Source organism: Myotis nattereri (genome assembly GCF_964212035.1).
Source record: "Myotis nattereri genome assembly, chromosome: X".
Taxonomy (NCBI): domain Eukaryota; kingdom Metazoa; phylum Chordata; class Mammalia; order Chiroptera; family Vespertilionidae; genus Myotis; species Myotis nattereri.
The window spans coordinates 86,757,871-87,911,303 of record NC_138078.1 but is presented as its reverse complement, the minus strand read 5'-3'; the positions used below and the strand labels follow the sequence as shown (position 1 = coordinate 87,911,303).

General features: G+C 39.2%; 2 protein-coding genes and 3 pseudogenes across 5 annotated transcripts; 2 read left to right on the top strand and 3 right to left on the bottom strand.

Annotated features, from left to right (window-relative positions):
* The first annotated feature begins 26,045 nt into the window (after nucleotides 1–26,045).
* On the top strand, nucleotides 26,046–164,777 carry LOC308511749 (large ribosomal subunit protein uL23-like; annotated as a pseudogene). Its single transcript has 4 exons — nucleotides 26,046–26,316; nucleotides 26,530–26,717; nucleotides 142,695–142,780; nucleotides 164,634–164,777. The product of its transcript is annotated as a large ribosomal subunit protein uL23-like (transcript).
* Nucleotides 164,778–207,954: 43,177 nt separating this feature from the next.
* DIAPH2 (diaphanous related formin 2) lies at nucleotides 207,955–1,148,910 on the bottom strand. Its single transcript, XM_081115447.1, has 29 exons — nucleotides 1,148,389–1,148,910; nucleotides 1,091,768–1,091,800; nucleotides 1,088,835–1,089,011; nucleotides 1,069,581–1,069,685; nucleotides 1,064,481–1,064,501; nucleotides 942,417–942,556; nucleotides 909,364–909,438; nucleotides 909,216–909,285; nucleotides 905,350–905,486; nucleotides 903,497–903,605; nucleotides 888,143–888,253; nucleotides 882,513–882,631; nucleotides 880,493–880,609; nucleotides 878,159–878,277; nucleotides 874,603–874,667; nucleotides 871,167–871,271; nucleotides 866,469–866,771; nucleotides 864,829–864,943; nucleotides 741,375–741,473; nucleotides 739,136–739,230; nucleotides 696,611–696,712; nucleotides 682,524–682,763; nucleotides 645,957–646,086; nucleotides 532,666–532,790; nucleotides 445,639–445,803; nucleotides 410,344–410,479; nucleotides 367,988–368,083; nucleotides 209,489–209,549; nucleotides 207,955–208,045 (listed from the first exon to the last, which is right to left on the bottom strand). The coding sequence occupies exons 1-29, from the start codon at nucleotides 1,148,518–1,148,520 to the stop codon at nucleotides 207,991–207,993; spliced, it is 3,357 nt and encodes a 1,118-aa protein (XP_080971573.1). The 5' UTR covers nucleotides 1,148,521–1,148,910; the 3' UTR covers nucleotides 207,955–207,990.
* On the top strand, nucleotides 405,857–407,642 carry LOC308510968 (cytoskeleton-associated protein 2-like; annotated as a pseudogene). The gene has a single exon. The product of its transcript is annotated as a cytoskeleton-associated protein 2-like (transcript).
* Nucleotides 934,928–936,325, bottom strand: LOC308536320 (rho-related GTP-binding protein RhoU-like; annotated as a pseudogene). The gene has a single exon. The product of its transcript is annotated as a rho-related GTP-binding protein RhoU-like (transcript).
* On the bottom strand, nucleotides 939,317–940,105 carry RPA4 (replication protein A4; the record flags this gene model as incomplete). The annotated part of the gene is made up of 1 exon (XM_081115448.1): nucleotides 939,317–940,105. One exon carries the CDS (start codon nucleotides 940,103–940,105, stop codon nucleotides 939,317–939,319), a length of 789 nt encoding a protein of 262 aa, XP_080971574.1.
* Nucleotides 1,148,911–1,153,433: the final 4,523 nt, after the last annotated feature.

The window sequence follows — 1,153,433 nt, the reverse complement described above, 5'->3', positions numbered from 1 at the left end:
GACATCCTTGACAACTTCCTCATTTTAGTGGGTAAGAATCCAATCTTTCACCATTAAGTATGATGTTATCTGAGAGACTTTCAGACGCCCTTTATCAGGTGGAAAAATTTCCCTTGTATTCCTAGGTGCTGAATCATGAAAGGCTACCGGATATTTTCAGATGTTTTCCTTAATCTATTGAGGTACTCAAGTGGTTTCTTTTTTCTATTAATATGGCCTAGTGGATGAATTGCTTTTTACATGTTTAACTACCTTTGTAGCCTAGGATAAACCCCACTTGGTCATGATGTATAATCCTCTTGATATAATGCTAGATACTGTTTGCTAGTATTTTATGAAGGATTTTTGTATCCACATTCATTAAGGCTATTGATCTGTAGTTTTCTTGTGATGGCTTTGTCTAGCTTTGATATCAGGGAAATATTGGCATCTTAAAGTAAGTTAGGAAATGTTTGTCCCTCTTCTAAGATTTGAAAGAATTTTTGAAGAATTGATCTTAATTATTAAACAATTGATTAGAATTCATCAGTAAAGCAATCTGGTCCTGGACTTTTCATGTGAGATTTATGAATTACTAATTTAATCTCATACCAATTTTCTTTTGCTTACTGTTTTTGCATTGTATACCATTTTCCATCCTTTAATTTTCAACCTATTTGTATGTTTATATTCAATGTGTAACTTTTATAGATAGTATCTATATAGATATATACTATATCTATAGTATATAGTTGTTCTTGTATCCATTTCACAATTTCTGCTTTTTAATAGAAGTGTTTAGTCCATTTACATTTAAATTAGTTATTGATATGGTTGTATTTAAGTCTGCCACTTTACTATTTTTTTCAATTAGTTATACCTGATTTTTGTTCCTCCCTTCCTGTGTTTTATTTTTTGGTTAATAAATTTTTATCTTATTTTAATTCTTCTATTCCCTTGAAAGATATATCTTTTTGCACAATTTTTTTAGCAGTTGCTCTGGAGATCACATTTTGCATATTAACCTATCATAGTCTCCTCAGAGTAAATATTAAATTACCTCACGTAAAATATATCACCTTCCAGTGATATATTTCTAATTATCATCCCACTTTCTCAGTCATATATATATATATATATATATATATATATATATATATATATACACACACGCATATTCATTGTAATTCCAATAATACATTTTTGTAAGGTTTTCTTCAAATAGTCATATGGCTTTGAAACACTTTAAGAGAAAAAAAAAAGAATTATATAAATAGATTTGGATTTCTTTTCAATCCCATACTTGAGAGCTGCCCTCTGTTGTCATTTCCTTTCAGCCTAAAGAATTTCTGTTAGCATTACTTATAGTGTAGTCTGCTGGCAACAAATTCTCGCAGTTTTTGTTTACCTGAAAATGTAATTATTTGCCTTAATTTTTGAAAGTTATTTTTGCTGAATATTTTTAATTGATTAATTTTAGAGAGGAAGGGAGTGTGAGCGAAAGAGACAGAGAGAAACATCGATTTATAATTCCACTTGGTTATGCATTCATTGGTCAATTCTTTTTTTTTAAGATTTTTATTGATTTTTAGAGAAAGAAGAAAGGAGGGGGGAGAGAGAGGAACATTGACGTGAGAGCAAAACATTGGATTGACTGCCTCCCAAGCCCACAACCTGGGCATGTGCCTTGACTGGGGATAGAACCTGAAACTTTGATATGTCAGGACGATGCTCTAACCAACTTGTTGCAGCAGGATGCACGGGAGAACCATCAGCCAGCACTCTGAGGGAGGAAAGTTTAACCTTCATTTCGCAGATTTGCCAGTCCAGAGGAATTCTGGATCCAAAGCCTGAACTCCCCTCGTGCGGAGGCTCTGACCTCTGTATCTCCTCCTGTGGCGGCCCCTGAGGGTCCCTGCAGCTCCGCCCAAGTCAGCTGTGGCAGGGCCCTGGAGTTAGGCTCTGCAGCTCCGCCCAAGTCAGCAGTGGCAGGGCCCTGGGGTTAGGCTCTGCGGCTCCACCCAAGTCAGTCAGAATGGGGAAGTAAGACTACAGTTTTAACCAGATACTGAACTAGGTTGCAAGCCCCCCCATTTTCCTTTTCAAACTGAGCTACCTGGCCAGGGCCACACCTAGCACTTTTAATATGTTGTTCCAATGTCTCTAGTCTCCATGGTGTCTGTGAGGAAATCAGTCATAATCATGTTTATATTCCCCTATATCTAATGTATCAATTTTCTCTAACACCAAGACTGTCACTTCATATTTGACTTTAAGCAATCTGAGTTTTGAAAGTGTGGTCTCTTTGTTTTACTTACTGACTTTCCTTGAATTTCTTGGAAATGAAAGTTATTTTTTTAAACCACATTGAGGAAGGTTTTAGCAATTATTTCATTATTTCTTATATTTTTACCCTTTCTCCCACCCTTCTTCTTCTTCTTCTTCTTCTTCTTCTTCTTCTTCTTCTTCTTCTTCTTCTTCTTCCTCTTCTTCTTCTTCTTCCTCACCCAAGGATATTTTTTTCCATTGATTTTTAGAGAGAGTGGAAGGGAGAGGGAGAGACATAGAGAAACACTGATGTGAGAGAGACACATCAATTGGTTGCCTCCGGCATGCCCCGGACAAGGGCCAGGAGCCTGCACCTGAGGACGAGCCCTTTACTGGAGTCGAACCCGGGACCCTTCAGTCCGCAGGCTGATGCTCTATCCACTGAGCCAAACCAGCTAGGGCTCACTCCTTTTATATTTTGTCCTATAAGTCTCTTGAGTTTCTGTTTATTTTTCTTTAATTTTTCTCTCTCTCCTTTGAACTGTATCCTTTTAACTGATCTATCTTCAAGTTCAGTATTTTGGATTTTGCTATCTCCTACCTGACATTAAGCCTATCTAGTGATTTTTCATTTTCATTATTGTATTTTGTAGATTCTTTAGCATTTTTATATGCAAAATTGTGTCTTCTTAATTCAAATTCCATTCTTGAAATTTCATTTTTTAAATAGTATTTATTTCTCTATTGAGATTCTTACTGTTTACTCATTAATTCTATTTCACTTTTAATTCTTTTTATATATTTTTATTGATTTCAGAGAAGAAGGGAGAGGAAGAGAGAGATAGAAACACCAATGATGAGAGGGAATCATTGATTGGCTGCCTCCTGCTTGCCCCTCACTGGGGACTGAGCCTGCAACCTAGGCATGTGCCCTTGACCAGAATTGAATCCAGGACCCTTCAGTCCACAGGCCGATGCTCTATCCACTGAGCAAAACCGGCTAGGGCTCACTTTTAATTCTTTTTTTTAAAATATATATTTTATTGGTTTTTTACAGAAAGGAAGGGATAGGGATAGAGAGTTAGAAACATCAATGAGAGAGAAACATCGATCAGCTGCCTCCCGCACATCCCCCACTGGGGATGTGCCTGCAACCAAGGTACATGCCCTTGACTGGAATTAAACCTGGGACCCTCTATCCACTGAGCCAAACCGGTTAGGGCTCACTTTTAATTATTTAAATATATTTGTGATACTACCTTTGGAGCCTTGCCAGTTATACATTCTGAAGTATTTTCTATGGACTGCATTGTTCCTGAATGTGAGTTACACTTTTCTGTTTCTTTACACATCTATAATTTTAGTCATTGCAGATAATACATTATGACAATTCAGGATTGTGTTATACTAGTGGCCTGGTGCACAAAATTGGTGCACATTAAAAAGGAATTAATTAGAGGAAATATTTTAATATTGCTATTTGCCCTTTCTCTATAATAGAAGTGTCAGAGATGAAAGAAAATTAGTCAAGTGTATATGTAAATATTCCTCCTGTCAGAGTCTGGGGCATGCTGCAGGACCCAGAGTCAAGTCCCCACCCACCCACGTGCACCTTGAAATGGCACGAGACCCAGACCTGGCCAGCCCCACCCCCATTGGGTGAGATCCAGACCCAGCTGGCTCCATCCCAGTCAAGCCCCACTGGGCAGGGGGAATAGCCTCAGGTCCCCCATCAAGCCCTGCCAGGTGGGAGGCACAGCCTCAGTTCCGCCGGTGCATCCTCAGGTTCCCCGGCCTGCCGCCGGGGCAGGGGATGCAGCCTGAAGTCCTCCAGTCTGGTGCTGGGGCAGGGGGCATGGCCTGAGGTCCCCTGTCAAGCCCCACTGGGTGGGGGTCACGGCCTCAGGTCCCCACGCCCAGGGCGCGATCTCAGGTTCCCTGGCCCAACCTGCCGCCATGCAGCCTCAGGTCCCTGCTGATCACTCGTTATGGCTCCTTACAGGAACCCCGCCTCTGCTATCGGCACAGCCCTCTTGTTTTATGGGAACCATGCCTCTGCTGTGGGCACAGCCATCTTGTGACGACATGACGGAGTGAGGGCCAATTTGCATATTACCTCTTTATTATATAAGATTCCAAATGATTTTTCATTATTTTTATAGGCAGTTAACTTGCAAGGATTCAAAATGTAAACTCTGTCTCTGCCATGGGAGATAGCCCTGGTATTTTTGCTGTTTCTTCAGCTTCTTGCTGCTGATTTCAGAGAGGAAATTCCCTGGCTTCCTGGGAATTTCACCTGCATCCACTTAACTTGGTGGTCAGCCAAGGATTTGGGCACAGTTTACATTCAGATATTGGGGCTCATCTTCTCTGTTGGTCTTTTTCTTATGAGATTTTGCCCCTAAATTTCTCTACCAGCCTAAGGCTCTGTCCTCTGATACCTCAAGCCAGTAACACTTCAGGTTTTTACCACCTGAGCAGGTTGAGGAATTAATTCAGATTAAAAAAAAATAAAAAACAGTGAAATTATAAATTTCCCAGTGCACCTAGCATAGTTGACTTTCAAGGGTAGATTCCTCTCTGAACCCTCACTGTTTTCTCACCAGATGCCTTGATGTCTTTCACACACACACACACACACACACACACACACACACACACACTCCACCAATCAACCAACATTAGGGAAGAGTTTATGCTCAGACTTTGTATCTCACTTGTGCAATTCTCTTGCTCCCAAAATTTTCCCCTTAAATTTACAGCTGCTTTTCCAGTTTTGAACTCTTCTCAGCTATCATAATGCTGTGAATTTTTGCTATCACCATGGTGTTAGGGAGAATCTTTAGGAAAGAAAGCCAAAAACTAGTAATTCTTCCTCCTCTGATTGCAGTTTTTCAAGAATAAACTTTCCTATGCCTGTCTGCAATTGGATGACTTCCAGTACTTTAAAATGTTGGGAATATATATATTCTAGATTTCATAATTATTAATGGCACAAGGTTTCACATAACCACTTCACTTTGCTGTCATTAACGGAAGTATTTCAATAAAACAGTACTTTGAAAAGAGTCTAAAAGGAATTTGTGGGCTTAATGTAGTCATTAGGAATTTTGATAACAAATTTTACAATTGAATTTTTTTTTCCGTTTTTACTTATTGGCATCACATGGACAGATTTTCAAGTCTACGTCTGATTTTATTTTCCCCCACAGCCACAGAAATAGCCAATTGATTAGATCATCTTAGAGACAATCTCAAAGATATTAAGAAGGTAGAAATCCCCTATCTTATGAAAAAGGGTTGATTGTATTCAATCAATCAAAATATGATTTGTTAAAGCACACTGTGTCTACCAAGAAGCTATGATATGATTCAGCAGCTTATTAACCCATTTGAAATATATTAACTTGACTGAATTCTACCAATTTTGGGTTTATACATAGAAAAGATTACATACCAATGTAATATTCTACTTTACAAAACTGGGTTGGAAACATTATTTTCTATCTTACCTGGTTTGGCTCAGTGGATAGAGTGTCAGCCTGCGGACTGAATAGTCCCGGGTTCAATTTCAGTCAAGGGCACATGACCCGGTTGCAGGCTCAATCTTCAGCAGGAGGGAGGCATGCAGGAGGCAGTGAATCAATGATTCTTTCTCATCATTGATGTTTCTATCGCTCCCTCTCTCTTCCTCTCTGAAATCAATAATATATATGGTAATGTCTAAAAAAAGAAAACATTTTCTTAGAAGTTGAGAGTAGTATTTTATATTTTTCTTTATTGCTTATAAAAATGTGGATTAATTTAGGAAGCTAATTGAGAAAAGATTTTTTTAAATATTTTTTTTTTTTATTTCAGAGAAGAAAGGAAAGGGAAAGACAGAAACATCAATGATAATAGAAAATTATTGATTGGTTGCCTCCTACACACCCCCTACAGGGGATCAAGCCTGCAACCCAGGCATGTGCCCTGACTGGGAATTGATCCGTGACCTCCCGGTTCCTAGGTCAATGCTCAACCACTGAGCCACATCAGCCAAGTGAGAAAAGATTTTAATTTAGGAGAAAAAATTCCTTTTAACAGTTCCAGATGTATATATCAAAGTGAGGTACATTTAGAACAGACATTAATTTTAATGTGTGTATTTTTTAATATATTTTTCTTGATTTCAGAGAGGAAGGGAGAGGGAGAGAGAGATGGAAACATCAATGATGAGAGAGAATCATTGATTGGCTGCCTCCTGCACGCCCCCTGCTGGGGATTGAGCGCATATATTGGACATAAGCCTTTGGAACCAAACCAGAGACCCTTCAGTCTGCAGGCTGACACTCTATCCACTGAGCCAAACCAACTAGGGCAATGTGTATATTTTTTTAAAACACCTGTGTGTGTATGTGTGTGTGTGTGTGTGCACACACACACACACATACACACACAGCATCTCTTGATGTTCAAGAATTCTGCTTTTCAGTCATTGATTCCACTTGTGTGTAAGAGTACCATGAAGGAAAGAAGCAAGTGACACCTCTCCAGGTAGGTAACAAATGAAACATTCTTTAACATTTCAGATACTTAATGTTTAGCATCTCTTTACAAAGAATGTCTCTGCACTATTGAAATTTAAGTGTAGATTACCACTAGACCAAGAGTTCTAGTTGTAATCTACACTTAACAGTGAAGAAGCACTTGGTTCAATGCCTTGGCTACTACTGAGAAAAGCAGCTGGTGTGACAAATTCAACTTTACCTAAGGACCAGAATTGCCATTTGTAACCATACTATGAGCAGTCAAAGGATAAAACCATATAAGCTTTTCCTGACTCTGTTTCCTCAAGATTCAGCAAAAAGAACTTTCCCTTTTGTGTTGCTTCTTCTCAGACTTTCTCTCCACACAGCTAAAGAATTTCAACAATGAAGCCATGTAGAAAAGTTAGAAGGGGAAAAGAAGTAGCTAATATTTTAAAATAGAAAAATAACCTATATTTTATTTTGCTGTATTTTTCAATAAAGCCCAGTAAAATACCTTCCCAAGATTTCCTGTAGTTTATATAGAAATAACAAGGCTATGCTCACATGCACTAATTTTTTAAAGTAAGCACAAATCATAAGTCATGATATTTTACAGTGAACCTATGTATGTGCCCACCACCACATAAATAAATGAAATGTTACCAACTTCACAGAGACCCCTTCTTCCCTAAAGTTAAGTATTGTCAAGAGTTCTATCACCATAGGTAAGTTTTACTTGTTTTTGACTTTTATATAAATTAAGTAATAAAATATATATTCCTTTTGTCTAACATCTCTTGCTCAATATTTTGTTTTGTGACATATTTATGTTGTTACATTTATAAGTAATATGTTCATGGCCAGTGCTATATACTGTTCCATTGTTTTAATATGTTAGAATGTATTACCAATAATTTTACTGTTGATGAACATTTTAGATGATCCACTTTTGTCTTTTATGAATGCTGTTACTATGAACACTTTTATATGTATCTTCTGGTGAACATATGCACTAATCTGTAGGGTCGATACCTAGGAATAAAATTGCTGAGTCATAGTGTAGTTTCATTTTTGTCTTTAGTAGATATTTGGGCAATTTTGAATGGTTATTAATAGGTTTTTAAGAAATGATTTAGATCTGATAAACACCATACTAATTCTTCAGCAAGACAGCTATAATTATTCTCTGAGATTCAAGGAACATGAGTAGAATCTATAATAATCTATAATAATAAAAGCTTAATATGCTAATTAGACCTGACAGCCGAATGACCTTCCAGACGTCCTTCCAGACGACCTTCTGGAAGAAGTCGGGGCTGCCAGGGCTGAGCCCCTTGCACGAATTTTGTGCATTGGGCCTCTAGTTGTTAACATAAGAAACGTTCAAACCTGTGAAGAATTTTGTGAGTTTATCTGAGCCAAACTCAACAAATGCAGGGAAGCAGAAGCTCAAGGGACTGAGATAATGCTCTGGAGAATGGCAGTTTTGCATCTTATTTTATACATTACAATCAAAGGAGGGGAAGTGAGTGGGTTACATGAAATCCATTGGTGATCGATTAGGGAGGCAGGAGAAAGCAAAGAGGGGGAGGCAAAGGGGAGGAGGAGCCTCTGGGATTGGACAAAAAGTAAAATGAGAGGTACATAAGTCTTTTACAAAGACTGGTGCAAGATAGTTAACAGTTAACAATGAACATGATAAAACAATGAAAGGAATTATGGTCTTTGCCCTGGTTGTGTCCAGTGGGGTCTGGAAAAGGGGAGTTACCCAGACATTCCAAAGGAATGTTATCTTAGATGCAAAAGACAATAGCTAGGCTCAGTAAAGTTAAAGATTGTCAGGGAAGGTACTGGCCTAGGACATGACTACCCACCATAAATTGCTTGTAGTTTTAAAGTTTTAATTTCAGACCATCCTTGTGGTTAGTTTAGGTCTCTGAGTTTGCAAGGCCACCACACAGGCATTCCCTGAGCTAGTCAGGTTTGCAGGCGGCCCCTTTGCATCCACAGAATCGTGAATGTGATTCACACTCATTCAACAAGTTTTGGTGAGCGATTTAAGATGTCAAGGATTGTATTCAGCATTGGCAGTCCAGCACTGAACAAAGCAGTCTCGGTTTTCACCAAATAATTTTACAATTCCCTCTATTGAAATAATTTACATTTAGCAGAAAACATAGGAAGTCTTTGTGACCTTGTATTATGAATAAATTATCCATCCCCACCCCCCAAATCATATGCTGAAGGCTTAATCCCCAGCACTTCAAAATGTGACTGTATTTGGAGATAAAATCTTTAAAGAAGAAATTAAGATAAAATGAGGTCATTTGGCTGTGCCGTAATCTAATATAACGGGTGTCCTTATAAGAATAAAAAGAGAAGAGGAGACTAGAATAGGGACATGTGTGCGCACAAAGGAAGAACATGTGAGGGCACAGTGAGGCAGCAGCATCTGCAAGGTAAGGAGAGAGGCCTCAGAAGAGACCAAATCTTCATCTTGGACTTCTAGCTTCGAGATCTGTGAGAAAATCAATTTCTGTTGTTTAAGCCACTTAGTAATGTTGTGGCAGGATGCACGGGAGAAGGATCAGCCAGCACTCTGAGGGAGGAAAGTTTAACTTTATTTTGCGGATCTGCTAATCCAGAGGAATTTCCTATCCAGAGCCTGAACTGAACTCATGGAGAGGCTCTGACCTATGTATCTCTTCCTGTTGCGGCCCCTGAGGGTCCCTGCAGCTCCGCCCAAGTCAGCTGTGGCAGGGCCCTGGAGTTACTCGAGGGCCACGGAGGGCCGGAACAAAAGCATGGATGGAGTGTTTGTGTGAACTAATATAAATTCAAAGTCAACATCATTACATAAAAGGGTACGGTCTTTTTTTTTTTTTTTTTAGTTTTATTCATTTCAAACGGGCCGGATCTGGCCCACAGACTGTAGTTTGCCCACGGCTGGGTTAGGCTCTGCAGCTCCACCCAAGTCAGTCAGAGTAGGGAAGTAAGACTACAGTTTTAACCAGATACTGAACTAGGTTGCAAGCCCCACCCCCGTTTCCTTTCCAGTATGTAATATTTTGTCATGGTAGCCCTAGCAAACGAATACACCTTGGGTTAGGCAAATAACTTTTAGATATGACAGCAAAAGCATAATGCATAAAAGAAAAAAAATCATAAACTGAACTTAATCAAAATTTAAAATGTTTTCTCTGCAAAAGATAGTAGTAAGAGAATAGAAAAGAAGCCACCAAATGGAAGAAAATATTTAAAACTGTATTTCTCATAAAGAAATTTTATTAAAAATAAAGAACTCTAAAAACTTAATAAGGAAACTAAAACCTCAACAAAGAAATTAGCAAAATATTTGAACAGACAGTTTACCAAAAGTAGACATATATCATGAAAGCATATAAAAAGATGCTTGACATAATTAGTCATTATGAAAATGCAAGTTAAAGCCACAATGAGCTACCTCTACACGATGATTAGAATGGCTAACATGAAAGACTGACCATAGCAAATATTCGTGAAGATGTGAGGAATCTGAAACTCTCATGCATTGCTGGTGGGAATGCGCTACAGCCCAACCACACTAGAACACAGTTTGGTAGTTTCCTTATAAATATACACTTTCAATGCATAAGGGCAATCCCACTCTTGGCCTTATGAAAACCTATGTCCACAATAAAACCTATAAGAGAAGGTTTATTCAAGATTACCCAAACCTGAAAACAACCCAAAGTCCCTCACCAGGGGAATGGCTAAACAGACTGTGGTACATCCATACAATGGAACACTACTCAATATTGAAAGGAAATGAACTTCTGAAACCTGCCACAAATCAGATGAGTCTCAAAATCATTGTACTGAGTGATACACATATAATGTGTGACTCCATTTGCATGCTATTCAGAAAAGACAAAACTTAGAGTATAGAACAGATCAGTGGTAGCCAGGGTGGATAGGGTCTGACTACAAAGGTAACAAGCAAAAGGTGTTTTTTTTTTTGGGGGGGGGGGGCAGTGATGAAACTGTTCCATATCTGGAATATAGTGATAGTGGCTACCTAAGTCTGTATATTTGTCAAAATTCATAGAACAGTCACCTCTTTTGTATATAAATAAAAAATAGTGATGAAAATTGATGGACTCAGATAGCCATACACCATCCTTCCTCCTAAAAATCATTTGCCTAGTTTTCCTAGGTTCAAGGATTAATTAAAGGTCAACCAAAAGATACCATGCTGTGTTTGGAGAAGTAGAAACAATGTGTTATTGCCAAGGAGCGATGCTGAAGAAGTGGACAGGAATGATGTATGGAGGGCCTTGTGTGCTGCACTGCAGGGAAGCTACTAAATAATCTGGAGAAAGAGAATGACATGGTTAGCTTTGCCGGGGCTGACCAGCAGCCCCTGAATGACTGATGAACAGATCACTCAGACACAGTTTGTGCAAGAGAGGGCTAAGGGGCCTCTGGCTTTAGAAGCCAGGGCAGCCTCTATTGCCTGCCTCGTTAGGCCTTTATTGGAATTTTTATCTTTAGATGCAATCAGTAGAGTGAGTAATCTTGGCAGGACACATGTTTACATTGTCCTCTAGGCCAGGGCATCCAGGGATTAAGCATAGGATTCCAGTAAACACCTGGGGGTCTGCACATGCACAGGCTTGTTTGGAAAGGTCAAGGAATAATTAGTGCCACCTTAGACACTCCCCTAAGTCTCCCCTAAGTTGGAATTTCCATAAACAGGGCAGGCTCCTTCCACACACTTCCTTTTTATCAGAATGTCCTCCTTACAAACTTTCCAACCAAGTCTCATGCTTCCCAACACAGCGTTACATTTTAGGTCAATCAGTCTAGCTGTGATAGAGACAAAGGATTTGACATGTGGAAAGAAAGAAAGCAGTGAGATCAGTTAGAAGGTGTTTGCTGTATCCCAAGAGAGCTATGAACAAATTCTGAGCTCAGTCAGTTACAACAGAAATACAAGTTTCTGAAGGTTCTGAGCCCTGTGGAGTATCCTATATAATAAAGAGCTAATATGTTAATTAGACTGAACAGCAGAGTGACCATCCAGATGACCTTCTGGACGAAGCCGGGGCTGCGAGGGCCGAGCCCCTTGCACGAATTTCATGCATTGGGCCTCTAGTAGGTTCATAAACTCAAGAGATCTGACAGGGAAGTAACTACCTCAGAAAAGGATCTTTTAATTTGGAGGGCTTCTGTGTACCTTCTTCTCACTGTCTTGTTTCAGTCATAAGGGACAGAATCACTGCTTCTGAGCCCTACTCTAATTTCCATGAATTCCAGGCAATTTTTTAACTACATGGCCTCACATGTTTTTCAGATGTTTTTCTATGAAAACCAGATGGCAACCAAATAACAGTAATTAAATGACTTGTAGTTAGGATGACCATATATTGCATTTTGCAAAGAGATAGACCCTGTTGACTACTGATTACCAGCATAATTATTTTAGTATATTAATAATAGCAGCTCCTTTCATTCTCAAAAGTGCCCTGGTTTGGATGGTAAATTTTATGGTCGCCCTAACTTATAATAGCTTCCCCATTTGACTATTCTTCAGGGAGAAAAAAAACAAACATAAAAATGTTAATAAATTCATCTTTTGAATATAAACCAAGAGAGATTTGTTAATGTACAAAGGCCTATAGAAAAGTAAAACAATGGAAATGTAGATAAAATGAGCATCAAGGTAATCATTTAATGACATATAAGTAGACCCAATTAATGAACTTGATCCTGTAATAATTATTGAGTTCTTCCCATTTCCTTTTTCTCCCTGTGTACTAAATTTTGTGTAACATTGAAAGCCTTACTATCCCTTGTTACTTAAACATTTCAACAGAATGCCCTAAGGCCTTAGGGGAAATTAGGAGGTTGTGACTGGTTGCTCGGTCCCTGACTGTTCTCCTTTCAAAGAGTCATCCTTCATCCTGTCTTCTGTGATCCTGTGAGAAGCCAAAGCAAGTTTGCTCAGTAGGGCTCCTGGTGAAATATCAAGAATTCTGTACTAAATCACCACCTCACTCATGCTAGGTCCGCATAGGGCAGACAGAAGAGAAAGAAGTATAACAACTTTGTTTTGTGGCACACTGTTCTGTCACATCAAAATTGGTTTTTGATACACCTCAAACCCTGTTTTCACACTCTTCCCATAAAGCTAAAATATAATTCTGGCCTGTGTAAGCCAATATAAAAGTGATGGACAAATAGAGTACTAAGGCAAAGAAGATGGGAAGAAAACTAAAATCGTATTTTATTCTTTCTACCCATCCTACTTCCATAAAGGGCATAAAGTAATAAAATAAATAAGCAGTTATGGTCATGAATTGCAATCATTAGCAATAATCAAAAGAAAAGTTATCACTACATCGTCTCTCCCCCCCCTCTTTTTTTTTTTTATTGATCTTTAGTTTTAAAATGAATTAAGAGTCCTGCAAACTCTCACAGGTTCAACAGCTTGAATAACATACTAACTCAAAAGATTACTACTTGGCTCTTTATCTCTGTAACAGTCTGATGCCTTCAAGCTTTCTAAAGTGAAATTGAATTTGAATAAGGATAGCACTCCTGAGGTCTGTAAATTGTCAGTTCTCAAAAGGTTCCTTCTCTGTATTCCATAGTTTCTTTTAAAAGCCTATATGACACATAATTTAGACCCAATTCTAAGTATAAAATGTAACATGCATGTCAAAAATGTTCTTTTTAAGGAACTGATATGCTCTTAAACTCCATTAAATCTAAAAGATATCTATGTAAACTTTATCCACAGAAGATGATTTGACGTGGTCAGCATGGACTTTTGCAAAGAGGTAAAAAAGGGGAATTGCCTTCAGCATCCCTTACCCCCAGCTGGGCCCAGAAGAGGTACTAAATCAGCTACTATCACCATCTGTTCTATTATTTATTATGTTACACTGTAATTTATCTATTTGTCTATATATCTCCCCCACTAGACTCCATGAAATGCTTCAGGGTAGGGGTTGTTTCCCATTCATCTTTATTTCTCTGGCACCGAGCATGAAAGGAATTCAGTAAATTGATTTTGAATAAGTGAATAGGGTCTTATTTTAAATTTGTTAGAGGCCATACATATATAAGGCTCTGAACACTGTGCCTCTCACAAAGTAAGTGTTCAGTAAATGTTAACTGTATTTGCTAGAACGCTGTCAGATTAAGCTGTACTGGAGCAGATTCCTACTGGCTGTTAAATTTTCAGACTTTTGTAAGCTGGTTGTTAAATTCTGGGTAGTTTGAAGTAGCCTGTGGTGGGAGTATTTACACCATGGAAATTGGCAAATGTGAAAACTCTGCATAGGACCACCACCCACACCACCACCATCAAAGCCAGCTGTTTAACATTTGCCAGCTCACCAATTGAGGTCAGATAACATACTCTCCTGGGCCTTGAATCCCTCTAAATGTTTTAATGTGCATATATGATACATGTGATATGTGTTGGCTTAGGAGAGAGAAAAAATGGAAAAGGAAAGGGATGTGAAAAAAGGCAGGTAACCTGCCAGCAACTGAGTGAAGCTCCAAATCCAACCTCCCATCACAGCTCGCCTCCCTCAGACAATAGCCTTTGCAACCATTTGTGATAGTCTACTAGCGGGTTTCATTTGCGCCCACAAATAAGAATTGGCTGATGATTTCAAAAGTGGCAAGTCAATTCCCTGAGAAAGAAACTTTACAAGATACGGTATTGACACTATAAAGATTTTCTAACTGTTTTAAGTTTTCCACGGTGAAGTAGGTTACATTGAAAACTAGTGAGTTCTTTGGGTAAATTAGGAGTGTTCTCATGGAAGCTACTAGTACATTCAAAGGTGCAGAGATGTTGCAGAATGAATTGTCACTAGTTGGTCCTCTACCACCCTGCTTCTCTAAGTCTGAACTGCAGACTTCTCCAGACCCAGGCCAAACCTGCTGAATCAGGCTCTGCATTTTAATGAGAATTCAGGTTATTCATACGGAAATTAAAGTTTGAGAAGGCTGCCCTAACCAGTTTGGCTCAGTGGATAGAGCTTCAGCCTGCAGACTGAAGGGTCCCAGGTTCAATTCCAGTCAAGGGCATGTACCTTGGTTGCGGGCACATCCCCAGTGGGGTGTGAAGGAGGCAGCTGATCAATGTTTCTAACTCTCTATCTCTCTCCCTTCCTCTCTGTAAAAATATCAAAATATATTTTAAATAAATAAAGTTTGAGAAGGCTTTGCTCTCAATCACCTTTAAGGCCCCACTTAACTCTAGGGTTCTAGGCCTCTATCATGACTTTGATGAAGACACACAAATCATGCTTCGAATATTTTTCAGGAAATAAAATATCAGCAGAACACATCTCTACGTTAAACTCCAGATAAAAGTTCCAAACTAATCTCAACATATTTAATGACAGGCAAAAATCCGCAAGATGACATTCAAAAGTGAAAGGATGAAATCTATGTGTAGACAAATTCTAAAACAAAGGAATCAGGCAAATTGACAGCACTAAGGCTACAAAGCATTCAAGTCACTGGCACAGACAACTCATCTCTTATCTTCGTGTCCTGCATCCTCAGCTCTTTTCATTTGTTCTCTGGGGGTTACATTATTGTGTGAGTTTTCTGAAGTCACTGCAGGAATAGACAATGACCATTTAATAAGGCCCTTAATAACAACCTCTGCTCCTTTGGGGGTCTTCCCTCCTCCCACTGAGCCTGGAACAGAGCTCTTTAGCTAGTGGGTGCCCAATCTCTGCTATTGAGTGACACTCATTATTTTTTTTAAATAAATATTTATTGTTCAGATTATTACAGTTGTTCCTCTTTTTTCCCTCATAGCTCCCCTCCAACTGGTTCCCACTCCACCCTCCGCCCTCACCCCCCCCCCACTGTCCTCATCCATAGGTGCACGATTTTTGTCCAGTCTCTTCCCGCATCCCCCACACCCCTTCCCCCCCCAAGAATAGTCAGTCCATTCCCTTTCTATGTCCCTGATTCTATTATAATCACCAGTTCATTCTGTTCATCAGATTATTTATTCACTTGATTCTTAGATTCGCTTGTTGATAGATGCATATTTGTTGTTCATAATTTGTATCTTTACCTTTCTCTTCTTCTTCCTCTTCTTAAAGGATACCTTTCAGCATTTCATATAATACTGGTTTGGTGGTGATGAACTCCTTTAGCTTTTCCTTATCTGTGAAGCTCTTTATCTGACCTTCAATTCTGAATGATAGCTTTGCTGGATAAAGTAATCTTGGTTGTAGGTTCTTGGCATTCATCACTTTGAATATTTCTTGCCACTCCCTTCTGGCCTGCAAAGTTTCTGTTGAGAAATCAGCTGACAGTCGTATGGGTACTCCCTTGTAGGTAACTGACTGTCTTTCTCTTGCTGCTTTTAGGATTCTCTCTTTGTCTTTTGCTCTTGGCATTTTAATTATGATATGTCTTGGTGTGGTCCTCTTTGGATTCCTTTTGTTTGGGGTTCTCTGCACTTCCTGGACTTGAAAGTCTATTTCTTTCACCAGGTGGGGGAAGTTTTCTGTCATTATTTCTTCAAATAGGTTTTCAATATCTTGCTCTCTCTCTTCTTCTGGCACCCCTATAATTTGGATGTTGGTATGCTTGAAGCTGTCCCAGAGGCTCCTTACACTATCTTCGCATTTTTTGATTCTTTTTTCATTTTGCTTTTCCCATTGGGTGTTTTTTGCTTCTTCATATTTCAAGTCTTTGACTTGATTCTTGCGATCCTCTAGTCTGCTGTTGAAACTCTGCACAATATCCTTTATTTCAGTCAGTGTATGCTTAATTTCTAGTTGGTCCTTTTTCATAACCTTGAGGGTCTTACTAGATTTCTTGAGGGTCTCACTACATTTATCGGCGGTCTCACCAGTCTTTTTGAGGGTCTTACTAAATTTATCGGTGGTTTCTAGAAAGTTCTTGAAAAACCTTAAAAGTGTGGTTTTGAACTCTATATCCAGTCATTTGCTTCCCTCCATTTCTGTCATATGTGACCTGTTTCTTTGTCTCGTCATTTTTTATGCTTCCCTGTGTTGGTTGAGTGGCTTTGTGTGCTAGGTGTCCTATAGGGCCCAGTGGCTCAGCCTCCCCAATTACCTGAGGTGGACACTCTTGGTGCACCCCTTTGTGGGCTTTGTGCACAGTCTTGTTGTAGTTAAGCCTTGATTGCTGTTGGTATCACTGGGAGGAATTGACCTCCAGGCAAATTGGCTGTGAGAGTCAGCTGTGTCTGCAGTGGGAGAACTTCTGTGCTGAAGACACCCTTATGAGGCAAGACTTGCTTCAGTGGGGCTTTGGTGCTCACTGAGTCTGCCCCCTGAGTGTGTCCCTTATGGATCTGAGGAGTTGTAATTGGATGTTCCCACTCTGATTACTGGGTACACAGGCTCTTGGATCTAAGGAGGTGCTAATTTAGCTTCTGCTTGAGGCTACCCATCAGGAGCTACGAGGAGATCTGAAGATTCCTCTTCTTTGTTTGGGGTTTGGAGGTGCCCAAATGAGGCCCAGCTGTGAAGCAATGCAAGCTGCTGTGGGGCCTTGGGCCTTCTCTTGGAAGTTCTGGGTCTGTCTAGCCCTGCTGCAGTTTGTTAGGTAATTTTCAGATTGCAAAGGGCCAGGCCATTCATATGCAAAAGCCTCTGCCACAGCTTGGGTGGGGCGGGGTCTCAGGGAATCAACAGGGTGGAGCAAGCAGCTATGACTGATCCTCAGCCCTGCCGTAAGGGGCCGCGCGACTCAGTGTCCCGGTAATTGCTGCAAGCACCTCTGAGAGAAAGCCGCCCTCGAGTTCTGAGTTCTGCCTGCTGCCAGACAGTCCAGTTTCTCCCCATATGAGTCTAGGTCCCCAGAGACTCACCCGGAACCAGAGTTCAGAGCAGTCAGGGGCTTGTGACTCCCTCCCGATTCAAAAAGACAGCCTCATCCTCAGTTGCCATCCCTTGCGCGTGCGCCTCAGTACCTCAGCACTTCCTCACCTCCTCTGAGTCTCAGTGTGCTTTCCTCTTTCCTTCTAGTTGTAGAATTTCCACTCAGCCAGCCTTCCTGTGGTTCTGGATGATGTCAGTTTTGTCTTTTAGTTGTATTTTTGAATTTGTTGTGGGAGGCAGCAATTTCCAGGGATTACCTATGCCACCGTCTTGATTTCTTTGACACTCATTATTAATAACATTTTAGATATTGCCTTGTTCCTATAACTTTCAGTTAATACAAAAATCTGTGTAACACAGCAACAACATGAATCCATGATATAAATTATTTCTATTGATTAACAGTATATATGATATGAATTTTAATAATCAATGAATAATTGATATACTGTTACAATTTCTAAGGAATATCCTGCAACTACTATTTTTAAGTTTAAACTTTATACTGTGGACAAAAGGGGCCACATGCTATCCTGACAAGCTCAGGGGAGGCCTACATGGCGGTCTTGCAAACTCAGAGGCCTAAAGTAACCACAATGGATGGTCTGAAATTAAACTTTAACTAAAAGCAGTTATGGTGGGCAGTGACATCCTAGGCTGGTATCTTCACTGACAAAGTAAACCTTTACCTTAACTGAGCCTATCTGTCTTTTTGCATCCTATATAATAAAAGATAGAGATGCAAATTAACCATCCCTCTGCTATGCTCAAGCCATGCAAAACCAGCCATGCCCACCAGCCAATCAGGAGCAAGTATGCAAATTAACCCAACTAAGATGGCAGCGACCACAGAGCTGGAGTGAGCAGGAGGCTTGCGATGCCCTCAGCAATGGAGAAAGCCAAGCTTCCCGCCTGCTCTGGCCAGTCCTGGGCTCCACTCAAGGCTACAAAGTTTCAATTATAGAAGATAAATAAATCCCTGATACCTGCTTCCAGCTGACCATGGCCTCCACTCAAGGAGGAGCTAGGCTTCCCACCAGACCTGGACTCCACTCAAGGCTACAAAGTTTCAATTATAGAAGATAAATAAATCCCAGAAAAAAAGAAAAAGAAAAAAAGGAGAGGCTGGTAGCTTGGGTCGCCAGGGAGCGTGGCCAGCCTGAAAAAGGCCCTCAGCCCTTCACCCAGGCTGGCCAGGCACCCCAGCAGGACCTCCCCACCCTGAAGGGGCTGTGGCCTGCCTGAAAATAGCCCTCAGCCCCTCACCCAAGCTGGCCAGGCACCCCAGTGAGACCTCTACATTAAAGGGGCTGTTGCCAGCCTGCAAACAGCCATCAGCCCCTCACCCAGGCTGGCCAGGCACTCCAGTGGGGACGTCGACCCTGAAGGGGGTGTGGCCAGCCTGAAAACAGCCCTCAGTCCCTCACCCAGGCTGCCCACACCCCCATGGGGTGAGGGTCCCCGCTGGGGGGCTTGGTCAGGCTGCAAATAGCCATCAGCCCCTCACCCAGGCTTGCCAGCGAGATCCCCACCCTGATCCAGGACACGTTTCAGGGAAAACCAGCCGACCCCAACCCATGTACCAGGCCTCTATCTTATCTTATATATAATAGAAGGGTAATATGCAAATTGACCCTAATAGCAGAACAACTGGGAATGACTGGTCACTATGACACACACTGACCACCAGGGGGCAAATGCTCAATGCAGGAGCTGCCCCCTTGTGATCAGTGCGCTCTCACAGGGAGCTCAGTTACAAGCCAGGCTGCCAGCTGCCAGCACAGAGGTGGTGGCGGGAGCCTCTCCTGCCTCCTCAGCAGTGCTAAGGATGTCTGACTGCAGTTTAGGCCTGCTCCCCACTGGCAAGTGGACATACCCCGAGGGCTCCTGGGCTGCCAGAGGGATGTCTGACTGCCAACTTAGGCCCAATACCCCAGGGAGTGGGCCTAAACCAGCAGGTGGGCATCCCCCGAGGGGTCCCAGACTGCGAGAGGGCACAGGCCAGGCTGAGGGACCCCTAGTCTATAGTCTATAGACTAGGCCGCTAGTCTATAATAACATACTCTTGAAATGTCTGGGTAACTTATAACTTCCCTTTTTCTGGACCCCTTGAGGCACAACCAAATGTGCTGGGTGTCAGGACAGATGCCACAAATTCCTTCATTGTTATCATGTTAATTGTTCATGCGCCCACCTAAGTATGTGTCTATCATTTTGCTTTTTATCCAATCCCAGGAGTTCTCCCCTCCCACTTTGCGTTCTCCCACCTCTCTAGTCTATCACCAATGGATTTCATGTAACCCACCTACATCCCTTCCTTTGATTACAATGCATAAATACAGATGTAATCCGCCAATCTCCGGAGCATTATCTCAATTTGTTGAGGTTCTGCTTCCCGGCATTTGTCGACAGTTTGGCTCAAATAAACTCACAAAAATTCTTTACAGGTTTGAATGTTTTTATTTTAACAATACTTCTGGATGAAAGGGGCCACATGCTAACCTGACAAACCCAGGGAAGACCTGCATGGTGGTCTTGCAAACTCAAAGAACTAAAGTAACCACAAAGGATGATCTGAAATTAAAACTTTAACTAAAAGCAGTTATGGTGGGTAGTCACAGCCCAAGCTGATATCTTCACTGACAAGGTCAATCTATACCTTAACTGAGCCTATCTGTCTTTTTGCATCTAAGACAACATACCTATGAAATGTCTGGGTAACTTGTAACTTTCCTTTTTCTGGACCCCTTGGGGCACAAGGTAATGTGCCTGGGGGCCAGGACAAATACCACAAATTCCTTCATTGTTATTGTTATTGTTATCATGTTAATTATTGACTATTAACTATCCTGTACCCACCTAATGTGTCTATCATTTTATTTTATTGTTTTATAATTAAAATTCTTTAGTGTTTAAAGTATTGCATAGTCTCCTTTTCCCCCAATTGACCTCTCCCCGCTACCCCTACCCCCCAGTATCATTTTATTTTTTATCCAATCCCAGAGGTTTCCCCGCTTTGCTTTCTCCCTCCTCACCAATGGATTTCATGTAACCCACCTACGTCTCCTCCTTTGATTGCAATGTATAAAAATAGATGAAAAACCGCCATTTTCTGGAGCATTTATCCCAATCTGTTAAGGTTCTGCTTCCCGGCAATTATCAACAGTTTAGCTCAAATAAACTCACAAAAATTGTTTACAGGTTTGAATGTTTTTAAGTTAACATGCTATAAACTATCAACGTTTCCTAAAGTGATCAAATCCATTGACCACTTCTGAGGAACCTTGCTTCTTCCTGATTTCTGTTGAGTAAAGCCGAGTTGGCGAACTTTCTCTAAAGGTCCAGACAGTAAATATTTTAGGCCTTGTGTGTCTGTTACACCTACTTCAAAACAGCCATAAAATAAGCAAACCAATGAGAGAACGAGCATGGCTTTGTTCATGAAAACCTTATCTACCAATACAGCAGGCCACAGTTTGCTGACACTGAGGTAAAAGATTCTGTATCACAAGAAGCCAGGGGGTCTCCTCTTGTACTTACTCCAGGTAAATATCGCCCCAGTTCACATGGATTGGCCCTCTTTTCAACACAGGAAGCCATATGGATCTTCCTTGTTCAATATAAGCCAATGAGTATGATCCAGACATGTGTGTAGACAAAATGTTGAGAGTAAGAAAGGCACATTCACATAAATATGTCTTTTTTCTCTCCCCATTTCCACTTCTTTCCTCTTCTGTCCTGGTGCAAATGCAAAGCTCTATTTTATTCTGCTTATCTTTCTCAATCTGATTCTGGAGGAAAATTCACACACTCAAAATTCTTCTTTGACTCTAATAATGGAGATAAACAGGCCCCTGAGCCAAGACTGAGCTCAGTTGCCTGAAGAAATCTAGACTGAGAAATTCGAAGACATTTTGCTTTTCATTCTCTACCAGTCATGCCAGAGGAGTTGACCATTACAGACAGCAGCCCTGCCCTCTGGGGAGAAGGGAGAGGAGGCTAATTAATTCCCCCTAAATCTGTTTAGTTCCAAGTCCATGAGACTCCTTCCCAGGACACCACTTCTCACACTGACTTATTTAACCAATCTGAAGAGGATTAAGGGCTTGGTTGACACTTACAAAGGAGTTTCATGTGGTCCAATGGAAAACAAGTCCTGGCAGCTCTGAGCAGTACTACAATAAGTGAGAATGTCAGATAAAGGAAGCTGGAGGTTGTATCCTATTATGAATTCAAGCTGATATCAGAAAGGCCCTAAAGGTTCTGTTTTAATTTGCAAATTGAGATTTACCAGAAGCCAGGAAAGACAAACAGTCTTCATCAATGCAGCGTTTTTGCAAGTTCAATCCGCAAGTTCACAGTTGCTCTGACCCTTGTGGTGCTCCAGATTGCTTTGCTTCTCCCAGAACACCGTGCAATAAAAGGAAGCTGATCAATGAAGAGAGACCTCTGCTGCATGTGAAAAGATAGCTATGGGGAACTATAAAACCGTTTTTATTTCATGGCTGAGAATATCTAATATTTTTTCCAATATTTTAAAGTCAGGGTTTTTACCCTGCTTAAAACAAAACATGAAGGGGAAAAAAAATCCTTTTGAAATTTGTTAGGAAAATGATTTGGGCTCTGCTCCTGCAGGGATGTAGGGGTTAATTCATTTATTTGAGAAGAGAGACAGTACAGAGTCAGATAACCCAGCTGTTATAATTTTGAAGTAAGCATCAATGTGATTTAGAAGTGTATTCACCTTGCTATGTGCCTGCTAGCCGAAGATAGTAGTGAAATCCTCAGCAGAGGCACAAATTGCAGTGATCTTAATGAACTGGAGCCTGACAACCATCAAGAAATAGCCACAACATCTGCAATACAGAGAGCAAGCAAGGGAGAAAACAATGATAAACAGGGAAAATGTTAATATTCAATTTCTTCTTCGCAAGACATGCATCAAATATCCCTAGCTTCTTTCTCTAAAGATACAAATGAATATGGGCTATTTCCCCTTTCACCGAAACTGGATGTTGAAAAGAAGCTTCAATCTCATTGACTAATTCAGCTGTTCCTTTAAATTGAAATTTTAAATATATGGGCACACAAACCAATCTATATGCAGAACAATTCTTTGAACAGCATGCAAACGGTTTGGGATTACATGCTAGGTATCACACAAGTGAGTTTTCACGGTACAAAAGAATGAATTCCTTATTGTGACACTTGAGATGACAATACTAAAGAATTTCAGCTCAACTTTAAATTGCTCCTTCCAACTGCTATAGTTTTTTTCGTAGGAGTATAACACCCTTCTTCGCTTCTGGTTTCTTCCACTAAATAATTGCTCATGTCTACTAAAAAGTAGTCCATCAATCTTTTCATTTATTTAGTTATTCAAGAAACACTTAACGAGGAACTCCTCTGTGGCTAGTACAATCTTAAACACCAGGAATAGAGAGATAAGTGTGGCATAAAGCCATTAAAAATTACATCTCTAATAGATATGAAAGACATATATGGTAACTAGTTATGCCAAAAGAGAAAGGGAAACACATTCCTAATTTGAGATTTTTATTTCAATATAATAAATCTCCCTTTTAGCACTGTATAACACAGTTACCTTGTGTTTTGATTTGTTTATGTTTAACTCTTGAGAAAGTCCTCTCATCGGTCATCTTTCTTAACAGAAAACAAACAAACAACAAAAGAACAATTAATAAACCAGAACCTGCCATTGTATGTAGGGCACTGACCACCACGATGGTGCAGGCAGCAAAGTGGAATCTGTTAGCAATGGTGTGTGATGATGGAAATAGTTCAACTCTGAGTTTTAAAAAGTATTGACATACAGGATGGAGCAAAAGTTGGTTTACAGTTGTGAGAATATAAAACCAATTTATTCTTATACTAGAGGCCCGGTGCACGAGAGGTGGGGGGGGGGGGCCTCGATCGGGGCCTGCAGGCTGCGGGAAGGGACTGCAGGAGGTTTGGCCGGCAAGCCCCAATCTAGTTGTGTAGATGTGCTGAGGTAGTGGCAAGCAAAGACCATAGACAGAGTGCCCCAAATGTCCTGAACACCAGCTATGCTCTGAGGTGGAAAGGCCGCGTTCTGGCCGCCTCACTCTCCTGGGATGGAGTTGCTGACAGACAGACAGATCGTCTCTCCTACCTCAGGAGCACATTTTCTTGGGGCTCCACCCCTAAGCATGATAAGTAGGTGACCTCAGCCAATGGTGGCACACTGCTGTAGGAGCGTTAACCAATCAGCGGTTGGGAGCCCGGAAAGGGGCAGGCTGAGCAGGAAGTGGCTGATGGGGGTAGAAGAGCAAGCGGCATGCACGGTTCGGTGGCAGAGGTAAGATGGGGGTGGTGCTTCCTTTACATCTTAGCAGTTAGGCTGCTGCCTTGCCCCTTCTGCCCCCTCTGGGCTGCTACTCTGTCTCGATCAGCGTCGAGGTCACTCTCCTCCTACGGGCTTCCCAGACCCAGATTCTCTGGTGCCTGGAGCCTTTGCCAGGGGGAGGAAGGGGGGGTGGGGGGAGGGGGAGAAGGGGGGAGGGACCACGGGAGGTTGGCTGGCTCGGGAAGTCAGCTGTGGGAGCACACTGACCACCAGGGGGCAGCTCCTACATTGAGCACCTGCCCCCTGGTGGTCAGTGCATGTCATAGCGACTGGTCAACCGGTTGTTCCGGTCATTCAGTCATAATGGTAGCTTAGGCTTTTATATATATATATACTAGAGGCCTGTTGCGTGAAGAAATTCGTGCAATAGGCCTTCCCTTCTCTTGGCTGCTGGCACCAGTTTGCTTCTGGCACCCCGAGACCCAGGCCTTTGCTCTGGCCGGGCTCCTGCGGGAGCCGGCCCCAGGGCTTCACTGCTCCGGCCCCGGGGCCGTCAGGCTTCGCTCCGCCACTTGGAGCTTATGTATGCAAATTAACCGCCATCTTTGTTGGGTATATTTGCATACTCTCCTGATTGGCTGGTTAGCGTAGTGAAGGTACACTCAATTTACATGTTTGTCTATTATTAGGTAAGATATACACACACACACACACACACACACACACACACACAGTGGGGCCTTGACTTATGAGTTTAATTCATTCCGTGACGGAGCTCATAACTCAGATTACTCATACGTCAAATCTTAAAGTGAACGAGTGAGACACGTGATGCTGGGCTGATGTTGTGGCGTTCACTGTGACGTTCACTGTGTCAACTAGTGGTGGGGTATCTGAAGCTGGCTCGTAACCCGAATTTTAGCTCCCAACTCAAAGCAAAAATCGGCCAAGAGATGGTTCGCATTTCGAAAAACTCATTAGTTGGGACATTCGTAAGTCAAGGCCCCACTGTATATATATATATATATATATTATTATTATTATTAGTGTATTATTTTCCATATGAACAACTGCAAACCTACTTTTGCCCCACCCTGTATTACACAGTGAGGGTTTCAGCTGCTGATTCTGCCCCAGCTCACTCATCTATGGTTTTGCTGATGAGTATAGCAGTGAGGGGAAGAGAAGATGGGAAAGGGAAAAATAGTCTTTAAATATTAAGGTATTTCATGGTCTAACAAATGGGATGATATATAATCAGTATGCATTGGTTAGTCATCTGTTCTGATTGCTCACTCTTTTAATATCATCCTGGGTCTAGGTACCAAATTTATTATACAAAATACACAGAGAATTGAAAGAGAATATGATATATACATCAGTGAAATGTTAATCAGTCTTTAAAAATAAGGAAATCCTACCATATGTAACAACATGGATGAACACAGCGGACCTTATGCTAAATAAAATAAACCAAACCTAGATGTACAAATTCCGCCTGATTCCACTTATAATAGGTATCTAAGACAGTCACATTCATAGAAACAGAGTAGAATGGTCATTAAGAGGGGCTGGTGGGAATGGGGGAACTGTTGTTTAATGGGTATAAATTTCAGTTATACAAGATGACTAAGTTCTAGAGATCTGCTGTACAACAAGATAACAGTATTGTATTGTCCACTTAAAAGTTTGCTACAGGGTAGATCTCATGTTAAATGTTCTTACTACAATTAAACAAAAAAGAAAATTTAAAATTTGAAGAATTGCCTCCCCCTCAAAAAAAAGAAGGGAATTTGAGTTTCAAAAAGACTCAATTAGGGAGGAGTTACCTCCTGAGATGAGTCTTTAAAGGATAAAGAGGAGTGAGGCCTGCAAAAGGGGGTTGGGGGGCTTTCTAGACAGGGAGGACACACTCAGTAAGAAATATCATGATGAGTGTGGGTGGAGAGAAGTAGATGAGACCAGAAATGTATACTGGCCAAAAATTATAACTGCTCTTGAATGACACGTTAAGGAGTTTGGACTGTATATTAAGAACCATGAGGTGCCATAAGACTTAAAGCAAGGTGCCTTTCTGAGAAGATGGCACTGAAAGCAAAGAAGGAAGCCCCTCCCCCTCCCAAAGCCAAAGCCAAAGCAAAGGCTTGAAGGAAAGAAAGCAGTACTAAAAGGCGTCCACAGTGAGAAGATCCGCACATCACCCACCTTCCAACAGCCCAAGACACTGCCAAAGGCAGCCCAGATATCCTCAGAAGAGCACCCCCAAGAAATACAAGCTTGGCCACTATGCCATCATCAAGTTCCCCCTGACTACTGAGTCAGCCATGAAGAAGAGAGAAGACAATAACACCTTGTGAACCCTACCCGGTTTGGCTCAGTGGATAGAGCGTCAGCCTGTGGACTCAAGGGTCCCAGGTTGGATGCCGGCCAAGGGCATGTACCTGGGTTGTGGGCACATCCCCAGTGGGGGGTGTGCAAGAGGCAGCTGATCGATGTTTCTAACTCTCTATCCCTCTCCCTTCCTCTCTGTAAAAAATCAATAAAATATATTAAAAAATTAATAATAACACCTTGTGCTCATTGTGGATGTCAAGGCCAACAAGGACCAGATCAAACAGGTTGTGAAGAAGCTCTGACATTGACGTGGCCAAGGTCAAACCCTGATTAGGCCTGGTGGAGGGAAGGAAGCTTATGTTCCATTGGCCCCCGACTATGATGCTTTGGATGTTGCCAACAAAATTGGGATCATCTACAGTGAGTCCAGCTGGCTAATTCTAAATATAAAAAAAATTTCACTGTAAAAAAAACAAAACAGACTTAAGCAAGGCAAGTTAAAGAGAAGGACTTGATCATGCGATCTAATTTGCATTTGAAATGGTTGCAGGGTGGAGAATGAGTTGGAGTGAGCAAAGGCAGGGAGTGAAGATAGTTTTGAATACCTGAGATCTGGAATTTTGCAGGACTAGAACAGCAAAAGGGACAGGTTACATGAGTTTTGAGAGGCAAATAAACTGGAGGAAAATGAAGTTGCCCGGGTAGTAAATGTCTCCTTATAGGAAAGAGCAGTTGGAATGGGATTGGGGAAGGAGTGAGGTGCAAACTTTGGAGGTTATAACCAGATAATGAGTTCTTGGCGTTCAAGATTTCTTGGGTGGTGTGGTTCAAATTATATGTGATGTTGTGATTGATGATAAATATATATTTTGGTCTTCAGTCCAAGGTTCCTGACTCAGAGCTCCCCAAAACCTTGGTATTTCCTAAGCCAGTGGTTCTCAACCTTGGCTGCACATTAGAATCATCTGGGAATCTTTTTAAAATCCTGATTTCTGGGCCTCATCCTCTGGAAATTCTGTTTCTTTGTTATGGGGTGGGGCCACAACATTGGTAACAAAGAAACAGAATTTCCAGAGGATGAGGCCCAGAAATCAGGATTTTAAAAAGATTCCCAGGTGATTCTAATGTGAAGCCAAGGTTGAGAACCACTGTCCTAAACAATAAGAGCTATAGGAGCATCTTTTGTTATATTGTCATTTGTCCTCAGTTCAGAGCTTGTTATTTATAACAAGCCTCGTTCCACAACAACTGAGTTTATGCTAATGAGGTGACTTTTGGAAATCCCCTCAAAATGGGGGGGGGGGGGTGGGTACTGGTTGCCAAGGGAACTGACTGAGATTAGAGGATTGGAACTTTCAGTCCAAACAGCTCATTTCCAGGGAGGGGAGAGGCCTGCAGGTGGAATTAATCACCAATGGCTAATGATTTAATCAATCACGTCTCTGTAATGAAGCCTCCACAAAACCCCAGAGGGACAGAGTTCAGAGAGCTTCCAAATTGTGAACCAGAACACATCCACTTGCCGCCATGCAGAGCCTCAAACTCCACAGGGACAGATACTCCGTGTGTGTTCAGGACCTTGGCCTATATATCTCTTCATCTGGCTATTGATTCCATGTTCTTCCTACCAAACCTTTCATATTCTTCCTACCAAACCGGTGATCTGGTGAGTAACCTGGCTTCCTGAATTCTGTGAGTGGCTCTAGCAAATTAATTGAACCCAAGAAAAGGGTCATGGGAATCTCTGATCTACAACCAGTCCATTGGAAGCACAGGTGACAGACAGCCTGGTCTTGTGACTGGCATCTTAAGCGAGGGCAGTTTTGTGAGGCTGAGCATTTAACCCAGTGATGGTGAACCTATGACAAGCGTGTCAGAGGTGACACGTGAACTCATTTTTTCGGTTGATTTTTCTTTGTTAAATGGCATTTAAATATATAAAATAAATATCAAAAATATACATCTTTGTTTTACTATGGTTGCAAATATCAAAAAATTTCTATATGTGACACACACCAGAGTTAAGTTAGGGTTTTTCAAAATGCTGACACGCTGAGCTCAAAAGGTTCGCCATCACTGGTTTAACCTGTCTGATGCTATCTCCAAGTAGTCAGTCTCAGAATTGAGTTGAATTGTAGCACACCCAGCTGGTTTCAAAGAACTGCTTGGTGTGGGGGAAAAACACATTTTGGTATTGGATGCAGAATTGTAGTGTAATGGAAATGTCTACCATGTAGCCACGGAAGTCAAATGCAGAGGTAGAGGTAGAAACAGACAAAACCAAGACTATAAGAGATTTACAATTCTGATTGTGTATCAGAATCATCGGTGGTGGTTTTAAAAGTCACAGAAGCTAGGTCCTCATCCACAGAGATTCTGTATAACAGAAGTCAGGCATATGCACTTTAAAAAATCTTTTGCAGATGTTTCTAATGTGTAAGCTAAATTGGCAACTTCTGAGCTGAAGTTGGATGGTTATCCATACAAACCCTGAATGTCCAGATGACAGCAATTTCTATAAGGATAGAAAGCTAAGTCTTCACTGAATGTGAGATAGGGAGCAGTCAGAGTAAGAAAAGGGAAGAGAAACCAACTGTGGCATAGCCGGAGAGCAAGAAGTTCAAAGGGGCAGGGGTTTTTACTGGAGGGTGAAGGATTTAACTCAGCATCAGAGAGCAAAGGGTGAAGGTGTAAATCTCACCTCCCAACACTGACTTCTTTAAACTGGTTCACACAGCTGTTTGCTCATCTCCACTTCACCCTTGGCATTTCCAAGTTTCTACTTTACTTTATTCTGTGAAGAAATGGCTTCAGGGATGTTCTCATATTCTGAAGCTCCACTTTCCGCTTTTCAGAGCTCATTGCCATCTTTTAGATATTTCATTCACTTTTAGATGGCTGTAGCTCCTGGGGGGAATAAAGTGAATCCTGTGGACTTGAATCCAGAAATTTTTAAATATAAATTATTTGCTATAAGGTTCAGCAGCCCACTTCTTATAGCTGGCTTGCAAGATATTTATGTGAAAGAGGATTAGAATGGAGTGTTATTAGATCATGTAAATTCGGTCATTTTCTGGAAAAAAGAAAGGAATTTTACAGTGGAGTATTTGGACTAAAGTAAGTTCCAAGCAACTGTCTCTAGCAGTAGTAGTTGTAATGAAGCATTGCAAAGGAATGAAGAGCACAAGTCTTGTTCATCTAGTATATTTTATTATCATTCTAATTGCTTTCATTATAAAAGTAATGCAAGCTCCATGTAAAAGTACTGAATGATTAGAGTAAAAGTAAATGTTGTTGTCATAGCAACACTCCCTATACCCCTCCTCTAGTGTGCACCTCTGTCCAGGACTTTTCCGATGCATTTATAAAAATACTAGAGGCCCAGTGCATGAAATTTGTGCACTCAGGAGGGGTTCCTCAGTCTGGCCTGCACCGTCTCACAGTCCAGGAGCCTTCAGGGAGAGGGGAAAGGGCCTAAGTTGTCAGCAGGACATACTTAGTGCTGCCGCCACCGCCACTATGCTCCAGCTGTGAACCCGGCTCCTGGCTGAGCCGCACACCCCCTGTGGGAGCACACTGACCACCAGGGGGCAGCTCCTGCATTGAGCGCCTGCCCCCTGGTGATTAGTGTGCGTCATAGCAACCAGTTCTGCAGTTCGGTTGATTTGCATGTTAGCCTTTTATTAGATAGAATATGTGCTGGGGGTGGGAGTAGCCGGGGAGAAGTCAATGGGCGGGGGGGGGGGGGGGGGAAGGAGACATACATAATACTTTAAACAATAAAGAATTAAAAATATGTGTGTGTGTTTGTGTACATACACAGTGGCGCAAAAGTAGGTCTACAGTTGTTCATATGAAAAATAATACAATACTTAATAAATAACATTACAAAAATAAACTGAGTTTCACATACTTGTTGAAGGAGGTGGAAATGGCACCAGGTATCCGACTGGTGGGATCAGACCAGATCTGGGTTAAGCAACCTTGATACTTGGGTTCTGGCTAGGAAAGAATTCAGAGCAAGACCCAAACTATAATAGAACATTTGTTTGGAAAATCACGGAGGTAGAAGAAGTAATTTCTAAAAAAATGGGCTCAGGAAACAAGTTATGGAGACAAAGGAAGGGCCTTTGGAGCTTGGCAGTGAGGAAGCTAATGGTAGAATGCCTGGGGCCAAGAGAGGGCAAAGGAGGGGTAAGGGGGATAGAGGAAGAGGAACATGAGGGGGAGGGAAGGAAAGGCATAGCATAGGGCATGCTCTGAGGAGGGAGAGCATGCTGGTCCTCTATCCTAAGGGTTTTAATGGTGGAGGTTTTAGGGGAGGTCCCAGGGGATTATCTCAATAGAATATTCATTGGCTTTACAGGTGTGTCTATTCAGGGTTGTGGTCTCCACTGATTGGCTGGCACCAGGGCAGGGGGTGATTATTCAATGAAGCTGGTCCTGAGGTCAGCCTTGACTGGTTTTGTTGCTTATCTGAGCCTGGTGCTGAAGTACTACTGAGGCCTAGATGTTATTTCTAGGGAGGAAAGGACAGGAGGTCCAAACCTCATAACCAAGGATATGATAGAAAAGGCAAAGTCACCCTGGGGGCAAGGCCCCACCCTACAATTGATTGTCCATGCTGGGCACCTGGGGCTTTTTCACCCTGGTGACCTTCTGTACTTGGCCCATTGTCCTTACTCTGCTCACATCTTTCTAACTGTCTACCACATGCTCACCATTGTAAACCTACTTTTGTCCCACCCTATATGTATTATGCATTTTCCTACCTTTCTTTTTGTTAGCAATATATCACAAATATCTTTCTATACCAATACATATGGATTGACTTCATTCTTTTTAGTATCTGATAGTATTTCATAGTATGGATGCACAATGTTTTTAAATATGCACCCCTTTTTGGATGTTTGTTTCAAATTTCTTCCTTTTGTAAAAATAACTAGAGGCTCGGTGCATGAAAATTCATGCACTGGAGGGGGGTGTCCCTCAGCCCAGCTTGCCCCTCTCACAGTCTAGGAGCCCTCAGGGGAGGGAGGTGACCTGGCAATCAGGGGAAGGCGACACCCCTCACGCCTCTGCTGCTGCCACTGCTGGCAGCGCAAGCCTCAGCCGGCCCTGGTTACCTGAGCCTCAGGCACCCCTGGGCAGCTGGGGGACTGAGGGAACTGGGCGCCACCATCTTGTGGCTGTGGGTGCCTCCATCTTTGAGAGTGTGGCAGTCAGCATATTCCCTCCTTATTGGCTGTGGACACCACCATCTTTGCGACAGTGTGAGGGTCAATTAGCATATTCCCTCTTTATTAGATAGGATTCTTCCTTGAGCATATATTTTTGTGTGCATGTGTTAATATTTCTGTAGCATGGATTCATAAAAGAATTGCTAGATCAAAGGATATGCAATGTTAAAATGTTGATAGATTATGGCCCATGTCCTTCAAAAAATTTACATATCCACAAATATCAACTATTCATTTCCCCCCTCTCTTGCTAGTTGTATGTGTATTATCAATATTTTTCATTTTTTAAGTTAGCTTATTCTTTTTATTTGCATTTCTTTGACTTTAAGTAAGGCTTCTTTGATTTCAAATAAGGCTATTAAGTGGCAACATCTCTCTTCCTTGAATTTCTTCTTTATATACTTAGCCTTTTGGGGGAGGGTTGCCTTCTTAATGATTTATAGAAGTTCTTTATATATTGTGGCTATGCATTCTTTGTCCATCATGTATATTAAAAATAGTTTCTCCAAATCCAATGCTTGTCTTTTTGTTTAGGATGCCTTTCATAATACAGAAAGAGCTTTAAAATTTTCATGTAGTCACATCTTTTCATTCTTCCTTTATGGCTTCTGGCTTTTATGTGCTGCTTAGGAAAGACTTTCCCACACTCAAGATTATTTTAAAGATAGATATTTCTTGCCCTAGCCACTTTGGCTCAGTGGATAGAGTGTCAGCACGCACAATGAAGGATCTCAGGTTTGATTCTAGTCAAGGGCACATATCTCAGTTGCAGGTTCCATCCTGGCCCTGGTTGGGGCACATTCAGGAGGCAACCAATCGATGTGTCTCTCTCACATGGATGTTTCTCTCTCTGTCTCTCCCCATCCCTTTCACTCTCTCTAAAAATCAATGGGAAAATGTCCTCAGGTGAGGATTAACAACAACAACAACAACAACAAATATATTTATTTTTATTTTCTTCCAATGTATTGTCACAGGTAGTTCCCCAGGGTGCAGAATCTGAGGTGGAATTTAGCCTTTTGGATATTTATTAAGGAATGCTCTTTGAACCAACACCCATGGGAAATGGAGGGCAAGAAAGCAAGAGTAGTCAGAAGAAAAAGCTAAGCTGTCATGCTTGGCCAATGGCAACGTCAGCCCCCCTCATAGGTAGCTCTGGGACTCAAATTGCCCTTCAAAATGTTCTTGAATTGGGCTGAGATGGCCAGGCCTATTTATTGCTGCCTTTCATCAGTCACTGCATGTGGCTGCCCTGGGAAGAGATGTGCCCCTGGGTGAGGCAGTACCCTGCAGCTGAGGTGATTACTAAAGGGGCCAGCATCTGAAGACTGTTTACTGACAGCACTCAGCACCTGGAGCAGTAAGTCCTTCATTGAAGAGATATGTGGGCAGTACTTTATGGTGTCTGCCACATGTGTGCATGGTTCAGTCTTTAATCCATCCGGAATTTATTTTTGTACTAGAGGCCTGGTGTACAAAATTTGTGCACTTGGGGGGGGGGGGCCTTCCTCAGCCCAGCCTGTGCCCTCTTGAAGTCCGGAGCCCTTGGGGGATATACAGCAGTTGGACATCCTTAGTGCTGCCATGGAGGCAGGAGAGGCTCCCGCCGCTGCCACTGTGCTCGCCAGCTGGGAACCTGGCTTCTAGCTGAATGGCGCTCCCCCTGTGGGATCAGGCTTAAACTGTCTCTCCAACATCCCCCGAGGAGTCCTGGATTGCGAGAGGGTGCAGGCCAGGCCGAGGGACCCCACTGGTGCACGATCAGGGCCAGGGAGAGATGGGGGAGTTTGGCTAGCTGGGGAGAGACTGAGGGAGGTCTCTGGGGTGTGTCCGGCCCATCTTGCTCAGTCTTGATCAGCTGCACTCCAGCAGCAAGCTAACTTGCCAGTCAAAGCATCTGCCCCCTGGTGGTCAGTGCACATCATAGTGAGCGGTTGAGCAGCCTTAGCATATCATTATCATATTATGCTTTGATTGGTTGAACGGCTGACCAGTCGACTGGACACTTAGCATATTAGGCTTTTATTATATAGGATATGATATGAGATAGACAGTGGTTCTGATTTTTCTGTTTAAATTGATAACTAATTCTTCCAACAAGTGCTTGATAGTTCATTGTTTCTTATTAAATTTTGAAGTCATTTTTAAAACTCAGGCAAAACAGTCATTAATTTGAAATCTACTTGTTTGGTGTTTCTGATAATTCAGATACAATGTGGGAATTTCTTATTAAATTAGACTAAGATAATTGTCTAAGTTCAGGCTGCTATAACAAAGTACGGGGTGGTTTTTAACAACAAAAATGTATTCCTTACAATTCTGGAGAATGGAAGTCCACGCTCAGGACACCAGTGTGGATGGGTTGTGGGGACGGCTCCCTTCCAGGTTGCAGGCTGTCCCCAGCTTCTCCTTGTGTCCTCACATGGCAGACAGAGAGGACTAGCTCTCTTCCTCCACTAACCCTGTCATGACCACTCCAACCTCATGCTCTAATAGTTTCTGAAGGCCCCACATCCTAATACCATCCTATTGGGAGTTAAGGTTTCAACATAAATCTTGCAGGGTTGAGGGTGGGTGGGGGTCGGGACATAAACATGCAATCTGTGATAATGTTTTGTTTAATATATTTTTATGGATTTCAGAGAGAAAGGAGATGGAGAAAGAGATAGAAACATCAATGATGAGAATAATTGATTGACTGCCTCCTGCACGCCCCTACTGGGGATCGGGCCCACAACCCAGGCATATGCCCTTGACCAGAATCGAACCTGGGGCCCATCAGTCTGCAGGCGGATGCTCTACCCACTGAGCCAAACTAGGGAGGGCTGTGATATTGTTTTAAGAACAGAAGAATTTACCTAATGAAGGCCTATAGAAAAGAAGAGTTCTCCATCATTAAAGGTTTTTTTTTTTTTTTATCATTAATGTCATAAACCATTAAATCCAGAAGGGAACATAATACATATTTTCCAGTCTCCTCATTTCCCAGATGAGAAAATAAAGGTCTGAGGAGTCGTAGGGGTAGATTAAGACCCAGAACATAAGATTCTTATTTCCAGACCAGTGTTCATTCCCCTATATTTGGTTGGATGTTTCTAATATATCATTTTATAATATAGGCCTTTGAGGCTTTTTAATACCTTTATTAAAACACTTACTTGTTTAGCCCTAGCCAGTTTGACTCAGTGGATAGAGGGTTGGCCCATGGACTGAAGGGTCCCTGGTGGGCATGTACCTTGGTTGCAGCCTTGATCCCCAGCTCTGTGCAAGAGGCAGCCAATGGATATGTCTCTCTCACATTGATGTTTCTCTCTGTCTCTCCCCCTCTATTCCACTGTCTCTAAAAATCAATGGAAAAATATCCTCGGGTGAGGATTTAAAAAAATGTATTTGTTGAGATTCATTTATACTTAATATGTCCTCCAGTAGAAAACAATAAAACTTTATTTTTAAAAAATAATATTCTCTAATATAAACTCTTCCCAAAGCTCAACTGGCCTCTCCTCTCATCCTCCTCTAATTATCTGGAATTAGTGTAACATTTTTTTTACTGGCCCCACTCTCATCGAAAACCACATAGTAATTAGCAAATAGAAGGCACACCAAAGGCAGATGACACTATCTTGGCTTGTAAGGATAATTGTGAGTTTCCTGATAAAAATCAATTTTTATCGGCTCACTTATATTCCATAATAAGGCCACTGTGGCACTTCCTGCTCAAGGCATATAAGTGAGAGTAAGTTCGTATTTGATTTTAATAAATGCTGTCTGTGGGAAGCCTGGACAGAAATGAACAGATGTTGGAACCATATGATAATAGTGTGGCAGGGTAAAAAAACCTGTGCATTTATAGGGCACACCTGGTGTTTATACTTTTGCAACTTTTATAACTATAGCATCTGGCCCTTTGCTGCTGTTCTTTAATTTTCAAATACCCAGGATCTTGTGTCTCTTGCAGTGTAGGCATGTCCATCAGAAGAAAAAAAGAGCAGTAAACATAATCATGAATTGTGCAGAGAGAGACTTTGGCTGCCCCATAAGGAACTTGTATTAAAATTTTAAAATATGAGAAAACATTTATATCAGCCTTTCCCAGCTCTTAAGAGGCAAGAAGGGTTCACTCAAGGGTTGCAATATCGTCTATCCACACTGCAAATTTTCCCAATATTTAAATTGTCAATAAAGATAACTTACAGGGGATATCTAAAATACTTAGAGCACTGTAGGTTCAAAGTTATGCCACTTGTATTCTATTTGGTTCAAGTGATGTAGGTTGAGGTGGAAAAAAAGAATATAATTTGAGGTAACTCTAGTTTGCTTGAATTTTGTGATTTTACCTGAGATTCAGGGGGTGCTCATGTGTTAAAACAGTGGTTCTCAACCTTGGCTGCACATGATTCTAACCTGGGAATTTTTTTAAAATCCTGATTTCTGGGCCTCACTTCAGAGTAGTGAATAAGATCTGGTTCCTATGGCAAGTCATATTTCCTAAAGATGACCACAATTTTGGCAAGGCAATTTTTTTCAGAAAACACATCCTACTTGGGTTTTAGTGATACTGAATCTACTGGGGTTTATCAGATGTCAAATTTACATAACATTTTCACGAACTGGATAGATTTCAGTGAGGAGGAAATCCCTCAGGTGACAACCTCAACCCCCTAAATCAAGGATGGAAAACACTTGGTGGGGTAATGAATCATGGATTCTTTCTCATTGAGTACCAGCAAGCTTCAACCAGGCCTACTCCCAGGCATTCAGAGTTGGTTTATGGAATAAGCCAGAAATGAGAGACAGCAGGCATGAAACAGGAAGAAAAGAGAACCAAGTCAATGATGCGTTACCAGGTGGGCCACCACTCTGAGTCATTGTAGGACCATCTAATTTAAATTAACCTCATGAAATGCAATCCAGGACCAACCACCTAAAAGGGAAAAGCATTTAACCATCACCTCTATTTCCCATTGGCTAAAGGTTGCCCTACAGGGTGGTAAATTTCCCCACCTGCTCCCAGGTTGCTCCTGTTTGAATGCCAACTGCCTTCTTGGAGCATCCCTAGACAAGGAATCGGAGAAGCCCTGGGCCCAGAGGTTGCTGGGGCTGACTAGCAGACCCTGAGCGACGGATGAACAATTACTCCAACACAGTTTCACTGTGAAAGAGAGGGCTAAGGGGTTGCCTGGCTCAAGGGACCAAGCAGCCTCATTTGCCTGCCTTGTTAGGCTTTTATTGTAACAGCAGTTTGAGATCAAATTTATCTTTAGATGCAACCAGTAGGGTGAGTAATCTTGGGAGGACACATGTGTTTACATTGTCCTGCAAGGGCATCCAGGGATTAAGCATAAGGATTCCAGTAAACACCTGGGGATCTGAACATGCACAGGCTTGTTTGGAAAGGTTAAAAAATAATTAGAGGCACTGCCTTCGACACTCTCCTAAGTCGGAATTCTGATAAACAGGGCAGGCGGCCTTTCACACACTTCCCTTTTCTCAGAATGTCCTCCTTACAAACTTTCCAACCAAGTCTCCTGTGCTCCCCAGCAAGAAGCGAGAGTCATTTGTGGCTGCCCCAAAACAAGGCACGGAGACTGGCATGGAGACTGGTCAAAGCCTACTCGGTTGCCCAGATGTGACTGGGGAGAGATGAAAGCCGAGGTTTGAAGTGGTGTACAAGAAATGGTCAATACACACTTTGCAGGGCCCACCAATGAGAAAGTATTCAAGTCGTTCACACAGTAATGACAAACAGAAGAGCAGTTTGTATTCTACAGCTGTTATTTTTAAACTCCCCCACATAATTTAAACCTGAACTGGAAAAGTTTGTTCCCCTTTCAATTAGTATTAATGAAATAATGCCGCTGAGATTGGTTACTCTGATAAGCACTATGGAACTGATGAAAAATGGATTTTTTATTAGTATTTTATCCTTATTAGCAAGGAAATTCCACAATCATGCTGTTACACACAATTTTGAATAAGCAGCTTCTCATAATTATGAAATATAGAGCTATGGAATCTAATTTAAATAATTCCACTAATTCTCTGAGGTTTTTAATCACATCTGTGATTTTTTTCAAGACCAAAGATGACAGATTTACCTTTCGTGAAAGAAGACAATTTACTTATCAACAAAATCTTACCGTATCATAATTACTAACATGTCTATTTCCCTTTCTGGCACTGATTTAGAACACTTTGAAATTGCTATAACTTAAATTTGTGGCTATGCTTCATAATACTCCTACTTAGCCTGTTTGCCAAAATTACCCAAGCGTATCCTGCTCCTGTTGAGACTGCAGTGGAGGGTTGAGAGGCGGATAGGAGGCAGTTCATTTGGAAAGGCAGTACGATTCATATCTGCCATTTATAGGACTCCTGAAATGTGCTAGTCATTGTGCTAAGTAAATGCTGTTCATATATCGTGTCATTTAATACCAAATAGGTGTTTTTATCCCCATTGCACAGTTGAGAAAAATAAAGCCCAGAGAGGTTGAATAATATGTCCATGGTCACATTGTTGTAACTGATTTAGCCAAGATTGAAACAAGTGTCTTTTATTTCCACATTCAGGCTGTTCGTCAGCAGTTTGCTGCTTTTGATTTCGATGTCTGGAATGACGAGGGTAGGACCTATAATTCTTTGACACTGAGTCCATTAGAAATTTAGTTTTTTGTTAAGTGTCTACTAGAAGAATCTCTGGAAGAATCTATCAGCTGCTCATTCCTTTGCAGCTTAGAGCCATGGACACCCTGTCCAGTTTGCCTGCCAGGTACTGCCTTTTCCCTCTCACCTGCAGTCAGACCACATGGCTTGGTTTTCTTTGGACATATTCCTAGAGCACTCCCAGCAGCACTTGATTCCTGAGAAAATACTGCATAAAACACAATCACATTTCTATTCATCAATTTTTTATCAACCTCACAGATGTTCATTTAGAGAGAGTTTGTTTGTTTGTTTTTTACTTTGTTGTTGTTAATCCTCACCTGAGGATATTTTCCATTGATTTTGAGGAGGAGGAGAGAGAGACAGAGAAACATAGATGTGAGAGAGACGCATCGATTGGTTGCCTCCCAAACACACCCCGATAAGGGCCGGGATCGAGCCTGCAAACAAGGCATAGGCCCTTGACCAGAATCAAACCCGGGACCCTTGAGCCCACTGGCCGACACTCTATCCACTAGGCCAAACTGGATAGGGCAGTTTTGAGAGTTTTTAATGAACTTTCTAAATATTATATCCTCAATTGCACTAACAATGTGAAAGTTTTGATGTTGTCTGGGCCCCTTGCACAGGAAGAGTCCACCTGGCCTCCCTCTTATGGGAGTGATTAAGCCCACATCACTCCCATCCATATTCTCAAATATTAAATTGAACAGTATTCATTAAGTTCATTAAGCTCTCCCATTGTTATTTTAACATATCCATGTAGGTGCATGGTACTTAGTGAAATTATTATTCTTTCTTTTTCTTCTTGCAGAAGTCACCCAGCCTAGACAAAGTGGGTTAGAGGCAATATTCTGGGTTCTTTATTTCTAGAAATTGTGTGGCTCTACTTGGAGGCAACTACATTATCTCTGCCACAGTCTCAGCAAATGTTTCTCTATAATTGGTAATGCTTGACCAAATTAGCCTGTATGTCATGAACCAAGAGTACTGAAAAGCCATGAGCTTAATTAATTGACAGGTAGAATATGTCTTTCTCCACATCCCAGGTCCTGTTGGAGCAGTGAGTGTTCAAACGGGTCATCACACCAAGACAGAGGCCACATCTTTCATCTTGTTTTGCTTCAAGTTTCCAATTGACATATGATACCATTTAGTAGTTACAAGAATGATTAAAGCACTGTAAAAAGTGTCCATAGCCATAATTAGCTAACTATACATTAGAATGACAAAAGACACTTAGAAAGTTTGCTTACCTAACTACTAAGCTTTGCTCTGGGCCAGGTCAGGGTTCTTTTTGCTTGGGCAGCATTGTTAATGTCGGGTCCTTGATAGAGCAATAGACATACAATGGGGAGAGTCGAATTACCTACAGAGCAATTCCTGAATTGTGAGATTAAGATTCTTTGTGACAGCCCCCAAGAGGGAATAAATGCTTTCTGAGATACTCATACCACTGTCTCAAATCCTTATGTTGACCCTGGCCCATGAGAGGTTATGATCATCCTATAAACCAAAGCAGCCTAACTCTTGTAACAATGAATTTCAGTATCTGAGTGATTATACAGAATAAAGGTTGCGTTCTCATTCATTGCATAGTCCAATTAGGAGATGAGTGAGAAGCCTTCTACAAAACCATTGAGGATCTCAGACTTCTCCCCTGGTGTGGCCTGCCATCCTCCAGTGCCTCGGAGTCCTACGTTGGATCCTCTGCGTCTGTCTGGGTGACAAGAGAAGAAAGAGAATATGGAAATGGTTCACCTGCTTTTAACAGCCTTAGCGAAGCCATGACATGCACGGCCTCCACTCATTTTCCATGGACAAGAAATAGTCACATAGACCCACCTGGATGCAAGAGGACTAGGAAATGTGAAATGCCCAAGAAAGGGAAGGAAATAAGTTGCACTTGAAACAATAAACACATTTCAAAATGATGCACCTTCAGAGCACCTTGTTTGTTGATTTTGTAACACATAGCAAAATGCCATTACTCTATTTATTAATTTGAGGTTTACCTGTTGTTTTGTTTTGTTTGTCTCCCCAACAAGAATATATTGAGGACAATGACCATGTCTGTTTTCCTCTATTGTATTCCTAGCACTGGCCATAGTGTCTGGTACTTCATTCATAGGCAGGTAGAGTTGTTAAATGAATGAATGCCAGTGCTATGGTAAATTAAAAAAAAAAGAAGGAATACTGTAATAGTTCCTTTTTTAAAAATATTTTTTTATTGATTTTAGAGAGGAAGGGAGAGAGAGAGAAAGAGAGAAACATCAATGATGAGAGAGAATCATTGATTTACTGCCTCCTGCAAGCCCCCTACTGGGGATCGAGCTGGTAACCGGGATATGTACCCTTGACCAGAACTGAACCTGGGACCCTTCAGTCTACAGGCCAACGCTCTATCCACTGAGCCAAACCAGCCAGGACTATAACAGTTCCTTAATTCTAAGATGTACTCTTTAATGAATAACAGATTTTCAGTGGGGAGGAGAATCACCACCATAATAAAAATACTAATGGTTAAGACATATCCAGAGTTCAAATATTAATCTGAAAAAATGTATAAAAATCCATGATAATTCTGCCTGATGGGCTCTGTGAGGTTTCACTGGGCACATGTCATTTGAACGAATGGGAAGATGGCATTGTCAGATTTCAAAAAGTTGGGAAAAGACATTTGGACATGGAGAAGCGCGTGCACAAAGCCAGTGCAGCGTCGTCCCTTTGGGAACAGTGAGTAATTGGCTGCAGTTAAAGTGAAGAGTGCTGGAGGGAAGCGACCCGAGATGAGTCTGGAAAGGCAGGCTCCAGCGATGGGGTGTCATTGACAACTTCTGAGCAAAGAACTGACATTGTCAGACATGTGGTTTACACATTTGTGTTTTCATTCTGGCAGCAGCATGAAGGACATGACCCAGGAGGTCTAGACTGGAGTGAAGGAAACTAGTTATGAGGCTGGTGGAGGTGTGGGAGGTGAATGGAAGGGTTAGTGTTTGTAATATGTCAGCTCAATAAAATAAAATATGCAAACACAACATAATCTCTTTTTTACAAGGATAATTAACATACATTTAAGGAGTAGAAAAAAATTGTTGTATGGGATTATTTATTGTAGACAATTTCTCATTACCACATCAAATTAGCTTGAACCACCCTATGGAAAATAAAAATCACTTTGTTAGACCGAGGTCTTCTTTATAATGATATTCTTTATAATATCCTATATTAAAATCAGTTTTTCCTTCAGTCTATTTTAGCAATTAAGCACATTCCATTTCCATCATCTACTATACTATTGGGTGTGTGGAGATAGAGTATTTTGACTTCTTTATGCCCATCCCCACATCTATCTTTTCTTCTAAGTAAATAGGAATTTCTTTATTACTTTTCACTGTTGTGTTTTCAGATTTGAACCATTCCTAATACTCTGGGGGGAAGGGGATGGAATTTCCCCTCAGGATTCTTATGGCTGGTCGAATAATTAAAATGAATTAAGGTAGATTAACAGGAGAAAATCAAGGTTTAACATGTGTGCACAGGGAATTCACATAAGCATGAAAACTCCAAAGACAGTGAGACACATTGGCATATATATGTCATTCTGGACTAAGGAGGAGGAGGTAGGTCTTTGGGAAATAAGGCAATTCACAGGGCGCTGAAAAAAGTTCATGTTTAGTAAACAATTTTTGGCTGGGCCAACTTGAAACAATGGAACAAAGAAAGGACTTTGATCCAAGGGGCTTTGCTCGGATCCCCCTGTCTCCCACACCCAGTCCAGATGAAACTATAGTCATCTCATCTATGATGATAGCTCCTTCCTGGCACAAGCCTCCTATCTTCAATTCTTTGAGGCAGTTAGGGCGGAGTTCAAAGGTTCTTCCTGAGCCTTCTGGGCCTTGATTATTTCCAGCTTGAAATCATCTGTATCCCAGAGTGGCACCTTTTGGGCAACTCATTCTGAACCCCTAACACACCTCTTGTTCTTAATAGCATTGGGATTGTGAAGCTGAGAAAACAAACCTTCTGAAGACTGCACTTTGTATTGAATGTATTGAAAGGGTGACCTGGTACTTTCTAGATAAATCCCAGTTTGATGACAAGAACATAGGCTTTCTGGTGAGAACAATGCGGGCTGAGTTGCAGCTCTGCTTACATACCAGTAGGTCACTTCACCACCACTTTGTTAATGTAAGAAACATTCAAACCTGTAAAGAATTTTTTGTGAGTTTATTTGAGCTAAACTGTTGACAATTGCCAGGAAGCAGAGTCTCAATGGACTGAGATAATGCTCCAGAGAATGGCAGTTATGCACCTTGTTTTATACATTACAATCAAAAGAGGAGATGTGAGCTACGTGAAATCCATTGGTAATAGATTAGGGAGGCTGCGGGAGAAAGCTAAGTGGGGAAACCTCTGGGATTGGCTAAAAAGTAAAATGATAGACACACACTTCTTTTACTTCGTGGGTGCAGAATAGTTAACAGTCAACAATGAACTAATGACAATGAGGGGATTTGTGGTCTCCGCAGAGCATGCCTGTGCTGTGAGGGGTCCAGGAAAAGGAAAATAACTTGGACATTCCAAAGATGTGTTATCATAGATGCAAAAAGACAATAGGCTCCATTAAGGGAAAATGGACCTTTGTCAGGGAAGATACCAGCCTAGGACATGACTACCCACCATAAACTGCTTTTTAATTTAAAAAGTTTTAATTTCAGACCATGCTTTGTGGTTACTTTAGGTCTCTGAGTTTTCAAGGCCGCCACACAGGCTTTCCCTGAGCTAGTCAGGTTAGCAGGCGGCTCCTTTTCATACACAACCTCCTTGGGTGGTTGTCAAAAGTAAGATAAGCTAATGTAGGTAAAGGCCCTAGGAGATTGCCACAGGGCTCAACAAATATTTACTGCATCCATCCTCCAGGGCCCTAGTTAGCCATCCAACTCCCCACTTGTTCAGATTCCCCCTCTTTCTTTCTCATATATATCCTGGCTTGTATTGAAACAGTGATCCAATGATTGGTTTTTCCTTTAGTTATATTTATTTATAGAAAACATTTTTGCATAACATTGCTTGTCTCTTGTGTTGCATTTGTACCATGTTTTTCCCTAAGTGGCATGACAGGCAATTCTCCGTTTCTTCCCATCAGCCTTTGCCACATTTTCTCCCCCCCCCCAAATTTGTTTCTTTAAAGTTTGTTTCCTTATCATCAATAGGATTAGTTATAAAAATGAAGTCAATAACAAACATTTCCCAGATGTTCCCTTTATCATATGCTTTGCTTTGTAGGTTTCTCCCAGTTAAGCAGTCCCCCTATCATCTTTATATAATTTTTTCTTTGTTTTCTAAAAGTTGGGAATACAGCTTCTCTCCCCTTCAGGAGACAGTGTTACTAAAGTCTCGATTTTCTAGTTTCCAGTTTAGTGTACATGACTTTATTATTTTTTAAATAGGTTCTATTACTTTGGATTCAATCTTCTTGACCTGAACCTTTACTGAGATTTCAACGTTTTAAAGCTTTCTTCTACTCCCACACATCTAGTTATTCTTGGTCCATAATCACTCCATTTGGGGTCTAGCTCTGTTAGTTTTTACTTAACCTATGTGTATCGCTACATACACCCTTGCTATTCCTCCTACTCAATTGGTTTGGCTATGTAAACTTGGTTTTATTTAAAATAGTGATTTCTTGCCCTTAAGGGCTGTGTGTGTGTGTGTGTGTGTGTGTGTGTTTGGTGGTGGTGGTGGTTGTGATGTTGAATCCCTTAAAAAAGTTCTTATTTATTTTAAGAGACTTTTATTTTGTTTCTTTATTTTACAAGGTGGGATTTTTCCTCTCTATATTAAAAGCAACTTAAGGCATCAGTCTTGAAATCACTTGGACAGTGGAGACTATCTCAATATCTCCATCAGTGATTTGAAGCATCCACATCCTCTGGTTACAGAATTAAAAGGGCCATTACAAATAGTACCTCCGGCTTCTAGCATTCAGCAAAGGACCACCTCCAAGACAATTGAATATACTCAGATGACACAATACAATCTTCCAACAGCATTTCTGTGATACTGTCTTGGGCAAGTCTATGGCTTTAACACTTTTAGTTGTTAGGCAAATAAGGTAAATGCATGTCTAGTATTCATATACTGAACTGATGAGTTGTTTTGATTCATATCCTGGAACAAAAGCAACCAAAGGTAAAATGGCAGCCTCCAATTTAGTTGGGTTTGACAGTATTTATTGAGTGCCTACTGTGTGCCTCAAATATGATACATGGACTCCATGATTTCTAGAGGACATTTTAATATTGATGAAGAGAGGGAGAAGTTGGGGCCCCAGTGTGCTCATCTAAATAACCTAGAAGCTGTTGGAAGTTTTTCCAATCTTCAAAAATCTCTGAAAAGTCTATCTTAATTTTGCCTACATCTTTTTTTTAATATATATATATATATATATATATATATATATATATATATATATATATATTTATTTCGGAGAAGAAGGGAGAGAGAGAGATTAAAATGAAAGTTAGCTCACTAGCTTAATTGGGAAGGTTTAGGGAATGAGGAGGGTCCATGGGAGAGGAATGCATAGATGGAGACTTCAAGACGCCAGGGTGTTTATCGTATACAGACGATAGAGAAATGCCACAGGAAGTGGGGGTCCAGGCAGATGGAAACATTTCTGGCCTGAGCAATTAAAATACCTATAAGCCAAGGACAGAGATATCTCTGGCCTGAGCAGCCGGGAGATCAAGGGTAACTCCAACCAGCAAGACAAGGGGGAGAGAAAAAAGGGAGCACCACATGGGCTTTGAGCTTTGAAACTAAGTCTATGTAACAGAATGACCAATGAGAAAAGCAAGGAGGGGCCCCAAATTAAGGAAAGTGACCAATTAAAAAAGGTCAGGTTCAAACAAAGAGCTGCATTGTATATAAACCGGAGACAAATGGACACGAGACACATATTTTTTAGGTTGATTTTTCCCATTAGAGCGAGCAAGAGAGCAGGCTTTTCCCATGTCGGGGCGGGGGGGACTTCCCATGGGGTCCTCTTTGGGGTCACCCCTGTCAAGATGGAGTTTGTATCTGCTTCCAATAAACTACATTTTTTATTAAAGAAGCCTTTTTGTCCACGAGCTTATTCTTCAAACTTCGTGAGAACAAGAACCCACGGAAAGAAAAGTCTGCACCCCGAACCCTACGTTTCAGGAACATCAATGATGAGAGAGAATCATTGGTTGGCTGCCTCCTACATGCCACATACGGGGGATCAGGTCCATAACCTGAGTGTGTGCCCTGACCCAGAATCAAACTGAACCTCCTGGTTCATAAGTTGATGCTCAACCACTGAGCCACACCAATCAGGCTGCCTATATTTTTTGGCTCAACAAAGATCTCCAACATTTGGGGAGGAGGGCATAGAAAGCTACAAAATACCTATGAGCTACTTTAAGCAAAGAAATGAGAAAAGGCTGGTGTTTCCTGACTGACTACCTCCTCCCTGGTAAACCTGTGTCACCTGACTGTAGATAAATAGGCAGAATGTGTTCACTTGCTGAGATGGAGGACCTATGAATTATCCACCACAGCCATTTGGTTATTTGGAATAACTTAGGCAACCAAAGGGATAAGAACCCTGCCTTACCCCAGGTGACCTTGCCACAAATAATCCCTTTTTTTTTTGCTAGAACAAGTTCTGAAAGGAATTTTAGAGACAAAATAGGCAGGTTTTGGGAGTCTTAGAAATAAAGAGGGTCCATGGGAGAGGAATGCATACATGGAGACCCAAAATGCTTATCTTACTTGTACAGAGGCTAGTGCCACAGGATAAGGGGGGAGGAAGGCATACATTCACAGAGGATAAAGAAATGTCACAGGATAATGGGAAGAAGGAAACATTTTCACAGAGGATAGAGGAATGTTGCAAGATAAAGGGGAGAAGAAAGGGGGGCACCACATGGGCTTTGGCCTTTGAAACTGATACTATGCAGCAAAATGACCAATGAGGAAAGCATGGGGGTCCCTTTGGAGACAAAGGGACACCAGGCAGATATTTTTAGATTACAGATTTTTAGATTTTAGATTTTTTGGACTTAGATTTTTTTCTTATTAGAGAGAGAATGAGCAGGCTTTTCCCATTTGGGGGCCCCTCCCCAGGGTGCCCCCAGACACCCCTGCCCAGATGGAGTTTTTATGTGCTTCCAATAAACTTCTACATTTTTATGAAATAAATCTGTTAGTCCACTAATTTATTCTTCATCTTTGTCGGACAAGGACCCACAAGAAGTCTGCACCACAAAACCCACATTTCAGTTCTTTATCCCACCTCCTTCTGCCTATAACATCAAACAGGTGGTTCCTATTCACTGGGCATCACACTTTCACCCACATCTACCATGCATACACATACATCCACTTTTTGCCAATGTATGGGGAGGAAAAATTTTCCTCTACTCTCTTAGAGGTCTATGGCTCGGCCTAAGAATTAAACAGATTAACAGAAGAAAAGCATACAGATCTTATTTGACTATTTATGTGAACATGGAAGTCTTCCCAAGAGAATGAAGACCTGAAGAAGTGACCAAAGCAGGAAACTTTTATACCTTTTAGACAAAGAAACAATAAATTTGTGAAGAATTGACGAGACAAAGGGACATGGGCTATGTGTAGTAGTAAATGGTAAAGAAGTAACTGGGTTTGTTTATACAGCCTGCTAAGGCCCTAAATTCCCTGTCTCTGGTGATAAGCACATTTCCTATCCTCCTGCTTCAGGGAGGGTGCCTTTCATGCGGCAGGAAGATTTGTCTCCTGCTTTTAAGAGGATAAAGGAGGGGCAGAGTGTCCTGTTTGCACCAGCTGTTTCTTAAGTACCTTTAATTCAAAATAATCAATGTGCTGCCCTGGTTGGCATTTTGGCATTGCTCAGTTTTTAGAATGGCGTGCACCCTCCTCCCCCCGCCACACACACCACCACCACCGCCACCACCAAAGGGTCTTGGGTTCAATTCCTGATCAAGGGCACGTACCTGGGTCGCAGGTTCAATCCCCAGCCCCAGACTCAATGGGTGTGGGAGGCAACCAATCAATATGACTCTCTCACATCTGTTTCTCTGTTGCTCTCCCTCCCTCCTCTTCTCCCTTCCACTCTCTCTGAAAATCAATGGAAAAAATATCCTCTGGTGAGGATTAATTAACAACAAAAAATAAAATAAACAAAAATCTATCTGCCAAAGTGGTATATATTGAGGTGACATCTTCTGCTACCTTTCACAAAAATAAAGGGAATAGTTTCTAGTCACATGTACTGGAGCTTTTTTGTTTTGTTAGGTGAGAAAATGTTAAGGGCAGAAATAGAATATTGGGGACCAGCTACAATGATAAGAATTATTACTCCTGCTCTGTTAACCGTGATGGTTCTGTTCTGGTTAGAGAAAACACATTCTAACCTGGCTGAGATTTGTATGCCCTGGGACATGGGAGCTAACATGGGAATGCAGTCTGTCCTCCTTTCATTAGGATATGGGAATTTTTGGACTGGAAATGAGTGGTGTTCCCCTGGGCAGGATGGTGCCCAGGCTCTTGTCTGGTGGAGTTGAAGAATGAAACCATGGACAGAAAATAGCAAGGGTGGAAATTTCTTGAGAAACAAGCACAGACTCCCACGTGGGGAGGGGGAAAGAGTCCCCCAGCACAGACTGCCATGTGGGGAGGGGGAAGAGTTCCTTTTCCCTAAGGTTTATAAAGGCTGAAGTTTTGGGGCCTCGTTATCCCCTCTGATTGGTCACTATTCCCCTTTGGTTTGGTCACTATAGCAACTCCTGAGCTCAAGTCTCATTTGAAGTACTTGAAATTCCCTCCTTCTTCTCTCTTATTGTTCTCCTTTCCCTCTGGGCTTTTCTTCCCCCTTCCCTTTATTTTGTAAATGTGTATCTTTTTGCTACTCCCAGCTCCCTTGTCTTATGGAAATATACCCTTTTGCAACTCTGTAGCCCTGTGTTTTTTCCATGGACCGCTTAGTTTTTAAAAATTTGCTAAACCTGCCTATTTCACCCCCCAAAATTCCTTTCACTGAGAACTGCCTATCATTATGGGAAGATTTACAACTTCGTGGCTGAAAAAAATCTAGTCCTGGAGGCACCCACTCTTTACAACCTGCAGGCCCTATTGGCTGTAATCTGGTCCTGGGGCACCGCCCTCTGTAAACTCGCCCCCCCCCCCACCAGTCCACATGACTTGTATCTGTAATGATTATCCCATGCCTACCTTCACATGCTTGTAATTCATACTTTCCCACACAACCTTTGTCCTTCTACCCAGCATAAGCAGCCGGCTTATGGTGGGGTGCAGAGCAGATTTTTGTGGATGACCTGCTGCTCTCCCACACTGCAGGCAGTATTGGAATAAATGCTCATATATGATTCAACCCTGTCTCTGCTTAATTGGCTCAACTAGTGACAGGCAGCCTAGACCCCTTGGTTGTCCCATTACAAAAAGAAAAAGTTTTGGTTGAGGGAGGGGGTCAGGGGAGACTAGAATGAAGGGTGAAGGGGATGGAATGAGCTTCAGCCGGAGTGCTTCTATATATAGAGTGGGTTAGAGGGAGAAGCTGAGGAACAAAATACAATGCTGCTACCCAGAGACAACATCTTTGACATACAGATGGCTTATCTTTGCAGGGGAGAAAAAATAATTTTCACTCTACTTTTGATTCCTTGTCTAACATTCCAGATAATAAAGGACAGATTAACAAAAGAAAAACAAACAAATTAACGTGTGTACCTCATTTATACATGGGAGATACCCAGGGAGAAATGAATAAACACCCAGAGGTGGCCCAAGCCACAACCTTAAAATACCATCTTCAGCTAAAGACAAAAGAATGATACAGTGTGTGTGGGAGGGGGGCGGGCGGGGCGGGGAGTGGAGGAGGGGCGGGGCGGGGGGGTCAGTTATGGGATATGACCAGGAAAAGCACAGTAAACAAGGGTAAGGTTGTTATGCAGATTTAAGTCAGTGCCTTCTCCATTGATAACATTTTCTTCCAGGTCCAGAGAGAGACAGTTACAAATGGAGAGTCCCTTTATAAATGTAAATGTCCCTTACAAAAGGGTAACTTCTACTCTGGTTTCAGAGACTATTTTTCTGCTATTTGTCAAAAATAATCAGATCGAAATAATCTTTATGCCAACGAGGCATGTTTTGGGGTGGCAGTTTCTGTTCCCCTTCATCATTAGGGTCAATACCAGCAGTGAGGTCCCACCGGAATATGCTAAGCACAGAAGATACAAACAAACAGGGTCAGAGCGGAAGAAGATAGAAGACCCCACTCATGAAAGCCACTGACAGGTTGTTTTGTAGGTTCACGTGAAGCACTCCTCTGGGGACTCTCAGAAACAACTGGGGGAACATTTGCAGGTTGTAAGTCTGAGATCGGCCTTCTACAGTTGGAAGTTAGCAAGTCATTGAATATCTGGGTTACAGTTGGTAGCACTTTCCCATACTAGTGTCAAACAGGAAAGAAAGAAAAAAGAAAGAAAGAAAGAAAGAAAGAAAGAAAGAAAGAAAGAAAGAAAGAAAGAAAGAAAGAAAGAAAGAAAGAGGGAGGGAGGGAGGGAGGGAGGGAGGGAGGTAAGGAAGGAAGGAAGGAAGGAAGGAAGGAAGGAAGGAAGGAAGGAAGGAAGGAAGGAAGGGTGGACGAAAAGGGGCCACATGCTGACCTGACAAGCTCAGGGGAGGCCTGCATGGCAGTTTTGCAGACTCGGAGACCTACAGTAACCACAAAGGATGGTCTGAAATGAAACCTTAACTAAAAGCAGTTATGGTGGGCAGTTCCGTCCTAAGCTGATACCTTCACTGATAAGGTCAACCTTTACCGTAACTGAGCCTGTCTGTCTTTTTGCATCTATGATAGCATGTCCTTGGGATGTCTGGGTAACTCGTGACTTCCCTTTTTATGGAGCCCCTGGGGCACAGCCAGGTGTGCTGGGCCCAGGACAGATACCACAGATTTCTTCTTAATTGTTCCTGCACCCACCTAAGTATGTGTCCATCATTTTACTTTTTATCCTATCACAGAGGTTTCCCCGCTTCGTTTAATCCCACCTCCTTAAACCTGTCACCAATGAATTTCATGTATAAATACATTCTCCGGAGCATCATCTCAATTCGTTGAGGTTCTGCATCCCGGCATATGTCGACAGCTTGGCTCAAATAAACTCACAAACTTCTTTACAGGTTTCAATGGTTTTTTTACATTAACGGAAGGAAGGAAGGAAGGAAGGAAGGAAGAAAGGAAGGAAGGAAGGAAGGAAGGAAGGAAGGAAGGAAGGAAGGAAGGAAGGGGCCCACAATGGAGTCAATTGTGCTAAGCCCTATGTCAGCAAAGCAAGACTTAATACTTAACCTAATTTCAGTTTCAGCCTCTCCCAGGAATGTAACTTTAATCAGTCAGTCTGGAATTACCTGGTCAGCACTAGTGAGGTTATCTGCCTGAGAGACCCCTGCTTTATCCCAGGTGACCTTGCCTGAAACAATCCATTCTTTGCTAGAATAACTTCCTTGCCCCACCTCCTTCTGCCTATAAAAGTCTTCCATTTTGTACAGCTCCTAGGAGTGCCCTTTCTATTCCTAGATGGGAGGTTACCCAATTAGTGAATTGTTAAATAAAGCCAATAAGATCTTCAAAATGTACTCAGTTCAGTTTTGTTTTTTGACACTAGCATACAATGCACAAGGCACGGAGAGCTACAAAGCAACATTATAATGCTCAGCCTCAAAAGTTTTAAGCTACTCACTAACCACATGTCCAGAAATGGAAAACTCTTCAGCTACTCCTTAAGGAACTCAGACCCCACCCCCACACTCAACCACAACACATATGCACACACACTGATCTTGTTTAATTTAAAAGCAGCTCCCAAGGCTGCCTGGTCAGTCTGCACCCCTGCCCCCAAGACAAAGTGCACTTGTTCTTTTGCAATATTTGGTTTCTGCTATAAAGTTAGGCCTTTTCTTCTTGGCCTCCTGTGGCCTGCAGGAAGAAAAATCTGTCACTATTCAATTTCTCAGGTTTTTTTTAGCACCTTCCAAAGCCCCCATTTCATTCCTTACAATGACCACTTCCTCTACCCTTTGTGTCCCTCCATCTTCTTTCTAAACTCCAACCACCTCCCTGCTGGGAAATGCTTCCTAACCTAATATACCTAGGAACAAAAGGCTTCTCTGAGTTTAATCCTCCAGGGGATTTACATTTTAATAATGGGTAATCATCCAAACAAAAGAAATCAATTATACCTGAAGCAATTTGAGACTTTGGCAAAAGGCCCTGAAAAGTTGTATGGAGAGTGGAACTTGCAGCAAATTCTACCACTTAACCATTGCATATTTTAAGGTGGAGTAGAGTCCTTCATTTTGGTAAAGCCTTAGGACTTCAAATTCACACACACACTCTTTCCCTGCATCTTTTCTTGAATTTTATTTTTCTATACATTCTCCTCAAGTTTTTCAGTGAGATAAGCAGTTTCCAATGAATACAATGAAATCTAGATTCTGCTGATCCTGATTGTTTTCTAGGCAAAGGGAGTAAACATATACTTTATGTAAAATGAAAAGACAATTGATCTTCTTGGTTAGGGAATTTTTCTTGTCATCTTATGTAGTCACTACTTTATATCTTTAGTAGCTAAAGATTTACTTCAAAGGTATTGCAGGTTTGGTTCCAGACAGCTGCAATAAAGCGGATGAATATCACAGTGTGTTGTAACGTACCCCGAGAATCACAGAAGGATGCCTCAAGAAGTCAAATTAAAGAGTCACATTTATTGCAATCCGGGACTATGAGGGGCCATTCCCCAAATCTCATAGTGATAAGATGGTGGTAAAACCAGACTTATATAGGCAAAGATCACAAAGGTATTGATTACATCTCAAGGTTTGGAATGAGGAGCCTGGTTTGCAAAAAAGCAGTTTACAGAAGCAGAATTAAGCATGTTAATTATAGTTTTGGGTCTCGGGGTCACTGAATTGACAGAAACACCTTATCTAGAGCCCTCGGGTCTTGAGACCACTGAGTTGCCAGGAACTCATTAAATTTAGAGTAATTGCACTGTCCTGGTCTTGGGACCACTGAGTCAACTGGAACGCATTATCTGTGGCCACTAAAACAATTTAGGATAATTTTGCTGTCCTGTTTCCCAGGTACAGAAGAATGTACTTTCTAAAACCAATAAGATAACAATCAATGGGATAGTCACATTACAATCAATAAGGCATTCAATCGAATGGGTTGATTTATACAATTCAGAAAATCAAAGTAACTTTTCTATTGTTAAACGAAGCAAATAAGTACCATACTTCAAGTGTATGTATCCTTAATTTAAAATACTTTATTCCTAAAATATGTTAACCATCATCTGAACCTTCAGCAAGTGGTAACCTTTACACTGTGGAGGGTAACTTGCCTTGATGTTTATGACTGCTGACTGATTAGGGTGGTGGTTGCTAAAGGTGAGATGGCTGTGGCAATTTCTTAAGATAGGACAACTGTTACAGAATTTACCAGAAAATACACACAGGAGTACTCAGAGGTACAGGAAAAACCCACTTTTTTCAGATGTACTAGTACCGTGACTCAGGGGAGCCTGTTCCCAAATCCTGAGCAAGCCAATATGGAGGAAGCTTTCTCTTTATACCCTTTGGTTTATTTGTTCCCCAAATATGGATCAGACTTCCGGACCTTTCGTGGGCTTTGCAAAAAGCCCCGTGTGTTGGGATGGGGCCTGTGAGACCACACCTAAAGGCGCTGGTGCCAGCGCTGATAATCCCCTCTGGGGGTTGTGTATGGTTTATGGTTGATGGCCTCTGTAAAATGGGAGAATTTAGGTAAACAGGTCTTTCAAGACCAGATCATTAAGTAAGGGGCAGTGACTTGATTTTAAGCTAACAAGAATGTGCGTTAGGGATACTGATTAACTAGGTACAGAGTCAGGCTGCTATTCCCCGCCTCTCCCCAAAATGTCTTATTTTCTTCATCACAACAATGAAGTTTGCTGCATCGATTGACTCTTCCTTTCACAAACAATTTCTGTGTAGCATGTGATGATATTTGATCACATTTTACCCACGGTAGAAATTCTTTCAAAATTAGAGTCAATTCTCTCAAGCCCTGCCACTGTATTATCAACTAAGTTTATGTACTATTCTAAGTCCTCTGTTGTCATTTTCAGTAATCTTCACAACATCTTTACCAGTAGATTCCATCTCAAGAAACTACTTCCTTTGCTCATCCATAAGAAGCAACTCCTCATCCATTACAGTTTTATCATGAGATTATAGCAATTCAGTCACATCTTCAGGCTCCACTTTTAATTTTAGTTCTCTTGCTATTTCTACCATTTCTGCAGTTACTTTCTCCACTGAAGTCTTGATTCCCCAACATCATCCATGAGCTTTGGAGTCAGCATCTTCCAAACTCCTGTTAATGTTGATATTCTTGAGTTTTTCTCATGAATCATAAATGTTCTTTCTTAATGGCATCTAAAATGGTTAATCCTTTCCAGGCGGTTTTCAATTGAGTTTGTCCAGATCTATCAGAAAAATCACTATCTATGTTAGGTATAACCTTAGGAAATGTATTTCTTAAATAATAAACCTTAAAAGTTGACCCTTGACCCATGGGCTGCAGAATAGATGTTGTTTGCCTGCAAACAACATTAATTTTGTTGTACATCTCCATCAGAGCTCTTGGGTGACCAGGTAAATCATCAATGAGCAGTAATATTTTGAAAGAATTTTTTTTTTTTTTCTGAGCAGTAGGTCTCAATAGTGGGTTTAAAATATTCCATAAACCATGTTATAAACAGATGTGCTGTCATCCAGGCTTTGTTGTTCCATTTATAAAGCACAGCAGAGTAAATTAAGCATAATTCTTAAGGGCCCTAAGGTTTTTAGGATGGTAAATGAGGATTGCCTTCAGCTTAAAGTCATCAGCTGCATTAGCCTCTAACAAGAGAGTCAGCCTGTCCCTTAAAGCTCTGAAGCCAGGCATTGCCTTCTCCTCTATAGCTATGAAAGTTTTAGATGGCATCTTTTCTAAGGCTGTTTCATCTACAATGAAAATCTGTTGTTTAGTGTACCCATCTTCCTTACCTTAGCTAGATCTTTTGGATAACTGGCTATAGCTTCTACATTAGCATTTACTGCTTCACCTTGCACTTTGACATTATATTCTTTTAAGGGAATAAACCATTCTTTCCTTAAACCATTCTTTCCTTAAACCTTATGAACTAACCTCTTCTAGCTTCAGACTTTTCTTTTGCAAATTCCTCACTTCTCTCAGCCTTCATAGAATTGAAGAGTTAGGGCTTTGCTCTGGATTTTGTTTTGGCTTTAAGAGAAAGTGGTAGCAGGTTTGATCTTTATCCAGACCACTAAAACTTTCTCCATATCAGCAATAAGGCTGTTTTGCTCTCTTATCATATGTGCTCACTGGAGTAGCAATTTTAATTTCCCTCAAGAATGTTTCCTTTGCATTCACAACTGGGCTAAATGTTTGGTGCAAGAGGTCTAGCTTTTGCCCTATCTCAACTATTGATATGCTTTCCTCACTAAAGTTAATTATTTTTTAGCTTTTGATTTAAAGTGAGAGACATGCACCTTTCTTTCCCTTGAACATTTAGAGTTCATGGTAGGATTATTAATTAGCCTAATTTCAATATTATTGTGTCTCAGAGAACAGGAAGGCCTGAGGATAAGGAGAGAGATGGGGGAACCACAAATCAGAGAAGCAGTCAGAATTCACACACATTTATCAATTGAGTTCGCCACTTTGTTTATTTCTTAAAAATATTTTTTTATTGATTTCAGAGAGGAAAGGAGAGGGAGAGAGATATAGAAACATCAACAATGAGAGGGAATCATCAATTGGCTGCTCCTGCACGCCCCACACTGGGGATCAAACCCACAGCCTGGACATGTGCCCCAACCGGGAAAGGAACTGTGACTTCCTGGTTCATAGGTCAACGCTCAATCACTGAGCCATGCTGGCCAGGTGAGTTCGCCAATTTATATGGTGCCATTTGTGGAGCCCCAAAACAATTACAATGGTAACATCGAAGGTCACTGATCACAGATCACCATAACAAATATAATAACAATGAAAAAGTTTGAAAATATTACAATTACCAAAATTTAACACAGAGACACAAAGTGAGCAAATACTGTTAGAAAAATGGCACCAATAGACTTGCTTAATGCAGGGTTGCCACAAACCTCTAATTCAGCGGTTCTCAACCTGTGGGTTGGGACCCCTTTGGGGGTCGAATGACCCTTTCACAGGGGTCGCCTAAGACCACTGGAAAACACATATATAATTGCATAATGTTTTTGTGATTAATCACTATGCTTTAATTATGTTCAATTTGTAACAATGAAAATACATCCCGCATATCAGATATTTACATTATGATTCATAACAGTAGCAAAATTACAGTTATGAAGTAGCAACAAAAATAATTTCATGGTTGGGGGTCATCACAACATGAGGAACTGTATTAAAGGGTCGCGGTATTAGGAAGGTTGAGAACCACTTCTCTAATTGGTAAAAAATGCAAAATCTGAAGAGAATATTAAAGTGAAGAACAATAAAACTAGGCATGCCTGTATACATACATTCTAGGGTTTCTTTCCGCCAAAGAGTTTGATATGATCCAGTAGGTCTAATATTTGAAATAATAATGAAGGGTTTCAGGGTTTTTTTGTAATTAATGAAAAACTGTCTTAATATGGTCTTAAAACATTACCAAAATGGCCAGGAATATGCCATCATCAGGGAAGGGATAGTTCTTGGTCTAGTTTGCAGTAATGAGGACAGGACCTTAGTGGGTGAGCCTAAATTATGCTGTTATGTTCTTCAGAAGCTGTGGGGTTGAGACTAATCCACGGGAATTGTACATTTGTAAACAGAAGTAGGTTAAAGTAATTAATCCTATGTCTTGCAGCTCCAACATTTTTTTCCCTTAAGAGAAATTACCCAGGGTCCAAGGCAGCTAACAGCAAGGTGCAGTGATAAAGTGGTTGAGTTCTCTCTAATTCGGGACCTGTTATTTGTTTCAGTGTATTAGTCTGTTCTGTGCAGAGCACATGTTTGAAGCCAAAAAACAAGTGTAAATTTTGTGTAACCTCATATCCTTTCCAGTCCGAGATATGAAAAATGCTTTTAGAAACATAAAGTCACAATTTTAAAAGCAACTCACTGGAACTATTCAAGAAGCAATTAGATGCCATCCTGGGGTGGGGTGGGGTGGGGGGGGAGGGGAGAGGGAGCTTCAATAAAATGAGTGGGTGATTTCTCTTAGCATTTCTTATATTTCTAGTTTCATGCTTAATGAAACCGGCATAAGAACGAAATTCTGTCCATTACTGTTTTTGGTTTTTTTTTTTCCTAGGGAAACTTTGAAGTCATTTAAAAAAAAATTACAATGTTATTTAGGCTTCTGGAAAATAACTACGTTTAGCCGTCTTACTTCTATGATGTTAATCCTAGAATTAAGTGCTTCATTCACTCATATAATAGGAAACAGCAAAACAGCCTTCATGAATTCATTGACAGAACAACAACAAAAAGGATGGATCTGCAATCTAACACTTCGCCAGCACAGTCATGTGCATATCCCTGTAGAGCAGCGGTTCCCAGGTGATTCTCATGTGCAGCCAAGGTTGAGAACCTTGGCTTAAAGTGCTTATTTAGTGCCAGGCATGGTGCTAAGTGTCATACATAAGTTAACTCATTAAATACTACAAAGATCCTCAGACTTAGATGTACCCACTGTAAATAGGAGAAAACTAGGCTGAAAGAGCTTATTTACCCCATTAAATGTGAAGCTGCTGTAAAGTGGGTACAATGTTCATAGAATTCCATGTATTCATCACAGTATACAACTTCCCTTGAAAAGAGCATGCTGCTGAGGCACACAAGTAAAGAAATATGCCGACCTGGGGGCATTAGCATTAAAACTCCCGGTCTGACACTGATTAGAAAGAGCCCCGGGCAGGTGTGGAAGAGCAGGGGTGCAGTGTACTATGCCTGGGAAACACAATCACTGGCTGGTTTAGCAACAGATTGAAAAGTCAGGGGCTGTTAGTTCTCCTCAAAGCTTTGTTTGAGCACAGATGTGACCTTGATCTCTCTAATGAACCGTGCTGGCTTCAGTTTTCTTGTCTGTGACTCAGACATGGAGACATGGAATACTTCAAAACAGATCCTAGGTGACAGGACATTTTAAGAACCTACATTGTCACACTTGATGTACAACAACACAGTGTTCTGTGTGGCGGTAAGTATATGCTCTATACAGGAACGTGGACAAAAGACCTATTCCCCTTTAGGGGAAGAGAAAGCCATTTACCAAGTTTTCCCTCTGCTAATAAATGTCACCTTGATGGATTTAGCTAAATAGAGCATTGGAAGAATGGAAAGGTCTGTCATATCCAGGAGTAAACTGTTTGAATGTCCTTTGTTTCCAGGCATAGTCAAAGTACTATAGTTTTAATAAATATGAAGCTAATAAAACAGTATTATTTTGAGCTTATGAATTGTTAAGCCTATTTTTATAATGATTAATGATGAATCATTTTATAAAGTTTGGGTGATTCATCAACAAAGCAACATGCCTTTAAAACAGGTGTTCTGGGAATTCAGAACCTCTGTAATAAAAGTGTTTGTTTTTTTTATTCTCTAATTTTGGGATTTCCAAATCACTTGCAAATAGGAATAAAGAAAGTCAGAAAGCAGGAGATTTCTGTTCTCAGCTCCCACATTACTTCCATCTTCTTGTGATCTTAATAAATTCAGTTATAACAAAATGTAAACTACAAACAGAGTCCAATTTAAAAGTGATGTAGCAACGTTATCTAAAAACGATTGTGTAGCTTTTATACCGGTATTTTTCTTTCAAGTGTTTTGTCCCTGCTGTGTTATCTTAAAGGATTAAAAAAAGACAAAAAAAGCCAGAACCGGTTTGGCTCAGTGGATAGAGCGTCGGCCTGCGGACTGAAAGGTCCCAGGTTCGATTCCGGTCAAGGGCATGTACCTGGGTTGCGGGCACATCCCCAGTAGGAGATGTGCAGGAGGCAGCTGATCGATGTTTCTAACTCTCTATCTCTCTCCCTTTCTCTCTGTAAAAAATCAATAAAATATATATTTTTTAAAAAAAAGACAAAAAAGGTGAGTGGGAAACTGTGTTTGCTTCAGAGCGCAGATGTTTTTAAAAATGTAGACTGCTTCCCTGAAATTATGTTTCAGAAGGAAGGGTATAAACTTTATTTTAAAGAAAAGATATAAGATGATGCAACAAAGATCAAGGAGGAAAAAAATAAGCTGAAAACTACCCACTTAATTCCATTCCTCTGAACTCATGAAATCATCATTTGATGGAAAGATAATTATCATGACTGTACTTTTTTAAAAAAATATATTTTATTGATTTTTTACAGAGAGGAAGGGAGAGAGATAGAGAGAAACATCGATGAGAGAGAAACATCGATCAGCTGCCTCCTGCACACCTCCTACTGGGGATATGCCCGCAACCCAGGTACATGCCCTTGACCGGAATCGAACCTGGGACCTTTCAGTCCGCAGGCCGATGCTCTATCCACTGAGCCAAACCGGTTTCGGCATGACTGTACTTTTTTAAAAAATATATATATATAGTTTTACTGATTTCAGAGAGGAAGAGAGAGGGAGAGAGAGAGAGAAACATCAATGATGAGAGAGAACCATTAATTGGCTGCCTCCTGCATGCTCCTACTGGGGATTAGCCTACAACCGGGTAAGTGCCCTCACTGGGAATCAAACCGTGACCTCCTGGTTTATAGGTCAGTGCTCAACCACTGATCCACACTGACCAGGCCATGACTGTACTTTTGTCTCCTGATATTTTTAGCTTATCTAAAAAGAAAGTCTTAACATGAATGACCAACTATAAAGAAATGTTTAAATTATGAATGCCTGTATGATAGAAATATGCTGCAGCCATTATAACAAATGCTTAGGAGAACATTTACTAACAGAGATTTTAAAAATAATATACCTGAATAAAAATAACAGAATACAAAACTGTAACAAGAGAATTGTTATCAACGGTGAGTTCTCCATGTTGCCACTGGTTGAGAATGAGTGGCATTCATTTGTGTGGAATTAAACCCATGTTTCCAAGGTCCCCTTTCCCTCCATCTCAGTGGAAGAACTGTAGCTGTGTCCTCAGCAGAGCTAGGACTAAAGCCATTGCCCAAAGTTGCCATTCCATATTTGCACAGTCCAATCCAGCATCAGGCTCGCATTGCTTGTGCTCCCAGCTGCAGTCCATCAGTCCAATGTGTGTGTAGTCTGCATGGCCGTGGGCCATGCAGCTTCTAGGAACATGGGCGAATGCAAGGAAGCAGGAGCAAAAAACCAGGAGAACAAGAGAGGAACCAGAGAGGGAGACTTTCATTATCTGGGGGATTTTAACTAGGAGCATGACCAATTAAGCCTTCAGGATTTCGTGCCTTTGCAGTGACTCTGCACCCCCAAGCCAGTTATCTTTGTTTCCAGACTGACAGGCACTATCCCTTCATCACCCCTACTTCACTGCACATGTGCCCATCTCCCTTTAGTGGCCTCCTTACCCCAGTGATCTGCAGGGAACGGACTGATGGTTTCCTGGGGAGTGTGGCATTGTAGCTTCCTGGTGTGTTGGGGTCCAGCCCCAGCAGGTCCAGGGGTTCCCATAGGTGTGGAGGAAGTCGGTGATGAAGGAATGACACAGAGGCAGCGTTCAGTTGATCATCATAGCCAGGTTCCGTCTGCCAGGTTCTAGCCAGGATCTCCAGCCAGGTTCTGTGTCTTATTGTCTTGTTACATCTGTATTTATACCAGTTGATTTTAATCCTATCAATTTCTATTCCAAAGGTTAGGGCTTTCTTATCTCCATTCCAGGGAGTTAAGATTATGTAGCTTAAGCGTGATTGTTCGAAGTTAAAGTGATTAACTACCCACCTGGCACTTAGTTAAGGGGTTTTATTCCCTTCCTAACCTAAGGGAAAAATCCCTACCTGGGGAAACAACCTTTCTCGGAGAGGTGACCTTGATTAAAACACAGCACCAAGAAGGGGAGCAAACATATTAAGAACAGTATGCCATATGGATGATACCGGGGAGGAGTCAGCTGTGCCCTCTGGGTCAGCTGATATGGATGATACCTGGGAGGAGGAGGATGAGGCCAAGGTGGAGGGTAGTAGAGAGAAAAAGAAGAGAAAGCAAAAGAACTACAAGGCATGGAAGTGTTTAGAAAAAAGAGGGAGAAGAAAGGGAAGAAGGCAGCATCCTGACACAGCCCCTTCCTTCAGCATTTGCCAGAAGCCGGTCCACCCTTGTTGCTTGACATAGTCACTGCAGGGAAGAAACATATGCACAGCTTATGTTTCAAGGGACCTGGCGTATATGATATATGTTTGCTCCCCCTCTTAGCACTATGTCTTTTAAACAGGACCACCTCCACGAGAAAGGTTGTTTCCCCAGGTGAGGATTTCCCCCTGGAGTTAACAGGACTAAGGAAGAGAATAAATCAGTGAAACCCCCTAGTGTGACAGAAATACCATGTACTACTTATGAAGAGCTTGGACTAAGACTGTTGGCAATAAATTTGGGACTTGTTGGGCCCACATCCCCAGGGGTCTGCCCACCAGGGAAAGCACCAAAGCCTATACCCCTGGAGACCCACTGACACAGGGCAGTCCCAGGGAAGGCAAGCAGGGAGGCTGGGAGGACATAACTTTTACTGGGTGGGATAATCTCTTTCAGATACTTCCTTGTAGCTTATCAGTAGAGTAGTAGAATAGTGACTTTGGAATAGCCCTTATAATGGAACACAGAGATTAACCTAGACAAGATTAAAATCAACAGAACTAGATAGAGACAGGATTATGGAAATGAAACTAGGAACTGTAGAAGGTTACCGGAAACATACCATGATGTGATTATTGAGGCATGCTTACAGGATCAAATGGTATAAATACAGATGTAATAGGACAATAAAAAAAAAAACCCAACCATGCTGATCAACTGAACCCTGTCTCCGTGAGATTCCTTCTTCGCTGACTCCGTCCACACCTATGGGAATCCCTGGACCTGCAGGGATGGACCCCAACACTGGTGAAGTTGCCAAGATGGCCATGCTTATAATGTCTGGCCTCCCCTTTGTTCCCTTCCTACTATTTATAACTATCTAATTACAACAGTAACAGTATGAACTTAATTAAAACATATAACTAGGAAAAAAGAAGCATTAATGTTAATGAGTATCTCTGGTGGTGTTTTTATTTGATCTTTTATACTTTTCTTTATTTCTCAAATATCCTATAATGAGCATATATTTGCTTTTCTATTAGAAAACAAATACACATTTTTTTTAAAGTCTTAAAGTCAAAAATTTTCATTTATTTTCAGGCAAGTAACATAAGTTGACTTATTTTTATTTTTCTAGAGACAAAACAAAAGTTACTCTGATATAAGGGCAAGAGTGAAAGAATTTTACTTTTAATACTCTTTCTATCGCTCTCTCTTTCTCTGTTAGGGTATGTAACCCTCGTACTTGAGAGTTCTGTAAATCAAAGCTTGAAACATTGCATTTCACATTACATTTAGTTCTTCTGTAAAGATAGCCATTGTGTTTATAATTGTCAAATGTTAATGTTGGTATAGTCATTTATTTATTTATGGATTCATTCAGCAGTCTCGTATTGAGGAACACAGGCATATTGTTACCTTACTAGAGGCCCGGTGCACGACATTCATGCACCAGAGGTCCCTCAGCCTGGCCTGTGCCCTCTCACAATCCGAGACCCCTCAGGGAATATCTTCCTGCCAGCTTAGCAGGAGCAGGCAAACATCCCCTGAGGGGTCCTTAGAGCTGCCATTGCACTCGCCAGCCATGAGCCTGGCTTCTGGCTGAGCAGCGCTTCCCTTGTGGGTACACACTGGCCACCAGGGGGCAGCTCCTGCATTGAGCGTCTGCCCCCTGGTGGTCAGTGCACATCATAGCAACCGGGTCTTTCTGCCATTTGGTCCATTTGCATATTAGCCTTTTATTATATAAGACTAGAGGCCCAGTACACAAAAATTTGTGCACTTGGGGGGGGGGTCCCTCAGCCTGGCCTGTGCCCTCTCGCAGTCTGGGACCCCTCGGGGGATGACCACCTGCTGGCTTAGGCCTCCTCCCCAGGGCATTGAGACTAAGCTGGCAGTCAGACATCCCTCTGGCAGCCTGGGAGACCTTGGGGAATGTCCACTTGCCAGTGGGGAGCAGGCCTCAGCTGCAGTCAGACATCCTTAGCGCTGCTGAGGAGGCGGGAGAGGCTCCCACCACCACCACTGTACTGGCAGCCATCAGCCTGGCTTGTGGCTGAGCAGAGCTCCCCCTGTGGGAGCACACTGACCACCAGGGGGAAGCTCCTGCATTGAGCGTCTGGCCCCTGGTGGTCAGTGTGTGTCATAATGACCAGTCATTCCCGGTCATTCTGCTGTTAGGGTCAACTTGCATATTACCCTTTTATTATATAGGATAGAGGCCTGGTGCATGGGTGGGGGCCAGCTGGTTTTCCCTGAAGGGTGTCCCGGATCAGGGTGGGGGTCCTGCTGGGGTGCCTGGCCAGCCTGGGTGAAGCGCTGATGGCTGTTGGCAGGCTGGTCAAGCCCCCCACCAGTGGGGACCCTCAGCCCATGGAGGTTTGGCCAGCCTGGGTGAGGGGCTGATGGCTGTTTTCAGGCTGGCCACACCCCCTTCAGGGTGGGAGTCCCCACTGGGATGCCTGGCCAGCCTGGATGAGGGGCTGATGGCTGTTTTCAGGCTGGTCAAGCCCCCGCCAGTGGGGACCATAACCCCATGGAGGTTTGGCCAGCCTGGGTGAGGGGCTGATGGCTGTTTTCAGGCTGGCCACACCCCCTTCAGGGTGGGAGTCCCCACTGGGGTGCCTGGCCAGCCTGGATGAGGGGCTGATGACTGTTTTCAGGCTGGCCAAGCCTCCCCGATGACAGAAGCTCCCAGCCTCTCCTTTTTTTTTTTGTTCTGGGATTTATTTACCTTCTATAATTGAAACTTTGTAGCCTGGAGAGGAGCTCAGAGCCGGCCAGGACGGGCCTCCCGCTCGCTCCAGCTCCGTGGCCACGGCTGGCTGAAAGCAGGTATCTGGGGTTTATTTACCTTGTATAATTGAAACTTTGTTGCTTTGAGTGGAGCTTAGAGCCGGCCACAGCAGCTGGGAAGTTTGGCTTCCTCCATCATTGGGGCAACCAAGCCTCCTGCTTGCTTCAGCTCCGTGGCTGCCAGCCGCCATCTTGGTTGGGTTAATTTGCATATAGTAGCTCTGATTGGCTGGTGGGCGTGGCTTAAGATGTAGCAAAGGTACGGTCAATTTGCATGTTTGTCTTTTATTAGCGTAGATTGGGAGATAGTTTGGCGGAAGGAAAACTAAAGATGGGAGACCAGTTAGGCAAGGAAAGCTGCGTGCCTAAAACAGGGTGGTTAGTGTGAGATGCAAAGAAAGGAACAAAATCAAGAGATATCCTGAGAATATAAAGAAGAGAATTTGATAACTTTTCATGGGTAGTTATGCCTAATAGGTACTAGATAATGTGCTAATGTAGATTGCATAACAGTAAACAAAATACACCTTCTCATTCCCCAAACCTCCAACACAGCCTCACTCACTCCTCACTCTAAACTGATGGTCTGGGAAATGGAAGCAATCAGAAGAGAACTTATTCACAGTCCCACCTCCAAATCTACTAATATCTCTATGCCTTATAACAGATATCCTGCCTTTCCTCCTGTTAAAATGGAAGACCTGTCCACCCCTTCATGTGTGTCCTGAATCTCATCCCCTGTCACCTCCTCAAGGACATCACTCTCATAAATGCCCAGCTGTTTTGCACTATCAAAATTTCCCCTCGAATGGATCATTGTAATCAGCACAGAAATATTCTGTTATTTTTTCATCTTAAACAAACATGCCCTTGATCTCAACACTCCCTCCAGCCACCACTCCATATCTCTGCTAAAATTTAAAAAGGGAAAGGAAAAAAAGAAAAAAACAAAAAAACAAAACACCTTCGGATAGTTATCTACCTTGATATCCAGACTTCCTCTCCAAAAACCAATCCAGTTAGGTTTTTGTCCTGAGAACTCCACCTAAACTGCTCCAGTAATTGTCACCAATGGCCACCCTGGTTGTAAGATCCAAAAACAGGGCCAGTTTCATGGTGTGCAACCTATGGAATAGCACAGGGCCACATGCTGAGAAGAGCCCAGTGCTTGGCTCAGTGCTCTGCTTTTGCCATCCTAAAATTCTTTTATTTTTTTTAACAGTTTATTAGCTTTATTTATACCTTTAAAATATCAACTCTATCCTATCCCTAACCCTAACCCTAACCCTAATCCTATCCCTAACCCTAACCCTAACACTAACCCTATCCCTATCCCTAACCCTAACCCTAACCCTAATCCTATCCCTATCCCTATCCCTAACCCTAACCCTATCCCTAACCCTAATCCTATCCCTATCCCTATCCCTAACCCTAACCCTAACCCTAACCCTATCCCTATCCCTATCCCTATCCCTAAACCTAACCCTAACCCTAACCCTAACCCTAACCCTAACCCTAACCCTATCCCTATCCCTAACCCTAACCCTAACCCTAACCCTAACCCTATCCCTATCCCTATAAAAAAAAATAAATAAAATAAATAAAATATTTAGACATATAATGTATAGGCCTTTATTTGCATTCATGCCCCAGATCCTGGTCCCCAGAGCCCAATGCATGAGGCCCAAGCTACAGGCCACACTGCCTGAAGCCTTAGGTGGCTTTGCCTAATAAAGTAAGGCAGTATCACAAGGTGTAGAGTTTCAAGCCATTTTTACCAATAACAATAATAATAATAATACATGCATACACTAGATGTTATGATCCAATACACACACACACACACACACATACACACACACACACGACACCCCTACAATTTGTTCTTGATTCTTTCATATGGGGATGAGTTTTGGGCTTCAGCAGTTGGATGAATGTTGGTGTTCTTTACTGAGATGGGAATAGCCTAAAATTCTTAATAACTTTTAAACAAGGGGCCCCACATTTTCATTTTTTCACTGGACCCAGAAAATTATATCGCTGGTTCTATCCAAAAGCCATTCTGAGTTTTCATTGTTCTACTTAACAGCATTTGCTTCAACTGATCACACACTTCTTGAAACCCTTTGTTTACATGGCTTTGTGGGCACCATGCTTTTGGTTCTCCTCTCTCTCTGGCTCTCTTACCTGGTTAGTCCTCATTTTCCTGACCTCTAAAATGTTGAGTATTCAAGAGTTCATATCTCAGTGTTTTCCTCTTCTCCAGCTACATTTCTTCACTCAGTGATTTTATTTAGTTTCATGATATTAAATAGCATGTAAATACTAATGCACTTCACACACATTTACTCCTCTGAGCCAGAAATTCTCTTCTGAACTCTTAAGTTTCTATAAACAATTCTTTACTCAATACAAGGTGGGGCAATGGTAGGTTTATAGTTGTTGGTATGGAAAATAATACAATAATTAATCAATAGTAATAGAAGAATAAACTGTGTTTTGTGTATTCACAACTGTAAGCATACTTTTGCCCCATTCTATATATCTACTTGGATGTTCCTTAGATAGGATTGTCTGGGACAGCTTGACTTATACCTATTGTTTATGAATAGTATTCTCTTTCTCACTCAAAAGTGTAATAGTATGTATAGGAAATTATATGGTCACCCTACCTAGATATCTCACATTGAACATGTTAAAAAGGAACTCCTAGTTTTCTCCCAAGCCTGCCACACTCTTCTTGATCTCAGTGAAGGACTTCACTGTTCACACAGCTTCTTAGAACCAGAGGCTGACTTACTGTGTAGGTAATAAAGTCTCCAGGTCTCCTTCCTTTCATGTGTCCTGCTAAGACCCTAAGAGCTGAGCTGTATTCCTACATGGTTTTATAAAATTTATGAAGTAAGATATAAATTATTCTGATGTTAAGAAGCAAATTTGAAAAAGATGCTTTGGAAAGGTTCTTTAAAACAAATGAAAATGTACAGACTCCTGACTTGGCTGAATATGAAAGGTACTCCTTTTGTCATCTTTAAATTTATTTATTAAAGCAATGAGAGAAAATTCAGGTAAAAAATTAATGAAATCTAAAGCCAAAGTAATAAAGATGAGTGATTGAATCAATAGAAATTATCCTGACATTGAGAGAAGTGAATTGAAACATTTTTTCCAGATTATGCCAAAAGCAGTAATTCATTAAGAGAAAGATATAAATTTTGAATAGAAGTAATGAGTAGGCTCTTGGATTGTTTAAGAGTCCAAATAGTGGAGAAAAGTGAATCATATGATGTATCAGGGGAAGATTTAAAATTTTTCCTGATTTGATATAAAATACTGACACTGATGAAGATAACATAAAACTCATAATAATGCCACTACAATGAGCACGTTGACGCCAAAGTGGTTAATGAATGTCATCAATTCAAATAGTATTTAATATTAGTCATTGTACAAGAAAATTTGAAATACTCTGAAGTCATAAAACTCATAAATTAAATAAACTTAATAGGATTTACTAAAATTTGACAAAAGTCCGACAACTATATATGACATTACCAATAATATATCGAGAAGGTGGCAAAACAAACAAACAAACAAAAAAACTATAGGCAAAAAGATAGTACATCAGTGTACCAGGCAGTTTATTTAATGAGTATAATGTTATTTTCCTGGTTTTGTGTCATGTTTGTGATATTTGTCACCTTTTAAAAAAGTATATGATTTATTGTGATACCTTTTCACATAACCATAACAACTGTTACTTTCTATTGTTGTATAACAAATTATCCAAAAACTTAAATAATAACAGGTATTATTTCATATCTGTGATACAAGAATTCAGAAGTGTCTTTTCCTTGGAGGTTCTCATTCGGGTCTTTCATGAGGCTGCAGTTAAGATGTCGGCTGGGGCGGCACGCATGCCAACGCTTTCCTGAGGCTGGAGGATCTACTTCCGGGTGGCTCAACACCAACTATGCTAGCTGTGGGTGGAAAGCCTCGGTTTCTCCCCACGTGGGCCTCTCAATTGGGTTTCTTACAACATGATAGCTGACCTTCCCTAGAGTAGTAAGTGAACAAGAAAGAGCAAGATAAATGCCACAAAGTTGTTTTATGTTGTTGTTGTTTGATCATTTGGCTTCAGGAGTCACATACTATCATTTTGGCACTAGTCTACTGATTACAAAGGTTAGCTCTGTTTAGTGTGTGAAGGGACTACTCAAGATCATAAATATCAGGAAGCAAGAATCATTAAAGGTAGTCTTGAAGGCTTGCTACCACAGTCTTCCCTCTGGCCACGAAAGATTCATGCCCTTCCCATACAAAAAATATACTTATTCTCTCCCAGGTAGCCAAAAGTTTAATAGCATTCCAGCATTAGTTCAGAATCTAGAATCTCCTCATCTAAATCATATCCCACTGTGGATGAGGCTCCTATTTTTAATGTATTGTCTAAAGTTTTACATATGTCTCCTTTCCTGACTCCCCCCCCCCCCCCCAGCCATTTCCATCCCAGGCAAGCCCCCACTGCCCCAGTGTCTGTGTCCATTGGTTATGCTAATATGAATGCATACAAGTTCTATGGTTGTTCTCTAACCACACCCCTCCCTTGCCGTTTGTCTCTGGATCTATTCTTGTTCATCAACTTACGTTGAACACATTATATCCCACATATGAGTAAGATCATGTGATATTTATCTTTCTCCAACTGGCTTATTTCGCTTAGCATAATGCTCTCCAGCTCGATCCATGCTATTGCAAATGGTAAAAGTTCCTTCTTTTTTTACCATAGCATAGTATTCCATAGATGTACCACAGTTATTTTAATCCACTCATCAGCTGATGGGCACTTAGGCTGTTTCCAAATCTTAGCTATGGTAAATTGTGCTGCTATGAACATAGGGGTGCATCTATCCTTTCTGATTGGTGTTTCTAGTTTCTTGGGATATATTCCTAGGAGTGGGATCACTGGGTCAAATGGGCATTCCATTTTTAACTTTTTGAGGAAACCCCATACTGTTCTCCACAGTGGCTGCACCAGTCTGCATTCCCACCAGCAGTGCACAAGGAAGAATGGTTCTTCTTGATACAAAGACCTATCAACTAAAGAGATAACCTACCTGCTCTCTCCACACGCCCAATATGCAACAGAGGGAAATGCATAGCTACTATAACCATTGTAGGCATCTCGCTCAAGAGGGGAAAAAAACTGGGAGGCACCCTGGTCCTAAGAAATTCTGAAAATTAGCTCAGCAAATGGAAGTTTCTTGATTAGTTTTAAATCTTTCTCCTGCCCAGGAATTATTCTGCATGATCCTTGGCTCTGCCTCCTGTGCTCTTGGTTCACCCATCTGAGTCCCTGTTTGAAGCAGCATAGTTTTCTCAACCTGTTTCCCACCTGGAGAAGTTTGGGGATTCAAAGTCCTCTTTTCATGTTGTACTTTTCTGTCCTTTTCAATACAAGCTAGCAGGATTTTTTTTCCCAATATAATTCTTTTAAAAACTGTGTGAATATACTATGAATCTTATTGGGGGTTCACTCTATTAGATAAAATCTTGAGATAAGCAGTTTTCTAACTTGGGCTTTTGCTGAAACTGATGAGGAACATCACTCCTAAGCTTCTTAAAAGCCTTATTGTTTAACTAAATGGACCTGTGAAGCACTGTGCTGCATTTTTTGAGGTCTTAATTTTACAGCCACAGTCTGATCTCTGTCTTTACATCCGTTTTCCTGACAGGCAACAGGATTTGATCCTTGCCCCTGAACCATCCCTTCAGTTTAGCAATGTCTGCCATCTGCAGATGTTGACAATTTTCAGAACCTGCAAGACTGGCTCCTGTTGTTTTGCAAAAATCTTTCTTGTTTTACTGAGATATAAATTTTATTCATGTTTTTTCGAGATAGAATTGACATATAACATTATATGAATCCAAGGTGTACAACATAATGATTTCATATATGGATATATTGTGAAATGGTTATGATAAGTTTGGTTAACATCAATCACCTCACATAGTGACATTTTTTTTCTTTTATGATGAGAACTTTAAAGATTTACTCTCTCTCCCTGGCCAGTTTTGCTCAGTGGATAGAGTGTTGGCCTGTGGACTGAAGGTCCCAGTTTTGATTCTGGTCAAGGGCACATGCCTGGTTGTGGGCTTGATCCCCAGTGGGAGGGGGCATGCAGGAGGCAGCCAATCAATGATTCTCTCTCATGATTGATGTTTCTATCTCCTTCTCCCTCTCCTTCTCTCTGAAATAAATAAAAATAATAAATAAAAGATATACTAGTACTCTCTCAGCAACTTTTGAGTTTTAAGACTGGCTCCTTTTTATTTAAAACTGGTCCTTCCTTAGGCTTAGCATTCTCTTGCCACATTTTATTATCAACAGCAAGAAGACATTAGGAGGCACCCTCAACACTGCCTAAACATCTCTATAGTTAGATCACCCAGCTCCCCATGTATATTTCCTACTTTCCCTATTAGCGCAGGTGACAATGTTGTTAAACTTGCAACCCCTATATAATAAGGATCCTCTTTTCTCCAGTTTCCAATAACATTTTCTCACTTTCTTTTAATCCATCTGCAGCTTCCTTAAAGCGCATCAGGATTCTACTAACGGTCTAGTTAATGTTCTTTAGGTTTTCTCTAACATCTCCTCAATACCCTTCTAGTTTCTGCTCATTACCTAGTTCCAAAGCTTCTCTATATTTTCGAGTTTTGTTATGGTAGCACTCCACTCCTGGCACCAAAGGGGAATTACATACCTCTCCGGCAAAACAAATTAGCCCACAGCTTAGTGTCTTAAAATAATAACCATGTTTCACCTCACACAGTTTCTGTGGGTCAGGAATTCAGGAATGGCTTAGCTGGGCGGTTCTAGTTCAAGATCTCTCATGACACTTCAGTCAAGACCTCTGGGACCATCTTAGAGGCAGGCGACACTCATTCAACATAAAAATAAAAAATTTACCTTCACATCTCATTTTCATTTGTAATTTTATATTTATTACATGTATACTTTTTCAATTCCACAGCACTTGGATCTCTAATAACACTTTTTAAAAATTTAAAGTATATTTTTATTGATTTCAGAGAGGAACGGAGAGAGAGAGATAGAAACATCAATGATGAGAGAGAATCACTAATTGGCTACCTCCTGCATGCCCCCTACTTGGGATTGAGCACATAACCCGGGCATGTGCTCTTGACCAGAATCAAACCCCAGGCCCTTCAGTCCACAGACCGAAGCTCTATCCACTGAGCAAAACCGGCTCAGCTAGGGTAATAATAACACTTTAAAAAAAATGATTTTACAGAGAGAAGGGGAGAAAGAAAGCATCAATATGAGAGAGAAATATCCATCAGCTGCCTCCTACATGAGCCCCGACGGGGGATCAAACTCACATCTTGGGTATGTGCCCTGACCCAGAATCAAACCCGTCACCTTTTCATGTAAGAAATGACGCTCCAACCAACTGAGCTACGCAGATCAGGGCGGATCTCCAATAACTCGACTTTTTTCCTTATCTCATATCCCATAGTTGGTCTGTTAGTACCTCTTATTAGGTCTACCTTCAAAATATATCCCAAATTCATTCACATATCACAACCTCTGCTGTGACCATGCTTCTTCAAATCAAAATCGTCTCTCACAGAGATTACTGCAATACTCTTTTACTTCGTCTTCCTGCTTCTATCTTTGTTCTCCTATGGTCTATTGCAGGGGTGGGCAAACTTTTTGACTCGAGGGCCACAATGGGTTCTTAAACTGGACCGGAGGGCTGGAACAAAAGCATGGATGGAGTGTTTGTGTGAACTAATATAAATTCAAAGTAAGCATCATTAGATAAAAGGGTATGGTCTTTTATTTTTTTTTTAGTTTTATTCATTTCAAACGGGCCAGATCCGGCCTGCGGGCTGTAGTTTGCCCACGGCTGGTCTATTGTCAACACAGCAGAGTGGTTATTTAAAATAAAAGTCATACCATGGTATTCTTTTGTTCAAATCTTCCTATGACTTCCTATCTTACCCCAAGCAAAAGCCAATGTCCTTACATGTTCTGTATAGTCCTACATGACCTGGCCCACGTCTAACTCCCTGCCAGCACACCTACCTCTCTCCTGCTCATTGCGCTGTGCAACAGTGGCTTCCATGCTGTTCCTCCCTCGAAGCCTTTCTTTCTGCTGTTCCTCTGCCTGAAGGCCATTTCCCCAGATTTACCTTTTTTGGTAATAACATGTTATATATTTTTTTCTTTTTAAAAAATATATATTGCCTCTCATCGTCCACCAAAATGTAAGCTGCCTAAGGGCAGGAATTTTGTTGGGTTCCTGGTGGTATTCCCAGAGCATAGAACAAGTCCTAACACATGATGAATATCCAATAAATATTTATTGTGTGAATGAATAGATGAAGGAATGATTGAACAACGGAATTTTTGGAGAAGTCACATTAGAACAGGATTGTGCAGTATTACTGTGGGCAAGAAGAAAAGGGATACAAAAAACAATGATAGGATCCTCTGTGTCAAATGCTGTAGATGAGACTGGAAAAAGGACAACCTCTCTATTTACTTGATAGACTAGTTGTAATGCAGTTGTGGAAGGGGAAATCATCGCCAGAAGGTAAATGAGTGAGGTAGGAAAGCATAGAGACTGTGAATACCCTTCTGAGAAAAATGCTCGGTGGTTGAGCATTGACCTATGGATCAGAAGGTCATGGTTTGATCCCCAGTCAGGGCACATGCCCAGGTTGCAGGCTCAATCCCCAGTATTGGGTGTGCAGGAGGCAGCTGATCAATGATTCTCTCTCATCATTGATGTCTCTATCTCTTTCTCCCTCTCCTTTCCTCTCTGAAATCAATAAGAATATATTTAAAACAAGAAAGGGAGGGAGAAGAAGATAAGAAGGGAGGCAGGTTGAGACAGGGAGGGGACGATAGACAAAAAGAAAGAGAAAGGAGAAATAGGAGAAAGCCCAGTGCAGTGGTTAAAATCTTAGGCTTTGGATTCAGACTATGTATTTAAGACCCATAAATACCTGCATGATTTGAGACAAGTTGCTTAAACTCAGGAGCCTCAGTTTTGTCTGTCTATTGAGTATAATAGTATTACCTACCTCATAAAGTAGAGGTGAGGATTAAATTAAATAAATCATGCAAACAGTTGAGTTTGATAAATGTTCTGGAACATAGTAAGTGCTAGCTTAAGAAGAAGTGCCTTTAAAAAAGCCACAGAGTTGACAAAGGCTGTTTTGGTATTTTGTTTTTTTAGGACATGGGAATACTTGATCATGCTTAATGGCTAAGGAGAATAAGCTAGAGGAGAGAAGACATGGGAGATGTAAGAAGTGTGCGGATGAAATGTCCTGAAAAGAGTGGAATTGAATGAGAAGGGCTTATTTCTAACATTTCAATAGGTAAGGGCAAGTGAATGGGCAATAAGAAAAAATTTTAAAGAGGGAAAACTGGCTTGTATTTCATAAAACAGAAAGAAATTCTGTGAGAAAAGGAGATTCTGTGAGAAAGGAGATTCTGTGAGAAAAGGAGATTCTAGTCCAGCTAGTGTGGTTCAGTGGTTGAGCATTGACCTACGAACCAGGAGGTCATGGTTAGATTCCCAGTTAGGGCACATGCCCATGTTTCAGGCCCAATCCCCAATGGGGGGGTGGGCGTGCAGGAGGCAGCCAATCGATGTTTCTATCTTCCTCTCCCTTCCTCTCTCTCCAAAAAGCAGTAAAAGCATATTGAAAAAAAAGGATAAAGGATGTTCTTTTGGATTGAGATTGAGAGAGGATCAAGGGCAAAGGATACCTGGTGGGCTGCTCAAATCTTTTACAGCAGAGTAGTCATACTGAACGCATCACATTGACTAGAGCTGTGCATACCACCGTGGCCATGAAGGTTGCTTCAAAAAATGACTTAACAGCACTTAGTGCTTGCTGGTGACATTACTTCACTCCATGTTTGACTAGTTCCATTTGTAGCTTTAAATAAACTGAGGGAGGTAGGAGAGGGTGAAGGGGAAAAATGGTACGTCAGCCCTCTCTTTGATTTGAAAATGTTTTTTGGTCTGAAAAATACCATCATCATCAACAACAAACATTTGTTGAGTACTTAGTACTTTGAGAGTAGTTCTAAGGTCAGAGGAATGATTTTAAATGTCACTGCTTAGTGCTGGGAGATTTATCAAGAGAAAAAGGAGACATCAGTTGGAAATTGCTTGGATGGCTTTTTAAAAGACAGCTGGGTTATCTTCTGAGCCATTCCCACATGTGTCTTCTAAATTCTAAGGAGCCAAGAAAATATAGTAATTTACTATATTTACTATATACAATGTGGGGTATACATTGTATTTTTTCAAAACTTTGATTTAGATGGGATAGTAATTACTGATAACCGCATTTTTACATGATAATTAACAATAACACATGCTCTCCAAAATATGTTGAGGGCATAAATATTATGTATCACTGCTTAAAGCTATCACTTTGTTTTGCTATTGGTTCCTTAGTGGAGTTACTAAACTTCAATAATAATTGTTCCTGTGAAAATTTTAATTCAGTTTATGATCATTCTTAGGAACACAGTGCAGCAAATAAGAATCACATTTATTTTGTTTCTATTTCAAAAGTTTTTGTTCTTAAATCTACACCTTAAAGTTATTCACCAGCCTGAGTGTCTTGACTGGAATCAGCTGAAGAATGGTGCCCCCGCTCCCAGCAGGACTGGTGAAAGCTCAGGTGCGTGGGGACTTGTATTGGAAACCTGTTGCAGAGAGAAGCTCCGGGAGAGAGGTAAGATGTCGGAAAGAAAGAAAAAAAGTTAGAAGGGAGGCTATATCCCAAAGTAATGGCTTTTTGAAAGGATGGGCACTTCCGGATGTTTCAGAAAGAGACTATTCTGAAAGCTTGAAGCGACTGGCCCTTCTGGATTTCAACAAAGTGGTGAGAAAATAAGTAACATTACACTGGAGTCTTAACCTTGAGTGGCTTAAGAATCACCCCTTAGCATGCTCTGTAGGGTGAAGTGGCCCCAAATACATGTTGCAAAGTAATGTGAAATTGAGTATTTGACTTGTATTTCAATTTTGCTTCCTTTTTCCTGGCTCTATATTTTGTGTTGTTTAATTTACTTACTTGGGGTTCATAAAGTGAGTGAAAGAGAACTGGCAGAACTAATTCACCCCAAGTTTTAGTGACGAGAAATATTGGGTTGGAGTAGAAATTGGTACAACCTTTCTGGAGGGAATTTGCATTGAATTTCATGGCCCTTAAAAACATTTATAGCCTTTGACTCACTCATTCCACTTTAAGAAATCTTAAGGAAATAATCAAATGTACATGAGGGTTTATCCACGAAATTAAAGAAAACTAACAATATTCTCTCTCGCCCCTTGCTTCCATTATAGATGATTTAGAAACTACAGAAAAACATGGTCATGATAGTGAGAATCACCTGTAATTCCACTACCTGGCGACAATCACTGCAATTACACTCTTCTTGGTGTTATTTTCTTGCAAGCTGTGTTGTTTTCTATTTGAGACCCTAACAAGTTACCACAAACTTAGTGGCTTAAAACAACGCAAATCTGTGGGTCAGAAGTCCGATGCAAGCCTTACTGGGCGAAAACCAACATGTTGCCCGAAACAAAGGAAAGCAAAGCTGCTTTCCTTTCTGGAGGCTCTAAGTGAGATTTGATTTCCTTTCCTTTTCAAGCTTGTAGAGGCCACCCACATTCTTGGCTAACGGCCTCATCCCTCCATCTTCAAAGCCAGCAAGGTTGCATCTCTTTGTGCTTTTCTTTCATAGATATATCTACCTTCAAATACCAATGGAAAGCCCAGCTGATGTGCCTCAGTGGTTGAGCATCGACCTATGAACCAAAGAGGTTATGATTCAATTCCTGGTCAGAGCACATGCCTGGGTTGTGGGCTTGATCCCCAGTAGAGGGCGTGCGGGAGGCAGCTGATGATCATTGATTCTCTCTCATCACTGATGTTTCTTTCTCTCTCTCCCTCTCCCTCCCTCCCTCCCCCCTCTCTCCCTCCCCCCTCTCTCCCCCCCTTCCTTTCTGAAACCAGTGGAAACATATTTTTAAAAATACCAATGGAAAAATTCTCTGCTTTTAAGGATCCTTGTGAGTACATCAAGCCCATTAACCTCATCTCAAGGTCCTTCAAGATAACCACATGTGCAAAGTTCCTTTTGTCATGTAAGGTAACTAATTCCCAGGTTTGGGGAATTAGGGCATGGACATCTTTGGAGATGAGAGTGCACTATTGTGGTGCCTACCACTCAAGTATTTTCATGTAGATTTTAAAATATTTTTTCTGCCATTGGGAACATACAACATTATATCTTGCTTTCCTTTCACTGTACGCATATTTTGAGAACTTCTCTAGATCATTAAATGTTGTTTGTTTTTTTTTTTAAATCATGATTTTTAATGCTAAATATTATTTGCTTTAGGGCTCTACTGTAATTTATTTAACCTTTTCTCTACTGTTGGACCTGTAGGTTATTTTTAATATTTTGAAAAACCTAATTCACACTGTTTATGAATATCTTCTACATAAATCTTTATGGGTTATTCTGATTGACCTTAAGATAAATTACTAGAAGTGGAATTATTCCATGAAATATTTTAGGGGGACAATTCTGAGATAATCATATTCATTCTTTCCATAAGGACTTGGTGAACACTTGACAATTTGACTTGTGCATGCTCTCTTCATCTTCACCAGTCCTGCCTAGGTTCATATCACCATCATCTCTGGATAGAATAATCTACATAACAAATGTCTTTCTAGTTTTGCTACACTCCATTCTGCTCTTAGATAGCTAGTAGAGTGATACTTCTGAAATGTAGACATGACCCTGTCCTTCTGTCTCCCTGTCTCCATCCCCACTATGTCAAGTATGAAATTGTTCTCTATTTATCAACACACTTGTGTCATCAACTTCCAGATCAAGAAACACTCCACCCTCCTCATGATAACTCTAGTCACTACCACCAACCACCACCACCATTTTACCCCTCTCCACCCAGCCCCTCCCCCTCCCCAGGCCGTCACCACACTATTGTCTGTGTCCATGGGCTATGAATAAATGTTTTTTGGTTAATTTATCCCCCCCCCCCACACACCCCTCTAAGATTAGTCAGTCTGTTTCATGTACTCATGCCTCTGAACATATTTTATTCGTCAGTATTTTTGGTCATTAGATTCCACAAATAAGTGAGATCATGTGATATTTGTCTTTGTCTTATTTCACTTAGCAAAATACTCTCCAGGTCCCTCTGTCTCGAAGGGTAAGAGGTCCTTCTTGTTTACAGCTGCATAGTATTCCATGGTATAAATGTACCACAGCTTTTAAATCCAATCTTCTGCTGATGGGCACTTGGGCTGTTTCCAGATCTTAGCTATTATAAATAACACTGCTGTGAACATAGGGTGTGTATATATATATATATATATATATATATATATATATATATATTTTTTTTTTTTTTTGATTGGTGTTTCGGGTTTCTTAGGATATAGTCCCAGAAGTGGGATCACTGGGTCAAATGGCACAGATTAGTTTTGAATGTTTTGTACTTTATGAAAATAAGCTTATATAGAATATATGCATTTGTATCTGGTTTCTTTCATGCAACATTATATAAGATTCATCTGCATTGTTTCATATGTTTGTAAATTGTTCTTTCTCCTACTATAGAAAATTCAATTGTGTGAGTATTTATCCATTCTCCGTTTGGATATTTAGGGAGTTTCCATTTGAGTGCTGGTGAGCCTATGAATACTTGTTCGTTGGTTATTAAACCAGGAGAGAAATTGCTGTGTCATAGGGTATATTGTTAGCTTAAGCAGATACTGCCAAGCCATTTCCGGAGGTGATTGTACCCATTTCATTCCCACCACCTATGAGTAAGAGTTCTACTTGCTGTATATCCTTGTCAACACCTATTTTCTCTCCTCCTCATTTTAGACATTTTGGTGGGTGAACTCATACATTTTTACATATATTATCCTCAGTACAGTTCTATAAGCACAGCTTTAGGTTTTCTTTGTTAATTAAATAGCTAGTTAGGAAAGTTATTTTTAAAATTATAACTAGCTGTGTCATTTTCTTTAAATTATTGTTAAATTTTAGTTTTAGCACATTGTGATCATGTGGCCTTTATTACCTCTGCTTTTTGAAATTTGTTTTCTTTTAGAATCTGTGTGATCAGTTTTGTAATTGTACAAGGGATATTTGGAAGTAATATAAATTTTCTGTAGTGTTTTAACTTTGTTCTGACAGCTTGATTAATATTTAAATCATTTGTTTTTTTTTCCTATTTAATCTCTCTAAGATAGAAAGGGCGGATTAAAGATTTCCACTTCAGCTGTGTTTCTCTCATTTTCTTGGAGGCAGCACATGTAGTATAGTGGTTCTCAAATTTTAGCATGCATAAGAATGAACTGGAGTACTTGTTAAAATGCAAATTTCAGAGCTCTAGAATATATCTGAGGTGATGCCAGCCATTTGCATTTAGAGTAAGCATTCCATTGCGGATAATGCAAGGATTAACCTTTCCTATACACTAACATAATATCGTAGAGGTTCTCAAGTCTTAAAGACCAGGGTCCAAACCCCAGTTAGGTCCTCAACAGTGAGCACCTTGAACAAGTTATTGAGCTTCTTTGTGCTCAGCTGTTTCATCTGTAAAATGAGAAGAATAATCATGTCTGTTACATAGTGTTGCTCTGAACATTAAAGTAGCTAATGTAAGTGACAATGGTAGCTCAGTCCAGGCCACATCATTATTATTATTATAGAAAGGCCTAGGCCTCTTATTTTCATTGACCACATGGTATTTTATCAACGTAAAATGACTTTGCCTCATTTATTGAATTCTACTTTGATTACTAAGGGCCACCTATACACTTTTATTTCATTTTCTGTTATATTTTTGCCCATTTAAAAAGATTTTTAACTTTTAAAGGCACTTTATTTTAGATATCTCATAGTTGCAAATAGCTGTTTTTCTTTTGTCAATTCAGTCTGAAACTCTTATTAGGGGAATGAACTCATTTATATTTGCTTTATCTTTTATAAGCTCCTTTTGCTTTAATATTATATTTTCATGCTGTTTGGTTTATATACTACATTTTTATTTGTTTTTTTTTGTTTGTTTTTGTTTAGATATTCGGAACAAATTAAACATCTTTTAATTCACCTTTGTGTTTAAAAGTTGTACTTATATTTTTTTATCAAGGTTAAGTATACAACAGTATTGTTTTAGTTCTCCCCTTCTCCCCACACAATTTTAGTGTAAATAAAGCAATTGTTTTACATAGCTAAATGTTCATAAGACTTACTTATAAACTTTGAATTGTAAAAATTCCAACCAGGAAATGTCTGGTCTTGCTTGCCTCATTCACTTTGTATTATATTGACCCCTTTTAGCTCAGTTCCTTCTTTAAAAAAAAAAAATCTCTATGTGTGACTTAGTGCAGTTTTATTTTTAATTTGTCTTGATTGTTGAAAGTATTACAGATGTCACCTCCCTTTTTTTTCCCATTGACCCCCTCCACCCCGCACCTGCCCTTCCCAGGCCTTTACCACACTATTGTCTGTGTCCATCGGCTATGCATATATGCATTCAAACTTTTCTTCTAAACTACATTTTTTTAATTTACTTGATCTGTTCTTCATGTGATTGGAACGTTTGGATCTCCTCGATCTGTTCTCCATATCTTTTTACAACTTTCCCATTCCAGAATAATTTAAAGTGTTTTAGGACTTGACTCTGACACCTAAACAGCGCCAACCCCTCCAACATGATTCTTTATATCCCCTACTGTGCTTAAAAGATATTTGCTCACCCCTCACAAAGAAAGATAACACTGCTGATGTGGAACATATGTAGAGAAAATGGAGCTAATCAAACCATAATAAACACTGACTCCAATACATAGGTCCTAAATGGGTGGAGCTATGGTATTTCTAAGAATGAAGTTCTAAGAGGCATAAGCATGCCTTGTCTTTCTATCCCTTGTTTTCTGCTGTGGGTGAAAGAACTCTTCTTGAATGGAAGCCCTGAACTTCGTGTTTGTTGCCAGCACACAACTTTGCCTCTGCTTCTTACTTCTCCAACTTCGTGATCGTGTTATGCTGAATTTCTTTCACCCTGCCAAACGCTCTCTAGTTAGCATACTTTTGACTCTAGGTAACAGAAAACACTAACTCAAAGTGGCACAAGTAATAAGGGAATTTATTAACTCAAAACTGGAGGTCCAAAAGTATGGCAGACTCTAGATATGATAGAAATCCATAGTTGCTCAATTATTATTATGAAACACTTTCATTTCTTCCAATTCTGTGCTAAGCTCTCCACAGTTTAGCTTCATGTTAAGGCTGGTTATCCTCTGTGTAGGAAAATGATTACCAATGGAAATAAGGGCGACAAACTTTCTTTGATCATATCCAACAGGACAGAGGGAGGAAAATCTCTCCTTGAAGCGTGGACTGGGTCTTTTTCTTTAAGTTTTATCAATCTAACCTAAGTCAGGTGGCATCTGCTGGACAAATATTAGTAATAGTCACCAAAGGCTTGTCATCCACTGATTAGCTTGAACTGATCAGCTTCTCCTGACCATCCAGAGATTGGATTGGACATCTAAAAAAAAAATTGAAATCACATTCAGAGTAAGAAAAGGGTAAATGAATATCGAGGAGGCACTGATACACGCCGTTTCCTCTGTCCGGAATACTCTGCCTCCCTCTTTACTTAGCTTCATATTGCATAGTTTTCGGCTCTCATCTCAAATGTCATTTCCTGACCCATTCAAACTGCGCTAAAGATGTTGGGGCCTGGATAGATTTTGTACGTGAAATCCAATTTTGTGGATGGGGTAAGGATAACTCAAGTGTCTTAGAAATATTTGTTTCTGGAACATATCTCAGACTTTAGGCAGCAATGTACTCTATGGCTTCACAGGCTGGGTACTGCCATTGAATGATACACCCCTGCTTAGGGCCAGGGGTTCTCCAAACTATGGTCAATGGCCAGCCTACCACTTTGTGTTATTTGAGCACAATCACATTTATTTACAAATGGCTTATGAAGCTAAAAATATTTACTATGTGTCCCTTTATAGAAAAGAAATATGCCATCCTCTGACTTGGACAATACAGAGGGCCCCTTTTCAGGCCTTGTCTTGCTGAGAGTTGCTACATTTGGTGAATTGACTTGAGATTACCTATCCTCACTGTAAATAGGAATGTAATGAGGTTCTTTTGCCCCCTTTTACTTGTACTTGGTGAACATACAGACAAATAACCATAGTCTAGAAAATAATTGATGGGAGAGGGGATGAGTGGGACTAGAGTGTATAGAAACACCTATGAGATTGACAAAGGTGAGCGGCTCACACTTCACAGATTCCTCATACCGTGCTGTCATCAGCAGTTGTAAGTCACTGTGGCGAACTGGGAAGTGTACACATCCATCCAGGTTCATGCTGCTTTATTGTCTGTTTTATGCACGAGTCTCTAAATAGATGGGTTTCTATATCTGTTTCCTTAAACAGACTTAACATCCTTAAACTATACATATGTAGCCATCAATCATATTACCAGACTAAGTGTACAGCAGGTTTGTCTATCTATATTGATGGCTATAGGTCTTATGTGGATATAAGGTATGAAATTATTTACTTAGAAAGTTGCACCTGATTTCTTTTGCCAAATGGAGAACTGGCTGACGATAAGGACCATATTTTATACTACTTTGTATGTCTCACCTAGAAGAGGATTAAGTGCTAGGCTACTCAATAAATACTTATGAATGTGGAATAAAAACAGCACAGTCTAGATGGGCAATCAAGCAAGGTTGAATGTTTTACCTAATTCATTGTTTTATGGAGGAAAAAATTCAGAATACTTCCTACATCTTATTTGTGTTTTCTTATATAAGATGTAAGTGAAATAGTAATAAACCCCAAATAAATGAAACTAGAATCATGTATTTGCTGTTAAAAGCACACATAAAGGACTATTCAGGGGTGGGCAAACGTTTTGACTCGAGGGCCACAATGGGTTCTTAAACTGGACCGGAGGGCCGGAACAAAAGCATGGATGGAGTGTTTGTGTGAACTAATATAAATTCAAAGTAAACATCATTACGTAAAAGGGTATGGTCTTTTTTTCAATAGTTTTATTCATTTCAAACGGGCCGGATCCGGCCCACGGGCCGTAGTTTGCCCACGGCTGGACTATATGGTAGACTGTATCCTTGATAATGTACTCATAGCCATATTCATAAAAGGCTCAGGGTCTTAAGGCATGCTTGAGCTGCCCCAGATGAGTAAGGCACCTTTGTTCTCTATTTCTTGCAAATGGCACATTAAAAAATCTAGCCTTTCAATATCAGAAAACTCAAAGTCCACTTACTCAGAAAGATGCAGACTTTTCATAAATTCAAAAATGCTTAGAACCAAAGGTGAATTGTGATTCTGGTCTACAAGATTGATTCATGAAAGGTAGTAAAGCTAACATAATGTCATCTCTATGATTGAATATGGAGCCCTAGTTCTACCTTGGTTCCTAACTCATTTGCAAAAGACATAAGGCTAAAAGATGAATGTAATTCTTCTTCTTACCATGTGCTACACACTGTTCAAGACACTACAAGTTTAATGTTGAATAATACAATAAAGATCTATGCCATCAGGAAGTTTATATTCCATTGGGGCAAGATATAAGTAATAAGGTGCATTATAATATAATCTATATATATATATATATATAAACCCCTACTATGCAAATAGACCAAACTGCAGAACAACCAGTCGCTGTGACATGCCCTGACCATCAGGGGGTGTGTATGGAACATGGCAGATGTTGGAAGCAGGAGGCAGAGCACGGAACATGGCCGGCATTGGCTGTGGCGGGATGGTGGAGCAGGTGAGCAGGGCACCAGCCGGTCACTATCATTGGGGAAAGCCTCTGGTGGTTACTGAAAATTCTTTGTTCCCATGCACCACAGTCCCACCTGGCACTTGCACCTGCTGCCAGCACCGGCCCCGCTCGCACCCACTACTGGCACCCAGCACCAGCCCCAGTCACTCGGCACTGCCAGTGGGTGTGAGCTGTGGCTGCAGGTCCCAACCACCCCTCAGGGCTTCTCCACCTTCCCCTGCTCCTGAGGGGCGATCGGGGCCAGCAGCCCCTCCTCGCACCCGCTGCTGGTGCCAGAGCAGCCACTCGCACCCACTGTCAGCACCAGCCCTCTCACCTGAAGCTGGCGCTAGTCCCAATTGCTCAGCATCGTCAGCGGCTGCTGGCCCTGAACACCCCTGATGGCTTTTCTACCTCCTCCTGCTCCTGAAGGGCAATCAGAGCAGGAGCTGCTGCTCGCACCTGCTGCTGGCACCAGCCCCAATTGCTCCACGCCATCAGTGGGTGCAAGCAGGGCCGGCACTGTCAGCGTGTGGGAGCGGCGGCTGCAGGAGTTGGGCTACCGGCAGAGAGGGGACCGGGGCTGTGGTGGGAGGGGTTGGGCAGGGGCATAGAAGATGGGCCAAGACCTGCCCCTGTGCCCACCTCAGCCTTGCGGCCTACAGCTCCTCTCAAGGTGCATGAATTCATGCACTGGCCCCCTAGTCTCTCTCTCTCTGTATAAAAGGCTAATATTCTAAGTGTTCTTCTGCCTGTCTGACTGGTGCTATGACTCACACTGACCACCAGGTGGCAGATGCTCAGTGCAGGAGCTGCTGTGACTTGCACTGGCCCTTCACAGAGGAACGGCGCCACGGACCTGGTGCCCATAAAGCAACACTTGACTTCCCCCAAGTGGGACACAGGCCCCGCCACCACCCAGAACAACACCCCACCAAATTGCAGCACATGCTGCCATAGCACAAAATGCGGCCCACAGCCCAGCCCAACCCAGAAATGGTGGCTGTGGGCATGCTGGGTAATGACATCACATAGCAACGCCCGGCTTCCTCTCCCTAGCAACCAGCCTCCTTGCAGTTTCTTCAGCCCAGGAATACGACTTGCTTTATAGCCAGGTGGAAACATTTGCACTTCAACCAAATGTCAGTGAAGTGTTTTCCTGTGCCTCATCTTATTTGATCCTCACAGAAGTCCTGGAGTAGGTAGATAGGAGACTTGGTGGAATCCTATTTTCTTTTCATTAGCTGGAAAATGGAGATTTAGAAAGCTTAGAAACTTGACCCAACTGAAAAGAAGTAAGAACTGGTGGAACTTGAAAATGACTTCAGGTTTTCTCACTGCACAGAATATAGTCAAACACTGCTGCAGTTCAGTATTTTACCCTTTGTTCTCCCTGCATGATCTACAATAATAATCTGCTTCATGTTGATATTTACTGCTGTGTTGCTGACAATTACCTGAAAGAGAAGTTGGGGTGCTTCACTGGGCTGGAAAAAGTTTAGCTACATCAGAAAGCAGGTCTAATTAAGCAAGTTTATTCTTTATCTATAAAAGGCTAAATTGACTCGCACATGCATGATACATATCAAGACTTGCTGGCGCCAATCGCACCCGTTTGTTTTGATCTGTCATTGTTGATCGTGAATTTGGTTGACACTTCTATTATAGAGAAAGGGTGAATAGCAATATTAAAATATGTCTTCTAATTAATTTCCTTTTAATGTTCACGAATTCGTGCATCAGGACACTAGTGATCATATAATGAGTGATAGGCTAGGTAAAGTACTGATGCTATGAGAGCACAGATGAACAATATTCCAACCAGAGTGAGGGATCAAGCAAGCTCTCCCTGAGAAATTATGCTAATATCCATACACCTATACGATGAGTTGAAGTTGACTCAGTAGAGAGGTAGGTGGAGAGTTGGTGAGAGTAGAGGTGAAGAACATCCCAAGGAAAGAAAACCACAAACACAAAGGTCCTGAGGTAGAAATAATTGGGGGGGGGTGTTGTAATTTTGGATGGAAAGGGTGTTTTTTTTTTGTTTTATTTTGTTTTTTAGAAAAAATGTGTATTTACCAAAAACAATTAAAGAAATAGCATAACTGACATGAGATTAGGCTTCAGAGGTCAGCAATGGTGACATCATGAACAGCTTTATTGATTGTGCTAAAGGTTTTGAACCTTGTTAATGATTTTAGAGCAATGAGAAGTCACAAAAGGATTTTGAGCAAGATAATAGCATGATCAAATTTAGGTTTTCTTAAATACCACCAGTTATTGTATAGCATCCCAGGAGAAGAGACAGTGCAAAAGCAGGTTGCCCAGTTGGGATATAATCCTCTTTTTTCCTTTCCCAGGCTTGCATTTTTATGGGGCATTGTGCATTTTAGTTACTGCCGTACCCATGATAAGACAGTTAATGACTTATTTTGACCCCTTGAATTAGTCAAGAAAGGCTGTTATACTTAGTACCAACAACAACAAAACTCCAAACCTTTATGACTTAAAAAACCCAAAGTTTATTTTTTGCTTATGGTACATGTTCATCTAAGGTCAACTGGTGTATTCTTTCATGTCATCCTCATTCCAGGGCTCAAGTTCACAGAGAAGCCATGATCTAGTGTTACCAATGACTGGAAATTTACTTGGGATTACCTGGGTCAAATAGCACACTAGCTCCTACAGCAGTGGTTCTCAACCTTGGCTGCACATTAAAATCACCTGGGAATCTTTTTAAAATCCTGATTTCTGGGCCTCATCCTCGGGAAATTCTGTTTCTTTGTTATGGGGTGGGGCCACAACATTAGTAACAAAGAAACAGAATTTCCGGAGGATGAGGCCCAGAAATCAGGATTTTAAAAAGATTCCCAGATGATTCTAATGTGCAGCCAAGGTTGAGAACCACTGTAAGATTCCATGTAGAATTGATGCATATCACTCTTTCTCACAACTGCGGAGTGATGACAAATATAGTCCTATACGATAATTGAAAAGGAGAAGAATAAAAGTTTTTATGACTAAAAGACAACCTATAGAATAAGAACTACTTGCAGGTCATATATTGGATAAGAGTATCTAGAATCTACACTAATAAAAGAGAAAAATGGTAATTGGTGTACGACGATACCGTTTTCATTGGCTAATCAGGGCTATATGCAAATTAACTGCCAACTAAGATTGGCAGTTAACTGCCAACAAGATGGCGGCTAATTTGCATATGTAGGCACAATGCAGGGAGGCGAAAGGGAAAGCAGGAAGAAGCCCCCTGCCACTGACAGTGATTGGAAACCCAGGGGGGAGCTAAAAGCTGGGGGGCCCCAGCCATGATCGGAGAATCAGTCGCCTTTGCCGCCCTGGCCAGTGATAGCAGGAAGTAGGGGTGGAGCCAGCGATGGGAGCTGGGCACGGTCGAAGCTGGCAGTCCCAGGAGCTAGGGGTCCCTTGCCTGGGCCTAAAGCGAAGCCCACGATCGCGGCGCCCCCCGCTGCCACTGCAGGTCCCCACTGCCCGGGCCGGACGCCTAAGCCAGAGGCGTTAGGCCTGGGCAGGGGCGGAGCCTGCAACCGCGGGGAGCTGGGGGTCCCCTGCCCAGGCCTGACACCTCTGCCGGAGGCCTCAGGCCTGATCAAGGGGCCAATCCGGTGATTGGTGATCGGAGGGTGATGAGGGTCAACTCCTCTGGCCGAGGCATCAGGCCTGGGCAGGGGGCTGAGCCGGGGATTGGGGGAATATGGTGGTCCCCTTGTCCAGGCCTGAAGCCTGGGTCAGAGGCGTCAGGCTTGGACGGGGGGTGGAGCAAGTGATCAGAGGGAGATGGGGGTCCCCTGCCCAGGCATGATTCCTGGGCCAGAGGCCTCAGGCCTGGGCGGGGGCCAGAGCCAGTGATCGGGGGGAGATGGGGGTCCCCTGTTCAAGCCTGACACCTCTGGCGGAGGCGTCAGGCCTGGGCAAGGGGCCCATCAGGCGATCGGAGGGTGATGGGGGTCTACGCCTGAGGGCTCCCAGTATGTGAGAGGGGGCAGGCTGGGCTGAGGGACACTCCCCCCCACACACACCCAGTGCACGAATTTCGTGCACCGGGCCCCTAGTATATAAATAATTATTAAAACTTAACAACACAAAAGACAAACCTATTAAAATATGGGCATAGGACTTGAAAAAACATTTCTCCAAAGAGGATATACTGTGTATAATGTATTATAAAGGCCAATAAATACATGAAATGTCTAAAGTACTAAATGCCACTGAATTATTCACTTCAAAATGATTAATTTGCTGTTACATGGATTTCACTGTAATAAAATAATTTGTGATAAGAGCTAATGACGACCACACTTCTCTCTAAAAATCTGTCATGAGGCAACAGAATATTTGAAATATCTATTTAAGGTAAAATAAATTTTAGAATGTGACTCTTTGGAAACTCTTTTCTTATAACCATAATTCCCACCTTCCTTTGCAGTTCTGTTGCCTCCTATGACAATATCAGATATCTTCCTACACATGTCTAGATTTTAAATTTCTCTCCACAAAGGTCATAATTAACAAGACACTTTGAGGAAATATCCACTTTCTGAAGGTCATTAGGTTGTTCCTTATCCCTTGGTATAGAAACCTGGCATGATTGCCATCTGAATATTTAGGGGTCAAAGTTAGTAAAGTATTTGCTATACTTTTTTTTAGGAGGAACTGGCTTTTAGTAGGGGTCAACATTTTCAGAATCCTGGGCATGGCTCAAAGTGCTTACTCTGTGTTTTTTAATGACATATTCGCCAGTCCTGAAAAGAAGCCATCAAATAGCTAAGAAATAAAGAAGGAAGGTATGTTTGCTAAGGAAAGGAGAACAGTTACCATTACCATTTCAAGCTGACCAGTTCATGCTACTCAGACCTTAATATGCTTAGTGATTGAGAGCATATTGATAAAAGTATGATCACCTAAGGTCACTTGGGATTGTACTTTCTGCCCAAAGATGGTTTAGTGGTGTGATCAAGTCATGAAATTCATTTTTTTATTTGCAAAAATAAAATGAAAGTTATTTAAATTATTAGAGTAGGTCAAAATAATTTGTCTAATGGTTCCCCAAATAGTCACTGTCCTTTGACATCTAAGTTTACACTGCAGACAATAGTGTTTTCTATATCAGACTTCTCTACATCAGCAAGTGATACACAGAGAATCAACCATCCACGTGGTATGGCCTGTACAATACCTGCCCTTTCATCTCTGACCAGTCCCATGCGAAGCATTGTGGATGTTGAGAGCCATGGGTCCAAAAGTCTGTAGATAAAGCACTAGGTGGTGATTTTTTTTAAATGCAGGATGCTAAAGGCATGAGGCTAGATGGGAATAGCCTATGATATGATCGGCAAGGGGAAGGAAGTGAAAAGAGACAAAGGCAAGTCCTTAGATATTTTTGAAATGGCTTCAAAATCATGTTTTCACTCCTTTACTAGCTGTATGACCTCAGACAGTTCCTCTAACTTTCTGTGCCTCAGTTTCTTCTATAAAATAGAGATGATAGTACCTAACTCATTGGGTTGATATGAGGAATACATGAAGCCAATTCGTGTGAAATGCTTATAAAAGTGGTTCTCAAACTTTTGTGTGCATCACAGTCACCTGCGGGGGCTGGGGGTGGGGCTGGGGGTGGGATTGCTGAAACAGTGCTGGCTCCCAGCCCTTGAGTTTCTGCCTCAGTAGGTCTGGGCTGGGGCACAGGACTGTGCATTTCTAACAAGTTCCCATAAGATTCTGATGCCACTGCTCTAGGGAACCACACTTTGCAAACCACTGCATTAGAATGATGCTGGGCCTATGGTAAGTTAGGAACAATTGCTTTATAAAGTTGCAACTACAATGTATTAAGCAATTGTGGTCTGCCAGGCACTTCAGAGATTTCATATGCATTGCCTCACTGAAGCACTGCCACAACTCTCTGAAGAAGGTATTGTGATAAGGACCTGATCACAGATGAAGAACGAACAGCCAAAGGGGTTAGGGAAATTGGCCAAGGCCCCATTGTAAGTGGCAGAGATGCAAATTGATTCAGTCTTTCTGACTCCAGAGATTCCATCTCAGTAATGCCTTACCCAGCCGCAGGTACTTTGGTGCTATTCTCGTTGGCACCAAGGAACCCTTTGCCTTGCCAGGCTGTACTGGCCCTTTAAACATGTCTTTGTTTAGGCCCAGCTAGTGTGGCTCAGTGGTTGAGCATCGACCTATGACCCAGGAGGTCATGGTTCAATTCCTAGGGCACATGCCCAGGTTTCAGGCTCTATCCCCAGTGTGGGGTGTGCAGGAGGCAGCTGATCAATGATTCACCCTCTCCTTTTGTCTCTAATATATGTATATATATATATATATATATATATATATATATATATATATATGCGTGTGTGTGTGTGTGTGTGTGTGTCTTTGGTTATTCTTCCTCATTATCTCCACCCTTATCTTCTCCACCTGCTAACCCCAAACACAGAGTATTTTCCCAGTGATCCCAGCCCATATCTAGAATGTCCCCTCTCCTCTCTAACATTGTGTATAATGTATTAAATATAATGTTTCCTATATTTCATTTTTCATCAATACCTAGTTCAGATGTCATCTTTAGAAACCCTTCCCTGATCACCCCTCCCTCCCTTTTTCCTTTCCTCTCCCTCCCCCTCCCCCCCTCCCCCTCTCCTTTTGCTTCTTCTCTTTCTCTCTCTTCCCACCCCTCTTCCAATGCAAAATAATTGATCATAGTCTTCTTCTGAGAATGTGGCCACTCAGAGCACGGGACTGGAATTGAATTCTAAACCTACCTCTGTTCCTTACTAGTTGTATGATCTTGAACGAGTTACTTAACCTCTCTAAGCCTCAGTTTCTTCATCTCTAAAATGGTGATAGTAATGCCTACCCTGGCTCAGGATTGTTGTGAAGATCAAATGAGTTTTTCCATGTACAATACTTAACATGGTTTAGAGGGCATATTCTGTGATTTATTTAAAAAAAACACTCAAAAAAGTAGCTATTTTTTCATGCTATCTTATCGTCCATGCCTAAAGGCTGTATACCCAATGTACCACCTTATCACACTGTATTATAACCATCTGTTTCCTTACCCATGTCCTATGCTAGGCTAGGGTCTCCCTAAGGAGCTCTTTGCCTCTGTGTGTCTATAGTTGTTCTCAAAGTGTGGTCCCTGCTTGTAACCTACTGCTTGAGTTTGTGGTCTAGGTCACGGGCCTGGGCTCACCGCACCCTGGGATCTCATTCCTTTGGCTCCTGGCCATGTGTTTGCATTAGCTCCATTTACAAGAAAGAGAGCTCAGTTTTGACTAACACTTTCAATCTTGACGTCAGGCCACCTAGGAACTTCGAAAAAGCAATATGTTTTAAAGAATACCCAGTCCAAATGTCTGTGTTTTATACACAAGGAAAGACAGTGTGTGATTCTCTAGGGCAGCAGCTCTCAACCTGTGGGTCACGACCCCTTTGGCGGTCGAACGACCCTTTCACAGGGGTCGCCTAAGACCATCCTGCATATCAGATATTTACATTACCATTCATGACAGTAGCAATATTACAGTTATGAAGTAGCAACGAAAATAATTTTATGGTTGGGTCACAACATGAGGAGCTGTATTTAAAGGGCCAGAAGGTTGAGAACCACTGCTCTAGGGACTCTGTAAAGGGGAACTACTTAAAAAAAATTATCTACACTAGGGATTCTCACAGTGTGGTGTCGTCAATATCACATAGAATCTTGTTAGGTCAGACTCTCTGGGAGAGGGACCCAACAATCTATGTTTTAGCCCAGGCTAAAGTTTGAGAACCACTACTCTCTCCTGATTGGCTTAGGAAATATCTGATTTCCTAAGGGCCTACCGTCTATTCCTTTCTTTCTTTCTCAAGGCATCTCATTTGTGAGATTGTTCTAGAATAATACTCTAGCAATACCACAGTGACATAGTCATTACTGGACTTGGATTTTATATCAAGGTTATGAGGAGAAGAAAATAATGAATCTCAATATTGTATGTACTATTCTTAAAATCCTCAAGTGTTGAACAAGCTGACATTTTCTAAGACTGTGCCATTCCTATGAGGAAAATATTTTTATCCATCCTTATCGTAATTAATAAGGCATCAGAAGACTTACGGAAAACAAGCCTCTCTCTCCAACAACCAAAAACACCCTTCTTTATGCTAAGCTAAGACAATTTCCAATTGATTTCAAGATATCTCTTAATCACACATTTCACTCCTCTATTGAATTGCACTGCCTGTTTATGCATACACAAATTACAACTGTAGAGAATGTTAACTTCTTGAGAGGTTTCCAGAGGCAAATCCTTAGTGGAAAAACAAAAGTGGCCACTTGATCAAAATACCATAGAATTCATTTCCACACTGCAGTGTGCTCAGTACGTACTGAAGCTCATCAAAACCATTAAGTCACACTTTGTTTGGATCTGATCTAAGCAGGAGTCTGGGCTGGTGAGGCTATTGCGTCTCACATTTTAGGATGAATGGGGTGGAGGTAGGGCACCTGGATCCTAGTCTGGGCCCTCTTGTGCACCAGCTCTGTGGCCTTGAGCACATCACTCTCCTGTCTTCACTGCATTTCTTTGTCTATAAAATACAGTGGTGTGGACTGGGAGATGTTTAAAACATTGCTTTTTGGCTCAGGCTGGGTAGGTCAGTTGGTTAGATTGTTGTCCTCATATGCCCCTCACTGGGGAATGAGCCCAAAACCCTAGCATGACCAGGAATCGAACCAGCCACCCCTTGGTGCATGGGACAATGCCCAACCACACTGGCCAGGGTGTAACATCCATTCTTAATTTATTTTTCCAGAAACAATGGCCCAATGGAACTTCTGATTCACTCCCAAGAAAGGAAGTAGTTCTACATTTGCCCATTCTCCACGAAACTTTGCATTTAAAAGCACAGTATTGATATTGCTCATAAAATGATGCTAGAGACGTGTCAAAAATTACAATTTGCTGCCCATGGCGAAGTTAATTGACTCATTCTGTAGAATTTTCTATTGCTACCTTAACTTCTAAATATTTGTTTGGGCACACAGTTATAAGTTTGATACTTCCTGATTTTGCATGCCTTATTTTGGATCATTACCCTTGTTTTACTGTTGGTTTTCATATTTAAATTCCTGTGATTTTTTTTTAAGCTAGTAAATACTAAAACAGCTTCAAGATGAACATAAGCATCCGAGTGCCCCAGGATCTGGCAGTTAGACAAACAAATACAGTCTAAGCAGATGCTTGAACAGCCAGGGGAGGCCTCAGGCAGAGCAGAGCACTCAGACTCCAGGAGATGCTGGCAGAGCCCAGAGACCATCATTTCCCAGCTTGTAAGCAGCCTAATCCCCCAATGTTCTGCCTCAAGCTTGTTTTTTTTTTTTTTTAATTTTATTTTAGGCCTCAAAGTAAGCTCTTGTAGCTTTCTCACTTCTCCCAAACCTCTGTCTGAAATGCCCTATCCGCCAGGAACCTATGCCAAGAAAACCAAATGGGGAAGCCCAGAGTTGAAGCAACAGAAATGAAATCCCAAAAGATCTAAAAACACTTCTGTGCATTTTAAAACGAGAGTTAACATTTGTAGAGCACTTCTTGTTTGCCAGCCGCCATGCCAAGTGCTTTACATGCATTATCTAATTTAATCCCCGCAGCAGTTGAGGTGCTAGACACTCTTATTTTCCCCCATGCTGGCGACAAGGGGAACTTTGGCTGAGGGAACTTAAGTGACTAGCCCTGTGGTCTGCAAACTGTGGCTCGCAAGCCACAAGCAGCTCTTTGGCCCCTTGAGTGTGGCTCTTCCTAAGCCTTAGGAGTACCCTGATTAAGTTAATAACAATGTACCTACCTATATAGTTTAAAAAATTTGGTTCTCAAAAGAAATTTCAATCGTTGTACTGTTGATATTTGGTTCTGTTGACTAATGAGTTTGTCGACCACTGGACTAGCCCAAGGTCTCAGAGGTGATGAGGGACAGAATTAGAATTTGAGTCAAAGAGTCAGACACAAGAATTTGTGTCCTAACCCCTACACTATGGTGTCCGCATGTGGGAGGTGGGAGATACAGATGAGGGGCCCACTGCGCAGGGCTGTGAATGCTAAAGGCTGTCCCAGCATGCCCTGCAGCACTCGGGCTGCATTGCGCAGTGGCTGTGCAGGGCCCTCAGGCCCGGGGCTGTGGCCCTACAGTCCGTTGCCCAAATGGTCATGGCACTGTCTCTAGACTAGAGCATGGCTGTGCTGGGAGAGGTAAGTCTGCCAGGCACGATTTAGCAGATAAAAACCATTTCAGTCAAAAATTGGCGTGATAGGGCACCAGGTGGCAAGAAATAAGGAAGGAAACAGCAAAGGCCTGGATAATTTGAGGGGAGCCTGAGGGTCCACAGGAGGCAGAGAATAAACAGCTTATGTACATCGTTTGCCAAAAGCACCTAGTGAAAGTCTCACTTAAAAAAAAATCCAGTCAACACACCAATGAGTAGGTGAATAAGCAGTTGCTAGCAGGTGCACAAATCCATTAAAGAAACCCTGCTTTTCCTGCACAGCCCCATCCTTAATGGCTGTGCTTGCTGATCCTATCCTGGCATGCCAAGGTTGCCCAGCGCCTGCCCTTGGAAAGACAATTATCCTCCTCAGAGGAGTCCAGAGACTCCAGATCAGGGAGACATCCGCAGGTCAGTCACCGAGCTATTCTTCAAGCCTTCCGCAGGCTTGAAGAAAAGGCACAGGGAGGGGAGAGGGGGACAGATAGGAAAGCACACTCCAAGGTGATAGTGGCTCCCAGCAAGGCCCATGTCTTTCCCTCATGTTCCATGCAACACATTGAACTTTGTCCCATGAGCATTAAATCCAGATCCAGTTTACTGGCGTCATGAGTTTATGCCTTAGTGAGTAGTCAATGGCATTGTGTCATTACATTTAAAAAAGATGTGTTTTTACTGATGAGAGTGAGCGAGATATAATCACTATACTGTTTCTATGTCCATACATTTCAAGGAAGGGAGATGGAGAGAGAAACATTGACTGGCTGCCTCGTGCACACCCCCTACTGGGAATCCAACCGACCATCTCTCAATCAGTCCATGGGAAGATGCTGAACCAACTGAGCCTGGCCAGGCATGCCACTGCATTTTCTTCACCAGGTTTGTCCTGTTTTGACCTCCCAGAGTATTTCCCCACCATCACTCTTCCCCACACCCCTCAGTTGTTGTCTGGAAAACATAGGTAACAGCCCGCATCTCTTTCCTGGGGTACCCTGGCTCTCTGCCTTGCACGCTATGCTCCATTCACTCACTTGCTGAGTGCCCACCATGAGCCAGACCGGTAGTAAGGCACCTCCCCGGCTACAAAAGGTAATTAGACATGGCCCCTGCCCTTGAAGAGGAGAGAGAGCTGTCAAGACCCGTTTCTCCTGTTGGAGTCTCCCCAGCCGCTGGAACTGCAAGCACAGGCAAGGCCACTTCATAGCAATGACCTGCTTCTCTGCTGCTGACTCCCACCTGCTGATGGAGGACCTGCAGGCGCTGTGCCAATCGCCTTAGCGTTTTCAGCACAAAGGCGCTTGCAGTTTTTTCTTATAGCCCAGCCCCTGCTTTCCATGGGGCTTAGACATGAGCTGAACTGGAAGCCAACTCCAAGCAGCACACAGTAGACGGGGGATGTGAACTCGGGTCTACTGGGTTACAGAATCTGAATTCTTAATCACTATATGGTTACTATGTCCATACATTTCGAATTTTGCTTATTTGTGAAAGTGACCTTTTCAGCGGAAATGCTGTTCTCCTGTCATTTACACATTCCAAACTTGAGTTGGGAGTGTGAGCATAGGTGACACTGGAGGTCAGAAAAAAAGATTTAAACCCTGTGGCCCGGATGTAGCACCACGTTTACAACCTCTCGCAGCTATGGAAACGTAGCATTAGGCTTTTTACAAAGCACTTTCTGATCTAAAGGTAGAGAATTCCTCGAGTTTGCCAGCAGAAACACTGGTCTGACAAGGCAGGCTGTGAGCTACTGAGTACAAAGTACTCTACAGCCTTCTCTCCACTTTTATTTTTAGATTCTTTCCCGTGTAATAGTGGTAGCTGAAGCTGCCTGCAATCCCTTCTTGGAATACATTCTGCCCTAATTTTCTCCCCTAAGACTAGGATTTCAAATTCATCTAATTACTTCCCTATGCAGCACTAAATCAAGGTGGCTTCAGAACGGAGATGACCCAGTGAGTTTAAGTATTCTCTAAAGAGCCCCACTGTGCCAACGGTGTGTTTACTGCATAAATAACCATTGCAGAGGACAGCAAGGGGTTTTGTTTGCTTTGTTTTATAAAAACAGAGTATGCCCTGGCCAGGTGGCTTGGTTGGTTGAAGCATCGTCCTGTAGGCCAAAAGGTTGTGGGTTCAGTTCTTAGGGCACATATCTAGGTTGTGGGTTGGATTCCTGGTTGGGGCACATATAGGAGGCAACTGGTCTGTGTTTCTCTCTCACATCGATGTTTCTTTCTCTCTTTCCCTTCCTCTCTCTCTCTAAAAGAAATCAATTAAAAAAACCATATATAAGGACAGAGTATAAGATTCCCCAGGGTTTTAAACCTGAGTGCCATCTTTTTCAAGTGATGTGACACTATAGCGAAACTGTGTACACTAACTCATTCAGAATCTTTTTTCCCTGTTTGTTTTTAAAGAAAGAGAGCGAGTGCCAATTTTAGGGAAATTGAATCAGCTGCCACTCCTATCAAGCTTACCCCAATGACTCTTGTTTTTCCACAAAAATCATTGTTGTGTCGATAAGCATGGGTGCTATTTATTGTGGGGTTAAAGGCAGAACACAACAACATGCCTTAAAAATGAGAGAGAGACAGATTAAAGGGTAGGAAGACAGAGTCTGTTGGCCTCATCATTTGACTCATGGCTATTTGAAAAATCAAAATTTTATTTCTCTGTGAGTCCCTCTGTTCAATTTCTCTTTTATTTTGTCCTGTGAAAACAGAATGCAAGATGGCCATCTCTTAATCTTCAGGTATTATTTCTACCCCACAGGCAGGAATGAATCCATCCTTAGAAAGTGGTATTTGTCCCCCACTGTTAACAACAAGACTTTCTGGAAGGGCTTCATTTACCTGCTCCACAAGGAAGTGGAACCAGTTCTGAAACCGCTTTGAATCCTGACGAAGCCTCAGGCTTCCAGATCCATTTTAGTTAGAACCACTTTACGCTGTGAAGAGACTTGAGGACCCTGGAACGAAGGCCTCACCATTCAAGAGGAATTGGCTCGTTTTACTTTTCATTGATCCAATCTGTCATCATTGAGAAAATCTGTAATCTACTCATATCAAAAGAGAGCTTAGCAAAGGAGTTATGAGGAATTGAATGCTGTCACGTCATGGCGCTCCACTGAGACCAAAGAGAACTGGAGTCAAGGGAAGGAGGGCGGTAGGCGGTTGATCACATTCATTTGTGCTGCACTCTGCTCTGCACACCCAAGGCCTGGCTACCTCTGCCATTTCGTGGCTCTTTCGCAAGATGCCAGCCTTTCCCAGCCCTGACAAAGGCAGCAAAGGAGGGACTCTGAGCCTGGGGGGTCCTGTATAGATTAAGAATTCTTACCAGATTGATAAATGCCCAGGAACAGCATTGTCCTGCAAATTGGAGAGCTGAGTTCTAGGTCAATATTTGTTAAGTCGCAGCTTCCTCATCCTTGAAATAAGAATTTTGGATAAAAGATGACCTCTGAATAGACTGATAGTTGGCAGAGGGGAGGTGAGTTGGTGGGCTGGGTGAACAAATGAAGGGATTAAGAATTTAAATGGCTAGTTACAGAATAGTTACGGAGATGTAAAGCACAGCATAGGAAATACTGTCAATAATATTGTAATAATTATGTATGGTGTCAGGTGGGTACTGCAAATATCAGGGGGAACACTTTGTAAAGTATATGATTGTTTAACCACTATATTGAACAGCTGAAACTAATACAAAATAATAGTGAATGTACTAGTAAACTGTAATAGAAAAAATAAGAAATTATTTTTGAAAAATAGAAAATAAAGTATTAAAAATTGATCTTGAGATAGCTTTCAGCTCTAGCACTTTGAGATAGTTCCCTTCTTTTCATCCTACTCATCCTTTGGTTTGAAGTGAACAACTGAGTGCAGTAGATTGTCTGGTTCATTGCTTCTGTCAAAAGACATCTGGGCTAGCCCTGGCTTGTGTGGCTCAGTTGGTTAGAGTGTTGTCCCAGGCACTGAAGGGTAACAGGTTCAACCTCGCATGGTCAGGGCACATACCCAGATTGCTGGGCATGTATGGAAGGCAAACCGATCGATATTTTTCACATCAATGTTTTGCTCTCTCTCTCCCTCCCCCTCTCCTTCCCTCCTTCTCTCTCTTTCTCTCTCTCTTTCTCCCTCTCTCCCTTCCTCTCTTTAGAATCAACAAAAAACATATCCTTGGGTGAGGATTAAAAAAAAAAAGACCTCTGGGCTATGCAAAGCATTGGGGCTCTACACGTGTGACCTGAACATATATCTGGCCAGATCCAACTTTATTTCCTAGGCAATGAACCATTGTCCTCACTGTGTAAATGTATCTATCCTCTGGGGCCCAGGGCTATACACCATATTAGGTCATTTTTTCATTCTGCTTGTGATCTCTTGTATTTTTTATTTATTTCTTTATTTTTTAGCCAAGTAATGGTGACAGTTACACTTTCTTTATTCATAAACCTTCAATTCAACATGTATTAATTAAATACCTGCCAGGTTCGCACTATTGAAATGGAAGTCATGGTGGGTTGAAGATATATGTTGTATTATATGTAATATAGACATATATATGTACATGAATGTGTACGTGTGTGTGTGTGTATGTAAATCTCAAGGACCATAAACACACACTCCTTGGGGGAGAGATGAGATTTACACAGGAAATAACTGTATATGGGCCAATATTTGTAAGTGGTCTATATCCAAGACAACTGCATGTCCTATTATGTAATGGAGGCTGTTTCCATCACCAAGGAAAGAGGGGGTTGTAATGATTTAAGGAAGACTTCAGCAAGGCCCTTGAATATGGGTGGGATCTGAATAGCTGTAAAAGTGTGAAGGCCTTACAGGATGAAGCTGCAACCTGAGAAAAGGTGCTATATTAAGGTCCTTTTGGTTTCAGGCAACAGAAGCCACACACAGCTTTGCAACTCAAATGTCACCCCTAGACCATTGACCTTGACAAATTCTGGGAAATTATTGGAAATGAAGCATGTTGGGCCCCACCATGGAACCCTGAATCAGAAGGTACAGTTTACCAAGATCTTCAGGTGAGTCATCTGCACATTAAAGTTTGCCTAGCATTGGAGAAGGGTAGCTGCTCACAGCCTTGGGTCATATTGGTATCAAAAATCCAGAAATAGCCTGGCTGGCATGGCTCAGTGGTTGAGTGACAACCTATGAACCATGAGATCACGGTTGGATTCCTGGTCAAGGAACATGTCTGAGTTGCAGGCTCCATCCCCTTTCCCTTCCTCTCTGAAATCATAAAAATATATTTTACAAAATACAACCATTTTTTAAAAAAAATACAGGAATAGCTAAATTAAAACCACCAGATCAATAAATAATGTTTAATAAGAGTTTATTGTACATAGAAGAACAGTTCGTGAATTGGGAGCTTTCAAATTCACAATGATATGAAGCTCGGGGGCATGAAATTATAAGATGGCTTATAAAGTGAAAATGAGGAAGGAAGCTATTTATTCTTTACAATGATTGGATATTACAGTGGAGGTTTCCAGGCAGCAGGGGATTGGGTAAAACTGATTATCTCATACCATTTTTAGGAAGATGACTTACATTTCTTTAGTGATTGTCAGAGGCACTATAAGAAATAACCTAAGTGAAGTTTCGCTTATGTTTATGAAATAAGATAGATTTAGTTTTGCTGATGTGACTTAGATGGTTTTGTATGCTAAGGGAATTCTCAATTCTGGTCGTTATTTTGTATTTAATTTTAACATTGGGATCGCCTGGGAAATTTAAAAAAATATACCGGGTCTCACTCCCATTTACCTGAAGCTACCTTACATAGTGGGCAGTGAAGTGCTGTGTTTATGGAAATGTCACTAGAATGTTGCTTGAAATTATTGAAGAACCAACTCAAGGAAGCCAGGAACCAAGGTAGCTAGAGGGAAATGTCAGGTACATTTCATAAATCCTCCTTCTAGAACAGTCCTCAATTTTCACATTTAAAAAAATATATTTTTTATTGATTTCAGAGAGGAAGGGAGAGGAAGGAAGAGAGACGAACATCAGTGATGAGAGAGAATCATCAATTGGCTGCCTTCTTCACACTCCACACTGGGGATGGAGCCCATAACCAGGGCATGTGTCCTGACTGAGAATCTAACTGTGAACTCATAGGTCAACACTAAATCACTGAGCCACGCTGGCGAGGCCAATTTTAACATTTATCCTTAAAACATCCAACTTTGGAAAGAAGGAGATAGGAATTTCTACTTTATATCCAGGGTCCTTTTCAGAGAAGGGAAAGTCCTGAGCTAAGCACCTGCCGGATAAAATCTGCTATAACCACCAGGGCAACAATGAGTATGGCACATGCAATCAGACAAGAACACAGAGTAGGAATCGGTACCTCCCTTAAGTCGAGAGCATCTTGGCTTAGATAACTATGATCACACTCATATGTAATTGCATTCCTTCTTTGTTTCATTTGTTTCCTTTAAGATATTTTCTAAATGGCTAATTAAAAAAAAATGAAAGTCTAACTGTACGAAACAGTGCACAATGAAAAGTCTGCCTTCTACCTAGATTATCCACCCCGCAGTCTTTTCAGGTTCCCTACACAAAAACCACTGCAGTTAAGTAACTTTTTGCAAAGACTGAAGTTTCAAGTCTGATGTAACAAGCCAATGCCATTTGGAAAGTTTCCATAATTACATTATTATGGAAAAACTTTCCAGGAAATAAATTGTACATTAGCCATTTGAAATGGAAACGTAAGTAGATCAAATTAACATCAAGATACCACCTTACCTTGTATCACAGGACTTTAAATTTTACAGAGCACTTTCGTATGCATTATCTCATTTGATCTTCGCATTGATTCTGTGAACTTCGGCAGGGCAGGTATTTTTGTCCTAATTAAGCAATTTCTGAGGTTCAGAGAGGTTATGATTTGTCCCATAATCATGTTTCTCACAAAATAGAGGGCCTTCTGAGGTAAAATTGAATTATAGTCAAATATTTATTTTCACCACTTCTCTTCAGAGCCCTCTTGCCCTTGACTGAAAAATTCTACTGAAGTAGGACATTCAACCCCCTTCAGTAATTAAAACACTCTCTGGGTTGTCCAAGGCCCAGCTACTGTAATTAACAAAGCAGGCTCAGGTAATGATGGCAACACTTTGCAGTTCATGAGAATTTTCCAGGCTACCATGCAGCTTCATGTCCAGGTAAGTATCAATTCCTTGAACAAATATTTCATCCTGCTGGGGGCCAGGCACTGTTCACCTTGCTACACAAGACAGGCAAGGTCCCTACTTCATTGAGCTTACATTCCATTGGGGGAAGAGAGACAAAGAAGAAAACAAATGAATATGAGTTTTATTTTTTAAAATTTATCTTTATTGTTGAAAGTATTACAGATGTCCCCTTTGTTTGTGTTTTTTGTTTTTCCCCTTGACGCTCTCCATCCCTCACCTGCCCCTCCCAGGCCTTCACCACTCTGTTGTCTGTGTCCATGGGCTCGGCATATACACATGAGTTTTAGATGATGGTGAGTGCTATGAAGTCAATAAAATGGAATGATGGGTGATATGACAGAGAATGACTTGTGCAGGGTGCTAACTACCTGGGATTAGAGGAGTCAGGAAGGCTCTCTGAGAAGGTGACCTTTGAGCCGAGAATTGAATTCTGGTTCTGGAGCTGTACTGTTGGCTCGCTGTGTGAACCTCAGGCAAGGTAGTGTACTTCTTTAAGGATGAATTTATTCCTCTGTAAAACATGGCTCATATACAATAGTCTAATAATGCTATTTACCCCATGGGGTCATTTTGAGGATGGAAATGAGATGATGTAGACAGAGAATTACAAAATTTAATACGTAAGCAAGTGCCCAACAAAGATTCCTGTGTGTTTATTCATGATTTTGTTACAGAATTTACCAAGCAACCGAAAAATACACAGGAGCACTTGGAGGTCCAGGGTAAACCCATTTATTTTCAGATGTTTCACATGTACTAGGGCAGTGACTCAGGGGGCCAGTTCTCCAAATCCTGAGTCAGCCAAAATGGAGGAAGCTTTCTCTGTATACCTTCGGTTTCCTTGTTTTCTATGTTTCCTAACTACCAGGCTTTTGTGGTGGCTTCCACAGCCTCTCCTGAGTCAGAATGGGGAAGTTAGGTTGCATCTAAATGCCTGGTCTGGGTGGCACCAGTGACCTCCCCTGGAGCTAAGCTGTTATATTCTTTGTTTATGGCCCTTTGTAAATTGGGAGCAATCAGGAAACAGGTCCCACCAGACCAGATTGTGGAGAAAGGGGCAGTGACTTAAGTATAGGCTGTCAAGACTGTACATCAGGTTACTGGCACAGATTCAGATTGCTAGCCCCCCAAAATGTCTGCTTTTCCCCATCAATTTCACTTTCTCCTTGTTAATGACCCCTTAAATTGCACAGAGTGGGGATTATCATGTCTATTTCTTAGTTAAGGTAGCTGAGATTTAGAGGTGGGATCCTATTGGGTCACTCAATGTGTCAACAACTTGCCCAGCTTATCTGTTTGCAGTTAGAGTTCTACTAGCAATGCTGGGCTTGAGGTAGTTTGGCAGGCTGAAGGCCGGGCAGATTTGGAGGCGGGCAAGCATATTATGCTGTTCAAATCAGAATTGGGCTTGCTATTCCATTCTCAGACTTCTAGAAGGGTATGAAGCAATTATTTTAATGGTTGCTACAAAGAAAGTGTCATTACAGGGGATCAGTAATACTAAATATAGTAGGTATAAGCAACTTCATTAGGTTCGTTGAAAGTGTGCACTATCACTTGCTCCTGAATAATAAGCAATGCTCATTCATTAAAATGAATACTCTCCTGTAAAAATCTGGCCTAATTTTTGCTTAGCCCAGTGCATTTTTAATCTAATAGTTAGAAAAAATTAATTCACATGTGCTCAAATCATTACGTTTTTATATTCAATGGTGTCTGATATATAGAATCTATAAAACTTGTGTTATTACAAACTGATAGGTTGTGATGGTGCATAATAAAGTTAAACCAACGTTCACAGGAACGATTCACAACCCTGGGACAAAAGAAGCACACTTCTTAGTGCAATAATCTGTGAACACCAGAGAGCCAGTCACAATACTTCTCTCAGGACCCCCAGAATCTGAAATCCCCTTTCGAGCAGAATCTAGGGTCTGCTTTCATCCAGGTCTTCAGCAAAATGAACAGGAAGAGGCCTGACTCCTTGTCCCAAGTAAGAGCAGGACCTAGTGGGCTGATGGCTTTAAATTACACTGAGCACAGCAAAGATTGTCCCTTTTTATTGTTAACTAGAGGCCCAGAGCACAAAATTTGTGTGAGGGGCGGGGGGTCCCTCAGTCGGGTCTGCACCCTCTCCATTCTGGGGACCCTTGGGGAATGTCTGACTGCCGGTTTAGGCCCGATCCCTGGTCGCCCCTAACTGCCCTTCCCTGCTGGCCTGGTTGCCCCTAACTGCTCTCCCCTGCTGGTCTGGTCGCCCCATCTGCCTCTGCCTCAGTCCTGCCACCGTGGCTTTGTCCAGAAGGACGTCCAGAAGATGTCTGGCCTAATTAGCATATTACCCTTTTATTAGTATAGATTATTTATTTTTATTGATTTCAGAGAGGAAGGGAGAGGGAGAGAGAAACATCAGTGATGAGAGAGAATCATTGATTTGCTGCTTCCTACACACCCCACACTGGGGATTGAGCCTACAACCCAGGCATGTGCCCTGACTGGGAATAGAACCATGACCTCCTGGTTCATAGGTTGGAGTTCAACCACTGAGCCACGCCAGCTGGGCAAAGATCATCCCTTTTGTTGTTCCACTTAATAGCTAATATACAGTGCCAACCATGTGCCAGCCTTCATTTGGGGCATTTTATATGAATTAACAAATGTAATGATCACAGCACTCTTACAAAGATAAGCACTATGTATTAGTTTGTTAGGGCTGCCATAATAAAATACCACAGGGTAGGTGGCTTAAACAACAGAAATTAATTCTCTAGAAGTTCTGGAGACTGAAAGTCCAAGTTCAAGGTACTGGCAGGGAAGGTTTCCTCTGAGGCCATCTTCCTAGACTTGCAGAGGCCCTCTTCCCAGGGCCTCTCCTCTGGGTGTGCACCAGCGTTTCTTCCTCTTATTGTAAGAACCTCAGCCATATTGGATTAGGGCCCCACCCTAACGGCTTCATTTTAACTTAATCACCTCTTTAAAGATCTCATCTCCAAATAAGGTCACATTCTGAGGTACTGGGGGGTCAGACTTCCACATATGAATTTGGAGGGGGTGAACAATTCAGCCCAGCACATACTATTATTATTTTGGTTTTCAAAATGAATACACTGAGCCCTGGCCAGGTGGCTCAGTTGGTTGGAGCATTGTCCTATATACCAAAAGGTTGTAGGTTCAATTCCTGGACAGGACACATAACTAGGCTATGGGTTTGATCCCAGTGGCAGGGAGGGGCATATATGGGAGGCAGCTGATTGATGTCTCTCACATCAATGTCTCTCTCTCTCTCTCTCTCTCTCTCTCTCTCTCTCTCTCTCTCTCTCAAATCAATGAAAACGTATCTTCAGGTAAGGATTTTCTAAAAGAATTAAAAAAATAAAAATGAGGACACTGAGGCACCAGGGGATTAGGTATCTTATCTTAATCACTTCTTTAAAGATCTCATCACATCAGACTGCACACTAATAAGTGGCAGAGCTTAGAATTGAACCCAAGCAATTTGGCTACTGAGCTACCACATTTTCACTCACTGCCCTAGAATACCTTGTGTGCCAGGAAGATGGGGTTCCCTGTCCCACTCCTTGACTACCCTTTAGGACACTGGTTTCTCTGCACAGTTTCTCATGCTGTGTAGGATGGAGGCAAACTTATGACAGTATTACTAACTGAATTTTATGATCATTTGGAATTTGGGAGATGAGGAGGACAGGATAGCATTTGTTTACCCAAAGAACAGTTTGTACTGAGTGAATGCTTCCTGGAAGCGGATATCTCGGAGGGACAGCCCCATCTTTCTTATATTATAATGCCCCCATCTGGAATGCAACAAATTCTGTGCAGAATAGACCCAGTGAATCTTGGCTTCTCTCTCAGGTCTCCTAAAAACTTCTCAGTGGCTGAGTATGTGCTGCGTTGCTCTTACTTTTTGTTCTCAGTGAGAAAGAAGGAAAAGGTGACAAGTTTTATCAGAGCAGACAGTCAAGGTGGCCTGATCCCGCTGAAAACTGCTTTAGAGATGACATCATGGAGACCTGTCCCAATTCTGAGCAGGTCACATCCCATCTGCTTTTTCTGAGTGACTTAAACGATCGTTACCAAGTTTGCTGCCTTCATTCTTTCTGAAGAACTGCTGCTGCTATGTGTGTGTTTTAAATTGAGTTCTAACTGGCCTGTAATATCATATTAGTTTCAGGTGTATAATACGTAATGATTTGTATTTGTATATATTGTGAAATGTTCACCACAATAACTCTAGTTCACATTTATTACAACATATAGGTACACATTTTTCTCTAGTGATGAGAATTTTTAAGATCTTTTTCAGCAACTTTCAAATATACAATGCAGTATTATTAACTACTAGAGGCCCGGTGCATGAAATTCATGTGTGTGTCGGGGGGGGGCAGTGTCCCTCAGCCCAGCCTACACCCTCTGCAGTCTGGGACCCCTCAGGGGATGTCCGACTGTGGGATTGGGCCTCAACTGGCAGTCAGCCATCCCTTTCACAGTCCGGGACTGCTGGCTCTGAACCGCTCACCTGCCTGCCTGCCTGATCACCCCCTAACAACTCCCCTGACAGCCTGATTGATGCCTAATTGCTCCTCTGCCGGCCTGATCGCCCCCAACTGCCCTCCCCTGCCAGCCTGGTCGCCCCTAACTGCCCTCCTCTGCCGACCTGGGCACTCTAACTGCTCTCCCCTGCAGGTCTGGTCCCCCCCCAACTGTCGTCTCCTACATACCTGGTCCCCTCAACTGCTGTCCCCTGCAGGCCTGGTGCCCCCCAATTTCCCTCCCTCTCCTGCCAGCCTGGTTGCCCCCAACTGCCCTCCCCTGTTGGCCTGATCACCCACAACTGCCCTTCCCTGCTGACCATCTTGTGGTAGCCATCTTGTGCCCACATGGGGGCAGCCATCTTGTGTGAGGGTATGATGGTCAATTTGCATATTACCTCTTTATTATATGGGATAGTCACCATGCCATACATTACATCCCCAGGACTTCTTTTTATAATAACTGGAAGTTTGTACATTTTGATTACCTTTTCCCATTTCACCCACTCCCCCGTTTCACCTCTGTTATATTTATGAGCTATATATATATATTTTACATTTAAATGAGATCATAAGGTGTTTGTCTTTTTCTGCCTTATTTCACTTAGCATAATACCCTCAAGGTCCATCATCAAATGGCAAGATTTTCTTTGTTCTTATAGCTAAACTAGAGGCCTAGTGCACGAAAATCAAGCATGGGTCGGGTCCCTAGTAGCTGCTGGCGGGGGTGGGGGTGGGTGGGAAGGGGCTCCCTTCCCCTGGCTGCCTGCCCCATTGCCAACACCGCCATGTTTTGTGCTGCCCCCTGGTAGTCAGTGCATGTCTAACTCCCAGTCAGTCAAACTCCCACCGGTAGGGGCAATTTACATATTAGCCTTTTATTATATAGGATAATATTTGTGTGTGTGTGTGTGTGTGTGTGTAAACGTTTTCTTTATCTATTCATCCATCAATGAAAACTTAAGTTGCCTCCAAGTCTTGGCTATTATAAAAAACTAGAGGCCCGGTGCACAAAAATTTGCACACTCGGGAGGGAGGGGGGGTCCCTCAGCCCGGCCTGTGCCCTCTCGCAGTCTGGGACCCCTCAGGAGATAACGACCTGCTGGCTTAGGCCTGCTCCCGAGTGGCAGAGGGCAGGCCCAATCCTTAGGTGCAACCCCTGGTCGGGCTCAGAGCAGGGCCGATTGGGGAGTTGGGGCGCTGCCCCATCATGCACAGAGCAGGGCGGATTGGGAAGTTGTGATTCCACCCTCAGTCACACTCAGGGTAGGGCCCATCAGGGGGGTTGGGGCTCCGTATCCTGTCATACACAGATCAGGGTCAATCAGGGGGTTGGGGAGCTCCCCACTATCAGGCACAGAGCAGGGCTTATCAGGGGGTTGGGTCGCCTTCCCCTGTCACAAACAGAGCAGGGCGGATAGGGAGGTTGTGGCCCTGCCCCCTGTCACACACAGAGCCCCAGGGTGATCAGGAGGTTTGGGCGTTGCCCCCTGTCATGCTGATCCCGGCGCCGGGAGGCTTCCCGGCTCTGCTGATCCTGGTACTGGGAGGCATATTACCCTTTTACTATATAGGATAGAGGCCTGGTGCACAGGTGGGGGCCGGCTGGTTTGCCCTGAAGGGTGTCCTGGATCAGGGTGGGGGTCCCCACTGGGGTGCCTGGCCAGCCTGGGTGAGGGGATGATGGCTGTTTGCAGCTGGTCACACACCCGTCAGGGTGGGGGACCCCACTGGGGTGCCTGGCCAGCCTGGGTGAGGGGATGATGGCTGTTTGCAGCTGGTCACACACCCTTCAGGGTGGGGGACCCCAGTGGGGTGCCTGGCCAGTCTGGGTGAGGGGCTGAGGGCTGTTTTCAGGCTGGCGGGTGACTGAAGCTCCAACTGCTCCTTTTTGATTTTTTTAATTCTGGGCCAGCTTTAGCTCTGGCTCCAGCTCTGAGGCCTCTATGGGGATGGTTTTTTGTGTTCACTGGTGTCTCTCTAGCTAGCACCTGGCACAATGTTTGGCCTATAATAGGTATTCAACAAGTAGTTTTAAATGGGGAAATGATTATCTGGTTTGTTTGTGTTCTATAATCGAAACACTGTATCAACTCCAGCTCTGAGATCTCGGCTCTCTGAAAGCAAGTTTCTGGGGTTTTGTTTAGCTTCTATATTTGTAACTATGTTTCAAACTTCAACCTCAGAGGCCAGCAAGGTGGGCGGGGAACGTTGGTTTCCTCCGTCACTGAAGCAAGCAAGCCTCATGTTAGTTTCAAGCTGCCTGGCTGCCCGGCCGCCATCTTGGCTGGCAGTTAATTTGCATATCACCCTGATTAGCCAATGGGAAGGGTAGCGGTCGTACGCTAATTACCATGTTTCTCTTTTATTAGATAGGATGCTGCAATGGACAGAGGGGTGTAGTCTCTGAATAATTGCTTTAAACATAATCTTTTCTTTTTCAAAATAGAAGCAAGGGGTTGAAGAGAATATGGTTCCTAGGGTGAAATTTGCATCTGTCATAACTGTAAGAAGCCTGCTTTATGCAGGTATTCCAATACTGGTGAGGTGGTTTTGAGAAATATTTGTCAGTGACTTCCAAGGGCCACATACTTCCAGGTTTGTGAGATAACTCCATGATCATTAAGTGCTATGAAGTGTTAGTTATTTTAGATTTCTAAGTGTTACACTGCCAGGAGCCGGTCCATCCTTGCTGTTTCAAGGGACCTGGCATATATGGCATACTGTTCTTAATATGTTTGCTCACCTTCTTGGCACTATGTGTTTTAACCAAGGTCAACTCTCTGAGAAAGGTTATTTCCCCAGCTTGGGATTTTCCCCTGAAGTTAAGGAGGGGATAAAACCCCTTAACTAAGTGCCAGGCAGGTAGTTAATCACTTTAAGTACAAACAATCACACTTAAACTACATAATCTTTACTCCCTGGAATGGAGATAAGAAATGCCCTAACCTTTGGAATAGAGATTGATAGGATTGGAATCAACTGGTATAAATACAGATGTAGCAAGACAGTAGGACACAGCACCTAGAGACAGAACCTAGCGAGAGAACCTGGCTACAGAACCTGGATAGAACATGGCAAGAGAACCTGACTAGAACCTGGTGACTGAACCTGGCTGGAGAACCTAGCGAGGGAACATGGCTACAGAACCTGGCTGGAGAACCTAGCGAGAGAACCTGGCTGGAGAACCTAGCAAGAGAACATGGACACAGAACTTCGCTGGAGATCCTGACCAGAACTTGGCTAGAGATCCTGGCTAGGCTGCTGATCAACTGAACCTGTCTCTGTGTCATTCCTTCTTCGCTGACTCCGTCCACACCTTTGGGGACCCCTGGACCTGCTGGGGCTGGACCCCAGAATTACACATGAAAAACATTTAAATGGTCAAGTTTCCAAAAATTGACTTTTTGGGATGAAGAAGTCAAGAAATTAAGAAATTACAATGAATAAAATCTACCTATTGGTTAGCCTCAGAACTGGCTTTTTCTAGGTTGTGCTTCTCCTTCTGCCATTGGCAAGAAATGACCTTGCCAATCTATTTTTGAATTTTAAAGCTTAAAGAATATTAGAGATTACTTACCTAACTCCTTCATAAGATATCAAGGATCCATGTAATAAGATCCAGGGGTATGGGGATGGTTTTTTGTGTTCACTGGTGTCTCTCTAGCTAGCACCTGGCACAATGTTTGGCCTATAATAGGTATTCAACAAGTAGTTTTAAATGGGGAAATGGTTAGGGACTCCGATGGCTGAAAATACCTTAAGAAAGGTGCTGTGATTAATTTCTCTAGCTTCTTAAAAGCTATATTAAATCCTCTACAAAATATATATTTATCCTGTTGCTGAAGGGGGTCAAAGAAGGAAATTTCACAACCTCTGTATTCAAGTGTTCCAAATGCTAGTCACCTTCACTAATCAGAAATCTCCAATAGGTTCTCTGTTCTCAAGTTGACTGCTTCGCTGAAGGCCGATGTTCAGTTGCCCCTCTGTCATCTCTTTCTCTAGCTTGAATAATCTTTACCATTCCGACTTTTTAGTCATCCATCTCCTTGTTTCTCTCCTCTACATTTTTCTTGTTCCCCTTAAGTACTAAAATCACTTTGAATGTACAGAGGTCAAATATTAAAATAATGACAAAAATGTAAATGGCTTTTAGATTAAAATCTATTTCAAATGCAAATATACACATAAGTGCTAAGGATAAGTCTTTTCTCTTTATTACGACAGTACTGTTGAATGGCAAGCTGGATTTGGTAAGTAGGGGAGAGTAAAGAGGAGAGATTTTTTTGTTTTTCTCCATTCCCCACATGAATTTTTTTCAGTCCCCCTTACAGGCTATGCTTGACATTCTCTAGGAGACTGCTATTTCAAATGCATTGTCGTGCCTGTTAGCTGAACTGCAAATTGTAACCTCTCTCTCTTGGGAGTACTACTGCCTAGTAAGACTGAAGAAAAATCAAGAAAATCATTTCTAATTACTGCACTACTGAAGCTGACCAGAAACATCACAAATCCGGCCTTATTTTTCACTGGAGTGGCAGAGCCTCAAAGTTGCTGGCTGCTTTCTTGATTAGCAGCAATAGTTGATTTTTAAGACAACGTTATAGTTTCCGGCGCAGGATTCTAGATTGTGGGTAAATTGGAAGAGATGATTAAGGAAGTTTCATACCTCAATAATATACTGTCATGGGGTTTTGTTTATTTATACAGCTTGAATGCTTCAGAAGATTGAATTTTTATTATGTTTTTTTGTAGCTTTAGTTTCTATGCCTCAACCCATTCCTATGGGGGAAAAATCTTGCATAAAGCACAGCTTGCTAGCAAATGCACACACTGAGATGGCAGAGTGGACACATGGTCTGTCAATACTGGGTAGTTTCTTGGCATCTTGGTTCTTTTGAAAACATTATTTCTGATGGTTCCCTATCTCCAAAGAATAACAAAGTGAAAATAAAAATAAGTGTAATCCTGTGAAGCTGCGAAAATACTAAGAAATTGGTTTTCCACTCGTTCATTTCTTATTCGTGGTTATATATGCACAAAGATTAAAAGTCAAATAATACAATATAATTCTATTATATTAAAATAATAGTTATATAATATGATTCTATAATAACATGAAAATCAGTGATTTCTTTACCTTCTCCTTATCCTATATCTTGCTCAATGGAAATAACTGTCATCTATTTTTAGTGGTTCTTTTGATATTCAATGACATTAGTCTAAATTAGCATTGACCAATAGAAATATAGTGAAAACCACATATATGTTGTGAGCAACATTTAAAATATAAAATAATGGTAAAAATATAACATTTACAACAATACATCCAAGATAATCATTTCAAAATATACTCAATATTAAAAAGATAATAATCTATTTACTTTTTTTATAGAAAGCTTTTGAAATCTAGACTGTAGTTAACATTCACAGCACATCTCAATTTGGAAATTAAATTTTCATCGGAAATGTTTGATCTGTATTTAGATTCCCTATAGTTTGATAAAGGAAATTCATACACCCAAGTTGTTCAGAGGCACTTAAAAGCTTTCCAACAACTGAATTGAGTATAAGATCTTTACATTTTAATTATTTAAAATTAAATCAGTTTAAAAATTCAGTTCCTCAACTGAACTAGCTCCATACCCGTAGGTGGATAGTGCCTGTTTCATTGAACAATGCAGGTCTAAATAATATGATTACATTGTTCCTTTGTTTAGTCTTTTACATAATCTACTAACATCTCACTACTGAAAATAAGATTCAACTATTATCATTCCCAATCTCATGCAAACATATAAGCATACTCTTTTCCTATCTTCCCATCCTTCTCCAATAATTACAGAATTTGATTAAATCAACATTTATAGTTAACTAGAGGCTGGTGCACAAATTTTGTACACTTGGGGGGCAGTCCCTCAGTCCGGCCTGTGCCTTCTTGCAGTCTCGGACCCCACGGGGGATGACTACCTGCTGGCTTAGGCCCGCTCCCCGGGGGATTGGGCCTAAGATGGCAATCAGACATCCCTCTGGCAGTCCTCGGGGTATGTCCACTTGTCAGCAGGGAGCAGGCCTAAGCTGCAGTCGGACATATTTAGCACTACTAAGGAGACGGGGGAGGCTCCCACCACCACCACTGTACTGGCAGCTGGCAGCCTGGCTTGTGGCTGAGCAGAGCTCCTCCTGTGGGAGCACACTGACCACCAGGGGGCAGCTCCTGCATTGAATGTCTGCCCCCTGGTGGTCAGTGAGTGTCATAGTGACCAGTCATCCCCAGTCTTTCTGCTGTTAGGGTCAGTTTGCATATTACCCTTTTAATATATAGGATAGAGGCCTGGTGCATGGGTAGGGTGCGGCTGGTTTGCCCTGAAGGGTGTCCTGGATCAGGGTGGGCATCCCGCTTGGGTGCCTGGCCAGTCTGGGTGAGGGGCTGATGGCTGTTTACAGGCTGGTCACACCCCCTTCAGGGTGGGGATTCCCACTGGGGTGCCTGGCCAGCCTGGGTGAGGGGCTGATGGCTGTTTGCAGGCTGGTCACACCCCCTTCAGGGTGGGGGTCCCCAGTGGGGTGCCTGGCCAGTCTGGGTGAGGGGCTGAGGGCCGTTTTCAGGCTGGTCAAGCCCCCTGGCGACAGAAGCTCCCAGCCTCTCCTTTTTTTCTTTTATTTTTTATTCTGAGATTTATGTATCTTTCATAATTGAAACTTTGTAGCCCTGAGTGGAGCTCAGAGCCAACCAGGGCAGGCGGGAAGCTTGGCTTCCTTCATTGCCAGGGGCAACCGAAGCCTCCTGCTCACTACAGCTCTGTGGCCACGGCTATCTGAAAGCAGGTATCTGGGGTTTATTTTTCTTCTATAATTGAAACTTTGTTGCCTTGAGTGGAGCTCAGAGCTGGCTGCGGCAGGCGGGAAGCTTGGCTTCCTCCATCACTGGAGAAACCAAGCCTCCTGCTCGCTCCAGCTCTGTGGCTGCTGGCCACCATCTTGGTTGGGTTAATTTGCATATAGTCGCTCTGATTGGCTGATGGGCATAGCTTAAGATGTAGCAAAGGGATGGTCAATTTGCATGTTTCTCTTTTATTAGTATAGATTGTTGTTTTTTTCCCCCTTAGCTTTCTATGTATACATTCTTTGTCATGTGAAAATCTCCTTTAATACATTTGGACATATAAAATATTCTATCAATTTAACCTTCTTGGCAAAAACATCTCCTATAATCTCTAGTGTGAAGTGTGCCCAGACTGCCTGTCACCACCATTCTGGGAATTCCCTTTGCCTCTTGTTAGTCAGAGCCCATGTGACTTTTATAACCAGCCTTCCCCCTTCTTGGTTTTCTCCTCCATTTTGGTGAAAGATATGCCCTACTTTTTTTCTGGAAAAGTACACATGGATAAAGAGGAATTTTTATTTTTTTTTTAGAATTTTCAAATTTGAAATATGTTTGTTCTACCCTTAAATTTGATTAATGGTTTGGTTGGATGTACCATTTTAGGTTGAAAATAATTTCCGCTTAACACATTAAAGGTTTGTTCCATTGCGTTCTAGCTTCCAATATTGCAACTGAGAAATTTTTTGCTATTTTTAGTTTAGCTCATTCTCTCTGAAAGCTTGTAGGATCTTCTCTTTGCCCCAGGTAGCCTGAAATTTTGTAGTGATGTGCTTTGGCAATGGGGCCTTTTAATCCAAATATTGTTGTCTTTTAGAGGTAGGAATTTTTAAAAATTATTTCTTTGGCTTTCTTCACATTTTCTGGGGTGTTTTTTTTTCCCCTGAAACTCTTTAATAATCTAATGTTGGACTTCCTATACTGATTCTGTAATTCCATTACTCTTTTCTCCCCTTTTCTCTCACTTTTGTCTTTTTAATCTACATTCTGAAAGACTTCCAATGACTTTGTTTTAAAGCATTCTGTTCTTTTTTTTTTAATTAAATCTTTATTGTTCAGATTATTACATTTGTTCCTCCTTTTTCCCCCCATAACTCCCCTCCTCCCAGTTCCCGCCCCACCCTCCGCCCTCACTCCCCACCCACTGTCCTCATCCATAGGTGCACGATTTTTGTCCAGTCTCTTCCGGCATCTCCCACACCCCTTTTCCCCCCAAGAATAGTCAGTCCATTCCCTTTCTATGTCCCTGATTCTATTATAATCACCAGTTCATTCTGTTCATCAGATTATTTATTCACTTGATTCTTAGATTCACTTGTTGATAGATGCATATTTGTTGTTCATAATTTGTATCTTTACCTTTTTCTTCCTCTTCCTCTTTTTAAAGGATACCTTTCAGCATTTCATATAATCCTGGTTTGGTGGTGATGAACTCCTTTAGCTTTTCCTTATCTGTGAAGCTCTTTATCTGACCTTCAATTCTGAATGATAGCTTTGCTGGATAAAGTAATCTTGGTTGTAGGTTCTTGGTATTCATCACTTTGAATATTTCTTGCCACTCCCTTCTGGCCTGCAAAGTTTCTGTTGAGAAATCAGCTGACAGTCATATGGGTATTCCCTTGTAGGTAACTGAGTTTCTTTCTCTTGCTGCTTTTAAGATTCTCTCTTTGTCTTTTGCTCTTGGCATTTTAATTATGATATGTCTTGGTGTGGTCCTCTTTGGATTCCTTTTGTTTGGGGTTCTCCGTGCTTCTTGGACCTGTAAGTCCATTTCTTTCACCAGGTGGGGGAAGTTTTCTGTCATTATTTCTTCAAATAGGTTTTCAATATCTTGCTCTTTCTCATCTTCTGGCACCCCTATAATTCTGATGTTGGTACACTTGAAGTTGTCCCAGAGGCTCCTTACACTATCCTCGCATTTTTGGATTATTTTTTTCATTCCGTCCCTCCGGTTGGGTGTTTTTTGCTTCCTTGCATTTCAAATCATTGACTTGATTCTTGCGCTCCTCTGGTCTGCTGTCGGGAGTCTGTATAATATTCGTTATTTCAGTCCGTGTATGCTTAATTTCTAGTTGGTTCCCCATCATAACATTGAGGGTCTCATTAGTTTTCTTGTAGATCTCATTAAGTTTATCGGCAGCTTCTAAACAGTTCTTGAGAGACCTTAAAAGTGTGGTTCTGAACTCTATATCTTCCATTGACAATTTTGTCCTGTTTCTTTGTCTCCGCATTTTGTTATGCTTTCTTGGTGCACCCCCTAGTGGTCTTTGTGCGCAGTCTTGCAGTTAAGCCTTGATTGTTGTAGCTAATACCAGGGAGGGTTTGACCTCCAGGCCAGTGGCTGTGAGAATCAGCTGTGTCTGCAGTGAGAGAACTTCTGTCCTCTAGGGAGGTGCTAATCTAGCCTTTGCCTGAGGCTATCTGGCAAATGCCTGTGTGCAGGGCTTGGGCGGGGCGGGTCGCACAGGATCAACAGGGTGGGCCGGAGAGAGCAGTTATGGCGGCTCTCAGTCCTGTCCCCAGGGGCTCTGCCTCTCTGAGTCCCAGCAACCGCTGTAAACCTTGGAGAGAAAGCTGCACTGGCTCTGACCGAAGCCAGACAGTCCCGCTTCTCCCATTTGAGTCTGGGTCCCTAAAGACTCGCCTGTATCTGGAGCTCAGAGTCTGCGACTCCCTCCCGATTGAAAACGCCAACCGTGCCCTTTGCCGCCAGCCCGCTCCGTGCACTCTGCACCTCAGAATTTGACTTCAGCACTGCGCCTCCTCTGAGTGTCCGTATGTGTTTCTCTTTCCTCCTAGTTGTAGGACTTCCACTCAGCCAGCATTCCTGTGGTTCTGGGTGATGTCCGTTCTTTTAGTTTCACTTTTGAAGTAGTTGTTCAAGGCAGCAAACTCCAGCGTTAACCTATGCTGCCATCTTGGTTCTCCCGCATTCTGTTCTTTTGAGGGTTTTTATTTCTGGTATAATTTGCAGTTTCTGAGATACTTTTCTTATTTTCTGAATGATGGGTGTGTGTATGTGTGTGTAAATGTAAAACTTGTTTTTGTTTCATAGATTTTTTATACTATATATCTCATTGCATAGTCTATTTCTCCCCAGTTCTTTTTGTTTAATTTTTATATATATGTTTGTTGTTTTGATCTCTCTCATTCCTATTAAAGACATTCTCAAGCGTTTGGTCTCACCCTTGGTTATCAATTTATATTGAAGAATGAGAATCTGAAAAGCCAATTTATAAGCTCTGAGCCTAAATGTTTCATTATAGGGTATCCTCGCTGAGTCATTTTGTTGGGGGAACCCCTGAGTTCAGTATTTTTAGGTCTAGTTCTACTTTTATGTTGGTTATATTCACCAAAGAAAACGCTTGAGATTTGCTGCCTAGATAAAGATGTTATGAATGATGAATGGGGAGAGAGCACTGGGAATCTCAGTATTGAACGAATACTCTTGTTTTCCTCGATTATGACTGGTCACCCCTGCCTAGAGACCCTGTTTACACTCTACAGAGAATAAATTCCCAATCTTCCGTCAAGGTATGGGAAGGCTGGATCTTCAGTGCATTGAGAGGGAAAGGGGATTTGGTAGATCTAATTGTTTCTTAATGTAAATTTGACAATGTAAATAGAGTGTTTCTCTTTCCCACTTGTCAGTTTAGGATTAGGTTTTTGGGGGGGATTTAAGTAGAATTACTTCTCCATAAGCTTTCCAGCTTCTAAATTTTACTTCTCTGATCACCTTTCATTTTTACTTTCTATTGTAGACGTATGCTTTTTAAATATCCCTTTAATTTGTACAAGAAATCAGTCTAGTTTAAAAAAAAATCTGCCATCTTTAATTTGAAATCCTACTTACCATTATTTTGTGTTTTTTTGAAACATCATCAATTTTTCTGGTACAAATCGTGTATGGAACCCTTCCGTCCCTGAATCCCTAAGTCATTGTGTGTGTGTATGTGTGTGTGTGTGTGTGTGTGTGTGTGTATGTGAAATTTTTCTGCAAATCCCATGCTGCCTTGGTAACTCTACCATCCCATCCTTATAGTGATGGTGCACAGTGAGGTAATAATTCTTGGGTAAGAAAAGAGGGCCCAAACCTCTGTGTACATAAATGATACTAGACAACTAAATGATTCTCATATTACACTGAGTTTTTCTCTTTATATATTAAAACATTTTAGGTTGGGAGGGGAAAAGCAATGGCAGATGCTAAATTGCTCCAATTGCATTGTTCTGAAGTAAGCACTTTTAATTTATCCGAGATAATTTTTAAAATGTCACCAACAAGCTCTACTTGGTAACTCTCAAAAACTGCACCAGCACTTAGGTATGGTGATGGTGGATAATATCATTTTTCTTGCCTACTTCAGACTGTAGAAAGAATAAATTAGTTAAGAGCCCAATATATCTTTGCATCTTCCCTTATTTCTCTTCCATAATTCCAAATCTTTTTGTTCCTAAGTCTATAGCATGTTTTTTTCTTATTCTACAGTGGTCTGTTTGATGCCTTTCTCTTAAACTCCACTTGCTAGAACTTCAAGGTAGATTATAACACATTCAAATGAGCCCAGTATTATTTGACACTATACCTTAATGCTGTGGACATTAGCTGATTGCTTCAGTAAAGAGTACAATTAACCTCCAAGCTGAGCCCCATCTTCTTACCTGCAACCTATAATTCAAGGTGAAAAAGATGAACTCCTACTGCTACTATTTGTCTACAGTTACCAAGAGCTCCGGAAATCAACCATATATTGTCCAATGTGTCTTACAGCAAGTAGGTAAAGCTTTGACCTCAAGTCGAATAAATTATTTTTCATGGAATGTTTAAAAAACAACTGTAGTGATAGTGGTCTATTTGGAAAGCAATCATGAATGCTCTCCTAACTCTAGGGGTAATTTACTATACCAGCTTCAAAAGAATTATTAGTCCATATCAGACTCAAAGAATTCACAAAAACAGTAACATTTCCAACACAAGTCCTTGTGCACTTGGCACGCATTGGCTCTTCTATTAAGCTATGTCAGAGTCAACAACAAGTGTGACTTGAGAGTTATATTCGTGGACCTACTGAAGATGGTGGTTCCCATAGGTGAGCTGATATGTAGGAAGTCTTTCAAAAGTTTAAGCATATGTCCAATTTTATTCCCGCTTCTAGGTAGTCATAGCAAGACTTGGATATTGGAGGTCTGTAGTAGTAGAGGATGGTGAGGGGTACATTTTCTGGAATAAATGCAGAATACTTTCTTGAATTCTATTATCTTCTTTTCAGAAATACCTGAAGTTGCCTTCAAAGATTGCAGTTCATAAGAGTGGAACAGATAGGCATATGTTCTATCTGTGATACATTAAAAATACTTTTACAGTTGGATATAATATACCACACTCAAATATTTTTTGATAGCAAAAACAAAGAACTAAGATTTCTTAAGGTTGATGACTAACAAAATTGTAGTTCAAGCAGGAAGTTCAACAGCAATTGCTCAGTTGGTTTTCTCAAGGTTCAGTTTGCTTTTGTCTGGTTGTCAGAACCCAGAAGACAGAGAATTCCAATAGTAAGGCCCAGATAATACCCATTTACCTGCTAAATAACTCGCTCTGAAGGTCATGGATATATCTTCTTTTCTTGCTGTGGTATCATTTCTTGCAAAACTACCCCTGAAGAACACATAAGCGACTGGCGGCAAAAGCCATTGCTTTGGGATAAACTCTGTGAATGGTCCACAGTATTCAGATCAGTACCAAGACCGATGCACACCTCACCATCATGCTGTATGACGCAGTGAGAACTGGTCAGGAAATGGGTTCATTTTGCATAAGTTGTTTGTACAAGATACACAAAAAATGGCAGGAGGAGGAGGGGGAGGGGGAGGGGAGGGGAGGGGAGGAAAGAATACAGGTAAGCCAACAATCCAGAAACATTTGATTCATCCCAAATGGAATTTCCCATTTGGAGCAAATCCAGAGTCCTGAATGGGCTACTATATAGACTAGGGCAAAAGTAGGTTTACAGTGTTTCCTGTGGAAAATAATACAATAATTAAGAAATAATAATACAAGAATAAACTCTGTGTTTCGCATAGTCACAACTGTAAACCTACTTTTGCCTCACCCTGTATATTACAGTGAGCTCTGATTCTTCTGGTTCACTTCTGGGGAACCTTTATACCATCCGCTGTCCGTCATGGAAAGCTGCAGTGAAAGTGCTGTGCAGCGTGGAGAAGGCTTTGCCCGAGAGGCATCATGAATAACAGACAGGATATCTTCGGCTGAGTTCTGTTATAACAAAAGAAGGCAGCGCCTAGCACAGAGCCTGATGGGTACTAATTATTCAACAAATAACAGAGAAAGATGGGTAGCGTTGGTGGTATTGATGATGATGGTGATATTAGTCTCACATAATGCAACCAACCATAAGACTTGGACATATTATGATGTAATCAATATAAATTTTCTAACCAATCTATTTCTTAATGCAGAATTCTCTGTTTTATGTATGGAATACTGACCTTTTAAAAAATTCAGCTTGGAAAACAGCATTCTGGCTACCCTCTCAACTAAATAACTAAAAGCATTATGCTAGATCGCTAAAAGCAAAATCAGGACACTTTATGTATAAATCAAAGGAATTATAGTTTTAGCCAAAGCAAATATTTAAACTTTAAATATTCTATTAGATGGAAATACTACTTTATTTTATAAATTCGAACATATACTTATATAGAAACATATATATATAACCTTTTTAAGGTATCTCCAATTGGGATGTATCATATAAAGAATGCATGGGTACATTTCTGCCTTCTTTTCCCACTAAAAGAGGGAGAGGGAGAGAAAGTGTTAGTAAATGTTATTGAGGACTAAGCAAATAACACTGTGGAGAAGACAAGCTGTTGCTTCAGGTAGCAAGGTGTATTTCTCTCCTTATTCCTTGGGTAGATTTAGAGAAGAAAAGTAGAGCTTTTATAAGCTGGAAAGTCAAGGGGAACTTATTTCAGTCCAGGCAGGCAAGGGGAATTGGCTGCCTGCAAAAAGACACAGAGTAGGTCTTCACCCGGAGAGAAGCGCTTGGTCATTTGACCTGCAGTACAGATACCTGGCAGTTAAGGCTGCATTTGTAGGTTGGCTTTTTGACTCTAAGCTATAATTGAGTATGATGTCATAAAACTAAAGGCTAGTAAAACTGATACTAAATTGTGCAGAGGCATACATGTTTTAAAAAGACAAAACTGAAACAAAAGAAAATCTTAAAAGCTGTAAGCAATTTACATCTGTATAAGCATAGTTTTTTGGTCACAGTGTTTTTTTTGCTTTTTTTGGTTTCACTTTTGTTTTTAAATACAGGATGTGAGTAGTATGCTAATCTTTTCCTTTATTTTTTAATTTTTTATTTTTTTAAACTTTCACCTGAGGATATTTTTTCATTCATTTTTAGAGAGAGTAGAAGAGAGAGGGAAAGACCGAGAAATAGCGATGTGAGAGAAACACATCAAGTGGTTGCCTCCTGCATGTGCCCTGACCAGGGCCTGAGCCTGGGAGGAGCCTGCAACTGAGCTACGTGCCCTTGACGGGAATTGAACCGAGGACCTTCAGTCTGCAGTCTGACACTCTATCCACTGAGCCAAACCAGCTAGGGCACTTTTTTTTTTTTAATTCTTTATCATTGAAAGCATTACATATGTCCCCCTTTCCCCTGTTGTCCTCTCCCAGCCTGCTCCTGTCCCCCAGCACAGGCCTTCACTCCGCCCCCGCCCCCACATGGTCTGTGTCCATTGGTTATGCCTACGTGCATACAAGTTCTTTGGTTGATCTCTTCCCCCTAAGTCTTCCCCCCAACCCCTGCCCACCCTCCCCTGCCTTCCCTCTGAGGTTTGAGGGTCTATTCGATGTTTCTCTGTCTCTGGATCTGTTTTTGTTCATCAGTTTATGTTGTTCATTATATTCCACAAATGAGTGAGATCATGTGATACTGATCCTTCTCTGACTGGCTTATTTTGCTTAACATAATGCTCTCCCAGTCCATCCGTGCTGTTGCAAATGGTAAGAGTTCTTTCTTTAAAAAAAAATATTTTATTGATTTCAGAGAGGAAAAGAAGAGGGAGAGAGAGAAATATCAATGATGAAAGAGAATCATCGATTGGCTGCCTCCTGCACACCCCCTATTGGGGATCAAGCCTGCAACCCGGGCATGCGCTTGACCAGAATTGAACTTGGGACCCTTCAGTCTGCAGGACGATGCTCTATCCATTGAGCCAAACCAACTAGGGCAATTCTTTCTTTTTTATAACAGCATAGTATTCCATTGTATAAGATGCTAATCTTTTCCTTTAAACACATGTTTATAGTTTGTGCATTATTGCTTGCACTATATCACTGTGCCATATTACTACCACCTGGTGGCAGCATACCTAAATTGAGAGTTCACAAGATTTTTTTTTCCCATTTTCATTTGTGACTATTGCCTTGAAGGGCAACACTGCAAACTAGAACTGTGAAGAATTAAAAATATCACACATACTTCTCCAGATATGTAGAGCCCATTTGGGGCCAGTTATTAGTTCACCTCCCTATAGAAATAGACTATAGTGATCCCTTTCTGCCATTTACTTCTACATTTATTTTCTTGGTTGCTAATTCGAGATAATTTGGCTCTGGCACGTGTACTGAATCATGGTGTTTTTTTAAGCACTCTACAGATTACCAAGTGTTGGAGATGAGCTTGTGGGTTTGTGTGTGTGGCTCATGAATGCTTTCATTGCCTTGTTAATGAGACAGGTGGAATCTCATTATATGAAAGTTTGTCCTCATAAAAAACATGTCAAGTATACGGTAATGAGATTGAATTATTAGACAGGGCATGTCAGGGGCAAAATTATGAGATATGTGTGGCTTCTCTTTGGTGCCCTGCCTTCTCGCCCCATTTTCAGTACCGCAGGTCTCCTTCAGTAGCCTTCTTTCTCCAGGGACCTGTTCTGGTTCTCCCCTTTCTGTCCAGAATATAGCTTCTCACCCACACCTCCCCTAGAGCTCGCCCAGGGCTTCTCATTACATTTCCCTAAGCCCCCACAAGCCAATTGAAATGGATTTGTCCTGAATCTTTGCTCAAGCTCCTCAGGGTTCCTAATATAGGGGTTTCCACCCTCCTCTCCACTGCAATGCTTGTGTCCGACAACAACCACATACTTACACGGCTCCTGTAACATCCCAGGGTTTCTGAAATTCCTTGTGCACAACCTGTAATTCTTGCCTACTCCAGAAAACAATTTTGAGTACAAAGAAGAAGAGGTGGTCATATTATAGGGCTATCTTTGAATGTGCTCTCATTTTATTTTACTCTTTAAATGAACCTGTTAAACTTCAAAATTTTTTAACCCACCATATTACTTTTGCTATCTCACAACTGTGTGTGACATAGCCATATGTCAAGACACCTGAATCCACTGTTATGGTCATGACACACAATGTGTCAACCAGTCTATCTGAGGATCAGACAGGGCTAAAAATGTTGAGTTGGCTTTCCTTTGTCCCCCCAAATCACTATGGTGACAGGAGAAGGAAGACAGTAAAATTTTGGATAGATTATTGGAAGAGATGTTTGGACCTGGGAAGGCCTTTGACTAGCATTTATATGGTATTAGGTAGTCAGTGTCTTGCTCTGCCAATGCACAGCATCGGTGCTTGGTCCTCTCCCTCAGTCTTGGTGTAGCTGACATCTCTTGCATTGATGACCCAGCACGCCTTTAGGAGGGTCGCTCCATTGGATCTATGTGATTGTAGCTGAAGCTGTTGGAGTTAGATACTGTAACTGCAGCCCCTAGCCAGGCTTGTTGTTGAACCAAGAGTGAGCTGAACCAGTTTGGACATAGAGATGACAAGGAAACCGGTTTCTTTCTGGGTGGCTACATGGAATCCTGAGCACTGCAGTTGCCATGTTTTCTATGCTGTGGATAAAAGCAGCAGCAAAACCTGGTCTGTGGAGCAAAATAAAGACATCGCAGATGATATCTGAGTTCTCATTTTCATTTCTTCTGGAAGCCCAGCTACATTTCCTTTCATGAGTTCTCTGAGACACTCCTTTATACTTGTCATAACCCTCCTCTCTGCTTTTTTTTTTTATTATTTAAAGTATATGTGTCCTTCCCTGCCCCCCTCCTTGTTTTTCTTAAGCTACATTGAGTTGGTATCCCATTACTTTCTTATTGATTTTTTAAAATATTGATGTTATTTTTCAATTACAGTTGGCATATGATGTATTAGTTTCAGGTGTACAACATAGTGATTAGACATTTATCTAACTTACGACATGATCACCCTGATAAGTCTAGTACCCACCTGACACCATACATACTTATGACAATGTTATTGATGATATTCCCTAATTCCGAAGTGAAAAATCTAGTAACATAATATTTCATTAAATGAATTTAGATTCCCTTTCTTAAAGAAAAAGGGTATCTTAGGGTGTGATTTTAAGAATGTGGTAAGATTTATTTAAAAAATAAAATAAAAACAGATAAAAAAGAAAAAAAAGAATGTCAGTTTATTTTATTGCTCTTTCCCATTTTGTTTTACTTGACCAAAAGGCAAATAAGATGCTTACTATCTGTCTCCATTACATTTAGAGATAATCTGTTAGAGGGGAAAAACTATGATATTTTTTGTGTGTGTCAAGCAGAAAGCGTCTGGCATAGCACCATATGCATGACAGACCCTGGCCAATTATTCATCGTGATGTTGCCTTGGATTACAAAAGGGAAACATTTCAATTGACTGTAGACTTAGAGGAGAACAAAATGGAGGAAAACCTGTGATCAAGGAGGTTTGATAGATTGTATTTTCCAAAGATGGCTACGGTGATAGCTCCCATCCCACACGCTCTCTGGAAAGGCTCCACTCGTCCTTCAAGACGCGCAGTCTCTTCCTCCTTATCTCCAGCTGCTTTTGTGACTTGCTTGCAATCAGTAATGAAATAGAAATAATGAAGCAGGATTTATGAGGGTAGGTCTTAAAAGGTGATGTAGCTTCTGCCTTCCTTGCTGGAATAATCACTCTTTTTTAAAAAAAAATGTATATTTTTATTGACTTCAGAGAGGAAGGGAGAGGGAGAGAGAGAGAGAAACATCAATGATGAGAGAGGATCCTTGATTGGCTGCCTCCTGCCCGCCCCACACTGGGGATTGAGCCCTTAACCCGGGCATGTGCCCTGACTGGGAATCAAACCGTGACCTCCCGGTTCATAGGTCCATGTTCAACCATTGAGCGCACCGGCCGCACTGGAATAATCACTCTTAAAGCTTTCAGATACCCGATAAGCAGTCCAGCAGCCTCGAGACTGTCACACTCTGAGGAAGCCCACACTATCCTATGCTAGTGCACACGGAGAAGCGCTGAAATTGCAGGAAGAGAGAGTGAGGCCTGGCCCGCCCCCTCTGCTTCAGCCCACCACTGTCTGGCTCCAGCCACTGACTGATTGCAATTGCATGAGAGCCTCCAAGCCAGAGTCTTCCAGATGAACCCTCTCTGACTCTCAGATGACATGATTGTCAATGTTTCAGCCTCTACATTTTGAAATGATTTGTAGCAATAGTAACTAGAACAGGAAGCATAACCTCAAAATCTACAGTAGGGGAGTTTGAATATGAAATGCACCAGTAATCTTGAAGAATAGCAGACTTCTAGTGGAATTCTGTTTATCCATCTCTCCATCCAGATAGCAGGATGGGAAAGCATGATGAATAGATAGTAGATGGGAAGCACAGTAGCAACTCCATCCAAACAATATTAGTGCCATTCTACAGTCACTTAAGGGTCATTGACAAACAAGGAAACAAAAACATTTGAGGATAAAAACCTTGAAGCAAAGGAGATGAGAACATGCATTATTCTTAGCTGTATTTTTTCCCTTAAAAAGAAATCTAGCCTTTCTTAAAAATAAATATCTGGCTTTTTTTTTTTTTGAGCAACACCATTTTATTTCATGCATTCTGTATGCATTTCTCCCATATGTGTAATGTGGTAGTAATGAGCCAGATGATAGATTCGGTGGTAAAATTGTTTTTGTTACTCAATGATTGTCAGTCTGTAGTGATGTATAATCACAAAAATATGCTTATAGACAACTGAAGGGAAGGAAAAGGAAGAAGAGAAAAATCAATTTAAATATAATGGCTTATCCTGCTAATTTGCTAACTGACTTAACAGTCACTGTAAGTTCTTCTGATACTCATATGCCCCTTACAAACTGATTGATTCAGATGGCAGATTGCCCATGGAGTTCATTGTCATCCCTCTTTGTCGGGTACCATGTAATGTGCCCTATAAGCGGAGGAAGGTGAAGGTCTACAGAAACATACATGGTGGCAATTATGCATGAAATGGTGGCTTGGCTGTAGGTGATACTGAGCAATAATTTAAAAAATGCTCATGCAACCTTCCAACTTTAGGAAGAAAAAAAAAGTTTCTCATTTCAGAGAGGAAGGGAGATGATAGATAGATATTTAGATAGATAGATAGATAGATAGAAAGAAAGAAAGAAAGAAAGAAAGAAAGAAAGAAAGAAAGAAAGAAAGAAAGAAAGATCAATGATGAGAGAGAATCACCAATCGGTTGGCTCCTGCACCCTCACACTGAGGATTGAGCCTCCAACCTGGGCATATGCCCTGACCAGGAATCAGACCAGGACCTCCTGGGTTCACAGGCTGATGCTCAACCACTGAGCCATGCCGGCCAAGCTCTTTCTGATACTTTAGAGAGGAACTTGCAGTTACCTACCCTACCCTTAGCATTCTGAGAGTTATCTTTTCCACTAATTTCCCAGACAGCAATCTAGCTTTAGCTGTTCAACTCAGCATATTTACATAGTACATGTAAGTTTTACTAAGTATTTTCATTGTTTTTCCTAACTACATGTGAGAAAAACTTTGATGATCCAGGAAAGTGTTTTAATTTTCTCTAGGGTCCCAGAACAGGGGAGCTGTAATTTTCCAACTGTCACACTTGCGGTAAGTCGATGCCGTCTCTCTCAGGGAGGAGTGGGAGCCCTTGGAGAATTTGGCTCATTAACAATGAAAGTTATGTGAGGTTCACTTAATGAATGTGGAGCAGAAGTAAAATCTGGCTCTTTTGGAGGGAGTTTGAAATTTTTCCCTTTTCACAATTGTCCGATAGACCATTGAATCCAGGAAGAAAACACCTTGTGAGTGGAAGTATGTGTGGCAAATATTGATGAATACTAAGTTAGTCTTGCACTGCATGGAAATTTGAAATGCAGTGGTTCTTGTTAAAATTGATTTCTTCCAGAAAATAAGGATTCGTTCCATCCAGAATAGTACGTAATGGAGAAATGCCCTGACTTAACAACAGTATATTTAAGAGATAAATATTCTCCTCCACGAAGCCTGATGTTTGTGGCCATTTCATTCTAATTGTCATCATTTTACATAAGGAGCATAATTTTCAGAACAACTTGGCTAGGGAATACATGCCCTGGCTCAGATAATGTACTGTTACCATATTCCTAAGATAGCAAATTTCTTTTCAGCTTCAGCTTCATTTATTTCTTTCAAACATCTTTCGAAACAAATAACAGCCTTGAATGACAGAAATGGGGAAAAACACTGTGTTTGCCAGGTAATTGCGTTTAATGAGGTGAAATCCCCATAACAAAAATTGAGCATTTTAGAGTATAAAATTAAGTTGCATTTTGTACATTCACAATGTTATACAACTATCACTTCCACTTAGTTCCAAAATATTTTCATTGCTCTAAAAGGAGACTCTCTATCCTTTAAGCTGTAATTCCCTATTACTCCTCCCTCCAGCCCATAGCAACCACTAATCTGCTTTCTGAGTGTGGACTTACCTATTCTGGATATCTATAATAATAAAAGCATAATATGCTAATTAGACTGGACATCCTTCTGGAAGAAGCCAAGGCTGGGAGGGAAGCCTGGGTCCTGGGTGCTAGAGGGAAGCTGGTGCCGACAGCTAGGGGAAGGAAGGCCTACCCTTGCATGATTTTGTGCATCGGGCCTCTAGTTTTACATAAATGTAATCATGCAACATGTGGTCTGTTGTGTCTGGCTTCTTTCACTTAGTATAATGTTTTCAAGGTTTATTCACATGGTAGCATGTATCAGCACTTCATTACATTTTAGGTCTGCACAATACTCCATTGCACGATGTATCTGTTTATGCACTCATTTGTTGATGGATATTTGGGTTGTTTCTACCTTTTGACTATTGACAACAGCGATGCTATGAACATTTGTGTACAAGTCTTTGAATACCTGTTTTAATTCCTTTGGGTATATACCTAGGAGTGGAATTGCTGGGTTATATGGTTTTTTTCATGTTTAATGTTTGAGCAACCACCAAACTGTCTTCCACAATGGCTAAACTATTTTACATTTCTACCAGCAATGTGAAAATATTTTGGAACTAAGTGGAAGTGATAGTTGTATAACATTGTGAATGTACAAAATGCAACTTAATTTTACACTCTAAAATGCTCAATTTTTGTTATTTGGATTTCACCTCGTTAAACTCAATTACCTGGCAAACACAGTATTTTCCCCCATTTCTGTCATTCAAGGCTGTTTTTGTTTCAAAACATGTTTGAAAGAAATATGAAGCTGAAACTGAAAAAAAATAGTGCTAATTTTTCTACATCCTCACCAACACTTTTTTATTTTATTTATTTACTAGAGGCCCGGTGCACAAAAATTTGTGCACTCGGGGGGAAGGGGACGTCCCTCAGCCGGGCCTGTGCCCTCTCGCAGTCTGGGACCCCTCGGGAGATAACGACCTGCTGGCTTAGGCCTGCTCCCGGGTGGCAGAGGGAAGGCCCAATCCCTAGGTGCAGCCCCTGGTCGGGCTCAGAGCAGGGCCGATTGGGGAGTTGGGGCACCACGCCGTCATGCACAGAGCAGGGCAGATCGGGAGGTTGCGATGCCACCCTCAGTCATGATCAGGGTAGGGCCAATTGGGGGGTTGGGGCACCGTCCCCTGTCACACTCAAGGCAGGGTTGATGGGGAGGTTGTGGAGCCACCCCCTGTCACACACAGAGCAGGGCCAATCAGAGGGTTGGGGCGCTGCCCCCATCACCCACAGAGCAGGGCCGATCAGGGGGTTGGGGAGCCGCCACTCTCACACTCAGGGCAGGGCTGATGGGGAGGTTATGGCTCTACCCCATCACACACAGAGCAGGGCCCGTGGGGGGGGGGGTTTGAGGAGCTCCCCCTATCAGGCACAGAGCAGGGCTGCTCAGGGGGTTGTGGCCCCGCCCCCTGTCACACACAGAGCCACAGGGTGATCAGGGGGTTTGGGCACTGCCCCCTGTCATGCTGATCCCGGTGCCGGGAGGCATATTACCCTTTTACTATATAGGGTAGAGGCCTGGTGCATGGGTGGGGCCGGCTGGTTTGCCCTGAAGGGTGTCCTGGATCAGGGTGGGGGTCCCCAGTGGGGTGCCTGGCCAGCCTGGATGAGGGGATGATGGCTGCTTGCAGCTGGTCACATACCCTTCAGGGTTGGGGGTCCCCACTGGGGTGCCTGGCCAGTCTGGGTGAGGGGCTGAGGGCTGTTTTCAGGCTGGGAGTGACTGAAGCTCCCAACCGCTCCTTTTTTTCTTTTCTTTTTTTTTATTCTGGGCCAGCTTTACCTTGAGGCTTGGCTCCAGCTCTTAGGCCTCCGCCTGAAAGTAGGTTTCTGGCCTTTGCATACAATGTTGCGAATCTGCTGGCTGAAGTCCGGCGGTATTTGTTACAATGTTTCTTAAACTGCAGGCTCAGAGGCCTGCAAGGCAGGCGGGGAACGTTGGTTTCCTCCATCACTGAGGCAAGCAAGCCTCATGTTAGTTTCAAGCTGCCTGGCTGCCAGCCGCCATCTTGGCTGACAGTTAATTTGCATATCTCCCTATTAGCCAATGAAAAGGGTAGCGGTCGTACGCCAATTACCATGTTTCTCTTTTATTAGTATAGATTTTAGCCACCCTAGTGAGTGTGAAGTGGTATTGCATTGTGGTTTTGGTTTGCTTTCCCTAATGGCTAATGATGTTGAGTATCTTTTCATGTGCTTATTGGCCACTTGTGTATCTTCTCTGGAGAAATGTCTGTTCTACTCAAGTAGAACTTATTTCAATAAGTTGTTTGTCTCTTTGTTGTTGAGTTGTAAGGATTCTTTATAAGCCTGGCTACTAGACCTTTATCAGATATATGAACACCAGGGCATTTTGAAATGTATCAAGCTAGTCATAATAGTACACATTCTCAGCAACAGATGGTTGGTGGTAATCTTTCATGGAAATTCCTGGACCTTCCTGTAAAGAAAGGGGTCTGACTCTGGCCAATGTGGCTCAGTTGGTTGAGTGTTGTCCCATGCACTGAAAGGTCTCAGACTTGATTCTTGGTCAGGGCACATACCTAGGTTGCAGGCTCAGTCCCAGGTCAGGGTGTATACAGGAGACAACCGATCAATGTTACTCTCTCACATCGATGTTCCTCTCTCTTTTTCTCTCTCCCTCCCTCCCTCTCTCCCCTCTCATTCTTCCTCTCTCCCTAAGAAATCAATAAAACATATTTTAAAAAATAAAGGAGAATAGGGTCTACTAGACCAATGACTTGGCCTTATATATAAACAGACCTAAGTGAAAAAGAGAATGTAGTACTTATGTCTCAGAATCTATAAACATCTGCAGTGGAAGGCAGACTGAATTCCATGTTTGCTATTTCAGTTCAAAAACAAATGTCTAATTTTCCTTCTGCCCTGGATACAATGGAATATGTTTGGGGCAAGAATTGAAACCTTCTTACTTTAGATTAGTGCAGTGCAACAAGCAACAGGAAAGGCATTTTCTCATTCATAAGAGAAATGGTTGAAGGAACTAGAAATGTCTAGCCTAGAGAGCAGAAAACTCAGGGGATATGATAGCTGTCTACAAATATTTTAAGGGCTGTCATGTGGAAGAGCAATTAGAATTGTTTTTTACATCCCTGAGGGGTGAAACCAAGACCAATGGGTGGAAAAACGTTATGCAGACAGATTTTCAATTCTATAAACAGATAAAACATTCTAATTGTCAGGGCGATCCAAAGTTGGATGCAGGAATGCATAACTTTTGATTTAGACATGTAGGAATTCCAGCCCTGCCATACATATTTGCTGTGTGACTTAGGCATGACCTGATCTCTTCAAGCGTCAGTTTTCTCATATATAAAATGGGGCTTGTAGTGGCTGCCTTATAGGAATGCCATGATTAGGAAATGTTCAGTTCAGGGCATGCACCCATTGAGTGCAAAGGAGAATAAAATCAACAGCACTGTTTTCATGGTGTTTTCTCTCTCTCCCTCTTTTTCTTTCTCTCTTCCTTTCCCCCCTCTTCTTCTTCCTCCTCAACCCCTTCATCTATTCTTTCTGATCTGAGTGCTTATAGTTAAATATGCCTGTGTTAAATATTCATCTAGTGTAACTCTTTTCTATAATGATAGATATGAGGTGTTCAAGCAGTAGGTAGATAACACCTTGTCAGAGATGCTAAGGAATGTAATATTGGGTAGTAAATGGGACTAAATAGCCCCATTCCTACTTCCAACTTATGTTGTGCCAATAAGAGAAAGATTTAGAAATAAGATCATCTAAACTGTTAGTCTTGTTTACCTCAGCAAAACAAACAAACTGTTCTTCCACTTTCTTTCCCTTTCCTTCCTGAGCTAGTTGGTCCTGAATTCATTGGAATGGTTCAAGCAAGGTAGGCATCCATACTGTGAGGGGTGGGTCTAGAGAAGGGTGTTGGAGGCAAAACAAGATGAGGGGAGCATCCACATATATGGGTGGCCAAGTAAGGAGTACCAGAGCAAAATAGAGTGGAGAGGGTGCCATGAGGAGGGACAGCTCAGTAAGAAGTAGCTTAGAGAGGAGTGTCAGAACCTGAGCCTGCATGGGAGACAGTCTAGTAAGTTCAGCCAGAGCATAAGCAGGATTAGAAGGGATCCACATTGGGGACAGTGACAGCAGTGTAGGATGGAGTTCAGAGCCTAAGTGGGCTAAGAATATTGGCTCAGAGGAGGACGGAGCACCAACAATGGGAAATTAGTACATGCTGAAGGATTAATCAAATAAGTAAATATGTTAAGAATAATGGGAGCAAGGTTTTTCACTGTCTGAGAACAGTTAAGATATGAAAAAGGAAAAAAAAAACCTAGAATGAAACCTGTGGTGTTGAATTGCAATTAGTTATTGGTATGAAGTCATGACTATTAATATACATAAGTAAAATTAAATACAAACATTCATCTGTGTGTGTGTGTGTGTGTGTATATATAACAGACATTTCTGTATATAAGTATTGAAATAGTCAACAAGCTCATGAAGGTTCTCAATATCATCTGTCATTAGGGAAATTCAAATCAAAACCTCAATGAGATATCACTTTACACCCACTAGGATAGGTAGAATCAAAACAACAGAAAATAACCAGTGTTGGTGAGGATGTGGATAAATTGAAGCCCACATATATTATTGCTGACAATGTAAAATGGTCCAGCCACGATGAAAAATAACAGGATTTTATTTGGGGATCATGGACATGTTTTGGAACTAGAGAGAGGTGGTGATTGCATAACATTGTGAATGTACAAATGCCACTGAATTGCTCACTTGGAAATAGTCAAATTTATGTTATGTGAATTCCACCTCAATAAAAGTCAACAAAGAAGTAGTTATTGATAGTAATGGATTATTATCCATTGAATAAAAAAGGCAGTCCTGAGCCCCTTTGTGATATAATTTTTTAAAATGAATATATTGAAAGTTTGATGAGGAATGGATTTCTACATGACTTCAGTGTGCCTTCTCATAAATATTAATATGGTGATCTAAGATGCTTACATTAGGGGAAAGTCGATGGTGAATATCTGAGACTTGCAATACTATATATTTGCTGTACATCTAAAATTATTTTATTTTTATCCTTATCCGAGGATATTTTTCCATTGATTTTTTAGGGAGAGTGGGAGAGAGAAAGGAAAATACAGAGAGAAACAAACACATTGATTGGTTGCCTCCTGCAAGAACCCCAACCAGGGTCCGCGCTGGGGAGGAGCCTGCAACCAAGGTACATCGCCTTGACAGGACTTGACTGGAATCAAACCCGGGACCCTTTGGTCCACAGGCTGATGATCTATCCACTGAGCCAAACTGCTTAGGGCACTGGTCAGCAAACTGCGGCTCGCGAGCCACATGCGGCTCTTTGGCCCCTCGAGTGTGGCTCTTCCACAAAATACCACGTGCAGGCGCGCACATACAGTGCAATTGAAACTTTGTGGCCCATGCGCAGAAGTCGGTATTTTGTGGAAGAGCCACACTCAAGGGGCCAAAGAGCCGCATGTGGATCGTGAGCTGCAGTTTGCTGACAACTGGCCTAGGGCTAAAATTATTATTTTTTAAATTTCACAATGTGTTGAGGTGAGAAAGATTAAATTTACCACAGAAATACCTGGCAGAGATTGATTTAATCAAATGCTCAAAATGACCACCAATAATGGGACAAATAGAAATCACGTGGCACATGATAGGATGCATGGGAAGCACGCAGCATCACTTTTGTGATGTTTCTGCCAAAGGTTCAAACCTGATCTTCATTAGGACAAACCATCAGCAATCCAAATTGAGGGAGAGACTGCAAAATAACTGACCTGCAATCTAGGAAAGTGGCCAGGTCAAGTAGTCAAAGTCAAACTAAGGAACTGGCCCAGACTCAAAAGGGTTAAGAGTCATGGCAAGCAAATGAAACACCGTATGTTGAACTGGATCCTCTTGCTCTAGGAGACATTATTGGGACAACTGGCAAAACCTGAATGGACCAACAGTGGTTCTCAACCTGTGGGTCGCGACCCCTGAAAATACATCCTGCATATCAGATATTTACATTACGATTCATAACAGTAGCAAAATGACAGTTATGAAGTAGCAACAAAAATAATTTTATGGTTGGGGGTCACCACAACATGAGGAACTGTATTAAAGGGTCGCGGCATTAGGAAGGTTGAGAACCACTGGATTAGGAAGTGATGAAGGTCTTGATTTGGGTGGGTGGTAATATTGTGGTGATGTAGGGGAATGTCCTTGCTTGTACGAAATAGGAACAGCACTAGTATTATGGGATGTGTGGGCATCAAATTCCTCTTAAATGGTTCAGTGCAAAAAATGTTATTTGTAACGTAAGCACAGCCTTTCTGGAAGTTTGAGGTTATTAAAAACAAAGCGCAAGCAACCTTAAGTCAGTTTACTAAGGGGGCTGTTCTTCGAGTGCATAAAGTGTCACTCTGCCCTGTTTAACTTGTGAGAATCAGATTGCAGTGACGGCTTTGGCTGCGACTTGGAAAGACCGGTTCTATCACTTACCCTAATCTTCCTTTTCTTGGGCTAAGTTACCCAGAGCACCGTTCATTGTCAAGGGCGTGGGGGTGATGGGAGAAGTCCAGCAAGCAAGACTGTCACTGCCTAAAGAAGGAGCCCTGTGCGGGAGGCTGGCACTGACCTCCAACCTTGGCTTTGAAGAGATGAGTAGGAGCCAGTGCTTACTACAGCTGTCGGAATCGCCTTCTCCTCCCTGCCTCCCCCTCAGCTGCACAATTGCCACAGGCTTTGAAGACAACTCTGTTTAACAGCGCTTAATGAATGTGTTGGCTCAGCGGGCACCTTGCTATCTGACTGGCAAATACATACATTTTCAGGCCCCCAAGCCTGTTCAGAGTAGACTCATCCTCTTTTTAGCTGAGAAAGAGGGAGCTTAGCTTTAGAGTTACAGTGTCAGAATCTTTTATTAGGACATCGGCTAAGAGCAGGGGACTCTAACTCTGAAAGGTAAGAGAGTCTCATTTCTTAGCATAATGACCAAGGAGCATAAAACAGTCCAGGAGCCACAACATAAAAGTAATGTCTATCAAGTGTGCAGTTAAGCATTACCTAAATATAATAAACTGCAGGCAACAGCATCCACCCAGCCACACACGGTCAGATTACTCCCTTATCCTTTTGTATTACAGTATGACAAAACCACTTTCAGAGAGAAATTGGGGTTTCTTCACAGCGCTTGCGAAGCTATTACAAGCTTAGCCCTGGCCACATGGGCTGCATCTACAAACACTGACTCTTTAAAATAAAACTACATTTAAAACTCTCCGCCTTTCTAACTTGACAAATAATCCATGCAGTCGATGATGACACACATTGGTTCCAATTCCCATCCTGTTTTGGACCCTTATTTTTCACGCTGTATTAAGAGGCTTTGGGGAAGGTACCTTGTATAGAGGAAGAGAACGCAGCACCCACGGGAATCTTTCTCAGTTAAGATGCTCGTCTGGGTTGGGGGGGGGGGGGCGGAGGAGGAGCACACAAATGGTTCCTATGAAAATGGCCCTTTGAGCTCGGCTAATTGCACCACCCTAGCACGATCACGCCCTCCCACTTAGCTGTTCGGACAAGTATGACTTGGTCCTTAAGGTAGTTGAGCAAAGCACTTGCATCCTCTGTTAAACATGATGTTCTGCGTCTTAATAAGTAGGCCATTGCACATCATCACTAAAATAGAGAAGAAATCAGCTAAAATAAGATAGCATTGGTCCAGCAACCCAGAAGCTGGCTTGATGGGAATATGGACAAGTGTCATATTTCCTGGTGGGGCTTTGTCCTAGGAGTGGGGTCTTCAAACTACACCCTTCAGGCCAAAGGCAGCCTGCGGCCTTTTGTATTTTATGTTGTATTGGAACATTGCCACCCTTGTTCTTTTATTTACTGTCTAGGGCTGCTTTTTTTCTACAATCACAGAGTTAAGTAGTTGCCCATTCAGATTGGCCCTCAAAAACTAAAATATTTCCCATCTGGCCCTTTACAGAAACAGCGTGCTGACCTCCGTCCTGGCCTCTGTCCTGGGTGCCCCTGGCACAGATCAGAGCTCTTGCAATGCCGCTCCGGGTCTCTGGCTCCCTGCCTAGCCTAGAGATGTCAGTCAGACCCTCCTTGCCTGCGTAACTTCTTTAGGAAATCTAGCCACTAGATGGAAGGGGTACTCCTGTGACTCCACCTTCTGATCACAGCTAATAGGACCCTAGTTGGAAACCTGGTCCAATTGCCCATGAAAATTGGCAAGAGAAGCTGTTTTACCTGGCATCTGTAAAGTTGAACTCCAAGCTACTATCATGGCAAACCGAATTAATGTACAAACTATGTGACAAAGGAAGAGGCGCTGTAAAATTTGCGGTGAAGCTTCTCTCTGCAGAAAGGAAACTGAGAGCAGACACATAGCTCATTTGAAAAACCTCAAGGCCCCAAAGAAACAGAAACAGACGCTCTTTCTCTACTATTTTAGTGCCCGTGCGGTCTGCCTGTATTTCCTGTCATATGGGGTCTGGGGGATTTTTCTCTATTTCTTAACCCAAATCCCTTTTGCCTAACCTAGCCTGAGTGGATTTATGTTTTCTGTAAATAATTGACCCTAGACAAAAATACACATAGGTACTTCTTATTGGTATATATAACATTTATTGGCTGACTATTGTGTTGCAAATGTTGCTCTGGATGCTCAAACTAACAGTTGTGAAGAAAAAAACAAACAACAAAAAAAACACTGCCCTCGTAGAGTTCCTATTTTAGCGTGGTGTGTATTTGGCTAACTTGTCTTGCCTTTCTTTTCTCATCGTTCCTATTTGGAAAAAGGAGATGAAATAGTACCCATCTCATTTGAGTTGTCAAGTGACAAAATGAAAACAATTTTGTGATGAGTTTGATGTCCTTTTTTTGAGGGAAAGCAACCCATTGATGGGGAGGGCAAGAGCGAGTGTTACAGAGCGTCAGAAGAGGTAACCCCAAAACAGGGCAGGGTTGGCCAGCAGGTGCTATTTCCTCCGGTAAACGAAGCCTCTACAGCTGAGTTGGGGGGTTGTGATTGGTGATGGTTTCCTTGACAGTGAAGGGTTTGCTGTAAGCGCTGGCTGCCTTAGGTTTAGATTTGTGACATGGACCAGGCCACTGAGGTGGCCTCCATTTGTGGGTCCTGATATTCAAATGAACTTTATCAAGGTTCATGGGAGGATGATATGGAATATGTATGTAAAGTACATTAGAGTTCCCGGCCTGATGTCTATGTGCAATAAATGGTGGTGGTTTGTTGAAAAGAGAAACTGAAAGGAAATATAGGCTATAGCCGGATGAAGGCTTGTGAAGGAGAGCAAATACAAACAGGTATTGGTGCAAGGACTGCAGAAGTCTAGAATTCCTTGTATCCTTGCCTTTTGTAATCCAGAAGCTAATTGTCATTCATTACTACCAGTGTCCCCAGCAACCATCTGCCTTCCCACCTTTGTGACTCATTTAGACGGTGTGGCTCTTTCTCACGCACCCCAGCAGGAAGGCGCAGGGAGATGGAGAGGAAGCTGGCTCAGTAATCCCGCTCAGTGACTCTCTGACTATAACCGTGGGTGATCATTATGTTGGGAGCTCCAAACATCTCCGTGATGATTTCTACCTGCTCAACAGAGCAAGCCTGGTGATAGCCAACCTCGTCGCTATTTCCAGAAACGAATGCTAAACAGATGGACCAGGACTGGTTCTAAATTAAGAAAGCTCATTTTGACAAAACCTAAAAACAGTATTCATTTTAAGAATTTTCTTTAAAGTATTAATATTTTGCAGAATGGCCCAAAGGCCTAGGCAATCGCCTAGAACACCATGGTCTGTGGGACAGCTGTTTGGTATCCCCTGAAGGAAGGGCGCATTTAGAAAGTAGATTTCTGGGTTCCCCCCAACCCAGATCCACTGAGTCAGATTCTCTGTTGATGAGGCCCAGGAATCTGCAATTAGAGCAAACCTCCCTGGCGATTGTGAAGCTGACTGAGCTTGAGAATCAGTGACTTGAAATGCCACCATTAAGGATTCTTTGGTTTTCGCCTTTGGCCCTCTTTAAAATGTAAATGCTTCTAGGAAATGTACTATATTCAGATGTGAATATAATGAGGGTTAGTTAATTTGTATGCAGGCATACAGCATCACAACCCACAGGAAGCATGAGTGGGATGAGGAGAGGAAGGATCAGTAAGGCACTGGCTCCTGGTAGAGGCATAAGAAGGGGAAGAGGGCACTACTGTGCAATTTTCCCACAAGTCTCTTCTGCCTTGAAATATAGTCATGTTTCCTTATCTGTGGCTCCAGAAAACCCCCTTGGATAGCAAAATCAAGTCCCTTAATATAAATTGGTGTAATATTAGCATATGACCTATGCTTATCCTCCCATATATGTTAGTTAAATCATCTCTAGGCTACTTATAATACCTAATATAGTCATGCATGTTTAACAGTGAGGATATGTTCTGAGAAATGCACCATTAGACAGTTTTGTCATGGTGCTCACATGGAGTGTTCTTACACAAACCTAGATAGTGTGACTTCTGACTGGAACTGTGTGTGCTGCACTTCTATCCGACTGGCAGTGCAGCAGGTTTGTTTACACCAGCATCACCACAAGCATATGAGTAATACCTTGTGCTACAGTCTTATAATGGCTATGACCTCACTGGGAAATAGGAATTTTTCAGCTCCATTATAATCTTACTAGTGGCCTGGTGCACAAAATTCATGCGTGTGTGTGTGTGTGTGTGTGTGTGTGTGTGTGTGTGTGTCCCTCAGCCCAGCCTGTACCCTCTCCAATCTGGGACATCCCTCTCGCAATCTGGGACTGCTGGCTCCTAACCGCTCACCTGCCTGCCTGCTTGATCACCCCTAACCACTCTGCCTGCTGGCCTGCTCACCCCTAACTGCCCCCCCAGCCTTTTCGCCCCCCCAACTTCCCTCCCCTGCTGGCCTGCTTGCCCCCAACTTCCCTCCACTGCTGGCCTGATCACCCCTAACCATCTCTGTCTTGGCCCCACCACCATGACTTTGTCCGGAATGACATCTGGAAGGTCTCCCGGTCTAATTACAATATTACCCTTTTATTAGTATAGATGGGACCACTGTCATATATGTGGTCCCTTGTTGACTGAAATGCAACCTATGACTATACAATGTAGATGCTATGTAGTTTATACCAGTGATGGCGAACCTATGACGCATGTCAGAGGTGACACGTGAACTCATTTTTTGGTGATTTTTCTTTGTTAAATGGCATTTAAATATATAAAATAAATATCAAAAATATAAGTCTTTGTTTTACTATGGTTGCAAATATCAATAAATTTCTATATGTGACATGGCACCAGAGTTAAGTTAGGGTTTTTCAAAATGCTGGCACGCCGAGCTCAAAAGGTTCGCCATCACTGGTTTATACTATATTATTTTGGGAATAATGACAAAAAAGGTGTACATGTTCTGTATATATGCAACCATCGTAGGCCTAGCTACATAGTACATGTTACCAATGAAATAAAAATTTTTTCCTAATATTTTTCATCCAAGGTTGGTTAAGTCTGTAGATGCAGAACCTTCAGATACAGAGGGCCAACTGGAATAGATAGGCCTGTGTTCAAGTTCTTGCGTAGGCAGTGTCATTCCATCAGAAGTTGCACTTGAGTTTGGGTTATGCCTATCTGACAGGTAGGCATGATACTGAGGATGGTTGTGATTTTGTGTGTGTATTAAAGGGGAACTTTCTTGGTAGGGCCGGTCAGGGGATTGAAAACCTTTCTCTTCTCCATTATAGGCATGTCCCGGCGGGTGGGTGCAGGGATCCACCATGAACAGCTCAAAGCTCTTCCTTCTGTGGACTAAATGGCAACCATTATTGAAAAATCCCAAACCCTATTATTGCCCCTGTGTTTCCTATTGTTGACTTTTAAAAAAATCATTAGGGTTGTGGGGAGTGAGCTTCCTTTCTTCTTAAATGCTGTAAAGCCAAGCCTTGTGGGCAGCTCTGGCTGATTATCAGGATTTTCAAATTGACTCTTCTACTGTGTGGAAGGAGCTTAATTCTGTATCTAATTTTAATCTGCATCCCATGGTCAGGCGTGTTATGTTAAAGCATTTGTTAACATTTAAAGAGGGGGAGCCGATTATATTGATCCTTCTTGTGTAAATTGGCCAAGGTGATCAATTTTGGGTTGTAAACTTTTGATGTTTAAATGCATTACCTTAATACCATTAAGCACAGTCAATTGTCAACCCCATTAACCCATAGTGTACAGTCTGAATTTAGAATTCAATGTTTCCAGAATGGTGACGGTAGGAGGGGAGTTTAACTATGTCCATTACAAGCTATTTCCTGCATGTGCTGCTGAAATAGGCCATCCTGGGCTCACTGGCATAGTCATAGATCGCCTCGCTGAGAATCTGCTCCTCCTTCCTCATCCATCGCATCTTGACTGCAATCATGAGAGAATGAACAGATTTATATTAAGCTACTATTCGGGCAGTTAGTATACAGGTGGGGAGGATTAATAGTGGCACCTGTGGTTGCAAACCAGCAAAAGATAAACACAAAGGCAAAATGTTGCCAGTGTGAAGCTACTGTCACACCAAGGCTAAGGGCACAGTGACTTCCACAGCCCAGGAAACGGGTCATGGGCACAGGGCTGCTTTGGCACGGTAGTGACTAAATCACCAACAAATAATTCCTCCCTAAGGGCTTTCTCTGCCCTTTGCCCATGCAATAGATTCCCTCTATAACAGTGGTTCTCAACCTTGGCTGCACATTAGAATCACCTGGGAATCTTCTTAAAATCCTGATTTGTGGGCCTCATCCTCCGGAAATTCTGTTTCTTTGTTATGGGGTGGGGCCATAACATTAGTAACAAAGAAACAGAATTTCCGGAGGATGCAGCCCAGAAATCAGGATTTTAAAAAGATTCCCAGGTGATTCTAATGTGCAGCCAAGGTTGAGAACCACTGCTCTATAAAGAAAGAACTTGATTAAATGCTGTATCAGTTAGGATTAGGAACAGCTGTGAGTGACAGGAAATCCAAATTAACAGTGACTTAAACACACAAGATTTAATCCTCTCACATGAGAAATCTAGGGCTTGACAATCCAGGTCAGGGTTGGCAGTCCTATGAATTTACCAGGACATAGGCTCCTTCCAGCTTTTCGATCCATCCTCTATCTCTAGGGTGCTTCTCTCATGCTTATGACTAGAGATGATTGCTTAAACTCTGGCTATCATGTCACCTTTCCAGACAGTAGAAAGAAAAAATAGGGCAAAGGACAGTGCACCGTTTTCCCATAAGGACACTTTTTAGAAGTCACACAGGAAACTTCCACTTACACACCAATGGCCAGAACTTAGCCATGTGGCCATACTGAGGCACAAGGGAGGTTGGGAAATATAGTATTAAGCATGTGTTCTGCTAAAACTCAAAATTCTCTTACAAATGGAGAGAAAGATATTGAAGGTCAACTAACTATTTATGTCCCTGGTGCTGTGTGTGTTGGAAGTACAGAGAGAATACTGAGTCGAGCTTTGTTTCTTTTTCTCCTGCCATCATGTATCAACAATTCTCCATTTCCCCTTATCTCAACCAATCTGAAAAGTTTGCAACCTAAACAAAATGGAAAAGCACCCAGAAAGACCCAAGACAAGGGGAAAGGGTGTATGTAACATCAACATTTCTCCCTCAAATAATTTCAAAGTATTTCCTTTCACTTGCCTACTTTATATGGCACTAGAGGCCCAGTGCTGGGGGGGGGGGCGGGGAGCAGGGGGTTGGGGGGGTCCCTCAGCCTGGCCTGCGCCCTCTCGTAGTCTGGGACCCCTCAGGGGATGTCCGCCTGCCAGCTTAGGTCCAATCCATGGGGATCAGACCTAAGCTGGTAGTTGGACATCCCTCTCTCTTAGTCCGTGACCCCTTGCTCCTTACTGCTTGACTGCTGGCTCCTTACTGCTTGGTTCGCTGTTCCTTAGTGCTGCTGCAGAGGTGGGAGAGGCTCCCACCACCACCTCTGCACTCGCCAGCCATGAACCCAGTGGTCAGTGGGAGCACACTGACCACCAGGGGGCAGCTTCTGCATTGAGCTTCTGCCCCCTGGTGGTCAACGCGCATCATAGTGACCAGTTGTTCTGGTCGTTCCGCCGTAATGGTCACTTAGGCTTTTATTAGATAGTCTGGCCATTGGCTGTCTCATTTTTACTCTGGTAAGGGAAGGATGTGATGCTTTCACAGTGCAATTGCAACTCTCATTAAAGTACACCAGTTAAACTGTGAGTGTTTTTAAATAAAAATAACTTACCTGTAATTTGGGATATGCCAGAAGGCACCTTTCTACCATCTGCCTATTGTAGCTACCATTCCAGATGTTTCAGTTGTCATTGAGAAATCTCATGGAAACTTGAAGCCTCAAGGTGTACCTTGGGTTCCAGACCCAGTTCAGGTTCACTGGATTCCCCTGGGATTGAATCCAGACTTTCCATATAGTCCTTTTCTTAGGAATTCATTATTAGGAACTGGGATTTTCTATTCGTTTGGGGAGGTTTACTGAACACATATTCAGAAATGAAGAAATCTCTAATAAGGCTGATTCTCAACCTGTGGATTAGCCATGCTCAATGATTCATCCCGCACAACTCTCTATTATATGCCTCTTGACTCTCTCTTTGCCCATTTATGTGTGCCGAGGGAATGCAAATTTAAGTTTAACAGGAGCCTGAGCAAAATCTAATTGAGAAGGTAACTTTCCCCCAAATAATATACGAGGTAAAATAGAAATGATTTAAAAATTATCAGTGTCTCATTCATTGATGTGGATAATCAAGAAATGACTATACAGTAAGGCCTCATTATTTTGGGCCCCAGTAATTCAGAATTTGTGATTAAATTTCTGCCCAGTTCCTGTTCAAATTACCATTGCACTATCTCTGAATGAATGGTTAGCTAAACAAAGTAATAGTGTAAACAAGATTGCGAAGGGGCATGTTGCACCTAGGAGGGATCGATCTCGTTTTAAGGGCTTTGACACATTAATTATTTGCATGCAAATGACTGCTGCTCATTACAAATAAGCCCTACATAGTCATTAAAACTCAGGAGTTAATTTGGAAACATTTTGTTACCAGTTAGTTTGTTGCTATATATTATGGCAAATAGTAAAAAGACATCTAATTTTTTAGAAATATATAACTTAGACCCTTCATAAATTGAGATGCACCTTCCCTGTATTTGGCCTGTATCATTGAGGTTTCCCCATATGTATGGAGTTGAGTTAGCTAGCCATAGGCTGAAACTAACCCATTTATAAATTAGTGACTATTTCTGCAAATGGACCAAGGAGTCCTGCCCACATGAGAAAAACTATTTAGGATCATTTACAACTATGTGAAATATTTACCAACTCTGAACAAGCTTAGTGAAGGCACTGGTCAAACGTTTAGGCTTTGATTCTAATCCAATTACAGCAGCTCACAGCCAATGATCTTGAAAGTATTAGTATGGCACTGAAAGTTTGTTGTTATTTTTTCATTTGATTCAATCTGATCAGCCCAGTCACAAATCACATTACTAGGATGTTTAAAGCAACTAGAAATAACAAACTATTATTTATAATACTTTATAATATACCAGTGGCTTTTTGGTAAAGCAGATCATGTTATCCAGCTAATATTATCCAGTGATAATATTTGATTTATTATTAAAATCTCAAGACTTAGTCCCTTGGCTTAGCAAATAGCTTCACTGGGGAAGCAGTATTTTGTTTTAGGTAAGAGCACAAGACAATATAGTTCAGCCCCTGGTTTTTCTGCTTTTACTTTAATCCTTGCTAGTCAGTCTCCTCACTTGTAAAACGGGGAATATAGCCCTACCTCAAGGGCTTAGCACAGTGCCTGGGAAATATCATTATAGCTGTCATTAATATGAGTGATAATATTTGCTGAATTTATGTATAACATTACAGAACTGAACAACTTTAAAGGGGACAGATGGTTCCATTGGTTGTTAGTTGCAACAGGCTTGGCCAATGAGGTTTCAGTCATTGGCTTTCAGCCATTGCACAGTGTTTAAGCCTCAGTTAACCTTTTTATGCATTGACAGTACTTGAAAACCCATTATGAACTGTATGTGAGTATAATTGAAAAAGTCACTTCGGGATCAATAGTACCTTCCAAGCTAAGCACATGTGAAGTCTGTCCTCTGATTAGTGAGTGTGGCCACTATCCAAATTGCTGGCCACCTAGACTCTCCATATGCCACGACATATTGTATACACGTAAGAAATTCCCAGGCTCACTGCATTTCAATGATTTTGATGACATACTCATAGATCACGGTTGCCCAACAGAAAAGCTACACACAAGCATCAGCTGAATAGAACAAAACAGCAAAATGAGTGGAAGTCTGTCTAGAGTCAGTCGTTAAAGTACATTCTTTGTGGTCTTTTACTGAATGGCGAACCTGTCAAAAGCAGTGTTTCTTCCTCCTCAGCATCTTAATCTGACAACCCTGTATGAACTGGTCGCCCATCTCTGTGCCTTCAGAAGGATTTATCTTTACATTGCCTCCAGGACCAGACCCAGGTGCATGTGAGGGATTGAAAGAATGAGACCAGTCCTTCCTCAAACTCCTGCCATACAAATGAAGCAGTTGAATTGGTCAGATGGGAAAGACTGGAACTGGTATGGATCCTATGAGGAGTTAAGCAAGTTCCAAGTGATTTGATAAAAATGATAAAGTCCTGATAGTTGGGTATGATTTCCTTTATGTTAAAGAGAGTGAAATAAAAATGATTGTTCTAATCACATCATCTTCATTTAGTACTTACATTCCATTAATGCAGTAGTTCTCAACCTTCCTAATGCTGCGACCCTTTAATATAGTTCCTCATGTCGTGGTGACCCCCAACCATAAAATTATTTTCGTTGCTACTTCATAACTGTAATTTTGCTACTGTTATGAATCATACTGTAAATATCTGATATGCAGGATGTATTTTCATTGTTACACATTGAACATAATTAAAGCATAGTGATTAATCACAAAAACAATATGTAATTATATATGTGTTTTCCGATGGTTTTAGGCGACCCCTGTGAAAGGGTCATTCACCCCCCAGAGGGGTCACGACCCACAGGTTGAGAGCTGCTGCATTAATGCTTTCTTGAGTGGCAGCTAAAGGGGCAGGGTGACACCCAGAAAACACCACTCTGGGCATATTCAAAAGTAGGTGACTAGACATCAGCATCCTCTATCTTGTATGTTGCAATTGGGGAAGGGAGATGGCTAACCCTTGCTTGGTGTGCACTCTAAGGCACCTGCTGCCAATAGGCTTTGTCTTGCTAAGCGCTCTTCATTTCATTGGGTTTTCTCACCCTCCCTCTCTTAGTCACCCCAAACCCTTCAGGTCTAGAAACCCAATATCTGAACTTTATTCTTAGGGTTTGTTTATTATTAATCAGAACATAAAAATTCCAAATCCCATTCACTTTTATGCCTCTTTTCTGTGTAGAGCTGTGTGTGTTTGGAATGTTTATGGACCCGCAACGAGATGTGGTGTTGAATTCACATTTGCCTGACAACTTAGATCATGTTGAGGTAAGGAAAGTTTTGGACAAAATTATGTTATCTTAGGTAAACGGTGCAGCTCAAACACAAAAATTTAGAGTGACATCTCCACCTACCCCCCCCCCATCATATTATCACCATAGTATAATAATGCCTACCTGTAGGAGTCTAAGCTTCTCCACTTATGAGATGGGCTCGATAACATTGACATCTGTTTTTATTGATGGGTTTTGAGGAATATTAAATTAGCACTTTTTAAAGGGGTTAAATAAGTGTCAAGTAGTAGTAAACAAATTTCACTTAAAACAATGAATAATGGAATCTATGCTTCATTTATCATTACTGGCAACACAAATATATCAGAGAAGCCAGTCATTTTTTTTTCCAGCTCTCATGACAAATGTGCAATTCAAAAATAGTTCTTCGGGTTCTCTATGCATTTCTGCTCAATCTATCATTGACTGTTGAGATGGTGCCTACTTGTTGGTTTCGTATTTGCTTCTCAGCAATCCGTTGGAAATGGTAAGTAAAAGGGCATTCTGATGAAACAGTGTGGGCCTGAGGTTGAGCTGGAGGTTAGAGTGCAAGTGGTGAAAGAATGGACACTGAGTTCAGTGTGGAAATGCAATTAGTAAGCCTATAATGGAAATGTCTAGGTCTAAATAAGCCCCAATTTAATATTTGTTCTCCTTTTGAGAATATCCACATAGTGTTCCATCTATACATGCCTAAGTCTCTGGTACCTTTGCAATAATCACAAACTCAGCTTTCTACTGTTTCTAATGGGTAGAACATCCAATCAATAGGGATGCTCTGTTCCTCATGCTTAAATATTATGTTCGGATGGTTGTGTTGCAGGATAAGAAAGCACTCTTAAATGAAGGAATTGATCAGCATTATAAATTCCATTTCAAAACATTTTGGCCAACACATTTTGGGTTGGATTTGCCCATATTAATAATGTTACTCCCACATCTTTAAAATATATATACATTTAATATTGAAATATAAGATGCTACTTATATTTTTATTGATTTCAGAGAGGAAGGGAGAGGGAGAGGGAGATAGAAACATCAATGATGAGAGAGAATAATTGATCAGCTGCCTCCTGCACGCCCCACATTGGAGATCGAGCTGCAACCCTGGCACGTGCCCTGACCAGGAAACAAAACTTGACCTCCTGATTCATAGGTCGACGCTCAACCACTGAGCCATGATGGCCGGGCTCCATGTATTTTTTAAGCATTCCTTTCCTACCCTGCAGGAATAAAAATATTCTCCTAGCCCTAACCGGTTTGGCTCAGTGGATAGAGTGTTGGCTTGTGGACTGAAGGGTCCCAGGTTCAATTCCAGTCAAGGGCATGTACCTCGGTTGCAGGCACATCCCCAGTAGGGGGCGTGCAGGAGGTAGCTGATCGATGTTTCTCTCTCATTGATGTTTCTAACTCTCTATCCCTCTCCCTTCCTCTCTGTAAAAAAATCAATAAAATATATTAAAAAATATTCTCCTAAAAGTGCCTTTAAAATAGTTTTTTTAATCTTGTACATTTAAGTCTTTAGTCTACCTGATAAGGATTTTGTGTATATGGTATAACATATGTATCTGTTTTTATCTATTGCTATATAACAAATCACCCCAAAACTTAAGGGATTAAGACAATAATTTGTCATCTCCCATGGTTCTGGAGATTGAGGTTCACTTGGGGTTCCTCTTACAATTACCGTCAGATGGAAGTTATTCTAGATCTAGCGTAAACCAAGGCTTCCTTGTTCATGCACCCGATGCCTGATCTGGTCTCACATCCTCTCTTCACATGGTCTCTCCAGGTGGCTGGCTTGGCTTCTTCGTAGAAGTATAGTCTCAGGGTAGTGACACTTCTTACCTGTCGGCTAGCTTCCCCAGGGCAAGTGTTCCACCAAACAGGAAGTGGAGACTGCCAGTTTTTTAAGTCCCAAGCCCAGACACTGGCACATATGCTGTTGTTCGATCATATTCTATTGTTCAGGAGAGCCACACAGCCCACCCAATTTCAACAGAGGGAGAAATAGACCCACCTCTGAATGATGAGAGTTTCAAAGAATTTGAGACCATTTTCAATTGCCCATTGGATTCAAATTTTCTTTTCCCATAAAGATAAGCAGCTGACTCACCAGCACCTGCATGGAGTCACGAACAACAGAAGACCGGTGTCAACTTAGTTTTCAGAGGAGATCTTTGCCCCACCAGCCAACACCGAGTTGTGAGCTAGGCAGTCTTCTTTAGACTCCCTTAGTGGATGAGCAGGAGTATCTTTATTTCCTGTTCACCTTTGTACTGAGGACATAGCTGTTTGGAATCCTAGTTTTACATGAGAATAGGGATATTATAGATTTCCTACCTCATCAGCTCTGGTTTTTATCTCCTCCCCCCCCCCACACAGACACCCTACAAGGTCATAGAAAACTGAAAGCTCAAATTCAGTTTTATTAATATCCTCCAAACAAAAGCAAGCTCACACACACACACACACACACACACACACACACACACACACACGGCACTGTTGAGCAAAATCAGGAATGAGTGAATGCTAGTGTTATGGAAATGCAAAGGGGTGAGGAGATGAGAGCAGCACCTTGGAAGCTGTGCTCCAGGAATGCTGAATGAGTGGAAGCTGCCAGTACTTTCTTAATCACTATAATATGCTGATTTGGTTTGTTTTGTTTTTGCATTGTTATTGTTAGAGAAAGTGAGACTTCTGTAGCTCACCCTAGGGGAATAGAAAATAGAACACACTCATTCCATCTAGGTAGTGAACCATAAGTGAATCATTACTATCTTACTGAATTTACGAATAGCATTCTTCTAACAAGGTAATACTTTCATTGAGTAGCATTTTGTTGTTGTTGTTAATCCTCACTGGAGGATATTTTTCCATTGATTTTTAGAGAGAGTGGAATAAAAAGGGAAAGACAGAGAGAGACATTGATATGAGAGAAATTGGTTGCCTCCTGCATGAGCCCCTACCAAGGCCCAGGCTGGGGAGGAGCCTGCAACCAAGGTATGTGCCCTTGACCGGAATCGAACCCGGGACTCTTTGATCTGCAGCTGACACTCTATCCATTGAGCCAAACCGGCCATGGACATTGAGTCCCATTTCTTAAACTGCATTTGTTTTCCAATCATCATTACCAGGTAGATGTGAAGATCTAAACCGCTAGAAAGAGATGAATACATAAGGATTTGTGGCAATTTGAAATGATATTGTGTTTTGTTGTTGTTGTTCTGGGTGTTTGTTTTACTTAGGGACATTTTTATGTGTCCTAGAAGGAAAACCATTAAATTGTATGCTTCAAAGGAAGTTTTACTAGGAAGTAAGGTTTTAAAACAAAACTCTGGGGCTTGTCACATGCCTGAACCTAGAATGAGATGATATAATGTAGTATTTGCTATGGTCTGAATGTCTGTGTCTCAAAATTCATAGGTTAGAATTGTGACCCCCAAACTGATTATATTAAGAGGTGGGGCTTTTAAGAGGTGGTTAGTGTCCTTACAAAAGAGACCCAAGGGAAATCCTTTGCCCCTTCCACCATGTGAGAACACAGAGAGACAGTGCCATCTGTGAACCAGAGAGTGGGCCCTCACCAGGCACCAAATCGGCCAGCAGCTTGATCTTGGACTTCCAAGCTTCTAAAACTGTGAGAAATAAGTTTCTGATGTTTATTAGCCACTTGAGTCTGTAGTATTTTGTTGGAGAAGCCTGAACCAACTAAGAAAGTAGTCAGGAACAAGCTCTCTGATGTTACTTTCCAGCTCCACCTTTTTCTAGGTAATTTTTGTCAAGTCACTTAATCCCTGCATCTTTCTTTTTAAAAATAATTTTCATTTGCATTTTCTGTGTGTGTGTTTGTATATATATATTAGAGGCCCAGTGCATGAAATTTGAGCACAGGTAGGGTCCCTAGCAGCGGCCAGCCAGAGCACCTCCCTTCCCCCAGCTGCATGCTGCCACCAGCCCCTCCCCTGGTCGAACTCCAGGTTGAACTCCCGGTCAAGGGGGCAATTTGCACATTAGGCTTTTATTATATAGGATACATATAATTATTGAGTTTTTAGAGAGAGAAGGGAGAGTGATTGAGAGGTAGAAACATCAATGAGAAAGAAACATCATTGATCGGCTGCCTCCTGCACACACCCCCACTGGAGATCAAGCCTGCAACCCGGCATGTGCCCTGACTGGAAATCAAACCAGCAACCCCCTGATTCATGGGTCAACACTCAACCACTGAGCCATACCAGCCAGGCCCTGCAGCTTTCAATAAGGACCATAGTAAGTCCTTCACCTCACAAAGGGAAATAGTCTAATGGTCTATGAATAGCATTTGTGCACAGGAAAAGTTTCAATTAGCCTAGCTTTTCTTTCAACCTTTACTGTATTTCAGCTAAGATTGAACAGCGATGGCCATCACATACAAGGCAATAGGAATTAAGAGGAGTGCAATACATTGAAGATTGTTTGATGTATTTTCTTCTTGATCAAGAAAGTGTTGACTGAGCTAGCTTCTTTAATGTGCAGTTACACTTCCAGTTTTATTTATTAATGATCATCAATGGCCTCCACAATTTAGAAGCAATGATCAGACAATTACCTTTTGCATTTGAGCTTAAAAAAGAAGAAAGTCATTTAATTGCTAGTAATTTTTTCTCATTATACAAAAGCCCTTCCTTATTTCTTGGTGACATAATAATAACAGCCAGATAAAACTCGGATTTGGCACACAATAACTCCTTTTGCTCCTTAAAAGCCAAACTATAAATCCCAAATGGCCTCATATTGTTTATGAGCATAAGGTTGAAAGGAGTTATTTTCAGCAATTTTTTTAAGAACAAAGAAAAGGGATTTTGGCAAGAGTTGAGATAAGGGAGCTCTTTCTCCTCTCTCCTTGTGTCTTTCTAATAACCTGGTCAATCTGAGCCACACAAATCTATGAGGCGATTTGGTCCTCTTCCTCTTGTCTTCCTCCAGCTTTCCAGGCTACATCTCCTCCCAGACTTGATCTCCTCACTGTCTTGAACGTGACTTGTTGTAATGACAAATTTGGGCAAATGATTCTATCTTTCTGGATGAAACAGAAAGGAAAACAGACAGCAGGCTTTAGTCTTGTTCTGTGGTTTGACTCCCAGCTGCTCCTGAGCAGCTCACAGAGAACTAACATGGGTTTGATTAGAGAAATCTGGGGTGTTGGGAAGGTCACACAATTTCTGGCAGCTTTCTTGTAAGTGAAATCCAAGTAATTTATTCCTGATGGTATCTGTTTCAATTGTGGAGAGACAGAGTGAAAGAAAACAGTCTGAACAGTGATTTGGAAAACAGAAATTCTTGGGCTTTGCTCCCAGCCTTAATGTCAACTACCTCTGCAGTCTGGGTGCTTGTCCCAGAAGAGTACTCCAAGAATTAATTAGCTTCTTAAATGCTTTGAATGTGAAAATGTGCTAAATAAACATATGGCAGATTGAACTCATCAGAGGAGAAGAGAGACCTGAATGGGGGCGGGGTGGGGGCAGGGTGAGGAACAGTTATAGAAATAGATTATTGAAAAAGACAATATCCTTAAGGTGTATATTGCCTTACATAAGCTGAAGGAAGAGGAAAATAAGGTTAAAAAATCATCAGAAGCTAATAGAATGCTATGATCCATAACCAGTGACTAGAGGTGGGAGGCTGAGTGAGGACGAGGGTGAACCGCGTAATAATGGAGAGCTAGGCTATGTGGCTAGAAAAAAACACACACAACCTAATCTTTCAAGAAAGAAAATAGGACACTGATCTTAGGAGGCAGAAGAGCATTGTGGATCAGAAAGCAAAAGACAAGACTGGATAATTAGATGGACTTGTCCCAGAGGAAATAAGTCAGGAGGAGGATGAGGGAGGTAATATTAATGTTGTAGGCAGATGGACAGTATAATGCCAAACCGAAGTTGCTGATCCAAAACATAGGAGCAAACATGATGTAGTCAAAATAGCAGGGAATGATTGAAAATGAGATAGAAATTTTACAGATGGAAGATAATAAGCTAGTCATAAACTGCTTATCAGGTTGAAAAGAAAGAACACAGTGAAATGCTGAGGAGGTGGGTGAGAGGACATAATGTGGTCCAAAATGCAGTTTCAGTCAGGCATTAGAATATGAAAGAAAATAGAAATGGTACAATAACATGAAGAGAGAGGTACTGAAATTTAGATGGGACTGAGTGAGGGTGAGGGGTTGGGATATTACGGAAAGAGATTTGTAGTATAATAAGACTGAGTATGGGTCTTAGACATGCATACTATTAGGCTTTCAGTAAAGAAAAAGTTCAGAAGCAGGAATACAACTATTCAGATGTATGGTTGGCTCATTGAACCCCAGTATCTCTTTCCCATAATTGCCTTGGTTGTCCAGCTTGCATTTGCTTCTGCAAAATGAATGTGTACACCTGCTCAGAACACTCTGCTCTCATATTAGCCTGTCCTCTAAGAAAATAACCAGCACAGCTCACATACCTAATTAAGAGGTTCAAATGCCATCATTGGCCATTATTTCCTTCCAGGGCAGTAATTCCATCCAGCAAGTTTGCTAGTGCTGTCACCAGTCCAGACCTTTGGGAAATCCACTTCATTGCCATCAATCATTTAACTCAAGCTTTCAATTTTTGACTAGAATTTCAAATTTAAAACCTTGTTATAAACTTTTCTTTGCTTATCTTTATTTTATACCAAGTTGGACCTGAAGATGCTTAACAAGCATTCCTTAAATCCAGATTACAAAATTATTGGTGATTTATCTAGTTACTGCTTCTGAATTGGTTAGATAAAAGCCATAAACCTTAATTACATAATAAAGTTTCCTTCTAAATATCAAAACCCCTAAGAGAACAGTCATTTGCAGTATCCAGACCAAGATTTTGTGTGCAAGATCGCCAAGTACCCCGCACGGGTTTGGGGCACAGGCTGTTCCTGACAGCTTCACGGCTGCATTGCCAGCTCAGCTCCACTGATTTAATCCTCTGCCTGCCCTGCTTTATGTTACCCGAGCTACTTGATTCACAAAATATGGAGGGGCCTCAGCTTGGAATAAAGTTGCTTCTTTAAGTGTTTAATTCTGACCCTCCCCATAAGTTACCCCAACTAGGCACTCAACATTGACCCATCTATTTATTGCAACAACTTGCTTGATATGTTGTTTATTACTATTCCCAATAGCTTCTTCAATATCAAAGTTAACAAATACTCACTGCAGAAAATTAAACACATGGAAAACCACAAAAAGAAGAGCAGAGGCAAGGACCTGAATAGACATTTCTCCATAGAAGATATACAAATGGCCAACAAGCTTGTGAAAAGATGCACAATATCACCAGTCATCAAGGAAATATAGATAAAAACTATAGTGAGATATCACTTCATGCCCATTAGGATGACCACTATTTTTGAAAAGGAAATAAATGGTGGTGAGGATGTGGAGAAATTAGAACCCTTGTGCACTGTTAGTGGGAATGTAAAATGCTGTGCTGTGGAAAATATTATGAAAGTTTCTCAAAAAATTAAAAATGGAATTACCATATGATCTAGCAATCCCATTTCTGGGTATATACGCAAAAGAATTGAAAGCAGGATCTCAAAGAGATATTTGCACACCCATGTTCATTGCAGCTTTATTCATAACACCCAAGAGGTGGAAGCAACCTACATATCTAACAGTGTATGAATGAATAAAGAAAATGTGGTATATACATACAATGGAATATTATTTGAATGCTATGTGCTGCAACATGGATGAAGCTTGACGGTGTTATTTTAAGTGAAATAATCCAGTAACAAAAAGACAAGTATTGTATGATTTCACTTACACAAAACATCTAAAGTAGTAAAATTCATAGAAACAGAAAATAAAATTGTGGTTACCAGGAGCTGGGAGGTGGGGAGAGGGGGAGTTGTTCAATGAGTATGGAGGTTTATTTTGCAAGATGAAAATGTTCTAGAGATCTATTGTACAACCATGTAAATACAGTTGATGCTACTGAACTGTGCACCTAAAAATGGTTAAGATGGTAAATGTTACATGTTTTTTAACCACAATTAAAAAATGTTTTTAAACAAAAGAAGGAGGAAGAAAAATAATGCTTGAAATGCACTTGTGTGTTGGTGCTTACAAACTTGGCTGAGCCTGGAACATTACCAATATGTGAATGAGTCTGGGCTCGTCTACTGGAGGATACAAGACCACATCTCAGCAGACAGTCATCCAGTCAGCAGACTACTAACCAGTCAACAGCCAACCCAGCACCCAATCACAGAAACACGCATGCACCACAGCAAAGATCAGTTATTTGAGCCTGACCCAGATCTGAAGAAGCACTCTTCTGAAAACAGCCCAAATTGTTGGCCTGCATATTTTTGAGCTAAATAAATGGCTGTTGCTTGGGGGTAGATATAAAGCCAAACAGAAGCCACTCAAAATGCTTGCAGGCAGAGGGGCCCAATTCGTGAATTCATATAAGTTGTGTGTTTGTGTTTATGTGCATAATAGTATTCTATCATGGCTTTTCACCTTTATTCCTTTAATCCAAATGCCTTGTTGTGAGGCATTTAGCTTGTTTTTAGTATTATGATATTAGAAGTAGCACTGAGATGAGCACTTTTTGGATATATTTTGTATACAACCATGATTATTTTCTTAGGATGTTTAGACATTGAGTATCTGGGTGAGAGCTATATAAATTAAATTACTCAGGTGTCTTAAAAGCATGAACTAAATCCTTTTTAAAAATGGGTGGGTGGATTTTCTTTTCACATGTGGTCACTAAATTACAATACTTTTTTGAAATCTAGCATTATTGAACTGTAAATATCATTTGATTGACTATTGTGGGTGAGTAGCTCAAGAAATAAATCTATAGGTAATGAAAATAGATTAGTAGTGGGTAAATTCTTATTACATATGAGAGACACACAAATACAACCCAAATAGAAAAATAATTTATTGCTACTGTTTCAATATTTGCCTGTTCCATAAAATGGAGCTGATTTTTCAGTGCCTGTGGTGGAGGGCAGCGCACATTTGATTGAGAAAGCAGACACGAAGAGCTTTCTATGTTAATAATGCTGTGAGATCCACTAAATTGCTTGTACAAAAATCCCCCCCCCAACATTTAGTTTTATCCACACCCTTGAAGAAATAATATTAAGGTCGATTTATTACCCGTCTTCATCTATTTTAAATTCCAGCCAATTATAATTCTGTGAATAGTTCATATCAGAAGGCCATTCAGCTTAAGACTCTTATTAAAATGGCATGAATCAACATTCATGTTATTAAGTAAGGTGTCATCCAGCTAAATATTTTGGAACTCAAGCAAAAAAAAAATCCTTGTCCTTTTCAACTAAGGAGTAAATAGATGTCTAGTCCTTCTTACACCCTGCAATGGAAGTATAACCTGGTTCTTACACATGCCTGTGCATGGGGGAAAAATATGTGTTTCCGCAGGCAGACTAGAGTGCTTAGCTTATGCCGAGCATGATGAGTATAGACAAGGACATTTGGATAAAGCTCAATCATGGGTGACTTTCTAGGTGACTGATATTTTGGGGCATTCCTGTAAGCATGTTTAGTTGCCATCAATAATGTATTTAGTGGAGTTTTGACAGTTTGGGGCAATTCTCTGCACATATTCTTTTGCGAATTAGCAGAACTTTGAATCATTATGTAAGCAACCAATAGCCAGACCTCCAGGTCACTCAGATCTTACAAGGGGCTGCTTAGGAAGTGGCTATTTCTATGAAGTTAGAGAAGGTTGTCAGTGAATGACACCTTCCTCACACACAGAGCTTCCCTTTCCAATTCCTGGAGTGTGTGTGAATGTTGGAAGAGGGTCAATGTGTGCGACTGGGAGAGAATTTCCAATATTATGACAGTTGGGGGAAACAGTCTCCAAGAAAAAACTCTACTGCTGCTCCCTGAACTTCATATACAAAGCAAATGCATCTTATGAAGTTCTAGCAGTGGAGCCAAGTCAGTGTGAAATTGAGCATTGAGGACAAATTTTAAAAGATGCTGTGCTGTGTTTTGGTCAATGTTAAAAATCATTTTTTTGGTAGTCTCCACTGGGATCTTGAACCTGCTCCTCTGCCCCCTCCCCCCTGCCCATCTTGAAATGCAAACAAAGGCTTGTTGACTATGAGGAATGCTTTGACTCTGAGAAGGAGCATTTTATTTTTTTTCTCTTCTGTTTGGAGCATTGCATGAGTTTTACAAACAGCACTGGTGAAAGAAATGGTTCAAATCCTTATTTGGTCTGGCCCTGACACACACTTACGTGCGCACATACACACACACACACATGCACACGCACACACACACGCACATGCACACGCACACGCACACACATCACTCCCCTCTCCTCTTCCTGGCAATAGGTTCAATTAAACATTTCCTCCCACTTTAGAAAAAGAATTTTAAAATATTGTCTGTGGTTTTAGTATTTATACTTTAAATATGGCATTTAGCAAGACAAAAATCTTTCTTGCTAGCCCTCTGTAACACACGCACACATAAATACACACCCATGAACCTTTTGGTAAGAAGACATTTAAAAAGTATACAAGTTTCTCTGGTATATAACCTAAAAATGGTAGATTTAGGTTATTATAATTCTAAGATCTATCATTGAATTCTATCTTCCCCACCCCAAAAATATGGGTTAGGTGTCTTCTTTAAAAAAATAAATATTGATTTTAGAGAAAGAAATGGAGGAGAGATAGAAACATCAATGATGAGAGAGAATCATTGATCAGCTACCTCCTGCACACCCCACATTGGGGATCAAGTCCGCAACCCGGGCATGTGCCCTGATGAGGAACTGAATCATGACCTCCTGGTTCATAGGTCTATACTCAATCCCTGAGCCACACTGGTGGGGCTAGGCATCTTCTTTTTAACCAAAGACTCTTTTATCTTTAAATCATTCACTTGAGGAACATAGGGCCTGGATATCCCTGAGATATCTTATTTGTAGATACAGAAAATGCAGTGAGATTGTGGGCAAGCAAATATTTCAAGGACATAAATGGAAAATAAAAGTAAGACAGCACAGTAATTAACACAGATGAAAATAGTTCATGTTCTTCCCTAGAATTTTTCTGTGCATGATAAATTGCCTTAGCCGGAAACTGTATGTTCATGTTGTAAATCTTCATATGACTAATGACTTTCCTGTGCCTTGCAATGAAATTAGAGAACAAATATTAAGATGTAGTTTTTATTTATCTATAAAATTATACCAAAGCAACAGCATGAAACTGTACATGATATTATGGCCACAAGTTATTACTTGATATCCACTTCCCCTGTTAGGTTATACGGGTAGCAGTAGGTAGGTAGAAATGTAGGATAACTAAAGTTCACAGCCTGCATCTTGTCAAGTGGTTAAGAGATTTCCATTGAAGGGACCAGTTCATGCTGGAAATATTTATTTTAATTTGAATCTCTTCATGTATGAAAAATTTAGTTGACTGAAAAAGAAGATCAGAGCCATCTTGTAAACATCTTTACAAGAGTGCATTTGCCACACTAAGTTGGTACGTTTACTGGAGAAGGTTTTTATAAGTTGGTATCTTTGGCTTTCCATAGGTCACAAGTGCCAACTGTTAGGTACATCAGAAAAGTATCGCTCTTATTGCCTTCCCTGGGCATCCAGTGTGAGCTGATTCCTCAGTGTAAAAATTACTCAAAGGAATTTAAGAACATAGAATAGTCCTCAAATCACATCCATGAATTTCTGGGTACCATTCCCATGAGAACAAAAAAAAAAAGCTGCCTCCATAGTCCAAGGGCTAGAACTCACCCAATTCCGGAAGAGGTGGGGAAGGACTGGCTCTGATCCACAGCTCAGCAGTTGCTAAATCTTGACTCTAATTTGATCAGCCAATTCAGGGTGTGGAAGAGGTATTTGGAGTCCAAAGGCATTGATATATTATAGAAAATACAAAAAGTACAGAGCTTTTAATTTTTGGAATTTAATCAGAGTCTGAATGCCCACCCATCTGGAATGCTGGGAGGGAGGTTTCTGCAGTGGGTGTCCTCTGGGGTCCATTCCAACTGTCTGAGCTTATGATTTGCAGGTAGAATGATTAAATATGAATATTTGGAGCATAGTATTATCCTGATGGTTTTAATAGTTTTCTCACATAGATTCTTGTGTGAATTAGAAGATGCTCCCTCAGGTAAGGTGACAGGGTGTAGCCAGAGCTCTGTAGCGAAACACCCGAGTGAACAAACTGAGTGTAAATGTCCATTAATTTGCCTGGTTTATCATCTACTTTAATATAATTCAGATTCTATTTAATTAAAAATGAGTCTGGTGAGTTCTGATGATGAAAGAGTGGCCTATATCACCTAAAACATCTACAGATAACAATTATAAACTCTGAAAAAATATAAAAATAACTGCTATTTGAAGGAACTGGGGAGAAAGCAAAGCTTTCAGAAATTATAGGGTTCTTTGACTCTTGACAAAAGGAAGTCATGCTGTTTGGGGATCACCTTGATATATCTTTTCCCCTGAGATCAACTCCTAGCCTAAGCATCATGGGACAAAGGGGTGATCTGCAGGCTCCCCCCACCTATGGTTTCCTCCTTTCCAGGATTTCCTCCTCAAAATCCAATCCCTGTAGTAGCCAGACTCCATCCTCTAACACAGGAGACAGCACAGTTTTTGTGTAAAGGGCATTAGTATATACTTAGGACTTTATAGGCCACATACAATCTCTGTTGCATATTCTTCTTTGTTTTCTACAAGCCTTTACAAATGTAAAAATCACTCTTAATTCCCATTTCTTTTAGTTTGAGGGTCCTAAAAATATAAGCCAGAATTAGTCGGGAGGCAGTAGTTTTCCCATCCATGATCTAACACCTCAAGCAAATAAGACTGCAATATCTAACACAGCATTTAGAGTCCCAGAAGGAGCAGAGGGAGAGAATGGAGCCAAAGAGCATGTGAAGATAGAATCCTGAAAAATTCCCAAATTTGGTGAAAATCATCATTGTACATCATTTAAGAAGCTCACTGAACCGCTACTAGAAATATTTAAAACAAAATAAAAAACCCCAACGTATCTCATACTTAAATTACCCCAAAACAAAAAAAACACAAAACATCCTGAAAGCAACCCTTTTTACAAAATTGATTCCAAATACTGTAAAATGTTAAGGATGCATATCATAATACCTAGAGAAAACACTAAAAAATAATACAAAAGGCAACATTAAAAAGCCATAAGAGGAATTTAAATGGAAAAAAAATATAAACTAACCCAAAATAATTCAGAAATGGAGACACAGATAAATAAAAATCAAATGTGACCAAAAGAAATCAAATTGAAAAACATATTAGCAGACATCAAACCAGCCATGTCAATAAATTACACGTAAATAATCTCTCCAACTAAAAGGTACAGATTTATTGTTTTAAATTTATTTTTTAATTACAGTTGGCATTCAATATTACATTAGTTTCAAGTGTACAGCATAGTGGTTAGGCATTTATATAACTTACTTAGTGATCCCCCTGATAAGCCTAGTACCACCCCACCCCCACACACACACCATACATGGTTATTACAATATTATTGACTATAGTCCCTATGATTTTACATCACCATGAATATTCTCTACCTGCACATTTATTCTTCTTAATCCCTTCATGTTTTTCACCCAGCCCCCAATCCCCATCCCCTCTGGCAAACAGCAGTTCGTTATACCGTTTTTTGTTTTTGTTTTTTTAATGTGACCTTTCTCTGTGCTATAGCAGACATTATATCTTGATGTAATGAGACAGGCTGAAAATAAAATTAAAAAGTTATAGAAACAATAAACTTAAGAAAGCTTATGTTATTATTAGACTAAGGAGACTTCAAAACAGGGAGTATTACCTGAGATAAAAAGGAAAAGTTTATATTATAAAGGGTTATTACATGAGGAAGACTTGCAATCAAATCTATTTGTGTCGTTAATAATATTGCTTCAGCCAAAGCTGATAAAACTAAAGGAAGAAATAGACAAATCTACAGCCATATTGGATATTTTAAAACGTCTTCTGAGTAACTGATAGAAACACTGGAGAAAACAATTGAGGCTATAGAAGCTTTAAACTTTATCAACCAATTTAACTTAATTGATATTTTAGAACAACACATAAATAATACCCATGTTCAAGTGTCTGTTTAATATGTTCACCAAGATAGACTGTATATTGGGTCATAAGATAAGTCAATAAATTTCAAAAATTCAAAACTTACATAATATAGCATTTAACCATAATGGAATTAAATTAGAAATCAACAACAATAAGAGATGTAGAAAAATGCCCAAATATTTAAAAATTTGAATGCATACTTGAATTTAGAGCATTTACCCATATTTCAAAAAAGAAACCACAAGAAAAGTTAGAAAATAATCCAAACTGAGTTACAATGAAGAAAATACAGCATGTAAACATTTATGGGATGAAGCTAAAGCAGTGCTTAGAGGAAACTTTATAGCCTTAGAGGCTTATATTAAAAAGGAAGATTAAAATCAATAATCTAAGCTTCCACCTTAAGCTAGAAAAAGAAGGGGTAAATGAACCCAAAATAAATAGAAGGAAGAAAATAATAAAACTAAGAGGAAATCAGCAGACTAGAAAGTAGGGCACATTTTGGTTATTTGAACAAATTAGTATGATTGATAAAGCCCTATCAATTTTTTTTTATTGCTTAAAGTATTACAAAGAGTATTACATTTGTCTCCTTTTTTTCCCCCCGCCCTTGACAATCCCCTGGCCTCCCCTACCCCCCAGTGTCTTATGTCCATTGGTTGTCCGTATATGCATGCATACAAGTCCTTTGGTTGATCTCTTACCCACCCCCCTCCTGCCCTCCCACCCTCCCCGGCCTTCCCGCTGTAGTTTGACAGTCTGTTCGAGGCAGCTCTGCCTCTGTATCTATTTTTGTTCATAAGTTTATAATGGTCTTTATTATCCAGAAATGAGTGAGATCATGTGGTATTTTTCCTTCATTGACTGGCTTACTTCACTTAGCATAATGCTCTCCAGATCCACCCATGCTGTTGCAAATGGTAAGAGTTCCTTCTTTTTTACAGCAGCATAGTATTCCATCGTGTAGATGTACCACAGTTTTCTAATCCATTCATCTACTGATGGGCACTTAGGCTGTTTCCAGATCTTAGCTATGGTGAATTGTGCTGCGATGAACATAGGGGTGCATATATCCTTTCTGATTGGTGTTTCTGGTTTCCTGGGATATATTCCTAGAAGTGGGATCACAGGGTCAAATGGGAGTTCCATTTGTAGTTTTTTGAGGAAACTCCATACTGTCTTCCATAGTAAGTCCTATCAATATTGATGAACATAAATAAAGCACAAATTTTCAAAATCAAGAATATAAGAGGGGATATCACTACAGATGCCACTGGCATTAAAAGGATAATAAAATATATTATCAATTACTTTGATACAATGGGTAAAATTCTTGAAAAACACAGCTTACCAAAACTGATATAAGAAAAATAGATAATCTTAATTGTGACAGTTCATTTACCCTAGAAACAAATACTGTCTCTCCTTGCAAAGACCACTGCCCCAGTGTGCTAAAAAGCAAAATTTGCTCTGCATATAAATGTCTTTGTAAAGATATGTAATCTCCTTGCACAGTCCACTATCCTATCACCCCTCCCCCAAAATAAACAAACAAACAAACAAACAAACAAACATATTTTGTGCTTTGTAAAATGTTTAGGTAATACTTACGTGGGCATGTTCAATCAGGGCTCTGCTAAGATTACAGAGGGTTCATGTTCTTCACAGAAGTACTGCTAGTTAATAGACTGTTTCTTTTAAGGTAGAAATACCAGTCAGGATGCCCCCGCTGCCGTAGCTGTTCAGAGTTCATTTTAGAAGCCTCTTGCAGTGTGAAATCCTATCCAAGGGATCAGAGAGGAGTTTTGGAACATGTGCTTCTTTGTCTCTAGTTTATACATAGTTGGGTTATTTGTGTGGTAAAATGTGTACTTCGCTCAGCAGACAACATCACTTTGCTTCCTTATATTACCTAAAAGTGGTAGGTGCATATTTTGTCAATGCTTTCCATAAATTCTTTTTTTTTAAATGGCTTTTCAATAAAGGGGCTCCCAAAACGGCCAAGTATTGTTAAACACCCTTTCCTTAAATCCCATTCGCCAATATCGCTTTAAATGAAAGGTCTTATTTTAATTGGCAAAATTTCAATAAGTAGATATCATTCATTTCATAAAAATTCACTGGGCACCAACAATATGCAAGGACTGAGGTGGGGAGAACAGCCATGCCTGTCCTCAAAAAGCTCATACTCCAGTAATGAGATTTGTTTATTCATGAGTATTAGGTTGTGCCATATAACGTTACTATTATCGTTGGTCAAAAATAATAGAGCAACAGCAATTTCATATGGAACAACCTAATGGAATCTGAAGGAGAAAGTGTTCAGTCCAATGCAGTCCAGAGGAAAGAGAGATCCCTTTCAGATGGGGTCATAAGGAAGTAGGGAAGAGGTAAAAAGAGGGAAGCCTCTGCCTTTTTGTGACCCTTTTGTTTGTTCCCTCTATAGTCATCACAAAAATGGGTTGCCTGACAATTCAGATTAGATAAATACGTCATTTGTGCCTCAAGGGGGGAGGGGGAGATAAAAACAAGGGGGTGGTATATAAAGGGGACATTGGTGTGAGGGCACTCAATATCTGGGCCTGTGAGTAAAGCATCGTGTGAACTGAAATGTCTCTAGTGAGAGTGCTTACTACTGGGCAGGGGGGTGGGGGGTGAGGGGTGGAGGGCATCTAAAAACGGGGGGATCTTTGTCTGGGGGATGCGCAAAGCCTTTACAATTATAAACAAAAGTATTTGAGTTTTTGGATGAGGATGTTACATGCATTTTTCTGGGGGACAGGTGACATGAAAAAATCTATAATGCTCATCAGATTCTTAAAAAATCTGTAACTCACAATAGTTAGTTACCATGAAGATATGTGCACACAGATGTTGGACATGAGTAAGTATACTTGGAGGGAATCTGTGATCAGAGTCTTGATGCCCAGAGGAGAAAAAAGTTCATTTTCAGTGGGAGGGATCAGTGAAAGTTTTGGGAGGGAAGTTTGGCATCCAAGGTTAGGAGATTTTCTGCGATGGGTTTGGTGAGAAGTAATGAAGTCTAGAACCATGGCAATGCTGGGGGCGGGGGGGGCGGGGATGGAGAGCAGAGAGATGATGCAAGAGTTGTAGAGATGATAGAATTGGCAAGATTTGGCAACTGATTAACTAAATGGCCAAGAGAGATGGAAGATTTGAAATCGATGTTAAACTTTTAAGCCTGGGTGAATAAGAGGATCAGTTTCCCACTTACAGAAATCTTAAGGGGTCAAACATTTCTTTACAAAATAAAGAAATTTTTGAAAACGCTGGATTGCCCTAACCGGTTTGGCTCAGTGGATAGAGTGTCGGCCTGCAGACTGAAAGGTCCCAGGTTCGATTCCGGTCAAGGGCATGTACCTTGGTTGCGGGCACATCTCCAGTAGAGGGTGTGCAGGAGGCAGCTGATCGATGTTTCTCTCTCATCGATGTTTCTAACTCTATATCCCTCTCCCTTCCTCTCTGTAAAAAATCAATAAAATATATTAAAAAAATAAAAATAAAAACGCTGGATTGATACTTTAGCTTTTTAACTCTTTATAATGAAAATTTCAAACAGATATAAAAGTAGAGACAATTATACATTGAACTCCCTTGTACCCATCACCCAGCTTCAACAATTATCAACATCAAAAGCCACTTGTCTGTGCCAAAACCGGTTTGGCTCAGTGGATAGAGCGTCGGCTTGCGGACTGAAAGGTCCCAGGTTCGATTCTGGTCAAGGGCATGTACCTGGGTTGCGGGCACATCTCCAGTGGGAGATGTGCAGGAGGCAGCTGATCGATGTTTCTCTCTCATCGATGTTTCTGACTCTCTGTCTCTCTTCCTTCCTCTCTGTAAAATATCAATAAAATATATTTAAAAAAAAAGCCACTTGTCTGGTTTAGCAACAACAGAGCCTAAAATTAAATTCTCCGATAGTCCAATTCTCCATGGAAAGGGCTTCTTTTATGATCCCACTAAAGTGTATATAAAATTGTGTGTGTCTGTGCATTTGGAAATACAGAGAAAGGATCCATAACTTCTGTTAGGTCCTGTGACATGGCCCCATCCTCTGACTCCCCCAGAAATCCCATCCTGAAGAAAGCCTTGTTCCCATAAAAAGAAAATTTATTTAAGACATGACCTCTAGAAGTTTGGATATAAGTTAAACATTACCCTTGATGACTTTTTCTGATTCTTCAAAACTAGAATATTAAGGCGATAGGATAGTAAATAAGTATTGGGGCCAGGGAGGTCTGTAATATGGAATTGTGTGCCCACAGAGAATATGTCTAGATAGGTGTGGTCTATAGTTCTACCTGTGAGCACTGGTTGCTTAGGTATGTGTTTAAATTAGATGAGAAAGTTTGACAAGTGGATGGTTGTTGATTATATACAGTCTTCATTTATTCATTTAGCAAGTGTTTATGGACTATCTAATAGCACCAGGCACTGTGTTAGGCCCCAGAGCTACAGTAACAGTCTCTACTTTTGTGAACTTGTATTCTTATTTGGAAAACAGATGTTATCCCAATCTATATATATAAAAGCCCAGCGACTATTACAGTGGAACCACCAGAATGACCAGAACGACCAGTCGCTATGATGCACACTGACCACCACGAGACAGACGTTCAATGCAGGAGCTGCCCCCTGGTGGTCAGTGCGCTCCCACAGCAGTAGTGCTGCTCAGCCAGAAGCCTGGCTCATGGCTGGCGAGCGCAGCAATGGTGGCGGGAACCTTTCCTGCCTCCATGGCAGCACTAAGGAGCGGTAAGCCAAGCGGTAAGGAGCAAGCAGGCGGGCAGCTAGGAGCAAGGTGGGCAGTAAGGAGCGAGCCGGAGGGTGCTTAGGAGTAAGCAGGCAGGCGGTTAGGAACGAGGGATCCTGGATTGCGAGAGGGATGTTTCACCAGCGGTTTAGGCCTGACTGGGCCTAAACTGGCAGTCAAACATCTTCTGAGGGGTCCCAGATTGTGAGAGGGCTCAGGCCAGGTTGAGGGACCCACCCCCCATGCACGAATTTCATGCATTGGGCCTCTAGTTATTTAATAAGCATATATCCATAAAATATGGTAACTGCTAAAAATGAAAGGCATGGAATAGCATATACGAATGCCCAGCATTGGCAATGAGCAAGAACTGTATCTGCACCCTAAATCATAGCTACAATGATCAGGAACTCAAATCTTAAGTGCAGCTGATGCTCAGTTCATGAGGAAAATCCGAGTGCATGAGGAAATTGGAGGGACAGGGAAGCAGAGGACAGACCCTGTGGGGCATTGTAAACCATAGTGAGTTTTATTTTTGAAAACTATGGGACGCTTTTAAAGTTCTTAGCACAGGTACTGGAAGGGGGGAATTAAGTTGAGATGATCAGATCTGCATTTAGAAAAGATAACTTTCTGGTATGTGAATATCAGATTTGGGGATGGAGCTCAAGTGCAGGGTGAGTGACCGATTCAGTAGCTATTGTAGAAGTTCAGGTGAGAGATGATGGCTGATGTTAGGGGGGTGGTGATGAAGATGAAGCAAATTGGACGCTGGAGTGGAATACCTTATTCCACTAAACTATTTTGACATATCCCATTGCAATGGAAAGTTTGAGCCTCACTATATGTATTTGTTACATAAAATAGAGCTTCCTGATAGTTCAGCTGTTTAGCTAGGGTTAAAGTCCCAGGACATTCCAAAAGCCACGCAGTAAGTGGCCAAGCCAGGCCTCAAGCACAGACACATGTTCAGGTTGTGTATACAGGATAAAAACTACTGATTAGTTCTGTAAAAAGAGTTGATCATGTCATCTTAGCCTCAGTCGATCAACACAAGATATTGACCGTGCAATGTGCAGAAAACATTAGTATCCACTAAAATAGCCTCTAGTGTACAAAGAAATAAGCACCACCTCAATATGTACAATACACTCAATGAATGAATTCTAAACATTGAATAGATACTATTGAACCTAGCACTCGGCTCTGCAAAATTGCCAAGGGCAACTCACAGGGTGGATAGGCCCAGGAGTCTGTTTGATAGGCAAATTTCTAACTATTGGGATGGGACTATGCAGAAAGTCAATGATCTTAGGTGTAAGTAAAGGAAACGTAATGATTTTTTCTCCTAAACAAAAAAAGTAGCAAGTCTGTTGATTTCTCTCATGATTCCTCTTCAACAATGGTGGTTTCCCCCTCTCTTTTAGGACCTGTATCAGATTGCCATTAAGAAAGGGGCAATAGCCCTTTAAGTCTAGGCTAGCTAAATAAGAAAGTCCAAAAGGTGGTCTTCTGAAGGCCTTTAGTTTCTAGAGGAGGTATGTGCACAAGTTATCTCATGAGCCTCAGTTTATAGTAACTCTCTGATTGGTCTGGCTGATCCTGCTCTGCCCCCTCCCCAGAATCACTGGGACTGGGAATGAGCTAGCTGGCAACCTTCTAGCTTACGTCTCAGATCACCACCCAGCTACCTGTCTTCCATCTCCATCCTTTCCTGAATCTTGCCAGTCTCCCATTCACTGTCTGCCATCTTTACTGCTGCCCATTTCTGGGTTTACATCACATTTCTTACCACGGCCTATTGTCTTTCATGCAGCATCACTGGAAACCCTTGAGACACCGCTTTCCACCACTCTTGCCCACCACTGACTGTGGTTCTCCATCCTGGCTGGTGTCAGAATCACTAAGCAGAACTTCTTACACATGGAGATTCCTTGGTCTGATTGTGTGTTGGGTTCTCTAGAGGGTGAGTCCCGGGAATATGCCTGTTTAGAAAGCTTCCCAGATGTGTTGGAAACAGTGGACTTATGTTTTGGCATCCCTGCAAACTCTAAGGGGAATGGTTTCAGATTTCCAGAGAAGGGAACATGGGTCAGCATATTGGCCCTTAAGTTCCTCTCAAGAAAGAATTTACCATTCCGTCAAGCATTCTTATTCCATTGAATTAGAATAATACAGTGGGGCCTTGACTTACGAGTTTAATTCATTCCGAGACCGAGCTCGTTAAGGAGCTCGTTAACTCAAATTACTCTATCAACTCAATGCAAAAAATCGGCCGAGAGACAGCTGGTATCTCAAAAAACTCGTTAGTCGGGACACTCATAAGTCAAGGCCCCACTGTAGTACTAACCCTAGCTGATACAGAAGAGACATCCGTTTCCATTCACCGTAGCAACGACCATTTATTGAGTGCCTAGTATGTGGTAGTCACCATGCTCAGTATTTTCATCGTTTTTAAAATTTAATCATTTTAAAAATCTTATGAGGATTCTTAACATTATTCAGATGAGAAAAAAAGACACTCAGAGGAGTTAAACAACTTGCCCAAGAGGAAGTGGGCAAGTTAGGGTTTGAACCCAGGGCTATCTGATGGCAACATTCATGCTCTTAGCCACTGGGCCTTCATTGCATAATAAACAGGCAGCAGGCTTGAGAACCAGAAGAAGGCCTCTCTCCTTCTGGGTTCTCCACGCTTATTACAAGGTGCTCTGCAGTGTGGGCGAGACCACCGCCCCCCCACCCACCCACCCCCTCCTCACACTTGCCGGGGCAGTTGGGGCAGATAAGAACTACCAGCTGCCCATAAAGAATTTGATTTCACTGGTGAGTCTCAGGAAAATGGTTGTGATAACAAACCTGAGGCAAAATCGTGTTTTGTACATCCTGTCTGTTTTTAGGTTATTTCATCTGTACCATTTCAGCTGAAGTCTCAGCTACTCCCCCTATTTCGCTGTGATGCTGTTACTCGCTGTGAAACCACAGTTGACCTGAGATTGCCAGCACTGCGCTTGAGTCTGCTGGCAGCAGCAGGCATCCCTTGATGCCATTGTCTTCCTGACCACGGCAACTCCCAGGGTCTCCTCCCCCTGGGTAAGCATCAGTCTGTGTTCACTGGCGCAGCCAGCGGCTTTTGTTCAAGCTCCGGAGGAGCGGAATAAACACAAAAAGGTACCCTCTCCTTCATGGCTGTGAAACCACTGTAATCAAGCCCAAGTGTTCTGCTAGTGGCAAGAAGTTGATGGATCTGAGGCAGAGTTCTAAGAAGTGGACAAGAAACAAAAGGATTTTGTAACAGATGGGATTCCTGTTGAGTTATTAACATTTGTGTCACAGGTTCTATTTCTGCTACATTCACCAGGGACACATTAGTTTTGATCCTGCTATTCAAAAGGAAGCTGTAAGGTGACTAATACAAAGGCTGCCCGTTACAGAAATCCTGTTGGAATGCGGTACACTATTAATTGTTCTAAGATTCCCCATAATTAAAATGAAATAGTTGCTAATGTTCCTGTTTTTAAATGCAAAACTGTGTTTTTAATATAACCCAATGTAATGCTTGCACCAGATACTTATAGTAAAATTTGTTTTGAGCATTTTTTCCCTCATTGTGCGATATACTACATATTATTTTCAATTGTGTTCCACAGTATTATAACCCTGATAAAGCACATAATGAACACTTACCAGTCAATAGAAAGGATTTAACCATTTCTGATTATCTATGGAAATCAAATTATCCCACAGTGCTTCCTGAACAATCACATCCTAATGTAAGGGGTAAAGCAACAACACATACAGACAATGGAAACTGTTCAGCCAGATGAACCATTCATCCATACAATGGCCCCACGTGAAGATTAGAGGCATCCCATTTGCCACCTTCTGAAATGCCTCCTTGATCCAGCGTGCACAAGTAGAGAGAGAGAAATAATTTGACAAGGGCAAAGTGTCTGTCAGCTGTCTGAAGTGACAAACGGGCATAGTGAGTTTTCTTTGTCACATCTAGAGACACAAAAGCAGGAAGGACAATCTCTGGTTAATCTTTCAGGAGAGTCCAGATACAGAGGCTGCTTCTGTTCAGAGTGCAGCGGCTGGGGAAGACGTGATTTTATATATAGGCGTCCCTCTCAAGAAACACAGGTCTCTGTCCGATTGCCCTCTTCCTGCCATCTGAGAGTATAGATTGACGTTACTTTCCAAACCAGGTCAGGCTTTTATAAAAGAAAAGTCCTAGAAGGGCACCACCCCGAGAGAAACCTTGCCTTTTATTTTGTCCCAAATCTGAAAAACAATTGTCTCCAAGGTTTTCTCGTTGTCTTCAGAGTTCACCACATTTCCTCTCAGGACTGTATTTGAAAAGCTCCTGGAAATGCTACCTGACCACCTGTCCACAGTTTCTTCCCTGAGCGCAATTCGACAGCCACAAGCAAATAGGCACCTGGGATTTAGGTGGAGGGACCAACCGACTAAGTTTGACTGCAGGCTAAGCCCCCAGTGCCGACAGCCTCTGGAAAGCAGAACATGCATTCAGGATGCATTATGCAGCTTGAGCATGTGTATTTTGACTCCTTGGGGTTTGCTGTTGTAGTTGTAGTTTTTTGATTCAAAATCACCCCAGGAACCCAGTGTAGAAATGATCTCAGTGTAATGATCCCAGAGTAATTTTTCAATGCCACATTTGATTGTTTTCTTTAAAAAATATTTTTTTATTGATTTGAGAGAGGAAGGGAGCAATGGAAACATCAATGATGAGAGAGAGTCATTGATCAGCTGCCTCCTGTGCGCCCCCTACTGGAGATGCAGCCCACACCCTGAGCACATGCCCTGACCTGGACTCCAAACTGTGACCTCCTGTGTCATGGGTCAACTCTCAAGCACTGAGACACACCAGCTGGGCCACATTTTATTCTAAGTATGTAGATGCTACCAACAGGCATGCCAGCCTTCTGGTGCGGAATGGACTGTCTACAGACACTTTGGACTATTTTTTCCTGAAGCAAGTCTGTTTCCTAGAAGCATTTGCCTAATTAGCTCTTTTAACTTATTCTTACTGAAGAGAATATTGGATGCTAGGCTCCCAAAACTTATGTTGTGTCCAGTATCACCATAGGTCCCATCAGCAGAATTCTATGACAATTAGTTTCTATTGTTGATTGCCCAACTGTCTGGTCAAACATCAATTTCTCCACCATCTGTTTGGAAATTTCTGACACGAGAAAAGGAACCGAGCAAAGCAAACATTTTCAGCCTGTCTTTTGACAAAAGCAAACCTCTCGTGCGGCCGTTTCCTCCTTCCTTTCTCCGCAGGTTGGCACACAGCACAATGCTTGGTTGGAAAGCGGCATCCGCACATATATCAGCGACCGAGCTGCAGAAGCGGCATTTAGGACACTGTGCGCACTCAACAAGATAGAGCTTTAATCAAAGCCAAATATTACATTATCAGTGGCAATGAAATTTGCTCACAAAGCTGGGCTCATCAGTGTTTCTATCCCAACTATCTTTTCCCCCCCACCTCCTATTTTCTCCCCCTCTGTTGGCTCTTTAGAGCTGCAGTAAATCATGTTGTGAAATAAGATGAGTTTGAATAGCGAGAGCATTACGATTTCACATTCTGCGGCATAACAATGAACTGCCTGCATTAGAATTCAGTGTTGTTAGTAAGGCTCACAGAAAGGATCATCTCCTGCGGTGGCAATTTCCTATCCATCCAGAACAGTGGGTTTTGCTACCACAGCCAACATCCACCAGGCCTTGTGAGTTTCAGGTAGGGCCTCATCAGTCACCATAGTTCCCCTGTTCTGAACTGCATGACGCCCAATTCCTGCTTAGACACAAGGGGGTCAGCAGAGGTGATGGATTCTATGTGGGTGTCATGTTGATCACACGGAGGGAAAGGTAGTTCAAATGAGCACATGTGCGAGGCAAGGCCACTCCAAGGAAGAGGGCCGGTGCCCAGGCACAAGCCTGCAGGCCTGTCAACTGTGTGGAGCGCAGTGATGCCATGTGCAGGTCTGAAGGGGGCAGGCAGGAGGCCTACCCAGCTTCTCCCAACTCTGTTGAACAGCCTGCCTATTCAGGGGCCTGGGTAGCTGCTGCTAACCTCTGTGCCGTGCTCCAGTCCAGGCCCGGGAGTTTGTGGAGAATGGAGTGGAAGCATGCGTGGTCAATTTGGTGGGTAGGAAGTACTTGGAAGGTGATGGAAAAATTCATGTTGAGATCCCCAAACAAAGCTTTTGTCTTTGAGCGCCATCAATCTCTCCCTCCCTCTTCTCCCCTCTCCTCTGTGCGTAGAGGGGCTTTAGTGTCTGAAAAAGCCAGAGAAGAAACATTATCCCACTTCCTCACAAATGAGGCCAAATGAGGAATTCCTTAGGGGATAAACTCTCCATGCTTGGAGTGAAGTGGGAGCTCATTTTTGTTTATTTTTTAATATTAAAGTTCCTAAGGCAAAGTCGGTCAGCAGTTTGAGTCTGCAGAAAAGGTTAGCACTAAGCAAGAAGATTTTTTCCCAATTGATTATCATAATGAAACTCTAAACCCCTGAAAGCCTGAAATTTGGCACATTTCAAATCTTTATTGAGGGCTAATTGCTATGCCTAGTTAGGAGATAGATGAAGTTTTTAGTCTTAAAATTGACAGAGAGATCAGAAGAGAGATAATATGCTGATGAGAAACATGTTTGCATTTTCTTAACTCAAAAATAGTTTTCTAATTAGGGTTTTGACAGGGAAAGTTAACCTCTGCAGGGCTCTGGAGTGGAAGTAGATACTTTGATTTCTAATCATCGACTGTGACCTGGAATGCATGTCGACTGTGAATTCCTGCTTGGAGAAGTAAAACCTAAGGTAATACAGGAATAAAAGCAAAATGTGTTTTTAGTTCCTGGAAAATGTGACTACTAGCAACAGGAGCAATGCTTGTGAATGGTTTCTCCTCCCAGTAGGAGAAATGAGATTGCTAGGAATACCTCTAAAAGAATAGTGCGGCAAGAGTCCTGGTGGGGTCTCACCCATTTACTCACCACAGGAACTCTGCAAAGGCAAGGACTATCGCCTGAATTGCTGCTGGCAGCCAGGTCTCTTGGTCCCATGGGAGAGATGAAAGGCGTTCAAGACTGAGTGGCTTCTGGGAAATTAGGGACAAAGACTCCTCTATTTTAAAATGTGCTAAAGTCTCTTCTTCCTGTGTTGTCCCAAGAGAAGTAATTCGCAAACAATATCAATCCCGCACCTCAGTCAATGAGGAGAGATCAGAACATCACTCTGACTAGACAGGTTCTCAGCAGGAGCAACAACAAAATTTTTCTCTGGAATGTTTACCTCTCTTGATACCATTTTACTTTTCTCCTCCCTTCTCAGCCAAATTCCTCAGAAGAGTGGTCTAGTCTAGAGTCACTGTCTCCATTTGTCTGCCTCCCAGTCACTTCTCAACCCACTGCATTATGTTTTCCTTCCAACCCCTAGGCCAGGCGTGGGGAACCTTCTTTCTGCCAAGGGCCATTTGGATATTTATAACATCATTCGTGGGCCATACAAAATTATCAACTTAAAAATGAGCCTGCTATATTTGGTCAAACATTTCATTAGCTCACCCCTAATGCCTTGGCAGGGCCAGACTAAATGATTTTGTGGGCCTCATACGGCCCATGGGCCAGATGTTCCCCACCCCTGACTTAGAACCAACCCCAACACCCATCCATGATCATGACTCCATCGGGGATGTTCTAAGCATGTTAGCCCAAGGCCTGTGTCAGAAAATCCAAGCACTCTTTTTAGTCTTGTTCTAGCTGGTTTGATGTAGCATCAGCATTTGACATTTGACCTTCCTCCATCAAGTTCCCTGTTGGTTAATGTCACACTGCTCTCATTTCATTTCTACTCCTTCACAGACTTTTTGCAAGCTCCTCTTCCTCTGCCCAGTCTTTAAAGGCAGGCATTCCTAAAAGCTCTCTTGTAAGTCATAGGCTTTTTTACTTGCCATGCTCCTCATGGGCTAGCTTGGATACGCATGTGCCACACAAATATAGCTTCATGCCTGCCCTCTCTTTTGTGCTTCAGTTCCCTTTATCTGACTGTTTGATTGGCATTTCTAACATTAAAACCATCATTCTCCCAAACCAGCCACTTATTTTGTATCTCTTACCCAATAACTTATATCACCACTGTCCCCCCAGTAAGTTACTTAAACCAGAACCTGGGTGCCATCCTTGAGTCCTTCTTTGCCATGTTTTTTCCATATCTTAGATGAACATAGTCTACCTCTCAAATCTGCTCAGCCTGCTCTATCCCCATGCCACTGCCATAGCTCAGGTCACCAACACCTGTAGCCTGCCTCCTACAGCAGACCCTTAACTCGTTTCCCTTCACCCTCCTTGTTCTTTTCCAACGGGTTCTGCCACACTGTGGTAAGAGTAGTCCTTCCCAATTGTAACCCTAATCAGATCACTTCCTTGTTTATATCTCATACACATCTTCCTGTGACTGCACGGAAAAGTCTCCGGTTTTTAGAATGCATTATAAGGTTTGCCATCATCTAGACCAGTGGTTCTCAACCTTCTGGCCCTTTAAATATATTTCCTCATGTTGTGACCCAACCATAAAATTATTTTCGTTGCTACTTCATAACTGTAATGTTGCTACTGTTATGAATCGTAATGTGAATATCTAATATGCAGGATGGTCTTAGGCGACCCCTGTGAAAGGGTCGTTCGACTGCCAAAGGAGTGGCGACCCACAGGTTGAGAACCGCTGATCTAGACTTTTCTTATCTACCCGGTCTGATCTCTTACCCCACTATCCTTTTCGCTGTATATTCCAGCTATGCTTAAGGGTTTTTTTTGTTTGTTTTTTCAGTTTTTCAAAATTGCCAAGTTCTCCCTTTCTCCTGGACTGTCATACCTGCCATCTGGGAACAGCTTCTACCTCTACCCTGCCTCCTTTCCTCCCAGCAAATGCCTTCATGGTTCATCGAAGTGCTATTTACTCAGAGGGGCTCTTAGGTCCTACTGCAAAACCTGCTTGCCCCTGCATAACGCTTATTACACTTTAATACAATCACTTGCTTGTTTTTCTGCTAAACTGTAACATCTGTGAGGGTAGTAATCGTATGTGTCTTATTCATCACTTTATCCCCAGTACTAGCACAAGTGCTCAACAAACATTTGGTGAATGATTGATTTATTGTGTGCAGGAATTACAGGAAAGGAGGTAGGAGAGAACTACTTATGTATTTGTTATTTTGGAAGAATGGTTAATAGTCAATGGGAAATGACAGGAATTATTCAAATACTTCATGGTCTTTTCTAGGGGAAATGTTCTTATACTCAGAGAACTAGAAACCTGAATGACTGAGCCAAGAGAGGGAGGAAGATGGGCAAGCCCTCCTTGCTTGCCTATTCTCTTTCTTCCATTGAGCTCTCATGTATATGCCAGCCGCCACCTACTCCCTTCCCATCCTAGGTGTATGTCTAGAGCTAATACAAGCTTTTCAGAGAGAACTCATCCACTCCCTTCTCCAGATACAGTAATTTCTTGCCTGCTGCTTACTCTGTAAACTGCAAATGGAAAAGAAAACAAACAAACAAAAAAACCCTTGAGGTTGCAAAATAGATGCTGAAAATGGTAAAGATGCAAAAGAGAAATCAAACTTGGCACCTACATGTTTCTGACTGAGCAACATACTTTTCCTTTATCCGAAGATATTTGATTTTGGAGCAACAAAGTTCTGGAGAATTCAAAATAGCATTTTGAGCATGTGTAATGCCATATTGTCTCCTGTACCTTCACAAAGACATGCTGAGATGTGTTCCTTTGAATGTTCACACATGTGGCTATTTGAATGTATGATTCAAAAGGAAGAGGAAAAAGAAACAGAAGGGAAAAGACCTGGAAGTGGTATTAAGCACCATGAAGCAAAATCGATCTTCCTCTGCCGTGTCTCCCAGGAAACTGTGTGCTCCACATCGCCCAGAGCAGAAGCCAAATCACCTACGCTTAGCGGTTGGGCTCATCAGCTGCAAAGGGCTTTCCAAAAGCTTCATAAAAAAACAAGAATTCAAATAATAACGAAAAGTGGAGAGGAGAGGGACGCCTTGCAGTTCTGGCGAATTGCAATGGCAGCCATTTGAGATTCTACTTTTAGATCCAGTTCAGGAAGAAAGGCTGCCTTGCTTCTCAATACTGTATTATGATTCTACCCTTAATTATTAAATATATTAATGATGTATCTGCCTACTTTTAGAATTGTAATCAATATTTCCCCTGAAAACAGCCATTGTTAAGTAGCAAATGTCATCAAGAATGAGCAAATGTGGTGTTCATTTCCTATACATTCAGCTTCCCCACAGCCATTGAGCTACTCTTCTGAGAAAGGATATGTACACTGGGTGTTTTGTTTCACCATGATGCCATGTTAAATCAGCACCGAAAATTCTACACTATGGCTGATTGTAACTATTTCTATAATGTGGATTTGCATGTCCCTCTCTGGGCCTTTTCTGCTTTCTCCATCTTCTCATAATCTCCCTTTGTTAATGTAATTGTGTATGTGTGTGTCTTTTTTTCTATCTCCTCCTTATAGCTGTCTATTTCTGTCTTATTCTGAAACTTTCTCTTAGAAGATATAACTGTCTATGCCTTTCTCTGGCTCTATTAGTCTCTCATCTGCTAGTCTCTATGCATTCGTCTTTTTTTCTGTCTCTCTTCTTGGTAAATTTGTACTCACCCTTGGAGGACTGAAGGATTACTCACCTTCTTTATAAAGCTTTCCATGGCCTTTCCTCCCTACTCTTTCCTAAACCCCTACACCCTTTATTTGCCTCTCTCATAGCCCTTTCACACTGGACTGAAGTTTGCACTAAGAAGGACAATGTAGTTGAACAGTCTGCTCTCAGAGGTAGTCACATATGTTTCTGTGGTTGATGAGTACTGGAAGGAACCCCTTATTAAAGTAACCTCTACCCCAGTACTTCAATACTCATAATTTTAATATTGTAGCCTAAAGCTATTGCTACTAAAATGAGAAGGAAGGTGTATTACTTTCTGTTCATGGTCTGGAGTAATGGCTCTAACCCAGTAGTCCATGTGATGGTATAATAGTTTCTCCGGTAACTTGTTGGGTAGAAGAATGTACCTTGCCCTGAGTACACCCTGCTCCCTGACACTGCAGTCATATGTTAGAATGATGTGCCTTAAACTTTGCTGTGTCAGCATTCCCTGGGGAGGCTTGTTAAAAATACAAATGCCTAGATCCTACCCCAGAATCAAAGTTGAGGAAGGAGATGCTGGGTATTTGTATTTATAATAAGCTCCCCAGGGCATTTTGATGCTCAGTCAAGGTTGAAATCAATCATTAGAGAAGAATTTCTGTAGGTTAAGCATTGATCTCCTCCTGGACCTCATTTAAAGTAAAAATAAATTCTAGGAGAGCAACACAGTAAGAAACAAATGCCTTGGAATAAATGAGTTTACCATGAGGGTCTTACAGGCATGAAGTAATGACGTGTTTAGCATACTGTGTGTGCTCTGCACTGCCTGGCTATTAGGAGAACCTTCCATTCCCATGACCTTATGGGTAATGCTCCTTCATACTAGAGCAACACTCCTGAATTCTCTTCCCAGCCTTATTCACTTTCATCCCATGGGTAGGGTTGCCAGGTAAAATATAGGATGCTCCATTCAATTTGAATTTCGGATAAATAATGGATAATGTTGGTAGTATAAGTTTGCCCTAAACACTGCATGGGACATACTTATATTAAAAGTTATTAATTGTTTATCTGAAATTCAAATTTAACTGTTCTGTATTTTCATTCGACAATCCTACCAATGGGAGGAGGAGTGAATTATCTGAATAGAAACATTGGTCCATGTTTTTCAATTCTGTAGAACTAAGAGGATGTTCTGAGTATGTCTGTCTGCTCTGCAGACCCAAACACCCCTTCAGGTAAGCCAGCTCAACGCCTGGAGGAAGCGGGCAGAGAACTGTTGAGACCATTTGGCTGCATATCAAAGTTATATCCTTGAGTGCAGCATTATCGGTAATAAAGGTGGTATTTTGATCTTCATATGCCTTAAGCCTGTGTCTTATTTCTCTGTTGTCTTTGCAATCAGATATTATTTCCTCTCCCAACCACCACAATGGTTATTTTATGTACTTTAATCTTAACAGTATCTCTGTAAGGTAGGTGCTATCATCCCATTTTACAGTTTACAAAGTACTGGGGCACTGAAGCAGGAAATGGGAGGAACAAAATTCAGACTCCCCAGCACATGATCTGGCCTCGGCATTTGATTGGGGCAGTCATTTTCATCCCATTATAGTGACCTGACATCTGAATCTGCTTCCGATTTGGCTAGATTTATAATTCACTAGCCTTAAATAAGCGGTTCTCAACCTGTGGGTCACGACCCCTTTGGGGGTCGAACGACCCTTTCACAGGGGTCACCTAAGACCATCGGAAAGCACATATATAATTACATGTTGTTTTTGTGATTAATCACTATGCTTTAATTATGTTCAATTTGTAACAATGAAAATACATCCTGCATATTAGATATTTACATTATGATCATAACAGTAGCAAAATGACAGTTATGAAGTAGCAACGAAAATAATTTTATGGTTGGGGGTCACCACAACATGAGGAACTGTATTAAAGGGTCACGGCACTAGGAAGGTTGAGAATCACTGCCTTAAATCATGAGTACAAGAAAAACCCTTCAGTGCTAATGATGCCTTCATCCAGTTTGACAAAAGGAAAGGTGAAGCATTATCCTTTAACCCTCCTCCTATGCTTTGTGAATGCACAAATAATTTTTTTTAAGAAACAACATGGCCACTGACCAAGATAAAAGGCAGGCTGCCTACGGGAAAAAAATTTCCCTCACCTGAAACATCAATTAGAAACGTTTATTAGTGGTATTTGATTGACAGGTCACATTTATTTCCAAGAAAAGAGAATGAATCCTCTTTAGGCTAGGATGCTTAAAAGGCTGCAGGTAGGATCTCGTGCTGCAGAGTAATTGCTAAAGACAAGTGACCTTTGGAATCTAGCATTAGTCAGTTTCAGGAAGAGAAAGAGACCATAGGCAAAAGATCTGTTTAAAACTCATCTTTGGATTTATTCAATGGCTCTTTATTTTAAGCCACAAAATAGGCTATGCTTAAGTATTAGCTTTCTAAGTAAACCAAGGGAAGGTAAGAATAAGCAGGCACTTGAAAATGATTGCACACTGACTCTTGAATGTGGATATGACTTTGAGTCTGAATAGATATATTGTCTCTGGCTAATTAGTCTGCTAGTCTCTATCCATATATATCTGGATCTTTGAATGACAATGCTGTTTGTGTGTGTGTTCAGATGTTTCTATACGTGCCTCCTATGCTGGACCCTGTAGCTTGTGAGCTCTCTCTCTCTCTCTCTCTCTCTCTCTCTCTCTCTCTCTTCATCTGTTACAGTACAAATAAAACAAAGACACCTGGTGTCAGGCCTGCTCAGCTTGAGTCACTAATACAAGTTTTCTTCAGGCTCAGCCTGTGGGAAACTGTTTATTGCCTTCACTATCTGATAAGCATAGACAGAGAACCCCGGAAGGCTGGGTGCCTTTGAAGCCCTAGCAAAGGTCGGAGCTAGGCGCCACCTCTGTTTGTCCAGACAGTGGTAGCTGAAACTACTCCCCCATTTATTATTATGTAAATCCTTGCTGATGGGCTAGTCTGCTTGTTACTAGGGGGTCACCTGCCTAAGGGTTATGCTATGGGTGCATCCCAGATCAATAAAAGCTTGGTGAAGCCTGAGCACGAAGGAAGTCCTTCCGGACTTGCCGCCTGGTCCCCCAATATTGCAAATTTATCTCGTGTCTTTTTCTCTCATTTGTTGTGCGGCTCCTCTTTCAGATACCCAACCCTACTCCACACAGAACGTGGAGGAAGGAAACACTCAACACAGCCCAGTCAAATTATTAAGCTCGCACTGACTACCAGGGCAGAAAATAGAGAACATCAGAAAAGAAATTAAGTTTCAGCCCCTATTAACCAGTGAGAGCTAAATTTAGTGCTGTTACCCTAGACCAGGGGTGGGCAAACTTTTTGACTCGAGGGCCACAATGGGTTCTTAAACTGGACCGGAGGGCCGGAACAAAAGCATGGATGGAGTGTTTGTGTGAACTAATATAAATTCAAAGGAAACATCATTACATAAAAGGGTACGGTCTTTTTTTTTTTTTTTTTTTTTTTTTTTAGTTTTATTCATTTCAAAGGGGCCGGATCCGGCCCGCGGGCCGTAGTTTGCCCACGGCTGCCCTAGACCCATTACCCTTTAAGCCAAGCATGACCTGTGGGCATTTGGGTGCCACTTCCCTAGCCTCACTTTTCAGACCGGGCCTGTTCACTATCAATTCCTGTTGCACCACGCCCACGGTCAACATTCCTCCCTGGATATTTCACACCGGATTCTCAGTTATTGCCCTGTACTCTCCTCTTCCATTATCATGTATTTCTTTATCATTTTGTAGCTGGTCTTCACTTTCCTTGTATTGAATTCTTTTCTAGTTCTTATCAGATAATCATTTGCCAATCCCAGGCCTGTTGATGCTCATTGCAGAGAGTTCTCACCCTCTCTCTCCACAATTGTGCAAATGTTAGTCCTTAAAGGACATGGGCTTTTTGCCTCAACTACAGAAATCTCAGTCATCAGATCTCTGTTGCTCTAGTTATTGTACGAATCCACGTGATGTAAACACTCTGGCTTGTGTAAACCCTGACATAGCATTTGCTGCAGCAGTGAGAGGGCTTCTTTGGTCGGCTATGGTTTTAAGCACAAATAAAAATATCTTCTTGTGGGTCGGTGGCTGAGAAGAGATCAACCAAAGAACTTGTAAGCGTATATGCATACACCATGGATACAGACAATAGGGTGGCGAAGGCCTAGGGCAGGGGACAGGAGTGGGCTAGAAGGGGTCACTGGGGGGGGGGGAGCATATGTAATACTTTCAACAATAAAGATTTTTTATAAAAAGAATATCTTCTTGGCCAGGGAAGACTTTTTGGCTAGGAAAGATTTTATCCATTCCTCAAATGTCCTTTTGTGGTTGCTTCTAGACTTCCCATAGGCTAATTTTTTTTGTTTTTTAAAATATGTCTTTATTGATTTAGAGAGAGAAGAAGGGAGAGAGATAGTGAAACATCGATGAGAGAGAAATATCAATCAGCTACCTCCTGAACACCCCCTACGGGGGACTGAGCCTGCAACCCAAGCATGTGCCCTGACTGGGAATCAAACCAGTGACCCCTTGGTTCATGGGTCGATGCTCAACTTCTGAGCCACACTGGCTGGGCCATAGTTTGTTTTGTTTTGTTTTGTTTTGTTTTGTTTTGTTTTGTTTTGTTTTTGTTTGTTTTTTTTTTGTTTTTTTACCAATACATAATACAGCATGAGTCTTGGGCAAATTGTGAAATATCTTTCTGTGGTGCCATCCATTCTCCTTCCTGGATAATAATAGACATAAAGATAACTAAGTCTGCATTGTTTCCCAGATCCAGCCACCATATTGATTTCTACGTGCACTATCTCATCTGAAGCCTCGGCACAATCCTAACATGTAGGGTTTAAGTTCAGAGGTACAGAGACCGCATCTGGTTTGTTTTCTGCGGGATCCCAAGTGCCAGCACAGAGCCTAACACACAGGAGGTAGTCAAATTTGTTGACTGAATAAATGAAGTGGTTCTATTATCAACTCCCTGATTCACAAATAAAGGAAATGCGGCTCAGGAAGTTAAATGACTATCCCAGTGCCACACTAGAAAATGGTAGATCCATCTCACTTCAAACCCTGCATTCTCGGCCCCTTTTAAGTAAATCCATTCCCACCCATTGGGTACTCAACAGCCTCATGTGCTCCACTAGAGAACCAACTGAAGCAATGCCCATGTTCCCTTTAGGACATCAACAAGATCTGCATCACAAGTGCCATCATCCCTGTCAGCTCACTTACGTTAAGGAGTCCCTAGATTAACATTCCTGTTTGTCCCTTAGGGTTTCAATCCAGTCACTCAAGTAAACAAGAGTGACAATTCCAGGCAATATGACAGGGTGCCGAAGAAATATTTTTGATCCAGGACCTTTGGAATCACAACACATGGGTGTCCTTGTATTTAGGGATGTTGTAAGGCACAATCACGTTTTCACTACATTTAGCACATTAGAATAGAAATGTGGTCAATGAATTCCTTAGTAGCGTGAGTAAGGGGAGAAGTAATGCACTGAAATAAATGATCACATGTGACAGGACACCATGCCGGGTTCTGTCAGGGGGTGGGGAGGATAGTGGTACAAAGCCGGATCAGGTAAGGTCCCTACCCTTCATAAACTTACAATTTAGTTGAAGAGTTAAGGCAATTTAAGAGCGAAATCAATTCCATAATACATGAGCTGTCACAAGGCTGTCTGTGATTAACTTCCAAATGAGTAGTTCAGTCAATGAAGGCTGAGCTCAAAGGCATGAGGCTTCGGTGTGGACTGGGAAGGCTTCATTGCTTAGTTGACATCTCAGAAAGTTGTTTCCTTGCCTCCTGGTATCTGGCCCATTATTTTCAAAGCACTTACTACTCAAATAGTAGCTTTTTCAAATGGGCTTCAGAATCTTTATTCAAAATAGCAGCCTGTCTCTATGACAGAGCAATGGAGTAACCTTCAACTAGTGACTTCTGTCTACATTCTGTTTTTCTCTATATTAAAAGGAGAATCAAATGCAGCAGTTGCCAAATTTGTGTATCAGGGTCAGCTATTACAAATACAGGTTCATGGGCCCAGTTCCAAACCCAAATGAATCAGAATCGCAGGAATTTGTATTTGAATATATATATTTCCATTTTAAATGTCTCTGGGTGAAATATACTTCCAAATAACCCAGAGGGTGGTTAAATGAGATATAAGTGAAGCAAGATGAACAATGGGTGGTTAATTGTGGAATCCTAGTGATGATTATTTGGGAGTTGTTTTTGATCGTCTCACTTTTTATATGTTTGAGTTTTCCTAATTAAAAGTTTAATAAAATTAAAACAAAAGGTCTCCTAGGTTATTCAGATGTAGTTGTTTTTGTCAACTGATAACAAGTTGATTCTCTTTCAAAGCTTTTCAGCTAGGACATGCTGGTTTTGTATAAGGAGAATGACACCTGAAACAGGACAAATCAGGAAGTGCCTTCTTGGTTAGAGATATATATTAGTTTTTCTGGGGATACATTTAGATATAACCATCAAATGCAGAAAATAACACATGAAAAAAGAATTACATACTGGCTAATATTCTTCTTGGAGCTGAAGCCTAATAGAGATAGTGGTTTCTTTTCAGGAGTGGGTTTGAAAAATAGAACTCTTTCCAATCAAGGTAACCAGTAAGTCAACAGCCAAAAGGCTTCTTTGAAACAGAATAGCACAGTGATGGTGAACCTTTTGAGCTTGGCGTGCCAGCATTTTGAAAAACCCTAACTTAACTCTGGTGCCATGTCACATATAGAAATTTTTTGATATTTGCAACCATAGTAAAACAAAGACTTATATTTTTGATATTTATTTTATATATTTAAATGCCATTTAACAAAGAAAAATCAACCAAAAAAATGAGTTCGCGTGTCACCTCTGACACGCATGTCATAGGTTCACCATCACTGGAATAGCACCATTCAAATCAAAACAAAGAGTAATGATGTTAATACCTTGTAGCATCTTCCTAAATGCATCTACATTGTCCATTTGGAGCTCATACCTCACTGATTAGATAAAGGAGGAGGCTGAGTGGGATAATTTGAGTGAGGCAGTTCCAACTTTAATATGCTAGTATGCCGGGGGGTTGCATTGGTGTGGCAGGTTTATCATTCTCATTTTACAAGTGTGGCCATGGAGGTTCAGAGAAATTGAGTCCAAGTTTCTTTTAAACTGCTTTGATTCTTTAGATTAGCTGAACCTATCAGTATTTGCAAAATCTTAGAATAGGTGGTTTCATCAGTCTAGACCAGCGGTTCTCAACCTGTGGGTCGCGACCCCTTTGGTGGTCGAACAACCCTTTCACAGGAGTCGCCTAAGACCATTCTTCATATCAGATATTTACATTACGATTCATAACAGTAGCAACATTACAGTGATGAAGTAGCAACGAAAATAATTTTATGGTTGGGTCACAACATGAGGAACTGTATTTAAAGGGCCAGAAGGTTGAGAACCACTGACTCTTAGTAGTATATAAAAATTTTGCTGTGATGCAGAGTGTAGAGTTTGAAAGTTGGCCTTAGAGATTAGGTTTCTTTGGTTAATATAGCTAAAGCTCTGTGTCTTGGAATCATAACTACTAGAAGGTTGAGTGTTGGGTACGACCCCAAGGAGTGAGGGAAATGGTTGGCGCCATTCCAGAACTTAGGACAGACCTAGCGGAGAGGCAGATTCACCCAGGAGAGGGACATCTAATAAGGTCTGAACATACAAAGCATATTTAGAGGTTTCTTTCGAAACATTTCAGAAAAAAGTGTTTCCCATTTGCAGGTTAAGAGTAAACTGTGGTCTTGAGTGTGGGTTTTCCTCACCAGGGCTTTGAATGACCACATGGTGCTCTTCTTCAACTAATTCCTAGAAGTGCCATTTGGCAATTAGGCATTTTGCACATAACAACCTGGAAATTCACCTGTCATATTGCAGAATTGTTACCAGCCATTCCTATACATAAGACAGCATCATAGTGTTGATTAGTTGATAGCAGCAGGTCTGAAGGACAGTACCTCAACTCTGAAGTAACTTTTCAATTAATTGGTGGCTAAACTTTTCTGATAAGAAGTAAAGTTGATCTTGAAGGTATTATTTGACTTGGAATGAGGAGACCTGAGTTCTTAACTTAGATTAGCCTCTATTTGATCTATATTGACAATTTCAGAAAATTTTTAAAGTTGACCTGTGTGTTAGACACAGATTACAAAGAACAGTAACATGCTCAGCATATCTCAGTTAAGGAAAGTTTATTGTAAATAAACAAGCCCCACACGCCTTCCAAAGAACTTGACCATCATTCATCCTCCAACGGGAAGCTCTCCTTTCACAAGGAGTGTTCTCTTATCCCCTCTTCTGTTCTGCTGTGAGGTTAGTGCAGCTATTGTCTCTGCTTCTACTTCCCTGACTAATGACCAATGAATGGACTGACTCTTTTTTTTTAAATTCTCACCTGAGGTTATATTTTTATTGATTTGAGGGAGGGAAGGAGGGAGAAGAGGGGGGGGGGGAGAGAGAGAGGAGAGAGAGAGAGAAAGAGAGAGAGAGAGAGAGAGAAACATTGATGTGAGAGAAACATCCATCGATCTGTTGATGTTGCCTCCCATACACACCCTGACCAGGGATCAAACCCACAACCTAGGTATGTGCTATAACTGGAATCAAACCTGCAACCTTTTTGGTGTAAGGGACACTCCAACCAACTGAGCCACCTGCCAGGGCTGGACTGACTCTTTTTGAGTCTCAAATTCAGACTTCCCATGAGTAAGGATCTGGTCACAATCCTTATACCAGTTCACCTCATATGCCACTGGTCAGCCCATAAATACTGCCTTTGGGGCTAGTGTTGATCCACAGTCCAGTGATCAATATAGCAAAGAAGCTAGGTCATATTGTAGCTCATCATCTGATCTCACTTATTACCATATCTTTTGAAAATCTTCACACATTGCTTTCGATGGAAATTGGGGGAAAAGAGCCGGCAAGGAATAATTATATCTAGTGGACACTTTCCAAACATTTCCCAAATGAATTTTTAGCAAACAGGGAGATTACTTTGTACGACAGATGGTTTTATTGAGAAACTTAAAATTACATATTGAACAAAAACTTTTAGCATCACCAAAGAAGGAATTTTTCCAATAGGCTTTCTAATCATAGAACCAAATGACAATATGTTCAGAGGATGGGTTATGATTATCTGAAAAGTATAGCACTTTTACAGAATATTTTCTTTTTACATTTTCAGATTAACCCTATTTTTGTTTGACTTTTATTCCATTTTCCAGTTGGAACTAACACAAAACACACTCACTTGAAAAAATCATGATATTCAAATGGCTTTGCAAACCCTTCTGAAAACTACCCCAATTATTCAGGATTACATGTCCTGCCAACAGAATCTCAGATGTTGAAGAATATCCCTTCTAGCATCAGTTAAAAGGACAGTTAAAATGGCCACAATAGCAAAAATGATATCCAAATCGTAGAATAGTTGAGCAGAGAGAATAATTGTGAGCCAATTGCTTTTAAGCTCTCCCTGTTGTGTGCCTCTTCTTGGAAGGACTACAGGGACAGCTTGTGATATTAGAATGTCTGGAGAATTATGACCAATTATAAAATCATTTGAATTGTCTAGTTGCTCTGTAGTTAAGGTTTTCACTGACAGAAGCATTAGCATGTATGCCTCCGTTCAGTGTCAGGATTCTATATGGATTTTACCTCTACTGAGATTCCTAAGGCAACCCACGGACTCAATCTGAGTTTTCAAAAATCTAGGTCTTCAGTGATCCCTGAGCCCAAATGTCCTGAATTTTTTTGTGTGTGTCTATGATTTTTCTGGTTGACTCAGAAGCCAAGAGCTGAGGAGCTAATCATTTTCAACTCTTGGACCTAGATGTGATTTGAGCTGAAGCCTTCCAGGTTGTTAAAGTGGCTCTTCTGTCCAATGCTGGCTCCGCTCATGTGAAAATCTGAACGGTATCTGGTGCTAAGAAATGATGCAAAACACCCTATACTAGCCACTCATTCTCCATCACCATCACCAGAAAATTCTTATTACCACTTCTTAATATCACTTTTAAGAACTATAATTACATACAGAGAGAGTGGGATGGATAACTTAATTGAAATACAATTGTTCAGTGTAGAGGGCATTTGCTGGTTAAGGTGATAGCTAACAAGATTTGACCCTGCAACTCAATGACTTGAGCAGGTATCCCCTCATTACCATCTGATGCCTAGCTCCCTTCTATCAAGGGAATTATTTAGTGCAGCAGGAACTACTATTTAGGATAGGCAGGGCTATTCAGTATCAGGCTTATCTGGTCCCCTGACTGAGGGAGCTAACATGAAGCATAAGGATTAAGTGGGTAGGTTTTGAATCCCATTACCTTGAATGGGGTCTTCCCTCTAAAAGAGTTTGAACTCATGTCACTCACATATTCTTAGACACAGAGTCAGGATAGTGTTTTGGGAGGAAAGTAGAGAAGTTTGGATGGTTGTAGTCTACTCTGGGAAGGCATAGAAGGGATTCATCCTCCCCATTGACTTAAATATTAAGTGCCTACTATATATGCTAGTAACTATGCTAGATGCTGAGGATATGGTAATATGCTTTGGGCCCCCAGGGAGCTTACAGTCTAGAACAGTGGTTCTCAACCTTGGCTGCACATTAGAATCACCTGGGAATCTTTTTAAAATCCTGATTTCTGGGCCTTATCCTCCAGAAATTCTGTTTCTTTGTTATGGGGTGAGGCCACAGCATTAGTAACAAAGAAACAGAATTTCTGGAGGATGAGGCCCAGAAATCAGGATTTTAAAAAGATTCCCAGATAGAGAAACCAAGATGGCGGCATAGGTAAACACCTGAAATTTCTGCCTCACACAACCACTTCAAAAATACAACTAAAAGACAGAACAGACATCATCTAGAACAGCCGTGGGCAAACTATGGCCCGCGGGCCGGATCCGGCCCGTTTGAAATGAATAAAACTAAAAAAAAAAGACCGAACCCTTTTATGTAATGATGTTACGTTGAATTTATACTAGTTCACACAAACACTCCATCCATGCTTTTGTTCCGGCCCTCCGGTCCAGTTTAAGAACCCATTGTGGCCCTCGAGTCAAAAAGTTTGCCCACCCCTGATCTAGAACAACAGGAAGGCTGGCTGAGTGAAAATTCTACAACTAGAAGGAAAGAGAAAAGCATACCAAGACTCAGAGGAGGTACGGTGAGGAAGTAAAGTACAGAGGTACAGAGGTGCACGCGGAGAGGGCTGGCAGCTGAGGACATGGTTGTTTTTTTCAATTGGTAGGGAGTCTCAAGCTCTGAGCCCCAGTTCCGGGTGAGTCTCTGGGGACCCAGACTCATACGGTAGAAACTGGACTGTCTGGCATCAGTTGGAACTCGAGGGCAGCTTTCTCTCGGATGTGTTTGCAGCGATTGCCGGGACACTGAGAAGTGGGGCCTCTGAGGGCAGCCATAGCTGTTTGCTCCACCCTGTTGATCCCCTGTGACCCCGCCCCACCCAAGCTGTGTGCCGGCTTTTGCATATGAAAGGCCTGGCCCTTTGCAATCTGAAAATTACCTAACAAACTGCAGCTGGCCAAAGGCCCCAGGGCAACTCGCATTGCTTCACAGCTGAGCTCCTGCTGGGTAGCCTCAGGCAGAGGCTAGATTAGCACCTCCTTAGAGATCCAGGAGCCAGTGTGCCCGGTGGTCAGAGTGAGACCATCCAGATTGCAGCTCTGTAGAAACATAAAGGACATACTCAGGGGGCAGACTCAGTGAGCACCAAAGCCCCACTGAAGCAAGTCTTGCCCCGGAGGGGTGTCTCCAGCACAGAAGTTCTCCCACTGCAGACACAGTTGATTCTTACAGCCAATTAGCCTAGAGGTCAATTCCTCCCAGTGATAACTACAACGATCAAGGCTTAACTACAACAAGACTGTGCACAAAGCCCACAAGGAGGTCCACTTCAGGTAATTGGGGAGCCTGAGCCACTGGGCCCTATAGGACACCTAGCACACAAAGCCACTCTATCAACACAGGGAAGCATAAAAAATGCAGAGACAAAGAAACAGGAAACAAATGACAGAAATGGAGGAAAGCAAACTACTTGATATAGAGTTCAAAACCACACTTTTAAGGTTTTTCAAGAACTTTCTAGAAACCGCCAATAAATTTAGGAAGACCCTCAAAAAGTCTGGTGAGACCGCCGATAAATGTAGTGAGACCCTCAAGAAATCTAGTGAGACCCTCGAGGTTATGAAAAAGGACCAACTAGAAATTAAGCATACACTGACTGAAATAAAGAATATTATGCAGAGTTCCAACAGCAGACTAGAGTATTGCAAGAATCAAGTCAAATATTTGAAATATAAAGAAGCAAAAAACACCCAACTGGAAAAGCAAAATGAAAAAAAAATCCGAAAATATGAAGATAGTGTAAGGAGCCTTTGGGACAGCTTCAAGCATACCAACATCCGAATTATAGGGGTGCCAGAAGAAGAGAGAGAGCAAGATATTGAAAACCTATTTGAAGAAATAATGACAGAAAACTTCCCCTACCTGGTGAAAGAAATAGACTTACAAGTCCAGGAAGCGCAGAGAAACCCAAACAAAAGGAATCCAAAGAGGACCACACCAAGACACATCATAATTAAAATGCCAAGAGCAAAAGACAAAGAGAAAATCTTAAAAGCAGCAAGAGAAAGAAACCCAGTTACCTACAAGGGAGTACCCATACAACTGTCAGCTGATTTCTCAACAGAAACTTTGCAGGCCAGAAGGGAGTGGCAAGAAATATTCAAAGTGATGAATACCAAGAACCTACAACCAAGATTACTTTATCCAGCAAAGCTATCATTCAGAATTGAAGGTCAGATAAAGAGCTTCACAGATAAGGAAAAGCTAAAGGAGTTCATCACCACCAAACCAGGATTATATGAAATGCTGAAAGGTATCCTTTAAGAAGAGGAGGAAGAAGAAAAAGGTAAAGATACAAATTATGAACAAAAAATACACATCTATCAACAAGTGAATCTAAAAATCAAGTGAATAAATAATCTGATGAACAGAATGAACTAGTGATTATAATAGAATCAGGGGCATAGAAAGGGAGTGGACTGACTATTCTTGCGGGGGAAAGGGGTGTGGGGGATGCGGGAAGAGACTGGACAAAAATCGTGCACCTATGGATGAGGACAGTGCGGGGGGTGGGTGAGGGCGGAGGGTGGAGTGGGAATGGGGTGGAGGGGAGCTATGGGGGGAAAAAAGAGGAACAACTGTAATAATATGAACAATAACGATTTAATTAGAAAAAAGAAAGATTCCCAGGTGATTCTAATGTGCAGCCAAGGTTGAGAACCACTGGTCTAGAAGATGAGATGGGTTTCAACCAAATAATTATACCAATAGTAGCGATTGTATCATCACAAACTGAGACAAATATTTTGAGGAAAAGCAAGTGATTCTCTGAAAGCATCTACAAAAGGAAACAGACCTAGAATAGGAAGCTCAGGAGGTTTCTCTATGGTCAAGACATTTGAGCCAAGGTCCCACGATGAGTAGGGGTTAGCTTAGTGTGTGCTTGTGTGGCTGTGTGGGGAGGGAAAGGGATGGATGCTGGGAAGAACATTCTAAATCCATGGAAAAGCATATGCATAGACTCAGTAGCAGGAGGAAGTGGGGCTGGTCACAGAACTGAAAGAAAGCTGGCATGTGTAAAGCACAGACCGGCAGGGGGAAAGTGATACAAGATGCTGCTGCAGTAGGCAGGGCCAGACAGTGCAGGGCCTTGTAGACCCTGATAAAGAGTTTGATCTCTGTCCTAAGATCAACAAGAAACCATTTAAAGGGTTTACTTAGGCAGGTGATACAACCACAATTTTAGTTTTAAATTCACACATGGTATATACGTGGAGAATGGACTATTGGACAGCGAGAGTAGAAGTAGGAAAATCAGATAAGAGTCTAGGGTAGTAGGTGGCAAACTGCGGCTCGGCAAACCGTGGTTCGTGAGCCACATGCAGCTCTTTGGCCCCTTGAGTGTGGCTCTTCCACAAAATACCGGCTCTTCCACAAAATACCGACTTCTGTGCATGGGCCATGACGTCTCAATCACACTGTACGTGCGCGCCCGCGCGTGGTATTTTGTGGAAGAGCCACACTCAAGGGGCCAAAGAGCCGCATGTGGCTTGCAAGCCACGGTTTGCCTACCACGGGTCTAGGGCATAATCCAAATAAGAGAAAATGGTAGATGAGGTCCTGAATGGATTAATCAAGGAACTTTCAGTCAATGAATAAATCAGCAAGGAATCACTAGGCACCTATCTAACTATGCATGGCTAGCTCTACTCATCATCGTGAAGGGAGATTCATCTTCAGCCTCCCACCTCCCCTTTTGGCAGCCACACTTCTGTCCAATTATCAAGAATTCCAATTTCAGGAAGCTGAGTTAATAGGGTGTTACTTTATTAAAAGTATTAGCATTTAAGAAAATCTGGAGAATTGATTCAAGTGCTATTAGTGTTCTTATATAGAGCACGGTTTCTCAATCTGTGGCCCAAAGAGTTAATGTCTCCGAGTCCTCTGGGGGTTGGAAGAGTGGGGAGGGGGAGTCCATTTAACAGGTCAAGTTCCTGGGCCCTACCCCAGAATTTGGGAGTGAAGTTCAGGAATGGGCATGCTTACTAGTAACAGGCTCCCCGGGTGCTTCTGATGAACAATAAAGTTTGAGAACTGCTTTTGGAGGCTAATGTGGGTATTGGCTTTGATCAAGGCAAATACTGTGACACTGAAGAAAGGAGCAGGCACTACAGCAGTAGTTCTCAACCTGTGGGTCGCGACCCCTTTGCCGGTCAAATGACCCTTTCACAGGGGTCGCCTAAGACCATCCTGCATATCAGATATTTACATTATGATTCATAACAGTAGCAACATTACAGTTATGAAGTAGCAACGAAAATAATTTTATGGTTGGGTCATAACATGAGGAACTGTATTTAAAGGGCCAGAAGGTTGAGAACCACTGCACTACAGGATAAGGATTGTCCTGAGGAAATGTCAAGAAGTGAGAACCAGCCAGTTGAGTGCAAGAGAAGTAAATTGACTTCGTTAGGGTACCGGAGCCTTCTCAGGAGCAAGGAGAACCACCTTGAGTGGAAGAAGGGGCAGCATGCCTCTGAGAGCAGTCCTGCCAAGCCTGAGGTACCTGGATGAAGCAGTTTCTGTAATCCCACAGTCACTAGATGAGGGGTCTATAGGACAATAATTTGGAATTTTCCTCTCCCATGAAGTGAACATTAATACTATTTACTGGGCTCATGATAACGATAGCCAACCTTGCTGAGTTTGTACTATTTGCCAGGCATCTCAGCAAGTATTTTAAATGCATCCCATCATTTAATCCTTGCAGCATCCTTATGAGATGGAGACTATAATTATTTCCATTTCATAGATTAAGAAACTAAGTAATGGAGAGGTAAAATAACTTGCTGACAGACACATCGCTGGTAAGTGGCTAACCCAGAATTCTAACCCAACTCTATCAAGATTATACTTTTAGTTACAGTGCCGGGTCACTCACATCAATTCTAATTTATGCTCACAAGGGTTGCTAGTCCTCCATATAAGGGCATATTCGTTCTTTTGGAAAATCATCTAAATCATTATGCATGATGACTAGCCCCTGGGGGTCCAAAGGCAAGTCAGGCCATCATAAGGCTTGGCCAAGGCCTGGGTAAGTACACAATCTCATGCGGAGCTCCGCTTCCTGGCTTTGTAGACAGATGACGGATGGCCCACCATGAGTTAAGTATAGCTGTTGAGAGTAAGCGTTTGAGAACCTTACAGCAATTTGTCAGAGTACTTTCATGTCAGTTGATGCTAACAAAAACAAATAAGTAAATAAAATATATAAGGGCTTTTGTTTTGCATACCCTTTTTATTATATATTTTCTAGTAACTTATTTTTTTATATTTTATAAAAGTACCTATAAATTCAAAATGAAAAAAAATCAAAACAAAAACTATGTTTCTTCACTCCAAATGGCTTGCGATGCCTAGGCCTAGTGGATCTGAGTGAAATGTAAACACTAACAGGGCATTTTCACGTTCAGATGTGGGTGGTAGGCTGACCAGTGGAGCTGATCTGCACCATTATTTTGACACAGCAGCTTCTTTTAAGTTATAAAATCAACCCTCTGGAGGATTATTATGACAGATTACAGTGAGAAACCAGCCCTTTTTTAGTAGACTTAGATTTTTAGAGGTCATGCATTCAATTCTGGGCAATTTCTGTCAGTTTAAAACATGCAAGACGAGAGAAGGAAGTATATAATTAATCAAGAGAGGCATCTAGCACCTGAGCGGCAAAGCTTCGATGGGCTAATAGACAGGTTGGCGGGGATGGAGAAGGGAAGCCAGGCTGTTTTCATTGACACTCGTCAGAGTCAGATGCTAAAGAATCTGAAACACTTCCAATTTGTACTTTTGCTAAAAACAGAACAAGACACCGGACAATGATGCGGCAGCACCGAAGAAGCCTTCCTCTGGCACTGTTTCTTCATTCCGTCATTCATTCAACAAATACTTAATGTGCGCCTATTACTTAATGTGCGCCTCTCTGCTTGGCATGTGTGGCTACAAGGCACAACCAGATTACATCCCTGCCCTCAAGGAGGTCACAGGCTAGTGGGACCAATGTGGAAACTGTTATAACAAAATCTGATCAGTAACAAAACAGCAGTGATCATCAAGGGGCTCTATGTTTCAGAATCGGGGTGGGAGAGAAATAGTTTGAAAGATCATATCGATATTCTATCACCTTATAAGTAGAAGAGCAAAAAAAAAAAAGCATATTGGTCTCTTGAGATAGAAAATAAACACGAGTAACAATTTGGCTGCTGGTAGACATAAGATGATGATTATCCAAACCAGGAGTCTGAACTCTCAGTTGAGCATGAACGGGCACACCCGTGTCTGCAAAGAGCAGGGGAGAGGGCATGAATGGCAGGGCGTGCAAGATGTTTATCCCAAAGCAGCAAAGGCTTAAAAAGCCCAGAGACACTTCTGCATGTAGGAATAAAGAAAGACTCATGGGAACTATGGAGGTTAAAATATTACCTGGGGTTGGTGGAAAGAAGACAGATATAAAAAGCAAAGCATTTTAGGTCATGGTCATTCAATCAGGAGCCAGAGTGAAGAAATGGGAGCGCACGAGGCAGAGAAAGCAGCAGCCCCCGGTGCCCGCCTTCCGAAGCACAGGGCTGCCGTGTCCCAGGCCGTGCAGGGATAGTGCGCGCCACCTGCAGCGACAGCGGTGCTGACAGCTGCTGCCTGTGAGGCGCCTGGGGTGCAGCACCATCGGAGCTGGAAGCTCTGGCTTTCAGATGCTGCTTTTTCACAAACAGGGTTTGCTAACCTCCACGGACCTCACAGACCTGTTGTGAGGCCCAAGCACGATGCTAGATGTAAAAGCATTTTGTGAACTCTTCGGGGTGACGTGCTGTGTGTTCACGCCCCGTGAATCACGCCTCATGGTTAAGTGAGATCCTGGATGTAGAAGGCACCGAGCCACTCAGAAGGAAATTAGTGTCTGAAAATGTTATTAATGATGACCCACACCTGCTTCTCGGTGACAATTCCCTTATATTGAGGCTTAACAACCGAGAGCACCCACATAATCTGTCCTCTGCTCTTGAAAGTGAGCTGCATCACCCTATTGTTAGCTGCCAAGTACTCTGTTTCCAACTCAAAAGAAATGTGTTCTGTTAACCTCAATGCTTCCTGCCACAATCTGGAGACAGATACTTCTATAAATGCGGTGTGCATGCAATGCTCGCCATCTCCCTGTTGTTTGAGGCCGTATAGCAGATATCAGATCATGATGAGCTATTGGTCACATCTGGCAGAACCCTTCAGGAAACTTTGAGATTGAAATCAGTGGTGGAGCAGAGCTCACCGAGAGCAAAAATGAAGAGTGTCGTTTTTCTAAAAGTAAAACAATGGGATAACTCTCAGCCTGATGTCTTGGAATGCTCTTGGTCCCTTACAATGCAATTGCACTCTTCTGACTTGAAAGGACTGCTCCTGTCACTGGGGCCTACTCTGCTTGATGAATGACTCAGACCTGAGTCATTCAAAAAGCAAAGGCAGGCCTGACCCAGCCGGTCCCTTCAGGGAGAGAAGTGGGCAACCTCAGGGCAAGCAAGGGTGGGCAAAGAGGAAGTATTTCCCAACACCGGAAGTAGTACTGCTCTTCCTACTCCAGATGCTTCCTGGGGATGTGTGGTGATGAATCCATAGCACGTGTTAGAGATGGAAGCCAGAAGGATTGTCCTGAGCCATAACCAGGAAGTAAGCAATGTTGACTGCATCTCAGCTACCCTCTCTCCATCCTGGACCCTCTCCTGGCCTTACTGGCTGCCCTGGTTTCAACCCATTCCCTCTTTTCCTTCACATGCCCTTGTCCTGTGTTCTGTTCTGAGTGCCTTCCCTAATTTATTTTGGCCTGGTCAATTTATTAGAGCTAAGAAATTAATGGCTGCTAACGACTTTGCTTCTGAACATGGACTTTCTATTTTAAATTGAAGGAGTGAGTAGAGCAGAAATTAGGTGTTGGGGGTGGAGTGAGGAGCTGCGATTGCATGGATAACCTGGAGGACAGGCTTGCACTATATGGCAGCATTTCCAGTCATTCAGCGGTGCCATAGAGAGCATGGTAACATATTCCTCCTTTACCTTAGACCAGGAGAACTGAAAGAGACACTACAATTCAGTATACCAAGATTAAAGCAATTATTGTAAATTAGCTTAATCATTCCTCTCTATGTCTTCAGAGGCATCTTCCCCCCCTCCCCCCCGCTCCTTTTGTCGCCAAATAAATGGGAGCTTGTAAATACAGATTAACTTATTTTTAAAGGATTATCTGTCCTCAAAGATTCTGATGCTTTTAATTAAAAATTTCCTCATTATATAAAGGAAAGTACCTCTGTGGTGGCAGTGTAAGACACCAGGAGAGCAGGAATGAAATATGGGAAGGAAATGATGGCTAATGTGTGGTTGTTTTTTTCATTTTACACAGATACGTTTTATTCTAAAGACAGAAAAATCTCACCCAGCTGGCATGGCTCAGTGGTTGAGCATTAACCCATGAATCAGGAGGTCAGAGTTCGATTCCTGGTCAGGGAACATGCCCTGGTTGCGAACTGCATCCCCTGTGGGGGATGTGCAGGAGGCAGCCAATCAATGATTCTCATCATTGATGTTTCTATCCCTCTTCCCTCCTCTCTATGAAATCAATAAAAAGAATATTTTTAAAATAAGACAGCAAACTGTCCATTTAGCATGGCCTCTGACTTCAATAATTCCCTCCCTTTCAAGCCATAGATTTTAGACTTGTGTTTTGGGAGCATCCCAGCAAAGAGCCCCTAAGGGAGGACTCCCAAAGGCGGAGGCCAGTGCTTCTCAAGCTTCCATGAGAATCCATCAAAATGCAGACTCAGAGTCAGTAGGCCCGAGTGATGCCCGAGATGTTTTATTTCTAACTAGAGGCCTGTTGCACTAAGAGTCACGCAATAGGCCTTCCTTCCCCTGGCTGCTGGCACCGGTTTTCCTCTGGCACCTGGGACCCAGGCCTTTGGTCCACTGCGGCCGCAGCAGAGAAGCCAAGCCTCTTCAGTCTTCAGTCTTCGCTCCGTGCTTTTGTATGCAAATTAACCACCATCTTTGTTGGGTTAATTTGCATACTCATCCTGATTGGCTGGTGGGCATAGTGGAGTGACACCAATTTGCATGTTTCTCTTTTATTAGTGTAGACAAGTTCTTTGGGGAGGCTGGTGCTGCTTGCCCATGGAGCATAGATTGAGTCACAGGAAACAGTCTAGATATGGAGCCCTCGGTCTGGCAAGCAGTGAAAGCATGAGGAAGCTCAGTGGGAAAGTAGCGCAGTTCTATCTGGTCCAAGTGAAGGGCAAAGAAAACAAAAGGGAAGCAGGTAAGAGGCTGATTGCGCTCATGCTCCTCAGGGGTTCAACTGGGTTTCCAGCAGCACACACCGGAAAGGCAGCGGCTTGCTCAGGCCCGGGGAGAGCACGTGCCTAGTGGTCAAGGGCGTGTGTTCTGGAGTCCTGGTCCCTGGGTTCGAGATCCGCCTGCACCGCTTCCTAGTAGAGATCTTGATTAGCCACCTTCCCTCCCTGTGCCTCTGCCTGCTCCTCTGGGTACCAGAGTAACAGAACCCGCTTCAGGATAGTTGTGAGGATGCAGTGACGTAAAGAGCATAAAGCCTCAGAATGACATCCGCCACAGAGCACGGTAACTCGCCCCTCAGAGCTGAGCGCAGGTGAGTACTATCAGGTTTCATTCAAACGCGAGCCCACCATGGTCCTGTTAGATCTGCTTTTGATGGAGCTCTCAAAGCAGCTTTGGTGCTTTGAGACTTAAGATAAGTTGGTGATTTCAGATTTAAGTAGATGGACTTCTGGACAAAAGTGTGAAAGTGGGAAGAAAAACTCCCTGGCAGGAACTATGCTGCTTTTGTGCTTGGACCCTTGTCTCTGCTTCTGCCGACTTCTCGGGCTTGAGAATCACTTGAATGACAAAAGAATTAAAAATAAAAATGGATTAGCGAAGCGAGCTGTCTTCTGTCTCTGGCAAAAGGCAATGTGGAATCTGGGCAATTATCCCCCAGCCGGAGGCAGTGCAGGTGCCGGGGGAGGGGGTGGGGAGAAGGCGGCCTGGAGGGAGACATCCCAAGTCCATCACGTCCACATGGCCCAGTTAGCGGTGCTGCCCCAGGACAAGCACGGGGAGGAGACATAAGCCCTGCCTCGGGGGTTTATAGTCTAGTTGGGAGGATATTGGAGTAAAATACATGTTCATGTGTGTGCACTTGCACACACACACACACTCACACACGTGCGCGCGTGCAACCATACATATTCACCTGTGGCAAAGCTCCAGTGAGGACAACTGTTGGTTAAAGCAAAGGGTGTGTCTCTGTGGAGTAACGATTAGTCTGGAAGGGAATGATGGGTCAGACTGTGAAGGCCCTTGAAGTTAATGAGGTTGTGATGGGGGTGGTGGATACCATATGCAAAAGAGCATTTTGGGAAGATTTATGTGGTAATAGTTTAAGTAATTCCATTTAATAAACACTTACTGAGTAACAGGTATAGCAGCACAGACCAAGGCGCAGGGCTATGCAAGTATACAGAAGAAAAAGGACAACATTTATATACGCTAAGAGCTAAAAGCCTTGCCAGGGAGACAGGTGCACTTTATGGACTGATACAGAATGATCTCCAATAGAGACTACCGAGTATAAAAATGTAAGGTATGAGAATACGTTTAGTATGCTGCCATTTTTTAAAAAGGATGAAGAGATGGATGTTGCATATGTATGTGTATATGTAAAAGATGTACCAGCGAGGATAAACAAAAGTCTAATAACATTGGTTACCTCCAGGGGAAGGAATCACAGTGACTGGTGGGAGAAGGTATCATTGTATGCATATCTCTTGGTACTCTGAGTTTTGAAACAAATGACTGTATTGTTTACTCGCAAGTCTTGAAGATAGAAAAGAAAATGATGTGAAGGGTAGTATGGAAGAGGGGGAAGATGAGTTTTGGCCGAGGGACTCTAGGAAGACTTCTTAGCGTGTGGGCTACGCAGCTGGGCCCTGGAAGGTAGAGTTTTCACAGGTGAGGGTTTGAGTGGCAGGTATTTCAGGCAGAGGACAGAGCTTGCCTTGAGTCACCAGGGCAGGGCTAGACCTGTGCCATTCAGTATGGGAGCCACTAGCTACATGGACTGTCGAGCATTGGAAATGTAGCTGGTGCATGCGAATTGAAACATGCTGCAATTGTAAAATACTCATGGGTTTTTGGAGACACAGCATGCAAACGAATGGAGAGTCCTTCACTAATAATTTGATATTGATTACATGTTGAAAGGATAGTGCTTTGGATATCTTGGGTTAAATTAATATACAGCAGGTCCTTGGATAACATTGTTTTGTTCAAAGTCATTTCGTTATAACATTGATGAGAAAAAAAAAATCGATGCCTGGCTGGGGCCACTTTCTGTGTGGAGTCTACACATTCTCTCCATGTCTGTGTGGGTTTTCTCCAGGGACTTCTGTTTCCTCGCACATCCCAACGACGTGCGCATTAGGTTAATTGGAGTGTCTGCATGGTCCGGGTCAGAGTGAGTGTGGGTGTGTGAGTGGTCCTGTAATGGAAGGGCGTCTTGTTCAAGGTGGGTTCTGCCTTGTGCCCTGAGCAGCTGAAAGAGGTTCTGGCTACCCTGAACTGGAATAAGCGGCTTGAAAAAGAATTACCTTGTTTTTATTCATCTTTCTTAAATGTATGTATAGCTCACATTATTTATTATTTATTTATTTTAAATATATTTTTATTGTTTTCAGAGAGGAAGGAAAGGGAGAGGGAGAGAGATAGAAACATCAATGATGAGAGAGAATCATTGATTGGCTGCCTCCTGTATGCCCCCCACTGGGGATCAAGCCCACAACTCAGGCATGTGCCCTTGACCAGAATCGAACCCAGGATCCTTCAGTCCGCAGGTAGATGCTCTATTCACTGAGCCAAACCGGCTAGGGCTAGGTCACATTTATTTCAGCATTTAATATTATAGCATTTTGGGTCTTTATTTAGAAGTTTTTGTGACCAGAAATAGGAACTTTTGTTTATGTCAATTAGCCTATGGTCAACTTGGTTTTCTTAAACATCCTTTTGCTTAAAGTCGCAGTTTCCAAGAACCTGACAACGTTAAGTGAGGACTTGCCGTATTAAAACTCATGTCACTTGTTTGTGTTTACTTTTTCAAATGTAGCTGCTAGATAATTTAAAATTATCTGTGGCTTTCATTAGATTTCTGTTGGTCACTGCTGATCTATATAAGAGAGATTTTCAGAGAAGGCCCAGTTAAGTTGGGATCGCTGCAGCAGAGGAAGTTTGGGTAAAAGTGGAAGAGAAGATTGGAAAAAGTGGGTCAGGCCAAATTGTGGACAGTGTTGGCTACTCAGCTGAAGAGTTTGGACTTTAACTTTGTGAGTCACTATAGGGCTTGCAGGGTGGGGATCAGATAATAAGTGGCTGCTTTGAACTGGGCTGAGCAATATGCAGATTTTATTCAATAAATACTTATACTGGTGGGAATCCATGGATGTGCAAGGCTGACCATATGCATTGAGCTATGCCATCCTATCTAATAAAAGAGAAAATGGTAATTAACCATACCTCCGCTACGCTTCCCATTGGCTAATCAGCTCCATATGCAAATTAACCCAACAAAGATGGTGGTTAATTTGCATATACCGGCTGGGAGTGTAGCAAGCTGGGAGGCCAAAAACAAGCTGGGTGGTGGAGGTGAGAGCAAAACAACCAGGCCGGGCAGCTGAGGGAGGCGGGAACAAAACAACCCGGACTGGGCGGCTGAGGGAGGTGGGAACAATCAACCTGGGCCGGGCGGCTGAGGGAGGCAGGAAAGTAACAAGCCGGACATCCCCTGAGGGGTCCCAGACTGAGAGAGGGCACAGGCCGGCCTGAGGGACCCCCCCCTCCCCAAGTGCACAAATTGTTGTGCACCAGGCCTCTAGTCCTATCTAATAAAAGCCTAATATGCTAAGTGTCCAGTCAACCAGTTGGCCGTTCAACCAATCAAAGGGTAATATGCTAAGGCCACCCAACCACTTGCTATGAGGTGTACTGACCACCAGGGGGAAGATGCTCTAACCAGGAGGTTAGCTTGTTGCTGGGGTCCAGCCAATCAAGACTGAGCAAGACAGGCCGGACACATCTTGGAGTCCTCCTGCGGTCCCTCTCCAACTGGCCAACCTCCCATGTCCCTCCCTGACCCCGATCATGTGCCAGTGGGGCCCCTTGGCCTGCACTGCTCCCTCTCGCAGTCCGGGACCCCTCAGGGGATGTTGGAGAGCTGGTTTCGGCCTGATCCCACAGGCCAGGCTGAGGGATCCCACTGGTGCATGAATTAGTGCACTAGGCCTCTAGTTTTATACAGGGTACTTGAGCATCCATGGATTTTGGTATCCCCAGATGGTCCTGGAACCAATCCCCCCATGGATACTGAGGAACACATAAGTTTTTGGGGAGGTCAAAAATCATACTTGAATTTTTGACTATGCATGGTGGGGGAGGGGGGGTCAGTGCCCCCTAACCTCCACTTTCTTCAAGGGTTAGCTGTTTAGGCAGAAATCAAGGAGTCAGGTACTAGGGTCTGGGGTTGGGTGGTGGCTTTGAAATCAGAAAAAATTCTACGTAAGCTATACTATGGAGAATTGATAGAACTGAGTGGCGGTGTAGATATCAAAAATAACTGGAAGCTTTTTCTCCGCCATCAAGGTGCATGGGTTTGATTCTCCTTTGCCACATCTTCCCACAAGACTTTCAGGATCATGTGATCCAAAGTGACCTCCACCACATAGGATCAGAAGTAGTTAGAGCCATGGTGTGGGGCAGCCTTTTTTGTTGTTTACCCTCTGTCATAAAAGTAGCATGTCCCAAATAAGGACTCCTTCAGCCAGGGTCCTGGAATGAATGTATATGAGGCACAGTCTCAGATGACCTATAGCTGCCACATGAACCTTTACTATGGTAATTGAGGTTTGGGGATTGTTTGTAACCATAGTACAACCTAGCCAAAGCTATTACATTGCCCCATTATATGGGCTTAATTGTATTACATTGACTCAACACAAATGCTCATTTTTCACCTGGTTAACTTCTACTCATCCTTTAGGTCTCTAATTATATATCACTTTTTCAGAGAGGACTTTCTTGATCACCTGGTCTAATTTAGGCCCCCCTCCCCACCACACACACACACACACACACACACACACACACACAACTGTTATTTTCTCCTGTAGTATTTACATTCTTTTCTTCTTAGGCACTTAATACAATTGTAATCATATATAGATTTTTTTTTTATCGTTGACATGCTCCACTTACCTGTAAGCTCATGAAGAGCTGGATCACATCTATTTGGACTCACATTAAATGGTGCCTGTCACATAGTTATTGCTCAGTGGTTATTTGTGGAATGAGTGATGAACAAATGAATAGCTATTGTTAACCTGGCTAAAACAATAAAGGTAGGGGGATGCTGCCATTAAGGAAGTAATGCTCCTGAAGAACCTCCTGGGTGCAAGGATTAAATGCTATTTTATTCATTTTATTCCTTATATTTCAAGGCAACTTTGGAAGTAGTGGTACTTTTCAAAACCCTTAACACATTCACTGGCCAACAGACATCTGCAGCCTGACAGGTTTCCTGCCTAATACCAGGGAAGCCTGCACATAGACTAGAACAGTGGTTCTCAACCTTCCTAATGCCGCGACCCTTTAACACAGGTCCTCATGTTGTGGTGACCCCCAATTTCATTGTTACAAATTGAACATAATTAAACCATAGTGATTAATCACAAAAACAATATGTAATTATATATGTGTTTTCCGATGGTCTTAGGCAACCTCTGTGAAAGGGTTGTTTGACTCCCAAAGGAGTCATGACCCATAGGTTGAGAACTGCTGGACTAGAAGGACTCCTTTGAAAGAAAGGAGAACTGTTGCCATGAATGCTTAGTTATATGGAATAAGAGACACCTGGCCTTTCCCTACTGAGTGGTTGATGCAAAGTGGGAAAGGGAGAGGAGAAAGAGACTAGGGAAAGGGAATGATGGGCTGGGTATAGTGGATGCCTTCCCGGCCCAAACCAGAAAAATCAGTCCTATTTGCCTCACCTTCACATGCCAAGAAACCACTTAAGAGGTGGCTCTGGAACTGCACCCCACCGAGCTAGCAATCAAGAGTTTGAAGGCTTCATGCAAAATGGCCAGCTTCTTCATGACAGGGACATACATACGTCGCATGCCCAGGTGATGGGAGGGGGAAGGAAGCAAATCTGTTTTCTAGATCATGAAATGTCTCGTATGGAGAAACCCACGAGGTCCCACAGCTTGAATTGTTGCAACACACAGTGAAGCCTAATGTTGAGTATAGTGTGTCAGAGGGTGAAGTCAACGACCCATGAGGTCCTTTTTCCATCAGGGAGGCCCATTAATGCTGTGACCCTAACGTTCCTGCCTTCTGTGACTCCAGAACACACAGCCAGGCTAGAAGCTTATAGGAATATACTGCACTTTTAGAAAGTAAATGAAATGTAATAAAAAGTGGGCAGCATAATTGCCATGACTTATACCCCATGACATTTGATAATAACAAGGTTGGTACAGTACAAATAAGTTCCACATTTACAACTCTGCCTTGATATTTACACTTATTAAATTGTTTAGGGAGGTGTTTCCTGGATGCTGGAGGCCCATATATAAAACATATTAGCATAATTGGAGTACAGCCAAATCCCTCGGTGTACAATGCAGATACTTGTTAAAAGCTTGACCTTGGAGGAAAAACCTTCCTCTTTGTCTTCAATCAGTCATCAGCTCCTGAAAGCACTCCTCTGAAGTCAGCTTCCAGTCATCCACAGCTGGGGGGCTTATCCGCACCGCTGACCTTAGGCAGGCCCTCAGCTCCCAGGACAATGATGAAGGCTATGTTCTCACCTGGATGAGGAAATTAGCTATGATTTTACATTACCTGTACCAAACATTCCTTTTCATTTGTTTAATTCACCTGGAGTTGACACTACACATTAATTCATTGAGCAATTGCTTTGTGCAAGGGCCCAGAGATGAATGAGACAGTCATGGCCATCAAGAAACTTACACTTTAGTCAAGGACACAGCCAACTAACTCTAGTAGAAGGCAGAATGCAATAAGGGAGTATGAAAAAATTGCTGTTGGAGCAGAGATAAAATTTATTTTAATGAGGGAAGAGAATTAACGAAGGCTACAGAAAGGCAGCATTGCACCTTGAAGGATTAACAGGAGAAAAGGAGTAAAGTTGGGTGGTGAGGTCATACCAGACTAAATTGTATGTACATAAAGTGGCATGAAAGCTATCTACATGTGGGGGATGTAATCATATATTTGTTTGTTTATCATTGGTAAATTCCAGTGATAAATCCAGGCCAGCACGGCTGTGGGGATGATGAAGAGGCTTGAAAGTTACGGTTGAGTCTGTTCCTGGGACCTTTGAAGCCCATACTAGTTTTGTTAATTAAGGAAAGTAATCAAAACGTTTGAAGGAGGCCAAGAAAAGCATGTTAGGAAGCAATCTCCAGCGGTGTGAAGGGTGTGAAGGATGGGTTGAAGAGGTCGGGGACTGAAACAGGGAGAGCAATTTCTGGGCCTCATTGGATATTAGGAGAGAGGGGATACTACAAGATGCCTCTGCCATTTCTAGCCTTAAAGACTGGGCAAGGGGGAGTGCCCAGACTGAGACGGACAACCTGGATCAAAGGATCAGTTTGCTGGGGAACATATTTGGTTGGAAATATACTGAGTTTGGTGGTCTTGGGGTTCAGGAGAGATCTCAGAATCATCTGCTGGCATGAAATTGTTGAAGCTTTGGCAATGTCTAAGATGACCTTGGTGGTGGGAAGAATACAAATGAACACAGGAGATACCACCTATATTTAGGGGTCATGTGAAGACAACCCCCAATAAAGGGGACTGAGGAATCTGCTGAGTGGTAGGAGCAGACAGGGATAGGTGTGCCCTGTGGAAGAGTGGGAGAAAGTTAGCAGGATGAGGATTCAGAGGAATCGATAGCAGTGGGCACTTAGGTGGCCAATGGTTGCCTTGAAAGAGAAGCACAGGAAGGTTACTGTTGTTTAATGGGATGGAGGAGACTTGAGGATGCTTGTAGACTGAGAGGAAATGAGATGATGGAAGAATGGCTATGAAAAGTGAAAGTTCTTTCAAAAGTACAAAGCGCCACACAATATAAGGTCACAGCAAGTCAGCTTTTCATCCCAGATGCTCTGGAGTCAAAAGGTCACTGGCATCTAAAAGGCACTTTCGTTTTTATCATTATACTGAATTCTGCGACGGAGCCTTATTCATGACCCTTGCGTTGCCCTTTCCTCCGTCCCCCAAGCACCAGCATAAATGCTACCAGTTGTTCAATCAGGTAAAACACTTCCTTACATGATTTCTGTCAGCAAGTCTAGGCCACTGCTGTTATATGTGATAAGTTTCCAAAAACTGTTCCAGGAGAAAATTCATAGCATTTGAGTATTTTCAACTTAATTCCCATTGTAACATTTGGTTGTTTGTAGAAAAACGGTGAGGCATTAACAAAAGATATTTGTAGGAAGCGAGGGGGGAGATGGAACAGTTCCTCTTCCAAAACAAAATATTAACTAAAAGGAAGCCATTCAGTACCCAGCAGTTGAATATACAGAGAAGGGAAGCATAACTTATAGATAGACTTGGGCACAGTTTAGAAAGCTGGGAGATTCTTGGGAAAATAATACAACAGGAGAATTGCTGTTCTTCTAGAGAGTAATAATTGTTCAAGATCCTCTTAAATGTATAGCTTAAAATATTCACCAGTCACTTAAGAAGTCCTAGCTATGAACTAATTAGAGCTTTTTCCACAAATTATACTTCATCTAAATGCCTTTCCTGTCACTCTGAGGCCAACACTGAATCAGTACCTTTTAATGTCCACTCAATCTTTGTCAGTTTTTGTTTCTTTGAACAGCCAGTCAATGCTTTGCCTTTCAGCATTATTAACAAGAAAAGGGAATGGGAAAGGGAGAGAAAAAGGGAATAAGAAGGAAAGGGAAAAATGCAACTAGAAGGAAAGGGAAAAAAATGCAACCTAGAGCAATTCCCCTGGCCCTTATTACCATAATCACTGTAATATCACTGAGGAAGTTCTTGTGCAGAATCATGTTCTCCTGTCTGCTCTATGTCTTTATGACTTGATGTTCCTTGTATATAAAACTTGTATGAGCCATTCAACAGTACAGATAATAGGTCACACCAAGTGTCAGAGCTGCAGCTGTGCATATCCATGGTATCACCATTGCAAAGATGAGCTCTTCTTGTGTTCAATTTTTCTGATCAAAGGAGCCTATCAGTCACTCAGGTCTTAAACCTTGGTGTCAGATTTGAATCCTCCCTCTCTTCATACCCCCAACATCTAATTGATTGCCAGTTCTTCATTTTATTTTATTTTTAATACGTTTTTATTGACTTTAGAGGAAAGTAGAGGGAAAGAGAAAAAAAATCAGTATGAGACAGAAATATTGATCTGTTGCCTCCCTCAAGTGCCTTGACCAGGGATCGAACCTGCAACCTGGGTACAGTATATGCCCTGACTGGAAATCAATTCTGCAACTTTGGGTGCACAAGACAATGCCCAACCAACTGAGCCATACCAGCCAGGGCGGTTGCCAGTTTTTGACATGCCATTTGTATCTCTCTGACTGATGTACCCTTGTTTAGCCTCTCATTATTTATCATAAGTACTTTTGCAATAGCCCCCAACAAAGTTGGCCTTTTGTGACATCTCCCCTCTGTGTCCTACACAGAGTTTCATCTTTCTTAAGTGCTCCATATCATTTTTTTCCCTAAAAATCCCCCAGTATTCCCCTACTATTTATAAAATCAAGCCCAAACCACATGACCATTGCTGCCTTTTGTGGGCCTAACACTCCAGTTAAACAGAATTTTTCAATATTCCTTGCATATGCACATCAAAGTTTGTACTTCTGCTCCTGCCTTCTATCCCTCCTCAAAGAGATACAAGCTCTATGAGAATGGGGACCGCATCTATCTGGTTCACTGTTATGTTCTCAGAGCCTAGTGTTGTGGTTGGCATACAGGAGATGCTCATTAAATATCGACTGAATGAATAAAAGCTTCACATTTCCAAATCAACTTACCCTTTAAAATTCAGTTCAAATGCCACCCCTGTCAAAAAATCTATACTGATACCTGCTTCCCATTTTAATACCTACCTCACCTCTCTAAATCTGATTTGTGTTTTTTTCTGAACTCTCATAGGCCTTATTGATACTACTCTTTCTTTGCACTTCGAATTATAATTGTTTTTGTACCTGTGCCATCTCCCACTAGACTGTGAAATCCCTGAAGGCATCAGCTATGTTTAATTTATAACCGTATCCTGAAAAACAACTTCCCCTGAATGGACACTCGATTAGAATAGCCACACTGGAGGCTATAGCAAAGTAGAGAAAGTTGAGGTTTATTACTGTCTCTAATCATATGATAATAGCTCTTGTGCTTTGCTTATAAACATCGAATGGTGAAAATGTTGTCAGATATCAATTAGCCAAAATATAGGTGGAAATATTGGCTGAGCTTGTATTAGCCAAGATATAAGGCCATCATGGCTAAAAATTGAATTCTGGCCAATCTCCAAGAACAAGGAACAAAGTCATGATTTGCATAATTCATGAAATTGCAAATTGTTTTTCCCTGCAATGGATGTTAACTGTAATAATATTTTATTTGTGGCTATTGGGATTATAGACATCTAAATAAATTCAGTCTGTAAATGGGATATTTGGCTATAGCTTTCTTTGTATTATAAATCAAAACTATACAGCATGTTACATGCATTGCATATATATCAGTTTTCAGACTGCCACTTTCCTTTAAGCTCTTGGCATTAAGCTCAAATCCCCCTAGTTGTGGATACTTGTTTATCAGACTCCCTACTAAGGAATTTGCCTATTTGGGTGTCTGGGAAGAAAAAGCCAATGTATTTGATTCCTGGAGCAAACCATTCCAAGGAAACTCTGGTCTTGCCAGGTACCTTAGTTTCATTTATAGACCTAGTTATTTCCTGGTCCAACACTCCATCTTCAAGTCAGCATACCTATGATGAGAGATTCTTTTGAAAGCCCTTCAGAGAATAATCATCTGTAATCATTTATGACTTACTAGAGGCCTGGTGCATGAAATTCATGCATAGGTAGGGTCCCTAGGCCTGGCCGGCGATCAGGGCCAATCTGTGGGGCAACTGGCAGGGCGATCAGGAGGCCCTTGCTGGCACACACCTTGACTGGCCTGGGGTCTGCGGGCTGGGGGCAGCTCCTGCATTGAGTGTCTCCCCCCTGGTGGTCAGTGTGTGCCATAGTGACTTGTTGTTCCACCGGTCGTTCTGCCTTTTGGTTGATTTGCATATTAGGCTTTTATTATATAGGATTCCAGGTTTTTACTCCTTTGAGTATTTGAAGCCCATTTCCTTTCATTCTATAATCAAGACAAAAACCCCAAACACCCTTTTCGGTAGAAACAGTTTCTCTGGAGGATGTCAATCACCCTTCTGACTTGCATTTCTGTTCAGTTGGAGCTTCTTTCTAGAATGTTCTTACATCCTGTCTTGATACTTTAGAGTATGCCTTTACACTCATCCTGAATATCAATGATCATAGGCAACACAACATTTAATGTGTATCTTAACTTTATTGAATAAGTAGGTATGCATACATATCAATTGCAAATCATTCTTGGTCCTGCAAAAAGACAGGTGTTTATTCCAAGGCAAAATGAGAGCAGGAATCCACAGTTCTGCTGCTACTGAAATACTTCTGGGTGTCTTGGTATCGGCATAATCTCCCTCAATACCATTCAAAGCAGGCTGTCACCTCTCCCTTCAGCTGAGGGGTATCTAAAACAAATTTGTAAAGAACGCTTCTGTATCAGAGGTAGTTTTATGCCTGCATTATGAGTCATAGAAAACATTTGGTCAAAGACTCCATAAAGGGGCCAGAAGAGATACACTAGAGCTCAGAATTGGAACCAATTATTTTTTCAAGCAAATTGACCATAGTAGCAAAAGTATCAACCAAATTTTAGAATGGCCTGTTCATCCATTTAACATCAAAGCATGCAGTAGCCTGTACAGACAACATCTTTTAGACAACCTTGAATTTGGCTTGAGCACCACGGATGCATTTTAAAAAGCGAAAAGTGTAGTGAGCTGAATGGTGACTCCCCAAAGGTATGTTCATGTCCTAATTCCCAGAACCTATGATGTTACCTGATTTAGAAAAAGGGTCTTCACAAATGTAATGAAGTTAAGGATCTTGAGATGAAGAGGTTATCATGGCTAAACCGGGTGGGCCTAAACGCCACCACAAGTGTCCTTATAAGAGAGGCAGAAGTAGATTCGATACACAGGACAAAGGTGCTCTGAAGACAGAGCTGAGGGTGATTTGGCCACAAGCCAGGGACTGATGAGTCAAAAGAAACTGGAAGAGGCAAGGAACAGATTTTTCCCTAGAGCAGCGGTTCTCAACCTGTGGGTCACAACCCATTTGGCGGTCGAACGACCCTTTTACAGGGGTCGCCTAAGACCCTCCTACATATCAGATATTTACATTATGATTCATAACAGTAGCAACATTACAGTTATGAAGTAGCAACGAAAATAATTTTATGGTTGGGTCACAACATGAGGAACTGTATTTAAAGGTCCAGAAGGTTGAGAACCACTGCCCTAGAGCTTTCAGAGGGAGTACAGCCCTGCTGACACCTCAATTTAGGACTTCTGGCCTACGAAACAGTAAGATAATAAATACATAGCTGTTGATTTAAGCGGCCACATTTGCAGTAATCTGTTACAGCAGCCACAGGAACTTAATACATATTTTGGTACCAGGAAGTAAGGTTCTGCTATATATCAAATAACTAAAAATGTGGAAGTGGCTTTGAAATTGGATAATGGGTAGAAGCTGGAAAAAATGTGATGCATCTGATAGGAAAAGCATAGATTGACTTAAGCAGGCTATTGGTAAAAATATAAATTAAAGGTGCTTCTGATAAGGGCTCAGAAGGAACTGAGGAACATTTTATTAGAAACTAGAAGAAATGCGATCCCTGTTATATAGCAGCATAAGTCTTATCTGAATTGTCTCCAACAGTTGCATGGAAAGTAGAATTTGTAAATGATGAACTAGGATATTTAACTGAGATTTTCAAGCAAAGCATTAGAGGTATGGCCTAGTTTCTTCTTAAGCTTATATTAAAATATAAGAGGAAAGAGAGAAATTGAGGAAAGTCCTATTAAACAGAAAGGAACCAGAACTTGATGATTCAGAACATTTTGAGCCTATTCAGGTTGTAAAATATGCTCAAACTAGGAGACTCGCTTTTGGGAGGTGTGCTCTGGAGAGAAAGCTAAGGGTGTGGCTGGACAACCTTTGGCTACTGCTGGAAAGATTAGGTATTGACTCATGGATTCACTCAACCATCTCAATTGAAGCCAGGAATGGAGATGGGGTTCTCTGGCAAAGATCTCTGAGGACTCTCTTGTCTCAGTATTGAATCAATGTGACAGACATGGGAGGCCCACAGAGTTTTTGAAAATGTTATACCAGCAGAAATACTTCTAGGTTGGCCTTAAAGGGACAGAGATGGGACAAGATGAGAGAAGGTTTTCAGACTACTAAAAATTTACAGGCAACAAACAAGCTGATAAAACTACAATGTAAAGGATCCTTCAATGTAAAGGATCATCCATTAGGACTGCAGGTACAGGGGCCCAAACATGGGAGCAGAAGCAGAAGTGAAAGCCATGGGCAGAGCGGGCAGAGATGCAGGCCTAACAGGTAGAGCCCTGAGACAAGGAGGATTATTGTCAGGCCTTGAAACCTAAGAGGATTTTGCTGCCTGAATTTTGAAAATCAACCAGACAGCCCTAGCCGGTTTGGCTGGGTGGATAGAGCATTGGCCTGGGGACTGAAGGGTCCCAGGTTCGATTCCGGTCAAGGGCACATGCCCAGGTTTTGGGCTCGGTCCCCAGTGGGGGGCGTGCAGGAGGCAGCCAATCAATGATTCTCTCTCATCATTGATGTTTCTATCTCTCCCTCCCTCTTCCTTCCTCTCTGAAATAAAAAAAAAAAAAAAAAACAACAAAGAAAGAAAATCATCAGGACAGATGACGCCTTCCTACTTTCCATTTTCTCCCTTTTGGAATAGGAATGCCCATAACCATTATCAGATGCCTGTCCCAACATTGTATTTTGGAAGCAGATAATTTGTTTTCTTATTGTATTGATCCACAGATGGAGATGAATTTTGCATCAGGCATTTTCTATACCTAATTTAGATCATATAAATGGTGAGATTTGGAACTCTTGAACTGATAATGTTTGAATGAAATTTTAGACTTAGACTTGATGCTGTAATGTGTTGACAAGGTTGAGATGGAGTGAAGATTTCATGCACATGGGACAGACCTAAATTTGGGGAGGGGAGCAGAGGCAACTATTGTGGGCTAAGGGTTGCCGCCAAAAAAGAGATATTCATAACCTAATCCCAGAATCTGTGAATTAGCTACCTTATTTGGAAAAAAGGTCCTACAAGTATAATTAAGTTTAGGGTCTTCAGATGAATTATCCTGGATTATCTGAGTGGGCCCTAAATGCCAACCTAAATGTGTCCCTAAGAGAGGCAGAGGGAGATAGGTACACAGAGGAGAAGGTGATGTGAAAATGGAGCAGAGATGTGACTGTAAGCCAAGGAATGCCGACAGCCACCAGAAGCAGGGAGAGGCAAGGACAGATTTTCCTTTAGAGCCTCTGGAGGGAGCATGGCCCTTGGTTTTAGACATCTGGGCAGCAGAATCTCGAGAGAATAAATTTCTGATGGGTTAAGAAGCAACTGAGTTTGTGATACTGTGTTATAGCAGCCGAAGGAAACTAATACAACTAGTAAACATTTTAAGGGCTTTGTAATTTTTTAAAACATTCTGAAGAAAATCTTCATAAACTGGTGCTTCTCACATGTGGTAGTAATAAATCCAACAAGAGACTTCAGTATAATCTGATTCCATACTAAAAATGTCATGATGTACTTTTTTGGTGATACGTTTCTATCTAACCCCAGAGTGCAAATAGCTAGAGCAGGATCATTATAAATCTGGGAAGCAATTCCCTGAACTCAATTATTGGAACTTCATGAAAGACCCTGAAAAGGCTTCATAATATTTGTGAAAAGCAGGTGGGATTACTTTAAATACAAATATATACTTTATCAATAATAGTTCTTTTTTTTCCCCACAAACTATAAAATAAGGCAAGTTCACATCTGGAAAAGGTGATATACATCAGTATTTCTACCTTGACCAGCTTGGTAATATGGCATGGCAAATGCCCCTACACATTAGTCAGGGTTAATTTTTCAAAATATTTCCCCAGGCCTAAAAAGCTATCAAAGGATTCAAAGAAGCCATACCATGAAGATTTCAGAAATGACTTGTTGAAGTCAAAAATACACACGTTAAGTATTTACATAAATTAGTAGAACCAATATCTTTGTTTAAAAAATTATGTGAAATTAGAATATCCTTTAAATTTGTGTATGTGTGTGCCTATGTGAGTGTCTTAAGAGGAGATAAAACTGTAACATCTCAGATACTGTAATTCTTGTTGATTTCTCTACCGGAGCAGCTTTAGAGCTTTGTAAAGTATGACACCCGGGTAAGAATGCGCTGGAGGGAAAGGCAGCACTGAACCATCACACACCTGCGGAAAGGAAACTGGCCACTGGTTGTCTTTATCTCATGTGCTGACTTGCCAAGTCAGTCCTTTGTTCTTTCCGAATGTCTGCAGTGTGCTTTGGAGGAGAAATAGGGTTCTCCATGTAAGATATGTACACATAAGAAATCTTTTACAATAATCATCTGCATGGATTAGTCTTAAAATTGCACTCCAGAGAAGTTATACCACATTACTTCAATGCATACTTTAAAATAATAGACAATTGAAATATAATCGTTACTCTCTCATCAATTTAAGAAAAACGTAGAGCCTATTTTCCTCCTAGAGCTGTTTATGGCGGCAGCATTTAAATTTGTTACTATTGGTAAGTAAGTATGATGACTGAGAAGTTCACTTAGTCACTGGGATGTGGAATTACTGTAGCAGGAGATATAAATATATCCACATATATACACATACATACATAAATTGGTTTTTCTTCCTCAGACCACCGAGGCAGAATTGGAAAGGGGAGTAGAAAGGCAGATAAAACAATTGACCTTTCAGTTTTCTGCTGCCTCTTGCAGAGAGAAATCTTTTTCCTCTCAGGTCTCTGAGAATTCTATTCCCTGCTTTCAAGAGGGTCATGGGAGAAAGAAGAGTAGAGAGAAGAAATAAACCACAGAGATTAGGAATCAATATTTACCTTTAAAAATCTAAATAAAGGTAATAGAATTTTTAGGTTCATCCCTCACATAAACATTAAGATGTGAAGTTTTTCTCAAAAATAGCCATATAAAGTATTTATATAAAGTTGATATATGTGCATAATTAGAAAACACTTCTTTAAATAAAATTTAAATCACTTTGCTGCTGTTGAACTTTGGTCTATTTTTAGCAATGAAAAGTGCCCGCACTATCATGCTGAAACTTTAGATTAATGATCAGTTTAATTTCAGCCAAAGTAGATGAATCCATCAGCTTTCACTTGAGATAAGATTCTAACTAATTAGATAGGGGCAAAGCAGTACTTTTGCTGAGATTCCAAAATGGTGTCTCTTACTGCCGCTCCATATTACTAACACATACTTTTTCATTGGCCTTTTCCTTTTCTATGTAACAAGAATCAGAAGCAGATATTGAGTCATTCTTTTTTTCTACCCCTTTTCTTCTCTTTCTTCCTTTTTTTTTGGGGGGGGAGGGGTTGTGGGGGAGGTGACCTGCAAAGTTGAGTAACATTGTACATTTCTGACAGACTGAATGATTTGAAAGCCTTAGAGCTCTTCAATTTCTTACACTTTTCACCATCACTGTTAGGTCACACACAATAACAAATAATACACATCTTTACACTAAAATGGAACACACATTTTAGAATCCCAATAATTGTGTTCATATTAGTATGATTGTGGGAGGAGTCTTGCAATAGCTTTACAAATGCAGGCTGTTTCATCCGGCTTGGCTTGATCTTTGCAGAAATGCACTGATTCTTCTCCATCCCTTGAGTGCATGTTTTGTTCTCAAAATGAATGATTTTATTTACTGAAATATTTTTATATTCTTTGGCATCAGGACTCACTTAGCGGAGATACCTCCATTGTGGCGAGAGCGTGACCTTTCCAAAGGTACCCGTCTGTTATCTGTAAGACAAAGAGAAAAAGAACCAAAAACATGGTGAGCTTCAGATCTCAGCTATTACAGGATGTCAGGTTGAGAGAGGGTTTCAAATAGTCCTGAAAAATCACTTCAAATGAATCCTATGTAATAAAAGCGCAATGACTGGAACAACCGTTAGACCAAAACCACCATGGCCCCTTGCCGGGCTGGCCCTGCCCCCAAGCAAGTGGTTAGGGGTGATCAGGCAGGCAGGCATTGTGGTTATGGGTGATCAGGAAGGCAGACCAGTGGTTAGGGGTGATCAGGTGGGCAGGCCAGCGGTTAGGGGTGATCAGATAGTCAGACGGCCCCTCGCAGGGCTGGCCCCGCCCCCCAGCAACGAAAGAGGGAGGTCTAGGCCACCAGTGGCTACTCTGTGGCAGGTGTACAGTGGCCAGCGATCGCCCCACAGAGGGAGGCACAGGCCAGCCAAGCCATCGCACCCTACCCCTGTTGCCTGCAGAGGGAGGCCACCGATGGCAGGGGAGTAGGGGGCTGTGCTGCACAGATGGCAAGTAGCGGCAGTGGCAGGGTGGGACCAGCTGCCTGCAGCCGGGGGAAGGAAAGCCCCAATAGGCCCTGATCTCAGGCCAGGCCTAGGGACCAGACCCGAGGGGTCCCAGATTGTAAGAGGGTGCGGGCTGGGCTGAGGCCCCCCTCCCCCAGTGCACAAATTTTCATGCACCGGGCCTCTATTATGTAAATAAGTAACATGGAGCCCAGATCTGAGGAGTTCATGCAGCAGCTGCCAGGCTGAGTTCAAGAGTTCTGCAATCAGCACTAAGTGACTTTTCTTGGTTAAGTGAAGTCAGAGTGATACAAGAAATGGAAGAATTTTCTCAAGCACAATCCCCTTGGAAGTGGCAGGCGACAACAGAATTTCTTGGTCAACACATTAAATTGAAAGGCTCTATGTACAGGGCCTTTTGTTGGAAAGCACTTCAATTCCCCGTGAGTTTTCACTCTGTGAACTGGCTACCACTACAGGACAGCAGCATGGGCAGAGCAGGAAAGAGTTTTGATTTTTTGCAATGATTGCAGCTACTGAATATTTGCCTGATTGTATGATGTAAACAAGTTCAATACATTATATAGTCATAGTGAGAATGAATAATGAATAGGCCCCATTCCCTTCAACCGTCACAAGAAAAATAATCACTGTCGAGATAACTGTTGGCACAAAACTTGAAAAGCAAAGTTTTAAAGTATTGAAAGTTGCTGAAAATAGTTTTAGCTTTAATAGGAAAAAGGTTTACAGCTCTGCATTGAGATGATCAGTACTATGTTATTATCACCTCTGTTTTATGCTCGGCTTAAATGCAATTGATGTGGGTGCAAATCCTTCTGACAGAGGCATAATATACTTAAATTCTCTATTTAGAATGAGACTAGGTCCCTACAAATAATGACAACCACCAGCACTTACATAAACGCTAACACTTCACACTCGTTAATTTGCTAATGCACACAACATCCCCGGGAGGTAAGCCCATTTCATTCTATCCTATTATCTCTGCTTTACTGATGAAGGTTACACAGCAAATCAATGGTATGATGGGGGATCATAATGCAAAGTTAATGCCTAAATGTCAGGCCTGCTTTGTTCAGAGGTAAATGTTGGGGCCTCCCAAGCTACTCCCCTCCTCTCCCCCTGCCTTAACAGGATATGAAAGAAAGACATCCTGTCCATCCCAGGAGAAGGATGGACTGTGAGAAGTGCTGAAATGTTGCTATGGTATCAGTTTCATCTGTTCCAGTGTCTCTTGACGGACTCCCAGTAGTCTGTGGTCAGTGCAGAGCAAAGAAAGCTCACTGGCCTCCATGACCTTGGCCTCATTAACACCCTGGTATGAGTGCATTGAACCAAACAACTATAAGCTTAAAGTGCCTTATATGCAATAATATCACCAAGAGGTGAGAAAGAAAGGGGCATTTTCTCCTTTCAGAGATATATCTGAGTGATGGATTATTTGGGCATCCTTTTAAAGATACTATTTAAAAAATCCAATATTTAGTTTGTGATATGGATCACAATTCAGCTAAAAATGTGAAGATAACATTCCTAGATAAAGAGCTTATTACTGAGATGTCACTGCTTTGCATACAGATTGGTTTGAGACTTCTTAGAAAACATTTAAAAGTGAGATTATAATATAACACTTACCATTCCATTGCTAGCATGTAAGCTTTTAATGCCATCAGATATGAGAATGATGTTACCAATCACAGAGGACTGTCCCAGCTCAAAAAGAGGCTTGCTCCTTAGCAATCTTACACACTAAAGCCAAACTGGCATTCACTTTAGGAATGCCACTGGCACCCCATAACATCACTCACTGCCCCCTGGATTCAAGAGAAGTACCACATGCAAAAACCCAGCCTCATGGCATTAAATGATGTGAGGATTCATGTCAACTCACAACTTATTGGTAGCATTTGGTGTGAGAAAAGAAACGTTCAGGTCAAAATGAATGGAGAAAAGGACATAGAAGCTTTTGGAAGGCAAGATAAACACTGGTCCATGGTCCAAATCTAGCTCTTGGCATGCACAAGAGAAGTACCTATTCTACATTTCCTCCCTTCTTTCTTCCCTCCCTTTCTTCCTCCTTCTCTATCTTTTTCAATTTTTTGGTACCTAATTAGTCACCTATGTTCATGAGATAATTATAAAGAAGCAGCAATTCCGTAAAGGTCACCACGTATGATTTTAAAATATCAAGCTACAACCTTGTTTATGAAAAAATGTCATTAGAAACAATGACAGCAATGACTGATCTGGATTTTGCAATTTATTTACAATCCTCTGTATTTATGTTAAAACTATTTAGGTAAATATATATATATATTCTAGAGTTGTATGGATCAGGCCACAGTGTGATTTAAGGGATAATATGCTATATGTATATATAACATGAATATATATTCATCTCTCTTTGCATTCTAATAGCTTGCAATCTAATGATGACAATATTTCTCACAGGGATTCATACCTTCTTTAAAGCAGAGATTGTGAATTACTACATTTTTTGAAAGGCAAACTACTATATTTATAGTATTAAATACTAATGAATAAAAATCAGTGGCCTGAGCCTCATAAGATCAGGGCACATCTTTGGCATCACATTTATGAGAAAGGAGCAAATGTTCGATATTATTGCATTTCCCTTTTGGAAACATAGATGGAAGCAGCAGGTGTGCATGTGATATGATTGGAGAGCTCCAGGAGACCTAGATGGAACCAAACCCACTTACCTCGCTGATCTTATTCTCCCCGCACTACTGATACTAGAGTGGTTTACATGGTGAAAACAGAGCCTCTCCTCCAGTAAGTCCATAGTTTAAACATATGTATTAACCTGAGATGATGTGGAAGGCTTTGTTAGTAGCTTTCCTTTCCAATTTGTCTGTTGTCTTTTTGGAAAACAAGGAGAGGAAGGTAGGAGGGAAGCATCTGTCTGTGTTTGTATCCTTGTTGGGGATAGTGAGCAGTGAGATACAGGTAAAAACATTTCATTAGAGGATGGGGGAAACATGATTTGTCATATTCTCTCTCTGCTCCCATTTTATTAATACATAAGTAACATATTACAGTGAGTAAGAGAGCCTGGAGATTCTAGGATATCCTCAGGGTCTAGGAATTCATTAAGGCATTCTATTGTTTGTAAACATGAGGATTAATGCAGCAGTAAAGCCTGAGACGTCAGTCCTAAGATGTCAGTCCCAAATCCACCACAGTTAGGTATGTGTACCCTGGCAGGTTTTCTCTGGTCACCTAAAGCTTGTCTTTATAAAATATGCCCCAGGTAAAGATGAAAGGATTCTGCTGTTACAGAGGGTGACCTGGTCATAGCATGACGTTGAAGAGAGGGACGTAGTTATATGAAAACTAGAAGCCGTTGCAGGAGGATTCCTGCAAGAATAGGGCTTCTTCAGGCTGATTGCGCCACCAAGCCCCGCCGCCCAGGGCCGCAGATGGGGTCCCGCCCACCCAGAGCTGCACACGGGGGTCCCGGCTGGGGGCGGGGCTTAGGCGGCAAACAGGGGCTCGGATGGCGGCTTGCACTGCCCTGCCCTGCCTGAATTATGCAAATTAGCCGCCATCTCTGTTGGCCGTTAATTTGCATATCACACTGATTAGCCAATGGGAGGTGTAGCGAAGGTATGGTCAATTACCATGTTTGTCTATTATTAGATAGGAAATGTGCATTCTATAGAGGAAAGGTGGCTAAAATAAAAACAATATTCCAATCTGTCACCAAAAGAGACTATAAATGCATGGCCCAGCTTTAACATGCTTCTGCATATTCTGAATATCAGGTTAACCAGCTCAAACCAATATCAAGGCTTTCCCCACTATGTTAAGAGCAAAAAGCTTTTGGTTTTTTCTGAGCATAAATTGATTTGGCATCCATCTCAAAATTTCCCCAACTGAGTCCTGCAGTGAATGAATTAAACCCATTATTGTATTGCTCTAAAATTCATCCATTCAATCATTTATTCAGCAACTATATACAAAGCACATCATTTATGAAATACCTGAATGTCACAATGTTTCAGATCCATAGCTAAATCTATGCCACTACTTTCTTCTTACTGAAAACTTTGTCAAGTGCAATAACTAAGGAAGAAGCATGTCACAGATAAGGCTGAAACAAAATGTGGTGTGAGAGACATCAAAGGACTCAAACCAGTGCTATATAACCTGGGAATGGGCAATTAATCCTCTAACAAAGTGATGCCAGAGATACAAGGCTGCATCTTGTATATTGCATGAGTAAGTCAGGTTGAAACTGAAAAATGGTGATGAAAAAGGCCATGTCCATTATTCATTTCCCCCCAGGTTAGGTGCCCATCTGTTGTCTATGGAAGAATTGTTTCCCTGGTGCTTCGTAGGCATGTACACATATATCAGTGTACACCTAACATAATGCACTATACACTCCCAGCCGGGTAACATAAAACAAGTGTGCCTGGTACATACTGCACAGTGTGTTACAAAATATCCCACGTAAATGCAAATTAGCTGGCTCAAAAACAAAGTAAAAGATACCCTCCGTAATGGACTTTGGGCTTTGTTTTCTCCAAAGCTCTTCAAAAGTGAAGGTGTGGCCCATTGACCATCAATGGGTAGGCATTGTTTCCAGCAAACTAAGCAAACAGAGGATTGGCTTTATGGAGTTTAGGCTAGGGAAACCAAGAACATTTTAGGTTGCTTCAGGAAATGTCTATTGAGTAGCTGTTTGCATTCCAAACACTCATAAAGAAAAGTAATTTTAGACTTGTTATACTGAAATATTCTCATATGAACTTATGTTTTTTTCCTTTGTGTCCCATGATTCCAAAACTGATTTATGTTGGGGTGTGTGTGTGTGTGTGTGTGTGTTTGCTGTGATTTTTGGGATCCTGAATTGATAAAGTATCTCTCTCACTAGAAATTACTAGAATGTGGCAGCTGAATTAGGTTTAGGCCTAAGGTGGAGGATAGCCAATTGCTCTATTAGTTGACCAGGCTCATTCTCTTCACTCTTACCAGAATAGTGAACTTTAAAAGAAAAAAAATATGTTGAGCTCAAACTTCATAAACAATTTGGTGCTCTAATTTTTTATTTAACATTTTATCATAGAAATTTTCCATGGCATTAAACTTCTGAAACATGATACTAAAAATATGGTTTTTAATGGCCACTTTCTTTTATATGATATAAGTATATCACAATTTGGTTAATCATCTCTTGTCTGCTGGACATTTCAGTTCTCCCAATTTTTTCTATTACAAAAAGCCTCACAGTGTACATCCTTAGAGTCATATCTTTATATGTACCATGTGCGGAAGTGGCATTAAGTATGCAAATAAGTTTCTAGCCTAGTGGTTCTCAACCTTGGCTGCACATTAGAATCACCTGGGAATCTTTTTAAAATCCTGATTTCTGGGCCCCACCCCATAACAAAGAAACAGAATTTCCGGAGGATGAGGCCCAGAAATCAGGATTTTAAAAAGATTTCCAGGTGATTCTAATGTGCAGCCAAGGTTGAGAACCACTTCTCTATCCAGAGACATATGATACACATTCAACTATATCTCTTCTTCTTCTTTAAGCTTTGATTTTTTTTACATTTAATTATTTAAGTGATTTAGAATTTATTTTGATAAGTTTCCACATTGCTTGCTTGCAAAGAAGAAATGGGTTGTCCCAGCACTATTTGTTGAATAATCATGAATTTCTACACAGATTCATGATGCCTCTCTTATAAGTAATCTATAGTAGGGCACATTTCTGTTCCATTGACCTAAGTAGTTTTCCAACTACTATTTTGGTGCCAATACCTTCTGACTGTGTTATTTCAACCTCATAATAGATTTTAATATCTGGAGAAAATAATCCTCCATAATTTATAATTTCATTTCAAACATATTTTAGGGCACATTTTGGATGTCTACATCACACTATCATCACAAAACATCTTGAAAAAACCCACACACAGCCTGAAAAACAAACCCTACTAACTAGGCTATCCTAGTGAGGCTAGCTAAGCAGATGTTGATTTGTTGAGTGTCAGTGAGTTAGGTGACTCTAATGTCCCTAATGATGTTTTTGAGTTCTCGGACTCCTCATTTTCTTAAAGATTTAAAAAAAGCTCCTTTCCCTGTCTTCTGATCACTTTTTTTTTATACCAGCTGATTACTTTTCTTCTGGAAATACAGTAGAGGCCAGCACTAAGAAAAAGAGCATCAGTGATTCTACCTACAGGTTTTATAATACTCTTACTCTCATTATTTGTGCCTTGTCAAAAATATGAGTAATTGGTATTAAATGTATAGTTTTGTTGGCTGTTGATAAAGTCTAGTGTTTCTAGTTTGTAAATCTAATTTTCTCATATGTTTTATATGTTTTACAAAATTGGCTTTCTCTAGAAACCATGAGTATTAAACTATATCAAACATTATTTCATTCCAACAGAATTGCATACAAGGGTGCTGTGCAAAAATGCATGTCTAGAAGCCAGTCTATTGCCTCCACCTAGCAAATAGTTCTAGCCCTTTTCTAATCTCAGTGACATAATAGAAATAGTCCATGTTGTGTAATCTGTATCCTTCATTATATGCAAATAAATCCATGCAAAGAAAATAGAAACCAAGATTACCGTGGTAGTTCAGGTTGGCAGAAGAGATGAAAGTATTTTAACGAGGATGGTAATGGAAAGCAATAATGTTAAAGTAGTTCAGAGGCTACTGTGACTATAGACACACAACTCCCATTAACTGTAATTGGAGTTAAGCACATGTAATGATAACAAAATAGACCCCTAAATGTCTTTCCAATTGGAAAATAAGCAGATATGTTCCAGGAAACGGCGTGCTTTTGTGTAGAAAATACAATATTCTAATTGAGATGCACAAATTAGTTTCATTGATATTGCTCAGGGTCTGATGTTGGTATTTTCCCTATGCTTAGGGATGTAGATCTGCTAGAGGGAATGTCTGTACAAAGAATGCCTTTCCTTTTCACTTCTTAATGCTCAGCATTCGTTATGTTATTAAAGGAAAAGTCTCAATAGTTGTGATGGATTTATTAATTCGGTAGCTTGTTATCAGCATGAAACTCTGCTGTGCTAGGGGAAAAACAAATTATATTTTACAAAACTGCAGTAGTGAGATGAAATCACTTTTCTATATTTCACTTTCTTCTTATCCTCCTTGCCAGGTAGTAACTCTACTCTCTATCTCTATTATGAACCTCATATTTTGCAAACTATCAAGTCTTGTAGTAATATAAGGGCACATTATCAAACAAACTCAATTACAGAGACTTTAGGAAGATTGAAACACATGATAAAAGTAAAACCACATAGTACAATAATAATATTACTTCAAGGCACTAAAAACTTAATCCATATTAAGCTACAAATTTAGAAAATATGCAATACTTACTTTTATCTATCATAAACATGATATTTTCATAACATGTACAACCAATCTCTTGGGGTTTTAAATGACTAACATTTACATAATTGGTAATTTGAGTATTTCAAAGGATTTTAGAAAAGCATGGCTCAGAAAAAAACTAATATCAGTATATTGTTCAATATTTCAACTGCCACAGACCTTGCTATTGATTATCTTTGGACACAATGTCAAAACTAGGGAATAGATTACTTTTACAAAAATGTCCTTGGTTTTGTATCTTAGCCATGCGTTATGTTTGCTTCTATACTAGGAAATGCAATTAAACCCTAAGACAAATTTTCACTCTATGAGGTTGAAAATCTGATGACGATGCCTGCACAGCTGGAAAATATGAAAAAGGCAACAAATAAAAAGATGAATAATATTAGAAAATAGTTGGAAAGGCTCCCAAGTAAATTATATGTGTGGAACTTGTAGTCCAATAGAGAAACCATACAAATTAGAACAAAGCCACTCAGATGTCTATCACAGTGGATTACATGCAGCAGTTTCTCAGAAACTGTGAATTCAATATCCAATCATTAGCAATGAATCAGGAACTGATCCTTCAGTTTACCTTCTTCTATACTGCTTACACAGGGAATATAATTTGCCATTCATTTAAGGAAAGGAAACTCACACTCCTTTCCTTTCTCCCTGTTTTCCTTCCATCCTTTCATGTACACTCAATTTTACTACACCCAGTATCTGCAGAGTCCCATAGCAGGCACCCTCATAAGTCATTAGGGAGGACAGGATAAATGTATAACTATAACAGACACTCTGTTTCTCATAGCATCTATTATAGTCTCAGTACAAAGGAGGTTCAGAGTAGAGAAACATCATACCCTTTGAGTGCAAGAGTTGGGGGTCAGGAATAATATCATCCCAGGTAGGCCGTAAAATAGGTGGAATTTCAACAAGAAAAGACAAGAATATAACTGTTAATTTTTGGTTCAAAAAAGTAAGTTCCTCATATTGCTGACTATTTAATTACCATTTATTTTCCTATTTGGCAGCATGTAAAACAATGAATGCATAAAGGGAGAATCAGAATATCCTATCTAATAATAGACAAACATGGTAATTGACCGTACCTCCGACACGCTTCCCATTGGCTAATCAGGGCGATATGCAAATTAACTGCCAACCAAGATGGCGGCCGGCGGCCAGGCAGCTGAAGCGAACAGGAGTCTTGCTTGCTCCAGTGATGGAGGAAGCCAAGGTTCCCTGCCTGCCGCTGCCGGCCTCTGAGCTGCACTCTAAGAAACAATGTTGCAATTATAGAAGCTAAACAAACCCCAGAAACCTGCTTTCAGCCAGCCGGGCCTCAGAGCTGGAGCTGCAACAGTGTTTCAATTATAGAAGCCAAACAAACCTAGATACCTGCTTTCAGCAGCCGAGGTCTCAGAGCTGGAGCCGGGCATCAGAGCTAAAGCCGGCTCTCAGCTCCAGTGACAGCCATAGAAGGTAAATAAATCCCAGAATAAAAACAAAAAAAAAGAAAAAAGGAGAGGTTGGGAGCTTCAGTTACCCGCCAGCCTGAAAACGGCCCTCAGCCCCTCACCCAGACTGGCCAGGCACATGAGTGGGGACCTCCACACTGAAGGGGGTGTGACCAGCTGAAAACAGCCATCATCCCCTCATCCAGGCTGGCCAGACACCCAAGCGGGACCCCCAGCCTGATCCGGGACACCCTTCAGGGCAAACCAGCCGGCCCCCACCCGGGCACCAGGCCTCTATCCTATATAGTAAAAGGGTAATATGCAAACTGACCCTAACAGCAGAAAGACTGGGAATGACTGGTCACTATAACACACACTGACTACCAGTGGGCAGACGCTCAATGCAGGAGCTGCCCTCTGGTGGTCAGGGTGCTCTCACATGGGAGGAGCTCTGCTCAGCCACAAGCCAGGCTGGTGGCTGCCAGTACAGCGGTGGTGGTGGGAGCCTCTCCTGCCTCCTCAGGAGCGCTAAGGATGTCCAACTGCAGTTTAGACCTGCTCCCTGCTGGCAAGTGGACATCCCCCGAGGGCTGCCAGGCTGCCAGAGGGATGTCTGATTGCCATCTTAGGCCCAATCCCCCGGGGAATGGGCCTAAGCCAGCAGGTGGTCATCCCCTGAGGGGTCCCAGACTGCGAGAGGGCACAGGCCGGGCTGAGGGACCTCCCCCTCCCCCCCCCCAAGTGCACAAATTTTTGTGCACCAGGCCTCTAGTCCTATATAATAAAAGGCTAATATCAAATAGACCGAACGGCAGAACAACCTGAACAACCAAACAACTGGTCGCTATGACGTGCGTTGATCACCAGGGGGCGTGTGTGGAACATGGCAGGTGTTGGCCGCAGCGGGATGGTGGAGCAGGTGAGCAGGGGTGCTAGACCAAGGCGGGGCATCGGTCGCTATCATTGGGGTGAGCCTCTGGTGGTTACTGAAAATTCTTTGCTCCTGTGTGCCATGGTCTCGCCCGGTGCTTGCATCTGCTGCCGGTGCCGGCCCCGCTCACACCCGCAGCTGTTGCCAGAGCCGCCACTCACACCCACTGCTGATGCCTGGCACCGGTACTGCTCACTTGATGCCATCAGCAAGTGTGAGTGGCGGCTGCCGGCCCTGATCGCCCCTCAGGGCTTCTCCACCTCCCCCTGCTCCTGAGGGGTGATTGGGGCAGCAGCCACAGCTCACAGCTGCTGTTGGTGCTGGCCCTAATTGCTCGCACCATCAGTGGGTGCGAGCAGGATCTGCAGCGGGAATGGGGCTGCCAGCAGACAGAGGTCAGGAGCTGCGGCAGGAGGGGCTACGTAGGGGCGTGGAGGATGGGTTGAGACCCGGCCCTGTGCCTAGTGCAGCCTCGTGGCCCACAGTTCCTTTCAAGGTGCATGAATTTGTGCACTGGGCCCCTAGTCTGTACATATTTAACCTTTTTTTTTTTTTTTTTCTAGGAAAAGGAAGAAAATAACAAAAGGAAATGCACTGGATTGGCCAGATTCATAGTGATAGTTATTTCCATAAACATGTGACTTTAATTTTAATGTTTGGTTTTTAAAAGTCTGGAATTATTTACAGAGAAGACAGCAGTGAGTTAAAAAAAGAAAACAAAACAAATAAAACCACCTAGCAGAAATGAGGCCTCTGAAATCACCTGGTTAGGTTCTGTCCTTGAAGCCTGGACAGCACTATCAAGAGTGGCAGGAGAACAGCTGATCAAGGCACACAGAGATTGCAGTGACCTGTGCCAAGAGTACTTGGCAAGATGAGAGCTTGAGTAACCATTTGGGTTGGTGCAGATAAACCAGCTGTTAAATGACAATGTGGATACAGGGTCAATTCATTTCTACCACCTGTCATCTCACTGCCTTTCTACTCTATAAGTGACATAGATCCCTATGACTAAGAATATTAGGCATCAGCCATTCTCTAACTTTGATCATATGATGAACAATCCTCTGTCATTTTTTGTGGCAGCTGTTTGTGATCTGCTTGAGCTTTGTTGCTGAGATGCTGACCTATAATATACTCACCTGCCATCTGCTTTTGTTTCTGAATCACTCTAAGACTTCAGATCTACTCCTTTTGTTTTTGGCATGTGCAACCTCTCTCTTGGGTCTCGGCTACCTAGTTCTCACTGATCATGGAAGTTTTAGAGTTGTAAGCCCAATTCTACAGCTTCAGGACCCCCAGGTACTCTGGCTTATATCAGCTCACTGTTTCTGTAGCAATGCCGAAATGGCAGCCTTTCCCCTGCATGATGCCTCTATTCCCCAACGGACCAGGTCACAGAAATGTACTGCTGGCTGTGATTTGAGGAGAGAAGATATTAATCTACAAGTTACAATGTGTGAGCCTATAAACAGGTGCTTCCCATTAGTAGTGTTCCCCATGCTACCCTGTATTTAATTACTTAACCAGTTGCATGGACAAAGGAAGCCTGTATGGTTAATATCACAGACACTTTAGCAGCTGCCAGTGCCATTGTTTTAAACTATAAACTGTCCCTTAAGGTAGAAGCCAGTCGGCAGTTGTTTTAAATATGAGTAATTAGGACAGAGTTAAAACACAGCTTCTCAATGTCATGTTCATAACTGACAGAAGCTCCTTTGTAATTTTAGTTTCTAAGGCAATCTGTGCACAACTTGAGTGCAGGCCAAGCCTATATATGAGTAAAAATAATGGCTACTAACTAGCAAGTTACCTATCATATGTCTCAAAAAACCTTTCCTGGTGTTTAAGTCTACTGGAACAAAGTCAATCCTCACATTATTAGACAAATGTATCACTAAGGATGGCTGTACATCGATGTTCTTTGCAGCGTTGTTTATACTAGTGAAAATCGTAAGTAGCCTATATGTCTATCATGGAATTACATTAGTAAAAGTTGGGATCCACATGCACTAGGATTCAATGCAGCCATTCTAAATTATTATATAGATCTTTATGTGCTTGCCAGAAAGAGGTCCAAATTATAAAGTGAAAAAGGCAAGTTATAAAAGAGTACATCATATTATTTTTTAAATATAATTTTTAGAAGTTTGGAAGGATATATACCCATACAAATAGTGGTTATCTCTGAATGGTAGAGTGATAATTTTTTTTATATTTTTCCATGTCTGAATTTTTGCATTGAGCATGATTAACTTGGCAAATTAGGGAAACAACCTAGGTAAGATAAAATTTTCTGTCTTCAGATAAAAAGCACTCACTGTTCTCAACTTAACAAAAGAGCAGGGTAGAATTCAATAATCTGAATTAATTCATTGTTGAGTATACTATAAATATACAATAATGGAAAGAAAAAAATAGACAGAAATCAGATAGCATTTTGGCCCTTCTTAAATAAGGACCATAGAGTGTGCCCTCAACAGAAAGTGATGGCTTCCAATAGTCTCTCTCAAGCACCTCCAAGTCCAGCACAAGTGGCAACCAATCATGGATCCTTTGGAACTCCTACCAGGCAGCCCTAAGTCTGGCACAAGTGGTGGCTGACCTTGCCTTGCACTGGAGCCCTTGCAAGATGCTGCAGATGATAGTGAAAAGAAATGAAATAAAATAAAAACAAACAAAAATGATAGCAAAGATCAATGAAACTAAGAGCTTGTTCTTTGAAAAGATAAATAAATTTGATAAAACTTTAGCCAGACTAATCAAGCACAAAAGAGAGGGCCAAAATAAATAAAATCAGAAATTAAAGTGCAAAAGTGACAATCCACCAACACAGAAATACAAAGGATTATAAGAAAATACAAAGAACAATTATATGACAACAAATTGGACAACCTGAAAGAAATGGATAAATTACTACACACATATAATTTTCCAAGACTGACTCAGGAAGAAAAAAAAAATCTGAACAGACTGATAACTACTAATGAAATTGAATCAGTAATCAAAAACACCCAATAAAGAACAGTCTTGGACCAGATGGCTTCACAGGTGAATTTTACTAAACATTCAGAGAATAATTAATACCTATACTTCTCAAACTATTCAAAAAATATGAAGAGGAGGGAAAGCTCCCAAACTCATTTTGCGATGCCAGCATTATGCTAATACCAAAACCAGACAAAGACACTACCAAAAAAAAAAAGATAAGAAAATTATAGGCCAATATCCCTGATGAACATAGATGCAAAAATCCTCAACAAAATATTAGTAAACTGAATTCAGCAATATATTAAAAAGATATTACACTCTCAGCAAGTGGGACATAGACCTGAGATGCAAGTTTGGTTCAATAGCTGAAAATAAATTAATACAATATACCACATAAACAAAATGAAGAATAAAAGTCATATGGTCATGTCAATAGATGCAGCAAAAGCATACATCCACATATGATAAAATCTCTCAGCAAAGTGGATGTAAAGGGAATATACCTCAACATAATAAAGGCCATATATGACAAACGCACAGCTAACAGCATATTAAACAGAGAAATGTGAAAGCTTCTTCTTTAAGATCAGGAACAAGACAAAGATGTCCACTTTCACAACTTTTATTCAGCATAGTATTGGAAGTCCTAGCCATAGCAATGAGACAAGCAAAAAGAAATAAAGGCATCTGAATTGGAAAGAAATAAGTAAAACTCACATTATTTGTAGATTAAATGATACAATCTAGAGATAGAACTCTAAATATTCCACCAATAATGTTAGAACAAATAAATGCATTCAACAAAGTAGCAGGATACAAAATTAATATTCAGAAATCAGTTGTACTTTTATATAGCAATAACGAACTATCAGAAAGATAAATTAAGAAAACAATCCCATTTATAATTGCATCAAAAAGAATAAGATACTTAGGAATTAATTTAACCAAGGAGGTAAAAGACTTGTACTCAGAAACTATAAGACATTGAAGAAACTGAAGAAGACATAAATAAATGGAAGGATATATCATGCTCATGGATATGAAGAATTAACATCATTAAAATGTCCGTACTACACAAAGCAATGTACAGATTCATTGCAAACTCTAGTAAAGCATCAATGGCACTTTTTCCAGAACTAGAACAAATAATCCTAAAATACCCCAAATAGGCAAAGCAATCTTAAGAAAGAAGAACAGTTGGAGGTATCATGCTACTTGGAATCAAACTATACTAGAAGGCTATATTAATCAATATAACAAGGTAGTGGCATAAACCCAGACACATAGATCAATGGAAAATAGTAGAGAGCCCAGAAATAAAACCCACACCTTTACAGTCAATTAATATTTGACAAACGAGGTAAAAATATATACTGGGGTAAAGACAGTCTGTTCAGTAAATGGTGTTGGGAAAACTGGAGAGACACATGCAAAACAATGAAACTGGATCACTTTCTTACACCATATACAGGAATAAACGTAAAATGGATTAAAGACTTAAATATAAGACTGTAAGACATAAAACTCCTAGAAGAATATATAAGCAGTAAAATTTCTGACATTTCTCTTAGCAATATTTTTTCTGCTATATCTCAGGCAAGGGGAACAAGAAAAATAAATGAGACTACATCAAACAAAAAAGTATTTGCACAGCAAAGGAAACCATCAACAAAACAGAAAGAAACCTATAGGATGTTAGAATATATTCGACAATGATATATCCAATAATGGGTTAATATCCAAAATATATAAGGAATCATATAATGTACCAAAAAATCTGATTAAAGAAATGGGCAGATGACCTGGAAAGACATTTCTCCAAAGAGGACATACAGATGGACAATAGACATGAAAAGATGCTCAATGTCACTAAAACCACAGTGAGATATCATCTCATACCTGTCAGAATGGCTATCATCAATAAATCAACAAACAAGAAGTATTTGGGATCTGGAGGAAAGGGAGGGATTCCTAGTGCACGGTTGGTGCCACTACAGAAAATAGTATGGTGGTTCCTCAAAATATCAAAACTAAAACTACTCTATGATCCAGCAATCCCACTTCTAGGTATTTATCCAAAGAAATCCAAAAACACTAACTTGAACACATATACACTCCTATGTCCACTGCAGCCTTATTTGCAATAGCCAAGATATGGAGGTAACCTAAGTGTCCAATGATAGATGAATGGATAAAGAAGTGGTACATATATACAATGGAACATTAGTCAGCTATAAAAAAGAATGAAATCGTGCCAATTGGATGAATGAACCTAGAGGGTATTATGCTAAGTGAAATAAGTCAGACAGAGAAAGACAAATACCACATGATTTCACTTATATGTGGAATCTAGAAAACAAAATCAGCAAAGGAAACAAACAAAGTCATAAATAGAGAATAAATTGATGGTTGCTAGGTGGTAGGGGTAGGAGATAGGCGAAAGGGGGAAAGGATTAAGAAGTGCATAACCAATAGACACAAGACACTGGGGGGTATGGGAGGCTAGGGGAAGGTCAAGGGGAGAAAAAAAAGGAGACATATATAATACTCTTTGTAATACTTTAAGCAATAAAACAATTAAAAATAAAAGAAGTGCAAACTGGCGGTTATAAAAAATAGTCACAGGGCTGTAAAGTACAGCATAGGGAATATAGTTAATGATGGTGCCAGGAGGTTACTAGACTTATCGGGGTGATCACTTCACAAGGTATATAAATGTCTAATCACTGAGTTGCACACCTAAAAATAATATATAGGGTGTCTCCAAAAAGTGTATACACATACTTTGAATAATTATAAAGGCAGTGTTTATTAATATAAATTTCATTTTCAAAATTGAGTTATCAGCTGTTAAAGGGTGTATACACTCTTTAGGATAGCCTGTATATTGTAAGAATACTGTAATTGAAGAAGAAAAAAGAGAAAATAATGGCTTACAAGTCAACTGGTTTTAGAACACAACTAAAACTGTCTTCCTATACTGTTGTCATTTATAAAAGTATTTCATTGTTCTTAGATTCTAAATTCTAACAGTTCTAGTTTTAGGAAGTGAACCTACACATTGTTTCTCCAAAAAGATAGGTAAAAATTCATAAAGATAAGGAGGTATGTGTCATGACATCATCTACAGCAGTGATGGCGAACCTATGACACGCGTGTCAGAGGTGACACGCGAACTCATTTTTTTGATTTTTCTTTATTAAATGGCATTTAAATATATAAAATAAATATCAAAAATATATCTTTGTTTTACTATGGTTGCAAATATCAAAAAATTTCTATATGTGACACGGCACCAGAGTTAAGTTAGGGTTTTTCAAAATGCTGACACACCGAGCTCAAAAGGTTCGCCATCACTGATCTAGAGAGCTTTCCTTCAATGGTAAAATCTAGTGAAACAGAAAAATTGCTTTGCAGCAACACATAACCTGCAAATGAAAGTATGTCCTTTGATGGTAAACAATATCGACCCATTTTCAAAAGACATGCATATGGGGTGTTGTTCCTGGTTAATGCAGGCTGTGTGGCATGGAGAGGGAGTCTTGGCACAAAGCGTTACACTCGTTCTTACCACCATTTGTACAGGTGCAACACTGTGCATGTTTCAGCCGCTTGGGGACAATGGGATAAGATGCAAACAGATGTTTATAGAAGTCTTTTTCAGATTAGCCTATAAAAACAAAGACTTAGTAAATACAGTTAGGAAATCAGAATTTACCAGGTTTTGGCTTTTGATTTATTTCACAAGTCATCATGGGCTGGGGTGTTTTTATGCCTTTGAAAATCAATGAACATCTTTTAGAGCAATTTATTTTTTAGAGATATTTCTAGAGATTCTAGCCCAATTTGAATTATGCATCTAGTAAAACTGGCCAGGCAACCCGCTGGCCTTGAATTGGGTTTCCTCAGCAGACCTATTCACTGGAAAGAGGGAGCCTTCCTTGTAGTCATATGCGGGGTCTGTTCCTGTGTCAGGTATAGTTCCCTCCATCTAAAAACTGGCCTGCGATTTATTTCAACAATCCTTTCATGAGCGCCGACCATGTACCTCACATGGTATCAGAGATAAATGAGCCAGTCTCTTCTTTCCAGGCAGCTACTATACAGGATTGTGGCCTTTTGGTTAAAAAGGTGGTCTGACCAGATGTGTTAGCGCTTCTTCGGTAGTTTGTACACAGTTCTCAGTGAGTCCCACTTCTTAAGAGCCTCACTTCAATGAGGGAAGCATGGAAAGAGAGTTAGCATATAGTTACAGTGAGTGATATGATTAAAGTTATACTTTTCAGGAGCACAGAAAAGGAACACTTAGCCGAGTCTTAGAAGAAGCATCTCTAGTTGATTCTTAAAAGATGAGGATGCATTAGCCTGGAGGAAAAGTCTATTCCAGGTAAAGGAGATACTGTGAGGATAGGGAGACAAAGAGATGAGAAAAAAAATGTGTGTGTGTGTGGCTACAAGCAAATCAGTGTTGATTAAAAGCAGGGGACCATGGGCTCAGATCATGGATAGTTTTGTGTGCCATTTTCAAGCTCTTGAGCTTTAGATGTTCAATAGGGAGTGAAATTCTTAAGATAGTTCTATTTGGTGATCATGTAGTGGAGGGGCTTATAGGGGACAAGATAATTGGACATGGGGGATAGAGAAAGAGTTAAAGATAACTCTGAATCTAGCTTATACATTTGGGAGAATGGAGGATCCATCATCAATAGAGTATATAAGAGGAGGAGGAGTTGCATTCACGGAAAAGATGAGGTGTTCAGTTTGGGATTTTTCAAGTTAGAGATACTGCTAAGATACGCAGGTGAAGTTATATAGTAGGCAATGAAATATTACAAGACTGAGGTTCAAGGGAGAGGTCTGGAAAGAGTCTGAGGAACTTTGGAGACTTATCGTGTAGTCCATAAGTGAAGCCACGCTGCAGGAAAGTATGTAGAGTGAGAAGAGCAGGGGGCTGCTGATCAATCCTGGGAAACGTTGACATTCTGTAGATGAGCACAGGAAGAGGAGTCCATGAAGGAGCCAGACAGCGAACGTTCAGAGAGGCACAGAATGAAACATTAGAGCACATGCTACAGAATTGGAGGAGTAAATGTTTTGAAAAATGGAATGAGCCATAATATCGCATTCTGTAGAAAGATGCAGTAAAATAAAGACAGAAAACTATCAGCTTTAGAAATATGAAGGTCATCAGAGACCTTAATGAGAACAATTTCAGTAAAATAAGAGGAGCAGAAGCCATATTGCCGAAGGTTGAGGAGTAAGTGGTGGCAATGAATCTAACTTATACTTGCATTTCCCATGACCTGAAAAAGAGGTGATATTTTCATAGAACAAAAACAGTTATCTCAGGTCCTTGTGCCTGACATGCCCCACACACCACTTCTAGCTGAAACTGTCCTGCTCACAGTGATTTACTTAGGGAGCCAGCACTGAAAACCCCCCTCCTGCCAACAGAGTCCACCGAATGGACTACCATAGTCATCTGTCCCCCTTCAGGGCAGCCAATTCATAGGCTGGTTAGTAGCACATGGCATGCCTTGCGATGAAGGCGCTATTCATAGGGTAATAAACCAGCTGAAAGAAAAATAAAACAGAATGAACAGATACATAGAAGGAAGTGAAACCCATTTTGTTTCTTACTATGTCCTGAGTAAGTTTCTGTCCTAAAAGAGCCCACAATAACAAATGCATGAATTGCATGATTAAATTCCTAATGTCGGGGGCAGCTGCATTTAAAAAAGTCAATGAACCTCATTAGGCCATTATTTCTTAAAGTGGGGCATACTTAAAGTTTTGTGTTTTAATTTTTTATATAAAAAATGTTGACATCAGCATAATTGTCACTTTATAAGTAAAAGTAACTAGTGGATTGCTCATATATACTATTATGTGAGAGCCAAGCAGTCAAGTACAATATATGGTAATAAGAGGAGACTTTACTTTGGGTGCTTGACACACAATGCAATATACAGATGATGCAATATAGAATTGTACACTTGAAACATATAACGTTATTAACCAATGTCACCCCAATAAACTCAATTTTTCAAAAAAAGAAAAAAAGCCAAAGCAACATCAAGATTCTCACTTAAATGAGGGTAGCATTTATACCATAAAGTTTCACAACAATATAAATAAAGACATTTTTCAGAGAGTTGAGTCACTCCAGAACGTGATATTATTTCACACCATAGCACAAGGCTGGACATATAAGAACCTGTGACAAAGAAGTCAGTACCATCTTCACGGTGAGAGCAGAAGTACAATGAGAATAGAGTCTTTATGGACCAACTTGCTATAAATAGAAGAATAAATATGCAGTGAATGATTTTTTTTCTGTCCCTGATTCCAGCAATAAATACATTAGATATCCATATTATGAAGATTTCAATCCTAGCCTTATCTTTATGTAAACAAGACAACTGTACAAAATTATCAAGGAAATACCCTATTAAAACTGAAATGTGAGAGGGTACTGAGTTAGATGGCAAGCCCTGAAGATACTAATACCATTTTGTCCAATTTATTTACCAAACAGAGATTATCTGTATTGTGTCAGTAGGTCAAAATATGTAACTGGATCCAAAGCTAAATCTTTCTACTACTAAATCTAGTATTGGTAGACATGTTAATGATATTTATTTGTTTGATTGTTTTACTAAATTGTTAAAGCATAAGGAGTTTATGCCTATTTTTATATTTGTTAATAATTAACAGTATATCAATAATAGTTTAAATCAATTACCAGAGACCCCAAGGAATGAGATTCCTATTAAAATGAACCTATAGATCCCTTTACTACTACTAAAATTTGAGAAACAAGGCATTGGCTAGACCAGGGGTGGGCAAACTTTTTGACTCGAGGGCCACAATGGGTTCTAAAACTGGACCGGAGGGCCGGAACAAAAGCATGGATGGAGTGTTTGTGTGAACTAATATAAATTCAAAGTAAAAATCATTACATAAAAGGGTACGGTCTTTTTTTTTTTTTTTTTTTTTTTTTTTTTTTTTTTTTAGTTTTATTCATTTCAAACTGGCCGGATCTGGCCCACGGGCTGTAGTTTGCCCACGGCTGGGCTAAAATAATCACTGTACCTAGAGTTTCCTCTATGCAAGGCATCCTCCACCTTGCCTTCTGAGCAGTCTTCCCAAAGAAACCTTACTCCCCAGCTCAAAGGCTGCAATGGATTTAAAACAAGACTAACTTCCATAGTGGTTGCACCAATTTGCAATCCCACCAATAGTGCATGAGGGTTCCTGCTTCCTCAAAAAATAATAGAACTACCAAGCGATCCAGCAATTTCACTTATGGGTATTTATCTCAAATAACACTAATTCAAAAAGATATGTGCACCCCTATGTTCATCACAGCATCACTTACAATAGCCAAGATATGGAAGCAATGTAGGTGTTCATCAACAGATGAATGGATAAAGAAGATGTGAACCCTCCCCCCCACACACACACACACAATGGAATATTACTGAGTCATAAAAAGAATGAAATCTTGCCATCTGTGACAGCATAAATGGACCTGGAATGTATTATGCTAAGTGAAATAAGTCAGAGAAAAACAAATACCGTATGATTTAACTTTTATGTGAAACTTAAAAGAACCAAACAAAGGAACAAAACAAAAAACAGACTCATAGACATAGAGAACAAACTGATGGTTGCTAGAGGGGAGGGATGGGAAGATGGCTGGAAAAGGTAAAGGGGAATAAGAGGTACAAACACCTCCTGGGGGATGTAATGTACAACACAGGGAATATAGTCAACAATATTGTGATAGCTTTGCATTGTAACAAATGGTTACTAGGCTTATGGTGATCACATCATAAGGTATATAAATCTCGAATCATTATGTTAGACACCTGAAATGAATATAATGTGTATTAACTATACTTAAAAAAATGAGACTAACTTGGCTCAACTATAATTTGAAGTGGTGTAAAAAAGAAAACAATAAAAATTATAGTAAGTTAACTTGCAAAAGAACTTTGGAGGGCATATAGATAAAAATTCATTGCAAGGTAAGGAATCTATCCTATCTAATAAAAGAGAAACATGGTAATTAGCCATACATCCGCTACCCTTCCCATTGGCTAATCAGGGCGATATGCAAATTAACTGCCAACCAAGATGGCAGCCAGCAGCCAGGCAGCTTAAAGTGAACATGAGGCTTGCTTGCTTCAGTGACGGAGGACTCCAACGTTCCCTGCCTGCTGCTGCCGGCCTCTGAGCTTGCAGTTTGAAACATTGTTACAAATATAGAAGCTAAACAAAACCCGAGAAACCTGCTTTCAGCCAGCCGGGATATCAGAGCTGGAGTTGAAACAGTGTTTCCATTATAGAACCCAAACAAACCAGATACCTGCTTTCAGCAGCAGAGGCCTAAGAGCTGGAGTCAAGCCTCAGAGCTAAAGCTGGCCCAGAATAAAAAAAAAGAAAAGAAAAAAATGAGCGGTTGGGAGCTTCAGTCACCCGCCAGCCTGAAAACAGCCCTCAGCCCCTCACCCAGACTGGCCAGGCACCCACCTCCACCCTGAAGGGTGTGTGACCAGCTGAAAACAGCTATCATCCCCTCATCCAGGCTGGCCAGGCACCCAAGCGGGACCCCCACCTTGATTCAAGATACCCTTCAGGGCAAACCAGCCGGCCCCCACCCATGCACCAGGCCTCTATCCTATATAGTAAAAGGGTAATATGCCTCCCAGCACCGGGATCAGCGGAGCCACGAGGCCTCCCGGCACCAGGATCAGCGTGACAGGGGGCAGCACCCAAACCCCCTGATCGCCCTGAGGCTCTGTGTGTGACAGGGGGCGGGGCCACAACCTCCATATCCACCCTGCTCTGTTCATGACAGGGGAAGGCGCCCCAATCCCCTGATTGCCCTGCGGCTCTGTGTGTGACAGGGTGCGGCACCCCAACCCCCCCCCCCCACGGGCCCTGCTCTGTGTGTGATGGGGTAGAGCCATAACCTCCCCATTGGCCCTGCCCTGATTGTGACAGGGTGTGGCGCCCCAACCCCCTGATCCTCCCTGCTGTGTGTGTGACAGGGGGCGGTGCCCCAACTCCCCTATCGGCCCTACTCTGTGCGTGACAGTGGGGAGCTCCCCAACCCCCTGATGGGCCTTGCTCTGTGCATGATGGGGGGAGCTCCCAAAACCCCTGGTCAACCCTGCTCTGTGCGTGACAGGGTACGGAGCCCCAACCCCCCTGATGGGCCCTGCTCTGTGAGTGACAGGGGGCAGTGCCCCAACCCCCTCATTGGCCCTGCTCTGTGTGTGACAGGGGGTGGCGCCGCAACCTCCCCATCGACCCTGCCTTGAGTGTGACAGGGAGTGGTGCCCCAGCCCCCCAATTGGCCCTACCCTGAGTGTGACTGAGGGTGGCATCGCAACCTCCCAATCCGCCCTGCTGTGTGCATGACAGGGGGCAGCGCCCCAACTCCCCAGTCAGCCCTGCTCTTAGCCCGACCAGGGGTTGCACCTAGGGACTGGGCCTGCCCTCTGACACCCGGGAGTGGGCCTAAGCTAGCAGGTCGTTATCTCCCTAGGGGTCCCAGACTGCGAGAGGGCACAGGCCAGGCTGACGGACCCCCCATCCCCCCCGAGTGCACAAATTTTTGTGCACCGGGCCTCTAGTATATATATAAGCCTAAGCGACCTTTATGACGGAACGACCAGAACAACTGGTCACTATGACGCGCACTGACCACCAGGGGGCAGATGATCAATGCAGGAGCTGCCCCTAGCCGGCAGGCCCCGATCGCCCTATCAGGGCTGGGCCCCGGGCTGGGATGGGGAACCAGGGGTGGGTGGTGGTGGATGCTGGCAGCAAGGGAAGGAAGAGCAGGGGGCGGCAGGGAGGTGGGGAACAGCAGAGGCAGGGAACTGCGCAGTGGCGGAGCCTGGGCAGCAAGGGAAGGGGGAGATGGGGAGGTGGGGGGGGTCAAAGAACCACGATATGGCGGTGTGCAGGTGACGAGGGAAGGGGGGAAGGCGGGGAACCTGGTTGGCCCTGATCTCTGGCCAGGCCTAGGGACCCCCACCCTTGCACGAATTTCATAACTATTCCATGAACACACCTATGCATATTCCAGATTTTTGCTTGTTTGCCCACTTCTGCCTTCTCCCTCCCCTCTATTAAAGTCTACTCATTCTTCAAAGCCCAGTTCAAATCCTGCTCCCTGCCCTCTCTGGCTTTCATTATCTTCCCCTCCTCTGGACTCCAACAGTACAAACTTAGCTTGCATCACACAACTCAGCTTTTAATTTTAGCCAGTTTCATTATCTTTTTATGTATTGCCTTTTTAAGAGATGAGGGAATACATCTCTTCTACTTCTTTATTAGCCTTCTCACTACTAACTAGCCATTTAATATATACCTATTGGTCCTCTTGCAGTGAATGAACTTTTCTGAGGATTTACAGACATAAATATGTCATTTGTTTCCATATACACATGCTGATATGGGACAATAGTTTACAAACTCTACCCTATCTTTTCAATACTTTCTTTTACTATGAGTCTAAATTGTGAATCTTTGAAATTGGTTCTGGAGTTAGCTTTGTGTTTTTAGGGGAATGGAGGGAAAAGGAAATTACGTATGGTTAGATTGTGAAGTAAATAAAATGATGTTTAGCAGCCCTGAGAGCACCAATGTTGACCACATAAAAAGAGACAATGACTTGAAGGGAAAGATACTTCCTTAGAAGCCTCTGTTCTGACCAACCACATTACAGTCTCCTTCTGAGAGGCTCAATTTTATCCTATTCCGAGCACTAGTCACAAAGTACAATAACCATAAATATCAGGATTTCAAGACCAAGGCAGGATTTTGTATGCATTGCTTTGAAAAGAGTCTGTCAGCTTTATTTAACTATGTTTTGGTAGTTAAAAAAGGATTCACTCCAATAGTGAATAGAAATAGTGAATATAGAATAGAAAAACTAGATCATGTAAAAAAAAAACACAGTTTCTACATGTATAAAATGTTATACTGTATAAATACATTCTCTTCTCTATAATACACAGAGTGAAATTCTATTGAAAATACAGGATATGTACCACATTGATTGTATTATGAATCTGCCTATTCTGAATCATTATCACATTCCTGCCTTAAGAATTAGAAATTTTCTTTCAGTTCTTATTTTCCTTGACCTTTCTGTAGCATATGATGTTGTTGACAATTATTCTTTCCATGTAACTCTCTCCTCTCTTGGCTTGTATATATTATCACTATTTCTTAATTTTTAAATCACCTCTTTGCATGATTCTTCTGTTTCTTTTATAAGCCACCATTCTTTTCCTTGTTCCTTATGTTAGTAATCTTCACAATTCTAGTCTTTGCCCTTTCTCATATGCCTCTATATGTGCCATAAAGTACTCTCCATGGGCATATTCATTAGGGTGTGAAACCTCAACTACTCTACTCATTTATGCTAATGAATCCCATTTTTTTGCACTTCCTAGGCTCTAAGTATTACTTCAATCACCTTATAAACATTTCTCCTGATACCTCACACTCAAGATCCTTTCCTTTGCTTCTATTCACTCCTTTTTGTTTCCTTATTTTGATGAATGATATGGCTTGAATTTCTCCCCACCCCAAATTCTTATTTTAAAGCTCTAACCCCCTATTACTTCTGAATGTGGCCTTACTTGGAATAGGGTCTTTACAGAGGAATCAAGTTAAAAGGAAGTCATTAGGATAGATTCTAATCTGATATGACTGGTGTCATAAAAAAGGGAAATTTAGACACACAGTCACAAATGGAGACCGACACATGAAAGAGAAGATGGAGATCAGGGTGCGGATTCTACAAGCCAAAGGATGCCAAATATTACCAGCAAACCACCTGGCACTTAGCTTAGAGAGGCTTGGGGCAGACCATTTCCTTGCACTTTCACAGGGAGAACAGCTCTGCTGACACCTTGATCTTGGACCGCTATTCTCCAGAACTATCTATAATAACTAGAAGCCTGTTGCACAAAGAGATTCGTGCAATAGGCCTTCCCTTCCCTTGGCTTCTGGCACCGGTTTGCCTCTGGCACACGGGACCCAGACCTTCGCTCTGGCCGGGCTCCAGCCGGAGCTGGCCCTGGAGCCGTCAGGCTTCGCTCTGCCGCTTGGAGCCTACATATGCAAATTGACCGCCATCTTTGTTGGGTTAATTTGCATACTCTCCGGATTGGCTGGTCAGCATAGCGAAGGTACAGCCAATTTACATGTTGTCTATTATTAGGTAAGATAAAGGCATAATATGCTAATTAGACAAGACAGTCGAATGACCTTCCAGACATCCTTCTGGACATGCTTCAGGATGACCTTCCAGACGAAGCCGGGGCTGCGAGGGCCGAGCCCCTTGCACGAATTTCGTGCATTGGGCCTCTAGTACGACAATAAATTTCCATTGCTTAAGCCACTCAGTGTGGTATTTTGTTATAGCAGGCCTAGCAAATGAACACAGCCCTCATACACCAAGTCATAAAAACAAAAGACAAAAAACAAACCATTACCCTAGACTCTTTCCCTTTTTTTTTTTATCCTCATATCCAATTGCTCAACAAGTTCAGTCAATTCTTATTCCTGAATGACTTTTGGATCTATTTCTTCTTCATCATCATCTCTGCTGCCACTGCGCAAGTGTAGGGTCTTCTTCCATTGCCTAGGCTCTTATAATAGAGCCCTATCGAATCGCTCCTGCTTCTAGCCTCGCCCCCACCCCATCGACTATCCGTGATGCTAGAAGAAGCTGGAAATAGCTCCTCATCACCCATGCAATGAAAAAGTCAAACTTATTATCCAAGGCTTCTCATGACATCATTTTACCAGTTCTCCCACCTATACTTCAGCAACGTTGTAATTCCTTTCTCTCCCTTGAATATATCATGCTCTCCTATTGCCTCCACAAACACTGTTCACTTTCCTAAAACATGCTTCTCTTCCCTTTTCTTTTCCTGCCCAAGAAACTCCTACTCATCTGCTAAGATTCAGCTTGAGCTGTACACCGTGACTGTCCCAGTGCCATCTGTCTCCCTCATTTTACTGCAAGCTCTGGAAAGGCAAAAGCTTCCATGTGCACCTATTTCCTTGGTGCCTGGAATATAACAGACTATCAATAAATGGCTTTTGAATGAATACACAAATGAACATGTTCTTTTGTTTATCCACAGAGAAAGCAAAAACACCAGGGTACAATATTCATGAAAAAGTTTGTGTGCCTGTATTAAAACTGTTCTTTAGGTAAATTAATTCATCTATGAGAGCCTGTTTTGGTAGAGGGCCGGCCAGATGTGTCCTTCATCGTTGTTCAGGATATATTGCCGATCTTTTAACTTTCCTGTGTGCTTTGAAGCTTCGAATAAGAGAGTTCTATTGAAAACGTGTTAGTTTAGCAGTCATTATAGGGCAGAATTAAATTAATCTTTTCTCGCCTCAGATCCTTAAAAAAAACTTTAGGTCTGTCAACTCCCCTTAGATAACTTACAGGAGAATCAAAAGCAGTCAATTTGCTGCTACAGTTATATAGTGACACTGTATTTCTATAGAATGCCTAAGTGCTACTTTATAGTTCAGTAACCAAAATTATGCTTTATACCAAAGATTATGAAGGGTTAAGTGATCATTTCTAGTAGGTTGCACAGGTTGCTTAACAACCTTCCACGCCCACTCCCCACAATCCAGTGAGTTCAGTCATCTCATATTATTGCCTCCAGGTGGCAAATGCGTGAGTGCACTTTTATTATCTTGAAATGGTAAGAAAACCATTCTTAGTTCTACATATCTCCCTTTTCTTCTTCCCTAGATAGGGACAGGGCACCAACATAAACACACAGAGCTTAGTTAACACATCACACAGAAACATATTTCCAAAAAATATTCAGTGCATTCTTGTGAAAACAGTAGCAAGTCCCTTTGGAGCACAGCGTTGAAAGTGTTCCACCGAACCTGTAATGTGAATTTGCTCAATGGGACTGTGCATACAGGTGTAGAACAATTATTAGATTTGATATCTGAATGAGCTCAGGTTCCCATTAGAGCCTGACTGCTTCAATGACCCCATTATTTTGCTTCCACTGCTCCCAGAACTGATCAACTTAATTATTCTGACTAACGAAACATTTAGGACATGAATTTCTGATTTGTTTTAAACCATATGGGACATCTAAAAGTGCTTCACTTAAAAAAAATCACAATACAGAAGAAATGACTATGAGGATATGTTAGACGCTTAGAAGTAGGGCAGGGCTAAGATCCATGCTGGGCACACAGCCTACTGTCTTCCCTGGAATGACTCCTTTGTTTAGATTGCTCCTTGGGACCAGTTACATCCTAGCAATTTCACTCTTCCCTGGAGCACTCACAACAGAAGCATGAATTTGGCAGTGGGGGTGGGGGCACTGCAGCAGTTGACATTAAACTTTGTGCTCCCTGATATGATACATTCAGATTCTTAAAACAGATAATGTTCAGAAGGGCAAATAAAACATTTTGCAGAGCAAGCCAATTATAGAGATTCTTTGGCAAGGTGAATAAAGAACAAGAAAAGTCAGAAAATGGGACTAACTTTAGAGTTGATGTGTAAGGAATATGGCCTTTTATAGGTTGAAAGTTAAGGTCAAACTATATCTCTTAATAAAAAGTGTTATCACCTTTGAAATATTGGATTTTGACATCAACTTCAGCCAAAGTGTTACATTAGCAATAGTATATACTTAGCTAAGAAAAAGATACACTGTTTTGATATAGAAATATATTGATTCTGATGTCACAGTTGCTTTACAATTAGCATCCTTAACAGCAATTCCTACATCACCTTCTCTCCATTTATATTAACTGCTATTAAAAAGTTATATGTTTACCTACTGGAAAAGAAGGCATAAAAGTATTACTGGTCTCCAGAATTTTACAGATGCCAGCTTATTTCTCATCAGTAAATGAATCTGTCCTTAAAAAGAATGAAAGTGACATCAAAATGGTCCCTTTGGCCCCCTGCCTCCTTTCACTCACAATACGTAAAGGCTGCTAAGCCCTCAACAAACGTGTTTGTGTCTAGTCACATTCCCATCATTTTATAATGCAATCTGATTCCTTAAAAAAAAAAGGAAGTCACAGGAGACAGGCACAAGTTCCTGCTTCAAGGCATTCTCTGGCACCAGCCTTCGCTTCATACTCCTGCTCCCAGCGCCTGACTTGACAAAGCACACAGACAGTCAGGAGACAAGTCTCTTCATCTCCTCGCCAAAACTGTCTGACAGGCGTCAATAATGATTCTTTCACACAGCTACAATCTTAACAATTTTGGATGAAAGTCTGACGGGAAACTTTCTAGCTATTCCTTACAATATTTTATTAAAGAGGGGGTATGAAAATGCATTTGTCTCAGTGGGGCTAGTCTCCTCCTCTGGTTCGACTCAATCCATTGGAACAGTTGGCAGTTTAAATAACAGGACTCACAGGCTGCCATGCACAGGCGCTTCACATGCCACATGAAAGCAAGAATTCAGAGATGGAAGCAAAAACGGAAAGCAAAATAAAGCAGCCTCTCTTCTATAAGAGAATTTCTTTAATAACAGCAGCTGGGAAAATTCTCTCTGCACTTATGTCCTTCTCCTACTGTTTTATATAAAGCAGCTACTATACTTTTCTTCCTAGGCTATATCTCTTGACAGACTGTCAAAAGCAAACAACTTTCCCCCTTATATTGCAATAATCATCTGCTGTATTTTTAATGCACTCCAAACAAAATTTCTTATTATAACAGCACAGTGACAATGCCTGCTGTATTCCCAATGTAAAATGATATATTTTAAATATGATAATCGTAAAAGGAGCCTATCCATAATTACTATTTTTAAGTTAAATAAAATATCAACATTTTTTATTCATGTTTAGGTTAACATTTGCAAGTCAGTTAAATTTGCTTTTTGCAATATTTAAGTGGAATTGAATATGCTATGGGAAAACTTTAAAAAAAAGTAAACTTTAAGAGTGGTTCTTTCCTGAGTGGGTTGTCATCCTTGTTGCTCACCCATGACCTTCAATCATATAACAGTAAAGAAAAACTCAGACTTGACATTAGTCGAATAAGCCCATTGTTACCTGTTAGCTGAGTCTCTGTGCCCACCAACTGTGACTTACTTAATTTTGAACTTATACTTAATGATTATTTAGAAAGAAAGGATGGCTATTTTTATCCAATGTGCTGCAATTACAGAGATTAATAGATACAACATAATTCACAAGCTTCTGACTGTGAATATACTGATGCTGATTGTCACAGCTGCTTCATAATTGGCACCCTTAACAGCAATTCTGACATCAGCCATTCTTCCCATTTATATTAATGACTATTAAAAACTTGTATGTTTACCTACAGGAAAAGACATAAAAGTATCATTGGTCTCTAATGTTTTACAGTTGCAGGTTTATTTCTCATCAGTGAATGAATCTGTCCTTAAAAAGAATGAAAGTGGCCGCAAAATAGTCTCTGTGCCCCTTGACTCCTTTTACATTCAGAATGTAAATTAATTCGTGTGGAGGAAGGGGTGGGATTGGGGTTCTGTCGTTAATCTTGACACATATAAACCAACTACAGATACATTTGTGCATATAAACTGACTTTGGGAGCAATGATGATGTCTGTATCTTTAAATGCTAATTTTCTATAGCTTGAGTCTGAGGGTTTCCTCTTAGGAACAATAGCTCAGAAAAATAAGTAATTAAAAATAATAAACATATAAGTGCCTTCCTGTTGAATTGTGAGAAACAGCTCCAATCCTGCTTCACACCCCCTCATGTTGAGACTCCCTGGATTTAAAGCACACTAGAGGGGACATTAGCTGATGTTTTGCATCAAATGGTTACTTTCTGTAAGCATCTCCAGCTTCTCCAGCATTTTTTGATGCACCATTACAATAGCCACTTTGGTATTTGATACAGTTTGCTCCCTCTTAATCTATCCTTTATCAAGAGAGTGAAAACTAGTCACTATTTCATCATAAGCCTGAAGACTGATTATCCCCTTATATTCTCTGTTTGGGGGCTAAACATTTCCAAGTATGTCTATCTCTTATCATAGTGTCAAGTGCAAAAGACTTTTTTTTAAAATAGAAATATATTTATATATAACCTCATGTAAATTTAAAGTATATATCATGTTGATTTGATACCTTTATATATTGCTATATGATTGCCATTATACCATTGACTAGCATCTCTACCACATCACAAAATTATCATTTCTTTATTTTGTGGTGAGAATAATTAGGATCTAGTCTCTTAGCAAGTTTGAAGTTTATAATACAGTAGTGCTGACTAATCAATATGCTATGCATTAGATTTCCAGGACTTATCCACTAGTTGTAAGTTTGTACCCTTAACAACATCTCTCCTATCCCCTCCACCCCCACCCTAGCCCCTGGTAACCACCATTTTACTTTCTGTCTTTATGAGTTCAGTTTTCTTTAGATTCCACAAATATTTGATATCATATAGTATTTGTCTTTAGCAGAAAGGACTTTTGATACCATATCAGGTCTCAATTTGTGCAGGTCAATAAAGTGTTTTATAAAAGGTATCTATTTTTAAAAAGAGACCTATGAACTTGTATAACAGTTTGGGCATAGTCAATGGAACATAGAATTTTAGAGCTGGAAGAGAATTTATGGATTATTTAATTGAAATCTAACCCTTCATTTTATAGATGATGATACTGACTTCCAGAGAGGAGAATTGATTTGTCATAAATACCCTACACAAGAAAGATATAAAATTGAGAGGCTTAAAGCAGGGAATGGGATGTAAGATAATAAACCATATAACTGTAATTGTTCTATCATTCATTTATCAGATAATATATGATTAAACTTTTATAAAATATATATTCCTAATGAAATATAGCAATAACATGTTAGAACGATCTTCTGATGATGCTGTATAACTAATCAAAAGAAGTAATTGGAGAGTAACAATATGCTTTAAAAATCCTATCATCCTACAGTACAACATTCAGTAATTTAGTTATTTGGTAAGGGAAAACTCTCTGGAAAAAATATATATCTCCTAAAATCTACATTAAAAAATGTTTTTTATTGATTTCAAAGAGAGGAAGGGAGAGGGAGAGATAAAAACATCAATCATGAGAGAGAATCATTGATCAGCTGTCTTCTGCACACACCCCACTGGGGATCCAGCCCACAACCCAGCATGTGCCCTGACTGGACCTCCTGGTTCAGGGGTCAACTCTCAACTACTGAGGCACACCAGCCAGGCCTATAGTCTACATTTTGATGGGCCTAAAACATATTTCCATCATGCACTGTCCACAAAATCCTTAAAGTACACATTTACACAAAGACCTGAAAAGAAAAGAACACAGTCATCTGTGCTAGTGCCTTGGTGTGATGCACTCTGGGATGGATAGACAGCTATGGACACAGACACACACACACACACACACACACACACACACACAAACATAGCTATATACGTATATATTTAAATGTTTGGCACCATGTCTTTATTAAAAGGCACTAGGCTTATGCATAGTTAAGACTGAAAAGTTAAAAACTCTTCTAGTTGTGAATGCAAGTTAGAAAAGTCACTGCACTGCCCTCTCTGGTCATTTCACCATGTTTTTAATTGGTGATGCAAGGAGCCCAAAGCTACTGGTATCGCATGAACGTTCACTGTCATTGGTTTTGTCCTAAGCTTAATGTTATTTACATACAGTATGTGTTTTAGTATTTGAGACGTTGTCTAAAGGATTTTGTTGTGAGATGGGTATTTTAGTTTATGTTGATTGGCGATCTATATATAAAAGCTTAAGTGACCGTTCGACTGGCAACTATGATGCTCACTGACCACCAGGGGGCACAGACTCAATGCACAGGCATGGACACATGGAACAGATTGATGAATCTCAGAGAGAAGGGGGGAGGGTGGGAAGAGATTAACCAAAGATCTTATATGCATACTAGAGGCCTGGTGTGTGGGGTCCCTCAGCCTGGCCTGCAGGGATCGGGCTGAAACCAACCCAGTGCACGGATTCGTGCACCAGTGGGGTCCCTTGGCCTGGTCTGCAGGGATTGGGCTGAAACCAGCAGTCCAACATCCCCCGAGGGGTCCCAGATGCGAGAGGGTGCAGGCCAGGCCGCGGGACCACACTGGTACATGAATACGTGCACCAGGCCTCTAGTAAAATATAACTCAAAGCCAACTGCCGGGTGAACAGGTTTAATGAGAGCCCTCTTTCAGAAAGTCTCTGTTTCCAATTATTCTCTGGAATCTGAATGAACTGTACATCGTCAATAGAGATATTTAGAACTTGACTAGAAAGCACTGTCTGCTTCTTCATTCATTCTTCATGCCACTTACTATTGTGTATCCGTTTTAAAATGCTATAAAATGCTATTCCTCTTACTGATTTCAATTTGAATTCTTTTTCTGAACAATTATCTCCTCATCACGGTTCTTACTCCTGCAAGCCACAAACATGGTGTGAATAGAATGAAAGGAGGTGGATGTTTGTGTGTACATAGTTTATGTACAGAGTAGGGCAAAAGTAAGTTTACAGTTGTATGTGAAACAGGGTTTATTGTTATATTATTATTTATTAATTTTGTGTCATTTTCCATACAAACAGCTGTAACTTACTTTTGCCCTAGCCTGTATATGAATCTCATATAGCCACATTCCCTATTTCTAAACTCTCTACCTTCCCTGCCAGGCTTCCCCTTTTCTTCTGCTAAACAGGACAGTTTTCCAATTCATCTGTTTACATGATTCATACCAGTACCCCCTCTGGCCCCCATCTTAATACATTGGTTAACATCTGGTGCACATTTCTAATCTCAATAGTATTTCAGCTATCACATAGAAGCTAGCATCTCAGTCATTTCAGTGCAATCTTAATAATGTTCAGTGACGAGTCAGAAAACATTCTCATAGTTAATATACTTCATTGTACCAATGACCACTTGGTGCTTCCATTTAGTCCTAGCTTATTTATGATTTTCCTCACCTTCCTTTAACATTTCCCTTGTTTGCATTATTTATTACATTATGTAATGCTATGTTAATTTTCTGTTGTTATTGGTCAGCATGCCAACCTCATGCACTTCTTTAAATAAAACTTCAACATTTTTATCAGCTCATACATTTTATTTCATTGAAATCATTAAAGTAATAGAGAATATTGCTTCATATTTGGATTTCATTTAAAATGCTGGTATCATGTTGAATTGCTTTGTATTAAATTTTCCAAATGCCCTTATAAAGGAATTTTATAGCAAAAGTATATATTTTCTTAAATGAGGAAAACAGCACACTTCTTAAAAAATATATATATCTTCTTTTAAAATATGCTGCTCTCTGCCCTGGATGGTGTTTCTCACTGGTTAGAGCATTGGCCTGAGCACTGCAGGGTCTCGGGTTCGATTTCTGGTCAAGGGCATGTTCCTGGGTTGCAGCTTTGATTGCTGGCCCTGGTGAGGAGGCAACCAATTGATGTGTCTCTCTCACATCTCTCTCTCTCTCTCTCTCTCTCTCTCTCTCTCTCTCTCTCTCTCTCTCTCCCTCCCTCCCTCCCTCCCTCCCTCCCTCCCTCCTTCCCTTTCACTCTTTCTAAATATCAATGGAAAAATATCTTTGGGTGAGGATTAACAACAACAAAAAATGCTGCTGTCTACAATGTTATTGTACATGTTTAAGACTATACCATGAGCCATACAACACACTGTGTCTTCTTTTTATTGGTAAGTAGCCACTTAAAAGGCACCATGGTAGAAAAGAGGACTGTCCTAGGCTCTGAAGAGAGCCGCTGACTGAACTGATGACAAATAGAAATACTTCAGATCTCAGATGTTTCCTGTCAAGATTAAGTAAAGTCTTCTCTATAAAGTGCTGGGCAACAACGGGTGGCACATGGTAGGCATTAAATCCATTCAGTTTCTTAGCTGAATATACATCTGATCATTGGCTGTGTGCACTTAATAAACACATCTTAATGTATCAACCTTGGAGAGGAAAAAACAAGTATCAACTGACAGGTAAAGGTCAAGAATGAGCTACTGAGTACTGAGAGGAAGGTAGAATAAGCAATACTTTCTGTATTTACTTAGTCATGGCAAAATATTCATATTGTGAAAGGATTTAAAATGCAGATTGTCAGGATTTATGAGAAAAAGACTTCCTTTTTTCTCGTTACTATAATAAACAGTGATAAAAAAAATGCCTCATCAGACTTATGGTAGATAACGAAGGAACTATAGCTTCAATTACATCCCTGATTTATAGATAATGCTACAACATCACAAACAATGAACATCATATTCTACCACAATCTATTTGCAAGGATGTGTGTATGTGCATGTGTTTTAGGGGTATGATGGGGAATCATTTTTCATCCCATTCTTTTCCAATTAGAATGCACTTAAATAACTGTACTAGGAAGAAAATGCAAATGAACATTAAACGACTTACATTCCTTCAAATTCTCTTCCAATATGTGTCAACATACACACATTATTATAGATATAATCAGTATTTATATACTCTCTTGCTATCTAATTCTTTCACTTAACATTGTTTTGTGTATATATTTCCATGAGTTGTCATGCAACTGTACCACCATCAAACTGTACCTGTTTCCCTACACCTCCTCCAACACCTCACTTTGTGCTTGGACATTCTAGTACAGCGGTTCTCAATCTGTGGGTCACGACCCCTTTGGGGGTCAAATGACCCTTTCACAGGGGTCGTCTAAGTCTATCGGAAAACACACATATAATTACATATTGTTTTTGTGATTAATTACTATTCTTTAGTTATGTTCAATTTGTAACAATGAAATTGGGGGTCACCACAACATGAGGAACTGTATTAAAGGGTCGCGGCATTAGGAAGGTTGAGAACCACTGTTCTAGTAGATATATGTTGCTACCTACTATTATTTTCATTTTAAGTTGTTTACTTGCTGATGAAAAGTGTATGTTTCCATGTGATTTACTGTTTTCTTTGTATGTGAACTGCCTTGTGAACCATGTCTACAAGCCCCTCACATATGTCCAATATCAACATAAACAAATTTGTTGACTACTCCTCCAAACCTGTCCAACTAAATGGTATGGTACATATCTAACCATCATCATCAATCCTCTTATGCTTTGAAACCCAATATCCTAATGGTCTCCAATTCCTCTGATAAATCTCTAAAATTTATCTCAATCTATTCTTCTCTCTCCCATGTCACTTCTGTCTCCTCACAGTTACTTTCATAAATCAACTCAGAAAGATAACTAAAATGCAAACCCAATCGTATACCTCCATCTCTAGTTAATAAATCTGTTTTTATGGTCACAGGATAAAAATACATTTTTTGAACATAGCCTACAAGTTCTTTACAATCTTGTCTAATCTCACAGTCCAGGCTCATTTGCCCATTGTTCCCATAAATTCTATGTTCCATCTAAATGGACTACTCATGTTCCTCAATATCCTTCTCGCTTTTCTTCTTTATGCCTTTGCTCATGTGATCGCTCTGGTTCCCTTTCTTACTACTGCACATGCCTAGGAATATGTTACAGATCCTTTAGGTTTCATCTCAAATGTCATTTACCTTCTGAAGCCTTTTCTGATTTTTCTCAACTGCACATGGCTACTTCTGCCTCTGAACAGCCAGAACAATTGATAATGTTCTTAAGTTTCCTTAGGTGCAAGGGTTATTCGTATATTTGTTTGAAACCCCTGGAATAGCTCATAAGCTGTTGAGGACAGGGGCTGCAACTCAAATCTTTCTCTGCAAATGCTTTGCACATAGTAGGTGTTCAATACATTTTTCTTGAATTGAATATTCTCCAAGGTCTAAAAATTCCTATATGGCAATAACCTTGTCTTCTGCATGTTTGGATCATCCCAGCACTTAACACATATGAGGAAAGAATAAAAATAAGAAACTTGAATGCTATTAAAATCATGTAATTGGGTAAATATTTTTAAAAAATTATTCCTACCTTCCTAAATATAATGCATGCCTCCCTACTCCCAATTATGTCTCAGAAAAAAGGAAACAATCTAATGTTTAAGTCTTTACAAATTCTTTAATTTAAAGGGCCTTTGCTACATTTTTTTAAATATTGCTTTTAACACACTCTTTGGAGAACACATGTTAGTCTTGGACAACCTCAATTAATGTGAGTTTTAGGTGTTTATGGAGGTAAACTTACAGAATTGGGGGGGGGTGGAGACAAAGAAATGTAACACAGATCTAAGAATTATTTATAGGATATGTCCTCACAGTATCAAGTATAAAAAAGCCTTTGAAAGCTCACTTAAAGTTGCAATGTGGTAAACACCTAGAGACGATAAATATCTACATTTAGCAAAGCGGGGGGTGGGGAGGTGGGGGACATCTGCAATGGTGTCAACATTAAATGTTTTAAATAATAATACAAAAATATACACATTTAGCATGAATAGAATAATCAACTGACCTAGTATTGTTATACAGATGGATATTTGTGTCTGGGGATAAAAATGACAGTCATGCTATCCTAGACCAATTAACGTGCTGTATCCCTATCTAACAACTGAGATGGATATGAATGCAATGTGTTCCAGAAAACTGTGAGGGAACACAAAAAATGGCTCTCATGCTTATAGAAACACTGATGTCAGAGGTATATGTGAGGAAGTTGAACAAAATTGTTTTACAAAATGAGATAGTGTGGGGAAAGGAATATTTCTACAGAAAAATATTATTTTATACCATATGCAATTTGAATGCACCTGTATAATCAAATATATTTGATACGATAATTAGATGTTTTACTCTTCCACCTACATTTTTAAAAGAATACCTGTATCCAAAATGGTAAGAAAAAAATCCTATTAGGAAAATCGGGGGCACATGTTACCTGTCATATGTGTTACAAGCTTTTGAATCCAGGGTGGTAAACATGGCTCATCTGGCCCACAATAGTAAGAGCTGCCATTTACTTCTTTAGCACTTGCTGGGTGCCATGTATGTGTCTTGCATATATTATATGTTAATAATTCTTCAAACGATCCTATGGGATTAGGTATTATGAAGCCATTTTTCAAAAGAGGACAGTGTGCCCCCAAGAATTTAAAAAGCTTGCTCAAGATCATGAGTTTGAAGTGGTGGACATCTGCGAAGTTTCAAAGTCCATAACCTGAACTACCACCCTGTATGGCTCCACAAGCACCGAGCCTGAAATCCCAGGACCATGAATTTGACAGGATGATGCTTTATATAAACAAAGGGGAAGTCAAAAGTAGGACAAGAACAAGAAGCTTTATAATCTATAAATGCATTATCATCTTCAATAATAACCCTTTTAATACATTTTTTATTTTTAATACATTTTTAAACGAAAAGCCCAAAGAACACCACACTCATGTTCTATTTAGCCTCATGATTCTATTTCTGGTGAGAGGCACCAAGGGATGCCCTATAGAAAGACATGGTTTGTCCTCCTTTGCTTCTCTAACCTTCTCTTTGCTCACCATGTGTCTACCGTAATTAACTGGCCTGGAACACTTTACTTTATAAAAACATGCTAGTTCTTTACAACTTCTGGGGTAACTTATTCCATAAGGTATGTATAATAGGTCCCCATCATACACCTCTGATACTCCTATTTCCTATATTCTTGGTTTGGCAAACAGTTTTACATATATCCTATCTGAACCTTCTATGGTTTCATGATTTGATGGGCTCTGAGCATAGCCTCACTCAACCATTTCATTTTCCAACAGAAAAGCCCTAATTGATTTAGCCTTTCATAACCGGGAATCTTTACCATTAGCCAGTTCATTATAAATGCCTTCTCTGGTCGGATGCAGCAGCAGCAGCTTTTTATTTTCTTTTCAAAAACATATTTTTATTGATTTTAGAGAAGAAGGGAGTAGGAGAGAGAGATAGAAATATCAATGATGAGAAGAATCAATGATCGGCCGCCTCCTGCACGCCCCACACTGGGGATCGAGCCTGCAACCCGGCATGTGCCCTGACCAGGAATCGATCCATGACTTAGTACTAAGCAAGTCAAACATTTTCTTTTGGATGCCAACCTGTGTCTCTTTCTTTGGAGGTTTCCCAGCAGAATGTTAACCTTTGTGGGAACAGCACCTTCTTGAGCTACATTTTTCAGGGGACAGTTATCTTGAAAAGGGATTCCTAAGTCCCTTTTCAACACTGAAACTGAGAAGTCAGAGCCTGGCAGCTGGTGAATGCAGCCTGGCTTATTTTACCTTCATTTCCCCCCTAAATGCATTACCTTACCCACACGGAAGCTCATCTGCCACTTCTCTGCCCACTCATGAGCCTCAAGAGAGCTCCCTGCAGTGTATCCCTGGCAGCTTGGCATTTCACTTTCAGTGAACTCAGAACAACTGCAACCCTCCTACTTCAGGCTCCTTAACTTTTTCATAAAATAAATGACTCCCTTAAAGTAAAGTGATAATGTTTGAAACTGAAGGACAAATATTTAGTGTAAAATTATCCCCCAATTTAAAAAAATTGCTCTACACAGTGATAGTTGTCTTTTCTAAAAATTTTTCACCTTCACATTGGTGATGAAAAGTAGATTGTAATAAAAGCCTAGATTTAGACACGCTACTGGCCTCATGTTTCTGAAGGCATAAAACCAAAGGATTAATATGCCAAATATCCTAAAATACATCTGCTTTCATTGTCATAAATCCTTCCAATTGGCCTCCCCTAGGTTGCTTTGTAATTCTATATGCCTTTTACATATTTAAACAGCTTAGTGTTTATCATTACTTCATTTTAAGAACTTTTATTTCCTACTCTGGGAAGCCTTATTAATTTTTATAATACTCCCCTTTCAGATTGTAAGATAAACAAAATAGGTTTCTAGTCTCAAATATGCCTCAATTGGAGGAGGGCTTATTAGGAATTTAAAAAATCAATTAGCAGAATTCTAATTTTCCCACAGATATTTCAACAGAAAAGAATGTCTTAATATCTACCTTAGTTTTATGTTTCGTCTTGAACACAGGATGCTTTGTATTAAAGTTTCTGAACGATCGGCACAAATCCCATCTACCTATCTATCATCTATCATCTATCTATCTATCTAAGCCTAAGTGACCTTTACAACCACTATGACGATGCACTAACCACCAGGGGGCAGACACTCGACTCAGGAGCTTCCCCCTGGTGGTCAGTGCGCTCCCATAGCCAACCTCCTGTGGTTGGCCAACCTTCCGCGGTCCCTCCTCCCTGTGGGCTGGCTCTGATCAGCCCTGATCGCCAGCCAGGCCAAGGGACCCCACCTGTGCACAAATTTGTGCACTGGGCCTCTAGTGTCATATAAGTAGACACAGAATGATATATCAGTAAAAGGCAGAATTTAGACTGAGAGTTCCTAGGCTTAATTTAAAAAAAAAAAAATTCTCACCTGAGGATATTTTTTTAAATTGATTTCTCAGAGAGAGAGAGGAATGGAGAGAGAGGGGGAAAAACATTGATATGAGAGAGAAACATCAATAGGTTGCCTCCCATACACGTCCTGACTGGGGATCCAACCCGCAACCTAGGTATGTACCCTGATCAGGAATCGAACCTGCAACTTTGGTGTATGGTAGGACGCTCCAACCAACTGAGCTCCCCAGCCAGGACTGTAGACTCAAATTTTGCTCAGCCTAGTCCAAACTAAGAAATTAGGAATGAGTCACTTAACCTTTCTAATGCCCAGTTTCCTCATTTGCAAAGTAAGGAAAGTAACCCTATCTTACTCTGTCTATTTCTTGTGATGATTAAACAAGATACTGTGAAATCAAAGTAGTTACTAAACAAGAGCTAACCAGGTAACCATAAAGTTTTACTATACTTGGCTTTACTAACTGCAAGGCTTCTTTAAAGATAGATGCTCTTTCAAATGGCTCACTTGGTATCTTTTTTATTGCTGGCTCTCTATTTCATATTATGATCCTTGAAAAATATTCATGGTTTTATGAATGTATTCATAACTGAAAAATCTAAGTATTTTCTATGCCATCTTAATAAACACAGAAGAAACAGCCTTGTTGTTTTTATTTTACCACTTTCTTTTTAGTTCAGGTTCTTCAGCATGAGCCACTCTGATGATGTTTAAAACCAAGATATCAAATGACACTGTCATGATCTGGAAATGTCTGCAAAGTCCACTGGAAATCTTAGCAAATGTCAGAGTCCCTCTAAGGCAAGGCAGATCCTCAGGATGGATAATGATTCAAGAGCTTAGTACTGTACTAAAGGTACAGAGGGGTGCTTGGAAAGGCCTGCTTGAGGCTCAAAGGTCAAGCAGCACAAGTTTAATGCCAAGTAAAGTAAAAGGTCACTTAACATTGTGATTAGTGCTGCCGAATGGGTGCAGGGTGATGTAACAGATAGAGTCGACTAACGCCTCCATTTCAGAAGGTGTCAGAATAGATATGCTCATCCATTCCCCTGCCTTTCTGACAAGTAATTACTTAGAAAAGCCAACAAATGAAAACACTTCCTAGGCAGCAGTCAACAGTTCAGTAGTCAGTACGCTACTGTTATTGAATTGCATTTAAAAGGCATTCTAGTACAGAATAACTTACAGACTTTATGGGAAGAGAAATTATATATACACATTCGTTAAGAATGGTCCCACTGATGTGTCTATCACTGACAATTCAATTGTTGATTTTCTTTTAAAGCAAAAAAAAATAAAATACATGCATGAAGACAATGGAGAAAACTAGAAGAGTAAAGGATCCAATTGAGTGATACTAAATCAAATGATACATATCATCAAATATGGTAGTTGTATAGTAATAAGCACTAAAAGAGGGTGGCAAAAAATATCCTATAACAATATCCCTATACCAACACCACCACTAAAATATTCCCAAAAATGAAAAATGAAAGGTTTTCTCACCCTTATCTGCTTCAAATATCTATAGAGAATGCTGAGATATATGATAGTGTGTGAAGTTAGGCCTATATTTTCATATTAAAAAGCATTGGTTGCAATGGATGGCATAATGAAATCTTTGTTAGTGCAGTGGTCCAGTTTAGGATATAAAGTGTAACTGGAGTTGGACCTAAGGGTTTATCGTAGGGGATCATCAGGGTCTCAAGGTGAAAGTGAAATAGAAAATGACACATTTGAAAAAGAGAATATAAATTTTAGTTAAATTGTGGATTATTAAGTGAAGTCTAACCCTTCATTTGATAGATGACATCACTCATTTCTATATGTTCTATCATATCATTTTCTATATGAGTATAATTAGCCTAGTCAGAGCATTAAAAGATTTACCTTCCCAGCTACCTGGCCATTCCTATTGTAGCCCAGAGGGTTAGACTGAGGACTAACTATGCAGGTTAGACTGAGGACTTGTCTACATCTTTGTATCTCTAATGCCTAACATGGGGCCTGCCACAAAGCCTGTGGCCAACAAAAGTATGTTGAATTTTACCTACAGAAACTTTGCTCTCTTGGGCCTTAGCGTCTCGCATGTAGAAAAAGAATCAAGTGAGAGAAAATAGATGCTAGAATTTATATGAGATTCTCTTTTTCATGTTTGCATCTGCGGCACCTGCTGCTATTCGTGGCATGTGGGCAAGTCCTGAGCAAACACTGAGGTAACAGTGTCCCATCCAGGTAAAATTTGATGTAGGTCTTGAAAGGTGGGTAGGATTTGAAAAAGGTTTGTTCCCAACCCTTCTTAGCAGCAGTTTCTAGTGAAGCTAGAGAGCAATGTCCCTCCTCTAACCCCATATAAATTTATATGAGTCTCTTCTTTCTTAAAGCATGACCTCCTCTCTATGAAGTGAAATCTACCCCAATTTTCTGGTAGGTCAGGGTTGTATAAATGAGAGTTAGAAGTTGGACTACAGGACGAATGCCAGGGAATATCTGTCTTGCTGTAGGATAGAGCTCCTTTGGATTTTATATCCCTGTGATTTCATTCCATTGATGTATTTTGTGGGTTAAATTTTTACTTTGTTTTACATTTACTGTGGCTACCATGCACGTGGAAACAAAAAAGTAAGTACATAAAATAGAGACATAGTTTGAATGCCTATATTTATGGTACAGGATGTGTGTGGGCTGTTCTGACTGTTGTTAGGGATTTCCCCCCATTATCAGTCTTTTAAGAAAATATTTCTAGATCAGTTCAACTGAAGATACCCTGACTTCATGAGGAGAGTTGTTTAAAACTTATTTACAACAGCTTATCAATGCAAATCAGCACTGCTTCTAGATGGTAAAGTAATAAATCAAATGTAATTTTGATGTAACACAGGAGCTATAATCTATAACCCCAATTTCACACTTTTTAGTAGTTTAAAACAGTCTGTATTCATTGACTGCATAGTAAATAGATGTTCTACATTTGAACATATACATTTATTCTAATAAAATCCTACACTTGTCTTTTATCTCTCTTGGTTAGAGATGTAAGATTTTATTTGGAAAGGTTTTTCCTGCATAAAAGCAAAGGTGTTTGAAAACTATTGTTCTCGTCTCTTCTCCCAAACTGCTCCCAGAGGTCTCTTTCTAAAACCCAAACTTGATCACGGCCCTCTTCTGTAACATGAAAAAGTGGATCCTAGAACATATAAAAGTTCAAATGCTTTTGTATTATAACCCTTCTTGGCTGCTGTTCAACTCCCTCCCCTCACCACTCACTCGCCTTGCCCACTCACACCTGCATGCCAAGCACCTACTTTTAATGTCTTGTAGTTCCAGGACTCTGGCAGAGCCTTCCTTTCTCCCAGCTTGTTAAAGAGCTGAACCCAATACCGAAGATACTGACTACACAGTTTGGCGTCCTTGTCTAATTGGAAAAGCGAGTTTCATCCTTCAAAGTTCAACCTAACTATACGCCTTCTCTGATAGCCTGCTTCCCTTCTCTCAAAAAACTGGATCTTTCTCCTACTGTATTCACCCAGCAACCCATATAAACCACCATTATCCAACTCAGCAACTTTTAATTTGATTATTTGTTTCCATCTTGGTCTCCCCAACTAGACAGTCAGTTGGACAAGGGTAGTGATGTGTCCTGCCTTGTCTTTGAATCCCTGCTATGCTACTTAGGACAGATCTGGTCACAGATGTTAATACCTACTTGTTGAATAAATAAAAAGTGACTAACTCAGAATTCATCAGTTGCCCAGGAACTAGGGTTGATGTTTACCTTCGTTTAGCAAACTCCTTCCCCACAGATAATCTAAAATTAATAGTATAAATAAAATTATAAGAAGAATCTTTAAAATGCTTAAGAGAACAAACTTTTTAGATTCCCTTAAGTACTTTATAAGCATCAATTTACATACAAGCAATTGATATGCTAATTATACTTTAGCCATATTAGTTCATTAAAACTGGGTCCTTAAGGACCTCTAAGAGGCAATGCTTTGAATGACTGAATCTTGTTAACTTAGTTGGAGTTCCTGAACATACTTAGAGATAAATAAAAATGCATTTCCATAACAACATTATTCTGTAATTCAAATGATTTTCTTTGAGTCAGAATGGCCTTTCCAATTTTGCAAGATGCTCTATTAACTACTGTTTAATTTCACTTTATGAGACTACTTAAATCCATTCTTTCTTACTTTAATGATTAAAAAAATATCCACAAGGGTATTGGTAGAGGGTTTATATTATATACTATTATAAAGTTCAAATTTTGGGGCATGAAACAGAAAGTCCTCTATCAAATACTACCATGTTCATTTTCTCCTGTGTATTCCACCTGTGTATTCTACCATTCCCTATGACTAAACCTATAGACCCGTTATACCAACTTCTTACTTTTCTTGAAGGATGCTGTCTTTTCATGACATTATATTTTTATACATATTATTTCTTTTCTCTTGAATGTCCTTCGCACACTCACAACCATGAATTAACGTAAGAACTCCAATATCTTTTATCCTATGCCTCAAAAGATAGCTCCATAATAAAGCTCATTCCCACTGGGAATAGAGTGGAGATCTCAAAGTCATAGTTGAATCATGAATGAATCAATGAAATTGCTTCTCTATGGCGAGAAATTGCCTTTGAAGTTCTGACTGGTGTTTTTGTGCTCTAAAATGTGCAATATAATGCTAGAATCCATATATAAATGTTTCTGAGTCTACTGGCAGAATGGTAGAGTAATGGGGATTGTTGCTATTAATTCTGTTGCTTACAAAACCCATTTTTTTAGGGTAAATTTCCAACAAAAATTACAGTAATGCACACAGTGGATCCATATATAACACCAGGTAAGATATTTCTTCTCTAGCTATTTCATTAAAAGGAGACAATAGAAATGGAAATGCAACATTCCAAAATCTATTGGATGCATCAAAAGCATTTATCAGAGGGAAGGTTTTAGTGATACAGGCCTACCTCAAGAAAGAAGAAAAACTCAAATCATCTAACCTTACACTTAAAGAAACTAGAAAAATAAGAACAAACAAAGCCCCAAATTAGTAGAAAGATAGAAATAATACAAATCAGAGTGAAAATAAGTTACATAGATACTGAAAAAAGGATAGAAAAGATCTTTTCTGAAGAATCCCGATCCAGTGGGCATGCAACTATTTCCTTGTTGGTTAAGAAATGACCATAAAGTTATGACCATAAAGAAGCACTAGAACTCAAGGAGACCCATATTCTTCCTCTTCTTCCATTGACAAGTTTAAGTCAAAACAGAGATGAATAATGACAGAGCATAAGCCCAGAAAGAGACATATATTAATGATGCAGACACTAGAAACACGGATTGTAAAGTATCAAAAACACACATACCAAATGTCCCACCAGTCTGTTTTATAAACCTCTTCAGGAAAATTTTGGATGAATCCAAATTATAATATTCTGTCTGCTCACAAACCCCAACAAAAATGCTGAAGTATCTACAGCTGCCTTTTTGGAGATCTCAACTAGGTGTATAGTGGCTCTTGATCTAGAAGACCAGTGTGGAGTAGACTAGATTTTGGACCACTGTTTTAAGTAGCTAGGAGATGCCAAACATTTGATTTTATTTATGTCACATACACTTAAAGTAAGTGTTATCTTCATTTTATAAATAAGGGAAATGTGGCATAGAAAAGTCAAACAACTTGCCCAAATCACATAACTCTTAAGTTGCAGAGCTAGGATTCAAAACCAGGGGTCCTGTTCTCTGTAGTCCATGTAGAAACCGCTATTCTGTTCTGACTTTCAGTGATTTCTTAAACCTTTTAGACTAATGTGAGTCCAGAATAAGGAGATCTTAGCCTTTCTCGGTTTCTTGATTTATGGTTTAGTTTCAGGTTCCGCTCAGACTTCATAATTTCTCCAGCGTCTAAGGTGTGAGAAAGCTCATTGCCTGTAATGTTGACGTTGTATGAGGAAGGTATGTAGTCTTTGCCTTCTGAGAGCTTAAAAATGAGATAAGCATAATGGCCATATATAGGCCAAAGAAAAACTTAGGGACGTTTACATAACTTTATATGTATCAAGAGATTGCTCAAGTACTGAGAGGAGTAGAAGGAAGGGATGTGGATTCTGTGCAACAATTCCCCTATGGGTGAGAAGTAGTGTCTGTGAGGCAATTAATCACTAGACATGCTGCTAGGGATCCTATATATCTAATTACAGAAAGATATTTCACTTGAAACTGATTTTACCAGTTGCCTATGTCTCTGATAGTTTATCCACTATGAAAGGAGAACTAGCCATTAGTTGGATTATATACAACCTAGTAGTATACAAAAGGGAAGCTGAAGAATATACAAATGAATTTTAATATGTATGCATATTATGCATGTGAATTTATAATATATACCAGGATATATATATATATATATATATATATATATATATATATATATACTAATATATAACTAGAAATAGTTGAGAATTTATTATATGTAGGTTCTGTGTTAAATGACTTATGCAAATTATTTTATTTTTAAAATATATTTTTATTGATTTCAGAGAGGAAGAGAGAAGGAGAGAGAGACGGAAACATAAATGATGAGAAAGAATCATTGATTGGCTGCCTCTTGCACACCCCCTACTGTGGATTGAGCCTGCAACCCAGGTACATGCCCTTGACTGGGACCCGAACTAGGGACCCTTCAGTCCCCAGTCTGACGCTTTAGCCACTGAACCAAACTGGCTAGGGCTGTAAATTACTTTATTAACCATCACATCAAACATATAATAAAGGTATCATTATTCACCCCCTTTTTCAGATGAGAAAACTGAGGTACAAAGCAGCACAGTAAGTTAGTAGTGGGAATTGTTAAGATACAAATCCAGGCTGTCTGGCACCACAGCCATATAATCTATCTTATATAACTGGAGTTAGGCTTTATGCTTTCTCTTAATTTCTTAAAACTCTTTTACCTTTACATTTTCCCAACCTTTTTTTTTTTTAAACCTACTCATTACATAAAGTATTTTAAAGTCGTCCAGAAAGTAGAATCAAGGATTTGTTCCAATGTCAAAAATTGCAATTGCATGTTGCATCACTGGGCTACAATAGACCTGTCCTTCCCATTTTAGGACTTTTCTTCTAGCTTTAAACACTGCTGCATATATAATATCACTAGTAAAAAAGGCTGTTGTGTTTGTATTTAACAGAGTCTTTGAATTAAAGGCAATAAAACTTATCATTGCCATGCCCCGCCCCTAAATCCTTATCAACACAGAGTATGGTAAAAATGTCTGGTTTATTGGCTGATCTGTAATATGTGAACAACATCCAGTTCTCTGTTATGTTTAACAAGGGAAAAAAATCAAATGCTATGAAAATGTTGTGAATATTTAATTATCTTAATTAGGCTATATTTTGAAGCAATAATTTTCACATCCTTGGCACACTGTGATAAGCAGATACATGTGACAGGCAACTGTACAATAAAAATCAGATTATATTCAGTGCACAAAAGAGTAGTAAGAATAACATAAATCTATGTTAATTATTACAAAAATAAACATAGTGCTATGAGCTGAATTGTGTTCCTTCAAATTCCTATGTTAAAGCCCTAACCCCCAGTACTCCAGAATGAGGCTGTATTTGGAGACAGGGCCTTCTAAGAAGTAATTAAACTAAAGCGGGTTATTAGGGTGGGCCCTAAGCCAATTTGACTGGTATCTTTATAAGAAGAAATTAGGACGCAGGCAACACAGGCAAAGCAATGACCACCTGAGGACACAGCGAGATGGCAACCACCTGAAAGCCAAGGAGAGAGTCAACAGAAGAAACCCAACCTGCCAAACCTTGATCTTGGACCTCTAAACCTCCAGAATTTGGGGAAAGTATATTTTTGTTGTTTACACTACCCAGTCTGTGGTCTTTGTTATGGCAACCCTAGCAAACGAATACACATAACAACGATTATGAGGTCAACAACTGTTTCCACCCTTTCAGAATTCTGTGACTTAGAAGCTCTTTTTCTTTGGGGTTGTTCAGATAGGAACATACACACTGTTTTTCTAGGTGGAATTGCATTACCATTAAAACAAATAAACTCTAGACATCTTGAGATTTTCTTTTTACTTTTTATTATAGGAAAGACGTTTGTACTTGCAAAAAGAAAATCGTAATGAGTGAAGAGTGAAATGGATTAGCTGCTGTATTTTGAGGTGATAATAGGTTTTTATGCTCTGGAACTAAGAGTAAGTATTCTCAAATATAATTTAGCTTGAATGTTATGATTCCATCCATTTGGGAGTCCACTGTCTGTTTGAGGCTCTATTAATTACAGATTCAATTTGTTATCTATTTCCAATGTTGACTTCTTGATTTTACATGCAAACTTTTCACAGTCTTTTCTCTAGATAAGTACCAAAAAAAAAAAAGAAATAAAAAAGAAAGAAATAGAAAAAAGAACTTAGTAGGGATAAGGTATCTAGCTTTTTCATTTCTATGGAATGAAGGATATAGTAGAAACTCAATAAATATCTCATCAATACATGAATGGATTTTTTTCCCTTCAGTGGCTTTTTAAATTCCTATACAATAGTCCCCTTTTATCTATGGAGGATACATTTTAAGACCCTCAGTGGATGCCTGAAACCATGGATAGTACCAAACCTTATAAACATGCTTAAGCATTACTTTAGGTTTTTCTTCTTAAGAAAATTAAAAAAGAAAATACGCATATGTAATTCCTTGGAGATGTACCCTAGCTTAAAAAATTGTGATGTTTGAAGAGTACAGGTAAATTATTTTGTGGAATGTGGATTTGCTTGTTGTTTCCTCATGATTAGATTTAGGTTATGCATTTTGGGCTTGGGGAACTGTTCTACATCAAAGGAGGTTAAAAAGACATTATAACAAAATGCAACATGTGCTCTTAGATTTTTTTTTTTTTTGCTATAAAGCAGCAGTTGTTAACCTGTGGGTCACAACCCCTTTGGGGGTCGAATGACCCTTTCACAGGGGTCGCCTAAGACCATCAGAAAACACATATAATTACATATCGTTTTTGTGATTAATCACTATGCTTTAATTATGTTCAATTTGTAACAATGAAAATACATCCTGCATATCAGATATTTATGATTCATAACAGTAGCAAAATTACAGTTATGAAGTAGCAACGAAAATAATTTTATGGTTGGGGGTCACCACAACATGAGGAACTGTATTAAAGGGTCATGGCATTAGGAAGGTTGAGAACCACTGCTATAAAGGATATTAGTGAAGCATTGATGAAATTTGAATAAAGTTCATGAATTAGATAAGATTTTATCAATGTTAACTTACAAATGTTAATAAATTTATATAGTGGCATCATGTTGCAACTTACTTTCAAACATTCAGAAAAAAAGAATGCATGTTTGCATACAGAAAGAGAAAGAATGGTAGAGCAAATGTGATCAAATATTAATTTTGGGGAATCTGGGTAAAGGGTATATACAAATCTTTGGACTATTTTTGTAACTTTTGGTAAGTCTAAAATTATTTCAAAATAAAAAAGCTATAGAATATTTTAAATGTGCTTATGCATAGGTTAGATTATTTTCTCATTTACACATATACTTAGGCAAGAAGATATGAAAGGCAAGTTTTAACCTGAAATTTTAATTTCTAAGTTCTACTTTATAGCAAATTAAACTCAAATACTGAAGCCACTTAGCAAACTAGACTATCAACAAATTGGACCATAGTAAGGTGAATAAAAGCAAACAAATAGAATAAAAAACAAGTTAAAATCACAAAATATAATATGTTAGAAGTGTTTTTAAATAAGTGTTTTTTCTTGAAAAAGTAGATAAAATAATTGCTCAGCACTTAAGGAAATCTCTACATATCATTTTATAACTGGGCAGGTTTCTTGACATGGGCTTGAATGTATAAATAACTCAGCAAGTTTCCAAAACAGAGTCTCTTCAAAAATAACAAACATATGAATTTACTTTATTTCAGTTGCAGGGAAGTTAGTACTTTGTTTGGACACGTTTGAAATTCTTATTGTGACAAGAAACAACTTTCAAAGCAACATAAAGGTTTAGAGTCATTTTGGTCAATTAATTGAATCAGACTGTATTCCAGAAGACCAAGTTATAGTCTTTTCACAGATATTTTTCTCTTTTTAACGGATCATCTTGCACAGAGACTACATGCCAAATTCTATATGGCACACAGAATAAAACATCAAACATCCGAAAGAAATGAGCAAAATACTTTGCTTTAAGGCATGTGAAATTAGGACAGAAGTGGCCTTTTATTTAATCCCCAATGCCCATACCATTGTACAGTCAATCAAATTGCTTAGAAAACTGGGCCAGCCCTAGCCGGTTTTGTTCAGTGGATAGAGTGTCGGCCTGTGGACTGAAGGCTCCCGGGTTCAATTCCAGACAAGGGCACTCGCCCAGGTTGTGGACTCAATCCCCAGTAGAGGGCATTCAGGAGGCAGCCGATCAATGATTCTCATCATGGATGTTTCTATCTCTTTCTCCCTCTCCCTTTCTCTCTGAAATCAATAAAAATATATTTAAAAAACAAATAAAAATAAAATTCTTAAAAAAATACAAAAGAAAAGTGGGCCATGCTACTAAAGAGTGATGCCTTTTCATGATTAAGAAAAGCAACATGGCTCACAGAGCCCTCTAGACTTGCCATGTATATATATATTTGATTTTAAGAGAGAGAGGAAGGGAGAGGGAGAAGGAAAAGAGAGATAGAAACATCCATGTGGTGTGAGATGTGAGAGCAGGACATCTATCAGTTGCCTACTAACCCCCCCTCAAAACAAAACAAAACAAACAAACCAACAAACAAAACTGGGGACTGAGCCAGCAACCGCTTGGTTCATGGGCCCATGCTCAATCACTGAGCCATACCAACTGGGCAGGGTTGCCATGTTTTCTAGCCACAGGCCATCCCTGCTCTTTAGAGCATAATCAAAAAGGCACCAAATGAGAATTCACAACAAAGGGCCTCAAGCAGAGTCACCCAGAGTGACTCAGTATTGTGGGCAGGCTGTTTCACCATGTAATCAGGAAAGAAGAGAGAAACAAATTCTCCAGATTTAAAAATGACCTTAAAATTGTGTGTCCATAAAAGATTGTGTGGGGGGAAGAGGGAGAGGCAGAGAGGGCTAGGAATGAATGAATGAGTAGGGAGATCTGCTTTCGATTGCACAGAGCACTCTGGCATCCTCAGGTTGGTTGTTTTTCCTGGAAGAGAGTGGTTTGCACTGTCAGGTGTTAGAGCCTGGGTTTAATTTAGAACTACTGCAGTGGCCACTGGATCGTTGCCAACAGCACTGTTTAGCTGAGACCAGGTCACAAGAATTGATGCTAAACTTACTGCAACTTAGTTCAAATAGGATAAATATTTGTGAAGGTAATTATATAAATAAGATTCTTAAACAGGGAGACAACACGGAGCTCACAAAGAGAAAAGGATTCAGAATTAGGCAGATCTGGGATCAATTCCTATCATTTAGCAGCTGTATGACCCTAGGCCTCTATATTGCTTTGTCTGTAAAATGTGGATAATGATCTCTATCCTGAAAAGATTCTCTCGGAGCTAGCTCTTGCCCCACAATAGTACCAACATGCTAGTTGTGTGGGGGGAAGGCTGGGATGCTGTAAACTGAGGCGGGGCCTGGAAAACCAGAAGCCCCCTCAAAGGGGAAGCTGGAGCTAGCATTGCTTCTAGGAAGCAAGGGTGCTCAGCATCCAATCTGAAGCTGATTTTTAAGCACAGGCTTGGGAAGAATCCAATCAACAGCACCTCTGCAAAGTAAGAGCTGCTGGTCATGCTGAACATCTTTTGAAGTAAAAGCTTAGAAATTTGCTGATAGCTCTCAATTATCCATAGGTGATTATCTAGATTTTGGCCTTTATTCCATGGCTTCTTTCTATTAATCTCTTTCTGCTTGTTGACATTTATATTGTCTTGCTCTTGGCCAGCAAAATCCAGAAAAGTCTATTCAACTTAACCAGAGAAAAACTTCCATACCCTGAGTGGAGTTTGAGCTAGAAAAGTAATTATCTTAGCTGGAAAGAAGACAGTGTCTTGTAAAGTTTTATCATAGGTTTCAGAGGTGATACCACTGGTCCCCAGCAAGAGGACGGGAAGCCAGGAGAAAGGAGGAGGCATTCCCAGGCATTTGGCTCTTTCTGATTTGGGTCCTCACCATTTGACCTCATCATTCTGTCACATGAAGTAGAATGATTGCTATGAACATGAGCCATATCTGTATTCAAATGCTTAGTATGGGAAGGGAGCTATGAAAAGAAATAATTTGGAGTTGTGTATGTTACTATTTCCTCTTAAGCAGCGTGGAGAAACAGTTAACTTCAAGCAAACTGCTACCTGGTATTTGAATAAAAGTGGGAGTGAGTGACACACACGAGGTCATACAGTCATTCTACAGATGGGAACACATTTACCTTATTGCCTCCCTGAGAAGGTGACTATAATTTTGTAGTGCTTGGTGGATGGACATCTGTTAGCAGCTGTATTACAGCTAAATGTACCACTGGATGGTACATGATGCAACTTGGGTTAGAAAAAAAGTGATTGGAGGTAAAAAGAAAAACATCCACAAGGTTTTAAAGCTATTTATCAATGTCTCTCAATCTTTTGTAACTTTAATGAACTTTCAGTCTAAGGTCAGGTACAGACATGTGTAGCTGAAACAAAAAATTAAGAGCTGTATTTTATTAGTGTGATGTACATGAACATCTGTATGGCAGTAATAGGGCAGTTTTCTTTCAGAGACTGAACTGTGATTTCAATAATTGTTAGTTCCAGTCTTTGACAATAAAATTCATTAGAGGGGAGGAGAGGGATGCTTTGATTTTAGAAAAAAACACTACTTAAATCTCATGCAAATCAATTTCTGTTATTGTACTGAATTTTCCTTTGATTTTCAGAGGGTCACCTTATAGACTTAGCTGTATAGATTGTCCATGCATTAAGTCTCATTCGAATTTGAGAAACCTCTCTAAAATGAATGGAAATAGATTTCCTCAACCACTGAGAAAAACTACACCTTTTCATTTTAACTCAGCTAAAAAGGGGAGGAAATATTAAAAAGAAAAAAAAAACAGCTTCTGAATTCAATTTATTCTTTTTTTCCTATTAAGACTAAGTTGAAAATTGAATATCCAATTTACCACTGAGAGGGTAGTCAAATATTTCTGCTCAATCCCTCATTGCTTCTAAATTCACTCAAAGGCAAGATTATTAATTCCTCCTGACAGAAAATCAAGATTTAATGAGTAGCTGACAGCCCTTAGGAATTACTGGGAAAATTTAATACAATAGTGTTGACTAAATAATGTGCTTTTACATACATGAGAAACACATTATGCAGAGTAATGAACATACAGTAAATGTTAGTTTAGCTGTTAAATTTTGGACAAGTGATTACTTTCATGGGAATAAAACTTCCAAAATAAAAAGCTACCTCTACTTCAACATTGTTATATTTTTTTGTCAGATGGCCACAATATTTTCTCGCATTCATTTTTAATTCAACTGCACAGCTATTTTACCTGTTACTAAGTGCTAGGTACTGGAAGAGATAGAGAACCAAACAGTGTTTGTACTTTCAGGATTTCAAATCCAGTGGGTGATGGAGATAGGATACAGAAACAACCGTTACACAAAGAATTGAGTGCAGTGACAGAGGGACCAGGAGATGAAAGCAGAGGAACATTGGGTTTGGGGGGAGTGGTGTGTGTGTTCAGAAAGAAAGTCTTCATGAAGGAATTTGTATTTGAAACGAGCCTTAAGGAGTGAGTGGGTGGGGTGCTGATGGGGGAAGCTACACAGGTGGGAAAGGTGTAATCAGAGAAAAAGGAATCATTCGGGTGGGCTGGGGTACAGGGTAGATAAGGGAAGTAGTGGCGAATAGACAGAAAAGGTCCATTGAAGGCTTTCCCATGGAAGGCCTCGAATACCAAGTTGAGTCTGTAGTTCAGTGCCCATGCTTGTCTCACAAGCAGATGCTAAGCACCGCCGGTGCAGAGCCGGTTCCAGTATGTCTGCTCTACCCGCAGCAGACAGGTACACAGTAGGTCTGCATCAACTGCTCAGGGAATTGAATGAGTTTAAAATCAGTATTCAATGGATTTTCAGATTTTACTGTTTCTGAAGCCTTCTTTTGAAACCTCCTTTTAAAAAACGGACTTTAAGCTGCTTTCCCACGATGAAAACAGGAATAGAACGTTAGGCCAGTGATTCACACAGCTATTAGAGTCCCGCCTAAGAGAACGCTGCTGCCGAAGCTCAGGGCGTCTGCACAGCCTGGTGCCCCTTGAACCAGAACCATTAAAGTAATAACTTGTACATTTTATAGGAAAACTGACTTCTCGTCAGTAAAAATGACATGGCCTAAGTGATTTTTACTTAAGATTTTAGCTTTCAGATAGCCTCCATAGGGAAATAACATCAACACTAAAACTGGCGTGGAAAATGGAGATGCAGAAACCCTGCATTTTGTGCGCTGGTTTTATTTCTGGTCTCCTCTGTCCTCAGAGGAACACTCCACAACAAACGAAAAAGAAGCTAGTAACAACCCATTTGTAAATTTCATTTTGCTGACTGTAATGACATGGAATCACTTTGGTTTTAAACACTACATAATCATTAACTATCACATAAAATAATATTCATTTAAGTGTGTATATTACGGATTTAATATTCTACTAGCTTTCATTTCTTGGGAAGACGTTATGTTTTATGTACTTAGAATGCAATTTGAATAAGCCTTACTAGATTTCTCCCCTTCCCTTCCAGCTATAATTTCATGTGATACTATTTGAATCGCTGGGACAGTAGCGGGGTAAAAATTGAATGAATTCAATAGGGAAGGATACTTATGCTCCTGATGAATAATTATAATATGAATTAATCTTTTTTCTATCAAGGGTCAGTAAAGGACTGACAAAGAAAGTTCAACAATTATGATAAAGCAGCAAAGAATCAATTTACACCTAAGGCTGCTGAGAAATCTGAGAGTGACAGATAAATCACAGTGCCGGCCACCAACAGGTACTCAATGTTTATTGAATGAATAAAATAAAAATATTTCTCAGGACTATTAGCTTTCAAGAGATTCAAGAATGAAATATGAAGAGACATTTAAAACACGTTAAACAGAGGCTCCACAAGAAGTACTGTAAAATGGTGGACGTTAAAAATGATTCCACTTTGGAATACACTACACCTGTCATGATGTTTATTTTCATAGGCATTTGAATTCTGTGGTAGTTTAAATGTGAACACGTATTATGTGTAGCTTCTTCCAACCAGACAAGGAATCTCTCTCCCCGCCCCTTTGATCTCAGTGGCTCTGGGACTTGCTTTGACCATCAGAACGCAGTGTGAGTGGTACTGTGGGACTTCTGACCCAGGCCTCATGACACTGTGTAGTTTACATCGTCGACCTTTTGGAACACTGTATTGGCCGCATAAGAAGCCTTCCTTCTGGAGAGCTCAGGAAATTAGAAGTGCTGGGCTGACAGCCCCAACTAAACACCAGGCATGTGAGTCCACCCTGGACCATCCAGCCCCAGCCAAGCCTTGAGATAACTAACTACAGCAGCATGAGTGACCTTAGGTGAGACTCACAGTAGAACTGCCCAGTTGAGGCCAACCCAGAATGCAGAATCATGAATAATTGTTTTAAGCCATTAAATCTGGGGTTTGTTATACAGCATTTGATAATGGATATACCTTCTAAAATTAATACTTATTTCTTGAGCCCCTTTTTCTTTCTATTCTATCTCGCTTGCTCTTTTCCATTTGTATTTTGATCTCAGCCCATTGGTTCAGTATATTTGGACTTTTAAAAATGTCCCCTTGGCCTACCTGGTTTGGTTCAGTGGATAGAGCATCAGCCTATGGACTGAAGGGTCCTGGGTTCAGTTCTGGTCAAGGGCACATGCCTGGGTTGTGGGCTCGATCCCCAGTAGGGGGTGTGCAGGAGGCAGCCGATCAATGATTCTCTCTCATCACTGATGTTTCTATCTCTCTCTCCCTCTCCCTTCCTCTCTGAAATCAATAAAAATATATTTTTAAAAAATATCCCCTTTCTTGTCATTTTCCCCACCACATATTGGTTTATTTATTTTATTTTTACTACTGAGTTGAGTATATATATTTAAAACCAATAAGCAGAGCCTTGCATTCCAGGATACAGAGTGATACAACCATTGCCCACAGCTCTGGCAGGCAAAGGGATGTCACAGATAGGCAAGGCTCTGTGAAAGGCACCGGGCGGAGCTGTCAGCTTTGCATGTAAAGCGCAGTACCATCAGTAAAGACGCGTTGAGAAGGCCTGCTTCTTCACACTCACCAAGTAATAGTGACTCACCCTTTTCTGAGCTGATACCCAGAAAGAATTGCCTTTGCTTACAACCAAATCAGAATATGAGATTGATTAAGTTACCAAACCCATGTTTATATTTACTGACATATAACAGAAGTAACATGTCCATTGGAGTTTATACATTGGAGTTCTCCCACACACACACTTTAGACTGATATTGTGGGCCTCCCTCCGGCACCCACAACTAGTTCAATTATCATATAAACCTCAGCCAAGGTCTAGCCCTACCCTTACCCAGCTCTCTACTTGGAGCCTGAAAAACTGGCTGAGGGCCTTCTGACTGGGAGGTTGGCATGACTGGTTACCATATGACTGTGTTAATAATTAATAAGGCTGTGGCAGCAGATCCAAGATGCCTAGGAATCTGCTTAATCTCATGCTAATCAGATAAAAGAACACATTTCTAATCAGCTCTCTGCTGATTCAGTTGAAGTCTTTCAGGCCCGTATTACGCTTCCAAGGAGGCTAATGTGCCAAAACTACCAGAAAAACCCATCATCGGCTATTTTCTCAACACGTACTAGGAGATTTCATGAACTCCCTTTGCAACACTCTTTCACAATCCTTACAGAGTAAAACAATGTTTAAAGTCCAACGTGATCCTAATTGGTAATTTAAACGTGATGCATTTTATTTCTCCTAAGAGGAAACAGAAAAACACCTCCTCTTTAGAATCACAGAACCACATTTATCTTTGTTTTTGTGATTATGTTCCTTGTCTGCCTTCTAGTCTGGGGCATATAATGGACAGAAAATTCTACAAAGCCATCGGTGAAGCCAGATCGTCTTGATGTGTACACACGTGCCCACAAACACACAACACATATGAACACTGGAAACGCAAACCATCACCTGACTCTGTCCTCCCCTGGCCAGCTCAAGTGCATCATGGCGTATTTGTATTCCCTTGGGATATGGAAGAAAAGGATAGAGATGTAAAAATTATTTTAGATCATTGTATCTTCCTGTTGAGTACTCCAGTAATCTGCCCTTTCCCCACTGCGTGCCACATGCAGGCACTGATCAGTGGAAAGATGACTTGAGGGACTAAAAGTTGGATCTCCTCTGTGTTCCAGATTTGCTTCCCCTTCCCCCAGCTTCAGCTGCGATATTCCAGTGCTCCTTTGTGGCCTCATAATGGTTCCTCTAGTATGTATACAACCCACTTCATCCTGATTTTCAAAGTGCTCAATGCAAATGCTGCAGTGAAAAGTGCTGAGGACGCTGCTAAGTATCTAAGTGGATTGAGACCCTTGCCAAGTGTAATTAACTCTCTTTACCTTCTTGACTCAATTTTTCTTTAATTTCCTGTGCTTCGGAAAGAGAGTTCTCATTTGGCATTTAATATTTGGGAGGAAATGTCATGGTCAGTTGGGGAGTTAGGGGACCCATGAGGAATGTGCAGTTTTTCCTATGCCTGTAAGTACAAGGTAGTTTATTTTTCTTATCACCATGCTCATGCTCTCTCGCTGCCTCACTTTTTTTCTCTGGAAAGAGCTCAAGAGTGATACATGAACATATGTATATATCCTCTCTAGTAAGTTCAATGCAGTTGTATGAACAATTACAAAGTACAAAATTATTAAAAACTTTAAGTCTCTGTGGCTGATGGTTAGCAAAGTTTCTGAAGGTCACGCATCTTCACTTCTTTGAGAAAAGTTTGCAACAAGGCTGCTTCTAAATTATCTTTACAGCTAATTAGAATTTGTCAAGCATTTGCCTTCACAGCTTTAATATTCTGTAGTGCCGATCATTTTATACATGATGGGTTTAAATATTTATATCTTCTAATCAGTTGCATAATGATGATCAATTCTCTATTAATAACTTGGTGATATTGTTATTTAAATTTTTCTTTGTATCTTTAACACCTTATTTTTAAAAACATGCAAAAGAATTAAATATGTTCCATTACACCATTCTGAATTTGACTATTGTTTCACTTAATTTCAGTAAGGTACTAATTACAAGAAAATTCTACTACCGTTTGAATCTAGTTTACTAATACATTTTTGCACAAGGGTAAAGGATATATTTTATCTCAACTCCTGAAAAGGTGTCCATTTGTCCATTTCCAGTTGACATTTCCAACTTCTAGAACTCTTCAATTTCTCTCTCTCTCTCTCTCTCTCTCTCTCTCTCTCTCTCTCCTTCCCTCCCCCCCCACCCCCCTCTCTGAGAGTACAAAACAGGACAAAGATAAACAAAACCATAGGGAATTGTGTCCATTCACCTAAGCTTTAAAGAAATGTAAAGATTTTTCACTCACATCCTATCAGTGACACATTGCAGTTCATATATTTCTCTCTCCTGGATCCTGAGTTAAACCATTTGGGGCAAATATTTGTTACGTAATGTTAACAGTATACTGAGTATGACAAGGATAGAAGACAAGCATTGTCTTTAGGGATCTTTCACTGCTAAAGCAGATGGATAATCATGGGCCAATTGCTTAAATTAATGCTTTTGGAAAGCAAAATACTTTGTATCCAGTGGCATTTCTTTGCTCATTTTTTTTTCATCTGTAAATTCAGAATAATCCTAAAAATCTATAATAACCATGTAGTTCACTTCTCAATGAATGGATATTGTATCCTTATAATATTGTGACGATAGTATATGAAGTATAAATTTATGTATATTTTCTTCTATTTTATTTTCTCATCTTCCATAATACCACCCAGAATAGGGTGGCAAAATAAAGTTCAGTTGCAAAAATAAAGAAAATTACATTTCTTATGTACCTGACTTTGTGATTTCAGATTCATGCCTACAAATATAAAAATACATATATACATAAGGTTTCTGGGCTCTTTTGAAATTGGGTGCCAAAATTAAAGGAATAAATAAATAAAATAAGCTACTAAGTTATGGCATATATCTGTTCATACCAAACGAGTCTTAATGTGATTGTCAGGTCACCTGTTTCTTCTTCTGAGGCTATTGTTTGAATCTAAATTATTTTGTTTTTGGAAAATGACACAGACTGGTGTGTGGCTCAAACCTAATGAAACTCAAGTGAATTCCAATTTTGACCTGTAAATTCTTCAAGGATTTGGCTTTTAGAAACCCCAATACATTTGAAGGTCAGTATCAAGGAAGGAAGGAAAGAACTATATTGTTTTAAGGCAAAATTTAGTTACTCTTTTTACCCTTTAGAGAACCTTGGGCCTTCTGCAGACACCTCTCTCGAAGATCTACTGTAATCATAATTGAAAATCAGTTGGCATTTTTTTCAGGCTACAGTGCCTCACTGCCATGGTTACAGCTAAGGCACCATAGAGAGTGGAAGGACTGGAATCATTCTGACTGTTGACAAATATTTTTGTCCAGTGTTAGATTTTTTTTTTTGGGGGGGGGTAATATATATTTATTTAATTGGGTTACAAAACCAGTTGTCTTAATGCAATGAGCAAGGTATTATTTGTTTTTCTCTTTTTTTCTAAGTATAATCAGCATTCAGAAGATGAAAATGGTCAGTGGGTTATAAGTGCAAATAAAATTTTTTTTAAAAAAATTAAAGATGGACTGATTAAATACAGTTCAAATTAATCGTGGAGGATGAAGGCGCTGTAAGTGTAGTGGTACAACTTCCTTCACTGTGTTTTAGAGACAGATCTACTGAGATAGAAATCAACCACAAAGGAAAAGGCAATTTCGTTTATCTTCACTTTTGACTTTATTTGAGTAGGAGTTTCTGGCTAGCACAGCATCCTTTTCAATTTGTTTCAGTATAATGTGCAGCAGATACACTTGATTAATGAACTGATTAGCAACTTCTTTAATTATTTTCCAGTAGTTTCTTTTTCCCCATTATCAAAGCTGCAGTGAAAAACATCACTGTCCTCTAACTATGGTACTCTAAAATCTTTAAAAACAAATTTGTCTCCCTAAAAAGGATTAACAAAAATATGAGAAATTTCAAAATTTCAAAATAGGTTCCTAAGACCTCTCCTTACATATAAATCCTGTAGCTTTCATTTCTCAAAAAGTTGTAAATGTTAAGGGAGGAGCAAACTTTTTCAACAGTTAAGATTATACAAAGGAATATGGAGAATATTCTGAATATTAATAATCTAATAATCTTGAAACTATTCTACATACTCAAATGATAGCATTGAAATATTTGATAATTTAGCCTCAAAACAAGATAGGCCAGATCTTTTTGTAGCCTCATCTCAGAAGTGACATCCCATCAGAAGAAAGACAAGCGGCCCAGTCCACACTCAATGGGCATGAACACCAGCAGGTGGGATCATGAGGGGCCACCTCAGAGTCTACTTATCACACATACTAACCTGTTAAAATTAAGAATTCTACTTAAATAAACTTGAGTCTTATTATTGCATCACCCTAAGTGGTCTCTGTCCCTTCCAGTCTTCTTCAGCCCGATAGACCATTACAATATCAGGTGTGACTTTGAAATTCTACTGCTCAGAAACCTTTAATGGTCCCCCACTGCATGCAGAATATTGTCCAAATTCCCCCGTCATCTATTTGGTCTTCCATGATCTGACTTGTTGCTCTAGTCTCACTGTAAACACTGGGCACTTTTTTCCCTTCCATGCTCCCTCTGAAATCCTCCCCCACTGCACTTCTCTCTCCCATTCTATTTTTACCCGTTAAAGTTTAACCCATTCGCTCAGGACCTATTCCAAATACTTTTTTTTCTGCCATGAATGCTTCCTAGTAAAATTTGTTCCTTCCTTCCTCCATATTTCCATATAATTTAGATTTTACCTCTGTTATAGAATTACAAATAAGGACCATATTAAACTTATTTGCATAAATATTTGCCTCCTCCAATAAACTGTATGTCCCTTGAAAACAAGGATCACGGCTTTATTTGTGAACCTTTACAGCATCTCACACAGTGCCTTGACAGTAAATAAAAGTATTTTCTTTTTATTTACTTATTTTTAATATATTTTTATTGATTTCAGAGAAGAAGGGAGAGGGAGAGAGAGATAGGAACATCAAAGATGAGAGAGAATCATTGATGGGCTGCCTCCTGCATGCCACCTACTGGGGATCGAGCCCACAATCCAGGCATGTGCCCTTGACTGGAATCGAACCTGGGACTCTTCAGTTTGCAGGCCGAGGCTCTATCCACTGAGCCAAACCAGCCAGGGCAATAAAAGTATTTTAGACTTTAATCACTTGTGGATAATTCTGTATATGTAATGCAGGTCTCTATCGAATCCCACTCAATCTGATGACATATTCTTCGGCAACAGTGTTTTATGAGGCTGCAGGGCACATGACTCTCCAGCCAATACTGAAACATACCTGAAAAGAGAGCAGCTGGGCTACTGGATTGACAGGGGAGAAGCTGTAGAGCCAAAATGCCATTGAAAGATGATGTAAATAATCCAGTGGAGAAATTATACAAATAGGTAATAGTGTGAAATATTTGAAGGTCTTCATAATTTAATATACTCTGGTATACAAATATTCAATGGCTATTTATTTGTCTTACAGGATATTTGTCATCCCTCTGTAATATTTTATGTAAAAAATAGTTTATCAAAATGTTGAAGATAATTTTCATGGAGTTAGAATGTGATAACATCAGACCAACAGTATTTTTTTTAATTAAAAGCTGACTCATAAAATATTTTTATTCTAAGGAGCCAGAAGTACTAATGTGGCTTCATATGGTCAATACTGGTATTACATCTGATTAATTATTCATAGAAAATTTTACATTGAGTATTCAAGGTAGAAAATGGTATTGTTTTCAAAGAAATTTAATTTTGTCTTTGTCCATAAAATGCCACATATTGTAATAGTTGAGCCTGAGTTTCCATTGGTACATTCTAAAACATACTCTTCATGAGTATGTTAAAACTTAACTGCATTTTCCTCTCAGATTGTAAACTCCTTGAAATTTTCAGATTTCCTTGGTACTTCAAGTGTTTTATTTGTATGGCATTTCCATGAAGCGTAAAGCAATTACCTAATTTAGATAGTGCTTTCCCTAAGGATGCGATGGGAATGAACACTCCATTCTCTGTTGTGTGTATAAATAATGTTCACCTATATTACTACAGGGACCATAGTCTTTTCATCATTTTCTACTATTTTCAGGAACATATAATACTTGAAATTCTGATTAATAATAATTGCTTTATCAGTAAATATCACATTATATTTGCACACATTGTTATTTTAAAGATATAAAGTGAGATGGTAGTGACCTTGGATAATAGCTACTCTTTATCAAGTGTAAAAAATATGTTTATGCCTCTAGATCTATTTTTGAGTCATAGAAGCATGAACAGACTATTGAACCTCAGAGAGAAGGCAGGGGTGGGTGGGTGGGAAGAGATCAACCAATGACTTGTATGCATATATGCATAACCCATGGACAAAGACAATGGGATGGTGAGGACCTGGGGGGTGGGGAGAGGATGGGAGCGGGCTGAAAGAGGTTCATGGAGGAAGAGGAGGACCTATGTAATAGTTTCAACAATAAAGATTTTATAAAAAAAATTTATATTAAAAAAATAAAAACAATATGTTTATAGCATTTTACATATTCAGGAACTTTCTGCTGATTTTAGAATTCCTAACTTCACATCTCATATCAAATATATTATTCCAAATGAGCCAATTTTTTACATAAAATGTTTAGAATAACTTTAGATTTTCAGAAAAATTGCAAAGATAGTACAGTTTCCATATACCTCATGCCCACTTTGCCCTATAATTGCTATCTCACATTAGTGTGTTATGTTTGTCATAACTAATGAACCGACACTGATACTTTACCATTAGGTAAAATTCATACTTAGTTCAGATTTCCTCACTTGTAACTAACTTAATGTCCTTCTGTCTCAGAATCTCGTTCAGGATACCACATCACATTTAGTCCTTGTATCTCTTTAAGCAACTCTAGACTGCCACAGTTTGTTTTGGATGACCTTGACAGTATCAGGATTAATGGTCAAGTAGAATTTCCTTCAATTTGGGTGTCTGGTGTTTTCCTCATGATTAGACTGGGATCATGTGTCTTGGGGAACATACTATCTACATGTCTTATCACTAATGATGTTGGCTTTGATCATCTGGCTGAGGGATTCAATGACCCTAATGTTTATCAATTTTACTTATCCAAAACATATCAGACACTTAAGGAAGTAGCCAGAAAGTTGTCAGATAAATAATTTACTTTACCTTTTTCAATTACATATGTATATACTAAGTAGTCAGGGTTCATGGGGATGTTGAAATTTTCTTTTCACTGAAACATTAAAACTGTTGCCTATTTATGGGGAATGCTATATAGAAAAGATTAAAATTTTAAATGAAAAGATTAAAATTAGAATTGATACACTGAATATAATTTGTCTTTTGTACAGTTTTCTAAATATACAAAACAATAGTTATCAACTATTATACAACCATTTTATAATATAATATTGACGTAATATGACTTTACTCTCTTTCATTGTGGTGCCTGAAAGGTTTCACGTTCAATTGTAGAACATGGCCAAGATATTTATTAAGTAAATTATATGCATAACTTATAAGAAGAGTATGAATTAAAACCAGGTTAAAAATTTAAGTACTCCCATCCACAAAGGATTTAGGGCAGAAGGAAGGAAGAATAGAAATACATTAATTATATGGAGCATGACTAAATGGATGAGGTGATAATTTTGGAAAAGCAAAGGCTGAAAATTTGAAAAGTACATAAAACAAATTCTAGAAAAACGAAGGTAGTTGGAAATTATAGAATGCTGTCAAGTCAATTAAAAACATTCTTTATTTCAAGAAGCAATAAAATTGTGTTTATATTTACCTGGAGTACAGTTTTAGGAGAGTTTATTCTATAACTTGTTGGTAAGCATATATACATTTATATTAATTCTAGAACACAACTCATTTGATTTTAATTTCTGCTCATTTTCACTGAGTTAGAATGAATACACTACTCTGTGATTCCACAGAGAACAACAGTCTTTATTAGAACATTCACAAAGAAGAACACCTGGATTCTTCTGAACATTACTAGAAAAAATTGTTTTCTTCCTGTTTCAGAAGGAATTCACACAAGATGACTTATAGCCATTGTGGTAAAGCTTTGCTCAGGCTAGATCATCAATAGTTATGACACCCAGTGGTCTTACATGGTCTCCCCACTAACTGCTTATTAGTTAAAGTGGTAAAAAGAGTACCTACTACGTAGAGACACCAGGCAACACACCGAACAGCAATCAAAATGAACATTACCAATGAGGAACGGAGGGCACTGGGTGCCTCCAGATGTGAAAGCCTAAGGACATGCATGGGACTGCATAACCTGAATCGAATCATGAGAGAAACCCCAATTGAGGAACATTATATACAATAACTGACCAGTATTGTTCATATTCAGCAAGGTGATGCAATGTCATGAGGAACTGTTCCATAACAAAGGAGACTGAAAAGGCAAGACAACTAAATGCAATATATGATCCTGGACTAGAGAGGAAATGATAGAAAAAGATATCGTTGAGATGACTGAGACAACTGGAATATGGACTATGGGCTATTAGTCAGATAAAAGTATTATATTAATGATAAATTTCCTGACTTTGATAATTTTACTGTGGTTACCTAAGAGAATAATCTTATTTTTAGAAAATAGTCACTGACATATTAAGGAGTAAAGGGGCATAATGAAACATATGTTTAAAATATTTAAAATGGAGAATCTGAGTAAGGGGTACACAGGAATTTTCAGTATTATTTTGTAACTTTCCTGTGAATTTGAAATCATTGCAAAATAAGAAATTAGAAAAACACAACATGAGTATCGGGAACCCAATCCAGAGGGCTTGTGCACTGAGGCAGAAATGGATCTACTGCTCTCCATGTTAAATACAGGAGGCAAAAGCAGCCTTTTCCATGTCACTGGGCTCGCTCATTCTGTTGTCAACTGCCATGTCCTCAACAGAGTCACACAGCCTCTGAAGAGGCTCTCCCTCCTGATGAGGAGGAACTAATGTCTTAGGATGGATTTCATTTTATGCTAAGCAAGGGCAGGGAATGCATACCACTTCAAGACTGTTTCTAAGTATGCTAGTGAGTTTTACTTTACTTATAATACTTTGACACATTTCATCCAACAGGATCACAAGAGTTAAAGCTTCCTGTACTTTTGGATTTTAGATATACTTTTTGGATTTTGCTTACCTATTTCTAAGTCTTTCTCATTCTTAATATTTGCCTTCTGGCAAAGCCACTGCCTTTGTTTCAAATTGCCCACTTGCCCAGCGTGAGCGAGGAAAACCTCTTTCTGGAGATGAAACTGGGCCATCATTCAAGACGGAATCAGATTTAGTGACACTTAAGATTTGGCCTAGAGTAGAATGCAAAATGAATTGTAGAAGTTTTACAACTCACCAAACTGCCTCTGCATTCACCCAGAAAAAATGGTCCGAAGTGTTCAAGCTAGATTTTCAGAAATATTACAGATGTAAAATCTGTAACACCAGTAATAGTTGTGCCAAACATGGGTTATATTTTAGCAAGTTGTTTACCTATGCCAATGTTTAAGTGTACTTCTGTGCAAAAAGATGTGGATGATAGTTCTCTTTATAGAAAAATCAATGCACCCAAATAGTAATAAAATATAACAGTGTGCATGTGTACATGCATTATGCAAGTACAAATAGATCTGCATTGGGCCAGATGTGATCTAATCATTCTGGAAGTTCTGTTTAGGTATATGATATTTAAAAATGCTGAACCGGCTTTTTCCCTCAGAGTGAGGCCATACATTTCACGTTACTACTAGCAAATCATATCTGACATGTAATTTTAAAATGAAGTTACACTAATTTAAAGTAATAGTGCAACAACAGGGATAGGCACTGAAGCTTTTCATAAGATAAAGTGGATTTTAAAATTCTAGAGGGTTTTTCTCACAAGCAATTAGAAATGTAATTTAGGACATTTAAAATATATTTCTTTCAGTGGTTAATTACATTAGAACAGCTATTGTTCCAAATGGTGATGAACTAATAAATTGTAATAATCACCTCCCTAAAAACTGGATTGCAATGTTTTAATAAGCAGTCTATATGACCAGAGAAGTCTATTTTTTTCCAATCCTGGAAATTTACTTCATTAAAGTACTGTGTTGGCATACACATGTATACATATAGAAACATGCATATAACAGATAAATAGTATTGGCATATAGAGGGGTAGGCAAAAATAGGCTTACAGTTATATTAGGAACAACTGTAAACCTACTTTTGCCTCACCCTCCACGTACACACACATATAATTACTAGAGGCCCAGTACACGAAATTTGTGCACTTTGGGGGGGGGGGGTGTGGTCCTTCAGCCCAGCCTGTACCCTCTCCAATCTGGGACTCCTCGGGGGATGTCTGACTGCCGGCTTAGGCCCAATCCTGGGGATCGGGCCTAAACCGCCAGTCGGACATCCCTCTCACAATCCAGAACCACTGGTTCCTAACTGTTCACCTGTCTGTCTGCCTGATCATCCCTAATTGCACAACCTGCTGGCCCAGTTACCCCTAACTGCCCTCCCCTGCTGGCCTGGTCACCCCAAACTGCCCTCCCCTGCAAGCCCGGTTGCCTCCAACTGCCCTCCCCTGCTAGCCTGGTCGCCTCTAATTGCCCTCCCCTGCTGGCCTGATTGCCCACAACTGCCCTCCCCTGCCGGCCATCTTGTGGCTGTAGGCGCCGCCATCTTTGAGGGCATGGCATTCAATTAGCATATTCCCTCCTTATTGGCTGTTGGCACCACCATCTTTGCAGCCTGCTGCTCAGTCATTTGGTCATCCCTCACTAACCCCCCTGCCGGCCTGGTCTCCCCACACAGCCTGCTGCTCAGTCATTTGGTCATCCCTCACTAACCCCCTGCAGGCCTGGTCGCCACACAGAGCCTGCTGTTCAGTCATTTGGTCATCCCTCACTAACCCCTGTGCCAGCCTGGTTGCCCCATGCAGCCTGTTTGGGCATCTATTTGGTTGTGATGATCGCTTAGGCTATTATATATATAGATGGTCTTGTAAAACTGAATGAGACTCTAAAGGCATTTTAAATATAATGTATACTATGTCTATGAAAATTCAGGTATAGAACAGTAGATGTTATCAGAATACACATCACTTCTAAAAATCATCTTAGATTTGTGATGGCATGATTTGGGTTTACTGGTATGTAGGTCTCTGTATACAAGCTCCTTTCTCTCAAAATTTATTGCTATTTCCCATATTAGAAACAAAGAAAGGAAGAAAAGGAAACAAAAAATGGAAAGGAGAGAAAGGGCAAGGAAAGAGAAGTTAAAGATGCAAAATGGAGTCAGAACGGAAGCAGAAATGGAAAAGTATAGGGGATAGGAGAAGGGAGGGGTGAGGAGGGCAATCCCCATATCCTTGAAGACTGTGAAAACACTTACAGCAGTTCACCAACCACAGGAAGAATGACAACCTTTAGGAAATAAACAACCTAAGGTTTGGTCACACACTATTTTGCCACCCTACAAATAATGTAAATTATTTTAATTTTTAAGCCAATGGTAGCTCTCTGTTAAAAAGAATAGATGGTGATGAGAACATGATTATGAGTTCATTTTTTAAATGAAATCTTGATGAACATTTATTTTATATTTCTGGAGATTTAACAATTTTTTTATTGATTTCAGAGAAAGCAAGGGAGAAAGAGAGAGAAAAACATTAATGATGGGAGAGAATCATTGATCGGCTGCCTCCTGCATGCCCCATATGGGGGATTGAGCCCACAACCTGGGCATGTGCCCTGACCAGGAATTGAATCCTGACCTCCTGGTTCATGGGTGGACACTCAACCACTGAGCCATGCTGGAGATTTTTTTTCCTACTCATATGGTCAGTACTTCATATATCCTCCATGGTTATTCCTTATCCCACCCCTCCCTGCCCCCCCCCTCCCCGACACACACATACACATCTATTTCAATCATTGACTCCAGACATCCATCTCATTCAAGGTAGTAATTAAAATAAATTCAACTAAGTCCACCTCAGTAATGAGAAGTAATAGCTCCCTGCATCCTTTTCTCTGATCACAACCTCCTATGCTTCCAGTTCTTTCATGTAATAACTCCCAGTATATCTGTTCTTCATTTTAAAAGGCATTTCTTATTTCTGGACCCCTCTACTCTGTTTTTAGCTATCAGCCCATTCCTGTCCTAACTTCTTTCCCTCATTAGCCTAGAGCCCATACTGTATCTGCCATTTTGTTGCAGATACTAATAGTTGGCTAACCCAACAACCATTGCCAATTCCGTTCTCCCTCACCTTTAGAGGTTAGTAAATGAAATACTTTATTTACATCTTGTGCAGCAAGACATGTAGTACAGTTCTTGGCAGTAAGATGCTGGTAAGAGTTTTCCTGATAAAAGCAACAGATAGAGCTGGCATTTTCTTTTCCCCATTCTTCTTTCTTTGAATACATATAAGGTATCTGGAGCCATGAGAGCTATCTTGTGACCATGAATGAAAGGCGAAAAGAATGAAATTCTAGCCCTAACACACTTAAGCCACTGAACCAAGGGGAGGAGCCACCTACTTCCACATTTGTGATATGAGAATAATAACTGCTTACTTTTTAAAGGCACTCTAAATTGGGTTAGCTGTTACTTCCAACCAAAAGAAAACAACATCCTTATCTCCTCTCTCACTAATTCCTCAATTCCCCTGCCCCACCCACTTCACTTCTCTCAAACATTGCTGACAAAATTCCAACTCTGATGAATCAACACAATAGTCCAACTGATCTCTATATTTCTACCCAATTTGATGACTGCTACTAGAGAAAATTATAGAGCCATATAGATTGCTATCACTATAAATTCACGAACCCTAACTTTAACTAATGCCATGATACCTTCTATGTTTACACAGTCACCTACCCTGCTCACTTCAAATCTATGACTGTCATGGCTTCTATACCCACCACTCCACTGAAACTGTTTACATGAAAAGTCACCAGCAACCTATTTATAAAATCCAAAGGTCTTCTCAAAACTCACTCTGATTGTTACTATATCAAAAGAATCTCTCTGCAGCCATCAATCAGTGTCAACTACTCTCTCCTTATTGAAATAGTCTCTACTAATTTTATGACACTCTCCCCCCACCTCTCTGACTATCCTCTTCTTATTTTAAGTGGATTCCAGTTCCCTGGTGAAATTATATATATGTTCATCTATTTTCTTTAACATATTAATCACAGTAACTTTTAAAATTTATAATTTAAAAATCTATGAGAATGCCAATACCTACATCATTTGTAGGTCTATTTCTATTGTCTGATTTTTCTCACAGTCCAGTTTCTTCATATGCCTATTAATGTTTGATTGGATACAGAAATTTTGTATGGAAAAAACTGTAGGAGCTATACATGGTATTTTCCTTCAGAGAGGATTCAGCCTTTCCTCTGTAGGCAGTTAGAGCAGCGGTTCTCAAACTGTGGGCCGCGACCCCTTTGGGGGTCAAACGACCCTTTCACAGGGGTCGCCTAAGACCATCGGAAAACACATCTATAATTACATATTGTTTTTGTGATTAATCACTATGCTTTATGTTCAATTTGTAACAATGAAAATACATCCTGCATATCAGATATTTACATTACGATTCATAACAGTAGCAAAATTACAGTTAAGAAGTAGCAACAAAAATAATTTTATGGTTGGGGGTCACCACAACATGAGGAACTGCATTAAAGGGTCGCGGCACTAGGAAGGTTGAGAACCACTGCATTAGAGTAAAGGCAGATCAGCTTAATCTAATCAAGTAGCAGAATGACTAGAAGTTGACTTGCAGTCTTTTAAAGGCATAGTCTACCTCTAATTTACCCCCAGTTCACAGAGAGTAGATTCTTCAGGGGTCTCAACTGAGATCCTAAGGTGTTTCCTTGGGTCTCTCCTCTTTGTAAGGTTGTGAACATTAATTGTTATTTCTTTAGTAACAATGAAACTAGGGGAAACTCCACTTTGCTTTTCAGCTACTTTCTGCTCAATCAGGCTTTCTCAGGACATGAATAGCTTAAGAAACTGTCAAGTGACTAGAGGAAAAATCTACTCATTGGCAGGTTCATTTCTTTATTCATCCCTTCTCTTCAAGATTTTGGACCCTTGCCCTGACCGGTTTGGCTCAGTGGATAGAGCATCAGCCTGCGGACTGAAGGGTCCCGGGTTCGATTCCAGTCAAGGGCATATACCTTGGTTGCAGGCACATCCCCAGTGGGGGGTGTGCAGGAGGCGGCTGGTCGATGTTTCTCTCTCATCGATGTTTCTAACTCTCTATCCCTCTCCCTTCCTCTCTGTAAAAAAAGCAATAAAATATATTTTAAAAAAAGAAAAAAAGATTTTGGACCCTCTTGTACTAACTGCATGAACAGCACCCAGTTTTTTTCTCTCTCCCCAGCCCTATGAGATAGCTGAGACCTCCGATGACTACTTTGTATCACACACCCCAAACTGACAAATGTCTCAAAGGGAAATATGGCTAACTTCTGTCTAGTTTTCCTTACTCAAGATTTTAACTTAAGCCCTGGCTGCCTTGGCAGCTTTCCCATGGTTTCAAATAAAATGTTTGTCTTTTATCTGGCTTATGTGTTCTTGGTAGAACATTGTTCAGGCTCAAGTTATAACATCATTGCCAGAAGTGGAAATCTTTCTTTGGCTATTGTTTTTAGTCCCCTCTCCTGACTCCTTGCCATATGATGGAGTCTTAAATATTATTTCTTTTTCTAGGAACACTGGCCGCTCCTCTCCTCGTTTCCTATTCCATCTCTATTCGACTTTTAGATATCATCTTAGAATGCTCTAGGAAGTGTTTCCTAATTGTCAAAGTCTGAGTTAGATAATATTTCTATATTACTATTCAATAGTATTTCCACATCAGCACTTAACACAATTCATTATAATTTCCTAGTTATCTGTATCTGCCTCCCATGTGAGGGCAGAGACAGTGTCATGTTTACCACTGTATTCCCAGTACTTTTTACAATGTATCTCCAAACACTTAGCCCAGTGCCTAGCACATAGCACAATTAATATTTGTTGAATGAAATACCTGACAATCAGCTGGTGAGCAGAACAGAGAACTATGTGGCTCAGTGTCCCTCCTCTATCACCTTTCTTCTCTGTCTTCAGAGTAGTCATGCTATGAGGAGTTCCTCATCTCCCTTTCCTCACTGACAGCTCAATTAATGTGATTTCGGGAAATCTATCACACTTGTATAATTTAAATAAAGCCAAGCTACCCCCCAGTTCCCTACTGGCATGGAGCTGCATGCAAGTAAAAATCAATCAGAATAAAACATGATTAGAAAACAATGTAAATAGTTACTGAATTTTCTCCAAGGACACCAGAGGAGGATTCCATTTATAATGTGCAACAAAACTAAGAAAATTCTCTTCTCTCTCTCTCTCTCTCTCTCTCTCTCTCTCTCTCTCTGAACTTAACCTTTGACACCCAAGGCAGCACATTCCCAAAGTTTCTTTCCCCATTCCAACATCTATCCTATAAAATGGGGGCGGGGAGGCACACAAATGCCTCTCTCCCTACCCCAGCTCATGCAAGCCCTGTAGTTTACTCTTCTCTCCCTGTGTCATCTCCTCATTGTATGCTTCAGCTTAGCCTCTCTAATATTATGTCAACTTTTCTGAACTCCTTTTCCTTTGGAAGGTGGTGCTTGTGGATTGCTAAAGTATATAGTTTTCTTTTTATCTTATGCATTTGTATATGTCTCCTTTTTCAAAATTTTCTTCTGGCATCATAACTCCATTGTCCCCCTTTGCTGTGATCTCTAGTCAATCACTGCCCTCAGTCACAGTGTAGTAATCTCAGCAGAAACCCCTGCACACCGAAAAAGGGGGAAAGCAAAAGGTCACAAGTTTTAAATTCAATGAGGCCTCCTAAAGAACACATACCATTGAAAGTCTTCAAAAATGCTCCTGAGGCCTCTTCTGAGACTTCACACTGTCTCCATCTATGTCTCCATCAGCTAATAATGAAACCCGTCCTTCCTCAAGTACCACCAGAAGTATACAATCTTCTCACTCAATGCTGTTCCTTTGGTTTAATTATTAGTATCACCAATGTGTTTGCTGCTGTTCCACTGCAAATGTATAGGATTTCAGTGACATTATTGGCTATCCTGGGGGAGCCCAAGCATCATTTATAACATTGCTTCTGTGGGGACATGCTTTCTGGATTCCAAACAACTGACATCTAAACAAAGCTTTCCCACTTGAGTAATCAGGATTCAAACAATAATATGTCCTACATCTGTCTACAAGCCATTTGTAAGATTGCGCCTGCCTGGATTTGAAAAACACATGCTGGTATGTTGCTCTTAATCTGGGGGGAAATATACCTGGATTCTTCTTCATTGTTTTCAATTACATTCCTCCATTCTATCAGATTAGATTCATGTAAATCCTAAAGAAAATTCTTTCAGTATAACAGGTGTGCTGTTTTTCATCTTTTAAGAATAATTTTCAACATGTAAAAATACTAGTTAGGCATTCAGGTTACAGAAACCTCTCAATAATTACAGAAATCACAGTTTTGCAGAACCAAGCAGATGTACTGTGACAGATGTTTTGTTTTCAAAATTCTATCTAATGGATTTACAATTTTCCTTTCACTAGCAATGGACCTGATCAACATACTACCATTATGTGTTATTGCCTACAGCATAAATTCATCTGGGGGCAATACAGGAGGAAATGGTCAAGGGATTTTTCCAGGCTGGGGATGGTAAAGCCAGTAGCAACTGAAGAATCGGGTACTGAGTGAGTGAGGAGGGCTCTTGAGTAGAGTGCTGAGATGGCTGACAAAAGGGTTATAGTTGGGGAGATGCTGAAATGAGGGGAAACTGAAATGAGATGAAGGCTTGTAGAAAACTCCATGGAGAAGCACAAGTACTGTGCGTTTGATGGACCAAGAAAGATGGAAGAAGTGGCTACGTTCAAATAAGGGCATTTTAGAGTACCTAGAGGTACAACAGTTTTCAAGAGAAAAAAATCCAAATTGGTGATCACTAGGTCTAGGGAAGTGGTTCTCAACCTTGGCTGCACATTAGAATCACCTGGGAATCTTTTTAAAAATCCTGATTTCTGGGCCTAGTCCTCCGGAAATTCTGTTTCTTTGTTATGGGGTGGGGCCCACAACATTAGTAACAAAGAAACAGAATTTCCGGAGGACGAGGCCCATAAATCAGAATTTTAAAAAGATTCCCAGGTGATTCTAATGTGCAGCCAAGGTTGAGAGCCACTGATCTAGGGGATCCGTATAAAAAAGGCTTGAGTCAAAGTTGACGCCAAGGTTTTGAACCTAGGTGACTGGGCGCATCAATTAGAGATGGAGAAGGTAGAGGAGTCACGTGCTTTGGAGGGAAGACACACTCAGCACTGTGCTGAGATGAATACTAAAAATGCTATGATATCAAATGTCTATTCTGAGCTTTTTGTTAATAAGTGACAAATGGCTATGATAACACTGATTGCTATTTTGCATTCTTTTTTCTCAAGTGGCCTAATCACAAAACTTTCTATTCCCAATGAATTCAAGCGAAAAAGATTCTATTTTAAGACCTCAAGAGCAGTGGCATTTTACCCTTCTGTGTGATGGGTCACTTTAGGATGGCCATCCAAACCCCTCATGTTCAGTGTCACAATCATCTGTACAAAGCAACCTGTGCCTGATGCTTCAAAGACATTTGTGGAGGCTGCAATCTGCCCAGGGGAAGAAAAGCTTTCTCAGAAAAAACTACACACTCCTGCTTGAGGTCATTTTTGTGAAGAAACAGGTCTGACAAGGCTCCACTGATACTAACTCAACCTGCCATGCCAGGGTATAGTTATCCAAAGACGAAGATGAACTTCTCCGGACAGTCAAAATTGTGAAGTGAAGTGATTGCCAGAGGCCTGGTTTGCTGACATTGATCAAGGTTAGATTTATGCGTTTGAAGTAGGAACTATGAAACATTTTTCATTTATAGCAGACATGCAAATTGGTCTAGAGTCAAGGCACTTACAGGAAACCAAGCCATAGGCAAAAGAGTTTTTATCAAAATATTCAACATATATTTTAGAGCACTAGCAGTTTATGTAGGCCCAGATACTCTCTGCAACATCAGACTCAAAAAGGCCAAGTCAGATCAAAACATAGGGTATTTAAGAAAGTATGTTCTAAGTTCTGGTAGATTATAGCCCTTTCATGTTTTCATTTTTCCTAATCAATTTAGAAGATTGCTATCTAAAGTAGAAAGAATGTAATGTTATATTTTTTGATATCCTAATATTGTACCTCAAAGTCACCCTTTGTTTGCCTGTTTGTTCTTTTGTTTATTCATCTTTCACTTATTCAAACATTTCTGAAGGGACTATTAAGTTCTAAGTGACATGTTTACCTCGGGACCTAGGAAAATAAGTAAGACACTGTGCCCCCAAAGAGCTGACACTCTAATAAGAGAGACAGGCAGGGTAGGAACCAACAGAAAGTATGGTGGGAGTTCGCTGAGGGTAGCTTAATGAAAGCATCAGGGAAGGACTGAGGAGGTAGAGTCGGCACTCCTGGTGGCAGGACCAAGCTGAGTTTTGAAGGATGAGCAGGAGAAAATCAGGTGAAAGAATAAGGGAGGGGAGTCTAGACAGAGGGACACAGTGAGCAAAGTTATGAAAGGCGGGGTGGGTAAGACAGTGGACAAGACGGAAATGAAATATCATTTAGAAGATTGCTGCAGTAGCCTCAGGAAAAGGTGGCGAGAGATGGAAACAGGGCAATGGCAGTTAGGATGCCACAGGGGTGACACATTTAAGAAATATTTAGGAGAAAAATAGGCAGGGTATGGAGATGTGGAGGCTAATAGAAAAGGAAGAATCAAGGTTCATGTCCAGTTCTGAGCCAGAGTGACAGGCTAGGTGGTGCCGCCGCCAACAAAGAATGAAAAAAGAAAGAGATTTTAGAGGAAAAAGCAGAACTAAGATTTTGACATGTTGAAGTATAATATTACTCAGCCATAAAAAAAGAATGAAATCTTACCATCTGGGACAGCATGGCTATTGTGCTAAGTGAAATAAATCAGTCACAAAAAGCTAAATAACCACATTATTTCACTTACATGTGGAATTCAAATAACAAAATAAACAAACAAAATTGAAACAGACTCATAAATACACAGAACTGATGGTTGCAGTGGTGAGGGGTAGGGGGTAGGGGACTGCGTGAAAAAGATGAAGGGATTAAGAAGTACAATTGCTAGTCACAAAATAGTCACAGGGATGAAAAGTACAGTATAGGAAATATACTCAATAATATTGTAATTACTATGTACGGTGCCAGGGAGGTATTAGATTTATCAGGGGATCACTTCTTCTTCTTTTTTTTTAAATATATTTTATTGATTTTTTACAGAGAGGAAGGGAGAGAGATAGAGAGTTAGAAACATCGATGAGAGAGAAACATCGATCAGCTGCCTCCTGCACACTCCCCACTGGGGAAGTGCCTGCAACCCAGGTACATGCCCTTGACCGGAATCGAACCTGGGACCTTTCAGTCCGCAGGCCGACGCTCTATCCACTGAGCCAAACCGGTTTCGGCTACTTCTTAAATTATATAAATGTCTAATCACTTTGCTACATACCTGAAACTAACATAAAATAATATTAAATGTGAACTGTAATTAAAAAAAATACAATATTAAAAAATACCCTAAAATAAAATAAACTACCTATAGGGAAAAAGAGATTTTGACATGTTGAGACACGCAGGCAGAATTGCCCAACAGATGTTTGGCTATGCAAGTCTGAAGTTGCAGGGAGAACTGTGGGCTACAGCTACATAGTTGGGAACTATATGCATAATCAATAAAAACATGAGAGCAGGTAAGGTCATACAGAGACAATGTAGAGCAAGAAGAGCAAAGATTGAGGGGGAAACTGGTCAACAAGGGCATTTAACGTGCAGGGAGCAAAGAAAACATCAGTGACAGAGGAGATACAGAAAGTATCAGAAAAATCAGAAAAAGGGTGATATCCCAATAACAACACTCTCATACAATTTTGCGGAGAAATCCACAAACAACTGTGGAGATGGCAGAGATTCTGACATTATTTTCTGGAGCTGTGCTCTAAAGGAGTTACAGCAAGGGTGCAATATATTATTTATCTGTGTATGTCTCTTTCTGGGCTAGTGTCTGGCTCATTGTAATTTCTCAATGAATATTTATTGAATGAATGAAGGAATGTCTGTTAATGTGAAGACCATAGATTGTCAAGGGAAATACAAAGGCACATGGACAAGGAAAGCATTTGAGTCATTTTTATGGCACCTGGGGTACTACCTTGTTGGTCACGAAGTGGCAAATGAAGAGAATGGTAACAATCTGGTCTGGGGGAGATTTCTCAGGTGTAAGAGAACAATCACCACAGAACTTGAAATAAATAAGCTGTACAGCTCAGACATCCTAATCACTAATTTAACAAATTTAAAAAAAAACTTCCATAAATATTTGCTAGACACTGTGCTAGGCACTGGGGAGTCTTTGGATAACCAGAAGAGTCAAAACTTTTTGTCTTGTGGAAGTCACATCTCAGTGGCGAGGATGAGACAATGAACAAATAACTAGATGGCAGGTGGTGAGAAACGCTAAGAAGGAAAATGAGCAGGGTAAGGGGGCAAAGAGTGGGGCTAGTAGTTTACTGTTTACACTAAAATCTAGTTGTTGCTTATTTCTAACATAAATATGATCAGAAATTGTATGAAAAACTATGGAAAATGAATTTTAGATCCAAATAACTTCTGGGAAATTGTAATATCAGTAATAGTTTAAAATATGACTTAGAAAACAGAAATGAGATGGGTCATAAAAATTGCAAAAGGTAACAACACCTGCTATCTATTTAAAGTAATACACACACACACACACTAGAGGCCTGGTGCACGGATTCATGAATTGGTGGGGTCCCTAGGCCTGGCCTGCACCCTCTCGCAATCCAGGACCCCTCAGGGAATGTCAGATAGGCAGTTTTGGCCCAATCCCTGCAGGCCTGACCTAGATAGGAGGAAGCCCAATCCAGACAAGAGGGAGTCCGATCCTGTGTGTTGAGCGTCTGTACCCTGGTGGTCAGTATGCATCATAGTGACCAGTCGACTGTTTGGCCAGTCGCTTAGGCTTTTATGTATATACTAGAGGCCCGATGCATGAAATTCATGCAAGGGGCTTGGCCATCGTAGCCCCAGCTTCGTCCAGACCAGTGGTTCTCAACCTTCTGGCCATTAAAATACAGTCCTCATGTTGTGACCCAACCATAAAACTATTTTTGTTGCTACTTCATAACTGTAATGTGGCTACTGTTATGAATTGTAATGTAAATATCTGATATGCAGGATGGTCTTAGGCGACCCCCAAAGGGGTCGCGACCCACAGGTTGAGAACCGCTGGTCCCAACGGTCATCTGGAAGGACATCCAGAAGGTCATTTGGCTGTCCAATCTAATTAGCATATTATACTTTTATTTTATATCTATATCTATATACACGTATATAGATATAGATATATTTTTGATCCTCACCTGAGGACATGCTTTTATTGATTTTAAGGTGAGAGAAAGTGAGAGAGGGAGAGAAAGCGAAACATTGATCGGTTGCCTCCCATATGTGCCACAACCGAGAATCGAACCTGCAACCTGGGTTTGTGCCCTGACCAGGAATTAAATCTTCAACTCTTCATTGTGCAGGACATGCTCCAACCAACTGAGCCACACTGGCCAGGGCTCTAGTAAAATTTTAAGGAGCAAATCTGGTTTGGAAATTGCTCTGGATTTACTTGAATGAGTTCTCCCCTTCCCCAGATCTTTTTCTTTTCTTTTTTTCTAAATATTGTTCAAAAGGTGTGTGTGTGGGGAGGGGGGACGGGGGGTGAGAGATACTATGTCAGGACACAGCTTTTACAGAGTGAACCTGGGAGTTGTGGAAGCAGAGGAAATAACTTCCCATGGCAGGCTGTGTCATTATCAGCACTGGCATCCTTTGGCTAATTGAAATTCCAGAGGACAAAGATAACCACTTAAATAAAACAGGATTATGAATTGGTATTGATATGAATGAGATGTTCAGTCCATTTAATCTTGGTCATTATCTCAGGCTTGTTTCTGAGGTTAGTTAGAATTCTTTCAGATGCATTTCTATGTGTATTAAGAAGGGAGAGCTTTCTAGAGAGGAGTAAGAAGGGACAAAGGAATCCCTCATCAATCTATTTGCTTTTATCTGGTCTCAAAACTTCGGAGGCGGGAGGTGTTGTCTGGAGGTATATAGGGACAGAGAAAGGAAAACATTCCAATTTTCCACTAATTTGATTTCAAAGTGTATAGGCAATAAGGACAAAAGTCTTATAAGAATAGACGACCTCCTCACCTCTGGGCTGAAATGAATTGCCATTGTTTGGGAAAGCCCTGGGAGACCAGAGAGGCTTTCCTCAACCCCTGGCCCGTTTTCTGGGCTCTCCAAAGGCATGAAAGGGAATAGCACTGCCTGAGACAATAAAGCAGGCAAGCCCTGCCTGAACCTGTTGTGCAAAGGGTTTAAAAGCCTTCCATCCAGCCCTAACTGGTTTGGTTCAGTGGATAGAGCATCGGTCTGCAGACTGAAGGGTCCCAGGTTCAATTCCGGTCGAGGGCATGTACCTTGGTTGCAGGCACATCCCCAGTGGGGGGTGTGCAGGAGGCAGCTGGTCGATGTTTCTCTCTCATTGATGTTTCTGACTCTCTATCCCTCTCCCTTCTTCTCTGTTAAAAATCAATAAAATATGTATTTTTTTTAAAAAAGCCTTCCATCCAGTGCTGTGATCACCAGTGTCACTTTCCTCCCTTCAGTTCAGCCGCTGGTGCACACACAGGCCCCCAGGGAGGCCTTGAAGTAGAAACAATGAAAATCTTCACCTATTCCCCCAAAAAGGGAATGGAGGGGTCACGGGAGTGGGGAAATGTATTTATTGTTTGTGGGAATGAGGTGATGGTGCTCCTTCTAGTAAAAACAAGAGCGAGCAGGGTATTAACATTGAACGTAAGTGCAAAAAGTCAGGGTTCCATTTGCCTAAAAGGCATATTGTAGATCAATCATCAGTAAAACCCAGTTCCTGGCTTTGCTTCTCTGAAATACAAAATTAGGCTAATTAAAGTGCTAATGAAAGCAGTCATGATTTTTTAACCAAATGGACCTCAAATTACAAACTACATAGTTCAGAAGTATTTGTTGACTGAATGGATCAAAGATTAATTAATCTGCTATATAAACAATTTCATTATGAAACTTAGAAACGGAGAGTCTACATACTAATCAGGGTTATAAGTGCTGTGTAGAGAGGAAAAAGATGATATGAGGCTCAGGTTTGTCACATGTGGGAATACAACAGTAATTTGGATGCATATCTAATCCTGTAATGCTGTCATGCTATAGTAGAAAAAGTGCTAGAATAGTCACCCAAGGATGTGAGTTCTAGGGTCAACTTTTCTACTACTGAGGTATGTGAAGCTGCACAAGTCTTTTCCTTTATGTGAAAAGAAGGAGTTGGTAAATGTACTTGAAGATCATTTCCACCTTTAAATTTTCATGATTCTAGGACAGTGATGGCGAACCTACGACACGCGTATCCTTCTAACTTTTAATGTTATTTTATTTTTATTATTTTTTTCCAAAATATATTTTTATTGATTTCAGAGAGGAAGGGAAAGGGAGAGAGAGATAGAAACATCAATGATGAGAGAGAATCATTGATCGGCTGCCTTCTGCATGCCACCCACTGGGGATCAAGCCCTAAACTCAGGCATGTGCCCTTGACCCGAATCTAACCCGGGACCTTTCAGTCCGCAGGCCAAAGCTCTGTCCACTGAGTCAAACCGGCCAGAGCTTAATGTTATTTTAATTGCCTTTTGTTGTAAACTACCTGAAATCTTTCCAGGAAGTAGATGAGGGATAATTTGAGGGATGATTAATTATCCCTCATTAATGCATACAGAAAAAGAAGGAAGGAAGGAAGGGGGGAGGGAGGGAGGGAAATGTTCAATTTGGATGGAAAGAGGAAGGTTGAGTAGCTAGTCCTTCTAGAATTTAAATCCAAGATAATAACTTGGCAAAATGGACCAAAGGTAGCTACCTGCTTAGGATGAAATCAACATGTATCTATGTTTTATCCAGAGGGGGCAAACATTTATATATGTGGAAATTCAAGTATACTTTAAAATCATGGTCTGAAAAAAACCATTAGAAATAAATCAGCTTTGAGTAATTAATTCCATAAAAGCACTGTTATAACTGGTAACTGGATGTGGAACGCAGAGACTGATACAGAAGGTAAAATTCAGTGCCTTCAGCCATCTCTGGGACCACACAGAGCAACAGGAAGTTTAAAGGAAGACAAGATAAAACATTTTTGAAAATGCAACATTTGGGAACTCTTTGAAGTTGAACAATTTTAACAGTTTCCCTAAGAAAAAAAATAGTCCCTACATACATCAAAAATCCCTTTTATTTCAATTGGAGGTCTAAGGATAGTTCAGATTAAAGTAAAACTAAGTAACATTCTTGTTACCCACATTGGGTAGGTGAATTTCCTGATTTGCTTTTAGAATGGAACATGAAAAAAAGGGGAAGGATGGATGTGTGGAAAGAAGAAAAACAACCTAAAAGGCTGTAGAAAAATGAATAACAAGTAAGCTATCTGATAAAGATTGACAGATGGATATCTGGGCCACTGTTTAAACAGTAACCTCTGTTGAAAATTGGCAGCCTTATCAGTCACAGTCACAAGTATACTTCATCTTCTTAGGTTCACAGAGGGCTATGCATGGAATACTGTTCCCTTAAACATTTAAAAACCATTTCAAAGGCATCTAAGCATTTTTAAGGAAAAGACAGAACATTTAGCTGTGAGCGATATGTGGCAGTGACTATCTTCCCGCCAGTTCTTGCACATCCAGGTGACTTACAATATATTTGTTTCAGGAAAGTTATCCATCAATTTGATTTTTTTCTTTAAACAGATGTTTTAGATGCAATCAAGAAAATGACTAAAGTAACCCTAGAGTGAATCTCTTTTTAAAGTAAGAAATCCCTGAAAAGGGGGGGGGGGGGATCACCGTAGCTTATCAATTTTGTGAAATGATATTTTCATTTATTGAGTTCACTTAAACAGAGACACATCTGTACACCACTGTGAGCAAAAATGAAGTAGCCATTCAAATGTACTGTTCAGAATGCTCAATTCTTGTTATAGGTATCGGGTAATATATAGCCAACTCTCAATTATCTAGGCTAATGGAGGGGAACAGAGGCATGGCTAATTTAAAATAACAAATAATCTAGAAATTATTTATGTAGATTTAGAAAGCCGCTTTACATCCAAAATTAACTTTGAGGTATGAGTCACCATTCAGAAAGATTAGAAACTAGGCTGGCATCAGGAACCCTGAGGGCTGGGCGAACTTTCTCTGTGGCTCCTCAGGCTCTTACTGCTGCTTCTAGAAGTAGAGGAGCTAGATTGAAGGTATGCAGCTTTTACCCACAGCTATTATCTGCAGCTACAGAGAAAAGCTTAAGAATAGGAAGGGCAGCAAGGGTCCTGGAGAAGGATAGCAAAATAAGTTTCTTGGAAAATTCCGTATTTTCTCATTTGGGAGTTCCCTAGCTCAACTGAGGACTGAAGCTGGATTCACTGGTTCTCTAACACACAGCATCTATTACATGCTGACATCCTGACCTGGGGAACAAGCCTGATTAAATGGACACTACTGAGAAAGGAGACAGGAAACACAGGCGCGTGCGCGCACACACACACACACACACACACACACACACACACACACACACGACTTCAAAACAATTGGGATGACTTTTCATTAAATTTTGCAGCTGTTTTCCAGCAGGGATTAGTAAAATGTCAAGCTGTTCTGGGGATTCTTCCCCATCTTGATTTTTCAACATAGCCCTATGCTGTTCCTTTATCTCCTCCAGTTTAGGAGCTACATGTAAATAAGCTACTGGCTTTAGATCTACATGGAAAATAAGTATGAGCACTGAGAACTCGCTGTGTATGTAGGTTAATCTCTTACTGCCAGTTCTGCTTACCAAAAATAAGGCAGAATAGAATAAAACAAAATAAAATTGCCTACTGGGCCCTTAGAATTATGCCTGTTTCCACGGCAACGAGCAGGTCTTTGCATCCATTTAAAGTTTAGGAAGAGCTTGATAGCATTCTGGCCCTAAGACTTCTACTCATTAGATTTGCCATATAAGACTACACTCCCAGCGCCAGGGTCAGCAGGAATTGGCCCAACACTACAGGGCCATGCATTTTGAGAGCTACCTGATTTTGCAGGTGAGCAGTTCTGCTTCCACTGAGTTCCACTTCTGTGGCTAACATTTGCTTACCTTGTAACACGCAGCTATCCAGGGTCTGATGAGCATCAGCACTGGGATTCTTAGTTCAGCATTTGGCTCTATATAACATTATTTTGCCAGTTCTGACATTGGCCATATGTCCAACCTTAGAAAAATTACCTTTTTGCCTGTAGGGTTTCCTTTAATAAAAACTGAGCTAGGAAAATGTGGAGATGATATTTGTAAATAGACTTTTAAAAAATCATAAAAGATAATGGTTTGTGAGAAACTAAGAATATGTCTGACTAAAGCCTTAGCTGCACAATTATTAGCAGCAATACATTTTAACAACAATTTATAAAAATACTGCCCTCCCCCCAAAAAATTTTCTTGTATATACATTTTATTTAAAAAGCTGGAAAAAACTAGCATTAGTTCATCCAGAAACATATCCTTTTCCCCCTTCCGTTTGGTCCTGTCAGTGCTTCTCAGCCTTACAGATGAGAGATACATAAATTATACATCATTGCTGTGCTTTCTGAAAGCTGTGAGAGAGAGGGTTTGAATTGCTCGTTTTTATTATTTCATTGGAAAGGAAAAAAATAACAAATCAAGATAGAATGTCAAGGTCTTTTAAGTAATTTTCTTCTTCAAACCATGGAACAAACATTTTAAAATGACAATACAATTAGACTTGCTGCCTGACCACAATGAATGGGTTCAAATGCTGCCGTTTACTGAGTTCAAATGCTCTGAAAGAATTAATTCCATGTTACTGTGAATAGCATAGTGAAATGTGTTTGAATGGGGACTCTGGGAGAAGCAGCGATGAAACAACAAAAATTAATCCAAAAGATGTGGAACTGCTTCCAATTTTGGGTTATTATGAACGAGTGAAAAGGAAGACAAAAGAAAAAAATCAAGTAGTAAGAAATTCATAGGGAAAACAGCAAAATGTTTAATTAGAAAATGATCTGAAAAGAAATGACAGAGTATTTGTTAGGTAAGCTGTGCTGCCTCCTCCAGGAAGCCTTCTTGGCATATTTCAAACTGCAGTGATCTCATCCTTCCCTGAAGTCCTGTGGCCACAGTAGCTTTTTTTTTCTTTTGTGCCAAAAAGGTATGTGAACACATGATGTGATAATGAATTGAGATGCTTTTGGAAAATCTAGGCTATACCAGAACCTATACAAAACACCCTAGTACACGTTTCCTGTTGTGTACTGTTGTTTTCTTTTTGTTAGTCCCTAATCCACAGGAAAGGGAACATGCTTTCTACTTTTATACTTCCCACAATACTAAACTCATAATAGTTCCTCAATGAATACTATTGATTGAATACATTCATGACCCGATGGGTTATTTTGTATGCATGAGTATGATCCTTCAGAAGTAGAATTCAACAACCTAGGACCTTTCCAGAAAGGTCCCTTCTTCATTTTGCTACATGAGAGAAACAGATTCAAACTGGTATAATGAAAGAATGCTTTGCACAGACCCAAGTTCTGTGCTAAAACTGGATTTAACAAATGTCGCTTTCCTGTCATTATCCAGCAGTCTAGCCCCCTCCAAAGGAAGTTTAAGCTCTGTTAGTTATAAACAGTGCTGGGGATGAGCTATCTGCATTTAGAGAACAAATCCATGGTTTTTTTTTTTATTTTGTTACTTCACAGTGTAATGACTTCATATTTGTCAACCATATATATGAGAGGATGGGGTGGGCTAGTGGTGAAGAGCAGTAGGTGCAATTAAAGCAACAGCACATGCAGGGTTGCTGGTATAACTCTCTGTTGCACAGAATTCCTAACAATGCAAATTAGGCAAGTCTATTAAAATTTTTATCCATTCTCTATACTAGATATGTAATCTCATTAGTCATGACAAAGGTCAAGAAACTGAAAGTAAATCAGTACATACAGTAGTATGCTTCAATTTCATTTATAATTAAGATTCTCCATTACAGCACTTTAAAGTCTCATTTTGTCAACTCTAAATCTATGCAAGGAATGAGCAATTTCTTAATAAAGCAAAGTATTTAGATTAACAGTTGTGTGGCTCTAAGAGGAAGTGTGCAGGATACTAGGAGTAAGGCAGTTCACATTAAAGGGCCAATGGCAATAAAGATATATATAAAAGGTCAGGAGATTTCTTCTTTTTTTTAGATTTGGTATCTTGTCTACTTCTCATTTGAAATGTTTAAAAGACAGAGGAGAGTATAGAAAATTACTTGATGGTTTGGGATGGGGATAGGTGGGTGTTACAACAGAGAACTGATTACTCCAGGGCATTGTGATGGAGAAATGGTGCTGAGTGGAAAGCTTTGCTATCAAGGGCAGGAAAAAGCAATTACATAATCCTCTTAGCCATCCCATTATCTGCTGTCTCCACAAATCCCACCCTTTCCATGTTTGGCTTCCTTTCACTGGACCTTTTTTCCCTTCCACTGACCTCTCAGCACTCAGCTCATCCCCAGTATCCAACCGTCAGTTTCTAAGGGCTGCACTGACCACCTCGACCCCACACCCGTCTCCCCCTCCCCAGGTCCCCTTCCCCCAAGTCCTACTGCACTATTGTCTGTGTCCATGGGTTATGCATATAAGTTCTTTGGTGTCTTTTCTAATGTTAAGAAAAATGGTTCCATCTGAATTCCAGCTTTCCAACACCACAAACATTGAGATTTCAAGGACAGAGACTCCCTGGAAGATGAACTCATTGTTTTAACTGTCACGCACACAAAATGATCTCTTATGAAACATCCACCGTTTCAGAAAGCTTTCAGAATCAAACATAATTATGATTACCCTCCATAAGGAGGCTAGATAATCAAGACCTCATCAGGAATAAAAGTTACATTAAGATGGGAGACCATTTTATTAAGTACCAGAATAAAATGTCTTTGACATGTAAGTAATGTTTCGTTTTTTTCTGTAAAAACTATCTAGAAAAAGACTCTTAACATAACGATTATAAAAAATACATTTACTTATATTTTATAGAAATGTTTGTCTATAGTTGCCTATATTAGAGGACAGATTCCATGTATGCCTCATTCATTTATTTCATAAATATTCATTATGTATTACCATTGACCTTTGAACCATGTAGGGGTTAGGGGCACTGAATGCCCCCACACAGTTGAAAATCTGCATGAAACTTCTGACTTTCCCAAAACTTGTCCTCCCTCCATGTCCACTGGGGATTGGCACCAGGAGCCCCTGCAGATGCCAAAATCCAAAGATGCTCAAGTCCCTTATATAAAATGGTGTAGAACAATGCATACAGTCAGCCCTCAGCATCCACATGGATATCCAACAGCAGATTGAAACAGTACAGGTATTTATTTTTTTAAAAAGAATCCACATATAAGTTGACCCATATAGTTCAAAATTATGTTGTTTAAGGATCAACTGTATAGGTAAGTACTGTGGAGATAACAAAGATGGAATCCTATTTTATGTAAAATATAGGTGTCCCCCTAAAATGCATATATACACTTTGAGTAATTATAAAGGTAGTGTTTAGTAAAATATGTTTCATTTTCCAAACTGAGTTACCAGCTGCTGAAGTGTATATACATTTTTTGGGACACCCTGTAGATGCATAAGTAGAATTTAGGTTCCCTGCAAGTAGGAGTTTTCTATCTGATTTTTTTCATTATTGTATCCCCAGCACCAATAACAAGAGCCAGCAACTTTTTCCTTCTAAATGGCCAGAAAGTAAATACACCAGGCTTGCTAGCCACAAATGGTCTCTACCGCATATTCTTTTTTGTTTCTTTGTTTTTATGACCCTTCGAAAATGGATCATAAAATGTAAAAGTATAAAAATCATTCTTAACTCCAGTCCCACAGGTTGGATTTGGCCCACTTACTATAGTTTGTCAACCTCTGGTGTAGATCATTGCCTAGCATAGGAAGAGCACATGGAGTATTTGTTAAAAAATGAGTGAATATATTCAATCAATGGCTTATAAGCAATGAAAAAATAACAAAGATGGTGTGATTGATACCCTTCAAGAGCTAATGGGCAAGGAAAGGGACTACTGGACAGAAATCTATACAGAGCTAATGATAGTCAGGGTTAGAAGCCTGCAAGAGGAGAGTTGGAATGACCAAAGAACGTGACATTTGAGCTGGCTCTTGGATAGGACTTTTAATGAAAAAGAATTCAAATATGTTCTAGGTGGAAATCAGTTCTGATAATTTTGGAACTTATGGATGACCATATGTAGTCATTTCTGCTCCTCTCAGAAAGTATAAACCAAGAGTTATGTCCTATGCCGGGGTTGTAATTTCATTTCTTTCTAGTTCACCACCTGTAACAAATGCCATTGGATACCCAGAAAGATTATGCTGAAAATTAAGGAAGCTATTTTTCTTTGGATGAGGATGATTAATTCAATATTGTACTTTTGACAACAGTGGCAAATGCCACTGTTAATGCTCTGAGGTGAACAAAGCACTGTAGCCACAACAAACCTTGCCTAGCTGCTTAACCAGAATCCAAGCAGTACATTCTGTAAGATAAGAGACAGCCAGCACATACACAGAGCCACACCAATTTAACAATCCATTTACAGTCTAATACGTAGGAAAGATAGTGGCAAATCAGACCCCCTATTAGTGAACCTGCACATCAGTATTTATACACAAATTATTTGACATTTTTAATACGTTAGCACCGGTGTGAAGTTGGCTTAAAACTGCTGTTCATTTAGGTTATAACAGATGCAGGAGATTTTTTAAAAAGCTTCAACTTCCTACAAAGATAAGTTTGAATGTTCTAGAATTGATGAGTTAAAAAAGAAGGAAAGCCATACCTCATTTGCTGCATTATGCTTCGATGAGCACTATGGCAGAATTGACCTTTCTTTATTAAGTACTGCATATGTTCATTCTTTACATGACATCCAAATGGATTCAAAATGCAGTGAGGCTATTGGCACGATTACTGCCAACTCGAGGATGTTCGTTTACACAAAGGAGGTCACTCAATTCTTGTTTTCCCTCAGTCCAGGGCTAATCTGCACAACTCAGGATGTTTAGTCTTCCTCAGGTGCTCCCTTGCATCCGGTTGTCTTTGCTAACCCTGCTTCTGAGTCTTGCTTTTTCAGCCTGTGCTGCATGATGATGGATGTCTTTCCCTGACTACTTCTCCCTGTTGAAAGTCACCATTGTTAGCCGCGTGGCCTAACATGACTAGTGTCATACTCCATAATGACGATGATTCTAAAGCAGACATGAAACAGAAAAGAAAGAGCAGCAGCAGCCACAGAACAGGAGCCTGTTCGGCAATGTAGGCATCGCAAGCTGCTTAATTGCAAAGCGTAGCTAGGCCTTGTTAAGACATAAATGTTCTCTGATGTTTGAAGTGATGAGGATAACCATTTCATACCCGATCCTTTATGCTTCCAATTAGGAAAGATAATATATGAAAAGAGTTCCCTGGCATTTTACTAATTGAACTGCAATTGTGACCAATGTTTATTTTTAATTATTTTTTAAAATTCTCAACCGAGGATATGGGGAGGGAGAGAGGGAGAGAGGGAGAGAGGGAGAGAGGGAGAGAGGGAGAGAGGGAGAGAGGGAGAGAGGGAGAGAGGGAGAGAGGGAGAGGGAGAGAGAGAGAGAGAGAGAGAGAGAGAGAGAGAGAGAGGGAGGGGCATCAAAGTGAAACATTCATATGAGGTCAGGGAGAAGGGTGAAACATTGAAATTGATGGGTAGCCTTCCATTTGTGTCCTGACTGGGGATCAAAACCTCAACTCAGGCACGTGCCCTAACTGGGAATTGAACTGGGCAACGGTTCAGTGCACAGGATGATGCTCAACCAACTGAGTCACCCTGACCCGGCCTGACCTATGTTTATTATAGCCATGTGATACATTTTATACTATGTCAATGTACCTAGTAGTGATTCACTCTTAGAGACAAACATAATTCACTTTAGGTTGTGATAGAGAATGCAGTGGATCTCAAGGTCATTTTGGGGGCAATACTAATCCCCACAAAACTTCAAATCAGTGTAGTTTTTCTGTTACTAAACCTATCAGAAATGCATTGAATTTGGTTTTCTCTTATCTGTTTTACCTGGCATCACTCCCAAGACAGAAACTGACCAAGTAATAGTCAATGAGGTTGACTGCTGTCATTGTGTATGTGAAAGAAACAGTAAGTGCAGGATCTGCTCCACAAAGGCAGCTCCTGTGAGCAATTACTTATTTAGCACAGACGTTTCACATGGAAGCTAGAAAAGACATTCAGGTTGCTTGCCTGGAAGCTGACTTACATGAAAAGAACATGTGAGTGCCAATGAAAACATTATAGTGTTCCTTTACTACTATACAAAAAGACTTGTTAGATAGCTAAAAGTAAAATAATATATTTACATAATATCTTCTTTCAAAAGCATCCTTGGATCCAGATGGTCAACAATGGGCCGGGGCAGCCTGAAATTGTTACATTCTACACTTCTTCAGAAAAGGAGCAAGGAAAGAAAGAGAGTCCAAAAAGCCTAAGGAAAAAACATCTGAAAAGACAAGTCGGACAACACAGGTTCTTTCCAGTAAAATCTCTACTATGGGGCTTAGCTAAGATATGAAGTGCTGTAATGAACTTAAGATGATTTCATAGATAAGTACCAGAGATATTATCATAAACATATTCCCCATTTTCCAAGAACTTAAATGTAAGGTGTAGTTAACAATGAAAGTAGGCTGAACGTAACAAATATTTTTTGGATGGTTCAAAAGGCACTTTGGGGCATTACACTGCCTCAGGGTCATCATTATGCACATCCGTCATCACTATTCTGCAGCTGTACAAATGTGCTGGGTAAAGAGAGTTCTTTGGTTTAATAAGAGGCTACCAAACTTAGCTGACTCTATTTATTTGGAAAAAGAAAAAATGTGAAGCAAACTGAATGCATAAAATTAGACCCATGGCATTTTAGCCTGTTTCTTCCAGAAAAATAATGGCTAATAGAAAATTATTTCGGTCCTCCTTTCTTTGTGATTTTCTTGTTCTAGCTGTTGGGGTCCTCTTGATTTTCTTTCTGCTCTTTATTTGTTCCCTACCCCCAATTAACTAATTTCTAATGCTGTCTCCTAATTTCTTAATTGACCTCATGAGCTCTACCAAAAGTTTCTTGCCTTATTCAGGGAACTCACTTCTCCATAGACCACCTATGCCATTGCTTTTGCCATGAAGGTATTAGTAAATGGGAGAGTGAGGTGTGGTGGTGGTGGTGGGGGGGGGGAAGAAATAAAGTGTGGGTTTGTCCCCTCTTGAAAGACTGGACTGAGGACCAAGAGACCTGGGTTCTAGTTGTCACTGTCATTCATTTGCTGTGTGACCTGGAACAAATCACTTCACCTGCTCTAGGCCTAGTTTGCTTCCTCTGGAAAATGAGAGATTTGAACTAGCTGACCTCTAAGAGCCTTTCTGGCTCTACCATACCCCATCTGATTTTGTCAGCAGTTACACAGGATAACAGTTATTCAGGGGCAGGTCAAATACGAGCAGACTTTGCCTATAGATCAGAAGTAGATCTGTTTAGACCATAATATGTCAACTCATTGTCAGTTCCTTCACTGTTGGCCCTTTGGAGTGTTTCTACTCAATGTATAATTGCTTGAGGAAAGGGAACATTTCTTACTTCTAGCAGTATCCCCGGCACTTAGAACAGTGCCAGGTCTTTAGTAATTAACAGTTAATAAATATTCCTTCTGCTCCAAAAACATGAATTAACAAGCAAAATAGACACAGACTTATAGATAGAGAGCAGGCTGACAGCTGTGGGGGAAGAGGGGAGGGATTGAGCAAAAAAGGAAAAAAGAGAAAAAACTCCTGGCCATGGACAACAGTGTGGTGATTGCTGGGAGAGGTGGGGTAGGGGGCAGTGGAGGAGGGTGTAGAAGGAATAAATGGTGATGGATGGAGGCTTGACTTGGGGTGGTGAACACAATACAGTGTACAGATGATGTGTTGTGGAACTGTGCACCTGAAACCTCTATAATTTTTTAACAGTGTCATGCCAATAAATTCAATAAAAAGGAAAAAATATTCCTTCTACTTGGTAGTTCCTCATCTCACAGCATTTACTGTCCATAAATGATTGTATTATAGAAGTTTATCGCATTTAACTTAAACTATTCAGTGTCTATGCTTTGTGTCTACTTAGTTACCAATATCCAATTCTTTGGAATATAACATTTTCCTGTAAAATGGCAGGGCTAATGGGAATAACACTATTTTCAGAAAGAGACTGGACTGACTCATAAGGGAATCAATGTTCAAATCCTAAATAATTCACTAAAACTTGCGGCTAGGACTCCGCACTGGGATACTACTTGTGTTACTAGAATTTCAGTTCATACTCGAAATTGTGATTTTCAGAGTAAAAAGCTTATAAAAGCTGTGACTTTTGGAAAACATTTGGAAAGGTAGCTCCAGAAGTAATAAAAAGTTTAAATAACATGTTTCTGCTGCTCAAATTCTAGAAGTAAGCCTAAAGTGGTATGATACAAATTACTGTCATAACTTATATTTAACACCAATAATAGGATTTTAGTGAGGAAACTCTACTGAAAGAATTTCTCAGAGTCATTCACTGGTCTTGCAAAAAGCGGAAATGAAAAATCTGTAGACCGGTTTTAGATGTCAAATTAAAATACTGGTATTTGTGTTGGCCACTTTGTTTAAAAAGTATGCTTTCTTTGCATCTTAAATTTTACAGTTCTAACATTTAACGATGATTAATTGTAAAGGACACATGTAAGACTATAATGCAGCTAAATGATGCATTTGTAATTCATGTGAAACAACATAATTAGTTCTCCAAGGGTTCATCAATATATTATTCCACTAAACAGAATACTTGAAAGTCCCACTTGAGTTTTAAATGCAATATGAAGCCTTTATTTTAAGCATGGTTTCCTCTGTGTAATATTCTCATAATTATTTTTCAGCAACAAGAAATATTAGGTTGATTGTTTTTATTCTAGCTGTTAGCCCCTCATGCTGCAAAGAAAGCAACTTCATGAATTCATTTATTTCTATACAAAACTGACAGATTTGGGAGCTTTAAAATGATAATAAGAAAAGATCTAAGCTCAAAAATTTTATGTTAAACTAGAGGCCTGGTGCACAAAATTCATGCACGGGTAGGGTCCCTAGGACTGGCCTATGATCAGGCCGCTCAGGGCCTTCTGGCTGCCAGCCAGGACCCTCCTTCTGGCTGCTGGCCGGGGCCTTCCTTCATTCCATGCCACTCCCTGGTGGTCAGAGCACATCATAGCAAGCAATTGAACTCCCGGTCTCCCAGTCAAACTCCTGAGGGGACAGTTTGCATATTAGCCTTTTTTATATATAGATGAGGTAAACAGTTGAACTAAAATAATGATTTTAAAAACCCACATTTATTAAAAGTCAGAAAATACTTCTATTGTCCCCTCACCCCTAAGAAGAACCTCTATCACACAATACAATATAAATATACTAGGATCCCTCAGGGTGGCCTGCGGGGATCAGGCCGAAATCTGCAGTCCAATGCTGCCTGCAGCTCCTACCTGTCGCTCCTGCTCATCCTGGTCCCACTGCACCTACTGCGGGCTGTTGCCCAATCAGTCCCTATCGAGAGAGGCTCGTTCTGCTGCAGCAGCATTTGCCAGCCGTGAGCCCTGTGTCTGGCACCCTCCCAAGGGGAGTGGCCTGCGGTTTTGGGCCAAAACTGGCTCTCCAACATCCCTCAAGGGGTCAAGATTGTGAGAGGGTGCAGGCCAGGCCAAGGAACCCCACCGGTGCACCATTGGGGCCAGGGAGGACGCAGGAGGGCTCTAGGGTGTGTCCAGCCTATCTTGCTCAGTCCTGATTGGCCAGACCCCAGCAGCAAGCTAACCTACTAGTCAGAGTGTCTGCCCCTTGGTGGTCCGTGCATGTCATAGTGACTGGTCGACTGTCTGCCCTCTGGTGGTCAGTGCACGTCATAGTGAGCAGTTGAGTGACTTTAGCATATCATTAGCATATTATGCTTTGGTTGGTTGAACAGTAGACTGGTCACTGGATGACCGGACACTTAGCATATTAGGCTTTTATTATATAGGATAGAAGTCAGCGTTAAGCGCAGAATTTGATCTGTGGATGTAAAGGGCCACATGCTAACCTGACTAGCTCAGGGAAGGCCTGCATGGCAGCCCTTGCAAACTCAGAGACCTAAAGGAACCACAAAGGATGGTCTTATATTCAACTTTTTAAAGAGGAGTCTATGGTGGGTTGTTATGTCCTAAGACTATATATTCCCTGACAAAGATCAACTCTGATCTTAACAGCCTATTGTCTTTTTGCATCTATGATAACATACCTTTGGAATGTCAGGGTAACTTGTAACTTCCCTTTTTCTGGACCCCTCAGGGCACAACCAACGTGCCAGGACACCAGGGATGAGACCAAAAATTCCCTCATTTTTATTGTCATCATGTTAATTGTTGACTGTTAACTCTCCTGTACCCACCTCTGTAAAAGAAGCATGTGTCTAGCATTTCACTTTTTATCCAATCCCAGAGGTTTTCCCACTTTGCTTTCTCCTGCCTCCCTAATCTATCACCAATGGATTTCATGTAACCCACTTAAGTCTCCTCCTTTGATTGTGATGTATAAAACAAGGTAGAAAACTGCCATTCTCCAGAGCATTGTCTTAATTCATTGAGCTTCTGCTTCCTGGCAATTGTTGACAGTTTGACTCAAATAAACTCACAAAAATTCTCTACAGGTTTCAGTATTTCTCTCATTAATATACTCATGGAAATATATTACCATCTTCCAATATATAACAACATTTATGTATATACTAAGAAAAAAAAACCCAGAAGGCCATATACTTCATTTTGATATGTGCCCCAATGTACAAGACAAACTCCTTAACACATATTTATCTTTTAAAAACAGTATCAGTATATGTTGTCTAACCTCTTAGGTATGAGTGAACACAAGCCATACAGCTTCTACATCTCATGAAAATTCTGCTTTTTCTTGCAACTACTGTCTGCTAATTGTCTCTACAAACTCTGCAACTTGAAAACTACACAATGCTTTTGAAAAGAGGCTGAATGAAGTCACTCAATGCCTCTTCCTTCTAGGCTTCCAGGTAATCGGATCTTTTGCCGATGCGCTCAGTTTATTTAGAAAACCCACAGCTCCAAAGACTAGTATCCGTCTTTGTACAGTGGCCTGTCAATGGGCCTTGCTCTATAGAAGGCGAACCAAAATTACCCAGTACAAAGCCATAGGGGAGCAGTCACTTATGTGCTACCAGAAGGACCCCTGAGACTTTTATTTCTGATGCTGCATTTGGGTAGGGGGCACGATGGGAGAGTATCTGCTAAATTAGTTTCAGACAATAGCAGTCTGTAGCATTTCCTGTGCTTTAGCCATTTTCTGTATTGAGGCAGAAAACAGAAGGTTGGAGTAAAAAGGAAAGGAAAGAAAGGAATAGAAGATGGGTTCAAGAAGACTGGGCACAGGGGAAGTCGAAGGAGGGCATTTAGGAACACGTGTCTTGGGATCCCTAGAAGGCATCTTCAAGGACTAAGACTTACAGACACCACCAAAGTACCAATACAGGCCATTGTAGTCACTTGCAAAATGTTTAATAGGACTTCATCCGATTCTGCCAAAAGAGTATCATTGAGTTGCCACAGTGGAGTCCCAGTGTACTCACAAACACTGTTACCCTAGTCTGGAATATGTGTAACAAGTGGTACTGAAATAATGGGTAGAAAGGTACTGTGTGAAAGAGGAGAGAGCTGCCCTGACCGGTTTGGCTCAGTGGATAGAGCGTCGGCCTGTGGACTGAAGGGTCCCGGGTTCGATTCTGGTCAAGGGCATGTACCTCGGTTGCGGGCACATCCCCAGTAGGGGGTGTGCAGGAGGCAGCTGATTGATGTTTCTCTCTCATTGATGTTTCTAACTCTCTATCTTTCTCCCTTTCTTTCTGTAAAAAATCAATAAAATATATTTTTTAAAAAAGAGGAGAGAGCTTTTTTTATTAAGCTAAGCTCATTGTTCAGATATGTAATGTCCTAGATAATCAGTCTGGCTATCCAGCTGGGTGGTAAGGACAATATTGGAGACTTGGATTCCTGCCCTGAGAGCATAGCTGAGCATCTAGTTTGGTCTCAGAAACCAAACTGGCTCCTTTTGAAATTCTTCTTACGAAGTATCGAGGGCAGTGACACACATAACTGGGTACTTCGCTATCCTCTTGAGCCAGGCTTACTCTTGTTCATAGTTCCCCCCCCCCCTTAAAAAATATTTTTATTGATTTCAGAGAGGAAGGGAGAGGGAGAGAAAGATAGAAATATCAACGAGAGAGAATCATTGATTGGCTGCTTCCTGCACGCCCCCTACTGGGGATGGAGCTTGCAACCCGGGCATGTGCCCATGCAAACCCGGGATCCTTCAGTCTGCAGGCCGACGCTCTATCCACTGAGCAAACAGGCTAGGGCTGTTCATAGTTTTAAATGAGTCCCATTGGGGGCTGAGCTGGGACCACAGTAGTCCTGAAGCTTATAGGAAAGATTAGTTTATCTTAGGCATCGGGGTCTCAGAAGGTGAAAGGGCCCCAAGAGTCCAACCTGAAAATCACTGTAACTGTGTTGGGCTGTAACAGCTGTGGAAACAATGAGTGGTACCCAGAGATTCAGCGAGACAGTTTTCAAATCATAATTTCACCAACTTCATTTCATCCAGTGCTTTTTACACAAGACATGTAGCAACAGTGGATAAAAACAAGTGTTCAGTGGACACACACAGTGGGCAATGTGGTCCTAACAAACTGCTCTCTCACATCTCATCGCTACAGACCCAGAGTAAAGGGCTCCCTGAATGCTGTGCAGGCTTCCCGGGAACACACTCCTTAGATAACCCGCCCAGTTGGCAGGGGAGCAAGGGGACTTGGGTAAGAACTTTCTTCCATGCTAATCACATTAATGTAAGACTCTGCTCGATTAACACAGTAGAGACTAAAAGAGAGCCATGTAGATTCATAATTGTGATCCCAGTTATATTACCCTCCCAATAACAAAAAGGGAGTCAACAACTAGAGATTATTCATTAATGTATGATAACTGTGTGCTTAACTCTCCCTGGTCATGCTATTTTAGGTGCCTCACAGACAAAATACAGCATTGGTTTTACTAAATGACCCTTCTTCCAGAGGTCTAGTTAATGAACAAGTAGTGAACAAAGGTGTTTTAAAAGAGAAAAGAAACAGCTGAATTGATCCCAGAGTATAAGTGGGAATTTAAGAGAAATAGACCTCCCTGATCTATCCATTTCATTTACCCAATTTGGAAACATACTCCTTTCTCCCTTTGGATCCACCTTCTGCTATTTGTCAGATCCTGACCCAAAGCACACTTGGGATCAGTGACCAGCCTCCTCCTCACTTGCAGACAGATATATGTCTGTCTCTTCTCTCTACATGACCTTCTGGCCTCCCAGATTTGTGACCTGACTCCTAGCCTTTAGCATTTACCCCATTCTATGGGTCAATCCTTAGGGACCTACTCTTGGGGCTCACTTACCCCACTTTCACCCTATGACAACCTCAGATATACGCAGACACCATGTTTTCCCTGTTGTAAAATGTACACTTCTTCACATAACAGCTCTGAGACCGGGATGCATCTAACAATGGTGTGCTATGGTTTAATTGGCAGCATTTCTTTCTTTCTTAATGGTACATAAACTAATATAGACCTTACAAGTGATATCATCTTAGATTCAGAGACCTATGGTATAACAATAAAAATCTAGTCCCCCCAAGTCCCCTGATGGGGTGGCTCAAGAGAATATTCTGTGCATGATGCCTATAGGTTACACTGTCTTCTTCAGATATAACTTAGAGGCTCCTTCTACAGTGATACCTTACATATGACCCCAATCACAGTAGGTTACATAATGGCCAAGTGCCAAAGGAAAGTATCTATAGACTACCAGGAGAGCTCTGTCTAGCAGGAACCCTATGTTGTGAACCAAACTAACCAAATCCTTCTTGGGGAAATGTAATGAGACATATGCAGAAAAGAATAAAAATGGTAGGCAGCAGTGGAAGCTAAAAGAGAGAAGATGTTAAGCAAATGTGACATGGCAGTAGAAGCCATGACTAAGCAGACACCTTGATGTAGGAAGGAGAATAGAGTGTCCATTCATTGTCAGGGAGCACAAAGAAGAATTTGACAGAAAAACCAAAATGGAATCACTGAGTCAACATCAGCGCAAAGCATGAGAATAGACAGATTAGTAAAACACAAGCGGGGTTCAGCACAACAGACCCTCCGTCTTAAAGAAAGACTACTCTGGTCACTGTCACCAGAGCTGCCTTCAGACTGCCATAGCCACTGCTGGAATTGGGACATTCCACTTTTGATGAGGCAAGGCTGAGCAGCTACGGCATTATTTCTTGCCGTGCCCATGTTTCCTTTACATTATGCCACCTAGGAAAACTTCGGAATGCCTCTATGTCTCCCAATAATAAACCACTGTGATAAAGCAAAAGAAAAAGTATAAAGAGAATGTAGGAAGGAGTGTGGTAAGAGTTATGAAGTGGCTGAGCCAGAGAAAGAAGGTAGAGGTTGGCCTGGATGAGCTCAAAAACTTGAGGAGCGGAGGCAGGCCAGAGGTGGAGGACCAACTCCATTCTGTCTCTTCTCTACTCTGAAGGAGCGCCTCCATACATCACAGTTTCATTTCTGTGACAGTATCTTATTGGGCCCTGGCCAAATTCTCCAACTTGGCTCTCATTCTCCTCCTCAGCCGGCCTCCCTTCCTCAAATCACCTTGGACTAATCAAACTCGGCCTTCTTTCCGGCCAACAGATCTAACAATATTCCCACGATTATTTGCATGAGTCCAGTTAGGCAAACATTGATTTAGGGTACTGTCTTCCTGTCCAACATACCTTAAATGGGTCCAAGCTCTTCAGATTGAGGACTGAAAGAAACATAATTCAACATGGTCCTTTTATCTCTATTTTGGGGTTTTTAAATATGAAAAAGTATTCGTTTTAAAATTTCACTTATGGAATTCAAATTATGAGAATTATTTTCTCCCTTTCTAGAGAAAACTATCAATTGAAAGCTTCTAACTCAGGGTCATGAGGAACTACTTACCCATGGAATGTATCAATTTGTATGAGGGTTTTAGACAGAGCTATTTTCATTCATTGTCTTACCACCTGTGAAAGTTGCAAACTAAAACATGATTATGCTTTCTTTTCTTTTTAACATTTGAATGAATTTAAGACTTGAAAGGATAGTAATTCAAACCCAATTCGCTACTCTTAATCTTTGTAAGGTGTAATTCTATTACCGTCTCCGGCATCAGAATTCTAGTAATAACCTTTTGGGATAGTTTCTGCCCCTTAAATTCAATGGTTTTCTTACACGTCTTTGGTTTTGAAAAGACCAGAGCTTGTTTCATTTGGGTGTCTTTGTTGCCGTTCTGTGGTTTGACAATATGGAACGGGCTGTAATTCTCTTACATTTTGGCTACCTAATAGGCAAAGATTTCCTAACATAACAGACTGACAGTCTCCAGGACTGGCAATCACTGTGGATAGGACTGTGTAAGAGAAGGATAAAATGAAACAAAACAGTCATCTTAGCTCAGACATGCATTTGTTACCAGGACACGAGAGTTCAAACTGTGCATTTCATATGTGACAGCATTCCTTTGAAAACATGCTTACAAAGATTTTACCACCTCTCTCTCTTACCTTCTCATCACCTTGCGTCTTCAGTCACTTTCTAAGATCTTATTTTCCTTCAAATTTATTAATAAAATTTAATTGTGGGAATTCCTGACTTTGGACTGGTGGCCTCTAAGGAGTATGCGGCTTTTATATAAGGTCTCAAGCTGCCTGCAGGGATCCAGTCAGTTACGTGGGTATCACTTAAACCAGTGGTTCTCAACCTTCCTAATGCCCCTACCCTTTAATACAGTTCCTCATGTTGTGGTGACTCCCAATTTCATCGTTACAAATTGAACATAATTAAAGCATAGTGATTAATCACAAAAACAATATGTAATTATATATGTGTTTTCCGATGGTCTTAGGCGACCCCTGTGGAAGGGTCGTTTGACCCCCAAAGGGGTCGCGACCCACAGGTTGAGAACCGCTGACTTAAACCTTTTTTGCTTTAACAGTGCCAGAGTGGAAGGGGGATTCCAGATGGCCTTTGCAATGTAGTCATTCAAGGGAAAATGCATGCACCAACCTGCATTAAATTGCGTTGCTCACCTAAGTAAAGGAAACTGCCTTGTTAAATAACAGTCTGCTGTTTCTGAGGGAAAAAGTGATTCCCTACTGGCTTTGCGCTAGGCACGTATGTGGGATGTGAGTAGACCAGGCTATGCAGTATGTGTAAAATCAAGCTCTACAAATATCTCCAGGCAGTGCTTCTAACAGCCACAAGCAATGCACCAGGAAATGGCTAGTTTTCCCACAGCCTAGGTCAGCAATTTTCAACCCTTTTCATCTCATGGCACACACAAACTAATTACCAAAACCAAAGAATATATTTTTTTGTCGATTTGACAAAAAAAATAGGTATAATTCTGATTTATGCACACCAGATGGCTATTGTATTGGCTGTTGTCATTTTTTTCTTTGACAATCTAAGGGAAAAGAGGTCAGGGCCCCTGACTAAGCAGTTAGGTATTGAATATTTTAAAAATTCTTGCGGCACACCAGTTGGAAATCGCTGACTTCAATGATTTTATAAGCCAGTTGCAGCACATATACTGTTCAGGTAACAGATAAGCTCTATGTTGAGCTGAGCTTCATTTCTTATAACTTTCTCATTTTGTTCTAGGTCGAGAGTCCTAAAGGACCAGGAGAAGATGGGTGCAATGAAGGACATAGTCAAACCAAACGTTATTCTCTTGGTCAAGAGTAAGCTCAGAGGAGACAATTTTAGGCAACTAAAAGTATAGCTGTACTGCAAGTTCCATAATTGGCTTTAAATAGCTATTTTTCAATAGTCAAAACCACTCATCTGCTTAAGTTAAAGCGTATATAACGTTGCAGCAAAATGAGCATTGTGAAAGACATTGCCATTTCCATCAATTTTTTGTTTTCAATTCCTCAGAGTATCTTGGGTATATCCTTTTTTAAGAAAAGAAGCACAAATTAGGTGCAATTTATTTTTCTTGAAAGGAAATGCTGACCTCTATTCAGAGCTTGCTAATAGCATTATTTCTTCTTCTCTTTCTCTACACAGAGGAAGGGAGGGGAGGGGTATTGGGGGAACAGAGTGTTATAATAAAGACCTTTTTGTAGAAGTGTTTTCTTGCACCTTCAATTACCTCATGGCAGGTGCAATGACCACTTTTTGCTCTCCTGAGAACAAAAGTGGCAATTTGTACTTACAAATACATAACCGTATCAGTAAAAATGAGGCCATGCTGAAAATCTGCCCTGAGATGTTTAAAGGACACTGATTTTTGACTCAAATTTACACATAAGTCAATGCCAAATGACAAATTTCAAGCTTCACGAGTTCAGACATTGATCAGGGAATTGGAGCTTCAAAGCCACAGAGCTGAAAGCATTTGGACCAAGGAATATTCCACAAAAGCTCTATAAACATTCATCAATGAAATCTAATCACCTCCAGCAAAAATCATCAAGGCACAACAAGGGTTTGATGAATGAAGAATTCTAATTTCTTCTATTCTTTGCACTTCCCTGGAAAATGAGAATGCAATCACTGTCAAATGTTGATAACTGCATTTTCAAAATGGACTTTCAGTCCATTTGAAAAGGTGTAAAATAATGCCATAAATTTATATAGAACTTAGTTTAAAAATGGTTCCTACATTCATTACCATATTTCCTCCTCACTTCGAGGCTCTGTGACAGGGCAAATATGATTCATCCTCATTTTATACATGGAAGCGCTGAGGGTAAGAGATTTATCTGAAGTACAGAGTATTATGGACTGCATGTTTGTGTACCTCCCCTGCAAATTCATATGGTGCAGTTTAGTCCCCAGTGTGTGATATTTGGAGGTGAGGCCTTTGCACAGTCATTAGGTCCTAAGAGTGGAGCCCTCACAAATGCAATTAGTGTCCACATAAGATACATGAGAGAGATGTTCTCTCTCTTAGTTATGTAAAGATAGCCAGGGAGCTGGCTGGCTACAAGCCCAGAAGTGGGCCCTCACCAGACAGGGGATATACTGGCACCTTGATCTGGGACTTCTCAGCCTCCAGAAATGTGATAAATAAATGAATGGCCCTAGCTGGTTTGGCTCAGTGGATAGAGTATTGGCCTGGGGGCTGAAGGGTCCTGGGTTTGATTCAGGGCACATGCCTGGGTTGCAGGCTCAATCCCCAGTAGGGGGCATGCAGGAGGTAGTCAATCAATGATTCTCTCTCATCATTGATGTTTCTCTCTCTCTCTCCCTCTCCCTTCCTCTCTGAAATCAGTAAAAATATATTTTAAAAATATGAATGAATGAATAAGTAAATAAATGTTTGTCGTTTAAGCCACCCACTCTATGGTATTTTTGTTAGAGCAGCCCAAACTGACAAAAGTACTGAGCTAAGAAGTATTGTGATCTTTTCTCTATTCCAGGATGTGAGGACAAAGACTGTCCCTGTTTAGACATGATAATATGTGATTATCTTTGGGTGTGTGCCAGGTAATGTGCTGGTCAGGCTGTGAATTGCCTTTGGTATTTACAGGGTTATACTGATACCATGGGCAGCCCTCAACACTCAATAAGTTCAGTACCTTAACACTCTTTAATTACAAATTGACATATGAATAATGTGTATATCTAGCTGCCTACATACAGTTAATATTAATAAGGATATTCTACTCTTGAGAATGGCATGTGTGCCATTATTTTAGTCTACGATAGTTCTGTTTCCCCATTGGGTAAGAAGTGATGGGTATGATTAATCTTATAAACTCTTTGAGGCATGAAAAAGAACTGTACAGGTAAACATAATATTGATGTAGAATCTAATATTTACTTTAAGTGGAGGCAATATGAATAACCCATAGAAAAGAATCTATTTTGGTATAATCGCTAGCTACCGTGCTAAGTGTTTTATATTAATTAGTGCATTTAAACCTTAGGACAACCCTATTATTATGCACATGTGATGGGCGAGAAAATTGAATTTTAGATAATTTTTTATCTAGGTAATTTGCTTAAGTTCACACAACCAGTAAGGATGGGTAATGGATCAGAATCCAGTTTATCTGATTAAACACTGCTCTTTTTAACCATTGTCTCTGGTGTTCAAATTTTAGTAGTACACGAAAGAATGATTTGGGGCACTTATTAAAATATAGATTCCTGGGCGCCATACACTGTGATTCAGTAGACCTGGGGTGGGATCTGAGAATCTAAATTTTAATAAGCTCCCCAGGCAATTCTCATGTTGATGGTTTTTACAGACTTTGAGAAATACTGACATATACTGACAGAGCTAACATTGCTTTCTCTGTATTAATTTCCTGGGTCTTTTTTTAAAACAAGTCAGATATTTGAGGTTTTTCCTTTTTAAACTCATAATGCTTACTGTCTCTGTAATTGAGAAACTTACCAGGAGAACAGAAATTGTGATGTGATGGTATTGATATTTGCATAATGGCTACATATGTATGAAATAGATTTGATCTGATTCAATGAGGCCAGACAATAGGCTTTCACTGTAGGTTTAAGTAAAGGCAAATAGCTAGGTAAGTAGGAGAAGAAGAGAGAAAGGAGAAATGAAGGGAGACAGGGAAGAAAAGAGAGAAAGGGAGCAGTAAGGATTGAGCTACTTTTGAACATAAAGAATCACATTTCTTTCAAAAGGCAAACAGTTTCTGATTTAAATTTGTTGTTTGACAGACATGTCTTTTTATCTAGTTTTGTTTAGGTCCTCAAATGGATGACAGGGCACACAATCCAATTGGCAGTTGTGATTAAGAGGTCAGGGGCTGAATTCAGTACTTTTCAAAAATCTCTTTCTTCCCACCCCCTTCAACCTGCACTTGAGTCTCCTAACTCATTCACATCGGCAGGAAGCAGTGGTTGACCACCACCCTCCACTCACAAGTCTAAGGACAAGCTTCATTATTACCTTTCACTTCAATGAAGTTGAGATAATCCAGACATATATATAGCTTTTCGGTCTCAATTATTGTTTTCTTTTTTTTTCTTTCTGAACCATTAATCTAGCATGAAAAAGCTTTAAAAAATTAAAAGGATTTTTAGAAAAGGAATCACTTTTGAACCTATACAAAAGAACAGCAAAAAAAAAAAAAAAAAAAAAAAAAAAAAAAGGTATTCCCAAGGACAGAGCCCGTTTAAAATCAGATTATTTCTACCACACTCCCCTATTATTCACCTGTCAGTAAAATATGTCCTCTCATTGTCTCGGCTTGAATGCCTATTTTTATTTGACTAGAGCTATATGGTCATTTTTGTATTTATTACTAAGTTCTTTAGGTTTCTTCCCCATTCTCCTCTCCCCACCCCAGAGAATGCTGTTCTGTTCTTAAAAACTGGGCCACATGCCTCTGAGGGGAAAGTAGTGCATTATTTCATTCCCACCTTTTCTTCTTTTTTGGCATCTCTGAGGCCTGCTATGCCCAGAAGTGCTTCCACTCAAGCTGGACCATCAAATCAATTATCACAGCAGTCTGCTTGCTAAATATGAATGGCAATGAATGACAAGAGGCATGGCAAACTTTCAGCTTTGATTTGTCATTGGCAATGTAAATAGTTTTTGGAGACCCCTCCCATCCTCCTTTTCTATCTCTCTCAATTTCTCCCAGTCTCTCCCTCTCAATCTCGCCCTCTCTCATAGAAGTTTGAGAGAGTCCACTGGTTGGCCCACTCACCCCCCCACCCGCTCCCCACTGCTGTTTGCAGCTGCGTGGTACCAAATCTTCGAATAACAGCTTCACCTTTGTGAGTCAAAGTCACAAGAGAAAAATGGTACCGGGAGCCATTATTGCTATCAAATCTCTCCCAGCTAACCTCTGAGCCTGATTATTACTGTATCTGAGGAAGCACAACAGTGTTGCATTCTTATTCATTTGGACTGTTTAAAATTCTTGCCTGCTCCAGTATTTGAAGCTTCAATTGTTTTGTGCTTAATGTTGCTCATTTCATACCAAGTTCTTGGTTATGTGAAATACTTTAATTTTTAAAATGTTATTATATCCTAGCTGTTTAAAAAGATTGAGAATGCCATAAAGAGAGAGACTGGTTTAAGCAAACTATAACTAGCTTTCATAATGCTGTATGTGCTCATTAATCCATCACTTTTGTGAGGAGGTCGGCAATTTCTAGAATACTGGAGTGCTTTAGTTTCTTTTCTGAAATTGGCAGCAATTCTTTTCATTGGCCAACGATGCCATACTTTTATCAATGATATTTATAAATATTGCTTTTAAAAATGAGTTCAAAGCAATAACATAACTGGAAAATAACAGGCAAGAGAATAAACTATGCCAACCACTGTTAAGCAGAAATTATGTGCCAGACTCTTAGAATATAGATTGTCTTGATTTAGCTATATAATGATGAGTTGTGTAAGGCTCTGCCTAGAACTGGTTAATTATTGAATTAAAATGCTGATTCTGTCATCATTAGTCCGCCATAATTGAAAAATACTCATCACAATTTACTTTATGACATGCATACACTACTCTTCATGTATTACAGTGTGGAGCAGGGATACAAAAAAATACAAATTATAATCCGTATCCTCTGGGAACAACCTCACTGACCAGATAAGTCACACCCATATAAAAGCAAAACTATAATTAAGGATACTGTTTGTCAAACATCAAAGGAATTACATAGAGGGCAAAAATTATGTAATTATGGGAAGCAGATTACTATAAAATGGGGTGATTAATGGTACCTTCAAGAGGTAGATGAGAGCTGAGCTATGTATGGTGGAAGCATGGATGAGGTTTTCATAGGTAGAGAGTGGGAGAGATGTTATTGCCAGTGGGGAAGTTAACAGGTTAAATGGATATATTCATTTTTCATTCTTTAAAAAATTATTTTTGAGCTCAAAGATCTTGAGTAAATGGATGCTACGTCTAAGGAACAGTCTTTCTGCAGATTATCCTTAGGCTTGAGGGTATGAAATGCTGGATGAAAGGTGGCTTTTAAGGGACCAGTAGTAGCCATAACAAATAAGATTCTAGTTCAGGCTGACTAGAGTCTTTATAAGATAATTCCTGATCTCTTAAGGAATGCTGGGGTGCTCCAAAAAAGATAATAATGGTCAATTTCCATTCAGATTTTGAAGGACGTCCAGGCTGAGGATGGGTGTCCTACAGTGGTTGAAATCTATGACTGGTCAAGGACAGAGCTGTATACCTTGGGGACTCTTCCTAGGCTGGTCTCTAAACCTTTTGTATGAGTTTCCTAGGGCTGTCATAATGAATTACCACAAATTGGGTGGCTTAAAATAACAGAAATGTATTTCCTCACAGTTCTGGAGGCTGGAAAAATGAAATAAGGTGCTGGCACATTTGGTTCTTTCTGGAGGTTCTGAGCAGGAGTCTGTTCCATTCCTCTCTGGTAGCTTTTCCTGGATGCCATCAATCATGGCCATCCCTTGGCTGGTAGCTGTGTCACTCCAATTTCTGCTGTCATCACATGGCCTTCTCCCCAGGAGTCTCTGTGTCCATGGGTCTCTACATGGCCTTCTTATAAGGACACTAGTCATTGGATTTAGGGCTCACCTTAATTTATTCCAACCTCATTTTAACTTCATTATATCTACAAACACTCTATTTTCCAATAAGGCTGTGGTTGGGGAGGAAGGGGGTTAGGACATTAAGATATCTTTTTTGGGGGACAACCTTTTCACAGCCAATTATCTACACCAATAAAAGAGAAACATGCAAATTTACCATCCCTCCACCACTCTGCTACACCCACAAGCCATTCCCACCAGACAATCAGGAGCGAGTATGCAAATTAACCCAACTAAGATGGTGGTGGCCACGGAGCTGGAGTGAGCAGGAGGCTTGGGTTGCCCCTGGAAATGAAGGAAGCCAAGCTTCCTGCCTGCCCTGGCGGGCCCTGGGCTCTGCTCAAGGCTACAAAGTTTCAATTATAGAAGATAAATAAATCCCAGATACCTGCTTCCAGCCCAAAAGGAGAGGCTGGGAGCTTGGGTTGCCGGGGGGCGTGGCCAGCCTGAAAATGGCCCTCAGCCTCTCACCCAGGCTGGCCAGGCACCCCAGCGGGACCCTCACCCTGATCCGGGACACCCTTCAGGGCAAACCAGCTGGCCCCCACCCATGCACCAGGCCTCTATCCTATATAATAAAAGAGCAATATGCAAATTGACCCTAACAGCAGAATGACTGGGAATGACTGGTTACTATGACACACACTGACCACCAGAGGGCAGACGCTCAATGCAGGAGCTGCCCCCTGGTGGTCAGTGTGCTCCCATAGGTGGAGATCTGCTCAGCCACAAGCCAGGCTGATGGCTGCCAACACAGCGTTGGTAGCAGGAGCCTCTCCCGCCTCCTCAGCAGCACTAAGAATGTCCGACTGCAGCTTAGGCCTGCTCCCCACTGGCAAGTGGACATCCTCCGAGGGCTCCCGGGCTGCCAGAGGGATGTCTGACTGTCAGCTTAGGCCCAATTCCATGAGGATTGGGCCTAAGCCAGCAAGTGGACATACCCTGAGGGGTCCCAGACTGAGAGAGGGGACAGGCCGGACTGAGGGACCCCCTTTTTGTGCACTGGGCCTCTAGTTATTCAATAATTGAGAGGAAGGGAGAGAGAGAGAGAGAGAGAGAGAGAGAGAGAGAGAGAGAGAGAAGAAGAAGAAGAAGAAGAAGAAGAAGAAGAAGAAGAAGAAGAAGGAGGGGGGAGGGGGAAGGGAGGGAAGGAGGAGGAGAGAGAGAGAGAGAGAGAGAGAGAGAGAGAGAGAGAGAGAGAGATTGATGTGAGAGAGAAACACCTCCCATACAGGCCCTGACTGGGGATCAAACCTGCAACACTGTGTATGTGCCCTCACTGGGAATTGAACCCCCAACGCTTTGGAGCATGGAACAACACTCCAACCAACTGAACCACACCTGCCAGGGCTTACAGCCAATTATTAAAGTATTAGTCCTCTGAGTGGGATTACATAATCCCATCCCAATGATTCATTTCCTACACTTTCTTCTTTTCAAACATGCAAGTTCATATGACACCTACACCTAATAAATAACCAGACTTTCAATTAAAAAAGGTATGTCTAATTTCTAACCTAGTTCAGTACATATTAGAGCTGTCTTCAAAATCTCTTCTCTACTTCACATAACAGGAGCAAGGTAGTGAACTCAAAGTTACATTAGGCCCTGTGGGGAGATAAAAAATGATAAAAAAAAATTGGCTCCTACTCTCATGTAGTTTACAGCCCTGAGGTTTCACAGCACAGAATGTTCGCAATGGAAGGGATCATAAAGATCATTTATTCTAAACCACTAGTTTTATAGATGAGGCCTTTGAGGCCCAGAGACGTTAACTAACTTGCCCAGGGCTCCCAAAATTAATTGGGGAAATAGAACATGCAAAGGAAACAAATGAAGGGCACAATTTTAAAGAAACCCTGCAATGGCTAGTATTTTGCTTTCATGTACGAGGTATACCCTGCATGCTGATGATGTGCCATAGAGGGATGAGACAGAAGTTTGGCAATCAAGTGCAATTCTGGAGTAGGTACCCAAATGCTCCCTTTTTTCCTTTGTCCTAATCTCTGAAGCCTCCCAGAAAGCAAAACCACTCCCTGACCTTTCTTTTTCTGGGGCCTAAGTTTAGCTCAAGTTCCAGTTGTCTGCAAAGAAACATCTTTCCAGAGAAAGGTAAGACAGACTTACTATCATAGCTGTGCTGTTCTGCCTGTTGTAATTCTTTGATCACGACCTAATCAGGGTGTATTTTCTAAGAAGCGGAGAGGCAGGAAGAAGGACTCAGCAATTACAGATTTGCCATATATGAGAGAACTTTAATATACGATCCATTCTTTCCTGTTGCAAAAATGATATCTGTAATATTACTAACTGATTTCAGAAGAAGGGAAACAAAGGCTATACGGCCGACTTTAGACGCAGCCAATGGTTGGAATAGCTTGCAAGTCACTTCGTAAGTCAAAGCTCTTCTTTCCTTCCTCCTTTTCCAGAAAAAGTTTGGTATTTAAAAAATGGTTGGTTGGGCATCATCCTGCACACTTAAAGTTTTCTGGTTCGATTCCTGGCCAGAGCACATGCCACAGTTTTGGGCTTGATCCCAGGTACAGGGTGTGCAGGAGGCAGCTGATTGATTTTCTGCTCTCACATTAATGTTTCTCTCTCTCTCCCCCTCTCTCTCTAAAATGTAAATTAAAATATTTTTTAAAAAACTACTGGGAATGAAATTTAAGATCAGCACTCATTAACATTAAAGAATAAGGAGGTCTCATAACATTCTATCATAAAAAGAAAAATCTGAAGAAAAAAATGATAGGAAATCATAGGAATGAACCAAGAATTTTTTTATCTTGTTATTTTTAACCAGCATTAAATCATCATAAATTGAGCCTTGGTTCTCTGAATTAAAGGCACTAGCATTTAATCTGACTTGCCTAATATATGGATACACTTGCCTCTTACCCATAAAATGTACAAGATCTTTAATTAAAGTAGGAAAGTACCACTTTCCAAGCCTACTATTTGGGGATGCATGGAAAATGTTTTACTGATTTATTCAATAGTCACTCAAAATATTTTTTTACATAATTGCTTTCTTACTAGTAGAGCTAACTCTAAGAACTGCAATTTCAAATTAGGTGATTTCAAGTACACCTATATGCCTACGTGTGAATTAACACAAATGACACAACTGCAGAGAAAACAAGTAACATCTTACAGATTAACAGAAACAAATTTACATAGAAATTCAAAGACACAGACTATTACATGTTCTTTGGGCTGTTGAAAAAAGAATACAATTTGACAAACAATGCATTATAATTACCACCTCCACGGGAGTATAACTCTGGAATAGAACTTTTGGTTCTACTCGGAAAAAGTATTATGAATTGGATGCTTTAAGTATATGCACATCACACTTCTTTGAGGATCATGACACAATTGTGACAATACAATAGATGAACTCTCATGCAGTATTTCTCCTTATAAGAAAGTTAAGATGCAAGCTAACTGGAAAACTGCACAAATGAGTAAGTAACCAGAAGAGTCACTCATCCACTTATCACTGACTTATGATTAGAGAACTGAGTTTTTGTCATTTATGATGTAGCTGAGATGAGGAGATTTTTAGTGCTTTTTCATTAGAAACTTCATGAAGATCTGTAATTGGAAAAGTACCCATTACCTAGGCATTAAATCTAAATTCTATAATAGTCCCCACACTTTACTTCAGTGGTCAAATATACACACAAATCAATGTAAGATTTCAATTAAACACTTATAGGGAAATAAAATTTCACATGATAGTTGAAGTCTGAAAGTATTTCAATTTAGTAATTATTGGATTCACCTTCTGAAAAATATACAGATGAGTCACTTGCATAACTTTTTCTATCACAATAGATTATTTAATCTGAATAAAGGATATATGTTTTTAAAACAGTATTACTCATTCAAATGAAAAAATATTTCTACAGCACAGTTTTGATTTATTGTGCTTTTTTTAAATAGTTGTATTTCATAGTTTCTCTACAAAAGTTATTTTTAAGCTCTTAAATAGTGGTTGAATTTCAGTTCTCAGACCCAGAAGACATACAATTTAATTAAGATCAAGCCAGATGAAGACATGGACTGTACACAATGGTGACAAAAAGGGACTCGAGCTTAGAGTGTTTCTATCTTTCATTTCTATCACAAGCCCAAGCTAAACTTTGACAGATTATGCAAATCCTTGGCTAAGGGGTGTAATTTAAGAGTAAACTTATACTTTCCCAATTCTAATGTGTTAAACAGCTACACTTGACTCCATGTGAACAGTACAGTTACTTTTACAACCAAATTAAAACACTATAGTAAATTACAGGTACTGAATATACGTCCTGACTTAAACTAAAATTTGAACATAACTTTCTCAGTCTTCCTGTTAATGTGATGTGACATCTCTAAGCAGACTGAAATTAATGAGAAAATATGGACATTTAACTTGGAATGAAACTTTGATGACAAGAAATTTGTCTTAAACATTCATGTGTTGGATTCTAACAACACAAAGTGAAGCTACAACCGAGCTGTATTTTAAAAATAATATGGCGCACATGGGTGCATTTCTAACCTCTTCCCAATGACTCACATACAGTGCTTTATTTTTTGAAAAATGGGTCATGCTGTGCACTTCAGGTTTACAATACTAATGCTATTTTATGATCAATTTTGGAAGTCCTACAACCTTTACCAAAATGTCTAAGAGATACAGCTTGACAACTGTGTTTACTTAGCTAGCACGACAATTAGAATCTAAAACTTGCATTTCAAGACTGCATATCACCTATTCAGCACTGACAACAAACCATTTTCTTAGCAAATAACTGATTGATGGCTCATTCTTAACATGCTTGGAGAAACACATTAATAAGATAACCCATGCCTTTTTTCACTCTATAACATCTACAGATGATCTCTATTTCAGATGACTCTAAGTAGCTAAACATGAATAAAAAAGAACACCTTTCTGGCTCATTAAGGCAATTGCTCAAGCTGTCATTAGCATTACCTCTCTGAAAACGCAGTACAGGATGCAGTAGGCCTTGTCTGCTGCAGAAACTAATGGCACGGAGCTACCTTTTGACAGCAGGACTACATTTACATACTTTACATATTCAGTGAGTAAAGGAATAATTTACATTAATCAAATAAGCTATGTTTGGGGGATTTTACCCCTCCCTCATTTGAAATATACCTATGCCCGCTGTAGGCCTAGTCACTGACAACTGCATACTAAATGAATTGATCGCGCTGACACAAAAGGGGCCTTTTCTACTTATTTAACCCTACCTGTTTTCTACAGGGCAATTGTAAATTATGCCTCAGAAGATAAATAGCAAGTCAGGCCAGAAAAGATGAGATGCACTGGTTTTCATCCTCAAACCTGCTAGGCTGACTACCTGTCAGATAAGGGTGAAGCCCGGATTATGCCTTGAAAAGCTGACAAACCACAGATTTTTATCACTAAATCAAACCTGCTGGGTTTAAACTCAGTGTACTTTAATTATCTCGGATTTAATTAAAAGAACTAGATTAAACCAAAAGTGGAGAGTGGGGGCTCTGGCAGAGGAGACTCTCGGAGTTGTCAGGAATGAGGATACTTCCTTTTCACAAATGAAATCTGTCCTTTCTAATAAAGCCGGTTACATACAGAGGAGACTCCAGGAGTACTAGAGGCTGCACAGTACTAGAGGTTCTCTAGTCGACCCCAGAATGACAGTCATCCTCCCATTCTGAAGAATCTGCACAGGAAGAGGTTCTGTACATGTTGAAAAGGGCACTATTATCAGAGATGAAATAATGAAAATTTCTGTACTTCCTCAACTAAAAGACAAGAATGATCTGTGCTCCAAGGGCTGTTTTTATTATTTTTTTCTTTATTTAAGATAACACAATTACCAGCCCTTTCAGAGTGTCTTATTTCATAATGGAATAGTCATGAGATACTGAATTATTTAATCACTAGAGGCCCGGTGCATGAAATTCGTGCATGGGGGGCAGGGGAGGTCCCTCAGCCCGGCCTGCACGTTCTAGCAATTCGGGACCCCTTGGGGGATGTCTGACTGCTGGGATCAGGCCTAAACCAGCAATCGGACATCCCTCTTGCAATCTGTGACCCCTGGCTCCTAATTGCTGGCCTGCCTGCCTAATCACCCCTAACCAATCGCCTGCCTGCCTGATCACCTCTAACTGCTTGCCTGCCTGCCTGATCGCCCCTAAATGCCTCTGCCTGCATGTCTGATCACCCCTAATTGCCTCTGCCTGTCTGCCTGAGTGTCCCTAACCACTCGGCCTGTCTGCCTGATTGCTCCTAACCCCACTGCCTGCCTACCTGATCACCCCTAACTGCTCACCTGCCTGCCTGCTTGATCGCCCCTAACTGCTCATCTGCCTGCCTGCCTGATCACCCCTTACCTCCTCTGCCTCGGCCCCCACCACTGCAGCTTCATTCAGAAGGATGTCCAGAATGATGTCTGGAAGGTCGTTCGGCTGTCTGGTCTAATTAGCATATTACACTTTTATTATTATAGATAAGCAATCTCTCATGGAAGGTTTAACAGTTGCCAAACATTCTCTGTAAAGCGCCAAGCAGTAACTAGTTTAGGCTTCATAAGGCATAGGGGCTTTGTCACAACTGCTCAGCTCTGCTGGTATAGCCCCAAAGCAGCTATAGACAATACATAAATGAATGAATGTATTCCTCCAGAGACCATTATTTATGGAAAGTGAATTTTATATAACTTCCTTTTTTTCCCATTGTTTTCTTTATTGATTTTTAGAGAGAGAGGAAGGGGGGAGAAATACTGATTTGTTGTTCCACTTATTTATGCATCATTGGTTGATTCATATATGGGACCTAATTTGGGATCAAACCAACAACTTTGCTGAATCTGAACAGCACTTTTCGGCCTGTAGGCCACAGCCACAGTTTGTCATCTCCTGTTCTGTTCTACTCTATATGTAAGTCATTATCAAGGGGAGAAAAAAAATGTAAAACATGGCCACTTTTCATAAGGGTTGGAGAAACAAGGACAAAACCATTAAAACATTAACAAATCCTATCTAATAAAAGAGAAAAATGGTAATTGGTGTATGGCGATACCATTTTCATTGGCTAATCAGGGCTATATGCAAATTAACTGCCAACTAAGATTGGCAGTTAACTGCCAAATAAGATTGGCAGTTAACTGCCAACAAGATGGCGGCTAATTTGCATATGTAGGCACAATGCAGGGAGGCGAAAGGGAAAGCAGGAAGAAGCCCCCTGCCACTGACAGTGATCGGAAACCCAGGGGGGAGCTAAGAGCTGGGGGGCAGGGCAAAGGCAGCCCTGGGGCCGCCTTTGCCCTACCCCCAGCCATGATCAGAGAATCAGGCGCCTTTGCCGCCCTGGCCAGTGATAGCAGGAAGTAGGGGTCGAGCCAGCGATGGGAGCTGGGCACGGTCGAAGCTGGCAGTCCCAGGAGCTAGGGGTCCCTTGCCTGGGCCTAAAGCGAAGCCCACGATCGCGGCGCCCCCCGCTGCCACTGCAGGTCCCCGCTGCCCGGGCCAGACGCCTAGGCCAGAGGCGTTAGGCCTGGGCAGGGGCGGAGCCTGCAACTGCGGGGAGCTGGGGGTCCCCTGCCCAGGCCTGACACCTCTGCCGGAGGCCTCAGGCCTGGTCAAGGGCCCGATCCGGTGATTGGTGATCGGAGGGTGATGAGGGTCAACTCCTCTGGCTGAGGCATCAGGCCTGGGTGGGGGGCAGAGCCGGGGATTGGGGGGATATGATGGTCCCCTTGCCCAGGCCTGAAGCCTGGGTCAGAGGCGCCAGGCTTGGACGGGGGGTGGAGCAAGCGATCAGAGGGAGATGGGGGTCCCTGCCCAGGCATGATTCCTGGGCCAGAGGCCTCAGGCCTGGGCGGGGGCCAGAGCCAGTGATCGGGGGGAGATGGGGGGTCCCCTGTGCAAGCCTGACACCTCTGGCGGAGGCGTCAGGCCTGGGCAAGGGGCCGATCAGGCAATCGGAGGGTGATGGGGGTCTATGCCTCTGGCCGAGGCATCAGGCCTGGGCAAGGGGCAGAGCCAGCAATCGGAGGGATCTGGGGGTCCCCTGCCCAGGCCTGATGCCTGGGCCAGAGGCCTCAGGCCTGGGCTGGGGGCAGAACCAGTGATGGGGGGAAATGAGGGTCCCCTGCCCAGGCCTGACGCCTCTGTCAGAGGCCTCCCAGGAAGCGGGATCAGTGTGACAGGGGGCAGCGCCCAAACCCCCTGATCGCCCTGCGGCTCTGTGTGTGACAGGGGGTGGAGCCACAACCTCCCTATCGGCCCTGCTCTGTGTGTGACAGGGTGTGGCGCCCCAACCCCCCCCCCCCACCCCCCACGCACCCTGCTCTGTGACGGAGTAGAGCCATAACCTCCCCATCGGCCCTGTCCTGAGTGTGACAGGGTGTGACACCCCAACCCCCTGATCCTCCCTGCTCTGTGTGTGACAGGGGGCGGTGCCCCACCTCCCCTATAGGCCCTGCTCTGTGCGTGACAGGGGGAGCTCCCCAACCCCCTGATGGGCCCTGCTCTGTGAGTGACAGGGGGAACTCCCCAACCCCCTGATGGGCCCTGCTCTGTGCGTGACAGGGTACGGAGCCCCAACCCCCCTGATGGGCCCTGCTCTGTGCGTGACAGGGTACGGAGTCCCAACCCCCCTGATGGGCCCTGCTCTGTGCGTGACAGGGGGGAACTCCCCAACCCCCTGATGGGCCCTGCTCTGTGCGTGACAGGGTACGGAGCCCCAACCCCCCTGATGGGCCCTGCTCTGTGCGTGACAGGGTACGGAGCCCCAACCCCCCTGATGGGCCCTGCTCTGTGCGTGACAGGGTAGGGAGCCCCAACTCCCCTGATGGGCCCTACTCTGTGAGTGACAGGGGCCAGTGCCCCAACCCCCTGATTGGCCCTGCTCTGTGCATGACAGGGGGTGGCGCCGCAACCTTCCCTGATGGGCCCTGCTCTGTGAGTGACAGGGGGCAGTGCCCCAACCCCCCAATCGGCCCTACCCTGAGCGTGACTGAGGGTGGCATCCCAACCTCCCAATCTGCCCTACTCTGTGCATGACAGGGGGCGGCGCCCCAACTCCCCAATCAGCCCTGCTCTGAGCCCGACCAGGGGCTGCACCTAGGGATTGGGCCTGCCCTCTGACACCCGGGAGCAGGCCTAAACCAGCAGGTCGTTATCTCCCAAGGGGTCCCAGACTGCGAGAGGGCACAGGCCGGGCTGAGGGACCCTCCCTTCCCTCCGAGTGCACAAATTTTTGTGCACTGGGCCTCTAGTAACATAATAAAGGACTAAAATGTGTGGGACAGTAAATGAATGAGGGTAGTTAGAATAATCAGAACAAGACTCATGTATTGACTAATTGTACCAGGAAGAAGTACTTGGATTTATATAGATGGAGAAGAGAAGGAAAGATAACTCCAGGTGAGAGAAATAATATGAACCAAGACAGAGAAATATGAATTAGCAGGATACATTTTGGGGAAGAGGGAGAAAGGCCTGTCTAAGCAGTATCAATTAGATAAATTAATTCATTTATTGAATAGATAATTATTGATCCCTTCTGTGTCAAGTATTAGGCTAAATACTAGAGATAGTGTGATGAATAAGACACAATCCCTGCCCTCCAATTCCTCACAGTCTTGTTACAAGGACAAACAGGCAAACAGTTATAACACAGGAGAGAATATGGCATAGGATACTAGAACTAAAGAGTAAAGCTATCTGAAAACAACTGTGAAAATTTTAAAAATTATGTCATTTCTGAACATCCCATTCATTTACATTTAAGGTAGAAATCTGTGCTTTAGACCATAAAGGGAATCCAAATGCAAAAAAGAAATCTCTCTGTGGCTCACCCAAGGCCGATCATTTATTGTAAATGTTCAGACTTCACTGTCTCTCCTAGAGAAATGGCAAAATCACATAAACTTCCTATCAGTAATTTCCAGGGACCCTTTGAAGATTGTAATTTTAAAAAAGGATTATTATTTTATTGGCTTGATTCACAAACTGGGCATTATGTCATCGGCCCTACCCATGTGCATACACCTATGTGTAAGCCTCAGTAGTGAGGTAAATTACTGTGGAAAATCCTGGGGTGTTCAAGAAAATCCTGAGATTTTCAAAAAAAGGATTTATATCTTACCTGCATGAGATGGCTCAGAATCAATAATGCCTGGAGCACAGCATGAGTTTTCAACTCTATGATTTGAAAACTCTTAATAGTATTCCAAAGAATATTTCCACAAATTAATCACTCATTCTTTTAAAATGTTAGTGGAGTTACTAGACTTCTTTGAGGCAAAAACTAAAAATCCAGCTACAGATGTTCCTAGGAGTATGACCGAAGAAAATCTGAGAGATCCCGTAAATCTTTCGCATGAGCCCCCAAGTGAAAGGCAACATTATGAGGAAATAGCAGAGCATGTGGTTTGAAATTAGACAAATTCATGTTCGGATTCTGATTCAACTGCTCACTAGCTGTGACCGTGGCCAAGCTACTTCACTTCTCTAACCCTCCATTCCTTCTCCTGTAGTCTTGGGAAAATAAAAGTTAATGTTTAGGAATTTTGTGAAAATGTAGTGAGATAATTACACATGGGACCTAGGCAGTGCCTCAGCATAGAGAAAAGGGGGTGGGCTAAAATGGATCTTTTATTAGTACTGAAAACTTTCATCATTAGATTACCTAAAAAAGTCATGTTGTAAAACCACCCAATCTGGATTAAGACAGCACTCAGACCATTTATGTAGCTGAACTTGGATTAGCCCATGTTGTGCAAGGATGACCTACTATTGCAGAAGAGAAGAAATAAACAGAAAAATTCTTTTGAAATGTGCGAATAAATAAATAGGTATTATACTGCACCCAGAACACTGAATAAAACAAGTTCATGAACAGTACATTTATAACATTGGCTCAGGGTAAAAATTAGACTATAGCTTGCACACAAATCACATTTCACTGGTTATCATGCAGGTCATGATGAATTTTGTGTCACACAATAAAGGAGTGAACTGGTTATTGCTAGCATTCCATCCCAAGCTGCATTCTTGCTTCTTTCTTTGGAAAGTAGTAAGCTAATGAATAGATGCTACTTTCTATGATACGGATGTCCTTCACTATGAGAATCTATTGAATGCAGCACTGAATACATATTCATGAATGTGCACTCTTCTCAAAACAGGGATTTAGACAGTCTACTCCATTAAACATAAGTTTATTTTTCTTCCAGGTGTCAGCCAGGGAATCAACATTTTGGTCAGTGGCCTTTTCATGATGTTTGTCCTAATGGATGCCACCTGCAAATAAAATCAACTTATGTTTAATGGAATAGATGTTCTACATCTCCATTCTGAGAATGGTATTTTTTCATGAAGAAGTAATTGATTCTGCATATTAGAAATGAACATGGACTCACAAATACAATTCTAGCTTAATTTGATGCTGATTAAAACAAGAGTTAAATGAAAACGATGTAATTTACATTTTATTACATATCCACATTATATTGTGGTGAGATACTGGGGCTACCAAACATGATACAAGTCCCTACCTCCTACAGTGTGTATTTTGAGAACCATTCTAGCATATTCACCAGAGGTGACAATGATTACGAAGAGAATAGCAGAAGACATTTCATAAGTGATAGTGGCCAGAGGATGACATTTGAACATTAAAATGGCCTAGCATTCTACTTCCTGATGTGGATGATGTGATAGTAGTAGGGACACAATGTGGAAAAATCCTAAAGAAAATTTTTCTTCTATGTTTTTTTAAAGTATCCCCCCACCAGCTTGGTCTGATTGACAGTTCTTACAGACTGACCTAATGAACCTTCAGCCTGGGAGCCTTCACACATTCCCCGAGAAGGAGTGGACTCAAGTTTTACTGCAGGCATCATCTCCTAAGCCCCAGTGATCTGACTAAGGTTGCATGGCCTCCAAATACCACTGCAAACAGATATTGAACACCAATCCCAGAAGGAACGTTGTCAAACTGATATTTCAGCTTTTATGGTCCTGCTGCAAATCAGCTCAAGTTATACTGTTCCAGGTTCAGATGAAGCATTTAATTGTGTCTTCCCACAGAAAATACCTGGTGACTGCTAGGACTTTCCAAAGGGGTAAACTAGGTATATGAAAACACCAGTATATAAGCAAATTATTTGCTTATTCCCCTGTGCACTGTGAACTATATTTTAAAGTTTAAAAAATCTCCAATTCATCCTATAGTTATTTATTTTTCTGTTTTTTTCATTAGCCATTAGAGTCAGCTTATATGTACAATAGGGAAGATGAGACATAAGGTAGGACAGGAATGAGTCAGGACTGCGATTAACACAAAAAATTTGTCCTGCACAAAGGGAGTCTCTGTGTCACATTTAGAAGGAATCTTCTACACTATATATTTTAGGTCTTAAAGTATAATTCCACAGAAAAAGTGTGGACACCAGTATAGAAGGAAGACAGTGCACTGGTTTCAAATCTTTGTGTTGCAACAACAAAAAGGAGTTAGTCTAGCTGTTAGTAATTTTCTAGAAATAACAAGTGATTTACTTTGGAATCAAGTGAGGATCATGGGATTTTAGAGTATGGAAGCTGTTATTAACATGCCAAATTTCTGAGACCACATGTATGATGAACTTTTACTACCAGTTATTCTTAAATTAGGTAAAACATTTCTTGTTCTAAATCTTAGATAAAGGGTGTGTTCATGAGATCATACTGCTTAGACAGAATTTTAATTTTAGCTTTAAAATTGTTTTCTACTCCTCTTAGAAGTTAGAATGATTAATCTAGATAGAGAAATTTAGATACTTTATCCACAGGAAAAAATAAAACTATATACTTCTCTCAAAACATTTTATAAATAAAGCATATTCAACCAAAGGGTATTGAACTTAGCAGCAGAAATACATACAAACATAGCTATACACACACACACACACTCAAGGTCCACAGCTAAAACAAAAAGACAGTGTCTAACCACCAACATGAAATCAGCCAAGTACCAACAGATTTGGTAAATCTATTTTGCTCCTCTCGGGGTTTTGCCTGTACTTGTAGCACTGATTTTGCATAACTATGGTAAAACAACAAACAAACAAAGAATTAATTAATATGGCTGTTTCTGGACGTCTGTGGCAAAGTTTTCTTCTCATTCTGCTAAAAGCACTCAATTCATCTGCCTAGTTTTCGATGTGTCTAAAGGACTTCAATCTATATTTTTTAATATGAGGTAACTAGAGGCTCAGTGCATGAAATTCGTGCACAGGGGTGTATGTGTCCCTCAGCCCAGCCTGCACTCTCTCCAATCTGGGACCCCTTGGTGGAATCTGGCCTAAACCAGCAGTCGGACATCCCTCTTACAGTCCAGGACTGCTGGCTCCCAACCGCTAACCTGCTTCCCTGCCTGATTGCCCCTAACCACTTCTGCCTGCCAGCCTGATAACCCCTAATCACTTCCCTGCCAGCCTGATTTATGCCTAACTGCTCCCCTGCTGGCCCGATTGCCCCTAACTGCCCCCCCCCCCCGCAGGCCTGGTCACCCCCAACTGCCCTCCCCTGCAGGCCTGGTCGCCCCTAACTGCCCTTCCCTGCAGGCCTGGTCCCCCCTGCCAACTGCCTTCCCCTGCAGGCCTGGTACCCGCCCAACTGCCCTTCCCTGCAGGCCTGGTCCCCCCCGCCAACTGCCTTCCCCTGCAGGCCTGGTCACCCCCAACTGCCCCCCCCCCCGGCTGGCCTGGTCACCCCCAAGTGCCCTCCCCTGCAGGCCTGGTCCCCCCCACCCAACTGCCCTTCACTGCAGGCCTGGTTGCCCACAACTGCCCTCCCCTGCCAGCCATCTTGTGGTGGCCATCTTGTGTCCACATGGGGGCGGCCATCTTTGACCACATGGGGGTGGCCATCTTGTGTGTTGTAGTGATGGTCAATTTGCACATTACCTCTTTATTATATAGGATAAGAAAAGTATACTGATCATGGGTCAGAGTAGTTGAAGTAAATGGAGATGACTCGTTTTTCCTTTCTTCAGTAAAGAGTCCAACCAAATTATTTTTAAGTCTCATAACTAACTAACTATAGATTTAACTGGTCATTTGTATTTGGTAAAATTTCTTATAATTTTGATACTATAAGTAATGTGAGTAATTTGTAAAATAACTTGCTTGTGTTGGTAAATGAGATCTATCCCCATCAATATAGTTGCTTTGGGAGTTACAGAATTAAGCAATGATTCCATCATTTTGTGAAACATTTGGGACATGCCTCTTTGGTATATCTTTAGAGTCAGCTTCACATTCTTTTGAGTAGTCTCAAATGACAGCAAATCTTTGGTGTTTTATAGTAGATTTGAGTTTTGGAAAGCAGTCAAATATTGCAGCGCCAAATAGAATAAATAAGCTTGGCAATTAAAGTGTGTAATACTAATGTTTGGTTATAAACTAGGTTCAACTATACAGAAATAATACTAAATTTCTTCTTTAGCTCAAATTGTAGGACTATGAAGAACATTTATTGGTAGAAATAAATTCTTGTTGGTTTGGTAATAAAGGCAATATAGTCTTTAAATATAAGTAAATGCATAAATGTGTGTACTCTGTGTATGTGTGTGGCAGAATTCTATAGCGGGATAAGACAATTAATTTTACAGATAAATAAAAGGAGGCCCAGCTCCTCCTAGTGAAGTATGTAGCAAAGTGCTTATTAAGTGGTAAAATATTTTCTGTCACCAAAACAATGGTCTATGGAGAAATATACAATGTATTTTAAAACAGTGGTATAGTGCTAGCATTATAAGTGTAGCAAACATCAGTCCACTTGCCTGCCTAACCATACTTCTTTCTCAGAGAACCTGCTTTTCTGTAAATCCCTGGGAGAGGCAGCCATCCTATCACCATGTGGATCTTCTTCCTGCCCTGGCTGATGGGACACCGGCTGGGCACCAAACCCATCAGCTAGGCTCGGCCAGTTAGATTCTGTCACAAGAACCTAAACCCAAAGAGACTGGTGTCACATAAAGACAGGCACTCGAAGTAAGGGCCATAATGTCTCTCAGCCATGTCAGTCACGTTCAAACAAAGAAAAGCAATGCGGAAAAAGAGGGGACAGAGATGAGTGAGATCATTCAAGGGCAGAGAAAGCAACTAATATTTCTAACTTCTCAGTTTTGGCTCTAGTCCAAGGCATTCTATGTTTTTTTTTTTTCCTGTCCTTGGATATCCAAAAGGTCACTATCATATCCTTGAGTAAATACCCCTCCATTCAAGCCAGCTAGAGTAAAGTTCTATTTCTTGTAAAGAAGCAAACCCAAAGACAATGTGTTATTGGGTTTCTACTCCACCCTTTAACTTTTTAATAAATAAATTAAAAATACAAGTTTTAAACTGTTTGTGGACTAGCTGAATGCCCAGGGAGATTAAATGATTCCCTCCAAGTCATTCACATAGTGGCAAGTCAGAGACTAGAAACCAGATCTCCTCACTGGGGCACATAGCATCTATCAGTAGAGTTTGCTGGTTCAGAGCACAGACCCCCCTTGCCTCAGTTCTCTTCTCTATAAAATGAGGTATGATAATGCTTAATCTAACCAAAGAGTTGTTGTGAGAATTAAGTCAATCACCATATGATGCAAATAGTAATAGCTGATTAAACCTGGGTAGGAACTTGACCCAAATGGCAGCCATCTTAAGCTCTGATGTACCTGGGCCTGGTGAAAAGCAGGGGAGGGTACTAAATAGTATTCCTCGAACAAGAATGTGGAATTGGGACCCACATTTGTCAGGAGGTAGAAGAGGTAGAAGGGGCAGTTAGATCAGGGCAACCCCTTCAAAAAGACCCATGAACTTGTGCTATGGAGGACCCCAGAGCCGCCTTGAAAGTAGTGCAAAGACTCAGTTTTCAGGGATCTAGGCCTATGTATTTTCTGCCCTGAATTCCCATGAGCCTCTCTGTATCTCTTTAAAAACACTCAGTTTAAGTAGCTTTTTGTTCCTTGCAATCCAAAGAGGTGCGATTAAGTAAAGTGTTTATTAATATTACCTTAACTTTTAGTATGAAAATGAACAGTCATTACAGATACGGGGCTTAGGTGGAAGGGAATGGCCCATATGCTTCCTTCCCATCTCAAATGTATCTTCCTGGCGTTCTCACACTGTTTCCAGCATCGTCAGCCCGATGCTCTCATTTCCCTCGTTCCGGGTAGAAGTGCTCTATCACCATCTTATCACCAGGAACTAAATGGCACAGGTCTTAAGAATGAGTAATTAATCATTCTATATCCATTTAGCATCACTGGATTCATTTTGTTTAACATGATAGATAATAGTGGACGCCTACATTCTTCCAATTAAAATGTGAAAATGTTCGTTACTGAGGTCCTTTACCCTTACACAGCTAACCAAAACCCGAGAGCATGTTCTATAATTAGCACCCTGAAAATATTGTTTAAAACAGCAACCTGAGCACAAACCAGAAGAAAAACAAGAGTGCTGCAAATTGTAAACAACTTCCGATGATTTATAGGAAGAGAACTCTACAAAGCTTCCTTAATGTCAGGGTATAAACAGTTTTTAGTGCTATTTAGTTAAATGATAATTATAAAACTCATTGAACTGAATGAGAATTAGGATTGTCAGACAAATGCTTGTAAGGGGTTAATTAATTCATCTGAACCGCAGAGCTCAGCTGAAAATGGGCTCATTATTCTCAGCCACCAACTTTGTCTGTGTCTCAGTACTGTCCTCCTTTCTCCATCAGATTCACCCTGTTGCACCCCCACCTCCAGTAGCAAATGTCAGGAGAAAGAAGTGTTTAGAAGAAAATGTGAGCTAAAGGCATTTTGCCAGGATACGTCGGGGGGTACAAAGATGTCTGCGGGAACACTGAGTTGGAAAGAGCATTTATTAGTACACCATGGTTCATAACATCCCAAAGGGTTCAATATTTTCATTATGCACACAAACATACCCCCTCCTCCTTTTCAAATGCCTCATTACAGCTAAGCCTGCAGCTTTTTTCTTAAAAAGCTTTCCTCTGAAATTATTAATAATTTGAAGTTCCCTACAGGCCAAGGTTATTATTACAGTCAAAATGCATCAATATGTATATATACTTATATACTCTCTGTTATGCTATTTTAAATAACAAAGTATTTAGTGGGAACAGTAAAGAATTTATAAGCTATATACAGAAAAGCCTAGAGGAAGATGGCAATATCCCCAACTCTAAGGAAACAGCTCTTGAAGCTTATTAGGTGGGTGTAGGAGACTGTAATAGGATTATGAGTTTTGGTTTAGCCTGTCCATCATTTCAAAATCCCCATAACTAAACGGAGTATCTTCATAGGGGTCTGAGTTTAATATTGAAGCTGCTTTATTTAATTCTTCCCATTTTATAATGCTGAGTGCTAATTAGTTCCATCCACTTTCTTCAGGCTTGTCAATACGGCAACTTGGAAGCCAAGAACCTGCTGAATTATGGATTAACCAGTTCTGTAACAGCGTGTTCAAGCAACCTAGTTAGCTACTCCAAAGTGTAATGTTATTATGGGTACAGGAAATATTCTTTTATTATCTTCTGCTTAAAAGCAGAAAAATAACTCCCTAACAGTAAAAATGATTTATTTTTGATGTGTTAATGAACATTTTAGATACATAGCCTAAGTAAAATTTTCTTTCATGTGTAGCAAACATAGCCTCTTACATTCACAATATCCACAATATGTGCTATATAAAATGACAACCTAATCTGAAACATTTTTTAACACAGAAACAAATTTTAAAGGCAGAAAAGATTGAGAGATTGAGCCTGACTAGCATGAGTTCGCTCATCTACCTCCACTTGTATTGAACCTGCATCCCAACCTCCCTGAGCCTTCCCATCACTTTCCTACTTTTGGCATTTTAATCAATTCCTTTTTTTTCTGTAGCTAGACTCTAGAATCAGCCCTTAGGGTCATAAATTCTGGAGTTAGAAGGGAAGTTAGAGAGATAAACTGGTGTAGCTCTCTCATTTCACAAGGAATTAACGGAGATACAAAGGTCAAGTGACCTATTCGAGGGTCATACAAGCTTGGTGATAGCGGAGTTGAAAAATGAATCCCAGCCTCCTGATCCCTGTTGTTTCTTCACCTCTACTTACCATCATAATCATCCCACCCAACCATGCCCGAACTTGACGGCCTTACTTGGCTGCGGAGCTATCCCTCCAATACCTAGGCTCTCCCTCCCCAGACATTAATTCTCTTAGCCTCAAAGAATCGAGCTCTGATTGAGTACTGACAAAACTCAACTTGGCTCCATCTTGTGTGTTCCCTGCTATACTCCCCGAGTATGCAAATTCCCCTTGCCTCCATAGGCGTACAATTCTTCCTTTCCTCATTCCTAAAGAATGATCTTACTTTCTATCTTGTTGTAGAAATGAGTGTCTCCCACGAGTTTTGCCACCTGCCTTTGGCTAGACATTGATTACCTTCTATCCTGTCCAACTCTTTGGCAGAAACAGCTTTCCTTTCCTCCTATCCTGAAGGCCAAAGCTTTTATTTCACTCCCTTCCTCACCAGCACCTTCAATAACTCCCTCTTACCAGCTGCCTTTTCTTTAAATCCAAGCTATTAAAACTAATTAATAATTATTAATAACTAGGAGCCCAGCGCGCGAAATCGCGTGGCGCCGCCTACCCACCTGCTGCCCTGCCTTGACACCCGAACCTCTCCCTCCACGCAGATCTCTAGCGCACCTGGCCCAGTTCCTGACCTCTCTGGCCTTCTCTGGCTGCTTCAAGCCTGGCTCTCAGTCCCTCGAGTCACCTAGGGCTGGTCCCGCCTTCTCCAGGTGCCTCCCTGCTCCCCCCCACCCCATCTCCAGAGCAATGCCCCGTGGCATGCGTAGGCAGCTTTCTGCTGATAGGAGCTAATAAACAACTAATATGCTAATGATCCAGTCATTATGCATTACGGCGTCCTGGCCATTAGCATATTAGCTCTTTATTAGTATAGATAACAGTAACAACAACTAGGTAGTACATATGAAATGCCTATCAGGTACCAGCAACCATTTTAGGCACTTGGCAAGTACTAATTCATTTAATCTTCATCATAATATATGAGGTAGGTATTACTGTTATGCTGTTATCTTATAGATAACAAAACTGAAAATACAGAGAGGTTAAGTAGCACTGCCAGGATTTAAACCCAGAAATCTTAACTCCAAATTCTGTACTCCTAATAGTCACACTGCCTCCTTAGTATATGTCATGCCTATACCATCACTTATTACCTCAATTACTTTGGGCAGTTTACTGAGCTTGTTGGAGACTCAGTTTCTTGTATATAAAATGAGAATAATATTGCTAATCTTGTAGGATTGATATAATTAAGTGAACCAGAGAATATATGTAATCCACTATGCCTGTCCTATATGAAGCAGTCAATAAATGACAGTTGGTATAATGACAGTTAATATAATGATGATATGCTTTATAATATGTATAAGAAATCCTTACCAAGGACTGTTCTTAGCAGTTCACCAATGTTAACTCATTTAGTCCCCAAAAACAACCATGAGGGGAATCCTACTATCATTTCCATTTTATATATGAGAAAATGGAGACAGAAAAATAATGAACTTCCAAAAGTCAAGAAGTTTCAGAAGCAAGAATTGAACCCATGCAGTCTAATTATAGAGTCTGTGCTAGGTAGACTCTAAATGTAATAGTTTTTATAGGAGGGAAAACTTGAGATATCCATGTCACAGGAAAACAGAACAGATGCATATCAGTAAGTAGGAAAAGGCATAGCTACTGTAGTGTTTCTCAAACTTGAAACTCAAAAGAATTATCTGGAGATTAAAAATATAAATAAAAACAAAATCAGAATCCTGGACCCCACCCCAAATCTACCGGGAATGGAGACCAATAGAAGTTAATAGCGGAACAAATCAGAATCACTTAGGTAGCTTTTTAAAATTTTCATGCCTACAGATTCTGCTTCAGCATATCACTTATCTTTGGGGGATGATAGGGAGCCAACACATAAATTTGAAAACTGGTAAATAAAGAAAAAGAATCAAGCACTCATCTAGCCTTCTGTTTATGAAATATACCTTAATGTAACCAAAAAGCTGTTTAGGGGACAGTTCTCTTTATAGAAGTATTCCAAATAATAAAAAGAGGAAATCATCATTTCACTCTTTTGAATTAAGGGATCTAAGCAATGATAGTCAGTGGCTGCTAATATTATATGAGTCAACCAGTCATTATCTGTACTATTATAAGATGACACACATATATCTGGGGTGGGAAGACAGGGAAAGATATATGTCAATGATACTAGCGAGGTGCAATAAGCAAAATACAAACTGTCAACAAATGACTTGTTGCATCCACAATGCCTCCAAGATGACCCCCCAAATTATCCCCACCCCTTGTTATTCCTGCTCTGGTGTAGTTCTCTCTCACATTGTTTCTGGGTTGGTCTGTGTGACCAATACAATATGTCAGAAGTTTTGTGTGTTGCTTTGTCATTTCCAAGGCTAGGACAAGTTTCCTTTATGTGCTCCCTGTTAAATTACTCAGTTTTGGGGAATCCAGCTGCCATGTTGTGAAGAGACTTGAGAAACCCTACAGAGAGACCCACAAGGTGAAGTGAGCTTGGAAACAGATTCTCCAGCCTCAGTCAAGCCCACAGACGACTGCAGCCTGGCCGACATGCTGAGTGCCACTTCATGAAACATGAGACAGAATCCCTCAGCTAAATCCCCAACACACAGAAACTTCAATAAATACTTGTAATTTTAGGCCACTAAACTTTGAGGGTAACTTGTTATAAAGCAATTGATAACTAATACAAAATGTATCATCTAGTTTAAAAGCGACTTAAGAGGACAAAAATAATAAATTATTTAGCTCCTGATTCAAACTGGGGTGTGTGGGAGGGGAAGTAGTAGATAATCAAGAAAATGTGAATGCTGAATATTTGTTAAGAAGCTTTTTTTAAAAAAAGTATAATAATATACTTTGTTAGAAATAATTCTTATATTTTGTGGATACATATAGAAATATTTACAGATTAAAAATGCAATGTTTAAAATTTGCTTGGAAATATCCAAGGATGGGAGTATAGATGCAACGAGACTGACCAAGAATTAATCATCGTTGAAGCTAGGTTGGGTTCATTATTCTACTAATAGAGACAGGGTGGACGAAATTCGTGCATGGGTAGGGTCCCTAAGCCTGGCTGGCAATCAGGGCCAATGGGGGCCTTCAGGCTGCTGACCAGAGCCTCCCTTCCCCAGCTGCCTGCTGCTGGCTAGGGTCTTCCTTCATTCTGTGCTGCCCCCTGGTGGTCAGTGCACATCAGAGCAAGCAATCAAACTCCTCCTGGTCGAAGTCCAAGGGGACAATTTGCATATTAGGCTTTTATATATATACTAGAGGCCCGATGCATGAAATTCGTGCAAGGGGCTCGGCCCTCACAGCCGGGGCGTGGTGGCTTGCCTTGGCCCCTGCAGCCCCAGCTTTGTCCAGAAGGATGTCCGGAAGGACGTCCAAAAGGTTGTTCAGCTTTCCTAATTAGCATATTATACTTTTATTATTATAGATATAGATTCCATTTTGTATGTACTTGAAAATTTAAAAATAAAGAACAAGGGGGGGGGGGGAAGGAACTGATTGAATATCAAGGCACATCAGCTGAAATAATTCCAGCTAAACCATCCAATTAAGAGAGGTGAGTTTCCAATAGCCATACAGATTCATCTGTGGGTGCAAGTGCATACGAACTGTACATTCTGTACAAACTGTACATTGTACATACATATAGATCTATAGATATCTTACCTCTTTAGTGTGATCATGTTGTTTCTCCCCAAGCAGACATAGGATAGTAGTTTGGGGATATTTTTTATTAATTGACTGCTTGGTATTTATCATTGAGGTTTGCTTTTAAAGTACAAGGAGGACCTAGGCATTTCTGTAGGATGAAGACATCAATTTAAAGGAAGACATTAAGAAGGAAAGAAGCAGGGGATATTTTATGAAGAAGCATGATTCTGAAGGGGGTAAAAAGAGTGAGATGAGGAGCACAATGTGGGCTTCAGCAAAGGGTACTGAGGAGACTTGGAAAATAAGGGCATCTACTAAGATTGATGAGGGTGAGACTCAGTTTGAGGGACTGAGGTCAGAAGAGCAAATCTGGAACAAACACCAAGGTATGCGATTCAGTGAATGAGTAAGGATATAGCTAAGCAGTGATGAAGACTCAGCTAATGCTACAAGTGCATTTCATACATAAAACATGAAGGTAATATTTGAGATTCTTCCACAAGGACAATGAATTCATTTTAAGTATTTATTTTGTTTTGTTGTTATTGTTTGATTTTGATTTTTTTAAGAGGAGAGGATTGAGTAGCAACTGTAACACAACTAACTGGGAGATAGGATTCTAAATACTATATTCTTTATGTTGCATATTTTTTCTCAGGAAACTTTCCAAATAGCTTGAATAATTTATGATTGATTTTAATACTTTGCAATAGTTTGGAAATATGTAAATATATCTTCTCTTACTTTGTGAAAGTCTGCAAAAGCAAGGGTCAACCAACAAAGGCAACATCGAACAGTAAAAACCTCACATTGGAGAAAGAAGATATATTTTAACATCTAATTGGGCCATTAACAAAGAATAAAGACAATCACTTAAACAACTGTTTCCATGGCCATCTGAAAATAATGCCTCAATGAATAGCTACGAACACTTAGGAGAGGGAGCTTAAATATAATAATACTAGAGGCCTGGTGCACAGATTCATGCACTGGTGGGGTCCCTCAGCCTGACCTGTGCCCTCTCACAATCTGGGACCCCTCAGGGGATGTTGGGCTGAAATCGGCAGTCTGACATCCCCCAAAGGATGTAGTAGTGTGTGAAGTGACAGGCAGCTGCGGGAGGAGCCCAAGCCCAGGCTGGGTGCTGCAACATTCCTGTTCATCCTGGCCCTGCTGTGCCTGCCACCACCGTCACTCGGTAAGCTAGCTGAGTGGCACTTCTGCTGTGGGAGCACACTGACCACCAGGGGGCAGCTCCTGCATTGGGCGTCTGCCCCCTGGTGGTCAGTGCATGTCATAACAACCGGTCAACCAGTCATTCGGTTGCTTAGGCTTTTATATATATAGATTGTGTTATTTCATAGGACATATAGCTATAGAGCAATTTCATTTTAAAATAGTAAAACCTAAAATGAGATCTCAGCTATCCAGAAACCTCAGAGAATGAGTTGATCTGGATAGGTGAGGATATTTTTATTTTTATTTTTAATTCTCACCTGAGGATATGTTTTTATTGATTTTAGACAGGAAGGGAGAGGAAAAAAATGAGGAAAACATCTGACTGGGGATCAACCCTGCAACCTAAGTATGTGCCCTGACTGGGAATCCAACCCGCAATCTTTTAGTGTAAGGTTGACACTCCAACCAACTGAGCAATCTGGCCAGGGCTCAAATAAATAGCAACATTTTTTTATCTTAGTCTCTTTGTATAGGGATATTTCAAAGATGTATTTATCACTTTGCTGTCTTCACAAAGAGAATCTACTGAAAATACATCTTTGCTGATTCACATAATTATAATGCCCATCAAATACTGTGCTGTGCTTTAAATCCAATGAGGTCTTCAGGGCATATTTGAGGTGTGTCTATCTGTTTCTTCTTTAAATAGACCAGAACTAGTCTGTGTTTAAAGTTCTTTTCCACCTTATAATTTATGTTTAAACAATCATTCTATTTATTCTAATGATATAATCAGCATGTGGTCACAAAAAACAATTAGGAAAAGTAGGAAATAAAAACTGTCCATAGTACCATGTATATAGCCACCGAGACTATCAATATTTTGAAACATTTCATTCTGATTTCTTAGCAACTATATACATATAATTTTACATAGCTGACATCTGTTATAACCAGTTTTGTATCTTGTGCTTTTGCTCTGTAAGATGATACCTGTTTTGAGAATTAGTTCATCTCCACTGGTGCAGCATATTAACTATATCACTTCTTATTGCTGCCAGTGGGTCTTAACATATCCCCCCCTATCAACACCAATACATTGCTTCCCATTTGCTAGGGTGGGGTTAGGGGGACTGAAAACCTAATGTGATAGAACTGTGTCTAATAGAAGAGTAAACAGATTTGAGTGAGGGACTGGAAAGGCTCTCTTCAGATGAATTCCATGAGCTGTTGTTTAGAGACTTTCACATCCCTTTTGCATATTCAGAGATATTCTGGGTTTTGCATACTTAACAGATCTATGGCCATATTTAGAAGAGGTAGATGGCATTTCCAGGTAGATGTGATTGCTGGAATAGCTGACTTTCAGAGAAGTGAAGTGTTACTTGTACAATGCTACCAAATTCCATAAATTGGATGCATAGGTCTGGCCTAGCACCTTTCCAGTACACACCTACACAGACAAGAATGACACCCCCTTATATTCATTCTTGCTGAATAAGTAGCAACAATATGCATTGTCACTTGCCAAAAGAATGAATAGCTTACAAATCTGTGTCCTCAAAGATAAACAATCCAATCAAAAAATGGGCAAAGGACCTAAATAGACACCTTTCAAAAGAGGACATTCAGAAAGCCAAGAGACATATGAAAACATGCTCAAAGTCACTAATCATCCGAGAGATGCAAATCAAAACAACAATGAGGTACCATCTCACACCTGTCAGACTGGCTATCATCAACAAATCAACAAACGACAAGTGCTGGAGAGGATGTGGAGAAAAAGGAACACTTGTGCACTGCTGGTGGGAATGCAGACTGGTGCAGCCACTATGGAAGACAGTATGGAGTTTCCTTAAAAAACTGAAAATGGAACTCCCATTTGACCCTGTGATCCCACTTCTAGGAATATATCCCAAGAAACCAGAAACACCAATCAGAAAAGATATATGCACCCCTATGTTCATAGCAGCACAATTCACCATAGCTAAGATCTGGAAACAGCCTAAGTGCCCATCAGTAGATGAATGGATTAGAAAACTGTGGTACATCTACACGATGGAATACTATGCTGCTCTAAAAAGGAAGGAACTCTTACCATTTGCAACGTCATGGATGGAACTGGAGAGCATTATGCTAAGTGAAATAAGCCAGTCAATGAAGGAAAAATACCACATGATCTCACTCATTCATGGATAATAGAGACCATTATAAACTTTTGAACAATAATAGATTCAGAGGCAGAGCTGCCTCAAACAGATTGTCAAACTGCAGTGGGAAGGCCGGGGAGGGTTGGGGGGCAGGAGGGAGGGGGGTAAGAGATCAACTAAAGGACTTGTATGCATGCGTATAAGCATAACCAATGGACATAAGACACTGGGGGATAGGGGAGGCTGGGGGACTGTCTAGGGCGGGGGGATAAAATGGACACATATGTAATACCCTTTGTAATACTTTAAGCAATAAAAAAATTAAAAAAAAACAAAACAAAAAAAAAACAAACAAATCTGTGTCCTCAAGCCATCATGTACCTGCTACCATATTAGCCCTTAATATATTGTATTACACTAGGTGGGAGCATATTAAATTGACATTTTTGTAGGTCAAAAATTGAAATTTTCACATGGCTCAACATAATAGTTAATTTCATATGTCTCTCTTTTCCACAGTAGATAGTAAATACCTTTGGGGGAAGGTCCATCTTTGTGCCCTCAGGGTCTGGCTATAATAAATATAGAAACTATTTGTTTAAAAAGTTGAACAATATGTAGATTTAGATTTACACAGCTAGACCTATCTATCATCTATCTATCTATCATCTATCTATCTATCTATCTATCTATCTATCTATCTATCCAAAATCAGCAATTACAGATTTGATTTGACCCAGGTAAATAATGCTTTGGATGTGGTAAGTAATAAAGATTTCTCATTTCACTTCATTTACTTTCTTTTGCTTTTTCAGACAATGTGGTGGCTCAACTTTACTCATCCTTCTAATTGTTTTCTTGTCTATTGCCTGGAGCTGTTCTTCTCATAAACTATTTTTAAGCTTTATGGAGATATTAGAGGCCCGGTGCATCCTGCACTGGTGGGGTCCCTCGGTCTGGCCTGCAAGGATAGGGCTAAAACCAGCTTTCTGACATCCTCTGAGGGGTCCTGGATTGTGAGAGGGCGGTTCTCCGGTGATGCACGCCAGAATCGGGCTCCCTCCTCTCTGGTTCCCCGGTACATCACCCAAGAACAGCAGCTGCTGTCACCACAGCTCTGTGGCTCCTGAGTTGAGCGTCTGCCCCCTGGTGGTCAGTGCGCATCATAGCTATCAGTTAGAGCATCTGCCCCCTGGTGGTCATTGCAGGTCATAGCTACTGGTCGGATGGTCACTTAGGCTTTTATATATATATAGATAATTGACCTATAACATGGTGTAAGTTTAAGGAGTACATGATGATTTGATAGATGTATATATTGTGAAATGATCCATCAACTTATATAGTTATATTTTTTGTGACATTTAAGATTTAGTCTCTTAACAACAACTTTCAAGTATACAATTGAATATTATTATATGATCAATATGTGTACATTAGATTCCCATAACTTATTCATCTTCTACTGAAAGTTTTTACTCTTTGAGCAATATTTCCTCACTTCTGCACCCCCGCCCCTCAACCCTGGCAAACAACAATCTGCTCTTTGTTTATATGAGTTCAGCTTTTTAATATTCCTCATATAAGTGAGATCATACAGTATTTGTCTTTCTCTGACTTATTTCACTTAGCATAATGTCCTCCATTTGCTCTATAGTGTTATTCAAGTCCACTATTTCCTTATTGATTTCCTATCTGGAAATCTAGTCAATGTTGAAAGTGGGATATTGTAGGCCCCTACTATTATTATATTGCTGCCTAAATCTCCCCTCAATGATAATATTTTCCTTAAATATTTAGGTGCTTAATGTTGTATGCATATATTTTTATAATTGCTATATCCTCTTGATAAATTGACCCTTTTATCACTATAGCCTTTTTGCCTCTTGTGACTGATTTGATCAAAAGTCTGCTTTATCTGATATAAATATAGTTACTCTTGCTCTCTTTTAGTTCATTTGCATGGGATACCTCTTCTATCCTTTCACTTTTAGCCTGTGTGTGTCCTTAAAGCTAAAGTGAGTCTCTGTATCTTTTAACTGGATAATCTAATCCACTTATATTTAAAGTAATTATTGATAGGTATGACCTTACTACCACCATTTTGTTGCTTTCTGACTACTTTATAATTCTTTTCTTCCTATCTTGCTGTCTTTTTAATTTATTTTTTGTAGTAAGTATGCTCTAATGCCTTTCTCTTTATCTTTTGTGTATCGATTATAGGTTTCTTCTCTGTGTTTGCCATGAGGCTTACACAAAACTTCTTATCAATATAACAGTCTATTTTAAACTGATAACTTATCTTAGATACATACAAATCCTCTACACGTTCACTTCTACTCCCCCACATACATTGTATGCTATTGATTTCACACTTTACATCTTTTACTAGTATATTGTGCATTCATTAACAAACTGCTGTAGCTATAGTAATTCTTAATACTATTGTCTTTTAATTTTTATACTAGGGATAAAAGTGATTTGTGTACTACCATGACAGTATGAGGGAATTCTGAATTTGACTATGCATTTACCTTTACCAATGAGTTTTATAATTCTACTAGAGGCCTGGTGGGATTGGGCCTAAACTGGCAGCCGGACATCCCTCTCACAATCTGGGACTGCTGGCTCCTAACTGCCCAACTGTCTGCCAGCCTGGTTGCCCCTAACAGCCTCTGCCTGCCTGATCACCCCTAACTGCCCTCACCTGTTGGCATGGTTGCCCCCAACTGCCCTCCCTTGGCAGCCTGATCTCGCCCCCAATGGCCCTGCCCTGCCGGCCTGATCTTGAACCCAACTGCCCTCCCCTGCAGGCCTCATCTCACCCCCAATTGCCCTCCTCTGCTGGCGAATTTGGTTCTGATTGGTCAGTTTCAATGCCAGTCATAATCAAAAGCTCTGCTGGCTAGGCATCCATTGGCTCCCCACAGCTCCCAGATATGGTTCTGATTGGTCAGTTTCTATGCCAGTCAGTGTCAGAAGCTCCACCTCCTAGGCAGCCATTGGCTTCCCACAGCATCCACATTTGGTTCTGATTGGTCAGTGTCTATGCCAGTCAGAGTCAAAAGCTCCACCTCCTAGGCAGCTATTGGTTCTTCACAGCACCCACATTTGGTTCTGATTGGTCGGTTCCTATGCCAGTCAGCATCTCCAGGCCTATCTCTGGGCCTTATCAGAGAGGCAGGGCTGAACAGCAGCCCCCTCTGAGGCCAGGAGAGAAAGAAAGGCCCGGCTGCTGGCAAAGCTCAGAAAGAAAGAGGGAGAGAAAGAGAGAGGCAAGTACTGATCAACAGCAGCCACTGAGGGTTCCAATCAGACCCTGCCTCTCTCTCTGGATCTCAACCCCCTGGCCAGTCAGTGCTGGGTCGCCAGGCTGCAGCGGGGCAGTCAGTGCTGGGTCGCCATGGCAACCCAGGCTAACTGAAGGACTTCTGGGTTAGTCAGCCTTTGATCGTTACAACCCTGGCCTTTTATATATAGGATATCTTTTCCATTGTTACCCTGTGTCCTTTTATGTTTTCTGTGTCTTTATTAAACTTTCTCATTTTGTTCATGCATTGGTTTACTGATTTGTTAATTATTTGTGTTCTCTTGTATTTTATTGTATTTCTTTAAAATGATTATTTTGGGTCCTGGCCAGGTAACTCAGTTGGTTAGAGTATCATCCCAATATGCCAAGATTGTGGGTTTAATCCTTGGTTAGGGCACATACAAGAAACAACCAATGAATGCATAAATAAGTGGAACAACAAATCACTATTTTTCTCTCTCTAATATCAATAAATGCTAAAAATGATTATTTTGAATTCTTGTCAGGCAATTCATAGATCTCCATGTCTTTGACATCAGTTACTGGAGTTTTAATTAGTTTCCTTTGGTAGTGTCATATTTGCCTGATTCTTCATGATCCATGTAGATTTGCAGTGGTATCTATGCATTTCAAGGGAAAAACACCTTTTTCAGTTTCTGCAGACTGATTTCAGTAGGTAAATACTTTCTCTTTCAGTTCCCCATGCTCATGGGATTAACCCCAAAATTGCAGTTACGCTGTTTGGAGCTGGGTCACAAGGCTGATGCTGGGTCTGCAGTTGGTGTGCTTGTTACTAGTGTCATGGCAGGTGCGGATCATGTATGGCCCCTGGATATATGGGATAGTCTACAGTACCTTGTTAAATAGGGTGGTGCTAGGATAAGGGTTTGCTTCAGGGTTCATAGTTGGGTCTTCAGACATCAGGTGTGTTACCAGGTGTATGAGTGGGTGTCACTCCCACTAGGTCCCTGAGAAGGTTTCTGCTAGGTCACAGGGTGGGTGTCTAGGTTGGCCAGTCTGGCACTGTTCCATGGCCAAGAGGGGGTAGAACTGAGTCCCAGGATTACTTCAAGTTCTACTGTCAGGATTAAAATCTGCAGAACTGACTCTGGAGACATGGATGGGCATATCTCTCATTAGGTCCCTGGGTAGGCTGGACTGCTTTCTGGCCCCAGTTGGGAGGGGCTGGTGCCGAGTACAGGGTGATTCAAGATCTCTAAAGGTGCCGATGGGAGAGCCTGTGACTGGATACCCGGACTGGCAGGATTGTTCATGAACTGCTGCTAGGAGGGGCTGGAGCCCAGTTACAGGGCCATTTCATAATCTGCTGTCAAATTGAGTTTGGCAGCCTTACCTCCAGAGGCTATAGGACCACAGCTAAAAGGGATTAGTGTCAGTTCATGGGCTATTTCAGGGTCCATAGCCAGGACCGAGCTCTGTGGGCCTATTACCTGAAGTATGGGTTAGTGTGACCCACCCAGATCTCTTGGCACATAGTGCTGGTGCAGACCAGGCCATTGTGGGGCTGTAGCTGAATCCTCTGGGGTACAGAGCTATTTCTGGGTCTGCAAATAGGACCACAGTCCTTGAGTCAGCCACCTAGGTGCAAGCCTGCCTTCTCAAAACAGATTTCCTTGATCTTACACTGGACCAGGGTTTCACAATCTTCTATCTGGATCCAAAGCTCCCACAAGGGCATTCTGCCTGTAGATAGATGCCAAATTATTGTTACTGAGGGGGGAAGACAAGCAGAGGACCCCCTATTCCACAACATTGCTGACATCACTCCTCTACATTTACTTTCTGAATCCCTTAAAGGATAAAATTGTGCTGATTTTTAAGTATATGCACTATATGCAGAAAATGTTTACTACAAATATTTATAGCAGCGAAAACACAGAAACAAGTTCAGTGTCCAATTTAAAGGATTGATGAAATGAATAATCATATATCCAGATACTTTAATATGCAACCATTACAAAGGTGAATTATTGCCCTGGCTGCTATGGCTCAGTTGGTTGAGCATCATCCCATGCACTGAATGGTTGCCAGCTTAATTCCCAGTCAGGGCACATGCCTAGGTTGCAGGCTCGATCCCAGGTAGGGGGTGTACAGGGGGAAGCTGACTGATGTTTCCCTCTCACATGTTTTCTTCTCTCTCTCTGTCTAAAAATAAATAAAAAAATAATTTTTAAAAGGTGAATTATTAAGAGATTTGTTAATATATGAAAATACTTAGAAAGTTAAGTAAAAAAGTAAGAGATACAACTCTGTATAATGTGTAATATGAATAATATCAAGTATACATAGAAATACAAGATAGAAGGAAATGTAGCAAAATGTTAATCGTGATTCCTTCTGGATATTGACACTGTAGATGAAATTTTTCTTTGTCTTTATACATTATCTTTTATACTGTAAAACATTTTAATAGAGAAAATATATGATGATACCATTTTTATATTATTTGCTCAAGCTTGGAAAGAGGAAAGGCAAAAAGGAAATATAATAAATAAATTAAATAGAGCATATATTTATTTAGATAATTTATTCATTCATTCAACAAATCTTTGTTAAGAACATACTATGTGCCAGGAACATAAACAATCTTAGCCATTACTTTTCATATAAATGACTCAGAATACTGCATTAGTCCATTTCCATTGTGTTTTGTGTTCTAGAAAATGGAACCAAACCATATCATTTTAGTCAGATGATTCTGAAATACTGGCAAGGGGACACTGACCAATTTGTAATTCTATAACTGGTATTCTTCTTCATGTGGCATCGTTCCTTTTCACAGTCCTATTCTTTACCATTACAATCAAATATAATAGAACAAGAACCTATAGCATTTGAGAATATGAATCCACCCTCACCATTTCTCAGGATGGCCAAATAATGGATGACCTCAGCAGGGAACCGAGTATCACTTGTACGGCATGCTGAATTTTTAACTTGAAGACAACCCCTAGATGCTAACTTCTGTCCATACGTTTCAGGAAAACGAGCGGAAAGCTAAAGTACTAATATGTTTCTGCTTCTGAGAGAGCTATGATGGCTATGGCCCCTTTGATCATGAGACCTAAGTACATATACATTTGTCTCCAGTAATGGACACAAATCAGAATAACAACATAACAATCTTTATGGAGACACTATTACAAGTATGAACAAGTTGTATTTCTTAGGTGCATATTTGACTACATTGGTTTCTTAAGAAAGAGCTATTACTTTTGCAATTCACTTATAAATACTATGTTTAAATCTTCAGGAAAAAAAAAAAACTTTATGCCGAGAGAAACCAAGATGGTGGCATAGGTTAACGCCGGAGATTGCTGCCTCGAACAACCACTTCAAAAAACAACTAAAGACAGAACGGACATCATCCAGAACCACAGGAAGGCTGGCTGAGTGGAAATTCTACAACTAGGAGGAAAGAGACTATCATACCCAGACTCAGAGGAGGCACAGTGCTGAAGTGAAATACTAAGGTGCGGAGTGCGCGCGCGGAGCGGGCTGGCGGCGGAGGGCGCGGTTGTTGTTTTCGATCAGGAGGGAGTTTCAGACTCTGAGCTCCAGATCCAGGCGAGTCTCTAGAGACCCAGACTCAAATGGGAGAAGCGGGACTGTCTGGCTTGGGTCGGAAATCGAAGGCAGCATTCTCTCCGAGGTTTGCAGCGGTTGCTGGGACTCTGTGAGGCAGAGGCCCTAGGGACAGAACTGAGAGCAGCCATAACTGCTCCCTCCACCCGCCCTGTAGATCCCCCGGGGACCCGCCACGCCCAAGACCTGTGCAGAGCCATTTGCCGAACAGCCTCAGGCAAATGCTAGATTAGCACCGCCCTGGAGATCCAGCACAGAAGCTCTCCCACTGCAGACACAGCTGACTCTCATAGCCAGTTAGCCTGGAGGTCAGATCACCCCCACTATTGCCGACAACAATTAAGGCTTAACTACAACAAGACTGCGCACAAAGACCACTAGGGGGTGCACCAAGAAAGCATAAAAAATGCGGAGACAAAGAAACAGGACAAAATTGTCCATGAAGGATATAGAGTTCAGAACCACACTTTTAAGGTCTCTCAAGAACTGTCTAGAAGCCGCCGATAAATGTAGTGAGATCCTCAAGAAATCTAACGAGACCCTCAATGTTGTGATAAAGAACCAACTAGAAATTAAGCATACACTGACTGAAATAAAGAATATTATACAGACACCCAACAGCAGACCAGAGGGAGCGCAAGAATCAAGTCAAAGATTCAAAATGCAAAGAAGCAAAAAACACCCAACTGGAAAAGCAAAATGAAAAAAGAATCCAAAAATATGAAGATAGTGTAAGGAGCCTCTGGGACAGCTTCAAGCGTACCAACATCAGAATTATAGGGGTGCCAGAAGATGAGAGAGAGCAAGATATTGAAAACCTATTTGAAGAAATAATGACAGAAAACTTCCCCCACCTGGTGAGAGAAATAGACTTACAGGTCCAGGAAGTGCAGAGAACCCCAAACAAAAGGAATCCAAAGAGGACCACACTAAGACACATCATAATTAAAATGCCAAGATCAAAAGAGAGAGAATCTTAAAAGCAGCAAGAGAAAGAAACTCAGTTACCTACAAGGGAATACCCATACAACTGTCAGCTGATTTCTTAACAGAAACTTTGCAGGCCAGAAGGGAATGGCAAGAAATATTCAAAGTGATGAATGCCAAGAACCTACAGCCAAGATTACTTTATCCAGCAAAGCTATCATTCAGAACTGAAGGTCAGATAAAGAGCTTCACAGATAAAAGCTAAAGGAGTTCATCACCACCAAACCAGGATTATATGAAATGCTGAAAGGTATCCTTTAAGAAGAGGAAGAAGAAGAAAAAGGTAAAGATACAAATTATGAACAACAAACATGCATCTATCAACAAGTGAATCTAAGAATTAAGCGAATAAATAATCTGGTGATCATAATAGAATCAGGGACATAGAAAGTGAATGGACTGAGTATTCTTGGGGGGGAAAGGTGTGTGGGAGATGCGGGAAGAGACTGGACAAAAATCGTGCACCTATGGATGAGGACAGTGGGTGGGGAGTGAGGGCAGAGGGTGGGGCGGGAACTGGGAGGAGGGGAGTTATGGGGGGAAAAAAGAGGAACAAATGCAATAATCTGAACAATAAAGATTTAATAAAAAAAAAAATCTTCAATCTACCAAAGCAAAATATTGGTGCCATATATTTAATTTTTTTCCTACATTAAAAAATAATTTTAAAAATTAATATTTTATCTCCTGGAGTTGCTTGTCCTTAATCCAAAATAATTTTTCTTTCTAAAATTTCACTGCACTGGAGTAACTTTGGTAATAAAACAAAACAAAACAATTTTCAATAGCATAGCTATAACCACAAAAAAGCCTAAATTTGACTTATAAAGCCCAGGGTACAGGCAATATTTTAATTGCTTTGTAAACTTGTAATAGAAGCATTAGGTTTTATTATAATTATTTAGAACCTGGAATATGGGAAAATGGATACTATAAAATAAGATTTATTCTAATTGTTCCATTTGAAAAATATGCCTTACTCTATATTGAAAGAGTCCATGAGACAATGCAACTGAAAGTTCAATAAAATATATTATCGGTATTACTTAATATCTCATAAATTATGGCTTACATTTTAATGTTTTGTTACCTCAATCAATTATATATGAAACCAATAACATTTTACTTATTTTCCTAGTAATGACCAAACAATCACAATAAAACATATCTGTCATGACATCTTCTGAAACATCACATTTTACTAAAAAAAAACCAGTTTCTGGAATGAATACTGGAATATTTCTGCACCCAAAACAATGCTTCTCTTTTTAATATAACAGTTCTGTAGCTGAGAGCCACATTTCCTCACAGCCTTGAACTAGTCAAGACGAGGGAGGTAATATAGGTACAAGTTGGATCACACAGAGCCTTTTAGCTACTGTAAAAATTTTGGATTTCCCTAGAAGTAATGGGAAGCCACTGAAATAAATGGCACTGGCTTCATATGTTTAAGAATGACAATAATCTTTAAACAATTTAAAGTTTTGTTCAACTTTCAAAAAATTAAATATGGAATTAATTGCCATTTGACTCAGTGATCCTACTTCTTGGAATACAGCCTAAGAAACTCAGAACACCAATCAGAAAGAATGTATGCACCCCTATGTTTATAGAAGCCCGATTTACAATAGTTAAGATCTGGAAACAAGTGTCATCAGTAGATGAGTGGATAAAAAAGTTGTGGTAAGTTTACACTATGGGATATTATGCAGCAGTAAAAAGAATCTCTTACCCTTTGAGACAGCATGGAGGTACCTTATGCTAAGTGAAATAAGCCAGTAATAGAAAGACAAGCATCACATAATCTCACTCATATGTGGAATCTAATGAACAAAATAAACTGACAAATAAAATAGAACCAGAGACATTGAAGCATGCAACAGAATGACATATTTCGGAGGGAAGAGATTAACCAAAGAACTTGTATGCATATATGCATAACCCATGGGCATGGACAATAGTGCGGTGAAGGTCTAGGGAAGGGGTGGGAGTGGGGTGGAGGGGGTTAATGGGAGAAGAAAGGGAACATCTATAATACTCTCAACAATAAAGATAATTTTAAAAAAATTTCATCAAATTTTCACATCAAATATCCCATTTAGTCTTTACAACCAGTGTAGGAAATAAACAAGTTAGCTTCATTTGTGATTAACGTTTGGATTAACTTACTAAAGTGTGGAAAATGTGCTATCACAAAGATTCCCTAAGTTTCAATGTCAAAACTTTCTCTTTTGGGGGGGCAAGGGGAGTAGATTAGCAATGGTAGATTTTCTGAGAGGTTTTTACCTTTTTAAAAAACTACAAAAATTTCCTTCTTCCTTCAAAGAAAAAAAAAAAGATAAACCACTGTGTAGGAAGCTTATCCTGTGATTTAAGGTTGTCACTCAAAATGGGCAGTACATCATAATGTATAGTACTAATCGCATTAATATTCTGTACTACCACGGAAAAGCACAGCATGGAGATATGCTAATAAAAGTACAGGCTGTAATTACAGCACTTCAGTAAATTATGGGAGAGCTCCCAGATGGAAAGAGAAGAAAAGAGACAATGCAGTTGAAGGGATCAGAGGAAATGCGGGGAGGTGAGGGCCGCAGAATGAGAAAGTCTCAGACCTAAAACAACGGCCCGAGATGAAAGTGGACAAAAATGCTAGAATAGCACTTAGTTCTCACCAGACGCCAAAGGAGCTACATATATTATATAGGCATACACACTGCATCGCTCATTTTACCAAATCAGATTTTCAAAGAGGCTTTTATAATTTTAAAATTAATCATCTCCAATCCCACATACTTTAAAAGAAAGTAACCAAGTTAGTTCAAGGATGTTGTTGGTTAAAAACTGTATACATTCAAGGTACATGTGGATGCCCCTTTGGTTAGAACCATTTTAAAAACTGAGCAATATCACATGATTGTATAATATCTTTGAGGACTTTTACCTCTTGATACCCATGTATAACATTCATTAACATTAAATCACAGATTTATAGGTGCTCACCAATGGAAGTATATATCTAAATTTTATTGAAATAAAAGGGTCCTATAGCCACTATTTATTTCCAGGCAATGTATAATTTGAAGAATAGCATAAAAGTATTTTTTAAAATTTATTTTTTCATTGTTTATTTTTTTTCCACTTCAGGGAATTTATCCCAAGAAACCCAAAACACTACTTTGAAAGAATATATGCATCCATATGTTCATTGCAGCATTATTTACAATAGCCAAGATTTGGAAGCAGCCCAACTGTTCATCATTAGATGAGTGGATGAAAAAGCTGTGTTACCTTTGTACAATGGAATATTACTCTGCTGCAAAAAGGAAGAAAATTTGCGTCAGCATGGGTGGACTTGGAGAACATTATGCTAAGTGAAATAAACCAGTCAAAGACAGGTACCATATGCAGAATCTAATGAACAAACTGAACCACCAAAAAAAATAGTGATAGACTCATAGATAGAGAGCAGGCAGACAGTTCCAGGGTGGTGGGGATGTTGGGGGAGGTGGTGGAGCGATTGGGCAAAAATGAAAAAAAAAAAGAGAGAGAATTCATGGGCAACAGTGTGGTAATTGATTGCAGGGAGAGGGAGGTGGGTAGAGGTGGAAGAGGGCATAGAGGGGATAAATGGTGATGGGAAAAAATGAGAACAAAGAAAAATATTAGAATAAAAATAAATAAAAAGTATTTTTAAAGCCTAATGTTTATTTATTACCATTCATCTAGATGCCACAGTACTCAAGAAACTTGAACTGATATTCACACAATACATACCAATCACTTGATCCATTAAAAAAAAAGGCAGCTGCTTTGAGGCTTAACCATGCTAACATAATGCTTAAGACAGAACATGAGAAATACCATCGCCAATTGAAATGGTATAAGTAATTCCAGTAAGGAGAATGTCAGCCTTATAGCACCATACAATGTGGAGCATTTTCACAAGCAATGGAGAGAGGTGCTAACCCCATGGCTTAATGAGTCCATCTAAAGGGCACCATGGGGTTACTGATCCACCCATCCTTTGTTCCTTTGACTATAGCTCTCACTCCCCGCTTGTCATTTCAGTGGGGATTTAGTCAGATGAAATTCTCTAGGATTATAATAGGAATTGTTTTGTTAAAAGCCTGGCAACCAAATGAAAATACCACCTTCTCCCACCCCTCCTCAACCATCTTTCTTTTGAATGACCAGCGGTTGTTTCATAAGATAAAATACATTTATATTGTGTAAAGTTGTTTACTTGCTACTTAGCCAGGAAATATTATTTAGTTTTATTACATTAATTACAAAAATCATAAAATAAAATGCATTTGCAATAAAAACAGATTATGAAACAAATACCCGTTTCCAAATTTCCTTGGGATTGTTTATGGAGCAGTATGGCCTAAAGCAATTACTAAAACTAGATTTGAATGCTATTATAAATAGGCACAGGCTTTCCTTACATAACCCATATTTATATTTATCAATAAAAGCTGAGACTTAAAGCCTGCAGTAATAACTTTGTGGAGAAAGCAGGGCAAATTTATTATCTGTGATCCCTTCTTTATCTCTCCCTATTACATCTGGGACAACTCTGTAGTACTTAGGTGATATGACTAAATCTTAGTGGAGGGTTCTTCTATTTTAAGCACAAATCTGGCATTTAAAAATCCCAAAGTAAAAAATTAACATAGAAAATGTCAGGAAATTAAGCAAATTAAAAGACACTGTCAATAGCACGCAGTACTGTCAAGGGACTAATAATCCCAGTAAAAGAATATCAGGAATGGGTAGCGGAGTTTTGAAAAGTAGATACCAAGGCAAAAGACACATTTAATGTCAAAGCATAAAAAATATTTAGAGCACAATAGCCATTATATTAAGCCATCAGTCCTCTGATTATTATTTTATCATTTGTACAGCTGACACCAATGGGTACAAAAAGCAGTAAAAAAATCTATGAGGTGTTTAAATTACCAGCTTGCACCAGTGCTAACCATGAATCATAACCAGTGCTACCATACAAGTGAGATTCATTTCCAACTTAATGTATTTATATGTTTCGAAATGAGCTTATTTAGGAAAATATAAACTACCAAAATGATAGTTAATGATATATAGTCTTTTCAAAGCAGCCTTATTTCTTTTTGTCTTAAAAATGTATTTTTCCTTCCAGTGTAAGTGGCAGGTAGTCAGGAATATAAACTGCTTATGTGGATTCTGTTGTAATTAGCTTAAGAAAAATCATAAATGTAAGAAGAATTTTTAACTTGGTTAGTTTAGAAAGGAGAACATTTATACCATAACGAAATATCAATCTCCCTGCTCTTCTGATACAGGATTTTGACAGTATTAAGGCGTTAGAAGAGGAGAAAACTTTGGAGTGCATATTGAATTTCTCACTTTAATAATGAAGATGTGGTTCTGTGTAATCTAAAATTAATTTAAAGCTAGTGAAAAAGAAGTAATATTCTACTATCTCTGTTTTGTTCTCTCCTATTCAACTGTAACAAGTGGTAGCAGCTTTTAGACAGCATGTGCAAAAGATTCAAATTAGATGTCAAAGTTGAATAAGTCCAGTTTGCCTTCTATTATTTGAATAGGATTTAACTAATTTGTTTGATAACCCTTTTTTTAGAAAATTAGTTTTTTCTCAATAAAACTTAGGGTGCTACAAAATGAATTTCAAAAGCAGTAGCCATTCCATAAACAGTGTGATACTCAAGTTGAAACAAATCAAATGACAAGTGGATGGGGAAGGAAAATGAAAGAATCACATACATTAAATGCTTCAGAGGGAGGGGCTTACCAAGACAAACCTCAGCAAAATCCTTTCCTTCTCTGCCCCAAATGCAAGTCCAATAAGACCTTTTCATTTGGCAACAATGTATCCTGATGACCAAAGCACCATAAAAAATGTACCGGTGGCTTGTTTGCATTTTAGCTTCATTTCTGATGTTTTATGACCCCTGGAGATGTTCCCTGCCTGTATCACATACACAGGTATGAATCTCTAAAGATCACCGCCTGTGACTATTCATAGAGTCCTTGCTTTCCTTGCTTTGGGTTGTTTTCCTAAAAGGAAAGATTGATTTGTAAATATTCATTTATACTCTCTTACCCAGTCCCCATTATTCTTACAAGCTGCATAGTCAACCAATTTGAAATAAGCTGACAAAGAAACAATGTGCTTTTAAAAAACACGACTGAAGCATTCACATCATTTAAAAGAGGAAAAAGCCAGGAATAAAAGAGCTTGGGTCTACCTTGGTGCAGGAACTTCCCTGCAGAAGCAGGAAGAAACAAGGACATGCAATACCACTGCAGCTGCGATATTTCTGAAGTAGGACACGCAGAAAAGGGCACAAGCTATTCATGTTTCTAGAAACATTACATTTAATTCCTCTGCCGAAGATTTAGCAGCTTAGTGGAAAGAAGCAGCACGGAAAAACAAAACAAAACAGAAACCCAGCCATGAAAGAAGAATCAGCACTGCAAGGAGATTTGCTTAAACTAATATTAGAAAGGAAAGATTTCAGAAACAGTCGCCTCTAATAATCTCATACCCTAAGGCTAGAATAAAAGGTCATTGCTAATTGGTACAAAAGCAGCTTTGGACACACAATTAGGAAGTGAAATTCTGTGATGAATTCAACCCAACCACTACCCTTTTTACCTTCAATTATGCCAGGACATGTACCACATATTATAGAGCCCAGAGAAGAAGCCAAAGGAAGCCATAATTCAAAATTAAGCTGCTTTTTCATTTACAAAAACGCCACATTTAACTTTTATAGCCAAATCAACCAGGAGAACAAAAGCTATTTGATGGTCAAAAATGGAAGTTAAATAGTAGTTTAAAAAGTGATGCATAGCCCTAGCTGGTTTGGCTCACTGGATAGAGTGTCAGCCTTTGGACTGAAGGGTCCCAGGTTTGATTCCGGTCAAGGGCATGTATCTTGGTTGCAGGCACATCCCCAGTAGAGGGTGTGCAGGAGGCAGCTGATCGATGCTTCTCTCTCATCGATGTTTCTAACTCTTTATCCCTCTCCCTTCCTCTCTGTAAAAAATCAATAAAATATAATTTAAAAAAAAGTGATGCATAATAAAAATGTTTTTGCATGGTGTGGCTCAGTGGTTGAGCATTGACCTATGAACCAGGAGGTCACGGTTTGATTCCTAGTCAGGGCACATGCCCAGGTTGCGGGCTCCATCCCAGTGTGGGGCGTGTAGGAGGCAGCCAATCAATGATTCTCTCTCATAATTGATGCTTCTCTCTCTCTCCTTTTCCCTTCCTCTCTGAAATCAATAAAAATATTTTTTAAAAATCACTATTGATGAAACATGCTGCTTTCCAAGGGCCACATTTCAGTTTAAGTAAACAGATAAGCTCACACACTTCAGTCTCACTTTTACTCGAGTTAGCCTGCAAGTTGGGGTACTGGAAATATTGAGGGGAGCACTATGCAAATTATATGACTGTCTAACCACAAAGCTGTACATCCGAAACCAATACAAAATAGAAGTATTTCAGGAGGAAAAATAATTAACAAAAAACAAAAATAAATAAAAAATAAAAAAATCAGTTTTTAAAATAAAATTTAAAAATGGTGAAATGACAGAGGTATATGTTTTCAAAATATTAAAGAAAAATTAACATCCATTAGATTATAAAAAGGTGCTTTAAAAAAATTATCTTACATGCCTCAGTAATAAAGAGCTCTCCTAATTATGACCTATTCCAGTAAGAGCTAATATTTTATTTGAATGAATTTAAAAAGACAAAAATTTAAAAATGGTAAACCTGTCAAACTACTCTACCTATTGAGTCTGGAACATTCTCCTTTCCATTGAACACGTTCTCGCCTGTCAAGCTGTAAATAACTGTTGTGGTTTGAGGAACTTTTATGAAAAGGCATTTCCCCCTTTTTTAGAGTGTATACTTTTTGAGAGCAAAAATATTCACAACTGTCTTTCCTAATTGATGAAGTAATTTATGTAGCTATACAATAGGTTAATCGTCTACTTGCTGCTTCACTCAATGTTAGGAGCACTTAGAAATTCCAGCACTGATAACATCATAATTCCAAAAAGGCTGGGAGCCAAGGGTCTATTCAGGAATTTTTCTCTGTCCCTTTGAAATGTCTTTAATTGCCCCCCCCCTCCCTGCCTGCCACCAAGACCAGAATAATTCTGCCTAAAGTAAGAGAGGCTTTGTTGGGAGCAGTAAGTAGTGTCAGTCTTGTTTTTTGTTTGTTTTCCTAAAAGAGAATGCTGAGAGAAAATAGACTTTAAGCCAGCGGTTCTCAACCTGTGAGTCGCGACCCCTGACAATACATCCTGCATATCAGATATTTACATTACAATTCATAACAGTGGCAAAGTTACAGTTATGAAGTAGCAAAGAAAATAATTTTATGGTGGGGGGTCACCACAACATGAGAAACTGTATTAAAGGGTCGCGGCATTAGGAAGGTTGAGAACCACTGCGTAAGCAATGCTCACACAATTATATCTTCCTATTTTTTTTTCTTTCCCACCATTAATGTGAGGAATATGATTGGGACGGTGGAAGTGAGACACAGTGTTGTGAGGGAGATAAACAGATAAAAGAGGGCTCTTCTGAACAAGCAGCATGGAATAGAGGCAAGCGGTGCACAAAGGGCCCTGGACTACAGAGCATGGTAAGTAGGAAAAAGTGAGGAGATGGGAAGCATAGGATACCTGTGACGCACAGATCTGTGTGCATAGCATTCAACTGACCGTAATCCTTTCTCAGTGCTTTGCATCTTCCTCTGCCAGGAAGTTTCAGTTCTACATAAGCCATGCAAACTGATCGATACTATTTTTGGCAACTGAAAAAAGTATTTAAATTACTAGATGTCATAGTTTTCTTCCCACTTGTCTTTCTCCATCTGATCCCACCTGCATTCAACATTTAAAACAACCTCTAATAATTTCCTAGAAACTCATTATGTTGGAACGTCATTTCTATATTTACTTCTACCCTGACTATTACCCAAGTCACTAACAATGGTCATCCTTTGGGTGCTTCAGATTGTGGGCTTTTTGGGACTATTAACTCAAGGTGTTTGAATGTTCTCTATAGGCACACGGGAGTTCATTTAAATTTGAGCCATAAAATAAAAACCACATACTAGAAAAGTTTTTTTTAAGTCTTTTTTCTTTTCAGTTTAAGAATGTTTTATTTCAGTTATCTGTTGATATGACAAAATGAAATCCACAAATATGTACAAAGCACAGTCACCTCTTATTAACTCTGTCACTTAAAGTAGTATCAATATAAACACCTGAGATGTCACAAACATAACTAAAATGAACACTGGAATATTCATATAAAGTCATACTGTGTATTCCCCCTGATATAAACTTACCCTCATTGGTTAGCTCCAAATACTTGAAGATAATTTATCTGTTTACTGTGAAATACGATAAACATATACACTTTGGATTAATTGCTCTAAGGCTGCTAGAAATCTAACAGGTATTATAACTGGGCACTAAAGATGAATCCATGTACAATAATAATATTAAATTTCCAAACAACAATATGAAAATCATATCCCTGTTTTGGTGTTTTTTTCATTTATTTGTGTCCAGGATATACATTGACTTTCTGAAACCACTGCAGAGTTGTGAATAATGTATGAAATTAAAAAAAATCTGTTCATTGCCCAGGGAGAACTGTATTGCTTGCTGTACAGTACATCTATGCAAGACAAACAACAGAACAGACCAGTAAACCCAGAAATCTCAAGCTAAAACCTTCCCAAGTGGAAAGGGAAAATATCATCCTGGATTCTGGAAGTCCCTCAACCAAACAGTTCAAATCCTCAGAATACTCCTCTGTACGAGATAAAAGCCCTTAAACTTCAGAAAGATCTGTTCTCCTGAGTAAATCTGTGAGAAAGCTGGCAAAGCAATTAATTACTTAATGTTATTCTGAAGAGATTCACTAACTCCTATCTACGTCCCCTGTCTTACAGAACATATTTGCAAAGACTGATGAGAAGATATGCAAAACTTCAACAAAAGGGTGTTGTTGCCTCTCTCTTTTTCCAGTACTTTCTGCAGCAGTATTTAGGAATTTTTCCCCTTTAAGTGGTAGGAGTAGAAGAAATTGCAATTTGAGCTGAGAATGACAAAGAGGTAGCAGTCAAATACAAGCACAATAGACATATGAATAAGAGTAATGGCATATAGTTATATTTTGTTTTTTATATAAATTTAGCATTTTTCTCTACCTGTCAAGCCTAAGTATTACTGTGTAGAAATGTCATGTGAAGGTAACATGCATAGGACATTCAAGTTTGCCCATAGAAAGAACTCAGCTTTCACGGAATTCCATTTACAGTGATGTAGAATGCTCCCCCAAATTACAAACATGAGAAATAGCTGTAGGTACGATATATTGAAAAGGCTTTTATATAGGTTCAATTTTTTTTGATAATTGGGAATTATCCAACAAGCAGCTATCAAGAACATATACTATATTATACTGAGTTATGTCCTAGGTGCTAAATATAAATCACAATCTTTTAACAGTGAAACACAGTTATAAGCTTTGTAGTATTTTAACAGTTTGTATTATCTTTGTGTTTAGAAGAGTTTTTACTGAGCATACCCTTAAAAGGCTTCCTGAGTTAGGTGAAGCACTGTATTAGCTGCAAGGTATCTGGGTTCATGTTTTTGCAAAAGCAAAAAATACCAACAAGTAAGACAAGAAATTGAATCTCCAAAGGGTACTGTGGAGCTGAACATGTCCACTGCCCCTTCTTTCCAGCACCTTCCACTCCTCTCAATTTAATTGACACAAGGAAAGGAACTACCAATAGCAAGGTTCAAATTGTAATACACAGGTGTGTCCAAAAATTTCACAAAAATTGGGAGATAGGGAAGCAATATACTCATGTCCAGGTGAATCTAGCTGTTTTCAGCCTCTGCGGAAGGAGATGAAATTTGGCTGAAGAGGAAGCAGTTTATACTTTCTTGTCCCTGAAATAATAATATACTACTGAGTCCATTCAAGAAAAATATATGCCTACCATCACGACCACCAATTAGCACAAACAATTATTTCTCTTTAGTTTTGAAAGTAATTAAGTTCTCCAGGAAATGTAAGGTACTTAGGACAATCTGATAAATGCCTTGTCAGTTAATGTCGTTATAAATGCAGAGTGTCTGCTCATATTAGAGTGGTATCATGCACCTGGCATACAGGGTCCCAGCCATTAATTCCTGAATTGAAGGTTTGTAAATAAGCAGGTGGTTGTGAGCTTAGCTACCAACATTAGCATGTCTGTGAATGTTTGACATGGAATTAAAACTACCAAGAGGAATTTATTGCTGCATAATAATTGCTTGTCCCAACTTCTCCCATATTCCAATATCTGAAGGAAGCCTGCTCAATTCATATTCTTATAAAAATCAACTGAAATTGACCTTATCTCCTACTGGCCTGCAGCGATCACCAATGAAGAAATGTGCAGCAGAGCTGATTATATTGTGTAGGAGAACAGACAAGCCAAAGTGATTGAAATTTCTATAGAGCACATCATCAGTGCTTGCTTAGAACAATTTTGCATATAAATAGGGCATAAATGGTCTGTGTGCAATTTGTTCTCTAGTTGTCAAAAAATAATCAAGGACAGACTACATAGCAATCTTCTGCTTTTAGCTTCCCTAATGCCAACCTACATCTTATTAATCAATATATGTATGTGTCTGTCCTGAAAGTAAAATTTAATTTCCATAAATAAAAATACAACAAAAATGAAACAAAAATTATGTAACTAATATAGGCACACACTTCATCACAAGATTCACATGAAGCGATGAAAGACAAAGAGACACTAAATTAAAGCAGTCTTAAAAATTCATCGCATTTGAGAACTCAGTGCAATCTGACTTCTACCCTCTTCCTAACACTCTCCTAAAACTTTTCTTTGCTAAAGTCACCAGTGAGTTCTTAATAGTTAAATCCAATGGCTTCTTTCCAATCCTGATTTTATTGGTCCTCTCAGCTACATCTAATGCTATTCAGCACTTTCTCTTTGAAAAGCTCTATTCCTTTGGCCTCTGTGATATCACACCACACTAGCCTTTCTTTCCCCCCACACCTCCATAACCAAGCCCTTCATTCTTCTGTTCATGTGCTCCGCCTCCCAGGCTAGCCCCATAAACTAATGGTTCTCAGATTTTGTGGCACATTAAAATCACCTAAATTACTTTTTAAAAATTTTAACTTTGTTTGAATTTGGCATCATTTACAGACAATAAATTGAAGTGTCTGATTCAATTAATTTTTAAAATATATGATTGCCCAGGCTCTGACTCCACAGATTGGGAGTCAGTTGGTTCAGAGAGGAATCAGATGTAGGTACTTCGGAGCAGTACCTCAAAGTGATACCAATGTGTAGGTAGGGCTGAGAGAGCCACAAATGTCTGTTTTCTCCTTTGCTTACTGCTCCACTCATTTTCCCCAGATTATTTTATCCACTCTTGTATTTTTAACTGTCACCTGAATGATGATGATGATGATCAATTCTCCAAGATTCCTGGCATCCACCCTCTAATTATTGCCCAGAGGTAACCAAGCTAACTGAGCGCAGTGGAGGCCTAAGGATTTGCTTCTTTCTAATCACCTCCTTCCTGCCTCTCAGAGGAATCACACATATACTCTGACCCACCTCCCCCTGACTTTCAGCACTTGCAGACCGGTTAATTCAAAAGTTGACAAAGATTTTCTGTAAATGGTCCCATTCTTTTTGTCTCCTTTCCCAATTCTCCCCCTGCTTCTCCCCAATTAACTCAAGAATACCTTTCCTCCACCCCCAGTCCATTCTTTCTCGGTCTGAGCCACAAATGTCCTTCATTTTAACTTAGGAGAATAGAACTCAGCATTAGATGGCTATGAATCCCATATCACACAATAGAGGAGAAAGTGCTTTGTTAACTGTAAAGCACTAGGCATGATAAAGTATTTTAACTATTACACAGTATATGCTTAATAAACACAATAGAATTAAGAGGAGAAAAAAAGCCACACATTTGTAAGTAAAACCAGGCATAACAATGCGTGATTGGCAACTCCATTCAAGGCGCTTGAAAGTGTCTCAAGTTTCCTGTCAGAATCTCTGGAAGAGACACAATTTATCTTTTATTCTCTAACTACCTTTCTTCCCTTCAAACCCCAGTATGCAAGGTACAAAAGATATTCTTCATCCTTTAATCCATTAGAGCCTGGCTCTTGGCCCTCACTGTTCTACTAAAACTGCTCAAGGAAAGGTCAACTGTTACCCTGTTACCTGCTAGTTGACAAACCCATTTGTCTACTTTCCGTTGGCATTCTACTTATCTTTCTGCAGGATGTGAGTCTGCTGACTTGCTCCATTCTGAAATTTTCTCCACCCCCAGTCTTCTAGGTATCACTTTGGCTACTTTTCCTTCTCCCTTTCTGACCATTTTTTCCCTGGGTCTTTGGTTGATTCCTGCATTTGCCTCTTAAACATTATAATCCTCATACTCACTAATCTTGGCCTTCTTCACCTCTCATTGGACATACTCTTCCTGGGTGATCCCAAGGTTTCTATAGTCATATATATGCAGATGCCCCCCAAATCTCTTATCTCCAGCCTCAACCTTTCTTGCTTGTATGTGTGTGTAATTATGTAACCCGCTACTTAAAAACCGCTGCTGGCTCTTTGCTGTTGCAACAGTTTTGTCTGCATTGCCACTGTACCCTTCCACGTCCCCGTTGCATGTATCTGCCATTTCCTGTATCTGAAATGCCCATTCCCCCTGTTCTTCTCCAGACAAAACTACTATTCTTCCTTCAAACACACCTCAAATGCCACTTTCATCATGAAATCTTTCTTGGATTGTCTAGGCAGTTAACTGCTCTTTAGCACTCTGTGCACACGTATATCATTCTATTGCGTACATACCTCTCTTCCCTATGAGACTCTGAGTTCTTTACACTCCACGGCCCCAGCACTGCTGCCTGGACCCTGCTATTTGACCAAGAAATATTATTTGGATGAATTCCATGTTTTTCTTGATTTGCTTACATTACATCATTTTTTATTAGATTTGAATTACACATAAAAACACAGTAATTGCACTATAGACAAAATGGAATTTAGTTGGCCAATCTAAGGTCCTGACACTTACAAAATAGAAACTGAGGAACCTCACGGGAAAGAGCCCATCCTAAGGGAGAAAGAAGTAAAAAGCTTGGAATGAATGATCAGCTTGGCCTACCAATAATGAAACAAAAATAAACGTAAGACCCCAACAGACCTTGGTCATGGAAAGAGGATAATACTTAGTATTTCGTGCAATCTGTCATGGCCTTGTCCTTGGGCCGTGCTATATGAGGTCAAATACTATGGCCATCAAGATGGCTAATAAAACTGAAGGCTGGACCAGAGGATGTGTCTCAGTGGTTGAGCACTGACCTATAAACCAGGAGGTTGTGGTGCGATTCCCAATCAGGACACATGCCTGGGTTGTGGGCTTGATCCCCAGTGGGGGGCGCGCAGGAGGCAGTAATCAATGATTCTCTCTCATCATTGATGTTTCTATCTCTCTCCCTTCCTGTCTGAAATCAATACAAATGTATTTAAAAGAAAAAAATGCTAACAAACAAACAAAAAAACCCTGAAGGCTGTTTCTCTATGGATGTCTGTAAGACTCTGAGACATAATACTGCTCGGTCACTGGTGGAATGACACTGAAGGAAGAGAGCGGCATTTCCCCCCCCCCCCCCACTCTGCCACTGTCAAGCTCTGGCACTGTGAAGGCATGACCGTGCCAGCTCACAGCAGGTGCGGAAAAGCCTGGTATTATAGGCGAAGGTGGAGGAACAGGGGTGGGTAACTGTGTTTGTGAAATGCCCCCTGAGGACCCCTAGAAATGTTCCTGAGACCCCCCCCCCATAGGCAGCTGAGGTCCTGAACAGGTCCGTGGAGACAAGATCCAGGACAATCTGTGTTTTGTTATTGCTGCGAGATAGAGGCCTAGGAAAGTGTGTGCTTTGTTTTGCTGCAAAGATGTTTTCCCTAATACTTAGAGTTTGTTTTTGTTCTCTGTTGAATACCATTGTTTCTTGTCCCCTATCTGTCCTCAAATGGTAAATTACACCTTCTCATTTATACTGTTATCTTGCTGATCCATAAAACTAGGATCATGTGTCTCCTGAGTTTCTTCCGGTTTTTCAAATTTCGTTTTCTTGGTTGCCCTGTGTGGTTCTAAAACCAAATTACATTTATTCTGTTTCCTGGTTTCATTTCTTTCTAATGCTTCTCTTGTGTGTTTGTTTAATGTCTAGAACTATATATCAAAATCTAGTCACAGCTAGAATAGCTAAGTTAGACATCTACCTATTGCTGTTTATATATGCTTACAGTGGGCAAAGAATGAAGAAGTCAAGTTGGTTAAAGCAGGGGAAACAAGTGCTAAGTACTGATAGCTGTTCAGTAATATAACAGAGGCGACATTGTGTATTGATATTTAAATGTGCTTTTCACTTCTGCAAGGTTTTTCTGTGTGTGTGTGTGTGTGTGTGTGTGTGTGTGTGTGTGTGTGTTTTACCCTCCAAAGCTTACCTTTGATCTTATAAAGACAAAGTCAGAAATACTGATGGGCAATACTTTACAAAGTCGATTGTAAACACATGGAACTTAGTACCTGAAGTGCTAACAAAGGCTGTAACAAAGAAGGTACAGAAAGATTTAGCAAATTCATAGATGATACATCCACAGTAGGTTATTAAGGAAAACTGAAATGATCCTTTTACCCACTAAGTTTCCAGCAAGCACAGTCCACATTCTAGGCTGCAAAGGCTCTTGAGAGGTGAGGGAATGGGGCAGGTACTCTAACTCCTGCCCAAGCATACAATTCCTATCTCATTACACGCATTGTGTTGCAATTAGATTGTGTCGCAACTGTATCACATGCCTTACATTCATGTTTTCTCAAGCAGTATCCAAATTCCTTGAGGCAGTGGCCTATTTGGTGCTGCATCCTTAGTACCTAACCCAGTGTATGACACCCAGGAGGGAGTCACCCGAACTGCACATTGTTGAATGAATACTATCTATTCCTATAGCTTCACTTACCCCAATAGGAATTCATCTTCCATCAGCACTCATCTTCCTGATCCTAGCAGTCTTCTCCTGTAACCCACCTGTCCTCCCAACTAATCACACTCAAAAGCCTAGACCAGCCGTGGGCAAACTACGGCCCGCGGGCCGGATCCGGCCTGTCTGAAATGAATAAAACTAAAAAATAAAAAGACCGTACCCTTTTATGTAATGATGTTTACTTTGAATTTATATTAGTTCACACAAACACTCCATCCATGCTTTTGTTCCGGCCCTCCGGTCCAGTTTAAGAACCCATTGTGGCCCTCGAGTCAAAAAGTTTGCCCACCCCTGGCCTAGACTCATCCTGGACTCGTGGTTACTCCTCTTCCTCTACATTATTTCCTTTGACTAAGAATATGACAGTATTATCCCCATTCATTGCTCACACTTCTATAGATGACATGTCTTAATATATAGATTTGATCATGCTCCTCCACTGCTTAAAAGCCTTCAGTATATCGTCATTGCCTACAGATTTATATGCTGACACCTTAGCCTCTTATTCAAGCACTCTAGGATGTGGCGCCAACCTCGTTTTCCAGAATTATCTCCAAACTTTTATACTTTATAGAACCATTAGCTGTACTATTTGCTATTCTCCCAAAATACTTGTGTTTTCTTACCTCTATTTTTCTTAAGGACATTTCATTCAACTGAAATGCTGACTATCCCCACCTCCAACTCCTACTGCTGATTTCCATTCTCATCCTTCCAGGCCTTTTTCTCCATGTTTTTTTTCCTGATATATCCATTAAGTCATGATATTTCCATTCTCTGAACTCACATAATATGCTATTAACACCTTTTGTACAGTACCTATTATCATCTGCCTCACTCTGCAGTATTTCTATACTTTTTTATCTTTCCTACAAGACACAAGGGTCTTATAACTAAGGATATCTTATCTTAATTAGTTCTGCATCTTCCATCATTTGTAATATAGTACCTTTCACAGAACATACGTACGATAAATTAATGAATGTTTAGGGGCTCATTTCCTAATCTCAGAGTTTGACATCAGCAAAGCTGTAATCTGGGATGATATTCAGCCAGCAGGAATGAATACAACCATAGTGGCCACTGACTGCCTGTGTATATTCTGACTGGTTGGGACCTGTGCGACACCAGTTATTAATATTTTAAATATCACTCCTGATACGACAGTCTCCTTTAAAATGTCTTTTGGTGCCCTTAATAGAAACAGCGCACTCAGCTGAAATGGCTGGCCACAAGGCTTGGGAGCGCCTTCAGAGTCACCCAATGTGGGTTACTCTTGGGGAGGGGCCCCAGGCTCAGCGTGGAAGATCTCTAATTTAGGCAACTAATTATGCCAGTTATTAACATCTTAACTTTCTCATGGAGAATACAGACTCTCACCTCATTTTGGGTAAATATGGCATTGAAAACACTGCAATTAGACGCAGAATTGTAGAGCTCTGTAGTGTACATACCGTCATTTATGTCTGTAAGTGATGCCAACAAGGTGGAAAGCAGAGCAGAACATCGTTGCTATTTGTGGTGGACTCTGATTTCAGATTTTTGCCTATTTCCTCTTATTTTACTTTACTTGGAGGAAACAGCAATTTTTTATAATTTGGTTTTACTGCTTGTATCTCACCATGGAGAAGTGGAGGTCATTGGAAAGCAACAAGGATGCCGGTGTTGAATAAGGAAATTGGAACAATACAAAATCAATGGGATCTTGGAAAGGAACCAAATAAGGTGCCTAAGAAAGTCAACAAAAAAGGGGCCAGCAGGAAAAGATGGTATAGTTAGGAAAAGGCAGGAAGAAGGAGGAAATCTGGAAAAGTCCCTGGTTCTGTTGCTTATAGAAAGGGGGAAGCAGACAGGAGAGTTTTTGGCAGACTCGTCCTTTCTGTGCCTGCCTTTCGCTCTCCCTCTCTCCAAACTCTTCCACTGATGTCCAAGATGCTTCATCAATCATTGCCGCTGCCTGCCTTCTAGTTTCTTTTTACCACTGGACATTTGCATTGGCCGCTGCCACTTAGAACGACTGCCAGGGCTAAATAGGCTGATATTTTTGACCCTCTGTGCTCATGGAGGCACTCCAGCTACAAACCAATGGAGAGCCCAATTTAGATTACTTGGAAACAGTACTATAAATTTATGCCATTTCTGAATATATTCTTGGTGTTTCACAGTTGACAACACTATATTCCCTTGAGTGCCAAACTCACAGAAACCCCATAGAATGATCGCACTCTCCCAGTAGTCTTTCTAGAGTCAGTTTGAGGTGTGAGACTAATCAGACAGGGGCCTCAGAAAATGTATTTTTTAAAATAAACAGACTGGAGAGACGAAGGCAGTTCTTTTAAGGCACAGAATAACTTTTACTTACCAGCTGCTTAACAGAGAACTGAATTGATGTACAAATTATTTCAGTTTGCTTTCCACTGACTATTAATGTTCTGGCAGTTCAAGAAAAAACAGTGAAGGTTTCTGTTTTCTTAAGAGATGAAAGGGGCCCAATAGCATTCTAGAACATTCTTATTTCACAGACAAAGACTGAGGCAAATGGAATGGCCACCTCATAATTACAGAGCAGTAGTGCTCCTAACATTCTGCCATGGAATGTTAATATGAGCATATAAATAAGGACTTTCATTTTCTTTCCTCCAAGCTTCCCCTCTTTTTGTAGCCCATCTTCAATGCCGTCAGACACACAAAGCAGTCTTATAATCCAACCAAAACACTTCTCTCCTCTCAACCATATCTTACCTTCAAAAAGATGAATATAACTCATACTGTCTGCTGCCATTGCCAAAAGCTACCGGAATATCTCTGCACTGGGCTCCATTTCTTTCACTGGTTTGTTGGACTACAATGGTTTTGAGAGACACGAATTTGCATTCTAATGATATATGATAGTTTCCAGTCCAGATTCAGAATATTTTTTGAACTGCAGGCTATTCAAGGCAAATCTTATAACACTAAATGAAGTAGAGTTTACATATTTACTATTAATTTTCCTTTTTATTTACTTCTCTATATAGCTTTTATAGTCTATGAAGAGGACATTTCAAATTAGCACACCTAATTTCTTCTCTACTTTAAGAAAGATATGAACTAAAAAAAAATATAAGAACTTACTTAGAGGAGATGGCCAGCTCGGCCTATTTGGATTATACTGAGTGCAACTCCTATTTACCTCATCCACAGGGTGTAAAGAGAGGAGGTAGACAACTCTCTAGTTACACTTGAGTGAGGGAGGTTGTTTTCATGTTTCTACTTCCCCTGAGATCAACTTTCTTTGTGTGGCTTTGTTACTAACACACACAAACATGGGTTTCAATGCCTGGGACTTTCAGGGATCTTAGATCATCTGTGTCTCTCCTCTCTTTGCTAACATGGAGAATAGATTGTACTGCAAAGCCACAGCAACCTCTAGAAAGAAACATTATCTCTGTTTCCTTACCTTTAAATAGCTAATGTGCCATCCACAGGGCCAATTACTTTTAATGATTTAATTACATTTATGGTTTTAAAGCACACCTTCCACCCAAACCAGGCGCTCAGAAAATAACAATTAAAATATTTAATATTAAACTCAGTGGGAGTTCTTGTTTCAGAATGTTTTTTTTGCAAAGTCTACAGTTATTTGAAGATACTTTTACCAGGTTGAAATTTGCAATCATGGAGATGGAGAAACCTGCTGAGACTTCACACTTGGAGAACTGAGATCAAGTGTTAAAAAACCTCTTCCTGGGCCAAGTTTTTCTGTTTGTTGTTTGTTGTTGTTATTTTTTTTTTTTTGTCGGGGGAGGGTCCTTGGCTCTGAACATCTATATTTGACAATCCCAGTGCGCTCGGAGGGGTCTCACCTGGGTTCCTGGGAATCCGCTTCCTGCGGTCTCGGAATGCTGCACCTGATTGTAGGGCTTCTAGAAGATTATCCATCACACCAGTCTCATCACCCTCTGGAGGGAAGGAGAAATCGGAATTAATCTTGGAGCAATTAAAGTTAAACTACAGGAAAATAAAGGGAAAAACTCCTGTCAGATTTACATAATACCCCTAAATTAAAGACATATATCTGTTTTAACATAATGGATCCTGTCAGTTTCTGGCACCACTGACTACTTTGCTTATTACGCACCATTAAGCAAAATTCATGCCAATCCCACTGTTCTTTCAACTTAAAGACCTTGTCTTTTGTATTATTGATGACACGCTCAGTATGCAAATAAACAGCAGCTGATCAGCTACTGCTGCCTTGCTGTTAAGATTCTTATAAGATATTCCTAAGCAAGAAACCACTGACCCGGCTTAATGCAATCAATGCACAGGGTGTGATTTGATGAAGCGGAGTTACACAAGGTTAAATACTGATTGTATTAATACCTTCAGCATTCAAGCATCATCTGCGATTATCTCAAAAGACACTATTTGCAAAACACATTTGCATTCAATTCCTACCTAATCCATATCCTTTCCCCATTTCAAAATGCTGACAGTGTTAAAGAAGAAAAAAAAAGGTGACCACATCATCTGAAAGGCCACATTTTACATTTGAGAAACATTAGCCAGACTCTCCTCATCCCTTTTAGAATGCTGCTGTTTCCAAGCTTTTCCTATGGGAAAGAACTGTTAAGAATCCACGGGCGAGTACTCAAAAAATGTTTCTGGAAATTCCTAATGGCAATGTATGTCGAACATTCCACCTTTGACAACTCTGGCCATCAAAAACACTTTAAGATTTGTTAGAGCATTTGTCTCAAGGTGTCAATTGCCAGAAACTCTCTACTGCACTGTGGCTAATGCACAGGCCATGAAAAGGACCCTCACAAGATAGTTAATGTACGTGGCAGCTAAATGTGTGGGTCTGGGGTAGAGGGCACTGGTAGGAGGGTTAAGAGGAGTAAAAGTGAGGAATGAGGAAGAAGAAATTGTTTCTAATGCTATTCCCAAGTTAAATTTAAGCCTGACTTGTTGAAAGAATTGGCTAGGGGTATCAGATGACAGAAAGAAAATATTCTCTTATGGGGCAAGAACAAGCTAAAATCTTTATGAGTACGCTGTTCCTTTGACTTGAGACTTCTTTTATGATCATTAATTCTAAAATGAATTCTCTAATAGAGGATATTGAATGGAAAACAAAAAGGGAGACAGAGATCCTCAGGCTTACTATATGGTGAAAACAGGGAAAATAAAAGGAAAGGAGAGCCCTAGTGACCAGAGAGGAAAAGGGGATTGTGCACTTTTAGGAAGGCTGCAGATATTTAAACAAACACCTGCTCTTTACAATAGAAAAGAAAAAAAGAGGAACTGAGAGTAGTTGGGTGTGACTGGAATGCATCTAGGAAAATTAAATTTTATGCAGGAGGCACTTGATATTTGTTGTATCTTTTAATCTGCCCAACAACACTGTGAAATAGGTATTCCCTGTTTTGCAGCTGGGGATACTAAAACTTGGAGAGTTTAAGTTTCTTGCTCCAAATCACACTGCCGGCATGCGAAAGGGTCTAGGAATGAACCCAGATCCACCTGCCACCAAGGCCAGCCCTCTTTGCATGACAGCCAGCAGGAGATGAATGGACTAGGCCAGTGGTCGGCAAACCATGGCTTGCGAGCCACATGCGGCTCTTTGGCCACGAAGTTTCAATCGCACTGTACTTGCACACCTGCACGTGGTATTTTGTGGAAGAGCCACACTCAAGGGGCCAGTTTGCCGACCACTGGACTAGGCCTATGGTGGCCAGATGATGAAACATCATAATCTTATGATCTAGTGTGGGCATTATCCTATAAGCCAGCACTGTGCAATAGTTATATATAATGCATGCCACAAATGTGAGCCATGTAAATAGTTTTAATTTTTCTAGTAGCCGTATTTTAAAAAAGCAGGTGAAATTAATCTGAATATATTATGTAAATATTTAACTCAGTATATACAATAATTATATATTTTACATTCATTTTCTCAGACTAAGTGTTGAAAATCTAATGTGTTTATTTCAGCACATTTTACTCCAGATTAGCTACATTTCAAGTGCTCAATAGCTATATGTGGCTCCGGTTACTGTATACTGCAGTGTAGCCATAAGCCATTGGAGGTGCCTTAATCAGATAGATGCTTTAGAAAGACTTGTCAAACAGCACTGTGGTGGAAGACAAGATGGCGCGACAGGAGGCAGGAAGATGTTTAGGAGTACAGGCTAATTGTCTCAGTAGGAGAGAAAGAACTGAACAAAGGGGACAGCAGAGTGAATGGAGAGGGTGGATATTGTGAAGGTATTAATACTGTCAACAGGACCTAGCTGGGCTGCTGAGGTCAAGGGGAAGGAAGGGAAGGAATCTAGATGACCAGGGATAAACGGGTTGAGAAAATGTGATGATTTTTTGAGATTTTTTTTTTAAGGAATAGCTCAGTAGATATCCAGTAACAAGTTGGAAATATGAGACTGGAACCCAGGAGTGAAGTCCGGGCTGGAACTGAAAGATCTGAGTGCTGGTGGAAGATGGATGAGATTACCCTGAGACAGTGTATGAAACGAGGAGGGGGCATAGCATGCAATTCCTGAGGACCCCAATTTTTAATAAGAAGTCAGGAGAAGCAGAATTGCAAAGAAGACATGGAAAGAATTTTTAGAGTTATAGAAGCACAACCAGAAGAGAGCCACAGTACAACTGAATTGAAGTGTCCTTATAAAAGCAATCATTATAAAGATCATGTAGAAAGATGAATATATGTATACAAGTGAAAACAACAGAATACAAAACAGTACGCATTTATGATTTTACAGGTAATACGCAAAACTGAAAAAAAATTATAACATAATGGACATCATAGATACCATTTCAATTTAATTATTTAATGCTATCATATTGTAAACAGATAAAAAATATGGAAAACAAGTATGACAGAAATTAAAAAATAAATCCTTTTGCTTAATTTAGTGGTTGCCATCAGACAACACTGATCAAAAAATTATGTTAGGCCATTGTTTCTGAACTTTTTTTTTCATTATCATCCCCTCCCCCCATGGAACCATTTGTTGTATCTTTTAATTCCTAATTAAAAGATACAACATTCCTAATCTCCCATCATTAAAATTTAATATACCACAGATATACTACATATCTGTTTGTGCATTGTGGCTCTTTGGAGGGCTACAAACCTTGTAATATCTAAGATTTTTCTCTGCCCACCTCCCCAAGAAAAAATATTCATTCCCTTAGGGGTGCTACTGTCCCTGCCGAGAAGGCATGTGTTAAATGGTTCTTTTTTTTGAAGGCCAGGTCTTTGTGAACATCGCTGATGTATTAAAAGAAAGAAATGTAGGTTCCAGTCCGCCATTACTTTTTCATTTGCTTCAAGGTAACTTTCAAAGGAGCTGAGAGATTTTTATGAAATGTCTGACACTAAAGAATGAAAGTTATATGAATATGTCATAGAACTGGTTTATATTTCAGTTAGTCTTCCTAAAACAAAATGGAAGCCAACATGATCATTTGAAAGAAGTTATCCTTCATTTTAAATAAGTTTCAGGGAAATTTGGTATGGGATTGAATTGTGTGAGGTTGACAGTTCACTTAGAATTTTCAAGTTCATAGAATCATTCATTCTACTTACATGTGATTAGCAGTAAGTACCTGGGATTTTCGTTTGTTTTTAAATTGTTGGTCTATGTGATCAAACTGAGGAAAAATATCTTTTAAGTTTGTGGGGGGTTTTTTGAAAAGGAAAATAGCTTTTACTTTTTGAGTTACATAGAAAAATGTGCTTTCTTATAATTTATAGTAACTATTTTACTGAGCAAAAGAATTATCGCAGAGAAAATTGTTAATGCTTTTTAGCCACAAGAATGGTAATATATGAGCATGTCTGAGAAGTAGCAATTCAGAGACAAATTTCTAATCTTTCACTGTCTGTGAAACCAAATCACAGACAGTATTGAGGAGCTGAGTGGGTTGTATGCAGTCCTGTGGGCTCTGTGTGAGCTATATATCTTTGGGTAAAACGAAAGGTATGGGTTGTACCTTGTATTTCATGTTTCCAACAATGTTGGTCATTCAGTGGGTGCTGAATGCTTGCTGCTCTCAATTTTCAGCATCAATGTTTACCTGTGTTGTATTGACTTAATTTCCTCAGAAGAGTTTGGAGATGCTACTGAGTAAAATTAGCACTGGGTGAATTAATGATCTCTGTTACACCTCTGTGTAAGGCGATTCCCCGATGGCTAGCACAAACTTATTTAGTGGCTATTCTCTATGGGTTTCTCAATTTCTGCTTATTTTGTGACTTCAGGAGTTGATGGCCTTCGTTTTAAACTATATTTGTAAGGATGTTTTTATAGTGGACAGCCTTGAAAGACATAGTGTCTCCCTCCAGAGCAGAGGGCAGGTTTGTTTGCTTTCAAAACAGATTATATTTCCCTGTAGGGCAGATGTCAGGCAGGTTTTCTTTTAGTCCATTATAAAAGACTGGGTTCCTGAAGCCTGGGTTCCTCAGCTGTGACACAAAACAACCGTGTGCATAGCGTCCACCTGGTCCCACCTTGGTGTCTCCCTTTGGGAGCTGGAAGGCAAGGGAAAGCAATGTGAACATGAAGCTCACACTGCTTGCTGTACCATGAGGTCTTTGTCTCTGACTCTGGATCTCGTGTCTTCTGCCAACATACCTGAAACTGTGGTAGACTGACTTTTAACATGTCAGTAGGGTAACATTTCTGACCCTATATAGTCTTTGAAAATACTCTGAGCCATCCCTCCTTTTCAAGCCTTATTAATTAGAATACCCCTTATTATTCTAGGAACCTAAACACCTGGTGCTTGGACTTTTCCATTAACTAAGACCCAACTCCCGTTCATTACTCCTCAAAAATGACAAAACTAAAGCCAATACTATAAAAATCATTTCATAAGATTCTAACAACCTGGTCATAATGGCTTTAATTCACTATTACACAACCTCCTTGAAATCTCTATTGTTTAATTAAGGCCTTCTGGAAAAGTTGAGCTGCTCAAAGTTGAAGAAGTTGCCATCAACCAATCAGTGTAAAGTGACCCAAAAGAAGCCGAAGGCTTTTTGCTGATGGTAGAACCCTACCATGTAAGATAATACTTATGTAGATTAAGTAATTTTTAAAACTAAAGCTGTGCTCTCTGTGGGAAAGACTCATGGAAGAATTAGGTACAGGGGTCCTCAAACTACGGCCTGCGGGCCACATGCAAATACAAATATTGTATTTGTTCCCATTTTTTTAAATTTAAAATAAGATATGCGCAGTGTGCATAGGAATTTGTTCAGAGTTTTTTTTTTTTAAACTATAGTCCAGCCCTCCAACAGTCTGAGGGACAGTGAACTGGCCCCCTGTTTAAAAAGTTTGAGGACCCCTGAATTAGGACTTAAGCATCTGAAAACAATACATTAAAAAGGCTGGGTAATGACTGGTTTAAGGACATGTATTCACTCACTTGCAGTGTGTGTGTGTGTGTGTGTGTGTGTGTGTGTGTGTGTGTGTGTGTCTGTATAAATTTACAAATATTGTAATGCACAGATCTTAAGTGTACAGTTTGGTGAGTTTTGACAGGTTGCTTCACTCATATAATCACCACCATAATCAAGATACTGAACATTTCCATCACCCCCAGTAAGTTCCCTCTTGCCCCCACTATTCAGATGCAACCTCTGCTCTGATTTCTACCACCATATATTAGTTTTGCCTGTTCATATCATATAATTTTAAGAGAGTAAAATGTGTTGAGATCATTCTGAATCAGTGTAGCTACCTGAAATTAAATATGTGTAGTGTGCGTGATAACCATGAGGACAGCAACTGAATTGAAAAGTATAGGAGTTATAGTTGGATAGGTAAGGTCAGAGCAGAGTCCTAAAGTGACTTAGATATCAAAGAAAGAAGTTTGAACATGCTTCAAGTGACTCTGAAAAGTCATTGGTAGATCTTCAGCAAGATAGTGATGTGATAAAGGTGACATTTAAGATCAGCATCACAGTAGTATGCAAAATGGACCAGAGTGGGAGAAAAATGAATTATACATAGAACATAATTTAATTTGTAGTGACAAATATTATTCTGCCTAACCCTGGGCAGAGTAGAATGGTTAATTTTGGCATTAATGGTGGAAGACGAAATAGAAAAGTAAAATTGGTTTTGTGAGCAAGGTCATGAGCAGCAGTAAATGGAAGCTGACAGCATAGGAAGGCAGTGATAAGTGGAGTGTAAGAAAAATCAGGGTTAGATTCAATCTTTTCTACACTATCTATTATGCTCCAGATTAAGACCATGATTCAAGATGTATGGATTTGTAGATGACACAAAACTAGAAGACTGCTCAGTTACCAAAGAAGAGGGAATCAAAATCCCTTCTCTAGGAATCTAATAAAAATAAAGGCACGGAGCTGAAAAAAAAGCTCTTATAATTCCACATGAAACAATAAATGGTAGTAGACTAAGCAAAAGGCTACCATAATATGATGAAGATAACACAGTATGCTGCAGGACCTTAATACCTAAGGGTAATAACAAACCATAAATGAGTCAGAAATAAACGAAATCAAACCAGGTGGTAAAGCATGGTATCAACAGACATGACAGAAACCGGGGTGCCTTGTACTGCAGTCCATGAGTATCTAGAAAGCCTCTACCTGATGGGAGGGATCTGTTAGTTTGCAGTTTAATTAGAAATGAGTGAAGAATGGAGATGGACTTAGTAGATCAAAAGATGGTAACAGGATAATAGTTTGTGAAGTGATTTACAACCATGAAAAGTGTTTAAGAAAATCAAGATATTCCAAAGCGATAGAGGGCATAAGTAGAATGTATAAAGTTCTAAGTGAACTAATGAAGGCAGATGCTCCTGTTCAAAAGAGGAAAACTTCCAAGTGGGAAAAGAGGACACAGGAACTTAGAAGAAATTACCAGAAACCACAGGATGAGGTAAGGGCAGTGTAGCAATTACATTATGCAGCAGTTGAAAATTTGTAAAACAAAACGGAAAAAACATTATGCTCCCAGGTTGAGGCCTTGCACAGTGGTGCACACCAAAAAGCAAAATTAATCTCTCAGCAATTAAAGTTAAAACTATAGAGGGAACTGTTGGTTAGATAGTTCATTCATTCTGTTATCTCCTTGCCAGAACAGGTGATTAGCAGTTTCCTACAGTGAGGTAAATCATCAGATCCCTGATAAACTTCAGAGTGAATAGTACTCTTCCTTAATAATTTTAATTTAAGGTTAATGTTTTAGGTACATTTTGTCATGGAAAAGGTACCGTATTAGAGTCATAAGATAAGTGGATATTCCACTCCAAAGTGATGAATGGTGAAGGATGAGGTGATAGCTCCCCAAATATCTACATGATAGGTACTACCTAATAAATGTTTGTCAGGGGAACTGAATTGGTGAGTTAACTTTCCCTGATGTACCTGAACTTTAAAGAGGAGCTTGTTAACACAAATGAATGGATTTCTAAAAGGTAGAGTTTCAGTGAAGAAACTTTTATGGCCAGAGGCACCTTTTTGGCAGTTTGTCTACGGTAAGACAGCTTGATATAAATGGTAGTTAAAAAATAATGCTAATGCGCATTCATTTTTCCCCAGTTTACCTATATGCTAGAAGATTGGGAAAAGAAAATCACACATTCTATAAATAAGAAAACACCCAATAAACCTGAATGTTAACGCTTACCAGAAAACCGCTGTTGATGCCTCTGGTAAAATATCTCACATTCAGTATTTTAAGTAATTAATATTTCAAAGAGACCTTTGAAATACTCTGTGTGTCTTATCAGAATCAATCATTTACTAAGGGCATGGAACACTTGTGAAGGGAAAACTGTGTAAAAACAAACTTGGAAAAAGAATAAATTTAACTCAATTCAAATTTAACCAAAGTAAATCTAAGGTACTGTCCAAAAAATAAAACAAAGATGTCTTGCAAGTAAGAATATTAATGATATCTACCATTTATTGAGAGCATACTGTGTATGGCAGGCCCTCCCCTAAGAGAACCCTCACATGGACCTATTTCCCAGGCACAGAAACTGAGGCATATTTAGGTGAAGTAACTCACTCAAGGTTGTAGTTGGAAAGGACAGACCAGCATTGGAACCTAAGAGGCATGTCTATAGAGCAGGGGTTGGCAAACTGGAGTCCTAGCAGTCACATCCAGACTCTTACCTGCTTCTGTACAGCCTACATGCTAAGAATGCTTTTCACATTTCCAACGGTTTCTAAAAGATCAAAAGAATATTTCGTGCTACGTAAAACTTTCACAAAATCCAAATTTCAGCCCATGGAATAAATTCGGCTCCTTTACAGAAGACCTAGCTTGATTGGAACAGAGCCATATGCAATTCATTATGTCCTGTCTATGCTGCTTTCATGCTACCACAGCAGAGCTGAGGAGCGGTGACAGACCTTTTTGCCTATGAGGCCTAAGAACTTACTATCTGACCCTTTAAAGGAAAAGTTTGCTGACCCCTGATCTAGATAGAGTACATACTGTCAACATCAGCGTCACATAGCTACAGACCCACGTGAGCTCACAATCTGCCTCTGAGGTGCTGACGGAGCCAGGCAACCTCTGTATCAGACAAACAAGGGGTCGCCAAGTGGAAGGTGGGAAAGGATGTGAGCAGTCAGTGTAAGCTGACTTAAAATGGAGATGCTTCCATTTAGAAGGGAAAAGCCAAGAATGAGCCAGAATGAGGAAGCAATGGTTGTATACACACTTCTATCTGAATTTGCATTTAGGAGTCCTTGAAGTTCGTTCCTAAAGAACAGTTACAAACAGAGCCCGGCTGCAGTGGCTCAGTGGTTGAGCATCGACCCATGAACCAGGAGGTCATGGTTCGATTCCTGGTCAGAACACATGCCCAGGTTGTGGGCTCAATCCCCAGTGTGGGGTGTACAGGAAGCAGCCGATCAATGATTCTCTCTCATCATTGATGTTTCTATCTCTCCATTTCCCTTCTTTCTGAAATCAATTTAAAAAAAACACACATTTAAACATTAAAAAAAAGGAAAAAAGATTTTTTCAAAGGCCAATGGGAGACCTATTTTGCAAGTTTTGATTTCCTGTCTGAGAAGCAGCCTCTGACTGCCTTGGAGTAAATTCAGCGGCTTTATGGACCTAGCTCTTTCCCTATGAACTTGAACTGGACTGCCATATCAGAATATAATACCATGAGTCATAACCTACCATCTTCATAAGAAATACAAGCACAGCCTAGTGGAGGAGAGGGAAAGGGATAGTTTCAACTTCTGCAGCACCACCATGAGGTCAAATGTGTCCTTACATCTTCCTTGGTGCCCAGCAAAGGCCTGAGGTAAGTGTGGGGATAGATGTAGCTTTTCAGACTGTCAAACTTCAGTGGGAAGGCAGGGGAGGGTTGGAGGGGGGCGCTGGTAAGAGATCAACCAAAGGTCTTATATGCATGCATGTAAGCATAACCAATGGACACAGACACTAGGGGGGGTGAGGGCATGTGTCAGGGCGTGGGAGAGGCCTGGGGAGGTCAATGGGGGAGAAAAAGGAGGTATATGTACTACTATTTATAATACTTTAAACAATAATAATAATTTAAGAAACAAGAACGAGAATAACAACAACAAAAAAGCCCAAATGAGAGTGAAGTCAGGCAGTTTTAACAAATGTCACACACCACAGAAAAAACGGCAGCCCACCACCAAGTATAAAAGTGTTGTAAATCGTAACACTGATACTTTGACTGATGCTTGGCGTATAGGAAACAAGTGGATGATTCATCAGTTGTTAGCCCAGCTTTGCAACCAATCAGTGCTTTTCCTTCATTCACCAGCTTCTACAGTAGGTCAGCTCTCCAGCCAGGCTCCTGTACAACTACAGACAGGCCCTAATAACCTAGCTCCACTTGTTGCACAGGAACTGAACTGTTGTTTATCTATTTTTTAAAGGCAAAAAGTCTTGGTGTGTGTACATGCATGTATGCGTGTGACCACCTTATTTACTTAATCTTTTATTCTTCACTGGAGGATATGTTTTTATTGATTTGAGAGAGAGAAGAAGGGAGAGAGGGAGGGAGGGAGGAAGAGAGAGAGAGAGAGAGAGAGAGAGAGAGAGAGAGAGAGAGAGAGAGAGAGAAAGAAACATTGACTGATTGTCTCCCGTATGCACCGTGACCGGAGACAGAGCCGGAAACCCAGATATGTGCCCTGACCAGGACTTGAACCAGTGACCTTTCTATGCATGGGAGGACACCCAACCAACTGAGCCAAACCAGCCAGGGCTGACCACCTTATTTTTTGAATGCCCAGAAAAGACACACTGCTAATAAACATGTTACATGATTTGCAAGAAACAAAGGTGGGGGTTGAATGAAAGGATGCACGCAGACATAAGGAGGAATAGGAACCAGGCCTTAGCAGCTGTAAGGGTGGCCTCATAAAGAACTGAGACACCATTCAAGATACAACCATGAGTCTTACCCTCCAGCCACAACAACATCCCTAGTCATCCATTGATGTTATTACTTTAATACTTTGATGTCCATTTTCACCTACCTATGCACTCTACCCAAGTGCACCTACTCTTAGTATCTGTTTTTATTTTCTCTTCTGCCATTTGCAAACTAATTATCCCACTTTGTGTCTTTCAGCCCAAACTCCCCAAAAGAAAGCAAACTGATTCAACAAGTATAGGACAGCCATTTGGGAGGTGTGTTCATGACAGGCTATTTCTAACAAAATACACCAGCCTACAGATGGCTGTCTCCACAGAATCAATTTCTGGCCCAATTTGAAAGGGGGGGGGGATAGCATGGTACAAAGCATGGTCAGCAATGCTTAAGAGGCTGTCTATTGCCACTTGCCTCAGGTAAGGAGCTGAAGGCATGTACTTCTGATAAGCATTATCATAACTCAATAGTGTAATTTACATTGATGTCTCAAAATGGGAGAGGGAAGGATTTACCTTTAAGCCTTGATCTAAATCCCTCAATAATTCCTTCAGAGGAGTTCAATACTCTGCTCCAGGAGAGAGCCCGTTCGACTCTGAACATACCTGGATTCTTTCTCCATCAACTAGAATGGATTTGTCCTCCTAGCCATCTCACTGCTGTCTCCTGATGGAATTGAACCAAGTTGCTGAAAGATTATTTAGAAAGCAGACCAAAGTGTCACTGGACATTCTGTGGCCTTTCTTTCTTGGACTCTGGGAAGTGATCTCACTTTCAAGGTTTCTAGTTCTCTTCTACGATGGAGATGCCTTCATTTGCATCCCTGCTATTAACTCCCATTCGCATTTTAGGCCCCAAATCATCAGCCACCCCTGAATGCTATTATTTACAAAATTTCACATCATCTCAACATATCTAAGACTAATTTACTCATCCACAGATTTCCCAACCCAGCCACACCCCTAATGACTTCACATCACAATTTTCCCATGCCTGATTATACCCCCTGGTTTGGAACCTTTGAATGGTCTCTGATATTTTTTCTTTGTCTCCAAATTCAAAAAGTGACTAAGCTACACCACTTCTTCCCAGGCCATCTGTCACAGAACCAGTTTCCTCCCCAACGCTATCACTCATCCCTTAACCTACATGGCCATTACATGACTAAATTGTTGAATTCTCTTATTTTAGTCTCCTACATTACTAAACTGTGACTTTAGCCAAATTACCCACTTCTCCAAGATTCCTTGCTCATCGGATCCAATCCAAACTCCAAAGGTCTCATTAATTATTTCTAGATTTTTCTTTGCCTCCTCCAACCACATCAGTCAAGCTACTTCTCTTTATCATTTTGTATAATTCCTGAGTGCTCATACCTCTATATCTTCCCTCATGTGCCTAATTAACAAATAAAAGATTAATGTAAACTCTAAAATAAAAAAGTAACCAAAAAAGTCAAATACTGTATACATCCAAGTTTAAATGGATATAGCCTTTGGAAAGATTATTATATGAATATACTTTAGCTCACCAGATCTATTCAAGAGGTCAAATTCCTAAAGTAAGTGCTTCAGAAATATAAACGACCTAAATTCTAGTAATTTAGACAATTTATATAAATATATATTACAATATTCTGCTCTATTAAATAATTAAAATTTAGATAGACCTTAATTACCTGTTTTATTAAATAAAAGGAAGTTGGTCTCCAATAGAAAAATGTAATTTCAAAATAAATAAATAAATAACTCCCTAAGGCAGATACTCATACTAAATTTAACCGATTGCTGCTACCATTTAATTGAATCCAACCTTTAAATTAAAAAAGAAGACATATTAAAAGTAATATGGTAATTGCATATTAGGTGGTATTGCCTTTTGGTGTTTCGAACAAACAAGGCAACAGTGATTAACCTTTTCATTACTTTATAATATGCATCGGGGGAAAAAAATAGTTCTTCTAAATTCAAATTTTCTAAAATTGAAACACACAAAGCTCCCAAGAACACAGGGCAATAAAGCATAGGATGCTTCATTAGAGGAAGTCTCTAATTACAGAGTACTGAATAAATAATATAGATGCCATTGAATTACATGGGAGTTGACCAGTTGGTAGAAAATGTTATAGAATTACAACATTAGGCACCAATATCTCAGAGATATAATTATGTCAGTTTGTGAATGTTATTTGGTTCTTTTAATATAAAGTGATGAATGATAATTATGCTTAAATAATCTGCTAAAAACTGATAAAACCAGAGAAAATACTGGCATTTAAAGATTGTCATTCTTAGAAATTTAACTTCATAAGTGCATTATTTCAAGTTGATCTTTCTACTTGATCTTTGTATTTCTTCAATTTTTATTTTTAAAGAGGGATTGAGCAAAAAGGAAAAATAGAGGGAGAGAAAGAGAACCCACAAACATGGACAATATTGTGGTGATTGCAGAGTGGTGGTAGAAAAGGGCATAGAGGGACTAATGTTGATGGAAAAAAATAATTAAAATAAACTTCTATCATTTATATCATATACTAGAGGCCCAGTGCACACATTCATGCACTGTTGGGGTTTCTCAGCTTGGCCTGCACCCTCTCACAATCTGGGACCCCTCAGGAGATGTTGGAGGCCCAGTGTATGTATTTGGCCCAATCCCTACAGGCCAGGTCGAGGGACCCCACCGGGGGCCTCTAATATGCATATAAGATCTTTGGTTAATCTTTTCCCGCCCTCTCCCCTCCCCCTATCCTCTGCATTTCATCAGTCTGCTCCATGTTTTCATGCCTGTGTGTTGAGCATCTGGCCCCTAGTGATCACTGTGTGTCATAGCTAATGGTTGAATGGTTGGACAGTCACTTAGGCTTTTATATATATATATATAGACTAGGGGCCCAGTGCACAAATTCGTGCACCTTGAAAGGAACTGTGGGCCGTGACACTGCAGTGGCCACAGGGGTGGGTCTTGGCCCATCCTCTGCCCCCCTGCCCCGCCCCTTCTGCTGAGGCCTCTGGTCCCATGTCTTCCAACAGCCCTGCTCCCGCCACTGCCACTCCCATATGCTGATGGTGCGGAGAGACTGGGGCCAGAGCCAGCAGCAGGTGTGAGCAGTGGCAGCTGCTCCGATCGCCCCTTAGGAGCAGGAGGAGGTGGAGAAGCCCTCAGGGGTGATTGGGACCAGCGTCAGGCGCCGGCAGCGGGTGCAAATGGTGGCTCTGGCACTGGCTGCAGGTGCGAGCAGGCCAGTGCCACCAGCGGGTATGAGTGGTGGCTCCGGCAGTGGGTGCGAGTGGCAGCCGCCTCTCGCATCCGCTGACGGCGCCAAGCTATTGGGGCTGGCGCCGGGCATCAGTAGCAAGTGCGAGTGGCAGATCTGGCACTGGCAGTGGGTGTGAGTGGGTTCAGCGCTGGCAGCAGGTGTGAGCGCCAGATGGGACCACAGTACACGGGAGCAAAGAATTTTCAGTAACCACCAAAGGCTTGCCCCAGTGACAGCCAGCGACTGGCGCCCCACCTTGGTCTGGTGTCCCAGCTCACCTACTCCACCATCAGGCCGCGGCCGACACCCGCCATGTTCCACACTTTGCTGCCTGCTGCTGATGCCTGCCATGTTCTGCGTGCGCCCCCTGGTGGCCAGCGCACGCCATAGTGACCCGTTGTTTGGTTCTGCCATTCAATCTATTTGCATATTAGCCTTTTATTATATAGGATTATTTTTTGAAGTAATTATGTTGCTATCTAGCTACTATTGCATAACTACTGTTTGTAAATATTGTTATGTTTTTATTGAAATGGACAGAGCTGTGGTCAGAGACAAACTTGTAAATAGGCACCTAATTTCTTGCTTAGGTTTAAGGAGAAAAGATTTACAATTTCAAATTTGTTCACCCATGACTCTTGTTGGGACAGAGAGGAAAAGCAGGGAGGACGAGACACAGTTAATCAGTACTGCTTCAATCATTCCCTCAGCACATTGCTTATTTAGTTTTTAATTTACTCCTTTAAGCTTTCACACACAACCACTGGGAGATTGCTTGGTGGATAGCTGTGTGCAAAACTGAGAATGGCAACGCATCCTCTTAACGTTACATTGCTGCAAATAAGTAAATTGTGTATTTCTTTCTCTATGTGGTCTTATTTGAAAATTAAGAGAAGTTTTGGCTAATAAAGAGCTTTGCTGGTCAACCCAAGTAAAAATGAAATACTCTCTAAAAATCTCTACTTGTTTGATAGGTAATATACATTCAGAAGAGACAGAAAAATACTACAGATTTTTGGCCCCTATAACACTAATTTAATAGAACATCCTACTTTTTATGTTATACTTTGGGCATGGCTCAAGTATTTGCTGAAGCCAAAATCTTCCATTTAGAGAAACAAGTTATTTTTATAGTCTTTATACTGATAAATTACCTCAGATAAGTATGTTATAAAAGGAGGAATTGCTGGTTCTTATTAAATAAAGGATATTGAAGACTGTGGTTATTTTGCTTGCCCACTGAACAGTAATATTTTTTAATATTCTTATTTTTCCTCTTTAAGATTAGTAAAAAAAAATACTCAAAATGAAATATCTGTTATTCTTCAAAAATGGGGTTAAAAAGTGGTACCTGCCAAAAGGGTGGAGAGTGAGGTTACTAAATGGTCCTGGCAAAGATTTAGGACCTGGTTATATTTTGTTCTTTTTACGATTTGCTCACCTAAAGTCCCAGTGAAATCTTTGCATGACCTGATTTCATTCAACTGTTTATTTCCTATTTATAGCCTGCATCAACAGGGGGAAACTGCAGTCCACAAAGAATCTGTAAGGACAATTTTTCACTCTACTTCTGTGGCAGCTGGTGATTTTCAGTATAAGGGAAATTTATCCTTGTCCTTTAGACCAGGGGTGGGGAACATCTGGCCAGTGAGCCTTATAAGGCCCGCAAAATCATTTGGTCTGGCCCTGCCAAGGCATTAGGGGCGGATTAATTAAATATTTGACCAAACATAGCAGGCTAATTTTTAAGTTGAAAATTTTGTATGGCCCACGAGTGATGTTATAAATATCCAAATGGCCCTTGGCAGAAAAAAGGTTCCCCACCCCTGCTGTAGAAGGAACACACTACCTATGTTCTTAGGATATAGGGAATCCGGGTGTTCAATAGGACTACAATTTTCTATTTCCAGAAAAGAATGCATCATCATTTCTTAAAGCAATTACCTACCTTGGGAGGCGTTAAAAATATAATTATATTTGTTTTGGTAACTAAGCACTCACATTAGCACTGTGTTTAATAAAAAAGGAAAAGTATATTGAGAGAATCTATTCATTACTGCAATCTTCTTTGTAGCCAGTCTAGAGGAAGCTATTTAAATGCACCCTGAAATGGGGAGTAAACAGAGGAAGAAGTCACTTCCACCTCAGAGCCAAACCTGAAGAGGTTAACACGTGCTGGTTGGATTAATCATCTTCATTTAAGAGGTGATTTGGAAGCCGATGGCTCTGGAAAAATTGTCAATATGCAGCTCTATCCAAGATATGAGACAGTGTCTCTAAATCTCATTAGAATGATCAGGGCATATTCATTTACTAGTAGAACAAAAATAAAGAAAATGATACATTAAACAGCCACACTGCACTTTCTCTGAAGATATGCTTGCCAATAGAACTGTGTCCACAGGGGACCAGGCTACTGATTAGGTGACTTCATTAAGGCCTGTTTCCCAGGGCAGCTCTGCATGAACCGGGACAAGGTTTCCTATTTGAAATCTCTTTTAACTCCAAATAATCTGCTAGAAAATTCTCTTAAATGTCAAACTTAGCCAGTAAATGATCAACTAAGGCCGAATTTGAGTTTCATAGGCAACAAAAAGTGGTTAAGGGTATTACCTTTCTGTTTGGGGAATTATATATTTTTTATTAGATTGAACCTTGTGAAGTTACCATTTTTAGAGGCTAAAAAATGGTCAATGAGCAACAATTTCACATGGTTTAAACTAATATAATGAAGGCATGTGAACTATTACCAACTCTCTGAGAAAATATTTCAAAAGAGGGGTTCTTCATACATACCCAAATCTAATTATAATGTAGTACACCTGAGACTTTAAGTAATATTATAAACCAGTGTTACCTAAATTTAAAAAAAAAAATAGGAGAGGGGTAGACAGGAGTGGAGGACTGCACAATGCAGAAAGCAGTAACAATGAAAATATGCACTTGAAATATTTTCTAACATGCATAACAAAAGACACAGTCGTTCTCACAGTCCCTACAATGCATAGGTCCAACCTCCATGTTCTCTGTATGAGTCATCAACACAAGATGAAGACAAGCCAGTGCTCGGCACATAGTTGGCACTTCGTCTCACCTATTATCTTCAAGATGGAGATGCTGCCAATTTTTCACTAAGATCAATAATTTGTGCTTGTTTTCCCTAAAGCTCAGGAATGGTTTTGCAAGAGCTCCCAGAACTCTGTCCCTTGCTCCTACTCCAGCATAGGAATGGAAGGCAGCTTATCCTGTCATTTTAATGAAACATCTTTGAGGTATGATTTCACTGGGGAGAGATTTAGAAATCAAAGCTTAAGTAGGACTTGTGAAAGTAAGTTATGCAGTACAGAGCAAAATGCAATCTCTAGAACTCATTTTTTCCCTCGCTAAGCATTGAATGTCAAGCCTTTATAGATTAGTTAATATACTTAGAGATAAAGAATACATGTTTGTTTTTCCAAAACCTTGATACAGCTAGTACCTCACTGGGAACTGAATAAACACATCCACTCATCATAGTATTTTTCAGAGAAAAATGCAGCAATATTTGCAAAAAAGTCAAATTTATTTAACACATGAAATAATGACAGGTGCTTCAAATATCAATATATCTGCCAGGTTTGCACTTCTTATTAATTGTTATTTTATTTTTGTGTATTAGAATTTATCAGATAAGAAAACCAACTCCTTTCAACTGAATATCTAATTGTGTTTTTTGTGCTCTGTCATTTTAGTGAGTTTCTTGAAAGCGAACGCCAGCATGACTTTTATTAATGTCAGAGAATGCATTTTTTCCTTTTGATAAAAGAAGAAAGAACCTTTCACATTCAAAATTCAATTTTTCTCCTAACATTTCCAATATGACATAAACATATGGTAAATAAAATTATTCTAATAAATTTTAGAGCCAGTGGACCAGTGAGGGAAACTCTGAGCATGCTGTGAATATACTGAATACCAAAAAGCATCTGAAATATAAAAATCAGTGAACTTTTAAGAAAAACTGAATAATTCCATAGTTTTTCATTAACAAAGAGAAACATATCCAGTCATAATGATTAACCAAGATATGTCTATGTATCAAGAGGACTGACAAATGAATGGAACATGATGACAGTTTTCTAGAGTTTTACATGGTGGAATATACTGGTTAGAAAAGTATATTTCTGCTGTGTATTTTCTCGACAAGAATGTAATTAAAGTTAGGTTTAGAAATAAAACACTCTGCCCAAAGTCAAAAAAATAAAATACATCAAACAATTTCAAATAAAAAAAGAAGAATGATTGCAAGAACAATAGGACTTGTGAGGGATACAAGTGCAGTTGGTGGTTCCCTGAACATCCCTCCCTGTATAAGGGTTATTGGTGCTATCACACATTCCTTCTCCTGGGACATTTAAAAACATGCTGTCTAACCATTTGTCTTACAGTTACATGCGAGCATACCTTGAGGCAGGGAACTGGCCTGGATAATCTACAGAGCATCCTGATGTCTTATGAAAACCAAATCACACAAAACAAATTTCAAAGGATTGCTATAACCCTAAGCGAACCCAGCATCAATTGCAAACAGACCCAAAGATAATGCTGCAGAATGAAATACTATAAGCCCTATTATATTACTTACAGAGAATGTGATGTAAACTATCTGTAGATATGATACCTTAAGCTACTGGGGATTAAAAAAGAAAAATAGGAATCTCTTCAACAAAATATGTGAGACATTTGAAGCTGTTTGCTCAGAGTATGTAAAGTATTCATCAGAGAGAAATGTTCAAACCTACTTTAAGAGAGATGAGAACTATTTCTTAATATGTCAGAAGAGGGCTGAATAAGATAGTTTCTTGACAGAAGTTCGCAAGGGAAAAGCTCCCCTTTTTATTTGCTACAGAGTTCATGCTGGAATTGATGGGAAAAGATAGACATTTTGAAATAAATAAAAGAGGTCACTGGCAGAAAGAGTTTTTTTTAGAAGTGGATGTTTGTTAAAAGATTCTCACTTTTATTGAAGTTAAAATGTTCCTTTTGTTCCATGAACAAAGGGGTGCAGATTTTGCTTCTTTCATTAACTGTATCACTTAAGCAAAACACAGGGGCTCCCTGGGCTTGTGACCCATACAATCAACAGGGCCCCGAGCTTAGAAGGGCCCCATAGTTGGTTTAATACTCTGCTACTGCCATCTTGAAATTAGCAATCTTTGAACAAGAGGCCCATATTTTCATTTTTCAGTGAGCCCTGAAAATTACATAGCCAATGCTGGTAAAAATAAATCCCATCTGCAACATAATAAACTGTCTTGATTGCCCATTTCTCACAAGTTTCTTATTAACTTTTGAAAAAGATTACAAGGTTTTCAAATGATGTAGTAGTTACTATTCCTGATAATTTCTTAATGCTATTTTATTTTAACATTCATAAAATCATCTCAAAGAAGAATTTCCCAGTGGTTAAGTCACTTCCTTTAGAGGCTGCACTAACTTTTTCAATCCACTCAAGCATGATTTAGTAAGATAATTATCTCAATGGTCCAATTATCATTGGAAAGAAATGTTTGGCTGTGGAAAATAAAATTGAAAGCGGAAAATATATTGAAATAGTAGCTTTGGATGGCCTTTCCTCTAGGTTCAGGTCTATGAGGGTATGTGGGGCAAAGATGTCAAACTGAGACAGATGAAAACTCAGACATGTTTATTTACTATCTGGAGAATATATGAGAACATCCTTCCAGAGGAAACAGAAGGCTTTGAGAGTATACTTTCAAATAAGGATAATTATAGAACAAATATACTAATAATTAATAACTAATACAAGGTAAACTTGTTCTTCAATAGATGTGTTCTAAACAGTCATGTAATTCATTATCTACCTCCTCTCCACAATTAATTCTATTTTAACATACCAGGGGCATTGCTACTTAAATTCTTTGGTAATTCATTTTACCAACTAAACACTCACATACACAGAGAATGCAAATGATCATGCCTTAGTACCAGTTTATTTTTTTAAATATGATAATGTTACATGCTATAAATACCAATTATTCAAGAAAAATGATCTTACGTATAATAATATTACATGCAATTAATATATCAAGAATAAAAGGATTTTAAATAAAATATTACCAAAACTATACTAACATAGTATGATATCACAAAAGTTGTAGGAAATGTTAAAAATCTTCAAATAACAGGATTACTTCTATTATATTCTAGGATATTTTCCCCCCTCTGGCTCTATTTTTGTTCATCAGTTTATGTTGTTCATTATATTCTATAAACGAGTGAGATCATATGATATTTATCTTTTGCCAACTGGCTTATTTCACTTAGCATGATGTTTTTTAAAGTCTATTTTGTTGGATATGAGTATTGCTACTCCAGCTTTTTTTTTCTTTTCTATTTGCATGGAAATTTTTTTTCCATCCCCTCAATTTCATCCTGTGTGTGTCTTTTGTTTTGAGGTGGGTCTCTTGTAGACAGCATATAGTTGGGTCATGTTTCTGTATCCATTCAGCTACCCTACACCTTTTGATTGGAGCTTTTAATCCATTTACATTTAGGGTTATTATTGAGAGATATTTATAGCCATTTTAATTCTGTATGGCTAGGTTTCTCTGTTTCTTCTTCTCAGCAATCCCTTACAGCAATCCCTTTAGCATTTATTATAATGTTGGCTTGGTGGTGATGAACTCCTTTAGCCTTTTTTTTGTCTGGGAAGTTCTGTATTTGATTGTCTATTTTGAATGATAGCCTTGCTGGATATAGTAATCTTGGTCTCAGATTCTTGCTTTCCATTACCTTGAGTACTTCATGCCATTCCCTTCTGGCCTATAGAGTTTCTGATGAGAAATCGGGTGTCAGCCTTATGGGAACTCCTTTGTAGGTAACAGTTTTCTTTTCTCTTGCTGCCTTTAAGATTTTCTCTTTGTCTTTAATTTTTGGCATTTTAATTATGATGTGTCTGGGCATTGATCTGTCTGGGTTCTTCTTGTTTGGGGTTCTCTGTACATCCTGCACTTGTGTGACTTTTTCCTTTACCACAGCAGTTCTCAACCTGTGGGTCGCGACCCCTTTGGGGGTCGAATGACCTTTTCATAGGGGTCGCCTAAGACCATCGGAAAACACATATATAATTACATATTGTTTTTGTGATTAATCACTATGCTTTAATTATGTTCAATTTGTAACAATGAAATTGGGGGTCACCACAATATGAGGAACTGAACTGTATTAAAGGGTCGGGGCATTAGGAAGGTTGAGAACCACTGCTTTACCAGGTTAGGGAAGTTTTCTACCATTATTTCTTCAAACACCTTCTCTATTCCTTTCTCCCTTTCTGCCTCTTTTGGAACACCTATTATTCTAATACTGGAGGCCCAGTGCACGGGACTTGTGCACTGGTGGGGGGCGTGACCTGCGAGGATTGGCCCACTGTGGGAGAGCAGCTCATCCTGGTCATCTGAGCGGCTGTGGACCCCGCCTCTGTGCAGCTGCTCCCACTGTGGAAGTGCTGCTCAACCTAGTCATCGGAGCAGCGCTCCCACTGTGGGAGGGCACTGACCACCAGGGGGCAGCTCCTGTGTTGAGCATCTGCCCCCTGGTGGTCAGTGCGCATCATAATGACTGATCAACCGGTGGTTCTGGTCATTCTGCCATTTGGTCACTGGGCTTTTATTATATAGGATTGTTATGTTTCACATGGTCCCACAGCTCCCTTAAGCTGTCCTCCTGTTTTTTAATTGTTTTTTTTCTTTTTGGTTCTCTAATTGAGTGATATTTTCAACTCTGTCTTCTAATTAACTGATTCGATACTCAGCTTCCCCTAAACTGTTGTGTATTTCTTCCAATATGTTCTTTATTTGTGTTATGTCATTCTTTATCTCAGACTGTTCTTTTTTTCATAGTTACTATATTTTTTTTTCATACTGTTGAGCATTTTTAACATTATTACTCTGAACTCTGTTTCAGATAAATTTCTTATCTCTGCTTCATTTATCTCTTCTTCTGGAGAATTTGCTAGTTCTTTCATTTGGGATCGTTTCTTTGTTTCCTCATTGTGGTTGTCTGGGTTTGTGACTATGTTTTAGGTAGATCCTCTACACCTCTCAATCTCTAATGCAGGACAGTGTTAAAGGCTGTTTCTGACTAATTGGATCAGACAAAAACTTAAAGCCTCCAGAGACCACCTCTGTCTATGGACTAATAGGATTCCGACTTGAATTTTTTCCGATGAGAGTTTTTTTCAACAGGGTGGGGCAGTTGCTTCTGCCTGGAGGCTAATTGTTACTTTTAATCTCTTAAGTGGCCTCAGGGCAAGGTGTTTTCCAATAGGATGTGTAGTCTGTCTTTTCCCCATGCAAGGCAGGTATCAGCCTCTATGTGTTCTCCACCTTAGGTCCTTGGGTATCAGGGTTCTCTGCTGTGAGTTTTCTGTTTATTATTCAGGAAGCCTTTCCATATTTCAGTTCAGTACAAGTTTCTTGAGTTCACTTTGGTATGTTGTAGTTTCAAAAACAAGGCAATGTCCACCATTAAAGCCATGCTGGACAACACCAAGACCCTGCTGAGTTCCCTGTGAAGTTCTAACGCCAAGGACACCCTCCCACCTCATCACTGAAAAGAACTTGATTCTGACTGATCTTGTCACTGGTAGTAAGTTCAAAAATTATAGGAATGCAAAGCTTGGAGGATAAGCCACTCATTTTCATATGCATTATAATCTGTCACGACGAAATTTAAATAACTGAAAACAAGTTTAAGCACTAGCAATATGTGGTAGTATAGTAGAAAGAGCAGTGGGCGGAGACAGGCGCTGCACTGGCTCTACTATTTAGCTTGATGCCCTTGGCCTTACCCCATAACAAGGAAACAGAATTTCCGGAGTATGAGGCCCAGAAATCAGGATTTTCAAAAGATTCCCAGGTGATTCTAATGTGCAGCCAAGGCTGAGAACTGCTGTGGTAGGGTTTCTGAGGCACCTGCCAAAGTGTCACAAGGTATCAACGGAAAACAGCAGTGCTCTTTCAAATGAAGAAACTCAAGCTGTGCATTAGCCTGGCAAGTAGCAATATGAACAGGGTGGGGGGCAAAGAGGGGTGGGTGATCTAGGAGGAAATCAGAAAGTTGTGACCAAAACTGAGACTAATAAGACTATGTACCTGAAAAATATTATGCTAAGTGAAATAAGCCAATCTGAGAAAGATGACTATCACATGATCTCACTTATTTGTGGAATTGAAAGAACAAGATGAATTGACCAATAAAATAAGACCCAAAGCCTGGAGTCATGGATAAGACTGGCATACCTCGATGTGGGGGGGGGGGGGCGATGAGAAGAGATAAACCAAAAAACTTATATACTTATATTCATAGCCTATGGATACGGGCAATAGGGTAGTGAAGACCTAGGAGGGGTAGCTGGGGCTGCAAGGAGATGGGGAAAAAGGGACGGGGGTGGGTGCTATCTATAATACTATCAACAATAAAAAGCCTTACATCAGAAAATAAAACTGGGTAGAGCACAAGGTACTAATGAAAGATTGGCTGACCATAAAGTAAGGGATGGGAACCACCTAGATCAGGGGTGGGGAAGCTTTTTCCTGCCAAGGGCCATTTGGATATTTATAACATCGTTTTTGGACCAAACTTATCAACTTAAGCATTAGCCTGGTATATTTGGTCAAACATTTAATTAACTCACCCCTAATGTCTTGGCAGGGCCAGACCAAATGATTTCACAGGCCTTATATGGCCCGCAGGTGAGATGTTCCCCACCCCTGACTTAGAGCAATGTGTAAGGCCACAGGTGGAACACCTTGGCGAGATGGAAATCCAGGAATGAAAATTCCTGTGAGGTTAATATGAAGCTCAAAGATCCCATGTCTTGGGGATGGTGGTGGGACAAGGCTTGGTTCTCTCTTGGTTGAGAAAGTTCATAAAGAGTTCTCAATAGTTTGATACCTTCACCCACTGGAAATTCTAAATGATGTATTTCTGGCAGAAAGTAATTCCAGATGGATGATCTGAGATGTAATACCTGAGTACGTGTAAATGAACACTGAAAATAATTATCAGACTGTCTTGTTCTAAGGTGGATCATGCAAGACCCTGACATCAATACTATATGACTTTCTAACTAGTTTTTTAAAAACATCTTTATTGTTGAAAGTATTACATATGTCTCCTTTTTCTCCCCATCGACTCCTTCTAGCCCACTCCAGGCCTTCACCAAACTACTATCTGTGTCCATGGGTTATGCAAATATGCATACAAGTTCTTTGGTTGATCTCTTCCCACCCACACACCCTTCCCCGCCTTCCCTCTGAGATTCATCAGTCTGTTCCATGCTTCTATGTCTCTGGATCTATTTTGTTCATCAGTTTATTTTGTTTGTTAGATTCCATATATAAGTGAGATCATGTAATATTTGTCTTTCTCTGACTGACTTATTTTGCTTAGTATAGTACTCTCCAGGTCCCTCCATGCTGTCTCAAAGGGTAAGAGATCCTTCTTTTTTACTGTTGCATAGTATTCCATGGTGTAAATGTACCACAGCTAAACACTTCAATAAAAGTTAAAAAATGAGTTATCATGACCAATTATATTAATATACAGACACAAATAGTCATTTACTTGTGGGAGTCTATGAAATAATATACACACACATACATACACACAGCATCCAATATAATAAAAGTCTAATATGCAAATTATCCCCTCAGGAGTTTGACCGACTGGGAGTTTGGCCACTCGCTATGATGTGTGCTGACCACCAGGGGGTGGTGTGGAACAAAGGAAGGCCCCGGCCAACACCCGGACAGCCCTGATCACCAGCCAGGCCTAGGGACCCTACCCATGCAGGAATTTCGTGCACTGGGCAACTAATATATATTATATATATATATATATAATATATATATATATATCCTATCTAATAAAAGAGAAACATGGTAATTGCCGTATGACCGCTACCCTTCCCATTGGCTAATCAGCAAGATATGCAAATTAACTGCCAGCCTAGATGGCGGCCGGCAACCAGGCAGCTTGAAACTAACAGGAGGCTTGCTTGCTTCAGTGACGGAGGAAACCAGCGTTCCCTGCCTGCTTTGCTGGCCTCAGAGCTTGCAGTTTGAAACATTGTAACAAATATAGAAGCTAAACAAAACCCCAGAAATCTGCTTTCAGCGAGGCCGGGATCTCAGAGCTGGAGTTGATACAGACTTTCGATTATAGAACAGAAACAAACCAGATACCTGCTTTCAGCAGCAGAGGCCTCAAAGCTGGAGCCAGAGCTAAAGCTGGCCCAGAATAAAAAAGAAAAAAGAAAAAAAGGAGCGGTTGGGAGCTTCAGTCTCAGCCTGAAAACATCCCTCAGCCCCTCACCCAGACTGTCCAGGCACCCCAGTGGGGACCCCCACCCTGAAGGGTGTGTGACCAGCTGCAAACAGCCATCATCCCCTCACCCAGGCTGGCCAGGCATCCCAATGGGGACCCCCACCCTGAAGGGTATGTGACCAGCTGCAAACAGCCATCATTCCCTCATCCAGGCTGGCCAGGCACCCCAGTGGGGACCCCCACCCTGATCCAGGACACCCTTCAGGGCAAACCAGCCAGCCCCCACCCATGCACCAGGCCTCTATTCTATATAGTAAAAGGGTAATATGCCTCCCAGCACCGGGATCAGCATGACAGGGGGCAGTGCCCAAACCTCCTGATCACCCTGAGGCTCTGTGTGTGACAGGGGGCGGGGCCACAACCTCCCTATTCTTCCCTGCTCTGTTCCTGACAGGGGAAGGCGCCCCAACCCCCTGATCGGCCCTGCTCTGTGCCTGATAGGGGGGAGCTCCCCAACCCCCTGATCTGCCCTGCTCTGTGTGTGACAAGGGGCAATGCGCCAACTCCCCTATTGGCCCTGCTCTGTGCATTACAGGGGGGAGCTCCCCAACCCCCTGATGGGCCCTGCTCTGTGCGTGACAGGGGAGAGCTCCCCAACCCCCTGATCGGCCCTGGTCTGTGAGTGACAGGGGGCAGCGCCCCAACCCCCTGATTGGCCCTGCTCTGTGAATGACAGCGGGTGGCGCCGCAACCTGCCCATCGACCCTGCCTTGAGTGTGACACTGGGCGGTGCCCCAACACCCAATCGGCCCTTCCCTGAGCGTGACTGAGGGTGGCATCGCAACCTCCCAATCCGCCCTGCTCTGTGCATGACAGGGGGCGGCGCCCCAACTCCCCAATCTGCCCTGCTCTGAGCCAGACCAGGGGCTGCACCTAGGGATTAGGCCTGCCCTCTGCCACGGGGGACTAGGCCTAAGCCAGCAGCGCGTTATCTCCCGACGGGTCCCAGACTGTGCGAGGGCACAAGCCAGACTGAGGGACACCCCCCTTCCCCCCCGAGTGCACAAATTTGTGTGCACCGGGCCTCTAATATATATATGTGTGTGTGTGTATATATATATATATATATACACACACACACACACACACACACACACCTTTGTGTGTGTATACTGTCACCTTAAAAGGCATCTTTACTAATGAGTTCGTCTAGTAAAATGATATCCATATTCACTTTTGAACATATTGAAGTTTTATTGATCTCACACACATTTCCATACCTATGAAAGCCCACCTATGAATACATAATGTCAACATAGTCAAGAATTAAGGTCAAAGTTTGATACATTCTTTCCTATTACTCTTCCTAGATTAACACTCCTTTACTCTCAGTGAAAATAAAGACATCTGATTGATGCAATCCTAGACTGCTCCTAGAAAATTAGTAGTTATTAGCTATTTCCAAACAGCAAGCACATTCTGGCATGACAAAAACATATACGGTAGGAGGGTCTATTATAACACATGGTGCATTGCAGTTCCAAGTAGATTTTTGAATCAACTAAATTTTTTTTTTAGAAATGAAGTGAAAGCAAAAAGGGGCCCTCCTATAGTGCCTAATAGAGTTGTGAAAACACAAAGTAGAGGAAAATGTAAGAGAACAGAGAGAGAGGCTGCTTAATTCCTTTCAAATAGAAACTGAATTGCTGAGGCAGTTCTCACCACCTTATTTATATATCAGATCGCTCACAAACCATGATGTCACCCACCGGGAAGCAATGCATCAGGAAGAGTGTGATAGCGTGACAATCTTGAAGAAGGGAAGGAGGTTCAGGAGAATGATGAAAAGGCATCATCAACTCAAAACATCCAAACGGTTTTATGGATAAAATCACAGAAAAGCATTACATGGCAATCAGAAATGAGTTTCTGAACCTGCCCACAGGCCAGGGGAAAAATCTTATAACAAAGGACTTACACTTTGTGAACTGGAACTTGGTATTTTTTGAATCAGAGATTTTGAGATAGCCAGCTTCCCCAGAAAATCCTTTCCCTGCCATGTCTGTGAGACAAGCAACTATGGTAGCTTCTTATTTCCCCCTCAAAATGAGGCAAAACAAAACCCTGACATATGGCCTCATTTCTGTTTAAATAATATATTTTTATTTAAGACACTAGAGGCCTGGTGCACAAAATTCATGCGCTCGGGGTGGGGGATTCCCGAGCCTGGCCTGTGCCCTCTCACAGTGTGGGAGCCCCACAATCGATTGCCCCAAAGAGGTAGGCCCCGCCCACCCATTCAGGGCTTCTTGATGGATTGCCCCAAAGAGGTAGGCCAGAGCCAGGGGTCCCACCTCCGTGCCACGCAGAGCTGAGGGAACCCCCAGCATCGCTGCGTGGAGCTGCCGGGCCCGTCTCCATGCCACATATGCAGTGTCAAGTTCCCGTCCATCCGCGTGCACCTCATTGTGCACGCAGTCCCGCCAACCTGCTGGCGCCTGCTGTTCACGCAGCCTCCTGGTAATGGATTGTGATGGCATGAGGGCATGAGAGTGTGACAACCATTTGCATATTAGTTCTTTATTATATAGGATTATATAAGATACTACTGTCTGTGTAAATGTTTGCAATGGCGCCTCAAGAATACAGACTTGTGGCCCAGCCAGTGTGGTTCAGTGGTTGAGCATTGACCTATGAAACAAGAGTTCACTGGCTCAATTCCTGGTCAGGGCACATGCCCAGGTTGTGGGCTTAATCCCCAGTGGGGGGCATGCCAGAGGCAGCTGGTCAATGATTCTTTCTTATCATTGATGTTTCTATCTCTCTCTCCCTCTCCCTTCTTCTCTGAAACCAATAATATATATATAATATATATATATGTATGTGTGTGTATATATATATATATATGTGTGTGTGTGTGTGTGTGTATATATAAATAATTTTTTTTTTAAGAACAAAGACTTGTGGTTTTCCTTTGCTACAGAAGTACAACCAGTTCGTAGTAGTTCTGTCCTTATGAGCCACATCCTTCAGAAGTGTTAACTACTGAAGTCCAGGGCACATGATATCTTCTCCTAAGCTTATAATTATCTATGATTTTTAAAGAGAGAACCCATACATTTCCTTATAAAGCTTTTTATTTTGTTCCTCAGGGGTTTTAAAATGAGACAGGGGACAGGGAAAATAGACTGAGAACCACACTGCAACCCTTACCACCACCCTCCTGTCCACCAGCGGGGAGAGAAGTACTTTTTGAGCGTTTCATTTCAACTGTCATGGTGACTCAAGTGAAAATGACTATAGTTTACACTAGATTACTTGAAATTACAGGCTGTATATACTGTGGGGGATTGATTGTGGTTACACTTAAAGCCTAATGTAGTCATAGTCCATTTATATAGTGCGATCTCCATTTCTCCTCTAAATATGATCAGATATTGCCCGGGCCGGTGTGGCACAGTAGGCTGGGTATCATCCTGTGCACCAGGAGGACCCTGGTTCAATTTCCCATCAGGCAGGGCACATGCCCTGGTTGCAGGCTTGATTCCCAGTAGGAAGAGTGTGGGAGGCAGCCTATCAATGTTTCTCTCTCTCCCTTTCCTTTTCTCTCTCTCTCAAATCAATAAAAAAAAAAACATATTTTAAAGAAAACATGATCAGATAGCACTTAGAACAAAGCTGCACTGACTTTTTGAGTGAAGAAAAAGAGACGCAAAGAAAAGTACAACAAGGCCTAACAACATAATGGATGCCGGTTATGCCAGAGAGAGCTCTGACTCAGAACCCGTTACCTCAAACAATGAAAGCTTCTTTTTTAACACGGGGGAAGACACAGGGGAAGCAGTTTCATATACCACACTGAATTTCAGTAGAACTAGGTTGGTTAAACACTCTATCCTGAGACACACACTTTTCATTTTCAATTGTTTTCAAATAAAAAGAGAAAAATCCCCTTTTCCAGTTGGATTGTTTAAATGCACCTACAGCTACTCCTGTCTAGCAAACGCCAGGCAAGCTCTCCCTACTGATGCATTTCAAAAAAAGGTTCAATTGGCAAAAGAAAGCAAGTGCAAAGGGTTTTTGACAAAAGAGGACTAGAGGGAACACATTTTCCTTTCGCAGAAATACTTTTCGAGAAAATCAAAGGAGGTAGCAACTCAAACCAGGAATGCACTTATATTGGTGAGATAATCAGGGAATTTGAAAAACTTCCTCAACCTCACTCAACTACATAAAATTAGTAGCTTAGTAGCTTAAAAATTGAGATGGGGGTTATGATATAAAAATGAGAGACTAATCACCAAACAAAACAATGCATTTTGACTTTTAGATTACAACACAGTCTAACACACCATACTGTGAGAATGTGGTTCTTCTAACACTGAATCATATAGATCTGAAAAGAATGGCCTAGGACAGTGGTTCTCAACCTTCTGGCCCTTTAAATACAGTTCTTCATGTTGTGACCCAACCATAAAATTATTTTCGTTGCTACTTCATAACTTTAATGTCGCTACTATTATGAATCGTAATGTAATTATCTGATATGCAGGATGGTCTTAGGCGACCCCTGTGAAAGGGTCGTTCAACCGCCAAAGGGGTTGCGACCCACAGGTTGAGAACTGCTGCCCTAGGACCTTGGTCCTGCGGCCCCCTGGACCCATACCCCTCCATCCTGTTTAGTGATGCTCCAAGTAATTCCTAGGCAGCCCTGTCCAGGGCTCAGCAAACAGAAAAGGCTAAATCAAATTCAGGAGCTCTGACATATCTCCTCTGATAAAAAGAGAATTTTTTTTTTTACACAATGTGCACTTAAAGCAGATTCCAACACTGGTTCAAACAAATAGAAGTATTATGTCATCCATAGTTAATTGCACATTTAAAAGGATTATTATTTTTTGCTTCCCAAATGAATCATACCATCATTTTCTGAGCTATTAGGAAAGAGCATATGAAACCCATTGTTCATTTAGATGACAATCAGTATTCCAGGATTAGGTTATAATGTTTTTCTAATAGCATTATAACAAAGGCATAACTGTTTTCTTAAACTAAGATATGGGTTTTTTTTCCCCTCATTTTTTCCCACTGAATAGTGACAATAGTCTGTTATAGATCGTTCATGTGTGAAAGGAGCAACTGAGGATCGACTAGACATAAAAATAGAAGTTTCCATATGTAAACCATTTGGGAAAAAGTGAAAGACAGATGTTATAAGGTACCCATTGTCCTATGTGAGTGGATACATACACACATGCATACATATGCATCAAGAGCCGTTACTTCTCACAGAAGAGAGACACAGAGAGGGAGAAAGGCTGACAGCAACCCCTTAAGCAGGTTAATAGTGCTGAGTTGTCAGACAACAATAGCGTGATTAGGGTGTGTCACCCCTGCTCAGCACGCTGTAGGCACTCAATAAATACTTGTAGAATTAAATTAAAAATCACTGAAAGGTTTGCATCCATAATAATCCTTTTGCATATTTAGTGTAACAATAGATTTTACCCTGATTCTGAAGCAGCCCAGGGGCTCAGGGATTCAATGTGGGTGGAACAAATATAATTAAAAAAAAGAAGTCATTAGAGACTCAGTTGGGTTCAGTGCAGTTTGTTGGTTCTATGAGTCTGTTAGGTGTAATTACTGACATGAATCTAAACGCATTTGACTGAGAACGGAGCCAAATTAATTGCGATGTTGGTCTATAACAGCTGTTATTCATTTGATACTTTTCTCTAATAAGAATATTAAAATATGGAACCAAAGTATGTTTCTAAGAAGTGATTAGGCCACCTACAATGTGTTTTGGTCCTTTCTCAGGCAGCCAATTTGATTGTTTTTACCCACCCGCTCCAGGATTTTCATGGGTTTCTGCCGAGCAGAGTTACATAAGGCGCGTGTGGCAAAGAGCGCACACTGTAGAGGAAAGCTGGTCTGTAACTGCCAGCACTACTCATCTTCCACCTGAGAACCGATGAAATCTTGTTAAATGCTCACCACACTGAAGACAGCTCTGATAGTTTTTGCAAATCCGAGTTTCTGAATTTAGACTGTAAGAACTCTTAATGAGATCTAAAGTATATTACCTATCTCGTTTCACATATTTATTTTTGTCTCCTATTTAAAAGAATATTTTTAGTAGATGTAGAAAAATGTTTTCCTGCTAACGCAGACAGCATGAGAGATTAGCAGTTATGTCCAGTGAGCTGGTGCCAGAAATTTAATTATTTTAGTATGAGGTCAGAAAAAGATTACTCACGGTAAGTGGCTCAAATTGGCTACAGGAAAAAATAACTAGCACCTTCAGTTAAGCTAGAGGGTATTCTGGAATAGGACAGAGGAAGCCAAGTCTCTGATACCTGTACGCAACCATTCCTGATGCTCTGATAATGGTCCAGAGACAATAACAAAGTCCTAATGATCAACCAGTGGTCTATACCTTGCATGCTGCCTATCTGTACAAAATTATATTTAAGCACTATATGCTGCACATTCATCTGTATAAAATGCAAAGCCAAAAATACTGGGAGGGAGTGGAGAGGTGGTTGGGAGGGTGGGAGGAGGGTTGTAGACTAATAGAGTTCATAAAAATTATGGATAATAAAGACAGATATACACATGGCTTTCTATCCTATATAATAAAGAGTAATATGCAAATTGACCATCACTCCAACACACAAAATGGCCACCCCCATGTGGACACAAGATGGCCACCACAAGATGGCCAGCAGGGGAGGGCAGTTGGGGGCGATCAGGCTGGCAGAGGAGGGCAGTTAGGGGCAATTGGTCCAGCAGGGGAGCAGTTAGGCATCAATCAGGCTGGCAGGCAGAAGCAGTTAGGGGCAATCAGGCAGGCAGGCAGGCAGGCGAGCAGTTGGGAGCCAGCAGTCCTGGATTGTGAGAGGGATGTCTGACTGCCTGTTTAGGCCCGATCCCACAGGGATCCCCCAAGGTGTCCCAGATTGGAGAGGGTGCAGGCCGGGCTGAGGGACAAACCCCCCAGTGCACAAATTTTATGCACCAGGCCTCTAGCATAATTATAAAATCCAATTAATCAAAACATCTCTTCCCCAGGCATTCTAGTCACCAAGATTTTATTGTAGTGATTATTGCCATTAATAGATTTCCTGGATCTGTTCATTGAAATAGCTATTATTATGAATGGGCTAACAACATTTAACATTTAAGTGCTAACCATGTGCCAAGCAAGTGCTAAGAGATTTGTATTCTCCCATTTAATTCTTATGAAGTTCCTAGGAGGCAGGTGCCCTTCTTTCCCCTGTTTTTATAGGCAAGGAAGCTGAGGATCACAGAGGTGAATTGCCCAAAGTTACATTGTTTAGGGTGCAGAGCCAGAATTTGAACTCAGGTTTGTTTGGCTCTAAGGGGGAAAAGGTTGAACTCATCTGGCCTGAAAGCTAACCCAATGAAAGATCTGTCTGAGATGACATGACACAGGGTCATCAGAATCAGCCAACAGGATGTGCTTTATCATTGGATGGTTGCTACTGTGGGAGCTCCTCTTATACCTCAATGCCTTAACCCAGTACTTGAACTCAGAAATTCAAGGAGTGTTTATTGAATGAATTGCAGTAGTGTGGCATGATGTTACCTAAAACGGGCTAAGGATGTTTCATTAAAATAACAAAGCCCCACATTTATACTAAATAACTTAGTTTGCTAAAACCTCTAAAGACCTGTGCAAATTTTTACTGTGATGAATTTTTTTTTTTTTTTTTTGGTGAAAAAGCCCCATAAATCTCCACTGAAAAAACAAACCTAGAGAACACAGAAAATTTCTGACAGTGAATTAACATATATTTCTTGAAATGTTTGCTAATGTAGGGAGCAAGGCAATTTAAATAAGTGAAATATCAGCCAGATATTATTTTTCCTTCATAGATAAGGCTTATTAGGTCAATGATTTTTTTTTCTAGACCAGCTGCGGGCAAACTATGGACCGTTTGAAATGAATAAAACTAAAAAAAGAAAAAGACCGTACCCTTTTATGTAATGATGTTTACTTTGAATTTATATTAGTTCACACAAACACTCCATCCATGCTTTTGTTCCGGCCCTCCGGTCCAGTTTAAGAACCCATTGTGGCCCTTGAGTCAAAAAGTTTGCCCACCCCTGTTCTAGACCCACAAAGTCTACAAGCTTTGTTTAGCTTTTGCAGTTGCATCTATGAGCCATTCATAAGCATTTGTGAAATATGCCAGATTGATGGTACCTATATTGTCTCAATAATTTATACTCTCAGGAGAGCTTTAATACTACCAGGATCAATTCCATTAATTATGGGTATTCTAATATATAATTTTGGTTACTGTAATTTAATGTCAAGGGTATGACATTAGGAAATACAGTTTTGACCTATGCGGCTTAAAATAATGTAATGTAAAATGAACTCATTTACTTACAAGATGTAATTATTTTAAAACTTAGAAAACAGAGAAAAAATTTCTATCCACCACTAATCATAGAGTTTAAATATTTAGGTTTATTGTTTAAAATTTGCTAATTCACTCTCAGAAGACTGACTTATCATCAGATCTCACTAAAGTAGATCATTCTTTATTATCATCCTAGAAGAAACGAGGCAATTCTAGTTTCCATATAATCTTATATAAGGAGGAACAACACTGTTCCTGATTAAATAATATTTGCATACAAAACACACTGGAGTTTCCAATCTCAAAACAACCTTTTTTAAAAATGCATTTCTTTTTATTGCTTCTTCTCAGTCCTTGCAATCAATTTGAAAAGAGATAAACATGAAAAGAGATTTACTCACAAATATTACAAATATTTGATAAGCCTCCTTACTCTACCTACAGAATTAATTAATTTATTTTTAGTGGTCCCTAAGTTAATTATAATCTATACTAATATAATCAAAGGTTGGAGAACATAGATTATACCAAGTACTTTGCATAGTTTATATACTACTACACATTTTAGAGTACATTTATTGATTTAGCATATTTCTTGCTGCAATGAAATTAGGTTTCTCAATTTTACATTTAAATAAATAGTGTATTACTGTGCATGCTCTAATTATAATTATTTGGGAAATGGTGCAATAAATGTTGGTTGAATGAATGAAATAACCCAATATGTCAAAAATATCAATGCATAATTATATATTGGTAAAATAAGCTGCTCTTTAAAAGAAAAAAAAATCTTGGCTATTAGTGAATCTGTTGCTAGGAACTCCTGTTATAAGAAAATTTCCTTCCTGTTACCACCTTCCTAAACTGCCTCAGGTTTAAAATCCTTCTTTGAAGACAGAATAAGGTATGAGCTAATTCTTTTTCTTCTTCTCACCTTTCACTGTCCTTTTCCAACTACATCTACCTTGTAGTCACCTCTCCTTTCTTGTGCTTCTGGCTCACTGTCCTGGGAATCTCTGAACAAATTCCTACAATCACCTTGGCTCTCCAACCTCATCACAAAACAACTCCCGTGTACTTGGAAGGCTGTTCACAATCTTTCCAACAGTCTTCCTACCTTTCCAACAGTTTTCCAATTTAAACACTTCCCTGCAATGACAATATAAGAAAATATTTACTGAACATTGAACTATTTATCAGAAACCAAAGATGTCAACATATAATTGACAGACTATAGCAGGGGTCCTCAAACTACAGCCCACGGGCCACATGCAAATACAAATATTGTATTTGTTCCCGTTTTGTTTTTTTACTTCAAAATAAGATATGTGCAGTGTGCATAGGAATTTGTTCATAGTTTTTTTTAAACTATAGTCCAGCCCTCCAATGGTCTGAGGGACAGTGAACTGGCCCCCAGTTTAGAAAGTTTGAGGACCCCTGGACTATAGTATAAATAACAGGAGTCTCTGTGAGTTATCTCATTTAGCTGTCACGATAACAAGGAAGGCACTATTATTCCATTTTATAGATGAGTAAATTGAGATTATATGGCTAGTCATTTGTGGATGTGGGACTTGAACTTAAGAGCTATCTTCTTAATCATTTTGATGTACTTTCCTATGGGCCATTAAACATATCCTGTATGAGGCCTGATGCCTTACGTGCTGACGTGCACTACTACTGACGCTATTCTCTTTTACTTGACCACTTTCGCCTTTGCTTAGCCAAATACTACCCATCCTTCAGTGTCTAGTTCTACTGATATGCCCTGAGACTATGCTTAGCCTTTTCCATGAAACTTTACATTATTTTATCAAACTTCATTAATTTCCCCTTCTATTTTATTTTGTTAATCCTCACTTGAGGATATATTGATTTTTAGAGAGAGGATGGGAGAGGATGAGACAGAGAGAAAAACACTGATGTGAGAGACAGACATCGATTGGTTGCCTCCCTCACACACCCTGACCAGAGCCTGGAATTGAGCCTGCAACTGAGGTACATAACCTTGACCGGAATTGAACCCAGGACCCTTCAGTCCGAGGGCCAATGCTCTATCCATGGAGCCAAACCAGCTAGGGCGGATTTCCCCTTTTAGATAGTTCTAAATAATCTCTGTTATCTATTAGTACACAGTTTACACTTTGCTGGTTCAGATTTATTTCACCTGAAGGATAGCAGACTATGTCACCCCAAAATATGCCACTTTGGCAGGAGGATTATTTCGAAAGGAAGACAATAAGAAGCAACAAATACAAGATAAGCTCTCTACCCTCCCCCTATTTGCCTAAAAACGGGACATATATTTGTAAAGGTGTCCCTCTTCTCCTCTGTACCAGGAAGGACGAAAGTTAATCACCAGAAGCAACTCTAGATATACCTGATTAGTTCAGAGACAGCACCAGAGGCACTACAGACAAAACGTTATTAACTAGCCCTCACCTTCATTAGTTCCCCATATATTTACCCTCTCACAATTTGCCCCTCTAGAAACTCAAAATCCTTTTCCCTTGTTTTATTTAAAATTTTTTGAAAATGAATTGTTCTGTTGTGAAGCTGTTATATAAGCCCAAGTTCTAACCACCCCTTTGAGTTGCTCATCACCGAGTGCTCCCGCCTCCTTGGGTAATGCATGCATTCAATAAACTGGTGTTGTTGTTTTTCTTGATAATCTATCTTTTTTCAGTCTAATTCATAGGGCCCCAGGTAATGAACCTAAGCTTGATTGCTGGAAAAGAGTTTTCAGCCCCTACATCTCTCTCTCTCTCTGACAAAACTGTAAATCACGGGAGGGTGGGGACTATGTCTTGAATTTTTTTTTTTTGAGATTTTTCAATTGCACAAAATTACTAATTATCAGTAGCTACAAATATACTCTGGGCCCCATGTTATATACTGTACTTAAATAACTCATTTACTCTTCACTAAAACTGTTATAGGAGGTAAATGTCATTATCCTACATTATAGATGAGGAACTGAGGCATGAAGAGATGAAGGACCAGAACAAGCATAAGGCTAGTAAGTGGCAGAACTAGGGCTGGTCTCCACTTTTTGACATGCAGGCTTTAATAACTTTTCAGTCATGCTACTTAATGTTTACAAAATGACTATTTCACATACAATCATGCCTTTTATTTCCTTCATGATTAAAATATACTATTTCTTATCCTGGCCTCTGCCTCCTGATCCCCAATGCTCTCAAAATGGAGCCTTAAACATGGTATTTTTTTTTTTTACAGATTTAACCTAAAAGATATAATCCTCTGGCTGCTTGGTTTTCATGATACTTTTACTTAATTCTGATCACATTTAGATTACAGAAATACCCTTTTGTGTTTGCTTTAGTCTGTTCTTCTGAATAAGTAAATTCTAAAATATTTTTTTCTTGATATACATAATTTTGCATGCCAGGTAAATATATCTTATTGTTATTACTTATTAGCTATATGGGGGTCACAGGATATTTTTTTAAAAGAGAGAGGTTTGCAGTTTGCTAAGTTGATCTGAAATTGAAATTTACAGAAATAGTACATTGTTTGTAATTTTCAAGTGATTTTCTTTACCCAAGGGACTCTTCACTTTAGTTAAGATCCTTGGTTCCAATGATGTGCATCTCTAGTCACATGTTCTGAAGTATGTCTACACTCTACATCGGTGATTTTCAACCAGCGTGCCACAAGAGTTTTTAAAACATGCAACAATTGACAATTTAATCAGGGGCACTGACCTCTTTTTCCTTAGACTGTCAAATTAAAGAAAACGACAACAGCGAACATAACAATAGCTGTCCAGTGTGAATGAATCAAAATTATACCTATTTTTTGTCAGATCAGCAAAAAATATATATTTTTGGTGTACCACGGAATTTTAGTAATTACTTTGTGTGCCATGAGATGAAAAAGACTGAAAATCTCTGCTCTACATAATAGGTATCTCACAATGGCAGTCAAATATTCTGTCATCTCTCGTTCAGTGGAAAGTAAGATTACAATGTTCCTGCAATGGCAAGTGGAATACACTGTTCTAATTGGACACATTTAAAGTTCTCTAAATCACTTTCTGACTGTACGTCATTCTCACAGCTCCCATGGAGTCACATTTTGTGTAGCTCTACCATGCTTCCTCCCAGGTTCTCAGAATGTCTGTAATTGACTTACACCTAGTTAACAACAGCATTTTTTATGAGACACTGTCTGAGAAGCTCACTGACACTGAGTTCCATCTTGACACGCAATGCTGTTCTAATTATTATTTCTTTTTAGCATCTTTTCACCTTAATTAAGACCACATGTGACCTCGCACTGCGATGAGCGCCCCAGCGGTGTCATACGACCCGCAGCTTCCTCTGAGTCAGAGAGCCCAGTTCATGTTTGGAGAGCAAAGAAAACAAAAACTCAAGGAACATCTGTTCAGAAGAAAAACTTTTTTTGCATGTAAACAGGAAAATCAGATATTATCCAGTAGCAACCAGAGAGTGATAACACATGAGGATCACCAAGAAGAAACCTAAGACAAAAAAGTCTCATAAAGAAAATGTCCTTAGAACTACAAGGCACAAAAATAATATTACAACAGGAAAAAAGTATATTCCTTTAAAACCTTCTACTGAATTAACCAATTCGACTATAGCAATTGACACACATAATTTGGACAATAATAATAAAAATCTGCAGTTGTTACCAATTAAAGGTGAGCCCCAAGGTCAATGTATGACATTAATCCAAGCGTTTCACATTAAAAGAATAATAAAAAGGAACAAGTAACCACAGGAAACTAAAGCAAGGTGCTAACATGCTGAAGAACTCTGTGCTTGTGGCCAAATTGTTCAATGTGAGTTCAAATCATATAGAAAACCACAATAATACCCATAGTACCCTGGGCTCCCTGAAACAAGGCATCAGTAGAACCTTTGCCAATGTTACAATTTGGAAAGGGTCTCATGAGAAAGAATTACTACAATTAAATAGTTTTCTTTAGCGTCAAACCCAGCTCTTCTCAGGAAGTAAAAAGAAATAAGAAAATATCAAGGAGCATCACATCTGAAATCATAGCCAGGCCTGCTTCATTTTCTAACACCAAACTGATAGAAAAGTCAAAATCCAAAGACCAGCATGGACATACTATAGCAAAAGCAAGTACCGATAGATGAGATATCTATTATGTAGATGGGTTCATCCCAAAGAAACTGCAAAGAAAGAAAAGCTCATCTGAGCGAGTGGAGAGCTAGCAAAAGAAGAATGCTAAAAATCCTCCTAGCTCAGTAGTTCCCCAGCCTGAACCGGAAATGAAAAATCAGTTGGGTCCTTTGGACTACCATGTCAGAAGATGAACACTGACTATTTCCTGGAAAAGTAAACAGGACATTTTGTGAAGGCCTAAAGCTGATTAATGAGGGATGCCCCAAAGAAGAAATGTTGGACACACTGAATGAGCCGATTAAAAATATTTCAGATGCCAAAAAAAGCTTGCTAAATATTGGGTATGCACGTGTTGAAGCACTTACAAGTTCTATTGGAAATCTTATCGCAATCTATGAGAAGGCCATTCTGGCAAGAGCTTGGCCTACTGAAGAAATGCAACATGCAATTGGAGATACTCTAACAATGAAGAGTCAAGAAAAAGTTACATTTGGAGAAAATTTTGAGGAGACTTGTTCAACTGAAGAACAAATCTAGAGTCAGGAAAACCTGAAATGGAAAATAAACATCATAGAAATGTGGTATTTCAAGATTGCGAAAAAGAGCAAGATAACCAATGATGTTAAAACCCCCAATGCAGAAACTAGGGAGAGTTGCTTAATTAAATAGAATGTGTCTACTACACCATTCTTGCAAAATGTAAAAAAGAAAATGCAATTGGACAAAACAAATTCTACATTTAAAGAGCTACAGTTTCTGACACCAGTTAGACATTTTCAACGTCTTCAAGACAAGACTTCGAAATTGCCAGATATGTTAAAAGACCATTATCCTTGTGTGTGTTCACTGGAACAGTTAACAGAGTTGGGAGATGAGACTGATGCGCTTAGATACGGCCCTAATGCAGCACTGTGCCAGATGTATTTGGAGACTGAAACAACAGAAGAGAAATAAAGCTATGATAAGAAAGAAGGTTTTTATTATTCCTGGGGTGTTCTGTTTGTTTGTTGTGGCTTCATATGTCTCTTAGGTCAGAAGTTGGCCAAGGACCTAAGTATTCGTGGCAGTAAGCTTTTTTTTTTTTTAAACTAACGTTCACATAATAGCAGGTGTTGCTTTCTGTGTGTCAAAAAGCTAAATCCTACCTACATTGTCTATCTCAACAGATTAAGATTTTCTCTAGTAGGTAGGTAAATTTTGTCACCTAATTTACCATTTTCTTTGAATATAGTTAAATGTCATTCCAGTTTCGGTGGTTTATTTCTAAAATAATTAATACTTAAACTTGCTTTGTAATATAAAAACTTAACTGTTAAATCATGTCCCCTGAAACATGATAGTTATATTGTAAACAGTTCTTTTCTTCACACATAATAAGTACCACCAATAAAATTGTTTATGTCTTTGAACTGATACTTAGGTGGCATATATCCTCAATCAACTCTATGTTTTCAAATAAGTAATTGGTCATTGTAAGAGATTAGATCATTTTAAAACTGTGTAATATGAATGTGGTTGAAAATCACATATACCATTTACGTTCATATATTCTATTTGTATAACAGTACCTTCCATTGTTTTCTCATGTTCTAGAGAGTGGGATTATAATTCCTTTTTCAACTATGACTAATATGTAAACAATACATTGAAATATCTAAATAAAAAGATTATACACTTCCAATGAAAAGCTTTCTTGTTGAAAAATATTTATAAGGACTAACACACATACGCGCTGTAAAATAATATTATAATAAATAAAAATAATAAGTATTTGCAACATATGGGCCACAAATCAAGAACTTCATGGTGAAGTTTGCTATTTGATCTGTAAATAGAGATAAGGTAACTACACACAAAGATAAATCCTATCTTTAAAGTGTGTCTTTCATGTTCAGACCACTCAGCCAAGCATGTGCTTAAGAAGTTATTTGGATCTTTATCCTATGTCTTCAATTTTATTTGAAGAGGTAATTAACAAAATCTTGGTGAATAAGAATATATATTATAGGCACAATCAATATAGGACCTTTATTTCTTTTTTTCTTTATAGATACGTTTTTAGGAAAATAGTGGAAAGTAGATAAATACTTGGGGAGGGGCGTGAGGTGTGGTATGGGAACAAGACCATATTCTATGAAGATTGCTAAATGATGTTGATACTATTATTTTACCTCAGCTGTCTACTTTTTTAGTTCTTTAAATTGTTATATTTATTTCATGGTTAGAAAACATAAACTATAGTCAATTCCTGAACATTTTTGTACATTCTAATGTTGTGAAGGATAAGCTTAATGGGTATAGATATTATTTCAGATTAACCATTTAGAAATATTACCACAGAATAATTGATACTGATTAATAATTATAATAAAATATATAATAATAATTACTAATGAACTTGGGCCATTGACTGCCTAGGTCCAGATTTTGGTTCTATCTCTTACTATCTTTGTGAACTTGAGCAAGCTACTTAACTTCTCTGTGCCTAGTTTTCTAATCTTAAAATGAGCTAGTAGCACTTTCCTAATAAGATTTTATGAGGCTTAAATATGTTCACATATGTAAATCTCCCAGGAAAGTCCCTGGTACATAGCAAGCACTACATGTTTTTTGTTTGTTTGTGGGTATTATTATTATTTGACAATGCATTTACAAGAGCAAAGATTCCCTAGCCAGACTGCTTGGATTCTAATCTTGGTGCTAATAATTTCTGTTTGTGTGACCTTGGGCAAGTTCCTTAATTTCTATGAGCCTCAGTTTCCTCATCTGGAAAGTGAGATACTAATACCTACCTCATAGAGATGTTATGGGGATTAATTTACTTCAAACATGTGAAAGACTTAGAACAGCACGTGCACATGCGCAACATTATACAGTGCTTACGATTTTGACTATCACTGTATTTAGAAATAGGGGGTCCATATTGATCATATTGTTTTGTATCTTGCTCTGATTTTGCTTTGTTTTTAAATTCTCTAACCTTCAGAGGCAAAGACTATGCTTTTTTATTCTTATATTTTCAGGGGGAAGCTATCTGGTGCCAATTACTTTATTTACCTTCTCTTCTGTAGAAAGAAAACAAAACCAAACAAAAAAACTACCTTTAATCTATGGTCGTTCTTGCTAACCAACAAAACAACTACTTTATAATACGTGGATATACCAGCATTTTGTTCCTAGGCTCACAGCTGAGCAGGATGCTGCTCCCTAGTTTTTTCTGCTTATAATAGTGCTGTTGGTATCAATTATGACTTGAAATGTTCAAGCCCCCTAGGAAGAGTGTTAATTATTGCTGCTCTGTGTCAACAAAATGAAAATTGGAGCTATAAGGCTCATCTCCCCATACCAGTAAACTCTTCATCTTGCCCCCTTCTTCCCTCACCACTGCCTCATCTGGAACATTTGGCAAAAAAATAAAATAACAAAGAGAAAAAGACTGTTTCAACAACATATTACCTTGAATTGGCTGCCAAAAATCCCGAGTGCTCAGTGTAGGGTGACAAGAAATGCAGATAATTTCATGAGAGAATTTAACACAAGTAATTAATAATATTGTGAATTTTTCTACCAATAATACAATTCACTTCATAATCCAAAATTAAGTGCAATTATTTTGCACTTTATAGATCATTTAAAACATGGAAGTACTTCATACCTTTGTTTATATCAATGAGCTGTTTCTTTTTCTTCTGGCGTTCCAGCTTTTCTTGTTCGGCTTTCTCTTTTGCAAGCTTTGCCCTCCTAGTCTTCTCTTCCATTTCTTTTCTCTTGTTGTTTTCTTTTACTGCTTCCTGTACATTTTTAAACAGTTAAACAAAAATCCTTTCATTACTTATATATACTGGAGAAGTTTTACAATTTTATAATTACATATTCACACATGCACATGGGTGTCTGGAGATGGGAAAGTATTACAGTAGCTTCAAGCTACATCCTATATAATAAAAGAGTAATATGCAAATTGACCCTAACAGCAGAACGACTGGGAATGACTGGTCACTATGACACACACTGACCACCAGGGGGCAGACGCTCAATCCAGGAGCTGCCCCCTGGTGGTCAGTGTGCTCCCACAGGGGGAGCTATGCTCAGCCACAAGCCAGGCTAATGGCTGCCAGCACAGTGGTGGTGGCGGGAGCCTCTCCCGCCTCCTCAGCAGAGCTAAGGATGTCCGACTGCACCTTAGGCCTTCTCCCCACTGGCAAGTGGACATTCCCCGAGAGCTCCCAGGCTGCCAGAGGGATGTCTGACTGCCAGCTTATTTGCGATCCCCCAGGGAGTGAGCCTAAGCCAGCAGGTGGACATCTTCTGAGGGGTCCCAGACTGCAAGAGGGCACAGGACGGACTGAGGGACCCTCCTGAGTGCACAAATTTTTGTGCACCGGGTATGTATATAAGCTACAAGAACCAATAACTGTAAGACATTAAAAAAAATTAGAAATAAACCCAGGCTTTAATTAACATTACCTAGGGTGCCAGAAAATTCAGGACATGAATGTTTACAGATTTAATAATAAACATACTTTCTCTGTTGTTGAAATAAGAAACAGTTTTGGTACACAAGAAAATGTTTAATATGGAAATATGGTTTAGCAAGTATTTTACAACATTATTGCACCTTATGGTCTTATCTGCAAAGTGAGGATTAAAAAAAAAACTACCTCATAAGATTTTTGTGACAAAAAATGAGATACACTTATATAGTGCTTAGAATACTGAGTCTATGATGATAACAGCGGTGGTGGTTGTGGTGGTAACAATTATATCTAATGGTGCAAAGCATGAAATAATTAGCCATATTATCACAAGAAAGCAATACCTGCAAGTTTAATAGCTTTTTACCTGCCAATATCTTCATAAATGCTGCAACATATTTCAAGATACTGTCTATTTTATTTTAGATAGATTATTTATGGAACTCAGGTGAATCAGGACATTCCAGTAGATAGTATGGGATAAAGTTGAAGTGAACTGATCAGCTGGAATAACAATATTAACTTCCTTTGAAGTCGAAGAATTCACTAATACAGAGACATATAACTGCACGTTTCTCCCATCAAGCTGTTCTGTTTCTTTTTTCCCATTATGATTGATTAAATATACTTCATAGTATGTACCAACTATTTCACAAAAACTATTTTGTTCCAGAAACCCTAAAGAAAAGGACTCAATAACAAGAACACATCTACAAGACTTTGCCTGGAGGTGTCTGTATCGAAATATTTCTCTTCATATTAGAAGGCACAATAGTTTTTAAAACCCTGAAAACACTTTCAAAAAGATCTCCTGAGTTGCAAGAATTATTGGTACCTCTCCCTTCCACTGCCCCCATAAGGCTGGGACCTCTAACATTAGGTTAAGAGCACAAAATGCTCTGGCTCCTGCAGATAGCCTCAAAGATCCCCACTGAAAAGAAGCTAGAATAACAGAAATAGAATTTTAGAGCAGGGCTTCTCAACCTCAGCACTACTGTCATTTTGGTCTGGATGATTCTTTGTTGGAAGAGCCATCCTGTGCTTGGCTTTAGCTTTGAGGCTTGGCTCCAGCTCTTAGGCCTCCGCAGCTGAAAGTAGGTTTCTGGCCTTTGCTTACAATGTTGCGATCCTGCTGGCTGAAGCCCGGCAGGTTTCTGGGGTTTTGTTTAGCTTCTATGTTTGTTACATAGTTGCTTGCAGCTCAGAGGCCTGCAGCGGCAGGCGGGGAACGTTAGAGTCCTCTGTCACTGAAGCAAGTAAGCCTCATGTTAGTTTCAAGCTGCCTGGCTGCCGGCCGCCATCTTGACTGGCAGTTAATTTGCATATCTCCCTGATTAGGCAATGGGAAGGGTAGTGGTCGTACGCCAATTACCATGTTTCTCTTTTATTAGATAGGATGAGCTGTTTAACTGCTGAGTGCTGTTATTTATTATGAAGCTAAAAAAAAAAACACAAAAAACTGGTACCTTCCATTTGTATTTCTTCCTTGTACTGATAATAACAGCTACTTTTTCATGACACTCTATTATTTTCCAGGTGTTTTAAATAAATATTTTCTAGTCTTCATAGAAAATCTGCAAATATGTATTATTTTCTCTCATTTTACAGATGATGAAACTTAGGTTCAGGTGAGTTAAGTGAGATGCCCAAGGCTATCCAGTTACTTAAGTACCAAAACCACATGTGTTCACTTACACTACCATGATGCCTTCCAAGCAGAGTTGCCAAATAAAATACAGCACACTCAATTACATTTTTATTTTCAGGTAAACTATGAATTATCTTTGTGGTCTAAGTATATTCCATACTATACTTAAGCTATACTTACAAAATTCATGTAATGTTTGGGACTCATTGGTAGGAAAATTATTCATTATGCATATAATATTTGGGATATACTTATACTAAAACAATCATGTAATATTTGGGACACCTTGGTACTGAAGATATTCAGGGTTTATCTGAAATTCAAATTTAAATGGGCATCTATTTTTATTTGATAAATCTGGCAATTCTATTCCCAAGACTGTTGATTTTTTTATAGGTATCCTTTCACAGACTAAGATCCTCTAATGAAAATAGTAGACTCATCATAAAAATACAAAATCCCAAAATCTAAGCCATATTTTGAGAACAGAAGTACTGATGTAGATTACTGATAGGTATTCCAAGGTTCATGGACATGAATCATACTATTTCTGTAGCATTCTCCATATACTCCTTTCCTTTTTATTTCTTGAAAATGGAGTAAAACTAAAAAATTGTTTATATCTAAATTGATACAATTGGGGTAGAAGAAAATAAGTCAACAACATCAAAAGACTCGCTAATGAAGAAATCTGGCAGATGTGAATAGATTAAATTTCTATAAAAATGGAGGCTTGCAACTGGCACTATGAAACAACATAAATATAGATATAGTCAATGATGAAACAGACCAAGTAATAGGCCCTTTACATCTTAAATGTTCCAGAAATAGACTGGACTACAAAACAAGCACATGCTTTGAAATGGCCTGTGTGATTCTAAAGAGATCAAAACAGAAGAGGAAAATAATTTCTGTGGTTTGGCAGTAATGAAAAGGAATGGAAGCATCTACAAAGACATATATTTTTTCAAGCCACACAGACTGTGAAATATAATTCTGGTCCTGATGCCACCAGTTCTGTCTTCATGAAGCGGCCTCATGCTTAAAAGAAGCCCCTATTCCTCTTGATGTTTTTATACTTTAGCTCTGACTTTAACAACTTAGGGGTGGGAAACACAGGCCTGTTTAATTCTCTCTCTTTAAGAAAAAATATTAAAAGAGAAAGGAAAATCTTAACTATGGTTCCATATCATCAATCTTGACTTTTACTAGAGTGAAAGATAACACATTTCAAAAAAAAAAAAAAAGTGAAATCTGATGGGGAGAGAATTCCCTTGAGGGATGAGATATTTTCTTTTCATCCTCATTCCTATTTACAGAACCCAAATAATTTAAAGAATAAAAGCAACAGGAGCAAATTTAAGCCCAGGCTAAAAATACAACAACACAACACCTTAAATAATTGGCTGTGATTTAGCAACACTTTATATTTGCCGAGCCTCACTAAACATACATTTATTTATGTATTTTACATTTCAGAGAGGAAAGGAGATGGAGAGATATAAACATCCATGATGAGAGAGAACCATTGATCGGCTGCCTCCTGCAAGCCCCCAACTGGGGATCGAACTCGCAATCTAGGCATGTGCCCTTGACTGGAATTGAACCTGGGACCCTAGATGGTACCCTTCAGTCCACAGGCTGACACTCTATCCACTGAGCAAAACCAGCTAGGACCCTCATAAACATTTTAAAACACTAACGTATGAATATTATCATCCTCAAGTAAGCATTAATTATTATTTATTGGGCTGAGAAAGCCAACTGATTAGATTCTGTCAATGTATAGGACTGCATTGTTACAAGGATGCTAATTGAGAAAGTGTTTTGGTAGTAACCTCAAAAAAGATAAGAAATAGTCATAGAACAAAGCCTCAGTTTTACTGGCATATCTATTTTTCAAAAGCCAGTAAGAAGTACAAAAGGAGCAAAATATAACAGATGTCTCTAGGATTTATTGTGAAATATATAATTTTACATCTCTCACTGAAATCTCTATTGCCTCACTAAAAATATGAATAAATTAAAAATCTTATTTCCCTTGCTGTACAAAATTAACAAATGAAACCTATGGACTAAAAATGCCATATGCAAAAAAAAAAGCACCTACGTAAATTCTAAGACCTCTCATTTATTACAATTAAGCTTTAAGAAATGGACGAAACTTTCAGAAAATTCCAAGGGGCTCAAATGCCAGCCTCATTCATGGCAGGTCTACATAAAGGAAGCATCTTCCAATCTTAAGATATATGAAAACAAAAACCACCACCACCAAAACCATTCTTCCTTCCATCGTCTCCAATGGCTTACTATCCAGGGCTGACTACAGAAGCACTCAGCAAGCACTATGATCTCACTGGAAGCCAAAGGTACTTTTGAGGTGTGGAGGAATGGAGACATTAGTAAGGAAATTGGATCCTGGAGTCGAGTAAACTTGGTTTCAAATCCAAGCTCCTGTCATTTATCCTAAAAGCTGTGTGACCTTGAACAAGTTAGTTGCTTTATCACTTTGAGCTTTGGCTTCCACATGTGCAGAACGGAGATACTCAAATCACTTGGTTGCTAAATAGACTAAGGGAAGTTGTGTTTATGTAAAACACTGAAGACAATGCCTGGTACAGAAGAAATGCTCACTACACACGGTGGCGCTGATTATCATGTGCAGTAGAAACATCTGAAAGTTTGAACGGCAAGAATTTGGTCATTAAACACAAATGACCACGTGTTTTCAATGGTTTACTCTGCACAAGCCCCTCCCTCTCGTTTGGAAGTCAGGAGGATGTGATCTGTGACTAGAAATGTAGCATCTTGACACAGTCTACTCCTCATAAGAGTCTAGAAATGTATTTTCTTCTCTTTGGGGTTTTGGATCATCCTGAGAACCTGTGTGAATATACTTGGAAAGCCTTGCAACTCATTGCAGTATCAGAAGCTGTATGAGAGTAGAGTCACATAACCTTAAAAGAATGTAAATTGGAAATGTCCTGGTGAACAAATTGATAACTCTGGTGCCAGAGGCACACAGTGCACTGCTGAGCGTTTCTTCATCCATCAGGGATGTTGGAAGGATTCGCAAATGATATTGAGTCAAATCATTTGGCAACAATATAAAGAAACCTGGTATATATTATATTGAAAATCTTTTTATACACTAAACATGTCATCGAGATATTATTTTTCATGAAAGCTCAATGAAACAGGTGAAATTCTCTCCACATCTCTTACCTTGAACTATCCTAGCATCCGACTTTCTCTTAGCTTTAATCAAACTGGGCTTTTTTTTTTTTAACTCTTTTGCTTTATGCTAACCACTTCGAAATTTTAAAATGTTTCTTTTAAACATTTCTTTTGAAAATACCATAGAACACCAAATTTAACTGAAAGAACTGCAGACCTGGTAAGTCTCTATCTTTCCTAGATAAGTATGATGATTCTATAGCTTCATTTTTTATGCATCCTATTGAGAAGACTTTTAAAGATTCCTGACCTATACTTTTATGCCCAGGATAAAAACAATGATGAGAAAGAGGCCTCTTTATTTTGTTCCTCTAATTGAGGGCCCATAATCCAAACCTTCGAAGTAGAACCGCACACCTTTGTGAACACAAGAGGGCCTTTAAGGGCTGAGAGATATGGTTTAAATCTGGCTGTCTAGTGACAATCATGCTTTATCCCCTTGGGCAATTTACTTAACTGAGCCAAGCCTCCTTTCCTGATCTATGAAATACCTGGACTTAAGAGTTGTTTTGTAATTTAATGAGAAGTTGCACATAAAGCCATTAAGCACAGTGCCTAGTATTGTGTTCAATGAATGGTGGTGGGTTATCCTATATAATAAAAGGGTAATATGCAAATTGTCCCCTCTACCAGGAGTTTGACCAGAGTTCAACCAGGTGGTGGGGCCGGCCTGCCAAGCACCGCATCCCCTCCATTTGGCTGGCCCCGCCCTGAATACACCCCCCCCCCAACCCCAATCAGGGCAGATCCCATCCATGCACAAATTCATGCACTGGGCCTCTACTCATTATCAGATTATTCCACAGTTGGTCAATACCAATGCTCTATGCCAGTGGTTGGCAAACTGCGCCTTGGCAAACCGTGGCTTGCGAGCCACATGTGGCTCTTTGGCCCCTTGAGTGTGGCTCTTCCACAAAATACCAACTTCTGCACATGGGCCACAAAGTTTCAGTCACACTCTATGTGCACGCCCGCACGTGGTATTTTGTGGAAGAGCCACACTCAAGGGGCCAAAGAGCCTCATGTGGCTCGCGAGCTGCAGTTTGCCGACCACAGCTCTATGCAATTCAGGGTCTGGATTCCATTTCACTCAACCTAGGCGTATGGCCATGTATGGACATACTTATTGGGGAGAAGGAAGAATCCTTCGTGCTATGGCTATTTTGTAGAATCAGGTAAAAATATGAACAAACCACACTCATTCTCTCTCATACCTACAAACTTTGAACAAACAATAGGACTTGCCTTCCTGAAGCCATGAGAACAAAGACAGAGAGAGAATGAACAACAGAAGTTTGTGGGAAACATTCTTTTTTTAATATACCATATTGTACAAATCTAAGACACAAAAACATCACTGAATATCTTGTTCTGTGGAGCAATAATGAAATTCACACATCATCTTACTTAAGGTTCAACACACCTTCGGGGACTATTTGCATACACTGGGGGGATAAAGTTTCCTGGAAGAAGGCAGTGTTTTGTTTTTGCGTTGTTTGTTTTTAAACATCTGGAGTTAGGTCTCTCATCTCCCTGAGAAAATGAGGCACAAACTAAAAAAGAAAGGCCATTAGATTTGGAAATTAGGAGTTTACTTTTATTTCTCTTGTGAGTATTTATCTCAGAATGCAGTATTCACTTGTTCTGCCTAAAGGTTTATGGGGGAGTCGGGAGAATGAGCCTACACACAGTCCTCTACCCCAGGCCTGGCTGAGCTTTCTCATACACTTTTGCCATCTTTACCCTTAAGAGGCTGCTAGTCTTGCTGGAAAACCTTGTACTGAAGGATTTCAAATACAAGATAAGCTGAATGGTAAAACCTTTTTGCTTGTTGGGGTTCTCATTTAATCCCAGGCACAACAGGAGGCAAAATAGATAGAGCTGGAAAGTCTGTCCAGACCCTGTCCTTTCCCTGTCCCAGAGATGCCCTGAGCATGGCCATGAACATAAAAGGCAATTGTACATATGACACCTTTTCATCATTTTACCAAAACAACATTTCTTTAACAAAATTCTCCCTCCTCTTCCACTATGCTTCATATAGATAGATACCTAACACATTCTTTGCTTGAGTTGTTTTGACAGCTAGTGTCATATTGGCCATTTGCTGCATGTGCCTGCAACCAAGGATAAGAGTTGTTGAGACACGCAGCTCCTGAAGTATAACATGGGCGGAATCCCCTATTTGTCAGTATAAGTGGATGGAAATCCTAAAGAATGCCAAAGGTAAATCAGGACTCATATACTCTTCCTGATCTTTCTCAATCCCATTTCAGAATGATCATGTCAGATTCCAAATGGGAAAATGTGAGCCAAGATGAGTTTTTCAGCATTTGAACACAGCATTAAACAACCAGATGATTAGAGGAAAAACCTACATAAGATGGTGGCAATAAGTCATTAGATTTTTCAACTGCAAGTAGGGACGAATTAAGGCTTTCCATTAAAGAAAGGAAAGAATCCTCCACTTTAATTAACATCAAACAACATTGGCTATTCCTTTTCTATAATTGTTCACCGTGTTTAAAGGGCATATTGGATTGAAGGAGACATGACAAATGCTTGGGGCAAAGACTTTGCAGCTGCAGCAACTACACTGAGAATCAGTACGTCTGAAGAATGATCAGCACTTTAATCCTGCTAAACTTTTCTTTCCCAGAGATTTCCACTTCTTTTTTTTTTTTTTTTTTTTTTTTTTAATATATTTTATTGATTTTTTACAGAGAGGAAGGGAGAGAGATAGAGAGTTAGAAACATCGATGAGAGAGAAACATCGATCAGCTGCCTCTTGCACATCTCCTACTGGGGATGTGCCCGCAACCCAGGTACATGCCTTTGACCGGAATCGAACCTGGGACCTTTTAGTCCGCAGGCCGACGCTCTATCCACTGAGCCAAACCGGTTTCGGCGATTTCCACTTCTTATGGTACTAGTGACCCAGGTTCCTCTTACGCAAGATCTCATGAATATTTTACCAACCGACTATGATTAGAACTTTCTCAGTGAGGTCACTGAAACCTTGATTAGCTTGCTCAAGTACTTGCTCATGTAATAGACATTGAACACATGTGTTGATACTGCAGTTAGATGGGGATTAAAGTTGTGCTTATTGTCATATGTAAATACTAGAGGCCTGGTGCATGGATTCGTGCACGAGTGGGGTCCCTTGACCTGGCCAGCAATTGGGGCCAATAGCGGGGGGGGGGGCAGCCGGCCTGGGAGAGGGGCTGTGGGAGGTTGGCCAGCCACCGGGGGAGGGACCACAGGCGGTTGGCTGGCCGAGGGACATTGCCTGTGGGAATGCACTGATCACCAGGGGGCAGTTCCTGCATTGAGCATCTGCCCCCTGGTGGTCAGCGCACATCATAGCAACTGGTCAACTGGTCGGTCATTCAGTTGCTTAGGCTTTTTAAAAAATATATATTTTATTGATATTTTACAGAGAGGAAGGGAGAGGGATAGTTAGAAACATCGATGAGAGAGAAACACCGATCAGCTGCCTCCTGCACACTCCCTACTGGGGATGTGCCCGCAACCAAGGTACATGCCCTTGACTGGAATCAAACCTGGGACCCTTCAGTCCACAGACCGACGCTCTATCCTGAGCCAAACCAGTTAGGGCTAGGCTTTTATATATATAGATGGTATGAATCATATAGATGGTATGATGGACCATAGGTAACATGATAAACCAAATCAAACAAAAGAACACATGTTCTGCTATCCTAGATTGCTGAGACACTGTGTCCCTTACTTCCTATAGGCCTATCGGCCAGACTGCTCGCTCTCATTCTCTTTCTAGACTACACTGCCCTCTCCCACCCTTCAAGGCCTTACTTTATCTGGCCCACTGCTTCTCTGACCCCATCTTCTTCATCATTCTGTCCCAGCCCACTGGTCTCCTTCCCTCCATGCCTTTACATTGGTGTTCCCTTTGCTCCAGCTCCATCAAGTCTATGCTTAAATGCGCCCTTAATAGTGAGGCACTCCCTGACCACTTTCCATAAAATAACCCCAAATAAACTCCCTAACTCCCTACTGTGGTCTTCATAACAGAAAAGGTCAAAACCTAGTGACACTTTAGAAACTCTTCACATTTTCTAAGAATTAGCAGCCAGGGCTAGTTTATTTATGTAACAACACTTTTCAGCCTGGGGATTCTCAAAAACATTAAATTACCAACAACATCTCTACACATAGTACCATAGCTCCTTGCGCACCTATTTCTTTATTGTGAAAAACATTAGTGGCCTTGAAATAAGCATTACCCACCTTTGAATGGTGGTTTCTTCCTAATCATTCATAGGCTATGGTTCCCTGACAATTAGGTATTTTCTTAAAAATGCCAATGCTTGATGTTTCTGAGGCCTGATATCTATGCCATTTGCCATCCTGACAGAGCTCAACCCTGCAGTGAAAATTCACTTCTGCAGAGATTAGTGCTGACAAGGAACCTCCAAGGTGAAAAGGAAAGTTGTGTCCCAATTTTGAAAATGAGTCTTTGATTCGAGTGAGATATTTTCAGGATTCACAAACATCAGTAATACACAGCTTTCCCAGCGATCTTTTGGTTTCAGACAAAACTGTCTCAGGTTTGGGGGCGGGGGGAAGGTTTACTAGTACATGAAAAGTTCCTTGAGTATATTTGTATAAATGACTCTCTCTGGTAGAGGGGAGACTCATAGAAGAAACTGATGGGCTACAGGTGAAGGAGCCAGTGAACTAAAACCCAGCACATGTTCATAGAAGCAGCCCTTTTGAATTCAGCACAACCTACTGTTGTGCTGACTGTTCAGCCTCCGTAGGAAACAAATAAAAATTTAATGTGTCTTTCACATGCTGTACATATCTGGAGGTTTGACAGACAAATAGATCTTTGCATGCCAGCATGGTTGTGAAGAGAATCACAAAGGTAAATTATTGAAAGTGAGAAGGAAAAAAGGACTATGTGCAAATCTTCTTGATATTAAACTGCAGTTAGTTACAAAGGAGTCGTGCACCGATAATGCAGGCTAGCTGTGGTCCCCAAGGCCTTCTTTTAAAATTTGCTTTCCAACTGCAAAAACATGTGATCTGAAGTTGGAGGAAAAACTGTCTCTCCCGTCACAGACTATCAGAATGCTGAACTCTGATGAGCTAGAAACTAATCTACAATCTGTAGCATGGAGGTTTTAAGTGCTGCACGTTCCTGCAGACACATTTTTTTCTTAGCAGGTACCTGGGAAAGAAAAGCAATTGAGATCCACATGCCTTTATGGACCTCTACTTGGTTCAAGTCTATGAAGTGCTTTGAGCGCCTATAGAAAGTCAACCTATAAATTAATTTTATCTTGATCCAAAGGAAGAAAATGAAACGCTAAAGTTACTGATACAATATTGAAATGGGAAAATGTCTTGGAGAGATACTGTTGCGGGAAAAGGACAAAGCAATGGTATCTCACAGGCCTGAGAGCTGGGTTTGCTGCTGTACTACCAGTACTGTCACCACCTTACAGGATGGAAGAGGCGGCGCAATCAATAAGGTTTCTGATGAGGCCAGTTTGGGTGGGTTGAAAAGCACCCAGAGACTTGGAAAATACTTTGAAATGACCTTGACAAATAGAAATACGAAGTCAGACAGGAAGGGCCCTCAAGAAATGCTGGCTCTATCGTCTTCTGACTGCGAACAGGGTTCCTTGACCTCCTGCAGGAACCTGTGCTGAGAGTTAATCACTTCTACAAGAAAATACTTCCTCATGTTGAACTACAAGCTGTCGGATCCTTAAGCCCATATCATGTCTATCGGTTGTTGTGAAATAAAAACCTGGTCAGTTTCTTCCTTAATATTTTTTCGCACAGGTGTAAGTTGTCACCAGAACAAGTGGTGCCTGTGACAACTTGAGTTCCACAGAAGTGAAACTAATCCTCAAATGCAATGCAGGTAAATTGCTTTGTTTGTAGGGTAAAGGTTGTATATGTGTGTGGCAGGGGAGGGGGCAATCAGACAGGCCCTTCGGATAATCTGTTGGACCCCATTAAGTAAGCCATGCAATACCATTTTCTAGAACTCTCTCCTCTCTCATAGTTTCTTCTAAACTTTTAATAATGTTAAGGTTTTCCTCTGGCTCTTATCTCTACTTGTTGGACATTATTTTTTAAATGATTGGCTTCTTTATCCTCATATGCACCTCCCCTACCAAAAAAAAAAACAAAAAAAAAAAACTGTACAAAACTGGAAAGGATAACCTAAGAGATGGGCTAACAAATATCCCATGTAAGAATATTGCCAATTTTTCAGGCTCTAATTCTCCTAACATATCATAGCAGTTGTTTTATAACATTTTAAGGAGCAATGCTTAACTTTTCAGATTGGTTCCAAGATACCTGTTGAAATCATGAATCCTGTTCTTCAGAGAACCACCTTGGGAAGCCATACAATTATTTTGTTGAGGGCTCTTTCTCTGTGATTGAACCTGCTCTTTCAGAATTAAAATCTAAATCAAATGAAATCAGTCTCATTTTAGATTCATAATATTTTTAAAATTTATTTATTGGTGAGAGAGAGAGGGAGAGAGAGAAACATCAATTTGTTGTTCCACTTATCCATTCATCGGTTGATTCCTTGGCACATCAGAACACAGCTCTAACCAACGGAGCTATCTGGCTAGGCCTAGATCAGTGGTTCTCAACCTTCTGGCCCTTTAAATACAGTTCCTCATGTTGTGACCCAACCATAAAATTATTTTTGTTGCTACTTCATAACTGTAATTTTGCTACTGTTATGAATCATAATGTAAATATCTGATATGCAGGATGTATTTAGGCGACCCCTGTGAAAGGGTCGTTCGACCCCCAAAGGGGTCGCGACCCACAGGTTGAGAACCGCTGGCCTAGATTCACAATATTTTTGACAAGAGATTTCATTACTTTGGTTGTACATCTTATTAATAAATCTTGGCTCAATGTCACTTTGAGCTGTTTTCAAAATTCAAATCCACTCTCAAATTGCCAAGATTTAGTACCCCTGAAAAGATCTAATTCCTAATTGAACTTGATTTTATTTCTGTGGGAATACCCAAAAGAAAAAAAAAAATTAAATATATTTTCTTGATTTTTTTTTACAGAGAGGAAGGGAAAGAGAGAGTTAGAAACATCGATGAGAGAGAAATATCCATCAGCTGCCTCCTGCACACCCCCCACTGGGGATGTGCCCACAACCAAGGTACATGCCCTTGACCGGAATCAAACCCGGGACCCTTCATTCCGCAGGCCGATGCTCTATCCACTGAGCCAAATCGGTTACGGCAAGAAAAATTTTTTTAATGAAGTGTTATACATCCTTCTGGACATACGGCCATTGATACTTTTTCCTTCCTCTAGGCCAGGGGTGGGGAACACTGGGCCCACGGGCTGTATAAGGCCCTCAAAATCACTTGGTCTGGCCCTGCCATGGCATTAGGGTGAGTTAATTAAATATTTGACCAAATGTAGAATGCTAATTTTTAAGTTGATAATTTCGTATAGCCTGCAAATTATGTTATAAATATCCAAATGGCCCTTGGCAGAATAAAGGTTCCCCACCCCTGATCTAGGTGATGGGAGAGACAGGGAAGAGGCCAAGGAAGCAGAAAAGCTAAGCTAGATGTAGCCTTATTCGTATCCAGTGACCTGTACCTTTATTGAGAACCAGGAAACATTCATTCATTCATTGAGTATCTACCATGTATTGTCACATACTGTTCTAGTTCCTGGGAGATCAACAAGGAGCATTACAGACATGGCTTTTGCATTCCTGGCACTTGGGAATCATCCAAAGAAGCACTACAGTGTTTGTCCTCTTTTAGTCAATTTCCCACTCACTCACCTGGAGCACTGTCTTACTGTCAGTTGAAATAATATTCTAGTCTAGAATATAGATCCTGTTTTTTACAAATCATGATTAGGAATGAATGTCACATGGGAAGGAATAAAAATCTTAGCAAACGAAGAGAGATTTCTTTATTTTGGACTAGATGGCACCAATTCTTTCATAGAAGTTAAAATGGTTTTGCTCAATTTGCTTTTCACAAAGCCACCTTGATTGCCAGCCAGAACTCTGCACTATTCTAAGTAGAAAGTGATTATTTGATGAGTTGTGAGCCTACCTGCCAGGATATTGACAGCAAGATGTCTTTCCAGTACTTATGGGGTAGCACCTTTCCCTTTATTGAAGTTGTGTGAACAATCAGAGTAATTCTCATATGTAGAGAAATACATATAAGGTGAAACAACTAGTAGAAGGCAAACAATACAAATAAAAAAGGAAGAATTGATGATACATGGGGGGAAAAAATGGCAACACAGCCCCTAGAGGTCACAGTGGTCCATGCCATATTGTTGGTAAGGGAAATGTCAGTTTCATTAGTTAGAAAGAGAACACACCTTACAGCTCTCCTCCATGAGATTAAGTTAGAGACCCTAAGGACTGCTTCACTAACCATTGCTACAAGATGCACTCCTGTTTTCTATATGTCTGTTAAATATTTAACATGCATTCAGACATCCATATATTTCCTTTATTCATTTTGCTTCAGTCTTGGCTAACTTTAACAGCCTCTGAAAGGGCAGGCGCTGTGTTGGTTTAGTCTGGTGTGTGTGTGTGTGTGTGTGTGTGTGTGTGTGTGTGTGTGTGTAAGTGTATTATATTCAGATAAGAGGTCTTAAGTATAAAACGGATATAGCACCTATACAAAGGAGACATGCAATAACTTTCTTAATTATTGAAGGCAGTGAAGATTAATTTAGTGTAAATACTAGCTTTGCGCATGTGATAGCATTTATCCTTTTTGACAGTTGGACTTTTTAAAATTTTATTATTTTTTTAACTTCATTTTTATTATTGACACTATTACAGTATCCCCATTTTCTCCCCCTTTGCCCATCTCCAACCAGCTCCCGTCCCCCCTTCCCTCTGGCCATAACCACACTGTTGTCTCTGTCTATGGGTTATGCATATATATTTTTGGCTAATCTTTTCACCTTCTTTCATTCAGTCCCCCCATCCTCTCCTCTCTGACAGCTGTCAGTCTGTTCCATGCCTCGGTTTCTATGCTGTTAGTTTATTTTGTTCATTAGATTCCACATATAAGTGAGATCATATGGTTTTTGTCTTTCTCTGACTGGCTTATTTCACTTAGCAAAATACTCTCCAGGTCCATCCATTCTGTCACAAAAGGTAAGATTTCCTTCTTTTTTACAGGAGTGTAGTACTCCATTGTGTAAATGTGCCACAGCCTTTTTATCCAATCATTTACTGATGGGCACTTGGGCTGTTCCCAGATTTTAGCTATTATAAATTGTGCTGCTATGTACATAGGGGTGCATATATTCTTTCGAATTAGTGTTTCAGGTTTCTTAACATATATTTCCAGAACTGGAATTGCTGGGTCAAATGGGAGTTCCATTTTTAATTTTTTGAAGAAACTCCATACTGTTTCCCACAGTGGCTGTGCCAGTCTGCATTCCCACCAGTGTATGAGGATATTCTTTTCTCCACACCCTCACCAGCACTTGTTGTTTGTTGATTTATTGATGGTAGCCATTCTGGCAGGTGTGAGGTGACATTTCATTGTGGTTTTAATTTGCATCTCTCAGATGATTAGTGACCTACAGCATTTATTCACATGTCTATTGGCCATTTGTATGTTCACTTTGGAGAAGTGTCTATTCAGGTTGGCCCTTTTTAAAAAGAGCTGTGTTTAATTTATAGGCAGAACACCTCTAGTGGCAGAGACAGATATACCATGAAGCTAACAAAACAAAACATCAGGACCTCTCACTTGCATGGGAGGGGCACTGGCAATGTGCTCACTTGGCCGTATGTCTTTATAAATTTTGCAATATATATATATATGGTTAATATGCAAAGTGCCCCCTTGGGAGTTCAACCAGGAGGCTTGGAGTAGGATCACTCGCTATGACATGCACTGACCACCAGGGGCTGGCATGGAACATGGCAGGAAACCAGTGGCTGCAGGGCACTGAAGGAGCTAGGGAAGGAGGCGGGGAGGCGGGGAATCTGATGGGCCCTGATCGCTGGCCAGGCCTAGGGACCCTACCAGTGCACAAATTATGTGCACTGGGCCTCTAATAGAAAGATATTTTTATATTCTTTAAAAAAAATGGTTCCACCCAAAATGTATAAATGCAGGCCTCACAAATCTGGATCCTCCTCTGTTGAAGGGATTTATATAAACCTGAAAAATAAGTCTGATAAGAATAAGAGAAGTGCTAAAAGTTTGGGAAATGCCAAACTATGAACAGAATATGGATAAATAACCTGAGGGAACATGGGGCTAAGGGATATAACTATATCCATGGACATGAACTGGATGTTTATTTAAAGGATAAAGCTTATCAGGTATGTTCCATATTTCCAGAAGGCAAAATAATAGTGCCTGAATCTGAAATCTAAGAAAAGAAAGTCTGAGAATTAAAAAGAACTTTACAGCAAGAATGGCAAAGAGGTGGAACCAAGTGAAATTATGAAAGTGCTTTCTCTAGAAATGTGTTGAAAGATTAGCTAGTTAGCTGCTAACAGGTTGGGAAAACATGCCAGGAACCTGAGCTGTGTGAGAAATCCATGTGAATTCCAACCCTCCGTTTCTATTCTGGGATATTTTGACTGTATAGGTATATGTATTTGAGTCATTCATTTATAAAACAGGATAAATAAAATGAATATACAATTTCATGTCTCTCTTAATACCACAAATCTGGGTTGCTATAGCCAGAAAGAGTTGATCTGTGAAAATATCTGACTACCATATTATAATGTGGATCACTGAAAAATTGGGTTTGGATGGGATAGAGGTTGGAAATGGAGATATTCTGCTTTAAGATCTCCTTTTCAAAACTAGAAATAATAAGGATGTTATTATATAGTGGTGATTGCATTCTGGGAAGCAAGCCATTCCATCTGTATGTGAGCACAGTGGCTACATTCTGCAATGTAAAACCCATCTCACTTGTGATTATATCCTTGATCATGACCTAGATTTGGTCAAATATCATTGCTTACTTACTGATGGAAATATCCTTTTCTTACTATGCTAATGATCTACTGCCCTCTCCTTTACCTCCTTCCTCCCTGGGTACTGTGCCATTATTTATAGAGGAATTTTCTGGCTTCATCATGAATCTTCCACTTAAGTTGCCTTATTTATTGGTATAGAGGGATTTTGCCATTAGGTTTGACATGTTGGACAAATAGCTTACTATGGGATTTAGGGAGTTTATGGACACACCAGATTTTATTTCCTGTACAAAACTTTGCAATAATAAATGCCATGTTTTAGATTTGACTTCTTTCAATGTGAACTTCTGTAGAATGTCTCTTTGACTCATAGGTTCTCAAGTACAATGCAATGTTACTTTCTGGATATTGAAGTGTTTATGCTTAAGTACTTACAAAGGTAAATGATGATGCAATAATGTACTTAACAAATTTAATGTGACGAGCTTTTACACCATGTATGACTATTTCTCATCTTTTAAAGTGCAGCAGCTCACCCTGACCAGTGTTGCTCGATGGTTAGAGTGTTGGCCCATGCACTGAAGAGTCACGGGTTCGATTCCTGGTCAAGGGCACATACTTCTGTTGCAGGTTTGCTCCATTGCACCAGTTGGGCTGTGTGCAGGAGACAACCAATCGATGTGTCTCTCTCACTTTTCCTCTCTCTTTCTCTCTCCCCCTCCCTCCCTTCTACTCTCTCTAAAAATCAATGGAAAAACATCCTCAGGTGAGGATTAATAAAAATAAATAAATAAATAAATTGCAGTAGCTCCCCTAGAGAGAAACTGAAACATTTTCCCTCTCTTCAAAGGGTCTTTGAAGATGGCAAGACTTAGAGAAGGTGGAAAGATCAGGTATATGTTTGAAGAGTCCTTCTCTAAAGATTTTTATCATAAAGAGAAAAAAAATCCTAGAGATATAAGCAGAGGAATAGCTGGCTATGGATAAATAATGAAGATCTAAGGGGTCATAGTCAGTCACAAGGGAATAGTAAATCACAAAGTGATGCTGACAAATGGCAGGCTGTGTACTGGAATGCACAACACAGGGACTTCCGGTACCCGCTGAAAGCATTGCCTAAGAGTTACACCTGGAACGGAGAGTTCATTTTGGGATTTCACAACTTAGACTGATGTGGTGAATGTAGACAAGTTTAAGTACTTTAGTCAAATATTTGCTGAATCGATGTTGATGAAAAGTCAAAGGAGTCATTAAAATAATGAAAGGTTTTTGAAAAACTGGCAGAGAGAGTAGGGAAGGAGGAGAGAGCAGCCAGAGGGTTTTGAAACATTTAATACAAGGCCATTTATTCTTAGATTTCCAGCACAGGAGGGGAATGATTGCTAGTTACAAATATGGTGACTGATCAATAACTGTTTGCTGGCTACTTCTATGTGCCACATACTCTGCTGTGTGATAAAAACTCAAAAACAAGTGAGATACATATACTCTAGGAATGTGCCGCTTAAACAAGCCAGTAGGTCTGCACATCCCTAATTGTAATGAGTGGTGTGTTAGAGCACCATGTTAATAATGTTTAATATGAGCATATGAAATAGGGAGCAATTATTTCTCCCTGGAGTTGGAGAAGGAGGTATTAGGAAAGACACAATGCAGAAAGTAGCCACTGAATGGATTCTTAAAGGATGAAAGTTATATCTTCAGTAAAAGGAAGATTGTGAGCATGATTGCATATAAAGTAGAGAAAAAATAATGTAGTTGGGGGTAGTTAAGAGTGGCAACAGTTTCCAAATGCTAGTTTAGACTTTATTGTCACTCATGGGAAGCCATAAAAGGTCTCTGGGAAAGGAGGTTTCCCAATGAGATCTGTGCTTTGGAAAGAAATATCTGGCAGTCGTGGGAAGACAGCTGAGAGGGTGCTAAGCCTGAAATCAGATGACGGAACCGATTACTGCAGAAGTCCAGGGGGGACAGCAAATACCCCAACTCAGGCAGACAAAGTGAGGCTGTTTCAGGCAGAATCAGCATGAACTTTTGATTGAACAGATGTGAATAGGGAGGAAGAAGAAGATATCAAGTTGTGCCATTAACCAACACAGGGAATATGGGAGGAAATTGGGAAAAGATGTAATGGGTTCCATTTTGAATATGCCTGAGCTTGACACAGTTGTGGGAAATCTAGTTAGAGGCATCCAACAAACAATAAACTGAAGTCTAGAACTGAAGGATAAACTCACAATTCACAAAAGAGTAGAAACCATGAGAACAGATATAAATTGCCCAGCAATGATTTTGTCGGACCAAGGGTAGACCCTTTGTAATGCTCACATTCAAGGTGGAAGGATGAGGGTCCAAAGAAATAGGCGGAAGAGAGATTTCTACTGAAAATCAAAACCAAGAAATCCTGGCCTCATTATGACAAAGGATTGTTCCCTGGTGAGGCTGTGTGTGTCTCATACTATAAGGTAGAGTGGGGGGAAATGTGGAATATAAAGCATACACTGTGTTCCTAATATAATATAGGCACTGCATATCTTTTTGTCTCCAGGGATGTATAAGTGAGGTCAAGACTACTGGCTAAGCATGACTTGGGTTTCACACACTAAGCCTGGGTTCAGCCCCTGCAGGCATCCTGTGTAACATGCCAGAGGAGTGCAATATTTCTGCCTCAGGGATAATACATAGAGAAGTGATTGTCACCTGGAAAGGAAAGGGGAAATCAACAGCCAAGATGATGCTACATCTTCTCCAAAGCTATACCCTCTCAAGGAAAGGCTGCACTGGAAAGTTGAAAAGCAAGAGACTGTATGATTTCTATGACTTCCCAGTCAGAATCTCTCCTTGACACCTTGTTTGCATGCTCTATGTTAAAAGCCCACAAGCTCTTTTTGTAAAGGGCCAGACGGTGAATATTTTTAGGCTTATGGGTCATATGGACTCCGTCTCAACTACTCAGCACTGCTATTTTAGAGTGAAAGCAGCCACAGACAAGGCATAAATAGATGAGCATGGCTGTGCGCCAATACAACTTATTTACAAAGGCAGAGGGCAGGCTGGATGTGGGCCCTGGGTCACAGGATGGCTGGTCCCTGACCTTTCTCATGGGGGAGGCCATTACCACAGGATGCCCATCCGAAAAGCCAACATCATAAAGCTGGATTATGAGATCACAACAGACAGGTTAAGTTGTGGAATGTTCTTGATGGGAAAAAGATATTCTAGACCCAGGAAGAGTAGGCAGCCAAGCACAGGATGCTCTTCCAGAGGTACAAGAAGGCTGCCTTTCCCCCAAATATCTCCCCGAGCAGCTTGCCACGCTGCAAGAAGTTCTCGTCAGTAGAATTGCTCTGCTGGAAGGCGTTATCCTGAATTTACAGGGCATGTATGTAGCACAGAGTGAGTGACACACGAGTACTGATTAGTTTATCAGATCAACTAGATGACAGCTAGCAGAGATCAAGGACCAGGACAAATGGAATCCAAGATGAACTGTCTTTGTAAATGCCTTATAATTTTTCATATATTTGGCACTAAAAATAGGCTTTTCTCCACTACATGCTTTGTTATATATGCCATCTTTTATCAGCTCTTCCTGTTTAGAAACTCATTTTGGAATATTAATGTCTATCCTCCAAAATAAGGCATCTGAGTTATCCTTGGGGAAGAAGCAAGCACTGAGGCTGAATTAGTATTTGTCTGAAGTACTCTTTTGCTCATGTTTGTCTTCTCTTGAAAAGGGACCGGTGTTAATTAATAAGGACAAGAGCCATGGCTTTAGACATAATACTGGGAAAAGGATAGCCATTTTCTCATGAGCTTCCTCTTCTAGGTTTTGAATTTGACCTGTGTCTAAGAGCAGTCAATGTGCCATGGCTCTAGGTATAGATCTCTGTATACCCTCCTTACGCCAGAAGACAATATTATAATGATTCCACTGAAATGATAAAACCCTTGGCAAGACTCTCAAGTGGGACAGTGTTCATTTTTACTTCTCTACTACATAAGGATACACAACTTATGAAATAGTTAGTTTATGTGCAGATCATCTCACTGTAATTAGTGATGTCTTCTAAAGAGGAAAACTCAGTGGTTCATGTATTTAAGGCAAAAGCTATAATGCCAAAATCTAAAGCTTAATTTAAAATACTGATTGTACAAGGAACTTTATAATTAATAGTAAACCTTTCAGACATTGTCATATGGCCATTCATTCTGCTTGACACATTTGAATATATAATATAATTTTCCTAATTATGTTTATAGTTTATTGTCTCACTTTCCCCATCACAAATTAAGCTCTATGAGGGCAGAGATTTTAGTAAACTAAACAGTCCCAGTGGTTAGAACAGGGTCTAATTTAGTGGGCACTCAATAAATATTTGTGGAATAAATTAACGAGAAAAAGCAGGCAAGCAAACTAGAAAAGCAGAGCTGTCCTAGATAAGTACATTCCAGCTAAAGACAGAAAACAAACAGGAAAGGATAACTTGAAAATAAACGAATAATGTTTTTTATTTACATTCCTATTCCCCAAGATTTTTTAAGCTACCTAAATGAATACCAGCATGCATTTCATGATACATCTTATTCATTTGTATTTTGCCAATTCATTTGTATTTTCCAATTCATTTGGAACTTTTGACAATTCAAACAATGCCAAGCAGCAATGTACTTTTGTGCTATCTATTTTACAGAAACTGTTAGTTGCCTGCCTTAATCCATCTCACATCAATTGCTGGCAGAGCCCTAGACTGGTTGGCTGCTCACTCTGCACAGTCACATGCTCAGGGAAGGGGCCCAGCCCCAGCCCCAGGCCCAGGCCCAGCCCCAGGCGTGAATCATGATTGGTCTAAGATTCTCCTTGATTGTGATAGTTTGGAGACAGGAATGTGATCTAATCTGGACAACAGAATTTGAAGAAAATATCTGCCCAGGAGCTTCTGGAAACATTTTTCTGTTTGATAAAAAAAGCTTTTGTTAGTTAGATATCATTATATTTGCATGTGATGCCTGGAACAATTGCAATCATGTTGCAACCATGAGCCAACATGCCAACATACTAAGCTACCGAATTAACCAAATCTGTGACTGCCTTACTTCCTGCGATGCGTGAGAATAAAACCATATTCTCAAGCTAATTTTGGTTATACTTTCTGTGACTTGGAAGCCAAAAGCATCCTGATAGACTATGAGAAAGAGCATATGCCAAAACATGCTAGTGTACTTAAAAACAAAGTTAAAGCAATTATTTTCAGGGGCTCATAAAAATATCTGAACAACGATATCTACAGACACAAACAGCTATAGTAACAGTTATAAGCTAATTTGGCCTATATATTAAAATCTGCTACCTAAAGGGTTATCTAAAAATATATTTTGCCTAAATGATTCTCAAATATAAAAATAAGTATATTTCTATGAAAATATTATATGCTTTAGACTTGTAATGTAGTGTGAGTGAACAACCACATGATTATGATATGTTAAAGAGACAATCTTAAATTGATTTTTTATTTATAAATCTTATTTTGTTGTTGTTAATCCTCATCCGAGGATATTTTTCCATTGATTTTTAGGGAGAGTAGAAGAGAGAGGGGAAGACAGAAACATCCATGTGAGAGAAACACATTGACTGGTTGCCTCCTGCATAAGCCCCAACCAGGGCCAGGCCAGGGAGGAGCCTGCGACCAAGGTATGTGTCCTTGACCGGAATCAAACCCGGGACTCTTTGGTCTGCAGGCCGATGCTCTATCAACTGAGACAAACCAGCTAGGGCTAAATCTTGTATTTTAAACTAAGGTACACACACATGGCCAAGTAGTTCCTGGTAGATGCCATCTGATGAAGGAGGATGCCTTCTAACACTAAAGATAACCTTCAAAATAAAGTTTCCAATTGGTTGGGGACATCAACCCTTATCTCCCATCTACAGATTTTATTGGTCCCTACAGTTATATCTATTATTTTATCCACATTTTAGTTAATCATCTGCCTTGCTCTTCCTAATCACTGTTGCATTTATGTCTCTAATGTATATGAAACTTTGGGTGTTTTTAACTCCTAGACTAAAGACAATTGAGCAGAAACAAATTATATTCTACTTAAAACTATTCCATGTCCAGTATATAAAAGTTTGGTTCTTTTGTGCACTATTAGTAAAATTTAAAAAATAATTTCAGGCAAACCATCATATTGAGTAACCTATTAATTTGAACACAGAATTCATAAGATCTTGAAGAATAATGAGCTTCAAAGATCTTCGATTTCAAAATGCCAGCATTTGAATGGATGTACATTCTTTTCCCTGGCTTTTCAGGAATACTGTGTAATCTCTGATTTGCCCACAAACCACATTATGAATATCAGGAAATTCTGATTATTGTGAGACTAAACACTTGCAGGAAATGCAATCAACTTGGGGTAGTGCACACACAATACAATATACAGATGATGTATTATAGAATTGTGCACCTGAAGCCTATTTTATTAACCAATGCAATCCCAATAAATTCAATTAAAAAGTTAAGAAAAAGAAAATCAAAACAGATATATAAGGAAAAATAGGGAATGTTTTATCAGGATTAGAACATCTGTCAGAGCTAAGGAAAAAACACACACATTTAAGAGACTGTATTCTACAACTTTGAAATTTGGTTCACAGAGAGAAAAACATAACTACATATTTAGGACTCTGATTTTTAACTAATACTATTATCTTTGCTAAATCTTCTTTTTTCTTTTTTTATTGTCTAAAGTTTTACATATGTCTTCTTTTTCCCCAATTGACCCCCTCCCTGTTAAATCTTCTTGTGATTAAATTACAAACTTTTCTATAATTGACAGTTTCCAATTGTAAAGGTAAAAACAGTCTATTTGAGGTAAATGGTTCTTAAATCAAAATGTAGGGAGTGCCCCCAAATGTATACACACACTTTGAATAATTACTTATAAAGGCACTATTTATTAAAACACATTTCATTTTCAAAATTGAGTTCTCAGCTGTTAAAGTGTGCATACATTTTGGGGGGGACACCATATATACAATGCTTATAGCAGAGTGCTTATAAAACACGAGTGTGAGTGGGACCAATTGGCAATTCACCAATTATCAATTTAAGGCCCCTTGCCACAGGGAAGTTTGGTAAAGAAAACAAAAAGAGAAGGCACGATGTCACTAAAGGTGGCTTCCAATAGTCAATTATGGTTGATCTCTTCCCACCCATCCACCCCCAACCTCCCTCTGAGATTGGACAGTCTGTTCCATGTTTCCATGTCTGTGTATAACCCATGGACACAGGCAATAGGGTGGTGGAGGCCTGAGGTGGGGAGTAAATGTGGGCTATAAGGGGTCAATGGGAGTAAAAAGGGGAAATATGTAATACTTTCAATGATAAAGATTTTTTTAAGAAGGCAATTATGGTTAGTGTGGTACCAAAGACCAGGTATTCAAGAAAAGGCATCATAAAATAAGTCAATTAACATTTTAATCACAACTGAAGACAATCTGTGGCACTATACACTAAATGCTGGTCATATTCACACAGGTATAAGGTACAAGGATTTTTACAGGTAAATATATATCTTAGGGATTAAATTTTCACAAGACTTTTATTCTTAAGAAAAACATATTTACCATCTAACTACATATGTATATACACAGAGAAATGCCTGGTAGTTCATATGCCAAGGTATTAATTTTAATTACCTCTGTCTCGTAGAATTTCCATTGGTTTTTTCCCCTATGGTTTTCAATTTTTCTACAATTTATATGCATGATTTTAAAATTGTATACATCATTACAAACCAGGACATCTTTCAATGATATAGAAAATATTACCTTGCAGTGATCAAATTGATAACTGAAATTATCATTATAATATTAAATTGATGTGACATAGATGCATTAACTTCTCTAGTATAAATTTTGCATACTAATTAAAATCATCTCATATTGTTTGCAAATGCATTAAAAAAAAATCTTTAGCCGATAACTCTAAGCAGGGTTTCTCAATCTTGGCATTTTGGACCATATATTTCTTTGTTATGGAGAGCTGTCCTGTACACTGTAATATGTTTAGCAGCATCCCGGGCTTCACCCACTAGATACTAGTAGCAACTCTTCATTGGTTGTTGACAACCAAAAATATCTCTAGACCTCACCCAATGTCTCCTAGGGGGCAAAATCACCCCTGGGTTAGAACCAGTGGCCTAAAGTAACACCAGACAAGTCAATCTCTAAGCAAGCAATTGACTTTGCCCTAGATCAGTGGTTCTCAACTTTGGCTGCACATTAGAATCACCTGGGAATCTTTTTAAAATCCTGATTTCTGGGCCTCATCCTCCGGAAATTCTGTTCCTTTGTTACTAATGTTGTGGTCCCACCCCATAACAAAGAAACAAAATTTCTGGAGGATGAGGCCCAGAAATCAGGATTTTAAAAAGATTCCCAGGTGATTCTAATGTGCAGCCAAGGTTGAGAACCACTGCCCTAGATAATCTGCATGGATTGGCCAATTGTGAAGGACAGCTGTCAATCATAAGAAGTAACTGAAGCTAAGATACTGCTTATTCAAGCATATGGTGGACCCTCTTCAGATCATAATAATAACCTGAAAGCTGCTTCCCTGGTAATGAAAAAGCTGTTTCTCCACTTTGAATTCAGCATGGAAAACTAGGAAACATATGTTTACCACTAAACATAAAAACTAAATAAGGTAGGGGAAGAACAAAAAGGAAAGAACTCCTTTAAAGGTGAAAGGCACCACAGTAGAAAAACAATGACTGGACCCAGTTCACATGCCACTTCCTCTTTAAAGCCTTCCTTAAATCCAGAAGAATAAATGCCTCTCTCCTCCATGCTCACAAGCTCTCTGTATATATGTAGCATATGTCAGTATCAGTATTTGTTCCTTTGACGGCCTTTCCCACAAGAATGTGAGCTCTGGAGGCCAACATTTTGATTTTTTCATCTTTGATCATTTAATTCATTCACTGTTTTATTAATTTATTAAGTCATTCCTATATGTCCTTAGTGATTAGCACTGTGCTTGACCCAGAATAGGCTAATTATAGTGTTGATCACGGAGGATATGAAGATAAACTCATTACATGGTAAAATGTGCTAGGATGGCGGTACGAAAGCATGCAGAAAAGTTTCTAGGTCAAAATGGGGACATTAGGGAGGGCTTCTTAGATGAAGTGACTTGAATAAGTTGGTAAAGCAACTAGAGAAGAAGGGAGGGTGAGGGGAGAGGCAATGGGCACAGCAAGCAAAAGGAGCTCCCAGGGTAGGGCTCCAAGGACAGTCCTGCCTCCTACTACCCTGTACAGGGGTTAGGGCAGTGATGGCGAACCTATGACATGTGTGTCAGAGGTGACACGCAAACTCATTTTTTTGGTTGATTTTTCTTTGTTAAATGGCACTTAAATATATAAAATAAATATCAAAAATATAAATCTTTGTTTTACTATGGTTGCAAATATCAAAAAATTTCTATATGTGACATGGCACCAGAGTTAAGTTAGGGTTTTTCAAAATGCTGACACGCTGAGCTCAAAAGGTTCGCCATCACTGGGGTAGGGCATCTTTTCTGATAAAAGATAGAGCAGCAAATGGACAAACAAATGAGGATGAAGCAGAATGAAGAAAATCTCAGCAAGCTGAGAGGGTGGTACTGGTAGCATTGGTCTCTGTGATGTCCCTGCTCAGGTTGTAACAGACAGGTTTGGATAAAAATCAATAGCTTTGGCCAATCTCAAGGCCACTGGGAAAGGTTGGCTTGTATACCCTACTGCTTATCTTCTAATTTTCCGACTTCCTGGGGTTTGGAGATAATTCAATAACAATTTATTTATAGGGAACAATTCCTTCCTTGAAAAATCCTATCTAAGGTATTGTTGCTAGAACTAAAGATATTGCATTTTGTTTCCTGGTTCCAGTTCTTACTAGACCTTAATAAGAAAGTAGGCATTGAAGTGATTTTGTTAATATTTTCAGTGTTAACTATTACATTGCCAGCTATTTATTTATTTATTTATTTATTTATTTAGAAAACACCTTTCAGGCAATTATATTAAACTAGAGGCCAAGTGCACAAAATTTGTGCACGGAGGGGGGATTCTCTCAGCCCAGCCTGCACCCTCTCCAATTGGGGACCCCTTGAGGACACCCCAGAGTGCTGGTTTAGGCTTGATCCCTGTTGGACATTCCTTTCACAATCTGGGACTGCTGGCTCCTAACGGCTCACTTGTCTGCCTGCCTGATCGCCCCTAACTTCCTCTGCCTGCCTGCCTGATCACCCCTAACTGCCCTCCACTGCTGGCCTGGTTTCCCCCTACTGCCCTCCCCTGCAGGCCTGATCTCACCCCCAACTGCCCACCTCTGCTGGCCAATTTGGTTCTGATTGGTCGGTTTCTATGCATCAAAAGCTCTACTTTCTAGACACTCATTGACTCCCCACAGCACCCAGATTTGGTTGATTGGTCTGTTCCTATGCCAGTCAACATCAAAAGCTCCACCTTCTAGGCAGCCATTGGTTCTTCACAGCACCCATATTTGGTTCTGATTGGTTGGTTCCTATGCCAGTCAGCGTCAAAAGTTCTGCCTCCTAGACAGCCATTGGTTCTTCACAGCACCCACATTTGGTTCTGATTGGTTGGTTCCTATGCCAGTTAGCATCTCCGGGCTTATCTCTGGGCCTGATCAGAGAGGGCAAAGAAAGGCCCCGCTGCTGGCGAAGCTCAGGAAGAAAGAGGGAGAGAAAGAGAGAGGCAAGTTCTGACCAACAGCTGCCACTGAGGCTGCAGATCAGACCCTGCCTCTCTCTCTGGGTCTCAGACCCCTGGGCAGTCAGTGCTGGGTCTCCATGGCAAATCAGCACTGACTGAAGGACTTCTGGGTTGGTCAGCCTTTGGTTGTGATTGGTCATTACAACCCTGGCCTTTTATATATTAGAAATGTACAGGCCAATTAAAAAGAAAGTAGTTTGCTGGAAATTATCTAGCGCCTCACTATTGAACACAAAATTGTCGTATATTTTCATTCTTTTATTTTTTTATCATATACTAGTGGCCCAGTGCATGAAATTCATGCATGGGGGCAGGGGTGTCCCTCAGCCAGGCCTGCACCCTCTCTAATCTGGGATGTCTCTCTCACAATCCGGGACCACTGGCTCCTAACTGCTCACATGCCTGCCTACCTGACCTTACTTGCCCCCCCACCAGCCTGATTGCCCTCAACTGCCCCCCACACTGGCCTGCTTGCCCCCAACTGCCCTCCCCTCCTGGCCTGATTCCCCCTAACTGCTTCTGCCTTGGTCCTGCCACCATGGCTTTGTCTGGAAGGACATCTGGAAGGTCTCCCAGTCTAATTAGCATATTACCCTTTTATTAGTATAGATATTTAAAGAGCAATATTCAGCTTGCCATAAACAATTCTGACAACTTTTAGATCTATTTTTAGAAACATTTATGATACTTTACAATTTTATAATATTAACCTAAAATGTATACATAGTTAAACACTCTTTACTGGTATACCAGTAGGCATTCCTATCATATTGGCGATTTGGGTTTTCTTTAAACCATGTATGCCATTATTATGTATTCTTTTAGTTCCTTACAATATTTAGCTTTTTTAGACAAGGAACAATAGTGTCAGAAAAATAGGACATCTACTTGTGACCCAAAGTAAACAGAATACAAGAGTTGATAGGTGACATCTTTTTCTCCAGAAGAATCCAATGATGTCTATATAATACAGTAAAGTCTGTTCTCTGGCACAGCTTGGGAATGAGGCATTCTGGTCCAATATTCTGCTTAACAGACTTACCCTATATTTTTCATGGATTGCCTATTTTTCAAAGAGTTGCAATAGATCAAAATAAACCTAAGGCTATATAGCCTGGGTGGTCCCAGTTGAGCTCAAAGGGAAGTGTGTGTGTGTGTGTGTGTGTGTGTGTGTGTGTGTGTGTGTGTGTGATTAAATAGAGGGAGTTGGTGGGCCCTTAGGGGTTCTATTTGCATGAAAGGATTTAGGCTGGTATTTTATTTATCCCTGGCTTCTAGGAAAAGGAAGATGCATGCCTCGGTGCCTAAACAAATTAGAGGAAGGGGAGCAGTGGTAGGGTTTATGATCTTAGGATCCCCTTCAGGTCTCTAGGACTTGAAAAAAAGAACATTTTTTAAGCCTCCCAGGAGAAAGGGATCAGGGAGAAGGGAGATGAACTGTTTTTATGAAGGGTCCTGTGAATCATGGCTCCTTCTGCACTGTGTGTAACCCCATTATGTACTGTGAGGGTTGGTGGCAAAATTGAAGCAGTAGGAGGCTGCAACCTCAGCCCAGGTGTAGTTGCTTCCACTGAGGGCCAAGCAAGCAAGTTTGTTGGCAAAAGGCATTCAGCAAAGGGGAGCTGGAGCAATGAAGGGACAGGAAGGCAGGGCTTTGTCTGTTTTTGTTCAATGTTGTATTCTCATCACCCTAGAACAGCAGGCACTCAAATTCTTGTGGGAAAATATCAGGAGGTGACTGATATTTTTATAGTTGACACGCTTTGGAACCCACAGGAGAGGACTTCAGATGTACTTCTGGGAGTTGACACTTTGCAGGAGCTTGAGTCCAGCCAGGGAGGGTAGAGGAGAGATAATTTGGGACATTTGGATTATTGTTATCACAGGTGATGAGACCTGGAGACATTTAACTTATAAATAAAACTATACTATTCAAGAGGCACAGCAGGGTCTTTGCAGTTTCTCCTGGGCATCGTCATAATATTACCATTTCATTGGCAAAGCAGAGATGTGTCCGTTTATGAGGCATCTAATAGAGATTTTGGATGATGAATTCTAGATAACAGAGTTTATATGATTGGTTAAGTCTCTTTGTTAAAGAATATATTTGGTTTCTTATGTGTGTCCACACTTTTTATAACATTGCACTAAAGTTTTCCTTTAAATGTTAAGTGCTTTGTGAATTGAAGGTTTAAAATGTGTCAAAATAACTTCGTCTTCTTGGATCAGGAATTATATATGCAATCTTTTGATGCAAAAATTTATCCTAATTTCTTTAAAAGCAAACTGCGTTTAATGACTGAAGAAAATGTTCTGTATATTATCATTTTAGTCTTTTGAGTCTAACTAAACGCAGATGCTCACTTTGGCTTTCCAATTATTGTTTCGATTTGGACATGATTGAGGCCTTATAAAGAGGAAGATGGCTACAGGGAGATGCGAGTGTCTCAAAATTAAGTATCTCCATAAGCCAACACAAGGAGCTCTCAGACTAGTTTCGATTTTAAAAGAACAATTACTTAAGATGGAAGGAAGCACATCGCTGAGAATTAAAGTGACCTCGCTTGTCATAACTCCCCATGCCATACTAGATAGGGGAGCAGTTAAGGCATAGTGACAATCACACATTTGCCTCGGAGACTTCATTTAATTTTGATACTGCACTCCCAAAGTTTCTCTCTATTCTAAGAGGCTCCAGTCCTCTTGGGCACTTGCTGTCGTGTTGTTCTGTGGCTTCCACTTTCCATACCTGACTTGTCCCAGTCTGGGAGGAGAGCCCATGCGAAGTGATTATGGCTCATTCAGCCAACCTCAGATGGTCTGGCCTTTAAGTAACCACAGTTCTTTTGATTTCGTAAACCACTTTACTTTTAAACAGTTCAGATTTTATCCTGAGGCCACAGGGAAGTCATTAAAGAATTTTAAGTCATGGAATTAAGGCTATTTTGTCAGTTTTTTTCTTTAATTGTTTTAAATTTATTAGAGTATTATAGATGTCCCCCGTTTCTCCCCTCTACCCAGCCCCCTGCCCCACCCCAGGCCTTCACCTCTCTATTGACTGTGCCCATGGGCTATGTATATATGCATACAAGTTCTTTGGTTGATCTCACTCTGACTATAAAATGTGGTGAATGGATCCCAAATTAGATATGGTCAGAGAAGTGGACACGGATACCAGTCAGAACATTGTTGTAATAGTCCAGCTAAGAGATGGAGGCCCAGAACTGAAATCGCATCTGTGGCTTGCAGGAAATGGATGGATTGAAAGGGTACTCAGGAGGTAGAAGCAGCAAGACTGGAACAATGGAATAAAATGCCGTGATTTATAGATACCACTTAGTCTCCTAACACTGTCACTTTAATGGTCCTCTAAGAGCTGTTCAAAAATTGTTAAAGTCCTGATTAAAAAAAAATATTAAAGTTTATCAAATGAACAGTAGCAGATACCTATTTAGTTGAGGGGAAATCTTCAAGCATGACTAATAGTAATGATAACATGTTCTTCTTTAGTTATGTCAATGAATCTAATTCTATAAAGCCTTTTTCCTATATTTCTAGTGTATGAGATATAGAATGAGAACATACACACAAGAAATATTTATTGAGTGCCTAGGTAACATATTGTTCTTTAAATACAAAACAAAAACACACAGAATCAGCAGGAAACTGATGGATTTAAAACAGAAAAAAATTTTCTATAATTTATTTGGAGCTATGAAAGTTATTAAAACACAATACTTTCCTTGAACACTATCTCAAAAGCTGAAATTAATTTTTATGCCTAAGAAAGAGACTGCATGGTGGCAAAACACAGAAAGTTCACTGATTCGAATATTCTATTCAAAATACCTCAAAAGAAGAAAGGTTGTGCAGTCAACTATTTGAACTAGAATGACTAAAGCATAAAGAAGAATAGCAAAAAAGATGTCTAGACATTACATAAATATGGAATTTTATTTCCTTCCACAAAATATTCTATCTAAATTTAGGGATTCTTAATTAATCTTGCTTATATTATAAGTAGTGTTTTCACCTCTGATGATTTCAGAGAAGCTAACTGGAAAGAGAGACTTAACTCTGAATTGAGAAATACTTCCAATTACGTATATCTTCGTGCCAATATATGGGACATTCATCTTGAATATCTTTCATATCCTCATTAGTTGAATAATATTAATCATGTGAATAAAGAATAGAGCAGCAGCTCATGGAGATTACCCAATCTTGCTTTCATTAATTTGAATGTGATTATTTTGAAAAAGGTCTTAATCTGTAATGTCAATCCACTATTTAATTTCATTTCCCCCATCCTTTCAAGGATATCTCTTTGAGGAAGATGTTTTTGTATGTGCATTTTGTTTATGCTACACATGCCAAATAGATCTTCTAAAATGAAACTCTGAGCTCATTTGGAAGTAATTTTTGGTAGCACATGAATCAGAACGCTTATTATTTTCTTCTCAGCACTACCGGTATTTTATTGCTTCCATCTATAGTCCAATATGCTTTTAGCGCTAAGATCCCTGAGGCCAAACACACAAAGCACTAAGAAAATGGGAACTTCTGGCGATTACAATTTTTGTCTCTCTTTCAGGGGTTTTCCCTCCACTGGGAGAGTGAAATCACTTTAGGCTCACTATGAAACAGGAACATGGTGGGCACAAATGATTGACTGAAGTTGGTGATGTTGATTTAGGAGTGTTCGGCTTATAGGTCAGGTGTAAAACCCTTAAATCTGCTTGTCAAAGTCTGCTTGTCAAATTGCTATGGATTTTTTCAGACTCTGCCCAAATGTCACTTTCTCTATGAAGGCTTCCCTGGCCAACTCAGGCAAGGTCAGACAGTTACTCCTTAGTATTATTATAGTGCCCTGACATATTCCTATGACAGCACCTATCAAATTATATTGCATTTACTTGTCTGTCTCCCTCTATGTAGAGAGACTATTCTCTTCTTTTTATCTCTAAACTAAAGCACTACCAAAATCAAGTTGGTCCTCAATATATAACAACCGAATGAATGGATAAAGAATGGCCAATAATACTCTTCATCTGCATAGCATGGGTTGCATGGTGTTTTCACACAGTGGTGAGGAAGGCATGGCAGGAATTATCATCCATATTTTGCAGATGAGGAAACCAATACCCAAAGAGGTTATATGACCAACCCAAGTTCAAAACAGCTGATTAACTGCACGCCTAGTTCTTATGTGAGTCAGTTGATAAATATTTGTAGACAGAAGTTATAGCAGTAGTATTCTGTCAGAGAGATGGCAATGGCTGGCCAGGACACAGGGTAGCAGTTGGTTATCTGTTTTGAAAGCTTCAATCTCAATCTTAGCAGGTTCTTAAGAAGTTAAATGCACACAAAACCAGACTTCAGAATGTCAACTTATTCACAATGAGAATGATCATTCACAATGAGAATGATCAAATTATTTCCTTGTACTCAAGCTGCATGCAAAGTGAAGCCAGTACATATACATACTTGACTCTCTCGCTGAAATTCCAACCATGACTCACAGACTAATAAAGAAGATAAAGTTCTTAGAGGTCAGTAGTATAATCCCTTCTTATACTAAATGAATAAACAAATAAACAAATAGCTAGATAAGATAAACGACTAATCTACAGTCACATAGCTTGTTACTTACAGCATAAGGACACAGAATCAGGTCTTCTTAACAATGATATCCTTACATTTTTAAAATAAATTATGATTGAGAAGTACTACAACTATAATTCTTAGCAAGTCTTCTAAGCATCTTTCTAATATGACTAAACAGGCTATCACACAGAAATTGTCCTTCATCAAATGCTGCAACATGGGAGAAGTACCCCAAATTCTACTCTGTGTCTGTATATTGGAGAGGTGTGGGGGGAGGGGGCACACAGACATTGTTTTAAGATCCATGTTAAAACAAGGCACATGGCATTGATGCTATAAAAACAATCCATTGGACTTTTCAATGTGTCAACTTTTCTAGTCCCCATTCCTTTCAACATGCTTTGTTTTTCTTTTTGAAAATAATCTAGGTAGATATAACCTCGGTGTGCATATGTCCATGTCAAATTTATGACTCTTAAGTTTTGAAAATAGTTTAATTACTCATTACCAGTAGAACACATTTTACTACTTATTGGCCAGCTAAAAAGTAAAAAAAAATAAAAAAAAAAAATGTGTGTCTATTAAGGGGCAAAGACCAAAGGTCAAAATAAGCTAATATTCTTAGCAAAAAAAGAAGACAAATTATCATATCTATAAAAATTTTTTGGGTCAGGGTGCATGTGGGAGGCAACCAATAGATGTGTCTCTTTCACATCAATGTTTCTCTCTCTTCCCATCCTCCCTCCCTTTCACTCTTTCCAGAAATCAATGGAAAAAATGTCCCAGGGTTAAGGATTTACAAAAAAGTTTTTGGTGTAGTTTCCATTACCAAAGGTGGGGTGTGCTCTGGGTCATATGCCTTAAGGCAGTAGATGAAAGCAAATGCTTTCCACAAACATATATCTCACAGGTTGTACAAGACACACTCAAATCAAACGATTTCACCATCAATTTAGAGAGCTAGCCTTATTTAGCAAATAACTGCTTTGGAGATAGAAACATGTCTTGAACTGCAATAATTAGTTTGCTAATTGGTCTTAATGCTGGGATAATTGCTAGAATTCCTTCTTTAAAATAGATGGGCCTTTGCCTGTTTGATATCAACTACTGTGCATAACTTTCTTTTCTATCATAACCACAGTCTCTATTCTTCTACTCCTTGGCTGGATGCAGAGAAGTAGTTCCATAGCATTTATACAGCAAAGCTTTTGTTTTCCTCTAACATTGTAACTGCACCCTGATTGCCTCCCCTTCAAGTAATGCTAATATTTACTGTTACCCCAAGAATTACAGTTTGAAACAAGAGCCCATATTCTGGAAGAAACTTTAGGCATTCAAGGTCATTTACACAGTCCAATTTGGAATCAGTCTCTCATCTAGACTATAAAAGAAACTTGTTCATCAATTACATCATTTTAATGTATTAACTGAAAGATTAATTTAGATATGAGTTTTAAGCTAGATCAAATGATAATATTATGCCGTATAAAAATCAGGATCATTTCCCTACCTATTCATTTATTTTCTACTAGAGGCCTGGTGCATGAAAATTTGTGCACTTGGGGGGTGGGAGACGTCCCTCAGCCCAGCCTGCACCCTCTTGTAGTCCAGGACCCCTCTGGGGATGTCTGCCTGCCAGCTTAGGCCCACACAAGCTGGCAGTTGGACATCCCTCTCGCAGTCTGTGAGCCCTCACTCCTCGCCACCCACCTGATCGCTGCTCCTTACTGCTCAGTTCGCTGCTCCTTAGCGCTGCCTTGGATGCGGGAGAGGCTCTTGCCACCGCTGCTGCGCTCTCCTGGCTTCTGGCTGAGCAGCAATCCCCCTATTGGAGTGCACTGACCACCAGGGGCAGCTCCTCTGTTGAGCGTCTGCCCCCTGGTGGTCAGTGTGTGTCATAGCAACTGGTCGTTCCACCATTTGGTCAATTTGCATATTATCCTTTTATTATATAAGATAAAATTTCAGGAGAAAAATTCCCATGTATACCTAAAGTTTAAGATAATTCATGCAGTTCTCCATTATACATTAAGCCAGCCAACAATTTTCATCTATGCCACAGGTATAAAATATCTGTCAATTTCTGCTTAAGGGCTATAATATGAAATCAATATGGTCAATAGTTACATGAAATGCCAATAGAAGAAATTATTTAAAAACAAAAGCATCAGGCCTTGCAATGCTTCAAGATATATTACTCACCAGAAACAAAGTTCGGAAGTTGTTGAGATCACCAAAAAACTCTTCTATGCTCACTGTCTTAGAGTCAAAAATAAAGTAGTCTCCAAGATTCTCATAGAGCTTGACCATGTTGCTGTGCATGGTGGACAGTTTGTCATACTGCTCTCTGGCGACCTTTGTAAAGCTGTAGGTTTCTGTTAAGGAATATGATCCAATAGTACCTCAAAGGCAATCATTAGATGTTAAGATTGAATTATACCATCATTTCTATAAATACTTATGTATTAGTTTGCTAAGGTTGCCATGATAAAATGCCACAGTCTGGGCAGCATAAACTACAGAAATCTGTTTTCTCACATCTCTGGAGGCTGGAAGTCCAATATCAAGGTGTTGGCAAGTTTGATTTCTTCTGTGGCCTCACTTCTTGGCTTGTTGTAGATGGTGATCTTCTTGCTGTGTCCTCACACAGTGGTCCTTCTGTGTTGTCTGTGTCCTAATCTCCTCTTCTTATGAGGACAGCAGTCACAAGGGATTAGGGCACCCCCTTAGAACATCATTTGAACAAAATCTCCTCTTTAAAGGCCTTATCTCCAAACAGTCACATTCTGAGGTTCTGGGGGTTAGGGCTTCAGCATATGATTTCTGGGCAGATCCAATTCAGTCCATAAGCAGTTGCTGTTGTCATTATATTGGTTAATGAGTTTTGAAACTATAAATTATATTTAATGTATAACCGTGCTGAACATGTTTGCTAAATCAAAATACATATCCACAAACTACGTCATATTTTTTATGAACAGCATACAGTAGAAATAAGCAACAACAAAAAACTTAGAAAGTATAGATTCACCATTCTTAATGCACATTTCCATATAGATAGCAAATTCTATATAAGATTGTTATATGTAACCGTGTGTGTGTGTGTGTGTGTCCCTCATGAGGAGCGGAAGGGAGAGGGAGAGGGAGCAAGGGAGAGACAGTGAGAGAGATTCTGCTGTAGTTCTATAACCTTAACCACTCCAAGGGCTTATTAAAAGCCAGATTGCTGTTTGCTGAGCCTGAGCCCAGGGGCCTGAGCATTATAATCTCTAACAAGTTCCCAGGTGACGCTGAGGCTGCCAGTCCAGGATTACACTCTCAGCAGTACACTCCACAAAAGGTACTTATTCAGAAATTAATTACATCATTGTTTTACAAATGTTATCAAAAGGTAATAACAACCACCAGTATCAAAGCATTAAATAAACCATATATTTAAAGGTGTCCAACTAAAGGTATCTCATTATACCTAAATTTATACTTATAAAAATAAATTATAATACTATTTTCCTGATTATAGTAGGTATATTTATAGAAAACTCTCTCTTTAGAAGACTTAGAAATATAAAAGCTTAAATAAGTAAGCAAATTTTCAACAAACAGAAGCAAATACTGTGAACATGTTGGAGCATTTCCTTTGAATTTATTTTATTGATTTTTTTTTACAGAGAGGAAGGGAGAGGAATAGAGAGTTAGAAACATTGATCAGCTGCCTCCTGCACACCCCCTACTGGGGATGTGCCTGCAACCAAGGTACATGCCCTTGACCGGAATCGAACCTGGGACCCTTGAGTCCGCAGGCCTATGCTCTATCCACTGAGCCAAACCAGTTAGGGCTCCTTTGAATGTTAACGGATAAGAATGCTTCAGAGAAAGGTAAGCACGCTAGCCCTGAAGAATATAGGAAACCAAGTCCACCTTCTAAAATTCTAGTTAAATCTATTAAAAATCAGTGAAACAGAAGTAAGATGTTTCTAAATAGAAAGGGAACAGACTTAGCATTGTAAAAGAAGAACAGCACAGTTTGGGGGCATGTGATTTTAAGATCTACCACAGTATATTAATATTTTGTGTCTGTATTATGTTATCAGATACTGATAATTGTGTCTTGAAATACTTGATTTTATACGATTTTCTGAAATTTTCAGTGTGTTTTATTATAACCTGGGGCCAAATTTATTTTCCATGGGAACAGAGCTCTAGTTGTACAATGGAAGTCAATGGGGAAATCAGACCATTTCTGGTAAATTACTTTGCAGCTGACACTTAGGGAACACAACATGATTTAAAAAGTGAGATGACCCCTACCCATGTTCTTTCTTATGCTACTTAAGTATTAGCATTCACATTGGCAACTCAATAACCTCATCTGTGCTAAGTGACATTAAATCTTTTAACCCTCAAGTCCAATGGACCTGAAAGAATTAACACATTTCTGACTTATTCTAATTTTTTTAAAAAAATGTTATCAACAAAGGGTTATAGGTACTGCTATATACATATTCTGGTTTCCCCTCTGAGAATATCACCATATATTTATATTTTATTTTTAAGAAAGTATTAAACTATTTAAGAGTTGCAGAAATAAGACAATACTCTTCATTTCTTAGCACAGGATGAAAGTTAGATACTTGTTCTCTAGTCTCTCTTCCCTAAATAAAATCGACCCACGCCAGAGACTTTCTACACAGAAACACTTTGCAAAGGTCACTTACTTGTACTCTATTTGCAATGCAAAGTACAAAACTATATATTTCAGAAGGCTCAACATCTGTACAACACCAAGCACAAGTAAAAGATAAAAAAGGCAAAATAGGGCATGTTTCCCATTTATCATAACATAATTTTTCACCAGCTAAAATATGTCTATGTAGTGATATACAATTTCATAAATCTGTTCTCCTAGAATAAAAACTGATTTCAGAAATTCTGTCTGTGAACCAAAGTGAGACAATTTGAAAAATTCTAGGAATGCTTTATCTTATAAATAACAAATGGAAAACAGCCCAATTTGCAAGTCCTTTACTTATCCTCAAACTGATTACTTTGTAGTAGTAAAAGGGAGAACCAACATGAGTTAGTATGGAAATCATTTGTAATTGCAACTATGTCACCACATCCTACCTGGGACAGGAGGAGAAAAAGAACTAGATACCATTCCTTTCATCCCTTATGTCAGTAAGGAAAGTTTGTTTGTTTGTTTGTTTATTTATTTATGAGCAGCTACTAAATACAAAATCCAGTTTAGTACTATGCTAAGCATCATGATGGATACAATGATCATTAAAGCCTAATCCAGACTCTGAAGTAGTTTATAATCTAATATTGCAAATAAGTCCACCATCAACAATTTGCTTTTGTATAGGACTTTATTATTTAAGATATATTTTTCCTTCCATTATGTCCCATATTTTTAAAAATACATATTTTATTAATTTTTTACAGAGAGGAAGGGAGAGGGATAGAGAGTTAGAAACATTGATGAGAGAGAAACATCGATCAGCTGCCTCCTGCACACCCTTTACTGGGGATGTGCCTGCAACCAAGGTACATGCCCTGGATTGGAATCGAACCTGGGACCCTTCAGTCCACAGGCTGACCCTCTATTCACTGAGCCAAACTGGTTAGGGCTATGTCCCATATTCTTGATAACAACAGTGGTAGGTAGTCAGACAGATATGAGTAGAGCAAGGACAACAGGCCAGGTACTGAAGGTCACCAGGGCAGAGAGCCCCAGGTGTCTAGCAACGGACAAAACTGGGTAAACAAGGATCTCTTTTCCAGGGTAACCTTTCCTCCTCTAGCATATCTCTTGTCATAGACTTCAGACCCTCCCCTGACCTTTCCTCCCCTGGCACATTGCTAGTCATGAGAGTTAGACTCTGTTAGAGGGGAAACAAATGAGGGGGGCAGAGAATAGCCCTTAAGCATTAAGTCCCCAGGACAATGAGATTCTGGCCCGCATCTAATACATCTAGGCCTCAGTTGTATTTCAGCTCCAAGCCTGGAAAAGCAGCAAAATCAAACAAGCAACTATGGCTGCCTCTGGACCAACTGCATTAAATACTGACCTCTTGCCCTGGCACCAACCAATCAGTAGAGACCATGACCCTGAAAGGACACCAGGAAAGGTGATGAATATTCTATTGGAAACCTCCCTTGAGATTTCAAGATAAATACCCTCAAGATGGAGGAACCTCTTTGGTTCTCTCTATGGAGCACAACAGGGCCTTTCCCCACCACCTCCCTGGAGGGCCGTTTCCTTGCCTTTTCTCCTAAGCTCCAGGGACCTTCCTTTGCCCCTATAACTTGTTTCCTGAGCCCATTTATTTTATGATTCACTTCTTCTACCACTGTGACTTTCTAAATAAACTTTCTCTTATAGTTTGAGTCTTGACTCTGAATTCTTTCTTAGCCAGAACTCAAGTACCAAGGTTCCTGAACCAAGGTCCGGTCTAACACTTGGTGCCGTTTTGCTGCCAGCACAACCTTATCAAAGAGGCAGAAAAATACCACTATTCACATTTTAGCGTTGTGGAAACTGGGTAAACAGCACTCACCCATCTAGAGTTAGAATGTAGTGAAGTGTTGTAGAATATACCATACCAAATTATACCTCTTTGGCATAGAGTATTTTGAGCTGATAGAGAAACAGCAGAGACAGGAAAATTTCCAAAAAGAGTAAAAGTTATCCTTTTGAAAGGAAGATATATATATATATATAAAGGAAATCTCCATTTGTCATCCATTTGTCAGGGTGTCTCCCTTTCTGTAGGAGGAAGAGAAAGGATGAATCAATGGCTAAAGAAAATGTGATACATATATGAGATGTGGTCTTATATATAGTATACATATAGTATATATATATGTATAGTATATATATGTATATGTACATGCAATAGAATACTACTCAGTCATCAAGAAGAATGAAATTAGTGAGAGAAAGACTATTAATGTATGATTTCACTTATATGTGAAATCTAAAAACAAAATAAATGAACAAACAAAACTCACAGATACAGAGAACAGATTAGTAGTTACCAAGGGGATGGGGGATGGGATTGGATGAAATGGGTAAAGGGGATCAAGAGGTACAAACTTCCATATATAATATAAATAGATTATGGGGATGTAATGTATAACATGGTGACTATAGTCCATAATACTATATTGTAACTTTGAAAGTTGCTAAGAAAGTAAATCTTAAAAGTTCTCATAACAAGAAAATATGTGTAACTCTGTATGGTGACAGATGGTGTCTGGACTTATGGTGATTGCTTTGCAGTGTATACAAATGTTGAATTAGTACATAGTACATCTGAAACTAATATAGTGTTATATGTCAATTAATCTCAATTTTAAAAAATTCAATCTGAAGTAGCTGTAATTCATCCAGAGACATATACTCAAATAGAAGATTAATTATTTTGTTTGTCCTTTTAGGTGTATTATATATTGTTTTTGACTATTTTTGGTAACTGTACATGCCTGTCCATAAATTGGTTGAAGGTAGGTATAACCCTTGTCCTCTAACTGGTAAAATAGCTGATGGGGCTCAGAATGTGCGACCCTGAAATATGGCACTGTGGCATACAGAATATTTTAAGCTGAAGGAGTATGAGGAAAGGGAAGAAGCAGGAAAGTCATTCTTGACCTTTTCTTGACCCTTCCCTCATCTGAGAGGCGGCTTCCTGGTATGGGGGAAAAGGACCATCCTGATGCCCTCTTGGAGGGACACCCAGAAGAATCCAAAGGAACAGACCTTGCAAAGTGCTCCCCAGTTTACTACACTTACCTCCTCTTCTTTGAACTACCATATCTTTCCATGACTTTCCACTCTTTATCAATCCTAGCATAAAAATATACAGGTTTAACAATATCTTTTGGTCTTTATTTCCTAATAAAGAGTGCCATGTTGCGTGAAAGTTATATTCAATAAATTTGTATGTTTTTCTCCTGTTAATCTATCTTTGTCAGGTTAATTTTTAGGCCCAGCCAGGGATCCTAAGAGGGTTGAGGAAAACTTTTTCCTCTCCTACAAAGTATTACTTCAAATACTAGGCAGAGAAAACTTTATCACTGTACTTCATTTTGATGTAAAGAATAATTGTTATATGTATCTCACCGCAAATTGAATGAGATCAGTTTTACAATTTCTCATCTTTGTAGGTAGTACATTAGTTATGACTTTAATAAAAACTTGAAATTTTAAATATCATTACTGCTGGATTATTAAGAACATGGAAAGAAAAATCAACTTGAGATCCACTTAACCTTCACACAAGCGTTAGTTAGCAACATGGCATAATTATTCATTTAAATAAAAGGAAGTCACAAATATATAATTTATTAAAGAATACAGATAGCATTTCCTCTTTCCATTACCTCCCAGAAAAGATTTCTCTCACTGCTAAAAATAAAATAGTAAATTTTCCTTTTAATTTGTAAATGTCATTTTAGTAAAAAGTTATTCATATTTCAAAAAAATTACCTTAAAATAATAGTAGGGCATACTGAAGTAGTTGAAATTTACTTCCAAATCATACATTATGTTATGAGTACGAGTTGACAAGTATTTTAAAATGTGAAACAATAACAAGGACAATATCGACTTCATACATTAACTAGAGGCCTGGTGCATGAAATTCATGCACTAGGGGAGGTGTCCCTCAGCCCAGCCTGCACCCTCTCCAATCTGGGACCCCTCGGGGGATGTCTGACTGCTGGTTTAGGCCTGATACTGCCCTCCTCTGCCAGCCTGATCTTGCCCCCAACTGCACTCCCCTGCTGGCCTGATCGCCCCAACTGCCCTTCCCTGCCAGCCTGATCACCCCTAACTGCCTCTGCCTGACTGATCACCCCTAAGTGCCCTCCTCTGCCAGCCTGATCTTGCTCCCAACTGCCCTTTCCTGCAGACCTGATCTCTCCCCCAACTGCTCTCCTCTGCTGGCCAATTTGGTTCTGATTGGTCGGTTTCTATGTCAGTGTCAAAAGCTTTGCCTCCTAGGCAGCCACTGGCTCCTCACAGTTGATCCAGATTTGGTTTTGGTTGGTCAGTTTCTATGCCAGTCAGCATCAAAAGCTCTGCCTCCTAAGCAGCCATTGGCTCCTCAAGTTGACCCAGATTTGGTTCTGACTGGTTGGTTTCTATGCCAGTCAGCGTCTCTGGGCCTATCAATTAGGCCTGATCAGAAAGGTGGGGCTGATCAGCAGCCCCAGTGGAGGCCTGGAGAGAAATGGAGGTGCGGCTGCTGAACAGGCCCAGAGCTAAAGAGAGAGGCAAGTGCTGATCAATAGCTGCCACAGAGGCTATGGATCAGACCCTGCTTCTCTCTTCAGGCCTCTCTCTGGGCCTGATTCGCAGCCCCCTCAGCAGTCACTGTGCCTGCAGCCATAGCAGTCAGCACAGGATAACCACGGCAACACAGCACTGACTGCAGGACTGATTTTCGGGTGATTGAGCCTCCTGGCTGTTGCAGATGTGATGGACCCAGGGTTTTTATATATTAGGTTTTGCATTTGGATTCAACACAATACCAGGTGTACCGGTTAATGATGTGGATTTTTTTCAATAGATGGAGTTACACATGTGTTGGTATATATATGCGATTTGATATGTATGCTATTTTGTTGTATTGACAACAAGCTTCAAAACTTCATATGTCAAATTTTCTGAAGGTGTTAACGTCATAGATATTTTTATGCTTAAAAATGTCGAATTTCATGTCAAAAAAAGAGAATTTATGGGAAGGTTTAATTCATTACTTTATTTTGAAGAAAAGTGCTACTGAAAGTTATTGTATACTTCGGGAAGCTTATGGTGAACATGCTCCGTCTCAAGATACTTGTGAATGCTGATTTAAACGCTTTAAAAGTGATGATTTCGATGTGAAAGACAAAGAAAGTCCAGGTCAACCGAAAAAGTTTGAAGACCAACAATTATAAGCATTATTGGATGAACATGCATGTCAAAAATAACTTGCAGAAAGATTAAACGTTGCTCAGCAAACAATTTCTGATTGTTTACAAGCAATGGGAAAGATTTTAAAGGAAGGAAAATGGGTGCCACATCAACTGAATGAAAGACAAATTGAAAACGGAAAAGTCATCAGTAAAATGTTGCTTCAACGGTACGAAAGAAAGTTTTTGTTTTGCATCGAATTGTGACTGGCGATGAAAGTGGATTTATTTTGAGAATCCCAAATGCACAAAATCATGGGTTGATCCAGGTCAACCAGCAACATCGACTGCAAGGCCAAAACGCTTAGGAAAGAAGACAATGCTCTGCGTTTGGTGGAATCAGGAAGGTGTGGTATATTATGAGCTTCTAAAACCAGGTGAAACCATTAATACTGATCACTACTGACAACAGTACCACGCTGTGATCGTAAAATGACCAGAATGTGCCAGAAGACACGGCAAAGTAATTTTGCTTCATGATGATGCACCATCACACACTTCAAAACCCGTTAAAGACACATTAAAAGATCTTGCCTGGGAAGTTTTAACCCATCTGCGGTATTCACCAGACCTTACTCCTTCAGATTACCACTTGTTCCAATCGATAGCACACACACACACTTTCTGAGCAGCACTTCAAAATGTATGAAGAAGTGGAAAATTTGGTCTCTGAATGGTTTGCCTCAAAACAAGAAAAGTTCTATTGGGACGGTATCCACAAATTACCTGAAAGATGGGGGATATGTTAACTAGCGATGGACATTACTTTGAATAAAACACTTTTGCTGTTTTTATTGAAATTATTGTGTTTTCTTTGATTAAAAAATCCGCATTATTATTAACCGGTATACCTGGTGCTTTAAAGTAGTTCAGGACATTGACTATACAATTATATTAAAAATCAGATTACAAAATCTAGGCATAGGACATTTAAATAATATAACAAAGATAGCATAGTCAATAATGATTTTAAGACAAAGTTTCCAGTTTTTAACATATAGGAGGCAATTCTATTACCAGAGAGATGAAACTATTTTGTAATGACCCCACTTTTCTACAGATGGTCTGAGGCAGCTGGGTATAAAGAAAATGCTTTTAAATCAGCTTCCAGTTAAAGCCACAAAGTGATGGTTATTAGAGGTAAGAGGTACACTCAACACTGCTACTTTTCTCTACCCTTTCATTATTCACTCCATGTGTCCTTTGTGTACATTTATTTTTACCCTTCCATTGAAGACAGACTGTATCTTTGCATTCTTAGATACCCAACTCAATAATTTTTACATTCACTCATTCATTCATTCAAACATATTCATTAAGCGCCTATGTTTCAGTTATCTTTTAGGTGCTGAAGACATAGCAGTGAATATTCACACAGGTCACTGCTTTCATGGAGATTACAGCTTAGTGGGAAAACATGCATTAAACATCAATTTATTTTTTTCAAATTACAAATGCAAAAAATTTAATTGCAAAGAATAGGTTGTTAGAGAGTATATATGTGGAAGACCTAACTTAGACTTGTGAGGCTGTGGTGGGCTATGAGTGGTGTAAAGACTCTTGAAGGATCAAACATTAAAAGTGAGACATGCTCTGGCTGGTTGGCGCAGTTGGTTGGCGCATCATCCTGCACACCAAAAGGTTGTGGTTTGATTGCCTGTCATTGTGTAACCAGACAACCAAGCGTTCTGTGCTGCCTGTCATTACTTCAGCTAATTAAGCAGAGCCAGGACTGAATCATATATGAGCGTTTATTCCAATACAGCCTGCAGTATGGGAGAGCAGCAGGTCATCCACAAAAATCTGCTCTGCTCTTCCCCACCCCCTAAAGCCAGCTGCTTATATTGGGAAGAAGGACGAGCTTACATGGGGAAGTAGGAATTACAGGTATGGGAAAGTGGGCACAGGATAATCATTACAGGTTACAAGTCATGTGGGCTGGGGTGGGGGGAGTTACAGAGGGCAAGTGCCTCCAGGTGCCCTGGGAACCCCGGGACCAGATTACAGGTAATAGGGGCAGGGGGTTGTAAAGAGTGGGTGCCTCCGGGACTGGATTATTTCAGCCACCAGGTTGTAAATCTTTCCATAATGGTAGGCAGTTCCCAGAAGGAGGACAGACAGCACTCCAATGTTAGCTCCCATGTCCCCAGGGGTACAACTCTCAGCCAGGTTAGAATGTGCTTTCTCTAATCAGAACAGAACTACCAAGGTTAACAGAGCATGAGTAATATTTCTTTAATTGTAGCCGGTCCCCGATACATTCTATTTATGCCTTTAACAAGTGTACATAGCTGGCTTAGTTCAATACGCGGTTGGGGAACATGTGGAAGGCAACCGATTGATGTTTCTCTCTCACAACAGATCCCTCTCTCCCTTCCTCTCCCTAAAATCACTAAAACATATCCTTGGGTGAGGGTTACAAAAAAAAAAGTGAGACCTGAAAGGGGAGAAACCAGGAGAAGGAGCACTGGTAGGGGAGTGAAGGCTCTGAAGGATATTAAATATTCTAGGAACCCAAAGAAGAGAAAAAAGGCCTGGAATTCTAGAGCCTGTGGAGTAAGTGGGAGACAGGAGGAAAACGGTTCCTGAGGGGCCACATTCTATATGTCTTCTGAGCATGTTGAAATTTTTTATGAGAAAAATGTAAGTCATTGAACAATTTTATATAGGGAAGTAATAGGATCAGATTTCTTTTATTCAAGGGTATCAACATTTTAGCTTAAATTAATACACAGAGGCCTGGCCGGGTGACTCAGGTGGTTGGAGCATCATCCCATACACCAAAAGGTTGTATGTTCCATTCCTGGACAGGGCATATACCTAGGTAGAGGGTTTGATTCCCAGTCGGGGTGTTTACAAGAGGCAACTGATCGACATTACTCTCTCACATAGATGTTCCACTCTCTCTCTCTCCCCCTTTCTGTTTTTCAAAAAAATTCAATGAAAAATATCCTTAAGTGAGTATTACTATAAATAAAATAAATAAAAAAATACACATACATACCCACAACATACACTAATAACAACAAAAAAACCACCCTAGGACTAGTGGAATGTAGAATACTATCCAAATGACAGTAAGAATACTTGCTAGTTCCTAACTACTGATGGGAAGAGTACATATTATATAAATATCCAATTAAAGTATATTTGATAAATTATTAAGAATGTTATATAGAATCAAAGGCAGTAAAAAAAACCCAGCAGGTATTAGGCAATACATAACTACTGCGATTGACATATAAATAATTGTGCTCAGAAATAAATAGTGTTTCGAGTACCAGAAGAATCATGATTATAAGATTTTGAGATTGATGTGTATATTTTGGAATGTCAGCATTATTATTTAATATTCATGGTATGCACACACAGACGTTAATTAGATCAAGTCCTTCTGCCAGCCCTACCTCACAGTCAGCTCTCAGCATCATTTATCATGGGCCAACAATGTATAAGAAACTGAGAGACTAAGTAGAGAAAAAGAAAGTAAAGCGATAAGACATGGCTCCTAACCCTCACTAAATTTATAAACTAGTGCTGGGAGACAGATAAATAATAGCAGAGCAGCAGTAGCAGGAACTAATGTTTACTGAACTCTTACAATGAACCAGACACGGAACTAAATGCTTTACAAGCCTTGTCTTATTTAACCCTCCCAATGGTCCTATGACACATATATGCTATTAGTAACTCCATTTTACACATGATGAAATTAGCCTCAGGGAAGTCACATCTCAGTGCCATCTCGATAGTAAGTGGTGGATTCAGGATATGAACCGGGGTACCCTTCCCCACTCCACCACATACAGAACTATGCATTTAACCCGCATGCTACACTGCATCTCCTGTTCAAAAAAAGTAAATAAGTAAAAGTGTGTGGTAAAGTAAACTAAGCTCCATAAAAGAATTCAAGAAATATGTGGAAACATAGAAACGAGTGGCTCTGAGGTTATTAGGAAAGGTTTCAGAAGGAAGTAATTTTCCACTTCTATCTGGAAGTATGAAAAGGACTTTTCTACCCAAAGAGAAGACACCTCAGGCAATGAGAATAGAGTGAGCAAGGTGTAAATGTATCTAGAGTTATCAAGAACCATTTACTATTCTGGGATAACACGGTTTGGGTACTCAGGAGGATACCCAAGTCTGTGATGGTGGCAGAACAGGCCACCTTAGAAGATGGATCTTGGGCACGAGGGTTATTCTGAGTTGAAGGCACTTTGAGAAAACAGCAAATGCAGGGAGCGGCTTTCTCTGAACTCCACTTATTTGCTTAAAGACATATCCTCCAACAGGAACTCAATTGTCATAAATCTCCCTGGGACAAACTGTCATACGCCACCATGTCTTCATCTATTCTTCTAAGAGCACATTCATCTGTTCTAAAATCCTTTACTCTCTCCTCTAATTGGCCTGCATCCCCTCTCATCTTCCCCTATTAAGATGGTATATGAACTCTCAAACCTCACTGCTTGTGGGCAATGAGTAATCAATGATTTTTATACAGAGAAATAATATGATCTTAAGGAATCTAAGTCTGCCGACACTGGGAAGGGTGGTTTGGAGAAATGAGACCATGAACTCTGGGAGAACACCTAGGAAGCTAACAGAGTAGCACTGTGAACAAAAAGGAAGGGGTAGATATAAGACATATGGAGAAGGTAGAGTCCATGACATGGCGACTAACTAGATATCAGCAGTTAGAGAGAGGGAAGGATTTGAGGATGCCACTTGAGCTTTCTAGCCGGTGTGACTCAGAGTGTTTCCTGTATACTTTATCCTATCTAATAAAAGAGAAACATGGTAATTGGCGTACCACCGCTACCCTTCCCATTGGCTAATCAGGGCGATATGCAAATTAACTGCCAGTCAAGATGGCGGCCGGCAGCCAGGCAGCTTGAAACTAACATGAGGCTTGCTTGCTTCATTGACGGAGGAAACCAATGTTCCCCGCCTGCCTTGCAGGCCTCTTAGACTGCAGTTGAAAAAACATTGTAACAAATATAGAAACTAAACAAAACCCCAGAAACCTGCTTTCAGCGAGTCGGGATCTCAGAGCTGGAATTGATACAGAGTTTCGATTATAGAACCTAAACAAACCAGATACCTACTTTCAGCAGCAGAGGCCTCAGAGCTGGAGCCTCAGAGCTAAACCTGGCCCAGAATAAAGAAAAAAAGGAGCAGTTGGGAATTTCAGTCCCAGCCTGAAAACAGCTCTCAGCCCCTCACCCAGACCGGCCAGGCACCCCAGTGGGGACCCCCACCCTGATCCAGGACACCATTCAGGGCAAACCAGCTGGCCCCCACACGTGCACCCGGCCTCTATCCTATATAGTAAAAGGGTAATATGCCTCCCAGCACCGGGATCAGTGGAGCTGCGAGGCCTACCGGCACCGGGATCAGCGTGACAGGGGGCAGCTCCCAAACCCCCTGATCGCCCTGCAGCTCTGTGTGTGACAGGGGGTGGGGCCACAACCTCCCTATCGGCCCTGCTCTGTTCCTGACAGGGGAAGGCGCCCCAACCCCCTGATTGGCCCTGCTCTGTGCCTGATAGGGGGGAGCTCCCCAAACCCCTGATCGCCCTGCGGCTCTGTGTGTGACAGGGCGTGGTGCCCCGACCCCCCCACCCCACGGGCCCTGCTCTGTGTGTGATGGGGTAGAGCCATAACCTCCCCATCAGCCCTGCCCTGAGTGTGAGACTGGCGACGCCCCAACCCCCTGATTGGCCCTGCTCTATGGGTGATAGAGGGTGGCACCCCAACCCCCCCCCCACGGGCCCTGCTCTGTGTGTGATGGGGTAGAGCCATAACCTCCCCATCGGCCCTGCCCTGAGTGTGACAGTGGTGGCGCCCCAACCCTCTGATCGGCCCTGCTCTGTGGGTAATAGAGGGCGGGGCCCCAACTCCCCTATCGGCCCTACTCTGTGAGTGACAGGGGGAGCTCCTCAACCCCCTGATGGGCCCTGCTCTGTGCGTGACAGGGGGTGGAGCCGCAACCTCCCCATCGACCCTGCCTTGAGTGTGACAGGGGGCGGTGCCCCAGCCCCCCAATCGGCCCTACCATGAGCATGACTGAGGGTGGCATTGCAACCTCCCAATCCGCCCTGCTGTGTGCATGACAGGGAATGGCACCCCAACTCCCCAATCGGCCCTGCTCTGAGCCTGACCGACCAGGGGCTGCACCTAGGGATTGGGCCTGCCCTCTGCCACCCGGGAGCAGGCCTAAGCCAGCAGGTCGTTATCTCCCGAGGGGTCCCAGACTGTGAGAGGGCACAGGCCGGGCTGAGAGACCCCCTCCCCCCCGAGTGCACAAATTTTTGTGCACCAGGCCTCTAGTTTTTAATAAAATTTAGGAGACAAGATAGGAAAGATTATTGGGGGGGGGGAGAATAACAACTAATTTTGAACACCCTGAGCTTGAGATATTTATGAAACGTAAGCGTGGTCATGTCTAACAGGCAGTTGGAAATATGTGGGCTCCGTGGTACCTTGGAGATCCGTGTGGGCAGCAACAGCGAGAACTGCAAAGACAAGGAAAATGGAGCAAAGGCTTCCTCTTCTCCAGTCAGCTCTGGGTCAGAACAGGGCCACACCCATGCGACCTTAACACTCATTGCTCCAAAGAACACGCCCTTCATCTGAATATGTATGTTCTCGATACATTCCTCCCAAATATAGAATATTCTGGAAATCAAACTTTAGCTAAGAGAACAAAATATCAGATCTTGCAGTCTGTGCTAACAGCTTCTAATGATCATAAAAGATCATTTACTACAAATGTCAGTGAAGCAAAATATGCAGTCAGTGTGAATTTTGCCAAAGGTATATCCCTGGGGAATTACATTTTATTGTTTTGGGTAGTGATGGAAGTAGGGTATGAAGGAGTTTAAGATATATTACTATAGATTCAAGAATAACTGTATATAGTTCTGAAATTAGTTAGAAATGCTGATGGTGAGGATCTGAGAATCATTGTTTCTCATCATTGTGTGCTTTATTTTTAATTTTTACTACACCAGGTACTTCTGCTATGCCTGCTGTTTTGGGATAAATATCTAGGTATCTGGGATTGATAGTTTCCTGTAAAATAATTCTCCATATTGTTTGAGCATCTTATTTTGCTCATTTTCCTGCATTTGTTTTCAAATGCCCATTTCAGGTTTGGAGATTAATATAGTGAATTATAGAGAGTTTCCAATCATACATTTTCAATTCAAGAAGTTGTTTCAAATTCAGCTGATAATGCTTTATTATTCCTGGCTCAACATTCCTTAACTAAAATCACCATTGAGAGAAAGAGTGGCAACAAAAAGGGAATAATCTTCCAAACCAAGGTGACTCATACAAATAAGAGGCAACTCTGCATTCGAATCTTTATATATAAAAGCCTAAGCAATCTTTACGACCAGTCAACCAGTTGCTAAGATGTGCACTGACCACCAGGGGGTAGACACTCAATGTAGGAGCTGCCCCCTGGTGGTCAGTGCACTCCCACAGCGGGAACACTGCTCAGCCAGAAGCTGGGCTCATGGCTAGCAAGCGCAGCTGTGGGGGCAGGAGCCTCTCCCACCTTCGTAGCAGCACTACCTAGTGGCAGTGGCAGGCACAGTGGGGCTGTGATGAGCAGGAGTGGCGCAGTGCCAGGCCCTGGCTTGGGCTCCTCCCTGGCCGCCTGCTGCTTCACGTACTGCTACATCCCTTGGGGGGATGTCACACTGCCAGTTTAGGCCCGATCCCCGCAGGAACTGGGCTGAAGCAGCCGTCTAACATCCCCTGAGGGGTCCTGGATTGTGAGAGGGTGCAGACCAGGCTGAGGGACCTCACTGGTGCATGGATCACTGGGCCTCTAGTAACCTATAAACTGAGGCATGAGATTGAATCCCTTTTTTGCATGGACAGGGTGGTCTGCAGGATTCACTTCTCAGAGAAATGAAAATAGACGAACTAGAGTGGAAATTCCATATGGTTCCTTCCAGCTGTAAAATACTGGGTTCTATATGTATTCAGGTTAAATGGAAGCACTAACGTCTTGGGAAACAGTGATGACGGTGCTAGGGTTTCTTTCACAGATATACTTGATTCTATAAGCTAGTTACTTAGGTTTATATTGTCTTCCTATTCTAGATTGAAAGAAGATGAAGGTAAAATATATTTTGCATGGTTTTTGTATACACTATAAAACAGGGTTAAGGGCCTAGTAAGTACACAGCAACCTCATCCTGAATTTAACCCACAATAAACTATCTCTAAGATAGATATGTTACTATAAAACAAACAATAGCATTGAAACACAACTACAGTGGGGCCTTGACTTACGAGTGTCCCGACTAACGAGTTTTTTGAGATACCAACTGTCTCTCGGCTGATTTTTTGCATTGAGTTGATAGAGTAATTTGAGTTAACGAGCTCCTTAATGAGCTCGGTCTCCGAACGAATTAAACTGGTAAGTCGAGGCCCCACTGTATATATTCCTAACCCAATTGCTTAGTGAGGACTCTTATTTCCTTTCAATCTGGGCTATTGGCCACTGTGAGATTAAATTTCCAACTCCTAGTTCTGTAAGCTTTCAAGATCTGTCTTCTTATCAGAATCCATTCTTCAGATGATCATGTAACCCTAACCATAATACTAAACTCTTTCTCACTTACTAAAACTTTTTGTAAGGTTGAAAACAAATGCATTTCAGGATATAAAGAGCATTAATATCTTATTCACGGCAGCCAAACATTTCCCTGCACTTATTCGATATAGTAATAGCTGTTCTGGACCAACCCTGGGCTAGAATTTCCACCAGGAGAATTTTACTCTTACTACAGTGAAATTCTCTCACAAAAATCTGTTATTTTGCCTGACATTTCTTATGCTTTTTAGCAACGCATCTATTTTTTAAGTTTCTCTAAACAGATAGGCATTTATATGTATGTATGTATGTATGTATGTACCTATGATGTGTGTATGCATATGTATAGATATATATGCATTTATTAATTTTACTGTGTCACTAATAAATGCTTTTTTCCAGTATCAATTTCATGTATGTCTTCAATATGAAATTGCATTATTTAATTCTAAAAGACATTGTTAGATGCTTTATGTAGAAAAAGCCCATTAGAATGCAGTGCCTTTCCTTTCAAATAAAGCACTCTTTCTCTTTTCTTTCCTTTGTTGGAAAGATAAAAATGTGCCCTGTGAAATTTTTCTGCTTGAGGAAAGCAAACAATAACAAAATAGCTTCAGTAGTGTTCAGTCTGTGACATGGATATAAACTAGAACTGCAAATCTATCTTTAATGTGTTTGCTGTCTCTAGGTGTTTCTGACATCTCGAAAAATTACATGATCTTAGGAATCATATATGTTTCAATGTCAATGTGTTATTCAAAGCCAGCACTTGTACCAAAAGGAAAGAAAAAGGCAGGATCTCAAAGAGATCTGTACTCCCATGTTCATTACAGCATCATTCACAATAGCCAAGAGGTGGGAAAAAATCTAAGTGCCCATAGACAGATGAATGGATAAAGAAAATGTGGTATATACACACAGGTGAATATGCTCAACCAAAAGAAGGAAATCTGCCTGGCTGATTTGGCTCTATGGTTACGCATTAACCCATGAACCAAGAGGTCACTGGTTCCTTTCCGGGTCAAGGCTCATGCCCTGCTGCAGCCTTGATGCCCAGTAGGGGGTGTGCAGGAGGCAGCCAATCAATGATTATCTCTCACCATTGATGTTTCTATCTCTCTCTCCCTCTCCCTTCCTCTCAGACATCAATAAAAAAATATCTTTTTAAAAAAAGGAAATCTGCCACACACTACAAAATGGATGAACCTGAAAGATATTATGCTAAGTGAAACAAACCAGACACAGAAGGACAAATGCTTCATGATACCACTCAGATGAGATATCTAAAGTAATCAAACTCATAGAAGCAGAAAGCAGAGTGGTGGTTGCCAGGGGCTGGTGGGGACGGGAATTGGAGAGTTGCTATTTAATGACTATCATTTTAGTCATACAAGATGAAAAAGTTCTAGAGATCTGTGGTACTACACTATGCTTATAGTTAAAAATACTGTATTACATACATTTAAAAATCTGTTTAGATCTCATATTATGTGTGTGGGGGGGGGTGTTAACCATGATTTTAAAAAAGGCAAACTTCTTTTTGGTCACTACACACACACACACAAACACACACACACACACACACACACTATTTTTACCTGTCTCAGGGTTCTTGCAAGTTCAAGGTAGAAGGGTTAGTGATTTTCTCCTTCTCCCTGCTCCCTTGAAAATTTAGTCCTTGCTTAGGAGGCCAGAGGAAGTGTGTGTGAGTGAGTGTGAGTGTGAGTGTGTGTGTGTGTGTGTGTGTGTGTGTGTAAATGGAGGGAGGGCAGAAAAATGCCAGTGGGTGCGCCTAGATAGATTTTGAAACGTCCATTGTAGAGCTGCTTTGTGACAAAGCCAAGAAAAGGTTTCTAAGTATAAGCAGAGTTACCCAGGGAACAGCAATAGAATTAGAGCTACAGCGACAATAGAAACATTCTATGATTACGCTGACCATCAGTAGAGTACCTGGCTAGCTCCCCCCTGTGGGCTCTCCCCTTTCTAACACCCAGGTGCCCTAGAAGGTATGTTGCTGCCTGAGAATACTGAAAGCGGTCACTGGCTGATCTATGAAAAGTCAGATGTAGAGATAAGCTGCAAACAAGTGATACAACAGGGTACATATACCAGTGCTCAGATTATGTGAAATAGTCTACAAAACAACACAAATCATAACACTCAAACAATTGTTAACGTATGCTTCTATTGTATATTAATACTTGGCTCACTCTAAGTTTATTGTGGGTTTTTTTTAAGTGGGCACTTTCCTTTCAGCATCTCAATGTATTCTCATTTTAGTGGGGGGAAGTGGCTGGAGGGAGTGATTTTCACTCATCTGTATGTACAAACAAAAATACATCTCTTTTACCCAAAATGCCCAGGCATTGTCGAGACACAAGAGCAAAGTGTGCCAAAATGGTAGGCTGTTAGTTATTTTGCATAAAATACACATCCAAACACATATTAACTCAACAGCAGATGGCAGAGAAAAAAAACGAGTTAGATTGCAGTGTGGGTGAAACATACCCAATAAGTTCTGTAAAGATGGAAACCTGAGCATAAGAGACACCATATTGAGTAAGCAAATGGAATGTCTAATCTGATTCTTTCATCTTTACTGCTTCTGATTTATCCTGTCTCTATAAATACATTATCATTTTTATCATGATGACTTAAAGGTATATTCTGATGGAAAGGGGATGGTGGAAAAAATGTTAATATAGTAATACATCTTGGGAAATACTTAATCTAGGAATAAAGAGTTTTAATGATGTACAGTGCTTCCTAATATTCAGTAATGGATAAAAATTAATTTAGGTAAAAATACTAATATATTAATTAAAAATGATGAATATGGCTATATAGTATAATATACATGAGCAGTATCTTCAGCTAGTTTTCAAAATCAAATTAATAGAATATTTATATATTTTCATATTATTCAGCTTATAAACTATTTTTCCCAGTCAAAATAAAATACAAGTAGAAAAGAAGGATATGTATCTCAAAAGAACATGTGGAATAGAATTAAAATATTTGCACATTTACTACTGATTTAGAACTTTTAGCAAATAAGAATGACATTTTATTTAAATTAGGTTGAAACTGAGATAAGTAAAAAAGAACAATGACAGATGCTAGGTCTAGAAAAAACAATAAGATAACCTAATACTTAAGGACCTAATAGTATATTTTTAGAGCAAAATAATTTGATGAAACTAGACTGCAAAATACCATATACCTAAATGTTTTGATATTATTACAAAACAAATACACATGAGCCCCAAACTAACAACAACAGGAAATAAAAGCAATTGCTCCTGGAGGGGCATCTTTGCTTTTAGATGAATTAAGAAGGAATTAACTAAGTGGATTGTAGGGAATGGTAAGAAAACTACTATTGAAAAAGGCAATGTAAGTATTAGGAAAGGGTCAAGTTTGAAAAAGGATTAAATACCTAACAAAGAAATTTCCTAAGCCTGCAGATACTTGTCCATAAAAATAAAACCTGTTGAACACTTTATATTTTAGACGGCAGGCACAGAAATTGTTTATAGTATAAGTAGTGTTTATAAGTGGTAGGGCATCGTTCTCAACTAGTTTTTCAAACTGCTCGATTAAACAACCTCCTTCTGTTTAATCTGCTCCTGTTTTTCTCTTCCAGGAAGGACCACGGAAAAATGCCGCAGAGACCCCTTCTATGAGAACACAAAAGCACGACATGCATTGCTCTCCAGGACAGGTGCGCATCAATTACTCTGGCAGAGGCTGTGAGTGAACCTCTGCTATTGTGATGCTGAGCGTAATATATGCACATTTGCCAGGCGGGCGGGTATTAATCAATCACTGAGAGCCGCGAGTGCAGGTCGGCACAGGCACAGCCCGCATCTTGCTTTCCTTTGATGCCACTTCGCTGAAACCTTAACCCTAGCAGCGATGTTGTCCTTCGGAGACTAGGTTTTGTGCCGTTGTGGACAAGCTGAAAATGGTATTGTCACAGCTCATTATAATTTTCATAGCAGCCATCTCGCAGCCCCAGGAAGCAAGACTGTTTTGCATGCATGAAAGAAAGTCCCAAGTCCCGGGCAGGTGGGTAGGTGGTTATTTCTGCCTGCAGTTCTTGCTAAGTTTCTAAATCAGTCCTGCTTTAATTAGGAGCTTTTCTTCTGAGTTATTTTGATGCTAATAATATATGGCTGTCGCGTTCCTTGTACATGTTCCCAAACAGTGATACAAACATTATTAAATCTAATCAGTGTTTATGGAGTATTCCATATGCTACCCACTGTGAATCTTCTGAAATGTCATTTTATTGGATAATGCATAAAGAAAGGTTGGTATGTACAATGACATGCTTTTGTTCCTTCAATGATTCTTACGAAAAATTTTCTACAGATGGTAGCTACTTGCAATTTGTATTTGACCATATTTAAAAAGGAATCTTTTGTTTACTAGACATCTATATAATGTACAATTAAATCCACAAAGCCTTTTCAATTCCAAAGAGTATAATAATTACCTTTCCCTCGAGTGAATTAAAGAACAGAAAACAATGCTGCAAACAACTCAAATACCTAAAGTAATATTAGGAAGAAAACCTAACCAATGGAAAACATTCCTGCCTAAGATATCCAAGTGACTGCCCAGCCTGGACCACTGCTGTGCATTACAATATAACATCCTTCCTGCTCTCTGCGCTGACAATCAACTACGAATATTCAACATGGCCACTAAAAGTAATTCTAACCAGATGCTTCTATATTCCCGAAGAGGCGTGCATGTATTTTCTCTCCTTGAGCAATGCCATCAGGCACACCACGTCTCTAAGAGGCAGAGATGCAGAGGCAGACTGTGCACTAAGGGGGCATGTCCGCAACCACAGAAGAGCCTGCTCGCTGCTCACAGGCGCGCAGTGGATGGTGGAGCTTGTCCCTTTACCTCTCCATCCATAGCCATGCGCACACACAGCCATCATCACTAGGGCCACTGTCTTTACACTCGCAGATGAGAGATAAATGTTTAAGAAAAACAATTTACTTTCATAGTTTTCCAGCAGTCTCACATAGACGGTTATCACTGCCTGAAGAGAGGATACAGAAAGAGCTGATCAGGGCGGTTTTCCTCTGGACATCGCTAAATTGGAATCTTTCGGTGCACGGGCCTTTTATATGCACTGCATGGAAGTCCTCCTAGATCTCACGCACCTTTGTGTTTGAGTACACACTATCAAAACATGTCTGTTAGATCACACAGGAAAACAACAAGAACAAACACTGAGATGCCATCATTAAAAAACACAAGAGATGAAAAGCAAAAAGTGTTTTGGTAAAAGACAGATTTTAAAAATTTATTATTTGACGAGTTGATTATATCTACTGTGAACATGGGGGTTGACTGTTTTGTCATTTTACTGATCTTATGATGCCTTCCAATCACTAAGGGATTTATTTATAACATCTTAGAAAACTATAAAGTAAACTAGAAAGGGGTTTCTCCTTTTTTTTTTTTTTTTTTTTTTTTTTTTTTGCAAATCTGTCTTAAAAAGCACTAGAAGTGTGTGATTTCTCTACTGTTTACTTTCATAGTGAAAAGAAGGGCATTCAAAGCCTGGCAGGCAGGCACTGCTTTTTACACTTAATGAAAGGAATTTTATATGAAATGACAATTGCAGTTAGCACCTGAAAATATTAAGTGCTACATCTGCCTTTTAGATATACGAGGCATTTATTTGCTTCTTATGTACAACTTTCTATACAGAAGTAAACAATGTACCCCTTCCTACGAGTCCCACATCACCCCCTGCTGAAGGCCAGCCAGAACCATTCGAGAATGCAGTTTCCCAATGGGAATATCAAGAAGCCTTTGGATTACCAGTAAAACACGAGTTATCTCTTTAAATATGTTTTATAGTGATGCTTTCCCTTAAAGTTGGTTATTAGTGGAGACAAATGACAGCATTTGGATTCTGAATACACACCTGCAGGCCACATTTTAGGGTTAGGACCCATCAGTTACTTGGTTTGGCCTATACAGAGCCTCTTTTTGTCTGTCCTTGTTCTTTAAAGACTGGGGAAAAGTTGAGAATCAATGTTAAAAGATTTCTATTTGCAGAGATATATCATAGTTTGCAGCAAATAGTAATGTTGCAAAAGACCTTTTGCTATTAACAACCTATTTTTTAGACAGAAAGAAAATCTCAAAGCACCATCTCTAATCTAACTTCAATTTTGAGTGCTACCACTTTTCAATTAAAAAGGCGTGTGTTTTTTTTTCTTCTTGAAAAACTAATCAAAATCCGTAGATTCAGCGGGACTCCCAAACCTCTCCAACACTGTCCATATTAAACCCGTGGCTAAGAGTCGGCCATGGTTTCTGGTGTGTTTTGTTTCCATATGCCTGCAGGCTCACACATGTAATTTTGTGCTTCAAGGAGTTAGCACTTCATAAAAACAGGGATGAACAGTTATAAAACATATACCAGTGCCCTTTGGAAGTAATTAAAAATATGGCCATTCGCTGCACTCATTTCCTTTCCTTTTGGCATTGCCCTGCCTATACCCTATGTGCCGCTTCCCCTCTAACTCACAAAATACATTTTATTTCTTTTGTACTCTCCCCCAAAGAATCGTATTCTTAAACTTAAAAAAAAATGTGCCATGAATAATATGATTAGCCTTCAAAATATATTGATTTTTAATTGCATTAAAACTAATAAGAATAAGCTCAGGAGAATACTGTCTGCACATCACAAACTACATGGAGGCTATTCTGTCCTGAAAGTGTGTGGTTTTACTATCTTCAAAGGGGTCTCCAAAGTGAGAAGTATAAACAATGCATTTTTATTAAATACACTGGGACATGTACTTGATGAATACATTAAAATTTAGTTACAATTAAAATTTCAGCTCTCCTGCTGTGGATTTTTGCATTTGACATTTGTTTATCCAAATGCCTTAACAAAATTGTGTCTTTCCAAATTAAACCACATGCATATATATTTCTAAAGATATAAATTAGCATGGCATTTGTTTAAATATGCCTAAATTAAAAACAATTTCCTGTATGATTTTTAACTGAGATTGGAAGGCAACTTTAAAGATCTATCAAATGGCCTTTTAAAACATGTATGTTTGTGAATGCATGTAATATACATGCAGGCATACATGTACGTGAGCATAATTATATTTCAGTTCATTTGCTTCATATTCCTTCTTAATTTGCAATGATAATATTCTAAAGGGAAGGAAAACTTTGGGAAAAATTATGCTTATGATAGTTGAACATGTTTGGTTGTGTGCTAGGGGCTATGATAATGTCTACATCTCAGGCTACTTGCATTATTTCAAATTTTTATTGCACCATAATGCTGTGCTTCACATGGAAAACTTTTATCTCTGACATATACAAAATGAGTCATGTTATGAAGTTCTACTAAACACTTTATCCTTAAATTTGTTTCCATACCACTGGCAAATGGAATCCTAATTTCCTAGTACATAACGTGATTCAGAGGTTAATTGTCCAACCAGCACTCTCCCTTCCAATTTCCAGCTATTAAAAAATTGCATAATGCTATTTAAATAGTTCAGCTTAGAAAATGTGCTCCTATTCAGTCATCTTATAAATGATGTCATAAAGAATAACTGACAACCATGGTGGACTCATAAATAGTAAATGAATTAGTAATAAAATCTCTACTGATATCATTTGCAATTAATGATATAGCCTTTAATGATAATAATTTTTATACTTTTCCTTTTATTCCTTCTATGCTGAATATAATGTTATATATTTCAAGTAAAAGGATAGATCCTTTGTTTGAGTTTTGGGTTTTAATGTCAGAAATTGTCCAAAAGCTCAGATTTTCCTACATGCAATGCAACCTCAACTTGAGAAATAATTCTGAGGGTGATCAATTTGTTCCAGTTTGCCTGGGACTTTCCCAGTTTTAACACTGAGAATCATGCGTCCAGGGAAACTCTTTGGTGCTTTGCAAAATGTGCAATGCTGGTTACTTCAGAGGTAATACTCAAACACTTGGTCCCATTGGCTGTTTAACAATTTATGGTCTGAACAGTTCACCAAAACAACAGGCGTTTTTTGGTTAGAAGTAGTGTGTCTCTTTGCAAATAATAATAATAACCTTTAGAATATATTTAAACACTTATTATCAATAACATGTATAATGTCCCGAATCCCTACTCAGTACCAAGTGCTACACTAGGCACCAATTCTTTTCGGAAACAATATTGAAAATTTTATATTAGAGATACTTTAAAGTTCTGGTGCCCTATAAAAAGAGTTAAATCCCTCCAATTAGAATAGGAAAATGATCATTTTTCAAACTTGATTTATTATTTGTTTTTCTGTGAATATACCTTAAAATCTCTACATTGCCACAGAGAGGAAAATGAACATAGACTCAAACTTATTTGTTGAAATGGAGTAGAAAGCATTAGGGATAGCTGCAGAGACAACCTAACTCCTTATTAATTTCTGTACATTTTTTTTCTTACTATTTAACCTGTTTACTCATCAATTTTAGAAAATTCTCAAGATTATGAATGGAAAAAGTCATGTGTAACATTCTGTGTAAATAATTAAGAAAAATACTGTTTTGAGGACTGTATCAAAATACAACATTTGTAATCTGATCTTCAAAAAGAAAAAAAAATACATTTACTGTTGTTTGTTAAAGATCCTTCTGTGTTTGAGACCTTAATGAGAAAACATTCTATATTTCTGAGTGTATTAATAATACAATTGAGGAGCTTTATTTAAGTTTAGTTGTGGAGAGCGGCTACAGTGTTTTGGACAGGTTCAAGCCTTGGACTGATGAGAGGGCACAGTCCTCTCATTACCAAGTGCAAGTCCCAGCTTGGAGTGAAGAGCCCTCCCAGCACAATTATAGCCAACAGCTGTAGTTGTAAGCTTGAACCTATGGTCCGAACACGTGGCCCCACGTGCCTGAGTGATATGGGCTTGATAGAGTTCAGGTGCATGTGATTGAGTAGGACCGAAACCCACAAGAATGCTGTAAACATCTTGACCACGCCCTTACTTTGCCTCGTGGAATCTGGCTATAAAATAAAGATATGGCTTGTAGTCCGTGGCGCTGTCTCTCCATCAGAGAGGGCAGCATCCCACTCAGACCCAGCTTTCATTTTCTTGTCTATCTATTCTAAATCCTTCACCGTCCCTACTCAGGGTCACCCTTGGCTGTGCTGGTGTGGCATATTTAGTGTTTCTATAGTTTTACAACTATCCTTTCTCCAAATGTAGGTGTTAGTTAACACACTGATGATGATTTGACATGTTAAAAACTGTAATCAACTTACAGTGGAAGAATTATCATCACTGACAATATATCCACACACAGGTCAGAATATATCGGTTGTTAAAGTGGAAAGGGAAGGAGGAGAGATAATTACATGAACAGTAGTGCCGTTATCACATTCTTTTGAAAATACAAACTGTAATATTCCACAAAAATATGCTCTCACAAACGGGCTCATATCTCTAGGATCAAGTTCAACACAGTTTGGTGTTGTTACTTATATTTCTTCCATCAAATCAATGTATGAGTTTTAACATCTGGCTAACTTGAATTATCATCAGGTAATAATAACTATAAGAGCAATGTCTTTATAAACTAAACCCGTGGTCGGCAAACTGTGGCTCACGAGCCACATGTGGCTCTTTGGCCCCTTGAGTGTGGCTCTTCCTAAGCTTTAGGAGTACCCTAATTAAGTTAATAATAATGTACCTACCTATATAGTTTAAGTTTAAAAAATTTGGCTCTCAGAAGAAATTTGGCTCTCAGAAGAAATTTGAATCATTGATATTTGGCTCTGTTGACTAAGGAGTTTGCTGACCTCTGATAAACCATGAACAAATAATTCATAAGAAAGGAAAATAATATTTAAAGTCTGAATTCTGCCTTGCATTCCCTAGGCAAGAGAGGGTGGGGCATAAAAAAAGCTCTTAAATTTCTTAAAACATTCTTTTCAAAGTTGTTTGAATTTCAAAAAGTTAATCATAAGAACTAGTGACAAACAATGGATAAGACTGGAGAACGTTGAAATCAGAAAAGTGGTGATTGGGCCATCAAACAAATGATGATGTTTTAACATTTTCAGTGTTCACCTGCTTTAGTTCATTTCTTACAGATTGAAGCCAGAATGGACATAGTAATCCTCTGGTTCAAGCTCAATATAAAGTCATCCTGAATTTTCAGAAAATAATAGGAGCATTACAATAGTCATCATGCAATTCATATTCCAGGCAATTTGCTTTCTCATTTTGCCTAGACACCTCGCACTGGTTTCTATTACTTTTCAGATTCAATTGGTGCTGTTCCTATTATGGAAGCTAGTGCACATCTAACTTTTTCATTTGGCTTGGACCCCAGTACATAAACGTATTTGCCCCATCCACACAAGACCGTTGCAAATTTTGCCCAAGGCAAATGGAAAACCAGAGGGAGAATAGTCAACTTGTAAAAACATTTTTTTTCCTAAATGTGTAAATAAAGTTTTTCTAAATAGGGCCTGGGATACAGAAATAAGATTGTCTCTTTTCATCAAATTGCCAATGCTCCCTACCCCTGGTTTACTTGTTTCTTTGGTGTTTATAAACCAGAGGGTTTGACGACAAGAAACTGAAAAAAGGAGAAAGAGAGAGAAAGAAGAAAATGAGAAAAGGAAAGAAGAGAAGGACCATGTATGCTTCTCTGTGCACCTACATACCATCCTATCTAATAAAAGAGTAATATGCAAATTGACCATCACTCCAACACACAAGATGGCTGCCCCCATGTGGACACAAGATGGCAAGGGAGGACAGTTGGGGGCGACTGGACCTGCAGGGGCGGGCAGTTGGGGGGGATCCAGGCCTGCAGAGGAGGGAAGTTAGGGGCAATCTGGCCGGCAGGGGAGGGCAGTTGGGGGTGACCAGGCTGGCAAGAGAGGGCAGTTAGGGGTGACCAGGCCAGCAGAGGAGGGCAGTTGGGGGCAAGCAGGCCTGCAGGGGAGGGCAGTAAGGGGAAATTTGGCCAGCAGGGGAACAGTTAGGCATCAATCAGGCTGGCAGGGGAGTGGTTGGGAGCCAGCAGTCCTGCATTGTGAAAGGGATGTCCAACTACCCGTTTAGGCCCAATCCTGGTGAGATCAGGCCTAAACAGGCAGTTGGACATCTCTCAAGTGGTCCCAGGTTTGAGAGGGTGCAGGCTGGGCTGAGGGACACACAGCCTTCCCAGACACCCTTTCTTCCCCCCCCCCCCACCCCGTGCATGAAGCATGAATTTCATAAACTGGGCCTCTAGTCCTATATAATAAAAGCCTAATATACTAAGTGTCTGGTCATCTGTTCAATCAATCAAAGCACAATATGCTAATGATATGCTAAGGCTGCTCAACTGCTCATGTGACATGCACTCATCACCAGGGGGCAGATGACAGGTTGACCAGTCACTATGACATGCACTGACCACCAGGGGGCAGATGCTCCAACCAGTAGGTTAGCTTGTTGCTGGGGTCCGGCCAATTGGGACTGAGCGAGAGGGGCCAGACACGCCCTGGAGCCCTCCCGCAGTCCCTCCCCAGTAGGCCAACCTCCCGCATCCCTCCCTGGCCCTGATCATGCACTTGTGGGGTCCCTTAGCCTGGCCTGCACCCTCTTGCAATCTGGGACCCCCCAGGGGATGTTGGAGAGTCGGTTTCGGTCCAATCCTGCAGGCCAGGCCAAGGGACCCCACTGCTACACGAATTCGTGCACCAGGCCTCTAGTGTACATATAAAAATTGATAACCTTTTTATGGAATCCCAAAGTGAATAGATGAGGTTGCTCATGAATTAAGGCAACAGGCTAGAGGGCACGGCCACATCGAGGCCTCGGGGGTCTGATATCTCAGTGCAGTGAGGCTAAAACACCACAGAATAAAATGTAATTGAAATGCTTATGTTTTGTGGGGAGCAAAAACAAATACATGGGGGGTAACATGGGGATAAGGACACATATGTAATAACTTAATCAATAAAAAAAATTAAAAAAAACAAAAACAAATACACATATTTATAATTTAATGCTTGCCAAATACAGTTATTTAGGCAAAATTACATGATGAAACTTAGAATAGACATAAAATCAATAATCATCACCTTAATAAATATGTGAAGCGGCTTTTTCCCAGGCTTTAAAATAATACCTTCCCATTCACCTTCTTCTAATTCAATACAAATTACAATGCACATTGTTCTAATGCCATAGGAATGTGTGGTTAGCCACAGCAATAGGCACTCTACACATACCTCCCACTTATCCTCACAAGTGAGAGACTTAAGTAGAGGGGTCATGGTGATGGATGGAGTAAGCATTATCCAAGGGCAGAACTGATATTTCAACCAAGAACACTCTCAGTCCAAAGCTTTCTGCTAAAGCTGTGGCTCATAATTTTTTTTTAATCTAAAGAACACTTCCTTTTCACAAATTCTGCCACAAAAACTCAATTTCTAAAACAGATGAAAATGGAGCGACTCTGTATGAGCATGAGTGTAGGGGTGGGAATAAGATTCCCATCCCATCAACAATCTTTGATACATTTTGAGGGAAATCCGGATCTAGGGTACCTTGGAGCAAACTTTGAGAAATGATTGCATTGGATGCTATAACCATAAAATTCACATCTCACATGTAAATCTACAGTAAAAATAGGACTTGAAACGTATGTATCTCTATTACAACACATCATGCCTCACATTTTCTGCTTTTGTTTTTGTATACCTGTCTTATTTCCCTTACTGAGTGAAGGATGAGTCTAATAAAAAGAAGAGTGATAAATAAGACTAACTATACAGTCAATAGCCATATATTAAAGGTGTTTCTATAATACTGGCAGACTGTTTTTTCTCATCATCCCTTTCTGTTTCACCGCAGGTGAGACTAAGGAGGGAAATGTTAAAGATATGGACCAATCTGCTTCTAAGGATTCTTCAACTGAAACATTTTTCAGCAACAAAACCCACCTTGCCTTCCAAGGACTCAGGGCACTACTGGCGTCCCTACACAGCATATTATTTTGCAAATGTAGCTTGAACAAACAGCATTTGTGGTTTCTAAATCTGGACAAGCTGAATGATGCTTTAGGTATTCCTCTAAATCCTCTAACACCTTTTCAGTCCAATTCTAATTTTTCCCTTTTAAATTCAAATGCAGAAGCTGAAACCAGCCCCCATAGTAGACAAAGATATGCCTCATAGAGGCTGCTAGTCAGGCAAAGAGACAACGTCAGGCCAACTGATAGGCCCTTATCTTTAACTTGTCCTAGATAAAGACTTTGACCCCTTTTAAAAGTATATTATCAGCACTCTTGACAAATAGCTATCAATGTGTGCTAATTTCTGATTTAAATGTAACTTAGCAGTTCAGATTTTCCATAATACTATATTTTACTCTGGTGAACTTGCCTCATATCTTAACTTACCTGAAGAAAAGACATTGTAAAATATTTTTACTTTCACCTTTATGGAATATATATTGCTCCTGGAATGCTTTTTTCCCAGATATCCGCATGACTTACTTCCCGTAGAGCCTTAATTAGGAGTCACCAAGTCAATGAAGCTTTAACTGACTGCCCTGGTCCCAATACCAACATACCCCACTCCCTCTTCTTTGCTTTCTTTTTCCCATGGCAGGTATCACCTTCTAAAATACTTAGTAATTTTTTTAATAAAAACAACTGTTTGTCTGTTTTTCCTTACTAGTATGTAAGCTCCAGAAAACTGTATCTGTTCTATGTAATATGGTGTCCCCAGAGCCTAGGACAGTGGCTAGCACAACAGTAGGCACTCAATGAATTCTTGCTGAATGAGTGAATGAATGAATTTTAAAAATTAAGCTGATTGGTTGAGTAATTACCCTTTATTCTATTCTATTCTTCAAATCCCAATCATGCTGATTCTTTGGTGGCAATTTTGTCTATTTGCAAATTCAGAGTGAGAACATGTAGGAGCGGATCAGGTGGAGCAGGAGAGTGCAGATATCTCTAAATTTCTCACTGGCATTCTTTAGGGATAAAACAGCAGCTTTGCTTTCCTTTTCTTTTCTTAAAAATATGTTTTTATTGATTTTTAGAGAGAGCGGAAGGGAGAGGGATAGAGAGAAACACCAATGACAGAGAAACATTATCCATCTGCTGCCACCTGCACGCCCCCATAGGGGGTCAAGCCTGCAACCTGGGCATGTGTCCTGACCAGGAATTGAACCGGGACCTCTTGGTTCATGGGTTGATGCTCAACCACGGAGCCACACCAGCTGGGATTTCCTTTCCTTTTCTTTCCCCTTTTTCACTTTAGTAGGATCATGAATGCTTGGCCAACAACTTTCTTATTACATCAAGATTAGAACTAGCAGAGAAAAAATAGGTTTGTGAATTCACCATGCCTTGGGCCCTATAACTGCTTGCCCAGTTTCCTCACCCATATGGCTCTATATCTCAAAGATTCAAAGATCTTTCATGAGAGGAACTGAAATCCTAGCCAGATTATCTGTGGTTTTGTATAAATGATACTTAATGTTGTCATACGAAAATGGTTGGGAACTGACCAGTATCTAAACATAGCACTTTCTCAGTAGACATTGGAAAAGTTGCTGGGAAACATTCTAACAGCTGTAAGGAGATGCAGAGAACTATTGCTCTTGAAATGTTATTTATAAGGCATTTTCTATAGCAACACTAGCAAAACGAACCATTTCAAAAGTGTAACTCCAGTTCCTTTAGGTTCTTCTGACAAAGTTATCTTCCTGATAAAGCCAGGGACACATCATTAAGCCTTGAGAATGCATCAATGAAAACTGGGTCTAAAAAAGGTAAAATTGAGCAAGCCACAAATTAAAGAAAATGTTGAATAAAAACCTGCTAGCAGAGGCTTTTGAACCCAGAAGAACTGTAGGTGGTACAGAAGCGAAGGGAAAATGAAGTCTAGGGAGCAGACCAAAGTGGCAGGATTTGAGGACTAGAGCAGCATTGTCACTTCAAATACTGTGGACTGTAATAAACATAGTGTGGGAAGACTTCTGACCCGGAAGTGAGGCAAGGTCAGTCTATAAGACGAGAAGAGGTTGAGCAGTAATGAAATCTTGGTTCATTTAATTAGAAAGGTATCTGATTCAGGCTTAGGTCATTTTATTTCTTTCCAACCCTACCTCAGCCTTTTTTTTTTTATCATTGCTAATATGCTAAAATGTATGCCTAATTAGTATTTAGACAGCAGTGACACTATTTGAAATGATTTCTTTTACTATTAAAAACCTATTGAAAGGTAGATGACAATATTATCTCTGAGACTCATTAGACTATGTTTGGAGGATCCATATGATCTGACTTTTAAGCTGCCTGGGCAGCACAAATACCACCCTAAAGCCAGGTCTGTGCAGGGCAGGAGTAGAAACACCAGGTAGAAATGAGCTTGAGTCCTGCCAACCTAGCCTTTGATGGTGCATTCTTACAACTAACAGTGTGTGCCAATACAATTTATACAACTAATGTGCTAATAACATTTATACAACTAATGCTTATTCTACTTTTTTAGACTGAATCGGTAATCTATAAAAGCTTAATACGGTATTAAGAAATAAACAAAAGAAAACCTTTACATGGTTTCAAAATCTTCTCAGGCAAAACCTATTGCTTAGAAATCACATTTAATGATAGTCTTCTTCCAATCAACTGATCATTCCATTCTCATAAAAGATTACTATCATTGTTTCACAAAAGGGATTCCCTTTATGATAAAAGGCAAGACTTTCGGACCTGAGGCAAAGCTTGTTTGCCAAGTTAAGATAGAAGGTTGAAACCTGAGAGACAGAGGAACACTCCCAGCTTTTGCACAAATGCTGTCTTCACTTTTCTTTCTCTCTCTGGTCAGCTACGACTATTTCTATCTTATAAGAATAAATTTCTAGCTTCCCATAGCAAGGGACTTATAACTGACAAGAACATTCTTGTCATTCATACTGGCTTTTTCTTCATGTCTGCTCCCTCACAGTAAGGCCCTACTCAAAAACCTCATTTACACAAACAATAAAAACTTCTTCCTTAAGCACTCAAGTCTCCGAGGGGGCTGGTCTCAATGGACACTTCCAACCTTGCGCTATGTCAGTCACGATGAATTATCTAACCAATAATCCAATTAAGTAGAACAATCTACTGCTCCTTAACTGTTAGATTGTCCCACAAGTCAGCCTTTGTTAACTGTCCCTCTGGTATGGAAAGTCTTATCTCCGTTCCTACTTCAGCTACCAAGCTGAAAGTCAGCTTCTCTGGGGTAGAAGCTGTGCTGATAAATACAAAAGCACATACAGAGTAACAGATTTGTGGCTGTACTCCTCTCAAAACATGCAGAAAATCAGAGTATATGTCTACAGAGAAGGGGCAGGGAGTGGGAAACTGACTCAGGGAAGTAGAAAAAGGTCTGCTGTCCCAGGGTACTTGGCCTTGACTCTTTCTTCTCGCTCCAGACTGAGCCCATGGTGTTGGTCATGCTGAATGTGGTTCAGGGAGGAGGAAAGCCCAGTGCTTGGAAACATTCTGTTACATGAGAAAGTACAGGTTGTGGAAATACTGCATGAAAGGTAATGATAGGTGTGTGTGGAGAAGAGCAGTGGTACAGCAAGACTTGAACTTTCCAGGTCTGGTGACAGCCAGCTTAATACCTACCTACCACCAAGGGTGCTCTCCCCTTATGCAACACTGTATGCTGACTTCTGTATGTACTTCAGCTTGCACTTCCCACAACATAGTGCATCCTTGACTAACTAGAGGACTTTTTCTTACTCAAGAAAGAGAGGGGGATGAAGAGAGGGAAGGTGAGGGGAAGTAGTGGAGTTGAGTTCTGCCAATCTGTATCTAATCTGAAATGCCCTCAATGACACTTGGCTAGAACACTGTAAATTAATTACACCAGGTTCCTTGAAGCTTCTTTTAAATATACTTTCCATTCAATCTTTTTAAAAATATATTTTCTTAATTTTTTACATAGAGGAAAGGAGAGGGATAGAGAGTTTAGAAACATAGATTAGAGAGAAACATCCATCAGCTGCCTCCTGCACACCCCCTGCTGGGGATGTGTCCGCAACCAAGGTACATGCCCAAGGTACATGCCCTTGACCGGAATCAAACCTGGACTCTTCAGTTCCAAGGCTGACACTCTATCCACTGAGCCAAACTGGTTGGGGCTATTCAATCTTGTTCAATTTATTTTACAGACAAACCTTCCCGGAGCCAGACAGCAACATTAAAATGTCACTGGGCATGAGGTTGTTAAAAGCAGCTCCAGGTGAGAAAAACTACTCAGTACAACTGGCTGCCTTGCCCTGGTAACAGCTCCCTGCCTTCTTGCCTCCTATTCTTTGGCTATTTTCTCAGCCTGGGATGTCTTAGCTTCTACTCTTGACTATGACATTAGCCTCAGCTCGCCTTAGGAGAGATGATGCCTGATGACTTTGCATGTTCTCTGCCCATGACTCGGACTCTGGTAAGCTGCTGCCCTATGCTTCTGCACACTCATTTTCCAAACTACTCTCCATAGTTCTTCTATGAACATATGTTTCAGCTACATCGCATTGCCTACCTTGCTATTTCTCCTTGAAAATATACACCATTTAAAAGCAAATAGAAAATAAAAATAACCATAGATCCTTTCTTATAATGAAACAACAAAACACAGGAATCAATACATTAAAAAAATATAATCCTACTCAGCTCATAGCAAAATCTTCACTTTACAATGGTGCAATGACTATAGCAGCATGCAGAATGCAATTTCTGAAAAGACAGCTTCGTGTCAGTGTTTATATGCAACAGCATCCTTTATTAAAAAGAAAACAGCTATAATAAACACAAATCATACTGACAGCAGGAATCATGCTATCAACAAACCCATCAAAATGGAATCAAACATCATGAGATGAACACCATCACAGAGACATGTACAAGTGCTTTTCCCATATGGGAGACGCTGCCACTTCAGTTTGAAACTACAGAACTAGGGCAGCTGTTTCCAGCAGCATATCTATCTGTATTCTGTTCTCGGTAATGGTTCACAGAGGGTGTTACCCTATAAAACAAGGGCCATTCGTGAGCACAGCTTCATTGCAGTCCCGGGATTCCAATATTGCTCTTATAAGTATTCAAATGATTTATTTTTGGATCAACTAATTCTGCTGTTAAATGCCTTTTTAATGCTCTAAGTAAGTCACACAGCAAATAATATGGTTTACGCACAGACAATCCTTGGACAGTGTTTATGGTATGTTTGTGTAAATGGATCATATGTTCTAAAAGCCACATCTTTCTTACTAATTAACAATCATCAGGTTTGCACTCATATGTAGCTTTAAAACGTTCTGAAGACCTAGGTATGATATAACACATATTGTTTATTTATATAGTATTTAAAAGTCTTCTATTCTTTCCTCTATTCAACACCAAGGGTATTGCCAATGCATTTTTTAAAGTAATCCTATTTGATTGTTTTTTCCTCCTCCTGAACAATTCAATGGGGATTTCCTATAATTAGGAAGCTTTGCTAATAAGGCATGTGGGCATTTAAGGTATTGTGATAAGAAAATTTTAACAAATTTGTCCTGTGTCTATTCTACCTTTGCCTTATTCATACAAGAATAAATAGTTAGACTATTTTTCCCCCAACCATGCACTTGAGATGTTAAAAGGTATTAAGCACACAAACACACATGCACACACATGTACATACACATACTCTAAGCATGGCTAAATTGGAAAACATTTCACACCATAACTCCTCTTAGAAATTTATAATAACGGTAGTATATTAAGTCAGGAAAAATTCTGGAGTAAATAGACTTGTTGATCTTTGTTTAACTTTGCATATCCACAACTTATTTCCCACAGACAATCTCCCTGCCTACCTACCCACACACTTTTATTTTTAAACTAGGGGCTCAGTGCACAAATTTATGCACCTTGAAGGGAACTGTGGGCTGTGAGGCTGTGGTGGGCACAGGGGCAGGTCTCGGCCCATCCTCCATGCCCTGCCCGGCCCCCAGGTCCCCTGTCTGCTGGCTGCCCCACTCCCACTGCTGCCGCTCCCACACTCCCACGCACTGACCAACTCCAGCCCCGCGGAGTGACTGGGGCCAGCGCCAGCAGCGGGTGTAAGTGGTGGCTGCTGCCTGATCGCCCCTCAGGAGCAGGGGGAGGTGGAGAAGTCCTCAGGGGTGATCAGGGATGGCAGGCACCACTCGCACCTGCTGATAGCACCGAGCAATTGGGGCCATCACTGGGCGCCGGCAGCGGATGCGAGTAGTGGCTCTGGTGCCGGCAGTGGGTGCGAGCGGGGCTGGCGCTAGCAGCAGATGCAAGTTCCAGGCAGGACCGCGACACACAGGAGCAAATAATTTTCAGTAGCCACCAGAGGCTTGCTCCAATGACAGCAACTGGTGCCCCACCTTGGTCTGGCACCCCTGCTTACCTGCTCCATCATCCCGCTACGGCCAATGCCTGACATGTTCAGTGCTCTGCCACCTGCTGCCAATGCCCGCCATGTTCAATAAGCACCCCCTGGTGGTCAGCACACATCATAGCGACCGGGTGTTTGGTTGTTCGGTTGTTCTACCGTTCAGTCTATTTGCATATTAGGGTTTTATATATATATATATAGATATTTCAACATCCCTTGGAACAATATGCTGTAGAATATAGTTTGGGAACACCAACCTCAATAAATAAATAACATCTCCTATGCACAATCTCTAAATATAAAAGGCTAATATGCAAAGTGTCCCCTCGGGAGTTTGACTGGGAGACAGGAAGTTTGATTGCTTGCAATGATGTGCGTTGATACCACGGGGTGGCATGGAACATGGTGGGCGACCAGCAGTGGTGGCAGATTGCTGAGGTAGCGAAGGAAGGAGGAGGCAAGGAGCCAGGGGGAACTGTGTAGTGGCGGCACGCGGGTGGTGAGGGAAGGAGGAGGCGGGGAGGCAGAGTGGTGGTGAGGCAGGGAACCTGATCAGCCCTGATAGCTGGCCAGGCATAGGGGCCCTATCTGTGCACTAATTTCATGCACTGAGCCTCTAGTGTAACATAATTTCAGTATCTCAAAACAACAATATAGCACAACCTTCTTTTGTGAGAATACTAGTTTATCAAGACTGGTACAAAAAGTCCTAGCTGGGTAGCTCAGTTGTTTAGGGCATTGTCCTGATATGCTAAGGTTTTGGGTTTGATCCTTGGTCAGGGCACATGCAAGAATCAACTAATAAATGCATAAATACGTGAAACGAATCGATTTCTCTCTCTCTCGCTCTCTCTCTGTCTCTCTCCCACTGTTCCCTCCTTCTCCCTCCCTTCTTTCCTTTCCCTAAAAATAGGAAAATTAAAAAGAAATTAAAAAAGACTGCTATGAAACATTTTCTGAATAATATGGAACTAAGAAAGAGAGGACAACATTGGGAATTTGCAACCCTCTCTGTATGTCTTATGATATATGCAATCAATAGTTGGGTGTCTCTGTTGGTAACAAAAACAAGATGATCGAGCATTCTAGTCTTTTGGATGAAGTTAAAAAGTAAAAGCAATTGGGAAACAATCCATAACCCATTAGATGCCAAACCAAATTACAGGGTGGGGCAAAAGTAGGTTTACAGTTGTTCACATGGAAAATAATACAATAATTAATAAATAATACAAGAACAAACTCTTGTGTTTCACATACAACTGTAAAACCTACTTTTGCCCCACTCTGTATTTCTTTTTACTGATCAAAGACACTAAGTAACAAACCAGTAAGAGAACCTTTTATTTATACAAAGTAAAAAAATAAAAGTGGCATGCAAATCTGAAAACCAAAAAGTTAAGTCAAGTACTAAGAGTTTCAAGAGCACCACAGCAAACTTGAACTGAGATATTAATGAAGGCAAGTCTTCCTCACATCATTTGGTTATGCAAGGAACTCTAGGGACAGCTAATTGTATGAGTCCACATGTGTTTCCCCAGCCTCATTTAATAGTGGATCTAACCATCAGCATGCACATCAGAAAGCAGAGCTACACCAAAGGGACATATAAAAGAGAGAGATCTGTTTTCTTACCCAGTTTCACTGACTCCTCAGAAGATGAGTAAACTGAGTTTCCAGTACTTTTATAAGAGGTCGAATAAGTATCTAATGTATTGACTGGGGCACACAGTTCTATAGTCCTTTGCTGAGCTCTATTGACCTCACCAAATCAGATGAGCAATATGATGCTACTCAAAGGGTGGATTCACTATGAGATAAGGAACCTGTGCAAGAATATAAGTCAGCTGTGCTTACATGGGGGACAGGTAATTCATGGCTGGCACTGTCAAGTCAGCTCTCTGTAATAAAGATTTTCTGAGGACATGAACTCTCTCTCTTCTATTTCACCATTTTGTTCCTACAAATCTCTGGGTTTAAACTTTTGTGTGATACTTAAAAGCATCTCAACAAAAACTTTCGAAAGTGCCCTCGATTTTGCTAACACACTTTGTGCTTATTCCATGAAAGTTAATAATTTTATACTAAGTCAGAGGTAAAAGTAAATGATAAAGAACAATCAGGTAGCCCTGGCCAGGTGGCTCACTTGGTTAGAGCATCATCCCATATACCCAGAGGTCACGGGTTTGATTTCTGGTCAGGGAACATAACCAGGTTGCGGGTTTAATCCCTGGTCTGAGACCCATATGGGAGGCAAGAGATCATTATTTGTGTCTCACATCCATGTTTCTCTCTCTCCCTCTCCCTTCCTCTGTCTCTAAAATCAATGAGGACATATCCTCAGGTGAGGATTAAAAAAACAAAAACAAAACAAAACAAAAAAAAATCTGGTAATCCTTCATAGATCTCCTCCAAGAAGTTTTGAAGACTTTACTTTTTAAAATTGTTATAAAAATGATTTCTTTTCATTATAAGACTTAGAATGTAATATCCTTAAGGTACCATAAATAACAAATACTTTATTTAAATGTTTAAACTCTTCATAGAGGGCACAACTCATATCTAACTGTGTAAATATCTTAGCCCTCTGAACACCACGAGGACATCTAATATGTGCATTAATTTAATATAAAAGCTACATATCCAATTATTTACATTTTTACAACTGTTATGTATCAATAAGTATAGGGTAATTTTTCTTGTTTATTTAAAAAATCTTTAAATAAACTTTTACTGATTTGAGAAAGAGAGGAAGGGAAAGGAAGCGAGGAGAGAAAGAAATATGGATGAGAGAGAAACATCCATCCACTGCTGCCTACATACCCCCTACTGGGAATCAAACCTGCAACCTGGGCATGTGCCCTGACCAGAATCAAACCAGCAACCTTTTGGTGCAAGGGATGACACTCAACCACTGAGCCACTCTGGCCAGGACTCTCCTTCCTTATTAAAAAATAAACTACATACCAGTTCCTAGTATAGTCAGTCACTTTGGACTTGGAATGGTACAGGCGTCAGGTCCTGGTAAAGTAGGCATGTCTCACTGAATTGTTCTCTCTCTATATATAACTATCTATAGTTATTATAGGTATGCATTTCACTATTGATAGTATGCATTCTATATCAAAAGAAGAAAATGTTATTTCTTTCTGCAAAAGAGCTGAAGCCTGACATCTCTAATTTATTTTCAGAATAGGTCTGGGGACAATTTGTAGAATAAGTTATCTTCTTCCAGTCCCTAAGTGTCAATCTCTATTATTCTCTTGACAGCTTTTTTTTAAAATCAGAAATCCCAATGCCAAGATGTTTAACATAAATCTTAGTTCTATGTTCTGGAGTGTGACCATTTGCCAACCAGAAAACAAATCAAGATGCCATTCAAACCTTTTCCACTATTGGTCACTATCAATCACAACCTGTTACTAAATTCGAATGCATACTTCACTACTGAATACATCTCTTAGTCTATATCAGGGGTCCTCAAACTTTTTAAACAGGGGGCCAGTTCACTGTCCCTCAGACCATTGGAGGGCCGGACTATAGTTTTAAAAAAACTATGAACAAATTCCTATGCACACTGCATATATCTTATTTTGAAGTAAAAAAACAAAACGGGAACAAATACAATATTTAAAATGAAGAACAAGTAAAGTTAAATCAACAAACTTACCAGTATTTCAGTAGGAACTATGGGCCTGCTTTTGGCTAATGAGATGGTCAATGTCCGGTTCCACATTTGTCACTGCTAGTCGTAACAAGTGATGCAAGTGTGCATCAGTAAGTCTAGATCTGGTTGGAGATTTCAGATGTTTCATTCTGGAAAAAGGCTCTCCTAACTTCAAAAAAAAGGCCCTACTAACTGCAAAATTAAAAAAAAATAGACCTCCTAACTTCAAAAAAAAAAATAAATAAATCCTAACTTGTTTTTACCTCGGTCCTCAGGCAGCAGCAGGCTCTGCACAGGCAAGCTCGTGACTCGTCTAATCACACTCGAGACTGAGAGGAGGAGTCGAGAGACAGAGAGAAGGAGGGGAGTCGGAGAGTGCGGCACGCATTCCACACATGCGCACTGCGGGCCTGCGATGAATCGGCTGCTAAGCAACAGGCAGCGGCGGCAAAAACACCCGGCCGGATAAATGTTTTTGGCTGGCCGCATGTGGCCCATGGGCCGTAGTTTGAGGACCCCTGGTCTATATCTTATAAGTCATTAACCACCCTAAGAAGCTATGTCACCATGTAGACAACGTAGACAGTTATGTACTCTGGAAAGAACAAGGAATAATTTATTTCATGAATTACTAAAAAGACATTCTGTCATTTTTAAAGTCATTCAGATATCAGAAAATAAACATACGAAAGGTCCTAAAGACAGCAAAATAGGATATCTCTGCAAACAACACAGAATTGCAAGTTACCTATTCAATATTAATTCAATGTTCGTCAGTCTGACAACACACAATTGGGGTAGAATCTCTTACATCGCGTATATCTATGATCACGAATTCTTGTTATATTACCAAACATAGTTCCCAAACTTCTATTGTTCTAAAAGAAAGAAGTGCAATACACAAATTTCAACTAGTACAAAAAGAAAATTGCCATGGTTTTTTTTTTTTCAATTGGCAAACAGTTTAGTCTTGAGATTTGATTTTGAATGCATTTTAAATGTATGTCATATGGAATGAATTAACTACAAATGGCATTTATTATGCAGCTCTGATGAAACTATCTTAATTGAAATTTTAAAAGTCTTTTTGTCACTACAGTTGCATCAACTGCCATGTATATGCATACCTCTTCATTCTCTAATTGAAATACAAAAGAATATTTTGCTTTCAAGTGACATTTACAATATCCTTTCTGAACAAAGTTGACATGTTGTTTAAATGAAAGGAGAAGCACACGCACTTCATGTCAGCTGTCCAAGGTCCACAACCTTGTTTGGCAGCTAATAAACGGTGTGACCTGGACAAATCACCCAAACCTCGCAGGAGCTCGGAAGTGACGAGGATGGCACTCGGTGATGTTTCAAGTCCTGAAATTCTAACACATGACTTAGATCTTCCTAACGTGTTTTCCATCAATGCACTTTACAGGATCAAGTTCAAGCTATGTAGTCTGTAACACGGGATCCTCTCGCTTAGCCTTCTAATTGGCTCCCAGCATTCTCTAAAATGTAACCCTTTATCCAGAGAGGTGGATGGCAACCCTCACTGGCAACTTCATTCTATTTCAGCCTGAATCATTATATTTTCATGTGTATCCCTTGTACCCGCAACATAAAAATAGTATTAGTAAGATTAATCTCACCATTACTATAATCTTATTAACTATTATGAATGCTAATAATTAATTTAAGGCCCCTGGCCTAATTTTGTTCAAGGCCCTATCAACAATAATAATTGGTATTGTTATTACTATGTATGTGCCACATTTATATCTCTGTCTCATTTAGCCTCTCAGTTAGTACTTGTCATTTTCTCTCTTTATAGCTCCTTTTCTGTTCTACCTAAAAAGCATGGTGATCAGATCAAGGGACGCAGGTCAGCAAATTAACATTCTTCCTATTTTACATGGCAGGCACAACCCAGAAAGAGGGAAGAAAAGAACTGAGAGTTCTTCGATAGAAAATGTGAAAATAACATTAATCAAATCTACAATTTCCTAGATTATTTAAATAACAAAGTCTACATCCTGGCTTGCTTGATGATGAATTTCTACACTTCTGACTTATTCAAATGATTTTGCAAACATGACTTCTTAAAGCTTATCATTTAATTTTCATTTCCTTTTCAATGTAACTGGAGCTAGATAAGCCATGTTGTATTTATCATAATAGATTTTACTTCCATATTGACAAAAATAAGGAAACCATAATAAGACTCTGCTGACTGTTCCTTGTTATTCATCAGTATAGTAGTGACACTGTCAGATATCATGTTCAATCCATGGGTCTATCTTAGCCATTTCAAAAGAAAATTCATTTTATCATGTTCACTATTTATTCTAACTTCAACTACTCACTAAGTTCCAAACGCCTAGCATATGGGTGAGGATAAAATTAATTTAGTTAGGGGAACAACCAGAAAGAGTCAAGAAATACAGCATTAGTTATAATTGAAGAAATAAGTCCCAAGCCTTCAAAATTATAAGGAGTACATGCAGGATTTAACACTTGCTCCGGACCTCTGAGATGACTATAGCTGTGTGAATGTGCTTCATTTTTGTTTGTCAAGAAGATTGAATCAAAAACTTAATTTTCACATTAAACTCAATATTTTAGTATCTCTATATTATGGAGGGGGTAACTGTGTTATAGAAACTATAGGATTTCCCCAAAGTCATAGAATTCAGAAGAGAATCAGAAATAGGCCTTTGTTTTCACAATAAAAACTATCAAATTCCATGCCATGTTTTGTAAGGTGGGAACAAAATAGTAATGGTGATGGTAATAGTTATCTTGGGGGGATGGGTGACTCCCCTGGTAATCTTTGGCCTCTATTTATCAAAACCACTAGAACCATAGTGATTTTCACTTGTTCTCTGCTTTAGTCCAACACTGCAGGAAAAAAAATCATTGCACTACAAATTACTGAAATCAACTGGCAGAGTAGTTTGGGGAATTGTGTAGGATACTTTCACTCACTAGCTCTTGTTTCCCACCAGTGCTGTTTTCATGAATAAAAATCTGCAGGAAAAATTGACAAAAACATATTACTGACAGGTAGTTAGAGACCCCATTTCTATATAAATCTGCATTATACAAGAAAGAAAATAGTATGTCAGGACAACTTCCTTGCTTTCAACCTCTACTGCTATTGGTATATTGCTTTTTACTCTGAAAACAAGCCACTCTGCGGATCAAGAATCTGACACAAGCTGCTAAATGCAGGTCTCTATTTGGATACGCTCTTTAAGAAAATTATTTCCCAACAGGCCATCTTGTAGTTAGTTCTGTTTTCTCTTATGATTTTTGGCTTGTGTAATTTCTATATGTCAGAGTTGGTTAGCTCATGGTGCTAATGAGGCCAAGGTCATGAATTCCTGTATGAGCCAGTTAGCTTTGTAAAAAGAATAACAACAACAAAAAAGATTCTGTAGCAAGTACCTGCTGTACTACAGCCAGGGTGCGAATTCATGTCACTGGAAAAAAGAGGAACCAGAGAAAATTTAGATGAGGCTGTAAACGCCCCAAAGCCATGTTCTAAGGGCAGCAAGTAAAGAGATTCTTCTTCAGATCAAACCCCATAATGTTCCTATAAACATTGGGGGATTATGTTGTAAAACCACAATCATGTCAACTACACATTGGAAATATTTTCAGAATACATTGACAACATGCTCACGTATGAGAGATATCACATATGTGATGTCTGCTATAAGATCCTGAAATATATGTACCAAGGATGATGTATAATATGGATAATTAGAAAATCTTATACATAAATGAGAACATAACGTTGACAACTTCAAAGATACATAAATTAATACTTAAAGAAAATGGTACTTCAGCAAGTGATTAGGTCTGCTAACAGTACAGGATTAATAAAGGAGAAGAGGGAGAATTCCTATAAGGCCTAGTGAATTTGGAGCAACTCCATTTCTCTTTGGATGAGGGACAGTGAATGTACCTAGCCATCATGCATTGAGATTTATCTCATGACTAGAGGCCCGGTGCATAAAATTCATGCATGGGGGGGGGGGGAATCCCCTCAGTCCAGCCTGCACCCTCTCCAATCTGGGATCCCTTGGGGATGTCCCGGGGATCAGGGGACCGGGCCTAAACCAGCAGTCAGACGTCCCTCTCACAATCCTGGACCGCTGGCTCCTAATCACTCACCTGCCTGCCTGGTCATCCCTAACTAGCCCCTGCCCCATGCTGGCCTGATCGCCCCTCACTGCCTCTGCGTGCCGGCCTGATCACCCTAACTGCCCCCTCCCTGGTGGCCTGGTCGCTCCTAACTGACCCCTCCCACTGGCCTTGTCACCCCTAACTGCCACCCCCGCCAGCCTGGTTGCCTCTAATGGCCCCCCCACCCGCCGGCCTGGTCACCCCTAACTGCCCCCCCACCAGCCTGGTCACCCGCAACTGTCCACCCTAACAGTCTGGTTGCCCTTCACGGCCCCCCTGCTGGCCTGGTTGCCCCATGCAGCCTGATTTTCAGTCATTTGATCATCCCTCACTAACCCCCCTGCTGGCCTGGTCGCCCAGTGCAGCCTGCTTGTTCAGTTGTTTGGTTGACCCTCACTAACACCCCTGCCGGCCTGGTCGCCCCACGTAGCCTGCTGTTCAGTGGTTTGGTCGTCCCTCATTAAACCCCCTGCCATCCTGGTTGTAGGCAGCCATCTTGTGAGGGTGTGAGGGTTAATTTGAATATTACCTCTTTATTAAATAGGATAGTATATGAAATAGACTGGAGGGAGAGAGCGTCTGGAGAAACTGGTTAGCACCTTCTAGGAATATATCCCAAAAAATCAGAAACACCAATCAGAAAGGATATGTGCACTCCTATGTGCATAGCAGCACAATTTACCATAGCTAAGATTTGGAAACAGCCTAAGTGCCCATCAGCAGGTGACTGGATTAAAAACCTGTGGTACATCTACACAATGGAATACTACACTGCTATTAAAAAACAAAACAAAACAAAACAAAACTCTTAACACTTGTAAGAGCGTGGATGGAACCGGAGAGCATTATGCTAAGTGAAATAAGCCAGTCGGAGAAAGATAAATATCACATGATCTCACTCATTTGTGGAATACTAGTATAATGAACAACATAAAGTGATGAACAAAAATAGAGCCAGAGGGAAAAAAAAATTAGACTATAATAGAAATAATCCTGTTATTTGCAGATTTTTAATATTTCCTACAACTTTTGTGATATTATACTATGTTAGTACAGTTTTGGTAACATAATCATATTTAAAATCTTTTTTTTCTTGAAATGTTAATGTTTATTACATATAATACTATTATATATAAAATTTTTCTTGAAATAATAATGTTTATTGCATGTAAATGGCCTATTATTTTGTATGTACAATCTGGTAATAGATTTATTTTGTATATTGAAAAAAATATATACAACGGAAAAAAAAAGAAAGAAACTGGTTAGGCTACTCCTGCAATGGTCTCAGCAAGAGGTAATGAGAGCATGTACTAAGGTAATAAGAAAAGGTGACTAGACAGATACAAATCTCTTGTAGAAGTAGAAATGATAACACATATCACATTAGTAAGGGGTTAATGCTGTAAATAAGTATCTAGATTACAGAGCCAGATTGCATGAGTTTGAATCACAATTCTTCCATTTCTAACCTAAGGAAGGTACCTCATTTCTCCACACACGGTTGTTCCAACTGTAAAATGAGAATCATAACAACTCAATTCATAGACTGTTCCGAGAATGAAACATTACTTGGGGCAGGGCCTGGCACATGGTGTTAAATCTATGTCACAATCATGATTATTAAATGGATGTGCAGGCAAGGGAGAGAGAAGAGTCAAGAATACCACTGGTGACTGAACCCATATAACTTAAGAAGGGTGTAGTAACATTCAATGAAAGTTTCTAGAGGGAGGTGAACAAGTTTAGTATTAATTATACCGAGTTTGGGATGGGGATATATATCTAAGTAAAAATATACAGCTAATCATTAGAAATTTAAGTCTGTGTGTGGGATGGCGAGCAAAAAAAGAAGATATTAACTTAATAGTTCTGGATATTGAAGGACTGATTGAAGCTCTGGGACTTGGGAACTCTTGCCAAAGGATGCCGAGAGAAAAAGGGAAGACAGAGAAATTATAAAAGCAGATGAAGTGTTTCAGGTCCAAAAGTAAGATCTACTATGTTGATGGAGTAAATAAAATACAAAACAATGTCATGTACTTAGAACTTCATAAACATTAGTTGAAAATTTCCTAAATCATAAAACTACTCTCAATTTTGTAATTCAATTCTATGACCTACATACTTCCTAGAGAAATAATATAATGATGAGAGGGTATAACAAATAGTTTCAAAGTTCAATAGAGAATGATATATCTAAATTGTTAAGTACTATTATTATTTTTTTCTGGTTGCTCTATATTCCTATAATTATCTATGTGAAATAACATAAGGAAAAACTAGTCTGCCTTTTATAACTAATATGCACATATACAACTTGAATAACTCAAAGGAAAATATAATTCCATATAAAACTCTACAAAGCTCTACAGAAATAACCTCTATCTTCAGATTCCAATAAAAAGATTACAAAATGTTACTCAATGCAGACATAAGGCACTTCTTCTTTCTGAGTCCGTTTCCTCATCCATAAATTAAGACCCATGGACTAAAATGTTTCTAAATTACTTTCCATTCCTAATAAATAATGATATAATCTTCATAAAAATCTTGTTGCTTAGTCTGGCGCTGGATAGTGAAAAAAACAGGAGGCAGGCTAGGTCACCATCAGAGAATCTATGGGTCAACGGCAGGACCTGTCTATGACTCGAGAGGTCAAGTCCAGGATAGATAGCAAGGGCTGCTATGTGGCAAGGTAGCTGTGCGCCTACCAAGGATAAGGAAGCAAGGAGTCCATTCAGGTATAGGGGGACTGGTAGACTACAGATCGGATCCAGCCAATAAATTCTGCTAAAGAGCTTCCTTCGAGTTGTTTTTATAGGATCTCCTCCATACACAGAAGTTTGCATTTCACTTGGTCTCAGATGATAAAATTTTACTTCATATACTTTTAACATGCTATTATCATAAAGAGAATAAAGTAGCTTTTGAAATTCAAATATTATCTCTTGCAGTAGCCAATGTGAACTATAATCAATATTTGTATACAAATTAGGAACAAACTAAAAAAGACATGAAAATCAAGAAACCAAGACTATAAAAAGAATGTTGTTTTTCTCTGAGGTGTAATTAACTCCAACTGCTTAAATTACAATAAAGAAACAAACACCTAAAACAATCCACACATTGTGGTTCTATAAAAATACTCAAATACTTGTAAAACATACATTTCCAAAATTTACTTGTTATACCTACTATGAAAGAGTAGATTTTCTAGTATCTGAATCTCTAGTTATGATATACACAAAATAATGGCAGAAAGAAATGTCAACAAAGGAGAAAGGAAAATAAAATTTCTAAGCCCTGAGCATGAGAGACTATAAAACATTGAGAGATGTTGGGTAGGACATGGAACCACTGGAATTTATAATGACAGTATACAATCTCTAAGGTAGAAGATTTGCTGGTTTAAGTCATTTGTAGGTTCATACCTTCGTTTTACCTCTCCTATTATCACTCAATCTCCTCTTTCATTTAATTAGGGAATACTTATCTGACTTGTGGGCTACTTCCTAATTTAACAAGCTTGAGTGAGAAATCCACTACACTACTGTTCAGCCCCTTAAATATTCCTTTGTGTACTTCTTCCTTTTGCAGAAATTTCTAAATTGTTTTTTATTTCATTTGTTAAGTATTTATATCATGACCTCTTCTGAACATATTTGAAGTGACTTATAAAATTTAATATATACATTTTTAATATAATGTGAAAATAGCATTATCAAGGATCAAAAGAGTAGATGTAATCTCAAGGGAGTTAAGGGGCTGGATAAGCTAATTTTTAAAGCTGGGTGTTGAATTTCAATACAAGTTCCCTGACAGCCAGGCTAAAGATTGGGGCAGGTAACATTTTTTAATGTCTGATCAAAAGGAAACACATTTTTCTACAAAAAAATCTTGCTGGCATTCAACTAAAACTCCATCATGTGGATCTTTGTATGAGGGGCTTTGAAAACACAGTAGACAAAGACTTCAACTATAATTTAGTAAAATCCACTGTAATGCTGTACAAATGATGCTTTAAAATGGCGTCTATAAATAGTTATTAATAATAAAACTAGCAGTATTAGTAGAGTAGAAATAGTAGTATAAATGTCAGAAGGGCTGATTCAAATCCCTTATACATCAATCATTAGTCACATAATTTTTGGCAAGCCACTTACTGTTTTCTGGTCTATAAACCAAGGATGACAACATATGCCTTCCTGACAACCAGATGGCTGAAGGATCAAATGACAATATTATATATGAAAGGGGTTAAGTGCTATACTAATGGAAGCTATTACTAGTACCATCACTACTATAATGATCATAAGATTTAAAAAAAAATGTGGAGATAGATACCGGGTTTCATAAAAACCATTGGTAGTGTCTTATCTCTCAACACAACAATCCATTTTTCCACCTAGTGGTCACAACTATCTTTAAAATAAACCTTAAGTGGAGGAGAACCAAGATGGTGGCATAGGTTAACGCCGGAGTTTGCTGCCTTGAACAACTACTTCAAAAGTGAAACTAAAAAACGGAACGGACATCACCCAGAACCACAGGAACGCTGGCTGAGTGGAAGTCCTACAACTAGGAGGAAAGAGAAACGCATACGGACACTCAGAGGAGGCGCAGTGCTGAAGTCAAATTCTGAGGTGCGGAGTGCGCGGAGCGGGCTGGCGGCGGAGGGCAAGGTTGGCGTTTTCAATCGGGAGGGAGTCACAGACTCTCAGCTCCAGATACAGGCGAGTCTTTAGGGACCCAGACTCAAACGGGAGAAGCGGGACTGTCTGGCTTCGGTCAGAGCGAGTGCAGCTTTCTCTCCGAGGTTTGCAGCGGTCGCTGGGACTCAGAGAGGCAGAGCCCCTGGGGACAGGACTGAGAGCCACCATAACTGCTCTCTCCGGCCCACCCTGTTGATCCTGTGCGACCCGCCCCACCCAAGCCCTGCATAGAGGCATTTGCCGGATAGCCTCAGGCAAAGGCTAGATTAGCACCTCCCTAGAGGACAGAAGTTCTCTCACTGCAGACACAGCTGATTCTCACAGCCACTTGGCCTGGAGGTCAAATCCCCCCTGGTATTAGCTACAACAATCAAGGTTTAACTATAAGACTGCGCACAAAGACCACTAGGGGGTGCACCAAGGAAGCATAACAAAATGCGGAGACAAAGAAACAGGACAAAATTGTCAATGGAAGATATAGGGTTCAGAACCACACTTTTAAGGTATCTCAAGAACTGTTTAGAAGCTGCCGATAAACTTAATGAGATCTACAAGAAAACTAATGAGACCCTCGATGTTATATTGGGGAACCAACTAGAAATTAAGCATACACGGACTGAAATAACGAATATTATACAGACTCCCGACAGCTGATCAGAGGAGCGCAAGAATCAAGTCAATGATTTGAAATGCGAGGAAGCAAAAAACACCCAACCAGAAAAGCAAAATGAAAAAAGAATCCAAAAATGCGAGGATAGTGTAAGGAGCCTCTGGGACAGCTTCAAGCGTACCAACATCAGAATTATAGGGGTGCCAGAAGAAGAGAGAGAGCAAGATATTGAAAACCTATTTGAATAAATAATGACAGAAAACTTCCCCCACCTGGTGAAAGAAATGGACTTACAGGTCCAAGAAGCGCGGAGAACCCCAAACAAAAGGAATCCAAAGAGGACCACACCAAGACACATCATAATTAAAATGCCAAGAGCAAAAGATAAAGAGAGAATCTTAAAAACAGCAAGAGAAAGAAACTCAGTTACTTACAAGGGAATACCCATACGACTGTCAGCTGATTTCTCAACAGAAACTTTGCAGGCCAGAAGGGAGTGGCAAGAAATATTCAAAGTGATGAATACCAAGAACCTACAACCAAGATTACTTTATCCAGCAAAGCTATCATTCAGAATTGAAGGTCAGATAAAGAGCTTCACAGATAAGGAAAAGCTAAAGGAGTTCATCACCACCAAACCAGGATTATATGAAATGCTGAAAGGTATCCTTTAAGAAGAGGAAGAGGAAGAAAAAGGTAAAGATACAAATTATGAACAACAAATATGCATCTATCAACAAGTGAATCTAAGAATCAAGTGAATAAATAATCTGATGAACAGAATGAACTGGTGATTATAATAGAATCAGGGACATAGAAAGGGAATGGACTGACTATTCTTGGGGGGGAAAGGGGTGTGGGAGATGCGGGAAGAGACTGGACAAAAATCGTGCACCTATGGATGAGGACAGTGGGTGGGGAGTGAGGGCGGAGGGTGGGGCGGGAACTGGGAGGAGGGGAGTTATGGGGGGGGGGAAGAGGAACAAATGTAAAAATCTGAACAATAAAGATTTAATTAAAAAAAATAAACCTTAAGTAATTTCTTTGCCTAAATCTTTCCCATCCCCCATTACCTTCAGGATAAAATTAAACTCAGAGCTAGCTTCATGGGCATGAGATCTGTGCAGTCACACAGGGGCCCACACTTAGCGCTCTGTGCTTGATCTAATGCTCTTCTGCTGCCATCTTGAAATTCTTGGTGATTTATGAACAGGGGCCCCACATTGACATTTTGCACTGGCCCCATAAATTATGGACAATCATGCCTCATTTTATTGTGCTTTCACTTTATTGCACCTCACAGACATTTTTGTTTTTTGTTGTTTTTTTTACAAATTGAAGGCAAGACCCTCCACCAGCAAAAAAGATCACAACTAGCTTTAATGTGAGATTTGCTTTCTTGCAATGGTCTAGAACCCAACTCACAATATCTCTGAGGTATGCCTGTTGCTGTTCCTAATTAAATCCCTTGAAATGAGATCCAAAATCCTTAAGAAAATGACTCAGACTTATATCACCAGTTATTCTGAGACTCAGTCATAGAAACTGTTAGCTCCCCAAATGTCCCATGCTCTTTCCACCTCGTTTGTCACTGCTGGCCCTTCTCCCTGTATAACACAATAACATGAGAGCAAAGCAATGGATTTCCTTTAAAATCTACAAATACAATCTTACTTCCAGAATCCTGTTGCATTAAGCAATGACATCTGTGACAGGTAGAGAAATACAAAACTCTGATAGCCTGTGAGTGTGATGGTATCTAATGATATTTTAAATAATAAAACAAAAAAAAATTGCTAAATGAAGAAATATGAAGGCAGAAGGGGTGAGGTAACGAGTTGGCCTGTTGTTGCTTTCATTGCCTCAACCTCACATTGAGCAGAGTGTTCGGAGTGGCACTGGTCAAAGAAGAACTATCACCATGGTTCTCAGAGCTCCGGTCCTCAGAGATTCTGATTTAATTGGTCTGGGATGGTGCCCAGGCGTCAGTATTTTTTAAACGTTCCCCAGGTAATTCTAATGTGTATCCAGAGCTGAGGACCACTGAGTTACAAGAACTTTAAAGAGCAATAAGTTAAATGAGATGTAGCAGCTCAAGGTGTTGAGGTATAAATAAGCCAACTAATGACCAGAGCAGGACTGCTGGGGAAGCCTATTAAATGGACAATGTAAATGAAGACATAACAGACCACCATTTAAAGCAATTCAAATTGAAAAGATTAGAGACATTACAGCATGTATCCTGGACTTGGCTGATAGACTCCACAATTCATTTGTACAAAAAGTAATACGTTCACCTATGAAATAACCATGAGACAAAATGCAGCATCGTGGACAAAAAAATCAGTATGCTCAGAAAATACCTGGAAGAATCCTTCAACATAAAAACATTAGCTAACCAAGTAGATAAAATAATAAAGTTATTACAAGGAGAAATGCTGCTCATAATTGACTTAGAGGAAATGACTTATTAAGTACATGGGGGTGCTAAGTAATGGAGGACAGAGAGATTAACCAGTTTCAACTGGTTGGCTTTCCAATGCTGCAAAAAAGGGCTCCTAGAGTGAAACATTTTCCTAAAAAGAGAAAATTATAGTTCGATGATGGCGAACCTTTTGAGCTCGGCGTGTCAGCATTTTGAAAAACCCTAACTTAACTCTGGTGCCGTGTCACACATAGAAATTTTTTGATCTTTGCAACCAGAGTAAAACAAAGACTTACATTTTTGATATTTATTTTATATATTTAAATGCCATTTAACAAAGAAAAATCAAACAAAAAAATGAGTTCACGTGTCACCTCTGACACGTGTGTCATAGGTTCGCCATCTCTGTCATAGCTTATAGGGAAACAGCATGGTGTCCTGGAAAGAACAAAGGCTTTGGAGTGAGACTGCTTTGGGTTGAGTTGACTTAGTCACTTACAGACTAGCCATGATCATGGGAAAATTGCTTAAACTTGGTATTTCAGTTTTTCTCCTCTGAATAAGGGATTAATTGGTAAAACTTCAATGATTGTTGAAACTGAATGACAGGTACACAGGGATTCATCATGTCATTTTCTCTACTATTGTGTATGCTCAATGTTTTCCATAATAAACAAGTTAAAATATTACGTATCTTGCTGGATTAGGGTCAATATTTGAAATAAATGTGAAGAACCCAATCCATTGTAGACAATAAATAAGCTAGTACTCCCCACCACACACACACACACACAGTATCGCTTTCATTCTCTTACCTCTCCACTCACATCACTGTTCCTTATAGGCATGTGCTTACCTATCACCACTGCACTATCATTCCATTGATGCAATCTACAGAAAATTCAACCATGCTTCATTGTTTAGGTCTTTGGCGCTTGGCTCACAGACTCATTCTTCACAGCAAATCCTACCTAAATTATTCTGCTTTACTTCAGTAGCTCTCCTTTCTCTCCCCACCATATATGGGTACCTGGATGACAAATAAATGCTTATTCTACCTCTGAAATTTTTTATTAAAGTTTAGCTGGTATACAATATTGTATTAGTGTCACATGTACAACACAATGATTGGACATTGATATACTTTACGATGTGATCACCACAATAAACCTAAAAACTGTTACTGTGCAAAGTTATTATGATATTATTGACTATATTCCCTGTGCTGTATACTAATCCCCTCATCAGGAAAATGCGAATCAAAACCACAATGAGATATCACCTCCCATCAGTCAGAATGGCTATTATAAAAAAGCCAACAAACTAACTTTTGGTGAGGATATGGACAAAAGAGAACCCTCGTGCACTGCTGGTGGGAATGCAGACTGGTGCAGCCGCTGTGGAGAACAGTATGGAGGTTCCTCAAAAAATTAAAAACAGACTGCCATATAACCTAGCAATTCCAACTCTGAAGTCTTAAACTCAATCCCCCTCATGACAGTCTCAAGACCTTCTACCCTCATGTACGCTCATTCTCCACATCCTTTATTTAGTTTTACAGAGAATTTTCATTCCCTATTAAATTCATGCATGTTATCTGACTACTCAGAACTGCACTGCTCTTGAAGTCTCCAAGTACAACGTCCTATTTTGTGATTACATTCACTCAGCAATTAATCCCTCTCATTCCCAGTACGCCCGCTCTTCACCTGCAGAAATCCTTTTAGTTAAGCCATCTATTAGCTGACTCCTGGCCTCCCTTCCTTCACAGCCCAACATGGCCCCTTGGCTTATCACTTAAACTATGCAATCACTAGCCTTGTCAATTTCCGTCTACTTTCTGCTTCCTTTAACTGCTAAAAACAAAAACAAAAACAAAAACAAAAAACCCCAATGCTGGACCAACACTACAAGTACCAACTCTGCTGTTATAGGGTGACTGCACGATGTTAAACAAATTCACAGAACTACAAAGTAGCAAAAAGACAAACTCATAATCTCCAATCTCAGCCAAGCCCTCAGCATCATCTGTAAGCGACTTTTGTTTGTATGTGTTTAGCGTTTCCTCCTATTCTGCACAGCTAATATTGCAAGCCAACCACCTTTCTAACGTCCCGTAACTATACTCTTGCAGCCAGACAGACATTTTAGATATGCTAAATTAAGTCTTCCTCTCTGTAGACAAGATGTTCATCTTTTTGAAAGCATACTGACTTTTATTTTGTAATGCTCACCTGAGGATATGTTTATTGATTTTTAGAGAGATATGGCGGCAGGGGAGAAACATCAATCGGTTGTCTCCCACATGTGCCCCCACTGGGAATCAAACCCATCACCTAGGCATGTGCTCTGACCGGAAATAGAACCCGCAAACTTTTTGGTGCACAGGACAATGCTCCAACCAACCGAGCCACCCGGCCAGGGCAGACGGTATATTGACTTTTTGAACCTCTTTTTACAAAGGTCAAATAGCAACCTGAAAAGAGGAGAGCTTAACTTTGCGCACTGAGCACTATGTCACCTCCTCTTTGATTGTGGCAACCTGCACATCTGTGGTGGCGAGTGATAGCACCAGATGCCACGAAGTACAGAGACTCTTTGGAAAATGCTGTTGCCATGACATGAGACATCTGCCAAGGATGTGTATGAGCATGGAAATATGTCCCCTGAAGTTACCCCTAAGTAGAGGGACACCTGACTCATTTCTGCACAAGCCAAAATGTCCTAGGCTGGTGGCATCAAGACAGCTGGGCTTTAATACCTACACTCAGGGTTTTTCAAGGCAAAATCTCACCTGAGATGACTTGGAGCCCATATTTGAGTCCCCTCCAAGAGGAACATCTGAGAGAATGAGGATGCACAGACAGAGAATGCTTACTATAATGTTTGTGGCATGGAGCTTGGAGTTGGTGGAGTGTTGTCCCGATACCAATAGGCTGAGGGTACGATTCCAGGTCAAGGCACATACCTAGGTCGCAGGTTAGATCCATGTCGGGAGTATACAGGAAACAACCGATCAATGTTTCTTTCACACATTGATGTTTCTCTCTCTCTCATTCTCTCCCCCTTCTTGCCTCTGTAAAAAAATAAAATAAAATAAACATATCATCAGGTGAGGATTAAAAAAATAAGTAGGATAAGGGGAAGTGGCAGGTTGAAGGAAATACATTTGCCCACATCATGGGAGTTGTAGGGAAGGCTCCCACACAGGAGACGCATCTTGCTCCCTAAGCACTGTAATAGCCCAGCCTGGGAAGTAGAAAAGATTTTAATTTCAATTTTAAATCTGTGAGTTTAGATTGCAAGCACTGCTAACATGCTAGAGGCTAGCTTTCTAATTTCAGGATTGAGATTGTATTTGCAATTTAAAGAGACTTTAGAGACCTAAAAGCCATGGGGACTGCCTAAATTTTCCTCTACGTGCAGGGCAAGGTAATCCCAAGGGAATAAATGTTAAAGGAGGTAACAGGAGACACACACTTGCATTTTGACCATTTTCTATGGGTTTTCCTTGCTCAACATATGGGTTACAAGTTATAAGATGAAAGCAATAACCAGGCTTGTAGTATCTATCCTGACATCTTGATGTATTACAAAATGGTGCAACATCGCCTTTGAAGCAATCATATAGAATGTCAGCCTGACCATGAGTGAATTTTACAGGCACTCTAGAAAGCTGAATTTGACAGGTTCATGTCATGATGCATGAATTATAAGAAAGGAGGAAGAGGAATAATTAATTTAAATAACTGGGTTTGCTTCCAGAGTTCTTTCACTGCCAATCTGATTGTTATAAATATTTGCTGGATTCCTTCATACTTTGTGCAACGAGGACATTGTACTTTTCTTCTCTTTTAGAGATAAAGAAGCGATCTTACAGCTAAGTTAATGACTCTGGCAAGACTAGTGAGCTTATTTCCTTAATTTATGCCTCTCGCTTAGCAGTAGAATGGCTTCTCATTAGTAGAGCTCAATGCTTTCATTTATTCAATAACAACTGAACACCTGCTCTGTGCCACGTCCTGTGCTAGGCAGTAGTGATAGAGATGAGTAAGGTAGAGAGTCCTTATCCTCTACATATTCACAGAGTAGACAGGAGAAAGATACACAAGTAAGATAGCTATGGCACACTGAGCATCCTGCCCACCCTCCACTTTCTCTTTCTACGATTCCAAAAAGTCACATTTTGAGAATTTCTTGGGGTCTGATGAGAGAAGAATGGGGCTGATGCATGCAGTCTGCCTTACCACAAAGGCTTAGAGCATGCTCACCCACTTCCCAGGAATTTTATCACTCTTATATTGAAACAGAAATATCAATAAGAGATGTCCTTATAGCCAAAACCGGTTTGGCTCAGTGGATAGAGTGTCGGCCTGCGGACTGAAAGGTCCCAGGTTCGATTCCGGTCAAGGGCATGTACCTGGGTTGTGGGCACTTCCCCAGTGGGGGATGTGCAGGAGGCAGCTGATCGATGTTTCTCTCTCATCGATGTTTCTAACTCTCTCTCTCTCTCTCTCTTCCTCTCTGTAAAAAATCAATAAAATATATTAAAAAAAAGAGATGTCCTTATATATGTGACATCCACCAGTGTCAATTATCTTGGTCTGTTGGACATCACACTGTGCTGATGGACATTCAGCCATTATAGCCCGGAATGGCCATGCTAGTTATGAAAATATTTAAAAACACTCTTATACCAGTTAGTACAAACTGCTGTCCTAGCTGCTCTAGCTGTTCACCCCATAATTTCCCGGATATACTCATGATCCAGCCACTACAGGGTAACCTGGCAAATTATGGGCCTCCTGGATACTACTCCGGACTATGACTTCATCCATTCTGATTGGTCAGTACCTATGACATATCAGTTGTTAAATATTTTAAATATTATCCATGAGTACAAAGAAATGTTAAAATTGGCCAAGTAGATGAGATCCTCATTTCAGTATAAATGTATGGAAATGGGAGTAAGGTCTTAAGACATTCATGAATAGGGAGCAGTCTTCTTTTTATATATTTTTTAAAAATTGATTTTAGAGAGAGAGGAAGGGAGAGGGAGGGAAGGTGGAAGGGAGAGAGAAAGAGAGAGAGAGAGAGAGAGAGAGAGAGAGAGAGAGAGAGAGAGAGAAAAGAGTTGCCTCCCTGACCAGGAAGTGAACCAATAGCTTTTGATGCATGGTACAGTGCTCAACCAACTGAGCTACAATGGCCAGGGCAGGAACAGTCTTCCTTTTAAAACACGCATTAACCGCTGTTAGAAGTGTAAGGTCTTTGAATGTCAGATGGAATTCAGTATAACTCTTAGCTCTGCAAATCTATAGTCTATGTGAGCCTAGGCAAATTACTGTACCCTTTTAAACCTTAGTTTCAAAAATTAAAAATAGTGGCTACCTCATCGGCTGATATCATCGTCATCATTATGATCATGATCAGACAGGCAGGCCATTCATGAATAGTTCCCCTTATGATAGGGTTTTAAAAATAAACACAAAATAACAGGAAAATCACTTAAATAAAACAAACATAGCCTTCCCTATCAATAAGTAGATAGATGACAGATAGATATTCAAACACACATGTGCTAACCCTGATTTGGCTATCAACTGGCTATGTAACCACATGCAAAATACACAGCTGGCTTAGGAACATAGTCCCTTTAAATTGGATCTAAAATATATTTGTCAGCCACCATTTCGACTACCTTTCATTTCTAAATCTATGTCTGGACATCCAATTATCTATGACATCCTAGTATCCCATTGGGGAAAAATACCAGGAAGGTGATGGAACGTGGAACATGACAGTACATGAAGTTTACTGTGTAAATCACGAGACAAGTCATTATTTCTTTATTTTGTTCTGTAATACTGAAAAGAGCATTTTGGGGAAGGCAGAACAAAACAGATGAAACTCCAAGCATAAATTAATTCAGAGAGTTACTACTATCATTTTATAATTGTTTCTCACCTCATTTTAGATATACCATGCCTTTGGTTGAAACTGTCAAAAGCAAATATATAAAGTACATCTACCGAGAGGACAATAAAAGGAATGGATTAAAGATGAGTTCAGTAAAAGAATGTGCTCTTCTTAATTCAATTGGTCTGTTATTTGGATGCATTCTTTTAAACATGCACTAGAAGTGGCTACTGGGAATTGCAATTTAATACTTCTGGGTGTGAGCAGTTGCAGTGTGAAGGCACAGGCACATTAAGACAAATTACAGATGCCTTCTTCTACATATAGGCCTGGGAGACTTCATCTAGTTTATTGTTGAACTCTGAGGGCATAATTTGACAAATTAGTTTTCCCACTCCCCAAACTTCCCAACTGACACAACTGAGTTTTTAGTAAGTAAAAATTTCATTCCCTCATCAGTTTTTTTCCCTTAAACATACTAATGTGGTTTTTCAGTAGACTCCCCTTTTTCTCAGTTCTCATTAGAAAAGGCTAGCCTTTCAATATATATCCAGTCAGTGCCAATATTGCTTAGCATATTTAATATTAATGCAATATCTACATGCTGGGGTTTTATATATCACACTAGGATTTTCCCCACACACTTCCATGAATTTTGTTGCAAATATATATATACATACACACACACACACACACACACACACACACACACACACTGAGTGGCCAGATTATTATGACCACCTGACGTTTGTAGGCAAATTAGCTATAATTTCGCACTGAAGTTGCTCGAGGGCCATATCTTCAGAAAAAAATCACTTCTACTGTCCTGGTAAACAACCTGCTTCCCTATTTATAATGGTCTGGCCCTCTAGCTAATTTGCCTACAAATGTCAGGTGGTCATAATAATCTGGCCACTCAGTATATACAGTGGGGCCTTGACTTACGAGTTTAACTCATTCCGTGACGGAGCTCGTAACTCAAATTACTCGTATGTCAAATCAAAAGTGAACGAGTGAGACACGTGATGCTGGGCTGATGTGGTGGCGTTCACTGTGAAGTTCGCTGCGCCAACTAGCGGTGGGGTATCTGAAGCTGGCTCATAACCCGAATTTTAGCTCACAACTCAAAGCAAAAAATTGGCCAAGAGACGGCTCGTATCTCGAAAAACTCATTAGTCAGGACACTCATAAGTCAAGGCCCCACTGTATATAAATTGTGCTTTGCCTTAATCTTTCTCATAGGTCTTCTAAAATATTCTACTTCTAGGTAATATATTAATGGCATCCAGAACCTGAAATGATCTATCCATGAACTTTTCCAAGTGTCCAGAAGTTTTCAAAAAGGAACCAGAGAGATCTGTTCATCATGGATAGCTATAAATATAGTACATAGCAAGGGTAGTAAAGGTGTTAATCTATTAAAATCAAATTTCAAAGATCTTGTTCCAGATGGATTATGCTATTCCAATGATGTGTTTATATATAAATATATACTACTTCTCATAGGCATCTAAACAGCATTATCCTATATAATAAAAGCCTAATATGCTAAGTGTCTGGTTGTCCATTCAACCAATCAAAGCGTAATATGCTAATGATATGCTAAGGCCACTCAACTGCTTGCTGTGATGTGCACTGACCACCAGGGGGCAGACAGTCGACCGGTCGACCAGTCGTTATGACATGCACTGACCACCAGGAGGAAGACGCTCTGACCAGTAAGTTAGCTTGCTGCTGGTTTCTGGCCAATCAGGACTGAGCAAGATGAGCTGGACATGCCTTAGAGACCTCCCACGGACCCTCCCTGGCTGGCCAAACTCCCGCATCCCTCCCCAGCCTTGATCGTGCACCAATGGGGCCGCTCGGCCTGTCCTGCACCCTCTTGCAATCTGGGACCCCTCAGGGGATGTTGAAGAGCCAATTTTGGCTCGATCCCGCAGGCCAGGCTGAGGGACCCCACTGGTGCACGAATTGCACCAGGCCTCTAGTTAAATATAAAACAATCCTAAGAGTTTGACTCTTAGAATGTGGTTTAAAACCAATGTATCATGACACAGAAAAGTAGAAAATCTTTCCATTTAAGAACAACTTAACGCAAAGTCAAAACACATTTGTACATTTCACTTCCTTTGCTTTTTAAACTACTGAAGGTATACCTGTAAAACAGTCATTACTTGGTTTAAATTAGTGATAGCTGAAAGCTATACAAAAACATCTTCTGGTTTTAATTTTATTCATCACATCTGCACCTTGGGGACCTGGGGAAATGCAGAGAAGTGCACTGCATATTTATAAGGCCTCTGGGATCCTAACAAGCTTCCAAGTGCCTTGTTTGTTGCAATCTGCTTGTCACACTATTAAAGAAGTAAAATCCACACTCTATCCCCTATTGTACATGCAGACTTTCTAAGTTAATTAAATCAAAACTCTATGATTGCAAGGTTGAGAAGTGATAGAACATTAGCTCATCACCACCTTTTCCAGGGAACCTGAAAACATAACAGTTTCAGTGACTGGGCTTACATTTAAAATTTTTTCAATGACTATCATATTAAACAAATATTTAAGCTATGACTGATTACTGAAAATGTTCACTTTAATTTCAGCTTTAGCAAATCTACTATTAAAATTCTCTCCATTCTAGCCACTGTAATGTAATTCCAGTCCTGTATAGATCTATTCACCTCTCAGATCTAACAGGTTCAACATTAAAAAGGACTGGGACTAAGAAAGCTTGGGATGATTAGAGGAAAATAAAACTCCAGGATTTTATTCTGGGTTAGAACAGGAAGAAGGAAAAAATTCCAATCTATACATCAACATCTACATCTCTCTCAATATATTGATGATATATAAAACAGGTGATTTTGGCACCTACTTTACAGCCAAGTCATTAGAAAGGCTAACTCATTCATCTGTCTTCTTGCTAGTGAACATGGTCATGAGTAATGACAGCTCTACAGGTGTCCCAGCCTGACTGGGAACAATGAAATGACACCCTGAGAAGTGTATTTTTCCTCATTTTCACTAGTTACTTCCTGTAATACTATTAGGGATATAAATAAACATTCACTATCCTTTTAAATCTGGAATGATATGAAGGAACAATACCACCAGTGCTGAAAATGTTATAAAAATTATGTACCTCCAGAACATAATAAAAGTACACTAGAGGCCCGGTGCTCGAATCCCTGCACAGGTGGGGTCCCTCAGCCTGGCCAGCGATCGGGGCCTATCGGGGGCCAGTTGGCCAGGAGGAAGAACCCCATGAGGTTGGCTGGCTGGGGGGGAAGGGCCGCGGAAGGTTGACTGTGGGAGCACACTGACCACCAGGGGGCACCTCCTGCATTGAGTGTCTGCCCCCTGGTGGTCAGTGCGCATCATAGTGACGGGTAGACCAATCATTCTGGTCGTTCAGTCATAATGGTTACATAGGCTTTTATATACGTAGATGTTTTAGAAAAGAAGTATAGGTGGACATTTTCTTTTTCTTTTTTTAATCCTTACCAAAGGATATTTTTCCATTGATTTTTTAGAGAAAGTAGAAGTGAAGGAGGGAGGGAGAGAGAAAGAGAGGGAAACATCAATGTGAGAGAGACACATTGATTGGATGCCTCCTGTACGTACCCTGACTGGGGCCAGAGAGCTGATGTACAACCGAGGTATGTGCCCTTGACTAGGAATCCAACCCGTGACTCTTCAGTCCTTGGGCCAGCATTTTAACCACTGAGCAACACCAGCCAGGGCAAGATGGACATTTTCAATAGTTAGAGCTCAAGGAAAAATGATTCAGTTCCTTTGAACATGTTTTTATTTTTTCCACCAATTTACTTTATGTAATCAGTGGCACTGAAACAAGAAAGACAGGTTTTTACATGAAAAATCTGAAAGCAAAGTGTGAAACGAGAGGGAAAAAAGCCAGACCAAATGCAGAGATTAAATTTCTAGCCCAAGCAGTGCCAACAATTTGTTATATTATCTCCTTTGAATTAGTTTCCTTGTGCTTTCTTTTCTCACCTTTCAAACTAGAAAATGAGACCAGATAACCAAATTTCAGAATGTAGAGGAATCTTAGTGTTCATCTTGTACCGCCTTTGTTTGCTAGACCGGGAAACCAAAGTCCAGAGAGCCGAACTGCTGTGTCAGGGCATTCGGTAAAGTACACCGCACAAACATGAACTTCAGATGCCTGAAAGCCTGTCTTTCATTTCTCCTACACATGCTGTTTATCCAGCAAACCAGTGCTGCAGATCCCTTCCTCATCCCAGTGGCTGTCACTCCAGGGTTGTGACAATAGAATATGCCACACTGATATATGGCAACTTGTGTCAGAGGCAAAGGCAAATAAGAACATGCCAACTATTTTCCAAAATCATGGCTATTTTTAGGCATCTAGACAATGGAATATTATTCAGCAATAAAATGAAATGAGCCAGCAAGCCTTGCAAAGACATGGAGGAACCTTGAATGCATATTACTAAGTGAAAGAAGCCAATCTGACAAGGCTATGTACTGTCTGATTGCAACTGTAAGAAAAAGCAAAATTACAGAGATAATAAAAAAGTCAGTGGTTGCCCGAGATTCTGGGGGAGGAATAGGAGGAGCACAGGAGATGTTTAGGTCAGTAAAACCATTCTGTAGGATACAGTAATGGCGGATATATGTCATAAATTTGTCAAAACCCACAGACTGTATAAAACAAGGAATGAATCTTAATGTAAACTGTAGACTTTAGTTAATAATAATTTATCAATAGCCCGGCTGGTATGGCTCAGTGGTTGAGCATCGGCCTATGAACCAGGAGGTCATGGTTTGATTCCCAGTTGGGCACATGCTTGGGTTGCAGGCTCAATCCCTGGTGCAGGAGGCAGCCAATCAATGATTCTCTCTCACCATTGATGTTTCTACCTCTCCCTCCCTCTGCCTTCCTCTTTAAAATAAATATATTAAAAATAATAATTTCTCAATATTTGTTCATCAATTGCAACAGAAGTACCACATTAATGGCAACTGTTAATTATAGGAGAAATAGTGAGGGATGGAGGAGGTAATGGGAATTCTCTACTATTTGCTCAGATTTTCTGTAAACCTAACACTGCTCTAAAATATAAAAGTCTACTAGTAAAAAAAGGGGGGGTAGTTTTTAAAAACCTCTTCTTTTGAGTTAGAATGAGGATTTATAACAATATAGAAGCATGATCCTAAATCCATATTTTCGGGATGGAATTATTCAATCGGCTAAAGTTATTTCTCCAAATCTTTCCCAATTGGGGTAACCACAAATAAGACCAAATTGTCTGACAAGTCGCATTTAACCTGAGGGGTAGGAATAGATGGGAGGGATAAGGATAGCTCCAAAATCCATTGGGGGTGCTGTTGGGAGAGGACATTGTGGATGTAGTGGGTGCTCTTAACTTAGCCGGGGTCTTTGGGTATACACCTTGAGCATCCTTATCCTGGCTGAGGCCACGCTATGCACTCAAGCTTTCTTTCAACTTGTTCCAAGGCCCGCTCGCTCTCCCCATCTCTCTCTCTCCACGCGCGCAGAGATACACACACCACTGGTTTTATTAGCTGTGAAAGTTTCAAGATTTCATTTGGTTGAAGTCATTAAAAGGAAACTGAGGATGACCACTTCTACTTCTTGTGGTAATGATGTCAAGGCCAAGAGTAAATATGTGGAATTATTGCCATAGTGGATCAAGTTTCTGAAGGCCCAAGTGTTCATTGAAATGACCAATGTCAAATTACATGTGAAACAGGGTACTGACTCAGTGGAAACCTAAAATCACTATTATCCTGGTCCCCAGGTGGCCTAATTAGTGAGCAGACCTTTGAGGCCAATTTAAATGTAAAAATTTCCCCTTAAACAGAAGCTTTCTGTAAAATACCTGAGTATCACTGAATAGTATATAATTTAGCTGATGATAAATGTTTCCAAACCTATTTTGCACACAAACACATACAGACACACACTTTATACAATTTTCATGTCATTATTGGAAACAGCATAGGAAGATCTGGGTTCAAACCCAGTTCTACTACTAAGCGGACATGAGATATTGGGAATTTTCCTGTCCCTGAGCCTATAAAATGTGACCAGATTTTTAAAACAAAAAAACAAATGTACTCCAAGTGTCTAAACACAATGAGGGCTAATAGTTTGTTACACCCAATGTTAGCTTCTTAACAAACCCTACCATTCAGATGATATAATTATTGTGTTTGTTTCTAAGATGCACAAAGCTAAAATACTTATATGTAGAAATATATTCAGAGATCCTTCATCAACAAAAGCTGTTGCTTCTTTTCTTTTTATCCTCACCCAAGGATATGTTTCTATTGAGGGGAAGGAAAGGGGGAGGAAAAGGGGGAGGGAAAGCGGGGGGACAGGCTGCTTCCCAGAGACACCCCAAACAGGAATCAAACCTGCAACTTAGGTCTGTACCCCAACCTGTAATCAAACCCACAACCTTTTGGTGTGCGGCAGTGGTTCTCAACCTTCTGGCCCTTTAAATACAGTTCCTCATGTTATAGTGTTAACAACAATACTTATTTATTTTATTTTTTCCTATTTTCTGTATCCAACAAATATAGAAAACATTGCCTTTTATTTGGAGTAGGGGATTACATGTGGCCAATGGAATTATAAAAAAAAATTCTCTAGTCTATTTGAATTATTTTCTTCTCTTCATTGGTATTTTCTGCACCTATTAATTTATTACCCATGAACTTAATTAAACTGTTGTTTACTGGTACTCCTTACAGATCATTAATGAAAATGTTAATTAATTATAGGTCTAGAACTATCAGAATTTCTAATGTAATGAAAGGACCTCTCCTATCCCGTTATATTTACATCCTAGAGTTATTCCAAAGAGGTCCTGTCTGATAAAATATTGATTTATTCATAAAATGATTTAAAATTATGCTACATTAAAGTTCTCTATAAGTTAATTATCAGTAAGGCAACACCAATAAATACATGATGTTAAGGTTATGCCAAATGAGACAGCAGAAAGGATAATAATTTGCTCACAAATAGGCACTTGAACTTTTTAACATGGCATGCATCATTTAATTATTTATTACAGAATCCTGCCACTCATACAAGCTTCCACAGACTACAATGGAAAAAAAATCTATATCTATTTCCACAGACACCCATCCTCCTCAGAAAGCATAGCAAAGAGTAATGTATTGGGGTTCAAATCCAACCTGAACTTAACTGTGTTCAGTTGACGTGCCTTGTGTGATGTTCTATATAAATGCCAAGCGAATGGTCAGAGTGCAGATTCTACGGTTTTGCTGAATTCCCCACTATAATAGCAATATTAGCCAGAACGACTGGCACCAAAGGAGCACCCCATGGTGGCGACCTAGAAAATGCCTCTACTGGGCTCACCTGGTGACAGAGAGCTTCTCAGATGATAACAGCGAGTCTTCAAATAGAGTTGAGGACTGATCAACACTATTAAAGTCCTACCGTTCTGGCTTCTGAATCACCTTGCTGTCTTTCCAACATTTCGCTCAGACATTTCTCCTGGGGAGATTTACTTCCCTAGCACTATTATTTAACTTGGCAAATGAAATTTTTAAAGAAGTTCAAACAGCAAAGTAAAACCACCTTTCCTTGTTATTACAGAATAGCATAAGAACAATTCTCTGGAGCACAGAGAATACTGCATGTCTCTCACTCACTTGTTCACTCAAAAATGGTTATTGTTCACTGAGTCTACACAAGGCCTGGTGCTAGGCATTGTGGATTAGCAGTTTCTGCCCACAAGTTTGTAATCCTGTGGGGTAATTAAGGCATGTGTACAGGTGCACCTAGCAAAAGACTGCTTATTGAAACCCTTACTTCAATAAGTTCAGAGAATATTCCTATTCATTAGTTTGTGTATTAAATGATAATTGCAACATCTTGGATAGAAACTGAGTAGCTCAGTGCAGAGAACATATTTTGCTATTCATTCCTCTCTCCAATTGGTAACACCTGGTACAACATTTTGCACACAGTAGCAACTCCATAGATAAATGCTCAATGAAACAATGGGATTTGCTAATTACTTTAATTAAATACCACCTTTTTCTTTAGACATTGGTGCCCAAGAAATGCAAAAGACCATGCAGAATTCAAGCGGGAGGCATGGGGAATGTTTTCTGATATTCCCCTCACAGTGATCATGTGGAAGAAGGTAAAGAATCAGTCTGTGTAGTGTCAGAAAGACACAGGATCAATGGGTGGAAGTTACAGGAAAAGCAGATTTTGGCTCAAATTCACAACTCTCTGGTAATTACAGCTGTCCAAAAATGTAGCTAACTATTTCAAGAGCTAGTTAGGTCCTTGTCGTTTTTCTAGGTACTCGAACAGAGATCAAAATGACCACTTGTCAAAATGTCATAGAAGGAATTCTAGCAATGGATTCAAGCAAAGGTGTCAACCTCTGTGTCGGCGGGTAATGGAGAAGCAGCATAGCAAACCTGATTAAGGGCGCTACCTCTAGAGCCCCTCTGCTTGGGTTCTGAATCAACTCTGTAAGTTAGTTGCTATGTAACCCTCTGTACCAATATTTTCCTGTAAACTGAAGTGAATAACATCTAGCTCTCTGTGGTTGCTCTCAGGATTAGATGGCTTATTATTGTAAAACATTTACAACGGTGTCTGGCATACAGCAAATTCCATACAAATGTCTGTTAAATAAACAACATTGATGATAAGATTGTGTCTGAATATCTACAAAGAATTTTTGAAGGAATTTCCTACACATTATCTTCTTTTATCCTAATTTTTCACCTATTCCCCAAACCCACTTCAACTTCCTGCAGCTATGATACGTTTGTGTATCTCACCTGTGGCATAGGTCCTACTGGGAATGTTATCATCATTGTCAAGGGCTTGTGAGTTCCTGATTGCCATCTCTCTCCTCTGTTTGTTGGGAACACATGGGAGGTGCTTGATCATTTCAATCCAACTGATGGTTACTCTACCTATTATTAACAATGGGAGAAATATGGGACTGGAACACTTTTTCTGTAATTGATAGCTATTGCAATGATTGCTATAACCTTTTAAGGCAGTGGTTCTCAACCTTCTGGCCCTTTAAATACAGTTCCTCATGTTCTGACCCAACCATAAAATTATTTTCGTTGCTACTTCATAACTGTAATGTTGCTAAAGTTATGTATCATAATGTAAATATCTGATATGCAGGATGGTCTTAGGTGACCCCTGTGAAAGGGTCGTTCGACCGCCAAAGGGGTCTCGACCCACAGGTTGAGAACCGCTGTTTTAAGGTTTGGAGGGAGGGGATCAACATTAACCACTACTTTTAAAACAGTAAATTTGAGCAAGAAATAACAAGTGACTTTCCTAAGGTCACATACTTGATAGAAGTAGGCATAGAACTCTCACCTAAGTTTCATATTTTTTTACCAATAGACCATACCACCTCAAAAGAAGTGATAATTAAATCTTGGGCATGATGTTTTGTTAATACTGGTATAGTCATTTTGAAGTGGACAGAAAATGCTGTAACAACTGTCATATCACCATAGCACAGTAAATGTGAAATAATGGACAGTGACATAAGTCCTCTTCAGGACAGGACTTGGAAAAATACTCAGTTGATTTTAATTAGAATGATGTAAAAAGAGACCAGTACACATTGTTCTGGAAGCAGGTAGAGTGTGAATAATAAATGAAATGAAGTTCTTTGTAAATGAAGTGAAATTACTGGAGCATAGGTAATAGCACAATTCGAGGGTCAATAGTTTGTTTCATTTTACAAACTAATAACAAGGGGAGGAAGAGAAGAGTGAGCTACTCAAAACAGCATCGGGAGCTGCCAAGAGCGACACTGCACAAACACAAATGGGGAGAAATGAGAGCCTGTACATTTGCTGCTGGAACTCTTCAATTATGGTAACTTGCAAGGCCCCAAACTGCTTAACTTTTTCAGGCCACAATGGTTCATTTGGTAAATGGCTCTAAATGACAGGCAAGTTCCTTTCATTCAGTGGCCTGAGAGCAGCAGGCCAGCAGGGTGCAAAGAGCTCACTTTCTTATTCCAGGGAGGAGACCATTTCAAGTCAGACCCTCTTAGGTGAGTAAACTATTTTGGGGGTCAAAGTTGAACAGCTCGATGGTACATTAAGTCCTTTAAGTCACATGGGTGCTATTCTGCACACTGAGGTCACAAGGAAATCAATGGGGTCCAGGTGCCCTAAAGGAGTTATGTATGTAAAGTGCCTAATTTATACCCCGGCGAATATCTTATTTGCTAAGCAGGAACTGACATGCTGTGACATGAGTTTTCCATTCCACTTAGTGAAAGCAAGTCCTAAGTTCATTCAATCACTGTTCCTGAGAACAAGACGTTTCAGAAACAATATCTCATGGCCAAATTTAGTTCTTGCCTGAGAAGTTACGAAGTTAATGGGACTTACTACTTGTTAGCAGTGCAACTGGGAGCCTGGCTTGTTCTATTTCTAGGGACTGCCATTCTTCATGTTAATGAAGGTACAGAGACCACAAACAATGTTAAAAAATTCTTAAGACACTGGGAATGTTAGTCGTCAGAGACTAGTTCTTAAAGGTTTTTGCTACAGCCTAAGTAGGTTTTTTTTTAAAAAAAGAACAAAAAGACATTTTAGTGGATTAAAATATTATGAAAAAAGAATATGCGCCAGATGGTAAAGCTGAGCAACATTTACTGCAATATCTCACTCGGATCCAGCTGACGCACTCCATTACATTTCATACACAGCATTCTTATTATTGATAACGCACAAACTCTTTGCAGATTCTTAATCTGTACAAAGTCAGATGGAACAATTGATAATTGGAGAGTTATTTTATATTACAAATCAACTCTATGTACAGTCCAAGTGGCAGCATCCTGTGTAAGAGAATCATTTCTTTTATATGTGCACATTTTTGGTGCAACACATCATTTCTTGGTTTGATAGCAGATATTAGAAAGCTTATCCTTGTAGATGAGCTGTGCTTTGCAACCTCCAAATAAGCAGTTTGTTCTGTGCCATGGAAATCTTAACCACAGCAAGGGACATTTCAAAAAATAAGTTGTGCTACACTCCACAAAATCAACAAAAATCACATTTCATGTACACTGTTTTGGCTCAAAGAATGAGCCTGTCATTTCTGACAAATACACAAAGTGCAGTGATTTTTCTTTAAAGGGAAAGCCAAAATCGAGTTGCCAATTAAAAGCATGTGTTGATGGGGAAAATAATTCCTACCAAGAGTACAAGAGTAATAAGAATAAAAACTATATTTATAATCACACACACACACACACACACACTTTTTTGCTTTATACTTTACTGGAACAACACAAATTGAGACATGAAATGCTTAGCAGGATAAAGGGTTGATGTGTTAAGTTTCTTTCTAAATTTTCTCTTTTTCTCCCACTCTACTTTACAAATGAGATTATAGCAATTACATAAGCAAAGAAGTTACAAGATCTCCAACCACCAAAGGAGCACTGGTTGGGAGGTAGACAGCATAGCTGCTTTATGTCAGACTTTGGGCCAGATGTCCTGGCCCTGTTCCAATACAGACGATGATGACAGTCATTGCAATAATTCTCAGGCACTGTGCATAAAGTTAACAAACTGAGAGCGTCCAAGCTGAGAGTGAATGCAGCTCACACGCTCAAAGTCCATTGGCAAAATAAATGCTAGCTACAGAGTCCTAGGAGACAAAATCACTTGTATAGAACAACAACAATAACAAAAATAGGCAATATCTGTTCTTCCAAAGTCGTGGTAAAATTCCTATTTTTCTAAATCAAAAGAATAGATTATTTATATTGTAAACTCCTTTGAGACAAGTACTATGGGCTATTCTCCATGAGATCTCTAGCGCCAGCTAGGGTTAATCTTAAACACTAACTCATTTAGAGAGCTGGCTAGTGAAAACCCAACTCAATAGCAATAATATTACTCAGCACCTAGACTGGTACAGTTATGTCCAAACTCCTCATCCTGGCCAACAAGGACCTCCATGATAGATTTCCTACCTGTTTCTCAGTTTTCATCTTATACTAATTTACCCTTTGTTAACGAGCCATATTGGCCTTCTTTCTGTTCCTTGAACATATTAAGCTATGTTCACTTTCACAATTTTGAACACACTATTCTCCCTGTCCAACATGCCTTTACCCAGATATTTGCATGGCTGGGATCTTTGTATATTTTATGCCTCAGTTCAAATGTCCCCTTGACAAAAAGACCCTGTCTGCCCTCCCAATCATGTAACTTTTATTTCCTTCAAGTAATACTTGGCACTACCTAGCACTGAATCCCCCATGCCCCCTCCAGCTCTACCCCAATGAAAATTGAAGCTCCATGAAAATGGGAACCTGGTCTGTCTCATTAATCTCTTTACGTGAAAGCCCCGGAACAATGCCTGGCACATAGGAAATATTTCACTTTCTCAACTGATATTCCTGTCTTCAGTCTCTCCCTTTTCTTGCTATTCTGCATGCCATTGGCAGATGGATCTTATTAAAAAGTACCACTCCTCTCGAGGCACGCAATGCCCCAGGTCTCTACCAAGTGAGTGGAGCAAGTTTGGAGTGTGTCTCTCACCTCCACTACTGTCAGCTGCCTCCAGCTTTGATATTCTTACTCTGAACTGATGTAGATTGATGAGAAACTGGAACAAAATAATGGTAGAATGCCCTGGCCGGTGTGGCTGTTGGTTGTGTGTCATCTTGTGCACCAAAAAGTCTGCAGTTTCATTTAAGGTCAGGGCACATACCTGGGTTGTTGTCTTGATCCCCAGTCAGGGCATGGAGGAGGCAGCCAATCAATGTTTTCCTCTTGCCTCAGTATTTCTTTCTCTCTCTCTCTTTCCCCTCTCTCTAAAATCAATTAAAAACATATTAAAAAATAATGGTAGAATAGCACTTGCAGAAATTAAGATCACTAACACAGGTAGTACATATGGACAACAGAGAGTAAAATCACTTCTCAGGAGATGGAAGGTTGATTATCCCTGAATTCCTGAAGGGTAGGAGCTGAGGAGGACCATAGCCCAGAAGTCAGGGAACTGCTCTAAAATGTATGTAACCACCTGACCAGGTTGCCCCCAAGGCATCAAAGGCATGTGCACATGTGCTTGCACATCCTATATAATTAAAGCCTAATATGCAAATCAACTGAACAGTGGAGCAACCAGCAGGATGACTGGTCACTATGATGCACACTGACCACCAGGAGGCAGACACTCAATGTAGGAGCTGCCTCCTGGTAGTCAGCGTGCTCCGAAGCCCTGCTCAGCCAGAAGCCAGGCTCACGGTTGGCGAGTGCAACGGCAGTAGTGGGATCCTCTCCCACCTCCACAGTAGCGCTAAGGAGCAGTGAGCCAAGAGGTAAGGAGCAGCAAGCAGGCGGGTGATAAGGAGTGAGGGGTCCTGGACTGCGAGAGGGATGTCCGACTGCCGGCTTAGGCCCACTCCCTCCAGTCGGACAAGAGGGCACAGGCTGGGCTGAGGGACCCCACCCCCCAAATGCACAAATTTTGTGCACCAGGCCTGTAGTGTGTACATAAGCGGGCAGGAAAATGAAAAGCCACTTTTGCTTCAATATAGCGCCTTTAAATGTGACATGTTCTCTCTCTGTATGTCTATGAAACACACATGTACATAGACTGGAAAAGAAAGACACAGACATATGTGAATGTGTTCACACAAAAGGGAGCAATCATCTGTCTCTCACAAATAGCAACAGACATTGGTAAAGCAACAAATGAAATAAAGTTGCAGACCTAAGGGAGGATGGAGAAATAGGATACAACATCAGCAGTACAAATAGTTCTAAAGCACCTCACAACAATTGACAATCCAAAATCATTAGGCTATGGCTAAATTATGGTCGGAACACTCTCTTTATGAAGGCAGGTAAGAGTATATAGTTGCCATGCTTAATAAAATACCTAGCACATGGCTGGTGCTCACTATAATGAACTTCAAGAGGCTATTCCCTAAAATAGGGGCTGAGAGTGATTCCAGCATTCAAATGGTTAATGCTCAAACTTGGGAAATCCTGGTTATTCATAAAGATAGATACACTAATGGAATTCCAGATAACAGATTCCACTGAATACTTGGTCAAAGCATTTCATGGCCTTTAATTCAGTGCATTCTGAAAACATGCAATTAATGGCATATGGCAATTATTTGTGATTTGACTGACAACTTAATGGGGGCATAATGATTGATTTGGAAATATAGAGTCAGCTACAATAGAAGAAAAAGAATCTAACTTAACTCTCCATGTGTGCTATCCAAAGGAATCACAAAGTAAAAGAAGAAATGCATGATATGAGTCTACATTTTGTCAATAACATACTGAGTGTTCTAAAGTCACACAAGCTCAACTCTGCTGTCTGTGTTCAATGCCTTACACATAATACCTGCCACAGAGTTTAGCCCAAGGACTCCAGTGTATTGCTGCCTCAGCATGCACTTTGTGTGGTCCAGTGGCCTACAGGGGCCTTAGACTGACACTAGTCCCTCCCAAAAAGCATGTTCTAGATAAGTGCCCACAGAGTTGCAAGCAAATATAAATTCCTGATATGACTTCCCCGGCAGCCCTCCTGAGCGACAGTCTCCCGCTTCCCAGGGCCTTCCTCTAGGGCACCCTTACATAAGACCTCTGAGAGCTTACCAAAGCCTCACTCTTTTTGGTTTGAAATCGCCAATCTGGCCCAGGAACCTTAAAGCACTCCATCCACAAAACCTAATAAAGGCATGTGCCCTCTGTCCTGCAGCTCTCTCTTTCTCTGAACTCTGCCTTCACCTCCTAAGTGGCCCCTTGAGGCCTGCTGTGTGCTTCCCCCAGGGCCTGTGAGTCATGAACTTCCCTGGACTGTCCAGGGAGTGGCTCACCTCCTGACACCCTGGGGCTCCAGCCTACAACCTAGGCATGTGCCCTGATGGGAATCAAACCATGACCTCCTGGTTCATAGGTTGACACTCAACCACTGAGCACCACCGGCCAGGTTTATCTTTTTAATTAATTTTTTCAATTACAGTTTACATTCACTATTATTTTGTATTAGTTTCAGGTATATCATCTTCCTAGCTTCTAAATGTTGGGGTACCCTAGACCTTAGTCCTTGGACCTCTCTTCTCTGCCTACACTCTCTATCAGGGTAATTAATCTTTTTCTACTCTAATAGCTTCAAATGTCATCTACATGCTGATGGCTCCTAAATTTGTATCTTTAGTCTGGATCTTTCCTATAGTCTAGGCTCAAATATTCAAATAGACTAGGCTCTACTCTCTACTTGGAAGCCTAATGTCTCAGACTTAGCCGATCTGAAACAAAAACCTGATTCACCACTGCCACAGCACCTCCTTCCTCATCCAGTCTGCCTCATGTCTGTGACTGCCATGCTCCTCTCCTCTATCTTCAAAAGGCTTCCCATCATACAACAAAGTCTTCCATGATTTCACCTTCGCCACCATTTCTCCTTCTTACTTTCTCCCTCCCTCATGGCAAACCAAAGACACTGGTCTTTTGCTATTCCTTCAAGCAGCTCATGTTCATACCTTAGAGACTTTACACTATTGTCTCCTCTACATGGAAAGCTTTTAAGTCAGTTATTCACACAAATCATGTCCTCAATTCAAATCTCTGTTTAAATGTCACTCCCTCAGAGAGGTCCTTCCCTGAGCCATTTCATTTATCTTTTTTCTAAAAGCATCATTACTATCCTCAATCCTTTGCTCATCTTTATTTTTTTTGTCATTTATCATTGTCTGGTATTATACTACTTTTTTTTGTCTACTGCACTAGACTATACACTCAAATATATATATATATATACACACACACACACACATACACATTTCTTTTTATACACACACACACACAAACACACACACACACACATATGTAAAGTTGCAATCCCCAGTGATAAACACAGGGCTTGGCACATAATAGGTATTTAATAAATGTTTGCTAAATTATTAGATGAATTTGTTACCAGAGTAAAAATAACCAGTAGAAACAATGTTACAGTATTATATTATCAATAATGGTAAGATGAACCAGGGAAAAATTAATTCAACATTTATGCATTTAACATTTTAGTGGAACAACTATGGATACACTACACTAAATTAGAAATATAAGAAATTTTTAGAGCTGAAAGGGACATGCAAGATTACCTAATACAATCCCTTTGTACTTAGATATTTATTTGTATAATTTGGAATTATCATTTCACTTCTCTCAATTTCAGGGTTCAGGCTAATTTATTAAAAACTAAGACTTTTATTTTCTCTAGACAGAATGAGTATTAACACAGCTTATTTTTAATAACATTGAGATTTAAATGGAAAGTGATGACCTACAGAAGAGGAAAGTAGGTAACATTCATAAATCCAAAGAGTTTGGAATCAATATTAGTATTATCATCCTAAGCACATCTTGGTATTTTATGTTATGAAAAAAATAACTAACAACATAAAATATGTGCAGAAAAACAAATAATGAGGCATACGTCCCCTGTGTAGTGTGATTGAGTTAATAAAATTACAGAAATCTTCCTTTAATTAACATATCAATAATGTTAATCTTATTACTCTTTTGGCATTTCACACACATACACACGCAAATTAAAAGAATTGCTAGGTTTTTATGAATTTGCAATTCAAAGCTATAACTTTGCAATCCCAAATTTGATCTTCTGGTATTTAAAAACCCATCATTTTAACATCTAAACTTCCTGCAGGCAGCAGGCTTTCTTCTGTAGGACTAACCCATGGCAGCTCTATTGCATTTTTATTTGAAAAGACTGATCCAGTGTTTTTATAGCTCTCGATTAAGCTGTTCAAATAAAAAAAAGTAAATGTTGAAAGAGGAAACCACTGTAGTTAAGCTCTATGTAAACTAGTAATGGGCAAATCTCTGATGCTTTGAAAGTTCGGTTTGGATAAATATCTAAATCTATTGGAACCTCTTCAGCTGAAAAATTCCAGCTCCCACAAGGTTAGTAGAACTTTAGGTTTTCAACTGAACCTGACATAGCTTTTAAAAACACCCATATTCAATCCCTAGCCAATAGTAAATGCCACTTTGGGAGAAAAAAGTTAACAAAGTTTTTGCAACATAAAATGTCTTCAGTATTTGGTTCAATTTTGGAGATTTCCAATTCTAACTTTAAAAATTCCACTAAAGCCCTAAATGGTTTGGCTCAGCAAATAGAGCGTCGGCCTGCAGACTCAAGGGTCCCGGGTTCAATTCCAGTCAAGCGCATATACATTGGTTGCGGGCACATCCCCAGTGGGCAGCTGATCGATGTTACTCTCTCATCGATGTTTCTAACTCTCTATCCCTCTCCCTTCCTCTCTGTAAAAGATCAATAAAGTATATTAAAAAAAAACTCTACTAAAAGCACAAATCCAGTAAGGCCTTGGACAAGAAACTATGCATTGGATTTGCAACTAACCATATCATCATCATTTCATCATCAAGGTACCACACTGTGAAACATTTGAAATGTAAGGTTGACCATCCCTGAATTCCTGAAGGGTAGGAGCTGAAGAAGACCATAGCCCAGAAGTCAGGGAACTGCTCTAAAATGTATGTAACCACCTGACCAGGTTGCCCCCATGGCATCAAAGGCATGTGCACATGTGCATGCACATCCTATATAATAAAAGCCTAATATGCAAATTGACCGAACAGTGGAGCAACCAGCGGAATGACTAGTCACTATTATGTGCACTGACCACCAGGGGGCAGACGCTCAACGCAGGAATCAAAATCAACAGATTCTTCTGCCCCTCTTACCTGAATTCTTATCCATCCTTCACATGGCAGCTCAAGTGTTCCCTTCCCAAGAGAGCCTTGCTTAACCAGGCCGCCCACTGGCATGGCATTATAAATCTCTTCCATGTCACTTGCGGTGACCACTTGTGGAGATGTTTAATGCCTAACTCTGCCATCAGACTAAAGCCTCTCTGAGGGTAAGCATTATGTCATGTCTTTTTTTGCTCACCACTATATTCCAAGTAACTAACACAACGCCCAGCACAGAGAGAGAATCACTAAATACAATGTGTGGAATGAATGAATCCTAAAAAAAATAAACTAGGTTCAAGACTTAAAATAACAGCTTTTATTATGGAACATTTCAGAGGAGACGTTCTAAGATAAAAGAGTTTTTTAAACTGAAAAATACTATACACATATGATACCTTTATAAATGCAAACTATAGGGGAGTTTTAAAAGCATTATTGCAAGTAAAAAACCCACAAAGCAAAACAATCTGCCCCATCAGTCACTCATTTGCATGTGTGAACACACGTGTGAATGTCTGTGCGTGCACACACACACACACACGCCTTTTTAATATTGTAAACAATTCTAACTTTATTTCATACTTGGCAAGCATCACCCCCGTCAGGTAAACACCATGTAGTAGTTGGAAGTAGGAAGAGGAAGGAAAACAAGAATTATTTGCCTTAGAGCTCTTTACAGCCCACCAATCTCTGTAGACCAATATTCTTGATATTTGAAATTTGATTTTTTACACTTTCCTAGTAATAACTTTCATCATCCCAGTCAAACAGGTGTACTTGATGTTCTTTCAACACCTTTTTTTTTATCTTTACTGATTGAGTTTTGGTGTTTGTTCTGTAACTCTCCCCAAAACCTTCCCCTGAGCTTTCGCTCAGAAGTGATCTTCCACTGCTCTGAACCACTACTAAGACGGTGTATGTGAATGCTCTATGCAGCCCAAAAACCTCTAAGGCTATACTAGGTTTTATTACTTTATAGAATGAACTTTCCACAATCTATATTGCATTTATACCCATATTGCCTTGTAATCATTTGGGTATTTTGTTGGCTCTGTTTCCAAACTTATATGTTTCTAAAATGAAAGGTCCACGTCTTACTCATTTTTGTTAACCAGTCCCAATGCTTCCTTCACAACACACATTCCTACATGAAAAGAATGACTAAATAGATGTGTGGGCAAAGGGCAGATGCAACCAAGAGCAGAGGGCAAACTGTGTCAAATGTGTATTGATATCTGAGTTTTTAGATTTATATGTTAAATAATGTAACACATATGCCCCATAATATGGCATCTCAATGCCTATAACCAATTACTTATTTTTAACATGCACTGTGAAGTCAAGCTATTTAATTATATAATGAGAATCACTGAACAAAATAAACTTTAGTAATCAAAATTCCTGTTTGTAAATATAAAACAGCCTATAAAACATAGTTGATCACTTCAAATCTTAAACTCTGATTCTCCTTCAACCAATCCTAGAATATATGCATACAGCCCAGTTTGGGCAAGTTATTGAAATTCAAAATCATTTTAATATTTCTCTAACCAGACATAATTAGTGAGGGGCTTTGAGAGTGTTTGTTTAAATAAAGTCATTAAATGAATTTCAAAGTCAGACAGAATCACATTTTGGATGACCTGTGAGAGGATGTAACAAAATAGATTTAACTACCATCTCTATTAAATACTCCAACATCCTTGAAGTAAAATGTCAGCAGAGAGCAAATCATGCATTCATCCATTTACCAGACATATATTGAGGCCGACTATGTGCCAGGCACTGGGAGCACAAAATGATGACCACAAAGCCAACATAGTAAACCTCCTCCACGCAGAGACGGTGCTGTTTCAGCAAGAGGTGAATCTTATCTCCTCCATGAAGATGCTCCAAACCACTTCCCCTGCCTACCTAACCCTCAATGCTTTTATAGCCAATGCCACACAACTGAACTTATTAAACACTATCCTTTCAGTGATTTATTTCTCAGAGGCATGCTCTTAATTAAATGCTAAGTTTCTTTAAAGCAAGAGAATATTGTGTGCTTCATTTTAATGCTTCAATCCCATGGTAACTAGTACAGGGCTAAGTTAGGCAGTAGCTGCTTAATAAATATATGCTGATTGACTGATACAAACATGGAAAGAAACTTAGTTTTGAACCTAGAGAAACTGTTGGGACAGCCAGTTTTTAATTATCTGTGCTAAGGGAGATAGCTAATGCAAAACAACAGCTAATATACAAGTCATTTCCATTAGGCTCTGGAATGCATTTCCATACTTAACTTTTCATTTGGGTCTCTTGCTTGGTTTGAGAATATATTTCCAACAAAATAAGGAAGTTGCAAAGGTAATTCCCAACTGTGGTCAAAATGACTATTGCATTTATAGCCTGCACTACACTCATTTAGCTTTGAAATCATTTTGTATGGTTTGTTGCTGTCTTCTTTCTGTGGGTTTCACCTCCTTGACATTCCTTCTTGAAAGCAGGAAACATATGTTAATCTCACTTTATAGGTGTCCCTGTGCTCGCAATATCAGCTTTCATGGAGTATACATTTCTCTTCAAATTCCATTTATTGTTTCTTCCTCTCTTCTACTAAAGTGAAAAGCCAGGGATTTGTTTAATACCAAACATCTGGATACTCCTGGAATAATGAGGTGCAAGCATCCTGCTTCTTCCATAGGCATTTACTACATTTTAAAGAATGTGCCTTTTCATTTCAGTCTTAAGAACACTTAGAATTTAGATTTTAAAAAAAGAGTAAGTTAGATAAAATGAAAATCAATCTCTCCCCCCCACTCCCCGTTTATTTTCTATTCTCACCATTGGTGAGTGCCTTAGCTTTAACTGAGTAGTTGAGATATAATCATCTCAAGCTGACAATAATTCTAAAGGTCTGTCTTATGAGGTGCAGAGGTGTGTGTGTGTGTGTGTGTGTGTGTGTGTGTGTGTCCACCATCTAAGTTCAATTGGATAATTTCAGTCTGCACCTTATAAAGCTAATTCACTTCCTATATCTTAAAGTGTAAAGCCAGAAGAATAGGGAATATTCAATGGAAAGCTGTTGAGTTGCTATAATTTTTTTTTTATATATTTTATTGATTTTTTACAGAGAGAAAGGGAGAGCGATAGAGAGTTAGAAACATCGATGAGAGAGGAACATCGATCAGCTGCCTCCTGCACATCTCCCACTGGGGATATGCCCACAACCCAGGTACATGCCCTTGACCGGAATCGAACCTGGGACCCTTCAGTCCGCAGGCCGACGCTCTATCCACTGAGCCAAACCGGTTTCGGCGAGTTGCTATAATTTTCATAAGCTATATCTCAAATAGATTCTAACTAGAAATAACTAAACAGACTTCTATTATAGAAAATGATACTGATCTATTTTCTACATTATGAAAATAGTACATGATTTAGATTTTGCTGCAAGAGTATATTACTTGAATATTATACTAACATCATTATCATTGCCTATAAACTGTGTATTTAACATACCATGCATGTCCTTCATAATTGAAAATAAAGAGAGTTTGAGTAAATTTCAAATTAAAGCAAAAGGAAACAAACTCATAGATTCCTTACTACGTTACTCAATTTGTGCTCTTGTGAATAGCAAAAGGGCTTCAAATTATGTCTATATCTATATGCAGATATGGGTAAGTGCTACATGTTCTCCAGGACACAAGCATACACAAAAACATAACCGTACTGGGTCATTGATTTTTTCCAAGCTTCTTTTTTAATACCATTTCTATTCAATATAAATAAACCCCAGAAAAAGGTTTTAATCACTTAAAACTTAGCTTCTGGTGGGAAAGATGAGGACTTGTCATCTTTCAAACAAATTGTCCCGTTTTATTCTCTGACAAAGATGATTTCCCAGATGAGAATCTCATGGCCTGAAAGGGTTTATGCACCCTTTAACTGAGTAATGTATTCTCTTCTCATCATTAGCATCATGTACAAAATGTCTATCAATTCCCTAAACAGAGTTAGAAAAATATAGCTCATAGTCTATGTAATTTCAGACCGAAGTTCAAACAAAAAATAAAAAATTTTTGTGCTGACTGATTCTAAAAATATGTGCTCCATTCAATTTCTTAGAATGTGATTTTCAGCAAAGAGTTTAAGAGATAATTCTTAATAAATACCACATTTTAAATCAAATTGTTACAAAGGAATAACACTGGAAAAATGTTTGATCCCTTTTTTTTGTCAAACTGAAGTGATGCCTAGGATAACATATAGCTAATGTTTTCTCTTTATTTGCCAGAATGTTAACATTAATCATTATACAATGAACTCTAACCTATATAAATAAACATGTATTAAGACAACTTGCTAAAAAGCATTATGCTGTTTGTTGTAGAGTACTTAGAGTTGAATAAGGATCTGTATCTCAAAAGACTTTATAACCCAGTATGCAAAACAGACATTCATATAAGCAGAGTACAGGCAAGTCTGCAAGTACAATAATCAAATTATTAAAATATTATGAGAACACAGGGGACAGGGAAATTAATTTTGATTGCTATGATTAGGAAAGGCTTTCTGGAGGAGATTGTATAAGTGAGCAGCTAATTTTAAAATTAGCTCACAAACTGTTCAAAGAGAAAAACTTATCCAATTTAAGGAGATTGGAAAGGAGGCCATACTTTCACAGTGAACAAATGTGGAATTCATCTCAGACTTACAAAGCTTTCTGACCACATAGGCAGCACGATACCATGGTTACACGCATAAGGATTGGAGTCTGAAAGACCAAGACTTCAATCCTGGCCCTTGTAGGGGCTCAGCACAGGCCTCCCCAAAATGTGACTCCTTGGCATGTGGATATTTTGAGCTGAAGGTAGTCAAGACCCTGCAAACTCAAGAGAACTTTTACCTCTCCCTTAAAGGATTTAAATTAGGGACTTGGCTCCTAATAAGAATTATCACCAGTAATAACTTTTTATGATATATCTATTGGGTACAGAAAATGTCTATTTACTTACTGTGCCTGCCCGCCCTTCCTCCCTCCCTCCCTTCCTTTTTTCTTTTTCTTTTTAATGACTTCAGAGAGAAAGGGAGAGGGAGAGAGAAACATCAATGATGAGAATCATTGATCAACTGCTTCCTGCACGCCCCCTACTGGGGGTCGAGTCTGCAACTGGAGCATGTGCCCTGGTTGAGAATCAAACCATCCACCTAGTTCATAGGTGGATGCTCCGCCACTGAGCAACACTGGCTGGGCAGCGTGTGTTCTTCCTATGGTCCCGCAATGACCTTCCTGCCCTTTGCAGCTCAAGGTGCTCCTTAGCTCAGAATGCCACCATACTCCATTGTCCCTTTCTGTCTCTTCTGTAGTATGTGGGGTTCCCATGCATGTGCATGTGTTAACTTTGGTTATTTTCTTTTGTTCATTCGTCTCATAAAGATTTAATTATTAGACCAGACAAAGGAACCCTGAGGCTAGTAGAGGAACATTTGTTCCTCCACCATACCCTCATTAACCAGATTTATTACATACGTGATCTTACATATGTGGTTGAACTATAAAGCTTTGTAGCCTCAATATTCACATATTAAAAATGGGGTCAGAATTGCAATAAAAATCACAAGAAATTATGCACACATACATTTATATACTGGATGGGTCAAAAGTAGGTTTACAGCTTTTCATATGGAAAATAATACAATAACTAATAAATAATAATACACGAATAAACTCTGCATTTCGTGTACTTACAACTATAAACTTACTTTTGCCCAACCCTGTATGTGTGTGTGTATAGTGTGTATAATATATATAATTAACTTACAAGCCATTCAAAAAGAAAAAGTTATCCAATTTAGGGAGCTAGGAAAAGAGGCTATATATATGTATATATATATGGACATATATATTCCTAGCAGTGTGACTGGCACATGACATTCACTAAACAGTTGTTATTAATACTATTTTATTATCATTTTTACTTTTATATTATTATAATTGATTATACCTTCTATTTCAAATCAGTGCACAAGTAATTGAACTAAAAATTCTCCTAATACCATTATGAAGTGTATATTTTAAAGAATGTGAAGAATCATTTTTAAAAGAGCAATATTTTATCCATGTGGTTTTCTAGAACATTTTGCTTTTCAATGTATGCATTATCTCCACTACTGACCATGTACTTTTTTAAGTTTTTGATTTGTTTGTTTTTTTAAATCCTGAACCCTCTCTCCATGAGTAGTCTCATTTACAAAAGTTTTGCTTTGAACTTCCCAATGTTTTTATTTGACATCAGCAGGCAATTGATGGTAAGAAAACTCGAGAGTCAGGGCCAGTGAACTTCCTTCCAATGTAGTCTACAGCTCTCCATTTTTCTTAAAGAACTAGAAAATAACCTGACTTACTATTTTCATATAAAAGAAGGCTTTGTTCTTGAGGCTTCTTTTTTTGGGGTCAATTTTATATGGCATTTACATTACAAAGTATGGCTCATCATTTCACTAAAATCTATTACTGTCATGCTCTCAAAGGTGATTAATGTTACTCTGGTTGAATAATATGTGAATTTTTTCATCTTTTTAGAAATTATTCTCTTAATAAATAATAGTGGGAAAATTAACATAATTGCAGTGCAGGGCAGACCCCCTGATCTGTTTTGAATTATCTGGTAAGGACAATGTGCTTACTCAGTAAGTAGATTTTTAACTACTTCAAATGACTCTCCCTCCTACTATGAGTAAATCCCAGGTGTTGATATTAGTTGACAGGGTGTTAATGTCATTAGAGTTCTGTCAGCTCTTCTTGTCAATGTGTTAATGGTGCCCCTGCTGCTCAGTCACTCCCTGTCCTCCAGTTGGTGAAATGATTTAGCCAGCAGTCAATCAAAAAGCTAAGCTGATTGGTGCAATAGACAGCCCTGCCATTGACAAAATCTGTGTGAGTAAATGTGGTAAGAAATTTGTCAATAGGATATAAGCAGTAAGGTCAACATTGTGTTTAATGTGCTTTTTCGACAGTGGAGGATGTGAAGAATAGATCAGGACAAATATTTAGAAGTCCAAGAAGCTCTCCTTTAACAATGGCCTCTCCAGTCAGAAAGAGGAAGGAGCAATAAGTAAAAGTTATGCTTTGATTTAGAAGTAAGAAAAGAAAGCCTCTCAAGAAGACAAAACCTGTAAAAATTGAACTCCACATATACTGTCAAGGCAAATAGTCCATTCAAATAGACCCTCTCAGGTCTCTTAAGCATGGGTTATTTTTTAAAACTGAAACTAGATGTGATTCTGAACCTCACCCTACCAATATTTGCCATCTGTGCTAAACACTAGCACACACTACGTAATTCCTGGTAACTTAACAAATAAAAAGAGCCCGGCTGGTGTGGTCCAGTGGTTGAGCATTGACCTATAAACCAGATCATGGTTTGATTCCCGGTCAGGGCACATGCCCAGGTTTCAGGCTCAATCACCAGTAGGGGGCATACAAGAGACAACCGATGGATGATTCTCATCATTGATGTTTCTATCTCTCCTCTTCCTTCCTCTCTGAAATCAATAAAAAAATATATTTTTAAAAAGTTTATTTTAAAAAAATAAAATTAAATGAGATAACCCCTAGAAATTAGTGAATGAAAAACAAAGGACTATGGCAAATAACTGAGTTGTTGAAATTATACTGACCCAACCTGAGCTCACAATGACTCAGAAACAACTGTGGTCAATTTTATTATCAGACATGGAAAATAATAAACAAATATTTTTTAAAACTCAAGTATATAAAATTAGGCAATGTGTGATATACAGTATAAACATTCAACAAATGAGAGTGAATATTAACATTTTTATAACTGACAAAAAAGAATATAGATTCTATTTCAATCCACCGTACAAGCAGTAGAGCTAAAACTTCCAATACTATTATGATGAGCATATCAGCATGAATACTAAGCATTTTGACTTTAAAAAAAAATTAGAGAAACAGCAATAATTTCCTCACAAATTTTATAAAGATGTTTGAACAATTAGCATTTCAATATATAGGGCTATTATATCCATGATAGACCATCCCCCTTGATCCTATAATGAGGTATAAGAGAATTTTCCCCATTTCTTCATGTTTTGTAGTCTTATACAATTAGTTTTGCTTATTTTACTCTTTCCATATATTTTTTTTTGAGTCATTAAAAGGCTCAGAACAGGCCTCCGCAAGATGTACCACTTTGGCATGTGGATTATTTTAAGCTAAAGGCAATGGAGACCCTGTGGCTCAATGGAAACTTTGATTCTCCCTTAAAAAAATTTAAATTGGGGGTGTGAAATAAGAGTAATCACCAGAGATAACTTTTTATGACATACATAAGACTTCTTTTTTAAAGTATATATTTTAATTGATAATTGATTTCAGATAGGAAGGGAGAAAGAGATAAAAAACATCAGTGATGAGAGATAATCCTGGATCAGCTGCCTCCTGCATGCCCCCTCCCACTGGGGATCGAGCCCATAACTCGGGCATGTGTCCTTATCAGGAATCTGGTTCATAAGTGGACACTCAACCTCTGAGCCATACCAGCCAGGCAGCAAACTTCTAATTACTAAACACCTGTTCTTATTATCATTCTATGAATGGCATTCCTCCCGTCTGAAGCTCTGGAAAGGCATGTTCCTCATTCCTTGGCTCAAGATGCCATATATGCTTCATTACTCTTTCAGTCTCTAAATCTCTCACATACGTAGGGTTCCCATATGTACATATAGAATGAAATTTGGTTCCTTTTCTCTTGTTAATCTATCTTATGTCAATTTATTTATTAGACCAGCTGGGGGAACCTAGAGGGGTAGAGTACAATTTCTTCTTCCTCCACATTAGGAACAAGCAACCAACTTTGGGTAGAGCAAGGGAGACAGAGCTGATGAGCTTCCTTCTAAAGCCACTGGTTATGCTTCTGGAGGCAGGAAATAGGCTGGTTGCTCCATTCAGAGGAGAGGTTTCATTCTTTTGTAATTGTTGTTCAATTTTTTGACATTTACTTTGTAAAGGTGAGATTATCCCTTCTAAAACTGATTACAATTTACATGCATGCTCTAAAAAAGTGACTCAATGTTACTTAAGTTCCTGAGATTTATATGAAGAAAAAATGTATAACTATAAGCACAAACAACTTCTATTTAACAATATCCCTTTTAAAATCCTAAGTAAAAGTAAGAGTTTGGACAAGATGATCTCCATGGTCTCTAGCTATAATACTCTGTGATTCAACACATACTTACTCAGTGTCTACATATTACTACGTGCTGCACAGTATGAAGGGCACACAGAGATTAACACACCAGACATGACCTCAGCCCTGGGGACAGCAAGACAGAGAAGTGTGGACATGTAAGACTGTCAACAGCTAGAGGTCAAGTTTCCTATAATGTGCAATGTTGTATTTTCATGGCCTGGCAATGCCTAACACACTATAAGTGTTTGATCAATATTATTGAAAGAGTAAGGGTGAACATAGCAGGCTATGGGACTTAGCCCTATCTGGAGATTTGGTGAAGATTCAATTTGTATATTCAATCTATATGTTCTCTGGCCCTCATGCCATTGCTGCTAACTATAGCTTTTCTAAAAGCCCACAGGCGTGGCAGTGTTATTCAGTTTTTGAACTCACAGTGCTTATAAAGAGATTACTGCTTAAGTAGGTAAGGTTACTTTCAAAGGAAGCTACTCCCATACTTGTGCTTGTAGTTTTCAATTTAAAGGGCCAGTGACCTGAAGCCACACAATTTATTGGCAGTGGATAGAAACAATGGAAAGATCATTCAGTACAAAGTATCCTTTACTTGAACTAGAATCATGGTTCTAATTTTAAAATAGAGTCAATTATCCCACCATAAAATATCCTCTTTTGAATTTGCCAGAACAGTAGAAAATATTAAGTATGCAGCAGAATTTATATAACATATATACATATGATGAGTACGCATTTTGTTTGTTATTTTCTAGAAGTTCCAAAGTTTCAATGATAGACCATAGTCTTCCAAGGGAAGAACAAATTATTTGAGTAATAGTTCTATCATTGTAATTCATTAATTTGAAGTTTTTAACCAGCTCAACTCAATATTCGAACTTTTTCTCTATAATAAATTGCTGTATATTTTATTTGTTATTTTAAATATGATATGCAAAGTTACAGCCCCATACATTTTAATATAGTTTTCAATCCCCTTGTAGACAAATAGTCACACTCTAGTGCCCCCTAAATGAAGAATAACTATTCATCTGTAACACAGAGATACAGAAGGCTCTGGATTTTCATTTTAAAGTGCTTAATTATCTGCATAAAGAGAGAAATAAAATAAAGAGTCCAGGCCAAGTTCATGAGGGTTTGAAATTACTTTTCTTTTTCTAAACGAGCAACAAAGACTCCTCAATGGTGCAAGCTGTTATGTGGCCACAAGCCAACTGTAGAAGAAAATGTTGAAAACAGGGGGATCAGGAATTAAATTGAAATATATGATGCAAGAACCAAACTCAAAATTTGAAAAATGTAGGTGGTGTATTCAGCCACAGGACAATATTAACATATTGAAGGAATAATCCAATCAGCAATAAAATTAAATTTGCACATTAAGTATTGCAATGTGGGCAGTTATATAATCCAAGGTTATTTTTGAGGATTTCCTGCCTCATCATTCACAAACATGTTTACAATATTCCTATTTATGAACGTACTCAGCATCACTAAAGGCCCACACAAAACACGGTATTAATCCCCAAACAAAAAAACTGAGAATGAAAAAAAATTGTTTTTCATGTAAATCTGATGGCCATTCTCAAGTAATTCATGTTCAGTACCATAACTTACACATTGGGCAGGAAAGAATGCTTATCAGAGAAGGAAAGGCAAGAGATTTAACCTTGAAACAAGGTAACTGCCATATAGTTGTTGAAGGAATTTACTTATTATCAGATAAAGAATTTACAGTATTTATTTCCTCTCGAGATATAAAATAGTGAATCAATCTGCAGTTCAAGATATTTAGTTTAACCCAGAGGAGGAGGATATGGCTTTAACTTTTGAAAACCAAAATAGGAAGACAAACAGCTCTAATGTAGTTTATCTTTAGACACCAGATTTAACATTCAACAATTCAAGCTAAATGCTATTTCTCAAGTTCTCCGTTCATATATTTCTGTAATTTATATGAGTATAACATATGTAAAATGGAAGTTGAAAACCACTTATCAGGAAAGCTTAAAATTACATGGATAGCTACTATAATTTATTTAAATATATAATCTACTGATCAATTCATCTATTCATCTATCCATGTATCCATTTGATCCTTCACAATCCTTTTAGTCTACTGATATTAGTCATCCTCTGGTTGCCCTTGAAAAATCCTGCACACATAACAAAGAAACAAAAAAAAAGGTCTGACTAAACAACTTTTCTCCCTTGATCGTTTCCTTTAAGCAAATGGTTACATAAGGAGATTCTTTGTTTTGTTTTAGGTCTAATCAAGCCTCATAAGACTTACCTTGCATATGTTGTGGGCCTTCAAATGAAATTCTTCTTTGAGAAATGGCACTGTTTTCTTATATAATTGTTCCCTTGGCTACTCTACCTGGCTCAAAATATCCTGAACTAAAATTTATGCTGCTAATATAAAAACAGCCTATACACAAATTCATCCAGACAGTGTGAATAAGACTAAGTTTAGAATGAACCAAATAGTAAATATACAGACAGACCGATAGACACTGACAGACACACACACACACACACACACACACACACACACTAACAAAATACTTAAAGAAAGGATATAGTCATCTTTTCCACGAATTTATCATGTTGATCTTCTGTTTGGGGGAATTTCTTGATGTCACGTTCCAGATTAACAATCTGTTGTTCCATTGCTGCAAGGTTGCTCTTGAGAATTTGAGCTGAAACTGAAGAAAAATATGCAAAGTCTTTAGAATATTTGGCCAGGTATTCCAGAAAAAGATTAAAAGAAAACAGTATTAGTTAAAGTATTTTTTTAATATGGAAAAGAGTTTCATGAAGTCAACTCACATTTTTCTGAAATACTGCTCATAAAAATTCCACTCTCCATGAAATAAGAGAAAATGTGTAATATAATATACCAAATCATCAGGTTTAATATGAGAATGTCACCATTTTATTCAGTCATTGGTTCAAATGAATCTATTTCTATTTAAATTTATTGGTGGAATTCCTAATATTTCATTCTTTAAAATCTAATTTGTAGATTAAAGAGAAACTAAGGTTCAAAGAGATCTTATTTTATTAATGTGTCTTGGCTATATAAATGATTTAAGGTTAAATTATACAAAAGGATCAACTATTTTTCTTTGGTTGGAATAGCCTAGATTTACAAACCAACATCTATGGTAAAAGTTCCATTCTCATAGAGAATGTGAAAAATTCTTTTTTCATACCCACAGAGATGTGAAAAATAACTGTTGATACATAAGGAGAATTTAGAGCAAAACTCAGCAAACACATATGTGCATACATAGCCACAAATCTTCAGCAAGCCTTCAAACTCTATCATCAGTTGCGTTAATTACCCCTAACATTCTTTGCACTTTTTTTCTCTCCTCGTTGACAACCAATAATTTTAAGTATTGTATTCAAACTGTTCCAAAATACACTTTCCAGATCTCTCTGATACCTTCTTTTCACAGAGGGACTTTTCTTTAAACTAATGTTATTTTATAGATACTCTATTATTGCATGATGATCAATTATATACAAAGACGTTTCTATCAATATCAATGGCATCTGGCAAGGTTCTAATTGGAAAGACAAGGTAGGTATAAGAATTTGATAGGTAGCCTGTGAAAATGGTTCTTAAACTCAGACCTCTGAAACACTGTTCTTTTCATTAAAGAACTATGAAAGAGAAATAGAATAATATTAAAATTCTTTTTAAAGTAAATTTCAGCTCACTCTGAAGTGTATTGAAATTACAATGAAAAATTCAATGATACCAACAAAAATCAATCCCCTGGCAAATTTTGGCCAAACTCTCCTGATACAAAATCCTCACACTGACTGCATACCTTTATGACTCAATTAGAAGAAATTAACTTAATTTACAGGGAAGTTCAAGAGACTGAAAAATCAAGCACCAATACTAAAAACAATTTTTTTCTTATTAATCTGTCAGTTCAAAGAGCTCTGTCCAAGTTATTTCCATTTGTTTAGATCCGAAAAGCTTGAAAATTATTCTTTATTGAAGAAGTCTAAAAGAGTTTTGTCTTGCCAAAAATTCGCTAATGGCTTAGCCATTATTGCTTGCTGTATTTAAAGGATAAGTTTTCTGTGGAGGAAATCATTCTCTCTGACTTTAAAACTGAATTATTTTGCCCTATCTGGTTTGGCTCAGTGGATAGAGTGTCGGCCTATGGACTGAAGGGTACCCTGGTTTGATTCAGGTCAAGGGCACATGCCCGGGCTGCAGGCTCAATCCCCAGTAGGGGGGGGGGGTGGCGTGCAGGAGGCAGTCGATCAATGATTCTCTCTCATCATTGATGTTTCTATCTCTCTCCCTCTCCCTTCCTCTCTGAAATCAATAAAAATATATTTTTTTAAAAATTTTTAAAAACTGAATTATTTTCTTTACTTTTTAAAAATTGTTGCTTAATTCTTGCTAATCACTCAAAAGGTTTCTCCCAACCCATTTGCTTGATTGAAAAACTGAAGATATAAAATTGACCAGTTGTTTGCCGTTTACATTGCATGGGTGAAATAAACTCATGATAACTTTCTGCTATAAGCAAAATGTGCCCAAAGGCCAGGCTGAGGTCACAATAGTAATCCTCCTACTAAAAGCAATAGTGACCGAGCAGTAAAAAGGGGAGGAGGAAGAGGAGGATCCATTTTTTGATTGTTCCGTACAGAAACTCTGAGCACATAGCTATGCACACAAAAGTCTAGATATCCCAAATAATGAGACAATATTTTTAATCCAGAGAAATTACTTTTCACCTTAAAGTTAAATTCTGAATAAAACACTACTTTCCAGACACCTGTCTTCCTTAATTTCATATGTCAAATCCTTAGTCCTCTATAAATCCCTCCAGAGCTCTAGTCCACATACTCCAGCATCTATAGGCATTTTTGTTTGTTTAACTGATCTTCCACATGTTACCTTCTGCTTTGAACGGGAATTATTGTTTCGTCTACATAAGCACAGTCTCTGCTAGAAAACCTGAAGCTACTTAATGGTAAGATCCATTGAGTCATACCTTTAAGATCCATATCTAATTTTTTGCTTTTCCCTCAGTACTTATTTAAATGCATGGTCCTCCACAAATGTTTGTTGAAGGAATATGCATATTTCAACACGTTTTGGTTCAGATTTAAATTTATGCCCATTTCTGCAACTGAATGTGCACACAGGGGTTAGATACAGTCACAATGACTGAAAGTTACCCTACCAACTATGATGTGAGTATGGAAAGGAAGCAGAAAGTTGACATCTGTCTAATGCTATGTAGATGTAGAGGAGGCAGGGTTGCAGGAGATGCTTAGACAAATGAAAGTGAGAAACTGATACAAGAAAGAGAGATAAGAAATATCTTTCTTTATTAGGCTGCGCTATTCTTCCCCTCTAATGAATTATTAATATTATGTTGAAAAAAAGAATAAAATACTGGTGCTGTAATAATCCAAGGATTTCAGCCCACCACATGCATACCTGTGGCTGCATTAAGCCAGCAATACCATTATAGAAAATGTATATCCTTAAATTGGTGGAATTTTGGTATCTTAGAGGTAGAAATGACATTAAATGGCATTTGGATCAGTCTCTCCAGTTTTCTAAAAACTCAGGTTACATGTTGTCATAGTCTATTGAAGGGAACTAGTTTTACCACCCAGAAGCTGCCTTTTTGGGACACCAATTTTAAACTCTTTATTAAGAAACAACACTCAGAAATAACCTTTCACCCTCCCCTTTTACCTGCCCAAGCGATTCAGACAGTAAAATCTGCTTTAGGATGTTGCTTTAGCCCAATTTGAATTAAGTACGGTACACAAGAGGGCTTCAGCCCTGGCCAGTATGGCTAAGTTGGTTGAGCATCATACTATACACTGTGAAGGAAAACCCCTATTCTGTAAAACTACTGTTTGGAATTCTCTGCTATTCTTTAGTCGGCCTCTTATTCTGAAAAAGTAACTTTGCTTTCTAGCCTGCTTGAATAGTGAGGGAGATAAACTTAGCTATCTGACCTTGTAGGCCAGAGACTAGATACACCCAATGCCATGCCAGGTGCATTTTTTAATTGGATAGAACTGTATAGTTTTCAAGGCCACCGCCAGCAAGCACACAAAGGGCTGGCTCTTCTATAAAAAGGGAAGTTCTGCTTGTAGTTTTGCTTAGATTTGGATTCATTTCCCTGAGCCCGCCGCGGTGAATAAAGTGTAACTCCAAACTCTCAGAGCGCTGTTTGGTTCTGGTCCGGTTTTTCTGTAACAACACCAAAGGGCTTAAGGTTTGATTCCTGGTCAGGGCACATACCAGGTTGCGGGTTTGATCTCTAGTTGGTCGGGGTACATATGATACAACAGATTAATGTTTCTCTCTCACATGGGTGTTTCTCTCTCTCTTTCTCTCCTCCTCACTTCCTCTCTCTAAAACAAAACAAAATAAAAACAAGAGGACTTCATACAGGGACCTGTTAACTACGTAGCCCTGTGTCTCCCTGCTTCTGAGTTGCCTTGAAAGAATGTTCCTGCCATGTATGTTCTGCTCATCCTCAACTACCTGTAAATCTCCCATTCTCACTTCTGAAATCTAAGACCCCCCAGCCCCTCTCCTTTGTACAAAATGCCTTATATATTCAATGTTGCCTCTCTGTCCTTGAATTTTCATGCCTCTGTGAATTCCCCATGCACATGTCTTAAACATTTGATTTTTCTCCTGTTAATCTGTCTCTGTTAATTTGATTATTAACCCAGCCAGAAGAATTTAGAAGATTGGAGAAAAAGTATTAATTTGTCTTAGTCCGCACACCAAGCTCCTAGAAAAGAGTCCAAGACACAGCTTGCATGTTAATGATACCTTTGTAACTAACCTAGTTAGTAATTAACTGGAAAGGTGCAGAGGGAAGGCCAATAGCACAGGCATGCCACTTGTGCAGCTTTGCCAGGAAGCCGCAGTTAACATTCCCCAGGCCCGTTCCCTGCAGATCCTAGGGGAAGGGACTGGACAGGGGAGAATAGACACAGGCCCAGTAAGGTCTGAGTGACAACAGGGAAGACACTTGTCTGTCAGTCACAGGTAGGAACAGGACATTGGCCAGAGTAGGTGTGGCCACTGCAAGTACAGGAAGATTTGAGATACTTAAGCTCCTAAACAAAGGAGTTTGTTTTCTTGCCTCTTGCTCACACTTGACTCCTGGCTTGCTGGGGTCTCATGCTCCTGACATTTGCCCACATGGCCCACAGCCATGTGGACCCCACACAATGGGCTGATGGACAGTAACCAGCCTCGTACTATACCAAGTGCAGCTCCACCATGCAACAGCAACTTTGGACACTGGCTCTGCTTCTAGCTCTGATGAATACCCAGCTGCACATCTTCCAGGACTGGATTAAGGGAAAGGGGATTCTAGAAACTGAGAGATGTAATTTCATGAAAATAAAGCTTTCTACCTCATTTCATCCTCCCTTGGGGGTCTCTGGAAATGCTTATTCCAGTAGCAGCCCAAGAACCCCATTCCCACTAGCAATGGAGAAAGGCAATCCACGCATTTCTCCCATAACATTAAGACCTTATTGGGGGTGAGAGTGGGTTGCAATCTGAGGGAAACATGCCTGATGGAAAGGGGAAGAAAACAAGAGGGTAAGTTATTGAACTGACTACAGCTTTAGAAAAAACACAGCTGGTTGCTTAGTATCCCAGGTTGTCTCCCTCAAGGCCAAACTAATGGGCATGTGACCTGTGCAGTGGCAAAGCCCCCACACCCACCCCCATCCTCACAAGGGCTCTGTACTTGGTTTAATACTTTGTTGTTACCATTTTTAAATTCTCAATAATATATTAAACGGGGTCCTGCATTCATTTTCATTTTGCATTGGGACACAATAACCATGCAGTCAGTTCTGGTCTCCAAATAAGAAAAGTGAAACAACTACAACTTGGAAGAGCTGGTTAGAGGGAGGGGGTGAGAAGTGCACCTGCTGGCTCCTCCCCACTTCCTATTCTCTCATTGGTGAAAGTCTCTTTCAAGGGGTGTTAACTTCCGGCTCTGGCTGGGGAGTAAGAAAAGTGGCCCAGACTTAGAGGCGAAATGGCACAGAAGGGGTGCCCAGTGAACCTAAGCTGGTGCAGAAACTAGATCAAAAGGGGATTCACTGTATCCTAAAATTATATAATGAAAATACTGACAGTTGCTATAACTAAAAAAATTTGTTCACTTATAATCAATATCACCCTATTGAATTTTTCTTACCCATCAGATTAGATCTCATTTTGCCTTGTAGCCACACTGATTAAGTCTACTCCCTATTTTACAGGAAAGGAGTCATTAGCATCATCTTAATCTTCCCAGACTACAAACACTCAGTTCTTTCAACTAGTTCTCTGAGGGTAGGGTTAGTTATTACAAAGGCTCTTAAGTATTAACTAACAGTTACTGAGTACTTACTTTGTGCTAGACATTATTCTAAATACACACACACACACACACACACACACACATATATATATATATATATATATGTTTTTATTGATTTCAGAGAGAGGAAGGGAGGAGAGATATAAACATCAATGTTGAGGGGGAATCACTGATAGGCTGCCTCCAGCACATCCCCTACTGGGGATCCATTGAGCCTGCAACCCAGGCATGTGCTCTGACCGGGAATTGAACCCTGACCTCATGGTTCATGGGTCAATGCTCAACCACTGAGCCACAATGGCCGGGCTAAGTAGTTTTATACGTTAATTCATTTAATCCTCACAAAAACTCTATGAGGTATGTACTATTCTAAGGCAAGGGTACCATATGAGCCACATGATGTCTTCTCAGGAAATTTTAAATGTAAGATAGTATCTCTTGTACCTGGAAGGCTAGGCAGTTACAGTAAAATCTGTACCCATTGGCACCAAAGCAAATTACTTATATTGACCTTGATTCTTGTGGGGAAGCATGAGACTTTGTTGAAGTTTTAAGGAGGACATTCCCTTACAAACTTTCCAATCACGTCTCATGCTTCCCCACAGATTCTAATTTCTGCCATACCAACTACTTGCTGGGTTACATTGAGCCAGTCATTTAGCCAATCTGGGTTGTCATTTCCTAGTTTGAAAAATGAAAAGAATAATACCTTCCTTAAAAGGCAGTCATTCCAGTTATATGACTTGATGAACAAAGTTCTATTGTTATACCTGGTATATAATAGATAATCTATAAATATTCATTTCATATTTCGCAATCATTTCCCCATACCTTACTTTACAATAGACAAATCCTTACTGTCCATGTGCCAGGAAGAGTTAAATAACACTTCAGATGCACCGGAATAACAAACGAGCAGTCATTCCCTACTTGCTATCCTCTATGGCCTGATTTAATTTAATATTGGGCTTCTTTCTAATCAAGAGAACTAAGCTTAGATTGTGTTCTCTTTGTAGGTTTTATAGGGTACATGGAATTTTAGGTCTGCAAACCAGTGATTATTATACTAATGAACAGCCAATTTATTAGAGATACTAGCAAGTTCCATATTTAAAGAATATTTCTAGAACTTAAAACCTGTAGTCTGTATTTCTATAGAGACATTTAAAAGTTAGTCACTTGGCTTTCTAGACTTGTCTAAAATATAGCAGACTTGTTTAAGGTTTACAAAAGAATTGACATGCTTGAATATTTACCTTGAATATATTTGGTTCAATCTTACAAGTGGGGAGTCAATGTTGACTAGTTAACTATTTAATTAGGTCCTGACCTATATTACCTCTAATATTCTTGATTGTGTGTGTGTTTGTGTGTGTATGTAAGAGAGAAAGAGAGAGAGAGAGAGAGAGAGAGAGAGAGAGAGAGAGAGAGAGAGAGAGAGAGAGAGAGAGATTTTTATGAGGGGGAGGTATGTAGGGTACATGGAGTTTTAAGAACATTTAAATACCAGACGGGTTAAAAACGCTTGTCTCCTGCATAGCATCACATAGCATCAGCCTCAGGGTATATTTCTGTGCCTGTCATTCTATTAGTTCACTAATATAAATTAGGGAGAATTTAATGACAGTGCAAACATTTTCTATCTGAGTAAATTCCCACTACAGGCATTTTCAATGACTGATTAGTCATTCTGGTGGCACTTTAATTTTTTTCTCTCATTTCATTTTTTACATCTGCTACTGAATTACTGAATCTAAATTATAACACTAAAAATTAAATTATAGCTATCAGGTTCTTTATTATAGCTTTCTTCCCTGTACTTCATAAATAACCTTTTAAGTTCAGTATACTCTTGAGCTATGTGTAGGGAGAAACTTTCCCCACAAATCTTATTCATCCACCTATTTTAGTTGCAAAATATACATATACAGGGGAACCTCCGTTCTCTAACTTAATTCGTTCCGGGAGGCTAACACGCAATTTGTTTGAAAACTGAATCATTTTTTCTCATTAGAAATAATTTAAATTGAATGAATCTGTTCCAGACTCCCAAAAGCAAAAAAAAAAATAAAATAAAATAATTCACAGCACAACTTCCTGAAATGTTAACAAGGAGAGGTTTAGCAGTAAACTGACTCATACTCGAGCATTCTCTCCTTTGTCACCCAATAGATGTGTGACTGATCATACAGGTATGAGCGTGAAAGGGTTGTCAGGTCTAGAATCAAAGTTTTGTTCAACAATCCAGAATCCCTCCCCCCATGAACAACTTGGCCAAAAACCGAATTTTTCCAGATAGGAGACATATGACACCAAGGTTTGACTCTAGATTTTTCCTGGTTTCAAGAAAATATATGACAGTGGCCTGACCCTCATCCAAAAGATTTTAAATGACAGACTTGCTCTAATTCATAATTTTAATGAAGTTAAACTATAAGGTATGCCCTGGCTAGGTAGGTCCGGCGCTTGGAGCATTGTCCCATGCACTTGTGGTTTGATCCCCATTGGCACACCCAGGAAGCAACCAATCCATGTTTCTCTCTCACATTAATCTCTTTTTCTCTCTCTCTCCCCCTCCCTCCCTCCCTTCCTCTCCCTTCCTCTCACTTTAAAAATCAATAAAAACATATCCTCGGGTAAGAATTAGAAAAATATTTTAGCCTGGCTGGTATAGCTCAGTTGGTTGAACATTGTCCCATACACCAAGAGGTTGTCAGTTTGATTCCCAGTCAGGGCACATGCCCAGGTTGTGGGCTCCATCCAGCAGGGAGGCAAGCTATTGACGTTTTTCTCTCTCTCCCTTCCTCTTTTTCTAAAAATCAATAAACACACACACACACACACACACACACGAGATTTTTAAATGGAAAGATTCCTCAATTACACAGTATATAAGAGAACTGTTATGCATTCAAGAGAAAAAAAAGTACTCTGATGACATTTTCCAGACCATGTGCAGAGTGTATAATTTTATGTAAATATAAAAGCTTTTCCAGGAACTTGAGGATTCTTTTTCTCTGAATTAAATATTTCTATTAATTTTACCCATTGACAAAGTAACCGAGCACTTCCTACATCTTTGCTCTAAGAAAGGCCAAGTAGAAATCTACTCTGGCAAGTCTGTATGTGAATAGGCCCAAACATGATTATAAGTACCCTGTAATTTTCTTTAACTGAATATATTTAGTTGAAGAATTACTATCAGCTGAGGCGCAGAGCATTAAAGGGACTCATGCAGAAAGCATATATAAAAAGACAAGGACATTACAAGCAGCCTGAACAACAGGCACAGTTGTATTCTTTCTCAAGTGCATTTATAAGTTAATAGTTTCATTCTATATGAATGCTGTGCATGGAAATGAAGCAAATGTGTTTATATAACAACAATAGCAAAAGCTCATCACTGTGGACTTCTTAGGCCTTTGAAAAAAATAAGTGGAAATGGCACCCAAATAAGAAATTTCTAGAATGAAAAGAAAAATCTTTTAGAAAATGACTCATTCTTGGAAGAAAAAAAACACCTGTTAAAAAGAAATAAATTTAAGTAGAAGAGTTATTAAATAAAATTTTAAAATATACATCTGCAATATGTATTCACAAGCACGATCACTTGCCCCTCTAACTTGCGCCCTTGGGGATAGGGACAGTTCATAACATGGCTTGAACTGATGCCGAGAGCAGAAGAATTTCCATTAGAAATCATGAAAAAGTGTTTTGTAAACCATAGAAATGTTTAACTCCAAATCAGGTGTGGGGACCATTTTTCTGCCAAGGGCCATTTGGATATTTATAATAACATTTGAAGGCCATAGAAAATTATCAACTTAAAAATTAGCCTGCTATATTTGGTCAAACATTTAACTAACTCACCCCTGATGCCTTGGCAGGGCCAGGCCAAATGATTTGAAGGGCCTTACGTGGCCCGTGGGCCTGACATTCCCCACCCCTGATATAAATGCTTCACTAGCATATTTCAATGTGTGGGTTCACAATTGCACAAGTGTTAAACCTGAAAACCTTACTCTGAAAGCTTTTTTTTAAAAAAATAAAGAAATGGAGCCTTCTTTTTCAAACACTTACTCATAACTATGGAGAGTATGGCACAAAAGATAGCTGGGGTAAAAGACAGAGTTTGGAATCCTCTGAAAAAGGATTTGCACTAAAAAAAAATTCTGTAGCCTGACTAGGGAACTACCAGCAGTGGCCAGCCAGACCCCACGAACAACCACAGTTCTTTCACCTGCTGTCTCTCCTGCAACTGCTACTCTGCCTGCAGCAAACAGTATGTGGGAATTTTTAAATCAAAGGCTAAAAAACAAACTGAAATCTCCTACTCTTGCTGACAGTCTTAGCTCAAGGCCAGGATTGGGAAGTACATATGCAAGCTGAAGCTCCTGTAAATCCATGCTGGGTAGGCTTGTTACAATACTTTATTCTCATCACGAATAATCTTTTATTCAAGCTCATTTGTTTTCCTTGCAATAAAAGAACCCTCACTCAGCCACACATTGAACTGGGTCAAGTCAAATTTTCATTGACTTGAGGTTGGACTTTATAAAATTGTCCTCCCCTGAAGATTAGGTAAATGGCTGGGGCAGGTATTATCCTCAACAAAAAAGCTAGCAGGGACCTTCAAATGCTAAATAACTTCTTTATGACAAACAATCCTATACTAATGTCTTCACTTGTCAAATCTACGTGATGCATTCTTCTTTCACCTTGGAATTAGAACACTAGTGGAAAAAAGGGACCTTGTGAAAGGAGGCTGGTTAATATTACAATAGGGAGCCTTAAAAACAAATTAGCGCAATTATGAAAAAAAAGAAGGGCTATGGAAAAGGTAGATTTGTTGACTAAGACTTCTAGGACAAAAATCTTAATTTAATCTTACTCTGAAATTACACATTTGTAAAATTTGGAGTTTTGAGTATATGTTTATTTGTGTGTTCAGTTTTCAGCTATGGTCATTCATATTTTTTAAGTCAAAGAGAAAAAACACAACTTTGCCGAAGTTCTTCAAAACCAGATGTGAGAAATTAACAGTTTATTTCACACCAAGACAATGACCTGCTTCTTGAACAAGCACTCTTTTATCTGGGCAATCACTTACTGGCAACCTTATTAACATGCCTTTACTCCTGGCATATTACATCCTTAACAAGGTGTGGAAAGCTTATATACTTGATAAACAATTTGAATACTTTCTTTCACATGCTACCCAGCAAGAATTAAATACAGGGAGGTAGTGTTGTCATAACGGTATATTAAAGAAATGTTAAACCTTCTTGAGTGAGAGACTTTTGTGATTGTGGACAAAATTCCCATGAACTGTATTCCAAAAGTTAATGGGACTATATGATTGGTCTTAGTTATTCCTGCACTTAACCAGGTTTTCCCAGAACAAGTCTAGTCTGTGAAGCCCACAGACATATACATAAACCATCAGCTTTCACCCAAACTGAATGCTGGTTGTCATGGGATTGATGTCAGTGCTGAGGTCACAATGCTGGAGTCATCGGAGACGAATCCACATTCCTGCTGCCAGGCTGAGCAGTTCCTCTGCTTGGTAAAAGAGTTACAGGCCAGAGAGATAAGAGATGCTTGAAATGGTGTAGAACCTGATGGTTCTACTTTCCTTATTTATTAACTGACTGTAGATATTAACAGGATTACTATACACCCACAGATAAAAGATCGGGAATGCAAACTAAAGTAATTCGAGGATGGAATTGCAATAATTACCTACGTTCCTCACCACTGAATTCAATCCATAAAAGAAGCAGGGCTTTATCTGGGCATTATCATCTCATAAATCTAATATACTGTAAGTATTTTTGCCTAATAGTCCAAACAATGCCTTAAAAGAGGGGATGAGGTTCATAGGCAATGCCTTTTAGATGAGTCTAGGTTTCATCCTAAGAGTAGTGGGAAAAGACTGATGGGCTTATACGCAGATGAGATTGATGAAATTTACACTTTTAAAAAGATAACTCTGGCAGCTACATGGCAAATGGTGGGAAGGGAGGGTCAAGAATGGAAAAGGGGAGAAGAGTTAAGAAACAACTATTATGACCAAGAGATGAAGGTGGCTTGGATTAGGGGAACCAAAGATAGCTGCAGTATGAATTTTAGAGGTAGCACTTGACTTGGGGTGGATGAAAATATAAGAGGGAATTGTTAAGAATGACTCCTGGGTTTCTGGCATGAACAATGACAATGGAGATGTTTAGAAGGGAGATTTGTGGGGAAAGATCAAGAGCTTAGATTTGGACCTACTATGTTTCAATTACATGAAACATCCAAGTTGAGACTGCAAATGGGAGGATATAGGGATCCGGAGCTCACAAGAGAAGTCTGAGCTGGACACATGAAAAAAGAAGGCATTTTCATACAGATCCCACTTCAGAATACACTGTTTCATTACATTGCTATAATATAATTTAGTCTACAGGTAGTTTTCTGTCTGTATAAATCTAAGTAACAATTCCTGCATCTCTGACTCATTTTAAGTACAAGCATTTCTAGATGTTGGTTTAAGGTCATTTTCCTCTGAGCTATGCTTATAACTTATTCCTATTTTTTTCTCTTAATTCTGATTTTCTGTTAGTTACTCTAAACTTTCACAGTACCGAGGATATTCCTATTAAGACATTTTTTTTCCAAGTGTACTGTTATACTTCTCTTAAAACAAATGTTGCCAATAACAACCACACAGCTAATTGCATTTAAAGGTGGGGAGAAGTACAACTAATCAAAAAGCTGCAGGTGTTTAAAGCACATAGCCAAGAAAATATCTGCCAGAATTTCCTCCAAAGAAGGAGAAATATCACTCAATTGTTTGTCCTTCACAGTGCACATTATTGGCACGCTAACATTGGTGCAAGGGGAAGAAGTTAGGGTAGCTCAGCCTAAACAAGATAATGTTGGCTTCATCCTTCTTTGGTCCCTTTCTCCCATTGGTTCCACTTGAGACATTCATAGTAAAGCAAGTCTTCTTCCTAACTGTAGCTCTACGTTCTTCTTTAGGGGAATATACATTTCTAGTTTTCACTGTTGGTTGTTTTTCTTTGAATGATCATTGTAATTAATTGCTGTTCTTCTTATCACTGAGCTATTCGTTTAAGACCAACAGCAATGCTTATCCGTATTTTCATTAGAATGGACCAATACAATGACCACTTCTGAGTGTACTGAGAGGATGGGAAGCTGCACACATCTGCTTTAGTTCCCAAGTCAGTAATTCTGCTCTGCCTGGGATGTGATGAAGTCCCTATAGAAGCTCCCTCCCACCCCACCCCCCATTTTTTTTTTAATGAATCAACTTTCCATCAATTTCATCCTCCCAGTTAGTCAGCATGTTACATTTGCAACTGTAATCTCTAGCCTTTAGTATTCTAAAAGGTTTAACAATTATGGACCTTTTATCCAAATTATTGTGCCAACTTATGGATGTTTTCCATGGAGCTGGAAATGGATAAGAAAACTCAAAATTAGAAATCTACCCAAATGGTCATTACTTTTAACCTAGGAAAACTAGAAAGTAACGTTAATTAAGAAGATATATTACTTTCCCACCAAATTCAAACGGATTCTGTTTCAATATAGTTGGCTGCTTCAAAGTTGCAGAATAACATTTTTAAAGATGTGATCACAGATATTCCATCCATGACACACAGCCAAATGTCACGCTGGTAATACTGACAAAATAGATTTAGCACTGGACATCACATATGTTCTCCCAAAACATCTTTGCTATTAGCTCAAACTAGCCAAAAATGATAAACATGTTTTGATATTTAGAAAACTGTATTTAACCACAATGAACATTAATTTGGATAATGTGGCGAAACACACGTAGCAGAACACACATAGAAGGTGAAGACTAAATGTCAGCTGACCCAGAATTGGAATCCGAATGAGCAGTATGTCCTACAAAACAGTCCTCCTAGAAACACACTGATGAATGAGTCCATAATGGCACCATTAAACCTGATTCCACACTCTGCCAGACTTGTCCTTTAAAAACTAACATCTGATTTAGCCACCACCAGGATTAAAATCTTTCAGGAAGACTGTGGTTGTCTATGTTATGGCAGAAAAAAAAAAATGGCCTTCGGAGTCAGACATACCTACTTCACATTCCTTTTTCACTACTTACTGTGTGATTCTGGGCAAGTTACTTAACCTTTGTGAACCTTACTTTCCTGATCTGTGAAATGGAGAAACCAATTCTCACCTCAGAAGGCTGTCATGATGATGACATGAATAATGTATACAAAGCTCTAATCATATCCTAGCACATTAAAACTAGACTTGTTAGTTATTTGTGTGCTCTTGTCACCCGTAGGATCAATACAAGTAGGCCCTTCAGCACCTGACTGATTCTCATGCAAAGCATTCTGCCGTACTTTCTGCTCCTGAATTACCATGCTGAGCTGCTCTTTCATGTCTCCCTCATTGGTTCACGTTTCCTCTGCCTGGAATGTCTTTTTCTGCTACCCTGGCCTTTTCTTACTCCTCTTCCTTCTTTTTAAAGATTACAACAAGTTTTAATCATTTCTTTGTGGAAGTTTTAAACATAGTTTTTATTTTTATGTAAGTTATATATGCACTATATCGTTTAAAGAACCAAATCATTCTATAAGTCTGGTTATGAAAACAGCACTTGTTAACTCCCACCCCTATTCCCCACTCACCAGAGACACTTGCCTACTTTAGTTGATTAAAACAAAAACTATTTACCCTCCATATTTTTTAAAAATGCTAAAGTCACTAGCTCTTATTTTATTTTTGTTTGATTTCTATGCCCCTTGCTTTATTGAGCTATACATGTTAATTTCATACATATATACATTGCAAAATAATTACTGCCTTAGCGATAGCTACCACCTCCGTCCTGTTGCATAGTGACTATTTCATTTTTGTGGTGACAACATTTAAGATCTACCTTTCAGCAACTTTCAAATATAATATTAGCTATAGTCACCATGAGATTCCCAGAACTTCTTGATCTCAGAACTGGAAGTTTGTACTCTTTGATCCATATCTGCATTTTCCCCACCCACACCTCCCCTACCCCCTGGTAACCATGCCCTCCACCATTTCCCTGGCACTCCTATTCTTCTCCAGGTCAGCTCTTCTATGAAGCTTTTCATGGCACTTCTAGATGTAGTAACTCCATTCTCAATGCTCTCATAGTAATTTTTTTAACGATTTTTTTTCTTTGCATTCTCATAGTTTATATGGCTACTTCTCTCAGGAGAATTTTAGTTCCTTGAAAGCAGACTGAGGCTTTAAAAATATCTTCCTATTCTCAGCCTCTAACCTGCCATACAGTTAGTGCTTAACAGATTTTGTTTGAACTGAAACACCATTACTCTCATTTATCCAATTAGCAAGCACTGTTTTTAAAGTGTAGACTAACTTGTACCACTGAGAATACAGTTATAGGAACTCTCATAACAATGTTAATAGGGGTGAAATCACAACTTCTCTAGAAAAGAATTAGAAAGAGGCTTACACATATTCATAACCTTTGATGTAGTAATACTAGTTGTTGTAAACCGTCTTTAAGAGAAAGCCTGAAAGAGAAAGGGTTTGGGGGCCAAAGAAAATCATAAAGTCTTATATAAAGTGGCAGAAAGATGACATAATCTGGATGACCAGAGAAAAGGGAATGATTCAAAAATTTAGTGCAACAATGTGCATGATAATTACATAGACATGAATGTAAAATTCATGATAACTTTTTAATAACAGAAAAATACTTGTGACTTCTTTCATGTTAAGTGAAAAATCATCACATGAAAGTTTATATATAATTTTATCTTGACTGTGTAATGTCTTTTGTTTTAATAACCTCTCTCTAAATGAAAAAAACAACAATTCCTTAACTCTGAATGGTACCCCCATTATCACTCACATGCTCATTATGCATTTCATAGAGAATAATTGCTGGGACTTATGGTGAGCTAATAGCTAACAAAGAAGGAAATGAACCTTCTTTGTTATATATATAGTGAGATTTTCTGAAGCAGCACCTCCCCCCTCCCCCCCCCACACACACATGCACACAAATCATTGGATGTGCTCAGAGTTCTGAATAAATGAACTACCCAAGAGGCACACAGGTTGTTTTAAATCTATCTTCTTCCATAAGACCCAGATAAACATCTGACTTGTGTTATTCAAATTCTCAGTCTATTCAAATATGTTCCTGGAAATTCCCTCCACCCTGGCAAAAAGGAACTCATCAAACACACAAGGATGGGATAGGGACACTTTTGTGTCATTTAAATAGTGACTAGTCTCCCAAGACATGCAAAGAAAAGCTGGTGAAAAGTTTCATTCATCTACACATGGTGGGAAAGCATGAGACAAAGTAAAGCTGAATAAAAACCCTGAGACTCTGAACTATTCTGGCTAAAATAAATGGTTACGAATACCAATACTAAGAGGTAATACCTTGTATACTGGATATTCTCAAACACACACACACACACACACACACACACACACTTGACTAAATAAGTATATGTCTGGCTATTCTAGATCAGGGGTTGGCCAACTACTGTACACAGGCCAGATCTGACTCGTGGCCTGTTTCTGTACAAGCTAAGAATGTGTTTTACATTTATAAGGGGGGAGGGGGAGATTGAAAGAATAATACTTTGTGACACACAAAAATTATATGAAATTCAAATTTCAGTGTCTACAAGTCAAGTTTTATTGGAGCACAGCCAGGCCCTGTCATTTACATATTGCTCTTGGTTGCTTTTACACTAGAGTGGTAGAGCTCAGTCCTGTGACAGGGACTCTAGGTGGTCTGCACCACTTAAAATACTTTATGTCTGGCTCTTTGTGGAAAAAGTTTGCTGACCTGTTTTCTGTATCTTTTTTTATTGAGTTGTAACTGACATATGACATCACTGCATTAGTTCAAGGTGTACAACACAATGATTTGATATACAGTTGACCCTTGAACAACACAGGGGTTAGGAACACTGACTCTTCCATCCCTACACACAGTCAGAAATCCATTTATAAAGAAAAGAAAAAGGAAAAAAAAATCCATTTATAACTTTTTACTCCCCAAAAAACTTTACTAATAGCATACTGTTGAGCTGAAACTGAAACATAAACAGTCCATTAACATAAATTTTGTATATGTTATATGTATTATACACTGTACTTTTACAATAAAGTAAGCAAGAGAGAAGAATGTTATTAAGAAAATCATAAGGAAAACACATTTACATATTTACTGAAAAAGTGCACTTCTAAGTAGACTTACACAGTTCAGACCTGTGTTTTCCATGGGTCAATTGTATGTACATATTGCAAAAAATGATTACCACAATAAGTTTAGTTAATATCCAACACCTTATATAGTTACAATTATTTCTTGTGGGTGATGACAACTTTTAAGATCTACTCTCTTAGCAACTTTCAACTACATGATGCACTATTATAAGCCATAGTCACCGTGCTGTACATCACATCCCCAGGACTTACCTATCTTATAGCTGGAAGTTTGCACCTTTTGACTGCCTTTACTCATTTTACCCACTCCCCACCCCAACCTCTGGCAACCACTGCTTTTTCTAGATTAATAAAAACACTCTCTTGGGAGAGACATCAGCAATTTCCTAGTCTAGATTTCTCATGAGGCTATGGGAACGGAGAGAAAACAAAACTGATTGACCATGTATCAGGTCTCTGGATTTCTGGTTCCTCTATAATCACAATGCAACTGAGTTTCTTTGAAATTACTGTTTATACCCTTCTGGGTATAAGGTGTATATGGTAAATTCCATAAGGTGAAGTTGACTATACAATTATCGGCCAAAGGCATCAATAGAATAATTATTTAACAGAACTAAAACAAGCATTTTTTATAGAGTTAGCACAATACCAGTTAAGATCAAGGTGCCCTGGCAATTTTTTTTTTATAAATTTAAAATTAAGTAAATAAAATTTAAAAAAGCAACAGATATATGCAGAAACTTAAAGTCAGGTTCTGTAAGCTAGTCAGTGTAAGAGAAAAACATCAGCCAGTATAAAAGCAACAGGAAATTCAATCTTAATAGCCAAATTATCACTTTTCAAAATGACACGTAGTGCTCCAAATCAAATTCTTCAGTATCCCACCTATACTTCCTTCTGGATTTTTTTTAAAACTCTAAAAATTGACAAAGAAATATCCTATATAATAGATCTATTTGTAGTTAACATGGGCTTTATTACACTACTCCAATACATTCCAGGAAGTTGTCAATATACTTCCACTGTCAAACACACACACACACACACACACACACACACACACACACACTCATTTCATTCTCATAACCACTCTATGAGATATATCCTGTTTTTATCCCAATTTTATATAAGAAAGAATACATTTCCTCACGGTCATATGCCTAGTAAGTGGCAGAGCTAGTCTTTGAAGTGATGTAGTCTGGTCTGTGTTTCTTAACCAATGTGCTCTACTGTCTCTCAGGAATAAGTAGAGGCAAGTTTTAGTTAAGCAGCATTTCCAAGCATGGGAAGCACAAACTGAACCTGGTACCTGAAGTTCTTTCAAGCCCTTAATTGAACACATAGTTATTTAATGCCCTCCTATTAACGGCACAACATTACCATAGCCAAGGACAAGGCACACCAGAGAAGCAAAGCACTGTCCGGGCCCTCATGGAACATGTCATTTTGTAGGGAGGTTTAAAAAAGCACACAGAAGAATGTATAAGTTGATGAGGGTTATCAGTCAGGTTTTACCGCACTGAAGAGTGAGTAGGAAGTAAGGGCATTTATAAGGGGAGAGGGTTTAAGCCTTAAACTTTAAGGTATTCCTTGAAAAGTGACTGTAAATGAAGCATAGTTCCCATCTTCTCAGTCATGAATGAGGAAAGATGATCTGAGCCAACAGAGGATGGACTTGGGTGCTTAAGGAGAACAAACAGTTCGGAATTGCTTTTGTGGGGAAAAGGAGAGGATTAGAGTTAAATGGAAAGTTATCCTGACTCGATTCGGAGGCTAAGTTTAGAATCATGGGATAGTGGACCCCATCAGGTGGACTGTGTGACTTTGGTAATCTTTGTAGGACTTGAAATTGGAATAGAACATCAGGAAGAGAAGGGTGTGAATGACAGGAGGTTAAAGGAGGGAGGGCTTGAGGAAACACAAGGAAATGAGAATTCTACAGACCTAGACAGTGTGTGCTTAAAAGGTACAGGTCAGGTGATATGGTGAATGCAGCTGCAGGGGAACTAAGGGGTTGGAAGAAAAGGGTAAAGTTAAGTTAGAACGAGGCCAACAGGCTCCACAGGCAAGGGCTGTGTGAGGGTGGCTGTGGGGAGAAAGGCACATTGGGAATCCTGGAGGTATCCATATTCTATGTGATGACAAAGTCTTATTTTTAAAAAATATGCTTTTATTGATTTCAGAAAGAATGAGAGGGAAAGAGAGAAAGAAACATCAATGATGAGAGAGAATCATTGATCAGCTGCCTCCTGTCAGAGTGCTCCCAGCATCAGTCAACATCTTACATCCAGTGAAGTAACCTAAAAAGCCTCCTGCACGCCCCCCACTGGGGATAGCGCCCACAAGCAACCGGGGTATGTGCCCTGACCGGGAATTGAACTGTGACCTCCTGGTTCATGGGTCGATGCTCAACCACTGAGCCACACCAGCAGGGTGACAATGTCTATTTCTTACATGCATACAGGGGAGCTCTAACGGAGAGAAAAATTCATGCTGGTGGACCGGAGGCCAAGGAACTCGAGGCCAAGCTGTAGAATAGAACTCACTTTCAATGGAGTTATTAACATTCATCTCCCATTTTCTACTAAATAAACATATTTATTTCTCAGATTTTGTAATGCTTTTGGTTTTTTTGTAATTTTCTTCCTTGGAGGATGTTTTTGTTTTGTTTCTTGTTTTGATCACCGGTTATGTTTAGAAGGGAGGAGGAGGAGAAGTCTGAGGAAGAGGGTATGATTAGCATAAGGTGAAAGTCAGATTTTAGCAGAGCAGTATTTTATGATCCTCAGGAGGAATGCAGATTGAAAAAAACCCTGCATTTTTGTTCAGAGTAACACACATGCAAACATTTTGAACAATTTTCCCATATTTTCAAAGTACATAATATAAAAATAATTAGTAGTTCTTTCCAAATGAGAATGAAGTGTTCCTGTAAAAATATTTTTTAGCTATTTAAATTACATTGAAGTTATATGTTACCTAGAGACACCAGCATATTTTTAGTTTTTAACACAGCCCTATAAAATTGAAGGCTTTTTCTTTTTTAAAAACATTTTTATAAGTTTCATGGAGCTATGGTAAATTATTCTTAATTATATACATGCTGTTTACTTACCATATTTACTTTTAAATGGCCACAGTTTTCAGACATGAATACATAATGGTAAAACACACACACACACACACACACACACACACACACACACACACACACACACCAAAAAAACCCAGTACATCCAGATGTTAAGAGATGAGTGAACTAGTTCCCTAGTGCAATCCACATATGTTTTGTAAGCCAATTAACTCTCCTTGGCCTCTGGAGAATACCAATAAGAACCCTTTCAAGAGTAATTTACTCAAAAAGCTGGGAAGAATTAGTATGCCTCAAAATGTGTCCAAAAGAGCCCAGTGAACAGTCACTTTAGACCTCTGACCTATCCTATGTAAGACTCTTGAAATGGATTTTTACTCAGTTAAAGCGGAGAGAAAATCCATCATGTCCCTTTGGGATTTGTTTTGATGAAATTCTGCAAGTTTCCCTTACAGGCGACTTCAGGAAATGTATAATAAGTGTGGGATGGCACAATAACAACGAAAAGAAAGTTTGTCTTGGAATCAGAAGTCCTGAGTCCCACTTACTTTCCATATGACTTAGGACGAAACACTTAACCCTCCTTGAGTATCTATGTTCTCACCTGAGAACAGGAATAATCAGGCTGCCTTGCTAACCTCGTAGGGTGGTTATAAAGATAAGCATGAGTTGGGAAAACTTGTTATAAATAGTGTTTTTGACTAAAAAACCTTGAGTTGATGGTATTAAAAATGTGGTTAAAGGGGGATTGTGCTGGACAGAAGGATGGGGACAAAGCAGCTCCAAAGCTCTATATGTTTTAAGTTTCTATGCATGAAGGTCATACTTAGAAAGCAAGGCACAGTACATGGGCAGGATTTTTCCTAGGAAAATTATTCAGGAATGCCTCTATTCTACAGCTGGGATATTTGTATTCAAGTTCTATCAACTCATAACAATAATTATGGTTAATTTTAGACCCATTGTATGTAATATGAAATTCCTAAGTACCTTTATTGTGATATCTATGAAGATTTCCTATCTTTTATTTGAAAAGAAATGGCTACCTCTTAGAGAAAAATTATTTTCTATCACACTGCTTCAACTCCGAATACACATCTCTTCGTTATATACTCTTTTTCCTCTGCTTCATCTGCTGCCTTCTATGCTTCTTCTCACCATTTAGATGGGAGCATTCCCAAGACCCTCCGCTTTTTTCTCTAAACTCTTTATCCTAATGCACTGTTTTTACATCAAGACTTTTGTTATTATACAAAGGTGAGGATCCTCCAATCTCTATATCCAAGTCCCAACCTCTTCGAAAGTCTTCTGTTCTCTCACACAAGCTAATTAAACACATCCAATTGGATGTCCCATGTCTTCATAGGCAACATATCCAAACCTGAGCAACCACTTTCCCCAGAAACCAACATCCATTTCTCATTATTCCGTTTTCAACAATGGTGCCGTTCTTTCAGCTGGCATTGCTTAAAACCACATAGTTTTTACTCTTATTAACCACATCCAGCCAGTCATCAATTCTCATCAAAAGTCGTTTTCAGAATGCCTTTTAGCATCGGCTTTGCCTTGCCATGGCAACAGCCACTTTTCTGAAGCCACATCACCTATAGGTTACATCTGGTCACACACTGACTCTATCACACAAAAACCTTTGGGAGAAAAAAAAATTCTTCTTAGAACACTGATGTCACCATATCACTCTCTGATCCTATGAGTTAAAATTAAACCCTTCAATTACATCCGAAGTCCCAAAAGCTACCATAGGTTACAGAATGCAATTAGAAACTAATGAATATGACTAATATCTTGAACGCAAATCAAGACATTTTTAGGATAGAATGCATTAAAGTAATACAAATTAATAGGAGGCTGCAGTGCAATCTCAAATATAAAAATAGTTATAATCTCCATGGTGGACATAAAATGAAATTGCTTTTGTAAACTTCATACAACAGCCTTATTGTCTTTGGGAATTAACAATGCACCAGTGCCCTTTGGGTAAGCACATAGGCTCTGCTATACATAGAGGGACAATGGTGCATCCATTTTACCTGTTACGTTACTGCTTTCTCTCAGTGGTGAGGTTTATAAGCTACGATTTAAATAAATTATTTAAATATGCAAATAACATTTCACACAATATCCCTCATTGATATAGCAAAGACCAGCTCTCAGCTACATTTTTAGCATGACATAAAGAGAGAAATCTCAATTTTCCCAAGATAATCTTGTTTTATTGCATTTCTACAGTTTCCTCTTTGCAAATTGTTACTAGTGTCACCCTTTAATGAGTAGCAAGGTACAGAGATTTTAATTTCATTTGAGATTTTATTCATTTAGGGGGAAAAGTTCTCTCTATTACTTTTCAAAAATAGAAAAACTGTGTCTTATTTACATAATTGTAAACTGCTCATTTTCTTTTCTCCATTAACAGAATATTGCTGCCTAATAAAGGGTATGATCTTAGAAAGCAAAAAGTGAGCAAACACTAATGAGTAGTACTAGAACAACAAGCAAAGTTGCAAAATACTTCCTTTTTATTTGTCTTACCATGCATCGGCAGATTTCATTTTCTACGTGAGTTCTCTCTTTACAGAAAAAGTATTTTCAAATTTTCCACCATAAATACAGAATCCAGGATATGACCCCGATCATTTTAGGACTCATGACCTCATATTATTTACAATAAAAGTTTAAGTATTAGGCAAGAAAATTAATATTCTCCCCACCCTAAGATTTGTTCCATGCATTTGCTGAATTTTCTTATAAAAATTCCAGGGCAAGAGTTAATAATTAAATAGTTTAAGAATTTAAACATTTGCCTAAAAATAAGTTTTATATTTAACAACTGGATCTCAATTTTGCAGTCACTTTTATTTAATTATGCCTTATAATTAACTCATCTGAAAGCAACCAATGGGTTTGGCTTCTTGGTTATCGCCTCTTCTTGAGGGACCTGAAGAATCTCCCTCCTTTGCTTTATTATTCACTATCACCTGTAACTTTGACTTTTTAAGATTTGGAATAAACTAAGACATGTTTGAAATGTCTTTCAAAGCTTTCTCTTAGCTCGAGTCAACATGATTAATTCTTTTGCAATCATTTTATTAGAGAAATTATATTCCTGCCAACTTCTTGAAGGTACTTCTTGCTGGGACTGGCAAAATGCATTACACATAGTAAGATTAAATAGATATTGGGTGAAATCAACAAACATGTTACCATCCGATAGCTTACCTGTTTGTTAGCAAAGAATAAACTACATCAAGCCCCAAATAATAAATGAACAGAGTGGGGGAAATATCCTTAGTTATTCCTGTATCATGTTTCCTACAATGCCTCAGTAATTTTGTAAACCTTGTTCTGTGCTTAGGACCTTTCAGTACCAAACATACCTAAGGTATTTTTTAATTCTGATCATATTAGGTGACTAAAAAGATATACATTTCATTATTAGCATATTATTTTCTATATTTTTGTGGCATAATTACACACATTAAATGTGACCATTTCGATGGATTGATATCCTTGAGGGAATTTTAAATATAAACATAATGGTTGAACCACATGAAACTGCCATTTTTGTAGGTCAATATATCCATGCCACGGTATATATGATAGAACAAGCTATAATCCTATCCTAAAATGCAGACTTCTTTTGACTTCATTGACTACCTGAATATTTACATTACATGATTGTAAACATACATTCATTTTTCACCTTTCAGGAACAAGTCTTAGCATGTTTCTAATTATATTATGCAATTCCTAACATAGTATTTATTTTTATAGTCTTACATTTTATCAACTATTTTCCAATTGACAGTGGAAAGAACATTCCATTGATAACACCAATGGACTTGCCAAGTCATCGAGCCATTCTTTTATTCAATTACTAGAGGCCCGAAATTCATGCACTTGGGCGGGGGGGGGGGGGGGGGCTCAGTCTGGCCTGCACCCTCTCGCAGTCCGGGACCCCTTGGGTGATGTCCACCTGCCGGCTTAGGCCCGATCCCCAGCCGGCAGTCAGACATCCCTCTTTCAGTCTGGGACCCCTTGCTCCTTACCACCTGCCTGTAGCAGACAGAAGAGGCTCCCGCCACTGACACTGTGCTCACCAGCCATGAGCCTGGCTTCTGGCCGAGTGGTGCTCCCCCTGTGGGAGTGCACTGACCATCAGGGGGCAGTTCCTAAGTTGAGCATCTGCCCCCTGGTGGTAGGTGTGCATCATAGCAACCGGTCATTCCACAGGTCATTCTGCTGTTCGGTCAATTTGCATATTGGGGTTTTATTATATAGGATTAGACACTAGAGGCCATCCGTGCACCAGTGGGGTCCCTCAGCCTGGCCTGCACCCTCTTGCAATCCGGGACCCCTCAGGGGACATGTTGGAGAGGCAGTTTTGGCCTGATCCTCACAGGCCAGGCCGAGGGATCCCACCTGTGCATAGGCAACAGGCCTCTAGTATGCATATAAGATCTTTGGTTAATCTCTTCCTGCCCTGCCCCCTCCTGCCCTTTTCCTCTGAGCTTCATCAGTCTGTTCCATGTTTCTATGACTATGATTTCCACTCCTACATTGAGTGTCTGCCCCCTGGTTGTCAGTGCATGCCATAGCTACCGGCTGATCAGGTTGGCTGGTCAGCCAGTCAGCAGGTTGGCCAGTCACTAAGGCTTTTATATATAGACTAGAGGCCCAGTGCATAAAAATTTGTGCACTCGGGGGGAAGGGGGGGCGGTCCCTCAGCCCAGCCTGTGCCCTCTCGCAGTCTGGGACCCCTCGGGAGATAACGACCTGCTGGCTTAGGCCTGCTCCCGGGTGGCAGAGGGCAGGCCCTATCCCTAGGTGCAGCCCCTGGTTGGGCTCAGAGCAGGGCCGATTGGGGAGTTGGGGTGCCACCCCCGTCATGCACAGAGCAGGGCGGATAGGGAGGTTGAGATGCCACCCTCAGTCACGATCAGGGTAGGGCTGATTGGGGGGTTGGGACACCGCCCCCTGTCACACTCAAGGCAGGGTCGATGGGCAGGTTGCGGCGCCACCCGCTGTCACGCACAGAGCAGGGCCAATCAGGGGGAGGGGCGCTGCCCCCTGGCACTCACAGAGCAGGGCCCATCAGGGGGGTTGGGGCTCCATACCCCGTCACGCACAGAGCAGGGCCCATCAGGGGGTTGGGGAGCTCCCCCCTGTCACTCACAGAGTAGGGTCGATAGGGGAGTTGGGGCACCTCCCCCTGTCACACACAGAGCAGGGCGGATCAGGGGGTTGGGGCGCCACCCTCTATCACCCACAGAGCAGGGCAGATCAGAGGGTTGGGGCGCCGCACCCTGTCACACTCAGGGCAGGGCCGATGGGGAGGTTATGGCTCTACCCCGTCACACACAGAGCAGGGTCCGTGGGGGGGGGGGTGTTGGGGCGCCGCACCCTGTCACACACAGAGCAGGGCCGATCAGGGGGTTGGGGCACCACAGCCTGTCACACACAGAGCCACAGGGCAATCAGGGGGTTGGGGAGCTCCCCCCTATCAGGCACAGAGCAGGGCTAATCAGGGGGTTGGGGTGCCTTCCCCTGTCATGAACAGAGCAGGGCGGATAGGGAGTTTGTGGCCCCGTCCCCTGTCACACACAGAGCCGCAGGGCGACCAGGGGGTTTGGGTACTGCCCCCTGTCACGCTGATCCCAGTGGGAGGCATGTTACCCTTTTACTATATAGGATAGAGGCCTGGTGCACGGGTGGGGGCTGGCTGGTTTGCCCTGAAGGGTGTCCTGGATCAGGGTGGGGGTCCCCACTGCGGTGCCTGGCCAGCCTGGATGAGGGGATGATGGCTGTTTGCAGCTGGTCACACACCCTTCAGGGTGGGGGTCCCCACTGGGGTGCCTGGCCAGTCTGTGTGAGGGGCTGAGGGCTGTTTTCAGGCTGGCGGGTGACTGAAGTTCCCAACCGCTCCTTTTTTTCTTTTTTTTTTTTTTTTTTTTATTCTGGGCCAGCTTTAGCTCTGAGGCTCCAGCTCTTAGGCCTCTGCTGCTGAAAGCAGGTTTCTGGCCTTTGTTTACCTCCTGTATTTGAAACAATGTTGCAATCCTGCTGGCTGAAGCCCGGCGACTAAAGCAGGTTTCTGGGGTTTTGTTTAGCTTCTATATTTGTAATATAGTTGCTTAGAGTTGCAGCTCAGAGGCCGGCAGTGGCAGGCGGGGAACGTTGGAGTCCTCCATCACTGAAGCAAGCAAGCCTCATGTTCACTTCCAGCTGCCTGGCTGCCAGCCACCATCTTGGCTGGCAGTTAATTTGCATATCACCCTGATTAGCCAATGGGAAGGGTCATGGTCGTACGCTAATTACCATGTTTCTCTTTTATTAATAGGATGAGTAAACATTCTGAGATTGGTACCATACTTACACTTTGAGCTTTTCTACCTCTTAGTTCCTAGAAAATTTATAATCTGCCCTGCACCCTGTAAGCATGAGTCTCTTTTATTGCTAAGTGTTTCCCATCTATAAACCCCATCTCTTCAATAAGAATGTAAGTTCCTCTAGAGCAGAGACATCACATTTTTCTCACAGGATCTACCATTGGCCCCACCGGAAGCTCTGTTTATCTCTGATGTTAGAATTGAGATGACGTTAAAATTATCCTCAGTTCACCATTAGATTCTCCTTTGCAGGTAGTCTATGGGCTACTGGCCATATGCTATTCAAAATAAGGAGAAATAAGACAGAGGCCTTCAGGTTTTGTTGGTTAGTTTGATTTATACCTTAACTGGGTAAAAAGACAACAGACTTTGGGAGTTGAGTTTGTCTTGGGGGAAGGGGCATGTTCACGGCAGAACAGACAATGGCCCATTTTTACTGTATTAAGTAAGGGAAGAAAATGATGGACTTAGAATATGAAGTTAACATTTGTAGTAAATATGAGAGAGCAGCAATAAAGTTTTAACACAGTAGACATGATTAGAAAAGATAATTCAAAAAATCAGGCAAGGTCAATTAATCAGAGTTCAGTTAAAGTAGGTATTCACAAAACATGATGCACATCTTAAATATTTTAACCGAAAAAGTATAAATAATATTCCTTTGCCAATCTTTTTCATGTAGAGCTAAGATATTATGGTTGAGTTAGGATTCTCTGATTGGCTCTCAGCAAAGATTTGTTTGCATATAACCATCTCACAAAATACATTCTTTATCACCTCTAGATTGGTTTCTAGATTTAAGTTTCTAGAGCTTAAATACAATCATACTGAGTGAGGAAAGCTTTTGGAATTTGTATCCTATTGTCTAAGAGTGCTTGCCTACACCTGACTGAAGGACACATTTAAAATGACTTTATGAAGCATTTCTGAAGTATTCAGCAGAGTTTTCATTAAAAATGGCATATGCTTTTATTTTAAACACTATTTTGTAGTTCACACAATATATAACTGAAGGACATAATTTCACTAACAAGTACAACTGGCATATACAGGAGAGTTGGAAAATAAGCGCAACAGAGTCATGCAAATTCGAGATCTCAAATGTTAATAGCAGAAGCACCAGGGTGTCCTTGAGAACAGCCTAGTAGCTGCAGCAGTCAGAGTGCCCCCACCATCAGTCAACACCTTAAGACCAGTGAAGTGTCAGCACTGATTTCTCAGGTAACTTGGTTTCGATGAGGTAAAGAGAATTTCTACCATAAAGGTGAGAGAATGCCAGTACACAGAAAGAGATGCATCCCTCAGGAAGCCCTTACTGAGATCATTTTTGATTCTCAGAATATTCAAATATTTTGAACCGGGAACTATAGGACAGGTATCCTTCTAAAAGAATGTCTCACGCCAAAACCGGTTTGGCTCAGTGGATAGAGCGTCGGCCTGCGGACTGAAAGGTCCCAGGTTCGATTCCAGTCAAGGGCATGTACCTGGGTTGCAGGCATATCCCCAGTAGGAGATGTGCAGGAGGCAGCTGATCGATGTTTCTCTCTCATCGATGTTTCTAACTCTCTATCTCTCTCCCTTCCTCTCTGTAAAAAATCAATAAAATATATTAAAAAAAAATGTCTCACATAAGGATTAAGATGCCGCTGATGCTGGAGCTTATCTAATCTTAGAAAATATATTCCTCTGTCAAATATATTTATTAAAAAACTAAGAGATAACACATCATCTTTCCCTTAAAAGACATACTAGTTCACCTGGAAATAATTTATTGCATTCATGAACACATACCAAAATTCAAGGGAGTAAAAACAACGCATAAACAAAGCATGCCTGCTTAACAATCTTCCCCTCAAGAATGAAAGAAGAAAATGAGTTTGTTGTTAGATTTGCACACCATTAGGGAGAAGTAGGGTCATTAGAGGCAGTTTATGGATGGGCCTCATTGTTCTCAGTCCATAAATGAAACCGTTTTGCTTCTAATGACCATAATCCCCTCCTTAATCTTGACAGTGCTAAATTACAGTTGGATATGTAATGATCTCAATCTTTCCCTTAGTTTATTAAAGCATAAAAAGATTAAGGCGATACGAAGTGACCTGATGATAGTTAAAGAAAGACCACATCATAATTTTACTATGTGGTGATTAGCGAGACTGGCAATTGCCACTGTAGTTGAATTGAAAACCTTGAAATGCTGAAAACCGGTATTTTCAGGAACTGACAACTGACTATTAAGGGAAGAGTACAATCCAAATAAATTAACTACCATTATGGTTTTATTGTTAATAATGGTCTAACTTGATCAGGAAATGAGTACATGCTATTCCAGTTGACATTCAAGACTAATCTATCCTTAAGGTTTTATTTCACTTCAACTAAAGAGGATAATAGTTACAGTCTCCAATAATTGTCTTTACTTTGAGATGAACCCACCATCTGTTTCTGAACAACAACAACAACAACAACAAAAACCCAAAACGAAAAACTTTCAGAAACATATAGCTGCTGCTTCCTGAATTGCTGATGCTGAAATTCTTCCATCCATACCTATATCCATACCTTGAAGGTCAAACTACTAAACTGTAAGAAGTTGAGTGCTGGCTTAAAGTTGTTGTGCATAAGTACTTAGGCACTACTAATTTAATTCAGTAGGAATATTGGTTTGTCTGCATCTCAGTGAAAGTTTATAAATATCAATTACCCTACATGTTTTAGTAATTAGAAAATAAGAGAAACACTGGTGGGCTGAAATGTAGGATAAAAGACTTGTAAATGATATAACTAGCAAGAGGCCACTGAGCTAAACCATCTAGAAATTAGAGTAGAAAACTAGTCATATGTATAATAATAAAATTTCTTCATTTAAAATAGCAAACACAAAAGAAGAAAAATTCACTTTGAACCCAGAACTAAAGAAAAATCAAGGGCAAGAGCAAAGCTAAGATTGCTTTTTCCCTTTAACAAAACAAAACCACAAAACAAAGTATAATCTCCGAAGAATTCTCTCAGAATTCAGGGGTCACATGATACTAACTGCTTATTTTAAGCTTGTAAATGAATAAAGAAGGATATTATGACTATTACGCCTTCCTTTTAAATATTATTCCACAATATTAAATATGTTAATGTGAATTTAGGAGGAATTCAAGAGGTGATTCATATTTAACATGTATTCTTATCATTAAAAATCAACTTTAATTTCTATAAATGGGTTAATGTACTTTCTTTGGAAACATTTTATCATTCATGAACATATGTTTTTATATTCAATAAAGTAGGCTTTCCTTTTATTTTTAAGTACCAAAACAAACAAACAAACAAACAAACAAAAAGTGAAGGAACAAGTTTGTATGTGGTTCAGATGATTCTTAAAAACGATGTTTGCTACAGTGTAATAATATGAGATTTGCTACAGGAATGTAAATAACACTTTGATACTGTTGGAATTACTTTCTCTAAATATACATTCTTTGGTACAAAGTTCAATTCAATTTTTATCTCAGTTAAAATAAACTAAACATTTAAAAAATAAAGACATAGGCATTTAATAGCAACCATTTGTGCATTTTATAGTTATTTCATTACAATCTAAAAACTGTCTCAGAAAGGGAAAAGGCACAATCATTTTATTTAATTGTGGTAGAAGTTTCATACTACTTGGGACAAAATTTTGAATGAGAAATTTCAACAACCACCCTAAGAATTAATTCCTTTACTTTAAAGCAAAATGCACATTATTTAGCTGCCTCTCTGTTGCATCAGACATTTTTGTGTATAGCAGAGTTAGCTGTGAGTAGATGTTTAACAAAGGAAACTTTGGTTAATAAATTACATACCAGCCAACCCTCTCAGAGAGCTTCTATGGAGACAAATCTCAACACCTGTGCAAACAGTATTTTTAATTGAGCTGGATGTTTGGGAAATTGTATTTCATCTTTATTTAGCTGCGAGATGAATATACATGCACAAGGTTTATAATTTATTATTTATTCTACCTAAACTCAACATAAGGAATAAAAAATATATAGATGAGGCTGAATTGTTCTCAGTCCATAAATGAAACCATTTTGATCATCATACCGAATTGATATTTTATAGTTCAAAAATGGTTGAGTATCAGCAATTGCACATGGTTTGACCTAATACAATATGTGTTTGCTTCAACCATGCCATATGGCTGAAAACCTCAAATCAATGCACTAGGCATATCCTCTAAGGGCACTTTAGGCTTTGGAAATGGCAGTAACATTTGCAATGGATTTGTTTTCACGGAAAAATAAGACCTTAGTAAAGGACCTATTTCAACTTAAATTAGGCCATTTCCTTTTTCTGTTTTAATGGCAACCAGAATTTCAACTAAAGAGACCAGCAAATGCTCACATGAGTCCTACCACTAAACTAAGAAAATAAAATCCACTGAACTTATTTTTAACAGTATTTGCTTCTGCTATATAAATAGATTGTATGTCAAAGCTATTTATAATTATGTGCATGTGTATGTGTGTATCAGGGTTGTTACATGCATTATATATATATATATATATATATATATATATATATATATATATATATCATCATCATCATCATCATCATCATCATCATCATCATGAGTTGTTACATGTACTAATTATTAGCTACCTGGAGACCAAGAACAGTGAACACTTTTTTCTATGTATCAGTGTATCAGTAGATTAATTGCAAAACACACAGCATTTAGACAATGTAAGGAAAATAATGCTTTTATAGAAACTGTTTGCAGTAGGGAAGGGAAGCTATCTGGTGACAGCAAATGACTGTTTGAGGCCACAAGCCACAAAGTAGAGTTTTGAATCATTCAGATATTGGCACAGCTTGTTAGCACATCTACCTGTTTGTAACCATGCCAACAGTGCCATGGAGCACCTCTCTTCCCAGCTACCATCTGCTCCCACACCACCTCCCCTGCTCTCAACTCATTCCCATTGTCCCGAGCCCCGTCCCCTTCCCCTCCCATTTCTGTCATTCCACTGGAACTCCACTATCAGTGTGCTGGGGGAGCAGACAGAACAACAGCAATGTTATCAGTAAACCCACATCTGCAAGTTGTTGCTCTATTTGTTCTCAAGAACCAAGTTAAGTTATGACATTAAAGGTCATCTTAGACTTCCTTTTTTTTTTTTTTCCTTCTAAAATTTGTAAGCACTGTCAAGGTCAGCCTAAAAAGAGGGCTTGTCAGAATGAAGCTTCTATGCATTCAGGTTTTCTCAAAACAGAACGTCCACTTGCCTAGCAGGGAAGTACAAGTGTAGGAATCCTAGGAGTAAGGCCTGAGCTGAAGCACTTATAACAAAGGATAGCAAAGGAAATCACATTTTGACAGAAGGTGAGTTGCATCTGGGTAGGAGGAAAATGCATTATATAACAAATGTGGCTTGACAATAAATATGGGTGTAATTTTCTACACCCAGTGTTTATTCTGCAAACAATCTCAAAATATAAACTGCCCACCCTTCCTACTACCCTGAAAGGAATATATTCCTGAGAATTTATTGAATACTGCTATGATTTTGCACGCCTGTTGAGAGACCTATTTTCAGTTTTAACTTGTCCTTGCCAATCTTCTAAGTGGTCTATAATTCTCAACGATGAGTATTTTGCAGACGGTAAATCTAATCATTCTGACATCTATAAAGGATATTTAGTTGGTGAGCAAGATGAAAAATGATGGTGCAGAAATATAAAGTCTATCTTGGGATAATAATAAGGCTACAGCTATGGGTAAGCATATACCTTTGCCAGGGTAGTTTCTCTTTAGAGCTCTACTTCCATTTATGTATTATTAATATTCTTTTACAGACCTTATACAACTAGTATATGTATATTTGCTCATATTTATTCAGTGGATTTCATTGTAATTTTAGCTGTGAATCCCTAAGAATAAAAAATGACTCTAAGATGCGATTAAAAAAATGACAATACCACTTGTAAGACCTATCAGCCCTGGCTGGTGTTGTTCTGCGGTTGAGCATCATCCCCTGCACCAAATGGTTACTGGTTTGATTCCCAGTCAGGGCACAAGCCCAGGTTGCAGGTTTGATCTGCAGATGGGAGGCAACAGCATTTTCAAAGTGGTGCTCTAGTCTAGAGAGTAGAATGGTGGTTATCAAGGCGGGGGGTGGGAGAATTGGGGAGATATTGGTTAGAGGGTACAAACTTCCAATTAGAGGAAATAAGTAAGTTCTGGAGTTCTAATGCACATCATTGTGATTATAGTTAACAATATTCTAGTATATAATTGAAAAATGCTAAGAATGTAGATCTGAAATGTTTTCATTACAAAAAAGAAATGGTAATTATATGACATGATGGAGGTGTTCACTACACTATAGTGGTAATCACATTGCAACATGTAAATGATCAAATTAACACACTGTATACCTTAAACTTACATAATGATATAGACCAACTGTATCTTAACAAAGACAAAAAAATTGGAGAGTAAAAAATAATAGTAATAAAAGAAGATTTGTTAATTGAGGGCTTATAGTATCTGTATTGGTGTCATGTCATGCCTTGATAAGAAACATTAAACACTACCAGTTCTCAGACTGATCCAGCTGTTGGTTAAAAATTCTTTCAACAGATGAATCCGGTGAATAAGGATCTCACACTATCAGAAAGGGGTAAATCGTCACACAAATAACAGAAAATAATATAACTTTGGTCTCAAAGTTCGATTGCTGAACCTACTGCATCAATTTCATACTTATATCTTCAGAGACAAAACATTGTAAAGTGTGTGAAATGAAATAAATTAAAATAAACTACAGATTTTCCTTACTGTCAACTGGATATATGTGTTTTATTTAAGTGTATGAATCATATATATATATGCATGTGTATCTGCAGAGTAAATATACTTTCCCCCCACTGGGAATGTAATTAACGCAGGCAGCAGAGGGTAGCAGCTACAATAGCACATTCAAGGGGCCAAATCCCCATTATTTATCTAACAGACTTTAATATAAAATATGGGAATGCACACACTACCTTATGGCCCCTTGCTGTGCAATCTCATGGCTTAAGGGGCACGTGAAGGCCTACTGGATAAATGACACAAGGCTCAGTGGAGGATTTCTCTCTTTAGCCTTCATCTTTAATGATAACATGGCTAATGGTGAGCTAATAACTTGATTCCCATTTCTCTTTTCCACAGACAATGATATGATTCATTGCACAGAGCTCCCTATGGTTGGAACTAGAAATTAATAGTTTTTGAAACAACCAGAACCTATTTACCTCTTAGTGTACATGAATGATTCATATCACTGTTAATACAGTTGAATTCTTACATGACTAGGGAAGAAAAATCTCATGTGAGATGTTGACCCAACTCAGTTAAAAGGTTTTTAAAGCAACCAACTGCTAAGATTCAATGAAACAAAACCACCTAATATCCAAGAAAACCATATTACTACCATCCTGAGAGTAAGAACAGTAGGCTCCTGTCTCTTAGAAGGAGATGGAGTTAATGAGATTATATTTCTTTGTGCACAAGCTAAACCTATTCATCAGTTGGTGTGGTACATAGACACTGAACATTGGAGATTCATTTTTTTTTAAATATATTTTATTGATTTTTTACAGAGAGGAAGGGAGAGAGATAGAGAGTTAGAAACATCGATGAGAGAGAAACATCGATCAGCTGCCTCCTGCACATCCCCCACTGGGGATGTGCCCGCAACCCAGGTACATGCCCTTGACCGGAATCGAACCTGGGACCCTTCAGTCTGCAGGCCGACGCTCTATCCACTGAGCCAAACCGGTTTTGGCTGGAGATTCATTTTTAAGGCTAAACCAACTCCATCATTTTCATTGCTGGAGTCTCAAAAATTTGAGCAAGGTTAAGCATGTTTTATCTAAACTGTGGTTATTAGTGTAGAAAAAAATTTAAGAAACTCAAGAAAAACAGAAACCCAATATCCAAGTGTATATATACAGCTTAAAATTTAAGATTAAAAAAATAAGTTTCTAGGAAAGTCATGAATATGGAAGACATTACAATTTTACCACACACTCACACTCTAAAAACTTTTGTTCCCACTTTTCAGTGAAAACATGTTATATTCAAATTCTACAATTAATATAGTTTGGTCTATGGAATGTCAAAATAGGAAACTGGCCTTTTACTTATAAACTAGCATAGATTTCATTCCATGCTCCTACAACTAGCTATTACCTAGTCTATGGATTTTAGATCCTTTCGTGATTCCATTTCTGTGCACAAGCAATTCTCGGTACTTATATTGTTTCCCTTTTACTGGGCAATCTATTACTTGTCCTCTAAGATCAAGATCAAAAGCCTGCCCTGGGTAAACCTCTCTTGGACTTTAACAGACAGAGGGGGTTGTTATGTCCACTGTACTCCACAGCTTCGAGGCTGATATTGGGACAATATGAGTTAACATGCTGTGCTGTATTGCACTTGCTTAGATATTTGCTTTGCTCACTACAGTATGGGATTCTGAATGGCAGGCACTACACTGTGTTTATCTTTGTATCCTTAAGGTATCTGATATATAGACGTTTAATGACTGTTTATTGAGTGAATTAGTTAAAATGAAAATAAAACAACTTTAACAAAATGATTCACTACAGTAAATGAAGAGTACATTTACATATTGCCTAAGTACATTCAACCCTTTACTAATATTTAATTAAGAGTTATTGGAGACATTTTTTAAAGATGCAAACCAATATTTGCTGCATCATAGCATCTGCTAATGCAAAGCAAAATTTTAAAATATGACATGTAATAGTATTTAGATGGCTTTGGTAACTAACAGCAATTTGATAGGAAATTAAAGAACTGGCTTAGCTGTTAGTCTTGATGATATTAACACCTTAATGCCAAACAGTGTGCATATTTTAACATTTCAATAAAAATGCATTTCTTAATTTTGAGAGCAAGTGATAACAGAAGCACTCTTAAGAGAGTATGATGAGTAGCATAGAAAGGGGAGAGGGCATAAGAAGAAGGAAAAAATATCTTCCCTCCTTTGGAGAAATCAAAATATGATCAATGTTTTCAACTAAAGCTAGAGCCTGAAATATGTCCATTATTTCATTATTTTAACACATTCTCATTTCATATCTTAGTAATTAGTCTCAGGTTGCCTTGTTAAAGTTCATATACTGCAACAACAGAAAACCCTGTGCAATTCCTTTCTCTATAGTAAAGGTAATTTCTATAGAGAACAGAACATTGATTTATTATCAAATTTCATGTGAATTCCAAATTTAAAAAAAATCTAAACATCAACTAAAACTGCATTTGCTACACATTTCAACCATTCCTGTACAGAATACACACAAAACTAATCATAATGATGGTGGTATAATGTTGAAAATACCCAAGTTACATATATTACATGCTCCTGTAGATTATCTCATTTAATTTTAGAGACAACTTCAATTAAACAAATGTGACAATTACAGGTATTTTATAGGAGTTGGCTTATATTGGGAGATGTTATAAACATGCCTAATATCACACAACCATTCATTTGTAGAGCTGGGACTCAGAGTCAGGTCCGATGACTCTAAATCTTGTATACTTCACCTCACACCCACCTACCCAACACTGCTTTCCTCATTAATAACCCGCATTTGAAAAAAAAGATTCATACTATTTAATACGACACAGGTTATCTTTATTTATTTTTAATGAGAGGGGGGAAAAATAGAATCTTGCTTGAGGTAACCTTAAAATTAATATAAAAAAATAGACTAGGTCATTTAAACAAGATGAAATCAAAATCAAGCCTCCCTAGCCATGCAGCTAATGATTTAAGCAAAAACCCAAACTAAATGCTCTAACATACCTTTTTTGAATAACCTAAAATATAGAGAATCAAGAACATTATTTATTGTAATACATGCCGGAAATACAGAGTGATAACTTTCATTTGTCACACTGCTCACTCATCTTCTGACAGTTTTATCTGGACACAGGGCAAGTTTTCAAAATTTTAAATTTGATTAGGTAGCAAACTAACACAATTTACAAAGCAAAAAGCTTTGTACCCAAGGCACCTTAGGCAGCAGTGCCCATTATACTAGATGACACTACATATGTGCACAGTGTTAGATGGCACAGAAGCTCTCTAATATGCTGTGTAAACACAGAGGAGAGACAGAATTCTACAAATTCTGGTGTTAGGGGAATGGTACACGGGGTTGGGATTCACATGTTTTGAGTGTGCAGTATGGCAGTGGCTTGGTGGTAGGATGTAGGAGTCAGGACAACTATTCTGATGAAGATGGTAATCCCAACCCTAAGAAAGTATCCAGAAGTTGCATCCAATGATCAGAATAACCCAGAGGTAGCCAACACATTAATTCCTTGCTCACAAAGTGTTTTCAATTTGGTCTACTGAAGGATTCACCGCCTTTCTCCACTTTTTACCCATACCAAACAATGACCATGCCCCTGATTTAACAATGCAAAATACAGGAAAATACAATTGTTATGAGGTTGTTTTGTTCTGGTACACATCTGTTCCATAATGTAATAAAAACAACCACTGAGATATCCCTTTTACTAAAAATGGGCAAAATATTACCCATTCACTCAACTCATTTTGTGTAACTCAAAAAATAAGAACATTACTTTTTAAATAGAGCTAGATGGAGGTAAGTGTCTTATTTAATTAAGCAAATATGTTGTTTGTCCAAACAAGAGAAAATAGGATTAAACAAAATAAAATAATACCCATATTGCATAAATTTGTAGATTTTCACTTTATGCTGATCTATTTTATGTCTGATTTTAATCTCTCTACCCCATGGGCCTATTTTAGCAAAACAATATTTCAATTTGTCAAAGACAAAGTGCACTGTGCATTGATTTCACTGTCTTGTCCATTTCCTTTGCCAACAGGGAAAGAACAAAATTTTAAGACAAGAGTGCTTCATAACAAGTCCAACCCAAAGTGGCTCCTGGCCTCATCAGAGTTTAATGAGACATTCAATCTAAGAAATAAATTAAATGACATTTTGGGATCATGCTTAATGAAGCGGGTATCTACAGAAGCTCTAGATTGCAATAGTGTTCTTATAATCTGCGGAGAATAGGGCAGGAGAATGTCATCAATCATTTGGGACAAAATGGCACTCTATGGAATAGAAAGTGTTGAACCTCAGTAGCTCCTGGTCACAGTCATGGCCCAGAACTGGTTTCTTGTTATGTCAGTACCATAAAATAGTTTGCACATGTCTATGTTAATTCCATAAGTCAGTTTCTCATATTTTCCATTACCACATAAAAACAAACACTATTTGTGAAACTCCAGAAAGAACAAAGCCAGGACAAATACAACGCTGGAAAAGTAAAATAGAATATAGTAAAATTTCCCTATAAAAGAAATGAAATTCATTTAAATATGGCATGTCTAAAAGAAGTACTAATAACTATTCTAGTTAAGAAGAAACTTCTGTTCAAATCATACCCAAAAGAGTAATAAGTGGTCCTAACAATAGGATGCAGTTAACAGTTCTGATAGATTGGCATCTATGATTCCAAATCAATAAGTTATTGTACTTAAAAATTAAGAGAATAAAGGAAATAATTTTTTTACAAATAAAAACATACTGTCATACTTGTGATTCTTAATTAGATTTTTGAAAATTATAATCATATAACTATAATGGAACAGAGAATAGGAAAACATTTAGAGCAAATATGTGTTAAAGAATTCATAAGAAGAGATCCAAGATGGCAACAGAGTAGGTAGAAGCTACACTCACCTCCTCTCAGGACCAAATTGGAATTACAACTAAAACATAGAGCAATCAACCTAAATACACAACTGAAGACTAGCTAAATAGAAGTTTTATAACCAAAGATTCACAGAAGAAGCCACATCAAGAATGGTAGGAAGGGCAGAGACACAAAAAGGACTGGCTCTACTCTGATGGGCAGTGGCTGAGATTTTGGAGGAATACCTCAGCTGCAAAGGTTGCTGCTGAGAAGCATGGGGTCTCAACTCTAAGCCAGGCTCCCCAACCCAGAGCACCAGAGCTGGAAAGAGGCGCCTATATAATATCTGGGTATGAAAAGCAGAGGATTTCTGTCTACCAAGGAAATACAAGAGTTGGATAGAGACATAGGTACTCTTTTAAAGGGCCAATGAACAAAATTTCTTTTGCAGCCACTCACCCTGAGCTCTGGCTGAAAAAGGGTGGAATGGATGAGAGTTGCATGAAGACAGACTGAGGGTTGGGGCTCTGGGAAAAGAGCTGAAGAGACAACTGCCAGGATCCCTGTGTTGAGACATTCTCCCAAAGACCAGATACAATCTTTCTTGAATGGAGCACTCCTCTCCATGAGGCATTAGCCTGGAGAAACCAATATCCCCATACTCTAGACTCCCTGTAGCCCCACCCTGCGGAGCTAGCACCCTGCTGAGGAATCAGCTGCCTGGGCCAGGTTGCACAGGTCTGGGCAGACTCAAGAGATGTCTATCAATGAATGAATTGTGTGGCTTTAAGGAAGGGGGCCATTCCTCCCACTTTCCCATGAATCTGACTGGTGTTTCCCCCTCTAGCCCCACTAGCCCCAGTCTCCAGGTTCCAGGCAGCCGCTCACTCCTGACTCCTAGTGGCTCTATCCTGCCAAGGTCTGGGCAGAATCTGGAACAGACTGAGTTGTGTGGCTCTAAGACAGGGGCCATATTTCCATCACACACCCAAGAGGTACAGAGCTCTCCCTTCACACAGTCAAATGTTAGTCTGTTTGAGCCTGATAAACTCTGCTGCCCTCACCCTGATGACTCTGAGACCCTGCACCTCCACAAAGGTATACAAGCACCCAGCAGGTGGCAGTTAGACTTAATATACTCCGCAACTTTTGCTGAGCGGCCTGAGACCCAGCACTAACACCGAGTTTGAAGCTGTATCAGTTGGGTGAATAGCACTCACCCCAACCTGGTGACTCGCTGAGAACTTACCGTATGTAATTCAAGTATCCTCAAGGTGCTCTTTCAGTGACTGAGCATAACAGACAGCCAATAGGTGGAAAAAAGCAGAGTCAGATTTCAAGGTGCCTTGGTACTTTTACTAACTGGTCCCTGCACCCAGTGCTGGTAAAAGCTGGCCTTAATGAGCATCTTGGTCCTTCCTGCATATAGCGAGGCCCAGCAGAGGTAGCCACAAACTGTGTATCGCACTGTCAGTCCAAACAGGTTGCCCAGGGCCAGTCACAGGCAGCATCTGATATTGGCCTGCACCAGAGTCTTTCCCCAAAGGCCCCAGAACCAACATACCCAGTGGTCAGTTTTGCACTATATCAGAACAACATCCAATTAGCACACTGGTGGCATATTCAAAGGTTGATCTTGGTAGACACCAGACCCTGCTGAGGAAAGTTCTGCTTTGTGTGGTCAGCACCTACAAAGCAGCTCATACACTGTGGTCAGTGTCAATCCTCACAGTCAGATAGCCTGAGGATCAAACCACACACAAACAGGCCAATAAAAATCAAGACTCGATTACAACAGGACGGCCCACATAACACTCAGCTCAGATGATCAAGGAGACTATGTCACTGGGTGTCACAGGACAAATACCACTTAAGGCCACCCCACTAAGACTGTGAGTCGTAGTATTTCTATCTACTGCATAGAAATAAACACAAACAGGAGCCAAAATGGGGAGACATAGAAACACTCCCCAAATGAAAGAGCAGGATAAATCTACAGAAAAAAAGCTAAATGAAGTGCACGTAAGCAACTTATCAGATATATAGTTCAAATAAAATGGTTATAAAGATGCTCAAGGAACTTAGTGAGAATTTCAACCAAGAGATAGAAAGCATAAAATGACATAGAAACCATAGAAAAGAACCAGTCAGAAATGCAGGACAGAATTCCAGTAATGAAGAATACACTAGAAGGAATAAACAGTAGGTCAGATGAAGCAGATGATTAAATCAATGATTTGGAAAAGAGAGTAGCAAAAAACACCCAATCAGAGCAGCAAAAAAGAAAAAGAAATTAATGTAATAGTTTAAGGGAACTTTGGTACAGCCTCATAGGGGAACCAGAAGGTGAGGAAAAAGAGCAAGGGATTGAGAAGCTATTTGGAAATAATGACAGAAAACTTCCCTAATCTGGAGAAGGAAACAGACATACAAGTCCAGGAAGCGCAGAAAGCCCCATCAATATGAACCCAAAGAGGCCACACCAAGACACATAATTTAAATGCCAATGGTTAAAGACAGAAGCTTAAAAGCAGCAAGGGAAAAGCAATTAATTACCTAAAAGGAAAAGCCCATACAACTATCAGCTGATTTCTCAAGATAAATTTTTCAGGCCAGAAGAAAGTGACAAGAAATAATCAAAATGATGAAAAGCAAGGACAAACAAGATTACTCTACAAAGTAAAGCTATCATTTAGATTAAAGGACATATAAAAAGTTTCCCACCCAGACAACAAAAATTTGGAGTTCATCACCACCAAACAAGTATAACAAAAAATGTTAAAGGGTCTGCTTTAAGAAGAAAAAAAATATATGAATAATAGCCCAGCTGGTGTGGCTCAGTGGCTGAGTGTTGACCTATGAACCGGGATGTCATGATTTGATTGCAGTTTGGGCACATGCCTAAGTTGTGGGCTCAGTCCCCAGTGGGGGAGCGTACAAGAGGCAGCCAATCAATAATTCTCTCTTATAATTGATGCTTCTATCTCTTTCCCTCTCTCTTCCTCTCTGAAATCAATAAAAATGCATTAAATATGAATAATAAAGTGGAAATAAATACATATCTAGCAATAATTGAATCTAAAGAAAACAAAATAAGTGGACAGAGAACAGAAACAGACTCATAGATGCAGAGAAATTTTGGGAGTTGCCAGATGGCAAGGGAGTTAGGAAGCTGAGTAACAAAGGGGAAGGGATTAAGAAACACAAATTGATAGTTACAGAATAGTCATTGGGATGTAAAGTACAGCATTTGGAATATAGTCAATAATATTCTATTAACTATGCATGGTGTCATATGGGTACAAGTGATCTGGATGATCACTTACTTAGTAAGGTATGTAATGTCTAATCACTGGTGTGTACAACTGGAGCTGATATAATATTGTAAGTCAATTGTAATTGTTAAAAAAGAAAATGACTTAAATTTAAAAAATACATATTAGCAAACCAGACCCAGCAATATACTAAAAAGATCATGCACCACAATCAAGTGGGATTCATTCTGGGGAAGCAAGGTTGGTACAATATCTGCAAATCAATAAACGTGATACATCACAGAAACAAAATGAAGCGTAAAAATCACATATGAGCTTATCAACAGATACGGAAAAGCTTTTTATAAAAACCAGCACCCATTTATGATAAAAACTCAGCAAAGTAGGAATAGAGGGAACATACTGCAACGAAATAAAGACCATATATGACAAGCCCATGGCCAACATCATACTCCATGGGGAAAAACTAAAAGTATTTCCCTTAAGATCAGGAACAAGACGGGATGTCTGCTTTAACCTCTTTTATTCAACATAGTGCTGGAAGTCCTAGCCACAGCAATCAGACAAGAAGAAGAAATAGAAGGCATCCAAATTGGAAAGGAGGCAGTAAAACTCCCATTATTCACAGATGGCATGTATTATATATAAGAAACCCTAAAGATTCAACAAAAAAAATCAACAGATTTAATAAAAGCATTCAGTAAAGTAGCAGGATACAAAATAAATATCCAGATATAAGTTGTATTTTAATACACCAATAATGAACTATTAGAAAGTGAAATTAAGAAAATAATCCTATTTACAATTGCATCTAAAATAATAAAATACCTAGAAATATGTTTAACCAAGGATGTAAAAGACCTGTACTCAGAAATTTATAAGACACTGAAGAGAAAAACTGAAAATGATTCAACTAAGTGGAACTATATGCCGTGTTCATGGACAGAAGAATTAACATCATTAAATGTCCATATTCTCCAAAGCAAACTATAGACTCACTGTAATTCCTAACAGGATACAAACAGTGTATTTCACAGAACCAGAACAAATATTTTAAAATTTTATATGGAACCACAAAAGACCCCAAACAGCCACAGCAATCTTGAGAAAGAAGAACAAAGTTGGAGGAATCATGCTACCTGATATCAAACTATATTATAAAGCCATAGTAATCAAAACAGCGTGGTACTGGCATAAAAACAGATCTATAGATCAAGGAACAGAATAGAGAGCCCAGAAATAAACCCACACCTTGATGGTCAATTAGTATTTATCAAAGGAGGCCAGAACATACAATGGTTTATAGTCTATTCAATAAACGGTACTGGGAAAATTGGAACATTATGTGCAAAAAAATGAAAACTAGGTCACCTTCCTACACCATGTACAAGAATAAAGTCAAAATGGATCAAAGTCTTAATGTTACACTTGAAACCATAAAAATTCTATAAAACATAGGCAATAAAATCTCAGATATAATTCATAGCTATATTTTTCTAATATATCTTCTCAGGTAAGGGAAACAAAAGAAAAAAATAATCAAATGGGACTACTTCAAACTATAAAGGTTTTGCACATTAAAGGAAACCATCAATAAATGAAAAGACACCCCACTGTATGGAAGAACATATTTGCCAATGATACATCTCAAAAGGGGTTAATATGCAAAAGTTATAAGAAACTTATAAAACAACACAAAAACAAACAAATAAACCTATTAAAAATGGGCAAAGGATCTGAATAGACACTCCTCTTTAGAGGATGTACAGATTATCAATAGGCATATGATGAAATGCTCAATGCCACTAATCATCAGAGAGGTGAGAATTAAAACCACAATGATATATCACCTCACACATGTCAGAATGGCTATCATCAATTAACAAACAACACGTGTGAGGATGTGGAGAAAAGGGAATCCTCATGCATTGTGAGGATACAGATTGGTGCAGCCACTGTAGAAAGCAATATGTATTACCTCAACAAATTAAAAATGGAACTGCTTTATGTAATTCCACTTCTGGGAATATATCCAAAGAAATCCAAAACACTAATTTGAAAGAATATATACAACCCCTAAGTTCCTTGAAGTGATATTTACAATAACCAAGATTTGGAAACAGCCCAAGTGTCCATCAGTAGATGAGTGGGTAAAACAGCTATGGCACATTTACACAATGGAGTAGTACTCGGCTGTAAAAAGAAGGAAATCTCACCTTTCACAACAGCATGGATGGACCTGAGAGTATTGTGCTGAGAAAAGGCAGCCAGAGAAAGACAAATGCCATATGATTTCACTTACATGCGGAATTCAATGAACAAAATAAACTAAGAAACAAAATAGAAACAGACTCATACAGAGAACAGACTGACAGGTGTCAGAGTGGAGGGGAGTTGGGCATCTGGGTGAAAAAGGTGAAGAGATTAAGTAAAGAAAGAAAAAAATCCCTCATAGACTCAGACAACAGTATGGTGATTTTCACAGGGAAAGGGAGTGGGGGGAGGTAGAAGAGGGTAAAGAGGGGATAAATGGAAATGGAAGGAGACTTGGGGTACTGCAAATGCAATACAATATACAGGTGATGTATTATAACTGTACAGTTGAAACCTATATAATTTTATTAAGCAATATCACAATATACTCAATATAATTTAAAAAAAGAATTCATGGAAAAAAAGAGCAAAACACTTGACCTCAATTAATGACCAAAGCAGAAAAGTGATTAAGTTAATTTTAAAAAATAGGAAAATATACTCATAGTCAAAGGAATTTAAATTACAACAAAAGAGATTACCACTCTATATTTATTGGCATAATTTTTTAAAAGTCTTGTTTTTATTTCTACACTTATATTGACTTTGTGTTCCTTTATTTTCACTACCAGATGTCTCAATCCCTCTTTGAAAGTAGGTATAAAATAAATAGATAAAAAACTAGTTGTTTTTGAGGTTGTGGTGAAACATATATATTTATTCCTGATGATTGTATACACTGATACAATCATCCTGGAAGACAAATTTTCTGGAATATTCAAGAGCAGAAATAGGCACAACTAAAGGAAATAATAAAATCAAAGAAAGGTATATATAGTTTAAAAGAGGAAATATAGTTATTTTTTAATAGTAAAAGGTACATTAAGCGAAATAAGTCAGTCAGAGATATACAAATTTTATTATATGTGGAATCTAAAAAACAAATTAAACAAACAAAACAGAAACAAACTCATGGATACAGAGAACGTTTTGATGGTTGCCAGATAGAAGGTGGTTTGGGGGAATGGTTGAAAAGGGGAAAGGGATTAAGAAGTACAAATTGCCAGTTATAAAAACAGTAACAAGGATATAAAGTACAAGATAGGGAATATAGTGAATAATATTGTAATAGTTGGTGCTGGGTGGGTACTAGACTTATTGGCATGATCACTACATAAGTTATACAAATGTCTAATCACTATGTTGTACATTTGAAACTAATATAAAATTGTATGTCAAAAAAAAATTGTATGTCAGCTGTAATTGAAAATATTTTAAATTATTTTTCTAAAAAGAGTAGAGTTTTTTGTGTCCTGTAGCATAATACGGATTTGATTAAGTTTGGCACAGCAATTTGAATCAAGATCATGGAATAAAAATAATTATGAAGAAAAGATAGTATGACAAAAATAATATCATGCTTTAAAAATATTAAGTGTAATAAATGCAAATAAAGACCATATCCTATATAATAAAACCCTAATATGCTAAGTGTCCAGTCGTCCAGTTGGCCATTCAACCAATCAAAGTGTAATATGCTAATTATATGGTAAGGCCACTCAACTGCTTACTATGACGTGCACTCACCACCAGGGGGCAGATGCTCTGACCAGTAGGTTAGCTTGCCACTGGGGTCCAGAGCCAATCGGGACTGAGTGAGATGGGCCAGGCAGGCCATGGAGCCCTCCCGCAGTCCCTCCCCGGCTGGCCAATCTCCCATGTCCCTCCCCAGCCCCAATCGTGCATCAGTGGGGTCACGGCTGGCAAGCACAGTGGCAGCAGCGGAAGCCTCTCCCGCCTCTGCAGCAGAGCTAAGGATGTCTGACTGCCAGCTTAGGCCTGTTTCCCATGGGAAACAGGCCTAAGCCGGCAGTTGGACATCCCCTGAGGGCTATTGGACTGTAAGAGGGTGCAGAATGGGCTGAGGGACCCTCTGAGTGCATGAATTTTATGCACTGGACCTCTAGTAATTCTATGAACAAAGACTAGAAAAAAAAACATTAAAAATGGAAAGAAAAAACTGACTGATGCCTTAGATTCTTGAGAGTTGGAAAGTTAAAAACAACTTTTCATTTCCTTAATGTTATTTAAAATATATATACAATAAAAATTAATAGAATGCAAAGGCTTATATAATAGTCCACTTAATTCTGGGCCAACAAAATGAGCACCCTACTCAAAAGATATTTTTTTTGTAAGAACATTCATTAGAATATTTTATTATTTTTAAACACCAGGTAATTCTACACAGTTCTCCCTAAATATATATTGTCACAGAAAGCAGACAACTTTGCTCATTGTATTTATATAGAACTCTGTCAAACATTACCTTTTTGGCTAAAGAAGCAAACAAGAGAAAAACAACCCTTATCTCATAGCAGCTAATGTATTAATTTGATCCAAACTAATATGAAAACAGACTGAAATAAATTAAGCAAATTAAATTCCATTTGAAAGTAAAATTTACTTACAATCTTAATAACAGAACTGGTGGATGCCTTGAGCTAATCTGCCTTCAGGCAGGAAAGTATATAATCAACAGAAATGAATGGGTTTCTATTCTCTTTTTGAGCTCAAATAAGTTTTTGAAAACAAGGACCGTACCTTGTTTACCATTCTATTCTTATCTCTTATTATATTACTGATCACATAGTAAATTATGGGTGGATAGATGGAAGGATGGGATATAAAAACTGTATTTAGGAAAAGACACCAGAATTTTTTCATTTCCATGATGATTCACCCTGAAACTAATATAATATTGTATGTCAACTGTAACTGAAAAAATAATTAAAAACAAAGAAAACAGAAAGCCATAGAGAGAACGTTTTTTGATGGTTGCCAGTTGGAGTTGGTTTGGGGGATAGTGAAAAGGAGGGAGGGATTAAGGAATACAAATTGAAAATGTTCTTCCTTTTATATATTAAAACAAGAATTTCAGTAGGAAAATCACTGCTGCACATGGGTTAGACTACTAAATATATAGGTAATGACTGAGAGGCAATGCTCACTGAAAGCATTACCTTTGTGCATCTCCTTGAAGCTTATTAACAAAATACTAGGCAGAAGGTAAGACAAATCTTACTATATCAATTGGATATGTGGAAAAAATAGACAAATGCTAATCTTATATTTCCTAGCTTTGTAACTTTGGGCATGTTACTTCTTAGTTTTCTCACCTATAAAATGGGATGGAAATGGTTCTTACCTCATAAGGGGGGTTACTGTAAGGATTAAATACATTCATATAAAGTACTTGGAATACCTCTGACATATACTACGTGTTCAATAAGTATGAACTGCTATCATCATTGCTATTTTTTGTCATTATTATTGTTATTTTAAAACTTCCAGTAGACAATCTTAAAAGATACCCACAAGTGCTTTCAGAATGAGTAGCTTTCAACTAACTTGGGTTAATATTATGTTTATAATGTTAAAGTATTTTAATTGAACTTTGTATACAGTTATATGGTATCTATACTATATGACTGATTGCATTTTTGTAAATTGCTATTTTCTTTAAAATGATTAAATTAAACATGTGAATGTCCAGTTCAGCTACTAATTTTGTCAAAAACACCAGCAAAGATACTACTGACATGATAAAGGTTTGGTTAGGAGCAGTGCCAAAATCAAAACAATGACAATAGTTTTGATTCATGGCTCAAGAGACTGACAGTGGTAAATACAAGGAGACAGTATGAAGATAACTGGAGGTCACTATGAAATACTGAGATGAGAATGAAGGAAATGCCAAAAGCCAAAATACAGAGCATGTTTAGAAAACATAGTCAAGGTAATCGGTAACAGAGACAGTAAAATAACTGCAAAATGGTATCATTCCTGCCAAGGATGCTTTTAATATGTCACAAGTACCCATCACGCTGAGTAAGCCTGATTCATAGCATCTTAAAAGCACTGCCTGACCCTTCAAAGGTATCACTCTCTTGATTCCTCTTTGTCAAACATACTACCTGAAAATCACTAATCTTTAAAAATTTGTTTTAACATAATCTCAGTAGAGCTTAAGATGGGTCAAATGCTAAGTGAATGTGTAATTATTGCTCAGTATTAGAGTAGATATGACTAAGATATATGGATATTCTAAAGCAAGTATTTGAATATATGCATTATAAATGTCTCTATACATTTTTTAATGTATGATCCAAGGCTTTCAATGTGCCTGTTTAGAAAAGATTTCATGATGTAAGTATCCATTTTTCTATTAAACTCCACAGTGAGTATGACACAGCATTTAGGACTCCATAATAAGTACGCTCACAATCATTCCAATATTTAAATAGGTTGCTCTTTTTATAACATTTCATTTCCAGAAGTAGTCCAGAAGAGGCAGAGTTGAAGAATGCCAATAAAGTGGTGTATACTTTTATTATAGCTGGTCTAGCTCTTTTTAAAGTAGGTAACCTTTAAAAAGTACTTAAGTCAAGAAAAGAAATGTAAGAGACCATATATTCAGATTTCTTCATGGCTGAAAAAGTTTCAAAGAATTCAATTCCATAGAAATCAGAGTAAAAGCTAAAGCATTAAGCTGCTATTAATATCAGCATGGCCTAAAGAAGCCTTCATTCCCCAGGCCCACCCAGCCCTGGTTCACATCAGACCTGGAAACAGTGGGTGGTATGCTAAGGTCCCAGCTCCAGTGCTGATAAGACTAATATTTCACATGAACTAGAACATTCTGGGAGATTAAAAAAGAAGAAGAAGAAGAAGAAGGAAAAATAGACACTGCTTCAATAAAGGGGCAAGGGGCAGGATGTGAAGGAAGAAATATCCCTAGAACAAGCTTTCCATAAATGTTTGCTTGGGAGCCTGAAATGTAGAATTATGACACTAGTGAATATTAGTATCCTATCTAATAAAAGAGAAACATGGTAATTGGCGTACAACTGCTACCCTTCCCATTGGCTAATCAGGGCGATATGCAACTTAACTGCCAGCCAAGATGGCGGCCGGCAGCCAGGCAGCTTGAAACTAACATGAGGCTTGCTTGCTTCAGTGATGGAGGAAACCAACGTTCCCCACCTGCCGCTGCAGGCCTCTGAGCTGCAAATCTAAGCAACTATGTAACAAATATAGAAGCTAAACAAAACCTCAGAAACCAGCTTTAGTCCACCGGGCTTCAGCTAGCAGGATTGCAACATTGTAAGCAAAGGCCAGAAACCTACTTTCAGCAGCGGAGGCCTAAGAGCTGGAGTCAAGCCTCAAAGCTAAAGCTGGCCCAGAATAAAAAAAGAGAAAAAGGAGCGGTTGGGAGCTTCAGTCACCCCAGCCTGAAAACAACCTTCAGCCCCTCACCCAGACTGGCCAGGCACCCCAGTGGGGACCCCTACCCTGAAGGGTATGTGACCAGCTGCAAACAGCCATCATGCCCTCACCCAGGCTGGCCAGGCACCCCAGTGGGAACCCCCACCCTGAAGGATGTGTGACCAGCTGCAAACAGCCATCATCCCCTAACCCAGGCTGTCCAGGCACCCCAGTGGGGACCCCCACCCTGATCCAGGACACCCTTCAGGGCAAACCAGCCGGCACCCACCTGTGCACCAGGCCTCTACCCTATATAGTAAAAGGGTAATATGCCTCCCAGCACCAGGATCAGCGGAGCCACGAGGCCTCCCGGCATCGGGATCAGTGTGACAGGGGGCAGTGCCCAAACCCCCTGATCACCCTGCAGCTCTGTGTGTGACAGGGTGCGGGGCCACAACCTCCCTATCGGCAGGGCTCTGTTTGTGACAGGGGAAGGCGCCCCAACCCCCTGATGAGCCCTGCTCTGTGCCTGATAGGGGGGAGCTCCCCAACCCCCTGATCTCTCTGCAGCTCTGTGTGACAGGGCGCGGCGCCCCAACCCCCTCATCGGCCCTGCTCTGTGTGTGACAGGATGTGGCGCCCCAACCCTTCCCCCCCCCCGCCACGGGCCCTGCTCTGTGTGTGACGGGGTAGAGCCATAACCTCCCCATCGGCCCTGCCCTCAGTGTGAGAGTGGCGTCGCCCCAACCCCCTGATCGGCCCTGCTCTGTGGGTGATAGAGGGTGGTGCCCCAACCCCCTGATGGGCCCTGCTCTGTGCGTGACAGGGTACAGAGCCCCAACCCCCCTGATGGGCCCTGCTCTGTGAGTGCCAGGGGGCAGCGCCCCAACCCCCTGATTGGCCCTGCTCTGTGTGTGACAGGGGGTGGCACCACAACCTCCCCATCGAGCCTGCCTTGAGTGTGACAGGAGAAGGTGCCCCAACCCCCCAATCGGCCCTACCCTGAGCGTGACTGAGGGTGGCATCACAATCTCCCGATCACCCTGCTCTGTGCATGACAGGGGGCGGTGCCCCAACCCCCCAATTGGCCCTACCCTGAGCGTGACTGAGGGTGGCATCACAACCTCCCGATCGCCCTGCTCTGTGCATGACAGGGGGCAGCGCCCCAACTCCCCAATCGGCCGTTATCTCCCGAGGGGTCCCAGACTGTGAGAGGGCACAGGCCGTGCTGAGGGACCCCCCTCCCCCCCGAGTGAACAAATTTTTGTGCACCAGGCCTCTAGTCTATATATATAAAAGGCTAATATACTAAGTGTCCCTCCCACTGTCCGACCAGTTGCTATGACATGCACTGACCACGGGGGACAGATGCTCAACACAGGAGCTGCCGTGATGCACACTGGCCATTTACAACAAAAAGGGCAGCGTGGACCTGGCACTGACAAAGCAACACTCGGCTTCCCCCAAGTGGGACACACCACCAAATCACAGCCGACACTGCCATGGCACAAAATACAGCCCACACCCCAGTCCAGCCCAGAAACGGTGGCTGTGGGTGCCTGGTAATGATGTCACATAGCAACGCCCAGCTTCCTCTCCCTAGCAACTAGCCTCCTCGGATTTTCTTCAGCCCAGGAACATGACTTGCTTTATAGCCAGGTGGAAACATTTCATACTGTAACCAAATGTCTGTGAAGCGTTTTCATGTGGCTCATCACATTTGATCCTCACAGAAGTCCTGGGGTAGGTAGATAGGAGACTCAGTGGAATCCTATTTTCTTTTTATTAGCTGGAAAATGGAGATTTAGAAAGCTTAGAAACTTGACCCAACTGAAAAGAAGAAATGGTGGACCTTGAAAATGACTTCATATTTTCTCACTGCACAGAATATAGTCAAACACTGCTGCAGTTAAATATTTTACCCTTTGTTCTCCCTGTGTAATCTACAATAATAATCTGCTTCATGTTGATATTTACTGCTGTGTTGCTGACAATTACCTGAAAGAGAAGTTGGGGCGCTTCACCGGGCTGAAAAAGTTTAGCTAAATCAGAAAGCAGGTCTAATTCAGCAAGTTTATTCTATAGTTATAAAAGGCTAAGTTGACTTGTGCATGCACGATACATATAAAGCTCTTGCTAGTTCCATTCGCACGCATGTGTTTCGATCTGTCATTGATGATCGTGAATTTGGTTGACACTTCTATTATAGAAAAAGGGTATATGTATATGTGCATAACCACATGTATAGGAATAAAAGCCATTTAAGTGATATATCATGAGAAATCAAGTTATTTTATAAACTATATTATCAGCTTTTGTGCACACACACACACATTTAATCACCCCCAAAAAGAACCCTATGGGGTGATGCTTTAGATCAAGGGTGGCTGCCTATTATAAGGGGAGATTGAAAAAGTAGATAAGGAAGAAACTCAGAGCACTTCCTTGCACCTGAAACATGCTGATGACGAGGCTCTTTTCCTCCCACCTGCTGCCCACCCCAATGCCACACTCGCAGCCACCGTATTCTATGCTTGTTAATTCTTCTTTCTACATTGGCTTCCCCTCACCTTTAATAAATTTTGACCACAGCTCACATGCCCACCTAATATATTTAAAATACAAAGAATATATCCTGCTTTCCTTTCTTAGCAGACCTGTCAGGGATGGAAATATCAAATGAACGTGTTGGGAAATCACTGTAACTTTCTGATAAAATTGGGCTACATTGCTTAAACTGTGTAGGTAAAGTTAAATATACTTGATTAAACCCATTAAATGCTCACGTGTCTGTACTCAGCACTGCACTAATAGATAAAAATGTGGTAGCTGATATGTACTGTTTACCTGAAGCACTTATAATTTTCATTGAATAAAAAAGGTCACAAGACACAATATAGTTAGGATATTGTTGATAATTCTGTAAACTCGTATGGATGTTTCACATAAGGATGACATTTATCAATTGTAAATGCAAATCTATTAAGTCAAATTCAAATACATATGTGCCTATGTATGTACATACATATTCAAATTAAATAAGTTATAGCTTCGTATCCTTTTTTTTCCTTTTCTTTTTTATTGTTTAATGTATTACATATGTCTCCTTTTCCAATTGACCCCTCCCCAACTTCATACCCTTTTTTATGGGAAAGACTTTTGTGATCATTTACAATACTGGACAATTTTAGCTTAAAAGAGATACTGAAATATTATATTCTTTATATACACACACATACATTGTACACACACACATTGTACACACACACTGATTTGATATTTTTGGTAAAACATAGTATCCTTAGGTTATATATATATATATATATATATATATATATATACACACACACACACACACACACACACACACTAATAAAAGAGAAACATGCAAATTGGTGTCACTCCACTACGCCCACCAGCCAATCAGGATGAATATGCAAATTAACTCAACAAAGATGGCAGTTAATTTGCATATGCAGGCTGGGAGCAAAGACTGAAGGCTCTGCCCGAGCGAAGAATGAAAACAACTGAAGACTGAAGACAACTTAAGACAACTGAAGAGGCTTGCCTTCTCTGCTGCAGTCAAGCAGAGAAGCCTCGAGGCTTGGCTTCTCCGCTATGGCCGGAGCGAAAGCCTGGGTTCTGGGTGCCAAAGGAAAGCCGGTGCCGGCAGCCAGGGGAAGGAAGGCCTATTGCACAGATCTCTTCGTGCAATGGGCCTCTAATACATATATAATCATCCAATGGTGTGTGTGCTCTTTTTATCCATGAGATGAGCTTCTCAACATTCATGACACATGCTCCAACATCATTGTCTTCCATTGTCTTTTGAGGAAACAACTGGTGTTCAGCTGATTCTCATTAATCTGACAGTCTCTCAGTCTGAGTCCTATAGCTCTCTAAGTGATGCAAACATAACTGGCTTGCTTCAGAATACTGAGTAGTTGTTCTTTTCTATTTTTATTCAACTAGAAATACATAAGGCTTGGAAATACATAAAAGAATTAAAATTAGTTTTGAAAGAACCTAGTAAATGAAATAGCAAGTCCTTGACAGTCAACTTGATTGTGGTTAAGATCATAAATTGACCTGATCAAATCAAATTTAACTTAGCGAGGTGGCTGAATGAAGGGTAGCAATCATTAAGTAGAAGCCACTAATTCTGTAATCTGTATATATAAATATCATCTTCCCCTACCCCTGGTAAACAAAAGAACAGAAACAATGTCATCAATAGTAACATGCCTTAAATGTATTTGAAACGTAGATATATCTCATTTTCTACTACAGAATTCTCTTGAAAAAAAGTTGGCTACTTAAATTTCTTAAACATTGAATCAATTGCTAGATACGTAAAGTTTATAAGTATAACTTACACTGTAACTTTATAAGGAATAAATAATCACCCAAATGTTTCTCCTTTTTATGGACCTAAATTATTCTAATCAGACACATTCTTAAAATGAGGCATATATACAAACCAAAGGCCCGATGCATGAAATTCGTGCATGGGAGAGGGGGGTCCCCTAAGCTCGGCCTGGGCCCTCTCACAATCTGGGACCCCTTGCTCCTAACTGCCCGCCTGCTCACTCCTTACTGCTTGGCTTGCCACTCCTTAGTGCTTCCACAGAGACAGGAGAGGCTCCTGCCACCGCCGCTGCACTCACCAGCCATAAGCCTGGCTTCTGGCTGAGTGGCACTTCCACTGTGGGAGCACACTGACCACCAACGTTCAATGCTTGTGCGTTGAGCATCTGCCCCCTGGTGGTCAGTGCAGGTCATAGTGACCAGTCATTCTGGTTTCGCCATAATGGTCGCTGGGCTTTTAGATAGATAGATAGATAGATAGATAGATAGATAGATAGATAGATAGATGATAGGTAGATTGATTTAAGCACATACATTTGGTGGGTATTAGGGAGTTTTGAAGAAATACATATATAAAAAAATAATATGTAATTGGAGAAGGGAAATGAAATGGAAGTTATATAGAAGTCTACTCCTTGCGTGGCTGCTGCCTGACTGTTTTACTCACCATACCTGCATGTTCCCTCTATTTCCTCTCCTGTGCAGAAGAAATATGCTTACTACCTAATTTATAAGTGTACAGTGAGGACAAATTATAGTATATTTCCCATGTGATATGTTCTGAGTTAGATGTAATATTATTTGTGTATCCATATACATATGTATATATACATGTAGACAAATCATAAATTAGAGAGTATACTTTACACCTGCCATGTGCAATGCTACACTAAAAAGTTTGTCCAATCCTGATATAATCCATCAATTTGCCTCATTATCAAATAATGGAATTAATGGAGTTAATTCATTATAATGAATGGAATGGATCAAATATTTTATTAAAAAGTTTTTCATTTGCACTTACTCAATGAAAATCAGGTATGCACCAGCTTCAGAAACATATTCTCAACATAGAAATCACATTTCGAATCACTGTATAGTGAAATCTGGCCCATTTTTGATATTTTAATCTTGAAAGAAGTTGTTGGTGAAGGGAATAGTGAACATTTTCCTTTTTTTCTGTAACAAACGTCCAATACTAGCTCATAATTGAAGGATTTCATGTTATTTCTTTCTTGGTAGCTCTACCACTTCTCTCTTTATTAACATTTGAAGGCATTAGTTTTGTGAATTTCACAACAGAAGAACCATAGTTTCTTTCAACAAGTTTCTGTTAGTATCTGATGATATCCTAATGCCTACAATCTTCTGTTATATCCTGCTTAGCTTCAAAACAGATAAGATGGCAGTAACACAGAACTGAATAAAAGGTGAAATGTAATACTGAAAATCCCCTTTTTATTGCTCTTTCTCCATGCACTGCAATATGACAAAGCTCCACACCCCCACACAGACATGCGGGTGTGTGCAGATTTCTCTATGTGCATGCCTATTACTCCAATTCTGAGTTCCAGATCCAGTGTAGCCACCAAGCTTTCCTGCCCTGTGCAATTGGCACCATGTGTTTCAGGTGACTAACAGTTTCTTAAGACATCAGTGGCATATTCTTTCATATGTTCCAACCCCCAGTTTTTAATAAAATGTAATCAAATCCTGCCAGGATTACTTTGTGTGTTTTCTCCAAATAAAATTCCAAAATAAAATAATGGCATCATGTCAAATAGTGTTTTATTTAAATATGCATATTTTATTTGCCTCTTAATTAACTAGGCAGCTACTAATAAAGGCTCTTCTTCCCATAAACATGCAGTCATGTTAATAATCGCCCCATGATACCTATTCCTTTTTTTACAATATCATGTATTAGCTTCCTTTCTATTTCATATATCTATATCTATATAGATTAGATATAGATATATATAGATATAGATATAGATATATAGATATAGATATAGATATAGATATAGATATATATAGATAGATATAATATTCCAACAAGAATTGGCAAAATGGTAGGTTATCTTAGGGTTTGTACTACTTTCTACTTATCATCAACCTATTTTTTTTAATCATTTCCCAGTTTACCAATGAGACCAGTGAATTTCAATATCCAAAACACACACTATGGACTATGCTGCTCTTACATTATGCTTAATAGTAAAGTACAAACTTATTATGACACCCATTATTTATAAACTGTTTAAACATATCTGGATATTACATATGTTTTAACTATTTTCTAGAGTCTATAATTTGCCTGTTAATTTTGTTTAAATCATTTTTTTGGGATTCAGTATTTCTAATTGATACATATGTAGACAGAATGGTTTTCTATTAGCGGAGGTGTCAGACAAGGGTGCATGTTGTCTCCCTATTTGTCTAATCTTATGCAGAACATATCATACAAAAAAATGGGCTAGTCTCAGAGGAAGGAGGAGTGCAAACTGGTGGAAGAAATACCAGTCACTTAAGATTTGCAGGTGACCCCATCCTACTGGCAAGAAGTAAGAATGATTCGAAATGACATCTGATGAAAGTGGAAAAAGTGCCAAAGCAAGACTGCATTTAAACATCAAGAAGCCAGAAATCGCCCTAACCAGTTTGGCTTAGTGGATAGAACATCAGCCTGCAGACTCAAGGGTCCCAGGTTCGATTCCGGTCAAGGGCATGTACCTTGGTTGTGGGCACATCCCCAGTGGGGAATTTGTAGGAGGCAGCTGATCGATGTTTCTCTCTCGATGTTTCTAACTCTCTATCCCTCTCCCTTCCTCTCTGTAAAAAATCAATAAAATATATTTTTTTAAAAAGGAGCCAGAAATCATGACTACCGACGAAATGCACAACTTTAACACAGACAAGTGAAGATACTGAAATTGTTAAAGATTTTGCTTACCTTGGTCCAGGGATCAATTCAAAAGAAGATTGCAACCAAGAAGTCAACTGAAGGCTGAGCCTCATAAAGGCAGCGATGGAAGAATTAGGAAAGCTCACTAAGAACAAAGGTGTGTCGTTAAGAGATCGAGGCAAAGATCATCCACACTCTCATATTCCCCATTACTGTGTATGGATATGAAAGCTGGACAGGGAATGAGACTGATGAGGAAAAAAATGATTCATTTGAAATACAATGTTGGAGGAGAGCTCTACAGATACCCTGAACCACCAGAAAGATAAACAAGTGGGTCCTAGGGCAGATTAGACCTGAATCATTGCTGGAGGCAAAAATGATGAAATTGAAGCTGTCCTACTTTGGGCACATCCTGAGAAGGCAGGGTTCTTTGGAAAAGACACTAATGCTGGGGAAAAATAGAAGGTAGCAGGAAAAGAGGAAGACCAAATATGAGATGGATTGACTCCATAATAGATGGTATAAACATGAATCTACAGGAGCTGAACAGGGCTGTTGAGGACAGGGCATGTGGACATCACTCACTCACAGGATTGCCCGGAATCGTAGCCAACTCAATGGCATGTAATACACAAACACTATATTTAGCAAACTTTACCTGTGATTGTCTCTAGGCTTCATGCTTAGCAAGTTCCACCCTACCCTAAGGTCACATAATAATCACCTACGTTTTGTTTTCTTTTCTTTACAAATTTATTTTTATTAAATTTTGCTTTAAAATCTATACAGTAGGAATTTATTAAGTAATGCATCCTTGAGAAAGGTAGCTATACATTTTGGAAAGTGATTTCGATGTATCTAAAATAAAAACGTGCTTTTAAAACCTGGATGTGGAATTTTTCTCTTGCTATCATCATTAATATGCTCCTGAATAGTGGTAAGCTATAAAATGGCTCATTTAATCACATTTAATTGAGTCTACAATTTTATACTTAATTCAGGCTTAAACTCTATAACAATACTATTTATTCTCTTCCCTCCCCTCTCATCATGGTGTTTGAGATAAGTTACCCCAGAAGGTGGAACCAATAAAACAAATTCAACAATTGGAAAACATTTCTAGGATACTACAATGTGAATAGGATATTTGACTAAGAATGGTATCACTTTCAGGGAGGGAAGAGGAAAGATATATTTAAGAATAATATACAAAGAGAAGCATGAACATGGAGCTGAGATGAGGAATAAATATAAGTCTTGGAGTCATATGATCTCAGGTTCTAGTCCTTGACTCTGCCACTTACTAGCTGGTTGTGTAGTTTGCATTACTTAGATATCTGAACTTCAGTTACATCACCCATGAAATGGGAATAACAGCACCTATGTCCTCAGTGCTATTAAGAAAAATAATCTGCCCTGACTGTTTTGGCTCAGTGGATAGAGTGTCAGCCTGCAGACTGGGTCCCAGGTTTGATTTCGGTCAAGGGCATGTACCTTGGTTGTGGGCACATCCCCAGTAGGAGGTGTGCAGGAGGCAGCTGATCGATGTTTCTCTCTCATGGATGTTTCTAACTCTCTATCCCTCTCCCTTCTTCTCTGTAAAATCAATAAACTATATTTTTCAAAAAGAAAAGAAAACAATCTGATAATGAATGTAAAAGATGCATTAAAACCCCAAAAGAAACCAACACATGTTTATTGTATAAAGTATTTCACAAATATAACTTATTATGATCAATACAAGCTTATTTACAGACCAGGAAGGAGAACCCATCATACATGGATTTAAATTTTCCACCTGGCTTGACATCCTGGCTAATCCCAGCAGAGAAAACTAACTAGGCATTTCCTTGGGTCAGATAATAATTTGTGAGGATACTAAAATCCTGCTTTGATAAACAGCAAAATAAAATAAATGAATGTAACATATAATTAAGTACATTATACCAGTACCCATTCCACTCAACTCATCAGCATAAACTTCACCAGAAGATGAAATATTTTCTAGCACCAGAAGGCAGCCAAATACAATGCAATTGATGTCTTTCTTAAATGATACCAATGGGGAGACAACTTGATCCTAGAACAAGGACAATGAAAGCCTTCCATTTTTGACAAGACAAATGTACCTTTAATTCACTTTAATAAAATAAGAGATAAATCAATAACTAAAAAGTGCTTGACTAACAACTGCATAATATAGGTGACCAAATGCAGCACTGTCATCAAAATAAAGGGAGTAAGTATCTGGTAAAAGAAGAAAAATAAAGGTGACAAAGTTAAAGTTAATTTAACTATATAAACATGTTATTGAGGGAAAAGAATAGGTAGCTGATTGATTGCTTTATTCAGTGCTCTTGACTAGGAATATGGGTACTTAGGTTCCAGTTTCAATTCCATGATTTCCAAGGAGTGAATCTTGGGTAACTGTTCATGGCTGCATTCTTTTTTGCTGTGTGGCCATTATCCTGTAAGGTTTATTGGACACACTAATCTTTAGTTTTTCATTGCTTCCTTTTGAGATAGAGAGTAGATTCATGGTCATCTTTTCAACACTGACTTGGAAGCAACAAAGCTTATGCTACCGTCACTTTTCTCCCCTCTTCCTAAACCAACCTACTGGTAAGATGTTTTTTATAGATAGATGACATGATGAAAATGGAAAGTGGGAGAGGCCTCAAAAGTATTAAAAAGTGTCCTGTTTGTGTGACACTTGGGATCATATAGCATAGAATACTATGAATGAACAGTAGGTTTCTTTAGGCTATTCCTATACTTAGCAAAAAATTGAGCTAGTGTGCTAATACAAACATAAATATAGTTATACTGTGAGCAGCCCATAGCCTATATACCCTTTTTAAATAAATTTATTTTGCTATGGTAAGAGACCTTAACAAGATCTACCCTCTTAACAAAATGTGTAAGTGTACAATATATTATTGTTGACTGCAGATACAATGTTGTACATATCTCTAGAACTCCTTCATCTTGCATAACCAAAATTTTGTCTGTTTATTAGTAACACCCCTTTTCCCCCTACCCCAAGCAACTATCATTTGTCATTTTGATTCTATGACTTTGACTATTTTAGCTACCTCAAATAAGTAGAATCGTATAGTATTTTTTTCTCACTGTATAATTCAGCTATCCCACTTCTGGGTATTTGTAAAAAAAAAATAAAAATTGAAATCAGGATCTTAAAGCGATATCTCCACTCCTGTGTTCACTGAAGCTCTGTTCACTGCAGCCAAGTTCTGGAAACAAGTGTCCACTGAAATGAATGGACAAAGAAAGATGGCATATACATACAATGAAACACTATCCTGCCTTTTCAAAGAAGGAAGTGTTGCCCTATCTGGTTTGGCACAATAGAAAGAGCGCCGGCCTGGGGAATGAAGGTTCCGGGGTTCAATTCCAGTCAAGGGCATGCACTTCGGTTGCAGGCTCTGACCTGGACCTGGACCACGCACACATGCACACACCCCCACACACACAGACGAAGGAAATTTTGCAATATGTGACACTATGGATGAACCCCGAGGACACTATTAAGAGAAACAAGCCAGTCTATAGCCTCCTTTGGGATCCTCCTCTGTGCTCCTTAGCCCTGCTTCCTTGTGAAGATAGAGAGTGCTTTCTCAGTACCTGTCCCAGCAGGAGATGTTGAAAGGAAGAACTTCACTCAAATTGCTTAAAGGAACTAATCCAACAAACATGCAACTTTTTACCTCTGTGCATGGGATCCAAGTCCACACAGCATGAGAAAGAGGGCACTGCCACACAGAGAATTAGGAAGATAAAAGAAGAGGATCTTGTGAAACTAGAACCAAAAACATTGCCTTTTGACTTCAGGTCATGGAACGGGGTGAGGATGCACAGTGATCCATATTCTAGGCTCCAGCTCACCCAGCTCATTCAGCTCACCTCTGATGGTAGCTCTCTTATGAGGAAGTGAAGCATGGTAGCAACCATGTTTGGGTAAATGTTTAATATTTTAACCCTGCTTGCTTGGCTTCTGTAATTATTTACTAGCTAAAATAATAGAAAAGTTATTTTGATTTTCTGAACTATATAAATCATCCCATTCGATGGAATACCTCCATTGATTGTAATTTGAATACCCCATTGGTTGTGGTCATACTGGTTTTAAAAAACACATTCCTCTGTACCTGGAAACCAGGACAGCACAATTACTTTAAATTGCCTCACTGGCTTCAGATAATGTGTTTCCGTTGACTCAGTGGTCCCAAGACAGGAAACTATAATTAATCTTTGTATATAACTAATCTGCTCAATCTAGCTTCTGTAACAAACTGCTTTTTGCAGACCAGGGTCCTCATTCCAAACCTAGAGATGTAATCAATATCTTTGTGATATTTGCCTATATAAGTCTGATGTTTCGGCCATTTTGGCACTGCAAGATTTGGAGCCGCTTCTCTCTCACAGTCGCCGGTCTTATTGATTAAATGATTCATTGATTTGATCTTACGTCCTGTGTGTCACTCATGGGGACATTACAACAGAAGAATCCCCAGTGAGGCTCACCCCCATGCCATCCATCAGAAACTCTGAAAGTTTTCTAAAAGTTACACAATATATTTATAAACTTTAAATTCTATTGGTAGCCTTAGGGTGCTTATATTTGAATTCCTACCACTCTACTAAAACAAAAGAAGGTCCACAGAAAAACCTTAAAATCCTGTCCCAATCAGGGCTAGCACAACACCCTAGAATCACAAATCTCTCGATCCCCCTCATGAAGAATTATACCACCAGAGCTAACTACCTGTATATCTTAAGATATGGGTGTTTTGGAGACCAATGCCATCAGACACAAAAACTGGGCTGCAAATACTGTGAACACGCATGAGATTTGCTTGAAAAACAGAGCACGTCATCAGTAGCTAAGCAAGTGACTACAGAACAAGGGATTAAATCCTAAATCTGTTCCTGCTACTTCTTTAAGATTGCTAAAGCCATTTTGATAACAGCGCTTTCTAACAGCACTGGAGTTTTTCTCTTGGGCCAAAACATCCATGCACAGGGCACACACCTAAACAAGGAACAGTGCCCAGAGCCTGCACCGGCAGTCTTTACTGTCCACGTGTTGACAATCCTGGCCTCTGCTCTTACCCTAAGAATGCTGCAATCACCACACCTGCCTAGTTAAGCATCTTCAAGGGCCTTGCCCTACAGAGGCAGGAAACAGACTGCATGATAGCTTCAAAGGTTACATTTTCTAACAATAGACCCTACTCACTTTTTTGTTTTCTTTTTCTTTTTTGGCTAGGCAAAGGGCATCATCACATTATTAGCTGCTTTCCCTTATTTATTTTTTTCTTCACTTACCTGAGGCTTGAATTTTTGGCCATTTGGAGCTGGCAGTTTCTAATGAACCAAACAATTTTATCTATATAGTAATAGCAATGGGTAGTTTAAAATATCATTTATAATTCTCTACCCATAAACCTGGGGGTACACAGTTCTTTTATAGTATCCAGCCATTATTAACATTGGAGGGGGTGGGAGGGAAATAGACGAGATAAAGATACAGACAGAGACAGAGATACAGATAGACAAAGAGCACTTAAGGGCAAGATCTTGACAAAAGTAAAACATTTTCAGAGACCCATCTCTTTTCATCTCTTTTGTGTCTTGTTTCTCAGAGCCTTCTCTCTGGTTAACGTGACTCAGGGGGCCACCTCTTTCTTATGTTCTTCCAAATACGACTGCTACAGGATCTCTAGTCCACCCCAGTTACTGACGATTCTGGGTTCACATATGACATTTTGTTAGTTAACCTTTCTCTTGACTTGCTTTCCCCGACAGTCAGGATAATGTCTTCATGCATCTCTTGAACTTGCTTACATACCTGAATTATTTGCCCAGTTTTCTCTTTCTAGAGCTACCTGATTTGAAATCAGTGTGTATTCCTTCCTCCTTATTTCCAGCCAAAAAAATAGCTGCTGAGGCACAGTAAAGAAAAAGTAATCTTGCAAACTACCTTGCCATTTACCTTTCTCAATTTACGTAGCTTTCCACTGGCACCCTGTCCAGCCTATGGAATTCAAAACTAGATTACTAGTAAATGTAAATGTTGGTGGCAATTTCAAAACAAGAAACACAAAAATGCAAAAGCTACAATCGTTTTTATACCACTCTACAGAGAGAATGCTTTCCATGTTGCATGATGTGCCATAAATGTGCTTCTATTACCATAATAAAACACTTTGAAATTATTTTTTAAAGTATGCACATATGAATGTAATTAAAATGCTCTGTAGCATTGTAAATCCAAAGTAATTGAGAGAACAACCTTGGTTGCTTTTACTGAAAAACTAACATCTGTCTGTTATTAAAGTTATGCAGAGCAAAGAACTCAATTAATTTCATTCCTTTGGTGGTTAAACTATGAAGTCATATTGAACAGTCTGAAGTTAAAATCTGTTTAAACAGTAAAACAAACTTCCAGTAATTTTTCAATATATGAGTTAATCTAATCCCCCTTTCCCTTTCATCCATAAAACAGGAAGAAGCCATTTTTCTGACATTCCCAGCTATTTCTACCGTACAGATGAGTAGTCTATTGCTTCTGCTTCCTCCATTCCTGCTCATATAATGTAAGCCCTTCCAATTTGCCTTTAATATGCTCCCAAACCTATTCTATGGAAGGGCTAAAATAAATGTCATCACCAAACTTGAAGGCCTGACCTCAGTGTATACTTTTCAACTTCTTATGGAAGTCGATATTGTTTTACTCCCTGCTGTTCTTAAAAAACACTTTCTTGCTTTGGCTCCTGACTCACAGCATGAGTTTTGTTTATCCACCATTTTTCTTAACACTCCCTTGGCAAGTTCTTTTCAATCCCCATCCTAAAGGTAGGCATTATTCTCCCAAGATTTTATCTGCAAGCCCTTCCTCTTCTGCTCCAAAGACTCTTCTTTGTTTTCACCTATTATCTTTTTGGCAACACCTACCAAATATTTCTAACTGTATGCTTAAAATCACCCAGGGTATGTTAACACCCTTATAAACCCATCATTTTCATTCTGCTCTCTTACTCCAGCAGATATCACTCCTAACTCCTTGTTTCCAAAATGAGTATCAACTTTCAACTATATTGGATGGAAGCCTTTACATATTATCTGATTCTCTTTTCCTTAACTTATATTTTGCCAATTTCCCATTCTACCACTGGTCTGTTTACTTCATTCACATTGCTACACCACATCTCATGTGGAAGGCAATAATAACTACTGAACTGTTCTTCAATCCCTACCCCTTTCTCTGATAGATTAAATGACAGTTTATGACCTTACTCACTGGTATTACAGAATGGTAATCTCTACTATATGAATGTGAAGTGAACCAAAGCTTTACCACTCTGAGTTGCCTTTGGGGGATATTGATTTTAAGCTGTTTATTTTGAAACAAAAGACTCAGAAAATACCTTTGACCCTCCCCTTCTTGTCTAAGAGATTCTTGTCTATGAGATTCAGATTTCTCCCTACTTTTGGAAGAGAATTTTAGGATGTTGCCTTAGCCTAATTTGAATTCAGTATGGTAAATAGGAGGGCTTGGGGCAGGGGCCAGTTAGCTTGATACCCTATGCCCCACTGCCTCTGAGTTGTCTAAGAACAACTGTCCTGCCTTGTGTGTTCTGCTCTCCCTCAAATACTTGAAAATCGCCCATTCTCACTTCTGAATATCCCCACGCCTGCTCTCCCTCCACTTTCTGCTCTGTCCAAAATGTCATATGTACCCAGTGTTGCTTGACTGTCTTTGGAATTTTCATGTGTATGTGAATTCCCAATGCACATGTATTCAATATTTGATATTTCCTTTTAAATTTATCTCTGTTAATTTGATTATTAGCCCAGCCAGAAGAACTTAGAAGGCGGGAGAAAAAGTATGACCATAATGCAGAAACTTCATTTCTTTAACATGACTTTCTACTTTCCTTTTGTTTCAAACTGGCCCCATCCAGCACCTGACTCACCCACCTCCTTCTCTCTTGCAGGACCACTCCCTTAATCATTAAGCCCTCAGGACTACCAGGCCCTGGTCAGCATGAAATAATCTTGGGTCAATTGATCACAGACACAGTTCAATCAAAGTAAAGATAACATCTAAGCCTCAGTTGTGTTTCAGCTCCAGACGCAGAGACGTGAACTGACGCCACCCACGACACCCTTGTGAAACCAGATGAAGGGATGCCATGGCTGACATCAGGACCAAATGCAATGACCAACTACCCCCTACCCTAATGTCGACCAATCAACAGAGACCACAACCTTAACTCCACCATGATTATTGCATTTTCCCCCTGTATTACCCATTCCCTAGAAGCCAATGGAGAGCAAGTCTTTAAGCACAAGCACACCTGTGACTCGGGGCCTGGTGCCATTTCCTTAAAAATTAACCTTTCCTTTCTTTGCTATAAGCTCCTCTTGGTGTTTGATTGGCCTTTGATGTGTGCAGGCAAATGTACACCTTTAGTCCAGAAACAAAACTATCAATTGTTTTTTAGCCCCCACAAATGCCAAGGTGCCAAGTTCATCATGTTGCATAGTTACTATTCTATTAAATCTGTGTGGGGAAAAGCCACAGAAATGCAATTAGAGTGGGATCTCGCAGACAGGATGAAGTCATTCTTGGTAACAATCACCTTGAATGTCTTTAATTCCAGAAACAGAAACAGAGTGGGCCTTAGGTAGACAGGCAAGAGGTCCTAGCTTCTTTTGGTCTGTATTCAAGCAGACCAAAATAGTGGATATAAGGAGTCAAGGCAAAGCCTCTCATTCAGGTGGAATGGGTCCGTAGGGACAGGGGTATTAGAATCCCATACTTTGCAAGCCCGTTGGTTTGGATTTCTTATACCTTCCCTGTTTCTCCCTGAACAAACGTTTTAATTAAAGTATCAATGTTCTTCAATTGTGTTAAAGAAAACGAAGCATCCCGGCCCTGCCTCATGCTTGGGTATAGAAAACAAAATATTTCCACAAACTTATAAAACATCATGCTAAAAATCAAGAAGTAGCATGGATTATGTAAAATAACTGATGCCAAATTTCTTTTAAAATATCTTTTCATTGATTTTAGAGGGAGAGGGAAGGAGAGGAAGAGAGAGAGATAGAAACATCAATGAGAGAGACACAACAACATCTGCACAGCCCCCAGCAGGGACTGCGCCAGAAATCCAGGCATGAGAGTTGACTGAGAATCGAACCAGTGACATCCTGGTGCATGGGTTGATGCTCAAGGACTGATGTCAAATTACTGGCAATTGTTTCTCAGAGAAAATCAACTGAAAGGTACATACATAAAATATTTTTATTTCATGATGACTTTGGGAAAATTCTCTCCATACCACGGTGAGAAAGAAAAAGGCATATGGGTGGGATAACAATACAATTGCATAAGGTTTTAATTTGACTGAAAAATTAAATTTAAAGGCCTATTAATTATTAGATTGTTGTTGACCCAGTAGGAGATTTCTGGCACTTAGTCCCAGGCATTTGTTCTTACTCCTGTCTTTTTAAACATATCAATGACTCAGAAAATATTTGAAGTATACTTGTTAAATGTACAAATGACACAACACCTGAAAGGATTCTAATATGACAGATGACAGAATTGAGATTCAAAGTCTTTGTAACAGGTAGCAGTGCTAAATTGCAACCAAACAAAATTAAATTTAACAGGGATAAACACAAATCTTACAGGTAGTTAAAAAAATAATTGCACAGGAACCAGGATTTGAGATAATTTAACTTCATGGTGGTTTGTAATAAAAATAAAAATAAAAGAGTGAAGATTCTAGTGGACCACAAAACCCACATGTGCCCCCAGCAAGATAAAATTACTATAAAAGCTAAAAATCTTAGCATCATCAATATTATAAAATGAGAACATATACTCTAAAAATTTGACCTTGGGGTTGATGGATGGGTGGAAAAAAGTAAAAGAAAAGCATATTAAAATAATAGGGAGATATAACTTTATATTTGTCAGAGCAGCAAGATGTAAAAGAATGACAATACAGTGCCCAGTGTTGCAAGGATATGACTGGTTCTTGTCTTATGATAGTTAATCGTAGTTTCCATAGACACACCCTTACTCAAAAACAATCCAACAAATTACACAAATAATATTTTAAAAGTACATTTTCTTAGGCACCAATCTTCCATTTTTTGATATTTATTCTAAGGCAATATTCAGACAAGTGTGTACATAAAAAATACAAATATAAAGATTTGACCTTTAAACGTATAATGTGTAAGGCATTGTTCAACTGTATTCTGCAAAGAGCAGACTCATTTGGACTATTAGGATAAATAATGTACAATGACATTTTAGGAGGGTCACGGACAAATTACAATAAATGAGAAGGGGAGGAGCCAACATTCTGGAGGGGTCAATAAATAAGGAATGGTCAATAAAACTATGTACTTTACCACAGGAAAGTACCATGGAAAAGTGAACAAAACAAAAAGTTTCAAGTATTTGCATAACGGTTAGGAAAAAGAGGTAAGTCTGGGATTCCATATTCTCTCCTCAGGGCAGAACTGAGTGAGAGTTCACAGGAAGACATCCCAATTCAGTGTGAAGAATATACTGTTAATGGAACGGGAGTCCACAGAAAGCAAAGAATTCTATGTCACTGAACATTTATCTCTCAGGGGTGTTATAGAAAGTACTGCTGCATTCGAAAAAGAGATTAAATTAGATGATCCTCTAAGGTCCCTGCCAACAAACAAGATTTCATTATTCTATGAAACAAGTGTTACCTCAAATCATAAGAGAATCACAACTTCAGAGTTTTCTACAATTTTTCAATCTATTAGTCATTCAGAGTATTACAGTTTGGATGTTGTGCAAATAAGATTCCTGACTGCCTCAACATTAGTAATATAGTGTTTTGAGTTCATTTGCCAATCATAATGATTGGTCTCACTGAGCCATTATATTCTTTAACCCAATCTCCCTGGTCCCAGAGGCCCCTTTGGAAAATGGCTAGGTGGATTTAGAATTTCAGTTTAGGGTTGTGGAATAGAGCTTTTCGCATGTGGAGTTAAGGAACAAAACCTGTCTCATTAGACTATGAGCTAAATAGGTAAACTCGCTGCTTTAAAAGCATTCTCCCACACTCTGCCTGCATGGCTCAGTGGTTAAGCATTGATCTATGAACCAGGAGGTCATGGTTCAATTTCCGGTCAGGGCACATGCCCAGGTTGAAGGCTTGATCCCCGTGTGGGGCATGCAGGAGGCAGCCGATCAATGATACTCTCTCATCATTGATGTTTCTACCTCTTTCTCCCTCTCCTGTCCTCTCTGAAGTCAATAAAAACAAAACAACAAAAACAAATAAAAGCTTTCTCCCACTACTCTGTGATATGAATGTATGGATACATACATATGGATGCATGAATGTGTGTATATACATATAATATGTATGTGTGCAAGTATATAGAGGTGACATGACACAGTAAGAGAATAAAGGAAAAGAAGAGAGAAGCGATACAATAGCCATATGAGATACAATACATTGTTGACAACTAAGACAAGCTGCTAGCAGGTTTCCAAATGGAAAATGGGAGGAAAGCCCTTGTTTGTCAGTGATGGCAAAACACAAGAGCAGAAGGGAAAAGAGGGAAATAAGAGCTCATGGCCCTGGTGGCAGACAGCGCAACAGAGAGGCTGTAATCTGAGCTCCATGGAATTATGATTTATTCCAACATAACCTTGTTTCACGATAATCATTTCATTATTTGGCTGCAATTAAAAATGTTGGTCAAATAAAATCTCTGAAGCTGGGAAGTTTCACCTGGTAAGGGGTTATAGCACTACAAATCAACAGAAGCCAGTAAGAAGTTAATTGTGCGTTGGCAAATTACATTTTGCTTCTCATTAGTATTGGAAGATTAGTGCATTTGGTTCCATACCGGAGAACCTACAAAATACAAATAATGTCCATTTTCTTTCTCATTTTTTTGTTGTTCACGCAGCACATATTTATCTTAATGAGTACACGGCTTTTTAAATGATAGCTGTAAAACAAAATAGCACTATTTGCATTTCAGAGTAATCAGTAATATCCAGCTTGAAATTTGTCCAGAGCTAAAATGGTGCTAAAGAGAATCTGTCTCATACTGATCCATTCAAAATCTGAAATTATGGCTTTAAAAATCTGCTACAAAATGATAAAAAATGCTTCTTGCATATGATATTAAAATTTATAACAGATCCAGTTTAACATTATGAAAACAAAAATAAGCAGTGTTCACCTTTTGAAAAGACTGCAATCTACACAAATTTGACCTCACTTTATTGTCACCCAGGACTTACTTAAGCCCTTACAATCCAATCTCTGTCCTTCCCACTCTCCTGCAATTGTCCTTGCCGCATCAGCAACACGACCAAGGCCAAGAAATCCAAAGACCTACTTTTTCCTCCCCAACTCACTTGTTTTCTCTTTATAAATTTAGGTCGTTGACTAATCCCTTCTTCCTGAAGTTACTCCTCTGTGGACTTTCTAAACACTGCTTTAGTATAATTCCCCCACCCAGCTTCCCCACCTCTTCCTTCTAGCAGCTATTACTTCTGCACTCAAATGAGGGGTTCATCGAAGTTCTCCTGTTGCCCTTCTTCCTTTCTTATACACTCTTCCCTAGTGATCTCTTTTAATCTCATAATTTTAATCATTTCCTTTGTGGGGGTACCTATAAAAAGTAGGTAATTATTGATACCTATTAAACCACATATGTTCTTCTCCCTAACTAGGCAACTGTAGCTATATACTCGATCTATACTTCAAATCAAAGAAATTCACAAACAATTTCTCCCCAAACAGGATCCTTCCTATGAACTCACTACTTTCTTATTTAAAAAAAAAAAACAACAACAACAATAACTGCTATCACTATTCAGCAAGTTATTCTGGCTCAGAATTGTCTTTGATCTTTTCTTCCCCCAGTAAAAAAAAAAATCAGGTGTGTTGAACCATCTTCCTGGATTAAGCTCTGTTTGCCGGGACTATTGCCATAAACAAATAAATAGTTCCTCCTTTAGTTTCTCCCCCATCCATTTTATTCATATTTGTCAGATCAGTCTTCTCTAAACCATCCCTGACAATATTCCACTGTTACTTAAAATTCTTCAATGGCTCCTCTACTGCCTTATAAATAAAATCAAATGTGTTAATATTACACTCAAGGATGTTATTGATACAGTCTCAAACTTCCTCCCAGCAGAATTTCTTTAATTACTTTAAACATGTCCTATGCTTGGCCAAGATAGACTACGCCTCAAGTATACTCTGCACGTTCTTCAGCTTGCATGTTGGTATAACTTGTTCTTTCTATCTTGAATTCCAACCTCTTTTCTCCCCCCTATCTTGTCTAGCCCCACAGGCTATAGCGAGATTTCAACCTGCTGGAGTCCCACCAAGGAATTCCAGCACTTCCATGAAGCTTTCCCAGGCCCCCAGCTAGAATATGCTCCTACCTTCTCTGAACTCCCAAAGTATTTTATGTTCTGCATTTCAGGGTCCATTTTTATTGTTAAGGATAATGACAAGTGACCGCAAATAGTGAGAGGCAAAGCAAATGGTAAATGGATGACTCACGTCCTTAAAAGAATGTTTATAAATGTTCCACAATTATTCTACAGAATATTACATATAACATACCATGATCTTTTTATAAAAATAAATTTACAGCACATTATTGGTAGCAATCTGTATATTACATAATATGCAAAAATAGTTACCTACTTGCATACTTAAACTTGTAAAAGACTACCATTGTTATAGTAACTAAAAGTAGGATTGGGATGAGACTATGGCAGGGAAGGCCTCTGTTAAAAGCACACACACAGAGCTTGACATCACCACAAAATTATAGCTTCCCACAAAACCAATAAATACTTAACAAATATACATAAGTAACCCCACCACCACCACTAACACTATTTCACTAGGAACCTGGTAGAAGCTGGGTTAATCTAAAGCAGAGTGAAGTGAAATTAGGGTAAAAAGAAATACAGTACTGTCACAGGTTTGCTAAATCATTATCCTGAAAAGCTATGAATATACTAGTCTTTAAAAATTAATAATGATAACCATCAATACCAAAACAATCATCTTTCTTTCCCATATCTTAAAACATAATGGTACCATTGTATATTTTCTGTGTACCATTCTCTGAGAAAGCCCTAAACATATCCAGACCATTTCAGGAAAATTGGTCAATAAACAGAAGAAGAAAATGGGTACAAATGAATACTTTCTTATAGCCGTTTTGCTCTGAGTATTAATTTCGAAGTCAGATAAGTCAGTAAGTTCGGTGAGAAAACTGAAGCCAGTAAAATATAAAGACATTCAAATACACAGAGTCAAGCCAGTCAGGAAGAAGCATAAACAAGTGGACAGAACACTGGGATATGATGAGATCAAGGTTCTAATCCTACCCAAGCCACTTAACCACATGTGATAATTGACAAGTTATTGAAACCCCAAAGCCTCAGGTTCCTCATTTGTAAAATAAGTTTGGACAGCACAGCAGCTCCGCCCAATTTCAGAACAGATAGTACATATATGATACACGATTCCAATAGACGGGGTCACACCTGGTTTTTTGAAGGAGGATTGGAAACTGCCCGAAGCCTCTAAAAGTAGCTGTATTGGGCCATGCTAGAATCTAAATTCACTTCTATTCAACTCACCCAATTTAACACGATAATCACTAGTAAGAGACATTTCTGTGGTAAAATGTATGCTAAGAGAAAGGAGAATGTAAAAGAGGAACTGAAGATAAAGGGGGAAATGGGTGAGAAAGGACAGTTAGAAACGAACAATAAAGTAGTTATCGTGGGTCATGATACCTGGAGCTATGACAGGGAAGGAAATCCTTTTAAGAACAATGTGTTCAGAGTAAGAAAAGAGCTTCTTCATAGGTGTTGAGTGGTAGGAATCCCTACAGAAAGTACCTCTCATTTTTACGGTGATTTTCTAATCCAGGGTTTCCCAATTTTTCCTTGCAACTCCCTAAGTCTTAAGGTGCAGGTAACTTATAGAGCAAAGGAATAACATACAGACACCAGTAAGCACTCCATTTGGTGACACCTCCTGAACATACCTGTGAAAGATCACTCCGCCAATTGTTCTATAAAGTAGACAAATGTTTCACAAATAAACATCAAAGAAGATATGTTGTCAGTTAATTTACATAGTCATCATATACCTGGAAAGTAACTGATTTTTCACGCATCTTCCGTCTGTAAAAATATTTTTAGTTAAGCTGGCACTAATCTTTGCAGTCTTGTCAAATGCTTAAAATGAATTTACCAGAGCAAGTAGCATCTGGCTAAACTAATCACAGGCAGTTGTCAGCTATTTTACTGTAAATCGTCAGTAGAAATGACCAAAGTTGGGGGGAAAGTTGAAAAAGGCAGTGATTCTAAACCAACCAGTACTTTAATACAAACACAGTAATTAATCTCCATGCAGGTTGACACCAGTCTTACAAATAATATCATTTGCCATGCAGGCCCCAGCACACTGCCATGCTAGCTGCCAGCAGAATTAAGAAGGCAGTCAAGGGATTTTACTAACAGAGAATGGAAGAATGCATCCTTCAAAACACTGTTCATGAATTTCCTAAAAGCAGGGCTCAAAAGACTTTTGTTTTGGCCACTTGGATGAAAGAATGTTAAAATATATCCCCTAAGGATATTTTCCATTGATTTTTAGAGAGAGAGGGAGGGAAGGAGACGGGAAGAGAGAGAGAGAGAGAGAGAGAGAGAGAGAGAGAGAGAGAGAGAGAGAGAGAGAGATTGATTGGTTGCCTTTGCACAAGTGCCGACCAAGGCTGGAAATAGAACCTGCAACTGAGGTATGTGGCCTTAACTAGAATCAAACCCAGGACCCTTTAATCCGCAGGCTGACACTCTATCCATTGAGCCAAACCAGCTAGGGCAGAAGATTTTTTATATTTTTTTCTTCCCTTTTGATTTCACTGGTCAAAAATACGTTCTGTTTTCCTATAATGTCAATCAGTATAGAGTTATGGCACCACCTATTGTGACATTACTTAAATGTTGATATAAAATGAAAGCCCATTAGATACCAGAGAAATAGAACAAGAAATTTAGTGTTCAAGGAAATGTAAATGATTCTTTTCCATAATGATGTAAAAGGTGATTACAAAATAGAAGCCTCAAGCGTGTTATAACTTGTTTTTAATCTTGTGGAAACAGGTTCATAATGAGGTGTGTCCACAGGACTATCTTGAGTAACAGTAGGATTATGGGTATTAATAACATTCTTTCATCCAAGTGGCCAAAATCTGTGATGATGGTCACTATCATCCCTTGGCTAGACTTCTTCAGAATATTCAAAATAGGTCCCCTCCCTCCTTTCATTTCCCCCTCCCTCCCAGAAATACATGCTAGTATAACAATCAGCATATCCCAACTGGAATAGTCCTCGCTAAGTCGCTATTCTCTAGCAGGGGGAGGGGGCAGCCCAAAGATGGTGTCTGCAAATGCCAGGTCAACCTGGTTCAGGTACTTGTCCTTAATAAATGTTCTAAAGAAGTCCTTCTAACTTGGAACTTAAAAAACAGAATCAGTCTAAAATAATTAAAACAATGCAAAGGAATAAAGTATATGCAATTTTATTAATTGTTCTTTTAAACAGACACATACTCTTAGAAACCTAACTCCAGGAGTTAGGTTTCTGAAGACTCATACATTAGCATAAATCATTTTTTAAAAATATATTTTATTGACTTTTTACAGAGAGGAAGGGAGAGGGATAGAGACTAGAGACATCGATGAGAGAGAAACATCGATCAGCTGCCTCCTGCACACTCCCCACTAGGGATGTGCCCGCAACCAAGGTACATGCCCTTGACCGGAATCGAATGTGGGACCCCTGAGTCCGCAGGCCGACGCTCTATCCACTGAGCCAAACTGGCTAGGGCAAGGATAAATCATTTTTAAACATCTTACTGTTTCCTGGGAAAACAGCTTTAGAGGCATAGAGAAATCACATTATTTTATGAAAGAGTTTATGAATACCCCCCCCCCCATTTTCAAAGATAACTAAAGGTATTTTAATCTAAGCTCCTACCATGGTTAGGAGCCCTTCCAGGACAAAGTCGCAATGCACGTGCCCATCAACAATTCTTATGGTACTGTCCTCCTTCCTGACACGCATGGGAATCCCATCCTAACGCCCAGGGACATTCCTCTCATTTACCCTTCTGGGGCCTAAGACTTCATTTCAAAACTTTATACTGTCATTGACTATCTCTGGGAATGTATGCAAGTCTCCCCAGGTTCCAGTTTCTTCATTTATAAAATGAGTGAAATAATAGGATTTTACCTTGGAAAGTGTGGGTGTGAAGCATAAAGGAGAAAATGCATATAAAAAACTTTTGCCGAAACCGGTTTGGCTCAGTGGATGGAGCGTCGGCTTGCGGACTGAAGGGTCCCGGGTTCGATTCCGGTCAGGGGCATGTACCTGAGTTGCGGGCACGTCTCCAGTGGGAGATGTGCAGGAGGCAGCTGATCGATGTTTCTTTCTCATCGATGTTTCTGACTCTCTATCTCTCTCCCTTCCTCTCTGTAAAAAATCAATAAAATATATTAAAAAAAAAACTTTTATGTGCCATGTAATAAATGCTTGATAAATGCTACTATTACTCTACTGCTCAACACTGCTATTGTAGTTACTATTAAACTACTTTTCTCGCTTTTTAAAAATACTCCTAAGAAGAATACTTAGGGTTTTGTATACTCAATCCAACATTCTCATGGTTGCCAAAAAGATATACAAACTACATTTAAATAGTCTAGAGATTTTCATAAGGAAAACTTACATTTAAGGGATTATTATATATGCCATGCATTATAATAGTATAACCAAGCAAATAAAAATCACATAAGGCCCTGGCAGGTGTTTCTCAGTGGTTGGAGCCTCTGCCCAAGCACTGAAGAGTTTGGGGTTCAATTCCTGGCCAAGGGCACATACTTGGGTTGCAGGTTTGATCCCTGGCCCATTAGGGCTTATGCAGGAGACAACCAATCGAAGTGTGTCTCTCACATCGATGCTTTTCTCTCCCTTTCCCTCCTTCACTTCCACTCTCTCTAAAAATTCATGGAAAAAATATCCGTGGGTGAGGATGAACAAAAAACAAACAAAAAAAAATCCCATATGGTCATAACTATGTTCCAGCACTGGGATGGTCTCTGGGGATACAGAAATAAATTAAAGTTCAATGAAAGAGACTGTGTTTTATGGTATTGAAGGAAGTCTACTTGGAGGAGGTGGTGACTTAATTAGCCTAAAATTATGGATGGGATGTAGACTTTCAAAGTCTTGGATCCAAGAAGTCTAGGTAGAGAGAATAGCATGCAAACGGGAGTAGAATAATAAAAAGTAATTCAGTTCTCCTGGAGTACATGGCCCTTAGTGGGATGTTTTAGGAGACAATGTGAAACTAGACTGCAGTGTTTGTATTTTGATTCTTAAGTAGCTCTATGATTAATCCTATACAGATCCAATTTTAAAAAAGGGTCCTTGTCGGGCATATCTGTTAAACTACTCATTTGATCCCTCTTTTCATCATCTAAAATAATATTTTAAAACAAACAACTTTATTTTCTCCTGATTTTTCAAGCAACACATTCTTACTAGGGAATATTAAGAGGTTATATAAGGTGAAAAGAACATTATATCTGACTTATTAATGTTTTAGCACATATAATGTTCAAAAAGGAGGATGAGAGATGCAGATGTTTCTGTAAGCAGAAGTGACGGCCAAGTTATTTGGCCTTTTGTAAATGTGGAGACTACTCCTGATTCTGTTCCTAAGCAACATCAACATCAGGTAAAATGCCTCCTGCATGGCCCCTTTTGCTGAAATTCACAACAGAAGCCTCACAAAGAAAAAATGACTTCTGATTGACCATCACATTTCTCAAATGGGGAATGAACAGGAAAGCTACAGAGTTCAAGTAGTTCAAGGTCAAGAAAGAGAAAATGTTTGTTACAATTTGGTTTCAGAAAAAAAGAATCCTCTCCAATAGATTTAAAAATATTTGTAATAGTAGAAATCTAATTCAAAGCTTGTATTCCATAAACTACCAGTATAACATAGAAACTAAAGTTTCTCAACTATAATACACACACACACACACACACACACACACACACAGGGCTGTGTTTGTAGAGTCCATAAAAAGTTTATATTTGCATGCATAAGATATGTAGTATAACAAACATATGTGACCTATAATTCAGCGAAACATGGAAAGTTTCTGATTGAAAAATGGCTACAAAAACAACTGCAGCAATTCTATCCAGATCTTTGCTATGATTGGGGCCTCTCCTGCCCTCCTCTCTACTACTATCTGCTGCTGGACACTTCTCCTTTTCCAGTGGAACCCTTCCAACTGTTGCTATGGGAACAACTCCTGCTAAGCCCTCTATTTGTATGACATTGTTCCCAGGCCTACCACCATCAGAGTAGTTCACTTTTGGATACATTCCAATGGCTTAATAGTCAATCTTTAAGACTATGTCAAGGCCTATTTTTATATATTCCCTACCATTCGCTACACTACCATTAAAAATCATGAAAATGTTTAGTGAAGGGGAATGATAAACATGACATATTGTTATGTAAGAAAATCACAGCAAATATATAAACACTGTATTTTACTTTTTTTGTTTAGATAACCAATTTATTAAAGTGCACAGAAAAAATAAACCTAAGAGCTACAAACCAAAATATTAACAGTGGTTATGTTTGGATCATAGAAAATACTAATTTTCTTCTTTTTAAGACTTTCCTAAATTCTTTATTTTAAGCACTTTTATTTTTATTTTAGTTTTCTTTTGTTATTGTGTGTGTGTGTGTGTGTTTAATTTTCAAGAGGAAGGAGGGAGGAAGGGAATCACACCCAGCCTCATGAACTTAAACACTCCCAGATTCATGTACCCAGGCAGACCTCTCCCAATAAGTCCAGACATATTTCCAACTGCCTTCTTGGCATCCCTATTCAGAAAATGGGTGGGCATGAGAACAGTAACTTACCCAAAAGGAAGTCCTTATACCTGAGCTGAAACTTGCTCTACTTGCATCTTCCTTATCTCTTTAAATGATAACTTTCTCTTTCCAGTTACTCAAGAAAAATGCCCCCCCCCAAAAAAAGGGGAGTTACTCATTTGACTCAATTTTTCTTGCAAACTATGTCTAATCAACTTCCAATTTTTTAGCCCCAAAATATATCAAGAATCTGATCTTTTTTTTTTTTTTCAGCACTGACACCATCTGATGCAAGCCACCTTCATTTCTGCCTGGATTACTGAATAAGCCTCCTAATGGTTCTGTGTTCCGCCCTTGCTGCCTATGGATTATTTTCAAAACAGCAGCTAGAGTGGTGTTTTTAAAAAACTGAGTTATCAGAATATGTTATTTCTCTGCTCAAAACTCTCCAGTGCCTTCCCATCTCAAAGTAAAAGCTCAAATCTTTCCAGTGGCCTAAGAGGCACCTACCAGCTCTGGGCTCCTGTTAATCAACCGGACCTCATCTCTGAGTACCCTTCCTCTTGCTCTTGCCATTGTAGCCGCCTAGTCTTCTTACTTTTTCTCAAACTCCCCCAAGCACATAACTTCATGGGAACTCTGCACTTTGCTGTTCCGGGCTGGAGAACCTCACTGCTGACCATGCACACTCTCACCTACCTTTATGATTTTCCATAATGTTTATAGCCATCCTTATATGAAATCATTACTTACTCATTTGTCCATTGGCCCTCCCCCCACCTCCAGAATGTAAACTCCAGGATTCTCGGATTTTTAAATATTTTCTTTCACTACCATATTTACAGTATCTGGAACAGAATCTGACAATAGCAGGTAACTAATAAACATTGTTCAAATGAATGAATATAAATAATAAATTTAGCAGAATATCTTTATGACCCCAGGTAGAAAGAGTTTGTTTTTTATTGATTTTTTCTTTTTGAGAGAGAAACACCCATGTGAGAGATATACATCAGTCTGTTGCCTCCTTCCCAACCAGGGATTGAACCCACAACCTAGGTATGTGCCCTGAACCAGAATTGAACCTGCGACTTTCCAGTGCATGGGATGATTCTCCAACCAACTGAGCCACACTGGCCAGGGCAGAAAGAGTTTCTTAAACAAAAAACAAAGAGTCTAAGCCATATAGGAAATGATTGAGACAAACTGATTATATTAATATTTTAAAAATTCTGTTCATTAAAAATAAGATATTAAAAAAAAATAAAAGCATCAACTGTGACCAGATATTTGCATCACATATTACTGACAGTGGATTAGTATCTCCAATATTTAAAGAATTCATTAATAGACTTATGAAAAAGATAACCCAAAAGAAAATGGGAAGAAGACAACAATTTTTTTCAATAGCCAATAAAAATCTTTAGCTTCATTAGCAATCACAGAAATGCAATCTGAAACCACAGCAAGACACCATTTTACACCCACTAGGTTGACAAAAATTAAAAAGTTTGACAATATTAAAAGCCAGACAGAATGTTTAGCAAAGGAAATACTTATACCTTATTACTGAAAGTGTAAATTGGTACAGCTGCTTTGGAAAAAAATATTTGGACTTAAATAGCAAGTGTAAAGGCACATACGCCAATGACCTGATCATTCTAATCCTAGACTCACACTGGAGCAGTAGTTCTCAATGTGTGGTCAAGTGACACTTGACTAGGGGTCTCTGAGGCCCCTTTGGTAGGTCCCTGAGGTGAAAATTATCCTATATAATAAAAGCCTAATATACTAAATATCCCGTTGACTGGTCAACCGGTCAACCAATCAAAGCATAACATGCTAATAATATGCTAAGGCCGCTCAACCACTCACTATGATGCACACTGACCACCAGGGGGCAGACGCTCTGACCGGTAGGTTAGCTTGCTGCTGGGGTCCAGCTGATCAGGAGAGAGCCAGACAGGATGGATGCCCTGGAGCCCTCCCACAGTCCCTCCCTGGCTGGCCAAGCACCCATGTCCCTCACTGGGCTGCCAGCCCTGATCTGCCCTGATTGGGACTGCGTGAGATGGGGCCAGACATGCCCTGGAGCCCACCCTCAGTCTCTCTCCAGCCCCAATAGTGCACCAGTGGGGTCCTTTGGCCTGGCATGCACCATCTCATAATCTGGGACCCCTTGGGGAATGTCAGAGAGCCGGTTTCGGCCGATCTCACAAGTAAACTGTGGTGCGTTCATCCAATGGAAAGCTACATGGCAGGGGAACTGAAATTCAGGTTCATACACTAACATTGGTAAAGGTAGGAAGCAAAATGTTAAATAAAAAAACTAATTGCAGAATAATGCATATTTTAGGATTCCCTTTATGTTATAGGTTAAAAACTGAGCAAAAGTAGACAATATATTGTTTAGGGATATATCATGGTAAAAATATAAAGAAAAACAGGGATGATACACACAGGGCTCAGGACAGAGGTTAGCTCTGAAGTGGGAGGGGGAGGACAGGGTCTAGGAGAACACAGGAGGCCCTATAAGGGCACTGAGGACAGTTTCATCTCTTCAGTTCAGTAAGTTAATAGATTTTTAAATTATTATTCTTTATAATTTACATGTTATATGTATGTGTACATGACATATTTTATAATGCTTTTTAAGTGTCTTTACTAACATTTAAAAAATCTAAAAGCTATTATTTGCCTAGTTTTTTTTTTCTAGTCTTTCTGGAAGAGGGTTAAGTCAGATACTATTCAATAGCCATGTAGCACTAAATGTTTATGTTTTAATTTTCATTTGTTCATTTCTGTATCACAGTCTAACCTGCTTTCAAAAAAAGAGGTACTCACTTCTCTCAGTTTTTCCTAAATATTGAATTATTCAATCATCTTTAATGCATCAGAATACTGTCAATTATAATTGACCACTTTATTAATATTATTATATATCAGAGAATTACATTTAAGGCATGACTACGCAGCAATATGTACTTCATTATGCCAAAGGCTCTTTTTTCCCATAAAACAGTATCTGCAAAGATATCTTGCCCTTGTTTCTACATTATATAATTACTTAGTGTGCAATACATAAGGCAATAGCCAATTAATTAAATCAATATAGAGGATTTTTGGCAAATGTTTTGTTAAGAAAAAAATAAAATATTTAGAATTCAATGAAGAATAATGTTTAGCATCTTCTTAGTTATTCTCAAATAACTCATAGTACAAAGATATTTCTTAAACTATAGAAAGGAACAGTCAATAAATATGGAAACAGATTTATTATTCCTAAAGGTAGAAAGGAGGGAGGGCAGGAGAAGGGGAGAGCTGCAGCTTTTTTCTTTTTTTAAATTGAGATATAATTGTCATATAACACTATATCAGTTTCAGGTGTAAAACATACCGACTTCACATTTTTATATAATGTGAAATGATAACCACAGTAAGCCTAATTAATATCCATCACCATACATATCTACAGATTTTTTTTCTTGTGATGAGAACTTTCAAGATTTACTCTTAGCAATATTCAAATATGCAATACAGTAGTAACAGTTTTAATATGCAAACTATCCTGTGCTTGCTGCCTATACTTGTTCTGAAATTGCATCAACTTATGAAGGATGGGTGTGAAATAAAATATTCACAAACAAATAAAGCACAATTCACAGGTTAAAATTTAAAGAATCTTATTTTGATGATGTTTCTTTATAAACTATTGTATGCCTCCCATGAAATGTTAACCCTGCTAACAGAAAATACTGCAATCTCTTTTTCAGCATCTAGGTCCCCATCTAAATGGCCACTCTTCAGAAAAGCCATCTCTGCACATACTATCAGAAGTAGCCCTCCTATTGCATCGACCCAACAGTATTATTGTCCACCTGATGCCCCAAGTATGTTTCATTAATAGCATATGTCAAAGGCTATAATTATATTATTGCTATTGACTGTCTCACCTGTTAGACTGTAGGCACCAGGAAGGCAGTGACCACATCTTTCTTGAGCACCATGGCCTCTGTCTAATACAATCCCTGGCACGCATTTGGCATCCAATACATGTTTGTTGAAAGAATGAAATACAATATATGTAACGTGTCTTCCTCCTGCTTTACTATTTATTCTAACATATTTCTCTCTTGGCCCTCTGGTGCAGCTTCCATTTTGTTTTTATGATGCCTTGGGGTATCATGAGCAAAGATATTTGACAGAAAACAATACAACAAATCCCATGATGTAAATATCCACACTGTCGTCTATATCAATCACTATATACAATCCTAACCCATCGTTCATGTTCAGATAAATGGTGAAGGAATAAAGAAGACAATCTTAATTTATTCTTTTTTGAAAATTCCAACCCAAGGATTGTTTATTGATTTTAGAGAGACAGGAAGGGAAGGAGGGAGGGAGGAAGGAAGGGTAAGAGTGAGGTAAGGTGGGAGGGAGAGAGAGAGATTGAGAGAAACTTCGATGTGAGAGAGAAAAATCAATCAGTTACCTCCCATACATGCCCCAACCAGGAATAGAACCTGCAATCTAGGTATGTGTCTTCACCTGGAATTGAACCTGAAATCCTTTGGTGTACAGGACAATGCTCTCACCAACTGAACCACAGGTCAGGGCTTAATTTATTCTTAAATGTCCAAAAATGTAACAATAACTTCTAAGAATTAATGGTCAAGAATGCAATAAAAATTAGCAAAAGAAAAATAATAATAGGTACACATTATCTGAAAAGTTAAAAGTCATTCATGTCAAAAGAGGAAAGCCAATGCATAAAAAGAAGGATTATATTTCTAAATTTGATGCATTGCTTTGGCTCAGAGTTGACAATTTCAGTTTACCTAAGGCAACCTGATCTCTCTTTTTTGATTAAAAAACTGTAGTGTAAACTCAGAACCATAAGTCTGCCTCACTTTTGCTAACAAACAATAAAAACTGGGGGAGGGGCATTGTATACAATTTCTTTTTGGAAAGTAACAAAGATAAGCATGCCCTAGGCATGTATAGGTATGGTTGTATAACCTACTATTTAAAGGCACTCCAGCCGAAATCGGTTTGGCTCAGTGGATAGAGCGTCGGCCTGCGGACTGAAGGGTCCCAGGTTCGATTCCGGTCAGGGGCATGTACCTGGGTTGCGGGCACATCCCCAGTGGGAGATGTGCAGGAGGCAGCTGGATGTTTCTCTCTCATCGATGTTTCTAACTTTCTATCACTCTCCCTTCCTCTCTGTGAAAAATCAATAAAAAATATATATTTAAAAAAAAAAAAAAAAAAAAAGGCACTCCAGCCCAGGTGTGTCTAATCTACAGGATTAAGGAATGACTGTTTTGCATTGTCACCTAGTGCTTTTCATTATGCTTCGTTTATTTATTCCTTGACTCTAACTTAACTGAAGGTACCCTAATTTTGAGAACATATTTGAATTGGAACTAAGACAGTAATACCCTTAAAAATGCGATAAAGTAAGTTCTCAATAAACTGTTGATTTTAGTGAATCTTGTTTGCTTGAAATCAGAGATTGTAAATATTATCACACATACATTAAAAAGGGTAATTATGTGAGAAGATGGATGTGTTAACCTTATTGTGGTAATCATTTTTCAGTATTTAGTGTACCGAATCATTGCACTGTATACCTTAATCTTCATTATTGTTGTTAATCTTCACCCCTCACCCAAGGATATTTTTTCCAATGATTGTAGCGTTGTAGAGAGAGTGAAAGGAAGGGAGGGTGAGAGGGAGGGAGAGAGAGGGAGAGAGAGAGAAAGAGAGAGAGAGAGAGAAACATCAATGTGAGAGACACTGGTACTGGTTGCCTCCGGGGCCAGGAATCTAACCTGCAAACCAGGTACGTGTGCTTGACCAAAAATCTAACTGGTAACCCTACGGTGAATAGGTTGATGCTCTAACCACTTAGCCACACAGGCAAGGGCTGTATAACTTAAATTTACATATGTTATATGTTAATAATATCTCAGTAAGGCTGGGGGGAAAGCTGAGGAATCAAGTAATGCACCACTTTATTTATTAAAGAAATATAACTGGTAAATTGGCATTGTCACTCCTGACAGTATTCTACCAAACAAAATGGTAGCATAAGCTAATATGAAAGGCTACTAATACTATTCAAGTTATTCTGTATAAAATTTAAGAAAAAAGGCCAGTCTCAAAACTGACTGGCAAATTCCTAGAGGCTAGAAACCAAAAAGGAATTCAAAGCCAAACCTCTGATAAGGAGCATAAGTTTATGCCAAGAAAAATATGGAACTAAATGCAGGCATAAAGACTAGGGTTTTAATATCTGCATAAGGGAAAGAGTTTATGTCACAAGCTTCTTGCACATGAAGAACTGGAAATGAGCTGCCTGAGTAAGGCTAGGACCCTGGAAATGTGGTCCCACCTAGAAATATGGTCTAGAAAAACTTCAGCCACCTGTTGAGGGATATGACAGTGAGATAAGCTAACCATGTCAAGCTGTGGGTAGAAAAGTGAGATGTTATGCCCTACCAATCTGTGTGGGAAAATTGTACTGAAAGATTAAAATAAAACTTGTAAAATTCAGCAGAGACAGAAAAACACAAACCAATCCATATGGTACCTCATAACCCAGAGCATCTGGAATTTCTATAAAATAAAAATAAAAATCTGCTGAAGGTGAGCTCCCAAGTAAAGAAATTACAAATCCTATGAACAAACAAACTTCTATGAGATAGCAAAATAACAAAGGGTAAAATTCATAACTTAGGAGCTAAAGATATCAGAATAATCAGAAAGAGGTTTTAAAATAAATATGCTTAAATGGTCCAAGAAATGGGCACCATAAGGGGGAAAATAATAGATTAGAAAATAGAAACATGCCTAGCAAAAATGGGAGGTATAGATATTATAATTATGAAACCACAATAATAAAAATTAATATCGGTACTGTTCTAAGCTCATTCCATACATTCACTCATTTAATATCAAAACCTGTAAAAATAGATGCTATTCTTATCTCCATGTTACAAATGATAAAACTGTGGCACAAAGAGGTTAAGAAACTAGCCCAACATCACCCAGCTAGTGAGTGGCAGGGAAAGAACTTAAATCTAGGAATTCTGCCTTCAAAGTCTTCACTTATAACTACCATACTATACTGCTTCTTAACAGATGACTTGAAAAGTTTACTAAATACAGCTGAAGAGAGAATTGGTGAGTTGGAAGATAAATCCAAGGTCATTTATAATTGTGAAGTAATAGTAAGAAGAAAACTAAGAAGAGTTTAAAAAGGGATATATTACAAAGGGATATTAAGAAGATATACTAAGAGATAGATATTATGAAAGAATAGTCAACTTGGAGGACAGAATAAGAAGTTTGCAAATATATCATGTAAGAATTTCAGATGAAGAGACTACAATGTTAAAAAAAAAATGAAGTCATCGAGACTGAAAAATACAACATGATGCTAAAGATTTAGCTGCTTCTTAACTAAAATAGAAGTAACAACACAGGCGTTTTTATTATAATGATCAATATAGAGAAAGACTGGAATGAAATGCACTCCCAGTTAGTGCTCCTGTTTCAAAGATATTTTGGTACCAGGGTGGAATAATTTTCCTAGAATTGCACTTTTACTAAATCATTCTCCTGCTCAGGGTTGCAAAATGTCCACCCAGTCTTAATGCAAGAATGTAAATTCAATTTAACTTTTCAATTCCCACATGCATAGTTCTATCTCATAACTGGACCTAAATAACTAGACTCAGTCATGTGTCAATCAAGCCATTTGTGCCACTGCCATGTGCAGATAATCTGTTTCTTCTGGCTCTGCATTTAACAGCACTGTTTTTCTTGCCTTTACTTCTCTCTGCTGCCGAATACCTACATCCATAGAGTAGTTTAACTTATCTCCCCTGACAATTCTAACCCACAATAATTGCTATCTTAACTAAAATTCTGCAATCAGTATTACATGGATAATATGGATTTCAGGACAATAAGGCTTTAGGTTTAGTGCTGTGGCTCTGCCAACCTATGGCCTTAGAACCTGGTTACAGAATATTATGATTTTAAGGAACTATAATTATAGGACTCTGCATATTTCTTGTAGTTTTACAAAATCAGTGTGGACTTTGCACTGTGCCTATGTTACTTTTAGGCAAATGTCGTAACCTTTCTCAGTTTGGTTCCCCTCCTGAAAAAGAGGGGGAATCCATAGAAATGTGGTAAATTTTAAAAGAGTCCAACATATGCAAAAACAAACAAACTAACAAGCAGAAAACCACAACAAACCAAAACATTTACCATAACAGCTTGTTAGTGTCTTCCTTCTAATATGGGGAATGGGGTAACATAGTTACCTCAAATACTAGATTGAGTCCCCAAAGGGCAGACACCCAACCTCATTCATCTTTGTGTTATCTTAAAGCAGGGCTGGGTCCAAGGGCAGTATTAAGGCCCATGATATCATTCAGTCTGGCACTGCAAAGGCATTAGGGATGAATTAATTCACTGTTGGACCAAATATAGTAGTCTAATTTTTAAGTTGATAATTTTGTATGGCCCACAAATCCTATATAATAAAGATGTAATATGCAAATTGACCATCACACCTTCACACAAAGATGGCCGCCCCTATGTGGTCACAAGATGGCCACCACAAGATGGCTGGCAGGGGAGGTCAGTTGGGGATGACCAGGCTGGCAGGGAAGGGCATATAGGGGCGACCAGGCCTGCAGAGGAGGGCAGTTGGGGGTGACCAGGCCAGCAGGGGAGGGCAGTTGGGGGCGATCAGACTGGCAGGGGAGGGCAGTTGGGGGCGATTGGGTCAGCAGGGGAGCAGTTAGGCATCGATCAGGCTGGCAGAGGAGTGATTAGGGGGTGATCAGGCTGGCAGGCAGAAGTGGTTAGGAGCAATCAGGCAGGCGAGTGGTTGGGAGCCAGCAGTCCCAGATTGCGAGAGGGATGTCCCATAGGGATCAGGCCTAAATCAACAGTCGGACATCCCCCGAGGGGTCCCAAATTGGAGAGGGTGCAGGTTGGGCTGAGGGACAACCCCCCCAGTGCACAAATGTTGTGCACCAGGCCTCTAGTAATGTTATAAATTTCCAAATGGCCCTTGGCAAAAAAAAAGGCTCCACACGAATCTTTACAGTATCTAGCAAAGAGAATTATACACAGTATACATTGTTCATGTAACTGAATTATATTCTATGCCCATATTCTAATGTTACTAATATTAAGAAAAATTGTTCATCAGGAAACCATTCTTTTTTTATTTTAAGATTTTTTTATTGGTTTTGAGAGAGAGAAAGAGAGAGAGAAAAACATTGATGTGAGAGTGCAACACAGATTGCACCACTACGGGGGTCAAGCCCACGACCCAGGCATGTGTTCTTACTGAAAATCAAACTGGCAACCTTTCAGTGCACTGGACGAATCCCAACCAACTGAGCAACAGCAGCTAGGGCAAGAAACCATTCTTTTTTTTTTTATTGCTTAAAGTATTACAAAGGGTATTACATATGTGTCCTTTTTCTTTTTCCCCTGCCCTTGACAATCCCCTGGCCTCCCCTACCCCCCAGTGTCTTATGTACATTGTTATGTTTATATGCATGCATACAAGTCCTCCGGTTGATCTCTTGCCCCCTTCCCTCCTGCCCCCCAACCCTCCCCGGCCTTCCCGCTGCAGTTTGACAATCTGTTTCAGGCAGCTCTGCCTCTGTATATATTATTGTTCAAAAGTTTGTAATGGTCTCTATTATCCATGAATGAGTGAGATCATGTGGTATTTTTCCTTCATTGACTGGCTTATTTCACTTAGCATAGTGCTCTCCAGTTCCATCCATGCCATTGCAAATGGTAAGAGTCCCTTCTTTTTTACAGCAGCATAGTATTCCATTGTGTAGATGTACCACAGTTTTCTAATCCATTCATCTACTGATGGGCACTTAGGCTGTTTCCAGATCTTAGCTATGGTGAATTGTGCTGCTATGAACATATGGGTGCATATAAACCATTCTTTTTTTTTTTAATTAAATCTTTATTGTTCAGATTATTACAGTTGTTCCTCCTTTTTTCCCCACAGCTCCCCTCCACCCAGTTCCCACTCCACCCTCTGCCCTTACCCACCCCCCACTGTCCTCATCCATAGGTGTACGATTTTTGTCCAGTCTCTTCCTGCACCACCACACCCCTTTCCCCCCCGAGAACTGTCAGTCCACTCCTTTTCTATGCCCCTGATTCTATTATATTTACCAGTTTATTCTGTTCATCAGATTTTTTATTCACTTGATTTTTAGATTCACTTGTTGATAGATATGTATCTGTTGTTCATAGTTTTTATCTTTACCTTTTTCTTCTTCTTCCTCTTTTTAAAGAATACCTTTCAGCATTCATATAAAACTCATTTGGTGGTGATGAACTCCTTTAGCTTTTTCTTATCTGTGAAGCTCTTTATCTGACCTTCAATTCTGAATGATAGCTTTGCTGGATAAAGTAATCTTGGTTTTAGGTTCTTGCTACTCATCACTTTGAATATTTCTTGCCACTCCCTTCTGGCCTGCATAGTTTCTGTTGAGAAATAAGCTGACAATCGTATGGGTACTCCCTTGTAGGTAACTAACTGTTTTTCTTTTGCTGCTTTTAAGATTCTCTCTTTGTCTTTTGCTCTTGGCATTTTAATTATGATGTGTCTTGGTGTGGTCCTCTTTGGATTCCTTTTGTTTGGGGTTCTCTGTACTTACTGGACTTGTAAGTCTATTTCTTTCACCAGGTAGGGGAAGATTTCTGTCATTATTTCTTCAAATAGGTTTTCAATATCTTGCTCTCTCTCATCTTCTGGCACCCCTATAATTCTGATGTTGGTACGCTTGAAGCTGTCCCAGAGGCTCCTTACACTATCTTTGTATTTTTGGATTCTTTTTTCATTTTGCTTTTCTGATTGGGTGTTTTTTGCTTCTTCGTATTTCAAATCTTTGACTTGATTCTTGCGATCCTCTAGTCTGCTGTTGGATCTTTGTATATTATTCTTTATTTCAGTTAGTGTATGCTTAATTTCTAGTTGGTCCTTTTTCATATCCTTGAGGGTCTCACGAAATTTATCAGCGGTTTCTAGAAAATTCTTGAAAAACCTTATAACTGTGGTTTTGAGCTCTATATCCAGTAGTTTGCTTTCCTCCATTTCTGTCATTTGTGACCTGTTTCTTTGTCTTCGCATTTTGGATGCTTCCCTGTGTTGATAGAGTGGCTTTCAGTTCTAGGTGTCCTATAGGGCCCAGTGGCTCAGCCTCCCCAATTACCTGAGGTGGACACTCTTGGTACACCGCTTTGTGGGGTGTGTGCACAGTCTTGTTATAGTTAAGCCTTGATTGTTGTTGGTATCACTGGGAGGAATTGACCTCCAGGCCAATTGGCTGTGAGAATCAGCTGTGTCTACGGTGGGAAAACTTCTGTGCTGGAGATGCCCTTATGGGGCAATACTTGCTTCAGTGGGGCTTTGGTGTGTCTCTTATGGATCTGAGGATTTGTAATCTGGAATGTCCCACTCTGACCACTGGGTACACTGGCTCTTGGATCTCTAAGGAGGTGCTAATTTAGCCTCTGCCTGATGCTACCCAGCAGAAGCTACAGAGAGATCTGCAGATTCCTCTTCCTTGTTTGGGATTTGGATGTGCCCAGATGAGGCCCAGCTGTGAAGCAATGCAAGCTGCTGTGGGGCCTTGGGCCTTCTTTTGGATGTTCTGGGTCTCTCTGGCCCAGCTGCAGTTTGTTAGGTAATTTTACATAGCAAAGGGCCAGGGCATTCATATGCAAAAGCCTCTGCTCACAGCTTGGGTGAGGCAGGGTCTCAGGGAATCAGCAGGGCGGAGCAAACAGCTATGGCTGATCCTCAGTCCTGCCATAAGAGGCCCCGGGTCTCAGTGTCCCACAGTAATCGCTGCAAGAACCTCTGAGAGAAAGCCACCCTTGAGTTCCGCCGGATGCCAGACAGTCCAGTTTCTCCCTGTATGAGTCTGGGTCCCCAGAGACTCGCCCGTAACTGGAGCGATCTTGGGATCTTGTGACTCCCTCCTGATTGAAAAAGACAACCGCGTCCTCAGTTGCCAGCCCTTTCCATGTGCACCTCCGTACCTCTGCACTTTACTTCCGCACCTCCTCTGAGTCTCAGTGCTTTTCTCTTTCCTTCTAGTTGTAGAATTTCCACTCAGCCAGCCGTCCTGTGGTTCTGGATGATGTCCGTTTAGTCTTTTAGTTATACTTTTGAAGTGGTTGGGTGAGGCAGGAATTTCAGGTGTTTACCTATGCTGCCATCTTGGTTTCTCCCAGGAAACCATTCTTAATGGCAGTCTTTAAATTCCATATTATATTTGTATTAAAACATGATAGGTGATGTTAAAGATGGGAGGGTTAGTTAAAATAAAACAATGATTGGATCTGTGTGCCTCTTCTTTGCCCACTTCCACAATAATGTGCTAAGTACACATGACAATGAAGGGTAGTAGAATATGCACCCCAGATTATGCCACTTTGATATAAGGACTATTTTGAGCCAATTGCAATTAAAAGGGAAACACAAGAAAAACTCCCCTCCAGCTCTCTATAAGTAAGGGCAGAATGAGTCTTAATTCCTGGAGACAACTCTAAACTCTTATGAGCCCAGAGGCAGCACCAGAGCCTACACAACAAATCTTACTAACTAGCCCTTATCAACCATTAGTTTTCTTCATACATTTATTTACCTTTCCACAATTTGCTGCCCCTAGAAGCTCAAAAACCATTTTTTTTTTGCCTTATCACTTCTCTACGAAACTTACTGTTCTTTGGTTAAGATGCTGTCTAAGCCCAATTTCTAACCCCCTTGAGTTACTCATCACTAAGTACTCCCATGTGTATGCATGCATTAATAAACTTGTTTCTTTTTTCTCTTGTTCATCTCTCTTTTCAGTATAATTTATAAGGCCTCAGCCAGTGAACCTAGAAAGACAAACAGAAAAAAAATGTTTTTTCCTTCACTATAACAGTGATTTTTCAACCTTTTTCATCTCATGGTACACATAAACAAATTACTAAAATTCTGAGGCACACCAAAAACAGATTTTTTGCCAATCTGTCAAAAAATAGGTCTAACTTTGATTCATTCACACTGGACGACTATTGTGTTGGCAGTTGTCATTTTTTTATTTAACAATCTACTAAGGGAAAAGAGGTCAGTGCTCCTCACTAAATAGTCAGGTATTGCATGTTCTCAAAATTCTTGTGGCACACCAGTTGAAAAATTACTGCTATAACAGGTACATTTAATAAAAAGTGCTTGGCAGGGAGACTTTACAATGGCAAATGTTATTAACTAATTTTTAAACTACCTCTCATGCTAGAAAAAAAAAGAAATCCAATATACTATTTAAAGAAAACATGAACAATTACTAAAAATGTATACTTTAAATTTTTTAAACATAATAGTTGCATATTAAATATAACTTACTGATGATAGCAATTTGAAACAATACTTAAGACGAGTGAGGCATCTATTTAAGACAAGACAACCAAAATTGGTACTTTAGGATCAGTCACTGCCAGAAGTCAAGCATTCATATCTACACGCATAGAACATGTGCCCAAATTGTTAGGGGCAGAAATGGAATATAACTAGTGGGTACTAGTTATAGTTATAAGAAATATTAATCATATTCTGTTAACCATGATGGTTCTGTTCTGAAGATTAGAGAAAGCACAATCTAATCTGGCTGAGAGTTGTATGCCCTGGACATGTGGGTGAACACTGGCATGCAGTCCATCCTCCTTTTCTGGATTAACAACCTTGTTGCCTGTAATCTGGTCCTCCAAGTACCTGGAGGCACCCGCCCTCGGTGACCCCCTCCCCCCCCCCACTGCCTGTAACCTGTAACCATTATACCCCACTCACTTTCTCATGCCTGGAATTCCTACTTTCCTATGTTATCTTTGTCCTTCTACCCAATATAAGCAGCTGGTTTATCGGGGGGAGGGTGCCGAGCAGATTTTTGTGGGTGACCTGCTGCTCTCCCATACTGCTGACAGTATTGGAATAAACGCTCATACATAATTCAACCCTGTCTCTGCTTAATTGCCTCACGTAGTGACAGGCAGCCCAGACCCCTTGGTTGTCCGGTTTCAAAATCACATATTCTTGTACTACAGGCAACAAACTTCCTGTCTATGCTGTATATTGTTTTCCTTTTGTTATTCCACCTAAAGAAATCCAATTTTCACTAATGCCAGTGCTTTTTTGTTATAATCCTGTTAAATGTGTGCCCCTTTCTCTCACTGAATACAAAGGTATCCCAGGCATGCATTCTGCTTGTTACTTTAATAGACCTGTTTTCACTGGCATAAGTCTGCACAAGGCTTATTTATTAGTTCCATGGAGAGTAGGTAACCTTTCTGGGAGAAGGATTTAGCTTTAAAGATTCATTGTCTTGAGAAATTTTTACGTGTGCGTCTTGCTGTTTCTCTGACCTCTCACTGATTTGCAGTATTTGCACAACAAGCTCTAATCATGAGCTGCAGAAGAATCAGAAAAAGAGAAGATAAATCCAGGTGGAGGAAAATACTCCAAATGGGCTGGTGAGAGGGAAAAAACAAAACAAAACACAAGAAAAGCTGAGCAGCACAGGCAGCTGGTCTGTATCCACTCAGTAAGCAAGGGTGTGGACTGGAAGGAGTAAGGGAGGGAGGTTATAGGACAGAAAAAGAGGCACCTACACAACAATCAGAAGTGAGGCTGAGCTCATTTAGGCGCATCCTGATGATGATCCAAATCCGAGAGGAAACATTTACATGACCTATAAATTCATATAACTTGACCCTCAAAACCTTGGCCAAAGACGACATCATATTTAAAGCCCACAGAGAAGGCAATGTGCCTATTTACTGCGGGTCTCCTGTCTGCCAGGCACTTTGCTGCGCACTCAGTTCTGCCATGACGTAGCTCATGTGTACTTTTCCAGCCTCATCCTGTCACTGTTATCTGAGCCACACTTACTTTTCAGGTTCTAGAACATGCTAAACTCTTTCTGTGCTGGACCCACTGTCCAGGTTAGTCCTCCTAAAGGTCACACCCCATAACTCTTAATATTAAATAACATCCCATTCCTATGGTGAATGCCTTGCCTCTCAAAAACAAATAAAAAAAAAAACTTAGAGAGGAATGTTATTTGTAATAAGTTGCCCCCTTGTCCACTCCTCAATCTATATAGGTATCTGTGTATGCATAACACAATTTGGAAGGATATATACCAACATGTAACCAGTGGTTTTGCCTGGTTGGAGGGATTAAGGGTAATTTAGATTATTTATTATTTTATGTCTTTAATTTTTCTATATTTACTAACTCTTCTATAATATTTTAGTTTTCATAACCAGGAAATTTTATAGCCAGAAAAAATGAGACAAATTTGAAAGAAATACATTTAAAGCCTGTGGGGCTATGGATATATGTAAAATCTCAAACTGTTAGTTTAACCTTTCAATCCTCATGGCACTCACTAATTTTTGGACGAAATTAACCAGTTGTTCAGCTGTATCGTTGATATATTACTCAGTGATTTTGGAAGCCATTACTCAACTGGTAACAGGAAATGTTTTGGCTCATAGCTCCAAGACAAACTCAGAGTTTCTTGGCTACAAGGACTAATTAGATTGAAAAAACTTTCCTTTAACTCTGTTAATCAGTTATATTGACAGAGCTAACATTTGTCAGGCAGTTTCTATAATTAAGGAACCATAATATATGATTCCAATAAGATATTTCATAGCATAAAAAGTAGTATATGCTAATTTGAATGTTTACTACATATTTAATCATGCTCATATCCATCACTATCCCCGCAAGTTGAAAATGCATATGCCAACCTTTAGCCCAGGGTGACTTCTAAAGCTGAGTTATGAACCCCAACTGAAATAGTGGGGTCATAATGGAAATGCTGACAACCTTAACTATGGCAGCATGAACAACATTGACTATAATAAAATCCTTGTTCAGATATAACTCACATAAAAAGTAAAAGCCAAGGGCTGTGAACAACAGCTCAGTACACTTAAGCCATTTTTCAACATATTCGAAATCCATATAATTCTGTATTCCTTTCAAAGCAACACCTGATGGCTTTTCAGACTTGTGTTTTGTTTCTAAAAAATCTGTATATAGTAATATCTCATATGACTCCCTGTGAAACTTTTTTCCCCTTTATCTTTGGCTAGTGTGAGCTCTAATGAAACTTTCATAAAATAAATGTTATTTTTGTCCAGTCTTGCTTTGCATTTGCAATATCCCTGGGAATGGACTTGTTCCGTGAATTCGGAGAAAAAATAAAGGGCCCAGCAAATTCTGATTAGCAAAGCCTGTTAAAGGGACTCTGCATGAAAATTGTCAGTATTAAACTAAAGATGATAATATTATTCCACAACAGTTTAATTAGCACATCCCCCCCCACTGTCAAAAGAGTGATTTCTTTTTTCTTTCATGCAAATAATAATAAAAAAAAATACAGAGGAAATCAAACGCATGAGACAAAAAGCTCTAGCAAAAGTAGCAGTGACAGTCACTATTTATTTTTAATTAAGGTGTTACAGTCCTTGAGCACTCACAGCCACTAGCACACGGCACACTTGGGTAGCTGGCAGTAAGCACTGCCGAAGAGAACAATGCTGACAAGCTACAGAGTTAATGCTCTTGTCTGCAGATGATCCCTCAAGTCCACTTGGCACAAACTTGGACTTCAAGAACCTGGAGAAGGATGTAAAACTGATTTATCTTACATTAACTGTTTCTAGCGGAATTTGGAAATTACGTATGGGAGATGGAGTCTTTGTTTCTTCCAATCTGAGATATTGGCTTATAATTTAAACATTATAACATTTCAACATGAATATGGTCCTAAACAACATCTTCCAAGTATTTCATTAATCACAATCATTGCCCATTGTTTTAACTCCACGGAAGACCAGAGCAGGCATAGAATGAAGATGATTAACTGATTATGTTTGTTAGAGAAGCAAGGGGGGAAAAGGCTGTTTATCGATTTACATTTCTTTTCATATGAAATACATTGTGAATGTGATTTACTTTGCAGAAGACTGTTTAGAGAGATACGATTCTGCTGTGATTAATAGCCATAGGAAATTAAATTATATTTTCCAAAATATTTGAACATCACAAGCCTTTAACATCACATTAAGGCTCAGCACATATTTTTATGTGCTAACTACTTTAAATGACAGTAAATCTTAGATAAATAATCAGTTTTGAATAAAGAAATGCAGATAGGACACAAAATACAAATATGCTAAATGTTTGACCCTGCTATATATTTGTTTTGAAATTTGATCAGGCAGAATAAACATTTCTTTATATTTCCTTCCAAACTTAATTGATGATATTAAATCTGAGATTCCAGTTTTTCTAGAACTTTTATTTACTTTGGAGTGTTAATGGTATGACACTGCTAATGCTAGAAGAGAAATCTTTCAGGGAATCATGTGTGTTTTCAAAAACAGGTCCCAGTAATTACATTGTTTAGATGCAGTATCTGCATACTTACATTCCTTCTGTTTTTTGCAGCCTTTCACCCATTGTGGTCTCCTCATCCCCCACCCACATCACACCCCGAATCCAATGAATATTTAAGTCCTTAATTTTTCCAAAATTTCTCCTTTTCCTTTCCAGTCTCACTGCTATGGCTTCTCAGCTACTAAAAAGAGATCCAGGTCATGAAATACTTGATATTATTATAAAATAACATATGATTACATCATGAAAGAGTTCAAATTGTGTTTGTGAATCTTTTTTTTTTAATTTTCAAGGATAAGAAATATATTTCTGCCTGGGTGTTAGTTCCAAGTCTATTTATTTACTATGGTAATGTGGAACATTCTGTAACCTACATTGGCACTTTTGTTAAACAGTCATAAAGACACAAACATTTAAATGTTAGTGATCGCTTTCCATCTAATCCTCTCTAGGAGAGGACAATATAAACCATATAATATTTCTTGTGATGGACCAACTGTAATTCAAGATTCGTTGGTATCTATATCCAGATGGAGTCTACTAGGCACATACTTAAACCTCACTTTTCTGGGTTTATTTTTGGTAAACAGTATTTCTCAAAGAAAGCAAATAGCTGGGCATGCATTTGGCTCACTGTTTTCCAGAAGAACAGTTGTCTAGCTTCATTGTTAATAATGCAACAGTGTGAAAATTTGCTGCTCTCTGCCACATGGCAATGGTGTCAGGCTTTAGATGTTACACCAATCATTACCACAAAACCTTTGCTGACTGTTGACATGATCTGTGCCTAAGTTGAAACTGCATCCATTTCCAGAAATTACCTATTTTAATTCCCATCAGAGTATTTCATGCATAGAAATATAGTCAAAATACAAACATACTCATCATTCTTTCCTTTATGAAAAGCTGCTGGTTACCAGTAGGTATTCTGAATGTTGAAAGGGCTTTTAATATTAAAATTATGGTGAGGAGTTAAAACCATAAAACTCTTAGAAGAAAACACAGGGGAAAAGCTTCCTGACATTGGACTTGGCAATGATATTATAGATTTGACACCAAAAGCACAGACAACAAAAGTAAAAATAAACAAGTGGGACTATATCAAACTTAAAAGCTTCTGCACAAGAGAGGCAAATTATGAAATAGGGGAAAGTATTTGCAAATGAAGCATTGGATAAAGGGTTAACATCAGAAATATATAAATAACACATACAATTCAATAGCAAAAAAAACCCACAACAAACCCCAAACAATCCAACTAAAAATGAGCAAAGGACCCAAGCAGACACTCCTCCAAAGAAGACAAGCAATGCCAACTGGTATAGGAAGAAGTGCTTAACATCACTAATCATCAGGAAATACAAACCAAATCACAATTAGATACCAACTTACACCTGTTGAGATGCTATTATAAAAAATTAAAATATAGCAAGTATTGCCAAGGACATGGAAAAAGGGAACCTTTTTACACTATTGATAGAAATGTAAATTGGAACAACCACTATGGAAAAACAGCATGTACATTCTTTAAAAAATTAAAAATAGAATTACCATTTAAGCCAGCAATCCCACTTCTGCGTATTCATCTGAAGAAAATGAAATCACCTCATAGAGATATCTGCATCCCCATTTTCATTAGCTTATTATTCACAGTAACAAGATATGGAAAGAATCTAAGTGTCCATTGATAGATTAGTGGATAAAGAAAATTATATAGCCCTAGCTGGTTAGGTCAACTGGTTAGAGCATTGTCCTAATATGCCAAGGCTGTGGGTTCAATCCCTGGTCAGGGCACATACAAGAATAAAGGAATGAATGCATAAATACATGGAAAAAGAAACCGATGTCTCTCTCTCTCTCTCTCTCTCTCTCTCTCTCTCTCTCTCTCTCCCTCTCTCTCTCTCTCTCTTCCCACCCCTCCCTATCTCTATCTAAAATTAATAAATAAAAATTAAAAAATGAAAAAAATACATATAAAACAGAATATTATTCATCCTTAAAAGATAACTAAATCCTGTGATTTGCAACATGGACAAATCTAGAGGACATGGTAAATGAAATAAACCAGACACAGAAGACAAATACTGCATGATCTTATTTAAATGTGGACTCAAAAAAAGTTAAACTCATAGTAAGGTTGTAGAATATCAGAGTCTGGAAGATAAAGAAAAAGGAGAGACACTGATAAAAGGATACAAACTTTCAGTTATAAAATAAATAAGTTCTGGAGACCTAATAGCATAGTGACTATATTTACATATATAGTGAGGGGCACATGGTGGTAGAGTCTAAAAGCCACAAAAATGGTGTCTGTTTTCCTCAATGCATTTTTCTTAAGAATTTCAATATGCTCTTTCATTCTCTATATACTTTCACTTTCTTGGTGCTCTTATCCACTCACATAGATTTAAATACTACTTCTGATTAGAAGATATTGGAACAGAAGATTTACAAAATAAATAATCATTTATTAAAATTTATTTGTAGGTGACAAATCTTTGCACACTTACAGATCCTCTCAATCTGAGTATACCACATAATGTTTAATGTGTGTTAACCTCCAAAAATAAAGATATGCAGATTTTATGGCCATTAAGAGTTTATAGAAAGTATTAACTTTCAGGATATATATATATATACACACACACATATATATATATGCATATATATATATATACACACACAGATATACATATACACACACACACATATCTGTGTATGTGTGTGTGATTTTCTGTATTTATGTGTATTTTTTCCTTAAAACAAAGGCTCCTTTATAGATAATATAGATATTTATTCATAGATAATATAAATGATATACTATGTGCAGAACAGAACATCTAGTGCATTGGTTTAATAGAGCATATCTAAAAGTTGTAGTTATCATTATTCTTTACAGTTCCAATCAAATTCAATTCTTCTTCTACGAAGGGCCCAGGGCTCTTTATGCTTTCAGATGGGTGTTATTCTAATTCACTGAAAAATAGTTACTTGGATCCCTAGTCCTAGGATTTTCAGTATTTCAGCCTCTTTGATTCCCTATATACTAGTACTTTCACTTTCTTGGTGCTCTTATCCACGCACATGGATTTAAATACTATCCATGTGCTGATTATTTTCAAATGTCTGTCTCTAGCTCCCAAATCTCCCCTGAACTTCCAGACTCTCATATCCATCTGCTTGTTTGACACCCCCATTTTTACATATAATAAACAAGTAAAACTTATGTACAAAACTGAACTCCTGATATTCCCAACTCCTAAACCTGGTCCTTCTATGGCAGCAGCTCTCAACCTGTGGGTTGTGACCCCTTTGGTGGTCGAATGATCCTTTCACAGGGGTCGCCTAAGACCATCCTGCATATCATATTTACATTACGATTCATAACAGTAGCGACATTACAGTTATGAAGTAGCAACAAAAATAATTTTATGGTTGGGTCACAACATGAGGAACTGTATTTAAAGGACCAGAAGGTTGAGAACCACTGTCTATGTGGTATGCCCTACTTCAATTGATGACTAATCCATCTTTTTTTCAGTTGCTCTGATTACAACCTTTGGAGTATTTGTTGAAGAAATCAAATTGTCACACTTCTTATCCTATTTCTCAGCAAATGCAGCCTGCTTATCTTTAAAGAAATAGTAAATGTACTTCTCATAACCTCCACTACTATCACCCTAATTTACCCTAACATCTTTTCTCACTTGATCAACTTCAATAATCTCCTGATCTTCCTCTACTCTTGCCCTATTGCAATCCATTTCTCCACATGGCAGTTTGAATGATTCTTTTAAATATAAGTCAGATCTAATTACACCCATAATCTCAACCTGCTTATGGTTTCCCATCAAAATCTAAATAAGCCAATGACCATTCCAGACCCTTCATACATGCTCTTGTCCCTGGCTACATCTCCAACCTCTTTTCCTTTCACACTCTCCCTCATTCACTTTGGTCTACCAGTGGTCGGCAAACTCATTAGTGAACAGAGCCAAATATAAACAGTACAAAGATTGAAATTTCTCTTGAGAGCCAAATTTTTTAAACTTAAACTATATAGGTAGGTACACTGTTATTAACTTAATAAGGGTACTCCTAAGGCTTAGGAAGAGCCACTTTCAATGGGCCAAAAAGCCGCATGTGGCTCGTGAGCTGCAGTTTGCCGAGCAAGGGTCTAGACCACTGGTTCCCTCAAATACATTATGCAGGTAGAAGACTCAGGGTCTTCTGCATTCACTGTTTCCATTGCTTGAAATGTCCTTTACTGAGATACAAACATGGCTTGTTACTTCAGTTTAATTAATTTAAAATATATATATTTGTTGTTGTTGTTGATTTCAGAGAGGAAGGGAGAGGGAGAGAGAGATAGAATCATCAATGGTAAGAGAGAATCATTGATTGGCTACCCGCTGCAGGCCCCACACTGGGGATCGACTCCAAAACCTGGGCATGTGCCCTGACCGGGAATCGAACCATGACCTCCTGGTTCATAGATCGACTCTCAACCACTGAGCCATGCCGGCCAGGCGTTCAATCAAATTTTTGACCAAACACCTCCATAAAGAGGCCTCCGTAATCACTATATGTAATACAGCACCCTCCATCATCCTCTATTTTCTTACCTTGCTTTATTTTTTCTTTATAACACTTATAACTGAATCCTCCCATGGAAATGAGAACTTTGTTTTAGTCACTACTATAGTCCAAGTGTACAGAATGGTTCGAGACATACGATAAGTCCTCAATAATTACTTATTCAGGAGGTGAGTAAATAAATGAACTGCATGATGAGTCATGTCTTAAATTAAATTATATTTATAAATATAAATACACAGTGGATCTTCATTACAAGATTCCATATTTGTGAATTTGTCAACTTGCTGAATTTTCCCTGTAACCCTGGTAAAATCTCACAGCAATTCTGTGGTCATTCACACACACACATGTGCATAGTAGTGAAAAATGTGAGTTGCTCCAGGCAAATGCTGCCAGCTGAGGTCAAACAAGGTGACACTCTGACTTGTTGTTTTAGCTCACATAAACAGCTAGCCTTTTGTGATCTATTTAGTGCCATGTTTTTCTTATTTGGGTGCATTTTTGAGTGATCTTGTTTTTTAAAATGACCCTCAAGTATAATAAAGAAGTGCTGTCTAGCGTTTCTATGAGTAAGAAGGGTGTGATGTGCCTCCCAGAGAGAAGATGTGTGTTAAATAGACTTCATTCAGGAATGAGTCATACTGCTGCTGGCTGTGAGTTCAATGTTAATGAATCAACCATGTATATTAAACAGGGTGTCTTTAAACAGAAACAGACATAAAACAAGGCTATGTTTTGACTGGTTGATGAAAATGTTGAGACCAGTGACGCGCAGGAATATAACCCTACACTTCAACGAGAAACAGTGATTCAGTATTTGCTAGTTGAGTGTTCACAGTGACTTTATAGAACATAAGCACTGCAAATGACAAGAATCAACTGTATATACTACACAGGAAAAAAAGAATATTACTGACATCAAATATTAGTGTTAAGTATATTATAATTCATTTTATTACTTCCTTTAATCCCTATTTGGACTATCTCTATTCAATGTTATAAATATCACAATGAAATTCTTGTGTATAAAACTTAGTGCCCATTTCTGATCATCTTTTTGAGACAAATAAAAGGTTTGCAAAACGTTTGAGGTTCTTGATACATTTTGCTTTCCAAAAAGTTGTAGTCATCATGAACTTGGACCATTAATACCTAAGCACCTCCCATGCACCATCTGAACCAGCACTGAATATATGATATAGTTTGTTTTTAACCTCTGCCAATTCAATAGCTGAAAAGTTGTATCTTATTATTTTACTAGAGGCCCGATGCACGAAATTTGTGCAAGGAGTTCGGCTCTCACAGCAGTGGAGGCTTGTCTTGGCCCTCACAGCCCCAGCTTTATCTGGAAGGTCATCCAGAAGGGCGTCTGGAAGGTCATTCAGCTGTCTGGTCTAATTAGCCTATTATGCTTTTATTATTATAGATGTGCATTTCTTCCATTACTGATGAGGTTTAACATTTTTTGGTATGCTTTCCTTCTGATAATGTTCTGTCCATGTGCCATTTGCCCACTTAAGTGTTAAGAATCATTTCTATTGAGTTTCTAAGTAAGCTGGGATATAAACTGAGGCATTCATAGAAATGTTTGAAATAACTCATTTTCCTTTGAATAACACCTAGTCAGGGTGGTTTCTAAGAGTAAAAGATACATGAATACTAGTAACTGCACAAGTTAGTTGGAAGCGTACCCATACTTCCATGGAATAGGTTACTGAAGAAAAGTGACATATTATTAAAAAAGGGATACAAACATACAACTCAGGGACTGCAAGTCCTTATCCTATTAGAGTTAAATAAACTTGTTTTAAGTTGATGACCATATACCCTTCAAGAAGGGTGGGCAATGGAGATATTTATTCTTTGGTCATCCTCACAGGGTTTGTTACTATTTTCTGTGGACATGTAGAAGTAAACATCAATTGAGTAAAACCCTTAATTCTAACAATACCATTTTCATACATTTAGTGGTTTACTGTAGTTTAGGCTAAACCAGTAAGTGTTTGTATTTACATGGTGTCACTGGGTGTTTCTAATTATAATAATTAATGTTCCCATTAAAATACAGAATTTACTAAAGTTTATATTGCTTTCTAAGTTTTTCTTAAATTTATGAATACAATTTTCATGTTTTATACCTTTTTCAACTCTGCTTTTAATATTACTTTCTATGTTGCTACAGTGAAAAACAAAGGGGATAGAGAAGTAGTCAAAAGCTTAGCTCTTATAAACTGTGTAACCTTGAGGACTTCATTTACTGTTTCTGAGACTCAGTGTCCTGTTCCATAAAATCATGCTTAGAACAGTGTCTGGCAATTACTAAGCACTTTATAAATGGTAATGGTTATGATTATCACTATCAGGTATAAGGAAATGCATAATTAAGTGAATAAGCAATAGCTAGCATAAACATTAGCCTTTGGTTTTCTGCTACAAATGCAAGCCAAGTCCATTTCTTCAACATGCACATCAAAAATGCTTTATTATCATTTTCATTAGTTATTATAATATTTAAAAATTATGCCTTTTTATTTTCCCCAATCATTGGCTATTAATTACTTAGAATATTCTATTATAAACTACATGCTTTTTCTTCATTTTTATACATACTAAGGACAATAATAACCTAGAAAAATAAGATACTGGAACTTTTACAATCACCTCTTGAATGTGGAACACTGATTCCTCCATCAAAGCTTACAAATGTCACTCAAAATCAGATGAGCCTCTGTGATCATGTTTTTAGAGTCTTACTTCTAGAAGACCACAAGATGGAAAAAGTAAAAGAACATGTAAAGGAAACAAAATTAATAACATCATACATTCTTTCAGAGAGCTTTGTGATTTATCAAGTAAACATTGACATTCATTTTAAAAATGAGACTGAAGCCCTAACCGGTTTGGCTCAGTGGATAGAGCATCAGCCTGTGGACTCAAGGGTCCCAGGTTCGATTCCGGTCAAGGGCATGTACCTTGGTTGCGGGCACATCCCCAATAGGGAGTGTGCAGGAGGCAGCTGATCGATGTTTCTCTCTCATCGATGTTGCTAACTTTCTATCCCTCTCCCTTCCTCTCTGTAAAAAATAATAAAAAAAGAGACTGAACAAACAAAAACAACCGTGCCAAAATCATCTGGAATTAATATCATGTTAGCTTGAATAATAAATCATTATTTATTATATGGTTTGTAGAAAATGAGAAATGCTATTGTAGAAAATGAGACACAGGAACTGAGAGTTTAGATAGCCAAACTATGATCCAACAAGCAGGTAGTAACAAAGTTGAAACTAGAATGTATATGTTATGATTCTCATCTTTGGACATATTATTTCCAGCATGTGTTTCTTTCAGATAGGACTATACCAGAATCCTTTGCCACGGAGCTATTAGCTTCCAATAGGACTCAGTGTCTTTTCACCTTATTATTTTAATAAATCTTCTAATAAAAATACCAGTTCCAGTCTGTTTTACATGAAATACCATTTAAGCAGTTTGAATCATATGAAACTGACACAAGTCAGTATTATGCTTGCTATTTACTAATTTACCTCATTGCCTTGCAGGATCCAAATTCTGGAAAGAGAACCCAGTTGAATTCAAGCAGTGTAACCCTCTATGACTTGGTCCTGTGTTCAAGCCATGTTAGAAATGTGTAAAAAGTGGAGAGTGGAAGCGATGGCTTAGGTTGCTGTGATACCGTTCTTACAATCTCCTGAAAACCCTAACCCTGTATCCTAGCCCTTGCTGATCCTTATTGATGACTCCAGCAAAAGGACTGGTAGTGATGAAAACCGCAGCAAGGGTAACCAAGGTGATTGCCAGATTCCACCCATTTTTCTCTAGGGTACAAGGGAATCTCCCCTCAGAGCATGAGCCACCTCTTATGACTGCTGTCACAGCAGACAGCTGATTCTTTCTTCATTTCTGTTGCTCTTCCCTCTTCCCTTGCCCCTCTCCACCTTGACATTACCATTCAACATCAGTAAGTTAACCTTTTGCATCAAATATGTCCCTGAGTTTTACTTTAGGAGTCAATCAAATTATAACAACTTCAGGAGACAATCAAATTGTAGCATTTGATGTATGAATATTCACTTTTCAACTAATGAGCTTGAATTCACAATGAGATAAAACTGAACAATATTCCCACATATCCCATTTCCTGACATTGAAGCAAAGCCACAGTGATAACAATGACAGCAGTGACAGGCTCTTGGTGAAAATTTTAACTCCAGATGTGCTCAGAACATGTTGGGATTCAATGCTATACAAGACAGCACAATGTTGATGATAACTATGGAAAGATCACCCTGAGTGTTTACATGGTATATAACGTGCTTGGAGGTTTCTTTTTTTTCTTTTCTCATTTTTTTAATACTAGAATGCTCCCATCTATTCTTACTCTAAAAGTCACAGACAAAATCCTTAAGTGACATACAACTTGCTAAGAAATAATAATTATTTACAATAACATCAGATCAACTCTAACAGCGAATATTTATACAATGAATGTGATCATCATAACTAAACACACCCATAAACCAGGATCCACATCAAGAACGGAACATGCCATGTACCCCATAATCCTCCCAGTAACCAACCCACCCCATGAGTAGCCATTATAATGATTTCTAACGCCATACATTAGTTTTAAATAATGCTTTTTGAACATCTGGTTTTCTATTAGTTGCTTAATGTTCAAGATGTTGAAATTAAATATCTGCAAATGTATGTTAGTTCATGTAAGTGCCCACTGTGGGGTTTAATAAAGACAGTGACAAGAATGAGGCTGATGTTCAATAAGCATTCACTGAGCTAAATTTACTCTCCACGTCCTGTGTTAGACTTTGCCCTAAAAAGGAGACAAATCATTATACATTATTTCAGAAAGCATCATGGCAGGATGCAGCCATAAACATGGAAAGCCTTAGAGTATAATGCAAGCGAGTGAAGGATCAAGTACCAAACTAAAATGTTCAAGTAAGTACCGTGGAAGATGAAGGAAGTGAGAGACCCAGTAAAGCCCAAACAGTTGGGAAGTCATTATGGAGGGGTAAGATTTAAGCTGGGACTTCAAAAAGATACTTAAGGACATATATATTTTTATATATGAAAGGATGCTCAACTTCACTAGCTTAAGGGAAATTCAAATTAAAACCAGAATGAGATACCACCTCACACCTGTAAGAATGGCTATCATAAAAAAGACAAGAAATAACAAGTGTTGGAGAGATTTGGGCAAAAAAGGAACCCTCATAACTGCTGGTGGGAATGGAAATTAATACAGACACTACAGAAAACACTATGGAGGTTCCTAAAAAATTTTAGAATAGACCTACCATATAGCCCAGCAAACACTCTTTTAGGTATCTACCCCCAAATTTTGAAAACATTTATTCATAAAGATATACATACTACTATACTCACTGCAGCATTATTCATGGCGGAAAACACATATAAACATCTTTACTAGATGACTGAATAAAGAAAATGTGGTACTTATATATAAAATAATACTATTCAGCCATAATAAAGATGAAATACTACCATTTACAACAACATGAATATATCCTGAGAATATCATGCTAAGTAAAATAAGCCAGACAGAAGAAAAACAAGAACCATGTGATTTCATACATATGTGGGATTTAAAACAGAAAGCAACAAACAAACAAACCAAAAAAACAAACAGGAAAAAAACACCCATATACACAGACAACAGTATGGTGGAGACGAAGGTGGACGTGGGTGGGGGCAGACAGAAGAGAGTAAAGGGGGTCAAATATACGGTGATGGAAGGAGACTTGACTCTGGGTGATGAAGACACAAAGCAATATGCAGATGAAGTATTAGAGAACTGTACACTTGAAACATATAATCTTATAAGTCAATGTCACTTCAATAAATTTAATTTTAAAGATACTTAGGGCTCAAAAGGGCTGAGGGAAGGGGGTGGCATTTCAGTTTGGAAAACTGCAGAAGCTTAAGCTGAGACAGGCAAGGCAATGGTTTGAGACAGATAAGCTACGCATATAAATGTCTAGCAGAAAAAATCCTGGGATGCAAAAGCTAAGGTACTCTGACAAATGCCTATAGAAGCCTATAAAAATTTGTTGATTCAATCTATCTTAATGAAGCTGTTTAATTTATTTCATTATAAAGAGAAAATGAATTAACTCTAGAGTGAAGGAGACTGGCAAATTCCACCTTAATCCAGCAAGCAAAGCAACAGAACAAACTAAAATTATGTGCCATCAGATAGGATATAAGAGAATAACACAACACAACTTCTGTGATATTTCCAGACTGAGAGAAACTAAAGTGATACGAAAACTAAACATAAACCTTGATATTGGATTCAATCATTTTGGGGACAATTGGTAAATCAAAATGGTAGTAATCAGATAGCAGTGATTTATCAGTGCTATGTTCCTAATTTGGATGGTTATATTGTGGTTGAATAGGAAAATGTCTTTGTAGGAAAAACACACTAAAGTATAGAGGAGTGATGGACTATCATGTCAGCAACTGATTTTTAATGGTTTAGAAGGAAAAAAAGTTCTTTATACTATAAAAAAAATGTTTATTTATGTTAAAACATTTTTCTTAAATCCAAATGGCCATGGTCTCTGCCTCCTTTCACTGCTAACTGAAGGTATTAGTGTTTTCAACAGTTTCTTCTAGAAATGAAAATGAATTATAGTGTTTTTATACATATGAATTGAAAACACGGGTTGGTAATAACTAGATTACTAATCACCAAGAAAACATGACTTTCTTTCCCAAGTCCTTTTGACTTCTCAGTTTGAAAAGACATTTTCTATACATGTTCTAGACTTCTTACTCTTTTTACTATTTTAAACAATGCACTGTGTTAAAAAAAAAATTAGGGTTGATTTGGTGAGGGTAAGGAAGAAAGAAGTATAACAAACTGGAAAATGTATGACTTTGATTCCCTAAAACTTAATATTCCTTTAAATTTTATAAGATATTTATAGTGTTGATATGATAAATATTTCTTGGTGAATGAATTACATTCTAAATTATTTTAAACAGTATGTATGAAAAAGTCCAAAGGAAACTAAACAACTTATTTTTTTTATTAAAATGATGTAATGATGTATACTCAGTTTAACTCAGATGGCGAACATTTTTTAAAAAGATTTTTAATTGATTTTTAGAAAGAGAGAAACATTGATGTGAGAGAGAAACATCAATCAGCAGCCTCCTGTATGCTTCCTACTAGGGATTGAGCCTGCAACCCAGTCATCTGACCTAGAATCAAACCTACCACCTTTCAGTACATGGGACGACACCCAACCAACTGAGCCACATCGGCCAGGGCAGATTACTAACATTTAAGTAAGGTCAAGTCTACTGATATTTTGTTTCATCAGTATATTATGTGCTTCCAAAAAGTTCAACTAAAACTCAAAGTTTAAATCTGCTAGGAAATCCAACAGTTTAATACTTTCTCATATATTGGGTCCTGTGAGTCACTATACATTAAATGCTCCAGAAACAGTAGGATTTTATTCCATAACTCAAAGATTTTTCAATAAAACTAACAGTGGACAATATGAAATTAATTTTTTCAGGAATTAGAATAACAGAAGTTTCAGCTGTTAGGCAGATATTACATTGAGCCAGTCGGCTGCCATTCATTCCTATGAGACTTTTAATCCTTACTGTTCATCACAAACCTTTATGGTTTGGTGGCCTCCATAAGTTTAGGTATCTCCACATTACCTTGATTGTTTCCATTTTTAACTTTCTCCTTGAAAGAAGTAAAACATGGACCAGGAAATACAGGTAAGTCCTGGTGTCCTCTTTATTCTGAATTATCTTGTTTTTCCTGTTGTATTTACAGCAAACAGTACTAGTAATTTTCAGGTTGCTATTCTCTATGTGTGAACTTCTCACAATGTTTTATTTTCAAATATGCCTGCTGTACTAAAAGGATATGCAATGATTCAACTTAATAAACATTTATTGAGCATTTACTTCTCCCTGACATGCTGCACTAGCACTGAGACCATAGGGACACATGGGGCATATTCCTTGTCATTGGGGAACTCAATCTATGAGGTACATAGAGAAGCAAACAATGAAATAAAAATGCAAATATACTATGTGCTATGTTACAAATAAGGCTAACACACTGTTGTGACAGAAAGAAAGGAGAGGATAATTTTGTCAAAATGGGGAGAGGATGTGGACCACTACATTGAGGAAATAGCATTAACATTTCAGTAAGCCTTTCATTTGGTCAGCATTTACTTTCTATGTTTCCCAATAGGTAAGCATAAATTATTTGTTGTATATTGTAGACCACAAAGGAAGCAAACATGGAGCTGAACTGTATTTAAAAAAAGAACTCTAGACAAGGTCTGCAAACTTTCATTGACTCTCCACCCAGTACTATGATTCCTTCATCATTCTGCGCCTCAGTATCTTCAACTGTCAAATGATGAACTTGGACTAACTGCCATCTTGGTCCCTTTTTGCAAGGACTCTGTGACTTCTAAAGTTTCTGCAAGCTCTGGAGTTTCAGAAAAAGTTGGTATGGGTTTTTTCACTCCCCCAACTTTTTTACCCTGTTATTATATTACTTTTTTCTTTTTCTTTATTTCATAGATTTTTTTCCTCTACAATATTTCCTATAATCTGAACTTTTATCGTTATTAATCCTATGAATAAATCAGAGTGGATAAACAGGTAATCAGAGTTACTTATTATGACATGAAAGATGGCAGATATCAAAAGATATAGTTGATCATTAAATTGTATAATAGATTGATTTGATTCAAAAGAAATTAACACTGTTCATAAGAAATTTAACCAGCTCTTATTTTGTAGGATGGCACTAATTTAACTGAAATGAAACCCATTTTGGATTTATGCAAAACCTTAGGATTAATAGTGCCTTCAAATATATTAATATAATTTTCCCCTGTTGAGTAGAATAGTTTTAATTAAACTTTACTAACCCCTTTGGTTTAATCCCTGGAGCTGACCTATAAAACACTAGAGGTTTTAAATCAAACCATAAAAATGTTCAAAGCTGAAAGTTAAAGTGATGGCCATGAGGGGTGGGAGGACAAAAAAGGATTTACAAAATATGTCTAGTAAACTAGCAATACTTTATGCAAGATATATTTATACATCTATCATATACAATTATATACACTGACATATACATAATATTAAAAAGTAATCATTGGGGAAAAGGTAATTGTGGTTTATAAAAAATATTTTAAATATTTAAAGGCATCAGGGTCTCTATAGCAACCAGGTTTTTTTCCTCTCTAAGACTCATCGGTATGCCAAACATGAATGAGAGGACCTGCAGATTTATAATTTAACATAGGATAGAATGACCAGAGCAAGATTATTTTATTAATTACACTGGTAATAAATTACATTGTAGTGTTTTATTTTGAACTTCATAAGGGCTATGAGAATATCTAGAAGAAAGTTCGGCATTCTCCTCCCTCACCCAGCCTGCTTGCTTCCCCTCTTCCTGAAATAATCACTGAATAGATAAATAAACAAGTGAAATCAAACCAAAACAAAACCACTCTATAATTCTTTAAGCAGCGCTTCATAAATTTTCCCACCCAAGTATTCCTAATGGAAGAGAAGATTGAACACATGCCCCTAGGGATCTACTGCTAGTTTGAAGTTTCTTTGAAGTCATCTGTTTTATTTTAAAAATTCATGTGGATTTTGCATCCTACTCCATAATATAGATCTGTTTTAATGTAAAAATTATGTGTTTTCCCCAATATCTTTGCATTGCAGGGCTCTAGGAAAATAGACTAAGTTTACACCACAGGTTTGCATCTTCCAAGACCCACACAACTTTAGAAGTTTAGCTTTATAAGGGATAAAGGCAATTATAAAATACACTTTTTCCATGGATCTCATATTTTTACTTCAGTTTTCCTTTTACTTCCATGTAATTTCTTTTTCTTTGTCAGTTAATTTGAGGCCTATGCCTTTAGGACTGAACTGAAATAAATGTCTAGTATTTGCTATACCAGACAGAAAAGATCCTTACTCTATCAAAATAAGAACTCAGGTTCTAATAATTCAAAAACATAGAAATAAGAGATTAATAGTCATGCAATTTTCTTCACATATTAGTTATACAATTCAATCATTAACTAAATTAGTTTCATCTTATCTATAGCCCTTCAGTTTAAAAAAAAATACTGTTTTTGGTTTTGTTTGTGAAGATGATCATTAGTCCATCATGGAAAAAAATGAACTATATAGTACTGATCTCTTTTTATTTTTGCTGGTGGACTGTGAATATATATATATATATATATACACACACACACACAGTATATGCTATACACAGTACTAAAAGTAACAGAATGAGATTCAGACAGGACTGAAATGTGCATTAAGCAAACAAGATAAATTAGACTCAAATACCAAGGAAATGTATTTAACTATAAATAAATGGGAACTGGCTTGACCTTTTACCATGTTTTTTGTTTTTTCGTTTGTTTGTTTTCCCTGCAGACTAAATTCAAAAGTATTTTCTCCTAAGGTTTTAGTAGCAAAATACTCGGAAGAAAATAAAAGGAAATAGATTCTGAACAGTGATATGACAAATGATAGTCAGTTGTCTTAGAGAACTTGGCAGGTGAGATTTCCAGGCATGAGATGCAGCATGAAATCATACACAGAAATGGGGAATGAAAATGGCTCCAGAGAAAATATGCCTGGGCACACTGAAATGAAAACTAGGAGAAAATGAAAGAGGGATTGAGCAGGCAGAATGTGCTTAAGAACTTTTTGAGTTGAGAACTCTGAGTCAGAATTTCATAGGGAAAGAAAAAGAACTAGTGAAAATAACTTGAGAATGGGGATTGCTGCGGCCCAAACAGTGAGATAGGAAGAAGCTTTCTGGTAACAGTCTTTTGAATAAACTGGCAGGCAGAATGCATAAAAGCAGAAATAATCAAAATACAACAGAGAGATTTTGCTTTTGGAATGGATTGTGAGAAAGAAGTTGGTTATATTGTAAGAGAAAAATATGAAAAGATTTATCAAAAGCCCAGACACAAGAAACAAATAGAACTGAATATACTACATATTTAGCTGAGACTAGAGGAACTATAGGTACCCTTATGATTATGATCATTCCCTTCTAAAAAGGCAAGGGCGACAGCTATAATATTTAGAGTAGTACATCAATTACTACCACTACTACTACTAATTACCATAATAAAGATAGCGGTATAGCAACAACTGGGTAATTACTATGTGCCAAGCCTGTCAGTGCGTACTTTGAACATGGCAATTCATTTCATCTTATTGTCACTATCATTTCCATTTTATAGATGAGGAAACAAAAACTTGAAAGTTTTAATTACTAATTCAACATTACAGAACTGATAAGTGATAGAGCAAGGAGTAGAACTTTATAAAATCTAACTCAAAAAGCTGTGCTCTCTAGGGTACCTTCATCAATAGCAGTTGCTAAAAGTGTGTATGATATGATATAGACATAGACAGAGATAAACAAGTATCCTATCTAATAATAGACAAACATGGTAATTGACCGTACCTTTGTTATGCCTCCCATTGGCTAATCAGCATGATATGCAAATTAATTGCCAACAAAGATGGCGGCAAATTTGCATACTGCAGGCAGGGTGGGACAACACCATCCCGCTTGCCCAGCCGCCATCTGGGCCTGCTATCTGCGATCCTGGGGGGGGGGGGGGGCGGGGGTCCTGTATGCAAACGGATGGGGCAGCAGTGATCCGCCGGCCCACCCGGGCATCCCGTGTGCGACCCAGGGTGGGGCCCCAACCCCTGGATCAGCCCTGCTGAGTGTGCGACCCGGGGCGGCACCACAACCCCCTGATTGGCCCTGCCCTGTGCACGACCCGGCGGGGCAGGCACCTAGGAATCGGCCTGCCATCTGCCACCCGGGGAGCAGGTCTAAGCCAGCAGGTGGTTATCTCCTGAGGGATCCCAGACTGTGAGAGGGCACAAGTGGGGCTGAGGGACACCCCCCACCCCTCCCACCCCTGCCAGTGCACAAATTTTTGTGCACCGGGCCTCTAGTTTAGATATAACAATGAAAGCTGATATAAACTCAATCAGATTTCATTAGAGTTGTTACAGATTATTTTGGATAAAGATATGTTTATCAGTTATATTCATGAAAAGTGTCCTTAAATGTAAGAATTAAAAATCACCATTGTAAAACTGACAGATCATTTTATTTTATTTAAAAATATACTTGATATGCTTCCTCCCAAAATCTTTCTGAAATTGATCTACATGTTAAAGGAATAAAATTTAGGAAAAATTCTGATAAAGGGCAATAAAAATTAAGAATAGTCCTGAAATGATATAATTTCAGAATTGGTCTTTTTTTGTGACATTTCTCATGTTTCAAATTATAATATAAATTTTATAAATATTGATATTATTCTACATTAGTTATATGTTAGTAAATATGCCTCTAGTTATGAAGGTGTGTTTTTAGGTTTTTTTACAAAATTTTTATTGATTTCAGAGAGAAAGGGAGAGGGAGAGATAGAAACATTAATGATGAGAGAGAATCATTGATTGGCTGTATCCTGCACACTCCACATTGGGGATGGAGCCTGCATCCCAGGCATGTACCCTGACTGGGAATCAAAGCATGATCTCGTGGTTCATAGGTTGACACCCAACCACTGAGCCACTCGGGTCAGGCACAAAGGTGTGCTTTTAAATTCAAGGACCAAGATATAGAAATTCTTTAGAAAAGCAATTTATAGAAAGTTGCTATTAAAGTTGTAGTGAGTAAAATTTTCCATCATATTATAAAGATTTTTTTTTATAAAAAGGAAAGCAAATAAATAGTACTATGGAGTCATCGTTTGTCTCCTAGTGTTATTCTGTTCCTGGGACCACAAAATGCAACACAGTGGATTAAAGAAATATGTTGCCCTGGCCAGATACTCAGTGGTTAGGGCATCAGCCCATACACTGAAGGGTTGTGGGTTCATTTCTTTCTCAAGGGCACACACCTGAGTTGCAGGTTTGATCTCTGGTTTGGTCAGAAAGTGTGCAGGAGGCAACCAATCCATGTGTCTCACATCAATGTTTCTCTCTCTCCCATCCTTCCCTCCCGTCTACTCTCTCTAAAAATCAATGAAAAAAAATCTTCTAGTGATGATTAACAAAAATAAAAAAAATCAACATTAGACATTAATTAAAGCAATTTTAAAAATAAAAGTTAAAAAAAGAAATATGTTGAGGGTTTGATAATACCAGACCAGCAGAGATGACCATTGAATAATATTACACAAAAAAGATTTTAAGCTTTATAGACACACGTTTTCCCCCTTCAAATGACAATAACTGGTTTATATGGATTGTAATAAACTTGGGAAATGTACATGCTTTTGTTCCCTTACTGAAAATCCTCAGAGTTATAGAGAAATGTATTTACAACAGAGCAATTTCAAATATAAGATTTATGAGGCACAATGTACTTCTCCACATATATATTCTCACCTTCAAAAATGTTTCCTGCTCTAGCAGGTTTGGCTCAGTGGATAGAGCATTGGCCTGCAGACCAAAGGGTCCTGGGTTCGATTCTGGTCAAGGGCACGTACCTCCGTTGCAGGCTCCTCCCCAACCTGGGCCCTGGTCAGGGCTCGTGCAGGAGGCAACCAATCGATGTGCTTTTCTCACATTAATATTTCTCTCTGTCTTTCCCTTTCTCTTCCACTCTCCCTAAAGATCAGTGGAAAAATATCGTCGAGTGAGAATTAAAAAAAAAAGTTTCCTTATTCCTCCTTTCTTTCACTTTTCAACTTCTTACTGGAGTAGACAATACTAACCATCAAATCTAATTAACTTAAATAACAATCTTAGAAACATTTTTGTCTCCCACTCCTGTTCCTCCCTGGTGCCACATCCTACCCATTCTAGTCCTTCAATGATGAACCTGCTGACTACCACACTGAGACCAGACTGCTCAGAAAGACACTGAAATCTCTGAGATGGCCACCTCAATGCTCCCACCTTACAGTCAACCACTCTTTCACCTGTCCTAACACATTCTGCCACTGGGCCTTGCTCATATTATTTGCTCTCTAGAAAGCATGCCTTTTTCATGTCTGTAAAAGTCCTCTCCTCAAGTTTCACCCTTTGGTTTCTTCCATGAAAGCCTTTTCTTATCTACGTTTCTTATCAGAATGACTTTCTCATCTAAACTACAGTACATTATCTTTTCATGTAGCACTTCTCATATTCATCCTTGTTTTATCAAGTATTTGTATGTATGTCTTTTCTTACCTTCTAGATTTTAAACACACTCAAACAAGAAATGTCTCACAATCATTTTGCTATCACCAAATACCCCATAGTATGGCACCTTTGCAAACAATATACATTCCAGTGTTTAAGAAATGTAGGTATGAATGAACATACTATCTGATCAGATATTAAAGCCTCAATAATCTAGCAGTGTTGCAAAATAAAGTAAGTCAAAAGCAGGCCATTAAAACACACTATGCTGTCAAATGTAAGCTAACAGAAACTGTCTTCCTGTTATTCTTATATCAGTAAAGTAACAGAATAAAAAGATTAATGTTTATAGATTATTTAATCCTATCATTTAAAATATAATACTTAACAAGGAGTAGTCTCAACGCAGTTACAAATCAATTACCTTTGCTTGCACTTTCTATATGTTCCAGTTCTTCAGGAAATTTCAGGATATCCCGGTATTTTTCTTCACAAATTTCAGCAATAAAATGCAAGAGGGTTGTTTTTTGATCTGCTGATTTAGTATCTCTTATCTGGAATGAAAAAAACAAAAATATTAGTATAATTTTTAGTAACAAATACAAATTTTTTTCTTAAATAAGTGGAATGAATAAACTCAATTCATCATGACTAATTAAAAAATAAGTTTGGGGTAGGTTCCAGTGGGGTCTAATAATAATGCTCTGAATTTTAAAATGACCTCCCCCCCATTTTAAAAGCAAGAAAGATGACAAAAAAATGAAAAATTAAATGTGAATCTATTTTTAAAGTGTATAAATTATCATGGTAAAATGAATGATTCTTTTCATGAGAAAACAACTTTCATTCAAATATTAATAATAGAAACCCAAGTTAATGTGTGCTTATGTTATCAGCATTCTGTTCTTAGATTTATCACAGAAATATATTCTGGAAAGTAAGTTTCCTTTGTGAAGTTATATTTATTTCTAGCCATCATTGATGCAAATTAATGTAAAAGAGTAAACACATTTTACCCTCCTTTACTTGCATGGGCCATCAAAAAAGAATAACTGACAACTTCTTATGCAGATTTATAAACAGAATCCGAGCACGCAATCATGGTAATATGACAAAGTTTATTTGTATGCTTACACATTATATTTCCTTTGTAGAGACACTAGGAAAGAGATGCTACAGTTAGAATCATAAAAATCTTTAAAGTATAAGATAAAAAAATCTATGATGAGAATCAAAGTGTTTTCCTTAATATAACTCTCATCCTAAACTAAGCTGCAAATGAAATCAAGGATTTACTGAAAAACAAAGGATAAATATGGCATAAAGTATCAAGTTTTCTCATTCTGTTGGATGTTTTAATTCTATAATCCCTAGATGATGGATTTGTCTACTGATGTTCATACTGATTCGGTGTTTTTCGCTTTAAGGATTACTCTGTTTCAAATAAAAGAGTATTCTTCACAAACAGGTTTATAAAAAGGCTGTGGGGGATATTTAGCTAACTACAGAGGAATTTCATCTCACTGTTTTAGTGACTTAGACCAAAAAAAATTGCATTTGGTCAATCAGTCCATATTGAATCTCTTTTGTTCTACAGATTTTAAACAACTGTTTACAGCCCAATGACATGAAAAACTTCAAAGAAATATTACTCTCAAGGCTCAAAAGAAACAGTCACAGGAGGCATGATGTTGAAATTTCAAGTGCTCACCATTACTTTTAGAATTTCTAGGATTACCTTATCCCAGGTAGGTAAAATATGTAAAACTTGGCATTATTAGTTTGATTCACCAAACACTTTATAGCACCACAAGGTTGAAATGACACAATTCAAGGACAAGCTATAAGAACAAAAAGCACCAAAAACCTCAAGGGCAATCTGTCTTAAGTAAGGCTTGTGGCTGTATTGGAATCAATGGGAAGCTCTCTTTCCTAAGGAGAGGTCTCTACCTGGGATTACAGTGTTACATGTTCACGAAGTGTATCATTTTCAGAGGATGCTGGATATTCCAACTAATAAGAAAATTAGCATTTACTTTTTTTCACACAAATTACCTGAATTCCTAAATCCTAAAATCCTAAAAGTTAGGGAAAATGAAGGTACATCTTCCGAAGGGAAAGGAAATTAATCTATATTTTATGAATTTTGTGTTGAAACACACACACACACACACACACACACACACACACGCAAAACAACAAAAACCCACCTAATTTTTCAGGACACCAAATTGTACAAGTTTATTTTATTTTTTTAAATGCACATGGCCAACACTAGAAAGTAAAACATAAAAATACAAAAAGAGCATTGTGCTCATATGTCAATTTTATGGATGACTGAAAATTTCAGCTGCTGACATGAATACTTATACATGCTTAACTTTCAAAAACTTTTTAATTGGTAACTATTCATTCAGAATCCGGTCCATTAATTTTATTTCTGTTAAGAAATTTAGTAGAATCAATGGTTATATTTTAAAAAGGTAGAGCATAATATTTCAGTTAAATAAATATCTTGGTATCTTTGTCAAAATCAGAAAGAGTTGTAGACAGAATATGCATGCACTTTTTATTTTCATTTTATTTTATTGTATTAACTATTGGCCCAGTGCATGGATTCGTGCACATTGAAAGGAAATTAATTAGAAGAAATATTTTAATATCGCTATTTGCCCTTTCTCTATAATAGAAGTGTCAACCAAATTCACAATAGACAATGACAGATCGAAACACATGCGTGCGAGTGGCACCAGCAAAAGCTTTATATGTATAACACATAAGCGAGTCAACTTAGCCTTTTATAGATATGGAATAAACTTGCTTAATTAGACCAGCTTTCTGATGTAGCTAAACTTTTTCCAGCCAAGTGAAGCCCCACAACTTCTCTTTTAGGTAAATGTCAGCAACATAGCAGTAAATATCAACATCAAACAGATTATTATTATAGATCACACATGGAGAACAAAGGGTAAATTATTTAACTGCAGCAGTGTTTGACTATATTCTGCACAGTGAGAAAACCTGAAGTCATTTTAAAGGTCCACGATTTCTTACTTCTTTTCAGTTGGGTCAAGTTTCTAAACTTTCTAAATCTCCATGTTCCGGCTAATGAAAAGAAAATAGGATTCTACTGAGTCTCCTATCTACCTACTCCAGGACTTCTGTGAGGATGAAATGAGATGAGGCATAGGAAAATGCTTCACAAACATCTGGTTAAAGTGTAAACTATTTCCACCTGGGCATAAAGCAAGTCATGTTCCTGGGCTGAAGAAACTGAAAGGAGGCTAGTCGCTAGGGAGAGGAAGCAGGGCACTGCTACATAACATCATTACCTGGAGGGACACTTAGCATATTAGCCTTTTATATACCAGTATATAGATCCTTGCCCAAGGATATGTTTTACTAATTTTAGAGAGGGGAGAGAAGGAGAGGGAGAGAGAAAGAGATAGAGGAAAGAGAAACATGGATCAGTTGCCTTCCACACCCACTCCTACTAGGGATCAAATCCACAACCCAGGTACATGCCCTGATTGGGAATCGAACCCACAACCTTTTGGTGCACAAAACTATGCCCCAACAAAAAGCCACACCAGCCAGAGCTGCATGTATTTTTCTCAGAATTGTAATATTCCCTTTGAAGCATGGGCAAGCATAGCCAAGTGGATGTCTTATCAAGCTAAGAAATACCTTGGTTGGTAGAGGAGACAAATTGCTAAATCTGTATTGCAATATTTATTTTTTAAATAACTTCATACAGAGAGTCCTTTTTAAGGCTTCAAACTGGAATGGAATAATCATGACAAATATGTGGTCTTGGTGTTTTTTTTTTCTATTTATATGATCCTTAGGTCAATCATTTAAAATAAAATTTAAATATTAAAATATAAGGTGAAAGAATGTTTACTTAGGAAAATATATTTACTTTGTTCTATCATAACATCAGTCTCTCTTACCACAAACACACCATTCACACATTAGCCACTGTCTCTCTCAGGACCTACTGTTGTTCAATATCAGCACAGAAGGCAAGAACATTCACCTTCATTAATTCAAATGGTTAGTGGTAATTATCCAATAATTTGCTCTTCCAAGTGTACTAGTTGGATATATACATTCCTTGGGATAGTATAAAAGTAACCTAATCTGAGTTTGGGTTAGTTTATCTACACTAATAAAAGACAAACATGCAAATTGACCACATCGTCACTATGCCTTAAGCCACACCTACCATCCAATCAGAGCAACTATATGCAAATTAACCCAACCAAGATGGCGGCCGGCAGCCATGGAGCTGGAGTGAGCAGGAGGCTTGGTTGCCCCAGTGATGGAGGAAGCAAAGCTTCCCGCCTGCCACGGCTGGCTCTGAACTCCACTCAAGGCAACAAAGTTTCAATTATAGAAGATAAATAAACCCCAGATACCTGCTTACAGCCAGCCGTAGCCATGGAGCTGGAGCAAGAAGGAGGCTTGGGTTGCCCCTGGCAATGGAGGAAGCCAAGCTTCCCACCTGCCCTGGCTGGCTCTGAGCTCCACTCAAGGCTACAGAGTTTCAATTATAGAAGGTAAATAAATCCCAGAATTAAAAAAAAAAAAGAAAAGCAAAAAAGGAGAGGCTGGGAGCTTCTGTTGCCGGGGGGCTTGGCCAGCCTGAAAACTGCCCTCAGCCCCTCCCCCAGACTGGCCAGGCACCCCAGTAGGGACCCCCCACCCTAAAGGGGGTGTGGCCACCCTGAAAACAGCCATCAGCCCCTCACCCAGGCTGGCCAGGCACCCCAGTGGGGACCCCAACCCTGATTGGGGTGTGACCAGCCTGCAAACAGCCACCAGCCCCTCACCCAGGCTGGCCAGGCACCCCAATGGGGACCCCCACCCTGAAGGAGGTGTGACCAGCTGCAAACAGCCATCAGCCCCTCACCCAGGCTGGCCAGGCACCCCAGTGGGGACCCCCAACCTGAAGGGGGTGTGACCATCCTGCAAACAGCCACCAGCCCCTCACCCAGGCTGGCCAGGCACCCCAGTGGGACCCCCACCCTGATCTGGGACACCCTTCAGGGCAAACCAGCTGGCCCCCACCCAGGCACCAGGCCTCTATCCTATATAATAAAAGGGTAATATGCAAAGTGACCCTCACAGCAGAACGACTGGGAATGACTGGTCACTATGACACACACTGACCACCAGGGGGCAGATGCTCAATGCAGGAGCTGCCCCCTGGTGGCCAGTGCGCTCCCACAGGGGGAGCTCTGCTCAGCCACAAGCCAGGCTGATGGCTGCCAGCACAACGGTGGTGGTGGGAGCCTCTCCTGCCTCCTTAGCAGCACTAAGGATGTCCGACTGCAGCTTAGGTCTGCTCCCCGCTGGTAAGTGGACATCTCCTGAGGGCTGCTGGGCTGCCAGAGCGATGTTTGACTGCCCGCTTGGGCCTGATCCCCCGGGGAGTGGGCCTAAGCCAGCAGGTGGACATCCTCCAAGGGGGCCCAGACTGTAAGAGGGCATAGGCTGGGCTGAGGGACCCCCCACGAGTGCACAAATTTTTGTGCACTAGGCCTCTAGTTCATAAATAAAATTGATTTCTCTTTGATATCTGGTTAACTAGAAATTATGTTAACTTAAATTAACATCAAATATTCCAATAATAGTTGTCCAGATTGCCTAAGGCTCAGCAGTGACTAGAAGCACTTCAACGTTTTCTATAGCCAGAAGCCAAGTGCCTTTTTGCATTCCTGTCCTTGCTCTCTCCCCCTCCCTCTCAGCAGCCACAGTGAGGCAGTAGTGTGAGGGATATAGGACTTCTCTTTATAAGATGCAAAAGGATGTACAAAATGGTTACCCTACAATCCTCTGTCTTGTACATATTTCCAATTAATAAAAACACAAACAGCAGTTCCAGAAATTGAAAGTCTCTTAAAAAGTTCAAAACATTTTATAATATTTTACGAGCCGAGTTATCAAGGAATGATAACAATAAAAGTAAAATAGAGTAATTCACTACCTTCACTGATAAAGTACCATCAGTTAATAAACCACATAGCGATTTTAATTGTAATCATCTGACCAATAAATGTTACACATAAAGATTAATAAGTGAATTTATACTAACTGTGTCTACCTAATCTATAATAACTTCCTGAAAAGGTACATTAATACAAAATAGCTTTAACATAAAAACACCTATTTCTATAGCAAATTCTGATCATTTCTCCTTTTCCTAATAAATACTGGTGCTGCATTATGAAAGATAATATTTATATTTGATGTGTTAAACACATTTTCAAAATTTTAGTTAGATAGCAAAATATGAACAACTAATTGCCATATAAAATACTATTTTTTATTTCAAATGCTATTATTCAAGCTTCAAAATGTGTGAACTTTGCCCTTTCTTTGAATCAGGGATTTGAGCACACCGAAACCAGCACACAGCCAGAGAGCCTGAGAAAACAACATTTTAATCATCTACGTCAGTCACACTCAATCTTTCTCTGAAGGACCCCTTCTGTAGGTAATTTTCCCTTCTGCTGAGATTTAAGCCTATTTCTTCTTGCTCTGTTCTCAGTGGGAGAGCACTGGACACTCTGTACAACCACCTCTCACAGAGTGAAAGTTCCCTTCACATGTGTCGTATTCTCTACACCAGTGATTTTTCACCTTTTTCATCTCACAGCACACATAAACTAATTATTCAAATTCTGCAGCACACCAAAAACATTTTTTGTTGATCTGACAAAAAAATGTATAATTTCTATTCATTCACCCCAGACAGCTATTGCTGTGTTGACTGTTGTCTTTTTTTTTTTTTTTTTTTTTTACAATCTAAGGGAAAAGAGGTCAGTAGCCCTAATACTTAGTATTTCATGTTTTAAAATTTCTTGTGGCATGTAGGTCTCCTCTAAACCAAACAATTTCAGTTCATTTAACTTCTCCAAACAAGTTAGTTTTCAAATGTTTAATTTTGTCAGGATAAAAATTAAACATTTAAAAATATTTTTTACAGTTAACTAATTTTAATTATAAATTAATTTTATAATTATAATTTAATTATAATTTATGCATCATAGAATATATATATGAACGGAATATTTTATATTATATATTATAGAATACACTAGTATACATGATTGGAATAATTAGAATCCATTCAAAGTTTCTTTTGCACAGGCTCCCATCACCTACTATAAAAGCATACAAACTTCTTGGTTTTGCTCAAAAGGCCTTTGCCATCCGGCCTTTCCTACCTTTCTAACCTGTCCCTGCCGCATACATTTCTCTTCAGTCTGATCACAGTTGCTTGGACAGACCATGCAGTGAAACAGCACCGTGCTTTTGCACATCTCTTTCTAGATTTCCCTTCCTTCTCCCTTTTTTTTCTATCCACCAGGTGAATACCTACTCATGTTTCAAGACCATTCAACTACCATGTCCTTTCTGAAGACTTTTCTATTTCAGGAGTAAACATGACCTACATTTGCTATGCCCTTCACTATATACCTTTCAACATGGTAATTTTTTCCAGTCAGTATATGCTCTTTCAATGGCGGAAACTGTTTCACTAATTTTTTTTTTATATATATCCACAGTACCTAAGAGAATGCTAGAACATACTAGGTAGGCAATAAATGTTTCTAAATGAAGATTTTTCTCCACATAAGCTCCCATTTGCATGAGCTACAGAACAATACATCTAAATTAAATATGTGTGTGTGTGTATGTGTCTGTGTACATACTCACATATACACAAGAGGTTGACTACTGACTACAAAGCTAAATATTTCCAGGACAAATCTATTGGAGAGGTGGGAGTGAATGCCGGAATAAAGTTACAATATGCCCCACAGGAAGTGGAGCACCATGCATTTGTAAGGGGAGGGACTTTAGGAGCAAGCAAATATGAATTTAGAAGTGCATTCAATGATCCACTACGGGCTAGGGCTGTGCTAGAACCCAGGGATCAGAGATAAATAGCACATCTTACCTTCAAAGTCTCTGGGAGCTCAGAATTTAGGAGAAAACACGAAATTATAGAGAAAAGAGAAAACACAGGAGAGTAACTTAGTGGCAAATTATGTAATTAAAATGTTAACTATGGTATATGTAAAAAAGGCAAAGAAAAGAACAAATTCAATATACATTGTGAAGACAAACATGATTAAGTAACGGCAAAAGAATATTTGAAATGAGAAAAAGGGAAAAATAAAAGACTCCAAAAGTTTTAAGTTCTGATAATTAAAAGAATGGCTGTAGCATGTCCATAACAAGGAAAGCAATGACTCCAGAGAGAGCTGGCTTGAGGAAAGAGGTCATCTTTTAAATATAAGTATTAGCTACATGGAGGTAATGTATGAGAAGGTGGTCATGATTGTTCCATTCTCTGTGCTTCATTTTATCCTATACTAGAAGCCCAGTGCATGGATTCATGCACTGATGGGGTCCCTCTGCCTGGCCTGCACCCTCTCACAATCTGGGACCCCTCAGGGGATGTCAGACTGTCAGTTTTGGCCTCTAATCCTATATAATAAAAGCCTAATATGCTAAGTGTCCGGTCATCCAGTTGGCCATTCAACCAATCAAAGCATAATATGCTAATGATATGCTAAGGCTTCTCAACTGCTTGCTATGATGTGCACTGGCCAACAGGGGGTAGATGCTTCAAGCGGTAGGCTAGCTTGCTGCTGGGGTCCGGCCCATCAGGACTGAGCGAGATGGGCTGGACACACCCTGGAGCCCTCCCACGATCCCTCCCTGGCTGGCCAACCTCCTGCGTCTCTCCCCGGCCCTGATTGTGCACCAATGGGGCCTCTTGGCCTGGCCTGTGCCCTCTCGCAATCTGGGACCCCTCGGGGGATGTTGGAGAGCTGGATTTGGCCCGATGGTAGAATGACTGGTCACTATGACACGCACTGACCACCAGGGGCAGATGCTCAATGCAGGAGCTGCCCCCTGGTGGTCAGTGCACTCCCACAGGGGGAGCACCACTCAGCTAGAAGCCAGGCTCATGTCTGGCAAGTGCAGCAGTGGTGATGGGAGCCTCTCATGCCTCCACAGCAGCGTTAAGGATATCTGGCTGCCATCAGATGGACATCCTCCAAGGGCCTCTGGACTGTGAGAGGGCACAGGCCAGGCTGAGGGTGTCCACCCCCCCAGAGTGCACAAATTTCATGCACTGGGCCTCTAGTATGCATATAAAATCTTTGATTAATCTCTTCCCAACCCTCCCCCTGCCCACTTCCCTCTGAGATTCATCAGTCTGTTCCATGTTTCCATGCCTGTGCATCAGGCGTCTGTCCCCTGGTGGTCACTGCGCATCACAGCTACTGGTCAAACAGTCGAACAGTCACTTAGGCTTTAATATATATACTAGTGGCCCAGTGCACAAAATTCGTGCCCAGTAAAAGGGAATTAATTAGAGGAAATATTTTAATATTGCTATTTGCTCTTTCTCTATAATAGAAGTGTCAGAGATTAAAGAAAATTAATAAAATGTATATGAAAATCTCCCTCCTGTCAGAGTCTAGGGTGCATCATGGGACCCAGAATCAAGTCCCCACCCACCTGCGTGCACCTCGAAATCATGCAAGACCCAGACCCGGCTGGCCCCACCCCTGTCAAGCCCCACAAGGCAGGGGGCACAGGCTCAGGTCTCCTGTCAAGCCCCGCTGGGGCGGGGGTGCGGCCTCAGGTCCCCCAGCCCCAGCATGAGGGCACAAGGGTATGACTACCATTTGCATATTAGCTGTTTATTATATAGGATATATAGATGATTTAACCTAATTATGTTTTTTAAACATCCAAATGACTATGTTACTCTCTTCCTTCAAAAAAATCCAATGGTCCTCTAAAACTCATAAAGTTCAAATTTCTAAACAGAGTAGTTATTAGCACAGATATTGTATTCAGACAGAACTGGTTTTGAACCTTGATTCTATCATTCACTAGTTGTACAACCTTGGGCAAGTTACTTTAACACTATATGTCTAAGCTTTCCTGTCTCTAAAATGGGCATTAAATAATACTTGTGCTCACACACTTGCACAATTGAATAAGATAATACTTTATCATGATCAGATCATTATCCAGATTAGAAGTGATGAGAGCCAGGTTTAGTTTCCCATCTTCCCACAGAGAGAGTCATTAGCAGAACCTCAAATTCCCTCTGTGCTCAGGGCCCCTGTTACCACCTTGACCATATGTCTAGCTCTAGCTATTAGCCCTCAGCACCCACTTCAGCTGTGCTGGCTTCCTAGCTGCTGTTCCTTGAATCCACCAGGTATGCATCTCCCTCAGAGTGGTTATGAGTGCTTTTTCTCTGCCTGGAAAGTTTTGCCTTTACTTACCTGCATCTTTGCCCTCTGTCAAGATCTATTCTTAAAAGTCACTCTCTCACCATGGTCTTTCCTAGCCACTCTATCTAAAATTGAAATCCATTATCTTAACACCTCTTACCACCTCCCTCTTCTATTGTTATTCACAGCAATATCTCAAATATACTATATATTTTATTTACTTATTTACTGGACAACTCTTTCCATTAGAATGTCAGATACACAAGTGCAGGGCTTTTTTTTTTTTTGTCTTCTCCATTCAGTTTTTCTTTTAGAGAGGGAGAAAGGGATAGACACATCGATGTGAGAGCACAACATTGATTGGCTGCCTCCTACACACGGCCTACCCAGGATTGAGCCAGCAAGCCGGGCATGTGCCCTTGACTGAGAATCAAGCCAGCAACCTCCTAGTGCACTAAACAACCCCTAACCAACTGAACCACATCAGCTAGGCCTCTGTTTATATACCCAGCATCCAAAACAATGGCTGGCACATAATCAGTACTTAATACCTTAATACATATTTGTTGAATGCACAAATGGGTGAAGATTTCTCTCCATTTGCCTTGATCTTCCTCACCTTAGATACCCTTCTTCCATCATCAGGTGGTAGTATCCTATTCCTCTGTTAAGAGGGAGGGGACCAACATCTGTTACCCATCTATCATGTGCCTATGGGCCAGGCACTTTGATCAGTGCTTTTTATGTATCACCTTTTTTAACTGTTGTTAATCCTCACTCAAGGATATTTCCCCAGTGGTTTTTAGAAACAGTGGAAGGGAGAGGGAGAGACAGAGAGGAACATTGATGTGAGAGAGACACATTGATTGGTTGCCTCTTGCACACACTCCAACCAGAGCCAGGGAATCTGCAAACAAGATAGATGCCCTTGACCAGAATTAAATCCAGGACCCTTCAGTCCACAGGCTGATGCTCTATCCACTGAGCAAACTGACTAGGGCTGTATCACTTTTTTTAAATTATCAAAACAATACTGTAAAGTAGTTCTGAATATGCCCATTTTATAGATAAAGGGCTAGGTTTGGAATACTTAAGTTGCTTAACGTAGGTCACACAGTTAATCAGAATTGGTGCAAGAACACAGCATGGTAACAGGTATGCTGGGGGTTTAATAGATACTAGACTGAATTAAGTGTCATGGTCAATGAAGAAGGTGTGAGGAGGGGCAGAAGTGGGGAGGGTTTTAGAGAGTGGTGCTAATGAGCCTTTCTCAACTTCCCTGAGCAGAATTAATAAATGCTGATTTTGTTTTCCCATGGTGATTTATATATAATCCAGTTACAGCATTTGTCCCACAATATATATTTGTGTTTACACTATCAGTCTCACCTATCAGATTGGGAACTCCTTAAAAATGAGAAATGTGTCAATTCCGTTCAGTAAATGTTCATTAAATGAATAAATGTTTGAGAGAGGCCAAAGATAATTAGGACCAATTTGATGATTAGAGAAATCTTTGGTGACCTTCAAAGCACAGTTTTAATACAGTGCCGGAGTGCAAAATTAAAAAGAATGGGTAGCCAGAAAGGGGAGGTAAAGTGTAAGTTACTGTATTCAAAATATTGACTGTGGATAATAACTAGGTAATAGTTAGAAGGGGCAGCAGAGACAAAAGCTGGAAAATAGTGAGGCCAGTGACAAAAGGTATTATAATTATTTCTCCTGAATAAGTTCAGCATAATTAGGCCTGAGGGGATGAAGCAATGCAAGAACTAAGAATTAAAAATCATGAGAAAGGAGAATGGATGGGCAATGACTACCTCTCTGCTTCTCACACCATGGTCCCTGAACCAGCAGTATCAGCATCACCTGGGAACTTGGTAGAAATGAAGATTTGGGGGCCAAATCCACAAAATCAGAAACTTTGAGGGTAGTCTTTACCAACCTGTGTTTAAATATACTGGAAAAAATTCTGGTATCACCTCTAGGCATTTCTGATACATTCTAAATTTTAAGAACCACATGACTTCCTTAAAGAAAATTTCCAAGCAAAATGATGCAGGCAATTGCCTACAGCTTGCCTGGGCCCTCTCATAATTAAATACCTTTACATATAACAAGTTGAAGTGTCAACATAATTTCAAAGCTTCGTGTCAATTTAAAACTAGAGAGGAATTGTCTAGCAATTTGTGGCATGTGAAGGACAGAATCACTGTGAATGTTCTTAATTAATTTACATGAAAATGAGACTGACTTGTATCATAATTGACCATCTACTTATCCAAGAGCAGATGACCCAAACAATATGCTCCAAGCTGTGAAGATTCTAAATACATTGTTCATAAGTCTTCCAAGTAGCCCTCCTCTTTCACCTAAGACTGTATTGAAAATACACTTAAGTGACGCTGTGGTGTCCTGTCTACTGTGTATTACCAGAGTGATGAACTAGATAACCCAGCAGATCATTCTTGCTTTTCAACTCTAACTCAAGCTACAGACTCACTTCTTATTGGAAAATATGAATTGTTCCTTAAATATTTATTCAATAATTTTGAATGAGAATATAAAATTCTAGTTGCAGACATCAGGTTGCAAGCTTTCCATAAAAATCTTGCATTGCAAATGTATTTCACCACTACTAACTTCAGGGCTAATGTGGACTGGGGCTTTAAGGAGACAAATGCCTCAAGCCACATGCCATAGAGTTGATTCATACGAACCTGCAGAAACATGAACCTGCAGAGACAGAGCACAGTGGGTGAATGGATGTAAAGAAAAAGACAGCAAAAGGAGAAAAAGCATCATCCCTGTCCATGGCACAGGCCCTGTGTCTGATACTGTGTTTCCTGTGCTGGCAGCCCCATTTGGAGGTGAAGGCCAAGAGTGAGAATGTGCTCATGCATTACCTACCAGACATTATAGAGGACCAAAGCCAGGGACCTTGTGCCCCCACCTAAAGAATCCTTACATCCAGCTTGCAGAGTGCACAGAGAATTATCAGCGTGAGTAAAGGAGTACATAACCAGCCAGCTGTGAGAAATGTTCTCCTCCAGAAAGAGGCAAGAATGTGCAGGAGGAACACCAGGTTTCCTTGCATGAATTGCTGTAGTGCAAGTATTTATCAGAGACTAACCTGATTTGCATATATGGAACTAAAGAAATGAAGTAGCAAAGCAGTGTGGATATTACTAAAGGAAAAACTTCAGGACACTTATAAGCAGGTCCATCTTTAAAGTGTATGAAAATTTTAATATGAGATAAAAGTCTAGTTATACATAGATTGCATGTGAAGGAAGGCCTTAGACCAGCCCCGCAACGCCCCCCCCCAACATTTTACCCTTTGGTGTTTATACATATGGCCACATGAAACTCAGCAAACTTATCAACAAAACCTGTACTCAGGAAAATCCAGAATGGCCTAATCCCTCTGTGTCAAGGAAAGCATCTGACAGACAGCAACACTGTGCAATATATTTAGATTGGATTGTCCTTGGAAGGAAAGGAGAGAGTGGAACACAGTGAAGCAATCTGGTTGAGTGATTGGAATAAGCCCATCTAAACTAGCAATACGATCAGATAATTCAATTTCATTTCTTTTTAGTAAAGTTTTTCCCTAATCAAGGCTTCTTTTCTCCCTATTATATTTGTATATTTATGGAACAGTTAATATTTAAGCAATCATGAATGCTCCAGTGCATATATCAAAACAACGACTACTGCTTGCCAGTCTTGATGCAGCACATGAATTCTAATGTTAGCCTCCTTTATTTAAACAAAATGAAGTTCTGTGCTCTCTGCCAAGGGTTGTTTACAAATTATTGCTTTCTTCAACACCACCACACACTGCAATAACATTGAAAAAGATAATGCATTTTTAAGGATTGCAATTACCATAAAGACATTAGCTCTGAAGCTATGTTCAGCCAGGTTTAATACATGCTTTCCTGGTTTTATTTCTAAATCTGTCACCAAAAATGTTTTTCTGGGCTCTACATGACCAGGGCTGACACTAATTCAGCCAAATATAATTTACAGTGGAAGATGTCTTAATTCTTTATGTAGGCTTGATCATCCCAGTTTTACACTCTTTTTTTAAAAAAAATCTTTATTGTTGAAAGTATTACACATGCCCCCTTTTAAAACCCTATTGACCCCTCCAATCCTCCCTCCTCCCCACCCCAGGCCTTCACTACCCTATTGTCTGTGTCCATGGGTTATGCATATATCCATACAAGTTCTTTGGTTGATCTATTCCCACCCCACCTTCCCACTGAGATTTGATAGTCTGTTCCATGCTTCTATGTCACTGGATCTATACTTCTGATGTTGGTATTATGGATTTCCAACAAAAAGGGAACAGATGATATCAATTGTGTAAAAGTCAAGCAATTTAAAATTTTTTCACTGTTTGCTTAATTTATGGTAGCAACCTGTGAAAGGAGAGCTTAAACTTGAAACCATGACAACATTAAATAGCGTAAGGATTCATCTTAATTGTCACCTTCAGGCCCAGCAGAGCATCCATGATGTTAATTTCCCAGAGAAGACAAATGTTGCCTTCCTGCTCTTCCTGCTCACCTCTCAGCATTTTCCCTTCTAGCTCATTCCAGGAGAACGTCCTGCAATATGCATTGCCTCAAACAGCCAGGCCCAGTGGCAAATCAACAACTATTTGTACTTACATTAGGAAAGGCCAGAGAGAGGTGAGGAAGCATGCCTATACTTTAAAAGAAAAAGCTGGACTATTACTTTGAAGTGCCCTTAATCAACCTGCCTCTAGTAGGCGTACCAAACAGAAATTCCTCTGAGAATAGTTTTAACAAAAATCAAATTATTTTAAATTAATACAGAAATAGTTTCCGAGAATGAATATCTCCAAGGTGTTAAGTGGCTCCTTCTCAGAAATGCTTTCAGCTTTTAACTGAAACTGTTTTTATTGTCATGAGTATTTTACTTAACAAAACTGTTTTATATGTATGAGGTTTGAGAATGGGTGGAATAGTTTTTGGTGTTTTTTGATTCTTTTTTTCTGTGTATAGCTTTAAAGATGATCACCACCACCAAAAGGGTGTATAAAACTGATTTTGCTAGGTATATATACTGTAAGTAAATCGCATTTGGTGGTTCAACATAAGTGGTATTAGCTATTTAAGAACTCTGAAGGTCTTAGACATGTAGTATTTGGTAAAGCATAATTACAATGTAGAATTGAGAAGCAGCTATTCAGGGTGAGTTACATAACTATGCTGATGTTTGTAGCTATTTCTGTTTGTTCATTTGTACTACTATATACTATTCTACCATATGAATATAAATAACTTTAGTTAAATTCTCCTGTTGGACATTTCCATTATATGGTTTCCATTTGGAGGGTTCATTACAGATATTAGCGATAACTAGAGGCCTGGTGCACGAATTCATGCACCAGTGGGGTCCCTCAGCCTGGCCTGCAAGATCAGGCAGAAACCAGCTCTTTGACATCCCCCAAGGAGTCCTGGGTTGCGAGAGGGCACAGGCCAGGTTGAGGGACCCCACCAGTGCACGATCGGGGCCAGGGAGGAATGCAGGAGGTTGGCCAGCCTGGGAGGGACTGCGGGAGGGCTCCAGGGTGTGCCTGGCCCGTCTCACTCAGTCCTGACCATCCAGACCAGAGGTCCTCAAACTTTTTAAACAGGGGGCCAGTTCACTGTCCCTCAGACATTCCACACATGCGCACTGCGGGCCCAGGACAAGTCGGCTGCTAAGCAGGACAGGCAGCGGAGGCAAAAACACCCGGCGGGCAGGATAAATGTTTTCAGCGGGTCGCACGTGGCCCGCGGGCCGTAGTTTGAGGACCCCTGATCCAGACCCCAGCAGAAAACTAACCTACCGGTCGGAGTGTCAACCCCCTGGTGGTCAGTGCATGTCATAGCAAGCAGTTGAGCAGCTTTAGCATATCATTAGCATATTATGGTTTTATTGGTTGAACGGATGACTGGACACTTAGCATATTAGGCTTTTATTATATAGGATGCTACTGTGAACATTCTTTTATTATAGCAAAATAACCTATATAAGAAAAGCCTAATATGCAAATTGTTCCCTCAGGCGGTGTTGACTGGGAGCTTAACTAGAAGTTTGACCGCTCGCTATGACATGCACTGACCACCAGGGGCGGTGCGAAACATGGCGAGCATTGGCAATGTGGCGCTGGCAGTGGGCGGCAGTGGAGGCACTGCCAGCCCCAATGGGCCCCGACCGCAGCAGAATGGTGGAGCTGGTGAGCCGGCAGCGCCAGGCCAAGGTGGGTGTGAGTGGAGGCCCGATCACCCCACCGATCGCCCTATAGACGGTGACCAGTGGCCGCAACCTGGCTCCGAGGCACTGAGGGAGCCGGGCGGGGGGCCCGATCCCGACCAATCACCCCACAGATAGAGACCAGCGGTGGTGGCAGGGGGGGCTGCCGCCTGGCTCCCAAGCCCTGAGGGAGTTGGCGGGGGGCCCGGCTCTAAATGATCACACTGCAGATGGGATGGTGGAGCGGGTGAGAGGCAGTGTCAGGCCACGGCGGGATGCCAGGCAGGGCTGTGGGACTGTGAGGCGGGGGGTGCAAGCTGGGAATGCCAGCCTGGAAGCACAAGCTGGGGCCCGATCCCTGCAGGCCACCACAAGGGACCCACAGTTCCTTTCATGGTGCACGAATTCGTGCACTGGGCCCCTAGTCAAATTAATAATATTTTGCCATTCTCATGGGTATAAATGACATCTCATTGTGGTTCAATTTAATTATAGTTCTGAATGTGAAATGGTATAGACACTTTGGAAAATAGTACCTTTTAAAATTAAACCTAAATTAGCCTGCTATATTTGGTCAAAGATTTAATTAACTCACCCCTAATGCCTTGGCAGGGCCAGACCAAATGATCTTGTAGGCCTTATAAGGCCCAAAGGATGGACATTCCCCACCCCTGTTATACAGCAATAAAAACAAAGTAATACAAGAGACAGCATTACTGGATGATTCCATTTATATGAAATTCTAGAAAAAAGGCCAAAACGTATAGTAACAGAAAGCAAATAAGTAGTTTCCTAGAGCTAGGAGTGAGGACTGATTGCAAAGGGTCATCAGAAAACTATACAGGTTGATGGAACTGTTTTGTATCTTGATTGTGGTGAAGGTTACACAATTGTATACAAATAATAAAATCTATCAAACTTTATCCCTAAAAATAAGTAAATCTGATTATGTTAGTTACACTTTGGTAAAGTCACTTCTAAAAATTACAAGTTAATTTCAAATCTCTCTTAGTTATGAACATATTTTGCTTCTGAAAGAATGACAACACAACAAAGTGCTAAGGAGGTGCTTTCAGAAGTTGATGACTACCCTGGCCTCTCATTTACTTCATGAAGCCTGGAATTTAGAAACATAGAGGGATCTGAATGGACCAGGCTGTGATTGATGGAAAATACTTGTCATTTTGCTTCCACAACTCTTCCCAAATGCTTTTCCACTTTCCTCAGCACAGGTTTCCAAGTAAAATATTCTGTTTTAAGATAAGTACCTAGCTATTTGCTTGAATTTAAAAACTGAATTCATCCTTTCTCTAAACTGCCTCTGAATAGCTTATATTTCCTTGTAGCATGTTGCCTGGCTCCTCGAGTGACCCCTCATAAATAGCATTAAATATTGACTTTCTTCATCTTATTTAACTTCTCTGTAAAATCTCATGACATTCTCTTACTAAAGGAAATATGATTTTATTTTTTGCCCAATTAGTGAATCAGGAAGGGTCAAAACATACATCAGTCACACAGTAGTATCAGTATCTTACTGTTTTTGAATAGGCACTGATTTTGCCCAGATTTTAAAAATAATAACACTTAATTATAGTACAAAGTATGTAGGAACTTATGAGAAGCATTTTGAAAGATACTTTATTGTAGAATAAAAAGGAAAAGGGGGAGAGAGTATTCGGAGAACGCAGATATTAAAAGAAATAACAGTGTGGTGATTGTGTGGGGAGAGGGGGTGAGTGGAGGTGGAAGCAGGCAGAGAAGGGATACATGGTGATGGAAAACAAAATAAAACAAATAAATAAATAAACACCTAAAAAATAAAAAGCAAAAAATATCAAGGCTTTGTGTTTTGTTCCCCATGACAGAAGTCAGAAAAAGCAAAGTCTAAGCGATGTTCTGGGGGACAGGAGTAAGGTACACATGAATGGGGCTGGTGCTGTGCTTTTCCTTCCTAAAGATGTGGGGCAGCCTTACATTACCAGCTGTCATGGAACAGTGTGCTATAATCTTGTCATTAATCAGTATTTATGCAGCACCACAGATTAGGTTTTGAGTATGCTATTTATATAAAAGCCACCCCTAAACCCCCTAATCCTTGCCTCACTTCACCTATTTCCCTCCCTGTCTCTTGTCTTTTTTTTTGTGGGTTTTTTGTTTGTTTTTGTGGCCCAGAACTTGAGTAAATTATAGTCAAACTGTAGACCATTTCTTGACCTTCTTTATAGGTATTTATTTGCCATAGATTCTTCACTAATATACACACTGTCATAACCCATTTCTTATTTGCCCATTTTTTTTCTTGAATATCTTGGGGAGACACTGGTTAACAAAATTATACAGGTTTCAGGTGCACAATCCTACACCACATCATCTGTACACTGCACTGCACATTCACCAGCCCATCAAGTCTCCATTCATTACAATTTATCACACCTGAGGCCCTCAAGGAATGGAGATTATACTTTATTTCTCTTTATACCTGCAAAGTATCTAGCACAGGGTTCCACAGAAAGTAAGTGCTCAATAAATATGGCCAACTTGCTGCCCGATTACTAGCTAAAAAGCATTTATATATACAGGTGATCCTTGAACTGTGCAGGTCCACTTAGACAGATTTTTTTCAGTAAATACTGTTGGCCCAAACCATGGTTTCCCAACCAGAGATCAATAATACAGTTTTGAAACATGGTTGGTTGAATCCACGGATGCTAATGGCTGACTTTGGAGCCAAAAGTATCTGCACCACCAACCCCCATGTTGTTCAAGGGTCAATTGTACATAAAGAGTTCTTAGATTCCCAAATATTATCACAGAAATAACTGGATTTCAGAGTTTTATTTGGATATTAGCTGCTGCTTTATAAACCCCCTTCCCATGGCTATCAGCCTTCCTACCTAAAGTTATACGAGGCCTTCACTAGTATGGCTTCCTGTGACAGAAAAATCATTTTCCAAGATGATCTGTCACACTCAGTCACAGTAGCCACATTTTTTGAACAACAGTCTCATACAGGGTCGAAATCCTCTTCAAACAGAGTTTTCATAGCGTAAAAAGGCATTTGTTTTCAAACTTACTAATTATATTCACTAAATGCTGTTCATGTTGTCAACTTTCCCCTACTGTGAGAATTACAAAATCAGCCATAAGATTAAACTCAGAAAATGACTACAGCAATTCACAGAATACTAAGCCAGCTGGGTTCATTTAAATCGTCTCTGGAAATAGTCTTTGTGACGAACCAAGGAAGACCTACAGCTAGTCCCATAAATCATCTTTTTTTTCGCCTGCTCCAGAGCTGAAATTGTTTATTGCTACCCCTGATATATGGAGAACTCATCAAGAACAACAAAAAAGGTTTTTTGCAAACTAGAAAATTATTCATCTCTCCTAGCCATACTTCCCAAAAGAAGTATTCATTGTTTAGTCACAATGATGTCAACAAGTATAGTTATGGCACAGTATTGTTTTTTTTAATATTTTTTTTATTGATTTTTAGACAGAGAGAGGAAGGGAGAGGGAGAGAAACAGCGATGTGAGAGTGAAACCTGGATCAGCTGCCTACTGCACGCCCCCTACTGGGGATGGAGCCTGAAACCTGGGCATGTGCCCTGATCTGGAATCTGACCTGCAACCTTTCAGTGCACAGGACAACAGCCGACCAACTGAGAGGCCAGGGCTTAAGTTGTGTTTTATATATCAGTATGAGGATATTTTTTTTTTTAATGGAAGAAAACACAGATGTATTCACCCTTTTATCTCTCTGAAATGCAACTGTATTTAATGAGTCATAAACCAACCCTTCACTATAGTTTTATAAACAATTATATATTATGGGGTTTTTAATAATTATCATAGTCAGAAGATAAGAAATATAATTTGGCTACTCTTACTCTGCTTTTTTAAGTGCTTTATATGAGACTGTCAATTTATGTATAGGAAGAAATATTTAATTCAATCTGTTCCTCTCTGATCACTAAATTCTGAAAATCATTCCTGATTATTTCTCACTCTTTCATTCCCTTTCTCTCAGTCTCTGTCTCCCTTTCTCTCTCTCTACACCAGCGGTTCTCAACCTGTGGGTCACAACCTCTTTGGGGGCCAAATGACCCTTTCACAGGGGTCGCCTAAGACCATCAGAAAACACATATATAATGACATATCGTTTTTGTGATTAATCACTATGCTTTAATTATGTTCAATTTGTAACAATGAAATTGGGGGCCACCACAACATGAGGAACTGTATTAAAGGGTCGCGGCATTAGGAAGGTTGCGAACCACTGCCTACACAGACACACACACACACACACACACACAAAATACCTTTTGGCTTGGTCTGGCTTTCAATTCCATTTCCTTGGTCCGTTCCCTAATGTAAAACTTTTTAAAAAAACTCAAATGTCTTCCATATCAAAGAGGTCATGTACTTGCATAGGGGAGGACAACTAGGCATAGCCAGCGCCAAGGCAAGTGTGTGCTATATATATTCATATTACCACTCACAGCAAGTTCTCTGGGCATATGGGAAGCACACTTAACTATAACACAGAGTTAATACCAGGGAGAGCAGCATAGACTTATAATATTAATACTCACAATTAAGGGCATAGGGTTTATATGTGTGTTGGTTTAGAGGACAGAACATTTTCACATATGTAAGTAAAATAGAAAAAATTTTGAGAGGAAAAAAAAAAGTTTCCAAAGCAGTCAGTATTGACAAGGAATACTAATCAAGTCTGCATCAGACAAATTACATTTACAAACTACTATCCTCCAGAGAATTTAATAAACTGAAAAGCGGGTGTATAATGAAGTTTTCACACAACCTATGGTGTTGTAAATATGATAATTTCTAAACAGATGTAATCAAATTCTGAGAAAACAAACAAGTGTTACATTTAAAGTATTAACTGACTAATTTGCACCAATGAATGTAAATTAATGAATATTTCAACTTAAAGAAAAATCTTTAAATATACTCATGGGATGTCCGTATTTTTAGAGCCAAATAGGGAGAGTAAAGGTGTGAGTTAGTTTATTTTAACCAGAACTCAAGTTTTCAAAAAAGGAATTCTGATAGACATATTCTTTCATAACTATACCAATTGGAAGAACTACATGTACAAAACTGGTTAATTTCTGGGCACATCATGATCATATAGTTTTACCCCTGATGGCACACCAGTTAGCTTTTTCTCCCATTTCAATTCCATAATGTGGGCTACAGGGAGAATAAGAAAGATATAATGTGCCCTAACCAGTATTGCTCAGTGGATAGAGCATCGGCCTGCAGACTGAAGGGTCCCAGGTTCAATTCTGGTCAAGGGCATGTACCTTGGTTGCCGGCACATCCCCAGTAGGGGGTGCACAAGAGGCAGCTGACTGATGTTTCTCTCTCATCAATGTTTCTAACTCTCTATCCCTCTCCCTCCTTCTCTGTAAAAATCAATTAAAAAAACAAAACAAAACTTGCCCTCTAAAAAAAAAAGAAAGAAAGAAAGAAAAAGAAAAGAAAGAAATAATGCATCTTCACAGTAACATTTTTGGAAAAATAGAGAGAACTCCCTTGGAAGAAAGCACTTCTAAAGACAAAAACTGACCTAGCCATTTTAGCTCAGTGGATAGAGCGTCGGTCTATGGACTGAAGGGTCCTGGGTTCAATTCTGGTCAAGGGCATGTACTCCAGTTGCAGGCTCTGGGAGGCAACCAATCAATGTGTCTCTCACACATTGGTGTTTCCCTCTGTCTATCTCTCCCCCCACCTTTACACTCTCTGAAAAACAATGGAAAATATCCTCATATGAGAGTTAACAAAAATAAGTAAATAAATGAATAAACAAACAGACAAAAACATACACTACCTTCATTCATTTTTCTTTCTACATAAGGAGCCAAAATGTATGTGCAGATCACTATAATAGAGAGACAGATAAAGAGGCAGTTACCCTCCATCTTAGTAGTAGAAAAAGAGCTGATTTTCTACTGAAGGACAAAGCACACGGTAGTGTGTTCACAGGATTATAAAATCAGGGTGTTTATCTCTCATTGCTGTTTCCATCCCTCCCTCTCTTCTCATTCCCCCTCTCTCTGTAAGAATCCTATCTAATAAAAGAGAAACATGGTAATTAGTTGTACATCCACTACCCTTCCCATTGGCTAATCAGGGTGATATGCAAATTAACTGCCAGCCAAGATGGTGGCTGGCAGCCAGGCAGCTTGAAGCTAACATGAGGCTTCCTTGCTTCAGTGAGGGAGGAAACCAACGTTCCCCGCCTGCCTTGCCGGCCTATGAGCTTGCAGTTTGAAACATTGTTACAAATATAGAAGCTAAACCAAACCCCAGAAACCTGCTTTCAGCCAGCCTGGATCTCAGAGCTGGAGTTCATACAGTGTTTCGATTATAGAACCTAAACAAACCAGATACTTGCTTTCAGCAGCAGAGGCCTCAGAGCTGGAGCCAGAGCTAAAGCTGGCCCAGAATAAAAACCAAAAACAAACAAACCAAAAAAAAAACATGAAAAAAAGGAGCAGTTGGGAGCTTCAGTCACCCGCCAGCCTGAAAACAGCCCTCAGCCCCTCACCCAGACTGGCCAGGCACCCCAGTGGGGACCCCCACCCTGAAGGGTGTGTGACCAGCTGCAAACAGCCATCATCCCCTCACCTAGGCTGGCCAGGCACCCCAGTGGGGACCCCCACCCTGAAGGATGTGTGACCAGCTACAAACAGCCATCATCCCCTCACCCAGGCTGGCCAGGCACCCCAGTGGGGACCCCCACCCTGAAGGGTGTGTGACCAGCTGCAAACAGCCATCATCCCCTCATCCAGGCTGGCCAGGCACCGCAGTGGGGACCCCCACCCTGATCCAGGACACCCTTCAGGGCAAACCAGCTGGCCCCCACCCATGCACCAGGCCTCTATCCTATATAGTAAAAGGGTAATATGCCTCGCAGCACTGGGATCAGCGGAGCTGCGAGGCCTCCGAGCACCGGGATCAGCGGAGCTGAGAGGACTCCCAGAACCGGCATTAGCGTGACAGGGTGCAGCGCCCAAACCCTGATTGCCCTGTGGCTCTTTGTGTGACAGGGGGCAGGGCCACAACCTCCCTATCCACCCTGTTCTGTTCATGACAGGGGAAGGTGCCACAACCCCCTGATCAGCCCTGCTCTGGGCCTGATAGGGGGGAACTCCCCAACCCCCTGATCACCCTGCGGCTCTGTGTGTGACAGGGTGCAGGGCCCCAACCCCCACCTGAGGGGCCCTGCTCTGTGACAGGGTGCGGTGCCCCAACCCCCCCCCACAACGGGCCCTGCTCTGTGTGTGATGGGGTAGAGCCATAACCTCCCCATCGGCCTGCCCTGACTGTGAGAGTGGCGGTGCCCCAACCCCTTGATCGGCCCTGCTCTGTGGGTGGTAGAGGGCGGTGCCCCAACCCCCTGATCCGCCCTGCTCTGTGTGTGACAGAGGGTGGTACCCCAACTCCCCTATCGGCCCTACTCTGTGAGTGATGAGTGGAGCTCCCCAACCCCCTGTTTGCCCCTGCTCTGCGCATGACAGGGGGCAGCGCCCCAACCCCCGGATTGGCCCTGCTCTGTGCGTGACAGGATATGGAGCCCCAACCCCCCTGATGGGCCCGGCTCTGTGCGTGACAGGGGGCAGCGCCCCAACCCCCTGATTGGCCCTGCTCTGTGCGTGACAGGGGGTGGCGCCACAACCTCCCCATTGACCCTGCCTTGAGTGTGACAGGGGGCGGTGCCCCAACCCCCCACTCGGCCCTACCCTGAGCGTGACTGAGGGTGGCATCGCAACCTCCCGATCCGCCCTGCTCTGTGCATGACAGGGGGTGGCGCCCCAACTCCCCAATTGGCCCTGCTCTGAGCCCGACCAAGGGCTGCACCTAGGGATTGGGCCTGCCCTCTGCCACCCGGGAGCAGGCCTAAGCCAGCAGGTCGTTATCTCCCAAGGGGTCCCAGACTGCGAGAGGGCACAGGCCAGGCTGAGGGACCCCCCCTCCCTTCCCCCCTCCCCCGAGTGTACAAATTTTTGTGCACCGGGCCTCTAGTCTCTCTATATAAAAGCCTAAGTGACCAGCCGAAACCGGTTTAGCTCAGTGGATGGAGCGTCGGCCTGTGGACTGAAGGGTCCCAGGTTCAATTCCGGTCAAGGGCATATACCTGGGTTGCGGGCATATCCCCAGTGGGAGATGTGCAGGAGGCAGCTGATCGATGTTTCTCTCTCATCGATGTTTCTAACTATCTCTCTCCCTTCCTCTCTGTAAAAAATCAATAAAAATATATAAAAAAAAAGCCTAAGTGACCATATCAACCGGTTGACCAAACAATCAGTCAACCGGTTGCTATGACGTGCACTGACCACCAGCGGGCAGATTATCAATGCAGGAGCTGTCCCCTGGTGGTCAGTGCACTCCCAAAGCAACCCTCCCACGGCCAGCCAACCTCCTGCCGTCCCTTCTCCCGGCTGGCTGGCCCTGATTGGGATTGGGTGAGATGGCTCTAATCACCGGCCCGGCCAAGGGACACCACATGTGCACAAATTCATGCACTGGGCCTCTAGTAGACAAATAACCTTTTCTGCCAAAGAAGGCAGTTTAGGCAGCCGCCATTTTGGCTCACATGACTTGGCTTTGTGGCTTGCAGTTCCCCTGGGGGCCACCATTTTGAAATGGTAAAGGTCAACCCCCCAATTGCGCAAGAGTGTTAGCCTAAGCTCTTCCAATCAAGAGTGAGGGACAGGTCACATGGGTCAGGAATAAAAGCCCAAGCGGATACCCACTCAGTGTCCGTGTGCTCCCAAACCACGTGCTGCGCACTTACCTATAGGAGGAAAGATATATGCCTTGCTGCCTGGCTCCCGAGTATGCTTTGTGTTCTATTAGGACCCCTGGTTTTGGAGGCTCACCTTATTTCTAACACCTCTCTCTCTAACAATCAATAAAAATGCATTTTTAAGAATCATTTTATTTTCCTTTTCCCATCACCATTTATCCCCTCAATGCCCTTCTTCATTTCCACCCCCTTCCTGCCATCACCACACTGTTGTCAATGTCCATGCATTCTCTATGTTTTTTTTCTTCAATCCCTCCTTCCCCGTCAACATCCACTCCCCACCACACACACACACACACACACACACACACACACACACACACACACACTGACACATCAGAGCTCTCTGCATGCTTATACAGATGGCTGCACTTTTAAACAAGGGAAAGAAAATCAAAAGAAGCCTGTATTTTGTTCAGGTTTTAAATGACACAAAGGGCACTGAAGGTGAGAACTTTGGATTGGATTTCCAAGCTGGTATCTAAGCATCTTGATTACTGGAGAAATGAGATGGCTGAAGCAATATTTTAGGCCTAACATTTGCCTATATGTACAAGTCCACATGCATTAATTAATAATATATACTCTAGGATACATAACAAGTAACATACTGGGATTAAAATATTTTACGGAAAATTGTTTCTTAAAAAAAATGAGTTCTATAAATTTTAAAACTCCTAGACTTATTGACTTAAGTACTATCGATGCTTGCTGTTTGAAAATTACAAATTTTGGTATATTGATTTACATGAGAAACTGTGGGGAACAATAACCCCATCACACAATTATAGAAACTGAATCTAAAATGTCACCATTGGCATAGTACCACAATGGTGCAACATTCATCTTTAAGCTCAAGAAACTATTCAGTGATTCTCCATGATGAGAGCCCATTAAGCACAATACAATAAAACACAATGGTCTTAAATAAAGGTCAACCATCAAATAAGCTGAATAAAGGAAACCATTTAAAATTAAGAATGATATCCTGTCCTTATGTCATTCTCTGGTGCTTAGTTATTGCAGAGGTCAAAAAATGGTGAATGTTCTTGCTTCAATGTAATATAATGAGGCACAGACAAACCCTTAACTTGAAAGGTTTGTGTCTACTGGTCATGAATTATGAACAAATGGTAAGGAGTGTCACTATGTTATATGATGCCATTTTAAAATGCAAAGGACCACGAATGAGCTCCTGTGTATTGCTGTGGAATGGGATCTCAGATCACTGATTAAACCAGTGAATCAGAGTGATTACTCTCAGAAAAGTCTCCTGCAAATAGCCCCACAGGGAGGGAAGTTTAAAAGACCCACAGGGAGAAAAAAGAAAGTTTGGAAAGAGGACCTAACATTCCATCCAACCCATACTTGGTAGTCTAACCTTCCCTTACACAGAATTTTTCCACCTTCCCTTACACAGAATTTTTCCAAGACAAATTATATCCCTTAAAGCAATTTTCTTCTCATCCAATTATCAACCATATCTCCTCCAAATTCAAATAATACTAAACACTGTCTAATAGGAAAAAACATATATCAGTGAACCAAAAGAGACCACATTCTAAAAATAGCTTGAGCCATTGAAATACTTTGAGTCCCGGGAAAAGCTGGATTCCGCCTCTGACACTGATCCTGGGTAAGCCATCTCTCTGGAGAGTAGGCAGCCAATCCTGCCTACACAAAACATATATACTTTGGGACCGTATACGTACAAAGCCAAGTGACAGCTCTACAACTATTTACATTATTAGGTGCTTTTTAAAATTACAAATACATAGGCTCTACTGCCTGTATACATTTAAATCTATTCAGGGAAGAAAAACTTTCTATTAACATGCATACAATTACTTCCAATTCAATGTGAATTAAGAGAGAGAGGGATTCCTGATTTTACAAGCTACCAGAGTCAGGAAAATCCACTTGTGATTTTTCCCATTTTCAGAACACATTCAGTAGCAGTTGGTTCTGCAATGCTTCCTGGAAATGAGCTACTAGAGAGCCAAGCATCCTGTTCTAGTGCAGTGAGAGGCAGTTTGCTGCAGAGATTTGGCCACAGAAAGCCCAGATTTAAGCCTGAATTTGAACATTTACTACCTTTCTAATTTTGAAAGAAATCACATAACCTCACTGGGTTTTAGTTTTCTAATTTGAAAAATGGGGTTAATAATAATTAACCCCCTTGAATTCCAGGAAATCACTTTATAAATTGTAAAAACATACCAACCAAATGTGTGGACTACTGATTGATCTTTGCTAGGGTGCCTTTCAATATATCCTATAGTGCTTACTTTCTAAAATATATTTTGTTTAAAATTAATATTAATTAATTTAACATTAATTAAATATTAATTAAATTAATATTTGTTTATCAAATCATATTTGAGGGTGACTTGCTGGTTCATATTTATAGCAAGTAATACATTTTTTTATGTTTTCACAAATACTTAAGTAGCAAAGTATTACAATTATATATTCAATAGTTTTGCTGGTAAAAATATCTTTTATATCTGAGAGGCACTAAATTTTCTCACTTAAAAATTAAACTTATTCTGAATATTCACAACAAATCCTTTATTTAATCAAACTCTCTGGCTTTCACTCAATGGTAATTTATTGAAGACTTCATATACAACCAACTCTGGGGATATAATGTAGAATAAAATAAACTCCACAAATTCTGAGTCTTGGAAGACAAAGAGAAATGAAATAATTACAGTATAGTGTGGACAGTTCTATAATAATTGTACTCACAATGTGCACTGGAAAGCCAAGAAGGGCAAAAATTAGATGAAGAAGAGTGGCAAAGGATAGAATTAGTGTCCTTATAAAAAGAGATCCAGATTTTTCCCTCTCCCTCTCCCTCTCCCCCTCCCCCTTTCCCTCCCCCTCTCCTTCTCCCTCTCCAGAAAAAAAGGTGATGTGAGAACTCAGTGAGAAGGCATTTGTCTGCAAGCCAGGGAGCAACTCACCTATGCTACTAGCACCTTGATCTTTGACGTCCAGTCTCCAAAGCTGTGATAAAATAACTTTCTGTTTTTTAAGCCACCAACCTGTGGTATTGTTATGACAACCTGAGCTAACCAATACACTATCCAAAGTGTATTTCACTGTTCTGAGCATCAGTTTTCTCACCTGTGGACTAAAGAGGCTGCAGTAGATATCTACTAATGTTAAGATTCTAAGTTTATATGAACACATGATTTCAGCTAAAAACAATTAAACATTCTGAAAATTTTAGAGTGCTTAGATATGATTTTTTCTTAGATCTTTTGCAGACTTTCTCTTGCATTACATATTTCCAAATTTTGTTTCCATTGACAGAAAAAAGTCATTCTCCTTACAAATGATACAATCTGGTACATTATCTTCTACATCACAATGAAAGTGAAGCTGTTTCATCTCTTCCATCTTACAAAATCTATGGTGAAGATGGATGCTTTCTTTTGTATACTAGAGTTATCCCTGTAATATTCTGCCACTTCTATCATGTAATGGCCTTCAGGAAATGAGGCCTTTAATATGTTAAATATACTATATATAAATGATAATCTTGGAAAAAGTAACACAATTATATTATCATATTACCCCTAGTAGACCTAAAGATATCTAAAATTTGCTTTATAGTAAACCTAAATGCTTTCTTCAGGTTCTTTGTATGAAATATTTCACATCTGTACAAAAGCATGTCATTCTGCTGAATTATAATTTATTATGTCTCTCTGTCTAACTAGAATTACTAGAAAGTCATAGGATAGGTGAAGGGGATATTAACTCAAGTCAGAAGAAGAAAGGTTTTGGGCCTTCATAAGTTATGAAATTGGCTGTGAATGATTTTCATATATATACTAGTGGCCCGGTACATGAAATTCATGCAGGGGGCGGGGGGGGGGGTCCCCTCAGCCTGGCCTGCACCCTCTCCTACCTGGCCCCTTGGGGGATGTCAGACTGCCGGTTTAGGCCTGATCTTACACCAGCAGTCGGACATCCCTCTCACAATTCAGGATCACTGGATCCTAACTGCTCACATGCCTGCCTGCCTGCCTGATCGCCCCTAACCACTCTGCCTGCCAGCCTGATCACCCTCTACTGCTCGCCTAATCACCTCCAACTGCCCTCCCCACCCCCCCTGCTGGCCTGTCAGTGCTGGAAAAATGCTAGAGAATGGAAATTAGGAATTGGGAGACATTTATTTTCATTACAGTTCAGCCTTTAGTGACTGACTTCTGGGGAGGCCCCTCTCTCTGGACCTCAGTTGCCCCAACTGTAAAATGGAGGCTTGGATAACTGGATTCCTTGGCCCCTTCCACGGTGACAACTGGGATTCTGCAAAAGCTCTAAGCAGCTGGGTGTGGCCCCGTGCCCTGGGCGCCCAGAAAGACCCAGGCTGGGATCACACAGGGAAGGGCTCCAACCCTGCCCAGACCACGACCTGAGCTTCCTGAAAACTCGGGGTCTTCCTTCAATGGTGTGTACCCCGTGATTGCACCGTGGCTGGCACTTCCGCACCACAGGCCCTTCTGCCCAGGCAGGGCACACACTCCACACCCCGTGCTTCTGCCACCCAAGAGGTGCTCGTGCCTGGGGAGGCTGGGGGTTCCCGAGGCACCCGTGGGCAGAGGGTGGGGGGCAAGGAAGGAGGATTTGCAACAATACCTCTGGGAGGAGGCAGCCAGGGCAGTGGTGGTGGTGGCTGGAGATGGAGGCTAAGGCATAGGAGAAGGTGCCCAGGCATCCCCCTTCCCATTGTCCCCAGCCCCCGACAGGCCTGGACCCACGCCTCGCAGCGTGTCCCGTGCCCCGGATCATGCAACCAGCCCTTACCTTGCAGTGCCCAACTGTCCCCCTGCTCACTGAAGCTACTTATCTCAGGAAAGCTCACATAGGGCCTGGGAGTGAACCCACAGACAAAAAGTGAAATTTCGGCAGGGCTGAAGCAACTGCTGGTTGGTGCCTTCCCCACCCCGCTTCCTTCCCACCGTCCCCCCACACTCCCCTCAGTCTCCTATGCAGTGCCCTGAGAGCTGGAAGCTGATGTCAGGGGCCTGAATTCCTGACTTTGCCTGCATGCATTTGTCCATCTAAGGTATGGGAAGACGGGTGCCCGGGAGCTGCACGGCACTGCCTACTGGAGGAGAGGGTGCCCACAGCAGGCAGGAGTTGTGCCAAAAGGTGGGAGCACAGCGGATATTTTATTTCCTGGAAATGAGAGGAGGGGACCTAGGGATGCAGGGTGTGTCTGCTGGCTCTGGCCCCAGTGACCCAGGAAGCCAAGCCTGGCAGGAGAGCTTTGTGGCTCTGGCCAGCACGGCCATCTTTGTCACATCAATTTGCATATTCCCTCCTTATTGGCTGTGGGCACCACCATCTTTATCACAACATGATGGTTAATTTGCATATTACTCTTTTATTAGGAGACTAGAGGCCCGGTACACAAAAATTTGTGCACTCAGGGGGGCGGGGGGGGGGGGTCCCCTCAGCCCAGCCTGGGCCCTCTCGCAGTCTGGGACCCCTTGGGAGATAAAGACCTGCTGGCTTAGGCCTGCTCCCTGGTGGCAGAGGCCAGGCCCAATCCCTAGGTGCAGCCCCTGGTTGGGCTCAGAACAGGGCCGATTGGGGAGTTGGGGCGCCACCCGCTGTCATGCACAGAGCAGGGCGGATCGGGAGGTTGCAATGCCACCCTCAGTCATGCTCAGGGTAGGGCCGATTGGGGGGTTGGGGCACCGCCCCCTGTCACACTCAAGGCAGGGTCGATGGGGAGGTTGTGGCACCACCCCCTGTCACGCACAGAGCAGGGTCAATCAGGGGTTGGGGAGTTCCCCCCTGTCACGCAGAGAACAGGGCCCATCAGGGGGTTGGGGAGCTCCCCCCTGTCACGCACACAGTAGGGCCCATCAGGGGGTTGGGGAGCTCCCCCCATCATGCACAGAGCAGGGCCCATCAGGGGGTTGAGGAGCTCTCCCCTGTCACTCACAGAGTAGGGCCAATAGGGGAGTTGGCGCACCGCCCCCTGTCACACACAGAGCAGCGCGGATCAGGGGGTTGGGGCGCCGCCCTCTATCACCCACAGAGCAGGGCCGATCAGGGGGTTGGGGCGCTGCCACTCTCACACTCAGGGCAGGGCCGATGGGGAGGTTATGGCTCTAACCCGTCACACACAGAGCAGGGCCCGTGGGGTGGGGGGGTTGGGGCGCCGCACTCTGTCACACACAGAGCCGCAGGGTGATCAGGGGTTTGGGGAGCTCCCCCCTATCAGGCACAGAGCAGGGCCGATCAGGGGGTTGGGGCGCCTTCACCTGTCAGGAACAGAGCAGGGCCGATAGGGAGGTTGTGGCCCCGCCCCCTGTCACACACAGCCACAGGGCGATCAGGGGGTTTGGGCGCTGACCCCTGTCATGCTGATCCCGGTGCTGTGAGACCTCGCAGCTCAGCTGATCCCGGTGCTGTGAGGCATATTACCCTTTTACTATATAGGATAGAGGCCGGGTGCATGGGTGGGGGCTGGCTGGTTTGCCCTGAAGGGTGTCCCAGAACAGGGTGGGGGTCCCCACTGGGCTGCCTGGCCAGCCTGGATGAGGGGATGATGGCTGTTTGCAGCTGGTCACATACCCTTCAGGGTGGGGGTCCCCACTGGGGTGCCTGGCCAGTCTGGGTGAGGGGCTGAGGGCTGAAGCTCTCAACTGCTCCTTTTTTTCTTTTTTTTTTATTCTGGGCCAGCTTTAGCTCTGGCTCCAGCTCTGAGGCCTCTGCTGCTGTAAGCAGGTATCTGGTTTGTTTGGGTTCTATAATCGAAACAATGTATAACTCCAGCTCTGAGATCCCAGCAGGCTGAAAGCAGGTTTCTGGGGTTTTGTTTAGCTTCTATATTTGTTACAATGTTTCAAACTGCAGGTTCAGAGGCCGGCAAGGCAGGCGGGGAACGTTGGTTTCCTCCGTCACTGAAGCAAGCAAGCCTCATGTTAGTTTCAAGCTGCCTGGTTGCCGGCCGCCATCTCGGCTGGCAGTTAATTTGCATATCGCCCAATTAGCCAATGGGAAGGGTAGCGGTTTTACGCTAATTACCATGTTTCTCTTTTATTAGATAGGATATGCATATATATATACACATATGTATACATGTATATATATAGTTATATATATATATATATATATATATATATATATATATATATATATAGTTATATAGTTACGGAGGCAAGATATGTAAACCAGAGTGTAAATAACTCTTTTCACAACCTACCTCCAATGTTATCATTTGTTTCCAATATACACACATACCACCAATATTCCAGGCAGTGTGGCTTACTCATTCATCCTCAAATACGTGATTATTCCTAGTTGTGTACTATCATTAAAAATAACTACCAGCACTTATTTAATATTAAAAACTTTCAAAGAACTCTGACCAAGTTCATTTTATTTGATTGTGAAACATCCCTATCAAAATAAATAAGGGTCACTGTATTTCCTTATTTATAGATGAGGAAACTGAGGTTTGGTTAGAGAAAGTGATTTAGCCTTGAACTCTTGCCTAGCAATTAGCAAAATGGAAGCAAAAATGTAGGTTCAGAGCCCAGTGTTCTCCTGTATTTTAAGGGTATGGCTTCTCTTCATATAACCGAATTCTACCTATTCTTCAAGATCCTTCTCTTCCAACTTACCTTACTGCCTATCTCCATCCTCTTCATAAAAAAAGAAAAATTATTCCCTTCTCTGAAGTCCCACTAATCACAGAGTCATCTCACTGCCCATTAATTTTTGTATTCATTGACAGTGTATTCTATGGCGTTACATAGTACTCTCTATGTATATTTCCTGGCTACTCTACTGTGCCACAAGCTTCTTGAGGTCTCCTCTGCTGTACCTTAGTACCCCCCTGGAGCACCAACCAGCTCTTTTGTTTTGCCTTTGTTCAAGCCTGCCTGATATCTCTTCATCTGCCTCCAGCCTTGGATATCCCTATCTTTGTTAACAGCGGCCTTGGGGCATGACCAATTTTCCATCACAGATAGTCTTGGTAGCACTGTCAATCAAGGTCCTTTGCCCTCCCTTGGACAAGGGGTGTTCTTGTTCTGTACACTAGGCTAATTAGTTTCTCTTTCTAATTAGAATTGGAATCAAACATAGGGAGAGGAGGAAAAAAAATGGTTGGAGCTAATACACCCAAAAGACAACTTCCTGAAAAGACTTTTGATTAATTCCTGCTCCTTGCATTCTCAAAGCTGCCATAGTTTCTGTTCTTTTAAAGGCCAAGTTCTTCCCCTTTTGTTCAGTTTCTGACTGAGCTACCTTTAACCCTCCCATTAAATTCCTTTATTTTTTATTTATTTATTTTTTTTTGCTTATATCAGGCAGAGTCACTTTCTGTTGCTTGCAAACAAAGAACCCTGTCTGATATAGTACCCACAAAGCTTAGTGCCTAGGGAGTGCTGAGTATTTTTAAATGTTCTGTTTTTATGCAGATTATATGTTATTATAAGCTGAAAACATAAACAATGTTGGTGCAACATTGCTATTGGTTAGAATGCTAATAACCAGCAGGCAAGCATAGGCCAAGCTAACACTGGGACCTCATCTGCATGGAAATGATTTTTATTACAATTCAGCCCCCTAGTTTGGTGACTCACAAAGTGATAATTCACTACTGAAAATTACCAAAACATTTCCTGGTGAGGGTAGTACTTAGAGTAATGATACCCTTTAGTGATATTTGACATTTAGGTTAACCCCTCTGTTTTCCTCCTCTTCCCGAATATTGCAGGAGCCAACTGTGGCCATCTGAATTTTTAATATGACTTTACTACAAGATACATCTAATAAGTTTAACTGGCTCCTTTGTAGCTAGGTGAATATTTTAACATACTCTATAGCTTCTTGTGAAAAACGTGGAATTGCAGTTTTAAATTCACTGAGAAAGAAAATTACCATTAGAATAATTTAGGTGGTTGAATGGTATATTTAAAGCCTAATCAGTACTCTACAAAGAAAGTTCCCTACACTATTTTTTAAGAAAAAAATAACACTAAGAAAAATCAATCAAGTAGTATTTTATAATAAAACTGGGATTTAACAGCAATTCTAGCTAATCACACATCGGTACTTAGTTAATTCAGTTTCGAACAGATTATAAACTTAAGCTATTTCTATGTACTTCAGTAAATTTCTGTCATTTTACACATTTACATCTATTGAGAATCCTTTGTATTCAAGGAACGTTCCTAGACATTATGGGAATATCATGATATCATGCATATATATGATATTTCTCTTTCTTAATGACAAGATTAAAATCCTACTGAAAAATAGGGGGTGCATTTTAAAACATTCACCTCTTTCTCTTTTAGAATACCTATTACTACATGATAGTATTTCCCACAAGATTATTTTTTATTTTACTTGAAGTTGGCAAAAATCTCTGTGCTGAATCCTTTGAGCATCCCTCTAGTGATAGATGTCAGAGCAGCGTTGTGAGGAAGAGCTTGTATTTGACAGGGAGATGACAGGAAAAAGCATCTCTCAGAAATATAAGATGCAACTGTAAAATCCTTCTGTGAGATTAATATCATCTTTTGTTCCTGTGTATAAATGACTTATTCATTCTTGCTTAAAAAAATCTGTTCATGTAATTAATTTGAATAGTGTGAAATTAAGACACTTAAAGAGGTACATTTTACGAGTTTGTTTCAAATATTTTATATGAATTAAATTTGAAATAGGTATATAATACAAATCGCCAATGATATTTTTTAACTTCTAATATTTCTATAATCATCAACCAAGAACATTATAAGATTCACTCACTGTACATATAGCATGTACTCTAAACAAGTAGCATCTTGGAAAGAGATTATTTTATTATGAATATATGATATGCAATACAATGAAAAAGCCTTAAATATTTACTTTTGTCCTAAAAATCTGGCTATGATTTATTCCAGTTTACTAGAAGCACTGCCTTAGTCTCTCTGGCATTATAAAATAATTTCACATGTCCCCTAATATCACAAGAAGCAGGAATAAGACCTTTTTTTGACAAATTTAACATTCTGGGTGTCTTCCTTTCTTTCTTCCCTTATATCCCTCAAAAATAAATCAGGAGCAAAAAGATAGAATTCCATTATATATCCTATTATCTACAAATGCTATTCTTTATGTCTGAGTTAGAACTACCAGAAGCAAATCATTTTTGATACATATTAAAATGCTTGTCCATGTATATGTAATGCACATCTATTTAATGCATGAATAGAAAAGAAATTTATATCCATTCCTAGATCTAGGATTCTCGTTATAATATACTTCAAGAACTAACCAAAATTCTGCAATGTTTTCAGATGTGAGAGGAAAAAAAGGTGAAAGAACGGTGAGATGTCAAAGATAGATTGCTTGTTTTCAGATTTATTTTCATCTCTAGCTTTCTACAGGCCTTCACCTCAGTCTGTTCAGTTTTCTCTATAACAGACAGATCTTTTCTGAATAAGGTGGTTTGCTCTAACCTAGAAAAGGACATACATAATCACTTTTGCACTTCTGTTTCTTTGTTTACTTTTCACAAGAATTAAAATCTCAAAATACAATGTAATGGCCCAATCCAAACAATAAGACAATTATCACTTTATTTCTTAAAACTTTTTGTAAATGCACTAGATACGCAGTATATGCTTAGTAACATAACACTATTCAACCATGAAGAGTATTATTTTCTTAGAGTAGAATAAGCAAAGCACATTTAAGATGTTTCTGGCTATTCACTGAATTTCATTCCTCAAATACTTTTTGGAGAGGCATAAAATAAGTACAAAGAGATTGAAATTCAAGATTTCATCTATATTACAAAAGCAAATTTTATTGATCTACAAACTCTAGTAATATTTGATCAGAAAGAGTTTACAAAATAATTTGCACAGTCATTGAGATTTTAATGGAGTTGAAAATTTATTTATGTGTTTTAAAATATATATATATATATATATATATATATATATATATATACACACACACACACATTTATTGATTTCAGAGAGGAGAGGAGAGGGAGAAATAGATAGAAATATCAATGATGAGAAAGATTCACCAATCAGCTGCTTCCTTCACGCCCCCCAACTGGGGATCGAGCCCCCATGAGCCCTGATCGGGATTCGAACCATGATCTCCTGGTTCATAGGTCAATGCTCAACCACTGAGCAACACCGGCCAGATTATCTGTTTTTCGTTTTGTTTTCTTATATTTTTATTGATTTCAGAGAGGAAGGGAGAGGGAGAGATAGAAACATCAATGAGGAGAGAGAATCACCGATTGGTTGCTTCCTGTACACCCCCTAGTGGGGATTGAGCCCATAACCCGGGCATGTGCCCTAGACCAGAATCAAACCTGGGACCCTTCAGTGGGCAGGCCAACACTCTATCCACTGAGCCAAACCAGCGAGGGCTATTTATCTGTTTTAATTGATATATAATTCACATATCATAAAATTCACCCTTTTTAAAACATACATGTTTTGGATTGTTTACTACTGCTATTCAGAATGACCCCTCATAGAGGAGACTTGTAAATTAGCATTATAAAGTCTAATAAATAAAAATGTTATCTTACCTTACAAAGGAAGTTGATCTTAAAACCCAAGGACTGGGCATTTCTTGAGCCTGAGTTCATGTAGTTTCCAACCAAAAGAACTAACTCTAAAAGTCTGTTAAAGCTTTCACTTTTCTTCAGTTCTTCACAAGCAAGAGTTACTGCTATGATGCTTGGTTTGATGTTGTTTACATGTTCTTCAAAAGTGAGCTTGAAAAGAATGCTATTGAGACGAGGCCGCAACATTTTCACTGAGCTAATCTGTAAGATAAGAAATAGTCTGTTATTTCTCTCTCTAGTGGGGATAATTAAATAGACAATATTGTAAAATTTTGCATAAAATGAATTCTCCCTAGGTTTAAAAAATATTATTTTTGCTTGGTTTAAACATTCCAAAAGAATATTTGTATTAAAGTTTAAAAAGTAGCTGTTCAGTTTTAAACAAATTAAATCATCCTCAGAGCATTAAGATAATATTACTGAAGCTAAACTTTATGTTAATTGCATAATCATTAGTCATCAATAGCATTTAAACTGCCAAGAATCTGTCCTTGAGGTGAGCTATGAAAACTTATAAATATGAAATTGAGTTGAGTGAATAGTTGGGTCACATATAAAAGATGTACATAATGACAGAAAATATGAGTGGAATCACATTTCCTAAGAAATTACCTATTAGTATGCTGTTTGAAATCAGAGGACTAGCTCTGATAGAGCATTTAATAATTTTTAAACCTATGATTTCTGTTCAAAAAATATATTAAATATTGATATATGGTCTAAAGAATTTCACCTATTTCACAGAATGTTGATTTTAAATAATTATGTTTTGGTAAAATCACATGAACTTACTTTTCAGTACATTATTTAAGAATTCTATATTGGTTTTTTTCAAAACGTTCCCAGTTAGGTCTTAATTATTTGTGTCATAGTACTGGTGCATATTCTCTATTCCCTTTGGTATAGCTCCTATGATAATAACTTCTTTTAGTCTTTAACTACCTATAACTCCAAGTCATTTAATTAGTTTTCACTCACAAATAAATTCTGGGAGAGAGGTGAGGGAAAAGTAGATGCACATGAACATACACATGCACACACACAATGAAAGTAAATTATTAACAATCCTAATTATATTTATTTTCTGCACATGTAGCTTAGTTTCTTGAATATAAATTCCTGGCCACAGTTTAGGCACTAAGATATCTGTAGCTAACAGGAAAAAAATGCGCAACATAAAAAGTCCTTAAACCACAAAGTACCCTACAAAAGCATCAAATGAGCTGTTGAATAGGCCACATCTGCTCTAATATGGAAGCAAGGCATAGTCCATCATTTTTCTTCTTTGAAATAAACTTGCCCGTTAACTATGGTGTCTGCCTCACCAAAGATTAACCTTTGCCTTCTACCAATCCCCCTATATGCTTTCATGATTTTATAGAAAAACAAGAGGCCCAGTGCACAAAATCCATGCACTGGGGGTCCCTCAGCTTGGCCTGCACCCTTTCGCATCCCAGGACCCCTCAGAGGATGTCCGCCAGCCAGCTTAGAGGCAGTCAGACATCCCTCTCTCAGTCTGGGGCTCTCGGAGTATGGGACCCCTCACTCCTTACCACCCACGTGCAACAGAGGTGAGAGAGGCTCCTACCACTGCCGCTGTGCTCACCAGCCATAAGCCTGACTTCTGGCTAAGCAGTGCTCCCTGTGTGAGAACACACTGACCACCAGGGGGCAGCTCCTACATTGAACGTCTGCCCCCTGGTGGTCAGTGCTTGTTATAGCGACCAGTCATTCCATAGGTAGTTCTGCCATTCGGTTGATTTGTATATTAGGGTTTGATTATATAGGACTAGAGGCCCGGTGCACAAAAATTTGTGCACTCAGGGGGGAGGAGGGTCCCTCAGCCCAGCCTGTGCCCTCTTGCAGTCTGGGACCCCTCAGGAGATAACGACCTGCTGACTTAGGCCTGCTCCTGGGTGGCAGAGGGCAGGCCCAATCCCTAGGTGCAACCCCTGGTCGGGCTCAGAGCAGGGCTGATTGGGGAGTTGGAGCGCCACCCCCTGTCATGCACAGAGCAGGGAGGATTGGGAGGTTGTGATGCCACCCTCAGTCACGCTCAGGGTAGGGCCGATTGGGGGCTTGGGGCACCGCCACCTGTCACACTCAAGGCAGGGTCGATGGGGAGGTTGCGGCACCACCCCCTGTCATGCCCAGAGCAGGGCCAATCAGGGGGTTGGAGTTCCGTACCCTGTCACACACAGAGCAGGGCGGATCAGGGGGTTGGGGCGCGGCCCTCTATCACCCACAGAGCAGGGCTGATCAGGGGGTTGGGGCGCCACCACTGTCACATTCAGGGCAGGGCCAATGGGGAGGTTATGGCTCTACCCCATCACACACAGAGCAGGGCCCGTGGGGCGGGGGGGTTGGGGCGCCGCACCATCACTCACAGAGCAGGGCCGATCAGGGGGTTGTGGCCCCACCCCCTGTCACACACATAGCCGCAGGGTAATCAGGGGGTTTGGGCGCTGACCCCTGTCACGCTGATCCCGGTGCCAGGAGGCCTTGCGGCTCCGCTGATCCTGGTGCTGGGAGACATATTACCCTTTTACTATATAGGATAGAGGCCTGGTGCATGGGTGGGGGCTGGCTGGTTTGCCCTGAAGGGTGTCCTGGATCAGGGTGGGGGTCCCCACTGAGGTGCCTGGCCAGCCTGGGTGAGGGGATGATGGCTATTTGCAGCTGGTCACACACCCTTCAGGGTGGGGGTCCCCACTGGGGTGCCTGGCCAGTCTGGGTGAGGGGCTGAGGGCTGTTTTCAGGCTGGCGGGTGACTGAAGCTCCCAACTGCTCCTTTTTTTCTTTTTCTTTTTATTCTGGGCCAGCTTTAGCTCTGGCTCCAGCTCTGAGGCCTCTGCTGCTGAAAGCAGGTATCTGGTTTGTTTGGGTTCTATAATCGAAACACTGTATGAACTCCAGCTCTGAGATCCAGGCTGGCTGAAAGCAGGTTTCTGGGGTTTGGTTTAGCTTCTATATTTGCTACAATGTTTCAAACTGCAGGTTCAGAGGTCGGCAAGGCAGGCGGGGAACATTGGTTTCCTCCGTCACTGAAGCAAGTAAGCCTCATGTTAGTTTCAAGCTGCCTGGCTGCCGGCAGCCATCTTGGCTGGCAGTTAATTTGCATATCGCCCTGATTAGCCAATGGGAAGGGTAGTGGACGTATGCTAATTACCATGTTTCTGTTTTATTAGATAGCATGTATCAAATTATGCTGGGAATATCTGCCTGTTACTACACTGATATAGGTCTTATCACTTATCACTAGCCTTTTTATATGATCAAGGTAATATTATATAAATCATCAGACTGTTTCTTTAGTGCTCAGATGTTGGGTATAAGACATACCATCTTCTCAAAAAAGGTTCCAATAAAGCCTAAAACTCATAATCCAGTCACTTGAAAACTACAGCTAGTGATAAAACTAGCAGATGGCTCTAGGTGGGTAAACTGAAATTAAGTGCTGAAGATGTTCACTGAAGGAATAGAAAATTTTAAGCTCTTATGACTACAATGTTTAATGAAGGTTTCACAGTAGAGGAATGCAAATGGATAATAAACAAACAAGAGAGAGAGAGAGAGAGAGAGAGAGAGAGAGAGAGAGAGAGAGAGAGAGAGAACTGGGACCAAAAGGAAGATGTAGAAAGAATGGTTGTGAGAAAGGTTTATGATAGGGTAAGGATATATGAGGCATAAGACTAGGGGCAGAATTTAGACAAAAGTACCTGAAGAGTCCATGTAAAGGCCACAAAATGAGAAGATAACCACATAAAAGTCTATGTCTCCATATGAAGTGTAAATCTCCTTATGCATGTTTCTGTGGGAATTTCCCTAAATTTTTCCATGTTTTTTTTTTCTGCCTTTACTTAGGCCTCTACCACTGCCTCCAAATTCCCCTGTATTTTTTCTTTCCTTTCACTGGTAACTGACCATCATTAGCACAGAAGCATGTTTTGTATCATTTTAGATATTTAGGGAGTAGTTTTTCAGTGTACCTCATGGTTAAAAAAGTCAGAGCTACTTTTCCCATGTGCTAGTCAGCATGTACCTACCTGCCCTTCTGGCCATGCTTTATAGGGCTGTTTGGACCCAGCTCAGCAGGAGGGCCTTGGTCCCTAATCAACAAGGAATTTAAACCTGAGGCTGACATAGATTTTTAGTCTTACTTCAGTTCTAATACCACTTGTCTTCATTCATATTTTTGTTGTTGTTAATCCTCACCCAAGGATAATTTTTCCATTGATTTCCAGAGAGAGAGGAAGGGAGAGAGAGAGAAGAGAAGGAAAGGGAAGGGAAGGAAAGGGAAGTGGAGAGGGGAGGGTAGAGGAGGAGACAGCAGAGGAGGGGAGGAGAGAGAAGAGGAAAGGAGAAACATTAATGTGAGAGAGACACATCAATTGGTTGCCTCATGCACACACCCTGACTGGGGCTGGGGATTCAACCTGCAACCCAGACGCATGCCCTTGACCAGGAATAGAACCCATGAACCTTCAATGCAAGGGCCAATACTCTAACCACTGAGCACACCAGCCAGGGCTTCTTCCATACTTCCATTCATTCAGAGCTTTGTATTTCAATCCTTGGCCTAACAAACCCAAAGAGCATGGATCTGATCTGTTTCAAACTGAAATAATATGACCAAAAATGGACTTTAATAATAATAGTACCAACAATAATAACAGTGATTGACATTTATTACTTGGTGCAAGATGCTTTTTTACATAGTATTTTATTATATACTAGAGGCCCGGTGCATGAATTCGTGCACAGGTTGGGTCCCCTGGCCTGGCTGGCGATGGGGGCTGATTGGGGCTACTGGACGTTGGCCAGGGGGAGGTTCTGATTGGGTCCATCGGGGCTGGCTGTCCAAGGGGAGGGGCCACGGGAGGTCAGCCTACAGCGGGAGGTTAGCTATGGGAGCACACTGACCACCAGGGGGCAGCTCCTGCGTTGAACATCTGCCCCCTAGTGGTCAGTGCGCATCATAGCAACCAGTCGATTGGTCGTTTGGTTGCTTAGGCTTTTATATACATAGATATGTTATATATATGTTATATATGTTATATATTTGTTATACATACTCTCTATATATGTAGTTACTTGATTCTGAAAACAACACTAGGAAAAGATGATTAGCATTAGCTTCATTCTAAAGATGAGGAAAGTAAGGCACAGAAATACTAAGTAACTTGCACAATGTCAAATCACATGCTGAGGAGCACGATAATTGAACTGAGGCAGTTAAGCCACAGAACCCAGACTCTCAACCACTACACCACACTGCCTCCTAAGCCATATTGGGAACAGTATGCATGAGCAGATGGAACAGAGATTAGAGGCAGAGACACTATTAGTAAGTATTCAAAATGGCTGGAGAAATAAATAAGGAATGCGTGTTTTCAGGCTTGGTGAAGAACAGCGCTCATTACGTATTGAATACACTGCAAATATTGTGCTCTGCTCCCTTTATCCAGTTGAAACATATACTTTCTATTAGAAATGTTACCATTGAAACTGTGTTATTATAAAATCAAGACCCTATGAAGGAGGTGAAACTATGGTGGGTGCATCTCTTAACAGAAGCAACAAATCAGCACACACTGATGGTACTAATAGAATTTGATACAATCATAAGTGTGAATTTTTATGAACAGTCACTGATAGACAACAGTTGAATCTCCATTAAAGGATTTAGGTGTGTAAGGAAATGTCTTGTATAACTAAGGTTAGAAATCACAGAAAGCACTGAGCAACATCCCCAGCCACCGATACAATTATTAAAAGGCTCATGTCTCATAAAGGCACTTGAGTGGGCCTAAGTGATATAAGTAAATAAAACAAAAAACTCAGCTGAAATGTATGTTTGTTTTTAGTTGTGGTCCCTCACAGCATTACTTTGTTTTATAATTCATCCCTTGAAGTGCTGAGGGATGCTGACCATGGTGTTGCATTATGTAGGGATTTATTTGGGTTATGAGGTACTTGTCTATCAAATCACATCAAGCAGCTATCATTTCTTCATCTGATCTGCACTATATTAAAAAAAAAGTGCATTGACAGCTTTAGTGAGAGCCGCTACAAGTGGGTTATTTCCCCAAAGAGTTGGACACAGTTTTGTTTATATATAATTTGAATTTTATACACTTCACTACCTATACAGCTGCTGAATATTGATCTACTGCCAAACGACCAAAAGAATCCAGAGAGAAAGTAAAGAGGCACCAAGTATAAAAGTCATGTGTGAGGAGGGAGGAGATGGCTACAAGCCACTCCTGCAGTCATGTGTCACTTATGTTTAAGGTTATTTCTGTTATTGCTTTTACACTGCTAAGAGACACACCTCAACTGCCGTCGTATCTGAGCCTAACTGATCTTCTAGCCTCTTCAAAATATAACGTTAAGACTTCATTAGAATTGACAGATATATTTGTAGCAAATGTACATTTGTTACATGTGTTTTTCCCAAATAGTTAAATATTAGACCCACTGCACATTGAATATACAAAATAATTTTGTACCAGTGACTATAATAAAGGTGATGAAAATGAAGTCACATAGATGGGTGGACTTAAGTTATACAGCAGGCAGAACTGCCTATAAAAGTTGTGAGATCCATACTCAATGACGAAGCAAAATTCTTCCTGTTAGTACGGAAATAAAGCAGAGACATCTGTGATTAAAGCAGGGACATCTGTGATTCTCTGCTCAATAATTTTCTTACCCTCTTTTAATAATACCTCCTCGAGTGCAGGGTTTCTTCTACTCTTTGCTGCACTTCCTGCAGTATACCTAGCATCTGGCCTGGACAAAATAATTAATACTAACATGCCTGCTCTCTGGAGTCAACAGCAAATGTCTGTGTATTACATGTCAAGTGAGATAAGGGCAATAGTTAATCTGTAAAATGAGGCTTTGGAAAAATAGAGTGTTGAAAACTGACTCTATACCAGAAAAATAATGATGTGCTGATAAAGAATATTTTCCCCAAAGATAGTGATATGTGGAAATTATGCATTAACAAACATCTACTTGCCTGATCTGGAACAGAACACAGTAACAATGTCTATCCCAAAAGACACTGTAAACTCAGAAAAATCATATTAAGAATTTGAGCAAAAACTTTCAAAATATCCTTCTGAAAACAGCTGTTTGAGGCCAAGAACAACCATGCACACATCTACTGTGCTGCTACGCTGTCATATTAGGGCTTACTGCCATAGGGAGGAAGGGGTTAATATTTGATTTTTTTTCAATTTAATGAAATGCAATCAATAGCAAAACTGATTGACATCCATAGACTTAATATGAATATTCAGTTTTCAGATGTTTTTTAACTTTATTTTTATTGCAAAAGCTGATGGAAATAAGCTAATCCTGTCACAAATGGATTATTATGAGAAATTAATGACATGAACAAGAATATAAATGCATGGATTTGAGAATGAATCATGGCGAGTTTTCTTCGCCTGATCTCAAAGTTATTAAACCAGCTTTTTCTCAGATAAAATGAATGCACATCTAGAAGTAAGAGCAAGCATTCACATTGACAGAAAGAATGAAAATAGAAACAATCAAGGCATTACATATCAAAATGCTGAACACTCTGAATGCATGCAGATAAAATAAAGAAAAACGTGATTTTCCCAATGAATATGCAAACCTGAATAATGATTTAATATTAGTGGAACAGAGGAGCTACAATTTTCCATCCGAAATAATTGCCTTTGATGATATGCAGGAGGAAAAGAAAGCTTTTAAGAATTTCCTTTTCACCTGGTTAAGCTATCTTGAATAGAGCTCATAAGCTCTTATGGGGCTTAAAAAAATTAAAAAGCACAGAGACTTTATAGTTGCACTTCCATCTATAGGCACAAACCCACTCATCCTTCTTCATATAGTTGTGTGGAAAGAGAAAAAAAGAAAATGAAGTGCACTGTCAGCAATATCACATAATCTGTGCTTTTGTTATAAATGCTTTTAAGCACAAGGCTATCTTAACATCTTTTTGTTAGATTATAGCTTTACAATATTTTAATTGAAAAAATGTGGGTAATTTTGAAGTCAGAGAAACAAAATGCCGATTACGAAGAGAACTAATTATTGCCTTCTTTTTCTCAGAAGATGTGTTAGTTTAATAGAGACACACAGTATGGGTCTCTATCCTCAGTGCAACACAAGTGGGAATTTCCATAGCTCTGAGGTTGGAGAACAGCTGAGCTGCAAACACACTGCGAAGAGTCTAAGAGCTCCTGCTGGGGGTTCTAACAGGCAGAGCTTTCAAAGATCTGTGCTTTTCCCCCCAGTAAAGGTACAGCACAATTACAGTGATGTACCAGTGGGGAGCTATGCAGTCAATCTAGCCCCCTAAAGAAAAGAATTATTGATCATAGAAGGTGTGGGAACTAGCATAGCCCTCTTACCAGGAGGTCTACCTCTAGACAGAGGAAAGGTCCCTAGGTTGTTTTGTTTCTTTTTTCTTTGTCTCTTTTCTGGGGGTTTCTTTTTAACTTTATACATGTGAATACAAGAAAACCAATGATGTGGCCGCTAAGAAAATCCTAAAAAGTTTAGAGAAAGCTTAGCAGCCCTGTCCCTGTCTCAGATATGTTTATTTCTTTCAAAAAGTCAAAACCAGATTCCCCCCAGTGTTACCAATTTTATTTGTTTTTGTTTGTTTGTTTGATAATGATTTTATGAATCTGGCAGGAGTAAGCTCACTTCTGGCATATTCGTAACTCATGAGATTCTGTTTTTATCACCCAGGAAAATATATAAAAATGAAAACTCTACAGGGCACTGCCAAGGGTTATATAAATAAAATCAAGAAAGAGTATTTATTGTTAGAAAATACAAAGAAAGAAAAGTTTACAATCAAGGAGGCTGAAGGGCCGGGCCACAAGGATAAGGAATTAGGCCTGAAAGGAGTCCACTTGAATTTGCCTTCATACTAATACATTCAAGAAACATTTAAGTACATATCACGTGAATAAAATTAACATGACACTTGCACTTGTAGAAATTGCAATCTAGTAGGGGTTTATAGACATTAAATTAAAAAACTTTGCAAATAAACATTTAATTAAAAACCATAATTTCTAGAAAGGAAAAGAAAACCCGTGCTGTGAGAGAATTTAATAGGGAGACCTAATTTTGATTGATAGGCAAATGAAGGTGTCACCCGGAGAATGAGATTTAAGCTGAGACTCCCTCGAAGAATAAGCAGGAGAGAGGCAGGCAGGGAGTGGGAGTATCAGGGAGCAGCGTGCATAACCGGGCTAGAGGCAGGAAAGAGCTGGTAAGTTTTAAAAAGTGAGAAATACAACGTGGCTGAGGCATAATGAGCAAGAAAGCAAACAGCAGGAGATAAAAGTAGGAGAGGTGGTAAGTTGGGATAAGGAGTTCATATTGTAGCCTGAGTGCCATCCAAATCACCGACGCGTTAAGCACATAAATAGTATGAAGATACAACAAAAATGCATTCTAAAAATGTCACATCGACAGCTTTGCTGAGCCTGATTTGGAGAAGCGCAAAATTGCAAGCAAGAAAACAGGCTAAAAGTATATCATAATGGTTAAAGGCAATGATGATGCTGGCTTGGCCTACAGTGGTAAATTTATTACACAGATAGAGAGAGAAGTGAGTGGATCTGATGAAATTAGGAGGCAATGAAGGAACTCTCATAGATCTGTTTCAGTGCATTATTTAAGGCAGAATTCTGATGCTGTTCATTGAAGGTAAGGAAGTAGAGAGTCAAAGGAGCTAAACTTTGAAAAAAAACCTGGTGCTAGGAAATGGAGAGGGGGAAGTTAGGTATCAGGGACTGTTGGGGCCAATGAAGGATTTTTATTCAAACATCTATCCAGCTATCCATTCATTCATTTTCTGGTTCTGAGTGACTGAAGAATATTTTTTTTTTTCTGGAGAGAAAAGTAGGGTGGAAACTGAAAAACTGAACAGGCAACAGAACAAGAGAACTAAAGTAGTCAGGGGATAATAATGCCCCAAGCAGAGATAAGGAAATTAGCACTTAGCAGAGCAACTCACACACATGCACAAATGACACACACAAACACCAGTACAGCACAGTGGTTAAAAGCTCTGTCTATGAAGTCAGGATTCCTAGGTTTGAATTACGAATCTACTACTTACTGTATAACCTTGGACAAGCTTCGCAGCCTTACTTGGCCTGTTTCATCATCCATAATGTGGAGTTAATAATAGCACGAATCTCATAGGGTTGTGAGGAAGTTGTGAGATGCTATGCGAAATTCGCTTAGCGTGGTCTCTTACACTAACTCCTCAATACATTTTGTTTCTATCGCTAATAACAATAATAGTAGTCACAGTAAATAAAATATCCTTCTTTCTGAGGTTTGATAGAGAATCTATATATATAAAAGCCTAATATGCAAAGTGTCCCCTCCAGAGTTCAACCGAACTGGAGTTTGATCACTCGCTAGGACATTGTGCTGACCACCAGGGGGCGGCATAGGATGAAGGAAGGCCCCAGCTGGCAGCCGGCAGCCTGGGATGGGAAGCCCCAGCCAGCAGCCAGCATCTGCTAGGGACCCTACTTGTGTGCAAATTTCATGCACTGGGCCTCTAGTAAGTCAATAAAAAACATCATAGGTAGAGATAACATTGTAGGGAGAAGAGATATTGGAGGCTCTGAAGCCAAAGTGCATGGAAGAGATTAGGTTGCTTGTAGTAAGTGAAAAGAATGCGGAGGGGAGGGAGAAGACTTGAGGAGGGCAGGTAAGAAATGATAGAGCTGCTATAAAAAATGAAAGACCACTGAATAGAAACAAGTAAAATAACTGCTGAAATGGCAATGAGAGCCCTGCTGAGGTAAAAGCTAAAATGTCATAAAGACACCAATTCGGTGAGTGCACCAAAGAGAACAGGGAGATATAAAGCCAGAGAGTAAGAGGTGGGATGAGAATGCTAAGGAGAGTGGGTTTTATTCTGTAAATTTTTGGGGACACTGAAGGTTTTTGATACAGATGTCGTAAAATGACTAGAGATTTTAAGAAGACTACGCTAATCGCTTTCATGGGGGAAGAGATCAAAAGCCTCTCTTCTCATTAGTGCAGATGATTCTACACATTTCCAAAGTTGTCCTAAATGTAGCTTTTTGATCAAATTGGATGGTTAAAGGGTATTTGGGTATAGCCACACAGAAGTGAATTGAATTTCAGCACAGACCAGGAGAGATATATTTTAACATAATTTTCACTTTTATAGATCTAAAATATGCTATTTTCAATCTCAAGCTTCCATTTGGGTTTAATAATTGTCCTATAATTCAATTTAATAAGCATTTATCAGTTGTCTATTGTATATAAGACTTGTCCTAATCACTGCCAAGCATACATGCTTAAAAGACTGAGGCATAATATTATCTCAAATACCTTTTACAATATATAAGACTAGAGGCCCAGTGCACGAATTCATGCATGGTGGGCCAGCCGGCCCCTCCCCTAAATGGGGTGGGAGGGTCTATTGGGGATCGGCAGCCATGGGAGGTTGGCAAGCCAGCCCCACTCCCGATTGGTGTAGGGGGGGCTGACCGAGGGCAGAGATGGCTGGGGGGAGGGGCCACGGGCTGATGGGGTGGTGGGGCCCATTGGGGATGGTGCCAGCCAGGGGGAGTGGCCTCAGGCAGTTGCCCTGCCAGCCCTGCCCCTGATTGGGGTGGGAGGGCCAATCTGGGTTGTGGCCGGGCAAGAGGAGGGGCTGCAGGAGGTTTGCCGCTGGTCCTCTCCCCTATTGGTGTAAGGGGGGCAATCAGGGGTGGAGCCAGCTGGAGGGAGGGGCTGTGGGCTGATCAGGGTGGTGGGGGCCTATCAGGGGCAGGGCTGGCTGGGGGAAAGGCCACGAGGGGTTGGCCCCACCCCCGATAGGGCTGGTTGGCTGGCCTCAGTGGGCATCATAGCAACTGGTAGTTACGGCATTCGGGTCACTGGCTTTTTATATATATAGATGATCTAGACTTTATTTGGCAAATACTGACTGATACTGCCTTAGAAAATTCCCATAGCACAAAATACTTTGTAATGTCCTTGACATTTTTCCCTCTAGACATGTAGCTATGCATGGGGAGAGTAAATAAGAGGACCATGTGACTTCGTGTACACAGCGCGATGATTATTTGGGTTAGGTGCATAAACAAGAAATCTCTTCCATTTTCTATTTTGCTTTAAGTTCAGAAGGTATATTGCTTTTTATGTCCCCAAACTTCATTTTAGCAGTGTGGTACCAAGGATATGCCTCTTGAAGGACTTGCTTGGAAAACTAATACATCTTCCAAGATAAACTACATTCAGAAAAAAAATGGCTTCAGAGAAATTGTGTGGTGTACCTACTGTAAAACTCATCACCGTCTGACACAGCTGAATTCTCAGATGGTACACAGCCTAGCTTCAATTACAATAAGAATTCAAGCAGCTTAGGTTTTAAGTATGAACTTTGGTCTAGAAAACTTCAGTATTTAATACTGCACTAAAGTGCTGCTATTTAATAAATAATATTTAGTCAGGTCAGATTAATTTACCTAAATCAAAAATGAGAGAAATATCTTCCTCAGGCACATTTATATGTTCTATCCCATCCCAAATATAGAGTCCTGATTTGCTTTCCAAGGATTTGAAAGAATCCTCCTAGATCAGTGTATGCAATACCATATCTGAGAATTAATAAACTCTAAATAAGGGCAAGCAGTTAATGCACATGTTCAAAAGAAACATTCTCTGTCCCATCTATCACATTGAGACTTTAAACAGGATTTTTAAATTGCAAAGTACCAAATCGGATCAATTCAGATATATGACTATTAAAAGGGTTATAAAATATTTTGGATGAAGCTGACACTGTGTTGGGCTATTAGATCTGATGGTAATTTGAAGTCTTCGCAGGCAGATGGAAACTGTTCAGGGAGCAGGGGAAAGCTGGCAGCTGTACTAGAACTGCTTAATCCTATAGCCAACAGACTTGTATTGTGCATCTAAATCAAAAACAGCTCTTCCTCTGAGAAATTAAATAAATCATCATGCCCTCTTTCCTACCCTTTTTTTGGTGGCAATTATTTGAACAGCATATTTGGGGAGTACTTAAAACATATAACTGTATTCTTTAATACATAATGTATACCTATCCATCATTTGTACCCCTTAAAATAAAGAAGGGATAAGTAAACATAATACATTTCAATAGTGATTTAACCTCACTAAAGCATGATGTGTATTTAGGAGATTCTTTTTCCACTTGAAACAGTGTATTTAAAACCTTTAGTGAATTAATGATACTCTATAGGAAATCTAAAAATTCTTGTGCTTTTTCTGACATAATATATACCACCACAAAAAAGTCCAGAATGTTGTTAACTCTGTATTTAGTACCCTTTTTATTAGCCTAAACTTGGGGAGAGGGGGGTTGCAAAATTCTATCATTAAGATCCAAATAGAAAAAAAAAATATCCAATATAATTATACATATACTATTTTTCATATACTAATTAAATAGCAGAACTGGTATGGAGTAGTTCCTATGATATATTTTGAAATATTTTATAAGATATAAACATTAATTCCTGTCCAGTGTGGCTCAGTTGGTTGGAGCATTGTCCCATAGACAAATGGTTGCAGGTTTGATTCCCAGTCAGGGCACATAACCAGGCTGTGGGTCGGATCCCCAGTTGGGTTGCTTGGGTTCCGTATAGGAGGCAACTGATCTGTGTTTTTCTATCACATCTACATTTCTCTCTCTCATTCTCTTCCTTCTTCTCTCTAGAAACAATTAAAATAATTAAATGTTTAAAGAAAATAAATATTAATTTCTTTATTTTTCAATGCCATGACAAATAACAAACAAGGAGGGTTGTTTATTTGGGGTTTTTTTTTGGTGTTTTTTTTTTTTTGCCTGATAGCCAATATTATATTAATTATGTAGCTATATAGTAAAACAAAAGTCCACAATTGAACTGTCTTTCTTTTCAATCTTTCTGATAAGTGTTACCTCCAAGTTGAGTTTGTGAGCCCTTGTGCTAGATACGTACCACAGCTCCAAATTGTTCAGGCTCACAAAGGTCATCATACTCATTCTTCAGCTGTGCTAATTCATTGAGAACCTTCTGCTCTGGAAGATATTTAACAAGGTTCTAAAAAAATAAAAGTATAAATGTTTAGTATTTTATTAGAATTATTAAACATGCACTAACAACTCAAAAAGTGATAAAATAGAATAGATACATTTCTGATTGTGGTTCTGTTATAGTACCAGTTTCCACCCCTCTTCCTAAAATAACTTAACAAAAAAACAACAACTATAATTTAATGTGAATATATATAGTTACTATGCACTAAATATAAAAGTTAAATAAAAAGATCATATAACAATAAATGACATCACATAGCATTAAATTGAGCAACTTTCGGGGACTTAAATCTATAACATGATTTTTAAGCTTTATTTTCTATCATAATAATTAACAAAAATACTATGAAGACATTAAATCATGTGTAACAACAATAATAAACCAAGTGCACTCTTCATAACTGGCAAAATTTGGAATCATTTTCAGTCTTATAAACCCACAGTAAACCTGTAAAAATAATCTCCCATTATTCACAATTCTATATTTAAATACATAATGCATTCCACTTTAATGAAGACTCAATCAAAGTGATGAAGTCTGATGCATGCTAAAGTCTGACTCATAAGAGACTCACAATTGATTAATTCTTGTCAACATGGTTTATTTTGGACTTTGGTACAATTCTAATTATTATTGCATTAGCCTGCAACCAACCTATTGGGAACTTGTGTGGGATTTCAAAAGACATATGAAAAGGAAAAAAGTAAGAAACAAAGAATTAAGAAGGTAAGGATTGAGCCGAAGCCGGTTTGGCTCAGTGGATAGAGAATCGGCCTGCAGACTGAAGGGTCCCGGGTTCGATTCCGGTCAAGGGCATGTACCTGGGTTGTGGGCACATCCCTGGTGGGAGATGTGCAGGAGGCAGCTGATTGATGTTTCTGACTCTCTAACTCTCTCTCCTCCTCTCTGTAAAAAATCAATAAAATATAGTTTAAAAAGAAAAAAAAAAAAGAAGGTAAGGATTGACACAGATTGGCAGAGAAGGAAGTTCCAGGGATTCGTCCTTCAGCAACGCCACCACTTCGCTAGAAAGAGTGATTTAAATAAACTATTTCAGAACTCTGGCACCTGACTGAATATTTACAACAAGGTAAGTGTTTCATGAAGAAAGTCACTGTTGTTCTCTGTTATGAGAATGACATGTACAAAACAGGTACCATTTTCCATTCCTCAGCATCACTGTGAGGATAGTTCCTGTAGGAGCTGGCTTCTCTAAAATTTGAAGCTATACATTTTGGTTGGCTTGGCAATTCCCTGAAGGAACAGTGAAAATGTTTGCCTTGGTTTCTACCCTTTTGGGTTGCAGCAGCTTTCACTACTGGCATCAATCAGAAGATCTGAATAGACAGAAACAATTCCCCTGCAATTTGGAATCAGATCACTGGCTGACACCAGTGATAATAAAACCCAAACTTCAGTGACCACACACAGGAAAGTACACTTTGCAAAAAGTGTTTAGAAAAGTCACAAATGTCTATAGACCTTAGCAAATAAAAATAAACTGTCTGTAAGGAGTGAAAGAATCAGATTTCCAGACTATCATAGACTCAAATGCCAGTTCTCAACAACAACAAAAATTACAAAGTATGCAAAACAAAACCAAAAAACAACCAGAAAAGAATTGCCTATGCTCAGGAAAAAAGGATTTGACAGAAACTCCCCCTGAAGAAGCTCAGACTTTGGAGTTACTAGTCAAAAAGATTAAATCAACTGTCTTAAATTGAATATACTCAATGCACTAAAAGAAACTATGCACGGAGAAACTAAGATGGCGGCATAGATAAACACTGGGAAATTGCTGCTTCCCGCAACAATTGATAAATGCATCAAAAACACAAGGTGGACATCATCCAGAACTACAGGGGGGCTGGCTGAGTGTAAATTCTACAACTAGAAGGAAAGAAAAGCACACTGAGAGCCAGAGGAGCTGCAGAGGTGGAGTGCAGAGGTACGGGGGCTCGCGCGAGCAGAAAGGGTCTGGCACCTGAGGGCGCCGCTGTCTTTGTGAATCCGGAGGGAGACAATAGCTCCCTACGGCTCTGAAATCCGGTTCCGGGAAGTCTCTGGGAACCCAGGACTCATACAGGGAGAAACTGGACTGTCTGGTAGCGGGCGAGCTTGAGAGCGGCTTTCCCTCAGAGGTGCTTGCAACCATTGCCTGGACACTGGGACCCACGACTCCTTAGGGCAGGGCTGAGGCTCCTCCATAGCTGCTCTCTCCGCCCTTTGATTCCTTGAGACACCGCCCCGCCCAGGCTGCAGCAGAGGCTTTTGCATATGAATTCCCTGGCCATTTGCAACCTGTAATTACCTAACAAACTGCAGCTGGGCAAGACAGACCTAGAACTTCCAAGAGAAGGCCCAAGGCCCCACAGAGGCTTGCATTGCTTCACAGCTGAGCCTCATCAGGGCACCTCCAAACTCCAAAAAAGGAAGGGGAATCTGCAGTTCTCTTCATAGCTCCTGCTGTGTAACCTCAGGCAGAGGCTAAATTAGCACCTCCTTAGATCCAAGAGCCACTGTGCCCAGTGGTCAGAGGGGGGCCATCCAGATCACAACTCCTCAGATCCATAAGGGACACACTCAGTGTGCACTCTCAGTGAGCACCAAAGCTCCACTGAAGCAAGTCTTGCCCCAGAAGGGTGTCTCCAGCACAGAAGTTCTCCCAGTGCAGACACAGCTGATTTTCACTGCCAATTGGCCTGGAGGTCAATTCCTCCCAGTGATCCTACAACAACCAAGGCATAGCTACAAGAAGACTGTGCACAAAGCCCACAAGGGGGTGCACCATGAGTGTCCACCTCAGGTAACTGGGGAGGCTGAGCCACTGGGCCCTACAGTGCACCTAGCACACAAAGCCACTCTATCAACACAGGGAAGCAGCCAAAATGCAGAGACAAAGAACAGGTCACAAATGGCAGAAATGGAGGAAAGCAAACGACTCGATATAGAGTTCAAGGCCACGTTTATAAGGTTTTTCAAGAATTTTATGGAAACCGCCGATAAATTTAATGAGTCCCTCAATAAGTATAGTGAGACCATGGAGGACATGAAAAAGGACCAACTAGAAATTAAGCATACACTGACTGAAATAAAGAATAATCTACAGAGATCCAACAGCAGACAAGAGGATCCCAAGAATCAAGTCAAAGATTTGAAATACAAAGAAACAAAAAATACCCAACTGAAAAAGAAAAAAGAAAAGAGATTCCAAAAATATGAAGATAGTGTAAGGAGCCTCTGGGACAGCTTCAAGCATACCAACATCAGAATTATAGGGGTACCAGAAGAAGAGAGAGGGCAAGATATTGAAAACCTATTTGAAGAAATAATGACAGAAAACTTCCGCTACCTGGTGAAAGAAATAGACTTACAAGTCCAGGAAGCGCAGAGAACCCCAAACAAAAGGAATCCAAAGAGGACCACACCAAGACACATCATAATTAAAATGCCAAGAGCCAAAGACAAAGAGAGAATCTTAAAAGCAGCAAGAGAAAGACAGTCAGTTACCTACAAGGGAGTACCCATATGACTGTCAGCTGATTTCTCAACAGAAACCATGCAGGCAAGAAGAGAGTGGCAAGAAATATTCAAAGTGATGAATACCAAGAACCTACAACCAAGATTACTTTATCCAGCAAAGCTATCATTCAGAATAGAAGGTCAGATAAAGAGCTTCACGGATAAGAAAAAGCTAAAGGAGTTCATCTCCACCAAACCAGCATTATATGAAATGCTGAAAGGTATTCTTTAAGAAGAGGAAGAAGAAAAAGGAACTCTTACCATTTGCCACCGCATGGATGGAACTGGAGAGCGGATCTCACTCATTTGTGGAATATAATGAACAACATAAACTGATGAACAAGGACTGATCCAGAGATGGAGAGGCATTGATTGGACTGTCGGGCTTTGGAGGGAGGGTAGGGGAGGGTGGGGGTAAGGGGGAAAGATCAACCAAAGGACTTACATGCAGGCATATAGGCCTAACCAATGCCAATGGACACGGACAATGGGAGGGTGGGTGAGGGCATGAGCGGGGGGGGGGGGGGTAGAGGGCAATGTGGGGACAAGGACACATATGTAATATCTTAACCAATAAAAATATATTTTAAAAAAAGAAACTATGCACAAATAATTGAAGAAATCAGGAAAATAATGTGTGAATGGAATGAGAATATCAATAAAGACAGAAGTTATAAAAAGAAATCAAAGAGAAATTCTGGAGGTGACAAATACAGTAACTGAAATGAAAAATTAACTTAAGGGATTCGACAGCAGATTGGAGCATACGGAAGAAAGGATTAGTGATGTGAAGATAAGGAAATTAAAAAGATCTAGTTTGAGGAGCAGAAAGAAAAAAGGATAAAGAAAAATAAACAGAGCCTGAGGGATGGGTGGGGATACCATCAAGCATATGAACATGTGCATCACAGGATTTCCAGGAAAAAAGGAAAGGGACAGAAAAAAATATCCCCAAATCTGATGAAACATTAAATATACACATCCAAGAAGCTCATAAACTATAAGCAGAATATCCAACAGGTTCACACTAGATGCTTTCTAATCAAGTGGTCAGAAATAAAGAAAAATAATTTTTAAAGCAGTAAGAGGGAAATAAATTGTTACATTCAAGGGATTGCCAATAAAATTAATATCTAATTTGTTCCATGGGAGCCGAAAGGTAGGGGAACAATGTATTTGAAGTCCTAAAATAAAAAAAAAATTAAAACTTTCAACCAAGAATTCCATATCCAGAAAATACACCGTCCTTCAAAAATAAAGGAGAAACTATGACAATCCCAAATTAACAAAATAAAACTAAAAACAGATAATTTATTGCTAGCAATTCTGTCCTGCAAGAAATACTAAAGGAGGCCCGATAAGCAGAAATGAAAGAACACTAAACAATAAATCAAAGACATAAAAAGAAATAAAAAGTGATTATAAAGGTAACTACATAGGTAAATATAAAATCCAATGTTATTGTACTTTCGGTTTATAACTCCTGTACTTCTTTCTGTATAATTTAGAAATCAAATGCATAAAATAATAATTATAAATCTATGTTGATGAGCATGCAATGTACAAAGATTTAATATATTAAAACAATAGTACAAAGGGGAGGGGGCATAAATATATAAGACCAGAGTGTTTACATATTGGTGGTTTCTCAGAAATCAAACAGAATTACTTACTTTTCAACACTCAAGATTAAAAAAAACAAACTAGAGATTACCATACGACCAAACAATTCCATCCCTAGGTATATACCAAAAAGAACTGAAAACAGTTGCTGTGGGTCTCAAACAGATACTTGTACACAAATGTTCACATCATCATTATTCAATAACCAGAATAATAGGTTTGTCTACCGACATATAAATTAATCAAATGTGGTATATATCCAAAGAGATATTATCCGGCCAAAAATGAAGTTTTGATACATGCCAAAGCATGCATGAACCAAGGATGATAGAAACAAAAGGACAAATATTGCATGAATCCACATACATATGGTATCTAAAAGAGACAAATTCTTAGAGTAGAATAGAGGTTACCAGGGCCTGGGGACAGAGGGAAATTGGGAGTAACTGCTGAACAAGTATATTGTTTCTGTTTGGGGTGATGAAAAGGTCTGGAAATAGTGATGATGTTGAACAACAATGTAAATATACTTAATGTCAAAAATGAGTAAATGGTAAATTTTATGTTATAGATTTTTCCACATTTAAAAAAAAATGAATAGGCAGCATATACCATGAGTCCCAGGGGAAACAACGGTATCATGTTCTACTCTAAGTGCTTTTTTGTTCTCTCCATTTATCCCTTATGTCCTCCCACTCAATGTTGCATTTCCATTAAGCTCTAGCTAGCCCAGTGGTTCTCAACCTTGGCTGCACATTAGAATCACCTGGGAATCTTTTTAAAATCCTGATTTCTGGACCTCATTCTCCGGAAATTCTGTTTCTTTGTTACTAATGTTGCGGCCCCACCCCATAACAATGAAACAGAATTTCTGGAGGATGAGGCCCAGAAATCAGGATTTTAAAAAGATTCCCAGGTGATTCTAATGTGTACCCAAGGTTGAGAACCACTGCTCTAGACCTTCAATGCACCCATTCTGTAACTAATGAGACTAAAGATTTAAAATATCATGTCCTCTGACTTAAAAGAAATACTGATATTGATATAATAACACATATATATAATCTAAGAAAATTAAGAACATCTATTATTTTGTATCACTAATATCATTATCTTGCATAGAATAAAACTTTATTTCCATCTTTACAGAATATTTTTGACACAGGTAAATATACATGTAAATTATTCACTTGTTTTGTAAAATTGTTCTCTTTTAATGTTTTTTTCCCCTGAAGTATGTTATTAAGAAAAACAAAGAATCAGTTTGTCAATTTGCCTAATTTTTACTACTGGTTAACTTAGGAAGATGAGGAACATTATTTAAAATTACAAAAAATTATCAATTCTGTATACTTTAAATGTTCCGTTTCAATTTTAAGTTTTAACTGTATCATAGAATGAATCAAGCTGAAAATAAAATTTTAGCTCAGAATGTGAAAGTTGTTATTTTGTTTCTCTTTTAGCTATAGGTAACCTGTTGACTTATCTTCAGGATGTAAGCTCCACTGTAGGTAACATCTTTTCTTTCTCTGTTCAGTTCTATGAAATATTTAATACATTTAGTGGGCTTAGATGTATTGCGATTCTGGATACTATTTTGTGACTGAGTCACAAGCTTATATAACTTCCAGTGCTTAGAAGGTTCTACAGTGGGGCCTTGACTTAGGAGTTTAATTCGTTCCGTGATGGAGCTCGTAACTCAAATTACTCCTATGTCAAATCAATTGTGAACGAGTGAGACACGGGATGCTGGGCTGATGTTGTGGCGTTCACTGTGACGTTCGCTGCGCCAACTAGCGGTGGGGTATCTGAAGCTGGCTTGTAACCCGAATTTTAGCTCGCAACTCAAAGCAAAAAATCGGCCGAGAGACAGCTCATATCTCAAAAAACTCATTAGTCGGGACACTCGTAAGTCAAAGCCCCACTGTATTTGCAAATAGGATTGGAAAGAAACTCATTATCTCACAGGTGTAACAGACACCAACTACTATTACACTACTTAGTGCTTAGTGAGTCAGCTACCTCTAGAATCCCATCTTACAAGTGGCATCATAGCCAATGCTTAAATATACCTAATGTTTATATACAGACTAGACTTTATAAACAAAGATGTTGTATAAGATTGGACATTAACATGTTTTCATGCCCATAAATTCCTGAATAGAAGAGGAAGGTTAAGAAGAAAACGGAGCCCTGGCCGGGTGCTCAGTGGTTAGAGCATCGGCCTTCGGACTGAAGTTTCATGGGTTCTATTCCTAGTAAAGGGCACATACCTGGGTTGCAGGTTCAATCTCTGGTTCTGCCCTAGTCAGGGCACTTGCAGGCGGCAATCAATCAATGTGTCTTTCTCACATGATGTTTCCCCCACCTTCCTCTCTCCCCCTCCCTCCATTCCACTCTCTCTAAATGTCAACGGAAAAAATATCCTCAGGTGAGGATTAAAAAGAAGACAATATAGAGAGAGACATAGTGCTACTCATTTCCCTCTACTCTCCTTCAGCTACTAATCAAAAGCATGTCAAGAGAGAAAATGAAAAAATGTAGATATTCAAGGCACAGTTTGAGACTAATGTGGACAGTCTGAGGAATCAGGGGGAAGTGTATTTGTACAGGGGACTAAGGGACTTCCTAGGAGAGAAACCACCTGCCTAAGGGAAGGGCAGTGTGGATCAGAGGATCAGCATGGGGACAGTAAAAAGGCCTACATTCTGAAAAGGACTGTGTTTCTGAGTGCAGCAAATCTATTTCATGGATGTGTCTCCAGGCCTGGTCTATCCACACAGTCATACGTCTGGGTGCTGTGGAAAGGAAACTATGCGATGAGTATTGCTTTGGTATCTTCTAATCAAATGTGCTTAAAAAGGAGAAGATGGGAGAAACACGTTTCTACACTTTGCCACAGAACACCCCACACCTGTAGCACCAAACTACGGCCCGCGGGCCGGATCCGGCCCGTTTGAAATGAATAAAACTAAAAAAAAAAAAAGACCGTACCCTTTTATGTAATGATGTTTACTTTGAATTTATATTAGTTCACACAAACACTCCATCCATGCTTTTGTTCCGGCCCTCCAGTCCAGTTTAAGAACCCATTGTGGCCCTCGAGTCAAAAAGTTTGCCCACCCCTGTGACCTAGAGGGATGCAGTACACACCAGCTGTGCCGAATAAGAAACTTCCCCTCTCTCCACACTAGCTCCAGCAGAGGGTTCAAAATAGAAGATGAGGGAAATCACCCCACAGCTACTACATGGAAGCTGACACAAATCGTGGAATGTGTAAGTTATTCCCTGGCACATCTAGAAACATCTACTGTAGGGGCTTTGAAAATAGTTAAGGTCCTGCAAGAGCAAGAAAAATAGAGGTGAACTGATGTGAACTGGACTTTATTTCTTTAAAATATGGTTTTTTATTGATTTTTTTTTGAGAGACAGAGAAGAGGGGAGAGGGGGAGAGTAACATCAATAAGAGAGAAACATCAATTGCCTGCCTCCTGCACGCCCCCTACTGGGGACTGAGCTCACAACCTGGGCATATGCCCTGACGTGGAATCGAACCAGCATGTGACAATGCTCAACCAACTGAGCCACACCAGCCAGGACAGGACTCTGAACTTCAAAAATTTTAAATAGCTTTTAACTTTAGGTACCTTACTGATATTATCACTACATATATACATATAATCTCTAAATAAACAGCAAAGATGAATCCACATACCCTCTACAATGTAAGGGAAAAGCTGTTCCTAAGAGCACAAGCTAGAAATTATAATTTTTGAAATACAACTTAGATTCTAACAGAGTTAATAGGCAAATATTTCCTTCCATTTCTCCCTCCCACTGCTCCTGGTTACTACTGAGCAGTTTCTTTCAAATATTTCAAGATTTGTGTTTGAAAGATCAATCTTGGGTCAGTATGAAAGTTTCATCCTTGAAAATGTCAATGAGCTGAAATTCACGAAGAAAACAACAAAGGGGAAAGAAGTAACTATGTCACCAAATGAGCAGATTTTTCTTCACCTTTTATGCATCACAAATTCACTTTCTGATAACTGTCACTGTTATCTAAAGAATTTCTCCTAACAGACCATGGGCTTTTAACTATTTTTTACATTTCTTCAATTACTCTATAACACTTCCAAAACTTTATTTCCTTTAAATGTTAATTGCATAGTTAAAGGTTAGTTAAGTGAAGGTATTGAACCATAATGCCCTTTCCTTCTTGCCAAAACATAACCTTTCTTTTTTATCTTATATCTCATTAAGTCTTTTTAGTAGTAGGAGAGCAGAGTTAGGCTCACTATGATTAAGTCTATCATCTCCCACATATATGAATTGGGGCCAATATTTCTTTTAAAAATTTATTATTTAGTAAAATCTTTAAAAATATATTATAGCACATATACCAAATTTTACATATGATACATAAAAAGAAATATAAAACAGTATGATTTTTATTTATGTTGACAAGTATTTTATTTTTCTAAAAATCCAGATAAGAAATCTTTCCCCAAAGTCTTGGCAAAAATCCCTGTGAACTTAACATAACCTCCCCCGTTTAACCTGGTCAAAAAACTCAACCCCTTAACTACTGTTATTCAACACTTCCTTAAGGCATATTTCTTAAATTAAGTATATTTAATTTTCTGATATCACATTCATGTGCTCTTGTTTTTTTGCTTCGAGTTTAATGGTAAAAACTTTGATGCCAGGCCTGGTTCTATACTTTTTTGTGTGTTTCATCTACTCAGCTAATATATACTGGCTGCCAACTACGTGATTATCACCCCGTTAAGCACTGGAGAACCTGCCCTCACAAAGATGATAGGTTAAAAGGGCCATGTATGCACCTGCTGACACTGTGAAACCAGTCAACATGTGACTGAGAGTAATTTGTGTTGCAGTTTATCCAAATTGTATTTCTTGTAAGGTGGTCATGCTATAATTCTCTCCTTTTGGTTAGAAACTCCTAACATTTTTGTAACTCCTAAAAAAGACTCCATGAGCCCTTTAAAATGCTGCTTGGCTAGACAAAAAAAATCAGGGGGAGATTTTCTAGGCCTCTTCAGAGAGCCACTCCTCTCAAAAAAAAGATTAATTGACAGGAATACACACAGCCCTGCCTGGGTAGCTAAGTTGCTTAGAGTGTTGTTCTGATACGCTGTTACGCATTCCATACCTGGTCAGGGCACATATAAGGATCAATAAATAAGTGGAACAATAAGTCGATGTTCTCTCTCTCTCTCTCTCTCTCTCTCTCTCTCTCTCTCTCTCTCTCTCTCTCATCTAAAATAAATAAATATGAAAAAACAAGCATTGAAAACCTGGATGAGAAAAATCAACTTGGAATATAACAATTGTGTGTTGCAAAGAAGCTGCCTTTTAGAAAGCCTTCCTACCTATTTAATCTTCAACTTGGCCCAGGTAAAAAAAAAAACACTTTTCCTAAAGAAATTATACTACATTCTGAGTCTTAACATTAACTCAGTTCCCTAGTAGGTTCATTGACTCTCCAAAGATCAGTATCACCTCAGTGCTAATAATGTCAAATGAACAGCTCCAGCCCTCACCACTCTTACCCACCTTCAACTTCCATATTTCTAATTGAAAGTCCCACCTAGATGCCCCATCACTAACTCAAATCGAACAAATCTAAAGGCAAATTCATCCTCACTCTGTCTCCTCCCTCTTATCAGCTTCTCCTAATGGCCCCACTCTGCTCATAGGACTGGCATCCTATCCATTTTCTAAGCTTTCAAACTGGCAGTGATCACTCAGTCATAAGTTTGATGATTCTTTCCAGCAAAATCTATTGGGGTGAACCCTTCTTTGAAATTCTACAGCCAAAAATCTTGGTGAGGGAAATCACATGGTGTCAAAACATTTCTTACTTTAAATTCAATTAAATTATTCAAAGTGTTCCAGCTCTGTAGTAGACTAATGGCAATTGCAGACATATTTACAACTTTTATAATTATGAAAGGAAAAAAAAATTGTGACCACTTTATACATAAAAAATTTGACTCCCATTTAAAGTCATGATCCTATTTGCAGAAAAAATGTATTGCTTACTGAAGTAATTTATATGATTTACAGTTAATGTAAAGATAATTATTGAAAGCATTCCCTGGATTCTAATTATCTTCAATTTTGTTTGTCCCACTTTATACTCAAAAATAAAAATCAGAAATCATATTAACCCTAATATGATTAAAGAATTAAAAAATATAGAACATATAGAGTGAATAACTCACCATGAATATTGAATAGCATATGAGATGTGTATGCCCATGTCTAAATGTAATATATCATTCCTAAGTATAATACCCACATTATTAATATTATTTTAAAAATTATATATCTTTCTTATATTTTAAATTAACATATTTCAAATAAAACATAAAGCATATTTTCATTATAAGAGGCCAAATGGATATTCTCAGATACATCTTGGATTTGTATTAGCTAAAAGAGGTAATAAGTGTACAATATTCTGTTTATGTTATACTCTGCTTTCTTTAAATATCACTTTATTATGACCATGCTGACTGCCACAAACAAATGCACGGATGCATTACTATAAAATATTATATACAGATGTTTTCAAAGCTGAGCCCTACCTGAACAAAATGAACTAACAAGCAAAATAGTGACAGACTCATAGCTAGAGAGCAGGCTGTCAGTGGATGGATTTGGAGTGGGGGGGAGAGAGAAAAAAAAACTCATGGACATGGACAACAGTGTGGTAATTGGCAGGAGGAGGAGAGTAAAGAAGATATAAATGGTGATGGATGGAAACTTGACTTGAGGTGGTTAACACAGTACAATATACAGATGATGTATTATAGAATTGTATAACAGAAACCCATACAATTATACTAACTAATATCACTCTGATAAATTCAATGAAAAGAAAAAATAAATTAAAAACTAAAAAATAAAGTATTTTTATAACAATGTAATATTCTATTGTGTAGATGTACCACAGTTTTCTAATCCACTCATCTGCTGATGGGCACTTAGGCTGTTTCCAAATCTTAGCTATAATAAATTTTGCTGCTGTGAACATAGGGGTGCATATATCCTTTCTGATTGGTGTTTCTAGTTTCTTGGGATATATTCCTAGAAGTGGGATCACTGGGTCAAATGGGAGTTCCATTTTTAGTTTTTTGAGGAAACGCCATATTGTCTTCTACAGTGGCTGCACCAGTCTGCATTCCCATCAGGAGTGCACCAAGGTTTCTTTTTCTCTCAGCATCCTCATCAGCACTTGTCATTTGTTGATTTGTTGGTGATAGCCATTCTGACAGGTGTGAGATGGTACATCATTATCGTTTTTATTTGCATCTCTCGGATGATTAGTGACTTTGAGCATATGTCTCTTGGCCTTCTGTATGTCCTATTTTAAAAAGTATCTATTAAGATCCCTTGCCCATTTTTTGTTAAGTTGTATGAGTTCCCTGTAAATGTTGGAGGGTAAACCCTTATTGGATGTAACATTGGCAAATATGTTCTCCCATGCAGTGGGCTTTCTTGTTTTGCTAATGGTTTCTTTTGCTGTGCAGAAGCTTTTTATTTTGATGTAGTCCCATTTGTTTATTTTCTCTTTAGTTTGTATTGCCCTAGGAGCTGTATCGGTGAAGATGCTGCTTCAGCATATGTCTGATATTTTGCTGCCTGTGGATTCCAACCTTCCAAAACTCCATCAGGAAGAATCTAAAAATCTCAATAGGCTGATAACTATGGAGGAAATTGAAGCAGTCATAAAAAAGCTTCCAGCAAACAAAAGCTCGGGGCCAGATGGCTTCACAGGGGAGTATTACCAAACATTCAAAGAAGAACTAAAACCTATCCTCCTCAGACTATTCCAAAAAATTCAAGAGGAAGGAACACTTCCAAGCTCATTCTATAAAGCCAACAATACCCTAATCCCAAAATCAGATAAAGACAACACAAAGAAGGAGAGTTACAGGCCAATATCCCTCATGAACAGAGATGCCAAAATCCTCAACAAAATCATAGCAAATCGGATCCAGCAGTACATCAGAAAGATCATACACCATGACCAAGTAGGATTTATCCCAGGGACGCAAGAATGGTGCAATATCCACAAATCAATAAACGTGATATATCACATAAAAAAATTGAGATAAAAATCACATAGTCATATCAATTGATGCAGAGAAAGCATTTGACAAAATCCAACACTCTTTCTTGATAAAAACCCTCAGCAAAGTGGGCACAGAGGGATCATACCTCTACATAATAAAAGCCTTATATGACAAACCCACAGCCAGTATCATACTCAATGGGCAAAAACTAAAACCATTTCACCTAAGAACAGAAACAAGACAGAGATGCTCACTTTCACCACTCCTGTTCGACATAGTACTGGAAGTGCTAGCCATAGCAATTAGACATGAAGAAGAAATAAAAGGTATCCCAATTGGAAAAGAACACATAAAAGTGTCATTATTCACAGATGACATGATACTGTACATAGAAAACCCTAAAGACACCATCAAAAAATTATTAGAATTAATAAATGATTCGGCAATGTAGCAGGATACACAATTAATGCCCAGAAATCTATGGCATTTTTATACACCAATAGTGAACTTACAGAAAGTGAGATTAAAAAACAAACCCATTTACCATGGCACCCAAAAAATTAAGATACATGGGAAGAAACTTAACTAAGGAGGTAAAAGGCCTGTCCTCAGAAAACTACAGGACACTGAAAAAGAGATAGAGGAAGACATAAACAGATGGAAGAACATACCATGTTCATGGATTGGTAGAATCAACATCATTAAAATGTCCATACTACCCAAAGCAATCTATAGATTCAATGCATTCCCCATTAAAATACCAACAGCATATTTCACAGACCTAGAATGAACTATCCAAAAATTCATCTGGAATAAAAATAGATCCCGAATAGCTGCAGAAATCCAGATAAAGAACAGCAATGTAGGAGGGATCTCAATACCAGATATCAAGCTGTATTACAAAGCCACTGTTTTCAAAACTGCCTGGTACTGGCACAAGAACAGACATATAGACCAATGGAATAGAATAGAGAACCCAGAAATTGACCCAAAACACTATGCTCAATTAATATTTGACAAAGGAGGCAAGAGCATACAATGGAGTCAAAACACTCTCTTCAATAAACGGTGTTGGGAAAATTGGACAGATACATGCAAAAACATGAAACGAGACCACCAACTTACACCATACCCAAAAATAAACTCAAAATGGATAAAGGACTTAAACGTAAGACGAGAAACCATACAAATCTTAGAGCAGTGGTTCTCAACCTTCTGGCCCTTTAAATACAGTTCCTCATGTTGTGACACAACCATAACATTATTTTCGTTGCTACTTCATAACTGTAATATTGCTACTGTTATGAATTGTAAGGTAAATATCTGATATGCAGGATGGTCTTAGGCGACCCCTGTAAAAGGGTCGTTCGACCGCCAAAAGGGTCTCGACCCACAGGTTGAGAACCACTGTCTTAGAGGAATCCACAGGCAGTAAAGGTACATTTAAAAGATGCATTTCAGTAAGAAGTAAAATAGTTCTAGAAGGAAGTTCTTTCATTGAAGAAGGAAGGTATATGCGTAACTTAAATATGCAAGTAAATCTAAGCAAAAATGCCTGAAAGAGAAAAAAAATAATGCCTAACTTAAGTTAAAAAAATAACCAAAATATGAAACAACAGAGAAATTAGGGGGTTGTCAAAAAAAGGTTTTGGAAGTCTTTATAAAGAATGTAAATAAAAAGACACACATGTCATCTTTAAGGAGAGGAAAAATCAAATACCATAACGATCTCAATATACCAAAATGTGTCCAGGTTGCCTATGCAACTCCAATCAAATACTGACAGAATTTTTGTTGTTGGAACTTGACAAGCTGATTATAAAATTTATGTGGCTGAATAAAGAGAGAATAATTGTTGACACATCCCTGATGAACAACCAGAATGTCATTCTCCTGTCACAGATCAAATCCTATTATAATTATATAATCATTAATAAATTTATGATATTGGAATAGGGATAGATGAATAGGCCCATGGATCAGACTTTAAGCACTCCTAAACACAGTCATTCTTATAATCCTGATACATGACATAAGCAACATTATAAAAATTAGGGGACAGATGAATGCTTTAATAATGCTAGAAAAATAGTTATTCATATGTGAAAAAATGAAATTGATTCTGTTCCTCATAGGATACACACAAATTAGTTCTAGGTGGATTAAAGGCTTAAAAGTAAATGACAACCTCTTTCAAACTTTCAGACAAAAATAAAATAACACCTATATGACCTTAGATAAGACATTTTTAAAATCAGACACAAAAACACAAAGTATAAAAAAAGGCTAATAAATTAAATTAATTAAAATTAGCAATAACTTTTATGAAAAGACACCCATGAAGAAAAACAAAAGACAAGAAAACGTGTAACCATTTGCAAGACACAAGCCACAAAATATTATTAGTCTAAAATACATCTAAGAGCTCATACAAATCAAGATGAAAAATATAAGCAACACAATTTTTTTAAAAAAAGGACAAAAGACTGGATCATGCATTTAATAGAAGAGGAAATACAAATGGTCCATAAGTGTCCCAAATGTCTCCAAAGGGCTCATTAGTACTTAAAAAAACAACAACAAAGAAACACCCACACACAATTAAGATTCTTTTTTTTTACATCTGCAAGACCAGCAAAAATATAAAATACTTAAAATACCAAGTATTGTTCAGGGTATAGAACAGGGGTGGGCAAACTTTTTGACTCGAGGGCCACAATGGGTTCTTAAACTGGACCCGAGGGCCGGAACAAAAGCATGGATGGAGTGTTTGTGTGAACTAATATAAATTCAAAGTAAATATCATTACATAAAAGGTTACGGTCTTTTTTTTTTTTAGTTTTATTCATTTCAAATGGGCCAGATCCGGCCCGCGGGCCGTAGTTTGCCCACGGCTGGTATAGAACATTGGTTTTCAATACCATCTTCATATAAAATTACTGAAGAAGCTTTTTTAAAAATAGTGCACCAGAATAATCAAAGTAATCTTGAGAAAAATGAACAAAGGTCAAGGCATCACATTTCCTGATTTTAAAAAATATTACAAAACTACAGCAATCAAAACAGTATGGTATTACCATAAAGACGGTTAAATAGTACAGTGGAACAGAATTGATAGGCCAGAAATAAACCCATGCATATATGGTCAACTGATTTTGTCCAGGCTTCAAGAATGCATGATGGAGAAATGATAGTCTCTTTAACAACTGGTGCTAGCAAAACCAGACATCCATGTACACATAAAAAAAAGAAAAAGAAAGTGGCCCTCTACATTATACACAAAAATCAATCCAAAAGAGATTAAAGGTTTAAGCATAAGACATGAAACTATAAAACTACAAGAAGAATACAGAGGGGAAAAGCTTTATGATATTAGTTTTGGCAATGATTTCATGTATATAACACCACAAGCACAAGAAATAAAAGCAGATATAGACAAGTGGGACTACATCAAACTACAAAGCTTCTGCACAACCAAGAAAACAATCAACAGAAAAGACAAAAAACAGAATGAAAGAAAATATTTGCAAACCATATATCTGATAAAGGCTTGTTCTCAAAAATACTGAGTGGGGCAAAAGTAGGTTTACAGTTGTGAGTATGCAAAACACAAGTTTATTATTGTATTATTATTTATTAATTATTGTACTATTTTCTATACAAACAACTGGAAGCCTAATTTTGCCCCACCCTGCATATAAGAAACTCCTACAATGCAGCAGTAAAAAGCCAAATACCTCAGTTTTAAAAATGAACAAAGGACTTGAATAGATATTTCTCCAAAGAAGACATACAAATGGCCAACAGGTACATAAAAAGATGCTCAATATTACTAATTGATCAAGGACATGCAAATTAAACCTACAATGAAATATCACCTCACACCTGTTAAGATAGCTATTATTAAAAAAAAGCATTGGCAAGAATGTGGGGAAATTTGAAATCACATACATTGTTGGTAGGAATATAAAATGGCACTATATAAGCCACCATGTGAGACAGCATGGAAGTTCCTCAAAAAATTACAAATATAACTGCTATATGATCTAGCAATCTCACTTCTGGGGTAAATAAATCATGAAATATTCATACTATAGAACACTCTACTACAGCAATAATGGGGGGGGGAACCTACATACATGAAAATAAATTAATCTCCAAAATAGTGAATAATTTAATAATAGAACATGTATGCAATATGATTACACTCATACAGAATTTAAAAAGAGGCAAAAGCTAAATATATATTTTAGGTATATATCCATATGTGATAAAATTATAAAGCAAAGCATGGGGATGATGAGCCCAAGATTCAGAATAGTGGTTTCTTCTTGGCAGAAAGGGTAAACAATAGGCTTTATAGACACTGGGGATGTGGGCATACATGGTTACATTTTACTAATGCTATATTTTGAACTATACACATACAGCCACATATTAGCGAAGTATCCCAAATGATCTCTTTGTAAAACAGAATGTATTCTTTTGCCCTCAGGTATTCTTGATCATCCTGTGAGAGTTCACATTGTTGCCTTAAAACTTTATAGTTTGGACTTAGTCTTCTATTCATCTGATTCAATTCAATATTGATTTCTTCTGTTGAGCCAGTCAGGGCCATTTTTCAGCTGGTCATCATCATCGTGATAATGACCCTTCACATTTGCAATGTCTAGACATACTCTTCTGTTTCCTTTTCCTCTACAGGCTAAGCAATAATCCCCAATGCTTAAACTCAACTATTTCAGACTTTTTTTTAAGAAAAAAATAATTGTTAATGTTTTGTGGCCCCTTTTCAAATATCCCATAAAGAATTGTCAATTTAGTTTAAACAGATGAGGTAAGACACAGTCTTACATATTCATTTGTACCATAAACTAAAAATAATTAGTCAAACAAAAATTGAATAAATCCTACAACAAATCACAAATTTTGTTTGAAATATTTCCCCCTCAAAGCAGTATTCAAGTTATCTATGAAAATAGCTCAGAATGTACATTTGGCCTGGGGCACCAAGTTTCTAACAGATATAAAGCCATAACAGTTTCCCTGCAATCCTCAAAAATTGATTGTTTTCCCAACTAGCGACATGTGTTAATGTTTATTTATAAACATTCATTGAACAAATTTTGCAACTACTCTACCATCAAATAAGAGCAATGAATTAGATTAGATGCAGACAGAATCTGAAATATACACCAATGCCAAGTTCCAAAAAAATAAAATGAGCTTTAATTATCATATATATAAGACAATATATCATTATTGGGTAACCAAATACATTTGTTATCCCATGACTTGTGTTTTGTTGCTTAGAAAGAATTTATCACTTTGGGGAATCTTGGCTTCACTGAAGATGCAGCCCCACTCCAACAAGTCACCCCTATATGGCTACTCACTCCATCATCAACTAATGGCCTATCCTCTGAGATTGGCCCTGTTATTGACACCTGACCTGTTTATCCTTCTGAGGAAACCTGGGCATAAGATCAAATAAGGGGAATCCATATGTACAGGATCTAAGGAAGATATTTGGGAAACATTCCCAAACTCCTGTTAGATAAGTTAAAGTCTTCTCGAGACCTTTGGTATGTCCCCTGTCCAATGGGGAAGGATACCTTCCCATCATATACATCCCATGCAGTATCTGCTGTCTTTATATGAGTTCAGATGGTTTTCATGGATTTACAGGAACCAATAACAAAAGCTTCCCTATGTGTGATACTGTTCATCACCAACAGAAACTATCTTCATCTAGAGGTAGTCACAATTTTGATTTTACAAATTATATGCAACATAAAACATACATAAACTGGACCTAGTGGCTGCTCCCTTTGGATCCAGTGTCAAAAACACTGCTTGCATGCACCTTGGCGAATAGAGACCACCAATATTCCGGTGGCGGAAACACACTCCCCAAAATAGGCAGTTGAGGCTCAGAGAAACTGTATAGTTTTCTCCTCTTGGTGCTAAAGATCTTTCAGAGCAGAATAATCTATGACAGGAATGTTTAGGGCCAGCAGAAATACCTACCACTAATAATGACTCTATATAAGCATTGTTTTGATACTGTGTGGAATCACTGTGCTTATTTTCATAAAGACTTGTAGTTCACTAAAGGAAATTGGGGTGGCTCTAGTAATTTTCAGAGTTCCTTGAGAGATAACACAGACATAAACAGTCAAGAAGGGGTAATCCATAAATTTGACATTAAACTTAGCATGGACTGCTCACCCCTCAATACAGCCTACAGAAACGGTCAGTCTAACAATTTCACAATCTCTAGTTTAAAATACCACCAAATCATCTACACTAATAAAAGAGAAAAATGGTAATTGGCGTACGGCGATACCGTGTTCATTGGCTAATCAGGGCTATATGCAAATTAACTGCCAACTAAGATTGGCAGTTAACTGCCAATCTAAGATTGGCAGTTAACTGCCAACTAAAATTGGCAGTTAACTGCCAACTAAGATTGGCATTTAACTGCCAACTAAGATTGGCAGTTAACTGCCAACAAGATAGCGGCTAATTTGCATATGTAGGCACAATGCAGGGAGGCAAAAGGGAAAGCAGGAAGAAGCCCCCTGCCACTGACAGTGATCGGAAACCCAGGGGGGAGCTAAGAGCTAGGGGGCAGGGCAAAGGCGGCCCTGGGGCCGCCTTTGCCCTGCCCCCCAGCCATGATAGGAGAATCAGGCGCCTTTGCCGCCCTGGCCAGTGATAGCAGGAAGTAGGGGTCGAGCCAGCGATGGGAGCTGGGCACGGTTGAAGCTGGCAGTCCCAGGAGCTAGGGGTCCCTTGCCTGGGCCTAAAGCGAAGCCCACGATCACGGCACCCCCCGCTGCCACTGCAGGTCCCCGCTGCCCGGGCCGGACGCCTAGGCCAGAGGTGTCAGGCCTGGGCAGGGGCGGAGCCTGCAACCGCGGGGAGCTGGGGGTCCCCTGCCCAGGCCTGACACCTCTGCCGGAGGCCTCAGGCCTGGTCAAGGGGCCGATCCGGTGATTGGTGATCGGAGGGTGATGAGGGTCAACTCCTCTGGCCGAGGCATCAGGCCTGGGCGGGGGGCGGAGCCGGGGATTGGGGGGATATGATGGTCCCCTTGCCCAGGCCTGAAGCCTGGGTCAGAGGCGTCAGGCTTGGGTGGGGGTGGAGCAAGTGATCAGAGGGAGATGGGGGTCCCCTGCCCAGGCATGATTCCTGGGCCAGAGGCCTCAGGCCTGGGCGGGGGCCAGAGCCAGTGATCGGGGGGAGATGGGGGTCCCCTGTCCAAGCCTGACACCTCTGGCGGAGGCGTCAGGCCTGGGCAAGGGGCCGATCAGGCGATCGGAGGGTGATGGGGGTCAACGCCTGAGGGCTCCCAGTATGTGAGAGGGGGCAGGCTGGGCTGAGGGACACTCCCCCCCCCCACCCAGTGCATGAATTTTGTGCACCGGGCCCCTAGTCTATATATAATAGCCTAAGTGACTGGTCAAGCGGTCAACCGGGAGCTATGATGCGCACTGACCACCAGGGAGCTGACGCTCAATGCAGGAGATTCCCCCTGGTGGTCAGTATGCTCCCACAGCGGGAGTGCCACTCAGCTGACCAACAGGCACCAGACGCAGGACTCACAGCTGGCCACCTCAGCCCAGAGACCATAGCGGAGCGGCAGTGAGCGTACCAAGTGGCAGTGGCGACAGGTGCAGCAGAGCCACGATGAGCAGGAGCGGCAGGCAAGAAAAGTAGGCAGCGCTGGACTGCCGGTTTCGGCTGATCCCCGCAGGCCACACCAAGGGCCCCACTGGAGCACGAATCCGTGCACCGGGCCTCTAGTATGATATAATATTTCTCAAATAGAACACTATAACATGTATCTGACTGGTTCTGAAAGAACTTAAGAAATGACTAAAACAGCCCAACCAGTGTGGTTCAGTGGTTGAGCATTGATCTATGAACCAAGAAGTCATGATTCAATTCCCTGTCAGGGCACACACCTGGGTTGTGGGCTCAATCCCCAATGGGGGACATGCAGGAGGCAGCCAATTGATGATGTTTCTCTCTCATGAATGTTTCTATCTCTATCCCTCTCACTCCCCCCCCCTAAAAATCAACAAAAACATATATTATAAAAAATTATCTCCCTTCCTACTTCAAAAAAAATGCTTTATAATAAAATAACTAGAACAGAACACTTATGTACAGATCAAAATGTCAGCATCATATGCAAAGATCTATTTTCAAAAACTATTCCAAAAAGCTATGAACAACATAGTACATATGAATAGATAAAGAGCAGAGACAATCATCACAATGGTATACAAAGTAGGGAATATTTCAAGGAGTATTTCAGGATGGTATAGAAAGTAGTGAGCTTTGCGTTTAGAAGGAAATTAACAACACCTACAGGATGGAAGGACATGTGCAAAGCCGTGGAGAAAAGCAAAGGGAAGTCAGGTACAGATTATTCAAAACTTGCAGAAATTCACCAAACCTTTGAGGTTAACTAGTGATCCCCTACAGTATATAAAATTGATTTTTAGACAGAGTGAAAGGGAGAGGGAGAGAGAGAAACATAAATGTGAGAACAAAGCATGGATCAGCTGACTCCTGTACATCCCCTACAGGGAATCAAGCCCGCAATCCAGGCATGTGCCGTGACTGAGAATCAAATGACTGCAACCTTCTGGTGCACAGTACAATACCCAATCAACTGAGCCGCACTGGCCAGGGCTACCCCACCACTTTTATAGGCAAAAAATTTAAGGCTAAGACAAGTGACTTCCCCAAACCGCACAATCTGAAATCCAAACACAATGCTAATGGTATTTTAAGAGAAAAAACAACAACAACAACACACACACACACACACACACACACACACACTGAAGAGTAGAAACTCCAAAGAGATGATGTAGCAATTACTCATAGCTCTCAAGAAGAAAGCAGATACCTTATTTGCTTTTCCTGAGAAGCAACTAATCTTCCAACTCTGTTCGGCTATAAGCATTAAAGAGAAATTATAAAATGAAGCCCAAAATATTTTCTCTTGTTTTTCTCACAAAGCTGTAAGACTTAATTTCATTAAAAAGACCTATCACTCTCCATCCTTCATAGTGGATAAAACAAATGATGGTCTTATTACTATTTGAACTACACTTTCATTTTACTAAAGTGCTACTTATTAATTCAGAGATGGAATCCAATGGCCCTTGTATTGCATTAAGTAAAATTAAGTCTATTTCTTGGCACCTAATTATATATTTCACAACACAAACAATAATGAATGTCAAGAAAGACATTTATAATGTCTTCTAATACTGGAAGAAGATATTTCAAAAGGATAATTTAATTTCTACTATGATTTCCGATGATAGACATTTTACACGCTGTTTAATTAGGAAACACTCTGTGGCCACTTTTTTATTCCTGTCCAACAGGGAACTCCAGAACCTAGTCACCAGCTGCATACTACATCAGAGAAAACAGAAGTCAAACAATAGGGGTAAAAAAAGAAATCCACGAACTGGGCTTTATATGGACTGAGTTGTGATCCCATGTTGGCTGTGTGACAGAAACTTCTTTAAGCCAGTTTCTCTTTCCATGAAATAAGGAAAATGAATAAGATAATTTATACATTTTATTTCAGCCTTAACTTTTGATGGTCTCTAATTCTATGATCAAGATACAAAGACAAAATTAAATTTGAGTACAGTGAGTAGTTTGGAAGAGAATGGTCATACCTTAGCAAATACCTCGTAGAGACGACAGGTTCCCATGAATGGAAGACAAAGAAAAAGATCTTTAAAGTATTCTACCAGGAATCATATCTGCTCTTATCCATATGTTTTCTTCCATTTCTTTTTTTTAATACTTTTTTATTGATTTCAGAGAGGAAGGTAGAAGAAGAGAGATTGAAACATCAATGATGAGAGAGAATCATTGATCGGCTGCCTCCTGCACACCTCCTACTGGGGATCAAGCCTACAACCCGGGCATGTGCACTTGGCCGAAATTGAACCTGGGACCCTTCAGTCCGCAGGCCAATGCTCTATCCACAGAGCCAAACCAGCCAGGGCTTCTTTCTACCATTTCTAAGAGGTTATCCTGCTTGCAATCTTTCATGTAAAGCCAGACCTCTATAGGTTACACCCATCTCACAAGTGTCCCCATTCCTGCATGTCATACAGCAAACCCATCTTCCTATTTCTGGTCAATCATAAACACTGCTGAAGCCACACTTTAGCACTGTCAGATAAGTTTATTAGCCCCTACATATTAATTATCTTTTGTGAGCCTTTAGAACAAATACCCAATGTAAATATTATAACTAATTAGTCAGAATGGATCACACCATTTCTGATTAACTCTTTAATATGACAAGCTCACCTATCACCAAGACTTTAGACAAAGTCACGTCCTTATTCTCAGTATTTTGATTTGGACAAAATACTATTTACTAATACTCAAACTAAAATATCAATTTCATTCATAATAGATGTTAATAATTTTATAAATCCATGATTTCACATATTCTAAATGATGTAAATGTAAAATATATGACTCTAATATTAAACATACTAAAATAAAACAATCCTAAACAAATAAAATATAGAAATATCAGTTATCTACCTGAAATATTTTCTGACCATTTTTTCTAAGAACCTCAAATTATGATGGGGGGAAAGGAGACCTATGTAATACTTTCAACAATAAAAAATTTAAACACTTTCCCCAAAAAAGAACCTCAAATTATGATAGCCTTATTTCATGCTTAGTAATAGTATAAACATTAAAAACTAAATTTCACAACACTAACAAGAAGACATGAGTAACATAACAAATTCAATAACACATTAAAAATTGTGGAAAACAATTGGTGGGTAATGTTCTATTTCACTTATTCAAGTGGAATATTAAAAACATACAAAACACTAAAAATATTAAAAGGTTTTAGTAACACTGGAGAGTCCTCATTCTCACCTATCAAATCCCCCAAAGTCACCTCCACTGACTACTTTTGTGGTAATTCAAGTATATTTGCCCACTTGGAAGATGATACATTTCCCTTTGCAGCATGCAAATGAACAGAAATACAAAATAAGGGATGCGATGTAAAGTGCCACAGAGGTAGAAGAGAGGTTTCTGAATTATCCTCTCAAAAACAGGAGACTATTCCTAGACTGTTCTACTATTCCTTTGTCCCTACTTGATATCTCTATTTCTGGGATTCTAGACAGTGTAGAGAAAGAAAGAAGCCCCAAGAGAATTGTCGCCCTGCTGATAATGCTTTCCATTAACATAGAAAACTGAGTGCTGACTATTCAACTAAAAGTTTTAAAGAAAATATCTAAAAAATACCAGCCCTAACTGAATGGATCTCACTCATTCCCAGAGACATTTGTTTTGTGCCTACCCTGTGACTAACACCGTGCTAGAGGTTCACATGGTTAGTAAATGGCAGAGCTGGGATTCAGACCCAGCTTTCTGAACCCAAACTGGAAGTTCTCCCTATATTACTTGACTTACCTAAATGACATATCAAAAATAATAAACATAAGGTTCTTAAAATGACATAAAGTAAATTGATGAACATTACTAAATTGTTTATATAAAGAAAACCACCTACTATATGATTAAGGAAAAAATCAACTCACACTACTGTCTGTATTCCCAATTGAAAAATAATTATGGTCTATATTTTCAATAATGCTTGACGAGGGGTATTTGCAGTTTAAACTTAACTACTTTATGTTTCTGGGAAAGAGATTTTGTAAACACATGGAATCGTTTTGTCTTGTTTTTGCCTATATTAATCAAATGTCCAAAACCTCTGTCCCGAAGTTTCTAACACAGAAAATAAAAGCAAATGCTTGGAAGCTTATTAGATTCTGAAACTTTACTACTTATATTTCAGAAATAAAAGTAATTCTGAAGCCAGTGGTAATCAGCCAGGGACACTTTTGCCTGCGAGGGAACATTTGTCACTGTCTGAAGGCATTTTGGGTTGTCACAACTGGTTATGAGAGGCTGCTACTGGCACCTAGTGGGTAGAGGCCAAGGATACTGCTAAACACCCTGCAATGAACAGGACAGCACTCCACAAAAAAAGTATTACTGGTTCCAAAATGTCAATCCTGCCAAAGATGAGGAACCCTGCCTTAAGTACCTGTCAAATACTTTATAAAATTTATATATTGTGTAATATTTAAGACATACAAAACTATACATAAGACAATGACTCTATGTGCCTACTACTGAGCTTAATAAATAAAAAGTATCAGACTCCATTGTGCATTCCTTCCTGATTGCTTCTCTAAAATGTTTTAAAGAAATTAGGTAAGATATCTATCATGTGCCCAGCCAGTGTTGCACAGTGGTTGAGTGTCGACCCATGCACCAAGAGGTCGCCCATTTGATTCCCAGTCAGGACACATACCAGGGTTGCAGGCTCGATCTCCAGTAGGGGGCATGCAGGAGGCAGCCAATCAATGATTCTCTCTCATCATTAATGTTTCTCTCCCCCTCTCCCTTCCTTTCTTTCTAAAATTAATAAAAATGCATCTTTTTAAAAAATCCATCATGTTGTATCTATATTATACTGTGTTAAAATATGCCATAGCATGTTAACTATAGTATCTTATGTTAAATAATACTGTAAGTATCATATGACTTTAATAGATTTGAGACTAGGCACATTTCTACTTGACACAGGAGATCTAGAATTATAATGGAACTTTGTAAAAACCATATGGTAAGTAAATACTTATTCCTTGTATATAGAAAGGGACGTTTTGATTAGTTTACTTCCTGACTAGTACATATCAGAGAGGAAGTGGTTTTACAGATATAATCAATTACAAAGAACTTATAATTTACATGACTAACCAATGATCTTTAGATTCAAATCAAATTTATATAATAGAAAAAAGAGTAGGAAGATAGTAGAAAAAGACGATGTAGTTGTTCTCCGTCTCAGTTTGTTTCATTGAGGGATTTGGAGCCTATTTTGGGGGGCTCAGGGACTGCTGCATTTTGTCCAGAGGTAGTAACACAACTACAAGTTCGAGTAGGAGTTTGAGTCTAACCTTGCTTTTAATTTCCTAGTTCAGGGTTCTGGAAGTCTATGTGAGGAAAATGAGGGCACTTTCAAAGTTATATAATTGCAAAGGAATTCCTGGTCTACCCAAAACATCACCTCTCTTCAATGGACCCAATAAATCTGTAGAGTATGAAAGAACCAGAATTTTAATGAAGTATTACCATGGCTTAAAGTCTATCAGACGGTATAAAATATGATCTTCTGAGGCCACATCTTGCGCAACTACTAATAAGACTTATGTTTTGTTCAAAGTGCAAGTTGGTAATTTTTTTGCATTTTTAAAATGTTTTTAATAACTCCATTAGTACAAGAAAAATGTATTGTTCAAAACTGCCTTTCCTGTCTTTGTTAAATGTGTGGTATTATGGTGGACAACACCACAAGCAGTGATGGTGACAAATAAAATAGTACAAATCCACAAAAAACAGAGGGGATAAAAATAAGCAGCCATCACATTTGCTTGGAAGAGGTCTGATCTGAACAACAGACTGAAAGTAGCAAACACGGGTGAAAGAAAACTTCAGTGCAGAAAAGTCACAGAAAAATAAAATCACTCAACCAGTTAGAAGCAAAAGATGAAAAAGAACAGCAGCTCATGGATAAAAGTACTTTTAGACAGCAGTACGCTTGCCACAAAATAACTATTTATTCCATCATGATGAGAAATGGGCAAGAAATGTTTTATGATTGCTGCTGTCATTGCTAATGTTTCATGTTCCCTAGAGAATTATGAAAACGAGCGTTGTGAATATGAGTTGTTATTTAAGAGAAAAAATGTTTCCAAATTCTACAATACTAATGCCATTATAGCCTTAATTGATATACTTGTATTCTTCTAGTGCATGAACACATGCAGACTCACAGCCTGCATAAAATACAGATGGTCGATAGCCGTGCAAATAGATCAATGATTACAAAGATGGATAGAGGAGACAAAAACGAGCTCTACTATTACACATGCATGAACTTCCTGACTATAAGAATAATTATACTCTAGAACTGGTTAATTGAGGGAAGTTGAAGAATCTTTTTTCCCTGCAGAATCGATAGATACCCATCTATCTTTGATGACTTAGGAGTAGCCTTGTCTGGAATCAAGGGAATGGATTCAATGACCTTTGCTTCATTCTCATCATTTTGTCAGAACCCAGTAATAAATTATAGAGATCATATAAATCTATTTTGAGATGTAAAATAACATTTCGAAAAACATACTGCTGTGGCTACTGGCAGACCACACACATTGGGTTCAGTGCTGAATACTTGAAAGTGTTTCAGAAAAGTAATAGCGCCACTGTAAGTGGAAATTAACAGGGTGGGGGAGCGCAAGCTGGACAATTCCCAGGCAGGTATTGCAGAAACACATCTATGGAGCTATTTCTGTAGTGTCCAGCTATGAGGGAAATGCCCTAGACTGCAGCGGTTGGGTCGCGACCCCTTTGGGGGTCGAACTACCCTTTCACAGGGGTCACCTAAGACCATCGGAAAACACATATATAATTACATATTGTTTTTGTGATTAATCACTATGCTTTAATTATGTGCAATTTGTAACAATGAAATCGGGGGTCACCACAACATGAGGAACTGTATTAAAGGGTCGCGGCATTAGGAAGGTTGAGAACCACTGTCCTAGAGCTGTATTTCACCAAGGGGTTATTATTAAGAAAGATTAATGTCTTTTATTTAAAAATTATTTAAAATGAGAGAAAGGAAAAAAGGGAAGTTAAAATTGTTTTTAAAAAAGGAAGGAGGGATGAGAGAGAGAGAGGGAGGGAGACAAGGAGAAAGGAAAGGTCAGAAAAACTGAAGAAGATTGAGGGGGAGCAGAAAATAGGGCACTAGACAGTTACATGACCAGTAGATGCAGCTGTCCCTTAAAAATAAGGGAGGCAGCCCTGGCCAGTGTGGCTCTGTTGTTTGGGCATCCCATGCACCCAGAAGGTGCTGGTTCAATTACCGGTCAAGGCACATGCCCAGGTTGCTGGCTCGATCTCCAGGAGAGGGTGTGCAGGAGGCAGCCAATCAATGTTTCTCTCTCATCTATGTTTCTCTCTCTCTCAATAAAAATCAATTAAAAAACACATATTTTAAAAATCAATTAAAAACATATTTTTTTAAAAAAGGGAGACAGATACCAAAAACAATAAATAGAATATTTGTTTAAGGAATACAGGTGTCTGGCATGTTGCATAGTTTCTTTTTAAAAAGAACTACATAAAAATAACTATTTAAACTAACTCACTGTAATTCAGAATATGAAAAGTAGCATTTACCCTGATCTCATTCTCTCATTCATCCCTCCTTAAACCTCTGCGCTGGCTTTTGTGACATACCTGTATCTGGCACCTCCCTGAAGTTGGCTCCTTTATTCTGATTTGTCTGCCACCACCCATCCCCTCACGCTGTGTGGTCTCCAGTGATGTAGTCCACCTTCCATCTGTTACTTTTTTCACAATCAACCTCAAGAATTTCTTTGGTCTTTATACTCCAACAATCACTTATTTGCAAATGACTCCAAATATTCTTATTTTTACTCCTATTCTCTATTCTCACTTCCAATACATACCCTAAGATAATGTATCCATAAAATATTTCTCCTCTGCCCAGTAATGATTTTCTCTCCCACCTGATTTGCCGCTTTTTGTGAATAGTACAACCATTCAATATATCGCCAAGATTTTTCAATTAGTCGTTTTTTAAGCTCTCATTCACCCACCTTCACTTTTTTCCTCTATCCCCAAATATATTTTAATGCTTCATTATAATTATACTTGAAATTACAATTATCTCCCTATCTCCAATCTCTTTTCACCAAGCCAACTGGCATACTGCAGCTACAGTAATCTTCCTAAACGCATGTTTGTCCATGTTCAAACTCAGCCACTTGGTGTCCAAGTTGTCCATTGGGGATCAGCAAGTATGATGCTTATAGGGGCGAGGAATGATTCAGAGTGGGCAAAATGCCCTGGGGGATGGCAGGGCCTGTGGCAAACGGGGCAGTATGTGACATTTAAATTCCACCATCTAAGCACTACAAAGGCCAAAGAAAACATGTTATGGTTCATTAATTTGTGATTTCTATGCCTCTACAATATGACCCCAATCAATTTTTATATGCTTTCTCATTAGTGCCACTGTACATGACTTCTGAGCTATTCCAGAATACGAATATTTTATTTTACGTGCCCCTGCCTTTGCCCATCGGTCCCTGTTCCTATTCATCTCTAACTGAATCTTAATAGTGCTTCAAAGTCCAGCTCAAGTTCTACTTGTTCCAGGAAGACAATCTAACTACAGCTTACCCTAGCCTTTATTTTTTTAGAGCAGTATTCAGTTCATAGCAAAATTGAGCAGCAAGTACAAAGAGTTCCCATATATCTCCTGCCCCTATACATGGATAGCATCTCTCAACATCCCCAACTAGAGAGTGGTACATTGGTTAACAATTAATGAACCTACACTGACATGTCAATATTGCCCAATGACCATAGTTTTACATTAGGGTTCACTCTTCTTGTTGTAGAGTGTATGAACATATATCCATCATTCTAATATCATACAGAATAGTTTCACTGCCCTAAAAATTATCTCTGCTCTGCCTACTAGTATTCATCCCGTCCTCCCCACTAACTACTGGCAAGCACCGATCCTTTCAAATGAATCTTCTAAGTCATTTAACTGGGAAACTTTTCTTTTTAAAAAATGTTCTCCAGTTTCATTCATATATAACAATATATAACATTGTGTAAGTTTATGATATACAATGTGATGACTTAATAAATTTATATATTGCAAAATGATTACCACCATAACGTTAGTTTACACATTCATCACCTCACAGAGTCATATAATTGTTTTCTTTATTCTAGTGAGGACTTTTAAGATTTATTCTTAGAATCTTTCAAATATGCAATGCTGCACTATTAACTCCAGTCACCATGTTGTATGTTACATCCCAGAACTTATTCATCGTATAGCTGGAAGCTGTATCCTTGAGCCACTTTCATACAGTATTCTCTCTCCCCTTTCCCCCACCCTTGCAAACCATCAATCTACTTTCTGTTCTTATAAGTTCATTTGTATTTTTAATTCCACATATAAATGAGATCATACATTGTCATTCTCTGACATTTTTCACTTAAAATAATGCCTTCAGGGTTCATCCATGTTATCACAAATGACAGGGTTTCCTTCTTTTATATGGCTCCATGTTGCAGTGTGTGTGTGTATACACCACTTCTTTATCCATTTGTTGTTACCATGTCTTGGCTGCTGTAAGAAAATGCTACAATGAATATTAGCATGTAGATAATTCTTTGATATAGTGATTTTATTTCCTTCAGAAATATATCCAGAAGTGGAATTCCAGGGTCATATGGTAGTTCTATTTAAATTTTTTTAGAAATTGCCATATTGTTTTCTATAGTAGCTGTACCAATTTACAGTCCCACCAATTATACAAGGATTCCTTCTCTCCACATCCTTGTCACCACTTATCTCATCTTTTTTATAATAGCCATTCTAATAGATATAAAATGGTACCACATTGTAGTTTAGATTTGCATTTCTTTGAGTGATATCAAGCACCTTTTCATGTACCTGTTAGGCACTGGCATATCTTCTTTGGAAAAATGTCTATTCAAGTCCTTTGCCCATTTTAAATCAGATTATTTGGTTTTCTGCTCTTGAGTTGTATGAGTTGCTTATATATTTTGGATATTAACTGATTAACAGATAAGTAGTTTGCAAATATTTTCTCCCATACTGTAGGTTGCCTATTCACTCTGTTGGTTATAGTTATGTTCCGTGCTGTAAAGAAGGCTTTCAGTTTAATGTAGTCCCAGTAGTTTACTTTTGCTTTTGTTGCTTGTTATTTTGGTGTCATATTAAACACACACACACACACACACACACACAAAACACATTGCTAAGACCAATGTCAAGGAACTTTTTCCGTGTTTCCTTCTAGGAATTTTTTTTAACTTTTAATTTCTTTATTGATTAAGGTATTACATATGTGTTCTTACCCCCGCCCCCACTCATGCCCTCACCCCCTATTGTCTGTGTCCATTGGTTAGGCTTATATACATGCAATACAAGTCCTTCTAGGAATTTTAGGGTTCCTGGTCTTTTAAATCTTCAATCCATTTCAAGTTAATTTCTGTAAGTGGTATAAGACAGGGGTCCAGTATCATTGTTTTCATTTGAATATACAGTTTCCCAACACCATTTATTGAAGAGACTATCCTTTTTGCCATTCAGTATGCTTGTCTCCTTTGTGAAATAGTAGTAGACCATACATGTGTGGATTTATTTCTGGGCTCTTGATTCTTTTCCTTTGCTCTATGCGCAATACTGCTTTAATTACTAGAGGTTTTTAAAATATAGTTTGATATAAAGAAGTATGATGACTCCATTTTCATTCTCTCTTGAAATTGTTTTGGCTTTTCATGGTTCTTTGTAGTTCCATCTGAATTTTAGGATTATTTTCCCTATTTCTGTAAAAAATGCCAGTGGAATCTTGATACAGTTTGTCTGGAATCTATAGATGGTTCTAAGTAGTATGAACATTTTAACAAAGTAATTCTTCAAATTCATAAATATGAAATATCTTTCCATTTATTTTTGTCTTCTTCAATTCCTGTCAACAATATCTTAAAGTTTACAGTGTGCAGATATTTTACCTCCATAATTAAATTTATTACTAAGTATTTTATTGTTCTTTATGCTATTGTGAAACTGTTTTCTTTATTTCTTTTATAGATATTTTGTTGTTAGTGTACAGAAACACAGATTTTTTTGTATTTATTCTTGTATCCTATAACTTTAGGAATTCACTAGTTCTAACAGTGATACAATGAAATCTAGATTTTCTATATAATAAATCATGTCATCTACAAACAGAGAAAAAATTATTTTTTCCTTTCTAATTCAGATGCCTTTTATTTCTTTTCCTTTCGTGAATACTCTGGGTAGGACTTCTACTAGTTTGAATAGGATGGTAACAGTGGCCACCATTTATTGCTCCTCATCTTTGCAGTGGTTCTCAACCTTGGCTGCACATGAGAATCCCCTGGGAATCTTTTTAAAATCCTGATTTCTGGGCCTCATCCTCCGGAAATTCTGTTTCTTTGTAACTAATGTTGTGGCCCCACCCCATAACAAAGAAACAGATTCCCAGGTGATTCTAATGTGCAGCCAAGGTTGAGAACCACTGTCTCAGAGGAAAAGCTTTCCACTCTTTAGCATGTGCATAATGTTAGCTGTGGGTTTATCGTATGTGGCCACTAATATGTTGAGATATATCCTTCTATAATCAGCTTTTATCATGAATGGATGCTGAATTTTGTCAAAGGCTTTTTCTGCATCTATTGCAATTATCATATGAGTTTTAGCTTATTACCGTGATGTATCCCATTTATTGACTTATGTATGTTGAACCATCAGAGATTAATGTCATTTGATCGTGGTGTATCACCCTTTTAATAAAATCTTGAATTCAATTTTCTAGTTGTTGTTGATGGATTTTGCATCTATATTCATCCAGTATAATAGCCTGCAATTTTCTTTCTTGTATTTATCTGGTGTTGGTAAGGCTGATCTCATAATGAGTTTGGGAGTATTCCTTACTCTTCAATTTTTTGGAAGTGTTTCAGATGGATTGGTGTTTATTCTTTTTTAAATGTTTGATATAATTCACCAGTGAAACCATCTGATCCTAGGCATTCCTTTGTTGAAAGTTTTTTCATTATTGCTTCAATCTCCTAGTCATTACTGATCTGTTCATATTTTGTATTTCCTAGTGATTTAGTCTTGGTAGGTTGTATGTTGCAAGAAATTTATCCATTTCTTTTAGGTTGTCTAATAATTTTGCATATAATGTTTCATACTAGTCTCTTATGATCCTTTGTACTTCTGTGGCATCAGTTGTAATGTCCCCTTCTTCATTTATAATATTATTTATGTGGGTCCTCTCTCTTTTCTGTCTTGGTTATTGTAGCTAAAGGCTTGTCAATTTAATCTTTTGAAAAAAACAACTATAAGTTTTGTTCATCTTTTCTATTGTTTCTCTGTTCTCTATTTCATTTATTTCTGCTCTAATTTTTATTAGTCCTGTCCTCTACTAACTTCGGGTTTAGTTTTTTTCTTCTTTTTCTCCTTACTTGAGATATAAAGTGAGGTTGCTTATTTATTTGAGATATATTTTCCCCTTGATGTATGTATTCCTGTAAACTTCTCTGTTAGAATTGCGCACTCTCCACCTCCTCCTCCAATTACAGCATCAGCTGACGTCAGTAACAATAAGGCTCATGATTGGAGAAAGCCTATTCAACAAGGTATGGGCAGCTATGCACACACGTGGCTCCCTCCTTGGCTGATTCCCTGTATAAGACGCCCCTCGATTTTCAGTCTAACAATTTTAGGAATAGTCTTATAAATGAGAAAATACGGTACAAATTTCTTAATGCCTTTTGCTAATTGCTGACTGTTTTGTAGATTCTTTGTTTCTTGCTTCTCCTATTACTCTTATCCTTTGTGATTTGAATACTTTTTGTGACAGTATGCTTTAACTCCTATATCATAATTTACATGTTTTTCTTTTACAATTACCCTAAGGCATACATAAAATATATTTACAGCATCTTCTTTTTTAAAATATATTTTTTATTTATTTCAGAAAGGAAAGGAGAGGGAGAGAGAGATAGGAACATCAATGATGAGAGAGAATCATCTATGGACTGCCTCCTGCATGCCCCCCCAATGGGGACTGAGCCTGCAACCCTGGCATGTGCCCTGACTAGTTCATAGGTCGATGCTCAACCACTGAGCCACACCGGTTGGGCTATAATATCCTATTTTAAATTGATAAACAAATTCAATAGTATATAAACACATTATAATTTTACTCCCCCATCTCATAATTTAAGTTATTTTTGGTTATTGATATTATAATTTACATCATTTTTATACTCTGGCCTAATAACAGAATGTTGTAGTTATGGTTAATTTTAATATATTTTTTTTACTTTTAAACTAGAGCTGTAAGTGAATTAAACATCATTACAATATTAAAAAAGTTCAATTTGAATATATACTGGTATTTATCATTACTAGTAAGTTTTACACATTCATAGGTTGTTATGATTTTTTTTATTAAGGTATTGCATATGTGTCCTTATCCCCCCATTGCCACCCCACTTCCCACTCATACCCTCACCCTCCTGGTGTCTGTGTCCATTGGTTAGGCTTATATGCATGTATACAAGTCCTTTGGTTGATCTCTTCTCCTTACCCCCCACCCTCCCCTGCCTTCCTTCTGAGGTTTGACAGTCTGATTGATGCTCCTCTGTCTCTGGATCTGTTTTTGTTCATCAATTTATGTTGTTCATTATAATTCACAAATGACTGAGATCATGTGATATTTATCTTTCTCTGACTGGCTTATTTTGCTTATCATAATGCTCTCCAGTTCCATCATGCTGTTGCAAATGGTAAGAATTCCTTCTTTTTTTACCACAGTGTAGTATTCCATTGTGTAGATGTACCACAGTTTTTTAATCCACTCATTTGCTGATGGGCACTTAGGCTGTTTCCAAATCTTAGCTATGGTAAGTTGTGCTGCTATGAACACAGGGGTGCATATATACTTTCTGATTGGTGTTTCTAGTTTCTTGGGGTATATTCCTAGAAGTGAGATCACTGGGTCAAATGGAAATTCCATTTTTAGTTTTTTGAGGAAACTCCATACTGTTCTCCACAGTGGCTGCACCAGTCTGCATTTCCACCAGCAGTGCAGGAGGGTTCCTTTTTCTCCACTTCCTTGTCAGCATTTGTCATTTATTGATTTGTTGATGATAGCCATTCTGACAGGTGTGAGATGGTACCTACTGCCGTTTTGATTTGCATTTCTTGTATGATTAGTGACTTCGAGCATGTTTTCATATGTCTCTTGGCCTTATGTCCTGTTTTAAAAAGTATCTATTTAGGCCCATTGTCCATTTTTTTATTGGGTTATCTTCCTTTTGTTAAGTTGTATGAGTTCCCTGCAAATGTTGGAGATTAAACCCTTATAAGTGATAATATTGGCAAGTATGTTCTCCCATGCAGTGGGCTTTCTTGTTTTGTTGATGGTTTCTTTTGCTGTGCAGAAGATTTTTATTTTGATGTAGTTCCATTTGTTTATTTTCTCTTTAGTTTCCATTGCCCTAGAAGCTGTGTTGGTGAAGAAATTGCTTTGGCTTCTGTCTGAGATTTTGCTGCCTGTGGATTCCTCTAATATTTTTATGGTTTCCCATATTATGTTTAAGTCCTTTATCCATTTTCAGTTTATTTTTGTGTATGGTGTAAGTTGGTGGTCTCTTCATTTCAACGTGAACAATACTTTGTAAATTTTCTTGTACTAAAGGTCTCCTGGTAATCTTTCTTTTCTTTGAGAAAATCTTTACCTTTTCTTCATTTTTGAAGGACAGCTTTTCCATGTGTAGTAGACTTGGTTGACAGGTGTTTTTTTATTCTCTTAATATTTTTATATATCATCTCATAATCTCCTTGCCTGCACTATTCTCTTGAGAGAGAAATTTGTTGATGGTCCTCAAGGCTTTCTTCACTTGTTTATTCTTTATTTATTTTACTGGATAATTTAAAAAGACCTATCACTCAGTTCATTCAGACATTCTTCCGCTTAATAGAGTGTGATATTAAATCTCTCTATTGAATTCTTCAGTTCAGTCAACTTTAGGATTTCTGTTTGGCTTTTTTTTTATGGCTACAATATGTTTGTTGAACTCATTTTGTTCATCCATTGTTTTCCCATTTGTGTTTAGCTGTTTGTGTGTTCCTGTAGTTCACCGAACTTCTTTAAGAAGAGTATTCTGAATTCTATTTCAGAAAATTCATAAATCTCCATATTTTTAGGGTCAGGTGTTAGTCTTTATTATTTTTCTTGGTTGTACCATTTTTACCTGATTCTTTGTGATTTTTGACTCCTTAAAATAGTATCTGCACATTTGATTAAGTGGTTTCACTCTTCTAGATTTTACATGTTTGCTTCAGCATGTAAAGATCTCCACTTGTCAACTCACCTTGGGGTACTGGCTGTGTCAACTGGTAGTGTCTGGGGACAAGAAGGAATTATTATCATGACGAGGTCATTGCCTATTATCTGAGGTCAGACAGGGTGGGTTCCGCATTCTAGCCTGGACCTGTTGGCTGGGTTCCGCATTCTAACAGGGCCACTGGGTAGACCCCCAAGGCCACTGGGGGCTACTGGCTGTGTTCCTTGGTCAAGACAAGGCTACTAGGTGGGTTCTACAATCACCTCTGGTCAGGTAAGGTCACAGGCTGTGCTCCCAGGCAGATAGTACCACAGGTTGGACTCTGCCATTAGGCAGGGTATGGTCTGGGTTCTATCATTTCTCTTGGTCAGCGTGGGCCTTAGGCTGTGCTCCTTGAATGAATGGTGCCGCTGGCTGGACCATGTTCAGTTGGGGCCATAGGCTTTTCCCTGATGTTGGGCTGGCCCTCTGACTGGGCTTCACAATCAGGTAAGCCACTGAATGTGCTCCACGGTTGGGCAAGAACAATGATGAGCTCTCTAGTCAAGAGGGGCCTCCATCTGTACCCAGGTAGAGCCACAGGGTATAGTCCATAGTTGGGCATAAAACTGGTTGTGCTCACTGCCTGGGAAATGCTATAGGCTGGACTCTGTGTCTTGGTGTTAGTGTAGGTTGGGCTCTGAGGCTGCCCAGAATCACTGTTCATGATTCTTGGTTATGCAGGACCAAAGTGCATGCTCAACAGTTTGGTAGGGTTGTAGGATGGACTTCACACCTACTTGGGTTCTCTGGCCAGGCTTCTTGACCAGGTGAGACTACAGGCTATGATCAGCATTTGTGAAGGACTATAAATTAGCTCCCTGTCTGGGGATGACAGTAGAACAGGCTCCATGGCTGGTACAGCCATTGACTGGGGACTTGAATCAGGTCGAACTGCCAACCGAGCTCCCTGGCTAGATGGGGTCATCAAAGTAGCTCTGAGGATGGGCAGAGCTATAGGCTGGGATCTCTTCTCAAGCAGTCCTGAAAGCAGTAATGTGGTCAGCCAATATCTTAGTGATGGTTTCTCTATGCCCCATCCCCATTTCTCCATCTATTTCTGATCCTCAATGGTCAGGCTCCACAGTTTCTGCCAATGAATGTCCATGAGGTGAGACCTGAGTGGGTCTTCCAGGAAGCATCTCCTAATGTTGGTCTAGTTGGATGTCCACCTAGGGTTCTCTCTTTCCACTGGAGAAGCCATAGGCCTATGAAGGCCCTCCTGGTGCAGCACTCTGCCAGACTGGGGAGGGGCAATATGGTCAGAATGTAGCTGAACCTCTTACCCTTCTAATGCAGTCCGTCTTGGTCTCTCTAGTTTAGGAGGGTGCATTTGAATGAACCCTAGGTCTGGGGTTTTTATAATGGTGTTCTTTCTATGGATAGTTGTGAGGGCGAACTGAAGTTGAGAATGACTCATCCCTACCATCTTGATTGGGAAACTTTCCTGTTCTAATTTCTAACCTTTTTGTTTGTGCCATGAACACATTATACCAGTTTATAGGTCCGTTCTCCATAGAGAATAAATACATAGAAATAAAAACAATTATACTGAAATATATATCAACATATTAAAAATAAGTTGTGATAATCATGGATGTGCTCCTTGATTAAAGCATTCAAAAATAAGATCTAGTGGCAGCTTTAATAACTAGTATAATTTTGCAGTAGTAATGACTACAAACAATATTTCAAGATATCTACCACAAATTTAATGTGATATGAAAATATTTATTATTTCTATTAGTGACAAAGTTAGAGATGCTGTTAATATTTCTTTGGCATATTGCCCACATTGTTAATCAAATGGAATGTGAAATATCAGTTACAAGTTAAAGAAAATAAGATGCAGCATTGTTCACATCCAAATTCAGGAGCCCTGGAATTTTCCCAACGAGTCCCCAAAGGGGGCTGTGAACCCCTGGTTAGCAATCCCTGCTTTACAAGTATCTTTGCAAGTTATTCTGCAACATTATTATACTACCGTCTCTGTTAACCATATTTTTTCTGCATATACTTTGTGAATATGACCACAAACTCCCTACCAACATGAATTTCCACAGCATTTAAGAATCATTTATAAGCACTAATGTTCCAAAATAGAGCATACTTTTATTTTTCCCTTAAGGTTTTAATTAACTTTTTGAAACTCTTAGTTTCATTTCTTTGTCAATGTTCTATATGTAAGTATGTCTACAAATATTTAATTTTTACCACTGATATCCTAAAAACACTAACTGGTCTTAGATTTTTCTCTCAATAGATCAAATTAAATTATCCTGAAGCAGATTTTCAAAGATGAAGTGACCCTACAAATCACCTAAATTTAGTGCACTTTATTTGGAACTAATTCATAACTGCATCTATTAAAAGCTCCTCAATAATTTCAGGATATGATTACTTTTAAGTGTTTCTATGTGCTGTAAGTAGTTTCAGACATTTCAACTTCTTCCACATTGTAAACTCAGTTTCTAATTTAGACTTAGATATTTTTAAACAGAAGAGATGTTAGTATTTTTATTTATTAATAACCTTAAAACTTGAGCTTGATCTTGCTAATTTTTATTTTATTTTACTAAGACATTTATCCTGCCAGACAACTAATAGAGTTTAGTTATCTGGCAGGAAAAGCCTATTGACCCACACTAGGAGAGAGAATACTGGTGTTAATTCCAGTCCCTGGAAAGTAATGCGTCCTTAATTGTTTTTTGTTGTTTTGTTGTTATGAGGAGACAACCATGCTGCATGAGCAACAAACTACATTTATGCATGGATGGAGCTGAGCACTGTAATCAACTAGAGCTTACAACAAAGTTAATCTGATGATACATATTTAATGTTATGCATTATCGATGTGCTACATGGTAATTAGACATAAATAGCAAACAGCTCCGATGAATGGCAAATTGATGTTACTTTTGCATCACTGAAGCCAATGTTTCTGGGATGGGATGGAGAAGGAGACACTGGTGATTATAATCTTTCTTCTTCCTGAGGGTGCGAGCACTCTTTTAGGTGCTGGAAACTGAAATAATTGTTTCAACCCAGGAACTTCCTGCTTACTGGCAGATACTGAGACATTTGATTGGTCTGGATAAATGCAACATTAACTTCAATAACCCAGGTGAGTTACTCACCAGTTGTGCCTTGTATGCATCCAAGCAGCGCAATTCCAATCATGCATACTAGTAAATTGTATGTTAAATTGTTTTCTACTACAATCATAACTAAGAAAATGAGTTTAGATTGAGAAGGCGAAGAAATGAGAGAAAATTATAGAGTATCTGGCATTGATTGAGAAAGAAAGCAGTCTGGGGTAGGGAAAGAAAAAAGCCTCAACAAAAAGCAGGCACAAAATTGGTGGGGCAAAGGATGCAAGGGGTAAAACATACAAATATGTGAAAACCAGTAAGAGATAGAAGCTTAGAAAAGGGAAGGGAGATCTCGAAAAGAGGAAGAGACAAGACAGGCTCAGAGGAAGCCACATACAGCAAACGGGAAATGCATGGAAGCACAGGGTGTTACATGCACAAAAGGAGCCTGGCAGGGTCAGCACTCGGTGATACTCCTTCACTCACCTTCCCAGAGCACAATCTAATAATAATGTGATTTCTTAAGCAGTTGTTTTGTCATGATGGATAAGATTAAGCCCACAAATTCAAGAATTTAGACATAATTTACTACCATCTCTAAATTATAAGCAATTCATTTCTCCCAACCAGACCAGGATTACCCAATTTAAAGAGAGAAACAACTTTATATTATTTATGCTACAAAAATTCCAGGTAATACATTCCTATAAACACATGTTGAAAACTTGTTGCATAGTAAAGGGACACTTATAGCGACAATCTTTCTCTTCTTACATTCCCTAAAGAGGTGAAAACATGACTTAAAGTTTTTAATGTTGCCAGGAAATAAATACCACAGTAGCATTCTGCATATTTACATTATTTATTTACCAAGGAATATGAAGGAAAAACTACACAGTTTTAATGGGTAGAATAAATTACTACATTGATTAATTCTTCAAAATATGGTTCTATTCTACTGTACTTGGGTTATACAGAAAAAAACTAGAAAGCTTCAATTATTAAGTAGGAGTCAGATATTTGTGTGATTTTTTTATAATTTAAATTTAAACTTCCAATTGAAAAAAAAGAGAGAACTAAGTCACATTTTGGCTTAATGCTGTCCTCATTCTGACTAGTGCACAGAGAATCATCGGACTAAGGAGGACAGGAGACATGTGCTCAGCTCTGCATTTCCACTCACAGAACTATAGACTTGCTAGTTGCACAGAGGAAAACATTTTTCTAAAAACAGTTTTCTAAAAATTTTACCACAAGAGGATTTTTACTGAGAATAATATACTGAGCGTGTCATGATAATGAAGAGCTTATATCAACTGACTAAACCTTAGTCCTATAGAAAGTGAACATATCTAAAACATATACATAAGGTAAACTGTAATGCAAGCCTCCACTATGAAATGAAGGAACGGTAAACAATAACATAAACAGAGCCACTTTAAAACAGAACCAGAGCTGCCATGTCAGAGAAACTGGCTTGTACACCTCATGCCTTAAATCTTCAGGATGTTAAAACAGGGCAAAATAACCTTTGGATTGGCTTAAGCAACCTTGTGCCTTGAAAAAGACCTGTTTGCAAAGATAATAAGAAAGCAATTATTATGACTACTGGACTGATGACTACTGGATTAACAAAATAGCCAAAACAACAAAAAACAACAAAAAACACTGTTTAGAATTAACACCACTATGTTTGTTTGTTATCTGTATCAATAGAAATGCCTTCCTCTACTAATGCATATATTCCCCTCCCCTTTTCTCATAAACACTCATTGCCTTTGTCTCCAAACTGGAACACCAGTTGAGCTTCTGCCTGAATCAGTGTTTCCAGAATAGCTATTCTTAGTGATCTCAAATAAATACTTGTTTGCCTCTCACTTTGAAAGGTCTTTTACTTTTAGGTTAACAGAAATTCCATATAGACACAACCTGCTCAAATGACAAACACTGGTTCTCTGAGATTCAGAGACAGTCTGAGGAAGAAATGGCACAATTATGACAGCATAAACTACCAGTCTTCTTAAAATCAAAGCAAATGGCATGGCTCAACAACAAACAAAAAACTACAATGACTGCCTTTCTACAGCAAATCTCTGCAGTGTTTCTTCCTAGAAATTAAAACAGATAGGAGCAGACATACCAAGAATTCTAATAATATGTTAGATTTCTAGAATAAAGCACTTTTTGGATGAAATCATCACAGTGGCCCTGTGATCTCAGATGACGATGCAGAGATAAAGCAAGCCAAACCTGTCTGCCCACAGGAGGCAGAGTAATAGACTAGAAAGAGCAATGGTTTTAGAGTCATGACAGACAGACATTGTTCTGAAGCCCAGCTCTGCTACTTTGCCCTTACCAGCTATGTGACATGTGGCAATCTCTCTAAGCCTCCGTTTTCTTATTTGGAAAATGAGGATGTTAGTACTGATCTCGTAAGATTGCTGTAGGAGTCAATGAAATGAAATATATCAAATGCTTGGCACAATGCCCAGCATACATTCAGTGCCGAACAAAGGATAACTTTACCACTTACCCACTGATCCTGAGCAAGCTATTTAACCTGTTGGCCTCTTCTCTTTTACATCCATAAAATGATAATAACAATATCTAATTAACAGAGTCACTATGATGATGACATACATGCAATTTTCTGTACAGTGAATAATAGGGAATGGTATATCTACATATGCATAAACTTAAACGCACACACACACGTTTAATAAATGGAAGAAATAGAAACAGAACCTAGATCTTCTATGTCAAGTCCTCTGACTATCAACACAGCTAGATATTCCTGATTGTATAATCCAAACATAGAAGAATATTTCCTTACAACTCCATTCTAGAAGACAGCAACGTGGGAATACCTGTGAAAATGAATTATAAAAGGAAAATATGCAAGTTACCTGAATTAAGGCTTCAGTCAACAAGTCTTCATTGACCTCCAAAATAATGTTTTTTATATCTTCATATGGCATACGATATGATCCAAGGAAGATAGCTAAAATAAATTTGAGTTTATTAAAAACAGAACAGCATAAAATTTTTAACATCCTAATAAATACCTGATTCCCATTTCATAGACTTGAAACACGAAAATTCTCTAACTAATATTAATTTACAGAGTTATGAACAAACAAAAGTACCTCCCATTCAAAGTACTACACTACTACACTCATAAACACTCATTGCCTGTGTCTCCAAACTGGAACACCAGTTGAGCTTCTACAAGTAATAGGTAAAATGGCCTATTATCACAGGATCTAATGTTTACAGCTAACATATTTATATACAAAATAAAATTCATACTAATAGTGACAACTACATGTTTAGGCATTTTAGATTGAGCTGATACGAAATGACCCATAAAAGTTGTAGATCTGATTTCAAGTGGGCCTTTTAATTCAAAGTAGAATTTAGTGTGGAGATTGTCAGATGCATCCAACACAGTACTTCTCAGGAATGACAATAAAGTAGCCAAATACAAGAAAAGCATATCAAGTTATATAGCATTTCTCCCATATAGGAAAAAATTAAAGGGTCTGAACATCATTGATCTCTGCATTCCTGCTGACATTCACGTGCTATACTATTAGTTGCTTTATATGTTGAATCACGATTTCCCTTGTCAACATCATCTTAATTAGTACATATTATGTCATATTGAAATAATTCAATAAATTATACCCAGAAAAGCTTATGCTTACTCAGAAAGTATTTTTCAATAATACATTATACTTTAGCCTCCACTACACATACCTTTGAAAGAACATTTGTTTGTTCTTATCACCAGAACAGGAATATATTCCTAAGAATTTTTTTTCATGTAAAGGTCCCTATGACTTCTCTGGCACTTAAAAAAAATCCGTACTGTCTAGGTACATTATTACCTAGATGTAAACACCAAGTGGGATCTCCATAATCAAAATTAATAATGTTGACAGATATCAACTAGCAATTAAGATAATACTGTGTTTAAAAAAACACACAACACTAAACATCCACTTTATAAAGAAAATGTACTACTGGCAGGTGTGTCTCAATTGGTGAGCACTGATCTGTGCACCAAGAGGTCAATTGTTAAATTCCTGGTCAGGGCACATGCCCAGGTTATGGGTTGGATTCCCAGTAGGGTGTGTTGCAGGAGGCAGCTGATCGATGATTCATATTCTCTCTCTCTCTCTCTCTCTCTCTCTCTCTCTCTCTCTCTCTCTCTCCCCCCCCTCCCTCCCTCCCTCTCTCTCTCTCCTTCACTCCCTCCCTCCCTGCTCCCTTCCTCTCTCTCTTAAAAAAATCAATGAAAACATATTTAGGAAAAAAATGTACCATCAGATAAGCAGCATACACATTCACAACAGCTACTTGGAGACTGCTTTTCTGACAGCAACATTCCGGCTGACAGGAGAATGATGAGCTGTTTATTTCAATCGGATTCCCTATAGCACGTTCTTTAACAAAAGAAACTCCTATGGCATTTCTGTGCGCAATTAGAAATGCTTGATGTGTTGAAATTTCTCATGCAGAGTGTTTTAGTATTCTCAGAATATAAACACAGTCTACTGTGGTGACAAAGAATGCTAAATTCAATACAGAGGGGGAAATTTGTCAAAGTAAAACATAAGGCCTACTTAAATGAAGACGGCTTTAACTGTCCGGCTGCTTTAATGAAAGTATACTTAAGGGCTGACTGGTTTGTTAAAGGTTTGAAGGTTTAGTAACCAGTTTTAAAGTGCAGTGGTTAACCATTTATCTAGCTCCCATCACGATTACTTCAAACGTAAAGGAGGATCAGAAAAGGATTCGCCCAATGGGACTAGTGAATACGCTAAACCTGTCACTGCCAAGCTGAGGCAGAAGGAAAACAAAACCCTGTACAGCTCTGCCAAAGGTCTCACTGGTCCTCTGACAAGGTCGAATTATCAGCACTTTCCAAAACTTTATTATTCATAGATTACATCAAACCTGAGGAAGACTAAATGGCCTCCTATTCTGGCTGAACCACAAAAAGGAAAACCAAATCATGTTTACACAGAATTGTGTTTCTGGTAGATGCTAAACATGCCTGTTTGAAGAAGTTACAACTTTGTTTAAATCCATTCAATAACCACCCTCTCACCACCATCCTATACACGAAATAGCACATACACAGATTCTGGGCCGTTTTGGGATCCAAAACTCTCAGCTCTTTCACCTTCTTCTTGGTAGGTTGGGGCTTCTCCTCCAAAGCTTCTGCATTCTTTTGAACTGAAAGAAAAATGTTGATTCATAAACAATAATGGCACTAATACAAATGCACAGAATAACATTAGTAAGGCATATTAACTACATTAATAAAGTGCATGCGAAAATCAATAAATGTGTTTATTTCATTAGTTCAAGGAAGAGGATAAACATAAAAATATAGACTTGTTTAGAGGTTTCCCAACAAATTAAATATCAGCACTTAAGCAGAAAAGATAAGCCAAATAGAACCAAAATCAATTGCTGCTTCTTAACTAATGTGCAACATTAATTACTCCTTTACCAGGTACCTAGAAGAAGCACTGGAATTAAATATATAGTAAAATCTCCCTAATTTGGACTAATTGAGGAAAAGGACATGCATTTATCCTAACATGCTAAAATTTAGGCATCCCTTTAATTCAGTGAAATTGCTTTGAAGTACCTAAGGTAACTTAACTGCTAACCAGGTTGCCATATAAAAATTCCTGCTGAGACTGCTCTGAAGAATAGATATGAACCATGTGCAACTTGCACAACAGTAGCACCCATTTGCTTAAACATAATTAACAAACCTCAGAGACAGGTCTTTTGAGTAAGTTAGCTCTGTCTCCCTCACCATTTTTTTAGTACTGTTTGCTTTCTTAGGACAGAAGATATATTTATGCTGTATTCAAAAGGTAATCCTGTAGTTCATGAAGAATTTAAATGACCTGAAACTGTGTAGAGTGGCAGTTCCAAGGAGTGGCTTTAGCTCCCGATTACCTCCGTCAGCCCTCCCCCAAATAAGCCATCACAAAAACCAAAGTAAAAAGTAACCTGGCTGGCTGGCTGCTATGAAAATGAAGCTTTATGGCAGGCGAATCCCTAAACCGTCCAATACAGAAATTCAACAGCTACCATTGTATTCATTCATGTGTTACCAGTTTACTTATAATATAAAAATAATTTTTGAGGTAATGGGGCCATAAAAAATGTGAGTAAAGTAAAGCCAACATTTTTGTTCGATCAAGTGAAGTGATATACTCTTGCCCCCAAACTCATGTTCCTAAATTTCATCACTCAATTATATAGTCATAATCCTGCTCTTTATTACTTTAAATTTTGAGGCAATAATTATCTTTAGTATTTTAAGTTATCTGACTTTAGTACAGAGATCACAAAGGAGTTACTGATTTTCATTAGAGGAAAACTCAACACAACCACAGTACATTTTGCTTAGCTATGTGTTCACAGATGTTAGCATCTGGAAAACTTTCTAGACATATCACAGAAGGTATCAAAATACTATAGGTCCATTAAGACCAACTTTATTTTCATGGTGCAAAATACATGAAAATCAAATAACTTACTATAAAATAAATTATCTGAATAACTAAAGTCCTAATAGTTCTAAACTTTACTAGTATTACCAACCTAAAATGACTCAGAGTCTAAGGAGACTAGATAGTAATTACACTTAAAAATCATAATCTTTTTCAGAGATGACAAGTAATTTGCCATCTTTACTCAACACAATAGTTATTGCTAGTGCTGGAAGAAAAATGACTTTTTTAAAAAAAATATTTTTAGTGATTTTTTACAGAGAGGAAGCGAGAGGAATAGAGAGTTAGAAACATCAATGAGAGAGAAACATTGATCAGCTGCCTCCTGCACGCCCCCTACTGGGGATCAAGCAACTAAGGTACATGCCCTCGACCAGAATCGAACCCGGGACCCTTCAGTCCACAGCCTGACGATCTATCCACTTAGCCAAACCAGTCAGGGCAAGAAAAATGACGTTTAATGTGTTTCTTTTAAAATCATCACATATGTTCCTCAAATGATCTTTCTAAGAGCACAGTCTTTCCTATGCAATCATCAGCATTTTAGTTGATTCAATTTCCAAGCCACCCCCCAGCTTAAGACAACTATATAAAGAAATGACAGTCCAAGAGTCATTCCCTTTGTCAATAAAAAAATTATCTGAATCACATTGAAATTACTTCTAAAATCATTCATTAGTTTGAACCCAAAGTAATAGCCAAGACAACTGTCCTAATTTCTCGATATGTTTTAAACCCCATTACAGGAGACTGATTAAGCAAGTATATATAGGATAAAAATACTGTAGCATGAAGGATACATTAAGATTATCCTGCAAACTAACAGCCTCCTGATTATCCTAGACATACATAATGCTCATTTCGTATGCCTCATTTTTGCATTTTTTCATTAAAATAGACTTCAACCTCTCTCCTCTTTAAATGAACAAGTTATTTAAAATTAAGATTAGATGTCTCAAATATCTAGAGTTCACAGTTTTGTTTTTTGAAACCTACTATATTTCTCTTGTATTATGTATGCAATTTGGCTTCATCCTGGGTTCAAGAAATGGTAAGAATTCCATGAGTGGGTGCTACTGTTCTGAGAATTACTAGAGAAAAGCTAGTTTAAAATAGTCTCTTAATTAGACAGACTTTCACAAACAATCATGGTTCGTGATCAGTAGATATTGCCCAGTGGCTGTTACTGCCCTTTGCTTTCTTGTCTCTAAAAGCATCCTTAGCAATCACAACCACAGGCTTGGTAGAGAATTTGAAGAGAGGCAATGATACATAAAATTTACCTAACTAAGTATTAAAGGCTTCATATATTAAAATTTTCCTGCTTTCATAATGACTACAAAATGCCATTTGTCCTAATAGGCTTTTATTCCATATATGTTTCTAATGCTCACAAAACTTTAATATCCCATAACTTGATTAAAAAATGAACAATTATATAACTTGATTAAAACTTGAATGGTTATTTCTCCAAAGAAGATATACAAATGGCCATTAGATATAGGAAAATATGTTCAACATCACTAATCATGAGGAAAATGCAAATCAAAATTACAATATCACCTCACATCTGTTAGGATGGCTATTATTTAAAAATAGATGTGTTACTGAGGATGCGGAGAAATTGAAACCTGTGTACATTGTTGGTAGGAATATAAAATGGTGCAGCCTCTCTAGAAAAAAGTATGACAATTCCTCAAATAATGAAAGATAGTGGTACCATATGACCCAGCAATCAATTCTGGGTACATATCCAAAAAAACTGAAATCAGGATCTCAAAGAAATATCTGCATTCCCATGTTCACTGCAGCATTATTCACAATAGCCAAGATATGGAAACAACCTATATGTCCATTAAGGAATGAATGAATAAAGAAAAGGTGACACACACACACACACAAAATGGAATATTATTTGGCCTTTATGAATAAGGAAATCCCACCTATGAACCTAGAAGACATGTTAACTGTAATAAGTGAACCACAGAAGGATCAATGCTTATATAAGTAATGTAAATGCTTTATGTAAATGCTTTAAATTACTTATATTAGCAATCTAAAATGTAAAACTCATGAAAATAAAGAGTAGAATGGTGGTTGCCAGGGGTTGGAGGGTGGGGAAATAGAGAGCTGCTGTTCAAATGGAATAAAGTTTCAGTTATATAAGATGAATAAGTTCTAGAGATCTGCAGCACAATATTGTATCTACAGTCTACAATACTATACTGTGCACTTAAAAATCGTTAAGAAGGTATACCTCTGATTAAATGTGCATATAACAATAAAATATAAATTATTTAAAAACTTAAAATAAATTATAGAGATTCTATAATTATTTGAAATTATTTTGATGTGACTGAAGAGATTTTAAACTTTAACACATAAACTCAAGAACTGATTTAGTCATCAATGGCTCTATGGTCTGCAGGCCCAAAATGAGACCTCCAGTCAAATGCAATCTCTCACTGAGCATAAGAAAAGCCATATAGCCATTATGTTTGAATCCAATGGATTGAATTAATTTGGGTTCATAAATTGGCACAGCTAACTGATCAACAATACTGAAACATTATAAAATACTGTCTGTAGGAAGATAATGACATAATAATAAAGCATTTGTATTATTATTAAAGATATGCTAACATCAAGATACTCATTATCTAAGGTAAAATGCCCACTGAGCATTCTTATATTTCCTTTAATTCATGGATTTTTACATGCATCTGTAGTATAAATCTATTCCTTTACAACTGAGGGATTTTCATCAGCATAAATAAAGTAAACATGATTATATTCTTTCCCCAATCAAATTTAGGCAATGTTCTGAAATTTCCTATTAATTTCCACTATCCCAGTGGATACATAGAACATGTGACAAAAATGTGTAATTTGTAGCAAATATTAAGACATTAGAAATGGGCGACATTGAACGATTTGCACAGTGATAACTAATCGTAAATCATAATACAAATTTTATAACTACTTTAATTTATTTAAAAATTCCAGTAAGAAAGATTGATTGCTAAAGTCAGCATACTAGTCATGCTTTCATTTATTCATTCCTTCACCAGCAAATACTTGTCACCTTCACAATGTGTTAGCCTAGCATGAGTGTACAATTGTACACAAGACTGAAATATCTACTCATACTCTTAAATACATGGTTATATGTAAACTACTAATTATGGCAGTATCTCCAAAAGATATTTAGCATTCATAGTTTCCTTATCAATAACAATATAGCTTAAATTAATACATACATATCACTAATAAAATTTCTTCTTGCTGTTGATAGCCACAGTTCCACATTAGAGAATATTGCATCTCTTAATCAGCATCATCTGATGTGTCACATCATATTATAAGGATTATGTGGAGAAGTGACACTTTCTATTAAGTGTACTATATATAAAGCCAGGGTAAATAATGCTAACAGTAGTGTCAAAACCATACTAAAAATATATGTAAGTTCACGTACATATATATCTATAATCAATAAGTAAATGCCCAACTGCTGTTTTACATATATCACATAAATATAGGGATTGTGATCTCCCTGCATAAATACATATTTTATCCATATGTATACAATTCCAGAAGTGATTCTAATTATATTCTATACTCTAATATTGTTTTCCTGTATGAGTTGAAATAGGTGTTATTTTAACTCAATTAATAAGTCAATGTTAAAATGAGTGCAAATATGGTAACAGCTGGCAGGAGAAATCTATAATTTCTATGTGCAATAGCTACAATAATTTTTTAAAATGTAATTGTTATTTTCCACCCTTTTTAAAAAATCTTCTTTACCCTTGCATTTCTGGAAATATCATACAAACCACTGAAAATAAGCAAACGATTACATATACATATCTATACACATACATATTATAAAGATATATGTATAATACGCATATATGCAACACACAAAAGAAGAAATTGTAATAGTAATGATAATAACTACAGTGGGACCTTGACTTACGAGTGTCTCGACTAATGAGTTTTTTGAGATACCAGCTGTCTCTCAGCCGATTTTTTGCATTGAGTTGATAGAGTAATTTGAATTAACAAGCTCCTTAACGAGCTCGGTCTCGGAACGAATTAAACTCGTAAGCCAAGGGCCCCACTGTATAACAATAATAATAGTGGCAGTAGTACTAGTAGTAGTAACCATAACCACAATCATCACAACCACCACCAAAATCAACTTTTATTAAATACTAGAGGCCCAATGCATGAAATTCGTGCACTCATGGGGAGGGTTCCTCAGCCCGGATTGCAAGAGGGCACAGGCCAGGCTGAGGGACCCCACCAGTGCACGATCGGGGATGGGTAGGGACATGGGAGGGCTCCAGGGCGTGTCTGGACCATCTCGCTCAGTCCTGATAAGTCGAACCCCAGCAGCAAGCTAACCTACCAGTCGGAGCATCTGCCACCTGGTGGTCAGTGCACATCATAGCAACTGGTCAACAGGTTGGCTGTCTGCCCCCCTGGTGGTCAGTGTACGTCATAGCGAGCAGTTGAGTGGCTTTAGCATATCATTAGCATATTATGCTTTGATTGGGTGAATGGCTGATCAGACACTTAGCATATTAGGCTTTTGTTATATAGAATATGCTCTGTAGAGTAGCACAACAGAAGTGTGCTGGGGCCAGAAATATATGCTCTGTGCCTGGCACTAATTTAATTTTATATCACCTTATACAATTGGTATTAGCATTGTCATTTCACAAAGGAGAAAACTATAGAACAGGAAAATTAACTCATTTGCCCAAGGTCATATAGAAAGTAACAGAAAAATGCTCAATTTTACCAGTAATCAGGGAAATGCAAATGAAAACAACCAATGAAATACTATTTCACAGACATCAAATTGGAAATAACAAAAACATCTCATAAATGCATGTATGGATGAGGAGGCAGAGTATTGATTGTGCCAACAGGAGCAGTAAAAATTAGACCAACAACCTTAAAATACACATTTATTAACATCTAATATATTTAAGGTGTGCCGTTCATAATTATAACCCAATCCTTCCACTTGTATGCCAAAAGATCAAGGAGACAAGATGTTCACTGTCAAAATGCTTACAACAGTACAAAACTAAAAACAACCCACATGTCAGAGGTTATGAAATGGATAAATTGTGGAATATTCGATAAAACAGACTACCAGTAACTCAGGTGAGCGGCTGTCTATTAATTCTGAAAGTCTATTATATAATAAAGCAGATTTTCCAAATGCATATGTTAAAAAATTGACAAATTAGTTTACCTATTTTTACTTATGTAGACACATTTGTGTAATTAAAATTAAGTATGTATGGAAAGTTAATTTCACTGAAAAGTTTTTCATATGAATTACTGCAACTTTAAATTTACAATGAATAGGTCTAGTAAATGTGTGCCTTCACCAGTCACCTCAAGTAAACAAATGCATGCAGCTGGAGCATGGATTAGCACACGTGGGAACATCAGCCAGCACCCACTAAAACTGCTTCAGAAATTCACTCCACTCAACAGAATCAATTACCATCAGCAATGCAGTGTGATCATGTGCTGATCATTCCCGAACATTGTTTATGAGAAGCGACTCTTGGATTTAAATATATAGACTATAAATGTAGATATGTAATATTTATTTATGTCGGTGAAATTACTATAGTGTTTTTTTCCAACATCTGGCCTATTCGCTAAAATCTGTTTAAAATAAGTGAATTAATAACAAAAACCAACCTATTAATTTAATTATAAGCAAATATTGGTTTAAAAGCATCTTCACATGAACAGGGTGCTAATTTTCACATATGCATATAGACTGGAAATTTTGTCCTTTAAATCCAAACTCTGTTAAATAGAGGTCCACAAATGGAGGCATTACTATATAATGAAATACGAATCTGCATTTACAGTGACTGTATTACAGCCAAATATTTCAGCAGAGATAGATCCCAAATATGATGCTGAATGGAAAAATAAAAGTGGTAGAAAATGATGCAATTGCATTCATCTAAATCAGCGGTTCTCAACCTGTGAGTTGCGACCCCTTTGGGAGTTGAATGACCCTTTCACAGGGGTTGCCTAAGTCCATTGGAAAACACATATATAATTACATATTGTTTTTTGTGATTAATCACTATGCTTTAATTATGTTCGATTTGTAACAATGAAATTGGGGGTCACCACAACATGAGGAACTGTATTAAAGGGTCGTGGCATTAGGAAGGTTGAGAACCACTGATCTAAATAAAAAATAGCCAAAACCGGTTTGGCTCAGCGGATAGAGCGCCGGCCTGCGGACTGAAGGGTCCCGGGTTCGATTCCGGTCAAGGGCATGTACCTGGGTTGCAGGCACTTCCCCAGTGGGGGATGTGCAGGAGGCAGCTGATCGATGTTTCTCTCTCATCAATGTTTCTAACTCTCTATCTCTCTCCCTTCCTCTCTGTAAAAAATCAATAAAATATATTTAAAAAAAAATAAATAAATAAATAAATAAAAAATAAAATGCAGATTGATCTTATGTACTATATTGCTTATAAATGAGTATGTAAGCTTATTATCCTGTATAATAAAGAACTAATATGCTAATTAGACTGAACAGCAGAACGAACACTGGATGACCATCCAGATGACCTTCAGGATGAAGCCGGGGCTACAAGGGCCAAGCCCCCTGCATGAATTTCATGCATCAGGCCTCTAGTAAAATTATAAAAACATGGAACAGATACTCAGCAGATTATTTACTGTGCTTGTCTTGGGGGAGCAAGGTGACATTGGAATAAGTAGCACCCTAGAAATATCTACTTTATCTCTAATGTTTTATTTCTTTAAAACCAAAGACCTATAGTACATATGACAAAATGTTAATATTTGCTCACCCTGGGAGGCTGATACATGGGTGTTAGCTATATTAGCTTGCCAATGTCCATTTTTGCAACATAAAAATGAAAAGGATATGACTAAATTACATAAATATACCCATCCCTTTTTATAGTGTATAAACTGTTAGCTTTGGCAATCCCAAAGACCAAGTGTAGCTAGCAATCAGAAACAATAGGGGAGAGAATAATAATAAAAAAAAATACAGGTAAAAATTAGTCAGCATGGTAAGCAAGCACAATTTCTTTAAACTGTTTTTGGATCCATTTTCTGAGAAATAACACATTTGTTTACCAAACCTTGGGAGGAAAAGCTGATGCAGTATGGAGTAGGAGACTGTGTTTCCGACTCCCTTTACATGTCGCATAGCACAGCTGTGAAGCGTCCCCTCTCTGTTGCCTACAGCTGTGCACTAACTCAGGCGTCCCACAGAAACGTAGATTTCATTCTGACACCTGCATAGTACCTGAAGCCATAGGAATGGCATTACCAGGGGTGTTCCGGAAGTTTAGAACACATTAAACAAGAGTAATGGCTATAATGGCGGGAATCACACACACATACTTTGTAATGATTTCCTAATTAAGGAACAAATCTTACTGGTTGTAGTTTAGACAAGAACCCCCCAAATCAGGCAGCACATGTAACTGCAAATTAACATCTGCATAACTAATATACTTGCACACCTGTTCATTAAGCCAATTACTGAACATCGCTAAATGTCACCAGAACAAGATGTTTAACAACGTGTAATAGCTAATGTATATTTTCAATTGGGTCTCAATAGCTCAGCAGGTAATGTATATCTTAGGAAGGACAAATAAAGTTAACTTTCAGGTTTTAGGGAGAATTTCCCTTGTATGAAGAGATGATTTAAATACCAAAACTGAAGTATGATGTTAACCTCAACCTGGTATTTGACAAATGAGGTTGTGAGAATTCCTGTAATCTTGAACCTATGTGAAGTACCTTACTCAGGCTATAAATAATCCCTTTACAGGCAGGTTGGCTCTGGCTTTATAAGTATGATGTTTTTCTGGCCATCTCATGCACTCAGAGAACCTCTCATTATGCTAAATGTCCGAATTGATGTCAAAAACCAGTAAGTCCAGCAACAAACCCTAAGGCAGTGGTTCTCAACCTTCTGGCCCTTTAAATACAGTTCCTCATGTTGTGACCCACCCATAAAATTATTTTCGTTGCTACTTCATAACTGTAATGTTGCTACTGTTATGAATCATAATGTAAATATCTGATATGCAGGATGGTCTTAGGCAACCCCTGTGAAAGGGTCGTTTGACCGCCAAAGGGGTCGCAACCCACAGGTTGAGAACCACTGCCCTAAGGGCTATGTATGTCAAGAGTAGTACTAAGAAAAATACACCAGTAGAAATCAGTATGATAATACCTAGTAGCACCAGGCTGATGGGGAATTTCTTGCTGAGAATACAGTTCAGATATTCATATTTAGGCTTTTCTATTCAATGTGGTCCATCTCAGACTGATACAATTCTGCACACAATTTAGTTTAACCTTGCCTGACAAGACTGAACAAAATAACACCCCAAAATACTAGGTGTACTGGTTAATAATAGTGGATTTTATAATAAAAGAAAACACCATAAGTTCTAGATAAACATCAAAAGTGTTTTATTCAAAGTAATGTCCATCGCTAGCTACACATTTCCCCATCTTTCAGGTAATTTGTGGATACCGTCCCAATAGAACTTTTCTTGTTTTGAGGCAAACCATTCATTGAGGCAAACCATTCAGAGACACAATGTTCCACTTCTTTGTACGTTTTGAAGTGCTGCTCAGAAAGTGCGTGTGCCATTGAACAGAACAAGGGGTAATCTGAAGGAGCAAGGTCCGGTGAATAAAGCAGGTAGGTTAATACTTCCCAGGCCAGATCTTTTAACGTGTCTTTAACTGGTTTTGAAGTGCGTGATGGTGCATCATCATGAAGCAAAATTACTTTGCAGTGTCCTCTGGCACATTATGGTGGTTTCATGATCAAAGCGTGGTTCAAATTGATCATTTGTTGTCAGTAGCAATAAGTAATAACGTTTTCACCTGGTTTTAGAAGCTCATAATTCACTACACCTTCCTGATCCCACCAAATGCAGAGCACTGTCTTCTTTCCAAAGCGATTTGGCCTTGCAGTCGATGTTGATGGTTGACCTGGATCAACCCATGATTTTGTGCATTTGGAATTCTCAAAATAAACCCACTTTTCATCGCCAGTCACAATTCCATGCAACATTTTAGTGATGACTCTTTTGGTTTTCCATTTGTCTTTCATTCAGTTGATGTGGCACGCATTTTCCTTCCTTTAAAATCTTTCCCAATGCTTGTAAATGATCAGAAATTGTTTGCTGAGCAACGTTTAATCTTCCTGCAAGTTGTTTTGGAGTTTGACACGCATGTTCATCCAATAATGCTTGCAATTGTTGGTCTCCAAACTTTTTCGGTTGACCTGGACGTTCTTTGTCTTTCACATCGAAATCATCACTTTTGAAGCATTTAAACCAGCGTTCACAAGTATCTTGAGATGGAGCATATTCACCATAAGCTTCCCAAAGTATTCAGCAGCACTGTTCTTCAAAATAATGAATTTAAACTTCCTGCAAGTGCTCTTTTTTTGGCATGAAATTCGACATTTTTAACCGTAAAAATATCTACGATGTTAACACCTTCAGAAAATTTGACATATGAAGTTTTGAAGTGTGTTGTCAATACAACAAAATAGCATACATATCAAATCGCATATATATCAACATATGTGTAACTCCACCTATTGAAAAAAAATCCGCATTATTAACCGGTACACCAAGTATTTGTAGCCAGGGTCTCAACAATGTAGGACTGTTCAGTCCTGGTTACAAATATACCTGAGCATGTCTGGAATAAAGTCAGTGTTGTCAATTCCATCAAATATTCTTTTCAAATGAAAGGTCACTGGGAACCCGTGTCTCCTAAAAACAAGTTCTCAAATTCTGGATATTTCCACATGATGTCTAATAAGTGTCTCAAATTTAGCACATCCCAATCCAAATTCCTTATCTTACTCCCAAATCATCTTTTTAGTTTTCTCCATCCCAGCAAATGGCAACTCAATCCTAACAGTTCAAGAAAAAAAAAAAAAAGACAGAGAGAGAGAAGTCAACATTCACTTTTCTTTCTCACAGGCCACATCCCACTCTTGGGCAAATCCGGTATTTTATCAACGCCACTTCTACCTAAGGATTTCAAACCATCATGACATCCAGCCTTTGCTATTCTTCCCTCCATCCTACAAAACCCTCCAATAGTTTTCTGTCTTATTCAGAGTAAAAACCAAAGTCTTTACAATAACCTGGAATATCCTGCTTCATATTTAATGTAGTCTCCTTTGACTTCATATCTTACATCTTTCCTCTCATTCACTCTAGTCCAGCCACCCTAGCTGCCTTGGTGTTTTCAAATATTCCAGAACATATCCCACATCAGCACCTCTGCACTTGATGTTATACCATCCCCTGATCTTCCCTCACTTCTTTCAGGTCTTGTTTTAATTTTCCCTTTTCATAGAGACTTTCCTGATGATGTTGGTTGAAAATCACAACTCCCCCTTGCCACTCCTTTTTCCTTTTGCCTGCTTCATTTTTCTCCATAGCAATTATCACCTGACAAAATATACCTCTTATTTATTTACGGTCTATACCTCCCACTTCAATGTAAGCTCTGTTAAAAGTAAGGATTTGTGATTGTTTTGTTCACTGTTATGTACTAGTATCTAGAATTGTACCTGGAAAGGAACAGGCGCTCCAATTATTTTGGCATTCATCCTACATATTCTCATTTGTGCACAATGATTGATGTATAATATTATGTATTCCAGTATTATTAATAGTAAAAAATATTATAAATGTTCATTAACCAGAAGTAAATTGAATAAATTACAGTATATTGTGCATTATTTATAAGAGCAAAAGATTTAAAATGACCCAAAAGCTCATCATTAGAAAACTGCTTGATTAAACTATAATATGCCCACTCAATGGAATACTCAGTTGTTATATTCATGACCAGGGAAGCTCTTTATAGAATGATATGGAATGATCTTTAGTAAATATTGTTAAATGAAGCAAATAAGCTATTCAAGACTCTACAGTACATTTATGGGAAAAGGGGAAGAATATTTATATGTATTTGCTGATATATGCAGAAAATGTTTCTGGGAAGATTTATAGAAATTGTATTACATTAGTTCATTCTAGGGAGGAAACTGAGTGACAGAGAGAAGTGGGAAGAAGAAATTTCACTCTAGGTTGTCTTTGTGCCTCTTAAATTTTTTTCTTTGTTTTTAATATATTTTATTGATTTTTTACAGAGAAGAAGGGAGAGGGATAGAGAGTTAGAAACATTGATGAGAGAGAGACATCGATCAGCTGCCTCCCACCCACCCCCTACTGGGGTTGTGCCCGCAACCAAGGTACATGCCCTTGACCGGAATCGAACCTGGGACCCTTCAGTCTGCAGGCTGACGCTCCATCAACTGAGCCAAACCAGCCAGGGCATGTGACTCTTAAATTTTAAACCATGTAAATACATTATCAATTAAAAAATGAATAGGAAAACAAAATAAGAAAGAAACAAAAGGATGTCACCACTAAAAGTTTCTGATACATGAATGCAAAGGAATGCTCTACGGCACAAGTTACTAGAAAAGTAATGTGTGCACTTCAAATTGTGGCATGGGCATGTAGCCTGGGCTTCACATAGCATGATCAACAGTCAAAGCAGGAACCAAGTGACACACACCAAATGGTGGCCTAGCCATAGAGGCACACTGTAATGTAGAAGTGAAATTCAAATGAAATGATTTTAACAGCACACCTATATGTTATGTGTGGTGCAGTAGAGGTGTGGGCTTAAAGAGCCACTGCTTTCAATATGCCTAATGAATTCCATCTTCTCCACAATTGTATCATGTCTGATACCCATATTCCTTATCACTAGTATCAATGCATTCATTTTCTTGTTCACCACTTATTATTTATCAAAGGAAGTCAATTATTATATGCAACAAAATATTAAAGTACCTGCACAAATGTTTCCTGTACAGACAAAAACAGCAATACTACAAACACAGAATATTGGTTGGTATACAGCACTATCATGTCCGTGAAAATACCTGAATGCATTGTATAAAAGGCAATTTAAGAGTTTCAATGAATTATAATACCTGCAAATGATATTCTGAAGGTTAAACATATAAAAGTCAAGGGCAACCTAGACATTATAGAAACAAGTAGGCCTCCCCGGGAGAATTCCTAAACCAATTGGGGCGAACTAGAGAAGACTAGTTCCTGGAAGACAAATTCACACAATAGTTTCTGTCATTTTATTTTTATCCCCAGACTATTATGACCGGGGAAAATATGAGATGTACATAATGATTAAGAATCTACTACATACAACTGCCCTGGCTGGTGTGGCCAGTAGTTAAAGCATCAGTCCGTGCACCAAAGGATTGCAGGTTTGAGTCCTGGTCAAGGGCACATACCTGGGTTGCAGGACCAATCCTCAGCCCTGGTTGGGGTGCATGCAGGAGGCAAACAATCAATGTGTCCAATGTGTCTCTCTCATCCATCTCTCTCTCTCTCTCTCTCTCTCTCTCTCTCTCTCTCTCTCTCTCTCTCTCCCTCTCTCTCCTTCTCCTCCCTAACTCCCTCCCTTCCTTCCACACTCTCCAAAAATCAATAAAAAAAAATATCCTCAGGTGAGGATTGGAAAAAAAAAAAAAGAATCCTATATAATAAAAACCTAATATGCTAAGCGTCCAGTCGGCCATTCAACCAATCAAAGCATAATATGCTAATGATATGCTAAGGCCGCTCAACTGATCGCCATGATGAGCACTGACCACCAGGGGGAAGACAGTCGACCAGTCGCTATGACATGCACTGACCACTAGGGAGCATACAATCCGATCAGTAGGTTAGCTTGCTGTTCCATTCAGGTGATCGGGACTGAGTGAGATGGGCCGGACACACCCTGGAGCACTCCCACAGTCCCTCCCCAGCTGTCCAACCTCCCGTGTCCCTCCCGGGCCCCAATCATGCACCGGTGGGGTCCCTCAGCCTGGCCTGCACCCTCTTGCAACCTAGGACCCCTCGGGGGATGTCAGAGAGCCGGTTTCAGCCCAACGTCGGAAAAACCAGTTGCTATGATGCACACTGCCTCTAGGGGGCATACGCTCAATGTAGGAGCTGCCCCCTGGTGGTCAGTGCACTCCCACAGGGGGAGCGCCACTTAGCCAGAAGCCGGGCTCACAGCTGGCAAGTGCAGCAGCGGTGGCGGGACCGCTCCCACCTCTGCAGCAGTGCTAAGGATGTCTGACCTGCAGGAGTGGGCCTAAGCCACCAGTCGGACATCCCATGAGGGCTCCTGGACCGCAAGAGGGCACAGGCCGGGCTGAAGGCCCTCCCCCCAAATTCACAGGGCCTCTCTACATATAACCATCACCAGGCACTGCACTAGATGGATTTTCCTAGTAACTGTTCAAGGCAGATGCTTGAATTAGTCTGCTCAGGAATACCATGACAAAATACCACAGATTGGGTGGCTTAAACAAACAACAGAAATTTTTCACCCATCTAAAGCCTGGAAAGTTCAAGATCAAAGTGCTGGGAAGGTAGGTTTCATTCAGAGGCCTACTCTCTTGGCTTTAGGTGGCTACAATCTTGCTTTGTATTCACATGGCCTTTCCTTGGTGTGTGCCTAGGAAAAGAGCATGAGCCAGCTCTCTGGTGTCTCTTCTTCTAAGGACACTGATTCTATTGTATCAGGGCCCATGTTTTTCCCCCTCAGTTAACCTTAATTACATCCTTAGAGGCCCATATCCAAATGTAGCCACAATGTGGTTTAGGGCTTCAACATACACATTTTGGGAAGATACATTCATTCAGTCCATAAGGAAACCGAGGTCCCCAGAAACTTGTGAAAGATCTGAGAGAAAAGTTAAATGGTAGATCTGGGATTCAATCCCATGCTGTCTAACCCCAAAGTCCATGATGTTGCTACAAGGCTCCGCCATTCTCCATGGATACAGAGGATTCACAGTTGCCTCCCATAACTTATTACTAAACTAGTGACCCAGTGCATGGATTTGTGAACATTGAAAGAAAATTAATTAGAAGGTGGCTGGCAGGGTGGGACTGGGTGAGACAGGCCCGGACATGCCCTGGAGCCAACCTCCCGCAGTCTCCTCCCTGGCATCTGCAGAGTGAGCGAGGGTCCCTCCGGCAGGTGGGGTCCCTCCGCCTGGCCTGCAGTGATTGGGCTGAAACTGGTTCTCTGACATCCCCTGAGGGGTCCTAGGGTGCAAGAGGGCACTCTACAAAGTTGCTGTCGTACAGGGTGTAGAACACAAATGCAAGTGTGCAGTATACCAGATTCGGGGACAACAGTACCCCAGAAACAACATAATCCACGGTTGAAGGTGCAGCCCCACGAGGAATTGGGCTTCCTCCTCTCTGGTTTTGGAGTGTATCACCTGAGAACCGCTGTTGCCAAATCACTGCAGCTCAGCAGCTCCTGCATTGATTGTCTGCCCCCTGGTGGTCAGTGTGCATCATAGCGATTGGTCAGATGGTTGGACACTTAGCATATTAGCCATATATCTCAAGATAAGAGGACTCAGTGGAGATGGCATGGCTTGGCATCCTCACTTGCCCAAACTGGAATTCTGAGTGCAGTGGTCAGTGATCCCTATAAGACAGGGTTGGGGAACCTTTTTTTTTTTCTTGCCAAGGGCCATTGAGATATTTATAACATCATTTGAGGGCCACACAAAATTATCAACTTAAAAATTAGCCTGCTATATTTGATTAAACATTTAATTAACCCCTAATGCCTTGGCAGGGCCAGACCAAATGATGTCACAGGCCTTATATGGCCCTGGGACAGGATGTTCCCCACCCCTGCTATAGGAGGTGCTGGGTGGTATTTATTTTTTACTGTTTGACAGGGGGAAGGGGAAGAAGAGGACTAGAAATGGAACACTGGCTTGGGGTATGTGTTTCTACCTGGTCCAGTCTTGTAAACTAATTTTTGTGTAAATTATGGATGAAAAACTAGAGATTATGTCAGGGACATAAGGGCTCAGAGAAGTCACCAGATCTTTAAAGTGGTTGTGCATGAATATGCTTATAAAGGCATAGGCTTGGTGAGGAAGCCCAAGCCAAAGAACATTAGCAGAAGAGTGGTGATCACCTCCACCCCAGAGTCCCCTGGAAGGAACCAGGATATCCTTTGAAAAGCAGTTGAGGCAAATTCTAGGAATTGTGTAAGTGAGAGTTCTAGATTGGGCCAGATGGTCAATACTTTAGGTTTTGCAGGTCATACTTTGCAACTGTAACTCTGGTGTTGTCACATGAAGGCAACCATTATCAATAAGTAATAAATGAGCATGGCAGCAATCCAATAACAACTTATATTAAAAAACTGGTGGCAGGCTAGCCTTTGTAGTTTGCCAATCCCTGACATCACAGGTGCTCAATAACTGTGTGGTCCCTTATCTACGTCTTTTTAAAACTGAGGTCAGCTTGACCGGCATGGCTCAGTGGTTGAGCATTGGCCTATGAACCACGAGGGCATGGTTCAATTCCTAGTCAGGGCAACTGCCAGGGTGGCAGGTTCAATCCCCAGTGTGGAGCCTGCAGGAGGCAGTCAATCAATGATTGTTTCTCATCAATGAAGTCTCTCTCTCTCTCTCTCTCTCTCTCTCTCTCTCTCTCTCTCTCTCTCTCTCTCTCTCTCTCTCTCCCCCTTCCCCTCTTCCTCTCCAAAGTCAATAAAAATATATTTAAAAAAGAAAACATTCAAACTTTTCCTTACAACATAGCATTTAGAAGTGCCTTACGATAACTGTTGATTGAAAATTCTGTTTTGCAAATACTGTTCACATAATCAACACATTTATACTCCCACTTTTTTAAATGTGTCAATCCTACACATTTGGGACCAATGATTTTATCCCAAACCATAACCATCTCCTACTTATCCCCCATATATTCTCATATGACTTTGTCATATGTCTATATATAAAATGACTGTAAAAACAAATCAGCCATTATAAAATTAGGTTCTACCACCCCATCAATATCTAGGTAGAATGAGAGCTCATCAGGAGCTACAATATTTGGTAATGCTGCTTTATGATAAGATGAAAATCTGAGTTCTATAAAAACAAACCTAAATCAGACCTTTGCATATTGTGTAATACAGTTCTCTTCCACTATGTACATACAAATATTACTGAGTATTTCAATTTGGTTTGTTGCTGGCTGAGCTCAATGGGAAACAACCATAGTTACATTGTCTCTGTTTTCTCTTTTGGAATCCAACTGGTTTCAATTTTATCTTTCAGCAGTAATTTTCTTTAGCTCACAAAACTACACCTGTATTCTGTTGAAGGCAATCGAAGCATTAGAAAAACTGAGAGGGGTAGGAGAGGACGTACCTGAAGTTTTCATTTCTTTCTTTCTTTTAAGCCAAGCTTACTTATTTTTTGGGGGGACTTTCAATTTGAAAGCAGTAAGCAAGGTTTGAGACTATTTTGCAAACGTGAAAAGAACAGTATTTGAATAAGCTCCAAGTTATCCTGTTTTTTGGACAGACTCATGACCCTCTCCCTTCCTAACCTATCACCTCTCTGTTACACTACCAAGAATGTAGAATGCCTGACATCACATCCCTGTCCTTCCCTATTCTCTCATCCTCTTGTAATCTGGACTTGAACACACCCATAACTATGGAATCAGAATGTCACAATACCTGTAGTGTCTCTTAAAAACTCCCTCGGTAATCATGAATTTTAGGAAGGTTTGGAACAACTGCTCTAAGGCACATAACACAACATTCTGATAGCTGGATAAATCCTCCTCAAATTAAAAATGCAAATAACATCAACAATAAGCAATGGAAGTCCTGCTTGTAATTTCTGCTGAAGGTCAGAATCTAACACTGGAGGAAAATCTTGGTCAACAACTGGGCTCATATTAGCCACGAGTAAGGTAATTTTAAGAGAAAGCAAAGGAGTAAGCAACATTTACTACTATATTGGAAATGCATTAATTAAGAAATATATATGCATATAATACTAAAATTAATAACAGATATCATTGTCTTTCCCCCCTTTTATAGATGCAGTTATCACAATGCTAGAAGAAAAGAGAAAGAAAGACACAAAGATTTGCCATTGAAAAGGAAAGCCAAAGTTAGTCTAAGATGGATTGATCTTTGTTGGATGTAAACATGCTCCTATTTGACCAAGTCACTGAAAATACCCAAGCAGGTAAGGATGTGGAAGATGTGAAATAGGAAACGACAAAATAATTTTCAATAAAAACTGGAGTCTACAAAAAAGGAAAAATTCAGTCTAATCAAAATCCATAGTTAAGCTAGACAAAATGCTAATAAGCAAGCACACCATAGCTTCGTTTCATTGCTTTTAGACATCATGTAACTATTGTAAATCTGGTATACCTTAGAACAATAGGTCTCAAGGACCGAATTCTAGTGAAAGTACATATGTCTAAATAGAATACTCTGTTTATGACAAGGTCAATTTAAGTTATGCTCCCAACAATGAGAATAAGAATAACCTGAGTTCAACATGTAAGCTATTTATCAAAGTAAAGTAAGTCAACTTCCATGAAACCTATTCAATGGTTGCACTTAGTTTGATGTTGGATCATTGATAAGTAAAACGTACGTGTGTGTGTGTGTGTGTGTGTGTGTGTGTGTGATTAAATATATCATAGTTAGGTGGCTTCTGTTTAACAATGAGCTTCCATGAGGTGCTTTATTCTACACGTGCCAGAAACAGTTTAGGTTGTAAGCTTTTAAGAACTTTCAAAAATGTTCTTGGATGAGGGCCTAGCTATGAGATACTCTGTCTCCTGTAAGAACTATAATTTAATAATATTATCTTCAGTGGTGTAGAGCATTTTTAATATACTGCAAAAGATATACTATAAACAGGAACATAAGCCTAGTCATTTATTGTAGAATAATTGGTAATTACCTACTGTGTAACTTTTATTAATTTTTGAGCTCAAAAGGTACATAACAGAGCATCCTGTATTGTCTATAAAGGCATGTATAAGCTAAAAAGCAATGTTTAAAATTAAACACTAAATCTCAGGGCAAAACAAAACTGAACTGTACATTGTAGCCTCAATGTACGGCTTTCTGATTCTCTGAAATCTGTAGAATGAGATAGAGCTATTACCACACAAAGTAAAACACATCTCAAAGATTATAATAAAACCTGCGTTATATAAAAAAGAAATCAGAAACTCCCTCAAACTGAAGGTTTTACTGGAACCTTAAAAGAGAAAGTAATAACCCAAGTAAGAAGCAGCTGCTAATAGTCTCAGACAGCAAATAAATTTTACTGGATCAGGACAGCAACCTGCTGACTCCTTTTCCTTGCAAACTATTTCAGGCCTGCTGTGCGCGCCATTAGGCTGGCCTTTACTTCACCCCGGCCACTTCAGTCCCATCTCTGTGGGGGCTCAGTTGCTTTCCTCATGGCTGCCACCAAAGTGCACCTCTGCCTGCAGCCTAGCATGCTTAGAATCTGAACTTTTGAGCACTGGTTATAACTACAGAGAGAGAGAGAGCAGGAAGTCAATACATAAAATCGGGAACAGAACCGTCATAAAGAAATATAATCATATTAAGAGCTTCAAATTGGCTCATCAGAAAGGATAGATTCCTATTTCCTATGGGAAAATCATATTAAAATAGCAGGTACAAAACATGAACAGCAAAGTTGAGTGTGACAATCCGTGAAGCAGCTTTCCACTTAGATCTTATGGAAATAAATCTGATAAGACATTTAAAAGGGCAGAGATTAAATGTGATATCTGGTGCAGTATTTTTTTTAAACTAGGCATACAAGATACAATAGGAATAAGTGAATACAGAAAAAAATGGTTATACCTTTTTAAAAGCACCCTTGAAGTTCTGCATCCAAAATATTTACATTTTAAAATATTATAGGTATGACATGAATTATTATGCATACAGTGATTCCTTGTGCTTAATACAGATGAAAAGATTACAGGTTCTAATTTTAAGTGATTTTTGCCTATTGTCTACCTAGGGTAAGTTCACCTAAAGATAGAAAAGGTATGACAGGACTACTAAGGAACTGCAGAATACTTGAAGCTCGCTTCCCTTCACATCTTTGCTGTCAAGCCTGGATCTATCTATTAAGAACCAAATAAAGTACCACTTTCTCTATGAACCTTCTCCAATTACCAGTACATTCTTTGCTAGGGACATCACTGATAAGGTATTTTCCACATGCTTGACTTCATTAAGGTTTACGTATGCATCATATTGCCTTCCCTAAGTTACAAGTTCACAGGGAAAACAACGAAGTTTCTATTCAAGAAATATTATGTGAATAAAATGTGAAATATTGGAATAGAAAAATGATGAGGGTACAGAAAGAGAAAGGAGAATTTGATGATCTCCTGTCTTCAAGATGTAACTAAAGCTTAAGCAGTGACTGAACAGTCAGTGAAAAAGAATCCAACTGACAGAAGATTAGACCCTGGAGGATGCCCGAAGTCATGGACACAGAGAAGAATGAACAGCCAATTAAGAGGACAAAAAGAACAATCAAAAAGGTGTGAGAAACAGGGGAGCACATTGTCCCCACAGTGAGACAGAAAAATGTTTCAATAAGAGAAAGTCATCAACAGTGTCAAACACAGAAGGAAGGTCAAGCATAGCCTCTGTCCTGGAAAAAAAGACCAGAAGAAAATAGGCCATTTCGGAATACAGAGCAATTTCAAGAGAGCAATGACAACAGAAGCCGTATTACAGGATGTGAGGAAGAAGTGAAAGGAAACAGTGAGTAAAGACCACTCACTGGAGAAGTTTAGTAGGAAAAGCAACTTTATAGTATGAAGGAGACAGAAACAATGTGATTGAATCCCAGGTTTATATAAGTTTACCTACTACAAGAAAGTACCTGATTGTCAAATTCAACAACAGCTTTTATTCCCAAAATGATTTCAGAACAAACCCAGCATACAATGACTTACTGGACAAGATCAATAGAAACTGTGCAAAAGAGATTATACTGTTCAGTGATCCATGTTGCATCAATATCTATAATGGAATGAGACAAGGTGATACAATGGCCCAAAGCTTCCCGGAATTGCTTCTTAACGAAATCAACCAGGAAAACAAAGTCCACATAGTAAGTAAGTACCACACCCTCTTTTTACTGATGACAAAATAGCATTTTCCAGGGTTACAGGAATAGAAAAGTAGCATGTAACAATACTAATCAAAGTAGGCTCAAAATTATTGTTTAGAGAACTAAATGTGTATAAAACAAGCATGGCCCATAAGGCCCTGATGATATTTATGGCAAAAACACACAACTCCATCTATATGAGTCAACAAATAATAAAATTGGTATGTTCAATGGAAAATGCTCCACAAGCATCAGCCTTTGCCATTTCCATTGAATTACAAAAGTTACTGAATGAATATCAGAGCCCTACTTAATTCTGTCCTATCAGGGCTAAAGAAAAATATGAAGTGTTTACCTACAACATTAGCTGAAGGAAATAAACTGGCTGTCACCCAATTACCCATGGTATCCTGAAGGTGTGAAATCTGACGATATGCAAACCTAATGGTAGTTATTAAAGCTTCCCTCTACACCAGTGGTTCTCAACCTCCTGGCCCTTTAAATACAGTTCTTCGTGTTGTGACCCAACCATAAAATTATTTCTGTTGCTACTTCATAACTGTAATGTTGCTACTGTTATGAATCGTAATGTAAATATCTGATATGCAGTATGTCTTAGGCAACCCCTGTGAAAGGGTCATTCGACTGCCAAAGGGGTCGCGACTCACAGGTTGAGAACCACTGCTCTACACCAAGTACAGATGGAATAGCTAGGTGGCTCACCAACAAGACAACAGGTGGCTTTCTCAATTTACTGACTGCATTTGTAGTCTTCTTAAGAGAAAATATTCAAGGACAGAATAACATTTGCTAGGTCAATTTAGTAACAAATGCATGCTAGTTCAAACAATTTCAATGCAACATAATTAAAGAAATACTTAAATTCTTAGTAGGGGACAAGGTGTTACCCTAGGAAGTGAACAAGTTCTAAGAAATACTTGATGCCTGAAGAAAGTGATGGTATCCAACATGATTGCCAAATTAACATTTCAATTACATTTTTGTTTTAAGTTGCCTGTAAAAGGTGATTGCTTATATCATCCTATGTCTCTGCATGCCATGCTTGAATTATCATTTAATAATAACATCCACAGAAAATCAAACATTTAACTTCCTTCCTAATATCAGTTATTATTAATGATGTTAATTATTCTATTATCTATTTAATGAGTGCCTAAGATTATATATCTCCATCTCTTAATTCCATAATAACTCTTCAAAGTAAATAGCCCATTTTTTATCACACAAAAACAGGCTCAGGGCAGTGAAATAGCTCTGTCCATCTAACAAGCAATAAATCCAGGGTTCAAACCCAAAGCAGTAGAGCTTTCCAGTCCATATTCCTTCCACTTCAGCAGGCTGCCCCACTCAGTGTGTCTGCCTATCATTCCACTAAATGAATTATCATGTGTGAAACATGAAGCAGAGTGGCTGGCACTTGGGCACCTCAATAAATGCCAATTCCTAGGCAATGTCTCCCAATAATCATTATACAGATGCTGTACATATGCAGTCTAACCAAGTGAGTTATATAAAGAAATGGGGTGCTGCAAAGATACAGGTAAGCATACCAGACATGCCAAATTCCATTGCTAAATATGATAAAGGAAAAATCCTGTTTAACAAAAAGAACAGAAATTAATCAATGAGTATATCCACTGATATATTTAATGGTAATTGAAGCATGCTGTACTGACTTAACTATTCCCCAAACGTAAGGATGATTATTTGCTGGCAGTTTTCTGGACTAAATTTCTAATGCATATGGTCATTATCAGATTAAAAATAAAGAATCTCAGTATGAACTTTGCTTAAATAATTCCAGTAATTTATAATCCACAGTAAAAACACACACTCAAAGATAATATAAAACCTCGCCTTCCATACAAAGTAAAATAAAATTTCCCTGGCATAAAATACCTTTGGGAATGAGTTACCTCTTGACAAAATAGAGAGTATCAAAATAATAACAAAACACCTGTCAAATACAATAAGAGAGAAGACAGTGCATTTTCAGCAGTTATTAAATGCTGGAGTTTACCACCACATAAAGGCTCTTATAGCTACATCCTCAATACTTGGCCACATTAAAACCTTTTAAAGCATGTAATCAATGAAACTAAAATGCATAAACACACATAATGGAAAAAAAAACCACTTCAAGCAGATCACTTGAAAAATGAGAGCAACATTCTGCTAGATGAATTAAGGACTGTGTGGTCTTTATTCTCCATACTCATTCCTAGAAAATGTTTTCTTGCTTTAATCTGAAATTATTAAGCACTAGCTTCCAAATCTATATTAACATATGTGTATTGCATCTATGTCCATATTATGCACAACAATATAAGAAAGTACTGCTACAGACAGGCCTTCCCACTGAGCTCCAGATTCATAAATCCAATTTCTTACCTCTTCGAATAAAGATGATCCAAAATGAACTCACATCCAGTCACATGAAAGGTGGTCTGTCTACTTATATTGGGTTAAAGGCATCATAACCCAATATATATCAGAGAAGTAAGAAGCCATCAAGTCATTGTTGACTCCTCTCCCTGAGCCTGCCTGCCCTCTGCAAAATCTGCCTCCATTTCTATTGCCTTCTTTAGAGCCTTCAACAATAATTGCTTAGGCAATTCATTCATTAATTCTATAGCTATGCACTATGGCAGGCAATGTGGATACAAAAATGATTAAAGCAGAACCTCTCTCTTGAGAGGAAACAGTTGAATGACTCCAACAATGTATTAAGGTATATGGGAGAGCTATGAGTTTACAGTAGTCTCCTGGATTTTTGTTTTGCATTATTTTTACTCTAACTACTCTAATTTCTTCTACATATTCATTACTGGGGTTACTCTTTAAAAATATTGTGATGTTTGATTTATACATAATTTGTTCACTATCTATAGGACAAAGCTGAAGTGATAAGCATGGCATTCCGGGCCTTTCAAAACCTGGCTGGAAATTAAAGTAGGTATCCCAATGCTGCAGCCACATCAGAGTACTCACCATTCCTGAAAAAAAAGACAGGAAATTCCAAGCCTGTATGTCTTTGCTGAAAGCTCTTTATATCCCACTCCTCAGCCTGAAAACATTTGGCAGGGCTAAAATACCATCTCCACTGGGGTGCCTTTCTAAACTCTTCCAAGCAGTATTCATTACTTCCTCCTCTGGGTCTCTACAGCTTTTTGTTCCTAGCATGAACATAGAAGTTAATATACTGAATTTCCATTAGTTTAGATATCCAGCTCCCCAATTAGGTGTGAGCTTCTTAAGGTCATCAGCCATATACTGACCATATTTGTAGCACCAGAAATAAGTACCAATTTGGTACATGATGCACATTCATTTTTTTTGCTTAATTGAATAAAAATACTATTTTGCCAAACTATAAAAATTCTTAAAATTCTATGCGTTAGACATTACAATGCATTCTAATTAAAAACACAAAGCCACCTTTTCATAGTTATTGAACATCAACCCTTATATCCATAATTAAATTGCATTAAAGATGCCACAGTCATTCATTGCTGCATACTGCACTTAATAATTGTGATTCTGTATTTGATTTATGTTTTCTATTTCAATTTCTAACATGGAACTTAGCAGCTGGCATATGTGCTTCTCTGTTAAAACCCATTATTGGTGGCAGATAACAACTAAGAGATTTTCCTATGGCAAAATCCTAGTGTCAAGTCACTCTACATGATAAGCAGAGCCTCTGTGAGTGCTTCTAGAACCTGGAGCAACTTTATGCGGGCAGCATGCCCTCCAGTCCTGAGCTGATAAATCAGAAACCACACACATACATACAGAAGCACTCATGCATTCACTATTAAGGACCCATTAATAAGATACTGCTTTGTGTAGACTGCATCAATTTTTTACTTGGTCTCCCCACACACACACCTTTCAGGCCACAAGGGATTGGCACAAAATACTCAAAGTGATGAAAAGCAAGGACCTACTACCAAAGATTACTCTACCCAGAGAAGCTATCATTTAGAATCAAAGAAAAGATAAATAGCTTCCCAGACAAGAAAAAAAGTTCCTCGCCATCAAACCAGTATTACAAGAAATGTGAAAGACACTTCTTTAAGAAGAAGAAATAAAATAAAGGTAAAAATATGAACAATTAAATGGCAGTAACTACATATCTATCAATAATTATTTTAAAAGTAAATTGATTAAATGCTCCAATCAAAAGACATATGGTGACTAGATTTTTTTAAAAAAGACCCATGCATATGCTAACTACAAGAGACTCACCTCAAAACAACACACACACACACACACATAGACTGAAAGTGAAGGGATGGAAAAAAATATTCCATGCAAATAGAGATGAAAAACAAACCTGGGGCAGCAATACTTTCATCAGACAAAATAAACTTCAAACAAAGTCCATAACAAAAGACAAAGAATGTCACCACTTAATATTAAAAGGATTGCTCCAACAAGAGGACATAACCCTGTAAATATATATACACCCAACATAAGAGCACCTAAATATATAAAGAAAATCTTGGTGGACATTAAGATTGTTTAATCTTGGTGGACAAAAGATAGACAGCAATACAGTCATAGTAGGATTTTAACACCCAATTGACATCACTGGATAGATCTTCCAGACAAAAAATTAACAAGGAAACAGCAACCTTAAAGGACACACTGTATCAGATGGATTTAATTGATATTTACAGAAAGTTTCATCCCAAAGCAGCAGAATATACATTCTTCTCAAATGCACATGACACATTCTCTAGGCTAGACCACCTGTTAGGACACAAAACAAGTCTCAATAAATTCAAGAAGACTGAATTTATATCCAGTATCTTCTCTGACTATAATGGCATGAAGCTAAAAATCAATAACAATAAAAAAACTGAAAAAATACAAACACATTGAGGCTAAATACCATGTTATTAAACAATAAATGGGTTAACAATGAGCAAGGGATAAATCAAAAGTTACCTGGAAACAAATGGAAATGAACATACAACAACCCCAAATGTATGGGACACAGCAAAAGCAGCTCAGAGAGGAAACTTCATAGCACTACAGGCCTACCTCAAGAAGCAAGAAAAATTTCAAGTAAACAATCTAACTGTACACCTAAAGGAACTAGGAAAGGAACAAAAAACAGACCCAAGAGTAATTAGAAGGAAGAAAATAATAAAGATTAGAGCCAAAGTAAATGACATAGAGAGAAAAAAAAAATCAACTAAACCAAGAGCTGATTCTTTGAAAAGATAAACAAGATTCACCAGCCTTTAACCACACTCATGAAGAAATGAAAGAGAAGAAGTAACAACTGACACTACAAAAGTACAAAGGATTGTAAGAAAGTATTTGGAATAACTCTGTGCCAACGAATTGGGCAACCTGGGCAAAATGTATGTTCCTAGAAACACACAATCTTCAAAAATTAAATCAGGAAGAATCAGAAAACAGGAATAAAGCAATGACAACTACAGAAATCAAAGCAGTAATCAAAAATCTCCCATTAAACAAAAGTCCTGGACTGGATAGCTTCACAGGCAAATTTTATCAAATATTCAAAGAAGGACTAACACCTATTCTCCTCAAACTATTTCAAAAATTTCAAGAGGAGGAAAGACTCCCAAGCTCTTTTTTAAGGCAAGGATTATCCTAATTTCAAAACCAGACAAGAACAGAACAAAGATAATTATAAGCCAATGTCGCTGATGAACATAGATGCTAAAATCCTCAACAAAATATTAGCAAACTGGATCCAGCAAAACATTAAAAGGATCATACACCATGATAAAGTGGGATTTATTCTGGGGATGCAGGTTGGTACAATATTTTCAGATCGATAAACATGATACATCACATAAACAAAATGAAGGACAAAAATAGCATGATCATATCAACAGATGGAGAAAAAGCATTCGATAAAATCCAGCACCCATTTATGATAAAAACTCTCAGCAAAGGGGGAATAGAGGCATCATACCTCAACATAATAAAGGCCATAGAAAAACCACTGCCAACATCATATTCAATGAGGAAAAACCAAAAGCATTTCCCTTAAAATTGGGAACAAGACAGGGATGTTTGCTTTCACCACTCTTATTCAACATAGTACTGGAAGTCCTAACCACAGCAATCAGACAAGAAGAAGAAACAAAGTAGGGCAATATCCCAAGAAACCAGAATCACCAATCAGAAAGGATATACGCACCCCTATGTTCATAGCAGCACAATTTACCATAGCTAAGATCTGGAAACAGCCTAAGTGCCCATCAGCAGATGAGTGAATTAGAAAACTGTGGTACATCTACAGAATGGAATACTATGCTGCTTTAAAAAATAAGGAATTCTTACCATTTGCAACAGCATGGATGGAAATGGAGAGCATTATGCTGAGTGAAATAAGCCAGTCAGAGAAAGATAAATATCACATGATCTCACTCATTTGTGGAATATAATGGACAACATAAACTAATGAATAAAAACAGATCCAGATCCAGAGATGCATCGATCAGACCGTCAAACCTCAGAGGGAAAGCAGGCGAGGGTGGGGTAAGGGGGAGAGATCAACCAAAGTACTTGTATGCATGCATATAAGCCTAACCAATGGATACAGACACCAGGAGGGTGAGGGCATGAGTGCAGGGGTGGAGGGGGGTGCAATGGAGGGATAAGGGCACCTTAATAATAAAGAAAAAAAAGAAACAAACGACATCCAAATTGGAAAGGAGGAAGTAAAACTGTCATTATTTGCAGATGACATGATATTGTATATAAAAATCCCTAAAGACTCCACCAAAAACTACTAGATCTAATAAATGAAGTCGCCAAAGTAGCAGGATACAAAACTAATATTCAGGAATCAATGGCATTTTTATATACCAATAATGAACTATCAGAGAAACTAAGGAAACATTCTCATTTATAACTGCAACAACAAAAAATAAGGTACCTAAGAATAAAGTTAACCAAGGAGGTAAAAGACCTCTATTCAGAAAATTATAAATTACTGAAGAAAAAAACTGAGGAAGATACAAATAAGTGGAAGCATATACCAATTAACATAACTGAAATGTCCATACAACCAAAAGCAATCTACAGATTCAATGAAATTACTATTAAAATACCAATAGCATATCCCACAGATCTAAAACAAATAGTCCAAAAATTTATATAGGACCAAAAAAGACCCCAAATAGCCTCAGCAATCTTGAGAAAGAAGAACCAAGTTGGAGTGATCACAATATTGGATATCAAATTATATTAAAAGGCCATAGTAATAAAAACAATATGGTACTGGCACAAGAACAGACAGAATGGGACAGAATACAGGTCCCATGCATTTATGTTCAATTACCAGCGGTTCTCAACCTGTGGGTCACGACCCCTGAAAACACATCCTGCATATCAGATATTTACATTACGATTCATAACAGTAGCAAAATTACAGTTATGAAGTAGCAACAAAAATAATTTTATGGTTGGGGGTCACCACAACATGAGGTACTGTATTAAAGGGTCGCGGCATTAGGAAGGTTGATAACCACTGAATTAGACAATAACACACAATGGGGTAAAGATAGTTTGCAATAAATGGTGTTAGGAAAAGGGGACAGATACATGCAAAAAAATGAAACTAGACCACCAACTTACACATACACAGGAATAAACTTAAAATGGATTAAAGGCTTAAATGTAAATGCTGACACCATAACAATCCTAGAAGAAAGCACAGGTAGTAATATTTCAGACATTTCTTGTAGCAATATTTTTGCCAATATATCTCCTCAGGCAAGGATAACAAAGGAAAAAACAAAACAAATGGGACTATATCATACTAAAAAACTTTAGCACAGAAAAACAACAACCACCATCAACAAAATGAAAAGGGAACCAATTGTATGGGAGAATATATTTGCCAATGATACATCTGATAAGGTGTTAATATTCAAAACTTATAAAGAACATAAAATTCAACACCAAGATGACAAACAACACAATTAAGAAATAAGCAAAGGACATGAATGGACACTTTTCCAAAGAGGACATACAGATGATCATGAGACATAAAAAAAAGCACTCAGCCCTGGCCAGTGTGGCTCAGTTGAATGGAGTGTCCGTGTCCTCCCCTGCACCAAAGGGTTACTGGTTCAATTCCAAGTCAGAGCACATACATACCCAGGTTGTGGGTTTGATCCCCAGTGGGGGCACATAGGGAAGGCAACCAATTGATGTTTCTTTCTCTCTCTCTCTCTCTCTCTCTCTCTCTCTCATCAGTAAAAAAATAACATATGCTCAACCTACATCACTAATCATCAGAGAAATGCAAATTAAAACGACAATGAGATATCACCTCATGCCTGTCAGAATGGCTATCATGAATAAATCAATAAACAACAAGTGCTGGAACTTAGTACACAGCTGGTAGGAATGCAAACTGGTGCAGTCACTGTGGGAAACAGTATGGAGTTACCTCAAAAAATTGAAAATGGAACTGCCTTATGACTCAGCTATCCAATTTCTGGAAATATGTCCAAAGAAACACGAAACACTAATTTGAAAGAATATATGTACCCCTTTGTTCATTGCAGCATTATTTACAATAGCCTAAATCTGGAAACAGCCCAAGTGCCCATCAGTAGATGAGTGGACAAAAAAGTTGTGGTACATTTACACAATTGAATACTACTCAGTCGTAAAAAAAAGAAGGAAATCTTAGCTTTTGCTACAGCATGGATGGACTTGGAGAACAATATGCTAAGCAAGATAGGCCAGTCAGAGAAACACAAATACCATACGATTTCAATCACTTACATGTGGAATCTAATGAACAAAATAAACTGAGGAACAAAATGGGAACAGAGCCCAGCCAGTTTTGCTCAGTGGCTAGAGCATTGGCCTGCCGACTGAAGGGTCCCAGATTTCATTCAGGTCAAGGGCATGCACCTTGGTTGCAAACTCGATCCCATCCATGGCCCTGGTCGGGATGCGTGCAGGAGGCAACCAATCAATGTGTCTCTCTCCCTCCTACTATCTCTAAAAATCATTGGAAAAATATCCTGGGTGAGGATTCCCCCCAAAAAGGAAACAGGCATGGATACATGGAACAGACCGCTGGATGTCAGAGGGGAGGGGGACTGGGAGGCTGGATGAAAGAAATTGAAGAGATTATGGCAAAACACACATATACAAAACACAAAGACACAGACAACAATGCGGTGATAGCCAGAGGGAAAAGGCGTGGGGGTAGTGGAGGTGGGCCTAGGTCAGGGAATGAGGATGGAAGGAGACTTTGCTTGCGGCGATGGGCATGATACAGCATGCAGATGATGACTTATTGAGTTGTACACTTGAAACCTGTATGATTTTGTGAATCAGTCACCCCAATAAATTCCATTTTAAAGAAAGAAATATCAGGAAAGATAGTCTGATAGAAGCAATTGATCTACGTTTCAATAAAAATGGTTCCATGGGCTCTTTAAAAAGAAGAAACAAAACCTTGCTATCTGCAACAACAGGGATGGACCTTGAGGGTATCTGGCTGAGTGAAAACGTCAGACAGAGAAAGACAAATGTCAAATGAGCTCACTTATACATGGAACTAAAAAACAAAATAAATGGAAAAACAAAACAGTAACAAACTAATAGAGAACATTTTGACAGTTGCCAGATGGGAGGAGGCGTTGGGGGCCTGGGTGAAAAAGGTGGAGGGAATAAGAAATGCACATGGGTAGTTACAGAATAGTCATGGGGATATAAATAAAGTACAGATAGGTCAGTGATGGCGAACCTTCTGAGCTCGGCGTGTCAGCATTTTGAAAAACCCTAACTTAACTCTGGTGCCGTGTCACATATAGAAATTTTTTGATATTTGCAACCATAGTAAAACAAAGACATATTTTTGATATTTATTTTATATATCTAAATGCCATTTAACAAAGAAAAATCAACCGAAAAAAATGAGTTCGCGTGTCACCTCTGACACGCATGTCATAGGTTCGCCATCACTGGCATAGGGAATATAGTCAGTAATATTCTAATAACTATCTATGGTGTTAGGTGGGTAGTGGAAATGTTGAAATGTTGTGTTGATCACTTCATAAGTTATATAAATATCAGTTCACTACCTTATACACCTGAAACTAATATAATATTGTACATCAACTGTAACTAAAAATATTTTTTTAAATTTTAAATAAAAAATAACATCAATGCCCACCCCCGCCAAAACAAAAGTTTTGCTCATGTAAGTCTTCTAAGAGTCTTCAGTGAATCCAAATTTCTTATCAACTGAAGTCTGCATTTCTTAGTCTAGCATTGGAAGGCCCTCAAAATCCAGTTTGAACACACCTTTCTAATACCATCCTCTGTTATTTCCTCTTAAGTCGCTCCCTTCCATCTCAAATATGAATTCTGCAGTCCAGCCACATGCTACATACCTGCTGTTGTCTAGGGAAACTGACATTATAAGCTCCAGGTTTCTCAAAATCCAATTAATTCTGCTGAAAACCTCTCCGCCCCCCATTCACATTACTAAATGCCTGAATGTCACCCACCCTTAAAAGCCCAGCCGAATTGCCTCCACTCTCATGCTGTCTTCTACTGTCTTCATTTTACTCTCCTTTCCTCCCCTTCCCTTATCTCCTTAAAACCAGCACCACTTCATCTCAATGTCACCTACAGGACTTTTATATTATTAGAATAATCTCATTAGTTGTATGCATGTCTTAATCTTGAATATTAAGCTACTAGTTATAAGGATCCAAAGCTAACTAAGCCATCTTTGTAAACCTCATAATATTTAGTAAGGTAGCTTTCATGTAGCTCAAAATATCATTTAAATTAACAAATAATTTGGCTTTAATTAAGCACATATTCAGTAATTGCTATATTGAAAGCCTATAAACTGAATCATGAGCCTCCAAAATCCTTTTCGGTTTTTCTTTTTAATCAAAGCAGCTAATGAGCTAAATGATAAAAAAAAAAAAAAATCAGGTTGACCCAAGTTCTCAGGCCATCTCATGGCAGATGAAATGGGAAAAACGGCACTTCCACAGGCGATTTTACTTTAGAAAAGTGCCATGGAAATGAGGCTGGCTGCAGTTTTCATTTTCCTTCTTGTTGGTAAACTATACAGTCAATCATAGAAACCCCACTTCATCCTAAAAATATATTCAGCTATTTATTAGGAATGTCCATCTGATCCAAAGGTTATGGTATATATAGCCCCCTAAGCCATTAAAATATATTTGGTGGGTAGGAAAAGAAAAACACAAGAACAAAGCAAGACAGATAAATACCACCAAGACACCAAAGATACAGACATTATATGAAATATTAAATCAGAGAACAGATATCTGTGTCTGTAGATATGTTGAAAATACTTGAAATTCCAGATTCTACAAGCATCTGCTAAATATATCCCCCCAACCTACTAAGCCAGCAGCTGTGTGATCTATTAACATATTCCCAATACCACCTGGAAAAATGCAAATTGTACAGACTTGTTTGTAAAAGGAAATAAATAAATGTCTCCGCTGATTTTCTACCCCACCCCCACCTGGCCCATATCATAAAAGTTAACAACCCTGCCAAGGGAAATTGTATAATTAAGAATTAAAATCTTAATGACTTAAATAGTCTATTCAGTTCTTGATATCATCTTAATTATATGATAGATGGCCAGAAAGGGAGAAATGTGATTTGCTGTAAAAATTAAAGTCTCTTTAAATCAATAATAAAAATAAGAATGAACATTTAACATTCATATTGTTCTAGGTATTACATAAGATCCAAAACTAGTGTTTTAAGAATTTATGGAAATTGGTACTTTTAAAAAAATCATTCTGCACACCTACAAACCATGTTTCCTTCTTCATGACACATGCCACATGATTGTAAAGTGGAAATACAATATTATACATAATCTGATTTATATTCAGGATATAACACTGCTGAAAGTAATGAATGCACAAGTAATCATCCAGGCAGTGTAAAAAATAAAACAGAAATAAGTGCCAAGTTTTCCAAAGACTAGACAAATCAAAAAAAAGGACTACAAAAAAATCATAAATCAGATGGACATTTTAAATAGGATCCTGAGGCAATGATCTAGTTTAATGTAACACTCAAAGAGCATAACAAAGTTCTTCTGTTCCCTTAAGCGAAGTGAACATCTTTGTATGGTTTCACAAAACTGACACATTTGAATAACGTCCTATGACTCTAGTTTCAATGTTAATAAGAGTAATTCCTTTCCAGAGAGGGTAAAACCCAAACAAACATGGTTCAATTTATGTAAGCTGTTGACGTCTCATATAGATTGAGTCAATCTAAAAGAAATCCATTTAATATACTCTCATAATTATACAATTACTACTTAATGAACCAAGTGAGAATACATGAGTATTCATAAAGCAAGAGGCAATAAAAGGAAAAGAAGAATGAAAAAGCAGCTGTGGGTAAAAAAATAAAATACTCAGTTCAGACATGTCAGGAAAATGTTTTGAAAAGCAAGCATTTGATTATCACTACCATAGTAAAAGGGAGACAGTACACTATCAATTCCAAGATATGTTTTCAAGAAAACTTATTAGATTTAAAAATATGGGGTTTTTAGGAAAAATATATTTTGAGAAAAGAGAGATAAGGAGTATATCTCTTTTCAGTACCAGATATGGCACTGATAACAAACAGAAGAAAAACATCAAATGTCATTATATTATAAACCTCAAGTTCAGGCCTTATTTATGCCTTAGCAACCTAATGAGTAATACATCTGACAAGCTGGCCTAATGCAGTTTGCTAGGGAGGGAGCAGATTCTACTACCAACTTCATTGGAAACACCAGTAATTCAAACACCTTTTTAAAAAATTAGTTCCCTGGACAGTACCTTGCATATAGTAAGCAATCAATTAATATCTTGAATGTAATAAAAAGCACCTAAGTGTGTTAGCTAGGTTTCTGTTGCTGTAGCTAAGATTTATGCTGATTCTAGAAAGGTCAATTATCAAGCAATGCAAAAAATTTAGAAGCTTAAGAGAAAAGGAATAAAAATAAACAGCGATTTCATAAAATGAAGTAGAACATTAAATGTAGGAGTTTTAAACTGAATTTTAATTTGAATTATTCAATTCAATGAATGTGTAGGAGTTTGTTTCATCAAATGTTATTTTCCAATTACAATAAATATATATTAAAAAGTCAAAGAAATATTTATACATAGAACAAACTCTATGTAACCACATATTCTAAGAAATTTTTAAAGTTGAAATATAAAAAAAAAATTCAAGAAGAGTTTTGTCCATTTATAGTATCCCATAGTGCATTATTAAAGCTATTGTTTAACTATAACTTTTTGAAGTAGAAGTAGATTCTGTTTTCTCACTAAAATCTCTGCTCCAATTCTGTTTGACATTTTAATTTCTTATTTAATTAACTGAGTCACAGAAGCAACTCAAAGAGAGTATAAATATATGGCCATTACATATGTTAGTATTTTCTTTATGTTAGTACAGGTAAATATTTGCAATGTTCTTGCCTTACACACTATTATTTTTAAAATTAAACTTATTAATTGTAATTAGGATACCACATGTGGGTTTGAAATCATTTCACACCTCTATCACACAAATGGGACATATATAAAAGTGAAATACCATGATTTGGCAAATTACATATTCTAATGACATTTTCAACAATTTGTACTCTATTTTTTTATTGTTTAAAGTATTACAAATAGTAGTACATATGTCTCCTTTAATTGAAAAGTAACTTGTCTTTTCTTGCATTCCAGTAACAACGAATACACATCTAGCATCTAGGTATTGATCTGTCATACAATTTCCCACTAAAAGAAACCAGGTTCCTTAGAAACATAGCTGATCCCAAGGCTATAGTAGGGTAGGTAAAAGATGAAACTAAAATGTTATTCTATAGAAATGTAAGGAAATGCTTTAAAAAAAGATAAGGGAGGGGAGGCATGTCACAAGAATAGCTGGAGGGGGTTCTCTGGCCAAATCTGGTAAAAACTGAGCACCAAAATAATTCAGTACAGTATTGAATTATGAACCACTGGAAAATATAAATGTGTGAGTCCATATTGATAACATATCAATCAATAAGTAGATAGATCAATCAATCAATCAATCAATGAGAAAGGAGAGGTCTTGCTTACAGTAGAATGCTGAGTGCCAACTGTGTCAAGGGAAGACTGGAAATGGAAAACCATTTTACAACTATTACAGTAAGTACTAGAGGCCCAATGCACAAAATTCATGGACGGGTAGGGTCCCTAGCAGCTGCCAGCTGCTGGCCAGGACCTTCCTTCATTCCGAGCCGCCCCCTGGTGGTCAGCGCGTGTCATAGCGAGCAATTGATCTCTGGGTCCATCAAACTGCTGAGGGGACATTTTGCATATTAGGCTTTTATATATATATATATATAGATAGATTATATAGCCTGGGGAACATTTTGATGATGAACAGGATATCTGCATGGCCTTAGAATGTCTCCCCACAGACTGCATATCAATTTCAAAGAGAAAATAATAATTTCACACTGGGAAAATTATATAATACCTTGACCAAGTGATCAAAATCAACATCACCAATGAGGCGCAGACAGATATGTGTACCTCCAGATGTGATGTCTGACACAGCATCACCTATGCATAATCTTGGCCAAGAATGCATATCCTGATTCTAATCATGAGAAGACATTAGACCTACACAAGATGAAAAACATTCTATTAAAAATGAGATTTATGTTGTTCAAAAATATCAATGTCATAAAAGACAAAGAATGACTGGGAAAATGTTCCAGATTAAATAAGGCTGAAGAAGACAAAATGAGCCAGAGATGGAGATGGGGGTGGGGAGGAGGGGAGGATGGAGACAGAGGAAGACAGAAAGAGACAGAGACAGAGACAGAGACAGAGACAGAGAGAGCGAGAACGAGCATGAATGCATGCACATGGAGGGAGGGAGAAGAGAGAGAGGATGAATGAGAATGAATGGTGTCAATGATAGGTGAATTTGGATAAAGGATGTATACAAGTGTGCTCTGTAGTATACTTATCATTGCAATTTTTATAAGTGAAATTATTCCGGCCCCCCCCCAAAAAAAAAAAAAACCTTAAAATATTACATGTCTTTTCTTGGTTTACTATGCTATGCATTTTCCTGGTCTCACTTTAAAGAAAATTATTTGAATGACTGCTTAAATTGTATTACAGATTAAAAAGAAAACCAGAAGCATTAAATCACACCATGACAAATAGCTTGGAATCCTGCATCAAGGGACAAACAGAAATACACATAGCATATATTTTTGTCTACACTAAAAGCCAAAATACAAATATTTGAAATATTTCTGATTTATCACAGAACAGAATCAGAGGATCCTTTAAAAATATGTTAACACACTCTCCTCATTTTTCTGTGTCTGGAACTGAGGTCACATGGTCACAGAGAACCAAAACTAAAATACCAAGTTCCTCTTGAGCCTTGGTGCCTTCCAAAATATATATCCTTAGCGAACTTGAACAATCTGAAATGTTTCAAGTAAATCCTTTATATACTCTTCCTATGAAACAGAGTAGGAAGCACATTTTATCAAGGAGATTATTATATCTGTTAAATTTGAAGTGTTTATTTTAAAATAGTTTTGTAATTATACATTTCTTTAAATTTTTTTAAATAAAGGGTATTATGTAAATCTAAATGATTATGCTTCAAATTTTCATTATAATCGTAGCTAGCCATCATTAATTCCATGCAAACTATCCTCATTAAATATACCATCTGAACTAGATAAACACAATGGAATCCATCTTCATTTAACTACACCTAACAATGTGTGAAGTGATTTTCATTCAGTCATTGGTTTATAAGGTAATTGGTTTGCCAATATTTAATTTTCATACTACATTTGTGAGATAAATAGGTAGCACAGCTAGCATAAAGCAGCTATACCACTTTTTCCCATTTCATCTTCAGATCTCTTAGTCACTCCCACTCATTTACTGAGGACTTGAGCAACTGATTCCATCTTTTTGTGCACTCTAACTTCTGTTGTTTTCACTGACTTCGTTAGCCACATCCAACTTAGCATCTAGGTCAAACTCTCTTCTAAAACTTCATAAGGGTATCAATGGCCTCAATGTTGCCAATCAATATGTCATAGTCTTCCTATTTAATCTCTCAGATCATCATATCCTCTGTCTTAGTGGTTCTATGACACTACACTGTTTCACTTTTCCTACTCATACTTTCCTCAGTTTGCTCTGCTAAATCTTCTTCCTTTCTACAATCTCTGATAGAATACACCAGGGCTTGGTCCCATACTTCTTCCTCTTCTCCATGTAAACACTTTCATAAAATGATTTCATCCAGACACATGATTTTAATGTCATCTATGTGACAACGATCTCAAATTAATATCTTTAGCTATGACCAATGTCTGGAATTCCAGACTCACAATCCAACTGTTTACCTGACATCTTCACTATGATATCTGTTTAACAGGTATCTTAAATGTATCATAGCCAAAGAAAAACTCTTTATTCCTCACCCTGACCCTACCATTACCCAAGTCTTCCTCTTCTCAATAAATGTCACCATCATCCAGTTGCTCCAGCCAAACAATTAGGAGCCTTTCTTGATTCCTTTCTGTCTTTTATCTCACACACCCAATTCATCAGCAAGAATTGTTAACTCCATCCCCAAAACATATCTCAAAAGCCACCAAAGCAGTGAACAAAGAAAAGTGAATAAGAGTGAGCTGGCAAAGAAGGAGAAAACCCAGGAAAATGTGGAGTCATGCAAACCAATAAAATTTCCTCTACAATAGAAGGATTGGTCAACTGTAGCAAATGCTGCTGAGAGGTTAAAACAATAATTGAGAAGCAAACATTGAAGGTCACCGGTGATCTTCAGAATAACAAATTCTGTGGAGTAATGGGGATATAAGTTTATTTGTAATTGGCTGAAGAAAGAGTGAGATGAGAATGTAAAGACAATGACTAATGGAGAAGTCTTTCAAGAGGTTTTGGCTCTGGAAAGTAGAGAAATGGGGAATAGTTATAGAGAGCTATGAGATCGAGAGTGGTTCTTTTCAAGAGAGGAGACAGTTCAGCATGTTAGTGTGCTGCTAAAAATGAAGTATTGTAAAGAAAATATAAATATAGCATGGGGAAAGAAAATAAATAATGGAGGGGTGGGAATCATTGCCCAAGTGGACAGGTTATTCTTCCATAGTTACAGGGACTCTTTATCCACAGTAATAGGAAACATAGAGAATAAGGCAGGGTAATTTGATAGACTGTACAGACAAAATTGAAGGGATTCCTAATTGAGTGCTTATACATTTGTCAATGAATTGTGAGGCAGGTCATTGGTGTGTGTGTATGCCTGTGTGTCTCTGTATCTGTGTGGTGTATGGATTGAGGATCAAGGAGCACGGAATGAAAAAGCTGAAGAGAAAAGGTATGAATTAGCCATGTTAAAGAGAATATGCTAGGAAATTTATAAGACAATACTATCTATTTGGTCATATGTAGGATGTACACATATGTGTGTGTGTGTGTATACACACACACACATATATATTTTTCTTTTATTGCAAAATTACAATTTCTTATTATACAGCAAAGGATTTTTTGGAAGATAAAATAGCATTACATAAGTTCTTTGTTGTATGCCCAAATAGAAAAGTCTTATAATGGTTCACAAAAGAAACGACATTCTTGTAGAAAAATAAGTTATTAGTTTTTCTTTATACAAGTCTATTTCTGTATAGGGATGTCACAAATTAATTTGAAGATATTGAAGCATGCAATTAATAGTGTACTATGGTAAAAATGAGGCCCATTTCAAACATGCTTCTATTATTCTGTGGTTTACCATTACATGATCAGAAAGCATGCTGTCTTAATGTCAAGAGTATTTATTTAAAATTATATCAAGTAAGCAAGTTATATTTACAATACCAACAGCACTGGCTGAAATTGTTTGCCTTCCTTTTAGCATTTTAATTTAGAGCTTTCTAAATGCAAATTAGGGAAAGACAGTCTCTACTCACTAGATGGTAAGTAGATTTTTTCTTTTTATAATAACTCAATTGTATTAGTGGTGTTATTTTATTAGTAGTATATTTACATACAGCCTTCATGCATGGCCCTTAAAAATACTTTATAAATATTAAAAAGCATGCATACAATTCTCTCCTACTAAATATCTGCAGTGTAGAATTAAAATCATGTTCTCAAAAAGGCAAAATACTACTATCCTATGTAATAAAAGCCTAATATGCTAAGTGTCTGGTCAATCAGTTGGCCGTTCAACCAATCAAAGCATAATATGCTAATGATACGCTAAGGCCGCTCAACCACTCACTATGACATGCACTGACCATGAGGGGGCCGTCGACCAGTTACTATGATGTACATTGACCACCATGGGGCAGATATTCTGACTGGTAGGTTAGCTTGCCGCTGGGGTCCAGCCCATTAGAACTGAGTTAGACAGGCCAGACACGCCCTGGAGCCCATCCCTCCCTGGCTGGCCAACCTCCTGCGTCCCTCCCCGGCCCCGATGGTGCACCAGTTGAGTTCCTCGGCCTGGCCTGCTTCCCTCTCGCAATCCGGGACCCCTCAGGGGATGTCGGAGAGCCAGTTTCAGCCCAATCTCACAGGCTAGGCCAAGGGGCCCCATGGTGCACTAATTCTTGCACTGGGCCTCTAGTTTTTATATAAAGAAGTAAACTGATATTCTGAACAACTATCCCAACAGGAAAAAGGAATAATATCAGAATTTACTTCATTCTCCTCCTCACCCCACCCAATATTGAAATACAAAATAAATTCATGAAACTTAAAACATCTGCTTTGGCCTTTCAATTCTCTGCACCATTTTTATTACAGAGAAACTAAAACACTATGGGGCTAAGGAGGGAGTTTTAAAAAAAGCACCAAATCCTTTCTCTCTGTCAAGCAAAGATAGCAAAAGAGTTCAAAGAGATAAAGACTTTTGTGAAAAATGACTCATCTCAGGTTCCCTAAAATTGAAATGCTAAAATTGGTGAAGGTTGTTCACATTCACAAAAAAAAAAGCATATTCACTCATTTGAAAAACTACCAACAGAGACAGCAGTTCTAATCCCAGTAATATTTGTAGCCATAAATTTGAAAACTTCATTATAAAAACAAACAATGTCCACTGGATTTACCAGCTTTTACTCAGATAAAACAAATCTCCTTTAAACATGTAAATAAGTACATCTGAACTATCAAAACTAATGTCCATGCATTTTAATCTATAGATACTGGCAGACAAGTATGCTTTAAAAATCCAAAATTTAAGTTTGTTTCAAAAAATAAAAGTATCTTCAAGGATTGTATTCCTACTTAGAATTAGCTGATTAACAATTGATTTGTTTCTATGAATACTTTTTTTGTAACCACTGTTTTTTAGAGAAAGTGGAAGGGAGGAAGGGAGGTGGCAGTGGGAGGAGAAGGTAGGAAGGGAAAAAGAGAGAGAGAGAGAGATCTATTTGTTGCCTCCCACACTAGCCCTGACCTGGGCTGGGGGTCAAACCAGCAACCCTGATATATGCCCTTGACCAGGAATCGAACCCATGACCCTTTCAGTGCTCAGGCCAACACTCTAACCATTGAATATACTGGTCAGGGCTATTTTTGATATATTTTAACTGACTATAAGGAATTACAAATTTCAGCTGTGTTTTTCAATATAAGCTCACTTAAATTTTGCCTTAACGTCAATTTAAGTAACAAACAAAACAAACAAGATAGTAAGAAGCAATAGTTTCTCCAGTTTCATGATAATAATTGTTCCATTTCTTTTATTCTTATGAGACTATTAAAGTTGAATTGACCTCACAAAACAGAAATCAAAAATAGTGCTTCAGTCATTTTCACTTAAACATACACACAAATAAAAGTTGGTATTATGACAGTACAACTCAAAGGCCAAGCATTCTTATTTTAAAACTAGAGGCCCAGTGCACAAAATTCGTGCATGGGTAGGATCCCTAGCGGCTGCTAGCTGCCGGCTGGGGCCTCCCTCCCCTGGCTGCCGGCTGCCAGATGGGGCCTTCCTTTGTTCTGCGCTGCCCCCTGGTGGTCAGCACAAATCATAGCAAGCAATCGAACTCCCACTTGGTCGAACTCCTGAAGGGACACTTTGCATATTAGGCGTTTATATATATATATATAGATGTAATATGATTGAAGGAATTTTGAGTAGACTTTATTTTCAGTGACTGACTTGTCTATTTTGGGGATTTTATTTTATGACATTAGCAATCATCCCATATTAACTCAATGAAAATGTATAAATCAGAAGACTGAGAGAGAGAGAAAATAAAGTACTAGCTTCCCAATTCACACAGAAAGAGGAGCGTAGTTCTACATTTAATTGGATATTTTCCAAAGCACAGTCATTAGTCTGAAAAGAAAGCTCTTCCATATTCAATAAATTAATCAAATAAACATTTGAAATGTATTCATGGATCAAAAAGAACTCCAACCTAGTATATTACAATATAAAAGTCAAGCCCTGGCCAGGTAGCTCAGTTGGTTAGAACATTGTCCCAACACTCAAAGGTTAATGGGTTTGATCCCTTCTCTCTCTCTCTCTCTCTCTCTCTCTCTCTCTCTCTCTCTCTCTCCTTCTCTCCCTCTCTTTCTTTCTACATCCATCCCTTCCTTCCTCTCTCTCAAATTAATAAATTTATATATATATGTATATGTATATATATATAATAGTCATTGTCACAATAAATTATAAGTAGTGATTAATGGCAATGTTTTTATGTACATAATTCAATTTAATCACACTAACAACCATATGAGAAAGGTAGTATCATGATTCAGAATAAACTGAGATTCAGAGAGGTTAAGGTATTTGCCCATGGATACTTAGCACCTAAGATTTAAACTCAGATTCTCTGATTTCAAATCATACACTCTCAATTAAACTCTTGTAAAACAATAACAATTAACCTCTGTAAGAGCAATAGCCAGCAGATTATATAAGAATTTACCAAGAAATGATGTTAACACCTAGCCCAGAGGCATCATGGCCAACTAGTCAACCTTACAACTAAAGAGAAAAGGAATGACAGTACTAAAAGACGGTGAATTAACTCAAAAAAAGTCTGTATTTATATTATTTATTTCTTTTCATAATCATTTATTTATTTGGAATGCTTTGTTCCAATAACAAAAATGATTCACCCATTCATGTTGACCCACCCAGGGAATGTACATATTATAAATTTTTCTCAATAATCAATAGGTTTATTCCAGAAAATTTATAAAGGGAAATTCATTTACTGAAGTCAAAATTTCCCACTAATTTACACTTTCTCAGAATCAATAAATAATTAGTTCCAAAGAAAAATACTGCTTTTTCTAATGCCTCACTAGCTTCTAATAGGGAAGATATGAAGAAATAAATATCCATCACAAACAGGGGAATGTACAGAATAGCCATAGTTAAAACAGTCCCCACTCCCTTGCAAATAAATGTCTAAAACATAAATGGAACATGGCATCCCTGTTTTAACTTAGGAAAATACTTCGTGAGCAGAAATCTGAAATCAGTGATCATTTAGTTATTACAACATCCTGTCAGCAAAGGGTCTTCCCTTTCAAAGACTTTCTCACACAAGACCTCATTTCATCACTGGAGATGCATAGGCAGGCAACTTCCTGCAGCATTTGTCAGTGTCTTAACATAGAGAGCACTCAATAAATAGACACTAGAGAAAGATATGATCGAAATGAGTGAATGAATGAATGAACCAAGAATGGCAGTACCATCATCAAAGGATAAGTCAAATTTCAGTTTATGCTATACAGGACATATTCATTTATCAAAACCCACAGAACTGTACAACAAATGGATGAACCCTGATGTAAACTATGGACTTCAGTTAAAAATAGGATATCAATACTGTTTCATCATTTGTGACAAATATGCCACATTAATGCAAGATGTTAATAAAAGGGGAAATTCTGTACAGGAATGAGAATTCTGAACTTTCTTAATTTTCTATAAGTATAAATCTTCTCTAAAAAGGACAGTCTATTAAAAATGCACGGTATATATTTTAAAATTAGGAAATGTCAGGCCTGTCTGAAAAGCTATCCTATTATTATCTTAAGACAAGAAAAAAAAAGCAAGAAGAGAAAAAGTGAAACAATGTCACTAACACTTCCAATGAAAGGTTATAGTCATAAAAATAAGACTACAAAGAGGAAAAAAAATGAAAACCATATGTATTATTTATTATTTTGATTTCTAAAGTGTAGCAGTGTGAAAGCACCTCCAGCAACAGTATAAAAATGTGTCAATCTACATAGTAAAATGAAAACTCTTCAAAACAACCCAAATAGCCCTGACCGGTTTGGCTCAGTGGATAGAGCATCGGCCTACGGACTAAAGGGTCCCAGGTTCGATTCCAGTCAAGGGCATGTACCTTGGTTGCAGGCACATCCCCAGTAGGGGGTGTGCAGGAGGCAGCTGATCGATGTTTCTCTCTCATCGATGTTTCTAACTCTCTATCCCTCTCCCTTCCTCTCTGTAAAAAATCAATAAAATATAAAAAAAAACAAATAGAGACTAATAAAGCAGAGATATACAGGAAATTCGAGCACATTCAATATAAGTACATGTCTCAAATTACTGGAAAAGATAAACCACCCAGAGGCAAGCTTGCTTAAAGCCCTGACACCTGATGATATAAGCTATATAGTCCTGTCAGGTCAGGAGGGAATAATATATTTCATCTGAGGGCCCAACATATTTCTAGCTACAACATCTGCAACATGCCAAACTGGGAAATGATTGCTAGTCCAAGCTGCGGGGAGACCTGTAAGTTCAGTAGCACAGTAGTAGGACTATGTTAAGTTTGCTAAGCTATGTAAACTGTGAAAACAGTTTCTTTTATCTCAGTATATTAGCAAACATATAACATCTATTTCTATATACACTGACTGGCCAGATTATTATGACCACCCCATCAGTACTTCATTGGTCCACCTTTTGCCTTCAATACTGTGGTGATTCTTCTTGGCATTGACTCCACGAGATGTTAAGGTGATGCGAGGAATCTGACACCATGCCTGATGAATAGCACTGTCTAGTTCTGTGAGATTTGATGGTGGTGGAACTGGCTGCCTGATGGCTCTTTTAACTTCGTCCCACAAATGCTCAATTGGATTGAGATCTAGTGATTGTGGGGGCCACCTAAGCAAGGTAAAGTCTCCCTCATGTTCTTGAAAGCACTCCTGCACAATACGAGCACTGTGGCATGACACATTGTCTTGTTGGAAGAAGCGATTTCCATTGGGATACGCCATCAACATGATAGGATGAACCTGATCAGCAACAATACTTAGGTATGTTGTGCTATTCAGACATTTATAATGATCTGGCTCTCTAGCAACTTCAGCGGGAAAGTATAGCTAATTTGCCTACAAACGTCAGGTGGTAATAATAATCTGGCCACTCAGTGTATATAAAAGAGTACTATGCAAATTGGCCAAATAGCAGAACAACCAGAAAGACCGCTCAACCAGTTCCTATGAGGCACACTGACCACCTCTCGGTCCCTCCCCTGGCCTGCAGGCTCTGATCCCCTGATAGCAAACTGGGGGGTGGGTGGCAGCAGGGGGCGGGGCCAGCTGCCGGCAGCCGGAGGAGATGGCCCTGATCACAGGCCAGGCCTAAGGACTGTACCTGCGCACAAATTTTGTGTGCCAGGCCTCTAGTATACAAATAAAAGCCTAAGTGACCGAACAACCGAACGACCAGTTGACCAGTCGCTATGACGCACACTGACCACCGGGGGCAGATGCTCAATGCACAGGATTGGGCTCCCTCCTGTCTGGATAGGGCCTGCGGGAATCAGGCTGAAACCAGCTATCCGACATCCCCCGAGGGGTCCCGGATTGTGAGAGTGCGCAGGCCAGACTGAGGGACCCCACCGGTGAACGAATCCGTGCACCGGGCCTCTAGTGTTTAATAAATGTTTTCATAATAATGCTGAAAACAGAACATCATCACAGGCAACACATTCTGGAAAAACCCCAGATGGCTAGGTGTTTTGCCAAGTCTCATCCTACAAAATTTATGACAAAGAAAGAATCATGCACTATTATAGCCTGATTTATTAGATCAAGAAATTATTATATACCCTATATAAAGCAGAAAGTAAATGTGTAATGAGATCAATACCAACAAAGTCTATACAACATAATGGGACTGTCAGAGAATCAACCAAGTTCATCATTCTTCAACAGTCTGTGTGCCTGAGCAAGAAAGTGAGAGTAGTGTCTCTGGATTTGACTTATCTGCACAGTGAGGTTTTTAGACCATGATCTTTAAGGTCACTTTCAGATTTAATATGCTTTGGTTTGATGACATGGATATGACCCACTTGCGTCTTAGGAAACTTGAATGTCCTACACGTGGGCATGTACTTAACTGCTCTACCATTATAAGAACTCCAAGCCAATGCGTGTACAATCACAGGGAACTCTCCCCAGAAAGCAGGAGAAGCTGGATCAGTTCCAACCACAAATATAAAAGATAAAAGCGCATTGAAATCTTGCCAAGAGACTGTCACATATGGAGACACAGGAAGCAGAATATGAAAATAACAAAGCTAGCTCCATTTGAATGGAAGCCAGGGATAATGAATAGCACTAGTTGTATAATTTCTCTTGAGTTTATATTACAATTATTATACTTTCCTCTGCATCTCTGGAGTAACTAAAGTAAAACTTTTCTATCTAATGGGAAATTCTACTTTAAAATGTTCCACCCACTTCCATAAAAACAAATAAACGAAAAAACTTTAGCTCATCTTGATATATTTCAAAATAAAATTAAAAAGTAATTGGAAATTCTGGGGAAAAAACTGCAAACTATAACAAAGTTGACAAAGGGTCAATGTAAAGGTCTTTGAAGAAAATAACAAAAATACTATCCCTATAATATAAAAATTGAGTAAAAACTATGAACAAAATAAAGACAAAGGAACACAAAAGGTCAATATGTATTAAAACTGTTTTACATAATTTATAAGCAAATAAACACAAAATAGAGTTTTTCACTCAATTTGGCAAATATTTTAAATTATAATATTTAGTGCTAATCATAGTTCTAAATATTTGCTTGCTACTCATTTATGGTAGGAATGAAAATTTAAATACCCTTTCCACAAACAATTAGGAATACATAACAAGAGTTTAAAATAACTCATACCCTTCCATTAGTAATTTCACTAAGAGATTTACAGGAAAATTAATATATAAAGACTATTTCACATGGTATAGCTAGATCAAATAACTGGAAATGATCTAAATATTGAACACTAGGGGAACATTTAACTAGACCATGGTATAGCCTTTTAAGCATATTATACAGTCATTAAAATCATGTATTTGCAAAATATTAGTTTATATCCCAAGAATATATTAGGTCCAAAAAAGTATGATGTAGTATACACTACATATACAGTAAGATACTGTTTTGTAAAAAAAAAATAAATAAGGATATAAACACAGATTTTTTTAAAAAAAGAGCACAGCAACATCACTGAAAGAATATATAACAAAATGGTAAATTGGCTATCAAAATCAAGTGATATAAATTCAAGAGATTTTTTTTAAAGGTCTCTGGTATACTTTCTACTTCGTATTAAATCAACATCTACACTAATAATAGACAAATATATAAATTGACCATACCTCCATGATGACCTACAACCAATCAGGAGGGAATATGCAAATTAGTGGGACAAAGATGGCCGCAGCCACAGAGCCAGCTGGAGCGGGCAGAAGGCTTGGGTCGCCCCTGGCAATGGAGGAAGCCAAGCTTCCTGCCCTCCTGGGCCAGCAGCCAAAGGAGGGTCCTGTGGGCGGCGGCCACAGAGACAGCCTGAGTGTGCAGGAGGCTTGAATCACCCAGGCCAGCTGCCAAGGGAGGGGCCTGCAAATAACCCTCAGCCCCTCACCCAGGCTGGTCATGCAACCATTGGGGTGAGGGTCCCTGTTGGGGGATGTGGCCAGCCTGTAAACGGCTCTCAGCCCCTTACCCAGGCTGGCCAGGCACCACAGCAAGGACCCCCAACCTGAAGGGGCTGTGGACAGTCTGCATACGGCCCTCAGCCTTTTACCCAGGCTGGCCACGCCCCCATGGGGGGAGGGTCCCGATGGGGGGCATGACCAGCCTTCAAACAGCCATTAGCCCCTCACCAGGCTGGCCAGGCACTCTAGCAGGGACCCCCACCCTGAAGGGTGTGTGGCCACCCTGCAAATGGCCCTAAGCCCCTCACCCAGGCTGGCCACAGCCCCAGAGTGGGGAATCCCACCCTGAAGGGGGCGTGGCTGGCCTGCAAACTGCCGCATCCACTCTCCCAGGCCAGCACCATCCCCAGTGGGGACCCCCACCCCAATGGGGGCATGGTCAGCCTGCAAACCACCACAGGCCCCTTTCCCAGGCCACCCTGCTCCCCAAAGGAACTCCCACCCTGATCCAGGACACCCTTCAGGGCAAACCAGCCGGCCCTGACCCATGCACCAGGCCTCTATCTATACTAATAAAAGGGTAATATGCTAATTAGATTGGGAGAGCTTCCAGGAGACCTTCCGGACATTTTTCTGGACAAAGCCATGGTGACGGGGCCAAGGTAGAGGAGGTTAGGGGCCAAGAGGGTAGGGCAGTTTTTGGTGATCAGGCCAGAATGGGACAGCAGTTGTGGGTGATCAGGCCAGTGGGGGGGTGGGGGGGCATGGGGGTGATCAGGTCAGCGGAGGGGGAAGTTGGGGGTGAGCAGGCCAGTAGGGAGGGCCAGTTGGGGGCAAGAAAGCCATCAGTGGGGGTCGGTCAGTTGGGGGCAATCAGGCTGGCAAGGGGGGCAGTTGGGGGTGAGCAGGCCAGCAGGGTGACAATTGGGGACAAGCAAGCTGGCGGGGAGGACAGATGGGTCAAGAGGGCTGGCAGGGGGGACAGTTGGGGGCAAGCAGGCTGGCGGGGGGGGGCAGTTGGGGGAGAGCAGGCAGGCAGGTAGAGTCTTTAGGGGCAATCAGGCAGGCAGGCAGGTAAGTGGTTAGGAGCCAATAGTCCCAGATTTCGAGAGGGATCCCAGATTGGATAGGGTGCAGGCCTGGCTGTGGGACACACCCCCCCCCCCCCCCGTATGAATTTCATGCACTGGTCTACTAATCCTATATAATAAAGAGAGAATATGCAAATTTACCATCACTCTGCCACAAAGATGGTGGTGCCCACAGCGGAAGCAGGGTTTCCATAACACAAGATAGCTGCACCCACAGCAGAGGCCGAGATCCCATAACGAGCAATCAGCAGGGACCTGAGGCTGCAACCCCAATCCCAGTGGGGCTTGATGGGAGATCTCAGGCCACGCCTCCCGCCTTGGTGCCAGGCCGAGGGACCTCAGGCTGCACCCCCCACCCAACAGGGCTTGAGGGGGGACCTCAGGCCATGCCCCCCACCCTGGCACCAGGCCAGGGGACCTGAGGCCACGCCCCCCACCTGGCGGGGCTTGACCGGGGACCTCAAGGTGCGCCCCCCCACCTGGTGCTGAGTCAGAGGACCTCAGGCTGCTCTTCCCACCCTGACCCGGGCTGGGGGACCTCAGGCCATGCCCCCTGCCCCGTCACCAGGCCAGGGGACCTGAGGCTGCACCCCTTGCCCAGTGAGGCTTGACAAGGGTGGGACCTGCCAGGTCTGGATCTAACCCAATGGGGTGGGGGGCGGCCGGGTTAGGATCTTGTGCAATTTTGAGGTGTACGTGGGTGGGTGGGGACTTGACTCTGGGTTCGTTGGTGTGCCCCAGACTCTGACAGGAGGGAGATTTTCATATACATTTTACTAATTTTCTTTCATCTCTGACAGTTCTATTATAGACAAAGGGAAAATAGCAATATTAAAATATTTCCTCTAATTAATCCCCTTTTAATGTGCATGAATTTTGTGCACCGGTCCACTAGTATATAATAGAAATGGACATGAAGGAAAATGTGAAACTATCCCCCAACGTTACTAACTCTTGGAGGAAAGTGACCCTATGTTGTAGCAACTACAATGTCAAGACAGACCCGATTATAAGTATTTTCAAGAGCAAAAGGTTATTGGAGCAGCAGCAGGGATACATATACATAACTGAGATCTAAGCAGCAGAAAGCACAGTATGACTTCCTAACAGCAGTAATTTAGTATAATACACAAAAGGTGGAACAAGGTCAGCTATTGAACAGCTAAATAAAAAGTTGATTCAAGAGAAATTTTTGTTCATATCAATGTTTACTTATAGTCTATTATAAACTAAAAAAAAAAAAGGGAGGTATACAACTTGGATTTGAATTCCAGATCTACACTTAATAGTTTAACTTGAACCCAAACAAAGCCAAACACTTAACTCTTTAAACTTCTCTTTCTTCAACTGCCAATTTGAGATTAAAAATACTACTTTTAACTCACAAGGAATCTGCTAGCATTCAATGTAGTGAGGTAAACTCATTGAACACATTAGTAGCACAATCTAAATGTTTGACACTCAGCAAGTGCCCTCTTGCTGTCTTGAAGGTTGTCATATATCTACTGCACATCCCTAAAGTTAATGTCCTTAAAGTTAAATATGTTCCAATAAATAAAGAGCAGTTCCACAAAGAATTAGTCTGACTCATGACCCACCTTTGGTCAGTTAACTCTCTCCTCAAACGTGCCCTAATAATGAAATGAAAAAGGCATGTGCTTTTTGACTTGTTCAAAGCTGGGACAGACAGAAATATGGCTATTTATAAGTTTATTTCTATTCCAATTCTATTTTTATCACCAACCCCCTGCTCCATTTATACACAGTACATGTGTTTAAACGTATGAGTTAGTATTTGGAGCAACCATGAGAGCATTGAACATGGTAAGCACCATACAGAGCCTATTTTTCTGCCAGATAGCACACAGACCTATGGCCCTACATACAAATAATCTGTTTCTTAATGTATACTCTTTTAGCAGTTTTTGTTTAAATTTCACATCTTAAAAACACTGACTTTCCTTCAAGAATATTGACTTCTATGGCAGTTTCTGAGATGTTTGCACATGAAAAGGTTATTGAAGTCAGATATAAAATAAAATATTAACATTGGGAATTTTACATAAAATCCAGTCATATATTTAACTAAGCAATCTAATGTAGAGCTGTTTTGAAGGAAGTGGATATGGTGAAAATCAGCCTCACGCCTCAAACTTAGAATGTTTTATTATCAAAAGTTGTTTTAAATTCTAAGTGTTCATATACTAAACTTCAAACCTTAAATTAAGAATAAAAATATAGTTTAAATAAAAATATATTCCTGTTTTTTTTTCACCTGGAGTTTAATCTACTTTGGAATATTGTTCCTCTACAACTTATTCTGCTCCCCTTTCTCAAGGGCCTAAACAACCTTAAAGCAAATTAATCCCATTCTCTCGCTCAATCCTTTGATAATTTCCTTGGTAAAGACATCTTAGAACCCCCAAAGAATTCAATCGAGCTTTTCAACTCCCTGGCTATTGGCACATATTCTGGAACATAATGTGCCCAGACCACAGTGTTTAAAATATTAAGATGATAAGGCAATATCAATTCATCTCGAATTCAAGAAATTATAATCAAACTACTTGTTAATTAAATTAATTGGTTATTTGAAGGGTAGCTACTGCTTTCCAACTTGTACATTTGAGACTTTGTAAAAAATAGATCCATTTCATTTGATCATACAATTTCATTATATGCAATTTCATTTTTACTCTAGACATTGAGACTTTGCAGAATCAAAAAGTTAAAATACTATTTTAAAATTCTCTATACAGCATAACTCCTGAATTTCTCTTCATTAAGTTCATGCTAAAAATCATTCTCAATAATGAAGGAGTCCCATAGATCAAGACTACTTATATGAATGTATTCATATTTCATGCTAATTAGTCCCTATACACATAATCGCTTTCCCTGGTGTGTCCAGTACATGTGTCTCTGTCCTAGATTGCTCATTAAATCTGCTATAGTTCATTTCAGCACTGCATCACTGTGACTATATTAGACAATTCAGAGTCTAAGGTCTATGATTCGTTTCTCTTGTGTATTTCTTACAAAATCTTACAAGCAAAGTCCTGGTAGTGTTGTAGAAGTACTGCATACAGTAGTAAATATGTTCTGTAAGTGTATAAAGAAGGTTATCACAAAGGTAGACTGCTATCTTCAATACCTCCACTGTGCAGGTAGGTAATATGCCCAGTATGTGACAAGGTTTGAGAAATAGCAATTCTTATTCTTTTTAATGGGGACCTCTGAGACCAACAATGTCTAGAAAAATACCATACTCATTGTTACACAGAGACTCCTCCTAGATTACTGTAGATCCAGCCCCCTCCTCTCTAATTAAATAACAGAGAGAATGTTCAGTGGTTACAAGGGCAATATATTCCTCCTGCCTGAACTATAATGTTCTGAATCTAGTTCTTGATAAGTGACAGAAGGAGGTTATTTTAACATAACACAGTGGTGCAGGGTCTCAAGTATGGATTAATTTTTAAATCGTTACATGGTGGTAGTTTGATTTCTACCTTTTTCCTACTCTTACGTTATGAAAGAACACTGCTAGAGGATGAGATTTTTGACTTTTGTTTCAGAAACAGCTCTGTACAATCCCAAGGTAAGATATTTTGCAGACTTGACAATTCCACATTGATTTTCACTCTCCTATTTTTTTGAACTGTAGGCTAACAACAGTAAAAAAATTCTGTCTAGAATATACCATTGAGATTATTTTATAGACAAATCTATATCACGTATGGGTTTCTACCCAGAACATGTTTGTAACTGTTAATTATATATATATATATATATATATATATATATATATATATATATATGTAAACTGCAATGGTTATTAGAATAATTATATTCTATTTTTAAATATATTTTAAAAGTATAATTTCTATATACAAAAAATGCTGACCAAATTTATCTGGCAATATCTGTACCCTTTTATTTTACATTTCTAGCAGTAATAAAAGTATGTGGCATTGAGTTTAAGTCACAAAATAGTATTACAATCTAAGAAATGCATACACTAAAAATGCCTACCCTACTAAAAACGCCTACTCTACAGAAATAATGACTTCAGATTTTGTGTAATTTAAATTTGAAATCCCTATTAAGTTATTGATAACACTTAATAGGAGGCAGTAAAAAGTCAACTTAAAACATTCCCTGCTGAGGTAGCAATACTTACACATGAAAAAATAAACTTTAAACAAAGACTATAGCAAGAGACAAAGAAGGATAATGCATAATGATAATGGGTGCAACCCAACAAGAGAACATACCCCTTGTAAACATTTATGCACCCAACATAGAGTACCTAAATATGTAAAACAAATCCTGATGGCCATAAAGGAAGAGATTGACAGTAATACAATCATAGCAGGATTTTAACAACTCATTGACATCAATGGATAAATCTTTCAGAGAGAAAATCAACAAGGACACAATGACTTTACATGATACAATTGATCAGATGGATTTAATTAATACATTCAGAGCATTTCACCCCAAAGCAGCAGAATATACATTCTTTTAAAGTGCACATGGAACATTTTCTAGGATAGAACACATGTTAGGAAACATAACAAGTCTCAATAAATTTAACAAGACAAATCATATGAGGCATATTTTCTAACTATAATTGTATGAAACTAGAAGTTAATTATAATGAAAACTGAAAAACAAATACATGGAGGCTAAATAACATGTTACTAAACAATAATGAGTTAACAATGAGGTCAAGGAAGAAATCAAAAGATACCTTGAAACAAATGAAAATGAGAACACAACCACCAAAAATCTATGGGACACAGCGTAAGCAGTCCTGACAAGGGAATTCATAGCATTTCAGGCCTATCTCAATAATCAAGAAAAATCTCAAATAAACAATCGAACTTACACTTAAAGGAACTGAAAATAATGAACAACAAAGAAAGCCCAAAGTGAGTAGAAGAATGGAAATAACAGATATCAGAGCAGAAATTTTTTTTTTAAATATGTTTTATTGATTTTTTACAGAGAGGAAAGGAGAGAGATAGAGAGTTAGAAACAGATGAGAGAGAAACATTGATCAGCTGCCTCCTGCACATCTCCCACTGGGGATGTGCCCGCAACCAAGGTACATGCCCTTGACCGGAATCGAAGCCGGGACCCTTCAGTCCGCAGGCCGACGCTCTATCCACTGAGCCAAACCGGTTTCGGCAGCAGAAATTTTTTTTTTAAAAGTCTAAAAAAAATACAAAAGATCAAGGAGCTTGGCTAGTGTGGCTCAGTGATTGAGTGTTGCCCTATGAACCAGGAGGTCATTGTTGGGTTCTGGTCATAGCACAGGCTCCATCTCCAGTAGGGGGCATGCAGGAGGCAGTTGATTGATGAACCTCTCTCATCAATGATGTATTTTATCTCTCTCTCCCTCTTCCTTCTTCTCTGATATCAATAAAAATATAATTTAAAAAAGGTCCAGGAAACCAAGAACTCATTCTCTAAAAAGATAAGATTGATGAACCTTTAACCAAACCCATCAAGTAAAAAAGAGGAACCAAATAAATAAAGGCCACATATGACAAACCCACAGATAGATTCATACTAAATGGGCAAAAAAAAAAAAAAACACATTTCCTTTAAGATGGGGAAGAAGACAGGAATATCCACTTTCACCACTCTTGTTCAACATAGTACTGGAAGTCCTAGCCACAGCAATCAGACAAGAAGACAAAGTAAAAGGTATCCAATTGGAAAAGAAGAAGTTAAACTATCATTATTTGCAGACGAAATAATACTATACATAGAGAACTCTAAAGATCCCACCAAAAAACTACTAGAACTGCATAATGAATTCAGTAAAGTAGCAGGATACAAAATAAATATAATGAGTTGCATTTTTATACACCAATAATGAACTATCAGAAAGGGAAACTAATAAAACAATCCCACTTACAAGTGCATCAAAACGTAAAAATAAAAGCCTGGGAATAAAGTTAACCAAGGATATAAAACACATGTACTTAGAAAATTATAAGACACTGAAGGAAGAAACTTAAGAAGATACAAGTAAGTGGAAGCATATACCGGGTTCATAAATAGGAAGAATTAACACCGTTAAAATGTCTATCCTACCCAAAGCAATCTAAAGATTCAACATAATTCCTGTCAAGATACCAATGGAATATTTCACAGAACTAGAACAAATTTTCCAAAAGTTTATATGGAACCAAAAAAGATCCCAAATAGACACAGCAATCTTGAGAAAGAAGAATGAAGTTATAGGAATCACCCTACCTAATACCAAGCTATAAGGCAAAAGTAATCAAATCAGCATGGTACTGCCATAAAAACAGACATATAAGTCAATAGAATAAAACAGAGAGCCCAGAAATAAACCTATGACTTTATTGTCAATTAGTATTTGACAAAGAAGGCAAAAACATACAATGGGGTAAAGATAGTCTATTCAATAAATGGTGTTGAGAGAACTTGGACAGATACATGCAAAAAATAATGAATTAGACCATCTTTTTACACCATAAACAAGAATCAACTGATAATGCATTAAAGACTTAAATGTTAGACTCAAAACTATAATGATCCTAGAACACATAGGCAGTAAAATCACAAACATTTCTCATAGAAATATTTTTTCTGATATATTGCCTCAGGCAAGGGAAACAGAAGAACAAATAAACAATGGTACTACATCTAACTAAAAAGTTTTGCACAGCAAAGGAAACATCAACAAAATGGAAAGACAACCCAACGAATGGGAGAACATCTTCACCAATGATATATCTGATAAGGACTGAATATCCAAAATTTATAAAGAACTTATACAACTTAACACCAAAAAAACCCCCAAACAATCCAATTAAAATTAGGCAAAGGACCTTAATAAACACATCCAAAGAGGACATACAGATGGCCAACAGACATAAAAAGACACTCAAAGTCACTAATCATCAGAGAAATGTGAATTAAAACCACAATAACATATCATGTCACAACTGTCAGAATGGATATCTATATATATAAAAGCCTAATATGCTAAGTGTCCAAACATTCAACCATTCGCTATGACGTGCACTGACCACAAGGGGGCAGATGCTCTGACTGGTAGGTTAGCTTGCTGCTGGGGTCCAGCTGATCGGGACTGGGCAAGATGGGCTGGACACATGCTGGAGCCAATCTCCTGTGGTTCCTCCCTGGCCTCTAAAATATTTCTTCTAGCCCTGGCAGGTTTGGCTCAGTTGGATAGAGCGTTGGCCTGTGGGCTGAAGGGTCCTGGGTTCGATTCCGGTCAAAGGCATATGCCTAGGTTTCGGGCTCGATCCCCAGTGGGGGGCATGCAGGAGGCAGCCAATCAATGATTCTCTCTCATCATTGATGTTTCTCTCTGTCTCTCTCTCTCTTTTCCTCTCTGAAATCAATAAAAATATATATCAAAAATAATGAAAAAATATTTCTTCTAATTAATTTCCTTTCAATGTGCACAAATATGTGCACTGGGCCTCTAGTCATTAACAAGTTAACAAATACCAAGTGTTGATGATAATGTGGAGGAAAGGGAACCCTTGTGCACTGTGGGTGGGAATGCAGACTGGTGCAGCCACTGTGAAAAGCAACATGGAGTTTCCTCAAAAAATTAAAAATAGAACTGCTTTTTGGCCCAGTGATTTTATTTCTAGGATTATATCTGAAGTAATCCAAAATACTAATTCCAAAGAATATATGCACCCTATGTTCATTGCAGGCTCATTTACAATAGCCAAGATATAGAAACAACTCAAGTGCCCACCAATAGATGAGTGGATAAAAAAAGCTGTGGTACATTTACACCATGAAATATTACTTGTCCATTAAAAAAAGAAAGAAAATCGTACCTTTTTCAACAGCATAGATGGACCTGGAGAGTATTGTGCTAAGTGAAATAATCCAGTCAGAGAAAGACAAGTACCATATGATTTCATACATATGTGGAATCTAATGAACACAATAAATTTACAGAGTGGAAACAGACTCGTGGATAGATAACAGACTGACAGCTGTCAGAGGGGAGGAGGGTTGGGTAGCTGGGTGAAAAAGGTGAAAGGTTTAAGCAAGGAAAAAATAACTTATATACAACAGTATAGTAATTCCCAGAGGGAAATAGGGGTGGGGGAAGGTAGAAGAGAGAAGTGATGAAAGGAGAGAAGATTTGTGGTGATGAACACAGAATTCAATATACAGATGATGTATTATAGAATTGTACACCTGAACCCTATATAATTTTAATTATCAATGTCACCCCAATAAATTCAATATATATATATATATATATATATATATATATATATATATATATATATATATATATATTTTAAATGCAGTCCCAGTAGGAAGAGATTTCCAGCTGGAAGAGCAGTTCCCTTCTGGGTAATTACTAGAGCAATCCTATATAACAGAGGTTCTCAACCTGTGGGTCGCAACCCCTTTGGCGGTCGAATGACCCTTTCACAGGGGTCACCTAAGACCATCCTGCATATCAGATATTTACATTATGATTCATAACAGTAGCAACATTACAGTTATGAAGTAGCAATGAAAATAATTTTATGGTTGGGTCACAACATGAGGAACTGTATTTAAAGGGCCAGAAGGTTGAGAACCACTGCTATATAATAAAAGGCTAATATGCAAATAGACCAAACTGCAGAACAACTGAACAACTGGTTGCTATCACGTGCACTGACAACCAGGGGGCACGTGTGGAACATGGCAGGTGCAGCAGCAGGCGGCAGAGTGTAGAACATGGTGGACGTCAGCTGCAGGGGGATGGTGGAGCAGGTTAGCGGGGGTGCCAGACCAAGTCGGGCATCGGTTGCTGTCATCTGGGCGAGCCTCTGGTAATTACTGAAAATTCCTTGCTACTATGCCACAGTTCTGCCCAGCGCTCACACCTGCTTCCGGCACTGGCCTCACTTGCACCTGCTGCTGGCACCAGAACCATAGCTCACAATCACTGCTGGCGCTGGCCCTGCTCACACTGCAGCTGGCACCGGAGCCGCTGCTCACACCCACTGCCAGCACCAGCCCCACTCGCACCCACTGCTGGAGCCCAGCACCTGTCCCGATTCTCAGCACTGTCAGCAGGTGTGAGTGGCAGCTGCCAGCCCTGATTGCCCCTGAGGGCTTCTCCACCTCCCCTGCTCCTGAGCGGCAATCATGGCAGCAGCCACTGGTCACAACTGCTGACGGCGCCAGCCCTGCTTGCACCCAGTGCTGGCACCAGCCCCAATCGCTCTGTGCCATCAGCGGGTGTGAGTGGGACCAGCGTAGTCAGGGTGTGGGAGCGGCATCAGGGGGAGTGGGTCTGCCAGCAGACAGGGGACCAGGGGCCGCAGAAGGAGGGGCTGGGTGGGGACACAGATGAGGGTTGAGAACCGCGCCTGTGCCCACCATAGCCTTGTGGCCCACAGTTTCTTTCAAGGTGCACGAATTCATGCACTGGGCCCCTAGTGTAGCTATAAGACATATACTATTATCAAAATAGCAACTTAAATCATTTTGGCCCTTTAAACCAGTGTGTATTTTCTATTGGTGGTGCGGGGGCGGGGGGATCATTGTGTCATTGTGTTTTTTGGGTTTTTTTTTAAATATATTTTATTGATTTTTTACAGAGAGGAAGGGAGAGAGAGAGTTAGAAACATCGATGAGAGAGAAACATTGATCAGCTGCCTCCTGCACATCTCCCACTGGGGATGTGCCTGCAACCCAGGTACATGCCCTTGACCGGAATCGAACCCGGGATCCTTCAGTCCGCAGGCCGACACTCTATCCACTGAGCCAAACCGGTTTCGGCTGTGTCATTGTGTTTAATACCTACTTATAACTTCATAATCATCAAAAGTTAATTTGATCCATCAACCCTTTTTAAAAATATATATTTTTATTGATTTCAGAGAGGGAGAGGGAGAGGGATAGAAACATCAGTGATGAGAGAAAATCATAGGTCAGCTGCCTCCTGCACTCCCCACACTGGGGATGGAGCCAGCAACCCGGGCATGTGCCCTAACCAAAAATCAAACCTTGACCTCCTGGTTCATAGGTCAAGGCTCAACCACTGAGCCACACAGGCAGGGCTGAACCACCAACTCTTAAAAATAAAATACCTGAATGTTTCACAAAGGAAACTGACTTGAAAGGAATTTGCTAATCCTTGTGACAGTGACTTTAGCTTTCCAACTCTTTTCTTTTAAACATCTTTGAAAAAAGCATGTGTTTACTTATGTTGTTACACTATTTAGACATTCTCTATTACTTTCTTTTGCTTAAATGCAAAGGATTTATATCATTAATAAAGTTCCCTATTTAGTTAAAAGTATGTTATGGTACATTACTGATCATTTTAAAAAGAAACAAAAAGGAGAGTGAGGCGGGGGACACACAAGGATAGTAACAGAGTAACTGATGGAGATGACCTTTCAAAAGACATTTACTAGCACTCTAATGGAACTTATTTAGTTTATTAGATCTGGCATCTTTCTGGGCTAGTTATCTGGTCCAATGCTATTATCTTATTTTGGAAAATAAGTACATTTTGAATGTGAGGATCTAAATATTTGAAGTTGCTAACTGGTTTTAATTGTTTGCTAATCCTGCTCGTAATGCTCTCACATTTTTATTTATTAACAAAGAAGTGATGTCCAATCTAGATGTGTCAATTGAAACATAACTATATCTGAAGATCAACTATTTTCAACAGATTTTTAATATGATAATAGTAATTGTTTTTATATTAGAAAAAAAAAGTATACTTTCAAAATACAGAATCCAGGACCTTTAGGAAGGAAACCAGACAATGGTTTACACATGTGCCTTAAGAGCATCACAGTTTCTCATGCAGTATTACAGCCTTTTAAATAGGGTAGGCCTTCAGTAAATGGTTGTGTGACATAACAATCAATCATGCCAACAGAGATATTAACAAGTGAAATTAAATTATTCTGACCAAAAATAAATTTACTGAATTCTTTCAGGAAAATCACAGGACAACCAAACTAATCCTATATAATAAAAGGCCAGCGACCATAACGGCATAACAGCCGGAATGACCACTCAACCAGTTGCTATGAGGTACATTGACCACCTCTCAGTCCCTCCCCCAAGCCCGCAGGCTCCGATTGCTGGATGGCCAACAGGGAACCACTGGGAACCGGGATGGGTGGCGATGGGGCAGAACTGAGGACTGGCGAGTAGGCAGAAGGCAGACCTCTTGGTCCCTCCCCACCGGGTCACAGGTTCTGATGGCTGGATGGCGAACAGGAAACCACGGGGAACTGGGGTGAGCAGCAGCAGGGAAGAACTGGGGACTGGCGAGCGGGCAGAAGATGGCCCTGATCACAAGCTAGGTCTAGGGACCCTACCCACGCATAATTTCATGCACTGGGCCTCTAGTTAGTCATATAATTTAGATTATTTTACATATTTTTTATGTGTTTAGAAGTATTTATTAGATTCTTCTTTATCTTTTCCACAGAAAAATATAGCCCAATTTGTAAGCCTTTTTCTCGTAGATAACACTTATCATTGAGTAATCACTGTGATTTGTGTATAATATTTTAAAAAAATATTCTTGATATTTTGGTACATATATGTACTCTCAAGCATGCAGTGGATATATTTTAGAAAAGTGAACATATAATCCTAAAATTTAGAACTGGAAGGAACATTAACAGTCATTCTAGCTTGACCCACTCATTAAATACTTTTATTATGGAAAATATCAACATACATAAAAGTAAAGAGACTGAAATAATGAGATATCACTAATTTCGAACATTTATTAGCCCTTTTCCAATCTTGTTTGTCTGTCATTATCTTTCGCTCTCTTTTTTCCCATCTCATTCCCTCTCCCTTCTCCTCTCTCTGTCTTCTCTCTCTCTCTCTCTCTCTCATTTCTTAAAAGTCCAGGCATATTTTACTCATAGATATTTCAGCTTATTATCTAACAGAAAAGGATTTTACTTATTTTTTAAATGTTTTTTCATTGATTTTTTTATAGAGAGAGGAAAGGAGAGGGATAGAGATAGAAACATGGATGACAGAGAAACATTGATCAACTGCCTCCTGTACACCTGCTACTGGGGATTGAACCCACAACCCAGCCATGTGCCCTGACCAGGAATTGACTCATGACCTCCTGGTTCATGGGTTACTGCTCAACCACTGAGCAACACTGGCCAGGCCAGAAAAGAATTTTAAAAATAAAACCACAATACCATTATCACATTCAACAAAATCAACAGTGGTTCCTGAATATCATCTAACATCAACTCAGTGTTCAGTTTTTCTTAACAGTCTCATGCATGTCAGATTATGTAAATAGGAGTCCGTCCTTTAGGAGAAACTGAAAGGGCACAAATAAAGTTTTATTTACTAGAGGCCCGGTGCACAAAAATTTGTGCACTCGGGGGGGAGGGGGGTCCCTCAGCCTGGCCTGTGCCCTCTCGCAGTCTGGGACCCCTCGGGAGATAACGACCTGCTGGCTTAGGCCTGCTCCCAGGTGGCAGAGGGCAGGCCCAATTCCTAGGTGCAGCCCCTGGTCAGGCTCAGTGCAGGGCTGATTGGGGGGTTGGGGCGCCGCCCCGTCATGCACAGAGCAGGGCGGATCAGGAGGTTGCGATGCCACCCTCAGTCATGCTCAGGGTAGGGCTGATTGGGGGGTTGGGGCATCGCCCCTTGTCACACACAGAGCAGGGCCCATCAGGGAGTTGGGGAGCTCCCCCCTGTCACGCACAGAGCAGGGCTGATCAGGGGGTTGAGGAGCTCCCCCTGTCACTCACAGAGTAGGGCTAATAGGGGAGTTGGGGCACCGCCCCCATCACACACAGAGCAGGGCGGATCAGGGGGTTGGGGCGCCACACACTGTCACACTCAGGGCAGGGCCAATGGGGAGGTTATGGCTCTACCCCATCACATACAGAGCAGGGCCCGTGGGGGGCGGTTGGGGCACCGCCCTCTATCATCCACAGAGCAGGGCAGATCAGGGGGTTGGGGCGCCGCCACTGTCACACTCAGGGCAGGGCCGATGGGGAAGTATGGCTCTATTCTGTCACACACATTGCAGGGCCCGTTGGGGGGGAGTTGGGGCTCCTCACCCTGTCACACACAGAGCCGGGCCAATCAGAAAGTTGGTGCGCTGCACCCTGTCACACACAGAGCTGCAGGGCGATCAGGGGTTTGGGGAGCTCCCCCTATCAGGCACAGAGCAGGGCTGATCAGGGGTTTTGGGCACCTTCCCCTTTCACAAACAGAGCAGGGCAGATAGGGAGGTTGTGGCCTCACCCCCTGTCACACACAGAGCCGCAGGGCGATCAGGGGGTTTGGGCGCTGCCCCCTGTCACGTTGATCCCGGTGCCGGGAGGCCTTGCGGCTCCACTGATCCCGTTGCTGGGAGGCGTATTACCCTTTTACTATATAGGATAGAGGCCTAGAGCATGGGTGGGGGCCAGCTGGTTTGCCCTGAAGGGTGTCCTGGATCAGGGTGGGGGTCCCCACTGGGGTGCCTGGCCAGTCTGGGTGAGGAGATGATGGCTGTTTGCAGCTGGTCACACCCCCTTCAGGGTGGGTGTCCCCACTGGGGTGCCTGGCCAGTCTGGGTGAGGGGCTGAGGGCTTTTTTCAGGCTGGCAGGTGACTGAAGCTCCCATCCGCTCCTTTTTTTCTTTTTTCTTTTTTATTCTGTGCCAGCTTTAGCTCTGAGGCTTGGCTCCAGCTCTTTGGCCTCCGCTGCTGAAAGCAGGTATCTGGTTTGTTTGGGTTCTATAATCGAAACACTGTTTCAACTCCAGCTCTGAGATCCCGGCTGGCTGAAAGCAGGTTTCTGGGGTTTTGTTTAGCTTCTATATTTGTAACAATGTTTCAAACTGCAAGCTCAGAGACCAGCAGCAGCAGGCGGGGAATGTTGGAGTCCTCCGTCACTGAAACAAGCAAGCCTCATGTTTGCTTCAAGCTGCCTGGCTTCCGGCCACCATCTTTGCTGGCAGTTAATTTGCATATCGCCCTGATTAGCCAATGGGAAGGGTAGCAGAGGTACAGCTAATTCCCATATTTCTCTTTTATTAGATAGGATGCTTTTCAAAATGTTCTTGGAAATGTATGCAAGTCCTTGTGGTAATTGAGATAATCTCTTCCAAATCATTTTTCTCACACTAAAATTTGTGGATGTGAGTGCTCTGTTTAAGAGTAATATGCCAGTAATAGGAGATGTAAAAGGGGACAAGAGTGAGATAACCCACCAGCCTCTATGAGCTTAAAAATTAAGGAAATAAGTCTAGTAAAAGAAAAAACTATACATAATAGCTATTATTAGCTATTTAGTGGCATAAATCTAAGGATTAGTTCAAATACTTGCACACTAAATTGCCCAACCACCACTCAACATTCAAATCAAGATGACAGGGATAACCTCAGGAAAAAGAACTGTAATTTAGTAAATTGAGTTATATAATATAATAGCCCTTATCAAGCTGTAGGAATTAAATGTTATACTTTCTACATCCTTGAATCTGTACCAGTCTTTATTCCCACAATTTTATTTAGACACATGCAATGTCTTGCCTAGATTTCTTTTGCAATAGCCTCCAGACATGCCTATGTGACTCCAGATCAAATGTCCCCTCCACATCATCAACAATGTCCCAATAATCTCTCATACTATAATCAGAGTGATCTTTCAAATGTTTGAATTTGAAAATGTCATGTCTCTGCTATAAATTCATATTCAATGTTGCCTTTACGATAAAAATCCAAACTCTTAAATATTTCATAGTAGGCCATTAATGAGTTGGTCCCTTCTTGCCTCTATACATTCATTTCTTACCATTTTCCCTGTAAGTACCCTACCTACCAGCTATAACAAACAACTCTAAGTTTTCTGAGTACTCAATGATTTCTCATACCTTAACACATGCTTCAGTGTGTACTTGCACTCTCTCTAGAATTCCTTCCTACTACAATTTCGATTTTTCTTTGGCTAATACTTATTAAGCCTTTGAAACTCAGACCTGATATCAATGTCCACTGGGAATCTGTGCTGACTTCCCTTCATGTGAGTTCAGGGGTCCTCCCGCTTCTGCAGTCCTGCAGTTCCCTGCTCATCTCTATTCTGGGGTTGATCACATCTTATGATAATAATCTGTTTACCTGTATTATCATCGCCACTTGAATTTCCTAAGGACATAGAGTCATATTTCTGTATCCCCAGAATTCAGCACAGTGCCTAGAAAACAGTATGTACTTAATAAATGTGTATTTACTAAAAAAAGCAGAGAAGCACAAATAGCATTTGCAGTAAAAATCCTAGTAACACCACTGGATACAGGAAGGCTGCCCCCAAAGAGAATGATGCTGGAACAAAAAGATAGGAACACATTAAGTATTAAAAGCATCCTTTGGGGAGATAAGGTATAAGGTTTATGAAATTACTAGTGGCCTGGTGCACGAATACATGCACATTGAAAGGACATTAATTAGAATAAATATTTTAATATGGCTATTCGCCCTTTCTCTATAATAGAAGTGTCAACCAAATTCATGATCCACAATAACAGATGGAAACACATGTGTGATTAGCACCAGCGAGAACTTTATATGTATCATGCATGCATGCATCAACTTAGCCTTTTATAGATATAGAATAAACTTGCTTAATTAGACCTGCTTTCTGATGTACCTAAACTTTTTCCAGCCCAGTGAAGCACCCCAACTTCTCTTTCAGGTAATTGTCAGCAACACAGCAATAAATACCAACATGAAGCAGATTATTGTTGTAGATCATGCAGGGAGAACAAAGGGTAAAATATTTAACTGCAGCAGTGTTGGACTATATTCTGCACAGTGAGAAAACCTGAAGTCATTTTCAAGGTCCACCATTTCTTACTTCTTTTCAGTTGGGTCAAGTTTCTAAACTTTCTAAATCTCCATTTTCTGGCTAGTGAAAAGAAAGTAGGATTCCACCGAGTCTCCTACCTACCTACTCCAGGACTTCTGTGAGGATCAAATGAGATAAGGCACATGAAAACGCTCCACAGACATTTGGTTAAAGTGTAAACTATTTCCACCTGGGCATAAAGCAAGTCATGTTCCTGGGCTGAAGAAACTGCAAGGAGGCTACTCGCTAGGGAGAGGAAGCTGGGCGTTGCTACTTGACGTCATTACCCGGACGGAGGGAAGGACACTTAGCATGTTAGCCCTTTATATAGATAGATGTTTGTTGTTGGTTTTTTGTGTGTTTTTTTTTTTTCATTATTTCGTTAATTTTCTGTATAGCATGGTCAGAGTTCTGGTTTTCTTCTCTCCCATTGGCTATAATGAAAACATCATAAGATCATCCTTCAAAATTCTTATTTCACATTGTGGTGAAAACTAAATATGAAAACCTCTTGTGGGGCTCCAAAAGCCAATGACCTCCAAACACAAATGCTTCCCCTGAGGTAACCTGTGGACGTATCGCCTGCAGCAAATAACTAACGTTCTCCTATGCAGGAGGATTCAAACTCACACCCTAAAGCTGATAATGAACCCAGGGGTGGCTCATCAGTGGGCCCTAAGAATCCCGAAAAATTCAAGGTGGAAATATAAAGAGGGGTAAAGAAGTAACAACTACTGAGCTGGACAAATAGCTTAATGCCCTAAATATAGCAGGGCATAGGAAATAAAATCAATGCTCCAAAATATGGCAAATAAAGGTAAGAAGTCTCTAAAGTATATTTTCATATAATAAAATTATTTTAAGTATATGTCTCCCTACTCACTAACATTTAAGCCATGAGTTGATTTAGAATAATTAGCTATATAATCATGGTACAAATGACACTACTGTGTCTCTATGGTGCCATGAAAAAACATTTCACTAAACATCAAAAGGGGATAATGTAATTTTCTCCTGAAAAACGAAATTGGAGGTATTATATATACACTACATTATATCTGAATCAGGTGTAGCAAAAATGAATAAGGCGATTTCAAACACACGTGGAAAACAGGAAGGGAAACACTAAAGTCACTGTAAAAATAAAACTGAATGTGAAAATATGAGCTCTTTCTTCCTGTGATTTGTGTATTTCTCCATGCCGCCAAATATAGTTTGTATCTTCTGGGTATGCATGATGCATATAGCATAACATTGCAATATTAAATTACTAGTAAGCATAACAAAGCCCAAATTTGTTTCATACTTTAGCACTTTACACTGAAATAACATTGTCATATTGCACTCAAATGTAACCAAGTATCAAATTAATGGAAGAAAAAGAGAAAATAGTGGTGATTATGATTTTTGTTAATATATTGCAAAACTTGTTTTTCCATTCTCTCTCAAGTATTCAATTATTCCTCTACCAGTGATAGTCTTGTTCATTCTAACCTATAAGAATTTCTCAATAACTTCTCTCCTTTCCTTCCACCTTAGCCTCTTCCTGTATGATTCCCTTCAGGTCTTAGTTAATTCGGCAATCCAGAGGTGGTTAAACATTGTACAGTGGGGCCTTGACTTACGAGTGTCCCGACTAACGAGTTTTTTGAGATACCAGCTGTCTCTCGGTGGATTTTTTGCATTGAGTTGATAGAGTAATTTGAGTTAATGAGCTCCTTAACGAGCTCCTTAACGAGCTCGGTCTCGGAACGAATTAAACTCGTAAGTCAAGGCCCCACTGTATTGAGATATCTGTCTTCCTCCTCTATCTCCTACTCCTCAGTCCATAGAAAATATTTAATCAAGGCAGGATTTGTGACGATGAATATTTGCCTAAGTGAAGAAAATGGAATCATATAAAAAGCAGCAGAGGAGGAGAAAATGGTAGGTGTTTGGTGTGATGGGGGCCACTGAAGAATGATAAAGAATGATAAAGAAAATAGTGAGTGGTCACAAACATGGGAAGAAAAGCTGATTCATCAAAAAAAGAGTTTAACCACTATACTGTATACCTGAAACTAATACAAAATAATGTTGAAGGTAAACTGCAATTGAAAAATAAAATTTTAAAAATAGAGAAGAAGGTTAAGACACTATATATCAAAGGAAAGAAACAAAGGAGGACTCACAATTACCAATTTCAAAACTTACTACAAAGCTATAGAAATCAAGACAATGATGCACTTGCATAAAGATATTGATCACAGGAATAAAACTGGGAATTCAGAAATAATTATTTATATTTATGGTCAATGGATTTTGGACAGCGCTACCAAGAAAATTATAGGATAGAATAGTCTCAACAAATGGTGCTGGGACAACTGGATAATCACAAGAAAAAGAAAAAAATCAGCTAAAACAGTCAAATTCTTAGAAGGAAACAGGTGCAATAGTTGTGACCTTGGATCAGCAATGGTATCATAAATGATACAAACCAAAAAGCATAATCAACAAAAGAAAAAAAATGAATAAATTGGCCTTTATCAAAGTTAAAAACTTTTGTGTTTCAAAAGACACTATCATGAAAATAAAAATTATTAATATATACTACAACATGGATGAACCTTGAATACATATCCTAAGTGAATGAAGCCAGACACAACAGGTCACCATGTATGATTCTATTTTTATGAAATGTCCAGAATAGGCAAATTCACACAAAAAGTAGATTAGCAATTATGAGGACAGAGGAGTGAGGACTGGAGGCAAGGAATGACTGGGTGATGAAAATGCTGTAAGATGATTGTGGTGATGGCTGGACAACTCTGTGTATATACTAAAACTACTGAATTGTTAAACACACACACACACACACACACACACACACAAACAAACAAACCACGAGAGAGTATGCATCAAGAAGATCCTGTCAAGCACAATATAATGATGAAGAATGATAAGAAATTGCCCGGGCTGGGTTGGCTCTGTGGTTGAGTTTAGACATATGAGCCAAGAGGTCATGGTTCTATTCCTTAGGGCTCAATCCCCAGTAGGTGGTATGCAGGAGGCAGCCAATCAATGATTCTCTCTCATCAGTGATGTTTCTATCTATATCTCCCTCTCCTTTCCTCTCTGAAATCAATAAAAATATTTTTTAAAAAACAGAATGATAAGTAATAGCTAACAGAGAAGGTTGGGAGGTGGTAACTAGAGGCCAGAGAGAGGGTAGTTTTAACAGAGTAGCAAACACAGTCAGCATACTGCCAGGAGCCAGGGAAAGCACTGGGAAGTAGAGGGGTAGACATCATTATTGAAGAAGATTAGCCATGAAAGATATACAAAAAGACCATTTGGATGCTGGGACAATAGGGGCATTGAAAACAATTACATAAACATTTTTCAAAGATATTCTATGGAATATCTTGGCATTGTTACTTCTATAATACAACTAATTTCCTAATACCTTAAGAAGATTAAAGTAATATTTATGCAAATGACCAAGCTTATATATGTCATTGCCACAGCTTCATAGATAATAGAGCTTTTTAAATTTAAATTTGCATTTTAGAACTTTTCCCAGTATTGTTCTGAATCAATTATTTTTTCCTCGCTATAAAGACGTGGATGTAATTGCATGGAAAGTAAAAAAGAGACAGGCAGACTCAGTGTTTACAAGCGCCACGCCTGCTGGCAACTGGTTTCTTTTGGTGTCACTGGAATGCTTACTGCTCTTTATGTAGGTTCTTTGTGCAGTGATGAATGAAATGGCTACTGATGCTCTCTAAATTAAAGACGCACTCTCCCTGAACAGAAGCAGGTGCTACGGAACAGCTATTGTTTGCACAGTGACTTCCTGGAGAAAAACTTTACACAAAAGGAACATACAAATAATTCCTGGGAGGCTTCCTCTGTGAATCTCCTAGACAACAGCCCAGCTGCAGTAATGCCACATGTGTCGTTCTTCAGGTCAGTTTGGTATCGATGCCTTTTTCTCCAGCATTCCTACAAGCTCACTTATAATGCACACACATCATGCAGAATTTGACATTTGGGGTTATATTTCACTACTTGATGAATGTCGTGGTATAAGACTTTTATTGCAAACAACCTTTTGGCTGTTGGTGCTTACAGCTTTAACACAATTAAATGCTGGCAAGAAATATCTTTATAGCACTTTCTCTACCACCTATCATATTTTAGACTAATCTGTTATCTTAAAAAAGTAACCATTGCATATATTTACCTACTTTGCAAAAGGGAGAATTAGATTAGCAGCTTGTAAAAATGTAAAGTGATGTTATTATTAATGATAATTCAACAATCCACACTAAGGGCTATGTTATTTCTGATTTACTTCTGCACATAATTTGCATCAATGTTTGTATCTCCAACATCTCAATGTTGTTAAAATAAACATTGGAATGAATAAAGGGACAGATGAGGCTTATGTTCCCATCTGAAGTTGTAACAACAGGTTTTTATATCTATTTATTTTAGTGCTTATAAAATTCCTAGTATTAGGTGTGTCCAAAATAAATTATGACATAAAAGGACACTGCTATCCTGAAACTGAGAAGAATAAAAATGAATAGACTTTTTAAAAATAATGCTAGAATACTGGTATAGTTTTTAGAAGCATTATCAACACTTATATTTAGCAAATCTTCATATAAGACATGCAAAGGAAAATCAGATGTATTCTTTAAAAAGACTAAGCAATTTGTTAAAAAAAAAAGCACATCACCAAGAAGGGAGTGGGATTGGAAGGCTGGGTAAAAAAGGTGAGGAGATTGAGAAGTACAAATTGGTAGTTATAAAATAGTCATGGGGATGTAAAATACAGCATAGGGAACATAGTTAATAATATTGTAATAACTATGTACAGTGCTGGGTGGGTACTAGAATTATCGGGGGGACCACTTTGTAAAGTATATGACTGTCTAACCACTATGCTGTACACCTGAAACTAATACAAAATAATATTCAATGTCAACCGTAATTGAAAAATGAAAAAGGCATCTTCAACAGTGAGATAGCAAAGCTATGTTGCTTACAATCCAATAACAAGACAATTATCAGAAGTTTCAAGAAAGTCTGATAATCTGGGAAAAAATATTTCTCTAAGAAGTTAGGGGTCAGGAAAAAGGTACAGCAGTAGTTCTTAACCTAAACTTAGAACTAACAAGATCAAGAGAGCCACCTGCACTTTGAAGTCCAGAAATATGAAAATTTCCCCAACCTTCAACTTAAAAGCATTGATTCTGAGAATGATACCTGCAAAGTATCTGATTAAGTTTGACTTGGTTAGAAAAGCACAACACAGCAGAGCCCAGATATGTTATTTAAAAAATCACATTTTAAATTATATAATACTTTCAATCCAAACCCTTTTTCTAAAATTTACAATTGTATGTTTAATGTATTCAACAAGTACTTGAGACATATTTATTTAGCACCTACTACATTAGTTACTTTTTATTTCCTCAATAAGTGGTAACTGGATTTGTATAAGAAGAGATATTTTCCTATCATCTATGCAACCATAATAGTCCTGTTAAGAATTACCTTCAAGTTGGGGGGAACTATGAAAACACAAATTTACTATGTCTTTTTAAAGTGAACTTTCCATGTTCTCATATGGATTCTCAAATGCTTTTATTCCCTCTATCTCTAGTTGGGTACCATACAGAATGTCCTCATGACTCATATCAAATACACCCTCAAATAAATGTACCCCAGTTAACATATATAAAGTTGTCAGGTAAGAGCACAGGCCATTATGAACCTGTATGGAGTATTATGAGGTAATAATACTGGTATGCGCAACTAAGTCCCTGCTAGATTCTATAGTCTAACGACATCAACATTTAGTCAAGGAGAATAGGCTAAGAGCTGAATCTGTCAATAGCTCATAAAACCTAACATGATAGAACATCAAGACTGTTGCCACCACAACCAAAGTTCCCCATATAAGCATATGTCAGCTTTCTCAGGATGTTAGAGAAATAAAATGCAGCAAATAGAGTCAACAGGAGCCTATTGGCTTGTTAAAGAAGGAGTGGTCAGACTTAAAGAGCTGACCCACCTTTAACAGATTAGGTCATTCCCAACTTGAGAAATAAATCAGCTGTTTTGAGACAGAAATCAAGAATAATCGGATCTGGTCCAGAAACTGATTGTCCAGCTTTCATACTGGCTGGTTGCTTCATTTCTTTACCTCTTCTCATCAGATCATACTCCGGAGAAATAAATGGAAATATAAGTGAAAATATCGAAGCCTAGGATAAATTTACTGAGTATAGCTTTGGTGAATTTATGTTTGAGCACAATCCTCCCCCCAACCCCTCCCGCCACCCCAGCAATAACAGTGTAAGGGGAGACAGAGCAGGGTTTCATTTGAGGGAAGGAGTGGAAAGGACTGACACACACAGACCAAAACTTGCCTCTCTGATGTGGGAACAACCTGAACATGTATGTCTTTTATAGACACTGGCTCTGGAATCTGCACAAATATGAATTACAATTCTTGGGTGTTTATTTGAAGATAATTACCAAAAGTTTCTCAGACACCCAAGGATCTTACAAATCTCTCCATCTCAAAGTTAGGGGTCAGGAAAAAGGTACAGCAGTGGTTCTTAACCTAAACTTAGAACTAACAAGATCAAGAGAGCCACCTGCAGTTTGAAGTCCAGAAATATGAAGTCCAATAATATTGTCATAGAGTTTGACAATATTAACATTAAGGGCCATATCACATTTTTAGCAAAATCTATGCATAAAACAGCAATATTTTCCCAGGTAATATAGCCTAAATAGAAATTAGAGTGTAAATATTTCTAATCACTTAGCCCTTATCATCTACAGAAATAATGTCTATCATTTCATGTGAGTAGAGACATAAGAAAACCCCTATATCTTATTGTATTGCCGATAGCTAATATTTCCTCCTAGACTGGTACTTATACATTTTTAAATAGAATATAACATACAAGAATAAATAATGTATGCCTATTTTTAAATGCCGGCTTATTGATTGGTGCTCATTCCAACTGAACTCTGACTTCCTTTTGATACTACTGAAGTAGATTTATCATCTTTAGCCATGTTTTAGTGGAAAATGTTTTATGTGTAGTGTCACTGCCAAGATAAGAAATTTAAACTGCTAATTTATCAGGTAAAAAGTAAACTGTGAATAAAATATTGAATGAAAAAATCTTACCTATACAAGCAAGGTATAACCTTTTCTCTTAATGATTACATTCTTAATTCGATACCCACCAATCCGAAAATGCTTCCAATATATGTCGTCCTCAAATACATTTAGTATTATAGAAGCTAAAATACATAGATATTTTTGTCATGTAATAACAATACAAAACAGAAAATGAATTGTCTGCACTGGTAATTCTTTTCACTTGATAAAATGTTCCAGAAGTCCAGATGATGAAGGAGTTAACATTATGAATCATGGAGCCAGATAGTTGGGTTCCAACTCCAGCTCTCTCACTTACTGGTTATGTGACCTCGGCTTATTTATTTAATCTCTTTGTGCTTCACTTTTCTCATTTATAAAATGAGGATATAATCAGCTTTCATTGGGTTATTGTGAGAATTAAATGTGTCGATATGTGTAGAGCAATGTTAGGCATATAGCAAGTGTGTGATAAGTGCTGCCTGGTACTGTTAAGCCTTTAGAATAATCTAAATCAATTAGCAGGTATACAGAACAATACTAAAACCATGACATTTTCAACAAAATTAAATAGAAAGACAATATTGGAAACAATGAAAGAATAAGAAGAATAGCAACTCTAATATTTAACATAAAGCAACTAAAATCTGTAAATAAAATCTGTATCATTCCCAATAGCAACACAGTACTATGAATAATTTCAAACTAATAAGTGTGAATCAAAACCCAGACTATAAAATAATAAAAATGTGTCAAATAGTATACTCAATCTGAATGAAATTTGTTATTGTCAAATACCGAATATATCCCTATATCACACATACACAGATGTAATGTTTAAGAAATATATGTATTTGTCTGAAAAGATCAATTTTTGAGAATACTATTTAAAAGATAAAAATCAGCCCTGGCTGGTTTGGCTCAGTGGATAGAGTGTCGGCCTGTGGACTGAAGGGTCCCAGGTTTATTTCTGGCAAGGGCACATGCCAGGGTTGTGGGCTCAAACCCCAGTAGGGGGCGTGCAGGAGGTAGCCTATCAATGATTCTCTCTTATCATTGATGTTTCTCTCTCTCTCCCTCTCCATTCCTCTCTGAAATAAATAAAAGTATATTAAAAACAAATAAAAGATAAAAATCATTATCTTGAAATGCCAAAATTCCAGATAACATTTTAAATATATTTTTAAATTTGTCAATAGTTTTCCAGATTTTCCACAGACATAAATTTTATAAAAATAAATTTACTGACAATGAGTTGCTCTTCAATAGTTTTAAAGCCCTAGCTGGTTTGGCTCTGTGAATAGAGCATCAGCCTTACTTAAGATTGAAGGGTCCCGTGTTCCATTCTGATCAAGGGCACACGCCCTGGATTGCGGGCTCGATCCCAAGCAGGGGCATGCAGGAGGCAACCAATCAATGATTCTCTCTCATCATTGATGTTTCTAGCTCTCTCTCTTCCTCTCTGAAATCAATAAAAACGTATTTTTAAAATAGTTTTAGCTGGACCGGTTTGGCTCAGTGGATAGAGCGTCGGCCTGCGGACTCAAGGGTCCCGGGTTCGATTCCGGTCAAGGGCATGTACCTTGGTTGCAGGCACGTCCCCACTGGGGGGCATGCAGGAGGCAGCTGATCGATCTCTCTCATCGATGTTTCTGACTTTCTATCCCTCTCCCTTCTTCTTTGTAAAAAATCAATAAAATATATTAAAAAATAAATAAATAAATAAATAAAATAGTTTTAAAAACATTATTTTCAGAGAAAATACTAACCTACTGTAAACAACTGCAATTTTTTAAAATCACATATATATAAACATCTCCCTAGAACAGTGATGGCGAACCTATGACACGCGTGTCAGAGGTGACACGTGAACTCATTTTTTTGGTTGATTTTTCTCTGTTAAATGGCATTTAAATATATAAAATAAATATCAAAAATATAAGTCTTTGTTTTACTATGGTTGCAAATATCAAAAAAATTTCTATATGTGACACGGCACCAAAGTTAGGGTTTTTCAAAATGCTGACACGCCGAGCTCAAAAGGTTTGCCATCACTGCCCTAGAGCATATACATAGAGGTTATCTTCAGCCAAAACTCACCTAAAACAGATTCAGACACATAAATTTACTCACTTGATGTCTGGGCTAGAAATGTACACAGCTGGGACCATATCCATGCTGGGTCTTCTCCTTCCCAATCCAGTAACAGATTCTATTCTCTATCATATTCCATGTAATCCATAGCCTTTAGCTATCTAATTGCAAGTCCTAACTCATCAGGCCAATTTATGTTTTCTTTCTCAATTTTTCCCATTACTCAGTGCATGCCTCCATTAGAACAACTATCTTACTATTACTATACTATAGCTGTTTGTTTACAAGCCTCTTTCCCCACTATGTTATAAACCCCCTGATCATAGTAATTATGTCATTTCATCTTGGTTCCTCCAAAACAAGGGAAAGTACTCTACACAAAGGAAGCTCTTAGTCAATATTTTCTGAATGAATGCATGCAATATATTCTACTCACCCAACCTCAGTACTGACAAAGTAGCAACTAATTACCTATTAACTATTAGCCTAATCAATTCAGATTCTACTTATTTGTTGTTTCAATATTACTGAACATTATTAATTTTATTTTTAGACCTTAACACTGTTTGAAACATAGTCTTTGGTCCTTGAGAGATTCCTATATAACCTTTACTCTAAACACATTACATAGGGCTCTCAAATCCATTTATATAACAACTAGAGGCCCGGTGCATGGACTCATGCACCAGTGAGTCCCTCGGCCTGGCCTGCACCCTCTCACAATCCAGGACCACTCAGGGGATGTCCAACTGCTGGTTTCGGCCCAATACACACAGGCCAGGTCAAAGGAGCCCACCAGTACACGAATATGTGCACCGGGCCTCTAGTATGCATATAAGATCTTTGGTGAAACTCTTCCTGGCCCCCCCCTTCCCTCTGAGATTCATCAGTCTGTTCCATGTTTTCATGCCTGTGCATTGAGTGTCTGCTCCTGGTGGACAATGTGCATCATAGCTACCAGTCAAATGGTTGAATGGTCAAACAATCACTTAGGCTTTTATATATATAGATAATTTTTAAGACTTTTTTGCACAAGTGCCAGAGAACACTAAGAGGAATAAAAGATGATCCCCAAAAGTTAACTACTGTTAATTAGGTAACCCCATATGTTGCAGCTCCATACACACATACATTCAGAAAACAATAAGTAAATTAGGAATTGTGTTCCCAAATAAGCTCAAACAAGGGATTATTTAAAGTATGCTTCAGGTAGACTCTCACTAGAAAGTGTTTCATGCAGTAGCATTAACCATACCTTGTTAAAATGTGTTGATATTGAAGATTGTGTTAACTAGATTCCCTGAACAGAGGTGGATGGGTCAAACATAGCACAAGCCAAAAGCTTAAATTGTCCTTATTCTTTAGGATTTCTCTTCACCCAGTAGATGGTTCAGTTGAACTGACATCATTCACATTAGCTTTAGGGAACAGGTAGATTTAAAATCCTGGAGTCCTGGCATTAACAATTTGACAAGTTCCCCCAAGGGTCTGTTCCACATAATGATGTGACAATGCCAGTCATTCCTGATTTTTATAACATCACTAACGGTCTTAGTTTTTTAGCAGAAAACTCTTTCTTTTTATGTTGCCAAAGGAAAATGTAGTATTAATACTTAGAACAGCTTCAAAATGGATAAAATTAATGTAAGATGGTTCAAGTAAAAATCAATAAGGACTATTATATATTCGGAGGGATAAAACTGGTTGAAATCATCTGGCTGCTTATTCCTGAGAAGTGTGTCCTAAATAACCAATTAACTTTTAAATGATAAAAACACACAGTGAACCATTCTTAAATCTAATACTAAAATAGCACGAGCCACAGTTTGGGAGAGGCAAGTGATGAATTGGGAAATGGATGCACATAGTTAAACAATAGGTTATTATCAAGGCAATAGATTTTGTTTTGGATGGTGAGGTCAGAGGAACTTACTTTACTATCAAAAACAACTTTTTTTTTCAAAAACAACTTATTAATGTAATAAATTAGTAAATTAAAAGTGAGCCACCCACAAATCAATGATAAGGGGATTATGCACTAAGGGATTGTGAATAATACAATTTTGTGTACTGGGGGAATAAAATAGCACCAGCCATAAAAAACTAAACACATTATTACCATATGATCTAGCAATCATGTTCCTTGGTAGTTACTCAAATTATTTGACAAGTTATAGCTACAAAACAAACCTGCGCACAATTCTTTACACAGCTTCATTCATATTTGCCAAATCTTGGAAGCAATCAAGTTGTCCCTGAATAGATGAAGGGACAAACAAATTCTGGCACATCCATACAAGAGAACAGTATTCAGTAATGAAAAGAAAAAGCTACCAAGTCATTAAAATACATGGAGCAATCTTTAAATGAATATTGCTGAGTGTAAGAAGTCAATCAGAAAAGTTTAGACAAAACTATGGAGACAGTAAAATGTTCAGTGGTTCCCAGGGGTTTGGGGGATTAAGGAGGGGAGGGTGAATAGGTGGAGCAGGGGATGTTTGAGGCAGTGAAACCATTATCTAAGGTACTGCAATGGTGGAAAGATGCCATTATAAATTTGTGAAAAAGCACAGACTGTACAACACAAAGCGGTAACCCTAAGGTAAACTATGGACTGTAGTTGACAATAACGTATCAATATTGGTACATCAGCCCAGCCGGCGTGGCTCAGTGGTTGAGCACTGACCTATGAACCAGGAGGTCATGGTTTCATTCCCAACCAGGGCACATGGCCTGGTTGCAAGCCAGATCCCCATTGTGCAGTGTGTAGGAGGCAGCCAATCAATGATTCTCTCTCAACATTGATGTTTCTAGCTCTCTCTCCCTCTCCCTTCCTCTCTGAAATCAATAAAAATATATTTTTTTAAAAAAATTGGTACATCAATTATAAAAAAAATGGACCTCACTAATGAAAGATGTTAACAATATGGGAAACTGGGGCAGAGTGAAGGCATGCATGGGAACACTGTACTTTCAGCTCAATTGTGTGTAAAGCCAAAACTACTCTGAAAAATTGCCTATTAATTAAAACAATAAAAATAGCACCAGCCATTTATGAATGCCTAATTAACCACATAGGTTTATAATATATGATTACTTTTTCTCTGTTAAAGTCAGTGTATGTTTTGCATAATGCAAAAGTATAATATATGAAATATGTTGGTATATTGGTGCTGTGGTCAAAATAGCAGCAAAGTAAATACAGTGCTTCTCCTAAAAATAAAAACTAAGAACCAATAGTAATGAATCTTGTTTTACCACCTAACTTGGAAAAATGATACATTTTTTAAAATGACTGCAAAACTTCATAAAATATATATATATATATATATATATATATATATATATATATATATATACATATATAGAAACTTTTACACTAAAGTTCTAAGTCGTTGGCCTCTCCTGATTCACATATGAATAGGTGAATAAAATTAGAGGCTTGTTAATATGGCAAGGCAGCTATACTTTAAAACTGTTAATAGCCGAAGCCGGTTTGGCTCAGTGGATAGAGCGTCGGCCTGCGGACTGAAAGGTCCCAGGTTCGATTCCGGTCAAGGGCATGTACCTGGGTTGTGGGCACGTCCCCAGTAGGAGATGTGCAGGAGGCAGCTGATCGATGTTTCTCTCTCATCGATGTTTCTAACTCTCTATCTCTCTCCCTTCCTCTCTGTAAAAAATCAATAAAAAAAAAAAAAAAAATATAAAACTGTTAATGAAGTGAAAATATGTCAGCATATGATGTTGGTGATAGGAAAACTTAGGGCATTTAGCCTCCTCTAGGTCTGGTCTTGTGTTCAAAATCTAGAAACATACCATAAATGCATAAGTCAGATTAAAAAATGCAAATGTTCACTCATCTAACTAATAACTTTCAACATGTTTTGCACGTAGCAGTTTTCTTGCTCCTACTTCCTAGGCAACTAACATTCTGCTACAGTTAATGTGTTTTTCTCCACTCCTGTCTCTCAGGGCATGTCATTTTAGCACAAAGTGCTAAGTACGATTAATTTGTAGCTCATCAGATCCACTCACATGGCTCTTCCTGTATACATTAAGTTTATTTCGGTTTCATAAAGATCTACCAGTAATCTAGAGAAGAGGCAGTCATGTAATTTTAAGTTACAGCACTGTAACTTTCTATTTCTTTTATCTCATCATCAATGAAACACTTGAGAAGGAAAAGCTAAAGGATCTCATTACTAGGAACTACTTGCACCTCCAACTCCCATCAAGCTGCAGCATCAGCTCACAGGTAAGGTTAAAAATAGATTACATTAAATGGAGGGTCATGTTAGCATGAACTTAATTAAAAACCATATGTTTCAATCCTTCTTTACTGTCTCAAAAAAGTACAAAAACAAATTCAGTGAACCTTACCTTGAACATACATGACTGTAAAATGAACTAAGATCCCATATTAACCTGAGAGATACTTTGTAACCCTTCCTACCCCATTTGAATTAAATCAGAATGGTTATTTGGTGCTTTATCCAAGTTTTATTATATGTATGACCTTTGACTTAATATACTAGTTATAATCTTTGAAAAATGCGTTTTCTTTCCTCACCACCATCAACCAAAAGAAACACAAAGTTCTAAATTGCCAGTGTCCAGTAAGTAAAATTCCTAGAGGGAAATGAAAAGATTAATGGTAACTGTTTATAATCCTTCCTCAAAGGCTATCTTATTAATATTTAGTAATTACCAAGTTTGTATTGAGGGATACATCTTATGGTTTTATGGAAACTGTGTTTGACAAATCTTAAATTTAAGTATGTTCCAAAGGTCGTACCTAAAAAGTGCCTGCAATTGATCTCTGGCAGCTCCAAGAAAAATGTTAGAAGCAGCAGAAGAGGTGCACAACTTCATACCCAGCTGCATGATGGGAGCAGGTGACAGACCCCCACAGACTCCCATTCTCACCAAATACAAAAATCACATTTAACATTAACCAGTAAGACTAGATCACCGACACATTTTTGCCTAGAAACCGATATATTATCTCCTGCTCTCCTCACTATCCTGAAGACCTGTGTTGGAAGCCCAGACAACTATAAACAAAGTAGATGGATGCAAAGATTAAGCAATGCTACATGTTAAGAGATTAAAGCAGATTCCATTGTGCTGCACAGCTTGGAAACAATAGAAGCAGTGACAACATTGAAATATGTAGCAGCTAACAACTGGGCATGGCTCCTTTTGAACAATTTTCTTTGGGAAGAGATGGAAGCAACTTGGCAAAGATATACATAGCGCCCCATCCTATAAACAGTGGCTGTAGTTTCAAAATATTAAGAAAGAAAAAAAAAAAGGATGTCCATATACTAATCTTTAAGAATAACCCTGCTTAGAGAATCAAAGCCATGAATACGACCAATTCCTTACACAGTAAAGATAAGTAACCCATGATATACAGCACATCTATCGTTATAATGAAAGCTGATTATCTCTTTCTTCTCATTTTGATTTTTCATAAAGACATGCTAATGACACTAAAATTACCATTCCAAAATAAAAGGTCAAGAATGAGTTAATTTTAATACATTTTCACTTTCTGCCAAATTATATAAATTCATAAGCTGAGATGTTCTTCAAGACAAATGAGAACAACTTAACCTTAAGAAAAGCTGAGCATCAATTTTTCATGAAATTAGCTACTGGTGGGTTTGCATTTCATAAAAAGAAAAATTAAATGTCGATTTCACACTTGGTGAACTGCCCCACCTACTGATCCGAATGAAAACAAGAAATTCATCGCCAACATATTGACAGCTTGTGATTTGTGTCAAGACATACCTTTTTCCAGTGTTCTAGTCTGCGGATAACAGTCTTACTGCACCAAGTTAATAGAAGGACCTGACATAATTGTTTTACTTACTTTAACACAAAGGCTGACTAGCTTTTAAAGACATCCCTGGCAACAGAACTATTTAAATATAATTTGCTCAGATCAAAATAAATTGATAAATACACAGTTTCAGTGTATACATCTGGTTAGATGACTACATCTAAAGCTATTAATTTTCTTACTCAGATAATCTGCTGCCAATTTACTAGATGAAGAGGTTATAAAAGAGATTTTTTTGAGTCAGTATTTGCTTTAACTGAGAAAGATGTTACAAAGCCACCACATATTTAAAAATGCCATGTTAACATGTACATAGACACATATTTGCATGTGAGTCATGAAGCGTGGATTGTTTAAAAATTTAAATAGAAAGGAAAAAAAAGTAAAGTTGACATAAGGTCAGCATACCAGATGATATTTGTTACTCTATGAAGCTTGGAAGGTTTGCCAGAAGCCAGGTCACTGAAAGAACAAAGAGTGAATGCAGATAGGAAAGACCCTGTGGAAATTACTGAATTCAGTCCCTTTTTATTGTGCCTTCATGAAAATCAAAATGAGGCCGCCTGCCCCTAAAATGAAAAAAAACACTAGAGGATTTGTGTAGGGTAGAGCATTTTATAAAAAAATGACATATCAAAGGGCCCTTTAAAAATAATGTTTATTAAAAATGACCATTGGCTCACATATAAAAGTTGTATTAGAAAATAGTTTAAGCTAAATATGGTAACTTTGATGACTCAAAGACAGTATATATAGCCTAATTTCTGTGTAAATTCCATGTTACTTATATAATTTCTAGGTAAATAAAGTGCTACTTATCCCTATTCTTCCTGAAATGTTTATTTTATTTATTTTATTGGGGTGACATTAGTCAACATGAACATATAGGTTTCATGTGCTGATTACTAATTTACAAAAGTAAATTGGCTCTATCCACTGAGCCAAATCGGCTAGAGCTAGCAAGCAGTTGTTACCTGACAAATAGCTACAACTAGTTTTCAGAGAAGCAAAGCAGTGGAATTGATCAGGTTCAAGTTACTGAAAAGATGGATGCTCAGGATGTATAACAGGATCAGGAAAAACAAAAGATAAAATATGATTTTTCATGAGAAAGAGTAGGAAATAAATGTGGGGAGAAGCGGAGGCAAAGAAAAGTACACAGAAAAAGTAATAAGCCTGAAAATCTTTAAAGAAATAGTACATTTTATTAAAAAAAAATTACTCTAAGAAGCAAAGCTGAGAAGCACATCACACTCTATAATTCCCAACAAACTGGTTCTCAGAAAAACTACGTCATCGTAGCTGCCAGTTTTGCCCCTTATTTTCCCCGAAATTCTTTTCCATTCTCTTCCTGACCTATTTATTATCTAACTCAACCACTAATCATTATCTTCGCTTTTCTAGCTCTTTTTCTCTCTTTGCCATTAATCATGGCTACTTCCCATGACTCCATACTGAATTTCTGGTTTCCCCTCCTCAGTGATAATCTTGGAAAGCTTGCCTTTCCACATATGTATTTTAATTGCCTCAACTTCATCTCTAATTACACATCCCAATGTGTCATCAAAGCAAACACAGAAAAAAAATATAAACAGTACACTGCATCACAAAAAGGCTCCTTCCCATTTTTCCATCATCGGAGCCATATTCTACTTCCTTAGGTTAATTGGCCAGTGGATCTTTTGGCTCCATCCAAAGTCATTGCTCACTCATCCTTTAGGACAGTGATGGTGAACCTATGACATGCGTGTCAGAGGTGACACGCAAACTCATTTTTTTGGTTGATTTTTCTTTGTTAAATGGCATTTAAATATATAAAATAAATATCAAAAATATGTCTTTGTTTTACTATGGTTGCAAATATCAAAAAATTTCTATATGCGACACAGCACCAGAGTTAAATTAGGGTTTTTCAAAATGCTGACACGCCGAGCTCAAAAGGTTCGCCATCACTGCTTTAGGATGTGCCTCTTCCTTTCTATGTCCACTGCTATTAGCACAGCTTTGAAGCTTTTATCACCTGCCCCTTGATGGCTAAAACAGCTGCATAGCTCACACCCCTGCCCAGAGCTACTCCCTTCCCAGTGTCTGTGTCCAGCTGCCAGATCAGCTCAACCTAAACATCACCCTGCAAGATCCACTAAGGCAGTGGTCGGCAAACTGCGGCTCATGAGTCACATGCGGTTCTTTGGCCCCTTGAGTGTGGCCACGAAGTTTCAATCGCACTGTACGTGCATGCCCGCAGGTGGTATTTTGTGGAAGAGCCACACTCAAGGGGCCGCAGTTTGCCGACCACTGTACTTAGGCTCCCAGTGCTGGCTGGATACAACCTTAACCTCCAGAATTTATTTTCGAAGAACAATGTGAACTGTTCTCCCATCCTCATTCCCAATTGCAACACCCTTAAATGCTTCTCTCACTCTTCCTCGATGAGCATTTCCTAATCCTCACAAAGTGACTAAATTATACACTCCTATCCAATATAATTTTTGTGGACTCCTTACCTCTGTGCCTTCAATAGTAAACAACTTAAAATATTAAGACCTGGGGTAAAAATATCAAGATCTTGGGTATTTTCAATAGTTAACCATACAGATTTCTTTATCGGGATGTGGGATAGAACGTGTCACACTGATTGAATGTCTACGAAAACAAAGGAACTATGCTAGATTAGTCTTCAGCACAATACTGCAAAGCAAGTATGATTGAATAATTTTATATCTCAGAACAAATAGTGACATTAAAACATTTGTCCACATTCACACAGCAGATGCGAAGTCCAAAGTTTATGCAAATTACCTTTCCTAAGTCTTTTCCTTGGCATAGCCAGTGGTCAGCAAACTCATTAGTCAACAGAGCCAAATATCAACAGTACTTCAAAATAGACTCGCCCAGGCCGAAAACCAACTTCTGCGCATGGGCCACGAAGTTTCAATCGCACTGTACGTGCACGCCCACACGTGGTATTTTGTGGAAGAGCCACACTCAAGGGGCAAAAGAGCCGCATGTGGCTCGCAAACCGTAGTTTGCAGACCACTGTCATAGCCCCTCTCAACCCATCTGAAAACAACAGGTAATCTCCTTGACTCTCTGATCTCAGGCATGCCTCTTCCGCCCTGTAGCTGCTGTCTACCTACAGATTTTGGAAGCTTCCTACATCCAAGCAAATTCAGTAACTTAGAAGCAAAGGTGTTGTGGACTTTAATTTCTCTAAAGCCAGCTCTTGGGTACTGACTACTAAGGCATGGCAGTCACACTGACAAGTGCACAAAGTGACAGCTGACAGCAAGAAGAAGACAAAATACCTATAAAAAGCAGACACAAAAACTATTACATGACAGTGGACTGGGAGCATGAGCCTCTCCTGTTACTCCCTCTGTGCATTCCCCTCCGAGGTAAAACTGACTAGCACGAACACAGCAGCTGTCCACCCCCTTTTCTGCCGGACTGTTTTCTGCTCAAGGAACACATGTTCTTAGTCCCTTTAGCTTTCTCTGTTTTAGCTCATGACCGCCTCCTCTTGCTTGTAAAGATGCCCACATAACAGACCATGGCAATGCTCAGCAATCAGCAACTCTGTTAACGAAGTTCACGTGTTTTCCTCAGGAGGCTTCTTAAGGCGTCATTCTGTTCTTTCAAACTACTGTGCTGCGGTGAACTTTTACTCATTCTTCAAGGCCCAGGGCTACCTCTGATGCTTTCCCTGAAGACTGAGGGAATGTGTATCATGAAATGAACAGGCAACCCAAGAAGCTGGTGGTGTTTTCCATGTTTTATAGCTGAGGCAACTATGACTCCAGGCTTCCAAGGTCAGTATGTTTTGTTTTGTCTCACTTCAAATGCCACGTTCTTTCCAGCTGTAGTGTAAGCTCCTGACAATTAACTTCCTTAATGGCAATGTAAGGCCTGACATTAAGCTTTTGATTGCTCAGGCATCCACTTCAAAGACACCCATCTCCCATAAACACATTGCCAGCCACAGGACTAGAGAAAGAGGCAGGTCATGCCACCCAGGAAGTTCCCTTTTTAAAGAGGTCTGATTGACGTAGATTACTGTTTGATCCAGGGGTCCTCAAACTATGGCCCGCGGGCCACATGCAAATACAAATATTGTATTTGTTCCCGTTTTGTTTTTTTTACTTCAAAATAAGATATGTGCAGCGTGCATAAGGAATTTGGTCATAGATTTTTTTTTTAAACTATAGTCTGGCCCTCCAACGGTCTGAGGGACCGTGAACTGGCCCCTGTTTAAAAAGTTTGAGGACCCCTGGATCTCTTGATTTTCCCTTCCTGAACTTTAATTCCTACTCTTATGTTTTAAATTCACCAATAAAGAAGGAACTTCTAAAACCCTAGGTACCCTACCCTCGACCCCAATAAAGGCAGAATCCCAGGTCCTGCCCCTCCCCACCTTGTTGTGTAGGCCTCAAGGGTATAACCTCCAGGACTTACGAGTAATAAACCTTGTTTTTTTCAAAGTTCCCTGATGGTTGCTGCTGAGATGATTCTTCCAGTCATAATATTAACCACAAGAGCTGGTCCAGCCACAACAATGGCTCCTAAAGGGGAATGTCTTGGGGACGAGGGCCTCACTGCAGGGCCTGGTGTGTGCCCACAGGCATTTCTTTCCAATAGCATCACTATGCAGAGGCTGAGACCAACACATTAACACCAATAATAGGTTTCTCAAAGAACTTCTATTTATTATTATTTGAAGATATTCGATTCAACAGTCACTTGTGCTTTGCATAACTCATTTCCTTTGTTGTATTTACTACTCATAACAGCCCTATAGGACAGGTATTATTAATTCAAACAATCTTGAGCATCAAAGAACCGAGATAATTTGCTGAAGTTACATAGGTAATAAGTAACAAAAGCAGGGTGTAAACCTGTATCTTTGGCACTAAATCTGGCAGTGGTTTCCTCACAATTAACCTAACGCCCAGGGCCTCAAATGTCTCTGCAACAGAGCATGCATAAAATTATCTCACTCTGTAATGACTGATAAGATGTCTTGCACAAGTCCTATAGTGTGAAATCCTCGATGAGAGAGGAGGTGTCAAATTTAACATTTATATTTTCATTTCCACTATAATATATGAGATGGCCCATTGCATGGAATGTGGATGTGGACAAAGGATCTAGAGCAGCCGTGGGCAAACTACGGCCCGCGGGCTGGATCCGGCCCGTTTGGCTGTTCTACCCGGCCCGCGGAGCCGAAAGAGTGGAGGATTCTCTTGCTCTCCCCTCCGCTCCTTCACCAGCAGCAGTGTTAACATGGCAACATCGGGAAACACGGCCGCAGCTCCTTCTTCTGAGTCCAGTTTAAGAACCCATTGTGGCCCTCGAGTCAAAAAGTTTGCCCACCCCTGATCTAGAGTCAAGATGACTGGGCTCAAACCTTAGTTCTACCATTTCCATGAGATTTTAGGGGAGTTATTTAACCAATGGGAGCATTACCTTTTTGGGTTTTTTAAATTTAGACTTCAATAGTAGTATCTACCTCTGAGGGTTGTGAAGATTAAATGAGAGTGCATGTGACGTGCTTCTTAATTAGCACTGTGGCTAGTACAAAATAACCTTTTGATAAACGTTAGTGGCTGTTATCATTGGGGTCATTCACCTCAAGAAGGATTCCCTTTGGCACTATGCCCGTCTGTCCTGTAGAGCTTTCCCAGATGAGGCACATTTAGGAATCTTTCCCCCATGCTACTATCACATCTGAAGCCCATTATTGCTACACAAAATGTCTGGTTTTAATGTCTATCTCCTACACTGCAAGAAGCATCCCTAACACCATCATCTAACTGTGCCTTCTGTGCACACAGAAACCCCTTTGCCTGGAATATCCTTGACTATCTCCTCTACCTCAATAATCCCCATTCATTCTTCAGAAATAAATTACTGCTTCCAATGTGAGGCCTTCTCAACTATCTCAGGCAGTAACAATTCCCAGAGCAGTTTTTTCACACCTTGACTATACTACTTACCACACTGCAGTATTATTCACCTACACACTTGTTTCTCTAACTAGACCGTGAACTCTTCCATGTCAGAAATCCCATGTTATTCATCATTTTAGGCCAAGTCCAAGCAGAACAGAACATATGGCAGAACTTCAAGAACTGCTTGTTTGGACAAATGACTGATGAACAAATGAAGCAAGCAGCGACTAAACAATACATAATGTACTTGTTCAATGGAATTTGAAGTATTATGAACTAACTAGGCTTCAGGTCACCATATATGAATTGTTGTGACTACTATATTATAGAGCAGGGTATTTTGAGAAGAAAGAGGTCACTCATTCGATTCTCAGTCAGGGCACATGCCTGGTTTACAGGCTCCATCCCCAGTAGGGGGTGTGCAAGAGGCAGCTGATCAATGTTTCTCTCTAATCACTGATGTTTCTATCTTCCTCTCCATTCCTCTCTCTGAAATCAATAAAAAACATTTTAAAAACTCTTCAATGGAATAAATGTAGTCATGCTTTAGGGAAATGTCAGTTTTATCTATTGGTTTTACTCACATAAGGAGTTACAACTTGTGCAAATGAAACTATATCTTTTCTCCCTGATATTTTGATTGTCCTTGATACAGTCTGCAGAGGGGTGGGCCACATCACTCTGATGCAAATGTGCATGTATTCATTACAAGTTATCACTTCTTTTCATTGGAAGGAAAGAAAATGGATAAAACTTTTAATAACACACAAGCTTAGATCTATAAAAACACGTAATGCTTAAATACACAGAGTTAAGCCAATGTGCAAATGAGCAGTTAAGACTATAGATACATGGATTAGATTTGACCTACTGAGTGACAACAGACTCTCAGCCAGTGAGACTCATACACATTCATGGATTAACGACTTGAATTATCATGACAGTATTTGTTCATCAGCCTTTCCTTTTACAGAAAAGCTAATTATAGCTATGAAGTATTTCTCTCTCTGATCTTGGAATGTTCATTCTGATTTCAAGAAAAATATAACATGCATAAAATATTGAACTAAACTGGAAAAATCAACATTCTTCCAAATGCAGAACTACTTAAACACATAGCCAAATAGGCCTACCTTTGCCATGGGGCGGGGGCGGGGCGGGGGGGGGGGGCGGGCTGCGGAATCAAGATAACAGATACAATCTTCATTGCCTAAACTTTCTAGGACCTGCTCCCATTTTGAGGGTCAAAAATAAGGAATAGGCAAAGGTAGAGTTCAACAATAACATACGCCATACTAATAACAAACACATTTGGCTTGGGACCTTTTAAAGAGATCATAAATCTCCCCAACTCCTGCATTTACTTACTTTTGTATTTTGCAAGCTGATTTAAAATAAATCCTTACACCTTGAGCATTTCCCCACTGAGGAAATTAGTCATGAAATAGCTTGAACCAACACCCAACCACTGTTGTCAAGGAAACAAAACAAATATATTACCTGTTTCTTACCCTCAGGAAGCTAGAAACAGGTTGAGGACACCAAAGAGGACATTTAAAAGTAACTCAAGAACATTTAGAAAGCAAAATGCACACCTTAATAGAATGCATATTAAGAAAATGAAAGGCTCCACTCAGGCACGTTAGCTCTCTTCAGTGTTCTCAAAGCTGGTATCAAGAATAATTAGAACAGGTAAACAAGATTGTGAAGGAGGTAAGTGCTGTGATTAGCTGAGTCAGAGACATCAGGTATTTAATTTGGGGAAGTAGTATGTGACAGGCACATAAATAGACCACATAACTCTATGCACCAGTGAGAACAATCAGACTGGCTTGACTAAAGTAAGAGTACAGTTGAAACACACTGAACACTGACTTTGAAAACAATGGGGGTCAGTTAAGTGAACTTAGAGGTAACAATGACAGATAACAGAAACACATGAGGAAATATTTTTGTCATAATCCACAGTGTAATAGTTATTTTTCACTTAAAACAAATATTTTAATTTCACAAAATGCATAAAATAGGCATATATTTTAATATTTTATGGAAATGTATATTTCTGGAGACCTGACCCTCTAAATTAAGAGCTGAGAGAGAATAATCTATAATATTCAGCTAAAAGTTGCAGGGTCGAATAATCTTGAAACTTTTAGAAAACTCTGTTTACTGAAAATGAATTTTCCATTCCACAGTTGTCAGATCTTTACTTTGAAAGTGGACAATTTGGAAATATTATATTCTATCTTTATTTTGAAAGTGGACTCTGAAAATATTATATTGCTATCACTGAATTCTTTTATAGCCTAAGTCTTCTACTGGTCAAAGCCAATCCCTGAGGCATTTTCTTTTGTAATTTGCCATTAACCTTATCCCTCATTATTTTCTAGTATACCTTTTATCACATATTAGGGCACTTATATACAGTTTCATAACAGGCATCAACAGAAAGATAATTCCATTTATCACATTTCAAAGTTCACATTTTTCCTGGGAAAACCAAAACAACTGATACCCACACTAACACTTCATACATTTACTACATGTTGCTTAGATTGAAGGAATTCATTATTCAAAAATGAAGAAAAATACAAACTTAAGCCATGAAAAACAAATAGTATTAAATAATCCATTAGAAGAGCAACAGGCAAAATCATTTTCTGACCCACAGTTTCTTTTCCTACAAAATAAGATGGCTGTACTAAGTGCTAGCCAGGTATCAGACTCTGTAGGGATGTTGATCAGGTAGTAATGGTTTCCATGGTATGGACAATATTCTTTCCAAACAAATGAAAAAGAATTGACTGCACTCCTGGATAAAAAAAAAAATGGCTGCTGCTATAATAAGCAAATGTTATTGACAGAGATAAAAATGATCACAAGAACTATCATGTCTCCCATGTGGCAAGTACTATTTCAAATACTGTACAATATTAACTCAACTGGCACCATAAGCCTAAGGGATAGATACATAATTATATTCATTTTAGAGATGAAGAGATTGACATATTAAGTACCTTTCCCAAGATCACACCAGGTACAAAGTGGTAGAAGTGGGTTTTGAACCCAAGTGATACTACTGTAATTAGCCAGTTATTAATAACTAGAGGCCCAATGCATGAAATTCGTGCAAGAGTAGGCCTTCCTTCCCCAGGCACCCGGGATCCAGGCTTCCCTCACAGCCCCAGCTTTGTCTGGAAGGACATCTGGTCTAATTAGCATATTACACTTTTATTATTATAGATAGGAAAAGAGCAAAGGAAAGACCAGACATTATAGGCATGTCATCTCAGCAGCTTCACCAGGAAGCAGCAATTTCACCCACCCCAGGGAACCACCGTCCCATTTCCTGCAGAACACTGGGTAAAGGGGCCCAACAAAGGAGAGATAGACACATGTTCTGTGAAGTTGGGGGGATGTAGGGAAGGTACTTGCCTGTCAAACCTGGGGACAGAGATAATTAGCCAGAGTGGGTATGGACACTGCAAGCCCACAAAAATTTGGGAATACATAATCCCCTAAACAAAAGGAATTCTCTCTCTCTTGTGACTCTTCACTGTTGCATTCTCCCATATGGCCCATAGCCATGAGGACCCCACATGCAATGATCTGATGGGCTACAGGAGGGAACACGAGCTAAGGTAGCCAGATGCTGGACTGGACTTGGCTCCACCATAGAAAGGAAACTCTGGAAACTGGCTCTTATTTTAGCTCTGCTGAAGCCCCAGCTACACTTCTTCTATGACTGGATAGAGAAATGGGAATTTGCAAAGTCAGAGGTGTAATTCCACAGAAATAAAGCTTTCTACACCATCTCATCCCCCTGTGAGAGCCTCAGAAATTCTTTTCCTCGGATATCACAAGAACTCCACCCCCATACGCAACTGGTACAGACAAGGGACTCTCCCCTCTGATAAGACAAGGAGTCTGGCTCTAGAGCCTGCTTTCCTAATTCTGCTTCTCTAAACAACCTAGTCCTACTTGATAGTGGGCCTTTGCTTCACTTTTTACCATGACCATCTCCTGATGAGCATAAAGTACAAAAAACACCCCAAAAAACAACAAGTAAAGTTCACTAGTTTTTATTCTATAATAAAGGGCTACCTTTGCCAGAGAAATGCATTTATTCAATATTTCATTTTTTATCATTAAAGATAATTAGAAAATTAATATAAAAGTTTGGCTTTATTCAACAACAAAAACTATTATTACAAAGGGGTCTAGATTTTCAAACCAGGAATGATTAATGTGTCCTCCATAAATTGAGCATTTCTTTGTTTATGGGGAATCATTAAAATGAGTTGGTTCTCTCTAGTATACTGTATTTCCCCCCAAAATCAAACATATTCTGTCAACTATGGTGAAAAACCTGCATAAAATATACTTGTGGTTTTTTTTTTCTTTTATGATTAAATATTCACATATTCTAAACAGAAATATTACAGGGGTTAAAGACTAACATATATTAATTACTAACTTTATTGAGGTACAGTATAAAACTTTTTTTTAGAGCATAACTATCTTTATTCACTTGCAAGATACACAGCTTTAATCACAAAAACTAGAAGCTAAGAGTGTCCTTTAAGGAAAAAGCATTTGCTTCCTCTGTAAAGTGCTGTTATTTAACTATAAATACAGCTTCCCACAATTTAATCAGATGAAAACTAAGCCAGCCTTAGTGGACAATGACATTTGCCATAAAAGCATGAATTACATAAATGATAGTTGTTGCCTACCTTAAACATTTCAGCACTAAATTCACCATATTACCTTTAATGTTTATGCTATCTATTGAAGTATCTGTTCAGAGCAGGAATATTAAAAGCATGACATTTAATATAATCGAAATGATCGCAATCATCAGATGAAATGAGAAAATCCAACAAAGTACATCAGACATTGAAGGTTGCTAAGAAAATGGAGATGATACCAAAGTGGGGGTATAAATAAAGCCTTGCCTAGAAAAAGGGCAATGATGGCTCAAGGTTTTCTAAAGACCCATGAAACTTGCAAACTCTCAGAAAATGGAGAATAGCTATGTTCAGAGCTTTGTAAACTGAGACCTATCAATAACCATTAGTAATCAAAAGTCTAAATGTCCTACCTGTCATACAAAGTTTAATAGGATTAACTACTTCAATGAAGATCTTGAAGGAAAACCAAATGTATGGGGGAACCATAGGGTATGCAACCAAACCTTAAGTTAAAAGGTCATTTATACCATGGAACTGCAGGGATGAGGAAATAAGATGTCATACATACCATCTAAGCCTCTCTCACACACTGAGAATAAAGAATTCTGAAGGATAATTTCAAAATACTTACATAACGGCTAGGTACCACTGATTCTGTTGTAATTAGCTAGTTATTAATAATAGGAAAGGAGCCCCAGCCAGTTTGGGTCAATGGTTAGAGCATCGGCTTGTGGACTGAAGGGTCTTGGGGTCAATTCCAGTCAAGGGCACGTACCTCGGTTGCAGGCTCAATCTCTGGTGCCAGTCGGGGCACAGCAGGCAACCAGCTGATATGTCCCTCTCCATTGATATTTCTCTCTCTGTGTCTCTCCCCGTCCCTTCCACTCTCTCTAAGAATCAATGGAAAAAAATGTCCCTGGGTTAGGATTAACAAAAAAATAATAATAATAGGAAAGGAGCAAAGGGCAGCTTCACCAGGAAGCTGCAACTTTGCATTCCCCAGAGAACCACTGGCCCATTTCCTGGGAGAAAGGGTCCAATAAAGGGGAGACAGACACATGCCCAGTGAAGTTAGGGTGATTGGGAAGGTACTTGCCGGCCAATCAAGCCCAGGGAACCATGGATTCGCCATAATGGGTGGAGCCAATGCTAGCCCACAAAAAACTGGGAATACAGAATTCCCTAAATAAAGGAGTTTGCTCTCGTAGGACTCTTGGGTTGTACCTCGTTCTTGGCTTCCTTGCATTTTCCCATGTTTCCTTCAGAGACATGTGGCCCTGAGGACCCCACACACAATGGACTGATTGACTGCAGCAGGAAACACATACTAAGCTAGCCTGATTCTGGATTGAACTATGATGCCCTAATATGGAACCAAAACTTTGGACACTGGCTCTGTTTTAGCCCTATTGAAGCCCTAGCTACACTTCTATGATTGGACTAAGGGAATGGGACTTTGGAAACTCGGGGATTTAATTCCAGACAAATAAAAATCACTCATCCTCATGTGCGACTCTCAGCAACTTCTTTTTCTCAGGATATCACAAAAATTCCACTCCCATGAGCAACAGATGGGGATGTGGACCTCTCCCGACCAATAGCACCACAATCATAGCATGTCCAAAAGCATGACCTTAAAATATTTCTCTATATGGTACATAAACAGGACATATACTTGCAAAATTATGGACAAACACCTACAGAAAAAGTGATCTTTGTACAGATTAACCTAAGAATTTTCTATTCAAGTAATTTACTGATATACAGAAAAGAGGCAATCTTAGATTTGTTGCCACTATATTCACATGCCCACTGTATTCACGTGTCCACCCCACAATATGCCTCTCTGGAATATTGGTTATTTCAGGCTGTTATTTTTTTAGAACTGCAGGCATAAAACCTTTTGTAAGAGAAATGTACATTTTTCAGAGAAAACTCCATTTGTAAGCATGTCTGCCTCTCTGTACCAGGAAAAGGAGGATGACTAAAACTCTAGAAATTCTTATCAAAGGAGAAGGCTAAGGCTTAAATTTGCATAAAAACCTTACCCTCATATACAGCACATTTCCTGGTAACCTCCCACTGGCTCCCCACCCCCTCAACATCTTTTGTCTTTAGCTGGAAATGGCATTTAAGGTGATAGTTTAGGTCATTTGGGGGAGTTACTCAGTTTTATTGGGTATCTCTGAAATATACAGGAAGTATACATGTTTTTCTCATGTTAATATGTCCTATTATGGGAGGGAGTTTCTCAGCCAATAAAATAGAATAGAAAAAAATTATTTTTCCTCTTCAACAGCATAAAGATATTTTAGGCAGATTATTTTTGAGAAACAACCAGACACAGAAGCTGCATAAAACTGCGTAAAAGTTACTCTTTTGTAAGACATTTATAGTTACAAGGGAAACTTCCAGTTGTTAGGTTGTCTAGTTCTCTGTACCAGGAAAAGGATGATTCTAAATAACAAGAAACTCTTATCAATGAAGAAAAGCACCTAATTCAATCTGTACAATAATTCTTATCATTACTTTTCCTGATCACCTCCCCCAACCATCCCCTCCCCCAACATCTTTGTCTTTAGTTGAAGATGGCATTCACAGTGGTATCTTAGTCCATCTTGGGGATATCTCTCTAGGTAAATGTGAGGTATCCAGTTTAATAAACTTCTGTTTGTTTTTCTTTTGTTAATCTGCCTTTTATTACAGAGGGTCTCAGCCAAGAAGAACCTAGAAGGGTAGAAGTAAATTTATTTTTCCTCCCTTACACCATATACTTATTATATTTCAACTAGAAGCCCGTTGCACGAAGATTCGCACAATAGGCCTTCCTTCCCCTGGCTGCTGGCACCAGTTTTCCTCTGGTACCCGGGACCCAGGCCTTTGGTCCGGCTGCAGCGAGGCTTGGCTTTTCCGCTGCAGCCACAGCAAGGCTTGGCTTCTCCGCTGCAACAGCGGAGAAACCAAGCCTCTTCAGTCTTCAGTCTTCACTCTGGCCAGAGCCTTCAGTCTTCGCTCCACGCCTGCATATGCAAATTAACCGCCATCTTTGTTGGGTTAATTTGCATAGTTGCTCTGATTGGCTGGTGGGCGTAGCGGAGTGACACCAATTTGCATGTTTCTGTTTTATTAGTGTAGGTATTAGACCTTTTGAAGCTATTATCAAGCTAATAGTAGGGTAATGTGCAAATTTGCCAGGACGCCATCATGTAACGACTGATCAGCAGGCTGCATCCCTACACCAGACTGGAGGCATGAGGCTCAAGTCCCTGCCCCCGGCAATGGGCCTGGGATGTGAGGCTCACATCCCCGTCACCAGCAATAAGCCTGGGATGTGAGGCTCACATCCCCACCCCCTGTGCCGGCCCGGAGACATGAGGCTTGCATCCTGGACCCCAGCAATAGGCCCCAGGACATGATGCTCACATCCCCAACCCTGGCAACAGGCCCCAGGATGTGACCCACGTCCCTGCCCCCTGCACTAGCCCGGAGACATGAAGCTCGCATCCTCGCCCCCTGCACCAGCCCAGGGACTTGAGGCTCGCATTTCCGACCCCGGCAATGGGCCTATGGATGTGAGACTCACATCCCCAGCCCCCTGCACTGGCCCAGATGTCCGCAGGCACGTGGAAGTCCACAGGCCTCTGCCGTGGCCCAGCCTAGGGGTCTGCAAACTTCCCCTGGCTCCGGCCTACCTCTTTGGGGCAATCCATTGAGGAACCCTGGATGGGAGGGCAGGGCCTACCTCTTTGGAGTGATGGATCCTGGGGCTCCCGCACTGTGAGAGGGCACAGGCCATGGTGGGGGACCCCTCCCACCAGCTCAAGTACATGAATTTCGTGCACTGGGCCACTAGTGTTTATTATAACCATCTCCTTAAAGAGGGCCAGGGTGGGAAAAAAAATCATGGCCACATAACAGCAACTCTTGGTTAGGTGGTAGGTAACAAATCTGGTTGTTGACAAAATATAGTACAGTAAGGAAGTGACAGGGAAATTTTAAGAAAATAAATATACATTCCAGCCCTAGCCAGGTGGCTCAATTGGTTAGAGCATCGTACCATACACCAAAAGGTTGCTGGTTCGATTCCTGATCAGGGCACATACCTAGGTTGCGGTTTCAATTTCCAGTAGATGTGTACACAGAAGGCAATGGATCAATGTTTCTCTCACTCTCTCCCTTCCTCTCTAAAAATCAATTCAAAAATATATTCTCAGGTGATGATTAAAATATATAGATACATATAGATACACATACATATAAATATATCTAGATAGACAGATACACACACACACACACACACACATTCTCCAGCTTTTCTTTATTGCCTTTGTTTTAAGACTTTGCTAGTTTAGAGTGTGACTTTATAAATAAAATTGTAGATGCCTAAATTCAACATCACATATCAAAAATACATTAAGTTCAATAATTACCAATGCTTCTGGAATATCTATACAATTATATCTCATCAAAACATATGGCATATGTGTGTGTGTGTGCATATGTATATATATATATGGTCATTGAGGATGACGTAACTATAGCAATTTAAACTAAATAGCTATTAAATAAGAACTGTGACTGACCACTAAGTTTTGACACTTACACACTCTAATTAAGGCAATATTTAATGAACTAGTGGTTGTTACTAAGAAAAATAATGAGGAAAATCTGGCCTTATCATTAGACAATTTCTTAAAAAATATGACAGTATTGTCAGTGAGAATTCAACCACCTAGTTAATTTCTGTCAACATTTTACTGACAAAAATGCCCTAATAGAATCCTTGACCTTCAATAAAGAGTTTAAATGCATCAAGCACAAATCATTAAGTATTTTTCAAAGGCATACAACAGCAATTTTGACATTTAACAAGGTCATTTTTCAGAAACATAAATGGATAAAGGTTTCATTCTGTAAAATCACTAACATAACTTTTATTAAATTGTATAAAATTAAAATTAATAAGGTCAATCATATTCAATGTTTTCTTTACTAGCAACAAAAACTATGTGACAAAAATAATTTAAATCAAAAATGGTCATTTCCACATTTCTGACCATTATATTCAATTGTGAATAAAGTAGTCTAAGGATGGATCGTTTACTGAAGAACTAACTTCCAAAAGAACTACTTTGAATTTCAGTTTCTCAGATATTTGTCTGACTGTATTTTTATCGCTAGGTGACTATTAGAGATAAATAACCATATAACTTAAGATGGCACTTTATATAAATCTAGGCTATAAGTACAACGTAAACAAATTAATTATTTTTTTTGAGCCTTTCTCTTTTTTCAAGGTTACTTAAATAGGACCGTCAGTTTAGATTAGGTTTGGATTTATGAGAATGCCTGATTTTTACAAAATTTTTCATTAAGGTTCTAGATTCAGAAAATGTATTTGTCAGGTATTAATTGGCTTAACCAATATAAGATCACATTCAAATAACTCATCTTTGGAGAAGGGTAAGCTAACACATTTGTCAGTTGTGGCCTCTGCAAATTATGATGTACATATGCATAGCTATAATCGGGTTCTACATTAATAAAACTTGTCAACTGGCCATCATGAATTACATTTCAAAATGTGGCTGAGAATACCCAGTGAGGGTTCAACTAGTGAAAAACCTCCCAAATCCTTATGTTCAGACCAGACTGCTCTGTGAGTTCCAGACCATATACTTTTCTAGTTGCTGAACATCTCTACCTGGGTATCATACTCAACAGGATCCACAGTTCATTCTTTCTTTCTCCCACCGAAGCTTGTATTTCTTCTGTATTATCTCAATGACTTGCAGCCCAGATACCTCCAAAGGTCCTAAACTCCAAAGAATTCCAATCTGGCTTCCATCCACACCAACCCTTAGAAAGTGCTTATGTTAAAGATCTCGAACATTCTCCATGCTACCAAATCTAAAAGATTTTCTGCCGTCTTCATCTAACTTCTCAGCAATATTTTACATGATTAAACCAGTGTCTTTATTCTTCCTGAAATATTTTCCTCCCTTAGCTTTGTGATGACACATTTCCTTTGTTTTGCCACTTCCTTTACTTGCAAATTTATATAATTTTTACTGAAGTCTCTCCATTTGATGGCTCTCCTCTTCCACTGGCCCTGGAAATGTTGGTCTTCTCCAGGGATTAATTCCAGGCCTCTTTCTTCTGTCTATACAATTCTTCTTTAGGTAACGTGAAAACTAAAAAAATACTTTTCCTCCCACCTTCTACGTTCTTCTAGCTGAACTAATAATTCAAACAACAGATAGCAAATTAACAAGAGAAAAATCCAATTTTAATACACATGCATGGGAAATTCACGTAAGCACAAAAATTCCAGAGAGAGTAAGGTAAAACTGGGTATATACAATTTTGGACAAAGGAAAAAATGGGGGGAACTGGGACTCGACTTAAAATGGGCTAGTTATAGTAGTTCAGAGAATGGCAAAAAAAATTCCCACTAGGTGACTCAGAAACAATGGGATAGAAGAGCAATCCAGCCACCAGGCCCCTCCCTGCCTGGAGCACCCCCATCCAGAGTACTCAATTCAAACCAGGCTAAGCTGAATGTGCTAACATTTCCTTCCTGGTGTAGGAAGGCCTTTCCATCTGAATCTCTTATGTAGGAAAGGGGGAGGCTCAGTGTTTCTTTCTCAGTTGTTTGTTTTGTAAAATCATATCGCAAAGAGCAGTTTTACGGTATCAAAACTTTGCTCCCCTTCAGTAATTTCATCCATTCTCATGGTATTAAATTCCATATACATGTAAATGAGTTTCTCAAACCCAGGTATTCTTATGAGCCCCAATTATCCACATACAAGTGCCCATAGGACAGAGCCACTTAACTATCTTATACCTCAAACTTAGTAGGTCTGAAACCCTACAGTTGTTTTTCCTGTTCTTCCCTCTCTCAGTGAATAGCACTATTATCCACCACCTCAATATTACACCTACTTTTCCACCTTCTTCCCTGTCTCTCACCTCCTCAAGCTTAATGTCATTATAAGTGTTAATTTCATTTTCTAAATATTTAGCTCCCTCCTTTACATCCCCACTGCCATTGCTTTAGTTCAAGTCATTAGAATCCCTCAATTAGACTAGTATTTAAAAACCTCCTTTGGAGAGGATATGGAGAAAAGAGAACCCTCAGCACTGTTGGTGGGAATGCAGACTGCTGCAACCACTATGGAAAACATTTTGGAGTTTCCTCAAAAAATTAAAAATGGAACTGCCATTATGATCCAGCGATTCCACTTCTGGGAATATATACAAAGAAGTCTGAAACAATAATGCTAAAGAGTATATGCACCCCTATGTTCATGGCAGGGTTATTTACAATAGTTAAGATATGCAAGCAGCTAACATGCCCATCATTAGTAGATGCATGGACAAAAAAGCTGTGGTACATTTACACAATCGATTACTATGCAGCTGCAAAAAAAAAGGAAATCTTACCTTATGAGATGGCATGGATGGACCTGGAGACTATCATGCTAAGTGAAATAAGCCAGTCAGAGAAAGACAAGTACCACATGATTTCACTAATATTTGGAATCTAATGAACAAAATAAACTAACAAACAAAATATAAACAAACTCATAGATACTGAGAACAAACTGACAGCTGTCAGAGGGTAGGAGGTTTGGGGGGCTGAATGAAAAAGGTGAAAGGATTAAGCATGAAAAAACATCTCATAGACAACAGTTTTGTGATCACAAGAGGGAAAGGGGGTGGGAGGAGTAGGAAAGGTAAAGGGGGGATAAATGGTGATGGAAGGAGACTTGACTTGGGGTGGTGAACACACAATACAATATACAGATGCTGTATTATGGAAATGTACACCTGAAATATATATAATCTTATTAACCAATGTCACCCCAATAAATTAAAAAAAACAGAAAAACAAAACAAAAAAACCTGCCAAATGCTCTCTCATCAATCTTATACTTTCCATTCTAAAATATAATTTGATCATACCATCACAAAAACCTAATTAAAAATCCATTAAAGGTTAACCATAGGTCATAGTAAAAAGGTCCTTTACCAACTAATTTCAACCTTGGGGATTGGGCTCCCTTGTGTCTGGATCAGGCCAGTGGGGATCAGGCTGAAACCGGCTATCCAACATCCCCTGAGGGATCCAGGATTGAGAGAGGGCACAGACCAGACCAAGGGACCCCACCAGTGCACGAATCCGTGCACCAGGCCTCTCATCATGAATAATTGCCCTTGTTTGATAAGTTCAAATGGATCCAACATCTCTATACTCATTATGTAAAATTTCAGGCTAAAGTGGGATAGCAGCATGCACACCAGGATATTACCCTATACTTGTGAAATATACCTATGAACTTTCAATTACCATTGCAAACCTCAGGAATTATGAAAATGAAGTTAGGATATAGGTCTTAATGTGCTTGACCACCTGGAGATGCCAATATATATATATATTCATTCCAGTGGGGAAAGACAGTGAGGGCAACTCTTTGAAAAGACATCTCAGGCCTGGATTTTCATTACTCCCTTGCACACTCTAAGTAAATTGCAGTATTTCTTCTTTCTAAAGAAATGCTTATAAGTTGAAGCACAGTAACTGCACTTAAGGTACACTGAGGTTTATACGACCCTACTACATTAGAAACAGAAAACAAACTGTTGGTTATGTATGTGTTCACATATATACAATAAGTTGTTTCTTCCAGTCATCCATTATGGAAATGGAGTTTTTACAATGTACTAACTTCTAAAAGCACTACATTGATTAAACAGAAAACCTCTTATAACTACTGTGATAATGCTACTTTCTCCCCAGTGAATAGCAAGAAAAAATAAGTGATGATTTAATGCAGAGCTTGATGAAATGTTAAAGGAAAAATAATATCAAGGCAATTAGCAAATGCATAAATTATAGTATAGTAAAAAAAAAAAAGGCCATGAAACAGAATGCCTTTGTTTGAATAATCATTCCTCCATTTATTATCTGTGTTATCTTGGGCAAGTTATGTAACCTTCATGTTCCTTATTTTCCTCATATGTAAAATAGGACTAAGTAATAGCAACCCGAAGAGTTACTGAGAAGATATAATGAGCTCATGCATGTAAGACAATTGTAACAATACTCGGCAGAAAGTAAATGCCATGTAAATGTGAGCCATTATTATTATCACTTCTTTCCCAACCTCCATTTGTAAGTTTATTTATCTAAATTGGATTTTCATTTTAATGTACAAGACTATGATCATTCCCTAGAGGTTAGGAGGTATGCAAATTGCAACTAAAGATGCTGCATTTTGACATAAGGGGATATTGAGAAAAGAAAGCAAATGCTGAGATATATTCCAGATCCCAATGATATTGACATAGTCATTATAACAAATATAACTCTCCAGGGTAACATTTGCCTTCTTCCCAACAAAGAGAAATAATTAAGCAACCTTAGTGGAATTAGCTTCCTGCTAGCAAAGGACAGGTAGAGAAAAGGAAAGAATGAAGCAGCACAGACTAGAAAGCACTACAGAAAACAGCAGTATGAGGAGTGAAGGCCAGTAGAGTTGTGTGCAGTGGCTGCCTATTGTCTAGCCTGCCTGGGCTGTCTCTGGAGCTATGACACTATTGTGCAAACTGGAGAAGGGCAATCTCTGGTAGGATGCAGACCTGTGGGTACACAGTTTGTCAAATAGAGTCTATGCCAAATTGTAGGCCCTCGTCGGATGCTCAGCAGGGCACCCTCACGCAAAGAACAACCATAAGAGAAGCTTTGGACCTTCACTGTACCATGCCCCTAGCAGGAGCTTGTTTGGAATGTAGAAATGGAAAGACTGGGGTCTTCCAAGATTGCTATGAATCACTTTTTCTACTGCTTAGTTTCTACTTTCCCTCGGTTGAGCGTGGCCTTTTCCCTTTGTTAAAGTCCGAGCATGAGGGAAGAATTACTGAGCAGATCAGGATCCACTTTAAGGTATGCACAAACAACTGAGATTTTATGCAGACATGTAGACAAGCAATATAAATTTAAGGATGTGTTTGTGTGCACAACCTGCATAACACAATAAAGTGTGTCAACTGGGCTGCAAGTTGTCAGGGCACATGAAGGAGGTAACCAATTGATATAACTCTCCCACATCGATGTTTCTCTTTCCAACCACCTCCCTCTCTTCCATTCTCTCTCTCTCTCTCTCTAAAAAAAATCATATTCTCAGGTAAGGATTAAAACACACACAAACACAAACAAACAAAAATGTCAATTACTCTTCCAAATACATACACACATGCATATATATATATATATATATATATATATATATATATATATATATTTAAATAAATAATTGTGGACCGGTACACAAATTCATGCACATTGAAAGGGAATTCATTAGGAGAAATATTTTAATATCACTATTTGCCAAGTCCTGGGTGCAGGTATCCAGCTCCCTCCACCCACCTGTCAGAGTCTGTGACAGCACCCATGGGGCCAGCACCCCAGGGGACATGGGGCTGGTGAGGGGGATGAGAGTGGTGGCCTGGTTCTAAGAAAACCACCCTGGGCCTCCCTGGGTTACCTCTGGGTTCTCCAGTGAAAAGGGCCAGAGGCGTCGGGGCTGAGTGCAGAGCCAGCAGCGGCAGCAGTGGAAGAAGCTGTCATGGTTGGCACTTTGCCTATCACAGAGTTAGGTGGAATGAGAATAAAATTCTCTCTTCACCAGAACAAAATTGGTCACTTCATAATTAATTCACACCTAGTACACAGTGTGACCTCAGCTTAGCATAAATCAAAAGAAACACTGGTCAAATGAGGTGCAAATAGTTAAACAGAGAAAAAAGGCACAAACCTCTAGAATTGAAGCAAAGGTTAATGCTAAAGCAATACATCCTTTTTTCCATACATCAACACTGAACTACTTATCTAAATTTATCGTATTGTTTAAGCATTACAGATGTCCCGTTGTTTTCCCCAAGGATCTCCTCCACCCTGCAGCACTCAGGCCTTCACTGCACTATTGTCTGTGTCCATGAGTTAAGCATATATGCATATAAGGTTTTGGTTAATCTCATCCCAACCCCACCCCTTTACCCCCCCTGAGATTCATCAGCATGCTCCATGCTTCTATGTCTCTGGATCTATTTTGTTCAGCAGTTTATAATGAATACTGAACTAATTCAAACTGCACTGTACTTCCTACCTTTGGAAATACTAGCATAGTGCAGCCAAAGATAGTTTTATCTTGATTATCACATTGTTTTAAGCCTCTGATCATTTTTCCCATCAACACTATTGCTCTCAGCCTTTTCTGATTCAGTGCTTAGGAGAGGATATTTACTGGACAGTACTTTATGTGCTCAAGACTCAAATCTACAAGTGATCCCTGATTTCCTTGTGGCTTTTCAATTTTTTTATTGATTAAGGTATTACATATGTGTCCATATCCCCCCATTGCTTTCCCACCTTTTTCTTATCCCTGCACTCAGCCCATTAAGTCCAATTGGCCTCTGCTTCTAAAGACATATTTTAAATCCCTCCAGATCATATGCTTTTAAAATTACTTCCAATAACCATCACACTTAATCCTCCACCTAAATAATTCTCTATCATATTACTGTATTTTATCTTCTTTAGAATACTTAATGCTATCTGAAATTCATATTAATTTAATTATGTTATTACTACATCTTTTCTGTTAGACTATAAGTTCTAAGAGAATCAAGACCACATCTGCCTTAATTACCACTATATCCTCCCCCACTCAAGGCCTAGACTAGCATCTAGCACAGAACATATGCTTAATATCCTATATAATAAAGAGCTAATATGCTAATTAGACTGAACAGCAGAACAACTGTCTGGACAACCTTCTGGATGAAGCCAGGGCTGCGAGGGCTGAGGCAGACAGGGCTGCAAGGGTCAAGACCCTTGCATGAATTGCGTGCATTGGGCCTCTAGTACATATATAAGCTTAATATATGCTTACTAGTGACCCAGCGCGCAAAATCGCATGAGACCCAGACCCGCGGGAAATCGTGCAAGACCCGGGACCCCAGACTCAGAGTCAAGTCCCTGCCCACCTGCGTGTGCCTCGCTGCACACGCAGCCTCCTGGTAACCGGTCTTTGGTAATTACGACGTTAGGGCCACTGGGTTTTTATAAGAAAGATATTTATATTTGTAAATATAAGAACTCATAGAAAATAAATTTACTGATTACTATTAAGGGACAAGAGCACTGTGATAAAAATGGGGCAGAAATAAGAGAATAGCTAAGCAGAAGGTTTCTGAAAATATTCTTCATACTATATATAGTGGCTCAGTTAACACACAAGCAGGTCTAACTAACAACAAAATAATTGGGATCCTAGGAAATTCTTGAAGGTAGTAGAAGAAATAGTTATCTTGAGTGTAAGTAAGGGCCTAAAGTACAGAAGTACAGGGATGCTGTCAGAGCAAAACAAGATAAACAAATCCCTTTCCACGGCGGAGCATTCACACTAACTCATTCCGTGGGTCACAGGCCTAATGGGGCAATAAGCAATCTGTGAAAACAAGTAGTGTGTAGCATCTGATAGAAATTCAATACATATTTGTTGAATGAGCAAATGAGACAAGGAGGACAGCCTGAATGGCAGTTTGGAAGAATTGCTAGAAAAATGCTGCCACCTCAGTTCCACAGTAAATTAGTCTCTATGTAGGCCACCATTACTTATTAATACATATACACGGAAATGTAGCTCCCAAAACCGGAGCATCAGTTGATTTAAAATCTGTGAAATGTGAATGTGTCACTATGTTGATAAAGCAGGTACTGGGTCCACTGAAGGAGATGTCTGAAGGAAACAGGAGGAAGGAGGACTATTTTACAAAGTTCACTTATATGAAATTTAGATTTATGATAGTACCTGCAAGGTTTATTAAAAAAATTATATCCTCTTTCATTAAAATTTAGTCTCAAAAAAAATCTTCAATCACTAGTTAGTAATGGAGATTAGTACTCAACATCTCTTCAGAAATGTATTGTCTACAACAGCAAATTCTCTATAGTGGTACCATATTAATATATTAAGCCTATTAGGTGGTTTATTTAACTTATATGTGGTCGCTTCACTAAAAGTTATTAGTGCATCAAAATACTGTCTATTTTGATTGGCAAAGAAATGTATAATATTACACTTGCCCCAGTGGCCTACTTCGACAAGATAAGGGAAATAGGTTGTGTTCTATAAATTTCAGGGTATGCATCTTTAAGAGCTAAGGCATTATTAGTAGATACATTTGTATTTCTATTTTTGTATTTCTATGATGCAGATATACTTAATATAAATAATAAAATGGGTTATATTTTTGTTTCCTCCCCAAATATCACAATGATGACTTTAATATGATAAGTAAAATACTGATTTTCCATAAGCAGCTATTCCACAGACTCCAATGTCCTAGCAATGCTATTGCTTTCTACATGGAAAGTTGCTTGATTCCACAGTAAATTTCCTTAATGGATGTATTGAAACTAAAATTTGTTCAGAAATATTTAAGGCAACCTCATTCTGGGAAATTATGATAGATTTAATTATTTATACTGTGTAACCATTAATATATTTAAAATGCACATATTATTAATATCAACAATAATCAAAGCTCATTTATATAACCTCTTTTGATGACTCAAATCTAAAGTATTTATGTAAACCCTCTTATCTGACCTCAATTCAAAATTGGAAAGTGCAGAACATGTAAAGGGAATGCCTATGGACACCAAACATTTCAGTGAGCTAGTACTAATGTGCATTAAATACAATGTTTCTTATAAAAGAAGAGGTACTTCTCATAAAAAAAATCAAAATGATATAACATGATTTCTGTTTAATAACTAACTTGATAATAATTGTTAGAAAATTAGGCTTTCCTTAACATTTTAAGTGATTAATATAGTTTAATAACTTTTTACAGCAATCTATTTGGAACAGTATTAAAAAGTGTATGTTGATAAGTTGACATATTGATTTCTTTCAGTCAAACAAGCATGCTGTAGTGCCTGTAACTGCTACACACAGTCACCTCCCAGCAGACATTTAAAATGACCTTGGATCTCAAAACCCCACACTATTAAGAAAGCATTAATATTTGAATTACAAGTACAAAAAGTAATTTAGGCACTTAGATTACAGCATTTGTAGGAGTCACATAAATTAGATGACTTCAAGAAGGCAGAGATACGTGTCTGACAGAATCTAACCCCATGTGGTTTAGTAAGGGTGGATGGTAGGGGATAAGGCATGATATATATGTATATACTAGAGGCCCAGTGCATGAATTCGTGCACGGTGGGGTCCCTCGGCCTGGCCAGTGACTGAGACCTATCGGGGGCTGGTGGGCCCGGGGGAGGGACCCCATGAGGTTGGCTGGCCGGCCCCCTAATCAGGACCTATTGGGGGGGCTAGCCAGCAGGGGGGAGGCACCATGGGACATTGGCCGGCCTTTCGGGGGGCTGGCCGGCTCAGGGGAGGGACCGCGGGAAGTTAGCCAGCTGGGGGGAGGGACCACAGGAGGTTGGCCAGAAGGGGGGGAGGCATGGGAGGTTGGCTAGCCATGAAGGAGGAGGGGCCACGGGAGGTTGGCTGTGTGAGTGCACTGACCACCAGGGGGCAGCTCCTGCGTTGAGCTGATGGTCAGTGCATGTCATAGCGATTGGTTGACCAGTCATTCCAGTCGTTCAGTGGTAACAGTCACTTAGGCTTTTATATATAGAGAGTCCCGGTGCATGAATTCAGTCCCTTGGCCTGGCCGGTGATTAGGGACAGCCAGCCGGGGGGAGGAACCGTGGGAGTTTGGCCAGCCAGGAATAGGGACCACAGGAGGTTGGCTGGCCATGGGAGGTTGGCTGTGGGAGCCCACTGACCACCAAGAGGCAGCTCCTGTGTTGAATGTCTGCCCCCTAGTGGTCATTGTGTATCATAGTGACCGACGGGTCAGTTGGTCGGCCATAATGGTTGCTTAGGCTTTTATATATATCCTATATAATAAAACCCTAATATGCAAATACACAGAACAGCAGAAAGACTGGTCGCTATGACGCGCACTGACCACCAGGGGGCAGACGCTCAATGCACAAGCTGCTCCCTGGTGGTCCATGCACTCCCACAGGGGGAGCGCCACTCAGCCAGAAGCCAGGCTCACAGCTGGAGAGTGCAGCAATGGTGGCCTCTCCTGCCTCCACTGCAGGCAGGCGGTAAGGAGCGAGGGGTCCTGGACTGCAAAAACCCTGGCCTGTGAGAGGGATGTCTGACTGCAAGGGGGATCGGGCTTAAGCCGGCACGCAGACATCCGCCAAGCGGTCCCGGACTGCAAGAGGGCATAGGCCTGGCTGAGGGACCCTCCCCGCCCCAGTGTACAAATGTCATGCACTGGGCCTCTAGTAGATATATATAAAATATGCTACATATGTTGTATATATAGCAATACATTGTGATATCAGCTTAGAATCCTCTGCTTTAATATAATAGGGAAATAAACTTGCAAAATATCCTGCAGCATTTCCTTATAAAATAATTCTGAAACAATTCTGAAAGCAGTTTCCAGGAAAGACTTTTTGGTAAAAATTAATACACAACTGGAGGTTTTAAAACAAGGGGAACTTCTGTTAGAGTTTTTCATGTCCTCCCCAAATTGCAAGTGTCACCTTCAAGATTTGATTCTAAAACAAGTACACTTAGGTGCCAAGAATGAGTAATACTGTTCAGACTCAGAAGCAACTCAGAAAGAAATGTGGATAGTCTGGAAATTCTCGTTCAGCCAGCGTATATCACCAAACCAGACTAATTCTCTTCCCGGCTGTCACACCCATTCTGGCTTCCAGATAAACCCCAGACCTGCCTGCCTGGTCATGTTTTAGGCCAGAGGAATAGGACTGCAGTTTTTATGACATATACTTCATAAATATGTAAAAGGAACCTTGTTTACCAACTATATAACTGACACCATGTATCAAGTGTGGAATGCCCGCCCCATGGGCCACATGAGGACCACGGAATAATTTGGTCTGGCCCTGCCACGGCATTAGGGGTGAGTTAATTAAATGTTTGACCAAATATAGCAGATAATTTTTAAGTTGATAATTTTGTATGGCCCATGAATGATATTATAAATATCCAAATGGTCCTTGGCAGAAAAAAGGTTCCCCACTCTTGACAAATGAACTGAAAACTAGCTGTTTGTATAGCAATTAAAAGTACTAGGTTAAACTCAGCTTTGCTATCTTACTACCCTTTTGACCTATGGATAAGTCACCATGTGACCCAGTTATCTAATGTTAAAAAATGGAGATAATAGCATTAGCTCATGTTTTCTTTCATGAGGATTAAATTATTTAATATATGTAAAAAGTTCAGAAAATGTGTGGTAACATATGCTTTATGAGTCAACTCTTTTCTGTCTCTGTGTCCATTATCCTAGTACATAAACGCTCAATTTCCAGTTCATATATACATTCCAGGTGATCAACTGCCTAGTGCAGTGATTTTCAACCTGTGTGTCATAAGAAATTGTAAAACATGCAATTACCTGCCTATTTAGTCAGGGGCACTGACCTCTTTTCACTTAGATTGTCAAATAAATAATGACAACAGCCAACACAAAAATAGTCCTCTAGTGTGAATGAATCAAAAAGGGCAAGGGTGGAGGGGTGGGGAGAGATTAACCAAAGAGCATATATGCATAACCCATGGACACAGACAATAGTGTGGTGAAGGCCTGGGGGTGGGGATGGGGTTGAGGGGGTCAATGGGAGGAAAAAAGGGGATATCTGTAATACTTTCAACAATAAATATACATTTTAAAAAAATTATACCTATTTTTTGTCATATCAGTAAAAAAATAAAATACACACACACACACACTTTTTTTTGGGGGGGGGGTACCACAGAATCTTAGTAATCAGTTTATGTGTGGCATGAAATGAAAAGGTTGCAAATTGCTGGCTTAGTGGCTAAGGAATGTCGAGTACCCTCAGCAACCAGCCAACAGAATGCTCACAGACCAAACTGAATCTAGCACAGTTCATGAAGGAGTTCATATTTATTGAAACTCCAACTACATCAATCCTGAGGTGTTTGTTGGACTTTTACCAATAAGATCACTGTTGTTGCAAGAGACAAAATATGGAGATAGGGGAATTAAGAGAATCTACAAAAAGAGAGTCTTACAACTTAAAGTAATACTCCAAACAGCATAAGCCCATTGTAATTCCTATGAACATGAAGGAATTCAATGGTTGGTACAGGATTTTCTATAATGTATGGCCCAGGAGAATCTGGAAGCATGACAGTGTACCTATATAGCACATTTCCTAAAGGCCAAGAGACCATTTTATCTGCTAACAAATGTTTAAGATCATCTTTGAAAAAAATAATTAAGTCCTACTAGAACTGGCTATACAAAGGTTGTTTTCATTACTTATTTGCTTCTTATCCCTGGTCCAAGAGAAAACAAATATAGCTAAAGAAAATGAAATACAAAAAAAAAGGCTACTATGAAAACATTTAGAGTAATCCCTCCACATTCGTTTCGGATACATTCCAAGAGTCCCAGTGAACGCCTGAAACGGAGATAGTACTAACCCCTACATACACTATGATTTTTACTAGGCACACATACCTATGATAACATTTAATTTATTAATTAGGCAGAGTAAAAGATTAACAACTATGTATATATATTTAAAAGCCTAAGTGACCGTTCGACCATTCAACCGGTAGATATGATGCGCAATGACCACCAGGAGCTGCCAAGCTGTGGTAATTTGGCAGCTGTGGTTCTTGGATGACACACCCAGAACCAGAAAGGAGGGAGCCCAATTCCAGGTCCAGGTGGGTCACCTGAGAACTGCCCCCTCACAATCCGGGACCCCTTGGGGGATGTCAGAGAGCGGGTTTTGGCCTGATCACCACAGGCCAGGCCGAGGGATCCCACTGGTGCACAAATCCGTGCAGCGGGCCCCTAGTAACTAATAATGAAGTAGAGCAATTTTTTAAAAATATGTTTTTATTGATTTCAAAGAAGAAGGGAGAAGGAGGGAGGGAGGGAAGAAGGGAGGGAGGGAGGGAGGAAAGGAGGGAGAGGGGGGAGAGAGAGAGAGAGAGAGAGAGAGAGAGAGAGAGAGAGAAGCATAAATGATGAGAGAGAATCATAGATTGACTGCCTTCTGCACATGGCACACTAGGGCTTGAGACCACAGGCAGGGCACATGCTCTAACTTGGAATGGAACCATGACCTCCTCATTCATAGGTCAATGCTCCTCAACCTCTGAACAACACTGAAAGATTATTATTTTAACAGAACAATTTTAATAATATACTGTAATAAAAGTTATGGGAATGTGATATTATTAAGTAAAATAAGGGTCACTTGTACATAAGTATTCTGATGCCATTAACAGCTGATCTGGTAACTGAGAAGACTACTCAGCCACTAAAGGGAGGGTCGAGTTGTACAAAGGGGTGATTCATGTCCAGGGTGAGACAGAGCTGGACAAAGCAGGACATAGCACAAAGCATGAGATTTAATCATGCTACTAAGAATGGCACACATTTTAACACATCTAAAGTGTTTATTTCTGGAATTTTCCACTTAATATTTTCAGAACATGTTTGACCGAGGGTAACTACAACAGTAGAACGGGAAACCATAGATAAAATGGGACTACTGTAATTGTCTTTGTTTTCCACATATATCCCCAAATGTTCCATACATTCATTCCACTCTACTAAAGCAAATAACTGAGAGCTGCTATATACATCACATAAATACTAAATTATAAGAAAATATTACCCATATAGCCACTTGCAATATTCATAAAAATCAGAGCAAGCTCTTAAGACTACTTCTTTATTAAGTCCTAACTAGAGTCCAGCCTAATTAATTAAACTTATTTATTGTTAATAACTTTCAAGCAAATGTGATACAATATATAAATGTTGAAGCACAAATGTCACCTGCTCACCAACAAAACTGACAATGATATTTTGAAAAGCATTAAATCTGAGAGAGCTGATAATAATTAAATGCTTCAATGTCTCTGAAGTTATGTATAAAGAAATGTAGACTATCATTGAAACAAAGAGAAAATAATACCATTATCTATTTATATAAAAACCTTGGGTGCAACGTAACATCCGAAGCTTGACCAAACGGAAGGAAGTTAGTTCTGCAGGGGTCGTCTTGGAAACGGCTGTGCCCTCTACCAGCTGTTTACCAGAGAGCGAGGTTTCGGGCAGGAACCCGCCCTCGGAGCATGGAAGTACTGAGTCCTGGGTTGCCTTGCCAAGGGCTGTGCCCTCCGGAGCTGTTTCCCGCGAGGCATGAGAGAAGAGCCCACCCTTGGATCGCCAGGAGCGCCCAGCAGCAGTCAGTCCTGTGTTGCTGAGGCGGAGGCCCAGGTAGAACACTGGGTCTGGCCCAACAGGGAGTGTGGCCAGCCTTTAAACCAGACCCTGACAGTAGGGAGGAGGCAGACCCATTCCTCACAGAATCTGCTGTTGGATAGCTTTCTGTCAGTGGCCTGCCAGCCAGAACCCCATTCTCCTGCACCCCAGACCCTGACAGGAGGGAGGAGGGAGCCCCGTTCCTCACAGAATCCACAGGTGGCCAGCTTGCTGTCAGGGGCCTGCCAGCTAGGAATCATATTCACCTGCATATCTGGATAAAGTTTTAACACATTGTATTAGAGGTCATGGTGGTACTGTTTTACCCACAGCGTCTACAGGAATTGCTGCAAATTTACTTCTCAATGGAAGCACCTTTCATTCCCAATATAAATTACCGATTCCATTAAATTCCATTAAATGAAACTTCAATTTCTAGACTCGATATAAACAGTGAAGTTGCTAAAACTATTAAAAAGGCCCAACTTCTCATTGATGAATACACCATGGCATCCAGTCATGCGATAAATGCCATAGACAGATTACTAAGAGAAATTATGAATTTGAATGTTGTATTTGGTGGGAAAGTTCTCCTTCTTGGAGGGGCGTTTTGACAATGTCTCAGTATTGTACCACATGCTATGCGATCGGCCATAGTACAAACGAGTTTAAAGTGTTGCAATGTTTGGGGATGTTTAGTTGTCTCTTACAACAAATATGAGATCAGAGGATTCTGCTTATAGTGAATGGTTAGTAAAACTTGGGGATAGCAAACTTGATAGCAGTTTTCATTTATGAATGGATATTATTGAAATCCCCTGTGAAATGATTTGTAATGGATCTATTATTGAAGCTACCTTTGGAAATACTATAGATAATATTAAAAATATATCTAAACGTGCAATTCTTTGTCCAAAAAATGAGCATGTTCAAACATTAAATGAAGAAATTTTGGATATACTCGATGGAGATTTTCACACATATTTGAGTGATGATTCCATTGATTCCACAGATGATGCTGAAAAGGAAAATTTTCCCACCGAATTTCTTAATAGTATTACTCCTTTGGGAATGCCGTGTCATAAATTAAAATTGAAAGTGGGTGCAATCATCATGCTATTGAGGAATCTTAATAGTAAATGGGGTCTTTGTAATGGTACCAGATTTATTATCAAAAGATTATGGCCTAACATTACCGAAGCTGAAGTATTAACAGGATCTGCAGAGGGAGCGGTTGTTCTGATTCCAAGAATTGATTTGTCCCCATCTGACACTGGCCTCCCATTTAAATTGATTCAACGACAGCTTCCAGTGATGCCAACATTTGTGATGACTATTAATAAATCACAAGGACAAACTCTAGATAGAGTAGGCATATTCCTACTGAACCCATTTTTGCACATGGTCAGTTATATGTTGCTTTCTCTCAAGTTCGAAGAGCTTGTGATGTTACAGTTAAAGTTCTAAGTACTCAGCACAAGGGAAATTAATCAAGCACTCTGAAAGTGTTTTCACTCTTACTGTACAGGGAGATATTAGAATAAGTTTAATCACTTTATCAGTCTTGTTTGCATCACTGTTGTTTTCATATCATGTTTTTGTTGTTTTCATATCATGCCTCTGTTGTTGTTATAGCCTTTTGTTATGTTTATTTATTAATAAATTTAATTATTATTTTCATATACATTTTACTAATTTCCTTTCATTTCTCACACTTCTATTATAGAGAAAGAGTAAATAGTAATATTAAAATATTTCCACTAATTAATTCCCGTATAATGTGCATGAATTTTGTGCACCGGGCTACAAGTATTAGGATAATGATAAAGTGGTTTTATACATGTGACTATTTCTCTCAATAAAGCTTAATTAAAATATATTCAGGTATGTCCCTGAAAAGAATTTGTTGACTTGCCGTTTTGTTCTATAAAACTAATAATATACGCCAAAACCGGTTTGGCTCAGTGGATAGAGCGTCGGCCTGCGGACTGAAGGGTCCCGGGTTCGATTCCGGTCAAGGGCATGTACCTGGGTTGCGGGCACATCCCCAGTGGGGAGTGTGCAGGAGGCAGCTGATCGATGTTTCTCTCTCATCGATGTTTCTAACTTTCTATCTCTCTCCCTTCCTCCCTGTGAAAAATCAATAAAATATATTTTAAAAAATTAATAATATACTGGTATATCCTCATCTGGTACAATATTAAATTTAAAAAGCTCTTTAAAAAGTCTCAAATATTAAGAAATTTGGAGCCCTCCAGTATAAAGCTGTTCGTAGGCACTACTATTACAGAAAGCAAATATTATCAAGGTTATATCTACTACAGCAAAGGCTGTTATAAATAGCTGACAGTTACCTTTGTCATTATATATACATCTACCTGTGGCCAATTGTTTACATTGGTTAAAACACCACGCCAAGGTCATGAGTTCAATTCTTACGGCGTCAGATACCTAGGTTCTGTACCAAGGACAAAGACTCTACACCTAACCCACTGTCATCATAAATGTGTATAATTTGTCACAAAAAGCATTAAGCAAAAACAGATAAAATGATAAGTTTAAAAAATTACTACCACTGGAAATCAAAACAGTATCAAACCCTATTAATTATGGTGGGTAATATCATCTATCTATATAAAAAGCCAGTGACAATAACACTGTAACAACCAGCTATGATGCCTACTGTGGCCAGCAAACTGGCCTGATCAGGTATATATGTCTCCTTTTTTCTCCATTTTCCCAGCTCTATGTAGTTAGCTGAGGCTGATCCCTGGCCAGTTTTGCAGCTTTACTTATTCCTTTGCTCAAACATACTCTTTTCCCATTCTTCCTACTTACTGTTCTCAAAAATATCCTTTAATAAGTACTGCCCAATACCAGACTCTCCCACCCCAATCAAGGGCGGGGCTGGCTGGCCAAACACCCCATCCCCTTCCTCTGGCCAGCCCCACCCCTGATGGGCCCCACCACCTTGATCTGCCCACAGCTCCTCCCCCTGGCTGGCCCCACCCCTGATCACCCCCCCCCCACAACCTCCTGCAGCTCCTCTACCTGGCCAGCCCTGCCCCCTATGGGCCCCCATCACCCTGATTGGCCCACAATCCCTCCCCCGGATGGCCATGCCCCTGATCATCCCCCAACCCCAATAGGGAGCAGGGCCATACAGCCCACCACCCACAGCCCCTCCCTATGGCCATCCCCACCCTTAATCTGCCCCCCAACCCCAATTGGGTGCGGGGTCCACAGCCAATTGCCTGCGGCCCCTTCCCCCAGCCCGCCAGCCTTGATTGGCCCCAATCAGGGCAGGCCTGCCAGCCAACCTCCCACCATCTCATCCTCCCAACAGGCCCAGCCCCAATCCACCCCAATTGGGTCCAGGCTGGCCAGACCCCAACCATGCACAAATTCATGCACTAGGCCTCTAGTCTTTATGTAAGGATGACAGACATCAGTAGACCAAATAAATTTCAAAAAGAAAATACGAAAAAATCTCACTGCTTTCATAGGTTATATATAAGTGAACATGAAAAAGAACATGGCTGATCAGAAGCCATCTTAGAAAAGGGTAAAGAATTCTAAAATTTTAAGAAATTATAAATTCTAAAGGAATCCCTTAGCTAAGTTATGTCTTGGTCTTAAATATTCAAAAAGGACTAGACTTGTGTCCCCAAATCCTGTTTCAAATCCAAGAAATTAACTTTCTAAGATTTTGCCTTTATATGTGCTCAGTATATGCCCTGAAATGGATTAAGAAACTGTGTAATGCCAAGTGATAATATTCTTAATAAAATGAAGATCTATAAATTATGATACAAGGATTTTAGAACCACATTCTGACCTATCACATAGATAAATTTATTAACATTTGATAATACACTAAACTGTTAAAAGACTTAAATTTTCAGCATTAAGAAAACAAAAGCATGTGAGAAAGAATAAAAATGCCAATAATTAACAAGAATGTGATCTGATTGGTACTGTATAAACAAATAGTAAAGTAAAAGCTAGGAGAGCAGTGATAGCATCTTTATTATTTCTATTAATGGAACAAAAGGTACCTAATCACACCAGCTTCTCTTTTCAAAGACAATTACAAATATCCTAGTAGCATCACATGTGACAGAGTAGTCACTTTTGTTGCCTTCTATTAAAAACAATTACATGCTAGGACAAGCACATTGCTCACTCTTTGCCAGGAGCATGTTATCAGTCTGTTCTTATCACATGAAGCCAGACACAGTCAACTCTCAGTAAGTCATTCAAATGCAGTGAATATTGATATTTCACAATAGTTATATTTGCCATTTGAATGCAACACATAGTCTATTTAGGTTCCTATAAAATGAATTCAAATTAAAAGTATAATCCTTGCTCTAGCTACTTTGGCTCAGTGGCTAGAGCATTGGCCCACAGACTGAAGGGTGGTCCCAGGTTCCACTCTGGTCAAGGGCATGTACCTGGGTTGCAGGCTAAATCCCCAGCCCTGGTAGGAGTACATGCGGGAGGCAACCAATCAATGTCTCTCTTACATCGATGTTTTTCTCCCCCTCCCTTCCACTCTCTCTAAAAATCAATGGAAAAATCTCCTCCAGTGAGGATTAACAAAACAAAACAAAACAAAAAAAGTATAATCCTATACTATCAACAGATGACAATGAACAGGAAGAAATGATGCTGGGGAGGCAGGGAGAAATCAGACTCATCTTAATATTTGGCCACGGATGAACCAAAGGCATAACGCATGAATGTAGAGAACTTAGCCAAGGGTTGCTAACAACTTCAATATATTTTACTCTTTCTAGATGGATTTTATATCAGGAGATATGTTTTGCAGCACACTCTAAACAATTACTTAGTGAGCAAACTGATTCATTTAGTTCTGTCAAAAGGACAGTCTGCAGATTCAGGCTTGCTCGAACGCACCCTACTTCCCAGCCTTTGTTCACATCGTAATCATAGCGAGGTGGTGAAGCTCTCAGGCTGTGCAATCATTCTGCTTGAGCTTGATTTCCAGTTCCACTTTGCTCATTTTCAAAATGGTTATAATAATAGTACCTACAGCATAGATTAAAAAATTAAATAACTCATGTAAAACACTTATAAAAGTAGCTGGCATATAGTAAGTGCACAATAAATATTAATAATTTTACCAGTAATTGTTTAAATGGAACTAATATTTTTTAAATATATTTTATTGGTTTCAGATAGGAAGGGAGAGGGACAGAGATAGAAATATCAATGATGCAAGAGAATCACTGCTAGGCTGCCTCCTGCATGCCCCACACTGGAGATCGAGCATGTGCCCTGACCAGGAATTGAACCTTGACCTCCTGGTTCATAGGTTGACACTAAACCACTCAGCTACACTGGCCAGGCTGGAACTGATATTTTTAAGTTATAATTTTGAATTTCTTGGGTCATTTCCCATACAGTATCTGGAGGGCACCTAATAAAATTGATCTCACTCAATTGGCAAAACTACCTTACAAGATGTTAATCATTGTTATAAAATAATGATATGCTCATAGAAACAGATCTAAGATTTATGGTTGCCAGAGGCAGGGGGTTATGGGGTAGGAGACTTGGGTGAAGGTGGTCAAACGGTATAAATTTCCAATTATAAGATAAATAAGTTCTGGTGATGTAATGTACAGCACGATGACTACAGTTAACAATACTGTATTATGTATTGGAAAAATGTTGTAAACCTTAAAAGTTCCCATCACAAGAACAAAAATTTATAATTATGTGAGGTAAGGGATAGTCACTAAACTTATTGTGGTAATCAATATGTAAAATTATTATGTTATATAGCCTAAATTTATATAACTTTATATGTCAATTATATAATGATAACACTGGAAGAAATAATAAAAAAAAACAAAAGTAATGGCAAAAATAAAAATTATAATAATGAAAATAATTATAATAATATAATAATAGCAAAAAGCATAATTTAAAATTAGGGAAAATTAAATAAAAATTAGAGATTACTGAATAACTTATTAAAAGAACAAATTTATTCTCACCAACAAGGACTAATTGATTAAAGGAATTACTTACATACGATGCCTCAGAAAAACCTACCAGATTTAAACTTCTCTAAATTGAATTTATTTTTTTAACAAATCAGAGAAACCTCTTGTTTTTGCTTCTTTTATCATGCAAGATACAGTCTGGACCTGGTTTAAGTGCCAGCAGTCTGCAGTTGGAACAAAGCACACCGCTTTGTGCTTCTACATAGCTGTGTTAGAAATGTCCATTGCATTTCAATGTCAATGGTTTCAATTTGCCAAAATAAAACTAATCTAGGAGAATAATAATTCTAAATGTAAATGAGTGTCTGTGTGAATTGTAAATGCTACCAACCGAACACCTGTGATTGTGCCAAATCAATACAACGCTTATTAGCAAAAATTACTGAAACAGGAGAGACATTCTCACTAACTCACAGCTAAAAATTGCCAAATTAAAATAATACAAGGTGTCTATAGTGTTAGAAAGCTAACCTCATGAAAAATTGATTTAATTACTTTATGCACTCCATATATATTAATATATCCTTACCAAATACTTAATAGCATAAAGACCACATTCCTTCATTCATTATTAAAAGAGACAGACCCCAAATCATAGCCATGCTCTACAGTTAATAGATTCTATGAAGAAAATGCCTTAAAAAATCATAATCATAGCAAAAAAATAACCATATCCCTTTCCATGAACATACAACTTCCTAGCTGTGGCTTACGCTCTAAAGAACTATCTCTAGTTCCAGGATATCAGGATTACACATTTCCTAAGATAACATATGTGAAACTATAGCATTAAAAAGGAATCAGTTAAACTGTGCAACAAAATGCCCAAATTACTAAGGCATAAAAGCCAATGTTACAACATAGGGAAGTAAGTGATTAAAAACAAACCTGGGTTCAAATCTCAGCTTTGCCACTTACCAGCTATTATAAATAAGATATACTGCTTAATCTCCCACAGCCTCAGTTTCTTCACCTATAAAATATTATTAATAGCATCTAGGGTTGATGTGAGGAATAAATGAGATATGGATTTAAAATGTTTACCCTGGCACTTGAGACAGAGTAAGTGCTTAATAAATGTGCTATTATTATTCTTATTATGATTGCTATAATTGTTATCAATAGTGATGGTATTAGAAGCAGCACAACCACCACACCATCACCAATATGTAAAAATAGAGCCAGTTTTCAGCCTACTCATTTAAAAGGCTGAAGATACATTGCTTCAACTTCTCTCTACAATCACTGACTCTTAGAATTAAACAATGGCATGTATCTCTGACTCAAAAATTCCTTGTACCCTCTTCTACAGGCAGAAAGTGGTTGATCAATATTAGAACAAGATAATTAGAAAGGAATGTATGCGTCAGCATAAATTAAAACACTTAAAATGTTCCTAATTTTAACAATTTTAGTAAGACAAACTGATAGACAAAGCTAATCAGTTAGTTTATATATAGAAATCCAAAGAACTTGGACATAATAAAATAATTCAATTATATATAGGTATGTATGCTTTTGGTTGGCTGCCTAAAAGAATTAAGTCTTCTTGGTTTGTTCTCTCTGTATTAAAGCTTACATTATAGAGCATGTATTATGTATCATTAAGATGACAAGTTATTTATTAGGACAACAGGCCTCTTAGGACATTTTAGCGCCTTCTTATAGGGCAGTGATGGCGAACCTATGACACGCGTGTCAGAGGTGACACGCGAACTCTTTTTTTGGTTGATTTTTCTTTGTTAAATGGCATTTAAATATATAAAATAAATATCAAAAATATAAGTCTTTGCTTTACTATGGTTGCAAATATCAAAAATTTTCTATATGTGACACGGCACCAGAGTTAAGTTAGGTTTTTTCAAAATGCTGACATGCCGAGCTCAAAAGGTTCGCCATCACTGTTATAGGGGGTGTGAACTCTGAGACTGACATCTCATTATTTTCAAGCCAATTCCAAGAATTCCTATATTATGAAGACAGAGACGAATTAGATTTTACTACTCTTTTGGTTTTGGATTGCTTTACTAAATATAGAAGACTGTATTAAAGCAAACAAAAAAGCAGGTATCTTCAAAAGCAGCCAGCTGATTCCAAGACTAAGAAACACAATTTAGAATATGATCCTAGAGAAAAAGTGCTTTTATATAAATAGCTCAATTTTCTGTTATTATTAAAGCTAAATTGTACTACAGAAATATATTATTGAAGAAGCTAAATTTTATTAACCTCTCGTGTTTATTTCTTATATTTCCTCCAAGCAACATTAAAACCAAGAAACTGCTTACAACTTCCACACAATCTTTGTTCTTCCTGAGGCCTCTAGAGAACCCTAGAAATTCTAATTAGAATTAGCAGCTATAACCTACATATTTTATTATTATTTCAAGCTTAGTTAATATTAGCCATAATTACGTTAATTCTTATACAATATCACTATTATCTATAATTACTATAAATTTTAAGGAAAATGACACTATTATTAGTCCCTTGATGTTTCTATGCTGCCAAATATCATCAAATCAATAATAAAACTAGAACACAAATGCAAATTCCAACAGTTGCATATATGACATATATTCACAAGTACTAACAGGGCCTTTTCAAGTTGTCTCTACTACACAGAGATATATAATTTTTTCACTAATCCAGAGATCATTTTGAGATATACTTTGTCATACAGCATCATTATGGCTTGTAAGAAGAACCTAAATATTATAAGTGTGGAGACAAAGGATTTAGGAATGAGAATACACAATAGCGATTAAGAATTCCTACTAGTCAGGATATCACCATATTTTGCTGAGCCTAAGGGTATTTATTCACAAGCAATGTTCCATCATCTATCTGTGAATTCTCATAACCTATGTGTATGCCAAACACCTGCTCAATGATGAATCATCAAATTATTGGGCCCCCCATGCTTAAAAAACAAAACCCCATTTCTTCAACGTGAAGTTCACTTTACCACCTTCACCCCCAAATCCCAACCCAACAGGATGTGCTTTCAACACACTATGGGTTTCACCTTCCCCCACCCCATTACTTTGCTAATGGTGTTCTTGGCCTAGAATGCCTTCTCTTCTACTTCCCCTAATGAAATGATACCAAAACACAAGGCCCAATTCAAATGATACCACCTCTGGGATCCCCATTTGATCTAGACAAAATTAACTATTTCCATTTTGTGCTGTTATGGCATTTTAAGAATATCTATGTTGACATTTATTACAACTTGAATAAATGTAGTGCTCCTCTTCCTCTCCCCTTCCCTGGATGATGAGTTCCCTAGTACAGGAATAAGCCTATTCTTCTCTCTCCCTCCCATGTACCTTGCACAAGGTGGGGACTCTACAAATAGAAACTGACTAAAATGGGAGTTCCAGTCTCTCTTAAAATAAAAATAATTTGGTTTATAATAGAAAATTAAAAATAAATTTCTCTACAACTCTAAGATAAGTACTTCAACTAGAAAGTTTAATTTAATGGTACTTTCCTATATTAAATATTTACACATTTAAATATTATAGTTATCAGAAGTTTTAGAACTTCTATTTAGCAATCCAAAGCAACTTTAAATACCTAGATTAAACCTTTTCTTAAAACAGACCGGTAAAGCTTTCCAATGAATTTAAGAAACAGATCCTTGAGCTCTCCAAACCCCTTGCAGTAGGAGGAAATTCTCAGAGGTTTTAGAACAGTGGGCCTAAGAGCTTTGGAAATAGTTCTTAGAAACAATGAGTGTGTGGCTGCTTCCTGATTGCATTTGAGTGACAGGCAAACTGCAGCTGAATGGGGAAGAAAGGATGCCCTGGAGCTCAGAACTCCAGGAACTCCAGGGCTGTGTGGGTCACTGGAGCCAGAGCCCCGGATTCATTTCTTACGGATCCTGCCACCTACTGACCAAATTATAAATCAAGACCCTGTGAAAGGCAAAGAACTTCAACTATTACAGTAAGATCAATCGATAGTTATTAAGTGGTATTAAAATAAATGGCAGCTGTATATGATGAAAACGTGTTTTGCCGATATTATACTTGTCTGGAATATGCTATGATGCTTAATTGTTCCGTTGAATGTCCCTTCAGAAATAAATCTTAGTAAAAGTCATAGTACTTAAAGGTGTGCCTGACCTGATTTGTACTCAAATACTCAAAATTAGGAAAGAAATAGAAGCAACACTGCTTAGAAAATTCCAAGACTCGGAGTCTCAGCAATGAGTACATGAGAGCCTTTTTTTTAATCCTTGCCCAAGGATATTTTTCCATTGATTTTTAGAGAGAATAGAAGTGAGAGGGGGAGATAAAGAGAAAGAACAAAGGGGAGAGAGACACATCGATTGATGGCCTCCACATGCACCCTGACCACACCTGGTTGATCCAACCTGGAACCAAGGTACATGCCCTTGACTGGAATCGAGTCCAGGACCCTTCAGTCTGTGGGTCGATGCTCTATCCACTGAGCCAAACAGGCTAGGGCACATGAGAGCCTTTACGTGATTTTTGTTTAGTTTTACTTTGGTTTGATTAGATTTTAGCAGTCACAATAAGAATTGCTTCTATTGTAACTGATTGGCTCTACCAAGTGCTGCTCTGAAGAGCAGGAAATTCTCTTGCTGAATTAACAGTTATATTAAATGTCAATAACTAAAACAAAGCACACACACCATGTTAAATGAAAGGTAAGGGGGGATTAATATGTATTGAGTGCCTGCTATGCTAAGCACTGTGCTGGGTGCTTTAAATATATAACCTTATTTAATTCTCACAATACTACTAGGTAAACATTAGTCTACTCATTTTATGGATGAGAAAATTCAGTCTCAGAGGTTACAGGCATCACAGCTGGAATGCAAATATGGGTAACTCCATTTCCTGTCTTTCCCCACTATGCCTCACTACTTGTAGAAACTCTCCAATGGGTTTTCTAGTTACCTCTATGTTTCAAACTTCATTTTCTTCATTGGTAAAATAAAGAATCACTTCTAAGATTCATACTAACACTAAAATTTTATGAAATCTATGATTCTTGTGGGACTCAATCCAAATACATCACTAAGTAAAAGAGCAAGTGCTCAATACGAAGTGTGCAAAGAACTGTTAAGAAAAGTTCATGGAAATAAGAAATTAAGATTGCCTATGAGTAGAAGAAAAGCTGCTCAACCACACTCATAATTTAAGAAGTAAAAATTATAACATGGATGATTTACCATTTTCACCTCTGCGATGGGAACAGATACTCATATGTTTTAGGTGGCACTACAAATAGACACAAACTCTTTGGAAGACCATTTGGCAATATCCATCAAAATTATATATGTACACAGCATTTTAGACAGGAATTTCACTTCTAGAATTTATCCTTTAGATAGATCCCATGCGCACAAAGATATATGTAAGTACAAGTTCACTGAAGCATTGCTTGAAATAGCAAAAGACTGGAATTAACCTAAATATCCATTACTAGGGGACTGGTTACATAAATTCAAATGAGCCCAGACCGCAAAATTCTATGCATTATATAAAAAGAACACAGGAAATAAACATAATCTATTATGGAATAATATCCAAGGACAAAAGTGAAAACAGTAGGAAGTAACAAAAAAAACAAAAAAGATAAATATTCATATGCTTCTATAGCAGCGGTTCTCAACCTGTGGGTCACAGCCCCTTTGGGGGTCGAACGACCCTTTCACAGGGGTCGCCTAAGACCATCGGAAAACACATATATAATTACATATTGTTTTTGTGATTGATCACTATGCTTTATGTTCAATTTGTAACAATGAAATTGGGGGTCACCACAACATGAGGAATTTTATGAAAGGGTCGCGGCATTAGGAAGGTTGAGAACCATTGTTCTAAAGGCATAGACTATTTCTCATAGGCAATGTGAGAAATTAGTAAGAGTGGTTTTCTCTGGAGAAGAAGCTATAAGTCTGGGATTGAAGGATATGTTTACCATGTGTCTTTTCTTTCTTTTTTAAGTATATACATACCTTAATATAAGCATATTTTACTTTTTCAATTTAGAAAAAGTGTTTATAATAAATAGTAGTCTATGGAGTCATTGAAGAACCATTCAAATGTAAGGTCTACTACAGCAAAGAAGAAGGGAAAAAAGACCTAATGAGAGGAATTTTGTAAAATGTCAGAATTCTTCAAAATACTGTAATCCCCCAGATTTCTATATGTGCAAACTTCAATTTACAAGGAACAACAAATATAGCACAAGCTATATTAGTTCCAGTATGCAAGATTTGATAGAAGGGCTGAAAGAGAATAATATCTCTCTCTCTCTCTCTCTCTCTCCCCCAAAAGTCATATTTTCGCATGTTGTGACAAATGAATGATAAAGGTGCTAATTCTATGGGCATGAGACTATGAAATACATCAATTTCTTAGTTGTAAAGACTCAGACTGAAAAAATCCTCTGTTTAACTAAACCAGTGGTAGGCAAAATCATTAGTCAACAGAGCCAAATATCAACAGTACAACGATTGAAATTTCTTTTGAGAGCCAAATTTTTTAAACTTAAACTATATAGGTAGGTACATTGTTATTAACTTAATTAGGGTACTCCTAAGCTGGCCTTTGCTAAAAACGTCCTCAATCTGATTGAGGTACGTTCGCTGAGATCAACCCCTTCCAACTCTCCCATCCTCAACTCGTGCATGAATCGTGCCTGCCTTCCCTGCGCCGCGTCTCCTGTTGCCTGACCCACCGACACCACCCACTTCTTCTAATGCCACTTTTTCAAAATAGACTCGCCCAGGCCAAAAACTGACTTCTGTGCATGGGCCACGAAGTTTCAATCGCCCTGTACTGCGCGCCCGCACGTGGTATTTTGTGGCAGAGCCACACTCAAGGGGCCAAAGAGCCGCATGTGGCTCACGAGCTGCGGTTTGCCGATCACTGAACTAAACTATCAAATATACAATGATAAGTAAAATAGTAAATGTTAATATAAACTATTAAAAATTCACAAACTACAACATTTACTTATAAGATTGAGAAGCTACCTCTATAGCACCAAAATTATATGGGATAGTCACAAGAGCCTAAGCGTCTAATCATAAACAAGGCACTCTATTATCAAATCAGTAAAAAAAAAAAAAAAAAAAAAAAAAAAAAAAAAAAAAAAAAAAAAAAACACAAAAAACTTACTAGATACCAGACTTTGATATCATTCCACAAAATCTGCTTATAGAAAGAAAATATAAAATTTCCTAGGAAACCAAATTGTTTAGTACAAATGTAAGAGGAAAAACTACTTGAGCACTAGGGTATCAATCTTATTCCAATATCATGAAAACTTTAAGCCACCAGTATTATTGCATTATTTTATCTTACATGGTAAATCAACAAACTCATCTCTGCTTCTCAGTAAAAATGACAACTTTATAATAGAGAAGGAATAACACATTAAACAAAAAAAATAAAACTTAGATTTTCAGATGAATAACATTTATGCAAAATAAAATTAAAAGGCAAAAGAGCTACCTTCTTAGGTTGTTAGGTCCATGCAGTTAATGTATTAATCTACTCATGTTTGACTCTGTCCAATGTGGAAATATGACACATGTGTTAGTAGAAACTTTAGCAAAGCTACCGATTCAATATATCAGAATAAAGGATTTATATAAAAAACAATGTACCTTTCATCTGGGTAGCAAAATTCAGTGCCAATTTTGCAAAGAGATCTGGATTTTCAAACTTGTCCTCCTTAACCTTTAACCAGAAACAGTTCTCAGATAATTCTTTGGGTTCAATCTGAAACAAAAATAACAAACACATGTTTCTAAAACATTATATTTAATTTTTCAAGAATTCACTTTCACCACAGTTGAATGATAGTTCCTTTATTCATTTACCTACTAAATCAACTTTAGGACCCATCAAAATAATACTGTTGAAGTAATATTTATTGGGAAAGGCACAGAATTCCATTAGTAAATAAAAAAGGCACATGATATCAATAGGTCTTATTGCAAATTACATTTAAAAAAATCTTCTACTGAAATAAAAATCTTCTACTGGAAGGAATCTTAAAAATAATTTAGCAAATCCTTCCCCAACTCACATACATTCTTTTTGCTCCTGGATTTTTTAAAATGGGGGAACTGAGATTCAGAAATGTGAATTCCTCATGTTCACTGATTAAGTTGAAGTCAATAACCATACAAATAGTTGATACATGCCTCCAACCATGTGTCCAGTACTGTTTAAAGTGATTTTCATACATCAACTCATCTAATTCTTTGAGGCAAGACCTATTATTATTTCCATGTGAAAGACAGAAAGCTTAAGTGGCTGCCCAAGGCAGTAAATAGCAAAGATGGGACTTAACATTAGGCAGTACAGCTCCTGGAATTGTGCTCTTAGTTGCTAAACTGAAACCCAAATTAAGAATTGTGCATTTTCCAGGGCATCATGATGCTTCATGATCCCTAGTACCATTATACTGCATGCTAAATTAACATACCATTACATTTACACACAAAAATAACTGAACCAACAGCTTAGAGATCCTATAGTTTGGTAGATTGTACCTGATTTTTAAAAATCTACTTCCTAAAACCATTTATACATTTACTTTCTGAGCAAAGCATAAGTATATAAATAACTTTAAAACTGATTTACCATTATTCTGGTCAAACCAATTTTCTATGTAGATATTGTCAAATATCACTGTATATTTTTAGATGAGTCATTTCCCCACCTGGTAGTCTGGGTAACTGTATTTTCATTAGAAGATTAGTTCCTAGTGAATAGGGACTGTGCCAATCTCAATAATAAGCTTTTTACAAGACATATTATGTGATAATAATACAGCAAAATATTATGGAAGGAAAAAAACATTCATACAGCATATCAAAAAACAACTGGGTTATTCACTACTGACTACTGTCACCTATCTCAAACTATCTAAAAACTAAAAAAATAATAACAATCATTCCCTAAGAACAAAAATAACTAAGATATAGAGGATCAATAAAAAAAAAGAGTGTATTTGCTGTTACAGTACTGAAAGTTAATAATGGTATAAGAATCAAAATTATTTTTCATTTGGTGATATATTTCATACATTAGTTTCTATCACTTTCACTTTGATTTTCCTTTTGCCTTCTATGTTAATTTCAAATTATTTGCTCAGTTAAACAGTAAAATTTGTACTAGGAAAGATGAAGATGGTCCTCAAATATGATACAATACTCATACATAGCAATACGGTCACTCACATATTAATGATGAACTATGGCTAGACAAAGCCAAAAAATTCTAGTTGTAGTATTACCTTTGACCAATTGATTCTCTTCATGGACACTTCTGGTTTATATATTTTTTTCTGCTTCATTCCATAAGGCAGATCAATTGGTGCTCCTGGGGGAGGAGGAATTCCTCCAAGGGGAGGTGGTGGAGGAGGTCCCCCAAACAAAGGTGGTGGTGGTGGTGGTGGGATACCTCCTGGCAAAGGAGGAGGAGGAGGGGGGACTCCGATGGGTAGAGGTGGAGGTGGAGGTGGGGGAGGCCCACCGCCTGGCAGTGGAGGTGGTGGAGGAGGGCCTGGAATTCCTGATGCACCTGAGACTCCATGGCCCTGAAACATAAATAACCCAATGTTTCAATACTTACAGTAAAATATAGCAGCAAAGAAAACGTATCAGGAAACATTTGTGCTTGGCTTAAGATTACATGCACTTTTATTTAACTGAGCAACAACCTAAGGGCTTAACAGCACATGGAAAAGACATGCATAGATATTCGATAAGCATTATAAACTCTGGACATTGACTACTTTTGCTAACACACTAATGCTAGGAAAGTTGGCATCCTCAAAGATTTTGTGAAACATTCTCCCAAGATAATGAAAAAATTTACCTTTCATTATAACTATATACAAAGAGGAAGTATATTATATGGCAGTGATGGCGAATCTTTTGAGCTCGGCGTGTCAGCAATTTGAAAAACCCTAACTTAACTCTGGTGCCATGTCACATATAGAAATTTTTTGATATTTTCAACCACAGTAAAACAAAGACTTACATTTTTGATATTTATTTTATATATTTAAATGCCATTTAACAAAGAAAAATCAACCAAAAAAATGACTTCACATGTCACCTCTGATGCATGTCATAGGTTCACCATCACTGTTATATGGCTTGGGCCTGTTAGACTAGTTGGTTTAAACGTGAGATAGTTAATACTTAAAAGCTCATCGATTTGATTTCCTTTGGGCCAACTAGCTTTACACAGTGTCTATCTCAGAGCACCAGTAACTCAGCTGTTTTCTAGTACCAATAATTAATACTAAGTAACATCCCTTTGCATATTAATACTCAATTATCAATGCTTTTAAACCTATTATTTCTTTTCATTCTTATTATAACCCTGGAATGTAGGTAGGGCATTTTTATTTCATCATTATCTCACTGCTTATAGATGGGCAAACAGTAACTGCAAAAATGTTAAATAACTAATCAAAGTCACACAGTATGAAATGTGATTAAGATTGGAATGTGGTTCTTCTCATACCTAATACAGTCCTCATTCCACAATAGCAGACTGCCTCCTCATGGATGGATGTCATTGCCATGAGGAAAATTAATTCACACAGATTACATTATAAGAAGAGTATAGCTTCTTTCTACTACCAGAAAGTAACTTCAAACTCATTCGCTAATATGAAGGATGACAGATGAAAGAGAACATAGCATTCCATATTGTCTGCTTTTTTGATGATTACTTTGTATCTGATTCTTTAAACAATTACTGATCACAATGGTTCACTCTCTAAAATAAATGGATATAGAAGGGAAGTTGTTCATTATAAACATTCCTAAGAAACTCCTATCAATGAACAGACATCTTTTGTAATCAAGGTATGACATTAGATTAACTGAATAAAAGGTTTAAAACTAGTGAAATTTCTTGGTATATTGATAATTTTACTTGGAGAGCAAGATTTCTTATCTTCATTAATAATATGAATTTCCTATTTGGACTCCCTAATTGTGCTAATTAAACTTAAAAATATCTTTACAAAATAAATATGTTGATGCATATTTTTGGAATAATCAACTTAAAGGACTGATCTATTTATAAGATTGTAAATTAACAATCATGGGTAGATAGGATCACAAAAATGTTTCTCATATTATTCGATGTGCATTGTCCATATGTTTTATTCACATATATGAATCTTTATGTGTGTATCTACATATATACAATCAAGGTGTTCATACACCTAACAAATGATAATCCTGTAATGATATGCAATCTTCCCCAGAGATTAGGAAAAATCAAAGGTAGAATTACATATTTAATATTCTTTTAATTTTATTTTTAATATGGCAAAATTATGGAAAACAGCCTGATTTTTACAATCTTAATTGAGAGCAAAGAAATACTGGAGAAAATTAAAATAATTTTTCTGAAAAATTTTGGGAATTAGTAAATTACCCTACAAATTGTGCATAAATTGATTTGTTAAATAATTTGAAAGGTAAAATGTGTATCCCATTTTTATATCAAAACAGAAAAATTAAAGTAATACATATTTCTAAATAGAAAATTTTGCCTCTATTAGGTCGTATTTATGATATAAAATGTGAGCAACCACAACGATTTTAAAATAGGATTTTACTCAGGTTAAATACATGTTTTTCAAATTTAATAAAAAATCTCAAATGTTTATATTAAATGCTACCAGTCTTTAAACATCAAATCATATCAGCCCTTTTATTCCCTCCAATGAACAATTAAGAATGGAACAATTAAATTAGGCTACAATAGAGTATTGAGAATTAAATATTACCGATGAATCATATTTGACACAATTTTAGGTGCACTAGAAAGCATTGTGTGACTAAGCACATTTACAGATTAGTTCATTTAATAAATCAGCTCATTACTCACTAAATGGTAAGGCCTTGTGCCAGGTGCAGTAGGGCCTTGAATAAGAATAATAAGAAACTGTCCTCAAGGTGTTTATGCTCCAGGAGAAGAAACAAAACAGGCATGCAAACAAATACAGCATGAGTGGTTTACAAAGGTGATACAGAAGTCCACAGAAATTCCTTAATGGAGTTTTTGTGAAGCTTTCCAAAGGATATTTTACTGAGCTTATCCTTAAAGAATATGTTTTGCAGGCACAGATGAACAAGGGAGAGCATTTCTGGCAGAGAATCATTAAAATCGGCATTTCTTGACTAAGTTTCATAAAAACACTATTTTCCAGGAGATGTTAATAGGTGGTCTGAGATAAAGGATTCTATGCTTGAATGAGTTTGGGAAAGCTCTATGCAAAAGAAGTGGACAGGTTTCTTCAATGTAGGACATCTCAGACCCTTTAATATGCTAATGAGTATTCTGACTCTCTAAGAGGAGAATTTCAAGTGTACCAAATTTATTGGACTATGGCATGCTTTCCTCATGAAAAACCTATTAGCATCTCTGTAACTAATGTCTGGGAAATGCTGGCAGAAGGAAGTGTGGAGACAGTAAATTCTAAATGTGAAGGGAGGAAAGGTGACTTAGCTGCAACAGAGGCTGCAGTTAGGGGAGCAGTCAGACTGGCTGCAAAGGGGAGATAAGGAAGCCCATGATAGAAGGCCTTCACATTCCTGGTAAGGAGATTTTTATTTAATCCTGAATGCAACAGGCAGCCATTGGACATATTAAAGCCAGAGTGACAATAATCAGGGCAGTGTTTTAGGAAGATTAATTTGCCACTGACAAAAAGGATGAATCTGAGGAGGAAGAGACTATAGGCAGGGAGGAAAGTTAAGAAACAATTGTAGTATCCAGGCAGGAAGTAATGAGAGTGACCCTGAGTGATTCTGGGTTTTGATGCAAGTGAAAAGAGTTGGAGAAAGAACTGACATAAAACAGTAGCCAGCTTAATTTGTCAGGGAAAAGGCACCCCCCGCCCCTGGCTTCATGATCAAAACAACTTGTGGTAAAATTTAAACAAGTGAGAATGGAGATCAAGCTGGTTTGAGAAAATAGAGGTAACCACAGATAATGGGTTTGATTTCAACATCCATGTGGAAAGGTAATAAAGAGCTGGAAATATAAGACAAACTCAGGAGACCTGACACCTACTAAAAGGTGATATTTGAATTATAATATTGAATGGATATTACTTTAAGGACATACAGAGGAAAAAAGAGCAGAGACATTGGTGAATGTCAGCATTTGGTAGTCAAAAACAGAAATAAAAACTGAGCTCTCAGAGATGTAAAAAGAGAAGTCAGATGATAGCAAAAAAGAGAAAAATATTCAGTAAAAAGAAATGAAATGAATGAAACAGGCTAAGGGAAGGAAAAGGCTACTGAAATGGGTAACTGGGAGTTCTTGGGTGACTTTGAAGTCATTTTTCAGTAGACTGATGGCAACAGAACAAATCAATCAACCAATACCTCAGCATCCACAATGTTAAGAAATTATCTTACACTTTTTATATACACTGAAAACATAAAATGTGTTATTTAATGAGTTCTTAAGTTTAGACAGTATAATTAAGATTTTAAGTGTATATTTTAAGTGTGTATACTCTTTTCATCATAGAAAATGTAAGTGCAAATGCAAAAGTTATAAGTTTTGAAATGATGGTATTCGAGATTTAAAGAGATCACAAAAAGTTTTGGGGATAATTAAAATTAAGGAGCATTTTCATGTTACTTTTAAAAGAAAACAGTATGCACCTAATTTTTCAAATCATGATGAAAATTTCATCTCAGAGACAGTTTTGCTTGTATAATATATTCCATTAAGGATATTCGGGGCAGATCAAGTGACTAATGCCTTATTGTTATCCAAACATTAAAATGATTTATTGTCCTAGAAAATCAAATCTATAGTTATTTCAACGAAAATGTGAAACTGCCAAAAGTCTGCTTCTGGTCGTATTTTTCCTTCATCTAACAAGATAATTTCTACCATCAACCTCACTGTGACATGACACAAAGTCTATATCTTGTTTCATTACCTGGGTTCGAAGTTGCTGGATTTCTGTTTCAAGCTCCTTGATTTTTTCTTCTCTTTTCTGAAGCTCAGCTTGTGCTTCCTGCCGAGCTGTGAATTCTTCATCAAACTGCAATGATCACCACCATAAATGTACACTTCATAATACAGTTATAAGAAATTTTTAAACAACATTAAGTATTAAGTAAGGTGTGTCTTGCTTTGCTGAATTCCTAGGTCACTAAAAAAATCAGAGCTCCATTATTTTCCTGACAATTAAGTGGGAATAGAGTATTACTGTGGTAGCAGTAAAGAAGAAATATGCCCCCAACCCAAGAAAAACAAACCCCATTTTCACTTCTGGAAAAAAAAATACAAAACAGTCCTGCTGGTGTGGCTCAATGGCTGATCCAGGAACCAAGAGGTCACCAGTTTAATTTCTGGTCAAGCCACGTGCCTGGGTTGTGGGCTCAATCCTCAGTGGGGGTGCATGTAGGAGGCAGCCAATCGATGATGTTCCTTTCTCATTGATGTTTCTCTCTCCCTCTTCCTTCCTCTCTCTCTAAAAATCAATTAAAAATACAAAACACAGTTTTAAAAGGGTGAAGTGAGAAGTCTCTCTTCATATGTAATGGATCTTTCTTTTCTGTTATTGAAAATTAGGTTTTAGAATTATTCTTGTTTTTTAATGTTTCATCCCATACTTTCAAATTTATTCAATTAGAAAAATGAAACCTAAAAATTAGCCATCAAGCAGTTCAACCCCTTAATTATATTTAACCTTGAAAAGAGATCGCACCTTTTAGAACACTCAAATGGATGTGCATTAATACAAATGAGATATTTCTATTATAATCTTAGTTGTCTAGCATCCAAAACGTAGTGCCCCTTGAAATCTGACAGTAGAGTGATATATGCCATAATGGCATTCTCCTCTTTGTGGTTAACCAAAACACTTGTCTAAATGTTACAAGAGGGGAAATAAGAGGTTAATGTGTGCTAAGCCAAAGAGACCATCTGAATGGTGAGTTCCCATTTACTGCATCCTGCCCAGCTCACACCCCAGTCAGGGTTGTAAGCAGGCCCAAACAAGCCTGCATACTTGGAGTGAATACTGCTTATACCCAGCTATAGAACATTTGCCCTTTATTGTCAGTATCACTTCCAGTCACTTCTAGAAGTCTATACATTATTCCAATGATCTTATTTCTGTTTTGATCTTTTACTGTATAAAATTGTCTTTAGAGATTGTAAAACATAAAAAGTATGTTCACTACACTAAGACATATTCATCCTCACAGTAGATTTGACCTTTAGAAGTTATAAAATGCCACTCAGATCCCAGTGTGAAGAAAGAGTGGGTGAGCAAATCGGATAATCACAGTGTTTTGGCCAAACCTGAAATACTACTTAGTTAACTCATTTATTCATGTGTACTTGAGTCCTAGGAAAATATCCCACAGAGGTTGGTCCAAAGCCTTTCTAATAACTTCAAATTTCAAACCCACCCCAGATCCTTCAGTCAGCAAATGACCTTGTTTCCTAGTTCACATAGAAGATACTTCACTACTATCCCTATTGAAGAGGGTAAAGGGGCGGAGGAATAAATGGTGATGGAAGGAGACTTGACTTGGGGTGGTAAACACACAATACAATACACAAATGATGTGTTATGGGACTGCACACTTGAAACCTGTATAATTTTATTAACCAATGTTACCTCAATCTAAAAAAAAGGTTTATCTGATTCTATACTCCCTTCCTCCTCCCAAAGTTAGCTTCTCCTGTGTGCTTGTCAAGCGTGGTGTCTACATAAGCACACTGTATAGTTTTCCTCTACAAATGGTTTGTTTGTTAGTACTTCTGAAGAGAGGCACACAGTGTTTCTGCCGGAAATGATCTTAATCTGTAAACTCACAGAAGGAATCAGAGAAGTCTGAGATGTGCGAGCTGGGAGACTTCTTATAAATCCACTAAATGTATCCACTCCTTTTAATGACAAAGAAACTATGATCCAAGGAGAGTAAGTGGCTTACCTAAAGTCATAGCTAATTAGTGGCAAAGCTGAGATCAGATCTTATAACTACTGCTTTTCATTTTAGTGCCCCTCATTCTCTCTTTTTTTAACTGCTTTATACTGCCTCTTAAAATCACCTAGAATAAGAGAAAGCATGCAGACAATCCCTGGAAAATTATATATGTTTCTTCTAAATGTTGGTGATGAGAATAAAGCACCAAACACTGAAATTTCTTTTTTATTATTTCAGTACTCCTTTTCCCATAACATATGCTTACAGAAAATTTGACTGGATAGATTGTCACAATTTGCTCCAGTCTTATGGACTCTAATCACAGTTCCAGGGAAAAATTAAGGAGATTCTAAGATTTTTCAGAGGGAATTTTAAATGTGCTACTTAAAACAAGAACATTAGAAACATAAATGTCTATTAATCAAAAGCATACATTTTCTTTCACCAATAAAAATGACATCTTCACACAAACATTTTATGCTTAAGCTCTTAAAAATCTATTCTAGTAACTGAAAGAGCAAAGACATTTCTTCAGATGCCCTGAAGTAACTTCAGTAATACTCTATAATTTCTAGAGTGATAGCAAAAGTGATTATCTAATCTCCAAGGTAAGACATAACTTTGAAGAGACAGCAATATGTAAGCACTTTATCTTGCTGTCAGAGGCTGAAAACTGGAGAGCCTTTAGACTTGTGCTTCAGTCCCTGGCCCTGCCACCAGAAGCAGAGAAATACCGTCCTAACACTTCATAGGGTCTAGACTCTAGATAGAACAACAAAAAAATGCAACCTTTGGTACAGGCTAATAAAATTGTAACTATGCTTTCAGAAAACAAGGAAAAGACAATCTAAGATCTAAATGAAATTAAAATATTTAAAAAGCTGACATTTACATAAGGGGAACCTCAGATTACACCAAGACTGCATGAAGCAGCAGCATCATTTAAAAATGATTATTATGAAATTCAAAGAAAGTAAGTCTAAGCAGCGAGAAACCCATACACAGAGAGAAAACACTGCATCATTCTGTTGCTACTAATAGCAATGACTTTAGAGTATAACAGATAAGACTAGCTAAACATCTCACAGTTCTCCAAGGAGATACCTATTGTAAGTGAGAGCTGCAGGAAAGCAATGGAGAAATACATTTTGGTTGATCGCTTTTAACTATAACCTTCATTTATCACTTTAGTAGACTAGGGCTAGTGTTTTTCTTCCATAATGGATTAAAGGTGATGAGGAGGAAACAGTAGCAACCTTATCTTATCATGAAAGAAATCACTATCCTCTAGTTATGTTTGAATCCAGAAACATAAAGTACTACATAACTGAAACGACATTTATAAAGCCTCACATAAAGGAATGAGATGGAATATATACTGTGATTAAATTATTAATTTAATAATTATGGCTAATATTTCATAAGACTTACCTTCTTTGAAAATTCCGCAGCTTTTTGTTCACTTTCTTCAACTTTTGCCTTGTTCACACAAGAATCTATTAAAATTAACCAAAAAAACTATTAGAAATTATTGCATAGATCTCTAGGCAAAATATGGCTGCCAGCCTGTAACTCTACTGTATAGACAATCATGTATATGCCAATTGCTGTTAAAGAGAAATTGACCTAGCCCACAGAAAACGTAAACCATCATAAATTGCCTTTCTTTTGCATACTAACTGAATTCAATGATAGTATCGTTGAGGCACAAAACCAAACATCCAAATATATATTTGACTAAATTATCATTGTTTTAATTATTTTCCAACTTTCACAATTATAGAATTCTTTAAAAATTGTTTTGTAGTTTATTATGGGTAGATAGGTCCCAAAAAATCTATGCTTAAGATTATTAAAACTCAAAATGGTCCTTAAAATAAGTCTAGAGGTAGAGATACAAGAGCATTCATTAATTCAGGTTTCCTAAAGAAAGACTTCATTTAAGTAAATTCTAATGGGGGCAGAATATAGTATGTAAATAAGGAAATAAACATTTAACTTCTCACATCTAATCAAACACTTCAGAATATAAATAAGTGAAGAACTTCTTTTGGATAATATTCTTCTTATTATACATACAGTCTCTTCTGTACTTAGCCATGTAACATCTATTTATTTATCCCCAAGAAATAAAAACATATGTCTATACCCAGACTTGCATATGAATGTCATAGAAGTTTTAACTTTCTGGGGTGATAGACATGTTATTATCTTGACTGTGATAGTGGTGTTAAATATAACTAAATATCAAAATTTTATCAAATCGCGTACTTTAAAGTTGGGTAGTTTTTCTCATGTCCAGAATACCTCAATATAGCTTTTCTTTTTCTTTTTCTTTTTACTTATTAAAGAACTGTATGGCTGGAGCAAGGCAACTCATAAGAAAATTGGTAAATGAAGAGATCAAAGAGGGGCCAGACCTGTGTTGTGCTGGCAATGATTGGTAATAATCTTGATTTAAATCTCAATCGGAAGGTATCAGAAATTAGGAAGGAATAGGATATGATTTATAAAAAAAATACAAGACTTACAAAATTATGAAATCAGAAGAGACTCTATTCTCCTTAAGTCCAGGTGATCTTAAAACAGAGATCCATAAATTTCCTATAAGTTCTTCAAGCACCTGAAACTTTATGTGAATGCACATGTGCATGTGTGTGTGCGGACACGCATGTCTGTGTGTGTACAGGTTCTAATGAAAGTTCCACAGCATTCATCAGCTACTGCAATAGGCTTCTGACCATAAAATATTAATATGCACACATATATTTGGCTTATATGAATTTGGAGGTTGAGGAAACTGAAGCCTAGAGAAGTTCAGTAAATTGTTCCAGTAATAATGAGTCTATGATGCTGACTATTCTCTCTCACTTGGTCCCTTCATCTCTCCTCGCCCCAGTACTTTTGGTTAACAGTACACAATTATAAATACCTGGCATACAGAACACAAAACAAATGTCTGTGACACTGAATGAGCTAGCCAAACTCAATAGCAGAGTATGTGTGCCAATTATAGTCTATAAGAGATTACAAGCCAATACAAATATTTAGAAATGGTCCCTTATAATTTTCTAAACAAAATATGAAATAAATTACTGAGTTTATCAAGCACAATGAAAAATATGTAATGACACCAGCATTCACATTAATTGCTGGGCAAGGTAAAAAGCATTTTGTCTTAAAAATTCATACCCTCGCTTACAGAAATCAATCCTAAGGAAATAATGAGAAAAATCCAAACATTTATACAAAAAAACATTCACACAAGATTCAGTTTTAATTGTGAAAACCTGTAAATAATCTAGATGTACAATAAGAAGGAACTAATCAATATGATATGGCATTCCATAAAATGGAATGTTATAGAGACGTTCGAAGTCCCATTTTAAAGGTTAGTATAAAAAAATTATTGTAATACAAATGCTCCATGAAAATGAGAGAGAGAGAGAGAGAGAGAGAGAGAGAGAGAAGGAATGTATTGAGCTGAGAAGTGAGGTTGGAGCTTTATTCCATTACATAAGTCTCTAGATTGCCTAGAATAAGGGAGCAGGAGTTTTAATACCAGCAAAGAATAGCCATGGCTGGCTAGAGCATCTTTCCAATACAACATTTTGGGTTCAATATCCAGTCACTGCACATACCAGAAACAACTATATAGATAAGTGGGACAACAAAGTCAAGGTTTCTCTCTCTATTTCCTTCCCTCCCCCTCTTTCTTTCCCTCTCTGCCTCACTCCCTCCCTTCCTCTCTCGCCAATAATTTTTTTAAAAATATATCCTACATAATAAAAGCCTAATATGCTAAGTGTCCAACTGTTCGACCGTTTGACCAGTCACTATGATGTGCACTGACCACCAGGGGGTAGATGCTCTGACCGGTAGGTTAGCTTGCTGCTGGGGTCAGGCCAATCGGGACTGGATGAGACAGGCCAGACACGGTCCCTCCCCGGCCCTGATCGTGCACCAGTGGGGTCCCTCAGGTTGGCCTATGCCCTCTCACAATCCAAGACCCCTTGGGGGATGTCAGAGAGCCAGTTTCTGCCCAATCCCTGCAGGCCAGGCCGAGGGACTCTACCAGTGTACGAACTGGTTTCGACTCGATTCCCGCAGGCCAAGCCGAGGGACCCCACTGGTGCACAAATCCGTGCACCGGGCCTCTAGTGATAAATAATAATAAAGAATTCATCTCTGAATATTACTGCGAGTCTTCTCTGTGCTATGGTGTGAAGAATATATAATTGGCATTCAACAGCTGTTTTTTTCTTCTTTTATAGACAAGACAAATGAATTCATGCTTGAATCTTAGCAATAGTGATTTTGACTAGGTATAAATAAAACTGCTTAACTGTAAGGTCAGATAGCACAGCATATTTCACAAGAGAGGTTTCACATCATCTAGAGATTGTTCCAGAAAGTATAGCTAATTACGAGTATAGGATGATATGAGGGCATTTCCTCAACAATCCAAGTAGATGAACATGAACTTCTGAAATTATTTTTTAGCTCAGTCTATGAAATATAATTGTTCTACTTTGATAGAATTAAAAGGTCTTAAGCTACTAAATAACCTTGTGTTTCTTTCCTCAAACTTGAACATAAATAGCTATATTGTTAATTAGACCCTATTGTACATGTGATTTCTATAAAACCATTAAGGTATCAGTATAAACTGAATCAAATGATTTCAGAGCCATGTTTATAAACAGAAAGGCATTTATGTATAATAATACAATGTATTTTTGTGGGGTATTAATTTTAATCTGAATTCAAGAGAGTTGAAACCTGTGAAATAGGTTCATATTTTCAGTCACACAGGCAGAACTCTCATGATCATAATTAACAGTTATAGTGATTGAATACCCATAGACACAATGACTTATCAGATATTAATAAAGGAAGTTCAGTAAGAGATATACTTTTAAAAAGTGCTTATTAAACAGAAGAGAGTATAATACAATCAAAGGACATTGAGGATTATATTACATACCTATCAGATGAGTTAAGTCAATATCTAATCTTTGTCTATACTTGAAATCTGGGTCCATACCACTGCAGTGCAGCACTATCTGTGAAACACACTCCTCAATTATTTTGTAATACTGTGGCCTGAAAAAAAGAGAAAGTATTCTTAAATACCTTTTCTACCTACACAAATCAATATTCTTAAGAGTTGACTCACTGTGATAAAATAACCATGTCTTTCTCTAGCACTGTTTTTAAAAAAATATCTTCCCAGTCATTAGACTCCTTTAGAAGAAATATGCCTACATTTAAAGATGGTCTGGACGTTATAGTGCAAAACCCATTGTGAAATAATCAACTGTGAACACTCAGTGACTTAATACTCTAGCTTGCAAGGGTCCATGCCTGTGTACAAAGATACTTATCAACCTTATGTACTTAAACTTAAGCTGTTGTTCCTAAAGTTAATGAAAACAAATGACCTGTTAGTCCCACATCCATGGAAATAGTCCTAGGCCTCTACATGTTCTCAATTTCAATAAGGGATGGGTATCTTGGCATTCGGTGGCAAGCAATGTCTTGAATTTACTCCAATACTTTTACTCAAGATTAGCTGTAATAGCTTACAAAACTGGACTGAGCCACTTATGCTACAGACTATTTCAAAGATCTACTTATGCACATATTTTAAAAGTTCCATTTTATAGTCGCCTACACATTTAATATGCATGGCTAGAGACTCAATTTGTTCAAAGTGTCTAAGGTTTTAAAACATATCCTAATTCTGTAATCTACCAAGGTAATTCTAATCTTAAAAATGACCACTTGCATACTTCAAAATTTTTAAAGGCACTTTTTACATTAATATTTGGGGAAAAGTGAGTAATGACCAGTGGTGGATAAATTCAACAGAGAAAAATCAGAAAGAGATACTACTATACACAAATTAAATAAACATCCCTAAAATTGTGTGCTAATAACTAGCCAACCTACTAAAAGTTTGTCAATGAAGCCAGATTCAAATTATTCTTACATGTCCTTTGTCATAGGACTAGAATCAAGAATAAAAATAAATAGTAATATACAGAGACAGGCAAAAGTAGATTTACAGTTGTAATATAAATAATAATACAAGAATAAACCTTTTCATGTACTCACAACTGTAAACCTACTTTTGCCCACCCTGTATATTACAGATCTGAGGTTCTTTCAAATAATCATAAGGCCTAGGTTAATTGATATCAGATTATAGTCAATCTAGTTAATGACTCTTTATATAAGTAGTATATAAGTGCTCACAATTCTACCTCACATGGATGTTCTCGGGATGAAAAGGATGTCATAGTATAGCAAGTTCTCATTTCATCAGTTACTGAGAAATGGATGGCATTGCACAATTTCCCCAGGTAACTGCATCACACAGCCACAGTACCCCTTTAATGACCAGAACTTATTTTTACGAAACAACAACCATTCCAAGTGTATTACCATCATTCCTACTTTTAAAAAAACATAAAATTTAATATTTTAAACATTTTTCTATATCTCTGTAACCTCATGATGTCCATCAGTTATCGTACTGGTCTGAACTATAATAGTTTTCTATGTGGCTTTAGAACTGTCATTTTTGTTGCAATTATACCTGGCCCCATAGTAGCCTTCCTTTCTGCACTAATCAAGCAAGTTTTGAGAAATCAGAAAGCATAGGTTGCCAGAATGTCATGCATATTGACTATGAAGAACAACTAAGAGTCTCTGAAACAGTTAAATATAAGATGATGGTCATCACCTGATGGATAGTTTCAGTCACTCAGAAATCTTTCTGGCTTTCAAATATATTCCTAGTTATTAGACTATAACATTTATAACCTTATGGATTAGTCTCATAATCATTTATTTTGAAGAATTATATTAGTGAATATAAAGCTGAAATTTAGCATTATTTTCTTAGATAATAACACATCTATTACTAGAAAAATACTATAAACTAGAAATAATAGTAAAACCTTACATATTAAAAATAAGAACTTAAAAGTTCTACCATAGATTCTATAGTGTTGACTCTGTGTTACAATCATCTAGCAAAGAAAATTCATCATAGGGTCAACAAAATCTTTGGATTCATTGCTATTAAAAGTCCTGTCACTTGGGTACCCCATTTTTATAAATAAATTATTCTGCCCCCCCCAAAAAAAATAAAAAGAAATTAATACCATTTACAAAATGTTACCTTAAGTCATCGAGCTCTTACACTTTCTGGATGCATACATGCATAGACTGCCCAGGCACACTACATTGTTAATTTTCCTTTAGATCTAATTTAACTTATACAGGTAGTACTTTGAGAACTGCTTCTTACCTGATATAATAATCATTTCTGATAAGCAAAAAATGTTGTAGAATGGATAATAAGTAATTTTCAGCAGCTGTGTCCTTCAACAAATTATACAGAAGATGGTATACTTCATTCATATCAGTGAGAAGTAAGTCAAGGAAAAAAATAAAATATTTTTCATGAAACTTAAATTCACTGATGTATCATTTTGTTTTTATTACTGTTTCTAAACCTTCAATTCTATGCTCCTGTATTGCAATGTTTATATAAAAAAAATATAATCTATGGAATCATGTTAATATTTTCACAAGAGAGATAGACTTAAAGAGTATTTCTAAGACCATTTAACCATCAAAACCTTAAGTAATCAGTTACCCATTATATTTTAAACTCCAGATTAAAGCTGGTACTGTTGGAATAGCAACGCCATTAATGGAAATGGTTTTCTCTTGAGCTTTCTGTAGTTGTGATGGAGGGAGGGCCTATATTATGTTGTTCACGAAAGCCACTAATCCTCTATTTTTACTGTGACATAAGATAGAAAGATAAATGAGCATTCTGTGGATTGATAAAAGATCACAAGACCAGTTTTTTTATACAGATGAAATACTTAATGAAATCCGAAATTATTATTATTTGCATTCCTTTGTATTTCATTATTTAATAAAGCATGGATAATAAAGAATGAAACTTGGAACATTTTTCTAAGGAAATAAAATGAATGGTTGAAGTTCAAGTACTTTTAATAAACTAGAAAACATATTTCAAAAATGCATCAGGAAAATCAATACAATAGAAAGGTAGGAGAGGAGATGTAATCCAACATCCTAAAAATAACCTGAAATGTCAACATTTTCAGTGAAGTAGAATTAAGTGTATGCTAGATCATTCCTCAGACTCCATGTAAGAGTACTGTGTTAAAGTCTCATAAGGTCCTTTAAGTGATTACAAAATGGATCAAAAAATAGCTTTCTGGTGAAGTTTGATTATAAGAAAAATCTATATAAAGCAAGAAAGCAATATATTTACTAGCTGACATAAAAACATTTAATATTATGGAAATGCTGTAGACTAGAGACACTAATGACAGATTAAAAATTGAGAAATTATCTCCTATAATAATAAAATTGTTATTTGTTGCATACCTGTTCATCCAGTACTTATGGGTAAGACACTTCAATAGGAGCATTGGAGGAAAAAGATGAAATACAACATTTCTGACCTCAATCTCAAGAGGCATAGAAGTGTACATAAATAAGACAGATACAAACAAAGTATTCTGGGAGTTTCAAGAAGAGGAATACTACTTCCAGTTATTTTGAAGGGAGAGGAGGAAGAGGAAAGAAGACATCAAAGAGAAAAAGTCCAGCTCAAGGTCATTTTGGTGCTGAAGTAAGTATGTCCCAATTTCCCTAGGATCCATAAGGAAGGACAGGAATGGGTGTGAAACAAATGGCAACCAATGCTGTGACAGACATCTTTAAAATATAAAATCATTTCATATTAAATCAATGCCATAGCAAGGTTTTACACCAGTTGTATTTGACTCGAATGTTTCCATCACACAGCCTTACTATAGTCAGATACTATTACATCTAAACATTTATTTGTTTTGCTAAGGAACCAAAATATTTGGAGAATAGGACATTGATCTGAATTGAATTATATCTCTAAACCACTGAGTACCATTTAATAAACTGAAAAAGTATATTACATACAGCCACATATGAACTCAGTGAGTCCCCCCCCCCACTAAATTTTTATGCATGAGGTATATTTCCTTAGGCTCTTTCTTTTCAAGACCATGGAACAGAATATACCGCCACTATGCAGATTTCAATGTAACCTGTGTAAATCATCTGGACAGTCAGGCAGTTCCTCCACATGAGTCTCCAGGACAGCATCATAGTGAGGTTCTAATATAAATAAATGGATGTAAATTGGTCTTGCAGATAAGAATTTTAATAATGATTCACAATATCACACACACATCCTTTTTTCACAATGCATGCAAAATGATTTTTCTGGCTTGTCAAAAGGATATTCCATTTCTGCTCGAATGTCGTTGAGACGATGTGATAACTCAGTTAGGTCGTCCTCTTTGTTTTCATCGAATACTCTCAACTGAATATCAAGCTCATCATTCTCTTTTTCTTTCAGATCCTAACATTTAAACATAAAACTTAACAGATGAATAACAGTTTGACAACAGCATATTTTGGTAATAAAGGCCAGACACTATTATTCAATTATATACACAGAAGCAATTCAAATATTGACCCACGCACTTGGTTTCCTGAAAGAAAGTAAAATGTGCGTCGTTTTTCTGTTTTAAAATAAAAGAACCTCATTGCATTCATTGCATTTTCTTTTCATGCCCCAGATTTTGATTATTCACATTAAAAAATTAACAATCACTTTTACAAAGGGAAAAAAAAAGTAATTGCTAACAACCCAAATTAAATGCTGTCGTTTTGACTAAACATACTAATCAAAGATGGCAAAAGAACTCATGCAGACAGAACATTCGCATATGCCTCTGGCAAAAATGCAAATATGGATCAACTGTATTAATAAAGAACAAATACGAGGATATACTCAAGCACAACAGTCCCAAGTATGGCGTGAAAAGTGAAATAAACAGGTTTATTTTAAATGATATTTTGTGATTTGAAGCTAAAAGAACTTTTTATCAGGCTGCTTATCTAGCCTCCTCCCCCATTTCATTTTTGCTTAGCCTAATCACAAAATACCAACTTGGGCATCAAAGATTTGTTTTTGTAATACATTATAAGCACATGCATTACACACCTCTGATAATTTTCAAAATAATAATATAAATGAAAAATTTGGAAGCATGCCACACTAGAGATTGTTGGGCTTAATATATATCACCTGGGATAGCTTTTAATATGTGTCCATTAAGTTGCAGCTTTCAAAACCCAAATGGATTATCACAACTGTGGATGCTCAGAGTGATACCAAAAGTGGGACTAGGATTTTCAGAGCTGAGCTTGAACTCTGAAAGGAAATGTAAGCATGGTGTACTTCAAATTAGGTCACTAAAACAAAATAGGGTGCATTTCTTGTTTCTATTTTTATTCAATAGAACAATTATAAATGGAGATGTAATGGCAAGTACTGAAGCCAAACACAAATTTATGCAATTTCTAGATGTATTTTTCTAACATCCTTAAACATAATAATCAACTGAAAATTTACCTAAATAGCATATAAAATACTTGTTAATATATATCTATATAATTTCATACAAATATATAACAAATAAATGTATTTATACTAGTGTCCTCTTTAGTAATAACTTGCTTTAGGTCTTGTTTTCCACTTTGAAGGGGAATTAAGTCATTTACTGGAATGCAAAATTGTAAAATTGGTGGGTCATATTCACAGGTGATTTCTGAACTCTGTTCAGAAAACAGCAGAAGCCAGCCACACTCAGTATGCTGGTCACTGCACAAACAACCTTTAACACATTTTAGAATATAAACCCTTCATTATTCTTATGTCACATTCCAGTTTTTCTTATATGTTCACTATAAAACTTGAACATATTCAAATATGTTTGAAAATTTCAAGTTATATACTGTCATTTAATTAGCATCAGAACTTTATAAAACATGGAACCAATATACATGCTTAAATATTTTCAATAAATAACCAATGTCACTCCAATAAATTTAATTAAAAATAAATAAGATAAAAATATTTTCAGTAAAAATAACTGGTGAAATACTTTAATTTAGTTTTAAATTAGAACAATACAGTATTTATATAATATATATAGTATGTGAACATATACAGCACAATATACAAATATGAACATGTACAAATGCAATACCTTATGTTGTTTAGTAATAATGTCCCATTAAAATAAATATATATTCACACACACACACACACAGTGTCCTCAAAAAATGTATGCACATTTTAATAGCTGATAACTCACTTAATTTTCACTCCTTTTAGGTTTAACTGATTTAAAATAATGGGTGAAGCCAGTCTAAGCTTTGAACAAAGAAAATTTATCAAAAAGTGACATTAGACTGTTTTTATAGGGATACATAAAAGATAAAGTTTACGGAACAAAACCAGCAACAGTCAACAAATTGAGGGCACACAAATACCGAACGAAATGATTCTTGATGTTTGTGATTCCAATGCTTCCTGATATTTATCAGCAGTGCCTGGACCAGAATGGCCATCAGTTTGAGAACAGGCATTGACAAAATACTATTCATTTCTGTAGATTCTTTTACATTTTGAAAATGAACTGTATGTTAATAAACATTGACTTTATAATCATTCAAAGTGTGTATGCATATTTTTGGGACACCCTGTATATAACTTCCTTTTAGTCAAATAGCCAACCTTATGAAAGATATATCCATAAATACTGATAAAAATAATCACTTAATAAATTAATAATATTTTTACATATTACAATTGTTACAGATATCCTATAAAAGAAAATGAAAATCCATAACTGAAAATCCATAACTAGTTTTATGTTTAAAAATGTAACATGTCAGATGATGTGTTGTAGAATTATACACATGAAACCAGTATAATTTTGTTAACCATTGTCCCTCAATAAATTAAATTAAAAAATTATTTTAATGTATATTGTAAAATTACTGAATTACACTATTACTAATTATGTGAAATATTGTAAACATGTTTCAGTTATTTTTTTTAAACAGACTAGGTATACAGATATGGACCACTTTAGGCAGATTCTCTGAAACATATAATTCTCTATAATATAGTATACTTCTGCCCAGTCGGTATGGCTCAGTGGTTGAGCATCAACCTATGAAACAGAAGGTCTTAGTTCAATTCCTGGTCAGGGCACAAGCCTGGGTTGTGCGCTCCATCCCCAGTGTGGGGAACACAGGAGTCAGCCGATCAATGATTCTCTCTTATCATTGCTGTTTCTATCTCTCTCTCACTCTCCCTTCCTTTCGGAAATCAATAAAAATATATTTAAATACTGGAATGCAAAAGAATAAGGATTCTTCAAAAGAATAAGGAAGGGCTTTTCAGTCTTCTAAAAGAGATTAAGAATGCCTGCTGTCTACAGACACAACTACTTATTTTCATGTTCCTTCTCACATCTGATTTACCTAATATTTTCCTACTTTATTTAACTAAATAAAAGGCCAATGGGGACTTCACAAGAAATCAATGTAAGTTAACTATAGAGCAAATACCATTTTAAAAATCACTGCAGAGTGATTCATTTATCCCAAATTACTAAAACAAATTTATGAAAAGTGAATTTCCACATAAATGAAATATAAACTCCCTTTAAACACTATAATTTATCCATAGAGATGGGGGAATTTTGAAATTAAATTTTTACAGATTATATTAAAATGATTGTCCTTGAGGAGTCTGATAATTATATGAAAAAATGTTTTACTCTATTATAACATTATGGTGGTCTCAGGGGCTACTGAAGTACTAAGAACTATTCTTCCCTATCACTTAATGATTCCAGATAGTAATAATTTTTTATCCATATACCAACTACTAATATTAGCCATGGCCATGTCTAATTGGCTGCTATATTCTAGAATCTCTAATCTCAGGGTTCTGCCTGAATCCAAGTTCTTATCTTCTTCATCAGAAATACCTGGGAATAATTTCTTTAAACAGAACATCTCTTCCCCACCCTCAGTAAGATCTTGATAGTCTCTTCTGAGGGGAACGTGACCAAGGTCATGGCTGAGAACCAGAACCATATGTGGCCATATTTCACTCCATTGTTTTAGGACGAAAAGAAAATTGAGAGTCCTTGTAGGTTCTATTTCAAAACTTTAGGAAACAGAAACATGACACTTTCCACATTTCTCCTGCTTTAGAATCACTGAGATCTGAGAAGCAGGGCATTTTAAAGAGATGTGATACTTAAAGAAAAATGTACCTGGAGGAATATTTTAAGAATACAGATATTAAGAAGCACATGGTGCCACAAGAAGCTTTTTATATGGCTATAGGGCCAATGGGAAAGTGAAGTTTAAAACCACTGATGCAAAATCTTAGCTGTCACTATAATCAAATAAAGAACCTACCATGGGACCACTGAACCCAGCAGAAATTAAGACACCCAGACAAAAGTGCAAAAGGTAAGTGCAAGAGCTACGGTACATACTCTTTCTGAAAAAATGAAGACTTAAATAAATCAAGAGCCACAGTTTTCTTACCAGCTCTTCAGTAATATAAGGCAAAAATGGTGTTCAATTATAAATAGACATAGGGGAATAAAAGATGGAAGGGTAATAACAACAACTAAGGCAGAAAACACGGCATATTAGTAAATGAGCAGATGATGTTAAGGAGACCCTGTAGCTAACAAGTGCCCACAAGCATTATTCCTCTCCCAGAGCCAGAGGACTAACTCAGGGAGGACAAGCATGAAAACCAGTGAGTAGGCAACTCAAAAGCAAACTAGAACCAAGACTATAACATTCTCTCTAGCTACTGAAGGCCAAAGACTTTTCATGAAGACAGATTTGTGACAAAACGAGAATAAATGTGTTGCACACACTAGAACTGTTATATAATGTGTCTGTTAACTGTGTACTGAAACCTCTCTACGGGTCACTGAAAATATTGCTTTGATTAACCACAACCAATGCCTTGGTTTTTAAATTCAGGGGTTAAAGAACCATTGGATGTGAAAGTAACATAGAAATTTCTAAAATAGAGCCAACCATACACCTGATGAAAACTGGTTTCAATAGACCCAATCGTCCATTTTATGATGATGTGCTTAAACTACTTTCAGTTAAGATTGTCACAGCACAAGCAACTGATGCATACTCCACTCTTGTTCCTCGCCAGGAAACACCCCTTATTTTGGTATTTCTAGCGCACCCTAAATCTTATATACATGCTCACTGACATTTGTTTTTTTTTCTTTCCTCCATTCTTTTTTACTTTTACTTCTTGCTTCTCGGGTGTGACCTGAGTAGCTTAAATGAAGAGACTAGTGAGAAATTTTGTCTCCTTTAACATTGCTATAGTCTGGAAAAAAAATCATTCTTCAATTAACATTAAATAAAATATAAAGTCATAGTTGTTGCATTTGTAGTCAAAGAATAAGTGTGTTCATTAATCTGAGATCAAACCTATAAAGTTATTTCAAAAATGTTTTTAACAGTATTATAATTAGAGCAAATGTTCACATAAAATTGTTTTTTCTTTAAAAAAGTTCACATGGCTCTGTAATAAGAATAACAAACTTAAGCAATGTGTCCAGAGTATACTAATCAAAATTATATGCATACTTATGCTGAATAGAAATGAAATCAATGTAAGTTATCAAAGAAAAAAGGCAAAAATGTTTAAATGAAAATTGAAACTACAAAAAAAATAGTGTAGTCTTTTAGGTTTTCAGTATTTACATCCAAAGAAAAGAAGTTCCATTTGGCTTCAAGAAGGGAAAAATCACTTCTGGACACAGCACCAGATGCATACTAAATTGTCAGCTGCATATAAAGACTGATATTACTGCAATTAATAAAGCTTACAAAATGTTTAAAGCTTTACAAGAGAAAATAGTAAGGCACAAGTACTTACTCTGTTGCAAGTCTAAAAATGGAAAGTGTTAAAGTTCATCAGCATAATAAATGTGTACACTCAACTTACTGGTAATATTGTCTTTAGTCCAGAACGGAGGAACTCATTCCTTAAATGTATTCGAAAATCAAGCTCATAAGGAAAAGTGACAAGGGCATTTATAAACTGCATGCAAGCCACCTGCAATTAGAAAGCAAACCTTATTTTAATGTTTTTAATTAAATAAATAATGCATTCAGACCATTATTTTTCCATTTACTAAAGGCATACATACATATAAAAATAAGAAAAATGCAAATATTTATAAAAGTTTAAGGATGATTATTATTTTAAAGCATAAGCAACAAAATGAATAAAATTTCTAATGTGCAGAATAATTCTAATGAAGATATGATGGATGGTCAAGTACTTCTATGCTTTGCTGACCAATATGAATAAATATTAAACTCTCTCTTGAGAAACTCAAAGCTCTAAAAGTATGCATAGAAAGCACTTTAGAAAGATCGTGAAATGTATCTTGCATATCCAGGTATCCTCAGGTAAACTAGCCTCAATCCTATATGGTTATAAATACTTTTCCAAAATAAATAAATAAAAAGTTATAAAAGTTCCATAATATTAATCAGGCAACAGTGATAAATTAGAGAAATAATTACACTGATTTATATTCTCTCTATTCTATTATTAGAATGGATTTGCACAAAATTCAGAGTATTAAAATATATGATTAAGATGAATTAATTTGTCATGTATAAAAGTGAATTAAGATCAACTAGAAGGTACTGTGATGCCAATACTAATGTGCATGCCTGATAAAGTAAATATAAGGGCTTCTTTTCCAGTGAAGGTGATTCATTAATTATATTGACACTGGAAAATGGGTTTTGCTTTTCTTACCTTCTGATATTGAGGCTCTCTACTATAAAAGGGGAATTATTTTCTGGTAATTGCAAGCTAAAAGGGAATTAACAAACTGCTAATTGCCAGGTGTTCCATACATTATTCCTGAATAGCATTTTTTCAAAATGCTGCTCAAGTCTAAGGCAACTGGCTAATAGTTTAAGTCAGTGGTTCTCAACCTTCCTAACGCTGTGACCCTTTAATAAAGTTCCTCATGTTGTGGTGACCCCCAATTTCATTGTTACAAATTGAACATAATTAAAACATAGTGATTAATCACAAAAACAATATGTCATTATATATGTGTTTTCCGATGATCTTAGGTGACCCCTGTGAAAGGGTCATTCGACCCCCAAAGGGGTCGCTACCCACAGGTTGAAAACTGCTGGTTTAAGTGAAGACCACACATTTAAATTGATTATTTTTAAAGTATGCAATGAGTGGTGGAGCGAGTGCTCAAAGAGCTGACTGCAAGGGGACTCCTGGAAAATACCAGATTTAGTAAAGATGCCAAGTATTTATAGAAGGGAGCACCCATAAATCAATAGTTAGTATGGGCTCTACTCTATCTGCATAGTGTACCCAAGACCCTGGGGACTCTTCTGGGTGGTAGGCTGATGTCTGTCTTCTACCCTCTTTGATTCCCCACTTACAAACGGAGCTGTCCCTGAATATACCATCTCCTGGATGTCCCACAGGGATGCCAGACTGACCAGGTAACCCTCCTAATTCCTCAAGCCATCTTTCCGTCTCAGAGGGAGAACCAAGCTCCTGAGGCTGCCAAGATGAAATAAGCATAGAGTCTAGGGGTTGGCAAACTACAGACCACAGGCCAGCCGCAGCCCACAGTTCTAATGTGGCAAGCTGCCTGCCTGTGCCAATAAAGTTTTATTGAATCACAAACATCATATAAAATATAACAACAACAAAAACGTATTTCAAATGTATTTTGATTTCACTTGTCCAGACCTATTATTATAATTATTTTTTCAAATAGAAAGAAAAGATTAAAAGGTATATTGTGCCCTGGCCGGTGTGGCTCAGTTGGTTGGTGTGTTGTCTGGTACACCAAAAGGTGGTGGGCTAGATTCCCGGTCAGGGCATGTACTCAGGTGGTGGGTTCAATCCCTGCTCCGGACGCATTTGGCATGTTTCTCTCTCTTTCTCTCTCTCTCTCTCTACATCGCCTTCCCTCTCTCTAAGATCAATTTTTTAAAAAGGTATACTGTTTTTATTTTTATATTTATATCATGTATTTAAGATGTTTCTTTGGGAGATTAGCCCATTTACCACATATCCAGATTCAAAAATCAAAAGTTGCATGCTTTACAGGTGATGACGGGTTGTTTCTAACATTACTATATAGCTAAATAAAAATTGAAAAATACAGTCTAATTCCTACAAGTGCTCAAATGTTAAATGAAAACACTTATACAATTGACTAAATATTTGCCATATAAGTAGCATTACTTTAAAAGATCTATCAGATAAATTAAGCTTATGCCTTAACAGATTACATAACCCTCATATTTACAATAAGAAAACATTGACATCTTCATAGTTATGAGACTGCATATTCTACACAACCATCGCTACATTATCTATTTGTGTGATATAAGTCTGCATATTCTACATGACCATCACTACATTATTGTATTTGCTTGAATGATCCTTGTTATGTTACAAATATGACATGACTGAACAAGCCAAAGTACATGTCCAATCCAAAATTAATAGAGAGAAAAGTTGCCATCTGCTAGGATTGTTTTTGCCAGAAGAAATTCAAGCTTAATGGCTTGTATTAATACCCTACAAGTAAAGAGAGCATTTCCATAAGAAACAGCTTAATGATTTTTAGAATTGTACCTTTATACAAAAAAAAAAAGTATTTAGATCAGGAGAAGATAAACATAGTAAAAGCTAATGAAATCAATGAATGTATCAATTACAAAATAACTTCAAATTTAATAAATGTTGCAATGCTATTAAACACTTTAATAGCATTAAAAATATACATTATTATAAATATATAACTAAATAACAAAGAAGTTGCATTTATTGACTATAGTATAAACAAGTATAAGACAATGAATTCAGTAATTAAACAGGTAAACAGCAATGGTTTACCAAATGTACTGTTTATTGTTTATAAAATTCTAATAGATAGCTAAATAATTACAAATAACATATGATAAATAGTCATACTATCATGTCACTTTACAACACAATCTGCTAGAGCAATGCTCTTTCAGAGAAATATTTATATTGTAAAAATGTGGAGAATAACAGTCATCTTAATAGTCTCTATTCCTTTAAACTACTACACAATTATTGCCCTTTTCACAGGACGAGAAGAAAATTAGAATAATTATCACAATTTATAACTACAAAATTAAACTTAAAAATTGTAATCAGATAGCCCGGCTGCTGTGGCTCAGTGATTGAGCATTGACCTATAAACCAGGTCATGGTTTGATTCCTGGTCAGGGCACATGCCCGGGTTGTGGGCTCCATTCCCAGTGGGGGGTGTGCAGGAGGCAGCCGATCAATGATTCTCTCTCATCATTTTTTTTGTTATCTCTCTCCTCATTGCTATTTCTATCTTTCTCTCCCCCCCCTTCCCTCTGAAATCAATCAAAACATATTTTTTAAAAAATGTAATTATATAAACTTTAAAATGTAATTAGAAAATATTATAAACATGAAATACTCATTGTGTGGATTCTGAATTTAAAGATAAATACAAAACCCCAAACTATTATAATTATCATTATTTATATCATTATTATTAGTTGCCAGACAATATTAGGTGCTTTATATAACTCACCATCTAATTTAATCCTTATAAAAATCATACAAAATAAGTGTTGCTATTACCCTTATTCCACAGATGATGAAGGTGAAGCTCAAAGCAGATAAATAACTTACACAAGGTCATACAGCAAGAAGGAAATTCATGATTCCAAACCATATCACTTCACTACAAATACAGAATAACTTCCAGCACATACAAGATGCCTCATAAACTCCATTCATAGATTCATACAACAAAAGATTTTAAGGATAGGTAAGAGAATAAAATTTAACTAGTGCATCATGTTTAATGCACTGAGAATATCTAGCTTTGGAATTATAGGTTAATTAGAAAAACATACAATTATTTTAACAAGCTGTTATTTAGTACATAAAATGGTTATCTTATATGTCTAATATAACTCAATAAAAATTAAATAGTTATCGTAATAGATAATGGAATGCAAAATTTTAAGGTAGAAAATGGTTCCTGAAATATGTTACATTCCACTTTCTATATATATCTTAAACAGTGAAGTATGGGCAGCATCCCATCATCCCAAATAATGATCTTGCACTCTCCTTTACTTACTGCCACCTCACTCCTTACTTAGCACACATGTGCATGCAAACACACACACACACACACACACACACATTTTCTCCATTATTAATATATATGCTAGGCTAGGACCACAATTCTTATTTTAAACCAGTAAGAACAAGGAGCTTGTGTATTTCCATTTTTACTCAGTAGCTAGAGGCCCAGTGCACGAAATTCGAGCACTGGAGGTAGGTGGGGGTCCCTCAGTCCGGCCTGCGCCCTCTCACAGTCCAGGACATCCTGAGCACTCTGCAAACATCCCTCTTGCAGTCTGGGACCCCTCACTCCTTACCACCTGCCTGCTCACTGCTCCTTACTGCTTGACTGGCTGCTCCTTAGAGCTGCTGCGGATGCGGGAGAGGCTGCATTCTTTAACCACAGGATGCTATTATTTTCATGCTAGGGCAGTGATGGCGAACCTTTTGAGCTCGGCGTGTCAACATTTTGAAAAACCCTAACTTAACTCTGGTGCCGTGTCACATATAGAAATTTTTTGATATTTGCAACCATAGTATAAAAAAGATTTATATTTTTAATATTTATTTTATACATTTAAATGCCATTTAACAAAGAAAAATCAACCAAAAAAATGAGTTCGCGTGTCACCTCTGACACACGTGTCATAGGTTCGCCATCACTGTCCTAGGGTATGGGTGTGGTATAGAGAATGGAATATCACAAAATAGACTAAACTTTCTAAAGACAAGGCTCTTCATTTGTTTATGGTTTTCTGCATAACCCCTAATTGGCCCCAATAAATTGGTTACAATATAATGAGTAAATAGTATTTAAATATTTCAAAGGTTATTGTCATGAGACATATTAAAAAAAGAAATTGCATTCCATTTCTTACCTAAGTCATAGAGAGGGGAAATTTTAAACATGAAGAAGCTTCACAAAATTACTGGGTAAATGCTAAAACTTATTATTTATTTTAACTTTTTAGCTCTGAAAACTATACAAACATCTACCAGTTTGACCACAATTCATAGAGCAATGGAGTACAATAATTGCCAACTCCAGCACATTCTCAGACAGAGTCTCCATATTGCCATTAGCTGTGACAAATTATGCTTTTAAAATGTTATTGACACTGTCACACATTTGACCTTATTAAGTACTCTGTAGACATTAACAAGGTCTTTCTTTATCCTAGCCCAGCAGAAGTTAGAAAAAAAAAAAGATGGTTTAAGTCAAAATAAGTACCAACCAAGAAAGATACAAATGTACAGAGCAAGTTAATTAAGTCAAGAAACGGAGAAAGATTACAGGCAGGACAAAACTATGTAGAAAGGTATGGAGGTAGAGGTGCAAAACAGCAAGAAATATTCAGGAAACTGAGCACAGTATGATTAGACCAGGGGTGGGGAACCTTTTTTCTGCCAAGAGCCATTTGGATATTTACAACATCATTCACAAGTCATATAAAATTATCAACTTAAAAATTCACCTGCTATATTTGGTCAAACAATTAACTCACCCCAAATGCCTTGGCAGGGCCAGACCAAATGATTTTGCGGGCCTTATACAGCCTGCGGGCCAGATGTTCCCCACACCTGGACTAGACCAAAAATTAGTGGAATGTGATGTTAGAGAGAAAGCAACAGTCAGACGATGAAGTAGTTTGTTTGGTCAAGGACTAGACTTTAATCCTAGTCTTAAGCAGTGATATCATGAGAACTACACTTCAGAAGTATAACCTTGTGGAAAATGATTTAAAAGGGGCAAGAATGAGGGGTGAATGATATTCAAGAGTCTGGGTAAATGATAAAATAGTGCCCTGAATAAAAGAAATGGCAACAGGGGTAGAGGAAGAGGTCAACCATACCAAGGAAGGGACTGGTAGAATTTGGTGATTGAGGAAATGGTGGACAAAATAGGAGTAGATTTGAAGATGATTATTACATTTCTGGTTTATGATACTTGGTGGATTATGCTAAGGTTAACCAGGGTTGGGAACACAAGAGAAATGCATGTTAAGGTTAGAGAAGAGATTGGAGGAGGAAAGATAAAGAAAAGGAAGGTTTGTACCATGAAGGACAATACTGAATTTGAAACGCAGTCAAGAGGCAGCTGCACATAAGGGGTCTGTGAGTCAGGAGGAATTTGGAATAAAGAGATCCATCACATAGAAGTGTCAGTTAAAGTCCTAAGGATGGATGTGGCTGCCTAAGGACAATGTACAGAATGAGCAAAGCAAAGGAACCAAGGACTTAGGACCAAGCTCTAGGAATCAGTATGTTTAAAGATCAAGCATAGAGAGCAAAGATTTTAAATGTAACATAAAGTAAAAGAAAACCTAGGAGAGCTTAGTTATCATAGAAGACGAGGGAGAAGAGAACTATGAAAAAGGAGTGATGAAATAGTGTCAAATGGTACTGGAGAAGCCAATAGAATAACTTGAAAAGTGACTGCATTGTACAAACATCCGACATAATTCCCCCTATTGTACTAATTCTACTCTTATATAATACACAACTGTGAATAAGTAGAACAAGTTTCTCAAGTAATATCAGGCATTCATTCAACACAATATTTAATATATGTATTATTTTTCCCAAGTGTTCTCCTTATTCATATGCTGCTGTGTCATGTTTTATTATAAATGTACCTCCACTGACACATGATAAATGATTTATGCAAAGCTACTTCCTCTTATGTGATGGTATGAGTACACTAATAGCTAATTTACAAGTATGCTGGGAGTGAAATCTCAACACATGAGAACTACTGTGGAAAGAATCAAGCTACAGAGGACCAATACATGTATATGATGGTTTGTCCATTTAAGCAACATGTGTTTTTTGCATAAAACTCTTTTAAAAATAAATTATATAACTGCCACATTTTTAATCCTCACCTGAGGATATATTTATTGATTTTGGAGAGAGAGGGAGAAGGACAAGCGGGGGAAGGGGGAGGGGGAGGGGGGCAGGGAAATGGAGACACTGATATGAGAGAGCAACACTATTCTGTTGCCTCTCATACATGCCCTTACCCGGAATCAAACCTGTAGCCTGGGTATATGCCTGGACTGGGATTCAACCCACAACCTTACTGGTGTATGGGACGATGCTCCAACAAACTGAGCCACCCAGTTAGGGCTGCTACATTCTTAAACAAAATATCCTAAATATAACTTATTATTTTATTGCTCACTCAGGGGCATGATTGAATATGTGAGCTGAGTGTAACACAGAAATACCCTCAGGGGCTATTGAGGTGTTTAGAGTCATTTGCTCTGACACTAAACAAAACCAAATGTTGTAATATTCGCACTCTAGTTCCAATCTTTAATGGTTTCTATCTCCTCCTCCCTTGCTTTTAGTCTGTCAGCTGTCACTTCTTGATCATTTTAGTGAACCTGTCTGAAATAAACCCTCTTCCGACTTCCCAAGCTGTGCCAGTCTGCTGTGGATAGAACGCAGTTCATTGGGCTTATTGAGGCACCATAGAGAGAAGGAGTTAACAGGTTCTGATTAAAGGCCAAAAGGTTTTTGTCATCAGAAGGCTTGATGGATTCAATGACATTTTGTAGGTTGCTCAGATTATTTGGTTTTATTTCTTCTTTGGCTCTCAAAACATGATCAATCTCTCCAACAGGTAAAGTCAGGAAAAGTGAACCTATTACACATCAGTGAAGTGTATATTTACTGCTGTGTGTTTGTGTACATATCTAATGACCACATGAACAAATATTTTATTATTGTTTTTGGCACGTTAGAAAACATTTTTAAAATGTATTAAGTCATGCTAAAGGCATTTCTGCTCGGAGCTCCTGAGTGACGTTAAGACATGGCACCTTTCAGAGTAATAGTCTTTAAAGGCTGCCTCTTTTTATAGTACATCACTGGAAGCTTACTATACTGCTTTCTCTTTCCATAAACAACTATTATAAATGTTTAGTGTACCCTAGTTCTTCTTGCTGGGCTGTGCAGAAATCAGTTTCAAATGTATGTTGATATTATTTCACTCTGTCTTCTTTTGTGAAGTGACTAGCAGACTACTCTGGCCTCAATTTGCCTACTGGAATTCCTTTTCCTGTCTCCCATCCTAACATAATACCGGTTCCTATTTATCCTTCAAGACCTACGTAAAGCATCACCTCCTCACTGAAGCCTTCCTAGATTTATGCAGGATATACCTCAATGTGCCTTTGTGCTCTCATTAAATCTTTCCAGGAGGAAAGGGATATGGGTGTGGGAGGGTTGGTATTTCAAGCAAAGTGTTCTATATTATAAAATATTTGAGGGCATTTAAAAGTCTACAGCATATTTGGGCAACACCAGATTTAGTATGGCTAAAACTATGGTACAATCGGGAGAGTAACAGGCTCAAAGCTGGGGTCACACTAATAGATGTCATACATCATGATTAGGCACTTCACCTTTATCAAGATAGCAAATGGTCATCAGCATAGCTTTCTAGGAATGCTGCTCTGTTAGAACTGGATTTATACTTTTAAGGATAACTGACAACAGTACAGAACATTTGTATGGTGGGAAGAATGTATCAGTATAGGGTACTAATTTTAAAAATTGTTGAAATAATATTGGTGGAAGAAGATAAAGGCAATGGGGATAGAGAGATAGGGATGGATTCATAGTCTGTTCTTTAAGACTTGATAATGGATTAGATGCAAGGACAAAGAATAATAAAGTCTGGAGGAACATTGGAGATTAGGTAGATAATGATAACTCTATAATCTAAAATGAGAAAGACAGAAAGAAGAGTAGACTTCTTTTGGGGGGAGTCAGGTAAAGGGGACGAGAGAGTGAGCTCAGGAGTTACTGTCTTAAGAGCATGTACTCTAATCCAATCAAGAAAATAGGCAAAGGACCTAAATAGACACTTTTCGAAAGAAGACATACAGAAGGCTGAGAGACATATGAAAACATGTTCCAAGTCACTAATCATCTGACAAATGCAAATAAAAACAACATGAGGTACCAACTCACACCAGTCAGAATGGCTATCATCAACAAATCAACAAATGACAAACGCTGGAGAGGATGCAGAGAAAAAGAAACCCTTGTGCACTGCTGGTGAGAATGCAGACTGGTGCAGTCACTGTGGAGAACAGTATGGCGTTTCCTCAAAAAATTAAAAATGGAACTTCCATTTGACCCAGTGATCCCACTTCTAGGAATATATCCCAAGAAAACAGAAACACCAATCAGAAAGGATATATGCACCCCTTCATAGCAGCACAATTTACAATAGTTAAGATTTGGAAACAGCCTAAGTGCCCATCAGCAGATGAGTGGATTAGAAAACTGTGGTACATCTGAACAATGGAATTCTACACTGCTGTAAAAAGAAGGAATTCTTACCATTTGCAACATCATAGATGGAACTGGAGAGCATTATGTTAAGCCAGCGGTTCTCAACCTGTGGGTCGTGACCCCTTCAGTAGTCGAATGACCCTTTCACAGGGGTCGCCTAAGACCATTCTGCATATCAGATATTTACATTACGATTCATAACAGTAGCAACATTACAGTTATGAAGTAGCAATGAAAATAATTTTATGGTTGGGTCACAACATGAGGAACTGTATTTAAAGGGCCAGAAGGTTGAGAACCACTATGCTAAGCGAAATAAGCCAAACAAAGATAAATATCACATAATCTCACTCATTTGTGGAATATGATGAACAACATAAACTGAGGAACTAAAATAAAACTAGAAGCATGGAACAGACTGCCCAACCTATGAGGTGAGGGGATAAGACAGGGGTTCTCAACCTGTGGGTCGCAACCCATTTGGATGTTGAACGACCCTTTCACAGGGGTCGCCTAAGACCACCTTGCATATCAGATATTTACATTACGATTCATAACAGTAGCAACATTAGAGTTATGAAGTAGCAACGAAAATAATTTTATGGTTGGGTCACAACATGAGGAACTGTATTTAAAGGGCCAGAAGGTTGAGAACCACTGGGATAAGAGATCAACCAGGACTTGTATGCATGCATATGAGCAAAACCAATGGACACAGACGGAGGAGGGGGAGGGCACGTACTGGGGGTGTGGACGGCCGGGGAGAGGCCAATGGGGGAAAAAGAGACTTATGTAATACTTTAAACAAGAAAGAAATTTAAATTTTTAAAAAAAGCATGTGCTCTGGAGCCAGACACCCTAGTGTCTAATCTGGGCTTTGCTACCTATTCACTTTGTGACCCTGAGCAAGTTATGTAACCTCTGTGAGCCTCAGTTTACTCATCTATAAAATAGGAATACTACTACTACCTCTCATGGAATTGCTGTGAGGTTTAAAAATGAGGTGATATATGTAAAATATTTAGAACATTGGCACATGACTTAGAAATGCTATTTTTTGTATTTTATTTGTATGATGTCTACAAGACATCTAGTTAGGCCATTAGACATGTAGGCTTGAATAGAGAGAGATATGAGCTGGACTTTAAATCTGGGGAATCAGTAGAAACTAGTGGATGTTAAAGTTACAAGTCAAGAACATTCATGAGGAAAATAAAATATATATGAATATGAGTATATATACATATACATACATATACATATATATACATATACATACATATGCATATATATACACATATACATACATATGCATATATATATATACATATACATACATATGCATATATATATATATGTACACATATATATACACTAGAGGCCCAGTGCACAAAAATTTGTGCACTCCCAGGGGAGGGGGGTCCCTCAGCCCGGCCTGTGCCCTCTCGCAGTCTGGGACCCCTTGGGAGATAATGACCTGCTGGCTTAGGCCTGCTCCCAGGTGGCAGAGGGAAGGCCCAATCCCTAGGTGCAGCCCCTGGTCGGGACGGGCTCAGAGCAGGGCTGATTGGGGAGTTGGGGCACCGCCCCCTCATGCACAGAGCAGGGCGGATCGGGAGGTTGCAATGCCACCCTCAGTCACGCTCAGGGCAGAGCCGATTGTGGGGTTGGGGCACCGCCCACTGTCACACTCAAGGCAGGGTCAATGGGGAGGTTGCGGTGCCACCCCCTGTCACGCACAGAGCAGGGCCAATCAGGGGGGTGGGGCGCTGCCCCCTGGCACTCACAGAGCAGGGCCCATCAGGGGGTTGGTGAGCTCCCCCCTGTCACTCACAGAGTAGGGCCAATAGAGGAGTCGGGGCACTGCCCCCTGTCACACACAGAGCAGGGCTGACAGGGAGGTTATGGCTCTACCCCGTCACACAAAGAGCAGGGCCCGTGGGGGGCAGTTGGGGCATCGCCCTCTATCACCCACAGAGCAGGGCGGATCAGGGGGTTGGGGCGCCGCCACTCTCACACTCAGGGCAGGGCCGATGGGGAGGTTATGGCTCTACCCCATCACACACAGAGCAGGGCCCATGGGGGGAGGAGGGGTTGGGGCGCCACACCGTCACACACAGAGCAGGGCCGATCAGGGGGTTGGGGCACCGCAGCCTGTCACACACAGAGCCGCAGGGCGATCAGGGAGTTGGGGAGCTCCCCCGTATCAGGCACAGAGCAGGGCTGGTCATGGGGTTGGGGCGCCTTCCCCTGTCACGAACAGAGCAGGGCAGATAGGGAGGCTGTGGCCCCGCCCCCTGTCACACACAGAGCCACAGGGCGATCAGGGGGTTTGGGCACTGCCCCCTATCACACTGATCCCAGTGCTGGGAGGCCTCGCAGCTCCTCTGATCCCGGTGCTGGGAGGCATATTACCCTTTTACTATATAGGATAGAGGCCTGGTGCATGGGTGGGGCCAGCTGGTTTTCCCTGAAGGGTGTCCTGGATCAGGGTAGGGGTCCCCACTGGGGTGCCTGGCCAACCTGGATGAGGGGATGATGGCTGTTTTCAGCTGGTCACACACCCTTCAGGGTGGGAGTCCCCACTGGGGTGCCTGGCCAGCCTGGGTGAGGGGCTGAGGGCTGTTTTCAGGCTGGCGGGTGACTGAAGCTCCCAACTGCTCCTTTTTTTCTGTTTGTTTTTTTTTTCTATTCTGGATCAGCTTTACCTTTGAGGCTTGGCTCCAGCTCTGAGGCCTCTGCTGCTGAAAGCAGGTATCTGGTTTGTTTGGGTTCTATAATCGAAACACTGTTTTAACTCCAGCTCTGAGATCCCGGCTGGTTGAAAGCCGGTTTCTGGGGTTTTGTTTAGCTTCTATATTCATAACAATGTGTCAAACTGCAAGCTCAGAGGCCGGCAGCGGCAGGCGGGGAACGTTGGAGTCCTCCGTCACTGAAGCAAGCAAGCCTCATGTTCGCTTTAAGCTGCCTGGCTGCCGGCCGCCATTTTGGCTGGCAGTTAATTTGCATATCGCCCTGATTAGCCAATGGGAAGGTTAGCAGACGTATGGCTAATTACCATGTTTCTCTTTTATTAGATAGGATGTCTGTATATAATCCACATGTATGTATATACAAAATTGATAATAGAAAAAGACCAAGGACAGAATTTAGAGAACAAAATACCCAAGAAGAGAAACAACATGAAGAAGATAAAGAGCAATTAAAGGTAGTTAAAGAACAAGGAGAGTATGGTGTCTGAAAAGCCAAAGGCAGAAAAATTTTCAAGGAGGGAGGGGATCAATACTGCCAAGTGATCAGGATTGGAAATAGGCCATTGGATTTTGAAATTAGAAGATCACTGTTGACCTTTTTGTGAACTGTGAAAAAGCTGAGCTGTGAAAGGTAATTCAGGAAACAGAGAAAACAAGTATCAATGATTCTTTTAGAGATTTAAACTATAAAATGTAAAAGGAAGATGAGAGGCTAGTTCAAAGGTAAGTAGGATCAAAAGAAGGTGTTGTAGTATGAGGGAAACTTGAGAATGCTACTAAGCTGAAGGGAAGTCAATGAAGAGAGAGTATATGAATGTTTGTGATTTACTGTCTTATCTATGTTTTGAAGTACTGAAGATAATGAAAATGCTATCTCAGATATAAAAGTTCACTTTAAAGATGAGCTAGAAAACTTCTGTGTGAAGTTAGTAATCTGTTTTAAAACACAAAAAAAGAAAAAAGGTATATAGTTGTTATTTAAAAATATAATTAGTCCTGTATTTTAACAGAATTACTCCCCGAGACTTTAATAACATTTTGAGAAGTCTCTGGATACTACCGAAATAGAAAAGTCATTCTGTTAAAGTACAACACTAACTATATTTTTTAAACAACAAATTTAAACTTACTTTTCATTCTGCATTCTGAATATATTTTTGAGCTTTTAGATAATATTTTTTCATTCACATGAAATAGTCCAAATAAATAAACCCACAATTCTGGGAGAGTAATAGGCTCTGTATATAACAAAATTATTAATTTTTGTAGCTCATTAGAATAGGAAATTTCAATTTTTTGATTTGTAGGTGTTTGCATCTATAGCAAGTATTCAACAATTTCTTGAATACCCAACAAGATGCCTATAATTCTTCAATATGTTTACTTGTTAACAACTTGCCATTTTATCACTCCATTCAGCCCAGGTTCCTGAAGACTGGAAAATGTCATTACCTTCTCATCATTTTGGGTGAACTACTCTATGACAGATGTGTCATTTTAAAGGTCAGACAATTCAATATATTAATGTTGACATCACAAAGACCTGGCTTCAAATCAAAGTTCTACCCCTCAACAGCTATGCAATTTTGAGTGAACTACGTAATGAAAACATTCACTATATCTAAAACACCTAATTACTCCTAAACAAGCATTGCAAGACAAGTACAAACTCCTACATATGACTGACAGTCAAAGAAATTTAGCTGGGTAAGCCAAAGGAACAAGGACAAAAATTTCAAGAAATCATCTAACAAGATAGTTTTCATACTTTTCAGTAGAGATATTAAATTTTATTTAGACACATTTTATGATAAAAAGTGTATTGTAAAAAAGAAAAACAAAAAACTGAGCCCAGCTGGTGTGGTTCAATGGTTGAGCATGAGCCTAAGAACCAGGAGGTCATGGTAGGATTCCCAGTCAGGGCACATGCCTGGGCTGCGGGCTCAATCCCCAGTAAGGGCGTGCAGGAGGCAGCCGATCAATGATTGTTTCTCAGATGTTTCTATCACTCCCTCCCTCTCTGAAATAAATAAAAATATAATTTAAAAAGAAAAAAAAATAACTGGAAGTAAATATCCCAATTATTTTAAAAAATGTAATATCCTGGACATAAATGGCACATAATAACAGATTATCCAAACTGCTCATTATAGTTGGAGCAGAACTAACAATGAACAAATTTCCTTAAATATCTGGAGTGATTATAGCTTTGTAACACTACAGTATTCTCTTTGGACAAGCCAATTTATCTATCTGCTATAGCTTCAAATGCTGGTGAAAAAAAGAACCAACAATTGATAATAAGATAAAAAAGAGAAAAAGAAAATGCTTACTTTATATCAGGTAAGACATTTTAATATTTAAACACTCACTGCTAAATAACAGTACCTACATAGCTGGGTTGTTGTGAGAATTAAATCAGATAATACACACAAATTGTTTAGCCCCGGATCTCACACTATAAGTATGGTTAATAAATATGCATTCTCACCAGTCAAGAACAAAGTTATCATTCATAAAATAGGTCATTTCCTGAAATTATCTAAGAAAAGATACTAAGTTTTGTCATTTTCTAAAGAAAACACTTAGGCTGGGTCTATACAAGTTGTCAGGTAAACACTGTCCTAAGAGTTGCAATTCAATCACCACGATTCTGGTGAGTCAGACTTCTGAATGCTGGGTATGGCACAAAGAGAGATGCACTTTGTTTTTTTTTAAATTTCTAGAAGCCCACAGACATCGTTAACCCTTTTTAAGATAATGAGATTGGCTGGATTGTTCGTGCTATTGCCCTGATTATTGCTAAGGCTTTAATTTCTGCAGTTTATTGCATTAATTACTAAATTTCTACCCAAATATTAATGATAATCCTAATCATCATATCTGTAATAATCCAAAGTGCTTTTTCTAATTTTAAACCATTTGTTATTCTCACAGACAAAACTTCTAGTTTTTATGAACAACCAAGCAACAGAAAGAATTTCATTTTTATGTTCCATTCAATTTAAGTGTTAGCACAAATGGCATCACACAAAATGAGTCCTCTAAATATAATTCTAGAAGCAATTTAAGACAAAACTAGACTCACCTGTAATTGCAAAGCTTCATGATTTTCTAGCCCTTCCACGATTGGTGAAAAACGTTCTCTGTTATATCTTTCTGCCGCTGTAGTTATAGCCCCTAAAAGTTTCTCTAGACTAGAGAGAGAAAAACAGAAAAGGAATGAAACGTATCTCACACACACATTGTGAATATGGGGTTTTCTCTATCAGATTTCCCTGCTTTCTTTTTGGTGCTTGACCAGTAGATAGATCACCACAATTAAAGAATTGTGTTTCTGTCTGCATATTTCAACACATCAAATATTGATAACATTAAATAATTTTAGGGCATCAACAAGAAAATTCAATTTAAAAATCTTGAGGACATTTTTTTTTTCTGGGTGACAGTTTTCAAAAGATACTTAACTGATAAACACTGAAATTTAAAATTTCAGCTATTGATATTTTGTGTAACATATATTAATTAATATCTCTGCAACCCCAAAGGGTACCTACAAATATTAAGTTTATTCAAGTGTAACCTGACTGTAATAGTATTTATTTATTTATTTTGAATTTTTATAAGATCTCAAATGCTCTCCCGAATGAAATTTTATAATAAAGTGCTAAAGAGTAAAAAATCTTAAAAAGAACTTAAAAACATTAACATTCTTTGAAAATGGAACAAATAAACAATGCCTGAAAGAGAATGCCTAGGCAATTAGAGAAGCATCTGTAATCACCTAGCACAAGAAACTCAGTTACCTGAACAAGATAATAAAGACTATCTCTTGTACAGCGTCTGAATCAAATTCAATTCTATGTAGTCTACTACCCTTATAAAATTATATCTGAAATTATATTTAAAGCATATCAAATATAGCAGGGTAGGATGTATTATATGAATTAAGTACTGAAGCCTCAGTTTTGCATATGTTACCTCATTTATAGTTTGTTCTCACTGAGATAAGATTTAATGCCATACGATAATACTTTTGTTTGTTTGTCTTTTGGTTTCTAAGGACACATTAGCCAGCACTAACCAACATCTCATTTTATTCTAGCAGGTATGAAAAAGTCAACGCATTAGAATATTTCTAACTCTTTGCACAGCCCTGTTCAGATTCAAATGGAAATTACTGCTGGCTCGCAAAGTGTGTAGAGGAAACATTTTAGTTCATGTCCTTAGCAGGTATTTCATTATTTATCACAATTGTTTCTTATTAACTAGATATATTAATGACATTAAATTTGAAATTTTGCTTCCGATTCAATATTATTTCCATAAGAAGAAATGATCTAATGCAGGGTCGGCAACGACTTGCTGAAACTGGCACTTTTACCACAGACTTCCTAAAAAATTACCCAGACGTTCTGTTCTTTCTTTTTAACAGATTAGTTTATTTCATTCTATGGATGATTGCTTTATCTTTTCACTTACCATAGGCAGATAGAATACTTCTATAAAATAATAGTACAAAATAAAAGAATCTAGTTAATTTAATTAGTTCAAGTAGCCCAATTTTGTGATGTGCACGTGTGTGGGGGGGTGTAGGGGTAGGGGTGGGCGTGTGTGTGTGTGTGTGTGTAGCCAAAATTACTGTGATTATTATCCTATATTTCTAGTAATTGCTTTACCATCAGCAAGACAAAATTCTATTCATTCACTTTGAATCCAACTTTGAAGAATTCCCCATTAGGATTCTATCTCTTTAAACCTATTTTTCAAAGAATCAAACAAAGCTAAAATGTAAATAGATAAGATAAAAATGCTACTAATTTTTTCCTAAAATTTCACATTATTTTTATGCAAGTTATCTAAAGAAACAGCATACAAGTAGGACTTATTAATTTCTCAAGTGTCATTTTTATGCAATTAATATAACATAGCAATACTTACATGTTATCTTCTCCGACAATGCAAATAGCAGAAAGTATTTTTACTATTTCAGTCATCATGTTGGGTTGTTTGGGGTCAATAGCTCTTGCCAATAGTAAAAGACTTCTTTCATCTCCTAGAATCCTTTGCAATCCAAACTTAAGAAAAAAAGAACTTTCATTCACAATGTCTTTGGAACATATCTTTAATTTAAGAAATACAACTTAAAATGATTTTCTAAATACCCATACCTCCACAATAAGGTTCTACCTAATTATATGAATGTTCTTTAAACAAGCAGTTATTTGTCTTTGTTTTTTATTTGAAATGACTGCATCTTGGAGTTTTTAGCTCTTGATCAAATATGATCTCCATTAGCCTGTCTAAAATTCCATAAAGATCTGGGAGAAATATGGGAACAATCAGTATTTCTTCAACAAAGAAGAACATGTAAAGCACATACTGATATGATTTTCCAAAGTAATTCCACTTCTGTCACTGGGTCTCCCTGGAGATATCTGAAATTCATGGTTAAATTCTCCAATATGTTTGTATAAAACATTAAGTTGAACAAAAATGGTGAAATGTTGAAAAGCTCTCTGTATGCTATATTCCAGGTAAAGCAAGAAGCCTCTGTACAGATTGTCCTAGACCAGTGATGGCAAACCTTTTGAGCTCGGCGTGTCAGCATTTTGAAAAACCCTAGCTTAGCTCTGGTGCCGTGTCACATATAGAAATTTTTGGATATTTGCAACCATAGTAAAGCAAAGACTTATATTTTTGATATTTATTTTATATATTTAAATGCCATTTAACAAAGAAAAGTCAACCAAAAAAATGAGTTCGTGTGTCACCTCTGACACGCGTGTCATATGTTCGCCATCACTGTCCTGTACCTTCTCTGTTATCCTCCCCCTTCAGGCAGCTGTGCTGCATTCTGAAAGCTATGAACTCAAAGAAATGGCACCTGGATTTCTATAAGTGTCACATTCAACTGGGCAGAGAAGACACCCCTTTCATTTATTTTCCAGTCCTGAGTACGTGTGCACAAGTGCACATTATAAAAATGAATAGGTATAGACATTTTAAAGAAAGCCCAAAATGTGGGTTTTCATTACATTAAGGTAATATATTCTTTGATCTTTGTCCCACAAAGTATTTCTCAGATTTCTGATGAAACAGGTGTTTTTTTTTTAATAGTCTAATGGTGAAATCTGACAACATTTCATCAGAGTGAAATGGCCATTTCAAGCTAACCTTTAGTTAAGTACCAAGCATATGAAGACTTTCATTGTTACTAATTTAACTTCTAAAAGAATTCATGGGGAAATAACTAAAGCTCTTAAATGTAACTTTAGCAGAGGTCAAAATAAATAAGGAAATAAAAGAAAAAACATAAAAGGAAATGGAAGAGACAAAATATAAAAGCAGCAAAGAAAACAGAAGGAATATGTATGCATAAAGGTGGCCAGTGGATAATAAATAGTAAAAAAAATAAGTGAAAAACACAGGTGTAAAACTGACAGATGATTACCACATAATTACCAAACTTAAAATAACAACTTTAAAAATCATACTGAGAGTGAAATCATTTAAATTTTCAACTGAAGGACTTGTATGCATGCATATAAGCATAACCAATGGACATAAGACACGGGGATAAGGGAAGCCGGGGAAATGTCAAGAAGGGGGAAAAAGGAGACATATATAATACTCTTTGTAATAGTTTAAGCAATAAAACAAAATTTTAAAAAAAAAGTATGATAAAAAAAATAGATCCAAAGACAAAGAAGCATTGAACTGACTGTCAAATCTCAAAGGGAAAGCAGGGGAGGGTGGGAGAAGGGGTACAGATCAATGTCTTTGAGGGGCATTATTTTATTGTTTGACATATATGCTGTGTGCAGCAGTCCTCATAGTTGTGACTGTCTTAATCAATGAACTTGCAGATCAACCAATGAACTTGCATGCATGTTAGCATAACCAATAGACACAGACAATAGGAGGGTGAAGGCTTGTGATGGGGGATGGGGAGAAAAAGGGGACACGTAATATTTTCAACAATAAAGATTAAAAAAAAGAAAAAAAAAATCATACTGAGAGCGAAATCATTTAAATTTTCAAATTTCTATTTATTGTTTAAAAGTATTTTATAATATGTAGGGATATACTGATAATAAAAATGAAGGTATGAGTAATAATGAAAAAACATAAATCTAAACCTCAGAGCAATATTACAGCAAAGGAAGTTAAGAAGAAATTGATAGCTTTTTATGATCCTATTCTGACATGCACTGTATAAGGAAAAATAATTTTTGAAGTAGGTAACATAAACTCCTTAGGGCCAACAAATTTGATGTTTAAGTCATTTCAGATGAAACTTTGATTCTTTGATTATGACAATTTATTCCAACACGAAGTGGACTTATCAGTATATATTTTTATTTTGAATGCATACTTTCGCCTATTATTTCATATGCCTATGATTTAAAATATCCACCATATATTCATGTTCTGAGCCTCTATGTGCAAGATATTAACATGCCCTATCTTAACCTTAGTTTAGAACAATCTAAGTCAAACCATTATGTTTGTATGGAAAATACAATAATTAATTAATAATACTACAAGAATAAACACTGTGTTTTGCATATTCACAACTGTAAGCCTACTTTTGCCCCACCCTGTATATACACACTTACATGTAATCCCATATAATTAAGAAAGCCTTTGAAGATTACTTAGATTATCTTATTGCACTGGTTATTAATAGTTATATTTCACATTTGGCAAGCTTTTGATTATTGTTATAATTATTTATGTCTATTAATATTTGAGATTCTTAAAACACCATCTAAAGGAAATTAAGTAATTATTAAATTAGGCAGTGGTATTTTACTTATGGAAATATAAAACAAATCATTTCTAAGACAGTAACAAAATAGTTTATAGAAAAAAAATAATTTTAAGGAACTCAACATTTGCAACAGCATGAATGGACCTGGAGAGCATTATGCTAAGTGAAATAAGCCAGTTGGAGAAAGACAAGTATCACATGATCTCACTCATATGTGGAATCTAAGAACAAAATAAACTGATGAACAAAATAGATCCAGAGACATGGAACCATGGAACAGACTGACAAAACTCAGAGGGAAGGTGTGGGTGGGAGTTGGGGGAGGGGGGTGAGATTAAACTGGGAACATATATGCATAGCCCATGGATACTGGCAATAGTGTGGTGAAGGCTTGGAAGGGGTGGTGAAGGGTAGATGGGATCAATGGGGGAAAAAACAAATGGACATCTGTGATACTTTCAACAATAAAGATAAATTTTAAAAAAACAACTTTAACTTCATAACCTTAGCACAGACTACTTTTAGAAAAAAAAAACAAAAAACCTTTGTATGGATTATTTCGTTGAGTCCCTCATAATGCAAGAAAACTCCACACTATTTTCCAGAAATGTCTTTTACGTATGTTAACTGACATTAATTGAACATAAAAGAAAGAGAAATCTTAACCTTATAATGTTCTTAGCAAACAAGTCAAACTATGGCTTTGAATTTTCCTTTTCAAAGGAATAAAAACACTAAGAAAATTCTATTCAATATTTGACATCTAAATTTTTCTCCACGATAAAAGAAAAAAAAGGCATTATCTAATTTGGGAATAAGACTTATGTGTTTGCATGATTATAAAAACTTACCAATAAATATTTTGTGAAGGAAAATATATTTTAAATACTATTTAAATAAACCATGATGATTTGCATCAGAAAGACCTTTCTGTAAACTGAATAAGCACAAATTATTGTATATGTTTCATACTTTCATACTGTTGAGTAAGTTCTCACCCTTTGTGACAGAGGTAGAAATAAACACTTACCTTATTATTCATAAATGCTTTGAGGCACTGAATAAGTTTATGCTGATTCTTCTTGTCAATATTTTCTTGCCTGAATAAAAGAAAAGAAAAACCTATTATACTGTCCTAAACATTTCCCCTTCGGTGATTTTTTCATGTTTATTCTTACTGTTTCTTGTCCAGAAGCTTTTCCAGCACATCCAGTAAGAGTCCAAGACCTTCATGGCCAAAATTGTTAACCCAGCTAGGAAATGAACAAACAAAAAAATGCATAAATCAGTTTGTATATTGAAAACATGAAGTATCTACAATGAAATTTTGATTTTCAAATATGATAATCCTATCTTTATATTGCTCATCATTCTTTCTTCTACTCCAACTGCTTCAAGCATCCTCTGTGAGGATGACTCAAGATCTTTACCTCAATGTCACAATTCTCTTCACATTTTAGATTGCCCACTCCACAGCCCTGCCTTGGTTGTTTCTCCAGCAACAAACACTTAAACCTAAACTTATAAGCTGAATTTATCTTCCTCTGTGCCCCTGCTTCCCAAAATCAAATCTCTTCCATTCTTCCATGTTGTTAATTATACCACTATACTTTTAATCATTCAGACTTGAAATACTTGCATAATCTGTGACCCCCTCATCAATACTTTTAAAATATATTTTTATTGATTTCAGAGATGATGGGAGAGGGAGAGACAGGAACATCAATGATGAGAGAGTATCATTGATCGGCTGCCTCCTGCACACCCCCTATTGGGGATCTAGCCCACAACCCGAGCACATGCCCCCCACCGGAATCGAACTTGGGACCTTCCAGTCTACAGTCCAATGATCTACCCAATGAGCCAAACCAGCTAGGGCCCCTCATCAATATTTATTGCGTGCATATATGTTGTACCAGCATGTTCTATCTAGGTGATAGATATATAACAGGCAGCAAAAGTAAGCCCTCACCCTCATATAGGTTACTGTCTCAAAGAGGGAGACAGATGATAACAAGATAAACATATAATAAAATGTCACTGCTTTGGTGCAATGAACAAAAATAAACATTGCTAAATGGAACAGGAGTGGTCGGGGACAAATTCTCGATAAGGTGGCATTTGTGTAGAGCCTTGAAGAAAATAAGGACTTTCCCAGGAGGGGGAATAAGTGCAACTGGGTACTGAGGTGGTAGCTAGTGCACTTGGAAATTCCAGGAGCTGTGAGGAAACCTGAGTGGCTAGAGCTGAATAATGGGGCCTGGGTGAGCAGCAGGAGATGAAGTCCCATGTGTGCTAGAAGGCTGGAGACTAATCGGGCAGAGCTTCCTTTGACTTATTATTATCCAGTCCTGAATATGCTACTTCTAGAAGATCTCCCACACATGCACTGGCCCTCCTTTCCATTGTCTCTGCTAACATTCTAGTGTAGCCCTAGTCACTAACAAGCCAGGAACCTCCCAACCAGGTTCTCTGCAGCTTCATTTGTTCTTTATTCAATTTACAAAATACCACACTTGATTGAACTTAACTAGTCTTTTGTCCAAAGTTTTCCTCTGGACTACCTAACACATTTCAAATCCTGACTCTGCTCTAGCGTCAACCGACCTTTACAGCCTCGGGCCTTATACCACATGTTCTAGTGAGAGTCAGACACTGTCCTTCCTGGAGTCCTCCCTGCACTTCCCTGCATTTCTTAATTTATGTTTCTTTCCATAAGGCAACCCCAACTCCATCTCTCCAAATCCTTCAGGGCTCAAGTTGACTGTCAATTCCTCCATTAGTGTTTTTCCCCATAAGCCTTCCATCCAAATAGGAGTTACTGTTCCTTTGAACACCCATGTATCTTTATTTCTTATTGTTTTATTATGCTGTTCTTGTCACACATGTCTTACATACCTTTCTGTATTAAAAATTCTGTGAAGACAGTTATATTATCTCATTTATCTTTCTGTCTTCAATAATACTTAGCAGGCTAGCTTATATATAGTCAACACTAAGGAAATATTTGCTAATTCAAATTTAAATAAACTTACTAACTTGTGTGATTAAGAGAATCAGTAGTCTCATATTGCCCAAGAACTTCACAAATGTAAATTAATATATAGCAGACTCCTATAAAGCAAAAATTAAAACCTATACATACTTAAACAATGACTATATTTCTATTTCAGTCTTTAAACTACATTTCATGTCTTCTAAGGTAAAGCTTATCAACAAAATAGCTAAATTTATAAGAAAATATCAGTAAGAATCGTCAGATCACTGAAAAGATATTTTAAAAAAATAGCTCAAATATTCAAAACCAATCACATCCACAATATCATTTTAAACAAATTCTGCTTTAATTTTCACAGTGGAAATGAAAAAAAATCAATATGGGATTGTAATGATAATTGGCAGCAAGCTACTATTCAATTGAGGCATGTAATCAACCAGTACAATGAGCAATTTTCTCTAAAGACTCTTGATAATCAGCTGGGCAGTGGTGGAAGGATAAAAGGACACCAGCTCTAAGCATAATAAATTATATTTAATCCATCACAGAGAGAAATCAGCAGATATCATTACAGTACAACATACCCTACAGCAATCTGAAAATAATAGTTCTGACCAAATTTCAGATCTCCTTTGGCATTTGGGAAGGATAAAATGATCTCTGAATTCCTCACATTTAACGCATACAAATTATTTTTAAGATTCTAAATTTTACTCGTACTCTTTTTACACCTAGTACTATTAATATTATTAGGGTGATTTCTTCCTGGGGCTAGGAAATTGTTTGATACAAGGGCATGATTTATATCTGTTCACTTGAAATCAGTCACCCACCCTACATACCCCAGACTGCTTCAAATTGAGCAGTTTTATGGTACTTTGATTTCATTTAGTGCAAATTACTATTGGTCTGGAAAAATTAGGACACAATCACGAAACTTAAGTGTGAGGAGGTGGGCCTATTTGTAACAAACGAAGCCATGAAAAGTCTTAACCAAGAATATCTTAGGCCAATGGGCAGAGGAGGCCTAGTAAGAATCCTCAGAACTTTGACAGAGAATAGGAGTCCAAAGGGAGCCTATTGCTAAGGGGATAAAACGATAATGATGCAGCATGAGAAGGATAAAAGAAAGGGGGCAACTAGACATCCCTTTTTTTACCTTTTTCTCTTGCCAGCATCATTTCTCTGCTTTTAGGCACTGGACACTTTGTGGCCTCTGGCCAAACACTATTTTCTCCCACTCTCTCCCTCTCCCCATGACTCATAAGCAGTTTAAAAATAAAATGCTGTCCTAACTGGTTTGGCTCAGTGGATAGATCATTGGCCTGTGGACTCAAGGGCCCCGGGTTCGATTCCGGTCAAGGGCATGTACCTTGGTTGCAGGCACATTCTCAGTGGGGAGTGTGCAGGAGGCAGCTGATCGATGTTTCTCTCTCATCGATGTTTCTCTCTATCCCTCTCCCTTCCTCTCTGTAAAAAATCAATATAAAATATATTTTTTTAAAATGCTGGCTATGATATTTAAGCAGGAATTTTGACACTATAACACAAGAAGTAAGCATAAATCAGTGGTTCTCAAGTTGTGTGTCCCAAACCAGTAGCATCAATATCATCTAGGAACTCATTAGAAATGCAAATTCTTGGACCCCAACCTAGACCTATGGAATGAGTAACTCTGGGGGTGGGGCCAAGCAATGTGGGTTTTAACTGCTCCAGGTGATTCTGATGCTTGCTCAGGTTTGGGAACCAGTGATATAGAAACATGGTTCGCTAACAAGTGGAAGAGCCTTTCTCAGGAAGCACTGAGGCTCAAAACTCAAGATTGCTTTATACCCCCTGCCAACCATACTGAACACTCCCACTGCCACAGGACAGAGATACAGAATCCAGTCAAAGCAAGTATATTTGGTATATTTTACAGAGCATGCAAGTTCCACCTCTGAGTTATTCAGTACTAACTGGAATATCTAAAAATATAAAAATAGGGCTCTAGCTGGTTTGGCTCAGTGGATAGAGCATTGGCCTGAAGACTGAAGGATCCCAGATTTGATTCCAGTCAAGGGCACATGCCTGGGTTGCTGGCTCGATCCCCAATAGGGGGCATGCAAGAGGCAGCCAATCAATGATTTTTCTCTCATCATTGATGTTTCTCTCTCCCTCTCCCTTCCTCTCTGAAATCAATAAAAAAATAAATAAAAATACAGTTGATGACTTGATTTAAAATCTGATTCCAAGACTGCAAATAAGGACAGATAAACACAAATTTAAGGACAGATAAACACAAATTTTCTATTATATCTCAACTCTGAAACAAGAAATTGCAATTTATCACGGTCCCTAAATTTATGAGAGGCATAGAAGCAGCCAGGGATGATGAACAACCAAACAGGAGAAAAAATGGGGAAGGAGATTGATCTCTCATAATTTTCATAACCACTCTAAAACACAAGTTGTTTTTTTCTAATATATGATTTACATACAGAAAAATTCATCATTTTGACAAAGGTATAGTCATGCAATCTCCAACACAAACAAGATATGCAACATTTCCATCACTTCAAAATATTTTCTCCTTTTTCCTTTGCAGTCAATCCCTTTTCCCTACTCCCAGGTCCCTGGCAACCACCTATCTGATTTGTGTCCCTATAGTTTTGCTGTTTCAAGAATATCTTTAGAAATGGAATTGCACAATGTGCAGGATTCTGTGTCTGGCTTCTTTACCTTGGCGTAAATGTTATTATATTCAACAATTAGATGCATGGATCAGCAGTCTACTCCTTTTTTGGTTATGCCACAATTTATTTTATACATTCATCAGTTTACGAGCACCTAAACTGTTTCCAGGTTTTGGTGATGATGAATAAAGCTACTACAAATATAATATTCACATGTAAGTTTTTTGTGTAAGCATATGTTTTCATTTGCTTGGGAAAATAATTAGGAGTTGAATTGCTGGCTCTTATGGTAAATGTATGTTTAACTTTTTTACAAAGCTACTTTCCAAAGTGGAATTCCGTCAGCAAAGTGTAACAGTTCCAATTGCTCCAAATCCTTCCAGGCACTTCATACTGTCAATCTTTTCAACTTCAGCCATTCTGAACACTATTTTCAGACATGGAAACTGAGAAGCAAAGTAGTCAAGTAATTTGCCAAACATCACTCAACAAGTATGATTTCTAGGACTCAAACCCCGATCTGACTCCAAAGCTCATGCGTATTTGAAACATACCATTAAAAATTAATAACAGGACCAGTGTGCAATTTTCTAAAACAATATCTGGCTAATGGCTCCACCAATAACTCACTGAAGAAGAATCACTGGTTGTTCAGAACTGCATTGAACTTATAACTATGTCTATGTCTAGACACACAAATATATGGTTTGTATTATTGGACAGTTGACTTCGTTCATTTAGGTGTGATAAGTACCTTTCAATCCCTGTTTCTATTATATTTAAAGCCCTAGCTTCATAAGAAATCTACCAAATAATGTTAAGAAAAGATATCTGGAAACTCCAACTAAAACTTCCAATCAAGGTTTAGGTAAGGCAGCTTATTAGAATAGAGCCAGAATAGAGCTTATGCTTTTTTTTTTAATAGGCTGTATAATCCACAGTTTCATTTTTAGGTATTAACATACTGGTGATTTTATGCCATCATGTTACCGAAGTTAAACAGTTGCCTTGCCTGGCCAGTGTTGCTCAGTGGTTGAGCACTGACCCATGAACCAGGAGGTCATGGTTCGATTACCTAGTTTGCCAGGCTCGGTCCCCATTAGGGGACATGCTGGAGGCAGCTGATCTATGATTCTCTCTCATTGATGTTCCTATCTCTCTTTCCCTCTCCCTTCTTCTATCTGAAATCAACATATTAAAAAAAATTTTAATGAGGTGTCTTGACATGATACACATGCATGGTGATATTTGTAGCCATCACTTGTCAGGAGGCCAAGTGGAATAAATAAGCCACTGAAACAAAACAAATACGAAGATCAGTCAGGATGATTAATGTATGAGTGAGCAAGAAGTCACGGTTAGAACTGAAGACTGAAAAAGAAGCCAAGAAGATGATCTAGGGAATAAGAGGAACTGACCCACAATGAGATAGTGTTTCTGAACTTAGGTATAAATGGCTTAGGTATATCAGGCAGTCCAACATTTGTTACATTGCTAAAGAAGTTAAAAATTAAAGACCTTTCCCAAGTTTACTCAAAGGTCACAAAAATATCACTCCATCCATCAATGAAATATGCTGTGAGGCCACACAGTGGCATAGTTAAGTGCATGTGCTTTAGAAGAAGACAGATCCAGGTTCCAATCCGATCTCTACCATAGTCAACCTGTGTTATTTTTTATCAGTTACTTAAACTCTCTAAGCTCATTTTCTCATCTTCAAAATAGGGATGAGAATAGTACCTATACCCCATAAGGTCTTTGTGACTACTAAATAAAATAATGCTTGTAAAATAGCACAGTGAAGCTTGCACTAAAATATTTGTGAAAATATTAAAAATTAAAAATGCAAATGTTATTTTAATCTTCTAGTCCAAAATTCAGTATGAATTTTAGGCATAAAGACTACTTTTTAATAATATTAACATTTTGTCATTCATTTATTAAAAAGTATTTTAATTAATATGAAATATGCATTAGAATCTAAATAGATGCTAGATAATTTGTATGTCTGGTACTCATAGTACCTTTTGTGTTCTCTTTAACTTTGTATATATTTATTTTCCACTATTTTAGCACTTGCCAATTGACATTGGAACCCTATATTATAAAAGGCCAATATGCAAATTGACCAAATGGTGGAACGACTGGTCATTATGAAATGCACTGACCACCAGCGGGCAGATACTCAACACAGGAGCTGACCCTGGTGGTCAGTGTGCTCCCACAGGGGGAGTGCCACTCGGCCAGAAGCCCTGAATAGGGCTCAAGGCTAGCGAGTGCAGCTGCGGTGGCGGGAGTCTCTCCCGCCTCGCAGCAGCGCTAAGGATGTACATCTGACAGCTTACCAGTAAGCCCTCAAGAGCTCCCAGATTGTGAGAGGGCTCAGGCTGGGCTGAGGGACCCCTCCCTCCGAGTGCACAAATTTTGTGCACTGGGTCTCTAGCAGATATAGAAGTTACAATGGGGGAAGTCTGTACAGGGAGAGAGTCTATTGATAGCTCATGACTAATCTTGACAAAAAAATATCAAAATTATGTAAAACTAGAGGCCCAGTGCATGAAATTCATGCACAGAGGGGAGAGTTCCCTCAGCCCAGCCTGCACCTTCTCTAATTGGGGACCCCTTGGGGATGTCTGACAGTTGGACATCCCTCTCGCAATCTAGGACCACTGGCTCCTAACTGCTTACCTGCCTGCCTGCCTGCCTGATCACCACCAACTGCCTTCCCCTGCAGGCCTGATATGCCCCCAATGGCCCTCCCCTGCCAGCCTGATCTTGTCCGGAACTGCCTTCCCCTCCCAGCCTGGTTGCCCCCAACTGCCTTCCTCTGCAGGCCAATTCAGTTCTGATTGGTAGGTTTCTATGCCAGTCAGCGTCAAAAGCCCTACCACCTAGGCAGCCACTGGCTCTCCACAGCACCCACATTTGGTTCTGATTGATTGGTTTTTATGCCAGTCAGAGTCAAATGCTCCGCCTCCAAGGCAGCCACTAGATCCCCACAGCACCCAGATTTGTTTCTGACTGGTTGGTTTCTATGCCAGTCAACGTCAGAAGCTCCACCTCCTAGGCAGCCGTTGGTTCGTCACAGCATCCACATATGGTTCTGATTGGTCGGTTCCTATGCCAGTCAGTATCTCCGGACCTATCTCCGAGCCCAATCAGAGAGGCAGGGCTGAACAGCAGCCCCTTCAGAGGCCAGGAGAGAAAGAAAGGCTCCACTGCTGGTGAAGCCCAGAAAAAAGAGCAAGAGGAAGAGAGAGGCAAGTACAGATCAACAGCTGCCATTGAGGCAGCGGATCAGATCCTGCCTCTCTCTCTGGGTCTCAGCCCCCTGGGCAATCAGTACTGGGTCGACAGGCTGCAGTAGGGCAGTCAGTGCTGGGTCGCCATGGCAACCCAGCGATGACTGAAGGCCTTCCAGGTTGGTCAGCCTTCGGTTGTGATTGGTCGTTACAACCCTGGGCTTTTATATATTAGGATAGCCCTGGCAAACAGGCCTCAGTTGGTTGAGCACTGTCCGGTGCACCAAAAGGTCATCAGTTCAATTCCTGGTCATGGCACATGCCAGGTTCCAGGCTCTATCCCCAGGAATAAGGGTGGGGGATGTGTAGGAGTCAACCAATTAATGTTCTCTCACATTGATGTTTCTCTCTCTCCCTTTCCCATTGCCTGTCTCTAAAACCAATCAAAACATCTTTTTAAACAATTATCTAAAAATTTAGGTTTTAAAATATAAATCTATCCTGAGCTTTCAGAACCTCCAAGGTGATTTTTTTAACTAATAATTTATTTAAAAAAGGTTTATTTAAGCATCTGAAATGGTGACTTCAACCTTGATTCCTGGCTCAATACTGATGGGAGTAATTTGCTTAACAATCTTTGGACACTGCAAGTAAATGAGTCACATGTGGATCCTCATGTGAAACTGATCCCAAGTGTTAGAACCCTCCCCACAGGAAGCTTTTCTTGTAGTGATTTTCAGAGTCTTGGTAGGCATCCAAACTGTTCCTTTCACATTGAGATTCTTTTCCTTTGTACCTCTGTTCTACTCAGCACACACCTTCTCCAAAGTCTTTCCATTGAGACAGGTTAGAGCAGCCGTGGGCAAACTACGGCCCGTGGGCCCGATCCGCCCATTTGAAATGAATAAAACTAAAAAAAAAAAAACTGTACCCTTTTATGTAATGATGTTTACTTTGAATTTATATTAGTTCACACAAACACTCCATCCATGCATTTGTTCCAGCCCTCCAGTCCAGTTTAAGAACGCTTTGTGGCCCTCGAGTCAAAAATTTTGCCCACCCCTGGGTTAGAGCAATCCTAATTCGTTGAGTCACCACCTATGGCTCCACAAAGTGTCTTTCCGGTATTCTTAAAAGCCATGGCTGTGATTTGGCTTCCTGACTTCATTTGTTCCTCTGGGAGAAGGAAGAGCTGTGACACAGAAGCATGAGTGGGTGGGATGAATTATGCTGCAGTTGTGACCTTGACTTTCTCAAAGAGGAGGTCAATATTTTTATAAGGCCCACTTATACTGATAGCCATAATCAAAGGAAAGAAAATCGTATGTTTAATTAAAGTACCAGAGGATTCTATGAAAAACAATATTCTCTCCTCTCTAGTTCTCTGGGGAAACAAAGTGAGGGAAACTATAAATGTTCCTATTGAATAAGGGGATGAGATTCCGCTCCCTCACATATACATGTAAAGGAAAACCCTTCACCGTTTCCCACAATGTCAACCTTTCATCCAAAATTGGAGGTTCAGACTCTGAATTATTCAGTCACAGTTCATGTAAGTTAAAAACAAAGAAATAGTGGGTGATGAGTTCAGTACACTATACACAATATAGGCATAACAGGAAGTTGTGACTGCATGTACATTTATTATTTGATTGTCTGAATTCACAACTATCTTTCAAAAGGGACAAAGCTAAAATTAGAAAGTTTTATCCTGAGTCCCATAAGCTGTAAAGGCAATTGGTCTCAGGTGCAGGAGACCAATAATTGGTCATGTCATCCCTTTATGAATGTTTGTGCAGCGCTAAAGGCTAGTATAGAGGGTTATGTGTTCTGTACAAAGGATTTTATTTGCCTCTAATGGTGTTCTATTCCCATGTGAAATCTCGTACTGCAACCCAAATCACTGGAACATCAAATAAAATGAATGATAGTTCAGAGTTTCTTGGGGGAATCAGAAACTTGGTAAAATTGTAAGACATGAAACAACTAATTCAAAGGGTTCAGAAGACCTTAAAGATGACTTTAAATGGTGTTTACATGTTTTATTTAATAGCAGGAAAACATCTCATTTTAATACTAATGTTGCCAATGTCATGTTTTTTAACGCAGTTAGAACCAAACCTTAGTTATATGCACTGGGGAAAGAAGTGGTCCTAAGTGATTAAAACCAATGTACAACCCAACACCAATATTATCATATATACAGATCATGGATCAGTATCTCTAAGTAGTAGCCAAGAAAAACTTAGTATTTCAGCCTTTGAAAAGATAATTTGCTCAGCTAAATCAACTTCATAGATAATTCCACTATCAATATATACATCCATTAAAATACAATGTTAACAACAAAGCAACGTCGATTTGTACATGTTGTGACTGCTCTGGTATTAGTCCAAGAAAAACATATATATCTGGAAGGGTTAAAGAGAATAAAACGGGGCAGCGGAAACTTATTGTGCTTAGCAGGTATCTTGCAGAAAGCTTGCAGCCTTGAGCTCCGCATAGCCTATATCCGTGGTTGGCAAACTGCAGCTCGCGAGTTACATGGGGCTCTTTGGCCCCTTGAGTGTGGCTCTTCCAAAGCCTTAGGAGTACCCTAACTAAGTTAATAACAATGTACCTACCTATATAGTTTAAGTTTAAAAATTTTGGCTCTCAAAAGAAATTTCAATCGTTGTACTGTTGATATTTGGCTCTGTTGACTAATGAGTTTGTCGACCACTGGCCTAGATAACCACTAGACACCTGGCACCGGGAGGAGCCAAGGACGGACCAGACCCTTACTTCAGCAGAACTGTTTGCAGCCAGCAGAGGTTAATAAAAGTCTGCCTCCCTCTTCAGTCTCTGCTGATTCCTTTGTCAGGCTCAGCCCACCTGCACCCAGGTGCCTGAAATGAAAGCTTTTTTTTTTGATACATTATGGCCTCATGTCATAGGTGCGCAACCCCAGCCTACTCTGAACCTTTCAGTATCTATTCAGGTTTGTCTACATGAAGGTAAACACAATAGCATTTGAGTGTCCTTAGAAACTATGGATCATAGTAGATTGATGCATGAACTAATTCTGACCAATTAAAGGTACCCATTAGATGTAATAATACCATTTCCAAACATTTGTATATATTTCATTGAAGCATAACATTCACTCTCCATTTATTTCACCCAATTTATAAAAGGTTGACTATGCTAATTTTCCATCTCTGTCTTCTCAGTGGTTTTGACTTCAATGTTGAGACAGATAGATTATAATGTCCTTAGAAAACACCAAAGAAGAAATTTCATCTTTCTCTCTATACTCCGTTGTTTCCTTAAGAGGGTTTTATCTGGCTAGATTTATTCTCCCCATCATGTCTTGCTGGAAATATCTGCTCTATTTTATAGTATTCACACAGTTTTTAAGACTTTCTCACAAAAGAGGAAATGTGTGTTTTTTCTAGTTGCTCATATAATATGAAAATAAATTCCTCTTATATATTCACAACAAACTGTAAATGCCTGAGTTACATATAAAAATATCCTGAGGGAAGTAGTTTAAGTAAAAATGCTCTCTCAAAGGATACAGTTCTTTATTTATTAAAATCAATTTCTTAAACTCTCAAAACTACTTAGGAGACAGTCGAAATGGCTCAAGTCCAAATCTTTTAAAATACCCGATAGGCTACAGAAAAAATATTTTCCTCTCCTGTGCTCCTTTAAAAATTGTTAGGAAAGTTTCAAGAGACAGTCCTAATCTTATTTAAAATTTTCTCCATAGGTTTGAAATTATGAATATAATTACGTAGGACACTAACTAAAATCGCCTTCTTAGTAATATAACTAGTCAAACTTATAATAAAATATTAACTTCCACAAGAAAAATGTATTGGCTCATTTTCCTAAGCTACCACACACTCCGCAGGACATTCAATTTCTTTTAGTTTAGTGGAATTTTGTTAAAATGAACTTAACTCCAAGAAATCAAATTCCTAATTTGTAAACCCTAAATATGAAACAGAGCTGACATCAAGTTTATCTGTTGTGAAGAAGATAACAAGTTCTTTAAATGCAAAGAAGAAAACAGAGAGGCATTAGAGAATACCACCCATGCCATGTCCCTTTGTCCTACACCACTTTGTATGTTATACTGTCTGATTTTGGTGGACATCAAAGAAGCTAAATGAATTTTCTTTCCCGGTAACAGGGGTAAGGAGAGTTGAAGGGTAATTACAATTTGATGACTAAACAACACAAATGTTATTTTGAGTTATTCTCACCTACCAGGTGCAATTCCAAAACATATCATTAAAGACTCATTATAGAATATGAAAGATACATACAAGGAAATGTATTGTTCACAAATATTTTTAGCATGATCCCTGCAACCAAAACAAAAAGCACCATTTGGGTCCTCATGGTGGATGTCAAAAAAATCTCAGCAAGTCCAAATGTTTTACTGTCTCAGAGTGGGATCTGTAATGGTAATTGTTCTGTGTTGTTGTCGTTGTTTTCTGGTTTATTTTCATATAAAATTTTAAAGCCTCTTTCCCCTAAAACTGAGAAAGATACTATGGAAATTATGTATGTGTTTGTGTGCACATATGTGCACTCTTAATCATAGTTAAATATCTTAATAAATTCACCTTTAATAATTTTTTTCAAAACATAATCATTGAACTATTGCTTTGAAAAACACACAAAATCTTTAAACAACTTGGGAAATGTTAAGGCTTACCTAAGAAAAATTAAGTCAAACATTCATTATTTTTCTCTTGTACAGTGATATAAAATCATCTAAAGCAAAATAACAACAAAACAATAATAAACATGTCCAGGACTTATAGAAAAAAAACCTTTATAGGACAACAATGCAGTAAAAAGTTCCTAAGAAAGGGATATTAACACTCAACTATATTCAACTGGCTTGTACTCAGGTACTGAAAAATCTAGAAACATAGCTCCAAAAAAGATGCATATTTATACATGGTAAGTCTTTCAAAACATATAAATGCTTTTTAAAGAAAGCATAATGTTTTAATTGCTGAAGGATCTTTGGCCTTCTTAAAAATGACAAGACCTTTCAATTAGAATAGTTAAAAGCCAAAACAAACACTAACATTGAAATTGAAGACATGGTTTTGTCTTCATTTACAAACAAACTGCATTGAAAGAACATGCATTGAACAATGTAGCTTTACTGGTTGTGAAATCAAAGCAAGTGAACCCATATTGACTCTTTCATCTTACAAATAAACTAAAAAATTTTAGTGACTTGTCTTAGATAATACAGTTTGTTAATGACAAAACTATGATTGAAATAAACCACTCCTCAATCCTTACACACCTCCCATTCAACTATATTATCAACAACTAACAAAGAAATCATCAATTAGTGGTTACAAGTGTTTTGGTTATTTTTTGTTCATAAAGAAATATTGGATGAAGCATACAATTTATAAAAATATGACCAATTTGTATAATTCAGAAGTGAAAGAAATGCCAAGGAGATATCTTTTTAATTATTTATTATGGATTCCATCATCAAGGCAAGGGAAACTGTAGATAATAAAAACTCTGCAGATGTCCAAAAATATAATTTCCTTCTGCTTCCCATATACTAATAAATAGAATAGTTAGTTGTTCAGCATAGATATAGAGTCCTATCATACTGTAATCCATTACTATGGATTGAAGACATACCAATGAAGTATCTATAAAAAGCCAGCGACTGGAATGCTGTAATGACCAGTCACTATGACACCCATTGTGGCCAGCGAACCAGCCCAATCGAGGCTGGGGTGGCTGGCCAACCCCCCCATCCGCGGCCCTTCCTGGGGCCGGCCCCACCCCCAATGGCCCCCACCACCCCATCAGCCCGCAGCCCCTCCCTCCATCCGGCCCCACGCAATTGCTCCTCAACTGAATAGCTGGTGGGGCCAGCAGGCCAACCTCCTGCAGCCATCCCCCTGCCCGACCCCACCCCAGATCACCCTCCCCCACCCCAATCAGGGGAAGGGCTTATGGCCAACCGCCTGGAATCTTTCCCCAGCTGGCCCAACCCCCAAAGGGCCCCTACCACCCGTTCTGCCTTTGGCCCCTCCCCCAGCCAGCTTCGCCCCCAATTGCCTCCCACTCCCATCTGGGGCAGGGCTGGCTACTCAACCAGCCATGGCCCCTCCCCCAGGCTGCTTGCCCCTGACCGGTCCCCTGTACACACACAGATCTTAACAATGATTAGTTTTAAACAGACATATCAAAGGTAAAAGTAATAAAGGTAAAAATAAACAGTGGGACTACATCAAACTAAAAAGTTTCTGCACAGCCAAGGAAACCATCAACAAAATGAAAAAGCAACTTGAATGGAAGAAGGTATTTACAAAGCATCTATACCAGTGGTCGGCAAACTCATTAGTCAACAGATCAAACATCAACAGTACAATGATTGTAATTTCTTTTGAGAGCCAAATTTTTTAAACTTAAACTATATGGGTAGGTACATTGTTATTAATTTAATTAGGGTACTCCTAAGGCTTAGGAAGAGCCACACTCAAGGGGCCAAAGAGCCGCATGTGACTCGCAAGCCGCAGTTTGCCAACCACGGATCTATACTAATAATAGCCTAGGTCAATGGTTGGCAAACCGCGGTTCGAAAGCCACATGCGGCTCTTTGGCCCCTTGAGTGTGGCTCTTCCATAAAATACCACGTGCGGGCGCGCATGTACAGTGCGATTGAAACTTCGTGGCCCATGCGCAGAAGTCAGTTTTCGGCCTGGACGAGTCTATTTTGAAGAAGTGGCATTAGAAAAAGTGGGGGGTGTTGGTCGGTCAGGCGACGGTAGACACAGCGCAGGTGGGCCACGGAATGCGCAGCACGGGGGAGGTACATTGTTTTGAGGTACATTTGCTAAGGTCCACCTCTTCAAACTCTCCCATCCACACTCATCTATCTGAAACAAGTATACAAGACGAGTGTGGATGGGAGAGTTGGAAGGGGTCGACCTCAGGAAATGTACCTCAATCAGATTAAGGACGTTTTGAGCAAAGGCCAGCTTAGGAGTACCCTAATTAAGTTAATAACAATGTACCTACCTACATAGTTTAAGTTTAAAAAATTTGGCTCTCAAAGAAATTTCAATCGTTGTACTGTTGATATTTGGCTCTGTTGACTAATGAGTTTGCTGACCACTGACCTAGGTGGTTGTCACACCCTCACACAGTGATGCCCTCACACCATCACAAGGAGGTTGCATGCACTGCGGGCACGCGCAGGTGGGTGGGGCCTAGGGGTCCGGCGGCTGCTCGCGCGGTGGAGTCAGGACCCCCAGCTCTGGTCTACCTCTTTGGGGTAATCGATCGAGGAGCCCCGGGGTCCTGGATCTTGCGCGATTTCACATACCGGGTCACTAGTATATTAATAATAGGCTAATATCCAAAATATATAAAGAGCTCATTCAACTGAATACACATACACACACATACACACACACACAACCAATACAATTTAAAAATTGGAGCTCTAAATAGACATTTTTCCAAAGAAGACATACTGAGGACCAACAGGTACATGAAAAGATGCTCAACATCATTGATCATGAGGGGAATTCAAATCAAAATCACAATGAGGTATCAACTCACAGGTGCTTGGATATGACTTTACATACTGTTAGGTTGGATATTAAGACAAAGACTGGAACTAACAAGTGGTGGCAAGAACATGGAGAAAAGAGAACCCTTGTGCACTATTAGTGGAAATATAAATTGGTGCAGCCACTTTGAAAAACAGTATAGCGGTTCCTCAAAAATAAAAAAAAAAATAGAATTACCATTCTATCCAGCAATTCTACTTCTGGGTATTCATCTGAAGAAAATCACACTAATTCAGAAAGATATATGCACCCCAGTATTAACTACAGCTTTATTTGTAATATCTAAGACATGGAAAAACCTAAGTATCCATTGATAGATAAATGGATGAAGAAATTGTGATAGACACACACACACACACACACACACACACACACACACACACACTAAAACAAGCATGTCAAACTCATGGGCCACATGCGGAACACAATGAATATTTTTGCAGCCCAGCCAATATAAAGGTATGTAAGAAACGTTTTAATAAAAATTTCCTTACTTAATTTTTATAATATCCTGTAATACATAACTTGAGGCCCAGTGCACAAAATTCATGCCCTGGGGAAAGGGGCTCCCTCAGCCTGGCCTGCACCCTCTTGCAGTCTGGGACTCCTTGGGGGATATCTGCCTGCCAGCTTAGGCCTACTCTTGCAGTCCGGAACCCCTCGCTCCTTACCAACCGCCTGCTCGCTGCTCACCACTCAGCTTGCTGCTCCTTAGCGCTGCTGCGACGGGAGAGGTTTCCACCATTGACACTGTGCTCACCAGCCATGAGCCCGGCTTCTGGCTGAATGGCGCTCCCCCTGCATTGAGCATCTGCCCCCTGGTGGTCAGAGTGCATTTAGCAACCAGTCGTTCCTCCATTCAGTCAATTTGCATATTAGGGTATTATATAGGATTATTATAATGACTAATGACTGATTACTATAATCGTGTTGCATTCATTTCCCTTATGCGCCTTACGCACAGGCGCACCATTTCTCTCCACTAATACTAGCAGCAAATATTTTAGCAGCTGACTGCCAAGTCATTAGTCTTGGACTGACTTGTTTGGTGTGTGCAACAGGAAATATTTTGCTTTCGGAGAACAATAAAAAATAGGTTTATTTGTGTTATGCTTATTAATTTATGTAGTTATTCAGTGTCTTGTAAGTTAATGTTTAAGAAAAAATATTAATTTTTATTAAAATGTTCTATTATTTTATGTTAATGATTACTAATTTATTTCAGCCCTTTGTATTCAGCATGTCTCTAGTGAAATAAACCTATGTTTCTATGAAAATGGAAGCTTTTGTTTTTTTGCAGCCACATAAACTTAAACCTTGTTTATTTGGCCCATGTTAGCCTTTGAGTTTGACATGCTTGCACTAAAATATTATTCAGCCATAAAAAAAAAAATCTTGCCATTAGAAATGGATGGACATCAAGGGTATTATGCTGAGTGAACTGTGAGACAGAGAAGGACAAATATCATATGCTCGCTCTTATTATGTGGAATCTAAAATATATATCTACTAGAGGCCCAAAGCATGAAATTTGTGCAAGGGACTCGGCCCCTGCAGCCCTCACCAGCCCTTACAGCCCCTTGCAGTCCCGGCTACATCTGGAAGGTTGTTCTTCGGTCTAATTAGCATATTAGCTCTTTATTATATAGGATATGTATATCTATAAGTATATAGGCATGTAAATCTATAGAAAGATATATAGATGATATAGATAGATATAGATATATAGAGAGAGATAGAGATATAGAGATATAGAGATATAGAGATAGATAGATAGATAGATAGATAGATAGATAGATAGATAACCTAAGCTATTGGACACAGAGAACAAATTAGTGGTTACCAGAGGTGGGGGTGGAGGGTGGGAAAAATGAGTGAACTGTTCTTTTGTTTGAAAAAATTCAATTACAAAATCAATATATAACTCTAACCACAATGTAAAGGAGAAATAAGATAAAACTAAGTTAAAATTTAATACAGGCACACCTCATTTTATTGTGCTTCACTTTATTGTACCCAAAGATATTCCTTTTTCATCAACATGGACACAAGACACCACCAGCGAAAAGATTACCACTTGCTGAAGGCTCATATGATGGTTAGTCTTTTATAGCAATGAAGTATTTTTAAATTCAGGTATCCAGATTATTTTTAGACATGACGTTATTGTACACTTTAATAGACATTTATAGCATAACGTTCATATGCACTGGGAAACCAAAAAATTCGTATGACTTGCTTTATCGCAATATTCACTTTATTGCACTGGTCTGGAATCAGACTTGCAATATTTCTGACATATATGACTATAATAACTAGTTTATGTCTAAATGCTTGGACATGACTATCCATACAAGAGGATTTAAGTAGTCAATGCTTGCACCAATATATTATATATATATGTAACATGGCCATTCATATGTCAGCTACAAGAGACATATTGGTGACCTGAATTTCAAAAATGCATTGTTCTCAGTAAAATATTTTTAAAACAGCAAATAATTATTGTTACAAATTTCTAAAAATATAAATAAAACATTTTCTCCCCTCGGAAAAAAAAGAAAATGGCCAAATGTGATGAACAAGGAATGTCAAAGATGACTCTAAATCTCTGAATCATACACACAGGGATCTGAACCAAAACCATGAATGGATGGGTAAGTTCTCTAAGACGAAGACTAATATATATACCATCAAAAATAGTTGACTCCTATTATGTAATCTCAAATCTGTTGAGAGCTCACAAACTAAAAAGTCTAGTATCATGTTACATATAGCTCCAGAGTATGTATCCGGCATGTTGCTTACATCTCCCCAGGACTATTTGATAATTCATATTTATCTAGAATTCCTCATATCAATAGTTTCAGAAATCTCCAGACACATATTTGAAAAATAAATATACATATATAATTTGTTCTCAGTCCTCAAAATTAATTGCTCTATACCTGTCTGTTATGAGCTTTTATTACTCCAATTTTCCAAAATTATTTGAAAGAGTTGAAAAATGGATTAAGGTGAATGCTTGCATAAGACTAGTGTCATCAGCAAGTTAAGACACATGATTTCAACATGTAAAGACATCATTGTTGCCGAAACCGGTTTGGCTCAGTGGATGGAGCATCGGCCTGCGGACTGAAATGTCCCGGGTTTGATTCCGGTCAAGAGCATGTACCTGGGTTGCGGGCACATCCTCAGTGGGAGATGTGCAGGAGGCAGCTGATCGATGTTTCTCTCTCATCAATGTTTCTAACTCTCTATCTCTCTCCCTTCCTCTCTGTAAAAAATCAATAAAATATATTAAAAAAATAATAATAATAATAAAAATAAAGACATTGTAATTTATATCAACAACAAAAAAAAACAACAACCAGAATTGATGAAAATCTCACGTAATAACAACTTGGCACAGCACACACTGCATTCTATTCCTGGGAGAAAATGATGAGTAAATAAACTGACAGGAATGTTTTTCTTTGCAGTACAAAATATGTCATGAGGCCAGAGAATACCTGCAAGTAGATGTCCCATACCACTTACATTATAAAGTTATTTTCCCATTTCAATTGATTCTTATAGTGCTGACCTCAATGACACTACAAAATTCTTAAGCATTTTCTATATTAAAAAAATTCATTAATGCTTCATATAGTTTTAGTGCTGGGTCCATTTTAGGGTATTCTTATTCTTTGACAAATACTAATTCACATGAAAATTTAGGATACCCAAATGTTTAAAAAATCTGCTTAAAAATCCATTTTAGCACTTGGTCTTCAATATTTTTTGATGGATGCTGAATGCACAAATTTAAGAAATTATTTCCAGAAAACTCTTTTAAAAGCTGTTATCAAGGGTGGTATTGGTACCACAGCCTTGCCCCATAAAACATCCAGAACATAACTCTACTCAGGCAGTATCCTCCGAAATACACAGAATTGGTTTCAATCTGCATATTTTCAGTAACACTGTATGCTGCAGAGCAGACCTTACAAAAAGGAGTGGGTTGATTCTGGGTATATGAAGGCTTAAGGTTCATGTTCATATGGCAGACCACTAATCATCTCATTGAAGCTGATTTTGTTTTTCAAGTTACACTATAAGGTTATAATGCCTTCTATATTCTGCCTTCATGGATTCCATCTCAACAGAAGACTTTCAGGTTTAAACTGCCTGATGTGAGAGGCTGTACACCTATAGCTTTGCTGCCCAGGTGGGAAATCTCCCCAAATTAGCTGCCCATTATCTAACACCAGTTGAACAGCTGGGGTCATAGAGCAAACACTGTTATCTTAGTGCACAAGGATCTTTCAATCGACCACACAGCCACCCCATGTACCTACACTCCAGGTGCTAGCTGGCATCTTAATTGTGAATTGTCAGCTATCCAGCTCCTATCAAAAGTCCACCTGAGGATTATAGATATTCCAGGGGGAGAGCTTCAGGGACATTTCTCAAGCACCTCCTGGTAGCGGGTTGGAATACTGGAAGCTGCATACCAGCACTATTACTCAGGGTCTTTACAGAAACATCACGAACTTGGTTGTTGTTGTTTTTTTAACTCAAGGCCCTATGTATGAAATTATCATGCATAGAAATCCTCTGTACTGTATGGAAAACTATCAAAGACCCATTGTACTGTTTACTGCAATATGCCTCATTTATAGACCACAAAATAATCTGAACTCAGAATTAGAATGTTCTTCCTGAAAAACAGACACACTGCCATTCATCAGATGACAGCTGTGTTTCCCAATACTCTGCTTTTTTCTCCCCTTGGCTACATGGAAAATTATAACTATTTTATACTCGATTCATTACCTAGCATTGTCCTAGGCTTTTTGAAAAGTACCACCTTCCCTCCTTGTTGACTTGGAGTTGTATTTTGACCCTCATCTTCATGGTAGTGGGATGCCTGCATCTCCTATTGCAAGCTGCAAGTGCTTTTAGTAACTGCCCCATAATAATAAGAGAAGTATATAAAACTCTAGTACGTGTCCAAGACTTTTAGTTAAATTAATAAATCAAAAATAATATTTCAGCCCGGCCAGTGTTGCACAGTGGTTGAGCATTGACCCTTGAACCAGGAGGTTACAGTTTGATTTCCAGTGAGGGCACATGCCCAGATTGTGGACTTGATCCCTCGTGGGGGGATTGCAGGAGGCAGCCAATCAATGACTCTCTCTCATCATTGATGTTTCTATTTCTCCCTATCCCTTCCTCTCTGAAATCAAATAAAATCCTATATAATAAAAGTCTATTATGCAAATTGTCCCCTAGGGCAGTCATTTGAATGTGAGACCTGGAGTTCAACCGCTCGCTATGACATGCGCTGACCACCAGGAGGCGGCGCGAAACATGGCAGACGTTGGCAATGTGGCACTGGCAACCAGCAGCAGTGGAGGTGCTGCCAGCCCCAATGGGCCCCAACAAGAGCGGGACCGCGGACACAATGGTGGAGCAGGTGAGCGGGTGGTGTCAGACCAAGGCGGGTGCAAACGGGGGCCTGATCACCCCACAGACAGAAACCAGCAGTGGAGGGGTGGGGGGAGAGGGTGGAGCCACCGCCCAGCTCTCAGGCACTGAGGGAGCCGGGCAGGGGTCCCGGCCCCAACCGATCATCCCACAGGCAGGATGGTGGAGCAGGTGAGGGGGCAGCACCAGGCCAAGGCAGGGTGCTAGGCGGGGCTACAGGGCTGCGGGGCTGTGAGGCTGGGGGCACAAGCTGGGGCACAATCACCGCAGGCCACCCTGAGGGATCCCACAAATTCATGCACTGGGCCTCTAGTATATTATAAAAATAATATTTCAAATGCCACATACTGATAAGCATTTTCTTCCCAAGACAAATTAGGACTATATGGAAAATGTAATAAAATGTATATTAAATGTTTTCAAATGCAAGAAATTAGCATTCTATTAAGGAATCCATTTAATTATTAGTTTGCTTCTACTATGAGAATATTGGATGTGCCTTAAAGTTGTGTTCTGAAGCTAAAATTATATAATTAAAAATTCAATGTCAATATATATGGTACCTTAGCTAAATGAACATGGATATGATTGCTGTTAATTCAAATTATTGACCAAGATTTTAAAAGAAAGCATAAAATTTAATGTAAGTGCACTAAATTTATTGTTTTTTATTCTATGTAAACATGTACCAGGATCTTGTATAATGATTTATGCATTTAAAAGTTAAAGCAAACAAATTTAAACACCAATATTAAACATTCCTGTTTTAGTAATACTATTTTATGAGATGTGCTCACAATTTTAAGTCTTTCTCACATTTCTGCATCATAAAAAAATTGTCCTCATTTTTCCGTTTTCCATAGGTAGACCAATGAAAAATGTTCTAAGAGTATCAATCTGCAACTACCTTGATATTAACTTTCTAAGTAGTATTGGCTCCTTTGCCAAGTTTTTGATAAGTTTAATACAAGCTGTTTAAATAGTTATTAGCAACCATAATTCAGAAAGTGCTTTCTATTCCTAAATTGTATTACTGTCAAGAGTCAGCTATTTTCATTATGATGCTTATATTAAAATGCACATATATTAATACACACACAAAATCTAAAGAGAAGTCAGAAAATATCAATGAAAACAAATGGTCTAGAAGTAATGCAAATAATGACACACATATAAACTCTAAAAGATATTTTATCTGTTTTTCACTGGCTTAAAATCATTGGCTGAGGAAACTATCAGCAGAGTAAGTGAACATACACCCTATGACATGAGTTTGGCAGATCAATCACTAAGATTCCAAGCAAAAAAGAAAAAAATTCCTAGTGGAGTAAAATACCCCTCAAGCTGTAAGGCAATTTCAGCAACAACCCTGCAAAGAATTCTACACAATCACAACTCTCTGATACTATTCTTCAAACCAGTATTTGTTGTTTTTGTCATGTGTTGAGAAAGTTTAGTCACAATGATTTATTGCTACACATTTCTTTGGATCTTCATAAAATGTACTGCCAAGTCCTTATACATCCTGTAATGGGTTGGCTGGGAATAAAATTTTCCAAACTCATTGGTCATTTCTGAGCAGGCACTGTTTCCCTTCATAAACTTTAGTAAAGGAATATGAACAAAAATCTATAAATAACACGATTCTCATTCTAAAACACAGGGACCATGGTATGTGCAGAGTCTAACACATTTTGTGATAGCAGATTGAGATTTATTTTATAGTCAAAATTCATGGATTTTTAGGGTGTTAAATAGAGTGTAAACATTCAATTTCATTAATTCATCATGCAACAGTTAAAAAGAACACTATGTAAAGCATGCTGTGTTGTCTGTAGCTTATGACAATGGTTCAAATCAAACCAACAAATTACATTCCTATGTGGAAGAAGTTAGCTTCATGTTTTCTCTGATTACATCTAAAAATGCAGGGCCACAAAATAATGCCTGATTAATGCAAATTCATTCTCACTGCTGGAGTAGAAGAGGTTGTTATTGATGGTGGGCCAATATGCACATCAAATCACACATTATTGTATATGAATTGCACCATACCTGACATCATGAAACAATATGAGTGCAAGAATACCCCTTCCCCAGAGGAGTGTAAAATCCAAATGAGAGAACAGACATACATGCATGAAACTATTATAAAGCATAAGCAGCTACAGGTAAATATATAGAATACAAAATAAATGCCGCCCCTCCATCCTCTGGGAGCCGCGCCGCAGGGGCGTCCCCTGCCCTGAGAGCCCGAGGTTCCAGGCCACGCGGTGTCCAGACAAAGGGAGCCGGCGTGGGGGGAGGGGGGGCGGTCCGGCTCTGCCCGCTTGATCAGAGGACTGCGGACAGCTCGCCATGGGGCAGGGCCTAAGTGTTTGTTTTTTTTAACTTGCAAACTGGGTTGATAAAATTAAACAAGTTTCTTTCCTGCAGGACTTTTAAAAGCTTCAAAACAACAACAATGCTATTAATGTTCACTGTGAGTCCCCAAGAAGGGAAAATGCACTCCCCCTATAGTAAGGGAGTGATTTGGGATATAGCCTCACGGGCCGCCCATCCACAGACACCACAGCCCAGAAGGTGTCCAAGGCGGTGGGGATGCACTCGGTAGGGTACCTGTTGGTCGTGTAGCTCACCACCAGGCTGGTCTTGCCCACCACGCGTTCATGGACCAGCAGGCACTTGATGCCATGGCCCTTTGGCCCTAGGCGCCGCCCCGAGCACCCCTGCCCCCCCCCCGTGGCCCCTCCCCTCCAAGAAGGGAAAATGCACTCCCCCTATATAAGGGAGTGATTTGGGATATAGCCAGTTAATGGTTTATAAAAGCAATTTTAAAATATTTTCCTTTAGCATAAAATAATATAATGAAATGACTTTCTTAGAGCCTTTATCATCTGAGTGATTAAATACCATATGAATTTAAAATTCATGACTCCATTGAATATTCTGAAATGACTGTGCTTTGGGAATGTTTAGTAAAGCTATTAGTGTGTGTTTGTATTTACATTTATTTATTATTTTAATAGGGCCTGAACAAAAATAAGCCAGTCAAAACCATAGTAGGGAAGGAAACCAGTCATGGGAGGGCAAATGCCCGGATTCTAACAATTACCAAGTTTGAAAAATAGCTATGTAACACATCTGGATGATGATTTCTTTGATATTTTATTTTTTAAATATATTTATTGATTTTTTTTACAGAGAGGAAGGGAGAGAGATAGAATTAGAAACATCGATGAGAGAAACATCGATCAGCTGCCTCCTGCACATCTCCTACTGGGGATGTGCCCACAACCCAGGTACATGCCCTTGACCGGAATCGAACCCGGGACCCTTCAGTCCCCAGGCCGACGCTCTATCCACTGAGCCAAACCGGTTTCAGCATCTTTGATATTTTAAAGAAAATTATAAATACCTGTATGTGTCATTGGTTAAATAAAATATTTATAAAGGCAAGAAAATAATGGAATGCTAAGAAATCTTTCAGTCTTATAGAGGAAAGTTTTTCTCATTCTTCAAAATCATTTCTAAACATTAGTGTAGCTCCGAAAGCAAACGTAATAAAGTGGACCTAAGCAAACAACATAAAACATAAAAGTTTAAAGCTAGAAGGCTCCAATCTCATGTATGTGTGGTGAAACTGCCGCCCAGAGGGAACTGGCTGATTGCACTAAGGTCACAGAGACCGAGGCCTCTAGGACCAGAAATCAGATCTCACAACTGGCATTCTAATATGATTATGTGCTAACATGCTGTCTATCAGAATTTAGTGCTACAGAAAATTTTTCTTTATAAAGGGTATGAGGCCAACAAAATTAATTTCATTAAGAAGAGTTATACACAAAAAGAGATCTAGAAGTTGTACCTAGTTCCACTTTTTTGGATATCCTGAACTAGCTAATGTTTTTACCTAGACAGAATTTAGCTTAATTCTGTTATTTCAAGGTTTTAAGGATATTGTCCTTTGCATGATTATAGTGTTGTTCTTATTGAATACTATCTATGTAGAACTCAGAATAACACCTTATTTGGAAATAGGGTATTTGCTGATGTGATTAAGGGTGAGAAAACATCATATTGCATTACAGGTGGGCCCTAAATCCAATTAGAGTATTCTTATGCTGGACACCGCAAAAGATACACACACATAGAACAAGAGATAAGACAAGTGAGACAGGTTTAGTTACACTGCCATGAGCCAAGGAATGCCAAAAGCTGGAAGCAGCAAGGAAAGATCCTTCCCCTAGAGCAGTGGTTCTCAACCTTCCTAATGCCGCGACCCTTTAATACAGTTCCTCATGTTGTGGTGACTCCCAATTTCATTGTTACAAATTGAACATAATTAAAGCATAGTGATTAATCAGAAAAACAATATGTAATTATGTGTTTTCCGATGGTCTTAGGCAACCCCTGTGAAAGGGTCATTCGACCCCCAAAGGGGTCACGACTCACAGGTTGAGAATCACTGCCCTAGAGCCTTAGGAAGGAAAAACCTTCATATAAGACTTCTAGACACTAAAAGAACTGTAAGAAAATAAATTTCTTGTTTTTAAGTTACCCAGTTTTTGGTAACTGTATGGAAGTACTAGGAAACTAAAACAATAATATTAAATGAATTCTGTTGAATTGCAAGGATTACTTACTGTTATACTAGTATAACACACTATGCATTCAAGGTGATTTATTTAACCTTTTAAAGACCATTTTTCTTTTCTTTGTTTTCTGTGTAATTTCCTTCTTGTTATACAAACTATTCTCATTCTCGCATGTATTCTTACACTTGTTCCCTCCTTTTCTGATTTTTTTTGTTGTTGTTTCATTTTGTTGCTGTTGTTTCAGTGCTCTTATTTGCTTATTTGTTTCTGTACAGTAGGAAGACTATTTAGTTGTTTGCTGTGTTGATTTGATTACTTGTATTTTGGTTTCTGTGAAGGAGATTTTAAAGTAGGAGGTGGTTAGATAACGAAATCTTAGAGCTGTTGGGTTTAAATCTGATGGAAAAAGAAGGTGTGGTTTATAGAATATATGGTTAAAACCATTTCTAAGGAATGAAGTGGGTTTTTTTCCCCCTGAGGTGTCTTTTTAATATTAGACAGAAATCAACACAAAGGGCTAGAGCTCTACATTTCCAAAGGCATGAAAAAATGCTTAAGTTACTCCCAAAATATGCTGCAGGCGAGTCTCGTCCCTAAGCTCAGAGGAGCAAGAGGAAAATGAAAGGCAGGAGGGGTACAGGGAGGGAGAAGGCCTCCTAGGGTAGGCACACGGCTCCCGATGCCGGCGGCACACTGCCCAAGGAGTCCTTGCAGCCAACAGAGCTTCTAATATCGATTTCATCTCAAATCCTTCCGAGGGTCTCGCCAGCATCATAGGAAGCAGCAGCACTTCTTGCACCAGGACTTGGAGAGGGTCCTCATTTTGCCCGGAGGCCTGCTCCTGGGTTTCTTTGGCTGCTGCTGCATGTCCGAGTACTGGATGCCGGCCACGATGGCCGCGTCACAGACCTCTTTGAGGTTCTTGAGTCAAGGCCGAGCACTCCTAGGAGGCGGCCTTGATCTCCTCGGCGCACAGCTTGGCCACCTCCTCGGGCACTGGCTCCTCCTTGCACTTGTTCAGCTCAAGGAGGACTTTGATGTCTTCCCGGAGCTCCGAATGCGTGCCCAAGAGGATGATGGGGGCTTTGGGGCAGTGGCGCTGGCGCTCGGGCACCCACTTCTTGGTGACGTTCTGGAAGGAGGAAGGGCTGACCACGCAGAAGCACAGCAGGAAGATGTTCGCGTTGGTGTAGCACAGAGGCCTCAGCCTGTCGAACTCGGCCTGTCCCGCCGTCACAGAGCTGGAGTCTCACGGCCACCCATCCACAGACACCACAGCCCAGAAGGTGTCGAAGGCGGTGGGGATGCACTGGGTAGGGTACCCGTTGGTCGTGCAGCTCACCACCAGGCTGGTCTTGCCCACCGCGCCACGCCAACCAGCACGCACTTGATGCCGCGGCCCTCAGCGCCGCCCGCGCACCCCTGCCCCCCCCCCTTCCCGCGGCCCCTCCCCCCCCCCAGCTCCTGGCGTGGAGGCAATGGCAGCGCCTCACAGAGGCCGGGGAACGCAGGGTCCCCCTGCTGCAGGGGCATCGGTCCTCGGTGGGCGAGCAGGTCCGGGCGCAACCGCCCCTCCTTCCTCTGGGAGCCACGCCACAGGCGCTTCCCCTGCCCCCAGAGCCTGAGGTTCCAGGCCACGCGGCGCCCAGACAAAGGGGCGGGGGGGGGGGGGGGGGGCGGGTGCGGTCTGGCTCTGCCCGCTTGATAGGAGGACGCAGGACTGCGGACCGCTCACCATGAGGCAGGGCCAAGTGGTTTTTTTTTTTTAACTTGCAAACTGGGTTGATAAAATTAAACAAGTTTCTTTCCTGTAGGACTTTTAAAAGCTTCAAAACAACAACAATACTATTAATGTTCACTGAGACTCCCCAAGAAGGGAAAATGCACTTCCAGAACTTAATTAACCATGTGATGTAGAAACAAATCATACCACCATCGTTTTGGGGGGTTCTTTGAGGGGTAGGTTGAGGAGACTATCCCCTTATCAGAAAGAAAGATTTTAGACTAGAGTCTAATGGTAGATAAAAATCCAAGGAGACATAACTGCTTGGAGTTGGTTACTAGATTTTAGTAAGAATTCTCACAACACGGAAAGGAAAAATAGGGACACTGGTGCTCCTTGTTTCGTTTTGGGTTTTTTTCCTCTTTCCAACACTGACACATGCACACACAGGAACACTGTAGGCACTTCATAGTAGCAGTGCCTCTACGTATTACTTTTTCTCATTCACTCAATTTGTAACGCCACAAGGAATTAGTCAACCTGCATATTCAGCTAAATGCTGAATAAAATTTACCCGACCTTCAGGGTGAATAAAATATCCCGTGACCTTCAGGATGTCTCCATACAATAACTTTCCTTCTTATCTTATTAAAGTTACTGTGCTGGCCAGTGACTGACATGCTCATATCTCTTCCTTATCGGAACAGTCCCCAAAGTCACTTTCTACAGAAACAGTCCAAGGTGGACAAATTCTGGACCACATTACCCTGCCACCCTCTCCCTTACCAAAGGCAAATACATTTTTTAAAAATATACATAAAATATCAGGTTGTGATCTCTGCCTTCCTTCTGAGGTTCTGTAGTCTGTTGCATGCTTTTATGTCTCGATCTATTTCTAGGTGAGATTCTTAATGGGGTGACTCTAGTCCCCATTTGGTTCTGCTTGGGCAAACTTTCATGCCAAGTCACCTCAGTCTCCATACCATCTCTGATTGAGGTGTACATATCACAACGTAAATTCCCAGGACAAAGGCTAGCCCCCAAAAGCCTTTGTCATATGCCGTTTTCCTAGTTCCAGAGATATATTTCTAAAGTAAGGGAAAAAGTGGCTACCTACCCAGTGGCCAGTTGAATAAACTTGGATCATTTTGAGAGTGACTATACAGTCATAAAAATACCAGATTTTAATCTCCAGGTTCCAGCATTTTTATAAGCAGTATCACAAAAGAACATTATGTCTCCTAGAATATTTCTTTCTGCACTCAGATTCTGAGGAAGAAATATGCCCCTCATTGCCTCTCTCCCAGTATGATTTTCCCCAACACAGGCAACCTTTATCAACAGAGTATAAAAGCAAGTTTATAGTATGTTAACCATTGGTGGTTTTTTTCAAAAGCGTGCCATTTCTGATTTCTCTGCTTTTGAGGGGGAAAAAATATGAAGTTTGTGCCTCAAAATGCTTAAGTAAGAATTGGTGATGCTTTTGTAAAGGCCGACAATGAGAGACCATATTCAGATAGCTTTCCTGATAGTATGCATTACTGACAATGGTGCATTTAAGAGATTTTCTGTTTTTGCACCTTCTTTTTGTAATCCAATTAAGACAAATGATGCTTTCTTCTTCTACCTGTAAGAATAACTATATGTACTTTTAATTTTTTTCTAATGTAATAAAATTAGTAACTTGGAAGATACCATCTTTAGTGTGTAATTGAAGGTTTACTTCATTGTTTTTTAAAAGTCCCACACAGCTATATAATCTATACTAAAACGTATTATTAAAACAAGTTATAACATATGTTATTGGTATTATACAGAGAAAAGAAAAATTATTCTGGATAAGTAAAATTATTATTCCTCAAAGACAAAGCAAAAGGTTTTTTCAAGTGTATTTAGAAAAAAAAATCACACAATAAATGTTTTACAAAAGTATTTTAATAAAACATTCAAACAAAATTTTGGTTAAACTTACTAAGCTTAATATACCTAGAATTACATATTCTTTGTTTGCCTAACCTAACCTATAAGAATAAAACCTTGTTATATATAAAACTGAGCAGTTAAGTCTAAAATAATACTTTAGAACATCAAACATAAGAAAATCAGGCATCCATGTACCATAAAACTACAACATACTGTAATTTAACCCAAATTTCACTACATGTTATTTGAAACATCCATTAAACAGTCACTTAGAAAAACAGCATTCAAAGATGACCCTGCAGTTTAAACAGAAAATAAACCTATGGTTATAAAAGTAAATCATTCAACAAACACTTGAATTGAGCATTTGAGTTCACTAACTGCTATCTTTAGCACATTTCAATTAATCAACTACTCTATTTAGTAAGAGATAACAATGACTATAATAAGCTAAATGCAAACAAAAAATAAGTAACTGTAAAAACAACATTTTTTTTTGTCTCTTAGCTGGCTCTGTGACTACATCTATTTTCTCCAAATACCTAAACATTTGAAAAAGAAGCTCCCACACAAAAAAATAACAATTTTCAACTTTTTCTGTGCCTCTTCGCCCCCAAATTTACCCGACTGTTTTCACTTGCTTGCTGGTAAAGCCTACAAAAGTCCAATCAATTTATCCATCTCGATCTCCCTCTGAGCTTCAAATATAGTTAGAAAAACAGAAAAGTTCAAAGCTGTTGCAAAAGCAGTGAGGTTCCAAAGGGATGCCAGTTAAGAGTTTTGTTGAAAAATAAACCTACTTCCTAAAAGTCAACAGGTCAAACTCAGTCACAGCCGGAGGCCGGAGTCTTCAGAAACTGAAAGTTCTTCTCGCCGCCTTAATCAGCAGACTTAAAATGTTGGCCATCCACAGTGGGGTAGATGTGGCCCTCGACCATCAGATATTCGAGGGCATCCTTGATGGCCTTGATGCTCAGGCTGCCAAGCTCGGCCTGGAGCTCTCTGATGCTCTTGCCTTCCTGGTGAGGACACTCGCGAATCAAATGCAGCACATCCGCCTGAATAACCTGCGGGCGGACCTCGAGGGGCGCCGGAGCCTGCGCCGCCTCAGGCAGAGTGGCCGGCACGCTCTGCCCACAGGCCTCTTCCTGGCCTTTCGCCAGCATCATGTGCGAGTTGACCGTTTCCAGAATGTGTGTGGTGAGCTCGTTCATGTCTTCCAGGACGCGGATCTGCAACACCTCGAGGATCCTCACCTCCGCAGAACCTCTCAGGATACCTAACACTTTAACGTACACTCCCACGGGACAGGGAGCCAGCTCCTGCTTTGCTTTGCTTCTGCCCAGCCAGTGGCGGGCGTCGATAGGCTTGGTGGTCATATCATCAATCTTGTAGAGGATGTAGTTTGGCGCTCTCTCCGCCTTCCTGATGATCCCCACGATAGAGACCTGGGAAACCACTATGCCCCTGACCTTGAAAACATCGTCGACCAGAGAAGCAGTGAGGAGCTGGCTCACACAACACGGGATAATGGGCTCGATTCGGGCCCTGGACTTTGGCGCCTTCAGAAAAGGAGCCATGCCACCCTGCGAAGGCCCCTCATTGCTGCCACTGGCCCCACTCGCGGCAAAGAAGCCGCCATGGCTCCCACATTCACTCTTACTCATGGTAACCACAGCACACAGGGCACAGGCGGATGGGTCAGCGGCACTTGCCTCGAGTCAGCGAGGTCGGAGGGACTGTTCAGCGAGGAGGTCAGCGAGTTCCTCAAGCAAGCGTCGGACTCCACCGAGAGCTGCCACCGAATGCGTCGCTTACGACACGACACGCAAGTATGTAGCCCCACGTCGCCCACGGAGCCAATCAGCGGGCAGATAGTAGAGCAGCGCTGCCTCCAGCCAGTCGGGACCTGCCAGCTGTGTGCGTGATCCCGTCATTCCGCACAGTGGCCTGATGCTTGCTGGGCTATATTTTTAAAAGGCCCGCGTATAATTTTAGGCCTTTCCTGCCTTCTCATAAAAAAGGCATTTTTGCTACCTTCCCCCGACCCCTTCATGCCTAAATTTCACAACTTCTTCCACAGTCACTTCTTAAAGAGTCATTTATTCACTCAATCAGCCATTCAAAGGAAATTTCAAAATGCACACGTGCACTGTGGCGGAGTGCTGTACATTACGCGAGGTGACGAGGACTAGGTGAGGCGGCACTGAGGGGCGGGGAGCGGGCAGCGGGAGGGGGTTGTCGAGGGGGTAAGCCACCACCATCATGACTTAACCTCCGCAGAACCTCTGAAAGAACTCAATCCTTTGTTCAAATCATTAAAACTGGAAGCATACTTCTTCTATAGTCATTTCTTAAAGAATCATTTATTCAGTCAGTCAGTTAACCATTTAAAGGAAATTTCGGAACACACACGTGCACTATGGCAGAGCGCTGTAGTCACCTGAGGAAGGAGGCAGGACATGGAGGTGGGGGGTGGGGGAGGGGCGGCTCGGGCCCGTGGAATGGGGGGCAGGGCTGACGCGGGTTGTGGGGGATCACCACCATGGTTAGTTACTGTTCTCAAAAACTCACATCCTGTTTAAATCATTAAAACCAGAAGCATTCTGGTAGAAATAGCAAGATAGCCACTTTGAATAATTATACTGAAATGTACGTCACATCGTACCGTTTTTCTTTTTAAATTTTTATTGTAGAATCATATTTTCCAGTTTTTCTGCCAAATGCCTTATAGATTAAAATAAATATAGATTACAACGCAGGCTCACGTATGCCCGCGCAGTTCAAAGCTGCATTGTATAAGGGTCAACTGGCCCTGGGAACCCAGCGATGCAGAGGGCGAACTTAGGTTATAAGCTGATTTTCGAGTGGCGGTGGGCACTCCTACCTCCCATGTTGTCTAAGGGTCAAATGTAGTGTGAAACACTTCCATTTATACATAAATCCAAACAGAATAACTAAGCTCTAAATCAGGGGTCCTCAAACTTTTTAAAAGGGGCCAGTTCACTGTCCCTCAGACCATTGGAGGGCCGGACTATAGTTTAAAAAAAAAACTATGAACGAATTCCTATGCACACTGCACATATCTTATTTTGAAGTAAAAAAACAAAACGGGAACAAATACAATATTTGTATTTGCATGTGGCCCACGGGCCGTAGTTTGAGAACCCCTGCTCTAAATTATTTTCAAGGCTCCGTGGCTAGGTCAGAGAAGTAAAAAGATCTTAACCCATTATATATTAAGAAAAATATGAATAAAATAAAAATACAATTTCTATATAGTCTTATGCATTAATTTCTGAACTTAAGAGTCCAGCAATTGTGTAAGTAGATCCCAAAATATTTCCATATTACACTGAAAATCTAGTTTCCTTATAAAAACATATTAATTTTGATGTAATTAAAGGCTTTTTATGGTTAAAATAGGAACATCAGTTACTGGAATATACCATTAGCAAGAAACTTTTTTAAAAATCCTCTAACAATTTTGAAGAGTTTATGAATACTTTATCACTTATTTATTTTATTGGTTTAAATAATTGTATTTTTCCTATCCCAAATTACAGAAATGTGTAAGTAGTATATTTAAAACTTGTAGAATGTAAAATTATATATACTTCTCAAGTTAAAAAAGGAATAATATCATAGAGCCAATATACTGAATTTGGTTTACAAATAAATATATAGTAATCATTATCTAATTACAAAGTTAACTTCTGGATCCATGTTTGTATAATCAAAGAGGAATCAAACACCTAAGTATATATGTATTCTTAAAACTGCAAATTATTAGTAATCATATTAATAACATTATTTAAATGCTTATAACCTCATAATCAGATACTGCAGTTTTATTAGCTAACATTAGATTTCTAGTCAGAAAATCGTGAGGTTCAAATGAGTGACTGGTTATATTCCCAACAATTATATACAGTACAACTTGTATGAATCATATCAAAACAAATAAGAACCACCTACCTGACAGGATTGCTGGTTAAAGAAACCCTCAGAGATTCTAGGCAGTTAAGAAGTTTCTCATCTGAAATACCAGATCGTAATTCATGAACATATTCTTGTGAAGACAGAGTGCATTCATGTTTGCTGTTTTTCAGCCCTCCCTATGGGGGAAAAAAGATACCATTTAAGAAAAAAAATAACAGTTTTTTTGTAAAAGTTTTCAAATAAAATAATGCATAGAATATGTTTAGATTTTTCTGTATTAAAATGTGTGGCAGAGTGCTAGCACTTAAAAATTCATGGTCATAGAATTGATGGGGTAAAATCATGTTGTGTATATCTCAACACTCTCCTCGGCCTCATTTAAAAGAAAATGACACTGCTGGTGATCATGACCTGAATAGAATATGGACTTGAGTTGCATAAAGCATCACCTGCAGGAATCCTTACATTTACAATCCAGGCATTAGGATTAATATTACAGTAGTTGATCCTTAACCCACAGGATGAACATTTAGCAATCATCTTATTAATTTTCCTTACTAAGATATTTATATTCTACTGGAGGGCTGGGGCACAAATTCATGCATAGGTGGGGTCCCTCAGCTTGGCCAGCGATCAGGGCCAATAGGGCCACGGGAGGTTGGTTGTGGGAGTGCACTGGCCACCAGGGGGCAGCTCCTGTGTTGAGCATCTGCCCCTGGCGGTCAGTGTGCGTCATAGTGACTTGTTGACCAGTCGTTCTGTCATTTGATCGCTTAGGCTTTTATATAGATTCCACAAAACACAGTGCATGAAATTTAATATAAGACATTATACATTACCCACGTTTATTGAAATATCAGTATCAGCTTATCTCAACAAACATTACTTTAATTAAAATGTAAAACAATAGTTTCCAATGAGCATAGTAGTTAATCAAATTGGTCGAAAATATTCAGTTCCCAACTATTTCTTTCTAACTTTGTTACTCTGTTATAGATGAATCTTAAAAAGTCATTAAATGCATTTATCTGATCATGACTAGTTTTTAGCTTAATTTCCAATATACATAGTGTTATTTTATTTCTAGAACTCATTATCATTTCATTGTTCTTTAGCTTCACCACCTTGCCATAACTATTATATAAGTAGTTTGGGGAAAGCCTGGGAGGAAAACATCATCAACACACTCACTGTAACAATAACTAATAGTTTTACTTTCTAGACAAACATGGCCATAACTGCCCTTTTCCTAGATTACAAGCATATCCCTCTGAATAAAAACTCTAGCTTGATTCCCATTTTCTAAGTTCATACAAATTACACTCAGTTTATGCTCAGTACATTACACTCAGTTTCTGCTAAATAAGCTATAATAAGAAAAGAAAAATGTTTCCCACTTGGTAAAAGTCATATCATTAGAGAATTTTAAAAAATTAATAATGAGAAATGGATTCCCTAGGGTTTCATACTATTGGCTTTTTATTGAGAATACCTTCTTAATATAGAAATTGTCAATCATGCCTAATGTCTTAATGTTTTAAAATTCCAGTAAACATTAAAGTCTGACAAAGTTTTATATATGGAAACTCCATTTCCTTATAGCACTGTGCTGCCATCACTCCTATTGCACTTAAGACAATGGGGCAGAGGTCATTATTTGTGTCTGTCTCTCTAGACTGGGAAGTCCATGTATGCCAAGTACCTAACAGTGACTGAATTTGGTGAGCCTCAACAAAAGTATGCTGTTATTGAATCTTTCCATAACAATTACAGAACAAGGAATACAATTTCCTACTTTAGTGCCCATATTTTATGTGTTGGCCACTGACCTGATTTTTCTTGCTTTGTTAGGATATACAAATGTTCAAAAAGTCTATTAAGTAAATCAATATATATATAGCACAGTAAGTAAAACCATCATTGTGAAATCATTTCCACATTTCTATAACTTATTTATCCAGCTCTTAAGGCTACAAATCCACAAGGAAATTCGCAACTAAACATTTATAGCATAAAATTGTGCAAGTTTACTTCCATACACCACTTTCATATGATCCTCACACTTTCTTTCTTAATTAATGGATAACAGGCTCTACTGATCCCTTGGAGACTTTTATATAAAGCTCTGCCTGCAGAATGACCTTAGAATTTACTGGGTGTGTTTTTTTTTCGGCCTGGTAGACTCTGACCCCTGACCTCTCCATTGCTGGCTCTCATCATTCAATTTTCAGTGCAACAGTCTTCTCCCCTCCACACACCAATTATCATCACAACACCATTGCAAACCTCATTTATAGTGTTAATTTTATATAAGTAAATCTTGTTTAGCACTTTCTTTGTTTACTGTGTCTTCCTCATTAAAACATAAACTCTATGAGGCAGGAATCTTGCCTACCTTTTCACCACCTCATCTCCAGACCATAACACTGCTTGGCATATAGTAATTACTCAATACATAGTTCTTGAATGATAATGGATGGATGGATGGATGGATGGATGGATGGATGGATGGAGAATAAACAAATGGGTGAATGACTGATGAGTTTCAACATGCAGAAGCTCCCAAATTTCACTTCAGAATATTACATGAGACATTCCAGTACAACATATTGAGAGATGCTAGTATAGAACAGATAAATGGAGACAGCATATGATGGCATGCTGGGGACCACTCAAACTGCTTCTGGGTTTGAATCATCGCCCCCTCACTTACCTTCTAGCTAATCTTTGAGCAGGCTATTGAACTAATCTCTAGAAACCTATTTGCTCATCTATGGTATAGGGGTAATAAACACCTAGCCCCCTCACATTTGTTATGATGATTAAGACAATGAATATGAAGTGCCTGAAACAGGCATTTCATATGTGTTGTCTTACAAAGTAAGCTGCTCAGAAAATGATAGCTCCCTGCTTCCATATGGTCTAGGGTAGGCTGAGATACTATTTATGGAGCAATTTGGCCAGCCCATCACATTGGGACTCACCCTTCCCCCATCTTAGAAACAAGTTTAAATTATGTAATTTAGGATAATCTACGGTTATAAGGAGTGGAAGCAATCGATCTAATGGAGGAAGAAAAAAATTATATAGCCTTTTAGAACAAATGCCTTTTTAAAAAAATATTTTTATTAATTTCAGAGAGGAAGGGAGAGGGAGAGAGAAATAGAAACATCAATGATGAGAGAGAATCATTGATTAGCTGCCTCCTGCACACCCCCTACTGGGGATAGAGCCCACAACCCAGGAATGTGCCCTTGACTGGAATCAAACCTGGGACCATTCAATCCTCAGACGGACGCTCTATCCACTGAGCCAAACTCCCTAGGGCAGAACAAATGCCTTTTATCGAGTTTAGGAAGACTTAGGGATTTTAACATAAAATCATACTTGATAATTATGAAAACATATGAAGGCTGGACTGGCCCTTAAACATCAGCTACTCTAATACCCTCATTATAGAAATAGAGAATCACGGTGATTGCCCAAGTTCACATAATTAGTAAGGTTACAAGAATGAAACAGTAATATCCTGGTCCTCGGGTTACTTCTTTTTCTACTATATGTCACTTTTTCCCACAATTGAAAAAAATTAAAGCAACAAGTATTTAATTCTGAAATATCTATTACAAGATGTCAAAGAATCTTCAGCATATCAATATGGTGTAACATAATATTAAAGAAATCATCTAAAAAACAGTTCAATAGATTAAACTAATTCTCACTATATTTAATAGTGCTGTAATGCAAGAATGGCTTATTAGTAACACCCTGCTCTGATACCGAACAAAGGAAACGACTAGATAATGGATGGATAATAATGGAAATTTTAATTAGCTGCTCTGTATGAGATTAATGAAAATTACCACTGTGCCCATTTGATCTTTAAAAAATAATGCAGACAAAGTTAGCAATTAGCATACATCATGCTATTCCAAAGCTAGGTGAACAAGAAGCTTTCCTAATTTGAAGCCATTCCTTAATTTGAAAATCATTAGAACGGGACACACTTGTCAGTGTCACTGTGCTTGTATTATTCTAAGACATTACATAGAGAACCAAAAAGTAGTTCGGGACTGTATAATAATCACATCCTCCTCCCCTGATATGAAATGTTAGTGTCAACACCAGACAAGCATTATTTAAAAAGGAACACTTGAAGTTTGCAGTGGAGATACCACTTGTGATTTTAAGGGGCTTACTTTGAGCATGATCTGTCACTCTTTAATGTAAATACATATTCACTTATAATTTGAGGACAAACTTCAGACATAGTTGTAAGCTGTAAAGGTATCTTGCTGCAGACACTAGGAAGAACTATTGACTGTATGCAAATCTTTTCAACTGTAACATGCACATAGATAAATATCTATCAGTGTTGTCATCTTTAAGGAGTAAAGACAATATTGTCATGAAAACAGTAATATTGTTGCTCTTACTGACCATGATTTATAAACCCTATGGAAGTCAGGTTAATTTGGCTACTTTAATCGAGTTTCATATCTATCACTGCAGTTCTCTAAAAAAGCAATGTCTGAGATTAACAAATTTGGAACGATATCTACAAAGGTCACAGTGTTCTTCAAGAGGCTCCTAAAACTTTAAAAGCATAAGTAGGAAACCAAAAAGCCATTTTCCTCATCATCAGTTCCTTGAGTCCAGTAGGAAAAGGAAACACAAAACAAGTACCTGATCCAAGACTACCTACCTACTTATTCTATTAGGGACGCTTTTGGTGGGCTATCCAACTCGGAATGCTAAACGTTAAATGGCTTATCTTCTATTATATAATAAAAATATCTTACAAAGGGAGATTATTAGAGTTACATAATTCATTTATCCAGAAAATACAAATTGTATTTTAAAATAAATACATTTCAACATTTCAAATTATTGTATATGCCATTTGCAGTGAAAATTCTTTAAATTGCATTAAAAAAATATAGCACACAAACACCACACATTATCAATTCAGGATCTCTAAGAAAGAAACCTACACAGAAAATTACTATCATGAGATAACTTCAGGCAGTGTCGTTTCCCACTGCAGAACACAATATCTTTAATTAAGAACTTAACAGAAGTTGAAAGTAATATGCAAAATCAGAGAACATATCCTAAATTCTAGGACAGAAAAAATTTTACAGCAATGTAGATGTATCATAATTCTTCAGATTATACAGATCACTTGTCCCAAAAGGATTTGACTAAATTTATTTAAATATGATTAGCTAAAGTGGTTGTTTTCAAGTATAAGATTTTTCTACAAAAAATCATTTATTGCCTTGGCCAGTTTTGCTCAGTGGATAGAGCGTTGGCCTGTAGACTGAAGGGTCCCGGGTTCGATTCCAGTCAAGGGCACCTACCTAGGTTGCAGGCTCAATTCCAGTGTGGAGCCTGCAGGAGGCAGCCAATCAATGATTCTCTCTCACCACTGATGTTTCTAGCTCTCCCTCCCTCTCCCTTCCTCTCTGAAATCAACAAAAATATATTTTAAAAATCATTTATTGTTTCCTTATTGAATCGAAACATATAAATATTAAACACCAAATTAAGCATTTCATCCCCAAGTTACAGACTCTAAAACCATCACAGAAAGAATATTTAAATTATTCTTTTAACACATGTACTGTTAGAAATATCAAGTACACAAAGAAACTCTAAACATATATTTAAATTCTGTCACCCTATTGGTATTTCTTTTATTATGAAACACATTAATTTATAAAGTGGAAAAAATAATTTATAACATATGGGAGGAAAATAATAATACCATCAAATAATTAATTAAATACACAAATAATTTTTATTTTTAACATTAATAAAAGGATGATGGTATTTTAATAAATAGGTTGATTTCAAAACATTACACTTCACTTCTTGTGAAACAATTGCATTTGATCTACATACTCTCAGACATGATAACAATGAAAAGCTAAATCCCTGTTAAGTGATTTGCTAGTGAAAGCTAATTAAAATATTTATTGATATTCAAAATTAATAAATCTGTATAATAAGCAATCAATCTGATATATTTCTCTTTCATATCAAACACAATGTGTGCTCTGTTCCATACTTAAAATCTACCCATACCTGCCTTTTAAAACTTAAAGTGTTATTACTAGCATTTTTTTTTGCCCTTATCACTACCCACAGTACTTGATAAAAGAAAGTTTATACATTATGTTTATCTTTTATTTGATAGAGGCCCTTGAGACATATCAGATAATGAAATGCAAACAGATAGAAAGTAAAGCAGGGGTTCTTAACCCTGGGCCCCAATTCAGGAAGTATGTAAACCTGAAAGGGGAAAAATAACATCTTTATTTTCAGTAACTACTGACTTAAATTCAGCATCTCTTCCCATTATGAATGTAGACAACAGACCACAGTAGTATAAACAGTACCTACAACCTAGTCACTGTGACTCATAAGAGTCACAGATATTTCCTATCATATCACAAATACTGCATTTGTGGCAATTTTTCAAAATATCATGTAGGCTCACCAGTTCTTCAAACTTACTCTAGCTATATAAGCTGCCGCTTTGACTTGTTATTTAACAAATATTGTAAAGAAGCATATCACTGCCTCAAATTTTTAATTACACCTTCTATTTGGAGATTATTATAAATACACATGCAGTTGTAAGAAAAACGCAGATAAATCTTGTTTCCCACAATGGTAGCATCTTGCTTAAAACTACATCACAATATCACCACTAAAATATTGACATTGAGAAATCCCACCTGTTTTATTACAAGTTCCCTAGTTTTACTTGCACTTGTGTGTGTGTATTTAGTTCTATGCAATTTGATCACATGTAGATTCATGTATCCAATCACCAAAATCAAAATACCAAACAGTTCCATGGACACATGTTGCCCTTTTGTAACCATACTCAAATCCCTCCCTCAACCCTCCTCCCCTGGCAACCACTAATCTGTTCGCCATTTCTATACATTTTGTCTTCTCAAGAATGTTATATGTAGGAAAGCATGCAGTAATAATCTTTTGGCATGGGCTGTTTTCACTCAGCAATGATGCCCTGGAAAATCATACAGGTTATTGCAAATATCACTAGTTTGTTTCTGCTTATGGCTGAATCGTATGTCGTGGTATGGTTACACCACAGTTATTGAACCATTCACCTGTTGAGCACATTATTGCTTCCAGTTTTTATCTATTATGAATAAAACTTCTATGAACATGTGTACAGGTTTTTGTGTAAAAATAAGTATCTGTTTCTCTGGAAGGAGTCATAATTTTTAAAAATAATTTAGTGAATATATTTTAATATAATTGGTTTCCTTTTTGATCCTATGTATTTTATGTTTTATTTACACTACAGGCCCGGTGCACGAATTTGTGCATGGGTGGAGTTCCTCAGGGTGGCCTGTGGGGATTGGGCCGAAACCCACAGTCCAACTTCTGCCTGCCACTCCCGCTCATCCGGCCCCACTGCGCCTGGCTCGTACCCAGTCAATCCCGATCCGGAGAGGCTCACGCCGCCATTGCGGCATGCACCAGCTGTGAGTCCTGCGTCTGGTGCCCACCCAAGGTGAGTGGGGAGGGCCGGAACACAACTGGCCCTCTGGGCAGGCAGCAGGACACCCTTGCCTGCCCAGGAACTGGATCCGTCCTGCTGACGTTCGTGCTGGTTCTCAGGAGCCACCTGGTGGCCACTTTTATATCGTTTCTTCCTTGCAGAGCATCTAGAGAGGGGAAACAGCCGCAGTGCCCAAGGCCAACTTCCAGGAGACCAGCGGCGCCAGTCCATGGGTGCCTGGCCCGTTCTCCAGAGATTGGACTTGCAGTACTACTGAGGGAGTGAGTGGCTGCCATCCGGCTGGTGGGCCACCAGGACAGGTGGGGCAGCTAAATGGCACTCCCACTGTGGGAGCACATTAACCACCAGGGGGCAGCTCCTGCGTTGAGCATCTGGCCCCTGATGGTCAGTGCACATCATAGGCTTTTATATATATACTAGAGGCCCAGTGCACAAAATTCATGCATGGGGGGCGGAGGTCCCTCAGCCCGGCCTGCACCCTCTTGCAATCCAGGACCCCTTGGGGGATGTCCAACTGCCAGCTTAGGCCGGGATTGGGTCTAAACTGGCAGTCGGAGATCCCTCTCGCAATCTGGGACTGCTGGCTCCTCACCGCTCACCTGCCTGCCTACCTGATCGCCCCTAACCACTCGCCTGCCTGCCTGCCTGATCACCCCTAACCCTTTTCCCTGCCTGATCGCCCTTAACCACTTGCCTGCCTGCCTGATCGCCCCTAACCACTTTCCTGCCTGCCTGATCACCCCTACCCCACTGCCTGCCTGCCGGATGCCCCTAACCACCTCTGCCTTGGCCCCCGCCACAGCGGCTTCATCCTGAAGGACATCTGGAATGACATCCAGAAGGTTGTTCGGCTGTCTGGTCTAATTAGCATATTACACTTTTATTATTATAGATAGATTTTAAAACATGATTCTGACAAAGTGCCCATAGGTTCACCAGACTGACAGAGGGGCCCATGGAACAAAGCAAGTTAAGGACCTGTTTTCTTTATTTTGTGATCTCACAACATTTACTCTCTCTGCTACCCTATGAGGGAGAAAACGTATGCCACCATTTTAGATAGAGAAAGGTCATCTATGCAAATAATGACTTAAAAAGGGCAGAATTTGATCAATGATAATGTCTAACATTTTACATAGCCAATTTCTTCACTGGACCACTTAAAGATGAAAACAATAGTGAAAACTTTATCAGGACTTGTTATTTTGGGCAAAGACAATGAAGATAAATACAATGTTTTCCCTCCCTGCTTTACCATTTTTGAGATCCAATTCTGAGAATAATTTTAGACACTGTAATAAAGCCAGTTTAATAATACTTTTGCAGATTATAAATGTTTCCTATGGCTTAGATAGAAACTGTATTTTAAGTAGGTAATGAAGCTATAAATTGTAAATGAAATAAGAAAACATATCTTCCAAATAAAAAATTACCTATTATTTTCAAACCCCTAGCCTTCCAAACACTTTAATAAGTGCTATCAGCCAAAATGCAAACACTGATTTCTATTCAATTTCTTGCTCACCTGATTCAATAGTACATCAATAGTAAAATATGCAAATAATAGGAAAACAAGGAAAAGTAAAAGATCTGCGATTAGCTGACATGTAAATAAATGGATGCGTGTCTTCAGCACTGAATGAGATTCATAGATTTAGATATCAAAAATGTCTTACATTTCTATAGCACGGCTTTCACAACTTTTCCTATATATGTTTTCAACTGAATCTAACCTGCAGTGGAAGATATTACTAAAACCAGTTTTCTTTTCTGCAGTGTGAAAATTGAGCCATGGAGGAGTCATGACTTGTCTGAGATGAGATAACTAGCAAATGTCAGAAACAGGCTAAAACCTAAATAGAGAGTTCTTTTCTGAAGACAGTGCAAAATTATCTTCAAATGGGCATAATTTGCTCTCAATGTAGAAGTATAACAAAAAGAGGAAAAATGGGCAAAAGTTTCAGAAATATTCTATACCTTCAACAGCTGTGGGAATTTAATCAAATTTTTACTTGACCTCCTATGCCTCAGGTTACCTGTGTGCAAAATGGGAATAATAAAGTACCTGACCTCAGGGTTGTTTTAAGGATGAAATAAGAGTCCAGGTAAAGTCAATACCTGGTAAATAATAAGCACTCAGTTAATGTTTGCTGCCATCTTATATTATTTTATCATTAATGGAGTACTGTCTTTCAAAATGGCCTAATGAAAGAAATGCCAGTGTTATGAATTGATTAGTTTCTAGTCACCTGAATCAGGTGATGCTGAGATAAGCTGCTTATCTTTCTGAGATGCTCAGGAAGGGATTTCTACCTTAGGTAGATTAGGTTATTTTTAAACTGTACTCTGAGGGTCCAGAAAGTTCCTTACGGTGTTTTCAGGGCTGTGTGGGGGCTGAGGAGGGGATGTGCAAAAAGTAAGTATCATCGGGGAGTCTCCAGATCCTCTCCTCCCCCAATAATGAAGACATCTGCATGTTCATCTGCTTTCTACATTCCTATTCCACATATGATTCCTTAGGGATAAGCTGCTTTGATTTTAAATAAAGTGTTAAACCCACTGAGCTAGATGATCTCAAAGGTACTGCCCTTTTGAACCTATGATTGAGAATACGCCACCATTCACATACTAAAGCAGAAGCTTCCCTTTTTTAAAGTGTAAAATTTCCATTGCCATAATCTCTGCACATACATGGATTAGTCAGACTTCACTTTCTCCATAAAACAGTAGTGCAGAGACAAGGCATCTATCTCTTACTGTGCATACGGTGTCCTTTTCTTATTAGAAACATCCCCACTCAAAATGTATTGAGTTCCCATGAAGTTCCAGTAACGGAGTACAGAGGCAAGCCAAGACATACCCTTGCCATCAAAGAGCTTACTCTCTGGGGTGGGTGTGAGGGACAATAAGCAGACTATGAACAGTGATAAGCGATAACAGAAGTAGATAAGGGGAGGTTTGCAGGATGGACTGTCTGATTCTATTTGGGGGAATAATGTCAGGCAAGCACCAAAGCAGGAAAGTTCATTTTAGTCAGACGTTACATTAAACATTGAGGCACCATGTTTGAGGATGTGTTAGTGGATCAGTAAACCTAGAGATCAGGGCTAATGTTCCTCAAACTGGGATACTCAAATATATTCTTTTTTAAAAATATTTGTATTAATTTCAGAGAGAGGAAGGAAGGGGGAGAGAGAGATAGAAACATCAATGATGAAAGAGAACCATTTATTGGCTACCTCCTGCACGCCCCCTACTAGGGATGGAGCCCACAACCCGGGCATGTGCCCTGACCAGAAATCTAACCATGACCTCCTGGTTCATAGGTCAATGCTCAACCACTGAGCCACTGTGGCTGGGCCTCAAATATAAATATATATATATATTTTTTTTTAATTTCAAAGTTGTATTTATTTATTTTTGGTTAATCCTCACCCGAGGATATTTTTCCATTGTTTTTTTTGTTTGTTTGTTTGTTTGTTTGTTTGTTTTTTAGAGAGAGCAGAAGGGAAGGGGAGAGACAGAGAGAAACATCAATAATGAGAGAGAATCATTGATAAGCTGCCTCCTGCATGCCCCCTACTGGGGATCGACCCCACAACTCAGGCATGTGCCCTTGACTGGAATCGAACCAGGGACCCTTCAGTCCACAGACTGACACTCTATCCACTGAGGCAAACTGGCTAGGGCTCAAATACATTCTTAATAGCCTCTGAATTGTGAAAAGTAATTTTTAAATTCTGCAGTTTCATTTCTTAAGATGATATGTTAAAGCTAGGCATAAACTGGATTATCAGGATAACCATGTTATAATCAAGTCATGCCATCAAATATCAGCATCCACATTTGCATTTAAAATCACACTGTTAGTAGGAAGTATGACTTTCATTAACACAGGCTAATGAAAACAGAGATGGCCTTAATATGAAAACAACGGATTTTTATCAAATAGAGACCAACTGACATTTCAGTATACTGTACTAATCAAAATTAAACCATATATCAGGGATGGGGTTCGTCCGGCCCACGGGCCATATTTGGTCTCTGCCAAGGCATTAAGGGTTAATGCCTTGAGTTAATTAAATGTTTGACCAAATATAGCAGGAAAAATTTTAAGTTGATAATTTTGTATGGCCCACGAATGATGTTATAAATATCCAAATGGCCCTTGGCAGAAAAAAGGTCCCCCAACCCTGCCATAGATGAAACAGTGAAAACTGGGTCATCCTGTAGCAATCTAGCACAGAGATGCACAGAGAACTCCGAAATGCCGGCATTGTAGAATCTTCACACTGCAAACAGCAGTTCAGGTTCAGCAAAACATCATTTATCCCTTATAATAAAGTTTATTTACATTGGTTTTGTATCTTTTTAATATGCCAATTTTTTAAAGTTATATAAGAATTACTGGCATAGTTTATATCTCATTTTGTGTTGTCACATATTTAAACAGTATAATTAAAGTATTTTAAGCCAACACTGGGGCCTTTGAGAAAGTTTTTCCATTAAAGGGGGTGGTCTATATTTTGTTCAAATTTGAAAAACTGCCATTGATAAGAGGAAGACACGGAAGGACTTAGGCTGTGGAATGACAAACACATCTGTATTGCAAATGATGGCTTGCTTGGACAGGGAGGTGTGCAGACAAGTCCCTAGAGGAGAGAATGGAAGCAGTAGGTTGGTTTCATCTTTTGAAATAATCACAGAAGAATATGATGGTATGCTTAGCCATTAACAATGCAGTTAGAAAGACAAGACTGGATGAGAGAGATTTTTAGAACATAGGCTTATTTCACCTAGTAAGTGAAGGAGGATAATGGGCTAGGACAGGTAAGATGGAGGAACTAAGAAGTTGCCCGGGTTTAGGGAACCTCTCTGAGCTAAGTGATAATGTTATCTGCATTTTTACAGATCAGGAAACTGAGGCTTACAAAACTTGCACAGGGTCCCATTACTAGTAAGTGGTGGAGCCTGAATTTGATCCCACATCAGTCTGATTCTGAAGCCTGTGTGCTTGACCACTGAGCAATACTTCTTCCAAGTTGTGTTCAAGATTTCCACAGAGCATATAGAAAGTGAGAAGACAAGGCCAAGGAAGAAAATCTGAGCAGTGCTTACATTTAGAATCAGGCAGCAGGAAGTACAAAATAGAATATTTTATAGATAGATAACAATGAGGGGGATAAGATTTTAATCTGTATTTATGCAACTGAACACTCAATTTTCCCTTTATGGGATCTGACCTCTAAAAAATTATTGTGACATTGAAAGTGACAATTTATTTATAGTGAAATCAGCTAGTCCATAAATATTCAGTGTTATTAAAGAAACTGACATCTTTGGGATCAAATAGTATTCCAGTAAGATAGTCTTCTGGTTAGTGTTGAAAAGAGAAATGATTTGTTTAGGTTAGTATATATAAACTCTAAGAATACCTGGAAGTTGATCTTTTTGTTTCATTTCAGTCAACTGATTTTTACTAACAAAGTCAAACATTTGTTTGTATTTTCTACAGTAGTGATGGATTTATAGGTTATTCAAGCTTTTTTGTGATAAATAATTCATCTATGCAGCATGAGAACCAATTCTACTTCTCAAATAGTATACAAAAAAAGTATCACAAAATACTGCTTGCTCAAAGCCCTAGCTTCACTTGAAAGAACAACCTGATAAGAATACTGAGCACATAGTACTTGAGCCTGTAGTCTTCAGAGGGTTTTTAATAAAAGTTCAAACAATGTTCTGGCTCAAAAGGGATATATATCATGTTACAGTCAAAGGTTATGCCAATAGTAGCAACAGTATAATATTACTCAATATGATGGCATTACTTCCAGAGATTATCAACTATTTCTGCTGGTAACATTCTTACCCTTAAAGACCTAAGTTGTGAATTTAAACATAAGAAACCACACATTCCTCTTTCACCAAAATAGTTATTCTAAAAACAACATTATTCATGGTCTACATTTGATGATTTATTATTTTAGCCTGTCACTTCTCAAGGAAAAAATTATTATCTAATTCTTCAACACATACACAAACACATCTCTAAAAGGTTTTATTTCCTTTTTCTACTACCCAGTGTAAAATGTTGATGTTAACCCTAACCGTTTGGGCTCAGTGGATAGAGCACCAGCCTGCAGACTGAAGGGTCCCGGGTTCAATTTCAGTCAAGGGTGAGTACCTCAGTTGCAGACTTGATCCCTGGCCCTGGCCAGGGTGCATGCAGGAGGCAACAAATCAATGTCTCTCTCTCACACATTGATGTTTCTCTCTTTCTGTCTCTTCTCATCCCTTCCACTCTCTCTAAAAGTCAATTGAAAAATATCCTCGGGTGAAGATTAACAACAACAAAAATGTTGACGTTACATATCTTCATCAATTAAGTTTATCAGTAATGTCTTTATAAACTTGCTCACAAAATGAATGAGCCTTTCAACTTATCATATATATTCAGTGAGAGTTTTGTTAAGCAAAAAATAAAAAGCACAACTTGCGATATTTTTCAGCGCATGTTGACAAACAGAATTTACACTACCCAAATCTGCCATCAGTCAGAAGACTCTGCAGCCAATTCTACATTCCTTTAAACAAAACGAGACAAGAGAAAAAACAACAACAAAGAGCCATCTGGAGCTCAGGAGGTTAATGCGCTAGTGTGACATTTCCAACTAGTACAAGTAAGGGTGAAACACTTTCAAAAGAACAGGCTGCCATATGATGTGTGTCTTCGGGAAAAATTCAGGAATTTTGAAAAAAACAGCACAAAAACCTGAAGACTCATTAGATTTCTTCAAAAGTCGTGGCACGTCATTGGCAAGTATTAATATTGTTGTGCAGATCCAGTCAGTGAAAGAACGTAGTAAGAGTATCTAAGAGGAATAAGACATTATCCTAAGCGTTGAGGGCAATATAGACATGCATGCGAGTTCCTGACTGGCAAGAGGTACTGATATAATATCAAAGACAGTTCTCTTCTTTGAAAACATGTATAGTCATAAATTATATTTGCATACACAACCAACCAACACATTATAATTGGTTTACTCCCGTAATGCAACAGGAGGAAAGTGATTTCGGTGTCATGGAGATTTTGTTTTGAATCCAGTATCTGCTACTTAGGACTATTTTCACTGTAAAAGTAACAGTTTTGTGAGTTTCTTATAGAATTGTTTTGAAGTTTTAAATATAAATAAGTGCAAAATGCCTAGCATAATGCTTGACACATAGTTAATATACAATGGATATTTATTTCCTTTCTTATCAATTATCAACATCATTGACATCCAACTTCTTGAGTGTGATTTGCCCATCACTAAAAATTCACTACATTTCTATCCTAATCCTTATAAACAACTCTGCAAAGTAATAATTATTCCCAATTTACAAATGATAAAACCTGAAACTCACAAAAGTTAAGAAACTTATGTGAGATCACACAATAGTAATCAAAACTCTGGTCTGTTTGACCTCCATGCTGGGGAGCTACAAAGCCCTGTGTAATTATGCCCTTAACTACCTCTGCAATCTCATCTGACTCCATCCCTTATCCCGATGCACTGCTCTGGCCTACTATAGCCACACTGGTCTATTTTCTGGCACTTGAACACCCCAAGCCCATTCTCACATTAGGACCTTTGCATGGGTTCTCCCCTCTGCTTTGAAGGCTCTTTTCCTGAATTTGTGCATAGCTGTTTCCTTCCCATTATTCAAATAACCACGTCCTCACAGAGGCCTTCTCTGAATCTTATATGATGTGGCTCACCATTAAATCTGCATCCTAAAAATCCTACACTCCTCAGTTTTAGTATTTATGGGGCTCATGGCTGCTCAGTATTTTCTTCGTTTACTTATCTGTTGATTACCTGCCCCCTTCACTGATATATAAGCCCTGCCTGTGGCAGCAGAGCCTTTGTCTCTCTCTCACAAGCTGCATCCCCAGTCCAGAGCACAGTGCCTAGCACAGGAGATAACTCTGAATGTTTGTTGGGTGAATGGGTGGATGGATATACAACCTGAGATTTTTAACTCAGTTGTTTAAATACGCATACTAGTACACATAAACACAGATGCACAGCATATTTGGGAAGTAGATGAATTACAAGTGAGTTTTCATGAGACACAAATAGGGTAGGAAGAATCGGTGGCACATTTCCCTGAAATACTACATAGTCTATCAGATGCACTCACTAACCTGCAATGAAAACAAACTTCTCACCTTCAGTCAAACTCCCTTAGTTTTAAAAAGCTATACCCTACACCAGTGATGGTGAACCTTCTGAGCTCGGCGTGTCAGCATTTTGAAAAACCCTAACTTAACTCTGGTGCCGTGTCACATATAGAAATTTTTTGATATTTGCAACCATAGTAAAACAAAGAATTATATTTTTGATATTTATTTTATATATTTAAATGCCATTTAACAAAGAAAAATCAACCAAAAAAATGAGTTCACGTGTCACCTCTGACACGCGTGTCATAGGTTCGCCATCACTGACCTACACCCTCTATGAGTCCTGAAAAGAAAACTAGGATCCTGATCTTAAACAAACCTATAGATCAAGCCTCCTCGTTCATCACACTGGGATCTAAAAATCAATTCATTTGATCCGTCTGGTCTCCTGACCAGTCAACATCCTACATGTCATTTCAGATGAGCAGAGCGTGGTGAGGGATTTTGCTAGACGAGATTGATGATTAAAACACAACCGTAGTAATACTAAGGAGGCAGTGTGCTCAAGAGAGAAACTTACTGGACTAGAATTTATGGCACTTTTATTTCAAGCCTTGCTCAGTGACAATTTGCTTTTTGCCATGAGATACACAGGTTCTCGGGTGATTCTGTTTCCTTATCTTATGAAAATAAGGTGTTAGACTAGAAGACTACCTCTAAGGTCACTTGCAGATTGAAGATTCCACAGTTCTGTGACGAATTAAGGAATAAAGATACTTCCTGAGGCCTCTAAGAAAGAGTACCCACTATCAAAACTAAAAATGGGGCAAAGCACACACATCCCTGAGAACATAAGTCTCTCCCCAGAAGCAATATTCCGTGGGTCCTGAGTCCCATACGACTTACCAAAATTTCAATTGATTCTCTGTCCCCGCATAGATACCAGAGTAAACATATTGCTCACTCCTGAGATTACTCACTGCTCCATCATTATTCTCGATAACTTTTTACTTCACCCACCAGCCACCATAACGTTTACTCTTTCAGCAGACTTCCTGAAGGGCAGTAACTATTTTGTAATGATTCACATAATTCTTTAGGAATATACCTATTGTTCAGAGAGTGACACACTTTATATTACTAGAACTTTACAAAATCCTAGGGTTGGGAGAGGGAACTCCTTTCCTCCGATATAATTTTCATTTACTGAAACAGAAAAATATGCATGAGGGGGAGCATTTTTATGAGAGCTAGCATATACATTACTAAATGTATTGACATAGATCTCACAACTTATTTTCAGCAATTCAAACAAAATGGTATATGCCATTACCACTAAATGTGCCCCCCCCCAAAAAAAAATTAAAACTATTTTGAAACATTAAGGATATTCCAAAGTATTCAAAACAGGGAGTTTCTCTTGGAATACTAAAAATCACTACAGACCGATGACCAATCTAGCTAAGTCCCTGAAAGCAAAAATAAAATAAAAATTAAAGGACAAAACTTCTACTCTTGTCGAAGAAAATAATTACTTGTACAGCTTTATGCAAAACACAAGCTCTTAGTGGTCAAAATACAACCAATCTGAAATATCTGCACCCAGTATAATCTCTGAAAATGTTGATTTTAAAGTGTGGTAAATGCCTTGAACTCTTAGAAAATTGTGGTGTATGTGTGAAATATTCTTTTTAACTAAGATATTATTTCAAAGACCCTTGCAGTTTCTACAGTATACTAGTTTTCTTGGAAACAGATGAGCTTTATGCATTGCTTTTATTTCTTATCTCAAGCAGCAGGTTTCTTTCTTCAGTAAACATTTACTGAGCACCTACTATGTGCTAAACACTGGGTTCACAAAAATGTTTAAAGACATAGATAGCCCCTGTCTTCAAAGAGCTCAAAGTCAGATTTAATAGCATTTCCTTTACCAGAAGAATTTTAATGAAAGTGTCTGAATGAGGCTTAGGGATTATTTAAGATTGTCACCTCTTTTACTCATCCCAAGGTTTCTGCTATTTTTAGAAAATACTCATTCTAGATAAGAATAAGTGAGATCAATTTATAGACAAAACTTTACCACATTCAGAAAAAAAGCATGGATTCAAGCAATGAGGCTAAAGAAATTCTTTTTTATGCCCCTGCTTCACAGCCTATTTCTTAAATGAAATATCATAAATTTATAAAGAAAAATACTTTCACACTGTTTTTAGATTCAGACTGACCATATTAACTCATGGTGGAATTTTTAAAGAATTGATTCTCCTTGCATTTTAATGTCATGTATCATAAATATAAAAGAATATATCTAAAGTAACTTTGTCCTACATTTGCAGAAATCCTGTAGTCAATCTTTACTTCATATAAGTACCAATAAAGGATTTTAAGTTAATAAACTGGGAATATAGAAGTTTGAACATAAAAAAGTTAATTTCTACTTTCAAATTTTAGACTGACTTTAGCTTTTGGTCTCAAAGTGAGAATTCTTTTGGAAGAAGACAAAATGTATTTTTTTAAAAATATCACATTAATCCCTCTAGCATTCCTGTAAGGTGAGACATATTACCCCCGTTTTACAGATTGGGCAAGTCCTTTAATCAAATTTGGCCATGATCTACAATGACAAATGGAGCTGGGAATAGAACCTAGAGCATCTGATTTCCAGTCCCCCGTCCTATCCATTAGTCTTTCTCTGATGCCTCTGGCACTTCTCATTGTCCTAAAATGCAGTCTTGGATCACTTACTCTCCAAAGTACTGGCTCACTTGTCAAGGCCACAAAGATACAGAACCTTCAAAAAAAATTATTGCTTTAGTTTGGGATTTCACAGAGTAGTGCAATATCAGAGTAATAACCAGCACAAAAAGATTCCCAGTGTAGAAAAAATGCAGCATGTACCCACTGCCATCAAAATAAGCTGTGTAAGATTCAAATATGTACATCAAGTAACATACTTTGTTTCCTGGATTAATTTGATAATGCAGTATACACAGCTATACAGAAAGTGTGCACTTATTGACTTAGAATACAGGTAAAGAAACTAAAAGCTCTGCTCTTGCAGTGAGAGGGAAATTCTTTTCCAATGCTGATAACACTCTGGCTTGGCATAATCTGTCTGTAAATCCATCTGAGAAGAAAAACCAAGGGCCTAAAAAATATATGAATTCTCTTTGATCTAGAAATGCTACTTCTGGGAACCACCGCAGAAAATAATTTGCATTACAGACCAAGATTTATGTGCGAAGATGTTTATGACATCATTTTTTTTAGTAAGGAAACTTGTAAACACTGTCAGAGACCAAATGTAGGGAAACAGAGAGGGTAAACTACGGCATCTACTGAAATGGAATATTATGCAACCATTAAAATGTCCTCATGATATGGAAAGATATCTTTGAGTCAATGTTATATGCAATGAAATACAAAACTCTATGTACAGTATGATTTCAATTATGTAAAAATGTTTCTATCATCTAAATGGTAATCCGTGGCAATGTTAATGATAATTATCCCTGAGTAATTGAATTTTACATATCTACATGGGTTTTTTTCCTCTTGAAAACCTGTTTCCAGATTTTCTAAATTGAAGATTACTTTTGTAATTAAGCTGCACTATTATTTTAAAAAGAAAGCTCTAGGGCAGTGATGGTGAACCTATGACACGCATGTCAGAGGTGACACACGAACTCATTTTTTTGGTTGATTTTTTTTCTTGTTAAATGGCATTTAAATATATAAAATAAATATCAAAAATATAAGTCTTTGTTTTACTATGGTTGCAAATATCAAAACATTTCTATATGTGACACAACACCAGAGTTAAGTTAGGGTTTTTCAAAATGCTAACAAGCCGAGCTCTAAAGGTTCGCCATCACTGCTCTAGGGCATGATGGCTGCACCGCACAAGGACTCTCGGCCACCCAGGCGGACAGGTCAGCGCCCGGTCCCAGGACTCTCCAGGGACACCACCTCGTGTTGAGTCCCGCCACACTGCTCGCTACTTTCCTCTCCCCGCTCGCTCCACTGGCACCGTCCTCCAGCCCAGCAGTGGCCCCCCACATCCGCTGCCAGTCGCTGGCAGACAGAGAGACTAGAGCTGCAGCTGACCTTAGCCTTTGTCCCTCCGCCTGGTTCCGCCGCTGCCATCGCTGCCATCAAGGCCCCAGCCAGGTCTCACTGCCACCTCTCCCCCAGCACCACCACCCCTCCTCCAGCACCGCCACCCCTCCCCCAGCACCGCCACTGGCATGCGAGGGCTACACCCCCTCCTTTCCGCCTGTGCTAGTGGAAAGGTTCTGGGGCACCAGAAGGAATGACTGCACTGGAGCTGATTGTCATGACTGCAAGAAAGAGCTCCTACAGGAAGCTACCCTGATGGACCCTACAAGAACCAAGAAAAGCTATAACTACTCTTCCAAATCTCAGGCCAGCATTACCTACCTTTCTGCCTCCTTCCTCAAGCCCCCCCACCCCCACTACCACCACCCAAAAATAAATAAATTTATATATATATATATATATATCCTCCTTGACCTGAGGAAGCTTCTACCCAACTGTGAGCTCCCATAGATCATCCCGAGGAATCAAAAAATCATCACCTGAGACTGCCAAGATGTGTGTGATGACACACAAGTCTCAGGTGATGAAATGTGTGTAGCTTTTTTTTTTTACAGTTGCCTTTGCATCTCACTTAATCATCCCAGCAACATTTGGGTGATGAGGCAATTTACCCAGAGGCACACGTTTAAAAATGGCAGAACCTGGAAGAATTGAGCTACTCTGCCTTATGATAACCAAAATAAGGCATGGATTCAGTGAAATTCCACTAGATTACTGGAAGGCTTTTTCTCTTAAATACATATGTGTGTCTTCACTCTCTCTAGTGTATTTGTGAACTTGCTGACAATCTGTGGCTATCGATAAAGTTCATCCAAAATAACAAGTGAAGCATATACTACTTACAGTTAGGTAAGATGCATATAACCCTAAATCAAAAATGCAAATACACTGAGCAAAAGAAAACACACACAGACACACACACACACACAGCACACAGCACACAATTGCTCTCTACCTTTTTTTGGTCCAGTTTACTCATATATGTAAATGTTAGCCTTGAAAAAAGAAAAAGGTAAGAATAAAATATTATAAGGGATAAAAGGATAAAATAAATAGTTAACGATAAAGGAGACAAAAGAATTCAAGGGAAAATGTAGAAAGGAATAAAAAATAACGAGGATACAAAAGAGCAGCCTTCCTTCATAACAAAGCAGGTACAAGCTCTCCTGCTTTGACCAAAAAGGATTTGTACCCTTTCAACTTCAAACACAAAGAGGATGCTTATTCAAATATGTATCACCTTGTATTTCTTAAAACAGGCTTCAGACACATCCTTACTGACAGATATAAGTAAAACATACTGATGAGGGGAGGGATGTTGAAGGAATATGGATTGCATATCACCTGAAGTTCTACACTCTAGCAGAAAAGAAAAAAAAGAAAAAGACCTTTCCCATAAAGCGTTTCCCACATATATTCCCTTCAGTTAAAAATTCTTTCCCGCTGAAACCGGTTTGGCTCAGTGGATAGAGCGCTGGCCTGCGGACTGAAAGGTCCCAGGTTCGATTCCAGTCAAGGGCATGTACCTGGGTTGCAGGCACATACCCAGTAGGAGATGTGCAGGAGGCGGCTGGTCTATGTTTCTCTCGCATCGATGTTTCTAACTCTCTATCTCTCTCCCTTCCTCTCTGGAAAAAATCAATAATATATATATATATATATATATATATATATATATATATATATATATAGAAAATTTCTTTCCCAAGCCCTAATACCCACTCACTGATTACACAGTGAATGATTGGGATGAGCCCTAGAGTTTTTATTAATGATGCAAAGCAACCCAGAAATCTTTGTATAATCAACATAGAAACAGCCACAGTAAAACAAATCAACCACCTAAATATGAAAATTCTGACTATTTATAAGGTGACAGCATCATTTTAATGGTCACTAATTAGTATAAATCAATATAAAACTAGTCTTCTACCTTTATATAATAGATGTTGACATGAACATGCATGTATGCACACGTTCATAAATATACAGAGAAATCTAGCTAAAGCCCAAACTCCAGACATGGTCAAGATCACCTCATTAACACTAGCATTAGTCAGAACTCTCTAGCTAATATTCAGTCTTGGGAACTTAAAGTAATTATTCACTGAGTGTCTACTATATATAAGTCACTATGTTAGGTACCGCAGGTAAAGCAGAGACAAATGAGACAGACTTTGCCTTAAAGGAACTTAAAGAGAGGAGGAATACTTATTAACCTCCGTGAGGTGTCACCATTACAATGATTCATTCATTCAAATACGGAGTTATTCATTCATTTCAAACCATTACCGAAGATGTACTATGTGTGGCATTTGTGCTTGGTGTTAATGAATTGATGATTAAGAGGACGGTGCTCAAATTGGAAGTTGAAAATATAAATCTTAAGGGGTTCACAATACTCCTGGTAGGCCAAAACTATAGAGATTCATTCAGCGAATACATATTGAACATCTCCTAAGTGCCAGACATCTGCTGACTCTGAGGAGGTGAGAGCAAACCAAGACAATGGCCTCTACTCAGGAGGTGGTTCTTTTCTAGTAATAGAAGTAGAAAGGGAATGGCATAGGGCAGTGGTCGGCAAACTCCTTAGTCAACAGAGCCAAATATCAACAGTACTTTTTAAAAATAGACTCGCCCAGGCCGAAAACCGACTTCTGCGCAATGGGCCACGAAGTTTCAATCGCACTGTACGTGTGTGCCCGCACGTGGTATATTGTGGAAGAGCCACACTCAAGGGGCCAACGAACCGCAGGTGGCTCACAAGCTGCATTTTGCCAACCAGGGGCATAGGGGTATATGAGAATACACAGGAGGATCCAAAGCAGATCTCCAGAAAGGCTTCCTGGAAGAAAGAATATCTACGATGAAAACTAAAAGATAAGCCAGAATTAGAGAATAGGAAAACATGAGGTTTGACAGGTGAGAGAAAGTGTGAGGAGGATGGCAGCCTAAACTGGGCAAGAACAGTGGGAATAAGGAGGAAAGGACCGAGTTTCAAAAATACTTTTAGCAGTTAAAATCAACAGAGTACGGTGATGGATTGTAGGTAGAGAATGAAGACATGCTAGGAATCAATAATGAAGGCCAAGTTTCTGGCTCAGACATCTGGCTGTATGGTGATGTCCATTTACCCAGGTAGAGAATACAGAAGGAGGAACATGTATGCTGTTACTGTTTTGTTTTGTTAGCATTAAGTAAAAATCCGATTTATTGTAATTTTTTGATAAAATTTTTGACACTGTGGATAATAGCTGTTCCTGTTTGTTTTATCATCCCAATGGAACAAAAGAGGACTATTCTGGTTGTGCTTTTTCCTATCACAACCCTTCAATGATTGGAGACAAGTATATCCTGCCTAAATCTTCTCTCTTTTCAGCTTTCAAACATTTCAAGAATGAAAGAACACATGCAAAACAATTAAGGTTGTTCCTGGTACATAGAACATAATCAATAGAAATTGTTACTATTATTAATTAGCAGCATACTTTAGCATTCCTAACATTGTTCTTAGAAGTCTTTGCCATTCTCATTTTCTCATAAGTCTGGGCAGAATGTTTTAAAAAAAATCATTAAAAATGCCACCACACCAGAAACTAATTTTTACATTGTTACCTAATCTTTTATTACATGCTCATATTTTACATAATTGAAAGCATTCATGGCACCACATGTAATTCCTTTTGACCATTGCATCAGATTACTATTTTCATTTTTCTATACAGCCTGCATATCATTTTAGTGCCTACCTGACCCAGAATTTAGATATTCCCTTCTTCTCAGAATTAAGGTTCCCATCCACCCCACTTTTCCATTAGTATAATCAATCCTGCAAAGAATCACTGTTTGTTTCTTTTGGATAATTTCCTTAGGATAAAATCTCCTAAGTACTATATAACAGAGGTCAAAGGGTATAACGTTTTGCATATTCTGTCAAATTGCTTTTCAAACAGATTTAACGCTTACCAGCACTATAATGAACAAATTTCATCACATTAGGTAATGTCACTTTAATTATTTCCAATTCAATAGATGGAAAATTATATTTTTTAATTTGCATTTATCAACTGGTATGTTAAATTGCCCCCCACTTTACTGAATTTATTTCCACTTATGTGTATTGTCTGTTTTGTTTTCTTTCACATTTATCTGTCCAAACCTAAATGTTTCCACATGCTCTATGCCAGCGGTTCTCAACCTGTGGGTCGAGACCCCTTTGGGGGTCAAACGACCCTTTCACAGGGGTCACCTAAGACCATTGGAAAACACATATATAATGACATATTGTTTTGTGATTAATCACTACGCTTTAATTATGTTCAATTTGTAACAATGAAAATACATCCTGCATATCAGATATTTACATTACGATTCATAACAGTAGCAAAATTACAGTTATGAAGTAGCACCGAAAATAATTTTCTGGTTGGGGGTCACCGCAACATAAGGAACTGTTTAATAGGGTTGTGGCATTAAGAAGGTTGAGAACCACTTCTCTATGCACTGCGTCAATACAACAGTAGTAATCCCTCATGTGAGAAACTTGTAGATATTTTTCTCAGTGTTTTATTTTTTATATTTTCCAAACAGTTTTGTTTTTATTTATTCAAAGGAGTAAATCCTTTCTTTTTTGACTTCAGTTACTTCAAAGCTTATAAAGTTTTCACTTAGAAATTTATTTTTAGGAGAAACCAAGATGGCGGCATAGGTAAACACAGGATCCCACAACAACTTCAAAAATACAACGAAAAGACAAAACGGACATCATCCAGAACTACAGGAAGGCTGGCTGAGTGGAAATTCTACAACTAGAAGGAAAGAGAAAAGCACACAGACTCAGAGGAGCTGCAGAAGTAAAGTGCAGAGGTACAGAGGCTCGAGCGCTCGTGGAAAGGGGCTGGAACCTGAGGACGCGGCTGTCTTTTTGAATCTGGAGGGAATCACAAGCTCCCGACTGCTCTGAACTCCAGTTCCAGGAAGTCTCTGGGGACCTAGGACTCATACGGGGAGAAACTGGACTGTCTGGCAGCAGGCAGAACTTGGAACTTGAAGGCGACTTTCCCTCAGAGGTGCTTGCAGCAATTACCTGGACATTGAGACGCAGGGCCCCTTAGGGCAGGGCTGAGGATCAGCCATAGCTGCTTGCTCTGCCCTTTGATTCCGAGACCCCGCCCCACCCAGGCTGTGGCAGAAGCTTTTGCATATGAATGACCTGCCCCTTTGCAATCTGAGAATTACCTAATAAACTGCAGCTGGGCCAGACAGACCCAAAATTTCCAAGAGAAGGCCCAAGGCCACACAGCAGCTTGCATTGCTTCACAGCTGGGCCTCATTTGGGCACCTCCAAACCCCAAACAAGGAAGGGGAATCTGTAGATCTCTTCATAGCTCCTGCTGGGTAGCCTCAGGCAGAGGCTAAATTAGCACCTCCTTAGATCCAAGAGCCAGTGTACCCAGTGGTCAGAGTGGGACCATCCAGATTGCAACTCCTCAGATCCATAAGGGACACACTCAGGGGGCAGACTCAGTGAGCACCAAAGCCCGAATGAAGTAAGTCTTGCCCCGGAAGGGGGTCTCCAGCACAGAAGTTCTCCCACTGCAGACACAGCTGATTCTCACAGCCAATTCGCCTGGAGGTCAATTCCTCCCAGTAATGCCAACTACAATCAAGGCTTAACTACAAGATTGTGCACACAGCCCACAAAGGGGTGCTCCAAGAGTGTCCACCTCAGGTAATTAGGGAGTCTGAGCCACTGGGCCCTATAGGACACCTAGCACAGAAAGCCACTCTACCAACACAGGGAAGCGTAAAAAATGCAGAGACAAAGAAATAAGTCACAAATGACAAATGGAGGAAAGCAAATGACTGGATATAGAGTTCAAAACCACTGTTATAAGGTTTTTCAAGAATTTCCTGGAAACCGCCGATAAATTTAGTGAGACCCTGGAGGATATGAAAAAAGACCAACTAGAAATTAAGCATACACTGACTGAAATAAAGAATAATATACAGAGATTCAACAGCAGACAAGAGGATCCCAAGAATCAAGTCAAAGATTTGAAATACGAAGAAACAAAAAATACCCAACCGGAAAAGCAAAAAGAAAAAATAATCCAAAAATATGAAGATAGTGTAAGGAGCCTCTGGGACAACTTAAAGCGTACCAACATCAGAATTATAGGGGTGCCAGAAGAAGAGAGAGGACAAGATATTGAAAACCTATTTGAAGAAATAATGACAGAAAACTTCCCCTACCTGGTGAAAGAAATAGACTTACAGGTCCAGGAAGCACAGAGAACCCCAAACAAAAGGAATCCAAAGAGGACCACACCAAGACACATCATAATTAAAATGCCAAGAGCAAAAGACAAAGAGAGAATCTTAAAAGCAGCAAGAGAAAAAAGTCAGTTGCCTACAAGGGAGTACCCATACGACTGTCAGCTGATTTCTCAACCTAAACTATGCAGGCCAGAAGAGAGTGGCAAAAAATATTCAAAGTGATGAATACCAAGAATCTACAACCAAGATTACTTTACCCAGCAAAGCTATCATTCAGAATTGAAGGTCAGATAAAGAGCTTCACAGATAAGAAAAAGCTAAAGGAGTTCATCACCACCAAACCAGCATTATATGAAATGCTCAAAGATATTCTTTAAGAAGAGGAAGAAGAAAAAGGTAAAGATAAAAATTATGAACAGCAAATACATATCTATCAACAAGTGAATCTAAAACTCAAGTGAATAAAAAATCTGATGAACAGAGTAAACTGGTGAATATAATAGAACCAGGGGAATGGAAAGGGAGTGGACTGACAATTCTTGGGGGGAAAGGGGTGTGGGAGTGCAGGAAGAGACTGGACAAAAATCATACACCTATGGATGAGGACAGTGGGAGGGGTAAGGGCAGAGGGTGGGGTGGGAACTGGGTGGAGGAGAGCTATTGGGGGGGAAAAAGAGGTACACCTGTAATAATCTGAACAATAAAGATTTAATTTTTAAAAAAAGAAATTTACTTGTAATCTTTCTATATGAATTTTGTATACAATATGAGTCATGGACCTATTTTTCCCCCAGATTTATATGCAGATTAATAAATGGCATTGGAATACTTATATCTACCCCTTATTTTATATCCTTATAAATATTAATTCTTTCTACTTATCAATATATCAATCACATATTAGTTGACTTTCTTTTTACTTTCACTTATTTACATGAATGTGTGTGCTAATAGAATAGCTCCCCTACCACCAAAATATTGCTCCTGGTTCTCCAAATGGTATTTTATATTCTTGTCAGTTTCCTTTTTCATATATATAATAATCTTGTTAAATTCAATAAATTTCATTAAAATGCCTATCTGTATTTTATTATAATTACGTTAAGTGTGTAAGTTAAAAAAGAAAAAACTTTATATCTTTATGGTCTTTATTCATCCCAATTAAAATCGTATTCTCTTTCCATTTATTCTAGTCTTTTCCTATAGCTCTCAAACTGATGCAGAATTATTTATGTAGATTATATATATCCCCTATTAACTTCATTTAAATCATCTTATACTTTATTAATATCATGAATGTACTTTTTTATTGTGTTTTAATTATGGTAAAATACACATAACATAAAAGCATACCATCTTAACCATTTCACTGTATTCTTTACTAAATATAAAATATAAAATTTAAAAAGTAATATTTAAAATTTGGGTACACAATCAGCAAACGACTTCCTTTAGCCTCCTGACTCTCAAAATTCCAACGTTTCAACTGGAAAATGAGACAAAACAACACATGTGACTCCAGTCTCTTTGATTCCTAAGTCCAGGGTGTTATTGTCTTTAGAGATTCAAGTCTTTCTTGGTTGTATCAATCAATGTCAATATTTATAGAGAGAAGTGGAGATATCTGACACATTATAGAAGCATGTTTCATGTTGCTAGCATGTTCTATCAGATTTATAAATGAATACTTCCAAGCAATGACACCTTCAATCAGGAGGTTCAGTTATGACCAGGGAACCTGAAATATTGAGGATTCTCATCACTGCCTATAAGTGGACTCTAGATTTAGCTTTGCTGTCCTAAGTCTAGACCCCAATATACTTAAGGTAAATGGCCCCTCCTGGGACAGGAACTTGCCCTGAACCCTTGCTAACTTGTCATCATATTAACATTTTCCCCTAGGAATTGAAAGTAGCATCCTATATTATGAATCCTGAAGTTTGGCAATAGTTTTTGCTCTAAACCAGACTGATCACCTGCAACTATAATGCTACCAAAAATCAGTCTAAAGATCAAGTACCTGCATCCTAATGATCAGGTCAGAAGACTCGTTGAATAATGTCAACAGGCCAGATAAAATGCCACTTCCACACATCTCTGTGAATTTGATTTCATCTATGGCCAAACCACTTGAAATTCAACCAAGTTCCAAAACTCTGACTCATGGCTGTCAATTTATTCCCTTTTCACCACTGGCTATTGATAGGTGGTCACAGTAGGCCTGAAAGCTGAAACAGCTCAATATAGTCTATATAATCTATATAATAAAAGCCTAATATGCAAAGTGTCCAGTTGTCCAGTCATCCATTCAACCAATCAAAGCATAATATGCTAATGACTAGAGGCCCAGTGCACAGATTTGTGCACATTGAAAGGAAATTAATTAGAAGGTCATCAGCAAGGTGGGACTGGGTGAGATGGGCCGGACACACCCTGGAGCCAACCTCCCTCAGTCCCTCCCCAGCCGGCCGCACCTGGGGTGGCGCCAGCAAGTGGAGTCCCTCGGCCTAGCCTGCGGGGGATCAGGTGGAAAATGGCAGTTCAACATCCCCTGAGGGGTTCTGGAGTGCGAGAGAGCACTCTGCAAAGTTGCTGTCGAGCAGCAGCTCCTGCATTCAGTGTTGCCCCCTGGTGGTCAGTGCACATCATATCTACCAGCCAGTCGCTTAGCCTTTTATAAATATAGTCTAGAGGCCCGGTGCACAGAAATTTGTGCACTCAGGGGGAAGAGGGGGTCCCTCAGACTGGCTTGTGCCCTCTCGCAGTCTGGGACCCCTCGGGAGATAACGCCCGGCTGGCTTAGGCCTGCTCCCGGGTGGCAGAGGGCAGGCCCAATCCCTAGGTGCAGCCCCTGGTCGGGCTCAGAGCAGGGCCGATTAGGGAGTTGGGGCGCCGCCCCTGTGATGCACAGAGCACGGCAGATCGGGAGGTTGCAATGCCACCCTCAATCACGCTCAGGGTAGGGCTGATTGGAGGGTTGGGGCACCGCCCCCCGTCACACTCAAGGCAGGGTCGATGGGGTGGTTGCGGCGCCACCCCCTGTCACACACAGAGCAGGGCCAATCGGGTTGGGTTGCTGTCCCCTGTCACTCACAGAGCAGGGCCCCATCAGGGGGGTTAGGGCTCCATACCCTGTCACACACAGAGTAGGGTCGATCAGGGGGTTGGGGAGCTCCCCCTTGTCATGCACAGAGCAGGGCCCATCAGGGGGTTGGGGAGCTCCCCCCTGCCACTCACAGAGTAGGGCTGATAGGGGAGTTGGGGCACCGCCCCCTGTCACACACAGAGCAGGGTGGATCAGGGGGTTGGGGTGCCGCTCCCTGTCACACTCAGGGCAGGGCTGATGGGGAGGTTATGGCTCTACCCCGTCACACACAAAGCAGGGCCCGTGGGGGTTGGGGGGGAGGGTTGGGGCACCGCACCCTGTCACACACAGAGCAGGGCTGATCAGGGGGTTGGGGCGCCGCGCCCTGTCACACACAGAGCCGCAGGGCGATCAGGGAGTTGGGGAGCTCACCCCTATCAGGCACAGAGCAGGGCTGATCAGGGGGTTGGGGCGCCTTCCCCTGTCATGAACAGAGCAGGGCAGATAGGGAGGTTGTGACCCCACCCCGTCACACACAGAGCCACAGGGCGATCAGGGGGTTTGGGCACTGCCCCCTGTCACGCTGATCCCGGTGACGGGAGGCCTCAGGGCTCCGCTGATCCCGGTGCTGGGAGGCATATTACCCTTTTACTATATAGGATAGAGGCCTGGTGCACGTGTGGGGGCCAGCTGGTTTGCCCTGAAGGGTGTCCTGGATCAGGGTGGGGGTCCCCACTGGGATGCCTGGCCAGTCTGGGTGAGGGGCAGAGGGCTGTTTTCAGGCTGGTGAGTGACGGAAGCTCCCAACCACTCCTTTTTTTCTTTTTTTTTTTATTCTGGGCCAGCTTTAGCTCTGAGGCTCTAGCTCTTAGGCCTCCACTCCTGAAAGCAGGTATCTGGTTTGTTTCAGTTCTATAATCGAAATAATGTATAACTCCAGCTCTGAGATCCCGGCTCGCTGAAAGCAGGTTTCTGGGGTTTTGTTTAGCTTCTATATTTGTTAAAATGTTTCTTAAACTGCAAGCTCATAGGCCGGCAAGGCAGGCGGGGAACGTTGGTGTCCTCTGTCACTGAAGCAAGCAAGCCTCATGTTAGTTTCAAGCTGCCTGGCTGCCGGCCGCCATCTTGGCTGGCAGTTAATTTGCATATCACCCTGATTAGCCAATGGGAAGGGTAGCGGTCGTACGCCAATTACCATGTTTCTCTTTTATTAGGTAGGATATGCTAAGGCCACTCAACCGCTCACTATGACGTACACTGACCACCAGGGGGCAGGTGCTCTGACTGGTAAGTTAGCTTGCTGCTGGGGGCCGGCTGATCTGGACTAAGTAAGACAGGCTGGACACACCCTGGATCACTCCCGCGGTCCCTCCCTGGGTGGCCAACCTCCTGCATCCCTCCCCAGCCCCGATCATGCACCAGTGGGGTCCCTTGGCCTGGCCTATGCCCTCTCACAATGCAGGACCTCTCAGGGGATATCAGAGAGCTGGTTTTGGCCCAATCCCACAGGCCAGGCCGAGGGACCCCACTGGTGCATGAATTCGTACATCAGGCCTCTAGTAATGTAAATAACCAGTAGCCACTTTGAGTCACTTTCTCCAGGACTCTGGAATACAAAACTGAAGCTATTAAGATATGTACGTCAAAGGAATCAAAATAGCACTGCCATTTTGCTTAATATACCAGTTGTACCAGTTAATAATGCGGCTTTTGTAATTAAAGAAACATGATAATTTCAAGCGAAACATCAAAAGCACTTTATTCAAAGAAATGTCCATCGCTACCTACACATTTCCCCCATCTTTCAGGTTATTTGTGGATACCACCCCAATAGAACTTTTCTTGTTTTGAGGCAAACCATTCAGAGACCCAATTTTCCACTTCTTCATAGGTTTTGAAGTGCTGCTCAGAAAGTGCGTGTGCCATCGATCAGAACAAGGGGTAATCTAAAGGAGCAAGGTCTGGAGAATACTGTGGGTGGGTTAATACTTCCCAGGCAAGATCTTTTAATGTGTCTTTTAAAGTGTGTCATGGTGCATCATCATGAAGCAAAATTACTTTGCCATGTCTTCTGACCCATTCTGGTTATTTCACTATCAAAGTGTGGTTCAAATTGATTACTTGTTGTTGGTAGCTGTCGGTATTAACGGTTTCACCTGGTTTTAGAAGCTCATAATACACCACACCTTCCTGATCCCACCAAACGCAGAGCATTATCTTCTTTCTGAAGTGATTTGGCCTTGCAGTCGATGTTGATGGTTAACCTGGATTGACCCATGATTTTCTGCATTTTGGATTCTCAAAATAAATCCATATTTCATCTCCAGTTACAATTCGATGCAAAAAACACTTTCTTCCGTGCCATTGTAGCAACATTTTACTGATGACTTTCCGGTTTTTCCATTTGTCTTTTGTTCAATTGATGTGGCACCCATATTACTTCCTTTAAAATCTTTCCCAATGCTTGTAAAGGATGAGAAATTGTTTGCTGAGCAACGTTTAATCTTCCTGCAAGTTGTTTTTGAGTTTGACATGCATGTTCATCCAATAATGCTTGTAATTGTTGGTCTTCAAATTTATTCGGTTGACCTGGGTGTTCTTTGTCTTTCACATGAAAATCATCACTTTTGAAGCATTTAAACCAGCGTTTACAAGTATCTTGAGATGGAGCATGTTCACCATAAGCTTCCCAAAGTACAAGATAACTTTCAGCAGCACTTTTCTTCAAAATAAAGTAATGAATTAAAACTTCCCGCAAATGCTCTTTTTTTGGCATGAAATTCAACATTTTTAAGTGTAAAAATATCTATGATGTTAACACCTTCAGAAAATTTGACATATGAAGTTTTGAAGCTTGCTGTCAATACAACAAAATAGCATACATATCAAATCGCATACATATCAACATGTGTAACTCCATCTATTGAAAAAAATCCGCATTATTAACCAGTATACCTGGTACTATTAAATACCTTTGTGTTCATCAAAGATTTTATCATGGGTATACCAAAAATATAAAAAAATTTTGTATGCATATACCTTGACTCAAAAATTTACTTTGACATAAAATTGAACCATTTTAATAGAAGAAAAAATTTAGATCTGGTTTTTATAACATGCATATGATTAACTACCACTACTGGATAAAAATACTTATAGCTGAGCTTCCATATAATAAGTGTACTAACATTAAATAGGAAGTTACAACTCAAACATTTTCACATGTATTATGTTATTTAATCCTCATAACAATCATGTGTGATATTCAGGGCTGATAAGACCAGAAAAAAGAAAACAAGGCCCAAGCAATTTGAGTATGCTGCTGAAACTCCTACATACATACCATTTGAAGCAATGGAATCCAGGTGTTTTGGTTACTCTTGGCTCAGTGTTTCCGATATTATCTAATAGCCTTTGTAACCCTAAAGAAAAATCTACTTATTTGAATGGGAAAACTTCTAACTACATAATAAAATTAGCATAATTTTCAATAAATGTCTGAAACACACTTAAGATTACGTGGTGTGATACCCCTGAAAGATAGATTTTTCTACAGACATTTAACATATGTTGCAGGAAAAACTTTAGAAATCTGCCGGGCTGGTGTTGCTCAGTGGTTGAACGTCAACCCATGAATCAGGAGGTCAAGGTTCGATTCCAGGTAAGGGCACATGCCCGGGTTGCGGGCTCGATCCCCAGTAGGAGGCGTGAAGGAGGCAGCCAATCCTTGATTTTCTCTTATCACAAATGTTTCTCTCTCTCTCAATAAAATATATTTTAAAATAACTTTAAAAGTCTGTTTATTGATTTAAAGTGTTTCTCTGAAATATAGACAGTATTTCTAGAAATAGTATTTTGGAACCCTCATCACTATGATAAGCCTATGCTAACTCATTGCTGAAGTCATAATTTCCTATTTCCGAACATTTTTTAAAAACAGGTAACTATTTTTTTATTTTTATTTTTTTATTTCAGAGAGGAAAGGAGAGGAAGACAGAGATAGAAACATCAATGATGAGAGAGAATCATTAATCGGCTCCCTCCTGCACATCCCCTACTGGGGCTTGAGCCTACAACCCAAGCATGTGCCCTTGACCAGAATTGTACCCGGGAATATTCAGTCACAGGCCAATGCTCCATCCACTGACTCAAACCAGCGAGGGCAAAAACAGGTAACTATTAATCTTCAGTGTATTGTTTTACTCTTCCAAATAAAAATGGAAATAATACATACCTGCAGAGGATGTAAACAAACTTGCAGAAGTTTCAACAAGTGCTATAACATGTGTACTCAAGGAATATTCACATTATGTTCATGTATAATAAATACATCAGGACTAAAACACAACGGCAAGTATTTTCAATATCTCCCTAATTTAAAAACAAGGCAAAACAAAACCAACCCTGGACTCAGAAAGACACTTGCTGTTTCCATCTCATGGTCTGGTGAGAATGTGCGTATCTTTCATTTCACTGGTTATATTGAAAACTCCTCAAGTGAAGAGACCATGTGTTGTTGTTTTTCTATAGTGTCTTGTTTTTTTCTTAAAGCTATCCCTTCAACATCACACATCTGGTATATGCAATAAATACTTGCTGAAAAGGTGAATGAATAGGTAGATAAGGGCAGCTTTGAATTATCAGAAAGGCACAATGGGTTTTCTCCTCTATGCTTCTGAACAAGGTTTTTCTTTTTTTTATTTTAATATTAAGACACATAGTCAAGTCTTCAAAAGAATACAAATCTAACTAATTAGAACCTCTGCTACTGAAAAACAACACAAACTTTAAAGCAAAGACAGTGTCACCACAGAAAGAAAAAAAGCTTCAATTCTATTTTTAAATCTTCTGTTAATTCATTTAGCAGTCACACAACTTATTTAACTTTGTGAGAACTGGGGAATCTGAAGACAGCTAATAAGACATTTTTTTATCACCAAGAGGGCCTAAGCATATAGTTACCTAGAAAAAATATACACTGAAATTTGTTGTTGGATGAAAATTACCTAGTAAACACTACAATTATGATTACTGGGGTTAACAGGTCAGACACCTGATCATGGCTGGTCTGCTTATTAAATGACATGGAGAATCCAGTACCACAGTGGCTCCTTAGAAACATCTTTCATGTTTTGATTTATTCTTCCCCACCCCCACTCCACACACACACACATTAAATGGATTGGTTTTCTTAAGTATTTGTTTTCCCGCATTCTGGTCTTGACATTTAGCTGGTTGCCATATCTCCATCCCAATACTCCAGTTACAGGCCATTGAACTAAAGTACCAAAACTTCATTCAGAATACATTCTAGATTCACTGAAATTAATCTTCAGCAAGGTTCTAAAACTGCTATATTTTGCTATTTCTATGATGACCTAGAATAGTGATGGCGAACCTATGACACACGCGTAAGAGGTGACACGTGAACTCATTTTTTTGGTTGATTTTTCTTTATTAAATGGCATTTAAATATAAAAAATAAATATCCAAAATATAATTCTTTGTTTTACTATAGTTGCAAATATCAAAAAATTTCTATATGTGACACGGCACCAGAGTTAAGTTAGGGTTTTTCAAAATGCTGACACACCAAGCTCAAAAGGTTCACCACCACTGACCTAGAGCTTACTATGTTTAAACTACTTGACCTCATTTTTTGTTTGTTTGTTTAAAATATTACATATGTCTCCTTTTTCTCCCCGATTGACCCCACCCCCGCCATTCTCGCCCCCCAGGACAAGCCCCCACTGCTTCAGTGTCCCTGTCCATTGGTTATGCTAATATGCATGCATACAAGTCCTTACCACCCCCCTCTCTTGCCTTCTCTCTGAGGTTGGATGGTCTGTTCACTGTTTCTTTGTCTCCGGATCTATTTTTATTCATCAGTTTATGTTGTTCATTATATCCCACATGAGTGAGATCATGTGATATTTATCTTTCTCCAACTGGCTTATTTCTCTTAGCATAATGCTCTCCAGGCCCATTCATTCTGTTGCAAATGGTAAAAGTTCCTTCTTTTTTATAACAGCGTAGTATTCCATCGTGTAGATGCACCACAGTTTTTAATCCACTCATCTGCTGATGGACACTTAGGCGGTTTCCAAACCTTAGCTATTGTAAATTGTGCTGCTATGAACATAGGGGTGCATATGTCCTTTCTGATTGGTGAAACTCCTTGACTTCTTAAACTTTCACTTTCTTCCATCTCAGAGTCTTTTCAAGTATTTTTTTTTTTTATTAAACTCTAACTGGCCCATATTGAAAAATGTTCTTCCTACTTTCTTTGCTTATCTAATCCTTATTCATCCTTAAAGATTCCACTTAAATATCAGTTCTTTAGGGAAGCCTTCCCTGTCCTCCCAAAGTTCCTCCAATATCCTGGATGTCTCCTTTAACCACTTAGGAAAATTAAAATGAATGTCGGTTTTGTATCGGTCTCCCTGTCTTCATGTGCATAGGTACCAGTCTATATTTATTTACTGCTTAATATGCTTGTACAATATTCAACCAAAAAATGTGTATTTAATAAATGAATACACAATAAAACATTTTTAATATGTAACATATTTAATTAGAAACAAACGGCTATATCACCCTTGTTCTCATAAGCTACAAGATAAACCCAATCCTAATTGGAAGGGTATTACAATAAGGGTTAGGGACATTTGGGTTTTAATGCCCAAGCTAGACCCTCAGGGTTCAGTTCCTTTGTATAAAATATGTTCAATCATGAATTTAATACTATAGTTTCTCTAATTGATTAAATGAAGAAAAACCATAATACTATAACAACATTTCAAGGAAAACCAAAGTAGAAGATATAAGGTTCTAATTACCTAAGAAAGATAGTCTAAACCACAGAAAGATGAATCAATCATAACATATAAAATTTACAAATTAAGAAATTTAAAGTGTAGAACATAGCACAAATTAGGTTAATAATTTTAGAGTTAAGAAGGAAGCCTAAATTTAAAGACAGAGAGCTGGTATAAAATATTCACTCAGTAACTCAAATGTCAATTCAGATGCACATGAGATGGTACCTAAGAACCAAAGATTATGCTTTAAGCCTGCTACTTGGTTGTTTAAGGCTTGATTTTTTGTTTTTCACTAATGGCATTTCATTTCAAAGTATGTTCATATAAAACCCATAATAGAACAGCAGGCTAGGCTAGGCAAAGAAAATAAGGTTTGTGTGTGTGTGTGTGTGTGTTTTTTATCCTGCATGTCACTACTTTGCACAATTTCGTTCATTTCCTTTAACTGCTGAAAAGATAAATGAGGCTATATGTATTTTCCTTAGTTTCAATATAAATTTTATACAATTTTATTAGACTCTCCCATTGTGATGTAAAGGAAATATGTAGTACCAGTAGAAAGACTTAGCTTTGGATTAAAATGAATAAGAACACGGGGGGAAATAGAACTTTGCCAATATTGTAGTACCTAATATTTCCATACATCATATAAGGTGACACCAGCAATGTATTAGTGCTGGTATACTATGATACAAACTGAAGCTACTCACAATAATTTTAAAAGCACAATTTTTCAATTTCAAAAATAAATCTACTGCTAGTATATAGATCTTCTTTACTCAGTTGTCAAAGCAAGCACTAAACATTTAAATCTAGAAGCATATGCACAATATCACATGTGACTAGTGACTTATCCTCCATTAAACTATGAAACATAAAGCAGCTTGCAAAAAAGTAAAAGCAATGAATTGCTATAGTCTCGACGTACAATTAACTCATTTAGAAGCTATAACTAATAACAGATATAGTAAATAGTAAATGTTTTCAGATGAATTCTGAAATATTATATTCATAATACTTAAGAAAGTGTTACAGCCCAGCTGGTATGGCTCAGTGATTGAGTATCGACCTATGATGCAGGAAGTTATAGCTCAATTCCCGGTCAGGGCACATACCAGGTCAGGGCACATGCCAGGGTTGTGGGCTCGCTCATCATTGATGTTTCTATCACTCTCTCCCTCTCCCTTCCTCTCTGAAATCAATAATTGTTTACAGCTATTTCTGAAAAGTAGTTCTAAAATAGGAAACAGTAAGACACAGCAGTGGTCCTAGCCCGTTTGGCTCACTGGATAAGCATCAGCCTGCAGACTCAAGGGTCCCAGGTTCAATTCGGGTCAAGGACATGTACCTTGGTTGCAGGCACATCCCCAGTAGAGGGTGTGCAGGAGGCAGCTGATGAATGCTTCTCTCTCATTGATGTTTCTAACTCTCTATCCCTCTCCCTTACTCTCTGTAAAAAATCAGTAAAATATATATTTAAAAAAAGACACAGCAGTGAATCTATTTCACACTATCTTTGAAATTAATGTATCCTATATAATAAAAGGCTAATATGCAAATAGGCCGAATGGTGAAACAACCGAACAACTGAACAACCAGTCGCTATGACATGCGCTGACCACCAGGGGGCGTGCACAGAACATGGTGGGTGTCAGCAGCAGCGGGATGGTGGAGCAGGTGAGCGGGGGCGCCAGACAAAGGCAGGATGCTGGTCGCTGTCATCAGGGTGAGCCTATGTTGGTTACTGAAAATTCTTTGCTCCCATGCAACGCTGTCCCTCCCAGCACTCACACCTGCTGCTGACGCTGGCCCCACTCGCACCCGCAGCTGGTGCTGGAGCCACTGCTCGCACCCGCTGCCGATGCCCAGCACCAGTCTCGATCGCTCAGTGCCATCAGCACGTGCGAGTGGCAGCTGCTGGCCCTGATAACCCATGAGCACTTCTCCACCTCCCCCTGCTCGTGAGGGGTGATCAGGGCAGCAGCTGCCACTTGCATCTGCTGATGGCACTGGCCCACTTGCACCCTCTGCTGGCGCTGGCCCCAATTGCTCAGCACCATCAGTGGGTGTGAGCGGGGCCAGTGCTGTCAGTACATGGGAGCAGCAGTGGCAGGAGAGGGGCTGCTGGCAGACAGGGGACCAGGGGCCACAGTGGGATTGGCCGGGTGGGGGCACAGAGGATGGGCCGATACCCGCCCCTGTGCCTATAGCAGCCTCGCAGCCCACGGTTCCTTTCAAGGTGCACGAATTCGTGCACTGGGCCCCTAGTTCTATATAATAAAAGGCTAATATGCAAATTGACCAAACGGTAGAATGACTGGTCACTATGATGCACACTGACCACTAGGGGGCAGTTGCTCAATGCAGGAGCTGCCCCCTGGTGGTCAGTGCACTCAGCCAGAAGCCAGGCTCACAGCTGGCAAGCACAGCAGAGGTGGCAGGAGCCTCTTCCACCTTCACAGCAGCGCTAAGGCTGAGCAGGGAGCGGGCCTAAGCCATCAGTCAGACATCCCCAGAGGGCCCCCAAACTGCAAGAGGGTGCAGGCTGGGCTGAGGGACCCCCCCAACCCCCAAATGCACGAATTTCATGCACCAGGCCTCTAGTCTAAATAAATTAATGGAAAATAGAACAGAATACAGTCATTTAATAATTTCAAGAAGAGTGTTTCTTAAGACAACATTTGCAAATTTGATCAATTTGACTGACTACACACATGAAATAGCTTGGAAGCACAGAAACCATTTCCTAGTGGTCATTGAAATGTTCAGTGCCCGGCACATTATGAGAATGCATAAGACATTTGGCTGCACTGGAATGAAATAAAAGATAAATCTGATGTCTGTTTTACTTGAACTTGTTATGGCTTAATTAAAATTTCAGCTTTAAAGTACGAAATGGGCTAGATAGCTGACATTATAAAATAAGGAGGGTTTTACAGATATGTAATATATATTTTGAACTCATTTAGTACTAAATAAGAATCTGAATAGACATGAACAATCTGCTCTGTGACTCATCTATGGTGGAATTCCTACAGCATATGTATAATTAGTTTGCTTTGAAAATCCAAATATTGATTAACCTTAATGACTGTTGGCATGAAATGTGGTATATTGTAGTAAATTTAACTCTCACTGTAAACTTTTCATGACTACACTAACACTACCTTTTTTGGTTATTTAAATTGTTTAAGCTCATGTTAATAAAATACTTCTAAAAAAGAAGCCTCCACATTCCTGCTTCAGTAAGTATATTCTAGGGAACAAAGACCTTGGTGCCTTCTCAGAGTTATCATTATGAATAATAATTATCTCTGCAGAGTGGGAAGAAAAATAAGATCTAGGCAAAATTTTTGTGGATCTCATTACCTAATCTCAAAATAGAGACACCATGCCAACCAAACATTATTTGCTTTATTAAAGTTTCTATTTCATTTGCTATTTAAACTAGTACTTGTAAATGTAGAAAATCAATATGTTTGAAAACTACTTCAAATGTTGTGTGCCTCAGAGATGGAAGCAATTACTGTGATTAAAAACAAACGGTATAATATTGGTTCTTACTGACCCCAGACAGTTCATACAGAGGCAGCCACTGTGGGATGAGAACCTGTAATAAACAGAAACTGGGGACCTTCTATGCTTTCCCTGTGAATGAAGGGCCATTGAACATGAAATAGGGAAAAAGCTGGAGACATGGTAGCAGCTTAACGTATCTACCAGCTATAACAAACAATGGCTAAGAGAATAGATAATTGAGTCAAATTACCTGCGTTGGATCTGATACCATACCGTTATAATTAACCTAGTTATTGATAACAGGTAAGGAGCAAAGGAAAGGCCAAATACTACAAACATGTCATTTGGGCAGCTTTTCAGGGAGTGGCAACTTTACACTCCCCAGGGAACCACCAGTCCATTCCCTACAGATTCCTGTGTGAAGGGACTGGAGGGTGGAGGTGGGGGAGGGAGATACTCACACCCAGTAAACTTGGGGTGACCTGGGAAAGGTACTTGCTTGTCAGTCACACCTAGGGACAGGTCATTGGGCAGAATGGGCGTGGCCAATGCAAGGAAGTGAAATTTGGGATATTTAATCCCCTAAACAAAGAAGTTCATTCTTTTGGTCTCTGTTATGCTCTTGGCTGCCCTTGGGACTCTTGTGGTAGGGGGTGCACTCTCTTGGTTCCCCTGCATTCACTCACATAGCCCACGACCATGTGGAGCCTACACAATGGACTTTTTGCAATATTTTTCCACATAACTGTTCTCAAATCAAAAGTATTATAAGTTTCTGGTGACCTCATCATTCATGAGGAAAGATTTTTACCGTCAATGGGCTATAACTAGCCTGATGCTGAACTGGACTCCACTGCAACATGGAAAGGAAACTGTGGACACTGGCTTTGCTTCCAGCTCTACTGAAGCCCCAGCTACACTTCTTCCAGGACTGGATTAAGGGAACTGGGACTTTAGAAACACAGAGATGTAATAAAAATCACTCATTCTCCCATGCCAGTCTCAGAAAATTATTTTTGTCAAAATATTATGCCGAAACCGGTTTGGCTCAGTGGATAGAGAGTCGGCCTGCGGACTGAAAGGTCCCAGGTTCGATTCCGGTCAAGGGCATGTACCTTGGTTGTGGGCACATCCCCACTGGGAGATGTGGAGGAGGCGGCTGATTGATGTTTCTCTCTCATCGATGTTTCTGACTCTCTATCTCTCTCCCTTCCTCTCTGTGAAAAATCAATAAAATATATTTTAAAAAAATATTATAAGGACTCCACGCCCAGCACTCAGTGGGGAAAGGAAGCGCCTCAACTTGCCGATAACAGATTCACTTAACTAGCTATGAATCTTGGGAAAGTTACTTAACCTCTCAGTACTATTTATTTTATTGGGATGTTGTGAAAAGTGAATTAAGACACTGAGAACAATGTTTGGCACATCATTGTTCAGCAAAAATTATATATGGTTATTATTCTATCTCACCAGGTAATCTATCTCTGGATTGCATCTGTATGAAATATGAAGAGAAATGCTTTTTTAGATATGAGATCAATTTGATGTAAAAACACTGTGGAATACTATAAGGATCTGGTCCACTGGGGTACACAATTGACTGTATCAGAAGGACCTTGTTGAAATAGTGCAACATGAACTCTGAGTTCAGAAATATCTCAAGATATCTAGTTTTTTGTTGTGTGGTTGTTGTTTTTTTTTTCTGGAACAGAAGTGGGGAGAAAAATGGGAATATGTCACATATGAGTCCCTTCAGCACTAAGTTGAAAAAAACAATAGCAGCCTTTCTGATTATTCTGCCATGCTTTCTTAAGGAAGCATTCTGTATTTGTAGAAGCACAAAAGGTTGAGCTATTAAGCTATCTAAAGGTTACTGCATTCTTCTGGACAGCTGTATTAGGTATGTTCTAAATCAGGGGTGGGGAACCTTTTTTCTGCCAAGGGCCATTTAGATATTTATAACATCATTCTCAGGCCATACAAAATTATCAACTTAAAATTAGCTTGCTATATTTAGTCGAACACTTAACTAACTCACCCGTAATGCTTTGGCAGGGCCAGACCAAATGAATTCTTGGGCCTTATACAACCCACAGGCCGATGTTCCCCACTCCTATTCTAAATGAATGGAAGTAGTATGGGTTCGTTAGTCATTCAAAAGTACTTTTAAAAAATATAATATTACTGATTTCAGAGAGAAATGGAGAGGGATAGAGAAATAGAAACTTCAATGATGAGAGAAAAACATCGATTGGCTGCCTTCTGCGCGCCCCCTACTGGGGATCGAGCTTGTAACCGGGTCATGTGCCCAGGAATCAAACCATGACCTCCTAGTTCATAGGTTGACACTCAACAACTAAGCAACATCAGCTGGGCCAAAAGTCCTTTTTGCAATATTTTTCCACATAACTGTTCTCATACCAAAAGTATTATAAGTTTCTGGTGACTTCATCATTCATGAGGAAAGATTTTTACCAGGTATATTCCCCTGACAAATAATAGGACAGTAAAAGCAACCAATGTTTAAATTAGAGTAGGTAACCAAAAAAAAAAAAAAAATCTTGAATATTAATCAGGAAAATAAATATCATTAAGTCTTAGCCATACCTAAATAATAGGAATCCCTGGAGAAAGAAGCACCTCAAAGTGAGCAAGTCTGAAAATAATGATCGTGCTTTACATACCGATTGAAAGAAACAAAACAACAAGAAAACCCCAATGTCTAAGAAGTATCCTATATAATAAAAGCTTAATATGCAAATTGACCAAATGGCAGAATGACCGGTTGGCAGGGGGTGGGGGGTGGCGAGCGGGTTGTGCCAGGTGCCAGTGGGCAAAGGGAGGGTACGGCGATCGGGGGGGTGGGGGTGGCAACCGGCAGTGGCAGAGAGGAAATCAGGGGGTGGGGCTGGCTGCTCGCTGACTGGTGCTGTCCCCCAGTCACCCTGCTGATCGCCTCCCACAGAGGGAGGCCACTGAGAGCAGCAGCAGGGTGGTGGGGGACGGGACCAGAGCTGCCCCCTGGTGGTCAGTACACTCCCACAGGGATGTCTGCAGGGAGCAGGCCTAAGCCTTCAGTTGGACATTCCCTGAGGGCTCCCGGACTGTGAGAAGGCAAAGGCTAGGCTGAGGGATCCCCTTGAGTGCACGCATTTTCATGCACCGGGCCTCTAGTATTACATAAAATCAAAATCCCTTATCCCAACATTTAGTCATAAGTAGATAATATTCTAGATAATACTTCTCATGGCCAAAGAACAGACAAATGACAGTTCTGTTGGCATTTAATGGAGCTCAGGTTTAGGATATCATTCTCTCTGACATAACTTGATACCCAAAACTCTGATGGGAAAAAATCATCCCCACTCCTGTCACTATCATTTATCTCTTAAAAATCTCTCAGCCAAGAAGAGGCTTGTGCCCTTTATGATTCTCTTCAAAAGGGTAAAATAAAAGTTAATGCATTTTACCATTTGCCATCCTCAATTTCCTACTTTTTCCCAAAAAAATTATCAGCACTAGACATGAAAATTACTTTAATACCTTAATGTGAACTGGTTTTGAGGAAATGGTCAATTCCATTACAACAGGCTGAAAGCGCATCAAATTCCAAACAGCTCAACCTCTGTACCCATTTATTCAAGAAAAACATATGCTATTGTTTGCTGTGGAACATGCATTGCTAGTGAAGGGGACCACATGTTATGTTTAAGCCAGTTATTAAGAAGAAGAAAAAAGACTCAGAAAGAACCTCTGACCCTCCCCCTTTTCCTGCCTAAGAGATTCAGAAGGAAAAACCTGCTTCAGGAAGGGAACCTTCGCACAGTCACCTTAACATTAGACAGAGGACTCCTAGCAGGAACCTGTAGACTAATTGCCCTTCCCCCCTACTTCCATGTTCCATTTCTTTTCTGGGATGCCTAGCAAAAATTGTTCTGCCATGTGTTCTGCTCTTCAAATTTAAATTTCCTTCAAATCGCCCATTCTAACTTTTGAAATCTAAGATCCCATTCCCTCCCTTTCTCCTTTGTCCAAAATAACATATATACCCAATTACATAATTTCCAAAGAGTGGCCTTTGATCACTCATAAAATGAATAAAACAATTGAGCATCTATTACAGTGTTCAGGACATTTACACACATTTACACCAACCTACAAGGCAAGCATTGTCCCCCATATTAGAGATAAAGAAACTAAGCTTCCATTACTCGGTCACTTTTGCTTATGGCTACACAGCTATTAAGAGATAGAGCTAAAACTGGAATACAGATCTGCCTGATTCCAGAGCTCACACACATTCCTTCCATTACACTTCACCGCCCTGTCTGTATCCCATTCAGTATCTCTTAAGGCAGCCATGCCAGATCTGGGCATTCTGAGTTAACAGTTATTTTACTGATGTAAAACATGCCTCAGAGTAACTTATTCCTGACTTCTACTTACTCTTTCTGGACCTACAGAAAACAATTCTGCGTCATACTTCTTTAAATACTGGAAATAACTATAAACTCCCACCCCACCCCACCCCACACATGCTTTTGCTTACATTTTGTCTTTCCACCCACAGAGGTGGCAGCAAAAGAGAAGGGCCATGGGGATGTAAAAGGCGACAAAGGAGTGGTAGCAATTAGAATAACAATAAGGCAATCAGGGGCGATGCATATGTAAGGATGCACCTAAGCCAAGAAATCCTCCCTCTCTCAAGAAATACTTATTAACATAGGTATTGATTCTACTAGACCTGAATATTCCAGCAGTCACAGTGACACTAGCAATGCAGAACTTAAATTAGACATACCAAAAGCATTGAAATTTCAGGCAGAGTTCATACCATACTTTGAAACATGGGACGAAAATCCCTGTCAAGTTGCCTTTAAATATAAAGACTATATTTTACATAACACTTTAGACTTTACAAAATACTATTAAAGAACACTAAATATATAAATAGAAAAATATTTGCACTATTGCTTCATTCGGCCAGAAATTCTGCAGTTTCAAATGCAAATTACTAGTATAATATGAAACACAACCCTATTTTATCATTGCTTGCTTTCTTAAATGTGTCAAATGAGAACTGGACCAAGTGAATAGGAATATAATTGGATAAATTTATACATTTCCTTTAGTTCAAAGTTTAACTTGGCCTAATATTGCAGGTTTCATAATTGAGGGAACTCAAATAAAAATATGTAAAGTACAATGCTATTGGGGCGCTCCAAAGAAAAACACTGCTTGAAGTAAAACCTTTCTCTTTCAACCACTACTAAGACTTTTCAACTGTAAATGGTCCTTTTGCTTTAATTTATACTTTATATTAAGTGAAATTAGAAAGTCTAAAGGTGAAACACAAAAATATTCTTACCACATTCAAATCAGTGTCAAGAACTTCATTGAATAAAATTCACCCAAAATAAAACATAATTGGAAATGCACAGTTTCCCTCCTTCCCTACATGGAATAATTATTTCTTAATCAAGCTTAACAGAGACAGAAACAGGGGAAATTATTAATCATCTCATTAAAGAAAAGGGTAACATATCCTTATCTTTTGAATTTAGAAAGGGTGCCACATCAGTAAATCGAAAAGAAAGCCCACCAAGACGGTAATGTTTTTTAATTTATTGATAGCCTATTCTTTTCACTAGCAGCTAGCCTTGGGTTTGGCTAGAAGGATTAACGTTATTTTAATCAGGTGGTCAACCTAGTGTCTATGTGAGAAGTAATGTGTGTATATTTGCAAAGGGTTAGTATCTAAGTATCTCTGATGAGACAAGTCATCAAACAATAAACAATATGCCACTTATAACCGAGGACAAGCTATGCCAGATAGCTATCATTTTAATTTGGTGGAAAAACTGCAATGCTACCTTAAGATATTTACGTCAATTTCTAACTTACAAGTCTGGAAAGAAAAATGAGAAATTTATGACAGGAAGACAAAAATCTTTTTATAAGGAGAGGTTTTTTGCCACTAAAAATGTTTAATGATTAACTGCCTGCAGGATAAGTGGGACCAGCCCATATGTAAAACCAGATTAATGATGGGCTGAGAAGAAATGTGTTTTCCTTACCGAAGTGTTTTTAAATAAATCTTAAAACATTATTTTTCATATTTCATAACCACGACTGAATTATAAGGAGAATGTTAAAGCTTGCTAGCTTTTAAGAGTTCTGGGTTGTGTAATAAATGGTGTGTTCAGTGTTTTCAATGAATGGGGGTTCAAAGAGGGTTAGTATATTGATTTGAAATAGCACTTCCTCTGCAATATGCTAAATATCACTGAAAAATCTGTGTCGACATAAATTTCCCAGACTCATTCGGGTTTACTGCTACTCACAAAACCATATGAAACTGAGCTATCACCATGTACGATGGTGGGTTAAGAAATTTGATTGCCAAAAACAAGTTAATATTTAGATCCTCAGAGTTTATATATAAATCAATGACAATTTTACTATTTACACTAAAAAGATGGGATTTATTTTATCTTGTTTTGACTGAAGCTGAATCAAAAATTTTACTTTCCTGGAAGGAAAGGAAAATTAAAATAAATTACTTAGTGAAGAATATTAATATCATTCAAAAGGTGTGACAGAGTGACTATTACCTTTAAGTTGTGCATTTAAGCAAGTGGGTTTAATGAAAAATAAGCCGTTTTGCCTATGTAGAGCTTATGCATAACTGAAAGAGGGAACTGATTGATGGCATTTTAAATGGTTACAATATGTTTTCATTTAGCATGTGTAGTCAAGAATTATATATGTGGATTTTGGGCACCTATTGATAGGGCAGTTTTGAAATTCATCTTTGTACTACTTATGAAATATGTTTGCTAATAAAATTAATGGTGTAACAAAGAGTACAGAAAGAATATTGAAAAGTAGTTACTAGCATATCTGAAAGTGTGTGTGCTTTGGGGGAGTATAAAAAAGGTGTATTTACTAGTACATGTTAGTCCACCACTTATTTGCTTTGTCATTTAAGCAAGTGATTTAACCTCTTCAAGTCTCAATTCACAAATCTCTGGTTACCCACCTCATAGGGCAATGTGAGGATTTCATAAATTATGCTACTCAGCTGATGTTAGTTTTTACCCCTTCCCAAAATACTTCTGAAGTCCCTTCTTATTAACAACTAATTGACATGCTAATTACTAAGAGCGTCTATACATTCAGTACAGCATGTTTCCTAAGGCCCTTTACTAGGCAATGCTGTTAGCCTACTTCTAGTCCAGCGATGGCGAACCTATGACACGCGAGTCAGAGGTGACACGCGAACTCATTTTTTTGGTTGATTTTTCTTTGTTAAATGGCATTTAAATATATAAAATAAATATCAAAAATATAAGTCTTTGTTTTACTATGGTTGCAAAGATAAAAAAATTTCTATGTGTGACATGGCACCAGAGTTAAGTTAGGGTTTTTCAAAATGCTGACACGCCGAGTTCAAAAGGTTTGCCATCACTGTTCTAGTCATTGTATTTCTTTCAAAGAAAAAATCTGGAATTCAGACTTTTCACTAATTTCGGAGAGCCTTTCCTCCTACAGTCATGTTTTACTAACTCGCATTTCATGCAAGTACACAACATAATAACCTTTCCAAAGTTCAGTATATACCAACATATGGAAATAGAACATAAGCAACATGATTAAACTAGTACCTTGAGGAAGTAAGGGTTATCAAATCGAAACGCCAGCATCATAATGAAAGGAGTTAGAGACAGGAGAGGCAGTTAGGGAAGGGTCTCTGGGAGAGGAATGCATACATGACCTGTGGAGATAGCTCCAAGCCTCCAGATTGTTTCCCCTACATACACAGAGGACAGAAGACTGTTATAAGATAAGGGGAGAAGTGCCAGGTGAGCTTTGAAACTCTGAAACTGATACAGGGGAAAACTGGCCAATTATAAAAAACGTGGGGCATATGAAATGAGGAAGGGTCCAATTAGAAAGTGGCATGAACAGACAAAGAAGCTGCCAGCATTTATAAACCCATAGACAAAGACACTCACAGAAGTAAGGAGTTCTTTCCCATATTGGGGACCCCTCCCGAGAGGTTCCCCTTTTGGGACTTCCTCCCCAGAGGGAGTTTGTCTATGTTTGCCATAAATTTCCACACTTCTGCTTAAAATCCTTTTGTCCTCGAATTTTTATTCTTCAAACTTCATAGGACAACAACCAGCAATTAAAGTTCCAGCTTGCCATTCAGGATATAAATAATAGTTATCATCTTTGATTCAGTGGATCTAGTTAGCCAAGACTGGTACCTCTTACCTCCACCAAAGTAGATTTCTTTACTTTGAGTCTGTACTTTCAAATCTAACAAAACATTTTTTGGCCATACCTGGATTCACATCACAGCTCTGCATTTACTAGGTGAGTGATTTGGGTAACTAGTTGACTTTACCTAGCTTCAAGTTCCTCACCTTTAAAATGTGTGTGAGAATAAACAAATAATCTTTTCTGACAAAGAAGGGAGTTTAGGCAGCCACCATTTTGGCTCAGTGACTTGCGGCTTCCCTGAGGCCACCATTTTGAAATGGCAAAGGTCAACTTCCCCCCTTTTAAATTAGCCAATTGCGCAAGAGTGTGAGCTTGAGTTCTTCCAATCAAGAGTGAGGAACAGGTCACGTGGGTCACGAATAAAAGCCCGGAGCAGATCCCTGCTCAGTGTGGGTGTGCTCTCACACCATGTGCTGCACACCCTCCTGCAGGAGTAAAGATATGTGCCTTGCTGCCTGGCTCCTGAGTTCTGCCAGGACCCCTGGTTCGGGGGCTTGCTTTATTTCTAACATGTGTAAACTCTACCAACAGCACACAGCATCTACACTAATAAAAGAGAAACATGCAAATTGGTGTCACTCCACTACACCCACCAGCCAATCAGAGCGACTATGCAAATTAACCCAACAAAGATGGCAGTTGATTTGCATACGCAGGCATGAAGCGATGACCAAAGGGTCCTGCCAGAGTGAAGACGGAAGACTGAAAAGGCTTGGCTTCTCCGCTGCGGCCAGACCAAAGGCCTGGGTCCTGGTGCCGGAGGAAAACCAGTGCCAGCAGCCAGGGGAAGGAAGGCCTATTGCACAAATCTTCGTGCAACGGCCTTCTAGTTACTAAATGAAATTATGTACATAAAGCACCTAGTAGGCATTTAGTGCATTTAAGTTTCCTCCCCATATGGTCGTAAGTTAGGATTCCCAAAGGTGTTCCAATGGATTTTAAGGCTGTAAACAACATTAACGCCACAAATATTTACCACATCATTACTATATTCTACTCTAGTGCTGAGGTAGCAGATATAAATTAAACATAGCTAGCACAGGGCCTAACACCTAGAAGGTCAATAAATGTCAGTTGTTTTTGTTTCCAGACAGACAAGTTTACTATCAAACAAGTAAAAAACATAAAGCTCCCATACAATATGGAAAGCAAGAAACCTGTGAGTGAAAAAGATTTAGTATTAGAATGCAAAGAGTAATTCCAATGAAGGGGAGAGACATTACAAAAAACACTGACAACATTGGACCTTTGGAGTGGCTGAGGGAGAATGGCATTCTGTGAATGAGGAACCTCATGAGCAGAGGCAGGAGGGTGTGTCATGCACTGGGAAATTATGAATAACAGGGTCAGGGTAGAGTGCTGGATGCTCCAGTCTGCAGGGGCAAGGGGAACAGGCAGGACGAGAATGACAAGTACTGCAAATAGAAAGCCAGGACCCTGCTAAGGGCCCTGAGGGTGACACTGCCCTGGACCACTGCTAGACAATGAAGAGCATCATGAATAGATTTCTTTGCAGAAGGATAGCTCTGGAGACACTTTCAAGGGGCCAGGGGGACTATCTCCTAAAAATCCAAGGCTAAAAATATGGAAATGGAAAGGGAATGGAAAGAAAAAGGCAATTATTTCAAGAGACATTTCATTGGGGAGAGTTTAAAATATGGATGAATGGAACACAGTGAGCCAGCTTCATTCACCTCCTGAGATCTTTCTCCGTTTGCCCTCCATTTCTCCATTTCAAATTTCTCAATTCCTACTCACATGATAGGCTTTACATTACCTAAATTAATAAGAGGGCACTGCAAGCATGAAGGTAAAGGGAAGAGGACTGTACAAATGCTTAGAAGAGACCAAAGGACCATGCAGAGGCAACATACCTCATTCCCCTCTGAAAAAGAAGAAAGCATGAGAAGTATAATCCATCCACACATAGGTCCATCCCTGCCATACAGCATGCCAAGCACGGGAAAGAATGAAGAACAAGGGGTTGTGCAAAGAATGAAGGTTAAGTATGGCTCTGGAGTCTGATTCCTGGATATGACCCCTGGCCTTACCAATAAGGGCCCATATGAATTTAAGCAAATCATTTAAGCTCTCTGAGCTTCAAGTTCTTCATTTTAAAAAGAGAGACAACACAAGCCACCTTCTTTGGTTGTTATAAAGATTATGTGAGATGATTAAGGCAAAGGGCTTAAAAGAACACTGGACATATAATCAATAACTTATCTGGTGGTAATAGTGTGTGGAAATATACTTTCAGAAGAAATAAAAAGGCATTACCAATTAATAAGGGGGAGGGGAGATGTTTTTCAATGCAGACAATAGATCAGCAATTTATTTTCAAAATGCAAAACAATCAGTTCTCATTTGTTGAGCCTACAATAGGGTTTGGCTTAAATGGCAGGTAGAGAGTCAAAGAGAATAGAGGTAGTGGATATTTAATAAGAAAAATAAGAAAAACCTTATTAATATAAGATTAATAAATCATCATTAATGCTGTGATCTCTCCATTCCATTAGATACCCAGACTGAAGCAGAAGGAAAATTGATTTACACCAAAAAATGAACAAATAGACATTGGGAAAGGCAACTGCAGGTAGAAAAGAATCTGAGTCTGCCAACCTTATAGCAGAACAGAGGCCCTGGAATGAATCTGGGCCTTGTTTCCTCATGAGTAACATAGGAGGTCAAATAAGATTTGTGACAGGCAAGCTCCCTACCTCAGGTGGGGGCCGCATCAGGACCACGTGGCATGCAGAAAAACTGCAGAGGAAAGCTCCTCTCACCTGGATGATCTGATGATGCCTTATCAGGGAGGAATGTCCTACTTGGTGAGCCTTGAGCACTATTCTCATGTACCACGTCATCAGGAACATTTGGGTAGAAAAGAAATCAAGACTCTAGACTTGCACTGTCCAATATGGTAGCCACTGGTCCTGTTTGGCAACCCATCACTTGAAACATGGCTTGTTAGAATTGAGATGTACTGTTCATGTAAAATGAACACCTGATTTTGAAGAGTTAATTCCTCCAAAATGGCCCTAACCGGTTTGGCTCTGTGGATAGAGCGTCGGCCTGCGGACTGAAGGGTCCCAGGTTCGATTCCGGTCAAGGGCATGTACTTGGTTGCGGGCACATCCCCAGTTAGGGGTGTGCAGGAGGCAGCTGATCGATGTTTCTCTCTCATCGATGTTTCTAACTCTCTATCTCTCTCCCTTCCTCTCTGTAAAAAATCAATAAAATATATTTTAAAAAAATTCCTCCAGCCGAAACCGGTTTGGCTCAGTGGATGGAGCGTCGGCCTGCGGACTGAAGGGTCCCAGGTTCGATTCCGGTCAAGGGCATGTACCTGGGTTGCGGGCATATCCCCAGTGGGAGATGTGCAGGAGGCAGCTGATCGATGTTTCTCTCTCATCGATGTTTCTAGCTCTCTATCTCTCTCCCTTCCTCTCTGTGAGAAATCAATAAAATATATTTAAAAAAAAAAAAATTCCTCCAAAATGCAATATATCTAATTTAATTGATTACATATTAAAATGATAATGTTCTGAATGTATTAGATTAAAATAAATATATTATTAGAATAAATGTCACCTTTTTCTTTTTACTTTTTAAATGTGGCTACTAGAATATTTAAATGACTTACGTGTCCCACATTCTATTTCTTCTGGACAGCTCTGCTCTAGATGATTTTTTACATTTCTTCTGATGCAGTAATTCTATGCTCTCATGACGGCATGCTAAAAGGGTAAAGTACTAGTTCTTGCATCTTTGTGGTGAATAATACAAAAAATTTTTAAAAGTTCCAAACACAAAAGGCTGGCGTGAAATACCAAACCTACACTAAATACCATCAAATATAACACAACGTGATGAGAACAACATTAATTTTAAGAATATGAAATGTAAATTTATTACTAAAAGGCATTAGCACACTGACAATAGGAAGGAAAAAATCGTGCCCAAGGTAAAATATTCTTTTGTTTAATTAAAGTCTTAAATTAATGTTTAACATAATTTGACAAAAATTAGGTATTTAATTGTTTTAGGAATTACATTGTTTTAGAAGTCATTCATTAGCATAGGAAAAAATTAAGTCTCTTTAAATTAAAAGTGACAGTACACCATTTTTCTAAGAAGTAATTATAACATAGCTAGCAACTGAACATAGAGATATTTCCTTATATAATATTTCCATTCCTGAATACAGGCAGGGCATTTGAGTTTTAGGAGATTAAGATCATTAATGATGACTAAAGGATGAGCGAGACGGGAAAAAGGATATATGCAATGGGAGGAAAGTACTTTTCAATTTCTTTGTGAACAAAAGCTCTGGTTTGGGAATCAGACGGACTTGGTTTAAATCTATTCTGCCTGACTCCAAATTCCATGTTCTTAAGCATTTTGTATATCTTCATATATGTTTATGATCATGACTATGAATTTGTATGTAAACTCATACATGCACTCTTCATCTCTTGGCCAAACTTTTTGAAAGATTAATCTACAACTGCTTCCTGACAAAATATTCCTGAGCACATATTTGCCAAGATGTATTTATCTACATCATTTGGTCCTGCTAACATTTTTTCTGTATAGATCCCTTTCTTACTATTTCTCAAAAATACTTCTCCTCTATGAGTATATCTTGAAAAACCTTACACTATGCGTGATGTACATATAGTATGGATTTAGGTTTCTTCCACCATAATTAACAAATGAGAACTATACGCAGCTATGAAGATTCAAATATATAGCTAAACATTTTGATGATAAACATTAGACTCCAAATTTTCTGGCAGGAGAACTACCTTCTCCGATAGCACATTTAAATCCTGACTGAGGGAAATTCATTACAATCCTGCATAGGCTTAGCTCCAATATTAGAAACATGCCTCTAGGCTCATTTATACAAGAATTTCTTATTCAGCATCTCAGCTGCACAGGTTTCCACACAGAAATGAGCAGGTAAAAATGGTTGGAGCTTCATAATGAGTCAACATTAACATAATTACTTTCCATTTCATCTATTATGGTACACTGTTTGACTCCCTCATTTCTTTTCATTTCAATCATTCCTTCAGAACACCCACAAGGCCCTGTTAAAGAAATGAGACTTTAGAGACTGCACTATAGAAACTGAGGTGAGCTAAACAGTTTGAAATTTTCCCTTAGAAATTATCAAATGTTCCACACTGACATAAATGGTGTAATTTTGTACTCTAATATTCCTTTACATCTCTTAAAACAATGCATACAATTAACGGCATGGAAGTGATTTACTTTGGCATCACAAACTGTGACTATAAAATAACTATCCTGTTTTGTTCTTTAACAAACACAACTTAATCTTCCAAATGTGTATTGTCTATCACAGTTATCTCAGGGGCTATATAAGCACTATAATTATGTTGCCACTGCTGAAAACATCCGGAACATTCTTTTTGGAAGAAGGAATTACCTTCAGAGACAGTTTACCACCCAAACAATAAAACATGTCTCATTGCTTTATATTTTAAGGCTAGGATTTGATCAATTTAGTCACCCATCTTATTCATCAAATTTAAGGCACAAAATTTGGGCTATTTCCAAAGATTATTTCCATTCTCAGAAGATGAAGATTTACTACTAGCAAGAATATCCAGGAGAAGCAGCACTTGAATTCAAACAAAAGCCCCAGAGCTTACCAACAAGCAACTTATCAGGCAGCATACTTAAATACCGCGTCAGAATCCCCCAACTTGAAAAATGAAGATTGTAATATTTATTCTTACACATATAAGGAAGGTAAATAAGATGACATTTGTAAAAAGCACCAGCATGGTGCCTAATAGGAAGTAAGGGATCAATAGATGAAAACACTGCATTTACACCGTGGGAAATAAATTCTAGAAGCCAAACATGAAAAAGCTTAGCAGAGATGTGTTGACAGTGGTACAAAAAGGCCTGCTCCATTTTAATTACAGAATTCTCCTATTTGACATACTATATACATGCCTGAAAGTAGCATAAACATTTTTATAACCAAACTCCAAATCTCCTTTTTACTTACAATACTACAATCAAAATTTTTGAGAACCTAGTATTTCCAGGCACTGAAGGAGAAAAGGAAAATAAAGTTTCAGACTGAGGAATTTCAGAGGGAAGAAAGGGGTGAGGGGGAGTTGATTAACCAGGAAATTTACATGCATATATGCATAGCCCATGGACATAGACAATAGAATGTGAAGGCCTGGGAGGGGTGGGGGTGGGGGAAGGGAGGCTTTGGGGGAGTGAAACAAAAACAAAGGGGACATCTGTAATATGTTCAACAATAAAGATAAGTGTAGAAAAAGAAAAGAAAGTTTCTAGCCTTAAGAAGTATAATTAACTAAATAGTTGCTTTACTTTGACTTGATCGAACAGGAGGCTTCACCTTGAAGTGCATTGGATGCTCCCTCAGCTATAGACACACACACACACACACACACACACACACACACACACACACACAAACACACACACTTTTACACAGTAAGCTGCTAATAAGGTGTAAACATATTCATCCATGAAACTATTTATAAGGTCCCTTTGGGAACCTGCCATTACCTAACATGACTTATAGTTCAGATTTTTATATCCATCTTGACAAAACAAAACCACCCTTACCTAATAATTAAATGATATAATAATATCTAAAATACCAGTACCTATCTTCTCAGCGACATCATTATAATTTTAAACAACACAAGAAAAGGAGTATGTTACTTGTGACTTTTATTTTAATACTAGAGGCCCGGTGCATGAAATTCATGCACGGCAGGGGAGGGGGGGCCCCTCAGCCCAGCCTGCACCCTCTTGCAGTCTGGGAGCCCTCAGGGAATGTCTGACTGACAGCAGTCAGACATCCTTAGCGCTGTGCCACCCGCTGCTGCACTCGCCAGCCATAAACCCGGCTTCTGGCTGAGCGGCGCTCCTTCTGTGGGAGCGCACTGACCACCAGGGGACAGCTCCTGCATTGAGTGTCTGGCCCCTGGTGGTCAGTGTGCATCATAGTGACCAGTCATTCCACTGTTTGGTCGATTAGCATATTAGCTTTTTATTATATAGGACTATTTTGGCTACAATGTGTCTATTCCTTATATTAAGTACACCTGTACCACTTTATTTTTTAAATATATTTTTATTGACTTCAAAGAGGAAGGAAGACAGAGAAAGAGATAGAAACATCAATGATAAGAATCATTGATTGGCTGCCTCCTGCATGCCCCCCTACTAGGGATCGAGCTCACAACCCAGGCCTGTGCCCCTGACCAGAATCGAACCTGGGACCCTTCAGTCTGTAGGCTGATGCTCTATCCACTAAGCAAACCAGCTAGCGCACACCTGTACCACTTTAAATGAAATTAATCAAATGCCTAGGATTGAAGTTGAGAAAAATAGAGCCATCATGCAAAACATTTTGCAGCTATTTTTTTTTCTATTCTGTAATGAGTATAAATAATTGGGTTAGGTCAGCCTGATTATTTAGCCTATCAGAGGAAAGAAGAATAGTTAGTCATTAATTATATTCATTAAATTATGCAAAATCCAAGACTGTTTTGCTAATAAACTAGAGTATAACTAGCTATATAATTATATGGAAATCAATATGCCTTTGAGAACAGTCATTTATCAAGAGAAAATTCATTCCATAACAAAACAGCATTTTATGAGTACCTTAAACTCTAGGTAACAAAACTTCTCTAAATCATTAGATTATATAACCCTATAAGGCAAGGACTCTGGACATAAATTCTTGCCTAGCTTGCGAGGCCCTTAATGCTACTGTAGTTAATATTCCATTCTTAACCACAGTGGTTGACCCCACAACCACACTACAATAGAAAGAACTTATTTTAGTGTAGTTAAGTAGATAACTGTTTTTATAACTAAACTAGAGGCCTGGTGCACAGATTCGTACACTGGTGGGGTCCCTTGGCATGGCCTGTGCCCTCTCGCAATCCGGGACCCCTCGGGGGATGTCAGACTGCCGGTTTCAGCCCAATCCCCACAGGCCAGGCCAAGGAACCCCACCAGTGCACCAACCCGTATGCATATAAGATCTTTGGTTAATCTCTTCCTGCCTTCCTGGCTCCCCCCTTCCCTCTGAGATTCATCAGTCTGTTCCATGTTTCCATGCCTGTGTGTTGAGTGTCTTCCCCCTGGTGGTCAGTGCATGTCATAGTTACTGGTCAAATGGTCGTTTAGGCTTTTATATATATAGATAGCATTCTTTTTTAATAAAAGCAAATATCTACTAAATTTTTAAAAATCTTTTAAACATAAAATCTAAAACAAACCCTGATAAGACAATATACTTTGAAGGCAACAAGTGTTTAAAATTCATAAAATATAAAAATATCTTCTGCTTTGGCATTTGGCCTGGTGGGTTAGGGGAGGGAGTCAATGGTGATTAGAAAATGCCCCTGGCCCCTTCTCTTTTATTTTTTTTAATATATTTTATTGAATTTTTACCGAGAGGAAGGAAGAGAGATAGTTAGAAACATCAAAGAGAGAGAAACATCGATCAGCGGCCTCCTGCACACTCCCCACTGGGGATGTGCCTGCAACCAAGGTGCATGCCCTTGACCGGAATTGAACCTGGGAACCTTGAGTCCGCAGGCCAAACCGTCTAGGGCTGGCCCCTTCTCTTTTAGAAAGGTCTTTAAAATCACCAAACATCGATTTTCCTTTCAACACAGGAATCTTTAGGTACTTTTAATGCTCTCCTGGGGTCAGCCAAGGTAGCCATGAGGGAAGGAAAGGATCTCTTTCTTCTCTACTTGGAAGGGGGGCCAGTAGAGGATAGTAGGTCAGGCCCATTTGTCTTTCTCTGTCTGACTTATTTTACTCAGCACAATACCCTCTAGGTCCATCCATGTTGTTGCAGATATCAAGATTTCATTCTTTTTAATTGCTGAGTCATATTCCACTGTATATATGCACCACTTCTTTATCCATCATCTACTGATGGACACATAGGTGGCTTCCATACTTTGGCTATCCTACATAATAATAAGCCTAATATGCTAAGTGTCCGGTCATCTGGTTTTCTGTTCAACCAATCAAAGCGCAATTTGCTAATGATATACTAAGGTCACTCAACCACTCACTATGATGTGCACTGACCGCCAGAGGGCAGATGCTCTGATCGGTACGTTAGCTTGCTGCTGGGGTCCAGCTGATCAGGATTCAGCAAGACAGGCCAGACACGCCCTGGAGCCCTTCCACAGTCCCTCCCAGGCTGGCCAACCTCCCGCATCCCTCTCTGCCCCCTATCACAATCTGGGACCCCTCGGGGGATGTCAGAGAGCTGGTTTTGGCCCAATCCCGCAGGCCAGGCCAAGGGACCACGCTGGTGCACGAATTCATGCACTGGGCCTCTAGTTGTAAATAATGCTGCAATGAATACATGGATATATACGGCTTTTCAATTTAGTGTTTTGGGTAATACTGTACATCAATTACAATTGAAAAATTAAAAAAAAATTATGAAAAGAAGATAAGGCCCATGTCCTGGCTACATGTAACAGCAGAAACTAAGGGACCTTGCCATAGCCCTTGCTCTCAATTCTCATAGGCTCCTAACACCTAGTGGATTCACTGCACAGATCGGCTACACTGGCTTGGTTTCACCACTCCTTACTAAACTATTCAGTAGCAGCACAGCATAAAACTGTATGAGCTCCAAAGCCAGACTACCCTAGGCTTCACACACTGGCTCCACCACTTACTAGATGTGGAACTCTGAGCAAGCTACTGAACCTCTCTGGACTTCAGTTTCCCCATTTGTAAAAGGGAAATAATAATTGTACCTCATGTTGCTGTGAGGTTGAAATTACTTCGTGTATTAAAAGCACTTGGAACAGTGTTTGACACATAATAAGTGTCCAATTAATATTAGCTTCCCTTACTATTTTTATATTATTATTAATATTTTCTTACTTCCTAACTCCTGCCTACTTTTGAAATTGGGCCAGTTTTCTCATTACCATTTTTAAAATTCCATTTTTGTCATTTATCTCATAGTAACATACTTTAAAGTCCAATTCAACTGTCATCTACTACATGATGTTTTTCCTGCTGTTGAAGAGGCAATTTAGCATAGTAATAAAAATGCCTTTGGAATCCGAAGAATTTCTCTCAGCTCTGACACTGACCAGTTATAACCCTTTGGACAAATTATTTAAACTCTCTCAGCAGATCAAATGGGGAATTTTTAACTTCTTGAAATTAAGATATTTTATCCTTTTTCCTATATTCTCCATACCTAAGTATAGTGCTAAGTAAATAATAGGAGCGCAGTAAATAACTGTGGAGTGAATAGTAGGTCTGTCTTCTTTGTTTCTTGCTAGTATGCTTTATAATTGAATATGCAAGAAAAGTTGACCATTTATGACCAAACATTTTTTAGTTTCCATTAAGAATTATTTTTTTGTAAGTATGACCCAAAGGTAAAAATAATGTTTACCAAATATGTCCTTTTTTTCCTAATGTAGCATACTAAAATTTAAGGTAAGACCTAAAATTTAAATAAGGGCTTCCATTTGTATTAGCTATATAAAGAATCTAAAAGCTTATATATTATATGTTCCTTTTTTTACCACATTGCTTTTGATATACATTTTGAATACCAAATCTGGTAATTTTTTAAAACTCATTCATAATGCATGAGCAATTATGAAAAGGAAAAGCTTAGAATTATTATAAATTTAAGTAAAAGGAGAACATGACACCTATTTCAAAATACTTCAAGATGTAACTCAAATTGTTGAGCAGGAATACTCTCACTAGTTGGCACAGATCACCGGCCAAGAAGTATATGGTGAACAGCACAATCTAAATGCAGCTGGCCTTAAGAAACAATACTGAAATTGTAACATTCCTTGACTTATAAGGTGCTCAGTAATCTGGAAAAAATCCGATTGTCTTCAGTGTGATCATACAAGAATAGAAAGTACACAAAGCAGTGCTCTCAGGTGTATCTCTGCATGGTAATAAAACCCTTTGAAAAGTCACCTGGATGAGTAAGTGGAAGACTCGTGGACCTATCTTATTTTTCTGGACTCACTCATATAGTAAAGTATTGATTTTTGTAATACCTGAACCTATCCTTTAAAAAATTTGACCGGTCTTGAATATGACTGTGTTTGCCTTCCTCTGTAAAGTGTAAGTATTATACTACTGATTTTAACAGAAGGTTATGGAAAGGGAACACAAATATGTACTTAAAATACACTCAATCATAATTTGCTACCTTAGTTATAGTTTTAAATATAGATAAAATATATAATACCAGTTTTTAAAATATATTACAAAGAGCAATTAAGGAGAATAGAAAAATTCCCTTTAAATTCAGTGTTTTCTATATACAAATCTCATACTACTTTGCAAATCATTTGGTAATTTTTTATTTTCAAAATTCCTTCAATTTATAACTTCGTATACTCTATAGCTAAATCTGTGACTCCTTACAGAACTTCCCATATTTACTAGTATGTCTCTCGCACAAAAAGTATGCATGTCTAAGAAAGACGAAAAAAGAAAAAAGAAGACTAACAAGGGGAATAATTAGGCATATGTATCTACCCAAATTGTTACAAGTAACAACAAAAATCTAAAATGTGATTTTTACCTAAAGTCCATGCTTCTCCCATTGTTTGCAAATAATACACAAGTATATCCTCTCATGTCTTACTTTTAAAGAATAAGGATGAAAATTTGGAATTTTCAAACTGTGAAAAGCCCTAGAATGATTGCCAGCAACTTTAAGAGATCAGAAATATCGTGTTTTCTATTCAAGAGCAAAGTGATATAAAAATCTTTGTGTGGTCTGTCCCTACTTACTTGGCATTTAACTACCCAGAAGATTTTGCTTGGAAATTTTAAAATTTGGCCCAGCATTTCTAGGTGTTGGGATTTATCCTACACTTAATCCTATGCAAACATGCAAAGATGCATGTACAAGAATAGTGGATGCTTGTGTCTATTAGGGGAGGAGTGGTACAATAAATCTGCTTCCAAACACTCCAGCCTTCTGTTTCTTGAATATACCCAGTCATTTCTACTTTAGGGCCTCTTCACTAGCTATTTGCTTGGAAAGCTAGTAAGCTTGGAAATTTTACCATGCAACTCCCTCCACCAGATAGTTTACAGAACTTTAGTATTGCCACTGGTCCTTGAGGAACCCCATTTTATACTTCTCTATCCAGAAAATAATCTATTTATTCCTACCCTTTTTTTTTCACTGCTAAATCAGTGTCCATCTCTGTATGTATACAATAAGTCATTCCATATTGCCTCAACTTTAATAGTATTTGCCACGGCACACTGTCAAAGTATATGTGAGGGAAAGTTGATTTTTTTTTTTAGTTATGAAAGTAATACATGTTCATGTTGCAAACTATTTCAAGCAGTACATAAAGATATACTGTAAAATGTGAACATCCCACTCCCCAGAGCAGACCACTGTTGAGTGTTTTGTGGATTGTTCCATACATTTTTATAATATAAATCCAAGTACTTCATACACACACACACACATCTTTGAAAAGATAGGTTTTTACCATACCTATTCTTTTGTACCCTTTTGCTCAATTATTATGTTCCCATTAATAATGATTACTCACTGATATTTTGGATTCTCCTCCTTAGAGGAAAAAGAAAGAACTGTACTTTCCTACCCTTTGAAATTAGCTGTGGCTATGAGACTTATTTTGGCTGATGCAATCTGAATAGGATGAAGGATGGTACTTGTAGACCAGTGGTTCTCAACCTTCCTAATGCCGCGACCCTTTAATACAGTTCCTCATGTTGTGGTGACCCCCGATTTCATTGTTACAAATTGAACATAATTAAAGCATAGTGATTAATCACAAAACAATATGTAATTATATATGTGTTTTCCGATGGTCTTAGGCGCCCCCTGTGAAAGGGTCGTTCGACACCCAAAGGGTTCGCGACCCACAGGTTGAGAACCGCTGTTAGATGGAAGTATCTAAGAAGCCATTATGTAACTTCTACTTCCTTTTGTCATATGTTGGAGTCAAGAACCCTGAGTGAGAAAAACATGGGGCAGAGACCTCACGACACATATGAACATGAAGCATAAATAAGAAATAAGCCTTTGTTGTTTAAAGACAGTGAGGCTCAGTGATTGAGCATTGACCTATGAATCAGGAAGTCATGGTTTGATTCTCGGTGGGGAAACATGTCCGGATTGCGGGCTCAATCCCCAGTGGGGAGCGTGCAGGAGGCAGTCAAACAATGATTCTCTCTCATTATTGATGTTTCTACCTCTCTCTACCTCTCCCTTCCTCTCTGAAATCAATAAAAATATATATTTTTAAAAAGACATTGAGATTTGGAGCTTAATTAAATTCTCCGTGTATATTAGCCTATCCTCACTAATATTACATCTTGAAGTAGATTGATATCAGCACACACAGATCCACCTGATTCACTGAAATGATTACATAACATTCTTCTGCATGGATGAATGATTTGATTCACTTGATCAACACATATTCTGTGAGTGAATACTATGCCTTAATTATTGCTTTAAGTGCTTTAGATGTTAAAGTTCTCTTATTCCCACAGCAAGTCTGTGAGATAGGGTCTATTCTCACCCATGGTTTCACAAATGAGGAGAGTGAAAAATATACAAATTAAGTTAAAATTGTCCTCAAGTGCCCATAGATAGCATTTGACAGAGACAGAATTTGAACCTAGTTATAGCTCTAGAGTCAATGCTTTTAATCACCTAGTCATACTACCTTTTCATGTTATGGGGAATTAGATAATACATAAACATGCAAGAAAATATCAAATACTTATAGTTACTGTGATGAAAATAAAACAGAGGAATACAATAGGAAGTGGGAGCAACTGTATGGTCAGTATTAGGAAAGGCTTCTTTGAGGAGTAATACTTAAGCTGAGACCTGAATGTCAAGATTAGGTCCTATTAAAAAAAAAAAAAAAAACCTTTGCAAAAAGCTTTCCAAGCAAATAGCTAGTGAAGAGGCCCTAAAGTAGAAATGACTGGGTATATTCAAGAAACAGAAGGCTGGAGTGTTTGGAAGCAGATTTATTGTACCACTCCTCCCCTAATAGACACAAGCATCCACTATTATTGTACGTGCATCTTTGCATGTTTGCATAGGATTAAGTGTAGGATAAATCCCAACACCTAGAAATGCTGGGCCAAATTTTAATAGATAACATGAAATTTGACCTCCAAAAAGATGACAGGAAAAATTGGTGCTTGTTTCCCATACCCTTTCTACATTATTATCATGTGTTTTAACCTTTGCTAATCTGTTAGACTTAAAAATGTTATGTTACTTGCTGGTTAATCCACATTTTAAAAATTCTGTATGAAGTATCTTTTATATATTTATAATTTGTATTAACTGTAAACTGTCTGTTCAAGGGTGTTACCATTTTTAGGCTGGAATTTTAATTTGCTTGTATTTATTTTGTAAAGTGTTGTTGTATATTAAGAATATGAGTCCTGCCCTGACCAAGTGACTGAGTTTGTTGGAGCACCTTCCCTTACACCAGAAGGTTCAATCCCCAGTTGAGGCATGTACAGGAGGCAACTGATCAATGTTTCTCTCCCACATCGATGTTTCTCTTCCATATTGATGTTTCTCTCCTCCCTCCTTCCTCTCTCTCAAGTCAATAAACATATCCTCGGGTGAGGATTTTTTAAAGAAGAGAGTATGAGCCCTTAGTCACATGTATTGCTAGTATATTTTTTCATTCTGTAATGTATTTAATTTTGTTTATGATCTTTTTATCAAATAAATGTTGGAAATTGAATAACAAATCTTTACTGAGTTCAAGTGTCTCTCACATCATACATTAATTCCCATATAAATTAAGGTCTATTCCTGGACTCTCTGTTCCATTCCAATAATCCATCTGGCTATTCCTAAAACAGAATTAAACTATTTTAATTACTGTAGCTTTAACGTTTTTTTTCTTATTTTGTGGGATTAGTTCTCCTTCACCTGTATGACTATCCCAGTGTTTTCTTAGCTATTCTCATCCTTATTGTGCAAAATAAAATTTAACATTATATTACCTATTTCTAAAAAAAACTGTTTTAAAATTTTTATTGGTATGTCACTGAATGTTTCTACCAGTAATTGCTATAATAAATAGAACTTTTCCCCATTAATTACCATTTAACTCTATTTGCACATAGTAATGCTATCAACATTAATTATTTATTTTACCAGGTATTCATATAATGTGCAAATAATTTTGCATATTCCTTTCTAATCTTTATATTTCATTCTATTGTCTCACTGCATTGCTTAATACACACTGTCCTCCTCTCTTGCAAAAATAAGAAAGAATAAAGAGCTAAAAATTACTAGTGATTGTGAACATCCTTATATTGTTCCTAACTTTAATGGGAATGCTTCAAGTATTTTACCATTAAATCTAACAGTAAGATTTGATTTGAGATATATACTTTCATCATGTTAAGAAAATAAGTAACTTCCACTGTATTTTAAAAATAAGAATGCATGCTGAATTTTATCAAAGACATTTTGATAATACATATTAAGATATTTTCTTCTTTCTGTGGTATTTTAAAAGTCTCAGTAGAACACATTCATCAGGTTTTTATATTCCCCCCTAAATCTAAACATATTATTTAGGCACAATTTTCCCTAGCAACAACATACTACCTTTCCAAATAGTGATGCATATCCATATAAACTTTTGTGGTTCCTTCCTTATTAACATAAACCACACAGACTTCCCTGTTATGAAAATGGGAATAGTAAACTCTACAGTGTAAAAATGGAATCAAAATTTTATATCCCTACAAATCAAGATTCCCCAAAGTCTTTTGTGAGACACTAGTATCCAAGAGATGATAATGAATGCCCTGGAATCATCTGAGATATAGAAACAATGAGTTAAGAAGCTTTGCCGAAACCGGTTTGGCTCAGTGGATAGAGCGTCGGCCTGCGGACTGAGAGGTCCCAGGTTCGATTCCGGTCAAGGGCATGTACCTGGGTTGCGGGCATATCCCCAGTGGGGGATGTGCAGGAGGCAGCTGATCGATGATTCTCTCTCATCGATGTTTCTAACTCTCTATCTCTCTCCCTTCCTCTCTGTAAAAAATCAATAAAATATATTTAAAAAAAAAGAAGCTTAATTATTTTTTCCACTCTAGGACATTTTGGATTATCTGCTATATTAATGTGCACTGTGATTCTTCCCAGTAAGGAGGAAAGTACAGTATGCAAAATTTCCCATGATTATTGGGCCAAGACACCTCCTACATCCACGTAAACAAATAGCATCTCAGTGGTCACTGGCATTCAAACATGAACATTGGGATAGCTGTCCAGCTAATCTGACCATTCTTACTGCTGCTGACAACCAAAACATCCACCAAATCAAGGAGCCTGTCCCCAGCAGGTGGGAATTAGGCTGACTCGCTGAGAGAAGAAAAGATGACAAAAAGACAAAATTTTAGTACCATTCTCACCTCCAATTATCTTGAGCTTTACTCCTGTCCATACTAGTCCCATACACAGAGACAACAGTTCTCAAAGGACTCCTGTGTGTCACAGAAACCTTTTTAGGAGGGGATTCAAGGTCAACACTGCTCTCATAATAATACTAAGACCCTCCAGAGGCTACATGACTTTGGATAAATATTCAATTGGATAGCAAATGACGTATGTCTCTGTATGTTCTTCTATTTTAATGTTTTCCTCAGTCTTAAATCTTATCAGAAAATAGCAATATATATAATTCTTATTTTAAAAGTTCTTTGGGAGCCGCAATGATTTTAAGAGTGTAAAGCGACCAAAGACCAAAAAAATGTGAAAGTCATTTTAACTTATTGGTCTAAGTGGGCTTTGTCCCTCTAACACAATTGGTTTTGTTATCTTTTGAAAAGCAGTCCTCCAGATCTTTTGGGTTGTTAATTCTGTTTTTAACCTAACCTGCTCTCTTCACCTGGACTATGGTTTAATACTAGATAATATTTTTTTCTATGCAATAGCTGCCTTAACTCTGCCAATTTGCCATTCAGGGAATCCTTTCAAACACTGAAACACTGAAATCCTTTCAAACACTTGCTTTTTCGATTTAAATCTTTAGCTAATACTTTTCCCTTCCTTTACAAAAAGAAATTCAGATCCTTTAAAAAGTGTTATATAAATAACAGATAATAGATAGAGCTTAGAGTATAAGAGGAATGAATTAAAATTATGATCTAACCAATCTTTAATTGTTGATATAGATTAATTATTACCTTGTTTTCTTTCCTAAGAATATTTCATTTTATTTTATTTTTTTTTAATTTTTTTATTGCTTAAAGTATTACAAAGGGTATTACATATGTGTCCATTTTATCCCCCCGCCCTAGACAGTCCCCCAGCCTCCCCTATCCCCCAGTGTCTTATGTCCATTGGTTATGCTTATACGCATGCATACAAGTCCTTTAGTTGATCTCTTACCCCCCTACCTCCTGCCCCCCAACCCTCCCCGGCCTTCCCACTGCAGTTTGACAATCTGTTTGAGGCAGCTCTGCCTCTGAATCTATTATTGTTCAAAAGTTTATAATGGTCTCTATTATCCATGAATGAGTGAGATCATGTGGTATTTTTCCTTCATTGACTGGCTTATTTCACTTAGCATAATGCTCTCCAGTTCCATCCATGACGTTGCAAATGGTAAGAGTTCCTTCCTTTTTAGAGCAGCATAGTATTCCATCGTGTAGATGTACCACAGTTTTCTAATCCATTCATCTGCTGATGGGCACTTAGGCTGTTTCCAGATCTTAGCTATGGTGAATTGTGCTGCTATGAACATAGGGGTGCATATATCTTTTCTGATTGGTGTTTCTGGTTTCTTGGGATATATTCCTAGAAGTGGGATCACAGGGTCAAATGGGAGTTCCATTTTCAGTTTTTTAAGGAAACTCCATACTGTCTTCCATAGTGGCTGCACCAGTCTGCATTCCCACCAGCAGTGCACAAGTGTTCCTTTTTCTCCACATCCTCTCCAGCACTTGTCGTTTGCTGATTTGTTGATGATAGCCAGTCTGACAGGTGTGAGATGGTACCTCATTGTTGTTTTGATTTGCATCTCTCGGATGATTAGTGACTTTGAGCATGTTTTCATATGTCTCTTGGCTTTCTGAATGTCCTCTTTTGAAAGGTGTCTATTTAGGTCCTTTGCCCATTTTTTGATTGGATTGTTTATCTTCCTTTTGTTAAGTTGTATGAGTTCCCTATAGATTTTGGAGATTAGGCCCTTATCAGATATGACATTGGCAAATATGTTTTCCCACACAGTGGGTTTTCTCGTTGTTTTGTTGATGGTTTCTTTTGCTGTGCAGAAGCTTTTTATTTTGATGTAGTCCCATTTGTTCATTTTCTCTTTAGTTTCAAGTGCCCTAGGAGCTGTATCAGTGAAGAAATTGCTTCGGCATATGTCTGAGATTTTGTTGCCTTTGGATTCTTCTAGAATTTTTATGGTTTCCTGTCGTACATTTAAGTCCTTTATCCATTTTGAGTTTATTTTTGTGTATGGTGTAAGTTGGTGGTCTAGTTTCATTTTCTTGCATATATCTGTCCAATTTTCCCAACACCATTTATTGAAGAGACTATCTTGGCTCCATTGTATGTTCTTGCCTCCTTTGTCAAATATTAATTGAGCATATTGGTTCGGGCCGATTTCTGGGCTCTCTATTCTATTCCATTGATCTATATGCCTATTCTTGTGCCAGTACCAGGCAGTTTTGAGAACAGTGGCTTTGTAATACAACTTGATATCTGGTATTGAGATCCCACCTACTTTGTTCTTTTTCAGGATTGCTGCAGCTATTCGGGGTCTTTTTTTATTCCAGATGAATTTTTGGAGAGTTCGTTCTAGATCTCTGAAGTATGCCGTTGGTATTTTAATGGGAAGTGCATTGAATTTATAGATTGCTTTGGGTAGTATGGACATTTTAATGATGTTGATTCTACCAATCCATGAACACGGTATGTTCTTCCATCTGTTTATGTCTTCCTCTATATCTTTTTTCAACGTCCTGTAGTTTTCTGAGTAGAGGTCTTTTACCTCTTTAGTTAAGATTATTCCTAGGTAGCTTAGTTTTTTTGGTGCGATGGTAAACGGGATTGTTTTTATAATCTCTCTTTCTGAAAGTTCACTATTGGTGTATAGAAATGCCTCAGATTTCTTGGGGTTAATTTTGTATCCTGCTACATTGCCAAATTCATGTATTAAGTCTAGTAGCTTTTTGATGGAGTCTCTAGGGTTTTGTATGTATAATATCATGTCGTCTGCAAATAAGGACAGTTTTACTTCCTCTTTTCCAATTTGGATGCCTTTTATTTCTTCTTCTTGCCGAATTGCAATGGCTAACACTTCCAGTACTATGTTGAACAGGAGTGGTGAGAGGGGGCATCCCTGTCTTGTTCCTGTTCTTAGGGGAAATGGTGTAAGTTTTTGTCCATTGAGAATGATGTTGGCTGTGGGCCTGTCATATATGGCTTTTATTATGTTGAGGTATGATCCTCCTACTCCCACCTTGCTGAGAGTTTTTATCAAAAATGGGTGTTGAATTTTGTCAAATGCTTTTTCTGCATCAATTGATATGACCATGTGGTTTTTTTCTTTCAATTTGTTTATGTGATGTATCACGTTTATTGATTTGCGGATATTGTACCATCCTTGCATCCCTGGGATAAATCCTACTTGGTCATAGTGTATGATCTTTCTGATGTACTGCTGGATCCGATTTGCTAAGATTTTGTTGAGGATTTTGGCATCTATGTTCATGAGGGATATTGGCCTGTAATTCTCTTTCATTGTGTGGTCTTTACCTGGTTTTGGTATTAGGGTGATGCTGGCTTCATAGAATGAGCTTGGAAGTGTTCCTTCCTCTTGAATTTTTTGTAGTAGTCTGAGGAGGATAGGTTTTAGTTCTTCCTTGAATGTTTGGTAAAACTCCCCTGTGAAGCCGTCTGGTCCTGGGCTTTTGTTTGCTGGAAGCTTTTTGATGACTGCTTCAATTTCTTCCATAGTTATTGGCCTGTTGAGATTTTTAGATTCTTCCTGATTGAGTTTTGGAATGTTGTATTTTTCTAGGAATTTGTCCATTTCCTCCAGGTTGTCTAGTTTGTTGGAGTAGAGCTGTCCATAGTATTTTTTAACAATCATTTGTATTTCTGTGGGGTCTGTTGTTATTTCACCTCTTTCATTTCTGATTTTGTTTATTTGGGTCCTCTCTCTTTGCTTCTTGGTGAGTCTGGCTAGAGGTTTGTCAATCTTGTTTATCCTTTCGAAGAACCAGCTCTTGGTTTCATTGATTTTCTGTATTATTTTTTTGGTCTCTATGTTATTTATTTCTGCTCTAATCTTTATTATCTCCTTCCTTCTGCTCACTCTGGGGTTTTCTTGTTGCTCTCTTTCTAATTCTTTGAGTTGTAGAGTTAGCTGATTTACTACCATTTTTTCTTGTTTTTTGAGATAGGCCTGTAGAGCTATAAACTTCCCTCTCAGGACTGCTTTCATTGTGTCCCATAGGTTTTGGATTGTTGTGTTTTCATTGTCATTAGTTTCCAGGATGTTTTGAATTTCTTCTTTGATTTCATTGGTAACCCAATCAATATTTAATAGCATGCTATTCAGCTTCCAGGTGTTTGAGTATTTTGGGTTGTTTTTATTGCAGTTTATTTCTAATATTATGCCATCGTGGTCTGCGAAGACGCTTTTTATGATTTCAATCTTCTTGAATTTGGGGATACTTTGCTTGTGACCCAATATATGGTCTATTTTTGAATATGTGTCATGAGCACTTGAGTAGAATGTATATTCCGTGGCACTGGGGTGAAGTGTTCTGAAGATGTCTATTAAGTCCATCTGATCTAGTGAGTCATTTAGTATTGCTGTATCTTTGCTGATTGTTTGTCTAGAGGACTTATCCAGTGATGACAGTGGTGTATTAAAGTCCCCTACTATGATTGTATTGTTGTCGATCTCTCCTTTGATATCTTCCAGAAGATTTTTTATGTATTTGGGTGCTCCTGCATTGGGTGCATATATGTTTATCAGGGTTATATCTTCTTGTTGTATTGATCCTTTTAGTATTATGAAGTGGCCTTCCGTATCTCTTGTTATGGCCTTCACTTTGAGGTCTATTTTGTCCGATATAAGTATTGCTACCCCAGCTTTCTTTTCTTTTCCATTAGCCTGAAAGATAGTTTTCCATCCCTTCACTTTCAGTCTGTGTGAGTCCTTTCTAATGAGGTGGGTCTCTTGTAGACAGCAAATGTATGGGTCATGATTTTTTATCCATTCAGCCACTCGATATCTTTTGGTTGGAGCATTTAGCCCGTTTACATTTAAAGTTATTATTGAAAGGTACTTGTTTGTAGCCATTTCTTTTTTTGTGTGTGTGGCTGTTTTCTTTCTGGGATTTTTATTTCTTCTTTTTACACCAGTCCCTTTAACATTTCTTGCATTGCTGGCTTGGTGGTGATAAACTCCCTTAGCCTTTTTTTGTCTGTGAAGCTTCTTATTTCCCCTTCAATTTTGAATGATAGCCTTGCTGGATAGAGTATTCTTGGATTCAGTCCTTTGCTTTGCATCACTTTGTAAATTTCCGTCCATTCTTTTCTGGCCTGATGTGTTTCTGTTGAGAAATCATTTGATAATCTAATGGGAGATCCCTTGTATGTAACTTTCCGTCTCTCTCTTGCAGCCTGTAAGATTCTCTCTTTGTCCTGAACATTTGCCATGGTAATTATGATGTGTCTTGGTGTGGGTCTTTTCGGGTTCACCTTGCTTGGGACTCTCTGGGCTTGTGTGACTTTTTTCTTCCCCACCTCAGGGAAGTTTTCTGATATTATTTCTTCCAATAGGTTTTCTAATCCTTGTTCCTCTTTCTGTTGTTCTGGCACCCCTATTATTCGTATGTTGTTTCGTTTCATGTTGTCCCAAAGCTCCCTTAGGCTCTCCTCCTGTCTTTTAATTTTTTTCTCCAACTGAAGTACAGTTTGGGTGTGTTTTGCTTCCCTGTCTTCTAATTCACTAATTCGGTCTTCCGCTTCTCCTAGTCTACTGTTGATACTTTCAATGGTGTTCTTTATTGCAGCTATATCGCACTTCATTTCTTCTTGGGTCTTAGTTAAGTTGTCGATTTTTTCATCTGTTTCTTCTTGCTTCTTGGATAAGTTGTCGATTTTTTCCTCCATCCGGTGTATGCACTCTAGGACCCTTATTCTGAATTCTTTTTCTGTCATGTTGTATGCCTCTGTATCACTTAGCTGCTTTTCTGGTGAGTCCTCCTTTTCTTTCCTTTGGGGATTTCTTTGTCTACCCATGTTTGATCTCACTGACGTATATAGATATTGAGTCGTTCAGTGGCTGCTCCCTAGGTGGCAGTGGCTCCTCGGGCTGTGGTTGCTCCTTGGGCGGTTGTGGTAGCAGCTGCTCCTCTGTTGTTAGCGGGTCTTCTGATGGGTGCTGTTCACAGCTGTTGTGGCTCTTCTGGCTGGTGGAGGGAGGCTTCACCCACAGCAGCTGTTCCTCAGACAGAGCGTGTGGAGATCAGGAGGCCGCTGTTGCTTGGATCTGCTGCGTTGATTTAAAGGCACAAAATACAACACAACAAGGCACAACGTACCAGGCACTGAACACAAATGAATTACGGTATTAATAACCCCAAATAAAGATGGCCACCCAAGCTAAGAGAGTTGGGGGGTAAGGAAGAAAGAAGAGAAAAAGATAGAGAGAAAAACAGAAAAAAGAGGAAAAAAAAAGAAGAAGAAAAAGAAAAAAAAGAAAAATAGAATGAAGTAGAAGAGGGGAGGAGACTATTCATATGGGGAGAAAACTCCGATAGAACCGCCACTAATCCCAACAAATTCCAGCAACGGATCTCTGGAGTGAATACAAACTACAAACAGCCAATAATATCAAGTGAGGCAAGGGAAAGCAGAAGCACAAAAATAACTGGCCGGGGGTGGGGTGGGGAGGGGGAATGGGAGACAGAAAAAGAAAAAGAAAAAGCAGAACAACCTCACATACAATCCTTAAAGAAAAGAAAAGAAAAAAAAAACAACACAATATACTCAACAATCGAGCAAGCAACAACAGAACAATAGAGAAAAGGAGAGAATAAAAAATTTGGATAGTGAAGAAAGATAAGGGAGAGGTGGATAAGGATTTAGAGCAGGTGATTGGAAAAGGGATATATAAGTAGGGTGAAATTTAGACAGGGCGTATGAAGAATAGGAAAAATCTAAAGCAGGAATAGGGTAAGAGAAACAGGACAGCAAAAGGGGAAAAGTGGGGAAGAGAGTTTTAGCACAGCAGCACAATTGAGGTAGAGGAAAATGATGCTAAAGGAACGATGAAAATAGAATGGAGAACCTTAGTCCCAAAATAAAATAAAGAGAAAATAAAATGACACTTTAAAAAAAAATGGTAAAATGGTAGCAGTAATAATACTGGTTAAAAATAAAAATGTAGTAATTAAAAGGGTAATATCAGGTGATGAAAAAAGAAAATAAATGGTTTCTTAGTTAAAAGGTGAAACAATAATTAAAAAAAAATAATTAAAAAAAAATGGGCTGTAATGAAGGTGCTTCAGATCTTATGCTCCTCTTTTTGGCACACCAGGTATTCAGGAGAATGTTGAATTTTCCTCTGATACACTGTTCCTCTGTGTTGTAAGCCACAGTCCTGATTTTAAGGCAGGCTACATTGGTTTCCCAGACAGCCCTTATCTGTATTTACAGAAGAGTCAGTTCATGGCTCTGCCTCTGGGTGGCAGTGCGTCGGGATTGACCTCCGAGGGTATAGGATCTCTCTGACCAGGTGTTCTCTATTGTACCGGAAGCTGGTTTGGGAATGTCCTCCGCCCAGAGCTGGTTTTCCAGTAGTCACTCCCCGCTCTGTTTCCCAGGCTCCCCCAAAACAGCCTTCCCTTACAAGCTCTGTGACTGACCCCAACTGGGTAGTCCCTTGCACTGGGTTCAACAATCAAACGCACAGATTTAAGAGCCTGGGAAGTTGTGCGAACTCGCAACGCTTCACCTTCCAAATCTGCGAGAAGTCTCTGCGCGCACTCTGGCTCCTGGCACCGAGTAGCCGGCAAACTGGCGTAATCTGAGGCTGCCCGTTTGTGTCCCGTCCAACTGTGGGCTTATTTATAGCGTTCCCTTCTGCCAGCAGCCCTGGGGGTGCCCTTCCACACTCGTGGGTCACGCTGGCTCCAACGGCCGCGGTCTTTGTGGGGCGCAGAGCCCCCACCCCCCTGCGCGCGTTCCACTCTCCAACCTAAACTGCAAACCACACCTTTGGGGAAAGTCTAACCTTTCTGTGGGGAGAAGCCGAGTTCCTCTGAGTTCAGGTAGTCGTGCTGCTTGAGAGCCGTTGTTGCCGGGTTAGTCAGAATATTTCATTTTAATGGATCATTCTAGACTTTACAATAATATTTAACCAAGAAAGCATATCCAAGTAAAGGAATGTGTTTTACAAAAGACTTTAAACTTATTAATACATATTTGTCACTCCGTTACATATAATTCTATTTCAAATGTTTAAGTAATAATTTTCCCCAAATAACCCAAATTTTAACTCTTTCACAAACTAAGATCAACTACTCTACTACTAGCTATATAGCTCTATAACCAGCTACCTATCCTGGGGTAAATCACTTACCTTTCCTGCTTTCAAAGAAGGGTATTGGACCAAATGACCTCTTCTAGTTCCAACTATTTCTGACGTTGCAAATCAGGCATGACCTTACCATTAAGCTATGTCAGTGCCAGAATTCCTCCCCATGGCAAAGTGTGCACATATGCAACTTAATGGCAGTATTTGACTCTCACAGATAATGTAGAATGGTAGTCATTCATATATATGTACCTTATAGTATAGTGCATCTTTCTATGTTATTCTAATTATAATTGTTATTCACTTTCATCGTCAATGTTTTTAATGGCTTTTAACTATTAAAACCATCATATTTTAAACTCACTTGGAGTTTAGGCGGATTTAAATACAAAACTGCAATTAAAATAAACAGCAAATAACCATATGGGGGAAAAAGGACTTTGAGAAATGGTAAACTTTTCAGGAGTACTGAACACAATTTAAATAATTCTATATGTAAAATAAATGGTAGAGAGAATACTAAGCTTTACAAAAATTAATGGTGAAGGCTTTTTGCAGGATTAATCAGATAGTGGAGGTGGAGAACATGAAGGTGAAAATACAAGAACCAGATGGGAACTGACAGGTCTGAGAAGTGCTTGACTATGGAGAACACAGGGAGAGGAATGGGTATGGGGTAGCTCAGGTGGGGGTGGCAGAGCGAATGGTGATGTTACTAACAGTGACAGGGATCACAGAGAAAAAGCAGATGATGGGAGGCTAGAGTTACTAATCAGGAAAAATGAAGAAGTTCATATTAGATATATTAAGTATAAGGTAACAGTGGAATATTATAATATAGTTTAAAGTAATCATCTTTAAAGGATAGCTAATATAACATGTTCTTATCTGTATATATAAAAGGCTAATATGCTAAGTGTCCATCCAGGTAATGATGTCACATAGCAACACCCGGTTTCCTCTCCCTAGCAACTAGCCTTCTTGCAATTTCTTCAGCACAGGAACATGACTTCCTTTATAGTCAGGTGGAAACACTTTAACCAAACGTCTAAGACGTGTTTGCCCGTGCCTCATCTCATTTGATCCTCACAGAAGTCCTGGAGTAGGTAGATAGGAGACTCAGTGGAATCAGATTTTCTTTTCATTAGCCAGAAAATGGAGATTTAGAAAGCTTAGAAACTTGACCCTACTGAAAAGAAGATTTGGTGGACCTTGAAAATGACTTCAGGTTTTCTCACTGTGCAGAATATAGTCCAACACTGCTGCAGTTAAATATTTTACCCTTTGTTCTCCCTGCATGATCTACAATAATAATCTGCTTCGTGTTGATATTTATTGCTGTGTTGCTGACAATTACCTGAAAGAGACGTTGGGGTGCTTCACTGGGCTGGAAAAAGTTTAGCTAAATCAGAAAGCAGGTCTAATTAAGCAAGTTTATTCTATATCTATAAAAGGCTAAGTTGACTCACGCATGCATGATACATATAAAGCTCTCACTGGCGCCAATCGCACACACTAATCACACACATGTATTTCGATCTGTCATTGTTAATTGTGAATTTGGTTGACACTTCTATTATAGAGAAAGGGCAAACATTGACATTAAAATATTTCTTCTAGTTAATTTCCTTTCAATGTACAAGAATTTGTGCACTGGGCCACTAGTATAACAAGAAAACAAAATAATAAAATAAATTTAATCTAAGAGAATATTACAGCTATCTGGATTTCTAATAGACCTGCTTACATGTCAAGAATTTGCTCTTGCCCTGACTTGTTTGGCTCAGTGGATAGAGCATTGTCCTGTGGACTGAAGGGTCCCAGGTTCAATTCCAGTCAAGGACATGTACCTTGGCTGTGAGCACATCCCCAGTAGCATAGCAGGTGTGCAGGAGGCAGCTGATCGATGTTTCTCTCTCATCAATGTTTCTAGCTCTCTATCCCTCTCCCTTCCTCTCTGTAAAAAAAATCAATAATATATATATATTAAAATTAAAAAAAGAATTAGCTCATGTTCCTAGCTTTATGATTTAGTATAATTTTCTACCCACATAAACAGGGCCCATCACAAATACACTTTAAAATTTCCATTAAAATATACTTCGTACCAATTTATAACTGACAATATTCTTTAGTAAAATGGTAAATTAAAAAAATGAATGTAATAATTAAGTAATTTACATCAAAATTTTAAAGTTCTTCAAAAAGTTTTTATCAGATTAGAAAATTATGTAATACTTGTGAGAGAGTGAAAAGGTTATTTTAGTTACATATAAGCAACCACTTTCAAAACGATTCAGTGTCTCACCTGAACAGAAATACCTAAGCAAAGCAATTGATAATATGCTGCACAGGTTTGTGATATGTGGTGCATGTTCATTTTAAACCTTTACATAAATAATTAAGGGAGAAAATCATATGGTCCATGGACCCAATTGTTTACTTATACAAATCAACTGGCATTTTCTTAAATAGCTCAGGAGATTGGTCTTTTGAGAAAATCAAAAACACTTTGAGGGAAAAGCATCCTGATGAACATCTGCAGTATATTGTCCCTTGCCACTATGCATGATGTTATCATCTCTTTCTGAATACATTATCTACAACTGAAATCGTGACGCATTTATTTGTTTTTTGGGTGCCGACTGCCATGAGCATGGACAGTGGGCCTTCTACTTGTACTACAGAGAGCAGATGGGAAGATGTTACCAACTATGAACCTTGCTTTTGTTTTCCTCTTCACATCTGTACCAGAGCATGTCAGTTGCATAATTTAAGGACATACAATTTCCCCCATGTGTGCTCTTCAACTTTGAATGTCTGGTGCTCAGTTAAATTTCATCTGTTTGCAATTTTTTCCCTTAGAAGGCATTATTTTTAGCTTCCTAGACTATTAACAAAACACAAAACCTGGCTATAAATCTACTTCTAAATGTTAACTCCCATTAAATCTATTATCATTATAATCTCCCCAAATATGCCCTCCAAAATGGTCAAAATAATTTAATAATACGCTGTCCTGTCAAAAGTTGAAATCCACATGTGACAAGAGATCAGAGTATGGAGGGAAAGGTGGATATGTTCATAAATCTACTTTCTTGTTTTCCCTTAGTCAAATCAATAGATATATAACATATTTGTCTTTTTTAATATCTGAAAAAGTAGGTAAAAGAACTGCTGTGGATTTCTTCACCCTCTGCAGCATGAATGGACATGGAGACTATTATGCTAAGCAAAATAAGCTAGTCAAAGAAAGACAAAATCACATGCTCTCACTTATATGTGGAACCTAATGAACAAAAGAAACTGATAAACAAAATAGAAACAGAAGCATGGATACAGGGAACATACTGACAGAGGTCAGAAGGGAGCAGGTCAGGGGGATTGAATGAAAGAAGGTAAAAAGATTAGCCAAAGAACATACATGCATAGCACAAGGACACAGACAACAGTGTAGTGATGACAGCCAGAGGGGGAAGTGGATGAAAGGGGGATGGGAGACATCTGTAATAGTATCAACAATAAATGAAAGAAAGGAAGAAAGAAAGGGCATAAATATACATTTGTATCCTTTACAAACAAATTGAATTTAAAATTTCCTCTTACTAAACTGAGAGTTAATAAACAAGGCATATATAGAGAGTTTATTAATTCTATCAATGAATGCCAGGCTGTGACCACTAAAGGGGAATAAAGATTATGTAATCAATTCAACCTCTCCTTCCTGATCCTTTTTTTCCTTTTGTCTCATTCCAATACTAAGACAAACTCACTGTGGAAAATTCGGAAAATGCAGTTAATATAAAAGAAGAATAAAATCACCATAATTTCTCATTAAGCAAGACTACTGTTAATATTTTAGCACAGTCTTTTTTCCCCCCACGACAGTATATTCTTAAACAAAATTGTGCTCATACTATATGTTGTATGTAAATTCATATCCTGCTTAATATATCATGAAAATCTTTCATATTATTAAATATAGATTGGTTTTAATATTTAATAATTACTTAACAAACAGTTATTATTGGGTATCTGTGCTATTTCTAATTTTCACTATTAGAAAAAATGCTGAAGTGAATATCTATGTGCAGATTCCTTTTTTATACATTAGTTTCATTAGGAAATTTTTTATAAATAGAATTATAGGATGTCTGTAATAAATTTTTAAAATATATTTTTATTGATTTCATAGAGGAAGGGAGAGAGAGAGCTAGAAACATCAATGATGAGAGAGAATCACTGATCGACTGCTACCCCACTGGAGATCGAGCCCGCAACCCAGGCAAGTGCCATGACTGGGAATTGAACCATGACCTACTGTTTCATAGGCCAACAATCACTAAACCACACCATCTGAGCCGTATAAACATTTTTATAGCGTGTGTTTCATTCTGCTAAATTGCCTTCCAGAAAGATTTTGTAAATCAACCATCAAAAAATGAAAATACAGCCCTAGCTGGTTTGGTTCAGTGGATAGAGCGTCAGCCTGTGTACTAAAAGATCGCTGGTTCAATTTAGTCAAGGGCATGTACCTCAGTTGCAGGCTCTATCCCTGGCCCCGGCTGGGGCATGTATGGTAGACAACCAATTGTTGTGTCTCTCTCACATCAATATTTCTCTCTCTCTGTTTCTCCCCCTCCTTCCCATTCTATCTAAAAATCAATAGAAAAATATCCTTGGGTGAGGATTAACAACAACAACAAAAAAGAAAATATATGCTTCCTGGCACCCTCACCAAACAGATAATTAATTTAGATCTTGTTTACCTATTGAATTACACCATTCATTTAATAGGCATTTCTTTTACTAGTAAGGCTAAATATATGCACCAACGGGCACACCCATACATGTCCATACACATCCACATAAGCCCACCAATACATACCATACATACCATGTACATAATCTATATAATTTACACTATGTGAATATTATATCATTACATTTGCTCTTATTTCTATGAAGGTAATTATTTTTCCTGTTGCTGAATAAAATAGTTATATATATAAAAGTATTAATCCATTATAAATATTTTATAAAATTGTTCTAAATTCATCCTTTGTCTTTTAATAATGCATACTATGTTCTTCATTTACAAAACTTCCTAATTTGTGTAGTCAAAAATATATTTCCTTTTATGCCTTCTATATCATTATATCTACTCTTTAACTGTTATGAAATTTATTCTGATGTACAGTGTGAGGTAGGGAATCAATTTATATTTTCCCTTCAATAATTTGTCAATTGACTCCGCAACACTTTTCCCAATTGGTATGAAATATCTCTAATATAATTTCTAAAATTAAAAAACTCTCCTGTCATAATTCTCCATCTATTTCACACATTTTATCCTCAGAAATACACCAGTAACAGCATTTGTGAATACTAGCCACCTATATATCTGTTTAAACATTTTATAATATGTACTCAAGGGTATCAAAACCCACCCTTGAATTAAAATGATCCCTTTCATTCAAACAACACCAGGGCACATTTATATAATCAAGTTCCCTTCAATTTCATGCACAATCTAATAGCAAGCCAGTGGGTACTGGGAAGGTAGAAAATAGAGGAATTATTCAGGAAACTAAATACAATAATCCTTTGTTTTAATGTTATATTATTGCATAATGAATATTTTTATATTACTGAAACTAATAATACAAGGAAGTAGAGTTTAACGTGAAGTTGATGGTTTCTTATGTTCAGAATGTCTAAAAGTTCATTGTTCACAAGTTTTAAATGCACTTTATAATCTATATGTAACCTAAGAGTAATATATAAACTTTCAAAAGTCAAAAAGACCAAAAAAAACCAAAACCCCACAACATAGCAGGTGTGTCTTTGATGTTTTAGAAGTAGCCAAAACAATGTATTCTACAGCAAAATCTAAAGCAGACATATAGAATTTTGCCTGTTGTTAGCCTTGTATGTGGGAGACTGATGCTACTGTGTCTTATGTATACAAATGGATTATAGAGCTTTAGAAAAAGTTCAATGCATCTTTAAAGTGTTTCCAAAGTGAAAATAACCTTTTTAAGAGGTAAACGTCAGATTCAATATCAGTATTTGTGACAGCAAACTACCAGAGTTCCATTCAGGCGCTCACTTTCAAAGGAGATAAAAACTATATAATAGAACCAAATAAATACTCCAGTCTTAAAGCTATGGGAGGGTGACCAATGCCAGATTTAAGACTGAAAATTTGCACTTCAGCCAAAAAAGTTAAGTTGAAAGAACAACAAAAAAATAATTATTTTGAAAACTTTCAGTATATTCTTTAGAGAATCTACTTTAATTCAAATTGTTCTTCATAACTTCAAAATGTTAAATAGTTTGATTCAGTCACCTGGGAGACATGATGTGATCATCATTGGTCAAATACTCATGCAATAAATTCAAAAGCTCTATCTATACTCCTGGCCCCCACCACCCTGGCTCAAGGACTGTCACAGCTTCCTCTGTGTGCTCATATGCAAGATAGTCAGAGTTTGAAATCTAGAATGAAGCAAAAAGTCCATGGGTTCTGCTGTTTAGCCAAAAAGAAAAAGAACAAAGAATACAGAAGGCCACTTTATCCATAGGAGATACATTCCAAGACACCCAGTGAATGCCTAAAACCACAGATACTACTCCAAACCCTATATATCCTGTTTTTCCCATGCGTACATACCTTCTCCCTGAAAGGAAACACTTTATGGCTTTTATTTGACATTAAAAATGGACAAAAAACTTGAATAGACATTTCTCCAAATAAAACATCCTAATTGCCAACAGGTACATGAAAAGATGCTAAGCATCACTTACCAGGGAAATTCAAATCAAAATCTCAGTAAGATCACCTCACACCTGTTAGGATGACCATTATAAAAAATAATAAGTGTTGGCCAGGATGTGGAAAAATTGGGCCTCTTGAGCACTTATGATGGGAATGTAAAGTAGTGCAGCCACTGTAGAAAATAGTATGGAGATTCCTCAAATAATTAAAAATAGAACTACCATATCATCTAGCAAATCCCACTTCTGGGTATATGTACAAAAGAAATGAAATCAGGATCTCAAAGACATAACTACATTCTTATGTTCATTGCAGCATTATTCACAATAGCCAAGAGGTGAAAATAGCCTAAATGTCCACAAACAAATGAATGGGTAAAAATGTGGTATGCGCATATAATGGAATATTAATCAGCCATAAAAACAAAGGAAATCCAGTCACATGCTACAACATGCATGAACCTTAAAGACATTATACTAAGTAAAATAAGTCAGTAACAGAAGGATAAATAAATACTGCATGATTCCACTTATATAAGGTATTTATAGTAGTCAATAGCATGAGATAGAATGGTGGTTGCTAGGGGCTAAGGTCAGAGGCAAATGGACATAAAATTTCATTCATGCTAGATGAAAAGTTTTAGAGATCTGTTGTACAACATTGTGCTTGTAGTTAGCAATGCTGTACTAAACACTTAAAATTTTAAGAGGATAGATCTCATGTTATGTGTTTCTTTTACCACAATAATTTTTTAAGACAAGCATATAAAACAGGGTTGGTCTCTGCAAACATATTGATTCATTCCAACTTTGAAATAGGGAGATTACTTTTTTGGGAATAAGAAGTATTCTGTTCCAGCTACTATTAGACTAGAGAGGAAGTCTCCAGAAAAGGTGGAATGGGGAGACACAGAGAGATCTTGTTTACATCAAAGACCCAATAGAGCAGCATTCAAAGTCCCTCTGGAATATCAGGAAATAACTGTGACTGGTTGTCCAAAAATTTCACAATTTACTATTTTATATGCCAGTCAATGAAATATGCATAAGAATTTAATAACATGCTGAGAACATCTTAAAACACTTTAAAATACATAAATACAAGGCACTGTTCAAGGTAGTAAAAGAAGCCACTTTTGAGTGGAGAATAAAGATAAAGATCTCTGGCTGCATATAATTTAAAACAATCATCAATGGAAGAAAACTTAAGAGAAAATAATGAGATATCCTTAAATGTGGATATCCTTAAAAAGCCGTAAAATCAAACTCAAGATAAATCTTACAGTCCAATGGTAATGATTATTTCTTGATGTTATCTGGATTTCCATTAAAGTTTTTTTTCCTCAACATGGTATTTCAAATTTGTCTCTACGTACGTTCCTGACAGGATAGTAGTTGAAAAACATCTACACGATTACTTGCTGTGCCGGCCTTCCTTTGTTGAATAAATGGCTTAATAAAAATGTTTAGAGTAGGAAACCATTCATGTTGAAAATGTGAAATGTCTTCTTTAATAGACAATTAAGCATCAGCACATCTATGTGAAGTGCATACATTTTTTAATGTAAACTTTCAAGCAAGATTTAAACCAGCCTTGCAGATATATTCAAAATAAGAGTTGGGCTGGAGAAAGGAAGTACACCATTTTTCTTCTGCCAATAGAAAGTCTTCTGTCACTATCACTCCAGAATACTAACTAGTCTTTAGAGTGATACAGGTACCAGTGCAAGTGATGGCATTTTGTAAATTGTATCATTATCCTCTTTATTAACTCCACATCTATGCCTCATTTGAGTTAACAATCAATGCTATATGGAATTTGGTCTACCTATTGAGTATTTGCTAAATCAGCCCTATTATGAAGACATGACACAAAGGGAAGGATGATACCTTCTGTTTTGTTCTTTTCTTCTATAATTTTAGTACATTTTAAAACCAGGGGTTATTTAAAAATAATTTTAATTATTTTTTCTATTACAGTTTACATTCACTATTATTTTGTATTAGTTTCAGGTGTACATCACAGTGGTCAGGCAATCATATACTCTACAAAGTATTCCCCCTGAGGCATCTTTCTTAAAGTATCTAGGAACTGGAGTTATCTATAATAATAAAAGCGTAATATGCTAATTAGAACAGACATCTTTGGACATCCTTCCAGACCACCTTCTGGACAAAGCCAGGGCTGCGAGGGAAGCCCGGGTCCCGGGTGCCAGAGGGACGCCGATGCCGGCAACTGGGGGAAGGAAGGCCTACTCTTGCATGAATTTCGTGCATCAGGCCTCTAGTATGTAATAATAAGGGCCATGAAACTAAATCTTCCCAATTAAAAGTGGGCCAAAAAAGACAAAAATTTTATACCAAATGAGATATAATTAGTTATTTTTTAATGTATCTTTATTGTTGCAAGTATTAGAGAGATCTTGTATTTTCCCCCATTGACCCCTTCTACCCCACTCCCACTCCTTCCCCAGGCCTTTCCCCACCCCCCCACTATTCTCCATCCATGGACTATGCATATATGCATGTAAGTTTTTTACTTAAACTCTTCCGGTCCCTCTCCCTTCCCTCGGAAATACATTACACTGTTCCATGCTCCTATGTTTCTGGATCTATTTTGTTGGTCAGTTAATTTTGTTCATTAGATTCCACATATAAGTGACATCATGTGATACTTGTCTTTCTCTGGCTTACTAGGTGTACCGGTTAATAATGCGGAATTTTTTCAATAGATGGAGTTACACATATGTTGATATATATGCGATTTGATATGTATGCTATTTTGTTGTATTGACAGCAAGCTTCAAAACTTCATATGTCAAATTTTCTGAAGGTGTTAACATCATAGATATTTTTACGCTTAAAAATGTCAAATTTCGTGCCAAAGAAAGAACATTTGCGGGAAGTTTTAATTCATTACTTTATTTTGAAGAAAAGTGCTGCTGAAAGTTATCGTGTACTTCGGGAAGCTTATGGTGAACATGCTCCATCTCAAGATACTTGTGAACGCTGGTTTAAATGCTTCAAAAGTGATGATTTTCATGTGAAAGACAAAGAACAGCCAGGTCAACCGAAAAAGTTTGAAGACCAACAATTACAAGCATTATTGGATGAACATGCGTGTCAAACTCAAAAACAACTTGCAGAAAGATTAAACGTTGCTCAGCAAACAATTTCCGATTGTTTACAAGCAATGGGAAAGATTTTAAAGGAAGGAATATGGGTGCCACATCAACTGAATGGAAGACAAATGGAAAACCGAAAAGTCATCAGTAAAATGTTGCTTCAATGGCACAAAAGAAAGTCTTTTTTGCATCGAATAGTGACTGGAGATGAAGCGTGGATTTATTTTGAGAATCCCAAATGCACAAAATCATGGGTCAATCCAGGTCAACCGTCAACATCGACTGCAAGGTCAAATCCCTTCAGAAAGAAGACAATGCTCTGTGTTTGGTGGGATCAGGAAGGTGTGGTGTATTATGAGCTTCTCAAACCAAGTGAAACCGTGAATACTGATCACTACTGACAACAAATACAGTGGGGCCTTAACTTACGAGTTTCATTCGTTCCGAGACCGAGCTCGTTAAGGAACTCATTAAGGAGCTTGTTAACTCAAATTACTCTATCAACTCAATGGAAAAAATCGGCCGAGAGACAGCTGGTATCTCAAAAAACTCGTTAGTCAGGATACTCATAAGTCAAGGCCCCACTGTAATCAATTTGAACCACACTTTGATAGTGAAATTACCAGAATGGGCCAGAAGACATGGCAAAGTAATTTTGCTTCATGATGACGCACCATCACACACTTCAAAACCAGTTAAAGACACATTAAAAGATCTTGCCTGGGAAGTATTAACCCACCCGCCATATTCACCAGACCTTGCTCCTTCAGATTACCCCTTGTTCAGATCGATGGCACACACACTTTCTGAGCAGCACTTCAAAACGTAAGAAGTGGCAAACTGGGTCTCTGAATGGTTTGCCTCAAAACAAGAAAAGTTTTATTGGGATGGTATCCAAAAATTACCTGAAAGATGGGGGAAATGTGTAGCTAGTGATGGACATTTCTTTGAATAAAGTACTTTTGATGTTTCTCTTGAAATAATCGTGTTTTCTTTGATTACAAAATCCACCATTATCAACTGGTACACCTAGTATTTCATTTAGCATAATACTCTCCAGGTCCCTATATGCTGTATCAAAGGGTAATAGATACCTCTTTTTTACAGCTGCATAGTATTCCATGGTGTAAACATACCAAAGCTTTTTTATCCACTCATCTACTAATGGGCACTTGTGATGTTTCCAAATCTTAGCAATTGTAATTAATGCTGCTATGAATATAGGGGTGCATATATTCTTTCTGATTGTTTTTTCAGGCTTCTTAGTATATATTCCTAGAAGTGGGGTCACTGGGTCAAATGGCAGTTCCATTTTTTTATTTTTTGAGGAAACTCCACAGTTTTTGTAGTAGCTGTACCAGCCTGCATTCCCCCCAGCAGCGTACTAGGGCTCCATTTTCTCCACATCCTCGCCAGGACGTGTTGTTTCTCGATTTATTGGTGGTAGCCATTCTAGCAGGTGTGAGGTGGTACCTCATTGTCATTTTAATTTGCATCTTCTCTGATAATTAGTGACGCTGAGCATTTTTTCATGTCTCTTGGCTATTTGTATGTCCTCTTTGGAGAAGTGTCTATTCAGGTCCTCTGCCCATTTTTTCATTGGGTTGTTTGTCTTCCTTTTGTTGTGTTGTATGAATAGTTCAAATATTTTGTAAATTAATCCCTTACCAGATGTATCATTGGCAAATATGTCCTCCCATACAGTGGGTTCCCTTTTCATTTTGATGCTGGTTTCTTTTGCTGTGCAGAAGCTTTTTATTTTGATGTAGTCCCATTTGTTTTATTTTTTCCTTTGTTTCTCTTGATAGGTATTTTATCAATGAAAATTCTGCTCTATGAGATGTCTGATATTTTGGGGCCTGTTTTCTTCTAGGGTTTTTATGGTTTCATGACTTACATTAAGTATTTTATCCATTATGAGTTTATTCATGTGTATGATATAAGTTGGTGGCCTAGTTTTTGTTTCATTTTGGGGTTTTTTCATGTACCTGTCCAATTATTCCAACACCAGTTTTTAAAGAGACTGCCTTTATTCCATTTATGCTCTTGCCTCCTTTGTCAAATATTAATTGAGCCTAATGGCTTGGGTAGATTTCTGAGGTCTCTGCTCTGTTCCATTGATCTATATGCCTGTTCTTGTGCCAGTACCAGACTGTTTTGATTACAGTGGATTTGTACTATAACTTGATATCTGGTATTGTGAGCCCTCCAACTTTGTACTTTCTCAAGATTGCTGCAGCTATTCAGGGTCTTTTTTTGGTTCCATATAAATTTTTGAAGTACTGTTCTACATCTTTGTACTATGCTGTCGGTATTTTGATAGGGATTGCACTGAATCTATAGATTGCTTCGGGTAGTGTGGACATTTTAATTAAGTTAATTCTACCAATCTATGAAGACTGCATATTCTTCCACTTTGTTATTTCTTCATCTATCTTTTTTTTTTTCAATGTTCTGTAGATTTTTGAGTACAGGTCTTTTACCTCCTGGTTAAGTTTATTTTTAAGTATCTTAACTTTTTTGTTACAATGGTAAATGGGATTTTGTTTTTGAATAAAAGTGGTGAAAGCGGACAACCCCATCTTGTTCCTTTTCTTAGGGTAAATGGTTTTAGTTTTTGCCCATTGAGCATGATGTTGGCTATAGGTTTGTCATATATGTCCTTTATTATGTTGAGATATGATCCTTCTATACTTTGCTGAGAGCTTTTATTGAAAATGGGTGTTGGATTTTGTCTAATGCTTTTTCTGCATCTATTGATATGATCATGTGATTTCTGTCTTTCAGTTTGTTTATGTGCTGTATCACATTTATTGATTTGCAAATATTGTACCAGCCTAGCATCCCTGGAATGAATCCCACTTGGTCCTGGTGTCTGATCTTTTTAATATATTGTTGGATCCAATTTGCTAATATTTTGTTGAGGATTTTAGCATCTATGTTCATCAGGAATATTGGCCTATGGATCTCTTTATTTGTAGTGTCTTTATTTGGTTTTGGAATTAGGATAATGGTGGCTTCATGGAAAGAGCTTGGAAGTGTTCCTTCCTCTTGGATTTCTGCATTAGTCTGAGGAGAATAGGTGTTGGTTGTTCTTTGAAGGCTTAGTAAAACTCCCTGTGAAACCATCCAGACCAGTGCTTTTATTTGCTGGGAGGTTTTTGATTACTGCTTCTATTTCATCAGTTGTTACTGGCCTATTCAGGTTTTCTGATTCTTCCTGATTCAGTTTTAGGAGGTTGTATTTTTCTAGGAATTTGTCCATTTTTCCCACATTGTCCAGCTTGTTGGTATATAGTTGCTCACAGTATTTTCTTACATTCATTTGTATTTCTGTGCTGTCAGTTGTTACTTCAACACTTTCGTTTCTGATTTTATTTATTTATTTGGGTTCTCTTTGTTTCTTGATGAGACTGGCTAAATGTTCATCAATCCTGTTTATCTTTTCAAAGAACCAGCTCTTGATTTCGTAGATCATTTATATTGTTTTTTTTAGTCTCTATGTCATTTATTTTCACTCTGATCTTTATTTCCTTCCTTCTACTTACTCTGGGCTTAATTGGTTATTTTTAATTAATATGAAAAATGGACCTCAAAGAGGCTCACATATATTTTAAGATCCACAGATTTTATTGCTATTTTTGTACGGCACAGAGTCTCATCTTTGGTAGACAGTAGATGTAAGAGCACTCTCTTCCTCAATCAGAGCTTCACAGATCAGTGTCCTTTCTGCACTAATATGCTTTTCACCAGGAAAGCCCCTGGTCTATAACATTTTTAGTTCCATATCAAGTTTTATTAATTCCTGGCTCCTATTTTCTGCTGCCTAGCATCTCTGTCCTCTATTGAGGATTTTTCCTTAGCCCAGACCCTGTCCCTGGGTCCTGGACTCTGTTTCTCAATTTCCTAGACTATTAATGATTCCTCTTCAACACTGAAACCTACGTGCATTGGTAACAATGACATCATTTACCTATATTCCCTGCCCTACTTAAAGTTGGCCACTGGCGCACTTGCCTTTTTTATTGGCCTGGTTCCTTCACCAATGAGTCCAGGATATCTATACCTTTCCTTCCTTGGGGCCAGAGTAAAACATGTACAACTGGCTGACCAAACATATAAACGTGTTTACTGTTAAAGTAGCATGGTCCAGGTTAACAGACACCAGATGCCAGGAAACTAAGCAAAAGTTCATTGGACCATATGTAGTTAGAACCTATAAAATGTAATTTCTAATCTCTAGTTTTTCAAATTACAAAACCTGTGTGTTCTCACTTGAGTATCAATGATACGTTGCTATATTGAAAAACTAAATATTTATCTTTAAAATTACATAAAAGCAAAAAAAAATATCCCCCAGCGAATTACAGAATTCTAAACACTGAGGGAGAAATTCATGATACAACCATGTATTAGGTGTCTGTGTGGAATAATCACCTAACATCCTATAAGACTGCACTTGCATTTATTCCAATGATATGTAGCAGTAACATAGCTAACAAAGAGTGCCCTAGGTTTTCCAGGTTTCCCAATTATAGTGATGGTGAATTAATGGGGAAAGTCTGCCTCTGGGCAGATGCCACATAATTGGCATGGGTAATTTCCTCTACTGTGTGATTTGAGGACCACTCTAAAGTCTTATCTGCCTTCACATTTACCTAGCCAGAAATACCCACCATTATTCCACTTGAAAGATAATATTAGAAGAATTTTTGTCAAAGAGAGAAAAATCATGTGAGAGAGAAACATCAATTGGTTGCCTCCTGCACATGCCCCCATTGGTGACAGAACCCACAACCTAGATATGTGCCCTAATCGGGAATTGAACCTGTGACCCTTCAGTGCACAGGACAATGCTTCTCCAACCAACAGCCACACCAGCCAGGGCTATGATGGGATATTTTTAATCTAATTCAATTTCATTCAGTGTGGAAACATTACAGTGAAATACTCGACCCTGAGTGACTGCAGGCAGCATGGAACCCCAAGGAGGGAACTGACAGTAAAACAAAAGCCAGGCAGAACTTCCCCAGAGTAGACTAAGTTTTCCCTGCATGGTTTCCTTATGTTATCCAAGGCAGAAAAAGTCAATGCATCATGTTTTTCTTTAGTTTTGAACTAATAAATAGTCTAGGCACTGAATGAATCCTTTTAGGAATGAAGCAAGAACTGAATAAAAACCTATTAAATAAACACCAAGCCAGGTGATTATCTGCTCACTCCCTTACCTTGTTTCTATCTTTGCTGGAATATCACTTCAAGGCCTATCCTGACCTCACCTCTGATACTGTCTATCCCCTCTCTTTTCAGTGTTTTCCACCAGAGCATTTACACCAGGGATATTATCTACCTACCTACTTATCTATATGTGTGTGTACATACATAAATATGTATATACATGTGCATTTTTTTCCTCTGTGCTCACTATCATTTACTCATAAGCTGCTACAACAACGCCTGGAACACACTTGGTACCCAAATATATGTCATCTTACCTATAGTAAACTCTAATAGGTTGCCAGGGTTATCAACAGGGAATTTGCCTCAGTGTTACCATACATCTTGGCGGTATGTCAGAGGCATTAAGAAATCTCAGTGATTCTCCTCATTCCCTATGAGATTGAGGGCTCCCACATTTGGAAATGACATTCTGATAAATTATATGCTTTCCTCAAAAGTTTTAAACTAACTCCATTTAGAATCAGGGGACATTAGTGCCTCACTGGAAAGACATGCTTTTTCTTACTACCCAGAAGCAATTCCTTTTTCAAAATGATAGTTATCACTTATTTATGCTGAATAAATTATTTTTAAATTTTAGCATATATTTATAACTTTATTTTTGGAATACTAGAAAGAACTGAACTATGCTCATTTTTCAACTAGAATGATGAAGCACTACTTTTGTACTATTTTCCTAAATGAACATCCCAAACCATCCCAAATTATGCCTGTAAAATGATTTATATTTAGAGAACAAATATTAAAATCAACAATACTTCATATTATTTTGAATACAGCTACAAATTTCTTTCCTAATAAGAGTTTTATGAAATGTGTCATTCCTTCCCCTCCCTTTCATATTCTCCACAAGAGAAATGATTCTGTCCCTTGCTACTTAACAATGTTTGATGAAACACTTCTCCCTACTATCTATCTTTGCTAAATGAGTAAGAGGAAGATTGGGACTTTGGGGAAAATAAAAAGAAGAGAGAATAAAGGTGAATATTTTGAGTTTCATTTTAGATATTTAAATTTGAGAAAATGAGGTAAAATAGTGATACCTTCTAGGTATCTGGAGATATAAGAAGAGGAAGTAGTTGAGAAACCTGGGTCAAAATGTAAACTTAGAAGCATCTACACTACTGTCTATCGCTCCCAGTCAAATGAGTGGTTCTCTCTGGTGATGGGGGAGGCAACAGGAATTGGGGGGAACCGGTAATGTTCTAATTCACTTTGAGACAATTCATCTGAGTTATATGCTTATGATTTGTGCATTTTTTCTGTGTATTCCTTCCATAAATGAGTTTTTAAAATATATTTAAAAGGATCATATACCAAATTATTAATAGTAGTTGCCCCTAGATTGTAGGATGGGAAGAATGAGAGGTTTTATTTTTAATGTATATACTTTTATATTTCTTTAACTTTTTGAAATCCTATTTTAGAAATATAAAAACAAAGTAATAAAATTATATACATATAATATCTTCACCACGCTATAGTGCTATGTTTTATTGACGCGACCTAATATATTGTAGGCACTCAAGTGGCAACAGGAGGTTGGAAACTAAACGCTTAAATCACTCACCATCTCTAGGTTTTATTAACCAACGACACAAAATACATTTTATACCTATTACTCTTCATGTTTTATCTAAAAGTGTCATATTTTGTGAAACCTTCTCACACGTTTTTAAAATAGGATCTTAATTGTCTTTGTCAGATTATAGCTGTTATACATCCCCTATCTTTAGTAATGCTGTACATTAGCATGATGGTCTTAACCGGCCCCTTGAGCTAACTCTCCTCCTTTTCAAAAAGAGATAAAAGACTTCAGGAATTGAAAGTGACATTAAAAAAATGGTGCTGGCATCTACCAATTGTTACTTAAAGATTTAAGAAAGAAACATTTCTGCATGATTTAATGATTGCTTGCTGCAAGATAGTTCTTTTGTCTGGTCTCTAATACAACTCCCTAGAGTGTCTTATTCAATACACAACAAAACAATGATGTAGAGGTTTTGACAGAGCCCATCTTCCTATTGGGATGGCATTACAGGATAATAAGTGCCTAAGCTATATAATTCAATGAGATATATTTTAGTATTAAAATATCTGTTAATCAGTTTTTAAAGCTGCACTGTTCAAAACTCAGAACAATATGTAAAACATTCCTTTACCAAAGGGAATGACTAATCTACTGTACAGCTTTGATAAGTTACAAGAAATAGGTTTATCTCAGAAGACTGGTTATGATTAATATGCAGTTCAGAAAGCTCCTTCGCTCCGTATGGTCTCTCTCTAACTGAATCTAATAAAGATAGGTCACGCATTTTTCATATTCCTTTTTCACCCATGACAGATCTGTAATAGGATTTATATGCATTTTATATTAATTGTATCAGCGACTGCACCAACTGCAATAATCCTTCATTTCTTTGCCTTTTTAAGGCTATCCATAAATTACAAAGTTTCCATTTTTGTTTGACTGCAGCTCTCACTGATGATCAACCATGTTAATGACAAGAGAGGTAGAGAAAGATTAAGAACCACCTCACCTAGTTCACTGCAATACCAAATGGTACCGAAGGCCATAAGCCCAGCGTTGAGAGCTGTTTTAGCTCTCCTCTCCTTGTGTCAGAGGAGCTCGAATATATAACATCAGTGAAAACCCTGTGCTCTGAATTGGAGAGGAAAGGACATGCTTTTAATAACCATCTCACAGAGGGGAGCTGGCAGTAACCCATCGCTGTGATGAAGTATTGCTTTTCTAACCATCTACAGAGACAACACAGGAAATGTAAAAATGAGATAGGGCTACCTAGAATGAAAAACTGAGTGTCCTGGGGACGCAATCTAAAATAGTCCTTAATTTTAAGCTCTGAACTCAAAAAAGGCTTCACTTATGTCTAGGGAAAAAGAAATGTATGTTGAGAGACTATTCAAATTATAATTGCAGTTAAGAGGAGTGGACAATTATATTTTCATATTCTATATTCTGCACTATGACATAAATAGTAAAAAATTCCACTCTGCAAAAGAGCATAGCAAGGGATTTGAGAAACTAATAAATGTTGCTTTATACTCTATAAAAACACTTGGCTATTAGTGAATAAAATGCAATGGAAAAAAAGTAGGTCACAATTGTAATGATTTTCATTAGTTGAAACAGACTACATACAAATTCAGCATGTGCATGTCTCTTATACATATAGGAATTTAAAAAACAACCCACAAAGAAGTCTGTATGACTGACTAAACTTATAGGATTGCTTCATGGTTATATATATATATATAAATTTTTGTCCTTGAATTAAGAAAGGTTACTTTTAAAATGAAATACCCAAGAAAAATATGAATACTCATTCAAAAGTCTATTAACTAAAGAAAGGCAACCAAACTCATTACTAATAATTTAACACCTCCTTGGAGCCTATTTTAAGTATCTTTCATTTCAAAATGTAATAATATTGAAATAAAAAAACATTACTGGCCTACACAAACAAACCTATTTTTAAATATCTAAAATTTAAATAAATTAACATTGAAATGAACAAACCAAATCTAAATTTCCAAAGTTACATTAAATTTACATACTATTGAAATTACACGTTTATAGCAACTGAGGTGTTAAATTAACTGCAGCATACACAATTTCATGGATATCACGGGACTTGAATTAACACGAATATTCAATCTAATCTGATAGAAAAAGTATCCCCAACTCTACATGTGTTATACAAGCAGTTCCGATTTACAAGTGGGTTGTACAAGGGCCCCCCCTTATCTGCAGGGGTATGTTTCAAGATCCACAGTGGATGCCTGAAACCACAGATAATACCAAACCCTATACATACTGTGGTTTTTCCTATACATGCATACAATTTACAGCTTCTCTTTGGCATATTGCATTGCCAGCATCTCTACTCTTGTGCTCTCTCGGCATCATTAAGTGAAATAAGGGTTCCTTGCACACAAGCACTAAGATGTGCCACAGTCATCTGGTAACCAAGAAGGCCACTGGGTGACTAGCAGAATGAGGGCATCCATACCTTGAATACACTGAACTAAGAGATGGTTCCCCTCCCGGGCAGGATGGAGCAGGACAGCTCAAGGTTTCTTCAAGCTACTCAGGAGATTCCTACTTCAAAACTTACGAATTGTTTATTTCTGGAATTTTTCATTTAATACGTTCGGACCATGGTTGACTGCGAATAACTGAAAACAGGGGAGGTATAACTGCCACTAAGGCAGGCACTACTGTATTCTAAAGTCTGTTTATAAACTGATTGGCAGACAATGCTGGGACATATTTAATTTAAAAATAAACAAGTTTAAATAAAATGCTTACGTGCAAAGTTTATTCTGAACAATACAGTTAACCCATAAAACAATGCAATATCATAATAATAGAAGTTCTAAGCTCTGAAATCCCTTGCAACTGGTGGCAGGGAGGGGTGGGGTCAAGAGGAAGCCCTGAGAAGAGAGACGCTGGCTGGGGAGGAGAGGCGCACTACCCCAGCTTTGGCAGCAGCAGGAGCCAAAAAGCCCGAAAGAGAGTTCTGGCATTATGGGGTCCCAGCACCCAAGTTCAAAAGGTAAATAAATTATGTGCAAAATGAGTAATCAAGCACTTCTCATAAGAAAATATCAAAACAATTATTGGAAACTAACTGATAAAACCACATAGAGCCACTAAGTATCATGAAACAAAGCATTCCTTTACAATTTTGAACTTAAAACTAAGGGAGGATAGGTCTGCATTTCGTTTACCATAAGTTAAATAGAGACTCCTAGAAAAATAAGGAACTATTTTCCATTTGCTGCATATTCTTGCATCTATAATGATCCCTGCTGTCCTACAGTGACTGAGGGAAACCTACTGGATGTCACACGATGGCACCAGGGAGAGCATTTGGGTAGGAAGCAACACAGCACAGCAGTTGAGAGATCAGAGTTTATCATCAGGCACAACTAACCTTGGGCAAGTTAGTTAACTTCTCTGAATGTCAGCCTCCTCCCAAACTGCAGGTAAAAATAACGAAGACCCCATAGGGTTAGAATGAGGATTACATGTGGTCATCCATGGAAAACACTTATCACAGTGCCTATCACACATGTAAGTGGCCAATAAATGTTATTGGACAGTTACCTAGAAAAGATTCTGGGAGAGAGAGGGGTGGGCCTTTTCATAACATAACTGGCCTAATTCCTCCTTCAGTTGATAAGTAAAACTGCCAGCTTCCAAAGAACTGCATTCCTAAAATCTGAAAAAATACAGGAGTTTTTTTTTCCTCCCCATGAGATGACACTGGGGTTCAAGTTTTTTTTAATTGCCTTCCCCCTCCCCTCAAAGTGTTAACACTTAGTTGCCTCATCAAGAACCGGAAACATCTTTTAAAAACAATATATTTTATTTGTGATCAGTTATTTTCTATGGAAATCAATCTCTCAAGAAATTTAATGTGAGGCAAGGGGGGAACATGTAGAATGCATTCCAAATTTTACCAAATGTTTCTGGAAACTTCCCTCTTTCATTTGGTGCAGTTCTTCTGTAGTTACGCCCATAAGATTTTTAATTATATTAAGTGTTGAATTACTCATTTTTCCCCACGAGCTTTCATCAGGAAAGCTAAATATGAGTCCTTCGTGCAGCATAATCAGTGATCTATGAATGCGTGCTGGGTACTTGAAAGATACTTCTTTAAATATAACAACTAAAAAGGGGAGAAAGAAGCTAACCATTAGTGACGGAAACTTTTTGAAAATATATTACGCCTAGACTGCAATGATGAAGAGTACAATGAATCTTCCCTTGATAACTCCTCATCAAAATTAATTTCTATTCTATGCAATAATACAGCGATGCTCTCCAAAACCACTGAAGAGCGTAGAGCTGTTTTTCTCTCTGTGAACTAACTGAAGACTACTATATTTTTATAGTTCCTCCTTCTGCTATTACCTGTCACATCTCACTGTCAATAGCACCTTTCTTTCTTTTTTTCTTTTCAAAACACAAGATTAACTGGGTGAGAGCCTGAGTTGACACCCAAGATTCTCTAAGACACACAAAAGTCTTTTTTTCACTTTAATTTGCAGAAATGTGGGCAATCCGACAAATAGTTAAGATCAGTCAGAATACTGAGTTCCTGATATGGGACCACTGCTGAATACAAAACTGCCATAATTATATTTTTAAAAGCAAGATGGTAAAACCCAATTGATGAAAACCTTTAAAATTGGAAAACAGAAAACTACATGAAGCAGTAATCAAAGGTGATTTCTATCAATCACCCTGGAGATGCTAACAATCAGGGATTCATCTAAATAGCTCAGAAATTAAGCTTTGAATATTTTAGAACATGTGATATTATAACAATAGGTTCAGATTTTCTGGAATCCACACTTATTTGTTTTATTTTTTTTCTTAACTTCTATCCCACAAATACCACAACCCACTAACCAAAATAAAGAAAATTAAGCACTCTGAATACAAGCCAATATAATATTCTGTGTGTCTATACCAACTACCTATAGACAGGAATCTACAGAGAGTATGGCCTAGTTGAACCTACTAGCAAGGGCACATGGAATAGGAGCAACTGTGCTTGTAGCAAGCTTTCAAGATCTGTGTTGTGGGGGAGGACAAGAATGTTTGATACCTTCATACAAGTCAAGAAGGGAATTTAGCAACAATACAAGTCGATGAACAGGCATTTAAACCACCAAGGCATTAGAGACACCCTAATAAAGAACAGGAACCTTAATCTCCCTATCTAACAAATTAAGAATAAGACTAGTCGGAAGTACTAAAAGAAATGCCATCCAGTTTCCTTTCCCTACCAAAAGTGGCATTCATCCAAATCCATGCTGGGCAGAAAAGGATTAACATAGCAGGTCTAAGACTAAGGCTCACTAGCAAGGATGAGCCCTGGCTGGGGTCTGGGAACTAGGTTTTGGAAGTGCTCCAACTGCTCCCTAAATGATAAGGATGCCCTTCTGTGTCTGCTTCTACAAATAACGTGGATTATACTGCACACCTGCTTTGCTTTTGGGGTACCTGCTAAACAAAGTGTCTACATGACCAGCCCCCAAGAAAAACCTTGAGACTGACTCTCCACTGGGCTTCCCCGGGCAGGAACACTGCAGCTGGCAGATATACTGCTGCACTAGCATTGCTGAGAGAAAGACAGCACTGTCTTGTGACCCCTCCTGGGAGGGAGACAGCAGAAGGAAACCTGCCCGTGGATTCCTCTGGAATCTGCCTGTGCATTTCCCCTGGTGATCTGGGTCTGTATTTTTATTTTGTCACTGTGATAAATCTCAGCTATTAGTACTATATTCTGAGTCCTGTGAGTCCTTCTAGTAAATCTCTGAATGCGAGTGGTCTTGGGAACCTCCAACGACACATGTAGAACTCTTTTGAATGTGGGAGAACTTTTAAATGACTAATACTTGGGTCCTACCCTCAAATTGTTTATCATCTATTAGGAGTTTGGGGAGGGTATGCTGGCAATAAACCAGTAAACACTGATCATTCAAAATTTTAATGAGCCTGGATGGTGTGGTTCAGTGGTTGAATACAGACATATGAACTAGGAGGTCATGGTTCCATTCCGAGTCAGGGTACATGCTGTGGTTTTGGCCTTGATCCCTAGTAGGGGGCATGCAAGAGGCAGCCAATCAATGATTCTCATCATTAATGTTTCTATCTCTCTCCAACTTCCTCTCTGAAATCAATAAAAATATATTTTTTTCTTTTTAAAAATGGGGGGGGGGATTTTAATGAGCATCTATTGTACTCCTGCCAACAGTAGGTAATAGGCATAGCAGGAAAATGAAACACAGTCTTCGTATTAAGGGGCTTACAGAACTAACATAACCAGCATGCAGTAACAAATGGCCCTCTTGGAAAAGACATTGCCTGAAATATTTGAAACAGAAAGATGTTAATTATTCCATTATGGACATTCCTCTTTTCTCTGCCCTATAATTTTACTTGCACAATTTCCATGATTCTTTGGGAATTATTAGGAGTGGTAGTTAATTTTCTTCAAAATATTTCAAAAGCACAGGATGGCGGGCCCAAAGTCTTGCCAGACCATTTAAACATTTGTTACCGGAGCCTTTCTAAAATTGATCAGCTATCAAGCATTAGACTAGATTTGCTTGGAACAGAAATATAAAAACAGCCTTTAGGATCTCACAGTCTCCTGAAAGAGACAAAGAAGTAAGTAATTAAACTGTTAGAATTCCAGGTTACAAGTGTGAGAGGTTTGCAGAAAGTGATATGACAAATGCAGATGCGGAGCATAACTAATTATCTCTACCATTAGACACCATTATTCTTAGAAAACAAATGTGTGAAGAGGAGCTAACAATGATAACACCTGAGTGGCAGAGTCTTAACATTAATTATAAGATTACTACTACCTATACTTTAAAATAGTTATACATTTTCCTTTGAGTTCTAAAATTAGAAAAACATGTTATCAAGATATAATTTTACCTGACACAGAAACTAGTAACATATCCCTCAAGAATGATGTCTAGAATGGTATTGGAGAATAAATTACATCTGGCTCTGTGCAAGTATCCACAAACATACAATTTTGCATTCCTTTCATCAGCAAAAGTTCCCAACATTGAAAGGTATATCTAGTTCCATTAGGCATTATGTTGAAAAAGAACCTAAGTTTTTAAACAATTTTCTTTAAACCAATGAAAAACTATTTTTATAAATGGGAAATAAATCTCAAAATTACTTTTAATCACTTCATTAAATTTAAACCTCTTTACCTTAAAAAAATCAACAACTTTTTTTCTCTACACATAATATTACAATCTCCTATCTTTGAAGACTTGAAAAATATATTAGTTCAAAATCCATTTCTTGCTTCCCACTGAGATTTAAATTACCTGAAACTAATAGCCTCACTGCAAGAGTTCTGTTCCATGGCTTGTAAGTTGAATTCACCAGCATGACATCTATGTTTTATATATGTAAATTCCACAGGTTTACTGTAAATTCATGACATTGACAACACTGGTTGCCTAAAAGATTGGTACTGCTACTGAAACAAATACACAAAATGAGACAGGAAGTAGCCATAATTTTTCCTGCTTGCCTATTTTATTACGGTAATCATGGGAAAAATGGAGATAGTCTAGGGCACAAAAACTAAGATAGCAGCTGAAAGCAGTATAAGCTATAAGAAAGAGAAATATTTGCATATAAATCAAAACAAGCAATAAGGTTTACATCATGGTACATAATATAAAATTATTTTATTACAGAAGGTACTGCTTACATACCAGCTTCAATTATTACATTTTCTGAAATTTGGCACTGGCCATATTGAAAGAAAATTTACTAGCAATAACATATACAGTATTGACCAGGTATCTCATTTACCTTTTGAATTCTTCCTAATATTCTAAGGAGTTTAGTCCACAAAACAAAACACTAAATTATTATTGGAGTAAAGTAAAAGAATTAGTATAATCATCACTGAAAATAAAGCATTTGTTTTCTATAATTATTTCTTTCCTCTGTTAAACAACTATGCAAGTAACACTGTCAATACTCATCAAATTGAAATCAATAGTTTATGGGGTTTTTTAAAACACAAACAGGAACTAATCTAAGTACATCTGTTATCTTTTCTGTAGTAGAAATTACATTTAGGATAACTAGATTGTATTTGTTACCAGTCTGCTTGATACTCTCACAAAATCTGCTTACAATCTCAGCCATTCACAACAGACAGGACTAATTCCAAGTTCTAATTACCTGAAGCCCCATTCTCCACAGTCCCTTAATTACTCCCTGGAATCAGGTGAGCTCTTACAGTAGGATACTAACTTCTTCAGAGGTTATCAAGGGGCCATTTAGTTGATTTCAGCTGCCAAATTCTTGATTACTACTGCACTAAATAACTTTTTTACTATGCAATAGTGTAAAGTTTCACTGATGGCAACAGGGTACTTTTAGTACCTTTCTGTGGAAAAGGGCCTGCGGGTACAATCATATTTTGGATTAACTCCCTTGGTTTCTTCAAACACAAACAGGTTTCCTCAACCTTGTGAAAGTCTCACTTGACTTTGCTCACCTCCCTGCTCTCTCTATTCCTCAAGGACATTCTCCTCGGCTTTCTTTTCTGCACCATTAGCTCCAGTTCATCCTTCCATTCTCTAAACATGAGCGTTCCCTTGTCTTTGTCCCTCTCCTCTTTTCTACCCACTCTCTCCCCCTTGGGAGCCCCAAATTTTCTAAATATGGATTATGGCTCCTATATGAGGACTCACAAAATAATAACTTTGCTCTCCCCTTTCACCTAATTTCTATTGAGCTTTTCCCTTATAGTTGACTACTTCTGCAAGCCAAGTTGATTTTTTGGGTGCAAAACCAAATCCGATTCGCTCCCCGAGGAACAACAACGATAGCAGTGGCTAACATTTAATCCTCACAGCCTAGCTTGGAAGTAGATGCTATATGTTGTCATTCCAGTTTCCAGATGAGAAAATCAACATTATAGTCTGCCAGGATTCAAACTCAGACCGACTGACTCCAGAAGTTGTCTTCTTAACCACTGTGGTTCACCATATCTGAGATAATCTAACCAACCTTATGAAAATGGCTATTCTCCAAAACGCACTCAACATGGCAAGGTCTCCATTCTGCATTGACGATTTCCTACATGATAATCCAGTATCCAGACCCCACTGAAGTCCAACTTTACCATCCAGGCCCTAATGCTACTCACTGCTCTTTAAACTCATGAACCATAACCCATTACAACTTTCTCTCTCTAATTAAGCAAGTCCAATACAGAATGCAGGTTTGTTAGGTAGGAGGGTTATGTTTAAGTTGTTTGGCTATGTGACCACCCCCATACTAATTTTTTGAAACTGCACACCTTTTTTTAAACCCTGACAGCCAAATGCATGAGTTTAATTTAATTGCTGATGCTTATATTCACATTCTGGTTTTTACATATATTTGAGAATTTTTTTTTAGAATATGGAGGAGCCTTCTCCCAAAGTACCAGAATTAAAAGGACTGGATTATATTTCAGTCAATATTGCCAGTTGCATATATCTATAACCATAAGAAATCAAAGGCCAGAATTGGTTTCTTGATTCAAACCAACAATGAACAAATAAATTAAATGAGTTCTTAATATGAATCTTAATATTTTAATAAAAATGTCTTATTCATTAAGATTGTACACACACTCATCCTGTCCCAGTATGATTTTTAACAACATGAGAGGATTCTATACCTGTAATTATGTAATCTGGCTGTGTCATTCACAAAGAAAACTGGCGCACCTATGTGATTATTAAAATCCCAAATAGCCAGAAAGGGGATCAATAAAGCAAAATACCTCCTGACCTAGTATCAGTAGGGAATGAGACATTCTAGGAAAAAATATTCCAGTGACATGAAAGTTTCCACTCCAATGCATCTATTTTAAGTGTTTTGGTTGAAATGCGTCTCTGTCTGTCTCTGATGACTATTATACTCCCCAGTGATATGAACATGTTACAATATGCTACAGGTAAAACTGGGATATTCAGATGCAGATGGATGGTACCTAAAGCCAAATCATTGACTAAGGTTTGCCACAGGCTCCACATTCACACAATATCCTTAGAAGTTATTGTAGTACCAGATTTCTTTGCACAGACAGAAAACACACAGAATAGACGAGTGACTCCCACTGGGGCGAGGGAGGGGCCTTTTTCCAGTTGCAAGTGTCCATCCTCAGAATCAAGGGTGGGCGGAGGAGAACCAGACTCCTCACACCGTTGACATTCCTCATCTGTTCTTGAGAAGTGCCACAGAGGCCTTGTGGCTTTGCCTGCTGCCCCACAGAGCTCTTCCATTATGTCTTCATTACATTTCTCACCATCCGGCCACCTCAATCACTATCTCTAAATTCCACTAGAAAACTGTTACCACCATCTCTGGTTTGCATCTGTCACTGATGGTTTCAATATCTGCGAGCCAGTGATGTGTAGGCTGTCAGTGAGCATCTCCACTCTCTTCTCCCTTATTAGTTTTTTTTAAGCTTCTGTGTAATAAGGCTAGGCTTTTCAAGACAGTTACCAGCCAGAACATGCCTCTCTCCCCTGTCATCAAACCAATGACTTAACGTGTAAAATGTAATCCCCAAGTCTTCTTTGGCTCCAGCTCTGACTGGAACACTGCTCTTATGCTCGCTCTCTCTCTCTCTCTCTCTCTCTCTCTCTCTCTCTCTCTCTCTCTCTCTCTCTCTCCTTCTCTCCCTCTCTTCCCTCCCTCCTTTCCATTTTAGTCATAACTCAGATATTCAGAGCTTTTCTCACCACCACAGTTGATCCCCACTCCACCCCGCCCCTGACTTGTAGAATGCTATCTGTTCTGGTTGTTTTACGAGTATCAAAAGATTTATCCTTGACTTACTACTAAGAAGTCGCTGTAGTCTCATTTTATGCACTGGGTAGTTAATACTAAATAAGCCCTTGTAGAGAAACAAAATAGTTTATGAGATATTAATACAACTGAAATTTGATCAAATGATCAATTTACACCCTAGAAAATGTGACCCTCATTCCCCTTACAATGAAGGAATTGAGGCTTACAAAACAAATATATTTATCAATCGTCTACTCTAATACTAGCCCAACTAGACTTTAAGCTCCATCTGGCTTTTTTCCCCTATTACTTTTTTCCCTATCAGCATCTAGAAAAATACCTGGCTTATTCAAGACATCTTCAATAAACATTTTTAAATAAATAAATAATATAATCAATATTGAGAATAAAGAGTGGGGTTTTCATAGCATTAAATAGCAGTAGAAAACTAATTAATAGAGATTTTATGCCTTTAAATCTGGGAAAATTTCTGTATATTAAAAAGCACAATAGGATCATTTTCATACCTCCACTTTCAATAGTATTGGTTTTATTTCTTAAAATTGACATCTATAAGCAAGAGAAGATGCCTAGGTTTACAGATGTATGTGTTTTACCACATTTTAGTGGTAGTTGTATCTCTCATCATTTCCACATAATAGTTTTCCAGGTACACTGTTTTACCTAAGCTGTTCTCCTTGCATAAGAGAGCTATATAAACAGGATTATAAATAATGAATTTATTAATAGTTATTCTTTACATAAGGAAATGATCTCATGCTCTACCTTCATCATTAAAATGTTCATCTATATTTAGGTAGTCTTTTTTGTTTAATTTATATGATATAATATTTCTAGGAAAGCAGTTTGAGTGTAGAACTAAAGATAATTTTGGCAATTAGGAAAATGTGACTGGAAAATTCATTTTTTTCCTAAGAGGCAGCAAGTAATGCTTATGTAATGAAACTTCAGGACAGCTTTCTCCTAATTATTCAAGTAGACTACTTAGATGGGCAGAAATCAAGATACACATATAAAATGGACAGCTGAATGTGGTCGAGATAATAAGGAGAACCTTCCATCAGAAGGGAAATCTTTATGCTGGAAGGCTAATGTTCCATCAGCATGGAGGAAATGGATTATGAAGGGCCATAAAACTTTTGGCTAAACTTTAGCTTGATATTATAGACTATGCAAACACTTATAGATCATGCAAAGTCAGCTCTGTGATACCTAATGCCATGATATTGCTGCCCACCTCGTGGCTCCTTGGCCACTTTGCCACAATCTATTTTTCAGCTGCACAGATTTACAGCTAAGTGTAGCTGCTGCTTTTCATGATACTTCAACCCAGACCACTAAAATTATTCTTGTTTTTACTTAAGCGCAACAAAAATTTCTGATTTCCATCTTTTATCTCATTATACTAAATGCAGAGAAAGCTAATTTTAAAGTCCTGATTCAATGTCCAATGAAAGGAAATACATTTAAAATTTACACACACACACTTTAAATACAAATGGGCGTATTAAATTTACATATTGAAATGGATATTTTCTCTAAGATTAGCAATTTAAGAACTTTTTTCCAAAGACTCACCATTTTTTTCAAGTATATTAAAGAAGTATTCCATTAGTGGGAATTGGTTTTATAAGTCAATCAAGAAGAACAATAAGACGATTTGGATAAACAGAAACATCTAACAGCAGGCATTTTATGAAAGAGCTACAGTCCTATTAAAGCATACAGATGATTTACACATTCTATTTAGTTGCATTGTATGAAGAAAACCCAGATTTTCACAAATAGGTACCTATAAATGTTAAGGATTTTAAAATAGCAACTCTTGCAATCTTATAATAGCTTACCAAAGACACTAAGCGAGGCTACATTCTGAGATGTGCACAAAAATGAACTGATCTGGTCTTATAAAGTACTACTAACCTGGGTTTCTCTGAATATGGGTGTTATTTTTGTAATCTTTCAAAACAAGTAAAGCACTCTATTTGAGCAGAACTGGGGGCGGGGAGATTACAGAACTCATGAAGCACCTCCACAAAAGGCTCAGTGAAGGGCGTGCAGGGAAGACAAGCTCTGGATGATCAAACACTATGGCAACGTGCATTTCTATATGCAAATGCAATGTTTTTTTCAGAAAACACATTTGTGGCTATTTATATATTCATGCTTGATAACAGTTAAAGATAAACTGCCATAACTTTGTAAGAATAGTAGAACTCTGGAAATAAAGATGTCTAAAGGCTTCTATTTCAAACAGCAATCTGATATAAGATTTCTTATGTCTTGTAAGATACCAAAGTAGATTTTAATGTTTAGAATATTCAAAAGGGCTATGCAGTAATGAATGTAAATAAGGCCCAAATATAACAACTGCAGTGAATAAATGTATCACATCAGACATTTCATTACTTCAAATTCTACTATATCTGTTTAATGTGTTGTTTTTTTTCGGGGGTGGGGGAAAACTACTACTGGATGAGAGTTAATAAATTAGTATGAGTGTAATTACCTCATTAAGTTCAAACCTAACAGATGTTAATGGTTTGATTTCTTTACTTGTTATTTTCAGTAAGTAATTGAAAGGCTTTAATAAAGTTTTTATCAATAAACTATGGCAGTGAACTAAATTTAAATAAAGAATCCATTAGTCCATACTAGTATTTTTTAAAAATTTAAGAGAAAGGAGAAATAAAGGAAAGTTTGACATTAGAGAAGAACACCAGATGATAAATGTAGAAAAACGATGAAATTAGAAATCACCATTTTATAAAACCCCGGTTATAATTGATTCTGGCAAGAATCATCAAGAGATGTTAAAATCATGTGAAATGTTGCTGGGGAACAATTTATTTATATGATCTCAGAGTACAACCTCACATTTTACCTATTAATTACAAAAACAATAATGGAAGAGACCTTCTAGATCTAGACCAAATGATCACATTTAGCATCACCAATAATGGGGCAAACTGATATCCATACACCTCAGGATGTGATGCACTGAGGGCAAACATCACTTACATAGCATCCTTGACAAAAATGTTTATCCTAAATCTAATTAGGGGGAAACAAATCAGACAAATGCAGATTTAGGCACACTCTGTATAATAACTGGTTTGGTCTCATCAAAATGTTAATGAAATAAAAAATTTTAAGGCTAGGGTGGTTCTATTCTAGATTAAAAACAACGATTGAAAGATATGACAAATGTAACACATGATCCTTCATTGGACCATAGAGAAAAGAAATTATAAAGGACATTATTGAAATAATAGTGGGGGAAATGTGATACTGTTGTATCAGTGATAAATTCCGAGTTTTAAAATTATACTGTGCTTATATAAAAGAAGGTCCTTGTTCTTAAAAGATACCCAGTGTTTAGAGGAGAAGTGTTACAAATCATCAATTAAGACTCAGAAAAGAGAAAATAAAAGGAGAAATAAAAAAGAAAAAGAGAGGAGACAGCAAATATCACAATGTTAATAATTAGAACATCTGGGTGAGGGATTTGGGTATTCACTGTAATATTTTTTTTTTTAAAAAGTGTTTTTATTGTGTGTTTTTTAGAAAGAGAAGAAAGGAGAGGAAGAGAAAGAAAAACATCTATGTGAGAGAAAAACATGGATTGGTTGCCTCCTGTACGCACCCCAACTGGGGATCAAACCCACAACCTGGGTATGTGCCCTGACTGGGAATCCAACTGGACACCTTTTGGTGCACAGGATGATAGTCAATCAATTGAGCCGCACTGTCCAGGGCTCACTGTAATATTCTTATAATGATCCTGTAAGTTTGAAATTTCTCAAAATAAGAAATTAGAGCTGCCCTAGTTGGTTTGGCTTAGTGGATAGAGCATCAGCCTGTGGACTGAAGGGTCTCGGGTTCAATTCCAGTCAAGGGCATATGCCGGGGATGCAGGCTGGATCCCCAGTAGGGGGAGGCAACCGATCAATGATTCTCATCATTGATGTTTCCATCTCTCTCTTCCTCTCTGAAATCAATAAAAATATATTTTTTAAAAAGAAGAAATTAGAACAAATAATAAAATGTGGCAATGAGTTCCTTATACCTTCAACAATAAAAAGGACAAAATGGTTAACTACAAAATAATTGATCACTTCCTTTAATAAACGTATTAACTGCCAAAATTCCAATCTTGCTTTAACTCAATTCAAATGGTTAAATTGTTGTATAATAAAACCTTCCCCACCCTCCATAGGGGCACATGCAATCAATGTGTCTCTCTCACATTGATATTTCTCTGTCTCTCTACCCCTCCCTCCCTTCCATTGTCTCTGAAAAGCAATGGAAAAAATATATCCTCAGGTAAGGATTCACAAAAGAAAATGAACAAATAACAACAACAACAAAAAAAACCACTGATATTTTTGCGTGATTTTAATCAGCTTCTCTAAAATGTGAAAACCCAAATAAAACTAAAATTGTGCATTTGTATACTTATACATAATCTGATGTGATATTTTATAATTGGACTACATACAATAAAAACAAAAGCATGAAATTATTTAGCAGCTATTCCAACCTAGTCATCTGTTTAATACAAATAATTTTTCCAAATGAAGATCTTGCTTCATGCACAACAGTAATTCAACAGCACCCTCCAAAAGTAATGAAAATTGAGGCTTACAAATCATGAATTATTGACACATTTTCCTGCTAGTTTGTTTCCATTCATCAACTCTAGATTGTTCTTCAAATTATTCATGTCTCATAAATATAAAAATGAATCATCCTATATAATAAAAGTATAATATGCAAATCAACCTAAAGGTTGAACGACCAGTTGGCGGGGGGGGGGGGGGGGGGGGGCGGGACCGGTGAGCAAGCAGTGCCAGGCCAGCCAAGGCATGTGCCAGCGGGCAGAGGGAGGGGATGGCAATAGGGGTGGGGGGGAGGTGGCAGCGACCAGTGGTGGCGGACGGGCAATGGGGGAATGGTGGGGCCGCGCCAGCCGGTGCCATCCCCTGATCAGCTGCCCAGTCGCCTCTTGCAGAGGGAGGCTGGTGGCGGCGGCAGCAGCAGGGTGATGGGGGCAGCACCTTCCCCTGATCAGCCAGCCTGGTTGCCTCCCACAGCGGGAGGCCAGACTATGGCTTAGACCCGCTCCCCCTGGGACATCCCCTGAGGGCTCCTGGACTGTGAGAGGGCGCAGGCCAGGCTGAGGCACAACCCCCCCCCCACCTCCCAGTGCACGAATTTCATGCACTAAGCCTCTAGTTATATATAAATACCTATGGAGACAACAAGCATTTATTGGTTTCATATCTTGATAGCAATTTGTGTATTATGTTCATCCAATAATGAAATAGATCATGAACACTTTCCATTAGACTTTTTAAGCATAAAAATGGCCTATAGCTGTTCACATACTCAAACATTACTAAAGATAAAATCATGCCAGAACTATTTGAGGCATCGAATGCTTCTAGATATTGAGTTCATAGTAACCAGACTGTAATGAAATGATGTAAGGGTACTAGGATTGATAAAAATACTACTTTGCTATCAGAAGCTGTAATCTACCAAAAATTATCTGTATCAGTTTGCCTCATCATAAAATATGGATGCAATTCTGAGGGGGAAGTATAGCTATGAAGAGTGGTAGGAACCATGGTAAAAATATAACTATGCAGCAGAGAGGTGAGTGGATATCAGTACCAAATTCCTAACAGTGGCTTATGTCAGGGTTATAGGGGTATAGGAAGGTGTTGTGTTTTTTTGTGTGTTTTTTTTAATACTCTCTCCTTAGCTGCATTATCAAATTTTCTGAAATGTACTGTATACTCTTAGAATGACAATAACAAAGTTGAAATGGGTTTGCTTTAAATCGTATATTTAATTTAAAACATATATTTCAAAGAAACATGGCCTTTTGACTTAAACATTTAGTACTACCTTAAAAAAAAAAAAAAGCCAAATTCCTACTATCACAAATCTTAAAATACTATTCCAGAAACTTCCCCATTCCTGAATGTGTGTGACCTTAGTTTGGAAGTAGTTATTGTATATAATTTGTAGATCATATACAATATTCAGATGAAGAAAAGAGTTCAAATAAAATGAGAAAAGGATACCGTGGCTGTGCCGTTTAAAGTACAGATATTTTAATATCTAGATAGAGGATTAGGGCTAATCCTCATGGCTGCTTGTGTATGTCATAAAGATGTAGCTTTAAATGCAGTCTTCTGAGAAGACCTGAGTTTTTACAAAGGTTACACCTCTAAATGGCTTCTAAACTGACACTGAGTAATGAAGGAAGGAACACATGCGCGCATGTGGCACTATAAGCTGGTGGTAGTTGTGGTTCAGCATTTTCTTCCAAAAAATATATATATTAGGAACTACAATGACAATCATTTCAATGTATAGTGTGCTTTTCAGTTTACAAAGTGCTTCATAACTCTGTTAGGATGGCAGAGCAGGAAAAAATAGAGACTTGGACTCACAAAATGTTGGGTGTTTTATCCCTAAATCACTCAGCCATTAAGAAAGAGAGTCATGAGCCAAACCCCAGGTCTTCTGAGGCCAAACACTATAATTTTCACTATGTGATAATTTATGCTATAAACAACCATTTCATGTGGTGGCTCCCCTATGGGTATGATTCACTCTGTACACCAAGCTGTGAGCAAGAACAAGTGGAGAAAAACTCCAGGTGAACATCCAGAATCTGTCTAGCTTTTGGAGTTTCCTAGATAATGGGGGGAAATGAGAGGGGGAGAGGGCTTCTCAGTATTTTTCAGTATTTTTCAACATCTATACAGAAAAATCACAATCACTATCTATAACAGTGTCACCACTACAACTAAGGAACTTAGATGGCCCCTGCGCACGCGCACACACACACACTGAGTAAAATGAGAATAAGAGCGTATAGATTGGGTGTATCATTAAGTAGCACTTAAAGATCTGAGGCCCCAAACTGTACAGTCCTCCACCAATTGAAAAGAATGCAGAACTATATGGAAAAGTTAAAGCAAGTGGGAGAAGAAGCTGAAGGGCCACTTCAATCTAAGAGAGATTGCATGGGTGATGATGGCCAATCATTCTCAGTGAAAGTAGGAAACGTCTCAAGAGGAAAGGGACCTGAACTGTCATGGGAGAAATTTAGTTTATTCTTGACAGAAATATGATTTTAAGATGCTGGATTGCATTGCCAACAGAAGAGGACTTCTGTTCTTGACAAGCTTTATAAAAGCAGCTTTCGGATTTCAGTTTATGTACGGTTCACCATCAGAGGAACTGTGAATAGGTAGAGACTAAACAAAAGGATGTTCAATTATTTTATTACTGTTATAGCCTAGTGTATTTTTATTTCTTAAAAATATTTTTATTGATTTCAGAGAGGAAGAGAGAAGGAGAAAAAGATAGAAACATCAATAATGAGAGAATCACTGATCAGCTGCCTCCTGCACGCCCCACTCTGGGGATCAAGCCCACAACCCGGGCATATGCCCTGACTGGAAATTGAACCATGACCTCCTGGTACATAGGTCAATGCTCAACCACTGAGCCATGCCAGCCAGGCACTGAGCCACATCGGCCAGGCAAGCCTAGTGTATTTTTAAATGTCTAAGGTATATGAAGACATAGTCCTTGATCTTTGAGAGCTTATATGCATTTTAATTATACAATATTAATTAAACAAAACTAATATTTAACTGAAATTAATTATAAGGAGAGAGTGCACAAGAAAGGTGAACAGCAGTGATATAAAACTTGAAGAGGCACAATGTTTAATCAATTTTAGAAACAGGGAAAATGGCTTAAAAGTAAGTAAAGGCCATTGCTAAAAATTGGATTATTTTTAATACTTATGTTGGGTCATAAAGCAGCAGTATCCCTTTCCTCACATTTAAGCTGTTCAGCATGCTATCTGAGCTGATGTTACCTGTTTGGGAATGTGTGCTATGAGAGCACACAGACCATGTCTGCTCAGTCATTTTTGTCCCACAGAGCAACATGTGACAGAACGGCTTTCCCACAGGCGGGCTCCCTCTATGTTGAGGGTATGACTATTAGCATGTCCATCTGGTGGAGAAGCAATCAGTGAAGGACAAAATAATAACAATGTTAGAAAAGATAAGCACCCATGGTGATGATCATTATCCACAACAGCCTGGAAGCCACTCAGTTCTCGGGTTTTGGTTAAGAGGCCAAGCTCTGAAGTCAGTCTGACTGGATTCGAGTCCTGGCTCCCCCACTTACTGTGCAACCCAGGACAATGCACTTGCTTTTCTAAGCTTCACTTTCCTCATCTATAAAATGGGGGTGATAACTGTTATGAAGATTAAGTTACTTTTTACATGGAATTTGCTGAGCACAGTTCTTGGCAATTAGCGTTACACTAAGTTAACTATAGAAGTTAGCTATTATGAAGTATCAATTACAATAGAATGAATACTATATATTGCATTAGTTTGCTATGTCTGCCATAACAAAAACAAACCAAAAAACACAGAGGATGTGACTTAAACAGGGGTGGGCAAACTTTTTGACTTGAGGGCCACAATGGGTTCTTAAACTGGACCGGAGGGCCGGAACAAAAGCATGGATGGAGTGTTTGTGTGAACTAATATAAATTCAAAGTAAACATCATTACATAAAAGGGTTCGGTCTTTTTTTTTTTAGTTTTATTCATTTCAAACGGGCCGGATTCCGCCCGCGGGCCGTAGTTTGCCCATGGCTGGACTTAAACAACCAAGATTTCTTTCTTCACAGTTCTGGAGGCTAGAAGTCCAAGGTCAAGGTATCGGCAGGGTTGTCTTCCTCTGAAGCCTCTCTCCTTAGCCTTCCCTCTGTGTCTTCAAATGGTCTATCTACCCCTGGTGTTTCTTTGTCCAAATTTCCTCTTATTAAAATGATACAGTTAAATTGGATTAAAGCATACCCGAACAGCATCATTTTAACTTTACCACTTTAAACACCCTACCTTCAAATACAGTCACATGCTGAGGTATTGGGGGATAGGGCTTCAACATATGCATTTTGGGGGGCAAAATTCAACCCATAACATGCCTCCTCTCATTCTAACCAAAAGGTTTCCACATAATAAGAAAAATTTAATCTTGAGAAAAAGTCTCAGCTCTCTTAAGATTTCTCACTTTTCAAACATAGAGGAACCTACATTAAGTTCATTTAACTTTGAGAGGATAGACAGATGAATAGATATACACACCAAAAAAAAAAATCTAGGATACAGTTGCCAATCACACTTTGCAGAACAGCTCTTTGACTACAAAACCACCCTGCCAAAAAAGCATCATCATCAATGAAAATAAATGATTTACCTAAAGCTTACAAAGTAGTTATTCTAGCCAGAGCACAAGAATCACACTGCACAACAATTATTTTCTTCTTAGACCACAAATGCATTGAAAAGAGGAACCATGACAGGTTAGTAAAAATTTACAAACAGATCAGGACAATAATTAAACTCAGAAAGCTTTTGGTGTCTTTAATTGATGCTTTTGTTTTCTTTATTGTTCTGATAGGTAATTGTGTTGCAACTATAATAGCATATGTAATCAATGTAGTACTCCTGGTATCTGAATTATGGAGACCACAGCAAAAAAAAAAAAAAAAAAAAAAAAAAAAACCACACACACAAAAAAAAAACTTAAATGTTACTTAGTCACATGACCATTATTTAGAGATGCAAGCCCACAACGCATTTCATACAAGCATATAAATTGGATACTAATTCGTTATGAATACCTGTTGACCACTGGTGGGAAATACCTTGACCAGTATATACCACTCAAAAAAATTCCATGGGATAAGGCCAGACCCCAGGAATATGGAAATGGAGGCAATGTCTTTCTGAACAATTGATGCACAAACCTACAGAAATACATGTGATATGTAGCTCAAATGAGAAAATACATGATGGGACTTTAAAAACTCTAAAGCACTTTATAAATCTAAGGTGGCATTTTAAAGATGATCCTACTCTGCCCTTATCCCATTCAATGGAGCTAACAGTCCTGTCCTAATCAATAAGCTGATAAAACAAACTTGATTAACTAAAATGGGAAATGGAATCAAATATGTAAGAAAAAGCTCAAAGTCTGATACAGAGTAAGGTAAGATAGTGATCCTTTAATAGTGATCCTAATTTTATTTTCACTTTTTCCAATGCTGACAAGACTACCTGGATCAAGAAAGCATTGCCTCATAAAAAAAATCTTCCTGTGGCATGTATGCCACTTAAGTTTTCTAATGGCAATAGCAAATTTTGCAGAGCATTTAAAGGACACATAGCTTAGAGACTATATTACTTAACAACAAAAGCAAACACACACTCAAAAAAACCCCACTTGTATATAATTATCTCGTGCTATATGGCCAATTAATATTTTTGCCATAGTTAAAATTTTTTTAAAAAATTGATGCAATACTAAATAATGGCTACATTCATTTTAAATGTCTTAAATCAAGCATCAGATTTTAAATGTATTCGTTTACCTGATGATGCACACAGAGAAATATCATCAATAGAAACTTCTAACATGATCACAAAGTATACAGAAAATAAACTTTCAGTGCAGAATCCTACATGAAAAGTCTATTTTTTTTTGTTTTTAATATCAGGATATATTATAAAACATAACTACCCCATACCCATAAATATTAATACAATCAATTTACAAAATATATGTCTAAACAGGAATTCAACATTCAGACTGTCTTTCAGACGTTTCCAAATGCCCAAGGTAAGATGACTTGCTAATATTTTATAATCTGCACTATCTTAGCATTCCTTAAACAATGAATTTAATCTGGCACGATTAAATAATGTAATTTATGACAATGCACTGGAAAGAGAGAATGGTAAGAAATTGTTCTAAGAATGAATGGAGAGTTAAATAATAAAACCTTTCAAAACACAGGCAGATTCTCCTATCCAAAACAAATACAATATACGAGCTGGTTTGCAGTATTAACACATAAGGAAATGGGAAGGTAGCTACTCCTTGCACATAATGAATGTGAAATTAGAAAAGACCGAAATTGGAACTTTAATAGTGCTTGTGCTATTTTTAAAAAATCACTTATAATATACCATCATTAGACAGTCTGATGTCTTATTTTCATCTGATTACCAAATGAGTTATTCTACTTTATATATAATAGTTAAAAATAATTGCCTTGATTATTTTATTCTGATTGAATTTAGATTTTAAACAGAATTGTTACTTCCATAAAACTAAATATTTTACAGTAACAGCTACCCTACAATTTCTAAACTCATAAGAAAAAACAATCAAATTGGAGAGCAAGAAAGCCATGTTTTATCATGAAGCAGCAGCTACTTCAAGCTTCAATAACCAGTGTTTTGTCTCCCCCTTCTGGACTATATATATATATATATATATATATATATATATATATATATATATATATATATATTTTTAAGGCAAAGAAGATTTTATCTTTTGTCACAGGATTATCCAAATAATTGGCCTGACACAAATGTAACATTACATGAAGAAATCATTATGATACTATTTGATCAATAAACTAATAAAACTTTAATAATGTAATAGCAGCTCAACCTACAAATACATACTGTCACACTTGGTGGTATTTTATGAATATTATGATTACTAGTGGCTTATAATAAGGAAAACATCAGTAGCATTTTTAATTTATTACTTTGAGCTTGGCCATAAACTGATACTTTTACCAGGAACTTTCTTTCAGTATGACCTTCATCAGCCTGGGAAACAGATTCATTTGGCTCTGTTTTGAGGAAAAGGTTCTGCAATATTCATTCAATCAGTGCCCGTGATTCACACGCCCGAATTAGGACCAAGAAACACACATCTGTATCTAACCTTCACCCATAATGCGGTTGTCCTCTTAATTCAGATTATTTAGAAACACAGCAAAAGGTACAAATGTGACATCTCAATTATCTAAAATTGCTTATGTGGTAAGAAAACAAAATAATTAGCTCTTTTCTATCAGGGTCCATTGAGCCAACTGAAATACACATGGCCTACATTGCCTAGTACAGATACTTAAGTTTCGGTTTATAAACAGGTAAATGGCATTAGGATGATAAACAACATTATGTTCAGCAGCAATGTGCAGAGAGCATATTTAAAATAGTAAAAGTCAGAGCCTGAAACAGAGAATCTAACTATAAAATTCTACTCTTAATGGTATAAGTGCTAATAACATGTTTTTGCATGGTGATAACTTAATTCCTATTTTTTTCTTTTACTCCTTTCTCCCTGATTGGCTGAACTCATCTTCTTTTCTTCCAAACTTAGTATTGCTCCTGCCTTCTCTATGAATGCTCAAGTCACCATCATTCCAGTCACTCATGCTTGAAATTTCAGTCACTGCTGAATCACACATCTCCTCTGCCCTTCTTAATCATTTGCTGAGGCTAAGATATTCCACTTCCACAACCTCCCTCTCTCTCATCCATACCCTCCATTAAGTTCTTCCTAAGCACTCTCCAGTTCAGGGTCTTATTATTTAAGCTACTTCAACAACCCCCAGCTTGAGCTCCCTAACCTTTCCAATTTCCACTCCTCCATTACACTTCCCCAAATACAGATCAGATTTTGTCATCCCACTGCTCAGAACCTTCTGGGATTCCTCACAACTCCTTGGCATATCCCTTCTAATGGCCTGAACCCACCTTTCCAAGTTTGTTACCCATTACTATGATTAACCTGTGTTTTCAGTCACCTTCACTAACTCTCAGGTTGGTTAATGAATACCCCCGTACTTCCCATGGTTCACCCCACTCCAGACATGGCCACTTCTTTGCTATTCTTCAACTACTCAAAATACACTCCTGACTCAAAGCTGTGGCGCTTAACGTTTTCTTGGCCTGTAAAGCTCTTCCTGAGATATTTTCATGGCTCTCTCCAATTTCATTCATGTGTGTTTCAATGCCATTTGCTAAGAGAACTCACCTACCTATCTAATCTAATAAAAGAGAAACGTGGTAATTGGCGCACGACCGCTACCCTTCCCATTGGCTAATCAGAGAGATATGCAAATTAACTGTCAGCCAAGATGGCGGCGCAGCTGCAAACAGCCATCATCCCCTCACCCAGGCTGGCCAGGCACCCCAGTGGGGACCCCCACCCTGATCCAGGACACCCTTCAGGGCAAATCAGCCAGCCCCACCCATGCACCAGGCCTCTATCCTATATAGTAAAAGGGTAATATGCCTCCCAGCACTGGGATCAGCGGAGCCGAGAGGCCTTCTGGCACCGGGATCAGCGTGACAGGGGGCAGCGCCCAAACCCCCTGATCGCCCTGAGGCTGTGTGTGTGACAGGGGGCGGGGCCACAACCTCCCTATCCACCCTGCTCTGTTCGTGACAGGGGAAGGCGCCCCAACCTCCTGATCAGCCCTGCTCTGTGCCTGATAGGGGGGAGCTCCCCAACCTCTGATCGCCCTACGGCTCTGTGTGTCACAGGGTGCAGCGCCCCAACCCCCCCTCCCATGGGCCCTGCTCTGTGTGTGACAGGGTGTGGCGCCCCAACCCCCTCCCCCCCCCCCACGGGCCCTGCTCTGTGTGTGACAAGGTAGAGCCATAACCTCCCCATAGGCCCTGCCCTGAGTGTGAGAGTGGCGGCGCCCCAACCTCCTGATCGGCCCTGCTCTGTGGGTGATAGAGGGTGGTGCCACAACCCCCACCCCTCCCATGGACTCTGCTCTTTGTGTGATGGGGTAGAGCCATAACTGCCCCATAGGCCCTGCCCTGAGTGTGAGAGTGGCGGTGTCCCAACCTCCTGATCGGCCCTGCTCTGTGGGTGATAGAGGGTGGCGCCACAACCCCCACCCCTCCCACAGGCCCTGCTCTTTGTGTGATGGGGTAGAGCCATAACCTCCCCATCGGCCCTGCCCTGAGTGTGAGAGTGGTGGCATCCCAACCCCCTGATTGGCCCTGCTCTGTGCGTGATAGAGGACGGCGCCCCAACCCCTGATCCGCCCTGCTCTGTGTGTGACAGGGGGCGGTGCCCCAACTCCCCTATCGGCCCTACTCTCTGAGTGACAGAGGGGAGCTCCTCAACCCCCTGATGGGCCCTGCTCTGTGCATGACAGGGGGCAGCGCCCCAACCCCCAGATTGGCCCTGCTGTGTGCGTGACAGGGGGTGGCGCCACAACCTCCCCATTGACCCTGCCTTGAGTGTGACAGGGGGCAGTGCCCCAACCCCCCAATCGTCCCTACCCTGAGCGTGACTGAAGGTGGCATCGCAACCTCCCAATCCGCCCTGCTCTGTGCATGACAGGGGCGGCGCCCCAACTCCCCAATCGGCCCTGCTCTGAGCCAGACCAGGGGCTGCACCTAGGGATTGGGCCTGCCCTCTGCCACCTGGGAGCAGGCCTAAGCCAGCAGGGCGTTATCTCCCGAGGGGTCCCAGACTGCGAGAGGGCACAGGCCAGGCTGAGGGCCCCCCACTTCCTCCCGAGTGCACAAATTTTTGTGCACCGGGCCTCTAGTGTATATATAAAACCCTAATATGCAAATAGACCAAACAGCAGAACAACCGAACAACCGGTCGCTATGACATGCGCTGACCATCAGGGGGCGCATGCAAAACATGGCTGGCATTGGCAGCAAGTGGCAGAGCGTGGAACATGGAGGGCGTCAGCTGCAGTGGGATGGTGGAGGTGAGCAGGGGTGCCTGACCAAAGTGGGGCGCCAGTTATTGTCATCAAGGTGAGCCTATGGTGGTTACTGAAAATTCTTTGCTCCCACATGCCACATTCCTGCCCAGAACTTCCACTCACTGCTGGCACCGGCCCCACTCGCACCCACAACCAGCGCTGGAGCTGTTGCTCACACCTGCTGCCGGCGCCTGGTGCTAGTCCCAATCACTGGGTGCCGTCAGCGGGTGCGAGTGGGGCCAGCATTGTCAGCACATGGAAGCAGTGGTGGCAGGAGTGGGGCTGACGGCACACAGAGGACCAGGGGCCATGGCGGGAGGGGTCTGGCAGAGGCGTGGAGGAGGGGCCGAGTCCCGCCCCTGTGCCCACTTCAGCCTCATGGCCCACAGTTCTTTTCAAGGTGCATGAATTCGTGCACTGGGCCCCTAGTCTAAAATAATAACACAGCCCTGATCACAGCTTTCTCACCTTGCTTCCCCCCCTCCTTTGTAGCACTTACCACTACCTGCCATCATATTTGATATGTGTCTTACTGTCCATCTTCCTAGCTAGAATGTAAACTCCATGAGCAATTTCACTTTCAATTCTGTTACTCACACTTTTCGAGATGTAAATTATGGCTGAATCCTTCACTACCTTCATGCTAATGGAGCCTTCATATTTTTTATCTGCCTGTATCTTCACATAGGACAAGGGTTATACTATTGATCCTATACTTACTCAGAAACCTGAAATATTGGAATCATTTTATTTGCCATTATGGTTCATCATATGAGCACCTAGAATAGTATCTGGCATATAATAGATAACCAGTAACTCTTTGTTCAGAAAAGAATGCCAACTGTGGCCAGAGAGGTTAACAAGATCACAGGGAATGAATGAGTGCTGAATCAGAGATTCAAATTCAGGTCTTTCTAATGCCAACACAAACACTATCCCAAAAAACATCCTACTGCAGCAGTAGGCACTCAATTATTTATGTCATTAAATTACCTTATATTTAACATTGTAAGGTCTGGTCACTATAATTCTATTTTCCAATTACCGTGTGTAATCATGTCAATTCTTTCTTTTTTCCCCCACAGAGGAATAGGGATTTTTCAATCTGTGGATAAATTTTTCTTAGCTTGCAGTGAAATCAAATCAACCATTTTCCCTGTTTTCTAAATCTGCTTTATGCAATGAGTTACTAAATAATAAAAACAATATATTTTGGTTCAAAAAGTTGTACAACAGTTATTTAGAATTAGAAGCTATTAAAAAAGCCATTCAGTTCTTTCTATTCCAAATTCTCTTTTGCCACTTTAAGATATCTACAGGAAGATATTTTATCATTTCCCTGCAGAGATCGTATCCATAACAAGTATTCAACTATTTTACTAAATGTTTAAAATAACTTTCTGAATATTATCTTGAGACCACATATGAATTTTTTCTCAAAGCTCAACAATAATCTACGCCACATAACACATAGCTTCCAATAAGCAGGTGAAGCATTCTCTCTTATCCATCCAGCTAACCCTCCTCACCATTCTTGGTCCAAAATAAGTGCTATCAAATAGCACACACCTTGAATACTTCACCAATAAAAAAGGCAGCTCATCTAATATTTATCTAATATTATTGTGTCCTCTTCCTGTTTTTATGTTTTCCATACCAAGTTTTTTGAAGAATCAAATATACTTAACAAAAAATATAATTTAGACCTACTATTTGCAAGCTTCTTTATATGTTAAATATAAGCAGTAAGATCCAAAACCATCCTGAATTTAGTACTATTATCCTCACTTTATGGAAGGGAACACTGAGATTCAGAGAGGTTAAGTAAATTATCTAGGGTCACATAGCTAGTATATAATAGAATGGGAATCTGAACCCAGGTCTATTTGCCTGTAAACCCATGCATCCCTTCACAGAGTCTATACTACAGTAATAAAAAGACAGACCCATAGAGTGACAGTATTATTCAAGGCATATATTACTATAAAGCAGTGATTGATTTCAACCAGTGTGCCATAGCACACTGGTGTGCCTTGAGAATTTTTAAAACATACAGTATCGCCCTAACCGGTTTGGCTCAGTGGATAGAGCATCAGCCTGCGGACTCAAGGGCCCCTTGTTTGATTCCGGTCAAGGGCATGTACCTTGGTTGCGGACACATCCCCAGTTGGGAGTGTGCAGGAGGAAGCTGATCAATGTTTCTCTCTCATCGATGTTTCTAACCCTCTATCCCTCTTCCTTCCTCTCTGTAAAAAATCAATAAAATATATTTAAAAATAAATAAATAAAATAAAATAAAACATGCAGTACCTGACTATTTAGTTGGGGGCACTGAGCTCTTTACCCTAGGATTGTCAAATTTAAAAATGACAACATCCAACACAACAATAGCCATCTGATGTGAATGAATCAAAACTACACCTATTTTTTTTGTCAGACTGGCAAAAATATATATTTTTTGGTGTGCAGCAGAATTTTAGTAATTAGTTTATGTGTGCCATAAGACATAAAATGTTGAAAATCACTGCTATAAAGTAAAATAGGAGTATTATAAGAGAAGCCCTTAAGGAACATAAAATGTAATAGAAAGTATAAGATGAGGTAGAAAGTGATTCCGTAAGAGATAGAAGAAAAGAAAGTGCTACAAAATTTCAGAGAAATTGTTAGGTAGAAATCGGGAGCAGGGGATGGAGGTGGGACTCAGGCTAGGCTTCATGGAAGAGCCATAGAGGAGGGGCAGAATGTGGACAAACGATGGGAAACGTTCCATGGAAAAAAAACCCCAAACACACAAAACAAAATAAAACAAAAAAATCAGATGAGCAAAGTCAGAAGCAAGACTACATGAGGCTGAGAGGTTGGTTATGTTAAGGTAACAGGCAGTTTTGCAGCCTGATTTTTAAAGTAAAATTGATAAAGGGGAAGAGTGAAAAGCACAAGTGGCAGTAGTTCAAGATCAGGAGGGCCTCAAATGCCTCCATTTCAGCTCCTGGTCAACACCGAAGAGACAAAAGAAAGACAGGGTCAGGCCGACCCGTTCATTACATATTCCACCTTTCCAATTTCATTCTGGCTTCTCTATCACTCACTTTTTTGACCAAAGTATGTAATTTCTAGGTAACTATGATTCTTAAGGTGGTTATTCTAGAAATTCTTCTCTCTGCAACAGTTCTATGAAATTCTAACCTGCCCATTTTATCAATGAACAAACATTCTCCTCTTTTGAAAATTAATGAGACCATGAAAGTTAAGGCCATTTGTACCTGACTTTCACCAGAGTGGCTGTAAATACTATTTGTCCACTCCTCTCTCTAGTCTTAAGACAACAACAAAAACATCTCCCTTTAGGGACGCCTCCCATCTAAACTTGTAGAACTAATCCCTCATCACTTCCTCTGGAAGCTGATTCCTATGGTTTCCTTTATCGCAGGGTTTGCAAACTCCAGTGTGAGAAGCAGGTCATAAACAATGGATATGAAATAGTTTATATTGCAGATCAATCATAACACCCATCTCATACTGTCTTTCTAAACATTCTCAGACAAAATGAAACTTTTCCATGAACCATATACAGCCTATTGGCCTGCCACTTTGCAACTTTTATTACATTGCATCTTCAGACCCTGCCTTTATTGTGTTTACCTGTCTGTCTTCCCCATTAGACCTAGCGTTTTGAGAGCAGGAGCGATGTTCATTGGGGAAGACGTATAAATGATTTATTAAAATATGTTCAATATTATAATACAGTTATATACACAGTGCTATGGGAAGGAAGGAGTTATCTAGGACAGCTTCTCTGAAGATTGACATGAAGCTTAATTTGAATAGATATTTAGGAGCTTGCTGGGCAAGTTAGAAAAGAAAAGGGCATTCCAGCTCAAAGAAATAGAATATGCTTGATTTAAAAGTATTAAAGAATAGGATGTTAAGGAATTTCTAAGAGCTGCTATATAGCCAGATGGCAGGCACATGTACTATGCAGCTGGAGATGAAATTAGAAAGGATGCAGGGATAAGGTCACAAAGGCCAAGAGGGAGCCGTCTGAAAGTTTTAAGAGGGAAACACGATCTCTGGTCACAGTGTAGAACATGCAGGAGCCCAATGAGAGAACAAAGACTGGGAGACTACGCACTAGGCAGGGCAGTTACTGGTGTGGGAAATGATGACTCTGAACTAAGGGGGCTGTGGTATAGGTTATTAGGGGAGAGAGTTAAGAGTTACTTAGAGAAAACAGTCATAGAAGTTGGTAATTGGATGTGGTGGAATCTGTAGTATTTCACTGGTTTCTAGCATAGGCCATTGGATTGTTTATGGTGCCAAGATCAGAAATACAGGCTGGCTCCTGCTCACATTCAAATAAGTTCAAGATTCCTTTATCACACAAAACTCCATGATTTAACCCCACCCATCTAAATCTACCCTGCAGTACAATACAGGTCCTCACTGACTCACACACACGTCTCCTGGGTAGCCCCCCGAACAAATCTCTCTCCATCATAATCCAGCATTTCTCAAAGTGTGCTCCACAGCCTACCTTAACAGAACTGCCTGTGGTGCTTGGTACGAAATGCAGAGTTCTTGTATCCCCATAAAGGACAAAAACTGCAGTTTGTTACACTTTCAAGTTTGAGAACCATTTGCCTAATCCAGCCTACCTACTATCAAATTTATTTTTCTTAAACCCTGCTGAACTTAGCTCAAACTAATTTCTAATATTCTGCCAGGACTTTGAGATCCTCTTTCAAATTGATTTTTTATTCTTTGCAGTACACATTCTTTGTTCTAGCAAACTCAGCCTCATCTCTTGCTTTCCCCTTCCCTGCCCCAACCCCCAACACGATTTGGTTCTTCCTCTAAACTTTTGCATTGAATATTACTACCCTAATCTGGTAGCTTCCATAGTCTCCCCTCCCTAGTCCACTCCCAGCCATCAATTTAAGTTCAGAAATTTTCAAGGAATTTTCTCTAATTACTCTAACCCTACTTCTCTCTCCTGCATATGAATTTCTATTACAATACGTCCTCATTTAACATCATCCATAGGTTCTTGGAAACTTTAATTTTAAGTGAGATGACATATAATGAAACAAATTTTAACACAGACTAATTGATATAAACAAGAGTTAAGTTCCTATAGTATCTCATCAATGTCATAATGAAACAATGCTGAACAAAACAACGTTACTCGAGGACATGCTGTACACCTACAATCAGCATGCTCAATGGAAGGTTTAATTATTTCAACATATATTATTGAAACTAAAAGGTCTTATCTCATTCTTATTTTCCAGTCATCAATGCATCTAGCACAGTTCTTGGCACATAACAAGCACTAATGAAATATGTGCTGATTTCTTCAATTATCCTGAAAGATTGATGGCTTTCCCCCCCTAGATGTCACTTTGAATTACAAAAGGGAAAAGAAGAAAGCAAAATTTTAAAGCAAAACAAATATTAGACACATTCACTATTCTAGATTCCATGGTACATGTTGATGTTAAAGATGTTTCCTCCTACAGATTGCTTAGTCATGAAGGCAAGGTGATTACAGAAAGCTCTCAATTACAATACAGGGCATTTTGGTGTATTATGCAATAGTGTATCATCCTATATAATAAAAGAGACATATGTAAATTGACCAACCCTCCACTATGGTCACCAGCCAATCAGGAGTGAGTATGCAAATTAACCCGGCAAAGATGGCAGGTTAATTTGCATACAGAGGAGCCAGGCAGAGAGCAGAACAGGAGAGCTGGCAGATTGGGGGGACGTGGCTCCCTCAGTTGCTCTCCCCAAGCCACCAGGTTGAGAGCAAAGCAGGAGAGCCAGAGGCTTGGGGGGGATGTGGCTCCCTCAGTTGCTCCCAGTGACCGAGGGAGCCATGCCCCCCCCCAAGCCACCGGGCAGAGAGCAGAGCTGGAGTGCCAGCGGCTTGGAGGACTTGGCAGAGTGGGAGGCCATGGGACAGAGACAGAGCAGGAAGGGAAAACCAAGAGCAGGGGGAGCATCAGGAATTCTGGGAATAGTAGTTCTGGTGGCAGCCCCAGGACCTGAAGCTGAAGCCCAGAGCGCAGGGAGCACCAGGAATGCTGGGAATCGTAGTTCTGGTGGCAGACGGATCTCCTAGATACTAGAGCAAAGTGAGCCTGGAGCAAGTTACTGTTGTGGTGGGGGATGGAGGGAAAGCAAAGGTGAGAGACATAAGTAAAATCAGAGTGTCTAGGAAAAATTAAAGGGAAGATATCCTAAAACTTCCAGGACATCTCCACCAATGAAGCAAAGAAAAAAAAAATGCCTCTATTATTCTGTGAGCAACAAACCAAACTGAGTTGGGGTCTCAGACAATTCGCTCATATGATTTCAAAGACAGACAGAAACTCCCGGATTGGAGAGGGCTCCCCTGAGGGCTCCCAGATTGGAGAGGGTGCAGGTCAGGCTGAGGGACCCCCACACTCCCAGTGCATGAATGTCATGCACCAGGCCTCTAGCGTAATTATAACATTGAAATACAGTGCTTTGAATAGAACACTTTTAAAAGACAGCAACAGAGTCTTAAAAGATAATATGCCCTATTCAGTGTGGCTCAGTTGGTTGGGCATCGTCCAGTGCACCAAAAGGTTGCTGGTCTCATTCCTGGCCAGGGCACATGCCAGGGTTGCAGCTAGATCCCCTGCAGTAGGGGGCATGCACGAGGCAACTGATGGATGTTACGGTCTCACATTAATGTTTCCTCTCTCTCTCACCCCTTTCTCTCTAAAAACCAATAAACTATTTTTTAAAAAGATAAGCCAATCACTTCAATTTATCTATTTAATACCTGAGTCACAGTGAAATTATATGACTTGCCCAAAGTCACAGAGCCCATTAGTAGTATCCAACAAAGACAGGCACCTAGACCTCCTGCCTGAACATCAAGGATTGTTTTCATTACGCTATGTGCTCAGTGATTTGCGAGGCATTTTAATAAGAATTCCGGGTCACATAAACCAACATTTTAGGAGTCCTTCCCCGCCATCCTGAGAGACTGAGATACAACATGCAATTTTATCAGAATCATAAAGACTGACACAAGCACAATTCTAAAAATAAAGTAAAACTTTCTAAGACAAAATATACAAGCGTGTTCTAGTTCTAAAACATTTTCCAAGACCACAGAAAAAATACTTATCATAGCTAAATTTTAACCACCCAATCATAATATTCATCTCACTGCTTTGGTAAAATATACACCAAAAGAAAAACCAAGCATATAAAATACAATAAGCAAAAGTCACTCAATTCCAAAAAGCACAAATTCACATCTAAGGGTAAAACACATCTTTTGTACTCACCGTAACTTTACTTCCAACTATCTGCATGCAGTGGTCGATGAAGAGTGGTTATGGTGTAAAACAAAAAACAAAAACAAACAGCAACAGTATTAGTAATTAGAAGCTTTTTACAAAAGTTAAGTGTTTAGTAAATTAGTAAATAGCTAACCCTATGCATGCTTTTAATACTTTAGTTCTACAAACTAAAAAATATATATCAGTATTTATTTCTACCACATTTCAAAAATGTGTAAAGTCTGTGGAATAAGGTTTCCCCCAAAAAAATTATTACAATTTGAGGTGTGTTTTATTTTAAATGTACTGTGATGGGATTCTCATATAGTGCAATCAAAACACCAAGTAATGCAAGATTAAGTGTAATTAGGCATCAGATATTTTACCAGCCCACAGCTCCTCCAAAACTTATCAATAGAAAATTACTTTTTCATAAATATTGCTTGTTTTTTTCCCTTCCCCTGTTATAACCTTAATGTTGAAATAGGGTATTTTAGAATATAAATGTTGCATTCAACATCGTGTACTAAGTTAAGAAATGACAGGTTGAAAACTGGAATATTTTATATTATTATAAATTTAAAGTTTATAATATTTTGTATTATACTTGAAAATTACAAAGAAGAGAGATTGCTTATGATTTCAGTTTTCTAGGTCATCTTAGCATTTCTAAGATCAGATTTTTCCATATCATATGAAGACAAAGAAGCATTTTATATCTAAACATGCAGATATTCGTAAGGAAGGAACAGTTCAAAATTGTAAGTTGGACCAAGCTTTTCCTAATGGATAAGAGACAAGAGAATTTCTGAGAGGCAGAATTGTGTTTTAAAAAGAAGTAAAAAAGAAGTAAAATCAAAGTCTTAAACATAATTTAATGCCAAAATCCAAACATAAATCAAACCACTGTTATCAGAATTCTACATGTGAATATCAAGCAATGTCCAAAAAATGCTAACCCACAATCTAAAACCATTAATCTGATAGAAGTTGTTATCAATATGTGTTCTATTTTTCAGCTAGTACTTAAAAAAATCAAATATAATTGAAATTTCAGTAGGAATCCTAAATTGAATAGGATACCACAAGATACAAAACAATAATGACAGTTTCCAAGTAAATAATTTTAGAGGAATCCATGAATCTCCAGAGAGAGAAGCAGCTTTCTTAAATATTCACTCAACAGACTATTTATAGGCAGTGATCATTTAGTTGAATAAAAGCCTCTTTGGTGCCATTAACAGTCCTCTGAATTGACAGATATGCTATTGACCTAAATTATTTCCTCCCTCCAAAAAGACAGAAGTCTTATGTATTTGTCCCTTGTTTATTTAGCACAGACATGAGACTTAAAAAGAATGCCAGCCTGTCTTAACAATTAAGGTAGGTCTATACCCAGGGAAATGACCAGGGTATGGCCCATTTAATGATTCACTCAGATTGAAAAACGACTACATTTAGCTGAAGCGAACAGTTAAGATTGGCAGAGGAAAACTAAGAAAAACTGGTTTGGTCATGTTTGGGTTCAGGTGTTTCACCAAATCCAGATCACGCCTGGAAAAGAAGACCTGAGAAAGAAAATATCTATAATGGCAAGAGCAAAGCCATAATACATGTATACAAACACACACACACACACACACACACACACACACACACAGCTATACTGAAACTTTAACTGCTTATTATACAGGTCAATCTAAAAAAATCTATAGATGTATTTGGTATCACTATTTGAAATTATTTCCTATTGAGATCTTTTTTTTTCAATGATACCTGTCAAGGGCTCACGTGTCTTCAAAAATATAATTTTACATATTTTAAAATATCAACTTTAAAGATTGTGATTTAAGTTAGAAATAAACTTGCTTCTTAATATTCTAATATGGACATTGGCATGTGGCGAGCTAAGGTTAGGATTTCAGTGACTAATTTTTCCTCATAACTGCCAAAATAAGCTGTTCTGATATAACATGCAAGATGCCCTCCAAATCACTGATGTATTCTGCCCTGCTTCAGGATTATGAATTGGTATGACTACATTTGCAATGTTCATAAAGCTTGGTTTTCCAGTTCTGAAAACATATGTTGGTGTTTAAAATATAGACTCTTCCAGTTTATTTGCGGCCAAATGACCTATGTGTACCAGCTATCTGAGGTCAGGTCCAGAACTGCGCAGGCTACAATAAGCAAGCCAGCCGGGCTGGTGCAGAGGAAATGCTCTTCTCTGCTCCCTGATTTAAAGTTCATTCATCTCTGACAGTTACTCAAGCTACTTCTTCCTTTAATATTCACACAATGCAACATTCTCTATTGTGGGACTTGAAAGGGGAAAAACTAAGCAATAGTTTTCATTATTATCTTTTAATTTCCTTTATATTCTCTGATTCCATGCTAATTTTAGCCCCGTTAATTAAACAATAGTCTCTGGTTTGCTTTAGAAACAGGTTTTGAGCACATACCTATGTACAGTTTCATTTTGCTTTACTGTCCTTACAGGCACCCAGGAGGATGATGGACATTTCCTATTGAGCTCACATGTTGTTTGTGTTCAATGCCATAGAAAATGACTAATGCAGGTGTTAAAGGGGGAAATGCACAATTTATGTCTCAATTTAACTGTAATTCTCACATGTTTTACATGTGACTATAAAACATTTTTCCACCAGGGACTCTAGCCCTTAACTTATTTTTACTTCAAGATGAAAGTTTTGACTACTTAAAAATAATTTTCATAAAGAAGTGGTTAGAATCCTGCTTACTTTACAAGAGAAAACATTTTTAAGCAGTGTATCAATATAATGAAAAAGTAAGCATAACAATATATAAGATATGCAAGCAGTATGGAAACCTTGGTTACAGATAGGTAAACAGCCATAGGTTATAATTTATGGAAATTTTATTGTCATAATCATGAAGAGGTCAAAAGGTAAGAGAATTGTTTGTCACTGAATGGCATTCCTCTCATCTTCATAAAGAAATTACATAAGCAATTTTCTTTGTTTTAACAACAGAAAACACAGTACTAATTAATGGTTCCCCAAGGTGAGGGAGCTTTAAAACATGCTTATCAACAGGCTTTCTTTCACCATAATATTTGCTCCTTGAAAAATATTAGCAAATAAAACGTATAATCTTGGAACTCTAATGAAAGTGCTGGACATGTGTCAGGTGCTCATATGTATGTTGAATGAAACAAAGGTCATATAATAAAGAGTTACAGTTCTGACTTTGAGTGAACGCCTGGCTTAAACATAGAATTTTCAATGTCTTTTGAGAAATATTCAATTTCCATTTTTTGAATAAAGGAATTCAAGAGAGCTCATTGCACATTTCCCCAAATTTTAGCATTTTAATCTGAAAAATGAGTGTATGACTTAAATTGTGCATTTCTTTGGTCATTTGAAAAGGAAACAATATGAGAAAAAATGACAAGTTCTACATAGCAACAGAGTGAAAATCAAAAGGTGAAGAAGAGCTTCATATAATCTTCATTGTATTCAGCCCCACTTACACAACCAAAACAACAATAAATGAACCAGAAACACTAACAAAATCATCTCATTAAAAATATGGCATGATTATTCATATATTATTATCCGTACTTTGCACTCAGATTTGGTTATATAGATTTACTCCTGTATTTGCCTTTAGGTGTTTGAAAAATAACACTGAATGTACACCCTGCATCTTCCTAAAGCATTTTACTGTGAACAATAACTTGAGTGCAAAATGAGAAGAGATTCATCAGAATTTCAAAGTAAAACCCTATGCATCACCTAATTCTATTGAAAACGACGCTCATGGCAAATTTCACTTATCACTCGAAACATATTTCTGCCCTTGGATACCAGAAGCAAATTAAAAAACATGCTGTTGTTCTGCTCTGGCAGAGCTGCAATGCGTTATGTTTAAATAGTTCGGCATTCGGATTTAGCTTGCTTAAAGTATAATATGGAATCAATATGATCGTGGAATTCAGGGCAAAATGCATCAGCAATTGCCACTGCAATTACTATACTGAAATAGCATTAATAAGAGAGCCAAATAATTTTAGAATATACTTTTCCAATGAAGAACTCTTTTCTTCTCTGGTCAGCTTTATAAATTTAAAATATGCATGTAAATGCATATATATATATATATATATATATATATATATACATACATACATATATATACACACATTATTTATATATACATATATATGTGTGTATATATATATATACACACACATATAATATACATACCATACTTAAAATCACTGTGTTTGTGTGTGTGCATACACACATATATGTAATATATACATACATAGTGATTTTATGATATCTAAATGAGAAAAGGATTTTCTTTATAGGTACATAAACAATGCATTTCCCCATTTCAAAAATACTTTTTTTATTAAAAAAAAAACACACTACCCTGGAGACTATTTTTGGAAGCACCTTAAGATGTGAAAAAAGTAACATATTCCATCAAAAAAATTGTGTTTTTCCTTCTGGTAAGTCTTTGCAAATGAACCCCACTTTCAAATATTTTGAAACTCACACAGATCTTATTAAAGCTCCTATTAAGCAACCTTCTTTATCAAATTAAGCTGTACAATAACAATTACAAGGTAGTTTACACAGTATCATGTAAAATAATGAAGAAACAAAACTGCCTATTAAAAATATTGTTAAAATAGTCATGCAAGCAGACCCAGGCATGTAGCATTAGTGTAAACTTAGTCAAAGCTTATGATTAGGCTATATTTGTGTCTTCAACCTCAAAATCGAAAATGTTCATGTAACAAACTGTATATTAAATGGAATACCTGGAAATTGTTGTCAGTTTTTAGTAAGCACACAAAACCTCCATCCCAAGACTCACTGGTTTAACTCAGAGCCTTCTATCTTTAGTTTGTCCTGTTTATAATGGAATTCTCTCTAATTTTGAACACTTTAAAATATATATATATACTAAATGTATAAAAACAATTGTATAATTTTTTCCCAAATAGGCTATATGAGTACAGTGAGGCAAGAACTTGAAGATCTGCGGTTTATTTTTAAGCAGATAATGCTAAGCTTATTATGTTGGTGCCAGGAAAGACTCACTACTTACAGATTTGGCTGTAGCAGAAATATACTGGACAACCATCTCGTGCTTGGTGGTAAAATCTTTGTTTCGTAAAGGAGCTTTTCGTTCTTCATTGAGGTTCATGTCCTCCTGTTAGAAAGAACATTTTGAAGAGCATTAGCAAATTTCTGCTTTAAGAGTTTCAAAAGTGATGAATAAATATTAATATTTATTATTTTTGTGGATCCTTTGCTATTATTTTCCACTCTAGATACTGTAATCTTATATAAAATCTACCATATATTCATGGCTCATATTTCTACCTAGTCAAATAATGAGCAGAAAGGAACAATTTTAACTATCCCACAGAATAAATTGGCAGTTTATAGCATGGATATACATCATACAGCCTTAGCAAAGCTATTTATTTGCCCCAATAACAAAAATAAATATAATAACTACCAAACACATACTTTATTATTTTCTATATGCTCCCCTAGCATCACTACTATTTAGAGGAGCAAATAAGGTTTATAAATAAACAATAAATCTATTATGTATAAATTAACAGTAAATTAAAAGTAATTTATATATTACTTAACATATATATATTACTTAATATATATATTACTTAATTTATATATATCTCCTGTTAATTCATAAGAAGTTACTGGATTTGGAAAAAAAAAGAGGTAGAAATATAATTACCTATAATGGGATAACAAAAATCCCTCATTGGAGGGGAAAATGTTCAGTTATAAGAACACATTGTTCGAGGTTCAGTAAATGTTGGTTTGTATGTGGAGAAGTTGAGAATGTGATATGATGCAGCTACTTTGGAAAACAGTCTAGTAGTTCCTCAAAAAGTTACACATAGAGTTATCACATGACCCAGGTTATACCCAAAAGAAATAAAAACATATCCACATCAAAAATGTGTACATGAATGTTCAGTGCAGCATCACCAATGAGTGGAGACAATCCAAATGTCCATCAAGTAAGATGAATGGATAAACAAATGTAATATGTCCATACAAGTGAATGTTATGTAGCCATAAACAGGAATGAAATACTCTTACATGCATGAACCAAGAAATCACATTACGCTAAGTGAAAGAAGCCAGTCACAAAACACACATGTTATATGATTCCATTTATATTAAATGTCCAGAAGAGGCAATTCTATAGAGACAGAAAGTGGATTAGCGGTTGCCAAGGCCCGGGGAGGAGGGGATGGGCAGATTGGGGTGTGACTGCTAATGTGTACAGCGTTTCTTTCTCAGGTGATATAAATATTCTAAACACTGTTGTGATGGTTATACAAGTCTTTGAATATACTTAAAAAACACATTGAACACTTTTAGAGGGCAGACTTAATGATATGTAAATTGTACCTCAATTTTAATTGATTTTTTATCCTTTTATTCTCTTAGTAATTCTGGCCATTACTGTTTTTTTAATCAAGTAAACTAATGGTCAAAGAAAAATACTGAAGTTATTTAACAGAGAGATATGTGACAATGTGGGAGAAAAAACCCCTACAAAGGATCCATGAAAAGTAATCAAACTACACTTATCTCTTAAATAGTAACTACAGTGTCAGCCAGAATCTCACGACCTGTATTTGTACCCACTGCAGTGACTCCTATGACAATTCTTATAAATCTAGTGTATATATACATGATCGCTCCTCCTATCACCTTTATCACTGCCTCTACCCCTACATTTCCTGTCTTATCATCTTATTTCTCATTTGTATGTCATACTTGTTAATGACTTACTTGAAGGCAGAACACATTTTTCTTCTCTCTTTCTCTCTCATAGGCTAGATTTAACACAGTTGAATCAAAAATCACAAACACGAAGTCGGATAGCACTTTTGATGTAGTCCACAAATAACTCATCTATGTTCTGTGTCAACTTCAACTAACAGGGAACTCACTACCTCAGCAGACCGCCCATCCTAACTTAGGGTATTGTGATTTTTGCTAAGGTTTCCTTTAGACGCCTGGATGTGAAATATGTACTTTCTAATTTGTGAACCACTTATTTACTGGACACATACCATGCACCCGGAGCTTTGCTAGGTCTAGGGGAGTGCAAATTTGAAAGTCTGTTTGTACCCACAAATTAAATGGGTTATTTATTTATGAAGCACTTGGGACAATGCCATCTTTCTTAAATAAAAATAATAACCCATGGTCAAGTTTGGAAAATGGATATGTTAAGAAATAATTATAATAGAGGAATGTATATGATGCTTGGGAAACAGAGGACAGATGGAATAGTCAGAGAAGTCTTCACCAGAATTCAGGTCTTAAAGGATTAGGAAAATCTGAGAGAAGGCAAGGAGACGAGAGTGGTCTGCTGTCATGTGTGGCTGCCCAACAGCATTTGCACATGCCCACTACCTTTATTACACCTCACAGTGTCAGTCCCACCTCGCCAAGGAAGAATCTATAGAAACTACATTTTGCCAGTCTCCCTTATAACTAGGGTACAGTCATGTGGCTGAGTTTCCACCAATGAAAGGCAATTATAGGAGGTGTAGATTCAGAAGTAAACTAAGTAAGGAAGTAGGCCACTAGTAAGCCATCCATTTTGCTGGCGTGGGTGGCAAGAGAGGGGATGTTGTTATGGAACTGAAGGCAGCAGCCACATCTTTTGCATCATGACACTTTAATCAAGTGTATTTGGGGTAGCAACAGCTCCTTGTTCGGACTGTATTTCAGTTGTGTGGTTCTGGAATTTATTCCTATAATGATATCTGGAGCCTGTTTCTGCAGCCTATCTTGTTTAAGAGAGCTAACTAATATATCTTAATAGCATTTTTTTTTCTATTTAAACTAGCCGGAGTTTAGTGGATTCTCTTATATTCCATAATTTGGGCTATTAAAGTAATTCAATTGACTAATGATACTAGTAAGAGTCTGAACTAAGAGAGATGGCAGTCAGATAGGAAAGAGGAAATAAACCCAACAACCATGTAAATCTGATTTGAAGGCAGCCTTCTCTCCTTCAGGATAAAGTACACCTACCAGCTTCAACTTATCTTTATGTGACAGGGCTTAGCATCCATATTGCTCTCTCTCAAATATTCTGTGGTTTGACAAATACAAGCAAGGACTTCCACCTCCTTCATCTTGAAATACCATATCTCTATTAATTCAGCATCTGATATTATTACCTTATTGGCAAGCACATTGTTCTACTGACTCACATTGTGTTTGTTTCCATCAAAACCCCAAGTAGTGCTCACATATGCTAGGCCATCTCTCTACTGCCTCAGAACATTCTGGCTAAATTTGTCTCCTGCAATGAGGTTAGCACAAGTCTGCATAGCCCAAGTTAAATCCACTCTGGACACTAACAAGATTGTGTGCCTAGATTTGTGAACTTTACCGCCAGGCCTAAGAGTGTGGTAGTGCCACTGGTAGCAGTCTCTAGGCAGCGAATTTGTTCCCCCCTTCCAGTGGCATTTCCACATTACAATGAACCTCCATTCAAGTTGTAATGGCACACACGGCTAAAATCACGCCATCAGAGTAGAAACATTTTGCATGGAGGTAGGCAGGGCAATAAGAGGAATATGAGATTACAGACCTCAGAGGGCTGTTGTCAAGATGAAGCATGATCATGCTCCTCAAGCCCTGTGCACAGGGGTGGGCAAAAGTAGGTTTACAGTTGTGAGTACTGAAAACAGAGTTTATTCTGGTATCATTACTTATTAGTATACTAGGGGCCCGGTGCACGAAATTTGTGCACTGGGTGGGGGGGTGGGAGAGTGTCCCTCAGCCCAGCCTGCCCCCTCTCACATACTGGGGGCCCTCAGGCGTTGACCCCCATCACCCTCTGATAGCCTGATCAGCCCCTTGCCCAGGCCTGACACCTCCGCCAGAGGTGTCAGGCTTGGACAGGGGACCCCCATCTCCCGCCGATCACTGGCTCTGGCCCCCACCCAGGCCTGAGGCCTCAGCCAGAGGAGTTGACCCTCATCACCCTCTGATCACCAATCACCAGATCGGCCCCTTGACCAGGCCTGAGGCCTCCGGCAGAGGTGTCAGGCCTGGGCAGGGGACCCCCAGCTCCCAGCGGTTGCAGGCTCCGCCCCTGCCCAGGCCTAACGCCTCTGGCCTAGGCGTCCGGCCCAGGCAGCGGGGACCTGCAGTGGCAGCGGGGGGCGCCGTGATCGTGGGCTTCGCTTTAGGCCCAGGCAAGGGACCCCTAGCTCCTGGGACTGCCAGCTTCGACCTTGCCCAGCTCCCATCGCTGGCTCCACCCCTACTTTCTGCTATCACTGGCCAGGGCGGCAAAGGCGCCTGATTCTCCAATCATGGCTGGGGGGCAGGCCGCCTTTGCCCTGCCCCCCAGCTCTTAGTTCCCCCCTGGGTTTCTGATCACTGTCAGTGGCAGGGGGCTTCTTCCTGCTTTCCCTTTCGCCTCCCTGCATTGTGCCTACATATGCAAATTAGCCGCCATCTTGTTGGCAGTTAACTGCTAATCTTAGTTGGCAGTTAACTGCCAATCTTAGTTGGCAGTTAATTTGCATATAGCCCTGATTAGCCAATGAAAACGGTATCGCCGTACGCCAATTACCATTTTTCTCTTTTATTAGTGTAGATTATTTTCCATATGAACAGCTGTAAACCTACTTTTGCCCCACCCTTTACATTAACTAGCCTTCAAAAATGCTAGCTATTAGTGTCAGTATTGCCTCCTCAGTCTCATTTTTTATACCACATTTGATCTTACCCTTTGTTTTAATAATGCAAGGTTGTTTGTAGTTTTCCTGCATGCACTATGCTGGTACACCCTTCCATTACTTTACACATGATGCTGTTCTCTCTGCCTGCACTGTTGCATCTTCACCACCCTCTCCCTCTTTTAACCACGTCTCATCTCATCCCACTCACCCCACCCAGATCCATCTATGAATGACTCACACGTACACTAATTCTTCATATTTTTCCCAAATTACCTCATTTAGAAATAACTATCTTCATTCTATTCTTCATATTAATTCTGATATTGCAGCACTTAAATTGAAACTACCTGATAAGTCTATGTCCCCTAACCTAAAAGGTAACTGAGGGCAGAAACTGGGTCTTTTATATTTTTGTATTCCCAGCAAAGAGCAGAGCTTCTGGAATGCACTAAGCAGTTAATAAATATTTGTTGATCCAATGTGATATTTAGGACCTTCTCTCTAAATACTTTAATTTGCTTTATAGCCATCAAGATGGTCTATACCTATAACTCTGCTGCATAGGTTGACTGGGAATAGGTACCATTCAAATGAACAGAAAAGACCATAATAATGACTCATTTTATTTTTATAGAAATAAGAAATATACTACTAATTAGGCAGCTAATACTTCCAATCCATTAACTCTAGCTTTATAATATAATCATAAAACTAAATAGAGCACTCATAATTCAATATTAATTCTAAACAATATAATTAAATAAAAAACTACTTCTAAACATACTGAGTTCTGATAGAACTCAAAACACAAAAGTAAAGTTTTAGTATGTTTAAGATTTAGTTAGCACTTCTATAATACATGAGAAGAAATTCGTATTTTGTAGTTTTTTAAAATGTTGTTTGAAGTCTAAGTAATTGACCATTTATATTTTTAAAGCCATACTTGTAAACATTAAACCATTTTTCTCCTTCCACGTATGTCATGATGTAATTTTCCCATTATATTTCCCATTATAAGCAAATTCTTTCACTTCTTCAGCAAATACTATATTCTTGAAGTTATCACTAAGAAGCCATATTAGAGTCAACGGAGATTAAAAGTTGAACTAGTTGCCTATTCATTCATTAGTATTCTCATTCATTCATTCATTCTCATTCTCTCTCTCATTTTCCCTCTCTCACCCCATATATCTTTAAATAGATGACAATATAATTTTTAGAACTTTCTCCTCATCTTCTAACATCATACTCTAAATCTTCCACTGTTTTTCTGTTTTGCTTTATGAGAGATAAATTACATTTTTGTAACTCTTCCTTCCCTATAAGAGAGCAGTGGTACTTGTTCCTTCTTTATATAAATTTCTATATTTTCTATAAATTGTTTGTTTCTGCAACATGCCTTGATCCCAGTTTAAGGCTGATTTTCCACCTGTTTTAAAATCTGAAGTGGACTTCACTATCAAATGTTTGCCCTGTGCCTTCTGCTTCTCAACAGTAATTTTTCAAGTATGTTTTTAACTTCAATGTTTAGGGGACCTGAATGAACCAATAATACCCTAGTACCTAAAAATCTGTCCTAGCATGAACAGTGGTTATAGTTATGTTTAATTATTCTAAGGTTATAAATTAACAAACTTTTACAGCACTTGTTTAATTTATTCTTTTCTAAAGATAAGTTCCTTAATTCTTCTAGCTTCTGTGAACCAGAAAAGAAATAATGTTTCTTTCTAAAATTCCAATAAAAATATTAGGGATTTTCTACATAATTAAATAATTGAACAATTCTACCTGGCATTAAATAACTACCTGATGTGTTAAAAAAAATCCAGTTAACTTTATCTATATAGACTGTAGCCACATAACATTTAGAAGCTCAGATGGAAAACAAAGTTAAAGAAAAAAATTGTTGAAATGCATTATGTCTACAAATATTATGGAAACAAAAGCACGATCTTAGGTGAATGTTACCGAGTATGGCACAAAAACTCTTCATCTAATTCTGCTTCCAGCTCCTGTTAGAGGGATCCAACTTTAAATACTTACATATACCTCTTTACCATCATGAGGGTAAATTTAGAACATATATTTAGATATTAGAAAACAAAAATATTATTTTCACTTCCCCCAAATCCTTAATCCTGGGTTTAACATTCAACCAGTGGTTTCCAGAGTCAAGAGATTACATAAAGGATCCACTGCAGTTTGTGAGACATTTATTTGTATTCAGAAACTACAAGAAAATAAGCTTTAATATTTAACATGAGTTTAACACTGGAGCCCTCACTGGATCCATAGGTCCAAATGGTACCTGAGGTATCTTAGGGGAAAGCTGGGGTATTGGCAATGTTTATTTGTTCACTGTCAGTGCACTGCACTGCACATACTGCAGTTTACATGTACCTGGTTAAGTGGATTTGTAGTTTGTTTTATCTAATTTTAACCAAATCACCCTAAAAAATGGAAAAGTGGTTTTAAAAGTTTCCTGCAAAGACAACAGATTGAGGATAATAACATAATACCAGTAATGCAAACACAAGGGAACAAGAAAATGCCAGACTTTTATTATCTCCTACTCTATGTTTGAGCCGTTCATCAGTCATACAATATGGTAAACATAATGAAAATCTAAAGCTAATAAGAAGTGGATACCACAAGATTCAAATTTATTAAGGTAGCTTTGAAATATGGTAGCAATTGTCAATGATGACTCCCACTTTAAGCCACCTCAACTTAACAGACCATTTAAAATCAATTGAATAGCAAAAGACAAAAGGTCTGTGACGTTGGGTAAACACTTGGTAGAAGCAGCTGAAATAATACAGGCAGAAAAACATGACAGTAAACTAGAACAAATGCCTCTGTCAGCAAATACTATTAGAGACACTTAGAAATCACTGCTGGAAATTTGCTAAAACAAGTATTAGAAAAATTACTTAGTGTAAAAGGTTTATCATATAAATGAAAATACAGCTGTTTTTAAACAACTCAGCTTATATTATTTTCTAGATTGCTTCAATAACAAAATATAGAAATTACTTTTCTTCAAGTCACTAATGGAGCAATCTAATAGAGAAAACATGTTACAAAAATAAATGATTTACTTAATAAAAAGATGCTTTATAAAAAATAAAAAAAAAACTAAGTGGGAATGATTACTGAGTAAGGTTACCCCACATGCAAAATTCAAGCTATTGCAAGAAAGAAGTTGAAACCAAAGGACAGAGAGTGCCACACAGAGTCAAGAATGTAGCTATTTTTTATAAAAGTTCAATTTTTCAAATAAAATAGAATAGTTACAATATTTTGAAATTAGATAGAAAATAAGCAAGAAAATGTGTTGTACTTTACAGAGATAGCTCTGGTTATCTCAAGACAAAGCATTTAAAACTGCTGAAATTTAACATGAGTTAGGCATTTTTCACTCACAAAAAGACAAGTGATCCCTTGATAGTTTAACAATTAGTAAAAAAAAAAAAAGGTAACTATTTAAAAGAAATGGCATTGGAAAAAACACACATTAGCAGACGCAACTTCCAGGTCCATCTCCTTGACCCCTGTATGGTTCACTTCTTCCTCCCTCTTCCTGGCATTAGAGCAATGTCTGGAGCGGACATGAGTAGACAAAAATGGGGATGAGGGTCTCCTCATTAAGAATAAAGAAGGAAATTTGCAAAGAGCCCAAGTCCCTGATGACATCTGGCAGAGCCATTTTTAAAGCCAATTTTGAACCCATTTATATAAAAATGTAACACTCTGGATTAGTTGCAAGAACAACTGACTGTCATCAAGGAAGATGGAAATTTACTAGCCATGGTTCAGCAGGAAATCTTGCTTGATTCATAGACCGGACTGAGAAAAGTTAGTACTATGATTTAATAAGTGCTGCTAATGATGTTCTTGTTCCACTTGGACCTACATATCTTTGTCAGATTTATGTTTCAACTACAACAGACATCAAACCAAATATCAAAATAAAATGATCTTGGAACTAAACCTTCTAATTACTGTCTTTTTAACAAGACATAAAAAATGGCATTGTCATTGTTCTTACTAAAAAGTTATTAACCATGACAGAAAAAGCTTTTGTGCCATTAATAAATAAAATAAACTCATTTTAAATCATGGCAAGATCGTGTTCATGTCATGCTTTTCTCATTCTTTACTATGTATTTAATAATGTACATAGTATTAGTACATGCATATATGTATATAATTATTAAGTAAAATATATTGGGGTTACTTGCTCAAACATGGGCAAAAGTAGGTTTACGGTTGTGAGTAAACAAAACCCAGTTTATTCGTATATTATTGTTATTTATTTATTATTGTATTACATATTATTATTAATAGAGGCCCAGTACACAAAATTCATGCACAGGAGAGGGGTTTCTCTCAGCCCGTCCTGCACCCTCTCACAATCTGGGAGCACTGGCTCCTAACTGCTCACCTGCCTGCCTTCCTGATCCCCCCTAACCTCTCTGCCTGCCTGCCTGATTGCCCCTAAACACTCTGCCTGCCTGCCTGATCACCCCTCACTGCCTACCTGCTTGCCTGGTTGCCCCTAACCACATCTGCCTCAGTCCCCGCCACCATGGCTTCTTCCAGCCGGAATGACGTCCAGAAGGTCATTCAACTGTCTGGTCTAATAAGCATATTATGCTTTTATTATTATAGATTATTATTATTGACCTACTTTTGCCCCCTTTGCCACAGGATATGAAGTTAGAGACTACTACACTAGTCCAGAAGTTGAGAAAGTTTTTCTGTAAAGGATCAGACAGTAAATGTTTAGGCTCTGAAGGTCAGAGGGTCTTTGTCACAGCTACTCAACTCTGCAGTTGTAGCACAAAGGGAGCCATTGACAATATGTAAACAAATGGCCATGACTGGGTCCAATAAAACTTTATTTGTGAACACTGAATTTCATATAATTTTCATCTGCCCTGAAAACATCTTCTTTGATTTTCCCCCCCAACCATTTAAAAATATAAAAAAAGCCCTGGCTGGCATGGCCCAGTTGGTTGGGTGTCATCACATACACTGAAAGGTTGCCAGCTGGAATCCAGGTCAGGGCACATGCCTGGGTTGTAGGCTCAATCCTTAGTAGAGGGTGTGCAGGAGGCAGCTGATCGATGTTTCTCTCTCATCAGTGTTTCTATCTCTCCCTGCCTCTCTCTCTAAAATCAATAAAAACCTATTTCAAAAATTGTTAAATATATAAAAACAATTCTTACCCTGTGAGTCATACAAAATGAAATCCTACAGGCAAGGCTGGCATCTTTGTCATCTTTCTATTCCCTGTACTTAATAAAATATCTGGCTTTCAATAGAGAGTTGTCAAAGTTCTCCATGACACACATTTGTCTTTGCTTTTTCTTCCTCACAAGTACACCTTGTGTTCTGCTATGTCACCCCTATTAGAACATAAGCTAACTGGAGGGATTTTCTTTATGTCATTCTCTGCTCTCTCTCCCCAGAGCTTAGAACACTGCCTGGCACATAAAAGGCATTGAGCTTCAATGAACTAAATCGTTCAAACTTGAGAATGCGTTAATGCTTTAAGAAATAAAGACTGCAAATTCAGAAGTGGCACTGGGTTTCATAGCATATTCAGGTATTGAATGTTTCCTCCCTGAGCCCCTGGCACTGGTTTTAAGTATCCACAATAGTCCACTCCAAAATGTTCCAATACCATGGAAATTGGCTTTTTACTTGCTTGTCTCCCTGACTAAACTCTGAGCTCTGTGGGGGGAAAGGAGGTGTTGCATTCATCTTTGTACCACCAGCATGTAGCATAGGACCTGGCATATTGCCCATATAAATAAATGGTTGTGAAAATGCATTGGCAATCAATACTAATAGAACCTTTCAAACAGTAAAAATATTTTGGAAAACATTTCTATGAACAAACCAAGAAAAGAAGCAGTGAACTGTGGAGTTTACCAGTTACAATCAGAACAAATTTGCAAACCTAGTTCCTTTAACTTCTCTTCATGGGACTCCTAGCCTACTATTCTGTCAGTTGTAAAACCTTTGGTGAGAATTATACTTGGAAAGGAAATTAAAAACTAAGCCACATTTAGTTATCTTTCAGACCTGTTTATTGGGTAAATTTTGCTCCTCCTTCCTAAGCTTTTCTTAAGAGTCTGTGTTGACTAGAAATGATGCTGGAGTTTTCTCAGTCTAATGATATGGAGTAAGGATGCTGAAATGAAAATGTAGCCAATGGAAATTAAGCTATCTAGACAATTTCTAGGGATCTAATCACTTCTGAAAACTATTTCCATGGCTTATTATACATTTTCGGATCTACTTTACCAATAATTTGTTTTAATCTATCTTAACCATTAATTAACATTATTTATGTTGAGAGCACTAAAAGGATCTCACTCAAGCTAACCAACTCCTACAAAACAGGTGTTGAGTGAGAAAGAAGCCCATGATAGTAGTCAGCGGTGAATAAGCACACTTCGGCTAAAATATACCGCCTACGGTTCAGCTATTCTCTTAACTAATGAAAGGCAAAAGTGAGAGAACAAAATTAAAAGCTGTAGTATTATTTATCAGAGTTATATCAGATGGAATATGGAACAGATACCTTAGCATTTGTTGCGTATAACTATATTCTTATTAAATTATGACAAAATGCAAAATACATTAATATAAATTGCTGAATAGCAACAAAGTATAAAACATCAAATTTGCACATGGAATCATATGTTAAACATTGTTATTAATAAATAAATTTGAAATGAACTGTGTCTAGAAATTAACACTAAATCATCATAGTCTCATCTTTTGCATATAACCAAACTACTTAATTACCTTTATTAGAATGAAGTCCTTATTGACATATTTATATGAATCCAATGTCACCAGTGCAAGCTGGATCTCCACTCAGTAGATCCTTGTGCTAGCTAATGGAAATTAAATTCCAACTTGAAGACTCAATGTTTATTTTTAAGCTTAAAATGGAAATCCCCTACCACCTCCTCTAGCTCCCCCTAAAAAGAACAACTGCATACAAAAGAGCAACAATATTCAAAAGCAAATGCGAATGTTACAACATATTTATTGCTTGTTCTAACTGCATTAATTCAATTTGGATAAAAATAAATCATCACTATTAAATATTTAACAGTCCTTAACCAGTATGCTCAATGTACAAAAACCAGTTTAGTTAGTCTCAGTAAGCTTAAAATGTTGAGTAGTTGCTCAAGTATAGCATTTTTGATTTCCTTACATTTAAAGTGTCAGGGAGGAGATATTTCACCAACACTACTTAAAGAAAATTAAAAATGCCTCTGATTAACATGAGAAATGCTACTAATATGAACCTTATTCAAATTTAAATTTGGGTTAGAGATGATATGTACTACTACTATATAGTCCAGTCATCCTTTAAAGTTATCCCCCCAAAATGTGGAAGCAGTATTGTTGTTTTGGTTCCACTACTTTTACCCATTTGTGTAAGATTTGAAAACATGACTTTGGGCGAGCAGGGGAAGAGGAATCTTAAAGAGCAATTATAATTTACCCCATGCAGGTAATGATAAAAATCATATAAAAACAAGTGGCTGTTTTTATTATCGAAAGTTTTAATCAAAGAAACACCTCCTTGGAGGAGTGCAAGGGGGAAAAAGGGGAACATCTGTAATACTTTCAACAATAAAGATAAATTTAAAACAAACAAATAAAAAAAAAATACTTCCTAATTTTCAATTAATAGTCAGTGACCATACTCTAAGAACAAAATTCACTTTTACAAACTACTGAAGACACACAGCTAATAAATTGCTTGTGCTCTATAAAATGAGCAATCACCTAAAAGTTTCAAATTTGGAGCTTTAAATCTGTCAGCAATAGCCACTGATACCATTGCTCAGAAGATATGTTCATTATTGTTTCATTGAGTATCCACAATATAAAAGATGACATACAATGCATAGATGACATTCAATGAAACATTCGTAATCTGCTAATATACACTAGTAAAGTAAAACCTAACCACTCAGATCTTTTAGTTAATGAGACTCATTTCATGATTTTACTTAGCTCTAAAGAGCCAAGCGATTTTTAAATGAATTATTAGTAACTAAATAAGACTTCTTATAATCAAATAAAAGTCAATACTTAAAAAAACATGTCCTGCAATAACTAAAGTTTTAGCTGAATATCCCTGATATCTACATCTACAAGTCTGTACAATGAGAAATACTGTTATAGACATGATCCTCAGGCATAACAAGTTTCATTGATCAGAGTAAGATAGGCTTATAGTTGAATACTAGAGGCCCAGTGGACAAAAATTTGTGCACTCGGGGGTGTCCCTCACCCCAGCCTGTGCCCTCTCACAGTCTGGGACCCCTCGGGGGTTGTCCATCTGCTGGTTTAGGCCCGCTCCCCAGGGGATCGCACCTAAGCTGGCAGTCAGACATCCCTCTGGCAGCCCGGGAGCCCTCAGGGGATGTCCACTTGCCAGCGGGGAGCAGGCCTAAGCTGCAGTCGGACATCCTTAGTGCTGCTGAGGAGGCGGGAGAGGCTCCCGCCACCACCGCTGTGCTGGCAGCCATCAGCCTGGCTTGTGGCTGAGCAGAGCTCCCCCTGTGGGAGCACACTGACCACCAGGGGGCATCTCCTGCATTGAGCATCTGCCCCCCTGGAGGTCAGTGTGTGTCATAGTGACTAGTCATTCCCAGTGTTTCTGCTGCTAGGGCCAGTTTGCATATTACCCTTTTATTATATAGGATAGAGGCCTGGTGCATGGGTGGGGCCAGCTGGTTTGCCCTGAAGGGTGTCCCAGATCAGGGTTGGGGTCCCACTAGGGTACCTGGCCAGCCTGGGTGAGGGGCTGATGGCTGTTTGTAGGCTGGTCAAGGCCCCCCAGTGGGGACCCTCACCCCATGGAGGTGTGGCCAGCCTGGGTGAGGGGCTGAGGGCTGTTTTTAGGCTGGCCACAGCCCCTACGGGGTGAGGGGCCCTACTGGGTGCCTGGCCAGCCTGGGTGAGGGGCTGAGGGCCATTTTCAGGCTGGCCACACCCCCTTCAGGGTGGGGGGCCCTACTGGGGTGCCTGGCCAGCCTGGGTGAGGGGCTGATGGCCATTTTCAGGCAGGCCACGGCCGCGGGCTGGAAGCAGGTATCTGGGATTTATTTAACTTCTATAATTGAAACTTTGTAGCCTTGGTCCCACTGGAAGCCTGGGTTGCCCCTGGCAACCCATGTTCCCAGCCCCTCCTTGAGCGGAGGACAGGCCAGTTGGAAGCAGGTATCTGGGATTTATTTATCTTCTATAATTGAAACTTTGTAGCCTTGAGCAGAGCTCAGGGCTGGCCAGGGCAGGCGGGAAGCTTGGCTTCCTCCATCGCAGGGGGCAACCAAGCCTCCTGCTCACTCCAGCTCCGTGGCTGCCACCATCTTTGTGACAGAGTGAGGGTTAATTTGCATATTACTCTTTTATTGGATAGGATTGTCTCTCATTATTTAAGCTTTCACCAAGTTTCACCAAAATATATCATTACCCAGAAATTCCAAATAATTGTATCGGCAATGTTAAAGTAACTTATTTCTTGTCACACATTTCAAAGACAGGAGAGGAAATAAAATCAATGTTGGGGGGTGGAGAGGGGAACATTTTAAATCGAAGAGAATGATCAACTGCATCAAATGCTGCTGATAAGTCAATCAAGATGAGACTGAGAACTGAGCATGGGATTCAGCAGCATGAAGATCTCTGGTGACCTTGGTAACAGTTTTGATGGAATGGTGAGGTGGAAGCCTGGCTGGAGTAAGTTTAGGAGAGAAAGTGAGAGGTGAGAAATCAGAAGCAATCAATATAAAAAAAATTAAGCGAGGTGTTTTGCTTCAAAGGAGAGTAAAAATAAAGCAGTAGCTGGCAAGGGAGATAAGGTCAAGAAAAGGTTTTGTAAAATGAGACAGGTTGTATGCTGCTTGGAATGGCAGAAGACAGAGGAGAAAAATTATTGGGGCAATGTCCCTGAGTAGTTGAAAAGGAATGGAACCTTATACACAAATGGAGGGATTTGGAACATAAAAAGTTCACCTACGGTGACAGGTAGCAAGATAAACTATGTGAGTGCAGGTACTAAAAGTTGGGTAGATATATATGGTGGTGGAAGTTTTCTTCTGATTGCTTCAGTAAATTAAGCAGCAAGGTCATCAGCAGAGTATAAAGATAAGTAAGAGTTCTGAGGATTGAACATCAAAGTACAGGTGTGAAATAGTCATCTAGGAGCACAGCTGAGGGACTGGAGTTGAAATGTATAAAATAATTGTCTGAAAACATCAGGGCCTATTTGGTGCTTTGGAAAAGGAATGTTTCTGATCATTAATAGGGCATTATTGGACTAGAACAGGCAAAACCTGAAGGACAGGAGGAAGACCAGTTAGCAGGCTATTTTAGTATCCTACAAGAAACAACTAGAGAGGGATATTGTCGAAACTAGGGCAAGAGCACCTAGAGGACATTTGAGGAAACAGATGTAAAAGTCATTGCAAAAACCAAGCCAGTATGATTTGGCAAGCAACTGGAAGTGACTGAGAACACCAATGGAGTAGAAGATCGCCCGGAAGTGTCAAGCTTAAGTAAACTAGAGTAGGGCAATGCCACTGATAAACTCAAAAAACTATTTCAATACTGTAAAAATTAGTAACCAGTTGGGAGTTTAAAGCAGTAAGGATAATTTGAGTGAGGCTTGAGTGAAGAGAAGTAAAAAAAATATATATATTGCCCTGACTGGTTTGGCTCAGTGGATAGAGCATAGGCCTGTGGACTGAAAGGTCCCAGGTTCGATTCCAGTCAAGGGCATGTACCTTGGTTGCCGGCACATCCCCAATGGGGGGTGTGCAGGAGGCAGCTAATCAATGTTTCTCTCTCATCGATGTTTCTAACTCTCGATCCCTCTCCCTTCCTCTCTGTAAAAAATCAATAAAATGTATTTTAAAAAAAGAGAGAAAAGAGACATATTAAAAAAAACTATTTAAAAAATTAAAAGTGTTAATCAAGGAATGTTTCTGCTTCTGTTGTTATCATCAGTGCTTTGGAGTTATTAAGATAAGGCAACCAAGTGGTAAATTGAGGGGCAATCTAGGTGATCTAGAATATTGGCAACTAAAGAAAGAACTTTATTTGATAAAGAAAGATAATGGAACACATTTATGAAATTACTTATGCAGAGAGCTTATATGCCAGGCACTATTCTATGAATATCATCTCCCTTAATCCTTTAAGATAAGCATATGAGGTAGATCCTTTTATATCTTTGTTACAGTTAAGGAAAACAAAGTGTACAGATGTTTATATAACCTTTGCAAGTTAATGCGATTAATGGCGAAGCCAGAATTCAAATCCAAGTCGGAATGACCCCAAAGGCCTTGTTCATAACCACTACACAATACACATTTTGTAAAATTAGAAGCATGGGAGAGAGAGCATAGATTATTTAGGAGAATTTCAGAGTTAAAGATCTTACATAGGTGGAATCATTCCAAAGAATAACACAGTCCAACCAAGGTATACTCATGCCAATAATTAGCTAAATGTATAAGTGCAGAAGTGAGAGTTTAGGAAATCAAAGAACTAAGAGCAAAAAAAGCATGGGGCTGTCAACACAATAGTTGAAATCACCAAAACCAAGGGAAAAGTCAAAAGGATAGCCAGGTGCTTTTATCATCAAGGAAGGTCGGCAGATAACAGGCTTCACAAGAGAAAGGGTTGCTGAACGATGGTTCAAAGATGGCATGGAAGGAGCAGGTAGAAAATGGCACACAGGGCTGAAGAGGGTACAAATGGCAGGACTTGTGTCGGGGACAAGCCAGATAGAAGGAACAGTGGTGAGATAGAAGGAATAGTCAAGGAAAAGTTTAAACATAAAGGGAATTAAGTTTGTTTTCATTCAACAACTTTCAACTGATATTTATTGAAGGCCTATTACCTCCTCTTCTAGGCACAGGAGGGAAACAGTGGGGGTGGGATGGGTGGTGACAAGCTGTTCCATAATGAGCAGAGTAGAAGGGTCTGGATTTGCAGTGATTCGTAACCTTTTATTTTGGTGTGGGTGAAGGGACCTTGGGAACTCCTGTGAACTCTAACTCCAGATAAATAGACATCCACCTGAAAATATTACAATGCTAAGTGGGAGAGAATAAAGAAATCATGAGTCAGAATCTCCACTTCTTTTCTGGTCAAGCAAGCCAGTGTAATACGGCCCAAACCTCATCTCTCTCCTCTCCTACCATAAACTAGTGAATACCCAAAATACGATATTTATTATCCTATCTAATAAAAGAGAAACATGGTAATTAGCATACGACCGCTACCATTCCCATTGGCTAATCAGGGCGATATGCAAAATTAACTGCCAGCCAAGATGGCTGCCGGCAGCCAGGCAGCTGGAAGCGAACATGAGGCTTGCTTGCTTCAGTGACGGAGGACTCCAACGTTCCCCGCCTGCCTTGCCGGCCTCTGAGCTTGCAGTCTGAAACATTGTAACAAATATAGAAGCTAAACAAATCCCCAGAAACCTGCTTTCAGCCCGCAGGGATCTCAGAGCTGGAGTTATACATTGTTTCGATTATAGAACACAAACAAACCAGATACCTGCTTTCAGCAGCAGAGGCCTCAGAGCTGGAGCCAGAGCTAAAGCTGGCCCAGAATAAAAAAAAAAAAAAAAAGGAGCAGTTGGGAGCTTCAGTCACCCGCCAGCCTGAAAACAGCCCTCAGACCCTCACCCAGACTGGCCAGGCACCACAGTGGGGGCCCCCACCCTGAAGGGGGTGTGACCAGCTGCAAACAGCCATCATCCCCTCATCCAGGCTGGCCAGGCACCCCAGTGGGGACCCCCACCCTGATCCAGGACACCCTTCAGGGCAAACCAGCCAGCCCCACCCATGCACCAGGCCTCTATCCTATATAGTAAAAGGGTAACATGCCTCCCAGCACCAGGATCAGCGGAGCCATGAGGCCTCCCAGCACCGGGATCAGCGTGACAGGGGGCAGCGCCCAAACCCCTGATAGCCCTGTGGCTCTGTGTGTGACAGGGGGTGGGGCCACAACCTCCCTAACCGCCCTGCTCTGTTTGTGACAGGGGAAGGCGCACCAACCTCCTGATCAGCCCTGCTTTGGGCCTGATACGGGGGAGCTCCCCAACCCCCTGATCGCTCTGTGGCTCTGTGTGTCACAGGGTGCAGCGCCCCAACCCCCCCTCCCATGGGCCCTGCTCTGTGTGTGACAGGGTAGAGCCATAACCTCCCCATCGGCCCTGCCCTGAGTGTGAGAGTGGCAGCGCCCCAACCCCCTGATCGGTCCTGCTCTGTGGGTGATAGAGGGTGGCGTCCCAACCCCCCCCCCCCACGGGCCCTGCTCTTTGTGTGATGCGGTAGAGCCATAACCTCCCCATCGGCCCTGCCCTGAGTGTGACAGTGGCGGTACCCCAAACCCCTGATCGGCCCTGCTCTGTGGGTGATAGAGAGCGGCGCCCCAACCCCCTGATCCGCCCTGCTGTGTGTGTGACAGGGGGCGGTACCCCAACTCCCCTATCGGCCCTACTCTGTGAGTGGCAGGGGGGAGCTCCTCAACCCCCTGATCGACCCTGCTCTGTGCGTGATAGGGGGGAGCTCCCCAACCCCCCTGATGGGCCCTGCTCTGTGCATGACAGGGGGGAGCTCCCCAACCCCCTGATTAGCCCTGCTCTGTGTGTGACAGGGGGTAGCACCACAACCTCCCCATCGAACCTGCCTTGAGTGTGACAGGAGGCAGTGACCCAACCCCCCAATCGGCCCTACCCTGAGCGTGACTGAGGGTGGCATTGCAACCTCCCGATCCGCCCTGCTCTGTGCATGACAGGGGCGGCGCCCCAACTCCCCAATCAGCCCTGCTCTGAGCCCGACCAGGGGCTGCACCTAGGGATTGGGCCTGCCCTCTGCCACCCAGGAGCAGGCCTAAGCCAGCAGGGCATTATCTCCCAAGGGGTCCCAGACTGCGAGAGGGCACAGGCCAGGTAGAGGGACTCCCCCTTCCCCCCCGAGTGCACAAATTTTTGTGCACCGGGCCTCTAGTCTAATATAAGAAATAACATAGACCTCAAGCTATAAAATATAAGCAACATGCTAGGAAATGTTGGTTGTGTGACTATTGCTATAGAACAAACTTGGAGGAATTAATATCTCTGCCCCCAGTAATGGTTTTATCACTTCTTCCCTCCCAATTCTGTTTCATATACCGAACAAGATACCTTGTGCAGCAAAGAGGATTTAGGCCTGTTCCACTTTATAGAAACAGGAACACAAATTAGTTACCTGAAAATTTGATTTGATGTGCCAGAGACTACAAAATGCTACAGATCAAAAGTAAGTAAGACAGCCTCTGCTTTTAGGAGCTCAAACTGGAAGAGATAAGTAGGAATGTTAGCTCAAAAAACAGATACTTTTGAAAATAGTTCTGCTGTATCGGCCAAGTTTCTGGTCCATCCTTTATGTGACATAAACACAGTCCATACAAACATACCTACTTAAAACCCAGTATTATTCCGGGCACACGCATTTTTAAATTACAACAAATGTAGGGGTCCACCTTACCATCATTTTTTCAAAGAGATCCAGTACTTCTTTTTCTGACAAATTCAAAGATCGTTCATCGTATAATGGCTGAGGTGCTGGAAATTCATTCATCGCAACTTGAGAATCAATAGGATGTTGAATAAGATGTTTTTCTTTTTTGACAGTAGATTTTCTAAAACTTGTAATTCGGTCACGCTGCAAAGAGAAAACAACAACAAATAAGCCCTAAAAAGGAGATTGGGAATCACAAAAAAAAAGGAACTGAAACATCAAAATGGCACTTAGTATGACACACAACATTATTGCCTTTTGACAAAATATGTTATTTTAAGCAGCAAGCTCCGGTTAGAGATTGTACTATTTTGAAACCCTGAAGTAGCTCTCCAGCCTCAGCGGTCTGGGGGCTGAAAAGTATTCCTTAAAAAGTAAAACTCAGTTCTCCGTCATTTCAGTTTTGCACAGGAAGTAGGTAAACAAAAAGTCCTGCATCAAAGTCATGTGGGTTGTTTCAGGGAGAATGTGTCTTTGTTGGCAACTTTCAAATCATGAGAAAGAGAGAAAGAAAATAAAAAGAGCTTCTGATATCCAGTTCTAAGGGGATGTTATAGTAATGTTTGTCTTCTTCAAGGTGCCAAAAATTGTGACAAGTATCTGTGAGTACTTGCTCAGTGTAGCAGTAGAGTATCGTGGTTAAGAGCACAAATTCTGAAGGCAGACTACCTGAGTATGAATCTGCCTTTTACTTGCTCAGTTTGCCTGTGCAAATTAGATAGTCTCTGTTTCCTCATCTCCAAAACAGCACAATGAGCCCTAGCCAGTTTGGCTTAATGGATATAGCATCGGCCTGCAGACTGAAGGGTCCCAGGTTTGATTTTGGCAAAGGGCACAAGACTGGGTTGCGGGCTCAATCCCCAGTGGGGGGTGTGCAGGAGCAGCCGATCAGTGATTTTTCTCTCATCACTGATATTTCTATCTCTCCCTCCCTCTCCCTTCCTCTCTGAAATAAATAAAAAAATATAAAAATAAAAATAAAAAGTAATATAGCACAATGATTTAACATGTCACATAAGTAAATAATGATATTACTTACACCATAGGGTTATTGTGCAATAAAATAAATTGATATGCCTAATGCATTTAGCTGCTATTTATTATTGTTGTTCTTACTATTACTATTATTTCCTCTACCTTTTTTTTCTGCCCTAAAAAGTAGAACCAACAAGACATCACCTTTTCTTTTTACTGGAAACACAACATAAACAGAAATATCTTAATCCTACAAACACTATTATGAAGAACTTGCTATTTAATGGATATTGACTCTGAACCATTGATTCCATGTACAATCTCTAATAATTAGCTTTCTATTTCACATAAAGTGGGTTAACGACTCCAGTTGCACGTAAACAGGCCATTCTGTTTTAAACCACAAAACATTAGACATCAAAAATTAGTAAGGACCATAAAACTGAATGCAGCTCGGTTTTATTCTGTTTCTGTTAGGAAGCACATGCACACTGTCAGCTCACGTTAAACAAACAAGCAGACACAGGGCAGATGCAAGGACTGCGTGTCTTCACTGTTAGGTTACCGAGTCCTTATACATTACTTCAACAATACAAAAAGCGTCAAGAAGTCATTACTGCAACTTATGTAAGTTTCTGTTGACCCCCAGTAAAAAAACAAACAGACCTTTCATATTGATTCAAAGAACACTTTTTTTTTTTCTTAAAAGGTGTGCTTTGAAATAAATATGAGTAGTTTTAAGCAGCTTATTTAGGATTACAAAAATGATTTTAGTATGTGGTTGCTTACAAAGAGATTATATAAATCATAATATTCTAGAGCTGGGAAGAAACTTGAAAAATAATCCAAACCAACTCTCTCATTTCACAGAAAAAGTGACTCCCTAAATTCACGAGTCTCTGGTTTCTATCCCAGTGTTCACAGTAAGGTTCATTTTTTTAAAATCATCTTTAACAATATTTTCAAATTTTCTTTAAACTCTGAGAAAAATTAAGTTGGTTTAGATATGTAGTATATCTTTGAACAACTGAAGAAAAAAATATTAAGCAATCCCAAATAAGCTGAGTACATATTCAACAGTCAAATTTCACTAAAAGATATGGTGGACATAAAAGCATTCAAATATGCAATCAACCGTTAAATCAACATACCTCTGTTCCTGTCCCTTCATATCATTTAATATTTACTTTTGCCGACCTGGCTTTTCTACTGAGTAGCATTATTTACATATATATTTGATCTTCCACTATGCCCTTCATTTCTATCTAGAAAACTGGCTTTTGCTTTCAGCTATATCTTGATAAGAAAATGAAGTTAATCTGAATACTTTCACCTCCTTAAATTACTAACAGTATTTTACATTATTTGTAGATAGGTAATTTCACCAAGTAAAAATTGGCATTGCTTACAATACTGTTTCTTTAAAGTTTAGCTATAAAAGGGCACATTTAAATTTTAAAGCCCATAACTTTTAATAAGATTTACTGTGATAGATTCAGCTCAAAAATATTTAAGGATTTTAAATATCTGACTAACATAATGAACGTAACCTCCTTTCTATGTTACATTAATTTCTTCCAATATTCATATTACTAGTTAACATATTCACAGTCAATTTTCTTAAGCTATCAAAAAAGGAAACATCTGGATTTTCCAGAGTGATATTTACAGAGATTTTTTTTAATTTGGTTAAGGTATATACCAAGATGATAATATCAAAATTTTGTTGAGATTTCATATAATTGTTTTATGTTAAAATTCAAACAAAGAAGTCATTCTATTGAAAATTCTTCCATTCTACTGTACTTTGTAAACATCCAAACATTCTATATCTTACATATATCAATGCTGTAATGTCCACTCACTTTAATATAAAAGCAACATGCATAAGTAATGCAATAACATGCTATTAAAGACCACCTTACCACATCATCTGCCAAAGTTTTTATTTGAATGTTCTATTAAAACCAAAAGAAAAAAAGAAACACCTGTCAATAAGAGAAACTCATAGATAAAACAATAATTGAATAATTCTCATTTTTATTTTATCAAGTATAACTAGTCAAAAATAATCAGACAGTTTAAATATATTAACAAGCACATTTTTTACAAAAGGAAAAAAAAACAACTTTTTAAAAATTTAAAATAAAGGGTGGGGTGGGGATGTCTATTTGTTTTTAAAGATGGTGCGCAAGGTCCCGAAGTCACATTTGGATCAGACATCATGGCCACAGTGTTCAAACATAAGAAAACATACAGTGAAGTCATAAGCCCCTTACAAGTTTTTTCAAAGTTTTAGAATGAATGATCATGTTTTTACAATAGATAACTTTAAAAATATATACAAATAAGAAGAAAAATGTCATATTTAATAGTAATAAAATATAACACAATAGCTCAGTCTAGAACTCTGTTATATCTGATGGGTGTTTAAAGAACATCTTTATAAATAGTCTCGATAAACTGAACTTAGTGATTCTTTTAATATATGCCCATTTCTCAAAAACTCCAACACTTTTTTTGGATGTGGCTCTCTACTTCTAATGCTGAAAATCACTGGAAATGGTGTATTCTAGTTAATAAAATACAGTGGTTAATAAACACTACCACATAACATACATTGGCACCATGATCTGAAGAATCAGAATACAATAATACTAAAGTAATAAAGCAATACTAAAGTAAGCAAAGTAACATCTAATAATTTAGTAATCTTCATGATTCAGAAGATACTTCAAGATCTTACAATAACATACAATTAGCATGAACGGCAGTTATTATATTATAAATGTTTTGAACTGCCAACCAAGTGACAAGATTAGGGAAGAACAAGTTTTGTTTAAATTGCCTGTTAGGAATTGAAATTAACCCTTCTGCTACATCTTGTACATTTATTTCCTACAACATAAACTAATGATATACATCAACTTGGTCATGCGTGCTCACATCCCTTTTTACTAAGCGAAATATGGTCTTCTCACTGATGGGGAGAAGTCCATTATGAGTTTTAAGGAAGTGAGAATTATTTGGTCTCAGGATCTCATGAAATTGTCTTCAAATAGCACCAACAAAATGCTGTAAAGATCACCCTCCTCTCAATCAGCTGGGACAAACAAACTATTATCTGCACATTTCATTTTCTACTCTCAATCCATCGATTCCCTCAGGGATCTACACTTCTACATCTTTATACAATGCCTTCACTATATCCTGCTGACACAATTCCCAATCAATCTTTATTGCCTGAGGAAAATAAAAGAGGGGGGGATTAGTTACATCAGAAAGGAAGCTATTTTAAGAGAGAACTCCCTAGGACTATCTCCAGCTGGTATTTTCTCTTTAATTTTCCCTGTGGATTACCGGAAACTGTTTTATGCACAATGGCAAACTTCATGATCTCCTGTAATGTAAAATCAGAGTGCAAAATGTCAAAGCTTCAAAGGTGCCTCAACTACCCTGTTACCATCTGGATATGTATCTGTCCACCTTATTATTAGCCAGATTATATAGTTCTTCAAGCAATGCCTGTTTTTCTTCTCTTCCCATTCTGTGGGGTTATAAACTCAAGACTAGAAACAAATCTGTATCTTCAACGTTAGAATGTAAATTAGGGGAAAAATATAATTTTATTTTGTCAAATTCTCTATGGTAAGGTACACATACGTGTGGAATGCTTTAAATCTATATCTCGGTTTTTAATATAATGTTGACAGTTTAATAGGAGGACAGAAGAAAAAAAGTAATGCTAGCAATATTATCACCTTGTCTATGGGAAGAAACTTGAGTGTTTTTCTCTTTTTTAAGTTAACATATTTTTGTCCATATTAAATCACACATTAAAGAGTGAGAGACTATTAAAGTTAGATGGAATTTGAGAGCATCTAGTCAAAACGTCTCATTTTACAAGTGACGAAACTGAAGCTTGAAGACGATGAGTAAATTCCCAAAGGACCACAGATCTGGTTATTACTTGGTACTAAATCTTAGTCAACATGTGACCTTTTCAGTGAGTATAATTAAGCTCTAGGACATTAGGACTGAATTACTGAATTGAAACAGTTCATGATAATCTCACGTTCAGAGATACCCCTTTGTGGGTAACTGCCCTTTTGCCACCATTACCCAGGGCTCAAGCATCATTGCAAAGAGCATTCCCCTGGCACCCATAGTCCTTCCCCAACACATTTTACATGTCATCTACTAAACTCAATTTGACCAATATACTTTATGCTCTTTGAGTGCTAATCAGCTAGTTATTCTCCATATACAAGCTATATGCTAATTTAGGTTATTCAGAATTCTTAAATTTTACATTCCTAATTATTCCTTAATACTGCCACAATTCTAAAAGTCAGACCACTTCTAGGTGGGTGGCAGGAGGGAAAAATGAGTATACAATTAATAACCCAATGAGCACTACATGAGCAGGAAGTGGGCAAAGTGTCTCAGAGGGTCAGACAGACATTCACAAAGGAGGGTAACATTTATTAATGGTTAGGTTTGCATTCCATTTATCCAGGCTTAAGATTCCCATGCCACCTTTCCTTCATTCCCTATAGTCAAGCAGCTGTCAAGTTCCATGGTAATCTTCCTGCAGTTCCCTCTTCATCCTCACTCAAAACATCCTACTTTAGATTCTAATCATCAGCAAGGCAACTCTCGTAATAATTACCTCTGCTTCCACTCTTTTCTCACTGCCAAGGTCCTCTTCTTAAAGCAGAGATCTGGTTCCAACCACCATCACCTCCTACCTAGATTTCTGGAATACAGTGGGGCCTTGACTTACGAGTGTCCTGACTAATGAGTTTTTCGAGATATGAGCCGTCTCTCGACCGATTTTTTGCTTTGAGTTGCGAGCTAAAATTCGGGTTATGAGCCAGCTTCAGATACCCCACCACTAGTGGGCACAGCGAACGTCACAGTGAATACCACAACATCAGCCCAGCATCACGTGTCTCACTCGTTCACTTTTTGATTTGACATACGAGTAATTTGAGTTACGAGCTCCGTCATGGAATGAATTAAACTCGTAAGTCAAAGCCCCACTGTAGCCTCCTAATCTGTCTCCCTACTTACATTTTCAACCTCCTACAGTTAATTTTGAACAGACTGAAGTGATACTGTTAACATCAAAATCAGATCATGTCACTCTTCTGCTCAATGCTTTCCAATGACGCTCTATTTTCACTGCATGTGAAAGTCAAAATCCTTACAATAGCCTACAAAGAAGGCCCTATGGATCTGCATACTCGCTATATCCCTCTGACCTCACCTTCTACTACTGCCCCTTTCATCCACTCTGCTTCAGTCACACTGACCACCTCACTATTCTTCAATAAGGCAATAAGCCTCATGCACTAGCTCCTTCCTCTGCCTAGACTGCTCTTTTCCATTATCCATATAGCTCACTCCATCACCACCACCATCCCCCTTCCAAGTTTTTGCTCAGTGAGCTCTACTTTATCGATTCTGTTTAAATGGAAACACCTCCTCTGGGTATGCCTGACTTTCCTTACTGTGCTCTACTTTTCCTTGCTTCAGTAGGACTTATCACATTTTAACATGGTCTATACCAGTGATGGCGAACCTATGACACGCGTGTCAGAGGTGACACGCAAACTCATTTTTTTGGTTGATTTTTCTTCGTTAAATGGCATTTAAATATATAAAATAAATATCAAAAATATAAGTCTTTGTTTTATTATGGTTGCAAATATAAAAAAATTTCTATATGTGACACGGCACCAGAGTTAAGTTAGGGTTTTTCAAAATGCTGACACGCTGAGCTCAAAAGTTTTGCCATCACTGGTCTATACTTTACTTTTTTTTGTCTGTAGGCTCCATGAGAATAGAGATATTCATCTGTTTGATTCAGGGATGCACCCCTAATGCCTAGAGCATTGCTTGGCAAAGGCACACTAAAAATTATGACTGTCACACACCTGTTCATAGTCAATTGCTTCTAATACAGGATAAAGACTAATAGCCTTGGAGAAACCAAGATGGTGGCATAGGTAAACACCGGAAATTGCTGCCTCGCACCACCACTTCAAAAATACAACTAAAAGACAAAACAGACGCCATCCAGAACCACAGGAAGGCTGGCTGAGTAGAAATTCTACAACTAGAAGGAAAGAGAAAAGCACACTGAGACTCAGAGGAGGTGCGGAAGTAAAGTGCAGAGGTACCGAGGCGCACGCTGAAAGGGCTGGCAACTGAGGACACGGTTGTCTTTTTCAATCGGGAGGGAGACACATGCTCCCACTCTGAACTCCAGTTCCAGGCTAGTCTCTGGGGACCCAGACTCATACGGGGAGAAACTGGACTGGCGAAACTGGACTGTCTGGCAGTGAGCGGAACTCAAGGGCGGCTTTCTCTCAGAGGTGCTTACAGCGATTACCAGGACACTGAGACTCGGGACCTCTTAGGGTAGGACTGAGGATCAGCCATAGCTGTTTGCTCTGCCCTGTTGATTCCCTGAAACCCTGCCCTACCCAAGCTGTGCGCAGAGGCTTTTGCATATGAATGACCTGGCCCTTTGCAATCTAAAATTACCTAACAAACTGCAGCTGGGTCAAAGAGACCCAGAACTTCCAAAAGAAGGCCCAAGGCCCCACAGCAGATTGCATTGCTTCACAGCTGGGCCTCATCTGGGCACCTCCAAATCCCAAACAAAGAAGAGGAATCTGCAGATCTCGCCATAGCTCCTGCTGGGTAGCCTCAGGAGGAGGATAAATTAGCACCTCCTTAGAGATCCAAGTGCCAGTGTACCCAGTGGTCAGAGTGGGTCCATCCAAACTAAACTCCTCAGATCCATAAGGGACACACTCAGGGGGCAGTCTCAGTGAGCACCAAAGCCCCACTGAAGCAAGTCTTGCCCCAGAAGGGTGTCTCCAGCACAGAAGTTCTCCCACCATAGACACAGCTGATTCTCACAGCTGATTGGCCTGGAGGTCAATTCCTCCCAGTGATACCAACTACAGTCAAGGCTTAACTACAACAAGACTGTGCACACAGCCCACAAAGGGGTGCACCAAGAGTGTCCACCTCAGGTAACTAGGGAGGCTAAGCTACTGGGCCCTATAGGACACCTAACAGAGAAAGCCACCCTATCAACACAGGGAAGCAGCCAAAATGCAGAGACAAAGAAACAGGTCACAAATGACAGAAATGGAGGAAAGCAAACTACTGGATATAGAGTTCAAAACCAAACTTATAAGGTTTTTCAAGAATTTTCTAGAAACCGCCGATAAATTTAGTGAGACCCTCAATAAATCTAGTGAGACCCTCAAGGATATGAAAAAGGACCAAATAGAAATTAAGCATACACTGACTAAAAAAAAAGAATATTATACAGAGATCTAACAGCAGACTAGAGGATCACAAGAATCAAGTCAAAGATTTGAAATACGAAGAAGTAAAAAACACCCAACCGGAAAAGAAAAAAGAATCCAAAAATATGAAGATAGCGTAAGGAGCCTCTGGGACAACTTCAAATGTACCAACATCCAAATTATAGGGGTGCCAGAAGAAGAGAGAGAGCAAGATATTGAAAACCTATTTGAAGAAATAATGACAGAAAACTTCCCCTACCTGGTGAAAGAAATAGACTTACAAGTCCAGGAAGCGCAGAGAACCCCAAACAAAAGGAATCCAAAAAGGACCACACCAAGACACATCATAATTAAAATGCCAAGAGCAAAAGACAAAGAGAGAATCTTAAAAGCAGCAAGAGAAAAACAGTTAGTTACCTACAAGGGAGTACCCATAAGATTGTCAGCTTATTTCTCAACAGAAACTATGCAGGCCAGAAGAGAGTGGCAAGAAATATTCAAAGTGATGAATACCAAGAACCTACAACCAAGATTACTTTACCCAGCAAAGCTATCATTCAGAATTGAAGGTCAGATAAAGAGCTTCACAGACAAGAAAAAGCTAAAGGAGTTCATCACCACCAAACCAGTATTATATGAAATGCTGAAAGGTATTCTTTAAGAAGAGGAAGAAGAAGAAAAAGGTAAAGGTACAAATTATGAACAAGTACATATCTATCAACAAGTGAATCTAAAAATCAAGTGAATAAAAAATCTGATGAACAGAATAAACTGGTGAATATAATAGAATCAAGGGCATAGAAAGGGAGTGGACTGACAATTCTCAGGGGGAAAGGGGTGTGGGGGGTGCAGGAAGAGACTGGACAAAAATCGTACACCTATGGATGAGGACAGTGGGGGAGGTAAGGGCAGAGGGTGGGGTGGGAACCAGGTGGAGGGGAGCTATGGGGGAAAAAAAGAACAACTGTAATAATCTGAACAATAAAGATTTAATTTTTTTAAAAAAAAGAAGTACAAATTGGTAGTTACAGAATAGTCATGGGGATGTAAAGTACCACATAGAGAATATAGTCAACAATATTGTAATAATTATATATGGTGTCAGATGGGTACTAGATTTACCATGGTGATTACAGTAAGTGATATACATGTCTAATCACTGGGTTGTACACCTAACACTAATATAATATTGTATGTTAACTGTAATTGAAAAATAAAAAATATTTTAAAAAAAGACGAATAGCCTTAATATGGCATTAAAATTCCTATATTGTTCATCCCTGGTTCTATTTCTTCTACGTATTCTCTTTGCTCATGATCCATATGCTACAGAAAACAAAATGGAAATCCGGAAATCCTTTTCCCACATGTATGGCCCAGTATATCCTGATAGTGCACCCACTGCTCCCTATACCTGAAATGCCCATCTAGCTAGATAAATTTCTCTTTCTAGGGCTACTTTTGAGTTTAATGTTTGATTATTGATAAATCAAAAGTCAAAAATAATACCAGAGAAGGTTTATGCTTTTTTAGTGTTTTCTTACAGTTGTTGTTTTTTAACAGACATCTTCAGTAATAACAGAGCATGCGAAGGCACATAGGAAATTATAGTCATGTAAAAAATTATTGCAATTACTTGTGATAGAGAACCATACAGAAAAACAGTCTGCTTGTGATTTCTTGATTTATAAGTTTCATTCAACTACAGAGTGTATATCTTGTATAACTATGCACATTTGGCTAATATGGATATTTTCTTATAGATTTCCCTCATGTAAAAATCTACTTTCATAAATATCTTCTTGATGCCATTGTTTAGAACTCTTCTTTATAAATGCTCAGAAAAAAAGAAAAAATGTGGTCTATTAAAAAGGAAAATCTTTAAGCAGATGTGAAGAGTTTTCAGCTTCAGGAGGGATGATTTTTGGTCACTATACATGGAAAAATACACTGAAATTATTGTCTCAGTTACAATTAAATTATCTAACATAGAAAATAAATTATTTCTGCCACACAATTGCCTTTCTATAGCACTCAAAAAAGAAAGGTACACCCTAGCCAGGTGGTTCCATTGGTTGGAGCATCATGCCCTACACAAAAGGTTGTAGGTTTGATCCCTAGTCCAGGTACATACAGGAGGCAGTTGATGGATGTTTCCCTCTCATATCAATGTTTCTTTCTCTTTCTCTTTCTCTCCTCTCTCTCTCTCTCTCTCTCTCTCTCTCTCTCTCTCTCTCTCTCCTCTTCCCCCTTCCTCTTTCTCTAAAATCAATGAGTGCATATCCTCAGGTGAGCCTTTAAAAAAAAAATGAAGGTACAAAAGGAATTAAGAACAATGACAAAAAAACAACAGCAAAAAGACAAAGTTTAGAGAACTGTAAGGAGCTGTTTCTTCGATAAGAATAAATCAGTCATTTTTACGTAAAGTGACTTTTAAAACATATTTTTACATGGTTGTAATAAAATACAGTCTCATTCATAATGATGTTCTACAGGGATAAGCTCTCAAATTTTATCTGAAGGTTATTTATAAATGTGCATGCATCTGTCTCTCACATCACATGCAAGCAGACATTATCGATTTTATCCCTATATACAAGCTATAGATTTACAATGGAGCTCTAAAAAATGACCAAAAAATCTTGAGTCACACCCCTAATTTAAAAGCACTGATTAAAGTCATTTTAGTAAGTTTTTATTGCACAAATCTAACGATAATGGTCATTAAGATGAGGGCATATTCCACCAATAAGTATAGTGACCATATATTTTCATTAAAATCAACTCTGGAAAAGCAGTAAGCTTGTGCATTAGTAAAGCAATCAGAGTTTATTAAACTTCATTTATAATCAGTTATATTAAATATAACAGTACAGTATTATATGAGTATGGTATAATTATGAAAGTATCACTCCAAAGTCTCAACCCCTTAAGAATAGGAGAAATGGTTGATTTACTTATAAACTCTAATGCTAAAGTTCTGATTGAAATGCAAGAGTCATTATTGCAAGAAAATTAAGTTTTAATTTTCTCAATCAGGCAGAAATTAACAAAAACAGCAAGATGTAAAGATGCAACTCTCTTATGGCTAATGTTACATGGTAATACAATGTTTTATAAACATCGCACAATTACTCTAGTAACACAGAAATTAGACAACTAAATTGCATACAATTCAAAAGTCTCACCACCAAGTTTTAGAGAAAATAAATGTTAGCCAACACAATAAAGATGAAGGGTCAATTATTTACCCAGCTTTAAGTTTCCTACTCTCTAAGAAGGACAGGGCAATATGACACAGAAAACCATGTGCAAGAACAAATACCTGAGCATCTACTATTCATCTGTGCAGTGCTGAGCACTAAGAATACAATCATACACAAAATAAGTATGTGCTCTTCCTTTTAGGAGGTTGCAGTTCACTTGAACATAAGATGAATGAAAGAACAAATAACAATAGAGAAATTCTGAGAGCTCTTGATAGGATAGTACCTAACACAACCTCCATATAATTTCCACGTTAGAAGGGCCCGTAAGTAAGGCCATCCGTATCAACCACTGATCCAGGGTGTGATTTCTAGACAACATGCCTGGCCCAATATCTCTTCAGATCAGCAGCAGTAACAGAAGGAAGTAGTTACTCTTCAGTGGCCTGCCTTCCAACTTTCCAGATCCTGTACGAACCCTGAACTTTATAAACCAGTAAAACCAATCTAGCCATTTAATCCCCTGGTAACCAAGCCGAACATTCTGTTCAGGCATTCAACTACTTTATTAAAGGATTTTTTTTTAGTTGAGTACCTGTCAGTTGTATTTATTTTACCAAGAGAGTTATATATAGTCTGATTTTTAGAAGTAAGATCAATATAGAATTTTGATTCTAAGAAGACAAGAGGAAAACAAATTTTGGTTTTCAAAATCATTAAACTATTACCGCCTATATTTAAAATTACTCCAAAACATTCTTTCATTTCCTTTATAACAGTGAAGATCATTTTTAGGCACCCACATTAGTCTTAGGCATTGCTGTCTTCCATCATCATAGCAAAGATAATAGAAGATAGATCAATGAGCAGTGTGCTAGGCACTGGGATTTAAAGAGACATGGTTCCACCCCCAGAAGGCAAAACCTAATAGTTGAGAAGATGAGGTTATAGGCATTATGCTCCTGTTCTCCTCTTTACTATGCTGTTATTAGTATTTAAACCTGTTCATTTTATCACTTTAACAAAGCAATACTTTTATATTTTTGTAACTATAAAGACATCATTTCAGAAGTACTGTCAAGTCAAAGCCTCAAATTTTTTTTAAAATATATTTTTATTTATTTCAGAGAGGAATGGAGAGGGAGAGATAGAAACATCAATGATGAGAGAGAATCACTGATAGGCTACCTCCTGCATGCCCCCCTACTGGGGATCGAGCGCACAGCCGGGGCATGTGCTCCTTACCAGAATCGAACCCGGGACGCTTCAGTCCACAGGCCAACGCTCTATCCACTGCACCAACCTGGCTAGAGCTAAAGCCTCAAATTTTAACCCACCACAGATTTTAGCTATTACAAATCAAAATTCTTTCCACCATTTTTATGACAAGAAAAAAATTCCTTTTAGGATTTTCTTCTCAAGATGCTCTTTAAACTTTTAACACACAAAATCTGTATCTATCAGAAATCAAATACAGTGGGGCCTTGACTTATGAGTGTCTCGACTAACGAGTTTTTTGAGATATTCATCAGAGTCTTCATCAGTATAACAATATTGATTAGAGCTCAAGATCTCTTGGCTGATTTTTTGCTTTGAGTTTCTAGCTAAAATTCGAGTTACAAGCCAGCTTCAGATACCCCACCGCTAGTTGGCACAGCGAACGTCACAGTGAACACCACAACATCAGCCCAGCATCACGTGTCTCACTCATTCACTTTTTGATTTGACATACGAGTAATTTGAGTTATGAGCTCCGTCACAGAACAAATTAAACTCGTAAGTCAAGGCCCCACTGTATGACATCACTGCATAGGGCTTCAGTTTTCTTCCTGATCCAAAGGACCATGTCACTGCACTGGATAAATTTCATTAATCTGTCATAACAAGATATGCTCAATCTTAAATTAATTGTCTCGACATGAACTTCAAGCTTGAACTTCCAAGACAGGTGACTATAATATGGGACTCCAGCAGTCTCTCCGGAGTAACACACATGCTCAGCTTAAGGGCTAAGGGCCAAGCAATCAGGAAATGTATGTTTGCCGCTCAGGTCTTAAAAAAGTTAACACTGATGAATTGGAGGAAGTCACTTAGTACTGAATTAATCAGAAACAACTGCAAGAATCATCCAGGTTTTTAAGAGTAATAACTTCTTCTGCTGGTATAGAAATCATGTTTATTTGCTTTGTAATAAACCATTTCAAATGGGAAAATTGTTTGGACATGAAAGTTCTTTCTTAGTCTATAAAAACAACAGGAATGGAAACAAAGCTAGCTTTATGCAAATATGAATGTTTCAAAACCCAGCCCAGTACCTTGTACACAACAGATGCTCTTAGATCAATAAGTTACCCAAGTGAGACTCAATATTTAAAAAATAAATGTGTACCTTCTGTTTTAATAAAAGACAGATGTCTCAACTAAACATTAATATGTCTGAGTATCCATTATATGCCCAGCACTTCATGGCACATAGATGCTTAAGAAAGGATTCTGCCCTTAAGGAATCTACAATATAACTGGGGAATGAAAACTAATCACATAAAAACAAATAATTAAATGCTCAACTATGAGATTCTGAGGTATGTAGCTCCTCCCTAGGCCCTGTCACATGACCTGTCTTACTATTTTCACAACACTGACCACTATCTGAAATTATCTTGTTCACTTATTTACTTATGTTATAGATTCAAGAAAACAAGTTCCCTAACAGCAAAGCCCTTAATTTCCCTGTCTTATTCATTTTTGGATTTCTAATAGAACAGTAGCTGGCACTTAATAGCTGCTCAAACATTTTGTGGCAAAATGATGAAAGGCTGTGTTCAGAGCTTTCAGATTTTAGAATTTCAGAGAAGGGTTGCAGGCCATAATATTCAGGATAGATGGCAAAAGGAATCTAAGGATTAAAAGGCAGCTTGTAGAGATCAGCAATGTGGTCAATTCTACCTAAATGCTAGCTACCATTTTCTGAGCATTTATTGTGTGCAGGCACTATGCTAAGAGTTTTACATTCAGTGCCTCAGTTAAATCCTCACAGCAATCTTGTGATAAAGGAATTTGCTGTCATTAAGTCATTTGCCTAAAGTCACAAAGTTAATAAATTGCACAGTTGGGATTAACATTTACATTAGGATTAGCATTTTAATCTGAGTAGAATCCAAACTCTATAACCTCCATCCACATTCTGAATTCTGCAAAAGAGTCTTCATCAGTATAACAATATTGATTAGAGCTCAAGATCTTTTTCAACCTTGGCCTTTCTATTCTGTGTACTAAAACTCTGCTCTGCTTACAGCTCTCAGCCCACGGCCCCCTCCCTCTTCACCCGGCCATTTCCTACTCATCCTTTCTGATATTAGCTGAGGTTACAATTGGTCCTGTTATCATCTTATGGTTCCTGACTTCTGCTTTTGTAACACATCATGGTTATCAAACTACAATTCCGTATCAATGTTGTCTTCCTTGCTACACAGCCAACTCAGTGTAGTAAGTACTAGGTCTCTCTTGGTCCCAACTGTGTCCTTAGTTTTTTAGTTTCTAGCACATGTTTAGCATTCAAAGCTTTCATGATTTGCTGAATTGAGAGGGGGTTTGGGGGAGAGGAGAGAGAGATCCAGTTGTAAGCTGATAAGAGCTTAGACCAGGATGGTAGCAACAGAAATAGAGAAGGCAGTTACTATATATAATTTTGTTTAAAATTACACTTGTTATTGAAGCAATGTACCCAGACATATGATTGTTGTTTGTATTAAATAGAGTAATTTAATATCTGTGGCTATGATTACCATCTTTATAACACACAAATAACCTCTAAATGGCTATGATTATCACTCTGGAGATACATGGCAAATCATTGTGAGGTGATGTATCTACTTCAAGTAGCTTTTATAAATAACCACATCATTTAGTTTTCTGATGTAGCTGCAAAATTAATCTGACAAAACAAAATGATTCACTCCTTTAAAGATTCAAGAGTATGAATCGCCTAAACCAGAAAATTATACCTGAGTTGTGAATAAGGTATTATTATAACATACTTTTGGTGGGGAAAGATACGTAAACCAACCAATAATTTAAGTTAATTTCACTATTAGTACTTTTAACTGATATTCTTGAATTTGTAGATAATTTCCAATTCAGGAACAGGTTGTGTTCTAAAAGTTCATTTGTATGGCAGTCATTTAGCTCCTGGAACACGTTTTCAAAGATACAACCTAATAAAAGTGGTTACCAAAGTGAAAGTAGATAGCCCTCTCCCCATGGAAAACAAACACTGCTTATTTAGACTCATAACAAGAACTTTTTAAATAACTAAATATTATAACAAATATTTAACACTTCAAAACTTAAGCAAAACATGACTATAAGGTACACAAAAGTGATGTAAAATTACAGAAAACTTAAAAAGGATCTTCGAAATAATTTAGGAATAAAAAAGAATTTAAATTTTGTAACCTTCATTTTTCCCCTCACTGGCTTAAAAGCCTATGCTGAGCAGTGATAACACCATTTAAAGCTTTTGTCCAATAGTGTTCCTTAAATAGTTATTTAGTTAGCTTTAATTTGGATAAGGGATTTTATCTAAATATAGTGACAAATTCTGTCAAAGTAAAATAAAGAACACATTGCAAAAACATTTCATTTATGTCACTGTGTTTTACAAACACTATCATAATAAATTAACAAATAGTTTTAAATTTTTGATATTTTATTTTAAACAAAGCAAATATTGTACTAGTATTTTTTGTGACAGAACTAGAATTTCTTAGACTCTAACATTGCTTTGTCCACAATGGACTCTTCATGTATTTGAATTAGCTGAGATGGAGGAAGAATCACAAATAAGTCAGCAACTATACTTAGCCCGTGAGGCCTTCTATATAGTGTGTGATCACTATACCATTTACAACATAAAAATGATTAACTGTATGTCCCTTTGCCTGAAAATTTACAGGCAACTCAAGATGATTCTTTTTTTTTCTTAATATTGCAAAATCACAGCAATAGTTCAGATTTTGATACAGAAAACATGTTTTTTTCCTTTCCAACCAGACTTTAAGACAACACGTCTCCTATACATGAATATATAGATTGTACTTTGCATAAAGCCAAAAAATATGAAGGGGCTAGCAACCTCTTCTGCAATAAATGTGGCTGACCAGCAAAATCAAGTCCTGTCATGGGGTTTCCCAAAAACCAATGAGAGATACAGACATATCTCTGCACATCGTAAATTGGCCAGTGACACTCAGACTACGTATGGCAGGTGCTCTTTGATAAAACAAGTCAAAGTTATGTGGGCTAAATTTGAGAAGTTCTGAGCTTATTTTAATAGCAATTTGGCCAAATTTCTATTTTCCTCACTGCTGAGTAATTTGGTTTTATAACAGTTTAGCCAATTAAGGATTAGAAAGTTTGAAAAATGTTACTATGCAACTGACAGAAAAATTTATAATCAGTAGATCATTGAAATACAAATATAGATGTGCTTAAACATTTATAGAATTTCTTTTACTGTGCTGTCATGAGTTCTAGCTCCAAATTAATGAGCCAGCACCAGAATCATAGCCAGGTTATTCACAATATTCCTAAATTGAGTTCTCTTCAAGCACCATTCTATTTGCTACGAATATTCTACTTATTTCAAACAAAATTACTTATTTAATGGCCACAATCAATATTATTGAAGCTTGGACGCACATAGGCCTTTATAGCCCTCATCAACTCATAGGCTCAGTACTGTTACTGTACTTGGCCACAGAGACAATGTTCTCAACAATGGTTGAATCCCCAAATCAGCTTACAAACTCTAATGTATAGCGCACCTTCAGAACAGCACTAGCAGTGGTATTCCAACTGCATCCTCATTTGAAACACTTTCTGTAGAAAATATACATTCGAACTCAGGATGTCAAAAACCCGGTATTTTCCTTTCTGTAGGTAAGGCTGGCGACACTAGCAGTGGTACATAAGGAGACAGAAGAGAAATAACAGGCCTCCTATTTCAGTACAAGGGTTCGAAAACTAACGCAGGAGGAGATCAAGCTCCTGCGGAGTCTTAGCTGGGGGAACTGAAAATAACTTACCCCTTCCATGAAAAAAAACAACAAAACATTTGTCCTGGGATCTAAATCTCTTCATAAAGACTGCCTCTAGTACTTACGTTATCAGGGGACTTGGGGTATCCCTTTCCCCACTGGGTGCTGGGGATGAAGTCCTTACAATATCTTGAGAAAAAGAATTTTCTGAGACTCGCACGAGAGGATGAGTGGGTTTTATTTGCACGGTATTACATCCCTGGGTTTCCAAGCCCCATTTGCTACAGTGAATTTGTTCAAGAGTTTTAATACCATAAAGAGCAAAAAATTTTTTAATAATAAATATTTTTAAAAAGGAGTTTTAGTACAAGTTTGCTCTACCAAGTTGAAAAGTCTCTCCATTTTCAGATAGCTATTGAGTTCTAAATATCTCAAATTTCACAAACTATACACAAGCACCTTTCTATTTGAGTTTTTAAATGGTGACCATTTATTTTAGGAATGTACTAGAATGACCTCTTCCTCTCTAGTAAAACCATAATAAAATATGCTGAGAGGCATTTTCTTTCACATGAAATGCAGAAATGAAACTCTATGTAGGCCCAAAGCTGCAAACAGTGACTAAACATGAACATATAAACAATGGGGTGACAAAGTTTTTTAAAACTTAAAATGTAATGACACCTGAAATTAATGCAAAATAATTATGAATGAAAGTGTAAAAAAAAAAATAAGTGCCCATGACAGGGGGAAAATCCCGGAAATTCATTTTCTTCTTACCTTTTGTTAATTGCAAAATAAACATATTTCCAAGAGTTAAAAAAAAAAAAGTAATGAAGCATGGTGTCAGTCAGCAGTAGCCAACAAGGTTGAATGTTTTCCTCAGCTAGAGTATGCTTTACAGAACCTGGGACACCACAAAAGTGGCTTTTTTTAAATTCCCAGAGGGTATCTTTCCTGATGTCCCTCTTAGTTCAAACCTTGATTATACCATTTATCATCGTATATAATTTCCCACTGGAGAGTATGAATTTCCTGAGGTAGGGACTGGGTCTGAAATAGCTTTGGATATGGTTATAAATGGGTAAAAGATGGCCTCTGTATATTGGCCCTTTGTTATTTATTTCTTCATAATAGCTAAGACCCTTTAAAAGCCTACAGATGCCAAACTCCAGTTTTTACCCACTCAATGGCTTTAAATATAGCTCAGGTAAGCACATTTCCAGCCATTGAGAGCCAGCCTACTTTGTATACAATGTAAAACTCCACCTAACATCTGCCAGCCAAACATAAAATAAATGGAACAGCTACAAAAGACCCCAATAGCTACTGCCCTTAGGAGCTCTCTGACCCAAAGACTCTCCATTGTGCTGCTGGGTGACATCAAGACATATACAGGGTGGGGCAAAAATAAGTTTACAGTTATAAGTACACAAAAGTTTACTCTTGTATTATTTATTAATTATTGTATTATTTTCCATATGAACAATGGCAAACCTACGTTTGCTCCACCCTGTATGTCCCTCATGAGTTCCCCTGCCCTCCTCCCCTCAGGGTAGTGCTCCACCCTCCCCACTACTATTGTCTCTGGAAGGACTCAGGCTCTGAGGGGCTTCCCCTACATGCAAATCTGTTAAAGCATCACTCAAATAAACCTCATTGCATACTACTGTCACCTCCTGGGCCTCTTTTTCCTTTGATCAGCCCCAAAGTCCCTCAAACTCACTCAGTATACAATACCTTGCTAATGGCCTTTGTAGCAACCATATATTTTTTGAATGAACTACTGAAAGCTGGTAATTTCTGAATTTAAACAGGATCTCTATCAGGTGTGATAAGAGAGCCCTTCCTACCACTAGAGCTGTGCATCACAAAAAACCTGCAGGACAGAACATTAGTGGACACAAAGTTGAAATGGTAAGAGAGGAGAAGGAACAGGTAGCCATAATATGGATGCCTACAACAAAAGTATAATTTATTGAAGGTTAGCTACATTCCTGGTACCATACGAAGCACTTTTAAATATGTTCTAAGATTTAATTTATGCAACGACCCTTGAAGTATATTCCATTACTTATCTCCAGTCTACAAATAAGGAACCTGAGGCTCATAGATACAATGTAACTTAATCATGGCCCATAGTTGTTAAAAGATGGAAGCAAGATGCCCTGGCCAGTTTGCTCAGTGGTTAGAGTGTTGGTCCATACACCAAAGGGTCTCAGGTTCCATTCCTGGTTAAGGGCACATACCTGGGCTGCAGGTTTGATCCCTGGCCCTGGTCAGGGTGGGTGCAGGAGGCAACCAATCATTGTGTCTCTCTCACATGGATCTCAATATCCCTCCCTCTCTCTTTCTCATTTTCTTTCTCTCTTCTCTCTCTCTCTCTCTCTCTCTCTCTCTCTCTCTCTCTCTCTCTCTCATGCATTCTCCCTCTCTTGATCTCACTTTCACTCTTGCTTGTTCCACTCTCTCTAAAAGTCAATGGAAAAATATGCTCTGGTGAGGATTAACAACAACAACAACAAAAAGATTAAAGCAAAATAATCCAGGTTTGTTGGTCTCCAAAACCAATAATATCCTTAAACAATATGCTGTATCAAAGAAGTAAGAGTAACCAAGAACTCAATGACATCTCAAGAAATATCAGCAGCTCAGAAAAAACAAAACAAAAATGACTGATCTTAGAAAAGAGCTTATAATAGGCATTTAGGGATACCACAGCTAATTCAGCTAGAGGGAAAGGGGGTGAAGTTAGAAAGTCGGTAATAAACAAGAATAATATAGAAGAATTTTAAAACCAAGAAAATATATCCCAGGAAACCAGAAACACCAATCAGAAAGGATATATGCACCCCTATGTTCATAGCAGCACAATTCACCATAGCTAAGATCTGGAAACAGCCTAAGTGCCCATCAGTAGATGAATGGATTAGAAAACTGTGGTACATCTACACGATGGAATACTATGCTGCTGTAAAAAAGAAGAAACTCTTACCATTTGCAACGGCATGGATGGAACTGGAGAGCATTATGCTAAGTGAAATAAGCCAGTCAATGAAGGAAAAATACCACATGATCTCACTCATTCATGGATAATAGAGACCATTATAAACCTTTGAACAATAATAGATACAGAGGCAGAGCTGCCTCAAATAGATTGTCAAACGACAGCGGGAAGGCCGGGGAGGGTTGGGGGGGCGGGAGGAGGGGTAAGAGATCAACCAAAGGACTTGTATGCATGCATATAAGCATAACCAATGGACATAAGACACTGGGGGGGGGGGGCGGTAAGGGAGGCCGGGGGAATGTCAACGGGGTGGGAAGGAGACATATGTAATACTCTTTGTAATACTTTAAGCAATAAAACAAAATTTAAAAAAAGAGTGGCTTAAATCACAGGGAAGAACAAAAGTAAAATTATTTTCTAAGGGAAGAGAGGCCATCCAGACAAATAACTGGATAACAGAAATTGTTGATATTGCCTGGTGTGGCCAGGGTTGAGATTTCAGACTCCATGACCTAAAGAACATATAAGTTTTATGATTAGGAATTATAAATTGTTAGCATCTTTATAATTCAGAGAGAAGTACTAGGAAGTTGTGATAGAACACAGGGCCATTTCCAACAAAAGAGAAAAATGAAGCCAAGGGAGTTGGTAACTAGTTAGAATCAAACCAGTATGACATGGCTAATGTTTTGTGACACTAGGATTTGAGTGAATTGAGAGAAGGATTTTGAAACATTATCTTTTGTCTCACTGATGTCTAGAGCATTACCTAAGTACATATACTTAATATGTGTTTATAAAACGAATCAATGAAATGCCAGTTTCAAGTACATGGTATTCTGAGATAATGTTGAATTCCTCTATAAACTTGTAAGTGTAATAAAAATGAAGGATAGATATAATGAAAACACTTAAAATTCATGGAAACTGTAATTGAAAAATATGTTTTTAACACTAAAAAAATTAAAAGGATAACAAATACAAAAATAAATAAATAAATAAATAAATACCTTTTATTTCTTCTTCATGTCTAATTGCTATGGCTAGCACTTCCAGTACTATGTCGAACAGGAATGGTGAAAGTGAGCATCCCTGTCTGGTTTCTGTTCTTAGGTAAAATGGTTTTAGATTTTTCCCATTGAGGATGATGTTGGCTGTAGGTTTGTCATTAAGGCTTTTTTTATGTTGAGGTATGACCCCTCTATTCCCACTTTGCTGAGGGTTTTTATCAAGAAAGGGTGTTGGATTTTATCAAATGCTTTTTCTGCATCAATTGATATGACTATGTGATTTTTATCTTTCAATTTGTTTATGTGATGTATCACATTTATTGATTTGTGGATATTTTACCATCCTTGCATCCCTGGAATAAAATCTACTTGGTCATGGTGTATGATCTTTCTGATGTAATGGTGGATCCAATTTTCTAGAATTTGTTGAGGGTTTTGGCAACTATGTTCATGAGGGTTATCAGCCTGTAATTCTCTTTCTTTGTGTTGTCTTTGCCTGGTTTTGGGATTAGGGTGATGCTGGCTTCATAGAAAGAGCTTGAAAGTGTGCCTTCCTCTTGAACTTTTTGGAATAGTCTGTGGAGGATAGGTTTTAGTTCTTCTTTGAATGTTCGGTAAAACTCCCCATGTTACTGATTAGAAAACTGAGGCCCACAGAGGTTAAACAGAACTACTTTATAGTATTTTCTGACCTTTGCTCAGTATCACCATGCCGATTAATACTACATCTTCACAAAGGAATTAGCAAACAGATAGAACGGCGGTACTGTGTGATCCATCAGAGTGCAGATGGAGGCATCGCAAAATATTCAATAGTTCCCCTGGGTGAAAACCAAGGAAAGTTTTTCAGCTGACATCTCAGATCATTTGCATAGTTTACTTTCAGAATTCTAGCAAGAGCTCAAAGGTCATATGCCTCCCAGATCACTCACATGAACTTAGCTTGTATGACTTAGCTTGTGTATAAAAGCTATTATTTTCTGACACCAATAACACAGACCTTTTCAGGCGTTCATCAGTCAGCACTTGACTGACCAACTGTAAAATTCAAAATATTCAGTAAGCATCAAAATGCACTCTCATGAACATATACTGGAAGATTCCCCTATGGTATTTGCATTTTAAAAATAAAGAAGGAAAACATCATGCAATAAATGTTAATGACCTCTGTAAGATGGGTTCTATTTGGATTTGAGTTAAAAATGTTTATTCTCTTTACTTAAGTTACATGCAAAACTGAGTTATTCTTCCCATCTTACATAATAAATCCTACAACAAAGATTAAAAACCTTCCCAGTTTCTGCTTTCACCTAAGTTTATCTCCAGTAACATACACAAGTGAGTATATTAACTTAATCCCTCAAAAACTTGATGACTTCGACATAAGCTTTGGCGACAGCTGGCAATGAAGAATTTATTCCTTCTGGCCTAGCTTTGTCAAACAGAAGCTCCCCTTGAATTCCAGAAAGAAGGTAGAACCACAGACTTAACAGTCTTACTAAATGGATCAGGAGGGAGGAAGCCAGTATAAAATGAGGTCATGTGTATAATATGCTACTAGTCTCTGCATCCAATACATTTTAACTAAATCATAGGGTACAGTTTCAAAAGGGGTTGGGAGGCCTGGAACTGAAAACAAATCAGAAAAGATTACTTCAGAAATATCCATTGGTAGCTGAGTAGTTTGTTGCAAGCCCTCTAGAAGTACATTTATCACAAATAAAATCTGTCAAATTGATGGGAAGTTTCCTGCCAAAAGTGGTGTTGATGTGACCATACAGCACAAACATAATATTTGTTCTTAGTGATAGTGACTTGGGTTTTCTTCTGCCTTCCCCTCTCCCTGCCACTAAGACCAATGAGAATGTTCCAGCTTAAAGAATATGTGAGGTTATACTAATTGAATAATCCCTAAATTATATTATGTATTTAAAATATTCTAAAAAGGCTTTATCTGAATTCTTACAATAATCAAGGCTGAAGATAAATATCTTAAATATTGTATGACAAGGCAAAAACTAGATGTGTGCTTACTGAAGAGAGCCTAACCGAAAAGTAGGCTCTAAAACTTTTAAAGTGTAGGTGATAAACAGTAAGGTTCTCATTAGCAATAAAATTCTGTTTCTGTGCTATATTTCTAGTAAAAATATATGTGCTTGAGCTGGAGACTTTGATATATGAAGTCAAAAGGTTGGCCCAGCTGGTGTGGCTCAGCAGTTGAGCTTCAACTCAGGAACCAAGAGGTTGCCAGTTTGATTCCCGGTCAGGGCATGTGCCCAGGTTGCGGGCTTGATCCCTGGTGGGGGCCTTGCAGGAGGCAGCTGATCGATGATGTTCCTCCATAATCAATGTTTCTATCTCCCTACCCCCTCCCTTCCTCGCTCTCTAAAAAAAAAAAAAAAAAAAATCAATAAAAACAATCTCACTTAAAAAAAGGATTAGCCCTGGCCCGTTTGGCTCAGTGGATAGAGCATCGGCCTGCTGACTGAAGGGTCCCAGGTTCGATTCCGGTCAAGGGCATGTACCTTGGTTGTGGGCACATCCCCAGTGGGAGGTGTGCAGGAGGCAGCTGATCAATGTTTCTAACTCTCTATCCCCCTCCCTTCCTCTCTGTAAAAAATCAATAAAAAAATTTTTTTAAAGGATTAAATTTTGACCAAGGCTGGAAAGGGCATTGTAATAAACAAATAGAAAGAAATAGATGTATCACATGACAAGGAGGAAAACAGTTAAGATAAAATCTGTTTGGAAACTGGGAGGAGCCATATGTACACAATATTTATGAACTAACCAAGTTCAGGAAAGGAAGAAACTGCCAAAAAATTATTGACTAGAATAAAGGGAGACTGGCAGATTGAGGTTAAGATAATTGTTAAATGGGCAATTTTTACCTAAATCCAAGAGATTATACCTGGAAACTAAATTTAAAAGTTGCGAGGTGTTGGTTAACATTCAGTCAACAGTGACCAGATGCTGAGGTGGAGGAGGGGGGGAAGAGGTAACAAATGAGAACCATGAAAATCTCATTTCAATTAGCTATGTCACACCAGATGTGTGCTTTTTTAAAATGTGTCTAAGATTTCCACTTGTGCCCAGATTTACCAAACAGCCCAAACCAAACAGAAAAAAACGTACAAGTATTTCAAAGAATGATTTTCAAGACACTGGACAGCAGGTTACAAAGTCCAGTGATCACTGAAACATGGTAAACAGATGAGGCAAGCTCTGGTTGCCCTCACACTGCCTTGAAAGAGTGTCCAGGTGGCTGCTCAGGGAGAAGACCCAGGCAGAGCTCTGCAGCCTGCTGGAGTTGAGGAGCTGAGGATCCGAGACCAGGCTGCCAGAGTTCACAAGGCACAGTTCCAGAAAGAAAAAAGCTACCCAGAGAGAGAACTCAGGAGACTTGTGGAGGTCCAAACTGTAAATTCAGCAGAGTGCTCATTGGAACATGTGTATAAACTACCTGAGGATGGGGAAGAAAGAACCATCCAAGAGGCTGAGAGAGAAGACACTGCCTGGTGCTCATACAGAACTGGGAATACAACCTATTTCTACCAGCTAAACTGGAAAACCTTATAATGAATGAGGCTTGGGGTAGAGCTCTCAGAAGGTTCTTGCCTCAGTAGTAAAGAGATGATTAGACTTAGACTAAACCTTGTTCTGATCTTGCCAAACAAATCTGAAAAGCAAGCCCCAAAAGGATCAACCTGTTTCCAAGTAATGGAACTGCATCCCAAAACAATGCTCTACACTAATTACAGCACTACAAAAATACCTGCCACCCAACAATTCACAAAATCTGGCATCCAAAATTCGCCAGGCATGCAAAAAAGCAGGAATATATGACACTTAATGAAGAGAAAAAGAAAACTAATCAAAACTGATCCAGAACTGGTCCAGATTGTTTAAATTATCAGACAAAGGCATTAAAGTCATTTTTACTTGTATTCTATATAATTAAAAAGTTAAGTAGAGATATGACAGAAACAAAAAGGCCCAAATTGAACTTCTGGAGATGAAAATTATTATATACTAGTGGCCTGGTGCATGAATTTGTGCACATTGAAAGGAAATTAATTAGAAGAAATATTTTAATATCGCTATTCGCCCTTTCTTTATAATAGAAGTGTCAACCGAATTCATGATCGACAATGACAGATCGAAACACATGCGTGCGATGGGTGCCAGCAAGAGCTCTATATGTATAGTGCATGCATGAGTCAACTTAGCCTTTTATAGATGTAGAATACACTTGCTTAACTAGACCTGCTTTCTGATTAAGCTAAACTTTTTCCAGCCCAGTGAAACACCCCAACTTCTCTTTCAGGTAATTGCCAGAAACACAGCAGTAAATATCAACACAAAGCAGATTATTATTGTAGATTACACAGGGAGAACAAAAGGTAAAATATTTAACTGCAGCAGTGTTTGACTATATTCTGCACAGTGAGAAAACCTGAAGTAATTTTCAAGGTCCACCATTTCTTACTTCTTTTCAGTCAGGCCAGTTTCTAAGCTTTCTAAATCTCCATTTTCCGGCTAATAAAAGGAAAACAGGATTCCACTGAGTCTCCTCTCTACCTACTCCAGGACTTCTGTGAGGATCAAATGAGATGAAGCACAGGAAAACACTTCACAGATATTTGGTTAAAGTGTAAAATGTTTCCACCTGGCTATAAAGCAAGTTGTGTTCCTGGGCTGAAGAAACTGCAAAGAGGGTCGCTAGGGAGAGGAAGCCAAGTGTTGCTATGTGACGTCATTACCCAGTGCCTACAGCCACCATTTCCAGGCTGGGGTGGGGGCCGCATTTTGTGCCATGGGCTGTTGGCTGTGATTTGGTGGGGTGTCGCTCCAGGGTGGTGGCAGGGCCTATTTCCCAATTGGGAGAAGCCAAGTGTTGCTTTGTGGGCACCAGGTCCACAGTGTCATTTCTCTGTAAATGGCCAGTGCACATCATGGCAGTTCCTGCATTAAGCGTCTGCCCCCTGGTGGTCAGTGCACATCTTAGCAACTGGTCAGACAGATACTTAGCATATTAGCCTTTTATTTATATAGATAAGCAGAGAAATTCACTTGATAAAATTAATGGCAAATTAGATATTACAGTAGGAAAGATTAGTGCACTTGAAGACATATGCTGTAGAAACTATCCAAAAGGAAACAGAGAAAAAAAAACAAATGAAAATAGCCTCAGTAATATGGAGGAAATTTTCAATTGACCAAATATATGTGTAATTGATGTCCCAAAGAAAAAGAGAGTAGGGAATAACAAATCTATACTAATAAAAGGGTAATATGCTAATTAGACTGGGTCGATGGGACATCTTCTGGTCATCTGGTCCTCCTTCCGGACAAAGCCATGATGGCAGGGGCCGAGGCAAAGGCAGATAGGGGTGATCAGGCCAGCAGGGGAGCAGTTAGGAGCAATCAGGCAGGCAGGCAGAGGAGTTAGGGGCAATCAGGCTAGCAGGCAGGTGAGCGGTTAGGAGCCAGCAGTCCCAGATTGGAGAGGGTGCAGGCGTGGCTGAGGAACCCCACCCTATGCACGAATTTTGTGCACCAGGCCTCTAGTAAAGATATAATGGCCAAATATATCATAAATTTGTAAAGAAAATGTAACCCTAGGGCACTGTTGGAATAGATTGGTGCAACCACTATGGAAAACAGCATGGAGTTTCCACAAAAAATTAAAAATGAAACTGTCTTATGACCCAGTGATTCAACTTCTGAGTATATCCAAAGAAACCCAAAACACTAACTCAAAAGAATTTATGCACTCCAATGTTCACTGCAGCGTTATTTACAATAGCTAAGATTTGGAAGCAGCCCAAGTGCCCATCAGTACTTGAGTGGATAAAAAAGCTGTGGTACATTTACACAATGGAATACTACTCAGCTGTACAAAGAAGGAAATCTTACCTTTTGTGACAGCATGGATGACCTAGAGGGTGTTATGCTAAGTGAAATAAGCCAGTCAGAGACAGACAAGTGCCATATGATTTTTCTTATATGTGGAATCCCAAAAACAACAACAACAAACAAACAAACAAACTAATAGAAACACACTTATAAATACAGAGGTCTGATGGAGGCCAGAGTGGAGAGATATTTGGGGGGATGGATGAAAAAGGTGAAGAGATTAAGAAGTACTAATTGGTAGTTGCAAAATAGGCATGGGGATGTAATGTACAGCATAGGAAATATATTTAATAATACTGTAGTAACTATGTCTGGTGTAAGGTGGGCACTTGAATTATTGGAGGTAACACTTTATAACCTACATGAATGTCTCTATCTGCTGTGCTGTCCACTGAAACTAACACAAAAAAAGTTGAATGCTAACTGTAATGAAAAAATAAATTTTAAAAATACATTATAAACCTACTGATCCAAATACCCCAATGAGACCCAGCACAAGAAACATGAAGAAAGCAACACCAAAGCACATCTTAATCAAATTATTCAAAATTAGTGATTAAGAGAAAATGTTAAAAGCAGCAGAGGGGTGGGGGGAAGAAGGCGGGGGGGAGGCGGGGGGAGGCAGGGGGGAGATATGTAATGTAAAAGGAGATAAACCATACTAGCACAAGTAAAGAGAAGGCTATAGTGGCTACATTAATTCTATATAATAAAAGAGTCGTATGCAAATCAACTGAATGTGGAATGACTGGTCACTATGATGTGCACTGACCACCAGGGGGCAGACACTCAATGCAGGAGCTGCCCCATGGTGGCCAGTGAGCTCCCACAGGGGGAGCACTGCTCAGCCAGAAGCCCTGAGTTGGGCTCAAGGCTGGTGAGCACAGCAGTGGTGGCAGTGGTGGCAAGAGCCTCTCCTGCCTCCGTGGTAGCGCTAAGGATCCCTGCCCCCCAGAGCACGAATGTCATGCAACGGGCCTCAAATATCAGATAAAGTGCATTTCACAGCAAAAATATATTGCCAGGGATTACAAAAGATCATTTCATAATGATAAAGGGATCAATTAATTAATCAGGAGGATATAACAATTCAAAATGTTTATGCCTGTAATAACAGAGCTACAGAATACATGAAGCAGAAAGTGATAGAACTGCAAGAAGAAACAGACAAATCCACAATTATAGTCAGAGATTTCACTGCCCCTCTCTCAATAATTGATTGAACAAGCAGACAGAAAATCAGCAGGAATATGGAAGACTTGAGCAACACTATCAATCAACCTGATCAGATTGACATTTTTAGAACATTCTACCCAACAGCAGAATACACATTCTTCTCAAGTGCTTGTGGTACATTTACCACAAAACAAAATCTCAATAAATTTAAAAGTATTCCAGTCATGCAAAGTATATTTCCTGACCACAATTACCTTAGAAATCAAAACCAAAAGATTTGTGGAAATTCTCAAAATATTTAGAAACAAATACGCTTCTAAATAACAGTTGAGTCAAAGAAGAAAGCAAAAGAGAAATTAGAAAGTATTGTGAACCAAATGAAAATAAGATCCCAACATATCAGAATTTAAGCCACAAAAGCAGTAATTAGGGGAAATTTTAGAACAGACTGTCAAATTAGAAAAAAAGAGAGTTCTCAAATTAGTGACCTTAGATGCCACCTTAAGTAAAAAAGAGAAAATTAAATCCAAAGCAAGCAAAAGGAAATCATAAAAGTCAAAATGGAAATCAATGAAATAGAAAAATAGTACAGAAAAATCAATAAAACCTACAGTTGTTTCCTTAAGGAGGAGGTGGGAGACAGAGACAGAGAGGGAGAGGAGAAGGGGGAGGAAGGGAGGGAAAGTGGGGGGGGGGGACCCAACACTATGGCTTCACTTGTGTATTCTACCAAAATCAACTCTACAGAGATATTTTCAGAAAACTGAAGAAAATGCAAACTGATTCTTGGTTTGAGGTTGGGATGAGGAGAGTAGAGAGAAATTCTCAAGGGGCATAACCCCTTTGAGGGTGTGTGGATATGTTCACTGTCTTGATTGTGGTGATGGTTTCATAAGTGTGCTCATATGCAAAATTTAACAAGCTGTACAACTTAAATATGCATGGTTTGTTGTACCTCAATTATACTTCAATAAAGCTGTTTAAATAGACTGATAGAATAGACAGATAGATAAATGACTACATACCAACAACCAACTTATCTCCACTTACAAGATATGAAATGAAAATAACACCTGAATTTGTTTAATATACTAGAAAGTGCATATTCAAATCATTTGTTTCCCTTCAACATTAAACTTTGATTACCACTGCAGACACTCAAATGTATGCTAGACTCAAAGCAAAATGTGACGTTAAAAGTGGCTTTCTCGTGTCTCTTAGAAACTAGTTCTGAATAGAATTCCCAAACATTCCAAAAGGCATTTTGAGAAATGGTAGCAGCATCATTATAAAGTAAATACGAAACCCCTATCACCCAGGGTGACTATACTAAGGGACAACAACTAAACATATTTACAAGGATTTCTGGGCTTATTTAGTTAGTTTACCATCTGTTATCTGCGATTATTTTAACACTGTGCAAAATAGGTTTTACACCCTAACCAGATAACTGAGAGAGTTGTACACGTGACCCAGAGCAGAGGAAAGTTACCCAAAATACATAAAAGGGTCTAGGTTATGTCTTTTGTTTTGGAGACATAGCACAAGACCAACAAAAATATATATATATTAATCCAAAAGTAAAGAAGCCAATGGAGGCATCTTATTCTCATCCTCTTATGTTTATGAAAGAACTTCCTAATACAACTCCTACTTTCGACTATGGTTAAATACACCTGAGTAGCAGCCACTCCTTCAAACCTAATCCTTTTCACCAATAACCAAACAAGACACTCATTCTTAATTATGTGTACAATTTCTTGCAAAATACTCTAGTTTAGGTGAGTGAAGCTTAAGAGAAATAAACACGAGGCAAAGCATCACTTTACAGCTTGTGTGTACCTCACTTCCTCTTAACCATGACTACTTAACTCTAATGATGACAGAATAAATCTTCACTGTTTAATCAATATTGCCATGTGAAAGCATATATAATCCAGCCATAACAAGGGAAGTACTGCAGTAAGTGTCCCTAGAGTGTGACTTTCAATGAGATTTGGCTCCATTAATAGCTTGCATCATTAGTCAATAATTGTTGCCCTGAGTTTAAAATCTTGTTCTGAAATTCACTTTCAAGTTCAAGGCTATTGTGTTGCATAAAAATGAATGATCTTAATGAATGCTTTGATCCCTAGATCTTTTTTTCTTCAGATTAATGAGTAATCAAATGATAATCAGAAATAAACTACAGACAAGACTTAAAATTTAAATTACATATGTATTTTTTACTGTGCAGTACACATTAATGCTTTAAGAATGCAAGCAAAGTCTTAATGTAATAATTTTTTAAAAGCACACAGAACTTTCCACTTCATAATGAAACCATTCACTTTAAGAGACATCAGTAATTATCTGTTATTTTATTTTTAAAAAATATATACTTTTATTAATTTCAGAGAGGAAAGGAGGGGGAGAGATAGAAACATCAATTATGAGAGGGAATCACTGATGCATGTTCCCCACTGAGGATTGATCCTGCAACCTGGGCATGTGCCCTGACCAGGAATCAAACCTTGACCTCCTGGTTCATAGGTGGACACTCAATCACTGAGCACACTGGCCAAGCTACCTGATAACAACACATTTTTCTAAAAGAGCTGCCTCGTATTTTCTTTGTTAGGTTAGTGGTTATCACAAATTGATTAAATCACTTGAAAACACACTATTTTAAATTACTAAATATAAACATACACAAACTGGGTACATATGTGTACAGAGAGATACACACAGACTTCGGAGTTTAGAGAACACTTGTGGCTCAGCTCTTGTGACATGAAGTTTCAAATGGTTTTGCCTAGTTTTCCTGCAGAATTCTAGGCAAAATTCTTCAAGCAAAGCAAACTTGCCAAATCAAAACATAATTATCAATGGAAAAAGAACATTAATGCAATTTATTTATTCACTCATTCATTCACTGTGTGTGTGCGTGTGTGTGTGTGTGTGTGTGTATATATATAGTAAATACTTGTCAAAATGCCAGATACTGTGTGCTAGGTGCTAGAGATAAAATGGTAAACAAAAAAAATCAAACATGATCCATGCTTCCATACAGCTTATGAACTAGTGGGGAAGATAGACACTAAAGAATCACATACAAAAACTTATGACAAATTCTATGAAGGAGAGGTACATCTGCTATGAAATCATTCAAATCAATCAATCATAGTTCGGAAAGGAATTTGGGGAGCATTTTGAGGGGGGAAGGCAATGCTGAAACTGAGCATTCATAGTAGGGAAAGGAATTTAGGGAATCCCAAATTACTGAGTCAGTGAGGTAGTGGGAGAACTGAGCTGAGTAGTAAGGAAGAGTAGAAAAAAGTGGGGGACCATAGGAAGAGCCCAGGCAAAATTCTTGATACAATCGCTTTAGAAGATAGTTTGGCAGTTTCTTACAAAACTAAACACAACTAAACATACTCTTACCACTCTTTGGTGTTTACCCAAAGGAGTTGAAACTTATGTTCATACAAAAAGCTGCACACAGATGTTTATACAAGTTTTATTCATAATTGCCAAAATTTTAAAGCAACCAAGATCTCCTTTAGTAGGTGAACGGATAAACAAACTTGTGTTATGTCCAGACAATGAAATATTTTCAGCGCTAAAAAGAAATGAGCCAATGAAAAGACAGAAGGAACCTTAAATGTACACTACCAAGTGAAAGAAGCCAATCTGAAAAGACTGCATACTGTATGATTCCAACTCAATGACATTCTGGAAACGGCAAAACTATGGAGACAGTAAAATGATCAGTGGTTGCTAGGTGTTAGGGTGTTGGAAGAGAGGTATAGGGAGAGAACAGAGGATTTTTAGGCCAGTGAAACTATTCTGTATGGTACTGGAATGGTGAATACTAGTACATGTCATTACAAATTTGTCAAAACCCATAGAATGTACAATGCCAAGAGTGAAGCTAATGTAAAGTATGGACTGGGTGATGATGTGTCAATTCAGAGTCCTCATTTGTAATGACTATGCCACCTGATGCAGGATGTTGACAAGGGGAGGCTGTGTATGTGTGGTGGTAGAGGACACATGGGAACTCTCTGTACTTTCTGTTCAATTTCGCTGTGAACCTAAAATGGCTCTAAAAAATTAAAGTCTATGTAAAAATAAAATAAACACACAGATACACAATCCTTAAGGAAGGAACAAGTTTGACATTTCTGCAAAGACCACTGACTGCAAAATCTGAGAAAAACATGCTCTCATGGTAAAGGAAATAAAAATAAAATTAGGAGAGAATGTATGTAAGAAAATAAACTCAAGTTCAGTCCATGGATGACTGGCTCGTCTCTATCATCTCCTGTTGCATGTATGAGCTTGGAAATATGCTTGTGCACACATAGGGTATGCGTGTGCACACATGAACAAACCTGTGAACTCACAAACTTGCACACACACACACATACATTATACCACTCTCCACAGTGGGTCGCCTGACCAATTCAAACATAAATGATCAGATAGGAACCAACAGAGAATCTATAAAAATTGCAAAAAATCTAGATGGACTTCAGATGTTTTCTCAAGTAAGTTATATGTAATCACGTAAAAGGAGAACAAAAAATGTGTACTCTTAAAACCGCAGAAACTAAAAAGAGTGATAACAGTATTGTGATGATAAAGATAGGATGGTGAGGGATGGCAAGAGCCCTCTTCTATCCTAGCAGGAAGTCAATAGATAATATCTAAAATTGATAAGGTGATACACAATAGTATATTACTAGTATTTATAGATAAGGAGAAAACTACCAGACAAAACAATTAAAATAGTTCAAAGGGGTCACCACTGGTGAACAACACTAAGGATAGAGATGGGGAATGAGATGGTAACTACTTATAACAAGCCCTTTAATTATGTATATACTAGAGGCCTGATGCACAAAATTCGTGCAAGTGGCTCGGCCCTCACAGCCATGGTGGCTTGCCTCAGCCCTCGCAGCCCCGGCTTCATCCGGAAGGTCGTCCGCAAAATCATCCAGCTGCCCAGTCTAATTAGCAGATTACGCTTTTATTATTATAGATAGCATTTTGATACAAATAAAGACCCACTTAAGAAAAGAAAATGATGAAAGAAGAGGAAGAAGGAAAAACCAAGCTGTCAGAGTTCTGGAAAGAAAGGATGAAACAATTATGAATAATATCCACAAAAGAAACAACAATAATAAACAGAATAAAACATCTGAAAATCAAAGTTAGGAACATGATTGGTAGGATTTTAGAGACAGGAAAGGCAGTATCTGGGAAAGGGGGTTAATAGGATTGAGGACATCAAATGAAACAAACAAAATATGATAATTATAGAGAAGATAACAGATATGGAAAACAAAGGAGAACCAGAGCAGTGAAGTAATATGCCAAAGCTCACAGACAAGTCAAGATTAGTACCCAGCTCTACCTTTTATAATTTCTTTGTAATAAACCTGCTTATTTAGCAGAGTTCCAGATTCTAAGAATTCAATATTTAGCCAGGGAATTACTTCAGTTTGTCAAGGATGTTGTTCATTTAAAAGTTTTGGGTTTTGAATTTTGTTTTGTTTTTACTGCAGACCTATTTTTTTCTTCAAATAACTTTTTTTTTTTATTGATTAAGGTGTTACATATGTGTCCTTATCTACCCATGCCCTCACCCCCTGGTGTCTGTGTCCATTGGTTATGCTTATATGCATGCATACAAGTCCTTTGGTTGATCTCTCCCCCTTACCCCACCCTCCCCTACCTTCTCTCTGAGGTTTGAGCAGACCTATTTTCTAATAGGAAGTCTACCTTGATTATGTGCAAGAACAGAAAATGCTAGCAAATATTATGATGACATTTGAATAGATCATTACATCTAAAACTAATCTAGATCAACACAGCAGTAGTGGAACAAAAAGAAAAAGCAAGTTATTTCTGAAAGGAGGAAAAAGGGAATTTTGAAAAATGGGACATATTCTCCTCTATCTCATATACTTTCTCTAATATTTCACCCATTTAAATATACAGCTAGCAGAGATTGCATCAGAAAAATACTTACCTCATACACAAATTCTCAAACTATCCTAACCAGTTGTTAATTTTCCCTCTTATCCTAAAGTGGAAGGTTGATGAAAAGGGTCATGGGGGGGTATTATATATGTTATCCAAAGATTAACTGGCACTAATCCTACCAATTCAGGGTACTAATCCACTCAAAGGAACAAGAGAAAAATGGAAAAATCTTTTTGTGTTCATTAAAAGCAATCAACTCAAATTTTAAATCACCAGGAAGAATGTGGCTGACAGGACAGTGAAATAGCGATTTGGAATATAAATTGCGATATGGCATACCCCTCTGCATATGAATTCTAACCACTTGACTATCATCCATATGATCATTGAAAATACATAAAGGGTCAGTAGCGAAGTATGTTTTTTCAATACAGCAGGGACAAAAAGTCAATCCAGCAAACGCCTTGGGGACAAAACTGCTTTATTCATCCTACCTTGAAGGCTGAGCCAGATCAGAGTAAGCTTAGGAAGCTGAATGACAGTTCATCTGCATTTAAAAGAACTATTGTAATATGTGAATGGTTCCAGAACACCCCTATCAGACTTCACTTGTAAATGATACTTAGCAACATTCCTACTAAAAAAATCCTACTAAAAATGATGAATACTAAAACAATGTCAAGGTACAAATATATAGAATTCCTCAAGATTGCCTAGCCAGTGGTCGGCAAACTCATTAGTCAACAGAGCCAAATATCAACAGTACAACGATTGTAATTTCTTTTGAGAGCCAAATTTTTTAAACTTAAACTATATAGGTAGGTACATTGCTATTAACTTAATTAGGGTACTCCTAAGGTTTAGGAAGAGCCACACTCAATGGGCCAAAGAGCTGCATGTGGCTCGCGAGCCGCAGTTTGCCGGCCACTGGCCCGGCAGACCACAAATGTTTCAGAAAGTACATCCTTGGATAAATTTAGTCACTATATATTAAAATAATTCCTACTTTATCATTTCCACAAAATAAAATTTCCACATTGAATAAATGCCTTCACGTGTCATGGGCAGAATATTACAATAAAAAATTAACCTGGGATTCATACATTTTAAAGAATGAGAATACAATCTGCTTAATGAGCATGGTCATTCAATGGACAATTTGAAGACATATTGGTCCCTCTCTATGCCTAGAAATGGCAGAGACCTGCTAGCTAGAACTCCATCGCACAGCATGGAAAATGAGCTTTTATGGTACAATAGTGAACAGATCTCATAAGGTCCAGTAGGTGGTTACTTTGTAAAAGTTTATTAAAATGAGGAATCATTACAAGTAAAAATTACCTTCAACATGTTATTATCACTTACAACATAGAAATATACATTCATTCATCAATCTTTTGATGTAGAGCTAAGTAAGGCCTTTTCTTTTAATACAGGCTCCTTAGCTGAAGTTCAGAGCAGTCTTCCTTTCATAAACCACACCCTTAATGCATTCTCTATGGCTTGCATTTTCTTTAAAAGAAAGAATCTAAAGATACCTGCAAAGCCATAGACAGGGATCCTTCTAGATTTGTGTTACTAATATTTTTCCTAGGTTTTAGCTGTCACACCTAGACTCAATTCAATGGCAATCTTTTTAGCTGCTTTATCAACTCATGAAAAAGACTTCTATTTAATTTTCAAAGAAGGATCTTATTCTCCTCACACTCACATTTCATCAATTTCATGATGTTTAATTAAATCATGTCATCACAATGGCAATTACAGCGAGGATTACAGGTTTGGGAACAAATACAATGGACTCTTCGGTAAGATCACAACTCACCACACAGGAACAGAAGGTAGTTTATAAATTATTAGAAACCAATGCTTTTAATGATAGTCCTCATTTGCCTCAATGAGTAAACTGTCTAAGCTTAGAAATTATATGTCACCATTTATGGGTAATAAATATTAAAGGACTTTTTATTAATTACTGTCATATTAAGTCCTTTTGGAATATACCCTTCACTCAAAAGGCCATATAAGCAGTCCCAAACTTAAGAAATCCACTCTCCCTATCCTATGTGCCTATCCTCAACTCCAGAAGCCTCTCTGCACTGTCTTGAAAGCAGTCATGAGTAGAGATGTGAGAGAGATGGGTTCATGAGTGAATAAAGGCAAGACTTGGAGCATAGAAACAGTTTAGTGCCCATTATTCCCAAGGTAAACCTTAAATCAGGGCTGCTTATATGATTACCCTCTCCCCCAAACCCTCTCCTCTCACTGTCTGCTTTAGCCACTTTCCTGTGCTATCTGAGATCAGGGGTTCTCAACCTGTGGGTCGCGACCCCTTTGGGGGTCAAACGACCCTTTCACGGGGGTTGCCTAAGACCATCGGAAAACACATATATAATTACATATTGTTTTTTTGATTAATCACTATGCTTTAATTATGTTCAATTTGTAACAATGAAAATACAACCTGCATATCAGATATTTACATTACGATTCATAACAGTAGCAAAATTACAGTTATGAAGTAACAACAAAAATAATTTTATGGTTGGTGGTCACCACAACATGAGGAACTGTATTAAAGGGTCGCGGCATCAGGAAGGTTGAGAACCACTGTGTTAGATATTTTACCAAGCTATTAATTGCTGTTAGCAACCATCTTTTGAAAACAACGATAAATCCAGACATTATTTTAGCACACAGTAGTTCATCTGGTACTTAGGAGAGAGAAGTTGTATGACAGAGGAGTAAGAGAAGAGGGGAGAGGAGGTAGGTAACTTTGGAACAGTGAGGAAGAGGGAAGATTTGGAAGGAGGGCTACAGAGGGAGGGGTGTCGCCCGAAGGGAGGGCGCCTTTATATGGAAAAGGGGTAGTACGGAAAGGAATTTGGGGAATCCCAAAGATAAAATTTACCAATTTCAAAATATTGCCTAGGATCAGCCCTGTACCTAGAAAAGAGGAAGGAACTCTCTCTTCATTGTTCCTGTACTACATGACATGTGACTGCTCCCAGAGCCCAGCCTCATACTATTAATAAAACCACTCATCTACAATGTACATCGAGTATGAAAAAAGGGGAGCTACCCCTGCACCTAACCTCCTTATATAGCATGTTCCCAAAGAAACAATGTTCTCAGACATATAAAAAAGAAAGAAATGTTTGACAAACACTTTTTGAAATACAGCATGTTCCTGGTATTCATAGTAATAAAGAATACTCAGAGCAAAAATTTAAATATAGAAGACATAAAGAGAGAAAGAACCAAAGTGACCATTTGCAAGAAAGAAGTGGTTGTCATTAAATCACTGTGTCATTGTGATATGCTACAGCAAAGTGTCAACCTTTGCTAACCTTTGACTCCTTTAAATAATAATCTCAGGTACTCCAAGGGTTCTGTTACAGCTTGCCCAGGGATTCTGTGTGTGCCTCTACCCCGGTTAGATTAACGTGAGGGCATGCTATTTTCTGTCTATTCCTGCCAGTCATAATTTTGTAGGTTTTTATTTCAGCTTGCATTAGAAAAGCAGGTAGCTTTTGGAATATGTTTTTCACTCTAAGCACATACACCAGCGGGGGGGCAAGGGGGAGTTATAGACTCCTCCAGGAAGTCATCTCTCCCAACACAAGAGGCAGCCAATCGATATCATTGATGTTTCTCTCTCTCTCCCTCTCTCTCTCTCTCTCCCCCTTCCTCTCTGAAATCAATAAAAACATATATATAATATGCCCCTGCCAGAGCATATATGTATATATGGTGGTGTTCTAAAAAATCAGGAACATTTTGTTTACTAAAAAAATCTACTTAAAGTGTATTTTTATAATAATTTAATTGACCTAACCTATATAGAAATGCTGAAACTGAGCATTCTACAACCCATGAATTCATAGTTAACTCTTCTGTTTTAAATTCTGAATGCACTTCCCCATGGTGGAAGTTGGGGAGGGGAGGGGAGGGGAGGGAAGAAGTAGTTACTGACTCAGTTCCTAGCCTATTTTAACCCAAATTATTAATCTCTCCTGTCTCTAAACCCCAGTCATTTGTATGACACTAACTCAATACTGATGTGTATACAAGGCTTAATTTTCTTATAATATTGTAAATTCCTTTCATACCAAGCACTTATATTTCATAACTCTTTATTATTCAGCCCTAAATAGAATATTAGGAAATTGAACTGCACTACAATATGTACCAAATAAAGGAATAATGTCTATGGGAAAATGTGTCCCAGTATTTTACTACAAAGCAAAAAGGAGGAGGGGCCAGTAGCAGCAGGGAAAGTTGATGGCCATCATCAACCCCAACGTTTTGGCAATGAAGTCAGAGGGAAGGGCAAGTGGGAGAGAGACTGGAGAAGTGAAGTTTCCAGTACCATCACATTTATGGAGGTCACTGAGAAAAAAAAACAAACCAGACACTACTCCACTCATGATTGGGCTGCCAAGTCCCAAGGCACCATCAGTGTAAAAGGAAAAGGCCAGGCAATATTTTTGGCTCTAACATAGCAGGGCAGCCACTGGCCTTTGCTATGGCCATGTATTTATAACCCACAGAGTTCCTGTCCTCCGCTTTGGTAGTAATACTATTCGTGTTTTGAGGGCGCAAAAGGAATTTTGCAAGAATCACAAATCTCTCATGAGAAAGTTGTCTAGCAAAGGATGATTCATGTCCTAAAGACCTATGTGTTTTTGGAATAATTGTGCAATCCAACAAGGAGCTTGAAAATTTTCCCAGCCTGTACCTTGCAAAATGGTGTCCCATTTCTATAGCTACAAACCACTGCATAAAAAAAAGAATAATTCACTTTCAGTAAAGCACATGATAGGTAATACCTCTCTCAAGAAATAATAAGGAAACATTCAAGTTTGGACAAATTATCTTTGTCCTCGACCAAACCAAACACTGAATAACAGTTGCGTACCATAACAGAAAGACAGTTTACTTTTACTTTTACTTTTACGGGGGCAGCTAAATCTTAAACCCTGTATGTATTTTTAAAGTTTTACATTCAAATAAATATAATCATTAATAATAACAATAACAGATATTATTTCATTCACGTTACAAATCAGATTTTGTGTAAAAACTAGATTTAAACACAATTCTTTCATATGCTGGATATGTGAAATCTTTTGTATATGGACAAATTTTCATTTCTCTAGCTCTTATCTTGAATTCATTTGGACCCCTGTAGTAACAAAAGCTTTATAAGCTGTAGCAATAAAACTAAGTTGACAGTATCTCTTAATACAAAGTTCACTTAAGTGAATTATTGTAAGTAGGAAACTCAAGTTCAAATTATAACCCTAGACTACTTTTCCATGGCTGTGAGCAATGTATCTCTCTTACTTTGTCACAGGAGATTCATGCATGAAAATGGAAACAACCAAATCATGACAACACTTTAGTGAGGATAATTTTACCTAGTTTTATATATTATAAATCTTGCCACTTCTCTGGGAATATTCCGGGGACTGTAATTCAGTCTGGACACAACACATTCAGTTTGACAGTAGAGGCCTTGTATGCTAAGTAAGCTACCTGACCTTTAGAGAAGTTGTATTTTTTTTGGGGGGGGGGGGGGCAGGCAAAAATTTTAGACTTAGAGGCACAGATCTACAGAAGAGTAGTTGGGAGCAAGGGCCAATTAAGTCACTGCAAAACTAAGTTAGCAAAGTACATGCTATTTACAGTACATGTTTAATTTCACAAGTTCAAAGCTATCAAATTAAAGCATGCCAAAAGGTATCAGAATTAATACATGCCTTTATATTTACACTACAATAGGCCAATTACCACGAAGTTTTGACGAAAGATTTTAAAGTACATATTTCCAATTATAAAAAGTCTAGAGCAGTGGCCAGCAAACTGCGGCTCGCGAGCCACATGCGGCTCTTTGGCCCCTTGAGTGTGGCTCTTCCACAAAATACCGACTTCTGTGCATGGGCCACGAAGTTTCAATCGCACCGTAAGTGCGCGCCTGCACGTGGTATTTTGTGGAAGAGCCACACTCAAAGAGCTGCATGTGGCTTGTGAGCCACAGTTTGCCAACCACTGGTCTAGAGTAAGGTCTGATATCACTCCCTGCTCAGATATTCTAGCTGGGTTGCAGAATGAAGTCCAAACTGTATAGAGACGCATTCAGTGCTCAACATGATGGAGCCGCAATCTCCTGCCAGACTGAACTCCACAGCTATCGCATGTACATCAGGGCCTCACTAGGCTAGCTCTTCTTTTTTAATTTTTTTATTACAGTTGACATATTAGATTAACTTCAAGTGTACAATATAGTGATTAGACATTAAAATAACTTATGAAGCAATCCTCTTGATAGGCCCAGTATCTATCTGACACCACACATAGTTATTACAATACTAGAGGCCCGGTGCACAAAATTTGTGCACTGGAGGGGCATCCCTCAGCCTGGCCTGTGCCCTCTTGCAGTCTGGGAGCCCTCGGGGGATGTCCCTACAAGGAGCAGGCCTAAGCCATCAGTCGGACATCCTTAACACTGCCGAGGAGGAGGGAGAGGCTTCTGGCTGAGCGGCGCTCCCCCTGTGGTAGCGCACTGACCACCAGAGGGCAGCTCCTGCATTGAACGTCTGCCCCCTTGTGGTCAGTGTGCATCATAGCGACCAGTCATTCTGCCATTTGGTCGATTTGCATATTAGCCTTTTATTATATAGGATTATTGAGTATATTCCCTATGCTGTACTATGTACCATGGTAACTGTTTTTATAACTAGAATCAATCTAAGTGTCCATCAAGAGATAAATGGATAAAGAAGTGGTATATATATATATATATATATATATATATATATATATATATTTGAATATTACTCAGTCATAAAAAAGAATGAAGTCTTGCCATTTGCCACAACATGGATGGGCCTAGAGGGTATTGCCCTGAGTGAAATAAGTCAGACATAAAAAGACAAATATCATATGATTTCACTTATATGTGAAATCTTAAAAAAGCAAAATAAATGAACAAACAAAACAGAAACAAACCATGGATATGATATAAAGAACAAATTTGAATGTTGCCAGATGAGATGGGGGTTGGAGAGATGGGTGGGAAAGGGGAAGGGATTAAGAAGCTCTTCATTCCTCAAACTTGCCCTAACTTCCTAGCCCCTGGCAGTTGGCGTACTGTTCTCACTATAAGGAATTACCCCTTTCTCTCTCTAGCGCTGTTTGTTTAAGGAAAACTCCCAGCACTTTAAGACTCTCTTCTATTGCCAATCTTTCCAAGAAGTCAGCCCTAGCACTCCCAGCACTTTTTACCTCTCAAGTAGCACTTAACACATTCCACCTTACACCAGAGTGTTGTACACATCAGAGTCTCCAACGCTGTGTTTCTAGGGGGCAGGGTCTGTTTATTTGAATACCCTAGTAATGCATAGTACAGTCCTGGGATGGGTTTCTCCAAAACGTTTATTAAATGAGATCAAGTACTGAACAAGAAGAATTTCAGAGCTAGAACTTTTCCAGCTGAATAGTGTGTCAGAAGTAAACTAACTGTATAGAGCTCTAAATTAGATGTTTGTGGACAACTCCCAGCCAACTTCTCAAGCTCTATTATTTCTCAACTAACTTAATCCAACAATGATGAAACGTGTTAGAATGCATTTATTAGACACTGGATAAGGTTTGTGATAGGAAGAAAAATATAAAATATGAAGCATATTTTAACATAACAGAAAACCAGTATAGTTCATTTTAAATTTTTAAATATAATCTGTTACTCCCAAGAAGGTAGCACGCTACTATAAAATAGCATGTATTTTGGAATCAGAACAAGTTAAGCTCTCTGAGAGTCATTCTCCTTATCCGTAAAATGAGGGAAATAATTATACTTACTGCACACATTTATGATAAAAATTAAGTAAGATAGTGATGTAAAACTCCCAGAAAAATGCCTGAAACATTGTAGGCACTCAATAAATGTTAGTTCTCTCTCTTTACTTCACTTTTGAGTTAGTGAAAGATGCTTCATATGATCACCCATATTCTGTTACAAAGCAAATTCAGTCATAGCCTTCCCTCCAAGACATGACATTTTTCAATCAATGACACTTAAAAAATATACATACCTTTACCTAGCTCTCAACTTGTATACATGATGATCCCTCTACTGAGGATGTCTTCCCTTGTAACCTTATCAAACTATTCTTCATTCTCTAAGACCCAGAGGCAAATGTGACCTCTGTTAAGTCTCTCCTCTCCATACTCAGCACAGTATGTGGCATTTCAAGAGCACTCTGCTGACACCTATTATTATAGGACTTTACTTTAGACTCATATGTCCTTTTCTTGCTAGGCCACGAACTCCTAGAGCAGCGGTTCTCAACCTATGGGTCGCGACCTTTTTGGGGGTCGAATGACCCTTTCACAGGGTTCGCCTAAGACCATCGGAAAACACATATATAATTACATGTTGTTTTTGTGATTAATCACTATGCTTTAATTATGTTCAATTTGTAACAATGAAATTAGGGGTCACCACAACATGAGGAACTGTATTAAAGGGTTGCAGCATTAGGAAGGTTGAGAACCACTGTCCTAGAGAGTAAGACCTATGTATAGTTGTACTTGCACCTTCAGCATGATGCCTCATTCATAATGAGGATTTGGCGTGTGGAATGATTGCACACTGTAAAGAACATTTATAATAAGAATAACTGGGAACATGGCCATACATGCCACAAAATGAACTGGCTTTTAGAAGGGGAATGAGTTGATCATGTCACTTTCAATCAGGTAATATAGATTTTAAGAAGTTATATAAAGAAATAGAAGGTAAGTACTTAGAATTCACTAAGAGGAGAAAAAAAGGATGAGGTTATTTCAGGCAGAAGGGGCAATGCAGCTAATATCTTCACTTAAATAAAGGGCAAACAGAAAGAAGAAAAGAAGTTAAAATTAGGTAGCCTAACAGTAACCCTAAATGTAAAAAATAAATTTGATCCTGTCGAATTGAGTGAGAAGTAGTCACTGACTTTCACTGGTCAAACAGGGAAGTTAACCTTGATTCAACTGAACCAGAAATCATAAAGGTCAGTCAGTGACTAATATTATAGTAATATAGTCTGGTGATATGTGAGGCAAGAGTAAACCTTATCTTGAAAAAGTAAACTATAAATACTGTGTGTGTCTCACTTACTGTGTGTGTGTGTGTGTGTGTGTGTGTTCAGGGAGTGACATCAAGTTAATTTTTATTTTCCCTGAAAAAAGAAAGATTATTAAAACAACCACTGCCATAAAGAATTCCAGGTTTCAGATGGATCTAAGAGAAATGAATCAACTTTTTGCTGTTTTTTAATAGAACTGCATCATAGTTTAGAGATGTGTTTCAGCAAACAATGATAGTGTATAGAATTTAGATGTCAAAGTAGCTGGAAAGGTTTGGCTTCAACTGCATTCAGGTAGCATTTGAAGAGGCTTATGATTGCCTGCAATTGTATGTGGAGAAGAGGAGATAAAGAGAGAATTTTTTGAGATGGGAAGCAAGGAAGCTGTTACTTTGGGCAGTCAACCAATCAAGAGGCAAAAGTTGCCAGAGAATTCTCTACCGTGGAATCTAAAATCTGTACAGATGAGTTAAAAGTGACTAGTATCTAAACTTGTTGAGGTATCATGGAATCAGCAGATGGAAAAATAGCCTTTTAAAAGGCATTAGGAAGAGAATTTTTTTAGAGGGCAGAAATGAGATAAGTGATAAAATGTATAGTTTACAACTACAAAATTGTAAACAGTACCTTCCAGCAGATTTCCTGTTGAGGGAAGAAAGGGAATGAAAATAACATTGGTGGGAGTCAATGAAATAAACAATGTTTCCTTGAAGACAGGGATGATCTGGCCCCATCTTAATATAGAGGAAAGAATAGAATGGAGAATAAAGAATGGTTAAGGAGCCATAGGAATTTTTCATCCTAAAACAAAAAGTCACAGGATCCCAGGCAAGGTTTCAAAACCTTGGCACTACTGACATTTGGAATGAAATAATTCTTGGTCATGGGGGACTGTCTTGCACACTGTAGGATGGTCAGCAGCATCCCTGCCCTCTACTCACTAGATACCAGTAGCACTCTTCCCCACTTCTGACAACCAAACATGTCTCCAGACATTATCAAATGTCCCCTAGGAGGTTAAACTGTCCTCCAAAGAGAACCACTGCTATAAAGAAAAGAAGAACATATTTTGGTGTCAGAGGAATACTACATTCTCCTTTATATATATGTGTCCAAAACACAAAGCTCTTTGGGTTATATGGGGTAAAAAACTAAAGAAGGACATCAATAACCAGAATCATATTTAGAGACAATATGAATCTGTAAGAATAGGTGAGAGATACTTAAAAAATAGACATTTTTAAAAATACCTTAATTATCAGCTTTTTCAGTTATTTGTAATTTTTTTACTATGTTTTTATTGGTTTTAGAGAGACAGTAAGAAGGGAGAGGCAGAGAGAGAGGGAAACATCACTCGGTTGCCTCCCACACAAGCCCTGACCAGGGATCAAACCTGCAACCTGGGTATGTGCCCTACCAGGAATCGAACCGGTGACCTTTAGGTGCACGGGACAACACTCAACCAACTGAGCCATACAAGCCAGGACCCAAATTATGTTTATATCATTATGTAAGCTTAAGATAGCCTTTACCTTATTTCATATTTATTGTACATAGTTCAATGAAAAGAACCAACAAATTTTAACTCATTAAGATTAGTGATCATAAGTGTGAAATCACCGGATTCCAGGCATATACTGGTGTATTCATGATCTACTTTACTCATCACATTTTCTAAAGTTAAAGTCCCTCTTTTCCTTTTGCGGGGGCTGGATGGTTAAGGCTGAGGGACTAGAACTCAAATCACATTAATGCATTTCCGTATTACTTGGCACTTAAGCCTACAGTTTAGGGCTCTATTACTCGTCACACATCAACGCAAAAAGAGTTTGTCACAACACTTTCAGCAGCCTAATTAAAAAAGATAGCGCTTGGCTGAATATGTCACACTTTTATTGCAGCCAATCTTTAGGCAAAGCAGGCACAGGAAGCAGCAGGAGAAGGTAGGTGGTTCTTGGCACTCCCCTAAACAAGAAATAATGCATATTGTGTACTTGTATAATGGGAGATTGGCATTAGTTTTTCCAAAGCAGTTTTACTTCACACAAAATTTCACAAACAAACAGAAGGGGAATGGGGAGGGGAAGAGAGAAACTAAAAATTGAAGCAGGCAGCATGACTTGCAATGTTCAAAAGCGACTCTCTTCATGGCTAACATAGAAAAAACAACAAATAATTGCATGTAAGATGCAACAGTAATAATAGGCCTTGTGTTGTCCATGAAAGTATTTAACAGAGGCCAAACTGCCAGACTGGTATTTTTTTTAATATTTTTAAATATGTTTTTTATTTCAGAGAGGGAGAGCGAGAGAGAAGCATCCATGATGAGAGAGAATCATTGATTGGCTGCTTCCTGCACATCCCACACTGGGGATCAAGCCCATAACCCGAGCATGTTCCCTGACAGGAAATTGAATCCCGACCTCCTGCTTCATAGGTCGACACTCAACCACTAAGCATACTGGCTAGGCCAGACTGGTATTTTTAAGAATTACATTTGTGCATCCTTAAAATCCACAGCCATATCACTTTTATCCTCGTGGCTCTTTGCTAACAATGGTTATATATCTGACCCACTGCTTTCTGGCAGTGATTCAAAGAATTTTAACTTTTGATCATCAGTGGCACTAAAATGAATTGTCCTGAACTCTGTCTTCTAAATTATACATAAGCATACTGCAAAAGCTAGGCCAGGTCCAACCATCGCCAGGCTAGAGAACCACTAGGTCTTCAGGTCAAATTAAAGCTACTCTGAAGTTCAGGGTCTTAGGTGCTATAGAAAATTATGGTTTAAAACAAGGAATTTTACAGTCACACTAGTCTTGAACTCCAAATTCACCACTGTATTTCCTCAGGCAACTTACGTATGTGCTCTGAGCCTTTCTCCTTACCTACAAAAATAACAGTTGTGAAAATCAAATGAGTTACTATCGAAGGAGGACAATGTCTACCATCATTCCTGAGCATCCTGCACATTCTTGTTGGGGATGCCAAAACGGGAAGTCCCTGACAACACTTTTCCCATTTCTCAGGGCTTTGTTTGTAGCAAGAAACCCTGGATGAAGTAATAATATCTCCCCTCCCCAGACATAGAGCAGGCTTGCGTCTGATTACTATAAAAGTGATAAACCTGTCTTGCCGGTGTGGCTCAGTGGTTGAGCATCAACCTATGACCCAGGAAGTCACGGTTCAATTCCCGGACAGGGCACATGCCCGGGTTGTGGGATCGATCCCCTGTGGGGGGGGGGGGGGAAGGGCGCATGCAGGAGGCAGCCAATCAATAATTCTCTCTCATCACTGATGTTTCTCTTTCTCCCTCTCCTTTCCTCTCTGAAATCAATAAAAATATATTTTTTTGAACAAGAGATAAATCCTCTAAGCTCAGTGTTCCTCTCCTGGAATGCAACTCACTATCTGTGTAGGGATCCATCCTGGTCCATTTCATGGGACTTAAGACCATAGTGCACCATTGTGTCATGGTGACATTCTGGCTGTTGCTTTTGCAATGAATAATAAACTGTGTTTTGTCTCTGATCCAGGAGTCCTGTGTCTTCTGCAACAATCCAGAAAACAGCAACAGGTGGGTAAGCAGGATTAAAACCCAGACCATACATAATTCTTGACAAATATATGCAAGGCACTAAGAATGGCAACCAGTACACATGAGGTTGTTCATTGAGAATCACCTCTGAGCAGGCTTGAGTACTGTACTTGGTCAGTGAATCAAGGTAAACCACTGAGGGATCCAGCGGTTCTCAACCTGTGGGTCTTGACCCCTTTGGCGGTCAAACGACCCTTTCACAGGGGTCACCTAAGACCATCCTGCATATCAGACATTTACATTACGATTCATAACAGTAGCAACATTACAGTTATGAAGTAGCAATGAAAATAATTTTATGGTTGGGTCACAACATGAGGAACTGTATTTAAAGGGCCAGAAGGTTGAGAACCACTGGATTAGACTGACCTAGGGCAGAGCCAGCATTCTCTAGGGTCCTTCATATAGAGCATGGTTAAAACATGGATGTGAATTTCACTGAACTGGGCTAACTCAGACTCCCGAAACAGGACAGTAACGTGAACTTGCATTTTCACCCATTAGCATTCAGCATTAAACAGTTATTTTTCATGTTTTTTAACTTTCCGTCTAACTGAAACCCAGATGTCATGTATTTATGTTAGGGCAGATTCATTACTGCTCTCAATAACCTTTCATTCCCAGTACATTAGAACTGAATGGAAACCGGAAGACTGTTTATATCAACTCCCTTGTTTTACAGAACAAACTGACACCCAGAAAGAAGATAGATAAATGACTTACTTAGAGTTACATTTTCAAAGTAGTCACCTTACTCTCTACATAACCTCTTTAAACTGCCAGAAAGTAACTTTAAAAAAAAGACTTAATAGGATCAGTTAAACATCCCACTTGGCCTATTTCAACTCTGTATATAGCATATGAAATACTCTTAGACTCTATAAAATAAAATGTGGAGACTTGAAAACGTGAAGTAATGGTACTAAGATCAAAATGTAGTTTCTACTAGTTTCTGGCAACATGATTGGCGATGGTATGGATGGAAGATGCTTTTAAATAAATCTCTATCACATTCGGTAATTGATTTCACGTCCAATGGCCATCCTTCTGCATGTTATTTCTGTGGCCAGGCAATAGCATTCACCATTAATAATATTTGCTGAAACCAGTAAAAACCACAAGGAATCAGATGATCTTTAGAGTTAGCAACACACAAATGCTAACAATATTTAAAGGGAGGGGATCAAAAGCAGGAATTTGTAGCATAACATATCTTGGTCCATAGTTAGCTACAACAGAGCTAGTGCAAGAGTGTGGAAAATCAGGCCCTGAGCCCTGCACAATTCCGACTTTAAAGTATAACTAATGCCTCAATTCCATTTTATACAGAGATACAGACACTTAAAAACTTAGTATTTGGCCTCAGACCTACTCAACTTACATAAAAATGGAGCCCTTGGATCTCTCAGAAATTCTTAAGACCATCTGAAAACAATTTGATGAAGCAAGTATAGGCTTTACTGAGAAAGCCTAAGAATTTAGAGATTAGAGAACATGGGTTGGCCCTGCTTTGATAAAACAAATATATGAAAAGCCAAACCACCAGCATGGATATAATATCCAGGCCATTTTAATTTTTTTTTGCATTGTAAAATTATTCTTCCCTTTAATAGCTTGTTTAAAGACCATTAGCTACTCAACCAAAGGGGAGGAAAACTGTAAGCTAATGCACTGCCAATGAAAAACAAGCTGTGAGGTCAGCCTAAGAAAAGATTGTTGCTACTCACAAATGTTTTATGTACACACTGACTCTTCTAGAAAACATTGATTTTGTAATGCGAGGTACGCAGCTGCAGAGCATATTATTAGAGTAAATGCTTCTGCCAAATTTATTTTAACCCATCTTAACTTGCTATATGTTCTGGCCTTATATCACAAGCAATGTAAATGAAAATAAATTGAAGTTATGACACTAACTTCCCAAAAATGCAGTCTTATCCGTCACAGTCTATAACCATGTGAAGCACGCAGAACAATAATGTCAAGAAAATTACTGGGAAGAGTGCAGAAAGTGAGGCGACTTAACTAAATAATGAACAGAGTGAACCGGTAGCCTAGGTCCTCACGGACACAGGTCTCTACATTTGAGGATTGCAATAATTTAAAAGCACATGTAACCAGGTTTAGGACAACATGTTACATAGATATATGCCTTTTTTTCCCTAGAATCCATGACGAATGGAAATTCCTATTCTAAATGAGATACTTAAACTCTGTCCCATGCCTTGCTAAATTCCCCATCAGGTTTCAGAACAAAATCCATCTGGTTTAAGTGCAGTAGCGAGCCCACTGGCACCTTTGTGTGCTTTAGAAAATGTGGTCCCCTGAAAACATAGTCTTGTGACTGGGCACAAGTGATATGACCTCTATGGTATCTCATCCTTGAGTTGGGCCCCACCATACACAGTGGCCCTGGTCTCTAGCACACATATACTTTATTAAAGTTCAAAATATAAGTGTAAAGTCTATGTAAAGTCTTACACTCTATATATACAATCTTCCTAAACAGCTTCAGCAACCATAAAATCTCTAATGTTTAATAGCATATTATCAGTGACTGATTTCAAAACACATAAAACAACACCTCCATAGCTTTCTCTCTCCTGGACAAAACAAAAGGAGGAAAGGCCATCTGTCCAGCCCCAACAATTATCGCTCATCTCCTGTTTGGAGGAAAATTACTCCTCTGATTGGGTCAGTAAAAGGGCAGCCTAGAAGTTGCAGAGTGGAGATGGATTACTAAAAAGTTGTGAAATTATAAGCCTATCACCTCCCAGCACTAAATTACTCTCTGGAAGACAGTGGTTACACAATTTCTTTAGTAAATCTGTGTGGAGAGTAGGCCACTTGCCCAAGTTAATTCTCACACTTACCCACTCCACCCATACCCAGCCTCATTAGTGTAGTCTGGTTTTCAGTTTTAACCCCAAAAATGTTTAAATAAGGAACTTTAACAATTCAGAGTTCCTTATCCAGATTCAGCAACCTAGAGTGTATGAAAAGGGCTAAAAACAAAGACACCTCAAGTACCAAAATGGCATTTGTATTGAAATAAAAACTAGAGCTGGTAACATAAACTTAGTTGTGTGTGTGTGTGTATCAAAAAGCTAGAGGAGCCCTTTACCTAGAGAACTCAAGGACACATTTCCTTCAACATTCTAGAGCATTTCTCTGGGAGGAAAATTCTTACACATAAACCCCACCCCACATGACAAATTGCAAATGAAGAATGTATGATTACCCAACCAGTGAGTGGAGCCAAAAGTCTTAATCTGCTCTATTTCCTAGGGCACATAGCAGCTATTCTAAGGAGTCTCTCCACACTCACATAGTCAACCTTTCCAGACACTTCTACAGAATTAAAGACAGAAGAGTATTTAATTGGATGTAATACTTTATGGTAGCCCTTCATGTAGAATAACTTTGACTATGACTTCACCATTAATTTAAAGCTGTATTTGTTTAAGGAGTTCAGTGACATGTACATTAATTAGGCACACATTAGGTTAAAATCTAATTATTTTTTTAGGCCATTGGAGATATTTGATTATGAATTGAATGTTAGGTGATGCCAAGGAATATGTTAATTTTTAAAGATGCAACAGTGACATAGTGGTTACAATTTTTTTAAGTCAGTAATGTTTAGAGATGCATACTAAGTACCTAGGAGTAAAAGGACATAATATCTGGGATTTGCATTAAAATACTTTAGCAAGAAACAAATAAAGGATGGATGAAGCAAATGTTGAAAATCGAGATAACTGAGTTTTTTCTTGTGTTATTATTTATTAATTATTGTATTATTTTCCATACGTACAACTGTATACCTACTTTTGCGCCATCCTATATGTGGGTAATGGATATGTGGTGGTTCATTAGACTATCCTCTCGACTCTATAGTATGTTTGAAATTTCATGTTTTATAGTCTTAATCAGCCCTTATTACAAAGAAAGTAGAAACTTAATTTTGTCTTTTACTTTTTAAAAATATATATTTTATTGATTTCAGAGAGGAAGGGAGAGGGAAAGAGAGATAGAAACATCAATGATGAGAGAGAATCATTGATTGGCTGCCTCCTTCACGCCCCCTACTGAGGATAGAGCCTGAAACCCTGAAACCTGGGCATGTGACCTTGACCAGAATCAAAGCCGGAACCCTTCAGTCCTCAGGCCAATGCTCTATCCACTGAGCCAAACCCGCTACGGCGTCTCTTTCAATTTTTGGTGGGTGAGAGCAACTAACAAGTTAAGGTCAGATAAAAACTCCTCATAATTTTGAGCAGACCTTAAGCAGCGCTTGTGGATATTTGTCACAGTACAAGAAATAAGAATTTTTTAAAAAGATTGTGCCCAATGTCTTTTTTCCCTTGGGTGAACACCAGAATTGCCAGGTGATTGACTCAGTAGCCTTTGGGGAACAATTCAATCCTAATGAAGTCGTGGATTCTACCCAGGCTGCCTAAATAGCCACCTTGAAGCTTGTCACTTGAAGTAGGCATCACACCTGTCAGAGCTCTAACAGAAGGAGAAACTGGCAGCCAATTCGCTGGTCTGTATTTAGTAGCAAGGTAGCTTCCTCTCCCTAAAGCAATACAAAAAAACCTTCATTAAGCCAAAGTTTGTGCAAGTGGTAATTAGTAAGAATTTCATTTTCTACATTTCTTTCATGAGAAAGCACCAATACCCTTTTCCCCAGGCCGCTTCACGGAAGCAAGCAAGGATCGGGATTTGGTTGAGTGTCTGTCCAATACAGCCAGAGTAAACCATTTTAGACTGAAACTGATGCAGCCTGATCAGGTAAATAAGTTTTTAGTTAGTAAGAGTTGATTTCTTTCTATTACGTACATTAATAATAAACAGCTATGTGAAAATATGTCTGGACCTTCCTTTGCATGCATCATTTTTGGGTAATCTTCCACATGGGTGTTTTCTATAAGATGCCCACTGGGATAGCAAATACATAGTCATAGTTCAAGTTACCTGGCCATCACCTTACTGGTAGTTTCTTCAGGCTTGAGGCAAAAATAAAGTGTCAAACAGCCAAAATCTAACAGAAGGAACTGGTCTCTTCTGCATGGCAGACTGAATCTAGGAATAGGAGAAACTTGGGTCTTCAATAACGATCTCTGTGGTGCTAGAGATAACCAGCAATATTTAGGCAAATGTGCTGGTTCATGTAAATTAGCATATGTTATGTATGTTCTATTTTCAGCGCATCTTGTTATTTACAGTGTTCTTTGAGACCAGGTTGGAAAAGAATATGATTTCACTTCAGTGACATGTTACTACTGAGAGCTAGGTGGATTACAATTATAATTGTTCCAAAAAGGAACAAAAAAAAAAAGAGAGATTGAATAATTTTACTCCTTCAGAGTCCTTGAAACATAATGACTCAGTGTATTGCTAACTTTGACAATAAAAGTGCTAGTTTTTAAACTTATCTCTAGATCAGACCACTTAACACATCAGTGACTCAGTTTCCTTATTTGTACAACAACAGCACGATTCCTGACAAGACAGGTGTCATAAATATATAATTTTTTTATTTTATTTATTTTTTACAGAGAGGAAGGGAGAGGGATAGAGAGCTAGAATCATCAATGAGAGAGAAACATCGATCAGCTGCCTCCTGCACACCTCTTACTGGGGATGTGCTCGCAACCAAGGTACATGCCCTTGACCGGAATCGAACCTGGGATCTTTCAGTCTGTAGGCCGACACTCTATCCATTGAGCCAAATCAGTTAGGGCAATATATAATTTTTAAATGCTTCCAAATCAAAGAAAAGAGTAACCTGGTTCTTTATAAAAAAGTACAATGACAAAATAGTTACACTCACATCTTATATTCATTCAATCAAAAAATTATTAGTAAAAGGACAGAATGTGTAATGCTCCAAATGGATAAAATAATTGGGGAGAGAATAAGGAATCAATAAATGTATAACCAACCATATTATGGTACTTTATCCTATGCTAGAGGCCCAATACACGAAAATGCATGCAATAGTAGGCCTTCCTTCCCCCGGCTGTCAGCACCGGCTTCCCTCTGGCACCCAGGACCCAGGCTGCTTCCCTCCTCCGGCCGCCCACAGGCCCTTGGGCTGGCTTCCCTTGGGCCACCCACAGGTACCCAGGACCCGGGCTGGCTTCCTTCCGGCCCCAGCTTCGTCAGGAAGGACATCCAGAATGAGGTCCAGAAGACGTCTGGTCTAATTAGTATATTACCCTTTTATTATTATAGATAATAAAAGCCTAATATGCTAAATGTCCAGTTGGCTGTTCAACCAATCAAAGCATAATATGCTAATGATATGCTAAGGCCGCTCAACAGCTCGCTATGACGTGCACTGATCACCAGGGGGCAGACAGTCAATCAGTCGCTATGACATGCACTGGGAAGACACTCTGACCAGTAGGTGAGCTTGCTGCTGGGGCTAGGCCAATCAGACTGAGTGATACAGGCCACACATGCCCTGGAGCCCTCCCACGGTTCCTCCCCAGCTGGCCAACCTCCCTCGTTCCTCCTTGGCCCTGATCATGCAATGATGGGATCCCTCGGCCTGGTCTGCTCCCTCTCACAATCAGGGACCCCTGGGGGATGTCAGAGAACCAGTTTTGGCCCAATCCCTCAGGCCAAGCCGAGGGACCCCACTGGTGCATGAATTTGTGCACCAGGCTCTAGTATAATAATAGTAATGATAGAACTATCATATTGCAAGAACTCTATTGGCCATCTAACCACAATATATTTCACTCAGGTAATATAAGGGGTTAACGATAATGCTCTATATATTTGCATAGCAATATACAATTTCCTAATGCTTTCTCATTCAATTACTGTGATTTAGCTAAACCACTTTGTGAAGCAAATCAGGCAGACATTATCTCAGGACTGGCAGCTATTAATCAAAAGGTGCAAACTTCTGGTGTTAAATGGCTCATCAGAGATCACAAGCAAATAAAAGACTTGACAAACACTGGAGCTCAGGTCCTTTGGCCCTCCATTCAATACTCTGCCAATAATATGAAGTCTCCTACTAATAACAATAAAATCTTACTTGGATCATCATCCATCTTGATACTGTTTGTCTGCATGGAAGTTCCGGCTCTGATATCAGAATAGTCCAAACAAACAAGGGAGTAAGGGAGTTCTACCAGCAAGAAGTTTCTTGAATTTCAAAATTAGAGAAATGACACAAAACAGTGTACAGAACAAGTTCATTTGATGGAGTACGTGCACTAAGTTAAAAAAAAAAAAGGCATATAAAAGTAAACGTTTTATTTTTTTTAAAGCCTCTTTTCAACAATTTACACTCTCAAAATGTCTGGCCTACAGAGAAAGAATTCCCAACAAATAATAATTTACTGAGTAGTTTTACCCCCAAGTGCTGTCCTGCAAAGTTTTCAAGAAAAGGCATATAGCAGGACCCTGGCCCAGAAGCACTTTAAAATCTTTGCAGATGCAAGATCAGCATATAACATTCAGACTCAAAACAGCTAGGACCTCAAAATAAAGAAAACCTTCAGTAAGGTGAAGTAATCAGTGAATGTTATTGGAAGAATGAGAGCATTTTGAGGCAGGAGCTGGGCTGTGTGAACCACAGGTGAGATTTCTAAAGGAGGACCAGAGTGAGCATTTCAGATGTGAAGATGTTCAGGGTGGGTGGCAGGAAAGAGAGGCCATGAAGTGACAGGAGGAGACTGAAATGCAGAAAAACTTTCAGAATAAACGGATGAGCTGCAATTGGAATCCAGGTCTCCAACTACAAACATCCAACTCTTCTACACCATTCTGCTCTTCCTAATAGGTCTTCTTGCCTCCATTCCAGTACCCCTCTCCAAGAAATTCTCCACTGTAGTGTTTCCTTCTGAAACACAATTCTGATCGAATCAATCTCCTGCTTAAATCTCTTCAATGACTTGCTATGGCTTTCACAAAAAAAGCTGAACCTCTAACATGACATACAAATACGCATCATGATCTGCATCATGATCTGTACTCCGTCTCTTTTCTAGTAGGTCAACCATGTGTACCCTTTGTTTCAGCCATTAACACCTGCCCACCGTTCCTTTATTGGACATGCTACTGTTTCTCTCTGTTTGCATACGTTGTTCTTTCAACTTAAAATGTTTTCCCTTGCCTTCTTCAATTAATGGTCTATTCTTCAAGCCTTGGGCAAATATCACCTACAATATTAGCCTTTCCTTACCACACTCCAGCGTCCATTTAGATTTAGATGCCTCTCCATGATGATTTTACATCGTCCTCCTATGCATATTCCAATCATTCCTTATCACACAGCTCTTTAGTCTATTAATTAACTTCTCTGTCTTCGTTACTCTCCCTCCCCTTATATCACCAGCCCTAAGAATAATGTCTAGCACACCGTATATGCTCAGTAAATGTTTGTTACATAAATGAAATAATAAAGTTCAAACTTTATCAATTAATATCAAACAGAATTTAGCCAATTAAAAACCAGTAACCAAATACTCAGAAAGTTATTTAATAACCACAAAATTAACTTCTGTTACTTCAAGTTACTAATTTAATTCTACTATCAAAGGAACCAAAGGCTTCAGGAATCACACAGAAACACAAAGTCAAAACACAAAAACACCACAGAATGATAAGCCACTCTACACCACTGTGTGTGTATGAGGGGTGTTAGTTCTACCTTAACACTAGCCTCTCTTAATGGTTAGGTCGCTGCCTTAAACATGTGTGATTCAATCATACCACCTTTAGAGCTCTAATTCTCGATTTGACAAAATACATTCCATGGTTGACATCAAGACACTAATTAATCTAAGACTCATGCTATTTGACGAGATGCCACAATCTGGGCCTCACCAGATAGTTACATGAAATACAAAGCTCTACTACTAATGCATTATTTAATATATGATGAATTCCCAAATAAGGTTGCCTTCATTAAAAAGAATCAAAATAAAAGGATCATTATAAGGAGGCACAGATACATATGAATTTTGTTAAATTTTGACTGAATTAATCTTAAACAGAAGTCGTTAAAGTCCTGAAATGTATCTTTGAAAAAATTCTCACTAATACCCATCAAAAGCTGAGGATATAAAGCAGTGGTTCTCAACTTTGGCTGCACATTAGAATCACCTGGGAATCTTTTTAAAATCCTGATTTCTGGGCTTCATCCTCCGGAAATTCTGTTTCTTTGTTACTAATGTCATGGCCCCACCCCATAACAAAGAAGCAGAATTTCCTGAGGACGAGGCCCAGAAATCAGGTTTTTAAAAAGATTCCCAGGTGACTCTAATGTGCAGCCAAGGTTGAGAACCACTGATATAAAGAAAAGCATAGTTCTTCAGTATAGAAAACATGCCTGCCTACTCCAGTGTTCTAGAACAGTGAGGAACTAAAATGAAAACAACAGAATCGTAATCCTTAAACTTTATGAACCCACTATACGATAGTTATTGAGTTAATTTTTCTACTTAGTGGAAACTTTCACCTTAGCTAATGCTATATTGACATTGTGTAATTAATTTCTTTTTATCCCCAGGTGAATTATCTTCAATATCAATCAGTCCTGTAGTCAGTGCTATTTCCCAGTAACTTCAGGTGGAATTAACTGGTGTTTTCTGTTTCCTTCTTTCTCTTTCTCTTCCTCTCTCTCTCTCTCTCTCTCTCTCTCTCTCTCTCTCTCTCCCCCCCCTCCCCCCCATCTGGTAACCCAATTTCTATAGGTGATAGATGCCTTTGAGAAACTGATGAAGGCCTTGGGGCCCAGAAAACTGCATGTACCTACCTACCTACACTCAAATTTTTTCATACAATTTCAGGAGTTTAAGAACTGCTGTCCCCCACAATCACCTACACAAATAATTTCTATTACCATATGGCTCTCTTTTATAATCCCACATGCAGACGAACACATGCACACAATTAAGGACTATTATACTGATTAATAACATAATACCCAAAATAATAACATTTAGTCTAGATAAAGCTTTCTTTTACTAGCAATATTTTAAGTTAAGAATTCCAGATGAACTTTTATCTAAAAGGCCTTTGAAGAAAATGTTGAGCACTTCAATAAGACAACTCAAAATAAGGAGTAAGGAATTTATCAAAAGAAGTTTACCAAGTCTTGTTGTTTGTTCAACTTGCTTGTCTCAAAATAGTGCTGAAATATCTTCCTAAATTTGTATTTCTTAACTCTGACACATCCGCTCGTAAAATCAGGTAAGGCCCAAAAGTTGTATTTGAGCAAAAAAAGAAAGAAATTCCCACTGATATTAACAAACACTTGGATTTAAATACTTGTCCTACTACAAATAGTAACTACATCAAGCTATGTTCAACCCCCAACAGTGTCAGCTAGGAACTGAAAGTGACACCACCTCATAACTATCTAGTTACCTTGTGGAAGCAAGTAAAACATAAAAGATAAAACGGGACAAATGGCCAAAGGGAAGAGAAGAATGTAATCAAGGTGTTATTTACCAACAGGCAGAGATAATTGCTTTCTCTTGGGAGAATACTTCCTAAAACTGAAAGGTTCTTGCTGGTTGCACCAAACTATTCGTGGAAACTATCAATTCACTTTTATTTTTGCTTAAACTTTTAATCACTGTTTAAACCACAGTTTTGTGCTGGGTCAAAATTAAAAGGAAATATGACCACTCTTTTACCACAAACTGATAAATTTCAAAATCACAACATCCAAGTTTTTAAGTACATTAAACTTTGGTGATACACTCACAAAACTTTTCTAACTTTCATGATGGTGAGGGCACCCATTAAGCCCAGCATAGACAATTCACAAGACCTTGTGCCTCAGTTTCCTCACTTGTAGTTAATGGGGTAACAAGCACATCAAGTAAGTAAATTCTCAATTTGCCTCAAGTTAGGGTGGAATTGATGAGACTTTCAAGTTGTCATTTTTTTCTACCCAACTGGGTCCTTTCCCACATAATGGAAGGCTGTGTATTTCCTGAAACTGTAACACTTTGACCACTGTTTTCCAATATGAAAGGCAAATAGGCGGCAAGAGAAGTTATAGCAGGTACACACCAAATTGGCCAGATGCCATAAGAAAGGCTTCAGTTAAGTCACCCTCTCCTTCCTAATTATAATCAAGTTGCTGGTTAAAACTGAAAACTAGCTGAGCAACATGTGGCTTGTGCTTCCGAGCTAGACGAACGTTAAGACAGGAGTATCTGCTGACTTTGTGCAGGCAAACCGTTTCCCTTCCTGCCACCCGAATTAGAAAGTTTACCAAAAAAAAAAAAGAGGAACCCTTTTTACTGATGAGTAGAGGGAACTCCAGTATTTCCCAATGCGATACCGGGCCCATCGATTTCATTCCTCTGCACATGAAGTCAGTGGCAGGAAATGGACTGCCACACTGCTTCCCACACTCAGGACGGTGGGGCTGGTGCAGTCAGGCTGCCTGGGAGAGTTCTCAATCAACTAAGTGGGAGCGCTGGCTGCCTCCGCCTATTCACACACGACAGTTGGTGGTACCTCACCCAGCCTCCAGCTCCCACGCTCCCCCCACTCTTCCCAAGAAACGTTTCTTGGGAGAGCACATGGAGAGGCAAGGGGAAGGCGCACGTAGGCGTCTCTTAGATTTCTGGTGAAGTGGGAAGACTGGGGCGGGGGGAGGGAGGGCGCGCTATGTTGTGTGTGTTTTGTTTCATGGGATTTTTTCATTTTGGAAGCCTGTGGGTGGGCTCCCAAGTACTTGGACTGCAGGGAAGCGCGGTTTCCCAGCCCGGACCCTAAAAGCGTTCAAGAGGCGAAACCCAGCAGCTGACAGGGGTGGGAAGGGAAGGGAATCGCGCAAAGAAGGTTTGCGCCCACAAGTTGGACAAAACAACGGACCCTGCCCAGTACTCGGGGTCTCCCCAAGTTGGGGTGGGGCCTTTCTCCTTCCCAGGCTGACACGAGTGAGAAAGGGGTTAAGTGGAGAAGGGGGTGCTCTTCCGCCCCCACGCCGTCTCCGCGCCTCGGCGTGGCCGCTCGGAGCGGCTCCCCGAGTTGCACAGCGAGGTCGCGGTCACCCTTGGGAGGGGGCCCCGGGTGCCCCCGCGCTCAATGGCAGGAGGATCCCGGGGCTCTCGCTGTTCCCAAGGCCGGCGGGGGCTGCGGGAGCACTCACCAATTTGGGTTTGTTTTTCGTTTCCTCTTCGTTGGCGGCCCGGCTCCCCACGCTCCGCTTGTTGCTCCGGCCCCCACTGGGTTCCTCGCTGCCGCCTCCCGCTCCCGACGCCGCCGCCCCGGGCTGCTCCATCTTTCTCCGGCCCTGTCACCTGTGCCCTGTCACCCCACCTCTCCGCCACTGAGGAAGCCCCTCGGGGTGGTCCCGCGGCCCCGCGCTGATTCGGGAGCACCGCTCCCTGGGAGGGCGTGTGTCTGTCTAGGGAGCAGCAGATTTCAGGCCCTCGGGACTCCGGGAGCCCAGGCACCCCTGACGCCACACGCCGTTGCCACTACTCGGCGCCGGGGCAAGCCCTGCCCCTGAGCAGCTGCAATTACCACTACCACCGCCGCCGCCGCCCTCAGGGCGGTGTTTAGGGTGGAGAAAGTGCGTGCCTATCTCTTTAAGAGGCCTCCACACACGTGATTCATCAAAGTGCCCGCAGCCAGCGCCTGGGCGCCGAGAACTGCTTCCTACTCCCGTGCCGCCGGCAGGGCCACTGCCACTGAGCATGCCCGGCGCGGTGACCACAGCCCAAGGAGAGGACTTGAAGCGGTGGTTAAGCACTGATTTCACGTCCAAGGGGCCTTGCGTGAATGGGAGAGAACTAGTCCAGAGAGAGGAGGTGTAGCCCATTGTAGAGATGGGGAAACTGAGGGCTGGGAGGATTCACCTGTGAGTTTCACTGCAGAAGCTACCTGAGTAGCAGCTTTCACCTGGCCAGGCGGCGGCCTTGTTGGGAGGCGGGGGGGGGGGGGGGGGGGGGGGGGGGTCCTGCTACGCCCTGTGGGAGGGGTTGATTGGCAAGGCAGCTGGCATCCCTTAGAACGTTGATGAATTGCCTAGCCCTGTGGGTCAAAGTGGAAAGAGGGGGTGCTTTCTGTTGCCATGATTGCATAGCGCCAAAGAAATAGTCTTTCTTTATTCCCATGCTGCTGGGTTGTAGAAGCAGCAGGCACCTGCCACTTAACCCCCAAGTGGATGTAAGGCTTTTTAACCACAGCACCTAGAGAGAGCGAACAATTGGATTGAGTGCTATTCCCAGTTTCCCGAACTACTTTGGGTGTAGGGTTGTTGTGGGGAGTGAAAACGATCACGTGTGTCCAAACTTTGTTTAAAATGTAAACCCCTAGACCAGCGGTTCTCAACCTGTGGGTCGTGACCCCTTTGGGGGTCGAACGACCCTTTCACAGGGGTCGCCCAAGACCATCAGAAAACACATATATAACTACATATTGTTTTTGTGATTACTCACTATGCTTTAATTATGTTCAATTTGTAACAATGAAAATACATCCTGCATATCAGATATTTACGATTCATAACAGTAGCAAAAGTACAGTTATGAAGTAGCAACGAAAATAATTTTCTGGTTGGGAGTCACCACAACATGAGGAACTGCATTAAAGGGTCGCAGCATTAGGAAGGTTGAGAACCACTGCTCTAGACAAAGGCTCGGTGTCTGTGCAGCAGCAGCAGGGCACTGCCAGTATTGTTAGTCATTAAACCTTGAGTTGTCAGGAAGGGGCCCACGCAATATTTTTCCATCCTTTATTAACAGAGCCCTTTAATAAAAATAATGTTTGCACTGAGAACATTCAAGGGGCAGAGCAGGCTTTGAATGAACCACCGTCATAAAATAAAAGCTCATATGCTAGAGAAGCTCCATGAAATGTAAGTTCAGATACCAAGTCTAAACATGTCCATATGCCTGTTACTCAGATACCTTCAGGCTATGACTCCTTTTGCCCTTCTCCCCTTCCACCTAAATTCAACTGTGCTGAATCTATTTTGTTCATGAACATATTTATTGAATGTGTTAGAATAAATTGGACTATGCTATAGGCATGATGAGGCAATTAACTTGGACAGTAGAGTGAAAAGAAAGTTAGATATCAACAGTTTTAATCCCTGCACTGCCATTAACTATCTTCTTAATCATGCTGATGATAAACTACCCAGGGACAGCAGAGAAGAGGGAATGCAAGCTCCCAAAGAGGGTGGACAGGGAGCCCTATCATAAATTTGCTTTGTTGACGTTCTTCTTTGACTTAAATTTTGATGTATATTTTGAATTTGACTCGCTACACATGTGCGTGCATGCACACACATGATTTAAATTTCTTAAATGTCTCCCCCACTGAAAAGTTGCATGAAAATGGATGCTGCAAAAAGATGTGACCTGTTTGTCCAATGCTTTCACATAATTCCTGTTTGAGAGATATAGATATAGGTCATTGCTGGGGGGTTTTCAAACTCAAATGTTGCTCACCTGGGCCAGTTTTCTCAGTGGATAGAGCATCGGCCCTTGGACTGAAGGGTTGCAGGTTTGATTCCGGTCAGGGGCACATACCTCAGTGGCAGGCTTGATCCCTGGCCCTGCCTGGCTGGGGCATGTGTGCAAAGCAACCAATTGATGTGTCTTTCTCACATCCATGTTTCTCTCTGTCTCTCCCCCTCTCTTCCATTCTCTCTAAAAATCAATGGGAAAGTATCCTTGGGTGAGATTAATAAAACAAAAGATGCTTAATAATCTACTCAGTAAGACCTTTACTGAACTCCTTAGAGTACACCAGGTGATATAAAGAGTGCGGTGGGTTATACAGATGAAGCAGACATTGTTTCTGCCACTTAGAACAGAGATGGCGAACCTATGACACGCGTGTCAGAGGTGACATGTGAACTCATTTTTTTGGTTGATTTTTCTTTGTTAAATGGCATTTAAATATATAAAATAAATATCAAAAATATAAGTCTTTGTTTTACTATGGTTGCAAATATCAAAACATTTCTATATGTGACACGGCACCAGAGTTAAGTTAGGGTTTTTCAAAATGCTGACACGCCAAGCTCAAAAGGTTCGCCATCACTGACTTAAAACCTTACAGTCTACTGGGAGAGGCAGACGGTTACAGAGCCACACTTCAGCACAACAGATATGAACTGGGAGCCCAGGAGCACAGGAGGGAAGTACCCACTGGAATGTCAGAGGCTCTGGATCACCTTCCCAAAGAGGATGATGTTTGAGCTGAGTCTTAAAGGTGTAGAGTCAGTATTTCTTGACAGCCTACTGAGTGTTAGGTATTGTGCGAGGTTTTGTGGGTATGCTGGTGAACAAGACAGATGTAGTTTGCTCTTATGGAACTGTCCGACTATTGGGAAGGGTATTAAGCAAAAATATATTGAGTGATCACGAAGCAAAGAAGGTGAGTGAAGAACATTCTAGGCCAGTGGTCGGCAAACTCATTAGTCAACAGAGCCAAATATCAACAGTACAACGACTGAAATTTCCTTTGAGAGCCACATTTTTTAAACTTACACTATATAGGTAGGTACATTGTTATTAACTTAGTTAGGGTACTCCTAAGGCTTAGGAAGAGCCACACTCAAGGGGCCAAAAAGCCGCATGTGGCTCGTGAGCCGCAGTTTGCCAACCACGGTTCTAGGCAAACAAAATAGCAATAGCATGTGCAGAGACCCCGTGGTTAAGAAATTGGGGGCGTGGGGCGGGGGCTGCTGTTAGCAAGAGAAGCAAAGCACATAAGCAGCTTCCAGATCATGAAGTTCCCTACGTGTAGGTCTCATTGGTGTGGTTTTAAAAGGGGGGGAAGGCGTTGCAATACAAAGACTTCTGTTTGGAGGGTGTAAATAGACTAAAAATTGGATTGCCAGTATTTTGAATGTAAGATTGGGCTTCACCACCCTCACTCGGGCCAGGCAGAGCAACATTTAAAATCAAGTTAAAGGTACATGTAAAACATGCGTAATCTACATTGGGCAAGTGAGAAACTGTCCCTGAGATGGCTTACACTTGACTTTATGGTGGTTATCTCAGCCCCGTCTGAATTCTTGATGTTTGTTGTTCAGCATTTTGCTCTAGTTAATTACAAACACTCTTCCTTCAGGCATCAGGGTCCTTGGCCTCTCTTGGAAGTTGACACACAAAGGAGCTACTGCTCTCCTGCAAGAACACTTTGTCCACTGATTACGAACCAGGCACCGCACCAAGTGCACCCCCGAAGCTGATCTGACCGCAGCTGCATTTCTTGATTTTTCCCTTTCTGAGGCACAAGTAAGCTTGTGGATGGAGAGACAACTTTTCTCAGATGCTGAAGAAAGGAGGTTACCACCATCAGTTGGGATATCAAACGTGTATGTTAGAGCCACTGACCTTTTGGTCTCTCTGTCTGGCCTCTCATGAGTCTAGCACCCAGTGAGCACTAGAAAGCTAGCCTTGGGAGAAAAGAAGGATAAAAGGCTGCTAGGCTCTAGTTATTTTCAAATTAATCTTAGACCCATCCATTAACCCAGAGGTTTCTGATGATCCTTGTAATCTTCCCCTGGCTTTCTGTGTCTCCCTTCTGCTGCCTGTTCTCATCTAAACAATCTGAGCCATTAATAGAGAAATTAAAGGAAATAGAGATTAAACAAATATGAGAAGTAACCACCTTCAAGGACATGGAAAAATATTTATGAATTAAAGGTTGCCTAAAGTCAACAAGTATTTATTAAGCATGTACTATACAGCCAGCACCACACTAGATGTCCAGCAGATAAAAATGTAGCAGGGATTCTGCGATACTGTCACATGTGTCTTCCTAAAAAATCTCTTGTTCAGCAAAATTGCACACTAAAAATAACAGGACTTAAATCCAATGCAACTTTGTAATCGGAGCACTAATGAAAACAATAACTAACCTAATAAACACACTCACGAGATTACATCTCCACTGGCTTTTGTACCCACCATCACCGTCATCAATGCTCAGTAGTCTTCATGCTTCCTCTTTCCCAATGTGGGTCCTCAAAGGCAGTCACTTTGAATAGATGTCGTTTTCATCAGAAATTACAATCTAATCGAGGAGGACCCAACTTTTACAAAACGCAGTGTAAAGTCTTCACAGCTTCATTATCAATACTCATAGCTTCATCAGATAGTCTAATGTGGAAAATTCAGTTGTTGAAGCCACTAAAGGGGCAGAGTCTTTATGCAGAATTCTTCTCTT

Coding starts and splice junctions, on each gene's coding strand:
- DIAPH2 (XM_081115447.1), bottom strand. CDS start 1,148,520: ATGGAGCAGCCCGGGGCGGCGGCGTCGGGAGCGGGAGGCGGCAGCGAG. Junction 880,610..882,512: donor GACATTCGAGCAGAAATGGA/ATATCCTTTTGA, acceptor CTTACTTCTCAC/TGATATGAATGAAGTATACC. Junction 682,764..696,610: donor CTGAACAATTTGGAGCTGTG/GTACGTATCTAG, acceptor CTTATCTTACAG/ATTAGCTCAGTGAAAATGTT.